Source organism: Pelophylax lessonae, assembly GCF_965119305.1.
Source record: "Pelophylax lessonae genome assembly, chromosome: 8".
Lineage (NCBI taxonomy): Eukaryota > Metazoa > Chordata > Amphibia > Anura > Ranidae > Pelophylax > Pelophylax lessonae.
Window position 1 is genome coordinate 122616394 of NC_138775.1, and position 1153433 is coordinate 123769826.

The 1153433-nt window shown below is 45.2% G+C and overlaps 2 protein-coding genes across 2 annotated transcripts; both read left to right on the forward strand.

The window, feature by feature from the left end:
• Positions 1 to 40058: 40058 nt before the first annotated feature.
• Positions 40059 to 921651, forward strand: SERHL2 (serine hydrolase like 2; the record flags this gene model as incomplete). Its single annotated transcript, XM_082266295.1, has 13 exons — positions 40059 to 40259; positions 43425 to 43490; positions 68376 to 68517; positions 135596 to 135709; positions 152920 to 152961; positions 153070 to 153089; positions 276719 to 276793; positions 382896 to 382996; positions 530720 to 530799; positions 657256 to 657290; positions 802007 to 802083; positions 876239 to 876332; positions 921532 to 921651. 13 exons carry the CDS (start codon positions 40059 to 40061, stop codon positions 921649 to 921651), a joined length of 1167 nt encoding a protein of 388 aa, XP_082122421.1.
• A 154034-nt stretch (positions 921652 to 1075685) lies between these two features.
• On the forward strand, positions 1075686 to 1080952 carry LOC309562174 (uncharacterized protein; the record flags this gene model as incomplete). Its single annotated transcript, XM_082266296.1, has 2 exons — positions 1075686 to 1075701; positions 1079568 to 1080952. The coding sequence occupies 2 exons, from the start codon at positions 1075686 to 1075688 to the stop codon at positions 1080950 to 1080952; spliced, it is 1401 nt and encodes a 466-aa protein (XP_082122422.1).
• Positions 1080953 to 1153433: the final 72481 nt, after the last annotated feature.

Consider the following 1153433-nt stretch of genomic DNA (forward strand, 5'->3'; position numbering starts at 1 on the left):
CACCCGCCCAATCCGAGTACTCCCCATTAATCGCCACCCTCTGAACTCCCCCCTGGAGCCAGTTCTCTATCCAGGTACTCACCCTATGGTCCATACCTACCTTCCTTAGTTTGTACAGTAAGCGTTTGTGGGGAACGGTGTCAAAGGCCTTTGCAGAGTCCAGATACACCACATCCACCTGCTTACCTTTATCTAGGTGGCAGCTCACTTCATCGTAGAAGGTTAATAGATTGGTTTGGCAAGAACGATTTTTCATGAATCCATGCTGATTACTACTAATACTACAGTTTTCATTACTAAAGTCTTGTATGTGGTCCCTTAACATCCCCTCCAAAATCTTGCAGACTACAGATGTTAGGCTGACCGGCCTATAGTTACCCGGGATACATCTCGGCCCCTTTTTAAATATTGGTACCACGTTGGCTTTTTTCCAATAAGCTGGCACCATACCCGTCTGTAAACTATCCTTAAAGATCAAGAATAATGGTCTGGCAATCACCTGGCTGAGCTCTTTAAGAACCCTCGGGTGCAAGCCATCCGGTCCCGGTGATTTATTTATGTTAAGTTTCTCTAGTTTCGTTTTAAGTCTATCTTCTGTTAGCCATGGCGGTATTTCCTGATTTGTGTTGTTTAGTTCGGCCTTACAAGCTAGGTTTGTGTAGCCCCCCGATTCTTTTGTGAAGACTGAAGAGAAGAAGTTATTTAACACTTCCGCCTTTTCTCTGTCCTCAGTGGCCATATTTCCTTTGTCATCTTTTATGGGGCCAATGTGTTCTGGCCTCGCTTTCTTACTGTTTATATACTGTACTTAAAAAACTTCTTGGGTTTCTTTTTACTCTCTTCCACTATATGTCTCTCGTGTTCTATTTTAGCCGCCCTGATTTCATCTTTACATTTCTTATTACACTCTTTGTAATGCTTAAATGCTGCCAATGACCCCTCAGACTTGTATTTTTTGAAGGCCTTTTCTTTAGCACTAATATACCTTTTTATGTTGGAGTTTAGCCACCCATGGTTTAGCTTTGCTCTTTTAAATTTGTTTCCCTTTGGAATGCACTGGCCAATCCCCTTGTTAAGTATGCTCTTGAAGCACTCCCATTTTTCCTCCGTGTTCTTTGTTCCCAAGGTTCTATCCCAATTGATATTTTCTAGCAGTGAGCGCAGTTTTGGGAAATTGGCTCTTTTGAAATTCAGCGTCTTAATATTACCCTTGTGCTTCCTATTACTGTAATTAATACTGAAACTTATTGACCTATGGTCACTGTTTCCTAAGTTCTCCTGTATTTCTATATCCGTGAGCAGGTCTGCATTGTTAGTAATCAGTAGGTCAAGTACCGCATTGTTTCTTGACGGTTCATTCACCATCTGACCCATGAAATTGTCCTGCAGAACATTTAGGAACTGCCGAGCCTTGGTGTAGTATGGTAAGCAACGGGTTAAGTTGCTGTCTGCAAAATGTTACAATTATGTATATGTCTGGGAGCTGGGTGTGGCTGAAGTTAGTTGCATGCTGATGTGCAGTGAATAAAGAAGCAACCTGTACAGCTTGTCTGTGTTAATACACTACATTTTGGCGACGAGGATGGCTAGCTTTCTGGATTTACCGGCTATCGGACCGTTTGATGTGTCTGGAGACCACACTAGTCTCTCACAGCGCTGGGACAAGTGGAAGAAGGGATTTCAGCTCTATGTTATAGCCACAGGAGTGACTGCACCTGCTCAGAAGAGAGCCATGCTGCTGCATCTAGCTGGACCTCAAGTTCAGGACATTTTTGAAACCCTGGGAGCAACAGGGGAAGATTCAGACTATGAGACAGCCATGAATAGACTGAGTGAGTACTTTGAGCCAAAGAAAAATATTCCCTATGAAAGATATAAGTTAAGACAGGCTGTGCAAGAACTGGGAGAAACCACAGACAGTTATGTGACTAGGCTGAAATATCTGGCAAAGTCTTGTGATTTTGGGACTGTAACTGAGGAGATAATCAGAGATCAGGTCATAGAGAAATGCACATCTGTGCACCTCAGGAGGAGATTATTGAGAGAACCTAGTCTCACACTTACTAATCTGCAGGAGATTGCAAGAGCCATTGAACTGTCTGAGCTCCAGGCTCTGCATATTGAAACCAAGAACACTGCATCTGTCAATACAGTCTCCAAACCTACCTATAATAATAGGAATATCTGGAGTAGGAAAGAGAGTTTTCCAAAGAGGACTTTACATATCACCTGCAATAAATGTGGCAGGGCGGGACACACAAGTCAGGACTGCACTGTGGTACAGAATAAAATGTGCTATGCTTGTGGAAAGACAGGTCATTTTGCAGCTGTGTGTAGAAGTACAACCAGAGATAACAAAACCAAAGGACAATCTGCACAAGTAAATGTTATAGCTGAGGATAAAGAGAGTGCTCCTGACTGTGAATTTATATTCTCCCTGTGTTCTCTGCAAGCCGGGACATTAACCATTAAGATTGGAAATACAGATGTGTCAGTGTTGATTGACTCTGGAGCTACATGCAATGTTATGGACTTGGCTTCTTGGCACAGTCTTAATGGCAGAGAAAATCACCTTAAATTGTGTAACACCACTAAACAGATTTATACTTATGGCTCCAGTACACCACTGCAACTTAAAGGCAAATTTTATACCTCTGTTCAAACACATGAGACTGGTCCTCCATTGCAGACCGAATTCTATGTTGTAGATGGCACAGGGTCGCCTCTGCTTGGTCGTCAAACCGCAATGGCACTAGGGGTGTTACAGATTGGCCGTGATGTAGGCAGCGCAAGAGTGAATATGGTGTCTCCTGCTATTTCTGCATTGAAAGAGGAATTTAAAGATTGCTTCTCTGGGTTTGGAAAATTAAAGGATTTTCAGTTGGAGCTTCACATTGATCCACATGTAAAGCCTATTGCACAGCCAGTACGCAGATTTCCTTATAGCTTGAGATCACCTGTTGAGCACACACTGGCAGAGCTGCTAGACCTTGACATTATTGAACCTGTGGAAGGGCCCACTCCGTGGGTATCGCCGTTAGTTGTTGTACCAAAGGGCACAGATATTCGGATTTGTGTGGACATGAGATGTGCTAACCAAGCTGTGCAGAGAGAGAGACATCCAATTCCCACTATTGAAGATGTTCTGCATGCAATGAATGGGGCAAGTGTCTTCAGTAAACTGGATTTGAAATGGGGTTATCATCAGATTGAATTGACCCCAGCATCTAGAGTCATCACTACATTTGCAAGCCATAAAGGTCTTTTTAGATACAAGAGGTTGATGTTTGGCGTATCATCCGCACCGGAGGCCTATCAACATGTGATTCAGCAAGTGCTACATGGTTGTGAAGGCACGCATAACATTTCTGATGATATAATTGTGTGGGGAACAAACACACAGGAGCACGACGAACATCTCCGTGCAGTGCTAAATCACTTGAAGGAGAAAGAGTTAACATTAAATGAGAAGAAATGCACATTTCAAATGAATAAAATGACTTTTATGGGCCATGTGCTGTCTGACAGGGGCATTGGTCCGGAGGACTGTAAAATTAAAGCTGTGTCTGATGCCAGAAATCCTGAAAACCCTGCAGAAGTACGCAGTTTTCTTGGGCTAGTGAATTACTGTGCCAAGTTTATTCCAGATATGGCGACTGTCAGTGAACCTTTGAGAGTGTTGACTCGCAAAGCAGTCCCGTGGAAGTGGGGCTTTTTGGAACAAGGTGCATTTGATGAACTTAAGAGACGGCTGACTTGCGCCACAACTTTGGCTTATTTCAATCCTACTGCACACACCCAAGTTATTGTCGATGCTAGCCCTGTGGGGTTAGGCGCCATCTTGGTTCAGAGACAATGCACAGGCGATTACAGGCCTATTCAGTATGCAAGCAGATCCCTCACTGATGTAGAGAGACGTTATTCTCAGACCGAGAAAGAAGCTTTGGCTGTTGTTTGGGGATGTGAAAGGTTTCACACCTATCTCTACGGCCTTGATTTTGAAATCATCACAGACCACAAGCCTCTGGAAGTGATATATTCGCCACGCTCAAAACCATCCGCCAGAATTGAGAGATGGGTTCTCAGATTGTTACCATATCGCTTTACAGTGCGGTACAGACCTGGACCGACTAATGCGGCAGATGCACTTTCCAGATTGCCTCAGTCTTCTGCACCTGTTCATAACCTGGCAGAAGAGTACATTCGTTTTGTGGCTACTAACGCCATGCCTCAGGCATTGACACCGCGGGAGGTTGAAGAATTGTCATCTGTGGATCCGGAAATTGCTCGGTTGAGAAAATGTGTAAGACAAGGGGTTTGGGTGGATTGTGACACAAGCTATCACAGAATCAAACAAGAGCTGAGTATTGCAGGACAACTAGTTCTACGTGGCAATCGTATTGTGATGCCTAAAGATTTACGGAAACGTACATTACATTTAGCCCATGAGGGCCATCAAGGCATTGTACGCACCAAACAAAGATTACGTGAGAAAGTCTGGTGGCCAGGAATTGACAAGGATGTGGAACGTTTGGTTTCTTCATGTCGAGCATGTCAGTTGGTGGGCAGCAAACCTAAACCAGAACCAGTAACTCACACTGTTCTACCTGAGGGACCATGGGAAGATTTAGCCATTGATCTGTGCGACATTCCATCTGGACACCATCTTTTAGTTGTTGTGGACTATTATTCAAGGTGGCAAGAGGTGGTAGTTCTCACTAAAGCTACATCATCAACTGTAATTGAGGGGTTGGAGAGCATTTTTGCATCTCATGGGTTGCCTAAACGGATTGTGAGTGATAATGGTGCCCAATTTACTTCTCAGGAATTTCAGGATTATCTGAAATCAAATGCTATTGAACATCATCGTACAACTCCATACTGGCCACAGGCTAACGGGGAAGTGGAACGCCAGAATCGAACCTTGCTGAAAGCTTTGCGGATTGCTCATTTAGAGAGAAGAGACTGGAAAAAGGAACTGTGGCGTTTTCTTTTGGCTTATCGCACAACTCCGCATACTGTCACTGGCGTTAGTCCTGCGGAACTTCTTTGTGGTCGCAAATTCAGGACAAAATTGCCAGACATTGGGGGTCCTCCTACAAGTCAGAAACCTTTTCGGCATATTGATGAGGAAAGGAAGATCCGGGCTGAACAGTATGCAAACCACCGCCGCCATTGTCAACCTAGTGGCCTTCAACAGGGTGATAAGGTGTTGCTTCAAAGTGATCGGTTTAACAAACTGGCTCCGTCCTTTGAACCTGAGCCTTATGTTGTAAAGGAGAAAAGAGGTACTCAAGTGGTTTTAGAGGATTTAGATGGACACACAAAAGTGCGTAATTCCTCATTTGTGAAGAAATTTATTGAGTCAGAAGGTCAAGTATCGGAAGATGGCGAACAGGCAAAGAGTAGTGATGATACTGCCAGTGATCCAGACTTCAATCCACAACCATCCACATCGGAATGGCCAAGAGAAAAACGAGCAACAAATCCACCGGCCTACCTTAAGGACTATGTGTATAGTCAGGAGTTTATAGGTTAAATTTTTAGTTGTTCATCCATGCATTTTGTTAATCTTATTAATACGTTGTGCATGTTATGTTTTATTCAAAGAGAGGAGGGAATGTAGTATGGTAAGCAACGGGTTAAGTTGCTGTCTGCAAAATGTTACAATTATGTATATGTCTGGGAGCTGGGTGTGGCTGAAGTTAGTTGCATGCTGATGTGCAGTGAATAAAGAAGCAACCTGTACAGCTTGTCTGTGTTAATACACTACACTTGGCTGAGTGCGTGGTTCCTTCTGCCCAGTCTATATCAGGATAATTAAAGTCCCCCATTATAATGACATTTCCCATCCTTGCTGCCAATCCTATCTGTAAAATGAGGTCCACCTCCCCCTCCTCCCTCTGGTGGGGGGGCCTATAGCATACGCCCAATATTACCTTCCCCACCGTGCCTTCCCTTTGAAGCTCTACCCATAGGGATTCTGCCTCGTCCTTAGCTCCATTATTAATATCATCCCTCATATTTACCTGTATACTGTTCTTAAAGCGGAGTTCCGGGCAGAGAATCGTTTTTTTTTTGAACATACCCCCGGGACAGTCAGGGCTAGCACATTCCACAATGGCTAGCCTCTGATCTGTCCCGGTTCGCACTTACCTTTTAGAAGAAATACTTACTTAGAAGTTTTCTTCCACAGCGTTTCCATCTCGGTTGTGGGCAGCTGAAGCCGGCGCGGTCCTCTTCTCCGTCTTCTTCCGCGTCTTCGTGTCCCAGAATGCGCTGCACCGGCCCCTCTCGTCACTTCCGGTGCGGCGCCGCATTCCTAAACAGCTTCTGGGCATGCCCAGAAGCTGTTTAGCAGGGGAATGCGGCGTCGCCCGGAAATGACGAGCGGGGCCGGTGCGGAGCATTGATTCCTGGGAGCTATGACGTTTAGCTCCCAGGAATCATCGCGAGGCAGGAAGTGACGGGGTGAGCCGCGGCGCTGGAGGAGGAAGCTGTCATAGGTGAGTATTTACGATCGTCAATAAAAAGGTGAGTAAACAAAAAAAAAAAAAATAACTATCCAATTCCTTTTCAGGTGCGGCATACCTAGCGGAGGGGCACAAAAAAAAAAAATCTTTTTTGTGCCCGGAACTCCGCTTTAATATACAGACATACCCCTCCCCCTTTTTTACCTTCTCTATCTCTGTGATAAAGGGAATACCCCTGAATGGTCGCAATCCAGTCATGAGAGCTGTCAAACAAAGTCTCAGTTATCCCCACAAAATCTAAGTCCTCCTCAAACATCAGCAGCTCCAGCTCTCCCATCTTGTTGGCCAGGCTTCTGGCATTGGTATGCAAAATTCGTAATTTTGACCGGTTACAAATATCCTCATTTGATGTTTTTAGGCTGCTCTTGTGATTTTTCCCCATACCCACCCTGGGTATAGGAGCTCCAAACACCCTACCGCTAATGCCCCCATTTCTGCCCTCTGAATCTTGCTTTCCACTGGCTAATTCTACATCTGTACCCTCCCCCCCATTCCCTAGTTTAAAAGCCCCTCTAACTTTGTGGCCATCCTTACACCCAGTACGGCTGCACCCACCCCATTTAGGTGCAATCCGTCCCTACCATAGAGCCGGTGGCCGACTGAGAAGTCGGCCCAGTTCTCCAGGAACCCGAAACCCTCCTTACTACACCAGCTCCTCAGCCACTCGTTAACTTCCCTAATCTCCCGCTGCCTCTCTGGTGTGGCTCGAGGTACAGGTAGTATTTCGGAAAATACTACCTTGGAGGCCCTTCTCCTCAACTTAGCGCCTAAGTCCCTGAAATCGTTTAGGACTCTCCATCTTCCTCTGCCTATGTCATTGGTACCCACGTGTACCATGACAGCTGGGTCTTCCCCAGCCCCACCCAATAATCTGTCCACCCGATCCGCAATGTGCCAAACCCGAGCGCCCGGCAAACAACAGACTGTTCGGCACACACGGTCTTTGTCACAGATTACACTATCTGTCCTTCTAATAATTGAGTCCCCTACCACCAGCACCTGTCTTTCCTTTCCCTTTCTCCCAGCCTCACTGGAGGAGTTCTTCCCCTGGCAGCTAGGGGCATCGCTCTGCTCCAGCAATGCTGGTCCCTGACTGGTTTCCCCAACATCACGCAACGGGGCGAATTTATTGGGGTGCTCCAGCCCAGGATCAGCCTCCTTGCCTTGTTCCCTTCTACCCCTCCAAACTGTCACCCCTCTAAACTGCTCTGATGCCTGCACCTCCAATACTCCGCCCACCTCTGTGCAGACCCCTGTCTGCACCTGACTGGTACGATCCCGGCTCTCCTCCGGTATGGACATTCGTCTCAGTGTTGCCAGCTGCTTCCCTAGATTCAGGACCTGAGCTTTCAGGGAAGCAACGTGCTTACATTTTGCGCATTTGTATTCGCCCTCGATCGCATGTCTGAGGAACGCATACATATCACAAGATGTACACCGAGTCGCATCTCCACACCCGCCTGGCATTGTACCTACTAATCTAATCTAATGGGGATTCAGTGATTTAAGTCTATCCTATGTGGCTATTTCCTGGCTCCCTAACTCTACCTGCTCACCCTCTGGTGCTCCGCTTCACTCACTTGACACTCAGTTGCACAACACTCACAATCTCACAGCCCGGTCAGTCGCACCACACTCACAGTCTCACAGCCCAATTCAGTCGCACCACCCTCAGTCGCACAACACTGTCAGTCGCACAACACTGTCAGTCACACAGCCCGGTCAGTTGCACAACACTGTCAGTCGCACAACACTGTCAGTCGCACAACACTGTCAGTCGCACAGCCCGGTCAGTCGCACAACACTGTCAGTCGCACAACACTGTCAGACACACAACACTGTCAGTCGCACAACACTGTCAGACGCACAACACTGTCAGTCGCACAGCCCGGTCAGTCGCACAACACTGTCAGTCGCACAACACTGTCAGACGCACAACACTGTCAGACGCACAGCACTGTCAGTCGCACAGCCCGGTCAGTCGCACAACACTGTCAGTCGCACAACACTGTCAGTCGCACAGCCCGGTCAGTCGCACAGCCCGGTCAGTCGCACAACACGGTCAGTCGCACAACACTGTCAGTCGCAAAACACTGTCAGTCGCACAACACTCGCCGACACACAGCCTTGTCAGTCGCACTCAGGTAGTAATAGGTACTCCCAGACACTCAGGTAGTAATAGGTACTCCCAGACACTCAGGTAGTAATAGGTACTCCCAGACACTCAGGTAGTAATAGGTACTCACAGACACTCAGGTAGTAATAGGTACTCACAGATACTCAGGTAGTAATAGGTACTCACAGATACTCAGGTACTACACTACACCCTCAGTCAGTGTACAATCTCAGTCACCAGTCTTACTTACCTAGTGTGTGTCCCTTTAAGCCTGTCACTAGCAGTTCCTGGCTTTTTTTTTTTTCCCTCAGACGGTCAGTCTCCGCTCTGCACCCGCCTCCCTCTGTCACTTCCCGGTCAGCCTTTGCTCCGCTAGTCTCCTCTGCTCCCTCTCTGTCTGGGGGGGGGGGGGGGGGTCCGCACCACTCGCCGCCCGCCGCAAAAGGGGGGGGGGGTTTACCGCCCCTAACAATTCTGCCGGTAATACAGATGTGGGGTGTGAGTGAGGGGGGTTTACCGACCCGCTCGCCGCCCGCTTCTGGGGGGGGGGGGGGTTCGAGCGCCGCTCCCCGCCGCTGCTCTCCTGGGGGGGAGGGATACTCACACACTCACACGCGGTCGGTCACGCACACACTCCTCACACACTCCTCTCTCTTGCACGCCCTGTCAGCCTCTGATCCCGCGCTCTGCTCCTCTGCTCCACAGCACCACCTGCCGGCCGGTGAAAGGAAATCCTTTCTATGCTGGAAGCGTGCTGAGTTCATCACCACGTCTATTCCTTCTTCAGTGGAAAAGAAGAAAGTCCTTCTCTCTTACCTAGACACCTTAGTGGCTCAAAGAGCCGTAATTCCAGTTCCAGATATGGAAAGAGGACAGGGAGTCTATTCACCCCTTTTCCTCGTGCAAAAGAAAAACGGCACCTGGAGGCCCGTGATAGATCTCACGTATCTCAACACATTCATCCGTCAGGGGAAGTTCAAAATGGAGTCATTAATCACAATTCAACAATCTGTCCTTCCCGGAGACTGGCTTGCATCCATAGACCTGAAAGATGCATACTTTCATGTTCCAGTGGCCAAAGAGTATCAGCAATACCTCCGATTTGTCATCGGCCATGCTCACATGCAATTCACCTGTCTCCCCTTCGGGCTTTCATCATCACCTCGCACGTTTTCCAAGACCTTGTTGGCAGTTGCGGCCCTTGTCAGAACCAGAGGTATCAGATTGCACCACTGTCTGGACGATCTGCTTCTTCTGTCTCAAGACAGATCTCAATTGCTTCTACATCTAGAGCAAGTGTCCTCAACTCTCCAAGATTTCGGCTGGATCCTGAACCTCGAGAAGAGCCATCTAGTTCCTACACAGTCGCTTGTGTTCCTAGGGTCACCGTTCGACACAGTAAAGTGCACCATCTCCCTGCCCGAGGAGAAGATTCCGGTGGTCCAAGGCAGGGTGGCTTTCGCCCTAGCTGCCTCCCGTCTCACTGCTCGCCAGTGTCTGAAAGTAGTGGGGACCCTCGTGGCCACAGCTCCCATGGTGAAGTGGGCCCTGTGGAAACTGAGGCCTTTCCAGAGGTGGTTTCTCCAACAGTGGACGTCAGAAAATATGACGCAGGTTATTCACATAACCCCGTTTATGAAGGGCTGCCTTCCGTGGTGGCTACGTCGGGTGAACCTCACGGATTGTCATTCATTTGCCCCGATCACATGGGTCACGGTAACTTCCGACGCCAGCAGTACTGGCTGGGGAGCCCATTGTCTCTCAGAAGTGGCGCAAGGCAGGTGGAATTTCCCTGCTCGCGGAGTTGTCTCCAACATCCTGGAGTTGCGAGCGGCCTTCAAAGCCCTTCAGGCCTTCCACCATCTGATCCAAGGAACATCAGTGTTACTCAGACTAGACAACACTACGGCAGTGGCGTATGTCAAGAAGCAAGGGGGAACCTGCAGCATGTCGTTACTTCAGGAAACAGAACCAATCATGTCTTGGGCCCAACAGCATCTGACCAACCTTTCGGCAGTTTTTGTGCCAGGAATACTGAATGTGGCTTTCTCTCAAGATTCAAACTCGACAACAGCGAGTGGTCTCTCCATCAGGAGGTATTCAATTGGATTCTGTCCCTGGGTCTGTCTCCAGAAGTGGATCTCTTTGCAGCCCCCCGCAACAGAAAGCTCCGCAGATACTATGCGAGGTTCCGGGACCCTCAGGCTTTCGGGATAGACGCCCTTACAGACAGCTGGAACTTTCAAACCGCTTATGCCTTCCCTCCGGTTCCAATAATCCTCCAGTTTCTACGGAGACTGAGAGTGGAGGCGGTGGAAATTCTGGCGGTGATTCCCTTTTGGCCCAACAGGCCCTGGTTTCCCCTTCTGTCTCTCCTCAGCTTCCGAGATCCAATCTCTCTGCCTCTCAGGCCGGACCTACTGTCACAAGGTCCTACTCTTCACCCGTGTCCTGCACGTCTGCACCTCAAGGTTTGGTTCTTGAGAGGGGGAGGTTGGAGGCCCTCGGGTGCCCAGAAGAGGTGATTCCTACTCTTATGAGTTCCAGAAGAGGCAGCACCAACAGAGTCTATGAGAGAATCTGGTCAAGATTTGTTGGTCAACAACTGCCGAGATCCAGTTCAGTGGTCACACCGACGGTTCAACAGATCCTCAGTTTCCTGCAGCCTGGCATGGATCTCTCTTTATCAGTGAGCTCACTCCGGGTGCAAGTTTCGGCCATTTCGGCTTTCACCGGAATTTCATGGGCAAAGCATCAGTTAGTCCAACAATTTTTCAAGGGTGCGGTCAGGCTTAGGCCCCAAAGAAAACCAAGGTTTCCTAAGTGGGATCTACCACTAGTTTTGGACTTCTTCTCTTCCATAGATATGGATTCTATGTCAGTTAAAGAGCTTACGCTGAAGACAGCATTTTTGGTGGCTATCACTTCTGCTAAAAGGGTCTCCGAAATCCATAATCTGGGGGCAAAAGAACCGTTCTTGACCTTCTTTCAGGACAGGGTGGTCCTAATTCCTATGCTGGGGTCAAATCCCAAGGTGATCTCCGTCTTCCATGAAAATGTGGATATGGTTCTTCCCACCTTCTGAGCCAATGAGGGATCTCCAGTCCATCCCCTAGATGTCGGCAACACCTTAAAAGTTTACTTGGAAGTTACATCCTCTTTCCGTCAGTCTATTGTCCTTCTCCAAGGGAAGAAAAGAGGAATGCGTGCATCTTCTAGAGCGATTGCTGCCTGGATTGTTCAGGCTATTCAGTGGGCCTACAGAGCAAAGGGCTTGGCTCCTCCGGAGGCGGTTACGGCTCATTCGACTAGAAGCATTTCTACGTCTTGGGCAGTATCTAAACATGTCGCTCCTGAGGTTATCTGCAGAGCTGCCTCCTGGTCATCTATCAACACTTTTCTTTCCCATTATTGTGTTGAACCTGCTGCATTATCCTCTGTTAATTTTGGCGTTCAAGTCCTGTCAGTTGACGGTGCCAATTAAAATGTATTTTTGTTCAGCATCTTCCCACCCGGGAGTGTATTGCGAGTTATTTCCCGAACGTATGCTGCCATGGAGTCTGTCAGGAAAACGGAAAATTGATATCAAATACTTACCGTAATTTTCCTTTCCTGATGGACTCCATGGCAGCAGGAGTCCCCTCCCGATTCCTGAGTAGGCTAGTTACAGAACACTGATGCTGAAAGGGAGCAAAGATTTATGGGAGTGGGGTCCTATAGGGTAGGAGAGGAGGCGGGCCTACCCGAACGTATGCTGCCATGGAGTCCATCAGGAAAGGAAAATTACGGTAAGTATTTGATATCAATTTTCCGTTTTTATAGCTGCCCCCTCTACTTTTATCCCTGTCCCCCATGTGCCCCCCTAATAATGAACGCTGGAAACGCCACTGGGGTTAACCCCTGAAAAGCTGGAGAAAGCAGATGTGACAGCACCAGTGTTACTGTGAGATTCCTCTGTTTCCTATGGTTGCAGAGAGTCTGGGAAGAGTGACAACACTTTTTATACCCTGCATGTATGTGTGATGCTAAATGGCTAATTGGCTGCCTTGTAGTGATGGGACTTCTCTGAATGCCATAATGCACCCCCTTATCCTCACATACATGTAACATGTATGGGTGTGTGTCATGTTACATACATGTGTGTGTGTAATGCTAAATTCTTATCTAGAAATAAAATGGCTGCATCGGGGGCCAGGGAAAGATGAATTATGTACTGTGGTGTTTTATAGACATAGATTACACGGAAGTAGAATTAGAGGAGCCGCAGTGCAGATTGCAGAAGGCTGGAGGGGCGGAGCTGGAGTGCAGAATGCCAGAGGGGCGGAGTTCAGATCGGCTGGAAAGGCGGAGCTAAGAGGAGCTGATTGCAGAGGGCTGGAGGGGCGGAGTTCCAATCCCAGCCGAGAGCCAACACCGGAAGTAGTGGTCGGGACACCGCGAATGAATTTACTTGATAAGCTGTTGATTTTATCGTAACACGTGAGTATTACAATATGTAATAAAGCATTTTCTACGGATTCAAAGTATTAGAGTGTTCCTTCTTTTGCATTGACTTGGGGCTTTTTTATCGTATGAGTGAAACCGATGGGAGTTCAAGGAGAGCTGAGTGGAAGGCTTTAAATTACACGCTTGTCAGGACTGCTATGTAATTGGGTAGTACGGCGGTAACCACATCCTTTTATTTGAGCAAAACACTTGGGATAGTTCTCAAAAAAGTGTTGTGGCTATGACTAGAACAATGATTGACATTATACTTTGGGTTTTTTTTTAATTTTTTTCTGGCACACAGGAGGAATTATTTTAAGAATCCAGTATTACTTTAAGAATACTTTTTTTGTGATCTGCGCAAGGACTTTGATGCACTTTATTTGTATTGATTTGTTGATTACGTGTTATTATTTACCTTATGTGTTTGGTACACTGGTTTATATTTAAATATTTGATTTGTTGTTTATCCTCATAAAAGTTTGACATCACATGTGTATTTTAATGCACATGTTTGCTTATGTTATTTTCAATTCACCCTATTTGAAGTATGAAATCTAGCACTGCCTCTAAATATATAGGCTGGGCTCAGACGTAGTGTGGATGCGGCTCACAGCGGCGGTCCGGTGTGTCCTTGTTCTCCGTTTCAGGGACGAATGGGGCCTGAATTTGGACCTGAAATGGAACCAAATACGCACAGTACACCTGTGCAATCTGTTCCGCAGCAGCCACAGAGATTTGTGAAGCGGCTCCATTGAGACCAGGGCACACTGTCCTGTCAATTGGATGCAAGGAAACAAAAAAATAAATAGAAGTGAAATTCAAATCAACATTTGGTGTGACCCCCCCCCCCCGCCCCCTTTTCCTTCAAACCAGCATCAATTCATCTAGGTACACTTGCACACAGTTTTTTGGCAGGTAGGTTGTTCCAGATATCCTGGAGTACTAACCAAAGATCTTCTGTGGACAGGGCCCCTTTGAGGGCAGCAGCACTCAGGGCCAGCGCTACAGCAAGGTTGGGGCCAGCCTAGAGCACCCAACCTGCCACTGTGAGGGGGCCCGCCTGTTCCGCCGCTGAGAGGGGGCCGGTGCCAGCATGCCGTCACTGTGTGACTGGAGGGGGGGTGGCCGCTGTTGTCTGCTTGCTGCAAAGGGGAGGCTGAGCAGTGCCGCTGCAGAGAGAGAAGCTGGATGCTTTAGGGAGGTGGAAACTAAAGCAGAAAGTCAGCTGACGACCAATACAGTGAAAGGGGGGGGGGGAAGCTCTGCTAGGAGACCATGTCAGAAGAAGCATCCCGAGGCAAGTGTGAAGAGGTGCTGAGGGGGAATCGACTGACAAAGTGAGTAAGGATGGCACCCCCCCCCATCACCACTGCCACTGATCTCCCCTCACCGCTGCCACTGATCCCACCCCCTCACTATCACTGATCCCACCCTCTCACCGCCACAGCTGCCACTGATCCCACCCCCTCACCACCCCAGCTGCCACTGATCCCACCCCCTCACCACCCCAGCTGCCACTGATCCCACCCCCTCACCACCACAGCTGCCACTGATCCCAACCCCGCTCACCACCATCGCTGCCACTGATCCCAACCCCGCTCACCACCATCGCTGCCACTGATCCCACCCCCCCTTACCACCACCGCCACTGATCCCACCTCCCCTCACCACCACCGCCTCACCACTGATCCCACCCCCCCCCCCTCACCACCGCCTCCGCCACTGATCCCACCCCCCCCTCACCACCACTGATCTCACCACCGCCGCTGCCACTGATCCCACCCCCCTCACCAACACCACCGCTGCCACTGCTTCCACCCCCCTCAATACCACTGCTTCCACCCCCCTCACCACCACTGCTGCCACTGATCCATCCCACCCCCCTCACCACCACTTTCACTAAACCTACCCCGTTCACCATCACCGCTGCCACTGATTCTACCCCCCTCACCACCACCATGGCGTTTCGCCTAGGGTGTAAAAAATCCTTCCACCAGCCCTGGCGGCACCCATACAGTATATGGCTGCAGACGGGCTGGGGCCGACATCTCAAATGCGCATGCACCCGGGCTCAGGAAAGCGAGTAGAAGCTTGCCCATTTTCAGGTAGGCGGGCGAATGTGCAGTGACGTAATGGCGCTGAGTGGCGCTATTTTTAATAGGAAGGCACTGATCTTGGACTGGGCGGTGGAGTGCGTCTCTCTACACCAGGGCCGGGTAAGACCGGACCCCTCCGCAGCCTCTGACATCTATGCATGTCTGCACAGCCTCTGACCATCTCCTGTGCCATGTCCGCACAGCCTCTGACCATCTCCTGTGCCATGTCCGCACAGCCTCCGACCATCCCCTGTGCCATGTACGCACAGCCTCTGACCATCTCTTGTCGTTTATCATGTCTGTAGTCTCAGAGGGGTGTCTGGAGAGGAGTCAGGAGTGGGAGTGCCGTCGGGATGGGGGTCATGGGAGAAGACAGACGTGTGTGGACTGCGGAGACTATATGATAAAACCAGAGCCATCAAGCTGGAGCCGACTGAGCCCTGCACGTGCACCTGAGAGGAGGTCAGTGACTGCTACGGCAGACCAGTCTGAGCGGGGGTCAGTGATGTAAGGGGGAAGTGAATACAATAATATAAGGGGGCACTGATATAAAGGTTACCACTTATATCTGTAACCCCCCCCCCCCTTACCTTAGTGTATTCTTTCTGCAGTAGGTGGTCTCTGGTCACATTTCCAGAGTTCCTGGGATTCCCCTTTACATCAGAGTGTGCAGGATTCCCCATTACATTGCAAAGGGGAACTCTGCGAACCCTGATGTAAAGGCAAACTTTGATTATTCTTTATTCTGGTAATATATCACCATCGCAAAATGTGAACTATTCTTGATAATTGCTCCACTTTTAACTGGAATTTGCTCTTATGTATAAATAAAGCCCTATGTGATTTCAGATCGGTCTTATCTACCTATAATTTTCCCTTTTATGAACAAGAAAATAATGACATTATGCAGTTGGGCTGGTATAATAATGCTGTGGGGCTGGTATGAAATTATTTCCAGGGCTGGTTTTTATTCCCAGTCCGGCCCGGACTGTGGATGCAGGCTGCCTCAAATCCTTCTGTCTCTTCATGTATTCCCAGACAGACTCGATGTTGAGATCAGGTCTCCTAGAGACCAAACCATATTTTCCAGGACTCCTTGTTCATCTTTACTACCAATGCGATTTGTCATGTGATTTGACAGTTCACAATTGCTTGACAAGTCGTGCCTCATTTCCAGCAAGGGAACCATTCATATTTGGGGTCGTCCTGCTGCGGAATACATTTGGGGCCAATTACACATCTCCCTGACTGTATGACATGATGGACAAGTATCAGCATTCTTGAAGTACAGCTAAACGCAAAACCTCTTCCTTTTTAGTTTTGGATAGAGCGATATAAGAACACCTGTCAGTTTTTATTGCTATCTGTGCCCCTGTTAACCACTTAAGCCCCAGCCCTATTTCGGACACTTTTTGTTTTTTTCCTAGAAAACTACTTAGAACCCCGAAACATTATATATATTTTTTTAGCAAAGACTCTGGAGAATAAAATGTCGGTCATTGCTAAATTTTTTGTCACGCAGTATTTGCGCAGCGGTCTTTAAAACGCCATTTTTTTGGAAAAAATTTGAAAAATCACATTTCACTGCATTTAAAAAATACTAAACAGTAAAGTTAGCCCATTTTTTTTGTATATTGTGAAAGATGATGTCACGCCGAGTAAATCGATACCCATGTTACGGTTTAAAATTGCGCCCCCCGTGGGATGGCAAAAAAAAACGGTCGATCTCAATCTGCAACGCTTTAAATTTATTTAACGGTTACCAGTTTAGAGTTAGAGTGTAGCTCTTTTTTTAAAATTATTGCCGACGCTCTGGCGATCGCGGCGATACCTCACGTGTGGTTTGAACAGCGATTTCATTCACGGCTCGACTTGCGTATACGTTTTTTTTTGTGCGCGAGCTAACGGTGACGGGGGCGGCTAAATTTTTTTTTTTTTTTTCCTATTTCTTTTTTCTTAACTTTATTACAGTTTTTTTTTTTTTTTTTTTTTAAATCTGATCACTTTTATTGCTGTCACAAGCAATGTAAACATCCCTTGTGACACCAACATGTAGTGACAGGTACACTTTATGGTGGGATCGAGGGTCTAAAAGACCCTAGACCCCTCCACTACACTTCCATGTATGCAAAACGCCGAAAACTGCGTTTTTGCATACAGCCGTTTTTTAAATTTGCCGCCTTTTGCAGCACAGTAACCCGAAAGTGACGTCATGGACGCCGCCTCCGGGTTACGTCATCGGAGATCCGATCGATGCCGTTTCCGGCATTCATCGGGACTCCAGCCGGCGGACGTGCCGGCTAGGTGCTCGGGGCACCCGGTGGGACGGGAGCCCCGAGCAAAGCCACAGAAGGCGGCGGGAGGGGGGGGACGTCCCCTCCCGCTCACGTGGGTAACGATCGAGCGGCTCCCGAGCCGCATCGGTCGTTACCGACAGAAAGCCGACCGTCGGCTTAAAACCACGGTCCTGGGATGATGCCTCTAGCTAGAGGCATCATCCCGGTATAACCCCACAAAGTTACCCGACGTACCGGTACGTCGATATGTGGTAGGTGGTTAAGGAAATTCACCATCTCTTTTTTTGTTCTGTTTACTGTTATCATTGAAAGTAAAAGAGAACCTCAAATTTTGGGTTGTCCCCAGAAAAGCATTACGTGGGTGAATCTTCCAAAGCAAACACTAGTTCTGGTGACCTGGGGGTCCCCAAGGAATTCCCTTAATTTGCAGGATTTTTCTCTCACTTCCTGTGTGGCTATGTAACAGGAAGTGAAGAAAAATCTCAGCAATGGGACACAGATGGTGAAGAAAAAATCTCACTTGCTCTATCCAAAATAAAAACATGCCCATAGTTCTATTTTAATTTACATCGTTTTTTTACACCTGCCTAAAACATTTGCACAGTAATGTATATATCCCATATCTTTACAACCTAACCTTAAAGGAAGTCATGCTCCACTGCCTTAGATGTATGCTTGCTAGCATCCCATAGACATAGCCTGCAGCAATGTTAACGACCATCTGCTGAAATTTTCTTTAGATTGGCAATTGCTTGTGTGGACTATTTTCATGGATTTCTATGTGAATATTTTCCCAGTGACTCCAGCCTCAAAATACTGCTCCCCAGAAGTCTTTGTGGATAGAATGCTCAGGAGTGGCAAGCAGAAGATTTCCATTTTGACCGTCAGCATTGTCACAGACCATTGGATGCTAGTGCAGTGCATAGTGCAGGAAATAGTGGCTCACTTGAAGATAAGCTAGTTATCTTGGCCCTCCTGTTCCCAGGGCACAAAGTGCATGTAGAAACGCCCTCTCATTAGAAAACGAAAGCACTATTTAATTCTGTTTCTTCTGGCTGTCAGCTTCAACCCACACTGAAAATATATCTAAAAGCCAAAGTTTTTTTTTTTTTTTTTTTATCTTTAACCTCCTTGCCAACCGCCCACCGTAGTATTACTGTGGCAGGGCGGCTCGGCTGTGCAAAATCACGTAGTACTACGTAATTTCGTTCACAAGGTTTCGGCAGGGCGCCTGTTTAGACACAGCAGGAAGTGGGCCGTGGGAGGAGCAGTGGCGATCGCCACCTTCCTCCCGCGATCGTCAGATAAACTGACAAAAGACCTGCCTGCTTATGTAAACAAAGCAGGCTGGTCTTCTGTCAGGCAGGGAGAGATTAGGAGTTTTAGCTAAGCTGAAACTTCGATCTCTCTGTGCGCGTCGCAGAACCCTTACCATACACAGTAATCACATTTAGGTACACATTAACGTCTTTGATCACCCCAGTGTTAACCCCTTCCCTGCCAGTGTCATTTATAGAGTAACGGTGCATAATATTTAGCACTGATTACTGTATTAATGTCACTGGTCCCCAAAAAGTGTTAAAAATGTCAGAGGTCGATCTGTCCGCCGCAATGTTGCAGTCCCGCTAAAAATCGCTGATCGCCGCCATTACTAATAAAAACAAAAAAATAAAAAAAAAATTTCCAAAAATCCATCTCGTAGTTTGTAAATGCTATAACTTTTGCGCAAACCAATTAATATACGCTTTTTGGGATTTTTTTTACCACAAAATATGTAGCAGAATACAAATTAGCCTAAACTGATTAAAAAATAATATTTCCCCCTGAGAAAGACACGTGACCCTGTGTCGCCACGCATAGGGGAGGGGCCCGGACGGTGCTTTGCTGTATCCAGGAAGTACAGGAGCAGCTTTTTACAGATCTTCTACTTCTTCCTTGTTGCCATCACACACATTTTATCAGAAAGGCTGTTTCTAGCTTGGTGCACTGTAGCACCTTTTTAAATTTGAGTACCTGTCTATATGTTTTAATATTTAATACATTTAAAGAGGTATAAGCACTATTGTAGTCCCCCCTTCTTTCCATGTTACAACTTACCGATTTCCATGAGGGGAGGTATCCTGAGAGTGACGCTAAACTGAGGGGTAGACGGAGATTCTGTGGCTCCAGAAAAGGTGGCTCTTAGGGGCAAATCGCGCTTTTAGACCTATGCTTAGCCGCTAGGTCGCAGGAGCGGAGGTGAGGACCCAGTCACATAGGGTGGAGTGGTGAAGGCACCTTTCACTACAAAGGATATCATTGGATCATACACAGTGGACTTGATAGAGTGCACCTCTGAAGAGTGCAATATTTTCTCACACCACTGGAAAACGCCATCAGCACTTTATTAAGCGATAATTGTTTATTATCTGCTTATTCACAGTCGCTATTTATATATATATTTTTTTTTCATTTGGTTCTATACAGTTGCATTTATTGTGTTCACTTCTGCACCTTTGGCACTTTATATTATTGTTTACAGAGTGGTCATTTTTTGTGTGCATGAATTTATTGTCATAACCGTTAAAATTATACGTGCACTCATTCTTATTTTGGAAATTATATATTTTTGTCCACATTCACTATACCAAGCACTATTGCACCTTGCAATTTATTGTACACATTTTTTTGAATTATTGATATTGTATATCACATACTTACTCCACTGGTTTTGTGTGCCACTTTTCTACTTTATTCCATTTTACACTTATCGGAGAGTGCTGTGCCCGCCGCATTACTTAGTTTTTTATTAGACCCATTTTTTGCTTGCAGGATTAACACTGCATTAAGGCGGTAAAACCTTCCGAAGCTGAAGTGGTTAAAGCAGATCACCCATGTTGTAATATAAATTGCTAGTGGATTACAGTTTGGCTATTGATGTGTTTAATTATATATGCAGAAAGTTTTTTTTTTTTTTTTTTGTGTACCCCGTGATTTCCGGTCACGGCCACCTAGTCGATTGTCATCAACCCAGCCTGTTGACTCCTGGGATATCTGTCATCCATCCCAGAAGTCTTCAGGCATCTAATGCTTGTACACAAAGCATGCCTCAGTGTCATTACTGCGCAGGCGCAAGATCTGGGGGTGCATGCTGGGTAGCCAGCTGCACAAAATCCAAGAATTTAAGCCAGGCCAGCTTTAGCTGCTCAAACCCTACATAGCTGCAGCCAGAACTGAAGGGGGACAATAAAAATAAAAAAAATAAAAAAAAGCAGTTTGTAAGTATTAAAAGCATTTAAAAGTCTTTACAGGTTACCACTTTGGACTTACAGAGGAGGTCTACTGCAAGAATTACTGCACTCGACCTGGCGTTCGCAGCGATACCTCACATGCATGGTGCAATTGCTGTTTACATATGACACTAGACCAATGCTTGTGTGCGCATTAGATCTCTCCTTTGACCTTAACGCATCTGACCACACCAAAATTGGTGTGATAAAATGCTTTCCCAATTTCCCAATGGCGCTGTTTATTTCTGGTGAAACAGAAGTCATGAAATGCTTGTAGCTTCCGGTATCTTAGGCCATAGAGATGATTGGAGCCATTCTCATCTCCAATCAGCTCTATGGTTAGATAACTGAACCACCGACTGCACTCTCAGGTTAACCGGTGGGACAGGAGAGCCCGAGAAAAAATGGGGAAGGTGGCAGGAGGGGGGTCCCCTCCCACTGCATCTAAAAGCAGTCTAGCGGCCAATTATCCACTAGGATTGCTTTTACATGTAAGCCGACCGCTGGCTGTAAAAAACGATACCAAGGTGATGCCTAAATCTGCAGGGATCATTCTGGTATAACCACTCAAAGTCCAGCAACGTACCAGTACATTGCTGGTCCTTGTTTGGCATATAGTGTAGGTGCTGTCTTGGCATTTCATGGCCTCCGAAACTGTGATAGGTAGTCAGGAGTGAAATCAACCATTTATGCCCTTGGAAAGCCTGAAAGTGGTGATTGATTTTCAGGGTCCTGTACTCGGCTAGACTGCAAAAATGTCTCACACATGGGGTATCCCTGTACTCAGGAGAAGCAGCAGAATGTATTTTGGGGTGTCATTTCACATATACCCATGGCATGTGTGAGAAATATATCATTTAGTGACAACTTTATGTAAAAAAACAAAAAAAATATATATATATATATATTTCCCGGAACTTGTGGCAAAATATATAATATTCCATGGACTCACTATGCCTCTCAGCAAATAGCTTGCGGTGTCTACGTTGCAAAATGGGGTCATTTGGGGGGATTTTGTGCTATCTTGACATTTTAGGGCCTCCGAAACTGTGACTGGTAGTGCGTAGGTGAAATGCACAATTTACGCCATTAGAAAACCTAAAAGTGGTGATTGGTTTTCAGGGTCCTGTGCAAAGCTAGGCTCCAAAAAGTTTCACAAATGTGGTATCCCTGTACTCAGGAGAAGCAGCAGCTGTATTTTGGGGTGTCATTCCACATATACCCATGGCACATGTGAGCAATTTATCTTTTAGTGACAACTTTGTGTTTAAAAAATAAAAATAAAAAAAAAAAACTTAAAAAAAAAAAAAAACTGTAATTTTCCCAAAACTTATGGCAAAATATAAAATATTCCATGAACTCACCATGCCTCTCAGAAAACAGCTTGGGGTGTCTACTTTCCAAAATGGGGTCATTTGGGGAGGGGGGGGGGTTTGTGGTATCTTGACATTTCAGGGCCTCCTAAACCGTTATAGGTAGTGGAAAAAATGCAATGAAAAATGTACGCCCTTTGAAATTCTGATGGTGGGGATTGGTTTTCAGGGTCCCGTACACAGCTAGGCTCCCAAAAAGTCTCACATATGTGGTATCCCTGTACTCAGGAGAAGCAGCAGAATATATTTTGGGGTGTAATTACACATATACATTTTAATATACAACATTTTTTTTTTTTTTTTTGTCATTTTTCAAACACCTGTGACAAAAAAAATGAAATTTTCAATGAGCTCAACATGCCTTTCAGGACATTCCTTAGGATGTCTACTTTCCAAAAAGTGGTAATTTGGGGGGGTTTTGTACTGCCCTGCCATTTTAGCACTTCATGAAATGAGATAGGCAGTCAGAAATTAAAGCTGCGTAAATTCCAGTATTTACACCATAGTTTGTAGACGCTATAACTTTTGCGCAAACCAATAAAAAATACGCTCACTGAGATTTTTTTTTGTCAAAGACATGTAGCTAAATACATTTTGGCCAAAATATATGACCTAAATTGAGTATATTGGATATTGTTTAAAAGACAAAGTTGAAAATGTCATTTTTTCTCAAAATGTTCGCTCTTTTTTTATTAATATCGCAAAAAATAAAAAGTGCAGAGGTGATCAAATACCACCAAAAGAAAGCTCTGTTTGTGGGAAAAAAAGGACGTAAATTTTGTTTGGGTACAGCACTGCATGACCGTACAATTGTCAGTTAAAGTCGCGCAGTGCCGAGTTGAAAAAAGTGGCCCGGACATTAAGCAGGAAAATCCTCCGGTGTTAAAGTGGTTAAACATACACTGCCTCATTCATAATAAACACAGAGAATGGTGGGGGTTGAAGTTTGCTATTTTCTCTCTGGGCACCAGATAAGCTGGCACTGGTTGACAGTACAGACAATGTGATTTATTAATAGCCTATGTTTGCAATGTTTTCAACTATGTGCTTTATTTTTTTTTCACTTTTTTTATTTTTTTTTTGTTGTATCACATACTATATAAAGAACACAAATAGGATGTCAGAGAGGAATGTTTGATTTGATGCTACAGCCCAGTTTTTGATAAGAAACATGTGCAGTGTGGTTAAAAATTAATTGGTTGCACATACTCTTTCTTTCAGGCTATATATAAGAAAGCCAAGTATGTCAGCTCTGCTCAAAGGTATGCTTCTGAATAATTTTTAAATGCTTGTGTGTGAGATAATGGGAAACTATGTGATCTTGTTTTTTTTCATGTAGTTATACTGACTATCCTTTTGAAGGATTTTACAGCTTTCTTTATTCGTAAACACTAATAGTAATTCCAAGTTTGAATAAATAAATAAATATATATATATATTAGTACAGACCAAAAGTTTGGACACACCTTCTCATTCAAAGATTTTTCTTTATTTTTCATGACTATGAAAATTGTAGAGTCACACTTCAAGAGGTAGTCACCTGAAATGGTCTTCCAACAGTCTTGAAGGAGTTCCCAGAGATGCTTAGCACTTGTTGGCCCTTTTGCCTTCACTCTGCGGTCCAGCTCACCCCAAGCCATCTCGATTGGGTTCAGGTCCTGTGACTGTGGAGGCCAGGTCATCTAGCGCAGCACCCCATCACTCTCCTTCTTGGTGAAATAGCCCTTACACAGCCTGGAGGTGTGTTTGGGGTCATTGTCCTGTTGAAAAATAAATGATGGTCCAACTAAATGCAAACCGGATGGAATAGCATGCCGCTGCAAGATGCTGTGGTAGCCATGCTGGTTCAGTATGCCTTCAATTTTGAATAAATCCCCAACAGTGTCACCAGCAAAGCACCTCCACTCCTCCTCCATGCTTCACGGTGGGAACCAGGCATGTAGAGTCCATCTGTTCACCTTTTCTGCGTCGCACAAAGACACGGTGGTTGGAACCAAAGATCTCAAATTTGCACTCATCAGACCAAAGCACAGATTTCCACTGGTCTAATGTCCATTCCTTGTGTTCTTTAGCCCAAACAAGTCTCTTCTGCTTGTTGCCTTTCTTTAGCAGTGGTTTCCTCGCAGATATTCTACCATGAAGGCCTGATTCACACAGTCTCCTCTTAACAGTTGTTCTAGAGATGTGTCTGCTGCTAGAACTCCGTGTGTCATTGACCTGGTCTCTAATCTGAGCTGCTGTTAACCTGCGATTTCTGAGGCTGGTGACTTGGATGAACTTATCCTCCGCAGCAGAGGTGACTCTTGGTCTTCCTTTCCTGGGGCGGTCCGTATGTGAGCCAGTTTCTTTGTAGCGCTTGATGGTTTTTGTGACTGCACTTGGGGACACTTTCAAAGTTTTCCCAATTTTTCGGACTGACTGACCTTCATTTCTTAAAGCGGAGTTCCACCCTGGAATTTTTTTTTTTTTTTTAAATACCCCCGGGACAATCAGGGCTAGTGCATTCCACAATGGCTAGCCTCTGATCTGTCCCGGGTTGCACTTACCTGTTAGGACAAATACTTACCTTGAAAAAGTCTTGTCCAGCGCTGCCATCTCAGATGTGGGCAGCTTGAAGCCAGCGTGATCCTCTTCGGAGTTCTCTTCCGCCTTCTTCGGTCCCACGATGCCCTGCGCCGGCTCCGCGCGTCATCCCTCCACAGCTTCATGGCATGCCCAGAAGCTGTTTAGAAGGGGATGACGCGCGCGCCCCGGAACTGACGTTGGGGCCGTTGCAGGCGCAATGATTCCTGGGAGCTATGACGTTCAGCTCCCAGGAATCATTGCAGAGCCAGGAAGTGACGACGGGCCGCGGCCGAGGAAGAAGGAAGTAAGGTAAGTATATTTTCTTCGCTACGAGGTAAGTAAAAAAAAAAAAAAATGCGATTAGCCATTTGTTTTTCAGGTGACCCGGAGCGAGAAGATGGAGGTAAGTATAAAATTAGGGTGGAACTCCACTTTAAAGTAATGATGGCCACTCGTTTTCCTGAACTTAGCTGCCTTTTTCTTGCCATAATACAAATTCTAACAGTCTATTTAGTAGGACTATCAGCTGTGTATCCACCTGACTTCTGCACAACACAACTGATGGTCCCAACCCCATTAAGGGCTCTTTCACACGGTCTGCCTCCGTAGGTGGATCCGTGCTGCTCAGCGGGGATCGACCCGCCCATCCCCGCTGAGCCGGCGGAGAGGGAGGTGTCACAGCTCCCGCTGCTCTCTATGTGGGATCGGATGAGAGCGGACCGCCTGTCCGCTCTCATCCGATCTGATCCGATCCCTGAACGGATGGAAAAATAGGGTTTCCATCCGTCCAGATTTCACGGACAGGATCGTATAAGGATGGCAGCGGGTGTCAGCGGAGGTGTCTCCGCTGACATCCGCTGCCCCATAGAGCTGCATGGAGGATCCGATCAGATCTGCCTAAAAAACAGACAGGCGGATCTGATCGGATCGCCCGTGTGAAAGAGCCCTTATAAGGTAAGAAATCACACTTATTAAACGTGACAGGGCACACCTGTGAAGTGAAAGCCATTTCAGGTGACTACCTCTTGAAGTGTGACTCTACAATTTTCATAGTCATGAAAATAAAGAAAACTCTTTGAATGAGAAGGTGTGTCCAAACTTTTGGTATGTGTGTATATATATATATATATATATATATATATATATATATTTAGGGCTGGGCGATAAAACGTTACCGATTAGGTATTGCGATAGTCCCGTGCTCGATAGCAATAGGAAAACCAGAGCAATAACTGCACAGCATGAAGCAGATATCCTACAGAATGACCTGGACAAAATTACAGAGTGGGCACGGACATGGCAAATGAGGTTTAACGCGGAGAAGTGTAAGGTTTTGCACTTGGGGACTAAAAACATAAAAGCACAATACACGTTAGGAGGGGAACCCTTGGGGGAATCAAAAATGGAGAAGGATCTGGGAGTCTTGGTTGATGATAGATTAGGCAACAGCATGCAATGTCAAGCGGCAGCTGCCAAAGCCAGCAGAATATTGGCATGCATAAAGAAAGGGATGTATTCCAGAGATAAGACTATAATCCTTCCACTTTATAAAACTCTGGTCCGACCGCATCTGGAGTATTCTGTCCAGTTCTGGTCGCCAGTCCTCAGGAGGGATGTGTTGGAGCTGGAGAAAGTCCAGAGAAGGGCAACTAAACTAATTAGGGGATTGGAGGACCTTGACTATGAAGAGCGTCTACAATCGCTCGATTTATTCTCCCTGGAGAAGAGACGTCTGAGGGGGGACATGATAGCAATTTATAAATATCTTAATGGGGATCCCAGCTTAGAAAAAAAGCTGTTCATTCGAAGGGATTGCATGAGGACTCGAGGGCATACAATGCGATTAGAGGAGAAGCGTTTTAACCTCAGGCAACGTGGGGGGTTCTTTACTGTTAGTGCTACAAGATTGTGGAATTCTCTACCACAAGAGGTGGTTTCTGCGGGTAGTATGGTGGCTTTCAAAAGACTCTTAGACTTACATCTCAAGGATCAGAACATTCAGGGGTATGTGAGATGATTACAGCCACACACACCTACACAGGTTGATCTGGATGGACTATTGTCTTTATTCAACCTCACCTACTATGTAACTATGTATGTAACGATAAATCGAAAAGTCCGCTCCGACGGGTTTAAACTTTTAAAAATGGCGCCGCCCGGCGCCAACACGTCATTGCGCACGCGCCGCTGCCGCTCGGGAGGGGCCGGGAATAGCCGAAATTACACGAGCGGTGGTGGCGCGTGCGCAATGACGTATCGGCGCCGGGCGGCGCCATTTTTAAAACGAAGGCGCCTCTGGAACAGGTAAGTGAAACAGCTTCACTACCTGCCGTTATGCAGGGCTGCGGGCACACTACAAGGGATGCAGTGCTGCGGGCATGTTCTACCTGTACCATGCCCACAGCACTGCATCTCCTGTAGTATGCCCACAACCCCGGATCCTCTTGTACCATGCCAGTCACCCTGCATTCTCCTGCACCATGCCAGTCACCCTGCATTCTCCTGCACCATGCCAGTCACCCTGCATTCTCCTGCACCATGCCAGTCACCCTGCATTCTCCTGCACCATGCCAGCCACCCTGCATTCTCCTGCACCATGCCAGCCACCCTGCATTCTCCTGCACCATGCCAGCCACCCTGCATTCTCCTGCACCATGCCAGCCACCCTGCATTCTCCTGCACCATGCCAGCCACCCTGCATTCTCCTGCACCATGCCAGCCACCCTGCATTCTCCTGCACCATGCCAGTCACCCTGCATTCTCCTGCACCATGACAGTCTCCCTGCATTCTCCTGCACCATGACAGTGCCCTGCATTCTCCTGCACCATGCCAGTACCCTGCATTCTCCTGCACCATGCCAGCCACCCTGCATTCTCACCCTAGGGTCCTTATTTTAAATGGGTAATAAAAAATATCAATATATATTGATATCGACCGATATGAAACACTGATATCGTGATACAGTTTTCAGCCATATCGCCCAGCCCTAATATATATATATATATAATATATACTTTATCCTCTTTATTACACATTTATTAAAACTTTTTTCTGGGGTATGAAAACCTGAAAAAGGTTCCACAAGCTATAATCAATATTGCAACCCCTAATGAAGGGCCCTCCCCTATATGCACTTATACATCATATGCAGAGTGCGTGTAGTATCACTTGTTTACAAAAATGAACTCCCGCTATGCTTCAAAAACTAAAAGAATATTGAAACTATATAAAGAACTGCAGAAATATTACATGTGTCTGAACTCTCAAGGTAGATATTGAGTAATGTAAATAATATTATTTTATCCACTAAGTTTGTACTTAAAGTGCCAGTGCTGCAACGAACTTTTCATCAAGATGTGCAAAATAACGGCAATAAAAGTAAAATTTTTATGTCTTTTCACAATCCAGCATTAAATAATAGCCCTACTGGTTATTGTAACCAAAAAAACAGTGCCTAAAATAATGCAAAATTTTGCAAAAATAGGTTAAACATTAATCAATACAGTGATAAAGTGAAAAAAACAATACAATTTGGTGACCTTGATTTTCATATAACCGTGTATATTACAGAACAAAATCAGTTTGTCCAGTGATATTCGTTGTGCAAATGTCATCAAATTCCTTAGTGATGTGTTCGCTCTCCCTTGCACCTCAATCCGCACTGTGTGCGCTAGCAGCTCACCTCATTCCCTAGACCAGAAGGTCCTATGGCGCCAATTTCCCCCTATTTAATCAGGGTGTGTAAACACTTGTTTGCAAAGATCATCTGGCTGAGCAGGGGCCGTTGATAGGGCAGAGGCAACTCTTTATTGATGTGGTTTGGATCTGTATGCACCCAAATGTACGGCTTTTTGTTTGTGACCTGCATAGGCTGGAAATGTAGCAGTGTGGGGAAATGCCTTATGTTGGAGGTCAACATGTGTTTTTTTTTTTTTTTATATCAGACATTTATGGATTTTTACTGCCTGGTTAATAAAGCAATTTGGCCTGTTGGAAGTTGTCTGGGGTGTTTGTAACAAGGAGTCATAAATGGGAATTCATCTCCTGAAGGATGTTCGCGCATAGACCTTTCGATATGGTGTAAGTGTGGTGTTAATGTGGAATAGACTCCCTCCAGAGGTGGTTCTGGCTAGCTGACTAGATTGCTTTAAAAAAGGCATGGATTCTTTCCTAGGTGTACATAATTTAAATGGGTACTAAATTTTTTTTTTAGGTAAAGTTGATCCAGGGAATATCCGATTGCTTCTCGGGTAGATCAGGAAGGAATTTTTTCCCCTGCTGTAGCAAATTAGATCATGCTTTGCTGGGGTTAATTTTCATCTTCCTCTGGATCAACAGTGGGTATAGGATTGTGTATATGGGATTGTATGGTAGGGTTTTCAATACTGTTTTTTTTTTTTTTTTTATATGGTTGAACCGGATGGACTTGTGTCTTTTTTCAACCTGACTTACTATGTAACCATGTAAGTGGGGGTGGTAGAGCTAAGACCTCCTTGGGAGGTGCAAATTAAAATGACTGATTTCCTGACTTAAAGCAACATCAAAAGCCAGCTGTTTTTGGGATGCTGACCTGGGTCAAACAGTTTGATTGTAATATAGGAGTGCCACCTGGTGGAGACAGCAACATACTGTACTTCCTGAAAGATGTTGGGGTGAATAACATACTTTCAGATGATTAGGGAGAATGACCCCTTATAGCTTCCCATTGGACAGCGGACTACACGGGTGGGCAAGAGGGTATTTGGTGTGGGTTGTGTCTGAAAAAGGCAATGGCCAGCGATGGAATGCCTCTTTTTTCTCTTTTTGACCTGGAGCCCAGCCAGCATACAGAACCAGAAGGGAAGAACTTGGGTATCGTATTACCCCTGCTCTTTTTGTTTTATATGCTCTGTAGTAATATTTTAGTGTTCTATGTTAGCTTGTCTACTTTATTTGTAAATTAGACTTTTGGTTATTGGAGCATTGTGGTTTTTTTTTATTTTTTTTTTATAGCCAATGTTGTTATAGCCTCACCATTAACCTTATTAGAGCTGTATTAGACTAACTATATAGGGAAAGGACCTATGCGCTACCACTAGGAAAAAAAGCGCGGGAATAAGGAGGAGGCTGATAGCAGAAAATGGAGCACCCGGACTCTGCAGCTAATTCCTTATTGTCACCACATACAAAATAAATCAAAGAAGAAAGGAAGAATCAGCGCAAGATGTCTCTACTGGATGAACCATAAATATAAGAGTAAAACTGATGAAAGGATAAATACTTCCTAAAATCTTCTATAGTCATAAAAAGATGTGCAGCCGTAAAAAATCAAGTGCTTTAAAAGTTGAAGATCAAAACACTTTTTAAAAGGATAAACAAGCGTGCTTCTACAGATAAATATTAAAATCTTAAAAGAAAAAACTTCTTAAGATAATAGATGGAGTGATGTAAAATAGTCAAGTGAGTGCCCTCTGAAGAGTGAACCCTTACAACCAAAAGTTGTACAATGGGTAAGTGAAAGGGAACAATCTTCTTAAAATAATAAATGAAGTGATAAATAAATAAAAACAGAAAAATCGGGTAAGTGCCCTCTGAAAAGTGAACCCCTACAACCAAGCAGGCTGTACAACGGGTATATGAAATAGAGTTGAGAAAGTGCCAGTGAAAATAGCAAATGAATAACAATAAATGTGCCAGTGAAATAGCAAATAGATAACAATCTGTTGATCTCCAAATGTCCAAGAAATAGATATTTCCAATAGGGAAAAAATCCCACAACGGGGACAAAAACAAAGGGGTAAAATAGTGCACACAACCTGTGCCAAAAAAAAGTGATAAAAATAAATTATTTGAAATTAAATGTTCAAGGTGTAGTGACAACAAATGCTTCCGGTGACAACCCAGTGCGAATTTTCGTGAGCTAGGAAATCCACAAAAGTGTGTAATGGCCGCTCACCTCCATTAACACTCAAAAGAGCATTTCAGGTATATAAGGTCAACCGGCAGACACTCCAAGTTTCCAATCAGTCACACTCCTCCACTATGGAGACTAAAGACTCAAGATTTTTCAAAGGTTTTATGGACTGATGAAATGAGAGTGAGTCTTAAAGGACCAGATGGATGGGCCCGTGGCTGGATTGGTAAAGGGCAGAGAGCTCCAGTCCGACTCAGACGCCAGCAAGGTGGAGGTGGAGTACTGGTTTGGGCTGGTATCATCAAAGATGAGCTTGTGGGGCCTTTTCGGGTTAAGGATGGAGTCAAGCTCAACTCCCAGTCCTACTGCCAGTTTCTGGAAGACACCTTCTTCAAGCAGTGGTACAGGAAGAAGTCTGCATCCTTCAAGAAAAACATGATTTTCATGCAGGACAATGCTCCATCACACGCGTCCAAGTACTCCACAGCGTGGCTGGCAAGAAAGGGTATAAAAGAATAAAAGCTAATGACATGGCCTCCTTGTTCACCTGATCTGAACCCCATTGAGAACCTGTGGTCCATCATCAAATGTGATATTTAAAAGGAGGGAAAACAGTACACCTCTCTGAACAGTGTCTGGGAGGCTGTGGTTGCTGCTGCATGCAATGTTGATGTTGAACAGATCAAAACACTGACAGAATCCATGGATGGCAGGCTTTTGAGTGTCCTTGCAAAGAAAGGTGGCTATATTGGTCACTGATTTGTTTTTGTTTTGTTTTTGAATGTCAGAAATGTATATTTGTGAATGTTGAGATGTTATATTGGTTTCACTGGTAAAAATAAATAATTGAAATGGGTATACTGAGCTGTATATTTGATTTTTGTTATGTTGCCTAATAATAATTATGCACAGTAATAGTCACCTGCACACACAGATATCCCCATAAAATAGCTAAAACTAAAAACAAACTAAAAACTACTTCCAAAAATAGTCAGCTTTGATATTAATGAGTTTTTTGGGTTCATTGAGAACATGGTTGTTGTTCAATAATAAAATGAATCCTCAAAAATACTCATTTGCCTAATAATTCTGCACTCCCTGTATTATCTTATTAAGAAGTTTTTTCTTTTAAGATTTTAATATTTATCTGTAGAAGCACGCTTGTTTATCCTTTTTAAAAAGTGTTTTGATCTTCAACTTTTAAGCACTTGATTTTTTACGGCTGCACATCTTTTTATGACTATAGAAGATTTTAGGAAGTATTTATCCTTTCATCAGATTTACGCTTATATTTATGGTTCATCCAGTAGAGACATCTTGCGCTGATTCTTCCTTTCTTCTTTGATTTATTAGACTAACTAACCATAGGAATAGATAAGCTAATACATATTTACAATTTTAAAAAGAGGAAATCCAAAACCACCCCATATTTATTTCACCTTATGTCCTTTTAGATTGTGTCATTTAAATTAGGTCATCTGGCTTTAGGGAGTTTATGACTGCACCCTAGTTACCACACATCTAAGGTGTGTATGCTATGGAGATCATACTCATCGTAATCGGAGGGAGTTGTTGCTATTTCTCTCTTCTGGGGGCCGCTTGGAAGGTTACGCTTGGGGCATCCGCTCCCGCCCTGTCTTCCATCTGGCACGTTTATGCCTTTAACTGCGTTGGGAGAAATCATGAATGCTCTTTTTGAGGAATATTGGTTTTTTAACATTCATTGTAGGGCTGGGCGATTTTACCTAAAAATAAATCTTCGATTTTTAAAGAAAAATTCGAGTTCCGATTCGATTTTCGATTTTTTTTTTTCCAATGCACTTAAAAAATGACTGCAGACATCAGATATAGTGTCAAAAGTGCAACTTTATTGCTATTTTAACTCCTCAAGAGTTAAAATGCGTAGAATCCCAAAACAAAAAGTAAACAAGGCTCTGTCATTCAACAATTTCAAGCTTTAACCCAGGTTTAAGCAAAACTAAAGTGCAACAACTTCACAGTAGCTTAAATTTTCTGTTCAAGAAATCAGATAATTACAAATTTTGTAACATATAACATTACACAATTAAAAAAATAAACTCTTCTCAGTGTGAACTGTGAATATAAAAAATGAAACATGCCTGTGGCAGACATATAGCCTGCTCAAAGAGTGAACAAAACAAATGTAAACTAAAGCCCCGTACACACGTACGGATCGTCGTCATACAAACGTCGGCGGACGAAAGATCTGCCGATTGTACGCGTGTTAGTATGGTGCCTCCGACAGCTGTCTGCGCACAATCCGCGGACAAGAGTCTTTCTTGCAAACATGAAAATTTTTGTCTGCGGACACCAGAACGGACGATTGTTCGCCTGTCAGTACAGAAATCAGCCGACAGACCGCAGATTTGCAAGACTGGGCATGCTCAGAAAATAAAAAACACAGGGAAAGTTAACCATTACGTGACATCACTTCTGCAGTCAGCTAAAGTCTGCGGACAAAATTCTTGTGCTGTCCTTGTGCTGTCTTTGCACTTTTCAACAGACACCGACATCCCGGGGAGAAAAGACGAACGTTTGTATGACGACGATCCGTACGTGTGTACGGGGCTTAAGTTTTATCTATAACAACAAAACACGTGCTTGTTAGATCTCTGAAACATTGTGCATGCTCAGAGTCATTCTAAACATTTTTTGCAAGAAAGATGAGCCTGTCCACAACCTCTGGCTTAAGGCAGGCCCGGTTGCAGGTAACTATTCCCCCACCCACACTAAATACCCTCTCTGAGGGGGCACTAGTGGCTGGAATAGAAAGATATTTTTTAGCCAGTAAGCTTAGCCTTGGAAAGTTGGGCTGATGCAGCTTCCACCATTCAAGAGGATCTGTGTCTGGCTCTATGTCTGGAATAAGTAAATACGTTGCAAGCTCAGTCTCAATTTTAGCTTTCTCAAATTGTGGGTGTGGCGTGGTGGATGGTGTACTGTTTTTAAAGAAGGCACCCAAATTTTTCTTTTTTGGTGGCAATGGTGGTGGGGTGTTCTTCTCTTGAACAGCTGAGGGACCAGCTTCCTCTGTGGTGGTGCAGAGAGCAGAGATCTCAGACACCGCTCTTTTTTTGACAGCTTCCAATTTGTTAGCATCAATGTAGGTTGTACGTTCTGGAACCTCTGGTCTAAAAGTGTGGCCATGTCCAAAAGTTCCTCTTTCTCCAAATCAGAGTATTTACTTTCGAGGTAATGCATGATGTCAGCTTTGATTGTTTTTGTTAGCTCCAAATCTCCCTCCTCTGGCAGGAGGAGACTTGTTTTAAACAAATGCAGCACTGGTTTGATGCATGACACACTGACATATGATTCCCCTGACAGTGCATCAGTGAAGTCCTGGAGAGGTTTCACTGCTTTGTTGGTGGCTTCTAATACTTCCAAATCTTGCCACGTGGGAACAAGATGACGTGTTTTCTTGTCCGCACCCAGGACACGAGTTATTGCCTTCTCTTGCTCAAGAAAGCGCTCAATCATCTTTTGACGAGACCCCCAACGTGTTGGGGATTCTGAGATCAAAAGATGCTGGGGAAGTCCAAGCTCAGCCTGCAACTCGTCATGTCTCGCCTTTTTTTTCCAGCTGTAGGAGAAGGCTTATACAGCTTTTTTGCAGACACCTATGGCCCGATCGATCCTTGGATCCTTTACACCATTCTCTGTAATAAATGTGAAAAGATATTTAGTATATTTTATGTAACAGTTCTGGCTATTAAATTATGAGCAAACAGTACTTTACAATGTGCAAGTATTGTGCACCTATTTATTCTTACACCAACTCTTACCTATAGCATTGTGGAGTCTGTGGCCAAAACACTGCAAGCTGGGCCAGTTGTTATCTTTAAGGGCTTTTATGATGTTGGTGCCACTATCAGTTGTCATGCAGACGAGTTGTTCCTCCGAAAGTCCCCAGGAGCTGAGAGCGTCTTTTAAGCCATGGGCAATTATGTCACCAGTGTGGTTGTCGGGGAAATACGCTGTCTGAAGTCAGATGCTGCGCAGAGTCCAACTAGTGTTGATGTAGAGAACCGTCAGACTCAGATATGGCTGCATCGTCCGGCTGGACCACAGGTCCGTTGTGGCTGAGAAAAACTGCATCTCCTCCATCTCACTGCGGATCTTTTCCCGAGTTGTATTGTACAGGTGAGGCAGCGCTACTTCGGCGAAATACTTGTGACTGGGGACAACGTACCTCACATCTAATACTTTCATCATGTTATTAAAGCCTCGCTTTTCGACAGAATAAATTGGCAGCATGTCTGTGGCAATATAAAACGTGATCGCCTCTGTAATCGCTTTCCATCGCGCTCCGTTCTTATCATAAGGCACACAGTTTGTAAAGCTGTCAGGAAGTGTAGTTTGCTTTTTAGCAGCAATAGTAGCCTTAGTAGGTGTGCTAGAGGAGCTGTTTTCGCTACGGAGCCGGCTGCACTTCTCCCATTCTTCGCAATGTTTATTCCTCAGGTCCTGGAAAAGATTTGTTGTACTGCTGCTTCCAGTAGCAACAGCCTTGAAACATATTTTGCAGCAAGGCTTCGTCTGTGTATTGTCTGCTGCATCAAAACCAAACCAGTTCCAAATTACAGAATTACCTGTGCCTTTCTTTGGAAGTAGTTCTTTGCTAGTGCTAGTAGTACTACACGCTGCCATGTTGTTAATTTTTTGACTGTGTTGTTCTTTTAATAGACTACTAGACAGACAGTAAAAGAAGACGCGGGGGCGTCGCGCTGAGCGGGAAGGGAGGAGAGCTCACTGTGTTGAGGGAGGAATGAGGAAGGAGAAGCGCTGTATATGGGTGTCTGACTCTGACGGACCACCTCCGCGCCTGGATGTTGTGACATCAGCTGCGGGCGGTGCGTCTGTACAGGGGCTGCGCTGTGATAGGTACAGTGACAGTCCAGAGAACGAGTCCGCAGTAACCGGCCACCTTTTTTAGTTTGACTTGTTTGAAAGTAACTATTTTTTTTTTTTTTAAAAATTTGAGTTTTTTTCAAAAATAGTTTTTTCTGCCTTGTGCAGCCAGCCCCTGCGTAACTACACACACCCTGGGCCTGCCCTGGGCTCCAGTCCAGCCAGCTCCTTGTCCACAGGAACAGAACTCCAGTCCCCAGTAACGTTTTAGTTTAGTTTGAAACGTTTTTTTTTTATAAACTCGAGTTTTTTGTACAATACTAGCCACCGAACTCCCCACCGCCGCGCCTGGATGTGACGTCGGCTGCGGGACGGGCGGTGCGTCTGTACAGGCCGGGGCTGCGGCGCGCTGTGATAGGTACAGTCTCCCCGGCCTGGATGTGACGTCTGCTGCGGGGCGGGCGGTGCGTCTGTACAGGCCGGGGCATGCGGCGCGCTGTGATAGGTACAGTCTCCCCGGCCTGGATGTGACGTCAGCTGCGGGGCGGGTGGTGCGGGCCTGTACAGACGCACCGCCCGCCCCGCAGCTGACGTCCCATCCAGGCGCGGCGGTGGGGAGTTCGGTGGCTAGTATTGTACAAAAAACTCGAGTTTATAAAAAAAAAAAAAACGATTCAAACCAAAAAATCGATCGATTAAATCGATTTATCGCCCAGCCCTAATTCATTGTAAGTTCTACAAGTCTCAATATGAATATTATTTACTGTATAGCATGTATTTGATTATGAACTATCGTTTATTCTTTTTCTCTTCCGTTCATTGATGAACACAGCTCCAGAATCTTCTTGACCATTGGGTTATGCTGCCCCCCTACAGAAGTAGGACACTAGGCAGGAAAAAGCTTTACCACTCCTATGGGGCAGACCCAGGGGGTAGGCTCCCCATTCCTACCATAGGCATTCAGTTTTTTTCTGCCTAGTCAGGAGTAAGGACCTAGTTCCTTGCTGGATCACTGGTCCTTGCATTTTTTTTTTTTTTTTTTTTAAACTGATTTTTCTCAGGTCGCCTTTCAGGACAGCACCTGGAGAGAGCGCAGCTCCACCCAATCCACAGGAAACACTGCAAATAAAAACTCCTCCTCTTCCGCCATGCCTCAGTCATTTGTGTTTCCTCCGCCATGTTGGAAGCATTGCAGGAGCTGTGTGGAAGGACTGCGCTCTCTCCAGGGGGAGAATGAGTTATTGCCCATTTTTTGCTTGTCAGTATTGGAGACCATCCCAGCTCCCCTCCCTGGAGTTGTCTAAGGGGGTACGCTCCGGAGCCTCTCACCTTGCTCGCTCAGGGGAGCTGAGTCCCATCGGAGGATCCGGTCCGGGTGTCAGAGTTCTGCGCTTCGGCCGGTCGGCAGGCGGGGAGCCCCTTTTGGCATTTGAATCTCCCGCACTTTCGAACTCTGATCCCGGGGACGCGCGGCGTCACTTCCGGTGGACAGGACTTCCGGTGGGGGCGTGGCGGCGATAGCTCCAACCGCACTGCACGCAGGGGTCAGAGGCAGGTTGCAAGGTCGGCGCTTCCGCTTCCGGTCCACAGAGGAGGACACGGGAAGCGGTATTTAAAATGGAGAGATCTGCCAGCAAGCTGCGCTTTCAAACGAGCATGGAGGAAAGGTCTGCAGCAACGGTGGAAGCAGGCACCGCCAGCGCCGGCCAAGCTCAGGTAGGAGAGGTGCAGTGGTGCCTCTTTCTTCTTTACCATGTGAGCTTTTATTTTGGGGTTTCTTCTTTCCCTCCTTTTGGAGCCTGCCCTGTAGACTGAGTAACTGTTCCCAGTCTAACAGGATAAATATGCATCTGGGAGTCTTTCTTCTGATCCTTTTTGGTGTGGGTCACTGTTTTCTCCCTTGCAAAAAATCACTAGGTGGTGGTTTTTATTAGTGGTTATTGGGGATTCATGGTGGCTTTTTCTTTACTAGGTTAAAGCCACAGTGAAGACAAGAGCCCCAGCATCAAGGAAATGCCCTTCATGCAAAAATCCACTCGGAGATTCCTGGGTGAAGCCACTTTGTAAATCCTGTATTGCTGATCTGGTGAAGGAAGAGTCTAGTCAGCAGAATAGTGACTTCATATCCTCATTCAAAGAACTCACAGACACACTGTCCTCAGTTCGTTCCCTGTTATCCAGGACGCCACCTGTTCTGGTTCCCAACAGACGGGTGGAACATCTTCCCAGCCATCTTCATCTAAGTCTGCAGTGTCAAGTGATTCAGAAGATGAAGGGGAAAGTGCTCTCTGTTCCCTCAGGGATTCAGAGAAGGAAGAGGTGGCTAGATCTTCAAATTATCCTTGGAAGAAGTTGATGATTTGCTGGGGGCGAATTTACACCACGTTAGAAATCGCAGAAGAAAAGGTGCAAGTTTCAGTACATGACAAGATGTACCAGGGCCTTGAACAGACAAAACGCAGGGTTTTTCCTGTTCATAAAGTCCTTACGGAATCTATTGAGAAAGAGTGGAAGGACCCAGAGAGGGCCCCTTTTTTCTCTAAATCCTTAAGAAGGAGATTTTCGTTTGAAGAGGATACGGCGCATCTGTGGAACAAGAAGCCCAGAGTGGATGCTGCTTTTTCTCAGGTGTCTCGCCGCACGGATTTGGCGTTCAAAGACATGGGTGTTCTGAAAGACGCCATGGATAAAAGGGCAGATTCTCTCCTTTAAAAAGGCTTGGGATTCCTCTACGTCCAGCCTTAAGCCGGCCATGGCCTCCACTGTGGTAGCCAGAAATCTTGAGTGCTGGCTCCAACAACTTAAAGGGCATGTGGAGGCTGGAATAGCAAGGAAAGATCTCCTGGATTATTTTCCGCTGCTCCTAAAGGCAGTAAAATATATGGCCGATGCTTCTGCTGAATCTATTAAAATGTCCGCCAGGTCAGCAGCCCTTGTCAACTCTGCCAGGAGGGCGGTCTGGTTGAAAACCTGGTCGGGTGATTCAGCTTCTAAGGTGAAACTCTGTGGTTTACCTTTTGCTGGTGACTTGCTTTTTGGGCCAGAATTGGAAGCAATCCTTGACAGAACGGCGGATAAGAAGAAGGCCTTTCTGTCAAAAAAGAAATCGCCTCCTAAAAAGAGATTTAGTTCTGTTCAACAAACCAACAGAGGTTGTGAACAAGATCAGAGATCAAGATGGGCCTCCCAAAAAGGCAAAGGGAAAGGTGGAGTCCTCTTCAGACCACCTGACCAGGCGAATAAAAGCAAGTGACAGCAGTCTTCCAGTGGGAGGAAGACTGTTATGGTTCCTCCCACATTGGGAAGAGGTATCCGCAAGCCCCTTTGTGAGGAATATAGTGGCTCAAGGATACAAACTGGAATTTTCGGAGACACCTTCAAGCAGATTCTATGTTACTCCCCTTCCAAGGGATCCGGAAGAGGCTTCCTCAATGATGTCTCTTTTACAAGAGCTGATTCAACAGGAAGCGATTATCCAGGTCCCCAAGGGGCAACAAGGCCGCGGGTTTTATTCTCCGATTTTTCTAGTGAGAAAGCCCTCAGGCAAGTACCGGATGATCCTAAATCTAAATCCTAAAAAAATCCTGAACAGATCAATTCGGTACAAGCACTTCAGGATGGACACCATCTATTCAGTGACCAAACTGTTGTCCCCAAACTGTTTCATGGCATCCTTGGATCTGAGGGACGCTTACCTGCACATCCCAATAAATCAGGAGTGCCAGAAATTCCTAAGGCTGGCGGTCAATCTGGGGGAATCGGTCTGGCATCTACAGTTCAGGGCCCTCCCCTTTGGCCTCTCATCTTCTCCAAGGGTGTTTACCAAGGTGATGGCGGATGCCCTAGAGCCATTAAGGCTGAGGGGTATTTCCATTGTCCTTTACCTGGACGATCTGCTAATCTTTGCAGAATCCAAGAGCCAGGCATTGGTACACCTCCAGGAGACGCAGGACCACCTAGAGAGTCTGGGGTGGCTCATGAATTTGGAGAAGTCCAGCTTGATTCCATCTCAGCAGATACAATTTCTGGGATACAGAATAGATTCGGTCCTCCAGAAGGTATTTCTACCTCAAGAAAAGATTGTGAAGACTCAGAACGCAGTTGCCCGGTTGCAAACCAATCATCAAGTTACTGTCAGGTCGGCCATGGCAGCTCTGGGCTTGCTCACAGATCCCTGCAGTACAGTGGGCAAGGCTGCATTCCCGTCTTCTCCAGAGGGACATCCTGCAGAGTTGGTCATATCCGGAACATCTGGAGAAATCCATCAGAATCACCACGAAAGCAAAAAGATCTCTGTGGTGGTGGAGAAATTCCAGAAATCTGGAAGAAGGTCTGCAATGGACTTTCCAGACGAACAAACGTCTGACCACGGATGCCAGTGCATGGGGCTGGGGAGCCCACTTGGAAGGTCGGACAATGCAAGGAACATGGTCTAAAGCAGAGTCCAGGAAATCATCCAACTGGCGGGAGTTGAAAGGAGTTGAAAGCCATCCTTCTGGGTCTTTGGTCCTTTCAACAGACAGTCAAGGGCCATCATGTGCAAGTTCTGTCGGACAACATGACTGCGGTGGCCTATGTGTCAAAGCAAGGAGGCACAAGAAGCAGACAGCTATCAGACCTGGCAATCCAGCTACTCTCCTGGGCGGAGAAAAATCTGGCCTCTCTGACAGCGGTACATCTGAAGGGATCACAAAACCTCCTAGCAGATTTGCTGAGCAGGAGAAAGGTGTTGGAATCAGAATGGAGTCTGAACCAAGAGGTATTTACGCAGATTGTGGAAGCTTGGGGTCTTCCCCAAATCTGTTCGCTTGTCAACAGAACACCAAAGTCCAAAGATTCTTTTCCCTACACAGGGAGGATCAGGACTGGGGCTTGGATGCTCTAGCTCATCCATGGGACTTCCCTTTGTCTTATGCGTTCCCTCCATTCCAGCTGATTCCGTTGGTTCTCAAAAAATTCAGGGAAGAAAAGACCAACTTGATTCTGATTACACCTTTTTGGCCAAAGAGACCTTGGTTCGCCCTCCTGCTGAATCTTGCCTCAGAACCTCCCTGGAGACTCCCGTCCAGGAGAGATCTTTTGACACAAGGGAACCTGGTGTATCCAGAACTGGACCGCCTACAACTGACAGCGTGGTTACTGAGGAAGACCTCTTAAGAGCCAGAGGCCTGTCGGAAAAAGTTATCTCTACCCTTCTCTCCAGCAGGAAGAAGGTGACTAGGGATATTTACATGAAAGTCTGGAGAAAATATAACTTCTGGTGTTCCAGTAAGAATTTGGAATTAAAGAATTTAGTTTCAGTGCTAGAGTTCCTCCATGAGGGAATGGAGAAAGGACTAGCAGCGAGCACTCTAAAAACGCAAGTAGCGTCACTTTCAGTTTTTTTCGAAAAGACTTTGTCCGAAGAGACTCTAATCATTAGATTTTTCAAGGCATTAGGCCAATAGCCCTTAAAGTATTTCCCGAATGGGATTTGACCATTGTGTTACAAGGTCTGACTAAGTTTCCTTTTGAACCTTTAAAAGAGGCTTCTCTGAAGAATTTAGTTTTGAAGACTATCTTTTTGATAGCAATAACCTCGGCTAGAAGGATCAGTGAGATCCAGGCCCTCTCAGTTTGACCCTTTTTTGACAATTTTTGCAGATCGAGTAGTCCTAAGAACGGACCCAGCCTTTCTAACAAAGATTTCTTCATCTTTTCATAGATCACAAGAAATTGTCTTACCAACCTTCTCCTCAACTCCTAGTAATACTCGGGAAGGATCCTTTCATACCTTGGACGTGAGGAGATGCTTACTTCAGTTCCTCCTGGTAACTAGGAATTTAGAAAGACAAACACATTATTTGTCATCTTCTCAGGGTCCCGTATAGGAGAAAAAGCATCAAAGAGCACTTTCGGCAAATGGCTCAGATGGGCAATTGGACAGGCTTATATAGCTCAAGGAGAAGAACCTCCAGAAGGCATCTTGACGCATTCTACAAGGTCTGTGGCAACCTCATGGGCTGAAAGAGCCGGTGCTTCGCCTGATCAGATCTGCAAGGCAGCTACCTGGTCCAGCTTTTCAACCTTTATTAGACACTACAGGTTGGACTTGTTGTCAGCTCAGGATCAAGCCTTCGGCAGAAAGGGTTCTGCAGGCAGTGGTCCCACCCTAAGTGTAAGTTACTCGCTTATCCTCTCCAGGTGCTGTCCTGAAAGGCGACCTGAGAAAACCTTAGTTACTTACCAGTGACGGTATTTCTAAGAGCCTTTCAGGACAGCAGCAGCTACCCCCCTTGGTTTTGTTTATAATATAATTTGTAAATGTTTAACCTGTGGTAGTTGTTTATGTTAGTTTTCCAGCATGTCGGAGGCTACTCTATGACTGAGGCATGGTGGAAGAGGAGGAGTTTTTATTTGCAGTGTTTCCTGTGGATTGGGTGGAGCTGCGCTCTCTCCAGGTGCTGTCCTGAAAGGCTCTTAGAAATACCGTCACCGGTAAGTAACTAAGGTTTTTTCCTATTTTGTTATTTTCTGTTCCTGTGAGAACTACAATCAACTGCTGGACTGGGCGACGGACTGGATATTCTAGATCCTTATGCTCCTCCTAGTCCAGCCAGCATGTGTGTGCAGACCTCCGCTCTGCACTAGGTCGGCCGTGACATAGCCCCACTGGACGGGGGCTTGCCTGTGAGTTAAATGTCTCGCAAGGGCACATACGACCTGGACTAGGCCTGAGACGCAGCGTGCCTCCTTGTCCGCAGCACCCCCATTCCGATGGAGAGGTGGTCTGCCTGGAGCGGTGCCTACCCAATTCCATGGTATGGTAAGTAGTGGCCTTTCGGAGTTTAGGTGGCCATGTTTTTGGAGCCTTGTGGGCAGTGACTGTGGTGGTGAACCTCTAGTACTGACTCCTGGACTTCCTCTTTCTCTCTGATCGCCACATGGTGTACAGCATCTGGCACTCTGCTCTGGGGAGTCCCTGTGGGTGCCTTGTGGCTCTCCCTCTCTCTCTGCTATAGCAGGAGTTAAGTTGTGCTCGGACCTGTGGTGCCGCTAGCGCAGCGGCGCGGGTGTCACCTCCCCCCCTCTGATGGCATCTCAGAGACGGCGGGTCCTTCTGGGTCCCAGTCCACCCTGTCTGCAATTGTGGCGGCTTTGAATTCCTTAGTCTCTAAGGTTGATATGGTCCCGCAAAAACAGACCAGCAAAAAGCGTCCACCACTTTCACCTGCCTCCTCTGTCTCCTCAGATTCTGAGTCTGATCTGGCCGCCTGCTTTGACAAAATTTTCGCGAGTCAGTGGGGCTGCCCTAAACGCAATGTGGCAGTTCCTAAAGCGTTTCTCTAGAAGGTACCCCTTTGAGGAGTCCCTGTTAAAGTGGACGGTCCCACCTGTGGTGGATTCCCAGATTTCCAGACTGAACAAATCCACTCTAATTCTGGTGGAGGAGTCTCCGGCTTTTAAGGACCCTTTTGATAGGGAAGTGGAGACCTTGGTCCCCCACATGTTTACTATGGCTGGTTCAGTCCTTAGGCCGGTGTTCACCATTGCCTTGGTGTACCAGACCTTGACGGAGTGGGCTAAGCTTTTGCGCCAGGATCTGGAGGGGGGGGGACATCTTCCCCCTGCTTTTGCGGGGCTAGCGGACCAGTTGATTCGGGGGTTCGTTTATTTGTAATGCGGCTCCCTTAGTTTCTCGGCTGTCCATGACAGTGCTCCTTTGACGCATGATATGTCTGAAATGCTGGTCTGCGGACCAAGCTTCCAATAAGGCCTTATCGAATCTCCCCTTTGTGGGGGATCGTTTGGGTCTTCCCTGGATGAAATCATTAAGAGAGTCACAGGAGGGAAGTACTCTTCTCCCACAGGCTTTCGGGGCAAGGAGTCTTGTCGCAGACGTGGTCCTTTTTCTCAGCTCATAAGCGGCTTTTTCGTCCCTCAGAGTCTCAAGACAAAGGATCCAAATCCGTTAGGACCGTCTCCGGAGGTTCCAAGAGGCCCCGGCCTGGTAAGCTACGAGCAGGTGCTTCCAGACCTGCAGACAAGCCCTCTTCTGCCTGAAGGGGTGCCCTCCCCAGAATCTGGAGTGGGGGAACGTCTTCATTTTTTTTCTGGACCGGTGATCTCTCTTATTCAAGACAGGTGGGTCCATGAGCTGATTTGGTCTGGTTACAAGATCGAATTTTGGTCTTATCTTCCAGAGGTTTTTTTTCCTTCCAACCAGCGTTTTTCCCCAGACCACCTCTTTGGGGCTGTACAAGATTTGCTACTACAATTGATGATTGTACCGGTTCCAAACTCTGGACATTTTTGGGGTTTTTATTCAAACCTGTTTACGATTCCCAGCAAGAAGGCAAAGTTCGGTCGAAGCCCTGAACCACTTTGTTCGGGTACAGAAGTTCCAGATGGAGTCTGTTTGTACGGTAGTGGCATCCCTTCATCAAGGGGATCTTCTGGCCTCTATCGATATCAAGGACGCTTACCTCCATATCCCAATATATGTCCTGCATCAGCGCTTCCTCTACTTTACCGTTGGCGAGGAACATTATCAATTATTGGCGTTACCTTTTGGTCTAAGCTCCTCGGGTATTCACAAAAGTGTTGGCCCTGGTGTTAGCTTTGTTGCAACAGCGGTACTGGGTTACCTGGACAATCTTCTGCGAGCAGAGTCTCAGACTGCTCTAAAGGACAACCTGGACATCACTGTGCGGATTCTGCAGGAGTTCGGTTGGACATTGAATTTCCAGGAAGTCTGCTCTGGTTTCATCCACCAATTTGGACTATCTGGGTTGTACTCTGGACTCGGACTCAACCAGGGTGTTTCTTCCACTGGATAAAAATATAACAAAAACTAGCAGCGCAAAAAAATGTATGATAAATAATATTGCATATAATAAATGTGCTATAATTCAATTAAAACAAATTAATCAAATAAAGAGACCGGCAGCATACACTTAATGTGCCTACACCTCACAATCAAAGTAAAATAAACCAAAAAATAGTGATGCGCCAGTCAAAGAAGTGCACATATGGTGATTCACAAACTCAAAAGTCAGTGTCCATAAATAATGCATACATCTCAAGTGTCAATATAGTAAATTAATCCAAAGGTAAATCTATTCCCATGTGTCCAAAAGAATAATCAGGTGCAAACGTAAATACGTGCTTCTGTGAACAGTGAAATCCCACCACCAGGTGAATCAGTCTCTCACCTCCACTACAGACCCAGAGATGGGTCAGTAACAGCGTTAGTAAAGCACTGAGATCTTCGGATCACATAGGCTTTAAACAGCATTTCACCTCCAGAGCGATTACCAGCGCATAATACATATAGGGAACAAAATGAACAGATCTAGTGCTCTCTGAAATGTTCAGCAAGCTACTTTATTCAATTCATAAGAGTATTACTCACAAGGGTGGCGCTTCCGCAGCGCATAGCAGTCAGCATATAGTGTAAACAGGAAGAGATGGCTTGCAGCACGCAGGCTCCGCCCCCTATACCCGTGACATTGGCGCCTCACCGTGGGTGTTGACTTCTTCAGTAGGGGTCAGTAGGGGTGGTCCACCCCTATTTTTTGGTTTATCTTCCACTGGATAAGCTCCAGAAGTTGCAGGATTCGACTTCTGTTGTCCAGCAGTCAGCCGTCTCTCAGGACTTGCATGCGGGTGCTGGGCCTGATGGGGTCTATCTTCAAGGCGGTTCTGTTTGAACAGTTCCACACGAGACCTCTGCAGAGAGAGAGATTCTTGCTAAGTGGGACAAGAATCCACAGTCTCTAGACAATCTGATTCTGCTAAGCCGGAGTACGAGAGGGTCCCTGATTTTGCTTTTCGACAGGGAAAATCCTTCCTTCCCCTGTACTGGACGGTGGTCACCACAGATGCCAGCCTTCTCGGGTGGGGAGGTGTCTTGGGCACAGAATGTGTCTTGGCCACGGGGTTTGGACTCTGGAGGAGTCCAGACTACCGATCAATGTACTGACTTTGTCTGGCGTTATGAGTAAGCGACCCATAGAGTCGGGAAACGCGTTAACCGTGTCCATGTCAGTTCGATGCACTGTTGTTTTCTACGGAATAAACACTTCAAGTTGATCTACCTTTTGAGTGCGGTCACTTTTTCTCTTTGGATATTTACTGACTTTGTCTGGCCCATTGGACGGTTTGTCTTCAGGGGTGTCCGGTACGGATTTAATCCGAAAAGGCCACGGCCATGGCATATGTCAATCACAAAGGGGGCACAAAAAGTGTCCTAGCTGTTTGGGAAGTAGCAGGCTTTCTAAGGTGGGCAGAACGTTTTGTTACAGATCTCTCTGCTGTGCATATTCCAGGGGTGGAAAATTGGTAGGCTGATTACCTCAGTCGACAGGCCTTGTGGACCAGGGAGAATGGTCCCTTCATCTGGAGGTGTTTCATCAGCTATGTCTCCGGTGGGGGAACTCCCGAGGAGGACCTGTTGGCCTCTCGTCTCAACAAGAAGGTGCAAAGATTTGTGGCAAGGTCTCTGGATCCTCTAGCAGATGCCACAGATGCACTGGATGCTCCTTGGGACCATTACCATGTGATATACGCTTTTCCCCCTCTAAAACTTCTGCCAAGACTTCTGCAGAGGATCAAGGCAGAAGGAACTCCAGTCAGACTAGTGGCCCCAGACTGGCTTGCCGGTCTTGGTACGCGGATCTAGTACGGCTGGTCACCGATGTCCCTTGGCGACTCCCTCTCAAAAAAGACCTATTTTGCCCAAGGGCCGATCTTTCATCCTGCTTAACGGTCACTGGCTTTAACGGCTTGGCTGTTGAAAGCAAGGTGCTGAAGGATAGAGGTTTGTCTGACTGGATGATTCCCACACTGTTAAAAGAAAAAAATAGAAAATCTACCAATAGGAAGATTTACCATTGTAAAAGTTGTACATTGCGTGGTATGAGTCTCTGGGTTAATTTTCGGTGGCTCGATTTTTGGCATTCCTCCAAAGAGGTGTGGAACAGCGCCTGACCTTGGCAATTTTTCTTTCAACGTCCTTTTGGCTACGCATTTCTTGATTTGCACCTTTGTTCAGGGGGTTCACCACTTGGCTCCACCTGTGCGGTCTCTGTTGCCTCCATGGGATCTCAATTTGGTACTGTCAGTTCTTCAGAAACTGCTGTGACGAGACCAATCTCGCCACTGGGCGTTGGAGAAGCCTGGTTGCTTGCCTCCTGCAATATGACTATGGACCTAGGGGCTTTTACCCCTTTAAGACTGTATTTGGGCATGAAAATGTGCCTGCGGTCGGTCAGAAAAGGACTTCCGTCTAACTTTTTAACCCCTGGAGGGATTTCTATGATTTTTGGTTATGTTTGCATTTGAAGTAGGGCTGGGCGATAAAACGATACCGATATGTATCGCGATAGTGACATTTTCGATAGCAATAAAAGACTGTGAATGATAAAACGAAAAGTCCGCTCCGACGGGTTTAAGCTTTAAAAATGGCGCCACCCGTCGCATACGTGTCACCGCGCACGCGCCGCCGCTCGGGAGAGGCCGGGAATAGCCGAAATTACACGAGCGGTGGCGGCGCGTGCGCAATGACGTGGCGGCGCCGGGAGGCGCCATTTTTAAAATGAAGGCGCCTCTGGAACAGGTAAGTGAAACAGCTTCACTACCTGCCATTATGCAGGGCTGCGGACACACTACAAGGGATGCAGTGCTGCGGGCATGGTCTACCTGTACCATGCCCACAGCACTGCATCTCCTGTAGTATGCCCACAACCCCGGATCCTCTTGTACCATGCCAGTACCCTGCATTCTCCTGGACCATGCCAGTACCCTTCATTCTCCTGCACCATGCCAGTACCCTGCATTCTCCTGCACCATGCCAGTACCCTGCATTCTCCTGCACCATGCCAGTGCCCTGCATTCTCCTGCACCATGCCAGTGCCCTGTATTCTCCTGCACCATGCCAGTGCCCTGCATTCTCCTGCACCATGCCAGTGCCCTGCATTCTCCTGCACCATGCCAGTCACCCTGCATTCTCCTGTACCATGCCCGCCGCCCTACATTCTCACCCTAGGGTCCTTATTTTAAATGGGTAATAAAAAATATCAATAATTATCAATATCGACCGATATGAAACACTGATATCGTGATACAGTTTTCAGCCATATCGCCCAGCCCTAATTTGAAGTATGCTGATTCTGAAAATGTAAGTTTTATTTGAATGTGATGCATATTTTAGAAGTTATGAAAATGTTGCTTTTGGTCTGAGGTGGCTTTGCATTCACCTATTGTCGGGTGTGCTAAGTATTCCTGTTCCATTCTTACATGCTAATGACTTTGCATTGTTCTGGCCAGGTGGCTAGATAATTAGTTTAGTGTTGTTTTGTGCCTGTTTACAAATCTATCTGCATATGCTAATGCAATGAGACTCACATTATCTGATAGTGTATATAATGTGTTTGTGTGGATTTAAGCCTTGTCTCGTTCTTGGGGGGATTCACTGTAGGCTGTTGGAGACTGATTGCTAGGAGTGTAAGCGGATGTATGCTTTTCCTGTTCGTCTGCTAGCAGCTATTCGTGAGGTTCCAGGTTGGAGTGCTATTTTGTATCCAGTTCGGGAGTTTGGTGTCCTGCAAGTAGCTGTGCCTGTCTCTCAGAAAGGGGCATATCGCCTAAACGGATTTTAACCCCTTGTCTGCTGAAACGGTCCGTTACAACCGCCTTTTGAAAAGATTTGCGAGATTCCTCTGCTTTCATTGTTCAAGAAGGTAGCCTTGTTGTTGGCAATTACGTCTGCATACAGGGTGTTGGAGCTTGCAGCTTTGTATTGTCTTTCACCTTATTTGGTGGTTCACAGCGATAAAGTGGTGCTTCACCCTTGTTAGTCGTTCCTTCCTAAGGTTGTCTCTAAGGTTTCCGTATGAATGAAGACATTGTGTTGCCTTCCCTGTGTCCTAAGCATTCTACGAGGGCACTTAGTGCCTCCTGGACCTTCCGCCATCAGGCGTCAGTGATGCAGGTTTGCAAGGTTGGCCACTTGGTCGTCTGTTCGCATTTTCACAAAAAATTACATGGATGTGTTGGCATCTGCGGATGCTGCTTTTGGCCGCAAGGTTTTGCAGGCTGCTGTTTGAGAGGACTAGTCCTCTTTTGAGGGTGTATGGTGTGTTTTTTATTTATTTAATTTTTTTTTCAGGTGAGCTCCAGTTGTTCCTGGTTGGGTAGGTTGTGTCCGTCACTAAACGAAAGAGAAAATTGTGTGTAGGACCCACTGAAAATGGGGTACTTTGATGCAGTGGTGGACTTAAGCACAATATGGCCATATGGTATGACTAAATTCCCATATTTACTTATTAGGAGCAGGTGTTTTTAAGTAGCCTTGCAAGATTTGAAAGCAACTTTTTTTTTTTTTTTTTTTTTTCTTTTGTATGTGTGCGCTATTCTCTATGATTCTGGAGCTGTGTCTGTCAATGAACTGCCGTAGGCATTCAGTTTTGTTGCAAGCAGTGTCAGAAGAAAAATAACCCAACTCAATAGAGGGGTGGGTGCTGTGTCCATCAATGAACATCAGAGAAAAGGATTTTACAGTAAGAAAAATCCATTTTTTTCCAGCAACCATACTCCAATGCACCCCTAGAGCCCCTGAGGAAGCTTATAGAGCAAAATGCGTTGAACGAGGCTCCTCTCCTTGCTTTGCCTGATTATGTGATACTACACTCACTCACGATGTAGGATGTAGTGATTGGGTCACCAGAGATCTTAATTATAATGTGATAAGCATGATAGCCAAGTAGGCTTGAGTTCCAGTCTGTCACGTTCTTGAGAAAGATGTGATTGTACCGATCAGAGTTTGCTCAATGAAGTTGAATGGAGGGAACTTGTATAAGAAGAGCCAAAGACTGGCCTGGGAGCCCCTAAGGTCAGACTATTCCAGGGAAGGGCCCACGTCCGGGGTTTTTTTGGTGGGGACAATTTACTCGCCATACCACGGCACCAGGTGGGCGCCATTCCGAAACCGATCACCCCCCACCCGGGATGGGTGTGCTGTAAGCCAAGGGGAAGCTGTGACTCAGGGCGTTCCAGGTGTTAAAAAAACAGTTGTTCCTGGTTGGCTAGGTTTAGCCTTTGGGATTTTTTTCTGCTGTTTTTTTTTCCCCCACCCCTCATGTTTTTACACTGCTTTGGGACATCCCAATGGTCAAGAAGATTCTGGAGCTGTGTCCGTCACTAAACGAAAGAGAAAATTTGGATTTTTGCCTGACTGTAAAATCCTTTTCTCTGATGTTCATTGACGGACACAGCACCCACCCCTCTATTGAATTGGGTTATTTTTCTTCTGACACTGCTTGCAACAAAACTTAATGCCTATGGCAGGAAGTGGGAGTATACCCCCTGGGACTGCCCCATGGGCGTGGTAAAGCTTTTCCTTGCCTAGTGTCCTACTCCTGTAGGGGGCAGCATTACCCAATGGTCAAGAAGATTCTGGAGCTGTAACAAACAACATATTGGGGGCCACACCCTAAACACACATTTTTAAGGTTGGTGCTGCTATAAAGACCAATATACAAATTGAACCATAGAGAATAGCGCACACATACACAAAAAAGTTGCTTTCAAATCTTGCAAGCCTACTTAAAGCACCTGCTCTTAATAAGTAAATATGGTTATTTAGTCACACCATATGGACATATTGTGCTTAAGCCCACTACTGCGTCAAAGTACCTAATTTTCAGTGGGTCCTACACTATTCATAGAAAAGATAAATTTCACTTCTCGAAACCATGGGGCATACTCACTCCTTACATGGGAGAGGTTTGCTAGCTGCAGATTCCTCTGCTAAAACTGCAATATAAAGGGACCCCTCCTATGATTACTCACAAGTTGACAATGATAATGAGGTACTGGTGTGGGAGAGTGGGGTGCTCCACCTGGAAGTCTGGTCAGGACTCAACATGTAACAAACAAGATATTGGGGGGCACACCCTAAACACACATTTCTAAGGTTGGTGCTGCTATAAAGACCAATATACAAATTGAACCATAGAGAATAGCGCACACATACACAAAAAAGTTGCTTTCAAATCTTGCAAGGCTACTTTAAAAAACCCTGCTCCTAACAAGTAAATATGGGGATTTAGTCACACCATATGGCCATATTGTGCTTAAGCCCACCACTGCGTCAAAGTACCTTATCTTTTCTATGAATAGCGTAGGACCCACTGAAAATGGGGTACTTTGACGCAGTGGTGGGCTTAAGCACAATATGGCCATATGGTTTGACTAAATTCCCATATTTACTTATTAGGAGCAGGTGTTTTAAGTAGGCTTGCAAGATTTGAAAGCAACTTTTTTTTTTTTTTTTCTTTTGTATGTGTGCGCTATTCTCTATGATTCTGGAGCTGTGTCTGTCAATGAACTACGATAGGCATTCAGTTTTGTTGCAAGCAGAGGGGTTGGATTCTGTGTCCATCAATGAACATCGGAGAAAAGGATTTTACGGTAAGAAAAATCCATTTTTTTTTTCCAGCAACCATACTCCAATGCACCTCCTAGAGCCCCTGAGGAAGCTTATAGAGCAAAATGCATTGAACGAGGCTCCTCTCCTTGCTTTGCCTGATTATGTGATACTACACTCACTCTGCTTTTTGTAAGAAATTACCATGCCCTGGAAAATATATAAACGATGTAGGATGACATTGGGTCACCAGAGATCTTAATTATAATGTGATAAGCATGATAGCCAAGTAGGCTTGAGTTCCAGTCTGTCACGTTCTTGAGAAAGATATGATTGTACCCATCAGAGTTTGCTCAATGAAGGTGAATGGAGGAAACTTGTATAAGAAGAGCCAAAGACTGGCCTGGGAGCCCCTAAGGTCAGACTATTCCAGGGAAGGGCCCACTTCTGGGTTTTTTTTGGGGGGGATAATTTACTCACCATACCACGGTACCAGGTGGGCGCCATTCCGAAACTGATCACCCCCCACCCGGGATGGGTGTGCTGTAAGCCAAGGGGAAGCTGGGACTCAGGGCGTTCCAGGTCTTGTGCGTCCCAGCGAGACGGTCCACTAACAAAAACCTATTAGATGGGCACCTTACAGACCACAACATAAAGGGGTATACAATGTACAGTTAACATCAAACACACACACACACACATCATAGGTTGAACTGGATGGACTGATGTCTTTTTTCGACCTCTCTATGTAACTATGATGAGCAAGAACTTACCCCTTAGGGAGGGGCCACTGCCTGAAGGACCTTACATCCACACGCCTGATCTTTGCTTGAAAGCAGATCCAGGCTTCACAAAAGGTAGAGTAGCTGGACCATGTAGTGGCTGTGCAAATTTTTCCTGCTGAAGTACCAGCTTTTTTTGCCCATGATGCCTTCTGCTTGAAAAGTTGTCACCTGTGGGTGAAGAACTGGCCCCTGCAAGATCAAATCCTCCCTCTCTGGGAGATGGACTGGAGGGACTACAGACAGGTACTGCAACAGCGAGAACCATGGCATCTTTGGTCAGAAGGGGGTCACTGGAATCTGTCTGGTTCTTTTCAAGAGGATTTTAAGGAGTACTGCTTGGAATTAGCCTAAGCAGGGGAAAAGCAAAAGAGACTGAACACCCACAGACTGGTGAAAGCATCTATTCCCACTGCCTGATTTCCTGGGAGAACTTTGTGACTTTGCAGTTCTCCTGGGATCTGAACAGATCTATCTCCGGTGTTCCCCACCTTTAAATGATGGCTGCAAAAACCTCTTGACTGAGAGACCATTCATCGTGACATAGTCGCTAACGACTGAGGAAATATGCTAGTGAGTTCTGTGACTGTTGGCATTAGATCACTCCCAGTAAAGTATAGACTTTCTGACCTGCCCAGTAGTACCACAAGTACCAGCGGGCCCAGAGATTACTCTGAACAAAGACACTCGTAGCGTTCAATTGCTCAAAGCCATCTGACTAAAGATTTATTTTTACACAGCTTATAAGGTAAACTTTTCAGAACATAAGAACAATGGAAATACAGATACGCCTCCTTGAAATGTTCCCACAAATATACATTGTATCATGCTGCAAAAAGAAGGAAGAGTAATTTAGCCTTGTTTCTCACCAGAAGCCAGCTGTGTACAAACTGTACAGCTATTGTTTCTCAGGAAAGACAAGATAAGGGGGCCACAAGAAGAATAAACAGTTCTAACTAATAATTCTATCTCGTTCTAAGCAAAATACATGAGACACACTTATTTCAATGTTCACAAAATGTTGGCTAAAACAAAATGGAAGGACTCTTGCTAAATTCTCTTTCAATCCCCTCTTGAAAATTATGAATTTATTTACAATGATTTTCTCTTATTATGCTTACGGTGTCATCAAGGGACAAACTGTCTCCTTGGTAATTAAAACAGAGGTGGGCGACATTAGTCCTTTGGGCTTCCTTGTTATACAAAAAGGACCCACCCTGCCCACCTAAATGATAAGATTCTTTCTTTTATCCTTAAATTGCTTTACATAACCTTTATAGTCTAAGGAAGAGGGTGAAGTGTGCGGTAAGAGGGTGGTTTTATCTAGTCCTGCAACATTACTGTGTATACATGGATATATTGTCTATACCTTTACTAAGCATTTTCTTAAAGCAGGGTACCATACAAAGCATGATGATACCGATTATAATAATAATTCCTAACTATACCAAAGCTTGCTTCCAACTGTTAAATCACCTAAAATACTGGTCCCAAGGGCTGTCCATGCCAAAATTCTTAATGGCCAGAGTGACCTTACCTCTGGGGCCATGTAATGTAAGGAATGTAAGTACAACATCTATCTACTTTATCAATATGTATACAGGTATCACCCTTTTTCTACAAGGATCATATCCAGAGCCATTCTATTCTGGAATGTCATCTGGGAGATAGCTTCTAGTTGCTCTTGAAACATGAACATGTTTCCCTATAAAGCGATATCTCTTTTAGGGATGCACCGAAATGAAATTCTTGGCCCGAAGCCGAAGCCGAATAATAATAAAATGCTTGGCCGAAGGCCGAATACCGAACGCGGTGTTTCGCATTTTCTAACATAAAATATGCCCATTAGCGTGCCCCTTAACATAAAATATGCCCATCAGAGTGCCCCTTAACATAAAATATGCTCATCAGAGTGCCCCTTAACATAAAATATGCTCATCAGCATGTCCCTTAGCATAAAATAAGGGGCACGCTGATGGGCTCATTTTATGTTAGGGGGCACTCTGATGGGCACATTTTATGTTAGGGGGCACTCTGATGGGCACATTTTATGTCAGGGGGCACGCTGATGGGCACATTTTATGTCAGGGGGCACGCTGATGGGCACATTTTATGTTAGGGGGCACTCTGATGGGCAAAACAAAACATTTAAATCAGCATTGCTCTTAACATAAAATATGCCCATTAGCGTGCCCCTTAACATAAAATATGCTCATCAGCATGTCCCTTAGCATAAAATAAGGGGCACGCTGATGGCCACATTTTATGTCAAGGGGCACTTTATAGGGCACTGTGGCAACAACATATGGCAGTCTGCACACTAATGCTTGTGCAGCTGCCAGCAACTGTATTCTTCTCTCCCAAATGTGCTCAGCTGCACATCACATACCTCTATAACTGCAGCCAGAGCCAAATGCCGCGAACAGGGGGGGCGGGGCGTGGACCAAGTGTGAAGGAGCCGCCAGTCAGGAGCAGGGGGCGGGACGCGCGCGTGACGTCACACCCCCCTACGCGGCCGGACAGGACACCAGCGGGAAGGGCGAAGCGAGCCGCGGTCAGGGTGGAAGCTACAGAGAATGCATACATATCAGAGGGTTACTGCAGAGGACATAATAGAGGACCACGAGCCGCAATGAGGTGAGAGACATTGTTCGGCTTAAATTATTCGGCCTTTTGATTTATTCGGCCGAACACCGAAAGTGCCATTTTCCCTATTTTCGGCCGAATAATGTTCGGCCGCTGATTATTCGGTGCATCCCTAATCTCTTTCATGGCGTCTAGCCTGTAAGTATTGTATATACATATGAGGAGTGGGTGTAACACATTTTGCTAAGCATACCATAGCGCACTTGACAAATGCATACAAAAATAAAATGAAAACTACCACTAAGACTATGCTGGTAGCGATCCCCTTTAACCATACTAAAATACCTGATCCCGAGAAAAACTCATCCCATGAATTGGTAAGGCCTGAATTCTTCTTAAGCTCAACCGAAAAACTCTCTAGCTTTCGGAAAGCTAATGTGACCTTTCCATTGGGACCAGTATTACTGGGGATGTATGTGCAGCATGTACCTATTTTCTTTATCATGTGACAGACACCTCCTTCCTCTGCAAGCATCATATCTAACCTGGGTAAATGGTGATAGATCCACTGGGCCTAGATTTTTTTAGTTATAATGGGATATTCCTTTTTTCCATGTTTCACAGTTAGACTGGTTACTAGAGGTATTGGTAAGAAAAGTTTCTACATTCTCAGGGATGTTAAGGGGCACCGTACCTAAGTGCGGCCTAGCTCCTCCACAGACATAACAATCTGACATGTTATGTGAGCTAGCACTATACCTCATCCATTCTAACCATAAGTTTACATCAGAGAACCTTGTCTCTATGGCCATAGTATCCTCAAAAGTGGGATCTGCTATAGCTACTATTTCTCCCAGTCTGCACACGGGGCCTTAAAGGATTCGTCTCTTGTACCTGTGATGGCCATTCAGAAGAGCCATACATATCTCTTAGCTGAAAAGGCTTTCTGAAGCTAGTGTACCCTGATCTTCACCAGATACCCAAAACGTAAGTTCCACTATCTTCTGGGCTAGGATTTTCTATGGTCAGTCTAAATTGCTTGGGAACATGTTTAACAATCGTCATTCTGCTTATGTGTTTTGCTAGTAGTAGGTTTGTACTCCTAATCGTCTCCTGTGTTCCAACCCACTGATCCCCAATAGTCACAATTGTCTCCCCAATATTTGTCCGTGACACATATAAATACAGTTCCTGGGCCTAATCTTCCATCATTATACCAAAATTGTGTCATGGGAGGGTGAACTGTGGGACAGGGCTCTTTTATTCCTTTTCTGAGGCATCTCTGATACTATGTCTGGGCTGGTGACTGTAGGGGTCCCACAAATTCCTCCAAGGGGCCCCAGATCCGCTGGGTGATATATACAGTTAGTTATGTGACTCAGGTTGGGATGAACACTAAAAATACTAGTGCCATCAACAAAATCCACAGCTTGCCAAAGTTCCTTTCTATGAATACAGTCATTTTGCTAATTTCAGAGACTATAACACATTATTATTAATATTAAAGCTGGACCTAATTCAAAGCAGGCATCCCCATCCAGGAATAATCTCCCGATTGAGGATGCGTGCCACCGCGTGGGCATCTCCCTTTTGTGCTCCTAAAAGCTTCTACTCATCTGCTGAACATGTCCACTATTAACTCTTGTTTCTACCCTGTGTTGGGCTTATGTGTGAAATCTATTTGTAGATGTTCATGTTTGGCCTTATGTGTTTGTTTGTGTTTTTCCTAATACAGGTGATGCACCTAGCAACATATGCTTTCACTAATTTAGGCCTGTAAATGCAAAACAACTTCAGTAATACTTCATATGTTCTTTACCACCCCCTGCCCCCTGTGTCCTATTCCATCATACTAGGCAATAGACAGTGGGGCGCTAGCTGCGGGGATACAAGATCTCCCCTCTTTAGAAAAAGGCTATTCTCAACTTTTTTCTAAATCATCACCTAATTCCTTAAACCTGTTCTGTAGCATGCGTTTGTAGCTCTAATAATGTGTGATCTTTTGGCCTGGAGCAGGAATCTACAAAAACATCCTCTGCTCCCTCTATGGCTTTCCAGATATATTATGTCTATACAATCATGTTGTGGTGTAACACACCCTTTAATCCCAGTAACCCATTTAACACTGTGGCCTACCAAGGGCAAATTATGTGGCCATCCCTATTACCATCTCACAAGATGCTATGTGCTATGTTTGGAGTCACTTCAGGCATGCCTTTAGACCTGGACTGCGACCATCTTTAGACAAAAACTATAGGGCAAAGTCTACCACCATACTCCTGGGCAAGTACACCTGTCATGGTCTTACAATTGTCCCTTGCATAAACACAAAACATTTTTCCATGATTTGGGAGGCCCAGTGCAGGCGCTACAACCATAGCATTTTTTCAGATACATAAAGGCATTCAACATTTCTGGACCTTTGTCTTGTCTCAAAATGTTGTCATAGAATAGGAGCAGTCGCATCCATTGCAATCAATGATCCTGGTTCAGTGGGCTGGCAAGACCCACTGTGGGCTGGCAAGACCCACTAGAGCCGCAGCTCTTTTGTGACTGATTCTCCTTTCCCCCTCTGTGAGAACAAAACCAAGGTAAACAACACTTTCCTGGCACCATTGTCATTATTCCTGTGACACTTTGTGTCCACATACATGTACATTTCTCAATAAACTCACTTGCTCTGACTGGCCTCCACAGAGGGACTACATATGTTATCCACATATTGTAGTGGGACTGACGCATGAGCAGGTGTCCATCCCCTCTTGCGTGGTCTGGAGAACTATAGAGCAGACTACTGAACTGTCTACTTAGCCCTGAGGCATTTCTACACCAGGTCAGTTATCTGGACCAAAAAACAAGAAACAAAGATGGCTGTGTCTCCTCGTCCACTAGGACGCTAAAAAAAAAAAACGCATTACTTCAACCAATCACTGTAAAGTGGGTAGCATCGGATGGTATTGCTATCAGTAGAGATGGCACATCAGATACCACTTGCATACTACAATTACATAAAACTAAAACAATCAGATAAAACTAAAAACTTTTTTGGCTCCATGCCAATCTTACTAAAAACTTTTGGCCTCGTGCCAATCTTACAAAAACCTGACCAGAGGTTCCCCTCCTTCAATAGAGGACACCCCTAAAATATCACTCAAAAACTGTAATCAGATAAAAAGTTAATCTGATTTGAAACTTTTGGCTCGGTGCCAATAGGGTTCAATGGTATCACTAATTGCGGTAACCCTTCCTGTCCAAAAATAAATTCCATAATTATAACAGGAGCAAAGATATTTACGTTTGAACCCTTTCTTGGCAAGTAGACAATTTTTTAAAATTTTGCGCCAGAGCTCCCTTTTACATAGGAACCCATTTGCAAAATGTAATTTTCCATTATCTATGATTTTATAAAAAATAACTTCAAATTATCCTGCCGACTATGGCAAACGATGTTTTGCCTGATAACTGTTTTTATTCATTATTATTACTCTTCCCAGAGGTTCCTATGCTTTATGCACAAATGTATAAATGGCAAAACTCCAAAAATTCCATAAAAAAATTATTGCATATGTGTGGGAATGCTGGGACCCATAGGCCCACAAGCTCCCCGCAAGAAGTGACCCCCCTCCCTAGGAATGTGGAAACCACCCCTCCCTAGGAGTGTACCAACTTCCAGGTCAACATCGCAGCTTCAAACAATTATGTATGTCTAGCTTGGAAAATGAATATTTAGAACAACAAAAAAACAGGGGCGCAGTGGGGTACAGGGGCTTTTAGTACAATTTAAATGTACCTTCGGCCGAGAATCTGTCGAATGTATGCCTGATTTCATCCTCTCTAACAAACTAAGCGGGCACCTAGGTATTATTCTGAAACCGTGACAAATGATTGAGTACTCTCCTGACTCATCTACAATTGGTAAAGGGGGGGTTCTAAATGTCTTGGTGGGGATCCCATTAATTGCCGTTGGAGGTTCGGCTTCCAATGTCTCTCCATTCCAGAATTCTTGTTATATGGAGCTGCAAATCGCTCCACAATCCACGAGAACCGGAAGATTTCATGCCATCTACACAAAGTGAAATCATAGGCAGTTGTTGATGATTGAGAGACAGTTGATGATTGAGAGACACAAGGGGAAATGCCGGGTCTCCACCTTCTGGGCACCATCATTGTTGCGGATGTTGGGGCTGCCAGTTAATGTTAAATTTAACTCTAGGCTTCTGTTGCTGTGGCTGGTCAGCTGCGGATGAATCACCGACACAATGGTCCTCATAAGGGCAGTCCCTTTTTGAAGTGATTTGGATCCCCACAGCCTATTCTGAGAATGCCCTGCTCTGCCCCTGAATCCCCCCCTGCCTCTTGCACTTTAATAGCGATCCCTAAAAGGGTGTCTGAAAATGTGTAACAACGGACTGTTTCTCTCTGGGGAGATCAAAACATCCCGCTGCATCCTTTTCTGTTATGGCTTCCTGGAAACCATCCATGTCTTTGTTTGTCCAGTCTGAAACTTGCTGTTTCACAATTCACATGTATTGGGACTTTAAATTATTGATAAATGTCTGAATCATGAGACTGTGCCATTCCTTGGTGACCCTTAAACCCAAAATTCCAGGACGGTTTCACTTGACTTCTGCTTACAGGCGATTGCTGTGGCAAGTGAAGGATATAGACTAGCAATGGGGGCACCAGGGGCAAACGGGGGTGGACATCCCGAATGACCCAGATGTGGTTTTTCTGTATTTGAGCAGAATCTCAGTTTCTCCACGGCGTGGAGACCTAGAGCTTGTTTGCCTTTCAGAACGGAAGGATTGGGAAGACAAGGATTTCGGGCACACTATATCAATAAAATCAATTTTTATTTAAGACTCAGATAAAATCAAAAATCATACAACAAGCATGTGTTGAATAAAAAAGAACCTATAATAGGTCCATAAGGTAATGTATACATGGTTCGCAATAGATGAGATCACAATTTTCATACAGAATAATGTAAAAGATGTTAACAATTTGAACAGTAAAAAATACTTCACATCAGGAGATTCCTGCTGACGGATACCCGAAAACACGAGGTGCCGCCCAACCGGGTCAACTGATGTCGTATTCAAATATTCACCATAATATGTTTAGTGTTTTGCTCAACATGTTTCGCTTTGTTTCAAAAAGCTTCGTCTGGAGCTATTACTAGAATTTTCTGTATATTGAGACACAAGTCTAAACATCCTTGGTAAATAACGAGGAGGATTGCTGTGGGCTTACAGGAGACTCATGTAATATTGAGTAGTCGTTTAGAAAATGATAGGGATAGTCTGATTCTAATCGATAGCCATGAGACTGAATACTTGCTATATTTCAGGTCCCAGCAGATAAGACCCAGCAAGGTAAATACCCACGTTGAGCTCCTGTTCACCTACACAGACTTCCTCCCCGGATGGGAAACCGCCACCATGAAATATAGCAAGTATTCAGTCTCATGGCTATCGATCAGAATCAGACTATCCCTATCGTTTTCTAAACGACTACTCAATATTACATGAGTCTCCTGTAAGCCCACAGCAATCCTCCTCGTTATTTACCAAGGATGTTTAGACTTGTGTCTCACTATACAATATACAGAAAATTCTAGTAATAGCTCCAGACGAAGCTTTTTGAAACAAAGCGAAACATGTTGAGCAAAACACTAAACATATTATGGTGAATATTCGAATACGACATCAGTTGACCCGGTTGGGCGGTACCTTGTGTCTTCGGGTATCCATCAGCAGGAATCTCCTGATGTGAAGTATTTTTGACTGTTCAAATTGTTAACATCTTTTACATTATTCTGTATGAAAATTGTGATCTCATCTATTGCGTACCGTGTATACATTACCTTATGGACCTAATTATAGGTTCTTTTTTATTCAACACATGCTTGTTTGTATGATTTTTGATTTTATCTGAGTCTTAAAATTAATTTTATTGATATAGTGTGCCCGAAATCCTTGTCTTCCCAATCCTTCCGTTCTGAATAATTAAGGAGGGGGCACCACCTAAAATACATTATATATGCCCAGAATGCTGCTGTCTGAAGGCATATTTCTTTAATAATTCTTTGCCTTTCAGGTTACCTTTCGGCCTTTTTGTCCTCTTGTCTGTTTTATTAATCTCTATCCAGATTGCTAAATTATCGACCCAAGGGTCTCTATATGTATATCCACCCGATACCCGGGCGACATATACTTTGCTGTCTCCCCTGGTTCGGGTGGGGGGATGTTCTTAGACTGACTTTTCCCCATTCCCAAGGATATCACAAATATCTCTCCTTGACAGAGAATACGGACAGATTACAAAGCTTTCTTTTCTGTGATATACCTGACTCTTAACCACTTAAGCCCCAGAAGATTTTACCCCCTTCCTGACCAGGCCCTATTTTGCGATTCGGCACTGCCTGACTTTAACGGACAATTGCGCGGTTGTGCGACGCTGTACCTAAACTAATTTGACGTCCTTTTTTTCCCACAAACAGAGCTTTCTTTTGGTGGTATTTATTAAACCTGTACGATTTTTTGATCATCCGCTATAAACAAAAAAAGAGCGTAAATTTTGAAAAAATAACAATATTTTCACATTTTTCTATATGAAATTCCCCCCCCCCCCCCCAAAAAAAAGTAAAAATTAAAATGTTTTTAACATTTTTGGCCAATTTGTATTCTGCTACATATGTTTGGTAAAAAAAATCGCAATAAGCGTATTTTGATTGGTTTGCGGGAAATATTTTTGACGTTTTTTTTTTTTTTTTAACGAGTAATGGCAGCGATCTGCGATTTTTTTTTTTTTTTTCTTTTTTTTTGCAGGACTGCGACATTGCGGCGGACAGATCGGACCCTTGACGGACATTTTTTACACTTTTGGGGGTACCAGTGACATTACTACAGTAATCAGTGTTATACATATGCACTGTTACTGTAAAAATGACACTGGCAGGGAAGGGGTTAACTTTATTGGAGAAGGAGGGGTTAAGTGTGTTCCTAGGGGCGTGTTTCTAACTGTGCAGGGATTTGGCTTTTCATGTAACAGCAGAGATCTACGATCCTACATAGCAGGACCGTATGATCTCTGCTGTTACACAAGGGAAAATGACAGGCGGCTTTGTTTACATTAGCCGCCTGCCTTTCTCCCTCTGTAACTGACGATCGCGAGTGACCGGCGGACATCGGGTCTGCCGGTCACTTGCTCGGAGGTGACCGTGAACAAGCAGGGGCGGGAGCGCGCCTCCGGCGGCGCGCGCTCACCCCCTATTGGCTCACAGGCGAGTGACGTACCCATACGTCACTTTTTCCTGCACGGGGCTGACCGCCGCAGTATATGTACTTGCGGCGGTCGGCAAGCGGTTAATATCTCCTAGGCTAAAACCTTCAATACATTTTACATAACAATGTACATTAATTCTTAATACTTTAACTTTAGGTAAACCGTCCTGAAATAATAACCTCTACCTTAATTTACTTCCAGGAATATTACTCACCAAATATTCCCGGCCATTTACATAACAAAGCAATAAACAAATACCAACATTCTCTCATTCAATTAAACATATCTCAAGGATTTACACATTCACATAATCACTTGTTACTTAGTAACCCTTTATGGTTTCAAAACCCTCCCTCAAGCCACTTATGTATTTTTAAATTGAGTCTTGACCAATACCTCCCAGGTACAGTGGCTATCAAGAAAGTTTTCCTACCATTACAGACAAACAATGCAAATTATCCTATACTTCTATGCGACAGAAAAGAATAAGCAATGGAGAGAAAAAGATCTGAGTCTCGTGGATTACAAATGGTCAGTCAATTTTCACAGTACCGTTTATAATATTTCAATATAGATCCCATCTATGTCTATTATAGGTTTCCACAACCTATCAGGTCACTCAGGACCTGGGACCCTCCCAGGGCCTCTTTAGTTTTCCCCAAACACTTATCAAGTCTATACAGCCAACAGGTATTACTCTAGACCAGTGGTCCCCAACTCCGGCTCCCAGGGCCCACCAATAGGCCAGACCCCAAGTATTACCTTGGGGAGATGCAGACTAGAGTACTACAATCACTGAGCAGCAAATTACATCACCTGGGATGTATTTCAGTTATCCTGCAAACCCGGCCTGCCAGTGGGCCCCCGAGGACCACTGCTCCAGACCATATGGTCGTTGACCCAGAGGTCACGGCAAGGTAAAGGGAAAATTTCAACACTTACCGGACATGGGCGTTGTTGACCATCTCGGTGGGACCTCCATTACTGTTGGCATTAGATCACTCCCAGTGAAGTATAGACTTTCTGACCTGCCCTGGTAGTACCACAAGTCCCAGTGGGCCCGGAGATTACTCTGAACAAAGACACTCGCAGCATTCAATTGCTCAAAGCCATCTGACTAAAGATTTATTTTCACACAGCTTATAAGGTAAACTTTTCAGAACATAAGAACAATGGAAATACAGATACGCCTCCTTGAAATGTTACCACAAATATACATTGTATCATGCTGCAAAAAGAAGGAAAAGTAATTTAGCCTTGTTTCTCACCAGAAGCCAGCTGTGTACAAACTGTACAGCTATTGTTTCTCGGGAAAGACAAGATAAGGGGGCCACAAGAAGAATAAACAGTTCTAACTAATAATTCTATCTCGTTCTAAGCAAAATACATGAGACATACACTTATTATTTCAATGTTCACAAAATGTCAGCTAAAACAAAATGGAAGGACTCTTGCTAAATTCTCTTTCAGTGACCTCTTCAGATATATGGCTGAGATTGAGGCTAGCATCTGCTCGGCCCAAGAAAAAATGGTGACTGCGATTGCCTGTAGAGGTGGACTCCTTGTTCCCCCCTGCTTGTTGATATATGCAACGGTGGTCACATTGTCCAAGCAAATCTGGAGATGAGAGCCCTTCAGATCCGGCTGGAAAGCATCAATTGCCCTCTGGGCTGCTAGCAGCTCCCTTTGAATTTAAGACATCCAAACTTCTGAATGTTGTGATCTTTGAAATGTACGTCCAAGAGTCTTTTAAAATAACCCATACTCCCCGCAGTTACCACCATTTGTGGAAGAGAGTTCCACAATCTTATTGCCCTTACTGTAAAAAAACTCTTGCGTAGCATGAGGTTAAATTGCTTCTCCTCTAATCGCATTGTGTGGCCACGTGTTCTCTTACATTCCTTGCAACTGAATCGTTTTTTTTCTATGCTGAGATCACCATTGAGGTATTTGTAAATTGCTATCATATCTCCTCTCAGGCGTCTCTTCTCTCCAATCTCCTAATCAGTTTTGTTGCCCTTCTCTGGACTCTCTCCAGTTCCAACACATCCTTTCTGAGGATTGGCAACCAGAACTAGACAGAGCACTCCGGATGTGGCTGGTCTATGGTTTTATAAAGTGATAGGATTATTGCTTTATCTCTGGAATAAATCCCCTTCCTTATGCATGCTAATATTCTGCCGGCTTTGGCAGCTGCAGCTTGACATTGAATACTATTGATTAGTCTATCTTCTACTGAGACTCCCAGATCTTTCTCCATTCTTGATTTCCCCAGAGGTTCCCCCCTAAAGCGTATTTTGCATTTATGTTTTTAGTCCCCAATCGCAGTACCTTACATTTCTCCACATTAAACCTAATTTGCCAAGTAGTTGCCCACTTTGTTATTTTGTTCAGGTCATTCTGTAAGATTTCTATATCTTGATGAGAAGTTATTGACAGAGGGGTGGCTGTGGACGTAGTATACTTGGATTTTGAAAAAGCGTTTGCAACAGTTCCCCACACACGGCTTATGTGCAGGGTAAAGTCTACAGGCTTGGAAAGATCAGTTTGTAACTGGATAGAAAATTAGCTAAAAGATAGAATTCAGAGATTAGTGGTTAATGATTCTCACTCTGAATGGTCTAAGGTTGTCAGTGGTGTACCCCAAGGTTCAGTGTTGGGTCCCTTACTTTTTTTTTTTTTTTGACTTTCAAAATGCAGTTTATTGGAAAAACAAACTTAAGTACATAGTCCAGCAGCAGAAAACAAAATAGTAACACACTGAGCAGAAGAGCATGTGAGATACAGGAAGAAACATCATATCAATACAGGAAAATGTAGGAGCAAACAACAGTAACGATATGGAACATCAACCCCAAGGGAGACAACCCATAAAAACAAAGAACATCACTTAAACCGAGATCCCAAACCCAGCCCCACAGGGGAAAACCACCCACTAACACGACCATGGGGTGAGGCAAGCGGGGGGGGGGGGTGGTTTCACAACTGACCAGTGCGGGAGTCCTCCACCCAGCAGCCCCACACCTTATCAAATTTTTTGTGTCAACCGGTCCGAGAGTTTAGGGGAGGACAATTTAGGGTTGTCCAAAATAGCATCCCAGTCAGAGTTGTCCAATTGAGGGACGTCAGAACTCTACTTGCGTTTGTAGATTCTCCACCACCCCCTCGACGGGCACGCGAACGCAGCTCCATATACATGGCCGAGATCATCTTAGAAGGGTCCTCACCCATAAGAATAGTAAGGGCCGGAGCCTCAACCAGGTCTGGAACCCCATCGGGAAACTGGGCTAATAACACATGCCTGAGCTGAAGATACCCGAAGTACATGTGGGGCAGGATCGCAAACCGCGCTGTCATTGACTGAAAGGAGCACACCCCGTAACCCTGCACCACCTGGTGCAGGAACACAACTCCCTTCGCCGCCCACAACTCAGCCCCAGGTAGGGAGCTCAGCTCGGGCAGACAGGAGTTGCGCCACAAAGGAGTAAAGGCGTGGAACCGCGCCAAAACCCAAACTCCTGCGCTACAGTTCCCAGATGCGTCTGTACATGACCACCGAGGGAGCGGACGCAACCGCCACCAACGATGAACCCGGCCCCGCAAAATGACCTGCATTGGGGAATGAGTAGCCTGATTCGGGTCGACACATAGCAAAGCGCGAAACCTCAAGGCCTCCTATCCGTGGTAGAAATGAAAATGTGAAAGCTGTGCCGCTAAGTAATACGCTCGTAAATCAGGGACCGCTATACCCCCCGCGCGTGGTTGGATTCTTAAGTGTCGAACAGGAATGCTTGTGTCGGCTCCGGCCCCAAACAAAAGAATTGAGAATAGCATCTATCACCTTGAATAATTTCAGGGGGATCAAGACAGAAGAGTGCCAAAAGACATATAAGAATTTAGGGAGCAAGATCATCTTGATCAAGTTCACCCTGCCCGTCACGCCCAAGGGAAGTCTAGCCCAGGTTTGTACATGTTGTTTCAACATCGGGATTAAAGGCTCCACATTGTCAGGAACATAATCCGATGTGGTCTTGGTAACCAGGACCCCAAGATAGCGGATCCTGGAGACTCTTGCGAGCGGTAAATCCGCAGACTCAGCCGTAGGGGCAGAGGGGTCTAGGGGCAGTATCTGAGATTTGTCTCAGTTAATCCGCAGGCCTGAATGTTGTCCAAAGTCAGTGATGGTTTTCCCCACAAATGCCAGCCTGTCCGGGTAGGGAAGTGGGAAGGGTCCAGACTGCCGATCAATATACTGGAACTCCGAGCAATCAGACTTTGTCTGGATCATTGGACAATTCATCATTAGGGGTGTCTGGTACTAATTCATTGGTCACTGCCACGGATGTGGTCTATGTCAATCACCATGGGGGAACAAGAATTGTCCTGGCGGATCGGGAAGTAGTTGGCATTCTAAGGTGGGCAGAACTATCGTTCCAGCCCTCTCTGCTGTAAACATTCCATGGAAGGTACAAGAGGTTTGTGGCATGGTCTCAGTCTTCCTAATGGCTCCAGACTGGCCTCGCCGGTCTTGGTATGCTGATCTGGTACAGCTGGCCCCTGATGTTCCTTGGAGACTTCCTCTCAGGGAAGATATGCTGTCCCAAGGGCTAATCTTCCATCCTGCTTTACAGTCGCTGGTTTTTATGGCTTGGCTGTTGAAAGGCAGGTGCTGAAGGATAAAGGTTTGTCTGAATCTGTGATTCCTACGCGGTTTAAGGTTAGAAAATCTACCTTTAGGAAGATCTACCATCGTACTTGGAAGACGTACGTTGCGTGGTGTGAGTCTTTTTGGGGTTCTCCTTCGCTCCTTTTCGGTGGCTTGGATCTTGGCTGTCCTCTAACGGTGGGGGGGGGCCTTGTTTTGGCCTTGGCGGTTTTTCTTTCAATGTCCATTGGCCACACATTCCCTGGTGCGTACCTTTTATCCAGGGAGCTAGATACTCGGTTCCTCAAGTGCGGTCTCCATTACCGCCATGGGTCCTCAAACTGGTGTGGTCAGTTATCAAGGAATCTCCCTTCAAAAATATCGGGAGTTTCCCCTGCTTACATTGTCCCAGAAGGTGGCCATTTTGGTGGCTAGTACTTCTATGTGCAGGGTGTGTGAGCTGGCGGCGTTGTCTTGTCATTCACCCTACCTGTTGGTTTACAGAGCTAAGGTGGTTCTTCGTCCCCGTCCGATGTTCCTTCCAAAGGTCGTCTCTGATTTCCATTTGAATTAAGATATTGTGTTGCCTTCCCTATGTCCCTAAACATCCTAAGGAAATTGTTCTGCATTCCCTGGATGTGGTTAGGGCAATTGGGGTTTACCTGGCAGCTACAGAGTCTTTTAGGAAGTCAGACTCCCTATTTGTACTCACGGTTGGACCTCAAAGGGTGGGCCGCTTCTGCTGCGACCATTTCCAGATGGATCAGACAGACAATGATTCAGGCCTATTCAATTAGGGGTCAGATTCCTCCTTTCCCTGTTAAGGCACAGTCTATTCGGGTGCTTAGTGCCTCCTGGGCCTTCCGTCATCAGGTATTAGTGATGCAGGTTTGCAAGGCGGCCATCTGGTCGTCTGTACACACTTTTACAAATTTTTATAAAATGGATGTTTTAGTATCTGTGGATGCTTCTTTTGGTGGCAAGGTTTCGCAGGCTGCTGTTTAGAGGATCTAGTCCTCTTTGAGGGTGTATTGTTTTTTTCAGGTGAGCTCCAGTTGTTATGGTTGAGCTCCATGTTACCTGGTTTGGCTATGGTTAGCCTTGGGAATTTTTTTCTGCTGTTTTCCCACCCCTCATGTTTAACACTGCTTTGGGACGTCGCAGTGGATAAGAAGAATCAGGAGCTGTGTCCGTCAATGAACGAAATAGAAAATGGGATTTTTGACTTACCGTAAAATCCATTTCTCTGATATTCACAGCACCCACCCCTTTTGTGGAGTTGGCTTTCTTCTGACACTGCTTGTAACAAAACTGAGTGCCTATAGCTGATTGGGGGTCTATACCTCCTGGGACTTCCAATAGGCGTAGTCAAGCTTTTTCCTGCCTAATGTCCTACTCCTGTAGGGGGCAGTATATCCCAATGGTTAAGAAGAATCAGGAGCTGTGTCCGTCAATGAAATGAGAGAAATGGATTTTATGGTAAGTCAAATATCCAATTTTTTCTATTGGCACCCCATATCGGAGACAAATGATTGTCCAATTTGCATTAAAAGCCAGAAAGCTTGGTATTGGTATTTACTTTCCATTTTAGGAGAATACTATATACTAAAGTTGTAGTTTCCTGGGCTCTTGAGGCTATCCCCAGGTGTGCGTGCTAAATTGGTAGGCCCTAGGTTTTTATTCTTTTGGGTGGATACTGCCATGTAAGGGAATTATTTGTTCTTTATATGCTTGTAGAATTGCTGTGCTTCAGACAAATAGCATGTACTGTATGGCATTTATGGTTTTAAAGATATACAGTATGCAATCCCTCCCATCCTTTGAGAAAGCAAAGTTGCAAAATGCGTAGACTCTGTTCCCCTCTCAGTACTGCAGCTGTAAGAATGCTAGATTTATGTAAAACTCCTTGAAGGGATAGAAAACAAGGGCAAGTGTAAGTATGTGTATCACTCTTAATAAGTGATGTAAATGATGTACTAAATGCAGTATGTTTAAATAGTACTGTATTCGTAAAGAGATTTATATTTGTATAAAAATTATCTGTATTTTACTGGCAACTTAAAGTCCCACATTTAACTTTTTCTAATTGTTGATTATTCACATGTGATGTGGTGCAATGACCCATGAATCAGCACAACCATCTCCTAACAAACTATTTTCTGCATTTCAGAACTGCGCTTTAAAGTTCCATGGGGACACTTGGCAGCCAAAGCATGGGGCCCATGTGAAGGCCGCCCTGTTCTTTGTTTACATGGCTGGTTGGATAACGCCAATACTTTTGATAGACTTATTCCTTTGCTCCCTCAAGGTGAGTTGAACCATTTTCACAACTGCTGTGAAACTCAAAACAAGTGTACCTTCTGATTCTCTGCATAGAAAATGCATTAGCAGAGCTTTAAAAAAAAAAAGTGTACAAATCTTGCTATTAGTGGATTTGATAAACCACTTCAAGTTCGAACACATTCACATTTTTCCAGTCTAGGCCAATTTTCATCTTTCAGCGCTGTCACATTTTGAATGCCATTTACTCAGGTAGACAACACTGTACCCAAATTAAATTTTTATTGTTTTCTTTTTAGATAGAGCTTTCTCTTGTTTTTTTTTTTTTCTATGTTCAATATATCTTTCTTGAAGTTTTCAAAGGGTACAGGTTTGAAGTAAAAATGTGAAAATAAAAAATGGTCATAATGATACCACAGTAACATACTTTTGTAATATAATATTACATTAACAATTTCCACAGTGTGCGGGGGGGGGGGGGGGGGGTTGTATTCTGCAACTTGCAGTATCTAGGAAAAAAGTAGCAACAGAGTGTATTAACATTGGAAACACTTGTGGATCAATGTACTCAAACCTGACATGGGGGGGGGGGGGGGGTTGGGGGGGAGAGAATTGGCAGAGGGCAAGAAAGTTGGGGGTGGATTGGGAGGAGGTGGAGAGGGAGCAAGAAAGGTGAAGGAGACAGGACCCAGGGAAAACAGGTCTATAATATCAGGAAAATACATTAATTGACATAACTTTAAAGTGCATTTGGAATGGGAGAGCCAGGAAGACCAAAGTGAGGTGAAGTGCTGCATTTGGAAGTTTTTACGAGCAATCATTCTCTCCATATTACATGTAAGTCATCAATCATGATGTGAAGGGAAGGTGAGGTTGTGGTACACCATAGTCTGGTAATGTTTAATTTAGCTACTGGTAATAGATGTATGATAATGGATCTGGAGCTGGGTGGGAAGGCTTCAATTCCTAGATGTAGCAATGCTAGAGCAGGATTAGGAAAACTTGGTAGCCTGAGATGTCAGAGATTACAATTTAGCGCCAATAGGATCTCAGAAACTTACAGTGTCTTAAAATGTGGATCAAAGGGCCTTTTGTCTCTGCAAAGTCTCCAGCATAATGGAGAGTGGTCTGGAATCGATCTTTGCAACTTTGAAGGGTGGTAGATACCAGTGATGTAAAGTTTTGAAGCAAAGCTCCCAATGGTTGGAACAATAAGAGGCCATGTTAGTAGTTAAAATTGCTTTTTGCCACTGTGATGCTGAGAAGGATTCCCCTATCTCTGGCTCCCATTTTTGCAATGGAGGGATTTTGGAGTACGGTCTGTCACCACTTATGGTGGCATAGAAGAGGGAGATACCTTTCCTAGGGTATTACCAGTCAGAGTAAAACTGGTATGCACATGTTGGAAGGTGTATTGCAGTCTGCAGTGACGTGGAGTGGAAGTGAAAGTGTAAAATACGAATATAAGTAAATGCCACTTTGGCAGGTAATTTATAGTTGGTACGGAGGGCGTTCAGTGGCTTAAGGTTTTGGTTGGTATACAGATCTTCGATGTGGGTAATGTTGTGCATTCGCTAGTTGTACAGATTGAGGTTGGTAGTGGATTGGTAAAGGCATTTAATGGATAGTAGGAGTTTGCTCAAAGGTTGAGAGAATGAGGAGTATGTAGAGAGCTCTTTCCAGGATTTAAAGGATGCTAGGGTATGATGAGGATGGTGAAGGAAGCCCAGCACTGATGGCCAAGAGGGTTCCATTGAGCTTGGCTGGGCAGTGATGGAAGTTTCCATAGTTGACCAAATGTTTTAGATAGCAGAGTGCCACCAATGGTAGAGTTGGTCTAATAGTGTCACTTAGTAATACGTTTGTATGCGTAGGAGTCCGGCGACTCCTCTCTTGTACGGTCTGATCATTATATAAGAAGCACGTCTAGGGTAGTCTGAGTCCCATACAAAGCGTGTAAGTTGACATTGTATAGAGGTGAAAAAATGGGATGGTAATGGAATCGCAAGGGTTCGAAAAAGGTATAACATTTTAGGGAGTATTAGCATTTTGATAGTGGCTATTCTACCTAGTCTAAAAAGTCAGAAAGAGCGCAGTGTACGCAAGTCTTGGGGAAGGTTTTGAAGGAATTGTTTCTAATTTACTTCAAAAATCTTTGAGGTGGTGGAGGGGAGCTGAATACCTAGGTATGGAATAGTGGACAGCCCAGGAAAAAGGGAAGGTAATTTTTATCCGCGTGATATTAGGGTGGGGCAGATGTAAGGCTAATAGTAAGGACTTGGTAGCATTGATTTTATAATACGAAATAGCTCTGAAGTCAGCTAGGGTTGCCTGAATAGAGGGGAGAGATCTCATTGGGTTTGTTACCATAAGGATTACATAATCTGCAAATAAACTCAGTTTGTGCTCAGTATTGTGGAAGGGAATACTGGATATTTGTGTGTTGGAGCGAATTTTGACTGCAAGAGTTCCCATTATTAGTGCAAACATTAGTGGGGACAATGGACACCCTTGTCTGGTGCCATTTTATTATGTTAAAGGGAACTGAGAGGATACCCGAAGAGGACCATTGCGCTGGGATTAGAATAGAGGGAAAGAATTGCTTAGTGAAACCATCAATGAAAACCAAATCTGTGCAAGACGGCTTTGGGAAACCCACAGTGAAGGCGGTCAAAGGCCTTCTCTGCATCTAAGGAGAGAAGCAGAGAAGGTGTTTTAAGAGTGTTTCAGTGATAAATGCGATTAATCAGGCGTTTTGCCGCGTCTGGAGCTTGTCGACCAGGAATAAATCCCACATGGTCAGGGTGTACTAAGGAGGGCCTAAAAGGCATAAGTCTTCGTGCAGTGTCCTTAGCAAAGAGCTTTATATTGGTATTGAGAATAGATATAGGTCTGTAGTTGGCTGTGTCCAGGGGGTCTTTACCTGGTTTGGGAATGGTGGTAATAACAGACTGTAACATTTCAGAAGAAAAGACTCCAGAGGAGGAAGCAAAATTTAAGAGGTTTGTTGAGAGCCGGTTCACACTACCACGACCAGAAAGTCGCCCGTGACTTGAAGAGACTTGTTTAGAGACTTGTTTAGAGACTTGTTTAGAGACTTGTTTAGAGACTTGTTTAGAGACTTGTTTAGAGACTTGTTTAGAGACTTGTTTAGAGACTTGGAAGAGACTTGTGCACTACTTTGAAGAGACAGGCGACTTTGTCTGTGGAGAATGCCTGGCTAATCTCTTTCTTCTTCCTGGAAAGTCTGATAACAAGTCGCTTCAATTAAGATAAGGAGGCGACTCCCATTGAAGTATATGGGACAGTCGGATCACAGGTCGCCTCAAAGTAGTACAGGACCCTTTTCTGAAGTCGGAGCGACTTCAGTAGTGCCAATTAAGACGGCACTGATTGATTAACATTGCTTTTGTTATGTCAAGCGACCTGGGGCTACACAAGTCACCTCACAAGTCGTGCTAGTGTGAATGGGCTCTAAGTGTGGTGTTAATATATCTGAAAATAAAAATCTAAAATAAACACGGCGATCTAATGCTCTCTATAGCAACTGGTTTATTGGGGTAAAAAATACAATAAAAAACTCACATGAACTGGCACTCAGCCAGTGCAGGCACGGACAGCACCTACCATTGCTGTCCTTGCCTGCACTGGCTGAGTGCCAGTTCATGTGAGTTTTTTATTGTATTTTTTACTCCAATAAACCAGTTGCTACAAAGAGCATTAGATCACTGTGTTTATTTTACATATGCACACATACGTGATGGTGGAGAGATGATTATGATGAGGTGACCATCCTATCCCCTTTATTGTGTTGTTTGGCACTGTGGGCCTAGCCGTTATACCCTACCCTGAAGTACCTTTTTCAAGAGGGAGGACAGGAGGAGGTAACCTATCCCTTACTATACAGCACCTGTGTGTGCAAAAAGTGGGTTTGGCTCATTATAATTTGTGAACCAAACCAGGAGGTGAGCGGCCATCATCATTATTATTAATGCACCAAGTCACTTTATGATATTTAGGCACCAGCACCTGGTCACTGGATATCAGCACAGCACGGAAGAAATTATTGATTTATTGTTTATGGACTTTGCACAATTTTTTGATTTTTTTCCCACTTGTGTATGCTAATGTTTTACCATTAGATATTATCAGCACGAGCACTTTATTTTGATAGCAATCATCCATTAAGTTATATTTCATTAATCACGGATATTCGTTTTATCACCTGGATCATTTTTATCACATTTGTGAGTACATGCACTTTGGATTGTGATATACAGTGCCTTGCGAAAGTATTCACCAACCTTGAACTTTGCGACCTTTTGCCACATTTCAGGCTTCAAACATAAAGATATAAAACTGTAATTTTTTGTGAAGAATCAACAACAAGTGGGACACAATCATGAAGTGGAACGAAATTTATTGGATATTTCAAACTTTTTTAACAAATAAAAAACTGAAAAATTGGGCATGCAAAATTATTCAGCCCCCTTAATACTTTGTAGCGCCACCTTTTGCTGCGATTACAGCTGTAAGTCGCTTGGGGTATGTCTCTATCAGTTTTGCACATTGAGAGACTGAAATTTTTGCCCATTCCTCCTTGCAAAACAGTTCGAGCTCAGTGAGGTTGGATGGAGAGCGTTTGTGAACAGCAGTTTTCAGTTCTTTCCACAAATTCTCGATTGGATTCAGGTCTGGACTTTGACTTGGCCATTCTAACACCTGGATATGTTTATTTGTGAACCATTCCATTGTAGATTTTGCTTTATGTTTTGGATCATTGTCTTGTTGGAAGACAAATCTCCGTCCTAGTCTCAGGTCTTTTGCAGACTCCATCAGGTTTTCTTCCAGAATGGTCCTGTATTTGGCTCCATCCATCTTCCCATCAATTTTAACCATCTTCCCTGTCCCTGCTGAAGAAAAGCAGGCCCAAACCATGATGCTGCCACCATCCTGTTTGACAGTGGGGATGGTGTGTTCAGGGTGATGAGCTGTATTGCTTTTACGCCAAACATAACGTTTTGCATTGTTGCCAAAAAGTGTTGATTTTGGTTTCATCTGACCAGAGCACCTTCTTCCACATGTTTGGTGTGTCTCCCAGGTGGCTTGTGGCAAACTTTAAACGACACTTTTTATGTATATCTTTAAGAAATTGCTGTCTTCTTGCCACTCTTCCATAAAGACCAGATTTATGCAGTATACGACTGATTGTTGTCCTATGGACAGTCTCCCACCTCAGCTGTAGATCTCTGCAGTTCATCCAGAGTGATCATGGGCCTCTTGGCTGCATCTCTGATCAGTCTTCTCCTTGTATGAGCTGAAAGTTTAGAGAGGCGGCCAGGCCTTTGTAGATTTGCAGTGGTCTGATACTCCTTCCATTTCAATATTATCGCTTGCACAGTGCTCCTTGGGGTGTTTAAAGCTTCTGAAATCTTTTTGTATCCAAATCCGGCTTTAAACTTTTCCACAACAGTATCTCGGACCTGCCTGTTGTGTTCCTTGTTCTTCATGATGCTCTCTGCGCTTTAAACGGACCTCTGAGACTTGATTACTCACAGGTGGATTCTATTTATCATCATTAGTCATTTAGGTCAACATTGGATCATTCAGATATCCTCACTGAACTTCTGGAGAGAGTTTGCTGCACTGAAAGTAAAGGGGCTGAATAATTTTGCACGCCCAGTATTTCAGTTTTTTATTTGTTAAAGTTTGAAATATCCAATAAATTTCGTTCCACTTCATGATTGTGTCCCACTTGTTGTTGATTCTTCACAAAAAGTACAATTTTATATCTTTATGTTTGAAGCCTGAAATGTGGCAAAAAATCGCTTCAAGGGGGCCGAATACTTTCGCAAGGCACTGTATATTCATCTACTTATTTTTATATTTATTCATTTTTTATTATAATTTATTTTTTGGCATTTGATATTCACTTTGTTTGAATTTATTCATCCTTTGGCTCTACATATCTTTACTTTAAGTAGTAAGTAAAGACTCTTTCTGAACCATTTTGGCAGCCCCAGATATCCTATAAGTCATGTTGGCGAAGTAGGTGATTTAGAGTCTCATGGTGAGAGCGTTTCAAAGAGGAGGATCCATTGACCAAGGTATATGTGGTGCCATTAATGCTGCAGGCAAGTATGAGGTGGTGACCCTGGGGGTCTGCTATCGTCTGGATGAGGGTGAATTGGAGAGTATTGAATACTATTTTATAAGCACTCCACATTTCTTTTCTTTTCTCTGCCGAGGCCAGAAAAAGATGGTCAAAAATCTTAAATTTAAATGAGGGAGTTTTAGACGTAGAGAAAGGCATTTCCTGCACCATGAGCAAGTCTCCTCATAGTTTAGTACTTTCCTTTTTATAAGGGCTGATCTTTCGTATGGGCTATTTAAGCCTCTGGCATTAAGAGAGACCATTCTGGAGGACGTTGCGGACATTGGCGGATGAAGACAAGAGGTGAGCTTGGAGGTATTAGATGGATAAGGGTAGAGTGTCCTCACTAGGTAGATGGTAGGACGTCAGACGTGGGCAGGAAAGTGGTGTCAGATGGGTAATAGAGAGAAAAAAAGGTAATGCTGAAGCTAATTTAAGGGAGTGGAGTTTTAGGTGTAAGCATTTGGCAAATAATAAATTGAGAGCGAGGATCAAGGCGAGTGTAAAACAAAAAGGTCTCGGGTGAAAAAAAGGGAGACAATGTGCAGTTGTACAGAAAAACTGCAAGATGCAAGGCTGTGTGGGGTATGACGGTCAGTCTAGACCAATAGGAAATCAGGCAAATCCCTAGTGGTGATTGGCAAAAGAAAACAAACTATAAAACATATACCGCAGTACCCCAGGTGAAAGTGGCAGAGTCAACCACCAGGAAAAAAAAAAAACAGTTCAAGTATCTTGAATTGACCAGTCGGATTCTATTTGGTGTGATGGTGGTGTTGAAGGCTCTCCTTGGGTCATAGGGAGGATGCGCCATTCTCGTAAGAGACGCAGGCTTCCCCCAGTGTACAGACAGTATAGGTTTTATCTCGCTGTTTTGCATAGTTATTTTAGAAAGGTCAGTATAGAGCTTGATGGCTGAAAATGGCTCCTGTAGTGTAGCAGAGTGTTTCGCTGCGAGGATAACCCTTTCCTTGACCTGGAAGAAGTGGATGCGGGTGAAAATATCCCTGGGTCTTGTGTCAGGCAAAAAGAAAAATCAAAAAGAAAAATCAACCTATCTATGGCCACTTCAAGGTCTGTTATCTCGGGAATTAACCACTTGCCGACCGCCGCACGACTATCTACGGCGGCGGTCAGCCCCTCACAGGCAAAGTGACGTAGGTCTACGTCGCTCGCCTGTGAGGGTTTAGGGAGCGAGCGCGCGCCGCCGGAGGCGCGCTCCCGCGTGGTCACGGACCCCCCCCGCGCGTGTGACCGGCGGACCCGATCGCCGCCGGCCACTCTGCGATCGGCGGGGGAGAGGGAGAAAGTCAGGCAGCTTGTGTAAACAAGCTGCCTGTCATTCTCCTCTCTGTATGAGAGCTGATCACATGGATCTACTATGTAGATCCATTGATCACTCTGCATACAGTTGAAGCCACAGCCAATCACAGTTAGAATCACGCCCCTAGGGACACACACAGCCCCTCCCTCTCTAAAGTTAACCCCTTCACTACCAGTGTATTTTTACAGTAACAGTGCATATATATAGCACTGATTACTGTAGAAATGTCACTGGTAACCCCAAAAGTGTCAAAAATGTCAGTCAAGGGTCCGATCTTTCCGCCGCAATGTCGCAGTACCGCAAAAAAAATCGCAGATCGCCGCCATTACGCGTTAAAAAAAAAAACAACAAAAATGACAAATCTTTCCCTTTGTTAGTAAACGCAATAACTTTTGCGCAAACCAATCAAAATACGCTTTTTGCGATTTTTTTTTTTTACCAAACATAGGTAGCATAAAACAAATTGGCCGAAAATATTAAAAAATTTTGATTTTTACATTTTTTTTGGGGGAATTTCATATAAAAAAAAGGGAAAAATATTGCTATTTTTGCAAAATTTACGCTCTTTTTTTGTTTATAGCGCGTGATCAAAAATCGCACAGGTGATCAAATACCGCCAAAAGAAAGCTCTGTTTGTGGGAAAAAAAGGACGCCAAATTCGTTTAGGTACAGCGTCGCACGACCGCGCAATTGTCCGTTAAAGTCACGCAGTGCCGAATCGCAAAATACCCTCTGGTCGTTTAGCAGCCAAATCCTCCGGGGCTTAAGTGGTTAAGGACCGCATCAATTGCTGGAGAAAGAGGGTCAGGTCTGCTGCACATTTTATGGGAATGTTTGGGAATTCAAAATTATTCTTGCGTGACCGATCTAAGTCAGCAAGTTTTAATCTTCGCTCTTGAATTTCATTGTAATGGTCTGGGTGTGATTCTATGAGGTTGTTGTAAGTAGAGAATCTCCTCCATCTTGGTTTCTAGATGGCTGACATGCTGTTCAAGTCCCTGAACGGCCTGAGATAGTGAGGAGACAGCAGCTGAAAGATCTGCATGGAGGGTCTGCCTGAGAGATCTGAGTATACTTTTCATAGTCTTCTCTGATATTGGTTGGTCAGATGCAGGGAATGTATTCTGTATCTGACTGTTGATTAGAAGGAGAGGGGAAATTACAGGATGCTGTGGTGATTTTGTTTGTGTAGTGTCCTCTCTTCTCAGTTTAGATTTGACAGGGCTGGCAGTTGTAGGTGAGTAGGGAGGTGAGGAATCTCCTTCTGTAGCTGCTGTGAAGGGAGACACAGGCCGCTAAGTGGGTCTTTTAGTGCTGGATAGAGGGTCCTGCCATGAGGAGCTTCTGTGAGTCCCACCGGCACCATCATGGTTGGAGCAGAGTCCCAATGCAGGGAAGAAATGAGTGAGTTTCTGCGGCATGCCAGCGTTCTTCCACCACTTTGACATGCTGATGGATCACCTAAGGATGATGAGGCTGAAATCCGGGTGTGGTGGTCGAGCTCTGTGTCTCCTTTAGGTCGCTTAATAGCAGGGGACTGAGCAGCGCTTCGCAATCAAGCGGGCATCCCCAATGCTAGCTATATAAATTAAAAAAATATCACACATTTTGGAAAAGGTAAATTTTCTTTGGTTTTGTTATAAAATTTTGCAAATATATAATCTTTCTTCATAACTTTAGGTATTAAGTATGTATTCTGATACCTTTTTTGGTAAAAAATAACCCAAATCGGTATATATTATTTAGTATTTGAGACAGTTAGTCTACAAACTATGTTATATACAGTGGCTTGCAAAAGTATTCACCCTCCTTGGCATTTTTCGTGTTTTGTTGCCTCACAACCTGGAATTAACATGGATTGTTTGAGGATTTGCATCATTTAATTTACAGAACATGCCCACAACTTTGAAGATTTTTTTTTTTTTTTTTTAATTGTGAGGCAAACAAAGATAACAGAAAAAGTCCATGTGCATAACTATTCACCCCCCCCCCCCCAAAGTCAATACTTTGTAGAGCGACCTTTTGTGGCAATCACAGCTCCAAGTCACTTTGGATAAGTCCCTATGAGCTTGCCACATCTTACCACTGAGATTATTCCCAATTCCTCCTTTCAAAACTGCTCCAGCTCCTTCAAGTTGGATGGTTTGTGCTTGTGAACAGCAACTTGGCTTTGACTAGGCCATTCCAACACATTTACGTGTTTCCCCTTAAACCACTCAAGTAGGGATAGACTGATATGGTTTTTTCAGGGCCATTACTGATACCAATATTTTGGTCACAAAGTATCGGTATGGGCCGATATTTTGTACATTTAAAGTTCAGAAAAATAAAGACAATTTTTGACACAAATCTGGTACTCAACATGTTAATGTTTGTTTATTAACATTAAAGGCTCGTTCTTAACACCTTAACTGCTTGAAAACTGATAGGAAAACTGCGCATCAGTTTCACATCATTTGATTGTGAATGATGCATAAACTACTGCAGTAGTGCAGTCACTCACTGCAATGATTTTAAATCACTACTGCAGTCAGTGCAAAACTGCTATAAAAAAAGCTACACAGTGGATTGGAGTGGACAATAGTACTACAGTACTACACTTTTTTCAATACTCTCAGTTAAGTAGAACAATATTATAGTGCAGAAAGCATAACATTTCAGCATGTTCACCTGTTAAACGGTTTCGGTTTTTTTCATATATTGCTGCCACATCATTAACACGCTCACTTGATACTGGAGAGGAAAGAGGAGCAGAGAGGTATCCTCTAGCATGAGAGGCAAGTCTTTTGTAGCGTGCCTCATTTTCTTTCCACCACTGAAGAGGATCGCCACTTCTTCTGTCAATTACTGGTTCCTTCAAATATAGATGAAGTTCACCATCCAGGCTCATTTTGCAGATTCATGAGAATCCTCTGCATTAGGCCCCAATAAAACACTGAGCATGCCATCAATTCGACTACGATTAAGAAGATTATCTTTTTGGACATTTTTAGGTTTTTGCAGTATCCTGCTCTTTCAGATTATAAAAATGCTGTTCTGGACTTGACTTTTCGGCAGGAACCTCCTGCACCTCCTGTTGAATATCTTCTGTCAGTCATTGTTTTGCCTTAGCCAATCAATCATCAGAAGAGAAAGCATGGTTCTTGTATCGAGGATCCAAAAAATTTGACAGCACAACATAGTTACATAGTTTGTGAGGTTGAAAAAAGACATCAGTCCATCCAGTTCAACCTATGATGTGCGTGTGTGTTTGCTGTTACCCGTACATTGTATACCCCTGTATGTTGTGGTCTTTAAGGTGCCCATCTAATAGTTTTTTGAAACTATCGATGCTCCCTGCTGATACGACTGCTTGTGGAAGAGAATTCCACATCCTTACTGCTCTTGCAGTGAAGAACCCCTTACGTAGTTTAAGGTTAAACCGCCTTTCCTCTAGTTTTAGTGAGTGGCCACGTGTCTGTTTCTATTCCCTTTCTCGGAATAGTTTGCTCCTTATGCTAGGGTTGCCAGTACAGTATTTGTACATTGATATCATATCCCCCCTCAATCGTCTCTTCTCCAGAGAGAATAGGTTCAGTGCTTGTAGTCTTTCCTCATAGCTGATGTCCTCCATTCCCCTAATTATTTTTGTTGCCCTTCTCTGGACTCTCTCCAGTTCCAGCACATCCTTCCTGAGGACCGGTGCCCACAACTGGACAGCATATTACAGATGTGGCCGGACCAGAGTCTTGCAGAGAGGGAGAATAATCTCTTTATTTTATGGAGTGAATCCCCTTTTTTATACATCCCAGTATTCTGTTGGCTTTGCTTGCAGCGGCTTGGCATTGCATGCCACTGCCAAGCCTGTTGTGTACCAGTACCCCCAGGTCCTTTTCCATCCTACACTCACCCAGAGGTTTCCCCCCTAGTGAGTAGCTTGCTTTCTGGTTTCTGGCACCCAAGTGCATTACTTTACATTTTTCAACATTAAACCTCATCTGCCATGTAGTTGCCCACTCCATTATTTTGTTCAGGTCCGCTTGTAATGTTTCCACATCCTGCACAGAAGATATTGGCATGCTTAGTTTAGTATCATCCGCAAATACTGAGATTGTACTTGATATCCCCTCCTCCTAGATCATTTATGAATAAATTAAACAGGATCGGTCCCAGGACAGAACCCTGGGAGACCCCACTTTCCACACCCGCCCAATCTGAGTACTCCCCATGAATCACCACCCTTTGCCACCTCCTCTGAAGCCAGTTCTCTATCCAGGTACTCACCTTATGGTCCATACCTACCTTCCTTAGTTTGAACAGAAAGCGTTTGTGGGGAACGGCGTCAAAGGCCTTTGCAAAGTCCAGATACACCACATCCACAGGCTTACCTTTATCTAGGTGGCAGCTCACTTCATCATAGAAGGTTAATAGATTGGTTTGGCAAGAACGATTTTTCATGAATCCATGCTGATTACTACTAATACTACCGTTTTCATTACTAAAGTCTTGTATGTGGTCCCTTAACATCCTCTCCAAAATCTTGCAGACTACGGATGTTAGGCTGACAGGCCTAAAGTTACCCGGGATATATCTCTGCCCTTTTTTAAATATTGGTACCACGTTGGCTTTTTTCCAATCAGCTGGCACCATACCCATCTGTAAACTATCCGTAAAGTTCAAGAATAATGGTCTGCAAATCACCTGGCTGAGCTCTTTAATAACCCTCGGGTGCAAGCTATCCGGTCCCGGTGATTTATTTATGTTAAGTTTCTCTAGTTTAGTTCTAAGTCTATCTTCTGTTAGCCATGGCAATACTTCCTGAGGTGTGTTTTTAGTTTAGTTTGGTCTTACGAGCTGGGTTAATGTAGCCCCCCAATTCTTTTGTGAAGACTGAAGAGAAGAATTTATTTAACACTACCGCCTTTTCCCTGCTTTGTCGTCTTTTATGGGGTCAATGTGTTCTGGCCTCGCTTTCGCGTTTATATACTTAAAGAATTTTTTGGGGTTCTTTTTACTCTCTTCCGCTATATGTCTCTCGTGTTCTATTTTAGCCGGCTTGATTTCATCTTTACATTTCTTATTACACTCTTTGTAATGCTTGAACGCTGCCAATGACCCCTCAGCCTTGTATTTTTTGAAGGCCTGTTCTTTAGCATTAATATGCGTTTTTATGTTGGAGTTTAGCCACCCAGGGTTTAGTTTTGCTCTTTCAAATGTATTTCCCTTTAGAATGCACTGGCCAACCCCTTTGTTAAGTATGCTGTCAGAGAAATGGCCATGCTGCAACTGGCAACTCCGCCAGTACTTCCAATGGCCGCAATTGACTCAGGCCATAGACTCATTGTTAGTCAAATGGCTGTGTTGCAACTGGCAACTTTGCCAGTACTTCCCATGGCCACAATGGACTCAGACCAAAGACTAATTCACTGGCCTATAAAAGGACTCTGCTCAGCCCATCAAATTGCTGGATTGCCTTCAGCTTCTCCTGTTTCCTGAGCGTTGCTACTTCCTGGATTCCAGTTTGACCCGGCTTGTTCCTGACCTGTCTGCTCTCTCTCTCCTGGCTTTGACCCTCGGCTTAGTCTGACCATCCCTGCTCCAGTTTGGCTCTCCGGTTATCTGACCTCGGCTTGGTTTACGGACTTGCTTCCTTTATTCCTGCCCTCCTCCAGTACCTGATCTCAGCTTTCCCAAGGACTTGTCCTTCTGGCCTTCCTGCTATACCTTTTGGCTTGCACCTGTTGCAGCTTCCTGCTGAGCCCTGTGTTTGAACCCCGGCCGGTCTTACACCTACTGCCTGGTTGTTCCTGGTTCCTCCTTGGACTGTCCTGTGTATTCCTGCCCAGCACTCTGCTAGAGACCGCCTGTCTACCATCAGGACCCTGCCGGCAACCAGTGCTTCTGTGGGCGCTACACCCTCTGTCTCAACCCCAGGGGTGTGCCGCACTCAGGTGCAAGGGGAGCCCTATCTGCATCTCGGCCTCGGATCAGGTACGTGACAGTACAATCCAGCCATGTCAGAGGCCGACAGAGGTGCTTCCCCAATTGAGGCTTTGTGCCAGCAAGTCACCGCCCTCACTCAGGCAGTGCAAAGTCTCCAGGAGGATTATTTCCAGTTGGAAGGTCGCCTGCAACACCTGGCCACTTCGCCTCAGACAGACTCCAATCAATCGCCTGCCAGCACTTCTTCATCCCCGTTACCACAAGGACACACTAGCTCCGCCCACTCCATTCTAGTTCCGCCTCCTGAACCACGAGTACCCACGCCTGAGCGATTTTCTGGAGATCGAAAGACATTCAGGGCCTTTAAGACCGCCTGCTTGTTATACTTGGCCTTGCAAACCCGGACCTTTTCTCTGGACTCTGTGAAAGTGGGGTTCATCATCTCCTTGCTGTCTGAAGAACCCCAAACCTGGGCTCATAACTTAATGGAACAGAAGAGCCCTGTTGTGGACTCTGTGGACACTTTCTTTGAGGCTTTGGCTCAGCTTTACGATGATCCCCAGCGCACGGCCACCTCAGAGGTCGCCCTACACACCCTGCTACAGGGCAAGTGCCCAGTGGAGGACTACACGGTTGAATTCCGTAAATGGTCTGCTGACACTGATTGGAACGAGGCTGCCCTCAAGTATCAATTTCGCCAAGGACTTTCTGAGATATTAAAAGATGAGCTGGCTCGAGTGGAGACCCCCGCTACCCTTGAGGGTCTCATACAACTCGCCCATTCAATTTGATAGACGTCTGCGGGAGCGACGCTCGGAACGTCTCCAAACATTCTGGCCTACCTGGATGCTTCCCAAAATCTCCTCTGCTCCACCTGCACCTCTGGTCTCTTTCCCCATGGCAGCATCTGAAGGGGAACCTATGCAGATGGGCCTGGTTCGCTCCTCCCTGACTCCTGATGAGAGACTACGACGTCCGCAGGCCAACCTATGCCTCCACTGCGGCGTGGCTGGACATTTTCTTTGGAACTGCCCCGTGAGACCCAGTAAGCCTTATTCTCAGCCCCCATTTAACTGCCGAGTTTCTGGACTTTTGCTCTCTCACCTTATTCTCCCAGTCTCCTTACAGGTGGTGGAAGGGGAGGTCCAACTTTGAGCCATCGGGGGCCTGCAGCTGTTTTCTGGACATTTCCTTGGCTAAGAGACTCCATATTCCTCTTATCCCTAAGACACAAAGGCTCGAGGTCCATCTCGCCGATGGGTCCCTACCCAGTTTCGGACCAGTTATCCTAGAAACCCGGACCCATCCTCACCACAGCAGACTCCGGTCATCAGGAGTTCATCTGTTTCGATGCCCTTTGTTCGCCATCGTCCTGGGACTTCCTTGGCTGCAAGCCCATAACCCCCAAATCAATTGGGCCAAGAAGGAACTCACCTTTTCTTCTGTCTACTGTCAGCAGCATTGCTTCTCTCAAAGACCTAGTGGGCCTGCTAGTTGCTTATCTGTTCAACCAACACCTGAGCCACTCCTGGATATCCCACCTGCTTACCAGGACTTAAGGGACGTCTTTGACAAGAAAAAAGCCGAGGTCCTTCCTTCCTCTGTCGGCCTTTTGATTGCCCTATAGAATTGCTTCCCGGAGCCGAGATCCCGTTTGGAAGGATATTCCCCCTTTCTGAAAAGGAACTGGAGGCCCGACGGGTCTATATCGATGAGAATTTAAAAAAGGGGTTTATTCGCCCGTCTTCTTCTCCTGCAGGTGCTGGTATATTCTTTGTGGAAAAGAAAGATGGCACCTTAAGACCCTGTGTAGACTATAGAGAGCTGAATAAGGTCACTATCAAGAACCGGTATCCGCTCCCCCTTGTCCCCGAACTCTTCCAGAGGCTCTGGACTGCCCGGCTCTTTACCAAGATAAACCTGGGGGGAGCCTATAACCTTGTCCGGATACGGGAGGGAGATGAGTGGAAGACCGCATTCAGAACTTTTTTCGGACATTATGAATACCTTGTCATGCCCTTCGGCCTGTGTAATGCCCCAGCCACATTCCAGCACCTGGTAAAAGATATCTTTCAGGAGTTTCTTGACCACTTCGTCATCGTATACCTTGACAATATCCTCATTTTTGCTGCCTCACTGGAACTCCATCGGGGTCACGTTAAAGTCCTTTCTACCTTGAGAAAACACGGACTCTATACCAAGGCGGAGAAGTGTGACTTTGAAAAGGGGTCCATTCAGTTTTTGGGACTCATCATTTCCACCGATGGGATCGCCATGGACCCACAAAAAGTGAAAGCAATCCCAGATTGGCCTGCTCCTTGTGACAAGAAAGGTGTTCAGAGATTCGTGGGCTTTGCTAATTTTTACAGGCGTTTTGTGAAAAATGTTTCTTCCATTATTTCCCCCATCACCCAGGTAACCCGTCATCAGTCCCGCTTTCTGTGGTCTCAGGAGGCCCAAATGGCATTTGACAAACTTAAACAGCTATTTATCTCTGCACCCGTCCTACAAAACCCTGATCCGGCTCTGCCCTATGTGTTGGAGGTCGATGCCTCGAAAGAGGCCACCGGGGCAATCCTGTCAAGGGCTCAAATCTCTCCTCCATCCTGTGGCCTTCTTTTCTAGGAAAATGTCACCTCCGGAGAAGAATTATGACGTTGGTGACCGAGAACTGTTGGCCATTAAATTTGCACTAGAGTGAAGAGTGGCGATATCTATTGGAAGGAGCCACCCATCCTATCATGATCCTCACGGACCACAAAAACTTGGAGTACCTCAGGACTGCCAAACGTTTGAGACCCCGACAAGCCCAATGGGCGCTATATTTCTCCAGGTTTAACTTCCATATTTTTTATCGACCTGGCTCCAAGAATGGGAAAGCAGATGCTCTCTCCTGGATGTTTCCAGATACCCCAGAAACAGCAGAACCCGATACCATCCTTTCCGCCCATAATTTTCACCTTATCCAGCCTGGCCTGATGACAGCAATCCGACAGGCCTCAGCCCTTTGCTTGGATCTGGAAGTCCCCTCCTTGAAAAAACAGGAAGGGTTGCTGTGGCATCAGGATAAAATCTTTGTCCCTCCCCAAGTAAGATCTCAAGTTCTTAAAATATTTAATGACAGTAAACTTGCTGGGCATTTTGGGGTGCGGAAGACTTCGGAGCTTATCCAACGCTCTTTTTGGTGGCCCAACCTTGGGCAGGATTGCAAGGATTACATTGGCTCTTGTACCATCTGCCAACGTAACAAGGGGTCAAGTACTAAGACTTGGGGTTTGCTAAGACCACTTCCCATTCCTGAGCCACCCTGGAAAAAGATATTTATGGACTTTATTGTTGAATTAACCGCTTCAGAAGGATTTTCCACCATCTTGTAGGTAGTGGATCGCCTTTCCAAAATGGATCATTTTCTACCCATGGTTGGCACACCTTCAGCCCTGGACACAGCCAACATATAAGATAGAGTATCGAACATTTGGGCATAGATTGGGATTTTAAAGGGTACCGTTCTATAACCAATACAACACAAAATGTGTATATGAAATTTATCTAAAAAGTTTTACTTTATTGTTCACATAGATTTCCCAACAACGGGACAGACAAAAATAGACAATAATGTTACAAGACAGTATGAAAACATAACCATGATAAACATATATTGATAAAATATCATAATAAGGTCAAATCCTTGAATATGTGGGCGGACTCATCAGAGGCCACAGCCGGCCTGGGTATACCAGAGCCAGTGTGTATCTCTCTAATGGATCCAAACTCCACTACCCGACATGTTTTGCGGTATGTACCGCTTCCTCAGGGGCACAAGGGATAGAGCTTAATGAGCAACTAAAAAGATGACAAGAAAAATACAGGGTTATTATACTTAAATATCAAGGTTATACTTTATCTTCATGCCATTTTATTATTTCGAATATCAGTGTGTGTCAAGTATGGAGCGTTTGGCCGCGGCCCCTCCAACTTATGACACATATACGTCATGTATTCGATCACATTTTAAAAAGATTACTTACTGTAATTAAGTAATCTTTTTAAAATGTGATCGAATACATGACGTATATGTATTCAGAGCAATGGGCAAACTAATCAAACTCTAGAACAATACTTACGATGTTTTTGCACCTGTTCCCAAGACGACTGGGTCTCGCTCCTCCCCTGTGCGGAATTTGCTTACAACAATTCTCTTCATGCATCCACCAACCAGTGCCCTTTCTGGCTAACACCCTTCCGGAAGCAACAGTTACTGCTGTCCAAGATCGGATCAGCTTCATTCAAACCAATTATCAAACCCTACAGGAAGCCATGCGTACGGCCCAGGAGGACTATAAAAGGTTTCATGACTGTAAAAGAAAGAAGGGTCCGAATCTCAAGATTGGAGACAAGGTCTGGCTGTCAGCCTTGAACCTTAAACTCTCATGCCCATCCAGGAAGCTTGGGCCAAGGTTCATCGGTCCATTTGAAGTCAAGAGGGTGATCAATCCTGTGGCTTTTTAGCTGGCACTTCCTGACTCCTTTAAGGTACACCCAGATTTCCACATCTCCTTGCTCAAACCAGTTGTCCCCAGTCCATTTCCCGGGAGAGACAAGATACCCCCACCTCCTGTCTTGATCGAAAGGGGAGACGGAATTTGAAGTTGAGTCCATACTGGATTGCCAAAAGAAAGGGAGGCAAACTCCGTATCTTATTAAATGGAAAGGTTACCCCCCTGAAGACAATTCCTGGGAACCCGCTAGTAACCTGCATGCCCCCAGGCTGGTACAGGAATTCCACAGGAGATTCCCGGGAAGCTTGGCCCGGTTGGGCATCCAGAGGCTGCCCCTTGGGGGGGGGGGGCACTGTCAGAGAAATGGCCATGCTGCAACTGGCAACTCCGCCAGTACTTCCCATGGTCACAATGGACTCAGGCCATAGACTAATTCACTGGCCTATAAAAGGACTCTGCTCAGCCAATCAAATTGCTGCATTGCCTTCAGCTCCTCCTGTTTCCTAAGTGTTGCTACTTCCTGGATTCCAGTTTGACCCGGCTTGTTCCTGACCTGTCTGCTCTCTCTCCAGGCTTAGACCATCGGCTTAGTCTAACCATCCCTGCTCCAGTTTGGCTCTCCAGTTATCTGACCTCGGCTTGGCTCACGGACTTGCTTCCTGTCTTCCTGCCCTCCAGTACCTGATCTTGGCTTTCCCACGGACTTGTCTGCTTCTGGCCTTCCTGCTATACCTTTGGCTTGCACCTATTGCAGCTTCCTGCTGAGCCCTGTGTTTGACCCCTGGCCGGTCTTCTACCTACTGCCTGGTTGTTCCTGGTTCCTCCTTGGACTGTCCGGTGTATTCCTGCCCAGCTCTCTGCTAGAGACCTCCTGTCTACCATCAGGACCCTGCCGGCAACCAGTGCTGCTGTGGGCGCTACACCCTCTGTCTCAACCCCAGGGGTGTGCCGCACTCAGCCGCAAAGGGGAGCCCTATCTGCATCTCGGCCTCGGATCAGGTACGTGACATATGCTCTTGAAGCACTCCCATTTTTCCTTTGTGTTCTTTGTTCCCAGGGTTCTATCCCATTTGATATTTTCTAGCAGAGAGCGCAGTTTTGGGAAATTGGCTCTTTTGAAATTCAGTGTTCTTATATTATCCTCATGTTTCCTATTACTCTGATTAATACTGAAACTAATTGACCTATGGTCACTGTTTCCTAAGTTTCCCCATATTTCTATATCCGTGAGCAGGTCTGTATTGTTGGTAATCAGAAGTCAAGTACCGCATTGTTTCTTGTCGGTGCATTCACCATCTGACCCATGAAATTGTCCTGCAAAACATTTAGGAACTGCCGAGCCTTGGCTGAATGTGATGTTCCTTCTGCCCAGTCTATATCTGGATAATTAAAGTCCCCCATTATAATGATATTTCCCATCCTTGCTTCCAATCCTATCTGTAAAAGAAGGTCCGCCTCCCCCTCCTCCCTCTGGTTGGGGGGCCTATAGCATACGCCCAATATTACCTTCCCCACAGTGCCTTCCCTTTGAAGTTCTACCCATAGGGATTCTACCTCCTCCATAGCTCCATTAATAATATCATCCCTCATATTTACCTGTACACTGTTCTTAATATACAGACATACAGCTCCAACATTTTTAATCTCTTCATGATTCTCAAAACCTATATCAATCAAAGCTCTCTAGCTTGACAGACCATCATTTACAAGTTGGAGGGTGTTGTGTGCCATGCAACTGAGGTCTGACACATCAGCAAGCCTCATTCCTTTCTGCATGTATGCTCCACAGTCTCGAAGGAGCACAAACATCACTCTGTCTTTGTTTATTCCCCAGTTTTCAAACATGCCTAGAAACATTTGTCTAATCTACTCAGTGTGGGATCCTTGCATCACTTTTGTATTCAACAATTGCCTTTTTGTCCATCCGCTCTCAATGAAGTGGCATGCAAGATTTATTAGTGACTCTGTTTGTCCTGACCAGCAGTCAGTCGTGAATGAGAGTGAGTTGCCAGCATTCTCTGGTTGCAGCATAGCCTTTACTTTTTTCAACGACCTTTTGGTGAATCTTTCCCAGCATTTCGGTTCGATAATACTTGCTACTCTTCAATGTGTACCTTTTTAACTATGGACATCAACTGCTTAAATCCAGAGTCGGACACCATTGTAAATGGCTGGTTATCAGTGACCATTATCTCTGTGATTACTTTGTCCAGCAGTTGGGATCTTCCATCTGAATTTATCCACATTTTTTTTCTGAAACATATCTCTTATGGTTGCCTGGGATAGTGTAGGAGGTATTTCACATTGTGATTCATTTTTGTTTTTTCTGTGCTGCATGATATTAGTCAACATGATGAACTCTTAGATGGGCCCAAAGATTTGACGTATTTTTGTTTTTTGCAGTTACTGATCCCATACTCACATTTTGGGATGGCCTTGCTCTTCGCCCGACGGGTGGTTCGCGGCGAACTTTGCTCGTTCGCAGTCCGGCGATATTGCGAACATATGGCGAAGTTCGCGGCGGCCATATTAGTTTACATTGGGGAGAACTTTGACCCATACACATCCATCAGGTGGAACAGGACAGCCAATTGAGACATTTCAGCACATGGACATACCCCCTACCTTATAAATAGACCTGACCTGGCGGCCATTTTACATTCTGCTTTTTGTCAGTGTAGGGAGAGGTTTGCTGTGTGCAGCAGGGACAGACTGTCAGTGACATAGATCGCTCTGTTATAGGTCCACAAAAGTCCTTTTAAGGACTAGTATTTGGTATAGGTGTACTCTATCTATGTTGTGTCTTTTGTCAGTGTAGGGAGAGGTTTGCTGTGGGGAGCAGGGAGAGATTGCTAGTGACACAAATCACTCTGTTATAGGACCACAAAAGTCCTTTCAAGGACTGGGTATTTGGTATATGTGTACTATTGTTTGGTCTGCAGTATATAGGGGTGTAATACACTTATAATATATTATTAAAGAAATTGAACTACCCAGCTTGTGCCATCATCCAAAATTAGAAAGAACAAACGAATTTGTGAGGATTCATGTGTTGGAAAACCGAACCACACTGAATCTTCACAAGGACAAATGACTGGACTTTCTAAGGCACATCATAGAATGAATCAAGATGACTCATATGTTAAAAAATATATAATTTTATTATTTAGATACAAAAAACTAAAAAATTGAGGGCAAAAGACACGTATATTGTCCTCATTGAAAAATACAAGACATGTAACAATCAACATGAATTCTCTAAAATCGAATAGCCTAAGACAATTTTTACCCAGATAATCCTAATAGGTAAAAAGTTATTATCTTTGATTATGTTTGTACTAACCAATGTTTTTTCTATCTCAAGATATATCTGATGTAAAAATGTGGTCCTGAAGAAGCACGCTGCGAAACGCGTAGACCTAAAGATCAGATATGACTATATACATGTGATGTACCTAAATATTGTGAACGCATTATGAATGCATTATAACCTACACAATTTTCCCATTTACCTATTAGGATTATCTGGGTAAAAATTGTCTTAGGCTATTCGATTTTAGAGAATTCATGTTGATTGTTACATTTCTTGTATTTTTCAATGAGGACAATATACGTGTCTTTTGCCCTCAATTTTTTAGTTTTTTGTATCTAAATAATAAAATTATATATTTTTTAACATATGAGTCCTCTTGATTCATTCTATGATGTGCCTTAGAAAGTCCAGTCATTTGTCCTTGTGAAGATTCAGTGTGGTTCGGTTTTCCAACACATGAATCCTCACAAATTCGTTTTTTCACACTTATAATATACTTTCTAATATATAAAGCATATTATAGTGGATTTGTATTGTGCACTGTGCAGCTGTCAGTTACCTTGGTGGAGGCCGAAGTGCTGAGAGGGCTTCCCTTGCAGCTCGGTGCGGATCACCCCTGGTGGTGAAACAGGAGATGAGACGTCCCAAGGAGCACTGGATGTGGATGGATCCCGGATGGATGGATGGTGATTCAGGACTGCTTCCAGGAGATCTATAGATGCTCAGAGAAAAGAGACAAAGGTTAATGCCAGGCCGAGGGTCATACACAGATAATCAGTCCAAGGAGATGACGGTACAGAGGGCCGTACAAGAGAGAGAGTCCATGGGATCCAAGCCAAGGTCGGTACACAGGAGATCCAGCAGAGGTGTCTTTTAGAGTAAGGGGTGGTCAGGCAAGCCGAGGTCAAACGAAGGACAGCTGCAGGTAAGTCAAAGGAGCTAGCCGGGTCAAACAGGAACAACAGGCAATCAAACAGGTCACGGGTACAGGAGCTGATGATAAACCAGCACTGAAGCACAGCCAGAGAGTGTCTTATATAGGGCCAGGGCTGGGGAGATGGGCGTGGTGACACACCTGCTCTGCATCCAGCGTTCTATTGTTGCTGAATGCTGATTCCTTTCCTGACAGTGCCCCCCCCCTGAGGAGCAGCCTCTGGATGCCCTCTGACCATGTTTTTCTGGAAATTTGCTATGAAATTCTCTCAGAAGCTTAGGAGCATAGATATTACCCAATGGTTCCCAGGAATTGTCCTCCGGGGGGTATCCTTTCCATTTAATTAAGTATTGAGTGCGATTGCCTCTCCGTCGGCAATCTAAGATAGTCTCAATCTCAAATTCAGGCTCCCCTTCCACTGCAACTGGAGGAGGTGGTACCTCTTCTCTCTCTGGGTATGGGCTCGGTATTGCGGGCTTCAGTAGCGAGGCATGAAACACTGGGTGAATTTTGAAAGAACCGGGCAAGACTAATTCAAAGGCCACAGGGTTCACCACTCTCTTGACCTCGAAAAGACCAATCAATCTTGGCCCCAACTTCTTGGATGGACAAGAAAGTTTTAAATTAGTTGACGAGAGCCAGACCTTATCTCCCACCTTGTGTGCAGGGTTCACCTTCCGTTTGAGGTCAAAGAATTTCTTATAATCCTGTTGGGCTTTCTGAATATTGTCCTGTAGTAACTGAAAATTAGCTTTAATGGCAGCCAGTCGATCCAGGACTGCGGGAACCGTGATTTCCTGGTCCAAGTTGGGCAAGAAAGAAGGATGGAAGCCATAATTAGCCCAAAACGGGGTTTGGTTGGTTGTGGAGTGTACAGAATTATTGTAAGCGAATTCTGCGCATGGGAGCAGGGAGACCCAGTTGTCCTGAGAGCTGGTGCAAAAGCATCGGAGGTACTGTTCTATTGTTTAGTTTGTTCTTTCAGTCTGCCCGTTGCTTTGTGGATGGTAGGCAGAGGACAGGGACACTCCAACCGCCAAGGCCTTGCAGAGCTCCTTCCAAAATCTAGAGGTAAATTGAACGCCTCGGTCTGATACTATATTATTTGGAAGTCCATGTAACCTGACCACCTCTTTGATGAATGCGTTGGCTGTTTCCAGGGCAGAAGGAAATGAGCCATTTTTGAAAGTCGATCTACGACTACTAGGATGGTGGTAAACCCTTCTGAGGGCGGTAGTTCAACTATAAAGTCCATAGATAAACCTTTCCAGGGCTGCTCTGGAATCGGTAATGGCCTCAACAGGCCCCATGACTTGACTTTTGCCCCTTTGCTCCGTTGGCACGTAATGCAGGAATTCACATACATTCTGCAGTCCTGGTGCAGTTGAGGCCACCAAAAGCGGCGTTGAATAAGTTCGTAGGTTTTTCTCACCCCAAAATGTCCGGCGAGTTTGTGGTCATGAAAGGTTTTGAGGACCATCAATCTCACTTGTGCGGGAACAAAAATTTTTTCCTGGTACCAGAGGAGTCCATCCCGTTTCTTTAGAGACTCGGCTTCAAGTCCTGTACATTGGGTAGAGGCTTGTTGAATTGAGGTTTGTAGGTCAGCATGGATCAGGAAAAAGTTTTCAGCTGACAAGATGGTATTGGGCTCCGTTGTGCTGGCAGAGTCTGGAAACATCCGGGACAGGGCATCCGCTTTTCCATTCTTCGACCCTGGCCTGTAGGTGATATGGAAATTGAAGCGTGAGAAAAATAAAGCCCACCGGGCTTGCCGAGGTCTTAGGCATCTAGCGGCCCTGAGATATTCTAGATTTTTGTGATCTGTGAATATCATAATACGGTGCATTGCACCTTCCAGCAGGTACCTCCATTCTTCTAAGGCAGATTTAATGGCCAGGAGTTCCCGGTCCCCCACATCGTAATTCCTCTCTGGGGGTGACATTTTCCGAGAGAAGAAGGCTACCGGATGTAGTAGGGCCTTTGGGCCTTGTCGCTGGGACAGGATAGCCCCTGTGGCTACTTCCGAGGCATCCACTTCGAGGATGTAGGGTAAAGCTGGGTCCGTATGTTGGAGAATAGGTGCGGTCACGAACAGGTTCTTTAACTCATCGAAGGCTGACTGAGCCTCCGGTGACCAGCGGAAGCGGATCTGCTGGCCCGTAAGTTGGGTGATGGGTGTAATAATTGTTGAAAACCCCTTCACAAACCTTCTGTAAAAGTTAGCGAAACCCACAAATCGATGAACTCCTTTTTTGTCCGTGGGGGCTGGCCACTCCAAAATTGCTTTCACCTTCTGCGGATCCATAGATACACCCCTTGTTGAGATAATGAGCCCTAGGAACTGGATGGACTCTCTCTCAAATTCACACTTCTCCAGTTTCACATAGAGCCCATGTTTCCTCAGGGTGGCTAGTACTTTCTTAACGTGGATCCGGTGGAGTTCCAGAGTGGAAGAAAAGACCAGGATGATGTCTAGGTACACAATTCGGAAGTTGTCCAGAAACTCTCGAAAAATGTCATTAACCAAATGTTGAAAAGTGGCCGGGGCGTTACACAGCCCGAAGGGCATGACCATATATTCGAAGTGGCCAAACCGGGTCCTGAATGCTGTTTTCCACTCATCCCCCTCTCGGATGCGGATAAGGTTGTATGCCCCTCGGAGGTCTAATTTAGTAAAGACCCGAGCAGTCCGGAAGCGCTGAAACAACTCTGGAATCAAAGGGAGAGGATAGCGGTTCTTGATGGTCACCTTGTTGAGTTCCCGGTAATCAACGCAGGGTCTTAATGTGCCATCCTTCTTCTCAACAAAGAAGATTCCAGCACCCGCTGGAGAGGACGAGGGCCTGATGAACCCCTTTTCGAAGTTTTCATTGACGTAGATCCGAAGAGTTTCCAATTCCTTCTCAGACAGGGGAAATATTCTTCCGAAAGGGATCTCTGCCCCTGGGAGAAGTTCAATAGGGCAGTCGTAGGGCCTGTGAGGGGGTAAAACATCAGCCTTTTTCTTGTCGAATACATCCCTAAAGTCCCGATAAGCTTCAGGAAGGTCTTCAAGGGGGTCTGGGACCGGCTGGACGGCTAGACAAGCGGCAGGGGCATTGGGTCCAGGAGGGAAGCAATGATCCAGGCAGTATTTGGATGAGAAGGAGATCTTCTTCTTTACCCAATCAATTTGGGGATTGTGGGCCTGGAGCCAAGGTAGGCCTAGGATTACAGGGAATAAGGGAGAGGACAAGACATCGAAGCGGATGAACTCTTGATGGCCCGGGCTTGTGATAGTAAGAACCGGATAGGTCTCTTTGGTCACGGGTCCGGAACTAGGCAAGGACCCGTCGGCCAGAAAGACTTGAAGCCGTTGCTCCTTAACTTGCAGGGGGACTCCTAGTTTCTTAGCTAGAGTGCAGTCCAGGAAACAACTACAAGCTCCGGAGTCAATAATTGCCGTGAGCTGGATCCTCTCTTCGGCTACCTGTAGGGAGACAGGAAGGATAAGGTGAGCAGGGGACGGCTCAGAGACCTGGCAGTTCAGAACAGACCGTGAATAGCACTTACTAGGCCTCACAGGACAGTTGCGGAGAAAATGGCCAGAAGCTCCACAGTATAGGCAGAGGTTCGCCTGGCGGCGACGTTGTCGCTCTTCGGGGGTTAGGGAGGAACGAATTAGCCCAATCTGCATGGGTTCACCATCTGCAGAGGCATTGACAGCTGGTCCAGGAAGAGGAGAGGCAGCAAATGGAACCTTAGGCATGACCCAAGTAGCTCGAGCCCCCTGGAGGCGTTCTGAGCGTCTTTCCCGGAGACGCCTGTCCATCTGGATGGCAAGGGAGATTAAATCTTCCAAGGATGCTGGTGTCTCTACTCGAGCAAGCTCGCGCTTTAGAGCTTCAGAGAGGCCATGTCGGTACTGATACTTTAATGCTGCCTCATTCCAGTCCGTGTCGGCTGCCCACCTACAGAAATCTACAGTGTAGTCCTCGGCCCGGCGTTTGTTCTGTTGTAGGGCATGTAAGGCAGACTCTGCTGTGACTGTGCGCTGGGGATCTTCATATAATTGGGCCATAGCCTCAAAGAAGGAGCTTACGGAATTTAGGATCGGGCTCTTCTGTTCCAGGAGGTTGTGTGCCCAAGTCTGAGGTTCGTCAGCCAATAGGGAAATTATAAACCCTACTTTAATGGATTCGGACTAGAAGGTCCTGGGCTGGAGAGCCAGATATAACAAACAGGCATTCTTGAAGGCCCTGAACTTCCTTCGCTCCCCACGGAAGCGTTCTGGCGTGGGCACCCGTGGCTCTGGTGGCGGAGCTGAAACTGAATGGGCGGAGCTAGCTTGATCTGGTTGGGACGGAGCCGGTAGCGAGCTAGTGGCAGGCTGAGTAGGGTCCGTCGGGGAGGAGGAGCCGGCTAGGTTAAGTACCCGACCTTCCAGCTGGAAGTAACCATCTTGTAGTCTTTGTACGGCCTGGGTCAGGGCTGAAACCTGTTGGCACAGAGCCTCGAGCGGGGAAGCACCTCTGTCGGCCTCTGACATGGCTGGTTTATGCTGTCAGTTACCTTGGTGGAGGCCGAAGTGCTGAGAGGGCTTCCCTTGCAGCTCAGTGCGGATCACCCCTGGTGGTGAAACAGGAGATGACACGTCCCAAGGAGCACTGGATGCGGATGGATCCCGGATGGATGGATGGTGATTCAGGACCGCTTCCAGGAGATCTATAGATGCTCAGAGAAAAGAGACAAAGGTTAATGCCAGGCCGAGGGTCATACACAGATAATCAGTCCGAGGAGATGAAGGTACAGAGGGCCGTACAAGAGAGAGAGTCCATGGGATCCAAGCCAAGGTCGGTACACAGGAGATCCAGCAGAGGTGTCTTTTAGAGTAAGGGGTGGTCAGGCAAGCCGAGGTCAAACGAAGGAGAGCTGCAGGTAAGTCAAAGGAGCTAGCCGGGTCAAACAGGAACAACAGGCAATCAAACAGGTCACGGGTACAGGAGCTGATGATAAACCAGCACTGAAGCACAGCCAGAGAGTGTCTTATATAGGGCCAGGGCTGGGGAGATGGGCGTGGTGACACACCTGCTCTGCATCCAGCGTTCTATTGTTGCTGAATGCTGATTCCTTTCCTGACAGCAGCATTGTGACTGGTGTGGTGAGTGTTTCTGCAGCGATACTACAACTACAAAGAGTGACAAAAGCACTTTTAAAAAAGTATTATAACTTGTGTGATAAACCAGTGGCCCCCCAATACCACAAACTGAAGTGGGGTGTTATCTCAGAGTATACTTTTATAAGTGAAGTGTATTTGTGTCCTGCAAAAATATTACCTCTTTTGCTACGTTAACTCTGCTACACACAGTTCCAAAGTTACTGGCCAATTTGTTGTATAACTGGTGTGATAAACCAGTGGCCCCCCAATACCACAGATTAAAATGGGGTGTTATCTAACAGTATACTTTTATAACATTGTATTTTAGTCCTGCCAAAATTTGGCCTCTTTGGCTGCGTTAACTTTGCTACACACAGTGACAACAGTTACTAGCCAATTTTTTGTAGAACTGGTGTGATAGACCAGTGGCCCCCCAATACCACAGATTGAAGCGGGGTGTTGTATACCTTCTTCCACATATACTGCGCTTCTCTAGAGACTTTTGTCACAGGGTAATTTAAAAAATGAGAGGCAGAGGAAGAGGCAGGCCCTTACGCAGGGGGGGTAGGGCTGGAGCAGTAGGCCAGAGCCAAAGTGTGAAGTTGCAGAAGGTGTGTTCGATTACGTCAAAGGACGCACCAGACTTGGTTGAGTGGCTCACTTAGCCTTCCTCTTCTGCACCATCCTCATCCTCTCTATCTGCACCCTCTTCACACTCTGCTGTGTGCACCCCCAAAGACACCAACACCACCACCACCATATACCCTCCGCTTGAGTCACTGCTATTATTTTCCGATCCATCACAAGACATTTGCGATGCACAGCCATTGTTGGCATCGGATCAGGAAGAGGAGGTAGCAACAGCCGCCACTCAGCAGTCTGACGACAGTACCCAGATCAGCCCAAGGAGGTTGGTCCCACAAGAGAGGAAGAGGAGGGGAGTTCAGAGGGAGAGATGATCCAGCAGATAGGGAGGAGAAGCATGCGGAACTTACATTGCCCAGTAGGGACAAAGCAGCAGACTGCTAATGTATCAGGAGCGAGCCATCAACCATATACAGTCACATCTGGTGCTCCCAGGACGCCAGCACATGGCTCCGCAGTGTGGGCTTTTTTTAATGTGTCCGCTGCTGACAATAGTGTTGCAATCTGCAGCCTTTGCAGTCAACGCATAAGTCGCGGTAAGCCCAACACTCACCTAATGACGACCGCCTTAAGAAGGTACCTGGACTCCCATCACCGAGCCCAGTGGGAGCAACGCCGTCAGAACCCACAAAGCCACACTCCAGGCTCTCACCGACCAGCCTCTTCTCCTCTCTCCTTACAATTGTCCTCCACTCCACCTTCCATCATGCCGTCCTCACGTTGTTCTGGAAAAAGGTAGGCTTCCGTGGCCCAAAAGTGTAAAAAAACGATGACTCCGGATAACCCTCTTGCCCAACGGTTGACTGCTGGCTTGTCGGAACTGATAGCCGCCAACTACTGCCATATCAACTGGTGGACTCGGAGGCCTTTTGGAAATTTGTGGCCATTGGAAAACCACAATGGAAGGTCCCAGGAAGGAAATGTTTCTCACAGAAGGGCATTACAGAGCTGTATGGCCATGTTTAACGGCAAGTGAATGTATCTCTGGCACACAGTGTCGGTGCCAAGATACATCTGATCTTTTACTGCCCACTAGGTGAACCTTCTGATGGCCGTCAAGCATGTAACCCGTGGCACCCGTGTAGATTTGGTTTTACCTCCACGGATTGCATGCAGGCCTGCCTCTTCTTCTCCTCCTCCCTCTCCTCCTCGCCTGACTCCTCCTTTTCCGCTGCTACCGTCTCTTCCGCTGCACCGCCCAAGATCCCCAGAACCTATTCCACATGCCAGGCGATACGTTGCCATGCTTTGCTGCGTCTGTTGTACCTGGAAGCCAATAGCCACACTGGTCCTGCACTCCTTTCAGCTTTGCGTTCACAGGCAGATCAGTGGCTGACACTGCTCAATTTGACAGTTGGTAAAGTAGTGTGCGACAACGGTGCCAATCTGATGAGCGCACTGAAACAGGGCAAAATTACACACGTGCCATGCATGGCACATGTCCTGAACTTGGTCGTGCAGTGATTCGTTGCCAAATACCCTGGGGTCCAGGATGTCTTGCGGCAGGCCAGGAAAATCTCGGGCCATTCCAGAAGAACTTGCACAGCCATGGCTCGCCTTGCTGACAATCAGCGGCGACACAATCTGCCCGTCAGGCGTCTTATTGTTGAATGCCCGACGCGATGGAACTCAACCTTGTGTATGCTCGATAGGCTGCTCCAGCAGAAACGTGCAGTTAACGACTACCTGTACGAACTCTGCGGCAGGACAGGTTCTGGGGAGCTTGGGTTTTTTCACCGCGCCAGTGGCTGCTCATGAGCGACGCATGCAGACTTCTGCAGCCATTTGATGAGATCGCCAAACTGGTCAGTCGCGGCCAGGGAGCCATCAGTGACATCGCACCTTACGCCTTCTTTCTGGAGCGCGCATTGCGTCGTGTCATTGATCAAGCCGTCGAGGAGCAGGAAGATGAGGAAGTCGCAATGTTGGATGAATTCCCCGGGGGTGCTACTCCATCTGAGACAAGTCAACAACAGGAGTCTGAAGAGGAGTCCGAGGAGGATGGTGCCGGGGCAGATGAGGAGCAAGAAGAGCATGCTTTAAACCTTTCTGGGATCCCTGGTGTTGTCCGTGGATGGGGGAAGGAGAATGAGGACGAGATTATCCTGGATGATGAGCTGGAGCCAGGCCACGACACTGCTTCCAGGTTAGTGCGAATGGGGGCCTTCATGCTCCAGTGTTTTTAAGGGGGGCCCCTGTATAAAAAGCATAAAGGGCAAGGACCAGTACTGGGTGGCAACGTACTTAGACCCCCGGTACAAACAAAAAATGGCAGAAATGTTACCACCATCACAGAGGGCGGTCAGAATGCAGCACTTCCAGGCCTTGCTTTAAGAAATGCTGCATTCTGCTTTTGCGTGCGCTGGCAGAGGAATTTCCACTTACAGAGAAACAGTTGCGGGTAGCAATCCAACAGCGCCTGCAAGAAAAGGGCGTTTTGAAGATGTGTTGGTCACTTCAGATATGAGATCATTCTTTCAGCCGACCCAGCGACAGCTGTACTCCGGATCCAGCATCACGACAGGTGTCCTACTACATCGGGTTAACGGCCGATGTGGACGCTCTGAGGAGTGATGAACTACTGGGTGGGCAGGCTTGACCTCTGGCCAGAGCTTGCACAATTTGCAATGGAACTGTTGGCTTGCCCCCCGTCCAGTGTCCTGTCCGAAAGGACGTTCAGCGCAGCAGGGGGGATCGTGACCGTTAAGCGCACTCGCCTAGCCCATGACAGTGTTGACTACATCACATTTATAAAAATGAATGAGGCATGGATCTCAGAGGAATCCAACACATGTGACCAGTAGACCATGTTTGATTAAAATTCCTCATGACAGGCCACAAATATCCACCAGACCGCCATCCACCAACAACAATTCATGGTCCTTGTCTTTGGTAAATACAGCGGCATTTGTCCATTGAATTCCTAATTTTTGTGGCCTTTCATGGCCGACAATTATTTTTCCTGTGAATGACTAATGTACCTTCAGCCACAGAATACAACGTTCTTAGCTGTCAGGTAAACGCATGTGGGCTAATTTTTGGGGCCTGGAATGGCCGACACTTACTTATTTATCCTATGAATGCCTAATGTACCTTCTGCCACAGAATACAACATTCTTAGCTGTCAGGAAATTACATGTGGGCTAATTTTTGGGGCCTTTAATGGGCGACACTTCTTTATCCTGTGAATGTCTAATGTACCTTCAGCCACAGAATACAACGTTCTTAGCTGTCAGGTAAACGCATGTGGGCTAATTTTTTGGGCCTGCAATGGGCGACACTTCTGTATCCTGTGAATGCCTAATGTACCTTCTGCCACAGAATACAACGTTCTTTGCTGTCAGGAAAACGCATGTGGGCTAATTTTTGGGGCCTGTAATGGGCGACACTTACTTCTGTATCCTGTGAATGCCTAATGTACCTTCAGCCACAGAATACAACTGTCTTAGCTGTCAAGTAAACGCATGTGGGCTAATTTTTGGGGCCTGGAATGGGGGACACTTCTTTATCCTGTGAATGCCTAATTTTTCAGAGTGGAATTGAAAATCAATGGGTCTGTAAACATTCCGCCAAATTGTGGAACGGATGCGGACCCATTTTACAGACGTGTGAATGGACCCTATATGTATTTGACATGTATATACCGGCTGCTGTCAGTTCTGGCTGATTTAGAAAAAAAAAAAATTTTTTTAGGGCAACTTTTCCAATAGCAATACTTCTGTAATGACAGTGTCCATGTTGTGGGACTATTTGTGCACAGCTAGTAAGTATTTTGTGGCTGCAAATATGACCTAAAGGTTTTTAAAGTTTGCCTGCCGTTAAAGTCAATCGGGCCCGCCACGAATTTGCGGTTTGTGAACGTTTGGGAAAGTTTGCAGATAACGTTCGCGAACCGCCCCGGCCGATGAGAAATAGTCCCAGACCACACTTTTACTTTTTCTGTCTGCATCCATCTGCATTGCAATTTGATAGAGACAATATAAGGTTAAAGAAATTGTTGGCTGGCACCCTGTAGTGGGTGGCTGGCTTGCTGGCACCCTGTAGTGGGTGGCTGGCTTGCTGGCACCCTGTAGTGGGTGGCTGGCTTGCTGGCACCCTGTTGTGGATGGCTGGCTTGCTGGCACCCTGTAGTGGGTGGCTGGCTTGCTGGCACCCTGTTGTGGATGGCTGGCTTGGTGGCACCCTGTTGTGGGTGGCTGGCTTGGTGTCACCCTGTTGTGGGGTAGGTGGGTGGCTGGCTTGCTGGAACCCTGTTGTGGGGTGAGTGGCTGGCTGTCATCCTGTCGTGGGTGGCTGGTTTTCTGACACCCTGTGGTGGGGGGGGGGTGGCTGGCTGCTGGCACCCTGTTGTGGGGTGGGAGGCTGGCTGGCACCCTGTTGTGGGTGGCTGGCTTGGTGTCACCCTGTTGTGGGTGGCTGGCTTGGTGTTACCCTGTTGTGGGTGGCTGGAACCCTGTTGTGGGGTGCGTGGGTGGCTGGCTGGCTGCTGGCAACCTGTTGTGGGGTGGGTGGGTGACTGGCTGCTGGCACCTTGTTGTGAGTGGCTGGCTGGCACCCTGTTGTGGCTGGCTGACACCCTGTTGTGGGTGGCTGGCTTGCTGGCACCCTGTTGTGGGTGGCTGGCTTGCTGGTACCCTGTTGCGGGGTGGGTGGCTGGCTGGCTGCATGCCCCTGTTGTGGTAGGCGGTTGGCTGTCACCCTGTTGTGGCTGCTGGCTGGCTGTCACCCCTTTGTGGGTGGCTGGCTTGCTGGCACCCTATTGTGGGGTGCTGGGTGGCTGGCTTGCTGGCACCCTGATGTGGGGTGGTGGGTGGCTGACTGCTGGCACCATGTTGTGGGGTGGCTTGCTCGAACCCTTTTGTGGGGTGGATGGGTGGCTGGAACCCTGTTGTGGGTGGCTTGCTTGCTGGCACCCTGTTGTGGGGTGGGTGGCTGGCTTGCTGGCACCCTGTTGTGGGGTGGGTGGCTGGCTTGCTGGCACCCTGTTGTGGGATGGGTGGCTGGCTTGCTGTCACCCTGTTGTGGGGTGTGTGGCTGGCTTGCTGGCACCCTGTCGTGGGTGGCTGGCTTGGTGGCACCCTGTCGTGGGTGACTGGCTTGCTGGCCCCCTGTTGTGGGTGGCTGGCTTGCTGGAACCCTGTTGTGGGGTGAGTGGCTGGCTGTCATCCTGTCGTGGGTGGCTGGTTTTCTGACACCCTGTTGTGGGTGGCTGGCTTGCTGTAACCCTGTGGTGGGGGTGGTGGCTGGCTGCTGGCACCCTGTTGTGGGGTGGGAGGCTGGCTGGCACCCTGTTGTGGGTGGCTGGCTTGGTGTCACCCTGTTGTGGGTGGCTGGCTTGGTGTTACCCTGTTGTGGGTGGCTGGAACCCTGTTGTGGGGTGGGTGGCTGGCTGGCTGCTGGCAACCTGTTGTGGGGTGGGTGGGTGACTGGCTGCTGGCACCTTGTTGTGAGTGGCTGGCTGGCACCCTGTTGTGGCTGGCTGACACCCTGTTGTGGGTGGCTGGCTTGCTGGCACCCTGTTGCGGGTGGCTGGCTTGCTGGTACCCTGTTGTGGGGTGGGTGGCTGGCTGGCTGGCTGCATGCCCCTGTTGTGGTAGGCGGTTGGCTGTCACCCTGTTGTGGCTGCTGGCTGGCTGTCACCCCTTTGTGGGTGGCTGGCTTGCTGGCACCCTATTGTGGGGTGCTGGGTGGCTGGCTTGCTGGCACCCTGATGTGGGGTGGTGGGTGGCTGGCTGCTGGCACCATGTTGTGGGGTGGCTTGCTCAAACCCTTTTGTGGGGTGGATGGGTGGCTGGAACCCTGTTGTGGGTGGCTGGCTTGCTGGCACCCTGTTGTGGGGTGGGTGGCTGGCTTGCTGGCACCCTGTTGTGGGGTGGGTGGCTGGCTTGCTGGCACCCTGTTGTGGGGTGGGTGGCTGGCTTGCTGGCACCCTGTTGTGAGTGACTGGCTGTCACCCTGTTTTGGGTGGCTAGCTTGCTGGCACCCTGTTGTGGGGTGGGTGGGTGGCTGGCTTGCTGGAACCCTGTTGTGGGTGGCTGGCTTGGTGTCACCCTGTTGTGGGGTGGGTGGATGGGTGGCTGCTGGCACCCTGTTGTGGGTGGTTGGCTATCACCCTGCTGTTGCTGGCTGGCTGTCACCCTGTTGTGGGTGGCTGGCTTGGTGTCACCCTGTTGTGGGTGGCTGGCTTGGTGTCACCCTGTTGTGGGTGGCTGGCTTGGTGTCGCCCTGTTGTGGCTGCTGGCTGGCTGGCACCCTGTTGTGGGTGGCTGACTTGCACCCTGTTGTGGGTGGCTGGCTTGCTGGCACCCTGTTGTGGGGTGGTGGGTGGCTGGCACCCTGTTGTGGGCGGCTGGCTTGCTGGAACCCTATTGTGGGTTGAGTGGGTGGCTGGCTGCTGGCTCCCTGTTGTGGGGTCGGTGGGTGGCTGGCTGCTGGCACCCTGTTGGGTGGGGGGCTGGCTGTCATCCTGTTGGGTGGGGGGCTGGCTGTCACCCTGTTGTGGGGTGGGGGGCTGGCTGTCACCCTGTTGTGGGGTGGGTGGCTGGCTGGAACCCTGTTGTGGGTGGGTGGCTGGCTGGCACCCTGTTGTGGGTGGGTGGCTGGCTGGCACCCTGTTGTGGGTGGGTGGCTGGCTGGCACCCTGTAGTGGTTGGCCGGCTTGCTGGCACTCTGTAGTGGGTGGCTGGCTTACTGGCACCCTGTAGTGGGTGGCTGGCTTGCTGGCACCCTGTTGTGGGGTGGGTAGCTGGCTGCTGGCACCCTGTTGTGGGGTGTGTGGGTGTCTAGCTGCTGGCACCCTGTTGTGGGGTGGGTGGCTGGCTGTCACCCTGTTATGGGTGGGTGGCTGGCTGGCACCCTGTTGTGGGTGGGTGGCTGGTGGGCACCCTGTTGTGGGGTGGGTGGGTTGCTGGCTGGCATCCTGTTGTAGGTAGCTGGCTTGCTGGCACCCTGTTGTGGGGTGGGTGACTGGCTGCTGGCACCCACCCTGTTGTGGGTCGGTGGCTGACGGCTGGCTTCCTGCCTTGGCTGGCTTGTTGGCGAGGCACTATTAGTAGTCCCTTCTTTTCATCTAATTTGAGACCCACAGGAAGTTCCCTATAAGACCCAGAGTTTGGAAATACCGTAAACGCTGTATGATCCCTTGTTGTCATAAGATAACCGGGATCCACAACTTCGGGTGAGTCTTTTTTTCTCCTATACCCTAAAGGTGGTTATAGGTCCCCACCATCACAATATCCTTCACCACCTGCATGATCCAGATGTTTCACGTGGTTTATTTCACTTAATGAGGCATAATTTGATGAACTATTACATTTTTGGACAGTTTTGCAGGTTGCACTGAAAGCACTTATTACATTTTGCACAATAATTTATAATTGTATGCGCTTAATTATATATGAATTATACATATTTGGCACAATAAGAATTTGTGAATATATAGCACAGTATTTATTACTTATGTCATTTAATAGCACATATGCACTTTAGTGATTGTATGTAATTCTGCGCTGCTTGAATTGTAGGCATATCTGCGACCTTGCCATAAAGCCCAACTCTATGGAGCATACTTCTTATTGTAGTCCCATGTACAGATACTCCAGTCTCTGCTGTGGAACTCTGCAGCTCCTCCAGGGTTACCTTAGGTCTCGGTGCTGCCTCTCTGATTGTCTTCCTTGCTCGGTCCATGAGTTTTGGTGGACGGCCGTCTCTTGTCAGGTTTGCTGTTGTGCCATGTTCTTTCCATTTGGTTATGATAGATTTGATGGTGCTCCTGGGGATCATCAAAGATTTGGATATTATTTTTTTATAACCCAACCCTGACTTGTGCTTCTCAACAACATTGTCCCTTACTTGTTTGAAGAGTTCCTTGGTCTTCATGGCAGTGTTTGGTTAGTTGTGCCTCTTGCTTAGGTGTTGCAGCCTCTGGGGCCTTTCAAAAAAGGTGTGTATATGTAATGACAGATCATGTAACACTTAGATTGCACACAGGTGGACACTACTAAAACATTGAACTAGGCTGTGATGTAACAAAATAGGTATAAAGTCAAGGGGGGGGGGGGGGGGTGAATACTTTTGCAAGGCACTGTATATGAAAATTCATCAGTCCTAATGTACTTGACATTCTGTCTCATTTCTTGAGGCCCTTTTTTTTCCACATTTCAGGTTATCATTTTAACAAATTATTTCTCACACACGGCATGGGCATACTTACAAATACACCCCAAAAAACATTTTGTTATATCTTCTGTGTATACCACATGTGTAAGACTTTTTTGCAACCTAGATTCAGAGGGGTTCATAATCCAAGAAGCGCCTTCAGGCTTTCCAGGGGCATAAATTACGCATCCAATTTCTTAACTATTACATTTTTGGAGGCTCTGGAGCTCCAGAACAATAGAAAAGCCCACAAAATGACCTCATTTTCAAAAGCAAACACTCCAAGACCTTTTCTGAAAGAGATACCGTAATTTTTTTTGCCACAAGCTTTTGGAAAATGCAGGAAAGAAAATGAAAATGTTTTTACAGAAGGTATTTCTAAAACGCAACATAAGCATACTTAGAAATACACCCCAAACCACATTCTACTACTTCTGTGTATGATGTTACCACGTGTAAGACTTTTTCAGTGTCTGAACTGATTATATATTGTATATATTGTGTTTGTGTGCAGTAAATACATAAAAAATTGCAACAACCAACATTTTTTCCCCTCAGGCCTTTGTTTTCAGGAAAAATATAATGTTTTAGGGTTTATCTAGTAAAAAAAAAAGAATGTATAGAAGAATTGTCAGGCTGGGGAGGCAAGTGTTTAACTGGTGTGTTGGTGATCAGGGACAATATAACTGGCGTGGCGGTGACCATGGACACTGTAACTGGTGTTGCGGTGACCACGGACTCTGACTGGTGACAGCAAGTTAAAAAGAAAAAATAAATAAAAATTAAAAAAATTATTTTTTAGATTTTTTGTTTTCTTTTTTTTCTCTTTCGTTTATTGACAGACACAGCGACATATCTTCATTCGTTGAATGAGTTATGCTGCGCTTCCATAACAGAACTTTAACTATGCCCATGGGCGTATACTCCCACTTCCTGCTCTAGGATTTAGTTTTTTCTCTTACGTCCTCCGACAGTCGCCGCTATAGGGTATTGACTTCCGCTCCGCAGGAGTAGCTAGGCATAAGTCAAAAGAACAAAAGCATTTAGCATAGACACACCCATGGGGGTCTGTCCCACTGGTCAATACCCCCTGCAGTGATCCCTCCCAACTCAGTTTGTTTCTGCCTAGCGTCAGGAGTAGTTAGGCTTCCCTGTGCTGGGGCTACAGTCTCATCCTTTCTAATCTTTTTCTTTGATTTTCTTTGAAAATGTCAGTTTTTTCTTTGCTTTACTAGCTGTTTATTTTGTCAGCTTTAGTTTTAGTCAGATCTTCGGATGAAGATGGATTCTTGCGGAGCTGGGAATCGGACTGACCGCCCTGGTTCTCCAGGGCAGAGGGTCAGAGGGACCCCCAGCCCGCCATTGAACGTTCAGCCATGTGTTCGTCCTGGCATTATGAATGACCCATCCCTGCTCGCAGCAGGGATGCAGCCTGTGAGGTGGCTACCTCACTGGACACCTCTGCGGTGCTGCAGTGTCCTATCCTTGGCTAATGGCATTTCCTGTCAGATGAGGACAGCGGCTTTGCGTTCATAGAGGCACCCCACGCCGTCCGGTACAGCTATGTACTTTCTGTGTGGGGCCTCTGTCTGGGGTGGCAGTCCTGTGTTGCTGTGTATTCCTCATGTCTGTGCCTGTCTAGGGCTCCCTGATGCGATCCCTGCGGGGGTCTCCTTTTACATGCGCTGCGGTGCTGTGTGGTTTTAGGAGCCCCTTCCCCTGTGTCACTGTGGTGTTTTGGGGGTGCAGACTGTGTGTGCGGCGGCCGCAGCTGGTAAAAGCCGAGCTGGCCGCCATTTTAAGTATGGGCAAGCATGTCTGGCTTCACTGTGGGCTTGACTGCATGCTGTTTTGGCGCCATTTGGCGCCATCTTGTGTGTGGTAGAACGATCGTTCCGAGCACATGTTCGGCGGCCATCTTGCCGAAGCCTCCCATTCAGTTCTATGGGCAGCCATTTTCCCTGGGTCTTGCAGCTTATAGTTCAGCCTCTGATGACCTCACTTCCTTTTCCTCTGAAGCAGCGATCGGTGTGGTAACACTGTGGGGGCTCTGCAGACTGTCTCTTCCATAACTCTGTTTTGTCCTTCCTGGCTCAGTTTTGTCTCCTTTTGGGGTTCTGTGTTCACTGTGCATATAGCGGTGGGCTACGCACTCTGCAGCGATCTTAGAGGGCCAGTACCTTTTATTGCACTTTTTTATGTAACTTGGGCAATGGAGTCTCAGGACAGCAAATTCCCTGCAGCCCTGGTGGGGGACCCCAGTCCTACTGTACCCCCTGTTATACCTGATTTGGCCGCCGTAGTGGCTTCTTTAGTGTCCAAAATGGAGGTGCTGATGGCTGAACGAGCTGCTAGGAAAAGGCCTAGATTATCTTTCTCCTCTGATTCAGATGGTGATGTGGCTGCTGTGGCGGGTGTGCCCTTTTCAGGGTCTCGCTCATCCCTGGACCCACTGGGGTCTGAGGGGGAGGCGGAGGTGGAGGGGGTTGATGATTCTCCCCCGGGGTCGCCTGAAGAATGCGCGACTATATGGATGAGTTGATTTCTTCTGTGAAAGAAACACTACATTTGGAGGATGAGCCCACTCCTCCGGGCATTGTGTCTTCATTTGGTACACACAGGACTGGCAAGTCGGCGCAGGTTTTTCCCTGCCCCGCTGAATTTCATTACACTGTGAATGAACTGTGGCATAATTTAAAACGTCCATTCACGGTACCTAGTCGGTTTAAACTGCTTTATCCCTTTGTGCCGGCTACGGACTCGCGCTGGTGTGTGCCTCCACAGGTGGATCACACTGTGGCCGTCTTAAACAAGGCTACCTTGATTCCCACTGAGGACACCCCGGTGTTCAGGGATCCCACAGACTGGAGGTTGGAGTCTCTTGCCCGCCATTCCTACATGGTAGCGGGTTCCTTGCTCAAACCTATTTTCGCGTCCGTTCTGGTGGCTCAGGCGGTGGCGGATTGGACTAAGGTGCTTAGACGCAACCTCGCGTCTGATTCTGCCCCACCTGCCACGCTGGCTATGGTGGATCAAATTCACCAAGGAGTCATGTATTTGTGCGATGCGGCCTTGAATGAGGCCCCTTTGGCTGCACGCCTGTCGAGTGTCGCGGTGCTTAACCGTTGACTGGTCTGGCTGAAGAGCTGGTCGGCTGACCAGACATCACGGAAAACTTGCTGATTTTCCCTATGCAGGTTCTCGCCTTTTTGGCGAGGCGTTGGATACCTTGGTAAAAGGCGTCACGGGGGGCAAGAGCACGATGCTGCCCCAGAACCCGAAGAACAAGTCCTTTCGTGGCAAGCAGGGTTCCGCCTCTCGACCCAATCAAGGGTCCTTTTGTGCCTTTAGGAATCAAACCAAGGGCAAGCCCTTCAAGGGCCAAGGTAGCCAGAAGAAGCCCTGGGCGGGCAAGCAGAAGTCTGGCAATGCCGGTGCGGGGGTCAATCCGCCTCTGCCTGAAGGGGCGCCCTCACCCATTTCAGGGGTGGGGGGACGTTTGTGCGGTTTCCTCCAACCTTGGCTGTTCCGAATTCCCAGACAGGTGGGTTCAGGAAACCATTCGATCAGGGTACAAGATCTAATTCCTTTCCCGGCCGGCGGACAGATTCTTTCCCTCAAATCTTCATTTGACCCAAGGGCACCTACATCAAACGGTGCAGGACCTCCTTGCCCAGGGGGTGATTGTCCCGGTGCCTCATCGGGACAGGTTTCAGGGGTTTTATTCCAATCTGTTCACTATGTCCAATGTCTAGGCTTCCCCTAGGAGGGCACACTTTCCCCCCTTGGGACCTGAATTTGGTTCTGTCCGTTTTGCAACGTCCTCCTTTTGAAAACATCCGGGAGATTCTTCTGCCAGTGCTGTCACGGAAAGTTGCCTTTCTGGTGGCGATCACATCTGCTCGCAGAGTGTCGGAGTTGGCGGCCCTGTCTTGCCGCTCCCTCTATCTGGTTGTTCATAGGGATAAAGTGGTCTTGCGACCTTATCAGTCCTTTATTCCAAAGATGGTTTCTGACTTCCATCTCAACGAGGACATTGTCTTACCTTCGCTGTGTGCGAAGCCTACGCATCCTAAGGAGTTTGCCTTGCATTCCTGGGATGTGGTCCGGGCGATCAGGGTTTACCTGTCGTCTACTGAATCCTTCAGAAAGTCGGATTGTCTTTTTGTCCTTCCTGAGGGACCTCGGAAGGGTATGGCTGCGTCTGCGGCAACCATTTCTAAAAGGATCATGCAGACGATTGTGCAGGCCTATTCAATTAGGGATCAGGTTCCGCCTTTCCCTGTCACAGCGCACTCTACCAGAGCGGTTAGTACGTCTTGGTTCCTTCCGCCATCAGGCGTCGGTGACGCAGGTGTGCAAAGCGGCGACCTGGTCATCCGTGCATACCTTTACGAAATTTTAAAAACTTGATGTCTAGGCATCAGCAGATGCCTCTTTTGGCCGCAAAGTTTTAAGTGCGGCAGTGCCTTAGCGGAGACAGGATAGTTTTTTGGCCAGTCTCCTGCTGTTGGGGTTTTTTTCCCTTTTTGCTTGTTTTCCTGCGCTTTCGCTCCTGTTGAGCTTTCCTGTTGCCCAGTGTTTACCTTTCTGGTTCAGAAAAGGTTCTTTTCCCTGACCTTGGTGCTGCGTTGCCTTTTTGACGGTTGCGTTTTCCCACCCCTCACATCTACACTGCTTTAGGACGTCCCAGATGTGCAGATTGTATGAGTGGGCGGCGACTGTCAGAGGACGTAAGAAAAAATTGAATTTTTGTAAGAACTTACCGTAAAATTATTTTCTCTGAGTCCTCTGACAGTCGCCGCCCCCCACCCCTCTTTTGGGGTTCATGTTTCTCTATACTGCTTGCTACCAAACTGAATTGGAAATGCAGCTAGCTGGGGGTATTGGACCAGAGGGACAGCCCCCTGTAGGTGTGTCTATACAAAGTTTTTGTGAATGTTCTAACAAAATCTTCTGCCTAGCTTACTCCTATGGAGAAGGCCAATACCCAGACGTTCAGATTGTATGAGTGGGCGGCGACTGTCAGTGGACTCAGAGAAAAGAATTGTACGGTAAGTTCTTACAAAAATTATATTTTCCTCGGCGCAGGAAGAAAAAGCGCTGATAGAGGCACTGGTTGTGTCAGTGCGGGCAATTTTAAAAATGGAGGATGCAGCGAATGATGCGTCGGACACACTGTTTGCTAAGAATAAAGAGTTTTGCCGCAAAAGGAGGGTCGGTCTTTTCGGCTCACAAGCGCCCTTTTTGTCCCACCGGGGTCGCAGGACAAAGGGTCAAAATCTTATCGACCTTTCTCGGGGGGGTTCCAAGAGACCCTGGGGCGGTAAATCCAAGGTGGGTCCCTCTGATCTCGCGGAGAAGCCCTCCTCTGCCTGAAGGGACGCCCTCACCCATTCTAGGGGTGGGGGAGACGTCTTTGTTTCTTTCTGGATCCGTGGGTCTCGTTCATCCCAGACAAATGAGTTCTCGAGTTGGTTCGGTTTCAAGATCGAGTTTCGGTTCTTCCCCTCCAATTTGCATCTGTCCAAGCATCGACTTCAAGGTCTTTTTGGAGCGGTTCAGGACTTGTCACAAAGGGTGATAGTTCCTGTTCCAGAGTCAGAAAGCTTTCAGGGGTTTTATTCCAACCTCTTTACGGACCCCAGGAAGGATGGGAAGATTTGTCTATCCTGGATCTAAAGGCCCTGAACCATTTTTGTGCGGATTCAAAAATTCAGAATGCTGTGCAAAAGATAAACAAAACCAGGCACACATCCAACCTAGTGTATTAAAGTTTTTATTAAAGGAAAATTAATCAATATGAAATGCACTCACATGGTACAGCAAGTACTGGGCATATGTAGGTTCCTCTCCGCTCTATGGCCTCTTCAGATCCCGCACTGTACCCACTCAGTGTCTCCTGGAAAGTGAATCTCCCCTCAGGAGGAGTGATCCGCTGCACCTCCGGCAGATCCCGCACTGGACCCACTCAATGACCCCTGGAAAGTGAAGCTCCCCTCAGGACGAGCGATCCGCTGCACCTCCGGCGTCTCTGCCTAGTGCGCCCGACTCCGCTGTCTCCGCTGTGGATCCCGCACATGCGCACAAGGATCCAGGCAGAAGCTGATAACTATGGGGACGGAACAACTCCGGCAGATGGTAGTGGAGGATGGAAACTATGGCCCAGCACTGGTTGCTATGACAACATGTTTCGGAGGCGTAGCCTCCCTCTTCAGGTCTTGAAGTGCATTTCATATTGATTAATTTTCCTTTAACAAAAACTTTCATAAACTAGGTTGGATGTGCGCCTGGTTTTGTTTATCTTTTGCACAGTGTTCTCTTCCTCCACCCAGTGGAGTTGACTGGAGCAGCAGCCGCCGAGTTTTAATAGACTATGTTTTGGAAAGAAGACACACAAGCTACGTTTGGACTGGTATGGTTAGCGCATGGATGGTGAATATCACCTTGTGTGTATATGTTGTGAAAAATTCAGAATGGAATAATTTCGATCAGTCGTGGCTTCTCTCCATCAGGGGGACTTTCTAGCTTCCATTGATATCAAGGATGCTTACCTTCATATTCCGTCCTACATCGGATATCAACCTTTACTTCGCTTTGCCATAGGCGAAAAGCACTATCAATTTGTGGCGTTACACTTTGGTCTGCTCCTCGAGTGTTCACAAAAGTGTTGGCCCCGGTGTTATTCTTACTCAGGCAACGGGGGATTTTGGTTTTGGGATACCTGGACGATCTTCTTCCGAGGGAGGAATCGTCATTTGTCCTGAAGGAGGACCAGGACATCATGGTGATAACTCTGCAGGAGTTCAGCTGGATTCTGAATTTTCAAAAGTCAGCCTTGACTCCATCCAACAAGTTGGACTTTCTTGGGCTGACTCTGGATTCAACGTCAGCCCGGGTGTTTCTCCTGGAACCAAATCTCTTGAAGTTGCAGTGGGCTTTTCGCCTCCTGTTATCCAAATGTCAGTCGTCTGAGGACCTGCTTGCAGGTGCTGGGTCTGATGGTCTCCACCTTCGAGGCCGTTCCCTTCGCTCAGTTCCATACCAGACTTCTGCAAAAAGAGATTTTAACCACATGGGACAAGCACCCACTGTCTCTGGACAATTTAATCCTGTTGAGTTGGGGGGCGAGAGGGTCTCTGCTTTGGTGGCTCTGCTCCCCAGCACTTCGTCAAGGAAAATCATTCCTCCCACTGTTCTGGACAGTGGTGACTACGGATGCCAGTCTGTCCAGATGGGAGGGGTCGGTCCTGGGCACGGATTCAGCCAGGTGGTCCATGTCCTCGGAGGATTCCAGTTTGTCAATCAACATCTTGGAAATTCAAGCCATCAGACTTGGCCTACTCCGGTGGCCAGATTGTCTGCGGGGGGTGTCCGGTGAGGATCCAATCGGACAACGCCATGGCTGTGGCATATATCAATCACCAAGTGGGCACCAGAAGTGCCCTAGCCACAACAAAAGTGGCCGGTATTCTACAATGGGCGGAACGTCTTGTTTCGGCACTATCGGCAGTGCACATTCCAGGGGTGGGAAATTGTCCGGCGGACTACCTCAGTCGTCAGGCTCTGTGTCCTGGAGAATGGTCTCTTCACCTGGAAGTTTTTCTTCAACTGTGTCTTCAGTGGGGGACACCAGATGTGGACCTGTTGGCCTCTTGTCTCAACTAGAATTTCCGAGGTTCGTTGCAAGGTCTGGGGATCCTCTGGCGGATGCTCTAGTGGCCCCTTGGCACCAGTATCGTCTGATTTATGCATTTCCTCCAATACAACTTCTGTCGAGACTTCTGCGCAGAATCGAGGCAGAAGCGATTCCAGTGACACCAGACTGGCCTCTTCGGTCCTGGTACACGGGCCTGATAAGGTTGGTAGCCGACGCCCCTTGGTGGCTTCCTCTCAGCGAAGATCTTCTGTCTCAAGGACTGATCTTCCATCCTGCTTTATGATCGCTGGCTTTAACAGCCTGGCTATTAAAAGCCAGGTAGTGAAGGATAGGGATTTGTCGGAATCTGTGATTCCTACCCTGTTAAGAATGAAAAAGTATACATCTCGAAAAATTTACAATTGAGTTTGGAAAGCATATATTTCTTAGTGAGAGTCTCGGGGGAATTTTCCCCCTTTCCTTTTGGGTATCATGTCTTCTGAAGTTTTTACAAAAAGGTGTTGGCCTTAGGCACCATTAAGGGTCAAGTTTTGGCTTTGGGGGTTTTCTTTCAAAGACCATTGGCAATGAATTCCTTGGTTCCCACATTTGTGCCGGGAGTTTGTCATTTGGCTTCCCTGCTGCGGTCCCTAGTTCCTCCATGGAACCTCAACTTAGTGTTGTCGGCTCTCCAAAGGCGGCCATTTGAGCATATTCGAGAAATTCCTTTACTTATCTTGTCACAAAAAGTGGCCTTTTTGGTGGCAATTACTTCTTCACGCAGGGTCTCGGAGTTGGCTGCATTGTCCTGTCAGTGGCATTATCTGGAGGTTCATCTGGTCAAGGTGGTGCTTCGCCCCTGTCAGTCCCTAAGGCCATGTCTGGTTTTCACTTGAATGAGGACTTTATGTCCTAAGCCTAAGCACCCCAAGGAGGTTGCTTTGCATTCCTTAGATGTGGTTGGGGCCATTAGAGTGTACTTGATGGTGACGGAGTGAATTCGAAAGTCGGACTCCTTGTTTATTCTTACGGAGGGTAAGTAAGGGACAGGCTACGTCTGCTGCAACCATTTCCAGATGGATCAGGCAGACAGTGGTGCAGGCCTATTCCATTGAGGGTCAGGTTCCTCCTTTCCCTTTTCCTGCATTCTACGAGGGCGCTCAGTGCCTCCTGGGCCTTTCATCATCAGGCGTCAGCGGCTCAAATTTGCAAAGCAGCCACTTGGTCGTCTGTGTACACATTCACTAAAGTTTATAAAGTGGATATTTTTGCATCTGCGGATGCTGCTATTGGCCACAAGGTCCTGCTGGCCGCGGTGGCAGAGACTTCTGCCTCTTGAGGGTGTTTTTTTCCTGGTATGTGAGCTCCATTTGTTCCTGGTTGAGCTCCTGGGTTACCTGGTTGACTATGTTTAGCCCCCTGTTGGGAATTGTTTCTGGCTGTATTTGGTTCCCACCCCTCATGCTGATACTGCTTTGTGACGTCGCATTAGACTAATGAAGATATGAAGCTGTGTCCATCAATGAACGAAAGAGAAAACTGGATTTTCTCTTATGTCCTCTGACAGGCGCAGTCACTCTTCCAAGTTTCATCACTATTGGGTAATGGTGCCCTCTGCAGGAGCAGGCTGGGTAGTGAAACTTCATTAAAAAGTTTTAACTAGACACACCTTAGGGGCTATCCCTCTCGACATTACCCTCAGACACTTAGAGCTTACTAATCAGTTTCTTGCTGCCTAGCTCAGGAGTAGGACCTAGGATACCCTGCTGGGACTCCGGTCTCAGTTTAGATTTTTTCTTTAAAAAATGTTTTATTTTATTTTCTCACTCACTAATGCTAGCTAGTCAGGGGGATCCTCCTGGAGAACTACAAGCGACAGCCGGGCTGGGCTTCGCACTGGATAATCTAGAGCCTTATGGTACCCCAGCCTGGCTTACGAGTGTGCGCAGGTTGTGGTTTGCCCAGGCCTCGTCATGACGGTGCCTCGACAGATGGAGATGAGCCTGAGGAGGAATTTCTTCGCCGGGACGCATCAACCCTGGAACACCCTGTGATGCAGCGTCCCCTCTTGGCTGACAGCACTCCCACTCAGGGTGGGAGGTGAGCTGTATCGGAGCCCGCGGTCCTTGGTATGGTCCCCCTGTGTCCCTGGGACAGTCCTCGGGGGTGGGGGGGGGGGTGATGTGGGCCCACTCCTGGGGATGTCAGAGCTGCGATCTTTGTGGTGTCCCCCCTGGCCGGTCTTGACAGATCCTGCCTCCCTGCTCCTTATGCCCACTGTGTGTGTGGGGGGGGGGGGGGTGTAAGGCTCTTAACTTGTCCTGAGGGGCTTCCTATAGTGGATTCCCGCGGTGGCCAGGGTTCCTGGGCTCCTGACTGTCGGCGCTGTTTTTGGCTGCCATTTTAGGTGAGGGCTTGCCTGGCTGCATCAGCGTAAGGGCAGCAGCCATTTTTGCTAACCCATGCCCTTGGCGCCGTTTTCGGCACCATCTTGGATGTGGGCAGCCACATTGTAAGGGCAGTGGCCATTTTCCCTGTGTTTCCCCCCATATACTTCTATTGGCATCCATGTTTGTGTGGCTCAGGGCACTGTTTGGCCTCTAGCGAATTAGGTCACTTCCTCCTGACATCTTTTCACTTGCTGCAGAGAAGCGTAGAGAGTGGATTATTTTCTGTATCTCTGGCACTATAAGGGGTTTTTTACTGCTTTTTGGGCAATATTCCTTAGACACATTGTTTTGCTCAGTTTTTAAGCCTTATAAAGGGGGACTCCAGCAGCAGCGCGGGATCACGGTGCAGACCGCAATCACCGATTTTAAAGGGCCAGTGTTCCTTTTTTTATTTTTCTGCTAATAAGGGGCCGATCTTCCACCCTGCTTTACGGTCTCTGGCTTTAACGGCTTGGCGGTCAATGCCAGGTGTTGAGAGACAGGGGTCTCTCTGATGTTGTTATTCCTACCTTGCTGAGAGTTCGGAAGGCTACCTCCAGGAAGATTTATCATCGTACCTGGAAGGCGTACATTGCCTGGTGTGAGTTGCAAGGGTTGCACCCTTGCTCCCTTTCGGTGGCGAGGGTCCTAGCCTTTTTGCAGAATGGTGTGAAACAGCGCTTGGCGTTGGGCACGCTTAAAGGTCAGGTGTCGGCCTTGGCCATTTTCTTTCAGCATCCCTTGGCAACTAATTCCCTGATTCGCACCTTTATTCAAGGGCTCCTTTGCCTCTGTGGGATTTGAATATTGTTTTGTCCATTTTGCAATGACCTCCCTTTGAAAACATCAGAGAAATACCTCTGCCTGTGTTTTCCCAGAAAGCTGCCTTCCTGGTAGCTATCACCTCTGCTCACAGAGTGTCTGAATTGGCAGCTCTGTCCTGCCGTTCGCCTTACCTGGTCATTCATAGGGATAAGGTTGTTCTGTGACCCAACCAATGTTTTCTCCCCAAGGTGGTGTCTGCCTTCCACCTCAGTGAAGATATTGTTTTGCCTTCGCTTTGTGCAAAGCCTACGCATCCCAAGGTATTTGCCTTGCACTTGTTGGATGTGGTTCGGGCGATCAGGGTTTCCCTGTCCGCCACAGAATCCTTTCAGAAGTCTGATTCCCTGTTTGTCCTTCCTGAGGGACCTCAGAAGGGTTCGGCTGCGTCCGCTACAACCATTTCAAAATGGACCAGACAGACTATTGTTCAGGCCTATTCACTCAAGGGTCAGGTGCCTCCTTTCCCTGTGAGGGCACATTCTACTAGAGCCGTGAGTGCCTCTTGGGCTTTTTGCCATCAGGCTTATGTGGCTCAGGTATGTAAAGCAGCGACCTGGTCGTCTGTGCACACTTTTACCAAATTCTACAAGATTGACGTGATGGCATCCTCGGATGCTTCCTTTTGGCCGCAAAGTTTTGAGCGCTGCAGTTTGTTAAAGAGACATGTTTTCTCTTCTTGGTGTGAATTTGTTGTTCTCGGGTTAGCTCCTGTTGGATGAGCTTTCGTTGCCCTGTCGGCCACGTTTTGTTCTGGCCTTGTTGGCACGTTATCGTTCTTTTGGTTGCGTCTTTTCCCACCCCTCACACCTGCACTGCTTTGGGACATCCCAATAGTGATGAAACTTGGAAGAGGCTGTGTCTGTCAGAGGACGTAAGAGAAAATAGAATTTTTGTAAGAACTTACCGTAAAATTCTTTGAGTCCTCTGACAGACGCAGCCCCTGCCCCTCTATTTTGGGGTTGTTTGTCTTGTATTGCTTGCTGCGAAACTGATTACTAAGCTCTAAGTGTCTGAGGGTAATGTCGAGAGGGACAGCCCCTAAGGTGTCTAGTTAAAGCTTTTTAATTAAGTTTCACTACCTAGCCTGCTCCTGCTGAGGGTGCCATTACCCAATAGTGATGAAACTTGGAAGAGGCTGCGTCTGTCAGAAAATAATTTTACGGTAAGTTCTTACAAAAATTCTATTTTTGTATTACCGTAAAATGCTTTTCTCTGATGTTCATTGACTGACACAGCACCCACCCCTCTGTGGAGTTGGGTTATGTATTCTTCTGACACTACTTGTTACTAAACTGAATCCTAGAGCAGGAAGTGGGAGTATACCACCTGGGACTGCCCCATGGACGTAGTTAAAGTTTTGTTAACTTTGTTAACCCGTTTTCGCCTAGTGTCCTATTCCTAGGAAGTGCAGGATGACCCATTAGACTAATGAAGATATGTTGCCGTGTCCGTCAATGAACATCAGAGAAAAGGATTTTATGGTAAGACAAAAATACATTTTTTTTTGCATACTGTCACCCTAGTACAGTGTACACTGTGATTGCTTTTACAGCCATGATGGGTGTAAAAGCAATAATTTCTCACTCTCTCTGGCTGCATTTCGCAGCCATTGAGAAATACTGTGAAAGCTGTGATTGGTCACAGCTGTCACATGGTACAAGGCTGCTTTGAATCTCTGTGGCCAATCAGAGATCACAGTAGTAAACGATGCCAGAAATTTACATCTAGTTTACTACTGTGCATGTGATCACTGACTGGCCAATCAGCGATCACATGGTACCAGAGCTGCCCACAGCAGCCCTGTACAGTGATTTATGTATAATTGTGTCCAGATTGTTATACTGTGTGCTCCCAGGGAGCACACAAAGGTTGGAGGACATTCGGGTAAGTCCACCTTCATTGGCGCTGCTCCCATCCAGCCACTTGTGTACATGGACCAGACAGGAAGCCGTTAATCTAAAATCTAGTAGGCAAGTCAGCTCGCTGACATCAATAATCAAGAATAAAAGTAATCAAAAAAACTTTTTTAAAGGGACAGTGTAAAAATAAAAAATAAAAGGTTAAATGAATAAGAAAAAAAAATTTAAAGCGCCCCGTCCATCCGAGCTCGCACGCAGAAGCAAACACAAACGCAAGTCGCGCCCACATCAGTAAACGGTGTTCAAACCACACGTGAGGTATCGCCAGAATTGTTAGAGCGAGAGCAATAATTCTAGACCTCCTTTGTAACTCTAAACTGGTAACATGTAGAAATTTTTTAAAGCGTTGCCTGTAGAGTTTTTAAGTACCAATGTTTATCGCCATTCCACGAGCGTACACAATTTTGAAGCTTGACATGTTGGGTATCAATTTACTTGGCGTAACATATTCTCTTTCACATTATAGAAAAAAAAAATTGGGCTTTACTGTTTTCTAATTTTTTAATTAACCACTTTACCACTGCTCACTGTGCTGCTACTGCGGCACAGTGGCTCGTTATCGTCTGGCGACGTAGACCTACGTCACCAGACATTCCCCTATCTTGGCGGCGCGCTCCTGCTGTTTTCAGTCACAGCGGGAGTCGGGCCAGGGGAGGAGCTCGTCGGGGATCGAGTGAGGAGATCTGCCCACTTGCCTAAACAAAGCGGGCAGATCTCCTAAGTGACAGGCAGGGTCAGATTGCAGGATTCAGCATAGCTGAACCTGCGATCTGTCCCTGTGTCACATAGTCCCCTCCCCCCACAGAGGTTAGTAAGCACCAGGCATACATTAACCCCTTGATCACCAAGAAAAGTTAACCCCTTCCCTGCCAGTGTCATTTTTACAGTAACAGTGCATATTTATAGCACTGATTACTGTAGTAATGTCACTGGTACCCCCAAAAGTGTCAAAAATGTCAGTCAAGGGTCTGATCTGTCTGCCGCAATGTCGCAGTCCCGCAAAAAAAATCGTAGATCGCTGCCAGATCACCGCCATTACTAGTTAACAATAAAAATGACATAAATTTCCCGTAGTTAGTAGCTGCGATAACTTTTGCGCAAACCAATCAAAATACGCTTATTGCAATTTTTTTTACCAAAAATATGTAGCAGAAAACAAATTGGCCTAAAATGTTAAAAAATTTTGATTTTTACATTTTTTGGGGGGAATTTCATATAAAAAAATTTGAAAAATATTTTTTCAAAATTGTCGCTCTTTTTTTGTTTATAGCGCAAAAAGTAAAAATCGCACATGTGATCAAATACCACCAAAAGAAAGGTCTATTTGTGGGGAAAAAAAGGACATCAGTTTAATTTGGGTACAGCGTCGCACGACCGCGCAATTGTCTGTTAAAGTAACGCAGTGCCGAATCGCAAAATATGGCCTGGTCAGGAATGGGGTAAAATCTTCCAGTCTTAAAGCAGTTAAAAATACGCTCATTGAGAATTTTTTTGTCAAAGACTTGTAGCTAAATACATTTTGGCCTAAATATATGACAAAAATTGAATATATTGGATATTTTTTAACTGTCATAGTAGAAAAATATTATTTTTTCAAAATTGTCGCTTTTTTTATTAATATCGCAAAAAATAAAAATCGCAGAGATGATCAAATACCACCAAAAGAAATCTGTTTGTGGGAAAAAAGGACGTAAATTTAATTTGGGTACGGCGTTGCATGACCGCGCAATTTTCAGTTAAAGTCGCACAGTGCCGAATCGCAAAAAGTGGCCCAGACTTAAGACAGCAAAATCCTCCGGTGATAAAGTGGTTAAAAAAAGTGTATTTTTTCCAAAACCATTGTGATTTTAAGACTGCTGCGCAAATAGAGTGTGACAAAGTATTGGAACAATCTCAATTTTATTCTATAGGGTCTGTGCTAAAAAAAGAAAAAAATATATTAGGTTTGGGGGTTCTAAGTAATTTTCTAGCAAAAAATACTGATTTCTTTATTGTACATCATGGGACACAGAGCTGGCAATAACAATTATTTGGGTTATACGCCGCCTATAGGTGAATGGACACTGGCAACCAATAGACAGGAAGTTCCTTCTACATAACCTCTCACATAAAGGAAGAACAGCAGTCTTTTCGCCAGTGTCTTGAAGGTGGTGGTCATGGCTGTTAAAGCTCTCCAAGTTTGTGTTGTCCCAGAAAAAGGGGGCGATCTAATCGGATCCATTCAAATGGCTAAGCGCTAAAAGGAAGGTACCCGAGCCTCGGCAGTCGAAGACCCGAGGTTCAGCCTGTAATGTGACCCTCAGGGTGCTGGACCCTGGGAAATGGAACCCTGGTTAAATTTCTTACCCAAGGTGATTCCAGCAGGGTGCTCTACAGGTCCAAGGGAGGGGACCCCATATAACAGGGGGACCCAGTCCTTGATGGTCATAGACAGAGCCCGCCGTGATGGGTGAAATTTGGGTCCTATTCAGGATCCTGCAGCGAGACTGGTAAGTGTTCCTTTCCGTTTACAAGACAAAGGAATAAGCACTAAAAATGTTCTTGGCCGCAGTACTGTTTTCCCTTATCGTCTTTCAGGACAGGCACTTCTGAGAGAACCTGGCTCCTCCCTTCTTAGGAAACACCGCCCCAATTTATTGGATTTAAGCCTCCCTCCAGCTGGCTGCCTCAGTTCTGGTGTTTCCTCCAGCGGGGAGACACCGTCCAAAGAGGAGCCTTAGCTGAAGCCAGGAGGTTGAAGTTAGAAGGGAGTCAGGTACTCTCAGAAGGCGGCCAAGAAAGACGGCACCGGGGGGGACCCGCTTACCTGTCGGCCGCAGAAAATTTGTTTGTCACCACAGCCTCGCTCAGCGGAGCTTCCAGGCTGGGGAGCCCTCTCACCACGCTCGGGGAGAGCGTCCGCCATAGTGCATCCCGCCCCCCGCTTGCGGTCGGTGTGGAGCAGCCGGGCCGGATGATGGGGGACGTCACTTCCGGTAGGTGGCGGGCACTTCTGGCGGCAACCGCGACTTCCGGTTCCGGGTCGCGGCGGTGAGCGCGCCAGATTTGAAAGGCTGGTGCGTCCAACAAGCTGGGGGACAGCTGCCAGGAAGAAGAGACAGAGCCACTCCAGGAGTCATGTCGGAGGCACAGGCCTCAGTTACTGCTCCGGGAGATAACAGCACCAGCCACCATAAGGTAAGGAGGCCAGGGGTGGTTCTCCCTTACTTCTCCCACTAGCTCCATTTTCTTTTCCCCTAGGGCTCTTTGAAGGGGATTAGGGAGGCTGAGGGTCACACTGTGGGATCTTTTTGGTGATGGTCATCCCTAGTAACACCCTCTGGTGGGGCAAGCTGTGCGGGCTGGGGAGTATTAGGAGGAGTGGTTTTTAAACTATGCTTTTATATTTAAAATTGCAGAAAGCCTCTGAGAAAAAGCCAGCCCATGTTTCCAAGAAGAGAATGCCCTTCCTGCAAGGAAAATATGGGGGAAACTTGGACTAAACCCTTATGCAAAGAATGTCTGGAGAGTTTAGTAAGGGAACACACGGAAAGTCAAAACGCAGATTTAGCCACCTCTGTCAAGGAGCTTGCTAGCACTTTCCAATCCTTTAAGGAATTGTTTGCTAACACCCAGCTTCCACAGAGTTCCCCCCACACCACTCTAGGAATCCAGGAAGAGAAGAAAACCTTATCCTTGCATGATCAGATGTACCTGGGTCTGGGCAAACCTAAGAAAAAGGTTTTCCCAGTACACAAGGTCCTAGTAGACACTATAAAAAGCGAGTGGCAGGACCCAGAAAGGAAACCCTTCTTTTCAGGGGCTCTGAAAAGAAGATTTCCTTTTTCTGAGGATGATTCGGCGGTCTGGAACAAATCACCTAAACTGGACGCAGCCTTTTCGCGAGTCTCCAGACATAAGGACTTGGCTTTCGAGGATATGGGGTCACTCCCTGATCCCATGGACAAGCGAGCAGACTCTCTCCTGAAGAAAGCCTGGGACTCAGCTCTAGGAAATCTTAAACCTGCTATGGCAATTACGGTATTAGCCAGAAACATGGAGTATTGGCTAACTCAGATAAAGGCACACATTGAGGCTGATAGTGGTAAGGAGACCATATTATCCTCATTTCCCATGTTACTACGGGGAGTAGCATACATAGCGGATGCCTCCGCAGAGTCGGTGCGCATGACGGCCAGGTCATCGGCATTAACCAATTCGGCTAGGAGAGCCCTCTGGTTAAAAACTTGGCAAGGAGATGGGGGTTCTAAAGCCAAATTGTGTGGGATCCCATTTACAGGGGACCGCTTATTTGGTCCAGGATTGGAAACAGTCCTAGATCACATGGCAGACCGAAAGAAATCCTTCCCAACTAAGCAGGGGAAAAAGACGGGATTCAATAGAAAGTCCTATTCCCCGAAAAAAATTTTGGCTCCAAGGAAATATGAAGGACAGAGAAAATCCTGGAGTCAAAAAGGGAAGGGCCGCGGGGGGGCTATATTTCGCCCTCCTGAACAGTCTCCATGACAACCTCACCACTGTGGGAGGAAGACTGGGGACCTTTCTCCCTCGGTGGGAAGAGAACACCTCCAGCCCCTTTATCCTGCAGATAATAAGACAGGGTTATCAGCTGGAGTTCTCAAGCCCCCCTCCTGCCAGAATGCTAATTACCCATCTGCCAAAATGCGAACAGAAGTCCAGGGCCATACTCTCCTCTCTCAAGGAACTAAAGATACAGAACGTCATTCGGAGAGTTTCAGCAAGGGAAGTGGGAGAAGGGTTTTACTCCCACATCTTTGTGGTGATAAAGCCCTCAGGCAGTTACAGGTTAATCTTAAACCTAAAACCCCTGAATCATTCAATCAGATACAGGAAGTTCAGGATGGACTCGATCTATTCGATAAGAACCATCCTTTCCCCACAGTGTTATATGGCCTCGATAGATCTCAAGGATGCATACCTGCACATTCCCATTGCAGAGAAAAGCCAAAAGTTCCTGAGGTTAGCCGTAAAAACAGGGGAGGACATTCAGCACTGGCAATTTCAAGCCCTCCCTTTTGGCCTCTCCTCATCCCCCCAAATATTCACGAAGGTAATGGCAGAGACCTTAGCATTTATGCGACTACAGGGTTTGTCGGTCATCACGTACCTAGACGACCTGTTGTTGTTCGCCCACTCCCAAGAACAATTGTCCAGGGATCTCCGGGATGCAACACGGATTCTGGAAGACCTGGGTTGGTTACTGAATCTAGAAAAATCCTCCCTAGTACCAACACAAAGGATATTGTTCTTGGGGTACGAGATAGACTCCAGGGTCCAAAAAATCTTCTTACCCCCGGACAAAAAGCAGAAGATAAACAAGGCGGTAGGACAGTTACAAGAAAACCAAGCGATCTCAGTCAGACAATCCATGTCTATACTGGGGTTACTAACAGCAGCCATCCCAGCAGTTCAGTGGGCAGGCCTGCATTTTCGTCCCTTGCAACTATTCATCCTGGAAGCTTGGGACCGCAGCCAGGATTCCCTGGATACTTTAATACAAATCCCAACCGCAGTGAAAAGATCTCTGGTGGTGGAGAAAAGCCGAAAATCTATCACAGGGCCTCTGTTGGGTGCAGATAGCCTCCACCATCATCACCACAGATGCAAGCGGCATAGGCTGGGGGGCCCATCTGGGATCCAAGCTAGCCCAGGGGACTTGGGGACTGGAGGAAGCAAAACAATCCTCCAATTGGAGGGAATTGAGGGCGGTAGAGCTAACCCTCAGAGCCTTCCAGGAAGACTTGCAGGGACACCGAATCCAGGTACGGTCAGACAATGCCACAGTGGTGGCATATCTAAACCGACAGGGGGGAACCAGAAGCAATCTCCTATGGCAGCCCTTAAATTTTTCACTCGCCTGCTCGCATTTTGCGAGTGAAAAATGATTGAATGAGAGCAAGGAGAGGAAGAAACAGAACACTGTCTGGACGTGCAGGGGTGGGCAGTGTCCATATCTGTGATAAGGGGGGGGGGGGGGTGCACTAGGAGCTTCTGCCTTCACATGCCTGACAGGAGTGAATGTCATTCTCCCTCCTGTTATTGCAGCAGCACAATGCATGATTTCTGGACTCCTCCGTTCCAGCCACTTATCTCTACTGCAGCCGTTAATCATTTCTCTCCTTCCAAGCTCCCCTCCCCTGTTGGTTTGTTCTACTCGGCCAGGTTACTTTCACTTTGTCCGTCTCGCACTTGTCTTTATCTTCTCTGCACAATCGTAAGTCAGCAGCGATTCTTGTACTCCTCTGTTCACATTAACCCTTCATCTACTTCTATCTTTCAGCTGTCCTCTCCATAAATCTGTACTGTATGTCCTGCAGCCTCTGGTCCCAGCTCTGAGCATTCCAAGCAGCCATCTAGCTGACCCTGTCCTGTCCCAAAATACAGCCTTCGCACTTTCTCTACATCCCTTCACTCTGCTCTTCATTAATATGTATTATTACAACCCAGACCCCCCAGCCCCCCCTATTCACTCTCTTATCCCTAATAACTGGTGAACTGTGGTTTGCCCAGTGTAATTGTATGTGCGTTTTACCTGGATTTTAGGTGCATTTCTATTGAATTTCTATTACAAAGTGCGTTTTCATGAAAGCGCTTTAAAGTCCTGCATGCTGCTTCTTTGATGCGACTTCAGAAAATGCACTGTGTAATAGAATTCAATAGAAATGCACCTAAAATCCAGGTAAAACACACATACAATCACACTGTTGTTATTAATATTTATTTGTGCAACTTCTGCAGTCATGCAAAAACATTTAACAGTGTAATTTTATAAAATAATTTTTTGAGGGCGCATTTAGGGGCGGGGCAGGGTAGGAGTTAGGTGGGGCAAGTAGTGGCGAGTAACCCTTAAGGCCTGGCTAGTAGCTCAGGACTTGAAATTTTGAGCCCTGTCCTATGGGGTCTGGCAAAGAAGATCTTGCAATGGGCCGAGGTCCAAGTTCTCTCTCTTTCGGCAGTTCATCTCAAGGGAGAGTTAAATCAACTAGCCGACTTTCTCAGCAGAAAGATGGTAAGAGAAGGCGACTGGACGCTAAATCAGGAGGTGTTCAATGGAATTACCCAGAGATGGGGAATGCCAAACATCGACCTGTTTGCCTCACGGCAGAACACGAAGACACCTCAATATTTTTCCCTGAGCAGATGGGACGGAGCTCAAGGGGTGGATGCTCTAGCTCAACCCTGGGTGTTCCCCAAATCCTATGCCTTCCCTCCACCGGTGCTAATACCAGCGGTCTTGAGGAAGTTTCAGGAGGAAAGTACGACGCTAATACTTATAGCACCACATTGGCCGAGGAGGCCGTGGTTCTCGACCCTAAATCACCTAGCGATAGAGCCCCCCTGGTTGTTACCAGTGAGAGAAGATCTCCTCTCCCAGGGCCCAGTACTCTGTCCTCAGACACAACATTGGAACCTTGCAGCTTGGCTACTGAAGAAGAACTGTTAAGGAGCAAGGGTTTCTCGGGCCAACTGGTGCAGACTCTGCTAGGAAGCAGGAAGAAAGAGACACAGAGCATCTACCTAAAAACTTGGAAGTTTTTTAGAAACTGGTGCAAAGCAAGCTCTTTAGACGCAGGAAGTACAGTGTCAGTACTCGAGTTCCTGCAAGAGGGGGCAAACAAGGGGTTAGCCATCAGCACCCTAAAAGGCCAAATTTCAGCCATTAGCGTATTCCTGGAAATGCCTGGAAAGAGCCATTTGAGCCATTGGAATCTTGTTCGGTGAGAAATTTAACCTTTTAGTGGCAATCACGACCGCCAGGCGGATTAGTAAGCTAGAGGCCCTTTCGGTTAAAGCACCTTTTTTACAAATTTTTACAGATCGGGTTATTTTTAAAACCGATCCAGCGTTTCTACCCAAGGTAGTCTCAAGGTTCCATAGAGACCAGGAGATAGTTCTACCGACGTTTTGTTCAGATCCTGTGAGGGAACAGGAAATTAGTTTTCACAGTTTAGATGTCCGAAGATGCATTCTGCAATACCTAAACATCACGAAGGAGTTCAGGAAGTCAGACTCCTTTTTTGTTTTATTTAATAGTTCAAAGAAGGGTACTAAAGCGTCCAGACACTCAATAGCCAGATGGCTTAGACTAATCATCAGTGATGCTTATAGGCTTTCCGGTAAGGAGTTCCCTATGGGTATTAAGGCGCACTCTACAAGAGCAATGGCGGCCTCTCAGGCGGAAAGAGCTGGTGCTACCCCGGAGCAGATCTGTCGGGCAGCAACTTGGTCCAGCTACACAACTTTTTCCAAACACTACTGACTGGACCTACTATCCGCTAAAGATCAGGCTTTTGGGCGAAAAGTCCTGCAAGCGGTAGTCCCACCCTAAAAGTAAGTACTCTCTTATCCTCTCAGAAGTGCCTGTCCTGAAAGACGATAAGGGAAAATTAAAGTTACTTACTGGTAACGTCTTTTCCAGTAGTCTTTCAGGACAGCACTAATACCCACCCGAAGAAGGTCTGAATATAAGATGATCAGAGGATGGAGGTTAGTATGATATATCTTTGTGTCTCCCCAGTGGCCGGAGGTACTCTTGAAGAACTGAGGCAGCCAGCTGGAGGGAGGCTTAAATCCAATAAATTGGGGCGGTGTTTCCTAAGAAGGGAGGAGCCAGGTTCTCTCAGAAGTGCCTGTCCTGAAAGACTACTGGAAAAGACGTTACCAGTAAGTAACTTTAATTTTTCCACCACATGATGGCGCTGTTCGGCAGGTTTCATTACAGATCTCGGTCAGCTTAAATCCATGTGCAGAGCGACACATGTGAATGACGTCACAGGCCAGCATGAGGAAAGTTTTATCTGTTAAGCAGGAAAGCCTCACGATCTCTGGCTGGATGGTCTACTGATCAGGGGAAGCAGTGCAGGTTTAATAATATCTGTTTGGGCATGTGTTTCAGTACATGGCAAAGGAAAAAGATGGTTGTTTTCTGTGATAGCTGTTAATGCTGGATCGCAGAAAGATCTACCTTAGTGCAAACTTTTAATTCTGGGTCTTCTTTATGTTTAAAGCAATGTCTTCCAGAAAAAGAAGTGGGAGCGCAGCAGGAAGAGGGTCAAGTACTCCTGCACCAGGATTAAATTCTCCTAGTCTGGTTTCCACTGCTTTTTCTTCCACAGAAAGACCTGAAGCTACTGGCCAATCCGAGCCTTTACATCTATCAGGTATTGTTGCTACCTCTGGTGCTTCTGTTTCTCCCTATGTTACTAAGGATGACTTGGCATATGCCCTGGCTAGCCTAGAGGGTAAAATAGCCAGGGTGATTTCTTCTGTTTCTCAAGATGGGAAGAAAAGGGTTAGATCCTCTTATCCTGCACCTGGGCCCAACAAAGAGGTTGGCCTATAGCCTTAGGTCCTACGGGGGCTTCTGGTCCAGAACCAGATTGGGCAGTTGAAGATGATGAGGAGGTAGCCATTGGTGACATGGAGTCACAGGCTGATCCATATTTCAAAGGATTTTGAGTCTGAGGAACCATTTAGAGCCTCTCACTCCCAGAGATTCCTGACTCAATCCCTCACTGAAATGGGGCGGGTTGGGTTTAAATTGCCTCCTTTTGAGGTATCTGAGGTCTCTTTATTCCTCGCTAGGTTCTTTACACCCTCAGCAAGGGGCTCAGGCCTTTCCTTTTCACCCCCTGCTGCAGGACTGGGCCAGAGTTTCAAGAAAAAGTGGGCTATGCCGTCTGTTGACGCGGCTATCTCTTCTGTGAATAAGAATTTAACCTGTCCAATTGATAATGCCCAAGTGTTTAAGGATCCAGCAGATAAACTGGAATCCTTATTTATGGCATTCTTTGCTGTTTCTGGCTCTGCTGTTCAACCAGGTATTTCAGCTATAGGGGTCTGTCAGTCCTTGAAGGACCGTTTTAGGAGGCTATCTAAGGATCTACCTATTCGTAGTGAATCTGAGGATGATTTAGCAGAGATTTCTCATGCTTTGCTGTTTTCAATTGATGCGCTTAAGGATTCTATCCAACAAGTATCCAGGGGGCTCTCCTCTCTGTTCATATGCGCAGAGTTCTGTGGCTGAAAACTTGATCGTCAGAAATGCCTTGTAAAAAATAGTTGACAGCTTTCCCCTTTCATGGGGAGCATCTTTTTGGGGAGGATCTGAATAAATATATCCAGAAAACCTCGGGGGGAAATAGTGCGTTATTGCCTGTTAAGAGAAGGAATAAAAACCCGTCTTTTAAGGCTCAGAGTGTCACTGTCCCTACCAATGCAGCATCATTGAAGCAGTTTCACCGGCCTCAGCCATCAGAAAGCCTCAAGGTCAAAAAAAGCCTTGTGTCCAAAAGCCTGATAAAGCAGGTTCTAAGTCTGCCTTATGAAGGGGCACTCACTCGGGTGGGGGGAAGACTTTTACAGTTTTCAAAAATATGGTAACAAGTGGTTCAAGACAAATGGGTCTTATCCACTGTGACTCGGGGCTACATAATAGAGTTTTGAGAGTTTCCTCCCTATCGGGTATCTGAGCTCAAATGTTCCTAGATGCCCAGAATAAAGGAGGTCCCTGTTCCAGGCCCTAGAGCACCTGTGGATCCAGAGTGTAATTGTGGAGGTTCCAGTCAGTGAAAGATTCACAGGGTTTTATTCAAATCTCTTTACAGTGCCAAAACCAAATGGCGAGGTGAGACCCACTCTGGTTCTCAAGGCTCTAAATCAATGTTTGACCGTTCGGTCATTTTGCATGGAATCGATTGGCTCGGTAGTAGCCTCTCTAGGAAGAGGAAACTTTTTGGCCTCCATAGATATCAGGGATGCATACCTTCATTTGCCAATCTTCAGGCCCCATCAAAAGTTTCTGAGATTCGCAGTGGGGCAGTGACATTTCCAGTTTGTGGCTCTACCCTTCGGCCTTGCTACAGCTCCTCGAGTGTTCACAAAGGTTTTGGCACCGGTATTGGCTTTCCTAAGGGCTCAAGGCATCTTAGTAATAGGATACCTGGACGACCTGCTGCTCAAGAACCATTCAAACCAAGGTCTGACACAAGATGTGTCTCTTACAATCCAGTTCTTAGAAAGAAAGTCTGGGTTGGATTATCAACAGAGAAAAGTCGTCCTTAAGGTCTATTCAGGTCCTGGAATATCTAGGTCTAGTTTTAGACATCTCTCAGGTTAAGATTTTCTTGCCATCAAAGATGGTTCTGGCTCTAAAGAAGCTAGTTCGGTTTGTAAGGGGGAAAAAGTTTCCCTCCATTCGGCTGTGCGTGAGGTTGCTAGGCAAAATGGTGTCCTCCTTCAAGGCGATTCCTTATGCACAGTTCCACTCCAGACTGTTTCAGAACAGTATTCTTTCGGCTTGGAACAAGAAAGTCTAAGCCTTGGATTGCCCAATGTTCCTTCCCCCCCAAGAGTAAGGTTGGTTCCTACCAACTAAATCAAGGGGAAATCTTTTCTGCCGGTAGCCTGGAATACGGTAACTACAGACACCAGCCTACTGGGCTGGGGTACTGTTCTGGAGGATCTGTTTGCCTAGGGAACGTGGTCTTGGACGGAAAAGATTTTACCCATCAACATTTTGGAAATCTGAGCTGCCCAGGGATGTCCTGTCAGGAATTCAGTCTGACAACTCGACCCTAGTGGCTTAAATCAGCCATCAGGGCGGCACCAGGAGCCAGTCGGTTCGGAAAGAGGTGAACCATAGTTACATAGTTACATAGTTAGTGAGGTTGAAAAAAGACATCAGTCCATCCAGTTCAACCTATGATGTGTGTGTGTGTTTGCTTTTAACCGTACATCGTATACCCCTGTATGTTGTGGTCTCTAAGGTGCCCATCTAATAGTTTTTTGAAACTATCAATGCTTCCTGCTGATACGACTGCTTGTGGAAGAGAATTCCACATCCTTACCGCTCTTACAGTGAAGAACCCCTTACGCACTTTAAGGTTAAACCGCCTTTCCTCTAGTTTTAGTGAGTGGCCACGTGTCTTATTGTATCTCCTTTCTCTGAATAGTTTGTTCCTTATTCTAGGGTCGCCAGTACAGTATTTGTACATTGATATCATATCCCCCCTCAATCGTCTCTTCTCCAGAGAGAATAGGTTCAGTGCTTGTAGCCTTTCCTCATAGCTGATGTCCTCCATTCCCCTAATCATTTTTGTTGCCCTTCTCTGGACTTTCTCCAGTTCCAGCACATCCTTCCTGAGGACCGGTGCCCAGAACTGGACAGCATACTCCAGATGTGGCCGGACCAGAGTCTTGTAGAGTGGAAGAATAATCTCTTTATTTCTAGAGTGAATCCCCTTTTTTATACATCCCAGTATTCTGTTGGCTTTGCTTGCGGCGGCTTGGCATTGCATGCCACTGCCAAGCCTGTTGTCTACCAGTACCCCCAAGTCCTTTTCCATCCTAGACTCACCCAGAGGTTCCCCCCTAGTGAGTAGTTTGCTTTCTGGTTTCTGGCCCCCAGGTGCATTACTTTACATTTTTCAACATTAAACCTCTTCTGCCATGTAGTTGCCCACCCCGTTATTTTGTTCAGGTCCGCTTGCAAGGTTTCCACATCCTGCATAGAAGATATTGGCAAGCCTAGTTTAGTATCATCTGCAAATACTGAGATTGTACTAGATATCCCCTCCTCTAGATCATTTATGAATAAATTAAACAGGATTGGTCCCAGGACAGAACCCTGGGGGACCCCACTTTCCACACCCGCCCAATCTGAGTACTCCCCATTAATCACCACCCTCTGGACTCTCCCCTGGAGCCAGTTCTCTATCCAGGTACTCGCCTTATGGTCCATACCTACCTTCCTTAGTTTGTACAGTAAGCGTTTGTGGGGAACGGTGTCAAAGGCCTTTGCAAAGTCCAGGTACACCACATCCACAGGCTTTCCCTTATCTAGGTGGCAGCTCACTTCATCGTAGAAGGTTAATAGATTGGTATGGCAAGAACGATTTTTCATGAATCCATGCTGATTACTACTTATAATACCGTTTTCATTACTAAAGTCTTGTATGTTGTCCCTTAACATCCCCTCCAAAATTTTGCATACTACTGATGTTAGGCTGACCGGCCTATAGTTACCTGGGATACATCTCTGCCCCTTTTTAAATATTGGTACCACGTTGGCTTTTTTCCAATCAGCTGGCACCATACCCGTCTGTAAACTATCCTTAAAGATCAAGAATAATGGTCTGGCAATCACCTGGCTGAGCTTATTAAGAACCCTCGGGTGCAAGCCACCCGGTCCCGGGGATTTATTTATGTTAAGTTTCTCTAGTTTAGCTCTAAGTCTATCTTCTGTTAGCCATGGCGGCACTTCCTGAGGTGTATTATTTAGTTCGGCCTTACATGTAGCCCCCCGATTCTTTTGTGAAGACTGAGGAGAAGAAATTATTTAACACTTCCGCCTTTCCTCTGGCCTCAGTGGCCATATTTCCTTTATCATCTTTTATGGGGCCAATGTGTTCTGGCCTCACTTTCTTACTGTTTATATACTTAAAGAATTTCTTGAGGTTCTTTTTACTCTCCTCCGCTATATGTCTCTCATGTTCTATTTTAGCCGCCCTGATTTCATCTTTACATTTCTTATTACACTCTTTGTAATGCTTAAATGCTGCCAATGACCCCTCAGTCTTGTATTTTTTGAAGGCCTTTTCTTTAGCACTAATATACATTTTTATGTTTGAGTTTAGCCACCCAGGGTTTAGTTTTGCTCTTTTAAATGTATTTCCCTTTGGAATGCACTGGCCAATCCCCTTGTTAAGTATGCTCTTGAAGCACTCCCATTTTTCCTCCGTGTTCTTTGTTCCCAGGGTTCTATCCCATTTGATATTTTCTAGCAGCGAGCGCAGTTTAGGGAAATTGGCTCTTTTTAAATTCAGTGTCCTTATATTACCCTTGTGTTTCCTATTACTGTAATTAATACTGAAACCAATTGACCTATGGTCACTGTTTCCTAAGTTGTCCCGTATTTCTATATCCGTGAGCAGGTCTGTATTGTTGATAATCAGTAGGTCAAGTACCGCATTGTTTCTTGTCGGTGCATTCACCATCTGACCCATGAAATTGTCCTGCAAAACATTTAGGAACTGCCTAGCCTTGGCTGAGTGCGCGGTTCCTTCTGCCCAGTCTATATCTGGATAATTAAAGTCCCCCATTATAATGACATTTCCCATCCTAGCTGCCAATCCTATCTGTAAAATGAGATCCGCCTCCCCCTCCTCCCTCTGGTTGGGGGGCCTATAGCATACGCCCAATATTACCTTCCCCACCGTGCCTTCCCTTTGAAGCTCTACCCATAGGGATTCTGCCTTGTCCTTAGCTCCATTATTAATATCATCCCTCATATTTACCTGTATACTGTTCTTAACATACAGACATACCCCATCCCCCTTTTTTACCTTCTCTATCCCTGCGATAAAGTGAATACCCCTGAATGGTCGCCATCCAGTCATGGGAGCTGTCAAACCAAGTCTCAGTTATCCCCACAAAATCTAAGTCCTCAAACATCAGCAGCTCCAGCTCTCCCATCTTGTTGGCCAGGCTTCTGGCATTGGTATACAAACCTCTTAATTTTGATCGGTTACATATATCCTCATTTGTTGTTATTAGGCTGCTCTCTTGATTTTTCCCCATACCCACCCTGGGTTTAGGAGCTCCGAACTCCCTATTGCTAATGCCCTCATTTCTGCCCTCTGAATCTTGCTTTCCACTGGCTAATTCTACATCTGTACCCTCCCCCCCGTCACCTAGTTTAAAAGCCCCTCTAACTTTGTGGCCATCCTCTCACCCAGTACGACTGCACCCTCCCCATTTAGGTGCAATCCGTCCCTACCAAAGAGCCGGTGGCCGACTGAGAAGTCGGCCCAGTTCTCCAGGAACCCAAAATCCTCCTTACTACACCAGCTCCTCAGCCACTTGTTAACTTCCCTAATCTCCCGCTGCCTCTCTTGTGTGGCTCGAGGTACAGGTAGTATTTCGGAAAATACTACCTTGGAGGTCCTACTCCTCAACTTAGCGCCTAAGTCCCCGAAATCGTTTAGGACTCTCCATCTTCCTCTACCCATGTCATTGGTACCCACGTGTACCATGACAGCTGGGTCTTCCCCAGCCCCACCCAATAATCTGTTCACCCGATCCGCAATGTGCCGAACCCGAGCGCCCGGCAAACAGACTGTTCGGCGCACACGGTCTTTGTCACAGATTACACTGTCTGTCCTTCTAATAATTGAGTCCCCTACCACCAGCACCTGTCTTTCCTTTCCCTTTCTCCCGGCCTCACTGGAGGAATTCTTCCCCTGGCAGCTAGGGGCGTCACTCTGCTCCAGCAATGCTGGTCCCTGACTGGTTTCCCCAACATCACACAACGGGGCGTATCTATTGGGGTGCTCCAGCCCAGGATCATCCTCCTTGCCTTGTCCCCTTCTACCCCTCCTAACTGTCACCCCTCTACTCTGCTCTGATGCCTGCACCTCCAATACTCCACCCACCTCTGTGCAGACCCCTGCCTGCACCTGACTGGTACGATCCTGGCTCTCCTCCGGTATGGACATTCGTCTCAGTGTTGCCAACTGCTTCCCTAGATTCAGGACCTGAGCTTCCAGGGAAGCAACGTGCTTACATTTTGCGCATTTGTATTCGCCCTCGATCACATGTCTGAGGAACGCATACATATCACAAGATGTACACCGAGTCGCATCTCCACACCCGCCGGGCATTGTACCTACTAATCTAATCTAATGGGGATTCAGCGATTTAAGTCTATCCTATGTGGCTATTTCCTGGCTTCCTAACTCTACCTTCTCACCCTCTGGTACTCCGCTACACTCGCTTGACACTCACAATCTCAAAGCCCGGTCAGACGCACAACACTCAGTCGCACAGCCCGGTCAGACGCACAACACTCAGTCGCACAGCCCGGTCAGACGCACAACACTCAGTCGCACAGCCCGGTCAGACGCCCTATCATGGGCAGAGAGGTATGTTCCATGTCTGTCAGCAGTTTTCATTCCAGGGGTGGACAACTGGCAGGGTAGTCGCCAGCAGCTGTGTCCAGGGGAATGGTCCCTACACCCCGAAGTGTTTCGGTGGATCTGTCAATTTTGGGGTACTCCCGATGTAGAGCTATTGCCATCAAGGTTCAACAAAAAACTGGACAACTTTCCAGATCCAAGAATCCAATCGCTATCTGAATAGATGCTCTGTTCACTCCTTGGTCACGGTTCAACCTGCTTTATGCATTTCCACAAGTTCAGCTTTTACCTCGGCTGCTGAACAGGATACAGGTGGAGGGAAAATCTGTAATCCTGGTGGCCCCAGCTTGGCCCAGGAGGTCTTGGTATGCAAAAATCGTAAGGTTAGCAGTAGGGAAGCCATGGTTGCTGCGATGCCGTCTGGATTTGCTATCTCAAGGTCCCATATTCCACCCTGCTTTACGGTCGTTGAATTTGACGGTCTGGCTATTGAAAGCAGAATATTTAAAAGACCGGGGGGTCTCGGCTTCAGTTCTGGCCACATCGATTAATGCCAGGAAACCAGTTTCTAGGAAAATCTATTAGTGTTTGGAAGGCCTATATTTCTTGGTGTGAATCCAAGAAATGGCATCCGCGAAAGTATGCTATTGGGAGAATTCTTGCCTTTCTTCAGTTGGGGGTGGACTTGAAATTGGCCTTAGGAACCATTAAAGGACAAGTCTCTGCCTTGTCATTTTTTTTCCAAAGACCGTTGGCTACGCACTCTTTTGTTCAAACTTTTTTGCAAGGTGTGATTCGCATGGTTCCACCAGTTAAACCACCCCTTTGTTCTTGGGACTTGAATCTGGTTCCCTCGGCCTTGCAGAAGAAGCCTTTTGAGCCTATCAGGCATATTCCCTTACTACTGTTGTTGAGGAAGCGTTTTTTTTGGGGTTGCTATAACCTCAGCTAGAAGGGTGTCAGAGTTAGCGGCTCTTTCGTGTAAAGAACCCTTTCTAATTCTGCATAAGGATAAGGTCGTTTTTCGTCCTCATCCTTCTTTTCTCCCTAAGGTAGTTTCTGGTTTTCACTTAAACCAGGACATTGTTCTTCCTTCCTTTTTTCCTAATCCTTAGTCTACTGAGGAAAGGTTGTTACATTCTCTTGTACGTGCGGGTAAAGTCTATTTAACCAGGTCAGCACAGATCCGTAATACTGATGCTTTCTTTATATTGCCAGATGGGCCTAAGAAAGGCCATACGGCAACTTCCTTCACTATTTCTAGGTGGATTCATCAGGTCATTTCTCAAGCCTATGGCTTGAAGGGTAAAGTTCCGCCTTTTATCTTAAAGGCTAACTCTACCAGAAGGGTAAGTGCTTCATGGGAGTGCACCATCAAGTATCTTTGGCCCAGATCTGCAAAGCTGCAACCTGGTCTTCAGTTCATACGTTCACAAAATTCTACCAAGTGTACCTTAGAGCCCATGAAGGGGCTCAGTCTGGTAGTAGCATGTTGCAAGCAGCTGTATAGTCCTAAGTTTTTTCTTTGCTCAGGGGCAAGTTTGGGACTCTGTGTCGTCTCCCGTCTCGTGTCCCGTGATGTATGATAAAGAAAATAGGATTTTTCCTACAGCTTACCTGTAAAATCCTTTTCTTGGAGTACATCACGGGACACAGAGCTCCCTCTCCAATTTTTCTTTGGGATCTTCATTGCTTGCTTCAAAAACGGATGTTCTTCCTGTGTGGGAGGGGTTATATTGGAGGAGCTTCCTGTCTATTGGTTGCCCGTGTCCATTCAACTATAGGTGGCCTATAACTCAAATAGGTATTATTACCAGCTCTGTGTCCCGGGATGTACTCAAAGAAAAGGATTTTACAGGTAAGCTGTAGAAAATATGCTATTTTTACCTTGTGTTAGAAAAAGTGTTAGAAAAAGACCTGGGCCTTAAGTGGTTAAAACACTGCAGAGTGAGTGATTTATTTTTTATTTATTTTTTAAACCTTTAAGACATATGGTAAGAATCGTAAGTGTAGGAATGAGAATTCCTTTTGTTAAAAACTCATTATTTTTATTTTTTTTTAGCAGTTTACAATGATAATTTAGAAAAGCATGGGTTATACAATGTACCCAAGTGCAAGCACCCCAACAACAAAGTATTTCTGGATTTGTAAACTAGATCCATTTAAATGTGCTGATTCAGTACCCCAGTTGCCCTTTAAATGTTGCTTACTATTTAAGACATATATTAATGTATTATTAATGTATTATTAAATGAATTCTTCTTGCAGAATATCACTATGTAGCTCTAGACTTCTCAGGACATGGACAGTCTTCCCACTTACCACAAGGAATGCGGTATCAACATTTGGATTATGTGACTGACATACACAGAGTTGTGACAGGTAAGCTAAAGTTAGATTTTAGAAAAAAAAATTAAGCTCCACAAAAAGACCTTCACTGTCACATGGCATCTGCAAAACCTGTGCATAAAGGGTTATTGAAAAGGCCCATGTGTGCATGATTTTAAACTTAACATCAGACTTGTTCCTGGATTTGTCAAGTAATACCCTCCTGTAATTTTTTGAAACAGCACTATAGCACAGAGAAAGAGGACCAGTACTAGAAGCCAGTTATGCTGTGCAAGAGTGCATATGTGTTGACAGAGGGTATGAGCAATGTGATGACTTCTCATTGTCCATTTCCAGTTCTTTGTATGGTCATAAGTTTGGTGGAAGTGGGTCTTGACTAAGCTGTGCTGTGGCTTTAGTAGAGGATCTGGCTGTGCGGTCTGTTAGGGGTGCTTGGATTACAAGATTCCTAAATTTATGTGTGTGTTTATATATGTATAGATAGCCGTGCCAACTGCAATATACAGTATATCAGTATACTGTGACAAATATATATCAACACCACTGTGTTCTTGCCGATACCGATATTTTGGCCAATGCATATCGGTATCGGCCGATATGTGCTGATATTGTGAACATTTAAAGTTTTGCAGAAAAAACACAAATTTCGACACAAATCTGTTACTGAACATGTTAATGTTTGTTTATTAACCACTTCCCGACCACCTGCCGCCTATTTACTGTGGCAAGGTGGCTCTCCTGCGCAAACCTAAGTAGACCTACGTCGGACGCGTGCGGGAAGCTAGGGGGCGAGCACACGCTGTCGACGGCGCGCTCCCACCCCCACTCGGCAGCAGTGAAGCCGATGCACGGGTCAGGCGGCTCCGATTGCTGTCTGACACCCGCGATCGCTCCCCACTGAGAGAGAAGAAGTTTTTCTCCCTGAAATGATCACAGAGCTCATGTGATCCTTCTATATAGGATCACATGTCTCTATGGTCATTTCACAAGCCACGCCCTCCCACAGTTAGAATCACTCCCCTAGGCTTACATTTAACCCATTGATCACTTATAGGGTTAACCCCTTCCCTGCCAGTGTCATTATTACAGTAACAGTGCATATTTTTTAGCACTGATTACTGTAGTAATGTCACTGGTACCCCCAAAAGTGTCAAAAATGTCAGGGGTCCGATCTGTCTGCCGCAATGTCGCAGTCCCACAAAAAATCGTAGATCGCCGCCATTACTAGTAAAAGAAAAACAATAAAAATTACATAAATCTTTCCCGTAGTTAGTAGACGCGATAACTTTTGCGCAAACCAATCAAAATTATTGCGATTTTTTTTTTTTTTTTTACCAAAAACATGTAGCACAAAACAAATTGGCCTAAAATGTTAAAAAATTTTTGATTTTTAATTTTTTTTTTTGAGAATGTCATATACAGTGCCTTGCGAAAGTATTCGGCCCCCTTGAACTTCGCAACCTTTTGCCACATTTTAGGCTTCAAACATAAAGATATAAAACTGTAATTTTTTGTGAAGAATCAACAACAAGTGGGACACAATCATGAAGTGGAACAAAATTTATTGGATATTTCAAACTTTTTTAACAAATAAAAAAACTGAAAAATTGGGCGTGCAAAATTATTCAGCCCCCTTAAGTTAATACTTTGTAGCGCCACCTTTTGCTGCGATTACAGCTGTAAGTTGCTTGGGGTATGTCTCTATCAGTTTTTCACATCGAGAGACTGAAATTAATGCCAATTCCTCCTTGCAAAACAGCTCAAGCTCTGTGAGGTTGGATGGAGAGCGTTTGTGAACAGCAGTTTTCAGTTCTTTCCCCAGATTCTCGATTGGATTCAGGTCTGGACTTTGACTTGGCCATTCTAACACCTGGATATGTTTATTTGTTAACCATTCCATTGTAGATTTTGTTTTATGTTTTGGATCATTGTCTTGTTGGAAGACAAATCTCCGTCCCAGTCTCAGGTCTTTTGCAGACTCCATCAGGTTTTCTTCCAGAATGGTCTTGTATTTGGCTCCTTCCATCTTCCCATTAATTTTAACCATCTTCCCTGTCCCTGCTGAGGAAAAGCAGGCCCAATCCATGATGCTGCCACCACCATGTTTGACGGTGGGGATGGTGTGTGTTCAGGGTGATGAGCTGTGTTGCTTTTACGCCAAACATAACGTTTTGCATTGTTGCCAAAAAGTTTGATTTTGGTTTCATCTGACCAGAGCACCTTCTTCCACATGTTTGGTGTGTCTCCCAGATGGCTTGTGGCAAACTTTAAACAACACTTTTTATGGATATCTTTAAGAAATGGCTTTCTACTTGCCACTCTTCCATAAAGGCCAGATTTGTGCAGTATACGACTAATTGTTGTCCTATGGACAGAGTCTCCCACCTCAGATGTAGATCTCTGCAGTTCATCCAGAGTGATCATGGGCCTCTTGGCTGCATCTCTGATCAGTCTTCTCCTTGTATGAGCTGAAAGTTTAGAGGGACAGCCGGGTCTTCGTAGATTTGCAGTGGTCTGATACTCCTTCCATTTCTATATTATTGCTTGCACAGTGCTCCTTGGGATGTTTAAAGCTTGGGAAATCTTTTTGTATCCAAATCCGGCTTTAAACTTCTCCACAACAGTATCTCGGACCTGCCTGGTGTGTTCCTTGTTCTTCATGATGCTCTCTGTGCTTTAAACGGACCTCTGAGACTACCACAGTGCAGGTGCATTTATACGGAGACTTGATTACACACAGGTGGATTCTATTTATCATCACTAGTCATTTAGGTCAACATTGGATCATTCAGAGATCCTCACTGAACTTCTGGAGAGAGTTTGCTGCACTGAAAGTAAAGGGGCTGAATAATTTTGCACGCCAAATTTTTCAGTTTTTTATTTGTTAACAAAGTTTAAAATATCCAATAAATTTCGTTCCACTTCATGATTGTGTCCCACTTGTTGATTCTTCACAAAAAATTACAGTTTTATATCTTTGTTTGAAGCCTGAAATGTGGCAAAAGGTCGCAAAGTTCAAGGGGGCCGAATACTTTCGCAAGGCACTGTAGCAGAATGTGAAAAATATTGTGTTTTTTTTTTTTCAAAATTGTCACTCAATTTTTTGTTTATAGCACAAAAAATAAAAATCGCACAGGTGATCAAATACCACCAAAAGAAAGCTCTATTTGTGGGAAAAAAGGACATCAATTTTATTTGGGTACAGCGTAGCAAGACCGTGCAATTGTCCGTTAAAATAACGCAGTGCCGAACCGCAAAATAGGGCATGGTCATTAAGGGGGCAAATCCTTCGCGTCTTAACCGGTTGCCGACCGCCGCACGACTATGTACTGCGGCGGTCAGCCCCGGCCAGGCAGAGTGACGTATCGATACGTCACTCGCCTGTCACTGACTTGCGAGCCTATTGCGGGCGGGCGGGCGGGCGCGCGCGCGCCGCGGCTCGTTCACAGACAAGTCAGTGCGTGTGTCCGGCGGACTCGATGTCCGCCGGTCACACTACGATCGCTCCTGTGAAGGGAGAAAGGCGGAGCGGCTTATGTAAACAAGCCGCCCTTCATTCTCCCTGGTGTAAAAATGAAGATCAGACAGTTCTACTATGTAGAACTGTTGATCTTTGTTTTTACACCAATAGCAATGTCCCTGCACAGTTAGAAACACGCCCCTAGGACACACTTAACCCCTCCCTGTCCAATAAAGTTAACCCCTTCCCTGCCAGTGTCATTTTTGCAGTAACAGTGCATATGTATAGCACTGATTACTGCAGTAATGTCACTGGTACCCCCAAAAGTGTCAAAAATGTCAGTCAAGGGTCCGATCTGTCCGCCGCAATGTCGCAGTACCGCAAAAAAAATCGCAGATCGCCGCCATTACTCGTTAAAAAAAAAACGCCATAAATGACAAAAATCTTTCCCTTTGTTAGTAAACGCGATAATTTTTGCGCAAACCAATCAAAATACGCTTTTTGCGATTTTTTTTTTTTTTTTCCAAACATATGTAGCGTAAAACAATTTGGCCGAAAATGTTAAAAAATTTTGATTTTTACATTTTTTTTGGGGGGAATTTCATATAAAAAAATGTGAAAAATATTGTTATTTTTGCAAAAATTACGCTCTTTTTTTTTTTTGTTTTATAGCGCATGATCAAAAAATCGCATGGGTGATCAAATACCACCAAAAGAAAGCTCTGTTTGTGGGAAAAAAAGGACATGAAATTCGTTTAGGTACAGCGTCGCACGACCGCGCAATTGTCCGTCAAAATCACGCAGTAAAAAATCGCAAAAAAACCCCTGGTCTTTTAGCAGCCAAATCCTCCGGGGCTTAAGTGGTTAAAGTGGTTAATATTTTTAACACTGCAATCATTGCAAATTAAACTGCTAGAAAAAAAAGCTAGACAACAATAAACAGCAAGACAGTGGATCAGAGGAGTCAGTGGACTACTGCTGCAGTAGTGCACTCCACTCACTGCTAATGATTTAAATCACTACTGCAGTCAGTGCAAATTAAAGCGGTTGTAAACCCTATAACAAAAAAAGTAAAAAAAAAAAACCTGCAAGACAAAGGCATAATGAGCTAGTATGCATCGCATACTAGCCCATTATGTGTAACTTACCTTAAAACGAAGCCCCGACACGGACCCCCGGACATCGCTGCGGGCGCTGCCATGATCCCTCGTCGTCTCTTCCGGGTTCGGCGGCTCCGGCGCGCTGATTGGCCGAAAGACGGCTCCGGCGCGATGATTGGCCGGAGCCGCGATGACGTCACTCCCGCGCATGCGCGCGGGAGTGATGTTTCCGGCAAGCTCCCGGCAACTTAATTGAAGGTCCCCCCGGACCTTCAGAGTGCATGCGCCGCTCGCGCGAGCGGCTGCATGCACTGTAAATATCTCCTAAACCGGCATCTCCTATTTGTACCTACAGGTAAGCCTTATTATAGGCTTACCTGTAGGTAAAAGTGTCAAAAAGCGGGATACTACCGCTTAAAACTGCTAGAAAAAAAAGCTAGACAACAACAACAAACAGCTAGACAGTAGATAGGAGGAGTCAGTGGACTACAGCTGCAGTAGTGCACTCACTGCAATGACTTTAATTCACTAACTGCTCCCCTGGAGCAAGTTCTCTATCCAGGTACTCACCCTATGGTCCATACCTACGTACCTTAATTTGTACAGTAAGCGTTTGTGGGGGACTATGTCAAATGCCTTTGCAAAGTCCAGATACACCACATCCACAGGCCTTCCTTTGTCTAGATGACAACTCACTTTATCGTAGAAGGTTAACAGATTGGTCTGGCAAGAACGATTTTTCATGAAACCATGCTGATTACTACTTATAATTCAGTTTTTATTACTAAAGTCTTGTATATAGTCCCTTAACATTCCCTCTAAAATCTTGCAGACTACCGATGTTAGGCTGACCGGCCTATAGTTACCCGGGATATATCTTGGCCCTTTTTTAAACATTGGTACCAAGTTGGCTTTTTTTCCAATCAGCTGGCACCATACCCGCCTTTAGACTATCCTTAAAGATCAAGAATAATGGTCTGGCTATCATCCTTAAGTACCCTCGGGTGCAAGCCATCCGGTCCCGGTGATTTATTTATGTTAAGTTTCTCTAGTTTAGTTCTAAGTCTATCTTCTGTTAGCCATGGGGGTACTTCCTAAGGTGTATTATTTAATTTATCATTACAAGCTGGGTTAGTGTAGCCCCTTGATTCTTTTGTGAAGACTGAAGAGAAGAAATTATTTAACACTTTCGCCTTCTCTCTGTCCTCCATGGCCAGCTTCCCTTTGTCATCTTTTATGGGACCAATGTGTTCTGGCCTCGCTTTCTTACTGTTTTTATAAACTTAAAGAATTTCTTGGGTTTTTTTTTTTACTCTCTTCCGCTATATGTCTCTCGTGTTCTATTTTAGCCGCCTTGATTTCGCCTTTACATTTCTTATTGCACTCTTTGTAATGCTTTAATGCTGCCAATGACCCCTCAGCCTTGTATTTTTTGGATGCCTTTTCTTTAGTATTAATATGCATTTTTATGTTGGAGTTTGGCCACCCAGGATTTACTTTTGCTCTTTTAAATGTATTCCCCTTTGGAATGCACTGGTCAATCCCTTTGTTTAGTATGTTCTTGAAGCACTCCCATTTTCCCTCTGTGTTCTTTGTTCCCAGGGTTCTATCCCATTTGATATTTTCTAGCAAAGAGCGCAGTTTTGGGTAATTGGCTCTTTGAAGTTCTACCCATAGGGATTCTACCTCACGCATAGCTCCATTATTAATATCATCCCTCATATTTACCTGTACACTGTTCTTAATATACAGACATACCCCTCCCCCTTTTTTACCTTCTCTATCGCTGCGATAAAGGGAATACCCCTGAATGGTCGCCAGCCAATCATGAGAGCTGTCAAACCAAGTCTCTGTAATCCCCACAAAATCTAAGTCCTCCTCATACATCAGCAGCCCCAGCTCTTCCATCTTGTTGGCCAGGCTTCTGGCATTGGTATACAAACCTCGTACTTTTGTCTGGTTGCATACTATATCCTCGTTTGATGTTGTTTTTAGGCTGCTCTTGCGATTTTTTTTTTTTTCCCCATACCTACCTTGGATTTAGGAAATCTGAACACCCTACCACTAATGTCCCCATTTGTGCCCACTGAACCTTGCTCCCCGCTGGCTAATTCTACATCTGTACCCTCCCCCCATCACCTAGTTTAAAAGCCCCTCTAACTTGTTGGCCATCTTCTCACCCAGTACGGTTGTACCCTCCCCATTTAGGTGCAATCCGTCCCTACCAAAGAGCCGGTAGCCGACTGAGAAGTCGGCCCAGTTCTCCAGGAACCCGAAACCCTCCTTATACACCAGTTTGTGGCGTTACCTTTCGGTCTCGCTTCGGCTCCGAGGGTCTTTATCAAAGTCTTGATTCTGGGCCTGTTGCGGGCACAGGGCAGTGTGGTCTTGGGATATCTAGACAATCTCCTGTTAAGATCGAGTGCCAGTCAGGACCTGCTGCGCGATCTGTCCACTACCGTCCAGACGCTTCAGGAGTTCGGTTGGACGATCAACGTTCAGAAGTCGACCTTGTCGCCTTCGGTTCGTCTCCAGTATCTGGGGATGGTTCTGGACTCTGCTCAAGCAAAGGTGTTCTTGCCGGAGGACAAGCTCCGGACTCTGCAGAACGAGGTCAGGTCCCTCAGGGACAACGACTCCTCGTCACTCAGGACCTGTATGCGGTCCCTGGGGTTGATGGTGTCAGCCTTCGAGGCGATACCATTTGCCCAGTTTCACACAAGATCTCTCCAGGCGGAGATCCTCGCCAGGTGGGACAGACTGCCTCAGTCCTTGGACCTGAGGGTGTCTGAGTCACCAGACCAGAATGGATCTCTTGTGGTGGTTTCAGTCCCCGGTGGTGTCGGACGGAAAATCCTTCCGGCCAATTCTGTGGACGGTAGTGACCACGGATGCCAGCCTGTCAGGCTGGGGTAGCGTCCTGGGCAACCTGTCTGCCCAGGGCACCTGGTTGAAGGAGGAATCCTCCCTTCCGATAAACATTTTGGAATTGAGAGTAATCAGGCTGTGCCTGCTCCATTGGTCGGAACGCCTCAAGGTCCGTCCTGTGCGGGTGCAGACGGACAATGCCACTGCGGTGGCTTACATCAACCACCAAGGGGGCACCAGGAGTGCCCGGGCGGCCCAGGTGGTAACCGGTATTCTGTCTTGGGCCGAGACTCATGTCCCGGCGTTGTCGGCAGTTCACATTCCGGGTGTGGAGAACTGGCAGGCCGACTATCTGAGCCGCCAGACCTTGGACCAGGGGGAATGGTCACTACACCCCGAGGTGTTTCACATGCTGTGTGCGAAGTGGGGATCCCCGCTTGTGGATCTGTTCGCGTCTCAGCTGAACCACAATGTGGAAAGGTTCGTGGCAAGATAGCGCGATCCTCTGGAAGACGCCTCGGATGCACTGGTGGTGCCCTAGCGTCAGTATCGTCAGATATATGCCTTTCCTCCGCTTCAGCTGTTGTCCAGGTTCCTTCGCAGGTTGGCCTCGGAACCATCACTGGTGATACCTGGTGGCATCGCCGGTCTTGGTACGCGGACATCGTTCACCTGGCCGTGGAGCCTCCGTGGCGGCTGCCAATGCGAGAAGATCTGCTGTCCCAGGGACCGATCTTCCATCCTGCTTTACAGTCGCTGGCTTTAACGGCCTGGCTGTTGAAAGCCAGGTCCTGAGAGACAGGGGTCTCTCCTCAGATGTTATTCCTACTTTGATCAAGGCTAGAAAAGCCTCTTCTGGTAAGATTTATTACCGTACTTGGAAAGCTTATTTTGCCTGGTGTGAGTCCAGGGGTTTCTCTCCTCGTTCTTACTCGTTGTCGAGAGTGTTAGCTTTCCTCCAGACTGGGGTGGACCAGCGCCTTGCGCTGGCCACGATTAAAGGTCAGGTCTCTGCCCTGGCTGTTCTTTTCCAGCGCCCTGTGGCGTCTCATTCCTTAATTCGCACCTTTATTCAAGGTGTGCGGCACTTGGCCCCTCCTAGGAAGGAGCCTTTGCCTCCATGGGACATGAATTTGGTTCTGTCCGTGTTACAGAGTTCCCCATTTGAAAACATCAGGAAAATCTCGTTGCCTATGCTATCAAAAAAGGTGGCTTTCTTGGTGGCGATCACCTCTGCTCGCAGGGTGTTGGAGTTGGCGGCCTTGTCTTGCCGCTCACCTTACCTGGTGGCTCATAGGGATAAGGTGGTCTTGCGACCTAATCAGTCCTTCTTGCCAAAGGTGGTTTCGGAATTTCACCTAAATGAGGACATTGTTTTGCCTTCGCTTTGCGCGAATCCCAAGCATCCTAAGGAGATTGCTGTACATGCCTTGGATGTTGTCCGGGCGATCAGGGTCTACCTGTCGTCGACTGAATCCTTTCGGAAATCGGATTCTTTGTTTGTCCTTCCTGAGGGACCTCGGAAGGGTTTGGCTGCGTCTGCAACAACCATTGCCAAATAGACCAGACAGACCATTATACAGGCCTATTCGTTGCGGGAACGGGTTCCTCCCTTCCCTGTCAAGGCGCACTGTACAAGGTCGATGAGTACGTCTTGGGCCTATCGGCGTCAGGCCTCGGTGGCCCAGGTGTGCAAGGACTTGGTCGTCGGCGCACACTTTCTCAAAATTCTACAAAATTGATGTTCTGGCATCAGCTGATGCATTTTTTGGCCGCAAAGTGCTCTGTGCGGCTGTTCTTTAGGGAACCCTGGTTTTATCCGGGTTCCTGGCTGTTGGGATTTTTTCCCCTTTGGTTATTTGTTTTCCTGGGTTGTTGCTCATGTTGAGCCTTTGTTTTTGTTACCCAGAATGTTACCTTCTTGTACATGTAAGGTTCCTTTCTCTGACGTGGGTACTATGTTGCCTTTCTGGCGGTTGCGTTGCCCACCCCTCATGTCTACACTGCTTTGGGACATCCCCACAAGTGAAGACTGTGTGAATGGGCGGCGACTGTCGGAGGAAGTAAGAGAAAATGGAATTTTTGTAAAATCTTACCGTAAAATTCCTTTCTCTGAGTCCTCCGACAGTCGCCGCCCCCGCCCCTCTTTTTGGGGTCTTTTTTATACACTTTCACTGCTTGCGACCAAACTGAATTGGGTTGGCTATTGCAGGGGGGTATTGGACTAGTAGGACAGCCCCCATGGGTGTGACTATGTAGATTTATTGTTCTTTTACAAGTCTTATGCCTAGAAACTCCTGTGGAGATGAAGTCAATACCCCATAAGTGAAGACTGTGTGAATGGGCGGCGACTGTCGGAGGACTCAGAGAAAGGAATTTTACGGTAAGATTTTACAAAAATTCCGTTATTTTATTCAGAATACAACATAGATGACATATCAAATGTTTAAACTGAGAAAAAAATATAATTTTAAGGGAAAAATTAGTTGATTTTTTAAATTTCATTGCATCAACACATCTCAAAAAGGTTGGGACAAGTCCATGTTACCACTGTGTGGTATCCCCTCTTCTTTTTTTAACAGTCTGCAAATGTCTGGGGACTGAGGAAACAAGTTGCTCAAGTTTAGGAATAGGAATGTTGTCCCATTCTTGTCTAATACAGGCTTCTAGTTGCTCAACTGTCTTAGGTCTTCTTTGTCGCATCTTCCTCTTTATGATGCGCCGAATGTTTTCTATGGGTCAAATATCTGGACTGCAGGCAGGCCATTTCAGTACCCAGATCCTTCTACGCAGCCATGATGTAATTGATGCAGTATGTGGTCTGGCATTGTTATGTTGGAAAATGCAAGATCTTCCCTGTGCAAGACGACATCTGGATGGGAGCATATGTTGTTCTGGAACTTGGATATACCTTTCAGCACTGATGGTGCCTTTCCAGATGTGTAAGCTGCCCATGCCACACACACACATGCAAACCCATACTATCAGAGATGCAGGCTTCTGAACTGAGCGCTGATAACAACTTGGGTTGTCCTTGTCCCCTTTAGCCCAGATGACATGGCGTCCCAGTTTTCCAAAAAGAACTTCAAATTTTGATTCGTCTGACCACAGAACAGTTTTCCACTTTGCCACAGTCCATTTTAAATGAGCCTTGGCCCAAAGAAAACGCCTGTGCTTCTGGATCATGTTTAGATATGGCTTCTTTTTTGGCCTACAGATTTTTAGCCGGCAACGGCGTATGGCACGGTGGATTGTGTTCACCGACAATGTTTTCTGGAAGTATTCCTGAGCCCATGTTGTGATTTCCATTACAGTAGCATTCCTATATGTGATGCAGTGCCGTCTAAGGGCCCCGAAGATCACGGGCATCCAGTATGGTTTTCCGGCCTCGATCCTTACGCACTGAGATTGTTCCAGATTCTCTGAATCTTTGGATGATATTATGCACTGTAGATGATGATGACTTCAAACTCTTTGCAATTTTTCTCTTAGAAATTCCTTTCTCATATTGCTCCACTATTTTTTGCCCTAGCATTGGGGGAATTGGTGATCCTCTGCCCATCTTGACTTCTGAGAGACACTGCCACGCTGAGAGGCTCTTTTCATACCCAATCATGTTGCCAATTGACCTAATAATTTGCAAATTGGTCCTCCAGCTGTTCCTTATATGTACATTTAACTTTTCTTGCCTCTTTTTGCTACCTGTCCCAACTTTTTTGGAATGTGTAGCTCTCATGAAATAGAGTTAGTTTTTGTTTAATGCTTAATGGCTGGCTTGATGGCACCCTGTGGTGGGTGGCTGGCACCCTGTGGTAGGTGGCTGGCTTGCTTTAACCTGTGGTGGATGGCTGGCACCCTGTGGTGGATGGCTGGCTTGCACCCTGTGGTGGATGGCTGGCTGGCTGGCACCCTGTGGTGGATGGCTGGCTGGCACCCTGTGGTAGGTGAGTGGCTGGCACAGGGGCTGAGGGTGGCTGTCTGGTACAGGGCCTTTGGGCGGCTGGCTCGTACAGTGCCTTTGGCTGGCTGGTACAGGGCCTGTGGGTGGGTGGCTGGCTGTCTGGCACCCTGTCTGTGGGTGGCTGGCTGACTGGCACTCTGTGGTGGGTGGCTGGCTGGCACAGGGGCTGTGGCTGGCTGGCTGGTAAAGGGCCTGTGGGTGGCTGGCTGGTACAGTCCTTGTGGCTGGCTGGTACAGGGCCCTTGGGTGGCTGGCTGGTAAAGGGCCTGTGGGTTGGTGGCTGGCTGGCTCGCTGGTACAGTGCCTGTGGCTGGCTGGTACAGGGTCTGTGGATGTGGGTGGGTGGCTGGCACCAGGCTGCTGTGGGTGTATGGCTGTGATACACTCCTGGGAGACTAGTCCCGACTCCAGACGAGGCTGTCCAATGCGAGGGAGGTGGCCTAAGAAGGCAGAATGACGCCGCAAAAATATCGGCAATATCGGCCAGTTCCGGGGCTGATACCGATATATCGGGGAAAGTGCATATCGGCCCACGATAATCGTTCTATCCCTAATAAATAAATAAAAAAAAAAAAATAAAAAATAAAAAAAAAATATATATATATATATATATATATATATATATATATATATATATATATATATATATATATATATATATATATATGAAGTGTTTTCCTCTATTGGTTGAACTAGATGGACTTGTGTCTTTTACAGCCAGACTAACTATGTGACTGGACTCCTGTCAGCGGAGTCCCCTGTTCTTCTCCCCTCTCAGAACTTTAGACCATATGTATACAGTATTGACATATTATTTTGTACTGTATATTAGGCTTCCAAAGTGTCCTTGACATCCTTTTTTTAAATTGATGTCCCACCAATGTGTAGATTCATTGATTTTGTCTTTGTAATTGACGTTGCCACGTTGCAGGTTGAGGGGGATATCTGCTCAGGGGTGGCAGGGCTGGAGCAGGTGCCCCCCCCTGGCTACCAGGGGAGGGGCGGCTCCAGGAAGAAGGGGGGCCATGACTCAGGAAAGGTTAGACAGGTTGTGGTAGTTGGGGACTCCATTATCAAGAGGACAGAGAGGGCAATCTGTAAAAAAGATCTCGGTAGCCGAACAGTATGTTGTTTACCGGGCGCCCGAGTTCGGCACATTGCGAATCTGGCAGACAGATTATTGTGCGAGGCTGGGGATGATCCAGCGGTCATGGTGGGCACTAATGACAAAGTAAAAGGAAGGTGGAGGATCCTAAAGAACGATTTCAGGGACTTAGGTAAGAGACTTAGGAATAGGACCTCCAAGGTGGTTTTCTCTGAAATACTGCCTGTACCTCGAGCCACACAGGAGAGGCAGAAGGAGATTAGGGAACTTAACAAGTGGCTGAGGAATTGGTGTAGGAAGGAGGGGTTTGGGTTCCTTGAGAACTGGGCTGACTTCTCAGTCGGCTACCGGCTCTCTAGCAAGGATGGGCTGCACCTTAATGTGGACGGTACAGCTCTTTTGGGGAGAAAGATGGCCACCAAGTTGGAGGGGCTTTTAAACTAGGAGACGGGGGGGAGGGCTCAGATGTAGAGTCAGTCAGGAGGGAGCAAAGGACTGAAGGCAGTTGTTGAGTCAGCAGCGACAGTAGGGACATAACGTCAATTGGGGGGTCTGTGCGGGAAAAGCTCAGACTAAACAGGAATAAACATAACCACCAATCACGTTTAACTTCCGTAAAACTAAGAGGGGTATATGCTAATGCCAGGAGCCTAGCTAATAAAATGGATGAGTTGGAAATGTTAGTACATGAGGATGACATAGACCTTGTGGGAATAACAGAGACTTGGTTCGACCGCTCACATGACTGGCTGGCCAATATCCAAGGGTATTTGGTGTACCGGAAGGACAGGGTGGGAAAAAGAGGGGGAGGGGTATGTCTCTATGTCAAGAACAATATAAAGGTGATAGAGAGGAGTGACATTACGGAAGGGATGAGTATGGAGTTAGAATCTGTGTGGGTAGAACTCCATAGGGAAGGAGAAAAGGGAAAAGTAATTGTGGGGGTTTGCTATAGGCCACCTAAACAAGGGGAGGAGGTAGAGCTGAAATTTTTAGCACTAATGGGTAAAGTGGCAAAACTGGGATCAGTCATCATATTGGGGACTTCAATTATCCCGACATTGACTGGGAAGAGGGGACTACACACTCACAGAAGGCCCGTCTATTCACGGAAACCTTACAGGATAATTACATGTCTCAGTTGGTGGATTCTCCGACTAGAGAAAACGCAATCCTGGATCTATTGATCACTAATGACCCAGACCTAATCTCGGAGGTAGGAGTCCAGGACAACCTGGGCACTAGCGATCACAGGATGATCACATTTAGTATAAATAACAATATAACACGGCAAGTGGGGAACATAAGAACCCTAAACTTCAGAAGGGCAGACTTTCCAAAATTGTACTCATTGATGGAAAGGGTAAACTGGGACCAAACCCTGGGATCCCTGACCACAGAGGAAAAATGGGAATGCTTTAGGACCACATTAAGCAAATGCATCTTGCAGTGCATTCCTATGGGAAATACATTTAAAAGAGACAAAAGCAAACCTGGCTGGCTAAACCGTAGCGTTAAAAAACTTATTAGGGGAAAAAAATTGGCCTTCAAGAAATATAAATCAGAGGGCACAGTATCGGCTTTCATACAATACAAGGAGGCAAATAAGAAAAGTAAACACGAAATCAAGTTGGCTAAAATCGACTTTGAGAGACAAATAGCGGAGGATAGTAAAAAAAAAAAACCCAAAGAAATTCTTTAAATATATCAACAGCAAAAAAACTATTGCACACATATTGCACACACAATTGCACACATAATTAACGATGGGAGGATGGTTACAGAGGACACTGAAAAAGCAACCGTGCTGAATGCTTTTTTCTCGTCAGTCTTTACACAGGAAAAGGAGGGGTACACTGACCATGACTGTATGGTTAGTAGTAATACACAGGACTTGCCACTATGGCTTACAGAGGGTGAAATCAGGGAAAGGCTGGATAAACTTAACACAAACAAATCACCAGGCCCGGATGGCGTACATCCGAGAGTACTCAAGGAACTCAGTAAGGTTATATCTAGACCACTGTTCCTGATCTTTGCTGACAGTATTAGGACAGGAGATGTACCAGGGGATTGGAGGAAAGCTAACGTGATTTCAATATTCAAAAAGGGGCAGAGGCATATCCCGGGAAATTATAGGCCTGTCAGTTTGACATCAATAGTATGTAAACTTCTGGAGGGGATGAAAAGGGACTATATCGTACAGTTTGCTAAAGACAACAACATCATCAGCAGTAATCAGCACGGGTTTACAAATGGGCGTTCTTGTCAAACCAATCTCTTAACATTCTACGAGGAGTTGAGCTGTGAGCTAGATAGGGGCAGACCAGTGGATGTGGTGTACCTGGATTTCGCAAAGGCATTTGATACAGTTCCCCACAAGCGCTCAATTTATAAAATAAGGTCTGCAGGTATCGACAGCAGGGATTGCTCTTGGATACGGAACGGGCTAAAAGGGCGTGTCCAAAGGGTGGTAATAAACAGCGCATACTCAGACTGGTCTGAGGTAGTAAGCGGGTCCCCCAAGGCTCAGTCCTGGGACCAACCTTGTTCAATTTACTCATAAACTGCATTGAGGTCGGGGTCAGTAGTTCGAGATCAGTTTTTGCAGATGACACAAAATTGGCCAGGGCAATAACTTCACAGCATGAAGCAGATATCCTACAGAATGACCTGGACAAAATAACGGAGTGGGCAACAACATGACAAATGAGGTTTAATGCGGAGAAGTGTAAGGTTTTGCACTTGGGGACTAAAAACATAAAATCACAATACACGTTAGGAGGGGAACCCATGGGGGAATCAAAGGTGGAGAAAGATCTGGGAGTCTTGGTTGATGATGGATTAGGCAATAGCATGCAATGTCAAGCGGCAGCTGCCAAAGCCAGCAGAATATTAGCATGCATAAAGAAGGGGATGTATTCCAGAGATAAGACTATAATCCTTCCACTTTATAAAACTCTGGTCCGACCGCATCTGGAGTATTCTGTCCAGTTCTGGTCGCCAGTCCTCAGGAGGGATGTGTTGGAGCTGGAGAGAGTCCAGAGAAGGGCAACTAAACTGATTAGGGGATTGGAGGACCTTAATTATGAAGAGCGTCTGCAATCGCTTGATTTATTCTCCCTGGAGAAGAGACGCCTGAGGGGGGACATGATGGCAATTTACAAATATCTCAATGGGGATCTCAGCTTAGACAAAAAGCTGTTTAGTTGAAGGGATTGCACGAGGACTCGAGGGCATACAATGCGATTTAGAGGAGAAGCGTTTTAACCTCAGGCAACATGGGCTACAAGATTGTGGAATTCTCTACCACAAGAGGAGGTTTCTGCGGGAAGTATGGTGGCTTTTAAAAGACTCTTAGACGTACATCTCAAGGATCAGAACATTCAGGGCTATGTGAGATGAATACAGCCACACATACCTACACAGGTTGAACTGGATGGACTATTGTCTTTATTCAACCTCATCTACTATGTAACTATGTAAGGAAGCATTTTCTCATTTTGCATTTCAACTTGTTTATTGTGTGTGTATACGTGGTTGTCAGGTCTATCTATAGCAGTGGTCTTGTTGTTATAATGGTTTAGAGAGAGGTTTACCAATGAAGGATCAAATATATGTGTTAATTTATTTAATTTTGTGCTTTCAAGTTTGTGGATGAACTCCATGAAGAATGGTAGAAGTCAGTCTTTGAGAGACTGGTAGACAGAAGAGGAATATGACAAAGCAACTTGCAGCAAAAAGATTAAATCCCAAAATGGAATGTACAGAAAGAAAATGCAAAACCGCAAGATACTGGTATCAGAGTGCTAGTCAACAATGAAAGGGTTAACTTGAGAGGTAGAGGGGGTTTTTGATCCTGCAGACAGTGGTGTGGGTGATGATCAGGAGAAGTCAGATAATAGACCAGGTCGAATAAATACTTTATGTATTGCCCGTCACAGAGGATCTTTCAATAAAATGTATACAGAAAGACCACTCGCTATGGCAGAAAGCAAAGCCAGATGTGGTAGTAGAAATAGATAGCTGGCAGGAAAAGATCAAAGCGCTGGAACAGCAATCTTCAGTGTACATGCTGTGCTGGATACAGAGAGGTTCCTCCAGGTAGCAAGGTGGCCTCTGTATGAGTGGTCAGGGAATATAGCTTGGTGTAGGTTCACCTATAAGTGCCGGTTCACACTATAGCGTGTGCGGCGATCGCATTTAATATCGGAGTGCACTGCTCCTTCATTACATGCGATCGGATGTGCAGTGCGAATTCAGCCATACACTTTGTATGGTTAATTCGCACTGCACCCACACATAAGTCGCACATGAGGCATTTTTTCAGCCGCATCAGGATCGGATCGCACAGTGGTTCACACTTGTGCGATCCGATCCTGTGCGAACTGTCAGATCGCACTGCGATATGCGATCAAACTGGGGGTGTCGTTAACATTTCATTGACACCCCCAGCGTATCGCATATGGCAGTGTGAACTGCCAGATGTGCGTTTGCGATGCGGGAACAGGCTGCAAATTCGCAGCCTTCCCGCATCGCACAAGTGTGACCCGGCACTGACAGTCCCTGTTCCTATAAGCCAAGCCTGGTGCATTGTGCCTCCCCCAAGAAATGCTAGAGGCTGAACAAAAGTGAACAAGAGAGTTCCCGTGGTTTTTGTGTATTGCTAAGTGTGATGTTTCAAGAAAATATAAAGAGAGATAAAAAAAGAAAAAAAAAAAGTTTGTATCTAATTTAATGTCTCTTCAGCTTTAGGGTGGAGACAGTTCTCAGTTGTGGGACACAGTATGGGTAAGAAAAAAGTTTTATTTACTTGACTTCCTGTTTATCTTGATTTCAGTGAAATGTAGAATGCATAGTACAACTTGTATGCTTTTTTTTTCTTTCTTTTACCTATAGGTGGTGTTGTTGGTGGACTGGTAAGAAAGAATAATTTTTTTTTCTATATATGTTAAGAGAGCACTATCTATATTTTGAAATTAACCACTTCTGGACCGGAAGGATTTGCCCCTTTAACCACCTCAATACAGGGCACTTAAACCCCTTCCTTCCCAGACCAATTTTCAGCTTTTAGCGCTGTTGCAATTTGAATGACAATTGCGCGGTCATGCAACGCTGTACCCAAACCAAATTTGTGTCATTTTTTCCCCACAAATAGAGCTTTCTTTTGGTGGTATTTGATCACCGTCAGGTTTTTTCTTTTTTGGTGCACAAATAAAAAAAGACTGAAAAGTTTGAAAAAAAAAAATAAAGTTTTTTTGTTTAGGTTATAAAATTTTGTAAATAGATATGTTTTTTCCTGCACTGATGAGCACTGATGATGCCGCACTGACAGGCACTGATAAGGAGACACTGATGGGGTGGCACTGATGGGGTGGCACTGATATGCAGCACTGATGGGCACTGATAGGTAGCACTGATATGCAGCAGTGATGGGCACTGATTGGCGGCACTGATGGGCACTGATAGGTGGCACTGTTGGGCGGCAATGATCGGCACTGATGGGTGGCACTGATCGGCACTGATGGGGGGCACTGATGGGCACTGATAGGCAGCACTGGTGGGCAATAATGGGCACTGGTGGGCGGCACTGATAGATGGCAATAACGGCACTGGTGGGCAGCACTGATAGATGGCATTGGTGGGCAACACTGATAGGGAGGGCACTGGGGGGCTCTCTGAGCCCTGCTTGCCATCCCTGGTGGCCATAGTGGGCATCCCTGGTGGTCATGGGTGGGCATCCCTGGTGGCTTAGTGGCACCCCTCCCCCCCCCCCCCCAGGGCTGCACTGGTAATCAATGTTCTGATTACCAGCACAGACCCCCCCTGTGATCAGTGAGTAATTAGAAATACTCACTGATCTCCCCCGCAGCAGCACCGATCATCCCTCTTCTCCTCACTGACAGGATCTGTCAGGAGGAGAAGAGATCGAAGCCGTTACATCGGCTCTATTTACATTACATGACGGCTGTGATTGGACACAGCCGTCATGTGATCAGGAGGGCCAATCACAGGGCCCTCCTGCCGAATGATGTTGCTCTGTGTCCGAGGGACACAGGCACATCGAGATCGCGCCGCTGCGCGTGCCCACGGCGGCGCGATCTCTCTCCTTCTGAAGGACGTTCCCGGAACGTCCATTCAGAAGGACGGGACTCCCGCCCGGCCGTATATCTACAATGGCCCGGGTGGGCCAGGCCATTTTTTGCGGTTCGGCACTGCGTTACTTTAACAGACAATTGCGCGGTCGTGCAACACTATACCCAAATGAAATTGATGTCCTTTTTTCCCAACAAATAGAGCTTTCTTTTGGTGCTCTTTGATCACCTGTGCGATTTTTATTTTTTGCATTATAAACAGAAAAAGAGCGACAATTCTGAAAAAAAAAAACATTTTTTTACATTCTGCTATATAACATTAAAAAAAAATAATTAAAAAACGTATTTTGATTTGATAGTTTGCGCAAAAGCTATGGGTTCTACAAACTAGGGGAACGATTTGTCATTTTTATTTATTTATTTTTACTAGTAATGGTAGCGATCTGCGATTTTTAGTGGGACTGTGACATTGCGGTGGACAGATCAGACCCCTAACTGACATTTTTGACACTTTTTGGGGGACCAGAGACATTACTACAGTAATCGGTGATAAAAATATGCACTGTTACTGTAATAATGACATTGGCAGGGAAGGGGTTAACCTAGTGGGTGATCAAGGGATTAAATGTAAGCCTAGGGGAGTGTTTCTAACTGTGGGGGGAATAGGCTCTTGAAATGATCATTGAGATCTGTGATCCTATATAGAAGGATCACAGGCGCTCTGTGATCATTCCAGAGAAAAGAATGGTCAGCTGTGTTTACAACAGATGCCCGTCCTTCTCTCTGAGCGGGGAGCGATCCCGGATGGCCGGCGGCAAACGTGGCTGCCGGCCCCATGCATCGGCATCCCCGCTGCCAAGTAGCATCAGGCGCGCGACCGACATAGTACTACATCGGTTCGCGCAGGAGGGGCTGTCTGCTGCAGTAAAACTGCAGTGGGCGGTCCTTAAGAGGGTAAAAAATACACAAATAATTTGAGTTGGAACAAATAACAAGAAAACAGGGGAGCAGGATCCCTATTAGCATGATAGTAATAATTTAGTAAAAGAAAAAAAATAGCACACTTACAGTTAAAATTCAGCAATCAGCATGGGTGGTAGGAGTCGCCAAAGTGGAGACAAAGCAAGGCTTTGTACAGGAAACTACAACTCCAAATCCCCTGGTGGACATCACAAGTGTGCTATTTTTAACAACTTGACCTCCACAAATAGTGCTTTCATGGCTCTGCGTCATGCTATCAAGACTACGGGTCAACCCAGCCCCCTTGACCCCTATAGGACGTCCCTGAATATAGCACAAAATGCAGGCAGTACCTGGTGTAGGTGTTTTTATTTTGCCCTCGCTCTGGATATTCCTGTTTTTTCCTGTGTTCCTGCCGGAGGTCCCATGGTGGAAAGTCCTCTTGTTGGGGGTAAACCCCCCCTGATTTTGGACGCTCCTGGGACCGGAGCATGGCATCCATATAACATGTTGCAGCCTTTTGTGTGTAGGAGCGGCTATCCTGGGCTCTCTATCTCCCTTCTTCCCTTGTTCCTGGATGGAGTCAATAGGGCATGCATTTCACGCTGGTTCAGGCCTCGGTTTCCCTCTTAGCTTGGCGAGCTCTCATTGGAGGAGGGATGGGCACTTCCTTTAAAAGCTTTTCTGCTTCTTCCTATGCTGCTGCTGCCCTGGCTGCCTGCCATCTATTCTCGGATAAGTGTGCCTGGTTTTCCCTTGAACAAAATATAGTCTCTGTCTCACCTCGTCTCCTCCTTCCTTCCAGCTTGCTAGGTGATCTTTTGCCTGCTTATCCTCTGGGAGTGTATCTCCATCCGCCTTGTGCTGTCTGGGAATTTTTTCTGCCTGTACTCTGATGAGTGCAGGACATTTTTTTATTTTTTCTCCTAGGCTTTCTTTCTATCTACTTTTCCAACATTTTAGGCAGTTTGCCGCGTTCCTTGAACCCCCTAGAACTGAGGGCAGCCAGGGAGGCTCTGAAGTTGTTTCTGCCTGTAATCCAGGACAAGAGAGTCAAACTTCTTATGGACAAGATGGCGAATGTCTCGTACATTGTGAAGCAGGGGCAACAAGTCTGCGGCTTCTCCAGAATACTGCGGAAATCTTCTCTTTTGGCGAAGCCCACCTGCTGGACCTATCTGCTTTGTATCTCCCGGGCCCTCAGAATACTCTGGCAGACCAACTGAGCAGGAAGTTCTCCAGCCACATGGAATGGATGCTGAATCTGAAATATCTAGCAAGAATTATTGCTCAGTGGGGGTTCCCGAAATAGATTTAATGGGGATACCGTTCAGTTGTCAGGTGCCCTCGTTTTTCTCCAGCTTCTTTTACCCGCAAGCTCTGGCTCAGGATGCTCTCTCTCAGAAATGGTGCTTCTATCTAGTCCACCTATTTCAGCCAATTGCTCTGATCCTCAAGTCATTACTAAAGATCATGGAGGAAGAAGTTTTTGTGATAGCGCCTTCTGGCCAGGGAGGCCATGGTTTCTCCTTCTTTGTCACCTGGCGGCATGTCCTACAATCAGGTTGCCTCAAGCCAGAGACCTTCTCATTTGCAACGGACTCACTCACCCCAACCCGGCCCGTTTGGCCTTGACTGTGTGGAATTTGAGAAGAGCAAGCTCCAAAGCCTAAAATATCTCTGACTCGGTAATGTCCACCATTCTATCAGCCAGGAAGCATTCTACCAAGGCCACTTATTACACGGTGTGGCAAAGGTTTGAAACGTTCTCGGTTCAATGGGGGTTTTCTTTCCGTTTCCCCTCGGTGGCTAATATATTGGACTTCTGCAGTCTGGCCTTGACACAGGACTAAGCTACAACACCCTTAAAGTTCAGGTGTCAGCACTTCCGGCCCTTACTGATACCCCATGGTCAAAGGAGCCTCTGGTAGTCCGATTCCTCCGAGCAGCAATCAAAATATTCCCTCTTTTTCATCCATTCTTTCCAAAATGAGATTTACTATTAGTTTTGAGCAGGTTGCTGAAGACCCCCTTTTTCCCGGATTCAGACAGTCCTTTATGGTATCTCACTTTGAAAAAGTTTTTTTTGACAGCCTTTGTCTCGGCTAGACTGGTCTCGGACATTGCAGCTTTCTCCTGCAAAGAGCCATTCTGCACCTTCTTTCCGGACAGCGTGGCCTTCCCCGAAGTTCCTTCCTAAAGTCTCGTCAGATTTCTATTTTAATTGGGAGTCCGTTCTCCCGGCCTTTTCACCTTCTCATTCAAACTTGGAAGAGCCATGATGGCATAATCTAGATATGAAGTCTCTCCTGCAAACATATTTGGCCAGAATGATCTCCTTCCGAAAGACAGATGCTCTTTTTGCATTTCCAAAGGGCCCAGCATGGGTATGCTGACCCCCCCCCCCCAAAGTCCTCTCTACATGGATAGTTAAGGCGATCCATGTATCCAAGCGATTCTACTCCCTGGAAGGCCCCGCTTTGGAGATCCGGGCACACTCCACAAGGGCAATCTCATCCTCATGGGCAGCTTCGTCCAAGGTATCGGCGGACATAGGAGATCTCCAACTTGTTGCCTTACAGAATAATACCTTCATTAAGCACTATAAGCTGGACGTGGTTTTGTCCCAGTACGCTCAGATGGGTGCTTCAGTATTGTCTTCTGCTCTGTCAAGATATAAAAAAAAAATTCTCTGCAGCAGCACTTTGGATTTGGCTAGCCAAGTCCCGTAGACTTGATGGCATGATGCAGAGCCAGGAAAACCGAAAATTTTTACCAATACTTACTGTAATTTTGATTTCCTGGCTCTATGTCATGCCAGCACAAGACCTCCTTGGTCCATCGCAAGCTTTTTATAGAACCCCTTCACCAGGTACTGCCTGCCTTTTTGCCTTTTATGCTGTATTCAAGGATGTCCTATAGGGGTCAAGGGGATGGGGTTGACCCGTAGTCTTGATGGCATGACACAGAGCTAGGAAAGGAAAATTATGGTAAGTATTGGTAACAATTTTCCGTTTTCTTTTGGTGGTATTTGATCATCTCCGTGTTTCTTATTTTTTGCGATATCAACAAAAAAAAAAACCCTGATAATTAAAAAAAATTAAAAATTTTTCTTTCTGCTATAAAACATATCCAATAACAAAATTATAAAACAATCTATTTTTTCATACATTTAAGCCAATATGTATTCTTCTACATATTTTTGTTAAAAATATCCCAATAAGCGTATAGTTATGGGTTTGCACAAAAGTTATAGCATCTACAACAGGGGTGCTCAACCTGTGACCCTCCAACTGTTGCGGAACTGCAAGGCCCGTGAGGCTGACCATTACAAGCATGACTCCCAAAACCAGAAGGATGATTGGACTTCCTCAACAGCTGGAGGGCCACAGGTTGAGCACCCATGGTCTACAAACTATGGGATATTGTTATTTATTTCATTTATTTATTTATTTTACTAGTAATCTTGGTGATCAACGACTTATAGCAGAACTATGATATTGCAGTGGACATTCTGACACTGACACTTTTTGGGAACTAGTGACACTAATACAGCGATCAGTGCTTAAAATATACACTGTCATTGTACTAAAGACACTGGCTGGGAAGGGGGTTAACAGGGGTGATCAAAGGGTTAACTATGTGCCTAACTAGTGTTTATGTGAGCTGTGTGAGGTGCTTTTACTAGAGGAAGAGGTGGAATTGATTTGCTGTTTTGCAGGGACACAAACTCCATCCCTCCCCCCCCCCCCCCCGTTAGAACAGCAGTCTGCCTTGTTTACATAGGCAGTATCAGAATAGAGGTACTCACTGAGGCCGAGATGCCGAGAGCAGTTCGCTGTTGCGACTAATCGCAATTCGCCCCTCCTGGAGGTGATTCAGAGGGTGGATGGCACAAAGAGGCAAAAGCTACCAGCAGGCAGGGTACAGCTTGCGTGGAGGTCCTGTAGAACTGGAGCAGACTGATCAGGATCCAGCAGAATAAGTAGGTAGAAAGTACGGAGCAAGCTGAGGGTCAAACACATGTAAGCAGACAATCCGGGTCACAGGCTGGGGGTCAAGGCATTGAAGACAGGAGGCAAGACTGGGTCACAAGCAGAAGGTCGAGGCACAGGGGACTGAAGGTGAATCCGGGTCGCAGGCAGAGGGTCAAACACAGGAGGCAGGAACAAAGTCTGTGAAACAAGCCAAGGTCGGGTCCAGGAGAAGATCAGAGTAGGTCAGGGTCGATCCGGGTCACACAGGTAAACGATCAAACAGGAAATCAGGTACAGGAAGCTGAAGACAAACCAGCAATTCTTCTAAACACTTGCTCAGCTTTTATAGGCAGCCAGAAAGTCATGTGGTGTGTGTGTCATGTGGCGGCCAGTCTGCAGCTGAAGGTTTCTCGGATAGGCAGATTGCAATTCTGTGTGTCTGCCTGACAATCGGCGGATGCTGGAGGACATTGAGTACCTGGCACCCGCAGATCGGCTTTATCTGTGTTAATCACAGTGAAAGCGAGCCACAGCGGCGGCTCGCATTCGTGTGCTCCCTACCCGATCCAGCGCACAGCTGCTGACCTGTAGCAGTAAAACTGCTATAGGGCAGACAGAAAGCTGTTAATTTTTTTTTTTTTTTTTTTTTTAATTTATATCTTTATTTGTTTTTTTTTTATACATATATTTCCATACACATACAGAAAGATCATCCAACACAACTGGCTTCTTCAATAATTTCAAAATCATACCCATATATCATAAACTCTACTGCATTTCATCAGTTCCCATCAGAACGCCAAACAAAACATAAAACAAAACCAAACAAAACAAAACAACAACAAAAAAAAAAAAAAAGAAAAAAAGAATCCCTTAATACATCCGAGAGGGGGTGAGAGAGATCAATCTCCACAATGGAATACACCTATACAATTCCTTATACTTCCTTAAACCCGTTTTGAGCTGTCTACCAACTTATAATATTATAATTACAACTCGACATATCCGTTTCTACTTCCTATCCATAGCCCCCTCTGCATAATTGGTCTCCAGATAATGAACCCAGGGCCTCCATCTGCTCCTAACCTGTTCCTCCGTATTTCCCAGCGTGGCTGAAAGCTATTCCATTTTAAAAATCTCATTGACTTTCGCAGTCCACACCTCAATTCTTGGCGTCACTTCCTGTTTCCAGAAAATGGGTATGCATGCTTTTGCCGCGTTGAGTAATCGCAGGACCAGGGATTTTCTATAGCTCCTCACAGAGCTCTTTGTCAAATGTAACAAGGCATGCGCAGGGTCATCTTGTATATCCACGCTAGTCATTTGCTTAATGACTGCTGCTACCTTTTTCCAGAAAGGACGTACAGCTTTGCACTCCCAGAATATGTGCAGCATATTTCCTTCTTCCACTCCGCATCGCCAACATTTATCCGATATGGTTTCGTCTATTTTATGCAATACTGATGGAACTCTATACCATCTAGTCAATATTTTGTATCCTGTTTCTTGAATTTTGCTGTCCATCGAGGATTTATGAACTAATCCTAGAATTTTGTTAACTTGTTCTCTAGTCCATGACTCATTTAATTCCTGTTCCCATTTTTGTATAAACCGTAAATGCTGTTCTTCTATTTCTTCTGTTAATTGTGCATAAAATACCGAAATCAGATGGCCAGTGGTATCACCTGTTCTGCACATATTCTCGAAGTACGTCAGCTCTCGCGGAACATACCCCCTTTGCTGCACCGCCTTAGGGAAATGGTATATTTGATAAACACTAAAATAATCTAATGAACCACTTGTTGCCTCACTGATCTCCTCATGAGAGGGTATAGGGCCACTTTTCCATGTCTCATAGATGCGCGATCTTCCCTCCTGTGCCAACTTCCTTACTCTGCCATTTATACACCCCGGGGGGAAATCTGGGTTGCCTACTAATGATATCATTGGTGACGGGTCTGGAGCTATCTTCCAGTGCATCTGGATTCTTCTTGTCTCTTTTAACGTTGCGCCCACTGTCGGTTGTTTGAAAATCTTGTTCTTTACTTCATACACTGACCAGGGGGCCAGGGGGGACATCTGTCCTGCTTCCTCTATCTACATTCACCCATCGTTTAGACCAGGGGTGGGGAACCTTTTTTCTGCCAAGGGCCATTTGGGTATTTATAAAACCATTCGGGGGCCGTACAAAATTATTACCTTAAAAATTAGCCTGTTATATTTGGTCAAACATTTAATTAACTCACCCCTAATGTGATGGCTGCAACTGCTTCTCTTTGGTGAGGTGTGTGATGTTAGCTGGTATTGATGATGTTGCTACTCACAACAGGTTTTCCAGGTTTGCGTCGGTCAGTCTGGAGCGCAGTTGACTTTTTTGCGGTGGTAAGTTTTGAAAAGAACTGCTGGTGGGTATAGCTGGCTGGTACTGCTGGTGGGTACAGCTGGCTGGTACTGCTGTGGGTACTGCTGGCTCAGGCTGGCACTGCTGGCTTGTACTGTGCTGTAAGTACTGCTGGATGGTACTGCTGGCTCAGGCTGATACTGCTGTGGGTACTGCTGGCTGGTACTGCTGTGGGTACTGCTGGCTCAGGCTGGTACTGATGGCTGGTACTGTGCTGTGGGTACTGCTGGCTGGTACTGCTGGCTCAGGCGGGTAATGCTGTGGGTATTGCTTGCTCAGGCTGGTACTGCTGGCAAGTACTGATGGCTGGTATTGCTGTGGGTACTGCTGGCTGGTACTGTTGTAGGTACTGCTGACTCTGGCTGGCACTGCTGACTCTGACTGGTACTGCTGGTTATGGCTGGTACTGCTGTGTGTACTGCTGGTACTGCTGTGAGTACTGCTGGTTCTGGCTGGTACTGCTGGCTCTGGCTGGTACTGCTGTGTGTGCTGCTGGCGGGAAATGCTGGCTAGGAGAAGTGTAGCAGCACCACGCTGGAGGAAGATGTGATGTTTCAGGTATTGGTCACAGGCGGAGTGCATAACGGAGACTGTCATAACGGAGCAGGAACTATACAGGAAGCATCGGCTCCATTCTGACAGATCAGCTGAGAGACACAGACTCAGCTGCATGGGGGGCCGGACCAGATGATTTCAGGGGCCGCATACGGCCCCCGAACAGTAGGTTCCCCACCCCTGGTTTAGACGATCTGCAGCACTGCCAATCTGTTACCCTTCCCAAATGTATAGCTCTATAGTATTTTAGAATATCTGGCAACCCGATGCCCCCTCTTGCTTCTGCATCTTAATTCGGGGTGACTTATTTCCCCAAATATATGAACGGAGAAGTCCCTTTATTGTTTGAAAAAATGCTAATGGGACCTTGATCGGGATTGCCTGCATAATATACAAGATTCGGGGTAACACATTCATCTTGAGTACGCTGCATCGACCGAACCAGGTCAATGCTAGTACCTGCCATGCTCTAAGATCTGTACTAATCTTTTCTATCAGGGGGAGATAGTTCTTTCTGTACAGTTCTAAGGGATCCAACTTTATCTGTATCCCTAGATACTTCAATGTACCTGTGGCCCACTGAAACGGAAATGATAATCATAAGATGTTCTCTTCTTGGGTAGATAACGAGATATTAAGTGCCTCTGATTTAGTTAAATTTATCTTATAATTTGAAAGATTGCTATATACTTGCAGAGCTTCTAAAATACTCGGAAGCGTTATGGATGGATTAGTTGCGAAAAATAACAAGTCATCCGCAAATGCGGCTACTTTGTGCTGTTCGCCGCCAATGTGTATTCCTGCTATGTCCAGGGAACTCCGCAAACAGCATAGCAATGGTTCCAAACACAGGATAAAAATAAGTGGAGACAGTGGGCACCCTTGCTGGGTACCATTATTTATTGTAAAATAATCTGACCTCCACTCATTTACTCGAACCGCTGCTGTGGGTGAGTTATACAGTGCCATGATATACTGTCGCATTTGAGGACCTAGCCCTATATATGACAGGGTGGCGCGTATAAAATCCCACGCCACCCTGTCAAAAGCTTTTTCTGCATCTGCAGCTAAGAGAACTAGTTTCCTCTGTGTTATTCGTGCCCGATGTATCAAATCAATTGCTCGGATTGTATTGTCCCCGGCCTCCCGGGACGGTACAAATCCCACTTGGTCATAGTGTACCAGTTTCTTTATGTATGGTAAGATACGATTTGCCAGAATTCTCGAGTACAGCTTAGTGTCCACATTTATCAAAGATATTGGGTGATAATTACAACATACAAGGGGATCTTTCCCCCCTTTATGAATTAGGACTATATGTGCCCTCAACGAATCCGGGGGGAACTTTTCCCCACTTCCAATTTCATTAAAATGTAATAGTAGGGGCTTCTGTAACCGCTCCCAGAATTTCTGGTAGTAAGTTAAAGTAAGGCCATCCGGGCCAGGAGCTTTATGTAATCTAGATTGTGCGAATGCGATCGATATCTCTTCTCCCGAGACCTTATCTTCTAATGTGAGTGCTTGTTCCTCTGATAGTGTATTCATACCTGATTCTCGTAGGTACTTATCTATCTGTTCCCTTTTTTTAACATTAGATCTCCCTCCCCCCACTTCCGGCAGGTTATACAGAGACTGAAAATAGGAACAGAACTCGTCTGCTATGTCTGCAGATGTATTTACCTCTCCTCCTTTTGTGTCCCTCATACGCGTTATTTGGGTTCTTCTATTCGGTCCCCTAATCGCTCTCACTAATAGTGCCCCTGGTTTGTTGGAATATTCGTAGAAATGCCTTTTTACCCACAGCATACTCCGCACAGTCTTTTGGAACAGCATACGATTTAATTCCTCCCTTGCCTGGGTAAGGGGCGTCAAATGTACCTCTGCGAGTGTTTTTTTATGTAACCTACTCAGCTGTTCTATCTTACTCAAATATTCCCTAATTTTAGCTTCTCTTTCTCTTTTCCGTTGTGTGCCCAACTGAATTAATACCCCCCTTATTACACACTTATGTGCTTCCCAGATAACGGAGGGTGAAATGGGCTCCGAAGTATTTTCCTTAAAGTAATGGTCTAATGCCTCATCTATCACTCCTACATCTTCTGCGGATTGTAACACTGCCTCATTTATTCGCCAAGACTTTGGTCTCGGTGTCTTGGGTCCCCATTCTATAGACACAAATGCTGGAAAATGGTCTGAGATTGAGAAATCCCCTATATCTGAAGCTGTCACCAATGGCAAATCTGCTTGTGTCACCATGATTCTGTCAATCCGACTATATGTGTCGTGTATTGACGAATAGTACGTGTAATTTCTCTCTGCTGGGTGCATTGTTCTCCAAGGGTCTATCAGCCCCAGAAGAGATATTTCTCGTTGCATCTTTCGTAGTTTTGCATATGAAATGCTTGAACTTTTCTTTGAGGTGTCTATCAACGGTTCTGCAGCATAGTTAAAATCACCTCCCATTACAAGATGTCCCTCTCGGAATTTAATCACAATTGGTAGTAGTTTCTGTAGAAATACTAAATGATCAGAATTAGGAAAATAAACGTTCAGAAGGGTTACCTCTACTCGTCCTATATTCCCTTTTACCAACAGGTATCTGCCTAGCGGGTCTGCTATTTCTTCTTTCATACTCCAAGTCAAAGAGCTGGATATTAATATACTCACCCCCTTTGACTTGGATATGGGTGATGTGGCGTGGTACGACCACGGATAGTCCCTATTGCCAAACTTCGGTAGTGCATCTTTTTTTTCTTAAAAAGTATGTAGAAATGTCCGAGCTTTTGGCCCCGGCTCGCTTTGTTTCAGAGCTGGGTGTAGTACTCATTTATGCGGCGGAATCCGATCTAGGTCGCCCGCTCACCCGGTCACTTCATCCACATGTTTCCTCCAACTCTGCTGCTTTCAATCGCCCGGCATTCCTGTGCGCCTCCGCTAACTATTTGTCCACCTCCCGAGCTCTCGTGCTCCTACAGCATCCGGGTATTGATGTTTCTTCGGAGCAGAGCACAGCCCGCAGGTTTGGCGTGGGGTATGGGGATGTTCGTCCAATACGAGGCTACTACCTCCACTCGGATCACGGAGCTCCGGCTACTCGCGTCCTCACGTCTCCATTGTTAGACCACGCCCCTCCTCGGGCCAGGGGAGGAGATGCGGTGATCACCACCGCTCTTCCCCCAGCAGTTAATAATTTAATTTACTATTACTATATTATTTATTATTTAATTTACTATACTATGGGCATCCTTTTATATATATTTCCTTTTGAGCTTTAACCCTTGAGAGATGAGTTAACCACTTCACAATACAGGGCACTTTTACCCCCTTCCTGCCCGACCAATTTTCAGCTTTCAGCGCTTTCATACCTTGAAAGACAATGTCATGCTACACTGTACCAAAACAAAAAATGTAATCATTTTTTTTTTCACACAAATAGAGCTTTCTTTTGGTGGTATTTAATCACCATTGTGTTTTTTATTTTTTTGTGATACAAGTGAAAAAAAGAGCAAAAATTTTGAAGAAAAATTTTATTATAAAATTTTTTTATAACATTTTGCAAATAAGTAATTTTTCATCATACTTTTTGGGCCAAAATTTATACCACCACATATCTTTGGTAAAAATAAACCAAATTAATGTATATTATTTAGTATGCGTAAAAGTTAGAGTCTACAAGCTATGGTACCAATCATTGAAAATTGATCACACCTGATGTACTGACTGTCTATCTCATTTCTTGAGGCCCTGAAATGTCAGGACAGTACAAATACCCCCCAAATTACCACTTTTTAGAAAGTAGACAGTCCAAGATATTTAGTAAGAGGCATGGTGAGTTTTTTTTAAGTTGTAATTTTTTCCACAATTAAGTTATTTCTCACACACAGCAATTACACCCCAAAACAGATTTTGCCACTCGTCCTGAGTATGGCGATACCACATGTGTGAGACATACAAAGGCTCAACATCCAAAAAGCACCTCCGGGCTTTCTAGGGACATAAATTACGCACATACAGTGCATCCAAAAAGTATTCACAGCGCTTAATTTTCTCTATCGCTCATTGACAGACGTAGTCTTCTTGATTCTCAAGAGCTGGGTTATGTTGTCTCCGCAGGAGTAGGACTAGGCAGAATGACAAAACGTTCTGGCTCCACCCTAGGGGGCAGTCCCTGAGGGTATATCCTCCCTCTCTCTGCTACAGGGAATCAGTTTTTTTCTGTCTAGTCAGGAGTAAGGACCTAAGTTCCTTGCTGGGATCTTTTGGTCCTGGCAAGACTTTTTTTCTTTAAGAAAAAGACATTTTTTAGGTAGTTTTCTCCAGTGTTTTTTTCCTGTGAGATCTTCAAGCAAAAATGCCGGACTGGGCGACACTTGTGGTCACCCCAGCCGGCCTACGAGCGCGTGCAGACCATGGCATTGCGCTTGGTCGGCCGCGACATATTCAAGTAAGTATGCGGGGCCGGGCGACGGGCTGGATGTTGAGATCCAGTGGTCACCCCGGTTTCTGCCTAAAAGCGCGTGCAGACCAGTGCGCTGAGTCGGCCGCGACGGAGTCCCAGTAAAGGGACTGACTTTGCGAGTTAAAAGCTCGCTTGGACGCCAGGACCAGAGAGTCGAGGCGTCCACAAACCCCCACCCCGGTGGAGAGGGTATTGTGAAGAGAGGGTGCCTGTCGGTTCGGTATGGTGAGTAAACGTTCCCTTTTTTTCCTCATTTATGAGGCAGTATATATTATGGGCCCCTCCATATATGGTCAGTATATATCTGATACTTACAAGTCCCCCTTGTAATACAGCATGTGTTTGTGGGAAGTGGACTTGGTTCAAGAGCTAACACTCTACCCAGGTGCAGGTGGATGTGCTGGGAAGACGATATCGGCGGTCCGCCGCCATTTTGCCGTAGACCGAATGCATATATGTCCTCAGGTCACGCCGGCCGCCATGTTTTTGGAGTCTTATGTCTCTTCTATGGGGGCGGCCATGTTTTGTGAGCCCAGCTTCCTCGTGGAGGGCTGGGAACGCCGGAAGGCGTACACAGGGGGCGGAGCCACGCCTTCTGCCCGGGAAAAAGCAAACAGCTCCTTCCAGTCTGTGTAAGACAGACGCTGGCTGCAGTTTGTTGGAAACTGCACTGCATCGGTTGGTGAGCCTTGGGGGTCCCTCTCTCTCTCTCTGGGATCGAGAAGCAGGTACTCTGAGGGGCGCTATTGCGCTAGGGGGAGACACACAAAAAAAAAAGAAAAAGTTTTTTTTGTTTTTGCTGGCAAAAGTGTCCTGTATTAACATGGACCCTGCCACTCATGTATCTCCTCCGGATCCCCTCGAGGGGTCTGCGGGATCCTCCAGCACCCCATTGACAATTGAATCTTTGTCAGCTATTATGGAAACTTTTGTGTCCCGGGTGGAAGTGGCTTGTCAGGGACAGGGCGCAAGAAAGCGACCCCCGCCTAACCCCTTATTATCTGAAACCTCGGATTCAGACTCTGAGCCTATTTCTGCAGTTGCAGGTACTTCATCTGGTATTGGTGTCTCGGGTCCTGTCTCTTCAGACAGTGAGGAGGATGTTTCGGCATCCGCCATAGCCCGAGAGGAAGCGTTGGTAAACGCACTCATTGTATCTGTTCAAGAGACTTTAAGGTTACAGGGTATTCCATCAGAAATAGCTGAAACTGAGATCCCTTTTGGGACTAAAAAGCGCATCAAAGTAGCAAAGGTTTTTCCATTGCCCAAATGTTTTGGCAATCCAATCGATGAAGAATGGCGTCTGCCAAAACGCACCTTTAATATTTCTAAACGCATTGACAGGCGTTATCCGTTTGAGGAAACCCTTATTAAAAAATGGACAGAACCACCTGTGGTGGATTCACCTATTGCTAGATTGAATAAAGCCACGGTTATTCCTTTAGAAGACGCTCCGTCTTTTAAAGATCCAGTGGATCGCAAGATAGAAGCTATGTCTCGCACCATGTTTTCCTTGATTGGATCAGCTTTCAGGCCAATAATTGCTATTGGTCTGGTTTCGCAGGCTGTAACTGAATGGACCAAGTGGTTACGCCGGGACTTAGAAGAAGTCCCTCAGGCGGTATCAGATTTGTTGGAACAAATGATACAGGGGTTACAGTTTGTATGTGATGCGGCGTTAGACGCCACTCCATTAATGGCGCGAGCATCAGTCTCAGCAGTGGTTCTCAGGCGTACACTGTGGCTAAAAGGTTGGTTAGCCGACCAAGGTTCCAAAAAAGCATTGGCTAATATCCCCTTTTCAGGAGAGCGTCTATTTGGAGCCAACTTAGATGAGATCATTAAGGATCTCACTGGTGGAAAAAGCACCTTTTTACCGCAAAATTTTAAAGGTAGAGGAACTCGTCAAAGACGAGGGCCTTCTTTTTCTGCTCACAAGAGGTTTTTTCTTCCAGCGGGTGAAAAAACTAAGTCCTCCAAAGCTCCTGCAGGAGGCGTCAGGGGTCGTTGGTCGGGCAAGCAAAAGCCCGCCCCCTCCAGACCTGAAGATAAACCATCCAAAGCCTGAAGGTGCGCCCCCACCCATAACTGGGGTGGGGGGACGTCTTCGCCGGTTCCCGGATCCATGGCTTTCCAGAATCCCGGACAAATGGGTTTGCGAAGTCATAAAGTCAGGGTACAAGATCGAGTTTCGATCTCTCCCACCGGCGCGATTCTTCCCTTCCAATATCCGACTATCTCCGGATCGTCTAGAAGATCTGCGGAGAGCAGTCACAGATCTACTACAACAAGGAGTGGTAGTCCACGTTCCATGGACAGAACGGTTTCAAGGGTTTTATTCAAACCTGTTTACAATACCCAGGAAAGAGGGCAAAGTGCGTCCAATTCTGGACTTAAGAGCGCTCAATTCTTTCGTCAACATAAGAAGATTCAGAATGGAGTCCATTCGCACGGTAGCAGCCTTCCTGCATCCAGAGGATGTCCTAGCGTCCATAGACATCAAGGACGCCTATCTTCACATTCCCATTTTCGCAGGACATCAGCGTTTTCTACGCTTTTCCGTAGAGGAGAACCACTATCAGTTTGTGGCGTTACCTTTCGGTCTCGCCACGGCTCCGCGGGTCTTCACAAAGGTGTTGGCCCCAATGTTGGCACTTCTGCGCCAAAGAGGTATATCGATTCTAGGTTACCTAGACGATCTTCTGCTTCATGCAGAGTCTCCTCAGACCTTGCTACAAAACATAGAAATTACTATGATTTCTTTACAGGAATTCGGGTGGCTGGTGAACCAGCAAAAGTCATTTCTGGTTCCCACCCAGAGGCTCGAATATCTGGGTCTAATTCTAGACACAGTCAGGACAAGAGTTTTCCTTCCGGTAGGGAAACTCCGAAAGATTCAATCAGCAGTCCAGTTGTTACTGTCCAACAGCTGGTCTTCCCTTCGGACTTGCATGAGGGTTCTGGGGTTGATGGTGGCTTCATTCGAAGCAGTCCCATTTGCCCAGTCCCATACCCGAATTCTTCAGCAAGAGATTCTTCTCAGATGGAATCGGAATCCGGAATCCCTGGACAATCAGATCCGATTGAGCAAACAGACCAGAGAGTCTCTGGTTTGGTGGCTTCGGTCTCCAATGCTCATCCAGGGAAAGTCATTTCTGCCAATATATTGGACGATAGTGACCACGGATGCCAGTCTATCCGGATGGGGAGGAATTCTCGGTCAGTTATCTGTCCAGGGACTTTGGTCCCCGGAAGAATCCAGATTACCGATAAATGTATTGGAACTGAGAGCGATCAGACTTTGTCTGATTCACTGGACCGAGCAGCTCCAGGGCAGCCCGGTTCGGATCCAGTCGGACAATGCCACGGCCGTGGCTTATGTCAATCATCAGGGGGGCACCAAGAGTGTCCGAGCGGCCAAAGAAGTGGCTTGCATTCTTCGCTGGGCGGAACGATTTGTTCCAGCAATCTCTGCGATGTTCATTCCGGGGGTGGAGAATTGGCAGGCAGATTATCTCAGCCGTCAGACCCTGGATCAGGGGGAATGGTCCCTCCATCCAGACGTTTTCCACCAGTTGTGCCTACGGTGGGGCACCCCGGATGTGGATCTGTTGGCATCACGATTCAACAGGAAAGTTCAGAGATTCGTGGCTCGCTCCCGCGATCCTCTAGCAGAAACCGCAGACGCACTGATCGCCCCGTGGGGGCAATACCAGCTAATATATGCCTTCCCTCCTCTCGCGTTACTGCCAAGACTTCTTCACAGGGTAGAGGAGGAAGGAATCCCAGTAATCCTGGTAGCTCCGGACTGGCCTCGTCGAGCTTGGTACGCCGACATGGTCAGACTGGTGGCGGACGTCCCATGGAGACTTCCTCTCAGGGAGGATCTACTGTCTCAGGGACCGATCTTCCATCCTGCTTTACGATCGCTGGCTTTAACGGCCTGGCTATTGAGACCCAGGTGCTGAAGGACAAAGGTTTGTCAGCTTCAGTTATTCCTACTCTAGTTGAAGCAAGGAAAGCGACTTCCAGAAAGATTTATCATCGCACATGGAAGTCCTACATTGCATGGTGTGAACCTTTGGGGTTCCGTCCTCGGTCTTATTCGATTAGTCGAATATTGGCTTTTCTGCAACAAGGGGTTGAGCAGAAACTGGCCTTGAGTACTATCAAGGGTCAGGTCTCAGCATTAGCTATCTTCTTTCAGAAGCCTTTGGCTACTCATTCCTTGGTGCGGAATTTCATCCAGGGGGTGCGACATCTGGCTCCGCCAGTGCACGCGCCGTTACCCCCCTGGGATCTTAATTTAGTGTTGTCGGTTCTTCAGAAACCTCCCTTTGAAGATATTAGGGAGATTCCTCTACCCACGTTGTCCCAGAAGGTGGCCTTCTTGGTGGCTATTACTTCTGCACGCAGGGTGTCAGAACTGGCCGCATTATCTTGTCGTTCACCATATCTGGTGGTTCATAGAGATAAGGTGGTTCTTCGTCCGAATCCATCCTTCCTACCAAAAGTGGTTTCAGAATTTCATCTGAATGAAGAGATTGTATTACCTTCCCTGTGTCCTAAGCCCAGTCATCCTCGGGAGTTTGCGTTACACTCCTTGGATGTGGTCCAGGCGATCAGGGTATACTTGAAAACGACAGACTCGTTTCGCAAGACGGATTCACTTTTTGTGATCCCAGATGGACCCAAAAAGGGGTTGCCTGCATCTGCCGCGACCATTTCCAGATGGATCAGACAGACGGTAGTACAGGCTTATTCTATTAAGGGTCGGGAGCCCCTGTTCCCTGTTAAGGCGCACTCCACTCGGGCACTTAGTGCGTCATGGGCCTTTCGCCATCAGGCGTCAGTGGTCCAGGTGTGCAAGGCGGCTACCTGGTCGTCGGTGCATACCTTCTCTAAACATTATAAAGTTGATGTAATGGCATCGTCTGATGCCTCTTTTGGCCGCAAGGTTTTGCAGGCCGCAATTTGAGGAGACCAGTGGTCTACCTCGAGGGTTTTTTTCCGTTGGAAAATTTTTTCTTTTAGTCTCATTCTTTGTTTATAATGAGCCTTTAAAACTTCTAGTTTGGCACCGGTTGGGCCTACTAGATTGGATTTGATTTTGTCAATCCCACCCCTCATTTGTGGCACTGCTTCTGGATGTCCCAGCTCTTGAGAATCAAGAAGACTACGTCTGTCAATGAGCGATAGAGAAAAATGGATTTTTGTAAGAACTTACCGTAAAATCCTTTTCTCTTAAGCTCATTGACAGACGTAGTACCCGCCCCTCTATCATTGAGTTGGGTTGGGTTAAATTCTCTGTACTGCTTTAAACAGAACTGATTCCCTGTAGCAGAGAGAGGGAGGATATACCCTCAGGGACTGCCCCCTAGGGTGGAGCCAGAACGTTTTGTCATTCTGCCTAGTCCTACTCCTGCGGAGACAACATAACCCAGCTCTTGAGAATCAAGAAGACTACGTCTGTCAATGAGCTTAAGAGAAAAGGATTTTACGGTAAGTTCTTACAAAAATCCATTTATTTCCACTCTTTATGTTACGGCTTCCAAATTTTCCTCAGAATTCTACAAACAATACCCCATATTGACAACGTGAAAGGATTCTGTTTAAAATGTTTGCAAATTTATTAAAAATAAAAACCTAAAAAAATCCCATGTAAATAAGTATTTGCAGCCTTTACCATGACACTCAAAATTAAGCTCAGGTGCATCCTGTTTCCACTGATCATCCCTGATGTTCCTACAACTTGATTGGAGTCCACCTGTGGTAGATTCAGTTGATTGGACATGATTTGGAAAGGCACACACCTGTTTATATAAGGTCCCACAGTTAACAGTGCATGTCCGAGCACAATCCAAGCCATTGAAGTCCAAGAAATTGTCTGTAGGCCTTCGAGAAAGGATTGTATGGTGGCACAGATCTGGGGAAGGGTACAGAAACATTTCTGCAGCATTGAATGTTCTAAAGAGCACAGTGTCCTCCATCATCCGTAAATGGAAGATGGGGGGAAGAAGGGGAGAAGGGCCTTACTCAGGAAGGTGATCAGGAACACGATGGACACTCACACGAGCTCCAGCATTTCTCTGTGGAAAGAGGAGAACCTTCCAGAAGAACAGAATGGTAGAATGGCCAGACGGAAGCCACTTCTCAGTAAAAGGCACATGACCGCCCACCTGGAGTTTGCCAAAAGGCACCTGAAGGACTCTGACCATGAGAAACAAAATTCTCTGGTCAGATGAAACAAAGGTTGAACTTTTTGGCCTGAATGACAAGCGTCCTGTCTGGAGAAAACCAGGCACCGCTCATAACCTGGCCAATTATTTTTAATACATTTGCAAATATTTCAAACTTCTTTCATGTTGTCATTATGGGGTATTGTTTGTAGAATTTTGAATAAAACAATTAATTTCATCCATTTAGGAATAAAGCAGTACCATGAGAAAATGTGGAAAAAGTGAAGCAATGTGAATACTTTCCTGATGCATTATAATTTCCTGACTACCTATCACACCTTTGAAGGCTCTAGAGCACCAAGAGAATGGAAACGCCCACAAAAATGACCTCATTGTGGAAAGCAAACACCCCAACGTATATTCTGAGGCAGTATGAATGTTTTGAAAATATTTTGGAAAGGAAATGAAAACATATTTCTTTCTTTTTTTTTTTTTTAACACAAAGTTCTCAATTTATAAGATAATTCTAACACATACAGTGCCTTGCGAAAGTATTCGGCCCCCTTGAACATTGTGACCTTTTGCCACATTTCAGGCTTCAAACATAAAGATATAAAACTGTAATTTTTTGTGAAGAATCAACAACAAGTGGGAGACAATCATGAAGTGGAACGAAATTTATTGGATATTTCAAACTTTTTTAAGTAAAAAACTGAAAAATTGGGCGCGTGCAAAATTAATCAGCCCCCTTAAGTTAATACTTTGTAGCGCCACCTTTTGCTGCGATTACAGCTGTAAGTCGCTTGGGGTATGTCTCTATCAGTTTTGCACATCGAGAGACTGAAATTTTTGCCCATTCCTCCTTGCAAAACAGCTCGAGCTCAGTGAGGTTGGATGGGGAGCGTTTGTGAACAGCGGTTTTCAGTTCTTTCCACAAATTCTCGATTGGATTCAGGTCTGGACTTCGACTTGGCCATTCTAACACCTGGATATGTTTATTTGTGAACCATTCCATTGTAGATTTTGCTTTATGTTTTGGATCATTGTCTTGTTGGAAGACAAATCTCCATCCCAGTCTCAGGTCTTTTTCAGACTCCATCAGGTTTTCTTCCAGAATGGTCCTGTATTTGGCTCCATCCTTCTTCCCATCAATTTTAACCATCTTCCCTGTCCCTGCTGAAGAAAAGCAGGCCCAAACCATGATGCTGCCACCACCATGTTTGACAGTGGGGATGGTGTGTTCAGGGTGATGAGCTGTGTTGCTTTTACGCCAAACATAACGTTTTGCATTGTTGCCAAAAAGTTCGATTTTGGTTTCATCTGACCAGAGCACCTTCTTCCACATGTTTGGTGTGTCTCCCAGGTGGCTTGTGGCAAACTTTAAATGACACTTTTTATGGATATCTTTAAGAAATGGCTTTCTTCTTGCCACTCTTCCATAAAGGCAAGATTTGTGTAGTATACGACTGATTGTTGTCCTATGGACAGAGTCCCCCACCTCAGCTGTAGATCTCTGCAGTTCATCCAGAGTGATCATGGGCCTCTTTGCTGCATCTCTGATCAGTCTTCTCCTTGTATGAGCTGAAAGTTTAGAGGGAAGGCCAGGTCTTTGTAGATTTGCAGTGGTCTGATACTCTTTCCATTTCAATATTATCGCTTGCACAGTGCTCCTTGGGATGTTTAAAGCTTAGGAAATCTTTTTGTATCCAAATCCAGCTTTAAACTTCTCCACAACAGTATCTTGGACCTGCCTGGTGTGTTCCTTGTTCTTCATGATGCTCTCTGCACTTTAAACGGACCTCTGAGACTATCACAGTGCAGGTGCATTTATACCGAGACTTGATTACACACAGGTGGATTCTATTTATCATCATTAGTCATTTAGGTCAACATTGGATCATTCAGAGATCCTCACTGAACTTCTGGAGAGAGTTTGCTGCACTGAAAGTAAAGGGGCTAAATAATTTTGCACGCCCAATTTTTCAGTTTTTTATTTGTTAACAAAGTTTGAAATATCCAATAAATTTTGTTACACTTCACGATTGTGTCCCACTTGTTGATTCTTCACAAAAAATTACAGTTTTATATCTTTATGTTTGAAGCCTAAAATGTGGCAAAAGGTCACAAAGGTCAAGGGGGCCGAATACTTTCGCAAGGCACTGTAGCTTGTACATAACAAAAATGACACCCCAAAATATATTCTGCTGCTCCTCCTGAGTGTGGTGATACCACACGTGTGAGACTTTTTCATATCCTAGCCACAGAGGCAGGCCCAACATCCAAGGAGCACCATCAGGTGTTCTAGGGACATAAATTACATACACAAATTCCCGACAACCTATCACATTGTTGAAGGCCCTTCATATTTTTAGCAAATCGCATGTACATACCAATTTACCTGTGGTTTTAGTAGTGTAGTGGTTCACAGAGGAGAGCATGGGTCCAGGCAGCAGGCAGGAACATTGACATTGAAAGGATCGTTCAGGCAGCAGGCAGAAATATGATGAAGCACTGGAGACAGGTACTCGGATACTCTGATGAGGCGCTGGAGACAGGTACTCGGGTACTCTGATGAGACGCTGGAGACAGGTACTCGGGTACTCTGAGTCGCTGGAGACAGGTACTCGGATGAGGCACTGGAGACAGGTACTCGGATGAGGCACTGGAGACAGGTACTCGGATGAGGCACTGGAGACAGGTACTTGGGTGAAGCACTGGAGACAGGTACTCGGGTACTCTGATGAAGCACTGGAGGCAGGTACTCAGGTAATCTGAGGAGCTGGAGGCAGGTACTCGAGTACTCTCATGAGGCGCTGGAGACAGGTACTCGGGTACTCTGATGAGGCGCTGGAGACAGGTAATCGGGTACTCTGATGAGGCGCTGGAGACAGGTAATCAGGTACTCTGATGAGGTGCTGGAGACAGGTACTCGGGTACTCTGCTGAAGCGCTGGAGACAGGTACTTGGGTACTCTGATGAGGTGCTGGAGACAGGTACTCAAGTACTTTAATGATGCGCTGGAGACAGGTACTCTGGTACTCTGATGAGGCGCTGAAGACAGGTACTCTAGTACTTTGATGAGACGCTGGAGACAGGTACTCGGATGAGGCGCTAGAGACAGGTACTCGGATGAGGCGCTAGAGACAGGTACTCGGATGAGGCGCTGGAGACAGGTACTCGGATGAGGCACTGGAGACAGGTACTCGGATGAGGCACTGGAGACAGGTACTCGGATGAGGCACTGGAGACAGGTACTCGGATGAGGCACTGGAGACAGGTACTTGGGTGAAGCACTGGAGACAGGTACTCGGGTACTCTGATGAAGCACTGGAGGCAGGTACTCAGGTAATCTGAGGAGCTGGAGGCAGGTACTCGAGTACTCTCATGAGGCGCTGGAGACAGGTACTCGGGTACTCTGATGAGGCGCTGGAGACAGGTAATCGGGTACTCTGATGAGGCGCTGGAGACAGGTAATCAGGTACTCTGATGAGGTGCTGGAGACAGGTACTCGGGTACTCTGCTGAAGCGCTGGAGACAGGTACTTGGGTACTCTGATGAGGTGCTGGAGACAGGTACTCAAGTACTTTAATGATGCGCTGGAGACAGGTACTCTGGTACTCTGATGAGGCGCTGAAGACAGGTACTCTAGTACTTTGATGAGACGCTGGAGACAGGTACTCGGATGAGGCGCTAGAGACAGGTACTCGGATGAGGCGCTGGAGACAGGTACTCGGATGAGGCGCTGGAGACAGGTACTCGGATGAGGCACTGGAGACAGGTACTCGGGTACTCTGATGAAGCGCTGGAGGCAGGTAGTCGGGTAATCTGATGAGGCGCTGGAGACAGATACTCGGGTACTCTGATGAGGGGCTGGAGACAGTTACTCGGGTACTCTGAGGCGCTGGAGACAGTTACTCGGGTACTCTGATGAGGTGCTGGAGACAGGTACTCAGGTACTCTGATGAAAAGCATACAAGTGGAAAAATCCCCCTAATTTGGGACTGTAACGGGTAACGACACAGATCTTGTAATGAAGAAATAGTTTATTAAATATGTATAAAGTATACAAAAATTGGCAAGAGGGCAGTTATTTACACAGTTGCACAATTATAAAAAATCATTAAAAGTTTGGGCGACTCTTTTTTGTTGGATCAAATGATCATTTTGGACATGGAGGAACCTGAAGTATGGTTTTGGGAGACCCTACGCGTTTCGATGTCGCTCTTCTTCAGGGGTCTTTTGACCGTGGTCCCAATTAAATTGTAATATTAAATTGTCACATTCTAAGACAGGATAAAGACAAAAATATTAGTTTTTACTTTCTGGAACAATTTGTGTTACCTTTTGTATCATTCAATATATCTCACCATACACATACCATGTCTTTTTTGGCATTCGATCTGAAAGAGTCGTCTTTTGTTAAAAATTCAATCGCTTTGGCATTACCCAGGGTGGCATGCTAGGAGGATCCTGGGGTCATACACTGAAGATACTGATCAATCCCACTCAGTCCGGTGAGGGAGAAGGTGGGTAGGTCAGTGCTGGAATTGGAGCCGAATAGTAAGGACAGAGCGGCAGGAGACGTCACTATGACACTACACGGGGTCCATATCCCAAAGCACACCAAGTTTTCCAATATGCAACTTCTAAAGAGAATAAATTAGAATATATGTAATCCTCTCTCTTTATTGTCCAAAAAATAAGGAATTTATATGTAATATATATAATCCAGCAAGGACGATGAATATTATTCGTCCACCGTCTTTGCGGGGGTATGAATGCTAAATAATCACATCAGATTGTAATGGCCATGGGCCTGATATTATGCACAGATGTGAATTTAAAATATAATATAAAGAGAAATTTTCTTTTTTCCTTTATTTCTAGGGGGACTAAATATATTCTAAGTGTTCAAACAAATATACCCACCTTTTTATGCTATATTTGCATGGAAGGAGAGTGGAAAAAGGAGGACGGGGGAATCACATATGCAGTCTGATTTCTTCAAAAGTCATAAGATGTCCCAAAAGACACGAGAACATCTATTATAAATAAGAAAATGTATATATGTAAATCAATTTGTATTAAATAAAAATGACTAAGCAAAAGAGGGAAAGAAATTGCTGGCCTATGTTTCAAAAAATGAAAAGCCACGTTTAAAAGTTAGCTGCATATGGATCTTGTTACATAGTTACATAGTTACATAGTAGGTGAGGTTGAATAAAGACAATAGTCCATCCAGTTCAACCTGTGTAGGTGTGTGTGGCTGTACTCATCTCACATACCCCTGGATGTTCTGATCCTTGAGATGTAAGTCTAAGAGTCTTTTGAAAGCCACCATACTACCCGCAGAAACCACCTCTTGTGGTAGAGAATTCCACAATCTTGTAGCCCTAACAGTAAAGAACCCCCCACGTTGCCTGTGGTTAAAACGCTTCTCCTCTAATCGCATTGTATGCCCTCGAGTCCTCATGCAATCCCTTTGAATGAACAGCTTTTTTTCTAAGCTGGGATCCCCATTAAGATATTTATAAATTGCTATCATGTCCCCTCTCAGACGTCTCTTCTCCAGGGAGAATAAATCGAGCGATTGTAGACGCTCTTCATAGTCAAGGTCCTCCAATCCCCTAATTAGTTTAGTTGCCCTTCTCTGGACTCTCTCCAGCTCCAACACATCCCTCCTGAGGACTGGCGACCAGAACTGGACAGAATACTCCAGATGCGGTCGGACCAGAGTTTTATAAAGTGGAAGGATTATAGTCTTATCTCTGGAATACATCCCTTTCTTTATGCATGCTAATATTCTGCTGGCTTTGGCAGCTGCCGCTTGACATTGCATGCTGTTGCCTAATCTATCATCAACCAAGACTCCCGGATCCTTCTCCATTTTTGATTCCCCCAAGGGTTCCCCTCCTAACGTTTATTGTGTTTTTATGTTTTTAGTCCCCAAGTGCAAAACCTTACACTTCTCCACGTTAAACCTCATTTGCCATGTCGTTGCCCACTCTGTAATTTTGTCCAGGTCATTCTGTAGGATATCTGCTTCATGCTGTGCAGTTATTGCCCTGGCCAATTTTGTGTCATCTGCAAAAACTAACGCACTACTGATCCCGTCCTCAATGCTGTTTATGAATAAATTGAACAAGGTTGGTCCCAGGACTGAGCCCTGGGGCACCCCGCTTACAACCTCAGACCAGTCTGAGTATGCGCTGTTTATTACCACCCTTTGGACACGCCCTTTTAGCCAATTCCGTATCCAAGAGCAAACTCGGCTGTCGATACCTGCAGACCTTATTTTATAAATTAAGCGCTTGTGGGGAACTGTATCAAACGCCTTAGCGAAATCCAAGTACACCACATCCACTGGTCTCCCCCTATCTAGCTCACAGCTTACCTCCTCGTAGAATGCTAAGAGATTGGTTTGACAAGAACGCCCATTTGTAAACCCGTGCTGATTACTGCTGATGATGTTGTTGTCTTTAGCAAACTCTACGATATAGTCCCTTATCATCCCCTCCAGAAGTTTACATACTATTGATGTCAAACTGACAGGCCTATAATTTCCCGGGATATGCCTCTGGCCCTTTTTGAATATCGGAATCACGTTAGCTTTCTTCCAATCCCCTGGTACATCTCCTGTCCTAATACTGTCAGCAAAGATCAGGAACAGTGGTCTGGATATAAGCTTACTGAGTTCCTTGAGTACTCTCGGATGTACGCCATCTTGGCCTGGTGATTTGTTTGTGTTAAGTTTATCCAGCCTTTCCCTGATTTCACCCTCTGTTAGCCATAGTGGCAAGTCCTGTGTATTACTACTAACCATACAGTCATGGTCAGTGTACCCCTCCGTTTCCTGTGTAAAGACTGACGAGAAAAAAGCATTCAGCACGGTTGCTTTTTCAGTGTCCTCTGTAACCATCCCCCCATCATCGCTAATTATGTGTGCAATATGCTCTGCCCTAGTTTTTTTGCTGTTGATATATTTAAAGAATTTCTTTGGGTTTTTTTTACTATCCTCCGCTATTTGTCTCTCAAAGTTGATTTTAGCCATTTTGATTTCGTGTTTACATTTCTTATTTGCCTCCTTGTATTGCTCGAAAGCCAATACAGTGCCCTCTGATTTATATTTCTTGAAGGCCAATTTTTTTCCCCTAATAAGTTTTTTAACGCTACGGTTTAGCCAGCCAGGTTTGCTTTTGTCTCTTTTAAATGTATTTCCCATAGGAATACACTGCAAGATGCATTTGCTTAATGTGGTCCTAAAGCATTCCCATTTTTCCTCTGTGGTCAGGGATCCCAGGGTTTGGTCCCAGTTTACCCTTTCCATCAATGAGTACAATTTTGGAAAGTCTGCCCTTCTGAAGTTTAGGGTTCTTATGTTCCCCACTTGCCGTGTTATATTGTTATTTATACTAAATGTGATCATCCTGTGATCGCTAGTGCCCAGGTTGTCCTGGACTCCTACCTCCGAGATTAGGTCTGGGTCATTAGTGATCAATAGATCCAGGATTGCGTTTTCTCTAGTCGGAGAATCCACCAACTGTGACATGTAATTATCCAGTAAGGTTTCTGTGACTAGGCGGGCCTTCTGTGAGTGTGCAGTCCCCTCATCCCAGTCAATGTTGGGATAATTGAAGTCCCCCAATATGATGACTGATCCCAATTTTGCCACTTTACTCATTAGTGCTAAGGATTCCAGCTCTACCTCCTCCCCTTGGTTAGGTGGCCTATAGCAAACCCCCACAATTACTTTCCCCTTTTCTCCTTCCCTATGGAGTTCAACCCACACAGATTCTAACTCCATACTCATCCCTTCCGTAATGTCACTCCTTTCTATCACCTTTATATTGTTCTTGACATAGAGACATACCCCTCCCCCTCTTTTTCCTACCCTGTCCTTCCGGTACACCGAATACCCTTGGATATTGGCCAGCCAGTCATGTGAGCGGTCGAACCAAGTCTCTGTTATTCCCACAAGGTCTATGTCCTCCTCATGTACTAATATTTCCAACTCATCCATTTTATTAGCTAGGCTCCTGGCATTAGCATATACCCCTCTTAGTTTTACGGAAGTTGAGCGCAATTGGTGGTTATGTTTATTCCTGTTTGGTCTGAGGTTTTCCCGCACAGACCTACCGATTGACGTTGTGGACCTACTGTCGCTGCTGACCCTACAACTGCCTTCAGTCTTCTGCTCCCTCCTGACTGATTCTACTTCTGAGCCCTCCCCCCCGTCTCCTAGTTTAAAACCCCCTCCAACTTGGTGGCCATCTTTCTCCCCAAAAGAGCTGTACCGTCCCCATTAAGGTGCAGCCCATCCTTACTAAAGAGCCGGTAGCCGACTGAGAAGTCAGCCCAGTTCTCCAGGAACCCAAACCCCTCCTTCCTACACCAATTCCTCAGCCACTTGTTAACTTCCCTAATCTCCTTCTGCCTCTCCTGTGTGGCTCGAGGTACAGGCAGTATTTCAGAGAAAACCACCTTGGAGGTCCTTTTCCTCAATCTATTACCTAAGTCCCTGAAATCGTTCTTAAGGATCCTCCACCTACCTTTAACTTTGTCATTAGTGCCCACATGCACCATGACCGCTGGGTCATCCCCAGCCCCCCACATCAATCTGTCTGCCAGATCTGCGATGTGCCGAACGCGGGCGCCCGGTAAACAACAAACTGTTCGGTTCACGAGATCTTTTTTACAGATTGCCCTCTCTGTCCTCTTGATAATTGAGTCCCCAACTACCACAACCTTTCTAACCTTTCCTGAGTTACGGCCCCCCTTCTTCCTGGAGCCGTCCCTCCCCTGGCAGCTGGGGGAGGGTGCATGCTCCAGCTCTGCCACCCCTGAGTTGATATCCCCCTCAACCTGCAACTCGGCAAATTTGTTAGGGTCTATCAACTCAGGACTGGCCTCCCTGGCACTCCTCCCTCTACCCTTCCTAACAGTCACCCAGCTGCGTACCTCTGCTGCTTGCGTCTCCTCCATTCCTCCCTCCTCTATGCTGGCCCCTGCCAGCGCCTGATAGGTAATGTCCAAGCTCCTTTCCAGGTTGTTGATGCCACGCAGTGTTGCCACTGTGTTCTGTAGGTCCAGAATCTGGTCTACCAGAGCAACAAGTCGCTCACATCTTGCACAGCAGTATTCGCCCTCGATTGGTTCATCAAGGAACGCATACATGCAGCAAGAAGTGCACTGAGTGGCATCCGCAATCCTGTCGGACATTATTACCCACTACTCTATGGGGATATATTAACGACCTGCTCTTCCTTACCTACACTACCGCTGTCTCCCCTGGTACTAAACCTGGGGTCCTCACCAGTCGCTAAGATACTCACCAGTCACTAAGATACTCACCAGTCGCAAAGATCCAACAGACGGTAAGATACTCACCAGTCGCAAAGATCCAACAGACACAAAGATACTCACCAGTCGCAAGATACTCACCAGTCGCAAGATACTCACCAGTCGCAAAGATACTCACCAGTCGCAAGGATACTCACCAGTCGCAAGGATACTCACCAGTCGCAAGGATACTCACCAGTCGCAAGGATACTCACCAGTCGCAAAGATACTCACCAGTCGCAAAGATACTCACCAGTCGCAAGATACTTACCAGTCACAAAGATACTCACCAGTCGCAAGATACTTACCAGTCTCAAAGATACTTACCAGTCGCAAAGATACTCACCAGTCGCAAGATACTTACCAGTCGCAAAGATACTCACCAGTCGCAAGATACTTACCAGTCGCAAGATACTTACCAGTCGCAAGATACTTACCAGTCGCAAGATACTTACCAGTCGCAAAGATACTTACCAGTCGCAAAGATGCTCACCAGTCGCAAAGATGCTCACCACCAGTCGCAAGATACTTACCAGTCACAAAGATCCACACCAGTCGCAAGATACTCACCAGTCGCAAGTCGCAGAGCACCTCTCAGTCTATAGTACCCTCTTAGTAACCTGTATTGCTTGTAGTGTTTGTACTTGTATGTAGTTTGTACTTGTAGTCCCCCCACCAGCCCGCCCCCCTACCAGGAGATCAGATCCGATTGTTTCCAACTTACGTCCCTCGGTCTCAGTCTGGTCCTTGTCTCCCGTGCACTGGTTCCCTGGTCCGAGGCTCCGAGCTCCTGCTTCCTAGTGCGGCTTCCCCTGCTCTCCTCCGCACGTGCGTCTCCTGCCCCCGGCTGTCCCCCGCACTGGTTCCCTGGTCCGAGGCTCCGAGCTCCTGCCCCCTGGCTTCCTAGTGCGGCTTCCCCCGCTCTCCTCCGCACGTGCGGCTCCTCCTCTACACACACACACACACAGCTCTCAGCTCTCCTCGCTGTGTGTCGTTTCCGGTTTCCGGTTTGCAGTTAGTTTCATTACCTTTTTTCCTTTGATTATCAGATTGACTGCAAAATGTGATCCTCTCCTCCTAAGGGAATCAGCCTAAATGAATGTCTGAGGGCTGTCTTTTTATGGGTGTCATATCTCTTTAATTTGGAGCCTTGGAACAGGTGTGTATGGGAGGGCCCCCTGAGCGGGCAGGTGCGGAGGGCGGCCCCACGGAATGTCGTCCAATTGGGGACGGATGCCATGACAGGTCTGCATGATTAGCAGACTATTGCCACGGCGACCCCGCTGTATACATCCGCGGGGTCCCGATCCGCATCGCTCCCCCACCGACGCACGAAAGAGGGAAGGGGCGGTCAGAACGATCGTCCCGACCCACATAGCCATCCATCTTTAATGGCATCAGATTGCCAGAGATCGGATGGCTTACGTGCGCCGGGCAGTGCCAGCAGAAGACGCCCACTCCGGAAATGTCCACCGTCGGCTCCCCCCAGCGGAAGTGATGTAATGAGTCAGTGTGGGAGATGGATCTCCGCGCATACAACTCCCAGAATGCCTCTGGGTTGCCTAGCGATTTATCATTATTCTAAAATACAAACAGAAAGGAAAATGAGAGAAAAAGAAGATACATATATCGCATATCGGCACAATGTATTGTAAAGCATATTTAACAGGGATATATCTAGATGTTGTATGATTTTAATACAGCTATCGATGGCAGAGCATAGCAATATCTTATCATGTATTTGCATGAATATATTTATGATTTTGCATTAAAACCTATTAATAACAAATATACAACACCCAATTTGAATATATCTGTTGCAATTTTGTTTTAGATTATACATTTTGGTGTATTTTTGAATACATTTCTGTATATTTTTTACCTGTTGGACTCCAGCAACAATGTTATTGGTATTTATTGCTTTTTTATTTACCGCTTTCTTGAAAAAATTACATATGTATGTATATGTATATATATATATATACATGGTCAACTAGAAAGGGGAAATGGAACGAGGAAAAGGGGATGGGGGGGGGGGGGGAATTTTTTGTCCACTGTATATTTCAATATAATGTATAGTTTTTTGTGAAAGAATGATTTAGACAGTTAAGAATACTGATGATCTCTAATAAAATAAAATATACAGTTATCATTTTTCAGAATTATAGCGGTAAAGCGTGTTTAGACCTCAACATTGCATCTCAGACCTACAGGTATTACAAACTTTGGTTATTCACCCATAGATGTTTATACAATAAAATACATACAAAGGAGAAACGAGAGGAACAGAAATGAAAAAGTTTTTGATAAATTTTACGTCATTTTCCATTCGGATTTTCCAGATACAAACCCTTCTAGGAAGGGCTTGTAGGAAATCATTTCATTTAGGCCTGGGGGGGTGGTGGCTCGAAGTCTAAAGATCCATCCTTGTTCTTTTTGAAGAAGGATTTTATTCCAATCCCCCCCTCGAATCCCTATGTGAACCCTGTCTAAGATGATAAAAGAAAGTTTGGGGAATCTACCATTATGCATTTGAATAACATGTCTGCCTAGGGTCAGATCTGGATTTTTTGTTTTCATGGAGAGAATATGTTTATAAGCTCTTTGCCAAAATTCAAGTTTGGTCTTCCCTATATAAAAAGAGGGGCATTCACATTGAAGCATGTAGATTACCCCTTGGGTCTTGCAGTTTGCAAAGTGATGTGGACGATACAGCTCTCCATTCGGAAGTCTAATTCCCTTCCTCACATTCATGAACTGACAATATTGGCACCCCCCACATTTGAAGGTACCATGATATTTACAGGGGTCCTTTGAGGGCCCAGTTTTAAATTCACTGGCAACCAGTTTGTCCTTCAATGAAGTTGCCCGTTTGAAAGTAAAACGTGGTTTGTCAGAGACAAACTGATTTATATTTGGGTCCATTTGGAGGAGATGCCAGTATTTGTCTATAATCCGTTAAATGTCCCTTTGCTGATTGGAGACACGTGTGATGATGCGAGGAGCGTCGTCTATTTCTTTTTTAGTCCGTGTTTTGAAAAGTAGTTCCTGCCTATTCTTTCCATTAGCTTTATGGAAGGCCTTTTTCAGGCATGACTTGGAATAGCCCCGATCTAGTAATCTTTTCCTCAGATTATCTGCTTCTTTTTGATAGTCTAGTTCATTTGAGCAATTTCTCTTGATTCTTAAATACTGACTAAAGGGTATAGAGTTTATAAGTGGTTTTAGATGGAAACTGCTAGCATGTAATATGCAGTTTCCTGCAGTTGGCTTTCTGTATAGGTTTGTATAGTTGGATATCCAAAAAGGTGATTACATTTGGATCCCAAGTAGCAGTGAATTTGAGATTAAACGTGTTATTGTTTAGTTTTTTGAGAAAATTATCAAGTTCAGGCAGACTATCATCCCAAATCATTAGGACATCATCAATAAATCTTAGCCATATAATGGCATGTTCCATACCTTCACTTCCAATATCTCCCATGTGAAGGGAGCGTTCCCACTCCCCCAGGTACAGGTTTGCGTACGATGGGGCACAGCCTGTCCCCATCGCAACGCCCTGCACCTGGAGGTAGTGGGAACCATTGAAAGTGAAGAAGTTATGATGTAAAATGAAACTTAGAGAGTCTAAAAGAAAATTGTTTAGGGGCCAGTCATATCGACAATTCTGTGATAATATATGTTGGATACAGGCCAGACCTTTGTCGTGGGGGATAGAGCTGTAAAGGGCTTCGACATCGATAGCCACCAAATATGCTTGCAGGGGAACTTGAATCCCCTCTACATTTTGTAACAAATGGATAGTGTCTTTTACATAACTTGGTAAACTTATAACATATGGACGCAAAAAACTATCTAGGAACTGGCTCAGGTTTTCGGTAAGTGAGCCGTTACCAGATATTATTGGGCGTCCTGTCGGTTGCGATAAACTTTTATGCAATTTCGGAAGGGCATAAAAGGTGGGAGTGCGTGGGATTTTGGTACGTACAGACTCCCAATCACTTTTGTTTAGAACGTTATTTGCTCGGGCAGTGTCGACTAGATGGTAGAATTGTGTGTAGAAGTTTTTTATTTTTGATGCTGTTATTGGTTTATACCATTCTGTGTTTAAAATTCTCATACACATATTAGTGTATACTTCTTTGTCCATTAAAACAATATTACCGCCCTTGTCGGACTGTTTTATGACCAGGTCGGTATTGTCTGACAAATCCCGTAGCGCTTTTGATTCTTCACGTGATAAATTGCCCGTTGATTTTTTGGTTTGATTTTTTTTATTTCATTAGTGGTAAAATTAATAAAGGCTTGAACATTAGGATTGGTGTTTAATGCTGGAAAAAAATCTGATTTCTTTTTGTTTTTGTTGGTGGCCATCGATGTCGAAGGACCCCTATTTGCAATACCCTTACCCACTAAAAGGTCTTCTAGATTAACTTGATCAATTAAATCTGGAGGATCATTTTCCTCCAGCAGGCTTACCAAGGTGTTTACTGCCTCCTCTTCCTTTTTATCCAACTGTGTATTCGAATCTGAGCTTTTTTTACTGTATATTTGTTTTAAGATCAATTTTATAGCAAAAAGCTGGAGGTCCTTTATGACCTCGAAATTGTCCAGGTCTTCGTTTGGGCAGAAACTAAGACCTCGCATCAAAACACGTCTCTCCATATCATTCAGGGAATGGCTGGATAAATTCACAATATTTAAAGTCGAAACTGTGTCTTTTATCTTTTTTATCATCAGCTTGTGTTAACTGGGTACTAGAGGGTCCATGACAGGACGAGAAAAACTAGAGGAAGAGATAGAAGTTGAATCGAGTGTGTTGCCTTCATAAGTAGAGGGCGTGTTCGGATTGTGAGTGATAGGTGTGTCGCTCCGAGAAGGAGCTGGTAAGGAAGGTAGAGAAGAAGCCAAACCACCTGTAGTATTACCTACCACCAGTGAAGTCTTTGAAGGTACGGGTGCGTGTGTCGCTTTTTCGGTGACTCGTTTTTATATGAGTTTTCATAAGTGCCCTCTTCCTGAGAGTTGCGTTTCTATTCTCCTCCGTGTTTTATACGTGTAGGAAGATCAAATCTGTTAGGAAAAGAAGAATTTGAAGAAGCGTCAAATAGAGAAGAATAGTCCTCCTGTTTTTGGGGGCCTCTATTTCTTTGAAACTGCCTTTTGGTTGGATTCTTTATTGTGTTCCATGTGTATGCTCTTTCTTCGTTAAAGGCCTTTATGTCTCTATGTAATTTTTTGTCTTTTTTAATGATGATATCTTTATTAAATTTGTCTAGATGTTCATCAAGTTCCTTTTCCAATCTTAGGAATGCGGGGTGGGTCTTAAACTTCGAGAGTTGTTCATATACACTTTCTAGTTCTTTTTCAATCTCTTTCAACTTTTTTTGATATTGCCCTGTCAATAATGCCATCATATCCTGAGAGCACTTTAACAGAATCGTTTCCCATTCTCTTTTAAACGAAGAGTCGGGGTTTTCTAGGGTGGGAAAAATTTGTACTCTTAAACCAAAAGGTGCTATATTATTGAGATTATATTGTTCAAAAGAATGCGTATGCCAATAATATGATGACTTTTTCTCTAATAACTTTCTGAGATTAAAAAATATTGTATTGATTTCAGAATCTTTTTTCTCTTTGTTTGAGAAATCCAGGTAAGCCTGGGAGACAAAGGTCTCCCAGCCCTTACCTCTATATCTCATCATTATTGTATAATAATTTTTTCACAAATAGCTATATCATTTTTTAAGAGTTTTTTTCTCTCTAGAGCCAACAACCACAATTTTGAAAGAAAGGGGGTTTGGGTGTCTTCCACCCGATTAATTAGATAAAAAGAGGGGGTGTGGGAGTTGGATGATTTTATTGGTGTGTACTGAGTCGTTTTAACCCCTCATCCCTTAAGCTAATGAAAAGCATACAAGTGGAAAAATCCCCCTAATTTGGGACTGTAACGGGTAACGACACAGATCTTGTAATGAAGAAATAGTTTAGTTTATTAAATATGTATAAAGTATACAAAAATTGGCAAGAGGGCAGTTATTTACACAGTTGCACAATTATAAAAAATCATTAAAAGTTTGGGCGACTCTTTTTTTGTTGGATCAAATGATCATTTTTGACATGGAGGAACCTGAAGTATGGTTTTGGGAGACCCTACGCGTTTCGATGTTGCTCTTCTTCAGGGGTCTTTTGACCGTGGTCCCAATTAAATTGTAATATTAAATTGTCACATTCTAAGACAGGATAAAGACAAAAATATTAGTTTTTTCTTTCTGGAACAATTTGTGTTACCTTTTGTATCATTCAATATATCTCACCATACACATACCATGTCTTTTTTGGCATTCGATCTGAAAGAGTCGTCTTTTGTTAAAAATTCAATCGCTTTGGCATTACCCAGGGTGGCATGCTAGGAGGATCCTGGGGTCATACACTGAAGATACTGATCAATCCCACTCAATCCGGTGAGGGAGAAGTTGGGTAGGTCAGTGCTGGAATTGGAGCCGAACAGTAAGGACAGAGCGGCAGGAGACGTCACTATGACACTACACGGGGTCCATATCCCAAAGCACACCAAGTTTTCCAATCTGCAACTTCTAAAGAGAATAAATTAGAATATATGTAATCCTCTCTCTTTATTGTCCAAAAAATAAGGAATTTATATGTAATATATATAATCCAGCAAGGACGATGAATATTATTCGTCTACCGTCTTTGCGGGGGTATGAATGCTAAATAATCACATCAGATTGTAATGGCCATGGGCCTGATATTATGCACAGATGTGAATTTAAAATATAATATAAAGAGAAATTTTCTTTTTTCCTTTATTTCTAGGGGGACTAAATATATTCTAAGTGTTCAAACAAATATACCCACCTTTTTATGCTATATTTGCATGGAAGGAGAGTGGAAAAAGGAGGACGGGGGAATCACATATGCAGTCTGATTTCTTCAAAAGTCATAAGATGTCCCAAAAGACACGAGAACATCTATTATAAATAAGAAAATGTATATATGTAAATCAATTTGTATTAAATAAAAATGACTAGGCAAAAAAGGGAAAGAAATTGCTGGCCTATGTTTCAAAAAATGAAAAGCCGCCTTTAAAATTTAGCTGCATATGGATCTTGTTTAGTTTCATTACCTTTTTTCCTTTGATTATCAGATTGACTGCAAAATGTGATCCTCTCCTCCTAAGGGAATCAGCCTAAATGAATGTCTGAGGGCTGTCTTTTTATGGGTGTCATATCTCTTTAATTTGGAGCCTTGGAACAGGTGTGCTTGTATGGGAGGGCCCCCTGAGCGGGCGGTGCGGAGGGCGGCCCCACGGAATGTCGTCCAATCGGGGACGGATGCCATGACAGGTCTGCATGATTAGCAGACTATTGCCATGGCGACCCCGCTGTATACATCCGCGGGGTCCCGATCCGCATCGCTCCCCCACCGACGCACGAAAGAGGGAAGGGGCGGTCAGAACGATCGTCCCGACCCGCATAGCCATCCATCTCTAACGGCATCAGATTGCCAGAGATCGGATGGCTTACGTGCGCCGGGCAGTGCCAGCAGAAGACGCCCACTGCGGAAATGTCCACCGTCGGCTCCCCCCAGCGGAAGTGATGTAATGAGTCAGTGTGGGAGATGGATCTCCCCGCATACAACTCCCAAAATGCCTCTGGGTTGCCTAGCGATTTATCATTATTCTAAAATACAAACAGAAAGGAAAATGAGAGAAAAAGATACATATATCGCATATCGGCACAATGTATTGTAAAGCATATTACTTTAACAGGGATATATCTAGATGTTGTATGATTTTAATACAGCTATCGATGGCAGAGCATAGCAATATCTTATGTATTTGCATGAATATATTTATGATTTTGCATTAAAACCTATTAATAACAAATATACAACACCCAATTTGAATATATCTGTTGCAATTTTGTTTTAGATTATACATTTTGGTGTATTTTTGAATACATTTCTGTATATTTTTTACCTGTTGGACTCCAGCAACAATGTTATTGGTATTTATTGCTTTTTTATTTACTGCTTTCTTGAAAAAATTACATATGTATATATATATACATGGTCAACTAGAAAGGGGAAATGGAACGAGGAAAAGGGGATGGGGGGATTTTTTTTTGTGATATGTGACAATTTAATATTACAATTTTTAATTGGGACCACGGTCAAAAGACCCCTGAAGAAGAGCGACATCGAAACGCGTAGGGTCTCCCAAAACCATACTTCAGGTTCCTCCATGTCCAAAATGATCATTTGATCCAACAAAAAAGTCGCCCAAACTTTTAATGATTTTTTATAATTGTGCAACTGTGTAAATAACTGCCCTCTTGCCAATTTTTGTATACTTTATACATATTTAATAAACTATTTCTTCATTACAAGATCTGTGTCGTTACCCATTACAGTCCCAAATTAGGGGGATTTTTCCACTTGTATGCTTTTCATTAGCTTAAGGGATGAGGGTTTAAAACGACTCAGTACACACCAATAAAATCATCCAACTCCCACACCCCCTCTTTTTATCAGGTACTCTGATGAGGTGCTGGAGACAGGTACTCGGGTACTCTGATGAGACACTGGAGACAGGTACTCGGGTACTCTGATGAGGCGCTGGAGACAGGTACTCGGATGAGGCACTGGAGACAGGTACTCGGATGAGGCACTGGAGACAGGTACTCGGATACTCTGATGAAGCGCTGGAGGCAGGTACTCGGGTACTCTGATAAGGCGCTGGAGACAGGCACTGGGGTACTCTGATGAGGCACTGGAGACAGGTACTCGGGTACTCTGATGAGGTGCTGGAGACAGGTACTCGGGTGAGGCACTGAAGACAGGTACTCGGGTACTCTGATGAAGCGCTGGAGGTAGGTACTCAGGTAATCTGAGGAGCTGGAGGCAGCTACTCGGGTATTCTGATGAGGCGCTGGAGACAGGTACTCAGGTACTCTGATGAGGTGCTGGAGACAGGTACTCGGGTACTCTGATGAGACACTGGAGACAGGTACTCGAGTACTTTGATGAGACGCTGGAGACAGGTACTCGGATGAGGCGCTAGAGACAGGTACTCGGATGAGGCGCTGGAGACAGGTACTCGGATGAGGCACTGGAGACAGGTACTCGGGTACTCTGATGAAGCGCTGGAGGCAGGTAGTCGGGTACTCTGATGAAGCGCTGGAGGCAGGTACTCAGGTAATCTGATTAACTGGTGGCAGGTACTCGGTACTCTGATGAGGCGCTGGAGGCAGGTACTCGGGGACTCTGAGGCCTTGGAGACAGGTAATCGGGTACTCTGATGAGGCGCTGGAGACAGGTACTTTGGTACTCTGATGAGGCGCTGGAGACAGATACTCGGGTACTCTGATGAGGGGCTGGAGACAGGTCCTCGGGTACTCTGATGAGGCGCTGGAGACAGGTACTCGGGTACTCTGAGGCGCTGAAGACAGTTACTCGGGTACTCTGAGGTGCTGGAGACAGGTACTCAGGTACTCTGATGAGGTGCTGGAGACAGGTACTTGGGTACTCTGATGAGACACTGGAGACAGGTACTCGGGTACTCTGATGAGGCGCTGGAGACAGGTACTCGGATGAGGCACTGGAGACAGGTACTTGGATGAAGCACCAGAGACAGGTACTCGGGTACTCTGATGAAGCGCTGGAGGCAGGTACTCTGGTACTCTGATAAGGCGCTGGAGACAGGCACTCGGGTACTCTGATGAGGCACTGGAGACAGGTACTCGGGTACTCTGATGAGGAGGTGCTGGAGACAAATACTCAAGTACTTTATGAGGCGCTGGAGACAGGTGCTCGGGTACTCGGGTGAGGCACTGAAGACAGGTACTCGGGTACTCTGATGAAGCGCTGGAGGCAGGTACTCAGGTAATCTGAGGAGCTGGAGGCAGCTACTCGGGTATTCTGATGAGGCGCTGGAGACAGGTACTCGGTTACTCTGATGAGGTGCTGGAGACAGGTACTCGGATGATGCGCTGGGGACAGGTACTCGGGTACTCTGATGAGGCGCTGGACCCAGGTATTTAGGTAATCTGAGGAGATGGAGGCAGGTACTCAGGTACTCTGATGAGGCACTGGAGGCAGTTGCTCGGGTACTCTGATGAGGCGCTGGAGTCAGGTACTCAGTTACTCTGATGAGGCGCTGGAGACAGGTACTCGGTTACTCTGATGAGGCACTGGAGACAGGTACTCGGGTACTCTGATGAAGCGCTGGAGGCAGGTACTCGGGTACTCTGATGAGGCGCTGGAGACAGGTACTCGGATGAGGCACTGGAGACAGGTACTCGGATGAGGCACTGGATCTCTGGTAATCTGAGGAGCTGGAGGCAGGTACTCGGGTATTCTGATGAGGCGCTGGAGGCAGGTACTCGGGTACTCTGATGAGGCGCTGGAGACAGGTACTCGGGCACTCTGATGAGGCGCTGGAGACAGGTACTCGGGTACTCTGAGGCGGCGCTGGAGACAGGTGCTCGGGGTACTCGGATGAGGCACTGGAGACAGGTGCTCGGGTACTCTGATGAGGCACTGGAGACAGGTACTCGGTTACTCTGATGAGGGACTGGAGACAGGTACTCGGTTACTGTGATGAGGCACTGGAGACAGGTACTCGGGTACTCTGATGAGGCACTGGAGACAGGTACTCGGGTACTTTGAATAGGCGCTGGAGACAGGTACTCTCGGGTACTCTGATGAGGCGCTGGAGACAGGTACTCGGGTACTCTGATGATGCGCTGGAGACAGGTACTCGGGCACTCTGATGAGGCGCTGGAGACAGGTACTCGGATGAGGCACTTAAGACAGGTACTCGGATGAGGCACTGGAGACAGGTCCTCGGGTACTCTGATGAAGCGCTGGAGGCAGGTACTCGGGTACTCTGATGAGGCGCTGGAGACAGGTACTCGAATACTTTGATGAGGCGCTGGAGACAGGTACTCGGGTACTCTGATGAGGCGCTGGAGACAGGTACTCGGATGAGGCGCTGGAGACAGGTACTCGGATGAGGCGCTGGAGACAGGTACTCGGATGAGGCACTGGAGACAGGTACTCGGATGAGGCACTGGAGACAGGTACTCAGTTGATGCACTGGATCTCTGGTAATCTGAGGAGCTGGAGGCAGTTACTCGGGTACTCTGATGAGGCGCTGGAGACAGGTACTCGGGTACTCTGATGAGGCGCTGGAGACAGGTACTCGGGTACTCTGATGAGGCGCTGGAGACAGGTACTCGGGTACTCTGATGAGGCGCTGGAGACAGGTACTCGGGTACTCTGATGAGGCGCTGGAGACAGGTACTCGGGTACTCTGATGAGGCGCTGGAGGCAGGTACTCGGGTACTCTGATGAGCTGGAGGCAGGTACTCGGGTACTCTGATGGGCTGGAGGCAGGTACTTGGGTACTCTGATGGGCTGGTGACAGGTACTCGGGTACTTGGTTACTCAGATGAGCTGGAGGCAGGTGCTCGGTTACTCTAATGGGCTGGTGATAGGTACTTGGGTACTCTGATGGGCTGGTGACGGGTACTCGAGTACTCTGATGGGCACACACAGGCCCTCTTTATTATGGGGGCAATCAGGGCACAGTAATGCACAATATAACTGGCAACTCACTGTTCCCGCTATCTCCTCCTCACACGGGATCTGTGTGTGAGGAGAAGAACGCGGTAACGGGCAGTTACCATGGTTTGTTTAGACAGAGATGGTCACGTGGTAAAGAACCATTTCCATTGGCCCTTTACCCTGATCTGGGATGGGCTGTGTCCGAGCAACACGACTCATCCCCGATTGCCAAGCCTCATCCCAAGGGGGTGCACTAGTGGCGAGAACAGGCGGACGTCATATGACACCCACCCGAAGGGATAAAAGGTTCTTGCCAGTTTCATTTTACAGTACGCTGGTAGGGAAGTGGTTAAGCAAGGTACTGATGCTTTCCATTGAAATCTGTGTTTTAAGCCTTTCTGACCTCTTATAATAATGGAGGTTCATCAATAAAGGTGAGGGCACACCTAAACCATTTGCATACAGTGGAATACATTCTGGGATCTTGGTGAACTTGTTAAGGTTTTAACTTGTCACCTTAGGTGAATGTTGAAAGAAAATGGGAAATTTTGGACTTTCACATAGAACATGATTTACACATCAATTTTCTTATTTATGTAAAATCAACTGCTAATCACTATAATTTGATGCATGGATCCTTATACAATTTATATGGAGTAGCAAGATTTGTATGATTTAAAGGAGAAGCACACTCCTATGACCTGTTTTTAGCAGACAGTGGGCTGAAGCCACTGAGTTAGTGGAGACAATGGAGTCGGGATCTGACCCCATGCCTGGACTGGCACCCAGCTCAGCGTCTCAGCAAGCATCCAACAGTAGGCTGCAGCTCTCTACTCAAGGAGCTGTATGAACTGAGCGATTAGCGGTGTTTGATTGCTCTAAAATGTGCTGGGTTGTGCAGTGGAGGTTAATGCCTGGAGGGACAGCCCCCTGGGTGTGTGTATTCAAATTTTCTTGCCTAGACTACTCCTGATGGGAGGAGCATAAGACGGACACCAGAGAAAAAGATATTACGGAAAGATCTTGCAAAAATCTTATTTTTTCTCGTTAGTGCACGGCGTGGCTCCGCTTACCCCCTTGTTGGCAATGGAGCCTCTGGAGTGTGTATCACCACCTGACCAACTCCTGGAAGCTGCGGGACCCTCTGGATCTCAGTCTGCCCTGGTGGCCATGACTGCAGCCCTGCAGTCACTTGTATCCAAAGTAGATATGGCCCTGCAAAGGAGTCCTAGCAAGAAGCACCCCCCCCCAACCTTCACCTATATCCTCTGCCTCCTCAGAGTTTGAGGTGGATTTGGCCGCCACCAACGAGAGTCAGCCCAATGGGTCTGCGTCCACGCACACTGAGTGCTCTAATAGTAAGGATGAGTCCTCCTCCTCTGCAACCACGCATGAAAAAGGGCTGGTGGAGGCCCTAATTGTGTCAGTACAGGAAGCTTTAAAGTTGGAAGAGGAGGCTGAGTCGGCGATGCCGGTGCAGTTTGGCACCCGCAAGTCTTCCAAGGTGACTAAGGTGTTCCCCTTTCCTGCCTATTTTGATATTGTCACTAGTCAGTGGGTTTCCCCGAAACGCATGGTTGGCATACCTAAGCGCTTTTATAGGAGACCTCCCTTTGAGGAGTCTCTTCTGAAGAAACTGACGGTTCCACCGTCGGTGGACTCTCAGGCTTAATAAGGCCACACTTTTGCCGGTGGAGGATTCTCCATTCTTTTTCTTTTTTTTCAATACATTTTTATTAAGATTTTAAGAAAAAGCACAAAGGTGTATGAAAGACATGTCACAATCTGTTATGTATCCAAACACATAGCAAAGGATTTGTCAAATGGTTACATTAACACAACAGAAGTCTCACTTAACTTGAACTATAAACAAGGTATTTAGAGTAATCAAGCGGCAACAGTATTTTCTCCACACCTAGACACCCCATCTGGGAACAAACTGTGTCATTGGGTGGGAGACTACACTGCCGCAGTAATTTTAACTTGCATTCAATTTTTATTGATTTTTAGTTGTAACTGTATATAACAAGTGAGCATAGGAAAATTATCAAACAGACATCATGGGACTCTAAAAAGTGTTAGTACACAGAGATGACTACAGCAAAAACATACTTTTTTATCCGGCCCGAAACATTCGGGTGTAATGTGTTAACAGGAAGTACATCTTCCTATAAAGTATATCACGCAGCCAAAGAGGTCCCAAAAAAGTCAACACAGAGAGAAATTTCAGAGGACAGAAAGGAAAGTGAAGAAGAGGTTACTTCTGCAATGGTGAGGGACGAGGTAAAGGGAAAAGATGAAAAAGAAGAACGAGATTAAGTCACCTCAGGTGTTCCCAGTATCGGGCATTAGGTGGCTTGGATAGAGAGGGGGTTTCGTGTATACTGCCCAGGGTTCCCAGGCTGCCTCAAAGATACGTTCCCTAACAAGCAGAATGCTAGCCAATTTCTCCATAATCCAGGAGATTTTCCATTTTGCTGCATTAAAGGAGACCGTTTCCAGTTTCCATGACCTAGCAAGTGTCATCTTGGCACCAAGTATAATGAAGAAGAGCAGTCTGGACATGTGCTTGGGAGCGTGTTGTATGGTAAAATTGAGGAGAGCTATTTTAGGGTCCTGTGGAATAGCCAGGCATAACATTTTCCACATCAGATGGAAAATCTTGTTCCAATTAGATGTAATGCGTGGCCAAGACCACCATGTGTGGTACATAGTGCCCGCCATACCACAGTTACGGAAGCAAAGGTGGGAAGTATTAGGAAACATCGTAGCCAATCTGATCGGGACCCTGTACCATCTGGTAATAACCTTAACATTAGCTTCAATCAGGGATAGGTTTAGGACACCTTTGAAGGAGCATCTAAAACATTGTGTCCAAGTGTCGAGCGAAAAAGATTCACCTAGGTCAGTTTCCAAAGAAAGAGCCTAAGAGGGTTTATCCCCAGCAGCCGCCAGGGAAGCATAGATGATGGATATGCCACCTCTCTGATCCAATATATTAGAGCACCACTTTTCATATGGAGTGAGTTTGGGGGGTTCATGCTTGTTAAGCCAGATAGAGTGGAGAAAATGAGAGATCTGGGAATATCGAAATGATTCTGAGGAAGGCATCTTAAGTATTTTCGTGCAGTGACCCTGTTTAAGGGGGCTCAATCTGTTGAAGTGTCCTATTCTAAACAAGCCTTTGTTGAGCCACCATTTAAATGCCCCAATATCCATGATAGGTGGAAAATCCGGGTTGTTAAATAAGTAGTTTAATGGTTTCAAGTCAGAAATGAGAGTAGGTCGCTTGTATAGTGTATCGCACAGTGAAATGGAGTGGGATAACGTCAGAGCGAGTACGGAGGGTTGGTGTTTGGGGCTACACCAGAGGAGGTAGTCAATGGTGTTGCGGGGAATTGCCTGCCATTCCATATGGACCCAGTCAGGTTTCTGGCCCCTGGAATATACCATTGATATTTGGGCAAGTTGTGATGCCTGGTAGTACCACCACAGGTTAGGGAGTCGCAAGCCACGGTCCTCTTTCCTTCTGAATAGTATGGATTGTAAAAAGCGAGGCCCTTTGTTGTCCCATATATAGTGCACAATTTTGGATTGTAAATTTGCCAGTTGCGTTTTTTTGAGGGGGATGAGGAGTGATCTAAAGAGATATAGGATGCGCGTCAAGAGGGTAATTTTGATTGTGTTGCTCCTCCCTATCCACGAGAGTTCGAGTTTAGACCAGGAAGATCTTCCTCCAATTTTTTTAAAGTTCCCGGGTAGTTTACCGAGTATAGTTTGTCAATGGAGTTCGGGAGGTTGACACCGAGATATGGGAGGAGGTGGGAGTTCCAAGTGAAGGGGAAGTAATTTTGGAGGTTGTCTAGTAGATGGTCGGGGACAGAGATATTTAATGCTGTAGGTTTAAACCCATTACCCCGTAGGCCCGAGATTTGGCCAAAGTCGTGTGGGAGTTTGGGAATATTAGGCGTGGAGGTGAGGGGAGAAGTAAAGAATAATAATAGGTCATCGGCAAATAAAGCGCACTTATGCTCTGAGGTCCCGCAGGTGACCCCTTTCATGTCTTGATGTTTCCGGATTGCGACAGCTAGAGTTTATTTCGCAATAGCAAAAACTATTGGGGACAGTGGGCAGCCTTTTCTAGTTCCTTTACGGATATGGAATGAAGGAGAGTATTGCCCTGCTATTCTTATTTGGGCTGAAGGTGTGGAGTTTACGGATTTGAGCATTCCCTGACAATTAGGACCGAAGCCCCATCTCTTCAGAATTTCAAAAATGTAGGGCCACAGAACCGAGTCAAATGCTTTACAGGGGTCAATCGAAAGGAGGTAACCTTCTTGTTTGTTATCACCGTCCCATTGAGACTTAAGGAGAGGAATAATATCTATCGCCCGTCGTATCTGGTCCTTAACCCTGACGACCCGGGATGAATCCCGCCTGGTCCATATGGACATAGCGGGCAATAAAGGAAGAAAGTCTGTTTGCTAAGACTTTGGTAAGAATTTTGAGATTAGCGATATGGGGCAGTAATTAGCGACATCACTTGGATCCTCGGCCCGGGGCCGAGTTGAGCTTCGGGGATTTTGAGAACATCCTGAATTTCCGTAACAGAGATGGGTTTCTCCATCAATTTGGAGTGTTCTGAGGACAGTTTGGGTAGGTCAATGTCATTAAGAAGAGTGTCCAAATTATTGGGAGGTTTAATAGGGGCGGAATAGAGGTTGGAGTAGAATTCCTGGAAGGCTGCCATCACCTTTTGAGGGTGTTGGGTCAGGTCTCCTTGTTTAATGCGGATTTTTGGGATAGAAGTGGCATGGAACTTGGGGTTCAATTTGGTCGCTAATTTTGTCTTTGTGAAGGTAGAAAAGGGTCCATCTGAGATGCTTTTCGGCATCCCTTGTGAGAGCTAGATTCAGTGCCAAGCGGGACAAGTCCAATTTGGCGTGGGAGTCTGCTGAGGGGTTAGCCTTGTGTTGTTTCTAGAGAGTTAGAAAAGTATCAGTAAGCTCGACAATATTCTGTTTGCGGTCACGTTTAAGCTGAGAGAATATTTGGATGAGTTTCCCCCCTGATCACCGGTTTGTGTGCTGCCCATAGGGATTCAGGGGAGATATTCTCAGTGTCATTGTTGTGGAAATATTCCTGGAGGGAGTCAGTGATAAGTGCTCACCTGGTAGGGTCGCTCAGCAGATTCGTTGAGGCGCCATCTAAACGTTTGGGCAAAGTACGGAGCCCTGGATATTACAAGTAGGACCATTGCATGGTCCGAAAGTGCGGTCTCCCTAATTTTGGATTTCAACGCGAAGGGGATAGAGGGCGTTTTAATGAAAATGTGGTCAATTCTCGAGTATGCGCGATGTGGGGCAGAGTAGTGCATGTAGACCTTTGTCCTCGGATTGAGTTCCCTCCAAATATCAATGAGATCCGATGAGTATATGGAGTGTGCAATTTTGGTGCTTTGTCTGGGTAGGTGTGTATTTTTAGAGGTGCCCGGTCTAGAGTTGTCGACAGGGCTATATTCGAGTCACCCCCTAATACTACGAAGCCCTCAAAGAGTGGTGTGAGTTTATGAAGCATGTCAGAGAAGAACTTCGCTTGATCTTTGTTTGGAGAGTAATATGAAATGAAGGTATAAGTGAAATTATCTATGGTGCCCGTAACCAGGATATAGCGACCTTCGAAGTCGACAGTTTTTATCAGGGAGCAGCGAATATGTCTGGCAATACAAATTGTGACCCCCTTTGTTTTGTTGTCAGCATTGGCCAGGAAGAACTTATCATACTTATGATGCAGGAGAAGGAGGGCCGGTAGATTTTGGGAAAGTGGGTTTCCTGTAAAAGAGCTACATCAATGTTCTGGGAGTGATATAGTTGAAAGATCTTCCGTCTCTTGAAGGTTTAATTGAGTCCCTGGTGTTATGTGATACTATAGTAAGGTGAGGGGATGTAGTAGGTGGAGCCATATTGGATCAGGGAGGTGTGCTGCCTCCTGATGTGCTAGAGCAGTGGTCCTCAACCCTGGCCTACAGGGCCCACTACCAGGCCAGATTTTCAAGATAACTGAAATACATCCCAGGTGATATCATTTGCTGCTCAGTGATTGCAGTACTCTAGTCTGCATCTCCCCAAGGTAATACCTAAAATCTGGCCTGTTAGTGGGCCCTGTAGGCCAGGGTTGAGGACCACTGTGCTAGAGAACTCACCCTTGACTGGTCCTGATCAGGCTGGTCAGTGATTAGGTGCAGCAGTTGTGAGGAGAGTCCTGGGTGTCGTATCAGCTGGGAACATCTGCGGCAACAGATAGGTGCAAAGAGGAGAAAAGAGAAGTAAGCATGAAAAGGAGAAAAGGAAAGTACATAGGTAAGAGAAGCAAAACAAAGTGCACTAAGGCATATGGTGCAGGGTGTAAACCTGAGATGTAAATTTGTTTCCGAAAACAAAAGCAAAGGAGGAGATCGAGTTCCCTACGCCCAGCCGGGCTAGGGAAGTCGCTCCAGGTCCTCGTCGGGGGTACCAACTAGGGCTCCCGAGAAGGAGAGTAGTGAACTGCCTATGGGGAGAAATCGGCTTCCACTCAAAGACAGAGCGAGGCACATGGCAACTGCCTCAGCCGCCTTTTGTAAACCAAAAAAGCTGCACAAAGCAGACAGATACCAAGAAAAGTAATCACGGTGAACAACGTGTTTTTTAATTGTAACCTGAGGAAGAATAGAAGTAAAACGTATATCAGTTGGGCACCGGGGTACCACCCCCCCATCCGAGGCCCATCTAGGGGCCAGCTGTAAAGAAAGAATGGGGAGGGGGAGGACGAGGAGCGATCCCTTGGAGGGAAAGGGGTAAGTGAGGGTAAAATAGGAAGAGGGTGGGGTAGGGAGGAAGGTAGAGGAATCCCAGGCGTGTGGGGGTAAATGAGTTCCTTAGCAGGGAACAGTCAAAACCAAAAAGTGTGGGAGGAGAGGGGCGCTTCGATGTTGTTGGGCCCCTGTGTTGGCTCGATGGAAGCTGTTCCTGAGAGATGAGGCCCAGCTGGAGTAGGATCTTTTCTCCATCTTGGAATGAAGAAAAGCCATAGGACTTGTTGCGGAAGTAAAAGTTCAGTCTGAATGGAAAGGACCAGCGGTATATGATGTTCTTTTGTGTGAGAATCAAAAGCAGCGGTTTCAAGGATCTCCTCTTTTGTATGGTATGGGGGATAGATCCGCGGAAACCTGGATTGGGAAGCCTTGTGTAGAAAGCTGTTCAGCATTGTGCGTGAGTCTCATGACCTCCTCCTTAACCGAGTAGTAATGAGGTTTGACAATATCTCGAGGGAGGCCATCAGCACGTGGCAATTGGTGGGCTCTATGGGCCCTATCCAGTTCTAGATGATTGTCAGAGATGTCCGGGATTAGTACCTTAAGAAATGTGCGGACAGCAAAGTGGACATCTTTAACGGATTTTGGGAGCCCCCTAATACGAAAGTTATACCGTCTAGATCTATTTTCAAGATCATCAATTTTGGATGTGGCAAAGTCTAGCTGGTCCTGTAATTCCTGGATGCGGGATGAGTTTTGGTTAATTCAGGCTATAGTCTGGTCAGTTTTCTGTTCAGCTGAGTCAATTCTGGATCCCAGTTGAATGATATCCTTGTGGATGGATGTTGTGAGCTCTGTTGCAGTATGTGCGAGTCCCCTCGCCAGCATCTTGGAGAAGGAGGCCTTTAAAGAGGCTAAATCAGTGGGGCAGGGGGGGGAGATCCTGTGCAGCAGCACCTGGAAGGTCAGGGCTAGTTGTAAAGTCCCCTAATGGCATCAGAGTAAAGTCTCCCAGGGATCTCTCTATGAGTAACTCGGTGGATGCTGGGGATGAATAGGGCAGTCCCCCGGTACTCACTGCGATAGTTATAGAGGTGAGCAGGAGTTGATCCGCCTGATCTCGGTCCGCTATGGAGTCAGCAGCCGCAGCGAAGGTTCTGGTCACCGCGAGCAGGGTGAAGAAGCTGGTCCGGCCAGTATCCGTGCTCTGTCTGGGCTGATGCGGCCGAGGCGGTGCGGAGCTCCGAGGTTAGCTGGCCATCTTGGAGCAGACACATATGCGCCGGATTCTCCATTCTTTAAGGATTCCGTGGACAAGAAAGCTGAGGCTCTGGTCCGGTACCTTTTTCCCGTGGATGGTTCAATTTTGAGACCGGTGTTTGCTATCACCTTGGTATCTCAGACTTCAACGGAGTGGGCTAAGATTTTATGCCAGGATCCGGAAGGGAGTCAACACCCTCCTGAGCTGGCGGAGCAGGCGAATCAGTTGATCCAGGGGTTACAGTACATTTGTGATGCATCTTTGGATGCAGCCCCCTTGGCCGGCAGGGTATCTGTGACGGCAATGATTTTTTGCCGCATGATATGATGGAAGTACTGGTCGGTCTACCAGACTTCTAAAAAAGGTGCTGACTGACCTACCCTTTGTAGGTGACCATTTGTTCGGAGCCTCTATGGAAGAGATCATTAGGGTCTTATGGGAGGTAAGAGTATATTACTTCTGCAGGTTGCTAAGGGCAAGAAACCATTGAAAACGTGGTCCTTTCTTCTCTAATCACAAGCAGCCCTTTCATCTGTATGGATCGCAGGAAAATTGTTTGAGATTCATCTGTAACTTTGCGGGAGGCTCCAAGAGATCCTGAAATGGTAAGTCCAAAGCGGGCACTTCTGGTTCCGCCGACAAGCCTTCGCCAGCCTGAAGGTTTGCCCTCACCCGCATCAGGGGTGGGGGGACGTCTTTGCCTCTTTCCGGATCCGTTGTAAGATTCTGTTACCTCTGGTACCCTTATTTTCCACTTTTCTTTCAAATATGCGTCCCACCTTTCTAATTAGGTGGTACGCATACACCTTTAAGACGGATGACGTCATTGCCGAGCGCTGCAGAGCGGCTATTTCAACCGCCGGCGTTCTCTCTCACATCGTTCGTTCAACCTGCCGTGTGTCCACATGCTTACAAGCATACCTTGCTACCGGAACTTCCAGCTATTCCCTTTTACTTGGAAACAGACCGGAACCTCGCTACCGATCCCTGTATCTCGCTACTGGATCACTCCCTTACTACTGGACCCTGCTACTACTAACTTTACTAGTGATAAGTACCCCACAGGGGAATCCTCCATAACCTTACTTACACTATCTACCTCTGCACATAAGGACTGTTACTATCTATGCATACTAATTCTATCATCTGCACTGTTACATAGATTGCTAGCTCTTGAGTCTACTACCATCTATCCTTGCACTGGGTTAGTCTATCCTGTAATTGTCATCTGCTGTCCTTACCACCTGTTACCATACTCGATTACTAACCTATCTGCATTCTACCTAATACCATCTAAATACTCTCCTGAACATTTCTATCAAGTGCTTGCCATCTCTGTCACTGTTCACACCTGTCCCTTCAGCACATCATCTTCATACTGCTATATACATCCTATCACTCCAGGAACATCTTATTGAGTGTGTATATCTGTATGCTGAAGCTGACAAGCCCACAGTGATGAGTCTGGAGAGTTGGATCTGGTTATTCAACACATCTCTACATGACTACTGAGTGGAGATTCTGCAGCTGCAAATCCAGCCTACTACAAAAACGCAGGAGCGTTACATCCGTGAACCTTGCTCGTTCAGGACAGATGGGTCCACGAGTTGATTCGGTTTGGTTACAAGATTGAGTTTCGGGCCTTGCCTCCGGAAAGGTTCTTTCCTTCGAATTTGCGTCTGTCTCCCGAGCGGCTACAGGGCCTCTACGGGGCAGTGCAGGACCTGTTAGCACATGGAGTTATTGTGCCAGTTCCAGAATCGGAAAGTTTTCAAGTATTTTATTCAAATTGGTTTACATTTCCCAGGAATGAAGGCAAGGGTTGTTCTGTCTTGGAACTCAAGGCTCTGAACCACTTTGTGTGTGTTCAGAAATTTTGGATGGAGTCCATTTGCACGGTAGTAGCTTTCCTTCATCACGGGGATATTCTGGCTTCTATCGATCTCAAGGAAACTTACCTTCATATTTCAATATATGTTGGGCATCAGCTTTTTCTTTGTTTTGCCGTGGACGAGGAGCACTATCAATTTGTGGCATTACCTTTTGGTCTCGCCTCAGCTCCTCGGGTGTTCACAAAGGTTTTGGCCCCAGTTCTGGCCTTGCTACGACTGAAGGATCGGGGTACTGGGTTACCTGGACGATCTGCGTGCAGAGTCTTCCTCAGGTCTAGAGGCCAACTTGGACATTACTATGCAAACTCTACAGGAGTTCGGATGGATACTGAATTTTAAGAAATCGGCACTTCACCAAACAGGACTACTTGGGTCTGACGCTGGACTCAGCGTCAGCCTGGTTATTCCTTCCTTAGGCAAAATTTCAGAAGCTACAAGATGCAGTTCGGCTGATGTTGTCCAACCCTTGGTCGTAGCTCAGGACTTGCATGCTAGTGCTGGGTCTGATGGTTTCCACCTTTGAGGCGGTTCCGTTTGCGCACTTCCATACCAGACCTCTGCAAAGGGAGAGTCTGACCTAATGGAACAAGGATCTGCGGTCTTTGGACAATTTGATCCTGCGGAGTAGGGGTTAGAGGGAGTCTCTGCTATGGTGGCTCCATTCCCCGGCCCTCCGTCTAGAGAAATACTTTCTTCCCCTGTATTGGACTGTGATCACCACGGATGCCAGTCTGTCCGGATGGGGAGGTGTCTTGGGAGTGACCTCGGCCCAAGGTGTTTGGACTCGAGTGGAGTCCAGGCTGCCGATCAACATCCCTGAAATTCGGGTGATCAGACTTTCTGTCTGAATGGACGGATCGTCTGCTGGGACGCCCTGTGCTGAATACAATCGGACAATGCTACGGCTGTGGCATATGTGAATCATCGAAGGGGCACAAAGTATGCCCTGGTGGCCCGGGAAGTGGTCGGTATCCTTGAGGTGGGCAGAACTATATGTTCCGGCCCTCTCTGCTGTGCACATTCCAGGGGTGGAGAATTGGCAGACGTTGGATCAGGGAGAATGGTCTCTTCACCCGGAGGTGTTTCATTAACTGTGCCTTCGGTGGTGGGATCCCTAATGTGGACCTGCTTGCTTCCCATCTCAACAGGAAGGTGCAGAGGTTTGTGTCAAAGTCTCGAGATCTTCTGACCGATGGCGCAGACATCCTGGTGGCCCCTTGGTGGTCAGTATCGTCTGATTCATGCCTTTCCTCCAATACAACTTCTGTCGAGACTGCTATGCAGAATCCAGGTAGAAGGGATTCCAGTCATTCTGATGGCACCAGACTGGCCTCGCTGGTCTTGGTAGCAGACGTCCCCTGGAAACTTCCTCTCAGGGAAGATCTTCTGTCTCAGGGACCAATCTTCCATCCTGCTTTACAGTTGCTGGCTTTAACGGCTTGGTTATCGAAAGCCAGGTGCTGAATGTCCGAGGGCTTCCTACGCTGTTGAAAGCTAGGAAATCTAACTCCAGGAAGGTTTATCATCAAATTTGGAAGGCATATATTACTTGGTGTGAGTTTTGGGGGGTTTCTTCCCTGTTCCTTTTCTGTTTCTCCCCTGTTGGAGTTTCTACAACTAGGTGTTGATCAACATTTGGCTCTGGGCACCATTAAGGGCCAGATTTCCGCTTTGACTATATTTTCTAAAGGCCGTTGGCGGCGAAGTCCTTGGTTCAATCTTTTTTTGCAGGGAGTTCGCTATCTAACTCCACCGGTGAGATCCCTGCCCTGGTGGCGTTCCTTCCTAAGGTTGTCTCGGGGTTTCATTTCAATGAAGATATTGTGTTACCGTCCTTATGTCCTAAGCCAATACATCCTAAGGAAATTGCTTTACATTTCTTGGATGTGGTCAGGGGGCGATTCGGGTGTACCTAGCGGTGACTGAACCGATTCGAAAACCTGATTCTTTGTTTGTTCTTATGGATGGACCTCGTAAGGGGCAGGCCGCATCTGCTGCGACCATTTCCAAGTGGATCAGGCAGACAGTGGTGCAGGCCTTTTCTGTTAAGGGTCAGGTTCCTCCTTTCCCTGTTAAAGTGAATTCTACGAGGGCGCTAAGTGCCTCCTGGGGATTCCATCATCAGGCATCAGTGGTTCAGGTGTGCAAGGCGGCTACATGGTTGTATGTACACACATTCACAGAATTTTATAAGGTAGATGTACTTGCATCTTCGGATGTGGCGTTTGGCCACAAAGTTTTGCAGGCTGTGGTTGCAGAGGCTCCCGCCTCTTAAAAGTGTAATTGTTTCCTGGTGGTGAGCTCCAGTTATTCCTGGTTGGCTGTGTTTAGCCTTGTTGGGAATTAAATCTCTTGCTGTGTTTTTCCCACCCCTCATCCTGACACTGCTTTGGGACATCCCAATGGTCTAGAAGACCTGGAGCTGTGTCCGTCAGTTAACGAAAGAGAAAACTGGATTCTTATCTTACCATAAAATCCTTTTCTCTGAGGTTCAGCGACAGATACAGCACCCGCCCCTCTGTTGGGTTGAGTTATGTGTTCTTCTGACACTGCTTGTTAGAAACTGAAGTCATATAGCAGTAAGTTGTGGTATACTCTCTGGGACTGCCTCGGGGGTATAACCAAAAAGGTTTCTGCCTAGTCCTACTCCTAGAGAGAGCAGCATATAGCCCAAAGGTCTAGAAGACATGGAGCTGTGTCTGTCATTGAGAAAAGAATTTTACGGAAAGAAAAGAATCCAGTTTTTTTATTTGAATGCGCAAAAACACAAGATATTGCTCAATTGTTTGGTAAAGTATAAAAGATGATCTTATGCCAAGTACATAGACACCAAACATGAAATGCTTTAAAATTGTGCACGCCCATGCAGCGGCGACAAACTACATATATTTTTAAAAGCCTTTACAGGTTACCACTTTAGATTTATGTTAGGAGGTCCACTGCTAGAATTACTGCCTTCGATCTGATGTTCATGGGGATACCTCACATACAGTCAGGTCCATAAATATTGGGACATCAACACAATTCTAATCTTTTTGGCTCTATACACCACCACAATAGATTTGAAATAAAACAAACAAGACATGCTTTAACTGCAGACTTTCAGCTTTAATTTACATCCAAATCAGGTGAAAGGTGTAGCAATTACAACAGTTTGTATATGTGCCTCCCACTTTTTAAGGGACCAAAAGTAATGGGACAATTGGCTGCTCAGCTGTTCCATGGCCAGGTGTGTGTTATTCCCTCATTGTCCCATTTACTAGGAGTAGATAAAAGATCCAGAGTTCATTTCAAGTGTGCTATTTGCATTTGGAATCTGTTGCTGTCAACTCTCAATATGAAATCCAAAGAGCTGTCACTATCAGTGAAGCAAGCCATCATTAGGCTGAAAAAAAAACAAACCCATCAGAGAGATAGCAAAAACATTAGGTGTGGCCAAATCAACTGTTTGGAACATCCTTAAAAAGAAAGAACGCACAGGTGAGCTCAGAAACACCAAAAGACCCGGAAAACCATGGAAAACAACTGTGGTGGATGACCGAAGAATTCTTTCCCTGGTGAAGAAAACACCCTTCACAACAGTTGGCCAGATCAAGAACACTCTCCAGGAGGTAGGTGTATGTGTTTTAAAGTCAACAATCAAGATAAGACTTCACCAGAGTGAATACAGAGGGTTCACCACAAGATGTAAACCATTGGTGAGCCTCAAAAACAGAAAGGCCAGATTAGAGTTTGCGAAACAACATCTAAAAAAGCCTTCACAGTTCTGGAACAACATCCTATGGATGGATGAGACCAAGATCAACTTGTACCAGAGTGATGGGAAGACAAGAGTATGGAGAAGGAAAGGAACTGCTCATGATCCAAAGCATACCACCTCATCAGTGAAGTATGGTGGTGGTAGTGTCATGGCGTGGGCATGCATGGCTGCCAATTGAACTGGTTCTCTTGTATTTATAGATGATGTGACTGCTGACAAAAGCAGCAGGATGAATTCTGAAGTGTTTCGGGCAATATTATCTGCTCATATTCAGCCAAATGCTTCAGAACTCATTGGACGGCGCTTCACAGTGCAGATGGACAATGACCCGAAGCATACTGCGTAAGCAACCAAAGAGTTTTTTAAGGGAAAGAAGTGGAATGTTTTGCAATGGCCAAGTCAATCACCTGACCTGAATCCGATTGAGCATGCATTTCACTTGCCGGAGACAAAACTGAAAGGTAAATGCCCCAAGAACAAGCAGGAACTGAAGAAAGTTGCAGTAGAGGCCTGGCAGAGCATCACCAGGGATGAAACCCAGCGTTTGGTGATGTCTATGCGTTCCAAACTTCAGGCTTTAATTGACTGCAATGGATTTGCAACCAAGTATTAAAAAGTGAAACTTTAATTTATGATTGTTAATCTGTCCCATTACTTTTGGTCCCTTAAAAAATGGGAGGCACATATACAAACTTGTAATTCCTACATGTTTCACCTGATTTGGATGTAAATACCCTCAAATTAAAACTTAAAGTCTGCACTAAAGCACATCTTGTTTGTTTCATTTCAAATCCATTGTGGTGGTGTATAGAGCCAAAAAGATTAGAATTGTGTCGATGTCCCAATATTTATGGACCTGACTGTGCATGGTGCAATTGCTGTTTACATATGACACGAGACTGAAGCTTGCGTTCGCCTTTGCGTGCAAACATGGATGGACAGGGGTGCTTTAATTTTTTTATTTTTTTTATTTATTTTGCTTTTTTATTTTATTTTTAAACCTTCCCCTCCTTTTATTTATTTTTTTTTTTTAATCACATTTTTATCACAGGGAATGTACAGTAAATATTCACTTTGATAGCAATAAGTAGTGACAGGTACTCCTTTTTTTTTTTTTTTTAATTGGTCTATTAGACTCTAGTACTCTTTTCTGCCCTAAAGCATCTGACCACACAAAGATTGGTGTGATAAGATGCTTTTTTCAATTTAAAAGTGGCGCTGTTTTTATCCGGCGAAACTGAAGTAACAAAATGCTCGTAGCTTGTAGCGGTATACGCCCCGAACTGTCATCAGCAGCGCTTCCTTCACAGGTTGCTTCAAAGAATTTCCACAGATATATATGGTAACTTGGTGTTTGGCGACTTTAATGCTATTGTCGACCCAGTGCTTGACACCTCAGTGCCCGCCCGGGGTCAACAGCTTTCTCTTGGTCTATTGTTGCACAAGGAGCAGCTGTACGATGTCTGGAGGTGTCAGCATGGCTCGGAAAGGGATTACTCCCATTACTCCTCCAGACATCGTTCATACTCTCGTATTGACTTAATTCTTACGGATCTTCCTTTGCTGGGTAAGGTCTCCTCTTCGGCCATTAGAAACATTACGTGGTCAGACCATGCTGCGGTGGAGATGGTGGTGGAGGAGACGGGGCCCAGGGAACGAACATCTATATGGCGTTGTGACGCCAGAGTACTCCAAGATCCCGTCACTGGTAAGGTGATTGCTGAACATATACGTGAGTTCTTTAAATTTAACGCGTCTTCGGTCTCTGACCCTTGGTCGCTTTGGGGAGCGCATAAAGCTTTTGTCAGGGGCATTTGTATACAACAGACTGCCAGACTGTGAAAGGCATATAATCAAAAGCTTGATGCTCTTCTCTCTGAGATCCGCACCCTGGAAGCCACACACAAAAGCTCCCCCACACCCTCTGTGACCGCAGCTCTGACTCAAAAAAGAGAATCCCTCCGATCTCACTTACTGGAGCGATATGATCGCCACCTGAAGGCACTTAACCTCCGCTACTACGCCCATGCCAATAAAGCGGGTAAATTCTTAGCGTCCAGGGTTAAACAAAAGAGAGCATGTGCCCGTATATCACATCTGACTCATCACAAGACAAGTGCCAAATTGACCCACCCTAAAGACATTGCGAATGAATTCGCAACTTTTTACGGCGCGCTGTACAATTTGGCACAGGACCCCTCCACAGTACAACCAGACCCTGAAGCCATTAAAACCTTCCTGGACAGGTTGTCCCTGCCCTCTCTCACGGAAGCCCAAGTACAGATCCTTTCCGCTCCATTTACAGAGGAGGAGATCTCTAAGGCGGTCCACTCCTTGACTATCGGCAAGTCTCCGGGTCCGGAGGGTCTATGCAATGAGTATTATAAGTTATATAATGACACCTTAAGCCCCTATCTTGTTGCAGTGTTCAATCAAGCGGCCCAGAAATCAGCATTCCCTAGTGAAATGATTAGCGCCTATATCACGACCATCCCCAAACCTGGCAAGGACCCCAGCTTCCCTGCCAACTACAGACCAATTTCCCTTCTCAATAGTGACATTAAAGTCTACGCCAAAGTACTTGCCTCACGACTGCAAACTGTCCTACCCCTTCTGATACATAGTGACCAGATGGGATTTATGCCGGGAAGGCAGACCTCTGACGCCACCAGGCGTATAGTGAATCTGGTACATGTGGCGGAGAGCACTCGAACGCCTTCTCTGCTCCTCACGTTGGATGCAGAGAAGGCGTTCGATAGGGTCAGTTGGATGTACATGCGTGCGGCCCTGGGGAGGTTTGGATTCACAGGAGGTATACTATCGGCCCTACTGGCACTCTACTCATGCCCCTCGGCCCAAGTCCTCACCTCTGGCACCACCTCAATGCCGTTCGCCATCACCAATGGCACCCGCCAGGGGTGTCCTTTATGTCCGTCCATCTTTAATCTGATGATCGAGCCTCTGGCGGAGGCCGTTCGGTCTGATGACTCGGTGGAGGGGTTCTGCCTGGGTGACACGGTCCACAAAGTCAACCTCTTTGCGGACGACATTATTGTAACACTCACAAACCCGACCCGCTCGCTCCCTGCGGTCCACCGCACTTTATTGCCATTTGGAGAGGTCTCCTATCATAAAGTAAACACTTCTAAATCCCTGGCGCTTAATATGGGAATTAGCCCGAAAGTAGTGTCCTTGTTAAAATCACTATGCCCCTACCCTTGGACAGAGGTTAGTATCCCTTACCTGGGCCTACATATAACCCCCCGAATCTCTAAAATTCTTCCCGCTAACTTAGATCCCCTTATTAAGAAGCTCAATAGCACCATGGCGGCTATGTCCAAAGTTGAATTGTCATGGGGGGAAGAATGGCAGCTTTAAAATGTCAATTTTGCCTCAGGTGCTTTATGTATTCAGGGCGCTTCCAGTCCCTTTTCCCAGGAAATACCTGGGGGCCTTCTCTAGAGGACTGAGAGACTTTATCTGGAGTGGCAAACGAGCAAGAGTTTCTACCTCCACTCTTCAGCTTCCCAAATCCATGGGAGGTGCCAAATTGCCGGATCTTCAAGCGTACTTTTGGTCCACTCGGCTGGACCAACTTAAACACTGGTTTGCCCCTCTCGGTTCCTCTTCTTGGTCCTCTATGGAACATCACCTGTCTCCCACCGGCGACTTGAGGCAGTTTCTCCTGGGAGACCTTTGGATCCCATGGTCCCTGTCTGGTTGGCCTCCGACTCTTCAGGTCTCTCTGATGGCCTGGAGGAGGTTGGAAGGCGCCCGGGAGACGCAACTGGAGTTTGCCCCGCTTCACTCTTCCTCTCTACCGTTAAGTTGCCTAAGAGCACATCTCCCAACCCTGCGGACATCTGATTTGGAGCGCTCGGGTGTTACCGAGATCTCTCACTTTTACGAAAGTGATGCTCTGATTAACCCACAAGCCCTGATACAAAGGCTAAAAGTCCCGTCTACTCTCTTCCTCCAAGTGCTCAGTGTACATAGCTTTCTTAAAAGGCATCCCCCAAGAGCTAGCCAGATTCCCCTTAAAGTTTGGACTCACTACAACTCCGTCAGGAAACCAGCCAAGGGTATCTCTATGTTTTACTACATACTCTACCAAAAATCCGACCTTCCCAAGACGTTGTCAGTGCAGAGGTGGGAAACTGAGCTGAACCTCCAGTTCACCCCGACTCAGTGATCCCACGCTCTCTCATATACTTACCAATACCCTCATTGCTCAGCACACTGGGAAATGATGCTGAAAATCTCCAATAGGTGGTACTACACACCTAGTAGACTGGCGAAAATTTTCCCAAGCATCCCGGATACCTGTTGGAGAAACTGCGGTCACAGAGGCACATTGGCCCATATCCTTTGGGACTGTCCGTCCCTGACTAGCTTTTGGCACACAGTGTTCAGATGTATAGCTGATTGTACGGGTATTATACGCCCTCCTAAGAAGGAACTCGCCCTTTTGAATTTGGGACTGGACGACTATCCGGTCACCTATAGACAGATGGTGTTACATATTCTATTGGCTTCCAGGGTGCTGATACTACGTCGCTGGAGATCTCTTGATATTCCAAATTTTTCTGAAGTGGTTAAGATTGTTAATGCCAATTTTGCCATGGAGAAGTCCTTAGCTTTCAACTCCTTGTCTTACAAGAAATTCAGATTAGCCTGGCAGTACTGGAACTACTCCTCCTGAATTGTTCCTACAGATGGGTGAGTGGGTGGGGACCCCCTTGTGGCAAGTATGTTCCCACTGGGGGTTACGGGGGTGTCCTCTTCCTTCTCCCCAACTCGCACGTGAGTGGACTGAGGTGGATTCCGATCTGCCCATCAAGTTCATGTTACTTGATAGATCCAGTTGTTGAATTTGTATGACAATGTTGGCAGTTGTTTGACCGGATTCGGCTCTCATCTTAGTCGGAACCTTCCTCTTCCCCCCCCCCCCTCCTTTTTGTTTTTCCTCCCTCCCCCCCCCTCCCCCCCACCTCCATCCTTTCACTTGGGATATTGTATTTGCAAATTGTTGGACTTGTTGACGTGTATCTGTAATGCGTTCATTTTTCCTGTAATGTCGATTTCTTTAATAAAAAATATTATTAAAAAAAAATGCTCGTAGCTTCTGGTATCTTAGGCCATAGAGATGATTGGATCCATTCTGGTCTCTGATCAGCTCTATGGTCGGCTGACAGAACCACCGGCTGCATTCTCAGATTTCCTGGTAGGACAGGAGAGCCTAAGAAAACCGTGGAAGGGGGTGGGGGGGGGGGAAGTAGAAGCAGTCTAATGGCTAATTAGCCACTAGGATTCTTTTACCTGAAAGCCAACCGCCGGCTTAAAAAACGATACCAAGATGATGCCTAAACCTGCAGTCATCATCCCGGTATGACCACTTAAAGTCCGGCGACGTACCAGTACATTGCTGGTCATTGTTGGGCATATGTTGTAATGTTTTTTTTTTTTTTTTTTCATGCAGCCTGTGGGCTGAACGAAAGCATAGTACAGATTTCTCCATTCACATTGATCAATGTGGATGAAGAAATCTCTGCCAGAAAGTGTGTGGTATGTCCACCATTAGATCTCCTAGCATCTACCCACTTCTAATGATGGACATACCTGCAATGTTGTGTTTTTTTTTTTTTTTTCAGCCCTTGGGTTTAACGAAAAAAAAAAAAAAAGAATATACCAGACTCCTTTTCACATCAATCAATGTGGATATAGAAATCACTGCCAAGAAAAGTATAAAAAAATATTTGGCGAAGCATAGGGGAGATCTGCCTTCTGTGTCCACCCCATCCCCTATACTTCTCCACATATGCTCTTTTTTTTTTTTTTTACTGTCTGTGGTGGTGAAATCACGTCATACAGCGCTGCATTTATTGATTTACTTATATGCTGAAAGCAAATGCTGTTGCTGTCAGGATAAACAGATCAGTTCTGCAGCTGATGGATGTACTGTACCTCCAAAGCAAAGAATGGTTAACATTAAAACACAGTAACAATAAAACATTATAATATAATAGTGTACAGTACAGTAAAGCAGTAGACTGACGGTATATGCAGAACAGTAAGACTCAAACATTACAGTATATTATAAAATACAGTAAAACAGTAAGAACAGAAAATTAACTCAATAGAACAACTATTTTTGGCTTTCTTATGGGTTTTGTTTTTACAATTTTTTTGTAACTTTAATAAACTTTGAACGTTCCAGGCTAGGATCTCTCAAAATGTGATCACCATCGAACATCTTTCGAGACCCTCTGTAAAAGTGTGCCCTAGACTGTGCCGTGCTGTACCCTATACTAATACTCCACTAGTAAAATGAAACAAAAAACTGCGCTTGGGTCTATTAAATAAAAAACAGCTGCTGCACATATGCTGGATAAAACATAAAAACAGTATAGAATTGAAAGCAGTGCTATATAAAAAGTCCAGGTATAGGTAGGGTCCAGCTGATTGGTCTCCTTGAAGTGCCACCACCACCAGAGAGAGAGCGCAACCCCAATCACACTGCCGCTTACTGTCCCACTAATAAAAGAAGGCTCAAAGGTTCCACCAAACTGCTCCTCCAGAAATCCTCAGCGATTCCAGAATCAAGCCAATTAGGTGCGACTCCATACAGATGGTACGAGGCAGACTGATCGATCACTCATATATACCAGAAAAAAGCAAAAAAAGAAAACCATAGTGCAACACCTAATGAACCACCATTTAATTTCCTTATGCCAAATAAATGCTTACAGGTAATAAGAGTAAAAGGAGCTTATCTGCCAGAAATGTTTGACCGCCAACGAGATGACCGCTGCTTCACTCCGTAGTGACATCCTGCGTCACAGATCCCGATCTACTCATACTGCACTTCTTGGGGGCTGGGTGGAGGGGCTAAACGCAGATGCTGGCAGGTGTCAGGGCTGATCATGCTAACCCTGCGTTTTGGGAACACTATACTATACTATTGGGGATGTTTGTATAGTGCTGAACTGATCAAAGATAGTCATCTGATCAGACACTATATTAGTAATGGAAGTGTTTAGTGTGTGCATGTGTCACTGGCACTCAAAGGTTAACATTTATTACTGACTATGTGGAGGGCAATCTGAGGCTATCTTGGATTGACACTAACGCTGACGCTAACTGATGTCACCCGTGAGACTAATACAGTGATCAGAAAAAAGATCTGTACACTGTAATAATGACACTGTAACAGGGCAGTGAAGGGGTTAACTGGGGGGATCAGGGGGTAAAACTTTATAAGGGAATATATGGTGGGTACCCTACACCTATCTGGGTCTGACGCTAACTAACTGCTGCTTACACTAACTGAAGTCACCAGTGACACTAATACAGTGATCAGTAAAATATCTGTACACTGTATATAGTAATACTGTGACTGGGAGTGTAAGGCCTCATGCACACAGGGCGTTTTTTCAGTTGCTTTTAGGAGAGCGTCAGACTTTTTTTTTTTTTTTGCAGGTTAAAAAACGCCCCTCCATGTTATTCTGTGGCCACATGCAGGCTTTTAGGAGCTGCAAATGGCATAGGCGCTTTTAAGCTGCAAATAAAAACCCAGGGCCAGCGCATTCTGAGGAACAGCGTTACAGCTGTAAAAACGCCTAACGCGCCTAAATGCTGTATATTAGCTTTTAGCCGCGTCAGGCGTTTTTAAGCAGGAAAAATTTGATTGGTCACTGTAATTAGAGGAAAACGAGGAAATTCATTCTTACATTACCCAACAGTCCTTTGCTCAGCCGTGTGGTTGTGAGAGGAGAGGAAGAGGACAGTGAAGATGGCTGCTGATGTCCCCCAAGCAGAACAAATATCTGCAGTGGAGGCGCATCCAGAACTGTGGGATTTATTGCATCCCTTCTACAATGACCGGATAAGGAAGGTGAAAAAATGGATGGACATAAGTTCTGCACTGACACCAGACTGGGACCGTATGAGTAATGCAGCAAAAAGAGAGAAGTATGTTTATTTTTATTAATTGCATGATATGTTTGCTGTGTCATTAATTAAGTAAGGAGATTAACCTTTCTTTTCAACTTTTCTGTAGTCAAACCTTTACAGCGACGCTGGAAGTCACTCCAGGAGGGGGAGGAGGGATTTGACGGAGGAGAAGAAGGCTCACAGAAGTGGAGCACCAGCTCCTCAAAAAAGCTGCATTTGTTCCACAATCATTTGGCTTTCCTCCGCCAAACCATGATCGGCAACAATAGAGAGTACGCTTTTTTTTCCCTCACATATATTCCCCTTTGCATTGTGCATTGCTCTAAGGGGTCCTTTAACATGGGCTTTCCGTTTTGCTCAGTGGGAATCGATCTGCTGATCCCCGCTGAGCAGGCGGATGACAGGTCCGTCTCTGCTTACTGTCAAGAGACAAGCAGGCATTTCTCGATCGTTTATGCTGCCACTACAGGTGTAGGACACTAGGCAGGAAAAAGCATTACAACGTCTATGGGGCAGTCCCTGCAGGCATACACCCACACACTCTGCTTTAGCCTGCAGTTTGTTTCTGCCTAGCTTAGGAGTAGGACCTAGTTCCCTGCTGGGACTTTGGTCTTAGCTGTTTTTTTTTTGGGAACCTTTTTATAAGACTTTATTTTTTTAGTTAATGTTCCTGAGAGAACTACAAGCAACAGCCGGCTGGGTTTCGGACTGGATATATTAGGTCCTTCAGGTCTCCCAGCCTGGCCAGCGAGCGTGAACAGGTTATAGGCCTTGCCGCGACAGAGCACCGATGACGGGGACTGGCCCGCGAGTAATACACCTTGCTGGGACGCACACAACCTTGGATGCCCTGAGTCGCAACGTACCCCCTGGCTATCAGCACCCCCACCTTGGGTGGAGAGGTAGTCTGTTCAGAGTGGCGCCCACCTGATGCCGTGGTATGGAGAGTAAGTGTCCCCCCAATTCCCTGGCGGTCCCGGGGTGGACGTTGGGCCCCCTCCCTGGGAGAGTCATACCCTTGGTTCCTCTTGCCTCTCTGTGATACCAGGCACCCCTTAGGCCTGTCCCCTCCCCCCGCAAGCAGGTTCCTACCTCTGGGGGGCAGATGTATTGCGGCTGCTGCGTCGGTTCTGCAGGTGGGGGGGTTTGTCCTGGCGGGGTCTCCTCCTGGGGATCTGCCCCCCCCCCCCCCGAGTGACACTGTCTGATGACGCCCTCTGGGGGTCCTGGAAACCACATGGCGTGCTGTGGTGGGCTGCCATTTTGCTGTCGTTTTCTGATCTTCATCAATGTAAAAAGGTTCTCCTTAGAATTCATGGGTGGCCATAGTTTTGGTAGTTCCCCATAGGAATGCATGGGGCGGCCATTTTCTTGAAATCCACGATCGATGGACGGCAAGGGAGAAGCTAGGGGCTCTAGGCATGACCCAGGTGTTTCCCTGTTCCTGTGTCAGATCGTTTCTCATTTCTGCACAGAGAACGTTCCTTTAGCCTCCAGACCGCTTTGGTGGTATGTTCCTGGGGTCCCTGTAGGTATTCCCCACTCCCCCTGCTGCAGGCTGTGTTAGGGCTGGGACTTGTGGCACCGCTGATGCAGCGGTGCGGATCACCTTTTTTGCGACTTTTCTTAAAGTGACACTGCTTTTTTTGCACTTAGTGATTATGGAGTACCAGGACCAAATCTCGCCTACAGACCCCCTCCGGGTCGCAGTCCCTGTCTGCTTTTACAGCAGTTTTGGAAAACCTGGTTTCAAAAGTGGATTTAGTTTTAAAAAAAGCCACTAGCCAAAAGCGCCCTATGCTTTCTCCTACCTCTATAGTATCCTCGAATCCTGAGGTAGATGTGGCTGCCGCGGATGCATACCATCCTGGTTGATCTGCGTCTTCAGATTCTGACGGCGAGGAGGGAAACGCGCTGGTGGAGGCACATATTGTGTCGGTGCGGGAAACCTTAAAAATGACGGATGAGTCTACAGCATCAAGGACGCAGGTGTCTTTTGGGACTCGCAAATCCCAGAATTTGGGAAAGGTGTTTCCCTGTCTGGAACTTTTTGACAACATTGTCAATGAACAGTGGGGGCGCATCAAACAAATGTTAGTGGTGCCTAAGTGCTTTAAAAGGCATTAACCCTTCGCGGACACGGTTTCCACTAGGTGGACTGTGCCACCAAAGGTGGATCATCCAGTTTCCAGACTAAACAAGGCTACTGTAGTTCCGGTGGAAGAGTCCCAGGTATTTACAGACCCCATGAATAGACAGATTAAGTCGCTGTCCCGCCATTTGCATGTGTTAGCGGGCTCAATACTAAAACTGGTCTTTGTGATCACTCTGGTGTCACAGGCCATCACAGAATGGGCGAAGTTGCTGAAAGGTGACTTAGAAACGGAGCAGCTCTCACCGGGCCTAATAGAGCTAACGGACCAGATGGTCCAAGCCCTTCTATATATATGTGATGCGTCGCTGGATGCGGCTCCACTGGTAGCCAGAGTGTCTGCGGTGGGGATTCCTATTAGACTCATGGTGTTGCTAAAAAGCTTGTCTGCGGACCAGGCTTCTAAAAAGGCTCTTTATGACCTCGACAGGTTGTTTGGATCCTCCCTGGATGAGATGATCAAAGGCCTTACGGGTGGGAAAAGTACTCTTCTACCCCAATCCACCAAGGGCAATGCACAGCGTAATAGACGGGTGCCTTCATTTACTGCTCATCGGCGGCCCTTTCTTACCTCCGGGTCGCAGGAGAAAGGAGCTCGTCTGCATGAAGGGATGCCCTCACCCGTTTTTTGGGGTGGAGGGACGTCTTCCCTTCTTTCCGGAACCATGGACTTTCTTGATTCAGGACAAATGGGTCCACGAACTGATCCGATCAGGTTACAAGATCGAATTCCGGTCTCGACCGTCCGACAGGTTCTTCCCATCCAATCTACACCTATCTCCAGACTGGTTAAGGGATGTACGAGAGATGGTACAAGATCTGCTGTCGCAAGGGGTGATTGTGCCACTTCCTTCTTGGGAACGCTTTTAGGGGTTCTATTCAAACCTGTTTACTGTGCCCAGGAAAGAAGGCAAAGTACGTCCAATCCTGGACCTCAAGGCTCTGAATCGCTTTTTTGGTGTCCATTCGCATGGTAGGGGCGTCTCTCACCAAGGAGACTTTTTGGCCTCCAAAGATATCAAGGATGCATATCTACACATCCCTATTTACACTGGACACCAGCGTTTTCTTCGCTTCGCTGTAGGAGAGGAGCATTATCAATTTGTAGCGTTACCCTTTGGTCTCGCCTTCGCCCCCAGGGTCTTCACCAAAGTGTTGTCTCCGGTGTGGGGATTACGGTACTGGGGTGCCTGGACCATCTCCTATTAAGAGCAGATTCAGCCCTGACAGACTCAGACAATTAATGTACGAACTCAGTAAGAGTTTGGTTGGAACATCAATTTAAAAAGGTCTGCCCTGGTACCATCCTTAAGACTGGATTATCTGGGCCTGACTCTGGACTCTTTTGCAAGGGTTTTTCTTCCCCCTGACAAGCTGCAAAAGTTGCAGGGGGAGATTTGTGTGCTGTTAACCAGCAATCTGTCCTCTCTGCGGACTTGCATGCGGGCCTTGGGTCTGATGGTGTCAACCTTCGAGGCGGTTCCGTTTGCTCAGTTCCACACGAGACCCTTACAAAGGGAGATTGTTGTCAAATGGAACAAAGATTCAAAGTCCTTGGACACTGATTCGGTTGAGTCACAACACAAGAACTGCCCTAATATGTCTTCACTTGTTGGCACTACGCCAGGGCAAGTCCTTCCTTCCTCTGTATTGGACTGTGGTAACCACAGACGCCAGCCTGTCCAGCTGGGGAGGAGTGCTGGGGAAGCTTTGTGTTCAGGGGTCCTGGACAGTAGAAGAGGCCAGACTTCTGATCAATATTCTGGAACTTCGAAAGATGAAGCTTTTCCTGAGTCACTGGACAAATCGTTTACAGGGTTGTCCAGTCTGGATTCAATCGGACAATGCCACGGCCGTGGCTTACATCAATCATCAAGGGGGCACCAAGGGTGTCTTGTCAGCCCAGGAGGTGGCAGAGATCCTGGAATGGGCGGAAAAGTTTGTTCCAGCCCTTTCTGCAGTGCACATACCAGGTGTGGAAAACTGGCAGGCGGATTACCTGAGTCATCAGGTGTTGGATTAAGGGCAGTGGTCCCTGCACCCGGAGGTGTTTCACCTCCTGTGTGTCCAGTGGGGGACACCTGATGTTGTCCTGTTTGCTTCTCGACTCAACAAGAAGGTTCAGAGGTTTGTAGCCAGGTCGAGGATCCTCTGGTCGACACCACAGACGCACTGCTGTCTCAAGAGACGATCTTCCATCCTGCTTTACAGTCGCTGGCTTTAACATCGTGGCTGTTGAGAGCCAGGTATTGAGGATAGAGGTCTTTCTGATTCTGTGATTCCTACTCTGTTGAAGGCCAGGAAGTCTACTTCCAGGAAGATCTTTCACCGTACTTGGAAAATTGTACATCTCATGGTGTGAATCGCTGAAGGTGCATCCTCGCCTTTTTTCTGGGGCTAGGATTTTTACCTTTCTTCAAAAAGGGGTTGAACAGCGGTTGACTTTCGGCACTATCAAAGGCCAAGTGTCGGCTTTGGCTGTATTTTTCCAACGTTCTTTAGCTATGCATGCCTTGATTCACACTTTTATACAAGGGGTTTGCCATATGGCTCCTCCGAGGCCATCTCCGCTACCTCCGTGGGATCTTAATTTGGTATTATCTGTTCTTCAAAAGCCTTATTTTGAGAACATTAGAGAGATTCCTCTGCTTACACTATCTCAGAAGGTTGCCTTTTTGTTGGCTATTACTTCTGCCTGCAGAGTATCTGAATTGGCGGCGCTGTCCTGCCATTCACCTCATCTGGTGGTCCAAAGAGATAAAGTGGTACTTCGACCTAATCAGTCGTTTCTTCCTAAGGTGGTTTCTGATTTCCATCTGAATGAAGACATTGTGCTGCCTTCACTTTGTCCTAAGCCGAAGCATCCCAAGCAAATTGCTTTGCTGTCTTTGGATGTGGTTCTGTCAATTAGAGTTTACCTGGCGGCTACTGAATTTTTCAGAAAATCAGACACTCTGTCCTCATCGAAGAACCTCGTAAGGAATTGGCTGCGTCTGCTGCTACTATATCCAGATGGATCAGGCAGACAGTGGTACAGGCTTATTCACTGAATGGTCAGCTTCCACCTTTCCCTGTGAAGGCACATTCTACTAGGGCACTGTGTGCCTCTTCGGCTTTTCGCCATCAGGCTTCAGTAATGCAAGTTTGCAAGGCGGAAACGCGGTCGTCGGTGCACACGTTCACAAATTTCTATAAGGTAGATGTGTTGGCATCCTCTGATTCCTCTTTTGGCCGCAAGGTTTTGCAGGCTTGTGTCTAAAAGAGAAAAGACTTGAGGGTGTATGTTGTTTCTAGGTGAGCTCCAGTTGTTTCCTGGTTGGGCTCCATGTTACCTGGTTGGCTAAGTTTAGCCTTTGGGGAACTACGTTCTTTCTTTGCGTTTTTTCAACCCCTCATGCAAATACTGCTTTGGGATGTCTCAATGGTCAAGAAGAATATGGAGCTGCGTCTGTCAATAAACGATAGAGAAAACTGGATTTTTGACTTGCCGTAAAATCTTTTTCTCTGAAGTTCATTGACAGACGCAGCACCCGCCCCTCTAATTATGAGTGGGATGGGGTTTTTTTTCTTTCTTCTGAACACTGCTTGCAACAAAAATGAAGGCTATAGCAGAGTGTGTGGGTGTATGCCTGCAAGGACTGCCCCATAGGCATAGTAAAGCTTTTTCCTGCATAGTGTCCTACTCCTGTAGGGGGCAGCATAGCCCAATGGTCAAAAAGAATATGGAGCTGCGTCTGTCAGTGAACTTCTGAGAAAAGGATTTTACGGTAAGTCAAAAATATATATTTTTTCTACGTTTTTAGGCAAGGATATTGTTTTATTCTCTTCAGGACAACATCCAACATCGTGGATCAAAGAGTGCATATGGAGGAGGCCATGGCAGTGCTGTTAGAAGATGTACCCAGCAGTGCCATGGACAGCACTGACCTTGCATTCCCCCATCAACCAAGTGTGGGAAGTGTGACGGATGATTCCACATTTCAGGTAATTGTCCACTCGTTAGGTCTCTGTCAGTCTATATGTGAATCTGAATATTTTCATTTTTTTTTCAGGAATCCGGGGACCTGGATGTAGCTATAAGCAGCCAAAGTCGTGGCGTGGTGCGTGGCCATGGCTATGTGCGTGGTCGTGGCCGCCTTCAGCGTTTGAGAGGTGGGGGTTTCAGTAGTGATACCAAGGTATAGCATGCTAGCGTTGCAGGAAGTGCGGCAGTGTGGACGCCTTCTTGGATCCTGGCAACCTACGCGCTTGCTTCTTGCGCACTTTAGCATATCCTAGAGGACATTGGGGGAGACCAGGAGAAGCATTGTATGGATCGCATGTATGGTATTGCAATGCAATACAGAAATGCTAAATTAAGTGCTGGGCCACCACCAAGCGATTCATATAATGCTTTTCAGGATCTCCCAATGGCCCCTGGGACCTCAGCAGCGCTAGCACCCCCCTCTCAATATCAGCCGCCTAGACACCAGCCACCACCTACCCAGTCTCAGACCTCCTTTTACCCCCCCCCCTCCTCTCCTCTGTTGAATTTCATCCTCCTTCTCAACAAGCTGCTCATTCCCATTTCTACCCAGATCCCACACCTCCCTCATTTCAAGGATCTCCCTACCGCTATGATTTTGGGCACGAACGCCTGCCCCAAACCACCCACTCACACCCTGAATCAACTTTACCCTGTCCCCAATCTCCACGTGCAAGCCAAGGTGACAATCTTCCTCCACCTATTAGCAGCTGTGATGCTTTACATTTTTTTTGTATTAATTACTAAAAAGAAGTATTAAAATTATATTTCGTAGTTCTGTTTTTTTTGGATATGATGCACGTCAGCACTAATTAAATAATGACATATTTTATGTGTTAAAGTACATCTGCACATCAGTAGGTATATTGTGCATTAAATCACACAGAAAAAAAAGGACCCTTTTTCCACTGCCTGGGGCAAATGTATTGTCGGAATGTTTTTACTACTCTGATAAACAGTGTCTATTTATGCAAACAAGCAAGAATCTATAATTAAGGAGATTCTCAACTTATTTCCATAAATTAACAAAAACTCGATCGTTTATTGGCGCTAACTTGAAGACAAGATGAATACAATTTTGTGCAAAAATCTATATATTAACTAAAAATCGGTGCAGAATAATGTAAAAATATAACTGGTAATAAACACAAAATGTGGAACAAAATTTCAATAATATAGATCACGCAGGTAATGTGACAAATACAGTCAAAGTATATTATTACAAAATATCAATGTAACCAAAACCCTTAACTCCTAGAATGTAATTAATAGCTTTTCATCAGTTTACAAAAATATGGAAACAAAATTTGACAGATTTGACATGTGACCTCTCTCAGCCAACATATGTTCACAACTCAAAACTAAAAATGCATGGACAAAAATTGTTATACCATGCACCAAACTTGCTAGAAGTCAAGAATGTATTTGTGATAAAGCTAAACTTCCCCTAAGTATATTTATTTTAAGTAAATATCACAACTGCACCATTTACTATGAACTGAACTCAGCCTCAAGGGGCATTATACATTTGTGTATAATTTCCCAAAATTGGAAAATAGACCGTTCATGCTGCAGTTAGAATGATTTACATTCAAATCTTGATGCTATAAAGGAAATCTAATGGTTCAGTCAGATGACAAGCAAATTGCCTATAGAAAAATAGAAATGTATACTTTACCAAAAACTTCAATGTCTTGTCAGAATGTTTATACTGCTCTGATAAAGTGTCTATATATGCAAATAAGCAAGGATCTATAATTAAGGAGATTCTCAACTTATTTCCATAATTTAACTAAAATTTTAGATAATTTATTGGCACTAGCTTGAAGACCAGATTAATACAATTTTGTTCAAAAATATATATGTTTATTAAATAAAAATCAGTGCAGAATAATGTCAAAATATAACTGGTGATAAACACAAAATGTGGAACAAAATTCCATAATATGTATCACACAGGTAATGTGAGAAATTCAATCAAAGGATATTATTACAGATTATCAATGTAACCAAAACCCATAACTTCTGGAATGTGATTAATAGCTTCTCATGAGCTCGTAAAAGTATGGAAACAAAATTTGACAGATTTGACACGTGAACCTCTGTCAGCCAACAGACGCTCACAACTCAATGTTTGAAAATCTATGAACAAAATAAATTGTTACACCATGCACCCAGACTTGCTAGAAGTCAATATTGTTTTTGGGATAAAGTTAATTTCCACAAAGTTAATTTATTTTAAGTATACATCACAACTGCACCATTTACTATAAACTGAAATCAGCCTCAAGGGGATTTATACATATGTGTATAATCTCCCAAGATTGGAAAATAGACCGGTCATACTGCAGTTAGAATGATCTAAATTCTGGTGAATTAAAGGAAAGAGGTTGTTTTCAAGCCTCACATTTCCTGAAAGGAAATAAGTGGCCGACACTGGAGATGTTGATGGATAAGGAAGATACTTTCGGGCTTCCATTTTGGAGTGCCCTACAGGTACATCATTATCTTAATACATTACCACAACCCCAGAAATATGGAAGACAGGTGACAATTTTTGAAAGATATTGCTCAGAAACAGGAGCATTAGCTCATACCTTATCTAAAATGTATAACTTATTGGTGGTCCCTAGGGAACAGATTAAACTGTCCTTAAGTAGATGGGAAGAAGAAATGAATTGTGCCTTCTCCTCTGAACAGCGACAAAAGATAATAGATCGGGCCTTTCAGTCCTCTATATGCACCAAAGTACAAGAAACAAACTATAAAATTTTAACACGTTGGTATTATACCCCTCAGAGATTAAATAGTATTTATTCTAATACATCAGATCGGTGCTGGCGCTGTCAAGAGGAACAGGGCACAATGTTACACATATTTTGGACTTGTCCCAAAATAAGACGATTTTGGGAGGAAACCAGAAGAATAATGCAGAAATTTACGGAGGTAGAGATCCCATTGGACCCTGCATTCTTTTTGTTACAACTATCAACAATATCAACTAAAAAATACAAAAATTCAATTATAAGTCACTTAACAAATGAAGCAAGAATATGTATCCCTTTAGGGTGGAAAAAGAATATTCCACTCTCTATAAGGGATTGGATAGAGAAAGTGGAGGAAATAAACAAGATGGAAGACTTGGCTTTAACAGCAAATTATAATAGAGAGAAATATAGGAAGATATGGGAAGGATGGAATGCATTTGTCCTCTCTGAGGAGGGGAAGGCTCTCAGGGAATAAAGTAGCAGTAAAGTTCGAGAATATCAGTGAAGTTTGAAAGGAAGGCCATTGGTTTTGAGAAGAGGGGGGGGGGGGTAGGTAGGAGGGTTGGGGGGTTGTTTGTTTTTTTTCTCTTCTCCCTTGGTAGAGGGGGGAAGTATATGGGGCGAGGGGAAGGGAAAGGAGGGGAAGTGAAAAGGGGAAAAAAAGAAGTGAGGAGGATGGAATGGGATGATTATAAAAAAAAATGACACTCCCTAAAGAAAGGGAGACATTATGTTGCCTCAGTTAGGAAGTAGAAGGGGAAAGGAAATATTTCTCCTCTTAATATGTATTTTTATTTGTGTAATAGTTTTCCTGACTGATATAATGTGAAATGTAAACCCATTTTGCCTCTAATAAAAATTAAATTTGAAAAAAAAAAAAAAAGAATGATCTAAATTCAAATCTTGATGCTGTAAAGAAAATCTGTGTATACAATGTGTAGCGCCCAACATAAAATTTGTGATACAAATCCTCAAAAATATAATAAGTGAGTACAAATAATTAATGTGCAAGAAATCACAAATCTCCAACCAGTGACTGTGAAGAAAATGACGGTGATAATAATGTCCATAAATCTCCAGAAAATGACAATAAATAATAAATAAAAATAAAGTTTGTGAAAATAAGGAGAATCCTCAAGCACCTTGAACAGCACAACACTTAATAAAAAGGAACCACAAGTCCCAGCAGAAGTGTTTTAATCAGGAGACCTCTTCCCTGCGTGAGTAGAAGTAAAGTCACCCGTGAGTTAAAGGGCACATAGATGGCTGCTTACCAGACAAAAGGGGCCTCCCAACCTAATGGGTTGGCCATACGCACTTTAGGAAACACAGCTGATGGGAGATCACCAGTAGTCAGTCCTCATGGTGTACCAGGTAACAACTCTGGACTCGGGGCCCCTGGACGTCGTCAACCTATGACGAAACGCGTCTGCAAGCTTCATGTCCCATCTTTACCTCATTCTTTAATGAATTTCTTAAGGATGTTGACAATTGACTGGTTATTGCGCTCTACTGCTCCGCTAGATGCTGAACGATATGCAAGGTGTAATTTCCATTTGACCCCCAAGATTTTCCATATCTTAGACATTACCTCACTTGTAAAGTGCCAGCCCTGATCCGACTCGATCCTTAACGATAGACCAAATCAGGAAAATACATGGTTAATAAGCAAAATTGCACACGTTTTGGCAGTGTTATTATGAGCCGGTAAACACTCGACCCACTTGGTAAAAGCAAAAGTGACTGTTAACATTTATTTGTTTCCCCTAGATGACTTTGTAACAGAACCTATGAAGTCAATCTGTATATCGGACCATGGCAAAAGTAAACCCTTTCTCTGAATTGGGGCATGATGTGTAGGACCTTGAGGTTGGAACTGAGCACAAGCCAGACAACCCTGACAGTAGGTTTGGACATCTTTCAACATATGAGGCCAGTAGGCATAATCACTTAGTAGGGTAGTTAGGTAATTTTCTAACCCCGGTGACCTTCTGTTGGTGCGTCATGAGCATGTTGTAACATTAGGCCTCTAAATATAGTGGGAACTACCCACTGTTGAAGATCATTCTTTGATGTCCTCATTATATTAAATATAAAACTGAGATCTGGTTTTCACTAGTAATCCGAGACCTTCTTTTTGGGCATAATCTTCCTCCGATATGGGGTTGTTACTAGGATCTTCAAAGTTCTTATAAAAGATCCCAAGTATAGGATCTTCCTTTTGGCTTTAAATTAGATCCTCACTTGTGGATTCTCGACTCCATTGTGCCACAGTATTTTCAGTCGGTGCTCTAGCTCAGTGGTCCTCAACTCCGGGCCTCAGGGCCCACTAACAGGCCAGATTTTAAGTATTACCTTGGGGAGATGCAGACTAGAATACTGCAATCACTGAGCAGCAAATGATGTCACCTGGTATGTATTTCAGTTATCTTGCAAATCTGGCCTGTTAGTGGGCCCTGTAGGCCAGGGTTGAGGACCACTGCTCTAGCTCATTGTCTAGTGACAGCTTCAATGTGTATCAGTCCTAGTAGATGATCTATGTCTACATTTGTACCATTAATGTCACCTTGTTTGGCAAGTTGATCGACTAGATCATTACCTTCCTTGTCCATGTTCTGGGTTTTAGAATGACCTTTAGTTTTCTTCCAATAAATGGTTAAACCATTACTTTTGACTAATGCATCAATGGTACAGAACAATTTGGCATGTTTTACAGGTTTGTTATTAAACCGTAACATGTTATTTATTTTCCAAGTAGGCAGTTATTCGACAAAACTGTTACGTATATAATTGGATTTGGTAACTATAACAAATTCAGTGATATTATGCTCTATAGCAATTTGAACAGTTTTGTATACAGCTGCTAATTCTGTCACTTGGCTGCTTTTAGCACCAATGCTGTATCCTACCAAAACGTTTGGGAATTCACTTGTCCAAGGGATTCCAATACCTGCTACTAGTTTTCTCTCATCCCCTATGGTGGTGTGATAAGCACAACCATCAATATTTACACATGGGAGTACAGGACAGTAATCCTCATCATATGCTTTGTAAGGGGAAGAGATTTGTTCCTCAAAAAAATCCTCTAACAGCTCCTCTTTATGAGAATGAGCTGCACAACCATGACGTTTGGCAAGTCCTTGAGCTACTGGACTCTTTCTATTTTGTTTATACCGGACTTCTAATGGCCAACCTTGTAAAGATAGCGTCCAAGCAGTTATTCTACTGTTAGACAAATTACCATCCCTAATTTTGACAAATTACCATCCCTAATTTTGTCACTTTGTAAATATTGTAGTGGTTGGTGTGCTGTTTCAATGTTAATTTTCTCACCCTGAATGTAACTTGTAAAGTTTTGAAGGGCCCAGACTGTGTCTAATAATGCTTTCTAATGGGCCATACACACTATAAGATCTTCTGAAGACTTTTTCCTTCAGACTTAAACACTTTCAATTTGTATGCAATCAGGCAGACCCTTGCACTACATAGAAAAGGTAAATCTGAAGGAAAAAGTATTCAGAAAATCTTAGTGTGTATCCAGCTTTACAATCAATAAATTTGACCTCTACAGGTGATGGGCTTACTGGCATATGCGATGATCTAGTTCAATTTGTCTTTTTGACACAGTACAGCACTAATACTGAGGTTTGTAAAACCAGTTTCCAGATAAAAGGGTTTACCCCCCTCGGGACATATGAGACGTGGGGCTTAAGTGAGTTTTTTCTTTTAAACTCAACCATAGATTGTTCCTGGTCCTCCCCCCACATCCATGGTGCATCCGTTAGTAATGTCAACAGTGGTTTACTGATTTCCGCAAAGTTGTCAATAAACTTACGTGAATAATTCATCATACCCAAAAATGATCTCAGTTCACTGACATTTGCAGGTGATTTAGACTTCATCACAGCCTCCACTTTCTTCTTCTGAGGATTTAGGCCTTCGGAAGTGACCTCATGTCCCAGAAAGTTGACTTTGGAACGACACCACTGGGCTTTCTGTAATAACATTTTAATACCCACCTCTCTCAACTGATTAGGCACATGCCTAATCTCTTGGGTATACTTTTCAAATGAGGTGCTTTTCAACAAAATATCATCCACATATGTTAAATTTCCCCTTTCGGTGGCATCAGGCATAGCCTTATGTAAGAACACATAAGGAAGAAGAAATTCATAACCTGCATTTATATAACCAAACTGCATTCTAGTCCAGGTAAACTGTTCCTTACCAAATGTGAATGCCAGTTTATATTGGTCTTCAGGACTTACCTGGATTGTTCAATATCCTTGGGCACAATCCAGTGTGGTAAAGATCCTGGCGCCTTGCATTTGTGCCAAGCATTGGTCGATATATGGCACGAGCCAGCCAGACATATATACATGTTTATTGAGCTGTCTGAGATCAGCACATAAACGCCATTGAATATTCGGTTTAACCACTTGCCAGCCGCTTAACGAGGATTTACTGCAGCAGTCTGCAACTGCTGGGCAAAGCGACGTAGACCTACGTCGCTCGCCCACGAGCCTGTAGTAGGGAGCGAGGGCGCGCCGGCGGCGGTGCGCTCCTGCCCCCGCTCGTTCACTGGGGACCTAGCGCGAGTGACCGGCATCTCCAATGTCCGCTGGCCACTCGTGATCTTCCACAGGAGAGGGAGAAAGACAAGACGGCTGATGTAAACGCAGCTGTCTGTCATTCTCCCTGAAGTAATGACAGAGGCTATGCGATCTTGCTATGTAGGATCGTATGTCTCTGTGAATACTTCACAAGCCACACCCCCTAACAGTTAGAATCACGCCCCAATAAAGTTAACCTCTTCCCTGCCAGTGTCATTTTTACAGTAACCTTGGATATTTATAGCACTGATTACTGTAGTAATGTCCCTGATACCCCCAAAAGTGTCAAAAATGTCAGTCAGGGGTCCGATCTGTATGCCACAATGTCGCAGTCCCGCAAAAAAAATTTCAGATCACCGCCATTACTACTTAAAAAAAAAATAAAAATTACATAAATCTTTCCCGTAGTTAGTAAACGCAATAAATTTTGCGCAAACCAATCAAAATACGCTTATTGCGCTTTTTTTTTTTTTACCAAAAATATGTAGCAGAGAACAAATTGGCCTAAAATGTTAAAACATTTGGATTTTTTTTGAGAATTTCATATAAAAAAAAAAAATGTGAAAAATATTGTTATTTTTTCAAAATTGTCGCTCTTTTTTTGTTTATAGCGCAAAACATAAAAATTGCACAGGTGATCAAATACCACCAAAAGAAAGCTCTGTGGGAAAAAAAGGACGTCAATTTCATTTGGTACTACGTCGCAATTGTCAGGTAAAGTCAAGCAGTGCCGAATCGCAAAATAGGGCCTGGTCTTTGAGCAGCCAAATCCTCTGGGGCTAAAGTGGTTACCAAGGATATGATTATTTTAAGAACTTTTCACCAATCTCATAATGCCTCTCTCCTTGAGATTCCTTATTATTTCCGCTAGCGAATCGTAACATGCTAGTGGAAGACGATATTGCTTGACACAGACAGGTGGTGCCTCTGGATCCTTCTGAATCTTAGCAATGTGTATGTCTGTTAGACCACAATCATAAGAATCTTTAGCAAATATATCCTGGCACTCCAGGAGAACTTCTTTTAATTTTTGGTGCTCTGAGTCATTAGAGCATCCATCAGCTAAGGAGATTTCCTGCTGGACCATTTCCAAATATCCTGGAAAAATTTCAGGTTGACCTATTTCATAGGCTTCTTCAAGCCTGCCAGTGAGGTCATAACTTGACTTGCTAGTCTTTCCGATAGACCCACTATATTCCTTGGCTTCCTGCTCCTCATTAAGTGGATGATCAAAGGTAAGGGAAGATTCCTCCACCTGGCAGGTACCTTCTTCAGGATCGAAAGGATAAATTGAGTTAATGGTAAACAATACTTCAGGAGAAGAATAAAATGTCTGTTCGACCATTTGTTCCTCGGTGAGATATTATTCAGGAATTAGGCCAATGGTTACATTTTGAAACCCAAAAGTATAATAATCTGAATCTAAGGCCAGACCATTTACAATGTCTTTAGACAAAGGGATTTCATTTGGAGTACCATTATTAACAATTATTTGGGTTTTGGATTGATGGATATTTACCATGGGGATAGGACTTACTGAAATCCCCAGTTGTTGCATCCTATTTCAGAGGCATATTAATGCAGCAAGGTTATTTAATTTTCGGCCTTTTGGTACTTGGATAGGTAATAGAAAATTATTGGAACCTGGAGGAATGACAACATTTTGTGACACTAATACACTTACTGCATATGGAAATATCTGGAATGATTTGAGGGCTTTATATTCACTCATGAAAGCACATGGATCGCCTTTTAATCTAGTCCACAATATGGAATTCACTAAATCCACTCGCAAACCGATGTAATATATCGGTGCCAATGTACATATGACACCGTGGCTCACTGAGCACCAGGAATAAATATAAATGAGTGGCTGTTTCACCCCCCCCCCCCCCCCCCCAATAGAAATAGATAACATGCATTTAGGAATGATATTATGACTATCAGAGTTATCATCCAATTCATGGACCCAGTTATCTTGAGGGTTTAGATACCTAATTACTTTAGGATTGGCCACTTGTTTTAGTAGATCCTTACTAATGTAACTGTGCTCCTGGCGTAAATCCAGTTTAGCCCATTTAGTTCTTCCCAGGGCATTAACCCGTAGGGGAAAGAACACATCATCATTCACCTTTTCAATTCCTGCTAGGAATTGGGTATGATCACTGAACCCAGTAGAGTCAGTATTTTCTATCTGGAGGTGAATGGTTAGAACATCACTTTCCAAGCAAACCTCTCTAACTCTTTCAGGGAACACACATACGGTGTTATCCCCCCTGTCCACCTACGGTTAAGGTTGCTGTTGCTTGTAAGAATGAGATATCTGGAACTTGGGAATTCCGAAAATGGATCTCAATAGAGTCCGGTCTTTCCTCAATCACATGGCAGTTACGCTGACTGTGATAGGATTGGGAATGCTTATAGTTAATGGGCATTTTCACTTGGGACCAGATAACCTTATTGATAAAATCCACAATGGGATTTAATCTCTTAAGGAGATCTATGGCAATAAAAACGATCACAGGGCAAATCAATTATAAGAGTGGGAAGGCAAATTATTTTATTTCCCAGGTTGAAGTTCAACCAAGCTTTTCCTCTGACCTTTAAGGCGATGCCTAAAACATTTGTAAGGTTAGCTGTAAAGCTTTTCAGCTTATTTTTCTCAGAAGATAAATCCTGGATTTGTTGAAGATATTTCTGAGATAAAATGATTAAGTGGCTACCCGTGTCCAATAAAGCCATTATTTGTGGTAAATCATTATGCAATTTAACCTAAATGAAATACCTGTGATCTATCTCCTGTTAGAAGCATAGATATCTTGGATACAAGTGAAACGGCTTTTAGGTTGTATTTCACCCATTGACCCCCCTCCCTTCCTTTTTCACACTGGAATTAGTGCTTGTCAGGCTTTTCATAGCTGAGGATTCTGTGGGCTGTAAGGTAAAATCACAAAGATGTCCCCCTCCCCCTTGCCATCTGGCATTGGAAGGGTTACATTTTTTTCAGGCATACAGACACTTGGGTTACATTCCTCACTTTTATGTATTGGTACATTACAGGCATTTGAATTAGACACCTTAGCCCACCCCCCACCATTTGTTATTGAGGAAAGCTTTCCCCAGGAGTAGCCTCTCCTAAAAAAGGATTCTTGAGTTTAGCAGTGAGGAACTTGGATAACTTTTCCATCTGTTCTGCCAACACCCCAAACTGACTCTGCATCTTGTCCATTCAATTATGTAAGTTACTTCTGTTTTTCTAATGAACCCTTGGGGTTGGATTTTGGGAATTAGAAGCCTGAGACTTGCCAGAACCTTCTGATTCAGACCCATTTTGAACCTTTTAGGGATCATATTGATAATTCCTATAATTACCTCTCAGGTATCTTCTAAACGGATGATTTAGCCTCCAACTGATGCTTTTTATCTGGGTTACCATCAACTACCGGAGCCTTTTTATCATCTGGATTGGGTTTTGCCATATATAGAATTATTTTGAATTACTGGAGTTCTTTTTTTTTTTTGTATTTATTACTTTATTTTGAGTTTTCAGAAAAATCATTAAAGAATATATGACACCATATTAGGTCAATAGGTTACAAAGACATTATCCACATCAATTTTCTCATCTCCGATCTAATAGAATCCTCTAGAGATTTCCAACTCATTAATATATAGTCATTTATCAAATATTCAGCTAAGGCAAGATATTGTTAAGACAGCAAGTCTCTTTCTCTATTCCTACTCATTCAATCCTTGCCTCTCTTTACTTCATTATACTTTAATTTAAATGACCCTTGGCCTCTAATCTTGTCTTTGTTTCCCCTTCTTCTTTCTATCTGTTCATTCCCTTCCTTTTCCCTCTACTTTTCTATATTACCCCCCCTCTCTCCCCTCATTCATACCCACTATCAAACACCACACACACCCAAAAAAAAAAAAAAATTCAAAATAATTCTCTTCCCCTCCCTTGCACCTCCCCCCCCCCCTCAAAAGGGGTAAGGGACGCCACCCCTCTCACGTAACTTCCGCATTCTGAGATGATGGTACCAACAATTGTTTGCCCACATCCGAGGATATAAATAAGTTCCATGTTCTCCATGTCTTTTTATATTGTTCCTGTTTATGTTGTGAGGAGAGCACAAGATCCTCCATTTTATTAATGTGTTCTAATTTTCTTACCCACCCGAACACCGATGGAGCTTGTCTTTTTCTCCAGTGTTGGGGTATGCATGCTCTTGCGGCATTCATCATGTGTGGCAGTACTGATCTTGCATATTTCCTCTCTGACTGCCCTGATATCTGTAAGAGGCAAAAGGCAGCATCTCCCTCGATTTTATAGTCTGTTACTTTTTGGACTATATCACCAATCTCTGACCAAAATTTCTTTATCTCTGGGCAGTTCCAAAAGATATGATATATTGTGCCTTCCCCTTCTCCACATCTCCAGCACCTATCCGATTCTTGAGTATACCACCTATGCAGTTTATCTGGTGTGTTATACCACCTAGTCAGGATTTTATAATTTATTTCCTGAATTTTAGTGCATTTAGTTGGTCTAAATATTGCCCTAAAACATCCTCTGTTTCTGTGTGTCCGTTATGTCTATATTTAGATCCAATTTCCATTTTTCCACCCATTTCAGATTCGGTTGGTCCAATGGAGTGTTCAGCATTTTATATAGAATAGATAATGGGCGATCTATACCTCCTGTTTTCTCACATAGTTTTTCAAAGTGTGTCAGTGGTTTCTTAAATTTTTCCGGCTCCGGCAGCGACTCTAAAAGGTGTCGCAATTGGAGTGCCTCCCATAAGAGTAGCCTATATGGTCCCTCCTCATCTGTTAATCTACAGATTTGAGGCCACATCTGCTGACTCGCGAAAGTTTTGATGCCATCTTGTCCTGTTTTCCACAGTTTTTTAAAATGCTGTCTCTCTAAGCCTGGGGTGAATTTGGGGTTTCCCAAGATCGGATATAGTGGGGATTCTATTGAAGTTAAGTTTTGTCTCAGGGTCTGCTGAAACCCTATTCTTATTGTATTTCCCAACAAAGGGTGTGTCTTCAGGGATTTGGGGAGTGTCTTATAGCACCAAATTGCTCTCTTTAATGAGACCGTCGTTTGTGCTTGTTCCATTTGGACCCATCTTTTCGTTTCCCGATGGTGCCACCAGTCCAGTATTCTATTTAAATGGATGGCGTGATAGTATCTACGCAGGTCAGGTACAGCTAATCCACCCATGTTTTTGGGAAGTGTTAGGGTATTACGCGCTAAACGTGTTTTTTTACCCGCCCAGATGTATCTACCAAACACACCCTGTATAGTTTTGAAGAAACTATTAGGAATTTTGACTGGGAGCGTTCTCATGATATATAAATATTTTGGCAGGATATTCATTTTAATTAAATTTCCTCTTCCAAACCATGACTGAAGGCTTCCCCTCCATTGTTCCAAAGTTTTCTTTGTGTCTCCAATCAGGGGGGGTGAAAGTTAGTTCATAGATCTGGGCTAGATTTGCGGTTATATAAGTCCCTAGATATTTCACTGCTTTCTCTACCCATGAAAATCTGAAATTGCTCTTTATTCTATCCTTATTTACTTTTGCTATTCCCACTCCCATTGCTTCAGATTTCCTATAGTTTATTTTGAAATTTGATAATTCTCCGTATTGTTTGATTTCCTCTAGGAGTACTGGTAGCGATATTTCTGGCTCTGTCAGTGTGAACAATAAATCATCTGCATATGCTGCAGTCTTATATTGTTCCTTACCCACCGTGACTCCTTTAATATCCGGATTCAGTCGGACTTTGTTCAAGAAGGGCTCTAATGTCAGCACGAATAGCAGGGGGGATAATGGACACCCCTGTCTTGTGCCATTTTTTATACTCAAAGGTTCCGACAACACCCCATTTGCCTTTACTCTTGCAGTCGGGTTGGAGTATACCCTAGTTATTATTTCGCCTACTCCTATATACTTGAGTACCGACTGCATAAAGGTCCACTCAACTCTGTCAAAGGCCTTTTCTGCGTCGTTACTCAGTATAATGCATGGTATTTCTGCTTTGGTGACTATATGAATTAAGTTAAGAACTCTTGTAGTGCTGTCCTTTGCTTCCCTCGCCGCCATAAAGCCAACTTGGTCTAAGTGTATTATTTTTGGGAGTACCTTTGCCATCCTTGCCGCTAAGATTTTTGTAAAAATTTTTAAGTCCGTATTCAAAAGCGAAATGGGCCTATAACTTCCGCAGTTCGAAGGGTCTTTACCCTCTTTCAGTATTAGCGTTAGATAAGCCGTTAATGTATCCCTAGATAGCGTCCCCTCTAAGCCTCTCTCATTAAACAGTCTCTCAGGAGTACTGGAGTTCTTAACCACTCAGCATAACTCCTTTTTGGGGCTTCAAAGTGTCCCTGATCTCTCTTATTGTGAATCTCAGCCTATTTCATCAATTGGCTTTTTAAACCTTATCCTGAGTCTTCTCACCATTCTGTAAAACAGCATAAAGGGTTGTACTTTCTGTCAGTAGCCAATCCAGAGTTTTGCTGGGATGGTAGTCTGGGGCAAGAATAATTTTTATTTTATTTGGCAAAGCATCATAAAACAGTTGGATGAATTCATAGCTCTCAAAATTGGGATCTTTCTCAGCCAGGCTGTAGGCATTTGAGAACTGACAAAAATTCCCTAGGGCTTTGATTTGGCCGACATTTCAAAATAAAAATTGCTCTTCTTGCAGCAGTAGCTGACCACGAGGGAACAAATTCAGTCTTTATTTCTGAGACGACTTCAGACCAGGTATTTATGCCCATTTCTCGTAGGGAATTAAAGAAAAACCTGTACTTTGGCTCAAACATCCATTAAATGAATTTGATTTTCTGTTCGTCATATTTTAAGTTCAGGGTCATCATCGCCGCCTCATAAGTTTCTATATGATTAATTACAGAAGGCGATCCTTTCTTAGACCCATAGTTTATTTTTAAAATGTTAACACCTTCTTGCTGTCATACACAGGCTGATGGGCTTTCCTCTCAATCATATGTAGAGATGGACGAACATCGGCCGGGGCGGTTTGTGAACGTCGGCCGCAAATTTTCTCAAAAGTCCGCAAACCGCAAGTTCGCGGAGGGCCCCATTGACTTTAATGGGAGCCAAACTTTAAAAACCTTTAGGTCATATTTGCAGCCACAAAAGACGTACTAGCTGTGAACAAATAGTTCCAGCACATGGACAATGTCATAACAGAAGTATTGCAATTGAAAAATTTGCCCTAAATTTTTTTTTTTTTTACAGCAAAAAATATATTTTTTTTTTTTCATAAATTTGCCAGAACTGACAGCAGCCGGTAAATACATGTCTAATACATATAGGGTCTATTCACACATCTGTAAAATGGGTCCGCATCAATTCCACAATTTGGCAGAACCTTTACAGACCCATTGTTTTTCATTTCCAGTCTGAAAAATTAGGCATTCACAGGATAAAGATGTAAGTGTCGGCCATTCCAGGCCCCAAAAATTAGCCCACATGCGTTTACCTGACAGCTAAGAACGTAGTATTCTGTGGCTGAAGGTACATTTAGCATTCACAGGATACAGAAGTAAGTGTCGGCCAGTATTACATAGTAACATAGTTAGTGAGGTTGAAAAAAGACATCAGTCCATCCAGTTCAACCCATGATGCGTGTGTGTGTTTGATTTTAACCGTACATTGTATACCCCTGTATGTTGTGGTCTCTAAGGTGCTCATCTAATAGTTTTTTGAAACTATCAATGCTCCCTGCTGATATGACTGCTTGTGGAAGAGAATTCCACATCCTTACCGCTCTTACAGTGAAGAACCCCTTACGCACTTTAAGGTTAAACCGCCTTTCCTCTCGTTTTAGTGAGTGGCCACGTGTCTTCTTGTATTCCCTTTCTCTGAATAGTTTGTTCCTTATGCTAGGGTCACCAGTACAGTATTTGTACATTGATATCATATCCCCCCTCAATCGTCTCTTCTCCAGAGAGAATAAATTCAGTGCTTGTAGTCTTTCCTCATAGCTGATGTCCTCCATTCCCCTAATTATTTTTGTTGCCCTTCTCTGGACTCTTTCCAGTTCCAGCACATCCTTCCTGAGGACCGGTGCCCCAAAAATTAGCCCACATGGGTTTACCTGACAGCTAAGAATGCTGTATTCTGTTGCTGAAGGTACATTAGGCATTCACATGATACAGAAGTAAGTGTCGGCCATTAAAGGCCCCAAATATTAGCCTACATGCGTTTACCTGAAAGCTAAGAACGTAGTATTCTGTGGCTGAAGGTACATTAGGCATTCACAGGATACAGAAGTAAGTGTCGGCCAGTATTGGCCCCAAAAATTAGCCCACATGGGTTTACCTGACAGCTAAGAATGCTGTATTCTGTGGCTGAAGGTACATTAGGCATTCACAGTATACAGAAGTAAGTGTCGGCCTGTATAGGCCCCAAAAATTAGCCCACATGGGTTTAACAGACAGCAAAGAACGTTGTGTATTTGATGGCTGAAGGTACATTAGGCATTCACAGGATACAGAAGTAAGTGTCGGCCTGTATAGGCTCCAAAAATTAGCTCACATGGGTTTAACTGACGGCAAAGAAGGTAGTGTATTTGATGGCTAGAGGTACATTAGGCATTCGCAGGATACAGAAGTAAGTGTCAGCCTGTATAGGCCCCAAAAATTGTCCCACATGGGTTTAACTGACAGCAAAGAACATAGTGTATTTGATGGCTAGAGGTACATTAGGCATTCACACAGTATACATAAGTGTTGGCCTGTATAGGCTCCAAAAATTGGCTCACATGGGTTTAACTAAAAGCAAAGAAGGTATTGTATTTACATATAGTAGGTGAGGTTGAATAAAGACAATAGTCCATCCAGTTCAACCTGTGTAGGTGTGTGTGGCTGTAATTATCTCACATAGCCCTTAATGTCCTGATCCTTGAGATGTAAGTCTAAGAGTCTTTTGAAAGCCACCATACTACCCGCAGAAACCACCTCTTGTGATAGAGAATTCCACAATCTTGTAGCCCTAACAGTAAAGAACCCCCCACTATGCCTGAGGTTAAAATGCTTCTCCTCTATTCGCATTGTATGCCCTCTTGTCCTCATGCAATCCCTTTGAATGAACAGCTTTTTTCTAAGCTGAGATCCCCATGGAGATATTTATAAATTGCTATCATGTCCCCCCTCAGGCGTCTCTTCTCCAGGGAGAATAAATCGAGCGATTGCAGCCGCTCTTCATAGTTAAGGTCCTCCAATCCCCTAATCAGTTTATTTGCCCTTCTCTGGACTCTCTCCAGCTCCTACACATCCCTCCTGAGGACTGGTGACCAGAACTGGACAGAATACTCCAGATGCGTTCGGACCAGAGTTTTATAAAGTGGAAGGATTATAGTCTTATCTCTGGAATACATCCCTTTCTTTATGCATGCTAATATTCTACTGACTTTGGCAGCTGCCGCTTGACATTGCATGCTGTTGCCTAATCTATCATCAACGAAGACTCCCAGATCTTTCTCCATTTTTGATTCCCCAAGGGTTCCCCTCCTAACGTGTATTGTGTTTTTATGTTTTTAGTCCCCAAGTGCAAAACCTTACACTTCTCCACGTTAAACCTCATTTGCCATGTCGTTGCCCACTCCGTTATTTTGTCCAGGTCATTCTGTAGGATATCTGCTTCATGCTGTGCAGTTATTGCCCTGGCCAATTTTGTGTCATCTGCAAAAACTGATATAGAACTACTGATCCCGTCCTCAATGCTGTTTATGAATAAATTGAACAAGGTTTCATTGATGGCCAGAGGTACATTAGGCATTCACAGGATACAGAAGTAAGTGTCGACCTGTATAGGCCCCAAAAATGAGCTCACATGGGTTTAACTGCCAGCAAAGAACGTAGTATTTAATTGCTAGAGGTACATTAGGCATTCACACAGTATACAGAAGTAAGTGTCGGCCTGTATAGGCTCCAAAAATTAGCTCACATGGGTTTAACTAAAAGCAAAGAAGGTAGTGTATTTGATGGCTAGAGGTACATTAGGCATTCACAGGATACAGAAGTGTCCCAAAAAATTAGCTCACATGGGTTTAACTGACCTCAAAGAACGTGGTATTTGATGGCTAGAGGTACATTAGGCATTCACACAGTATACAGAAGTAAGTGTTGGCCTGTATAGGCTCCAAAAATTACCTCACATGGGTTTAACTGACAGCAAAGAAGGTAGTGTATTTGATGGCTAGAGGTACATTAGGCATTCACAGGATACAGAAGTAGGTGTTGGCATATATAGGCCCCAAAAATTAGCCCACATGGATTTAATTGATAGCAAAGAACGTAGTGTATTTGATGGCTAGAGGTACATTAGGCATTCACAGGATACAGAAGTAAGTGTTGGCCTGTATAGGCCCCAAAAATTAGCCCACATGGGTTTACCTGACAGCTAAGAACGTAGTGTATTTGATGGCTAGAGGTACATTAGGCATTCACAGTATACAGAAGTACGTGTCGGCCTGTATAGGCCCCGAAAATTAGCCCACATGGGTTTAACAGACAGCAAAGAACGTTGTGCATTTGATGGCTGAAGGTACATTAGGCATGCACAGGATACAGAAGTAAATGTCGGCCATTATTGGTCCCAAAAATTCGCCCATATGGGTTTACCTGACAGCTAAGAATGCTGTATTCTGTGGCTGAAGGTACATTAGGCATTCACAGGATACAGAAGTAAGTGTCGGCCTGTATAGGCTCCAAAAATTAGCTCACATGGGTTTAACTGACAGCAAAGAAGGTAGTGTATTTGATGGCTAGAGGTACATTAGGCATTCACAGGATACAGAAGTAAGTGTCGACCTATATAGGCCCCAAAAATGAGCTCACTTGGGTTTAACTGACAGCAAAGAACGTAGTATTTAATTGCTAGAGGTACATTAGGCATTCACACAGTATACAGAAGTAAGTGTCGGCCTGTATAGGCTCCAAAAATTAGCTCACATGGGTTTAACTAAAAGCAAAGAAGGTAGTGTATTTGATAGCTAGAGGTACATTAGGCATTCACAGGATACAGAATTAAGTGTCCCAAAGAATTAGCTCACATGGGTTTAACTGACCGCAAAGAACGTGGTATTTGATGGCTAGAGGTACATTAGGCATTCACACAGTATACAGAAGTAAGTGTTGGCCTGTATAGGCTCCAAAAATTACCTCACATGGGTTTAACTGACAGCAAAGAAGGTAGTGTATTTGATGGCTAGAGGTACATTAGGCATTCACAGTATATAGAAGTAAGTGTCGGCCTGTATAGGCCCCAAAAATGAGCCCACATGGGTTTAACTGACAGCTAAGAATGTAGTGTATTTGATGGCTAGAGGTACATTAGGCATTCACACAGGATACAGAAGTAAATGTCGGCCTGTATAGGCCCCAAAAATTAGCCCACATGGGTTTACCTGACAGCTAAGAACGTAGTGTATTTGATGGCTAGAGGTACATTAGGCATTCACAGTATACAGAAGTAAGTGTCGGCCTGTATAGGCCCCAAAAATTAGCCCACATGGGTTTAACAGACAGCAAAGAACGTAGTGTATTTGATGGCTGAAGGTACATTAGGCATTTACAGGATACAGAAGTAAGTGTCGGCCTGTATAGGCCCCAAAAATTAGCTCACATGGGTTTAACTGACAGCAAAGAACGTAGTGTTTGATGGCTAGAGGTACATTAGGCATTCACACAGTATACAGAAGTAAGTGTCGGCCTGTATAGGCTCCAAAAATTAGCCCACATGGGTTTACCTAACAGCTAAGAATGCTGTATTCTGTGGCTGAAGGTACATTAGGCATTTACAGGATACAGAAGTAAGTGTCGGCCTGTATAGACCCCAAAAATTAGTTCACATGGGTTTAACTGACAGCAAAGAACATAGTGTATTTGATGGCTAGAGGTACATTAGGCATTCACAGGATACAGAAGTGTCGTCCTGTATAGGCCCCAAAAATTAGGCATTCAATGGACATGAAATGCCTTTTATGCCGCTGTATTTAGCGAAGACAAGGACCAGGAATTGTTGTGGGTGGATGGCGGTCTGACAGATTTTTGTGGCCTGTCATGAAGAATTTCAATGAAACATGGTCTACTGGTCACATGAGTTGAATTCCTCAGAGATCCATGCCTCATTCATTTTTATAAATGTGAGGTAGTCTACACTGTCATGAGCTAGGCGAGTGCGCCTATCGGTCACGATCCCCCCTGCTGCGCTGAACGTCCTTTCGGACAGGACACTGGACGGGGGGCAAGCCAACAGTTCCATTGCAAATTGTGCAAGGTCTGGCCAGAGGTCAAGCCTGCCCACCCAGTAGTCCAGGGGTTCATTTCTCCTTAGAGCGTCCACATCGGCCGTTAACCCGATGTAGTCGGACACCTTTTTTTACGCTCCAACATTTGAGTCACAGAAGCCTGCCTTTTTCCAGAACAACATGACGACGGCATCATGGAAGGTGGAGTGGAAGACAACTGTGAGGAGAAGGAGAAGAGGCTGGACGGCGAGAGCCTGGAGTGTGGCTTGGTGGGTTCTGACGGTGTTGCTACTACTTGGCTCGGTGATGGGATTTCAGATGCCTTCTTAGGCGGTTGTCCCTTGGTGAGTGAGTGTTGGGCTTACCGCGACTTATGCGTTGACTACAAAGGCTGCAGATTGCAACACTGTTGTCAGCAACGGACACATTAAAAAAAAACTCACACTGCGGAGCCATGTGACGGCGTCCTGGGAGCGCCAGATGTGACTGTACATGGTTGATGGCTCGCTCCTGATACATTTGCAGTCTGCTTTGTACCTCTTGTGCAATGCAAGTTCTGCCTACCTCTCCTCCCTATCTGCCGGTCCGTCAGTCCGCCAGTTCTACAAATAATTGGCCAGTAACTGTTGTCTCTGTGTGTAGCACAGTTAACACAGCAAAAGAGGCCAAATCTTTGCAGGACTAAAATACAATCTTAGAAAATTATACTGTTAAATAACACCCCACTTCAATATGTGGTATTGGGGGCCACAGGTTTATCACACCAGTTCTACAAATAATTGGCCAGTAACTGTTGTCTCTGTGTGTAGCACAGTTAACACAGCAAAAGAGCCCACATTTTTGCAGGACTACAATACAATCTTAGAAAATTATACTGTTAAATAACACCCCACTTCAATATGTGGTATTGGGGGGCCACTGGTCTATCACACCAGTTGTTCAAAAAATTGGCCAGTGAGTTTGGCACTGTGTGTATCAGACTTAACACAGCAAATGAGGCAATATTGTTGCAAGGCACAAACACACTTGTAAAAGTTTACTCACATAACACCCAACTTCAATATGTGGTATTGGGGGGTTATTGGTCTATCAAACCAGTTCAAAAAATTGGCCAGTGAGTTTGGCACTGTGTGTATCAGACTTAACACAGCAAATGAGGCAATATTGTTGCAGCACACAAATACACTTGTAAAAGTATACTCAGATAACACCCCACTTCAATCTGTGGTATTGGGCAGCCACAGGTTTATTACAACAGTTCTACAAATAATTGGCCAGTAACTGTTGTCACTGTGTGTAGCACCGTTTACACAGCAAGAGAGGCCAAATTTTTGCTGGACTAAAATACACTGTTAGAAAATTATACTGTTAAACACCCCACTTCAATATGTGGTATTGGGGGGCCACTGGTCTATCACAGCAGTTCAAAAACATTGGCCAGTGAGTTTGGCACTGTGTGTACCAGACTTAACACAGCAAAAGAGGCAATATTGTTGCAGGACACAAATACACTTGTAAAAGTATACTCAGATAACACCCCACTTCAATATGTGGTATTGGGGGGGCCATTGGCCTATCACACCAGTTATAATACATTGTAAGTGCTTTTTTCACTGTGTGTAGTATTGCTGCAGCAACGCTCAGTCACACCACACTTGTCACAATGCTGCAAAGTGCACAATAATACTACTAATCCACTATAATATGCTTTCTACAAAGTTTATTATACTGTGGAATACCCCCTACCCCCACCCCGTTTTAGTACACTGCACAGCAATACTAAAAAAATTGCAGCCCTTTAAATGACTTTTGTGGAAATTAACAGAGCGATTTGTGTGACTGCTGCCCATCTCTAACTGCCCCTAAAGCACAGACTGGATACCTGCCCCTAACCTGAAAAGAGATTGGACCTATACCAATAATTTCAGCCCTTTAAATGACTTTTGTGGACATTAACAGAGCGATTTGTGTGACTGCAGCAGATCTCTCTAACTACCCCTAAAGCACAGACTCTATACCTGTCCCTAACCTGAAAAGAGACTGGACCTATACCGAAATACCAGCCCTGAAAAGGACTTTTGTGGACATTAACAGAGCGATTTGTGTGACTGCTGCTGATCTCTACCTGCCCCTAAAGCACCGACTGGATACCTGTCCCTAACCTAAAAAGATACTAGTAGACCTGTACCGAAATACCAGCCCTGAAAAGGACTTTTGTGGATCTTCACAGAGCTATTTGTGTCTGGCAATCTCTCCCTCATGAACACTGCAGACCTCTCCCTACGCTGGCAAGAAGCAGAATGTGAAATGGTCGACAGCTCAGGTCTATTTATACGGGGGCATGTCCATGTGCTGAAATGTTTTAATTGGCTGTCCTGTTCCACCTTACGGCTGTGTCATGGGTCAAAGTTCTCCCCAATGTAAACGAATATGGCCGCCGCGAACAACGCCGTGTGTTCGCAAAATTGGCGGGTAGTAAACAGGCAAAATTCGCTGCGAAACGACCGCCGGGTGAACCGCAAGGCCATCTCTACTCATATGAGACATACTTTTGGAGTGCTCATGAAGTGATATTGGTTTTAGTTTAAGAAGAGAACGTTCTTTAGATAAAAATTCTTCTTCCTCTGATGGGACACTGAAATTACTTTCAACATCTGACACCTTCTCTTTAAGGCCCTTTTAACAATGTTAGGTTCAACAGACCAAACTTCTGGGTGTGCTCTGCTGATTGTCTCTGTGACATTTGCCCCCTCCCATACAGAAGGTTTAACCTTTACGCTGCTGGCGTGTTTTCACTGCATAGACTGCAGATATGCCAAGCTTTGGCCATCTCCTGCTGAGGTTTTTTATTGGTAAACTGCAATCTTTCACATTCTGTTTTTAAAGTACAATTTTTTCTGTCACATTCTAACAATTTATGAGATATTTGATTCAGATTCTTCTGAGAATCAATCATTTCACTATTCTATTTAGCTTTATCACAATAATCTAATATTTGAGCTGATGATTGTTTCAATTTATCAACAAAACTTTCAGATTGAATTTCAATCTTGCAAACTGCTTGTTGTGACTTTTTAGCATGATCAGCCTTTCGCTTGGTTTCATGTCTTGTTATTTCCAATTGCTTCGCTAATTCAATAATTGTATAAAGAAATTCTAGCCACGACTTAAGTATCAGTAAATCATTATCTTTCTTTGTTTTAACTTCAGCAATTTGACAATGATAACCAGAAACCCAAGACTCATCAGACCAAATATGATTTACATATTCTGCAATTCTACTTTGCATTCCATTTACCCAATGATTGATCTCATCTGTAACATCCAATCTGTCTTTAACAAAAGACATTACCTGAAATTTGATCACTTCTCTAACCTGTTTGTTACACATACCGGTCTCAGGTTCTGCACCCTTTTTATCAAATTCATTAAAAACACTTTTAGTCTCAGACATTTTCAATATTGCATCCAACAATAGCAATAATCAATCAATGAAAATGGCAACAATATATGTTTTGCACAATTATATCTTTTGTTTCAAACGTAGGCACAGATCTTGCTGGGGCCTCCAAAATATGTCATAATGTTTATACTGCTGTGATAAACAGTGTATATTTATGCAAACAAGCAAGAATCTATAATAAAGTAGATTCTTTACCTATTTCCATAAATTAACAAAAACTTGATCGCTTATTGGTGCTAACTTGAAGACAAGATGAATACAATTTTGTGCAGAAATATATATATTTATTAACTAAAAATCGGTGCAGAATAATGTAAAGATATAACTGGTAATAAACACAAAATGTGGAACAAAATTTAAATACATATCACACAAGTAATATGACACAGTCAAAGGATATTATTACAGAATATCAATGTAACCGAAACCCATAATGCCTACAATGTAATTAATAGTTTTTCATCAGCTCTTTTTCATAAAAATTGTAGAAATAAAATTTGACAGATTTGACACGTGACCTCTCTCAGCCAACAGTTGTTCACAACTCAAAACTTTAAAAATGCATTGACAAAAATTGTTACACCATGCACCAAACATGCTAGAAGTCAAGAATGTTTTTGTGATAAAAAAAAATTAACATAGTGGAGGTTTATCTTTAAGTATACATCACAACTGCACCATTTACTATGAACTGAAATCTGCCTCAAGGGGATTTATACATATGTGTATAATCTCCCAAGTTAGGAAAATAGACTGGTCATACTGCAATTAGAATGATCTAAATTCAAATCTTGATGCTATAAAGAAAATCTTTCCATCTTTTTTCCTCCCCACGGGTCCCCTTGAGGCATCCAGCTCCTTTAAACTGTGTCGGCGGCGCTACATACACTCACGGCCGACAATCTCTGCCTAGATGCGTGTGCAACACCCCGCGCATGCGCAGTAAGGCAAGAGATACGTGACGGCCGCAACAAAAAAGATCCCGGTGCGCAGTATATAACGCCAGGGAACGAAGCAGTACGCCAGTCCCTTCCAGGAGAAGGAGCCGTGCGGACCTGCAGATGCACTGCTGTAACCAACCAAGCTGTCTAAACTATTTAAATCTTTCTCCCTTTGATTGAACACCACAAGCAGAATTCCCGATATACTTTTAATGGAACGTTTTCAATAAAACATTTTTTTCTCTTTATAGTATATACTTTATGGTATTGATGGCAGTGTTTAAAAAAACTTCTGACCAAAAATACAAAAACTCACAGAAGCACTCTAAACTGCTTTTTTTTCAGTGAGTAAAAACCATATAAATACAAACAAAAATAGATACCAATTTGAACCACATCTTTTAACCACTATATATTACTCTTAGAAGCAGCCACTCTAGTTCCTGTCGCAGGAAACAGGATAGGAGGAAAAAGGTCTCCATGCATGGAAAGGCAAATAAGAAAATGTAAGTCTTTCTATGTAAACACCACCCCAACGGAAATATATCTTCCCTTGGAAGAGTAGGTGTATTAAAATAATTCTTATTTGTTACAACTACAGATCTGGTGATATCCTTGACAAAGGCTGCCAAGCCGAAACGTGTCGGATATTGCGGATGTTCTCTCTGTCCCAATAACCAAGTCCAGTGAACAGAGAAATACATTCATACAAGTCACTAATTTCACTGTAAAATTCAACTCTTGACCACCTCTTCACACTACAGGGCCTATACCCTGCACACATATGTGTACTGTTTTAAATGTACAATACATTGTTTTATTCAATATAAAACGACTTCAAATCTTTGCCTAAAAAATCCCCAACTCCTTCCTGGTTTGAGGCACCAGAAACGCTCTCTATTAACCTACCAGGGATGTTGGCAAAACATATAATCAAGGCAGTTAGAGAACCTTAAAAACTTATACAGGATGCTTACCCCCATGCCAGTTACTGTCAGAATATGTATATTGCTTGAATAAAGTCTGAAATCACAGCAACTAACATTCCTTCTCCAACTACCTTGAAAGTGACGTAACTTAAAGTGAAGTCCAAGATACCAATTAGTTCTTTATGCATTAAAAAAATGGTATACATATTTACCCAATTCTGTGTATTTAAAGGTTATACCTACTATATCAATAATAATACACATATAATTCAAGGAGTACCTATCCCCCAATATATAAGGAATATCGTTGAATATTAGAAAAGTAAATATATATGAAACATTCCTTAAACGTATTATATTAAGTAGGTATATATATTAGAGATCGACCGATGGACTTTCCCCGATATATCGGAATCGGCTATTTTTTTTACCGATATTGCCGATATTTTCGTGACGTCATTCCGTATGATGCACACACACGTTCTGCCTTCTAACACCGCTTCCCACGCCTGAGCGGCCCATACCTAACGCCATTTCACCACTGGTGACACCAAGCCAGCCACACTTCCAGGCGTCAGCCACCACCAACCCACAACAGGATGCCAGTGCCAGAATCAGCAGCAGCTTCAGCAATCCATTTATTTAATCTATTTTGTGTCTTTCAAGTTTAAATGGAGATGGATGAGGAGAGAGAGTAAAAGTGTGGTCTGGGACTATTTCTCGTCTCGACCATCTCCAGGAAAAGCAGCAGTGTGCAACACATGTACAAGCAACATAAGCATGGGATCAGTAACTGCCAAAAACAAAAATACCTCAAATCTTTGGGCCCATCTAAGAGTTCATCATATTGAATTGTATCATGCAGCACAGAAAGAACAAAATGAATATCAATGTGATTTTGAAATACCTCCTCCACTATCCCAATCCCAGGCAACAATAACAGATATGTTTGTGAAAAAAACAGATGACCCTGTCTAGATTCAGATGAATGATCCCAACTGCTGGACAGAGTAATCACAGAGATGATTGTCACTGATAACCAGCCATTTACAATAGTGTCTGACTCAGGATTTAAGCTGTTGATGTCAATGCTTGAGCCAAGCTACACACTGAAGAGTGAGAAGTATTTTTAAACCAAAATGCTGGCAAAGCTACACCAAAAGGTAGTGGACAAAGTAAAGGCTATGCTGCAACCAGAGAATGCTGGCAACTCGCTCTGATTCACCACGGACTGCTGGTCACAGAGTCCGAGTCACTACTCATTCTTACATGCCACTTCATTGACAGCGGATGGACAAAAAGGCAATTGGTGTTTGAATACAAAAGCGATTCAAGGATCCCACACAGAGTACAGTAGAGAAATGTTTCTAGGCATGCTTGAAGAATGGGGCATCGACAAAGACCGAGTGATGCTTGTGCAACTTAGAGACTGTGGAGCAAACATGCCTAAAGGAGTGAGGCTTGCTGATACGTCAGACCTCTGTGTCATCATGGCACACAACAGCCTCCAACTTTCAAATGATGGTCTGTCAAGCCAAAGAGCTTTGCTTGATATATGTTTTGAGAAGCATGAAGAGATTAAACATGTTGTGCTTGCAAGTCTTTTGAATCCTCGATACAAGAACCATGCTTTCTCTTCTGATGATGTATTGGCTAAGGCAAAACAATGGCTGACAGAAGATATGGAGGTGCAGGTGCAGGAGGTTCCTCCTGGCCAAAAGAAAAGTCCAGAACACTACTTTTATGAAGAGCAGCATGCTGAAAAAACAGACAAATGTCCAAAAATACGTCAACAAACAGAAGAGAATCTGCTTCATCATCGTCAAATTGATCAGGACATTTTCTGTGTTTTATTGGGGCCTCATGCGGAGGATTCAATTTCTTCTGAATCTGCAACGATGAGCCTGGATGTTGAACTTCATCTCTATTTGAAAGAACCCATAATTGACAGAAAAAGTCATCCTCTTCAGTGGTGGAGAGAAAATGAGGCACGCTACAAAAAACTTGCTTCCCATGCTAGAAGATACCTCTCTGCTCCTCTGTCCTCCATTCCTGAGCATGTTTACGAAGTTGCAGCATTGTTTGAACAAGACAGAAGACCTTTAACAGGACCATGGACATGTTGAAATGTTCCGCTTTCTCCATTATAATATTGTTCTACTTAACTGGGAGTATTGAAAAGAGTAGTGTCCACTCCACTCCAATCCATTGTCTTGCTGTTGCCTACCTTTTTTTCTAGCAGTATTGCACTGACTGCTGTAGTTGCAGTGAGTGCCCTACTGCAGAGGTAGACCGCTGAGTGACTCCAATCCACTGTCTAGCTGTTGCCTAGCTTTTTTTTCTAGCAGTCTTGTACTGACTGCTGTAGTTGCAGTGAGTGCCCTACTGCAGAGGTAGTCCGCTGAGTGACTCCAATCCACTGTGTAGCTGTTGCCTAGCTTTTTTCCCAGCAGTTTTGCACTGACTGCTGTAGTTGCAGTGAGCGCCCTACTGCAGAGGTACGCTGAGTGACTCCAATCCACTATCTAGCTGTTGCCTAGCTTTTTTTCTATCAGTTTTGCACTGACTGAACTGCATTAGTTGCAGTCAGTGCCTTACTGCAGAGGGTAGTCCTCCACTGACTCCAGTCCAATCCACTGTGACATTGTGTAGCTGTTACTTTGCTCTTTTTCTAGCAGTTTTGCACTGACTGCACTGCATTAGTTGCAGTCAGTGCCTTACTGCAGAGGTAGTCCTCTTCCACTGACTCCAGTCCATCCAATCCACTGTATATGTGTATTTTGTGTAGCTGTTGTTGTTGTTGCCTAGCTTTTTTCTAGCTGTTTCACTGTCTGCACTGCAGTAACATATTGCAGTGTGTGAGTCCACAACTGCAGCACTTTTATCATAAAAGTGCTGCAGTAGTGGACTCACACACTGCAATATGTTACTGCAGTGCAGTCAGTTTTATGCATTAATGCACAATCAGGATGTGAATGCAAAGCAAATGTCCCTGCAATTGAAGTTTTCCTATCAGTTTTTATGCAGTTAAGGTGTGAAGAACGAGCACTTAATGTTAAAAATGTTTATAAACAAAGATTAACATGTTTATTAAGAGATTACTGTCATATTTTTATTCTTTTGGATAATTTTTACATGTGTGAAAATATCGTCCGATACCGACATGCGATCGGCAACGAAAAAACGATATTGATCATATATCTTATATATATACAGCTGCAAGAAAAAGTATGTGAACCTTTTGGAATGACATGGATTTCTGCACAAATTGGTCATAAAATGTGATCTCATCATCATCATCTAAGTCACAACAATAGACAATCACAGTCTGCTTAAACTAATAACACACAAAGAATGACATTTTGCCATGTTTTTATTGAACACCATGTAAACATTCACAGTGCAGGTGGAAAAAGTATGTGAACCCCTAAACTAATGACATCTCCAAGAGCTAATTGGAGTGAGATGTCAGCCAACTGGAGTCCAATCAATGAGATGAGATTGGAGGTGTTGGTTACAGCTGCCCTGCCCTATAAAAACACACACACCAGTTCTGGGTTTGCTTTTCACAAGATGTATTGCCTGATGTGAATGATGCCTTGCACAAAAGAGCTCTCAGAAGACCCACGATTAAGAATTGTTGACTTACATAAAGCTGGAAAGGGTTATAAAAGTATCTCCAAAAGCCTTGCTGTTCATCAGTCCCAGTAGGACAAATTGTCTATAAATGGAGAAAGTTCAGCACTGCTGCTACTCTCCCTAGGAGTGGCCATCCTCTAAAGATGACTGCAAGAGCACAGTGCAGACTGCTCAATGAGTTGAAGAAGAATCCTAGAGTGTCAGCTAAAGACTTACAAAAGCCACTGGCAAATGCTAAAATCCCTGTTAGCGAATCTACAATACGTAAAACACTAAACAAGAATGGATTTCCTGGGAGGATACCACAGAGGAAGCCACTGCTGTCCAAACAAAACATTGCTGCACATTTACATTTTTCACAAGAGCACCTGGATGTTCCACAGCAGTACTGGCAAAATATTCTGTGGACAGATGAAACCAAAGTTGAGTTGTTTTGAAGAAACACACAACACGGGCAGCCGAATTCATAAAAACTGCAGCTTCAGACTCCTTTGGCTTGTTTAAGTCTCTCCGCCTTAAAATCAGTTAACTTGCGCACTGGCGATTTGGACAGCAACAATGAATTCCGCCGTCAGCGGTATTCAGTTACGATCGCGGCTTCGCAAATTCGCATGCTTATGTCTTTGTGCACAGAGTAGTTTCAATAGCAATGTGGTCTAGTGGGTTCCTGCACACATCCTCTGTGCACACATCATCTCCCTCTGCTGTAGGTTCGAGGCTTACCATCTCCACCTAACTTCTTTTTTATTTTTATTTTTTTAAATGTAACGGATTGGATCATATATATTGCTAAATAATGTTACACCCAGAAGCGCTTGCAAACTTACAACATCATTTTATGATCTCGTCTGTCTGTAGAATCGATCTTATGATTCCAAGTAACAAAGGCAAGTCACCAAACCTCTACACCACTTCAGGTCAAGATGAAACCTCACAATTTTCCCATGGTCTTCTGCCGAGATTCCATACAACGTTTAGTACTTTAGCTATATGTGCTTTTTAGCCTTAACACACTCCTTTATTTTCACCAAACAGCTCTATTCTGCACAATAGCTAAGTGCTTTGCAACTTCACTGCAGTTAACAACGTCATGGTTTCAAATCCCAACAATCACTACACTTGGGATCTCTTTTCACTCTCATTTATTTTATAGATTTTGTAAAGAATATCTAATTTTGGGGGTGGGTGGAGGGGGGGGGGGTGTGTTCTACCCAAATTTCCAGCACATTAATGGAACCAACACAATTTTTATTCTATGAGTGTGGTCCTAGTTTTCTGGAGCTGCAATTCTTTACACATTTACCATGGTTCTTACAATTTCTGGACCAATAAACATAGGTGTCTGATATTGGACTCTCTCCATATTTGAACAACACAGACCCTCATAGTCTAACACTACATTTGCCTCACACCTCAACACAACACTGTCACATCCCTACCCTACATTCCAACCCCTCACATTACCAGTACAAGCAGCATGCAAAGTGCAAAGCTACGGCCTTGGCAGCTTAATGGGCCATACACTATAAGATTTTCTCCAGACTTTTTCCTGTAGACTTACCAAAACCATATAATATGAGGTCAAACCTAAACATTTTCAATTTCTATGCAATCAGGCAGGCCCTTGCACTACATAGAAAAGGTCAATCTGAAGGATAAAGTCTTCTCAAAATCTTATAGTGTGTATGGCCCTTTAGTCTGTAGCCACCCACCCAAAAAAAAAATCACATGTTCCGTTCAAAATTATTTATTGTTCATGGAATTACAGCATAAGGAGGGATGCAGCAAGCTAATATTGACAGTCTCCAGTCCGTGTGCCTTTACAGCACCAGCCCATGATCTTTGCTACATTAGGCAAGGATACTGGATTCTGATATCTTCACTAACTTCATGCAGAGTCGAGAAGCAATTCGGAACCTCTACTAGCTCATTGAGGACAGGCATGGCCAGGTTGCTGTTCAGCTTCCAAGCCACTTCGGAAGTTCCAGGGTGTTCATGTTGGTCATCGATGCCAGTTCTGGCCATGTGCCTCACAAAATATATAAAAATATAAAATATACTGACCACAAATGAAGATGAGTGGAGTCCATGAAGGTGGGTTTCTACCAGCTACAACCACAAGCAGTACCACTCCTGGAAAAATAAAGCAAAGGATAAGACATTTCGTCATGAAAATCACATCTTAATGCCCGTTTGCTTCATTCTGAACTTCATTAAATTTCTACATCACGAGTGAAATTGCACATTTTCTCACAACTTACACAAACCAGAAATCATTAATGCAAACATTTGAATACACACCTGTGACGCCAGATAGCCCATCACCACAGGCTTCTCATAGTATGTGCCATGATTCCAATATAAGATGTCCAGATTCAGAAAAATGAGGACACCATAAGATACCAAACAGCCGTTCATGTTATCAATAACTACACAGATGGCATAGACACAACTGAACACCTGCCAGCTCTTCTCAGCCCTTTCCACTATTCACAATACCAACATGTTTATGGTTAGAGGTGCATGTACTTGCTCAAGTAACACAGTTTACAAATGTTGACTACACTTTATCTACAATGGCAAGTGTCATTGGCAGATGATAATTACCATCTGTCTCCCTGTGAGTGGCACCTCTGCTAACTAGCAAGTTAATACACATGCCCTATCTCGACCGGTTACAGTTTTTACATGTAAAGTGGCTAGCAACCAGGGTATTCCGGGTGGCCATACCTGCAGCGGTGCTCCGCTGCCTGGGGGCCGCCAGCTGACGGACCTCTGGCTCCCTCTCCTCCGTCAGCTCCCAGGATTCATCCCGGGCAACGCACATGTTGTGCAACACGCAGCACGCCAGGATGATCTTGGAAGCCTTTGCAGGAGAGTACAGGAGTTCACCCCCAGGCCGGGCCAAGCAGAGAAACCGGGATTTGAGAAGACCTATGGTCAACTCAATGATACTCCAGCTTTTCCGCAAGGCCCTGTTGTAGTTCTGTTCAGCTCGGCCCTGGGGGTACCTGATTGGAGCCATCAGCCACGTCAGCTGCGGGTAACCAGCATCCCCTGAAAACAAAAAAAAATATACATTAGTTCTTCATATCATGTGACTTTAGATGACTCCTCAAAATGTGAGACAATGATGCATTTTTCTAAACAACCTGCTCATCTGTGTGCTAAAACTCATATGAAACATCTCAACTCTAACTGCCTAAATCACTAATACAAATGGGAAAAAGGACACACAAAGTGGTGTGTTTCTCTTGCAAGTTCCAACTTGTCCCGTATTTTGTTCCTATTACATTAGCATAGGCATTACTTCTGGAAAATATCTTAAACTAGAGTGAGGAAACCAATATTGACTCACTTATGCAAAGTACTTTTGGGATATGGCAATACCATTCGAATCACTTTTATGTTTTGCTTGGGTGGCTACAGGACACCTTTGCTTGGGTGGCTGCAGGACACCATTTACACATTGGTTAACCACCTTCATTTGACTCAAAGACAACTTTGGAAATCTTTCTGTTGTGAACTGGTAGGCTGATGATCTGGTTGTGTGCAAACAGCCTGCCAACTCATAACACAAACATTTTATGTAGGCTTTGCTTAAATCAGGGTGTACACCGATGTAGCTTATTCCTATGTCTATGTAATCTTACAGTTTATGTTGTTAAGACAAAATACTTTACCAATAAGCCACCCTTTGGGCATTTGGCCACTTTCAAACTCCTGGTACAGAGTACTGTTTCGTAACATCCTGGAATCATGGCACGACCCTGGGTGACCAGTGTTGGCACTCATTATGCGTTGTTTGGCGTCACACACCAATTGGACGTTCAGGGAGTGTTACTGCTTGCGGTTCCGGTACTCCATTTCGTGGCTCCTTGGTGGCCTGATGGCTATGTGGGTGCCATCTATTGCCCCTAGGATTTGCTGCATGTGTGCCCGCAGGTAGAAGCCCAACTTCACTTCATTCCACTCATTTTCATTCTGTGGCCAGTGGATAAAATTGGGCACTATATCCACTATGGCATTAATGACCAACATGAACACCCTTGAAACTGTGGGCTGGCTAATGCCCATTATACTTCCAGAAGTGGCTTGGAAGCTGCCATGCCCTAAGATATACAAAGTGGCCAGCAATCTGGCCATGCCGGGCACCGCATGGCCGCGCTGTGTGTCCGCTTGAATTTTGTTCTCTATCAGCTGGTAGAGGTGTAGAATAGTTCCTCGCTCGAGCCGGAACTTCCTCCTGACATCAGAATCCCGCAGCTTGTCCAAATATATCCTTGGAGCAAAAATGCGTGGCTGGCGAGGTAAGGGCACACGGACTGGAGGTGCTGCTGCAGCTGCTTCCCCAGCACCTGCTTCCCCACCTTCTGCTGCCTCCTGTGCTAGGGCCTCCTCAAACAGGGCACCGATAAATGCTAACATCGCACCATCTAAAGCGCTTGGGTTTTCGTTCTCCATTTTGAGCGCGCAAATTCGCACGTGCGCAGATATATATACAAACGGCCGCTAATTGTCACACCTGTGAGCCAGCTATAAAATGAGCACATGGCCAATATGGCTGCTGGATGTTATAGATGGATGTTTGTTATCTACTAGCAAGACCCTGTGACCCACAACGTCCATTATCTTTAGGTAAGACAATTGTATCTCTCTCTCAAAAAAAAAAAAAAAAAAAAAAATATATATATATATATATATATATATATATATATATATATATATATATATATGTCTGTCTGTGTGTTCTTGCTCACCGTTATTGTTTCCTGAAGGAGATAATTTGTACTTATCTTGGGTGTGCTTTAGTTGTTTATGGTGAATCCCCTCATACCCACAATACCTTGGGAACCCCTCAAGTGTCTTTTAATCATTGTCAGTTGGCCCCATGTGCATGTGGTTTTGACATGTGTTTTCTCATGTTTGGTAAAGGTGTGCAGTCTAGATTTGGCGTCTAAACCTGCCCCCTTACCTTCCCAGCTTCCAAAGACCCCAGTTTTGCTTTCCTGCTAACTGTAATTTATTATGTGCACGTATGTAGGTCATGCGATTTCTCATGTATGTTTAATGTTTGCAGCCTCCTTTTGCCTCTAAAAGCTTCCACCACTACCACCACCAAATATACCTCATTTGTGCCATTAGGTAAGTGTTTGGAGGGCCTCGTGTGATGTTTGACCATATGCATTTTCTAATTATTTTTTTATTTCTTTGCAGCCTCCTAGGCTCTGATTTGCCACCACCACCAACAACACCACCAAATACAGTCTGTTTGTGCCGTTAGGTAAGTATTTGGAGGGCCTCGTGTGAGGTTTGACCATATGCGTTTTCTAATTATTTTTTTATTTCTTTGCAGCCTCCTAGGCTCTGATTTGCCACCACCACCACCAACAACACCAACAAATACAGTCTGTTTGTGCCATTAGGTAAGTGTTTGGAGGGCCTTGTGTGAGGTTTGACCATATGCGTTTTCTAATTATTTTTTTATTTCTTTGCAGCCTCCTAGGCTCTGATTTGCCACCACCACCACCAACAACACCACCAACAACACCAACAAATACAGTCTGTTTGTGCCGTTAGGTAAGTGTTTGGAGGGCCTCGTGTGAGGTTTGACCATATGCGTTTTCTAATTATTGTTTTTGTTTTTCTTTGCAGCCTCCTAGGCTCTGATTTGCCACCACCATCAACGCGGCTTTGAAACCAAGCAGTGGCTAGCTTTGGTAAGTGTGTTCTGTAATTGTTCACTAATTAAACTGTATATTAAGAGCAATCTGCAACTCATGTTTTTTTCTGTTTTCTCTTTCCTTTTTTCTCTTTTGTCATTTCAGATTTAGGCGTTTGGGGCTATTTGCTGCTGCTGGACAGCCAGATTCTCTGCCCACCTCGTGCTCCCATGGCCCCACCCACTGGAAGGCCTAGGAGAAGTAGTAGGGTGGCCAGGGGGGGCAGGGTGGGCAGATCGTCTGGCTCTGGTGTGAGGGAGGCTCCAGCTGTATCCAGGAGGGAGTCCACCGTCTCCGGCCCGGAGGAGGAAGCCGGGGGAGGTGTTAACACACCAAGTGGACAAGCTGCCTCTTCTCACAGTAGTCCTGGAGAGGGTCCTTCCACCAGAGTCAGCTTGTCCACATTACACCGGCTTCCCCGTTTCACCCCCAATCAGAACTGGGTCCTGGTCCAGGCCTATATGGCCAGATATGAGCCGATACATGGGACCAGGGCCCCTGGCTACCTCTGTAACTGAGAGGCGAAGATTGTGGGATGAAATCCGGGATGCTGTAAATGCACTGGGTGGTGAACGTCGCCACACTCACAGTGTGCGGAAGAGGGTCAATGACATACGTGTGTCCGTTCGGAATAAGCTAATTGCATGGGCTGCGGAGGGTCTTTATGACCGAGAAGGTCGGCTGGATCCAAATGTACTAGCTTCTCTCTGGAATTACGAAGTACCTTTTTTGAGAATTCTAGGCCCCGATACCATCTTTTCCAGAGAGGACGTAGATTTGTATGCTTTGCGCCAAGGTAGGATATTAACTTGGATGTCAATTGTGTGAGTTGTTGTGAAAAGATGAACTACTATCCTATGTGTAACATGAATAGACTTTTATACTTGGCCTTCCAATTGTCCTTTTTTCTTTTCCCCAACCTGCAATTTGTTCATCTGTAGCACGGATCTCAGCCCCTCCACAGCCCATGCAGCTTGGCGACCCAGACGGACTCACGGGTGCTGACATCAGTGATGACCCTCTTCCTGGTAGGTCCCATATCATACTGTGCCAAACAATGTAGATGTATATTTTATCCTTTCCAAGATAGCTCATATTGCTATGTAATCTTTACAGAAGATCAGCGGCAGGGAATCCCCCAGTGCAGCAAGGCCTGGAGGAAGGTGTTGGTATGTATAGCAAATGTATCTTTTTAGGAATCTTATTAACCCAGTTAACGCACATGTCTTTTCTTTAGAAAGAGTGTTGCCTTTTAGATGTTTACCCTGCAAAACACCGTTGTCAGCATTAATGGGTGTCGTCATTAGTATTCAGACCATGCCTTCTTAACCTTTGGGAGGGTTTTAGCAAGTGTCCTATGAGCCCAGGAAAGCACTTTTGAATGTTTGGCCTCAATGCTTAATTCCTGAAGCTAGGAGGGAAATCTGGCCCTAATCATTACTGCCTAAGGTCATGTACTAAACCCGTTTTGTACTTTTTTTTTTTTAAAGAACATCAGGCCCCTCTTGAAGTAGCAGCTGGAGTTGGATCAGGAGCTGGCGACGATTCTGCATCCAATGCTGGGGTGTATGATATAAGGGAACAAGGTGCACATGTAACATTTCAATGGTAGTAATGTTTTTGGGCTAGATGTGGCTTACATTGTGTGTGTTAAATTTGTGCTATGACATTCTGACGATGCACCAGCACAACAAGAGTTAGATCTTGAACGTCAGGGAATTATGTTATAATTTGGGGTGTCACAAATGTGCCAAAAACATCCAGGACCTTTAAAGTCCAGCCAGTCTTAGATTTTCCAGGTCCAAATTCATGTGTGTGTCGTTTTGTTGGGTTGTCCTGTAGCCGATTGATGGCGAGATTTTAGACAACATACGTAGATGTTGAAAGTCATTGGTGTAGTAACAGACTTACCAAAAGCAGAAACAACCTACCACACCAGGGTTAATTGGAAACAGCTTCATGTCGAAACGGTTTTGCCTTTGTCATATTAGTCATACCAACATAATATGTACCCATTATCAGAAGTGTTGCTAGCTTGGATAATATTACAATGAACAAGTACTTATTAGAAGCACATCCAACTTTTCTACGTTCTGCTTGGGGTGTTAAGTTGTCAAACTAATCTGAACTATTTAGTAATGATGTTTTCTAAAGATTTGGTCTACTTCTGATTTCAGCCAGCCTTGGATGCAGCGGGATTGTCACCTACCCCACCTCGTCCATCTCTGCTGGATGTGGCCCAGATGCTGCTTGTCGAGTATCGGCTCCAAAATGAGTTAAGGAGGCCTACTCAGCAATCTAGTGAGGTAGTACGGCTGCTAGGGCTCATACAGGAATCTGTAGCAACGATGGTACAGGTTCAACAGGATATGCATGACTGCTTGGTAAGTTTAGCAGACCAGCATCAACGGGATCAGCAAAGTGTTGACACTCAGGTGCTGGCCACACGCCAACGCCTGGTTGGAGCTGAAGATGCCCCATTGGCAGAGCCCTCCCAAACATCACAATCACCTGCCACTGCAGGTTGTGGTAGTGGGAGGGTGATGCCAGTGTTGGCCACTTGGCAGGCAGCTGGGGAGGGGGACAATTTCTCCTGTAGCCACTCCCAGCACTTCACTCTCCCTTCGGAATCCCACACCTCTCAATGAGCAATCCTGCACAACCTCATTGCACACTGGTTCCACAATATCCCTTCCAACTGACTACACTCCCTCCACACCTTTCTCGACTCACTCGCTATATCCTGTTCAAAGAACGCTGCACAGCGCTTACCTCGTGTCTAGTCTGCTGGCGTACACCCCGGCATCTGCAGGGGTATCGCCCGCACGCCACCTTATGAACATCCCCTCAACCCGGCGTGCGTACGGCAGCAGACTAGACACGAGGTAAGCGATGTGCAGCGTTCTTTGAACAGGATATAGCGACATACACTGAGACAAATCTTTCCCTATTCATATATAATCTGCTTTTTGCTATACAGATATCCAAGTGCCTCTCACCTTCCCGAAGGGAGTCTCCATTTGGTAAAATCCATCTATCTTTCTATTGTTGCTACGCATGCAAATATGGAGCCAAAAAAGAACCCCTTATGATATTCAGACATAGCTACACACGCAGATATCTAACTGAAGTGTGGTAAGCTCAAATTCCAACAGAGCCATTAACCCCTGTATACACAGAGCCTTCCAAGTTACGGTATTACATAATATTTTTATGTCCCACAGAGAGATATGCCACATTGTCTGGCTAAACAACACCGCGGGCATTCTATGAGCTATTAGATACCGTTATTACCACATACAGGTATTGTGACAAAGTCACGCACGAGTATTCTATTTTATTCACGCCACCTTATTGACCCCCTCCACATCCGTGGGTGAGGCGTTCACTGGGTGGCCATCCTTGCATGCTTCACGGTGGTGGGAGCCCTGGACTAGCATGTGGTTGTGCATGTGAATAACTCCTTTGTATAATATTGTTGATTATATTGTTCTCATAACATATCTCTATTATATAGGAACTCCAAGGCAAATTAACATACCATACAACTCTATACCCCTGAAGAAGCGGAGTGTTGAAACCCACGAAACATGTTGGGTTAATGCCCGGTACCTTGGTTTGGGGTTACCGGAGCTTGCAAAATATTAATACTGCCTGAAATGTTTAGAACTGTATGCAATTGAAACAATTATGATGGTAAATTGCTCTGTACAATTTTTATTCTATAGTTTTTCTTTTCTATTTTTTTTTCTTTTCTATTTTGTATGTAACCATTTTCAATGTAAAACAATAAAATTTATATATTTTTTATATATGGTGGTTCTCCATCGCTGATTATAGTACCGATAAAATCCCATCAGCCCTCAATCATTCTTTTTCTGCCTAGTCTCCTTTTCCCTATTTTTCTTTTTCCCACACATCTTTTTCCACATTCCTATTCTTTCCTCCTTCTCCTCTTTCCCCCACCCTTCTTCTCCTTCCCCCTTCCCTTTCTTTTCTTCTCTTTCTCTTCTTTTCCCATCCCTTCCTTCTTTTCCATCCTCCCCTGCCTTTCTTTTTTCCCCAGTTTTCCCTCTTGCAACCTGATATTCCTTCCTTTCTTCCCGCATTTCTTTTCCCTCTTTTCTTTTTGGTTTGTGGTTTCCCCACTCCTAGGCTTATTAATTTCTTTGTGTCTGTTTCTCTACTCCACCTCTTGGATCTTTTCAATTAAGACACGGTTTTTATGTTGAACCCCCACACCAGGGTTTCACATAATTCCCAGGTTGTTTGAATTATCACCAGGGATGCTGGTACAATATTATAACCATACAACAAACACCAAATTGTGTAAGTCTCATAGATAACATAAACCAAATACAACATGCTAACAATTACAGACCACACCACTCAGAAGCAACTAAACAAATACAACACACCAGAGATTAGATGTGTACACCAAACAAACTAATTTTGTCATAAAACATAAATATTTATTTAACTCCAAAATGTAGGAATATAAAATCTTTAAATAAAAAAATATATTATTTTAAGATCACAAATGCCATAAATGTGGGTTGCAACGTGCAACATAAAACAATAAACATGCCCAAAACATCACTCCAATGGGGTGCAATCTCTAATAAAGGGCTCTTCGGGGTCTGGATCTTCCCTGTGCCGCCGCTCCAACAGGGCTATCCGAGTGGCACACCACCTTAGATGCCTACTGGCCACCTCCACTGTGAGGTGGGTGTGCCCTGGGTAGAGAAAAAAAAGAAAATTAGTTTGATGCAAAATGACCCAAACAAGGATTGTAATTAATGTGCCTCAACAAATATGCTTTTTACTCTATTGGGTGGCTTTTCTCAACACAGAGGAGCAAATATGATAAATTGCTGTTGTAAACCTGGACCTTAAACTTCCACAGCAAATTGTTCAAAAGGTTACACAAGATGGCTTGGAATGTTAGTAGCAGTTCCACCAAAGCTAAGTAAAAGGCTTTACATGTCAACACAACCATCATTTTGAAGAATGTGTTCAATGGGTCAACACATATCATGTGCACACATCTATCTCTATCACCATTGGAATTTGTGGAGAGTTCTCTCTCCCTCTTACTGTCTATAGATTGAAAAAGACACATAGTAGAGACTCACCACTTGGAATTTTGACCACGACTGCTGGCAGGGGTTGATCCTTCTTCACCTCAGAGCCCCTTTGCTCCATCCCAGCTGTGTTAAGAGAGAATAAAATTTTACTCAAGGAATTGACTCACGCTAACTGTAGGTTAGGCAGTCATGAAAACACTCTAACACCCACTCCTTCCCCCTCCACACTTCCCTGAAAGTTTCATTTAGACATTGATACGGTGGTGATGCTGATTTGTACAGTGCAAGCTTAATTCTTCTGGGTGAAGCTTGTAGCGTTAAGGATACGTACTCCATGCTTTTGTGCTGATTGTGTTTCTCAGATGTTTTTTCTGCCTCAACCCTGCCTGTTCAAAGTGTTGGTAACATCTCCTTTTTGGATGGCTGGGCAAAACTAATCAGGTTGGACTTACCCGCTCTAGCTTTTTTGGGACAAGAGAAATCACGATCCTCCTCTTAAAATGGCCCCTGTACACCCCTCTAGGCACCTCCCTCCTGTTGATTGACCCCACAGCAGGCAGCTTGCTATGGAGGCACATGAGATGAAGCCAAGCACCCTGTGCCTGTTCAGGCACTAGGCTGTGAGCCAGCCTTGCCCCCCTCCCTTCCGATGGTCTCAATGATTAGGAGTGACAGCATCAGGAAGCAATATTGGCATGCTGTCACCTCAGCTAAGGAGGAGGGGGAGTCCGGACCACACAAGTATTTGGCCCAAATTTTGGCCAGTAATAAAATGGTCCCGGTAAGTCTAAGGGGGAATATGCACACCTATCACTTGGAATACTAATGCATAGAATGCATTCACATAAAGAACCTGCTGCCTTTAGAACAACTTGAAGCCTGATCGGGGACATACACATGTAGCATTTCTCCACTTACTAAGTAGACACATTACAGCAAAAGCACACATAACTTACCATCAACAATGTTTTGTGGGCCCACAGAGCCTGATGGCATTGGGTCATGAGAAGCTGCACAAAAATAACACAAATTGTGAACTGGAATGTGGGACATTACCAGGGAAGAGTATTTCTGAAAGGTTGTGAAACACACACAATGTTCAAGCCAAGCCACACGCATTTTCAGTGTTGACTAAATCAGGACATGAGTTAATTAACATGGCCCCAAATAATTTAGAAGTACAAAGCACACCATTTCCAATGTAGGGAAACTAACACAAATTTAGAAGAGGGTGGCTTGAGAAAGCTTAAAAATAATAACGTCCTGTAATGCTCCCCAATACCACCTTCCAAACATGAAGGTTAAGCAAGAGTGTTTCATGACCAACCTTCCTGTCACATGTAGCAAAACTGCACTTGCTTTGACTACAACTTAGATTATCACAGATATACATCATCCTAGCACACACAATACATGTGATAATCACATTTAATGTACTTACAGTCTAGTTCAGGGGAGCCACACACAACGGTGGAGTAATCCGCCTCCACCCCTGGAGTGGGGGAGGATGGGGGAGACCCTGCATGGGGTGATGGTGTTGGAGCTCCTAGAAACACAAAGACAAGAATACAATCCTTGAACAACAGCTATTTGATAAAGGCACCCAGAAAGTAGTCCCTAAACATTGAAGGTAGTAGTTACAGTGGACTGGGTAAGCAGCGGCCCCTCTTCCCCAGTCCTCCACAACAAACATCCTCAATGTCAGCTGCTACATAACCCCAATGGCAAAATATATATATTGCAGCCCTTATATTTCCCAGGACACATTGAACACACAAACACATGTAGAATACTTACTTCCCATTTGAGGAGAGCCGAGGTCCTCCTCGCTGAGGGACAAATTGGCCTGTTTCTGGCCACCGACTTCCTCCTGGTCCTGTGCCAAACGACTTGGCCCTGCCTGCTGAGGCTCCTCTCTTGCTGAAGCTACATCAACCACAAAAGAAAAGAAAACAAACAATCATTCCTCCAAGTTAGACCTAATACACAACACACCAGCACATCCACATTATTTACAGTGGGCCTAAGAAGGCTGAGCCTCCAGATCCTCGTCACTGGTTTCTAAAAAAAAAAAAAAAAAAAAAAAAATTTATATACTATTTATGGACACAAATAGGCAGTAACCTCTCATCATGCTAGCATTATACTCAATGCCCCTATAATTCAGAACATAGAAGTGCACTTACACCAATGAGATGCATTGACCATGTTTAGAAACAGGAGGCCACCATGCAAATTAGGCGGTCGCCTAAGGCCTCGCACCTACAGGGGCCTTGCGGCCAGTGGCGGAGCAACAACATTTAGAAGGGCGCAGTCAGGGAAATCTCCCAAGTAAAAGATTGCTTTAAATCCTCAGATATAAAAGTTACAGCAGTGTGCTGCAGTCCCTTCACTGCGGCTGCCAGGTGTCTGTTGTCCGCTGACACTTACCCCTCCTTCTCTGCCTGGGGATTGGCCGTCTGATCATGTAATCCTAAGATGTTGAGGAATCGGTGGGCATGTACCTGCACCAGTAGGAAGTGACTGCTCGGTCAACTCACTCTGCTATCATCGGTTGTTGCTCTGGGAGGAGAACTCTGCCCTGGACCAGGAACATACAGGTAACCAAGGCCAGACTTGTTATTTTGCAGGCTGGTCATAGATTTGAGGTGTCTACTATGCAAAGGGGGTGAGTAGCCCCAGGGAAGTTGGAAGAGTCTGAAAATGGTTGGTGGAGGAGGAGGAGGAGGAGGAGGAGAAGAAGGCCCTGGGTGGCTGGGGGAGAAGGAGAGGGCCCCTGGGTGTTTTCAAGAGGAGGAGAGGCCCCCAATGACGCCAGAGTCAGTTGCCAGGGAAGAGAGTGGAGCTGAGCAAGTCCTGCATATCTGACATCAAAGCCAAACATAGTGGAGCTGGAGCCCTTTGCCCTACACAATGACAGCACCCGAGGTAGAAGGTGAGGGGTAGCGGGTCTTTGACATTATATAGCATATGGACTCTGTCCATTATTGGTAGTTTTGTTTGGAGTTGTCCTTTAGATGTTTAACTCTGTTGTTTTTGCCCCGAGCTGTGAGGGACTGAGGAATGACAGCCCACTATGCTGGGACTTATAGTGCCCTAGAATGTGGTGGACTGAGGAAGGGAAGTGTAAGGGGGTCTCTGGAAGCTCTGATGCATGGGGGAGCTTTGGTGACCACAGAGTTCCCTTTTACACCAGAGTCCCCAGCTTCCCCCCTCAAATCAGGGTTCCCAGAACTCTCCTTACATCAGAGTCTTCAGACTTCCCTCTTACAGTGTAGTGAGTCTGGAGACTCTGATGTAAAGGGGGCTCTGTGAAATGTGATTAGAGATTTGACATTTCTACAATTAAAATGTTTCTACTTACCATCCACAATTCGGAGCTGCTGTAGTGGCTCACTCTCTGGGACAACATAGTGCAGTGTGGCCGTCCTCCTCCTCCCCTTTTCACCAAATACACAACAGGGTGTCACCCGTCCGCTTTGGCTAGAAGCAGAAGATAAAAAAGAAACACAAAAAAGACTAATGTACATAGTAGTAATAAAGGTTGTGAAGAGACACTTGATGGAGGTAGGAAAGGTAGGGGCGAGAGGGGGGGGGTGGTTGTGTTGTTGCATACCTAAACACATGTCCACCTACCCAAAAAATAGTAACCTATCTGGTCACATGTAATGTATATTTTTCCTTACCGGAGATTTGCTCCACAGCTTTTTGCAGGAGCCTGGGTGAGCGCCTTTTGGCGTCACTCCAGGCCCGCTGGAGATCCACCACAAGGGGCCGGAACTGGAATCTCCGCCGCAGCCTCATCCGGACACGACACATGATGTTGTGCTTTTGGTGAAGATGCATGTTTACCTTGTCATAACCCCAGAGGAGGAGGAGCTGCAGAAAGAGCAGTGTATGTTTGAGTCAAACTATGTCCAAAAAAGTACATTCTTCCAAAAACATGCTAGATCGTCTTTTAGATATTGTAGAACAAAGAATCCCATTTCTGGTGATACATATACATCGATGTCCAAATCTAGCTCCATGACATAGGTTGACCCACACTGGTGATTACCTCTACATGATATTTGCATTTTCTCAATTGTCCATTCAATACACACCTCAAAGTATCATAACAACATGTGGAGGCTTATACACATCACCATGGCTAGTGTTTGGGGAGGGGGGGGGGGTTGTAGCACATAGGCAGAAGCCACATTAGTAATCTGACAAGCAGATCCTGTCCCCACCCCCACAAACAAAAGTCTACTAAGTACTTTAGTTATGTCTTACTTAACACAATACATACTCATTGACCGGAGGGAGGGACATTTGAAATGTGGAGGGCCAAAGATAGGTGAATACAATTTTTTAAAACATAAATCCTACATCTCAAAGTCTCATAGACACAGAGATGAGTAAAGCCTTTAGGGGACTTCCCTGGAAGAATGTCCATGTCCAATCTATGGACACGCTTATTTAGGTTAGTAGTGACAGGGCGCCTAGAGATGTTAGATTACAGGGGAGCTCTGACATTCCCTGATCCCAACTGTTTGCCTATTTATTACTTCACAAAAGCAAAACAAGCAAGAAAGAGCACAATCTCTCTTGTTGCTTTGGAAGATGTTTTATTTGTAAGGTGTTTTATCATGTACATGCTAAAGTGCCTCTTGACACATCGTGGAATCTGTACCAATGTAATTTGTGGGATCACATGTTAGAGCTAACATCGAAGTCTCAACACAAATATACGTTCTTGATCAAGCTAATGATGTGTTGACACCCTTTTCACACTGGGATGACTTGTGTTATTACTTAGGCTGCCCATACACAATACAATTTGAATCTAATTGGCCTAACAAATTTGGATCAATTTAATGTGGCAGAATTATCCACACAATCACAGTCCAATCACACATAATCCTTTTTAAAGGTCCCCAGCAGAATTTGATGGCATAGTGGTTCACAGCAGTGCCATCGGATTCCAGTTAGATCTGTAAATTCCCAAAGCAATGGGATCTGGGGGTGTATTTAACTTGCAATGGACACCCCCATGGATTCACATATGGCAGTGTGAGATGCGTGTGCTGGGAATGTGATCCATTAAGACGCTGGCAAATCAGTGTTATCACATCAGTATCAAGTGAATATACACTATTGTGTTGCCTTTAGAGGTGATTTCTCCAATGCAATCCTTTGAAGACATGACCACTGACCAGTCCAGATTTTTGTGATCACTCATTCCATCTCAGGTGAACAAATTAGCTGCTGTCTGCACATCCATCTTATGATAGTGACTCTCAGACAAACCTTGCAGAGCTTGCAGTGTGTATGTATGTATTTAAGCCAAACATTATTTTCTCAATGTATTTAGGGAATATAATGTTTCTAATCTTGCATATATGAAAAGGGGTTATACATTTGTCTTTATCTAGACAGATTCCAAAGTGGTGTCATGGCAATCTGTAACAGATAATTGTGTATCATTTTGTCCAAAAGTAGAAACTAATAAAATCTATCTAGCTATCTATATCTAGCTATAGCTATCTATATAGATATCTATATAGATATAGATATATCTATCTATATATCTATATATATATAGTAGGGAACAGGTTCACATACAGGAAGTTTCTATAACAGGAAGCTTCTATCTCACGTCTAATAGGCAGGAAGTGCATGCGCATATCACTAGACAAAAAGGTACTTGCACACCCGCTAGATAAGCGACAAACCCCCCCCCCCCCCGCTGGCTAACTAACATCACGCACATTCGCGCGCACACACACACCCCCCCTTCCTCCTCACCTTGCACATGAATGCCACAATTTTGGCTGTAAAAAGAGCTGGTGCCATATTGCTCGGAATTGCTGGAGGACCTGTACAGTTTCCGGAAACGTGTGCACCCACAAATAGTGTCGTTTCTGGTTGCATTTACAAATGTGAGAACGCTGTTTATATTGTTAGCGAATTCGCAAAAAATAGTCACCTTACTCAACCATTCAGCATGTCTAACAAACATAGCAAAAAAAAACATAACATACATTTGTGGACACCAGAAAACTTTATTATTCATACACATGAAGACATTTTGAGAAGACATTTGAAACATGCCCGCCCAACACCATCAATGTTTATTACAAAGAGGATACACAGCTCAAACATTTCACATGACATATTTTTGGCACAGTCTCCACAGTATCTCACTGAAGCCACAGAATTTAAATTTTTTTACAAAAAAAACCTTTGTACAACATTTATACCATATACATCGACAAAGAGACAATAATCTTCAGATACATGTGCAGATTGACAGAACAATACACAATTATGTTAACACCAATAAATACTTACAGAGAGTCAAGTGGGCTATGTGTCTTTGTACATAACAGACAACACAGCCAAATCCCACCTCCATAAATAACAAAGGCCCCCAAATGTTAAACATAAAGCATGTCACACACAATATATTGGACCTCTTGCCAGGCCAAATCTTTGCTCCTGTCTGAGTGGTCTATATAAAATCAAGGAAAACACACACCCAGTAATGGTAACTCCCAGGCAAAAATTTAACTGTGTGTGTCCTGTGTGTTTTGGAGCATGCTCAGTTCCAAAAAAAAGGGAAATAGAAATGAGGAGAGAGAGAGAGACCTAAACAAACCAAATACATGTATGTATGTATGTGTGTATATATGTGAATTGAGAAATTTTTCTTTTCAAGTTTGCTATTCATTATTTATAATGTTTAGATACAGGAATATATACATATATATACAATTACATGAGAGAGCGAGAGAGAGAGAAATATATATTTAGGGAAACAATTGAAACACACCTTTTTTTATTTGGGAGTTGGGATTGTGAAGATTGAACCGATATCTAAGCCAACAATCTGACTCATCACTCATGAACATCCATAATCTTGGCGTGGCAATTATATCAGGCGTTCTTATGGGCGTTTTTGCTGGCGTTTTCACAGGCGTTTTGACATGCGTTTTTTGTGCAGGCATTTTTATATGGAATGACATGAAAAAGCCCCAAAAACAGACCACAACGCCTACATGTGAACGTAGCCCATTTTGGGGCGTTTGGGGGGATTTTTACAGCTCGAGGATCAACTCACAAAACAGCCAAAAAGTCAAATCCTATTCAGTTCAATGGCCCCTGTTCACATGTGAGCATTTTGACGGCATGAGGAAACGCCCAACGCTCACAAGAGGACACGACTTCGTTAATGCCAGTAAGGACTGAGAAATAGCACAATAATTAGGGAGTCTGCCTTCCTGCTGTAGGTTTGTAAGTTCGAATCCAGAATGAGCCCTCTGTATGGGCAACAATTGGAGGTCTCCAACCCTCCAAATGTTAGCATCAATACTTTTGCTCATGTTTGAAAAAGGCATGTGTATCACCAAACTTTTAATATAAAGACATTAACTAAATACAAAAGATGCCACATAAAGTCAATATCTAGCAATATTGAGAGCTAAAGCTATATTTGTTTGTTGGCCATACTTTGCTAATTAGCCAAGTATGGGGCTATATACCTACATATGTTAATAATCTTTATTTGAAATATGTTTTACATATATTTTTCTTCTATCTGAGTAAATGTTTCCCAATGTAATATTTTGTGGGATAACCTAGATAATGTGGAGGTTCTATATAAACACTGTAGATTTCACTGTTATTATTTCAGAGTTAGCAGGAAAGGTGTATGGAACGTGATGGTGTTTACTGAGGGATCCCTTGGTAGAAGTGTGCATGTTTTTCAAATCCGCCGCTTCTTTCCATTTTATATGGGCGCTACAGCGGATTTTTAGTTCGCATTCAAAAAATAGCGTGCCCAAATTCGCGAAAGCGGAAATTTTTGAGCCTAGTTGGCGTTGCGCATGCGCACATTGGCGCTCTTGCAGCTCGGGACTTGAGGAGCTGTTTTTACTTTTAATGTGGCAGACACTTTTGCAGATATCTCTCTTTCTAGGTCAGTTTTTGACATTTTTTAAAAGCTAGTCATATCCAAATTCATCTCCACACCTTCCACAGTGATTTGGGATTTTTGGGGGTACAGGGAAAAATTTGGCTAAACATTAGTCGAGCTTTTAGCTGACCTGTTTTTAAGTCGCGCTCTGACCTTGTAGCATCTTCATGAATCTAACACTAGGCGTTATTGGCCGCCCGCCGTACTTTGAATACCGATTTCAGACGTTCAGATTCGCCGGTTCGCAAAAATCCCGGCGTTTGCCAAATAGCGGTACTATGAATTAGGCCCTATGTGTGGCGAAAAAGAGGCACAGCACACCAACATCAAAACCTCATCCCAACTGTGAATTTTGGTGGTGGGGGCATCATGGTTTGGGGCTGCTTTGCTGCATCAAGGCCTGGACGGATTGCTATCATCGAAGGAAAAATGAATTCCCAAGTTTATCAAGACATTTTGCAGGAGAACTTAAGGCCATCTGTCTACCAGCTGAAGCTCAACAGAACATGGGTGTTGCAACAGGACAATGACCCAAAGCATAGAAGTAAATCAACAACAGAATGGCTCTAACAGAAGAAAATACGCCTTCTGAAGTGGCCCAGTCAGAGTCCTGACCTCAACCCGATTGAGATGCTGTGGCATGACCTCAAGAAAGCGATTCACACCAGACATCCCAAGAATATTGCTGAACTGAAACACTTCTGTAAAGAGGAATGGTCAAGAATTACTCCTGACCGTTGTGCACGTCTAATCTGCAACTACAGGAAACGTTTGGTTGAAGCTATTTCTGCCAAAGGAGGTTCAACGAGTTATTAAATCCAAGGGTTCACATACTTTTTCCACCTGCACTGTGAATGTTTACATGGTGTGTTCAATAAAAACATGGCAACGTTTCATTCTTTGTGTGTTATTAGTTTAAGCAGACTGTGATTGTCTGTCTATTGTTGTGACTTAGATGATGATGATCAGATCACATTTTATGACCAATTTGTGCAGAAATCCTTATAATTCCAAAGGGTTCACATACTTTTTCTTGCAGCTGTATATATGCCCCTTATAATATAACAATACCATAAAATTATTGCCAATACAATCACTACAATGAAAAATAATGTTTCATCAAGCTATTTTTAAATGAGCCCTTAAAAAAAAAAAAATATATATATATATATAATAATAATAAAACATCCTGATCTCTTGTCCATTGTTGAAATTGAGACAAGAATGACATCACTCTCATTATAACCCAGCCTGGCACCATGGCTAGTCCTTATCTTGGCGAGTTGGCCAGGCAATAATTAATTTGTGGGTCTGAGAAAGGATTTGCTGAGACTCTAAAATGTTCTGTATGAATCTTCACCCAAGGATAATGAACTTACATTCACCTCATGAGAAATATGGCTGCCAGGATGCCCATATAAGAATATGTGAAATAATATGTATGCACAGCTCAACAAGGGGTAGCATATGCTTGCCTCATGTCGAAGAAAAGGCCCCTTTTTCTTCAGCCTGGGGCAAACGTATGCACAGCCCAACATGGGGTAGCATACGCTTGCCTCATGCAGAAGAAAATTACCCTTTTTCCTCGGCCGGTGGCACTTGTATGCACATCCCAACAAGGGGTAGCATACTCTTGCCTCATGCGGAAGAAAAGGACCCTTTTTCCTCTGCCTGGGGCAAAAGTATGAACAGCCCAACAAGGGGTAGCATACATTTGCCTCTTGCAGAGGAAAAAGTACACTTGAACAATAGAGGAATGGGAGACATGAAAATAACTGATATAAATTTTAAAATGCTTTACTCCAAGAAAAAACATTTTTTACAAGGCAGAGCTGAAATGATCCACATTTATTTTATTTTTTTACACATATTGATTTTGCCATGACACTTCTCCACCTGGTGATATGAAATAAAAAATTTGCAAACTCATTACAGATTGTCATGACCTGTGGCGTTGACCGCAAGTCCATAAATTGCACTCGCTGACTTGGGTTTCGGGGGGTTCCGGTTCAACAGTGCTTTTCTCCTTCTGCAGGAAGTTGTGGAGAATGCAGCATGCCAATTGATGCCAATGCAAAACGCTGCTAAAGGCGTGTTTTTGACGCTGCTTTTTCCTGGCATCAGAATATAGCTATGTAGCTTGTTTTTTCAGATGCCCTGTGTGCATGAGGCCAAAGAGTTAACTAGGGGTTTGATCAGGGGGTGAAATGTGTACTGGTGTCAGTGCAGTGCTTATGTGCTCACAGTGGATGCACTCTCCTCGCTCGCTGAAACCGAAAAGGGCTCCAGGAGGGGAGATTGCATTATTTTCTGTGCCTGTGTTTACATTACACAGGCACAGGACATTCTGCGATTCACTTGGACCGTTCAGCAGGTCCAGGCTATAAATCATTAGCCTGGACAAGTGATTACTTCTGGAACTAATGCGATCACCGCCGGATCAGCAGGTACGAGCGACGTACAGGTACATGGATTTGCGAAGCCGAGCCAACCTTGCCGCAGTGAATCTGCGGTTGGTGGTCGGCAAGTGGTTAAACTAACATTTAGTTTTGACACTAAAGAGATCACTTTCTTAGATCTGAATGTCTTCATTATAGGAAACCATCTATCCACACAAAAGTTTAGAAAATAAACAGTGGCCCAGGGCGCATGCGTGAAGTCGGCGGAGACAGACCTGTCTCACAGAAGCTCCACGGCTCTTGAGGTATCACGGCCAGATAATACACCCGGCTACCAAATTACCTTAAAAAGCACTGCCTGCCCCTTCTGCCACACTGGGAAACCCGACATAGTATATGGCAGGGCCCACCCACGGACAAAACCAAAGATAGGTAAGAAGAATTTTCCTGTCAGGACAGTTTCAAAGATGTCCCCCGCCTCCATCTTCTCCCTCACTCATTTCTCGTGCTGCCAAGCATACACAGCCACCACAGTTAGACTGCGGTGAGTCTGATTCAGATTTCAGTGCTACTCCATTAATTTTACCGCCAGACTTTTTACATCCTAATATCATTAAGCAATTTGAGAAAATGCTGCAAAAGGCTTTAAAACAGACATCTGACCATATAACTGAAAGCCTGACCAGGGAGATTTTTGAGCTGGGCCAGCGCACTACTGACTTAGAAAACAAAATGGATGACTTAAAAATAAACACACAGTCTTGTTTGAACCTTAAAGAGGAACATATTATTTTACCAAATCGTCCTGAAGGACTTTGAAAACAGAGCGCGCCGCCCTAATCTCCGCATTCGGGAGACAATTATTGACCTCCATTCTACTATGATTGTGCTGTTTCAAGAGCTGCAACCATCAATCCCTGTTGAACCCCTGGAGGTTAACCGGGTTCACAGAGTACTAACAACACTTAAGCGTGAAGGACCACCTCGTGATATAATCGCAAAATTCCATTTATTTCGTACCAAAGAACAACTATTGGCTGCTGCACGGGATAGAGAATCTCTTACTTTTCAAGCACACCCTTACCAACGTTTTACTGACCTTTCCCCAATCACAGTCGCCAAAAGGTGTGCACTTAAACCTCTCCTTTAAATCCTCCAGCGTAACCAAGTACCCTATCAATGGGGCTTTCCGTTCTCAGTGCGATTTACTTATCAGAACACTAAATACACTTGCCGTTCTTCAGACAAATTGCAAAATACTTTACAAGATCTATATCTGATGGAGAGATTGGTGGCTCCTGATGCTCATTGCCGACATTCTGCATCCTATTCTCACAAGAATCTTCCATTAATAAGGGCAACAGTGGTCGAAAAAGTTCTTCTAAACAAATTAGCTTCCTCTCTCCTACTACTGATCCTGCGGATGCTATGGACTGATGGCCTTTTTCTTTTCCACAATGAATCCTCTCTCTCCTGTGTGTTCAGACCTCTTTTTTTTGAACACTTGGTAATTGGTAATATTACCACCCCCCTTTTCTTTTTCTTTAAATATATTTCATGGTTACTCATTTATATGCCACTAAATTGGTTAAGCGTTTAACATAAACATTAGTTTAACATAAATATACATTGATTTTTATTTATAACAATCAAGATGTTGCTGTTCCCGCATCAATGCAACTGGTCTGAATGCGCAGGGAAAGATGTTTTTGAGCACACAGTGAAATCTAACGAGGTAATTCTCCACATGAAGTAGGGCTGTTTGTTTTTTTTTTTTTGTCCCCAGCCCAGCCCCACCCCCATGCATCTCATGGTTATTCATCTATATTCCAATAAACTGATTATGAGTTGCATCAATTTCAATATAAACATATTGTTGATTGTTGTTTATATATCGGTCTAGGTGTTGCTGTACCAGTGCAATGGGGTGGTTTTTTGGGGTTTTTGTTTTTTGCCCCCCACCCCTTTAATTTACACCTTATGATTACCTAATGGTACATAGTCTATGGAGTCGTGTTGCACACGATTAGTTTGTCATGTATTGGAAAGGGGTCTACATATGTGTTTTATGTGTATGTACAGTGTGTGTATATGTATGTATATATATATATATATATATACAGTATATATATATGTGTGTGTGTGTTGATGTAATCAATAGCCCTATATATAGAGAAAGATGTAGTAGTTATAGGATGCATACAAGTGACTGATTAACAATACTCTCACTGATATGATGTAATCAATTGCCCTATAGATGAGATGTGCTGGTTATAGGATGTACGCAAGTGACCGATTATCAATAATCTTCCTGATATGATGTAATCAATAGCCCTATAGATAGGGAAAGATGTAATGGGTATACAGTATACGCAATGACCTGATATGATGTAATTGATAGTCCTATTTACTTGGGCAAAAAAGTATTTAGTCAGCCACCAATTGTGCAGGTTCTCCCACTTAAAAAGATGAGAGAGAGTTTTTATCATAGGTACACTTCTACTATGAGAGAGAGAATGGGGGGAAGAATCCAGGAAATCACATTGTAGGATTTCTAATGAATTAATTGGTAAATTCCTCTGTAAAATAAGTATTTGGTCACCTACAAACAAGCAAGATTTCTGGCGCCCTAGACCTATAACCTTTTCTTTAAGGGCTCTTTCACACAGTATGTCCGTCGGACGGACTTCGTTTATCGATCCCCCGCTGAGGAGGAGGATGACAGCTGTTCTCCGCACACACACAGCTGTCAGTTCCCCTTACATCTCTATGGGAGAATTGGATGGGAACGGACCGTGGGTCCATTCTCATCCGATCCGCTGGACGGATGGAAAATAGGGTTTCCATCTGTCCAGATTTCACGGATCCAATCGGATGTCAGCGGACATGTCTCCGCTGACATCCAATGCCCCATAGGGATGCATGGGGGGACCGTTCAGATCCGCCAAAAAAACTGACAGGCAGATCTGAACGGTCCCCCTGTGTGAAAGGGGCCTAAGAGGCTCCTCTGTCCTCCACTTGTTACCTGTATTAATGGCCCCTGTTTGAACTTATCAGTATAAAAGACACCTGTCCACAACCTCAAACAGTCACACTTCAAACTCCACTATGGCCAAGACAAAAGAGCTGTCTAAGGACACCAAGCAGCTTGGTGTGAAGAAATCAACTGTGGGAGCAATTAGAAAATGGAAGACATACAAGACCACTGATAATCTTCCTCGGTCTGGGGCTCCACGCAAGATCTCACCCCGTGGGGTCAAAATGATCACAAGAACGGTGAGCAAAAATCCCAGAACCACACGGGGGGACCTAGTGAATGAACCACAGAGAGCTGGGACCAAAGTAACAAAGGCTACCATTAGTAACACACTACGCCGCCAGGGACTCAAATCCTGCAGTGCCAGACATGCCCCCCCTGCTTAAGCCAGTACATGTCCGGGCCCATCTGAAGTTTGCTAGAGAGCATTTGGATGATCCAGAAGAGGATTGGGAGAATGTCATATGGTTAGATGAAACCAAAGTAGAAATTGTTGGTAAAAACTCAACTTGTGGTGCTTGGAGGAGAAAGAATGCTGAGTTGCATCCAAAGAACACCATACCTACTGTGAAGCATGGGGGTGGAAACATCATGCTTTGGGGCTGTTTTTCTGCAAAGGGACCAGGACGACTGCAAAGGAAAGAATGAATGGGGCCATGTATTGTGAGATTTTGAGTGAAAACCTCCTTCCATCAGCAAGGGCATTGAAGATGAAACGTGGCTGCGTCTTTCAGCATGACAATGATCCCAAACACACCGCCTGGGCAACGAAGGAGTGGCTTTGTAAGAAGCATTTCAAGGTCCTGGAGTGGCCTAGCCAGTCTCCAGATCTCAACCCCATAGAAAACCTTTGCAGGGAGTTGAAAGTCCGTGTTGCCCAGCCCCAAAACATCACTGCTCTAGAGGAGATCTGCATGGAGGAATGTGCCAAAATACCAGCAACAGTGTGTGAAAACCTTGTGAAGACTTACAGAAAACGTTTGACCTCTGTCATTGCCAACAAAGGGTATATAACAAAAGTATTGAGATGAACTTTTTGTTATTCACCAAATACTTATTTTCCACCATAATTTGCAAATAAATTCTTTGAAAATGAGACAATGTGATTTTCTGGATTTTTTTTTTCACATTTTGTCTCTCATAGTTGAAGTATACCTATGATGAAAAATACAGCCCTCTCTCATCTTTTTAGGTGGGAGAACTTGCACAATTGGTGGCTGACTAAATACTTTTTTGCCCAACTGTATATAGAGATCTATATATGGTACATGGTCTATGGTATGCACTACTGAATATACTTATCACTATCTGATCTCTGAACTTGTAAAAAGCACAAATCTCTCTACCTCCCTGCTACAAATGTTTCATTGGCACTGCACTGTCTGACAAACTGCAAAGAAACTATTCTCTCCCTGTTTCAAACATGTTCCTTTCCCTCCCTACACTGCTAGGAATGTCTCTCTGCACTGCCTGACAAATGCTAAAAAAAAAAAAAGCTATTCTCGCCCTGCCTCAAACGCGTTCCTTTCCCTGTCTCCTCGGCCGCACAATCACACTACATGCTGCGGCTGCGCGGGCAGCCTTTATGTAATGTGGGGCGTGTACTTGGACTCTGAGCCATGATTGGCTAAAGGCAGCCTGCCTTTAGTCCAATCATGGCAGAGATCATTTGATTGTCTAAAGAATGAGGTCAGGGTGCATGCTTTGGCCAATCACAGACGTGCTGCATGCGCAGTGCATTATGGGATCTTGAATTTCCAGCGAAGAAGCACATTTGTTCGTCATTCGATGAAAGATCAAACGACCGATGTTCGAGTCGGAGTTAGCTTCGTCTCGAACTCGAAGCTCATCCATAATTGTCACTATAAACAAATTTATTGTATGTGGTGATGCATACATTCAGGATTTTTTTTTCATTATGAACACTTAGAGAAGCGCACTGGTATTTTTATTTTTTGCACTCTTGTGCTTAGACTCACTGGGTTGCAGCTCTCTTTCACTCATTCATTATTTTTGTTGATTTAAATAATAATTTTTTTTTTTATTACTGTATGGAGACAAGTGGAGATTCTTCTTTTTAAGCTTTTTTTTAATTTACAGCATTTTTCACACCTGCCTAAAACGTTTGCACGGCACTGTATATATAGAAAATAAGTATTCAAGTTTTATAATAATTTTAATATTTATTTGTTAAAAATGAAAGTGTATGCTCCCAATTGTTCTTTCATGTTAAGGAATTTGAAAATTATGCCTCTTTCCTTGAATTTGCTTACACATACCTGTGTCTTTTTTATTCATAGTTTGCATCTGTATTTCCTGAACTAGTACGGCACCTGGTACTTCTGGATTCTTATGGATTCTTTCCACTTCACTCGGTAGGAAAAGATCTTTATTATTACCTTTTATGAATTGATTAATTTTAAATTTTTAAAGTGTTAATTCACCTTCAGCACTAAAAATGCAATTCCTTCAAACAGCATGCCTAGTATTGATGACAATCTTAATTTTTTTGTAAAAGCTCCTTACCCCTGTCTTCTAGGTATTTCATTATCTGAGTGATTTTAAAAAATGCACTAAAAACTTTTATTCCTTTTTCCTTCTGGCAATGTGATACATTTTAGCATTGCCAAAGCGATTGGGTGCTGTCTTGTAGGCCTCTCTGTGTTGGTAACAGTAAAAGGAGGTGATCTGCATACAGCCGAGAACTTTACTCCAGTGTCATGAGGGTAGGTCCAGGTGCTGAGGAGAAATCTAGAGCTACAGCCAGTTCATTGATGTCAAAATAAAGACCAGTGCTTACAAATCATACCCCCTCACAAGTTAGTTCATAAAGTGTCCTGTTGAAGAAATCTTCAAAACCTGTTGTGTTCTATAAAGTGACTCCAAGGATATACAGTATCTCACAGAAGTGAGTACACCCCTTACGTTTTTGTAAGTATTTTATTCTATCTTTTCATGTGACAACACTGAAGAAATGACACTTTGCTACAATGTAAAGCAGTGGGTGTACAGCTTTTATAACAGTGTAAATTTGCTGTCCCCTCAAAATACTTCAACACACAGCCATTCATGTCTAAACCACTGGCAACAAAAGTGAGTATACCCCTAATCGAAATTGTCTCAGGTGTGATTTGGGAGAAGGTGTGTTAAATTTGGTGTTATCGCTCTCACTCTCTCATACTGGTCACTGGAAGTTCAACATGGCACCTCATGGCAAAGAACTCTCTGAGAATCCAAAAAAAAAGAATTGTTGCTCTATATGAAGATGGCCTAGGCTATAAGAAGATTGCCAAAACACTGAAACTGAGCAGCAGCACGGTGGCCAAGACCATAGAGCGGTTTAACAGGACAGGTTCCACTCAGAACAGGCGTCGCCATGGGCGACCAAAGAGGTTGAGTGTACGTGTTCAGCATCATATCCAGAGGTAGTTTTTGGGTGGGGAGTCAGCCTGTCAGGGCTCAGACTTTACGCCACACACTGCATCAAATTAGTCTGCGTGGCTGTCATCCCAGAAGGAAGCCTCTTCTAAAGATGATGCACAAGAAAGCCTGCAAGCAGTTTGCTGAAGACAAACAGACTAAGGACATGGATTACTAAAACCATGTTCTGTGGTCTGGTTAGACCAAGATAAATTCATTTGGTTCAGATGGTGTCAAGCGTGTGTGGTGCCACCAATTGAGGAGTACAAAGACAAGTGTGTCTTGCCTACAGTCAAGCATGGTGGTGGGAGTGTCTATGGCTGCATGAGTGCTGCCGGAACTGGGGAGCTACAGTTCATTGAGGGAAACGTGAATGCCAACATTGTACTGTGACATACTGAAACCGAGCATTATCCTCTCCTTTCGGAGACTGGGCAGTATTCCAGCATGATACCGACCCCAAACACGCCTCCAAGGCAACCACTGGCTTGCTAAAGAAGTTGCATGTCTACAGACCTAAACCCTTTTGAGCATCTGTGGGGCATCCTCAAACAGAAGGTGGAGGACCGCAAGGTCTCGAACAGCCATCAGCTCCGTGATGTCATTATGGAGGAGTGGAAGAGCACTTCAGTGGCAACCTGTAAAGCTCTGGTGAACTCCATGCCCAAGAGGGTTAAGGCAGTGCTGGAAAATAATAATGGCCACACAAAATATTGACATTTTGGGCCTAATGTGGACACTTTCACTTATAGGGATGTAATATATAATTAAATATTTACTTAAAACATGAGGGGTGTACTCACTTTTGTGAGATACTGTACATGCAAAAATCCCCAGAAAATCATAAACGCAAATATAGTGTAATATCACTTTAGACCACTTTGGTGAATAGTGGGATTGAAAACACATTTTCATGGTGATCACAAGGAAACATATGGGTTTGCATGTCAGTGTGAGTGGATAAGGCACTATAGCGAACGTCATTTAACCACTTCTGGACCGGAAGGTTTTGCCCCCTTAATGACCAGGCCTTTTTTTGTGATTCGGCACTGTGTTACTTTAACTGACAATTGCACGGTATGCGACGCTGTACCCTAATAAAATTGATGTACTTTTTTTTACCACAAATAGGGCTTTCTTTTGATGGTATTTGATCACCTGTGCAATTTTCATTTATTGCGCTATAAACAAAAAAGTGCGACAATTTTAGAAAAAAAAAAATATATATATATATTTTTCACTTTCTGCTATATAACATTCCCAAAAAAAATTGAAAATCTATTTTTTCATCCTTTTAGGTCAATTTGTATTCTGCTACATATTTTTGGTAAAAAAAAAATCCCAATAAGTGTATTTCAATTGGTTTGCGCAAAAAAATTATCGCTAGGGGAAAGATTTATGTAATTTTTATTTATTTATTTTTTTACTAGTAATTTTTAGCGGGACTGCGACATTGTTGCGGACAGATTTGACCCCTAACTTTACACTTTTAGGGGGGACCAGTGACATTACTACAGTAATCAGTGCTAAAAATATGCACTGTTACTGTAATAATGACACTGGCAGGGAAGGGGTTAACCCAGGGGCGATCAAAGGGTTAAGTGTGAGCCTAGGGGAGTGTTTAACTGTATGGGGGAGGGGCTTGTGGAATCAACCCAGAGACCGGTGATCCTAAATAGGAGGATCACAAGCTCTCTGTGTTCATTTCAGAGAGAACAACGGTCTGCTGTGTTTACAACAGCAGACCGTCAGGTACAGCGGTTCGCGCAGCCGAGCCAGCCTGCTGCAGTATATCTGTGACGGGCAGTTGGCAAGTGGGTGAAAGCAGTATTAAACTATATTTGCATTTTTATTTTTTTTGAGGATTTTGCGTGGGGTGAGTGGTGGAGGACAGCACACGTGGTGGAATTCAGATTGGGTTTCAAGGGAAACCCATGTTGTAGGCTCATTTATTGTGAGTAGTAATATTCTTTTTTCCATAAAAAAAAATAAAACTTATCCCCCCTCTCATAACCATTGCTTTACCTCTGCCTTTCACCTTTCCCACTTTCAACTGCACCCTGTGCAATTACTTCTGATGATTCGGCTATACCCAGATGAATGCTCGACCAGTGAACTTATTTCTACCCCATGTAAACATATCACACACTCACTTAGATACCCAACTAAGCATATGATAAGGAAAAATTATTTCTGGGTTTCTCTAAACACTTGACAGAAGATTTTTCCTAGTGATAAGTAATGCACCATATGTTGATTTACAATATTTTAACCATTGAGGGACTAGGTCCCCCGGTTTGGAATTGATCCCCGGGTGGATCACAAGTTTTCATAACCATTACGTTCTTAAGTAATTATTTAAGACTTCTGTCTGTTCTGTACTTAAAAGTGCCTTGTGTTCTTATAAAATTTGTAGGATTCTGCTGTATTCTTAATAAATTTTTCAATAAAATCTTTATGGAAAAAAAAAATAGAAAAATATCCATTTTGGAGGTGAGGGAGGAGGACGATTTTTCCCCAAGAAGGGACAATTTATATAGGAATTGAAGAAAACGACTCAATAGTATTGTGTGAAAGGCTTATTTTATAAACTGGAGGGTAAAAGTATACAAAGAGGAGCACATGAGTGGAATATGGGGATGTGTTAATACACCAGTTTAATGTGAGCTAATTTTATGTTTGTTGTGCATTACCCATATGGAGTGGAACATACTAACTACACTATATAGTCTCCTTTTTTTTTTTCTTTAGAGTTTGGTATCCCGTCGATTTGGATTTTGATCAAAGACTCAAGAAATAAAATAAGCGACGGTTTTTGAACAGATGGACTTTATTGAATACAAAGGGTTTAAAAATTTCTTCCAGAAGGTCACTTTTTTTACTAATTTGTGAGGGGTATTCATTTTTAGGCGCTGGTCTTTATATTGATGCCTTTTGCTGGGGTGGCTGGGGAGGTTCTTCAGCTGCTGTAATTATTTGGGGGATTACAACTCTAGTGTGCTGATACTTAACATTAGTTTATTGATGTAAATGTTGGAAGAGAGTTGGACTTAAGCCATCTTGGAAGAAGCGGTGGGCTAATATGTTGAAATGGGGCCAGGTGTCAGATAGAAATCATGTGGACATCCCTGGGAGGAAGGTCAGGCTGTGTTGTACAAGTGTAAGGGGCCTGGGTTCAAGGAAAGCTGGAATTTCTTACATACCTCGCCAAAACAGGCTAAGATTGCGTTAATTAGAGGGTGATCTTTTATGGCCTGAGAAATTTGAGAAAAGAGAATCCAGGATGTGAGTCTTAGAGGGATTGGTGGGAAGGAATCCTCTAGCTTGACCCAATCTTTACTATTGTCATGAACCGACCAGTCTACAATTCTGTATAAGTGGCAGCCTCGGTAATAATTCCTGAGGTCTTTCGTTTTGGATTTTGTCAATTCAAAGCTTATCCTGGGGCATTTTCCTTTCCAAATGAATTTTCTACAGAGCTGTTTATATGTCTGGAAGAAAGTCGGAGGAATTTTATTCTTCTTAGTTTGTAGCATATATAAGATGCAGGGGGAGAATGTTCATCTTCAGAATAGCATCCCATTTAGGCAAGTCCTCCGAGATAGAGCGTAGTAAAGGGAAGTGATTATTTGCATATAAATCTGACCAATGTGTTGTTAGTGGGATTCCTAGATATTTGATTGCGTCAGTTTTCCAAATAAATGGGAAATTAGTCTTGCATTGGGCTATTATTTATTTTGGAAGGGTAACATTGAGGGCATGAGACTTGGTAAAGTTGATTTGGAGATTGGATAGGCGGCGGAAAGATTTGAAATCTTTTAGAAGATTCGGGATAGATGTGAGTGGATCTTTTAGGAAAAGTAGAACGTAGGTGGTGAAGGCCGCTGATTTATAGGTCCGATCTGCAATGGATATTACTTTTATGTTCTCATTGGTTCATAAGTGAAGTAGAAGGGGTTCTATGGTCAGCACGAATAGGATAGGTGTAAGTGGGCATCCTTGTCTCATTCCATGACGGATGGGGAAAGCGTTTGACAAGTGCCCATTGACTCGGACCCTGGCAGTCGGTGTAGTACTTAGAAACATGATAAAGTTGAACGTTCAGTTTTTGAGCCCGACCTGACAGAGAACGGCTCCCATATAGTCCCAGGCCAGCCTGTCAAACGCCTTCTCTGCATCCAGGGATAGACAGAAACCTTTGTGATTCTGGGTGGTAAGCCAGTGGTGGAGGTTATGCATTTTGATAGTGTTGTCCCTGGCCTCCCTGCCTGGTATGAACCCCACTAGATCTTTTCCTATTAGTGACGGTAGAAGTGGCATGGGGCGGTTGGCTAATATTTTTGCAAAAAGTTTGAATTTACATTTAGAAAAGAGATCGGTCTATAATTGGTGACAGAAGTAACGTCTTCTCTATCTTTGGGTATGGCCGTGATGTGTGCTTCTAGAAGTCTGTGGAAGGTAAAGTAGATAATGGGATGTGGTTAAATGCTTTTAGAAATGGAGTTGTGAGAATGTCAGCGAATGTTTTGAAATACGCTGCTATCAACCCGTCTGGGCTGGGGCTTTTGCCTATTTTAAGTTGTTTTATCGCTCTTTTCAATTTTTCTTCAGATAACGGTTCATCTAAGTTACGTGGGTCATCTATAGAGATATGCTTAGGGCTGTATTTCCTTAGAAAGTCCTTAATGAGTGTGTTTCTTGTATTAAGACCCATAGAGCCAGCTGAGAGTTGGGGTAAGTTGTACAGGTCAGTGTAATATCTTTCAAAGTGGGAGACTATGTCAGTGATGTATACACTAGATCGTCATTTTGGGTCTTTAATACTGTGAATGTTGGTGTTCGCTTTCTTAACTTGGATGGCTCTAGCGGATAGTCTCTAACATTTGTTCCCTTGTTCATAAAAAAGTTTTTGGGTCAGTATGTGTTTGCATCGGGTTCTACAGTTTAGTTCCTCAAGTAGAGCTTTTCTCGCCTGGGTGAGTTATTTTCAAATAGTTTTTTATGAAAACTTTATGAGGGTAAAATACAAGGAAAATTCTTGTGTTTCCATTGACTGCAGAAATGTTCTCAGCCACCTCACAGGACTGCTATAAATAGAGCCCTATAAACGTGAGGGTAAAAGCGTCTCCCCAGCCATAAATCACTGATCTTGTAATATTGCCGCCATGCTTCCATCTCCTGGAAACACAAGAATTTTAGGGTTTGGCTCTTTCCAGACAGAATACAAGCAAAACCCAGCCAGTACGGTTGTTGCCATTGTGGCCCACTCCCATCTCCTCCATACTTGCATTCAATCATCAAATGACAAGTCAATTGACAGTAATGATTTCTTTATCGCGCTAACCCGCCCCTGAAGAAGCTTTGTATAGCGAAACATGTCGGGCAAGGAGTCAAGTGGAGGCCTCACAGACTCACAGCCTCACACTAATATAAGGAGGATCTTACTTGTCAAAATAATTTTGAATTGTTATTACTCTTTTGGTTATGTATTGATTTTCTGTATGTCTGTGTAATGTCAATGTGTAAATTTCATTGTTTTTTTAGACAACATTAAATAAGTCTTTTTTATACAAATGTATGAGTAGTTATACAACTCCGAGTATGATACCAGTAAAGTCCCCCTAAGCCCACACTCTACCCATTCCCAACAGCAGGAATTGGTATTACTAGACTAGTATTTGGTATTTGATGGTATGTCCTGTGGTGGCCGTGATATCCCATAGACCCAGACACCCCATTGGGGAACAAACTGTGCCCATGGGCCTGGGACGATGCAACCAAACCCCAAGATCTTATCAAAGATATCAGAGCAAGAAACCAACTTGGGTAGATAAGGCATATTCCATTCTTAAGTCAGGTTACACCATATATCAAAAGATAAACAAACTTCCAATTAGTCAATTCCTGCACCATCATCCTAGAGATAATAGTCAAAAAATGCGTAGGCTGTAAAGAGGGCTATATCAGTGCTGAACCAGCCGCTATGAGAGACAGAGATCAGACAGAAAGGTATATAAAAAATATACTTTTATTGAGAATACATTTAGTAAAATCCTGTACAGCAGTAGTACAGTTTAAACAAAGACCAACATGCACATAAAGACAATAGACATATGTGGACCTCTTAGTAACACCCTACCCACACCCAGCCCCACACAGGTACATAAAGAAATGCCCTATAGTGGCGCAAGGTAAGGGTGTCCAATGCATTTCGCCTACTCTGCTTCTTCAGGGAAGGGTAGGTGTAGAGGATTCACAATATTGTTATAAAATCAAAGATGGTCCCATATATATAGAGAGAGGAACAAAAGGCTGCCTATAAGCGCTTCAGAAGCTGAGTCGTCCTTGCAAGGGATCGAATCACATTTATTTCAAAGCTCTTTATAAGGCCGGTTTGTACTGTTTGTCTTCAACAGAGGAATGAGTTAACCTAGAATCACTAGGGCCTTGGGAGAAACTTCTATCCACCGTGGTCCAAATAAAGGCATGGAGAGGGGCTAAGGCATATAATCGCACCACATATACAACTAGAGCCCTTAATCACTGGTCAATACCAAACCCTTCAATGATGTCCCTCTCCAGGGAATCTTAAAGAATCTGGAAAAGGCTGCTGTAAACTGAATTGGTCTTATGGGTAAACTATATTAGCAAACCTTAGAGTGTGCTGATGAGCCCCTAAGTATAGTCAAGAGAAGTATCTTCAGCCCATCCAGTCTGCTCTCGCAGCAAGGCCCAGATAAGTCCCTCGTGCTCCCGATAGACGGCGGGGCTGAGCAGCAGGCGGATCCATCATTGCCCCTGTGCTGGACAAACAAGATTAAGTACTTGGGAATCTACATCTCCCCCAAGGTGCAAGATTTTTGAAAACTTAACCTTTTTCCCCTACTTCAGTTATTCAAAACCAAGTTGAAGCCCTGGGCTAACCTTCCATTGACACTAATTGGCAGAATTAATCTAGTAAAAATGAAACTATTACCTCCCCTACTGTATGTCCTGCACCATTTCCCTACTTGGAGCCCAAAGAAGATATTCAAACAGCTCAACTCTCATGTCACCGGTTTCCTCTAGGGTTCCCAATCCCCCCCACCCCCGAGGTTTAGGCTCTCTTTGCTTCAGAGGCCTTGGACGAGGGGTGGTTTGGCTTGCCCTGACTTATTTTTGTACTGCATTGCTGCCCTTCTTACACATGCTCACAACTGGCTGGTGTTGGATACCTCCAACTCAGCGGTGGCCCTCGAGGCAGCCTTGGTGGGATCTTATGAAGCATTGAGAAATGCACTTTTTCGTGGGTTCAGTCCCCCTCACCCCATCACAACTTCCATGAAAACAGTAATTAGGGCATGGGCCTCCATAGCTCCATATTTAAAAGACGGTTCCAATCTACACCTCCCGAATACCCCCTATGGTTTAACCCAAATCAGAGTTTTTCTATACCTGACCCCTCGGTGTGGGGGTGTCCAGGGGCATTTGGTACCTATCTCAGATATGCCAGGGAAATATACTGCTGACCTTTGATCAAATCGAGTCCCATTTCTCATTGTCCAACTCATATTTTTTCCGGTTCTTGCAGCTCCATCATGCCTTTCAGGCACAGTTCGGGAGTTCCCCACCTAACGTTTATCAGGCAGACATAGAGACACTTCTTCGGGATAAAAATCTCCAAGAAACTGCTCTCGGTTATCTATGGAGCGCTGCAGCCGAGTGTACATGCGGGCCTGGAGGGACTCCGGGCCTTCTGGCTGGCGGAGGTGCCGGAATTGGACTCTGAGGACTGGGAGGATATTTGGGACTACTTTTACTCATCTGGTCTCCTCCAGAGACCGCTTAACCCAGTTTAAAATTCTACATAGATTCCATTTGACACCGACCAGATTACATAAGATATACTCGGCTGTACCAGAGACATGTTGGCAATGTCATTCAGTTGCACCCACTTACCTACACATGATATGGCACTGCCCCTCCCTTCAAGTGTATTGGTCGAGTATTGTAAGTTTTATCACCAAATTGACCACTATCCCTATACCACCTAAGATAGAGGTCTGCATCCTGGGGCTTGTAAATACGTTGGCTCATTCCACAGCGGTTCGTACCTCATTGGGTCTTCTCTTTTATGCGAGAAAACAAATTGTGCTTAAATGGAAAACTGATAGGGCCCTTACTCTTACTGTGTGGAAGTCGCTGGTATATTCTGTAATGCCATTATATAAAGAAACATATCTCAATAGGGGATGTCCTCAAAAATTAAAAAAGCCTGAAACGTTTGGTTGGAGTCAGGTGATACCATTACTGAGATGACCCTATAATTGCTCCTCCCTAGAATACCTGGTACATTATCCTATAACGGAGGGGGCAGCTAGCCACAAACCACCTTTATAGGACCTATATGGTATCCATGATATGTCGTGTATATTCTTTGTGGAGCACACAATCTTTCTCCTAAATGCAGCAAGTTTTGTTCTGTTTTGGGGTTCTGAGTTTTTTCCCTTGTTTTTATTATTATTTTTCCTTTTACTGTTGTTGTTTTTTTCTTTGAGCCAGGATATGTCCAATGCTCTGTTTCTGTATTGTTCTTGTTTTCCACTTATGAAAACAATAAAAAGAATTTATGAAAAAAAAGAAAAAACATCCACCTATATGTATCCTTAGTCACAGGAAATAGATCTCTCGAATGCTGTGATGTGGAAAGACAATAAGGACTCTCATGGTGAAGTACGTATAGGACATTGTTATATATATAACTATTAAACAATTTTCTATACCTACTTCACCATGAGAGTCCTTATTGTCTTTCCACATCGCGGCATTCGAGAGATCCATTTCCTGTGACTAAGGATACATATAGGTGGATGTTTGAAGGTGTATTGGAGCTGTATATTGGAAACTGAACATACTGGTCGTTACTGGCAAAGTAGTACCGTGTCTTTTACCACTTGTGATTCTCAACTCAAACTGACCCCCTGTAATAAGGGGGGTCTGTTTAATCCGGTAAGCATTTTTGTGCACACTGGGTGATCCTGTGTTTGATGGAGGTGCTGGATAATAAGAAGCGCTGCATTTGTTGCTATTAGAGACTCTACTAATCCACTATAATATTGGACTATATATATTGGATTGTCAGTATACATTGGACTGTCACCAATTTGTTCCTTGCTCACATGTTTGCATATTATATCCATTGCATTTTGCACTTTGGCTTTAATTTATAACTGATTTTGTATTTTGCATTTGCACTTTATTAATTTATATTTTGGTCGAGCGCGACTTTTTTTATAGCATTATATAAGTTTACTTACTTAACTCAAAACTTGGCCTTCTGGCTCTTTTGTGGTGGAGGGCCTCTGGTTGTCCGAACCTTGTAAAAAGACATCAAAAAATGGGAAATCAAATTTGTTGGATTCCAGAAGTTAAGTATTTAGAAACTTAAGAAGAACACACACAATGTTGAATTGAAGCCACCCCCATTTTGAATGTTGTGAACACCAGGACAAGATGAGGTTAACATGGCCAAAAACAACATAGTTACAAAAGACGCCATGTACACTTTAGGGAAACCAAACAAAAATTAGACAAGAGTGGCCTCAGGAAACCAACTAAAGACTAAAATGTCCAGTAATGCTCCCCACTACCAGATTCCAATAGGGAAAGTTAACCACTACCCTCTCCACACTGACTGTGTTGCCCAAAATAAACTCGCAATTAGTGGTTATTGTTAGAACATCTTAAAAAATCCTGGATGGACAACCTTACATTGACCCTGATGGGATATTCTCTATCCTTGACCTTGTCTAAGTGTGTTCCCGCTGTAGTCCTCAGAAGGAGTGCCACATCCCTGAATTGTAATCTAAACAATATAAATTCCCCTAGGGGTGGGACTTTTCAGGCACAATGTAACATTGATAACAAAAAATAGATATAAAATATTTGTTTATTACAAAATCATAAATACAATGATAAAGACAATAGTATATGGATAAAATAGTTTTAGCAAGCAAATTTCATATATGCAAATATTTGGACTCAACCATCCAATCCCGATATAGTATCCAACACGTTTCACATATAGTATCTAAGTGCCAATATTCATCTAGGAAAATCTTTATGAAATAAATGAGATGACATTGATTATAAAACATATGATACACTTACATGGTTGGTTTGCATATAGACAAACAAAGAGCTTGCTGCTTTAAAAACAGGGAAACGTTGAAAACCCACTTAGTGCTGTATATTAGAATATTGTAGAGTATATATGGATATATGTGTCCCAAATATAAAGAGAAGGAGAAGGGCTGATGGAAGATGCACCTCAAATACACTCAAGACAGCTGGAGTCCAGTAATGCTTAGCAAAACAGGGGAGAGCAAATCATGCAAAGCTGCAATGTAAAAAATATATAAAGTAAGCACACTAAAAAATATGTGCTGGATGTCCAAAAAGATTATAACCAGGTATATATAAAGATGTCATGGACTAGAAGAACAATACTATCTTAAAATGTTTTCCATACATATCCATGAAGTATAATCATGGGCATTTATGCGGATTAAAAGCCAATCCTGGGTAAAGAAGATATATATGGCATAATGACACCTGGTATCCATTATTGGGGTTTGAATCGGCTAAGTAAAAGATTAAATACTGAAATAATATATTAGATTAAAGGGAAAAAAATCCCATATGTTGAGCCCAAAGCAATTGTGCAAAAACTAGTCTTGAAAAAACAAAACAAAAGCCGAAAATGGTCCCCCAATGAACATACCTGGATAAAAGATGGACATCCAAAAAGCACTGCTGTAAAGCCTCCTTCTCCCAGCGGTGGATTTCACAAATGACCACCGCTAGGAGCTAGATATAATAGTGTCAGCACAGGTGGGGGTAATTGCATAATTGCTGGCCGCCTTTCGCCAGCTGAGGGCTCCCTGGGCGGTGCTTGCCGACCGAGCTTCCACACGTCCGGCACATCAGAACGTGTGTCATCGCGTATGGGGGCGTGACCGGCAATGCACGCCTCCTCCACCTCCTTGCCAATCTCCTCCTCGCCCATCGCTGAAGCTACATAAACCACAAAAGAGAAAATATACACCAAAAAATGCAGTCCTCCAAATTAGAAAAAAGACACAGAATACATTCACAGTCAAAGTACTTACAGTGGACCTGAGGGGGATTAGCCCCCTGCTGCTCATCATCACTCGTCTCTACAAAAAAGAACAGCACAAGTTAGACACAATTTTAGGACACAAATATCCAGCTACTTATCCACATGGTAGCAATATACTCGATGCCCCTACAATTTTTTAAACAAAGCTAGCAATGCATTAGGGAATGTCCACTGGACATTTACTTGGGGCAGGCAGTACATACAGGAGCAACGACATAAATGAGATTCATTGGGCTTGTTTAGAAACAGGAGGTCAATGTCCATTCATCCCCCCCCCCCCCCCATACCCACCCCTCACACTAAATAATCTAGTGGCTCACACTTTCAGTTCACTATGCAGTCACATTAGTCGTAGCTCCACAAAGCTGATCTGAAAGCAGGTTATTCAGAACAGTTTTTAAACATTTCCCAGTGAGCTGTGTTTTGTGCCCAGCTAGCAAATTCTGCCTGGCCAAATCACACCACATTTTACAATACAATACAATTCAGAGTAGTTCAAAACATTGCTGGTACACCTCCCCTCAAATAGTTGACTGTTACCATGTTGCTCCCAGACTGTTCAGACAGAAGTGCTTTGAACCAAAGGAGCCAAATTTAAAAAAATAACAAAAAAATAAAACATTATTTAGGCTCTACAATACCCCCAAAGTGATTTCAAATTAACATCTCTAAAATTAAAATGCTTCTGCTTAACATCAATATTTCGGAGCCGCTCCAATGGCTCACTCCCTGAGGCCACATATTGCAGGGTTGCCGTCCTACTCCCTTTCTTTACCAAGCAGACCACTGCTTGGCACCCACAGGCTTTGTCTTGAACAAGAAGACAGAGGATATAATTTAATAAATTCTAAAGGAAGTTCAAAAGGCTGTGAACACACATCCACATCTTTTGGCATATTAATTCCACATATGTACTTACCAGAGATTCCCAGCACGGCCTTCTTCAGCGCTCTTGGGTTTCGCTTTTTTACATAATTCCAAGAGCGCTGAAGATCAAACACAGATGTGCGAAGGCGGAATCTCTGTCCCAGCTTTGTCTTCAGGTGCCTCATAATGGTCTGCTTGGTAAAATTCTTGCATGGGCCATCGTAACGCCGGAGGAGGAGGGTCTGTGGAAACAGCAATTTATATGTTTTACTAACATTACCAAAATTTGTGTTATCAAAACTCCGAACATACAGTGGGTACGGAAAGTATTCAGACCCCCTTAAATTTTTCACTCTTTGTTATATTGCAGCCATTTGCTAAAATCATTTAAGTTCATTCTTCTTCCTCATGAATGTACACATAGCACCCCATACTGACAGAAAAACACAGAATTGTTCACATTGTTGCAGATTTATTAAAAAAGAAAAACTGAAATATCACATGGTCCTAAGTATTCAGACCCTTTGCTCAGTATTTAGTAGAAGCCCCCTTTTGATCTAATACAGCCAGGAGTCTTTTTGGGAAAGATGCAACAAGTCTTTCACACCTGGATTTGGGGATCCTCTGCCATTCCTCCTTGCAGATCCTCTCCAGTTCTGTCAGGTTGGATGGTAAACGTTGGTGGACAGCCATTTTTAGGTCTATCCAGAGATGCTCAATTGGGTTTAAGTCAGGGCTCTGGCTCGGCCATTCAAGAACAGTCACGGAGTTGTTGTGAAGCCACTCCTTCGTTATTTTAGCTGTGTGCTTAGGGTCATTGTCTTGTTGGAAGGTAAACCTTCGGCCCAGTCTGAGGTCCAGAGCACTCTGGAGAAGGTTTTTGTCCAGGATATCCCTGTACTTGGCCGCATTCATCTTTCCCTCGATTGCAACCAGTCGTCCTGTCCCTGCAGCTGAAAAACACCCCCACAGCATGATGCTGCCACCACCATGCTTCACTGTTGGGACTGTATTGGACAGGTGATGAGCAGTGCCTGGTTTTCTCCACACATACCGCTTAGAATTAAGGCCAAAAAGTTCTATTTTGGTCTCATCAGACCAGAGAATCTTATTTCTCACCATCTTGGAGTCCTTCAGGTGTTTTTTAGCAAACTCCATGTGGGCTTTCATGTGTCTTACACTGAGGAGAGGCTTCCGTCGGGCCACTCTGCCATAAAGCCCCGACTGGTGGAGGGCTGTAGTGATGGTTGACTTTCTACAACTTTCTCCCATCTCCTGACTGCATCTCTGGAGCTCAGCCACAGTGATCTTTGGGTTCTTCTTTACCTCTCTCACCAAGGCTCTTCTCCCCCGATAGCTCAGTTTGGCCAGACGGCCAGCTCTAGGAAGGGTTCTGGTCGTCCCAAACATCTTCCATTTGAGGATTATGGAGGCCACTGTGCTCTTAGGAACCTTAAGTGCAGTAGAAATCTTTTTGTAACCTTGGCCAGATCTGAGCCTTGCCACAATTCTGTCTCTGAGCTCTTCAGGCAGTTCCTTTGACCCCATGATTCTCATTTGCTCTGACATGCATTGTTATCTGGAAGGTCTTATATAGACAGGTGTGTGGCTTTCCTAATCAAGTCCAATCAGTATAATCAAACACAGCTGGACTCAAATGAAGGTGTAGAACCATCTCAAGGATGATCAGAAGAAATGGAAAGCACCTGAGTTAAATATATGAGTGTCACAGCAAAGGGTCTGAATACTTAGGACCATGTGATATTTCAGTTTTTCTTTTTTAATAAATCTGCAACAATGTCCACAATTCTGTGTTTTTCTGTCAGTATGGGGTTCTATGTTTACATTCATGAGGAAGAAGAATGAACTTAAATGATTTTAGCAAATGGCTGCAATATAACAAAGAGTGAAAAATTTAAGGGGGTCTGAATACTTTCCGTACCCACTGTACATAAGAAACATTTAGAGATTTGTGACAAATGTTTACCGTTTCTGGTGATAACCATACATCTATGCCTTATGTCATCATACAGTGGTGATGACCTCAACATGGGGATTGCATTGGGGGAAAGGGGGCCCTAAACACCCACCTCAAAGTATCTTATCCCTATGTTGAGGCTTTTCCACATAACCCTGAGCAGTGTTTGGGGGTGGGGGGGAGGCTGTGGGCAGGGGGCTTTTCTGGATCGATTAGTGGGGGTAGGGGGTTTGAGAAATGCATTTTGTTTTTTTTGTTTTTTTATTGTCATGATAAAGCCACTCTTTCCAATGTACGTAGTCTTTACCTATGCGTTTAACACAGTCTTAATCAATTGGCATAGGCTACTAATGTCACTTTAATGGGTTTGTTGTGGTTGGCACCGCATCCCTTTACAAACATACACATATTAATTACACAGGTTCTTTGGCTAATTAAAGTATTAATGAAACTCACTCGATGCAAGGTCTGCAATACATTTGCCTCTGAGCAGGTGGAATTGATATGTTTGGAAGGGGTGAGGTGACCACCTTAGGATTGGCTCTCCTGGGAGGCGGAGCTTATGGACATGTGTCCAGCATGATTGGTAGTGATCAGAAACTTGCAGTATATATCTATTTCTATTTATTTATTTATATAATATTTAATTTATATTCTTTTATTATTTATATATATATATTTAGCGATTTAGCTATTTTTATTTCTTATATATTTTTCTAATTCTATATTTTATTATATACAGTCAGGTCCATAAATATTGGGACATCGACACAATTCTAATCTTTTTGGCTCTATACACCACCACAATGGATTTGAAATGAAACAAACAAGATGTGCTTTAACTGCAAACTTTCAGCTTTAATTTGAGGGTATTTACTTCCAACGGTGTAGGAATTACAACAGTTTGTATATGTGCCTCCCACTTTTTAACCACTTGCCAACCGCCGCAGACTATTAACTGCGGCAGTCAGCCCCCTACAGGCAAACTGACGTAGGTCTACGTCACTCGTTCCCGCCGCTCTGGGGCACGCTCCCACGCGCCCCCGGCCCTGCTGATGTTCTGATTGGGTTCAGAACCAATCAGTCATCAGGTCCAGGCCAATGATTTTTGGCCTGGACCTGTTGATCGGTCCTGCCCAATCAGATACTGATCTGTGCCTGTGTAATGTAAACACAGGCACAGAAAAGACCCGCTCTATCATCCCCAAATCCTTTTTGGATTCATCGAGAGGAGACAGCAGTTCTGAACTGTGAGTACTGCACAAGCACACCCACGCATGTTAGATAGGCACATTTAACCCCCAATCCCCCCCCCCAGTTAACCCTACACCCCCTGTCACAACACACACTGTATAATGTATATAGCATTTTCCTATATACCTGTATAAGTGTGACTTGTGACCAGGTTTAGCGCTTGCGGCACTTCCTTTTATACTTAGGATACCCGCCACCCCCCAATAAAGATTTAACCCCCTGATCCCCCCCCTGATCACCCCCAGTTAACCCCTTCCCCCCTGTCACATTGCACACTAATATACAGGTAATATAGTGTTTTACTGTATTTTGTATTAGTGTGATTGAGACTTGAGGCAGCGCTAGCGAGTTCGTTTCTGTCCCAAGGAGGTTTAGGGTCTCCGCCACCCCCCAATAAAGATTTAACCCCCTGATCCCCCCCTGATCACCCCCAGTTAACCCCTTCATTGCCCTGTCACAGTGTCACTTTTATAGTGTACAGTTTTTTTTTATGATCACTATTATTAGTAACACAGGTGACATTAGTTAGTGTTAGTGTCAGATCCCCGGCGTATAGTTAGAAATAACCCCTTAATTACCACATACACACACACACACACACACACACACTTCCATTACTAGTATAGTGTTTGAACAGATCAATATCTGATCTCATCAGAACTATACTAGCGTCCCCATAGTTTAGGGTTCCCAAAACGCGGTGTTTGCACGATCAGCACTGATTCCTGCCAGCACCTGCATTTAACCCCTCCGCTCAGCCCATCCCACCCAGGCAAGTGTAGTAATCAATAGATTACTGTCACTTACAAAAAAACACAACACACAAAACCGCTGTGTTTTCAGAGTCAGGCCTGATCCATGCTAGCATTAGCAGTTTTTTTTGGTAGCGGTTGAAATAGTCCTTGACAACCAGATGCTTAGTCACACTACTGTACCGGTAAATTTAGTTAATAAAATGACCACACGGTGGTACAGTAGTGCAGAGGCTTACAGTATACTGACCATGTCAGATGATAGCGAAGAGAAGCCCCACTGGCAGAATCAGGGTCAGTATATGAACCTGAAGAGAGCAGCGGCTCCCTGACAGATGACAGATGGGTCCCTGTTAGAACCAGGCGTACCCAACCCCATTCTGGAGTTGCTGAGGTACAGAGATTGCAGCTTGCTTGTATGGAACAGAGTGTCGGTACTAGTGCCGCTCATCCTTCTGGTGGCCTGGCAAGCGCCAGCGGCCTAGTACACCCTGGACCTAGTACAACCAGCACTGCAGTAACACTTGGTGACGTGGCAAGTCCCATAACTGCAGTTGAAGCTGGTGCGGTGGCTAGCACAAGTAGTGGCCCGCAGCCACCGCGTATTCGAGGACAGGCCCGTAGAGACCATAGTGCCCTCTCTGATGCGCTGGCATATCCCAATTGGCAACCCACTGATACTACAGCGCCCGTACTTCCCCCATTCACTGCCCAACCTGGAATCCATGTGGAAATAGCCATATTTACGCCCCTGAATTTTTATGAGCTGTTCTTCATGGAAGATCTTTTCAGATCTATTGTGGATCAATCAAATTTATATGCACAACAATTCATCGCCGCCGACCCAAATTCGCCCCTTGCCAGACCATTCGGCTGGAAACCTATAACAGTTCCCGATTTTAAAATCTTTCTGGGCCTTTTCCTTAACATGGTCATAACCAAAAAGAGTAAATTGCGGCTATATTGGTCCACTAGCCCAATTCACCATGTGCGCATGTACTCTGCCTCCATGTCCAGGGCGAGATTCAAGCAAATTCTGCGATTTATGCATTTCAACGAAAATGAAATCTGTCATCCTTGGGGAGACCCTGAATATGATTGGCTCCACAAAATTTGGCCCCTCGTAGACCACTTCAATCAGCGGTTTGCAGCCTTGTTTAACCCCCGAACAAGTTGTCTGCGCTGGCGAGTCCCTGATTAAGTTTACTGGCCGCCTTGCTATTAAACCGTATCTCCCCAGCAAGCGTGCCAGATACGGGGTCAAACTGTACAAGCTGTGTGACTGGGCCACAGGCTATACAGTTCATTTCCGAGTCTACGAGGGAAAAGATTGCTCTGTGGAGCCCCCCAACTGCCCAGACTACATAGGGAGCAGCGGCAAGATAGTTTGGGACTTGGTGTCACCTTTATCCGGAAAGGGGTACCATTTTATTTAGTCACCTTCTCGAATTACAAATTGGCACATGTGGCACCGTGCGACCTAATCGCCGGGGCTTCCTCCAACGGCTTGTAGATTCCCGTCTTAGTCGGGGGGAGATAGCCTGCTTTGAAAACTGACAAAATGCTTGCAGTGAAGTGGAGGGAATGTTTTTGTTCTGTCCTCCCTTCACGCAGACACGACGATCCAAATTATTATGGCAACTGGTGTTATGGAGAAACCCCTCTGTGTCCACGAATACAACCTTAATATGGGAGGGGTGGACCTTAACGACCAGCTTTTGGCGCCGTATTTAGTTACCCGTAAAGCCAGACGCTGGTACAAAAAAGTGTCTGTTTATTTATTCCAATTTGCTATGCTAAACGCCTTTGTCCTATACAGGGCATCAGGACAAACTGGATCCTTCCGAGAATTCCAGGAAGAGAGATCATCAATGCCTACCTGTACCCAGGAGGTGTTCCTGCCCAACTTTCCCTTCCAGATACAGTGAGTCGGCTGCATGAGAGACATTTTTCACATGTCCTCCCGAGTACCCCTACCCAAAGATACCCCCAAAGAAGTTGTGTCTGTAGCAGGCACGGATTTAGGCGTGACACCCGTTATTATTGTCCCACCTGTCGTGACCAACCTGGTCTCTACATCGGGGAATGTTTCGAGTGCTACCACACACTAGTAGAGTTTTAGTGTAGGGTACAGCACGACATAGTATAGGGCACACAAACACAGGGTCTTGAAAGATGTTTGATGGCTATCGACATTTTGATAGACCCTAATCTGGAAAAAATACAAAAAAAAATATAAAATAAAAAAGCCAAAAACAGTTGTCGTCTCAGTTATTTTTATGTTCTTCTACTCTTCCTACTGTACTTTTACTGTACTTTGTTTTTCATTCTTTTGTTAACCTGTTTCTCTTGCAGGTACTCGTCGGCTGCCACAATGATTTTCTATATTCTGACACAAACAGCGTTTGCGCTCAGCATATATGGATACCTCTGATGGCAGCGCTGTTATAGGTTGATTTCACCACTGCAGTTAAAATACTTTTAGGTATACGTGGAATATTGTCATGTATACCCGCCATTAAATAAGTTGGTTTGGATGTTTGGGCGGTTAATGGTGTGTATACTACACAATTTTCCTGTGGTGATTTCTGTTAGGTTCTCTTTTTTTCGTTCAGCCCACGGGCTGCATGAAAAAAAAAAAAAACCTACACTATATGCCAAACAATGACCAGTAATGTACGATTTTGAGTGGTTATACCAGGATGATGCCTGCAGATGTAGGCATCATCTTGGTATTATTTTTTACAGCCAGGGGTCGGCTTACATGTAAAAGCAATCCTAGCAGATAATTGGCCGCTAGACTGCTTTTACAAGCAGTGGGAGGGGACTGTCCCCCCCTCCCGCCGCCTTTCGCGTTTTTTCTTGGGCTCTCCTGTCCCACCGGTTAACCCGAGAGTGCAGTCGGTGGTTCAATTATCTAACCATAGAGCTGATTGGAGACAAGAATGGCTCCAATCATCTCTATGGCCTAAGATACTTGAAGCTACAAGCATTTCATGACTTCTGTTTCGCCAGAAATAAACATCGCCATTGGGAAATTGGGAAAGCATTTTATCACACCAATTTTGGTGTGGTCAGATGCATTAAGGTCAGAGGAGAGATCTAGAGTCTAAAAGACCCCAATTTTTTTAAAAAAAGAGTACCTGTCACTACAGATTGCTATCATAGGGGATATTTAAATTCACTGTGATAACAATAAAAATGATAAAAAATAAAGGAAAGGTGTCAAAATAACATAAAAAAGCAGAATAAAAAAAAAGAACAATCCAGCCCCCCCCCCCGTGCTTGTGCGCAAAGGCGCACGCAAGCGTTGGTCTAATGTCATATGTAAATCGCAATTGCAGCATGCATGTGAGGTATCGCTGCGAACGCCAGATCGAGGGCAGTAATTCTTGCAGTAGACCTCTTCTGGAAGTCTAAAGTGGTAACCTGTAAAGACTTTTAAAGGCTTTTTAAAAAGTATGTAGTTGTTGCCGCTGCACAGGCGTGCGCAATTTTTAAAGCATGTCATGTTTGGTATCTATGTACTCGGCATAAGATCATCTTTTAAATTTTACCAAATAATTTGGAATTATTTAGTGTATTTGTGCATTAAATTAAAAAAAAAATGTATCTTTTTCGCAGAAATTGCGTTTGGAAAATACCGTGTGACAAAAAAAATTGCAACATCCACCATTTTGTTCTGTAGGGCCTCTGCTTTAAATAAATATATAATGTTTGTGGGTTCAAATGAATTTTCTAGGAAAAAAAAATATTTTTTCATGTAAACAAAAAGTCCCAGATAAGGCTTGGTTTTCAAGTGGTTAGAAGAGTGGGTGATGTGTGGCTAAGATTGAGCATAAAATGCCGGGACAGTTCAAACACCCCCCAAATGACCCCTTTTTGAAAAGTAGACACCCAAAGCTATTTGCTGAGAGGCATATTGAGTCCATGGAGTATTTTATATTTTGCCCTAAGTTTCGGGAAGGTGACAATTCGTTTTTTGTTTTTTTTGTTTTTTTTACACAAAGTTGTCACTAAATGATATATTGCTCACGCATGCCATCGGTATATGTGAAATGACACCCCAAAATACATTCTGCTGCTTCTCCTGAGTACAGGGATACCACTTGTGAGACTTTTTGGGAGTCTAGCTGTGTATGGGACCCCGAAAACCAATCAGGTTTTCTAATGGCCTAAATTGTGCATTTTACTTCCGCACTAAAACCCCCCCAAATGACCCCATTTTGCAAAGTAGACACTCCCAAGCTATTAGCTGAGAGACATGGTTAGTCCATGAAATAGTTTATATTTTGCCACAAAGTTCGGGAAATTATTATTTTTTTTGTTTTTTTACACAAAGTTGTCACTAAATAATATATTGCTCACACATGCCATGGGTATATGTGGGATGACACTCCAAAATACATTCTGCTGCTTCTCCTGAGTACAGGGATACCCCACGTGTGAGACTTTTTGGCAGTCTGGCCGCGTACAGGACCCTGAAAACCAATCCCCATCTTCAGGCTTTCTAATGGCGTAAATTGTTGATTTCACTCCTTACTACCTATCACAGTTTTAAAGGACATGAAATGCCAAGATAGCACAATCCCCCCCCCCAAATGACCCTATTTTGCAAAGTAGACACTCCAAGCTATTTGCTGAGAGGCATGGTGAGTATTTTGCAGCTCTCATTTATTTTGGAAAATTAAGAAAAAACAGGAAAATGCATTTTTTTTACTCTTTTTTCAATTTCAAAAGCTTTGTAACAAAAAGTGAGATCTGCAAAACACTCAACGTGCCTCTCTGCAAATAGCTTAGGGTGTCTACTTTCCGAAAAGGGGTCATTGGGGGGGGGGGGGGGGGGGTTCTGCTGTCTTGGCATTTCATGGCCTCCGAAACTGTGATAAGTAGTCAGGAGTGAAATCAACAATTTACGCCCTTGGAAAGCCTGAAAGTGGTGATTGGTTTTCGGGGTCCTGTACTCAGCTAGACTGCAAAAAAGTCTCACACATGGGGTATCCCCATACTCAAGAGAAGCAGCAGAATGTATTTTGGGGTGTCATTTCACATATACCCATGGCATGTGTGAGCAATATATCATTTGGTGACAACTTTGTGTAAAAAAAAAAAATAATAATTTTCCCGGAACTTGTGGCAAAATATTTCATGGACTCACCATGCCTCTCAGCAAATAGCTTGGAGTGTCTACTTTTCAAAATGGGGTTATTTGGGGGGGCGTCTGTGCTATCTTGAAACTTTAGGGCCTCCGAAACTCTGACAGGTAGTGCAGAGGTGAAATGCACAATTTACACCATTAGTGGTGATTGGTTTTCGGGGTCCCGTACACAGCTAGGCTCCCAAAAAGTCTCACACATGTGGTATCCCTGTACTCAGGAGAAGCAGCAGTGTGTATTTTGGGGTGTCATTCCACATATACCCATGGCATGTGTGAGTAATTTATCTTTTAGTGACAACTTTGTGTTAAAAAAAAAAATGTAATTTTCCAGAAACTTGTGGCAAAATATAAAATATTCCATGGACTCGCCATGCCTCTCAGCAAATAGCTTGGAGTGTCTACTTTTCAAAATGGGGACATTTGGGGGGGGGGGGGGGGTTGTGCTATCTTGAAATTTCAGGGCCTCCGAAACTGTGATGGATAGTGATGAGTAAAATCAAAAATGTATGCCCTTGGAAAGCCTGAGAGTGGTGATTGGTTTTCGGGGTCCTGTATTCGGCTAGACATCAAAAGAGTCTCACACATGGGGTATCCCCGTACTCAGGAGAAGCAGCAGAATGTATTTTGGGGTGTCATTTCACATATACCCATTGTGTGAAAAATGTATCTTAGTGACAACTTTGTGTTAAAAACATAATTTAAAAAAACAAATGTAATTTTTCCAAAACTTGTGGCAAAATATAAAATATTCCATAGACTCACCATGTGTCTCAGCAAACAGCTTGGGGTGTTTACTTTCCAAATTGAGGTAATTTGGGGGGGGGGGGTTTGTGGTATCTTGACATTTCAGGGCCTCCTAAACCGTGATAGGTAGTGAGAAAATGCAATGAAAAATGTACGCCCTTTGAATTTCTGAAGGTGGTGATTGGTGTTTGGGGTCCCGTACACAGCTAGCCTCCCAATGGCATGTGTGAGCAATATATTATTTCAATGACAACTTTGTGTAAAAAAAAAAATGTAATTTTCCAGAAACTTGTGGCAAAATATAAAATATTCCATGGACTCAATGAGCTCAACATGCCTCTCAGGACATTCCTTAGGATGTCTACTTTCCAAAAAGTGGTAATTTGGGGGGGGGGGGGGGGGGTTGTACTGCCCTGTCATTTTTGCACTTCGTGAAATGAGATAGGCAGTCAGAGAGTAAAAGCTGCATAAATTCCAGTATTTACACCATAGTTTTTAGACGCTATAACTTTTGTGCAAACCAATAAAAGTACGCTAATTGAGATTTTTTTTTGTCAAAGACATGTAGCTAAATTCATTTTGGCCAAAATATATGACATAAATTGAGTATATTGGATATTTTTTAAAAGACACAGTTGAAAATGTCATTTTTTCTCAAAACTTTCGCTCTTTTTTATTTAATATCGCAAAAAATAAAAAGCTCGGAGGTGATCAAATACCTCCAAAATAAAGCTCTGTTTGTGGGAAAAAAGGACGTAAATTTTGTTTGGGTACAGCATTGCATGACGGCGCAATTGTCAGTTAAAGTGAAAAAAGGGGCCTGGTCTTTGAGCAGCCAAATCCTTCGGGGCTTAAGTGGTTAAGGGACCAAAAGTAATGGGTCAGTTGGCTGCTCACCTGTTCCATGGCCAGGTGTGTGTTATCCGCTCATTATCCCATTTACAAGGAGCAGATAAAAGGTCCAGAGTTAATTTCAAGTGTGCTATTTGCATTTGGAATCTGTTGCTGTCAACTCTCAATATGAGATCCAAAGAGCTGTCACTATCACTGAAGCAAGCCATCATTAGGCTGAAAAAAAACAAAACAAACCCATCAGAGAGATAGCAAAAACAATAGGTGTGGCCAAATCAACTGTTTGGAACATCTTTAAAAAGAAAGAACGCATCGGTGAGCTCAGCAACACCAAAAGACCCGAAAGACCACGGAAAACAACTGTGGTGGATGACCGAAGAATTCTTTCCCTGGTGAAGAAAACACCCTTCACAACAGTTGGCCAGATCAAGAACACTCTCCAGGAGGTAGGTTTATGTAAGTCAAAGTCAACAATCAAGAGAAGACTTCACCAGAGTGAATACAGAGGGTTCACCACAAGATGTAAACCATTGGTGAGTCTCAAAAAAAGGAAAGCCAGATTAGAGTTTGCCAAAGAACATCTAAAAAAGCCTTCACAGTTCTGGAACAACATCCTATGGACAGATGAGACCAAGATCAACTTGTGATGGGAAGAAAAGAGTATGGAGAAGGAAAGGAACTGCTCATGATCCAAAGCATACCACCTAATCAGTGAAGCATGGTGATGGTAGTGTCATGGCGTGGGCATGCATTGCTGCCAATGGAACTGGTTTATTGATGATGTGACTGCTGAGAAAAGCAGCAGGAAGAATTCTGAATTGTTTCGGGCTATATTATCTGCTCATATTCAGCCAAATGCTTCAGAACTCATTGGACGGCGCTTCACAATGCAGATGGACAATGACCAGAAGCATACTGTGAAGGCAACCAAAGAGTTTTTTAAGGGAAAGAAGTGGAATGTTATGCAATGGCCAAGTCAATCACCTGACCTGAATCCGATTGAGCCTGCATTTCACTTGCTGAAGACAAAACTGAAGGGAAAATGCACCAAAACAAGCAGGAACTGAAGATAGTTGAAGTAGAGGCCTGGCAGAGCATCACCAGAGATGAAACCCAGCGTCTGGTGATGTCTATGCTTTCCAGACTTCAGGCTGTAATTGACTGCAAAGGATTTGCAATCAAGTATTAAAAAGTGAAAGTTTGATTTATGATGGTTAATCTGTCCTATTACTTTTGGTCCCTTAAAAAGTAGGAGGCACATATACAAACTGTTGTAATTCCTACACCGTTTACCTGATTTGGATGTAAATACCCTCAAATTATAGCTGAAAGTCTGCAGTTAAAGCACATCTTGTTTGCTTCAATTTAAATCCATTGTGGTGGTGTATAGAGCCAAAAAGATTAGAATTGTGTCGATGTCCCAATATTTATGGACCTGACTGTATCTATATATTTATAGATCTCTCTCTCTCTCTCTCTCTCTCTATATATATATATATATATATATATATATATATATATATATATATACAGTGGGTACGGAAAGTATTCAGACCCCCTTAAATTTTTCACTCTTTGTTATATTGCAGCCATTTGCTAAAATCATTTAAGTTCATTCTTCTTCCTCATGAATGTACACATAGCACCCCATACTGACAGAAAAACACAGAATTGTTGACATTGTTGCAGATTTATTAAAAAAGAAAAACTGAAATATCACATGGTCCCAAGTATTCAGACCCTTTGCTGTGACACTCATATATTTAACTCAGGTGCTTTCCATTTCTTCTGATCATCCTTGAGATGGTTCTACACCTTCATTTGAGTCCAGCTGTGTTTGATTATACTGATTGGACTTGATTAGGAAAGCCACACACCTGTCTATATAAGACCTTCCAGATCACAATGCATGTCAGAGCAAATGAGAATCATGAGGTCAAAGGAACTGCCTGAAGAGCTCAGAGACAGAATTGCGGCAAGGCACAGATCTGGCCAAGGTTACAAAAAGATTTCTGCTGCACTTAAGGTTCCTAAGAGCACAGTGGCCTCCATAATCCTCAAATGGAAGACGTTTGGGACGACCAGAACCCTTCCTAGAGCTGGCCGTCCGGCCAAACTGAGCTATCGGGGGAGAAGAGCCTTGGTGAGAGAGGTAAAGAAGAACCCAAAGATCACTGTGGCTGAGCTCCAGAGATGCAGTCAGGAGATGTGAGAAAGTTGTAGAAAGTCAACCATCACTGCAGCCCTCCACCAGTCGGGGCTTTATGGCAGAGTGGCCCGACGGAAGCCTCTCCTCAGTGTAAGACACATGAAAGCCCGCATGGAGTTTGCTAAAAAAAACACCTGAAGGACTCCAAGATGGTGAGAAATAAGATTCTCTGGTCTGATGAGACCAAAATAGAACTTTTTGGCCTTAATTCTAAGCGGTATGTGTGGAGAAAACCAGGCACTGCTCATCACCTGTCCAATACAGTCCCAACAGTGAAGCATGGTGGTGGCAGCATCATGCTGTGGGGGTGTTTTTCAGCTGCAGGGACAGGACGACTGGTTGCAATCGAGGGAAAGATGAATGCGGCCAAGTACAGGGATATCCTGGACAAAAACCTTCTCCAGAGTGCTCTGGACCTCAGACTGGGCCGAAGGTTTACCTTCCAACAAGACAATGACCCTAAGCACACAGCTAAAATAACGAAGGAGTGGCTTCACAACAACTCAGTGACTGTTCTTGAATGGCCCAGCCAGAGCCCTCACTTAAACCCATTTGAGCATCTCTGGAGAGACCAAAAAATGGCTGTCCACCAACGTTTACCATCCAACCTGACAGAACTGGAGAGGATCTGCAAGGAAAAATGGCAGAGGATCCCCAAATCCAGGTGTGAAAGACTTGTTGCATCTTTCCCAAAAAGACTCCTGGCTGTATTAGATCAAAAGGGGGTTTCTACTAAATACTGAGCAAAGGGTCTGAATACTTAGGACCATGTGATATTTCAGTTTTTCTTTTTTAATAAATCTGCAACAATGTCAACAATTCTGTGTTTTTCTGTCAGTATGGGGTGCTATGTGTACATTCATGAGGAAGAAGAATGAACCTAAATGATTTTAGCAAATGGCTGCAATATAACAAAGAGTGAAAAATTTAAGGGGGTCTGAATACTTTCCGTACCCACTGTGTATATATATATATATATATATATATATATATATATATATATATATATATATATAATGTAATGTGGCTAGAATTAGGAACTGATGTGTGTGCTAACCAGGAAGTGCATGTGTGGTGAGGTGCACTAAAATATATTCCACCTCACCCCACAGCTAACTGACATATTTCCCATTCCCAAGGGGCAACCACACCCCTCCCTGACTTAGCTTGCAAATCACAACCATCTCTTCTGAAGAGAATAGGGAAGGTGCCATTGTTCTCCATAACATGCGTGCAGCAATACAACTTCTGGGAACGTGTGTACAACCTAAAGAATAAATGGAGATCATTGCAATACTTTTTCACACTGTATTTGTGCAGCGGTCTAACAAACGCAATTTATTGGGAAAAAATACACTTTTTTAAATAAAAAATAAGAAAATAGTAAAGTTAGCAGAATATTTTTGTATAATGTGACAGATGATGTTACACAGCGTAAATTGATACCGAACATGTCATGCTTCAAAATTGCGCACGCCTATGGAATAGCGACAAACTACGGTACTTAAAAATCTCCATAAGTGACGCTTTAAAAATATTTACAGGTTACTTGTTTAGAGTTAAAAGGGGGCTCTTATGCTAGAATTATTGCACTCACTCTAACGATCGCAGCGATACCACACATGTGGGGTTTTAACGTTTACATATGTGGGCGCTACTTGCGTAGGCGTTCGCTTCTGCGTGCAAAGCTCGGAGGGACAGGGCGCTTTAATTTTTTTATTTTTCTTAATTTCCTTTTTATTTTTACACTGTCCCTTTTAAAAAAAAATAAAATTTTGGATCCCTTTTATTGCTATTACAAGGAATGTAAACATTCCTTGTAATACAAATAAGCATGACATGTCCTCTTTAATGAGACCTCAGATCTCTCATTTACACTTAAAGCGGAGTTCCACTCAGCAGTGGAACTTCTGCTTTAAGGCTTCCTGACCCCCTGACAGGCCACATTTGGCATGTGTTTTTTTTTTTTTCTTTGGGGGGGGGGGGGGTGGAGCGTGTACCTAGTTTTGACAGGTACCCACTCCCACTTCCACTCGTGCCACCTAGGCAGCTTCTCTGAGGTTCTCCTTTCCCCCTCCCTCCCTGCAATCTTCTGGGACACGTCACAGGTCCACTTTGTTGCCTGTCCACTCAGGACGCGTAGCGCGACTCGCATCCGGCTGTGATGTCTACAGTAGTGATGCTAAGTGCCCACAGTAGTGAGAACTGAGGCTTTGCTGGACCATGGGACAGGTGAGTATGTGTTTATTAAAAGTCAACAGCTACACTTTTTGTAGCTTCTGACTGTTAACCATTTGCCGACCGCCCGCCACAGTTTTACTGCGGCAGGCTGGCTTGGCTGCGAGAAACGACGTGGTACTACATCAGTCGCGTGCCTGGGGCAGGGGGGCGAGCGCGCGCCCCTGGCGGCGCACTCCTGCCCCCACTAGGCAGCGGGGATGCCGATGCATGGGGCTGGCAGCACTGATTGCCGCCGGCCACCCGCGATCGCTCCCCGATGAGAGGGAAGAACGGTCAGCTGTTGTAAACCCAGCCCACCTGTTTTTTCTCTTTGAAATGATTACAGAGCGCCTGTGATCCTTCTATATAGGATCACAGTTATCTATGGTCATTTCACAAGCCCCTCCCCCACAGTTAGTAAACACTCCCCTAGGCTTACATTTAACCCATTGATCATCCACTAGGTTAACCCCTTCCCTGCCAGTGTCATTATTACAGTAAGAGTGCATATTTTTAGCACTGATTACTGTAGTAATGTCACTGGTCCCCCCAAAAGTGTCAAAAAGGTCAGTTAGGGGTCCGATCTGTCTGCCGCAATGTCCCAGTCCCGCTAAAAATTGCAGATTGCTTGCATTACTAGTAATAAATAAATAAAAATTACATAAATCTTTCCCCTAGTTTGTAGACGCGATAACTTTTGCGTAAACAAATCAAAATATGCTTATTGCAATTTTTTATTTATTTATTTTTACCAAAAATATGTAGCAGATTAAAAATTGGCCTACATGGGTGAAGAAATTGGATTTTTTTTTTTTTTTGGGGGGGGGGGGGGGGAGAATGTTGTATAGCAGAATGTGAAAAATAATTGTCACTTTTTCTGTTTATAGTGCAAAAAAAAAAAAAAAATTGCAGAGGTGATCAAATACCACCAAAAGAAAGCTCTATTTGTGGGGAAAAAAGGACACCCATTTTATTTCAGTACAGCGTCGCACGGTCGCGCAATTTTCCGTTAAAGTAACGCAGTGCTGAATCACAAAATATGGCCTGGTCATTAAGGGGGCAAATCCTTCCAGTCCAGAACTGGTCAATAAACACAAAAACCAGGGGAAATCCGCTTTAACCCTTTCACTGCCTGGCCCTGTGCTCCACTTTTAAACTTAGCTGGCCAGGCCATTTTTGCAATTTTTCCATTACTTTTTTATTTTCTCTTACAGCTTTCATAGTTTGTAAAAGACCCCCAAACCATATATTTTCTGAAACCACGTGACCAGTAGAATGCAAAAAAGGTGCTACTGATTTTTAGGGCACAATGATATTTGCGCAAATGTTTATCAAACAATATTTTCTCTAAAAATGCACTAAAATCATTTATAGCAGATAAAACACAGCCCATTTTTCAAAATTCCTACTAAATATAAAAGCTAACCTGTATTAGGTTAATAAATACCCACTATTTGTAAATTTTAAATTGTGCCTTTTTGCAAAATGGTGAAAATCGAACATACAGCTTTCAGAGTTTAGGACCCCCCCCCCCCCCCCAACCATATATTTTCTGAAAGCATAGGACCAGTAGAATAAAAGGAAAGTGCTACTGATTTTTAAGGCCCCAATATATTTGAGCAAATGTTTACCAAAGCAATATTTTTGCTAAAAATACACTAAAATTATTATCAACAGGTACAAACACAACACGTTTTACAAAATGTCTGCTAGATTTCTACCAAATATAAAAGCTTAACCTGTATTGAGGGTAATAAAAAAAAATATGTAAAATTTTAAATTGCACCTTTTTGTGAAATGGTGAAAACTGAACGTACACAAAACTGTAAATGTTTAACAAAAGGCCTTGCGCTTATGGATCAATATGTATGTGTAAATTAGAGTGTGTTTCCTTATGAGCTACTGCTAACAAACAAAGGTGACTGTTCATTTAAATAATAAAATCAAACAGTGTCAGCGCTGCTGTAAAATATACCAATATAAAAATACTTTAAACTGCAATAAGGTGCTGCTGTGCAAATAACGTGCAGTAAAGTGACTCAATGCAATATTATCTGTAAACAATAATGCAATTCAAATATAATGGTACAAATTAACCACTTGCTGACCGCTCACGTTGCTGCTACTGCAGTAGAGCTGCTCGGCAAGGTCCAGCGACGTAGACCTATGTCAGGCGCATTCACGGGTCGCAGGGAGCGCTCCCTGTGGCTCAGAACCGATCAGTCATCAGATGCAGACCAATGATTTTTGGTCTGGATCTGGTGATCCGTTCTGGCCAATGGCATCATTTCCCCTGCCTGTGTAATGTAAACACAGGCAGGGGAAGCGATGTAGTTTTTCCTCCTGGAGCCCTTTTCGGTTCCAGGAGAAGAAAGAGAGACATCTAAACCGTGAGTTCCACCAACAGCACACTAACACCACCTCACATAGGCACACTTTGACCCCTTGATCACCCCCCAAACCCCTCACAGTGAACACTATATACAGTGGTATACAGATCTTTTACTGATCACTGTATTTAGTGTCACTTGTGACCCTAAATCACGCTTGCGCTAGGCCCAAATAGGTTTAGGGCACCTGCCATCTATCCCCTAATAAAGTTTTAACCTCTTGATCACCCCCAGTTAACCCCTTCACTCCCTATCACACTGTGCACTAAATACAGTATATAGGTAGCTACTGATCACTGTATTTAGTGTCACTTGTGACCCTAATTTGCGCTTGCGCTAGGCCCAAATAGGGTTAGGGAACCTGCCATCTATCCCCTAATAAACTTTTAATCCCTTGATCTCCCCCAGTTAACCCCTTCACTCCCTATCACACAGTGCACGAATATATACAATATATCAGCGAACTGCTGATCCCTTACATAGTTACATAGTTTGTGAGGTCGAAAAAAGACACCAGTCCATCCAGTTCAACGTTTTATGTGTGTGTGTGTGTGTGTGTGTGTGTTTGCTGTTAAACGTACATTGTATACCCCTGTATGCTGTGGTCTTTAAGGTGCCCATCTAATAGTCTTTTGAAACTATCGATGCTCCCTGCTGATACGACTGCTTGTGGAAGAGAATTCCACATCCTTACTGCTCTGACAGTGAAGAACCCTCTACGTATTTTAAGGTTAAACTGCCTTTCCTCCAGTTTTAGTGAGTGGCCACGTGTCTTATTGTATTCCCTTTCTCTGAATAGTTTGTTCCTTATGCTAGTGTCGCCAGTACAGTATTTGTACATTGATATTATATCCCCCCTCAATCGTCTCTTCTCCAGAGAGAATAAGTTCAGTGCTTGTAGTCTTTCCTCATAGCTGATGTCATCCATTCCCCTAATTATTTTTGTTGCCCTTCTCTGGACTCTCTCCAGTTCCAGCACATCCTTCCTGAGGACCGGTGCCCAGAACTGGACAGCATACTCCAGATGTGGCCGGACCAGAGTCTTGTAGAGAGGGAAAATAATCTCTTTATTTCTGGATTGAATCCCCTTTTTTATGCATCCCAGTATTCTGTTGGCTTTACTTGCAACGGCTTGGCATTGCATGTCACTGCCAAGCCTGTTGTCTACCAGTACCCCCAGGTCCTTTTCCATCCCAGACTCACCAAGAGGTTCCCCCCTAGTGAGTAGCTTGCTTTCTGGTTTCTGACACCCAAGTGCATTACTTTAAATTTTTCAACATTAAACCTCATCTGCCATGTAGTTGCCCACCCCATTATTTTGTTCAGGTCTGCTTGTAAGGTTTCCACATCCTGCATAAAAGATATTGGCATGCTTAGTTTAGTATCATCCGCAAATACTGAGATTGTCCTAGATATCCCTTCCTCTAGATCATTTATGAATAAATTAAACAGGATTGGCCCCAGAACAGAACCCTGGGGGGACCCCACTTTCCACACCCGCCCAATCCGAGTACTCCCCATGAATCAACACCCTTTGCACTCTCCCCTGGAGCCAGTTCTCTATCCAGGTACTCACCTTATGGTCCATACCTACCTTCCTTAGTTTGAACAGTAAGCGTTTGTGGGAAACGGTGTCAAAGGCTTTTGCAAAGTCCAGATACACCACATCCACAGGCTTACCTTTATCTAGGTGCGAGTTCACTTCATCATAGAAGGTTAATAGATTGGTTTGGCAAGAACGATTTTTCATGAATCCATGCTGATTACTACTAATACTACCGTTTTCATTACTAAAGTCTTGTATGTGGTCCCTTAACATCCTCTCCAAAATCTTGCAGACTACGGATGTTAGGCTGACAGGCCTAAAGTTACCCGGGATATATCTCTGCCCTTTTTTAAATATTGGTACCACGTTGGTTTTTTTCCAATCAGCTGGCACCATAACCGTCTGTAAACTATCCTTAAAGATCAAGAATAATGGTCTGGCAATCACCTGGCTGAGCTCTTTAAGAACCCTCGGGTGCAAGCCATCCGGTCCCGGTGATTTATTTATGTTAAGTTTCTCTAGTTTGGTTCTAAGTCTATCTTCTGTTAGCCATGGCGGTACTTCCTGAGGTATATTATTTAGTTTGGCCTTACAAGCTGGGTTAGTGTAGCCCCCCAATTCTTTTGTGAAGACTGAAGAGAAGAAATTATTTAACACTTCCGCCTTTTCTCTCCTCTGTGGCCATATTTCCTTTGTCATCTTTTATGGGGCCAATGTGTTCTAGCCTCGCTTTCTTACTGTTTATATACATAAATAATTTTTTGGGGTTCTTTTTACTATCTTCCGCTATATGTCTCTCGTGTTCTATTTTAGCCACCTTGATTTCATCTTCACATTTTTTATTACACTCTTTGTAATGCTTGAATGCTGCCAATGACCCCTCAGTCTTGTATTTTTTGAAGGCCTTTTCTTTAGCATTATTATGCATTTTTATGTTGGAGTTTAGCCACCCAGGGTTTAGTTTTGCTCTTTTAAATGTATTTCCCTTTGGAATGCACTGGCCAATCCCTTTAAGTATGCTCTTGAAGCACTCCCATTTTACCTCCATGCTCTTTGTTCCCAGGGTTCTATCCCATGTAATATTTTCTAGCAGCGAGAGCAGTTTTGGGAAATTGGCTCTTTTGAAATTCAGTGTTCTTATATTACCCTTATGTTTCCTATTACTATGATTAATACTGAAACGAATTGACCTATGGTCACTGTTTCCTAAGTTGCCCCGTATTTCTATATCCGTAAGCAGGTCTGTATTGTTGTTAATCAGTAGGTCAAGTACCGCATTGTTTCTTGTCGGTGCATTCACCATCTGACCCATGGAATTGTCCTGCAAAACATTTAGGAACTGCCGAGCCTTGGCTGAATGCGCGGTTCCTTCTGCCCAGTCTATCTCTGGATAATTAAAGTCCCCCATTATAATGACATTTCCCATCCTTGCTGCCAATCCTATCTGTAAAAGGAGGTCCGCCTCCCCCTCCTCCCTCTGGTTGGGGGGCCTATAGCATACGCCCAATATTACCTTCCCCACAGTGCCTTCCCTTTGAAGTTCTACCCATAGAGATTCTACCTCGTCCATAGCTCCATTATTAATATCATCCCTCATATTTACCTGTACACTGTTCTTAACCACTTTACCACCGGAGGATTTTGCTGTCTTACGTCTGGGCCACTTTTTGCGATTCGGCACTGTGTGACTTTAACTGACAATTGCGCGGTCGTGCGACGCCGTACCCAAATGAAATTGACATCCTTTTTTTCCCACAAACAGAGCTTTCTTTTGGTGGTATTTGATCACCTGTGCGATTTTTACTTTTTGTGCTATAAACAAAAAAAGAGCGTACATTTTGAAAAAGTAACAATATTTTTCACATTTTTTTATATGAAATTCCCCCCCCCCCCAAAAACAAATGTAAAAATCGAAATTTTTTAAAATTTTTGGCCAATTTGTTTTCTGCTACCTATGTTTGGTAAAAAAAATCAAAATAAGCGTATTTTGATTGGTTTGCGCAAAAGTTATTGCGTTTACTAACTAAGGGAAAGATTTCTGTCATTTTTGGTGTTTTTTTTTTTAACGAGTAATGGCGGCGATCTGCGATTTTTTTTTTTTTTTGCGGGACTGCGACATTGCGGCGGACAAATCGGGCTCCTGACTGACATTTTTGACACTTTTGGGGGTACCAGTGACATTACTGCAGTAATCAGTGCTATAAATATGCACTGTTACTGTAAAAATGACACTGGCAGTGAAGGGGTTAATTTTATTGGAGAGGGAGGGGTAAATGTATGCCTGGTGCTTACTGACGTGTGTGGGGGGAGGTGACTGTGTGACACAAGGACAGATCCAGGGTTCAGCTATGCTGAACCCTGCAATCTGACCCTGCCTGTCACTTCGGAGATCCGCCCGCTTGTGTTTACACAGGCGTGCGGATCTCCACACTTGATTCCCCGACGATCGGGGAAGAGCAGCGGCGCCCTGGCCCGACTCCTGCTGTGACTGAATACAGCGGGAGCGCGCCGCCTAGAAGGGGGAGGGTCTGCCGATGTCAGACCTACAAGAGCCACTTTGCCGCAACGTGAGCAGCGGTAAAGTGGTTAATATACAGACATACCCCTCTCACTTTTTTTACCTTTATCTCTATCTCTGCGATAAAGGGAGTACCCCTGAACGGTCGCCATCCAGTCATGGGAGCTGTCAAACCAAGTCTCTCTTATCCCCACAAAATCAAAGTCCCCCTCAAACATCAGTAGCTCCAGTTCTGGCATTGGTATATAAACCTCTTAATTTTGACCGGTTGCATATATCCTCATTTAATGTTTTTAGGCTGCTCTTGAGATTTTTCCCCATACCCACCCTGGGTTTAGGAGCTCCGAACACCCTACCACTAATGTCCCCATTTGTGCCCTCTGAATCTTGCTTTCCACTGGCTAATTCTACATCTGTACCCCCCCCCCCATCACCTAGTTTAAAAGCCCCTCTAACTTTATGGCCATCTTCTCACCCAGTACGGCTGCACCCTCCCCATTTAGGTGCAATCTGTGCCTACCAAAGAGCCGGTGGCCGACTGAGACTCCTTACTACACCAGCTCCTCTGCCACTTTTAACTTCCCTAATCTCCCGCTGCCTCTCTGGTGTGGCTCGAGGTACAGGTACTATTTCTGAAAATACTACCTTGGAGGTCCTACTTCTCAACTTAGCTCCTAAGTCCCTGAAATCGTTTAGGACTCGCCATCTTCCTCTGCCTATGTCATTGGTACCCACGTGTACCATGACAGCTGGGTCTTCCCTAGCCCCACCCAGTAATCTGTCCACCCGTGTACGATCCCGGCTCTCCTTCGGTATGGACATTCGGCTCAGTGTTGCCAGCTGCTTCCCTAGATTCAGGACCTGAGCTTCCAGGGAAGCAACGTGCTTACATTTTGCGCATTTGTACTCGCACTCGATCACATGATCGGGGAACGCATACATATCACAAGATGCACACAAATCGCATCTCCACATGCGCCGGGCATTGTACCTACTAATCTAATCGAATGGGGATTCAGTAATTTTAGTCTATCCTGTGTGGCTGTTTCCTAGCTTCCTAACTCCGCTTTCTCACCCTCTGGTACTCCGCTACACTCACTTGACACTCATAGTCGCAAAACTTCACAATCGCACAGCCTGGTCAGTCGCACAACACTCAGTCGCACAACACTCCCAGTTGCACAACACTCACATTCGCACAGCCCGGTCAGTCGCACAGCACTCCCAGTTGCACAACACTCCCAGTCGCACAGCCGGTCAGTCGCACCACACTCACAGTCGCATAACACTCACAGTCGCATAACACTCACAGACGCACAGCCCGGTCAGTCGCACAACACTCACAGACGCACAGCCCAGTCAGTCGCACAACACTCACAGGCACACAACACTCACAGTAGTAATAGGTACTCATATAGGTCAGTGTTTAGTCTCAGTCATCAGTCTTACTTACCTAGTGTGTGTCCCTTTAAGCCTGTCACTTGCAGTTGCTGACGGCGACTCCTCCCGCCTCGGTCAGTCTTCCTCTCTGCACCCGCCTCCCTCGGTCACTTCCCGGTCAGCCTTTGTTCTGCTAGTCTCCTCTTCTCCCTCTCTGTCGGGGGGGGGGGATACTGCACCACTCACCGCCCGCCGCAAAAGGGGGGGGGGTTTACTTCGCCGCCCGCCACAAGGGAGGGGGGGTTCTAGCACCGCTCGCCGCCGCTCTACTGGGGGGGGGGGGTTACTCACACTCACACGCGGTCGGTCACACACCCACTCCTCTCACTCGCACGCAGCCACTGATCCCGCGCTCTGCTCCACAGCACCACCTGCCGGTCACCCTGACACTGAAGCTGGTCACCTCAATATATAGGTAACCTCAATATATCGGTAATTTGCTGAGCTTAGTTTCAGCTATATCAAAGAATAAGCAGCCAACATATGATCTTGAATAAAAAAAACAATCAAAAATAAAAGCAAAAAGTGTAGTGCTACATACGAATATCAGAAGCACTAATTCCACATTCAAGGGAAGAAAACCACAGAAAAGGTGTCCACTCAGAGTCAATCACTCTCCTTATGGGTGATAATAGAGAAGAGCCGCCACCAAGTGTAAACACACTGACTCTTACCAGATGTTGGTGACCCTCATCACAGGGGTCATAGAGCGCAGAGATCTCACAATCTGGTAGCAGTAGCAGAAAAAAAATCCTCCCAGTGTTTAAATTTGTAATAGCCTGTCTCCCTTTCACGTGGACTCCTCAGCGCATATGGGGATAAGGCAAGATAACTCTCATAGCGTAGTATATTTAATATAGACTAATTTATTAAAAACAGCAAATAGCAACTCACATTTGAGCAGAGTATATACAGTGTGTCATACAGGGTTCATACGGTCCTGGAAATCCTGGAAAAGTTTTGGAATTTTTAGATGACACTTTCCAGGCCTGGAAAGGTCATGGAAAATTAGGAAACACACTAGTTTTGGAAAAGTCATGGAATTAAATTACTGTGGAGGAGCGGGGAGCGGATGCTTAATTATTTTAATTATTTTATGATAATTATATTGCCACATACTGTATTTACATTTTGCTGTATTAGCGTCCTTCCGGGTCCGCGGTATGCGCGTGCTGTCATTGGCCAGCAGCAGCCGAAGAGATGACCCAATCAGGCAGCAGGGAGGGCTGGCCGCGGTTTGCCTGGAGACACTGTGACTGGCTAGCAGAAGCAGTAACAGCCAGGAGATTATCAACCAATGAGGCAGCGGAAGCGTCACTGGAGGACGGGCCGGCCGCATGAACATGATGATGACGCGGAAGGGGGCGGTAACCGTTTCGGTTACTGCACCCCCGCGTCATCACGTTCATGTGGCCGGCCCGCCCTCCAGTGACGCTTCCGCTGCCTCATTGGTTGATAATCTCCCGGCTGTTACTGTTGCTGCTAGCCAGTCACAGTGTCTCCAGGCAAACCGCGGCCGGCCCTCCCCGCTGCCTGATTGGGTTATCTCCTCGGCTGCGGCTGGCCAGTGACTGACAGTAAGGGCAAACTGCGGACCCGGAAGGACACCTACCTGTACCAGTGCTATACGCTGAATGTAAAAATGCCCCCCCCTCAGTGCTCTTTAGCCCCCCCTCTGTGCTCTTTAGCCCCCCCAGTGTTCTTCAGCCCCCCCAGTGTTCTTTAGCCCCCCCAGTGTTCTTTAGCCCCCCTACTCTTAGCCCCCCCGTGCTCTTCAGCTCCCCACAGTGCTTTTCATCTCCCCCCCCCCCCATGCTTTCTGGCTCCCCCAGTGCTCTCCAGCTCCCTGGCTCCCCCCTCAGTGATTTCCAGTTCCCCCCAGACAGTGCTCTCTAGTCCCCCCCCCCCTCTCCCCCTGTGCTCTCCATCCCCCTGGTTTTCCATGCTCCCCCCCCCCCGCGCCTTCCAACCCCCCTGCAATGCTTTCCAAACCCCCCTTAATTTTCTCCAGCCCCCCCCTCCCCCCGTGCCCTTCAGCTCCTCCAGTGCTCTCTGCTTCCCCTGTGCTCTTCGAGGGGGTGGGGTTTTTTTTCCCTAGATAGTAGGAGTAGGTTTTGCCTCGTCCCTATTTGAACAAGAAAAATGGGGGGTTTTGGTGTCTCAGGCCAAAGTAGTGGGACTTTTAGGGCAAGTAATAATATTACTACAAGTAAAAGTAAAAAAAGTATCGGATTTATTCCGTTATACTTAAGGCATAATAATATATACATACATTCCAATAAGGTGGAGATATGTGATTTGGGTATAGGCCCAATGTGGTAAAGGTAGAAGGAGAAAAATGATTCGAGGGAATCTGTGACATATGTGATAGTTTGTGACAAAATTAAGGATAATAATCTCTGTGTTTCCTGTGTAGTCCAGGAAGTAGTAGTTCACAGAGTTTATCCCTGAATCTGACGCGTTTCGGCTTTCTTTAAGCCTTTCTCAAAGATTTTTGTCACCCAGCTGAAATATATAAAATCAATAACATATCTGTTATTGTAAATATTCATGTAGAAAAATACTGGAGTTTTAGTATAGAGTATTTGAAGTACATACACTATGGGACCTTGTTTCAATAGACCAATCTCTGTGTCCTCTGAGCCTGCTACAAGGAGTCGTGGGGTGCCTCTGTCTGGAAGGATATGTGAGTGTAAGTATTGTTTTTAGGTATTGATAGCCTAAAGGTATTCAATATTCACCATTTACTCACGCATTCAATATAGGTGTTCATATATGGTGGCTTGGTGGTAATCCAACAAGGTCCTGCGTTATCCTTTTCTACAAAGTCATAATGTATATATGTATATAAAAAAGCAAGGTTTTTTCACAATAGTAGTATTTATTTATTTATGCGGATTTTTTATATATCCGCCTAGACCAACTTACATTTGTTGGGTTGCAGGATGGAAGATTCCAATGCCGCAAGTAGGTTTGCAGCCTTGCTTCAATATGCCATTTCTAAAGGAATTATAAATAATATAATTCCTATTATATACATTGGTGGTCAGTGGTGAGTACTTTATTAAAGGTGACTTGAAAGCTTATGGATCCATGAGGTCCATTTAAAAACTTACATTTGAGCAGATGAGGTAAAGTATGGTAGGAATTTCTCCACTGCAACGGTCCGTGTCTCTCCTGTTCCCTCGCTAGGAGGGATGTGAAGGGAGACGCCGGCTCCCCGGCCTTTTAACGCTGCTCGCGCATGCGCAGAAGGCGCCGCACGTATGCAGCTCTTCCTTGTCCGTGACGTAATGGTCCCGTACTGCGCAGGCGCCTGGGTGTTGCGCACGCAGTACGAGCCTGTCGGGCAGGGAAAGCGGCCGCCGACACGGAGTGTAAAACATGGAGTTGTCTGGCCGTGGTCAGAGGCATGATGTTTAGCCCTTCCATGTCACAATTGCCCCTGTCCTTGATAGGGGCAGGGGCTTACCGTGCCGGGAGCAAGCTCATGAGGATCAGGATGTCTGTTTTGAAGCAAAGTATACATTACACAATATATATATGCAACAATGTATATAATATTTAATTATTAATTCATGTGTACATAATTTTTGCGTATATCATAGTTTTAACAGCAGAAAAAAATATAAATAAATAATGAAAGAGCATATCCAAAGGGGAATGATGTTCCCGTGGGGGATGTGTCGGACATATCCCAAAGTCTGACATACCAGAAAGGATGTTTATATCTGGGATTTGTTTTCAAGATAATAAATAAATGGGGGGAAGGATGGTTTAAAATTTTTAAAGCTATAAGTTGTTACTTAAAGGACAAACCTCGTTTCAGGTATCATATTTAATTTTAGTCCGTTTTCCCAGAGGCAAAGCCTTCAAGGAATGGTCTAAAACTTTCCGTTTCGTTTAATCCAGGGTATTTGGTGGCATTCAGACGTCTAATCCATCGCATCTCCATTTGGAGAAGCTTTTTGTTCCAATCGCCTCCGCGCTGTGGTATGTGTATTCTCTCTAAAGCGATGAATGTCACTTTTGGCATTTTATTGTGGTGGATATACTTGACGTGCCTACCAAGTGGTAAATGGAAATTACATATTTCCATACTTTGTATGTGCTTGTTGATTCTTTTGCCCATTTCCTGTTTGGTTTTGCCAACATAATATGACCCGCATTCGCACCTCATAAGGTACACGACCCCCTTGGTCTTGCAATTTACATAGTGGCGGGGTGTAAATTTCTCACCGTTTGGGAGGATGGTATCTGTACATTTTTTAATAACTTTGCACTGCGCACAAGTGCCGCAGGGGTATGTGCCCTTGTCTCTGCAAGGGTCCTTCCGTTTTTCTTTGAATTCGCTATGTGTTAAATTTTGTTTAAGTGAGCCGGCCTTTCTATAGGTGACCAACGGGTTGTCTGTCACAAAATGTTTTACCACAGGATCTTCGTTTAGGATTGTCCAGTGCTTTTGAAGAATTTGTTTGATTTTCTGATGTTCGTTTGTAAACCGCAAAATAATGCGTGTTTTTTCCCCTTGTTCCTGATTTATGTGTGCCTCTTTAGATTTAAAGAGTATTTCTTGCCTCTCCTGCTGTTTGACCTTATTGAAGGCTTTTCTAAGTGTAGTTTTGGAATATCCTCTTTCCAATAATCTTCCTGTTAGGAGGTTGGCTTCTCTCTGATAGTCGTCATCTTTGGTGCAATTCCTCTTTAGCCTTAAAAATTGGCTATACGGAATTGCTTTTTTTAAGGATATTGGGTGGAAACTTGACGCATGTAAGATTGAATTTCCTGCTGTTTCCTTACGATAAAGTGTCGTTTTAATGGTTCCATTGGGTTCTTTTAATATCCACGTGTCTAGAAACGCAATTTTGTTTCTATCATAATTAAGTGTAAAGAACATGTTATAGGTGTTATTGTTCATCGTTTTAAGACACTCCTTAATTAGCTTCTCTGGTCCTGACCAGATAATGAAGATGTCGTCCAGAAATCGCTGCCATAGTAATATATTGTTTACAAAGATGTTATTTTTTTCCTCTGCCAGGAATTCCGTTTCCCAGGCTCCTAGAAAAATGTTCGCATACGATGGAGCACAGCTAGTGCCCATCGCGACACCGCAAGTTTGTAGGTAATAGGTACCATCGAAGGTGAATACATTATGATTTAGAATGTATTCTAACATCATTATAATAAATTCATTGAACTTATTGTCCCGTTCACTCTGTTGCATAAGGGCTTGTCTAATTATCTCTATTCCTTTTTTATGAGGGATGTTATTATAAAGAGATTCGACGTCAATGGTAATAAGAAGGGCATCTTCTGGTACTGTTAGTCCATCTAGGATTTGAAGTAGGTGTACTGTATCTTTTAGATACGATGGAAGTTTAGTCACATGGGGTTTGAGGTATGTGTCGATGACTTTACTAGTTGTTTCTGTGAGGTTACCATTTCCCGATACAATTGGTCTCCCGGGGGGGTCGTCTCTGCTTTTATGTATTTTGGGTAACGCATAAAAGGTAGGGGTCCTGGGGTGTTCAGTCCTCATATATGACCATAATGTTTCTGTTATTGTGCCCTCGTTCAATGCCCTGTCTAATTTTTTATAGAAATCTTCTTTGAAAGTTTCCAAGATTATAGGTAATATTTTCTTATAACATTTATTGTTATTCAGGATTTTTTGGCACATCATTTTATATTGCTCATTATCCATTAATACAATGTTGCCTCCTTTGTCCGAGGGCTTTATTGTGATTTTCTCATTTTCTTGTAGTTCTTTTAATGCTTTTCTCTGTGATTCCGTGAGGTTTTGTGTTTTTCCTCGGTCTTTTAATTGGTTGATCTCCTTGCTGGTTTCTCTCACAAATAGTGCAATTGCTGGATTAGTGTTCAAAGGTGGAAAGAGGTGTGATTTTTTCTTGAATTTTTTTAGGGATGTTTCCTGTGAAGGATTAGTTTCCTGATCCTCCTCTTCGCTATCTAAATTGGTGTCATCATCCGTCCAGTCCTCTAGACCCCCTTCCTCCAACAGCAGGTTTAGATCACGGATGGCTCTAAATTCTGCTGCGGATAATTTTGTCTGTGGTTCTTCGGTTGTAGGCTTTTTACTATACATGACTTTTAAGAGTAATTTTCGTGCAAAAAGGTTTATGTCCTTTATGGTTTCAAATCTGTCCGTTGCCTTATTAGGGCAGAAGGATAGGCCTAATGTTAGAACCTCCGTCTGGTCATCTGTTAATTTATGTTTGGACAGATTGATGATAGTAAGTTCTCTAGTTGCAATTATGTGGCTTGGGTCTGCTTCTTCTGTTGTTTCCCTAAAAAAGCCTTTTGTGATTTTGGACCACCGTCTTTGTTTGTTCTTGGTCGTAAGAAGATTTTGTGATGTTTGACCGGGACTATGTCCTCTTGTCCATGTGAAATATTTTCTTCCCTCGTGTCTTCTCTTTCCCGTGAGGGATCTTCTCTGTCCTCCAGATCTGCCTGAATCTCTTGTTGGGTTTGTTCCATATCTCTCCTTCTTGGCTGTTCAACTCCTGACGCATATGATGATGAGTCGGATGAATAATAAAAAAAAAAAAAAAAAAAAAAAAAAAAAAATTTTAAACCATCCTTCCCCCCATTTATTTATTATCTTGAAAACAAATCCCAGATATAAACATCCTTTCTGGTATGTCAGACTTTGGGATATGTCCGACACATCCCCCACGGGAACATCATTCCCCTTTGGATATGCTCTTTCATTATTTATTTATATTTTTTTCTGCTGTTAAAACTATGATATACGCAAAAATTATGTACACATGAATTAATAATTAAATATTATATACATTGTTGCATATATATATTGTGTAATGTATACTTTGCTTCAAAACAGACATCCTGATCCTCATGAGCTTGCTCCCGGCACGGTAAGCCCCTGCCCCTATCAAGGACAGGGGCAATTGTGACATGGAAGGGCTAAACATCATGCCTCTGACCACGGCCAGACAACTCCATGTTTTACACTCCGTGTCGGCGGCCGCTTTCCCTGCCCGACAGGCTCGTACTGCGTGCGCAACACCCAGGCGCCTGCGCAGTACGGGACCATTACGTCACGGACAAGGAAGAGCTGCATACGTGTGGCGCCTTCTGCGCATGCGCGAGCAGCGTTAAAAGGCCGGGGAGCCGGCGTCTCCCTTCACATCCCTCCTAGCGAGGGAACAGGAGAGACACGGACCGCTGCAGTGGAGAAATTCCTACCATACTTTACCTCATCTGCTCAAATGTAAGTTTTTAAATGGACCTCATGGATCCATAAGCTTTCAAGTCACCTTTAATAAAGTACTCACCACTGACCACCAATGTATATAATAGGAATTATATTATTTATAATTCCTTTAGAAATGGCATATTGAAGCAAGGCTGCAAACCTACTTGCGGCATTGGAATCTTCCATCCTGCAACCCACCAAATGTAAGTTGGTCTAGGCGGATATATAAAAAATCCGCATAAATAAATAAATACTACTATTGTGAAAAAACCTTGCTTTTTTATATACATATATACATTATGACTTTGTAGAAAAGGATAACGCAGGACCTTGTTGGATTACCACCAAGCCACCATATATGAACACCTATATTGAATGCGTGAGTAAATGGTGAATATTGAATACCTTTAGGCTATCAATACCTAAAAACAATACTTACACTCACATATCCTTCCAGACAGAGGCACCCCACGACTCCTTGTAGCAGGCTCAGAGGACACAGAGATTGGTCTATTGAAGCAAGGTCCCATAGTGTATGTACTTCAAATACTCTATACTAAAACTCCAGTATTTTTCTACATGAATATTTACAATAACAGATATGTTATTGATTTTATATATTTCAGCTGGGTGACAAAAATCTTTGAGAAAGGCTTAAAGAAAGCCGAAACGCGTCAGATTCAGGGATAAACTCTGTGAACTACTACTTCCTGGACTACACAGGAAACACAGAGATTATTATCCTTAATTTTGTCACAAACTATCACATATGTCACAGATTCCCTCGAATCATTTTTCTCCTTCTACCTTTACCACATTGGGCCTATACCCAAATCACATATCTCCACCTTATTGGAATCCCCTGTGCTCTTCTATCTTCTATCATGTCTGCAGTCTCTGACCTTCTCTTGTATCATGTCCGCAGCCTCTGACCACCTCTTGTATCATGTCCGCAGCCTCTGACCACCTCCTGTATCATGTCTGCAGTCTCTGACCTTCTCTTGTATCATGTCCGCAGCCACCACCTCCTGTATCATGTCTGCAGCCTTTGACCACCTCCTGTATCATGTCCGCAGCCTTTGACCACCTCCTGTATCATGTCTGCAGTCTCTGACCACCTCCTGTATCATGTCTGCAGTCTCTGACCACCTCCTGTATCATGTCCGCAGCCTCTGACCTTGTCCTGTATTATGTCCGCTAAATGTACAGTGTGTGTCGTAAAACGTTTGACATTTCGAACATGGGAGAGGCAGCGCTGTCTAGCCACGCTAAAGGTGCAAAGCACCAGTCTGCAGCTGCGTGCTTGACAGCTTCCAATCTGATCGCTGGCTTTTTTACCCGTGAGCCTGAAGTGACACCGGCTCCCAGCTGCGGCAGCGGTGCTTCCATCTCATCCACTGTAAAACAAGGGACCATTTTGAGTCACGCTGTATCCAGAAACGAAACCCTAACTGCAGAGGTACTGTACACTACAAAGATTGTCATTTATTTTAGTAAAAATATGCTGGGTGTGACATGGATTTTGTCTTATTTAACATGTATACATAGACATTTCATGAAACATTAGGTCATGAATATTTACGTGAAGTCATGGAAAAGTCATGGAATTTTATTGGTGAAAATGTGTATGAACCCTGGTCATAAATCCTCTAGTAGAGTACACGTGTTGATTTCCAACCAACAAAGTGGCCGCCACGTCCCCCGTCCATGTTGACGTCACGGAGCGCTTGGTATTCCACTTTCTACTTCCGCAACGCAATGACGCACCCCGCCTGTCTTTTTCACTATATATAGATCGTCACCATTGTTTGGCCACACCCTAGACAACGTCAATTAGTGATAAAACACGTCGGTCTCCAGAACCCAATGCATTAAACATGTCCATCATAAATCGTCCCAAGGAAGGGAAGAGCTTTTTAAAATACTGGATGATAAACCAGTCAAGTCCTGTGGCTTTCCCCACCTTGGTACAGGCTATGGCTTCCATCAGTTCAGCTAGTGTAATGAGATTATCCAAGGTGTTTCTATCAACCTCAGATAAACAGTGCATGTGAGAGGAGAGTAAGTACTCTTCTATTTGAGTTAGTTGGAGGGTCGGAGATTAGAGGTTATACAATAAGACACAGTGCAAATTAAATTTGTAGGCAATGTGTCTGGGAAGTGTGGCTTTCTGGTCAGTATTAGAGACTATTTGTGATATATATGATGTGGCTAGAGTTTGTTCTCTAACTAACTAGATCTGGCTAGTAGTTTTCCGCATTTGTTTCCTGACTCATAAGAAACTGCGACAAATTTGCTGCCTTAGCTTTATAAAGTAGAAGCTCATTAATCCGTTTACGTTCTGTCATAAGGTCCAGCTCTGATGAGGGTGACGCAGCGGGTTTATGACGGGATTCTAGTGTGTGTAAGGACCGTAATAGGGTATCTAACTGCGTACTGTACATGTTTTTTTTAATCCTGGACCCATGTCTAATGAGAACTCCGCAGATTAATGCTTTATGGGCCTCCCAAATAATACAGAGTCTGCAAAAGTATTGGTTTGAAAGAAACAGTCCAGTTCTGTCGTGACATCTGTTAGGACAATCTCGTCTTGAAGTAGACTCTCATTCAGTCTCCACGTCCTCATCCCATCAGAACGGATGTCAGGCAGCGCTTAGGAGAGAATGATAGGGGCATAATCAGACCAGGTAATGGTACATATTCATGTGTCTCTGATCGCATGTAATTGACTGTAAGGAATTAAAAAAGAATATATGCGAGAGTATTGTAGGTGTGGAGGGGAGTAGAAAGAATAAACACGTTCACCACGCTGCATTAGGCGCCACACGTCTTATCAGCTGAGCGTTATAGACTTTGCAATGCGTTTCCAGGGTCCTCGGAGGGACAGAGGAAGAGCCCTGAGATGTATCTTCTGAGGGAATCAAGGGGACATTAAAGTCTCCCCCAACAATTAGGTGACCCTCCCTGAATTCTAAAAGTTTCTCCATGCCATCTTGTTGGCTATTGGGGACATAAAAAGTAGCCAGGGTGATCTTAATATCTCCAATAATTCCCTTCAGGAACAGAAAATGACCACTGTGGTCTTTTAGATAATGTGCACAAGTCCACGCTCCTTATTCGAAAAAATGATAGAAACCCCTTTGGATTTGGACTCCAGGTTGGAGAAGTGATAAGACAATATAAAAAAAAAAAAAGTTTTTTTAGTATAGGAAGCTTGTCATCTCAGAAGTGTGTCTCCTGAACAAAAGCAATGTCCATTTTAGAGCTTTTTTAATCGTTTAAAAGAATCTTTCTCTTTTCAGGGACATTAAGTCCTTTAGCATTAATCGAGATAATCTTTAAGATATCCATTTGTAGGAATCAAGGGAGGGGAAGGGGGGGGGGGCAGGAGAGAATAGAGAGAATAGAGGTAAGGAGTATGCCTGAGCAGGAAAATAAAAAAATAGATATTTTAGAAAGAAGAGAGTAGAAATAGGAAATTGGAAAGTAAAGAGAATAAAAATCAAAAAGAAAGAGGGAAGTCATCTCAGGGGGAAAGACCTTGAGACAAAAAAATAGCAAACTAAATATTGTTAGAGCGCTCACCAGTAAACACTGGATATATAAGTGTAGTCCTATGTGGGGTAGTGAATGGGCAGAGTTGAGGAATGAGGCCCTGGCTCGCTCTCCCCCCTCATCCCTACAGCATTCTTAACCACTTTCAGACCGGAGGATTTGGCTGCTCAAAGACCAGGCCCCTTTTTTCAATTTGGCACTGCGTGACTTTAACTGACAATTGCGCGGTCATGCAATGCTGTACCCAAACAACATTTTTCCCACAAATGGCTTTCTTTTGGTGGTATTAGATCACCTCTGCGCTTCTTATTTTTTGCGATATTAATAAAAAAAAAAGAGCGAAAATTTTGAGAAAAAATGACATTTTCAACTTTGTCTTTTAAAAAATATCCAATATACTCAATTTATGTCATATATTTTGGCCAAAATGTATTTAGCTACATCTCTTTGACAAAAAAAATCTCAATGAGCGTATTTTTATTGGTTTGCACAACCAATATAGCGTCTACAAACTATGGTGTGAATACTGGAATTTATGCAGCTTTTACTTTGACTGCCTATCTCATTTCATGAAGTGGTAAAACGGCAGGGCAGTACAAAACCCCCCAAATTACCACTTTTTGGAAAGTAGACATCCTGAGGAATGTCCTGAGAGGCATGTTGAGCTCATTGAAAATGTATTTATTTTTTTTTACACAAAGTTGTCATTGAAATAATATATTGCTCACGCATGCCATGGGTATATGTGTAATTACACCCCAAAATATATTCTGCTGCTTCTCCTGAGTACAGAGATACCACATGTGTGAGACTTTTTGGGAGCCTAGCTGTGTACGGGACCCCGAAAACCAATCACCACCTTCAGAATTCCAAAGGGCATAAATTTTTCATTGCATTTTCTCACTACCTATCACGGTTTAGGAGGCCCTGAAATGTCAAGAAACCACAAAACCCCCCCAAATGACCCCATTTTGGAAAGTAGACACCCCAAGCTGTTTTCTGAGAGGCATGGTGAGTCCATGGAATATTTTATTTTTTGCCACAAGTTTTGGTAAAATTATTATTTTTTCTTTGTTTTTTTTACACAAAGTTGTCACTAAATATTATATATTGCTCACACATGCTATAGGTATATGTGAAATGGCAACCCAAAATACATTCTGCTGCTTCTCCTGAGTATGGGGATACCCCATGTTTGAGACTTTTTGGCAGTCTAGCCGCGTACAGGACCCCGAAAACCAATTACCACCTTCAGCCTTTCCAAGGGCGTAAATTGTTAAATTTCACTCCTCACTACCTATCACAGTTTTGGAGGCCATGAAATGCCAAGACAGAACAAACCCCTCCGCAAATGACCCCTTTTCGGGAAAGTAGACACCCTAAGCAATTTGCAGAGAGGCATGTTGAGTGTTTTGCAGATCTCCTTTTTTGTCACAGAGTTTTGGAAATTGAAAAAAGAGGAAAAAAATGCATTTTCCTTTTTTTTTTCCAAAATAAATGAGAGCTGCAAAATACTCACCATGCATCTTAGCAAATATCCTGGGGTGTCTACTTTTCGAAAAGTGGTCATTTGGGGGGGGGGGGGGGGGTTGTGCTATCTTGGCATTTCATGGCCTTCAAAACTGTGATAGGTAGTGAAATCAACCATTTACACCCTTAGAAAGCCTGAAGGCGGTGATTGGTTTTCGGGGTCCTGTACGCGGCTAGACTGCCAAAAAGTCTCACACATGGGGTGTCCCTGTACTCTGGAGAAGCAGCAGAATGTATTTTGGGGGGTCATTTCACATATACCCATGGCATGTGTGAGCAATCTATCATTTAGTGACAACTTTGTGTAAAAAAAATAAAAAAATAAAAATAATAATTTTCCTGAAACTTGTGGCAAAATATAAAATATTCCATGCACTCAGCATGCCTCTCAGCAAATAGCTTGGAGTGTCTACTTTGCAAAATGCGGTAATTTGGGGGGGTCTTGAAATTTCAGGGCCTCTGAAACTGTGACAGGTAGTGCGGAAGTAAAATGCACAATTTACGCCATTAGAAAACCTGAAGGGCGTGATTCGTTTTCGGGGTCCCAAACACAGCTAGGCTCCCAAAAAGTCTCACACATGTGGTATCCCTGTACTCAGAAGGAGCAGCAGAATTTATTTTGGGGTGTCATTTTACATATACCCATGGCATGCGTGAGCAATATATCATTTAGTGACAACTTTGTGTAAAAAAACAAATTGTCACCTTCCCGAAACTTAGGGCAAAATATAAAATACTCCATGGACTCAATATGCCTCTCAGCAAATAGCTTTGGGTGTCTACTTTCCAAAAAGGGGTAATTTAGGGGTGTTTGAACTGTCCTGGCATTTTATGCTCAATCTTAGCCACACATCACCCACTCTTCTAACCACTTGAAAACCAAGCCTTTTCTGTGACTTTTTGTTTACATTAAATTTTTTTTTTTTTTTACTAGAAAATTACTTTGAACCCCCACACATTATATATTTTTTAAAATCAGAGGCCCTACAGAACAAAATGGTGGATGTTGAAATTTTTTTTGTCACACGGTATTTGCGCACAGATTTTCCAAACGCAATTTCTGCGAAAAATGTTTTTTTCAAATGTAATGCAAAAATACACTGTATAATTCCAAATTGTTTTGTAAAATTTAAAAGATGATCTTATGCCAAGTCCATAGATACCAAACATGACATGCTTCAAAAATTGCGCACACCTGTGCAGCGGCAACAAACTTCTAAAAGTCTTTACAGGTTACCACTTAAAACTTAGTCCCGGTTCACACTTGTGCGATGCGGGAAGGCTGCGAATTCGCAGCCTGTTCCCGCATCGCAAACACACATGTGGCAGTTCACACTGCCATATGCGATACGCAGGGGGTGTCAATTAAATGTTAACAACACCCCCAGTTTGATCGCATATCGCAGTGCGATCTGACAGTTCGCACAGGATCGGATCGCACAAGTGTGAACCACTGTATCTGTGAGTACCTATTACCACCTGAGTGTCTGGGAGTACCTATTACTACCTGAGTGTCTGGGAGTACCTATTACCACCTGAGTGTCTGGGAGTACCTATTACCACCTGAGTGTCTGGGAGTACCTATTACCACCTGAGTGTCTGGGAGTACCTATTACTACCTGAGTGTCTGGGAGTACCTATTACTACCTGAGTGTCTGGGAGTACCTATTACTACCTGAGTGTCTGGGAGTACCTATTACCACTTGAGTGTCTGTGAGTACCTATTACTACCTGAGTGTTTGGGAGTACCTATTGCTACCTAAGTGTCTGGGAGTACCTATTGCTACCTGAGTGTCTGGGAGTACCTATTGCTACCTGAGTGTCTGGGAGTACCTATTGCTACCTGAGTGTCTGGGAGTACCTATTGCTGCCTGAGTGTCTGGGAGTACCTATTGCTACCTGAGTGTCTGGGAGTACCTATTGCTACCTGAGTGTCTGGGAGTACCTATTGCTACCTGAGTGTCTGGGAGTACCTATTGCTACCTGAGTGTCTGGGAGTACCTATTGCTACCTGAGTGCGACTGACCGGGCTGTGTGTCGGTGAGTGTTGTGCAACTGACAGTGTTGTGCGACTGACAGTGTTGTGCGACTGACAGTGTTGGGCAACAGAGTGTTGTGCGACTGACCAGGCTGTGCAACTGAGTGTGGTTCGACTGAATTGGGCTGTGAGACTGGGAGTGTTGTGCGACTGACCGGGCTGTGAGATTGTGAGTGTTGTGCAACTGAGTGTCAAGTGAGTGAAGCGGAGTACCAGAGGGTGAGAAGGTAGAGTTAGGAAGCCAGGAAAAAGCCACATAGGATAGACTTAAATCACTGAATCCCCATTAGATTCGATTAGTAGGTACAATGCCCGGCGGGTGTGGAGATGCGACTCGGTGTACATCTTGTGATATGTATGCGTTCCTCGGTCATGCGATCGAGGGCGAATACAAATGCACAAAATGTAAGCAAGTTGCTTCCCTGGAAGCTCAGGTCCTGAATCTAGGGAAGCAGCTGGCAACACTGAGACGAATGTCCATACCGGAGGAGAGCCAGGATCGTACCAGTCAGGTGCAGGCAGGGGTCTGCACAGAGGTGGGTGGAGTGTCGGAGGTGCAGGCATCAGAGCAGAGTAGAGGGGTGACAGGAGGGGTAGAAGGGAACAAGGCAAGGAGGCTGTAAGGCATGGAGGTAAACCAGTCAGGGACCAGCATTGCTGGAGGAGAGCGACGCCCCTAGCTGCCAGGGGAAGAACTCCTCCAGTGAGGCCGGGAGAAAGGGAAAGGAAAGACAGGTGCTGGTGGTAGGGGACTCAATTATTAGGACAGATAGTGTAATCTGTGACAAAGACCGTGTGCGCCGAACAGTCTGTTGTATGTCGGGCGCTCGGGTCGGGCACATCGCGGATCGGGTGAACAGATTATTGGGTGGGGCTGGGGAAGACCCAGCTGTCATGGTACACGTGGGTACCAATGACATAGGCAGAGGAAGATGGAGAATCCTAAACGATTTCAGGGACTTAGGCGCTAAGTTGAGGAGAAGGACCTCCAAGGTAGTATTTTCCGAAATACTACCTGTACCTCGAGCCACACCAGAGAGGCAGCGGGAGATTAGGGAAGTTAACGAGTGGCTGAGGAGCTGGTGTAGTAAGGAGGGTTTCGGGTTCCTGGAGAACTGGCCAAGGCTCGGCAGTTCCTAAATGTTTTGCAGGACAATTTCATGGGTCAGATGGTGAATGCACCGACAAGAAACAATGCGGTACTTGACCTACTGATTACTAACAATACAGACCTGCTCACGGATATAGAAATACGGGCCAACTTAGGAAACAGTGACCATAGGTCAAAAAGTTTCAGTATTAATTACAGTAATAGGAAGCACAAGGGTAATATTAAGACGCTGAATTTCAAAAGAGCCAATTTCCCAAAACTGCGCTCGCTGCTAGAAAATATCAATTGGGATAGAACCCTGGGAACAAAGAACACGGAGGAAAAATGGGAGTGCTTCAAGAGCATACTTAACAAGGGGATTGGCCAGTGCATTCCAAAGGGAAATAAATTTAAAAGAGCAAAGCTAAACCCTGGGTGGCTAAACTCCAACATAAAAATGCATATTAGTGCTAAAGAAAAGGCCTTAAAAAAATACAAGACTGAGGGGTCATTGGCAGCATTTAAGCATTACAAAGAGTGTAATAAGAAATGTAAAGATGAAATCAGGGCGGCTAAAATAGAACACGAGAGACATATAGCAGGGGAGAGTAAAAAGAACCCCAAGAAGTTTTTTAAGTATATAAACAGTAAGAAAGCGAGGCCAGAACACATTGGCCCCATAAAAGATGACAAAGGAAATATGGCCACTGAGGACAGAGAAAAGGCGGAAGTGTTAAATAATTTCTTCTCTTCAGTCTTCACAAAAGAATCGGGGGGCTACACGAACCTAGCTTGTAAGGCCGAACTAAACAACACACCTCATTAAGTACCGCCATGGCTAACAGAAGATAGACTTAAAACTAAACTAGAGAAACTTAACATAAATAAATCACCGGGACCGGATGGCTTGCACCCGAGGGTTCTGAAAGAGCTCAGCCAGGTGATTGCCAGACCATTATTCTTGATCTTTAAGTATAGTTTACAGACGGGTATGGTGCCAGCTGATTGGAAAAAAGCCAACGTGGTACCAATATTTAAAAAGGGGCCGAGATGTATCCCGGGTAGGGTTGAGCGAACACGGAATGTATTATTCGTGTTCGTACCGAATAACTGGATTTTTGTTACCCGAACACGGACCCAAAATCTTTACTGTATATTTGGGTAAAAATCCGTGTTCGGTCGATTTATTTCCGGGTTTTGCATGCTTTGGCGCGCTTTTCATGGCGGGCTTTCAACAGCCAATCAACAAGCGTTTAACTGGTGTGCCTAAGCTATCCCTGCCATGCCTACAAATGTATCAGTAGCTGTGATTGGCCGTCTGAAGCATGTGACCAAGTCTTTATAAGTTCGAGGCAGCGCCGCTGCGGCGTCATTCTGCTGTTTAGTTCAGGGAGAGAGCACACATCAACGTGCTGGCTGCTGATTAGGGACAGACAGGAAAAAAAAAACATTTGTGTCCGGATAGAATTGAGGGACAGGTCAGAGTGTGTTAGGCAGGGCGAGTTGTAGGCATTTTAGGGAGAGAGTCTGCTGATTTTTAGGGTCAGTGTTTTCTACAAACTACAATCGATATTGCTGTGTGGGGTGGGGTTTGCAGTCACCCGATCTACGATCTTATCAATCCTTTTAGGGACAGAGTCTGCTGATTTTTAGGGTCAGACAGTGTGTTCTACAAACTACAACCGATATTGCTGTGTGGGGGGGGGTTTGCAGTCACCCGATCTACGATCTTATCAATCCTTTTAGGGACAGAGTCTGCTGATTTTTAGGGTCAGACAGTGTGTTCTACAAACTACAATCGATATTGCTGTGTGGGGGGGGGGGGGGGGTTTGCAGTCACCCGATCTACGATCTTATCAATCCTTTTAGGGACAGAGTCTGCTGATTTTTAGGGTCAGACAGTGTGTTCTACAAACTACAATCGATATTGCTGTGTGGGGGGGGGGGGGTTTGCAGTCACCCGATCTACGATCTTATCAATCCTTTTAGGGACAGAGTCTGCTGATTTTTTAGGGTCAGACAGTGTGTTCTACAAACTACAATCGATATTGCTGTGTGTGGGGGGGGGGGGGGGTTTGCAGTCACCCGATCTACGATCTTATCAATCCTTTTAGGGACAGAGTCTGCTGATTTTTAGGGTCAGACAGTGTGTTCTACAAACTACAATCGATATTGCTGTGTGGTGTGGGATAGGAGATAGGCAAGTGTCAGTGGTCCACATCCATTTTGCTGTGTGTGGGCTGCAGTGAACACAATCTTTTTGGGGTGCAGTGAACACAATCTTTTTGGGGTGCAGTGAACACAATCTTTTTTGCCCACTGAGGAGGAGGGAGAAAAGTATTTTCTCTTACGTCCTCCGACAGTCGCCGCCCTCTTCATATTCGTCACAATGGGGTTATGACCTTTGCTCCGTAGGAGTAGCTAGGCAACAGAATATGTTAGTATTAAGGTTTTTAACATATCCCACCCCCAGGGGGTGGTCCCCTCAGTCTATAACCCTCCACTTCCTGTATCCAACTCAGTTTCAATGTCTAGCTTGTCAGGAGTAGCTGGATGTCTCTGTGCTGGGGCATTTTGTCTCAGCCTTCTCTCCTTTTTTGGATTTTATTTGAGTTTTTCTCTCTTTCTTTATTTAGCTGTTATTTTTCCCAGCATTAGTTAGGTCTTCTGATGAAGAGGATAATGCGGGCTGCGTCTTGGGCTGGCCCCCCTGGTCGCAGGTTGTGGGTCAGTGGTTTCTCAGCCCGCCATCGAGCGTTCAGTCAGGTACCGCTCCTGAGTTTTCTGAACGACCCATCCCTGTTCCATGCAGGGATGCTATGGTGAGGTGGCTACCTCACTGGACGCTGTGCGGTTTCTCAACCCACCTTCTGCTGCGTCCTGGATGCGACTCTCCCTGTCTCATGTACAGCGGCTTGTTCGCCGGTGCGGGTCCCCCACGCCATGTAAGAGGTAAGTGTTTTTATGTGGGGACCTGTCTGTCTGGGGGGTGTCAGTCTGGGACTGTGTTACCTTGCCCTGTGTTCACACTATTGATGTTTCCCTATCTCTCACACTGCATGCTGTGGGCTGCAAGGAGGGGGGGCTGTGCTGCACTTCTGTGTCAGTCTGAGTGTGTGAACGGCTGTGTGCTGTGGAACTTGATGCTATCATGTTTGGGGCACTTTACAGCGCCGCTGCTGCGGTTCACCATGTTATTTATAACTTTGTGGTGTATTTTTATTCCACCTTCATGAGGTGGGGGAGCGGCGGTTTCGGCGCCAAACGGCGCCATTTTGGCTGTACTCGCTCCGGCCGCATGGTACACATGCATGGCGGCCATTTTCTTGTAGCCTCCCATAGGCTTTAATGGAGCGCCCTGCATACCAGCACTTCCTTTCTCCAGGAGCACCGATCTAGGCAGCAGCAGCAGTGGTCTCTCCAGGTTTTTTCCCTCTATTTCACTGTATCCTTGCCTGAGTATACCTTCTCCCTTTGGGGGTCCCTGGTGTGGGTGTGCTTGTGTGGCGGTGGGCTACGTTTGCAGCGCCTTATTTAAAGGGGCGGTCACCCATTTAATTTTACTCATTTCGGGGCATGGATTCTCAGGAAAGCAAATTTCCTGCCACATTGGTGGGAAGCCAGGGGACTGCGGTTTCCCCCCCCCGGGGGGGGATTTGGCTGCGATTGTGGCTAGCCTTGCGGCTCAGGTGCAGATGCTGGTGGCTGCTCAATCCTCAAAAAGGCCCAGAGTTTCAATTTCCTCTGATTCAGAGGGTGATGGTGATGGGGCTGCTGTGGCTGGGGTCTCCTTGTCGGGGTCCCGTTCCTCCCTGGACCTTGTAGGGTCAGAGGTGGAGGCTGAGGTTGAGGGGGTTAATAATTCTCCCCCTGGCTCGTCTGAGGAGCTTGCACTCATGGATGAATTGGTTGCTTCTATCAAGCAAACACTGCGTTTACAGGATGAACCATGTCCTCCTGCTGCCTTGGCGGCTTATGGGACGCAGAAAAGACACAAAACATCGCAGGTATTTCCCTGCACTGCTGATTTTCAATGCGCTGTTAAGGAGCAATGGCGTAATATACGCAAGCCTTTTGCTGTACCAAGTAGGTTTAAGCTGCGCTATCCTTTTACGCCCGCTACTGATGAGTGTTGGTGTGTCCCGCCTCCGGTGGACCACGCGATTGCAGTTTTGAATAAGTCCACTGCGATTCCTGCTGAAGATACCCCGGTGTTCCGGGATGCCATGGACAAAAGGATGGAGTCCCTTGCCCGTCATACCTATTCTATTATGGGTTCTATGCTGAAAGCTTTATTTGCTTCGCTTATGGCGGCTCAGGCTGTCACGAGCTGGACGCAGGTGCTTAGACGCGTCCTGGTGGCTGATTCTGCCCCCCAGGCGACATTGGCTATGGTGGATCAAATCCATCAGGGTGTCATGTATCTGTGTGCTGCGGACCTGGATATGGTTCCGTTGGCTGCACGTGTACATGGTGTGGCGGTGTTGTCTCGCCGCTTGGTTTGGTTGAAGTGTTGGTCGGTGGACCAATCTTCGCGTAAGACCTTGGCTAATCTGCCCTATGATGGTTCTCGCCTTTTTGGTGAGTCCCTAGATACGTTAATTAAGGGGATCACGGGTGGTAAGAGCACGCTCTTGCCCCAATCCCACAAGGCTAAGACGGCTCCCGGTAAGAAGCATGCTTCCTTTCGGCCCCCTCAGGGGTCCTTTCGTGCCTTTCGGTCACACTATAGGGGCAAGCCGTCCAAGGGTCAAGGCTCCCACAAGAAGCCGTGGGCAGGGCCGGCCTTTGGGGTGTGCGAGCTGTGCGGCCGCACAGGGCGCCATGGGCAACAAGGGCGCCGTGCGGCCATCACAGCTCGCAGAGGATCAGGTTGAGCTGTGTGAGAGATACACAGCTCACCTCACTGCAACAATAGGTGATCGAGGCACGGCTGCACAGCGGGAGGTGACTGCGGCCTGGACAGGGTTAACACAGGCCGCGGCCGCCGCTTACCTCCCGCTGTTCAGCCGCGCCTCGATCACCTATTGCTGCAGTGAGGCGAGCTGTGTATCTCTCACACAGCTCAGCCTGATCCTTCCATGGAATCCACGCTGACTTCCTGCCCACACATCCCCGGGAGTGTGGGCGGGCGAGAGGAGGAGAGGGGCGGGGCAAAGAGGAGCTGACGATCTCTCCTCTGGCGTCAGTGCAGGGAGGGAGGAGAGATCGTCAGCTCCTCCTCGCCCCGCCCCTTCTCCTCCTCCCGCCCGCCCACACTCCCGGGGATGTGTGGGCGGGAAGTTTAAATAAAAAAAAAAGCTGCAGACAAAGTAAAGTAAGTGACATCTCTCTCCTTCAAAAAATGTAAGGGGGGGTCTGTGATGTAAGGGGGGGCTCTATGTGGGGGGGGGGGGCTCTGTGTGAGGGGGGCTATGTGTGGGGGTCTGTGATGTAAGGGGGGCTCTCTGATGTGGGGGGGCTATGTGTGGGGGGGGGGCTCTGTGTGGGGGGGGCTTTTTGTGGGGGGTCTGTGATGTAAGGGGGGGCTCTCTGAAGTGGGGGGCTCCGTGGGGAGGGGGGGTCTGATGTAAGGGGGGCTTTTTGTGGGGGGTCTCTGATGTGAGGGGGGCTTTGTGTGTGTGTGTGTAGGGGGTCTCTGATGTTAGGGGGGCTTTGTGTAAGGGGGTCTCTGATGTGCGGGGCTCCGTGGGGAGGTGGGGTCTGATGTAAGGGGGGCTTTGTGTCGGGGGTCTCTGATGTGAGGGGGGCTCTGTGTGGGGGGTCTCTGATGTGAGGGGGGCTTTGTGTCAGGAGTCTCTGATGTGAGGGGGGCTCTGTGTGGAGGGTCTCTGATGTGAGGGGGGCTTTGGGTCGGGGGTCTCTGATGTGAGGGGGGCTTTGTGTCGGGGGTCTCTGATGTGAGGGGGGCTCTGTGTGGGGGGTCTCTGATGTGAGGGGGGCTTTGTGTCGGGGGTCTCTGATGTGAGGAGGGTTCTGTGTGGGGGGTCTCTGATGTGAGGGGGGCTCTGTGTGGGGGGTCTCTGATGTAAGGTGGGCTTTGGGTCGGGGGTCTCTGATGTAAGGGGGGCTCTGTGTGGGGGGTCTCTGATGTGAGGGGGGCTCTGTGGGGGGGGTCTCTGATGTAAGGGGGGCTTTGTGTCGGGGGTCTCTGATGTGAGAGGGGCTTTGTGTCGGGGGTCTCTGATGTGAGGGGGGCTCTGTGTGGGGGGTCTCTGATGTGAGGGGGGCTTTGGGTCGGGGGTCTCTGATGTGAGGGGGGCTTTGTGTGGGGGGTCTCTGATGTAAGGGGGGCTTTGTGTCGGGGGTCTATGATGTGAGGGGGGCTTTGTGTTGGGGGTCTCTGATGTGAGGGGGGCTTTGTGTTGGGGGTCTCTGATGTGAGGGGGGCTCTGTGTGTGGGGTCTCTGATGTAAGGGGGCTCTGTGTCGGGGGTCTCTGATTTAAGGGGGGCTTTGTGTGGGGGGTCTCTGATGTAAGGGGGGCTCTTATGTAAGGGGGGCTAAGTTTTTAGTGATCATAAAAAAGAAAAGTCAAATAAAGTGCAAAAAAGGCGCCAAGGCATTAGCTCGCACAGGGCGCCTGATCACCTAAGGCCGGCCCTGGCCGTGGGCTGGTAAGCAAAAGTCCGGCCAGTCCGGTTCCGCGGCCCACAACAGTGCGGCCTGAAGGGGCGCCCTCACCCGGCTCTGGGGTGGGGGGACGCTTGCTCGGTTTTCTCCAGCCATGGCTGTCCCGGGTGCGGGACAGGTGGGTTCAGGAAATCGTTCGATCTGGCTACAAGATCGAGTTTCTCTCTCGGCCGGAGAGCAGATTTTTTTCCCTCAAATCTTCTACTGTCCCCAGAGCGTTTGCGGGATCTGCATCTAGCGGTGCGGGACCTGAGGGCTCAGGGAGTGGTGGTCCTGGTGCCTCATCGGGACAGATTTCGGGGGTTCTATTCCAATCTGTTCACCGTGCCCAGGAAGGAGGGCAAGGTACGTCCTATTCTGGACTTAAAGGCGTTGAACCGCTTTGTGCGGGTGCGCAAGTTCCGCATGGAATCCCTGTGGTCGGTGGTGGCTGCCCTGGTTCTGGGGGAGTTCATGGCTTCCATCGACTTGAAGGATGCGTATCTTCACATCCCGATTTTCGAGGGTCACCAGAGGAACCTTCGATTCGCCATAGCGGAGGATCATTACCAATTTGTGGCGTTGCCCTTTGGTCTCGCCTCGGCTCCACGGGTGTTCACCAAGGTGCTGGCACCGGTTCTGGCTTTGTTGAGAGCCCAGGGCGTCTCTGTCCTAGGGTATCTGGACGATATTCTGGTTCGGTCTGCGACCAGCCAGGGTCTGGAGAAGGCTCTGTCCGTTACGATGCAGACTCTGCAGGAGTTTGGTTGGACGATCAATTTTCCAAAGTCAAAACTGTGCCCTTCGGTTCGTATCCCTTACCTGGGGATGATTCTGGACTCTGTCCAGGCGAAGGTCTTCCTACCGGACGACAAACTCAGGACTCTTCAGGTGGAAGTCGGGTCCCTCAGGGACGCTCCATCCTTGTCCATTCGGACGTGCATGCGGTGTCTGGGATTGATGGTCTCGGCTTTCGAGGCGATTCCCTTCGCCCAGTTTCACACGCGGGGTCTCCAAGCGGAGATTCTGTCCAGATGGGACGGGCGACCGCAATCTCTGGATCTTCGAATCTCGTTGAGTCATCGGACCAGAAGGGATCTTCTGTGGTGGCTCCAGTCCCCGTCGGTGTCGGGGGGCAAGTCTTTTCGTCCCTTCTCGTGGACGGTGATCACCACGGACGCCAGCCTGTCGGGCTGGGGTGGTGTTCTGGGCGTTCTGTCCGCCCAGGGTACTTGGTCGGAGGAAGAGTCCTACCTTCCGATCAACATTCTGGAACTGCGAGCGATACACCTCTGCCTTCGACGTTGGACGGACAGGCTACAGGGCTGTCCGGTTCGGGTGCAGACGGACAAGGCCACGGCGGTGGCTTACATCAATCACCAAAGGGGGCACCAGGAGTGCCCGAGCAGCTCGAGAAGTGACCAACATTCTGTCTTGGGCCGAGACGCACGTCCCGGCAATATCGGCAGTTCACATTCCGGGGGTGGAGAATTGGCAGGCGGATTATCTGAGCCGTCAGACCCTGGACCAGGGGGAATGGTCCCTTCACCCGGATGTCTTCCAGATGTTGTGCGCGAAGTGGGGTCTCCCGGAGGTGGACCTGTTCGCGTCTCGTCTAAACCACAAGATAAAGCGGTTCGTGGCAAGGACGCGCGATCCTCGGGCAGACGCGTCAGATGCGTTGGTTGCCCCGTGGCATCAGTACCGACTGATGTATGCGTTTCCACCGATTCAATTGCTGTACAGGTTCCTTCGCAGGTTGCACTCGGAACCAACCACGGTGATTCTTGTGGCACCGGACTGGCCTCGCCGGTCCTGGTACGCAGACCTCGTGAATCTGGCGATCGACGCCCCGTGGCGTCTGCCTCTTCGAGAAGATCTCCTGTCGCAAGGGCCGATCTTCCATCCTGCTTTACAGTCGCTGGCTTTGACGGCCTGGCTGTTGAAACCGAGGTCCTGAAGAACAGGGGTCTCTCCCCTGAGGTCATTCACACTTTGATCAATGCGAGGAAGTCTTCCTCAGGGAAGGTCTATTACCGTACTTGGAAGGCGTATTTTGCCTGGTGCGAGTCCAGGGGGTTCCCACCTCACACTTATTCGGTGTCTAGGGTGTTGTCCTTCCTTCAAACGGGTGTTGACCAGCGTTTGGCGCTGGCTACGATCAAGGGTCAGGTGTCTGCGTTGGCCGTTCTTTTTCAACGTCCTGTGGCATCGCACTCTTTGGTTTGCACTTTTGTGCAGGGGGTTCGGCATCTGATCCCTCTTAGGAGGGACCCTCTACCCCCTTGGGACTTGAATCTAGTTCTGTCCGTGTTGCAGCGTGCTCCTTTTGAAAAGATCAATGAGATCTCGCTGTCCTTGTTGTCCAAGAAGGTCGCCTTTTTGGTGGCAATTACCTCGGCTCGTAGAGTGTCGGAGCTGGCAGCCTTGTCCTGCAAGTCTCCATATCTGGTCGTGCACTTGGACAAGGTGGTCTTGCGACCTAACCCTTCTTTTCTTCCGAAGAGGGTTTCGGAATTTCACCTCAATGAGGACATTGTTTTGCCTTCGCTCTGCGCGAAGCCTAACCATCCGAAAGAGGTGCAGCTGCACTCCTTGGATGTTGTCCGGCGATTAGGGTTTACCTAAAATCGACTGAATCCTTTCGCAAGTCGGATTCCTTGTTTGTTCTTCCGGAGGGTCCTCGGAAGGGCATGGCGGCGTCGGCTTCTACCATCGCCAAATGGATCAGACGGACCATTGAACAGGCCTATGCTTTGAAGGGGAAAGTTCCCCCTGTGCCTGTGAAGGCGCACTCTACCAGATCTCTGAGTACGTCTTGGGCCTGTCGTCATGGGGCCTCTGTGGCCCAGGTGTGTAAGGCGGCGACTTGGTCAACCGTACACACTTTCACAAAATTCTACAGAGTAGATGTTCAGGCATCGGCGGATGCTTCCTTTGGCCGCAAGGTTCTTAGTGCGGCAGTTCCCTAGAGCCCTTGTTGCGGGCTCCTTGGCTGTTTGGGATTATTTGTTTTTCCCTGGGTTCTTGCTCCTGTTGAGCGAGTGTTTTTTCTCATTGCCCAACTGGTTTCCTTCCTTTGGTAAGGTTCCTTTTTCTGATGTGGAGACGGCGTTGCCTTAGGCGCGACTGCGTTTCCCACCCCTCATATTTGCACTGCTTTGGGACGTCCCCATTGTGACGAATATGAAGAGGGCGACGACTGTCGGAGGACGTAAGAGAAAACGGAATTTTTGTAAAATCTTACCTGTAAAATTCCTTTCTCTGAGTCCTCCGACAGTCGCCGCCCCCGCCCCTCTTTTGGGGTTGTTGGTTGTATACTCTACTGCTATTCCACTGAAACTGAGTTGGATACAGGAAGTGGAGGGTTATAGACTGAGGGGACCACCCCCTGGGGGTGGGATATGTTAAAAACCTTAATACTAACCTATTCTGTTGCCTAGCTACTCCTACAGAGCAAAGGTCATAACCCCATTGTGATGAATATGAAGAGGGCGACGACTGTCAGAGGACTCAGAGAAAGGAATTTTACAGGTAAGATTTTACAAAAATTCAGTTTTTCTATCAGGCACTGTGTGCAGCATTTTTCCTTCAGCTGTGATGTGCTGAGTGACTGATCATACACTGCTGTGTTCAGTTCACATGTGCTATTATTGAGTGGTTTCAAAAATCATACACTTTTTTTTCTATTCCACTATTCAATATACAGCCTTGGGTTAAAAAAAAAAAATTGTGGCCTGCAGCAGAGCTGAATGATATTTGGGGTTTTTGGGGTTCATCTCATACTTCTGAAGATTTGAGGGTGCTGCCTGTTCCAAACTCCTCCTACTCCTCATCCAGCCTTTTAGGGGTACAAACAATAGTAATTGGGGCCTAGTGTGGTTTTGTACGTGTTTGATACATACACTTTTTTTGAATATTTTCTATTCCGCTATTCAATAAAAACCTTTGGGGATCAGTTAAATTGCGGGATAGTCTGTGTTGGTACGTGTGAGATCCACCTTTCCAAGTTTTTGGGGTTCATCTCATACTTCTGAAGATTTGAGGGTGCTGCCTGTTCCATACTCCTCATCCTGCCTTTAGGGGTACAAACAATAGTAATTGGGGCCTAGTGTGGTTCTGTACGTGTGAGATACATACACTTTTTTTGATCATATTTTCTATTCCGCTATTCAATAAAAACCTTTGGGGATCAATTAAATTGCGGGATAGTCTGTGTTGGTACGTGTGACATCCACCTTTCCAAGTTTTTGGGGTTCATCTCATACTTCTGAAGATTTGAGGGTGCTGCCTGTTCCAAACTCCTCCTACTCCTCATCCAGCCTTTTAGGGGTACAAACAATAGTAATTGGGGCCTAGTGTGGTTTTGTACGTGTTTGATACATACACTTTTTTTGATCATATTTTCTATTCCGCTATTCAATAAAAACCTTTGGGGATCAGTTAAATTGCGGGATAGTCTGTGTTGGTACGTGTGAGATCCACCTTTCCAAGTTTTTGGGGTTCATCTCATACTTCTGAAGATTTGAGGGTGCTGCCTGTTCCAAACTCCTCCTACTCCTCATCCTGCCTTTAGGGGTACAAACAATAGTAATTGGGGCCTAGTGTGGTTCTGTACGTGTGAGATGCATACACTTTTTTTGATCATATTTCCTATTCCGCTATTCAATAAAAACCTTTGGGGATCAGTTAAATTGCAGGATAGTCTGTGTTGGTACGTGTGAGATCCACCTTTACAAGTTTTTGGGGTTCATCTCATACTTCTGAAGATTTGAGGGTGCTGTCTGTTCCAAACTCCTCCTACTCCTCATCCTGCCTTTAGGGGTACAAACAATAGTAATTGGGGCCTAGTGTGGTTTTGTACGTGTGAGATACATACACTTTTATTGATCATATTTTCTATTCCGCTATTCAATAAAAACCTTTGGGGATCAATTAAATTGCGGGATAGTCTGTGTTGGTACATGTGAGATCCACCTTTCCAAGTTTTTGGGGTTCATCTCATACTTCTGAAGATTTGAGGGTGCTGCCTGTTCCAAACTCCTCCTACTCCTCATCCTGCCTTTAGGGGTACAAACAATAGTAATTGGGGCCTAGTGTGGTTTTGTACGTGTGAGATACATACACTTTTTTTGATCATATTTTCTATTCCGCTATTCAATAAAAACCTTTGGGGATCAGTTAAATTGCGGGATAGTCTGTGTTGGTACGTGTGAGATCCACCTTTCCAAGTTTTTGGGGTTCATCTCATACTTCTGAAGATTTGAGGGTGCTGCCTGTTCCATACTCCTCCTACTCCTCATCCTGCCTTTAGGGGTACAAACAATAGTAATTGGGGCCTAGTGTGCTTCTGTACGTGTGAGATACATACACTTTTTTTGATCATATTTCCTATTCCGCTATTCAATAAAAACCTTTGGGGATCAATTAAATTTTGGGATAGTCTGTGTTGGTACGTGTGAGATCCACCTTTCCAAGTTTTTGGGGTTCATCTCATACTTCTGAAGATTTGAGGGTGCTGCCTGTTCCATACTCCTCCTACTCCTCATCCTGCCTTTAGGGGTACAAACAATAGTAATTGGGGCCTAGTGTGCTTCTGTACGTGTGAGATACATACACTTTTTTTGATCATATTTCCTATTCCGCTATTCAATAAAAACCTTTGGGAATCAATTAAATTTTGGGATAGTCTGTGTTGGTACGTGTGAGATCCACCTTTCCAAGTTTCTGGGGTTCATCTCATACTTCTGAAGATTTGAGGGTGCTGCCTGTTCCAAACTCCTCCTACTCCTCATCCTGCCTTTAGGGGTACAAACAATAGTGTGGTTGTGTACGTGTGATATACATACACTTTTTTTGATCATATTTTCTATTCCGCTATTTGATCAAAACCTTTGGGTATAAACAATTAAATTGCGTGATAGTCTGTGTCGGTACGTGTGAGATACACCTTTCCAATTTTTTGAGCGCATCTCATACTGCCGAGGATTTGAGGGTGCTTCAGTCTGCCTCCTGCCTGTTCCGAACTCCTCCTACTCCTCATCCTGCCTTTAGGGTAGAAAAAATTGTAATCGGGGCCTAGTTTGTGTTTGTACTTGTGAGATACACCGTTTTGTAAAATTTGTCCTATTCCGCTATTCAATATACACCCTCTTTGAGTGTAAAAAATTAAATTGCGGGATAGTCTGTATCGGTACATGTGAGATACACCTTTTTAAATTTGTTTGGCGCATCTCCTTCTACCGCCGAGGATTGCAGGGCGCTTCAGTTTGCCTCCTGTTCCCAACTCCTCCTACTCCTCTTCCTCATCCTGCCTTTAGGGTACAACAAATTGTAATCGGGGCCTAGTCTGTGTTTGTACGTGTGAGATACACCGTATTATAAAATTTTTCCTATTCCGCTATTCAATATACACCCTTTTGGAGTGTAAAAAATTAAATTACGGCATAGTCTGTGTCGGTACGTGTGAGATACACCTTTTAAATTAGTTTGGCGCATCTCCTTCCCCCGCCAAGGATTGCAGGGCGCTTCAGTTTGCCTCCTGTTCCCAACTCCTCCTACTCCTCTTCCTCATCCTCCCTTTAGGGTACAAAAAAATTTAATCGGGCCTAGTCTGTGTTTGTACATGTGAGATACACCGTTTTTTATCCTATTCCGCTATTCAATATACACCCTTTTGGGGTAAAAAACATTAAATTGCGGCATAGTTTGCATATTTGACTGTGAGATACACCCGTGCGATACTGTTGTTGTTTTGTTCCGCTATTCAATAAACACCTTTCTAGGGCACGATCTTAAATTACAGAAATATGAGGAGACCGTCAAATTGGGGCCGTGGCCTGGGTCGTGGTGCTGCTGGTAGAGCTCCTGTTGCAAGGAGAGGACGTGGTCGATCTGTGCCAGCTACACGCACAAGTGAAACACCTTCCTCAAGTGTTAGTAGGCGACAGAACCTGCATCAGTATTTGGTAGGGCATCATACGCCTCTAGAAGTGATGAGGCCAGAACACAGAGAGGCGATAGTAGATAGGTTTGCTGCTGACAGTGCCTCCAGTTCCTTCACATTGTCTCCCACCCAGTCTACTGCAGAAAGGTCAGAGTTGGCACCTGCAGCCGATGTCTAACCGTATTTCACCTCGCCCCCTTGCAAATCAGGCAAGCAATATGAGCCCCAAGCCATACAGCAGTCTCTTGTTCTTTTTGAGGACTCTGTCAGCAGGGTTTCCCAGGGCCATCCACCTAGCCCTGCCCCAGAAGTGGAAGAGATTGAGTGCAGCGATGCCCAACCACTCATTTCTCAAGATGAGTACATGCAAGGACCATCGCAGCATGTCTCCGATGATGACGAAACGCAGGTGCCAACTGCTGCGGCGTTCAGCATTGTGGAGACCGACAAGGAGGGCAGGGGTGAAGACTGGGTGGAAGATGATGTGGAGGACGATGAGGTCCTCGACCCCACATGGAATGAACGTCATGCAGGTGACCTGAGTAGTTTGGAGGAAGAGGCGGTGGTCGCACAGAGCCACCAGCACAGCAGGGTGCAGAAGCGGAGCGGCCGTGCCCTAGTCACTACGCCTGCTACTGCCCAATGCAGCAAGGGAACGAGCGCACCAAAGTCAGCTCAAAGGAGTTCTCTAGCGTGGAAGTTCTTTAGAAAATGTGCTGATGACAGGACACGAGTGGTTTGCACCCTGTGCAATCAGAGCCTGAAGCGAGGCATAAACCTTCTCAACCTGAGCACAACCTGCATGATCAGGCATCTAAGTGCAAAGCACGAGCTGCAGTGGAGTAGACACCTTCAAAACCAAGAAACGTCTCTGGCTCATCCTGCTTCCTCTTCTGCTGCAGTCTCGGCAGCTCCAGCCACATCTGTAGTGATACCGGCACCTGCCACCCCGCAAACAGAGGATCTGTCAGCAACACCACCACCTGGGTCACCAACCATCTCCACAATGTCCCGTGGAAGCGTTCAGCTTTCCATCTCCCAAACACTTGAGAGGAAGAGGAAGTACCCCCCTACCCACCCGCGATCCCTGGCCCTGAATGCCAGCATTTCAAAATTCTTGGCCTTTGAAATGCTGTCATTCCGTCTGGTGGAGACGCACAGTTTTAAAAACCTTATGTTGGTGGCTGTCCCACAGTACGTCGTGCCCAGCCGCCACTACTTTTCCAGGCAAGCCATCCCTTCCCTGCACAACCAAGTGGGGGAAAAAATCAGGTGTGCACTGCGCAATGCCATCTGTGCCAAGGTCCACCTAACTACCGATGCGTGGACCAGCAAGCACGGTCAGGGGCGTTATATCTCCCTAACAGCACACTGGGTAAATGCAGTGGCGGATGGGCCTGAGGCGGATAGCAATTTAGCGCATGTCCTTCCACCACCGAGGATTGCAGGGCGCTTCAGTTTTCCTCCTGTTCCTAACTCCTCCTACTCCGCTTCCTCATCCTCTACCGCCTCCTCATGCGGACAGCGTAACACCTTCACCACCAACTTCAGCACGGCCAGGGGTAAACGATAGCAGGCAGTTTTAAAACTTGCCTGTTTGGGGGACAAACCACACACCGCGCAGGAGTTGTGGAGGAGCATGGAACAGCAGACAAATGAGTGGTTGCTGCCAGCGAGCCTCAAGCCCGGCCTGGTGGTGTGCGATAACGGGCGAAATGTCATAGCAGCTCTGGGCCTAGCCGTTTTGACGCACATCCCTTGCCTGGCGCATGTGCTGAATTTGGTGGTGCAGAGGTTCCTTAAAAACTACCCCGATATGTCAGAGCTGCTGCAGAAAGTGCGGGCCGTCTGTGCGCACTTTCGGCGTTCTCACCCTGCTGCTGCTCGCCTGTCAGCGCTGCAGTGTAACTTCGGCCTTCCCGCTCACCGCCTCATATGTGACGTGCCCACAAGGTGGAACTCCACCTTGCACATGCTGCAAAGACTGTGCGAGCAGCAGCAGGCCATAGTGGAGTTTCAGCTGCAGCACGCACGTGTGAGTCGCTCTGCGGAACAGTGTAAGATTCTGGTACCCTCGGTACCCTTCCAGCCCATTTCTTCCGCATATAGCTACCTGTCCCTTTAAATCTCATGACGTCATCACTAGGCGCCGCTCTGAGCGGCTATTTCAATCGCCGGCTTTCACTCACAAGGTGTTCGTGCAAGCCACCTGTATGCAGCTATACCTGACGCTACTTGATCTTGTATCTCGCTACCTGATCCTGTATCTCACTTTCTGATCTTGTATCTCGCTACCTGATCCTACCGCTTGTTAAACAGCCTTGTCTGACGCTGCCGAAGCCTCCAGCTATTTCCTGTATCTCGCTACAGATCCTGTATCTCGCTACCTGATCCTTACCTCATTACCGGACCCCTCATCTCTCTAAACCAACTAGTGATAAGTACCCCACAGGGGATTCCTTCCTATCAACTTACACTATCTACTCTTGCATACTAAAGACTGTTGCTATCTATGCATTACTATTTCTATCATCTGCACTGTTACATAGATTGCTAGCTCTTGAGTCTACTACCATCTATATCCTTGCACTGAGTTAGCAATTCCTGTACACTTCATCTGCTGTCCCCTACCACCTGTTATTTATACATGATTGCTAACCTATCTGCATACTATCTATCACCATCTGCTAACACTCCTGAACATTACTATTGAGTGCCTATCATTGCTATCACTACTCACGCCTGTCCTTTCAGCACATCACCTCTATACTATCGTATACAGCCTATCACTCCAGGAACATCTTATCTGAGTGCCTGTATATTTGCATGCTGAGGCAGGCTGGGCCACAATGATGAGTCTGGAGAGTTGGATATGGTGATTCAACACATCTCTACACGACTACTGAGTGGAAATTCTGCAGCTGCAAATCCAGTTCACTAAACAAACGCCGGAGCGTTACAAACAGCACCACTTCACCACCAATAACTGGGCCTCCATGCGAGACCTGTGTGCCTTGTTGCGCTGTTTTGAGTACTCCACCAACATGGCCAGTGCCGATGACGCCGTTCTCAGCTTAACTATCCCACTTCTATGCCTCCTTGAAAAAACAATTCGGGCGATGATGGAAGAGGATGTGGCACAGGATGAGGAGGAGGAGGAGGAGGATGAAGAGGTAACATTTCCAAGGCTTTCAGGGCAGTCATTCGCAAGGGGCTCCGAGGGTGGGTTCCTGCACACACAAACGCCAGGGACACAATTGTCCAGCAGGGGCACAGTTCTGGAGGATGAGGAGGAGGAGCTGGAGGAGGAGATGGAAGCATGTTCACAGCAGGGTGTCACCCAGGCCAGCTCATGGCCATCACTGGTGCGTGGCTGGGGGGATACAGAGGACACGGATGATACACCTCCCACAGAGGACAGCCTTTCGTTGCCTCTGGGCAGCCTGGCACACATGAGCGATTACATGCTGCAGTGTCTCCACAACGACCGCCGAGTTGCCCACATTCTAACTTGTGCTGATTACTGGGTGGCCACGCTGCTGGATCCCCGTTACAAGGACAACGTACCGTCCTTAATTCACTCACTGGAGCGTGATCGCAAGATGCGCGAGTACAAGCGCACGCTGGTAGACGCGATGCTGCTGGCATTCCCACCTGACAGCAGGGCCACAGTGGAAGCACAAGGCAGAGGAGGAGGAAGAGGTCGCCAACGCAACCAGGGCACCGCCAGCACCTCAGAAGGCAGGGTTAGCATGGCCGAAATGTGGAAAAGCTTTTTTAGCACGCCACAACAAACAGCAGCACCAGCAGCTCATATGGAACGTCTTAGCAGGAGGCAGCATTTCACCAACATGGTGGAGCAGTATGTGTGCACACGCCTACATGTAGTGAATGACGGGTCTGCCCCCTTCAACTTCTGGGTCTCCAAATTGGGCACATGGCCTGAGCTTGCCCTTTACGCCTTGGAGGTGCTGGCGTGCCCTGCAGCCAGTGTATTATCTGAACGGGTATTTAGCACGGCTGGGGGCGTTATCACAGACAAGCGCAGCCTCCTGTCCAGAGACAATGTGGACAAGCTCACGTTCATTAAAATGAACCAGGCATGGAGAATAGCGATGGATACCGACCTTACCCACCCATTGTTCCATTTTTGCTCTTTCTCACTCTTTTGGGGTGTACCCTCATTTAAAATTTGTGAAAAGAAGCAGTGTTGGCTACCTCGTCCTCCTCAGGGCCAGATTAACGTAGGGGCTATTGGAGCTGCAGCTCCAGGCCCCTACCTTTATATAGGCCCCGGGTTGGCCATATTCACTGTTACCGCTCTTCTGTCACTTGTAAACACAGAAGTCTGGCTTCTATGCTAGCTTCCCCAGGTAGCTCCCTCAGAACCTCCCCACACAGCACGAAGGCCGGACAAGGAGGGACAGTTGCCGATGCATGGATGTGTTTATGGGCTTCAGAGACAGCATCCCATGTTGAATTAGGCATGCATGGCTGCACCCTTCCTCCTCTGGGTGCATGCCAAGGCACGGCCCTTAAGGCCCTTCAAAATCCTCAGCACCAAGCCCATGATGCTCTTAATCCGGCCCTGGTCCTCCTCCACTGCCGCTTCCACCTACACCGCCCATAGGTGTGCGCAGCCTATTGCATTAGGGTGTGCACCCCAAAGTTTAAATACACATGCATGTGTTTGCCTACATGTACATGGCCCCGATACATTACTCTCCCTGCTGGCAAAGTGAAATAGAGCAGAGCAGGTCAGAGGAGATCTTTCCCATCTCCTCACTGGCAAACAGAGCGATAATGCTAATGTGCCCTAGGTGATTAGGGTGTGCCCAGGTACACCCGGCACACCCTGTGCGCACGCCTATGACACCGCCACATCCACCACCACCTCAACCTCCCTCCTACTCCATATGGGCCTCGTCCTTCAGAGATGAAGAACATTGTTTTATTTTTCTGTTTTTTTTTTTTTGTTGTTTAAGTTATTTCCCTATCCACATTTGTTTGCAGAGCACTTGCCATGCTCTTAAATACATTTTGCTGCCATTTGCAGCACTCTAGCCCTTTCCTTTGGTGTTTTAGAGCCATTTTAGTGCCTGAAAGTTCGGGTCCCCGTTGACTTCAATGGGGTTCGGTGTCCGGGAAAAGTTCGGCAAAAGTCGGACCCGGACTTTTTTTTAAAGTTCGGCCGAACCCGCCGAACACTGACATCCAGGTGTCCGCTCAACTCTAATCCCGGGTAACTATAGGCCGGTCAGCCTAACATCTGTAGTCTGCAAGATTTTGGAGGGGATGTTAAGGGACCACATACAAGACTTTAGTAATGAAAACTGTATTATTAGTAGTATTTAGCATGGATTCATGAAAAATCGTTCTTGCCAAACCAATCTATTAACCTTCTACGATGAAGTGAGCTGCCACCTAGATAAAGGGAAGCCTGTGGATGTGGTTTATCTGGACTTTGCAAAGGCCTTTTACTGTACAAACTAAGGAAGGTAGGTATGGACCATAGGGTGAGTACCTGGATAGAAAACTGGCTCCAGGGGAGAGTCCAGAGGGTGGTGATTAATGGGGAGTACTCGGATTGGGCGGGTGTGGAAAGTGGGGTCCCCCAGGGTTCTGTCCTGGGACCAATCCTGTTTAATTTATTCATAAATGATCTAGAGGAAGGGATATCTAGTACAATCTCAGTATTTGCGGATAATACTAAACTAAGCATGCCAATATCTTCTATGCAGGATGTGGAAACCTTACAAGCGGACCTGAACAAAATAACGGGGTGGGCAACTACATGGCAGATGAGGTTTAATGTTGAAAAATGTAAAGTAATGCACTTGGGGGCCAGAAACCAGAAAGCAAGCTACTCACTAGGGGGGGGGGGACCTCTGGGTGAGTCTAGGATGGAAAAGGACTTGGGGGTACTGGTAGACAACAGGCTTGGCAGTGGCATGCAATGCCAAGCCGCTGCAAGCAAAGCCAACAGAATACTGGGATGTATAAAAAAGGGGATTCACTCCAGAAATAAAGAGATTATTCTCCCGCTCTACAAGACTCTGGTCCGGCCACATTTGGAGTATGCTGTCCAGTTCTGGGCACCGGTCCTCAGGAAGGATGTGCTGGAATTGGAAAGAGTCCAGAGAAGGGCAACAAAAATAATTAGGGGAATGGAGGACATTAGCTATGAGGAAAGACTACAAGCACTGAACTTATTCTCTCTGGAGAAGAGACGATTGAGGGGGGATATGATATCAATGTACAAATACTGTACTGGCGCCCCTAGCATAAGGAACAAACTATTGAGAGAGAGGAGATACAATAAGACACGTGGCCATTCACTAAAACTAGAGGAAAGGCGGTTTAACCTTAAAATGCGTAAGGGGTTCTTCACTGTAAGAGCGGTAAGGATGTTGAATTCTCTTCCACAAGCAGTCATATCAGCTGGGAGCATTGATAGTTTTAAAAAACTATTAGATGGGCACCTTGGAGACCACAACATACAGGGGTATACAATGTACGGTTAAAAGCAAACACACACACATCATAGGTTGAACTGGATGGACCGATGTCTTTTTTCAACCTCACTAACTATGTAACTGTGCGATCCGATCCTGATGCGGCTGAAAAAAAGGGTCCTGTGCGTCTTTTGTGCCGGTGCAATGCAAATTTCAGCCATACAAAGTGTATGGCTGAATTTGCATCCGCACATCCGATCGCATGTAATGAAGGAGCAGTGCGCTCCGAATTACATGCGATCTCCGCAGCAGCAATAATGTGAACCGGCTCTTACAGAGGAGGTCTACTGCAATAATTACTTCCCTCGACCTGGCATTCGCGGAAATACCTTACATGCATGCTACAATTGCGGTTTACATATGACACAAAACCAATGCTTGTGTACGCCTTTGCGCGCAAGCACAGGGGGACAGCGGGGGCTTTTTTTTTTTTTTTTTTTTTTGCTTTTTTTTGTTGTTTTGACACCTTTCCTTCAATTTTTTTTTTTTTTTAAATCATTTTTATTATCACAGTGAATTTATATATCCCCTATGATAGCAATCTTTAGTGACAGGTACTCTTTTTTTTTAAAAAAATGGGGTCTTTTAGACTCTAGATCTCTCCTCTGACCTTAACGCATCTGACCACACCAAGATTGGTGTGATAAGATGCTTTCCCAATTTCCCAAAGGCGCTGTTTATTTCTGGCAAAACAGAAGTCATGAAATGCTCGTAGCTTCCGGTATCTTGGGCCATAGAGAGAATTTGAGCCATTCTCGTCTCCAATCAGCTCTATGGTTAGATAATTGTACCACCGGCTGCACACTCGGGTTAACCGGTGGGACTAGAGAGCCCGAAAAAAATTGCAGTAAAAGCAGTCTAGCGGCCAATTATCCGCTAGGATTGCTTTTACATGTAAGCCGACCACTGGCTGTAAAAAACGATACCAAGATGATGCCTGAATCTGCAGGCATTATCCTGGTATAACCACTCAAAGTCCAGCAATGTACCAGTACATTGCTGGTCCTTGTTTGGCATATAGTGTAGTTTTTCTTTTTTTTCATGCAGCCTGTGGGCTGAACAAAAAAAAGAAAACCTAACAGAAATCTCCGCAAGAAAATTGTGTAGTATACCCACCATTAGCCGCCCAAAACATCTAAACCCACTTTCTAATGATGGGTATACATGACAAAATTTCATGTATACCTAATGGTTTTTTTAACTGCGGTGGTGAAATCACCTCCTACAGCGCTGCCATCAGAGATTTCCATATATGCTGAGCGCAAACGCTGTTTGTGTCAGAATATATAAAATCAGTGTGGCAGCCGATGAGTGTACCTGCAAGGCAAACTGGTTACCAATAGAATGAAAAACAATAACAAAGTACAGTAGGACGAGTAGAAGAACAGAAAAATAACGTTTGTTTGGTGGAGTGGCGGGGTCTTGGCTGCCATTTTTGTTGAGGCAAAGCTGGCTGGATGATGTGTCAGGAGGCTTAGGAGGGTTCTTTACTTCCTGCTGGTTCTTATTGATTGATTTCGGGTGACTGATCGGCTTCCGTCTCAGGGTGACCAGCAGGTGGTGCTGTGGAACAGAGGATCAGAGCGCAGGATCAGTGGCTGCGTGCGAGTGAGAGAAGCCGGTGTGTGACTGACCGCGTGTGAGTAACCCCCCCCCCACCTCCAGTAGAGCGGCGGTGAGCGGTGCTAGAACCCCCCCTAGAAGTATAAGCGGGCGGCGAGCGGGTCGGTAACCCACCCCCCTCCCTTAGCAGAGGAGACTAGTAGAACAAACGGGAAGTGACCGAGGGAGGCGGGTATAGAGAGGAAGACTGACCGACTGAGGGAGGAGGGAGGAATCGACGTCAGGAACTGCAAGTGACGGGTAAGACTGGTGACTGAGGTTGAACACTGACTGAGGGTGCAGTGTAGTACCTGAGTGTCTGTGAGTACCTATTACTACCTGAGTGTTGTGAGTACCTATTACTACTGTGAGTGTTGTGCGACTGACTGGGCTGTGTGACTGTGAGTGTTGTGTGACTGTGTGTGTTGTGGGACTGGGAGTGTTGTGCGACTGACCGGGCTGTGCAACTGTGAGTGTTGTGCGACTGACCGAGCGGTGCGACTGTGAGTGTGGTGCAAATGACCGGGCTGTGCGACTGTCAGTGATGTGCGACTGACCGGGCAGTGCGACTGTGAGTGTTGTGCGACTGACCAGGCTGTGTGATTGTGAGTGTTGTGCGACTGTGAGTGTCAAGTGAGTGTAGCGGAGTGCCAGAGGGTGAGAAGTCAGAGTTAGGAAGCTAGGAAACAGACACACAGGATAGACTAAAATGACTGAATCCCCATTAGATTAGATTAGTAGGTACAATACCCGGCGGGTGTGGAGATGCGACTCGGTGTACATCTTGTGATATGTATGCGTTCCTCGGTCATGCGATCAAGGGTGAATACAAATGCGCAAAATGTAAGCACGTTGCTTCCGGAAGTTCGGGTCCTAAATCTAAGGAAGCAGCTGGCAACACTGAGACAAATGTCCATACCGAGGGAGAGCCGGGATCGTACCAGTCAGGCGCAGGCAGGGGCCTGCACAAAGGTGGGCGGAGTATTGGAGGTGCAGGCATCAGAGCAGAGTAGAGGGGTGACAGTTAGGAGGGGTAGAAGGAAACAAGGCAGGGAGGCCAATCCTGGGCTGGAGCACCCCAATAAATACGCCCCGTTGCGTGATGTTGGGGAAACCAGTCAGGGACCAGCATTGCTGGAGCAGAGCGACGCCCCTAGCTGCCAGGGGAAGAACTCCTCCAGTGAGGCCGGGAGAAAGGGAAAGGAAAGACAGGTGCTGGTGGTAGGGGACTCAATCATTAGAAGGACAGACAGTGCAATCTGTCACAAAGACCGTGAGCGCCGAACAGTCTGTTGTTTACCGGGCGCTCGGGTTCGGCACATCACGGATCGGGTGGACAGATTACTGGGTGGGGCTGGGGAAGACCCAGCTGTCATCGTACAAATAGGTACCATTGACATAGGCAGAGGAAGATGGAGAGTCCTAAACGATTTCAGGGACTTAGGCGCTAAGTTGAGGAGTAGGACCTCCAAGGTAGTATTTTCAGAAATACTACCTGTACCTCGAGCCACACCAGAGAGGCAGCGGGAGATTAGGGAAGTTAACAAGTGGCTGAGGAGCTGGTGTAGTAAGGAGGGTTTTGGGTTCCTGGAGAACTGGGCCGACTTCTCAGTCGGCCACCGGCTCTTTGGTAGGGACGGATTGCACCTAAATGGGGAGGGTGCAGCCGTACTGGGTGAGAAGATGGCCATAAAGTTAGAGGGGCTTTTTCAACTAGGTGAGGGGGGGAGGGTACAGATGTAGAATTAGCCAGTGGAAAGCAAGATTCAGAGGGCACAAATGGGGACATTAGCAGTAGGGAGTTCAGAGCTCCTAAACCCAGGGTGGGTATGGGGAAAAATAACAAGAGCAGCCTAAAAACATCAAATGAGGATATATGCAACCGGTCAAAATTAAGAGGTTTATTTACCAATGCCAGAAGCCTGGCTAACAAGATGGGAGAGCTGGAGCTACTCATGTTTGAGGAGGACTTAGATTTTGTGGGGATAACAGAGACTTGGTTTGACAGCTCTCATGACTTGATGGCGACCATTCAGGGGTACTCCCTTTATCGCACAGATAGAGAAGGTAAAAAAGGGGGAGGGGTATGTCTGTATATTAAGAACAGTGTACAGGTAAATATGAGGGATGATATTAATAATGGAGCTATGAAGGAGGCAGAATCCCTATGGGTAGAACTTGAAAGGGAAGGCACTATAGGGAAGGTAATATTGGGCGTATGCTATAGGCCTCCCTAACCAGAGAGAGGAGCGGGAGGCGGACCTCCTTTTACAGATGGGATTGGCAGCAAGGATGGGAAATGTCATTATAATGGGGGACTTTAATTATCCAGATATAGACTGGGCAGAAGGAACCACGCATTCAGCCAAGGCTCGGCAGTTCCTAAATGTTTTGCAGGAAAATTTCATGGGTCAGATGGTGAATGCACCGACAAGAAACAATGCGGTACTTGACCTACTGATTACCAACAATACAGACCTGCTTACGGATATAGAAATACGGGGCAACTTAGGAAACAGTGACCATAGGTCAATTAGTTTCAGTATTAATCATAGTAATAGGAAACACAAGGGTAATATAAGAACACTGAATTTCAAAAGAGCCAATTTCCCAAAACTGCGCTCGCTGCTAGAAAATATCAAATGGGATAGAACCCTGGGAACAAAGCACACGGAGCAAAAATGGAAGTGCTTCAAGAGCATACTAAACAAAGGGATTGGCCAGTGCATTCCAAAGGGAAATACATTTAAAAGAGCAAAACTAAACCTTGGGTGGCTAAACTCCAACATAAAAATACATACAGTATTAATGTTAAAGGAAAGGCCTTCAAAAAAATACAAGGCTGAGGGGTCATTGGCAACATTCAAGCATTACAAGGAGTGTAATAAGAAATGTAAAGACCAAATCAAGGCGGCTAAAATAGAACACGAGAGACATATAAGAGAAGAGAGTAAAAAGAACCCCAAAAAATTCTTTAAGTATATAAACAGTAAAAAAGCGAGGCTAGATCACATTGGCCCCATAAAAAATGACAAAGGAAATCTGGCCACAGAGGACAGAGAAAAGGCAGAAGTGTTAAATAATTTCTTCTCTTCAGTCTTCACAAAAGAATTGGTGGGGCTACACTAACCCAGCTTGTAAGGCCTAACTAAATACACCACCTCAGAAAGTACCGCCATGGCTAACAGAAGATAGACTTAGAACTAAACTAGAGAAACTCAACATAAATAAATCACCAGGACCGGATGGCTTGCACCCGAGGGTTCTTAACCACTTGCTGACCGCCGCACGACTATCTACGTCGGCGGTCAGCCCCTCACAGGCAAACTAACGTAGGGCTACGTCGCTTGCTTGTGAGGGTCTAGGGAGCAAGCGCCCCCCGCGTGGTCACGGACCCACCCGCGCGTGTGACCAGCGGACCCGATATCCGCCGGCCACTCGGCGATCGGCGGGGGAGAGGGAGAATGTCAGGCAGCTTGTGTAAACAAGCCACCTGTCATTCTCCTCGCTGTAAAGACACTGATCACATGGATCTACTATGTAGATCCGTTGATCAGTGTCCTTACAGCTCAAGCCACAGCCAATCACAGTAGAAAGCACGCCCCTAGGGACACACACAGCCCCTCCCTCCCAAATAAAATTAACCCCTTCACTACCAGTGTATTTTTACAGTAACAGTGCATATATATAGCACTGATTACTGTAGAAATGTCACTGGTAACCCCAAAAGTGTCAAAAATGTCAGTCAAGGGTCCGATCTGTCCGCCGCAATGTCGCAGTACCGCAAAAAAATCGCAGATCGCCGCCATTACGCGTTAAAAAAAAAAAACAACAGAAATGACAAAAATCTTTCCCTTTTTTAATAAACGCGATAACTTTTGCGCAAACCAATCAAAATACGCTTTTTGGCGATTTTTTTTTACCAAACATAGGTAGCATAAAACAAATTGGCCGAAAATGTTAAAAAATTTTGATTTTTACATTTTTTTGGGGGGGGAATTTCATATAAAAAAATGTGAAAAATATTGTTATTTTTGCAAAATTGACGCTCTTTTTTTGTTTATAGCGCGTGATCAAAAAATCGCACTGGTGATTAAATACCACCAAAAGAAAGCTCTGTTTGTGGGAAAAAAAGGACGTTAAATTCGTTTAGGTACAGTGTCGCACGACCGCGCAATTGTCCGTTAAAGTCACGCAGTGCCGAATCGCAAAATACCCCCTGGTCGGAATGGGGGTAAAATCTTCCGGGGCTTAAGTGGTTAAAGAGCTCAGCCAGGTGATTGCCAGACCATTATTCTTGATCTTTAAGGATAGTTTACAGACGGGCATGGTGCCATCTGATTGGAAAAAAGCCAACGTGGTACCAATATTTAAAAAAGGGCCGAGATATATCCCGGGTAACTATAGGCCGGTCAGCCTAACATCAGTAGTCTGCAAGAGTTTTGAGGGGATGTTAAGGGACCACATACAAGACTTTAGTAATGAAAATGGTATTATTAGTAGTAATCAGCATGGATTCATGAAAAATCGTTCTTGCCAAACCAATCTATTAACCTTCTATGATGAAGTGAGCTGCCACCTAGATAAAGGTAAGCCTGTGGATGTGGTGTATCTGGACTATGCAAAGGCCTTTGACACCGTTCCCCACAAACGCTTACTGTTCAAACTAAGGAAGGTAGGTATGGACCATAAGGTGAGTACCTGGATAGAGAACTGGCTCCAGGGTAGAGTCCAGAGGGTGGTGATTAATGTGGAGTACTCGGATTGGGCGGATGTGGAAAGTGGGGTCCCCCAGGCTTCTGTCCTAGGACCAATCCTGTTTAATTTATTCATAAATGATCTAGAGGAGGGGATATCTAGTACAATCTCAGTATTTGCAGATGATACTAAACTAAGCATGCCAATATCTTCTATGCAGGATGTGGAAACCTTACAAGCGGACCTGAACAAAATAATGGGGTGGGCAACTACATGGCAGATGAGGTTTAATGTTGAAAAATGTAAAGTAATGCACTTGGGTGCCAGAAACCAGAAAGCAAGCTACTCACTTGGGGGGGGGGGGGACCTCTGGGTGAGTCTAGGATGGAAAAGGACCTTTGGGTACTGGTAGACAACAGGCTTGGCAGTGGCATGCAATGCCAAGCCGCTGCAAGAAAAGCCAACAGAATACTGGGAAGGGGATTCACTCCAGAAATAAAGAGATTATTCTCCCTTTCTACAAGACTCTGGTCCGGCCACATCTGGAGTATGCTGTCCAGTTCTGGGCACCAGTCCTCAGGAAGGATGTGCTGGAACTGGAGAGAGTCCAGAGAAGGGCAACAAAAAAAAAAAATAGGGGAATGGAGGGCATCAGCTATGAGGAAAGACTACAAGCACTGGACTTATTCTCTCTGGAGAAGAGACGATTGAGGGGAGATATGATATCAATGTACAAATACTGTACTGGCGACCCTAGCATAAGGAACAAACTATTCAGAGAAAGGGAATACAATAAGACACGTGGCCACTCACTAAAACTAGAGGAAAGGCGGTTTAACCTTAAAATACGTAGGGGGTTCTTCACTGTAAGAGCAGTAAGGATGTGGAATTCTCTTCCACAAGCAGTCGTATCAGCAGGGAGCATCGATAGTTTAAGAAAACTGTTAGATGGGCACCTTAAAGACCACAACATAGAGGGGTATACAATATACGGTTAACAGCGAACACACACACATCATAGATTGAACTGAATGGACAGATGTCTTTCCTGACAGACTCCATGGCAGCATACGTTCGGGTAGGCTCCGCCTCCTCTCCTATCTCATAGGACCCCACTCCCATAAATCTTTGCTCCCTTTCAGCATCAGTGTTCTTTTTTCGTCCTCTCCATACATATGTCTGATGTTCCTACTATCTGGTCCTGTATATCGGTGGCAGACTGAGTTTTGGAGTCTCCGATAAGCCCTGGCTCTTAGCGGGGTATGGAGGGGGCAATGGAAGAGACCCTCAGCTGGAGCTGTGTGGTTTGGCCGAGAGAGCCCTGCTGCTGCGGGTGGCCCTTTATTGCCTGAAGGTACAATCCGGCGTTGCGTCTCCTGGACTCGGTTATGCTATCGGAGGGTGGTAAGCCCTTATATGGGACCATTTCTTTTTCCTCATTTTTATGCTTATCTTTCGTTTATAGTGCCTTTTTTGTCTATGCTCGTGTCTAGGGTGTTTTCTGTCAGTTATTGCTCAGATTTCGCTAGTTCTGTGGCTTAGTACTTACTTATGGTGTTTCTTGGCCGCCGCCACGGTCTTTGCCGCTACTTCCGGGTTTTTCGGCGCTTCTGGGCATGCGCAGTACGCTCCTAGTTTCAGAGTCGTCGCGCATGCGCAGTGGTGCGGTCTGACGTCACGCGCGGTTGCGCAATACGGCGTGTCACGGCCCGGCGGTCTATTTAAACTTAGGATTAGACCGGAGCTGGCGGGAAGGTCTGTATATCGGTAGCCTCCCCGAGACTCCGGTCCTGTGGTTAAGGTAAGAGTATTCCTTCCCCTGGGGGTCTTGCTTTTTGGGTAAATGGGACTGATGGTAGTGTCCTCTTCCTATTAGGATTCCTATTCCTAACTAGTGCACCTTTGAGTTTACTCGAGCAATGGACTCATCGCCGCCCCCTAGTGGCCAGCCTGCTCTTTCTAGGTACGTGCTGGTTTTAACAGTTTTAATGCCCTGTTTCTCTTTCATCTTTCTTATGGCTTGTTGTATATGTCTGTCTCAGCTCTCTTAGGTCTGATCAACAGCCCCGCACACGCAGCGAAGACAGTCATGCAAATACGCAACACCAGCGCTCCTCATCTAAGTCTAAGCGCAGCTCCTCCCACAGCAGGGGACGTGAGCACCAATCCTCCTCGCACCATGGCAGCTCAGAACGCCCGCAGGGGAAAAAATGCTGGGGTTGCCGTACCCTGATACCAGACGGTTCCTCTTTGTGCAAACCCTGTTATACCCAAGCTACGGGTGAAAGGGAAAAAACGGACAAACATATTGAGGAGGTGGTACGCAGAGTTGTAAAGGACTCTCTTGCTGAATTGCATAAGCCAAGCACTTCTGCAGGTCCGTCACGCTCTCCTGACAGAGATTTGTCGGTTCAGGATCCGTTCGAGTCCTCCCAACCCAGCCATACATCCATCCTCCCGTCTGAGTCCGATTCCGATTCGGAAGACTCCGGTACTGGATTTGAATTTTCCCTCGTGTCTCCGTTAGTTAAAGCGGTGAGAGAGGCCCTTGACTGGGAGGATCCTGCTGTCTCTTCTCCTAAGCAGAAGAAGTATTTCAAGCAGTTATGCAAAGAGCGTTTAAATTTCCCATTTCTAGAGGAACTGGGAGACATAATGTCGGAAGAATGGAGCAAAGTGGAAAGGAAAAATTCCATGACCACTAAAGTAGCGAAGCTCTATCCTTTTAAACAGGAAAAGGTGAAATATTTGGAGTCATCTCCTAGTGTGGATGCAGCAGTGATGCGTCTGGCGAAACAAGTCACTCTCCCAATGGAGGATACAGCATCATTTAGAGATCCTTTGGATCGGAGGATTGACGCTGATCTTAAGTGAGCATACCTATCGGCCGGCATGGCCTGTAAGCCAGCAATGGCTTTGGCTACAATTTCCAAGGCCATGGAGGTTTGGGTTAATGCCCTCGAAGATACTCTTGGAGGAGTTTCGGAGGAAGTGCTCCAAAGTTCTCCTATACAGGAGCTGAAGATGGCCGCAGGCTTCTTGGCAGAGGCTTCCTTGGATACTATTCGCCTTTTGGCCCAGGTTATCCTGGCCTCTGTTACGGCCAAACGTGCCCTTTGGCTTAGGCCCTGGGTTGCCGATGTGTAACGCTCCTGCGTTTTACGTATGATGTGGATTTTCAGCTGCAGAAATATTCCACTTCAGTAGTCATGTAGAGAAACGCTGAGACACCATTCCCAACTCTCTATGACTCATCATGTGTGAATGATCTCAATTCAGCAAGTAAAAACACACACTCAATAAGATGTTTCCTAGAGGGACTTATGTATATAGTAACACAGTGATGATAGGCTGAAGAGACAGGTTGGGTAGAGATGGTAGATGACAGACACTTGAAAGGAAATGTTCTTGAAAGTAAGATAGTAGCAGATGGGATGCAGATAGGTTTAGCAATCATGTATGGTAGTAGATGACAGAGTAGCAGGTGGACATACAAGAGAGATCAACCCAGTGCAAGAACAGGTGGTAGTAGGCTCAAGAGCTAGCAATCTTAGATAATGCAGATGTAGTAATAGTCCTTAGTATGCAGAGCTAGATAGTGTAAGCTTTAGTATAAAGGTTATAGAGGTTTCCCCTGTGGGGTACTTATCACTAATAGCAATGTAGCAGAGGAGAGGTTCGGCAAGAGCGGATGATCCGGTAGCGGGATACAGGGATCAGCGCAGCGTGGTTCCGACAGCGAGGTATGCTTGCAAGCATGTGAGCTTCAAGACAGGTTAGCATCAAGGCACAAAGCAGTTTGAACGAACACATGTGAGTGAGAGCCGGCGATCTAAATAGCCATCCAGTCCGGCGCTCAGTGATGACAGCATCAGTCTTAAAGGTGTATGCGCACTTTACCAAAAGAGAATGGTGGGGCGCATACACTTATGAAAGAGTAATTAGGGTACCTAAAGGTACCAGAACATTACAGTACCCCCCCCCCCTTAAGGCCGGCTCCTGAAGGCCTCTGGAGCTGGTTTGTCTGGGTACTTCGCATGAAAATTGCGGATTAATCTAGAGGCATGTATGTCAGAGGTGTTTAGCCAGGTGTCGTCTTGGGGCCCATAGTTCTTCCATCGAACCAAGTACTGAAGTCTTCCTCTGTGGATACAAGAATCCAGAATCTCTTTTATCTCGTATTCTTCTCCACCTTCAACTTGTACAGGAGGAGGAGGTGGGATAGTAGGCCTTATTCCTTGGTCAGGAACATGGGGCTTCAGTAGCGACACATGGAAAATGGGATGTATTTTGAGGTCTATTGGCAATGTAAGCTGTACTGCAGCTTTTCCAATAAGTTTCTTGATTGGGAAAGGTCCCAAGAACAGAGGTCCAAGCTTTTTGCTAGGGATTTTCAGTCTTAAATTTTTTGTTGAGAGCCAAACGAGGTCCCCGATAGCGTACTGAGGAGAAGGTCTTCTGCGACGATCATGGTACTTCTTTTGTTGACTATGAGCGTGTGCAATGGTAGTATTAAGCAAACCCAGAGAGTCCTTTATTTGGGTAAGATAGTCTGAAGCTACTGGGTTATTTGAAGGAAGGATGCGTGGTGGAAGAATAGAGGGATGAAACCCATAGTTCAAGTAGAAAGGACTCTGCTTGGTCGTACTGTGGGTTGCGTTGTTGTAGGCAAATTCTGCCAGAGGGAGAAGATCCACCCAATCATCCTGTTGGTAAGAAGTGTAACAACGTAAATATTGCTCGATGCATTGGTTGACTCTTTCAGTCTGTCCGTTGGTCTGCGGATGGTAAGGAGAAGTGAGCTTCAGCTCGATCCGTAGTATGTGACATAGTTCTTGCCAGAACTTGGAAATAAATTGTGATCCACGGTCAGACAGAAGAGTTTTTGGGATACCATGTAACTTGAAGACATGTTTCATCAGGAGTTCTGCCGTTTGTTTGGACGAAGGTAGTCTGCGAATAGCAATGAAATGTGCCATTTTTGTCAGATGGTCCACTGACACTAAGATGGTATTAAATCCTTTGGAAGGAGGCAATTCCACTATAAAGTCCAAGGACACAACTTCCCATGGAGTTTGGGGTATTGGTAGACTGCATAGTAGACTGCATAGTAGACTGCATAGTAGAGTAGTGTCAATTTTGGACCTGGCACAGACATTGCATGAAGAGACGAATTTTTGTATAGATGTTTTCATGTCAGGCCACCAGAATTGCCTGGTAATCAGATTAAGAGTCTTTGTCATACCCATATGTCCTGCCATAGGCACATCATGCGATAATTCCAAGATCTTGGTGCGTATGGTAGGTGGTATGTAAAGTTTGTCGTTGTAGTAGAGGAAGCCTTCTGCATCAGTATTTAGTTGTGGTGGGGGTGTATCCAAACTTATACCATGCAAAACCTCTTCCTTCAAGGAACGGACAACTCCAATAATGCGTTTGTGAGGTATTATAGGAACGGAAGGGATTTCGAAGTAGTTTTCTTCAGTTAGTCGTGATAGTGCATCCGCCTTTTTGTTCTTATCTGCAGGTGTGTAGGTCACTAGGAAGTTAAACCTTAGAAAGAATAGTGACCATCGTACCTGTCGGTGCGAGAGAGTTTTGTTAGTCTGAAGATATTGGAGATTTTTATGGTCCGTGTATATAAGTATTGGTAATTGGGTGCCTTCGAGTAGATGTCGCCAATTCTCCAGAGCCAATTTTATAGCAAGCAGTTCCTTTTCACCCACGGGGTAATTTATCTCTGGACTGCTTAGGGATTTAGAAAAAAAGGCGACTGGATGAAGTGGTGAAGTGTGAGTTGGTCGTTGGGAGAGTATTGCTCCTACTGCCATGTTTGAAGCATCTACTTCCAGAATGTATTGGAGGGATGGGTCTGGATGGCGTAGTATGGGAGCAGAAGTAAACCTTCACTTTAACAGGTGAAAAGCTTTATTTGCTTCATCTGACCATTTGAATGGTTTTTTAATGCTAGTGAGCTGTGTGAGGGGTCTCACAATGGCAGAGAAGTTTCTAATGAACTTCCTGTAGAAATTCGAAAATCCAAGGAATCGCTGTAGCGCCTTGCGTGTGGTTGGTGTAGGCCAATCCTGAATGCAGGATATCTTACTCATGTCCATCTCGATTCCTGTTTTGGATATGATGTAGCCTAGAAACAGTACCTCTTCTTTATGAAACAAGCATTTTTTCAGTTTCACATAAAGGTTGTGTGCAAGCAATCTCGATAATACTAGTCTTACATGTCTTATGTTCAGACAGGGATCGTGAATATATAAGTATATCGTCCAGATATACCACAACACAGACATCTAGTAAGTCTCTGAAAATATCGTTTATAAATCGTTTAAAAACTGCAGGGGCATTGCATAGCCCGAATGGCATTACAAGATATTCGAACAATCCGTATCTGGTTCTGAATGCAGTCTTCCACTCGTGTCCATCACGGATTCGAATGAGATTGTATGCTCCTTTCAGGTCCAATTTTGAAAAATAGGTAGCTCCACGCACCTGCTCAATGAGCTCAGGGATAAGCGGTAGAGGATAGCGATCTTTTATTGTAATAGCATTCAATTGCCTATAGTCGATGATAGGCCTGAGACTTGAGTCCTTATTGCGGACAAAAAAGAGTCCTGCTGCTGTGGAAGAAGTGGAAGGTCTAATAAAACCTTTTTCCAAATTCTCATCCAAATAGTCTTTGAGATGGGAAAGTTCATCCTGTGAAAGAGGATAAACATGACCGAACGGCAATTTGCTATTTGGGAGTAGATCAATGCTACAATCATAGTCTCGATGGGGAGGTAGTGCTTGAGCATTTTTCTCAAGAAAAACCTCAGAGAGATCCTGATAACATAGTGGTGCAATCTCATCTGTCACCACAGACAGGATCTTCCCGAAAGACGGAGGTTACACGTACCCTCGCAATAGCAAGAGAGGAAGGTCAGGGTCCGTTCCTTCCAATCTATGGTTGGTTGATGTGTGTGCAACCAGGGAAGTCCCAAAACAATGGGAAAGTGGGGTGAAGGTATTAGATCGAAGGTAGTGGTTTCCATATGAGACCCGTTAGTAGTGACTAGGAGTGCCTGTGTCTGATCAGTGATTGGACCAGAGGATAAAGGAACACCGTTAATAAGACTCACTGAGACAGGTTTAAGTTTAGAAATAATAGGAACTTTATTTAAAGAAGCAAAACGTATGTCAATATAATTTCCACAAGATCCTGTGTCAATCACGGCCTTAGTAGTAATCCTGTTCTGGTCCCACTGTAATGTTAAGCAAACAGAAAGGTAAGGGTTAGTGATTGAAGTTGTCAATCCCCCTAGGAGGATATGTGAACACTCACCCTTCTTTTTGTAGACTAGGGGACAGACGTTTATCTTGTGATCCGGGGATGCACAGTACAAGCAGAGATTACCAGATCGTCTTCTGGCTCTTTCCATAGTTGATAGAGGTGGGCGTATGGTTCCTACCTCCATAGGAACGGGGTCAACGGCCGAGATCCGAGAAGAACTGGATAATGGCATTCCCATTTTCTCAGCCTTTCTTTCTCGTAGTCTTCTATCTATGGTGATACTGAGTTGTATCAATGCATCCAGGGTTTTTTGCAGATCCGCTCGGGCGAGCTCGTCTTTAACGGCCTCTGATAGGCCAAGCCTAAATTGGGATTTCAGAGATGCATCATTCCATTCTGAATCAAGGGTCCATCTCTTGAATTCTGCGACAAAGTCTTCTACAGGTCTCCCACCTTGTTTCAAGGATCTTAATTGAAGATCGGCAGTACTCTGCCTATTGGGATCATCATATAGGCTAGTGAGTTCTGCTAGGAACAAGGCATAGGAGTTGAGAAGCTGGTCGCTTTTCTCAAAAAGAGAGTCTGCCCAGGCCCGAGGATCGCCTGTTAGGTAAGAAATAATAGTACAAACCTTATTGTGATCAGTAAGGTAGGTACGGGGTTTTAGCAAGAAAAGTAACTCACATGCGTTTTTAAATTCGCAAAATTTTTTGCGATCGCCTGTAAATACCAAGGGAGGATTTATTTTGGGTTCAGGGGACGGGGCAGTGGTAAGTTGTGTCAGTCTAATTACCTGCTGCGACAGAGCCTGATTGTCTTCTTTTAATTCAGCAAGTGCGTGTATTAACGCAGTTACTTGCTGTTTTAATTGTGTCATCTGAGTGGTTATTTCTGCTGAATCCATTTGAGGTTCGTTCAATCTGTAACGCTCCTGCGTTTTACGTATGATGTGGATTTTCAGCTGCAGAAATATTCCACTTCAGTAGTCATGTAGAGAAACGCTGAGACACCATTCCCAACTCTCTATGACTCATCATGTGTGGATGATCTCAATTCAGCAAGTAAATACACACACTCAATAAGATGTTTCCTAGAGTGACTTATGTATATAGTAACACAGTGATGATAGGCTGAAGAGACAGGTTGGGTAGAGATGGTAGATGACAGACACTTGAAAGGAAATGTTCTTGAAAGTAAGATAGTAGCAGATAGGTTTAGCAATCATGTATGGTAGTAGATGACAGAGTAGCAGGTGGACATACAAGAGAGATCAACCCAGTGCAAGAACAGGTGGTAGTAGGCTCAAGAGCTAGCAATCTTAGATAATGCAGATGTAGTAATAGTCCTTAGTATGCAGAGCTAGATAGTGTAAGCTTTAGTATAAAGGTTATAGAGGTTTCCCCTGTGGGGTACTTATCACTAATAGCAATGTAGCAGATGAGAGGTTCGGCAAGAGCGGATGATCCGGTAGCGGGATACAGGGATCAGCGCAGCGTGGTTCCGACAGCGAGGTATGCTTGCAAGCATGTGAGCTTCAAGACAGGTTAGCATCAAGGCACAAAGCAGTTTGAACGAACACATGTGAGTGAGAGCCGGCGATCTAAATAGCCATCCAGTCCGGCGCTCAGTGATGACAGCATCAGTCTTAAAGGTGTATGCGCACCTTACCAAAAGAGAATGGTGGGGCGCATACACTTATGAAAGAGTAATTAGGGTACCCAAAGGTACCAGAACATTATACGATGCTGCCTCTAAACAGGCTTGGTGTAGGATTCCCTTTGAGGGCTCTTCCCTCTTTGGGAATAAACTAGATGCAGCCATAACCCGGGCCACGGGTGGAAAATCTGGGTTCCTTCCCCAGGACAAACGCCCAAGCAATCAGAAGCGCTCTTTCCCAAGGAGGCAAAACGCTAATCGTTCTAGGGAAGCGCGCAGCTACAAACCAGGAAAATCCTATGGGAGAAGCTGGAAGTCAAGACAGTCCTCCTTTCAGAAAGGCCCCAAGGGCTCTTCGTCCGGTGACCGGGAGGCCACCAAATCCTTTTGAGGTTTGTCCCGTCCAGTCTGTTCCGGTAGGGGCCAGGTTGCTCCAATTTCGGGACCTCTGGGCGGCCTCAATCCAGGATCCCTGGGTTCTGAATGTTGTGTCGCAAGGGCACTCTTGGACGTTCAACAACGTTCCCAAACCCAGGTTCATCGCAACTTCCCTTCCTCCTGCAGCAGAAAAGAAGAAGGTTCTTCTCAGTTATGTAGATACCCTTCTGGATCAACGAGCTGTCGTACTAGTTCCCGAGGAGGAAAGGGGTCAAGAAGTATATTCGCCTCTTTTTCTTGTCCAGAAAAAGAACGGCACTTGGCGCCCGGTAATAGATCTAACTTATCTCAACAGATCTATACGTCGAGAGAGGTTCAAGATGGAGTCCCTAATTACAATACAGCACTCGGTTCTCCCAGGAGATTGGTTGGCATCAATAGACCTAAAAGATGCGTACTTCCACGTTCCTGTGGCAAAAGAGTATCATCAGTTCCTCCGATTTGCTGTCAATCATGTCCACATGCAATTTACATGTCTTCCCTTTGGGCTCTCGACTTCGCCTCGCACCTTCTCCAAGACGCTATTGGCAATCGTGGCTCTCATCAGAACCAGAGGTATCAGATTACATCATTACCTGGACGATCTCCTTCTTCTGTCCCAGGACAGGTCCCAGCTACTGCTACATCTGGAGCAGGTGATTCGTACTCTTCAGGAGTTCGGGTGGATTCTCAATCTGGAGAAGAGCCATCTGGTGCCCACGCAGTCCCTGGTTTTTCTCGGAGCACTGTTCAATACGGTGAATTGCACCATATCTCTACCAGAAGAGAAAATTCCAGTGGTCCAGAGCAGGGTGGCTCTCGCCCTCGCTGCCTCCCAGCTCACTGCTCGTCAGTGTCTAAAGGTGGTAGGGACTCTAGTGGCTACCTCACCCATGGTGAAGTGGGCTCTGTGGAGGCTGAGACCCTTTCAGAAGGGGTTTCTCCACCAGTGGACGACAGAGAACCTGTCACAGATTATTTATCTAACACCATTCATGAAGGGGTGTCTTCCTTGGTGGCTACGCCGTGCAAATCTAACCAACTGCCACTCAATTGCTCCAATTTCGTGGGTGACGATAACCTCAGACGCCAGCAGTACAGGCTGGGGAGCTCACTGCCGGTCAGAAGTGGCACAGGGCAGGTGGAATTTTGCCAGTCACGGAGTGGTGTCCAACATCCTAGAGCTACGAGCCGCCTTCAAAGCCCTCCAGGCTTTTCACCATCTGACTCAAGGCGCCTCAGTGTTACTCAGGATGGACAACACCACGGCAGTGGCATACGTCAAGAGGCAAGGTGGAACCCGCAGCATGTCTCTACTCCAGGAGACAGATCCAATTATGTCTTGGGCCCAGCAACACCTGGCCAACCTTTCAGCGGTCTTTGTCCCGGGGGTATTGAATACGCAAGCAGACTTCCTGTCCAGATTCCAGTTGGACAACAACGAATGGTCCCTCCATCAGGAGGTGTTCAATTGGGTTCTGTCTCTAGGAGTCTCACCGGAGGTGGATCTTTTTGCGAGTCCACACAACAAAAAACTTCAGAAGTATTACACGAGGTTCAGGGATCCTCGAGCCTCCGGGTGGATGCCCTCACGGACAGATGGAACTTTCAAGTTGCCTATGCCTTTCCACCGGTGCCAATAGTACTCCAATTCCTTCGGAGACTGAAGATGGAGGAAGTAGAGGTCATAGCGATAGTTCCCTTCTGGCCCAACAGGCCTTGGTTTCCTCTGCTGTCCCTTCTCAGCTTCAGGGATCCGATCCCTCTGCCTCTCAGGCCAGACCTTCTATCGCATGGGCCTACTCTACATCCGTGCCCTGCGCGTCTACACCTCAAGGTCTGGTTCTTGAGAGGGAGAGGCTGGAGGCCCTCGGATGTCCAGAAGAGGTGATTCCCACTCTTATGAGCTCGAGGAGGGCTAGCACCAACAGAGTGTATGAAAGAATCTGGGCAAGGTTTCTGAGTCATCAAGCCCAGGGTCTGGGTCCAGCAGGGGCACCTACCATTCAGCAAGTATTGAGTTTCCTACAATCTGGTTTAGATCTGTCCCTCTCGGTTTCTTCTCTCCGGGTGCAAGTTTCTGCCATCTCAGCTTTCACCGGAATTCAGTGGGCAAGACATCAACTGATCCAACAGTTTTTTAAGGGCGCAGTCAGGCTCAGGCCTCAGAGAAAACCTAGATTCCCGAAATGGGATCTTCCGTTGGTCCTGGACTTCTTTGCTTCGAAAGAGGTGGCTTCCATGTCCATCAGGGAGCTTACGTTGAAGACGGTATTTCTGGTGGCTATCACCTCTGCCAAGAGGGTCTCAGAGATACACAATTTGGGCTGCAAAGAGCCTTTTCTGACCTTTTTTCAGGACAGGGTGGTCCTAATCCCTATGTTGGGGTCAAACCCTAAAGTTACATCTGTCTTCCACGAAAATTCTGAGATAGTTCTGCCCACCTTCAGAACAAATGAAGAATCCTTAGTCCATCCTTTAAGTATTGACTCAGAGTATCTCCCACATCTAGAGGCCACATCCTCCTTCCGGCAATCGGATTTCCTGTTTGTTCTTCTCCATGGGAATAAGAAAGGTACACGTGCATCTTCAAGAGCGGTGGCTGCATGGATTGTCCAGGCTATACAATGGGCATATAGAGCAAAAGGCTTGGCTCCTCGAGAGGCGATTACAGCTCATTCTACCAGAAGCATTGCTACATCCTGGGCAGTTTCTAAACACGTCGCGCCTGATGTGATCTGCAAAGCAGCCGCTTGGTCATCTGTGAATACCTTCCTTACACATTACTGTGTTGAACCTGCTGCCTTATCTTCAGTTAACTTTGGCGTTCAAGTTTTGTCAGTTGACAGTGCCAATTAAAGTTTTCTTTGTTCAGCATCTTCCCACCCGGGAGTGTATAGCGAGTTATTTCCCGAACGTATGCTGCCATGGAGTCTGTCAGGAAAACGGAAAATTGATATCAAATACTTACCGTAATTTTCCTTTCCTGATGGACTCCATGGCAGCAGGAGTCCCCTCCCAATTCCTGAGTAGGCTAGTTACAGAACACTGATGCTGAAAGGGAGCAAAGATTTATGAGAGTGGGGTCCTATGAGGTAGGAGAGGAGGCGGAGCCTACCCGAACGTATGCTGCCATGGAGTCCATCAGGAAAGGAAAATTACGGTAAGTATTTGATATCAATTTTCCGTTTTTTTCAACTTTACTAACTATATAACTCAAACGACAACTATTTTTGGCTTTTTTATTTTATATTTTTTTGTAATTTTGTTTTTTACACTTTTTTTTTTCAACTTGAACTTTCCAGGTTAGGGTACCTCAAAATGCAGATAGCCATCAAACATCTTTCGAGACCCTGTGCTATTGTGCCCTACACTGTGTCTTGCTGTACCCTACGCTAATACTCCACTAGTGTGTGGTAGTGACAGAAACAGTCCCCGATGCAGAGACCAGGTTGGTCAGGACAGTCGGGACAATAATAATGGGTGTCATGACTAAATCCGTGCCTGCTACAGACACAACATCTTCTTTGGGGGTTTCTTTTGGTAGGGGTACGCGGGAGGACTTGTGGAAAGTGCCTCTCGTGCAGCCAGCTCACTGAATCTGGTAGGGGAAGTTGGGCAGGAGCACCTCCTGGATTCAGATAGGCTCCGATGATCTCTTCCTGGAATTCTAGGAAGAATCCAGTTCGTCTTGACGCTTTGTATAGCACAAAGGCATTTAGCATAGCCAATTGGAATAAATAGACAGACACTTTTTTCTACCAGCGTCTGGCTTTATGGGCAGCCAAAAGCTGGTCGTTTAGGTCCACCCCTCCCATATTAAGGTTTATATTCGTGGACACAGAGGGGTTTCTCCAAAACGCGAGTTGCCGTAGGAATTTGGACCGTTGTGTCTGTGTGAAGGGAGGACAGAACGAAAACATTCTGGAATTGCTGAGGCGCAGGAATTGCTGGGTGTTCGTATGGAGCAGAGAGCCAGTACTAGTGCCGCTCACCCTTCTAGTGAACTGGGAAGCACCAGCGGCCTAGTACACCCTGGACCTAGAACAACCAGCACTGCAGTATCACTTGGTGACATGGCGAGTCCCATAAGTGCAGTTGAAGCTGGTGCAGTGGCTAGCACAAGTAGTGGCCTGCAGCCATCGCAAATTCGAAGACAGGCCCGTAGAGCCCATAGTGCCCTCCCTGATGCGCTGGCATAGCCTAATTGGCAGCCCACTGATACTATAGCGCCCGTACTTCCCCCATTCACTGCCCAACCTGGAATCCACTTGGAAACAGCCAATTTCTCTTACGTCCTCTGACAGTCGCAGCCCACTCACAGTCTTCACCAATGGGTATTGACCTCTTATCCACAGGAGCATGCTAGGCATAAGACTTATTAAAAACAAAGTAATTTACATAGACACACCTGTAGGGGGCTGTCCCACTGGTCCAATACCCCCCTGCTATCAGCATTCCCAACTCAGTTTGTCTTCTGCCTAGTTAAGGAGTAAGATAGGCTATTCCTGTGCTAGGGCTACGGTCTCAGCCTTTCTTCTGTTTTACTACTTTTATTTTCTGCAATGTGTTTTTCTTTGCACTACTAGCTTTTTATTTGTTATGCACTTAGTCGGTTCTTCGGAAGACTACAGTGTTTGCGGAGCTGGGAATCAGACTGGTCGTCCTGACATTCAGGACAGAGGATCTTAGGGAATCCCAGCCCACCATCGAGCAGGCTATGTGTGCTCCTTGGCCTAGCAAATGACCTGCCCCCGTCCTCAGGGGCAAAAGCCCGCGAGGTGGCTACCTCACCGGGATGCCTCAACATGCAGTTCTGACCGTGCGACACATCCTATTTTTGGCTGCCGGCCCCCCGCCGTCTGGGGTGGGGGGTTCCCGCGATCTAGAGGCACCCACGCCATGTAATGCGGTAAGTAACCTCTGTGTGGGGCCTTTGTGTGGGGATTACATTCTGCTGTGTCTGTCTCCCCTCATGTCTGTGTCCAGGGCTCGCATCCCTCCCGGTCCCTGCGGGGGCTTCTAGAGCATGTTATGCTGTGTGGGGGTCCCTAACCCTGTCCGCACTGTCAGTGTGCTTTTGGGGTACAGTCATGATGGGGCAGACCGCTGCAGTGTAAAAACCGCAGGGCCGCCATTTTAGGTGTGGGCAGCTGCTTTTGCCTCACTGTGGGCACTTCTGCAGCTCCTCTATGTAGTGTTTTGGCGCCTTCGGGCGCCATCTTGCGTGTGGCAAGGTGTTTTCTTTTGTACATGGTCGGCGGCCATTTTCCTGGAGCCTCCCATTCCTATGCATAGGCAACCATTTTTCCTTGGGCCAAACATTGTTGGTCCTCTAGCAGTGTGACATCACTTCCTTCCTGCATGAAGAGAGATCGTTTCAGCAGCGTGGTAACACTCCTGGGGGTCCTTTTTGTTGTTTTTGGGGATATTCCTCTGCTTTTGGTGTCTTTCCTCTCTCAGTAGGATACTTTAGATTGCAGTACATTACGGTGGCGCCGTGATCACGTCTTAAAGGGCCAGCGTCCTTGTACTTGTCATGGAGTCCCAGGACAGCAAATTTCCCCCAGCCTTGGTTAATGATTCATTTACTCCTAATTCCTCTTCTCTGGCTGCTGCACTTGTAACTTTAGCGTCCAAGGTGGACTTGTTGATGTCAGAACGGGCTTCTAGAAAGAGAATTAGGCCTTCACCGTCCTCTGATTCTGAATCTGATATGGTTGCCTTGGACAGTGTACCCCCTGAGGGGTCCTTTCCTTCTGATGGGGAGGTGGAGGAGGATGATGGGGATGATTTTTCCCCTGAAACGGCCAAAGAACGCGCTGCTGTGTCTGCGCTTATTGCTTCTTTTAAGGATACACTACATTTAGAGGATGAGCCCAACCCACCGGGTAAGCAGTCTTCCTTTGGGACTCGCAGGACCCAGAAGGCGGCACAGTTATTTCCCTGTCCCACTGAGTTTCACGAAACGGCGAACGAACAATGGCGTAATTTAAAGCGCCCTTTTGTGGTACCAAACCGGTTTCAATTCCGTTACCCTTTCGTGTCTCCTACGGATTCGCGCTGCACTGTGTCCCCTAAAGTGGATCACACTGTTTCCAGGTTGAACAAGGCCACTCTTATGCCCTCGGAAGATTCTCCAGTGTTTAGGGACCCTACAGACAGGCGGGTGTAATCTCTTACTCGCCACGCTTATACGGTGGCGGGTTCTTTGCTGAAGCCCATCTTCGCCTCTGTTATGGTTTCTCAGGCTGTGGCTGATTGGGCCCGGGTGCTCAAACGCACTCTAGAGGCGGATTCCGCCCCTCCGACTACTGTGGAGATGGTGGATCAGATGCGTCAGGCCGTTCTTTACCTGTGTGATGCAGCCTTGGATGAGGCTCCCCTAGTAGCGCGGCTATCTGGTGTCGCGTTGCTAATCCGTCGTCTGGTCTGGCTGAAGAGATGGTCGGCTGACCAGTCCTCCAGGAAGACAGTGTCTGACATTCCTTATGCGGGAAATCGTCTCTTTGGGGAATCCCTAGATAAATTGGTTAAAGGGGGCACTGGGGGCAAGAGCACTCTGCTGCCCCAGAACCCCAAGGGAAAAATTTTCTGCGGTAAGCGGGGCCCTTCTTTTAAACCAAATCAGGGGTCCTTTCGTGCCTTCAAGGTGCAGGACAAGGGGAAACCCTTTAAGGGCCACGGTGGTCAGAAGAAGCCCTGGGAGGGCAAGTCCAAACCAAGCCACGCTGGCTCGGCAGGTCCCGTTGCCTCAACCTGAAGGGATGCCCTCACCCATTTCAGGGGTGGGGGGACATCTGCGTGGTTTTCTAGAACCATGGCTGTTTCGGATCCCGGACAGGTGGGTTCAGGAAATCATTCGATTAGGAAAAAAGATCGAATTCCTTTCGCGTCCAGCAGACAGATTCTTTCCCTCAAATCTTCATTTGACCCCAGATGGGTTGCGCAATCTTCATCGGGCGGTTCAGGATCTCCTCGCCCAGGGGGTGGTCGTCCCGGTGCCTCATCGGGACAGGTTTCGGGGTTTTTACTCAAATCTGTTCACTGTGCCCAGAAAGGAGGGCAAGGTACGTCCGATTCTGGACTTGAAGGCCCTGAACTGCTTCGTGTGGGTTCAGAAGTTCCGCATTGAATCCCTCTGTTCGGTGGTGACCTCTTTAAGCCCAGGAGATTTCCTGGCTTCCATCGATCTCAAGGATGCGTATTTACACATCCCCATATTCAAGGGTCATCAGAGGTTCCTCCGGTTCGCAATCGCGGAGGAACACTATCAGTTTGTGGCGTTGCCTTTCGGTCTCGCTTCGGCTCCAAGGGTGTTTACCAAAGTGCTGGCCCTGTTGCGGGCGCAGGGGATTGCGATCTTGGGGTATCTGGACGATCTCCTGTTAAAGCGGAGTTACATAGTTACATAGTTAGTGAGGTTGAAAAAAGACATCAGTCCATCCAGTTCAACCTATGATGTGTGTGTGTGTTTGCTTTTAACCATACATTGTATACCCCTGTATGTTGTGGTCTTTAAGGTGTCCATCTAATAGTTTTTTTAAACTATCAATGCTCCCTGCTGATACGACTGCTTGTGGAAGAGAATTCCACATCCTTACCGCTCTTACAGTGAAGAACCCCTTACGCACTTTAAGGTTAAACCGCCTTTCCTCAAGTTTTAGTGAGTGGCCACGTGTCTTATTGTATCTCCTTTCTCTGAATAGTTTGTTCCTTATGCTAGGGTCGCCAGTACAGTATTTTGTACATTGATATCATATCCCCCCTCAATCGTCTCTTCTCCAGAGAGAATAGGTTCAGTGCTTGTAGTCTTTCCTCATAGCTGATGTCCTCCATTCCCCTAATTATTTTTGTTGCCCTTCTCTGGACTTTCTCCAGTTCCAGCACATCCTTCCTGAGGACCGGTGCCCAGAACTGGACAGCATACTCCAGATGTGGCCGGACCAGAGTCTTGTAGAGTGGAAGAATAATCTCTTTATTTCTGGAGTGAATCCCCTTTTTTTTTATACAACCCAGTATTCTGTTGGCTTTGCTTGCGGCGGCTTGGCATTGCATGCCACTGCCAAGCCTGTTGTCTACCAGTACCCCCAGGTCCCTTTCCATCCTAGACTCACCCAGAGGTTCCCCCCCTAGTGAGTAGCTTGCTTTCTGGTTTCTGGCCCCCAAGTGCATTACTTTACATTTTTCAACATTGAATCTCATCTGCCATGTAGTTGCCCACCCCGTTATTTTGTTCAGGTCTGCTTGCAAGGTTTCCACATCCTGCATAGAAGATATTGGCAAGCCTAATTTAGTATCATCTGCAAATACTGAGATTGTACTAGATATCCCCTCCTCTAGATCATTTATGAATAAATTAAACAGGATTGGTCCCAGGACAGAACCCTGGGGGACCCCACTTTCCACACCCGCCCAATCCGAGTACTCCCCATTAATCACCACCCTCTGTACTCTCCCCTGGAGCCAGTTCTCTATCCAGGTACTCACCTTATGGTCCATACCTACCTTCCTTAGTTTGTACAGTAAGCGTTTGTGGGGAACGGTGTCAAAGGCCTTTGCAAAGTCCAGATACACCACATCCACAGGCTTACCTTTATCTAGGTGGCAGCTCACTTCATCGTAGAAGGTTAATAGATTGGTTTGGCACGAACGATTTTTCATGAATCCATGCTGATTACTACTTATAATACCGTTTTCATTACTAAAGTCTTGTATGTGGTCCCTTATCATCCCCTCCAAAGTTTTGCAGACTCCTGATGTTAGGCTGACCGGCCTATAGTTACCCGGGATATATCTCGGCCCCTTTTTAAATATTGGTACCACGTTGGCTTTTTTCCAATCAGCTGGCACCATACCCGTCTGTAAACTATCCTTAAAGATCAAGAATAATGGTCTGGCAATCACCTGGCTGAGCTCATTAAGAACCCTTGGGTGCAAGCCATCCGGTCCCGGGGATTTATTTATGTTAAGTTTCTCTAGTTTAGCTCTAAGTCTATCCTCTGTTAGCCATGGCGGCACTTCCTGAGGTGTATTATTTAGTTCGGCCTTACAAGCTGGGTTCGTGTAGCCCCCCGATTCCTTTGTGAAGACTGAAGAAAATAAATTATTTAACACTTCCGCCTTTTCTCTGTCCTCTGTGGCCATTTTTCCTTTATCATCTTTTATGGGGCCAATGTTCCGGGCACGAAAATGTTTTTTTCAATAAACATACCCCCGGGACAGTCAGGGCTAGTATATTCCACAATGGCTAGCCTCTGATCTGTCCCGGTTCGCACTTACCTGCAAGAAGAAATACTCACTTATAAAATTTCTTCCACAGCGTTGCCATCTCTGTTGTGGGCAGCTGAAGCCTGTTTAGCAGGGAATGCGGCGTCGCCCCGGAAGTGATGAGCGGGGCCGGTGCCTTCGCATTGATTCCTGGGAGCGATGACGTTCAGCTCCCAGGAATCATCGCAAAGAGGAAGTGACGGCGGAGCCGCGGCACAGAGGGAGGAAGTGGAGAATAGGTGAGTATTTCTATCTACAATTACAAGGTGAGTAAAAAAAAAAAAATATACAGTGGGTACAGAAAGTATTCAGACCCCCTTAAATTTTTCACTCTTTGTTATATTGCAGCCATTTGCTAAAATCATTTAAGTTCATTCTTCTTCCTCATGAATGTACACATAGCACCCCATACTGACAGAAAAACATAGAATTGTTGACATTGTTGCAGATTTATTAAAAAAGAAAAACTGAAATATCACATGGTCCTAAGTATTCAGACCCTTTCCTGTGACACTCATATATTTAACTCAGGTGCTTTCCATTTCTTTTGATCATCCTTGAGATGGTTCTACACCTTCATTTGAGTCCAGCTGTGTTTGATTATACTGATTGGACTTGATTAGGAAAGCCACACACCTGTCTATATAAGACCTTCCAGAACACAATGCATGTCAGAGCAAATGAGAATCATGAGGTCAAAGGAACTGCCTGAAGAGCTCAGAGACAGAATTGTGGCAAGGCACAGATCTGGCCAAGGTTACAAAAAGATTTCTGCTGCACTTAAGGTTCCTAAGAGCACAGTGGCCTCCATAATCCTCAAATGGAAGACGTTTGGGAGGACCAGAACCCTTCGTAGAGCTGGCCGTCCGGCCAAACTGAGCTATCGGGGGAGAAGAGCCTTGGTGAGAGAGGTAAAGAAGAACCCAAAGATCACTGTGGCTGAGCTCCAGAGATGCAGTCAGGAGATGGGAGAAAGTTGTAGAAAGTCAACCATCACTGCAGCCCTCCACCAGTCGGGGCTTTATGGCAGAGTGGCCCGATGGAAGCCTCTCCTCAGTGTAAGACACATGAAAGCCCGCATGGAGTTTGCTAAAAAACACCTGAAGGACTCCAAGATGGTGAGAAATAAGATTCTCTGGTCTGATGAGACCAAAATAGAACTTTTTGGCCTTAATTCTAAGCGGTATGTGTGGAGAAAACCAGGCACTGCTCATCACCTGTCCAATACAGTCCCAACAGTGAAGCATGGTGGTGGCAGCATCATGCTGTGGGGGTGTTTTTCAGCTGCAGGGACAGCACGACTGGTTGCAATCGAGGGAAAGATGAATGCGGCCAAGTACAGGGATATCCTGGACAAAAACCTTCTCCAGAGTGCTCTGGACCTCAGACTGGGCCGAAGGTTTACCTTCCAACAAGACAATGACCCTAAGCACACAGCTAAAATAACGAAGGAGTGGCTTCACAACAACTCCGTGACTGTTCTTGAATGGCCCAGCCAGAGCCCTGACTTAAACCCAATTGAGCATCTCTGGAGAGACCTAAAAATGGCTGTCCACCAACGTTTGACATCCAACCTGACAGAACTGGAGAGGATCTGCAAGGAGGAATGGCAGAGGATCCCCAAATCCAGGTGTGAAAGACTTGTTGCATCTTTCCCAAAAAGACTCCTGGCTGTATTAGATCAAAAGGGGGCTTCTACTAAATACTGAGCAAAGGGTCTGAATACTTAGGACCATGTGATATTTCAGTTTTTCTTTTTTAATAAATCTGCAACAATGTCAACAATTCTGTGTTTTTCTGTCAGTATGGGGTGCTATGTGTACATTCATGAGGAAGAAGAATGAACCTAAATGATTTTAGCAAATGGCTGCAATATAACAAAGAGTGAAAAATTTAAGGGGGTCTGAATACTTTCCGTACCCACTGTATCTAACTATCCAATTCCTTTTCAGGTGAAGAAGATCCAGCGGATGGGCACAAAATCGATTAGGTCGATTTTGTGCCCGGAACTCCGCTTTAAGATCGAGTGCCAGCCCGAGCCTATTACGCGATCTGTCAACTACCGTTCAGACTCTCCTGGAGTTCGGGTGAACCATCAACGTGCAGAAGTCGACCTTGTCCCTTTCTGTGCGTCTCCCTTACCTGGGAATGGTTTTGGACTCTGCCCAAGCAAAAGTCTTTCTACTGGAGGACAAGCTCCGGACTCTGCAGACCGAGGTCAGGTCCCTCAGGGACAACGAATCCTCATCACTTAGGACCTGCATGCGGTCCCTGGGGTTGATGGTATCGGCCTTCGAGGCGATACCGTTTGCACAGTTCCACACGCGATCTCTTCAAGCGGAGATCCTGGCCAGGTGGGACAGACTTCCTCAATCCCTGGAAAGGAGGATATCTCTGAGTCGCCACGTCAGAGTAGATCTTCTCTGGTGGCTTCAGTCCCCGGCTCTGATGGAGGGAAAATCCTTCCGTCCTTTGTTGTTTGCAGTGATCACCACGGATGCCAGCCTGTCGGGCTGGGGTGGCGTGCTGGGCATTTTGTCTGCCCAGGGCACTTGGTCGGAGTAGGAGTCCTCCCTGCCGATAAACATCTTGGAACTGCGAGCAATCAGGCTGTGCTTGTTCCGTTGGTCGGATCAGCTTTGGGGTCGCCCTGTGCGGGTGCAGACGGACAACGCCACTGCGGTGGCTTACATCAATCACCATGGGGGCACCAGGAGTGTCCAGGCGGCCCAGGAGGTGACCAAGATTTTGGCTTGGGCCGAGACTCATGTCCCGGCGATTTTGGCGGTTCACATTCCGGGTGTGGAGAATTGGCAGGCCGCTAGACCCTGGACCAGGGGGAATGGTCCCTACACCCGGAGGTGTTCCGGATGCTGTGTGCCAGATGGGGAACCCCAGATGTGGATCTGTTCGCATCTCGGCTAAACAACAAGGTGGGCAGGTTCGTGGCAAGAACCCGCGACCCTCTGGCAGACGCCTCGGATGCGCTTGTGGTGCCTTGGCATCAGTATCGCCTGATTTATGCCTTCCCCCCCGATTCAGTTGTTGTCCAGTTTCCTTCGCAGGTTGGTTTCGGAAACAAAGTTGGTGATTCTGGTGGCCCCAGACTGGCCGCGCCGGTCTTGGTACGCGGACATCATACAACTGGTCGTCGAGCCTCCGTGGCGACTCCCCTTACGGGACGATCTGCTGTCTCAGGGGCCGATCTTCCATCCTGCTTTACGGTCGCTGGCTTTAACGGCGTGGCTGTTGAAAGCCAGGTCTTAAGAGATCGGGGTCTCTCGTCGGCGGTCATTCCTACTCTGCTCAAGGCTAGGAAGGCCTCGACCGCTAAGATCTATTACCGTAGCTGGAAGGCTTATTTTGCCTGGTGTGAATCCAGGGGCATCCATCCTCGCTCCTTTTCAGTGGCTAGGGTGTTGGCCTTCCTCCAATCTGGTGTGGACCAGCACCTTGCGCTGACTATGATTAAGGGCCAGTTATCTGCACTTTCAGCGCCCCTTGGTGTCTAATTAGTTGATACGCACCTGCGTACGACGTGCGTCATTTGGTTCCTCCTCGGAGGGCTCCTTTGCCTCCTTGGGACTTGAACTTGGTCCTGTCCGTTCTGCAACGGCCTCCCTTTGAAAACATCAGGGAAATTTCTCTGCCTCTGCTGACGAGAAAGGTTGCCTTTCTGGTGGCAATCACATCTGCTCCCAAAGTGTCGGAGTTGGCGGCTTTGTCTTGCCGCTCCCCTTACCTGTTGGTTCATAGGTGGTCTTGCGCCCTAACCAATCTTTCCTTCCTAAGGTGGTGTCTGATTTTCACCTTAACGAGGATATTTTCTTACCTTCGCTGTGTGCGAATCCTAAGCATCCTAAGGAGTTTGCCTTGCATTCCTTGGATGTAGTCCGGGCGATCAGGGTCTACCTGTCGTCCACTGAATCCTTCAGAAGGTCGGATTCTCTTTTTGTCCTTTCTGAGGGACCTCGAAAGGGTATGGCTGCGTCTGTGGCAACCATTTCTAGATGGATCAGGCAGACGTTTGTACAGGCCTATTCTATTAGGGAACGGTTACCGCCCTTCCCTGTCAAGGCACACTCTACCAGAGCGGTGAGTGTGTCCTGGGCTTTCCGGCATCAGGCTTCTGTGGCCCAGGTGTGCAAGGCTGCGACTTGGTCGTCTGTGCACACATTTTCCAAATTTTACAAACTTGATATTCTGGCATCAGCAGATGCTTCCTTTGGATGCAAAGTTCTGTGTGCGGCAGTGCTTTAAGGGGGCCCTAGTTTTTCTGGTCCCTGGCTGTTGGGGTTGTTTCCCCCTTTGTTTATTTGCTTTCCTGGGTTGTTTGCTCCAGTTGAGCTTTTCTGTTACCCAGAGGATTTACCTTTCTGTTCAGATAAGGTTCCTTTCTCTGACTTGGGTGCTGCGTTGCCTTTGTGACTGTTGCGCTTCCCACCCCTCATGTCTAAACTGCTTTGGGACATTCCATTGGTGAAGACTGTATGAGTGGGCGGCGACTGTCAGAGGACGTAAGAGAAAACTGAATTTTTGTAAAATCTTACCGTAAAATTCCTTTCTCTGAGTCCTCTGACAGTCGCCGCCCCGCCCCTCTTTTGGTTTTTTTTGGACTTTAACTGCTTGCTACCAAACTGAGTTGGGAATGCTGATAGCAGGGGGGTATTGGACCCGTGGGACAGCCCCCTACAGGTGTGTCTATGTAAATTACTTTGTTTTTAACAAGTCTTATGCCTAGCTTGCTCCTGTGGATAAGAGGTCAATACCCATTGGTGAAGACTGTATGAGTGGGCGGCGACTGTCAGAGGACTCAGAGAAAGGAATTTTACGGTAAGATTTTACAAAAATTCAGTTTTTACTCCCCTGAATTTTTATGAGCTGTTTTTCACGGAAGATCTTTTCAGATCTATAGTGGACCAAAGCAATTTATACGCTGGTCAATACATCGCCGCCAACCCAAATTCGTACCTTGCCAGACAATTCGGCTGGAAACCTATAACGGTTTCCGAGTTTAAAACCTTTCTGGGCCTTTCCCTTAACATGGGCATAACCAAAAGGAGTGAGTAGCGGTTACATTGGTCCACTAACCCAATCCACCATATGCGCGTGTACTCTGCTTCCATGTCCAGGGTGTGATAAGAGCAAATTCTGCGGTTTATGCACTTCAACAACAATGAAATCTGTCATCCTCGGGGAGACTCTGAATATGACCGGCTCCACAAAATTCGGCCCCTCGTAAACCACTTCAATCAGTGGTTTGCAGCCTAGTTTACCCCCCCCAACAAGTTGTCTGCGTCGATGAGTCCCTGATTAAGTTTACTGGCAGCCTTGCTATGAAGCAGTATCTCCCCAGCAAGCGTGCCAGATACGGGGTCAAGCTGTATAAGATGTGTGACAGGGCCACAGGCTATACAGTTAGTTTCTGGGTTTACTAGGGAAAAGATAGCACTGTGGAGCCCCCCACTACATAGGTAGCAGTGGCAAGATAGTTTGGGACTTGGTGTCACCCTTATTCGGAAAGGGGTACCATTTGTGCGTAGACTTTTTTTATACAAGCGCACCACTTTTTAGTCACTTGCTTGAATTACAAATTGGCGCATGTGGCACCGTGCGACCTAATCGCCGGGTCTTCCCCCAACGGCTTGTAAATTCCCGTCCTAGTGGGGGGTAGAGAGCCTGCTTGAAAACGGACAAATTGCTTGTAGTGAAGTGGAGGGATACACGGAATGTTTTCGTTCTGTCCTCCCTTCACGCAGACACAACGGTTAAATCTTTATGGGGGGGGGGGGGGTGGCGGTTATGCCAAGCCTAAAATAAAAGGTCGCAAGCGCTAAACCAAGTCGCAAGTCACACTAATACAGAAATATAGGCAAATGCTATATACTGTCTTTAGTGTGCAATGTGACAGAGGGTGTAGGGGTTAACTGGGGGTGATCAGGGGGTTAAATCTTTATGGGGGGGAGTGGCGGGGACCCTAAACCTACTTGGGACAGAAACTAACTCGCTAGCGCTAACTTGGGGGCCAGAAACCAGAAAGCAAGCTACTCACTAGGGGGGGAACCTCTGGGTGAGTCTAGGATGGAAAAGGACTTGGGGGTACTGGTAGACAACAGGCTTGGCAGTGGCATGCAATGCCAAGCCGCCGCAAGCAAAGCCAACAGAATACTGGGTTGTATAAAAAAGGGGATTCACTCCAGAAATAAAGAGATTATTCTCCCACTCTACAAGACTCTGGTCCGGCCACATCTGGAGTATGCTGTCCAGTTCTGGGCACCGGTCCTCAGGAAGGATGTGCTGGAACTGGAGAAAGTCCAGAGAAAGGCAACAAAAATAATTAGGGGAATGGAGGACAGCAGCTATGAGGAAAGACTACAAGCACTGAACCTATTCTCTCTGGAGAAGAGAAGATTGAGGGGGGATATGATATCAATGTACAAATACTGTACTGGCGACCCGAGCATAAGGAACAAACTATTCAGAGAGAGGAGATACAATAAGACACGTGGCCACTCACTAAAACTTGAGGAAACGCGGTTTAACCTTAAAGTGCGTAAGGGGTTCTTCACTGTAAGAGCGGTAAGGATGTGGAATTCTCTTCCACAAGCAGTCGTATCAGCAGGGAGCATTGATAGTTTCAAAAAACTATTAGATGCACACCTTAAAGACCACAACATACAGGGGTATACAATGTACGGTTAATAGCAAACACACACACACACATCATAGGTTGAACTGGATGGACTGATGTCTTTTTTCAACCTCACTAACTATGTAACTATGTAACTGAAGTCACAATCGCACTATCACAGAAATACAGAAAACCGCTATATTACCTGTATATAGTGTGCAATGTGACAAGGGGGAACTGGTTAACTGGGAGTGATCAAGGGGGGATCAGGGGGTTAAATCTTTATGGGGGGGTGGCGGGTATCCTACGCCTAAAATTAACGGTCACAATCGCTAAACCACAATTCACACTAATACAGAAATATAGGAAACAGCTATATACTGTATACAGTGTGCGACGTGACGGGGTGTAGGGGTTAACTGGGGGGGGGGGGTGATTGGGGTTTAGTGTGCCTAGCTAGGTGTGTGCTGTGTACAGTACTCACAGTTTTGATCCTCTCTCTTCTCTCGATGAATCCAAAAAGGATTTTGGGAGAAGAGAGCGGGTCATTTCTGTGCCTTTACATTACACAGGCACAGGTCAGTCTCTGATTGGGCAGGACCGATCAACCGGTCCAGGCCAAAAATCATTAGCCTGGACCTGATGACTGATTGGTTCTGAACCCAATAAGACCATCGGCGGGGCCAGGGGTGCGCGGAAGCGAGCGCCGTACATGTACAGTGCTTTGCCTGTACAAGCCAGCCTGCCGCAGTACATCTGCGGCGGCTGGTCGTAAAGTGGTTAATGAAACAATTTTTGTAACAAGCATGCAATTAAGCAAATGCTTATTTTGGCCACAAGATTTTGCTGGCTGCTGTTTAGAGGATATGATCCACTTTGAGGGAGTATTGTTTTTTTTCAGATGAGCTCCAGTGGTTTATGGTTGAGCTCCATGTTACCTGCTATTGTTAGCCTTGGGAATTTCTTTCTGCAGTTTCCCACCCCTCATGTTTGACAGGAAGAATCAGGAGCTGTGTCTGTCAATGAGCTTAAGAGAAAATGGGATTTTTGACTTACCATAAAATCCAGTTCTCTGATGTTCATTGACGGACACAGCACCCGCCCCTCTATGGAGTTGAGTTTTTTTCTTCTGTCACTGCTTGTAACAAAACTGAGTACCTATAGCAGGAAGTGGGAGTATACCCCCTAGGACTGCCCCATTTTTTCCTGCCTAGTGTCTTGCTATTGTAGGGAGCAGCATAACCAATGGTTAGGAAGAATCAGGAGCTGTGTCCATCAATGAACATCAGAGAAATGGATTTTACGGTAAGTCAAAACTCCCGTTTTTCCATGGAATCCACATGCCTCTCAGCAAATAGCTTGGGATGTCTACTTTCATTAAAGGGGTCATTTGGGGGGAGTTTTGTGCTATCTTGGCATTTCAAGGCCCCTGAAATTAATAGGTAGTGAGAAAATTAAATGAGCAATTTATGCCCTTTGAAGTCCTAAATACAATGATTGACTTTCAGGACATGTACGTGGCTAGTCTCCCAAAAGGTCTTAGGCTGGGTTTACATATGTGCAGCGACGGGTTCATGCCTTAGGTCCAGTTCACACCTGAACTGGACCCAAACATGTACAGGACCCTTTTACAATCTGCTCCGCGTCCTCCCTGGACCTGTGTGAATCGGCTCCACTGAGAGCCTTTCACACTCACATGTCATGCGAATTGGATGAAGTTAAAACACATATGTGAGCCAAGCCTCACGTGTGGTATCCCCATAGAATCAGCAGAATGTATTTTGGGGTGTAATTCATTTTTTTTTGTAATTTTTCAAAAACTTGGGGCAAAAAAAAAATAATAATAATATTTAACGGGCTTAACATGCCTCTCAGCATATTCCTTGGGGTGTCTAATTTCCAGAAAAGGGTAATTTGGGGGGGGGGGGGTTGTGCTGCCCTAGCACTTTAGCACCTCAAGAAATTAAAACAAAATAAATACATTTCAGTATAGATCCCATATAGTTTGTAGACGCTATAACTTTTGCTCAAACAAATCAATATACGCTTATTGCAATTTATTTTTACATGTAACTACATGTAGCTAAATACATTTTGGCCATTTTTAACATTGTCATATGTATATTTGTTGAATAAAGTTCCATTTATACTATTATGATTTGTTTCCTATGTTTGAAGTGCCTACACCACTAGGGGAAACCCCCCTTGTTTTGTTTGGCCAAAATATATGACACAATTTGAGTTTATTGGATATTTTTATAACAAAAAGTAGAATATTTTTTTTTTCAGAAGTTTCTGTGTTTTTTCGTTCATATGGCAAAAAAAATTAAAATCCCGGTAGTGATCAAATACCACCAAAAGTTAAGCTCTATTGTAGGAAACGTTTTAAATTTTGTTTGAGTACTGTGTTGCATGACTGCGCAATTACCAGTTAAATTGCAGTGCCAAATAGCAAAAAATGCTCTGCTCAGGAAGGGGGTAAAACCTTCCGGAGGTCAGGTGATTAATAAAAGATGCATATGCTCATCTAAAAAGGTCACTGGTGTGATGAACGCTACTTGTTGGTAGGGAACACCACAGGAGTTTGAGCATGCCATTCTACAGGTAACATGGCAAGCCGGCCAGCAGACATCCGCTATCTGGAGTTGAGGGACACTTTACGTTATTTGGTAACTTTATTCATAGAATATGTAATAAATTTAAATAATACGTTTGGAAAATGTATAAAGTAAATTGTTTAACATTAAAAACTGAACTGAATATTTCTGTTTTAATTCTGACCTAAGATTTTTTTGGTTGGTTTTATTAAGCTGCTTGGGCATGTGTGAAGTATCATGTGCAGAAACACACTATTGACACTTCAATTCAACTTCTTCTATAGGACTTACTGATGAGTCACCTGAAAAAGGCAATCATCCACTATTCTCGCTTGGAGGGTGCAAATGCAGCAAAGGTTTATACACCCGAAGGAGCATTGCAGAGGTTAGTGGAAATTAGTTAGTTGAAAATTGCAACAAATGTTAGAGGTTAGTGAAAATTAGTTAGTTGAAAATTGCAACAAATTTCAAGTGGAACTCTGGACAAAATAAAAGTTATACAGAATACGGTGCGGTCTGTTAATATTTACACAACAGTTTTTTGTTTTTTTTTCATATAGGATACGTATATATATACACACACACACACACACACACACACAGCTCATGTAAATTTCTTGTCCCCTCAAAATAACACAACACAGCTATTAATGTCTAAACCGCTGGCAACAAAAGTGAGTACACCCCTAACTGACAATGTCCAAATTGGGCCCAATCAGCCATTTTGCCTTCCCAGTGTCATGTGACTCGTTAGTGTTACAAGGTCTTGGTGTGAATGGGGAGCAGGTATGTTAAATTAGGTGTTATAGCTCTCACTCTTTCATACTGGTCACTGGAAGTTCAACATGGCACTTCATGGCAAAGAACTCTCTGAGGATCTGAAAAAAAGAATTGTTGCTCTACATAAAGATGTCCTAGGCTATAAGAAGATTGTCAAGACCCTGAAACTGAGCTGCAGCACAGTGGCCAAGACAATACAGCAGTTTAACAGGACAGGTTCCAGTCAGAACAGGCCTCGCCATGGTTGACCAAAGAAGTTGAGTGCACGTGCTTGTCCTATCGAGAGGTTGTCTTTGGGAAAAAGACGTATGAGTGCTGCCAGCATTGCTGCAGAGGTTGAAGGGGTGGGGGGGGGGGGGTCAGCCTGTCAGTGCTCAGACCATATGCCGCACACTGCATCAAATTGGTCTGCTTGGCTGTCGTCACAGAAGGAAGCCTCTTCTAAAGATGATGCACAAGAAAGTCTGCAAACCGTTTGCTGAAGACAAGCAGACTAAAGACATGGATTACTGGAACCATGTCCTGTGGTCTAATGAGACCAAGATAAACTTACTTGGTTTAGATGGTGTCAAACGTGTCTCGGCAACCAGGTGAGGAGTACAAAGACAAGTGTGTCTTGCCTACAGTCAAGCATGGTGGTGGGAGTGTCATGGTCTGGGGCTGCTACCGACACTGGAGAGCTACAGTTCTTTGAGGGAACCATGAATGCCAACTTGTACTGTGACATACTGAAGCAGACCATGATCCCCTCCCTTCGGAAACTGGGCCGCAGGGCAGTATTCCAAAATAAGGACCCCAAACACACCTCCAAGATGACCAATGCCTTGCGAAAGAAGCTGAGGGTAAAGCATGTCTCCAGAACTAAACCCTATTGAGCATCTGTGAGGCATCCTCATACGGAAGATGGAGCACAAGGTCTCTAACATCCACCAGCTCCGTGATGTCATCATAGAGGAGTGGAAGAGGACTCCAGTGGTAACCTGTTAAGCTCTGGTGAACTCTATGCCCAAGAGGGTTAAGGCAGTGCTGGGAAATAATAGCGACCATACAAAATTTGACATTATTGGGCCCAATTTGGATATTTTCACTTAGGGGTTTTCTCACTTTTGTTTCCAGTGGTTTAGACATCAATGGCTGTGTGTTGAGTTATTGTGTGTTGAGGGGACAGCAACTTTAAACTGTTATATAAGCTGTACACTCACTACTTTACTTTACAGCAAAGTGTAATTTCTTCAGTGTTGTCACATGAAAAGATATAATAAAATGTGAGGGGTGTACTCACTTTTGTGAAATACCATATATACAGTGGGTACGGAAAGTATTCAGACCCCCTTAAATTTTTCACTCTTTGTTATATTGCAGCCATTTGCTAAAATCATTTAGGTTGATTCTTCTTCCTCATGAATGTACACATAGCACCCCATACTGACAGAAAAACACAGAATTGTTGACATTGTTGCAGATTTATTAAAAAAGAAAAACTGAAATATCACATGGTCCTAAGTATTCAGACCCTTTGCTGTGACACTCATATATTTAACTCAGGTGCTTTCCATTTCTTCTGATCATCCTTGAGATGGTTCTACACCTTCATTTGAGTCCAGCTTTGTTTGATTATACTGATTGGACTTGATTAGGAAAGCCACACACCTGTCCATATAAGACCTTCCAGATCACAATGCATGTCAGAGCAAATGAGAATCATGAGGTCAAAGGAACTGCCTGAAGAGCTCAGAGACAGAATTGTGGCAAGGCACAGATCTGGCCAAGGTTACAAAAAGATTTCTGCTGCACTTAAGGTTCATAAGAGCACAGTGGCCTCCATAATCCTCAAATGGAAGACGTTTGGGATGACCAGAACCCTTCCTAGAGCTGGCCGTCCGGCCAAACTGAGCTATCGGGGGAGAAGAGCCTTGGTGAGAGAGGTAAAGAAGAACCCAAAGATCACTGTGGCTGAGCTCCAGAGATGCAGTCAGGAGATGGGAGAAAGTTGTAGAAAGTCAACCATCACTGCAGCCCTCCACCAGTCGGGGCTTTATGGCAGAGTGGCCCGACGGAAGCCTCTCCTCAATATAAGACACATGAAAGCCTGCATGGAGTTTGCTAAAAAACACCTGAAGGACTCCAAGATGGTGAGAAATAAGATTCTCTGGTCTGATGAGACCAAAATAGAACTTTTTGGCCTTAATTCTAAGCGTTATGTGTGGAGAAAACCAGGCACTGCTCATCACCTTTCCAATACAGTCCCAACAGTGAAGCATGGTGGTGGCAGCATCATGCTGTGGGGGTGTTTTTCAGCTGCAGGGACAGGACGACTGGTTGCAATCGAGGGAAAGATGAATGCGGCCAAGTACAGGGATATCCTGGACAAAAACCTTCTCCAGAGTGCTCTGGACCTCAGACTGGGCCGAAGGTTTACCTTCCAACAAGACAATGACCCTAAGCACACAGCTAAAATAACGAAGGAGTGGCTTCACAACAACTCCGTGACTGTTCTTGAATGGCCCAGCCAGAGCCCTGACTTAAACCCAATTGAGCATCTCTGGAGAGACCTAAAAATGGCTGTCCACCAACGTTTACCATCCAACCTGACAGAACTGGAGAGGATCTGCAAGGAGGAATGGCAGAGGATCCCCAAATCCAGGTGTGAAAGACTTGTTGCATCTTTCCCAAAAAGACTCCTGGCTGTATTAGATCAAAAGGGGGCTTCTACTAAATACTGTGCAAAGGGTCTGAATACTTAGGACCATGTGATATTTCAGTTTTTCTTTTTTAATAAATCTGCAACAATGTCAACAATTCTGTGTTTTTCTGTCAGTATGGGGTGCTATGTGTACATTCATGAGGAAGAAGAATGAACCTAAATGATTTTAGCAAATGGCTGCAATATAACAAAGAGTGAAAAATTTAAGGGGGTCTGAATACTTTCCGTACCCACTGTATATAATACTGTATATATATATATTATCTAGAGCAGGGATCTCCAAACTATGGCCCTCCAGCTGTGGCAGAACTACACGTCCCATGAGGCATTGCAAAACTCTGACATTCACAGACATGACTAGGCATGATGGGAATTGTAGTTCCCGAACAACTGGAGGGCCATCATTTGGAGACCCCTGATCTAGAGAGTCAGCCAGGATGATCACATTTAGTGTAAATAACAATAGAACAAGGCAAGTGGGGAACATAAGAACCCTTAACTTCAGAATGGCAGACTTTCCAAAATTGTACTCATTGATGGAAAGGGTAAACTGGGACCGAACCCTAGGATCCCTGACCACAGAGGAAAAATGGGAATGCTTTAGGAACATATTAAGCAAAGGCATCTTGCAGTGCATTCCTATGGGAAATAAATTTAGAAGAGACAAGGCCAAACCAGGCTGGCTAAACCGTAGCGTTAAAAATCTTATTAGGGGAAAAAAATTGGCCTTCAGGAAATATAAATCAGAAGGCACAGTATTGGCTTTCGACCAATACAAGGAGGCAAATAAGAAGTGTAAACACAAAATCAAGATGGCTAAAATAGACTTTGAGAGACAAATAGCGGAGGATAGTAAAAAAACCCAAAGGAATTCTTTAAGTATATCAACAGCAAAAAAACTAGGGCAGAGCATATTGCACACATAATTAGCGATGATGGGAGGTTGGTTACAGAGGACACTGAAAAAGCAACAGTGCTGAATGCTTTTTTCTCGTCAGTATTTACACAGGAAACGGAGGGGTACACTGACCATGACTGTTTGGTTAGTAGTAATACACAGGACTTGCCAATATGGCTAACAGAGGGTGAAATCAGGGAAAGGCTGGATAAACTTAACACAAACAAATCACCAGGCCCAGATGGCGTACATCCGAGAGTACTCAAGAAACTAAGTAAGGTTATATCCAGACTACTGTTCCTGATCTTTGCGGACAGTATTAGGACAGGAAATGTACCAGGAGATTGGAGGAAAGCTAACGTGATTCCGATATTCAAAAAGGGTCAGAGGCATGTCCCGGGAAATTATAGGCCTGTCAGTTTGACATCGATAGTATGTAAACTTCTGGAGGGGATGATAAGGGACTATATGGTAGAGTTTGCTAAAGACAACAGCATCATCAGTAATAACCAGCACGGGTTTACAAATGGGCGTTCTTGTCAAACCAATCTATTAGCATTCTACGAGGAGGTGAGCTGTGAGCTAGATAGGGGCAGACCAGTGGATGTGGTGTACCTAGATTTCGCTAAGGCGTTTGATACAGTTCCCCATAAGCGCTTAATTTTATATTTATTTATAAAATAAGGTCTGCAGGTATCGACAGCATGGTTTGCTTTTGGATAAAGGCTAAAAGGGCGTGTCCAAAGGGTGGTAATAAACGGCGCATACTCAGACTGGTCTGAGGTAGTAAGCGGGGTCCCCCAAGGCTCAGTCCTGGGACCAACCTTGTTCAATTTATTCATAAACAGCATTGATTTCAGCAGTTCAATATCAGTTTTTGCAGATGACACAAAATTGGGCAGGGCAATAACTGCACAGCATGAAGCAGATATCCTACAGGATGACCTAGACAAAATAACGGAGTGGGCAACGACTTGGCAAATGAGGTTTAACGTAGAGAAGTGTAAGGTTTTGCACTTGGGGACTAGAAACATAAAAGCACAATACATGTTACGAGGGGAACCCTTGGGGGAATCAAAAATGGAGAAGGATCTGGGAGTCTTGGTTGATGATAGACTAGGCAACAGCATGCAATGTCAAGCGGCAGCTGCCAAAGCCAGCAGAATATTAGCATGTGTAAAGAAAGGGATGTATTCCAGAGATGAGACTATAATCCTTCCACTTTATAAAACTCTGGTCCGACCGCATCTGGAGTATTCTGTCCAGTTCTGGTCGTCAGTCCTCAGAAGGGATGTGTTGGAGCTGGAGAAAGTCCAGAGAAGGGCAACTAAACTGATTAGGGGATTGGAGGACCTTGATTATGAAGAGCGTCTGCAATCGCTGGATTTATTCTCCCTGGAAAAGAGACGCCTGAGGGGGGACATGATAGCAATTTTTAAATATCTCAATGGGGATCTCAGCTTAGAAAAAAAGCTGTTCAGTCAAAGGGATTGCATGAGGACTCGGGGTCATACAATGCGATTAGAGGAGAAGCGTTTTAACCTCAGGCAACGTGGGGGGTTCTTTACTGTTAGGACTACAAGATTGTGGAATTCTCTACCACAAGAGGTGGTTTCTGCGGGTAGTATGGTGGCTTTCAAAAGACTATTGGACGTGCATCTCAAGGATCAGAACATTCAGGGGTATGTGAGATGATTACAGCCACACACACCTACACAGGTTGAACTGGATGGACTATTGTCTTTATTCAACCTCACCTACTATGTAACTATGTAAGCCTGGGACAGGCTGAAGAGAGGATTAATTATAGAGGGCAGGTACTTCCCTTTTAAACCTGCTTATTAGGCAGCTGGTCTGAAAGTGTCAGTGGAGCTGTTTGCTAGGAGTGGAAGAGACACCAGCACGTTGAGATGGAAGCTCTATTGCTGTCTGTGACCTGTACTGGGTGAGCCAAGCCTTATGGGAGACTGTAGCTCTGGTTAGAGCTGTCTAAGAATTGCCTTTAAAGAGGTTGTAAACTCATACACACTTTTTTTTTTTGTTCTTAATGAAAATAATATTGCTGCGCCAAGTCTTTCATTGGAGATAAATAAATATGTTTGGTGTACAAAATGTTATCACAATAACTCTAAATCAGTCCATCAACTGTGATACTAAAGTGATAAATCAATTTCTGAGCCGTGATTATAAAATCAATAATATTAATAGTCCCAATCCTCAGTGAAAATAGTGACTGAAAGAAAATCAAAAAATCTTCATCCACAAACGTGATCAAAAGTGCTGCATGCTTCACTCCAGGTGCTCCTAGTGATTAGCAGCTCATCTTAGGAACAGACTCCTGAGAGTCAATAAACACTCTGGAATAATCACTGCAGTCTGGTTTGCCTTCCCATCACCGCCTCCTGATAGTCCCTCCAGGTTTATATGGCATCGGTGTGGAAAAAATAAAAGCAAGATCTAGTGCTCTCTCCCACCCCGCTGACGAAGTCTATGACGCAACGCGTACGGGGAAGGAGCCTGCACGTCATCACGTCGATTCCCGGAGACCACAGGCAGCGCTTGATGCTATGATAAGTCCGCACTGCTGAAGTGCTTTGAAATGTAAGTGCGATTTCACCATTTATGATTTAATAAATAGCCTTAAAATCAGAGAGCACTAGATCTTGCTTTTATTTTTTCCACACCGATGCCATATAAACCTGGAGGGACTATCAGGAGGCGGTGATGGGAAGGCAAACCAGACTGCAGTGATTATTCCAGAGTGTTTATTGACTCTCAGGAGTCTGTTCCTAAGGTGAGCTGCTAATCTGTCACTAGTCACTAGGAGCACCTGGAGTGAAGCATGCAGCACTTTTGATCACGTTTGTGGATGAAGATTTTTTGATTTTCTTTCAGTCACTATTTTCACTGAGGATTGGGACTATTAATATTATTGATTTTATAATCACGGCTCAGAAATTGATTTATCACTTTAGTATCACAGTTGATGGACTGATTTAGAGTTATTGTGATAACATTTTGTACACCAAACATATTTATTTATCTCCAATGAAAGACTTGGCGCAGCAATATTATTTTCTTTAAGTTTTCACAGGTGTTTTTGTGTTTGGCACTGATTGTTTGCAGCCTTGTGCACAAGAATCTTGATTGATTCTTTTTTTCTGTTGAATGTGGGCTTGCGCTGATTATTTTTGATTTACATTTTTTTTTTTGTTCGACCTGAAAGAGAAACACTTAATGAGCTAATATGCATCGCATACTAGCTCATTATGCAATACTTACCTTAGAACGAGCCTCCGCCGTGCAGTCCACTTACCTCTATGACAGGCGACATGTCCAGTGGCACGTCTTCCGGGATCATGGCATCCGGCCATCTGATTGGCCGGAGCCGCGGTGACGTCACTCCCACGCACGCGCGTGGGAGCCAATGGTCACGGCACGGGACTCTGAAGGAACGACACCAGCGGCCGTTCCTTCAGAGCACATGCGCCAGTGACGTCACTGGCTGCATGAAAGGTAAATATCTCCTAAACCCGGGGTCCTCAATAGGCGGACTCCGGGCCGCCTCCGGATCCACACGGATTAAAATCTGGACCGCCGAAGTGGTCTGCTTCCTTCTGTCTCAGCGGGGGGCAGAATGGAGAGGATCGGAGTGGCTGTGTTTTACACTTACAGCGCTACTTGATTACAAAAAGCCGAGTACAAGTTCTTCTGCGGTGGAGAGGATGTCCTACAAAGTCCCGCCTCCTGTACCGGCTCTTACCTATGATAGACAGAACACTGGTGACGTCTATCATAGGAGTCGGTGTCCAGGAGGCGGGACTTTGTAGGACATCCTCTCCGTCGGGTAAGAACTTGTACTCGGCTTTTTGTAATCATGCAGCACTGTAAGTGTAAAACACAGCCACTCCGATCCTCCCGATCCTCTCAATTCTAACCCCCCCGCTGATGACAGAAGGAAGCAGACCGCTTTGGCGGTCCAGGTTAATGGGGGCACGCACACTGGTCAATCTGCAATATTGGGGGCACGCACACTGGTCACTGCATTATTGGGGGCACACACACTGGTCACTCTGCATTATTGGGGGCACACACACTGGTCACTTTGCATTATTGGGGGCATGCACACTGGTCACTCTGCATTATTGGGGGCATGCACACTGGTCAATCTGCATTAATGGGGGCACGCACATGGTCGCTCTGCATTAATGGGGGCACGCACATGGTCGCTCTGCATTTATGGGGGCACGCACACTGGTCACTCTGCATTATTGGGGGCACACACACTGGTCAATCTGCATTAATGGTGGCACGCACATGGTCGCTCTGCATTAATGGGGGCACGCACAATGGTCAATCTGCATTAATGGGGGCACGCACAATGGTCGCTCTGCATTAATGGGGCACGCACAATGGTCGCTCTGCATTAATGGGGGCACGCACACTGGTCAATCTGCATTAATGGGGGCACGCACATGGTCGCTCTGCATTAATGGGGACACGCTCTGCATTAATAGGGGCATGCACATGGTCGCTCTGCATTAATGGGGGCACGCACATGGTCACTCTGCATTAATGGGGGCACGCACATGGTCACTCTGCATTAATGGGGAAACGCTCTGCATTAATAGGGGCACACACATGGTCGCTCTGCATTAATGGGGGCACGCACATGGTCACTCTGCATTAATGGGGGCACGCACAATGGTCGCTCTGCATTGGATGGGGGCAAGTTTTGGGGAATGCCTTTTTTTGTTGTTGGCATTCTGTATTTGGAATTTGACGGTCACTTTTCCAGACCTCGGACTGAATGGAAAATTTGTAATTGGACCTTTCAAGTTTACATTTGAGTACCCCTGTCCTAAACGGTACATGTTTAGGAGATATTTACAGTACCTATAGGTAAGCCTTATCATAGGCTTACCTATAGGTAAAAGTGTCAGAGGAGGGTTTACTTCCTCTTTAAAGCGGAGTTCCGGCCTCAGGGGGTCAATTTGAGCTAAAAATACCCCCGGGACAGTCAGGGCTAGTACATTCCATAACGGATAGCCTCTGAACTGCCCCAGGTCACACTTACCTGTAAGAAGAAATACTTACCTTGAAAATTTCTATTCCAGCGCTGCCATCTCAGGTGTAGGCAGCTGAAGCCGCAGCATCCCTCTTCGTGTCCTCTTCGTGACGTCGGAGTCCCACAATGCACTGCCCTGGCCCCGCTCTTCACTTTCGGTGCAGGCGCCGCATCCCAGCACAGCTTCTGGGCATGCCCAGAAGCTGTTTAGCAGTGAATACCACGCCTGCACCGGAAGTGACGAGCGGGGCCGGTGCAGGCGCATTGATTCCTGGGAGCGATGACGTTCAGCTCCCTGGAATCATCGCAAACCGAAAGTGACGGGGCGGGCCGCGGCCGCAGAGGGAGGAAGTGGAAGGAAGGTGAGTATGTTTTCTTCTATAATAAGGTAAGTGACCAAAAAAAAAATCGCCATTATCCATTTCTTTTTCAGGTTCCCCTTAGCAAGCGGAAGGTCCAATATCGATTTTGAGGCCGGAACTCTGCTTTAAGCCTGCTTGCTGCAAAGACTATGCTTTACCCTTCTGTGAATTTGTGTGTGATTTGCTGAATAAAAGCATATTTAAATTTCACTGGACTGTCTCTTGAGCCGGCTGTTCACCCCTCTGATCCCGTACAATTGGTGGAGGAATGCCGGCCAATCCCATGTCCTGGATTAAAACTGTGCAGCCTGTGAAAATTTCTGAATTTCTTGTTTAAAAAATATGCATTTATTTAAAAGGTAGTGTACTTGCATGTATCATGAGAACGTCAGGCATAAAAACATTCTCTCCAGATAGCAATAGGGAAGCAAACGCCACAGCGTTCCTTTGCTGGGCCGGTGTGGTCGTAGCATCTGGTCCAGCTGGACGTACGTTTCGTCACAAGATTGACGTCAACAGGATCGTGGCTTCCAGACGCTGACCACGCTTATTTATATCCCAAAAATGATTAGAACACAGAGGGGTGGGCGGAAACAAAATGCCCATCCACATCATACCAAGGGCAGAAGTGCTGTATTGTGTAAAGAGGGCAGAAGTAATGTCACACCCAGCAATCACAGTCAGAACTAAAGCAAGACTGCCCAAAGTTACTGAAGCTTCTAGATAACATAGTGCAAAGGTGCTTGATTATATCAGTGTGAAATAAAAGACAAAAACTGTCACCTCATAAAGATTGCAAATATAATATCCCAGAAACAATTAGAACACAGAAGGGTTGGCGGAAATAATACCACCCATTCACATCATGCTAAGGGCAGAAGTGCTGCATCGTGTAAAGAGGGCGGAAGTGATGTCACACCCAGCAATTACAGTCAGATCTGAAGCAAGACCGCCTGAAGTTACTAAAACTTCTAAATAACATAGTGCAAAGGTGATTGATTACATCGGTGTGAAATAAAGGACAAAAACTATGTCACCTCTTAAAGATTGCAAATATAATGGTATAAAGATCAAAATATAAATAGAGCCTCCTATATCTCCTTATAACAAGAAGATCCAGAATAATAATAAACCAGAAATGGTGCCATCTAGTTGTGAAAAATGGGAACAAGCCAATCAGTATTATATCCTGCATCTAGTCTAAAGAAAACCATATAGATGGAAAAAATGAAATTAAATTATAGATGCCATCTGGCACTATACAGCAACTTCCCTCCATAGAAATAATAATTAAAATACAATCGAAGAGTGTCCACATATTAAAGATCTCCACATATAAGGTATCCAGTGCCCTCATAGCATTCATATAACAAAAAAAAAAAAAAAATTATAATAATATTAATGAAAATGTATAATATAGTAAAAAAAGTATAATCTAGTAAAAAAAAAAAAAAAAAAATGAAAGCAATGACAGATAAACCCAAACATGACCATAGCATAGGAAATATTAACTATTGTTTATAAAACAATTTATGTCCAACTCCACATTGATACTATAAGGCCTGTCCGTTTTTCAGGCGGATCTAAACGGATGTCAGCCCTATCCGCTGACATCCGATCCGTCCAATCTGGGCGGATGGAAACCCTATTTTCCATCCGTCCAGCGTATCGGATCGGATGAGAATGGACAGACGGTCCGTTCCCATCCGATTCCCCCATAGAGAACAGTGGGACCTGACAGCTGTGTCTCCGCACATAGCGCGGAGACACAGCTGCCATCTGCCTGCTCAGCGGGGGATCGGCGGATCGACCCCCCCCCCCCGCTGAGATAAACGGAGTCCGCCGACGGACCGGATTGTGTGAAAGGGGCCTAAGGGACATAGTGTGTCTCAAAGCAGGAAATCTCCCTTTTAATGTTGGAACCCCTCCAATGCGGAGTGAATTTGTCAATAGCAACAAAAAAGGTCCCATTAGGGTTCCTATGATGACAAAGTCATAGTGTTTGGAAACGCTATGACCCTGAAAACTATTTTGATGTTTCCTTCATGTTCTCCCAGTCTTACTTGTAATGCCCTTATGGTATGGCCTACATATTGCTTGCCACATTTGCACTGTAGCAAGTATACAACATTTTTGGTTGAACAAGTAATAAGAGTTGATGACAAATTCTCGAACGATCATAGTTATGTTGTTGAAAAAAAAGGTTTGGAATGCTGAGAGGGTTCTCGGGGAGAAAAATGTTGAATAAGGTCCCTCTCTCTATCCCATCCACGCTTGGGGGTACCATATGGGTGGCGAGCTATGATCCTATTATCTGAAGGGGATTCTCAATATTCATCCTCCATTGAAATCTTATCTTAAAAATTCTTGAATTCGCCATGACTCCTAACTTTTTTCGATTTAACAACACGTATTATTTACAAGATCGCGGCGTCGCAATGGAAGCTAAATTCGCTCCAAGCCTAGCGAATCTTTTTATGGCCAGGTGGGAGGAGGATGTCATCTTTGGGGACCGTCCGCCACAACTTGTTTTGTGGGGGAGGTACATAGATGACATCCTCCTCCTGTGGGATGGCGATCAGAGGTCCCCTGACTCCTTTATGCAGGGTCTAAACAATAATGAAAACAAAAGAAGGGCGCACCAGCCTAGCACATTCATTATCCTCAGTAGGCTTTTTATTTTTAAAAGATTAAAAGATGTCTACTCACAAACAGGTGATGTAAACCAGCATCTCAGATCCGACTAATAACGTCCATGATATTGGAGTCCACAGTCTTAGTCAAGGTTATCGGCTGACGCGTTTCGAGGCATATGCCTCTTCCTCAGAACCTATGGATCATGCCTGGACCCTTGGTATATATACCAAAAGTGATTCCAAATAACCCCAAAAGGGGGGGAGGAAGTTCCTCCCTTGTGGGTGTGACCACACAGATGTTATTAGCTATAGTTTAACACACACTTCATTGTCAGTATACAAATAACTATAAAATAATTCATTACATATATCAATATTGCACATATTACCTATGTAGCTGGTCACAAATTCATGACATACATAAGTCTTACACAGGATATCACTTACTATGTTGTAAAACTGATTTGGGTTGCATGCATTCACATATCTGAACATAAAACAGCCTGAACATAAAATGCATTTAAAAAAAGGGGGAAGAAGTTTTCTTAGAAACCAAAATGTTGTCTATGACCTACTATTCATGTTCCAATGGCTTATGTCATCCTATATCACAGTGGAATTATATGATTCATCACTTATCTTATTAGATTGTGGATCACAGGTAGGCATGGATGGAGGCACCATTGGTGGTATTGGATGAGGTGTACTCGTGTATTATCTCAGTTTATTGTCTTGTAATGACCGCAATATAATCGGGGCTTTGTACATCCAGCATACTGCATACACTGGGGAGGGGAGTGGAACGCACGCCATCCAATCCCCGAAACAGCCGTGCGTTCCAACTGTGTGACGTCAGTTCCGCCTGCGGCAGACAATCAGGAAGTGAGATGCATGCCGCGGTTCCCAGAAGGGCCGTGCTTTCCAAGGGAGTGACGTCAGTTCTACATGCGTCACTTCCGTCATTTTGTAATGCGACACACTATTCTCCTCAAAAGCATGTACTATTATCGGGGAGTCTCACATATTGAACCATGTTGTTGTGCTCAGATACACATGTGAGATATATATTTGATTCAGTTAGCCTTTTAAAACCTTTTAACAATGCTTACTGTACAATTGTGTTTTTATTATATATATATATATACATATATATTTTTAATTTTCTTTTTTGTTTTAACTGAAGGTTGCACGTACAAAAATGGTAAAACATTTAGGTTTTTTGATATGTATATACACATTTGTACGTATTAATAACAATTTTTTAATATATGTCCCTTTTTAGTAAAGCATATATGCTTACCCAAGTAACACAGAGAGTTAAATAGGGACTAGAACACTTATTGCCCTCCGAAAATAATGGTTGTATTTTTTTAAATTTTAAATATAGAGGAAAGGGGGTGATCGGGCATAGCATATGAGAACGAACAGTGTAGGTAGAGGAGGCTGACAAACTGTCCGGGGTTCGGACGGTTAGCTTAGGAGGAGGTGGAGACGTGAATGCTGTAGAGGCAGAAGTGAGACATGTAGTACTGACGTCACTCCCTTGGAACGCACGGCCCTTCCCGGGAACGACGGCGCGCGTCCCACTTCCTGATTGTCTGGGGTAGACGGAACTAACGTCACACAGTTGGAACGCAAGGCCCTTCCGGGATTGGATGGCGTGCGTTCCTCTCCCCTCCCCAGTGTATGTGGTTTGCTGGATGTACAAACCCCCGATTATATGGCGGTCATTACAAGACATTAAACTGAGATAATCCACAAGTACACCTCATCTAATACCACCAACTGTGCCTCCATCCATGCCTACCTGCAATCCACAATCTAATAAAGATAAGTAATGAATCATATATTTTACACTGTGATATAGGATGACATAAGCCATTGGAACATGAATGGTAGATCATAGACAACCTTTTTGTTTCTAAGAAAACTTCTTCCCCTTTTTTTGAAATGCATTTTATGTTCAGGCTGTTTTATGTTCAGATATGTGAATGCATGCAACCCAAATAAGTTTTATAACATAGTAAGTAATATCCTGTGTAAGACTTATGAATGTCATGAATTTGTGACCAGCTACATAGGTAATATGTGCAATATTGATATATGTAAATAATTATTTTATTGTTATTTGTATACTGACAATGAAGTGTGTGTTAAACTATAGCTAATAACATCTGTGTGGCCACACCCACAAGGGAGGAACTTCCTCCCCCCCTTTTGGCATTATTTGGAATCACTTTTGGTATATATACCAAGGGTCCAGGCATGGTCCCTAGGCTCTGAGGAAGAGGCATATGCCTCGAAATGCGTCAGCCGATAGCCTTGACTAAGACTGTGGACTCCAATATCATGGACGTTGTTAGTCGGATCTGAGATGTTGGTTTACATCACCTGTTTGTGAGTAGACATCTTTTAATCTTTTAAAAATAAAAAGCCTACTGAGGATAATGCTCTAGGCTGGTGCGCCCTTCTTTTGTTTTTGTGTTTACAGTGTTATCTCGACCACCCCAGTCATAGAGGACAGCAAGGTCTAGCCATTTGGGGATGCCAAGTGTGAGTCCCCGTGACCGAGGTAGTCTGAGAACCTTGGTTCTGAGCGCAGGAGCAAGGTGCCAAGCATCGCATTTTTCTTTTGGAGTCTAAACAATAATGAAAGGGGTATTATCTTGGAGCGTTGTTCTAACACCTCACAACTATCCTTCTGTGACCTAAATTTGATTGTGTGGGGAGATCGTATTACTACTACCACCCATTTAAAAAAAACAGACCGTAATGGATTTATACCAATAGGTAGCCATCATCATGATTCATGGTTAAGAGCGGTGCCAAAGGGACAATTTTTGCGTTATTGATGCAACTGTACAGATGTCAATGATTTCTTTGTACAAGCTTGGGAGTTAAAATCCAGATTTGTAGACAGGGGTTATAATAGTAGCCTCTTGGAAGATACCATTAGGGAGGTGGCCAATATCAATAGAACATCTTTACTTGTTTTTTCGAACAAGAAGCGAGACTTGGACAATGGATCTTATAAAAATTCTTTCATCGCATCGTTCTCAACGTTATTAGATTAAAAATATAATTTGTAAACATTGACCCATCATAAAAACGATCGGATATTGGGCCCCACAATCCCTGACCAACCCTGTGTTATTTTCAGAGGGGTCCCCTCCTTACGACACAGAGTGGCTCATAATGTTATCGATCGGCCTATTAGACCTACTTTCTTCTCAGATCTTAAAGGTTATTTCCCCTGCCGTAAATGTAATATTGGTACTTTCAACTCTTTTAAAGGCGGGAGGATTGAAAAATTTAAGTCTCAACAAACGGGCCTGAGAATTTATTATCAACTCTTTTATTACTTGTTCAACCAAAAATGTCATATACTTGCTACAGTGCAAATGTGGAAAGCAATATGTAGGCCGTACCATCAGGGCATTACAAGTAAGACTCGGAGAACATGTAGGAAACCTCAAAAAAGGTTTTCCGGGTCTTAGCGTTTCCAAATACTATGACCTTTGCCATCATAGGAACCCTAATGGGACCTTTTTTAGATCAAATATTTTTTATTGAATTTTCAAAGAATAATAAGAGAAAAAAACAGAGAACAATACTAGCAGATTGTCACAGTCAACTTGAACACAGCACTATGCAGTGAATAAAGGATACATGTCTCAACAATAAGTACAACTGTATAGCAAAACACACAATTGCAATTTTAATGAAAAGATTGACACAATCTCACGCAGTTCTCCAAGATTTGTAAAAATGCATCCATGTTTACCAAGCCCATTCATATTGTGAGCCTCTCCCATCTCTGTACGCCAGTCATTTCTCATATTCTGCCACTAGGCTAACATGTGTTATCACATCCCTAACCATGGGAATATCATTTGATTTCCACTTAGAAAAAATGATTGCTCTAGCCGCAAGCAGGATATGCATATAGACCAACCTAGCCTGTTTATCCACCGTCGAGAGCCCCATCCCCAATATTGCCTGTTCTAGATTAGGGGAAACAGGGTGCTGCGTCACCTTTGGTAAAAGGAGGTAGACCTCTTTCCAAAAAGTCCTCAGATGTAGACAGGACCACACCATATGGGAGATAGTACCCACTTGGCCACATCCTCTCCAACAGGTATTGTCATTGTCCGGAGAGAACTTGGCCAAGATATAGGGGGTATAATGCCACCTGGACCTCAACTTGTAAGCCAATTCCTAATAATTTGAGCAACGGGAGTAACTGTGGTTGGCAACTATCGCCTCCCTCCACTGGTGTTCCGTAAAGACCTTACCCAGTTCAGATTCCCATTTTTTTTTTTTTTTTTTTTTTTTACTTTCAATAATTTTTTTATTAGTTTTCAAAACAGTACAACAAGAATCCAGAGTGCTTACATAGTCGCAATCTTAATGTTTCAACAAAACACATTTAAAGGTTCAGAACCCAGTCATCACAAAGGAAGAAATTTTATCATCTCAAAAGTAAACGGTAACATACTGTAATCATTCAAGTTGAGTCTCTAGTGGTGGTTGTGTTCGTGTTCCATATGCCCCATCCCTTATCATGGGGTGGGGGTGAAATATTTGCTAGTGGTCCATATGTGCCAGGTAGAGTGGAATTTGGATCCACCTTGAATCGAGTAGGCGTATGCCCTCTCCATAGTGTATTGAAGATTAACCATCCTGATAACTTCTAGGTGGGATGGGGATGTGGCCTGCCTCCAGTGTTTGGCTATAAGTGTCCTGGCCGCTACCAGGATGTGGAAGCATACTGTTCTCATATCTAAGGGTATATTATGTATTCCCAAGTTTAGTAATGCCATGTCCATATTGGGTTTGGTAAGTATGCCCGTGGTGGTCGAAATCACCTCAAACACCCTATTCCAAAAGCTGGTTATGCTTTTACACTTCCAAAAAATATGGGATATGGTGCCTGTTTGGTCACAGTTGCGCCAACAAAGCGGGCTTTGGGAATTGAAGAATTTAGACAAGCGATACGGTGTGAGGTACCATCTGGTTATAAGTTTCTGCATTTGTTCCCAGTGGTTTACGCATCTGGAGGCCGTGAAGGAGGTGTGGATCGCCGTTTTCCACTGGAAATCGGAATAGGGTGTCTGAAGCTCACTCTCCCACTTGATCATGTGTGGAGTTTTGTGGAACACGTTTTTTCGCCCCAAGAGGTTGTAGATGAGGGAGATGCCTTTTATTGGGGCCTCTACGTTCGTGAGGAATTGCCATAGTGCTGTGGGCAACTGTATCTTGGGCAGGGGGTTTTTGCGTAAGAAACTAGCTATAGCATTATAGGTGAACATGGCTTTGTGGGGGAGTTTGAATTCCGTGTGGAGGACAGGGAAGGGCTTAAGTGAGTCCTGGTGGTAAAGTTGAGAAACCGACCGAATTCCAGCGGCCGTGAGCATAGTGGTTTTCGCGAACGGAAGCAGAACATTGAATACTGTCAGAGGCATAGGGATCAACGTATCAGTCTGATGCTCGGATATCCGTGCTATGAGGACACGCCAGGATCGCAGCGTCGCTTGAGACGTGATTGGTAATGACCGCACATCTAGGGGCTTCCAAGCATCGGCTAGTAGCAGTAAGCTCAGATCCGACGATCGTGTCATTGCCGCTTCTATCGGTAGCCAGGGAAGGTTTCGCGAGTCAGAGAACCAGTGCTGGAGGGGGGTCAGTCTCGTCGCGTGATAGTAATCCGTTATGTCTGGTAGCCCCATTCCCCCTGCTTTTTTGTGACGAATCATATGTGCATGAGAGCACCTGGCTCTCTTTCGTTGCCATACGAACGTGCGAAGTATTTTGGACATGGAGGTAAGGTACGCACCGGTGATATGTATTGGGAGAGTGCGGAACATGTACAGGATTTTTGGAAGACAGAGCATTTTGAATGCTGCTATTCGTCCCGCCCAGGAGATTTCGGTCGACTTGATACCAGTGGTATCGGCTGAAAGGGTGGATAGTAGGGCTTTCATGTTAGAGTGCAACAGTTTAGATGTGGGGAATGCCAGTTGGATCCCTAAATATTTTAGAGAATCAGACGTCCAGGCGTATGGGAGCTGTGTTTGGAGATGCTTGCGGGTTTTTTCGGGCACATTCATACCTAATATTTCAGATTTTCCAAAGTTTACTTTATAGAAGGACACCCTACTGAAATCCTGAAGAATATTATGAGCCGCTGGAAGGGACACCACGGGGTTCGTTAGACTCAAAATGACATCGTCAGCAAACAAAGTGATGACGTGCTTGGTGGATCCAAATTTAAAGCCGGATACCATGGGGGAGGAGCGTAGCAGTTCCGCCAGTGGCTCTATTAAAAGGTTAAAAATGAGGGGCGACAGAGGGCAGCCTTGTCGCGTACCATTGGTGATGTTAAAGGGTACAGAAAGCATGCCAGCGGACAATACTTTAGCAGATGGAGAGGAGTACAATGCCACTATGGCCGACAGAATCGGACCAGAGAATCCAAATTTGCGTAAAACCAACTCCATGTACTCCCAATGGATACGGTCGAACGCCTTCTCTGCGTCTATGGATAGAAGCAGAGAAGGCGTTCTGGAGATTTCGGCATGATTCATCAAATTTATCACCCTTCTAGTCGCATCCGGGGCTTGTCTTCCCCGGACGAATCCCAGTTGATCCCCTCCCAGCAGCTTCGGTAAAAGTTTTGCTAGGCGGTTGGCGAGAAGTTTAGCATATAGTTTGACATCATTATTTAGGAGGGATATGGGCCTAAAGTTCGCTGGGGCGGTAGGGGGTTTACCTGGTTTAGGAAGGGTTATGATGTTCGCCTGGAGCACCTCCCCTGGGAAGGTGCCCGTGGTAATGGCCGAGGAAAATGCGGACAGCATGTGGGGCGAGAGTATGTCGTGTAGTGATCTGTAATATTCATTCGTTAACCCGTCAGGGCCTGGTGATTTATTTAGAGGAGTACCTAGAATAGTCTGGGAAAGTTCTTTTGGCGTAAAGGGGGCATTCAGGGAGGACAGATCATCAGGCGTGAGAGAGGGAAGGTTCATACGACTCAGGAAGGCGAGGATTTCCGACGTCGACGGGCTGTGTGTGGTCGAGTCCGTGCGTAGGTTGTACAGGGAGCTATAATAGTCGGCGAAAGCGTCTGCAATTTGTTGAGGGTGCGTGTGCTTTTTGCCTGTATGAGGGTGGGTCACAAACGCTATTTTAGACTTGACTCTCCTGGCTTTAAGCCTGGAGGCCAGAAACTTGCCTGCCTTATTATGGTTCGAGTAATACTGGAGGCGGAGTTTCGCCAGCATCTTGTCATGGTTTACAAGCAAAAGCCTGCGGAGTTCTGCTCTGAGAGCTGTGAGCTTGGATGACACTATTTGAGAGGGGTGTTTTTTATTGGTCTCTTCCAGGGTTTTAATATTTTCTAGGGTGTCCCGAAGCGTTTTCTGATACTTCTTTTTCATTCTAGAGGCTAATTGAATGAGAATCCCTCTCGCGTAAGCCTTGTGGGCATTCCAGAGTGTAAAGGGGTCTATGTCAGGGGTGGCATTGTTTGTGAAGAATTCCCTAAGCTGAGTTTGGATGTGTTTGAGAGAGTCGGGGTCTGACAGGGTTGAATTATTACACCTCCATATGAACGTAGATGGCTGAGGAGCCGTTGTGGATATGGACATATGTATGGCGGCGTGGTCTGACCACGTGATGGGGGATATAGATGTGTTCAGTACCAAGGGCAGGATCGTCGAGTCTACCAGAAACATGTCGATCCTGGAGTAAGTGAGATGGCTCGCCGAGAAGAAGGTATAGTCCCTCTCCTCCGCGTGTAGGTATCTCCATATATCGTGTAGATTTTCCGCATGTAGGAGAGCCGCCAAGGAAGTAGACATGGTTTTACCACTGGAAGTCGAGTCCATGGCAGGGTCTGCTACAGAATTAAAATCTCCACATATGATCAGTTTGCCTACCGTGAGTCTACGAACCTTTGCAAATAGTTTCCTCAAGAATTTGAGCTGGTGGCGATTGGGAGCATACACATTTACGATAGTATAATCACAATCATCAATAGTACAGTTCAGGATAATGAATCTCCCGTCTGTGTCCTCCACCACCCGAGAGTAGGTGAAAGTCACAGAGTCACTCACTGCCAACAGGGTACCCCGCTTCTTTTCATGGGAGTTCGCCAAAAAAACATGGGGGTAGTTCGGGTGGGAACATCGAGGTATTGAGCCGAGCTTAAAGTGGGTTTCCTGAATAGCCAGGATGTCAGCCTTGTGTGCCTTCGCTTCCTTCCACATCGAAAATCTTTTTGCGGGGTGGTTTAACCCCTTAACATTCAATAAAAACAACTGCAAAGCCATGTTGGAGTTCGTGAATGTTCTGGAAGATCGTAGTGGGCTCGTGGTTGAGGGCATATAAGAAAAAGTAAGAAAAAACAGTCCGCATGGAACCTAGTGTAGGATAGTACAAAGGGGTACCTGGAGGGAGGGCACAGAAGCCATCTGGAGTCGGGTATCGAAGGCGAGGCACGTAGAGCACTTGCGGAGTTCGGTGAGTGGCACATAAGGAGACTGGATGGAGGTCCGGAACACAATAGCGATGAGGGAGACAACTGTCCATGGATGTTGCTACAACCGTAGCTGAGTCCTGTTCTGAGAAAAAATTGTAGAAAACAAGAAAAAACAATACAAGTAAAAAAGGACATGGTCCTGGCGGACCATAGGGCAGCTGTTGCTGCGCGGTCGGTGGGGTTGCTAGCACGATATCAGGTGCTACAGAGATCGGGAGGGCCAGTGCGCCCAGCCTTGGAAATAGACTTCAGCATCATTTTGAGCGGTGAGAGGACCTGGATCTAGAGGGTCTGGGTACTGTGTGCCATTCAGGCTGTATACGTGGAAGTGGAAGCGGAGGAGCAGGGGGTCCAGGACGCTGGCCTGTGTTGTCAGGGAGGATGTGCCACTGCTCGAGGAGACGGAGACCCTGTTCCATAGATGTGATCTGGGAAGTGGAGCCCATGTGGGTCACGCACAACTTAGCAGGGTATTTCCATTTATATATGATCTTATTGTTCCTCAGGGCCTTGGTTATGGAATTCAGATTCCTGCGTAATTGGAGAGTATACTGAGAATAGTCAGGCAGGACCTGGAGGGTCGAAGCGATATCAGGGAGGCGATCTTTCCTCCTGAATGATTCCAATATTTTCTCCTTAGCTTGGAAAAAGTGGATCCTCATGAGGACATCCCGAGGGATGTCTTGCGGCAGGAATGAAGGTTTGGGGATTCTGTGGATGCGGTCTATAGTGAGGTCTGCATTGGTGAGTTCAGGCACCACTTTCTGAAACAGGTCCCGTACATAGGTGGGCAATTGGTTGGGTTGAATTGTTTCAGGAATCCCCCGTATTTTGAGGTTGTTACGCCTCGATCTATCTTCAAGATCTGCTATCTTCGCTTGCATGCGATGTATGTCTTCCTGATGGGAAGTGTGAGCGTCTACTAGAGAGTTATAGGACTCGGTAAATTCCTCCATCCTCCCCTCCACGTGGTGCACCCTGTCTCCTAAGCCATGCAATTCTCTTTGGCAATAGGCGATGGAGGCTTGGATGTTGGCCTGCATGGATGATTGTAGCATGGAAAGCATGTCCTTTAGGGTAGTGTCTGACACCGGCTGCCCTGTAGTGGATAGGTTTGCAAAGGGGTCAGGTGGTGGAGAGTAGGCCCAAGGCGTGTAAGGGGCAGTGGATGCTGTGCTCACCTCCATGGATGTGGATGTCTGAGCCGTTAGGGAGTCCCTCCTCGGGCGAGACTTCGCCGGACTTTGTGCAGTTGGTGTGGAGGGAGAGGAGTCCGCAGATCTTGCCAGCCGCATCGGGATTGTGCTCTGTGATCGCGCCTCCGGCGGCATCGTCGTGACGTCACGCGCCCGCGACTCGGGCGGTAGAGGATGCGGCCGGCCTGCCGATGGAGTGTCTCCGCCGCCATGTTGGCGGAGACCCGGCTGGAACGGTCCGAAAAACTCGGACAGTTTGCGGACTGGGGGGATGCCTTTGTTTTTCCTGACCATGCTGGCGGTGAGTTCAGGATGTTCCCCTGCAAGGATATGTCAGTCCCAGGGCCGTAGGATAGCTGTGTCGGGCCGTAGATAGAGATAAGGCTGAGCGCTGGCTGGAGCTCCCGGATCAAGCGGCCATCTCAGTTGGCGGTCGCCACGCCCCCCATCCAGATTCCCATTTTAAGCAGGATGGGGTTTTAGAGAAAGTAGACTTTAAGGCAAACGCGTTATATATAAGGGAGATACCTCTAGCCCTGGGATTAGTGGAATGCCAGAATTTCCAAATACGTTCATCTACGTGTACAAAGGGGGCCGGCAAGGACTTGCAGAAAGACGCCACTTGGTGGTATGTAAGGAATTTGGTCTGTGCCAGGTTATACTTGCGTAGTGTAGTAATCCCTTTTGCCTCCCAGTATAAAAGAGATATGTTAGGTATAACCCATTGCAAGGATGTAATTGGGATTGGGATTTTAATTAAGGGAGCATTCACATTGCTTAACTGAGTCACCTGGGCCGATGCATGCAAGGTGGCCTTGATGGAGGGGTGTGAAATTGAATGAACTAAGGAAGGTAGGTTAGGGCACATGAGTAAAGATGATGGAGTTAGAGGGTGCATTCATTCCCGCTCCAGCCCAGTTCAGGGCTTAATGTTGTAAACAGTAAGCCAGTCCTTCACCTGTGTCAAAATGGCTGCTCTGTAGTAATCTTCCAGATTAGGGAGACCTGTGCCCCCCGCCAATTTGTGCTTTTGCTGAAGTCGTAGGGCACATCGGGATCTCCGTCCTTCCCATATAAAGAAAGACAATTGTTTCTGCATAGTAATAAAAAAGGAACGCGGGACCGGAACGGGAAGGGTACGAAAGAGATACAGTAACCTGGGCAGAAGGGACATTTTATACGTCGCTAAGCGTCCTGAGCATGATAAGAAATATTTTCGAAGTTTAGTGAGTGCTTTTTGAAACGTAGCTATCACTAATGGGACCTTTTTTGTTGCTATCGACTAATTCACTCCACATTGGAGGGGTTACAACATTAACCACTTTACCACTAAGCCTATTTTTGACACTTTTTGTTTACAAGTTTAAATCAGTATTTTTTGCTAGAAAACTACTTAAAACCCCCAAACATTATATATATTTTTTTAGCAAAGACTCTGGAGATCAAAATGGCAGTCATTGCAATATTTTTTGTCACGCGGTATTTGCGCAGCGGTCTTTCAAACGCCATTTTTTTTGAAGAATTACGAAAAATCACATTCCACTGCATTTAAAAAAAATAAACAGTAAAGTTAGCCCATTTTTTTTGTATATTGTAAACTGAGTAAATAGATACCCAACATGTTACGGTTTAAAATTGCGCGCACCCGCGGAATGGCGACAAACTACGGTCAATAAAAAACTCCATAGGCGACGCTTTAAAAAATTTTAACGGTTACCAGTTTAGAGTTGGAGTGTAGCTCTTTTTTTTAATTATTGCTCATGCTCTGGCGATCCCGGCGATGCCTCACGTGTGGTTTGAACAGCGATTTCATTTGCGGCGCGACTTCCATATATGTTTTCTTTCGTGCGCGAGCTAACGGCGACGGGGGCAGCTACATTTTTTCTTTTTTTTCCCTATTTATTTTATTTTATTTTTTTAGCACAGGTTTTTTTTTTAAAAAAAATCTGATCACTTTTATTGCTGTCACAAGCAATGTAAACATCCCTTGTGACAGCAATATGCAGTGAAAGGTACTCTTTATGGAGGGATTGAGGGTCTAAAAGACCCTAGACCCCTCCACTACACTTCCATGTATTCAAAACGCCGAAAACTGCATTTTTGACTACTGTCACTTAATGAATCTGCCGTCTTTAGCAGCAGAGTAACCCGGACGTGACGTCATGGACGCCGCCTCCGGGTTACGTCATCGGGCTTCCGGCTTTGATCGGGACTCCATCCAGCCGGCGGATGTGGCGGCTGGGTGCTCGGGTCTCCCGCAAAAGCCGCGTAAGGCAGAGGGGGGACCTCCCCTCCGGCTCGCCGGGTAACGATCAAACGGCTCCCAAGCCGCATCGGTCGTTAGCACCGGAAAGCCGACCACCGGTTCTAAAAAACGGTACCGGGATGGTGCCTCTAGCTAGAGGCATCACCCCGGTACAACCACGCAAAGTCAGCCGACGTAGGTCTACGTGGCTAGACGTTAAGTGGTTAAAAGGGAGATTTCCCGCATCGAGACACGCTGGATACATTGTTTAAAAACCTATGTCCCTTATGGTCTCAACGTGGATTGGGACATAAATTGTTTGATAAACAATAGTTAATATTTCCTCTGCTGTGGTCATGCTTTGGTTTTATCTGTTATTGCTTTCATTTATTTTTTTACTATATTATACTTTTTTTACTATATTATAATTTTTCATTAATATTATTATTTTTTTTTCTTGTTATATGAATGCTATGAGGGCACTGGATACCTTTTATATGTGGAGAATTTTGGATTGTATTTTAATTATTATTTCTATCTAGGGAAGTTGCTGGCATCTATAATTTAAATTAGTTTTTTTCCATCTCTATGGTTTTCTTTAGACTAGATCAGTGTTTTTCAACCTTTAAACCTTTAAATGCTGTATTATTGTTAATGGAAAATGCACTTCTTTTTTTATGTTGTATTCCGCTTGCACCTGCACTGCAGCCAAACAGAAGCAGTGGAATACAAGATGTGCAAGTGGAATACAAAAAAAAAAAAAAAAAAAATGCACTTTCCATTATCAATAATGCAATATTTAAAACTCATGTATATTTAAATTACTTAAAAAAAGAAAAAATTGGTGAAAGCAATAACAGGTAAAGTTATTGACAGTCCATCCATGTAATTCTCATGTAATTTCATAACTCGCGAAGCCAGAGTCACCGAAGAGCCTCCTGTTATTCCTCTTCTATGCTGGAATTGAAAAGCACGCCAGCCAGCAGCAGCTCCCGGGACAGCGGCTCTCGCCTACCAGCAAACACTTGCCAATCCTCCCTATCACGTACCTGGTGTGGAGGCCAATGGAGAGAGGGCATCCCTTACGGCTAAGTTCCAGACTCCCCTGAAAGTGAGAACAGGAGGAGTCAGGCTCAAAGTAGCACAGGTCGTCTGTGATGTTGATTGCAGAAGAACTCAGAAAGGTTTCTGATGTGCGAAGTAGTGGCTGCAGCCAGGTGGTGCCTGTGAGAGGTGGCAGGTCTGTGTTTGCACTAAGGCAATGGGAAGTCAGTTCAAGCCAGAGTTCAGAGCCGGGAGGATACCAGAGCAGGCAAGGTCAGATAGGGAAGCCGAGATCAGACACAGGTAACAGGAGAGAATATCCAAAGACAAGCCGAGTTCGGGTCAGGAGACAAGCAGAATAGTAAGTACACGCCGGGAGAACTTTCAGGAACAAGGAACGCGGTACAAGCTGAAGATCAATCAGCAACTTCAATCACTGGCACACTTCCTTATAAAGGCCCATGTGATGTGCCGGCTGACATACTGGGTCCTAGAGCCCTTCTCCTGCCATTGGTGTCCTGACTGATGCTGGGTCCTAGAGACCCTCTTCTACCACTGGAGTCCTAACAGTGTACCCCCCCCCCCCCCCGACGGGCAGCCTTCGGATGCCCATTTGGGCAATTTTTTCCAGGTGTTTGGCCCGAAACTCTCGGAGGAGTCTAGGGCATGTAAATTGGCTTCGGGTTCCCAGGAGCTTTCTTCGGGTGGATACCCCTTCCATCTAATTAGGTATTGGATCTGCCTACCTCATTTCCTGCAATCCAGAACTGACTCTACTCGAGAATGGCTGGCTTGAGAAGAGAAACATGAAAGACCGGGTGGATCCTGTAAGAGTCAGGCGGGGAAAGCTCAAATGCCACTGGGTTTATCTCACGTTTGATTTGAAAAGGACCGATATATCTTGGTCCCAACTTCCTTGACGGGCACGGTAGCTTCAGGTTCACAGTTGACAGCCATACCTTGTCTCCTACTGTAAGGGGAGGATTGCCTCTTCGTTTCCTGTCAAAAAACCTCTTGTAGTCTGTCTGAGCCTTTTGTATGCAGTCTTGAAGGGTTTGGTTTGGTAGTTGCTCTGTATAAAGGTAAGCCTGTCTTGCACTGCTGGTACTGCTGATTCGCACATAGTTGCTGGCAGAGCGGAAGGGTGAAATCCGTAATTGGCCCAGAATGGAGATTGGTTGGTTGCTGAATGTAAAGAGTTGTTGTAGGCAAATTCTGCCAGTGGGAGCAGGGATGCCCAGTCATCTTGAGAGAATGCAGAGAAACAACGCAAATATTGCTCCAGTGTCTGATTTGTGCGTTCCGTCTGTCCATTGCTTTGAGGATGGTAGGCGGATGAGAGGCAAAGTTCCACTTGTAGTGTATTACAGAGGGCTCTCCAAAACCTGGAGGTAAACTGTACCCCTCGATCCGAAACAATGTTACTGGATAAGACGTGGAGTCTGATAATCTACTTGATAAAGATGTGGGCAGTTTCTGTAGCAGAAGGAGTACCAACCATGGGCAGAAAATGAGCCATTTTGGACAGCCGATTTACCACTACCAAAATGGTAGTAAACCCTTCAGAGGGAGGTAGGTCAACGATAAAATCCATGGAGATCATCTCCCAGGGACGGTTAGGAATGGGCAGGGGCCTTAATAACCCCCAGGCTTTAGCTTTGATGCCCTTGCTGCGTAGACACACTGTACAGGAATTGACATAGGCCCTACAGTCCCGGCTAAGGTTAGGCCACCAGAAGGCCCGTTGGATGAGCTCGCAAGTTTTACGAGCCCCAAAGTGTCCGGCTAGTTGGTGGTCATGAAATGTCTTGAGAACCTGAGGCCTTGCCTCCAGAGGAATAAAGACCTTATCTTGGTGCCACAGCAAACCATCCTTCTTTTTTAGTGAAGCTTGTTCGGATTCAGGACATGATGCAGAAGCCTGCCTGATGGAGGATTCCAGACTAGGCTGAATTAGCAAAAAATTTTGGGCAGAAAGAATGGTGCTGGGGGGAGCAGGTTTAGAAGGTTCAGGGAACATCCGAGACAGGGCATCTGCCTTCCCATTCTTGGATCCTGGTCGGTATGTCAAACACACACACACACACATCGTAGGTTGAACTGGATGGACCTCACTAACTATGTAACTATGATTTTTACTGATCACAAGAACTTGCAGTACCTGAGATCCGCTAAACGCTTAAGACCTCGTCAGGCTAGATGGGCCTTGTTTTTCTCCAGGTTTAATTTTCATTTGCTCTTAACCGTACATTGTATACCCCTGTATGTTGTGGTCTTTTTATGACTGTGTTTTTATGTGGTCTTTTTTTGGGTGACTAGCCCCCTCCAGCAGGTACCTCCACTCCTCAAAGGCTACTTTAATTGCCAGGAGCTCCCTATCACCCACATCATAATTCCTTTCGGCTTGGTTTAGTCTCTTGGAACAAAAAGCTACCGGGTGAAGCAAAGCCTTTGGGCCCTGACGTTGAGAAAGCACTGCTCCTGTTGCTACTTCGGAGGCATCTACCTCTAGAACGAAAGGAAGTGCTGGGTCTGGGTGTTGTAGCACAGGGGGAGAGGTAAATAGGGCTTTCAACTGTTCAAAGGCTGCTTGGGATTCTTGATTCCAAAGAAAGCGTGTATGTGAGCGAGTAAGCTGAGTAATCGGGGCAATGATATTTGAGAAACCCTTGATAAATTTCCGATAGAAGTTTGCGAATCCTATGAATCTTTGGACTCCCTTCCTGTCTGAGGGCGCAGGCCATTCCATAATTGCTGAGACCTTCTGAGGATACATGGAAATTCCCTCGGTAGAGATTATGAGTCCCAAGAACTGAATAGACTGTCTCTCGAACTTGAATTTTTCTGCTTTGGCAAATAAGCCATGAGTTCTTAGGGTATTTAACACCTTTTTGACATGGTCCCGATGGAGCTCGAGTGAGGCAGAAAAGATTAGTATGTCATCCAGGTAGACAATGGGAAAAAGGTCAAGGTACCCTCTGAATATGTTGTTCACAAAGTGCTGGAAGGTTGCAGGAGCATTACAAAGCCCGAAGGGCATCACAAGATATTCAAAATGACCGAATCTCGTTCGAAAGGCGGTCTTCCATTCGTCCCCTTCCCTTATGCGGACTAAGTTGTAGGCCCCTCTCAAGTCCAACTTCGTGAACACCTTCCCTCCCCTCGCTGTTCGGAACCGCTGAAATAATTCTGGAACAAGAGGAAGTGGGTACCTATTCTTGATAGTGATCTTGTTAAGCTCCCTGTAGTCAACGCATGGTCTGAGGGAGTGATCCTTTTTCTCGACAAAGAAGATACCTGCTCCAGCCGGCGAGGAAGATGAACGGATGAATCCCTTGGCTAAGTTTTCATCAATGTACTGTCGGAGGACTTCCAGCTCAGTTTCAGACAGTGGAAAGATGCGTCCAAAGGGTATCTCTGCTCCAGGAAGTAATTTGATTGGACAATCATAGCATCGGTGTGGGGGTAGAGTATCGGCTTTTCTTTTGTCGAATACATCAAGGAAGTCGTGATAAACTGGTGGGACGGAAAGACTGGTATCAGTTGAGGGCTGGATGGACAAACATGCAGGAGGAGCGGCATGCATGGAGATGCCACAGTGTTGTTGACCGTAACTAGATGAGAAGGTAATTTCTCCCTTGGACCAGTCAATTTGTGGATTGTGGGCCTGTAACCAGGGTATTCCTAGGATGACTGGGAATATGGGAGACCTGATGACATCGAACCAGGGGAGTTCTTGATGACCTGTATCTGTGGTTGCTGAGATAGGAAGGGTCTCTTGGGTAACAGGTCCTGAGCTGGGAGTAGTGCTATCTGCTAGGTGTATATCAAGTCTTTGCTTTTTAGGTTTGAGAGGGATATGCAAGTCTTTCGCAAGATTAATGTCTATGAAGCAGCTGCAGGCCCCAGAGTCAATGATTGCTTGCAGGTTGATTCCCTTTCCAGCCACCTGCAATGAAATGGGAAGAATGATGTGCGAGGATTGAGTCCCGGACAACTGGAGATAAGAAGGGGATGGTTGACGGGGCTTACTTGGTCGGATGGGACAATTGCGCAGGAAATGGCCGGTGGATCCGCAATACAGACAGAGATTGTTCTGTCGTCTGCGCTCCTTTTCTTCAGGAGTCAGAGCGGGTCGGAGTAGACCAATCTGCATGGGTTCAGCATCAGATGAACTAGAAGGTTGAGGAACCAGGGCAGGAATGGTAGAACCTGGGACCCTTGGTAGCACCCAAGTGGGCCTGAAACTCTGGGTACGTTCGGAGCGTCGCTCCCGTAGCCGTCTGTCCAACTGGATAGAGAATTGAATGAGATTCTCAAGAGAGGTAGGAGCCTCGATCCGGGCCAATTCATCCTTAAGGGTCTCATCTAAGCCTTAACAGAACTGGTACTTAAAAGCAGTGGCATTCCATCCGGTATCAGCTGACCACTTACGGAACTCCACAATGTAGTCTTCCACAGGTCGCTGGCCTTGTACAAGGGTATGAAGGGCAGACTCAGCGGTGGCAGTTCTCTGTGGGTCATCGTAAAGGACAGCCATGGCCTCAAAAAATATGGAAACAGAGTTCAGTGCTGTATTCTTTTGCTCCAATAGGTTATGAGCCCAGGATTGTGGTTCGTCAGACAATAGAGAAATAATGAACCCTACTCCGACAGTCTCAAGTGCGAAAGTCCTTGGTTGCAGAGCAAAATAAAGTTCACATGCGTTTCTGAAGGCCCTGAACTTTCGTTTATCCCCTGAAAAGCTCAAGAGTGGGAACTCTGGGTTCTGGGGGAGGAGGCAAAATGGCAGCTGGAGCAGTGGCTGGAGGACTGGAAGGAGCCGCTAAAGGGTTGGGGCTCATAGCCGGGTTAGGTTCTGTGGAAGTCGCTGTAGTAGTAAGAGCGCACATACAATCTTCAAGCTGGAAGTATCCTCCTTGCAAATCCTTGATGGCTTGTGTAAGTGTGGTCATCTGCTGACAGAGAGCTTCCATCGCCGCAGCACCTCTCTCGGCCTCAGACATATGGCTGATTGATACTATCACGTACCTGGTGTGGAGGCCAATGGAGAGAGGGCTTCCCTTGCGGCTAAGTTCCAGACTCCCCTGAAAGTGAGAACAGGAGGAGTCAGGCTCAAAGTAGCGCAGGTCGCCTGTGATGTTGATTGCAGAACTCAGAAAGGTTTCTGATGTGCGAAGTAGTGGCTGCAGCCAGGTGGCGCCTGTGAGAGGTGGCAGGTCTGTGTTTTCACTAAGGCAATGGGAAGTCAGTTCAAGCCAGAGTTCAGAGCCGGGAGGATACCAGAGCAGGCAAGGTCAGATAGGGAAGCCGAGATCAGACACAGGTAACAGGAGAAATATCCAAAGTCAAGCCGAGTTCGGGTCAGGAGACAAGCAGAATAGTAAGGACACACCGGGTTGGTAACAGAGAATTTTCAGGAACAAGGAACACGGTACAAGCTGAAGATCAATCAGCAACTTCAATCACTGGCACACTTCCTTATAAAGGCCCATGTGATGTGCTGGTTGAGATACTGGGTCCTAGAGCCCTTCTCCTGCCATTGGTGTCCTGACTGATGCTGGGTCTTAGAGACCCTCTTCTATCACTGGAGCCATGACACTCCCATAGCAACCGATGACATCATTGGTTGGCACGACGGGGTCGGGAGGCACATGCAGCTTCCCGAGCGCATGTGGCAGCGGGAAGAGAATTTAGCCGTCCTTTCTGCCATAATCAAATGGAAAACGATTTTTCTTATACGATTTCTGCAAGGAAAATTTTTTAATAGGATTAATGCAAATTGGGGTCATTGTGCCGCGGCACACTGGTTGAGAAACCCTGGACTAGATGCAGGATATAATACTGATTGGCTTGTTCCCATTTTTCACCACTAGATGGCGCATTATTATTCTGGATCTTTTTGTTATAAGAAGATATAGGAGGCTCTATTTATATTTTGATCTTTATACCATTATATTTGCAATCTATATGAGGTGACATCGTTTTTGTCCTTTATTTCACACCGATGTAATCAATCACCTTTGCAAAATGTTATTCAGAAGTTTTAGTAACTTCGGGCGGTCTTGCCTCAGATCTGACTGTAATTGCTGGGTATGACATCACTTCGTCCTCTTTACACGATGCAGCACTTTCACCCTTAGCATGATGTGGATGGGCGGTATTGTTTCCGCCCACCCTTCTGTGTTCTAATTGTTTCTGGGATATTATATTTGCAATCTTTATGAGGTGATATCGTTTTTGTCTTTTATTTCACACTGATATAATCAAGCACCTTTGCACTATGTTATCTAGAAGCTTCAGTAACTTCGGGCAGTCTTGCTTTAGTTCTGACTGTGATTGCTGGGTGTGACGTCACTTCTGCCCTCTTTACACGATACAGCACTTCCGCCCTTAGTATGATGTGGATGGGCAGTATTGCTTCCGCCCACGCCTCTGTGTTCTAATCATTTTTGGGATATAAATAAGTGTGGTCAGCGTCTGGAAGCCACGCTCCTGACGACGTCAATCTTGTGACGAAAACGTACGTCGAGCTGGACCAGACGCTACGACCACGCCCCCAAGCCGGCTCAAGCAAAGAAACGCTGTGGCGCTTGCTTCCCTATTGCTATCTGGAGAGACTATTTTTATGCCTGACGTTCTCATGCTACATGCAAGTGCGCTACCTTTTAAATAAATGAATATTTTTTAAACAATATAACGCTATGTGCTGTTGTTACTCCCTCATGTATATGGACCCCATGTGCCCTATATGCCCTCCTGTGAGTTGACCTGAGCAGCCGAGTCAGATGATCTTTATCCGGAGGTCTACAACTGTTTACAAGCGCGTTTTGGCTTTTACATTCATTTGGATAGCCAATAGCCTCTGGTAAGTGGCCATTCCCCTTTTTGTGTTATCCCACTGGTGGCTTCCTCTCGTCTGTCGTGGAGGGACTGAGACTCTCATCTGCATGCTGGGACTTGTGGTTCTCCTTTATGCACAAGTTTTTATTCTACATTTTTTCATATATGAACTTTTTTTTGGGACTTGGTACTTATTTAGAATCTTGGTTTCACTGATGGAACAGATAGCAGGTCTACAAAGAGCAGTAACCCAGCAGGCTGAAATGGTGAAAGGTGACCCGCGGAAGGCAGTGCAGCGGACCCTGCAAAAGATGACGGTCACAGACTATGTTGAATCATACCTAGCAATGTTTGAGCAGATTGCAAGGGAAGGTCTGCCTGAGAAAGACTGGGCTGATCTGCTGGCTCCATTCCTGACTGCAGATCCTCAACAGGCATACTGTGACTTGGCCCCAGAATCAGCATGGGATTATAAGCTGCTGAAAGCAGAAATCCTAGCAAGGCTGGGAGTGACTGTTGCTTTAAGGTCAAGCCGAGTTCATGACTGGCGCTTTGACAGAGCAAAGCCTGCCCGTGCGTAGCTATACCACTCGGTGCACTTGTTCCAGAGACCTGAAGAGAAGACACCCTCTCAGATCGTCGAAAGAGTCGCACTGGACGGGTTACTGCATGTAGTGTCATCTTAAGAGCATTAAAAGGCCCCGGGCAATGCAGTGCACTGGGGCCCTGCCTACACAATCACCCACCAGAATAAAAATGCAAATTATCGATAAGGCTATATTAATTGGTACAGCAGTGCCACGCTAATGGCAGCTTCCAAGTTCGGCGGCTGGGTCTGGTGAACACACACACAGACGGGAGTCAGTTTTGGGCTCCCCCTCCACAGCCCAAATGGCCTGACAGCAGCGCAGGGCTGACATGCGCTTGTCACCTGCTAAGTTCAGTGGGGGGATGCACACAGGAATCGGGATAAAGCTTGTCTGGAGGACCCCTGGGTAACTGCACAGCATGCCCATTTGGTAAGATGGCCCTGCCTGCATGGGCTGCCTAGGGAGCTCCACCAATGGGTGGCACAGTCCGAGCCTCAGTCCCTGGATGAGATGGCTGCTTTTGTTGAGCACTTCAACTGTGCGGAAAGTTTCTATGGGAGTTTCTCTATCACCAGAGAGCTGAGCCAAACCAACGAAGTGCATTCTTGCACCAAGATGGCACCCATTGACCGCAGGGTGTCTGCTCAGGTGGATAACACAACTGACAGGATCGCCCCAGTACCAAACCTTCCAGAGAGCCTGCAGGGAGAACCCCGTGAGACTGGCTGTTGGTTCTGCCAGCAACTGGGTCATCTGGCAGCCCAGTGCCAAAGACGGAAAGAACCAATGGAGTGCGACATGGGTCGTTGTGGCTCCATGTATGCCTATGCAGTGTGTGCTGCAGCCAGCCTCAATGGACAGGAGGTAGTAGCGCTCCTTGACTCTGGGAGTGTTGTCACCCTGCTCCGTGTGGACAAGTTGCAGAGAACCCTGGTGTCAGGGGAACAGGTCAGGGTCATCTGTGTGCATGGTGATGTGGAGGACTATCCGGTGGCCTGTTTGACCCTGTGTACACCTGCAGATACTGCCACACTAAAAGTGGGGGTGGTCCCAGGATTGCCTCATGACTTACAAATCGGGCAAGACTGCCCCATATTTTGGGACTTGTATGAACACAAGCTCAAAGGTTCAGGGTTTCCCCCCAAAAGCAAGACCCCACAGAGGTTGTGGATAATACTGTGTTGCAGAATGCTAATACTGATGAAAAGTACTAGGTGGCTGAACCTGCAGAAAGTGAGCTCAGTCCCCTGGAGGCATTAGCGGGGTTGGAAGCGAAAGGTACCTCCTCTGAGCAGGAGTTGTCAGATCTGGGGGGCTCCCGGGAAGATTTCCTTAGTGCTTAGATGAGGGACCTTACTTTGATCCCCACCAGGGAACAGGCCACAGTATTGAACGGTGAGCCACAGCAACCTGGGGCAGATACGCAGTTCCCCCATTTTGCTGTGAATCGTGACTTGTTGTACAGGGTAACCAATGTGAGTGATGAAGTTGGAACAACTGGTGGTACCCAAAACTTTTAGCTCTAAAGTGCTACATTTAGCTCAGTCATGTACTTGGGGGTCACCTTGCCGTGGCTAAAACTCAGGAACCGGTTTTACAGTGTTTTTATTGGCCATATATAATTGCACATATTGTGAAATTAAGGACTACTCTGAGTCCTGCCCCACCTATCAAAGAACCACGCCAACACCCCATTTTCGTAGTCTGCTGGTACCGCTTCCAATTATCGAGGTAGAGGCCACCCAGAAGTGGCCCCGCCCCTTCACAAAAAAACAGGTGTGTTCCTTCCTTGGCATTGTGGGGTATTACAGGAGGTTTATTCCCAACTTTGCCAGTCTAGCAGCACCTTTAACAGATCTTACAAAAGAAAGGAACTCGACTGTTGTTCTTTGGAGTGCTAAAGCAGAAGCAGGATTCTGCCGTATGCGGCAAGCTTTGTGCCAGGAACCAGTGCTTGTAGCCCCAGACTTCCAAAAAAGATTTCCTGGTACAAACGGATGCCTCAAAGTTGGGTCTGGGTGCAGTTCTGTCCCAGATGGTTTGGGGAGATGAGCACCCCGTTGTGTACTTGAGCTGGAAGCTCTCGCCCGCCGAGAAGAATTATTCATTGTGGAAAGGTGTCTGCCGATAAAATGGGCTTTGGAGACAGTCCGCTACTACCTGTTGGGCCGACCCTTAAAGTTAGTGTCAAACCATGCACCCCTTATGTGAATGGCCCAAAACAAGAACTCCAGAATCACCCGGTGGTTCCTCACCCTACAGGACTTTAATTTTACGGTGGTACATAGACCAGGGATGGTGCACCAGAATGCCGGTGCCCTTTCACGGGTCTATTGCCATTTTGTGCGTGGTGTCCAGACCCCTGGCCTTGAACAGGGGGGGGGGGTATGTAGAGAGTCAGCCTGGGACAGGCTGAAGAGAGGGTTAATTATAGATGGCAGGTACTTCCCTTCAGACCTGCTTATTAGGCAGCTGGTTTAAAAGTGTCAGTGGAGCTGTTTGCTAGGAGTGGAAGAGACACTAGCACATTGAGGGTGAAGCTCGATTGCTGTCTGTAACCTTGTACTGGGTAAACCAAGCCTTATGGGAGACTGTAGCTCTGGTTAGAGCTGTCTAAGAGTTGCCTTTAAGCCTACTTGCTGCAAAGACTGTGCTTTACCCTTCTGTGGATTTGTGTTACAAGACAGAACTATTGTTTCTTCTGTTTGTTTTGCCTTTTGCTGAATAAAAGCAAATTTAAATTTCACTGGACTGTTTCTTAAGCCAGCTGTTCACCCCTCTAAACCCATACAATATATATATTTATATACACTCACCTGCCACTTTATTGGGTGCGCCTTGCTACTACTGGGTTGGACCTTCCTTTTCCTTCAGAACTGCCTTAAATCTTCGTGGTTTAGTTTCAACAAGGCAGTTCTGAAGGCAAAAGGGGTACTAGCAAGGTGTAACTAATAAAGTGTCCGGTGAGTGTGTTTTTGTATGTACAGGTATATATATATATATATATATATATATATATATATATATATATATACACACACACACACACAGTATCTCACAAAAGTGAGTACACCCCTCACATTTTTGTAAATACTGTATTTTATTATATCTTTTCATGTGACAACACTGAAGAAATGACACTTTGCTACAATGTAAAGTAGTGAGTGTACAGCTTGTATAACAGTGTAAATTTGCTGTCCCCTCAAAATAACTCAACACACAGCCATTAATGTCTAAACCGCTGGCAACAAAAGTGAGTATACTCCTAAGGGAAAATGCACTGCCTTAACACTATTGGGCATGGAATTCACCAGAGCTTTACAGGTTGCCACTGGAGCCCTCTTCCACTCCTCCATGAAGGCCTCACGGAGCTGGTGGATGTTAGAGACCTTGTGCTCCTCCACCTTCGGTTTGAGGATGCCCCACAGTACTAATTAGGGTTTAGGTCTGGAGACATGCTTGGTCCGTCCATCACCTTCACCCTCACCTTCTTTAGCAAGGCAGTGGTCATCTTGGAGGTGTGTTTAGGGTTGTTGTTCTGTTGGAATACTGCCCTGCGACCCAGTATCCAAAGGGAGGGGATCATACTCTGCTTCAGTATGTCACAGTACATGTTGGCATTCATGGTTCCCTCAATGAACTGTAACTCCTCAGTGTCAGCACCACTCATGCAGCCCCAGACCATGACACTCCCACCACCATGCTTGACTGTAGGCAAGACACACTTGTCTTTGTACTCCTCACCTGGTTTCCGCCACACACACTTGACACCATCTGAACCAAATATGTTTATCTTGGGTCTCATTAGACCACAGGACATGGTTCTAGTAATCCATGTCCTTAGACTGCTTGTCTTCAGCAAATTGTTTGCGGGCTTTCTTGTGCATCAACTTTTGAAGAGGCTTCCTTCTGAGATGACAGCCATGCAGACCAATTTGATGTAGTGTGCGGCGTATGGTCTTAGCGCTGACAGGCTTACCCACCACCCCTTCAACCTCTGCAGCAGTCAGTGCTGGCAGCACTCATATGTCTGTTTCCCAAAGACAACCTCTGAATATTCATACATAAATTTGCTGAAATTATATCAAAGTGCTGCTATGCAAAAAATGTTCAATAAAGTGATTGAATGCAATACTATAAATCATATAATGCCAATATGCTGCAACTATAAATTGATAGCATAAATTAATAATAACAAAAGCTCATAAAGTCCATATAAAGTGCTCTTAGTGCCAGGTGATTCAATCCTTAAGGTGCTTCCTTAATAATGAAAATATACTGCAACTGTAATAGCATAAATAAATAGCACAAATACATAAAGTCCATATAAAGTGCTCTTAGTGCTTGGTGATGCAATCCTTAAGGTGCTTCAAGCGTGCCCGGACTGTGCTCCCCTATGGTGTCCCCATTCACCAGAACAAACTTGGTACTGAGCCTGTGTAATAATTAGCTGCTCCTAGTCACGTCTGGGCTTTTTGGTAAAAACTATGTTACATCATGGTATGGGCTGTTTTAATGCATTACACCAACCGGAAATGACGTGTGTATTTATATATATATATATATATATATATAAAAGCAGACTCCTTTCCAGACTCCCCCTCAGAGACTGCAGACACGATAAAAGACAAGAGATAGTCAGAGTCTGCGGACATATTACAGGAGATGGTCTGAGGCTGCGGACAGGATACAGGAGAGAGTCAGAGGCTGCAGATATGTTACAGGAGCTGGTCAGAGGCTACAGACATATTACAGGAGCTGGTCAGAGGCTGCGGACACAGTACAGTCAATGTCAGAGACTGCGGACAGGATACAAGAGTTGGTCAGAGGTTGCAGACATGGTACAAGAAATGTCATGGACTGTGGACATGGTACAGGAAATGTCATGGGCTGTGGACATGGTACAGGAAATGTCATGGGCTGCGGACATGGTACAGGAGATGGTCAGAGGTTGCAGACATGTTACAGGAAATGTCATGTGCTGCGGACATGGTACAGTAAATGTCATGGGCTGCGGACATGGTACAAGAAATGCCATGGGCTGTGGACATGGTACAGGAAATGTCATGGGCTGCGGACATGGTACAGGAAATGTCATGGGCTGCGGACATGGTACAGGAGATGGTCAGAGGTTGCGGACATTGTACAGGAAATGTCATAGGTTGTGGAGAGAGAGGGAGAAGTATGCCTTGTTTCTCTTACTAGCTAGCAGGTGCCTACTTACTGCAGAGGGTGAAGCACAGTGTGTCTGTGTAAGCAGTGCTGGGACAAGGCCATCCAGCGCCCAGGGCCCCCCCCCCCCCTACCCTGTTTTTATGCATGACTAAACATCTTACTCACACCTGATCTTTATACCTACGTATAGCGTGCAGAGGTCAAGATTAGATCAATTACAAAGTGCAAGGGTCAGGAGCAAAAATTTTGTCAGAGTGCAGTAGTCAGGAGTGGATAAAGTAGGGTGGAGGGGTATGGTTTATGTAATATACAGTAAGCCTACAAAATATTGCACCCATGATCAGCAGATCGTGTGTGCAATGTTAGGCTCTTGCACATACTGCCTAAAGCTCTGTGCCCAAACCTCTGCACAGGCTGTCATTGCAGAGCTGTAGGCAGAATGAAAATTAAATATGGGTGAGCTGGAAGATCATCTAACCACTTCTTACCCGCCCGCCGTCAAATGACGGCGGAGCGGTGCATCCATTGTTCTGGGACGCCATCATATGATGGCGCACCAGAACTGCCTCTAGGATATGGCGCCACCCCGATCTTGGTAAAGAGTCAATGACATGACTCTTTACCCATGTGATTGGCAGTGTCCAATCACAGCCGGTCACATGTAAATGAGGAAGTGCAGTTTTTCGGCTCTCCTCGCCTCACACTGTCAGAGTGTGAGGCGGGGAGAGCCGATCAGCGGCTCCTCCTCACAGGGGAGACAAAGACAGGTAATCAGGGCACTGATCATCAGTGCCCTGATTACAGAAAATTAAAATAAAGTGCCAATCAGAGCCTACCATCAAATACCATCAAAAGAAAGCTCTATTTGTGTGAAAAAAATGATACAAATTTCATATGGGTACAGTGTAGCATGACAGCGCAATTGTCATTCAAAGTTTGACTGCGCTGAAAGCTGAAAATTGGCCTGGGCAGGAAGGGGGTGAAAGTGCACTGTATTGAAGTGGTTAAAATACAAGTCTGTCTGCTGCAATAGTGGACAGGACTTGTAGTTTCTATCCCCTATCCATGCGTCCAGCTCCCTAATCTACATGCAGGGTGCTGGAGGCATGGATTCCAATGGTTTAGATTCCACATGATTAGAGGCAGAGGCTCTAATAGGCTTCAAAAAAGGGTGGATCCGGGGCGCAGAGCACTGCGCCCTGAGCCCACCCAGTTTTTTGACAAATATTCATTCGCTATTGCCAAACTGATTCTCCTCCTGGCAAATCAGGAAACTGGACTTGAGACCTGTTTCCCGATTGGCCAAAAGCAGAATCCATGCTATTGGCCAAGGAGGAGGGAGGAGACGCAGGGGGAACACGCCGCCGCTGCCTGCCCAGGGTGAGTGAGCCGGGGAGGGAGTTTGGTAGTGCGGGCTGGAGCTGGTGTGGTCTGGGGGGGGGGGGCGTATGGTGTGGTCCGTCTACCGCCCCCCCAGCCCATGGAGCACCAGCCGCAACTGGGGTTGACTGCACTCCAAAGCATGTCACTCCGCCAGGCACCAATTCTAATGAGCTCATAGCCAAAAGCAGCCCCAGGGCAGCCATCCTGCCGGGAAATTTCTCCGTATCCAGTTAGGCCAGTCCGGCTCTGCACGCAAATGCATTGGAAACACTGCAAAGTCTATTCCAAATCAAAACATGAAGTAAAATGTTTCAAATTTGTTATTACTTTACAGAAAATTAAGAAAAAATATTATTTGGCTTTTTAAAAAAAAATAGCAGTGTCTGCATTTTTTTTTACAAACTCAAACATTTACTGTATAAACTGAAAAATGCTTGAAGATTGTTTTCCTGTGAATCACTGAATTAATATTTAGTTGCATAACCACTGTTTCTGAGAACTGCTTCACATCTGTGTGGCATGGAGTCAAACAACTTCTAGCACCTGTGAACAGGTATTCCAGCCGAGGATGATTACATCACTTTCCACAATTCCTCTGAATTTATTGGTTTTACCTCAAAAATAGCATTTTTGATGTCAACCCACAAGTTTTCTTTTGGATTAAGGCCGGGGGATTGGGCTGGCCACTCCATAACGTTAAATATTGTTGGTCTGAAATCAAGATGCTGCTTGCTTACTGGTGTGTTTGGGGTAGTTTTCTTGTTGAAACACCCATTTCAAGGGGGTTTCCTCTTCGGCATAAGGCAACATGACCTCTGCAAGTATTTTGATGTGTTCAAACTGATCCATGATCCCTGGTATGCGATTAATAGACCCAACACCATAATATGAGAAACATGTCTTCACAATGTACTGTGGCTTGAATTTTTGCAGTTCCAAAATCAAAAAAACAATCTTGCTTTAATCAGTCTACAAAACGTTGGGCCATTTCTCTTTATGCCAGTTATTATGTTCTTTATCAAATTGTAACCTCTTCAGCACATCGTTTTTTTCAACAATGAGACTTTGCAGGGGCTTCTTGCCTATAGTTCATATATGCATCTTCTAATTGTTACAGTACTCACAGGTAGCTTTAGATCTTATTTGATCACCCTGGAGCTGATGATTGGCTAGGTCTTTGCTATTTTGGCTATTCTTCAATCCATTTGAATTGTAGGTTTCCATTTTTCTTCCACTTCTTTCTGGTTTCGGATGCCATTTTAAAGCATGCGGGATAATTTTAGCTGAGAACCCTTTCAGTTTCTGCACTTTCAGTTTATATATTTTCCCCTCTCCAATAAACTTTTTAATCAATGTACGCTGTTCTTCTGAACAGTGTCTGGAACGACCCATTTTACTCATATTTTCAGAGAGAAATGCACTATACCCTGCATGTACAACTTTTTCTGCCTCCGTCCTTTAATAAAACTATTGTTTCACAGACTGAATGACCTCACTAATTGAACTCCACACTGCTATTATTTTGAACACGCCCCTTTCAATAAATGGTTCAATTACACAGAATCTGCAGCATGCATGTCATGACTGTTGGATCTGTTGCTTTGCTATTACTCTACTACACCCACTTGTAAATTATTTTACAAAAAACAGTGATCTGGTTAGTGATGTTGGACTCTTTTTTTAAACAAAACTCTGTGTGTGTGTATGTATGTATATATATATATATATATATATATAGTGCCTTGCGAAAGTATTCGGCCCCCTTGAACTTTGCGACCTTTTGCCACATTTCAGGCTTCAAACATAAAGATATAAAACTGTAATTTTTTGTGAAGAATCAACAAGTGGGACACAATCATGAAGTGGAACGAAATTTATTGGATATTTCAAACTTTGTTAACAAATAAAAAACTGAAAAATTGGCCGTGCAAAGTTATTCAGCCCCTTTACTTTCAGTGCAGCAAACTCTCTCCAGAAAAAATGACAGTTTTATATCTTTATGTTTGAAGACTGAAATGTGGCAAAAGGTCGCAAAGTTCAAGGGGGCCGAATACTTTCACAAGGCACTGTATATATATAGTGGGGATCGAAAGTTTGGGCACCCCAGGTAAAAATTTGTATTAATGTGCATAAAGAAGCCAAGGAAAGATGGAAAAATCTCCAAAAGGCATCAAATTACAGATTAGACATTCTTATAATATGTCAACAAAAGTTAGATTTTATTTCCATCATTTACCATTTCAAAATAACAGAAAACAAAAAAATGGCATCTGCAAGTATCACAGCTTTTGCAAGTATCACAGCTTGTAAACGCTTTTTGTAGCCAGCCAAGAGTCTTTCAATTCTTGTTTGAGGTATCTTTGCCCATTCTTCCTTAAAAAAAGTCTTCCAGTTCTTTGAGATTTCTGGGCTGTCTGTCACGCACTGCTCTTTTAAGGTCTATCCATAGATTTTCAATTATGTTGAGGTCAGGAGATTGTGAAGGCCATGGCAAAACCTTCAGTTTACGCCTCTTGATGTAATTCCCGTGGATTTCGAGGTGTGTTTAGGATCATTATCCATTTGTAGAAGCCATTCTCTCTTTAACTTCAGATTTTTCACAGATGGCATCAAGTTACCATCCAAAATTTGCTGAAATTTTATTGAATCAATTTTTCCTTCTACTCGTGAGATGTTCCCTGTGCCACTGGCTGAAATACAACCCCAAAGCATGATTGATCCACCCCCATGCTTAACAGTTGGACAGAGGTTCTTTTTATTAAATTCTGTGCCCCTTCTTCTCCAAATGTATCTTTGCTCATTCCGGCCAAAAAGTTCAATTTTAACCTCATCGGTCCACAAAACTTGTATCCAAAATGCATTAGGCTTGTCTATATGTTCATTTGTAAAGTTCAAATGATTTTTGTGGTGAGGACGTAGAAGAGTTTTTCTTCTGATGACTCTTCCATGAAGACCATATTTGTACAAGTATCTCTTTATAGTGGAATAGTGTACCACAACTCCAGTGTCTGCCATATTTTTCTGGAGGGATCGTGCAGTCAAACGTGGGGTTTGAATTGTTTTTCTCACAATCCTGCAAGCTGTTCTGTCTGATATTTTTCTTGGTCTTCCAGATCTTGCTTTAACTTCCACTGGTCCTGGTGACTGCTATTTCTTAATTACTTTCCGAACAGAGGATATTGACATCTGAAAACGCTTTGCTATCTTCTTATAGCCTTCTCCAGCTTTGTGAGCGTCAACTATTTTCAGTTTGAGTTTTCTAGACAACTGCTTAGAAGATCTCATGGTGCTGATTGTTGGGGCAAGGTCAGATGTGTCTGGGCATTTAAAACCTTTGTAATTGACATCACCTGGTCTTCCCAGATGATGATTGAGAACAATCCATGACACTGGCAGGTCTCAGCCTTGCAAAGGGGGCAGTGCATGCTATAAATTCTGCAGTGTTCCCAAACTTTTGCAGATGCCATTTTTTGTTTTCTGTAAATTTGAAAGTGTCAATGATTGAAGTAAAATCTAACTTTTGTTGACATATTATAAGAATGTCTAATCTGTAATTTGATGCCTTTTGGAGATTTTTCCATCTTTCCTTGGCTTCTTTATGCACATTAATACAAATTTTTACCTGGGTGCCCAAACTTTCGATCCCCACTATATATATATATATATATATATATATATATATATATTAAGTAGACATTATGAACATTTTCAGCACAGGGTCTTCAATAAGTAGAGCATTAATATTATATAGAGTAAGGCACATTTCAAAGTGATGAATGTAATCTCATCTCATAGCCAACAGTCTTTTATACTTATACTTTTTTGTTTGCACCATCTGGTTATCATTATTCTAGCTGCTAAGAGTAGATGGGTAACTATTGTATTATAAGTAACAGAAAATTAATCAATATCAAGATTTAATAGAGCTAGCCAAGGGGTTGGAGGAAAAAAAAAATTTCTCTGTCGCTCATTGACAGACGTAGTCCTCTTTGATTCTCATCAATAGGGTTATGCTGCCTCTGCAGGAGTAGGACTAGGCAGAAAGAAAAACGTTCTGGCTCCACCCTAGGGGCAGTCCCAGAGGGTATATCCTCCCTCTCTCTGCTACAGGATGTCAGTTTTTTTCTGTCTAGTCAGGAGTAAGGACCTAAGTTCCTTGCTGGGATCTCTGGTCCTGGCAAGATTTTTTAGAAAAAAAATTTCCTTTTAGGTAGTTTTTTGTCTCCAGTTTTCCTTGAGATCTTCAAGCAAATCACGCCGGATCTGGGCGACGGGCTGGATGTTGAGATCCAGTGGTCACCCCAGCCGGCCTACGAGCGAGCGCAGACCATAGCATCACGCTTGGTCGGCCGCGACACATTCAAGTAAGTATGCGGGACCGGGCGACGGGCTGGATGTTGAGATCCAGTGGTCACCCCGGTTCAGCCTACGATCGCGTGCAGACCAGAGCTCCGCGCTGGGTCGGCCGCGACAGAGTCCCATTGGAGGGACTGACCTTGCGAGTTAAAGGTCTCGCTTGGACGCCAGGAACCAGAGAGTCAAGGCGTCCGTATTGGTCGACAGCCCCCCACCCCGGTGGAGAGGGTACTGTGAAGAGAGGGTGCCGTCAGCCGGTATGGTGAGTAAATGTTCCCCCTTCCCCCCTGTGGGGTCTTTGGGATACGGGCCCCTCTGTGTATGGTCGGATCCTTTCTGACATTAAAGTTCCCCCTTGTAGCCTATGACATGTTCACATATCCCCTGTGATAGTGTGATCTGGTTTGGGAGCTGACACTCCAGCAGGCTTGGTTTGGGAGCTAACACTTTAAACAAACCTCGGTTTGGGAGCTGACACTCTAGCAACCTCGGTTTAGGAGCTGACACTCCAGCAGGCTTGGTTTGGGAGCTGATACTTCAGCAAGCCTTGGGTTCTCTAGCAAGGAAGCCGAGTTCGATTTGCTATAGTAAAACACATAGGAGGTATAGCCTACCTTAGATCGCCATACTCCCGCAGGCCGACAGGCCGCCATCAGCTGTTTTCAAAGCATGCAGGCCGCTGTACTGGAGGAGCCACGCTAGATCGGCAGTCCGCCGCCATTTTGTTGTAGACCGCATGTCTGCATGGTCTACACAAGCCGCCCGCAGGTCACGCAGGCCACCATTTTTTCGTAGCCTATCGTCTCCTGCATGGGGGTGGCCATGTTTGATGTGCCCAGCAAACCTCGAGTAGCAGCTGGGAACGCCGAAGGGCGTACACAGGGGGCGGAGCCACTTCCTTTCACCCGGGAATCCTAGTGCAGGACTTCCCAGTCTGCACAAGACAACGCTGACAGCAGTTTTAATAAGAAACTTCTTTGCATCTGAGTGAGCCCTTGGGGTCTCTCTCTCTCTGTGGGGGTCCTAAGCAGGTACGCTGAGGGGCGCTATTGCGCTGGTGAATTAAAAAAGGTATATTTTTTTTTTTTTTTAAAAAAAGGGTATTTTTTTATTAAAAAAAAAATAATTTTTCTTTTTTACTGGCAAAGTGTCCTGGATTAACATGGACCCTGCCACACATGTACCTCCACCTGATCCCCTCGAAGTGGCTGCAGGACCCTCCAGTTGCCCACTTAATAGTGAGTCATTGTCAGCAGTTTTTGGAAATTTTTTGTCTATCCCGGGTGGAATTGGCTTGTCAGGGACAGGGCGCAAGGAAGCGACCCCCGCCTATCCCCATTTTCATCTGAAACTTCAGATTCAGAGTCTGAGCCTATTCCTGCAGTTGCAGGTACCTCATCTGGGGTTTGTGACTCGGGTACTGTCTCTTCAGACAGTGAGGAAGATGTTTCGGCATCTACCATAGCCCGAGAGGAAGCGTTAGCAACGCATTAATTGTATATGTTCGGATACACCATCAGAAGTAGCTGATACTGAGATCCCATTTGATACTAATAAACGCACCAACATGGTAAAAGTATTTCCCTTACCCAAGTGTTTCGGTAATGTAACTAAGTAGGAATGGGGTCATCCAAGACGAGCCCCTACTATTTCCTAAACGCATTAAAAGGCGTTATTCGTTCGAGGAATTTTTCCTCAAGAGATGGATAGTACCATCTGTGGTGGATTTTTCAATCTCCAGATTGAACAAAGCTACGGTTATCCTATTGGAGGATGCTCCGTCCTTTAAAGATGATCGTAAAGTGGAAGCTGTGTCTCGCGCCATCTTTTCCCTAATTGGGTCAGCTTTCAGACCAGTAATTGCTATTGGTCTAGAATGGACCAAGTGGCTTAGAGGGGAGAGATATCCCCCAGGCGGTATCAGATCTGGTGGAACAGATGATACAAGAGTTACAGTTTGTCTGCGACATTGCACTAGACGCTACTCCACTATTGGGGCGAGCATCAGTTTTCAGCAGTGGTCCTCAGGCGTACACTGTGACTAAGATATTGGTTGGCAGACCAAGGCTCCAAGGAAGCTTTGGTTAAATCTCCCTTTTCAGGGTGTGCGCCTATCTTGGGGCCAATTTAGATGAGATTATTAAGGATCTCACTAGAGGAATAAGGGTAAAGGATCCCGTCAGAGACGGGGGCCTTCTTTTTCCGCTCATAAAAGTTTTTTCAGCCCACGAAAAAAAAAAAAAAAAAAGTCCTCCAAAACTCCTTCGGGAGGTTTTTTTATGGGGCGCTGGTCGGGCAAGCAAAGGCCCGGCTCTTCCAGACCTGAAGATAAGACTACTAAAGCCTGAAGGTGCGCCCCCGCCCATAGCTGGGGCAGGGGGGACGTCTTCGCCGGTTTCCGGATCCATGGCTTTCCAGAATCTCGGACAAATAGTTCGCGAGGTCAGACGGTCAGGTTACAAGATTGTATGTCAATCTCTCCCAGTGCGATTCTTCCTTCCAATATTCGACTATCCCCGGATCGCTTAAGAGCTTACGGGGGGCAGTCACGGATTTAATGCAACAAGGAGTGGTGGTCCACGTTCCTTGGACAGAGCATTTCAAGGGTTCTATTCAAACCTTTTCACAATACCCAGAAAAGAGGGCAAAGTGCGTCCAATTCTGGACTTAAGAGCACTTAATCTTTTTTGTCAGGGTACAAAAATTCAAGATGGAGTCCATTCGCACAGTAGCGGCCTCCCTGCATCAGGGGGATTTTCTGGCGTCCATAGACATCTAGGATGCCTATCTTCACTTTCTTATTTATGCATGACATCAGCATTTCCTGCGTTTTTCCGTAGAAAGAGTACCATTCGTTTCTGGAGTTACTCCTTGGTCTCGCCTCGACTCTCCGGGTCTTCACAAAGGTGTGGGCCCCAGTCTTGACGTTGTTACGACAACGAGACATATCGATTCTAGGTCACCTAGACGATCTTCTGCTCCGTGTGGAGTCTCTGCAGACTCTATTACTAAATTTAGAGATCACCATGACCTCTTTGCAAGAGTTCGGGTGGCTGGTGAACCTGCAGAAGTTATCGTTGGTTCCCACCAGAAGGCTGGAATATTTGGGTCTAATTTTAGACACATCCAGGCTTGCATGAGGGTCCTGGGTTTGATGGTGGCTTCCTTTGAAGCAGTACCAGTTGCCCAGTCCCATACCCAAATCCTTCAAGGAGAGATTCTTCTCAAGTGTAACCGAAATCCAGATTCCCTGGACAATCGGATCCGGCTGAGCGAGCGGACCAGGGAGTCCCTGGTCTGGTGGTTTCGGTCTCCGATGCTCAACCAGGGGAAGTCATTCCTACCAATATTTGGACGCTTATCACCACGGATGCCAGTCTATCCGGGTGAGGAGAAATTCTCGGCTCAGGGGCTTTGGTCCCTGGAAGAGTCCAGGTTACCGATAAATGTATTGAAACTGAGAGCAATCAGACTTTGTCTGATTCACTGGACCGAGCAGCTCCAGGGCAGCCCGGTTCAGATCCAGTCGGACAATGCCACAGCAGTGGCTTATGTCAATCACCAAAGGGGCACCAGGAGTGTCCTGGCGGCCATAGAAGTGGCCAGCATTCTTCGTTGGGCGGAACAAATGTTCCAGCTCTCTCTGCGGTATTCATTCCGGGGGTGAATTGGCAGGCAGATTATCTCAGCCGTCAGATTCTGGATCAAGGGGTATGATCTCTTCATCCAGGGATATTCCACCAACTGTGCCTCCGTTGGGGCACTCCGAATGGGAGCTGTTGGCTTCTCAGCTCAACAGGAAAAGTGTGGAGGTTTGTGGTTCGTTCCCACGATCTTCTAGCAGATACCGCAGACATGCTGATCGCCCCGTGGGGGCAGTATCAGCTACTTCCCTCCTCTCAAGTTACTGCTGAAGCTTCTTCGCAGGATAGAGGTGGAGGGAATTCCAATTATCCTGGTAGATCAGGACTGGCCTAGTCGGCCTGGTACGCCGACCTGGTCAGGCTGGTCACAGACGTTCCTTGGCGACTTCCTCTTACGGAGGATCTGCTGTCGCAGGGACCGATCTTTCATCCTGCTTTACGATCGCTGGCTTTAACGGCCTCGTTATTGAGACCCAGGTGCTGAAGGACAAGGGATTGTCAGCTTCAGTTATTCCTACTCTAGTTAAAGCAAGGAAAGCGACTTCCAGAAAGATTTATCATCGTACATGGAAGTCTTATATTGCGTGGTCTTTATTCGGTAGCCCGAATATTGGCTTTTTTGCAACAGGGAGTTGAGCAGAAGCTGGCCTTGAGTGTTATCAAGGGTCTGTTTTCAGCATTAGCTATCTTCTTTCAGAAGGTTTTGGCTACTCATTCCTTGGTGCGGAATTTCATCCAGGGGGTGCGACACCTGGCTCCGCCAGTGCGCGCGCCGTTATCATCCTGGGATCTTAATTTGGTGCTGTCGGTTCTTCAGACACCTCCCTTTGAAAATATCAGGGAGATTCCCTTGCTTACTTTATCCCAGAAGGTGGCCTTCTTGGTGGCTATCACTTCTGCACGCAGGGTGTCAGAACTGGCCGCATTATCTTGTCTTTCCCCATATCTGGTGGTTCATAGAGATAAGGTTGTTCTTCATCCGAATCCATCCTTCCTTCCTAAGGTGGTTTCAAAGTTTCATTTGAATAAGGACATTGTATTGTCTTTCCTATGTCCTAAGCCCTATCATCCTCGAGAATTGCGTTGCATTCCTTGGATGTAGTTCGGGCGATCAGGATATATTTAAATACTACGGATTCATTTTGTAAGACAGATTCACTGTTTGTGATCACGGATGGCCCTAAGAAGGGGTTGCCTGTTTCTGCCGCGACCATCTTTAGATGGATCAGACAGACGGTGGTATAGGCTTATTCTATCTAAGGGTCGGGATCCCCCGTTCCCTGTTAAGGCGCATTCTACTCGGGCGCTTAGAGTTTCCTGGACCTTCCGCCATCAGGCGTCAGTGGTTCAGGTTTTCAAGGCGACTACCTAGTCGTCGGTTCATACCTTTACAAGATTGTATAAGGTTTATGTGAGGGCATCGTCAGATGCCTCTTCTGGCCGCAAGGTTCCTGCAGGCCGCTGTTTGAGGAGACTGTTGGTCTACCTCGAGGGTTTGTTGGGTAGGTCTCATCTGTTTGCTCGATGAGTCCTTTGATACTTCTGGTTGGCTCCGGTTGGGCCTTCTAGATTGGATTTTGATTTCTGTCAATCCCACCCCTCATTTGTGGCACTGCTTTGGGACGTCCCTATTGATGAGAATCAAAGAGGACTACGTCTGTCAATGAGCGACAGAGAAAATTGGATTTTTGTAAGATCTTACCGTAAAATCCTTTTCTCTTAGCTCATTGACAGACGTAGTACCCGCCCCTCTATCATTGAGTTGGGTTGGGTTAAATTCTCTGACACTGCTTTGTGACATAACTGACATCCTGTAGCAGAGAGAGGGAGGATATACCCTCTGGGACTGCCCCTAGGGTGGAGCCAGAACATTTTTCTTTCTGCCTAGTCCTACTCCTGCGGAGGCAGCATAACCCTATTGATGAGAATCAAAGAGGACTACGTCTGTCAATGAGCTAAGAGAAAAGCATTTTACGGTAAGATCTTACAAAAATCCAATTATTCCGGTGACCTCTGATATTATTTGGAAAATTTTCTACCAGAAACTGTTTTTACAGTACCATAATACAATCCATCCGGAAAGTATTCACAGTGCTTCACTTTCTCCACAATTTTATATGTTACAGCCGTATTCCAAAATGGATTAAATTAATTATTTTCCTCAAAGTTCTACAAACAATACTCCATAATGACGTCAAACAATTTTGGGCAAAATCTTTGCAAATGTATTAAAAATAAACAAAAATAATCATATGTACAAACGTATTCACAGCATTTGCCATGACACTCAAAATTGAGCTTAGGTGCATCCTGGTTCCACTGATCATCACTGAGGTGTTTCTACAACTTGATTGAAGTCCACCTGTGGTAAATTCAGTTGATTGGACATGATTTGGAAAGGCACACCCCTGTCTGTCTGCAGTTAACAGTGCATGTCAAAGCATAAACCAAGCCATGAAGTCCAAGGAATTGTCTGTAGACCTCCAAGACAGGATTTTATCCAGGCACAGATCTGAGAAATGGGGAAAAAAAAACGTACTGCAGCATTGAAGGTCCCAATGAGCACAGTGACCTCCATTATCCATAAATGGAAGAAGTTTGAAACCAACAGGGCTCTTCCTAGGGCAGACCAAGCCAAACTGAGCGATCGGGGGAGAGGGGCCTTAGTCAGGGAGGTGACCAAGAACCTGCTAGTCACTTTGACAGATCTCCAGCGTTTCTCTGTGGAGAAAGGAGAACTTCCCAGAAGAACAACCATCTCTGCAGCACTCCACCAATCAGGTCTGTATTGTAGAGTCAAGCTTAAAATATTGATTCAGCGAAAATCCTGATTTGTGACCTAATATGTTGCATGCTGAACACTCCAAGGCCAAAACACAACACCTCAAAAATATATAATAACTCAAATAGCGCAGCACAAACAGAAAATGAATAATATAAGATAAAATATATTTATCCGTAAAAGCATAAATTGATAATTGAGTCCATGCCATTTTGAAAATCCACACATTGATGGCCACTATGAGGAAAGTGCTTCCAATTCAGGCATGCAGGTGTTAATGTGAATCAAGTTCCTTCCACCACAGACCTAAGCAGCTGCTCACCTCCTTGCTGTGACCAATAGGTCTCAATATGCCTTCCCTAATACGGGGACACAATTCATCCAGTGGGCACTCAGCAGCAGCGGTATAAATCAATCCGTGGCATATGCACAAAAATAAAACGAAGCAACATCTAGTGCTCTCTGATTAATAACACAATTTATTAAAACAAGTAAAAGAACTTACAAGTCTGGCACTTGTAACAAATGCATATGATGAGCGCTCACAGTACAAGCTGTACACCAAAAAGATTGCAGCGGGTGACATCACATGTAGCTCCTCCCCCGTATGCGTTACATCCTTGGCTGGACTTCATCAGCGGGAAAGTGCTGGTTACAAGTGTCGGACCTGTAATTTTTTTAACTCGTTTTAAAAATAGGAGATAACACAAGCGCCATACTAAGTGCAGCATTTATAAGGTTTTATTGGAAATCACAAGAATGTTACTCACAAGGGTTGAGACATCAAAGGAATGTAGTTTAGCACTGCAAATTCATCCCTTTCAGCAGAGCAATAGGTCAGGATAGACTCTTGCGGCTGTGGCTCATAGGGATGCTGCCGGTTGATGCCGGTACTTTCTGGGGCCGTGGAACGCACGGGCGACTCGTCCTGACCTCGCTTCCCGGATAGGATGGGATGAAGTGGGCAACGCGTTTGCGGAGCATGCGCTTACTTTTCAGGCCTGTGCAGCGCTATTTCAGGTGGGGACTTATATGGCAATGGAAGGTAGCCGCTGGGTCCTAAGTTCTGGCGGCTTCTTCAGGTTTTAGAAAATCCATAATCTGATATGGTCACTATAATCAAGGAATCCATGATTTTGAAAATATATAACATGGTAAAAAATAATAAATAAAGAATAAAATATATAGGTTGTATAAATAAGTAAAGTGCAGCATTATTGGAATTTAAGGATACCATTACACACACTGAGAATATGTATGATGGTTTAACAATATATCATAGACAACGATTGATAATAAAATAGGATTATTCGGAATCCAAATTTAAAAGTTATTCACAATTGTAAACATATTTTTGATCATAACAAAAAATTGGACGTTCATGATTAGACTAACTGATAAAAAGAAATAATGATAAATAAAAATGATTCACATTATTTTTTATCCTGTTATATATTTCCAAAATCATGGATTCCTTGATTATAGTGACCTTCTTGTCATATTATGAATTTTCCAATACCTGGTGGAGCGGCCAGAATGTAGGACCCAGCGGCTACCTTCCATCTCCATATAAGCCCTCACCTAAAATGGCGCTGCATAGGCCTGCAAAACGAGCGCATGCTCTGCAAACACTTCGCCCATGATATCCCATCGGATCCCATTGGAAGCACTTCCTCAGTGTCCATCAGTGTGTGGATTTTCAGAATTACATAGACTCATTAATTATCATTTTGTGCTTTTACTGATAAATATATTTTATCTTATAATATTAATTTTCTGGTTGCTCTGCACTATTTAAGTTACTGTATGGTAAAGTGGCCAGATAGAAGCCACTCCTCAGTAAAAGGCACATGATAGCCCGTCTGGAGTTTGCCAAAAGGCACCCGAGGGACTCTGTCTATGAGAGACAAAATTCTCTGGTCTGATGAAAGAAAGATTGGACTCTTTGGCCTGAATGGCAAGCATCATGTCTGGAGGAAACCAGGCATCTGTAGTCACCTGGCCAATACATCACTCCAGTGAAGAATGGTAGTGGCAGCATCATGCTGTGGGGATGTTTTTCAGCGGAAGGAAGACTAGTCAGGATCGAGGGAAAGATGAATGGTCTTATTACTAAGAGAAAAAAAATCTTTTCTTGTTCCTAGTTCACTCAGATACCTGTAATATATTTTTTGATGAAAATACACAAGGATCTTTTCAATCCGCCTGGTAGGCCAATTGTTAGCGGTATAGATTCCATAACCTCCAGGTTCAGCAAAGATGTAGACAGCTTCCTTCAGCCACTGGTTTCCCAGACTCCTTCTTATTTGAGGGACTCTTCCCAGGTCATTAGGGTGCTTGAGGAGATGGTCTGGAGTGATAGCTATATATTAGCTACCACCAATGTGACATCCCTCTATACCATCATCTCGCATCATGATGGCTGTGAGGCTGTGGAGTCATTTTTGAGGAGAGATGAGGGGCTTTCATCCAAACAGAGGGCTTTTTTAATGAAGTTGCTCCAGTTCGCCATGTCCCATAACTATTTTTTGTTTGTGGGGTTCTTACTTTCTGCAAAATAGAGGTGTGGCGATGGGAGCAAAATTTGCTCCAACCATGGCCAATCTTTTTATGGCCAAGTGGGAGGAGGGATATAGTGAACAGGATCTGGAAAAGGTCATAGTTGATGTAGGACAAACAAACAAGAAAGACATCTTAAGAGGATGGAAAAAAACACTTAGGGGGATGACCATAGGGTTGCTTTTGTGACTTCTTTTCCCAAACAATATTTGGATATTAAACGGATCCTCCGGAAACACTGGAGGGTTTTAAAAAAGGATCAGGTTTTGGGCCCTATCCTTCCAGACCTTCATCGTGTTACTTTCAGAGGGGTTGCTCCTCTGAGACTTCATGTTTTGCCCCAAATGTCTTAGATGCCCCTAAGATTTCGCCCTCCTATTTTCAACAACAAGAAAGGTTTTTTTCCCTTGTCATCGCTGTGGGGTATGTAGCCTTAATGCCAATAAGAATAGGAAAAGTACCACCTTTAAATCAATATTGAATTCCAAGGAGTTTGAGATATCTTCATTTATTACATGTTCTTCCCAAAATGTGGTATACTTGCAGACATGTCCTTGCTAATTTCAGTATGTAGGGAGAACAGTAAGGACACTTAGTGTTAGAGTGAATGAGCATATCACGAACATCAAAAAGGGCTTCCCCAAGTACAGTGTCTCCCAACATTATGATGAATGTCATGGGAGAGACCCTACAGGTATCACCTTTTTGGGGATAGATAAGTTATCTCCTCATTTGGGGGGGGGGTCGTATATTAGAAGAGAGGTATCACAAATGTAAATTCGTTGGATTTATGATATATTCATATAAATATTTTTGAGTCTGATTAGGAGCCCTCTGTTGACGTTTTCTTCCTGTGAAGGAGGAGCGAGTTTGACACAGCCTGTCTCTGCTATGTCTGGTGCTTGGACTACAGAGCTTTCTGTGTTTTTCAGTTGCCAAGGTAACGCCCTCCCGGCAGGAAGTGACGTTAAGACCATTCAGCATATGTAAGGCATGTGTGTGTGTCTCGTAGCCACACCTCAGACGACAGCTGATTGGCCGAAATACATCAGGTGGGCACACTGACACACACATGCTGAATGGCTCGGAACTTCTGAAATGTTTTGATGCTTGGGTTTTATCTTCTTTTGTAAGTATGTTTGAAAATACATTTTAAAAGTTATTGAACATACTGCGCTATGAGATCTCCTTTATCTCTCTTGGTTTACATCTGAGTTGCTGGCTGGAGAGTTATATCGGATTACATCATCCCTGTTGATTGGTTTAAAGCTGCAATTGGGGACTGACACATCATTGGGTTGATCCTCTGCCGACACTGGCTACATGCTTTTTTCATCTTCATTCTGGTAAGGGGATTGAGAGATCACATGTTGTTGTTGTGTGCTATCAGACGCACTGAAGGTGCTAGATTTTTCCTTCTATCAAGCGCTGCTTATGAACTTTTATACTTTATTTATGCTCTCGTCTTTGCATTTAGCTGGCTGCTTGAACCTCCCTTTTCTGTGAATTGTTATGGTTCTTAAAAAGGTTTTTTCAATTGTATAGCGCAGATATTTTTATATTTTTTAATTCCAGATTCCATGTGGTATCCACAATCATCGCTCTCTCTCCTTTTACACTTCTCCTCTAGGGCTACCACTCAACATGCATTACTTTGCATACACTCTTTGGCCATAACCAACATCTCTTTAATTTCCTGCAACTCTTTCTCAATCGCTTCATTCTTCTGCACCTCGCGGCAAAGGGCCTGCACAACTAACCACCCAGTAGTGGCAGCGGCTTTCCGCTCCTTCTTGGAAAATACGCTCAAATCTAAACGCAAAACCTGCATACCAAGTTCGGTACCAAGGTCTGGATAGTTTGGAGCAGCATATTTAATCAATTCCTTTGCCATGGGTTTCCAGTACCCAGAACAGACCCATGTTGGAATTGCTCCATACTTAGAAGATGATTCCTTCCCTCCCGCTCTCTTGCTTTTTTAAAACCGAGTATGCATCTCTACTCTCAGGGGGAACACAAATGCAAAAAGAGAAATCACAATCTCTATGTATTGTCCAGGCTTAAAGTGACTATGCCTAAGGGCTTATTCACTAAATTGCTGACTCAGTCTTGCAGCAGTTCAATAAATAATTCTCATACACCCTCTATAACACAATATTTCATCCAAATATTCTATTTTTAGTGACCATGCAGTATCCTGTTGACTACGCCAGTTGTATCAAATGTGGGAAAAACAACATTTATAATGAAGGTATACTGGGCAGCCTCTGAAACATCTAGTGCAGGGCTTCCCAAACTTTTTTGGGCCGAGACCCACTTCTGAATACATGTATTTTTCGGGACCCACTTGCTTGTAATTGAATATTATAAAGCGCTACAGAATTTGTTGGCGCTATATAAATGCAAATAATAATAATGCATATTTTAGAGTCCATTCACACTGCTGCGACATGTGAGGCGACTTGTGTGCCCTCAAGTCGCTTGACATAACAAATCCCATGTAAATCAATGAGAGCCATCTTAATTGGCACTACTGAAGTTGCTCCGACTTCAGAAAAGGGTCCTGTACTACTTTGAGGCGACTTGTATCCGACTTGTCCCAATAGACTTCAATGGGAGTCGCCTCCAAGTCGGATCCTTATCTTATTTGAAGCGACTTGTGATCCGACTTTGCAGGAAGAAGAAGGAAAATTAGCCAGGCATTCCCCACATTGCAGCCATGCCTACAGTTCCTATATACTATTATCTCTGCCTGGTCTGTGTGAGTGGCACTGGTGGACACTGATTCGTGGCACTGCTATGTGGCACTTATACGTGGCACCGGTGGACACTGATTCATGGTACTGCTATGTGGCACTGATACGTGGCACTTGTGGACACTGATTTGTGGCACTGATACGTGGCACTGGTGGACACTGATTCGTGGCACTGATACGTGGCACTTGCGGACACTGATTTGTGGCACTGGTGGACACTGATTTGTGGCACTGATACGTGGCACTGGTGGACACTGATACGTGGCACTGATACGTGGCACTGGTGGACACTGATTCGCGGCACTGCTACGTGGCACTGGTGGACACTGATTTGTGGCAGTGATACGTGACACTGGTGGACACTAATTTGTGGCACTGATACGTGGCACTGGTGGACACTGATTCGTGGCAATGCTACGTGGCACTGATACATGGCACTGGTGGACACTGATTCGTGGCACTGCTATGTGGCACTGATACGTGGCATTTGTGGACACTGATACGTGGCACTTGTGGATGCTGATTCGAGGCACTGATACGTGCCACTGGTGGACACTGATTTGTGGCACTGATACGTTGCACTGATACGTGGCACTGGTGGACACTGATTTGTGGCAATGCTATGTGGCACTGATACATGGCACTGGTGGACACTGATTCGTGGCACTGCTACGTGGCACTGCTACGTGGCACTTTTGGACACTGATTCATGGCACTGATATGTGGCACTGGTGGACACTGATTCGTGGCACTGGTGGACACTGATTCGTGGCACTGGTGGACACTGATTTGTGGCACTGATACGTGGCACTGGTGGACACTGATTCGTGGCACTTATATGTGGCACCGGTGGACACTGATTCATGGCACTGCTATGTGGCACTGATACGTGGCACTTGTGGACACTGATTCGTGGCACTGATACGTGGCACTGGTGGACACTGATTCGTGGCACTGCTACGTGGCACTTATATGTGGCACCGGTGGACACTGATTCATGGCACTGCTATGTGGCACTGATACGTGGCACTTGTGGACACTGATTTGTGGCACTGATACGTGGCACTGGTGGACACTGATTCGTGGCACTGATACGTGGCACAGGTGGACACCGATTCGTGGCACTGATACGTGGCACTTGCGGACACTGATTTGTGGCACTGGTGGACACTGATTCATGGCACTGATACATGGCACTGGTGGACACTGATACGTGGCACTGATACGTGGCACTGGTGGACACTGATTTGTGGCACTGATACGTGGCACTGATACATGGCACTGGTGGATACTGATTTGTGGCAATGCAACGTGGCACTGATACGTGGCACTTGTGGATACTAATTTGTGGCACTGATACGTGGCACTGGTGGACATTGATTCATGGCACTGATACGTGGCACTGGTGGACACTGATTCGTGGCACTTGCGGACACTGATTCGTGGCACTGGTGGACACTGATCCGTGGCACTGATATGTGGCACTGGTGGACACTGATTTGTGGCACTGCTACGTGGCACTTATACGTGGCACCGGTGGACACTGATTCATGGCACTGATACGTGGCACTGGTGGACACTGATTAGTGGCACTGATACGTGGCACTGGTGGACACTGATTTGTGGCACTGATACATGGCATTTGTGGACACTGATACGTGGCACTTGTGGATACTAATTCGTGACACTGATACGTGCCACTGGTGGACACTGATTTGTGGCACTGATACGTGGCACTGATATGTGGCACTGGTGGACACTGATTTGTGGCAATGCTACGTGGCACTGATACGTGGCACTGGTGGACACTGATTCGTGGCAATGCTACGTGGCACTGGAGGACACTGATTCGTGGCACTGATACGTGGCATTTGTGGACACTCTTGTGGCACTGATACGTGGCACTTGTGGATACTGATTAGTGGCACTGATACGTGGCACTGGTGGACACTGATTTGTGGCACTGATATGTGTACGTGGCACTGATATGTGGCACTGGTGGACACTGATTTGTGGCACTGATACGTTGCACTTTTGGACACTGATTTGTGGCACTGATACGTGGCACTGGTGGACACTGATACGTGGCACTGGTGGACACTAATTCGTGGCACTGATATGTGGCACTGGTGGACACTGATTCATGGCAATGCTACGTGGCACTGGTGGGCACTGATTTGTGGCACTGATACGTGGCATTTGTGGACACTGATACGTGGCACTGGTGGACACTTATTCGAGGCACTGATACGTGGCACTGGTGGACACTGATACGTGGCACTGATATGTGGCACTGGTGGACACTGATTCGTGGCACTGATACATGGCACTGGTGGATACTGATTCGTGGCAATGCAACGTGGCACTGATACGTGGCACTGGTGGACACTGATTTGTGGCAATGCTACGTGGCAGTGATACGTGACACTGGTGGACACTAATTTGTGCCACTGATACGTGGCACTGGTGGACACTGATTCGTGGCAATGCTACGTGGCACTGGTGGACACTGATTCGTGGCACTGATACGTGGCACTGATACGTGGCATTTGTGGGCACTGATACGTGGCACTTGTGGATACTAATTCGTGGCACTGATAGGTGGCACTGGTGGACACTGATACGTGGCACTGGTGGACACTAATTTGTGGCACTATGTGGCACTGGTGGACACTGATTCGTGGCAATGCTACGTGGCACTGGTGGACACTGATTCGTGGCACTGATACGTGGCATTTGTGGACACTGATACATGGCACTGATACGTGGCACTTGTGGATACTAATTTGTGGCACTGATACGTGCCTCTGGTGGACACTGATACGTGGCACTGATACATGGCACTGATGCGTGCCACTGGTGGACACTGATTCGTGGCAATGCTATGTGGCACTGATACGTGGCACTGGTGGACACTGCTACGTGGCACTTTTGGACACTGATTCGTGGCACTGATACGTGGCACTGGTGGACACTGATTCATGGCACTGATACATGGCACTGGTGGACACTGATTTGTGGCACTTGCGGACACTGATTTGTGGCAATGCTACATGGCAGTGATACGTGATACTGGTGGACACTAATTTGTGCCACTGATACGTGGCACTGGTGGACACTGATTCGTGGCAATGCTACGTGGCACTGGTGGACACTGATTCGTGGCACTGCTACGTGGCACTGATACGTGGCATTTGTGGACACTGATACATGGCACTGATATGTGGCACTTGTGGATACTGATTCGTGACACTGATTCGTGGTACTGGTGGACACTGATTCGTGGCCCTGCTATGTGGCACTGCTACATGGCACTTTTGGACACTGATTCGTGACACTGATTCGTGGCACTGGTGGACACTGATTCGTGGCACTGCTATGTGGCACTGCTACATGGCACTTTTGGACACTGATTCATGGCACTGATACGTGGCACTGGTGGACACTGATTCGTGGCACTGGTGGACACTGATTCGTGGCACTGATACATGGCACTGGTGGATACTGATTCGTGGCAATGCAACGTGGCACTGATACGTGGCACTGGTGGACACTGATTTGTGGCAATGCTACGTGGCAGTGATACGTGACACTGGTGGACACTAATTTGTGCCACTGATACGTGGCACTGGTGGACACTGATTCGTGGCAATGCTACGTGGCACTGATACGTGGCATTTGTGGACACTGATACGTGGCACTTGTGGATACTGATTCGGGGCACTGATACGTGCCACTGGTGGACACTGATTTGTGGCACTGATACGTGGCACTGGTGGACACTGATTTGTGGCACTGCTACGTGGCACTTTTGGACACTGATTCGTGGCACTGCTACATAGTAGGCGAGGTTGAATAAAGACAATAGTCCATCCAGTTCAACCTGTGTAGGTGTGTGTGACTGTAATCATCTAACATAGCCCTCAATCTCCTGATCCTTGAGATGTAAGTCTAAGAGTCTTTTGAAAGTCACCATACTACCCGCAGAAACCACCTCTTGTGGTAGACAATTCCACAATCTTGTAGCCCTAACAGTAAAGAACCCCCCACGTTGCCTGAGGTTAAAACGCTTCTCCTCTAATCGCATTGTATGTCCTCGAGTCCTCATGCAATTCCTTCGAATGAACAGCTTTTCTTCTAAGCTGAGATCCCCATTAAGATATTTATAAATTGCTATCATGTCCCCTCTCAGACGTCTTTTCTCCAGGGAAAATAAATCGAGCGATTGCAGCCGCTCTTCATAGGTAAGGTCCTCCAACCCCCTAATCAGTTTAGTTGCCCTTCTCTGGACTTTCTCCAGCTCCAACACATCCCTCCTGAGGACTGGCGACCAGAACTGGACAGAATACTCCAGATGCGGTCGGACCAGAGTTTTATAAAGTGGAAGGATTATAGTCTTATCTCTGGAATACATCCCTTTCTTTATGCATGCTAATATTCTGTTGGCTTTGGAAGCTGCCGCTTGGCATTGCATGCTGTTGCCTAATCTATCATCAACTAAGACTCCCAAATCTTTCTCCATTTTTGATTCCCCCAAGGGTTCCCCTCCTAACGTGTATTGTGTTTTTATGTTTTTGGTCCCCAAGTGCAAAACCTTACACTTCTCCACATTAAACCTCATTTGCCATGTCGTTGCCCACTCCGTAATTTTGTCCAGGTCATTCTGTAGGATATCTGCTTCATGCTGTGCAGTTATTGCCCTGGCCAATTTTGTGTCATCTGCAAAAACTGATAACGAACTACTGATCCCTTCCTCAATGCTGTTTATGAATAAATTGAACAAGGTTGGTCCCAGGACTGAGCCCTGGGGCACCCCGCTTACTACCTCAGACCAGTCTGAGTATGGGCTGTTTATTACTACCCTTTGGACACGGCCTTTTAGCCAATTCCGTATCCAAGAGCAAACCCTGCTGTCGATACCTGCAGACCTTATTTTATAAATTAAGCGCTTGTGGGGAACTGTATCAAACGCCTTAGCGAAATCCAAGTACACCACATCCACTGGTCTCCCCCTATCTAGCTCACAGCTCACTTCCTCGTAGAATGCTAAGAGATTGGTTTGACAAGAACGCCCATTTGTAAACCCGTGCTGGTTACTACTGATGATGTTGTTGTCTTTAGCATACTCTACGATATAGTCCCTTATCATCCCCTCCAAAAGTTTACATATTATTGATGTCAGACTGACAGGCCTATAATTTCCCGGGATATGTCTCTGGCCCTTTTTGAATATCGGAATCACGTTAGCCTTCCTCCAATCCCCTGGTACATCTCCTGTCCTAATACTGTCAGCAAAGATCAGGAACAGTGGTCTAGATATAACCATACTGAGTTCCTTGAGCACTCTCGGATGTACGCCATCCGGGCCTGGTGATTTGTTTGTGTTAAATTTATCCAGTCTTTCCCTGATTTCCCCCTCTGTTAGCCATAGTGGCAAGTCCTGTGTATTACTACTAACCATACAGTCATGGTCAGTGTACCCTTCCTTTTCCTGCGTAAAAACTGACGAGAAAAAAGAATTCAGCACGGTTGCTTTTTCAGTGTCCTCTGTAACCATCCTCCCATCATCGTTAATTATGTGTGCAATATGCACTGCCCTAGTTTTTTTGCTGTTGATATATTTAAAGAATTTCTTTGGGTTTTTTTTACTATCCTCCGCTATTTGTCTCTCAAAGTTGATTTTAGCCATCTTGATTTCGTGTTTACACTTCTTATTTTCCTCCTTGTATTGCTGGAAGGCCGATACTGTGCCCTCTGATTTATATTTCTTGAAGGCCAATTTTTTTCCCCTAATAAGTTTTTTAACGCTACGGTTTAGCCAGCCAGGTTTGGCTTTGTCTCTTCTAAATTTATTCCCCATAGGAATGCACTGCAAGATGCCTTTGCTTAATATTGTTCTAAAGCATTCCCATTTTTCCTCTGTGGTCAGTGATCCCAGGGTTTGGTCCCAGTTTACCCTTTCCATCAATGAGTACAATTTTGGAAAGTCTGCCCTTCTGAAGTTTAGGGTTCTTATGTTCCCCACTTGCCTTTTTATATTGTTATTTATACTAAATGTGATCATCCTGTGATCGCTAGAGCCCAGGTTGTCCTGGACTCCTACCTCCGAGATTATGTCTGGGTCATTAGTGATCAATAGATCCAGGATAGCATTCTCTCTAGTAGGGGAATCCACCAACTGCGACATGTAGTTATCCTGTAAGGTTTCCGTGAATAGCCGGGCCTTATGCGAGTGTGCAGTCCCCTCTTCCCAGTCAATGTCGGGATAATTGAAGTCCCCCAATATGATGACTGATCCTAGTTTTGCCGCTTTACCTATTAGTGCTAAAAATTCCAGCTCTACCTCCTCCCCTTGGTTAGGTGGCCTATAGCAAACCCCCACAACTACTTTTCCCTTATCTTCTTCCCTATCGAGTTCAACCCACACAGATTCTAAATCCATGCTCATCCCATCCGTAATGTCACTCCTTTCTAGCACCTTTATATTGTTCTTGACATAGAGACATACCCCTCCCCCTCTTTTACCAACCCTGTCCTTCCGGTACACCGAATACCCTTGGATATTGGCCAGCCAGTCATGTGAGGGGTCGAACCAAGTCTCCGCTATTCCCACAAGGTCTATGTCTTCCTCATGTACTAACATTTCCAACTCATCCATCTTATTAGCTAGGCTCCTGGCATTAGCATATACCCCTCTTAGTTTTACGGAAGTTAAACGTGATTGGCGGTTTTGTTTATTTCTGTTTGGTCTGCTGTTCTCCCGCACAGACCCGCCAATTGATGTTGTTGACCTACTGTCGCTGTTGACCCTACAACTGCCTTCAGTCCTCTGCTCCCTCCTGACTGATTCTACTTCTGAGCCCTCCCCCCCGTCTCCTAGTTTAAAAGCCCCTCCAACTCGGTGGCCATCTTTCTCCCCAAAAGAGCTGTACCGTCCCCATTAAGGTGCAGCCCATCCTTACTAAAGAGCCGGTAGCCGACTGAGAAGTCAGCCCAGTTCTCCAGGAACCCAAACCCCTCCTTCCTACACCAATTCCTCAGCCACTTGTTAACTTCCCTAAGCTCCTTCTGCCTCTCCTGTGTGGCTCGAGGTACAGGCAGTATTTCAGAGAAAACCACCTTGGAGGTCCTTTTCCTCAATCTATTACCTAAGTCCCTGAAATCGTTCTTAAGGATCCTCCACCTACCTTTAACTTTGTCATTAGTGCCCACATGCACCATGACCGCTGGGTCATCCCCAGCCCCGCCCAACAATCTGTCTGCCAGATCTGCGATGTGCCGAACTCGGGCGCCCGGTAAACAACAAACTGTTCGGTTCACGAGATCTTTTTTACAGATTTCCCTCTCTGTCCTCTTGATAATTGAGTCCCCAACTACCACAACCTGTCTAACCTTTCCTGCGTTACGGCCCCCCTTCTTCCTGGAGCCGTCCCTCCCCTGGCAGCTGGGGGAGGGCGCATGCTCCAGCTCTGCCACCCCTGAGTTGATATCCCCCTCAACCTGCAACTCAGCAAACATGTTAGGGTCTACCAACTCAGGACTGGCCTCCCTGACTCTCCTCCCCCTAACATTCCTAACAGTCACCCAGCTGCGTACCTCTGCTGCTTGCGTCTCCTCTATTCCTCCCTCCTCTATGCTGACCCCTGCCAGCGCCTGCTGGGTAATGTCCAAGCTCCTTTTCAGGTTGTAGATGCCACGCAGTCTTGTCACTGTGTTCTCTAGATCCACGATGTGGGCTTCCAGAGCAACAAGTCGCTCACATCTTGCACAGCAGTATTCGTCCTCGATTGTTTCATCAAGGAACGCATACATGCCGCAAGAAGTGCACTGAGTGGCATCCCCAATCCTGTCGGACATTATTACCCACTACTCTATGGGGATAATATTAACAACCTGCTCTTCCTTACCTACACTACCTCTAACTTCCCTGGTACAAAACCTGGGGTACCCACCAGTCGCTAATACCCTCACCAGTCACTAGATACTCACCAGTCGCAAGGATCCTCACCAGTCGCAAGATACTCACCAGTCGCAAGATACTCACCAGTCGCAAGATACTCACCAGTCGCAAGGATACTCACCAGTCGCAAAGATACTCACCAGTCGCAAAGATACTCACCAGTCGCAAAGATACTCACCAGTCGCAAGCTACTTCACCAGTCGCAAGGGTACTCACCAGTCGCAAGGATACTCACCAGTCGCAAGGATACTCACCAGTCGCAAGGATACTCACCCGTCGCAAGATACTCACCAGTCGCAAAGATACTCACCAGTCGCAAAGATACTCACCAGTCGCAAGGACACTCACCAGTCGCAAGGACACTCACCAGTCGCAAAGCTACTCACCAGTCGCAATGATACTCACCAGTCGCAAAGATACTCACCAGTCGCAGGGATACTCACCAGTCGCAAGGATAAGTCGCAAGGATACTCACCAGTCGCAAGGATACTCACCAGTCGCAAGGACACTCACCAGTCGCAAGGACACTCACCAGTCGCAAGATACTCACCAGTCGCAAGTTACTTCACCAGTCGCAAGGATACTCACCAGTGCAAGGATATTCACCAGTTGCAAGGATACTCACCAGTCGCAAGGATACTCACCAGTCGCAAGGATACTCACCAGTCGCAAGGATACTCACCAGTCGCAAGATACTCACCAGTCGCAAGATACTCACCAGTCGCAAAGATACTCACCAGTCGCAAGGATACTCACCTGTCGCAAGGATACTCACCAGTCGCAAGGACACTCACCAGTCGCAAAGATACTCACCAGTCGCAAGGACACTCACCAGTCGCAAGGACACTCACCAGTCGCAAAGATACTCACCAGTTGCAAGGACACTCACCAGTCGCAAGATACTCACCAGTCGCAAGGATACTCACCAGTCGCAAGGACACTCACCAGTCGCAAGGACACTCACCAGTCGCAAGGACACTCACCAGTCGCAAAGATACTCACCAGTCGCAAGGACACTCACCAGTCGCAAGGACACTCACCAGTCGCAAAGATACTCACCAGTTGCAAGGACACTCACCAGTCGCAAGATACTCACCAGTCGCAAGGATACTCACCAGTCGCAAGGATACTCACCAGTCGCAAGGACACTCACCAGTCGCAAGATACTCACCAGTCGCAAGGATACTCACCAGTCGCAAGGACACTCACCAGTCGCAAAGATACTCACCAGTTGCAAGGACACTCACCAGTCGCAAAGATACTCACCAGTCGCAAGATACTCACCAGTCGCAAGGATACTTACCAGTCGCAAGGATACTTACCAGTCGCAAGGATACTTACCAGGTACTCAGTTGCAGAGACAGTCACACAGCAGTCAGTCGCAGTACAGACAAACAGCTATTGATTTCTTACAGAGTACAGTCACACAGCTTTCCCCCTGTTTGCAGCTGCTGCTCTACTCACAGCTGCTGACACACACACACACACACTGGGACGGATGTCTCCTCCTCCTCACTGGGCACGGACGGTCCTCCTCCTCCTCTTCTTCCAGGCACTAAGGAAGGCGGGTTCTGACCTCCGCCGCCGCCGCTCTCTGCCTCGGCTCCCGTCCTCCACCTCCGCTCAGTTGCTGGTCCCTGCACGGTGCACCCGCACGTGTCCCCGCAGCTCCTCTTCCTTCCTCCTCTCTCCCTTGCCGCACGAACCGCACGAACCCTCACTTCCGGTTCCGGTTCAGTCATTGTCCTCTGGTGGACACTGATACGTGGCACCTTTGGACACTGATTTGTGGCACTGATACGTGACACTGGTGGACATTGATTTGTGGCACTGCTACGTGGCACTGATATGTGGCACTGATACGTGGCACTTGTGGACACTGATTCGTGGCACTGGTGGACACTGATTCGTGGCACTGCTATGTGGCACTGCTACATGGCACTTTTGGACACTGATTCATGGCACTGATACGTGGCACTGGTGGACACTGATTCTTGGCACTTGCGGACACTGATTCATGGCACTGGTGGACACTGATATGTGGCACTGATACGTGGCACTGGTGGACACTGATTCGTGGCACTGCTATGTGGCACTTATACGTGGCACCGGTGGACACTGATTCATGGCACTGCTATGTGGCACTGATACGTGGCACTTGTGGACACTGATTCATGGCACTGATACGTGGCACTGGTGGACATTGATTCGTGTCACTGATACATGGCACTGGTGGACACCGATTCGTGGCACTGATACGTGGCACTTGCGGACACTGTTTTGTGGCACTGGTGGACACTTATTCGAGGCACTGATACGTGGCACTGGTGGACACTGATACGTGGCACTGATACGTGGCACTGGTGGACACTGATTCGTGGCACTGGTGGACACTGATATGTGGCACTGATACGTGGCACTGGTGGACACTGATTCGTGGCACTGCTATGTGGCACTTATACGTGGCACCGGTGGACACTGATTCATGGCACTGCTATGTGGCACTGATACGTGGCAATTGTGGACACTGATTCATGGCACTGATACGTGGCACTGGTGGACACTGATTCGTGTCACTGATACATGGCGCTGGTGGACACCGATTCGTGGCACTGATACGTGGCACTTGCGGACACTGATTTGTGGCACTGGTGGACACTGATTCGAGGCACTGATACATGGCACTGGTGGACACTGATACGTGGCACTGATACATGGCACTGATACATGGCACTGGTGGATACTGATTTGTGGCACTGATACGTGGCACTGGTGGACACTGATTTGTGGCAATGCTACGTGGCAGTGATACGTGACACTGGTGGACACTAATTTGTGCCACTGATACGTGGCACTGGTGGACACTGATTTGTGGCAATGCTACGTGGCACTGGTGGACACTGATTCGAGGCACTGATACGTGGCACTGATACGTGGCACTGGTGGACACTGATACGTGATCCCTGAAGCTACGGGACTGGAGGACTTGGCGGCATCCGTGACGGCGATCCTTGGCGTTCTGTTGGGTGACTCTCTCCCCCCGAACCTGGAGTTCGATCGGATCCACCGGGCCTTGGGTCCTCGGTCACCGGATCCGGATCGCCCACGGGACGTTGTGTGCCGTTTCCACCGTTATTCGCACCGGGAATTGGTGATACGGAAGGCTTGGGAGGCACGCACGGTGGACTTTGACGGAGCACAGATCCGGATCCTCCCGGACCTCTCGAGGGCCACGTTGTACCGGAGGGCACTGCTTCGCCCTGTCCTGGACCTGACTCGCAGGGAGGGAGCCACCTACCGCTGGGGATACCCGCTAGCCTTGACTGTCCGGAAGACTAACTCCTCGTTTACCCTACGATCCCCCTCGGACTTACCAGCCCTCTTTGCCTTCCTGGGGGTGCAGGTCCCGGACTGGCTGGTGCTCCTCCCGCGCCCTTCGGATCGCCGGGGCAGGAGCCCCGCTGGCGGTGATGCACCTCTTGCTCCTCGACCACAGCGACAGCGGCAGCGTTCGAGTGCCTCGGAGGCTCCCAGGGAGGACTGAGCTTCTTCAACTGCGGAACTGTGAGTTATGTGAACACTTGCCCCCCCCCCGGTCCGGCCCCTGTCCCCTCCGTCCCTTCCACATGCTGCTGGTGCCCGACCTGCCTTGGCTTCCCACTGCCCCGCTAGTGCTGTCTGCCAGCCCCTCTTCAGTATGTCCACGAGGCGTTTCTTGCCCGGGCGCCCACACTGGCCCCACCGCCTCGTGGTGGCTTCCCTTGCCATGGACTGACGGAGCCCTACGAACTATGGTACGCTCCAAGGACCGGTTGTGGCGGGGACCTGGAGGTCTCCCATCCCCCTCATCTGGACTGTTCTATCGCTGTCTGCTCTGGCCCGCCTGCTGCCCCGGGACCCTAGGCTGAGGACCTCTGAGGGGGGGCTCCCGTGGGACCCCGGGTCCCCTCCACCTGCTGTGGCTACTGCCTTTGATGGACGGGGGGGGCGGCGGGTGGGGGAGCTGGGTGCTGGGATGGTGTCCGGGGTCCACACGGCGGCTGCAAGCTGCACCGTGTTACTCAGGGTTCATAGATGTGGGGGAATGTGGACGTGTGCTTTAGTCTGCTAGGCGGGGTGGGGTGGGGGGAGATGGTGGGCTTTGGTGGACGATGGGTCTCTATGTGTCTGTGGATTGTTGGGGGGGGAGCGGGGGGATGTTACTGTTAATGTTCCTGTTACTGTTGCTGTTACTCTCCAGGGAGTTCCGGGGTTCTCTGGTTGGGGGGCTTGTGCCTTGCTATTTTTGGGGGGGGATCCGGGTGACCATACATTGTGGGTCGGGTGTGGTGGCGGGCGGGGCGGAGATGGGAGGTGGCCCTGCTGGAGGGGACGACCGTCATCTGTGGCGGTACTGTATTGACCTACCCATTGAGTGTTGAGTGCTGGACGCTCGGATCCCCCCCCGGGGGTCACGCTGTATACTGCACTTAGAGTCTACGTTTAAGTTTTGGTTCTTTGCTGCTGATTTGGATGTCTGTTGACCTGGAGCGGCCCGCTGAGATACCTCGTCTCGGGGCTGTCTCCGGGTGTCTCTCCATGTGATGTCTATCAGATGCCTTCCCTACGGCCCCCTTGGCTGTCTTGCTGCCTCTGTCTCCCTCTCTACGCTGCCATCTCCTGGTGTTGGGCTGGGTGGGGGCCGGAGACAGCGGCTCGGACCGTGCCTGATCTACCCACTTCCCCACATAGGCCTGCACTTGTGTGCCCCTACGGGTCTCTAAGTGCCTGGTGGCTTAGCTGCCTTTAGCTAGAGGGGGGTGGTACTTACCCCGACCCCTCTCTCTTTTTGGTTTCTTTCTCTCTCTTTCCTGTCTCTCTCCCGTTGCCTTTCCTATTGTTGGACCCTTCTCCTCCCTGACCCCCCCCCCTGCTCCTTTGGTGTTGTTCCCTCCTTTCCTTTCCCCTTGCCATGGACAAGCTCACTGTGGTCTCCCTTAATGCCAAGGGGCTCAATGTCCCGGAGAAACGCAAGGTCCTTTTGAACGACCTACATCGCCGGCGGGCTGATATCGCGTTTCTCCAGGAGACGCACTTTCGAACGGACCGTCTTCAGAGACTGACTAATAGATTCTACCCCAATTCATATCACTCCACGCACGCGGCTGCCAAGTCAAGGGGGGTGTCCATTCTTGTGGCTGCCAGGGTACCCTGGACATGCCAGGATTCCCTGCTGGACCCCAATGGTCGCTACGTGTTTTTGCGAGGTACTATTGGGGAGACTGTGGTGACGCTCGCGAGCGTCTATGCACCGAATGACGGACAGGACGTGTTCATCGCCCGGGTCCTTAAACGACTGGCCTCCTTTCAGATGGGACAGTTGATCTTGGGCGGCGACTTCAACGTCCCGCTGTCCCCGGGGTTGGACACTTCCTCCGGCAGCTCTTCGGTGTCCCACGCTGCCCGGAAGCGGATTCTTCGGGCTCTTCACGATTCGCAACTTATCGACGTATGGAGGATGCAGCACAGTGGGGAGCGGGACTACTCCTTCTTCTCGCCACCCCACAGGCTGTACTCCAGAATCGACTACTTCCTGATCCCGCATGGTCAGCTTCACGCGGTGCTGAACTCCACGATCAATACAATGACCTTCTCCGACCACGCGCCAATCTCACTTGTGTATAGACTATCTGAAGGGACGCGGGGAAGGACGCGCTTCTGGCGTCTAAGCGATTCCCTCCTCAACAACGAGGAAGTCCGGGCGGACGTCCTGAAGGAACTTACTGAGTTCTTTCGCACCAACACAGCGGAAGACTGCGACAGGGGGATCATATGGGAGGCCCATAAAGCGGTCATTCGCGGAGTGTTTATGAAGCATGGGGCTCGGCTCAAGAAGCAGAGATCGCAACAGTTACAGTGCCTCTTGGAGGCGATCCACAAGTTGGAAACCTCCCATAAGCAACGTTTAGACAAGACGGAGGAACAGGAACTGTTTGCACTGCGTCGTCAGGTGCAGGACCTTATGTTTTCCAGGGCCAGGGCGGACCTCCAGAGGGCCCGCCATGCCTTTTATATGGAGGGGAACAAGTGCGGGAGGCTGCTGGCGGCCTCGGTCAAGGCGCAGAGGCTTGCGTCTTATGTACCCCGTATTCAGCCCCCGTCGGGGGGTGCGGCTACGTTGCCCGAACAGATCGCGGGCGAATTTCGGAATTTCTATGCCTCCCTGTACAACCTCCCGGACCGTGGGGGAACTTCGCCCATTGTGGAGGACTACCTGGCCTCGGTGGACCTCCCGTCCCTGGGGGCTGAGGCCAGAGAGGAGTTGGAGGCCCCTATTACCATGCTGGAGCTTCAGGCGGCGGTGGGAGCTTTGCAGGCAGGGAAGGCCCCGGGTCCTGACGGCTTCACCCTGCCTTACTACTCCACTTATATGGAGGTACTTGGGCCTCACTGGGTGGCTTGGCTCAATTCGCTGGGCAGAGGGGAGTCGTCCTTCCCCCCCCCCCCCCCGACACGCTTAGGGCTCATATTTCGGATCTGCCCAAGGACGGAAAGGATCCCTCCTGCTTTGGCAGCTACAGGCCCATATCCCTGCTGAATGTGGACCTAAAGGTGTTTACAAAAATTCTGGCCAATCGCCTCTGCCGACATATGCCGCATTTGGTCCATTTGGATCAGGTGGGCTTTATTCCCTCTCGGGAGGCGAGGGACAATACCTCTAAGGTCCTGAGCCTCATCCACGCAGCCCGGACGTCAGGCACACCCTGCGTACTACTTAATACAGACGCGGAGAAGGCATTTGACCGCGTCAACTGGCGGTTCATGCTTTCCACATTGAGGGCGATGGGCTTCGGGGACACGTTGATGTCCTGGATAGGACATATTTACTCCTGCCCATCGGCCCAAGTGAAGTGCAACGGGGTACTTTCTAGCCCTTTTCACATTTCTAATGGCACCCGGCAGGGATGCCCCCTGTCCCCGTTGTTGTTCGCGCTCTCTCTAGAGCCGCTCCTGGGCAGAGTGCGGGCCAATCCGGACATCTCGGGAATTTGGATTGGGGACTTGGAGTGTAAGGTGTCGGCCTACGCCGACAATATGCTCTTCTCCATTTCGAACCCGGCGATCTCGGCACCCAACCTAATGAAGGAATTGGAACAGTACGGCCGGTGCTCCAATATGAAGGTGAACTTTCATAAATCCGAGGCTTTGGGGGTGGGCGTCCCGGCCCCCCTCTTGGCACACTTGTCCTCTACGCTGCCCTTCAAGTGGACTCAGGGTGCCCTGACATACCTCGGGACCCAGATTTCATCGGATTTGTCCAAGATATACGAGTTGAATTTCCCTCCCCTCCTGGCCCGTATTCGCGGCCTGCTACAGACCTGGAATATCGGTCTTCATTCCTGGTTCGGACGATGCAATTTAATAAAAATGATGATCCTCCCTAAGATCTTGTACCTACTGCATGCTTTACCGGTGCGAATCCCGAGCTCTTTCTTTACTCAAACCCACAGTGTTTTTTTGAAATTCATCTGGGCTCACGGGAGGCCTAGGCTATCTCGTGCCCAGCTGACTTTACCGAAACATTCGGGGGGCCTGGCCCTCCCGGATGTAGCTAAATATCATCTAGCGGTCCACCTAGGCCGGCTGATTGACTGGAGGAGACATAGCGAAGGTAAATTGTGGGTGCAGTTGGAGCGGGGACAGTCGGTCGCTTCCCTGGAGGGTCTACCGTGGATCAGGGGGGGCCTGCGACGGGGCCTTCGAGAATACCCAACGATAGGCGTGACGCTCGCGACAGCTCGTCGCGCTTTATCCCACCCCTCCATTTCCACGCAGACGTCCCCGCTTTACCCGGTTCTGGGGAACCCGGAATTCTCCCCGGGACTGAAGGAAGCGGCATTTCGCGGACTGGTGTCCCGGGGCGTCTCCCAAGCCACTCACTTCCTCAGGGGGTCTCGGTGGCCGACGATAGAGGAACTGATGTCGCCTAGCGGCCCCTTTGTGCTGGGGTTCTGGCATGCAGCCCAGGTACACCACTATCTTCGCTCCCTGCCGGATCCATCGTCTTTCTCCAGAGATCTCACTCCGTTTGAGGAATACTGCGTGGGGAGCGGGAACCTGCCGGGCACGCTGTCTAAATCATACAGCCTGCTGATCTCTCCGGGGGAAGACTATGTCCTGCCGGGGCTGGTCAAGTGGGAGCGGGATCTACGGCTACACCTTACTCCGGCGCAACGCCTTAAGGTGTATACCCTGGCCTTGAAGACTCCGACCTGCGCGAAATTGCAGGAGTTAAATTATAAAATTCTCACCCGGTGGTATCGGGTCCCCTCTCTTTTGAGCAAGTTCTTCCCCGGCATGTCGAACCTCTGCTGGCGGTGCCAGGGTGAAGTAGGCACCATGCTCCATGTATTTTGGTCCTGTCCCCGAATACGCCCCTTCTGGCGGGCCGTCCGGGCCCTATTGGGGGAATTGTCGGATCGGGAGATCCCGGATACCCCGGAGTTCTTCCTGCTCCAGGTTTCCTCTATGCCTATCAAGTGCAAAAAATCAATTATCCCTCATGTTCTGAGCGCCGCGAAGGCTTGCATTCCGGTACTTTGGAAGACGACAAGAGTACCGACTATTGGGGACTGTATGCGCAGGATGGAGGACATAAACAGAATGGAGGACCTCACCCTCACGAGACAGCATCGCAGGGAACGATATGATCAGATTTGGGGTTTCTGGAATGTCTTTGTGCTTTCCGACAAGGGCAGGTCTCTGATGTGCGGTTGATTATTGCTCCGGGTGTGCCCGTGGGTTTTACCATGCAGGGAATTTCCCCATCTGGCCCTCTTACCCCCCTCCCCCCCCCTCTCGTCCCATTTCCTCCATTATCCCGTCTTGTTGTCTTTGTTTGTGGTCCCGTCTGGGACCCTGCTCTCTTTTTCCTTTTCCTTCTCTTAGAAAAAAGTGGGGAGCAACGGTTGGGAACGGTTCTTCCCTTCTAATATAATATGGTTTCTACGCATAGTTGTATGGGGCCTGGTCATTCATGGCTAAGGGTGGAGGTGCCCGCACCTTCCCCGAATCCAGGGTTGGTTATTGGAATATGCCGGGTCCTTCTGTGTATTTCGATGTGATGTTATGGTTTACCTTTCTGTGTTATGCAATTTCAGTTACAAATGTCTGTATGGAACGTGTTTCAGATTGTTTCTCAACTGTGGTTCCTTTTCTAAAATAAAATATTTGGAAAAAAAAAAGAATGTCAATCCATTTGCGGAAAATCGGGCCGAAGCCAAATGCCCGAAGCACCTCACCAAGGTAAGGCCAAGCAACGGAGTCAAAAGCCTTCTCAAGGTCTAAGGAGGCCAAGACTCTCTGACCCTGCTCCTCAGCAGGGACCTGTAAATGCGTGTACACCCGTCTGATATTAATATCGGTGTATTTGCCCGGCATGAAACCAGTTTGGTCAATATCAACCAAAAACGGGAGAACCTTCATCAACCTGGTGGCGAGGATTTTGGTAAGGATCTTTAAATCGTAATTAAGGAGAGAGATCGGCCGGTAGGCCGAGCAAAGAGTGGGATCCTTACCGGGTTTCAAAATCAGAACTATATGGGCTTGCAGCAAGGAGTCCGGCAGCTCCCCAGCCTCCAGGCAAGCCTGAAAGAGACTGCACAGCCTAGGGGCCAGCTCAGCAATGTACATCTTGTACCAGTCTCCCGGCAGGCCATCCGGACCCGGGGTTTTTTTGGGGGGGAGAGAGCGAATAGCCGTCTCCACCTCCAGGGAGAAATCCTAATCCAAGGCGGCAGCCTCCTCCTCCGACAATGCCGGAAGGGGGAACTCCCTCAAGTACCCAAGGTCCACCACAGCCCGCAGAGAGGAGGGCACCGAGTACAAGTTGCAATAGTACTTCTGAAATTCGGTCAAAATAACCTCCGGATCCGAGGAGGTACCACCCTCCTCCAGCTGAATAAGAGGGACAACAGTCTGCAGTCTAGAGTCCGCCACCAGGTTAGCCAGGAGTCTCCCGTTCTTGTCCCCACTCTCAAAGATCTTGGCTTTGAGCGTGCCCACATCAGCTAAAGCGGCAGAAGACACGTGCAAGTGCAGAGCCCTCTGGGCTTGGGCCAGGGAGGAGTGCGCCCCAGGAGATGGGTCCAAGGCAAACTCTGACTCGGCTATCGACACTCCCTACTCCAACTCCAGCATTTCGGCAGCGCCCTCCACCCTGGCCAATTTGATAGCGCTAATGTAGTCATCACGAATAGTAGCCTTAAAAGCATCCCAACATATCAAGGGGGCAGCTGTATCCGCATTGAGGTCCCAATAGCTAGAGATTTTGCCCTGCACCGCCACCTCCACACCAGGGTCCCTCAGCCATCGGGTGCCCAACTGCCAACACTCACCCCCCCCTCCGGCTCCCCAGCTCCAACTCCATCTCCAGTGGGGAGTGGTCCAAGAGGTCAGAGGGCAGGTACACAGCAGACACCACAAATGGGAGGGCCGAAGAAGGGCAGAACACCAGATCAATATGCGATCCAGAGTGATGAGGCGCAGACACATGCGAGAAATGGCGACTCTGAGGATTCTTCCACCGCCACACTTGAGTAAGCTGCAGAGCAGATGCCCAGTTGACTAAATCTGGGCAGACTTGCCTGTTCGGATTAGATGTGTCTAGCGCCCCATCTAGGATGCCATTGAAATCGCCAGCAAGGAAAATCCCCGGAGTGGAAAATTCAGCCAGGCGGTCATAAATTTGGTACAATATAGAGCTAGAAAAAGGAGGAGGTACATATACATTAACAAAAACATACAGTTTAGATTCAAAGCGTAATGCCAGGATAACATATTGTCCCTTCGGATCCGTGATAACCCTTTCAATATGACACGGGAAGGATTTGTTGACTAGGATAGAGACCCCTCTAGCGTAGGAGGAGTATGTGGCATGGAAGGAGTGCCCCACCCAGCGCCGACGCAGCGCTAGGACAGAGCTGCCTATCAAGTAGGTCTCCTGCAGGAATAAAATATGTGGTTTATGCGTCTGAAGAGATTTAAATTGCAATGCATGTTTATATTTATTGTTGAGGCCCCGCACGTTCCACGAGAGCAGCTTAATTCGACTCGCCATAATATCGGGCTTGAGTCAACCACAGGAGAAGAGGCTCGAGGCCTCGCAGCAGCTCGGGGCGTAGGCCCCTCCACACCACACACTCCCCACTACCCACAAAGACCACACTGGACCAGAAAAACAGAATTAATCTGTACATATACAGAGCATAGAGTAATATAACTGAACACAAAAAATGGTAAGGTGTGCTAGCAGCCAAACAAAAAAAAAGGAAAAAAGGAAAAGCAACAAAAAGGAAAAAAAAACATCATTCCCAAAAAAAATTACAGAACCCCTGCTGACCAGGGAAACAACAAGGCCCTGGTGCAGCTTCATCCCCTAACCAAAATAACAGCGTTCACTGAAGACAAGGGGGAACAGTCACCTTAGTCCGTGAACATGGGGCGCGGGGGGCACTCCACCCGAAAAACAGGGGGGAGGGGGAGCCCCACCACACAGTCAATGGCCGGAATGAAAGGGACAAAGGGGACAAGGCCAAACAGTTCCACAAGGAGCAATAGAAAAAATCAAGAAACAGTGTCAGTGCAGGAGAGCCCAGAGAGCTCCGTAGGTAAAGGCAGTCAGGAAATCAGCATGAGGGTAAGCCATTTGTGAAGGAAGAACAAACTTGTCAATTAAAAAAGCAGTGAAGGACAGAACATGAGGGGCAAAACTCAAAAAGTGCGCAGGGAAGGGAGGGAGGCCAAGGGGATCAGCGGCCAGGAGCCGGACAAAATGGTGCAAGAACCTCCACACAAGCAGGCATCCACAGGACCAGTACTCACACAGTTCAACGGATGGTCAGCATCCAGGCGTTAGCTTCATCCGGCGTGGTGAAAAATCCCACCGTGGGTAATCCTAAGGCGACTGGGGTACAGCATGCCATATTGCACCCCTTTCTCCCGGAGCCGTCGGCGGATGTCAGTGAAGGATTTCCTCTTCTTCTGAAGTTCCGCTGATAAATCTGCATAAAGCTGGGCCGAGGTGTTCTCGTACCGCAACTCCAGGTGCCTGCGGGCCTCACCCAGTATGCGGTCGCGATCCCTGTAATTTAGGAAGTGGACCAGGAAGGGCCTTGGGGGGGGGCGCCTGGTATCTTCTTACCGGCAGGCACCCGATGGGCCTGTTCCACTACATAAGTGGGCGATACGTCTCCGAGATTCAATAGTTGCTTGAAGAAACCTTCAGCGAATTCAGCAGAAGACTCACCCTCGGAATCCTCCGGCAGGCCGAGCACCCGAACGTTGTTCCACCGCATGCGGTTCTCCGCATCGTCGGCCTTCGCCATGAGGAAGTCCACTTTATGTTGGAGGGCTTCCAGCAGACCAGAATGATGGGCAGTGGAGTCTTCGGTGGTAGAGACTCTATCCTCCACCTCTGTAAGGCGACCACGGATTTTGTCCAGGTCGTTCCAAATAAGGTTGCATTCCTCCGCAAGGTGGTCAATGCGGACTAGAAGAGACGTCTTGCTGTGTTCAATTGCCTGCAGAATCACCGCAGTATCCGTTCCGATCCCCTTGTTCTGGGCCACCGGAGGGGGACCAGAGACCCGCGCCTCCTCCATATCCCTCAGCAAGGCCTGAATCCGCTCAGTCAAGATGGCGTCCGGACAGGCGGCGGGCAGTTCTTGTCACTTGGCAGGTGCGCGTGGGGGGCTACAGACTTCCTTCCCTTGGATGGCATATATCAGCAGGGCTCCGTGCCACCTCAGCTGGGATAAAAATCGGGCAGGTCAGAGCAATATTGCCTTCAGGATGGGTTAGATTAGTTCGGGATGGCGGGAGCTCTCGAGACAGACATCCACTCCGCTCTACATCCAAGCCACGCCCTCATAAAATTTTCTTTTTAACTGCCCACTATTCACTATGTGGAGTGTCTTAAAAAGTTTTTTAGATTTTTATTTTTATTGTTCATCATTATTTATTTATGACTGTTTTGTATTGAAATATGCAGATAGTCTGTCATTTTTAGTTCCACGAGCGAGACTCAGTATACTTAAATGTGAGAGGATATGGTGTTTTGGTATGCATTAATATCCGGGTTGAGCCTGGTTTCCTGTAAGTGGAACGCGGATGCTGACATTCACTTCCCTGTATGTCATGTCCAGTCTGTATACTTCTTATTTGCGTGCTCTCGTCCAAAGGCCACGCGTCTGATTATGTCCATCTATGATGATACGCGTAAGGCGGATCCATCAGCCGGACATTCGGACGACTAGCACGCTTCATATACCGTGGTGCCTACTCTGCATATATGCCTGTACCTATCTTGTTCCATGTGAATGCCATTTTTTTAATAAACAATATTTCTCTTACGTCCTCCGACAGTCGCCGCCTCTTCATATTCGTCACATATGGGGTATTAGACTTTGCTCCGAAGGAGTAGCTAGGCAACAGAATATGTTAACAATAAAGCTTTTAACATATCCCACCCTCAAGGGGTGGTCCCCTCAGTCAATACCCTCCTACTTCCTGCAACCATATCCCAGTTTTAATGTCTAGCTTGTCAGGAGTGGCTGGCTCTCTCTGTGCTGGGACTTTTCTGTCCCAGACTCTTTCTTCTTTTTAATATTTTGTTTGAGTTTTTCTCTCTACCTTTATTTAGCTGTTATTTTGTCAGCGTTAGTTAGTTCTTCGGATGAAGAGGATCATGCGGACTGGGTCTCGGGCTGATCCCCCTGGTCGCAGGTCGTGGGTCAGTGGCTTCCCAGTCTGCCATCGAGCGTTCAGCCAGGTAACGCTCCTGGCATAGTGAACGACCCATCCCTGTTCGGTGCAGGGATGATTGGTGAGGTGGCTACCTCACTGGACGCTGTGCGGTTTCTTAACCCCCATTTTGTGCGTCTTGAATTGCGACTCTCCCTGCCTCATGTGCAGCGGCTTGTTCGCCTGTGCGGGTCCCCCACGCCATGTGAGGTAAGTGTATTTATGTGGGGACCTGTCTGTCTGGGGGGTGTCAGTCTGGGACTGTGTAACCTGCCTCTATTCACACTGCTTGTCTCCCTATCTCTCGGCTGCATGCTGTGGGCTGCAAGGGGGGGGGAGCTGTATGACACTGTGTGTGTCAGACTGGTCAGTGTGAGAAGCTGTGTGCTGTGGGGCATGTTTTTTTGGCATGTTTGGGCATATACAGCGATCGCTGCGGCGATCTGACATGTATTCTGATATTGGAATGTAATGTGTGTTTTAATGCACTGTGGAGCGGCGGTTTCGGCGCCAAACGATGCCATTTTGCCAACACCCGCTCCGGCCGCATGGTTTACATGCATGGCGGCCATTTTCTTGTAGCCTCCATAGGCTTACATAGAGCGCCCTGGCAGCATCACTTCCTCTTTCCAGGAACACCGATCGAGGCAGCAGCAGCGGCGAGGGTCTCCTCAGGTTTTATCCTTCTGTTCTTGCTATCCATTGCCTGTGTTCAGTTTGCATATTCCCTGTGGGGGTCTCATTGTGCTTGAGTGTGGTGCGGTGGGCTGCGCTTGCCGCGCTTGCTTAAAAGGGGCAGTTAACCCTTGGTTGTCTGGCATTACAGGGGCAATGGATTCTCAGGAGGGCAAATTTCCTACAGTATTGGTGGAAAGCCAGGGGACCGCTGTTTCCCCCCCAGGGGGGGATTTAGCCACTATTGTGGCTGGCCTTGCTGCTCAGGTGCAAATGCTGGTGGCTGCTCAATCTACTAAAAGGCCCAGAGTTGCTCTTTCCTCTGATTCTGAGGGTGAAGGTGATGGGGCTGTTATGGCAGGGGCCTCCTTATCGGGGTCCCGCTCCTCTCTTGATCTAGTGGGGTCTGAGGTGGAGGCTGAAGTTGAGGGGGTTGATAATTCTCCCCCTGGCTCGCCTGAAGAGCTTGCAATCATGGATGAGTTGATTGCTTCCATTAAGCAAACGCTGGGTTTGCAGGACGAAGTGTGTCCCCCCGCTGCCTTGGCGGCTTATGGGACGCAGAGGAAACGCAGGACGCCGCAGGTTTTTCCTTGCAATGCTGATTTTCAGCGCGCTGTTAAGGATCAATGGCGCGATCTGCGCAAACCTTTTGCGGTACCAAGTAGATTCAAGCTGCGTTATCCTTTTCCGCCTTCCACTGATGAAAGGTGGTGTGTGCCTCCACCAGTGGATCATGCAATTGCGGACAAAGCCACTGCGATTCCTGCAGAGGATTCCCCTGTTTTCCGTGATGCCACGGATAGGAGACTGGAGTCTCTTGCCCGTCATACTTATTCTGTTACGGGTTCTATGCTTAAGGCTCTGTTTGCTTCTCTCATGGCGGCCCAGGCGATCGCAAGTTGGACGCAGATGCTTAGGCGCGTCCTAGTGGCCGACTCGGCCTCGCCGGCGACCCTGGATATGGTGGATCAAATCCACCAGGGTGTCATGTATCTGTGTGATGCGGACCTGGACCTGATTCCGTTGGCTGCACGTGTGCACAGCGTGGCGGTGTTGTCTCGCCGCCTGGTTTGGTTAAAATGTTGGTCGGTGGACCAATCTTCACGTAAGACCTTAGCCAATCTGCCTTATGATGGGTCTCGCCTTTTTGGGGAGTCCCTGGATGTGTTGATTAAGGGGATCACCGGGGGTAAGAGCACTCTCTTGCCCCATTTCCCCAAGGCTAAGGGGGCTTCTGGGAAGAAGCATGCTAATTTTCGGCCCCCTCAGGGGTCCTTTCGTGCCTTTCGGCCGCACTACAAGGGCAAACCGTTCAAAGGTCAAGGCTCTCAGAAGAAGCCCTGGTCTGGTAAACAGAAGTCCGGCCAATCCGGACCTGCAGCCCATAACAGTTCGGCCTGAAGGGGCGCCCTCACCCAGTTTTGGGGTGGGGGGACGCTTGCTCGGTTTTCTTCAGCCCTGGTTGGCCCGTGTGCGGGACAGATGGGTTCAGGAAATCGTTCGATCTGGTTACAAGATCGAGTTTCTCTCTCGGCCGGAGAGCAGATTTTTTCCCTCAAATCTTCAACTGTCTCCAGAGCGCTTGCGGGACCTGCACCTGGCGGTGCGGGACCTGAGGGCTCAGGGAGTGGTGGTTCCGGTGCCTCATCGGGACAGGTTTCGGGGGTTTTATTCCAATCTGTTCACCGTGCCCAGAAAGGAGGGCAAGGTTCGTCCGATTCTGGACTTGAAGGCTCTGAACCGCTCTGTGCGGGTTCGCAAGTTCCGCATGGAATCCCTGCGGTCGGTGGTGGCTGCCCTGGTTCCGGGGGAATTGATGGCCTCCATCGATTTGAAGGATGCGTACCTTCACATCCCCATATTCGAGGGTCATCAGAGGTACCTTCGATTTGCCATTGTGGAGGATCACTACCAGTTCGTGGCGTTGCCCTTTGGTCTCGCCTCGGCTCCGCGGGTCTTCACCAAGGTGCTTGCACCGGTTCTGGCATTATTGAGGGCCCAGGGCGTTTCTGTCCTGGGGTATCTGGACGACATTCTGGTTCGGTCTGCGACCAGCCAGGGTCTGGAGGAGGACCTGTCTGTCACGATGCAAACTCTGCAGGAGTTTGGTTGGACGATAAATTTTCCAAAGTCGACACTGAGTCCGTCGGTTCGTCTCCCCTATCTGGGAATGATACTGGACTCGGTGCAGGCGAAGGTCTTCCTGCCGGAAGACAAACTCAGGACTCTCCGGGAGGAAGTCAGGTCCCTCTGGGACGTTCCGAACTCGTCTCTGCGGACGTGTATGAGATGTCTGGGATTGATGGTCTCGGCCTTCGAGGCGATTCCTTTCGCCCAGTTTCACACGCGGGGTCTCCAAGCGGAGATCCTGTCCAGGTGGGACGGGCGACCTCAATCTCTGGATCTTCAAATCTCGTTGAGTCTTCGCACCAGGGAAAACCTTCTGTGGTGGCTCCAGTCCCCGTTGGTGTCCGGGGGCAAGTCGTTTCGTCCGATCTCGTGGACGGTAATCACCACGGATGCCAGCCTGTCGGGCTGGGGTGGAGTTCTGGGCGTTCTGTCCGCTCAGGGGACTTGGTCGGAGGGGGAGTCTTCCCTTCCGATCAACATTCTGGAATTGCGTGCGATAAGTCTCTGTCTTCATCGCTGGACGGACCGGCTGCAGGGTTGCCCGGTTCGGGTGCAGACGGACAATGCCACGGCGGTGGCCTACATCAACCACCAAGGGGGCACCAGGAGTGCCCGAGCGGCTCGAGAAGTGGCCGACATTCTGTCTTGGGCCGAGACTCATGTCCCGGCGATAACGGCGGTTCACATTCCGGGAGTGGAGAACTGGCAGGCGGACTATCTGAGTCGCCAGACCCTGGATCAGGGGGAATGGTCTCTCCACCCGGCTGTCTTCCAGATGTTGTGCGCGAAGTGGGGTCTTCCAGATGTGGACCTGTTCGCGTCTCGTCTCAACAACAAGGTGAAGAGGTTCGTGGCAAGGACGCGCGACCCTCGGGCAGACGCGTTAGTGGCCCCGTGGCATCAGTACAGGCTGATGTACGCGTTTCCACCGATTCAGTTGCTGTCCAGGTTCCTTCGCAGGTTACACTCGGAACGCAACACGGTGATTCTTGTGGCACCGGACTGGCCTCGCCGGTCCTGGTACGCAGACCTCGTGAATCTGGCGGTCGACGCTCCGTGGCGTCTGCCTCTTTGAGACGATCTACTGTCTCAAGGACCGATATACCATCCTGCTTTACAGTCGCTGGCTTTGACGGCCTGGCTGTTGAGACCGAGGTCCTGAAGGAGAGGGGTCTCTCTCCGGAGGTCGTTCATACTTTAATCAACGCGAGGAAGTCTTCCTCGGGGAAGGTTTATTACCGTACTTGGAAGGCCTATTTTGCCTGGTGTGAGTCCAGGGGGTTTTCACCCCGCACGTACTCGGTGTCCCGTGTGCTGTCTTTCCTTCAAACGGGTGTTGACCAGCGTTTGGCGCTGGCTACGATAAAGGGTCAGGTGTCTGCTCTGGCCGTTCTGTTTCAATGTCCCGTGGCTTCCAACCCATTGGTTGGCACCTTTGTTCAGGGTGTGCGGCATCTGGTTCCCCCGAGGCGGGATCCTCTGCCCCCTTGGGACTTGAATCTCGTTCTATCTGTGTTACAACGTGCTCCTTTTGAACAGATCAGGGAGATCTCGTTGTCTATGTTGTCCAAAAAGGTCGCCTTTTTGGTGGCGATCACTTCGGCTCGCAGAGTGTCGGAGCTGGCGGCATTGTCCTGCAAGTCTCCGTACCTGGTTATTCATTTGGATAAGGTGGTCTTGCGACCTAATCCTTCTTTTCTTCCGAAACGAGTTTCGGAATTCCATCTTAATGAGGATATTGTCTTGCCTTCGTTGTGCACGAAGCCTAAACATCCAAAGGAGGTGTGATTGCACTCTCTGGATGTTGTTCGGGCGATAAGGGTTTACCTTAAATCGACTGAGTCTTTTCGAAAGACGGACTCCTTGTTTGTTCTTCCAGAGGGTCCTCGGAAGGGCATGGCGGCTTCGGCCTCTACCATCGCCAAATGGATCAGGCAGACCATTGAACAGGCCTATGCTTTGCAGGGGAAGGTCCCCCCTGTGCCTGTGAAGGCGCACTCTACTAGATCTCTGAGTACGTCTTGGGCCTGTCGTCATGGGGCTTCTGTAGCCCAGGTGTGTAAGGCGGCGACTTGGTCGACCGTGCACACTTTCACAAAATTCTACAAAGTAGATGTTCAGGCATCGGCGGATGCTTCCTTTGGCCGCAAGGTTCTTAGTGCGGCTGTTCCCTAGGGTCCCTTGTTGGGGACTCCTGGCTGTTGGGATAAGTTTTGTATCCCCTGGTTTTTTGTCTTTTCCTGGGTTGTTGCTCCTGTTGAGCACTTGTTTTTTGCTGTTGCCCAGCTGGTTTCCTTCCTTTGGTAAGGTTCCTTCTTTGATGCGGAGACTGCGTTGCCTTTCGGCGCGGATGCGTTTCCCACCCCTCATGTTTGCACTGCTTTGGGACGTCCCCATATGTGACGAATATGAAGAGGCGGCGACTGTCGGAGGACGTAAGAGAAAACGGAATTTTTGTAAAATCTTACCTGTAAAATTCCTTTCTCTGAGTCCTCCGACAGTCGCCGCCCCCGCCCCTCTTTTGGGGTTTGATTGTATACTCTACTGCTATTCCACTAAAACTGAGATATGGTTGCAGGAAGTAGGAGGGTATTGACTGAGGGGACCACCCCTTGAGGGTGGGATATGTTAAAAGCTTTATTGTTAACATATTCTGTTGCCTAGCTACTCCTTCGGAGCAAAGTCTAATACCCCATATGTGACGAATATGAAGAGGCGGCGACTGTCGGAGGACTCAGAGAAAGGAATTTTACAGGTAAGATTTTACAAAAATTCCGTTTTTATCAGGCATACTTGCATTATTGGGAATCCCTTTTTTTCCTGAGGTGGCATTCTGGTTGCTCAAAGAGGAGGAGGGTTCTTGGTTGCCTGTATGCCTATTTCCTGCTATTTCTGACCTCTCCGCTCAGGGAGGTTCAGATGGTCTAGGGAAGTGTCTATGAAGGAGGAGGAAGGTTTGATCAGCTGTGTTGCAGTCATTCCTCTCAAGTGGTACCTTTGCTAAATCTGACCACTCTGTGAAGGTCAGAGCTTCTGGTAAGCAGTTTGTTTGAACTGTCACATGGTGGTTTATGATCATCTTCCACTTCTGTGCACCGGTGATTGGAGGACTTCAACTATTTCACCTCTTTCAGAGACTTTACCGTGGGACTGTGTTGATATAACCTTTGGCGCTGCTTTTTTACATTTGAATTGTCATTGGGTGTGTAATCTACCTATTTAGCTGGCTGCCCTTATAGTTTCATCACAGAATATTTTGTCTTGCTTAGATTCTGAGCGCAGATACTTTCATTTTTTATTTTGCTATAACTCTGGTATTCTTTATTTATTTTTTTTTTTTTCAGCCACCGATACCCTACACTGTAAAAAAGATCCTAGTGGCTAATTTGTCACAGGATCGCTTTTACTAGCGGCAGAAAGGGTCGTCCTCTCCCTCCTACCACTCTCCGGTGTGCTTTGTTGTTTTCTGAGCTCTACCGCCCCACCGGACAGCGGTTCCTGCTGGAAACAATAGAGGTGATTGGAAACCACAATGTGCACAATCATCTCTATGATCTAGGAGACTAGAAGCTACTTTGTCACTTCCTAATAGGGAAAGTGTAAACAGAGATATGTTTTCTGGAAAGCATAAGATCAATGTTTTTTTTTTTTCATGCTTTCAATGGTACAGGAGAGATGTGGGGTCTTATAGACCCCAAATGTCTCCATAAAGAGGATCTGTCATTATTGCTATCACAAGGGATGTTTACGTTTACCCTTGACAGAACAGGCGTCACTTCCATTGACTAGAGTTGCTACCTTTAAATATCTTGGGGTACACGTACCGAGATCCTTAGCTTACTATGTGCAGCTTAACATTGAACCATTATACGAATTAGTTAAAACCAAAAACGCAAACTTGGGCGAAATTACCCCTGGGGGTTTTGGGTAGAGTGGGATTAAATAAAATTATTTTACCCAAGATTCTTTACACGTTATGGCACTCCCCCACTTATATCCCCTACAGATATTTCAAGATTTTGGACAGATTGCTAAAAATCTTTATGCGGGGTGTGAGCAGGCATAAATTGGCCTGGAGGCATACACATAGTTACATAGTTTGTGAGTCTGAAAAAAGACATCAGTCCATCCAGTTCAACCTATGATGTGTGTGTGTGTGTGTTTGCTGTTAACCGTACATTGTATACCCCTGTATGTTGTGGTCTTTAAGGTGCCCATCTAATAGTTTTTTGAAACTATCGATGCTATAGCATGCAATGTCAAGCGGCAGCCGGCAGAATATTAGCATGCATAAAAAAAGGGATGTATTCCAGAGATAAGACTATAATCCTTCCACTTTATAAAACTCTGGTCCGACCGCATCTGGTCGCCAGTCCTCAGGAGGGATGTGTTGGAGCTGGAGAGAGTCCAGAGTAGGGCAACTAAACTAATTAGGGGATTGGAGGACCTTAATTATGAAGAGCGTCTGCAATCGCTTGATTTATTCTCCCTGGAGAAGAGACGCCTGAGAAGGGACATGATAGCAATTTATAAATATCTCAATGGTGATCTCAGCATAGAAAAAAAGCTATTCAGTCGAAAGGATTGCATGAGGACTCAGGGGCATACAATGCGACTGGAGGAGAAGCGTTTTAACCTCAGGCAACGTGGGGGGTTCTTTACTGTTAGGGCTACAAGATTGTGGAATTCTCTACCACAATAGGTGGTTTCTGCGGGAAGTATGGTGGTTTTCAAAAGACTCTTAGATGTACATCTCAAGGAGAAAAACATTCAGGGGTATAAGAGATGATTACGGCCACACACACCTACACAGGTTGAACTGGATGGACTTTATTCAACCTCACCTATTATGTAACTATGATGCTCCCTGCTGATAGGACTGCTTGTGGAAGCGAATTCCACATCCTTACTCCTAAACCGGTTTTCCTCTAGTTTTAGTGAGTGGCCATGTGTCTTATTGTATTCCCTTTCTCTAAAAAGTTTGTTCCTTATGCTAGGGTCGCCAGTACAGTATTTGTACATTGGTATCATATGCCCCCTCATGCGTCTCTTCTCCAGAGAGAATAAGTTCAGTGCTTTTAGTCTTTCCTCATAGCTGATGTCCTCCATTCCCCTAATTATTTTTGTTGCCCTTCTCTGGACTTTCTCCAGTTCCAGCACATCCTTCCTGAGGACCGGTGCCCAGAACTGGACAGCATACTCCAGATGTGGCCGGAGCAGAGTCTTGTAGAGTGGGAGAATAATCTCTTTATTTCTGGAGTGAATCCCCTTTTTTTCATACATGCCAGTATTCTGTTGGCTTTGCTTGCAGTGGCTTGGCATTGCATGCCACTGCCAAGCCTTTTGTCCACTAGTACCCCCAGGTCCATTTCCATCTTAGATTCACCCAGAGGTTTCCCCCTAGTAAGTAGCTTGCTTTCGTGTTTCTGTTGTCCAAGTGCATTACTTTACATTTTTCAACAATAAACCTCATCTGCCATGTAGTTGTCCACCCCATTATTTTGTTCAGGTCTGCTTGTAAGGTTTCCACATCCTGCATAGAAGATATTGTCATGCTTAGTTTAGTATCATCTGCAAATACCGAGATTGTGCTAGATATTCCCTCCTCTAGTTCATTTATGAATAAATTAAACAGGATTGGTCCCAGGACAGAACCTTTGGAGACCCCACTTTCCACACCCGCCCAATCCGAGTACTCCCCATTAATTACCACCCTCTGGACCAGTTTTCTATCCAGGTACTCACCCTATGGTCCATACCTACGTTCCTTAGTTTGTACAGTAAGTGTTTGTGGGGAACAGTGTCAAATGCCTTTGCAAAGTCCAGAAACACCACATCCACAGGCTTTCCTTTATCTAGGTGGCAGCTCACTTCATCGTAGAAGGTTAATAGATTGGTTTGGCAAGAGCGATTTTTCATGAATCCATGCTGATTACTACTAATAATACCGGTTTCATTACTAAAGTCTTGTATGTGGTCCCATAACATTACCTCCAAAATCTTGCAGACTACTGATGTTAGGCTGACCGGCCTATAGTTACTCGAGATCTACCTCGGCCTTCTTTTAAATATTGGTACCACGTGGGCTTTTTTCCAATCAGCTGGCACCATACCCACCTGTAAACTATCCTTAAAGATCAAGAATAATGGTCTGGCAATCACCTGGCTGAGCTCTTTAAGAACCCTCGGGTGCAAGCCATCCGGGCCCGGTGATTTATTTATGTTAAGTTTCTCTAGTTTAGTTCTAAGTCTATCTTCTGTTAGCCGTGGCGGTACTTCCGGTATTATTTAATTTAGCAGTACAAGCTGGGTTAGTGTAGCCCCCCAATTCTTTTGTGAAGACTGAAGAGAAGAAATTATTTAACACTTTCACCTTCTCTCTGTCCTCTGTGGCCAGATTTCCTTTGTCGTCTTTTATGGGGCCAATGTGTTCTGGCCTCGCTTTCTTACTGTTTATATAGTTAAAGAATTTATTGGGCTTTTTTTTACTCTCTTCCGCTATATGTCTCTCGTGTTCTATTTTAGCCGCCTTGATTTTGCCTTTACATTTCTTTTTACACTCTTTATAATGCTTGAATGCTGCCAATGACCCCTCAGCCTTGTATTTTTTGAAGGCCTTTTCTTTAGTATTAATATGCATTTTTATGTTGGAGTTTAGCCACCCAGGTTTTAGTTTTGCTCTTTTAAATTTATTTCCCTTTGGAATGCACTAGCCAATCCCTTTGTTTAATGTGCTCTTGAAGCACTCCCATTTTTCCTCTGTGTTCTTTGTTCCCAGGGTTCTATCCCATTTGATATTTTCTAGCAAAGAGCGCAGCTTCGGGAAATTGACTCTTTTGAAATTCAGTGTCCTTATATTACCCTTGTGTTTCCTATTACTATAATTAATACTGAAACTAATTGACCTATGGTCACTGTTTCCTAAGTTGCCCCGTATTTCTATATCTGTGAGCAGGTCTGTATTGTTGGTAATCAGTAGGTCAAGTACCGCATTGTTTCTTGTCAGTGCGTTCACCATCTGACCCATAAAATTGTCCTGCAAAACATTTAGGAACTGCCGAGCCTTGGCTGAATCCACGGTTCCTTCTGCCTAGTCTATATCTGGATAATTAAAGTCCCCCATTATAATGACATTTCCCATCCTTGCTGCCAGTCCTATCTGTGAAAGAAGGTCCGCCTCCCCCTCCTCCCTCTGGTTGGGGGGCCTATAGCATACGCCCAATATTTGGATATATAAGTTGCAGTGCCAAACAGTGAACAAATCTAAGAGAAAGCAGTAGCCTACAAATCTAGAGGAAACATATGTCTTAATGGGTGAAAAACAAATAAGACATTAACCATTAAACATCCATGGCCCAGATGGCTGCTGTCTGTGGACACATGACCTGTAAAATAAAACATCCATGAGAGCAATAAAAATTGAGACAGTCCATCCGAGGTTAAAAAGGAATGATAAACCAATAAAGGTGATGATAGTAACCATTCCCTTGGTAAACAGGTAGTAAACTGAAGAAAGAAGAGATCCCAGCTGCCAAGGATGAGACCTAGTTTCACCGCTATGCCATACAAGGGTGTGCTCTTACCGGAAGATGTGGACCCCCAAATGAATGAGTGGTCCACAGTGTTATCCAGGGCAAATGAGAATGATCCCCCACGTCCATGTAAGCACGCACACGCCGCGGCCATTTTGATTGTTTACATGCTGGTATTCAGTCATTGACATGTGAGTTGTTATGCTGTTGTTTCTTTCAATAAACGTCCTGTACATATTACACTATTTGGAGTCCTCTCTCCCTCTGAGGTTTGCTCGAGAATCTGCCTGACCATTTGGGGGTTCTCCTTGGTGGGGGATCATTCTCATTTGCCCTGGATAACACTGTGGAACGCGAGATTGCCTAACAAGGATTGCGGATGATGGTTATGCATTAACATACAACAGGCTCATCTGACCACTCATTCATTTGGGGGTCCACATCTTCCGGTAAGAGCACACCCTTGTATGGCATAGCGGTGAAACTAGGTCTCATCCTTGGCAGCTGGGATCTCTTCTTTCTTCAGTTTACCACCTGTTTACCAAGGGACTGGTTACTATCATTACCTTTATTGGTTTATCATTCCTTTTTAACCTCGGATGGACTGTCTCCATTTTTATGGCTCTCATGGATGTTTAATGGTTAATGTCTTATTTGTTTTTCACCCATTAAGACATATGTTTCCTCTAGATTTGTAGGCTTCCTGCTTTCTTCTAGATTTGTTCACTGTTTGGCGCCGCACCTTATATATCCATGTGTTTTTAGTGATTTATCATGTCATTTGTGCTGGCAGCCTTTTGTTTTATTTAGCTAAGGTTAATTATTCGTTGGCTTTTCAATTATTAGACTTATGTGACCATAGCGCGGCTTTTTTACCCCACCATACGCCCAATATTACCTTCCCCATAGTGCCTTCCCTTTGAAGTTCTACCCATAGGGATTCTGCCTTGTCCATAGCTCCATTATTAATATCATCCCTCATATTTACCTGTACACTGTTCTTAATATACAGACATACCCTCCCCCTTTTTTTACCTTCTCTATCTCTGCGATAAAGGGAATACCCCTGAATGGTCGCCATCCAATCATGAGAGTTGTCGAACCAAGTCTCTGTAATCCCCACAAAATTACAGAATACACAGAAGCCTACGAATCTAGGCAGCCTGGCCGTATCGGATTTTGGGGCCTATTAAATTGTGGTACAATTTTCACACTTTTACCATGTTGATAAGCACGATCGATTTAGATATCACTTGTTTGTCAACTGATGGATACACCGTTCCTGCACCCTTTCTGTGACATACGTGGAGTGGAGTGGGTGGCTCCCCTGCAACTTTGGATAACACTAGTCTCATAGCCCAACATAGGAGGATTTGGGATCTTGCCGTCTCTAAGACAAACAGTCCCAGGATGCACACCATGACACCCCTTTGGTACAATAGACGTCTGCTGGGACTCCCCCAAATCCCTGGCCTGGGGATATGGATAGCTAGCTAATGTGGTATATCTACTGTCCCTTGTGTTGTTAAATGGTACTATCAAAACGTTTGACCAACTTAAAGAGGAATTTAACCTCCCAAATCACGTTTTTCCATTTCCTTCAGGTTAGGCATGCATTGCACTCACAATTTGCCAATCACTACCCCACAGTGTCTACCATTGACGTTCTGGAGGTGGTTAGGGGGCATGAACCACACAAGCTCATATCCATCCTATATGACATGTTGAATAATCCAGCAATGTCCCAACTTGCATATAGTGTCAGGGTCTCATGGACGGAGGAAACTGGAGAGTTGGACGATGATGAGTGGAGTGATGCCTTGGAGACTTGTAAATTAGTATCGTACTATCAGATAGACTCACGCAAGTGTATATCACTCATAGAGCATACCTCACCCCTTAAGAATGGCAAGATTTGACCCCTCCCATGACGCTTCCTGTCCCAGATGTCTGCTATCCACTGGTACTTATGGACACCTTATCTGGCACTGTCCCCTCATTCACAGTTTCTGGGTGCAAATGGTCCAGTTTCTTTATGACCAGATGGGCTCTCCGGTGTCGGTGGATGCCAAGATATGCCTCTTAGGGATATTCCCAGATGTGGACAAACACACAGCCAGATTTTTACATGAAACTTTATTCAGTACCAGGAAGCTCATAGCTTGCACATTATTCAGTCATCCCCTCCCACCCTCGCAGCCTGGATCGCAGACAATAACTTTACCTTACAACAATAACAATACTTTACCTTACAAAAAAGATATATCTTAACAGGGGTTGTCTGAAAAGGTACAATAAAGTATGGGACAGATGGCTCCAATCCTCTGTGACATGCACATCCTAGATTTGGGTGTGGCTGCCGGGCTTGCTTGTCTCTGGCCCTCTGAACTTTCTTGCCCAAACTTCAGTTGCACATGCTGCTAATGTTCGCTCATAATCTGCTTATAACATGTTCCTCCTTTACTCATTGTATACTTGTACTTAGATCTTCGTTCTAATTTTTATTCTTCTGTATTACCAGTGTTTTTTATTGCACAATACTCAATAAAAGTTTGTTTCTAATTAAAAAAAAAAAATTACCCCAAGACAATAAATATTTCTTTCTAATATTTACACTGAGGATATAGTCTAGGGATAAAGGTAACCAATACACAGTAACATTTCTGACAAATATAAGACAATAATAATACAAACCTAAAACGAAGGAAGAGCATTTGATATAAAACAATTTAAGTCAAACTCAATGATCAATCCTGAGGGGGCATGAACCCTAGTCTCAAAGATCCTAAAGGATTCTCTTTGACTAAGGCGCCTTAAACAATTATCCCCTTTCCAGTGCTTATTGACTCTTTCAGCCCCTCAATATCTCAAAGTTCCAGGATCCCTATTGTGGTAATTTCTAAAATGTTTAGAAACACTGTGGTCTGACAATGCTGGCGTGAGGACACCTCTCTGAGAGCTCCCACGGACTCCTGGATCTCAACGCTTGTAATCGGTTCGCACTACAGAGATACCCGCCGCCTGATTCCGGGTAAACGCAAACCGTCCTCCCAGCCATCCGGGGCGGCTGGGAGTAGGACTGGTGCCATAGAAGGATTCTTTGCTGGAGGAACAGGAGACCGCATGGCCGGTTCTAAGATGGCCCCTGGACGCTTCACACAGCAGCTTGTGATCTCTCTCTGCCAGGAGCCACTGTTTGTTACAGATGCCTACATCCCCCAAATAAGCCCAGGTACAATGCTACAGCTTAGCCTCCTCTCAAGCTTCATTCACTCCAATGTCCTGGATCCCTACTGCAGGGGCCAGATAGGGATCGGGACATAAGGGAGTATAAAAAAGCACTCCCTACTAAAGAGGATATAAAAGCACTCCCTACCAAAGATGACATTTTAAAACTGATAAATGTGGTGGAAGCTAACTTTAAAGAGGCTATGGAACACTTCAAAATAGAGACTGTAACACTGGGTAACAGAGAACAGAGTAGAGACACTGGAAACAGAGCAGGAGGACATTACTGATTCCATTAAGGCTTTACAGGCCCACATGCATCAACAGGATACTAGGATTGAAATGCTTACTGTCAGGGATCCTCTGCTATACACAGGCACACTGGCGCCGCAAACCGGCGAACGCCTATACGCATGCGTGTACGAAGAGGAGCCTTGAATAGCTAGAGGCTACCTTAGTATAGCTAGAGGCTACCTCAGTATGGTTCCAGGCTACCTCAGTATAGCTAGAGGCTACCTCAGTGTGGTTTGAGGCTACCTCCGTATAGCTCTAGGCTACCAAATTGGCCTATTTAAACACAGCTGTCACTACAGGAAGTTGCTGTGTTATCTTCAGCTCTCCCTTGTGATCCGTGTTCCTGTGTACCTGTTGTTCCTGATTATTTGACCCGGCTTCCTCTTGTCTTTGCTACTTGCTGCCCGCCCTGACCTTTGGCTCGTCTGACTACTCTCTTGGTTAACCCTTGTCTGCTTCTCTGCTTCTGGACCAGAACCTGCGCTCTGCCTGGCTGGGTGATCCTGGGGACCGCGACCTGGTGCTAGCTTGCAGCGTAGTCCAACCCCACCATTAGGGGCCTTGGTGAAAACCAGCTAACACTTAGACTCCGCACCTCAGGTGAACCTGTGTCCTTATCAGAGTACTTACCTTGGTGTCCATACGGCATCCAGCTCTGCTACCACGGCCTTCTCATCAGGTGAGAGTTCTCTCTATTAGTCAGGCTCCACCTGCCATCCTGACAGTATAACACAGCCATGACCGAGCCTGCACGAGGGATCTCTCCGATGGATGAGATATGTCAGCATCTGGCGGCTCTTACTCAGGCCGTGAAATCCCTTCAAGAGGTGTATACCCAGTTGGAAGGACGTGTGCAGTTCCTGGTCTCTTCTGCTGACCCTACCGCAGATCCAGCTTCTTCATCCGCCACACCTCCCACGGGGACCACGCCAGGACCCACGGTGGTCATGTTGCCCCCGGAACCGAGAGTCCCTACACCAGAAAGATTCGGTGGAGACCGCAGCAAGTTCCGTGCATTCCGCAATGCATGCAAATTATATTTTTGCTTACAACCCCGGACCTTCTCGCTGGAAGCCACCAAAGTGGGTTTCATCATCTCCCTCCTTCAGGGAGAACCCCAGGCTTGGGCCCATCGTCTGTTAGAAGAACGCAGCATGCAGCTTGACTCCCTGTCGTCCTTTCTTAATGCGATGGCCCAGCTCTACGATGACCCACAGCGGACCTCCACCGCGGAAACCGCACTCCACATGCTCCAACAAGGCCGAAGAGCTGTGGAGAACTACGTAACCGACTTCAGGCGGTGGAGCGCAGATACCTACTGGAACGATGCGGTCTTACGTCACCAGTTCCGTCTTGGTCTTTCAGAGGGGCTGAAAGATGAGCTGGCCCGTGTGGGTGTACCAGAGACTTTGGAGGAATTGATCGCACTGGCGATCCAGATTGATCGTCGGCTCCGCGAACGCAGAGCGGAGCGATATACCCAGCAGTCTCGCCCAGTCTGGATGTTGCCCCGAGTACCCACTCCCAGACGTCCTTTTCCCACCAGTCTCGTCCCTACAGATCCGGCTCCTGCTACACCGGTACCGGACACCTCGGAACCCATGGAGCTTGGAGTCATGCGACCTTCCCTGACAGCAGAAGAATGTCTTCGCCGGAGACAGAACAATCTGTGTCTGTACTGTGGGGAGCCCGGTCACTATGTACGCTCCTGTCCTGCAAAGCTGCATAAGTGCTTTTCCATCTCGCCCTCAAGCTATCCGGCACCCTCTTCCAGCACTAATCACCTGGCTCTGTCTGTTCTTTTTCAGCTTCCGGAAGGTATGGTTCCAGTCACCGCAATAATTGACTCTGGAGCATGCAGCTGCTTTATTGACTTGTCATTTGCAGCACAACAGCACATTCCCCTTCGACCCAAGTCACAAGGACTCTCCGTATTTTTGGCAGATGGTTCATGCATCAAGTCTGGATTGGTGACCCAAGAAACCCCTCCTTTACCCGTAACTGCTGTTGGAAATCACAAGGAGCTCCTGAGCTTGGATGCCATTGCTTCCCCCCTATTTCCAGTCATTTTGGGGCTGCCTTGGCTTCAGGCACATAACCCATCAATCAACTGGGCCTCCGGAGACATCCAATTTCAGTCTTCCTACTGCCAGAACCACTGCTTGCCGATGCCCCTCAGTTCCCCCAGTATCTTGCTATGCACAGACTCTGATAAAGAGACACGGTCTCTCATACCTGAACCCTACCACGAGTACCTGGATGTTTTTAGCAAACAAGGGGCTGAAACTCTCCCCCCCCACCGTCCCTATGATTGCCCGATTGAGTTACTTCCAGGAGCTGAGATTCCCTTCGGTCGGATCTTCCCTCTATCAGAACGTGAGTTGGGAACCCTTAAAGAGTACGTAGAAGAAAACCTGAAGAGAGGGTTCATCCGCCCATCCACCTCCCCGGCAGGGGCAGGAATCTTCTTTGTAGAGAAGAAGGACCATTCTCTTCGGCCCTGTGTTGACTACCGGGAACTGAACAAGATAACAGTTAAAAATCGTTACCCCCTTCCACTGATCCCCGAACTTTTTCAAAGACTGAGGTCTGCTTCTCTGTTTACTAAGCTGGACCTGAGGGGAGCCTACAATTTGGTCCGCATTCGTGAAGGGGACGAGTGGAAAACGGCCTTCCGTACCAGGTTTGGCCATTACGAATATCTGGTGATGCCTTTCGGCCTTTGTAATGCCCCGGCGACATTTCAACATTTTGTCAACGACATTTTCAGAGATTATCTAGATGTCTTTGTAATTGTTTACCTGGACGACATCCTAGTCTTTTCTGCTTCCCTGGACCAACACCGGGAACACGTCAAGAAGGTCCTCCACCGTCTTCGGCAACATAGGCTATACGCCAAACCAATAAAATGTGAGTTCGAACAACGGAGTATTCAGTTTTTGGGACTCGTAATTTCTTCCACAGGCATCAAGATGGACCCACAAAAGGTCTCTGCCATCCTGGACTGGCCAGCACCCTCAGACAAAAAGGGGGTACAACGTTTTATTGGTTTTGCCAATTTCTATAGGAGGTTTATTAAAGGATTCTCCGCCATCATTGCTCCTATTACGCAGCTAACCAAGCAGAACAATCGTTTCTGTTGGACCTCTGAGGCACAGGCCGCCTTCAGTACTTTGAAGGGACTATTCACCACCGCACCAATCCTGAGCCACCCTGATCCCACTTTGCCCTATCTACTTGAAGTGGATGCCTCAGAAACGGCTGTAGGTGCGGTCATTTCCCAACGTCAGGGTCTTAAAGATTTAGTCCACCCTGTGGCTTTTTTCTCCCGCAAGCTTTCAACAGCAGAGAAAAATTATGATGTGGGTGATCGGGAGCTGTTGGCCATCAAGGCCGCCCTGGAGGAATGGAGGTATCTATTAGAAGGAGCAGCACACCCTATCCTGATCTATACAGATCATAAAAACCTTGAATATTTAAGGACAGCCAAGCGCCTGAAGCCACGCCAAGCTCGTTGGGCATTATTTTTCTCCCGATTTTGTTTCCACATTACGTATCGGCCTGGATCAAAGAACGTTAAGCCTGATGCGCTCTCCCGGATGTTTGACGACCCTAAGGAGACTTCAGCACCAGACACCATCCTATCCCCAAACCACTTTCTGCTGCTTCAACCTGACCTGCTGTCCCTTATGCAACAAGCCTCGAGGGATGTCCCCTGCCTCCCTGGAATTACATCTTCCCGAGATGGACTATTATGGCGGGGTAACAAGATTTTTGTCCCTGAAAGCACTCGAGTGATGATCCTGGGCCTGTGCCATGACCACCCTTTGGCGGGTCACTTTGGGGTTCACAAGACTCTGGACCTGATACAACGCACGTTCTGGTGGCCTGATTTAGAAAGGGACTGTAAACAGTATGTGGGAGCATGCCCCATCTGTAACCGGAGCAAGACGGTTAGAAGCAAGGCCTGGGGGTTACTCAGACCACTGCCAGTCCCAGATAGGCCATGGAAAATGATTTCCATGGATTTCATTGTTGAACTCCCTCCGTCTGAAGGTTGCTCTGTCATTTATGTAGTGGTTGACCGTCTATCAAAGATGGCTCACTTTCTGCCACTAAAGAACACCCCCTCCGCCTCAGAGACTGCTCAAATATTTATCAAGGAGATAATCAGGCTTCACGGGATCCCAGCAGACATCGTTTCCGATAGAGGGGTCCAATTCACCTCCCGGTTCTGGAGATCCCTGTGTGAAACCCTAAAGATCAAGCTATCCATGTCATCAGCATACCACCCTCAGACAAATGGACAAACAGAGAGGACAAATCAAACTCTCGAACAGTATATTCGGTGCTTTACCACGTTTGTCCAGGATAACTGGGTGTCATTATTACCTTTAGCGGAATTTGCCTATAACAACGCCAAACACTCAGCCACAGGCCAGTCACCATTCTTTGCCAACTACGGCTTCCATCCATCATTTTTCCCTTGTGTTGTCTCTGAGTCCACAGTCCCTGCAGCTCGGAGTGTCGCTGAATTCCTCAATCTCAACAGCAAACTGCTACAGGAAGCAATGGTCAAGGCGCAGGCAGCTAACAAGGTGATCTTCGACAAGAAGAGGAAAGGTGAACTGATCCTCCAACCAGGGGACAAGGTTTGGCTATCAACAAATAACCTCCGCTTGGCCTGCCCCTCGAAAAAATTGGCACCCAAATTTATTGGGCCATTTCCAGTAAAGAGGAAACTTAACGAGGTATCCTACGAACTGATCTTGCCAGAGTCACTTAAAATTCACCCTGTATTTCACGCTTCACTGTTGAAGCCTGCCTTACCTGACCCCTTTCCGGGTAGGGATTCTAGGCCTCCTGACCCTGTGGTGATTGACGGTGATGAGGAATTCGAGGTGGAAGCTATCTTGGACTGCAGAAGGAGGAGGAACCAAATACAATTCCTGGTTAAATGGAAGGGCTATGGCCCAGAGGAGAATTCCTGGGAGCCCGAACAGGATGTCCATGCCCAGGAATTAATTCGGGCTTTTTTCCACAGCCATCCTCAGAAAAGGAATCTTTTGGGCACCCGGAGGTTGCCCATAAGGAGGGGGCAATGTCAGGGATCCTCTGCTATACACAGGCACACTGGCGCCGCAAACCGGCGAACGCCTATACGCATGCGTGTACGAAGAGGAGCCTTGAATAGCTAGAGGCTACCTTAGTATAGCTAGAGGCTACCTCAGTATGGTTCCAGGCTACCTCAGTATAGCTAGAGGCTACCTCAGTGTGGTTTGAGGCTACCTCCGTATAGCTCTAGGCTACCAAATTGGCCTATTTAAACACAGCTGTCACTACAGGAAGTTGCTGTGTTATCGTCAGCTCTCCCTTGTGATCCGTGTTCCTGTGTACCTGTTGTTCCTGATTATTTGACCTGGCTTCCTCTTGTCTTTGCTACTTGCTGCCCGCCCTGACCTTTGGCTCGTCTGACTACTCTCTTGGTTAACCCTTGTCTGCTTCTCTGCTTCTGGACCAGAACCTGCGCTCTGCCTGGCTGGGTGATCCTGGGGACCGCGACCTGGTGCTAGCTTGCAGCGTAGTCCAACCCCACCATTAGGGGCCCTGGTGAAAACCAGCTAACACTTAGACTCTGCACCTCAGGTGAACCTGTGTCCTTATCAGAGTACTTACCTTGGTGTCCATACGGCATCCAGCTCTGCTACCACGGCCTTCTCATCAGGTGAGAGTTCTCTCTATTAGTCAGGCTCCACCTGCCATCCTGACACTTACGCTGCAACTGGATGATCATTGGGGAGAAAGATGGCCACCGAGTTGGAGGGGCTTTTAAACTAGGAGATGGGGGGGAGGGCTCAGAAGTAGAGTCAGTTAGGAGGGAACAAAGGACAGAAGGTATTATAGGGACCAGCAGCGACGGTAGATCCGTAACATCAATTGGGGGTCAGTGCGATCAAACCTCAGAACAAGCAGGAATAAAAATAAGCACCATTCACTATCAACTTCCATAAAACTAAGAGGTGTATATGCAAATGCCAGGAGCCTAGCCAATAAAATGGAGGAGTTGGAAATGTTAGTACATAAGGAGGACATAGACCTTGTGGGAATAACAGAAACTTGGTTTGACCCCTCACATGACTGGCTGGCCAATATCCAAGGGTATTCTGTGTATCGGAAGGACAGGTTAGGAAAAAGAGGGGGAGGGGTAAGTCTCTATGTCAAGTATAATGTAAGGGTAGTGGAGAGGACTGATTTAATGGAAGGGATGAGTACGGAGTTAGAATCTGTGTGGTGTGGGGATTTGCGCTTGTAGGTAGGATTTGCGGGTGCAGTATAGAGGCAAAACAGATGACTCTTCAAGTAAATCAGGAGTGTTTTATTTACACTTCAGGAACACAAAAGTAACAGTCTTTCTTGGTGTTAACTCACACCCAACAAAAAGGAAAACGACAGTCTTTTAAGGCAGGTTTAAACACAGCAACAAGTCCATTCACCTGTGTCTCTTTGGTGCTCTTCACGCACAGCAACGGATCAGTTCACCTGCTTGTAACTTTTCCAGCCTCAGCACTCACTTCCACAGCCTTCTGGTGCATGGAGATAATTCTCAATGACCTGTTAGGCTGTCTGCCTTATAAACCCCAGGCAAGACCTGGCCTGGAGCGTGGGGAGCAGCTCCCACCCATACCTTAACTGCTCCCAATAAGAGCCGACCCGAATTCGGCTTTGCAGCCACACTAAAATAGAAAAATGTCAAACAGCACTAGCTCTTATCTCACCGAGGCCAGGAACCTCGGTGACACGTATCTTCCGTCGACCACGGATCCATGTGCCCTGCCACAGTGGGTAGAACTCCATAGGGAAGGAGGAAAGGGGAAAGTAATTGTGGGGGTTTGTTATAGGCCACCCAACCAAAGGAAGGAGGTAGAGCTGGAATTTTTATCACTGTTGGGAAAAGTGTCAAAGCTGGGATCAGTCATCATATTAGGGGGACTTCAATTATCCAGACATTGACTGGGAAGAGGGGACTACTCACTCACAGAAGGCCCGTCTCTTCATGGAAACCTTACAGGACAACTACATGTCTCAGTTGGTGGATTCTCCTACTAGAGAAAATGCAGTGCTGGATCTATTAATTACTAATGACCCAGACCTAATATTAGATGTTAGGAGTCCGGGACACCCTGGGGTCTAGTGATCACAGGACGATCACATTTAACGTAAATCACAACATAGCAAGGCAAGAGGGGATCATAAGTACCCTAAACTTCAGAAGGGCAAACTTTCCCAAATTGTGCTCAGTGATGGAGAAGGTAAACTGGGACCAAACCCTAGGAACACTGGCCACGGAGGAAAAATGGGAATGCTTTAGGAACATATTAAACAAATGCATCTCGCAGTGCATTCCTATGGGAAATAAATTTAGAAGAGACAAAACCAAACCAGGCTGGCTAACCCGTAATGTAAAAAAATGTATTAACCTGAGAGGGGACATGATAGCAATTTACAAATACCTCAACAGTGATCTCAGCATAGAAAAAAAAACTATTCAGCCACAAGGATTGCATGAGGACGCGAGGTCATACAATGCGATTCGAGGAGAAGCGTTGTAACCTCCGGCAACGCTGGGGGTTCTTTACTGTTAGGGCTACAAGATTGTATAATTCTCTATCACAAGAGGTAGTTGCTGCGGGAAGTATGGCTACTTTCAAAAGACTCTTGGACATACATCTCAAGGATCAGAACATTAAGGGGTATGAGAAATGATTACGGCCACACAAACCTACACAGGTTGAACTGGATGGACTATAGTCTTTATTCAACCTCAACTACTATGAGAACAGGGAGAGGAGACAGAACATAAGGATTAGAGTGAAAGGAATCCACCACCAAAAGGAGTGTTCAAACACGCTTACCAGATAGTTATGTATATTGGGCCTTGAACTATCATAGAACTGCAACACACTCGGTGACGAATTGGACCGGACCTCTTCACAAAGATGAATCCCAGAATTGATACCTTGACAGTATACCTTAAGGGAGCCACTCAAAAGAAGGAAATAAAACCCCTCATAGTACAGTAATTTCCATAAACTTTATTGGATGTAAAGCAAAGATATACAGTGGGTACGGAAAGTATTCAGACCCCCTTAAATTTTTCACTCTTTGTTATATTGCAGCCATTTGCTAAAATCATTTAAGTTCATTCTTCTTCCTCATGAATGTACACATAGCACCCCATACTGACAGAAAAACACAGAATTGTTGACATTGTTGCAGATTTATTAAAAAAGAAAAACTGAAATATCACATGGTCTTAAGTATTCAGACCCTTTGCTCAGTATTTAGTAGAAGCCCCCTTTTGATCTAATACAGCCAGGAGTCTTTTTGGGAAAGATGCAACAAGTCTTTCACACCTGGATTTGGGGATCCTCTGCCATTCCTCCTTGCAGATCCTCTCCAGTTCTGTCAGGTTGGATGGTAAACGTTGGTGGACAGCCATTTTTAGGTCTCTCCAGAGATGCTCAATTGGGTTTAAGTCAGGGCTCTGGCTGGGCCATTCAAGAACAGTCACGGAGTTGTTGTGAAGCCACTCCTTCGTTATTTTAGCTGTGTGCTTAGGGTCATTGTCTTGTTGGAAGGTAAACCTTCGGCCCAGTCTGAGGTCCAGAGCACTCTGGAGAAGGTTTTTGTCCAGAATATCCCTGTACTTGGCCACATTCATCTTTCCCTCGATTGCAACCAGTCGTCCTGTCCCTGCAGCTGAAAAACACCCCCACAGCATGATGCTGCCACCACCATGCTTCACTGTTGGGACTGTATTGAACAGGTGATGAGCAGTGCCTGGTTTTCTCCACACACCGCTTAGAATTAAGGCCAAAAAGTTCTATTTTGGTCTCATCAGACCAGAGAATCTTATTTCTCACCATCTTGGAGTCCTTCAGGTGTTTTTTAGCAAACTCCATGCGGGCTTTAATGTTTCTTACACTGAGGAGAGGCTTCCGTCGGGCCACTCTGCCATAAAGCCCCTACTGGTGGAGGGCTGCAGTGATGGTTGACTTTCTACAACTTTCTCCCATCTCCTGACTGCATCTCTGGAGCTCAGCCACAGTGATCTTTGGGTTCTTCTTTACCTCTCTCACCAAGGCTCTTCTCCCCCGATAGCTCAGTTTGGCCGGACGGCCAGCTCTAGGAAGGGTTCTGGTCGTCCCAAACGTCTTCCATTTGAGGATTATGGAGGCCACTGTGCTCTTAGGAAACCTTAAGTGCAGCAGAAATCTTTTTGTAACCTTGGCCAGATCTGTGCCTTGCCACAATTCTGTCTCTGAGCTCTTCAGGCAGTTCCTTTGACCTCATGATTCTCATTTGCTCTGACATGCATTGTCATCTGGAAGGTCTTATATAGACAGGTGTGTGGCTTTCCTAATCAAGTCCAATCAGTATAATCAAACACAGCTGGACTCAAATGAAGGTGTAGAACCATCTCAAGGATGATCAGAAGAAATGGAAAGCACCTGAGTTAAATATATGAGTGTCACAGCAAAGGGTCTGAATACTTAGGACCATGTGATATTTCAGTTTTTCTTTTTTAATAAATCTGCAACAATGTCAACAATTCTGTGTTTTTCTGTCAGTATGGGGTGCTATGTGTACATTCATGAGGAAGAAGAATGAACTTAAATGATTTTAGCAAATGGCTGCAATATAACAAAGAGTGAAAAATTTAAGGGGGTCTGAATACTTTCCGTACCCACTGTATAGCACTCACATTTGAGAAGGGTATAGTGTGCGAATCACTATATTTGTCATCATCAGTTTCGGCATTTTTAAACTCTTGGTGACATATTTTTCTCTGGGAGGGCGGAACACATTGAATTGTGACTCCCTTCCTGTATACAGAGCTCTATTTACCTTCCGGGTCACGGGACGTATGACAGCGACTTCCGCTTCCTGTTTCCAGTTAGACTTCCGGGTCGCGGAACGTATGATGACGATTTCCGCTTCCGGGTTGTAGCTAGTCAGTTAGACTTCCGGGTCGCGGGACACATGATGGTGATTTCCGCTTCCGGGTTGTAGCCAGCCAATTGGATCACCTTTATGGACATAAATAGGTGTACTTCAGCAGTGGGGCCACGCCCCTGAAGACGTCAGTCATATGTGACGAAATGCCGCGTCGGGCCGCCCTTGCTGGAAGCCTACATGCAATAGAGGACATTGGCTGCTACCTTGCTAACCGATTTGGAACCACGCAGGTCGGCGTGTGATTCGCACACTATACCCTGCTCTTGCAGGATCTTCTTATTCTCAATGGTACCCCATTGGCAAAAGCCAGAGGGGTGGCCATAGCCATACATTAAAAGTGTCCTTTTGTATTTAAAGATCAGCAGGTAGACCCAGAGGGCAGGTTTATTTTTGTAAAAGGTACTATTGCAGGGAGATATGTGACGATTGCTAATTTATATGCTCCTAGCAGGCTCACTGTTGGCTTTCTTTCTAGGACCCTGAGGCATCTCTCTAGGTTTACTGAGGGACTCTTGATATTGGGGGGAGATTTTAATCTACCCCCAGATCCCCGGATAGATACCTCTTCCGGAAGGTCATCCTTCTCCTAAAGCCAGAAAACACCTGTTGAAAGTCATGGGTTCTATGCACCTGGTGGATTGTTGGCATACTAGACATGCCACAGAGAAAGATTATAGCTATTATTTAGGAATACATCATTCTTATTTCAGACTTGATCTTATATATGTTGATCAATATCACTTGCACCGCCTTGTTGAGGCCTCTATTGGACAGATAACTTTATCTGACCACGCTCCGGTCACCATCGTGTTGTCCCTATCAGGGCTGGGCGGTGGAGAGTGGATGTGGAGACTTAATGAGAACCTCCTGGACAACAAGGAGGTCTTTGAGGATTTGCAGTTGAATACTATGGAGGCCGTTTCGATGCAATCCTTGTGGGAGGGCCACAAGGAAGTGATCAGGGGGATGTTGATCAGCCATGGAGCAAGACTTAACTACCTCAATACTGGGCACTTCCTTCCCAGACCAATTTTCAGCTTTTAGCCCTGTTTCATTTTGAATGACAATTGTGCGGTCATGCAACACTGTACCTAAACCAAATCTGTGTCATTTTTCCCCACAAATAGAGCTTTCTTTTGGTGGTATTTGATCACCGCAAGGTTTTTTCTTTTTTGGTGCACAAAGAAAAAAAGACCGAAAAGTTTGAAAAAAAAAAGTTTTTTGTTTTAGGTTATACAATATTGTAGATACGTTTTTTCCTGCACTGAGGAGGCACTGATGAGGAGGCACTGATGGGGTGGCATTGATGGGGTGGCACTGATATGCAGCACTGATGGGCACTGATATGCAGCACTGATGGGCACTGATATGTGACACTGATAGGTAGCACTGATATGCAGAATTGGTGGGCACTGATAGGCAGCGCTGACGTGCACTGATAGGCAGCACTGATGGGCACTGATCGGCGGCACTGATGGGCACTGATAGGTGGCACTGATCAGCACTGATAGGCGGCACTGATCGGCACTGATAGGCGGCACTGATGGGTGGCTCTGATGGGCACTGACAGGCAGCACTGGTGGGCAATAATGGGCACTGGTGGGCGGCACTGATAGATGGTAATAATTGGCACTGGTGGGCAGCACTGATAGATGGCATTGGTGGGCAGCTCTGATAGGGAGGGCACCACTGGCAGGCTCTCTGAGCCCTGATTGCCATCCCTGGTGGCCATGGTGAGCATCCCTGGTGGTCATCCCTGGTGGCTCTAGTGGCACCCCCCCCCCCCCCAGGGCTGCACTGGTAATCAATGTTCTGATTACCAGCACAGACCCCCCCCTGTGATCAGTGAGTAATTAGTAAAACTCACTGATCCACTGGCTGCAGCACAGATTGTCTTCTTCTCCTCACTGACAGGATCTGTGTGAGGAGAAGAAGAGATCAAAGCCGTTACAACGGCTGTTTTTACATTACATGACGCTGTGATTGGATACAGCCGTCATGTGATCAGGAGGGCCAATCACAGGGCCCTCCTGCCAAAACTTGTTGCTCTGTGTCCGAGGGACACAGGCACATCGAGATCGCGCCCACATCGAGATCGCGCCGCTGCGTGTGCCCGCGGTGGCGCAATCTCGCTCCTTCTGCAGGACGTTCAGGAACGTCCGATCAGGACGAGACTCCCACCTGGCCGTATATGTACAGTGGCCGGCTGGGAGGTGGTTAAAAAGCTGAAACATAAGGAGATGGATCACCTGATGGAGAATATTAGAATTCTGGAACAAAAACATAAATCTACGTTGCAAACTATAGAGGTAAATCAGTTGGGGATTCTGAGGGCCAGGTAATGGAATGTCTAGATTATAAAGCTAGAAGCAAGCTGAAATTCTATGCTCACAGATTCTATGAATCTGAAAATAAGTGCGAGTGACTCCTGGCGCGGACAATCAGGTCCAGACAGGAGTCGGCGCACATATATAAGTTGGCTGCGGGTGACCACCTCACAGCGGACACCCGATGCATAGCAAAAGAGTTTCAGAATTATTGTTAGAAGTTGTACAACAATAACCCTCGCCTGTCAACCCCGCTACGTCAACGGAAGTGGGATGCGATAGGCGAGTATTTACGGTAGGTAGTATACCCTTCTTTATCAGAAGAAACTCTGCAGGATCTAGAGAGACCGATCACCACTGAGGAGCTTGCATCGGCGCTGGCTGCTCTCCCTAGTGGGAAAAGCCCTGGCCCCAATGGGTTTTCTAATACCTATTACAAAAAGTTTTCTACACTCTTGATGAACCCTTTGTGTGAATACAGGATTTGTCCCTGGTAGAGAAACCAGAGACAATACTATACGGGCTGCCACATGGCCCATCTCCGTCCTTAGCACTCCTATTTTCCACTGATGCGGAGAAGGCCTTTGACCGGGTGGACTGGGTCTTCTTGGAGGAAACCCTGTCGAGGCTGGGCCTGGGACAGAGGATGATGGTATGGATCATGTCACTATACCAGCAACCCGAAGCGAGAGTGCGGGTGAACAGGACATTCTCCCCTTCGTTTCCCATATACAATGGGACGAGACAGGGGTGTCCCCTTTCCCCTATATTATTTACATTGGTTGTGGAAGAACTGCTGCGTAAAGTCAGAAACAGTTCAGATATACATGGGGTCTGTGTAGGAGATACAGAACACAAATTGTCGGCTTATGCCAACGATATTCTTTTTTATATCACCCAACCCCATACTACCCTTCTGATGCTAATATCAGAGTTGCAGAGATTTGGTAAATTGTCTAACTTTAAGGTCAATTATAATAAATCTGAAATCCTCCCGGTGGGGGTCGACCCAGATCAGGTGTCCTTTCTACAGCAAAATTTCTTATTTAAATGGCAGTCTAGGTCTTTGCCCTACCTGGGCATCAAAATCACCTCTGACCTCCGATAATTGTATAACAAGAACTATGATCAGCTCTTAAGGTCTCTGGAGATAGATATCAAGGAATGGGGGACATTAGCAATTACTTGGCTAGGCTGAGTAAATGTCCTAAAGATGTACGTTCTGCCCCGCCTATTGTATCTAATGTACACAGTACCGATAGATCTGCCACAGATGTTTTTCTGCCAGGTGCAGTGGCTTTTTACAAGTTTTGTATGGAATGAAACACACCCAAGAATATCTTATTCTCTTTTAAGCAGACATAAGGAGAACGGAGGACTGGGTTTGCCTGATGTTAATTTGTATCATAAAGCTATGGCGAATTCTCAACTGGCATCATAATTTTGCAGATAAACTATGGGTGCCCTTGGAAAAGATCTTAGCTGGCTGTAATATGGCTGGAGCGCCATGGATACCTGCCTCAGGGAGGGACCTCTCTACTTGGGTTTCACCCTTGTCTCTTGCGACTTTGAAACTTTGGGATAGAAACAATAAAGATGGAGATTCACTTCTGGCCCCACTGGGGGGATTTCCATGGTTTCCCCCAGGGGAGGAACTGGCCTTTTTTGGCTGTTGGAACCCGGAAGGCGACTTGAGGTGTATGAGATTCGCTCCTACAGGACGTATTACCCACTTGACTGAACTAAGAGAGAATTATGGACCGTTTCCTATGGATTTCTGGCGCCATAGACAGATTGAAGACTTCCTGTCCAAATTACGACCTATATTATGCCCAAGTGACTCATTAACAGAGTTTGAAAATGTGTGTAGGGGGATTGAAAGGGGGGCACCTACTTTCCCGCACATACAGACTCCTCATAGACTCACATTCCCAAAACACCACTTATTTTGTCAGGGAATAGGAGAACGAACTCGGAAATACCTTTACACCGATAAAATCCAGCAGATATACAAACTAACACATACTTCATCTATTAATACGAGAACACCGGAATCTTGTTATAAATTCCTTGCCAGATGGTATCGTACTCCATCCTGTTTGGCCAGGATGTTTCCTGCAGCAGACTCCAGGTGCTGGAGAGGCTGCTCCCAGGAGGGCACTTACATACATTTATGGTGGACGTGCCCTAAGATTAAAAGGTTTTGGGAAGATATTTCCCCCTGGATACAGGGATTAACTTCCAGTCCTCTGGAGTCTACACCCCTTAGGTTTATTTTTCACGATACTACCTCGTCTGTGAAGTCATATAAAAGGAGTGTCATACCCCATTTATTGAATGCAGCTAAAGGTCTTATCCCTCGGTACTGGAGACAGGTTAAATGCCCCACTCTGGGGGAATGGAAGAGGGAGGTGGATAGGATTATGGAGGCAGAACGCTGGGTACATATAGGTCAGGATAGGGAAATGCAATTCATGGAAGCCTGGTCCGGGTGGATGTCCCACTCATTGGAAATGGATACATTTATTGACGCTGTAGCACAGTGACCCTGAGATAAGGGACAATGGAGACCAGGGAGCGATAATAAAATAGGCTGAATTAAATCTGCTTGTAGAGAACAGGAGGTGCAACAAGAAGAAATAAATAAATAAACATTGTAATGAAAGGAAATTTCTTTGAAATTTTTTTTTTTTTTTTGGTAAAGGAATAGTGGCAATTGATATTTTGGACTTGGGTATGAAACAGGACAAATAGGGTGGAGGAAGGATCCTGGAGGCTCCTTCCCTTAAACAATAATTCATTAATTATTAATTAACAGCAATAAATATAACTCACTTATATTTTATATATATTTTTTTCCTTTGTGTGTTCACAGAAATGGGAATACAGTGGGGATCGTTTGGGCACCCCACGTAAAATTAATGCATAATGCATAAAGAAGCCAAGGAAAGATGGAAAAATCTCCAAAAGGCATCAAATTACAGATTATACATTCTTATAATATGTCAACAAAAGTTAGATTTATTTCCATCATTGACACTTTCAAAATTACAGAAAAAAAAATGGTGTCTGCAAAAGTTTGGGCACCCTGTAGAATTTATAGCATGCACTGCCCCCTTTGCAAGGCTGAGACCTGCCAGTGTCATGGATTGTTCTCAATCATCGTCTGGGAAGACCAGGTGATGTCAATCTCCAAGGTTTTAAATGCTGTGGCAGGGCACATGGATCCGTGATCGACGGAAGATATGTGTCACCGTGGTTCCTGGCCTCAGTGAGATAAGAGCCGGTAATTCTGTGTCAGCAGCAGCTAGTGCTGCTTGACACTTTTCTATTTTTAGTGTGGCTGCAAAGCCGAATCCGGGCCGGTTTTTTTTGGGAGCAGTTAAGGTATGGGTGGGTGGCTGCTCCCCACGCTCCAGGCCGGGTCTTGCCTGAGGTTTATAAGGCAGACAGTCTAACAGGTGAGGGGGAATGATCTCCACACACCAGAAGGCTGGAGAAGTCGATGCTGAGGCCGGAAAGGCTGCAAACAGGTGAACCGATCTATTACTATGTGTGAGCAGCACCAAAGAGACACAGGTGAATGGACTTGTTGCAGTGTTTAAACATGCCTCAAAGACTGTCGTTTTCCTTTTTGTTGGGTGTGAATTAACACCAAAAAGGACTGTTACTTTTGTGTTCCTGAAATGTGAAGCAACTCCCCCACATTTGGTGGACGATGCGGGCAAGCGCGGTGAGGCTAGCGTAAGAAGCCGAGATATTTTTTCTGCTGAACGTGACTGTACATGTCTTATATTAAGCCTACTAAGCTGCAGCCACCGGAAGAGATGATAAGGCAGCTTACCCAGGCCAGTTTAGGACAACAGCAGGCCATGGAGCTACAGCGGGAGACTAACTTGCAACAGCAAGAAAGACATGAGGAGGCTATGTGTGCATAGCAGGAGACTAATCAACGGCTGCTGCAACATGTTGGCTTTGGAAAAGTCTGGGGTGTCTCAGGGAGTGCATGATGTCCGGAAAGCGGTCCGTGCAGCGATACCTAAGATGGCTCCCACAGATGACGTCGAGACGTACCTCGCCATATTTGAAAAAGTGGCGGTCCGGGAGAAGCTACCCCGTGACCAGTGGGCTGAGGTGGTCGCTCCGTTCCTGGCATCCGGACCCCAGCAGGTGTTTTTCGATTTGGCAGATGACCAAGTTGCCGACTACCCGGCCATAAAGGGTGAGATCCTGGCGAGACTGGGCGTAAATGTCTTAGTCCGTGCTCAGCGAGTGCACCTGTGGGGCTACAAAGCGGCCGAACCGGCCAGGCCACAATATTACGATTTACTGCACAGATTGCAAAAATGGCTGCAGCCTGATCTGTTAAATCCCACTGCTATGCTGGACCGCTTGTTGGCTGACATGTTTTGGAGGGCCTTGCCTTATCCCCTCCAGCACTGGATCGGCCAGGCTTCTCCTGACAATGCTCTGGATATGGTTGACCTGGTGGAGCGCTATGAGGCCACCGAGAACTTGCAGGGATGTACATGGGGGAGGGGGCCAGTCAAACCCCGGAAATCTCCGCCACAGACCCAACGCTTGGTGGCAATGAGGCACACTCGAGATGTACTCCCTGCACGCCCGGCCCCAATATTCTGCTGGCGGTGTCAGGAGCCAGGTCACGTGAGGGCTGAGTGTCCACAACAGGACGAGCCTATGGAGACTAACTATGGACACCGCCACTCGTTGTATGCACGAAAGCTATGCGCCACAGGCACTGGTGAGGTGATAGACAGTAACCATCTGTGTCAGGTGGAAGTGGGAGACACTTGGGCGGTGGCTCTGCTGGACTCAGGAAGTCTGGTGTCCCTGGTAAGAACGGCGTTAATACGGCCTGCTGAGTATACCGGCCGCAGAGTCTGGGTCATATGTATTCATGGAGACTTAAAGGACTATCCCACAGCGCTGGTAACTTTGTCCACAGCGGCCGGCAAGTGGACTCATGAGGTGGCTGTCGCTACCAATTTGTCACATGAACTAATACTCGGAAGGGACTTTCCAGGTTTTCCGGCGCTGTGGCCTACGGTAAAAGGGTCTGACAAGCCTGAGACAGGGACAACCCTAGCAGAATGGCCTGGTTCCAGTGCAAGGCCAGAGCCCTGGGAGCCTGAGTCCGAAGGGCCCTCGGTAGGGGTGACCACAGCTTCTGTGATAGAGGGGGACACCACCCCACTAAATGTAATGGTGGGAGATGTGGAGGACTTGCCATCCGGCCCTGAGTTGGCAGACCTCAATGTCTCTGGGGAAAATTTTGGGACCGCACAACACCGGGATACGTCCCTAAGCAGGGCCTGGGAGAATGTTGTAATAATTAATGATAAACCCAAAAAACCTGGGGCTGAATTGATGTTTCCACATTTTATTGTTCAACAGGAAATGTTATATCGAGTGAATCAAATCCGGGGTGAACTGGTTGAACAGTTGGTGGTGCCCACAGCGTACCACAAGCTTGTTATGGAGCTTGCCCACCAACATGTTCTTGGGGGACACTTGGGGTGGCAGAAAACACAAGACCGCATACTACAGAGGTTTTATTGGCCTAGTGTGTTCAGAGAAGTGGAAGAGTATTGTAAGTCCTGTCCGGTCTGTCAGATAACTAGCCCCCAGCCCCATTTCCGTAGTCCCCTGATACCTCTCCCAATAATTGAGGTCCCATTCGAACGAATTGCTATGGATCTAATCGGCCCTGTTCCAAAATCTGACAGGGGTCACCAACATATTCTAGTCATCCTTGACTATGCCACTCGCTACCCGGAGGCGATACCCCTGCGACATACGTCCACCAAGCTTATAGCTAAAGAGTTAATGGAAATGTTTTCCCGGGTGGGACTGCCTAAAGAGCTCCTGACTGACCAAGGGACACCGTTTATGTCCAAGGTTATGAGAGAACTCTGTAAGCTGCTCCACATAAAACAATTACGTACATCTGTCTACCATCCCCAGACAGATGGCCTGGTCGAGAGATTTAACCAAACATTAAAAAACATGTTAAAAAGAGTAGTTTCCAGGGATGGTAAGGACTGGGACCTGCTTCTACCCTATCTGATGTTTGCAGTGCGAGAAGTACCTCAGGCGTCCACGGGGTTCTCGCCCTTCGAACTGTTATATGGTAGGCATCCTCGCGGGTTATTGGATATAGCCAAAGAGGCCTGGGAACAACAACCCACCCCCTACAAAAGTGTTGTTGACTATGTCACCCAGATGCAGGAACTGATGGAAAATGTGATGCCATTGGTCCGGGAACACATGGAGGCAGCCCAACGAGCCCAGAGTAGGATCTACAATAGGCAGGCTCGGGTCCGGAACTTTAACCCGGGTGATCGGGTAGTGGTACTAGTGCCAACAGTAGATAGCAAGTTCCTATCTAGGTGGCAAGGTCCCTATGAGGTGCTCGAAAAGATAGGGGAAGTAAATTACAAAGTACACCAGCCAGGGCGACGGAAGCCGGAGCAGGTGTACCACGTGAATTTTACTAAAGCCGTGGAAAGATAGGGACTTGTCTGAGAACGACAGCCCCCAGCCAGGGTTTCTAGGTGAAAAGGGTCCAGCCACTCCTCTTGAAGCCTGTGAAGCAGTAACCACGGTAAAAGCTGCAGATAGCCTGTCCTCCAAACAGGTCCAGGAAGTCAGGGAGTTCATTAGTCGGAACACAGATGTGTTCTCAGACCTCCCTGGACGCACGTCTCTAATCCGACATAATATTGTCACTGAGCCCCGGGTCAAGGTCCGGGTAAAGCCATATCTGGTACCCGAGGCTCGGCGACATGCTATTGAGGAAGAAGTACAACTCATGTTAAAACTGGATGTTATTGAAGAGTCTAAAAGTGAATGGGCCAGTCCTATAGTCTAAGTACCCAAACCAGACGGGAGCGTTGCGGTTCTGCAACGATTTTCGTAAGCTAAACGAGGTCTCCAAGTTTGACGCATATCCTATGCCCGGAGTAGACGAGCTGATTGAGAAATTAGGCCAAGCCCGGTATTTTTCAGTGTTAGACCTCACAAAAGGGTACTGGCAAGTACCCTTAACGAGGTCTGCCAAGGAAAAAACGGCTTTTGTTACTCCTCAGGGCCTATATCACTATAAGGTGTTACCCTTTGGCCTGCATGGTGCCCCTGCCACCTTCCAAAGACTAATGGACATAGTGCTGCGACCTCATTGTCAGTACGCCTCGGCTTACCTGGACGATGTCGTCATCCACAGCAGGGATTGGGAAAGTCATCTGCCCAAAGTGCAGGCGGTAGTGGATGCCCTTAGGAAGGCCAGGCTGACCGCTAATCCGAAAAAGTGTTCAATAGGATTAGAAGAGACTAAATACCTGGGGTATGTTATTGGGCGAGGAGTCATCAAACCCCAAGTAAACAAAATAGAAGCCATACGTAGTTGGCCCCGACCAGTCACCACTAAGCAGGTCAGGTCATTCCTGGGAATGGTGGGATATTATGTGAGGTTCATTCCCCATTTTTCCACCTTAGCTGCTCCACTAACAGGGCTACTAAAGGGATGAAAGTCCGTCGTGGTTCACTAGGATGATAAGGCGGAAGAGGCCTTTTCCGCTTTGAAGTCGGCACTATGTGGGTCCCCAGTCTTGGTCACACCAGACTTCAAGAAGGGATTTATAGTACAGACAGATGCCTCAGAAGTAGGGCTAGGGGCTGTACTATAACAAGAGGTCAATGGGGAGGAGCATCCTGTTGTGTACCTCAGCTGGAAGCTCACCCCAGCAGAGACCCGATACAGTATAGTGGAGAGAGAGTGCCTGGCTATCAAATGGGCACTCGAGTCTCTCCGCTATTATCTGTTGGGGAGGAAATTTCGTCTGGTGACCGACCATTCCCCTCTCCAATGGATGAGCCAGGCCAAGGAGAGAAATGCTCGGGTTACCAGATGGTTCCTGTCCCTTCAGAACTTCAAGTTCTCAGTGGAACACAGGGCAGGCCGCCTACAGGGAAATGCGGATGCCCTGTCTCGCACACACTGCATGACATGTGTTCACCCCCTGAGGGTTGAACAAAGGGGGGAGGTATGTGGCAGGGCACATGGATCCGTGATCGACGGAAGATACGTGTCACCGTGGTTCCTGGCCTCTGTGAGATAAGAGCCGGTAATTCTGTGTCAGCAGCAGCTAGTGCTGCTTGACACTCTTCTATTTTTAGTGTGGCTGCAAAGCCGAATCCGGGCCGGCTCTTATTGGGAGCAGTTAAGGTATGGGTGGGTGGCTGCTCCCCACGCTCCAGGCCGGGTCTTGCCTGAGGTTTATAAGACAGACAGCCTAACAGGTGAGGGGGAATGATCTCCAACGCCAGAAGGCTGGAGAAGTCGGTGCTGAGCCGGAAAGGCTCAAAAACAGGTGAACCGATCTATTACTGTGTGTGAGCAGCACCAAAGAGACACAGGTGAATGGACTTGTTGCGGTGTTTAAACATGCCTCAAAGACTGTCGTTTTCCTTTTTGTTGGGTGTGAATTAACACCAAAAAGGACTGTTACTTTTGTGTTCCTGAAATGTGAATAAAACACTCCTGATTTACTCTAAGAACCGTCTGTGCTGCACCCGCAAATCCTGCTTACAAGAGCAACTCCCCCACAATGCCCAGACTCATCTGACCTTACCCCAACAATCAGCACCATGGGATCTTTTAAGCAGTTGTCTAGAAAACTCAAACTGAAAATAGTTGACACTACTGGAGAAGGCTATAAGAAGATAGCAAAGCTTTTTCAGATGTCAATATCCTCTGTTCGGAATGTAATTAAGAAATGGCAGTCATCAGGAACAGTGGAAGTTAAAGCAAGATCTGGAAGACCAAGAAAAATATCAGACAGGACAGCTAGCAGGATTGTGAGAAAAACAATTCAAAACCCACGTTTGACTGCACGATCCCTCCAGAAAGGTCTGGCAGACACTGGAGTTGTGGTACACTATTCCACTTTAAAGAGATACTTGTACAAATATGGTCTTCATGGAAGAGTCATCAGAAGAAAACCTCTTCTACATCCTCACCACAAAAATCAGCGTTTGAACTTTGCAAATGAACATATAGACAAGCCTGATGCATTTTGGAAACAAGTTCTGTGGACCGATGAGGTTAAAATTTAACTTTTTGGCCGGAATGAGCAAAGGTACGTTTGGAGAAGAAGGGGCACAGAATTTAATGAAAAGAACCTCTTTCCAACTGTTAAGCATGGGGTGGATCAATCGTGCTTTGGGGTTGTATTGCAGCCAGTGGCACAGGGAACATCTCACGAGTAGAAGGAAAAATGGATTCAATAATATTTCAGCAAATTTTGGATGGTAACTTGATGCCATCTGTGAAAAAGCTGAAGTTAAAAAGAGGATGTAACTAGGGGTGACTACAGCCATTAGGGCCCAAAGGGTGCACCGCTGGAGGTACCAACCTGACCGCCCACCGAGGTCTCAGATGCATGAACTGGTGTAGCTGGTCAAAAAATGGCTGCAGCCAGAAACGTTGTCTGGCCCACAAATGCTGGAACGTGTGGTGATGGACAGGTACCTGCGGTCCCTGCCGGATGACCTTCAATGCTGGGTAAGCCATGGAGACCCTGCAACAGTGACCAGTTGGTGGAGTTGGTTGAAAGGTATACTGTGGTGGAGGATCTGCTCGGACCTGCCAAGCGGCGAGAACCCACATCAAGGGCAGGACGACCAGCTGCAGTATCCAGGAGGGGAGCCCTACCAGACCCGGGAACATGCGTCCCTGCCTCAGTTTCGCCAGGTCCACGGAGATCGGCCCCTGGCAACCGAATGGGAGACATACAGTGTTGGCGTTGTCGATCCTGGGGCCATACCCGGGCGCAGTGCCCGCTTCAGGAGGAGCCCATGGAATGTGGGGTGGGCAGGAGAGTCTCCTTCTATGCCCAACTAGCATGTACCACCCATCTCGATCTAACAGCAGGACAGTTTGAATGCGAGATTTGAGTGAACCACCTTCCTGCCAAGACATTACTGGACTCCGGGAGTATGGTGACACTGGTCCACGCTAGAGTGATCGGGAGACTCGGCCCTGTGAGTAAGACTCTTTGGGTAGTATGTATCCATGGGGATACCAGGGAGTACCCCTTGGTACCTGTGACTGTTTCTTATGTTTGCACCTCAGTGACACAGGAAGTAGGGGTGGTAAACAGCTTAATCCACGATTTCATAGTGGGGTGGGATTGTCCACTCTTCCTTGAACTATGGAACCAGGTGCAGAGTGGACTACCTGGATGGCCCAGAGAACTAGAGACAGTGGGGCTTGAAGGGCTAAAGTCTCAGGGGTCCGGTCCAGAACTGCCCACAACACACCCCGTTAGCTTTGAAACACCTAGGGGTGGTAGTGGTATAATAGAAAATGTTGATATGACTGATGACGTTCATGTTTCAGGTCTCAAACCCGAGTTGACCCTGAGGGGGGGGGGGGGGAGACTCTCTGTTACAGGTCATGTTGGGGGAAGATGAGGAGGAACTCTCCCCACTGCAGATTCCCCTTGGGGAGGCCGAAGGGGAGGTTTCCCCCAGACCAGTGCACCCAGACCTGGACATATCCAAGGGGGCATTTAGCTCCGCCCAGTTACAGGATCCCTCTTTAGTCAATGCCAGAGAACAGATTTCAGTGGTGAATGAAGTCCCACAAATACCAGGGGCAGAACAAAAGTTTCCGCACTTTGCGTTCATTGGGGATTTGCTCTATCGAGTGACTGAAAGCTGAGGGGAAATTATTGAACAGTTGCTGGTTCCCCAGTCGTATCGGCGAAGGCTCCTCGATTTAGCTCACAATGACGCATTAGGCAGACACCTGGGGGCGGAGAAAACAGAGGCCAGAATAACTGACCGGTTTTACTGGCCAGGCGTGAAGGCGGAGGTAAAGAGGTACTGTGCTTCCTGCCCCACATGTCAGTTAACAGCACCAGTGTCACACTATAGGAACCCCTTAGTTCCCTTGCCTATAATTGAGGTACCGTTTGAGCGGATTGCTATAGACCTGGTGGGGCCTTTAGTAAAATCTGCGAGGGGACACAAATATATATTAGTAGTATTAGACTACGCAACCAGGTATCCGGAGGCAGTCCCATTACGGAAAACAACCTCTAAGGCTATTGCCCGAGACTTGTTTCATATGTTTTCACGCACTGGGCTGCCCAAAGAGATCCTGATGGATCAGGGCACCCCGTTTATGTCAAAAGTGATGGCGGACCTCTGCAAACTTTTCCAGATCAAACAGTTGCGAATGTCCGTCTATCACCCGCAGACAGATGGCCTTGTTGAGAGGTTTAATAAGACCTTAAAATCCATGCTAAAAAGAGTGGTCCAGAGGGATGGCAAAGATTGGGACATGTTGCTCCCGGCCTTGTTATTTGCCATCCGGGAGGTTCCGCAGACCTCCACGGGTTTTTCGCCCTTTGAACTAATGTATGGGCAAAGACCCCACGGATTGCTGGATATGGTGAAGGAAACGTGGGAAAGTGAGTCCTCACCACACAAAACTGTGGTGGAGCATATTTCCCAAATGAGAGAGAGGGTGGCAAAAGTAATGCCGTTGGTAAGGGAACACCTCCAAAAGGCACAGGATGCCCAGAGGAGGGTGTATAACTGGTCCGCAGGATAAGACAGTTCCAGGTAGGAGACCGGGTAGCGGTGTTAATACCCACAGTAGAAAGCAAATTCTTGGCCAGGTGGCAGGGTCCATTTGAGGTGGTGGAAAAAGTTGGTGATGTGAATTGCAGGGTACATCAACCTGGGAAGAGGAAACCCTACCAAATCTACCACATGAATTTGCTAAAGCCCTGGAGAGACCGAGATCAGGTATCCGCTGTGGTAGGGGTCACTGTAGAGCACCCTGCAGGAGTTGAGCTAGTGCATGTTGCTGCCACTCTGACTAAGTCCCAAAGCCAACAAGTGAGAGAATTCCTGCAGAGAAATAAAGAGAAGTTTTCAGGATTGCCAGGTTTAACCAACATAATTGAGCATGACATTGTTACAGAGCCCAATGTAAAAAATCCGCTTAAAGCCCTATCGCATCCCAGAAGCATAAAGGAAAGCGTGTCTGAAGAGGTAAAAAGAATGTTGGAACTTGACATCATTGAAGAATCGCAGAGTTAATGGTCAAGCCCTATCATTCTGGTACCAAAACCCAACGGCACTCTGCGATTTTGCAATGACTTCAGAAAACCTAATGAAGTCTCAAAATTTGACGCATATCCGATGCCCCGGATAGACAAATTGATTGAGAGGTTGGGTCCCGCCCGGTATATTACCACACTAGACCTCACAAAAGGGTATTGGTAGATTCCCCTCACCAAGGCTGCCAGGGAAAAAAACAGCTTTTTCCACTCCTGAAGGCCACTGGCAATATAAAAGAATGCCGTTTGGTTTACACTCCGCCCCAGCCACGTTTCAAAGGGCTATGGACAAAACATTACGGCCCCATGGACGATACGCTTCGGTATATCTGGATGACATCATCCTTTTCAGCACTGATTGGGAGTCCCATCTATCTCGGGTCCAGGCTGTCCTAGACTCTTTGAAAAGAGCAGGGTAGACTCTTTGAAAAGAGCAGGGTTTACTGTAAATCCAGAGAAGTCAGCTGTTGGGATGGAGGAAGCGAAGTACCTGGGGTACATTGTGGGTAGGGGACTAGTAAAGCCTCAGATGAATAAGGTAGAAGCCATCCAGAACTGGCCCGCACCCCTTAACAAACAGGTCAGGGCCTTTCTGGGCATAGTCGGTTACTATTGAATGTTCGTCCCCAACTTTGCTACTATTGCGGCCCCATTGACGGACTTAACAAAAGGGAGGAAGTCCGTGATGATAACGTGGAATGCAGAGGCTGAGGAAGCTTTTCAGAAGCTTAAAACAGCATTGTGTGAGCATCCAGTGCTAGTAGCGCTGGATTTTTCCAGGGAGTTTGTAGTACAGACGGATGCCTCGAATGCTGGACTGGGTGCTGCCTTGTCGCAAGTGGTCAATGGGGAAGAGCACCCCATAGTTTTTCTCAGTAGGAAACTGACAGCGGCAGAGAGAAACTATGCTGTGGTGGAGCGGGAGTGTCTCGCCATCAAGTGGGCACTAGACTCTCTGCGCAACTTCCTGCTGGGTAGGAAGTTTCGCCTGGTGTCCGACCATGCCCCGTTGACCTGGATGCGACAAAACAAGCAGACCAATGCCAGGGTGACGAGGTGGTTCCTGTCCCTCCAGGAATTTAACTTTATGGTAGAGCATCGGCCCAGGAGACAGCATCAGAATGCTGATGCGCTCTCCCGAGTCCATTGTATGGTGTCTAATGGTGCCTCCAACACCTCCGTGTTGAGGCAGAAGGGGGGGATATGTGGAGGTCTTAGAGGTTGGGTCCTGGCTGGGTGTTACATTTCACCAATATTTGGGCTGTGGTCCCTTTAAGGGAAGTATGGGATCACAGAAAGGCAAGGGTTAAGCCCTCTCCCAGAGAAACCAGCTCTTAAAAAGACAGGAAGTAGTGTCAGTGGGGGTGGAGAGTAGGAGCTGGAGATACACCTGGGAGACTGAGCTGCTAAAGACAAGTGTGTTTGTGTGCTGCATGGTGGCTGGAGACGACATACCTGGGGTAAAACCCCCTGCCAAAAGCCGGTATTGTTTTATAATTTCCATTTATGCTGAAGTTAAGCAGACTTTTAAGTTATAGCTGTTTTCTCGACTGTTTGCTGCTGGAAGCTTTATTTCTGTTTTGAAGAAAATAAACCACTTCTTGATTAATGTATACAGTTTAGGTGGGTGATGCGCTTCAGAAGTGAATATAAAGAAAAAATATAATAAATGTATAAACTGGCGTGGTAAAAAGTGTTCTAGTGATAAAAAGTGTTGGTGTTGGTTAATAAAAGGTGATCCAATACTTCATTTATATCTCATATATATATATCAATACAAGTAAACTATTCAGTTGTCTTCAATACAATAAAGTGCTGAGTGTTTATACTTTCCTAAAAAGTATCAAATAAATAAACCGTAGACAAGATAAAAATAAAAATACTTCAAAAAGAGATACAAAGTGCTGTGTGCTCATTTGCTTAGATCAAAAAATAAATAAATAAATAAATAAAGTGCTGTGTTTATAGTGTCCATATATATAGAGATCCAAAATCAGGTGTCATTCCCTTCGATATCATTAAATAAAACAAGGTGCTCTCATGCAAAGTATGGGTGTTGTGACTTTTTGCCTCCACCAGGTGTCACATCTAGGTGCTCTATCTTCTCACCTCAATAAGGTGTATATTGCGCCTGTATACAAGCTTAGCCTCCGAGTATCATATAGGCTTTACTTATTCCGGTATCTTCCTCCACTTCCAAGTGTTTCCTGTCCTGTCCTGTTTAGTATTTAGGGGTGCATACACTTTCCATCCATATCGTGGCCTCGGGCTCAGTAAAAACATAGGGCAATCATGGTGCAGTATGTCAAACAAGATATTTTATTAAAAACGTAGTTGCACTTACAATTTGTAGATCATTTGAATGCGGGTAAAATCTCAATATAGCGTGGGGAGCGTTATCGCTCCGATCTCTAACGTCACTTCCGGTAGTCTGGCGGCTCCTCCTACGCGTTACGTCACGTCACGTGACTTCCTCAGGGAGTGGCCTATACTGGATGTGACGTTTATTTATATATGCCGGACCGGAAGTACCGTCGCGGCCATTTTAAAAAACCTTGTAAGCGAAATTCCGGCGGATATGCTCGTTCCGCCATATTGCCTTTAGAAACAGGTGTATTGTTATTGTTTTTCTTCAATGTTTACACCGGAAGTGAGGTTGTGGATCGTTTTTTTATCTAAATGAATACATTTGTTGCATATACCCAAACTTATTCACAGTTATTGCATCTAAAAACATACAGAAAAGATAGTCCAAAACCGAATAAATCATTAGTTTATAAGAGCATATCTTTTAAAATTATATGTATACCGACGTACAGCTATCTTCATGATACTTTAAGTGTGCCTAAGGGGATGGGGAATATTTCTTATTTCTTATCATCAGATCAGGTAGTATTTACTTGTCTGAGGGGGGATTTTCAGAATATATTTAAAATATAAAAATTATTAAAAGAATATATTCTCTATTTAAAACTTTAAAAATCACTAATAAAGCAGTTTAAGTCGAAGTCAACGTTCAGGCCATTTGGTGTAAAAGAATCCATTTTAAAAATCCATTGTGATTCAAGTTTACTCAGGGTACGAACTTTATGGCTTCCTCTCCAATGTCTTATGTAGGGAGTAATCCCCCAAAAGAGCATTTTTGAGGGGTCTTTATGATGATATTTGGCAAAATGTCTTGATACGGTATGTTTGTCGCTTCCTTTAATGATGTTTTGTACATGTTCTTTAATGCGAATCCTCAATAAACGTTTCGTTCTCCCTATGTATTGTAGTCCACAACTACATTGTAAAGCATAGACTGCTCCCTCTGTATTGCAGCAGATAAATTCTTCGATTTTGAATTTAGTTCCATTGCTGGTAGATGAAAATTCAGTTATTTTCTGCTTTGGTTGTTTTGTTTTTGTACATGCAAAGCATCTTTTGCAGGGATAAAATCCCTTTCCAGTGAAAAAAGAAAATGGTTTTTTCGGGGGTTCTATGATGGTTTTTACAATTTTATTTTTTAATGTTGGTGCCCTTTTATATATAAAGTGTGGTTGTTCTGGAATATAATTCTTCAAATGTCTATCTATTTTTAACACATGCCAGTGTTTTTTGAATATTTTCTCCACTGCTTTATATTGTAAATTATAATTCAAAATTATTGGAATTTTGTCTGTATAGGAATTCTCATTTTTCTTTATCTTCAAGAGTTCTTTTCTCTGTGTATTCTTTACTTCAGTTATTTTATTTTCCATGAATTTCTCTTCGTAGCCTTTGTCCACAAATCTTTGGGCCAGCGCTTTGGCTTGTTCCTCAAAGTCTTTATCCTTTGTGCAATTGCGTTTGAGTCTTAGTAATTGTCCCTTCGGGATATTCCACAGCCAATTTTTATGGTGGCAACTGGTGATGGGGAGATAACTGTTACGGTCTGTGCCTTTGAAGTGTGTTTTTGTAGTTATTTTTCCATTATCTTGAGAGATATGTAGATCCAAATAGGTAATTTCTTCTTCACTAATATTCCAAGTGAGCTTTATATTTTTATCGTTGTTGTTCAGTTTCTTTAAAAAGTCTTCTAATGTATTCCTTGTTCCTTTCCAGAATATTAATCCATCATCTATGAATCTGTTATATAGAATCAGTTCATGTGGTGTGTTTTGATAGATGGTTTCCTCTTCCCATTGGGCCATAAATATATTTGCTATACTCGGTGCGAACTTCGCGCCCATTGCAACTCCGATACTTTGATGATAGTAAGTATTGTTGTACCAGAAGTAATTTTTCTTTAGACAAAAGTCTAAACATTTTATTAGAAATTTTCGTTGCTTGCAGATCAGTCCTGTATATTTCCTTAAGGCCCATTTTGCAGCTTCGCATGCTTCATGATGTTTAATGATCGTATATAGCGAGGCTACATCAATGGTTGCCATTTGAATTTTTTCTTCTTGTTGGGTTTCTTCCAAGATCTGTAGAATATGCTTTGTATCCTTAGTGAACGCTTTTGTTTGCGGAATAATTGGTTGCAGGAATGTATCGATGTATTGTCCTAGTCGCATGGTGAGTGAGTCTATACAGTTGACAATTGGCCTTGGTGGTGGGTTTTCTCCATCTTTATGTATTTTGGGTAGTGTATATATTAATGGTGTTCTACAAGCTTCTGGTACTAGGAATTTTGCTTCTTTTTTGTTTAATATATCTTTTTTAAGTCCTAAATGAATCAATTGTTCCAGTTCTTTTTTATGCTTATAGATGGGGTTGCTCAATAGTTTTGTATAAGTTTGTCCGTCATTGAGCATATTTAGCATCGTTTCTTGATATTTTTCTTTATCTTGGATCACTATTCCCCCTCCTTTGTCTGCTGGTCTCACTACTACGTCTTGTCTCTTCGCTAATTTCTTTATGCCTGTTTTAATTGCTTTAGACTCATCAAATTTCTTCACTTTTATTTTTTTCAAATCATCTAAAACCAATTCTTTAAAAACATTAATACATTTATTATCATTTACTTGAGGGTTAAAAATAGATTTATTTTTCAAATTACTATGTTGGATGTTGGTCGGCACTGTTACTTTATTCACGGTTTTGATCGGGTTGCTTAAAATATATTTTTTTATATTTAATTTTCTGACATATTTTTGTATGCCAACATATGTTTCAAATTTATCCAAAGATTTTTTTGGGGCATATTTTAATCCTTTGTCTAAAACCAGTATTTCTTCTTGTGTCAGAGTTTTTTTACTTAAATTAAAAATTCCTTCCCCTATCTTTCTCTTTTCCTTTTGTTTCCCCTCTCCTCCTCGGCATCCTCTCTTCTTTCGACGCTTCTCCTTTGTTGTTTTTCTTCTTTCTTTTTTGGGGAGTTGTTCCTTTTGCCTTTCTCTAAAAAAGATTTCTTGTGGTCGTTTTCCTTTTTTCCTTTATCCGATTGGTGATGTCTTTCATCTCTTCTTTCTTCCTCTCTCAGATCTCTCAAAGGTGCATAATAGTTATGTGTGGGTATTGGACTTCTTTCTCTTCTGTATGTTTCTCGTGGTTGGTCTCTCCTATCTCTTTGACCATTATAGTATGTTTCATGTGGTGGTTCCCTTCTCTCTCTTTGCCCATTATAGTAGTTGGGCCTATTATAGTTCCAGTTTTGTGGTCCTCTATTTGGATTTTGTGGGGTTCTGTGCTCATTCGGTGTTCTGTATTCAGGTCTTCTGCCCGGGTGATTATAATAGCTTGTATTTGGTGGAGTTCTGTGTCTGACTGGAGTTCTTTGTCGTTGTTGTTTTGGAGGGTAGTAGTAGTTGTTGTATTCTCTTTGGGATTCCCAAGTCCTTGGGGGATATTCTCTTTGAGGTTCCCAATTTATCGATGGGTGTATGTAGTTATTTTGGTGTCCTTGTCTATTGTAATCGTATTCCCGATTGTCTCTATTCCTCTCTTCATGTCTATAGTTTCTTGGAGTGTTATAATCCGTTCTCTCCTGACGTTGAGGATAGTGTGATTCCTCTTTCCGTAGATCTCTCCTCCCTTCTCTATTTTCGGATCTTGGTGTATTATAATAGGATTCTTCTTTATTTCTTCTTGCTGGTGTATTGGGAGTGAGAATATTTTCTTGTCCATTGGCTATAGATATTTCTAGTTCATTCAGGGCTTCTTCCATCCTGACTATTTTTTCTGGTGTTGAAAATGTTGAAATAGGATCGTTTACACCGATTTGGTTTTGCCATTTAAAAACTTGATCTGTTTTATAATCATTCATGTCCCTTACATATTTCTTAGTTTTTCTCTGTTGTGTTTCTTTGTCTTTAATTTGTAGGTCTTTATTGACTTGTGCTGTTAACTTCAGAAACTCTGGTGTTTCTTTAAAGGGTTCTAGAAGTTTTTTCTGTTCCGCTATTAGTGTTTCAATGTGTCTCAATTTTCTTTGTTTTCTTTTTAACAAAAAATTGATTAGCTCCAATCCTTTGTCATTAAAGAAGCCATACCATTCGTCTATAGCGTCTTTATCTACTAATCCATCGTTAATTGGGACTTCCCATCTTAGTCTTCTTGGGACAATTTTATCTTTGATATATTTATCAAAAGTGTTTATGTCCCACCATAGGCTGACTTTTTTCTCTAAGTTGTGTCTTAATTTCCTTATTAGACTTTCTAGATCATTTTCTTTGCGGTGGTTATCTATGTTAAAGATGTCTTCTATATCTATCTCTCTACCTTCCATAAAATCAAAGACCTCCATGATTGCTGCAGGAATCGGTATCTAGTTTATTTTCAGATAATCTTATATGTATGGGTGGTTCCTGCGCTATCTGAGGATATATATTTTTCCCTTCTTACTGCTGCACCACAGTACTGGTACCAGGAACCAGTTAATACAATGTATACAGTTTAGGTGGGTGATGCGCTTCAGAAGTGAATATAAAGAAAAAATATAATAAATGTATAAACTGGCGTGGTAAAAAGTGTTCTAGTGATAAAAAGTGTTGGTGTTGGTTAATAAAAGGTGATCCAATACTTCATTTATATCTCATATATATATATCAATACAAGTAAACTATTCAGTTGTCTTCAATACAATAAAGTGCTGAGTGTTTATACTTTCCTAAAAAGTATCAAATAAATAAACCGTAGACAAGATAAAAATAAAAATACTTCAAAAAGAGATACAAAGTGCTGTGTGCTCATTTGCTTAGATCAAAAAATAAATAAATAAATAAATAAAGTGCTGTGTTTATAGTGTCCATATATATAGAGATCCAAAATCAGGTGTCATTCCCTTCGATATCATTAAATAAAACAAGGTGCTCTCATGCAAAGTATGGGTGTTGTGACTTTTTGCCTCCACCAGGTGTCACATCTAGGTGCTCTATCTTCTCACCTCAATAAGGTGTATATTGCGCCTGTATACAAGCTTAGCCTCCGAGTATCATATAGGCTTTACTTATTCCGGTATCTTCCTCCACTTCCAAGTGTTTCCTGTCCTGTCCTGTTTAGTATTTAGGGGTGCATACACTTTCCATCCATATCGTGGCCTCGGGCTCAGTAAAAACATAGGGCAATCATGGTGCAGTATGTCAAACAAGATATTTTATTAAAAACGTAGTTGCACTTACAATTTGTAGATCATTTGAATGCGGGTAAAATCTCAATATAGCGTGGGGAGCGTTATCGCTCCGATCTCTAACGTCACTTCCGGTAGTCTGGCGGCTCCTCCTACGCGTTACGTCACGTCACGTGACTTCCTCAGGGAGTGGCCTATACTGGATGTGACGTTTATTTATATATGCCGGACCGGAAGTACCGTCGCGGCCATTTTAAAAAACCTTGTAAGCGAAATTCCGGCGGATATGCTCGTTCCGCCATATTGCCTTTAGAAACAGGTGTATTGTTATTGTTTTTCTTCAATGTTTACACCGGAAGTGAGGTTGTGGATCGTTTTTTTATCTAAATGAATACATTTGTTGCATATACCCAAACTTATTCACAGTTATTGCATCTAAAAACATACAGAAAAGATAGTCCAAAACCGAATAAATCATTAGTTTATAAGAGCATATCTTTTAAAATTATATGTATACCGACGTACAGCTATCTTCATGATACTTTAAGTGTGCCTAAGGGGATGGGGAATATTTCTTATTTCTTATCATCAGATCAGGTAGTATTTACTTGTCTGAGGGGGGATTTTCAGAATATATTTAAAATATAAAAATTATTAAAAGAATATATTCTCTATTTAAAACTTTAAAAATCACTAATAAAGCAGTTTAAGTCGAAGTCAACGTTCAGGCCATTTGGTGTAAAAGAATCCATTTTAAAAATCCATTGTGATTCAAGTTTACTCAGGGTACGAACTTTATGGCTTCCTCTCCAATGTCTTATGTAGGGAGTAATCCCCCAAAAGAGCATTTTTGAGGGGTCTTTATGATGATATTTGGCAAAATGTCTTGATACGGTATGTTTGTCGCTTCCTTTAATGATGTTTTGTACATGTTCTTTAATGCGAATCCTCAATAAACGTTTCGTTCTCCCTATGTATTGTAGTCCACAACTACATTGTAAAGCATAGACTGCTCCCTCTGTATTGCAGCAGATAAATTCTTCGATTTTGAATTTAGTTCCATTGCTGGTAGATGAAAATTCAGTTATTTTCTGCTTTGGTTGTTTTGTTTTTGTACATGCAAAGCATCTTTTGCAGGGATAAAATCCCTTTCCAGTGAAAAAAGAAAATGGTTTTTTCGGGGGTTCTATGATGGTTTTTACAATTTTATTTTTTAATGTTGGTGCCCTTTTATATATAAAGTGTGGTTGTTCTGGAATATAATTCTTCAAATGTCTATCTATTTTTAACACATGCCAGTGTTTTTTGAATATTTTCTCCACTGCTTTATATTGTAAATTATAATTCAAAATTATTGGAATTTTGTCTGTATAGGAATTCTCATTTTTCTTTATCTTCAAGAGTTCTTTTCTCTGTGTATTCTTTACTTCAGTTATTTTATTTTCCATGAATTTCTCTTCGTAGCCTTTGTCCACAAATCTTTGGGCCAGCGCTTTGGCTTGTTCCTCAAAGTCTTTATCCTTTGTGCAATTGCGTTTGAGTCTTAGTAATTGTCCCTTCGGGATATTCCACAGCCAATTTTTATGGTGGCAACTGGTGATGGGGAGATAACTGTTACGGTCTGTGCCTTTGAAGTGTGTTTTTGTAGTTATTTTTCCATTATCTTGAGAGATATGTAGATCCAAATAGGTAATTTCTTCTTCACTAATATTCCAAGTGAGCTTTATATTTTTATCGTTGTTGTTCAGTTTCTTTAAAAAGTCTTCTAATGTATTCCTTGTTCCTTTCCAGAATATTAATCCATCATCTATGAATCTGTTATATAGAATCAGTTCATGTGGTGTGTTTTGATAGATGGTTTCCTCTTCCCATTGGGCCATAAATATATTTGCTATACTCGGTGCGAGTATAATGGTCAAAGAGATAGGAGAGACCAACCACGAGAAACATACAGAAGAGAAAGAAGTCCAATACCCACACATAACTATTATGCACCTTTGAGAGATCTGAGAGAGGAAGAAAGAAGAGATGAAAGACATCACCAATCGGATAAAGGAAAAAAGGAAAACGACCACAAGAAATCTTTTTTAGAGAAAGGCAAAAGGAACAACTCCCCAAAAAAGAAAGAAGAAAAACAACAAAGGAGAAGCGTCGAAAGAAGAGAGGATGCCGAGGAGGAGAGGGGAAACAAAAGGAAAAGAGAAAGATAGGGGAAGGAATTTTTAATTTAAGTAAAAAAACTCTGACACAAGAAGAAATACTGGTTTTAGACAAAGGATTAAAATATGCCCCAAAAAAATCTTTGGATAAATTTGAAACATATGTTGGCATACAAAAATATGTCAGAAAATTAAATATAAAAAAATATATTTTAAGCAACCCGATCAAAACCGTGAATAAAGTAACAGTGCCGACCAACATCCAACATAGTAATTTGAAAAATAAATCTATTTTTAACCCTCAAGTAAATGATAATAAATGTATTAATGTTTTTAAAGAATTGGTTTTAGATGATTTGAAAAAAATAAAAGTGAAGAAATTTGATGAGTCTAAAGCAATTAAAACAGGCATAAAGAAATTAGCGAAGAGACAAGACGTAGTAGTGAGACCAGCAGACAAAGGAGGGGGAATAGTGATCCAAGATAAAGAAAAATATCAAGAAACGATGCTAAATATGCTCAATGACGGACAAACTTATACAAAACTATTGAGCAACCCCATCTATAAGCATAAAAAAGAACTGGAACAATTGATTCATTTAGGACTTAAAAAAGATATATTAAACAAAAAAGAAGCAAAATTCCTAGTACCAGAAGCTTGTAGAACACCATTAATATATACACTACCCAAAATACATAAAGATGGAGAAAACCCACCACCAAGGCCAATTGTCAACTGTATAGACTCACTCACCATGCGACTAGGACAATACATCGATACATTCCTGCAACCAATTATTCCGCAAACAAAAGCGTTCACTAAGGATACAAAGCATATTCTACAGATCTTGGAAGAAACCCAACAAGAAGAAAAAATTCAAATGGCAACCATTGATGTAGCCTCGCTATATACGATCATTAAACATCATGAAGCATGCGAAGCTGCAAAATGGGCCTTAAGGAAATATACAGGACTGATCTGCAAGCAACGAAAATTTCTAATAAAATGTTTAGACTTTTGTCTAAAGAAAAATTACTTCTGGTACAACAATACTTACTATCATCAAAGTATCGGAGTTGCAATGGGCGCGAAGTTCGCACCGAGTATAGCAAATATATTTATGGCCCAATGGGAAGAGGAAACCATCTATCAAAACACACCACATGAACTGATTCTATATAACAGATTCATAGATGATGGATTAATATTCTGGAAAGGAACAAGGAATACATTAGAAGACTTTTTAAAGAAACTGAACAACAACGATAAAAATATAAAGCTCACTTGGAATATTAGTGAAGAAGAAATTACCTATTTGGATCTACATATCTCTCAAGATAATGGAAAAATAACTACAAAAACACACTTCAAAGGCACAGACCGTAACAGTTATCTCCCCATCACCAGTTGCCACCATAAAAATTGGCTGTGGAATATCCCGAAGGGACAATTACTAAGACTCAAACGCAATTGCACAAAGGATAAAGACTTTGAGGAACAAGCCAAAGCGCTGGCCCAAAGATTTGTGGACAAAGGCTACGAAGAGAAATTCATGGAAAATAAAATAACTGAAGTAAAGAATACACAGAGAAAAGAACTCTTGAAGATAAAGAAAAATGAGAATTCCTATACAGACAAAATTCCAATAATTTTGAATTATAATTTACAATATAAAGCAGTGGAGAAAATATTCAAAAAACACTGGCATGTGTTAAAAATAGATAGACATTTGAAGAATTATATTCCAGAACAACCACACTTTATATATAAAAGGGCACCAACATTAAAAAATAAAATTGTAAAAACCATCATAGAACCCCCGAAAAAACCATTTTCTTTTTTCACTGGAAAGGGATTTTATCCCTGCAAAAGATGCTTTGCATGTACAAAAACAAAACAACCAAAGCAGAAAATAACTGAATTTTCATCTACCAGCAATGGAACTAAATTCAAAATCGAAGAATTTATCTGCTGCAATACAGAGGGAGCAGTCTATGCTTTACAATGTAGTTGTGGACTACAATACATAGGGAGAACGAAACGTTTATTGAGGATTCGCATTAAAGAACATGTACAAAACATCATTAAAGGAAGCGACAAACATACCGTATCAAGACATTTTGCCAAATATCATCATAAAGACCCCTCAAAAATGCTCTTTTGGGGGATTACTCCCTACATAAGACATTGGAGAGGAAGCCATAAAGTTCGTACCCTGAGTAAACTTGAATCACAATGGATTTTTAAAATGGATTCTTTTACACCAAATGGCCTGAACGTTGACTTCGACTTAAACTGCTTTATTAGTGATTTTTAAAGTTTTAAATAGAGAATATATTCTTTTAATAATTTTTATATTTTAAATATATTCTGAAAATCCCCCCTCAGACAAGTAAATACTACCTGATCTGATGATAAGAAATAAGAAATATTCCCCATCCCCTTAGGCACACTTAAAGTATCATGAAGATAGCTGTACGTCGGTATACATATAATTTTAAAAGATATGCTCTTATAAACTAATGATTTATTCGGTTTTGGACTATCTTTTCTGTATGTTTTTAGATGCAATAACTGTGAATAAGTTTGGGTATATGCAACAAATGTATTCATTTAGATAAAAAAACGATCCACAACCTCACTTCCGGTGTAAACATTGAAGAAAAACAATAACAATACACCTGTTTCTAAAGGCAATATGGCGGAACGAGCATATCCGCCGGAATTTCGCTTACAAGGTTTTTTAAAATGGCCGCGACGGTACTTCCGGTCCGGCATATATAAATAAACGTCACATCCAGTATAGGCCACTCCCTGAGGAAGTCACGTGACGTGACGTAACGCGTAGGAGGAGCCGCCAGACTACCGGAAGTGACGTTAGAGATCGGAGCGATAACGCTCCCCACGCTATATTGAGATTTTACCCGCATTCAAATGATCTACAAATTGTAAGTGCAACTACGTTTTTAATAAAATATCTTGTTTGACATACTGCACCATGATTGCCCTATGTTTTTACTGAGCCCGAGGCCACGATATGGATGGAAAGTGTATGCACCCCTAAATACTAAACAGGACAGGACAGGAAACACTTGGAAGTGGAGGAAGATACCGGAATAAGTAAAGCCTATATGATACTCGGAGGCTAAGCTTGTATACAGGCGCAATATACACCTTATTGAGGTGAGAAGATAGAGCACCTAGATGTGACACCTGGTGGAGGCAAAAAGTCACAACACCCATACTTTGCATGAGAGCACCTTGTTTTATTTAATGATATCGAAGGGAATGACACCTGATTTTGGATCTCTATATATATGGACACTATAAACACAGCACTTTATTTATTTATTTATTTATTTTTTGATCTAAGCAAATGAGCACACAGCACTTTGTATCTCTTTTTGAAGTATTTTTATTTTTATCTTGTCTACGGTTTATTTATTTGATACTTTTTAGGAAAGTATAAACACTCAGCACTTTATTGTATTGAAGACAACTGAATAGTTTACTTGTATTGATATATATATATGAGATATAAATGAAGTATTGGATCACCTTTTATTAACCAACACCAACACTTTTTATCACTAGAACACTTTTTACCACGCCAGTTTATACATTTATTATATTTTTTCTTTATATTCACTTCTGAAGCGCATCACCCACCTAAACTGTATACATTGTATTAACTGGTTCCTGGTACCAGTACTGTGGTGCAGCAGTAAGAAGGGAAAAATATATATCCTCAGATAGCGCAGGAACCACCCATACATATAACACTTCTTGATTAAGTTTACCCGGCTTGTGCACGTGATCCCTTGGAGCTTTCACCCCAAATATCACACCCCATTCATTCTAAACTAGCGCTATTTGCAGATGACTTACTGCTCTACATCACTTCTCCTCAAAAGTCGCTCCCTGCGATCTTGGCCGATTTCCGCGACTTTGGCCTTATGAGCAACTTTAAAGTTAATCACTCTAAATTGTAGATATTAAATATCTCCCTGCCTAAATCGACTCTTTAGCGTATCTCGGACACATATCCCTTTAAGACGGGATCCTCCTCCGTTCGCTACCTGGGCGTCAATCTGCCTTCTGACCCGACGCGCCTCTTCACTGACAATTTTGTTCGACTCTTCACTAAAACCCTGTCTGACCTGTCTACCTGCTCCATGAAACGCTTGTCCTGGTTTGGGAGGATCAATGTTCTGAAGATGGACGTTCTACCTCATTTTTTATACCTCTTTCAAGCGCTTCCTGTTCACATACCTGCCTCCTTCTTTGACAAGCTGCGTAGAGCGCTTTCGAGATTTGTGTGGCTCCATAGCCGACCCCGCCTAAAGTATGCGACTCTCACCCTTCCAAAGTCTAGAAGGGGTCTAGAACGGGATACCGGTACTTCGCTCTCTACCACTGAGCAGCGACCTTGATGCGCTTAGTGGATTGGTTTCACAATGCCCCCACTAAACTGTGGGTGCAACTTGAACGTCTTCTTGCCCCCTTTGATCTCAGGGCAATCCCCTGGACCCCGGTACATCTTTGTGGTCACACTTCCTCTTTCAACACTTTAACACGTCAGACCTTGCGGGTCTGGGATTGCCTGAAAAAAACAGGCCATCACTCAGGTCCTCAGGGCCCCATGACGCCCTTCTTTGGCACCCCAGCGCCCCCCTGGCAGCCTCGTGTTCTAGATTTGGACCCTGGACTGCGACGGATCATCGACGGGTGTCCCAAATTCTCCGAACTGACCCGTCCTTGTTGACGACTCCTGCTTCCACCACTTCCGACGGTGATCTTGTAAGCTGGCTGCAGTGTGGCCAGGCTCTCTCCTATATATGCACCCTGCCCTCGCTGACGGATGTTCGGGAGACTCTTCGAAGTTTGACTCTATCCTACTTCAGGATGTTCCCCCCACGCACACGGTATCGCTCTTATATTCCTTACTCCTACGTGCCCTCTGCCCTGACCTGCCGACATATACTGCTGTCTGGGACAGGGACCTGGGGCGAGCTCTTTCATCTAACGACTGGTACAAATGCTTTGCGCTGACCCACTCGCTGTCTCCTGATACACAAGTTCAAGAGAAGGGGTTCAAACTCTTGAGCAGATGGTACAGATGCCCTTCCTCGGTTACCTATATTGATCCACTTCAGTCGGACCAATGCTGGCGATGCACGTCATCTAGGGTTTTCACTAACAATTCTTTCCGCAATGACAGTTAAAGCAATATTCGCTGTTCATAGCGATTACCGGTAAAATTGACACTGGGAGACATTATGGCAATGTAATTAAAAATACATCCTAAGAAACGTCCACAATAAAATTTCCACAACAGGAGTCACCTGAACTATTTAGATCATAGTGTCAGTGACATGCTGCTGGAGGATGCACAGCAATATGAATGCTGAGACGTTGGTTCTCGGGTTGATGAAGGAAGTAACGTGAGACTAGAGAGAGGGGGTGACAATGACGAACAAGAAACTAGCAATCATATATCCACAGCTGTAGCATACTGCCAAGTTTGCTCCAGTGATGAGGAGGGAGGGGATGATGAGGTCACTGACTGTACTTGGGTGCCTGAGAGAATAGAGGAGGAAAGTGAGGGGGAGGAGGAGTTAGCACAACTCCAACGAGGCAGGGTGTGCTCCTGGGGCCGCAATAGGAGCAGCCAACCTATTGCATCACACCACAGAGCTCCACAGGTGCAGGGTGCTGCAAACTCCCCACGGACTTCCAAAAGTTCATTAGTGTGGGATTTTTTCAACACGTGCAGTAGACCGCAGCGTTGCTGTTTAACAATATCTGTCTAAAGCGGATCAAGCATGGCCAAAACACCAGCTGCTTCGGCATCACATGCCTGACAAGATAAATGATGACCTGCCAGGCAGGCTCAGAGATGGTTGACACCACAACAGCTTGAGCCAGGAATGGTATGCAACAATCTCACCAACCTCCTGTCCACTCTCCAACAGGGACACTTGACACCTGTTCCATGCTTGGCACATGTCCTGAATTTGGTGGTGCAGCGTTTCTTGAACAGATACACAGGCTTTCAAGATTTCCTGAGGCAGGCCAGAAAAGTCTGTGGCCATTTCTGGCATTCATACAATGCCAGTGCTCAGCTGACATTAAACAGGCATTCAGCCTGCCCACCAACCACCTCATTTGTGACATGCCCACCAGGTGGAACTCAAAATTGGCAATGCTGCAGCAGCTGCACATGCAGCAGAGGGCCATCAATGAGTACCTGTGTGAGTATGGCACAAGGACAGGCTCAGGGGAGCTTGGCTTTTATTTTTGCCACGCCAGTGGCGTTTGATAAAGGATGCATACACCGTCCTGTTAAAATTTGAGGAGACCCAAGGATGGTGAGCCGGAACAAAACATTCATCAGTGACCCTATCCCTTTAGTCTACCTGCTGGAGCACACGCTTCGTAGAATCATGGACAGGGCACTTGAGCCAGAACAGCGGGAGGAAGAGGAGGACTTCCTTTCCTCACAAGGCACCCTTTCATGCAGATATCATTTCTACAGGGACACAAAACACACAGGAGGAAGAGGAGGGGGAGGATTGCGGCAGCATGGATGTAGAGCAGGGGTGGGGAACCTTTTCTCTGCCAAGGGCCATTTGGATTTTTGTAACATAATTCGGGGGCCGTACAAAATGTATGCATAAATGTAATAGGCATTGCTTTGCGGCAAAAAAAGCTGTAAAAAATTGCGTGACTTTGAGGTCACAAAAGTGTGAAAGGGGCTTTCAGTAATCAAGGTATAGTGTGCCCCCTTTCAATGCAGACTGACCACAGCGTGCCCCCATTCAATGCAGACTGACCACAGCGTGCCCCCTTTCAATGCAGAGTGACCACAGTGTGCCCCCTTTCAATGCAGAGTGACCACAGCGTGCCCCCTTTCAATGCAGACTGACCACAGCATGCCCCCTTTCAATGCAGAAGGACCACAGCGCGCCCCCTTTCAATGCAGACTGACCACAGCGTGCCCACTTTCAATGCAGAGTGACCATAGCATGCCCCCTTTCAATGCAGAGTGCCCAGAGCTTGCCCCCTTTCAATGCAGAGTGCCCAGAGCTTGCCCCCTTTCAATGCAGAGTGCCCAGAGCTTGCCCCCTTTCAATGCAGAGTGCCCAGAGCTTGCCCCCTTTCAATGCAGAGTGCCCAGAGCGTGCCCCCTTTCAATGCAGAAGGACCACAGCGCGCCCCCTTTCAATGCAGACTGACCACAGCGTGCCCCCTTTTAATACAGACTGACCACAGCGTGCCCAATTTTAATGCAAACTGACCACAGTGTGCCCCCTTTCAATGCGGAGAGACCACAGTGTGACCCCTTTCAATGCAGGATGACCACAGCGTGCCCCCTTTCAATGCGCAGAGACCACATCGTGCCCACTTTCAATGCAGAGTGACCACAGCATGCCCCCTTTTCAATGCAGAATGACCACAGCGTGCCCCCTTTCAATGCAGACTGACCACAGCGTGCCACCTTTCAATGCAGACTGACCACAGCGCGCCCCCTTTCAATGCAGACTGACCACAGCGTGCCCCCTTTCAATGAAGACTGACCACAGCGTGCCCCCTTTCAATGAAGACTGACCACAGCGTGCCCCCTTTCAATGCAGACTGACCACAGCGTGCCCCCTTTCAATGCAGACTGACCACAGTGTGCCCCCTTTCAATGCAGACTGACCACAGTGTGCCCCCTTTCAATGCAGACTGACCACAGCGTGCCCCCTTTTAATTCAGACTGACCACAGCGTGCCCAATTTTAATGCAGACTGATTGACCACAGCGTGCCCAATTTTAATGCAGACTGATTGATCACAAAGTAGAGTGAACAGCGTGCCAAGCCCCAGTGCACTTGACTTACCTGTTGTAGCGGCGGCTTCCTCTCTTCGAGTCCTCCCGCGTCCCGCCTCGGCCAATGGCATTGACCAAGGAGGAGGAGGATCCATGAGACAGTAGCGAATTTTCATTCGCTATTGTCACACAAATGGGCGGGCTCGAGGCACACTGCTCTGTGCCTCGGGTCCACCCTTTTCGGAGATTCACAGTGTCAGAACGCAGCCATGGCTCCTTCTGACACAGCGGGGGGGGGGGGGAGGGGGTTCGGATCGCAACGATTGTGCGGGCCGGACAGAACGATCTGGTTCCCCACCCCGGATGTAGAGGATAGCATACTGCAGTCTTCAAGGGATGATTTTCATTCCCCAGAAACCCCAGGAGTTGTACATGGTTGGGGAGAGGTTTCTCCTGACAAAGTCATCCTTAGTGACCCAGAGGACTCAGAAGCTCATGCCTCCTCAAACTTAACGTAATTTTTCTGCACTGATATGACAGGTGCATACAATTTAAATGTTGTATGTCATTTTTAAAAGCAGGCTCCCTCTCCCTGTGCCCTGCGCCCAGCAAGAGTAACTGTGAGGGGTTACGGTGTTCAGGCACCACCAACACCAAAGGCCCAATTTTTCTGAACCTGTATGACAAGAACATGCGATTTCAAATTTGTATGGCATTTTTACCAGCAGGGCCCGTTCATGCACCCAGCAAGAGTAACTCCGAGGGGTTGCAGTGTTCAGGCACCACCAACAACCAAGGCCTAATTTTTCTGCACCTGTATGACAAGTTCATGCGATTTCAATTTTATATCGAATTTCTAATGGCAGGGCCTGTTCCTGTGCCCAGCAAGGGTAACTGTGAGGGGTTACGGTGTTCAGGCACCACTAACACCAAAGGCCCGATTTTTCTGCACCTGTATGACAAGTACATGCAATTTCAAATCTGTATGGAATTCTTACCAGCAGGTCCCGTTCCTGCACCCAGCAAGAGTAACTGTGAGGGGTTATGGTGTTCGGGTACCACCAACACCAAAGGCCCAATTTCAGTTTCAGTTCCTGGTGATACTAACTTTCCAGGTCCCCATCACTCCAGCCAGTTTGCATAGCCCCCACCCAACCTTGGCCAGGTCATATGACAGCACAGCGCCCCCACTAGATCACTGATAAGAACACATACAACACTTGATCTTTGCCAATTTCAAATTGGTATGGAATTTCTACCAGCAGGGCCAGTTCCTGTGCCCAGCAAGAGAAACTGCGAGGGGTTGCAGTGTTCAGGCTACACCAACACCCAAGGCCCAATTTTTCTGCACCTCTACGACAACTGACAAGTACATGCGGTTTCAAATTTGTATGGAATTCTTACCAGCAGGTCACCTTCCTGTGCCTAAAGAGTAAATGTGAGGGGTTATGGTGTTCAGGCACCACCAACAACCAAGGCCCAATATTTCTGCAGCTGTATGACAAGTACATGCGATTTTAAAATGTGTATGGAATTTTTAGCAGCAGGGCCCGTTCCGTCACCCAGCAAGAGTAACTGGGAGGGGTTGCAGTGTTCAGGCACCACCAACACCAAAGGCCCAATTTTTCTGAACCTGTATGACAAGAACATGCGATTTCAAATTTGTATGGCATTTTTACCAGCAGGGCCCGTTCATGCACCCAGCAAGAGTAACTCAGAGGGGTTGCAGTGTTCAGGCACCACCAACAACCAAGGCCTAATTTTTCTGCACCTGTATGACAAGTTCATGCGATTTCAATTTTATATCGAATTTCTAATGGCAGGGCCTGTTCCTGTGCCCAGCAAGGGTAACTGTGAGGGGTTACGGTGTTCAGGCACCACTAACACCAAAGGCCCGATTTTTCTGCACCTGTATGACAAGTACATGCAATTTCAAATTTGTATGGAATTCTTACCAGCAGGTCCCGTTCCTGCACCCAGCAAGAGTAACTGTGAGGGGTTATGGTGTTCGGGTACCACCAACACCAAAGGCCCAATTTCAGTTTCAGTTCCTGGTGATACTAACTTTCCAGGTCCCCATCACTCCAGCCAGTTTGCATAGCCCCCACCCAACCTTGGCCAGGTCATATGACAGCACAGCGCCCCCACTAGATCACTGATAAGAACACATACAACACTTGATCTTTGCCAATTTCAAATTGGTATGGAATTTCTACCAGCAGGGCCAGTTCCTGTGCCCAGCAAGAGAAACTGCGAGGGGTTGCAGTGTTCAGGCTACACCAACACCCAAGGCCCAATTTTTCTGCACCTCTACGACAACTGACAAGTACATGCGGTTTCAAATTTGTATGGAATTCTTACCAGCAGGTCACCTTCCTGTGCCTAAAGAGTAAATGTGAGGGGTTATGGTGTTCAGGCACCACCAACAACCAAGGCCCAATATTTCTGCAGCTGTATGACAAGTACATGCGATTTTAAAATGTGTATGGAATTTTTAGCAGCAGGGCCCGTTCCGTCACCCAGCAAGAGTAACTGGGAGGGGTTGCAGTGTTCAGGCACCACCAACAACCAAGGCCCAATTTTTCTGCACCTGTATGACAAGTTCATGCGATTTCAATTTTATATCGAATTTCTAATGGCAGGGCCTGTTCCTGTGCCCAGCAAGGGTAACTGTGAGGGGTTACGGTGTTCAGGCACAACCAACAACCAAGGCCCAATTTTTCTTCACCTGTACGAGAAGTACATTCGATTAGAAATTTTGTATGTATATTTGTATATGACATTTTTTTTCTTTACAAATGTTAGTATTGCTGCAGCAGGCTACATACATCGTACAGAGGCACTACTTTACAGGCACATTAAGGGGACCCCCAGGCACGATATTTAAAGGAATTTTTAATTTTTATAGTTTCACTTTAAGCACCATTAAAATCAGTAAATTACTGCTCCTTTAAAAAACTATAGTTTTTAAAAAAATGTTTTGCATTGCTACATGTTCTCCAGGTCAGTACCCGAACCCCCATACACTTTAGTTGTGCAATAACTTGCATTTAAGCCTTTAAAATGAGGACTTTTGATTTTTGACATTCCAGTCCCATAGACTTCAATGGAGTTCATTTGTTCGAACTGACTTTTCCCCTGTTCGCGGTGTTCTGGTGTAAACCGAACAGGGGGGTGTTCGGCTCATCACTAGTGTACAGCATCCAGAGCTCTGCTCTGTGCTGACCAGGGGTGGTGAGTTATTGTCGGTGCCCTATGGATCTCCCTCTCTCTGCTATAGCAGCAATTCAGCTGTGCTGGGACCTGTAGTGCCACTAGAGCGGCTGCGGCGGTCACTTAGCAGTGTTTTTTTCTAATTTTGTCTGTGTGGTTCCCTGGTTAACATGGAGTCCCTGGAGCAAATTTCACCCCCTGATCCCATCTCAGAGGCGGCGGGTCCTTCTGGGTCCTGTTCCACCCTGTCTGCATTGGCGTCGGCTCTGGAGCCCTTAATATCCAAGGTTGATTTGGTCCTGCAAAAAAGGCCCTGCAAAAAGACTCAAAAAAAAAGAATCCAAATCCGTTCAGAACGTCTCCGGAGGTTCCAAGAGGCCCTGGCCTGGTAAGCCGAGAGCAGATACTTCCAGACCTGGGGACAAGTCCTCTTCTGCCTGAAGTGGCACCCTCATCCGTATGTAGGGTGGGGGGACGTCTTCACTTTTTTTCCAAGACCCATGAACCTCTCTGATTTAAGACAGATTCGGTCCTGCAACATGATCGAATTTGGGCCTTATCCTCCAGAGAGGTTTTTTCCTTCGAACCTGCGTTTGTCCCCAGATTGCGTGATCTCTTCAGGGCGATACAAGATTTGCTTTTGTAAGGAGTTATTGTACCGGTTCCAAACTCTGAACTTTTTCAGGGTTTTTATTCAAACTGGTTTACAGTTCCCAGGAAGGAAGGCAAAGTTTGTCCAATCCTGGACCTCAAATCCCTGAACCGCTTTGTGCGGGTAAAGAAGTCCTGGATGGAGTCCATCCATTCGGTAGTGGCATCCCTTCATCAAGGGGATCTTCTAGCCTCTATAGATATCAAGGACACTTACCTCCATATCCCGATATATGTCAGGCATCAGCGCTTTCTCCACTTTGCTGTGAGCGAGGAGCATTATCAATTTGTGGCGTTAACCTTTGCTCTCGCCTCAGCTCCTCGGGTGTTCACAAAAGTGTTGGCCCCGGTGTTAGCATTGTTGGGACAGCGGGGGGTTGTGGTGCTGGGGTACCTTGACGATCTTCTGCGAAAAAAGTCGCCGACTGCTCAACAGGACAACCTGGACATCACTGTGCAAACTCAGCAGGAGATCGGTTGGACTTTGAAATTCCAGAAGTGTGCTCTGGTTCTGTCCACCAAGTTAGACTATCTGGGTCTGTCTCTGGACTCTGCCTCAGCCAGGGTGTTTCTTCAGCTGGACAAGCTGCAGAATGCCATTCGACTTCTGTTGTCCAGCAGTCGGTCGTCTCTCAGGACTTGCATGCGGGTGCTGGGCCTGATGGTCTCTACCTTCAAGGAGGTTCCATTTGCACAGTTCCACACGAGACCTCTGTAGAGAGATTCTTGCCAAGTGGGACAAGAATCTACAGTCTCTAAACAATCTGATCCTGCTGAGCTGGGGTACGGGAGGGTCCCTGAATTGGTGGTTTCGCTCTCTGGCTCTTCAACGGGGAAAATCCTTCCTTCCCCTGTAATTGGACAGTGGTCACCACGAATGCCAGCCTGTCTGGGTGGGGAGGTGTTTTGGGTTTGGACTGTGCTCAGGGGTTTGCACTCTGGAGGAGTCCAGACTACCAATCAACGTACTGGAAGTTCGAATGAAACCGCAGGTGCAATCAGGGAAAGTTGGTCAGATAAATAAATAATATCATGAATATGGGTTGGTGTGTCCATGTGTAAAATCATAACACAACAAGAATATTTTTAACTACTTCCGGCCCGCGCTATAGCCGAAAGACGGCTACAGCGTGGGCTCTAATTTCCGAGAGGCCGTCTTTAAACGGCCTCCCAGTAACAGGCTCCCCGCGCGCTCCTGCGAGCGCGCATCTGGGAAAATTTGTGTCGGCTGTGTCCCTTGGACACAGCCAATCACAGATCGTGGTGAATGGCCAATCACAGCGATCATTTACCACGTGATCGGACTGTGCAATGAGAGATGATCTCATATGTAAACATATGAGATCATCTCTCATCGCCAGCTCTCTTCCTCACACGGAGACTGCAGTGTGAGGAAGAGGAGAGCAGATCACCGGTAAGGGGACACAAAGGAATGTAATCACGGCACTGATCACCAGTGCCCTGATTACAGAAGAGGGGAAACAAATGCCACAACTGCCCACAGTGCCCGCCATCAGTGCCCCCCATCAGTGCCCACAGTCAGTTGCCATAGTGCTGCCAGTCAGTGCCCATCAGTGCCACCCATCAGTGTCCATCAGTGCCACCCATCAGTGCCCATCAGTGCCGCCTCTCAGTGCCCAGCAGTGCCACCTCAGTGCCCAGCAGTGCCACCTCTCAGTGCTCATCAGTGCCGCCTATCAGTGCTCATCAGTGCCGCCTATCAGTGCCACCTATCAGTGCTCATCAGTGCGGCATATTAGTACCTCCTTATCAGTGCCACCTGATCAGTGCCCATAAGTGTCACCTCATCAGTGTCTATCAGTGCCCATCAGTGCCGCCTCATCAGCGCACATGAGTGAAGGAGAAAAATTTATTTATTTTCAAAATTTACTCACAGAAAATAAGAAAAACTTTTTTTGTCTCCGCTCCTATCACACCTATATGTGTGTATGTGTATAAATACATATAAGTGTGTGTGTATATATACCCCTATACAGAAGTTCAGATGTTATGCCTGCCTCCAAAGAGGCCCAAAAAATGCCTGCGCCAAAAAAAAACACCCAGGTGTGTTGTTGCAGGCGTTTTGTTTTGGGCATTTTTTGGGGGTCTTTGGAGGCAGGCATAACATCTGAACTTCTGTATAGGGGTATATATACACACACACTTATATGTATTTATACACATATATAGGTGTTATAGCAGAGAAGCCATATGCCTGTTAATTATTTCATTAGCGCAAGCCTAGGTTTCTGCTACTTTCACACCTATTTATGTGTATGTGTATATATACATACATGTGTGTGTGTATATATACCCCTACACAGAAGTACAGATGTTATGCCTGCCTCCAAAGATGCCAAAAAAATGCCCAAAAAAACACCAGCTACAAAAACGCCCAGGTGTGTTTTTTTGCTGCAGGCGTTTTTTTTTGGGCATTTTTTGGGGGTCTTTGGAGGCAGGCAAAACATCTGAAATTCTGTATAGGGGTATATATACACACACGCTTATATGTATTTATACACATACACATATATAGGTGTGATAGGAGCGGAGACATATGCCTGTTAATTATTTCATTAGCGCAAGCATAGGTTTCTGCTACTTTCACACCTATATATGTGTGTATATATATACATACATATGTGTGTGTATATATATACCCCTACACAGAAGTTCTGATGTCATGCCTGACTCCAAACATGTCCTCAAAAAAGCCCAATAAAACGCCTGCAACAAAAAGCCGGGTGTAAAAGTAGCGAAGCTACTAACCTGTTCTATATTAATTCTAATACAAACAAACTTTTTTTTTTCTGGTTCTGGACATGCTACAGAGCTGAAACTTCACAGGTATACTTTTTAGACCCCCCAAACACTAAATCCAAAGAAATCTAATTTTTTTTTTCAATAATTTTTTCAATAATTGGCTCTCTATCAGAAATGACAATTTTTAAGAACTTTTTTTGTGTGATTAATAGTCCCTGGGGCATGTCCCAGAACCCTAGGCACTTTTTAGGGGCATGTATTGGGTTTTAGGGCTTCAAAATTGTGTTTTTTGATTACCAAAGTTCGGGTCCCATTGATTTCAATGGGGTTCTGAAATCCGGGCCGAACTTTCGGGAAGTTCGGGTGTTCTGGTCGAACAAAACTTTTGAAAAGTTCGATCATCCCTAGTGCTGAAGGATAGGGGGTTGTCTGACTCCGTTATTCCCACGCTGTTAAAAGCTAGAAAATCTACCTCTAGGAAGATTAGCATCGCGCCTGGAAGTTGTACATTGCGTGGTGTGAGTCTCTAGGGGTTTCTCCCGTTCCTTTTCGGTGGCTCGAATTTTGGCGTTCTTCCAAAGGGGTGTGCAACAGCGCCTGGCCTTGGGTACCATCAAGGGCCAGGTTTCGGCCATGGCGATTTTCTTTCAATGTTCTTTGGCTACGCAATCCTTGGTTCGCACCTTCAGGGGGTTCGCTACTTGGTCTCTGTTGCCCCCCGTGGGATCTCAGTTTGGTACTGTCGGTGCTTCAGAAACCGCCTTTCGAAAATATTTGTGAGATTCCTCTGCTTACATTCCCAGAAGGTATCCTTCTTGGTGGTGATTACTTCTCTGCACGCAGGGTGTTGGAGCTGGCAGTTTTGTCTTGTCGTTCACCTTATTTGGTGGTTCACAGAGATAAAGTGGTGCTTTGCCCTTGTCAGTCGTTCCTTCCTAAGGGTGTCTTTAATTTCCATCTGAATGAAGACATTGTGTTGCCTTCCCTGTGTCCTAAGCCTAAGCATTCTAAGGAGATTGCCTTGCGTTCTCTGGATGTGGTTCAAGTGATCAGGGTGTACCTGGCCGCTACCGAGTCATTTATGAAATCTGACTTACTATTTGTCCTTACGGATAGACCTCGTAAGGGGTTGGCTGCGCCTGCCACGACCATTTTCAGACGGATCAGACCGATAGTAGTGCAGGCATTTTCAATCAAGGGTCAGGTTCCTCCTTTTCCTGTTAAGGTGCATTCTACGTGGGTGCTTAGTGCCTCGTGGGCCTTCCGCCATCAGGTGTCAGTGATGCAAGTTTGCAAGGTGGTCACTTGGTCGTCTATGCACACTTTCACAAAATTTTACAAAATAGATGTGTTAGCATCTGCAGATGCTGCTTTTGGCCACAAGGTTTTGCAGGCGGCTGTTTGATCAATGGATGAACATACTTTCAAAAATATTCCTTAATCCATCTTTATTTGTACATGTAGGTGAGTATAAATACAAATGGACTCACGCGTTTCAGCTGAATAGCCTTAATCACAGCACAAATTTAGAGTAAAAGAGCAGGACATATATAGTGTGCAAATACACCCCACCTTCCAATGAATCACCTCATTAAGCATCACAGTTAAAATTAATCAGCTAGTTGCGTATAATAGTTGAAAAAAGGGGAGGCTTGTTAAGGCAGTGGACATATAGAACAAATATTTGGACAGTCATTCAGTAAGGCTCCTTTCACACGGCCGCTCCGTGTGTCCGCATATCATCCGCAAACGGATGGGATGATGTGCGGGCACACGGAGCGGATGACACAAGTGTCATCCGCTCCGTGGAAAAAAAAAAAAGTCCCGCAGCGGACCTTTCACACGGAGCGGCCGTGTGAAAGGAGCCTTAAAGAAAAAAAAATGTAAATAAAAGTATAATAGATACATGATCATAAACAATTATTTAAGAAACCAATCCACATCATATTAGGAATTTGCCGTTTGTATTTTTACGCATCTACATGAAGTGAGCTGTCACCTAGATAAAGGTAAGCCTGTGGATGTGGTGTATCTGGACTTTGCAAAGGCATTTGACACCGTTCCCCACAAACGCTTACTGTATAAACTAAGGAATGTAGGTATGGACCATAGGGTGAGTGCCTGGACAGAGAACTGACTCCAGGGAAGAGTCTAGAGGGTGGTGATAAATGGGGAGTACTCGGATTGGGCAGGTGTGGAAAGTGGGGTCCCCCAAGGTTCTGTCCTGGGACCAATCCTGTTTAATTTATTCATAAACGATCTAGAGGAGGGGATATCTAGTACAATCTCAGTATTTGCGGATGATACTAAACTAAGCATGCCAATATCTTTTATGCAGGATGTGGAAACCTTAAAAGCAGACCTGAACAAAATAATGAGGTGGGCAACTACATGGCAGATGAGGTTTAATGTTGAAAAATTTAAAGTAATGCACTTGGACATCAGAAACACGAAATCAAGCTACTCACTGGGGGGGGGGGGGGGGGGACCTCTGGGTGAGTCTAGGATGGAAAAGGACCGCTGCAAGCAAAGCCAACAGAATACTGGCATGTATAAAAAAGCGGATTCACTCCAGAAATAAAGAGATTATTCTCCCACTCTACAAGACTCTGGTCCGGCCACATCTGGAGTATGCTGTCCAGTTCTGGGCACCGGTCCTCAGAAAGGATGTGCTGGAACTGGAGTCCAGAGAAGGGCAACAAAAATAATTAGGGGAATGGAGGACATCGGCTATGAGGAAAGACTACAAGCACTGAACTTATTCTCTCTGGAGAAGAGACAATTGAGGGGGGGATATATCAATGTACAAATACTGTACTGGCGACCCTAGCATAAGGAACAAACTTTTTAGAGAAAGGGAATATAATAAGACACGTGGCCACTCACTAAAACTAGAGGAGAAACGGTTTAACCTTAGAATACGTAAGGGGTTCTTCACTGTCAGAGCAGTAAGGATGTGGAATTCTCTTCCACAAGCAGTCGTATCAGCAGGGAGCATCGATAGTTTCAAAAAACTATTAGATGGCCACCTTAAAGACCACAACATACAGGGGTATTCAATGTACGGTTAACAGCAAACACACACACACATCATAGGTTGAACTGGATGGACTGATGTCTTTTTTCAACCTCACAAACTATGTAACATGTACTAATAAAGATGGATTAAGGAACATCGGAGTTGCCGGCTTTATCTTTTGAAAGTGTGTTTATCCATTAAGTAAGAGGGGACATCTGAGCCAGAGCACCTGCCGTGGTTTTCGGTCATTAACCTGTGGTCTTACACTGCCTGAACGCTGCACTAATTGCTTTTACGGTTAACACAACAACACAGTAACAATATAATATTATTAAAAAAGAATAGCGCGCAAATGCAAAAGAAATTACTACCAAATCTGAAGAGAGTCCATAAATAAAAATGGGGGTTTGGTCCCACCATATGGCCATATCGTGCTCAAGCCCACTACTGCGTCAAAGTACCCCATTATCAGTGGGTCCTATACTATCCATGAAAAAGAGATGAATCCAGCCTTTCTAACCCTTGGAGATAACACTCCTTGCTGGGGAAGATGTGCAAATGCACTACAGGGGACTCCTCCTATATCCACTTGATGGTGGACACTGATTGAGTACAGGTGTGTGTGTTGGGTGGGGAGGGCTGCTCAACCTCGATAGTCTGGTCAGACCGAATACATAATAAACAGGCAAAAAATTTGGGGGAGCATACCCATGTATTTCCAAAGCTGCTGCAGCTATGAACCAAAAGACATGTATATTAAAAAAGAATAGCGCGCAAATGCAAAAGAAATTACTACCAAATCTGAAGAGAGTCCATAAATATGGACTCTCTTCAGATTTGGTAGTAATTTCTTTTGCATTTGCGCGCTATTCTTTTTTAATATACATGTCTTTTGGTTCATAGCTGCAGCAGCTTTGGAAATACATGGGTATGCTCCCCCAAATTTTTTGCCTGTTTAACAATATAATATTAAGTGGAAAAAAACAAACTTTTTTTAAACCTTTTTATTTTTTCTTCAGAACGATGATTTTATCTTTTGATATTAGGTTCTTTCAAAATATGATAGCCAGTTTCCTGACTACCTAACATCATTCAAGACCCTTCTTGTGCCTTGCTCTAGATTAATACTCTGCTAGTGTGTGGTAGCGGCGGAAGCAGTCCTTGATGCACATACCAGGTTGGTCAAAACAGGAGGGACAGAAAAAACAGGTGTCATGCTAAATTCTGTGTCTGCTACAGACCCGAAATCTTTTTTGGGGTGACTTTTGGATCGGGATACTAGGGAAGACATCGGGAATATGTCTGTCATGCAGCCGGCTAACTGCATCTGGATTTGGGATTTGGGGAAAATTTGATATTTACCAGTCTGTGTGTTGCTACAACTTGCCACCTCCTGAGTCATTTCAAACAAGGGTCAGTACAAAACCATTGTTATTTGTAATCATATATGTATTAATGATTTACCAATGGACCTATGAGTTGCTAACTGTTACTTTGTTATATTTCATATTACTTATAGAAATACCGGTCTGTTATGGTCTCTCAGGCCCTGAGGAAGCCTTGAGCGAAACGCGTCGGCTTGCTGGGGACCTACATTGACCGCATTCCAATCTGAGACCTACCTTCCATCCTACACAGGCTTTTGGTTCTTTTCCCTCACGGGATGTATTTCTATATTGCAAATGACTCCTATTGATTGATTTTATAGGAATTTCCTTTCATGTTAGTTTGTCCTTGTGAACATGTGCATGGTTGCCCATGTTTTTTACTTCTAACTTAATAAAATGGTTAATTGTTTTATAAATTGGTTTTGTGTCTGATCCTTCTACTCCCACTGGCCCGCAAAGCCCCATCCTCTATCTCATTTTTTTTCTGTTAAACTTTTTTTAAACCTTTTTATTTTTTCTTCAGAACGATGATTTTATCTTTTGATATTAGGTTCTTTCAAAATATGATAGCCAGTTTCCTGACTACCTAACATCATTCAAGACCCTTCTTGTGCAGAATTGTGTGGCCTAGACTGTGCCGTGCCTTGCTCTAGATTAATACTCTGCTAGTGTGTGGTAGCGGCGGAAGCAGTCCTTGATGCACATACCAGGTTGGTCAAAACAGGAGGGACAGAAAAAACAGGTGTCATGCTAAATTCTGTGTCTGCTACAGACCCAAAATCTTTTTTGGGGTGACTTTTGGATCGGGATACTAGGGAAGACATCGGGAATATGTCTGTCATGCAGCCGGCTAACTGCATCTGGATTTGGGATTTGGGCCACAGCACCTTTTGTATATAAAAGGGCTGTAACGATAATTTCCTAAATTTTTATTATGGATGCACTTCTTTTACTTGTTTTGTAATTTAAACAAGCATTATATACAGCAATTTGAAATAAATATATAGACACTTTTTTGTAGCAGTGTCTAGCTCTGCAGGAAGCAAAATACGGCTTTATCATTTGGTCGTTGAAGCCTACGCCTCCCATATTTACATTATTGTCGTGGACACAGAGCGGCTTTTCAACTATAACAGATGCTGTGCAAATTTGAACTGTTTTTGTCTGTGTGAATGGAACACAGGGCAAAAACATCCCATTTGTCCTTCCACTTTTCTGCGAGTAATTCATCATTCCGCAAACAGGCTTTGTCCCCCTTTCTAAGTCAGGTATTATTGAGCTGTTGGGGGAAGCACTGGAGATCAGGTTGCATGGTACCACAGCAGCCAATTTCAAAATTGAATAAGTGTCTAAAAAGTGGTATGTTCACATAAAAGTTGTCCACAAATAAATGGTACACTTTTTGGGAAAAAGGATGACACCAAATCCCATACTATCTTGCCACTGCTTCCTTTGTAGTCTGGACATTCAGGGGGCTCCACATGAGTGTCCTTTCCCTCATAAATTCTAAAACAATATGTTTAGCCTAAAATAATTTTAAATATAATTTGTAAACCCTCACCTATTGTACAACAATCCCACCTTTGCACCACACATTAAATGTTAACCACTATGAATATAAAACTATATATAATTCTATGAATTTAAAAATTCATAAATCATCTCAATTATTTTGACACTTTCAATCAGGCAAACAGAGGTGTTATCTTAAACACACTAAGTAAATGACAAGAAAATACAACACAAAAAACAAAATGGCACCCAGTGTTCAATGTGAAGTAAAAAAAATCAGTTCAAGATCCAAATTAAAGTCCACTTTAAATGATCAAAAGAGTTTTTCTGTGCAAGTCTCCTATTATATCATACAATCTTTTCACCACACCTCGTGCTACACCACCGTGTCACCAATTCCCCATAGGGTATACACTCAGCAGATTAATTTGCCTCACATTCTCATGTTCGGCAAAATGCATTTTTAACCCTGAGGTTAATAACTCCACCATCGGCAATCTCCAGGCCATGTTTTTCATAAGCCAAGCATTAAAAGAGTTTTTAACATATTATACTATTGGAGCTCTCCTTTTTTCTTCTATATGCGCTATAATGCTTGGGTTATGAAAAAGGTGGCCTAGAAATTGCGGATTGTGGAGTTATTGATCCTATTTCAATGATATTGAATGAGCTAAAAATGGACAAAAGTCGGACCAAAGTAGTGCAGGAACCTTTTACAAAGTTGATCTGACTTGTGTCTAACCAGTTAAGACAGCTACAAAAGGGAACCATTGATTTGTACACGTAATGCGTTGTGCTCCCAAAGTAGGAGCATATGTCCCAACAATGTGAACCAGGCCCTAAACTGTACTTTCATGTGGACTTTGTTCTGATTTTTTCACTTCACTTTTAACACTGGGTGCTTTTTTGTTTTTTGTGTTTTATTTTCTTGTCATTTTCTTAGTTTGTTTAAGATAGCACCACTTATTTGCCTGATTGAAAGTGGTGAAATCATTTAGAATATGTATAGCCTGTTGCCCTCTACCAGACTTTATACATTTTGACCCCATATCTGGCACACTTGCCAGCGAGATATTGCTTAATTGCAAGCCTGCCACTGAAATGTATGAGGGACTCATCTACACAGATGTTTTGTTGGGGCGTATACACATCTGCAATTTTTTAGGACAGGTTATTTACAAGTGGCTGCATTTTGTATTTGGACCCTGCTGCTTATAAGAATATTTGTGCATTTCTAGCACCTCAGCAACTTGGGTTTGGGTATGCCAGATCTTAACAAGGACCTCTTCTCCATCGTCTGAGCTACCTGTCAGGGTAGCTACAGGTTCATATTCTGCAGCAGATTGTGTCAGTGGGTCTTCCCCTTAGTTCTCATCTGACATGCTCAGAATCTTGTAGACCCCTTCACTAGAGTACCTTTTTTGGAACATGTTGTCCACCAAGTGTACAGGTACCTAGTGTGAGTATTTGAAAAAGAGATCCTGGCTGCCAGGGACTGCTTGAACCTTTAGAAATAAAATGTACCTGCTAGTGCTTACAGAGAGGAGGCCTGATCTTGCTAACACTGCAGTTTTGGTAACAGAGGTTGTAGTGATCAGAATTTATATTGACACTGCATTTGTTGGGGGGCGGTAGGCTAAACGCAACTGTTGGCAGCAAACAGGGTTGATCCTACTTAGACTGCATTTTTTGAGACACCATACTATTGGGGCACTAATACAGTTCTAATCCTGATCAAAAATACTCAGCTGTTCAAACACTATACTAGTAATGGCGGTTATAGTGTGTCTGTGATAGTGTTGCGGGCAATCAAAGAGTTAAATGTGAATGGCAATATGACGCTATCTGGGAGTGATGCTAACTGATGCTACCGCTATCTGATGTCGCTAGTGATGCTAATATAGGGATCAGTAAAATAATTCTGCACAGTTTATTAATGACACTGGTGACAGAGCAGTTAAAAGGTTAACAGGAGGGCGATAAAAGGGTTAAACGTGTCTGAATAAGTGTGCGCAAATGTGTAAATGTGCTGCTTTTGCACACACAGGTCTGGCTTTTTTCTCCCAAAAGGGCTCAGAGAGAGAAGAACTATCCAGAACCTGTGTTTACTAACATGGACACAGGCTGTGCTGTGATTTGCTACAGTCGATCAGCAGGTCCAGGCCAAAAATTATTGGGGCTGCCAAACTTCTTCTGTAGTGAATCACAGCACAGATAGGGCGGGGGGCGCATGCGCGGATGCCCTATACCTGGAAAAGCTGAATCTGATATATGTGTGTGATCCAGCCCAGCCACGTCTAGTGGTTAATTATTATATATTTAATTGTTATATTTAATTCATATAATCCAAATTCAACAATGATGTTCCCTTTTCTGATATTTTCCAGGTTATTGGAAGGCAATCCATCATTGAATTCTGACACAGCCAAAGTGCTGCTACAACGAGGGACTAGGCCTGTGTCTGAAGGTAAATTCTTCTATTCATTTTATATATATATATATATATATATATATATATATACACACACTGAACAAAATTATAAATGCAACACTTTTATTTTTGCCCCCATTTTTCATGAGCTGAACTCAAAGATCTAAGACTTTTTCCATGTACACAAAAGGCCTATTTCTCCCAAATATTGTTCACAAATCTGCCTAAATCATGTTTACTGATTTCCAGAAAGTTATTTGTTCTACACACAATCACATTATAAATGCTGCTAATCAAAAAAGATGTAGAACACCACATTTTTTTTTAAGTTAGAACTAAAGACAAACCTTTTTCCTGGCGCCTCTATAGCAGCATGCAGGTGATAGAGCTCCACCTCTACTCTTCCCTCAGGACAGGTAAATAGCCTAAAAGAGACGTCCACCTTCCCCCAACATTCCCATTGTTTTTCCTCATACCTTTTGACTGGTGAAGAAGTCAGCAGCATGTCCCTACCTCTGCCACAGAGCAGCTTCCGCTGGGTTCAGCCTCTCACGATCGCAGTCCTTGTAGTGCTTGGGCCGCTATTAGCGCTAATAAGTCTAGGAACCCCTTCTGCGGCACTTTTGGGGTATCCAGTGTTTCCTCATAGGAATGCAGACTGCCAAATTCTTCTACAAGAATAATGATGAATGTCCAGTGGAATGCAGCAGCAGGATCTGAGTATTTTTGATCAAGATTCTGCCTCTTTCAAAGATCCCCTGGAGAGACGCATATATTTAGATCGTAAAAAAAGCTACCTGGCCTCAGAAGCGGCTCTAGACGAGTTAAAAATGTTGGCAAATTTAGTTGGGAAAGCAGCGATTGACACCATTCGTTGCTCAGCAAGATCAATGTTGCATTCAATTATAGCCAAATGGCTTAAACCGTGGGTGGCTAATCTAGCGTCAAAACAAAACTGGTGCAAGATCCCATTTGACAGGAAAGTACTGTTTGGAGCAATCTCCAGGGTCACTGGGGTCAGTCGGGCTTCCTTTCTCAGGACAAGAAGGGTCATAAAATCTAGAACCTTCTCCTCTAAATTTCAACAGTCTAGATCCAGAGATTTTAGGCAATCTCTCCAAAACCCAGTCTTCTTTTCTGGGAGCCAGAAAAAATAGAGCCTTATCCGCTCCCCAGGATGCTATTAAGTCCTTTTGACACAAGGCTGGCCCAAACACTCCTGGGGGGAGCCAGGCTCAAACGTTTTGCGCAAGTTTTCAAAAACAGATGCCAGGACCCTTGGGTCCTATCCACAGTTCTAAATGGGCATTTCTGGACTTTCTCTCATCGCCTCCTCAAGGACACTTCAAAAGAACAGACATTCCAGCGTCCCCGCAGAAGGCACAAGCTTTAATGCATTTCATAACTTCACTCCAACTGCAGGGTGCAACCACTCCAGTTCCCCCTTCAGAGCAATTCACTGGTTTCTACTCCACTCTATTCCTGGTCCCAAAGAACACAGGCGGTTGTAGGCAAGTGATAGACCTGAAGAAGCTCAATCAATATATCTATCTGGAAAGTTTCGAAATGGAATCCTTGCAGACAATAATCCAAGCAGTACAGCCAGGAGCCTGGTTACTTTCAATAGATCTTCAGGATGCTTATCTGCATATTCCAATTCTCCTGTCCTTCCAGAAGTACCTGAGATTTGTAGTGGGTCACCTTCATCTTCAGTTTCTGTGCCTACCATTCGGTCTATGCACGTCTCCCCGGAAATTCACGAAAGTCCTAGTTTCTACCCTAGCCCCCCTATGGGAGAAGAGGCTAAAGGTATACCACTACCTGGACGATATTCTTCTTCTCCTTGCAAACAACCAGAACCAAATCCTCTCGCATATTTTTTTCACAGTATTTTTTTGCAATCCTTGACTCAGGTTGGGTGGCTCATAAATTACCAGAAGATCCAACTTATATCAACCCAACAGATGATTTACCTGGGAGCAATGTTCAATCCCTCACAGGGTACAGTATCATTACTTCCACTGAAGGTCAAAGCCATTATTCAAATATACCCCCCCCCCCCCACAACTGGACGACACACAGTTCTGGGAGTCAACTCGTTTATTGAACACTCTCACACAATACAGTATATACAGCACAGGGAAGCATCCCCCTCCTGATCAGATTACCACATACAGGTTAGGGTTTGCTTGATTGCATTATCATATGCAGATGAAATTGTATACAGAAATAGAATTAACCTGAACTAATTATCTAGCCATCAGGACAGAAACAATATGTGAAATCATTAACAATTAGCAATTAACAACGGACAGACAGGCTTAACCAAACACACATCACACCTCATTACACTGACAATAGGAAAAGACTGCCAGTGACAGACTGACCATCTCTGACACTAAAGGACATGGAACAGAGGCCAATGTGATTAGCTCTTTCAATGAACATGTTCAGAATCAAACAGGCCAGGAATAGTCCTCACATTTCTCGAGATACATGGCTGACAAATATTACTGTCCCACTTGAAGCAATCCAAACCATATTCTCTGTGTCCATTCCGCTACACTGCTCCCTCTTAACCGGTTGCCGACTGCTCACAGTATATTTACTGCGGCAGTCAGCCCCGGCCAGGCAGAGTGATGTAGGTCTACGTCGCTCGCCTGTCACTCCTTTTAGAGCCAATATCGGGCGTGCGCGCGCCCGCCGAGGCGCGCGCCTGCTGAGGCTCGTTCACAGAGGAGTGCGGGCGTGTGACCGGCGGACCCGATGTCTGCCGGTCACACTATGATCGCCGGTACAGCGGGAGAAAGACAGAGCGGCTTATGTAAACAAGCCGCCTGTCATTCTCCCCTGTGTAAAAATGAAGATCAGACGGTTCTACTATGTAGAACCGTTGATCTTTGTTTTTACACTAGGAGACCTGTCCCCCTACAGTTAGAATCACGCCCCTAGGACACACTTAACCCCTCCCTGTCCAATACAGTTAACCCCTTCCCTGCCAGTGTAATTTTTGCAGTAACAGTGCATATATATATAGCACTGATTACTGCAGTAATGTCACTGGTACCCCCAAAAGTGTCAAAAATGTCAGTCAAGGGTCCGATCTGTCCGCCGCAATGTCGCAGTACCGCAAAAAAAATTGCAGATCGCCGCCATTACTCGTTAAAAAAAAAAACACCAAAAATGACAAAAATCTTTCCCTTTGTTAGTAAACGCGATAACTTTTGCGCAAACCAATCAAAATACGCTTTTTGCGATTTTTTTTTTTTTTACCAAACATATGTAGCGTAAAACAATTTGGCCGAAAATGTTAAAACATTTTGATTTTTACATTTTTTTTGGGGGGAATTTCATATAAAAAAATATATTGTTATTTTTGCAAAAATTACGCTCTTTTTTTGTTTATAGCGCATGATCAAAAAATAGCACAGGTGATCAAATACCACCAAAAGAAAGCTCTGTTTGTGGGAAAAAAAGGACGGGAAATTCGTTTAGGTACAGCATCGCACGAGCGCAATTGTCCGTCAAAGTCACGCAGTAAAAAATCGCAAAAAACCCCCTGGTCAGGAAGGGGGTAAAATCTTCCGGGGCTTAAGTGGTTAAGCTGGCATACACAGTCTGATCCATAACAGATCGGCTTAGGGATGTCTGGGGAGTACTCACAAATCACTTTTCCATTTGTTTGTCGCAATAACCCATCGGCATTGCTATTCGGTTTCCCTGGGCGGTAGTGAATAGTAAAGTCCTACGGTTGTAACGCCAAACTCCAGCGCAACAACCAGGCATTGTCCCCTGCCACTCGGTTTAGCTATACCAACGAGTTGTGATCCGTGAGTAGGGTGAACTGCTGTCTGTACAAGTAGGGCTGAAGCTTCTTTAGGGACCACACCACAGCCATGTATTCTTTTTCTGTGGCCGGGTAGCTCACTTCCCTGGGGAGAAGCTTCCTGCTCAAGTAAGCCACAGGGTGTTTGTGACGGTTCGCACCGTCACTGACAGTGAAAAAACTATGTGACAGATAAATTGATGGTTTGGACTGCTTCAGTTGGTCAGACTTGTAACAGATGCATGCCATCAGCTCAAACACCTGTCTTCCACACATTGTAAATTATGCTGATTTGCTCACCTATTGTTTACGGGGGGTTCTCAGTATTTACACTATAATAATGTATATTATATCTTGTTTTACCTTTGGTGCCGGCTGTCTGGGCTTCCAGGCTGACTTAAGTACGCTGAGCTAATTAGCATGTGAATGATAACCTTGTCTAGATGGGATTAGCCATGAGTCAGCTGTACCTCGTTATCTCAACATTGTGTGATGTTTTATGTAAATATTCAGGTCATTGTTCATGTAGTGACTGTCATGCTTCTCAAGTGTATAAAAGTCTGCTGCTTGTTTTAATAAAGAAATATTTTACAGGTCATGTGTTCACAGATAGCAGCCATCTGGGCCATGACGTATCCATTTAGGGTGTGCCCCTATCCTCAATTGACTAATTTATTTGGAAGGATTGGGAAACAGGGATTTCGGGCACAAGAGTTTTTTTAAAAAAATTATTATTTTATTCAACAAAAATATTTTAAAATCATGGAAAAATACAGGCAAATAATTGTGTGTTGAGGACACCGTGAGACCAATAGATGGTCTATACTGTACAATATCTCAGTACATAAAACTTATAGCAGTGATTTACATACAATTCAAAGTACAAGATCATTAGTAGTCATATAATTCTTGAAACCGTTTACTCAGAATCAGAAGAGAACCGCCGGCGGACACCCAAGCAGTGAGGTGCCGGTCAGCGGGGTCAACTGAGAGTATAGATTAACATTCACCATGTAATATATGACCTTTGCTCAACCTGTTTCGCTTTCTTAGGCAAAAAGCTTCGTCTGGAGCATATCATTTCTTTTGTCTGTGTGAAAAATAACAGTGTTTAGATAAATTACATATATATGTTACATCGTTTCCAGTATATTGTAGTTACAATTACATATCATTTTTTTCTCCTTTTGTTGCATACAATCACATTACACATCTGAGTGAGTCCTTATACTTTTACTATATCAACACAATATAACATTGAGTCTTAGATTGCATTCAGAAACCAAAGGGGTTTAGGAGAAACAATGGAGGCTGCCAATAGCGAGTATATGTGGGGATTCATGCTGTAATTATAATGTCAGCATGTATATCATGTTTGTACATCTGGTATACGGAAGAAAAATATACATACCTGTACATATAGTAATCAGGCACATATCTCAATTTTCATGAGAAATTCTTTAACGAGGAGGACTGTGCGTTTTGGGAAGCTCAAACATAGGCACTTATATAGTGACATAGTAGTGAGGGTGATCACTCCATGTCTATTATCTGAATGGGTAAGAGCAAGAAAACAATGTTTCTCAGAATAGTTTGCATTTATATTCTATGATATCACTTTAAGAGGGAGCCCGTGAGAGTGCTGAACCCATAAACTCAAGTATTCCAAAGTGATAGAATAAGTGTGCCACATGCATGTTATGAGAGTATATAAGCACCCATAAAGCCCATAGATTATCTGCCTCAAAAGGGCTAAAGAATAGACACATAATTACTCAGGACAGTAAGGATAGGCAATTGTCATACGTTTCTAGCCGGATGTACACCGACATATAGAGTTCACCCATGCACCAATGGGTCACCCATAGAGTAGAATGCATATCATGTGTATTGATTTATTTTTATATACATATATAAATATATGTGTGCAGTCAATTTAGTACCCAGCCCACCTCCCTCCATAGTAGTAGGAGAGTGACCTGGGTTACGTATACGCAGACAATTGCCTCATAGAGTCCACATAGAGTTCATACATGACATGCTTGAAACAGGCATAGGAAATAGATATAGAGGTAGATAGATAAGGTACCACCAAACATAGTAGATCCCTATATAGTAAAAGAATCCCAAACATAAACAAACACCTTAAGACGGCTCACCAAACTTGGAAAGGGCGAGAGCTTAATGTAGGGAGCATGTCTCCTCTGCTTGTATATAGGCTGTTAAGCAGAGTAAGGTTGGAATAAAGTCACGGGTATTAAAGAGTATAATGCTAAAACATTGTTGCTAGCCATGTATAGCTTACCCCTTGCCACGCTGTTCCCAGCTTCCGCACAGTCCCCACCGGATGGGGAACCTCCGCCATACTAGGGCCTGTATCTGGCGCCCTTAAATGGCGTGGATCCCGGGCGGTTCGTCAAAAGACGTCACCGCCCCGGCCACTCCCACCGGACATCGCTCGAGAGCAAACGCGGGGACACCCCGACGAAGCTCTCGGCTCTGTCACAAGTGTGAGCAGATCACACAGAGGCAGGAATTGCCTCCGTAGTCCGCTCTGGTGCCACAGGAAGTTCCGCCCGGAGGGGGCGGAGCCGTACTGCGGCCTATCCGGCCGCACATATCTCGCTGATGAGGTTACCCACACTGCCCCCACAGGATCGGTCCGCAATTACATGAAGAATCTAATTGCCTGAAATAAAAACACAAAACAAGACAGAACAAAAATTATATAAATTTAAAATACATGTATAAAGACATATTTCACTGTGGTACAAAAATGTTCCTGATGAACCAGGAGATATATATCAGTAATGTATTTATTTTTCAAAAAATATATTGTAACCATGTTTGTTTTTTTACAACATAGACCACTAGTAAGGGCATTCAATAGTAATGGCCCTAATGGAAGAACGGGGGCTGGACTGCCCCCTACTAGAAACACTTCCACACTTCCAACTCCAAAAATTGCATTTTTCGACTGATCATAAATCCTCGAGATCACAATATTGATGAGAGAGGGATTATAACATAAAAGACTATTTATTGTACGTAAGGAGGAGAAGAGAGATACATGTGCCGAAAACTCTCATTAGTGTAGAGAGGTATCAGAATAGGTGGATATACAGGGGGAGGATGACCACGCCAAAACCAAGCAGACACCCGGACCCATATATCCCACAAAGGGCCATTATCGTAACCAGAACATGCCGCTCAAGATCTTTTAGATCTATTAGCACTAGGTAAATGAAAGGCCTTCATAGAAAGGGTTTGTACGATTGGGTTTCGTTCAAACCAGGTCTATATGTGGCACTGAGACGCTCTATCCAGAGAGTCTCTCTCTGGAGAATTTTTTTGTCCCAGTTGCCACCTCGGGGATCCTGAGGGATAACCTCAAGCACATAAAATCTTGCCTTTTTGGGGTTGAACCTGTGGTATAGGTCAAGGTGTCTGCTCACGGGCGTGATCATCCTTCCTCCTGCTGATACGTACACATGGTCATTTATCCTCTGGCGAAGCTCTCTTATAGTTTTACCTATATAGAACATGCCACAGGCGCAATGCATCATGTATACCACTCCACGGGTACTACAGTCAGCCCGAAATTTAGGAACAAATATTTCACCATTAGGTAGGGTATATTGAGTATTCTCCTCTATCCAAGGACAGAGGGCGCATTTGCAACATTTGTAAGTGCCCCTACATGTAGTTACTTTATTTCTAATGGGTTCATAGTGGCTTGTTGTTAGTTGATCTCTTAAAGATCTTGTTCTCCTAAATACAATTTGGGGGTGTTTGCCCACATATTTGTTTATAACCGGGTCATCACGAAGGAGATGCCAGTTTCGTTCAAGAATATCTCTCAGTACTTTTTCATGAGAGGAGTATTTGGTTATTAGTTTAACTGTCGGTTGTGTGCTTGAAGGTTTGGCTCTAAAGATGAGGCTGTTTCTATTTTGAGAAAACGCTTTGTTAAAAGCTGCTCTCAACAAGCGTTTGCTGTATCCACGAGCTATTAGGCGTTCTCGTAAGAGATTGGCCTGTGTTTTGAAATCGCTGTCAGATGTACAATTACGCCGTAGGCGTGTGTATTGGGCATATGGAATACTACGTATAAGCGCCCCTGGATGGGCGCTTGACGCGTGTAATATTACATTCCCTGACGTCTCCTTTCTGTATAGGTTAGTCGTCAGGTGTCCATCCACATGTTTGAGCACCGTTAAGTCAAGGAAATTAACACTTGAGTCGCTGATGGTAGATGTTAACTTCAAATTGAAGTCGTTTATATTTAATTGAGCAATGAACTCATCTAACACTGACTTTGGACCTGTCCAGACAACAAAAATGTCGTCTATATAGCGAAACCAAATTGCCACAAATGAAAAGAAATGAGATAGACTTTCGTCTGATGTGATTTGTCGCTCCCACCCCCCCAGGTATAGGTTGGCGTAGGCCGGGGCACAGCAAGTGCCCATGGCCACGCCCTGCACCTGGAGGTAGTGGGACCCGTTAAAAGTAAACCAGTTATGTTTCAAAATAAACAATAGAAGTTCTAATATGAAATCACAAAATGGCCAGGTGTGATGATCTTCCTCATATAAGAAGGTGCGTATCGTCCCGACGCCCTGCTCGTGAGGGATACTGGAGTATAATGCCTCCACATCCAAAGTCACAAGCAGGGCGTCGGGAGGAACCACCATATCTTCAATCATTCTCAAAAACTCGAGTGTGTCCTTGACGTATGACGGTAACCGCACCACATGTGGTAGTAAGTAATAGTCGACCAAACGACTAGCGTTTTTAGTTAGACTTCCAATGCCCGATACAATAGGCCTACCGGGTGGAGAGATTAAGTTTTTATGAGTTTTTGGGAGTGAATAGAATGTCGCCTGTCTCGGAAATTTGTTGTTGAGAAAATTGTAACAGTCCTTATCTATGAGAGCCATTTGATATGCACGTCCGATTATATCCAAATACTCTGCTTTGAATTCTGTAGTAGCCGATGGAGATATCTTTTTGTACCATGTACGATTTGAGAGGATGTTAAGGCACATTCTCTCATATCCCTCCCGAGTCATCAATACTAGGTTACCACCCTTATCTGAGGGTTTTATAACCAAGTCTGTATGGTTCCTTAATTTATTAAGCATCTGTAGTTGTTGTTTAGAAAGATTATTTTGTGTTGATTTTAACTCACAATTTTTGATCTCACCTACCACTGTGGTCAGAAAAGCCAATAGGTTAGAATTTGTAGTCAAGTCAGGGAAATTATTAGATTTTGGTTTGAAAGGGACCTGTCTTGAATTTACGGTCTTTGTTTGTATAGATTGACTGGGGGATTGGGAATCCGAAGGGTTGCCTTCCTCCAATAGTAAAATTAAATCCCGTAGGACACGGAATTCTTGCATTGTGTAATGTTTTATTTTTTCTGAGATTTCTTTGTCTTGTATATTACGTTGTCTTTCTGGATCATAAATATGTTTATATGTCAAATTCCTTATGAACATATAGACGTCCTTTATGGTCTCATATCTGTCCATGGGAACCGATGGGCAGAACGTGAGGCCAAGTTCAAGGACCTCTTGTTCTTGGGGGGAGAAGTGATAGGGGGTTAAATTGATGATCGATAATTTTAGGTGGGAAGGTTTAGTGATGTGCTCAGAGGAAAATTTGAGGCCTGGGCCTGTGAGGCTGCAAAGTGGCCATCAATAGTGGTTTGTCTAAGAGGAATAGTGCTGGATGTATTTAAAAGTGGTGTATTAGAAAAAGCAGGTGCCGCAGCACCTAGTGATTGTGTTTGAGAATTAGACGTGAGATCCTGTGTGGATAAATTAATTGAGTTAGTGTTAGTGGATAAGGGTTGCAACATTTGTATCGCTTGGAGAGCCAGGCCTCCCAAATAGGGGTCCTGCGCTTCCAAACTTTCTTGTGTAGGTGCCTCGACAGATCTAAAAGTCTGTCCAATTTGAGTTCCCCCAATTCCCAATGATTGAAATTTAGAAGTTTCATCAGGTCGCTTTTTGGAGCGTGGTGTGTAATTGGCTCCTTCCTGTTGTCCTCGTTTACGTGTCCCCATATCTGTTTTTGGTCTGGTATCTTGATTAGATCTAATCAATGTTTTGGATCTGTTAGATTGTGCGGAGATCGAAGACGAGTCTGATTCCCAATCGGTTTCCCTTAGACCTGTATTCGATACCTGTTCACGGGGGCCTCGCGAATAGCGGGGTCGCCTTGAACTATTGGGTCCCGGCCATCGATAAGCATAGCCGTCCGTGAAGGCCATCCTATCTTTTAGGAATTTAGTTTGTTTTTTACAAATAATATCCCTATTAAGTTTGATTCCATACTCCTTCACCTCCTTCCATCTTGCCTCGTAATGTACATGTTTTTTTAAATTCTCATTCTTGGTATATAAAGATGACAACTCAGCATCTAATGTAGCTAGGTCCAATTTATATTGGGACACCAAAAGCTGGCACAGATCAGTGCTGCATTTAGTTAAAATGCGTTCCCACAAAGTTCTAAATTCGCTCGAAGCATTATCGAAGGAGGGGAATAGATGAATCCTCAAACCCACAGGGCATACATTTGCTTGAATATACTTTAAGAAAAATTCTATATGCCAGTATAGGTTTGACTTTTTTTTAATAAGTCTCTTTACTGTGTTTATATATTGGTTTAAGCTTATATCATCCTTGGCCGGGATGTTACAGGTGGATTCAATTTCAGTCATAAGACCTGTCCATGCATTTCCAACGAAATCCATGGTTGTCCTATGAGTTTTGTCTGTTGTTATTAGAAGGGTTTATGGTCTCCTCTATACAGATTTTTATTTTTATTGAGTATATAGGATATGACTTGACTGAATAAGTAACTTTAGATCAAATATTTCAACGACTACGATATTATTTTCAAGAGCCAGGTGCAGACCCAAAATTGGCACTAGAAAAATATGAGCAACTTTTTACGGGGTTATTAGTATAGAAAATGTTTCAAAATCCTTCCATATGGTATTGATCAATTACAATATGTATTAGAGGTAATAACTGGTGCTTAAACCTGTATACCTCGCTGCTTGCCACTTCCCAAAATGGCTGGTGCTTCCACCTTCATATCAGAATTATTTTACAGGTCATGTGTTCACAGATAGCAGCCATCTGGGCCATGACGTATCCATTTAGGGTGTGCCCCTATCCTCAATTGACTAATTTATTTGGAAGGATTGTTTTAATAAAGGTGTTAGTTGTTTCCAGTATACAAGCTAAGTGTCAGGCTAGTTTTGTATGACAGCGACTGGGATTTGATATCTATGTTCATGACTGCGAGGAAGCCGTATACTGATGGAAGACCACAAGTACAGTGTGGGTCAGAGGTTCCATCAGTGTTCTCCGCTATCTTCTCCAACCTGACTCAATACCGCTCCCAATCCAAACATTGAAGCATCTGTGGGCACAAGAAATTGTTTAGATGGATTGGGAGCAGCTAGTACAGGACTATTAACAAGGGCCTGTTTGAGCTGTTGGAATGCATGTTCGCACTCTGGGGCCCACACTACTTGGTGGGGTAAGTTCTTTCTAATCAGGTCAGTGAGGGGTTTGGCCAGGGTGCTGTAGTTTGGGACGAATTTGCGGTAGTAGCCAGCCATCCCTAGGAATGCTAAAACCTGGGTTTTGGTATGAGGGGTTGGCCACTGGGCCACTGCCTCGACTTTGGTGGGTTCAGGCTTTTGTTTCCCACACCCCACCCGATGTCCCAAGTACTGCACTTCCGCCATCCTAATATGACATTTACTTGGTTTGAGGGTTAGACCGGCCTCTCTGATCCGGTCTATCACCGCTCCTATGTGTCTCAGATGCTCCTCCCAAGTCTCACTAAAAATTTGCAATATCATCAAGGTATGCACATGCATATTCTTGGAAGCCATTGAGCAGCCGGTCTACTATCCTTTGGAACGTGGCTGGAGCGTTTTTCGTCCCAAATGGCATGACCTTGAATTGATACAACCCAAAGGGGTGACAAAGGCCAACTTGGGAATGGCATCTGGGGCTAGGGGGATTTTACCAATATCCCTTACATAAATCGATGGTCGTGAGGTATCGACTTCTGGCCATTAGATCTAAGAGCTTGTCTACCCTGGGCATGGGGTAAGTGTCTGATACTATTTTGTCATTGAGTCTCCAGGAGTCCACACAGAAGCGGGTAGTTCCATCCCGCTTCGGTACCATGACCACCGGAGAAGCTCAAGGACTATCAGATGCTTCTATGACCCCTGAGACATAGCATCTCTCGTATCTCCCATCTCATGTGTTCCCTGAGAGCCTCAGGTATTCTGTAGGGAATCTGTCCGAGGGGTGGATGTTCCGAGGTGTCTACTCGGTGCATCGCCAGCAGAGTGTATCCAGGTACATTTGAGAACGTTGCTCCCTTCATGGTTATCAATTGCCGTGCCTGGATGTGCACTTGGGGGCTTAACCTTTCCCCCAGCTGAACCTGATTTAAAAAGCTTATAGTATCATCCTCCCCCAGAAGGTCTGGTAAGGGAAGATTCTCGAACTCGTTGAAGGCCGGTGCACATATTGCAGCCACATCCTCCGTTCACTCATAGTAGGGTTTGAGCATGTTCACGTGGAGCATGCGTTTCCCCCCACTCCCAGAGCAAGGACCAATCACGTAAGTGGTGTCACATCTCTTCTCCACTACTTGGTATGGGCCCTGCCAGGCAGCCTGTAGCTTGTCGTGGCGAACAGGTTTTAAAATCAAAACCTTTTGGCCAGTCTGAAAGCTATGTCCTCTGGCGCCTCTGTCATATCATTGGCGCTGGCGAGTCTGCACCGCCTGAAGGTTAGTACGCATGTCAGTTCCTCCAAACGGTCACGGAACTCCAACACCAAGGGTATAACAGGGGTACCATCCTCACCTACTGCTCCTTCCCAGTGTTACCGGTTTAAATCTAGGGGTCCCCATACTCTCTGTCCGAACAATAGTTCAAAGGGGGAGAATCCTGTAGATTCCTGCGGCACCTCCCTGTAAGCAAATAAGAGGTGTGGCAGGAATCTCTCCCAGTCCCAACTCGTACCTGGGAAAGTTCGGAGCATTTGTTTCAATGTGCCATTGAACCTTTCACATAGGCCATTTGTCTGGGGGTGGTAGGAAGGACTAATAATTGGCTTGATACCACACAGTCTCCAAAGCAGTTGGGTGACTTCCGCAGTGACTTGAGTCCCCCGATCCGAGACCATCTCCCTGGGAAAAACCATCCGGGAGAAGACCCGCATCAGTGCCTCAGACATTGTCTCCACCTGTATATTTGTCAGAGCCACAGCCTCTGGATACCGGGTTGCATACTCAATTATTGTCAGGATGTACTTTTTGCCGGACAGGCTGGGTTTGGCGAGGGGTCCTGCAATATCTACGGCTTCTCATCCGAATGGCTCCTCTATGATGGGTAGGGATTGTAATTTGGCCTTGTGGCGATCCCCCTGTTTCCCTACCCATTGACAGGTGTCACACGTTTGACAGTACTGTCTAACATCTTTGGAGATGCCAGGCCAAAATAAGGTGTGGGTAAGCCGGTATCTAGTGTGGCTGACCCCTAAGTGGCCCGATGAGAATATCATGGGCTATCTACATTAATTCTCTCCTATATTTCTGGGGGACCGCTAATTGTCCAGTGGGGACTGGTAGGGACCCGGCTGCGACCCTCTCTGAGTCAAGGTACAATAACCCCTGGTAGTAAGGGTGATGTACTCGCGCCTAGGAATTGCAATATGTTAAATGGGGAGCAGCAAGTAATAAGAATCACTGTCTATTGGAGGATAGTGATCTCAAAAATTGTAAGCAAAAGGTAAGATACTGCGCTACCCCTATATAAGTGATAAAAAACTTGTGTTGTGCAACTGGTCAGTGTATGTACACGTGTGAACATGAAACCAATACTGCTGTGCTAAGTTGCCATACTTGCTGATATTGATATAAATTAAATAATAAACAATAATATATAATGAATAGCGAAAAAATTATCTAAAGTGCACGTGCTAATATATAAATTAATATTGCTGATAAAGTGCTAATAAATAAATAAATATTTTACAATTACATAGTTACATAGTAGGTGAGGTTGAATAAAGACAATAGTCCATCCAGTTCAACCTGTGTAGGTGTGTGTGACTGTAATCATCTAACATAGCCCTTTATCTCCTGATCCTTGAGATGTAAGTCTAAGAGTCTTTTGAAAGTCACCATACTACCCGCAGAAACCACCTCTTGTGGTAGACAATTCCACAATCTTGTAGCCCTAACAGTAAAGAACCCCCCACGTTGCCTGAGGTTAAAACGCTTCTCCTCTAATCGCATTGTATGTCCTCGAGTCCTCATGCAATTCCTTCGAATGAACAGCTTTTTTTCTAAGCTGAGATCCCCATTAAGATATTTATAAATTGCTATCATGTCCCCTCTCAGACGTCTCTTCTCCAGGGAAAATAAATCGAGCGATTGCAGCCGCTCTTCATAGGTAAGGTCCTCCAATCCCCTAATTAGTTTAGTTGCCCTTCTCTGGACTCTCTCCAGCTCCAACACATCCCTCCTGAGGACTGGCGACCAGAACTGGACAGAATACTCCAGATGCGGTCGGACCAGAGTTTTATAAAGTGGAAGGATTATAGTCTTATCTCTGGAATACATCCCTTTCTTTATGCATGCTAATATTCTGTTGGCTTTGGAAGCTGCCGCTTGGCATTGCATGCTGTTGCCTAATCTATCATCAACCAAGACTCCCAGATCTTTCTCCATTTTTGAGTCCCCCAAGGGTTCCCCTCCTAACGTGTATTGTGTTTTTATGTTTTTGGTCCCCAAGTGCAAAACCTTACACTTCTCCACATTAAACCTCATTTGCCATGTCGTTGCCCACTCCGTAATTTTGTCCAGGTCATTCTGTAGGATATCTGCTTCATGCTGTGCAGTTATTGCCCTGGCCAATTTTGTGTCATCTGCAAAAATTGATAACGAACTACTGATCCCGTCCTCAATGCTGTTTATGAATAAATTGAACAAGGTTGGTCCCAGGACTGAGCCCTGGGGCACCCCGCTTACTACCTCAGCCCAGTCTGAGTATGCGCTGTTTATTACCACCCTTTGGACACGGCCTTTTAGCCAGTTCCGTATCCAAGAGCAAACCCTGCTGTCGATACCTGCAGACCTTATTTTATAAATTAAGCGCTTGTGGGAAACTGTATCAAACGCCTTAGCGAAATCCAAGTACACCACATCCACTGGTCTCCCCCTATCTAGCTCACAGCTCACTTCCTCGTAGAATGCTAAGAGATTGGTTTGACAAGAACGCCCATTTGTAAACCCGTGTTGGTTACTAATGATGATGTTGTTGTCTTTAGCATACTCTACGATATAGTCCCTTATCATCCCCTCCAGAAGTTTACATACTATTGATGTCAAACTGACAGGCCTATAATTTCCCGGGATATGTCTCTGGCCCTTTTTGAATATCGGAATCACGTTAGCCTTCCTCCAATCCCCTGGTACATCTCCTGTCCTAATACTGTCAGCAAAGATTAGGAACAGTGGTCTAGATATAACCATACTGAGTTCCTTGAGCACTCTCGGATGTACGCCATCCGGGCCTGGTGATTTGTTTGTGTTAAGTTTATCCAGTCTTTCCCTGATTTCCCCCTCTGTTAGCCATAGTGGCAAGTCCTGTGTATTACTACTAACCATACAGTCATGGTCAGTGTACCCCTCCTTTTCCTGCGTAAAGACTGACGAGAAAAAAGCATTCAGCACGGTTGCTTTTTCAGTGTCCTCTGTAACCATCCTCCCATCATCGTTAATTATGTGTGCAATATGCTCTGCCCTAGTTTTTTTGCTGTTGATATATTTAAAGAATTTCTTTGGGTTTTTTTTACTATCCTCCGCTATTTGTCTCTCAAAGTTGATTTTAGCCATCTTGATTTCGTGTTTACACTTCTTATTTTCCTCCTTGTATTGCTGGAAGGCCGATACTGTGCCCTACTGTGTTATATGTTCATACAATAACATATGAACATGCATTCCAATACAAAAGTCCATATAGTGAATAGTAGATGAAAATGGTGCAAAGCCGTGCTCAGAAGAAAGTCTCTTAGAGTGAAATTGGAATCGAGTGTGCCGGTGATCCTTGAATGCTAACACTCTGTGCCAGAAAGAGGTAAGGTAGCCCACTTACCAGACGATGTGGATTCTTATGGCGTTCGCCGATAAGAATCTAAAACGCTTATTCTGCTGCTCCTGTGATATGGATGGACGGATGGACGGTCTCGTTATGGATACGGATGTATACTCAGTATGGAAGAAAAAAGGGAAAAAGGCTCCTCATAGTGTAGAAGGTTTATAACCTTTATTCAAAAAATTATTTTAAAACCACATCAATCTTCGTAAAAAACATCCGTAAATGTCCATAAAACCCCCAAACGACACTGCAGCTAAAAACTTTTAAGAACTTGGACACTCCAAATAAAATCACTCCAAATGCAAAACATGCGTGACACATCAAACAGGGTTTGACCGATAAAAACCACTCAGGTCAAAAGATAAAAGCCATCGCTAGTGAGCTCCTGTGTTGCCTTGCGGCTATGAGAAAAAACAGGACGCTGGCTCTCTCCGCTCGTGTGCGCCGTTCCCGGAAGTGTGGGTTCCGGCGTGCGGTCCAGCTGCTGGCTCAAAGCGAGGCAACGTGCGTGCCAACTTGACGCGTTTCGTCAGAATGTGACGTCTTCGGAAGTGGTGCGCACGTTGCGTTTCAGCTTGGTTATATGCCAAAACATTTATTCATTTCCGCTATTTCATCATCACAAATGACCTATGGACCGGAAGCAATTCACTAGGTTCATGATCTGTATTTGTTATTCTTGTTTCCCAATTAGCCCGGACTTCAAATCATCAAGAAGGAATAATATATTATTTTATGCCGATACCTTGCCGGCTGTTTTTACCCCCCTATCGGCTGCCATTATTGTATTATTATAATGATAATCATGCTACAAAGTGCAAGTCCAGATATATGAATTAGTGATTGGCTTCAGTTTACATAATAAACTTTATCTAACACATTCTTATTTAAACATTAATATATTGGCAGATACAAATGGGAATAAAAAGGACCAAATACTGAAGAAAAATATATATATATAAATAAGTATTATATAAATAATGTATGTATAGAAATAGTAAAAAATTATAAAAAATGATACTAAAGTGAAAAATTAATAGAATTAAATATAATAATTAGATGTGAAAAAAATTATTAAAATATAAAAATATAAAGTGACATTTGAGAAATTATTTATCTGCCCTATATATATAATCTATTAACGCCTCATTTAAATATAGATGTAATAACGCCTCATTAAAAAATATTATATCTCATAGGTAATAGAGGCTGTTAATGCCTTGGAAAACATGATCTGCAGTTAATAATTGGATATAAAGCAGTTTATATCCAAATCTTTATTCATTCCCTTCGGTTGTATAGTGTCTAATTCACATATCCAGAATGTTTCATTCTTGGATATGGCTATTTTTCTATTACCTCCTCTCCAATGGGATTCAACTGTATCAATCCCACAAAACTGTGCTAATGTGGGGTCTCTGTTGTGGTAGATTCTAAAGTGCATTGAGAGACTATGCTTTTTAAATCCCTTCTTAATATTATTTAGATGTTCCCCTATTCGAATGCTCAATTTTCTTGTGGTGCGGCCCACATATTGTAGGCCGCATGGGCAAGTAACCAAGTATGTTACGTGGGTTGTGGCACATGTAATCAGTTTTTTTATTTGGTACTCTTTGGATGTCGTGTGAGATTTAAAAGAAGTTTGTTTCCTGTTTTTTATTTTTACTGTATTACATGCTTTACATTTTTTACATGCATAAAAACCTTTAAAATACAAGAAATTTGATCCCATCCTCTTGGGTGGGTCTGGGATATTATGAACTAGTTTGTCCCTCAGGTTAGGCACTCTGCGGTATATGAAGGAAGGTTTAGGGGGTAGGAACCCCTTTCAAGATGTTATCTCTCATCAATATGTGCCAATGCCTCTTTATCACTTTTTCAAATTGTCTATAGTTCCTATGGTATTGTGTTATAAAGGCTAAGTTAAAGTGACTAGTGCTTGGATCCTTATTTTTATCCTTATCTGCTAATAAGGTTTTCCTATCCACCTTACTAATATTGTCTCTCAATGAGACTAATTCTTTTGCCTTATACCCCTTGTCTGTAAATCTATCTATTATAGTATTGGTTTGCTGCACATAATCTATATCGTCCCTACAATTCCTCCGCATTCTTAGCATTTGTCCTTTTGGAATGCTTTTAATCCATCGCGGATGATGGCAACTGTGTGTTGGTATATATCCGTTCCGATCAATACTTTTAAAATAAGTTTTTGTATAAAATTTCCCCTGTTTAAAATTTATTGTCAGATCTAAAAAATTCACCTCAGTTTTGCTATAAGTTCCTGTAAAATTTATTTTATAATTGTTGATGTTCATTTCCTCCATGAAGATCTTTAGGGTGTCCTCCGTTCCTGCCCATATAATAATGATGTCATCAATATATCTTTTGTAGACTAGGAGATCTGTATTATTTTTTTGGAAAATTTCTTCTTCCTCCCATTTACTAAGGAATATATTGGCGACACTTGGGGCATATTTTGCCCCCATGGCTACGCCTCTGTGTTGCCTATAATATTGGCCATCATGCCAGAAGTAGTTGCTACCCATGGCGAGGTCCAACATTTCACCTATTAAAATTTGTTGGTCGTGTTTTAGGTCTGTCTTTTCTTTTAAAGCCCACATGACCGCTCGTAAGGCATCTGTTTGGTCTATGTTGGTATACAACGACTCAACATCTATTGTGGCCATGATAAGATTGGGAGTGCCTTGTACTTCATCTAAGATGTTAATTAGCTGTTTGCTGTCCCTCAAGTAAGCCGGATAGGTCTGTGCTAGGGGTTGTAAGTGGAAATCCAGGTACTCCCCCATTCTGGAGAAGATGGAATCTATTCCATTAATGATTGGTCTACCCGGTGGTGCTATAGTGCTTTTATGCATTTTGGGGACTTGGTATATAACGGGGAGCCTGGGGTGATCCGGGATAAGGTATCTATATTCTTTTTTATTCAATATACCTCTTTTATGTGCCTTTTTTAGTAATATTTTACATTTGCTTCTATATTTCTTAGTGGGGTTGTTTTTTAATTTCTCATATGTAGATAGGTCCTGTACCAATCTATTTTAAACAGGAATTAAATAAACACTTCCGGGAACGGCGCACACGAGCGGAGAGAGCCAGCGTCCTGTTTTTTCTCATAGCCGCAAGGCAACACAGGAGCTCACTAGCGATGGCTTTTATCTTTTGACCTGAGTGGTTTTTATCGGTCAAACCCTGTTTGATGTGTCACGCATGTTTTGCATTTGGAGTGATTTTATTTGGAGTGTCCAAGTTCTTAAAAGTTTTTAGCTGCAGTGTCGTTTGGGGGTTTTATGGACATTTACGGATGTTTTTTACGAAGATTGATGTGGTTTTAAAATAATTTTTTGAATAAAGGTTATAAACCTTCTACACTATGAGGAGCCTTTTTCCTTTTTTCTTCCATACTGAGTATACATCCGTATCCATAACGAGACCGTCCATCCGTCCATCCATATCACAGGAGCAGCAGAATAAGCGTTTTAGATTCTTATCAGCGTACGCCATAAGAATCCACATCGTCTGGTAAGTGGGCTACCTTACCTCTTTCTGGCACAGAGTGTTAGCATTCAAGGATCACCGGCACACTCGATTCCAATTTCACTATAAGAGACTTTCTTCTGAGCACGGCTTTGCACCATTTTCATCTACTATTCACTATATGGACTTTTGTATTGGAATGCATGTTCATATGTTATTGTAAAATATTTATTTATTTATTAGCACTTTATCAGCAATATTAATTTATATATTAGCACGTGCACTTTAGATAATTTTTTCGCTATTCATTATATATTATTGTTTATTATTTAATTTATATCAATATCAGCAAGTATGGCAACTTAGCACAGCAGTATTGGTTTCATGTTCACACGTGTACATACACTGACCAGTTGCACAACACAAGTTTTTTATCACTTATATAGGGGTAGCGCAGTATCTTACCTTTTGCTTACAATAACCCCTGGTGCCAGGAATATTTATCTCCCTCTAATCCTGCCTGTGACTGGATTACTTTATCTCTATAGACCTGTAACGTGGGGTCACTAAGGGTTTCTTGCCCAAATGTTGCGGGGGTATCCCAGGGAATGAGGTTAACGCTTTAGGGAAGTAGTCTTACCGGGACCTCAGAGGGCGCGCTGTTTTCCCTGGTGTGGGCCTGAAACTGGGTGGTAGCTGGGTATGTCTCGTTGGTGACCTGGGCTGGTACAAAAGCTGAAGTCAACTGGCAGAGATCGTTCCCCAGCAAGACATCAGCGGAAATTTCCTGGATTAACCCCACATTAATGAATCCAGATCCAGCACCCCAGTTCAGGTGTACTCACAGTTTACCAGCTAGAATGCGTACCCAGGCTGTCATGGGTACTTGGTACAGCCTGCATTACCATTCGAAATCTTGCAGGAAGCCATCAATCTCTTCGTCTGCTTCCACAAACTTTTTAAAGGCATCGTGCAGTACCTTTAATCTTGTCTCTGGTGCCTGTGTAGTAGTTGGCAGTCTCTCCAAGGCATGCTGCTCCCGCCAACCAGAGTTGGTTCTCACGGTCTTCTCTTGCCGTGATAAAGGCATCCACTTGGGCTAACATTGCCTGTACCAGCTTGATTGAGGGGTTTTCTCCATAAAACCCTAGCCTGCGTTTCACTTATTTGTCAAAGTCTGTATCCATGGCTTCAGTAGCCATACTGCGTGCCCGATCCTCCTCGGTCAGCTCTGCAATCAGCGTGGCTTTGGTTTTATTGCTGGCTATCTTCCCTCTCGCTTCCAGCAAATCCTTTAATCCAGCATAGTTTGTCTCCATTCACACTTCCATTCGTGTAACCAAATTTGTATGAGCTGCTGTTCTCCCATTGCTGTTCGTGTATCCAAATCCATACGAATGCTGCTTCCTCATGCTGCAAGGCTTGTATCCCACCACTTGCCACCACTTGTAGCGGAGCTCCAATACCCAGCAAAGGTATCTCTGTTATATAACCCTTGAAGCTGAGGAAGTACTAACATATCCAAGGCAAAATCCCCCCCCCCAAGCAACTGGACGACACACAGTTCTGGGAGTCAACTTGTTTATTGAACACACTTACACAATATATACAGCACAGGGAAGCATCCCCCTCCTGATCAGATTACCACACACAGGTTAGGGGTTGCCTGATTACATTATCATATGCAAATGAAATTGTATACAGAAATATAATTAACCTGAACTAATTATCTAGCCATCTGGACAGAAACAATATGTGAGTTCATTAACAATTAACAACGAGACAGACAGGCTTAACCAAATACACATCACACCTCATTACACAGACAATAGGAAAAGACTGCTAGTGACAGACTGTCTCTGACACTGAAGGACAGGAAACAGAGGCCAATGTGATTAGCTCTTTCAGTGAACATGTTCAGAATCAAACAGGCCAGAAATAGTGCTCACATTTCTCAAGATACATGACTGACAAATATTACTGTCCCACTTGAAGCAATCCAAACCATATTCTTGGTATCCATTCTGCTACAACCAGGATCCTTCCACACTGAGGGTCTGGTCTCAAACGTACTAGAGATGAGAGGGGCATTCTTAGCCCTAACCTCTCTGGCTCCCTACATCAAAAATCAGAGAGTCATTCTACGCCTTGACAACAGAGCAGCAGTTTCTTATATACAGAACCAAGGGGAGACCCACAGCAGAACTCTGCTATCGGCACTGGCGTCACTAGGGGAGTGCGGGGAGGGCGGTCCGCACCGGGTGACACCCGCCAAAGGGGTGACACCACCTAAGCCTAAGAGTCCCAACATTCCTGAAATGCCCGCAGCGTGTGCGGGCAGCGGGTTGTCTACACGCCGGGATGTCTCTCCAGCTGCCTGCAGTCTTCTCTGTCACTGTGTGTACGGAGTACGGACTCGGAGTTCACTCACTGAATCCGCCCCTCCTCTTCTTGCTGTGATCATGTTTACTTCCTGACTGAGTGTACAGAGGAGGAGGGGGAGGAGGCACACCACACCACGCTGCTTGAATGGCATTCAGACTCGTCAGGATAAGAGAAGCTGGGACGAGACAAATTGCAGGTACCCCTTCCACTGCTGGCACATTATCACTGGAAGGGATCATCCATGTTCTTTTTAACTTCAAAAAAATTTAACTTCAACAGTATTTTACGTTTTAGGAGAGTGCTGCTGTAATATGTCATCTACTATGCCTCCAGTCTCTTGTATACTACAGAAGCATGTCTGCAATCTCCAACACCCCCTGTATAATGTCCGCAATCTCCAACACCCCTGTATAATGTCCGCAATCTCCAACACCCCTGTATAATGTCCTCAATCTCCAACACCCCCTGTATAATGTCCACAATCTCCAACACCCCTGTATAATGTCCGCAATCTCCAACACCCCTGTATAATGTCCGCAATCTCCAACACCCCCTGTATAATGTCCGCAATCTCCAACACCCCCTGTATAATGTCCGCAATCTCCAACACCCCCTGTATAATGTCCGCAATCTCCAACACCCCCTGTATAATGTCCGCAATCTCCAACACCCCCTGTATAATGTCCGCAGTCTCTGACCGTCTCCTGTATAATGTCCGCAGTCTCTGACCGTCTCCTGTATAATGTCTCCGCAGTCTCTGACCGTCTCCTGTATAATGTCTCCGCAGTCTCTGACCGTCTCCTGAAAAATGTCTGCAGTCTCTGACTGTCTCCTGCATAATGTCCGCAGTCTCTGACTGTCTCCTGCATAATGTCCGCAGTCTCTGACTGTCTCCTGCATAATGTCCGCAGTCTCTGACTGTCTCCTGCATAATGTCCGCAGTCTCTGACCGTCTCCTGAAAAATGTTTGCTGGGTCTAGCAGGATGGCCTGTCAGCCATTATCTGTTACTGCTCCTAGGGACTGAGCCATTAGGAAGTGCCTAACATGCTATCCTGTATGCCTTATTGACCGTCGCAACCTGCTTCAAAAAACGCCAACGCTGAGCTGCTGCCCGGCCCGAATATAGGGGGGGGGGTGACACCATGTTTTACCGCACCAGGTGACACCAACCCTAGTGACGCCACTGGCTATCGGAAGTGGAACCAATCATGCAGTGGGCAGAGAAGAACCTTCTAGACCTCAGAGCAATGTATCTCCCAGGTAGGTTAAACAAGGAAGCAGGCAGCCTCTCCAGATCCTTTCTGGACAACAACGAATGGGCCCTGCACCCACACATATTCCATCAGATCTCCAATCACTGGGAATATCCTCAGGTGGATCATTTTGCCATGCCTCAGAATACCAAACTTCCCAGATTTTTCTCCTGTCCTTCACATCCCCAGGCGAAGGCAGTAGATGCCCTTACATGTCCCTGGAACTTCACCATTGCATATGCCTTCCCACTTCGCCCTCTCATTCTGAAATTTCTTCTAAGACTTCTGAGAGAACCAGTACAGATACTAACGATACTACCATATTGGCCCAAGAGACCTTGGCTTCTCCTGTTCCCTCCGCTTCTGCAACACAGCACGTTCTCCCATCCAAACCTGCACAGATTGGACCTTCAAATGTGGAAATTGAAAGGCGAAGGTTTGAGGCTCTAGGTTGCTCCCCAGAGAAAGAAAACCAACCACTAACACCATTTACGCAAGAATTTAGGACAAGTTCCTAGCCTTCGTGGCCAGAAGTTTCAATCCAGCTTCTCCTTCTGCCTCTAATATACTGGGGTTCCTTAAGACTGGGCTTGATCTGGGTTTAGGTCTTAGTTCCCTGGAGTTTCAGGTAGCAGCATTACCGGCGGCAACTAACTCTAAATGGGCCATCAACCCCCTAGTGGTAACCTTTCTCAGAGGCGTGTTAAAATCTTGTCCTCCTGTCAGACGTACCTTTCCCAAATGGGACCTAACTTTAATATTAGAGGCCTAAGCAAATCAACCATTTGCTCCTACAGAGCAGGCTTCCATCTGGAATTTGTCCCTGAAGACGGCTTTTCTCCTAGCCATTACATCCAGCAGAAGAATTTCGGAAATTCAAGCCCTGGGAATTGGGGATGATCACATCTCCTTTTTTCCAGACAGAGTGGAACTGTGCCCCCTTCAGGGTTTCACTCCCAAAGTTACTACCACAAGTCATCTCAGAGAACCCTGGGCTTTACCAGTTTTTTCCCAATCAGATTTGGACCACAACTTGGACATGTCTTGAAGCTACGGAAAACTTCAGAAGCTCCAACAAATTGTTTGTCATTCCCATGGGCAAAAAAAGGGAAGGAAGCTTCTAGCAGGACTCTTGCATCCTGGATCGTCAAGTTAATCCAAAATGTGTACAGGGCTAAAGGCAGGGTTCCTCCATCACAGGTGAAGGCTCGTTCCATGATATCAATATCGACTTCATGGGCAGCTAGAGCAAACGTCTCTTTGGAAACCATTTGCAGGGCTGCCACCTGGTCTTCGCAACATACGTTCCTTAGACATTACAGTGTTGAACAAGTTGATCCGGGAGCCCTCACCACTGAAGAATTCAGAAGAAGGGCAATGCAAGAGGCATTATCTTTGTCTAAATAAAAATTAAAATTATTTTTTAATGTTTAGCATCTACCTATCCTTGTGAGCTAGTTAATGATCAACCGTATGCTGCCATTAATGCGCCAGGAAAATGTAAATTTGTATCATACTTACTGTAATTTTCCTTTCCTGGTGCCGATCCATGGCAGCATACGCTCCCACCCTTGGTATTCTATATTACAGAAAATGTTGGGGAAAGGGGGACGTCTTTCTTTTATGCTATTCTCCGGTCCTGAGAGTGGAGTAGAGGCGGAGCTCTATCACCTGTATGCTGCCATGGATAGGCACCAGGAAAGGAAAATTACGGTATGATACAATTTTCCATTTTTTTCCATTAAATGTAAAGTAAGGGAGGTTTTTAAATCTTGAACATTTTTTGCCATCTGTGTTCTGTTGTGGAGATTTTCTTTTAAACAGCCCCAGGGCAGCGTCTTGGATGAGGTTTACTTGCTGCCTAGATTGTGGAGGTTTATGGGATAGGCTGGTGTTACTAGTAGAACTTGACAGTGCATGCGCATGAAACGATTTGTCACGTCACTATACACAATTGTGCGCCACGCTGGTTTTGCAACCCATCCATCTTGGTTCCCTGCTTCCGCCTGTCAGCCTAAGTGATGCCGCGCGGACGCGCCGGCTGGTCCTGGCTCGCCTTCCGAACGTTTTGGTCTGAGGGTATTGTTGTTGGCACCTCCCAATGCATCTCCTGTCTGCTGGACTGGATGATAGGAATCCACCAATGCCCATCATCTCCAGCGTGGTAATGTTTGCTGATATTTTTTTATCTCACCTTCCCGCATTGTGGATAATAAACTGAAGTGTTTTTACTTTTGACTTGGTTTTTGGCTACTTTCAGTTACCACACCATATGATTTTACTTCATAATCCAGGCTATCGAGCGCTGTCTATTAGTTGGTTTACATGGTTTAATGCTGCATCATTTATAATGTGGACTGACAGCTGCAAAGACTAGTTCTGGCCAATACAATTATCCCCCTCCCCTTCAGCATATACGTAGGTTTTTTATCCACAGCTCTCAGTGCTTGGAACATAGTGTTGTTTTTACTAGTAGGACTGTAGCAGTAAAAAAAGGGGTTAAACACCGGGTACACCTTCCCTACCTGGGCTGTAATTTTAAGTCTGCTCTGGGAGTCAGTGGGATGCACTAAAGGGATTGCGTGCAGGTTGCACTGGAACAGTCTGCAGCTCTAAGCAAACCTGTAATGTCTAATAAGCCAGGAGGCTGACTCTTGTTCAGGCACAGTAAGCTATCTTTCACAAAGGATGGCAGCCCAAGTAGATGTCTAGCTTAAAGAACAGTGTTCAGCTATATTGTGGTGTGTTATGAGGAGCCTCCCAAAAGGTGTACATTGAGCTGACCTCAGAGGATGCCATAGATTATGTAATGTTCATTGCATACCTTCTCCCAAATGTATTATCTGATCAACCTGTTTAAATGATAGCTACAGTCTGAGATGCTTACAGGGCCACAAAGGACCAGGTCCTAAATGCTACCACCAGAGCTGCAATGTTGGGTAAGCCAAGCCAAAATCAAGCTATTAATTGCCTAATTTTGCGATCCATCATGAATTGCTGTGCCCAAATGATAAAATTGGGGGTGAAACTGTGTAACAACCTATGGTTCCTAGGCTTCAGAGGAAGATACAAAAAAGCCCAGCTATGACGAAACCAGCGTGGATTGGCTGGTGAAACGCGTCATTCAGACAGCACCAATCTGGGTTCCCAGTAGGAGCATGCCCGTTAGCCAGCGGTAATTGCAAGTCGAGGTTCACGCTGGAGTGAAGGCTTGCGGCAAACCCGCCCCCTCCCCTATACGCTCGTGGAAGCGCGGGAGGTAACGAGGACGTACCAGGCTGGGCAGCCTACACCGCTACCTGCAAACAGGACAACCTGGACCCCCAAGTGAGCGGCACTGGATGAAATGGCGTACGTTCATCAAGAAGGTATTGTTTCTTTATCCTCCGCATACAGAGACACTGTGCTTTTTACAGCTACTGCCTAACGCAGCCTCCATTGTACCGGACTGCCTAAACCTCTCAGTTCCTTGAACCGCTCACTCTGGGATACCTGCGCTTGACAGCCCAAGGGCATACACCTATTCAACAGAGACTGAAACTCTATTTTTCAACTCTGGGCTGACCTATACATTTAGGATCCAGGTTTTTCCCAATTATAGGGATTTATTAAATGCAATATAGAAAGGAATACATGGTTTCTTTAGTGGAAGGCTCTTTTAAAGAGGAAGTAAACCCTCCTCCTATGATAAGGCTTACCTATAGGTACTGTAAATATCTCCTAAACATGTACCGTTTAGGAGATATTTACCTTACATGCATCCAGTGACGTCACTGGCGCATGCGCTCTGAAGGAACGGCCGCTAGTGCCGTTTCTTCAGAGTCCCGTGCCGTGACTGTCGGCTCCCGCGTGCCTGCGCGGGAGTGACGTCACCGCTGCTCCGGCCAATCAGATGGCCGGATGCCGCGAACCCGGAAGACGGGCAACTGGACATGTCACCCGTCATACAGGTAAGCGGACGGGACGGCGGGGGCTCGTTCTAAGGTATTGCATAATGAGCTAGTATGCGATGCATACTAGCTCATTATGTGTTTCTCTTACAGGTTACCAAAGAAAAAAAAAAACTTTGTACGGGTTTACAACCTCTTTAAGATATTTCTATTTTTTGCCTTATATATCCCCATGCACCTGTTTGCTGCAGCAACCCGTTAATTTTAATTATGAGTGTTTTTATCTAAGGTGTGGTCTTTACTGTAAGTCACGTTGGCTAGTTTTGTCATTTCAATAAAGTATATTTTTCTCAATTACTCTGTGTCCATAGTTGACCTCTTTGAGGAGAACTCTGTCTCTCCTCTACTGTTTGGTATATATTTCAGAGGAAGATAGTATGAGATTTGGCCCGTATGGATCCCCTGGAGACAGTTGAGGTATAAAAAGATCGAAGGTTATGTGATGGAACCGCTTTGCACCCAAATTAGGTGCTTCTTTCCGCAAAACAGTGTGTCCTGCCCTGCAAACCGTTCCGAACAGGCCGAGAGCGAATACCAGCCCTTTATACCCCAAACATGGTACACAGACAAGATGTGTGGATAGAACAAAAGGAATGACTGTTAATTGAAACTCAGACATACTTTAGACCCCACAGGAGGAAATTCCCCTCTTGAGGATATTGACATGACAATTCAAACTGTAAACAGGATTATAATTAACATAGCTAAACAGCAGCCAACATATACTATTAATATTAAGCTAATTAAACAACTAGTAGCACTGCCCCCTAGAGAACTGCTGAGAATTCCACTTTCTGGATTCCCTTAGCAACTGACAGGAGATGAAAGTTCTTGGCTCAGTCAATAATCAATCCAGGGGATGTTGTTTTTGTGGTTTTATTAAACTTGGATAGGAGAAGGAATGAGTGGGATACTCCAACTATTAACTACTCACAGTCTGAGGGACAACTTACTGTAGAATGCGGAAAGGCGCGCTGCTTCACTTTGTCACTATGTGAAGATACTTTAAATGCTCCTGTGTAATATTCTCTTCAGGGTTCTGAAACTGGCACCCCTTTTTCTCTCAATGCCTGTGTGCTGACACCCGTCCGTTGACCCTAGAGTCACCATTGCCTCCAAACTCCACTTGTCGGCATCCACTGGACCTCTGAGTTAAGCCACACTTTCCAGTTCACCAGGCCGACTGCCTGTGACCACCTTCCACAACTTCAGAGGAGGAGACAGCCATCACCCTCCCTCTCGGACTTGGCTTCCTGCCCAAAGGCCTCCTGCCACATGTGCCCTTGGCTTTTATATCCTATCCCAGGATGCACCACTGTCTGTGCCAACCCACTGGGACAGCTACAAAAGCCTGTGTGTCACTGGCTGGGTTTCTTCCACTGTCCAACAGGCCTCCCTATTCGACAAAGTGGGGACACTCCCTTTAGACCAGATGAATCACACAAGAACATATGCAACAGGAATAACTAATAATCAGGCTCCCCTGATAAGCAGACAGATGCAGTTCCTGATGCATATCAGTAGGGTTATACTGCCCCCTACAGGAGTAGGACACTAGACAGAAAAAAAAGTTCTGCCTACGCCTATGGGCAGTCCCAGAGGGTACACCCTCTCTCTTCCTGCATAGGATGTCAGTTTTAATCTGTCTAGTTAGGAGTAAGGACCTAGTTTCCCTGCTTGGATCTCTGGTCCTGGCAAAGGTTTTTCTAGTTAATTATTTTTTAGTTAGCTTAGGATTTTTTTCCTGTGAGATCTACAAGCAACTATGCCAGATCTGGGCGACGGGCTGGATGTATAGATCCAGTGGTCACCCCAGCCGGCCAGCGAGCAAACACAGACCTTAGCTCCGCGCTGGGTTGGCCGCGATATAGTCCCACTGGACGGGGACTGGCCTCACGAGTTAAACATCTCGCCAGGTCGCACACGACAGGGCCTAGGCCTGAGTTGCAGCGTTCCTATTTGGCCGACAGCCCCCCCACTTCGGCGGAGAGGGGTCCTGTCAGGAGATTGCGCCGCCTGTGTTCCTCGAACGGTGAGTAAATGTTCCCCCCTTTTTCCTTGGTGGATTTTGGGGTGGACGCGGGCCCCTCCCTGTAATGGTCGGACCCTCACAATCCTGGGTTCCCCTCTGTCCTGTTGTGCAACCCCCCCTTCTCCTCCTCTCTCCCCTCCTCCTCCCTCATGCGGGGGACTGTTTGGGCCTACCTGAGGCTGGGACCATGTTCTCAGGCCGCATTGGGTGTCTGGGGGTGCACCGTTGACGCCGCTTAGAAGATCGTGCGGGAGGGTGGCCTCGGGCGGTTCTTCCAGAGCCTACCTGCTGATTGATGGTGTTGGAGGGTCTGGGGGTCCCCCTGTGGGTCCTCGATTGCCGTGCTCACCATTTTTCCGTAGCCTTGTGTGCTGCAGTGACGGCGGCCATCTTTGTACACCCGTTTTCAGCCATTTTGCAGTGGATTCTTTGTTGAGAATCTAGGTGGGAGTGCCTGGGGGCATTTTTTGATGGGTGGAGCCCTTTCATTCACCCTGGGCAGTTCTTTTTAGAGAGCTTCTGCTGACATGTGCAGACTTTCTGGGACCGGCTGATGTATATTGGGACAGTGGGTTCTGGTAGTGTCTCTCTCTCTCTGTTGGGGGTCTTCAGGGCGTGCCTGACCTTCGTGGGGGCGCTGTAGCGCAGTGGGACCGTTTTTTTGCTAAAAATTTTGCTCGCGAGTTCTTCTGGTGCAGTATGGACCATGCAGAACATATGTCCCCCACCTGACCCCTGAGGCCGCAGGGCTTTTCCTGATCTCTACTGTCCACCAATGCAAATTTGGCGGTTCTGGAAGCATTTGTGTCCCGGGTGGGGGTGGCCTTGAGAGGGCGAGGTACGACCTCCACCTACCCCTGCCTCATCTAATGTCTCGGATTCTGAGTCTGCCCCAGACGTGTGTCTCCCTGCCGGGTCTTTTACCTCGCGCCCTGCCTCCTCGGATAATGAGGATGACATTTCTACCTCCCTTGCCGCTGGTGGGTGCACTGGTTGTTTCTGTGCGTGACACCCTGAAATTTGTAGGATGCAGCTGCGGCTGCTCCTGAAGCGCAGGTTGCGTTTGGCACTCACATGCCATCCGGAGCGGAAAATATATTTCCCTTCCCAGCTTATTTTGCTAGCATGCTCATAAAGAATGGGACTGTCCGAGACGTTCCCCTGGGGTGTCTAAGCGGCTTGCTAGACGTTACCCTTTTGAGGAGTCTCTGGTAAACAAGTGGACTGTACCACCTAAGGTGGATCCACTGGTCTCCAGACTGAATAAGGCTACCGTTGTTCCAGTGAAGAAGTCTCTGTCCTTTACGGACCTGGGGGATAGGAAGGTGGAGGCTGTGGCCCACGATCTGTACTCCTTGGCGGGGTCTGCACTGAGAACAGTGTTTACTATTGCTATTGTCACGCAGACACTGTCTGATGGGCGGAGTTCCCAGGCCATGGCTTGGTGAGGAAGCAAGTCCCTCCTGCCTTGGGGAAGCTGTTGGACCAGCTGGTGCAGGGGCTGCAATTTGTTTGTGATGCCACGCTAGACACGGCTCCTTTATTGGGTCATCTGTCGGTTTCGGCAGTGGTTATCCAGCGTATACTTTGGCTGAAGTATTGGTCTGCGGATCAAACTTCTAAGAAGGCCTTAAGGGGGGGCGTGGCCTGGCGGGGCATGCAGTAAGACGTGGGTAAGGTGAGCTCCGCCGGACCGATATCCTCACCCTATCATCCTGAAACCCCACAGCCGCAATACACCCCGATCTTTCTTCCCTATACTCCGGGCACCTGGGGCGCCATGTCACCGCCCAAGAAAGCTGCTGAAACGTGGCTAAATTAAATACCGCTGCCAGGAGAAGGAGGCTCCATCCCAAGATGGCGCTGCCCCGGGACAGGAGGCGGGGACGGCTGCAGGCCCCGATACAGCCAGGGTCCTGGATGCTATCTCTATTTGCCAGACAACACTCACTGCAAAAATAGAGGAGGTTAAGGTGGACATCTCGCTGATCCGGCAGGACATGCAAAAAATTAGAGAGCGTGTCACAGACACAGAACACCGGATCAGTGAGCTTGAAGACTCCCTCCCCCCCATTCAGAACTCTACAGACAGGCTACAACAACAGGTACAGCAAATCCTGCAGAAACAGGACGATATGGAGAACAGATTGAGACGCTGTAATCTGCGTTTTATAGGCCTGCCTGAGGGGACGGAGGATGATGATCCTACCACCTATTTATAAGAGCTGCTTGTTAAAACATATGGAAGGGACTCCTTCTCGCCCACCTTTGTGGTGGAGCAGGCTCATCGCCTGTCGGGACGTCCACCACCCCAGGGAGCTCCCCCACGTACATTTATCGCAAAGTTCCTCAACTATAAGGATAGAGATGCTGTCTTGCATCTGGCAAGGGAGAGAGGGAACATCCCATTTGGAAATGGCAGGATTGCAATCTTCCCAGACTTCTCTACGGAGGTCCAGAGGCGCCGCAAAAGTTTTATGGAGGCCAAGCGCAGACTACGGATTAAACGTGAAGTATGCTATGCTGTTCCCGGCTCGCCTCAGGGTGGAAGGAGAGGACAGGGTACATTTCTTTGACGACCCAGAGTCGGCCATAGCCTGGCTGGAACATCTTTAGGCCCGTGGATGATGTGGATTGTGACCTTCCTGCTTCTGCCCTCCAGGTTGTATTTCCTAGCTATTTTTTAATTTTTCCCCTCAACTGGACATCTCTCCATGGACTATCCTACCCCACCTCCCCCCTTTGTTCTTCTGGGACCCTCTATCTCCACACTGCCGTTTGTTTTCTGAGGCTTGAGTTTACCCTTTTGATGGAGCGCCCGGGCCCCAGGCTTCCTCACCGAGACTTGTTGTGAACCTGTATTACTCCTAACCTATGGCTGGTGGGACTTACTCCAGCTGCATGCTCCGGCGGAGTGCCAATACTCCATGTTTGCTCTTCCACTATGTTCTTTTTCATTTTTACCCTTTTTATTTTTTCACCTTTTGTTTTTACTACAGGAGGTTTCGAGCATTCCTACCTGCTACGCTGCCCAGCAAATTTTTTCTCGCCCCCTGCACCTGCTTCTTCAGGTGTATCTGCCCTGAATCATCGCTTAACCTTTTTTCAAGTGCTCCTCCTGTCTACGGGACCGGACCCGCACCCTCGCACCAGCCCTATTTTTGTGCTGAGCTTTATGTGCGACCTGGCCTCGTTTTTTTATCTCCTTTTTTCCTTTTTTCTTTGCAACTTTTTGAATGTCTCAGGGACGTTTTTTTTTGTTGTTGTTGGTTTTTTGGGGATCCAAGCCCGCACATGTTGGGGGTGGTGCAGGGCAGGGTGGGGGAATGTTGTTTTTTCTCCAGTACAATTGACTAAGGGCATGTATACTATTACTGTAAATGTTGTGGGGATTGCAGTACAGTCTCTATATAGTACAAGGTATTTTATATTTTTCCTTTTCAGCTGCCTTATATGCCACTATATGGGGGGCGCAGCTGAGATCTCAGGGGTCCCTGCCCTTTTCTGTTTGGTTTTGTGGTTATGGCCACCCTGAAGATTTTGACGTGGAACGTCAGGGGTATGAGAGACGAAATTAAGCAGACAGCTGTCTTTAATGTCCTTAAACAGCTGCATGTGGACATCTTGGTCCTGGTTGAGACCCATTTGGATGGTCGTATGCAGTTGTCCCTGAAACGCCCGTGGGTGTGGTGGGTATACCATTCAGCCTACACCTCCCACTCCAGGGGTGTGTCCGTTCTTGTTACCAAATCGGTTCATTTCCAGCTTCTGGGATCTCACGTCAACCCCCAGGGTAGATATGTGTTTTTACGGGTTTCTATATTTGGTAAACCTCTGCTTATATTGGCCTTTTATATACCGCCCCCCCTTTTCTAGCTCTGTTATTCTGGAGGGGTTTGCCTTTATGACTCAACACCCGGCCTTACCGACTGTTTGGATTGGGGACTTTAATAATGTTTTGGACCCCACTCTAGACAGACTTGGTGCTTCCCCTCAGGTGTCGACTCCAATCACAAGCACTAGATTTGCCCACTTGTTGGAGGGTTTTGGGCTGCAGGATACGTGGCGTGCTCTCTATCCCTCTCAGAAATCGTACTCCTGCTTTTCTGCATCCCATCACTCTATGTCACGAATAGACCTAATACTGGTATCCCGAGCCTTGCTCCCTAGACTGCTCAAGGTGGGCTTCTCCCCTAGGTCGTTATCTGATCACTGCCCATATTGGGTTATAGTGTCTTTGCCCCATAGTAGGCCGCCGCCGGCTTGGAGGCTCAATCCGGCATGGTTGACCCTGCTGGCGGAAGGGAATGCCCTGGATGACAATTGGACCCAGTTTTTCACTGAGAACGAACACACGGCCTCTCCAGGGGCTGTGTGGGAGGCATTTAAACTACATGCCCGGGCTACCCTGCAGTCCCGCGTTAAAGCAATCAAGGCGGCTGCTGCTGAGGCCTACTCTCGGGCAATGACCAACCAGGCCACGGAAGAATGTGCCTTTCTGGCTGACCCCACTCAAGCTACTGAATCCCAGTTTAAATTGACCTCCAAGGTTGGACCCAGTTGGATTACGAAATTGCTAAGACGAAGTTGTTTTTCCAAAAACAGAGACTGTTCGCACACGGGGAACGGGCAGGGAAGTTACTAGCCTATCTAGTTCACTGTGAGGACCGGCCACTGGTGGTGATTTCCTTGACGACTGACTCGGGTTCCTCTTTGACTGACCCCCAGCAGGTCGCGGGCAGATTCCGTTCCTTTTTTAGTGACCTCTATACCGCTAGGGCTCCGGCTACTGCCTAGACATGCATGACTTCTTACGCACTGTGGAATTCCCTGAACTGTCCTCCGAGCAGGTTGCACAGTTGGAGGCACCGCTCACCGAGGATGAAATTGCGGAGGCAGTGTCCAGATTCCCCAGATCAAAGTCCCCAAGTCTTGACGGACTCCCTGTGGAGTTCTATGCTCAATAGTTTCTGCTACCCAAATTGCTTACCCTTTTTAATCAGCTATTTGAGGCTCATACTCTCCCTCCCTCTATGAGAGAGGCATTGATAGTCTTAATCCCTAAACCCGGCAAGGACCCTCATCTTCCGGAGTCATACTGCCTCATCTATCTCCTTCAGGTGGACGTTAAAATTCTTGCTAAAATCTAAAATCTGTCTCAATAAAGTTATTTTATCGCTTATCCACCCTGATCAAGCGGGTTTCATGCCTGGCAGAAACACTTCTTTTAATTTACGTAGATTGTTCATGAACCTACAGGCTGAACATGATAACTCGGGTAGGAGAGTGGTGGTCACTCTGGACACAGCCAAAGCCTTTGACTCGGTTGAGTGGTCCTTCCTGTGGGCATGCCTCGAGAGATATGGCTTTGGACCCAACTTTATAAACGCCCCGGTGGCGCGAGTTTTGGCCAATGGCTGGACCTCTGCAGAGTTCCCACTTACTAGGGGCACCCGACGGGGGTGCCCGTTGTCCCCCCTACTCTATGCCCTGGCAGCGGAACCCTTGGCCATCGCCATTAGGGCACATCCCAATGTTCTTGGATTCCGCAGGGGTTCCCTTACGGAAAAGATCAGCATGTATGCTGACGACACCCTGCTCTACCTGGAAGACCCGGACGTTTCCCTATCAATGGCCCTATCGCTTATAGAACGCTTTGGCAGATTCTCTGGCCTCCAAATTAATTGGGATAAATCACAAATTCTTCCCTTAGATGCAGCCCCGTCAGTGGTCAACCCTTCGGACCCTGCCCTTCAATGTGTTTCTCGCTTTAAATACCTGGGGGTTCACGTAACGACCAGTCCGCAGGACTACGTATCAGACAATGTCCAACCTTTATTCCCGTTGGTAAAATCTAAAATTCAGGTGTGATCTAAATTGCCCTTGGGGGTGATGGGTAGGGTCAATCTAATAAAAATGGTCCTCCTTCCCAAAGTCATATAGGATAAAACAGTGTAGCGCTAAAAATTAATAAATTAATAAATGAACTCATATGAATCTCAAATAGAAAGTCCACTTAGGAAAAGTTCATGAAAAGATCAGGTAAAGGTCCATGCAAACAACCCTCAAGTATGTGATACTGTATGTAGTGGCAAGAATCCTGATGGGAGACACAAGTGGTGCCAGGCGCAGATAGTGACAAAAACTCTTCACACAGCCCACCACCTTCCAAATTGGCCTCTCACCTCAGCCCGATTATAACAGGGAACTGGATCTCCACTCTCCTCAGATGGGATGCACAAACCACTAGGACCAGAGACTCATGAGCCAAAAGCACTTCCAGGCTAAATCTCCTCCATAGGCATTACATGAGAAGCATGAGAAACAGAAAACAGCCGATAGTGGAAACCTGATAAATTTTTATTCAATAAACCAAACACAAAATGGCCTCTTACTCTTTAGTAGATGTTGTATCAGCGTAATAGATGAATGACCGCTCCGGCGGGAGCAGCGAGACCAGCTCGGTCCATGCCGGGATCCTCTGTGTCGACGGGTGACGTCAGACGCTTCCTCCTTCCCAAAGTGCTGTATATTGTATGGCACTCCCTGTTATACTTAGCCTTAAAACATTTCAAGCAACTGGAATCCCTCCTTAAGGCCTTTGTATGGGGATCAAGTAGACACGAGATCTCCTGGCGGAAACTCTAGAACCCTACGAACCTGTGTGGCCTAGCGCTTCCAGATTTTAATCTCTACTACCTGGCTTTGCAGCTCTCCCAACTGTTTCATATAGACAAAATTAAAAGAGAATGCTTCCTGACTCTTCTGTGCCCAAAGTGGGCTTGTCATTCACAAGATCCACTTACGGTTATACTCCGGGGTGTTTGGGGGACGTTAGAGAGACTGAACCCTACATCTCTACTCTATCACTACAGTCGTGTTTGGGAGGTAGTGATGCACAGACTGAGCGGCCCTCCTCTCCATGACCTTATCCCTCTCTGGCATAACAGGTCTCTTCGGGAGTTCTGTTCGCTTCCTGACTCCGCACTGTGGAGCAGACGGGGGTATTTCAGCTACAACATATACTGGCGGGGGGTACCCTCAAACCTTACATGGTGCTGAAAGAGCAATTCTCTCTCCCAAACCATATGTATTATAGATACCTTCAACTCGCCCATGCTTTTCATACTCAGTTCTCGGGGACCCCACCGACTCCTGAGTCCGTCTTAATTCTAGAACTCATCAAGTGTCCGGAACCCTCACACTTAATATCCCTGTTTTATGCTGAACTTCACATGCCCTCCTCCACAGAGATTTCATATGCGCTTAAGACCCGCTGGGTCCGGGATGTGGGACCTATCGAGGATGAGGAGTGGGGGGAGGCTCTGGAGACCTGTCGGCAGGTGTCCCCTAAATTGTCCGACAGACTCATCCAAACGTTTATAGTACATCAGGTTTACCTCACACCTCTCCGGGTGGCCAGGTATCGCACTGATTGTGATCCTGACTGTCCGATGTGCCATGAGACTGGCGGTACTTTCTTCCATTTGCTCTGGAGCTGCCCTCAGCTCCAGGGTTACTGGCAGCAGGTGGTGGCTTTTCTACATGACAAAATGGGATCCGCATTGCAATTGGACCCCAAGCAGTGTCTCCTTGGTATATACCCGGATGGAGATATGAATAAATTTATGACTACATTCTTGCAGGAGACGCTGTTTGCGGCCAGGAAATTAATAGCCAGAGCCTGGATGCGGAGTAGCCCCCCGACCTTTGCCATGTGGATGCGGGAGGTGAATAACACTATTCCTTTCCACAAGTTGCTTTACAAACACAGAGGGTGTCCTACCAAGTTCAATAAGATATGGGACATATGGGTGCAATGTCCGGACACGGGTGCATAGTGTTAACTCAGTTGTTCCTGCTCTCTACTCCGATACTGCATTGTTACATTTTGTGCTTACCAGCTGTATTTTATATACTTATATCGTATTGTTATCTTTTTCTCCCTGCGAATCTGCTGCCTGTAATGCTGCACTTGCACTGTTTGTTGTATTTATCGTTTACAAATTTCACTTGTACTGTACTGAGATTTTAATAAACTCACTGTTTGGAAAAAAAAGAAGCCTTGAAGGTGCATCCTCACCCGTATCTGGGGTGGTAGGAAGTCTTTGCCGGTTCTCTGGCCAGCGGCTGGCCCGGATCCCAGACAGCGGGGTTCAGGAGGTTATACGGTCCGGTTACAAGATCGAGTTTTTAAATCCGTTTCTCCGGTAAGGTTTTCCCTTCCATTGTACGGCTGTCCCCGGATCACTTGCTGGCACTCTATGGGGCAGTGCAGGATCTGGTTAAACAAGGCTGGGCCTAATTTCCCTGGATGGGTCCGTGCAAATCAAAAATTCAAGATGGTATCGGTTCACACAATAGTGGCTTCCCAACATCAGGGGGATTCCTGGCCTCCATGGACATCAAAGATGCTTAACTTCACATCCCGTTCTGTGCAGGACACCAACAGGTTCTCCGTTTTGCCATGGGAAAGGATCACTATCAGTTTGTGGCTTTGCCCTTTGGTCTCGCCTCTGCTCCTAGGGTCTTCACAAAGGTGTTGGCTCCAGTCCTGGCGCTGTTGCGACAGTGGGGGATATTGGTCCTGGGTTACCTGGACGATCTGCTTCTCCATGCAGAGTCCCCTATGGTGCTGACAACGAATTTGGAAATCCCCATGAGAACTCTGGAGGACTTTGGGTGGATTCTGAACATTCAGAAGTCGTCCCTGGTTCCTTCCACGAGACTGAACTATCTGGGCCTGACTTTGGACTCGTCCTCAGCCAGGGTGTTTCTCCCTCCGGAAAAACTCTTAAAACTTCAGACTGCGGTTCAGCTGTTGCTGTCCAGCACATAGCCATCCCTTCAAATCTGCATTCAAGTTCTGGGACTAATGGTGTCGTCTTTTGAGGCGGTTCCTTCCACTCAATCCCTCACGAGGATCCTCCAGAAGGGAATCCTTCTCAAATGGAACAAGAATCCAAACTCTCTGGACATTCGGATCCAGCTGAGCAGGTGACCAAGAATTCCCTAATGTGGTGGCTTCGGTCCCCGATGCCCAAGAAAGAAAATATTTCTTCCCCTTTTCCTGGACAATTGTCACCACGGATGCAAGTCTGCTGGGTGGGGAGGAGTCAGCGGCAGGTTCTCTGCTCAGGGAGTATGGTCCCTGGAGGAATCTAGGTTACCGATCAATGTCCTGGAGCTGGAAGAGATCCAACTTTGCCTAGTCCACTGGACCGGGCACCTGCAGGTTGTCCAGTGCGCTTTCAATCAGACTATGCCACGGTCGTGGCTTACAGTATCTCACAAAAGTGAGTACAGCCCTTAAATTTTTGTAAATATTTTATTATAACTTTTCATGTGACAACACTAAAGAAATTACACTTTGCTACAATGTAAAGTAGTGAGTGTACAGCTTGTATAACCGTGTAAATTTGCTTTCCCCTCAAAATAACTCAACTCACAGCCATTAATGTCTAAACCGCTGGCAACAAAAGTGAGTACATCTGAAAGTGACAATATTTTGTGTGGCCATCATTATTTTCCAGCACTGCCTTAACCCTCTTGTGCATGGAGTTCACCAGAGCTTCACAGGTTGCCACTGGAGTCCTCTTCCACTCCTTCATGGGGACATAACGGAGCTGGTGGATGTTAGAGACCTTTCGCTCCTCCCCCTTCGATTATAGGATGCCCCACAGATGATCAATAGGGTTTAGGTCTGGAGACATGGTTGGCCAGTCCATCATCTTTACCCTCAGCTTTTTAGCAAGGCAGTGGTCGTCTTGGAAGTGTATTTTATGTTGTTATGTTGGAATACTGCCCTGCGGCCCAGTCTCCGAAGGGAGGGAATCATGATCTGCTTCAGTATGTCACAGTACATGATGGCATCCATGGTTCCCTTAATGAACTGTAGCTCCCCAGTGCTGACAGCACTCATGCAGCCCTAGACCATGACACTCCCACCACTATGCTTGACTGTAGGCAAGACACACTTGTCTTTGTACTCCTCACCTGGTTCCCGCCACACATGCTTGACACCATCTGAACCAAATAAGTTTATCTTGGTCTCATCAGACACAGGACATGGTTCCACTAATACATGTCCTTAGTCTGCTTGTCTTCAGTAAACTGTTTGCAGGCTTTCTTGTGCATCATTTTTAGAAGAGGCTTCCTTCTGGGACATTAGCCATGGAAACCAATTTGATGCAGTGTGTGGTGTATGGTCTGAGCACTGACAGGCTGGCCCCCCACCCTTTTAACCTCTGCAGCAATGCTGGCAGCACTCATACGTCTAAGACAACCTCTGGATATGACAGTGAGCACGTGCACTCAACTTCTTTGGTCGACCATGGTAAGGCCTGTTTTGAGTGGAACCTGTCCTGATAAACTGCTGTATGGTCTTGGCCACCGTGCTGCAGCTCAGTTTCAGGGTTTTGGCAATCTTCTTATAGCCTAGGCCATCTTTATGTAGAGCAACAATTCTTCTTTTTTTCAGATCCTCAGAGTTCTTTGCCATGAGGTGCCATGTTGAACTTCCAGTGCCCAGTATGAGAGAGTGAGAGCGATACCACCAAATTAAACACACCTGCTTCCCATTCACACCTGAGGCCTTGTAACACTGATTGGGCCCAATTTGGACATTTTGATTTAGGGGTGTACTCACTTTTTTGGCCAGCGGTTTAGACATTAATGGCTGTGTGTTGAGTTATTTTGAGGGGACAGCAAATTTACACTGTCCCTTCGGGACTGCCCATAGGCATAGCCAGAACTTTTTTTTCTGTCTAGTTTGCTACTCCTGTAGGGGACAGTATAACCCTACTGACATGCATCAGGAACTGCGTCCGTCAATTAACTTAAGAGAAAAAGATTTTATGGTAAGTCAAAAATCCTGTTTTCACCTGCCTAGCACCTATCTAGGAGGGTGCTACATATAGATTAGGTAATGTCATTCCTGCTTCATCTCTAGGGCATTGGAGTGTGCCGTATTGGTAAGGACTGGGAGGACTGGTAAGTATCTTAGCGACTGGTGAGTATCTTAGCGACTGGTGAGTACCTCAGGTTTAGTACCAGGGGAGATAGAGAGAGTGTAGGTAAGGAATAGCAGGTCGTTACTAACTATCCCCATAGAGTAGAGGTTAATTATGTCTGACAGGATTCGGGATGCCACTCAGTGCACTTCTTGCTCCATGTATGCGTTCCTTGATGAACCAATCGAGGGTGGAATACTGCTGTGCAGGATGTGTGTGACTTGTTTATCTGGAAGCCCAGATCCTGGATCTAGAAAACATAGTGGCAACACTGCGTAGCATCAACAACCTGGAAAGGAGCTTGGACATTACCCATCAGGCGCTGGCAGGGGCCAGCATAGAGGTGGGAGGAGTAGAGGAGACGCAGGCAGCAGAGGTAGGCAGTTGGGTGACTTTTAGGAAGGGTAGAGGGAAGAGCGCTAGGGAGGCCAGTCCTGAGTTGATACACCCTAACAAATTTGCCATGTTGCAGGTTGAGGGGGATATCAGCTCTGGGGTGGCAGTGCTGGAGCAGGCGCCCTCCCCCAGCTGCCAGGGGAGTGGCGGCTCCAGGAAGAAGGGGGGCCGAGACTCAGGAAAGGTTAGACAGGTTGTGGTAGTGGGGGACTCATTCATCAAGCGGACAGAGAGGGCAATCTGTCAAAAAGATCGCGGTAGCCGGACAGTATGTTGTTTACCAGGCGCTCGAGTACGGCGGATCGGGTAGACCCATTATTGGGCGGGGCTGGGGATGACCCAGCGATCATGGTGCATGTGGGCACTAATGACCAAGTAAGAGGAAGGTGAAGGATCCTAAAGAACGATTTCAGGGACTTAGGGAATAGATTGAGGAATAGGACCTCCAAGGTGGTTTTCTCTGAAATACTGCCGGTACTTTGAGCCACACCAGAGAGGCAGAAGGAGATTAGGGAACTTAACCAGGGGCTGAGGAATTGGTGTAGGAAGGAGGGGTTCGGGTTCCTGGAGAACTGGGCTGACTTCTCAGTCGGCTACCGGCTCTTTAGTAAGGATGGGCTGCACCTTAATGGGGATGGTACAGCTCTTTTGGAGAGAAAGCTGGCCACAAAGTTGGGGGGGCTTTTAAATTAGGAGAGGGGGGGGCTCAGAAGTAGAGTCAGTCAGGAGGGAGCAAAGGACAGAAGGTAGTAGTCGAGTCAGCAGCAACAGTAGTTCCATAACGTCAATTGGGGGGTCTGTGCGGGAAAACCTCACACCAAACAGGAATAAAAACAATCACCATTCATTATCAACTTCCACAAAACTAAGAGGGGTATATGCAAATGCCAGGAGCCTAGCTAATAAAATGGATGAGTTGGAAATGTTAGTACACGAGGAGGACATAGACCTTGTGGGAATAACGGAAACTTGGTTCTACCCCTCGCATGACTGGCTGGCCAATATCCAAGGGTATTCGGTGTACCGGAAGGACAGGGTAGGAAAAAGAGGGGGAGGGGTATGTCTCTATGTCAAGAATAATGTAAGGGTGGTGGAGAGGAGTGATATTATGGAAGGGATGAGTATAGAGTTAGAATCAGTGTGGGTTGAACTCCATAGGGAAGAAATAAAGGGAAAAGAAATTGTGTGGGTTTGCTATATTCCACAAACAAAGTTCAAGCGCCAGTCCTACATGCAATTTCCATGTTGTATCATGACCCCCAAAAGATATATAAACTGGTGAAGACTATACTCCATCAATAATAAATCAATAAAAGTACTTTCAAACCGGGCCCTGGAGCCTCTGGATCTCCATAGGGAGCTGTGGGAATCCCTGGTGATAATCGTGGGACTCGCAATGACATCAGGTGACTCAGATGAAAAAAAGGTGCTCCCTGATAGAAGGCTGGAACTTCCGATGGTAGTGACTCACACGGTTCTGTGTGCGGCCGCTACACTGAACCGGGGCCAATGCGTAGTTGGAAGCCAAATCTTACGTGCGGACCGAAGGTGGCACGTGGATAACGTCACCGGAAGTAGCCGGAAATGATGCCGTTGGGATGCACAGAGGCCAGGCGGGGCGGATGAAGTATCGCAAGTGCTTCTAAAGAGCTTCTGGTTGCCACAACTACATGTTTCGCTATGTATAGCTTTATCAAGTCTGACTTGATAACTCACCAGTCACAATTATCACCAAGGATTCCCACAGCTCCCTATGGAGATCCAGAGGCTCCAGGGTCCGGTTTGAAAGTACTTTTATTGATTTATTATTTTTTATTGTATGTGTTCATTAAACTTTTGAGGCCCATTACAAAGACCATTCTCTGAGGTCAACATTTGAACTTTTCCCATCACAAGTGCACACCTGAGCGCCATCCTTCTCTTCTGTTTAACTGGGGGTTTGCTATAGGCCACCCAACCAAAGGGAGGAGGTAGAGCTGGAATTTATATCACTGTTGGGTAAAGTGGCAAAACTGGGTTCAGTCATCATATTGGGGGACTTCAATTATCCCGACATTGACTGGGAAGAGGGGACTACACACTCACAGAAGGCCCATCTATTCATGGAAACGTTACAGGACAACTACATGTCTCAGTTGGTGGATTCTCCTACTAGAGAAAATGCAGTCCTGGATCTATTGATCACTAATGACCCAGACCTAATCTCGGAGGTAGGAGTCCAGGACAACCTGGGCTCTAGCGATCACAGGATGATCACATTTAGCTTAAATAACAATATAACAAGGCAAAAGGGGAACATAAGAAACCTAAACTTCAGAAGGGCAAACTTTCCCAAATTATGCTCAATGATGGAAAGGGTAAACTGGGACCAAACCCTGGGAACACTGACCACAGGGAAAAAATGGGAATGCCTTAGGAACATATTAAACAAATGCATCTCGCAGTGCATTCCTATGGGAAATAAATTTAGAAGAGACAAAGCCAAACCTGGCTGGCTAAACTGTAATGTTAAAAAACGTATTAGGGAAAAAGAAATGGCACAGTATCGGCTTTTGAGAAATACAAAGAGTCAAATAAGAAAAGTAAATACAAAATCAAAATGGCTAAAATCAACTTTGAGAGACAAATAGCGGAGGATAGTAAAAAGAATCCAAAGAAATTCTTTAAATATATCAACAGAAAAAAACTAGGGCAGAGCATGTTGCACACATCATTAACGATGATGGGAGGATGGTTACAGAGGACACTGAAAAATCAACGGTGCTGAACACTTTTTTCTCGTCAGTCTTTACACATGAAAAGGAGGGGTACACTGACCATGACTGTATGCTTAGTAGTAATACACAGGACTTGCCGCTATGGCTACCAGAGGGTGAAATCAGGAAAAGGCTGGATAAAATTAACACAAATAAATCACCAGGCCCAGATGGCGTACATCCAAGAGTACTCAAAGAACTTAGTAAGGTTATATCTAGACCACTGTTTGTGATCTTTGCTGACAGTATTATGACAGGAAATGTACCAGGGGATTGGAGGAAAGCAAACGTGGTACCGATGTTCAAAAAGGACAGAGGCCTGTCCCGGGAAATGATAGGCCTGTCAGTCTGACATCGATAGTATGTAAACTTCTGGAGGGGATGATAAGGGACTATATTGTAGTGTTTACTAAAGACAACAACATCATCAGTAGTAATCAGCACGGGTTTACAAATGGGCGTTCTTGTCAAACCAATCTCTTAACATTCTATGAGGAGGTATGCTGTGAGCTAGATAGGGGGAGACCAGTGGATGTGGTGTACCTGGATTTTGCTAAGGCATTTGATACAGTTCCCCACAAGCGCTTAATTTATAAAATAAGGTCTGCAGGCATCGACCGCAGGGTTTGCTCTTGGATACCAACTGGCTAAAAGGGCGTGTCCAAAGGGTGGTAATAAATAGCACATACTCAGACTGGTCTGAGGTGGTAAGTGGGGTCCCCCAAGGCTTAGTCCTGGGACCAACCTTGTTAAATTTATTCATAAACAGCACTTGGGGACCAAAAACATAAAAGCACAATACACTTTAGGGGGGAGGGGAACCTTTGGGGGAATCAAAAATGGAGAAAGATCTGGGAGTCTTGGTAGAGGATAGACTAGGCAATAGCATGCAATGTCAAGCGGCAGCTGCCAAAGCCGGCAGAATATTAGCGTGCATAAAAAAAGGGATGTATTCCAGAGATAAGACTATAATCCCTCCACTTTATAAAACTCTGGTCCGACCACATCTGGAGTATTCTGTCCAGTTCTGGTCGCCAGTCCTCAGGAGGGATGTGTTGGAGCTGGAGAGAGTCCAGAAGAAAAGGGCAACTAAACTAATTAGGGGATTAGAGGACCTTAATTATGAAGAGCGTCTGCAATCGCTTGATTTATTCTCCCTGGAGAAGAGACGTCTGAAAGGGGACATGATAGCAATTTATAAATATGTTAATGGTGATCTCAGCGTAGAAAAAAAGCTATTCAGTCGAAAGGATTGCATGAGGACTCGGGGGCATACAATGCGACTGGAGGAGAAGCGTTTTAACCTCAGGCAATGTGGGGGGTTCTTTACTGTTAGGGCTACAACATTGTGGAATTCTCTACCACGAGAGGTGGTTTCTGCGGGAAGTATGGTGGCTTTCAAAAGACTCTTAGATGTACATCTCAAGGAGAAAAACATTCAGGGGTATAAGAGATGATTACGGCCACACACACCTACACAGGTTGAACTGGATGGACTATGGTCTTTATTCAACCTCACCTACTATGTAACTATGTATTTAAGTTTTCGCTTATTGTTTGCCCAGATAAATGAGCTAAAAATTGCGTCCAGGATTTTAAAAACTGCTTTGGGTACTATGACTGGCATGTGCGAAGTGCTATAGAGGAATTTAGGTAGGAGAATCATTTTAATTACATTTTTTCTACCTGCTACCGACAGTGGAAGTTTAGCCCATACTTGCAGTTTGGTCTTAATAGTCTTCAGTAGAGGTTCTAAATTCATCTTTAAGGCATCACAGGCCTTAAGTGTCATGAATATCCCCAAGTATTTGAATTTTAAGTACAGCCGTTCCATCCAAGGAGAAGTCCTGGTGATGATGGAAGGGCATTTCTGTCAGTTAATTTTAAGACCAGAGTAAGTACCATATTGGTCTATAATTTGCATAGGGCCTCTAGGGAATTTGGGGCATCCTGCAGGTAAAGGATAAGATCATCAACATAGAGGCCTATGGGGTCTGATCTATGCCACAATGATATGCCTGTGAGATGAGGGGACTGCTGGAGCCTCAAAGCCAACGCCTCTATTGCCACCGCAAACAAAAGCGGGGAGAGAGGGCAGCCCTGACGAGTTCCTCTACGAAGTGGAATAGATGTGGATAGCAACACCCATTGATTAAAAGTTGTGAGGTGGGGTTTTTGTATAATATGGAAACCCATTTCTGAAACTTTTCTCCGAAACCCAAATTAACAAAACGCCACTAACAAAAAAGGCCATTCTATGGAATCGAATGCCTTAGCAGCAGTATCTAAGAAAGCCAATACACTCGAGTTTGGGAAGAATTTTTGTAGCTGAATGATCAATTGTGTTCCCCGAATATTTATAGATGTGGACTTCCGGGCATAAATCCTGTCTGATCCGGATGAATAATACTTAAAATAGCAGCATTTAATCTTCTGGCCACAATTTTGGTGAGTATTTTATAGTCTATATTGAGTAAAGAAATGGGCCTGTAGAAGGCACAATCTAAAGGGTCTTTATCAGGTTTTGGGATCAATGCCACAATGGCAGCTCCCCCTCTCAAAAGGCTCCAGCATATATCCTTGTCAATATAGGTGCAATAATATCCAAGTATCTGCAGTTAACCTCCAATGGCAGGTCATCCAGGCCCAGAAGCCTTCCCCGCCTCCATGGAAGCAACTGCTTCTCTGACCTCGTCTTCAACAATGTCTTTGTCTAGCATTGACACCTGATCAGATGATGATTGGGGAAAGTGAACTTCCGAAAGATACATGGCTATCTCATCCTAAACTGTACTTCAGGGTGGTATCATACATATTGGTATAAAAGGCATGTAAACAGCTCAAGATGTCTTCAGATGTTTGTGCAATATTTTAGTGATCACAGAACTGTTAGTTTGCTGTTTGGCCATATGTGCCAACAGCTGTCTAGATTGGTTGCCATATTCAAATTATTTTTGTTGGGCATAAAAGGCTTTACGTTTGGCCTGCAATGACATACAGTATAAGATGAGTATTCATGGGACAGTTGTTCCCAGTGTACCCTGTTAGCAACTGAGGGTGATCTCAGGAAAGTTTCTTCTGCCTCTTAATATCTTTTATCTATTCCTCTTCCTCTTGCTGGGAGGATTTTTTGATGTAGGAGATGGTTGACCTAAATTCTCCCTTCAAAAAAGCTTTAAAGGTGTCCCAGAAGATCAAGTCCCTGCTAGTACCATGTGCCTCCAGGAAGACCCCCAATTGATCTGGAATCCTATCATTGGACCCTATCAAGTGTAGTGATATAATCGTATTCGTATTAGTGGTAGTATTAATTATTTCTATAATGCCAGTTATTCTTGCAACGACCCAGTTCTTCCAGAGAGATGAATTTATTGAGACTTCAGCAAAGAATAAAAATATTTGCAACAGATGACAAAATCCAACAGAGTAAAAAAGCAGCCTTCAGAGTCCCATTCCTAAGTCTGTGTCCTCATCCTCATGTATGAATGTGTGTGTATGTGTGTATAAAAAGAATGACTGACCGTCAGCTCCTGAAATACCAGTGTGACACTGGGGGGGGGGGTTCTGCTAGGTCAACCCAAAATACTCTTTGATCTCACTGTGAAAAGACTCCACTTATAATGTTTACCAGGTAAACAATCCACCATTTCCCCTCAAGTTACCATCAATAAATGCCTTTTGTCAGGCCAAAGGCCAATCTACATTTTACGGCCCCCTGCGAGTAACTCCTCAGGTCTTCTGATATGTAAAGTGCAACTTGCCTACCAGCTGTGTTAGGTCATAATCCACAAACCTATGTTCACATTAAAAAGACTATGTGTATGTATATCTGTATATAAATATTGCAACATATACCCCCACTTGGGTCGGTTCTAACTACTAGAACTGACCCATAAATCAAACAACATACATATTATTGTGATTTAAGGTACTGAATGCTTCACAATGGCTCATATAAAATATGGAATTGAAAACTGGTTACATCTCTCTTCACCAGCCTCTAAAATTTCCCCATGAACCAGTTTTTAGATAATATAACTTTAGGCCATGACTGAAAAAAGGTAAACATCAGTGGCCTGTATAGCTGTTAGGCCTTGTTGCATAGCTTGCAGTTTCTTCAGTGTATTACACCAAGTTCTTGAATATTGTGCAAAGACAAGCTGATGTCATAATTCAATAGTCCAATCTCCAATTTGATTATCACATCTCTCACCATATCATTCGAAGTGATGCTTAGTGCATTGCTCTGGGAGCTCCAATCCACATAATCCAGGATTCTTTCATCTCCAGATGAATTGTTCAGTTGTAGTAATCTTCATCACAAATCCAAAATGAAACTTCTGCCAGACACAATTTGCTTTTTATAATCTGCTGTAGGCCGACCCCACATTGCCTTCAATAGAGCAGTTACTTGGATCATTCAGTCCATAAATGGGACCACACGATGAGACCAAACGATGGTTTAAATAGTATCAGCTTGACATCAGTATTTATCAGATCATCTGTCCAGACAAAGCAGCAGTGGAAATTCTTGCCATTCACATATGTCATAGCCTTCAGCATTATATAAACAACTGATTCAAAAAAAAATTCAAATCATGACTAGAGTGATACACTTCACTCACCCCTCTTATAAAATTTTGGGAAAATCCCCCCATGTACTATATCCTAAACGTATATTGCTCTACCCAGTCTAAGTATGGCTTTGCGAATACTCAGACACCCAGTTATTTATGCCATTGTGCAGCATCTCACCTTAGACGTCAAATATATTGAAATCAATACGTATTTTGTAATATGTACAGATGTCATGAAAATTATTGTAGGTTTAAATGCTTCTCTCTGGTTTTTAAGATAAAGATTAAGAAATAAGACATGATGAAAATAAAATATTAAGGAAAAATAGATCAGGTAAAAGAAAAAATCAGGGCGTTGGGAAAAAAAAAGTTCATTGCTTGATGAAAATTTGAGAGTCCATTGTTTTTTTTTTAAAGTCCTTGTAATGGTGATATCAACCAAAATGAACATATTTGATTGGCTATCCAGAGTTTCTCCCCCACTGGCCAACAATGTCAGAAACTTCTGTGCTTCTGTAATTCGCTTGTAAATGAGCATCTCCAGCAGGATCTGTAAGACAAAAAACTCTCAGAAATTCATTAGTAAGGGAAACAAAGTACTATTTACATTTTTACAGTGTGAAGTTAATTTACCCCCACTGCCAGAGCACTCACAAACAGATCTAGAGAATTTACACCTATTGTCATATCTACATTTATAATACCCTGTAACCTCTTCAACTGTTTGTGAAGATGTACCAATGTACGGCACCAATGTAGTGATATAATCGTATTCGTATTAGTGGTAGTATTAATTAATTATTTCTATAATGCGAGTTATTCTTGCAACGACCCAGTTCTTCCAGAGAGATGCGTTTATTGAGACTTCAGCAAAGAATAAAAATATTTGCAACAGATGACAAAAACCAACAGAGTAAAAAAACAGCCTTCAGAGTCCCTGTAACGCTCCTGCGTTTTACGTATGATGTGGATTTTCAGCTGCAGAAATATTCCACTTCAGTAGTCATGTAGAGAAACGCTGAGACACCATTCCCAACTCTCAATGACTCATCATGTGTGGATGATCTCAATTCAGCAAGTAAATACACACACTCAATATGATGTTTCCTAGAGTGACTTATGTATATAGTAACACAGTGATGATAGGCTGAAGAGACAGGTTGGGTAGAGATGGTAGATGACAGACACTTGAAAGGAAATGTTCTTGAAAGTAAGATAGTAGCAGATGGGATGCAGATAGGTTTAGCAATCATGTATGGTAGTAGATGACAGAGTAGAAGGTGGACATACAAGAGAGATCAACCCAGTGCAAGAACAGGTGGTAGTAGGCTCAAGAGCTAGCAATCTTAGATAATGCAGATGTAGTAATAGTCCTTAGTATGCAGAGCTAGATAGTGTAAGCTTTAGTATAAAGGTTATAGAGGTTTCCCCTGTGGGGTACTTATCACGAATAGCAATGTAGCAGAGGAGAGGTTCGGCAAGAGCGGATGATCCGGTAGCGGGATACAGGGATCAGCGCAGCGTGGTTCCGACAGCGAGGTATGCTTGCAAGCATGTGAGCTTCAAGACAGGTTAGCATCAAGGCACAAAGCAGTTTGAACGAACACATGTGAGTGAGAGCCGGCGATCTAAATAGCCATCCAGTCTGGCGCTCAGTGATGACAGCATCAGTCTTAAAGGTGTATGCGCACCTTACCAAAAGAGAATGGTGGGGCGCATACACTTATGAAAGAGTAATTAGGGTACCCAAAGGTACCAGAACATTACAGTACCCCCCCCTTAAGGCCGGCTCCTGAAGGCCTCTGGAGCTGGTTTGTCTGGGTACTTCGCATGAAAATTGCGGATTAATCTAGAGGCATGTATGTCAGAGGTGTTTAGCCAGGTGTCGTCTTGGGGCCCATAGTTCTTCCATCGAACCAAGTACTGAAGTCTTCCTCTGTGGATACGAGAATCCAGAATCTCTTTTATCTCATATTCTTCTCCACCTTCAACTTGTACAGGAGGAGGAGGAGGGATAGTAGGCCTTATTTCTTGGTCAGGAACATGGGGCTTCAGTAGCGACACATGGAAAATGGGATGTATTTTGAGGTCTATTGGCAATGTAAGCTGTACTGCAGCTTTTCCAATAAGTTTCTTGATTGGGAAAGGTCCCAAGAACAGAGGTCCAAGCTTTTTGCTAGGGATTTTCAGTCTTAAATTTTTTGTTGAGAGCCAAACGAGGTCCCCGATAGCGTACTGAGGAGAAGGTCTTCTGCGAAGATCATAGTACTTCTTTTGTTGACTATGAGCGTGTGCAATGGTAGTATTAAGCAAACCCAGAGAGTCCTTTATTTGGGTAAGATAGTCTGAAGCTACTGGGTTATTTGAAGGAAGGATGCGTGGTGGAAGAATAGAGGGATGAAACCCATAGTTCAAGTAGAACGGAGTCTGCTTGGTCGTACTGTGGGTTGCGTTGTTGTAGGCAAATTCTGCCAAAGGGAGAAGATCCACCCAATCATCCTGTTGGTAAGAAGTGTAACAACGTAAATATTGCTCGATGCATTGGTTGACTCTTTCAGTCTGTCCGTTGGTCTGCGGATGGTAAGGAGAAGTGAGCTTCCGCTCGATCCGTAGTATGTGACATAGTTCTTGCCAGAACTTGGAAATAAATTGTGATCCACGGTCAGACAGAAGAGTTTTTGGGATACCATGTAACTTAAAGACATGTTTCATCAGGAGTTCTGCCGTTTGTTTAGACGAAGGTAGTCTGCGAATAGCAATGAAATGTGCCATTTTTGTCAGATGGTCCACTGACACTAAGATGGTATTAAATCCTTTGGAAGGAGGCAATTCCACTATAAAGTCCAAGGACACAACTTCCCATGGAGTTTGGGGTATTGGTAGACTGCATAGTAGACCGGATGGTCTCGTAGTGTCAATTTTGGACCTGGCACAGACATTGCATGAAGAGACGAATTTTTGTATAGATGTTTTCATGTCAGGCCACCAGAATTGCCTGGTAATCAGATTAAGAGTCTTTGTCATACCCATATGTCCTGCCATAGGCACATCATGCGATAATTCCAAGATCTTGGTGCGTATGGTAGGTGGTATGTAAAGTTTGTCGTTGTAGTAGAGGAAGCCTTCTGCATCAGTATTTAGTTGTGGTGGGGGTGAATCCAAACTTATACCATGCAAAACCTCTTCCTTCAAGGAACGGACAACTCCAATAATGCGTTTGTGAGGTATTATAGGAACGGAAGGGATTTCAAAGTAGTTTTCTTCAGTTAGTCGTGATAGTGCATCCGCCTTTTTGTTCTTATCTGCAGGTGTGTAGGTCACTAGGAAGTTAAACCTTAGAAAGAATAGTGACCATCGTACCTGTCGGTGCGAGAGAGTTTTGTTAGTCTGAAGATATTGGAGATTTTTATGGTCCGTGTATATAAGTATTGGTAATTGGGTGCCTGAGTAGATGTCGCCAATTCTCCAGAGCCAATTTTATAGCAAGCAGTTCCTTTTCACCCACGGGGTAATTTATCTCTGGACTGCTTAGGGATTTAGAAAAAAAGGCGACTGGATGAAGTGGTGAAGTGTGAGTTGGTCGTTGGGAGAGTATTGCTCCTACTGCCATGTTTGACGCATCTACTTCCAGAATGTATTGGAGGGATGGGTCTGGATGGCGTAGTATGGGAGCAGAAGTAAACCTGGTCTTTAACAGGTGAAAAGCTTTATTTGCTTCATCTGACCATTTGAATGTTTTTTTAATGCTAGTGAGCTGTGTGAGGGGTCTCACAATGGCAGAGAAGTTTCTAATGAACTTCCTGTAGAAATTCGAAAATCCAAGGAATCGCTGTAGCGCCTTGCGTGTGGTTGGTGTAGGCCAATCCTGAATGCAGGATATCTTACTCATGTCCATCTCGATTCCTGTTTTGGATATGATGTAGCCTAGAAACAGTACCTCTTCTTTATGAAACAAGCATTTTTTCAGTTTCACATAAAGGTTGTGTGCAAGCAATCTCGATAATACTAGTCTTACATGTCTTATGTGTTCAGACAGGGATCGTGAATATATAAGTATATCGTCCAGATATACCACAACACAGACATCTAGTAAGTCTCTGAAAATATCGTTTATAAATCGTTTAAAAACTGCAGGGGCGTTGCATAGCCCGAATGGCATTACAAGATATTCGAACAATCCGTATCTGGTTCTGAATGCAGTCTTCCACTCGTGTCCATCACAGATTCGAATGAGATTGTATGCTCCTTTCAGGTCCAATTTTGAAAAATAGGTAGCTCCACGCACCTGCTCAATGAGCTCAGGGATAAGCGGTAGAGGATAGCGATCTTTTATTGTAATAGCATTCAATTGCCTATAGTCGATGATAGGCCTGAGACTTGAGTCCTTATTGCGGACAAAAAAGAGTCCTGCTGCTGTGGAAGAATTGGAAGGTCTAATAAAACCTTTTTCCAAATTCTCATCCAAATAGTCTTTGAGATGGGAAAGTTCATCCTGTGAAAGAGGATAAACATGACCAAACGGTAATTTGCTATTTGGGAGTAGATCAATGCTACAATCATAGTCTCGATGGGGAGGTAGTGCTTGAGCATTTTTCTCAAGAAAAACCTCAGAGAGATCCTGATAACATAGTGGTGCAATCTCATCTGTCACCACAGACAGGATCTTCCCGAAAGACGGGAGGTTACACGTACCCTCGCAATAGCAAGAGAGGAAGGTCAGGGTCCGTTCCTTCAATCTATGGTTGGTTGATGTGTGTGCAACCAGGGAAGTCCCAAAACAATGGGAAAGTGGGGTGAAGGTATTAGATCGAAGGTAGTGGTCTCCATATGAGACCCGTTAGTAGTGACTAGGAGTGCCTGTGTCTGATCAGTGATCAGACCAGAGGATAAAGGAACACCGTTAATAAGACTCACTGAGACAGGTTTAAGTTTAGAAATAATAGGAACTTTATTTAAAGCAGCAAAACGTATGTCAATATAATTTCCACAAGATCCTGTGTCAATCATGGCCTTAGTAGTAATCCTGTTCTGGTCCCACTGTAATGTTAAGCAAACAGAAAGGTAAGGGTTAGTGATTGAAGTTGTCAATCCCCCTAGGAGGACATGTGAACACTCACCCTTCTTTTTGTAGACTAGGGGACAGACGTTTATCTTGTGATCCGGGGATGCACAGTACAAGCAGAGATTACCAGATCGTCTTCTGGCTCTTTCCATAGTTGATAGAGGTGGGCGTATGGTTCCTACCTCCATAGGAACGGGGTCAACGGCCGAAATCCGAGAAGAACTGGATAATAGCATTCCCATTTTCTCAGCCTTTCTTTCTCGTAGTCTTCTATCTATGGTGATACTGAGTTGTATCAATGCATCCAGGGTTTTTGGCAGATCCGCTCGTGCAAGCTCGTCTTTAACGGCCTCTGATAGGCCAAGCCTAAATTGGGATTTCAGAGATGCATCATTCCATTCTGAATCAAGGGTCCATCTCTTGAATTCTGCGAAAAAGTCTTCTACAGGTCTCCCACCTTGTTTCAAGGATCTTAATTGAAGATCGGCAGTACTCTACCTATTGGGATCATCATATAGGCTAGTGAGTTCTGCTAGGAACAAGGCATAGGAGTTGAGAAGCTGGTCGCTTTTCTCAAAAAGAGAGTCTGCCCAGGCCCGAGGATCGCCTGTTAGGTAAGAAATAATAGTACAAACCTTAATGTGATCAGTAAGGTAGGTACGGGGTTTTAGCAAGAAAAGTAACTCGCATGCGTTTTTAAATTCGCGAAATTTTTTGCGATCGCCTGTAAATACCAAAGGAGGATTTATTTTGGGTTCAGGGGACTGAGCAGTGGTAAGTTGTGTCAGTCTAATTACCTGCTGCGACAGAGCCTGATTGTCTTCTTTTAATTCAGCAAGTGCGTGTATTAACGCAGGTACTTGCTGTTTTAATTGTGTCATCTGAGTGGTTATTTCTGCTGAATCCATTTGTGGTTCGTTCAATCTGTAACGCTCCTGCGTTTTACGTATGATGTGGATTTTCAGCTGCAGAAATATTCCACTTCAGTAGTCATGTAGAGAAACGCTGAGACTCCATTCCCAACTCTCAATGACTCATCATGTGTGGATGATCTCAATTCAGCAAGTAAATACACACACTCAATAAGATGTTTCCTAGAGTGACTTATGTATATAGTAACACAGTGATGATAGGCTGAAGAGACAGGTTGGGTAGAGATGGTAGATGAGACACTTGAAAGGAAATGTTCTTGAAAGTAAGATAGTAGCAGATGGGATGCAGATAGGTTTAGCAATCATGTATGGTAGTAGATGACAGAGTAGCAGGTGGACATACAAGAGAGATCAACCCAGTGCAAGAACAGGTGGTAGTAGGCTCAAGAGCTAGCAATCTTAGATAATGCAGATGTAGTAATAGTCCTTAGTATGCAGAGCTAGATAGTGTAAGCTTTAGTATAAAGGTTATAGAGGTTTCCCCTGTGGGGTACTTATCACTAATAGCAATGTAGCAGAGGAGAGGTTCGGCAAGAGCGGATGATCCGGTAGCGGGATACAGGGATCAGCGCAGCGTGGTTCCGACAGCGAGGTATGCTTGCAAGCATGTGAGCTTCAAGACAGGTTAGCATCAAGGCACAAAGCAGTTTGAACGAACACATGTGAGTGAGAGCCGGCGATCTAAATAGCCATCCAGTCTGGCGCTCAGTGATGACAGCATCAGTCTTAAAGGTGTATGCGCACCTTACCAAAAGAGAATGGTGGGGCGCATACACTTATGAAAGAGTAATTAGGGTACCCAAAGGTACCAGAACATTACAGTCCCATTCCTAAGTCTGTGTCCTCATCCTCATGTATGAATGTGTGTGTATGTGTGTGTGTATGTGTGTATAAAAAGAATGACTGACCGTCAGCTCCTGAAATACCAGTGTGACACTGGGGGGGTTCTGCTAGGTCAACCCAAAATACTCTTTGATCTCACTGTGAAAAGACTCCACTTATAATGTTTACCAGGTAAACAATCCACCATTTCCCCTCAAGTTACCATCAATAAATGCCTTTTCTCTATCGCTCATTGACAGACGTAGTCCTCGGTGATACAGCACCTTCGGGTTATGTTGCCTCCACAGGAGCAGGACTAGACAGGAAATTAAAATGCTCTGGCCACACCCTAGGGGCAGTCCCAGAGGGTATATCCTCTCTCTCTCTGCCTCAGCAAATCAGTTATTTTCTGTCTAGTTAGGAGTAAGGACCTAGATACCTTGCTGGGATCTTCGGTCCTGGCAAGATTTTTTTCTTAAAAAGATTTTTTAGACAGCTTTTTTCTCCAGTGTTCCTGTGAGATCTTCAAGCAAGAAAGCTGAACTGGGCGACGGGCTGGATGTTGAGATCCGGTGGTCACCCCAGTTCAGCCTACGAGCGCGTGCAGGCCATAGCTCCGCGCTGGGTCGGCCGCGACAAAGTCCCATTAAGGGACTGACCCCGCGAGTTAAACGTCTCGCTGAAACGCCAAAGACCATGAGTCACGGCGTCCGTATTGGTCGACAGCCCTCCCGCCCCGGTGGAGAGGGGTACTGTCAGGAGTTGGTGCCCGCCTGGTTCCGGTATGGTGAGTAGTATGTTCCCCCTTTTCCCCCTGACGGGTCTTGTGGTGAACGCAGGCCCCTCTCTGTATGGTAAGATAGAGTCCCCCTCTATCCTATAACATGGCACAGATCCCCCTACTTTGAGTGTGATTTTATGTGCAAAAAGCCAGGAGGCTTGGTTTGGGAGCTAACAATCTAATTGTATACATGTTTAAAAGATTGTAATCAGTGGCAGTCTGGGAATCTTACTGTGATAAGAATAAGGTACCTACCAGTCAGAAGCCACAGACATGTAGACTGCCTTCTTAGTCAAATCTCCAGCTATAGCAGGCCTTCCGAACGGCCATGAGGTCCGCCAGGGCCAGTACCGCCAACCACGCCAAAAATACCCATGCAGAGATAGTGTTGTGTGCCCTGCAGCACACCGCTATTCGGTACAGGCCGCCGCCATTTTTTTTGCTGGATTGCACGAGCCGCCATTTTGGCGTAGCCTCGTGTCTCCAGCATGGGGGCGGCCATGTTTGAGGTGATCCAAACACCTCGTGGAGCTAGGGGAGGCGCCGGAAGGCGTGCAGAGGGGCGGAGCCGCCTCCTTTCTTCCTGGGCAGCCAGCCAAAAGACTTCCTGTTTGTCAAGACAGCGCTGTAACCTGTTGCAGTTAAACTCTGAGCATCAAGTGGTGAGCCTGGGGGTCTATCTCTCTCTCTCTCTCTCTCTCTCTCTCTCTCTCTCTCGATCGATCAATAGGGATCCCTAGCAGGTAACACTAAGGGGCTTTTGTGGCGCTGGGGGTCTGTGAAAAAAAAAAAAAAAGTTTTTTATTTTTGAATTATATTATCCGGGAAGTTACTGGAATAATCATGGACCCTGCCACACAAATTCCCCCACCTGTTTCCCTCGAGGGGGCCACGGGACCCGCCGGTGCACAGAGTGTAGAGGCATTTACAGCAATTTTGGAGTCTATGGTGGCTCGGGTGGAGGCGGCCTGTCAGGGACGAGGGTCAAGGAAGCGACCCCCGCCTACCCCTATATTATCTGACACCTCTGACTCAGATTCAGAGATGGTCACTGCAGTTGCAGGTCCCTCTGCAAGGGCTGTTACCTCAGGTAAAGCTCCCTCAGACAGTGAGGAGGACGTTTCTTCTCCTGCTATAATTCAGGAAGAAGCATTGGTGGACGCACTAGTTGTGGCAGTGCAGGAAACCTTAAAACTTGAGGTTTTACCGGCAGAAGCAACTGATACAGAGATTCCTTTTGGTACTAACAAGCCCATCAAAACGGTGAAGGTTTTTCCTGTACCCAAGTGTTTTGGTAATAATATTAAAGGAGAATGGGAGCATTCTAAACGTACCTTTACTATTTCCAAGCGTATTGCTAGACGCTATCCGTTTGAGGAATCCATCATTAAGAAATGGACGGTACCACCAGTGGTGGATCCACCTATTTCCAGGCTGAATAAAGCCACGGTTATCCCAGTGGAGGACACTTCGTCCTTTAAGGATCCGGTGGATCGAAATATGGAAGCAGAGTCCCGCACCATCTTCTCTCTGATAGGGTCAGCATTTAGACCAGTAATTGTTATTGGTCTAGTTTCCCAGACACTTACGGAATGGGCGAGATTGGTACGCCAAGACCTTAGGGGAAAAGATATTCCCCAGGAAACATCTGATTTGATGGAACAGATTATACAAGGGCTACAGTTTATCTGTGACGCAGGCTTGGACACTACTCCCCTATTAGGGCATGCATCTATGTCAGCGGTAATCCTCAGACGTGTGCTGTGGTTAAAATGCTGGTCAGCTGACCTAGGTTCCAAAAAGACCTTGACGAATCTCCCCTTTCAGGGGAATCGTCTATTTGGGGCCACCCTAGATGAAATCATTAAGGATGCCACTGGGGGCAAGAGCACTTTTTTGCCACAGGCTGCTAAAGCTAAGGGACCTCGCAACAAGCGAGGACCTTTCTTTACCGCCCATAAAGGGTTCGCACGCCCGGCTGGAACAAGCGGGAAAGGCAAGACTCCTCCAGGAGGGTTCAAGAAAGGCTGGTCGGACAAACAGAGGACCAACTCAGCCAAACCCGAAGCAAAGGAGTACACAGCCTGAAGGTGCGCCCCCACCCGGTTTGAGGGTGGGGGGACGTTTTCACCGGTATTCAGGACATTAGATCGAGCATCAACTACTACTACCGGTGCGATTCTTCCCTTCCAACATTTAAGTACTACAGGGAGCGGTAGTCACCGTTCCCTGAATAGATCTTTTCCTTTACCTTTTCCTAAGATTAGTCTCAATTCCCCACAGGAATCGGATCTGGTTGACCAGACAGGCCAAGTAGCCTCTAGCCGGGTGACTTCGGTCCCTGAGGTTCAACCAGAAAAGATCACCCTTCCTGATAGCAATCAGGTATCTGATAAATGTGTGGGAACAGAAAACGACCAGACTTTCTCGGATGGTCGGGGCCAGATAGCTCTAGGGACGCCTGGTTCAGATCCAGTCAGCACCAGTGGTCCTAGAAATTCTAGGCTGGCCTCGTCAAGCCGGCCTGGCCGACTTGGACAGGCTAGTCGCAGACGTTCCGTGGGAACTTCGTCTCAGGGAGTGTCTGTGGTCTCAAGGACCAATTTACCATCGTGCTTTACAGTCGCTGGTTTTAATGGCCTGGCCATTGAGACCCAAGTACTGAAGGACAGAGGTCTGTCAGCTTCAGTCATTCCTACCCTTATTAAAGCAAGGAAAGCGACTTCCAGCAAGGTCTATTATCACACATGGAAGACTTATATTGCGTGGTGCGAATTTTTAGGATTTCCTCCACGTACCTATTCGGTGACTCGAATATTGGCTTTTTTGCAACAAGGGGTTGAGCAGAAGCTAGCCTTGAGCACCATCAAGGGTCAAGTTTCAGCATTAGCAATCTTCTTTCAGAAACCTTTAGCTACCAAGTCCTTGGTGCGGAATTTCATCCAGGGGGTGCGGCACCTGGCTCCACCAGTCCGCGCGCCCTTACCGCCCTGGGATCTTAATTTAGTTTTGTCGGTTCTACAGGAACCTCCCTTTGAAAACATCAGGGAGATTCCCTTGTTTACTTTATCCCAGAAGGTGGCCTTCTTGGTGGCTATCACTTCTGCTCGCAGGGTGTCAGAACTGGCTGCATTATCATGCCAGTCCCCATACCTAGTGATTCATAGGGATAAGGTAGTACTTCATCCTAAGCCATCCTTTCTTCCTAAGGTGGTTTCAGATTTTCATCTGAATGAAGATATTGTACTACCTTCCTTGTGTCCTCAGCCCAAGCATCATCGGGAACATGCGTTGCATTCCTTGGATGTGGTTCGGGCAATCAGAGTATACCTGAAAGCTACGGAATCATTCCGTAAGACGGATTCACTTTTTGTGATCACGGATGGCCCCAGAAAGGGTTTGCCTGCATCTGCCGCGACCATTGCCAAATGGATTAGACAGACGGTGGTACAGGCTTATTCTATTAAGGGTCAGAGTCCTCCGTTCCCTGTTAGGGCGCACTCCACTCGAGCGCTCAGTACTTCCTGGGCCTTTCGCCATCAGGCGTCAGTGGTCCAGGTATGCAAGGCGGCCACCTGGTCGTCGGTACATACCTTTACAAAATTCTATAAAATTGATGTGACGGCATCGGCGGATGCCTCATTTGGCCGCAAGGTTTTGCAGGCCGCAATTTGAGGAGACCGGTGGTCTACCTCGAGAGTTTTTTTCTGTTTGAAAAATTTATTTTTTGTTGAGTCTCATCATTAAGGATGAGCATTGTAAACTTCTAGTTGGCACCGGTTGGGCCTTCTAGATTGGGATTTGATTTCCATTTTCCCACCCCTCATTTGTGATACTGCTCTGGGACGTCCGGAAGGTGCTGTATCACCGAGGACTACGTCTGTCAATGAGCGATAGAGAAAAATGGATTTTTGTAAAATCTTACCGTAAAATCCTTTTCTCTTAGCTCATTGACAGACGTAGTCCCCGCCCCTCTGTTTTGGAGTTGGGTTGGGTTAAAATCTCTAAAGACTGCTTTTTGACATAACTGATTTGCTGAGGCAGAGAGAGAGAGGATATACCCTCTGGGACTGCCCCTAGGGTGTGGCCAGAGCATTTTAATTTCCTGTCTAGTCCTGCTCCTGTGGAGGCAACATAACCCGAAGGTGCTGTATCACCGAGGACTACGTCTGTCAATGAGCTAAGAGAAAAGGATTTTACGGTAAGATTTTACAAAAATCCATTTTTGTCAGGCCAAAGGCCAATCTACATTTTACGGCCCCCTGCGAGTAACTCCTCAGGTCTTCTGATATGTAAAGTGCAACTTGCCTACCAGCTGTGTTAGGTCATAATCCACAAACCTATGTTCACATTAAAAAGACTATGTGTATGTATATCTGTATATAAATATTGCAACATCAAGGACAACCAAAAGGGCTGCACCCTGCACGTTCCACGCAACCCAGTGGATCCTGTACTTATGGTGACCAGTAGTGGTGAGTGATCCGAAACTTCTCTAGGGAGGTATCGAATATCATCCAGCTTAGTTAAGATTTTGTCATTACCCAGAGCCAAATCTATATGAGATAAGTTCCATCTGCTAGGAATTGACCATGAGAAAGCCCTTGTGTCAGGATTAGCGTGCCTCCAGAGATCCCTCCAGCCAAATTCTGCGATAAGCAACTGGAATGCTGTAGGTGTCTGCGGGCGGGACACCAATGGATCACCCTGTCGATCCTAAACTGGATCCAAAAGAAGATTGAAGTCTCCAAGACATAACACATATGCTTCCGGGGTACAATGCATCAGATACCATGGCCTCTTTAATCACTTGTAGATTACCCGGGGGGGGATTATCTATACCCAAAATGACAAAAGGCAGGGCATGGAATTGAGCTCTAAAAACACATATCTCCCCTGAGTATCAGTTTTAACCTGAATGCAATCCAATTGCACCAGTCTATGCACCATCAGTGTGACCCCTCTAGAATAGGAGTGACATGAATGGGCCGACCATTGTATTCATGGCTTATTGAGGTATTCTAGGTTTTTGGCCATTAAGTGTGTCTCCTGTAAGCACATAAGGTGAGCATTGGTTCGTAATATGCTAGTGAATACATAGGATCTCTTATGAGACGTACCTAGACCCAGCACGTTCTATGAAATTATGTTACTAACCTCAGCCATTATCTAGCGAAACTATATTGAGTAAAGGCTCCAAGGAGCCCCTCATTGGCGCAAGCATCCATGTGGTTGTTAAACATTTTACCCTGCATATGTACCTTGTAACCAAGTAAATGACGGTCCCATAAATCCAGGCCATCTCCAAACTATTTACAGTATTAGTTCCTTATGACATATAACCTTATGTGCAAATTAACATATTTCAACAGGGCATTGCCCACCTATTGCAGGTGCATATGCGTGGGCAATACGTGAGCAAACCACCTGCCAAGCTCCCTTGAGCAGGAAAGTAGAATAGGAAAAGATTAAGCATTATGATTGCATAGACATCATTACTCAGATTCAGTCCTGTGCTCCAGTAAGTGGATCATAAATAAATTGAGGTGGGGAGAGTAAGAGGGACCTGCAACAGTCTCCCTAACAGGACAAAATCAGCAATTAAGAAGGCATTAAAGCATGCGAAAACACATGAAACCAAAACCTGCAGCCAAGAAAGCGTAGTGTCACAAAAAGTTCAGTAGATGGCAGTGTCCGTCCACAGTATTCATGCAGTTGTGTTATATCTGCAGAGATAAAATAGATGAGGAAAACAGAAGGAGTAGAAGTCCATTAGTTCCAAATATCCCAAAATTGCAAATTATCAGAGGGGGAGAAATGAAAAAACTAAGTTAATCTTCTGCCAAGCAATGAGCAGAGACATTGACTTGAAATTTGTTGCAAACACTTACTGTCAGGTCCATAAATATTGGGACATCGACACAATTCTAATTTTTTTGGCTCTATAGATCACCACAATGGATTTGAAATGAAACAAACAAGATGTGCTTTAACTGCAAACTTTCAGCTTTAATTTGAGGGTATTTACATCCAAATCGGGTGAACGGTGTAGGAATTACAACAGTTTGTATATGTGCCTCCCACTTTTTAAGGGACCAAAAGTAATGGGACAGATTAACACAGATTAACAATCATAAATCAAACTTTAACTTTTTAACCACTTGCCGACTGCCTAACGCCGATCTACGTCGGCAGTCAGCCCCTCACAGGCAAAGTGACGTAGGGCTACGTCACTAGCTTGTGAGGGTCTAGGGAGCGAGCGCGCGCCCCCGGAGGCGCGCTCCCGCGTGGTCACGGACCCCCCCGCGCGTGTGACCAGCGGACCCGATGTCTGCCGGTCACTCAGCGATCGGCGGGGGAGAGGGAGAATGTCAGGCAGCTTGTGTAAACAAGCCACCTGTCATTCTCCTAGCTGTAAAGACACTGATCAAACGGATCTAGTATGTAGATCCGTTGATCAGTGTCCTTACAGCTCAAGCCACAGCCAATCACAGTAGAAAGCACGCCCCTAGGGATACACACAGCCCCTCCCTCCCAAATAAAGTTAACCCCTTCACAACCAGTGTATTTTTACAGTAACAGTGCATATGTATAGCACTGATTACTGTAGAAATGTCACTGGTAACCCCAAAAGTGTCACAAATGTCAGTCAAGGGTCCGATCTGTCCGCCCCAATGTCGCAGTACCGCAAAAAAAATCGCAGATCGCCGCCATTACGCGTTAAAAAAAAAACAACAAAAATGACAAAAATCTTTCCCTTTGTTAGTAAACGCGATAACTTTTGCGCAAACCAATCAAAATACGCTTTTTGCAATTTTTTTTACCAAACATATGTAGCATAAAACAAATTGGCCGAAAATTTTAAAAAATTTTGATTTTTACTTTTTTTTGGGGGGGGAATTTCATATAAAAAAATGTGAAAAATATTGTTATTTTTGCAAAATTGACGCTCTTTTTTTGTTTATAGCGCGTGATCAAAAAATCGCACAGGTGATCAAATACCACCAAAAGAAAGCTCTGTTTGTGGGAAAAAAAGTACGTCAAATTCGTTTAGGTACAGCGTCGCACGACCGCGCAATTGTCCGTTAAAGTCACGCAGTGCTGAATCGCAAAATACCCCCTGGTCAGGAAGGGGGTAAAATCTTCCGGGGCTTAAGTGGTTAATACTTGGTTGCAAATCCTTTGCAGTCAATTACAGCCTGAAGTCTGGAACGCATAGACATCACCAGACGCTGGGTTTCATCCCTGGTGATGCTCTGCCAGGCCTCTACTGCAACTGTCTTCAGTTCCTGCTTGTTCTTGGGGCATTTTCCCTTTAGTTTTGTCTTTAGCAAGTGAAATGCATGCTAAATCGGATTCAGGTCACGTGATTGACTTGGCTATTGCATAACATTCCACTTCTTTCCCTTAAAAACTCTTTGGTTGCTTTCGCAGTATGCTTCGGGTCAATGTCCATCTGTACTGTGAAGCGCCGTCCAATGAGTTCTGAAGCATTTGGCTGAATATGAGCAGATAATATTGCCCGAAACACTTCAGAATTCATTCTGCTGCTTTTGTCAGCAGTCACATCATCAATAAATACAAGAGAACCAGTTCCATTGGCAGCTATACATGCCCACGCCATGACACTACCACCACCCTGCTTCACTGATGAGGTGGTATGCTTTGGATCATGAGCAGTTCCTTTCCTTCTCCATACTCTTCTCTTCCCATCACTCTGGTACAATTTGATCTTGGTCTCATCTGTCCATAGGATGTTGTTCCAGAACTGTGAAGGCCTTTTTAGATGTTGTTTGGCAAACTCTAATCTGGCCTTCCTGTTTTTGAGCCTCACCAATGGTTTACATCTTGTTGTGAACCCTCTGTATTCACTCTGGTGAAGTCTTCTCTTGATTGTTGACTTTGACACACATACACCTACCTCCTGGAGAGTGTTTTTGACACACATACACCTACTTCCCGGTGAGTGTTTTTGACCTGGCCAACTGTTGTGAAGGGTGTTTTCTTCACCAGAGAAAGAATTCTTCGGTCATCCACCATTGTTTTCCGTGGTCTTCCGGGTCTTTTGGTGTTGCTAAGCTCACCGGTGCATCTTTCTCTTTTTAACCACTTGCCGACCGCCGCAAGTACATTTACTGCGGCGGTCAGCCCCTCACAGGCAAAGTGACGTATATATACATCACTAGCCTGTGAGGCTCTGGGGAGCAAGCGCGTGCCGCCGGCGGACACGGACCCCCCCCCCGCGCGTGTGACCGGCGGACCCGATGTCCGCCGGTCACTTGGCGATCGTCGGGGGAGAGGGAGAAAGGCAGGCGGCTAGTGTAAACAAGCCGCCTGTCAGTTCTCCCTGTGTAGAAACAATGATCATACGGTTCTACTATGTAGGACCCTTGATCATTGTTCCTAGGGACACACACAGCCCCTTCCTCTCAAATAAAGTTAACCCCTTCACTGCCAGTGTAATTTTACAGTAACAGTGCATATGTATAGCACTGATTACTGTAGAAATGTCACTGGTAACCCCAAAAGTGTCAAAAATGTCAGTCAAGGGTCCGATCTGTCCGCCGCAATGTCGCAGTACCGCAAAAAAAATCGCAGATCGCCGCCATTACGCGTAGAAAAAAACAACAAAAATGACAAAAATCTTTCCCTTTGTTGGTAAACGCGATAACTTTTGCGCAAACCAATCAAAATACGCTTTTTGCAATTTTTTTTACCAAACATATGTAGCATAAAACAAATTGGCCGAAAATGTTAAAAAATTTTGATTTTTACATTTTTTTGGGGGGAATTTCATATAAAAAAATGTGAAAAATATTGCTATTTTTGCAAAATTTACGCCCCTTTTTGTTTATAGCGCATGATCAAAAAATCGCACAGATGATTAAATACCACCACAAGAAAGCTCTGTTTGTGGGAAAAAAAGGACGTCAAATTTGTTTAGGTACAGCATTGCACGACCGCGCAATTGTCCGTTAAAGTCACGCAGTGCCGAATCACAAAATACCCCCTGGTCAGAAAGGAGGTAAAATCTTCCGGGGCTTAAGTGGTTAAGGATGTTCCAAACAGTTGATTTGGCCACACCTAATGTTTTTGCTATCTCTCTGATGGGTTTGTTTTGTTTTTTCAGCCTAATGATGGCTTGCTTCACTGATAGTGACAGCTCTTTGGATCTCATATTGAGAGTTGACAGCAACAGATTCCAAATGCAAACCGCACACTTGAAATTACCTCTGGACCTTTCATCTGCTCCTTGTAAATGGGATAATGAGGGAATAACACACACCTGGCCATGGAACAGCTGAGCAGCCAATTGTCCCATTACTTTTGGTCCCTTAAAAAGTGGGAGGCACATATACAAACTGTTGTAACTCCTATACCTTTCACCTGATTTGGATGTGAATACCTTCAAATGAAAGCTGAAAGTCTACAGTTAAATCACATCATGTTTGTTTCATTTCAAATCCATTGTGGGCGGTGTATAGAGCCAAAAATATTAGAATTGTATTGATGTCCCAATATTTATGGACCTGACTGTATGTAACTTGAAGAACTGTTCCCACAACTTATTTGTAATATAAATCAGGTAGGAAACATTAATGATAATTCCATATAGCACTTAGGTTATCTCTATGGAGGGCGTCCCTTTGAAGCAAGCCATTCTTGCCCTTCATCTGGAGTGGTAAAAAACTGTATTCTGCTGCCTTCTTATCACCCGCAGGTGAGCCGGGTATGCCATTGAATATACAAATCCAGCTTCCTTCATTTTCCTTTTTAATTCAGTAAAGGTAGCTCTGTGTTCTTGCAGTTCCACCGAGAAATCAGGGAAAATTGATATATTGACATTCTCATAACAGATTTGTCCCTTGTGTCTAGCCTCTCTCAGTACCAGGTCCCGGCAGGGCCGGCCTTAGGTGTTCAGGCGCCCTGTGCGAGATAATCCTATGGCGCCAACACCCCCGCGCGCATTTTCTTGCACCTTTTTTGCACTATATTTGACTTTTCTTTTTTATGATCACTAATAAATTAGCCCCCCTTACATCAGAGACCCCCCGCACAGAGCCCCCCTTACATCAGAGACCCCCCCAGACAAAGCCCCCCTTAATTTAGAGCCCCCCCTACATCAGAGAGCTCCCCCCACACAGCCCCCCTTACATCAGAGACCGCCCACACAGAGCCCCCCTCACATCAGAGACCCCCCCACACAGAGCCCCCCTCACATCAGAGACCCCCCACACAGAGCCCCGCTCACATCAGATACCCCAACACAAAGCCCCCCTCACATCAGAGACCTACCCACATGAGAGACCCCCTCACATCAGAGACCCCTCCACATCAGAGACCCCCTCACATCAGAGACCCCCCCACATGAGAGACCCCCCACACAAAGTCCCCCTCACATCAGAGATCCCCCTCACATCAGAGACCCCCACACAGAGCCCCCTCACATCAGAGACCCCCACACAAAGCCCCCCTCACATTAGAGACCCCAGCACACAGAGCCCCCCTCACATCAGAGACCCCCCACATCAGAGACCCCCCCCACACACAAAGCCACCCTTACATCAGAGACCCCACACACAAAGCCCCCCTTACATCAGAGACCCCCCACACAGAGCCCCCCCTTACATTCAGAGACCGCCCCCCCACACAAAGCTACCCTTACATCAGAGACCCCCCACACAGAGCCCCATCACATCAGAGACCCCCCACACAGAGCCCCCTAACATCAGAGACCCCCCCACACAAAGCCCCCCTCACATCAGAGACCCCCACACAGAGCCCCCCTCACATCAGAGACCCCCCACACAGAGCCCCGCTCACATCAGAGACGCCCCACACAAAGCCCCCCTCACATCAGAGACCTACTACACAAAGCCCCCCTTACATCAGAGACCCCCGACATAGAGCCTCCTTACATCACAGACCCCCCACACAGAGCCCCCCTAACATCAGAGACCCCCCACACAGAGCCCCCCCTTACATTCAGAGACCGCCCCCCCACACAAAGCTACCCTTACATCAGAGACCCCCCACACAGAGCCCCATCACATCAGAGACCCCCCACACAGAGCCCCCTAACATCAGAGACCCCCCACACAAAGCCCCCCTTACATCAGAGACGCCCCCACACAGAGCCCCCTCACATCAGAGACCCCCCACACAGAGCCCCCCTCACATCAGAGACCCCCACACAAAGCCCCCCTCACATCAGAGACCCCCACACAGAGCCCCTCTCACATCAGAGACCCCCCACACAAAGCCCCCCTCACATCAGAGACCCCACAAACAGAGCCCCATTACATCAGAGACCCCCACACAAAGCCCCCCCTTACATCAGAGACCCCCACACAAAGCCCCCCTTACATCACAAACCCCCCCCACACAAAGCCCCCTTACATCAGAGCCCCCCACACAGCGCCCCCCTTACATCAGAGAGCCCCCCACACAAAGCCCCCCCTTACATCAAAGACCCCCACACAAAGCCTCCCTTACATCAGAGACCCCCCACATCAGACAAACCCCTCCTCACAGAGCCCCCCTTACATCAGAGAGCCCCCCTTACATCACAGACCCCCCACACAAAGCCCCCTTACATCAGAGCCCCCCCACACACAGAGCCCCCCTTACATCAGAGAACCCCCCCACACAAAGCCCCCCCTTACATCAGAGCCCCCCCACACAGAGCCCCCCTTACATCAAAGACCCCCCACACAAAGCCCCCTTACATCAGAGCCCCCCCACATCAGAGAGCCCCTTTACATCACAGAACCCCCCACACAAAGCCCCCCTCACATCAGAGACCCCCCTTACATTTTTTAAAGGAGAGAGACCTCACTTACCTCACGCTGTCTGCAGCTTTTTTTTTATTTAAACTTCCCGCCCACACATCCCTGGGAGTGTGGGCGGGGCGGGAGGAGAAGAGGAGGGAGGAGCTGACGATCTCTCCTCTGGCGTCCCTGCAGGGAGGAGGGATCTGTCAGCGTGGATCGGAGGCTGAGCTGTGTGTGATACACAGCTCAGACTGCGGCAGTAGGAGACCGAGGCACACCCGCACAGTGGGAGGTAAGTGTTAACCCTGTTCAGGCCTCAGTCGCCGCTTACCTCCCGCTGTGCGGCCTGATCTTCTGCAAGCTGTGATGGCCGCACGGCGCCCCTGTTGCCCATGGCGCCCTTTGCGGCCGCACAGCTCACACACCCCAAAGGCCGGCCCTGGGTCCCGGTCCCTGCAGTTAAGCAATCTTGCCAGCAAAAGCCTTGGAAGGAGCACCAGGCAAAGGTGGTTGTGCTGGAACTCCATGTGCCCTTTCAACAGCAAATGCAGCAGAAAAATCAGCATCAGGGAATGTACGTTCAAGCCAGTTTTTAATTAAGTCCCCTGGGCTCTGTCCCTTAGCCTTCTCCAGCAGGCCAACTATCCTAAGATTATTTAGTATTAGGCGATTTTCCAGATCGTCAGCTTTCTGGTACCAGGATGAGATTTTCTTCTCTACTGCAGATACTCTGCTGGGGATTGGGGAGAAAGCATCCTCTAAAGATCAGATCCTGTGTTCAGTCTCAGTAACCCTCTCCCTCACTTTCTGCATGTCCTGCCTCAGCAGGCCTATATCCACCCTGATCTCCTCCATCTTGCCTGTGAGAGAGGTATTACAGGCCATGATGGCACTTAGCAATTGTGAATTCTTTGCTGCAGAGGGCTGTTTTGGAGTGTCCATCCCTGTCAATCCCATGCTCCTCGTGTGAGGAGGGCTGTGCGGATGCCATCTTGTCTTTCAGACCTGGCAAATTCTTTCAGCCGATCAACAGCTGCGGAGAAGCGATCCTTACTCATGGTAAGTGTCCAGGGTCTGCACAGTCCAGGAAGCTGTTTAGGGAGTCAGGAGCTGCTAGGAATAAGCAGGATGGCAACAGATTCTACAGGTGGCCGGTGGAGCTCTCTCAAAGTGCTTCCGTCCAGCTTGGCTGCTTGCCATATCCCGACTTTCAGCTTTGATTCAAGGGGTTGAACATAAATTTCAGTAAATATTTTAGGAACTGCAACCATTTTTACACACATTTTTAGTCGAGAACCCATGGACATTATCAAAGACTGGGTTTCCTAATTTCTGATGGTTTGCCAGGCTCTAACTACATCTGTCTTCCGTTGTTATTTGTGGGTCATTCTGCCTTTAGTTTTGCCTTCAGCAAGTGAAATGCATGCTCAATTGGGTTGAGATCAGGTGATTGACTCAGCCATTGCAGAATATTCCACTTATTTTCTTTCAAAAGCTCCTGGGTTGCTTTTGCAGTGTGTTTTGGATCACTGTTCATCTGTACTGTGAAGCGCTGTCCGAACAAATTTGCTGCATTTGACTGAATCTTGGCTGACAGTATATCTCCAAACACTGCAGATTTCATCCAGCTGCTTTTGTCACATCATCAATAAACACCAATCACCCAGTGCCACTGGAAGCCATGCATGCCCATGCCATAACACTGCATCCACCATGTTTTATAGATGACGTTGTGTGCTTTGGATCATGAACTGTTCCAAGCCTTCTCCACACTTTTTAATTCCGGTCATTCTGGTACAGATTAATCTTAGTTTCATACATTCAAAGAATGCTTTTCCAGAACTAATCTGGCATTTTTATATGTTTTTTTGGCAAAGTCTAATCTGGCTTTTCTATTCTTCTGGCTTACGAATGGTTTTCACCTTGTGGTGAACCCTCTGTATTTTCTCTTGTGAAGTCTTCTCTTGATTGTAGACTTTGACAATGATACATCCACCTCCTGGAGAGTATCCTTCACTTGTCTGGATGTTGTGAATAGATTTTTCTTTACCATATAGAGGATCCTGTGATAATCCACCGCTGTTGTCTTCTGTGGAGGTCCAGGCCTTTTTATGTTGCTGAGCTCACCAGTGCGTTCTTTCCTCAGAATGTACCAAACTGTTGATTTGGCCACTCCTAATGTTGCTGCTATCTCTCTGATGGATTTGTTTCATTTTTTGAAGCCTTATAATGACCTGTTTCACTTGCATTGACAGCTCCTTTGTACGCATAATGTAGGTTCACAGCAATAGATTCCAAATGCAAATAGCACACTTAGAACCAACTCCAGACCTTTTACCTGCTTAATTGATGAAGAAATAATGAAGTAGCCCACATCTGGCCATGAAACACCTTTTGATTAAATTATCCAATTAATTTTGGTCCCTTGGAAAGGGGGGGATGGCTATTCTTAAGAAATTTAATTCCTAAACCCTTCATCCGATTAGGCTTTACATACCCTCAAATTAAACCTGAGTGTGCACTTTCAGCCCATATCCATTATATAACTATAGCTTGAATATGTTTGGTAAATACCTGAAAAAACTAAAATTGTGCTTGTGTCCAAATATATATGGACCAGACTGTGTATATGTACAGTATCTCACAAAAGTGAGTACACCCCTTACATTTTTGTAAATATCTTATTATATCTTTTCATGTGACAACACTGAAGAAATTACACCTTGCTACAATGTAAAGTAGTGAGTGTACAGCTTGTATAACAGTGTAAATTTGCTGTCCCCTCAAAATAACTCAACAGACAGCCAATAATGTCTAAACTGCTGGCAACAAAAGTGAATACACCCCCAAGTGACAATGTCCAAATTGGGCCCAATTATCCATTTTTCCTCTCTGGTGTCATGTGACTCGTTAGTGTTACAAGGTCTCAGGTGTGAATGGGGAGCAGTTATATTAAATTTGGTGTTATCCCTCTCACTCTCTCACACTGGTCACTGAAAGTTCAACATGGCACCTCATGGCAAAGAATTGTATAGAAAAAAGTCTGTTGTGGGACTTTTAAGGTGCGAGAGAGTATATAAATAAATTTAAATGATAGAGAAGAAGTCATTTCTATAAAAATTTTACAAACTTTTATTTATCACAGAATATATTAAAAAGACATATAAAAAGAGAAAATTAATAACACTATAGTGCCTGCTCAACATGTTTCGCCATCTCTCGATAGCTTCTTCAGGAGACTGACGGGCATCTTTTATAGGTTATTTTTCTGTATATAATGAAAAGATATCATCAAAATTTTATACAAACATTTTACATTATTTGTTATATTCCACCTTTAATACATACTAACAATACTGATTACATCATAGAACATACCTCTGAGAGGATAGAATTTGTGCCTGATCTGGAATGTGCCAAGATGGAGGGGCCTCTAGATGGGACATTCAAGGATAAGAACCCCCATTTTGCATACGTTGCATCATAGAGGGGGGAGGAGCCGAGCCAATTGTTTTTAGTTTGACATATTTTTTAATCTGAGTAGACAATTTTAAATAATATAATATAAATATGATGTTTTTTGTATATATATATATATATATAAATATATGTCCTCTCAAAAAAATACCTAATAAATATAATTCTTATATAGTTACCTGTCATATGATGTATTAGAGGTCTTCAACCCAATAAGTAATGAACAAAGAGACTTGATTGTATGTGTATCTGTGTCCCTTTTATTTGCAGATAAATGGAATTAGATTTTTTATGTATATATATATATACCTATGTTAATTTTACTAAAAAATAAAGATAAAAATAAAAGGAATTAATATCCTCTCATCCCCTTCATTTTGTATCGTATAGATGAATTAAATCTAATTTTTCAAAGGAATATATATCTTATGTTTTTGATAATTATCTTATATAAATAAGAGTTCTCAAATATAAGAAAAGAATTTCACTTTAAAAGGATTACATCTAGCAAGATTATTATAGATTTTCATATTAATCTGCAAGAATTTAAATAAAGCATGTTTTTAAAGAGAAGATATAACTAATATATCAATCAGATCATTGTCTATTAATGTCATAAATGTTGGATATACCTATAGCAATCTTCCCTTCCATGGATCATTCAAAATCTGACTGACCATGTGTGTGCCAGCGTTTATGTACCCCCTCCACCCGAGAGGCGTCTGACGTCACATCTGGGGTGATAGCAAGTACTTCCGCCCTTCGAGACAAGCTCTTTTCTTATTCCAGCCACGCTATTGGACCGCGGTGTCATGTGACATCGTCGCCAACCCAAAGTACTTTACCTATACATCCGGAGGTGACTATTCAAGTTAACTCTGACATTTTTGTTTGGGGAAAAGATCGTTTTTGATCTCTAAGGATAAAAGGACCATATATATTACTTTTAATTCTATTTATCCCTATTGATATACCTTTTTAGTTAAATATTTATATGCCTAAATTAAATTATTGGCTTATTGGTATGTTAGACAATATCCCAACATTCCATCATTAGTTTATTTTATTTCTATAACAATCATTATTTAAAATTCAGTCAGAAAATTATTTTATATATATTTCCCCAAAACAATGATGCAACATAACTTTTATAGATCATGGTTTTAAGAGCATTTCAAAGGAGGAAAGAATATAGCGGTGCCCCCACCCCAATGATCATAGGGATTGACCATGAGAGTGGGATGAGCCGCCAGTGCTCATATAATGCGACAAACTGCTATAGGTGGACATCCGAATATCCCAATCCTAGAGGCAAGCAACATTCCAGATAAAACACAACACAAACTTTAAAGAAAAAACATAATTGTTTCCACATATGTTCATCTATATATATGCACTTTCTTTATTAAGGGAGTACATAGATTGAAGATTATTTTCTACTTAAATTGACTGAGCAATCATAGCTATAAGAAGGGTTTGAAGCTTATTGCTTCGTTTAAGCCTGGGTATTGTGTCGCCGACAAATTAAATATCCTCATGTGTACCACTCTACTAACGAGGAATCTAAGTCTAGGGGAGCATCTATTCTTATTACAAACAGATTACCCTGGATATACAAAGACTCTATTGTGGACCCTAGAGGTCGTTTTGTCTTCGTAAAAGGCATGGTAGGGGAAGCCTTGATTACAGTGGTATCCCTATATGCACCAAACTATCAGCAAGATTTATATTTATCTCAGATTCTGGACAAATTGGCAGATTTTGTTGAGGGACAATTGATAATGGGTGGAGATCTAAACATCTCGTTGGTCCCCTCAATGGATGTTTCTTCGGGATCATCCACGATGGCACCTAGGGTGCATAAGGAAGTGTCCCGCGCCCTTAATCGGGCGCAACTAATGGATGTGTGGCGGCTCTTTCACCCGTCAGAACGGGATTTCACTTTTTTTTCTCCACCACACCAGGTCTATTCTAGACTGGATTATTTCCTGATTCCACATGCACAACTCCACTCAGTAATTGATACCTCTATAGGCAATATCACATGGTCAGACCATGCCCCCGTGTTCCTTAGATATTCACTAGGGAGGATGTCCTCAAACTGCTCAAAGGTGTGGAAATTGAATGAAAGTATACTAGAAAGTCCTGGGGTGTTAGCGGAAGTAACAGAGGCACTTAGGGAATACTTTAGAATTAATGATACGGACGATTGCAATACCGGCCTACTATGGGAAGCCCACAAACCCGTTATACGCGGCATACTGATCAAACATGGGGCATGCATTAAAAGGGAGAGAGAGAGCACCCTGCAGTCGTTGCTGGCTAGGCTACAAAAAGCGGACGCATGCCATAAACATGCCCAAACACCAAATAATACGCAGGAGCTGGTTACTACCCGCCGACAGATTACGGACATACTCCATGATAGAGCAAAAAAGGCTATCCAAAGAGGAAGGAAAATAGGATACGAGGTAGGAGACAAATGTGGGAAGGCATTAGCAAATGCAGTATGTGACCTTAGGACTTCATCATATATTACGCAGGTGAAGAATAAGCAGGGTAAGAAACTAGTGATGCCAACTCAGATGACGCAGGTTTTTCGTGAGTTCTTTAAAGACCTTTATAATCTCCCAGTTGCTACCCCGGATCTGGCCCAGGTGAAGGAATATATTGCGAACTCAGGGATGCCTCGGCTATCCTTAGAGGTGACAGAAAAACTCGAGACACCCATAATACAATCAGAAATACTCCAAATTATTAAATCGATGAAACCGGGCAAGGCGCCTGGACCGGACGGGTTCACTCAGTTTTATTATACCTCTTTTTTTTCAGAACTAGGCCCTCATTTGGAAAAGCTTTTTAACTCCGCCAGAGAAGGACCAGCCTTTCTTAAAGAAACTCTTAAAGCACATATCACTTTAATCCATAAGGAGGATAAGGACCCAGCAGATTGTAGTAGCTACAGACCGATCTCCCTTTTTACAAAGTTACTGGCAGCACGATTGTCCCAACATGTACAAGCGCTGATACATTTAGACCAAGTTGGGTTTATACATAATAGAGAGGCTAGGGACAACACAATCAAGACCCTTAACCTAATTCATATTGCCTCCAATGCCCGCAAACCCGGAATTTTTTTAAGTACAGATGCCGAGAAGGCATTCGATTGGGTCAATTGGGATTTTATGATCGCAGTACTGAGGTATGTGGGCTTAGGAAATAATATGCGGAATTGGATTTCGGCATCCTATTCCATGCCATCTGCACAGGTTAAGGTAAATAGTTTTCTTTCAGATCCCTTCCCCATTAGCAATGGGACACGTCAAGGTTGCCCCTTGTCACCCCTTTTTTTTGCGTTGGTTTTAGAACCCTTTTTATGTAAAATACGTAGTCACCCGGATATTTGGGGTATTCCGGTGGGTGGGGTACAACACAAGATTTCGGCATACGCGGACGATCTGCTGTTTTCACTAGCTAACCCGATGATATCACTACCTAACTTATTGCAGGAATTTGACATATATGGGAAATTCTCAAATTTCAAAATTAATTTTACCAAGTCTGCGGTGATGGGAGTACATTTAACTATACCTATGCGCGAGTCGATTCAAAAGAACTTTACATTTAAATGGCCGGAGCAAGCTATTCGCTATCTAGGAACTAATATACCAACTAAATTAAGTCAACTATTTACTTTGAACTTTCCTCCACTTATGGCTATGACACGGATACTGTTCGAGAAATGGCAGAAGGGACTACACTCGTGGTTTGGGAGGTGTAATCTTCTCAAAATGTGTATCCTCCCAAAGTTCCTATATTTATTTCAAACTCTACCATCTTAGATCCCATTGAAGTTTTTTAATCAGGTAAATACCCTATTTTTAAAGTTCATCTGGCCACATGGGAAACCACGGATATCAAAAAACTGGTTGAGCCTTCCGAAGAGAATGGGAGGGATCGCTTTACCTGATATTAGGAAGTACTATCAAGCCGTCCACCTAGGTAGAGTGGTAGACTGGGGCTGCCACTTTAACGCCAAAATATCTGTTCAGATAGAGCAAGCACAGACCCCTGTGGCGTTGAGTAGGACCCCCTGGATGTGGAGGGAATGCCCTTCGGCGTTGAAGACACATCCTCTGATAGGCGCGACACTGAGATCGTGTGAGGCAATTCGACTTAAACAGAGGTTATTCTCAAGAGACTCCCCACTCTACCCAATCTTAGGTAACCCTAAATTTGAGCCAGGACTATCTTCTAGTCGCTTTATGAATCTGCGTAGAACCATTTTTTTCCAGGTAACACATTTCCTGATAGAGGATAGATGGCCTACACTATTAGAACTGACAGAAGCACAGGGTCCTTATATTCTAGCGGTATGGCAGGCTTTACAATTGCGTCACTTTCTAGGTTCGCTCTCACCACCAAGTACTTATATCAGACCTCTTACGGAGTTTGAGGATTACTGTTCTAGTCAAGGCCAGAAGAAGGGCAATATATGTATGGCCTATTGGTTACTCCTCAGACTCAACCGGTTTTACCCTGGATTCGTAAGTGGGAGATTGAGATGAGTAGAACATTCTCACCAGCCCAAATTAAGAAGATGCTTGCACTAACATTAAAGTCCTCCAGATGCACTAAATTGCAGGAAACAAGTTATAAGATTATGTCAAGGTGGTATTATACACCAGCTAAACTGCATAAATGCTACCCGGAAGTGTCAGAGGCATGTTGGCAATGTAACAGTGCAGAGGGAACTATGCTCCATATTTTTTGGGCTTGCCCCCGATTAACAAATTTCTGGTCGGAAGTCCGTAGGATTATTCAGAAATTTACTGTACACACGATCCCAAATGATCCTGCTTTCTTTTTATTGAATATGTCGGATCTTCTGATGTCAGTATTTCAAAAAGGCATTATTGGCCATCTCCTTAGCGCAGCTAGGGCTTGCATACCCTCAAAATGGAAGCAAAGCTCACCCCCTACGGTTCCGAGTTGGATACTTAAAGTGGAAGCAATCAGGAGGATGGAGGAGTTAGTATGGGCATCTAAATACAAGCATGAGAAATTCACCGTACTATGGGGAGGCTGGGACGGATTTGTGACATCTGAGGAAGGAGCCTTACTACTGGGTGGTTGGTAGAGTGTGGTGTTCGGTTGGTAGACTGGTCGCCTCCATGGTGATCACAGTGTTGGATTTTAGGGGTATGAGGGGGTTTTCCCTCACCCTTGGTTCCTTTTATTTTTATTTTTTATTTTTTTTTCACAGGTAAGGGGGGGGAGGGGGGTTTATAGCAGATATGGTATAACATGTTTTTTTTTTAGTTGAATACATCTAAGAATATGAAGATGTTGATAACTGTATCTGTGTTGACGGAATGTGCTTTTTTTCTCTTTTGGGTGATATTTTGTAACACAGTGTTTGTAACTTTCAGCAACGATAAAATAAAAAAAGATTTAAATTTAAAAAAAAAAAAAAATATATCCATTTTGTTTCTCTTTGCAATAGATTTTTATCAACACTCCCCCCTCTTTCATTCAGTGGGATGTGTTCCAAAGCGAAGAACTTCGTCATGCTATCATTGAAGCCATGATAGAGTCCCATATGTCTACTGATTGGGCCCTCAAATTTCTTACTTTTAACTGATTTTACATGGTCTCGAATTCGATGGAAGAAGGGTCTTTTTGTCTTTCCAATATAAAAGGCCTATAATTCACAACGCCAACTGTTTGACAGTTAGCACGAAAAGAGGGTCTATATGACCTACCATTTGGAAGGACTACTTCATTGGCATTTAACATATATTTACAGAAGTTGCAACTCCTACAGGACCAAGAGCCATTGATTCTTTCATGTGATTTTAGCTTTGTTATGCTATGATGGCTATGTACTAATTTGTCTTTTAAAGATTGTGACCTTCTAAAGGTAATTTCAGGATGATTTTTTTTTATATATTTTGCTACTGTATTGTCAGCCTGGAGAAGATATCAATATCTATTTAGAATTGCTTGTATTTGGTTATGTTGCCCGCAGTATCGTGTAATGATCCGTACACTATTTGTGTTTTTAGATCTTTTTCTTCTGTATATCAGTGAATTTCTATCTTGATTTTTTGCCCTGTGATAAGATCTTTTCAAACATGACCTGCTGTAGCCTCTCGAGAGCAACCGCTGTTGTAATTCTTTGGCTTCTTTTTCAGAATCCTCAATTTTGCTACAATTGCACCTTAGGCGCAGGTATTGGCTGTAGGGGATACTTGAGACAAGTGGCTTTGGATGTGAACTACTGGCACTAAGAATAGTATTTCCAGCAGTACTTTTTCGAAATAGGGTGGACCCTATAGTACCATCCTCATTCCTATAGATTTTAATGTCTAGGAAATTGAGACTGGTCTGGTTATATGAAGTTGTAAATTTTAAATTAAAGTTATTTTTATTCAAAACATCAAAAAACTTTTTTAGGGATGTTAAAGATTTTGTTCAAATTAGGAAGACATCATCTATAAATCTTCTCCAGATAAGAACGCCGGATAGAAGTTCCTTGATGTCATCTCTGGAGAAGGTCTCGCTCCCACCCCCCTAGGTACAGGTTGGCGCATGATGGGACACACTTAGTCCCCATCGCCACCCCCTGTACCTGGAGGTAGTGGGAGCCTTTGAATAGAAATATATTGTTAGTCAAAATAAACCTGAGAAGGGACACAACAAAATTGTTGTAACCACTTGCCGAATTTACCCTTTCAGATATGAAGCTTTCTACAATTCTAACTCCACAATGATGTGGGATCAAATTATACAAAGCCTCCACATCTATTCCTACTAGCCAGGCACCTTCAGGGACCACTATGCCATCTAAGGCTCTGATTAAGTCACTTGTGTCTTGGATATGTGAAGGAAGGGCCGTGACATGCGGTCTTAAATAGTCATCAATCAGTTGACTAGCAGGTTCAGTAAGACTTCCAATCCCTGATACTATTGGTCCACCTGGATTTTTATGGACCTTAGGTAACGCATATATAGTTGGCGTTTTGGGAATTTTTACATTTAGGAATTCAAATGTCTTCTTATCCATCATTCCTTTATAAAAAGCATCTGAAATTAACTGTCTAAACTTGATGATTGTTCTTTCCGAACAAGTCTCAGAGATCTTACGATACCAGTCTCGATTTCCCAGAATGTCCAAAACCATAGTCTCATATTTTACCGTATCCATAACTACCACATTCCCCCCTTTATCTGTTGATTTTATTATTATATCAGGATTATTTTGTAAAGATTCAACAGGTAGTCTCTGGGTTTTGTTTAAATTTGAAGTAGCGTATTCTTTCCATTTTATCTGTTTTATTTCTTTAATCACTTGTTGTGTAAAGGCCCATATATTGGGGTTGGCCTGCAATATGGGGAAGGATTGAGATTTTGGTTTGTAGAATTGTCTCATGGCAAAGGACTCTCTGAGGATCTGAAAAAAATAATTGTTGCTCTACATAAAGATGGCCTAGGCTATAAGAAGATTGCCAAGACCCTGAAACTGAGCTGCAGCACGGTGGCCAAGACCATACAGCGGTTTAACAGGACAGGTTCCACTCAGAACAGGCCTTGCCATGGTCGACCAAAGAAGTTGAGTGCATGTGCATAGTGTCATATCCAGAGGTTGTCTTTGGGAAATAGAAGTTTTGATTGCTGCAGAGGTTGAAGGGGTGGGGGTTCAGAATGTGAGTGCTCAGACCATACACCCCACACTGCATCAAATTGGTCTGCATGGCTGTCATCCCAGAAGGAAGCCTCTTCTAAAGATGATGCACTAAAAAGCCCGCAAACACTTTGCTGAAGACAAGCAGACTAAGGACCTGGATTACTGGAGCAATGTCCTGTGGTCTGATGAGACCAAGATAAACTTATTTGGTTCAGATGGTGTCAAGTGTGTGTGGCATCAGCCAGGTGAGGAGTACAAAGACAAGTGTGTCTTGCCTACAGTCAAGCATGGTGGTGGGAGTGTCATGGTCTGGGGCTACATGAGTGCTGCCGGCACTGGGGAGCTACAGTTCATAGAGGGAATCATGAATGCCAGCATGTACTGTGACATACTGAAGCAGAGCATGATCCCCTCCCTTCGGAGACTGGGCCGCAGGGCAGTATTCCAACATAACAACCCCAAACACACCTCCAAGACAACCACTGCCTTGCTAAAGAAGCCTAACCACTGCCTTGCTAAAGGGCACACAAGTGGATAGGCGGACGGACACATTGTTCATTACCAAATTTAAAGATTAGCACTGGGCTATAAAAAGGGCTATTCAAAAACATTGGCCAATTCTTAAACAAGACCCTGCTCTTCAAAGGGGGCTTCCTGATAAGCCTCAGGTGGTCTTTAGAAAGGCCAACAGTGTTAAGAGCATCAATGTCCCAAGTATCCAAAGCAAGCAACATAGGGCCAAGGATATGCCCACATTTCTTAACTTGACAAGATCCTACAGGTGTAAGTCCAGTAGATGTAAGGACTGTCAGTTCATGATACATGGCAAAAAGAGGTTTACCAATAAAGATGGTCGGGAGTTTGAGATCAAACAGTTTATAAGCTGCAATACCCAGTTTGTGGTCTATGGGTTAAGGTGCCCCTGGTGGCTCCTCTATGTGGGCAGAACTGTACGTACCATGCAGGAGAGATTTAGAGAACACAGTGTAACGCTCCTGTGTTTTACGTATGATGTGGATTTTCAGCTGCAGAAATATTCCACTTCAGTAGTCATGTAGAGAAACGCTGAGACACCAATCCCAACTCTCAATGACTCATCATGTGTGGATGATCTCAATTCAGCAAGTAAATACACACACTCAATAAGATGTTTCCTAGAGTGACTTATGTATATAGTAACACAGTGATGATAGGCTGAAGAGACAGGTTGGGTAGAGATGGTAGATGACAGACACTTGAAAGGAAATGTTCTTGAAAGTAAGATAGTAGCAGATGGGATGCAGATAGGTTTAGCAATCATGTATGGTAGTAGATGACAGAGTAGCAGGTGGACATACAAGAGAGATCAACCCAGTGCAAGAACAGGTGGTAGTAGGCTCAAGAGCTAGCAATCTTAGATAATGCAGATGTAGTAATAGTCCTTAGTATGCAGAGCTAGATAGTGTAAGCTTTAGTATAAAGGTTATAGAGGTTTCCCCTGTGGGGTACTTATCACTAATAGCAATGTAGCAGAGGAGAGGTTCGGCAAGAGCGGATGATCCGGTAGCGGGATACAGGGATCAGCGCAGCGTGGTTCCGACAGCGAGGTATGCTTGCAAGCATGAGAGCTTCAAGACAGGTTAGCATCAAGGCACAAAGCAGTTTGAACGAACACATGTGAGTGAGAGCCGGCGATCTAAATAGCCATCCAGTCCGGCGCTCAGTGATGACAGCATCAGTCTTAAAGGTGTATGCGCACCTTACCAAAAGAGAATGGTGGGGCGCATACACTTATGAAAGAGTAATTAGGGTACCCAAAGGTACCAGAACATTACAGTACCCCCCCCTTAAGGCCGGCTCCTGAAGGCCTCTGGAGCTGGTTTGTCTGGGTACTTCGCATGAAAATTGCGAATTAATCTAGAGGCATGTATGTCAGAGGTGTTTAGCCAGGTGTCGTCTTGGGGCCCATAGTTCTTCCATCGAACCAAGTACTGAAGTCTTCCTCTGTGGATACGAGAATCCAGAATCTCTTTTATCTCATATTCTTCTCCACCTTCAACTTGTACAGGAGGAGGAGGTGGGATAGTAGGCCTTATTCCTTGGTCAGGAACATGGGGCTTCAGTAGTGACACATGGAAAATAGGATGTATTTTGAGGTCTATTGGCAATGTAAGCTGTACTGCAGCTTTTCCAATAAGTTTCTTGATTGGGAAAGGTCCCAAGAACAGAGGTCCAAGCTTTTTGCTAGGGATTTTCAGTCTTAAATTTTTTGTTGAGAGCCAAACGAGGTCCCCGATAGCGTACTGAGGAGAAGGTCTTCTGCGAAGATCATAGTACTTCTTTTGTTGACTATGAGCGTGTGCAATGGTAGTATTAAGCAAACCCAGAGAGTCCTTTATTTGGGTAAGATAGTCTGAAGCTACTGGGTTATTTGAAGGAAGGATGCGTGGTGGAAGAATAGAGGGATGAAACCCATAGTTCAAGTAGAACGGAGTCTGCTTGGTCGTACTGTGGGTTGCGTTGTTGTAGGCAAATTCTGCCAGAGGGAGAAGATCCACCCAATCATCCTGTTGGTAAGAAGTGTAACAACGTAAATATTGCTCGATGCATTGGTTGACTCTTTCAGTCTGTCCGTTGGTGTGCGGATGGTAAGGAGAAGTGAGCTTCCGCTCGATCCGTAGTATGTGACATAGTTCTTGCCAGAACTTGGAAATAAATTGTGATCCACGGTCAGACAGAAGAGTTTTTGGGATACCATGTAACTTAAAGACATGTTTCATCAGGAGTTCTGCCGTTTGTTTAGACGAAGGTAGTCTGCGAATAGCAATGAAATGTGCCATTTTTGTCAGATGGTCCACTGACACTAAGATGGTATTAAATCCTTTGGAAGGAGGCAATTCCACTATAAAGTCCAAGGACACAACTTCCCATGGAGTTTGGGGTATTGGTAGACTGCATAGTAGATGGTCTCGTAGTGTCAATTTTGGACCTGGCACAGACATTGCATGAAGAGACGAATTTTTGTATAGATGTTTTCATGTCAGGCCACCAGAATTGCCTGGTAATCAGATTAAGAGTCTTTGTCATACCCATATGTCCTGCCATAGGCACATCATGCGATAATTCCAAGATCTTGGTGCGTATGGTAGGTGGTATGTAAAGTTTGTCGTTGTAGTAGAGGAAGCCTTCTGCATCAGTATTTAGTTGTGGTGGGGGTGAATCCAAACTTATACCATGCAAAACCTCTTCCTTCAAGGAACGGACAACTCCAATAATGCGTTTGTGAGGTATTATAGGAACGGAAGGGATTTCAAAGTAGTTTTCTTCAGTTAGTCGTGATAGTGCATCCGCCTTTTTGTTTTTATCTGCAGGTGTGTAGGTCACTAGGAAGTTAAACCTTAGAAAGAATAGTGACCATCGTACCTGTCGGTGTGAGAGAGTTTTGTTAGTCTGAAGATATTGGAGATTTTTATGGTCCGTGTATATAAGTATTGGTAATTGGGTGCCTTCGAGTAGATGTCGCCAATTCTCCAGAGCCAATTTTATAGCAAGCAGTTCCTTTTCACCCACGGGGTAATTTATCTCTGGACTGCTTAGGGATTTAGAAAAAAAGGCGACTGGATGAAGTGGTGAAGTGTGAGTTGGTCGTTGGGAGAGTATTGCTCCTACTGCCATGTTTGACGCATCTACTTCCAGAATGTATTGGAGGGATGGGTCTGGATGGCGTAGTATGGGAGCAGAAGTAAACCTTGTCTTTAACAGGTGAAAAGCTTTATTTGCTTCATCTGACCATTTGAATGGTTTTTTAATGCTAGTGAGCTGTGTGAGGGGTCTCACAATGGCAGAGAAGTTTCTAATGAACTTCCTGTAGAAATTCGAAAATCCAAGGAATCGCTGTAGCGCCTTGCGTGTGGTTGGTGTAGGCCAATCCTGAATGCAGGATATCTTACTCATGTCCATCTCGATTCCTGTTTTGGATATGATGTAGCCTAGAAACAGTACCTCTTCGTTATGAAACAAGCATTTTTTCAGTTTCACATAAAGGTTGTGTGCAAGCAATCTCGATAATACTAGTCTTACATGTCTTATGTGTTCAGACAGGGATCGTGAATATATAAGTATATCGTCCAGATATACCACAACACAGACATCTAGTAAGTCTCTGAAAATATCGTTTATAAATCGTTGAAAAACTGCAGGGGCGTTGCATAGCCCGAATGGCATTACAAGATATTCGAACAATCCATATCTGGTTCTGAATGCAGTCTTCCACTCGTGTCCATCACGGATTCGAATGTGATTCTGCATGGTACGTACAACCTCTTTAAACAGCACAAGAAATTGGTGCTGAAATCACTTAACCGGAAGTGGGACATAGCATCACTTCAGTCCCATATAGCACATCGCATTATTCCGAGGGGCTTGAGAGAAAGATTACTTCCAGCTCAGCACCTCCACACCCCCAGATTTCTGGAGGTGTGGAAAAAGGATTGTGTTGAAAGAGGGTTACATGTGATGCACCTAATTGTGGAAGAGGAGAAAACACAGCTGGGTGAATTACAGACAGAAATTGAAGCCACCACAGCAGCTCTAGAACCTTTTAAGGAAAAGGAGGAATTTCAGAGACTAAACGATAATCTGAAGAAAGAGGTTGAGAAAACCCAAAAGAACCTAAAACTGACCAAACAGAATAAGTTTAGACAAAACTTGGTAGATTGTGAAAGTGAAGATCTATTCAATCCCACAATCACTAGAAACCGTAGCAGATCTAGAAGTCGATATAATAAAAATAGGAAATCAAGCCGTCATAGGGGACAATCATCTGGTAGCGAATCTGATAATACTGAAAAGTCGGTGACTTTTTTAGTCCCGGGTTCAGACCAAACAGTAGGGGAAATACATACCCAACACACAGAACCACCGGGGGGATCGCAGAGAGGCAGGGGACACCCCAAAAGCAAGGACGGGGATATGCAAAACAACTTAGGCCCCCAAAGAGAAACCAGATCCAACACCTTGAGGAAACATCGCTAGATACCACATCTAGTGACCTCAGAGTGGTGAATCTCTCCACATTCAACTTACAGGAGAGACATATTAAATTACTCAGTAAGGGACTCTCTTTTGCACCTACCTCCTCCATGACTGAGTTCGAAGTCTATAAAGACATTTGCCTGTTCTTGAGAAAGGTACTCTTTAAGATGTGGCATAACAGGGAGGATGGCTGCTCTAACCAAAGTGCCCCTCCATCAGAAGAGGACGCTGAGATCTTGGAAATCTTGACTTCCCTTCTGTTGGAGGGTAATGAAATGGATGCAGATGACATATCAGATGAGCCTGTACGTAGGGATGCAAACCTTCGGATCAAGTCCAGAAAGATGCCCTCCCTTTCCAAGCACAAAAACATAAAGATATTCTTAGATTTGGTCCAACAGGACCTCACCAAAATAAAATGGACCAGGGAGGGACAAGATAACCTCTCTAAGGCGGAGAGGATAGCCCTTAAGGAATTGAAAGAAGCCACCGGTGTGGTGATTAAGGGCAGCGACAAGGGAGGCAACGTGGTCCTCATGGGTGAAGAAATGTACACCAGTGAGGTGTTCAGACAACTTAGCGATACCAACACATATTTAAAGCTCCAGGGGAATCCCTTTCCCTCCCTTGTCGCCGCCCTCAACCAAAAGATCCTCTTAGCCAAAGAGGCAGACTTGATCTCTAAGAGAGAGGCAGATCACCTGACTATAAAGAGTTACAACATTCCAACTTTTTATATCATCCCCAAACTGCACAAATCCCTGAATAACCCCCCAGGTAGACCCATCGTCTCTGCGATAGGGGGACCACTTGAAAAGATGGGCCAATTCATTGATGTACTGATCAAGGAGATGGTAACTAGCCTGCCCTCCTACGTACAGGACACCAGGGATGTCCTCCAAAAACTATCGCATACTCCTACCATGCATGACATTACCTTGGTCGGGATTGATGTAGAGAGCCTGTATACTTCTATCCCTCATAAGTGGGGTTTACAGGCAGTTACTCATTTCCTTGGTCAGCATCACTCACATTTGGGGGCGCACAATGAATTTGTCGTTGAGCTCCTGGAATTCTTACTCCAACACAATTATTTTCAATTTTTACAAAATTATTATCAACAAATCAGAGGGACATCCATGGGGGCACCGTGGGCCCCGGCCTACGCGTGTCTTCATTTGGGACTCTGGGAGGAGCAGGTGGTCTATCCATCCCCGATGTACCTCAGCCACTCACGTATGTGGCTGAGGTACATCGACGATGTCCTGCTCCTCTGGGGCGGTACCCAATATGAATTGGAGGAATTCATGCACGAGCTCAACGACAACGACCGCAATATTAAACTTACATTCAATGCCTCTCCTAGTCATCTCCCCTTCTTAGACTTGCTCATTTCTAATGAGAGTGGCAGGCTCAAAACAACTACATACCGCAAGGAGACTGCAGCCAATACACTCCTCGCGGCAAGTAGCCACCACCCCAGATCCCTGGTCCAGAGCATCCCAGTGGGTCAATTTCTCCGTCACAAAAGGAATTGCTCTGAACCAGAGGACTATCAGGTGGAAGCCAGACAGCTTCATAAGAGATTCCGTGAAAGGGGTTATACACACCAGACCATCAAACGAGCCCGCAAAAAAGTGGCTCTGAGACCAAGGACAACCCTCCTGGGCAATGGTGACGTTTCAATCTCTAAAAAAACTTCGACAGAGACAACTTGTCCCCGTATTATTACACCTTTCGGCACGCAATGGGAACAGGTCAGGACAAACACTGGCCAGTCCTCACGATTTCTCCTCCAATAGAACGTATTGTTGGACCACGCCCCCTTCTTACAGCCAAACGGGCACCGAGCCTTAGGGATAATCTTTGCCATTCAGAGTTCACACGCTCACGAAGAGAAGACAATTGGCTCACTTCACTGCCTAGATTAAAAGGCATGTTCCCATGCGGAAGATGCACAATCTGCAAATCGGTCTTGAAATGTAAAACTTTTTCAAGTTGTGATGGGCGGAGGGAATTTACCATAAACAGTTTCATTAACTGCCAAACAGAGCGCGTGATTTACGAACTTATCTGCCCCTGTAAGAAGTCTTACATCGGCAAGACAAAACGCCAGCTCAAAGTGCGGATTCTGGAACATATCTCCGACATCAGGAAAAAAGTGGATAACAGAACCGTGCCCCTCCATTTCTTGGAACATCACGGGGCTGACCCGGAGGGCTTGAAAGTTAGGGGGATATATGCACTTAAATTGCCAGCTAGAAGGGGTGACTTTGACAATGTCCTTCTTCAAAAAGAAAAGATGTGGATATACATGATGGGGTCTCGGGTACCCCATGGTTTAAATGTTGAATTCAATCTCCAGCCTTTTCTTAACGCATGAATAAAGCCCCCTGGTCACCCCCCAGATGTCCGAGATGGGAGGGGTACGGTTCTGTTTTCACCCGGCCAAATTCTCTATATTCCCTCTTTCTTACATGTAGATGCCTAACATTTATATCCACTACGTAATATACATCTTTGTGCACCCTTAATATAGTGTAAAACACAGACCTGTTTAATGATAAGCCAGTAGCTCTGTGATCTCTTCTCAGCTTGTCTAATCTAAGGCATCATTTATATTTCATGTGATATGGGTAAATTTCTTTTTTCCCCCCCTGTTTATACGAGTTCCCACGGTGATGGCAATTATATAAACTAACAACCTTTAATCATTGATTTTATATTTATCGCACAGTTCATCTGTATTATGCAGTATCTTTTATTGTTCATCATTATGAACGCCGACATTTCCTATGGTACCACTCCTTATGCTTGACTTAATCACCTTACTGAAAGACATGGGTATCTTCTATCCATTGGGGAGATAATATCCATAGATATCCCATATATGGGTTAAATGCCGTAACGGTGATGATATGGTTAATTTATTGCAGCCAATTAAGTCTAACATAAAGGCGGACACCTTGGATCACACCATCAGCTCTGAAGAAACCGACTGCTCGTCGGTGAAACGCGTCAGCGTTGGCGTTGTGGCATCTTACACTGTGTCCCCCTGTGCAGCATAGTCCATATTGCTCGCCATCTCTTTGGCTACTGTCAGCGGCTGTTCCCCTTACCAGGCACCCGGCGGATCGTACCTACCGGAAGTGACGTCTTTCACTCATACCAGGAAGCAACTGGATCCTCTATGCCGTGGTAGCCGATAACCGGGTTGAACGCCGCTCCGGAGAAGACAGCGGACCGATCTGCACAGTACAACAGGACCGGGACGGAGCTTTATACCTCCATGGATCCCATCTAGAGCACAGCCGGACCGCATACCCCCACAACATCTGCAGGTAAAGCTGCCTTTACTGTTATACCAGTGGAACATTTCCCCATGTTGGCTGTACCTCAGTTTTCTGTATGAGGACATCTTCACTTAATCGGTACATGCAGCAGCGGATCCGGAGCTCTACTGGACTCCAGCAGCCGAGTAGCACACTCCTCCATCAACTCCTTGTGACCTGCCCTCTGTCCCTTTTTTTGCAGTGAAGCTTATTCCTTCCCTTTGAGAGGACTGCAGGATTTCTTTGTGCCTCATGCATACACCTGCACGGACACGCTGTGAGGTTCATTAAGCACTAGTGAGCTATTGATTCTCATTAATTCACACAGGAGTACGTTCATTCACTGTGCTATCGGATGCATCCATAGAGGTCATTACATACCACCTGGCAAGTGTACCGACCACATGTTCGATACATGTCTGGTGGTATGTTAGGTCATACATGAGTTATTGGAACCATTATCTGATTGTTATTTTCCTATTCACCTAGGTGTATCCACAACTCCAGATTATCCATTGGTTTTTTTCTCATTTAACTATGTGACACGCTCCAGTCCCATTCTTTACATGTGTTTCATGCCACTTTTTATTGTATGTTTTTTTTTTTTTAACAGTGTCTAAGCCGTGTGTTCCTCCATTGCCTTGTATTGAGTCCTATTTTCGTATTTTCACAGGCATAAGTGCCTAAATAAAATTTAACTTTTTACATTATTTTTTGCTTGAGTATCCTTAGTTGGTTTTCTGTGGGAGTGCTCCATTTTGGGCCACCCCCACAATTTTTGTTTTTTCGAATCTGTATACTTACCCAACGGTTACTCCATGCTTCTTTCTCTAGCCTTCATATTGTGTTATCATACACAATCATGTAGCTAGATATAAATATCTGCTTCGGCATCTCTGAGGCCCATAACGGATTACCATATACCCTATTTATTTTTGTATGCTCCTTTCAGGTCCAATTTTGAAAAATAGGTAGCTCCACGCACCTGCTCAATGAGCTCAGGGATAAGCGGTAGAGGATAGCGATCTTTTATTGTAATAGCATTCAATTGCCTATAGTCGATGATAGGCCTGAGACTTGAGTCCTTATTGCGGACAAAAAAGAGTCCTGCTGCTGTGGAAGAAGTGGAAGGTCTAATAAAACCTTTTTCCAAATTCTCATCCAAATAGTCTTTGAGATGGGAAAGTTCATCCTGTGAAAGAGGATAAACATGACCGAACGGCAATTTGCTATTTGGGAGTAGATCAATGCTACAATCATAGTCTCGATGGGGAGGTAGTGCTTGAGCATTTTTCTCAAGAAAAACCTCAGAGAGATCCTGATAACATAGTGGTGCAATCTCATCTGTCACCACAGACAGGATCTTCCTGAAAGACTGGAGGTTACACGTACCCTCGCAATAGCAAGAGAGGAAGGTCAGGGTCTGTTCCTTCCAATCTATGGTTGGTTGATGTGTGTGCAACCAGGGAAGTCCCAAAACAATGGGAAAGTGGGGTGAAGGTATTAGATCGAAGGTAGTGGTCTCCATATGAGACCCGTTAGTAGTAACTAGGAGTGCCTGTGTCTGATCAGTGATCGGAACAGAGGATAAAGGAACACCGTTAATAAGACTCACTGAGACAGGTTTAAGTTTAGAAATAATAGGAACTTTATTTAAAGCAGCAAAACGTATGTCAATATAATTTCCACAAGATCCTGTGTCAATCATGGCCTTAGTAGTAATCCTGTTCTGGTCCCACTGTAATGTTAAGCAAACAGAAAGATAAGGGTTAGTGATTGAAGTTGTCAATCCCCCTAGGAGGACATGTGATCAGTAAGGTAGGTACGGGTTTTTAGCAAGAAAAGTAACTCACATGCGTTTTTAAATTTGCGAAATTTTTTGCGATCGCCTGTAAATACCAAAGGAGGATTTATTTTGGGTTCAGGGGACTGAGCAGTGGTAAGTTGTGTCAGTCTAATTACCTGCTGCGACAGAGCCTGATTGTCTTCTTTTAATTCAGCAAGTGCGTGTATTAACGCAGTTACTTGCTGTTTTAATTGTGTCATCTGAGTGGTTATTTCTGCTGAATCCATTTGTGGTTCGTTCAATCTGTAACGCTCCTGCGTTTTACGTATGATGTGGATTTTCAGCTGCAGAAATATTCCACTTCAGTAGTCATGTAGAGAAACGCTGAGACACCAATCCCAACTCTCAATGACTCATCATGTGTGGGTGATCTCAATTCAGCAAGTAAATACACACACTCAATAAGATGTTTCCTAGAGTGACTTATGTATATAGCAACACAGTGATGATAGGCTGAAGAGACAGGTTGGGTAGAGATGGTAGATGACAGACACTTGAAAGGAAATGTTCTTGAAAGTAAGATAGTAGCAGATGGGATGCAGATAGGTTTAGCAATCATGTATGGTAGTAGATGACAGAGTAGCAGGTGGACATACAAGAGAGATCAACCCAGTGCAAGAACAGGTGGTAGTAGGCTCAAGAGCTAGCAATCTTAGATAATGCAGATGTAGTAATAGTCCTTAGTATGCAGAGCTAGATAGTGTAAGCTTTAGTATAAAGGTTATAGAGGTTTCCCCTGTGGGGTACTTATCACTAATAGCAATGTAGCAGAGGAGAGGTTCGGCAAGAGCGGATGATCCGGTAGCGGGATACAGGGATCAGCGCAGCGTGGTTCCGACAGCGAGGTATGCTTGCAAGCATGAGAGCTTCAAGACAGGTTAGCATCAAGGCACAAAGCAGTTTGAACGAACACATGTGAGAGCCGGCGATCTAAATAGCCATCCAGTCCGGCGCTCAGTGATGACAGCATCAGTCTTAAAGGTGTATGAGCACCTTACCAAAAGAGAATGGTGGGGCGCATACACTTATGAAAGAGTAATTAGGGTACCCAAAGGTACCAGAACATTACACACAGACGGTTTGTCGAAAAATAGCACGATAAACACAGTGCACGATTTCTCACAGATACATGGAGGTAGCACACAGGGGCTGGAGCTTTTTGATGTAGAAGCTTTACCTAGAAATTATGCTTACAGGAAACCTTCTGGATTTTTACTCTAAACTCCATGTCACCCAGTGGGTTGAAGGAAGAGTTGGAAATTAACACACATTATATGAATACTGTTCTTCCGGGTTTCCTCTTACATTCTTGGGAAATATGTGTATATATATATATATATATATATATATATATATATATATATATACATATATATATATATATATATATATATATATATATATATATATATATATAGTGGGTACGGAAAGTATTCAGACCCCCTTAAATTTTTCACTCTTTGTTATATTGCAGCCATTTGCTAAAATCATTTAAGTTCATTCTTCTTCCTCATGAATGTACACATAGCACCCCATACTGACAGAAAAACACCGAATTGTTGACATTGTTGCAGATTTATTAAAAAAGAAAAACTGAAATATCACATGGTCCTAAGTATTAAGACCCTTTGCTGTGACACTCATATATTTAACTCAGGTGCTTTCCATTTCTTCTGATCATCCTTGAGATGGTTCTACACCTTCATTTGAGTCCAGCTGTGTTTGATTATACTGATTGGACTTGATTAGGAAAGCCACACACCTGTCTATATAAGACCTTCCAGATCACAATGCATGTCAGAGCAAATGAGAATCATGAGGTCAAAGGAACTGCCTGAAGAGCTCAGAGACAGAATTGTGGCAAGGCACAGATCTGGCCAAGGTTACAAAAAGATTTCTGCTGCACTTAAGGTTCCTAAGAGCACAGTGGCCTCCATAATCCTCAAATGGAAGACGTTTGGGACGACCAGAACCCTTCCTAGAGCTGGCCGTCCGGCCAAACTGAGCTATCGGGGGAGAAGAGCCTTGGTGAGAGAGGTAAGGAAGAACCCAAAGATCACTGTGGCTGAGCTCCAGAGAAGCAGTCAGGAGATGGGAGAAAGTTGTAGAAAGTCAACCATCACTGCAGCCCTCCACCAGTCGGGGCTTTATGGCAGAGTGGCCCGACGGAAGCCTCTCCTCAGTGTAAGACACATGAAAGCCTGCATGGAGTTTGCTAAAAAACACCTGAAGGACTCCAAGATGGTGAGAAATAAGATTCTCTGGTCTGATGAGACCAAAATAGAACTTTTTGGCCTTAATTCTAAGCGGTATGTGTGGAGAAAACCAGGCACTGCTCATCACCTGTCCAATACAGTCCCAACAGTGAAGCATGGTGGTGGCAGCATCATGCTGTGGGGGTGTTTTTCAGCTGCAGGGACAGGACGACTGGTTGCAATCGAGGGAAAGATGAATGCGACCAAGTACAGGGATATCCTGGACAAAAATCTTCTCCAGAGTGCTCTGGACCTTAGACTGGGCCGAAGGTTTACCTTCCAACAAGACAATGACCCTAAACACACAGCTAAAATAACGAAGGAGTGGCTTCACAACAGCTCCGTGACTGTTCTTGAATGGCCCAGCCAGAGCCCTGACTTAAACCCAATTGAGCATCTCTGGAGAGACCTAAAAATGGCTGTCCACCAATGTTTACCATTCAACCTGACAGAACTGGAGAGGATCTGCAAGGAGGAATGGCAGAGGATCCCCAAATCCAGGTGTGAAAGACTTGTTGTATCTTTCCCAAAAAGACTCCTGGCTGTATTAGATCAAAAGAGGGCTTCTACTAAATACTGAGCAAAGGGTCTGAATACTTAGGACCATGTGATATTTCATTTTTTCTTTTTTAATAAATCTGCAACAATGTCAACAATTCTGTGTTTTTCTGTCAGTATGGGGTGCTATGTGTACATTCATGAGGAAGAAGAATGAACTTAAATGATTTTAGCAAATGGCTGCAATATAACAAAGAGTGAAAAATGTAAGGGGGTCTGAATACTTTCCATACCCACTGTATATATATATACATATACATATGTATGCATGTGTGTGTGTGTATATGTGTATGTATACTAATCCTTTTTATATGTGGATATCTTTGTTCTCTGAATTCTTTTGTCATCAATTTTGCCTCCATCTGAGAAGGGAAGATGGTTATCAATTTAGCCTCCATCTGAGAAGGGAAGATGGTTATACACAGAGAGAGATAGAGGCATGCAAGTAGTTCATTATCACAAGAGGTTGTTCCTAATCATCAATTCTTGTCCCCTCCCTCCTCCTGTTATATTTAACTTTCATTTTCTACATATCTACATATGAAATACATATGTGCAATATATGGGAGAGGAAAGAGAATATGTATATATAATATTTTACCAAAATAAACTTTTTTTACTTTATATTTATATATAGCTCAGTTTGGTAAAATTGAGTATTAGTGAAAATGGGTGATTTACAGAGGTCAGTTTAGTGATCGAAGCATCATTTAATGGGAGTAGTATGCTCTTGATCCCTTAATTTAGTATAATTAAGCATATTCAAATTATTACCTTTTTTAACATATTAGTTTTTACTGGGAGCAGATACATCTTCATAAATTGTTTAATTGTTTTTATTACCACCTGTCAAGGAGTTTTTTTATGATGTTTGACTTATTTAGTTGGTATAGTCCCACCATTGTAACAAATGCCTATAAGTATTTTTGCCTCCCCTACCCCTGTGTCCCTTTAAGATCCGAGACAAGGGAGGCGTCTTCCCCTATAAATTGGCGAGTTACCATTAAGTGGGTGTGACCCAGGGAAGGAGGCCACGCCTCCAAAATGCGTTGTCATGGCAACTGTGCGATGTCCACACTCTTTTCCCACCTCTATCCTGCTCCTGTGGGTTTGTGTGTCTTCTGAATGCAGCGCTTGCTGTACCGGGCGCATGCTCATGGGATCTGCACGTTGAGCGTGGTGGTGGATAGCCTCGGATGTGCTGCCAGTATCCGGGCAGCTAGGTTAAATGTCCATGGCTCCCCCCTCCCCTGCAGGATCTTGAGGTGGTTTTAGGAGTGCGGCCACAGTGGGATCCTTGTTTATCTTCACACAATGTGAGTCTGCCCATTGTAGGGTTTTAACTTTGCCATATTAAAGCTTACACTAGGGTGGCTTTGCGCTCTCTTCATTTGTGTTTTCGTCTAGATGTGTTCCTGCCACCCAGAGGATCCAAAGAGAGCAGCAGCAGGCTTTGACTTGTCTAATTACCACCAAAAGCTAGAGGGCTATACTAAACTATTGATCAGCGCATCTGCTAGTTTTTTTCTTTTGTTTGTATTTTTTTAACTATCCCTGTCTGGTTTGTTCACATGACCAGGCATTCTCGGCTAGTAAATGAATGTGGCCAGGTGATATTGTCTCGCTACTATATATTATAGTTGAAGGAGAAAAATCTGCTACTAAATATGAAGTTTTGCTTCTGCTAATTGAGGTAAAATCTGGCAAGGCCCGAAGCAAAATTTTATCAAAACTTGTGTTTGGAGTGAACCAAGAGCTTTCATTTAAAGTAATTTTTATGTATCTTAGCTAAGAGGTGAAATATGGGCATGGTAGAGTATTTGGGGTCTAGCACTTCAGCTTCAGATTTTGACAATATGTATGTCACATCCCGGCTGTCCCCTTCCTCCCCACATCACATACATGCGGGGAGTCATGCAGCCACCACTTAGCCCCTTGCACACAATTTCTGCCACTCCACACCTTCTGTGGGCAAGGCATCATATGTCAGATCCCCTGCTGGTGTATTGATCTCCTTATACCAGCTAGAGACTTCCTTCCCCAAGGTGCCAGGGTCTGGCGGCAAAGCACACTCTTCTTCCTGCACTGTGCCCCACTGGAAAACAAAAAGGTCGCTCCTAGACACACCTGATGTGGCCATGCAGGAGGGGGTGGAGGCATTAACTTGCCTGGATCATGAGATTGGGCCCTGGCTCAGGTATATCTAGCTGAGCTGAGGGAAATGGTCCCACTTTTTTTTTTATGCTGCCAGCCCTGCATGCTATCTGTGCCTGCGAGGACCCTAGACTGAGGTCAGGCCTCTAGGAGTAACCCTCTGCCTCCCATTGCCCAGCTGCCTTTCTGCCTGTGCCTCATGCTCCTCTTTCTCCCTGGATCAAGCACAGGCACCCGAGACCCTGCCTCTACAGACCCCCCCAGAACAAAAAGTACCCGTCATCTAGACCACCTCACTAGTGGCTGCATGCTATCAGGCATCCAAACTTAAGTCCCTGAACTCTACTGCCCCTCTTTGCTGTGCCCTATTGTCATTTCCTGGACTGGTTACCCATGCTGTGCCACATTACTGCCCAGAGGATCATCACCCTTGCTGTGCCTTCTTGTCGCCCTGTGAACGGTTTCCCCTTTGCTGTGCCATATTACCACCCTGAGGATCATTCTCGTCTGCTGTGCTTTTGTGTTGCTCTGTGGACCATATCTCTCCTGCTGTGCCATCATACTACCCTAAGGATCATCTCCCCTTGCTGTGCTATATTGCCACTTTGTGAGCTATTTATCTGTGCTGTGATTCATTGTTGTCCAGTGGCCTCTTTCTCCATGCTGTGTCCTATTGTCGCCCCTCCTGTAAATGCAAGTTCATGCACCGGTTCCGTGTGATTTGCCTCCATGTGCTCTCTCCCTGTGCTCCTAGTCCATCACACACTGGTGGCAGTAGTGGGATGAGAATGCTTGAGATGTCACTTGAGAGTCTGCACATCAAGGACACAGATGTCCCAGAATAGGCAAGCTGCCTACAAGAAAAAAGCCGGAGTGTTGGGTCTCAACTACAGGGGACTTAATAAGGAACATCTGATCCAGATGCTGGAGGAGGCCGGCCAGCAGGAAGAGCCTGGCACCAATATGAGTCAAGCACTCCTTGAGAAAATAGCCCAGAGCTCCCAGTCCAGCCAGTAAGAACACTTGGGGCATATGGTATGAGGAAGGGACAACCATTCTGGAAGAGGATATCACAACGGAAAGGAAACTTGCAGCCATTGAAAAGGTGCAAAAGAGACAAAAAGAGTAGGAGGCTGCAAAGAAATGAGTGGCCACCCCTGTGCCAGTCCCTGTAGTGAGGGAGGCCCCAAGAGTCTCCAAGAAAGACATGAAGCCCTACCAAGAGCATACAGGAGATGTGTTAGGGTTCTTTCAGGAATTTGAACACCAGTGCGAACTGCTGTAAGTCCCGCCCACAGAATGGACCAGCTGCATGGAAGGGCTGCTAGATGGAGGGGCTGCTGAGGCTTATCGAATGATAGATTCCCTAAAAAAAGAGAGCCATAATGATATAAACAGGGCAGTGCTGGAATATTACGTGGTATCACTAGAGATAGTGCTCAGTTCCAAACTACACCCCACCAATGGCTAAAAGGGGAGAAACCATTTTACCCTGGGAAGATTATAAAAGCAATCCTAAAGGAGCAGTTCATATATACTAATTGGGGGTTCTAAGTAATTTTCTAGAAAAAAATACTGATTTCAACTTGTAAACAACAAATGTCAGAAATAGGTCTGGTCTTGAAGTGGAGTAGTTCCACTTTTACTGAGGAAAAAACAGTCCCTTTTGAGTGATTATTGTTAATTTCAGGGGATAAACTTTGTAGCAGATTTTTATCCATTTCTGTTCTTTTTTGAAAGTCCCCCCAATCTCTATCACTGGGTGTGTTAAGGAAACCTGCCACCCTAGAGGAAGCCACAACTTTAGCGGATAAGTTCTCCATGATTAATTCTCAATAGAAGACGACAGCCTCCGAGGTGCCCCGAGTTGCCAGAATGCCCAGCCCTCCATCTATGCCCTATATGCCTTTCCACCGCCGGATTAATTTCTAGGCAGCTCTGCCACCTTGGCTAATGCTCCCACACAATCTGCCCCCCCCCACAGCAGACGCTAAGGCCTACCTTAGAGCTGCTGTTTTGGCTGTAGGCAGATCAGTCAGTATCAGGCTCTCAGGCCCAGCCCTCCCAAGCTGATACATTAGGTTTGTCAGTACCAGGCTCCTGAGGACCTGTCTTAACCCCCCCTATGGACTGGAGCACCCCTGCTGCTGATAAAGAGAATCGAGGTAGAGGCCTTGGGTGTTTAGCCTACAACCTTTCATGGCCTCTATCTTAATCCTCCAAGGGAAGCATGTGCAGGAGGTTATGGTGGACGGGCAGAAAGCTGTCGTGTTTCAAGTTTTAGAGGCATTGGTGACTATTGTAGACCCACAAATTGTTTGCGCTAGCGCTCTCCAGCCCAGCCCTGGCATAGTGATGCAATTAGCTCAGGGTACCAAGCACTTCACCCCACTGGCTACCATCAAACTGGACTGTGGACTAGGGCCTAAACGCTGCAAAGTGGGAGTGATGGGAGGACTACCTGCAGACGTATTTCTTGAGAATGTGGACGACCTCCAGTGTCACTTTGTTGGAGCCATCACGTGAAGTCAAGCCAACCAGGGAGCCACCAAGAGGGACGAGGAACGCTAGCCTGTGGATAGATTTTTGCCGCCAGTGGTGAGTGACTCTTCCTTGTTTTTTGCTGCTATCAGGGTAACCTGGGATCAGGACCAGTTTAAGGAGGACTTAGCAACTGATCCTACTCTGGCAAGCTTCTTGACAAGAATGGGGCTGAGCAATCCATGAGCAGACAAAAAGATGCAGGAAAATTGGCTGCTGTACCGAATCGAAGGGACAGTTTTAGGAGGTGGACCCCAGACCTTTGCCAGACAGCTGATTTTAATGTTTCTGTCGCTGAACAATTCAGACGCTAGAAACGTTTTAATACTCAAACCTCTCAGGACTCACTTTATAGTGAGATACTCTGGTAAAGTGCATATATTTCCAGTACATGTTAATATCTTTCATAAATTATCTCTCAGGTTTATAAAACTAGCTAATTTAGTGATTATTATCATCCTTTGTAATATTCTGCAACACACTGACTGCATTCACCCACAGAGGATTAACAGCTGGATTGCATTGTGAGTGATTTTATCTTTCCTGTATTTTGCTATTGGCTATGACTGCAGTGGGGTGGATTTACTAAAACTGGAGAGTACAAAATCTGGTACAGCACTGTATAGAAACCAATCAGCTTCCAGTTTTATTTTTTTATGTCAAAGCTTAACCAAAAAAGTTGAAATTAGAATCTGATTGGCTACAAAACAAAGCTGCACCAGATTTTGCACTCTCCAGTTTTATTAAATCAACCCCAATACTTTTTTTTTATCTCTGGCTAAACTTGGTGTTATCCATGAATAGGGATATATATAGGTTTAGCGACAGCTAAAAGTCTTATATAAAAGCAGTATTTCTTCCTGCTGTCACTGTTTGCATTGGAAGGGCAGAAGCATTGGGTGTTTGCACCCACTGTGTCCCTAGGAACTGCTGACATCACCTAGAATCCCTAGCCATGTAAGGGAGGGACAGCAGTGATATCACAGCCCAATATCATTTGGCTATGAGTACTGTCGGGATCTGTCATATGTGCCTGATCTTTTTGTTAAACAAACAAACCTTTGGGTGTCTTTCTAAGTTACTTTTGTATGCTTGTGTGTCTCCCTCCTTTCCTGGCCAACCAGACTGCATGCTTAGATTAAGGGTTTGATATTCATTTTTAGCGGGACTGCATGCATTTTTTATTTTTATTTTTTTGCATTGACTCCATGGTTGCCAACTGTCCGTAAATGTATGGACAGTTTGTAAAAACTATCCAATTTTTACACTGTCCATAAAAGTCCATTATTGATGGCACTGGCTGTAAAAAATATGGATGTGGGCTGGCTTCAGAGTTGCGCATGTGCTGGCTCAGACTGGAGTCGGAGAGGGGACGGGAGGCCAGTGGTGACGTCATGGTGTTGCTAGGCTTGGTGCTATTGAGAATGAAGAGGAGCTTACTATTGGGAATGGGGGAATGCAGAGAGAGGAGTTGGGCTATTGGGAATGGGGGGATGCAGAGAGAGGAGTTGTGCTATTTGGAATGGGGGGATGCAGAGAGAGGAGCGGTGCTATTGGGAACAGGGGAATGCAGAGAGAGGAGTTGTGCTAATGGAAATGGGGAAATTCAGAGGAGCCGTGCTATATGGAATGGGGGAATGCAGAGAGAGGAGTTGTGCTATTGGGAATGGGGGGATGCAGAGAGAGGAGCGGTGCTATTGGGAACAGGGGAATGCAGGGAGAGGAGTTGTGCTATTGGGAATGGGGAAATTCAGAGGAGCCGTGCTATATGGTAAGGGGGAATCCAGAGAGAGGAGCTGTGCTATTGGGAATGGGGGAATGCAGAGAGAGGAGCGGTGCTATTGGTAATGGGGGAATGCAGAGAGAGGAGCGGTGCTATTGGTAATGGGGGAATGCAGAGAGAAGAGCAGTGCTATTGGGAATGGGGGAATGCAGAGAGAGGAGCGGTGCTGTTGGGAATGGGGGAATGCAAAAGGTGTGGTGCCATTTAGAATGGGGTAAATCAGAGAAAGGAGCAATGCAATTAGGAAAGGGGGAATGCAGAGATGAGCGATGCTATTGGGAATGCAGAGGAGCGGTGCTATAGAGATGCAGAGGAGTGGAGTTATTGGGAATGCAGTGGAGCGGTGCCGGTGCTTTAGAGATGCAGAGGAGCAGTGCTATTGTGAATGCAGTTGGGCTGTACCGGTGCTATAGAGATGCAGAGCAGCAGTGCTATTGGGAATGCAGTGGAACTGTGCTATTGGGAATGCAGTGGAGCCGCACTATTGAGAATGCAGTAGAGCGGTGTCGGTGCTATAGAGATGCAGTGGAGTGGTGCTATTGGGAATGCAGTGGAGCAAGTGCCAGTGCTAGAGAGGTGCAGAGGAGTGGTGCTTTTGGGGACACAGAGGAGCGATGGTATTGGATATACAGAGGAGCAGTGCTACTGGGGATACAGAGTGGGACAGTCCCACTCTGTATCCCCAGTAGCATACAGAGTGGGACTGTCCCAGTAACTTTTCATTTGAGAGATTTGGGGTTCAGCATTCAAACTTCTTTGAAGTTCGCCTAATTGCAATTTTGTGGGATTGTTTCTAGAAGGATTTAAAGTGCCAGCAATCACAAATAATGGGGGTAAGGATGGGGGTTTTAAAATGCTACTGACCACCAATGACTGTGGAATAATTTTGGAGGGATTTAACTGCTTCTGGATCGCTCGCTACACATTTACTGCAGCCGCCTGGCCCTCCTGCATGAACCAACGTAGCCCTACATCAGTTGCATGCTCGGTGCAGGGGCAGAAGGGATGCCGATGCACGGGGCCGTTGGCCGCGAATGCTGCTGGGCACCCGCCATCGCTCCCCGCTGAGAGAGAAGGACGGTCAGCTGTTGTAAACACAGCTGATCATTCTCTCTGAAATGATCACAGAGCGCCTGTGATCCTTCTATATAGGATCACAGGTTTCTATGGTCATTTCACAAGCCCCTCCCCCACCGTTAATAAACACTCCCCTAGGCTCACATTTAACCCTTTGATCACCCACTAGGTTAACGCCTTACCTGCCACTGTCATTATTACAGTAATAGTGCATATTTTTAGCACTGATTACTGTAGCAATGTCACTTGTCCCCCAAAAATGTCAGGGGTCCGATCTGTCCGCTCCAATGTCATAGTCCCGCTAAAAATCGCAGATCGCCGCCATTACTAGTTAAAAAATTTGTAAATAAAAATGACATAAATTTTTCTTTTACCAAAAATATGTAGCAGAATACAAATTGGCCTAAAATGATGAAAAATTTAGATTTTTATGGGGGTTTTTTGGAGGGGAATGATTTAGCAGAATGTGAAAAATATTGGTTTTTTTTTTCTGAATTGTCGCTTTTTTTGTTTTTAGCGCAAAAAATAAAAATCGCACAGGTGATCAAATACCATAAAAAGAAAACTCTATCTGTGGAAAAAAAGAACATCAATTTTATTTCAGTACAGTGTTGCACGACCGCACAGTTTTCCGTTAAAGTAATGCAATGCCGAGTCGCAAAAAATGGCCTGGTCATTAAGGGGGCAAATCCTTCCAGTCCAGAAGTGGTTAAATTAGAGTGGCAAGATCTCTAAAATAAAATCTTGGGACACCCTGCTAACCACACCCACTGGTAAAGGGTGTGGGGTAGGGTATTATCGTGGCATGCTGAATTGATTGATGAGGGTGGTCAAATTGTGCCTAATAGTGGGAGAGGCTTAGAAGAGAGAAAGCTAAGCCTACTCTGAGTAGAGACTGTGTAATGCACAGAGTTTAGAGGTAAGGGGTAAGTAACATACAGAATCCAGGGGTAGAGAATAACTAACTCCCAGAGTGCAGGGGTTAAGAGTAAGGAACTCACTGAATACAGGAGTCTATAGTAATGCACAGAGTGTAGTGGGCAGGAGTAGGAAACACACAGAGTGCAGGGATCAGGGTTAAGTAACACACAACAGTGCAGGGCGCAGGAGTTAGTTATGCATAGAGTACAGATATAAAGAGATAATGTAAAACATTTATCCCAAAAGGAAAGAAAAACACTGTAACTGATTACAAAGTGTGAGCTGGAGTTTAGCTTAAATTTGTTAGTGTATCTAAATCTGAAAATACATTTAACACTACCCTCCCCCCAGACTGACAATGCTGCTGTCTACTGTTCTCACTCATCCTGAGTTGTGTCACACTAATATGAGAGGTGTCTTACTGGCCAGTTCACCAGGTGAAAACAAAGGGGAAAAGAAAGCCAAAGAAAAGAAAACTGATGCGGCCACCACATCTAATGATTGATAATCTGCAATATAATGCATTTTTGGTTTTGGGTTTAATACCACTTTAACCCTATCTTAATGTAATCTGTTCACTATATCTGCATTTAGCATTCATTTTGCATGGCCAAAGAGACACATCAGACAGATATGCCCTTTGGATGTAGGACCGCCTTTAGACTGATTTGGAGGCTCTGCTGTCTGGCACTGCTATTGATTTTTAGTATCTATCATTCACCTGTGGGATTTGTAGCCCAGTCTCTCCTTTTTGGATATTTACAGGTACATCTTTATGAGAACGGTTTGTCATGTCTGTTGGTGCCTTGTTACTTCACTCTACCTGTAGGAAACTTTCTCTTCTCCCTGACCTCAGTGTTTGAATTTGATTTTTTTGCCCGCATAGAAACTGGCATACAACAAACACTCCATATTCTATGCACTTTAAATGTTGCACCAATCGGCCATTTGCTTAACCACTTGCCGCCCGCCCGCCGTCAATTGACGGCGGAGCGGTGCGACCATTATTCTGGGAAGACGTCATATGACGTGATCCCAGAAAACAGGGCAGGCGCGCGATCGTGTGCGCGCCGCCCTGCACTGCCGGTGTCGGGGTGTCCCCAGGACACCCCCCGTCACCGGCAGGGGGGAAACAGCCAATGGGCATGGCTGTTTCCCACGTGATCGGCTGTGTTCCAATGACACAGCCGATCACAATAGAGGAGCCGGAAGATGACCGCGCATGCGCAATCGGGAGCGCGCAGCGCGGTCATGTCGGTGGCACTGTGTTCCGTAGGAACACAGCTGTCACCGGCAGTAGTAAACAGTCACTGACAGTGACTGTTTACTAAGTGATCGGCTGTGAATCCATTCACAGCCGATCACAAAATGTAAACAAAGAGCAGTAACTCACTGTTACTAGCTCTTCTCCCCTCACACAGCTTCCAGTGTGAGGAGAGCAGAGCAAGAAATAGTGAGTTACTGCTCTGTGTACCTGTAAAAGTAAAATCACACCAATAAATGTCCCCACACAGTCCTCAGCCCCCCCCCCCCCAATTGCCCCTGTCACCCAACAGTCACCTCATCAGTGCCCAGAAATTGACACCCATAAGGCTACGTTCACATGTGAGCGTAGCGATCGCGGGCAGAATCATCGCGATTCTGCCCGCGATCCGGAAATCATTGCAAATTGTGGGACGCCTGTGCGTTGCCCGTGATTTGCCATAGCACCCCAAACGCTGTGCGATGCCACGATTTCCACCTGCACAAACAACGCATGACGCCCAAAAAAGGTACAAGAGCTTCTTTGGGGCGTCATGCGTTGTTTGCGTGATGTTTCCTCGATTCAGGCAGGCGGAAATCGCAGCAACATCGCACAGCGTTTGGGGTGCTATTGCAAATCACGGGCAATGCACAGGTGTCCCGCCATTTGCAATGATTTCTTGATCGTGGGCAGAATCGCAGTGATTCTGCCCATGATCGCTACGCTCACATGTGAACGTAGCCTAAAGTTCACCGGTCACCAGAGACTGCCATCAGTACCGCCGTGCACCATCGCCGGTCACCTGTCACCTATCAGTGACCATCGCCTGTCACCTGTCACCCCATCAATCACCGTCACCTGTCACCCCATCAGTCATCGTCATCTGTCACCCTATCAATCATCGTCACTTGTCACCCCATCAGTGATCGTCACTTGTCACCCCATCAATCATCGTCACTTGTCACCCCGTCAGTGATTGTCATCTGTCACCCCATCAATCATCGTCACTTGTCACCTCATCAATCATCGTCACCTGTCACCCCATCAGTCATTGTCACCTGTCACCCCATCAGTCATTGTCACCTGTCACCCCATCAGTCATTGTCACCTGTCACCCCATCAGTCATCGTCACCTGTTTGCCATAAGCATGCAATCACTGACCGCCTAACGACTATATGCGTCGGCCATTAAAAGCTAAATACTGGGGTTATGGCAGCAGATAGCTGCCATAACCCCGGTATTTTTTGAAACGGCGGGCGGTCGGCTTTCAGATAAGGGTGGTCCCAGTGGTGGATTCGCCGCGAAATTACCCTTACGGTGCAGGGGAAGAGGTGCCCCCCCCCCTCCTGCCGCGTCCCAAACATTTTCCCAGCTTACCGGACCCGCCGGCAGCGGGGAAAACTATCCGGTCCCGGATCCTCAGAGACAGGAAGTCGAGTGAGGGCAAGATGGACTCTATGGTCTTGGAGGACCGGAGCTACGTCAAAAGATGTTGCCTAGCAACCGGTTTAAAGGGCCACTTTTTTTTTTTTAGTGTAGTTGTGAGGTGTGAGGTCTTTTTGACCCCAGATCTCACAATAAAGAGGACCTGTCATGCCTATTTCTATTACAAGGGATGTTTACATTCCTTGTAATAGGAATAAAAATGATCAAAACATTTTTTTTTTAAACTGTGTAAAAATAAAAAAATAATAAATAAAATAAATAGGAAAAAAAAATTAAAGCGCCCTGTCCCCGTTAGCTTGCGCACAGAAGCAAACGCATACGCAAGTCGCGCCCACATATGTAAACGGTGTTCAAACCATACATGTGAGGTATCTCCGCGATCGTTAGAGTGAGAGCAATAATTTGAGCCCTAGATCTCCTCTGCAACTCTAAGCTGTTAACCTGCAGAAATTTTTAAAATGTTGCCTATGGGGATTTTTAAGTACCAATGTTTGGCGCCATTCTATGAGCATGCGCAATTTTGAAGCATGACATGTTGGGTATCTAATTACTCGGCGTAACATTATCTTTCACATTATGGAAAAAAATTGGGCTAAATTTACTGTTTTCTTATTTTTTTAGTTCAAAAAAGTGAATTTTTTTCAAAAAAATCTCATTTGGAAGACTGCTCCGCAAATATGGTGTGATAAAAAATATTGCAACGATCTCCATTTTATTCTCTAGGGTCTCTGCTAAAAAAAATATATAATGTTTGGGGGTTCTAAGTAGTTTTCTAGCAAAAAAAAATGATTTTAGCTTGTAAACACCAAGTGTCAAAAATAGGCCCAATCTTAAAGTAGATAAATGGACAACTTTGTGAAAAGTGCTACTTGGATGTTAGGCCTATGTATGTGGCCAGGCTGTGAAAAAAAGTGTTACACATGTGGTATCGCCATACTCAGGAGGAATAGCAGAATGTATTTTGAGGTGCAATTTTTGCTATGTACATGCTATGTGTTAGAAATATTGCATAAATGGACAGCTTTGTGTAAAAAAAAATGTGTTTTCATTTTCTTTCCACATTTTCCAAAAACTTGTGGAAAAAAATGACATATTCAAAAGACTCATTATGCCTCAAAAATTATATGTTGGGCTGTTTGCTTTCCAAAATGGGGTCATTTTATGGGGGTTTCCATTGTCCTGGTGCTCCAGGGCCTTCAAAAGTGCGATAGGTTGTCAGGAAATTATATGTGTAATTTGTGCTCCTAGAATGCCGGACAGTACTACTTGGATGTTAGGCCTCTGTATGTGGCCAGGCTGTGAAAAAGTCTCACACATGTGGTATCACCATACTCAGGAGGAGTAGTAGAATGTGTTTTGGGGTGTAGTTGCAAGTATACATATGCTGTGTGAGAGAAATAACCTGTTAATACGTCAATTTGTAAAAAAAATTGACGTATACCTCCGGATCTGTCTTGGCATTCTCTGTTTTTGTTTTTTTTTCCCCCCCTTGGGGTATCTCTTATGTATCTCCTATATATTTCCTGGGTAGTCTCCTAGGTTTTGAACGTATACAGTATTAGACCTCCTCGTTTCCTGTTCTTGCTATACTTAATGTCATAATGTATTGTGATTAACATACCTCATCGTACAATAGTCTCTTCTGCTCTTTTTTTTTCTCTTTTTTTTTTTTTTTTCCCTTTCTTTCCTTCTTTCTATTATTATTATCTTGCATCAACTTATTGTGTTTCTTATGTGATTGTTTTTTGTTGCGAAAACCAAATAAAAATTAATTGAAGTAAAAAAAAAAAAAAAATCTTCATTTTGCAAAGAGTTGTGGGAAAAAATGACAACTTCAAAAAACTCACAATGCCCCTTATTAAATACCTTGGAATGTCTACTTTCCAAAAAGTTGTCATTTGGGGGGTATTTGTACTTTCCTGACTTTTTAGTGTCTCAAGAAATGAGATAGGCCTTCAGTACATCAGGTGTGGTCAAGTGTGATCAATTTTCAATGATTAGCACCATAACTTGTGGACTCTATAACTTTCACAAAGACCAAATAATATACACTTATTTGGGTTATTTTTACCAAAGATAAGTAGCTGTATAAATTTTGGCCAAAATTTGTGAAGAAAAATTACTCATTTGCTAAATTTTATGACAGAAACAAAGAAAAATGTGTTTTTTCACAATATTTTCAGTCTTTTTTTATTTATAAAAAAATAAAAAACCCAGTAGTGATTAAATACCATCAAAAGAAAGCTCTATTTGTGTGAAAAAAAGGACACAAATTGTTTATGGGTACAGTGTTGCATGACTGAGTAATTGTCATTCAAAGTGTGAGAGCGCTGAAAGCTGAAAATCAGTCTGGGCAGGAAGGGGGTGAAAGTGCACTGTAGGCAAGTGGTTAAGGCTCTCAAGTCGTCATAATATATCTCTACTACCAAAATAAAAGGTCCTGAGGAAGCAGACTTTATGAAATGTGTCGACTTCTTGGATGTTATTATTAAGATATTTCAAATTTGAAATAATTCAAATTCAAACTGATTTTTTGTTACATATCTGAACTTCCAAATTACAATAGTAACAAATTTAAATGAATCCGAGACAACAAAGCTAAATTTTGTACAATATTCAAATAGTTTTAGAATCCGAAAACTATTAGAATTCGAAAACGATTAAAAAAACGAATGTATTTAAATTTGAATAGTTTTCAGATTTGAATAGTTTTCTAATTCAAATTTGAATAGGTTTCCAAATTCAAATTTGAATAGTTTCGAATTCTAATAGAGAATACCATAGAATAGAAAATAAAGGAATAGAATAAAAAAGAATAGAAAATAAAAGAATATAATAGAGTAAAACAGAACAGAATACAAAAAAAATAGAATAGGAAAAAAAGGGATAGACTAGAAAAGAATATAGTAAAACAGAACAAAATATAATTGAAAATAAAAGAATAAAATAGAATAGAAAATAAAGAAATATAATAAAAACTAGAATATAAAGAATAAAACCCTCTTCTGAAATTCGAATTTCAAATAAAATAAATTCAAAGTTGAATACAATAGAAAATAATTGAATAGAATAGAAAAACAGAATATAATAAAATAGAATAAAACTTTCCGAATTTCGAATAGATAAATTCAAATTCCAATAGAAAAGAATAGAATAGAATAAAATAAAAATAATAAGTTTGAATATAATAGAAAATAAAAGAATAGAAAAGAATAACATAGAAAAAAACAATAGAATAGAAAGAATATAACCATATTCCAAAATTCTAATTTCAAACAGAATCAATGCTAATTCAAATAGAAAAGAATAGAATAAACAATAGAAAAGAATATAACAATATAACTATGTAGAGTAAAATTAAAACAGCGCTAGCATTTCATATAAATTGTGAATGCAATAATATTAATTAATATATAAATATATAAAAACAAACATGTATTACAAAAATTGGTGAACAATCCTTATTAGTGATGTGTCCAATAAAGTGCAAGGTTATTAATTAATATAAATGTAAAACCAGCATATATTGCAACAAATTGATAAAACAGTCCTTAAATAATAACGTGTCCAATAAAGTGCTCAGGTGCAGAAACCGATCGTTCAAACGGTGCTCAAGTCAGTGGCCAGACCCTCTAGGTTCCCTACTTACCACAAATATGAGTCTCAAGCGCTTTGGGGAATAAATATCCAAAACATACTACACTATTGGTCCTTTTCTCTTTTATCTGGGAGTAACGGAGGCCTAATTCAGAGCGATCCCATAGAAGGCATCTATAATCTTGGAATTATCCCTACTAAGAGCCTGGTTGCCAAAGTCATCTATGATCATATCAAGCGCTTGAGACTCATATTTGTGGTGAGTAGGGAACCTAGAGGGTCTGGCCACTGACTTGAGCATCGTTTGAACGATCGGTTTCTGCATCTGAGCACTTTATTGGACACGTTATTATTTAAGGACTGTTTTATCAATTTGTTGCAATATATGCTGGTTTTACATTTATATTAATTAATAACCTTGCACTTTATTGGACACATCACTAATAAGGATTGTTCACCAATTTTTGTAATATATGTTTGTTTTTATATATTTATATATTAATTAATATTATTGCATTCACAATTTATATGAAATGCTAGCGCTGTTTTAATTTTACTCTACATATTTCTCTAAGATTAACTTAGATGCACAGCAGCTGCATTAATTAAATTTGTAACACAGATATTGAGTTATTTAGCACTAGTAGCGCGGGTTTTAAATGTAATTTATTTCATAGCAATATAACTGTTTTCCAAAATTCAAATTTCGAATAGAAAAAATTCTGATTTTGAATAGAATAAATTAAAATTCAAAGAGAATAGTAAATAATAGAATATAATAGATAGTATAGAACAGAAAAAAATAGAATATAAAAAAGACTAGAATGGTATGAAATTGAAAGAATATAACCATCTTCCAAAATTCAAATTTTGAATAAAATTCAATTCGAATTTGAACAGTTTTAAATTTTCCGAATTTGAGCAAATTTGGAAAATTTTAATCAATTCAAATTCGAATAAACTTAACGAATTCAAAATTAAATTAAGCAAATTTAACTAAACTAAATTATGTATATACTGAATAGTAACTAAACAAATTTTTCCATTATGCACATGTCTATTTGAGAAAGTGCTGTGCCTAGCATGAAATACATCTACCAGACCTAGCATTGTAAAATGATGCCGGCAGAGATGCTTCCTCCCTCCGGGCTGACTTCATATGACGTCTGCCTGTTCTCGCCGCTCCCCTGCACCCCTGGGGGCACGCAACGCGCCAATCGGAGGTGAGGCGTGTCTCTCGGGACACAGCCCATCCCCGATTAGTGTAAAGAGCCAATAAAAAATGTCTCTTTACCATGTGACCAGCTGTGTCCAATCACAGCCAGCTAGATTGCTTTAAAAAAGGCCTGGATTCTTTCTTAGGTGTACATAATATAAATGGGTACTAAATTTTTTTTTTAGGTAAAGTTGACCCAGGGAATATCCGATTGCCTCTCGGGGGATCACGAAGGAATTTTTTGTCCCCTGCTGCAGCAAATTGGATCATGCTTTGATGGGGTTTATTTTTTCCTTCCTCTGGATCAACAGCGGGTATAGGATTGTGTATATGGGATTGTATGGTTGGGTTTTCAATACTGTTTTTTTTTTTGAACCGGATGGACTTGTGTCTTTTTTCAACCTGACTAACTATGTAACATGCACTGTACTTGTGCAGAGCGGTGATCGGGGAAGGAAAGTGTCACTCTTACACAGTCCATCCCCATTGAGGGTAAAGAGCCAATGACATTACATGACTGGCTGTGTACCTGAGTACCTGCCACCAGCCCATCAGGTACTCTGATGACAGGTACTCGGGTACCCTGATGGGCTGGGGACAGGTTCTCGGGTACTCTGATGACAGGTACTCGGGTACTCCGATGACAGGTACTCTGAGTACATCTGATTGTCATTGGCGTGCCCGAGTACCTGTCATATTAACCGTGTACCTGTCATCGTATTAACTGTGTACCTGTCATCAGAGTACCCGAGTACCTGTCTCCAGCCCAGAGTACCCGAGTACCTGTCTTCAGCCTAGAGTGCCTGAGTACCTATCTGCAGCCCATCAGATTACCCGAGTATCTGTCTCTAGCCAGTCAGAGTACCTCTCTGCAGCTCATCAGTGTACCTGAGTACTAGTGATCGACCAATATTGTTTTTTCGTTGCCGATACCGATATTTTGGCGATCTCATATCGGTATCGGCTGATATTGGCCAATATTTTTGCACATTTAAAATTTTGCAAAATAAACACAAATTTCGACACAAATCTGTTACTGAACATGTTAATCTTTATTTATTAACATTTTTAATATTAAGGGCTCGTTCTTCACACCTTAAATGCATGAAAACTGATAGGAAAAGTGCAGTTGCAGGGACATCAGTTTCACATCATCTGATTGTGCATTAATGCATAATTAACTGCTGCAGTAGTGCACTCACTCACTGCAATAATTTTAGCGCAGTCAGTGCAAAACTGCTAGAAAAAAAGCTAGACAACAGCTAGACATTGGATTGGAGTCAGTTGACTACCTCTGCAGTAGGGCACTCACTGTAACTACTGCAGTCAGTGCAAAACTGCTAGAAAAAAAAGTTAGGCAACAGCTAGACAGTGGATTGGATTGGAGTCAGTGGACTACCTCTGCAGTAGGGCACTCACAGCAACTACTGCAGTCAGTGCAAAACTGCTAGGAAAAAAATCTAGGCAATAGCTACACAGTGGATTGGACTGGAGTCAGTGGACTACCTCTGCAGTATGGCAGTCACTGCAACTACTACAGTCACTGCAAAACTGCTTGAAAAAAACTAGGCAACAGCTAGACAGTGGATTGAATTGGAGTCAGTGGACTACCTCTGCAGTAGGGCACTCAACAGCAACTACTGCAGTCAGTGCAAAACTGCTAGAAAAAAAAGCTAGGCAATAGCTACACAAAGATAGGCAACACAACAGCTACAAAGCGGATTGGACTGGAGTAAGTGGAATACCTCTGCAGTCTGCAGTATGGCACTCAGTGCAACTACTGCAGTCAGTGCAAAACTGCTAGGAAAAAAAGCTAGGCAATAGCTACACAGTGGATTGGACTGGAGTCAGTGGACTACCTCTGCAGTATGGCAGTCACTGCAACTACTACAGTCAGTGCAAAACTGCTAGAAAAAAGCTAGACAGTGGATTGGAGTGGACACTACTACACTTATCAATACTCCCAGTTACAGTCAGGTCCATAAATATTGGGACATCGGCACAATTCTAATCCTTTTGGCTCTATACACCACCACAATGGATTTGGAATGAAACAAACAAGATGTCCTTTAACTGAAGACTTTCAGCTTTAATTTGAGGGTATTTACATCCAAATCAGGTGAACGGTGTAGGAATTACAACAGTTTGTATATGTGCCTCCCACTTTTCAAGGGACCAAAAGTAATAGGACAGATTAACAATCTTAAATCAAACTTTCACTTTTTAATACTTAATTACAGCCTGAAGTCTGGAACGCATAGACATCACCAGACGCTGGGTTTCATCCCTGGTGATGCTTTGCCAGGCCTCTACTGCAACTGTCTTCAGTTCCTGCTTGTTCTTGGGGCATTTTTCCTTCAGTTTTGTCTTCAGCAAGTGAAATGCATACTCAATCGGATTCAGGTCAGTTGACTGACTTGGCCATTGCATAACATACCACTTCTTTCCCTTAAAAAACCCTTTGGTTAATTTTGCAGTATGCTTCGGGTCATTGTCCATCTGCACTGTGAAACGCCGTCCAATGAGTTCTGAAGCATTTGGCTGAATATGAGCAGATAATATTGCCCGAAACACTTCAGAATTCATCCTGCGGCTTTTGTCAGCAGTCACATCATCAATAAATACAAGAGAACCAGTTCCATTGGCAGCCATACATGCCCATGCCATGACACTACCACCACCATGCTTCACTGATGAGGTGGTATGCTTTGGATCATGAGCAGTTCCTTTCCTTCTCCATACTCTTCTCTTCCCGTCACTCTGGTAAAAGTTGATCTTGGTCTCATCTGTCCATTGGATGTTGTTCCAGAACTGTGAAGGCTTTTTTAGATGTTGTTTTGCTACCTCTAATCTGGCCTTTCTGTTTTTGAGGCTCACCAATGGTTTACATCTTGTGTTGAACCCTCTGTATTCACTGGTGAAGTCTTCTCTTGATTGTTGACTTTGACACACATACACCTACCTCCTGATCAAGTGTTCTTGATCTGGCCAACTGTTGTGAAGGGTGTTTTCTTCACCAGGGAAATAATTATTCGGTCATCCACCACAGTTGTTTTCCATGGTCTTCTGGGTCTTTTGAGGTTGCTGAGCTCACCGGTGCGTTCTTTCTTTTTAAGGATGTTCCAAACAGTTGATTTGGCCACACCTAATGTTTTTGCTATCTCTCTAATGTGTTTGTTTTGTTTTTTTTCAGCCTAATGATGGCTTGCTTCACTGATAGTGACAGCTCTTTGGATCTCATATTGAGAGTTGACAGCAACAGATTCCAAATGCAAGCAGCAGACTTGAAATTAACTCTGATCCTTTTATCTGCTCCTTCTAAATGGTATAATGAGAAATAAAACACATCTGGCCATGGAACAGCTGAGCAGCCAATTGTCCCATTACTTTTGGTCCTTTAAAAAGTGGGAGGCACATATACAAACTGTTGTAATTCCTACACCTTTCACTTAAATTGAATGTAAATACCCTCAAATTAAAGCTGAAAGTCTGCAGTTAAAGCACATCTTCTTTGTTTCATTTCAAATCCATTGTGGTGGTGTATAGAGCCAAAAAGATTAGAATTGTGTTGATGTCCCAATATCTATGGACCTGACTGTAAGTAGAACAATATTATACTGCAGAAAGCAGAACATTTCAGCATGTCCATGGTCACCTGTTAAATGGCTTCTGTTTTGTTCATATAATGCTGCCACTTCATAAACATGCTCAGGAGGAGAGAGGAGCAGAGAGAGAGAGGTATCTTCTAGCATGGGAAGAAAGTCTTTTGTAGCATGCCTCATTTTCTTTCCACCACTGAAGAGGATGACTTCTTCTGTCAATTACGGGTTCCTTCAAATAGAGATGAAGTTCATCATCCAGGCTCATTATTGCAGATTCAGAAGAAATTGTATCCTCCACATGAGGCCCCAATAAAACACTGAAAATGCCCTGATCAATTCCACCACGATGAAGAAGATTCTCTTCTGTTCGTTGACGTATTTTTGGACATTTTTCTGTTTTTGCTGCATGCTGCTCTTTCAGATTATAAAAATAGTGTTCTGGACTTTTCGGTAGGAACCTCCTGCACCTCCTGTTTATTATCTTCTGTCAGCCATTGTTTTGCCTTAGCCAATACATCATCAGAAGAGAAAGCATGGTTCTTGTATCGGGATTCAAAAGTCTTGCAAGCACAACATTTTTAATTTCTTCATGCTTCTCAAAACATATATCAATTAAAGCTCTGACAGACCATCATTTGAAAGTTGGAGGGTGTTTTGTGCCATGACACTGAGGTCTGACATATCAGCAAGCCTCATTCCTTTCTGCAGGTTTGCTCCAGTGTCTCGAAGTAGCACACGCATCACTCAGTCTTTGTTGATTCCCCAGTCTTCAAGCATACCTAGAAACATTACTCTACTGTACTCAGTGTGGGATCCTTACATCACTTTTGTATTCAACACCAATTGCCTTTTTGTCCATCCGCTGTCAATGAAGTGGCATCATTAGTGACTCTGACTCTGTTTGTCCTGACCAGCAGTCACTCGTGAATGAGAGTGAGTTGCCAGCACTCTCTGGTTGCAGCATAGCCTTTACTTTGTCAATGACATTTTGGTGAATCTTTCCCAGCATTTCCGTTCAATAATACTTCTCACTCTTCAGTGTGTAGCTTGGCTCAAGTATGGACATCAACCGCTTAAATCCTGAGTCAGACACCATTGTAAATTGCTGGTTATCAGTGACATTCATCTCTGTGATTACTCTGTCCAGCAGTTGGGATCTTCCATCTGACAGTGACACCTGTTTTTTTTTTTTCAGAAACATATCTGTTATTGTTGCCTGGGATAGTGGAGGAGGTATTTCAAAATTAAATTGATATTCGTTTTGTTTTTTCTGTGCTGCATGATATAATTCAATATGATGAACTTTTAGATGGGCACAAAGATTTGAGGTATTTTTGTTTTTTGCAGTTACTGATCCCATGCTTATATTGTTTGTGCATGTGTTGCACACTGCTGCTTTTCCTGGAGAAGGTTGAGACGAAAAATAGTCCTAGACCACACTTTTACTTTTTCTCTGCTCATCCATCTCCATTGCAATTTGAAAGAGACAAAAAATAAAAAAAATGGCTTGCTGGCACCCTGTTGTGGGTCGGTCGGTGGCTGAAGCCTGGCAGTGTGGGTTGCTTGCTGGCACCCTGTTGCGGGTTGGTGGCTGACGCCTGGCAGTGTGGGTGGCTTTCTGGCACCCTGTTGCGGGTTGGTGGCTGACACCTGGCAGTGTGGGTGGCTTGCTGGCACCCTGTTGCGGGTTGGTGGCTGACACCTGGCAGTATGGGTGGCTTGCTGGCTGGCACCCTGTTGTGGGGTGGCTGGCTGCTGTCACCTTGTTGTGAGTCGGTGGCTGATTCCTGGCAGTGTGTTTGGCTTGGTGTCACCCTGTTGTGGGCGGGGGGGGCTTGCTGGAAAACTATGGTGGGGGGGCTTGCTTGGTGTCACCCTGTTGTGGTTGGCTGGCTTGCTGGAACACTGTGGTTGGTGGCTGGCTTGCTGGAACACTGTGGTGGGTGGCTGGCTTGGTGTCACCCTGTTGTGGGTGGCTGGCTTGCTGGAACACGGTGGTGGGTGGCTGGCTTGGTGTCACCCTGTTGTGGGTGGCTGGCTTGCTGGAACACCGTGGTGGGTGGCTGGCTTGGGGTTACCCTGTTGTGGGTGGCTGGTTTGCTGGAACACTGTGGTGGGTGGCTGGCTTGGTGTCTCCCTGTTGTGGGTGGCTGGCTTGCTGGAATACTGTGGTGGGTGGCTGGCTTGGTGTCACCCTGTTGTGGGTGGCTGGCTTGGTGTCACCCTGTTGTGGGTGGCTGGCTTGCTGGATCACTGTGGTTGGTGGCTGGCTTGCTGGAACACTGTGGTGGGTGGCTGCCTTGCTGTCACCCTGTTGTGTGTCGGTGACTGACGCCTGGCAGTGAGGGTAGCTTGCTGAGTTGCTGGCACCCTGTTGTGAGTCGGTGGCTGACGCCTGGCAGTGTGGGTGGCTTGCTTGCTGGCACCCTGTTGTGGGTCGGTGGCTGACGCCTGGCAGTGTGACTGGCTTGGTGTCACCTTGTTGGTGGGTGGCTGGCTTGCTGGAACACTGTGGTGGGTGGCTTGCTTGGTGTCACCCTGTTGTGGGTGGCTGGCTTGCTGGAACACTATGGTTGGTGGCTGACTTGCTGGAACACTGTGGTGGGTGGCTGGCTTGGTGTCACCCTGTTGTGGGTGGCTGGTTTGCTCAAAAACTGTGGTGGGTTGCTGGCTTAGGGGTCACCCTGTTGTGGGTGACTGGCTTGCTTGGAACACTGTGATTGGTGGCTGGCTTGCTGGAACACTGTGGTGGATGGCTGGCTTGGTGTCACCCTGTTGTGGGTGGCTGGCTTGCTGGAACACTGTGGTGGGTGGCTGGCTTGGTTTCACCCTGTTGTGGGTGGCTGGCTTGCTGGAACACTGTGGTGGGTGGCTGGCTTGGTGTCACCCTGTTGTGGGTGGCTGGCTTACTGAAACACTGTGGTGGGTGGCTGACTTGGGGTCACCCGGCTGTGGGTGGCTGACTTGCTGGAACACTGTAGTGGGTGGCTGACTCGCTGGAACACTGTGGTGAGTGGCTGGCTTGGTGTCACCCTGTTGTGGGTGGCTGGCTTGCTGGAACACTGTGGTGGGTGGGTGGGTGTCTGGCTTGCTGGAACACTCTGGTGGGTGGCTGGCGTGGTGTCACCCTGTTGTGGGTGGCTGGCTTGCTGGAAGACTGTGGTGGGTGGCTGGCTTGGTGTCACCCTGTTGTGGGTGGCTGGCTTGGTGTCACCCTGTTGTGGGTGGCTGGCTTGCTGAACACTGTGGTGGGTGGCTGGCTTGGGGGTCACCCTGTTGTGGGTGGCTGGCTTGCTGGAACACTGTGGTAGGTGGCTGGCTTGGTGTCACCCCGTTGTGGGTGGCTTGCTTGCTGGAACACTGTGGTGGGTGGGTGGCTGGCTTGCTGGAACACTGTGGTGGGTGGCTGGCTGGCTGGCTTGCTGGAGCACTGTGGTGGGTGGCTGGCTTGGGGTCACCTTGTTGTGGGTGGCTGGCTTGCTGGAACACAGTGGTAGGTGGCTGGCTTGGTGTCACCCCGTTGTGGGTGGCTTGCTTGCTGGAACACTGTGGTGGGTGGGTGGCTGGCTTGCTGGAACACTGTGGTGGGTGGCTGGCTTGCTGGAGCACTGTGGTGGGTGGCTGGCTTGGGGTCACCTTGTTGTGGGTGGCTGGCTTGCTGGAACACAGTGGTAGATGGCTGGCTTGGTGTCACCCCGTTGTGGGTGGCTTGCTTGCTGGAACACTGTGGTGGGTGGCTGGCTTGCTGGAACACTGTGGTGGGTGGATGGCTGGCTGGCTTGCTGGAACACTGGTGGGTGGCTGGCTTGGGGTCACCCTTTTGTGTGGGTGGCTGGCTTGGTGTCACTCACCCTGGCCTGTTGTGGGTGGCTGGCTTGCTGGAACACTGTGTGGTCACAGTGGTGGGTGGCTTGCTTGGTGTCATCTGGGTGGCTTGTTTGCTTGCTGGAACCCTGTTGTGGGGTGGGTGGCTGGCACCCTGTTGTGGGGTGGGTGGGTGGCTTGATGCTGGCCTGGCACCCTGTTCTGTTGGGTCGGATGGCATACGGCTGGCACCCTGTGATGGGTGGCTGAGGCCAGGGCCTGTGGGTGGATGGCTGCCACCGTGTGCACCATGACCAGACTGCAGCTGGCTGCACACAAGGCTGTCCGAAGCGTAAGAGGCGGTCTTAAGATCGAGAACGTGTGCAGTGCACGGTGAAATGATGTCACGTATGGGCCGCGCATGAGTGGGAGGTGGTCTTAGAAGACAGAACGTGTGCAGCGCAACATATGCAATGATGTCACGAAAATATCAGCAATATCGGTAACTTCAGAGGCAGATTCCGATATATTGGGGAAAGTGCATACCGACCCCTGATATATTGGTGTTGCCAATAATCGGTCGATCCCTACTGAGTACCTATCTGCAGCCCATGCCTCATAGATTATGTGTTGGAGTGTTTGCTTTCCAAAATGGGGTCATTTTGTGAGCGTTTCCATTGTCCTGGTGCTCCAGGGCCTTCAAAAGTGTGATAGGTTGTAATGCAATTGGATATGTAATTTATGCTCCTAGAATGCCTGAAAGTGCTTCTTGGATGTTGGGCCTCTGTATGTGGCCAGGACGAGTAGCAGAATGTAATTTTTGCTATGTATATGCTATGTGTTAGACATATCTTATAAATTGACAACTTTGTGAAAAAAAAAAAGATTTCATTTTCTTTCCACATTTTCCAAAAACTTGTGGGAAAAAAATGACATGTTCAAAAGACTCATTATGCCTCATAGAATATACGTTGGGGTGTTTGCTTTCCAAAATGGGGTCATTTTGTGGGTAATTCCATTGTCCTGGTGCTCCAGGGCCCTCAAATGTGTGATAGGTCGTTAGGAAACGATATGTGTAATTTTTGCTCATAGCAGACCTGACGGAGCTCCTTGCATGTTGGGCTTCTGTATGTGGCCAGGCTGTGTAAAAGTCTCACACGTGGTATTGCCACACGTGGTATTGCTCAGGAGGCGTAGCAGAATGTATTTTGGGGTGTAATTGCAAGTATGCATATATGGTGTGAGAGAAAAACTTGTTGTTATGACAGTTTTGTTTAGAAAAAAAATGTATTTTTTTTTTCAAATTTTTCGCTCTTTTTTTACTTATATCGCAAAAAATAACAAACCCAGTGGTGGCTAAAAGAAAGCTCTTTTTGTGTGAAAAAAATGTGATTAGGGTACAGCCTTACATGACTATCATTCAATGTGTGAGAGCGCTGAAAGCTAAAAATTGGTCTGGTCAGGAAGGGGGTGAAAACAGAAAATTTATATCAATACTTACCGTAATTTTCCTTTCCTGATGGACTCCATGGCAGCACACGTATGGGTAGGCTCCGCCTCCTCTCCTACCCTATAGGACCCCACTCCCATAAATCTTTGCTCCATACCAGGAGCCGTGTTCCATAAATAGACTACTCCAGCAGATGGGAGGGGACTCCTGCTGCCATGGAGTCCATATGGAAAGGAAAATTACGGTAAGTATTGATATAAATTTTCAGTTTTCCTGACAGACTCCATGGCAGCACACGTATGGGAAATAACTAGCCATACACACCCGGGCGGGTAACTGCTGGTTTAACAGAAAATAGGTTTAATTTGCACCGTCAACAGACAAAACTTTTAAACCAAAATTGACCAAAGACAAAGAAGCCGGTTCAACACAGTGATGCGACATGAAGGTATTGATTGATGACCAAGAAGCCGCTCTGCAAATCACGTCAGGAGCTACATGAAGAGAAGCTGCCCATGATGTAGAGATCCCTCTAGTGGAATGAGCCCTCACTACCTCTGGAGGAGCCAGTCCCTTGGCTCTATATGCCCACTAGATGGTCTGAACTATCCAACTCACTATAGATCTTAAAGGAAGTTTGTTTGCCTTTGTTTTTCTCGTGGATGAGGACAAAAAGATGGTCTGACTGGCGAAAAGGAGCCGTGGTCTCCAGATATAGCCGTAAAGTTTTCCCCACATCCACAGGATGAATAGAATTTTCATTCTGAGATTTGAACGTAGGCAGGGCAATCTCCTGGTTGACATGGAAGACCGACGTTACCTTTGGATTGGAGCCAAGCATCGGAACCAATACTACCCGGTCAGGAAAAAACGTAAGGAATGGTTCCTTGTAGCCCAAGGCACTGAGTTGGGAAACCCGTTTGGCTGATGTAATAGCCACTAGAAAGGCAGTCTTCATTGAGATATTTTTAAGGAAGAACAGATCCTCCTGATTCAACGTGACTGAGGAAAGAAAATCCAAAACCGTAGGAAGATCCCACTTAGGAAACCTGGGTTTTCTAGGAGGTCTTAGCCTGGTAGCACCTCTGAAGAACTGGCGAACCAGAGAGTGTTTCGCCCATGCAGTCCCAGTAAAAGCCGAAATGGCTGAGATTTGGACTCGAAAAGAACTTACTGCCAATGACAGAAAGGCTGGACAAACTTAACACAAACAAATCACCAGGCCCGGATGGCGTACATCCGAGAGTACTCAAGGAACTCAGTAAGGTTATATCCAGACCACTGTTCCTGATCTTTGCGGACAGTATTAGGACAGGAGATGTACCAGGGGAGTGGAGGAAAGCAAACGTGATTCCGATATTCAAAAAGGGTCAGAGGCATATACCGGGAAATTATAGGCCGGTCAGTCTGACATTAGTAGTATGTAAACTTCTGGAGGGGATGATAAGGGACTATATCGTAGAGTTTGCTAAGGACAACAGCATCATCAGTAGTAACCAGTACGGGTTCACAAATGGGCGTTCTTGTCAAACCAATCTCTTAACATTCTACGAGGAGGTGAGCTGCGAGCTAGATAGGGGCAAACCAGTGGATGTGGTGTACCTAGATTTCGCTAAGGCGTTTGATACAGTTCCCCACAAGCGCTTAATTTATAAAATAAGGTCTGCAGGTATCGACAGCAGGGTTTGCTCTTGGATATGGAACTGGCTAAAAGGGCGTGTCCAAAGGGTGGTAATAAACAGCGCATACTCAGACTGGTCTGAGATAGTAAGCGGGGTCCCCCAAGGCTCAGTCCTAGGACCAACCTTGTTCAATTTATTCATAAACAGCATTGAGGACGGGATCAGTAGTTCGATATCAGTTTTTGCTGATGACACAAAATTAGGCAGGGCAATAACTGCACAGCAAGAAGCAGATATCCTACAGAATGACCTGGACAAAATAACGGAGTGGGCAACGACTTGGAAAATTAGGTTTAACGTGGAGAAGTGTAAGGTTTTGCACTTGGGGACTAGAAACATAAAAGCACAATACACGTTAGGAGGGGAACCCTTGGGGGAATCAAAAATGGAGAAGGATCTGGGAGTCTTGGTTGATGATAGACTAGGCAACAGCATGCAATGTCAAGTGGCGGCTACCAAGGCTAGCAGAATATTAGCATGCATAAAGAAAGGGATGTTTTCCAGAGATAAGACTATAATCCTTCCACTTTATAAAACTCTGGTCCGACCTCATCTGGAGTATTCTGTCCAGTTCTGGTCGCCAGTCCTCAGAAGAGATGTGTTGGAGCTGGAGAGAGTACAGAGAAGGGCAACTAAACTAATTAGGGGATGGGAGGACCTTGATTATGAAGAGCGTCTCCAATCGCTTGATTTATTCTCCCTGGAGAAGAGACGCCTGAGGGGGGACATGATAGCAATTTTTAAAGATCTCAATGGGGATCTCAGCTTAGAAAAAAAGCTGTTCAGTCGAAGCGATTGCATGAGGACTCGGGGCACACAATGCGATTAGAGGAGAAGCGTTTTAACCTCAGGCAACATGGGGGGTTCTTTACTGTTAGGGCTACAAGACTGTGGAATTCTCTACCACAAGAAGTGGTTTCTGCGGGTAGTATGGTGGCTTTCAAAAGACTATTAGACGTACATCTCAAGGATCAGAACATTTAGGGGTATGTGAGATGATTACAGCCACACACACCTACACAGGTTGAACTGGATGGACTATTGTCTTTATTCAACCTCACCTACTATGTAACTATGTAGATCCAGCCCGGACTGGAGAAAGCCTAAAATATCCTAGATTCCTGGGTCGGTAACAGAACCAGGTCTGCTATCCACATAATCCTTAAATTTGGACCAGATTCTTTCATAAACTTTGTTGGTGCTGGGTCTTCTGGCACTCATCATTGTAGAGATCGCCTCGTTTGGACAACCTAAAGCTTTGTCTTTCCCTTTCAAAAGCCATACCATGAGATGAAGCTGTGCTGGGCAGGGATGAAGAATAGGCCCTTGGGACAGAAGGTCCGGTCTGGCTGGCAGAGGTACCGGGTCCCGACAGCTCAGCTGGAGCAACAGAGGGAACCACTGTCTCTTTGGCCAGAAGGGGAGAATCGCTACGATCTCCACTCTCTCCGTCCTGAGTCTCTGAAGAAACTTGAATATGACTGGCACTGGGGGAAACGCGTAAGCTCTGTGAAAGCTCCAATGATCCATCAGGGCATCTACCCCATAGGCCTGGGGATAACACCACCTCGTATAGAATTTCTCTAGTTTGGCATTGCTTGGAGATGCGAATAGATCTACCTCCGGACGGATCCTAGAGACATGACCCACCTGAAGGTCTCTGGATGAAGTGACCACTCATTGTTGTCCAGAACAGACCTCGAAAGGAAGTCTGCCTGGACGTTCTGGACACCTGGAAGGTAGGCGGCCGACAGGTTGGATAGATGTCTTTGAGCCCAATCCATAATTGGTTTCACTTCTTTCAGAAGAGAAGAACTGCGGGTGCCTCCTTGTCTCTTGATGTAGGCGACAGCTGTCGTATTGTCCAGTCTTAGGAGGACCGAGGCATCGGTCGCCAGATGCTGAAAGGCCTGGAGAGCACAGAACGCTGCCCGAAGCTCCAGTACATTCGAGACCACCCCGTGGGCAGGGAAATCCCAACTGCCCTGGGCCACCTCCGACAGGCAGTGCGCTCCCCACCCCGTCCTGCTGGCGTCCGAAGTCACGACCAACCAGGATGCTGGAATGATCGAATGGCAATTTAAGAGATTTTCCCGCTGTAGCCGCCAGGTTAAGCTTTCCCTCATGGACGCTGTTATCCAAATGAGGACTTCTGGACTCTCGAAACTCCACTGTTGGAGGAATCCCATCTGAAAGGGCCTCATCCTCCACTGTGCCCACTTCACCATGGGAGCCGTGGAGACCATGGTCCCAATTATCTTCATGCACTGGGACGCACGGAGATGAGAGGCTGATAATGCCGGACGAATCCTGCTGCGAATTATCGAAATCTTCCCCAATGGAAGGGAGATAGTGCCTCTGGAAGTGTCAAAGAGGGCCCCTAGGAAGACCAACGACTTAGTGGGTTCCAGATGGCTTTTTTCCAAGTTCAGGAGCCACCTGAACTCTTGAAGGGTGGAAATTACTTGAGCCTTGTGATGCAGAATTTGATCTTGGTGTCTTGACAGAAGAAGCAAATCGTCCAAGTAATGGTAAAGACGAATCCCTTTTGCTCTGATTAGGGCTACCACAGCCAGTAAGATCTTTGAAAAGAATCGAGGTGATGTGGTAAGCCCCAAAAGGGAGACAGGTAAACTGAAGATGCACCTGACCCACTGCGAATCAAAGAAATTTCTGCATTTCTGTTGCGACTGGAACGTGAAAGTAAGCATCTTTCAGATCTATGAATATCATCCAATCCTCTGGCTACACCACTTGACGAATTGTGAAAAGTGTCTCCATCCTGAACCTCTCTTTCTTGATGAAGGTGTTTAGGTGTGTTAGATCTATAACCGGCCTCCAAGAGCCGCTTTTCTTCAAGACCATGAAGAGCGGAGAGTAAATGCCTTAGAACCTTTCCTCGGTTGGGACAGGCACTGCTGCACCCTGGGCAACCAGGGATTCTACAAATGATAGAAGAGTCCACTTCTTTTCTTCTGAACGGGGTAAGGCCGTAGGAATGAAACAAAGAATAGGACTTTTGTCGAAGATCCACACATGCCCGTGTGATACGGCTCTGACAGTCCACTGATCTTCGACCAAGGCTGCCCAGACGTGCGCAAATTGAAGTAAGCGTGCGCCTACCCGCACTGTCTGGACAGGCTCGATATCAAAAGGATTTAGTTGCCTCTCGGCCTCCAGAAGATTTCCCTTTGGAGAATTTTTGCCCCGTAGACTGAGGGCGCTTCCAGTTCTTCCTAAACTCACGGCCAGGCCTGTAGAAACGAGCCTCTCTGGTACGATTGGGATTTTGCCTGTTTTGAGGTCTTCTCTGGTCTATCAACCAGCGATCCTGGGGAAGGAACCACGATTTACCACCAGTGGCACGGGTAATAGCACTGTCCAGTTTATTACCAAAGAGAGAAGAACCCTCAAAGGGGATTCTACACCAAGCCTGTTTAGAGGCAGGATCAGCCAACCAGGGACGCAACCACAAGGCGCACTTGGCCGTGACAGAGGACAGCATGACCCGCGCCACCAAGCGGATGATATCAATGGATGCCTCCCCCAAGAAAGCCATTGCCAGCCTCAACTCTTGAATGGCCGAGCTCCTTGCCACCTCTTTGGAGACACTCTGAAGTGTAGCCTGCACGTTGTCCACCCAGGCTTCCATCGCCTTGGATGTGGCTGCCAATGCCAGGGCCGGCTTACAAGCCATACCTTCGGAGAGATAAATCTTTTTTAAGATCTGTGTCGATCCACCTGTCAAGAGCATTTTTGAAGGAAACTGAGTCTTCTAATGGTAAGGTCACGTGCTTCACCAACCTCATCAAGGCCGCATCCACCGTGGGAGCAGAATCTAGATGTTTCACTTTATCATTCTTAAAGGGATACATCCTGGAGATCTTGGATGACAGAGAGCTTCTTTTTTCAACTCCCTGCCACTCATCTGTAATATTTTCTCCCAATTCCCCCAGAAGAGGAAAATGGGAACGCTCTTTCTTAAGATGCTTGAAATATTTATTTTGCTTAGCTGGGGACTCTGCTGGATCTTCCCACTTTAGTGCCTCCTTAACCGATTTAACTAGCGGTGGGACCATTGCAGGTTCAAAACCTACATTCTGGTCTTCCAAATCATCCTCGCTGTCTATAGAATCTTCTGAAAAGTGACTCGGTTGAGAAGTACCTGGCTCCAATTCATCTCTTGGAGGGGGCCCAGGAGCCTTTGAAGAGTGACCAGACAGCCTACCAGGATCCTAATCTCTGAGGGATTCCTGTACGATCGGCCTGACCATAGACTCCACTGGTTGTACAGTGTCTTGCTTCTCCTTTAGTACCTTGGAATAACAGGCATCACATAAGGATCTATCCTCAGGGACACGGGCTCTGCAGCCCCAGCATGACTTCCCTGAACCGCGGTCAGAATGGCGGTGCGACTGAACTGGTAGTGTCTGCATGACGCTTAGACCTATGACCAGATTTTGATGAAGAGTGTCGGTGGACTGAAGGAGATTGATCCTTTGATCCAGAAATGGGACGTTGGTCAGACCTAAAGGGGCTGAATAGAGGAAAAAAACAGGGAAAACACACTTAGGCTCCACACACAACCAGCCAACGCAAGCAGGTAAGGGTAAGGTAACTAGCTTACCTGTTGCACAGGGACTGGCCACCGGGGGGGAAGCATCCATTGCAGATAGAAGCACAGCCTGCAACAGGAAGAAAGTAAGCATACATGTACTAACTTTTGTCTTCACACCAACCCCCCAAACCCCAAATAGCCACTGGTTCAAAGCATGACTCACCACTAAGGAGCAGACAGACAGCATGGGGAAGCCACCGCAGCGCCACAGACATCCCACTGAAAACAGCTTTGACAGCTGCTTAAATCTCCCGGGAGCCGCGAAGCCACGCCCCCATCGACGCAATAGCGTCATAGGAGATCAGGAGCAGTGCGCGCGCATGCGTGAACGAAGCCAGAGCCAAGCCTCATCCTGGACGACCCATCGGAGGTCCGGAGAAGCAGGGGGAGGAGCCTAAGCGGCGATCTGGAACGCAGGAGTGCTCCAGCCGCAAACAAACAGGAGATACAATGACCAAAGAAAGTTTTATACTTTACCACCATGATGAAAGCCGAACAGTCTCAGGCCTGGATAAATACACGTGTGTGTGACAGGGCATCAGGGCCTATCCGCTAAATAGCAAGGATGTATTGGCCAACAATGCAGCCCACCTCTCATGCAGGATTTACGGCATCTTCAGCATCAAGACAATATTCCCTGGGTCCACCCGATAAATATCGAGATTGCTGGACATAAAACAGGAGGCATCCGACAACAGGAAGGTCCACAAGCCACCAGGTCGCCTGAAACCGATAGGTATCCTATAAGGTAAGACTTCCTTCTTGCAGGAGGAGGACAAAAAAGGAACACGGCTCCTGGTATGGAGCAAAGATTTATGGGAGTGGGGTCCTATAGGGTAGGAGAGGAGGCGGAGCCTACCCATATGTGTGCTGCCATGGAGTCTGTCAGGAAAGTGCCCTTTATGGAATTGGTTAATAAAGGTACATTACTAATTTTCATCTCGGTGCATGGTGTTCCTTTTGCTGGCACAATTGATATTTTCAGTGAGAAAAGTCCAGCCACCACCTGAGATGTACAGTAATTATGGAGCCTAATATCACCAGGAGGAGCATGTGGTATGTTTAACCACTTGCCGTCTGCTCACGTTGAGCCTACTGCGGCAAAGTGGTTCGTTATCGTCTGACGACGTAGACCCACGTCGTCAGAGACTCCCCTTTCTCGGCGGCGCGCGCGCGCCGCCGGAGGCTCGCCCCCGCTGTATTCAGTCACAGCAGGAGTCGGGCCAGGGGAGGAGCAGCGGCGATCGCCGCTGCTCTTCCCTGATCGTCAGGGAATCGAGTGTGGAGATCCGCCCACCTGTGTAAACACAAGCGGGCGGATCTCTGAAGTGACAGGCAGGGTCAGATTGCAGGGTTCAGCATAGTTGAACCCTCGATCTGTCCTTGTGTCACACAGTCACCTCCCCCCCACACGTTAGTAAGCACCAGGCATACATTAACCCCTCCCTCTCCAATAATATTAACTCCTTCCCTGCCAGTGTCATTTTTACAGTAACAGTGCATATATATAGCACTGATTACTGCAGTAATGTCACTGGTACCCCCAAAAGTGTCAAAAATGTTAGTCAAGGGTCCGATCTGTCCGCCGCAATGTCGCAGTCCCGCAAAAAAAATCGCCGATCGCTGCCATTACGCGTTAAAAAAAAAAACACAAAAAATGACAGAAATCTTTCCCTTTGTTAGTAAACGCAATAACTTTTGCGCAAACCAATCAAAATACGCTTATTGTGTTTTTTTTACCAAACATAGGTAGCATAAAACAAATTGGCCAAAAATTTAAAAAAAAATTGATTTTTTCATTTTTTTGGGGGGGAATTTCATATAAAAAATTTGAAAAATATTGTTATTTTTTCAAAATAAACGCTCTTTTTTTTGTTTATAGCGCAAAAAGTAAAAATCGCACAGGTGATCAAATACCACCAAAAGAAAGCTCTATTTGTGGGAAAAAAAGGACGTAAATTTTGTTTGGGTACAGCGTCACACGACAGCGCAATTGTCTGTTAAAGTCGCACAGTGCCGAATCGCAAAAAGTGGCCCAGACGTAAGACAGCAAAATCCTCTAGTGGTAAAGTGGTTAATACAAGGTGGACATGTTGAAATATTATCATCAGGGACAGGGATACTCTGGCGACCTGATTTTCATTTGCTTCAGTCCAGAATAGAGTGTTGTTTTGACAGTGTTTTTTGTTTTTTTTCTCATGGGTTGTGGAAGTGTTTAAATATGGTTTTAGTGCATTTATCAATAAAGTTTATTTTTCTTTTTTTCTTTTCTACTTTAGTCCCGTTAAACTTTTTCAAACCCCATGGATGTTTTGCCATTTGCAAACCGCTAAATACACAAAATACAGTACATATCTGTTCCCTTTTTTTACATCTCAAAATGATTTGTATTACTGTACAGCTAATCTTGTGTTTTACACTGCACAGCTGTCCGCTGTATATATACGTTTTGTGAAAAGTCTGCATTGACATACTATCTTTCCTAGCTACTCCCCCCACATCCTTTTAGGCATTTCCACCTTCACTGTGAGAGAAAGTGAAATCATCTTGGATTTTATATGGGTCTAATTATCATGTAAACTATACATTAGAAAAAAAGTTAAGTCCACCTAAAAGTGATATTATAGTTCTAATTGTTGCCCGATGATGGGTTATTTTCTTTCTTCCTATGCAACTTGAATTTTCTATCAGTGGAATCTCTATGCCCTAATTCCTACATTTGTTCTTTTCCACCTGGGAGTTGTGTATTCCTCTACACCCAGACCTGTTCTATTTTCATTCTCCATAATTTATAATACATTAAAACTCCAACATTGAAAGTAAAATCTATCATTGCCCACAGCAGAAGTGCAAACCCATGAACTCAAATACAGGGATCCCACAATAATCTCAGAAGCATAGATAATTTCACACAATGTAACTCTCAAAATCTGCAAAAACTGAAATGTTTTTAGGTTGTGTAGCACCCCCTGAACTCCAGGAGACATGGTGATACTGCCAGAGATAGGGCAGGCTGACATTTTACCTCATGGTGCAGATTTCTAAGAATATAATAAGAAATCTGAACAGATGGGCACCAGTCATTTTCAGATGAAAATAAAACAGTGTATTGCTCACACTCAAAACTCAAGGGAGAGAGAGAGATAGGGAGTTCAGAACACCCATTTTCTGGTCTGCAGACTCAATAACACAATAGACTCCAGTACAGGAAAAGGGCCCTAAGCTGAAATGCAGCACCTGTATTGATGATCCCATCTTGATGCTTTCCCAGACCTTCTTTGAATCCTTCACCCAGGACCTCAAGTGGCAGAGTGACCTCTGGTACTTCATCTCAGACATCATCTTCTCCTCTCCTGTCTCCTGAGAGGATCCCTGAGCACAGGGCCTCAAACAACCCCACACACTGGATATGCAGGCTCCTTCAGCTCCAAGCACATGCACAGGCCTATAAGGCTTAGCCTAATCACTCAATGGCTCTTCGCACACTCTTTCAGATTAGATCCTGGGAAGAATAGAGAGAACACCAAGCCCTCTCCATGTATTCTCTCTCACCAGCATGCACCAGTGGCAAGGAAATTCCCACTGGCTAGTTAGAGCAAGCATGAATATTCATAAGTCCGCTTTACTGTAGCTTCTTATATTAATACCAAGGGTACCAGTAACACCTACTGACAGAAGAGAGAAGCCACAGCTACACTGAATTTAGGGGAAAAAAATAATTAACAAGTAGACTATAAATCAGCAAGGTTGTTCTAGCAAGAATATATTTAGAAATTAGTCCCTGTTTAGGACAGGGTGGCTACAGTTGATTGCCTTTTTAATTGCTTACATACATACAATAGAATATGTTTACAGTTCTAATAAAGTAATTTTTGGAAAATAAATATAGTAATTTCTAGTCATTTCTGTTGCAGGTGTTGTGTTCAGCCGGGACATAAGAGTCACTGTGGTAAGTCAATTTTGTATAGTAATCTTGTAGAAGTAGGAATAATGTTAACATTAATGTCTTTCTCTGAAAAATGGGCAAAATAATTACACAATTTAGGGTTTGTGCAGTTTCTTCTGCTACATATGGTTAATTAATTGCTACTGTAAGGCAACCAAAAATGCAAATGTCTGATTTATGGAGCCCTCCTTGCAACTTTTGACATGTAGCTGCTTTATGAAAAATGGAATAACTTACAAGATATAAGTCTGTTACCCATAGCAAACAACCACGTTAGCTTCTACTATCTAGTAAACAATGAAATGATATCTGGAAACAGCTTGAGGTTGGCAACATTTATACTTCTCAGTATTTTACAGGTTGCCCATTTCCCATTTTTAAAGGGTAACTCCACCTTTTCAGTCCAAATTTTAGTTGTCTAATAATTATCTGATCTTTACTTGCATGCTGTAAGTTTTTTTCTTGACAGTGTTGACCTCCCTGGTGGTATTCCCAAGTGTGGCTCGAGGTTATTCTACAGTGCCAAAAGCAGTAACCCCGAGCCACACTCAGGATTACCCCACGATCAAACTTACCTTCCGCTACGAGCGCCCCCCGCCGTCCTCCTGCTGCCCTCCCGCCGTCCTCCAGCCATCCTCCTGCTGTGTGCTCTGGCCGATGGGGGCACTTGTTTTCCGGTTGCCTTCCCTGCAAGCACCGTGACGCAGGGGGGTGGAACCGGAAATTCAAAAAATAAATAAAACAAATTACATGATACAGTGTAATCTGTTAGGATTTCAACTTTGTATCAAGCCATTTGACCACAGCTTTTCACCTAGTGACTTTTCCAGTGCCCTGCCTGTACTTTTGCGGTTCTTTATGCCTGTAGAATTGAGAACATCCATGGTGTCCAAAAAGCGTTCTTTTAGCTCAAAAGCTCTTTTAGACGAACTGGGAAACAGAGACAGTGAATCGAAATTATTTGAAGAACTGAGTGATAGTGATTTGTGGGAAAATTCGTCATCGGGTACTAAAAGTGACGACAGCCATGATTCAGCGATGTGAGAACTTGGTGCTCTATTGACTGCAGGACGGATCGGGCAGTGCCACCAAGATCCCCATTTACTGGAGCACCTGGTATGAAAGTTGACGTTGACCATGAAAACACCTTTGCATACCTACAATTATTTCTGACCAATGAGGTTATTGAAAAAATAGTTACTGAGACAAACCAGTACAAAGAGCAACAATTGGCTACGCATCAGAAGTTTGCAAGATGCAGAAAGTGGGAACCAGTGACCAAAGATCACATTTGCTAGAAGGGGCACTCATCTAGGTAGAGCGAGGTGTTATAAGGCCAAGATAAAAGATCACATTTGGAAATTTCTGGGCCTAATAATTCTTCAGGAAGTGAGGGGGAAATCCCTGCAGAAGTAGTATTGGACAACCAATACATTACTTTACTTGTCAAATGGGAAGCTGTGCTACAAAAATTGATACACTGGAAAATAAATCAGCAATGATTCAAATGTTCATAAAATCATATGTATAGTCCAGGCAGATGACACAAATTAAGCCTATACATTCAGGTAGGATAGTCCAAGAATAGAAGATTCCAAAGTGCAGATGCAGAGTTGGTAAATCCGCCACCAAAGATCACCTCTATCAGCCGCAGTGAAGCATGCTAGGGGTATGCGCTTACCAGATGGGAAAGGGTTAACAGCATTCTATACTCTCTAGATAGCCAGCTGCAATGGAAAACTCCTCTCCTGACCGGGTCCTGTTGGATACAGGGATCCGCAACGTCCAGCAAGCACAGAACACCAGCCACCTCGTCCAAATCAATGGTTAAGCATACATATGCAAAGAAAGAAGGGGCCACAATAGTGCAGATGGTCTAGGCAATTTAATAAGTCAAAACAAAGAAATACACTCACAATTGTCCGATGGATATAAGCGCTTGTCATAAAATTCAAAGCCGCCGCCGCCCGACTTCCGGATACACAGTGGTGACATCAGCACGCCTTCCCTACGCACGTTTCGTCACAACTGACGTCTTCCTGGGGATGCGGGCGGCGCGCTGAGTCACCACTTAAGTATCGTAAGAGGCATCCGCCCCTTCCGGAAGCTACGGAGGCGATCGGCACCATATTGGACCCTGGAAGGCCCTGACATCAAGTAAAGGAAATGTACATATAGCGGCAGCGGCGTCTGAATCGAAAGAAGCCGCGGGCGCCATCATTAATCAGGGAAATAGCCAAACAACTGAGAACAATTTAATATACAATAAAAATAAACTAAAAATCCAGCCAGAGTTGCCTCCAAAGGGATCCGCTTATGTAAACCAAAAAAATACTCACTGAATATCAGCAACATCTGAAGGTTATATTATATGTCAACATGTGGTAGATATTATCCGCCCATGTTAATTAATCAATCATATGAATTAAAAAGGTTGGTAAATTAATTATTGAAAAAAGGATGTTATAATTCCTGCAATACGAAGTTGCAAATAGTCACAAAAAATAATAACATTAACATAGAAATAAAAATATTATGTAAAGGAACATAGCCACCAAAAATGGCTCTAAAATGGCAAATAAGACGCAGAGCCTAAATGGATGCAACTCACTCTGGATAGGAGTACAAAACACCTAATTGGTATAATTTTATTCCAAATATTATATAAAAAAGTGACATAACCACCAAAAATAGCAAATTAGTCGCAGAGCCTAGATGGATGCAACTCACTCCAAAAAAAAAGTGTAAAAACACTAGCTAGTATAGTATCAAATTCACGAATATGAATAAAAAATATGAATAAAAAATATATAAAATAGCACAAATTAAGAGTTATCTATGAAGGCATTTACATCCGTGTCTATATTCAGACCGAATGGGCTAAAACATTTATTCCTGTAGATCCAGGACATTTCCAACTTGGAGAGTCCCCTAACAAAGGGTTCTCCTCTCCAATGTGAAACAAACTTGTCGATCCCCATAAATATAGTATTATGGGGGTCCTTATTGTGTTTTAACCGATAATGGTTAGACACGGAATGTTTTCTGAACCCTTTTTTTATGTTAGCTATGTGCTTGTTACACCTAACATATAGGGGTCTCTTGGTCCTCCCTATATATTGCAAGCCACAAGGGCATTGCAAAAGGTAGACGACACCAGTCGTGGAGCAGGAAATAAAGGGTTTGATTTCAAATGTGATGCCTGTACTCATGGACAAAAATTCCTTAATATTCCTCTTTTTGCATTTATTAACTGAACAGGTCTGGCAGCGGTTGCATCTGTAATAACCTGTGAGTTGATTGAAAAAAGTGGGTTTGGGCCCAGGAGGGTTCAGGACATTGGGAGCTAATCGATCCCTTAAAGTAGAAGCTCCTCTAAATATTACTCGGGGTTGTTCAGGTAGCACATGAGATAAATGACGATCACTCTTGAGGATGTGCCAATGCCTGCGAATAAGATTTTTTATACTTTTATGTTGCGTTGAAAAAGTAGTAACAAAAGGGGCATTGTAAGGGGCGTTCGTGATTTTAGGACTAACTGCAGTGGACAGCATATTGGATCTGTCCTTCTTATCTACTTCCTCAAGTGTGCTCATAAGAAAAGAGCTATCATAGCCCTTATCAAGGAACCTACAAGTGAGGACTTTGGCTTGTTTTTTAAAATCCACTTCATTAGTACAGTTTGTCTTGATTCTCATATATTGTCCCTTAGGGACAGCGCGGAGCCACGGGGCATGATGGCAGCTGTCCGTAGGGATATATGAGTTCCGATCTGTCACTTTAAAATAAGTATTGGTGATAAACTTATTTTCGTCACGCATGATAGTCAGATCAAGAAAATTAATGGATTCTTGGCTGGCCTCAAAGCTCAATTGTATACCTCTATCATTATGGTTGAGTTCCTCCATAAAGAGCTCCAAGTCTGACCTAGACCCATTCCAAAGGAGGAGGACGTCATCAATGTACCTGGCCCAGAGCATAATCTGGGGCCTAGCACAGCCATAGATGACGTCCTCCTCCAACTGGACCATAAAAAGATTGGCCAAGGAGGGGGCATACTTAGCCCCCATTGCCACTCCTCTGTCCTGGCGAAAGTAATGTCCCTCAAACCAAAAGTAGTTTGATCTAGTCGCGAACCGCAAGAGTTCCATAATGAATTGGATTTGGCATCCAAGGATCATAGAATCACGAACCAGTGAATCCTCCACAGCTTTGAGGCCCAAATCATGGGGGATAACGGAATGCAAGGATGCCACGTCTGCAGTGACCATCCATAATCCCTCAACTGGAACGAGCGAAGCCAATGTATTTATAACATGCCGCGTATCTTTAATATACGAGGGAGTTAACTGCACCAAGGGCTGGAGGTATGAGTCAATATACTTCCCCACCCAGGACGTCACAGAGTCAATGCCACTGACAATGGGACGCCCCGGTGGGGGGAAGTAAGACTCTTGTGCACCTTTGGCAGGTAGTATATGATCGGCGTCCTAGGGCACTTAGGTATTAGAAAGGCCTTCTCTTTCTTGTTTATGATGTTTAAAGCGAAGCCATTAGAGACAATCCTGTCTAGCTCCTTTTTGTATTGGGACACCGGATCTCGAGGGAGAGGGGTATAGGTGTGCGTATCGCAGAGAATGCGATGCATCTCAGCGAGATAGTCAGACCTATCAAGCACCACTATACCCCCCCCCCCCCCCTTGTCAGCAGGCCGGATGACTAGATCCTTATTTTGACATAAGGAATCGAAACCCTTCACCAGGTCTTGGTTCATCCTATTTTTCCGCACCTGTATTTTATCCAAATCCCGAATGACAACATCTCTGAAGACCTTCAAAGGTGCAGCCAAAGCACCCGGAGGATTAAACAGAGATGCATTTGAGAGATTCGAGTGTTGAAAGCGTGTGGATACAATGCCATTATTGCTAATGGGGTTGCTCAACAAGTATTTCTGTATATTGATTTTTCTCACAAATTTGTGTATGTCCATGTATGTTTGAAATTTGTTGAGACATCTGGGAGGGGCAAACTTGAGGCCCTTGTCCAATATATTCTGTTCAGATTCGGAAAGGACCTTATGACTTAAATTCAAAATTCCTACTCCACCTAAGTTCTTTTTCTGTCTCTTAGATTGTAGCCGCCTCCCCCCTCTAGTTCCTCTGGGTTTTCTAACGGTCGTTTTAGCCCTTGTTTGGCCGACGGAAAACCCCAACCCAGGTTGCGAGGCCTCAGCTTGGGGTGGCACCTCTGTTATTGCTGAGCTTCTCGATTCCAAGGGACCCTGGGAAGGAAGGGGTCTTGGATTTTACTGAGTCCCTGGATAGTTATCCCTCAGGTGTTGATTGTCCCTCAATGGAAAAAACTGATTACTGGTGGGAATGTTGTATTGATAATCTGACCTTGATCCATCACGCATACCAGACCCATTACGTAGAAAGCTATTTTTTAGAACCTTGATTCCAATCGTTATTGTGTTGTGGACCAGATCTCCATTGTGGAGTTCGCCCACCTCTTTGGCCATTCCGTTGGTTGGCCATTCCGTTACTTTACTTACCACTCTATTCTTTGGCACGGTCATGTGAGAGTACAGATTTTCCCTCATAATGCAATATCTCCTCTTCGAAAACAATGAAGAATTTGATGAAACTACTCATCCTGCACCAAAACTAAAGAAAATTTGGAAAGTATATCAAATTTTTCCACAGAATTTCCAACGGCGCTATGTGCCAGAAAGAGACCTCAGCATAGATAAAAGTCTAATGGCCTACAAGGGAAAGCTCAGCTGGGTGCAATACATTGCATCAAAGAGGGCACGATTTGGTGTAAAATCCTACAAACTATGCGAATCGTCAACTGGCTACATTTGGAATTCAGTGATATACACTGGAAAAGGAACACAATTTGATCAAAAATACAGAAATTAGGGAATGGCAACATCTTCTGTTCTTTCACTAATTGTGCCATTGCTAAATCAGGGCTATTGTGTAACAATTGGCAACTTTTATACATCTCCTGAACTTTGAGGTTCTACTGCAAAACAAAAACGATGCCTATGGAACCGTAAGGGCTAACCGGTGCGACATGCCGCCAATGTTTGGCAAAAAGAAGCTCAAGACAGGAGAAATGGTTTCCTGGCAGAAAGGCAAAATGATGGCACTGCGATGGTGGGACAAGAAAGATGTGTGCGTAATGAGTACAGTGCATAATACCTCCACTGTTATGGTACGCATGAAAGGTGGGAAAGAAGTCACAAAGTCACAAGTAGTGATAGACTACAACAACACCATGGGAGGTGTCGACAGAGCCGACCAAGCAATAACATTCTACCCAGCAATGAGAAAACAGCAAAATAAGTCTTCAGTAATCATCTTGAGTAATGCTTGTGGAATGCCTGCATTCTGCTCAAAAAAAGAGTGACAAGACTGTGATTAATTTGGACTTAATTTGGAAAGTTGCCCAACATATCTTTCTGAATCACCAAACACCATGAATGGCTGTGAATAGATCTGGACGTTGCGCTGTTGGCGTTGTCAACCCAGAAAGCCTGACTGGTCGTCACTTCATGGACTACATCTCACCAACTGTGAAAAAGTCAGCACCTACAAGGATGTGCATGGTTTGTTGCTCGAAGAGAGATGACAGTGGAAGTAAAATAAGAAAGGAAACCAGATTCTATTGTCCCGAATGTGACGTCGAACTTTGTGCAGTCCCATGTTTCAAAATCTTTCATACCCGAGATGTTTACTAAACCATTATTACAGTGACTAGTAATATCACACCCCTTGTTTGTACACATTTCAGTGTTTTTGGTTTGATTAGATTATTGAATAAAATGTATTATTATTATTATATTATAATTTATGATTTAGTGTTTCAAACTTTATCATACCTGGGATGTCTACTAGACTCTTGTTTGGACAGATTTAAGTGAGTTTTTCCTAAGAATTACAGGCCTAAGATAAAAAAACAACAGATTTCCATGCAAAACAACGTACCGATTTGAGATAAAAAATTCTGACATAATCAAACTGCCAGGGAGGTTAATGTAGCCTGAGTCTGCTCACATCAAGGTCTTCTGCATAGGATCTGTATAATTGCCTAATAAGACCGTTCCAGATCACTTGCTATTAGAGCCTGCACTGTATGGTGACTGGTCTCAACTTGAAATGCTGTTATCTCAACTTGAAATGCTGTTTACACCTCCAAGTGTGAGGAAAACAGATTTGGTCATTGGATCGCTCCACATGTTTGACTTACAAGGCTCTTCCTACTCTCCCTGATGTCGTGGATTTACAATTCATAACTGGAGTCAGGGTAACCCTTTCCCCCAAAAGTTGTGGGAAGTTGTCATGACCAGTGCCAGCATGTCGGACTGGGTAGGAGGCCTGGATACACTCTTGGTGCAACAAAGGATGCCCATCTTTCTATTAACATCCTAGAAGTAAGTTCAGTTGTTTCTTCATTTCATTCCCCTCAGTTCTGAAGTAACCTGACCAAGATCTAGTTGGAGAATGTCACAGCCATGGCCTATATCAACTACTAAGAAGGCCCCAGAAGTCATGCTGCTGTAAAGAAGGGAAGACTCTTGGGCACAACTGCACATTCCCACCCTATTTGCCATGCACAAAAATTGGTAGGTGGACTTTATCTATTTAAATATTTGAAAGTCCCATAGGTGGCACTTAAGTGCTACATTGCGTAATCTAACACACTGAACCAACATCTACAAAGGGGATTTTTCAGGCACCACAACTAGAAATGTACACATAAATGTATATATAAAACATTTCTAAAGTTTATTCAACAACTTCTTCAACATAAAATGACAAAAAAATGAGGTTGTCACGGGGCTTACCTTTGTTGGAGTCTGTAACGCAGAGATGTACCCTTGCAGATATCCACAGTCCAAGGTGACCAGGTAAAAAAGCCACCTGGGCTGTGAATCTGTGCACAGGGGCTTGACAGGGAAGGTGCTCCAATAAGCAGGTCCAGCAGGAATACAATGGGAAGGGAAGTCCAGGAATAACTGTAGTCACTGGATGACACGAATCCGGATAAGGATCAGGAGATGGGAGGAAGATAAGGTCGCAGGAACAACACGGAGCGAGGGTAAGGATGAAAGCTGGAGTCAGTCTGGAACACACGCTCAGGAAACAGGAACAAAGTCTGTCAAACAGGAACAATCTGGAACTAAGATCAGCAATGAACTGACACTGCTCTAAGCGAGAGGCAGTGTTTTATAGCTTGCTTAATTGAGCAATTCGCTTCAGGTGGACAATGAGAGACAGGAGCATACTCAGGTGAAGTCCAGCCCCCTAGTGCTGCAGGCAAGATCAGATTAACAAGACTGGATCCATATGAGCTGAAGTGTGGCTCAGAGGCAGGATAACAGGACAGAACATCAAAGTACCCAGGTTCAAATCCCATGTTAGGTACTTAACGGCAGCCAGGCCTGGCTGTCTGTAAGGCATGATAAGAGCCGTGAAAGAGGTATAAGCCGTAACTTAGAAAAAAAAGGAATTTTGAATACCACTCTGTACTATCTCTGATAGCTGACAAACAACTTACATACATACATGAATAGGTTGAAGGTATAGATCTTCAAACTACCGCTTCTTCAGGAGACTAGTATGGAGGGATCTATAACAAATGTTCATTGATAAATATTCCAATACAATAAATAGTAAAATAGGTATCTAAATTACAGCAATAATATACATGATTATAACAAAAACAATAAAGGGAAGAAAACCCATAAACGTTTGCAATATGATTACTCTTACCACAGCTTTACTAAAAACTCAGATGTGGATTGTTGGGCCCAAAGAGGCAAAAGTGTGCATCCAAACCTCCAAATTTCCTCCATATGTGTTTCACTGGAGCAGATTATGGGGTGGTGACAATTCCAAACACACAGACAGATGATAAAGAGGGACTGTAGCATGTTAAGACTAGGAAGTGTAAGTATGGACCATATGTATTGTGACAGGAAGTCAGGTAAATCTGTGGATGTTGTCACAGACAGGAGATACACTTATGCTGGGTTTAGACAATTCACCAATTACTATAGGGTGTCGGCTGCAAAGGCAGCAGGAAGGTGTAAAGAAGTTGAAAGGCCTTCAGCTGTTCGGAATGAGGAAGTTAAGGCCTCTATAATTTGTCCAAAGGAAGTCCTATTGATTGCTGCCTCCTGACACCGTGTGGGGAGAGGAGGACAGTCAGATGTGTGCCTCCCGACGCTGTGTGGGCATGGGAGAAGGGATGCCCCCTGAAGCTGTGTGAGCATGGGGAAGACCTCCTGAAGCGATGTGCGCTGAGGAGGGTAACAAGTGTGAAGACTACTCAAGGTGAGGTCTTGGATCGTTTCTATGTGAAAAGAAACCAATGGACATTTCCTGTGTGAAGGGGAAATTAATTAAGACTGAAGACTACTCAAGGTGAGGTCTTGGACTATTTCTATGTCGAAAGAAATAAATGCACTGTTTGCTATGTGAAGAGACAAACAAAGGAATGTGTTCTATGTGAAGAGAAAAGCAAAGGCACATGTTCAATGTGAAGAGGAAAAGGGACATGATCAATGGACATTTGTTGTGTGAAGAAAAAACATGGACTATTGAGTGCCTGCTGTAGGATCAGAAAAGTTTGCCCAACAGTAGGTTGGAGACAGACTCCGTAGGTAGGTTCCTGTATGTGAGAAGGTAGCCGCCCACAGTGGCAAGGAGTTATTTTGTGTTTTATTTTTATTTTGATGTTTTTGAGGCTTGCACTTGTGTGAAGTAAATTGCAATAATAAACCAAACTGTTGTTTGCAACCACTTCTCGGCTATCTCCCTGTGTAAACGCACCCCCCCAAGGGGTCATCCATACCCGCCACCGAGCTAATCTCTCACATATGGTGGAGGTATGCATTGGGCAGAAGCAGAGATCCCTGCAAAGAAGTGTATATGTTCTATGAATTTTGGTGCATGAGATTGCACAATCTGTGTGTGCAGGAGAGAAGATCCTGAAAGAGGAAAAACTACTTGTTTTAAAGAGACAGTGGTCTCAAAATTGTTGATGAACTTTGTCTGGTGCATGAGACTGCACAAACTGTGTCTGCAGGAAAGGAGATCCTGCAAGAGAGAGAAAAGCTACTGGCTTTAAAGAGACAGTGGTCTCAAAATTTTTTGCTGGACTGTGAAAAATTTATTGTGGAGTTATTGAAGATGGGGCGATCAAAACGCCTGAAAGATGCAAAGATAGCTGAAATGAGAGACCGGATTCTATGGATGGAGGGGATGTTACCGCCTGAACGAGCCCCATCCAGGCCTGAACAGAATCTGCTAAAGAGAAAGGTTGTTGTCCCTAGCAACACTGAGGCAAATGCAGCTCAACAGCAGGCAAATGCGGATTTTCAGCGGAGCTTTGCAGCTCAACAACAGGCTCACCAAGAGAGCATGGCAGGCTGGAAGCAGAGACGCCAGCAGCAAATGGAGGTCATCGGTTTGGAGGAAACCGAGTATGTGTGCAGGGCTGAGTTGGATGCCTTGCAACGGAAAATGGAAGAAAAGGAACAAGCCCTGGAGTTGCTTAGGATGGAGCATAGAAACGTGCAGGCTCAGGTGTTCCAGTGGGAAGAATCCACTGCTCTTCTTTTTTCCAAGTTGCACAAACGTAGAGAGACTATAATGGAGAAAGATACCATCCTCATGGAAAAGGAAATTGAAATTCAGACTTTGCAGAAGCTAAGTATGGGTGATATGTTGGAGTTGCGTAATCAGCTGAAAAAAAGTCTTCAGTCTTTAGAAGCTACAAAAATAGACCTGCAGGATGCGCAGGAACAGAATGTCGCTCTGAAAACGACATTGTCTCTCAGCTACAAGGAGAAAAATGAGAGAGAGGCTAAATTACTGAGTACTGTGTATGAGCTCACCACTTTGAGCAATGTGGTAGATGAATTACGTACGGACTCTGAAAGTTGGAAAGAGGAAGCCCAACGTGTCCAGCAGCAGCTAAAGGAGAAAGAAGCCTGTGTGGCAGAATTACAGTCTCATTCCCAGAAACTAGCCAATGAGGTATAGGCTCTTATGCAGGGAAAAGGAGATTCTGAACACAAGAGGAAAAAAGTAGAGGCACAGCTGCAGGAATCGCAAGTCAAGGTGTCAGAAGGTGACCGATTGTGTGCTAAGCTGTTAGAGAAGGCAAACCGACTGTAGGTTGAGTTGGACAATGTCACAAATCCGCTTTCTCAAGCAGACAGCAAATCTAGAGAAATTGCCAAAGATTTCTCTATCTTGGAATCGCAGCTGCAAGACACTCAGGAGCTCTTACAGGAAGAGAGGTGTCAAAGGCTGAGTTTTAGCACAAAGCTCAAACAAATGGAAGATGAGAAAAATGGCTTCCTGGAACAATTAAAAGAGGAGGAGGAAGCAAAGAAAAACCTATCAGAGCAAGTCGCAACATTGCAAGCTCAGATAGGAGATATGAAAAAACGCATGGAAGAAAGCGTTGGTTCATTAGAAAATGTTGAAAATGTGAAAAAGAAGTTTGATCAGATGCTTGGTGAGGAGAAGACTGTGTCTGCAAAATATGCAGAAGAACGCGACCGTGCAGAAGCGGAGGCGCGTGATGAAGAGAGCAAAGCCCTGTTCTTGGCTCGCTCCTTGGAAGAAGCTCTAGAGCTTAAGGATGAACTAGAAAGAGTTAACAAACAGCTGTGTACAGAAATGGAAGATTTGGTCAGCTCCAAGGATGATGTTGGGAAAAGCGTTCAGGAGCTAGAAAAGTCTAAGCGAGCCTTAGAACAGCAAGTAGAAGAAATGAAGATTCAGTTGGTAGAACTTGAAGAGGATCTTTCCCAAAGAGGGGATAGTGTGCCTGATGCAGTTTATAAAAGGATCAGTGTTTTGGGGTCTGTCCTGAGTGAGCATCAGAAATTTGATGACATGTTGTTTGAATCACCCCTCTGGAATAAACAGTTCTTTCAAAAGCTTCAAGCACTGGAAAATGTATCATTAGAACTTCAGCAAACAAAGGAGCTGTGTAAGAAATGTGATGATTTCTCAGTTCAGGCTGAAAGTCTAGTGAAAAACGCAAGTGATATAAAGCTTGGAGAAACAAGCAAACACCACCTAGTGGAGAAAACTAAGGCAAGTGATATAAATCTTGGAAAAAAAAAAGCAAACACCACCTAGTGGAGAAAACTAAGGCTGTTGGTGAAAACGTGAAGCAAATGAATAAGTGTCTTTCCGGGAATATTTCCAAAATGAAACTGGTGAAAGACAGGTGGCAGAAGTGTGATCGTGATCTTGAGATACATTCCAAGTGGAATTCAGATAAAGAAAAGAAACTACAAGGGAAAAGTAGTACAATTGCAGAAAGTGCATTGAAGAAACCTGTAATAGACTGTGTTGTTGCCTTTGACCCATATGATGGTGGAAGGAAAGTTGATGAGATCGCTGGAAAAATGAACAGGGGTCACTTTGAAGAAATGTGTGACCGCCTGTTGTCGCAAATGGAAGGCCTTCTGCACAGCATCTTAGAGCAAGCCAAGCTCAAGAAGGCATTTCTTGGAATAAAGCCAAGTGAAGCAGAGGTTCTCAAAGTTTTGTGGAAATCATTTATTGATTGCAGAGAGAGGCGGCTCAAGAATGTTGAAGACTTTAAGACTAGCACAGTTGAGTTGCCTATGGATCACGGTCCTCCTTGGTGGATAGAACAGATGGTTATGCAGGACAAACCTGAGAAGGAGCAAAATGATGCCAAAAATGCAGTTGAGGAATGTGTATATGAGATGAGGGACAAGTTGTCTGACATTTATGAGAAATCTGTCAATGAAGATGACAGAAACAGTTTCATCCTGAAGCTTGAAGATACAGAGAATTGGCTATATGAAGATGGAGAGGATCAGCCAAAACAAGTGTGTATAGACAAGCTAACGGACTTAAAGAAAGAGCCACCCCTACAAGCATTTCAACAAAGGTTAGCAGTTGTTAATGAACTGGGGAGGGAAGATACTAGGAGGCTTATCAGTGAGAGTCAAGAGCAGTGCCTGACACATGCGTGCCTGGAAAACTGTGTCCCAACCCTAGGGTTGAAACAAGAGGGGAAGGGGGGTATGTGACAGGAAGTCAGGTAAATCTGTGGATGTTGTCACAGACAGGAGATACACTTATGCTGGGTTTAGACAATTCACCAATTACTATAGGGTGTCGGCTGCAAAGGCAGTAGGAAGGTGTAAAGAAGTTGAAAGGCCTTCAGCTGTTCGGAATGAGGAAGTTAAGGCCTCTATAATTTGTCCAAAGGAAGTCCTATTGATTGCTGCCTCCTGACACCGTGTGGGGAGAGGACAGTCAAATGTGTGCCTCCCGACGCTGTGTGGGCATGGGAGAAGGGATGCACCCTGAAGCTGTGTGAGCATGGGGAAGACCTCCTGAAGCGATGTGCGCTGAGGAAGGTAACAAGTGTGAAGACTACTCAAGGTGAGGTCTTGGATCGTTTAGTTACATAGTTACATAGTTGCATAGTTAGTGAGGCTGAAAAAAGACACAAGTCCATCCAGTTCAACCTATGATGTGTGTGTGTTTGCTTTTAACCGTACATTGTATACCCCTGTATGTTGTGGTCTTTAAGGTGTCCATCCAATAGTTTTTTGAAACTATCAATGCTCCCTGCTGATACGACTGCTTGCGGAAGAGAATTCCACATCCTTACCGCTCTTACAGTGAAGAACCCCTTACGCACTTTAAGGTTAAACCGCCTTTCCTCTAGTTTTAGTGAGTGGCCACGTGTCTTATTGTATTCCCTTACTCTAAATAGTTTGTTCCTTATGCTAGGGTCGCCAGTACAGTATTTGTACATTGATATCATATCCCCCCTCAAGCGTCTCTTCTCCAGAGAGAATAGGTTCAGTGCTTGTAGTCTTTCCTCATAGCCGATGTCCTCCATTCCCCTAATTATTTTTGTTGCCCTTCTCTGGACTTTCTCCAGTTCCAGCACATCCTTCCTGAGGACCGGTGCCCAGAACTGGACAGCATACTCCAGATGTGGCCGGACCAGAGTCTTGTAGAGTGGAAGAATAATCTCTTTATTTCTGGAGTGAATCCCCTTTTTTATACAACCCAGTATTCTGTTGGCTTTGCTTGCAGCGGCTTGGCATTGCATGCCACTTCCAAGCCTGTTGTCTACCAGTACCCCCAGGTCCCTTTCCATCCTAGACTCACCCAGAGGTTCCCCCCCTAGTGAGTAGCTTGCTTTCTGGTTTCTGGCCCCCAAGTGCATTACTTTACATTTTTCTACATTAAATCTCATCTGCCATGTAGTTGCCCACCCCGTTATTTTGTTCAGGTCTGCTTGCAAGATTTCCACATCCTGCATAGAAGATATTGGCATGCCTAATTTAGTATCATCTGCAAATACTGAGATTGTACTAGATATCCCCTCCTCTAGATCATTTATGAATAAATTAAACAGGATTGGTCCCAGGACAGAACCCTGGGGGACCCCACTTTCCACACCCGCCCAATCCGAGTACTCCCCATTAATCACCACCCTCTGTACTCTCCCCTGGAGCCAGTTCTCTATCCAGGTACTCACCTTATGGTCCATACCTACCTTCCTTAGTTTGTACAGTAAGCGTTTGTGGGGAACGGTGTCAAAGGCCTTTGCGAAGTCCAGATACACCACATCCACAGGCTTACCTTTATCTAAGTGGCAGCTCACTTCATCGTAGAAGGTTAATAGATTGGTTTGGCATGAACGATTTTTCATGAATCCATGCTGATTACTACTTATAATACCGTTTTCATTACTAAAGTCTTGTATGTGGTCCCTTATCCCCTCCAAAATTTTGCAGACTACTGATGTTAGGCTGACCGGCCTATAGTTACCCGGGATATATCTCGGCCCCTTTTTAAATATTGGTACCACGTTGGCTTTTTTCCAATCAGCTGGCACCATACCTGTCTGTAAACTATCCTTAAAGATCAAGAATAATGGTCTGGCAATCACCTGACTGAGCTAATTTAGAACCCTTGGGTGCAAAGAAACCAATGGATATTTCCTGTGTGAATGGGGAAATTAATTAAGACTGAAGACTACTCAAGGTGAGGTCTTGGACTATTTTTATGTGGAAAGAAATAAATGCACTGTTTGCTATGTGAAGAGACAAACAAAGGAATGTGTTCTATGTGAAGAGAAAAGCAAAGGGACATGTTCAATGTGAAGAGGAAAAGGGACATGATCAATGGACATTTGTTGTGTGAAGAAAAAACATGGACTATTGAGTGCCTGCTGTAAGATCAGAAAAGTTTGCCCAACAGTAGGTTGGAGACAGACTCCGTAGGTAGGTTCCTGTATGTGAGAAGGTAACCGCCCACAGTGGCAAGGAGTTATTTCGTGTTTTATTTTTATTTTGATGTTTTTGAGGCTTGCACTTGTGTGAAGTAAATTGCAATAATAAACCAAACTGTTGTTTGCAACCACTTCTCGGCTACGGCTATCTCCCTGTGTAAACGCACCCCCCCAAGGGGTCATCCATACCCGCCACCGAGCTAATCTCTCACAGTATGTGTATAGCAGTATTGAGTGGGGGGGGGAGGAGGCCAGTTCTTTTTTTTTTTTTTATGTTTTAAGGCTTCCAGCCCACTTTTTTTTTTTTTTTATTTAAAATTTTGCATCAAACAAAGAAAACGGAAATGCGTGATACAGAAAACCAAAAGACATTTTTCATTTAACATACAGTGGAGAAACTAGGGGGGGGGAGGGGGCACAGGGGGGGAGGGGAGGCCAGTTCTAATTATAATGAAAGACTGTATGGCTTAAAGGCATCAATTGAAATACATACTAAATATCAAAGTAGTACAATTAGTAGATGCCAAGAGAGTAACGAGATTAGACTAAATCTTCAAATATATAAATATTTAGCTATAAATAGTTACCCCAAATATAATATAGTAGAAAAAATATTCTAAATTGAATACATGTATCTTACCTCCATATCCCAATATATGTCGGGCATCAGCGTTTTCTTCCTTTTTCTGAGGGCGAGGAGCATTCTCAATTCATGGTATTACCCTTTGGTCTTGCGATTAGAGGAGAAACGTTTTAACCTCAGGGAACGTGGGGGGTTCTTTACTGTTAGGGCTACAAGATTGTGGAATTCTCTACCACAAGAGGTGGTTTCTGCGGGAAGTATGGTGGCTTTCAAAAGACTCTTAGACGTACATCTCAAGGATCAGAACATTCAGGGCTATGTGAGATGATTACAGCCACACACACCTACACAGGTTGAACTGGATGGACTATTGTCTTTATTCAACCTCACCTACTGTGTAACTATGTCTTGCCTCAGCTCCTCGGGTGTTCACAAAAGTGTTGGGCCCGGTGTTGGCCTTGCTCAGGCAGAGGGGAATCGCAGTACTGGGATACCTGGACAATCTCCTTCTGCTAGCAGAGTCTCCGTGTATCTTACAAGACGATTTGGACATCACTGTGCGAACTCTGCAAGAGTTCGGCTGGAAACTGAATTTTCAGAAATCAGCTCTGACTTCGTCCAACAGACTGGATTACCTGGACCTGACTCTGGATTCAACCTCAGCCTGAGTGTTTCTTCCGGAGACAAAAATCCAGAAGTTGCAGGATGTGATTCGGCTCCTGTTATCCAACCGTCGGTCATCGCTCAGGACTTGCATGCAAGTGCTGGGCTTCATGGTCTCCACCTTCGCGGCGGTTCCATTTGCTCAGTTCCCTACCAGGCCCTTGCAAATGGAGATTCTTGCCAAATGGGACAAGAATCCACAATCTTTGGACAATCTGATCTTGTTGAGCCAGGGTACCAGGGGATCCTTGATATGGTTGCTTCATTCCCCGGAGCTTCGACAGGGAAAGTCCTTTCTTCCCCTGTACTGGACGGTGGTTTCTACGGATGCCAGCCTGTCCGGGTGGGGAGGTGTCTTGGGCACAGATTCAGCTCAGGTGGTTTGGACTCGGGAGGAGTCCAGTCTGACAATCAATATCCTGGAGATTCGGGCGATCAGGATTTGCCTGTCCCAGTGGATGATTTATCTGCAAGAGGGCCCGGTAAGGATAGAAACATAAAATGTGTCGGCAGATAAGAACCATTTGGCCCATCTAGTCTGCCCAATATATCTGAATCCTATGAATAGTCCCTGGCCCTATCTTATATGAAGGATAGCCTTATGCCTATCCCATGCATGCTTAAACTCCTTCACTGTATTTGCAGCTACCACTTCTGCAGGAAGGTTATTCCATGCATCCACTACTCTCTCAGTAAAGTAATACTTCCTCATATTACTTTTAAACCTTTGCCCCTCTAATTTAAAACTGTGTCCTCTTGTGGTAGTTTTTCTTCTTTTAAATATGCTCTCCTCCTTTACCGAGTTGATTCCCTTTATGTATTTAAAAGTTTCTATCATATCCCCTCTGTCTCTTCTTTCTTCCAAGCTATACATGTTAAGGTCCTTTAACCTTTCCTGGTAAGTTTTTTCCTGCAATCCATGTACTAGTTTAGTAGCTCTTCTCTGAACTCTCTCTAGAGTATCTATATCCTTCTGGAGATACGGCCTCCAGTACTGCGCACAATACTCCAAGTGAGGTCTCACCAGTGTTCTGTACAGCGGCATAAGCACTTCTCTCTTTCTACTGCTTATACCTCTCCCTATACATCCAAGCATTCTGCTGGCATTTCGTGCTGCTCTATTACATTGTCTTCCCACCTTTAAGTCTTCTGAAATTATTACTCCTAAATCCCTTTCCTCAGATACTGAGGTCAGGACTGTGTCAAATATTCTATATTCTGCCCTTGGGTTTTTACGCCCCAGGTGCATTATCTTGCACTTATCCACATTAAATTTCAGTTGCCGGAGTTCTGACCATTCTTCTAGTTTTCCTAAATCCTTTTCCATTTGGCGTTTCCCTCCAGGAACATCAACCCTGTTACATATCTTTGTGTCATCAGCAAAAAGACAAACCTTACCATCGAGGCCTTTTGCAATATCACTTATGAAGATATTAAACAAAATTGGTCCCAGTACAGATCCCTGAGGTACCCCACTGGTAACATGACCTTGTTCTGAATGTTCTCCATTGACTACAACCCTCTGTTGTCTGTCACTCAGCCACTGCCTAATCCACTCAACAATATGGGAGTCCATGCTCAATGACTGCAGTTTATTGATAAGTCTTCTATGTGGGACAGTGTCAAAAGCCTTACTAAAATCTAGATATGCAATGTCTACTGCACCTCCACCGTCTATTATTTTAGTCACCCAGTCAAAAAAATCTATAAGATTTGTTTGACATGATCTCCCTGAAGTAAACCCATGTTGTCTTTCATCTTGCAATCCATGGGATTTAAGATGTTCCACAATCCTATCCTTTAATAGGGTTTCCATTAATTTTCCTACTATTGATGTCAGACTCACTGGTCTATAGTTGCTCGATTCCTCCCTACTACCTTTCTTGTGAATGGGCACGACATTTGCCAATTTCCAATCTCCCGGGACGACTCCTGTTACTAATGAATGGTTAAATAAATCTGTTAATGGTTTTGCCAGCTCACCACTAAGCTCTTTTAATAATTTTGGGTGTATCTCATCAGGACCCTGTGACTTATTTGTCTTCACTTTAGACAGCAATCTTAGAACATCTTCCTCTGTAAAGACACATGCATCAAACGATTCATTAGTCATCCTTTCACGTGGAGGTCCTTCTCCTTCTTTTTCTTCTGTAAAAACTGAACAGAAGTATTCATTAAGGCAGTCGGCTAGCCCTTTATTCTCTTCTACATACCTTCCGTCCTTTGTTTTTAATTTAGTTATTCCTTGTTTTAATTTCCTTTTTTCATTTATATATCTGAAGAATGTCTTATCCCCCTTTTTCACAGACTGAGCTAGTTTTTCTTCTGCCTGCGCTTTAGAAGTTCTTATAACTTGCTTGGCCTCTTTCTGCCTAATCTTGTAGATTTCCTTAGCTTCATTGCTCTGGGTTTTTTTATAATTACAAAATGCTAGCTTTTTATTTTTAATGATTTGGGCCACTTCTGCTGAGTACCACAGTGGTCCCTTCCTTTTTTTGCTTTTACTGACAAGTCTAATGCAATTTTCTGTTGCCTTCAATAATGCACCTTTTAAGTAGTCCCATTTCTCCTGGACTCCATGTAATCCGTTCCAGTCTGATAAGGACTCATTTATGACTAATTTCATTTTTGAAAATCTGTTTTTCTAAAATCTAAAACTTTTGTTTTTGTGTGGTGTGACTCTTTCACAGTTCTTATATTAAACCACACTGACTGGTGATCACTAGATCCCAAGGTTTCGCCTACAATGACATCATATACTGAATCCCCATTTGTGAATACCAAATCCAAAATGGCCTCCCTCCGGGTTGGCTCCTCAACCACTTGTTGCAGAGACAACCCCAGTAGGGAATTTAGAATATCTGTACTCCTGGTAGAACTTGCTATTTTGGTTTTCCAATTTATATCTGGAAGATTGAAATCTCCCATAATGATAACTTCTCCTTTCATTGTCATTTTAGCTATTTCTTCAACTAGTAGATTTAGTCAGACAACCCTAGCGGCCAGAGAAATGGCCAGCATTCTAAGGTGGGCAAAATGTTTTGTTCCAGCCCTCTCTGCTATGCACATTCCAGGGGTGGAAAATTGTCAGGCGTACTACCTCAGTCGACAGACTCTGGATCCGGGCGAATGGTCTCTTCACCCGGAAGTGTTTCAAAAAATGTGTCTCCGGTGGGGGGGGACTCCCAACGTGGACCTGTTGGCCTCTCATCTCAACCGGAAGGTTCAGAGGCTTGTTGAAAGGTCTCGGATCCTCTGGCCGATGCCTCTGACGCTCTGGTAGCCCCTTGGGGCCAGTATCGACTCATATACGCCTTTCCTCCATTACAACTTCTGCCGAGACTTCTGCGCAGAATCGAGGCAGAAGGGATTCCAGTCATTCTGGTGGCTCCAGACTGGCCTCACCAGTCTTGGTACGCAGGCCTAGTAAGGTTGGTAGCCGATGCCCCTTGGAGACTCCCTCTCAGAGAAGATCTTTTGTCTCAAGGACCAATCTTCCATCCTGCTTTACGGTCGATAGCTTTAACGGCATGGCTATTGAAAGCCAGGTACTGAAGGACAGAGGGTTGTGGGATTCGGTAATTCCTACAGTGTTAAAAGCTAGGAAATCTACTTCAAGGAAGGTTTATCATCGAGTTTGCAGGGCGTACATTACTTGGTGTGAGGCTTGGGGGGTTTCTCCCTGTTTCTTTTTGATGTCACTTTTGTTGAAGTTTCTACAATAAGGTGTAGATCAGCGTTTCGCCCTGGGCACCATCAAGGGTCAGATTTCCGCCTTGGCAATCTTTTTCCAATGGCCATTGGCCTCCAATTCCTTAGTTCACACTTTAGTTCAGGGGTTGCGCTACCTGACTTCCTCTGCCTACCCTGTCACAGAAGGTGGCCTTCTTGGTGGCTATCACTTCTGCATGCAGGGTGTCGGAGCTGGCAGCATTGTCCTGTCGTTCACCCTACCTGGTAGTTCACAAGGACAAAGTGGTGCTTTGCCCCTTTCAGTCATTCCTCCTTAAGGTCGTCTCGGGCTTCCATTTAAATGAATACATTGTGTTGCCTTCCTTGTGCCCTAATCCGAAACATCCTAAAAAAATTGCTTTACATACCCTGGATGTGGTTCAGGCAATCAGGGTTTACCTGGCGGTGACTGAGTCATTCCGAAAATCTGATTCCTTGTTTGTCCTTTTGCATAGATCTCGTAAGGGGCAGGCCGCATCTGCGGCGACTATTATCAGATAAATCAGGCAGACGGTGGTGCAGGCCTATTCCATTACAATCAGGTTCCTGCTTTCCCTGTTAAGGCACATTTTACGAGGGAGCTTAGTGCTTCTTTGGCCTTCTGTTATCAAGCGTCAGTGGTACAGGTTTGCAAGGCGGCCACCTGGTTGTCTGTACACACATTCACAAAATTTTACAAGGTGGATGTATTAGCATCTGTGGATGCTGCGTTTGGTCGGTTGGTCGGTTTGGTTGGTTGGGTTCAGGCTGCTGTTGCTAAGACTCCTGCCTATTGAGTGTGTATTTTTTCCTGGTAGGTGAGCTCCAGTTGTTCCTGGTTGAGCTCCTGGTTTACCGGGTTGGCTAAATTTAGCCCTTTTGGGAAATATGTTTATTGCTGTGTTTTTCCCACCCCTCATGTTGACACTGCTTTGGGACGTCCCAAGGGTCAAAGACGATATGGAGCTGTGTTCGACAATAAACGAAAGAGAAAACTGGATTTTTGTCTTACCGTAAAATCCTTTTCTCTGATCTTCATTGACGGACACAGGACTGACCCCTCTGTTGAGTTATGTTTTGTATTCTTCTGACACTGCTTGTTACAAAATTATAGCCTTTTATTAGGAAGTGCTTCCAAACTATAGTCCTATAGCAGGAAGTCCCCCTGGGACTGCCCTATAGGCATTGTCAATTATTTTCCACCTAGTGTCCTATTCCTAAGGAGAGCAGCATAACCCAAGGGTCAAAGAACATATGGAGCTGTAAATCAATGGGGTCCAGATGTTTGAGTGGAATGTAGAGGATAAGGGATCAAGGACATGGGAGGGAAAGGTGATCAAACACACCTGGGCGGCAGAGGATTTAATTGTGCCATATAAATGTACAAACAAAAAAGATAATTTAAACAAATCACAGTATTTTATTAATGCATAGACATTCAAATATTCACCTTAAAAACAAAGAAGATATTCAGACAATGGTACAAAGTATACACATGCATATAAACAATATGTAGTCAGGTTTACTGGTGGATCAACGCGTTTCTGCTTCCTCAGGACCCTTTAAAAACACAAATTTTTCTATTTGTTTTTCAAGGGTCACTTATCACCATCACTCTGCATCACTTTCTTTGATATTTATGGAATAGCACTTATATGTTTTTCCTCCCCTGGTTATTTGATATATAGTTTACAGTCAGGTCCATAAATATTGGGACATCGACACAATTCTAATCTTTTTAGCTCTATACACCCCACAATGGATTTGAAATGAAAAACAAACAAGATGTGCTTTAACTGCAGACTTTCATCTTTAATTTGAGGGTATTTAAATCCAAATCAGGTGAAAGGTGTAGGAATTACAACCGTTTGTATACGTGCCTCCCACTTTTTAAGGGACCAAAAGTAATGGAACAATTGGCTGCTCAGCTGTTCCATGGCCAGGTGTGTGTTATTCCCTCATTATTCCATTTACAAGAAGCAGATAAAAGGTCCAGAGTTCATTTCAAGTGTGCTATTTGCATTTGGAATCTGTTGCTGTCAACTCTCAATATGAGATCCAAAGAGTTGTCACTATCAGTGAAGCAAGCCATCGTTAGACTGAAAAAACAAAACAAACCCATCAGAGAGATAGCAAAAACATTAGGTGTGGCCAAATCAACTGTTTGGAACATCCTTAAAAAGAAAGAACGCACTTGAGCTCAGCAACACCAAAAGACCCGGAAGACCACGCAAAACAACTGTGGTGGATGACCGAAGAATTCTTTCCCTGGTAAAGAAAACACCCTTCACAACAGTTGGCCAGATCAAGAACACTCTCCAGGAGGTAGGAATATGTGTGTCAAAGTCAACAATCAAGAGAAGACTTCACCAGAGTGAATACATCACCACAAGATGTAAACCATTGGGTCTCAAAAACAGGAAGGCCAGATTAGAGTTTGCCAAAAAACATCTAAAACAGCCTTCACAGTTCTGGAACAACATCCTATGGACAGATGAGACCAAGATCAACTTGTACCTGAGTGATGGTAAGAGAGGAGTATGGAGAAGGAAAGGAACTGCTTATGATCCAAAGCATACTACCTCATCAGTGAAGCATGGTGGTGGTAGTGTCATGGCGTGGGCATGTATGGCTGCCAATGGAACTGGTTCTCTTGTATTTATTGATGATGTGACTGCTGACAAAAGCAGCAGGATGAATTTTGTAGTGTTTCGGGTAATATTATCTGCTCATATTCAGCCAAGCGCTTCAGAACTCATTGGACGGCGCTTCACAGTGCAGATTGACAATGACCCGAAGCATACTGCGAAAGCAACCAAAGAGTTTCTTAAGGGAAAGAAGTGGAATGTTATGCAATGGCCAAGTCAATCACCTGACCTGAATCCGATTGAGCATGCATTTCACTTGCTGAATAAAAAACTGAAGGGAAAATGCCCCAAGAACAAGCAGGAACTGAAGACAGTTGCTGCAAAGGCCTGGCAGAGCATCACCAGGGATGAAACCCAGCATCTGGTGATGTCTATGCGTTTCAGACTTCAGGCTGTAATTGACTGCAAAGGATTTGCAACCAAGTATTAAAAAGCTTGATTTATGATTGGTAATCTGTCCCATTACTTTTGGTCCCTTAAAAAGTGGGCGGCACATATACAAACTGTTGTAATTCCTATACCGTTCACCTGATTTGGATGTAAATACCCTCAAATTAAATTCTGCAGTTTAAGCACATCTTGTTTGTTTCATTTTCAAATTCATTGTGGTGGTATATAGAGCCAAAAAGATTGGAATTGTGTCGATGTCCCAATATTTATGGACCTGACTGTATATAGTAGGACAGCCTGGGCTTTCGACACTTGATGGATGGTTTATTGCCTTTATTTCCTCGAGTTTTGTTTTTAAATAACAGGTAAGGTGATTTATACCTGATATGTCCATATGGTTGCTTTTCCACCTTGCCTTCCCTCTCCCCCCTCCTTCGACTTCGGTTGAAGCTTCTCCCCCCGTTTAGTCTTTTGCATCTTTGACTCTCATCCTTCCCACCCTCGGTTTGTTTTTCTCCTTTTTTGTTTTTTCCTCGGTTCTATTAATGTCCTCATATCTTCACATGGTTTTTTGGCTATTTAGTAATTTTTTTATTTTATCTTAAACCTGCTAAGATATATTGTATAAAGTTTGGTATAGTGTTATTGAGTAAACTATGTTTTCTATATTTCTTTTTCAATAATATTTATGTGTTGTATACGAATTTATATACATTTTGATTTTTAGAGAATAGGATATTATACACAACTGCTTTAAGAAACTACTGTTGGGTCCTGAGGAAGCTGTTTCTGCAAAACATGTTGATCCACCAGTAAACCTGACTACATAATGTTTATATGCATGTGTATACTTTGTACCATTGTCTGAATATCTTCTTTGTTTTTAAGATGAATATTTGAATGTCTATGCATTAATAAAATACTGTGATTTTTTAAATGATCTTTTTTGTTTGCATGTATATATGGCACAATTAAATCCTCTGCCGCCCAGGTGTGCTTGATCACCTTTCCCTCCCATGTCCTTGATCCCTTATCCTCTACATTCCACTCGCACACCTGGACCCCCATATTGGGGACAGTGCCGTGTTATTCAATCAACCAACCTTTCTCCACATAAACTCTATAAGATATGGAGCTGTGTCCGTCAATGAACAATCTAGTTTCTCAGCACTGTCAACATTTTTACCATATTAATTCGTCCCATCCATGAGAGTGGTTTTGTTATTTTTTTTATCTCTTCTCTAATTTAATTTAGTGGTAGTGGTATATAATTTTATTCTATGGGTGTGATCCTTGCGCTATCATAGGAAAATTTAATTTAATTGTACCCCTGATGCTGCAGGTACAGTAACTGGTACCTCAAACAGTCTAATGAAACAATTAATATAGGGGGAGTACTGCGCTTCAAGGGTGATAGATGCAAATCGGTATATCATATAAATATAAGTTTCTAGTTTCAAGTCAACAAATTCTAATGTTTAGTTCATAAATAAATAAGTAAATAAATATTGTTCTTATTCAAGAGGGAGATAGTGCTATTGTGCAATATTCAGTTCATCAATCTTAGTGTTAAAACTTAAAGTATCTAAATCAATGATCAATAATAAGATAAAAATAATAATATTAATAATAATCAGAAAAATATACTATATGTGCAAAGTGAATTATTTGTGCAAATCAATTACTAACCAATAAATACAAAGTGCTTCTGATGTTTTGTGGATTTGTGCAACTATCCGATTCTTTATAAAGTGCAAGTACATATATTAGTGCAAATAAATCAATTGGTGTACTCTTTACGAATATATAGTTTTCCAAAGCATTCCATCAATTAAAATGTGTTCTAGTGTCCAATTTATGAGTTATAATTTCCCATTATTTCTTTGTATTCAATCGCTTTCACACAACTCCTCCACCTCAGGAAATCATGAGTAAGGGTGTTCTTCAGTGATGGCACTTCTAGGTGCACTAACCGCTCACCTCAATTTTGCAAATAATACGCATGTTTTAAAATTTATTTTCCAAAAAAACATAGCCCTCTTACATTTAAAATTACTCCAATCTGTACGCTCGTGGAGCCGCGGAACCTGGTTCCTGCGTCCCGTAACGTCACTGCCGGTATTTTGCCTCTGTGTATGCCCTACGCGTTGCGTCACGATACCAAAGGAGGTGACATTCCTTATATAATCAAGGAGCCGGAAATACTAAAGACACTATTTTGGAAAATCTTCTTATGGTTAGATAACCGGATCATCTCAAAACGCCATTTTAGAAAATCCGTCTATAACACTAAGCGTTAGGCCGGAGACACGGTGTCAAATAAAAGGGTTTTAAATAGTTAGTCACCTGTACAGTAATTAGAAAAAAAAATATATGAGTGTGAAATCCATGGGTCCCATTTATTAGTGTGAAATTTAATAGAGTTGTAAATAGTATGAAAATTTTTTTCCATAATATAGATCGAGTTTATTCTTGTTTTAAGTTGTGAAACCGGAAAAGAGTTTGATTTCCAATGTATAGCAATCAGCCATTGTATAGCAACTGAGATAGTGTGAATTAATCTAGTGTGAGGTATGGATAAATTAATAATTGGTGAAAAAAGTAAGCAATTAGATAGAGTGAGGGTGATGTTCGTATCAGCGATTTTTGAAGAAAAAATTTCCAACTGGCGCCAGATGAAAGAAATTTTATCACAATACCAAAATATGTGGGTAAGGGAACCAGGAGAGGAGCAGCCTCTGAAACAATTTGAGGGAGTGGAAGGGAAAATGGCATGTAGTTTAAGAGGTGTTAAATACCATCTCGTAAGCAATTTGATCGGTGTTTCTCTAATAGTGAGGGATCTTGTACATTTCCTGAGATTGTCAATATTCACATACCAATCTTCTATGGATAGAGTAAGCGAACATTCACTCTCCCATTTGAGCATATATGTGAGCTTGTTTGGGGGATTGGTATTAATTAAGTTATTATAAATTAAAGAAATAAGGCCTTTGCCTCTAGGGTCTTTGAGGCATATATTTTCATAAAAGGTAGGGGCATCTAGGTTGGAAAGTGGATAATATTTATGAAAAAAATGTCGAATTTGTAGAAAGTTGCAATGCTCCGAATTCGGAAGATTGTATTTTGAATGTAGGGAAGAGAAATCAACAAAACTCGAATCTGTGATGAATTTAGATAAGGTCATTAGGTTTTTACTAATCCAAGGAGAGAGGATACTCGTATTATAGAGACCTAATGGGAATTTTGGGTCACCAAGGAATGTGGCATTAATAGGAGTTGTAGAGGACAAATGGAATTTAGAAACATATGTTCATATGTTTAGAAACATATGTATCTCTTTCTGCTCTGTACCTATAGCCAGGAACTATATTCTCGATACCCTTGTTGTTATTTTGATATCAAATTCCCATTTTGAATAGAGTTAACTTGAAATGACTTAAGATTGTTATATCTCTGTTTACTCTATGTGATACCAATATTTGTCATATTATTGTACCAATTCTCTTTGTACCACCATCTTCTGTTTCCTTTCAATAAAAGTTTGTATACAAAAAAAGAAAATCCATCTAGCGTTTATTATTTCAAATGTGTTTCCCAATCTGGATTATTTACTTTTTTACACTGATCATATATTATAACTGCTCCTTCTCAAATTCTGAGTATATATTTTCTATTTTCTACCAGAAGTGAGGTATAGAACGGCCTCATAACAATACATAAATACTGCATATAATCGCATTGCACATGTATACTAATTAAATACATAAATATATACATCCTTAATATGCATCGTATCATATTATTTAGCAGTAATATATTTAAAAGAAATAAAAGATATTTTCTCTTACGTCCTCCGACAGTCGCCGCCTCTTCATATTCGTCACTAATGGGGTTATTGACCTTTGCTCCGTAGGAGTAGCTAGGCAACAGAATATATTAATATCAAAGCTTTTAGCATATCCCACCCCCAGGGGGTGGTCCCCTCAGTCAATACCTCCCTGCTTCCTGCATTTCCAACTCAGTTTCTAATGCCTAGCTCAGGAGTAGGTTGGGCTGTTCCTGTGCTGGGGCTTTTAGTCTCAGCTTCTTTTCTCTTTTTGATTTTATTTGAAGTTTTTTCTCTTTCTTTTACTTAGCTGTTTATTTTCAGCGTTAGTTAGCCTCTTCTGATGAAGATGTTCGTGCGGAGCTGGGTCTCAGTCTGGCCACCCTGGATCCCAGGGCTCAGGGCCAGGGGCTTCCCAGCCTGCCATCGAGCGTTCAGCTTAGGTTTTGCCCTGGCACATTGAACGACCCATCCCTGTTCGCTGCAGGGATGCTATCGGTGAGGTGGCTACCTCACTGGACGCCATTGCGGTTTCGCACCGCAGTTCCGCTGCGTCATGCTTGCGACACTCCCTGTCCTCAGTGCAGCGGTTTGGTCGCTGGAGCAGGCTCCCCACGCCATCCGGACTGGTAAGTGTAACTCTATGTGGGGACCTGTCTATTTGGGTGTCAGTCTGGGACTGTGTGACCCCGCATGTCTGTGTGGCTGCTGTGCTCCCTGTCAGTTCCTGTGTGGACTTGCTGCCTGTGTGTGGGCTGTGAAGGGGGGGGGCTCTCCCGCTCTGCTGGGTGTAAGCATGAAGCAGTCTGATTTTAGGCATGCTGTGCGGCGATCGATGCGGCGACCCGCCATTTTTTTGAGGCAAAATCATGGTGGCCGATCCTGTGTGGTAATGCACGGCGTTTTTGGTGCCAAACGCCGCCATTTTGGCGGCGATCGATCAGGCCACATGTCGGGGCCACGTTCTTTTTGCCCAAGGAATCCTCAGCCGAGCGGCCATGTTTGTGTAGCCTTGCATAGGCTTCATAGGGACGGTCAGTGTTGCATCACTTCCTTTTGCTCTGGGACAGCGATCGGTGCAGCAGCCTGTGTGATCTCTCCAGGTTTTTATCTTTCCTTTTTTCCTGTATTCCTTGCCCAGTTTCTTGTCCCTGTAGGGGTCGGTGTATTCAGTGGGTGCGGTGGGCTACGCTCGCCGCGATCTTAAAGGGGCAGTACCCCTTTCTTACTTATTTTGCTGGGGCATGGATTCTCAGGATTGCAAGTTTCCTCCCACCTTGGTGGGCGGCCAAGGGGCTGCTGCTTCCCCTGAGGGGGCTGATCTGGCCACTATTGTGGCAAACTTAGCTGCTCAAGTGCAGATGCTGGTGGCTGATCGATCCACAAAACGGCCCAGAGTGTCTATTTCCTCTGATTCAGAGGGCGATGGGGCTGCTATGGCTGGAGTGCCCTTCTCAGGGTATCACTTATCCCTAGACCTTGTGGGGTCTGACGGGGAGGCTGAGGTGGAAGGGGTTGATCATTCTCCCCCTGGCTCATCTGAAGAGCTTGCACTCATGGATGAGTTGGTTGCTTCTATCAAGCAAACGCTGCATTTGCAGGATGAACCATGTCCTCCTGTTTTGATGTCCTCTTATGGGATGCAAAGGAAACGCAAAACATCGCAGGTTTTTCCTTGCTCTACAGAATTTCAGCGCGCGGTTGATGAGCAATGGTGCAATTTAAAGAAGCCTTTTGCTGTGCCGAGTAGGTTCAAGCTGCGTTATCCCTTTACACCAGCTACTGAGGAGCGTTGGTGTGTGCCGCCTCAGGTGGATCACGCGGTGGCGATTTTGAATAAATCAACTGCGATCCCTGCTGAGGATACCCCGGTGTTCCGGGACCCGACGGACAGGAGATTGGAATCTCTGGCCCGTCATGCTTATACGGTTGCTGGCTCTATGCTGAAGCCTATTTTTGCTTCCATTATGGCAGCCCAGGCTATTGCGGATTGGACGCAGGTGCTCAGGCGCACTCTGGTGGCTGACTCTGCCCCGCCGACAACTTTGGCTAATATGGATCAAATTCATCAGGGTGTCATGTATTTGTGTGATGCGGACTTGGATTTAGTCCCTTTGGCTGCGCGTCTTTCTAGTGTGGCGGTCTTGAACCGTCGCCTGATATGGCTGAAATGTTGGTCTGTTGACCAATCTTCCCGCAAGACTTTGGCTAATTTGCCCTACGCGGGATCTCGCCTTTTTGGTGAATCTTTGGATACTCTGATAAAGGGTATCTCTGGGGGAAAGAGCACTCTCTTGCCCCAATCTCACAAGAATAAGTTTGTTCGTGGTAAGAAGAATACCTCGTTTAGGCCCTCTCAGGGGTCCTTTCGTGCCTTTCGGTCGCACTATAAGGGCAAGCCCTTCAAGGGCCAAGGCTCCCAGAAGAAGCCGTGGACGGGTAAGCAGAAGTCCGGCCAGTCTGGACCCGCTGCCCATAACAATGCGGCCTGAAGGGACGCCCTCACCCGGTTCTGGGGTGGGGGGACGTTTGCTCGGTTTTCTTCAACCCTGGCTGGACCGCATTCGGGACAGATGGGTTCAGGAAATCGTTCGATCTGGATACAAGATCGAGTTTCTTTCTCGGCCGGCGGGCAGATTTTTCCCCTCAAACCTTCAGCTGACTCGGGAGCGCTTGCAGGATCTGCACCTGGCGGTGCGGGACCTGCGGGCCCAGGGAGTGGTGGTTCCGGTACCTCATCGGGACAGATTTCGGGGGTTCTATTCCAATCTGTTCACTGTGCCCAGAAAGGAGGGCAAGGTACGTCCGATTCTGGACTTGAAAGCTCTGAACCGCTTTGTGCGGGTTCGCAAGTTCCGCATGGAATCCCTGCGATCAGTGGTGGCTGCCCTGGTTCCGGGGGAATTCATGGCCTCCATCGACTTGAAGGATGCGTACCTTCACATCCCCATTTTCGAGGGTCACCAGAGGTACCTTCGATTTGCCATTGCGGAGGATCATTATCAATTTGTGGCGTTGCCCTTTGGTCTCGCGGGTTTTCACCAAGGTGTTTGCGCCGGTTCTGGCCTTGTTGAGGGCGCATGGCATTTCTGTCCTGGGGTATCTGGACGATATCCTGATTCGGTCCGCGACCAGTCAGGGCCTGGTGAACGACCTGTCCATCACGATGCAGACTCTGCAGGAATTCGGTTGGACGATAAATTTTCCAAAGTCAACTTTGTGTCCTTCGGTTCGTCTTCCCTATCTGGGGATGATTCTGGACTCTGTTCAAGCGAAAGTCTTCCTGCCGGAAGACAAGCTTCGGATAATTCAGAGCGAAGTCAGGTCCCTCAGGGACAATCAGTGCTCGTCCCTCCGGACGTGTATGAGGTGTCTGGGATTGATGGTTTCGGCCTTCGAGGCGATTCCCTTCGCCCAGTTTCACACACGGGAGCTTCAGGCGGAGGTCCTGGCCAAGTGGGACGGGCGTCGGCAATCTCTGGATCTGCGGCTGTCGTTGAGCCGTCTCACCCGCAGGGGTCTTTTGTGGTGGCTCCAGTCCCCGGCGGTGTCGGGGGGAAAGTCCTTTCGTCCTTTGTCGTGGACGGTGATCACCACGGATGCCAGCCTGTCGGGCTGGGGTGGTGTTCTGGGCGTTCTGTCCGCCCAGGGAACTTGGTCGGAGGAGGAATCCTCCCTTCCGATCAACATTCTGGAATTGCGAGCGATAAATCTCTGTCTTCTGCGTTGGACGGACAGGCTTCAGGGCTGTCCAGTTCGGGTACAGACGGACAATGCCACAGCGGTGGCCTACATCAACCACCAAGGGGGCACCAGGAGTGCCCGAGCGGCTCGGGAAGTAGCCAACATTCTGTCTTGGGCCGAGACGCACATCCCGGCGATATCTGCAGTTTACATTCCGGGGGTGGAGAACTGGCAGGCGGATTATCTGAGCCGTCAGACCCTGGACCAGGGAGAATGGTCCCTTCACCCGGATGTCTTCCAGTTGTTGTACGCGAAGTGGGGGTCCCCAGATGTGGACCTGTTTGCGTCTCGTCTAAACAACTAGGTGGAAAGGTTCGTGGCAAGGACGCGCGATCCTCGGGCAGACACATTAGTGGCGCCCTGGCATCAGTATCGCCTGTTGTATGCCTTTCCACCGATTCAGCTGCTGTCCAGGCTCCTTCGCAGGTTGGCCTCGGAACCGCACATGGTGATTCTGGCGGCACCAGACTGGCCTCGCCGGTCTTGGTACTCAGACCTCGTGAATCTGGCGGTCGACGAGAAGATCTCCTATCTCAAGGACCGATATTCCATCCTGCTTTACAGTCGCTGGCTTTAACGGCCTGGCTGTTGAAAGCCAGGTCCTGAAGGATAGGGGTCTTTCCCCTGAGGTCATTCCCACCTTGATCAAGGCTAGGAAGGCTTCTTCTGGGAAGATTTACTACCGTACTTGGAAGGCTTACTTTGCCTGGTGTGAGTCCAGGGGGTATTCCCCTCGCTCGTACTCAGTGTCGAGAGTGTTGGATTTCCTTCAAACGGGCGTGGACCAGCGTTTGGCATTGGCCACAATTAAGGGTCAGATTTCTGCGCTGGCCGTTCTCTTTCAACGTCCTGTGGCGTCTAACTCTTTGGTTAGCACCTTTGTTCAAGGGGTGCGGCATTTGGTCCCTCCTAGGAGGGAGCCTTTGCCTCCATGGGATTTGAACCTCGTTCTGTCCGTGTTGCAACATGCTCCTTTTGAAAATATCAGGGAGATCTCGTTGTTTCTGTTGTCCAAGAAGGTTGCCTTCTTGGTGGCAATCACTTCGGCTCGCAGGGTGTCGGAGCTGGCGGCCTTGTCCTGCAAATCTCCGTATTTGGTGATTCACTTGGATAAGGTGGTCTTGCGACCTAACCCGTCTTTTCTTCCGAAGAGGATCTCGGAATTTCACCTCAATGAGGAAATTGTTTTGCCTTCGCTTTGCGCGAAGCCTAAGCATCCGAAGGAGGTGGCTTTGCATTCCTTGGATGTTGTTAGGGCGATCAGGGTTTACCTGTCATCGACAAAATCCTTTCGCAAGTCGGATTCTCCCTTTGTCCTTCCTGAGGGACCTCGGAAGGGCATGGCGGCGTCGGCTGCGACCATCACCAAATGGATCAGACAGACGATTGTGCAAGCCTATGCTTTGAAGGGGAAGGTTCCTCCTTTTCCTGTGAAGGCGCACTCTACCAGGTCTCTGAGTACGTCTTGGGCCTATCGTCATCAGGCTTCTGTGGCCCAGGTGTGTAAGGCGGCGACTTGGTCGTCCGTTCACACCTTCTCAAAATTTTACAAAGTGGATGTTCAGGCATCGGCAGATGCTTCCTTTGGCCGTAAAGTTCTTGCGGCGGTGCCTTAGGGTCCCTTGTTTGGGCCCTTGGCTGTTGGGGTGTTTTTACCCCTAGGTTACTTGTCTTTCCTGGGTTGTTGCTCCTGTTGAGCACGTTTTCCTGTTGCCCAGTTGGTTCTCTTACTTTGGTAAGGTTCCTTTCTCTGATGTGGGTACTGCGTTGCCTTAGGCGAGGCTGCTTTTTTCCCACCCCTCATGTCTACACTGCTATGGGACGTCCCCATTAGTGACGAATATGAAGAGGCGGCGACTGTCGGAGGACGTAAGAGAAAACTGAATTTTTGTAAAATCTTACCTGTAAAATTCCTTTCTCTGAGTCCTCCGACAGTCGCCGCCCCCGCCCCTCTTTTGGGGTTTGTTTATGTACTCTACTGCTATGCTACTGAAACTGAGTTGGAAATGCAGGAAGCAGGGAGGTATTGACTGAGGGGACCACCCCCTGGGGGTGGGATATGCTAAAAGCTTTGATATTAATATATTCTGTTGCCTAGCTACTCCTACGGAGCAAAGGTCAATAACCCCATTAGTGACGAATATGAAGAGGCGGCGACTGTCGGAGGACTCAGAGAAAGGAATTTTACAGGTAAGATTTTACAAAAATTCCGTTATTATAACCTCAACATGGTTCTAGGGGGATAATCAAGGGAGGATCTCTTAATTACAGATCTCTTTCCAAATAAATATATCATATATATACACTAATACACCTATATATAAGACTTTGGCTTGTTCAACAATACTTTTAATCTATATTGACGAGGTAGATTATATATTAATTTTATGAGAGGATTCATAATAAAATTAGCTGATCATGATATATTTTCCAAGAAAATTTAAATATCTTGAGTAAAAAAGGCCAATTAATTTAATAGCTTATTTAATTAAATCTTAATAAGGCAACCTCTTTTTAATCGGGTAAATATTTAAAATATTAGAGAGATATCTTTAATTCATCAAAATATATATTAAATCTTTTGAAAATAAAAAAATAATTCTGTAGGTAAAATCTTATGGATAAATATTAAATTGAAAATTTTAATTATTAAATTAAATATTCAGGGAAGACATATAGGGATTAAAACAAGAAGTATACAGAAATGTTAAAAATCACTAATAAAGCAGTTAAGATCAAATTCTACATTGAGGCCTTTTGGTGCGAAAGTATCCATTTAAAAAATCCATTGGGATTCTAGTTTACTTAAAGTGCGGACCTAATGGCTTCCTCTCCAGTATCTTTTAAAGGGCTCTATGCCCCAGAACTTCAATTGGGGGGGATCTCTCTGATGGTATTAATCAAAATGTCTTGAAACACTGTGTTTATCATAGCCATTTAAGATATTTTGTATATGTTCTTTTACTCTGATCCATAGCAGTCTTTTAGTCCTTCCAATGTATTGCAATCCACAACTGCATTCAAACGCATATACAGCTCCTTCTGTATTACAACTTATGAAATCTTTATTCTTGTAGGTGGATCTATTGCTTTTTGATGTGAATTCAAATATTTTTTCTTTGGGCGCCAAGTTATGGATGGCTTTGTAAGTTATGGTTAGTAACTTGAATTTAATTTGTTGGTTGAGTGGCAGCCAATGGAGGGATTGGAAAAGAGGGGTAGCAGACACAGAGCGGTTTGCAAGGTGGATGAGCCTGGCAGCAGCGTTCATGATGGACTCAAGGGGGGATAGTCTTTTTAAAGGTAAGTCAATGAGAAGGGAGTTGCAATAATCGAGACGAGAGATGACCAGGGAGTGGATTAGAAGCTTTGTGGTATCATTGATTAGGAAGGGACGTATCTTGGAGATGTTGTGGTGGTTGAGGCGGCAAGCTTTGGACAGTGACTGGATGTGTGGCTGAAAGGATAGTTCAGAGTCCAGGTTTATACCTAGGACCTTGGCATGGGTGGACGGGTTGATAGTTGTGCCGTTGATGTTGACAGAGAAATCAGGAGAGGAGGACCTTGGGGAGGAAATATCATGAGCTCGGTTTTGGATAGGTTGAGTTTGAGGAAGTGATGTGACATCCAGGCTGATATGTCTGTTAGTAAGCTGGTGATGCGTGAGGAGACTGATGTAGTGAGCTGAGGGGTGGAGAGATAGATTTGGGTGTCATGAGCATAGAGATGATATTGAAAGCCATGGGAGGCAATCACCTGATCCAGGGAGGAGGTGTAGATTGAGAAAAGGAGTGGTCCAAGGACAGAACATTGGGGGACCCCGACAGAGAAAGGAAGAGGAGAGGAGGTAGTAGAGTTGTAAGTAGCACTGAAGGTGCGTTGGGATAGGTAGGATGAGAACCAGTGAAGAGTATGGTCACGGAGGCCAAAGGAGTGAAGTTTTTTGAGGAGGAGGGGGTGGTCTATTGTGTCAAAGGCAGCGGAGAGGTCCAGGAGGAGTAGTACAGAATAATGTCCATTGGTGTTTGCTGTTAGTAGGTCGTTTGTGAGTTTAAGGAGAGCAGTTTCAGTGGAATGTTGAGGGCGAAATCCAGACTAAAGGGAATCAAGAAGATTGTTCTTAGTCAGATGGTCACTCAGTTCAAGGAGTTTGGAAGAGAAGGAGAGTAAGAAGATGGGGCGTAGATTGTGAAGGTTGGTGGGGTCCAGTGAGGGCTTTTTAAGGATGGGAGTGACTAGCACGTGTTTTAGAGAATTAGGGAAGATGCCTGTAACGGACCGTTTCAGCAGACAAGGGGTTAAAATCCGTTTAGGCGATATGCCCCTTTCTGAGAGACAGGCACAGCTACTTGCAGGACACCAAACTCCCGAACTGGATACAAAATAGCACTCCAACCTGGAACCTCACGAATAGCTGCTAGCAGACGAACAGGAAAAGCATACATCAGCTTACACTCCTAGCAATCAGTCTCCAACAGCATACAGTGAATCCCCCCCAAGAACGAGACAAGGCTCCGTGTTGTGGGTCAAGCAGTGGTCTGTCTATTGAGGGCTACCTGCCCCTGTATTTATGCAGGTCTCCCACCTGGTGGACACTCCCCTAGGGGACCAAATGGAAGACTGTGACACAGGCAGACATGTATCACATTACAGACTCACAGAAGCAAAACATCCCCAGATAGCTCAGGTCTGCACATTAACATGTTTATCAATAGTCTCAGACCCAACCAACACACTGTCCCACTCTAGACAAAAGCACTCAGTTAATCAGTAGACATTCCTCAGGAGGGGGCTGCTGGAAACAACCCCCCCCCTCTCTCTGCAGCTAAAGCTAGTTTTCACAGTGACCTCTATCCTGGAGACAATGGAAGATATAATTAGGTTTAGCTTCCAGGATAGAGGCAAGACTCCATTACACACATGGGGACCCAAATACAGTATTATGCTTTAAAATATATAAAGTTACTTTTTATACATTAAACATAGACATGTTACATATCCCCAGATAGCTCAGGTTTGAGTGCACATTATTAGGTGAATGGCACTCAGACCCCACGAATACAGTTTAATCGCCATGGAGCCAAAGTCTTTTAAAGTCTGGTCCATAGTCCAAAGGCAGCAGGCGGGCAACCAGGCTCCTCCAATGCAATGGGGCGAGATTGGTCTCGTCACATCTCTCCCCCTTTCCAAAAAGACTAACAGGGTATCTGACCTCCTGCCGGTCAGTGCCCTTGTTAGTCCAGCAGCCCACCCATAAAGCAGAAGAAACAGTACAGCCCACCCACAATAAATGGTTACTACACCTGGGTAGAGGAGAAGCTTGTCCATGTCCAGGTGCCTCACCACGGCTGTGTAGGGGACTGGTAGGCTGCCTTGGTGGGTTGCTGAGTGGGCAAAGACCAGCGGTACTCTGTCCTGGTGCCAGCACTACCACCGGAGTAGTCCGGTTGGAGCCTGGTGGCTGGAGACTGTCTCCCCCTTGGATACACAGCTCTGTCGTGGGGGGGTAGGACCGACCATCCCTACCCCCTGTGTGGTAAGTGCAGATACCACGGTCCCATCTGCACCGGTGGGGTGCTTACAGTCTCCCCCTGGTACATTAAGCTGCCGCTGGGGAGAGGGGGTAACAAGCTCCTCTCCCGATAGAACACTCTGCCCATTAATGATCCGCTGCTGGGGAGAGGTGGTAACAATCTCCTCTCCCATACATACTTCCAGTCTTTGCGGAGGGAGACCGACTGTCTCTCCTCCCAATACAGAGTTCTTCTGCTGGGGAAAGGAGACTGGGCTCCCAATTACCAACAAATAACACTGCCGCTGGAGAATGGAGACTGGGCTCCCAATTCCCGGCACATCACACTGCCGCTGGGGAATGGAGACTGGGCTCCCAATTCCCTGCTGTATCTCCCGCTGGGGAATGGAGACTGGGCTCCCAATTCCCAAAAAATCACACTGCCGCTGGGGAGGGAGGACACTGCTCTCCTCTCCCTGCACTTCACACTGCCTTCCTGGCATATCACTCTGCTGCTGGGGGGCAGGAACAACTACCTCTGCCCCCTGTAACTCAGCCAGCCGCTGGGGAGGGAGGACGCTGCTCTCCTCTCCCTGTACTTCACACTGCCTTCCTGGCATATCACTTTGCTGCTGGGGGGCAGGAACAACTACCTCTGCCCCCTGTAACTCAGCCTGCCGCTGGGGAGGGAGGACGCTGCTCTCCTCTCCCTGCACTTTACACTGCCGCTGGGGAATGGAGACTGGGCTCCCAATTCCCTGCAGGACCGGTGGAGAGACCTCGGTCCCATCTCTACCGGCCACCTGGGGTTCTTCCCAGTAAAACTTTACCATCTCGTCCCCTCTGAATGGGTCTGGCTCTGGGTCTGTCCTGCTGCTCTCCTGCTGAGCCTTCTCATAGTATTGGAACAGCTGCTGGTAGCCCTGTTCTAGCTCCATCTCCCGGGTCACCAGGTGGACCAGGTCTTGCTCAATTTCGTGAGTGTCGTCCCAGTCATACCTGCTCTCTCTCCACTCCAAGAGATCACTGAACCGGGCTTGTGTAGGGCTCCCAAATTCCAGCTCTGAAAAAGACCCCCATAACAAGCCAGGACCATCAAACTTCTCTCCCTCTGGCTTGTCATGCTCGACTGTCCAGGGCAGGTACTGTGCCCCATACCACCAGAGTGCCTGGTAGGCATCCTCCAGCCACATCTCCTGCCATACCCGGAGCTCCAATTCCTTTACCCATTCCTCCAGGGGCTGCTCTCCCAGGAAGGGCATCCGCATTCTGCAGTCGCTGGTCTTCCTTGGGGAGTCTCTCGCCCCGCTGGTATTCCACTATACCCAGTGCCTGGTACCAGATGCCTTTACGGACTGCATCTCGGTCATCCATGGCACCCTCATATAGTTACATAGTAGGTGAGGTTGAATAAAGACAATAGTCCATCCAGTTCAACCTGTGTAGGTGTGTGTGGCTGTACTCATCTCACATACCCCTGAATGTTCTGATCCTTGAGATGTAAGTCTAAGAGTCTTTTGAAAGCCACCATACTACCCGCAGAAACCACCTCTTGTGGTAGAGAATTCCACAATCTTGTAGCCCTAACAGTAAAGAACCCCCCACGTTGCCTGTGATTAAAACGCTTCTCCTCTAATCGCATTGTATGCCCTCTAGTCCTCATGGAATCCCTTCGACTGAACAGCTTTTTTTCTAAGCTGGGATCCCCATTAAGATATTTATAAATTGCTATCATGTCCCCCCTCAGACGTCAGGGAGAATAAATCAAGCGATTGTAGACGCTCTTCATAGTCAAGGTCCTCCAATCCCCTAATTAGTTTAGTTGCCCTTCTCTGGACTCTCTCCAGCTCCAACATATCCCTCCTGAGGACTGACGACCAGAACTGGACAGAATACTCCAGATGCGGTCGGACCAGAGTTTTATAAAGTGGAAGGATTATAGTCTTATCTCTGGAATACATCCCTTTCTTTATGCATGCTAATATTCTGCTGGCTTTGGCAGCTGCCGCTTGACATTGCATGCTGTTGCCTAATCTATCATCAACCAAGACTCCCAGATCCTTCTCCATTTTTGATTCCCCCACCCTCATCGAACTCCACTGCTGGTTCCATGCTTGTGCTGTCAGGTTCGCTGTACTGGGACATGCGTTGCCCTCAATTGTAAAATCCAGAGCAATGGTGTCTCCTGTAGCTGTCCTTCTGGCTGTAGGAACGATCCCGCCGCTTGCCACCAATTGTAACGGACCGTTTTAGCAGACAAGGGGTTAAAATCCGTTTAGGCGATATGCCCCTTTCTGAGAGACAGGCACAGCTACTTGCAGGACACCAAACTCCCGAACTGGATACAAAATAGCACTCCAACCTGGAACCTCACGAATAGCTGCTAGCAGACGAACAGGAAAAGCATACATAAGCTTACACTCCTAGCAATCAGTCTCCAACAGCATACAGTGAATCCCCCCCAAGAACGAGACAAGGCTCCGTGTTGTGGGTCAAGCAGTGGTCTGTCTATTGAGGGCTACCTGCCCCTGTATTTATGCAGGTCTCCCACCTGGTGGACACTCCCCTAGGGGACCAAATGGAAGACTGTGACACAGGCAGACATGTATCACATTACAGACTCACAGAAGCAAAACATCCCCAGATAGCTCAGGTCTGCTCATTAACATGTTTATCAATAGTCTCAGGTCCAACCAACACACTGTCCCACTCTAGACAAAAGCACTCAGTTAATCAGTAGACATTCCTCAGGAGGGGGCTGCTGGAAACAATCCCCCCCTCTCTCTGCAGCTAAAGCTAGTTTTCACAGCGACCTCTATCCTGGAGACAATGGAAGATATAATTAGGTTTAGCTTCCAGGATAGAGGCAAGACTCCATTACACACATGGGGACCCAAATACAGTATTATGCTTTAAAATATATAAAGTTACTTTTTATACATTAAACATAGACATGTTACATATCCCCAGATAGCTCAGGTCCGAGTGCACATTATTAGGTGAATGGCACTCAGACCCCACGAATACAGTTTAATCGCCATGGAGCCAAAGTCTTTTAAAGTCTGGTCCATAGTCCAAAGGCAGCAGGCGGGCAACCAGGCTCCTCCAATGCAATGGGGCGGGATTGGTCTCGTCACAATGCCAGAAGAGAGGGAGAGGTTGAAGATGTGAGTTAGAGAGTGTAGAATATAGTCAGAGGGTGAGCGTAGCATGTGCAAGGGAGCAGGATCCAGGGGGCAGGTGGTTAGATGGGTGTTAGATAAAAGTACAGCAACCTCGTTAATACTAGTAGGGTGGGACGAGGGAAGTAATGATTGTACCTGTGGATATGGGTTGTTAAGTGGGGGAGGTTTTTGCACATTGGAGATCACTGTTGCTGTGGATTGCAATACATAGGAAGGACTAAAAGACTGCTATGGATTAGAGTAAAAGAACATATACAAAATATCTTAAATGGCTATGATAAACATAGTGTTTCGAGACATTTTGATTAATACCATCAGAGAGATCCCTCCCAACTGAAGTTCTGGGGCATAGAGCCCTTTAAAAGACACTGGAGAGGAAGCCATGAGGTCCGCACTTAAAGTAAACTAGAATCCCAATGGATTTTAAACCACTTAAGCCCCGGAAGATTTTACCCCCTTCCTGACCAGGGGGTATTTTGCGATTCGGCACTGCGTGACTTTAACGGACAATTGCGCTGTCGTGCAATGCTGTATCTAAACGAATTTGGCGTCCTTTTTTTCCCACAAACAGAGCTTTCTTTTGGTGGTATTTGATCACCTGTGCGATTTTTTGATCACGCGCTATAAACAAAAAAAGAGCGTAAATTTTGCAAAAATAGCAATATTTTTCAAATTTTTTTATATGAAATTCCCCCCCAAAAAAATGTAAAAATCAACATTTTTTAACATTTTCGGCCAATTTGTTTTATGCTACCTATGTTTGGTAAAAAAAATCGCAAAAAGCGTATTTTGATTGGTTTGTGCAAAAGTTATCGCGTTTACTAACAAAGGGAAAGATATTTGTCATTTTTGTTGTTTTTTTTTAACGCGTAATGGCGGCGATTTGCGTTTTTTTTTTGCGGTACTGCGACATTGCGGCGGACAGATCGGACCCTTGACTGACATTTTTGCCACTTTTGGGGTTACCAGTGACATTTCTACAGTAATCAGTGCTATACATATGCACTGTTACTGTAAAAATACACTGGCCGTGAAGGAGTTAACTTTTTTTGAAAGGGAGGGGCTATGTGTGTCCCTAGGGGCGTGCTTTCTACTGTGATTGGCTGTGGCTTCAGATGTATGAAGAGTGATCAACGGTTCTACATAGTAGAACCGTATGATCATCCTTCATACACAGGGCAGAATGACAGGCAGCTTGTTTACACAAGCCGCCTGACTTTCTCCCTCTCCCCCGCCGATCGCAGAGTGACCGGCGGACATCGGGTCCGCCGGTCACGCGCGCGGGGGGGTCCGTGACCACGCGGGAGCGGGAGCGCGCCTCCGGCGGCGCTCGCTCCCTAGACCCTCACAAGCTAGTGACATAGCCCTACGTCACTTTGCCTGTGAGGGGCTGACCGCCGACGTAGATAGTCGTGCGGCGGTCGGCAAGTGGTTAAAATGGATTCTTTCGCACCAAAAGGCCTCAATGTAGAATTTGATCTTAACTACTTTATTAGTGATTTTTAACATTCCTGTATATTTCTTGTTCTAATCCCTATATGTCTTCCCTGAATATTTAATTTAACAATTAAAAAAATCAATTTAATATTTATCCCTAAGATTTTAACCTACAGAATATTTTTTTTATTTTTTAAAAGATTTAATATATATTTTAATAAATTAAAGATATCTCTCTAATATTTTAAATATTTACCCGATTAACCACTTGCCGACCGGCGCAAGTACATATACTGCGGCGGTCAGCCCCTCCTGGGCAAAGTGACGTATCAGTACGTCACTCTGCCGCGAGACAATAGGGGGCGAGTGCGCGCCGCCGGAGGTACGCTCCCGCCACAGCTCGTTCACTGCCATCACCGCGCGAGTGACCGGCGGCTCCGATGTCCGCCGGTCACTCACGATCTCCCGCTGGAGAGGGAGAAAGGCAGGCTGCTAATGTAAACAAAGCCGCCTGTCATTCTCCCTGGTGTAACTGCAGAGATCATACGATCCTGCTATGTAGGATCGTATGTCTCTGTGGTTACATCAAAAGCCACACCCCTTGACAGTTAGAAGCACGCCCCTAGGGACACACTTAACCCCTGGATCTCTAATAAAGTTAACCCCTTCCCTGCCAGTGTCATTTTTAAAGTAACAGTGCATATGTATAGTACTGATTACTGTAGTAATGTCACTGGTACCCCCAAAAGTGTCAAAAATGTCAGTCAAGGGTCTGATCTCTCCGCGGCCAAGTCGCAGTCTCGCAAAAAAAATTGCAGATTGCCGCCATTACTAGTTAAAAAACAATAAAAATTACATAAATCTTTCCCTTAGTCAGTAAACGCAATAACTTTTGTGTAAACAAATCAAAATATGCTTATTGCGATTTTTTCCACCAAAAATATGTAGCAGTAAACAAATTGGCCTAAAATGTTAAAAAATTTAGATTTTTACATTTTGGGGGGGGGGGGGGTTCATATAAAAAAATGTGAAATAGCGCAAAAAGTAAAAATCGCATAGGTGATCAAATACCCCCAAAAGAAAAAAAGGACGTCAATTTAATTCGGGTACAGCGTCGCATGACCGCGCAATTGTCCGTTAAAGTAACGCAGTGCCGAATCGCAAAATAGGCCCTGGTCTTTGAGCAGCCAAATCCTCCGGGGCTTAAATGGTTAATAAGAGGTTGCCTTATTAAGATTTCATTAAATAAGCTATTAAATGAATTGGCCTTTTTATTCAAGATATTTTAATTTTCTTGGAAAATATATCATGATCAGCTAATTTTAATATGAATCCTCTCATAAAATTAATATATAATCCAGGGCTCAAAATTTAAAGTCCTGATGTCAGGTACTCAGACGCCGCTGTGCAGCCTACGATCCATCTAGGCGAGTGCGTATGTGCGTGCGTCATGATGCACATTGTACCAACCCAGCCTCCTCTTAAGGATCACTCACCCTCTCATCCAGTGCTGGATTATCGTAAGCTTCCTGTTTCCTGTTGCCTGTTTCCTGTTGTGACCTCAGCTTGCTCCACGGACTTGTCTCTGCCTGATAACCTGTGTACCGACCCCGGCTTGCTCCACGGACCTGCTTCTGCCTGATAACCTGTGTACCAACCCAGGCTTGCTCCACGGATCTGCTTCTGCCTGATAACTTGTGTACTGACCCCGGCTTGCTGTTACTTGGACTGACCACATGTGTATGACCCCCGGCCTGGCATTTACCACTGCACTGCTTGCTTTCACTGGAGCTTCTCAGAAGGGACCCAGATATCCCTCTCAGCCATCCACCTGCACCACCACAAGCATCCAGTGCTACTTGGGTCACGTCACCTCCTGTCTCACTTACAGGGGTGATTCGCACCGAGCTGCAAGGGAAGCCCTCTCAGCACTTCGGCCTCCACCCAGTGATCTGACACCTGAGCTACTAGCCAGGCTTTAAGGGTTACTCGCCACCAGTTGCCCCACCCAACTCCTAACCTGCCCCACCCCTAGTTCCGCCCCTAAACACTCCCTCATAAATTATCTCATAAAATTACACTGTTAAATGTTTTTGCATTAATGCAGAAGTTACAAAAATAAATATTAATAACAACATCTTCAGTGCCCATCAGTGCAGCCTCATCAGTGCCCATCAAGGGTCTGGAAGGCGGGGGGGCTGAAGAGCACTAAGGGGCTAGAGGGGGAGGCTGATGAGCACTGGGGGGCTGGAGGGGGGCTTAAGAGCACTGGGGGGGCTGAAGAGCACTAAGGGGCTGGAGGGGGAGGCTGAAGAACACTGGGGGGCTAGAGAGGGGGAGCTGAAGAGCACTGGGGGGGGCTGAAGAGCACTGGGGGGGCTGGAGAGGGGGGGCTGTACATCACTGGGGGGGCCATCAAAAAAAAAAAAATAAGTTGGATAGGAGGGGGATGGGGCGGCTGCATAAAGAGGAATTGATCCTTCCATATACCTCCTGCAACCGCTGAATGCCTGCAGAGAGAAGAATCAGGCATCCAGCGGCTGCAGGAGGAATATGGAAAGATCAATGCCTCTATATGCAGCCGCCCCCCTGCTCCTCCTATCCAGTCACACAGGGAGGCTGCTCAATCCTTGAGCACTCACCTTCTTCCAGCCCCCACGAGCAGTGCAGCACAGACCGAGGGAGCAGATGATGACCGAGAGGAGATGATCGGTGCGAGTACCGGCTTGACACCGCCCGCACCCCCCATTGGTATGCCACTGCTGGCCGATAATGACAGAGCGCGGATCATCCCACTGTAACACCTTTAATTGTAATTGGCGGGTGCTCACCGACAAACACAGTCCCGCCTCCTAGCCCGGCTTCTTTGATAGACGTCACACATCCTGGTTGGCCAGGTGTTCTGTCTATCAAAGAAGCCGGGCTAGGAGGCGGGACTGTGTGTGTCGGCGAGCGCCCGGCAATTACAATTAAAGCTGTTACAGTGGGATGATCCACGCTCTGTCATTATCAGCCAGCTTTCCTCTTCTTCTCGCTCTCTTCCCCGGAGAAGCCCCGCGCTCGCCCTACATCATTTTCCACTCGCAAAATGCGAGCAGGCGAGTGGAAAATTTGAGGGCTGTATAATCTACCTCGTCAATATAGATTAAAAGTATTGTTGAACAAGCCAAAGTTTTTTATATAGGTGTAATAGTGTATATATGATATATTTATTTGGAAAGAGATCTGTAATTAAGAGATCCTCCCTTGATTATCCCCCTAGTACCGTGTTGAGGTTATAATAAATAATATCTTTTATTCCTTTTAAATATATTACTGCTAAATAATATGATACGAAGTTCAGATATGATGCATATTTTGGATGTATATTTTTATGTATCTAATTTATATACATGTGCAATGCGATTATATGCAGTATTTATGTAATGTTATGAGGCCGTTCTATACCTCACCTCCGGTAGAAAATAGAAAATATATACTCAGAATTTGAGAAGGAGCAGTTATATTATATGATCGGTGTAAAAAAGTAAATAATCCAGATTGGGAAACACATTTTAAATAGTAAACGCTAGACGGATTTTCTAAAATTGCGTTTTGAGATGATCCGGTTATCTAAACATAAGAAGATTTTCCAAAATAGTGTCTTTAGTATTTCCGGCTCCTTGATTATATAAGGAACGTCACCTCCTTTGCCGGTTATCCCCTGAGGAAGTCACGTGGTATCGTGACGTAACGCGTAGGGTGTACACCGAGGCAAAATACCGGAAGTGACTTTATGGGACGCAGGAACCAGGTCCCACGGCTCCACAATCGTACAGATTGGAGTAATTTTAAATGTAAGTGGCTACGTTTTTTTGGAAAATAAATTTTAAAACATACTACACTATGATGGCCCCATTATTTTACTGAGATGTAAAGATCACATATGAGGCAGAGAAATTAATACCCTGTTTGAGGAGAACCCACAGTCCCCCTGAGAATCTAGAGCAGTGCCACGCTGAGACAGGAGTGGAGGAGTTATACTTACCCTGGCAATAATACTACAGGCGTATTATTTGCAAAATTGAGGTGAGCGGTAAGTGCACCTAGAAGTGCCATCACTGAAGAACACCCTTACTCATGATTTCTTGAGGTGGAGGAGCTGTGTGAAAACGATTGAATACAAAGAAATACTGGGAAATTATCACTTATAAATTGGACACTATAACACATTTTAGTTTATGGAATGCTTTGGAATACTATATATTCGTAGAGTACACCAATTGATTTTTTTGCACTAATATATGTACCTGCACTTTATTAAGAATCGGATAGTTGCACAAATTTACAAATCAGGGTTACATTAGAAGCACTTTGTATTTATTGGTTATTAATGTATTTGCACAAATAATTCACTTTGCACATATAGTATATTTCTCTTACATCCTCTACAGTCGCAGCCAACTCATACAGTCCTCACTTATGGGTATTGGTCTTATCCACAGGAGTATGCTAGGCAGAAGATTTTGTTAGAAACATTCACAAAACTTTGCATAGACACACCTACAGAGGGCTGTCCCTCTGGTCCAATACCCCCGGCTAGCCTCATTCCCAATTCAGTTTGTCTTTTGCCTACAGTGCCTTGTGAAAGTATTCGGCCCCCTTGAACTTTGCGACCTTTTGCCACATTTCAGGCTTCAAACATAAAGATAAAAAACTGTAATTTCTCTTACGTCCTGCGACAGTCGCCGCCCACTCACAAGTCTTCACCAATGGGTATTGACCTTTGCTCCGTAGGAGTAGCTAGGCAACAAGAATTGTTAATACAAAGCTTTTAACATAGACACACCCCTAGGGGTTGTCCCTTCAGTCAATACCTCCCTGCACCAGCATTCCCAACTCAGTTTGATCTTGCCTAGCTTAGGAGTAGCTGGCTATCCTGTGCTGGGCCTCAGTCTCAGCCTTCTACCCTTTCTTTGATTTTATTTCAAGTATTTTTCTCTTTTCCTTGCTAGCTGTTATTTTGTCAGCCTTAGTTTAGGGATCTTCTGATGAAGAATCATCATGCGGAGCTGGGTCTCGGACTGGCCGCCCTGGTTCCCAGGGCTGAGAGCCAGATGGATCCCCAGCCTGCCATTGAGCGTTCAGCTTAGGTTTGCCCTGGCACATTGAACGACCCATCCCTGTTCGCTGCAGGGATGCTGCCTGTGAGGTGGCTGCGGTCCACAAGCGTCCTGGCTGCGGCACTCCCTGTCTGCCCTGATAGCGGTTTGTCGCTGGAGACGGCTCCCCACGCCATCTGGTACTGTAAGCACCTTCTGTGTGGGGACCTGCTGTATGGGTGTCAGTCTGTGGCTGTGTATTACCCTTCATGTCTGTGTAACTGCGGGCTCCCTGTCTGATCCCTGTGTGGCTGCACTGCCTGTGGGCTGCGAGGGGGGGGGCCATCCTGCTCTGCTGTTTATTATGCTCTGGGTGCAGTTTGTGTGCAGACGTGTGTGTGCGGCGATCGCTGCGGCGATCCACCGTTTTATTTGCCTGTATACTGTAACCGGCCCTGTCCCTATGCAGCGCCGTGTTTTGGCGCCATTCACCGCCATTTTGGCGTGCGATACTGCTCAATGCACATGGCGGCGCCATTTTATTGTAGCCTTTTTCTCTCTGCCGAGCGGCCATTTTGCTGGAGCCTTCAATAGGCTATATCAATCAGTCAGCATTGCATCACTTCCTCTTTCCCCGGGAACAGCGATCGGTGGCAGCAGTCTGGTGTGCTCTCTCCAGGTTTTTACCTGTCTGTCCTGTCATTCCTTGCTCAGTATTTGTCTATCCCTGAGGGGTCAGTGCATACAGCAGTGTGCGGTGGGCTGCGCTCGCCGTGGTTTTAAAGGGCCAGTACCTTTATTGCTTTTCTGTACTGGGGCATGGATTCTCAGGATAGCAAGTTTCCCCCCTCCCTGGTGGGGGACCAGGGGGCTGCTGCACCCTCCGAGGGGGCCGATCTGACCACTGTAGTGGCTTCCTTGGTGTCTCAGGTGCAGATGCTGCTGGCTGAACGATCCGCAAAAAGGGCCAGGTTATCCATTTCCTCTGATTCAGAGGGCGATGTGGCTGCTGTGGCTGGCGTACCCTTCTCAGGGTCCCGCTCATCTTTGGACCTTGTGGGGTCTGAGGGAGAGCCTGAGGTAGAGGGGGTTGATGTTTCTCCCCCTGGCTCGCCTGAAGAGCTTGCACTCATGAATGAGCTGATTGCTTCCATAAAGGACACCTTGCACCTGGATGAGCCTACTCCTCCTGCTAGGATGTCTGCTTTCGGAACACAGAGGGCTCGCAAATCGGCACAGGTTTTTCCCTGCCCTGCTGAATTTCACCATACGGTTAATGAACAGTGGCGCAATTTAAAGAAGCCTTTTACTGTGCCAAATAAGTTTAAATTGCTTTATCCGTTTGCGCCTTCCACCGACGAGCGTTGGTGTGTGGCGCCTCCGGTGGATCACGCGGTAGCCGTTTTGAACAAAGCTACTGCGGTGCCCTCCGAGGATACCCCGGTTTTCCGGGACCCTACAGACAGGAGAATAGAGTCTCTTGCCCATCATGCTTATATGGTGGCTGGTTCTATGCTGAAGCCTATTTTTGCTTCCATTATGGCGGCACAGGCTGTTGCTGATTGGACCAAGATGCTCAGACACACCTTGGCGGCTGATTCCGCTCCGCCTACCACGTTGGCTATGGTGGACCAGATCCATCAGGGTGTCATGTACTTGTGTGATGCGGACTTGAATTTAGCTCCCTTGGCTGCGCGCCTGTCCAGCGTGGCGGCACTGAACCGTCGTCTGATTTGGCTGAAGAATTGGTCGGTCTACCAATCTTCTCGCAAGACGCTGGCGGATTTTCCCTACGCGGGGTCTCGCCTTTTTGGCGAGGCTTTGGATACCCTGATAAAAGGGGTTACGGGGGGCAAGAGTACTCTCCTGCCCCAGTCTTTCAAGCATAAGTCTTTCCGTGGGAAGCGGAATTCCTCGTCTAGGCCCTCTCAGGGGTCCTTTCATGCCTTTCGGTCGCAGTCCAAGGGCAAGCCCTTCAAGGGCCAAGGCTCCCAGAAGAAGCCGTGGGCAGGGAAGCAGAAGTCCGGCCAGTCCGGTTCGACTTTCCATACCACTTCCGCCTGAAGGGGCGCCCTCACCCGCTTCTGGGGTGGGGGGACGTCTGCGCGGTTTCCTTCAACCTTGGCTGGCCCGCGTTGGCCGGCGGGCAGATTTGTTCCCTCAAACCTTCAGCTGTCTCCGGAGCGCTTGCAGGATCTGCACCTGGCGGTGCGGGACCTGCGGGCCCAGGGGGTGGTGGTCCCGGTGCCTCATCGGGAGAAATTTCGGGGGTTTTACTCCAATCTGTTCACTGTGCCCAGAAAGGAGGGCAAGGTGCGTCCGATTCTGGACTTGAAAGCTCTGAACTGCTTTGTGCGGGTTCGCAAGTTTCGCATGGAATCGCTGCGCTCAGTGGTGGCTGCCCTGAGTCCGGGGGAATTCATGGCCTCCATCGATTTGAAGGATGCGTACCTACACACCCCATCTTCGAGGGTCACCAGAGATACCTTTGATTCGCCATTGCGGAGGATCATTACCAATTCGTGGCGTTACCTTTCGGTCTCGCTTCGGCTCCGCTGGTTTTTACCAGTGCTGGCCCCGGTTCTGGCCCTGTTGCGAGCACAGGGCATTGCTGTCTTGGGATATCTGGACGATATCCTGATACGGTCAAACGCCAGTCAGAGCCTGGTGACTGACCTGTCCACCACGATGCGGACTCTGCAGGAGTTCGGTTGGACCATAAACATTCCGAAGTCGACTCTGTGTCCTTCGGTTCGCCTTCCCTACCTGGGAATGATTCTTGACTCTGTCCAAGCGAAGGTTTTCCTACCGGAAGACAAGCTTTGGACTCTTCAGGACGAGGTCAGGTCCCTCAGGGACAACCGGCACTCGTCTCTCTGGACATGCATGAGATGTCTAGGTCTAATGGTCTCGTCTTTCGAGGCGATCCCTTTTGCCCAGTTTCACACGCGGGGTCTCCAGGCGGAGATTCTGACCGAGTGGGACGGGCGGCCGCAATCCCTGGATCTGCGGATCTCGTTGAGCCACGACACCAGAAGGGATCTTCTGTGGTGGCTCCAGTCCCCGGCGGTGTCGGGGGGCAAGTCTTTTCGTCCGTTGTCGTGGACGGTGCTCACCACGGATGCCAGTCTGTCGGGCTGGGGTGGTGTTCTGGGCGTTCTGTCCGCCCAGGGAACTTGGTCGGAGGAGGAATCCTCCCTTCCGATCAACATTCTGGAATTGCGAGCGATAAATCTCTGTCTTCTGCGTTGGACGGACAGGCTTCAGGGCTGTCCAGTTCGGGTACAGACGGACAATGCCACAGCGGTGGCCTACATCAACCACCAAGGGGGCACCAGGAGTGCCCGAGCGGCTCGGGAAGTAGCCAACATTCTGTCTTGGGCCGAGACGCAAGTCCCGGCGATAACGGCAGTTCACATTCCGGGGGTGGAGAACTGGCAGGCGGATTATCTGAGTCGCCAGACCCTGGACGAGGGAGAGTGGTCCCTTCACCCGGATGTCTTCCAGATGTTGTGCGCAAAGTGGGGTTCCCCAGATGTGGACCTGTTCGCGTCTCGTCTGAACAACAAGGTGGAAAGGTTCGTGGCAAGGACGCGCGATCCTCGGGCAGACGCCTCAGACGCGTTGGTGGCGCCCTGGCATCAGTATCGTCTGATGTATGCCTTTCCACCGATTCAGCTGCTGTCCAGGCTTCTTCGCAGGTTAGCCTCGAAACCGCACACGGTGATTCTGGTGGCGCCGGACTGGCCTCGCCGGTCCTGGTACGCAGACCTCGTAAATCTGGCAGTCGACGCTCCGTGGTGTCTGCCACTTCGAGAAGATCTCCTGTCTCAAGGGCCGATATTCCATACTGCTTTACAGTCGCTGGCTTTAACGGCCTGGCTGTTGAAAGGTCCTGAAGGATAGGGGTCTCTCCCCTGAGGTCATTCCCACTTTGATCAAGGCTAGGAAAGCCTCTTCGGGGAAGATTTACTACCGTACTTGGAAAGCGTATTTTGCCTGGTGTGAGTCGAGGGGGTGTTCCCCTCGCTCGTACTCGGTGTCGAGAGTGTTGGCTTTTCTTCAAACGGGCGTGGACCAGCATTTGGCGTTGGCCACGATTAAGGGTCAGATTTCTGCGCTGGCCGTTCTCTTTCAACGCCCTGTGGCGTCTAATTCATTGGTTAGCACCTTTGTTCAGGGGGTGCGACATTTGGCCCCTCCTAGGAGGGACCCTTTACCTCCATGGGACTTGAACTTGGTTCTGTCCGTGTTGCAACAGGCTCCCTTTGAAAAGATCAGGGAGATCTCGTTGCCTCTGTTGTCCAAGAAGGTTGCCTTTTTGGTGGCGATCACTTCGGCTCGCAGGGTGTCGGAGCTGGCTGCTTTGTCCTGCAATTCTCCCTACCATGTGGTCCACAAGGATAAGGTGGTCCTGCGGCCTAACCCATCTTTTCTTCGGAAAAGGATATCGGAATTTCACCTGAATGAAGACATTGTCTTGCCTTCGCTCTGCGCGAAGCCTAAGCATCCGAAGGAGGTTGCCTTACATTCCTTGGATGTTGCCCGGGCGATCAGAGTTTACCTGTCGTCCACTAAATCTTTTCGCAAGTCGGATTCCCTCTTTGTCCTTCCTGAGGGACCTCGGAAGGGCATGGCGGCGTCGGCTGCGACCATCGCCAAATGGATCAGACAGATCATTGAACAAGCCTATGCCTTGAAGGGGAATGGTCCCTCCCTTCCCTGTGAAAGCGCACTCCACCAGGTCTTTGACTTCGTCTTGGGCTTTCCGGCATCAGGCTTCTGTGGCTCAGGTGTGTAAGGCGGCGACCTGGTTGTCCGTTCACACGCTCAAAATTCTATAAGGTGGATGTTCAGGCATCGGCTGATGCCTCCTTTGGCCGTAAAGTTCTCAGTGCGGCAGTCTCCTAGGGACCCTTGTTTTCATGGGCCCTTGATTGTTGGGGTGTTTTACCCCTGGGTTACTTGTTTTTCCTGGGTTGTTGCTCCTGTTGAGCACGTTTTTTCCTGTTGCCCAGTTGGTTCTCTTACTGTGGTAAGAGATGTGGGTACTGCGTTGCCTTTCTACGGTTGCGTCTCCCACCCCTCATGTCTACACTGCTTTGGGACATCCCATTGGTGAAGACTTGTGAGTGGCGGCGACTGTCGGAGGACGTAAGAGAAAACTGAATTTTTGTAAAATCTTACCGTAAAATTCCTTTCTCTGAGTCCTCCGACAGTCGCCGCCCCCCGCCCCTCTTTTGGGGTTTTTGTGTACTCTTACTGCTATGCTACCAAACTGAGTTGGGAATGCTGGTGCAGGGAGGTATTGACTGAGGGGACAACCCCTAGGGGTGTGTCTGTTAAAAGCTTTGTATTAACAATTCTTGTTGCCTAGCTACTCCTACGGAGCAAAGATCAATACCCATTGGTGAAGACTTGTGAGTGGGCGGCGACTGTCGGAGGACTCAGAGAAAGGAATTTTACGGTAAGATTTTACAAAAATTCAGTTTTTTTGTGAAGAATCAACAAGTGGGACACAATCATGAAGTGGAACGAAATGTATTGGATATTTCAAACTTTTTTAACAAATAAAAAACTGAAAAATTGGGCTTGCAAAATTATTCAACCCCTTTACTTTCAGTGCAGCAAACTCTCTCCAGAAGTTCAGATGAGGATCTCTGAATGATCCAATGTTGACCTAAATGACTAATGATGATAAATAGAATTAACCTGTGTATAAATGCACCTGCACTGTGATAGTCTCAGAGGTCCGTTTAAATCGCAGAGAGCATCATGAAGAACAAGGAACACACCAGGCAGGTCCGAGATACTGTTGTGGAGAAGTTTAATGCCGGGTTTGGATACAAAAAGATTTCCCAAGCTTTAAACATCCTAAGGAGCACTGTGCAAGCAATAATATTGAGATGGAAGGAGTATCAGACCACTGCAAATCTACGAAGACCTGGCCGTCCCTCTAAACTTTCAGCTCATACAAGGAGGAGACTGATCAGAGATGCAGCCAAGAGGCCCATGATCACTCTGGATGAACTGCAGAGATATACAGCTGAGGTGGGAGACTCTGTCCATAGGACAACAATCAGTCGTATACTGCACAAATCTGGCCTTTATGGAAGAGTGGCAAGAAGAAAGCCATTTCTTAAAGATATCCATAAAAAGTGTCGTATAAAGTTTGCCACAAGCCACCTGGGAGACACACCAAACATGTGGAAGAAGGTGCTCTGGTCAGATGAAACCAAAATCGAACTTTTTGGCAACAATGCAAAACGTTATGTTTGGCGTAAAAGCAACACAGCTCATCACCCTGAACACACCATCCCCACTGTTAAACATGGTGGTGGCAGCATCATGGTTTGGGCCTGCTTTTCTTCAGCAGGGACAGGGAAGATGGTTAAACTTGATGGGAAGATGCCAAATACAGGACCATTCTGGAAGAAAACCTGATGGAGTCTGCAAAAGACCTGTCCAGGTGTTAGAATGGCCAAGTCAAAGTCCAGACCTGAATCCAATCGAGAATCTGTGGAAAGAACTGAAAACTGCTGTTCACAAACGCTCTCCATCCAACCTCACTGAGCTCGAGCTGTTTTGCAAGGAGGAATGGGCAAAAATTTCAGTCTCTCGATGTGCAAAACTGATAGAGACATACTCCAAGCGACTTACAGCTGTAATCACAGCAAAAGGTGGCGCTACAAAGTATTAACTTTAGGAGGCTGAATAATTTTGCACGCCCAATTTTTCAGTTTTTTATTTGTTAAAAAAGTTTGAAATATCCAATAAATTTCGTTCCACTTCATGATTGTGTCCCACTGTTGTTGATTCTTCACAAAAAATTAGTTTTATATCTTTATGTTTCAAGCCTGAAATGTGGCAAAAGGTCGCAAAGTTCAAAGGGGCCGAATACTTTCGCAAGGCACTGTAGTTGAGGAGTAGGCAGGCTTCCCTTAGTTGGGGCTACAGTCTCAGCCTTTTCTTCTGTTTTATTAATTTTTATTTCTGCTAAGTGTGTTTTCTTTACTCTGATAGCTTTTTATTTGTTCCTGCACTTAGTTAGTCAGACTTCGGAAGACTACAGCGTTTGCGGAGCTGGGAATCGGACTGGTTATCCTAGAGCCTTACGGAATCCCAGCCCGCCATCGAGCGTTTAGCAGGCTATGCGTACGCCCTGGCCTCGCAAAAGACCATTCCCTGTCCTCAGGGACAAAGCCCGCAAAGTCGCTACTTCGCTAGGATGTCAACTGCGGTACGCCGCGTGTTACTATCGTCCTGTTTGGCTGAAGGCACCCCCACCCGGGGTGGGAGGCTTCCTGTCCCAGAGTGGCACCCATGCCTTCATTGGTTCGGTGAATACCATGCTACCCCCTCTGTCTATAGCATTGTATGTCAGGGGGTGTATGTGGGGCCTCTGTCATGGGGATGGCAGTCTGTTTGGAGTCTGTGATATCCCCCTCATGTCTGTCTGTATGGTTCCCGTGTGTCCCTCACAGTCCCTGCGGGGGGCGCTATTGCGGTCATGCCGTGCTGTGGGGGGTTTGCGGGGGTCCCTGAGTCCCTTGGTAGTGCTTGTGCAATTTTTGGGGGTACAGACATGGTTGTGGGGTCCGCAGCGGTGTAAAAATCGCGGGGCTGCCATTTTGGGTGTGGGCAGGCTGTTCGGCTTCATGTGAGGGCATCAGCAGCCATTTTCCCTGTAGTGTACTGGCGCCCTTTCGGGTGCCATCTTTAGTGTGGGCACTGTATTTTCCCATGTGCTTGGCGGCCATTTTCCCGGAGCCTCCCCCATAGATTTGCATTGGCAACCATTTTCTTTTGTTTCAGTCCTATTTTGGCCTCTAGCGGCAGACATCATTTCCTTTCTCCAGGCATTCAGATTGAGCTGAAAACGTGGTATTGTACAGATACACTTCTGGGGGGCTTTCTGCTATGTTTTTGGGATAATATCTTGCTGGCAGTTATATTCTTCAGTATTTAGTAGCACAGGCTAGCGGTGCATCGTGGTGGGATCTGCTGCTATCGCTGATTTAAAGGGCCAGCGCCATAAATTTTTTAAGTGTGTTTTATGGAGTCCCGGGACAGCAGGGGAGGGCTGGCAGCCTTAGGCCTGGAGGGCAAGTCTACTCAAGTGGCCCGTTGAACCACTGAATCAGCTCTCCATCCATGCCCACCTGGTTTTATATTGGGTATTGATGTTATGAAGCAAGACATATATGACATGGCATGACCCCGATCTGTTGAAGAGCCAATGCAGCAACTCATTATGTGTCCAATCACAGCCGATCACGTGTAAATGTGGAGAGCCAGATTAGCAGCATCCTCGCAGGGGAGACCTGTACAGGTAATCAGAGCACAGCATTACAGTGCAGCCTCAGCATTGCCCAGCAGGTGACGCCAGTCTGTGTCTATCAGTGACACCAATCAGTGCTGCCTTTCAGTGCCCATCAGTGCCTGCTCATCAGTGCTGCCCATCATTGCATCAGTGCAAAACAGTACTGCTTATCATGTGGAAGAAATGGACTGGATGGCGGCACTCCAATCATGCTATGACTAAGCACCAGCTTGGGTGTGAAATGCGTTAGCTGCCAGTGTCATCATCTCCGCTATGGTATGATCATCCTTCATGTATTTTTGTATCTTTTTTTTCTTCAATAAATGGTTCATTTTTTTGGAGTGCCACTATCCAGTCCATTTCTTCCATATGCTTCTGTTGAAACCAGGGCGTGCACCTGAATTTCCTTTCTGAGGCTGAACTTTGAACGGAGGCTTTTTGTCCTGGAGCAACACAATGTCTTGCTAGTACTGCTTATCAGTGCCGCCCATCAGTGCGGCATATTAATGCCTCCACATCAGTGCTACCTATCAGTGCCTATCAGTGCCCATCAGTGCGGCATATTAGTGCCTCCACATCAGTGCTACCTAGAAAAACATTTTATCCACTTCTGGACAGGAAGGTTTTGCCCCCTTAAGGACCAGGCCATTTTTTGCAATTCGGTACTGTGTTACTTTAACTGACGATTGCGCGGTCGTGCAATGCTGTACCCAAATACATTTTTTGTGCTATAAACAAAAAAAGAGCAACAATTCTGCAAAAAAAAATAAAAATGTATATTTTTCACTTTCTGCTATATAACATTCCCAATTAAAAAAAAAATTAAAATCAAAATTTTTCATAATTTTAGGCCAATTTCTATTCTGCTACATATTTTTGGTAAAAAAAAATCCCAATTAGCGTATTTTGATTGATTTATGCAAAAGTTATCATGTCTACAAACTAGGGGAAATATTTATGTCATTTTTATTTGTTTTAATTTTTTTACTATTCATGGCGGCAATCAGCAATTTTTAGCGGGACTGTGACATTGCGGCGGACAGATCGGACTCCTAACTGACATTTTTGACACTTTTGAGGGGACCAGTGACATTACTACAGTAATCAGTGCTACAAATATGCACTGTTACTGTAATAATGACACTGGCAGGGAAGGAGTTAACCCTGGGGCGATCAAAGGGTTTAGTGTGAGCCTAAGGGGTGTTTTCTAACTGTTAGAGGGGATGGTATTGTGAAATGAACACAGAGACCTGTGTTCCTAAAAAGGGGGATAATAGGAGCTCTGTATTGATTTCTGAGAGAACAACGGTCTGCCGTGTTACAACAGCAGACCGCCGTTCTCTCTCCAAGGGGAGTGATTGCGGGCGCCTGGTGGCAATTGTGGCTGCTGGCCCCCATGGATTGGCTACCCTGCTGGCGAGTGGGCACACGTCCCCAGGATCGCTCCTGTGGACCGCCGTACATGGTAACCTGCTGACCTGCCACCGTATAAATGTGGCGGCTGGTTGGCAAGTGGTTAAAAACATTTTTTTTTTTTTTTTTTTTTAAGCAAACATCACCAACAGAAAGCTTGAATTGTGTGTGGGGGAAAAAAAATGATAAAACTGTCATATAGGTACAGTGTAGCATGACCGCGCAATTTTCATTCCAAGAGGGACAGCGCTGAAAGCTGAAAATTGGCCTGAGCAAGAAGGGGGTGACAGTGTCCAGTAGGCAAGTGGTTAAACAAGGCTGGGGGAGAGGTATTCTGTAGAGATGGAGTGGGAAGAAAGAGTAAAGAGGGGAGAGTGTGGTCACAGCTCACTCACTTGTACAGTCCCAGCAGCAGCCTCACTGGCTCAGTCAGCAGATTCATGTTTAGGATGTGACTGTCGGATGCCTCATGTTTAGGATCTGAAGTTTCCAGCGTGCACAGGGAGAGAGGGGCGGGAGAAGACAGAGCAGATCTGTTCTCCCATTTGTGTAGAGGAGGGGGAAAGGGCTGTGCTCTGCAGGGATACAACACTCTCAGCCCTGTCACAGGACGATCGGCTCGTAGCTGCAGTGAGTGAGAGAGGCGTTCTGTCACTGCTCCTCCACTCTGTTAACCCCGCGCTGGAGCCGCCCGAGCAGTAGCACACCACCAGTACCGGACATGTGCAGCTCTGCGCTGCCAGCACAGCGGCCCATTTACAGTGAATCCAGGCGGCCCAGGGGGAAATTGCCACCTTTCCCCCCAGGCCAGTCCGCCCCTGCGGGACAGCAAATTCCCCCCAGCTCTGGTGGAGGGTTCAGGTATGCCTGAATCCTCTGCGATAGGCTCCCTTACTGCTGCACTTGCGACTTTAGCGTCTAAAGTGGTTCTGTTGATGTCTGAGCGGGCTTCTAGAAAAAAACCCAGGTTTTCTCAATCTTCTGATTCAGAGCTAGATATGGTTGCCATGGACAGTCTCAGTCCTCTCAGTTGGGGGGAAGTAGGGGGAGGACTCCCCCTCTGGGTCGGCCAGTGAAAGTGCTGCGATGTCTGCGCTCATTAGTTCTGTTAAAGATATGCTACATTTAGTGGATGAGCCCCACCCCCCGGGTAAGTGGTCTTTCTTTGGGACCCACAGAACCCAGAAGCGGCTCAGGTATTTCCCTGTCCTGCTGAAGTTTCACGAAACGGTGACCATGCAATGGCGCTATTTAAAGCGCAACCTTGTGGTACCTTAGCGGTTTCAGTGCCGTTATCCTTTTGCATCTCCAGTGGATTCGCACTGGACTGTGGCCCCTAAGGTGGACCAAATGGTATCCAGATTAAACAAGGCCACTCTTATTCCTACGGAGGATTCTCCGGTGTTTAGAGACCCGGCGGAGAGGCGGGTGGAATCTCTTACCCGCCACTCCTATCTGGTGGCAGGTTCCTTGATGAAGCCTGTGTTCGCCTCAGTAATGGTCTCTTAGGCTGTGGTGGAGTGGACTAAGGTGTTCAGACGCACCCTTGAGGCTATATCTGCCCCTCCTTCTACTTTGGAGATGGGGGACCAAATTATTCAGGCTGTTTATACCTGTGTGATGCGGCCTTGGATGAGGCCCCTTAGTCTCACGCTTATCTGCTGTTGCAGTGATAGTCCGTCGCATTGTGGTAGAGCTGGTCGGCCGACCAGACTTCAAGGAGGACGGTGTCTGACATCCCTTATGCAGGGAATTGCCTTTTTGGGGACTCCCTGGACGAGTTGGTTAAGGGGGTCACTGGGAGAAAAAGCATGCTGCTGCTCCATGTGTCCAAGGGTAAGTTTTTCCGCGGTAAGCGGGCCCCTTCCTTTAAACCTAACCAGGGCTCCTTTCGTGCCCTTAAGGCACAAGACAAGGGCAAATCCTTCAAGGCCTCTGGTGGCCAGAAGAAGCCTTGGGCGGGCAAGTCAAAAGCTGCCCACACTGGCACGGCGGCCCAGTCCGCCTCGACCTGAAGGGGCGCCCTCACCCGTTCAGGGGTGGGGGGATGTCTGCACTGTTTTCCCGAACCTTGGCTGACCCGGATTCAGGACAGGTGGGTTCAGGAACTCATTCGGTCGGAATACAAGATCGAATTTCCGATCGCGCCCAACAGACAGATTCTTTCCCTCAAATCTTCATTTGACCCCAGATCGTTTTTGCGATCTTCAACGAGGAGTTCAGGATCTCCTCGCCCAGGGGGTGATCGTCCCGTTGCCACATCGGGACAGATTTCGGGGGTTTTACTTGAATCTGTTTCGCGGTGCCCCGGAAGGAGGGCAAGGTGCGTCCGATTCTGGACTTGAAGTTTCTAAACCGCTTCGTGCCGGTTCGAAAATTCTGTATGGAATCCCTTCGATCGGTGGTGGCCTCCCTGAGCCCAGGAGATTTCCTGGCTTCCATCGACCTCAAGGATGCATATCTACACATCCCTATATTCGAGGGTCATCAGTTCTTGGCGTTACCTTTCGGTCTCGCTTCGGCTCCATGGGTGTTTACCAAAGTGTTGGCTCCTGTTCTGGCCCTGTTGCGGGCGCAGGGGATCGCAATCCTTGGATATCTGGACGATCTCCTGTTACAGTCGAGTTTCAGTCGATCTGTCAACCACGGTTCAGGCGCTCCGGGAGTTCGGGTGGACCATCAATTTCAGAAGTCGGCGTTGTCCCCTTCTGTTCGTCTCCCTTACCTGGGAATGGTTCTGGACTCCGCCCATGCAAAAGTTTTCCTGCTGGAGGACAAACTCCGGACTCTGCAGGACGAGGTCAGGTCCCTCAGGGACAACTAATCCTCATCGCTCACGACCTGCATGCGGTCCCTGGGATTGATGGTGTCAGGCTTCGAGGCGATACCGTTTGCACAGTTCCACACATGATCTCTGCAAGCGGAGATCCTGGCCAGGTGGGACAGGAATCCTCAGTCCTTGGAAAGGAGGATATTTTTAAGTCACCAAGTCAGAGCGAATCTTCTGTGGTGACTCCAGTCTCCGGCTCTGACGGAAGGCAAATCCTTCCGGCCGTTGTTATGGACGGTGATCACCACGGACGCCAGCCTGTCGAGCTGGGGTGGCATTTTGGGCAGGGCACTTGATCGGAGGAGGAATCCTCCCTTCCAATAAATGTCTTGGAACTGCGAGCGATCAGACTATGTTTTGCTCCATTGGTCGGATCATCTTCAGGGCCGCCCTGTGCGTGTGCAGACAGAAAACGCAACTACGGTAGCTTACGTCAATCACCAAGGGGGCACCAGGAGTGCCAGGGCGGCCCAGGAAGTGACCAAGATTCTGTCTTGGGCCGAGACGCAGGTCCCGGCGATTTCGACAGCTCACATTCCAGGTGTGGAGAACTGACAGGCCGATTATCTGAGCCGTCAGACCCTGGACCAGGGGGAATGGTCCTTACACCCGGAGGTGTTTCAGATGCTGTGTGCGCAATTGGGCTCCCCGGACGTGGATCTGTTCGCGTCTCGTCTAAACAATATCTGCTGTCTCAGGGGCTGATCTTCCATCCTGCTTTACAGTCGCTGGCCTTCACGGCGTGGCTGTTGAGAGCCGGGTCTTAAGAGGTCGGGTCTCTCGTAGGCGGTCATTCCTTCCCCTGCTCAAGGCTAGGAAGGCTTTGTCTGGTAAGATATATTACCTTACCTGGAAGGTTTAATTCGCCTGGTGTGAATCGCAGGGTTTCTATCCTCGCTCCTTTTCTGTGGCGAGGGTGTTAGTCTTCCTGCAATCTGGTGTGGTCCAGCGTCTTGCGCTGACCACTATTAAGGGTCAGTTGTCGGCGCTGGCAATTCTTTTCAAGCGCCCTTTGGCGTCTAATTCCTTAAACTGTACATTTATTCAAGGGGTGCATCATCTGGCTTCCCCTGGGAGGGCGCCTTTGCCTCCTTGGGACCTGAATTTGGTTTCTGTCCATTTTGCAACGTCCTCCATTTGAGGTTGTTCATAGGGTTGTGGTGGCCTTGCGACCTCACCAATCTTTCCTTCCAAAGGCGGTATCCGATTTTCATCTTAACGAGGACATTGTCTTGCCTTCGCTGTGTGCGAATCCTAAACATCCTACGGAGTTTGCCTTGCTTTCCTTGGATGTATTCCGGGCGATCAGGGTTTACCTGTCGTCTACTGAATCCTTCAAAAACAGTCAGATTCTCTTTTTGTCTTTCCTAAAGGGACCTCGGAAGGGTATGGCTGCTTCTGCGATAACCATTTCTGAATGGTTTAGACGGAAGGTTGTACAGGCTTATTCACTTAGCAAGCGGGTTCCACCCTTCCCTGTCGCGGTGCACTCTCCCGAGCGGTGGGTGCGTCTTGGGCCTTTTGCCCTCAGGCGTCGGTGTCCCGGGTGTGCAAAGCGGCGACCTGGTCGTCCATGCACACCTTTCCGAATTTTGCAAAAATTTGCAAACTTGATGTTTGGGCATCGGCAGATGCCACCTTTGGCGCAAAGTTCTGAGTGCGGCAGTACTTTGGGGGAGACATGGCGTTTTCAGCCTGTCCCCTCCTGTTGGGGTTTTTTTCCCCCTTGGTTATTTTGCCTTCCTGGGTTTGTTCTCTCCTGTTGAGCTTTCCTGTTACCCAGTGGGTTATCTTTCTGGTTCAGATATGGTTCTTTTATCTGACCTTGGGTGCTGCGTTGCCTTTGAGATGGTTGCGTTTCCCACCCCTCATGTCTACACTGCTTTGGGACATCCCATAAGTGAAAACTGTATGAGTGGGCGGCGACTGTCAGAAGACGTAAGAGAAAATAGAATTTTTGTAAGAACTTACCGTAAAATTATTTTCTCTGAGTCCTCTTTTGGGGTTCATGGACTATCTACTGCTTGCTACCAAACTGAATTGGGAATGAGGCTAGCCGGGGGTATTGGACCAGAGGGACAGCCCCCTGTAGGTGTGTCTATGCAAAGTTCTGTGAATGTTTCTAACAAAATCTTCTGCCTAGCTTACTCCTGTGGATAAGACCAATACCCATAAGCTAAGACTGTATGAGTGGGCAGCGACTGTCAGAGGACTCAGAGAAAATAATTTTACGGTAAGTTCTTACAAAAATTCTATTTTTTCTGATTATTATTAATATTATTATTTTTATCTTGAATTATTGATTTAGATATTTTAAGTTTTAACACTAAGATTGATGAACTGAATATTGCACAATAGCACTATCTCCCTCTTAAATAAGAACGATATTTATTTACTTATCTATTTACGGTATTCATGAACTAAACATTAGAATTTGTTGACTTGAAACTAGAAACTTATATTTATATGATATTCTCATCTATCACCCTTAAAGCGCAGTACTCCCCCCCCCCCCCCATATTAAGTGGTAAAAAATTTGCTTGATATACAGTATCTCCCAAAAGTGAGTACACCCCTCACATTTTTGTAAACATTTTATTCTATCTGTTCATGTGACAACACTGAAGAAATGAGACTTTGCTAAAATATAATGTATTGAGTTCTACAATATAATGTATTGAGTGTACAGCTTGTATAACAGTGTAAATTTGCTGTCCCTCAAAATAACTCAACACACAACCATTAATGTCTAAACCGCTGGCAACAAAAGTGAGTACACCCCTAAGTGAAAATGTCCAAATTGGGTCAAAAGTGTCAATATTTTGTATGGCCACCATTCTTTTCCAGCACTGCCTTAACCCTCTTGGGCATGGAGTTCACCAGAGCTTCACAGGTTGCCACTGGAGTCCTCTTCAACTCCCATGACGACATCACAGCGCTGGTGGTTGTTAGAGACCTTGTACTCCTCCACCTTCGGTTTGAGGATGCCCCTCAGAGGCTCAATAGGGTTTAGGTCTGGATACATGCTTGGCCAGTCCATCACCTTTGGGGTTTGAGGATTTGTTGGTTTGGGGCTCTACCACCTTGCACAAGCCAAGTTGTGCAGGAATTATGGATTATAATAATCTTAAAATAGTATTGAAAGTGCACTGTGCTCAAAAAGCAAAGAATGTGCAAGAAATAAACAGAAAGTGCTTTGTGCTGCTGAAAGTAATCTTTTTACTATTCAGATATATTGAACCAAAATTAAAGTGCACTTGTGCTATGTAAACCAATCTGTGTGCCAGTTTACCGGATGCAGATTGTAAAACAACCTGCTAGTGCTACTTGCTATAAGTGTCAAAGTGCTATAAATTAAGTGAATGAAAAGTTATTGCTATAAATACATTTATTGTGGTATCCCCAAATTGGGGGTGAAAACTTGTAATTGTGACCAAAGAAGAAATACGATTCCAATCTATGCGTGAGTGGTGCCTATTTGGCGCGTGCTGGAAGTGCAAGTGCTAGTACCCGTGGTAAAGCACTTACCAGACTATCTACCTCCCTTGTTCCAAAAGCGCTCGGTTGTTACTTCTCCCGCTGTATCACTTTGCCTGTTTTTTATCCTGCTGCACCTATGGAGCTCATGTATTAGGCTCGTCTGTTTGCAGTTGCTCAGTGATAATCGTTGTTAGGAAGTTCACAATCAGCTCATCGGGTGACCCCAGGTGTTCGGCCGTCCGGCGCTTCCGCGTTCCACGGACCGAAACCACCTAACCGGAAGTGACCATTGATGCTGTGTTGCCACTGTACACGTTTCGTCACTGCAGCGTCATCTGGGGCGGTCCATCAACTTTACCCTCAGCTTCTTTAGCAAGGCAGTGGTCATCTTGGAGGTGTGTTTTGGGTCGTTATCATGTTGGATTACTGTCCTGTGGCCCAGTTTCCAAATGGAGGGGGATCGTGCTCTGCTTAAGTATGTCACAGTACATGTTGGCATTCATGGTTTCCCTTAATGAACTGTAACTCCCCAGTGCCGGCAGCATTTATGCATCCCCAGACCATGACACTCCCATCACCATGTTTGACTGTAGGCAAGACACACTTGTCTTTGTACTCCTCACCTGGTTGCCACCACACACATTTGACACCATCTAGATCAAATAGGTTTATCTTGGTCTCATCAGACCACAGGACATGGTTCCAGTAACCCATGTCCTTAGTCTGCTTGTCTTCAGCAAACCGTTTGCGGGCTCTCTTGTGCATCATCTTTAGAAGAGGCTTCCTTCTAGGACGACAGTCATGCAGACCAATTTGATGCAGTGTGTGGCGTATGGACTGAGCACTAACAGACTGACCCCCCACCCCTTCAACCTCTACAGCAATGCTGGCAGCACTCTATTTCCTATACATCTATTTCCCAAAGACAACCTCTGGATATGACGCTGAGCACGTGCACTCAACTTCTTTGGTCGACCATGGCGAGGCCTGTTCTGAGTGGAATCTGTCCTGTTAAACCGCTGTATGGTTTTGGCCACCGTGCTGCAGCTCAGTTTCAGGGTCTTGGCAATCTTCTTATAGCATAGGTCATCTTTATTTAGAGCAACAATTCTTTTTTTCAGATCCTCAGAGAGTTCTTTGCTATGAGGTGCCATGTTGAACTTCCAGTGACCAGTATGAGAGAGTAACACACCTGCTCCCTATTCACACCTGAGACAATGTAACACGAATGAGTCACATGAAACCGGAGAGGAAAAATGTCTAATTGGGCCCAATATGGACATTGTCACTTAGCGGTGTACTTACTTTTGTTGCCAGCGGTTTAGACATTAATGGCTGTGTGTTGAATTATTTTGAGGGGACAGCAAATATACACTGTTATACAAGCATTACACTCATTACATTACATTGTAGCAAAGTGTCATTTCTTCAGTGTTGTCACATGAAAAGATAAAATACAATATTTACAAAAATGTGAGGGGTGTACTCACTTCTGTGAGATACTGTAGATTTTTTCTGAGGTTAAATTTATTCGAAGATATATCAACTGCCCCCCCAGTAAAATGGTAATTATTTTTGCAAAGCTAGTTCTTCTTTCTTATTCATATTTATGTTTAGAATTTCAGATTTTACAGGATTGATTTTAAAGTTTGATAATACTCCATATCTTTTCATTTCTTTTATTTATTAAGTTTACGAGTGTAATTCTTGGATTGGTTATGTTAAACAAAATATTATCGGCCGCAACTTTATGCTCTATGTCTCCAATCTTTACCCCTCCTATATCTGTGCTATTTTGTATTGTAGCCAAAAATGGCTCCATTCATAGCACAAACAAGAGGGGAGAGGGGGGGGGGGGGCGCATGCACGGAGGCGGCTGAGGCAGTAATGTCTGGCTGAAGCTCCACTCCTGACAGGTAGATAACCGCATAGATAACCTACTGATCGTAAAATTCAACTCAATTTGCCCTAAAAGGTAGCTAAAACAGTCAGGAATAAGGCAGTATGGTTTTAGTTGGGAACCGGCACAAAATGAAAACGAAATCCCTTAAAGTGACACTGTCCCGCTCTCCCTAAAATGGCGGCTATAGATAATACTCAGCTGCTGCAGGTGTGTCTGTACGCCCTGTGAGGCCTGCCCAGTGTTCCATTTCTCCTCAAATTTCTGGGTCACTCTCTCATCAGTTTAACCACAATTTATCCTCACAAGGAAATGTAAACATTGTGACAGAATCTCCAGCACTGTTACAACAGATGGAAAATATGTTTAAAAAACTATTATCCCAAATGTCCGACCACATCACAAATAGCCTCACTAAGGAAATTAGAGATTCAGGCTTTAGGATATCTGACCTTAAAACCAGAGTGGATGATATAGAAAACGATACCCAAACTTATACTGCAAAAATTGAATCTTTTAAGGTGGAAAATCCTTCCCTACAATATCTCCTGGAAGATTTTGAAAATAGGGCTCGGTGCTATAATCTGCGCATTAGGGGCATTCCTGAATCTGTCACTGACTTACAAGCCACTATGTTGGCACTTTTTCAAGAATTACAGCCCACTATTCCAGCGGACCACTTGGAAATGGAGTCCACCGTGCACTTACACCCAAAAAACCTGATGGTCCGTCTCGCGACATTATTGCTAAATTCCTCTTTCTCTATTGTTCATTGACGAACGCAGTTCTCTCTGATTCATATCAGTAGGGTAATACTGCCCCCTACAGGAGAAGGACACTAGGCAGAAAAAAGTTCTGGCTACGCCTGTGGGCAGTCCCGGAGGGTATACCCTCGCTCTTCCTGCATAGGATGGCAGTTTTAATCTTCCTAGTTAGGAGTAAGGACCTAGTTACTTGCTGGGATCTTTGGTCCTGGCACAGAAGTCGTTTTTTTAATGTAGATTTTTTTTAGCTAGTCTTTTTTTTTCCAGATCATTTTTCCTGTGGGATCTTCTAGCAATTATGCCGGGCTGGGCGACAGACTGGACCCTACTTCGGTGGCGTGGGGTCCTGTCATGAGATGGTGCCCGCCTGTGTTCCCAGTATGGGTTGTAACCTTCCCCCCCTTCCCTGGTGGAATTTGGGGTGGACGTGGGCCCTCTCTGGGATGGTTTGGGCCTACCTGAGTGGGGAGTGCGCCAGGGGAGTGCGCTGTCTGCTGTACTCGACCGATCCTGCAGGGGGGGGCCCTTGGTGGGGTTTTCTGCTGTTGATGGTGTGGATGGTCGTTTGGGGGATCCCCCTGTTGTAGCCTCTGTCTGCTTCTATGGGAGCGGCCATCTTGGTACACCCGTTTTCGCCCATTTTGTGGTAGATTTTTTGCTGCGGAGGCTGGTGGGAGTGCCTAGAGGACAGTGTGTTATGAGGGTAGTCTCTCCCTCTCTGTGGGGGTCTGTTAGCATGCGCCTGACCTCCGGGGGGCGCTGTAGCGCTGTGGGGCTGCTTTGTGATTTTTTTTTTAAAGTTGCGGGTTCCTCAGGTTCAGTATGGACCCTGCAGGCCATTTGTTCCCACCTGACCCCCTCACGGAGGCCGCAGGGCCTTCCGGATCTCCACTGTCCGTCAATGCTTTTTCAGCAGTTCGGGAAGCATTTGGGCACGGGTGAAGGTGGTAGGTGCGCTGAGACGTTTCTCCGCCTACCCCTGCCTCATCTTATGTCTCAGAGTCTGAGTCTGGCTCAGCCGCCACAGACGTGGGGCCTCCCTGCCGGGTCTGTTACCTCAAACCCTGTCTCCTTGGATGATGAAGATGACATTTCTACCTCCCCTGCCTCGACAAGGGCTGGTGGATGCACTGGCTGTTTCTGTGCGTGACACCCTGCGATTTGGGAGTCACATCGGCGGCTGTGCCTGGGGTGCAGGTGGCATACATCCCATCTGGAGCTGCTCTTTTTGCTGGCTGCTCATGTAGGAGGGGACCGTCCTGAGACGTTCCCCTGGGGTGTCTAAGCGGCCGTTAGACGTTGCCCTTTTGGGGAGTCCCTTTTACATAGGACTGTTTCGCCTTTGGTGGACGTACGGTCTCTAGCTGACTGGGACTACCGTTGCTCCAGTGGAGGAATCCCCGTCCTGTAAGGACTTGAGGGATAGGATGGCGCGGGCTGTGGCCTGCGATCTGTACTCCCTGGCGTAGTCTGCACTTGGAACAGTGTTTATGTTTTCCCTTGCCACGCAGACTCTGCCTGATGGGCGGAGCTCCACCGCTGTGACTTGGTGTGGGGCATGTCCCTCTTGCCCTAGGGGAGCTGTTGGACCAGCAGGTGCAGGGGCCGCAATTTGTTTGCGATGCTGTGCTGGTTGAGGCTCCCTTGTATGTGTCACCTTGTCGTTTTCGGCTGTGGTTATCCAGCGTCTACTTGACCGTAGTGTTGGTCTTCGGATCAAACTTCTACGACGGTCTTAATGGATCTCCCTGTTCAGAGGGATTGCCTGTTTGGCGCTGCCCTGGATGACATTATATAAGGGTCTCACGGGGGAAGACTGTTTTCTTCCACAGGCTAACAAGGGTAATTGCCTTCGTTGAAGTCAGGGTTCTTCCCTTTCAGCTTGCAAACAATTTCTTCATATCTCAGGGACGGTCGATGTGGCGAAGTCCTTCCAGATACACCTACAGGGGGATGTCCCTCTGGTCCAATACCCCCCTGCTAACAGCATTCCCAATTCAGTTTGTCTTTTGCCTAGTTAGGAGTAGGCAGGCTTCCCTTGGCTGGGGCTGCAGTCTCAGCCTTTTCATAGTTACATAGTTACATAGTAGGTGAGGTTGAATAAAGACATTAGTCCATCCAGTTTAACCTGTGTAGGTGTGTGTGGCTGTAATCATCTCACATAGCCCTTAATGTCCTGATCCTTGAGATGTAAGTCTAAGAGTCTTTTGAAAGCCACCATACTACCCGCAGAAACCACCTCTTGTGGTAGAGAATTTCACAATCTTGGAGCCCTAACAGTAAAGAACCCCCCACGTTGCCTGAGGTTAAAACGCTTCTCCTCTAATCGCATTGTATGCCCTCTTGTCCTCATGCAATCCCTTTGAATGCTTTTTTTCTAAGCTGACATCCCCATTGAGATATTTATAAATTTCTATCATGTCCCCCCCCCAGGCGTCTCTTCTCCAGGGAGAATAAATTGAGCGATTTGCAGCCGCTCTTCATAGTTAAGATCCTCCAATCCCCTAATCAGTTTAGTTGCCCTTCTCTGGACTCTCTCCAGCTCCAACACATCCCTCCTGAGGACTGGTGACCAGAACTGGACAGAATACTCCAGATGCGGTCGGACCACAGTTTTATAAAGTGGAAGGATTATAGTCTTATCTCTGGAATACATCCCTTTCTTTATGCATGCTAATATTCTGCTGGCTTTGGCAGCTGCCGCTTGACATTGCATGCTGTTGCCTAATCTATCATCAACCAAGACTCCCAGAACCTTCTCCATTTTTGACTCCCCCAAGGGTTCCCCTCCTAACGTGTTTTGTGTTTTTATGTTTTTAGTCCCCAAGTGCAAAACCTTACACTTCTCCACATTAAACCTCATTTGCCATGTCGTTGCCCACTCCGTTGTTTTGTCCAGGTCATTCTGTAGGATATCTGCTTCATGCTGTGCAGTTATTGCCCTGGCCAATTTTGTGTCATCTGCAAAAACTGATAACGAACTACTGATCCCGTCCTCAATGCTGTTTATGAATAAATTGAACAAGGTTGGTCCCAGGACTGAGCCCTGGGGCACCCCGCTTACTACCTCAGACCAGTCTGAGTATGCGCTGTTTATTACCACCCTTTGGACACGCCCTTTTAGCCAGTTCCGTATCCAAGAGCAAACCCTGCTGTCGATACCTGCAGACCTTATTTTATAAATTAAGCGCTTGTGGGGAACTGTATCAAACGCCTTAGCGAAATCCAAGTACACCACATCTACTGGTCTGCCCCTATCTAGCTCACAGCTCACCTCCTTGTAGAATGTTAAGAGATTGGTTTGACAAGAATGCCCATTTGTAAACCCATGCTGATTACTGCTGATGATGTTGTTGTCTTTAGCATACTCTACGATATAGTCCCTTATCAACCCCTCCAGAAGTTTACTACTTTTTTAAAACTCTTTGGAACTTTATAAGGACCAAATACCCACGAGCCCCGACGTTTTATTCACTACCTAAAGTCCACAAAAATGAGAAAAACCCACCAGGAAGACCTATCGTGTCGGGGAACGGCAGCATCTCAGAGGGAATCAGTGAAGTAATCGATGCCTATCTACGCCCTCAATCACCATGCATCTTTTACAAATCTTGGATAACTTGACAGTTCCCGAAAACTCGATACTCATCACAGTGGACGTAGAAGCCCTATATAATAACATCCCTCATGACAAAGGAATAGCGACTATCAGTAAAATCCTGAGAGAACAGAGCCTGGATGATGCAAATTTTAACAACTTCATTATCAATATGTTAGAGTACATCGTGAAAAGGAACTATTTTACATTTGATGGTTTATACTATCTGCAAGTATGTGGGGTGGCGATGGGCACAAGCTGTACACCAAGCTACGCGAATCTTTACCTAGGAACCTAGGAACCTGGGAACAGGAATTCCTGAGTAATGACCAGAATAGACCTTATACAGACCACATATTAATGTGGCAAAGATTCATAGATGACATATTGATCGTGTGGACAGGCCCAGAGGAATCTATTAAAGATCTGAGACGAACACTCAATGACAACAACTACAACATGTTTTTTACATTGAATTATAGCAAAGAAAAGATCCCATTCCTCGACACATGGATCTGTAAAGAGAAAGACGGAACACTCAAAACAACACTCTACCGGAAAGAAACTGCGGGGAACTCCATCCTGCATGCTACCAGTTTCCACCCGGCTCCTTTGAAACAAGCAATACCGTACAGCCAATTTTTAAGGATTAAACGCAATTGTACCAATCACAACGACTTTAAGAAAGAAGCAGACGCGCTAACCAACAGGTTGATGGAGAGAGGATACACCAAGACCTCCCTGAGGAAGGCATACAATAGAGTCACAACCAAAGACAGAAAAGAGATCCTATTCAAGAAAAAGGGAAAGGATCCCAAACCAACGGAACAAAAAACAAGACTTATTATGCGATACACCAATGAGAACAAGAGAATTAGAAACATCTTACAAAAGCACTGGCCAATCCTCAATGAGGACCCAACGGTCAAAAAGTTTGTTACTGACTGCCCGCCAATTACATATAGGAAGGCAGGAGCAATTAGAAACGATCTGATAAGAAGCGAATTTCGTGAAGGGAACCGTAAGGACCCATGCATAGCGAAGGGCACCTACCCCTGCGGAACATGCGATCAGTGCAGGGTGATAAAGAAGTGTTTAAGAACCACCCTACCCAACGGTGAGGACTTCAAGCCAAAGCACTATGCAAATTGTCGTACTAGGGGCATAGTTTACTTGATGAGATGCGACTGTAATGCCTTCTACGTGGGAAAAACCAAGCAGGAGTTTGGGAAAAGAATAAGCCAACACATGAATAGCATGGAATTATGTAACTTTTATCTGCCCTTAGGGCGTCATGTGGCGTACAAACATGCTTACAGAATGCCAAATGTATCTTTTATGGCACTAGAAAGGGTACACATCCCAAGTAGGGGAGGCGACTGGAATAAGACCCTATTGCAACTCGAAATGAGGTGGATTCAACGCCTCAAGGCTACTACACCCCCGGGGCTGAATGAATCTGAGAGCTACAGACCGTTCCTAGAAGGTTTTTCCTCTGGGAAGACGGACTGAGACAAGACAATATGAGTGATGCGACACACTCACTAACACTTTGGCCCACACACAATGGGTAAAAGAGTCTATACTTTATTATAGACTCTCCTTGTCCCCTTCCTCCCCTACCATGTTCAGTTTTTTAGTTTTTTATTCACTCTCAAAAACTCCCCCCCCCCCCCCCCATATATTACTTCAATATTCTTTTATTTTATTATTATTATTTTATTATTTATTAATATTTTTTTATTAATTTTTTTATTTTATTTTATTTATTTTTTTTATTTTATTATTTTGTACCTTTTATGTATTCTTTCACTTACACTTATTTTCATTTTTCATTTTTATATTTAATTTTATTTATCATTGTTATTATTATCTCTATTATTATTATTTTTATCTTTATTTTTCATGAAATTATTCCTTTATTAGACATTAATTCGCAATTGGGGCTTTACCCTTGCTTACAATCCATGTCTTTATCCACTATTACCACCTTTTCATTGCATATCGGATAATTAACGGTCTGAATTACCGTCCCCAGTGAAGGTCAAAGATACCAGTAAATAGGCAATCCCCGATTCCAATCCGATTAGAAATTCAGGCCACCAACCCCGAATTCATCTCTCTCCCCCCCATTTTTGCCACTCCATATGAACCCACGTTTTTAAGTATATTCTGCTGTTAATACTATCCAAATACTGTATACGTGTACAATTGACATTGATTATTTATTACTCATTATTTTGTGACAAACCCACAAGAGTGTTCTGTAAACCATGATTGGTATGTTCATAGTAACCCCTCAGAGCACCCGGCACGGTAAAGCCCCTGTTGTTTTTTATAATGACGGCAGGGGCACATAGATGCGAGGAGGCTACAGACATCACGCCCCCTCCCGAACTCACGGGAGCTCGCACGCTTCTCCGTGTCGGCGGCCGTGCTGCTATCCTGGATGATGGAGGGTAGGGTGCGCGCGCAATCCGCGCACGCGCCCTACATACCAGCGTCAGCTGAAGGGAATCAGCTGGAGAGACGTGCGGCGCGATCTGCCTGACCCTGAGGCATTGCTTTTTTATATAGACAATATCACATAAGATGATCATATATGTTTTTATATACCATACACTATACAATATATATTACATATTTTACATTTTTTTACCTTATGTGGATCACAATAGCCCTACTGGCAACCCGGATCATAATAGCCATTTTGGCAATTTGGATACCCCAGATCCTTGGGAGCATCCATACATACTTCACCCCTGTTACAATTAATCCCTGCAATTGTCATCCTCAGTGACCCAAGCAGCCTGATCTAGGAACGGACCCTAGGAAGGACGTACCACAAACGCTTGGAACAAGGTATAGGACAATACAAGTATTTCGCACATGTATCAGGATATAGCCATACATATGGACTAATCCTGTTTTATATATATCTCTACAGCAAGTGATCAACCGGGGCATAACACACAACCTTGAGGGTGCACCTGTGTACACGGACATATGTGTATGTAAGCATATATTTGAATACATACCCCACCTTTGCGGAATAAGGAACTCCACAAGGTATATACCTGGAAAGGGTTCAAACATACTTGATGTACCAATACGTTGATCTTTAGAATTTAACATATATATACCCACACCTCCAGGCTGGACACACAGAGTTCCAACCTGAGTGGAATACACCAGATACCAGAGCACCATTCGGATGGGACTATCTGACGTTCCATCTGGGAAAAGGGGCAGCAAAAACCTATAATACTTTCAGTAAGTTCAACCCCACTAATCACACACATCACCCTCCAGGATGAATACAATCTATTGAAACCAGTCAATACTTTGCAGGTTACAAGGCTCGTGCTCTCGCTGTTTTGAGGGATCAACATCACCGCTCATGGCAAAATAAGAATGTATGTATCAATTGTTTTTCGTAAATACCATAGTTTGATCTAACAATCAAATGGTATTTACTATCTGATAACTAAAACTATCTATATGATTATTGCAGAAAAAAGTTTTGAAAGCCCTTGAAAAAGGCTCCAGGTTCGAGCCGAAACGCGTTGGAACACGAACATAGGAAAACTCTCTAATCCCATAGAGAAGTTTCCCATCTAAAAAGTCACAACTTTCACAACTGTCACTTCTTCATTACTTTATCACTTCTCCTCACTTAGGGGTCTACAACCCCTCACCTATATCGTTTTGCACTGTATGTAAAATGATATTAATACAGTAAACAAACCTTATTATTTTTACTACCTGTATTTTGATTTACTTCTTGCCACATTGCCCATAAAGTCCCCCCCTCTTTTCTTAGGCCTGAGGTACCTACCCCATATACGAGAGTCAGGCAAACAAAAGGAAAATAAAAAAAAAAATAAAAAAGGGCAATACACAGAGACATCGTCAACTTGCAAAGATTACCCATAAGTAGTCATTGTAAGAAAGCAGTCATCCTTGCTAGAAGAGTTCACATGCGGTATACGGCGCCAGGAATAGGACCTCCATGCTCACACGCCCCTCCAGTTACTCAGTGGGACGACTATGGCCCCCCAGTAGCACAAGTGTCAGTCATAGCAACCCAGTCGCCCCAAATCTTATGAAACTTATGCGGGCAACCCCTGGCTTCATACGTTAATTTATACAACGGAAGCACTTGATTAACCATATTTTTCCAATTATTCAGAGATATACCAGTAGTGCCGGTCCACTGCATCACAATATTTTTCCTGGCATAGAACAGTAAAAACCTCAAAAATTGTTTCTGACCAGAACGCAGGCCTATATCTTCCAAGATACCGAGGAGGCACCATTTCGGGTTGCACACATTGGGGAGATCAAAGTGTGTGGATATAAAATGGGTAACCTGGGACCAGAAGGGTCTGATTGTATCACAACCCCACAGCATATGAAGCAGATCGCCCATCACTTTACTGCACTTGTGGCAGTCTGGAGTGGACCTGTGTAACATGAGGAACAACCTATGGGGAGTATAATATGTTCGATGAAATATTCGTAGCTGTATCAGTCTGTCTCTAGCGGAGATAACCGTTGTGAAATATGAATCAAGTAGTTCCTCCCAATCATCCTCTGACAAGTCCGGAACATCTTTCATCCACCAAGCCGTAATGGCATCTAGTCGTGAGGGCACATTACGGATCAGAATGCTATAATAGGAGCTGATCAGTTTAGTGTGAACATCATACAGCAATTCCTTTTCTAGTAAAGAATTAGCCAAAGACACCGGGGCTGCACCAAACTGGGCCGCAGCCGCGTGCCGTAACTGCAAGTATCGGTAGTGCCAAGAGCCAGGCGTCTGAAAGTCCAGCTGAAACTGCTGAAATGTTTTAAAGACTCCATCAGAGAACAGCTGGTGGGCATACTTAAGACCCCTGCCTGCCCATGCAGCAGCATCCTGTGAGTCACAAAAGTGTGGAAGACTGGGATTACACCATAGAGGCTGATTAGGGGAGAACCGCACCTCGGGTTCCTGGACCAAGGAGGTACATCTAATATAAATTTTTATGGAAGATTCCAGGAGGGCCGTACCCTCAAAGGGAGCCACGGAGCGACGGTAAATAAGATTCGTTAGCATCTCAAAAGAGGACACCACTGCCGCCTCGGCAGCCGTGGCCGCATTGTCCCTCTGAGGGAAGAGCCACCCATGGACATACACCAATTGTGCCGCATAATAATAAAGGCGCAGATTCGGCAAGGCCAGGCCTCCAAGAGTTACAGGCTGTTGAAGTGTGTTAATCGAAAGCCTGGGCGTCTTAGGGTACCATAGAAATGCAGAGATAAGAGAATCCACTTCCTTAAAAAACTGGTTTGGGATAAAAAGGGGGCAATTGGCCAGGATATATAAAAATTTGGGGAGCATAACCATTTTAAACAGATTCACCCTTCCGGTCAGAGACAGCGGCAGATGCTTCCAGTGCTCCACTTTAGATTTAAACAGGGTCAGGCAATGAGTAAGGTTATTAGAGACATACATTGAGAGAAAGAATTGCAAAAAAAGTTGGGACCGGCGCTGCCACTTATAAAACGTGCATGTGCAAAATAGAAAGTGCATATAGTGCTAAAGGTGCACGCAATGAATATAAATATATATATAAAGTGCTACGTGCTGTTTATAGGCTGTGCCTTGTGTACCATACTGTAAACATCATATGTTATGCATATACTTATACAAATAAAGTGCCGAGTGCTGATATTGCCAAAACCCGTGTAGTGATTAAGAAATCAAACAAAGTATGGTGTCGGTAGGTGATTCACCGAAAACACCGCTGCTTACCACATTCTTTTGGCCGATACCTCGACACTTCTTCGGTCACTAAAATAAAGGATAAGCCTCCATTGCGTAGCATATGTTATGTCCAGACAAACAAACGTAGCATCCACTCACAGTTAGGGAGTTCACTATCAGCTTGGAGAGGTGTTCGCCGGACCGCTTCCGCGTTCCACCGGCTCAAACCACCGTTCCCGGAAGTGACGTATTGACGTACGTGAACCACGCCCTACGCGTTTCGTCATACGACGTCATCTGGAGCGTGCCGTCCATCTCTACTCCCGGTCTTTTTATAGGCTGGGATGGCGCCATCTTGGTGTACCTACTTTGCGACCGAACACGGCGGCCATCTTGGTATACCTATCCCGTAGCCTAGATAATATTTACTCATCATGTGAACTCCCTTCATGCTGTGTTTGCCGTACTTGTCGTTTTAATAAAGATTATTGTTTTATAAGTACGGCAAACACAGCATGAAGGGAGTTCACATGATGAGTAAATATTATCTAGGCTACGGGATAGGTATACCAAGATGGCCGCCGTGTTCGGTCGCAAAGTAGGTACACCAAGATGGTGCCATCCCAGCCTATAAAAAGACCGGGAGTAGAGATGGACGGCACGCTCCAGATGACGTCGTATGACGAAACGCGTAGGGCGTGGTTCACGTACGTCAATACGTCACTTCCGGGAACGGTGGTTTGAGCCGGTGGAACGCGGAAGCGGTCCGGCGAACACCTCTCCAAGCTGATAGTGAACTCCCTAACTGTGAGTGGATGCTACGTTTGTTTGTCTGGACATAACATATGCTACGCAATGGAGGCTTATCCTTTATTTTAGTGCCCGAAGAAGTGTCGAGGTATCGGCCAAAAGAGTGTGGTAAGCAGCGGTGTTTTCGGTGAATCACCTACCGACACCATACTTTGTTTGATTTCTTAATCACTACACGGGGTTTTGGCAATATCAGCACTCGGCACTTTATTTGTATAAGTATATGCATAACATATGATGTTTACAGTATGGTACACAAGGCACAGCCCATAAACAGCACGTAGCACTTTATATATATATTTATATTCATTGCGTGCACCTTTAGCACTATATGCACTTTCTATTTTGCACATGCACGTTTTATAAGTGGCAGCGCCGGTCCCAACTTTTTTTGCAATTCTTTCTATTTTACTACCTCAGAGGTAGGTTGGAGGCAGCTTACACCACCTTTTTAAACCTTTTAAGCCTGATTCAGTATACGGAAAACTCCATAGCGCTGGTATACATTCCTTTTTTCTATACATTGAGAGAGGCTGCTGCACCACAACACCCAGATATCGAAAGGACATAGTAACCCGTAAGGGGCACGCGGCGGGCAAGGAAAGAGGCATATCCGGGTCCACTGGGAACAGACTGGACTTAGACCAGTTGACCTTAAACCCTGAGAAGGCCCCAAAGTCTTGAATAAGACCCAGGACCTTCATCAGCGTCTTACAAGGATTTTATAAATAGAGCAACATGTCATCAGCGTAAAGCGACACATGTTCCTCCAGACCGCCTATGCACATACCCTGGATGTCTGTGGAGTTACGCAGGAGCTGGGCCAGAAGTTCTATAGCGATCGCAAAAAGGAGGGGGGATAAAGGGCAGCCCTGTCGTGTACCTCTACGGATGTGCAGGGACTGCGACACCGAGCCATTCACCCCGAACACGGGCCAGCGGTTGACCGTAAAGAATCCTCACCCAGGTGAGGAACACCTCACCAAAACCAAACTTCTCCAGTGCATAGAACAGGTACAACCACTCAACTGAATCAAAGGCTTTCTGCGTATCAAGCGACAACACCACTCTAGGCAGAGGAGAAGAAGACGGGACCTGTAAATTGGTGAATAAACGACGAATATTGGAGTAGGTGGAGCGTCCCGGAATAAAGCCCGTTTGATCCACCCCCACTATGTTGCGGACCACCTTATTGAGGCGCAGAGCAAGAATTTTGGATAGAATTTTAAGTTCTAAGTTAATTAAAGATATCGGGCTATAAGAATCGCAATACTTCAGATCTTTATGTGGTTTGGGGATCAACACTATAAGGGCTTCGCGTAACGATTCAGGCAAGCGACCCGCGTCGTATATTGATTTATAAAGGGCCAAAAGGTGAGGTAGCAGCAATTCCCCATGGAGCAGATACCACTCGACTGGAAAACCATCGGGTCCCGGGGTTTTGTGTTTAGGAAAAGTTTTTATTGCAAGTGCGATCTCCTCCAACGTGATGGGTACATCTAAGCTGGAGCTCTGACTGCGCGTTAGGGTGCGGAAAGGGATCGAGTCCACATACTCGTATAGTTCAGGAGGTGTGTAGTGAGCCCTGGAGGTGTATAGGTCAGAGTAATATGAAAGGAATGCCTGGAGTATGTCCTCTGTAGAGGAGCATTGCCAATCATTGCCGTCATATATCAGGGGTATAGTAACGGGGTCCGGGACCTGTCTCGCCAAATACGCAAGCAGGCGGCCATTCTTGTCGCCCGATTCAAAAATGCGCTGGGATTGGTACAGAAGCCCCTTCTGGGTCCTATCCGTTAGGGCCAACTCATAGGTTCTTTGGGAAGAGCGCCACAATTGGTAATTGGCAGGAGTAGGGTTCAACACATATGTCTGCTCTGCTCTACTTAAAGCATCTGCCGCATCCTCAACATTGGCCGCAACGGCCCTTCTGAATCCTGCAACACCCTTCATACAGGCCCCCCTCGGGCGCCATCTTTAGTGTGGGCAATGTGTTTCCTCATGTGCTTGGCGGCCATTTTCTCTGAGCCTCCCCCATAGACTTACATTGGCAACCATTTTCTTGTGGCTCAGACCTATGGTCGGCCTCTAGTGGCGTGATATAATTTCCTCTTTCCAAGCACGCAGATCGAGCTGGCAGCGTGGGTACAGTACAGACACACTTCTGGGGGCTTTTCTGCTATTTTTTCTGGTTATATCTCTGCTGGCAGTTGTTATCTTTCAGTGCTTAGTAGCACAGGCTAGTCACTCATTGCGGTGGGAACCACCGCTATCGCCGATTTAAAGGGCCGGCGCCATTTAATCTCTAAGTGTTTCTGATGGAGTCCCAGGATAGCAAATTCCCCCCAGCTCTGGTGGAGGGTTCAGGTACTCCTGAATCCTCTGCAATAGTCTCTCTTGTGAAATATGTATGAAAGGAGGTTGTAACGGCGCTACCTTAAAGTGAATAAGTGCTTATTGTATGTGCCAACTTAAAACAAAGTGCCAATAAAAATTGTGTCATAAAAAACCATTTAGTTTAAAAATAAAGTGCACTAGTGATTTGTGGTGTGACCAAGTTAGCTGGTTAATAAACTGGGCCCATAAGGTGCAACTCAGTAAAGTGCAAGTGCTGTGCTGCATATACTAGACGAGTAAGAAATAATGGGTTCCCAATGTGCATTTATTTTATAATAACAGTTGACAGAAAATAAGTTAAATTCATAAGTGAAAAATCGCATAAAACAGTGAACATAAATTCATCCGTGCTGTGCGTGGAATTTGTAATACCACTTAAGTGAAAAAAGTGCTAAATTGAATAAGAGAAAGTGATAAATAAAATTGGGGTTGCAATTTTGTTGTACATCCACTAGATGTCGCCCCTAGATATACGACCTGTACTTAAGGAAAAAGATGGTCGGTTTCTTCCGGGGTTCTCCAGTGGGTCGAACCAGGGTTTTTAGTACCTCAGGTTAGAAGAAAGAAACCCCATGATGTAAAGTATATCTGTAGCGTGGAAGAGAGAGCATAAAGACTCACGTTTGAGGCTGTCTAGGATCAGCGGTGATGGCCGGGAAGCTTCCGCGTTCCACGGCCCAGGCTCCGAAACCGGAAGTGACGTAATGACGTTACGACTCCGCCCTACGCGTTTCGTCATGTGGCGTCTGCTGGAGCGGCGTCAACGTAACAAGCTTCCGGCCTTTAAATAGCGTGTCCGTCTCCTGGCAACCAATCGGCCTCCCCCGCCGCCATATTGGTGCGCGCAAACTGAAGCCGGACGGAGGACACATTGGGCCTCCCTGCAATGCCTCTTCAGATGCCGGAGCGGAGAGACAGCTATTTTGGAACATCATTTCCTGACAGCCTATGTCTGATACCGTAGTGAGGTTAAAACATGACATTTATTAAAAATCATTAAAAAAGAGGAAAAAACTGAAAAAATGTCTTAAAAATGAAAAGAAATTTAAAAAATTAATTAAAAATAAAAAATAAATTATAAAAATAAAAACCGTGCAACGATTCATAAAAAACATCATATAGCGGAGATTTCATTAAAAGAGCACCAAGGTCAAGAAGTGAGAAAATAAAAGGTGATAAAATACCATATGCCCAGAGGTTAAGTACATATTGTAGTGATCATGGACTAAAAAAGGTGGAATATACATAATTTATGGATGTAAATCGAGCGTTGTTTTAAAGGGTTATAGTATTGCAGAATAAAAGATAAAAAAGGTGGAAGAATTATGAAAAAAGTGGACCAGATGGTCGAGAAGAAGGAGATGGGGTTTTTTTAAAATTAAGTTGCCCATAAATAGAGAGGCTCTAAGGACAGTCATTCGTTCCTGTTGTGTTTAAGAGGGCTACTCGGGCCCCCCAAAATACATAACAATCCGGATCAGGGTGTGAAACAACTCTTTCCCCATTGTGATGTTGGATGAGAAGGCCCCATAATTAGCCCCTAATAAAAAAGAAGTTTTGTGGTGTTTAAGAGGTTGTGCTGTAAGCAAACCTCATACAAGTGTGGTGGGTAACCCCGAACCTTGAGAATCTAAAAGAAAAGTTTTTTTATATAAATGTGTTGAGCTTAACAGATGGTATGCTCAAAACGCCGTGTAAACTACACGGATATAGAGTGTGTAAACAATGTGAATGGTCTAGATTAAAAGCACAATATTCTTGGTGATGCTGGATGAGAAGGCCTCAAGGCAATGTTGAATAAAATGAATGGCGTTGGATGGTAAAATTGATCAGAATGTTTCTTTTGATGTAGGAGGTTATGGCCAGGTGTAAAAGTTTAAAACTATTATAAAATAGCAAACTGTACACCAAAAAACTACATAAAATCAACCAATCATAAATAAAATCATTTCAAAGGATTGTTTCAAGGCAAATTTTCTGTCCCAAAAGAATTACATAACAACATTAAAAAATTTTTTTAAATAAAATTAAAAAGTAAGAACATCAAAAAATGAGAAAATCACAGGAAAAAAGGGGTGTTAAAAGGCCATAAAAAAGAGCCATAGCAAAAACCAATAAAAACATCAAAAAGGCCTTTTTAAAAAATATTTTTAAAAAAACATTTTTTAAAAAACTTTTGAAAGAAAGGGACTAAGAACTTGAAGGTGAAAAAACAGGATAGAACGGAGGTGTTATTGTTTTCCTGGGAGGAGGTTTTCATGAGACACAAACAATTTATGTGTCTGTGATGAAACAGTTAAGATCAATGTCTACATTCAACCCATCAGGGCGAAGAGATTGCATCAAAAAAATCCATTTTGTTTCATTTCTAGAGATCATTCTTGTTTTATTTCCTCCTCTCCAATCCCCCTTTATTCTATCAATGCCATAAAAAATTAGTCCAGAAGGATTTTTGGAATGCACCTCTTTAAAATGTCTGGGAAGATTATGTTTATCAAAACCCTTTTTGATATTTTTTATATGTTCTCTGATTCTTACATATAGGGGTCTGGTTGTTCTACCGATGTATTGTAAATGACAAGGACACTCGATGACATAGGTGACATGTGTACTGTTACACGTGATGGTGTCCTTTATTTTGTATTCAATACCGGTAGTTCGAGATTTAAAATTGTTTTTTCTTCTTGGCTGGTTCCTATTGTTTCTGCAAGGTAGGCACTTCCCACATCTAAAAAAACCATTAATACTTGTAGGTAAAGAAATGGTTTTTGGTGGATTTATCACATTGTGTACCACCTTATCTTTTAATGTGGGGGCTCTTCTATACACAAAGGATGGTTTATTTGGTAGGATTTTCTTCAAAGTCCTGTCCGCTGTGAGTATAGGCCAATGTTTTTTGAATATTTTTTCTAGCTCTTTATGTTGCCTGTTATATCCCGTAATAAAAGCAAACTCATGTTTGTTCTGTTTTTTCTTCTTCCCATTTTCTTTTATAAGATCATTTCTATCGGTGTTCTTAATTGTTTCTTTTAGGTGCTCCAAGTTTTTTCTTTTGTAGCCTTTTTCGATAAATCTCTGTATCAGTATATCCGCCTGGATTTCAAAGTCCTGGATATTGCTGCAATTTCTTCTTATCCGTAGCAACTGTCCCTTTGGGATGTTCCCTAACCACTGTGGGTGGTGGCAGCTTCTGATAGGGATATACCCATTTTTATCTGTTTTCTTAAAATATGTTTTGCTTGCCAGTTTTCCTTCTTGTTTGAATAATTCTAGGTCCAAAAAGGCTATTTTTTGTTTATCCCAATTTCCTGTGAAGGTAATTCCATATGCGTTACCACTGATTTCGTCAAAAAAACATTGTAACGATTCTGTGTTTCCTTTCCATATGAGGATAATATCATCAATGTATCTCTGGTAGTAACGCAAATTTGGTCTTTCCACACTGTAAATCTGTTCCTCCTCCCATTTTTGCATGAATATGTTAGCCACACTCGGGGCATATTTTGCCCCCATGGCTACTCCCTTGGTTTGTGCGTAATATCGTCCTTTGTGCCAAAAATAATTCGAATTCATCGCCATCTTGAGGCCTTCTAAAATAAAGTGCATTTGTGCTTGCTTCAAATCTGTATGTTTAAAAAGTGCCCATTCAACACTATCCAACCTGTCCTTCTGCACTATGTTGGTGTATAGTGAGTTTACATCAATGGTTACTAATATATCATCCTCCGTCACTTCTAAGTCCTGTATGTCTGAAAGCAATTGCTTGCTGTCTCTAAGATATGATTTTCCCTTTAGAACCAAAGGCTGTAAGTATTTGTCTAAGTATTCTCCCAAACGGGAGTGGACGGAGTCTATACCACTCACTATTGGGCGGCCTGGTGGCTTTTCTTCATTTTTATGTATTTTGGGTAGATAATATATAATTGGGGTTCTTGCTGCTTCTATGTGTAGATATTTGGCTTCCTTGTTGTTCAGAATGCCGAGGTCCTTCCCTTTTTTTGATGTACGTCTTCAGGTCCTTAGTGAATTTCTCTTTCGGGTTTCTTGGGAGTTTTTTGTAGGTATCCTCTGCACTAAGGAGATGTTCCAATTCTTCATCGTAGTCCTTCTGATTTAGTATCACCAGGCCCCCCCCTTTATCTGCTGGTCTGATTACGATGTGCTTCTTTTTCTCTAATTTTTTGATGGTCTCCCATATATCCTTCTCTTTCTTCTTTTTAATTTTCAAATTTCTGATTTCCTCCTCCACCATCCTTTTGAAAACTTCTAAGTTTTCATTTTGTGGGTTCTTAGGGTTAAAGACCGATTTGTTCCTTAGTTCAGTATGTTTAAATTCTGCATTGGTTATGGGTGCTCGTTTGTCTTTTTTAATTTCAAAATGTTTCTTGATATTGATTTTCCGAATGTACTTTTGTAGGTCTATGTAGGCTTCGAATTTGTCGAGGTTCTTGTCAGGTGCGTATTTTAGGCCAAGATCCAGAAGTCTTAATTCGTCTTCCTCCAAAACCGCACTACTCAAATTAAAGATACCTTTGCCTAGTATCTTTATCTAGTATCTACTAGGCAAAGGTATCTTTAATTTGAGTAGTGCGGTTTTGGAGGAAGACGAATTAAGACTTCTGGATCTTGGCCTAAAATACGCACCTGACAAGAACCTCGACAAATTCGAAGCCTACATAGACCTACAAAAGTACATTCGGAAAATCAATATCAAGAAACATTTTGAAATTAAAAAAGACAAACGAGCACCCATAACCAATGCAGAATTTAAACATACTGAACTAAGGAACAAATCGGTCTTTAACCCTAAGAACGCACAAAATGAAAACTTAGAAGTTTTCAAAAGGATGGTGGAGGAGGAAATCAGAAATTTGAAAATTAAAAAGAAGAAAGAGAAGGATATATGGGAGACCATCAAAAAATTAGAGAAAAAGAAGCACATCGTAATCAGACCAGCAGATAAAGGGGGGGGCCTGGTGATACTAAATCAGAAGGACTACGATGAAGAATTGGAACATCTCCTTAGTGCAGAGGATACCTACAAAAAACTCCCAAGAAACCCGAAAGAGAAATTCACTAAGGACCTGAAGACGTACATCAAAAAAGGGAAGGACCTCGGCATTCTGAACAACAAGGAAGCCAAATATCTACACATAGAAGCAGCAAGAACCCCAATTATATATTATCTACCCAAAATACATAAAAATGAAGAAAAGCCACCAGGCCGCCCAATAGTGAGTGGTATAGACTCCGTCCACTCCCGTTTGGGAGAATACTTAGACAAATACTTACAGCCTTTGGTTCTAAAGGGAAAATCATATCTTAGAGACAGCAAGCAATTGCTTTCAGACATACAGGACTTAGAAGTGACGGAGGATGATATATTAGTAACCATTGATGTAAACTCACTATACACCAACATAGTGCAGAAGGACGGGTTGGATAGTGTTGAATGGGCACTTTTTAAACATACAGATTTGAAGCAAGCACAAATGCACTTTATTTTAGAAGGCCTCAAGATGGCGATGAATTCGAATTATTTTTGGCACAAAGGACGATATTACGCACAAACCAAGGGAGTAGCCATGGGGGCAAAATATGCCCCGAGTGTGGCTAACATATTCATGCAAAAATGGGATGAGGAACAGATTTACAGTGTGGAAAGACCAAATTTGCGTTACTACCAGAGATACATTGATGATATTATCCTCATATGGAGAGGAAACACAGAATCGTTACAATGTTTTTTTGACGAAATCAGTGGTAACGCATATGGAATTACCTTCACAGGAAATTGGGATAAACAAAAAATAGCCTTTTTGGACCTAGAATTATTCAAACAAGAAGGAAAACTGGCAAGCAAAACATATTTTAAGAAAACAGATAAAAATGGGTATATCCCTATCAGAAGCTGCCACCACCCACAGTGGTTAGGGAACATCCCAAAGGGACAGTTGCTACGGATAAGAAGAAATTGCAGCAATATCCAGGACTTTGAAATCCAGGCGGATATACTGATACAGAGATTTATCGAAAAAGGCTACAAAAGAAAAAACTTGGAGCACCTAAAAGAAACAATTAAGAACACGGATAGAAATGACCTTATAAAAGAAAATGGGAAGAAGAAAAAACAGAACAAACATGAGTTTGCTTTTATTACGGGATATAACAGGCAACATAAAGAGCTAGAAAAAATATTCAAAAAACATTGGCCTATACTCACAGCGGACAGGACTTTGAAGAAAATCCTACCAAATAAACCATCCTTTGTGTATAGAAGAGCCCCCACATTAAAAGATAAGGTGGTACACAATGTGATAAATCCACCAAAAACCATTTCTTTACCTACAAGTATTAATGGTTTTTTTAGATGTGGGAAGTGCCTACCTTGCAGAAACAATAGGAACCAGCCAAGAAGAAAAAACAATTTTAAATCTCGAACTACCGGTATTGAATACAAAATAAAGGACACCATCACGTGTAACAGTACACATGTCACCTATGTCATCGAGTGTCCTTGTCATTTACAATACATCGGTAGAACAACCAGACCCCTATATGTAAGAATCAGAGAACATATAAAAAATATCAAAAAGGGTTTTGATAAACATAATCTTCCCAGACATTTTAAAGAGGTGCATTCCAAAAATCCTTCTGGACTAATTTTTTATGGCATTGATAGAATAAAGGGGGATTGGAGAGGAGGAAATAAAACAAGAATGATCTCTAGAAATGAAACAAAATGGATTTTTTTGATGCAATCTCTTCGCCCTGATGGGTTGAATGTAGACATTGATCTTAACTGTTTCATCACAGACACATAAATTGTTTGTGTCTCATGAAAACCTCCTCCCAGGAAAACAATAACACCTCCCTTCTATCCTGTTTTTTCGCCTTCAAGTTCTTAGTCCCTTTCTTTCAAAAGTTTTTTAAAAAATGTTTTTTTAAAAATATTTTTTAAAAAGGCCTTTTTGATGTTTTTATTGGTTTTTGCTATGGCTCTTTTTTATGGCCTTTTAACACCCCTTTTTTCCTGTGATTTTCTCATTTTTTGATGTTCTTACTTTTTAATTTTATTTAAAAATTTTTTTTAATGTTGTTATGTAATTCTTTTGGGACAGAAAATTTGCCTTGAAACAATCCTTTGAAATAATTTTATTTATGATTGGTTGATTTTATGTAGTTTTTTGGTGTACAGTTTGCTATTTTATAATAGTTTTAAACTTTTACACCTGGCCATAACCTCCTACATCAAAAGAAACATTCTGATCAATTTTACCATCCAACGCCATTCATTTTATTCAACATTGCCTTGAGGCCTTCTCATCCAGCATCACCAAGAATATTGTGCTTTTAATCTAGACCATTCACATTGTTTACACACTCTATATCCGTGTAGTTTACACAGCGTTTTGAGCATACCATCTGTTAAGCTCAACACATTTATATAAAAAAACTTTTCTTTTAGATTCTCAAGGTTCGGGGTTACCCACCACACTTGTATGAGGTTTGCTTACAGCACAACCTCTTAAACACCACAAAACTTATTTTTTATTAGGGGCTAATTATGGGGCCTTCTCATCCAACATCACAATGGGGAAAGAGTTGTTTCACACCCTGATCCGGATTGTTATGTATTTTGGGGGGCCCGAGTAGCCCTCTTAAACACAACAGGAACGAATGACTGTCCTTAGAGACTCTCTATTTATGGGCAACTTAATTTTAAAAAAACCCCATCTCCTTCTTCTCGACCATCTGGTCCACTTTTTTCATAATTCTTCCACCTTTTTTATCTTTTATTCTGCAATACTATAACCCTTTAAAACAACGCTCGATTTACATCCATAAATTATGTATATTCCACCTTTTTTAGTCCATGATCACTACAATATGTACTTAACCTCTGGGCATATGGTATTTTATCACCTTTTATTTTCTCACTTCTTGACCTTGGTGCTCTTTTAATGAAATCTCCGCTATATGATGTTTTTTATGAATCGTTGCACGGTTTTTATTTTTATAATTTATTTTTTATTTTTAATTAATTTTTTAAATTTCTTTTCATTTTTAAGACATTTTTTCAGTTTTTTCCTCTTTTTTAATGATTTTTAATAAATGTCATGTTTTAACCTCACTACGGTATCAGACATAGGCTGTCAGGAAATGATGTTCCAAAATAGCTGTCTCTCCGCTCCGGCATCTGAAGAGGCATTGCAGGGAGGCCCAATGTGTCCTCCGTCCGGCTTCAGTTTGCGCGCACCAATATGGCGGCGGGGGAGGCCGATTGGTTGCCAGGAGACGGACACGCTATTTAAAGGCCGGAAGCTTGTTACGTTGACGCCGCTCCAGCAGACGTCACATGACGAAACGCGTAGGGCGGAGTCGTAACGTCATTACGTCACTTCCGGTTTCGGAGCCTGGGCCGTGGAACGCGGAAGCTTCCCGGCCATCACCGCTGATCCTAGACAGCCTCAAACGTGAGTCTTTATGCTCTCTCTTCCACGCTACAGATATACTTTACATCATGGGGTTTCTTTCTTCTAACCTGAGGTACTAAAAACCCTGGTTCGACCCACTGGAGAACCCCGGAAGAAACCGACCATCTTTTTCCTTAAGTACAGGTCGTATATCTAGGGGCGACATCTAGTGGATGTACAACAAAATTGCAACCCCAATTTTATTTATCACTTTCTCTTATTCAATTTAGCACTTTTTTCACTTAAGTGGTATTACAAATTCCACGCACAGCACGGATGAATTTATGTTCACTGTTTTATGCGATTTTTCACTTATGAATTTAACTTATTTTCTGTCAACTGTTATTATAAAATAAATGCACATTGGGAACCCATTATTTCTTACTCGTCTAGTATATGCAGCACAGCACTTGCACTTTACTGAGTTGCACCTTATGGGCCCAGTTTATTAACCAGCTAACTTGGTCACACCACAAATCACTAGTGCACTTTATTTTTAAACTAAATGGTTTTTTATGACACAATTTTTATTGGCACTTTGTTTTAAGTTGGCACATACAATAAGCACTTATTCACTTTAAGGTAGTGCCGTTACAACCTCCTTTCATACATATTTCACACTTTAACCCCCTGTGGGTTTGGTTGTTGGCAGCTTACACCTTCACTATTGTCTAAGGTCTACACTCCATAGCGCTGGTCACCCCTACCTTTCTAATAGTCTCTCTTACTGCTGCACTTACGACTTTAGCGTCCAAAGTGGATCTGTTGATGTCTGAGCGGGCTTCTAAGAAACGGCCCAGGCTATCTCAATCTTCTGATTCTGAGCTAGATATGGTTGCCACGGACAGTGTACCCCCTGAGGGATCTCAGTCCTCTCAATCAGATGGGGAGGAGGAGGAGGATTCGCCCTCCGGGTCGGCCAGAGAACGCGCTGCAATGTCTGCGCTCATTAGCTCTGTTAAAGACACGCTACATTTAGAAGATGAGCACCACCTGCCGGGTAAGCGGTCTTCCTTTGGGACCCGCAAAACCCAGAAGTCGGTTCAGGTGTTTCCCTGTCCCGCTGAGTTTCACGAAACAGTGAATGAACAATGGCGCAATTTAAAGCGAAATTTTGTGGTGCCTAAGCGGTTTCAGTACCGTTATCCCTTTGCGTCTCCGGTGGATTCGCGCTGGACTGTGGCCCCTAAGGTGGACCACACTGTATCCAGGTTAAATAAAGCCACTCTGATGCCCGCGGAGGATTCTCAGGTGTTTAAGGACCTGGCGGATAGGCGGGTGGAGTCTCTCACCCGCCACTCCTATCTGGTGGCAGGTTCCTTGATGAAACCCGTGTTCGCCTCATTAATGGTCTCTCAGGCTGTGGTGGCGTGAACTAAGGTGCTAAGACGCACCCTTGGGGCTGATTCAGCCCCTACTGCTACTCTGGAGATGGTGGACCAAATTATTCAGGCTGTTTTATACCTGTGTGACGCGGCCTTGGATAAGGCCCTTTTAGTCTCATGCTTATCTGCAGTCGCAGTGACGACCTGTTGCATCGTGTGGTTGAAAAGCTGGTCGGCCGACCAGTCTTCCAAGAAGACGGTATCTGACATCCCTTATGCAGGGAATCGCCTTTTTGGGGACTCCCTGGACGAATTGGTGAAGGGGGTCACTGGGGGTAAAAGCACGCTGCTACCCCAGGTGTCCAGGGGCAAGTCTTACCGCGGTAAGCGGGGCCCTTCCTTTAAACCTAACCAGGGGTCCTTTCGTGCCTTCAAGGCACAAGACAAGGGCAAATCCTTCAAGGCCTCTGGTGGCCAGAAGAAGCCTTGGGTGGGCAAGTCAAAAGCCGCCCACACTGGCACGGCAGCCCAGTCCGCCTCAAACTGAAGGGGCGTCCTCACCCGTTTCAGGGGTGGGGGGGACGTCTGCGCTGTTTTCCCGAACCTTGGCTGACCAAGATTCATTTGACCCCAGATCGTTTCCAAGATCTCCAACGGGCGGTTCAGGATCTCCTCGCCCAGGGGGTTTTGGGGTTTTTACTCAAATCTGTTCACGGTGCCCAGAAAGGAGGGCAAGGTGCGTCCAATTCTGGACCTAAAGTTTCTGAACCACTTTGTGCAGGTTCAAAAGTTCCGCATGGAATCCCTCAGATCGGTGGTGGCCTCCCTGGGTCCAGGAGATTTCCTGGCTTCCATCGACCTCAAGGATGCGTGTTTACACATCCCCATCTACGAAGGTCATCAGAGGTACCTCCGATTCGCAATCGCGGAGGAGCACTATCAGTTTGTGGCATTGCCTTTTGGTCTCGCTTCGGCTCCAAGGGTGTTTACCAAAGTGTTGGTTCCTGTCCTGGCCCTGTTGCGGGCACAGGGGATTGCAATCCTTGGTTATCTGGACGATCTCCTGTTACGGTCGAGTTCCAGTGCCACTCTGTTGCACGACCTGTCAACCACTGTTCAGATGCTCCAGGAGCTTGGATGGACCATCAATTTTCAGAAGTCGACATTGTCTCCTTCTGTTCGCCTCCCTTACCTGGGGATGGTTCGGGACACCGCCCAGGCGAAGGTCTTCCTGCTGGAGGACAAACTCCGGACTCTGCAGAACGAGGTCAGGTCCCTCAGGGACAACGAGTCCTCATCGCTCAGGACCTGCATGTGGTCCCTGGGATTGATGGTGTCAGCCTTCGAGGTTATACCATTTGCACAGTTCCACACACGATCTCTGCAAGCTGAGATTCTGGTCAGGTGGGACAGACATCCTCAACCCTTGGAAAGGAGGATTTCTTTGAGCCACCAAGTCATAGAGAATCCTCTGTGGTGGTTCCAGTCTCCGGCTGTGACGGAAGGGAAATCCTTCCGGCCGTTGTTGTGGACGGTGGTCACCACGGACGCCAGCCTGTCGGCTGAAATTTTCCAGTCTATGTTAGGATCATTCTTTGTTTACACCGGCCGGTAATTGTCATTATTTTTTGTTATATGTCAGTTTGTCTTGTCTTCTGTGTTACATGTCGCTATTTGTATAATCTTGCTATTGATGGTTATGTAATTTATATTCTATTTAATAAATAATATTGAGGTAATTGCTATCAAGATTCATTTCCATTGATATCCACCATAAACCTATCCTTTCTTCCACATCCTATGTGGAATACTTGTAGCCCATGCAATCTTTTGGTTAGGTGGATTATCCAATTTACTATACAGCAAGTGCATTTGCATACCCGGCAATGACTCTATTTAATTTTTAGCATCCTCAATTTCCCTCACCAAAACTACCTTTTTCGATAATATTCGATGAGCGTTACTACTTTCCCACATTGCTAGAAAGAGACACATCCCCACTTGTCTCCTATCTTTAGACATTAAAAAAGCTTTTGACTAGGTCTCCTGGTCTTACATCGATTTTGCCCTACGTAAATGGGGTTTTGGCCCTCATTTTTTAACATGGGTGGCCACCTTATACAATGAACCTAGAGCATGCATAAAATACGCTGGCTACAAATCTGAACTTTTTCCTGTGAAAGGGGTACACGACAAGGTTGTCCCCTGTCGCCCCTACTTTTTGCCTTATTAATGGAACCACTCGCCCAACTCATCAGACTAAACCATTTTATCAAAGGGATCGAATTGGGGGGCCATCACCACAAACTATGTTTGTTTGCAGATGATGTTCTTCTATTACTCTATTCCCCTCATAACTCTGCACCCAACCTGATTCATACTTTGCACAAATTTAGTAATATTTCAGGCCTACATGTGAACCTTCATAAGTCTACAGCATTGAATATTTCCTTATCCACAGAAGAACTCCACTTGACACAGTCTGCATTACCCTTTTCCTGGTCCTCACACCACCTTCCTTATCTTGGAATCAAAGTTACAGCTGACATATCTAGTTTGATCTCGGCCAACTACTACCCCTTGCTGTAAAAGATTAATGATTTCTTTAAATATTGGACATCTCTTCCCCTCTCCTGGTTTGGAAGGATTGCAGTTATTAAAATGTCAATACTTCCTGTATTTCTGTATCTATTCAGAGTCCTTATGATACCAATACCAGCTCATTTTCTACTTATTTTACAATGGAAAACTTTGAATTTCACTTGGTGTGGTACTAGACCGAGGATTGCTAGTAAGACTTTATTCCTTCCAAAAATTTGATGTGGTTTAAGGTTCCCTGACCTTAACCTTCCTAGCGGTATTCCCGAGTGTGACTCGGGGTAAGATTTTAGAGCCAAAAGCGGTAACCCCGAGTCACACTCGGGGTAGCGCTAGGAAGATCGCTGGATGCTGGAAGAGGTTTTACTTACCTTTTCTCCGGGATCCAGCGAAGACTGCGAGCATTATGCGGCGGCGGAGCTCTCTCCCGATCGTCTGCGAGCCCCGGCTTCCGTCTCCGGCGATGTGACATCCGCCGGGGGGTGGAACCGGCGGCAAATTCGAATGTAAAACACACCAAACACACTGATACCATTCAAAATAAAAAAAATTCACATTACATTGCCCCTCAGTGCCCTTTCCTGCAGTTTTACTGTACTTTTTATGTAAATATATGTATATATATATATATATATACATAATTCTTGTGAATGAGCAGCCCAAACCAACTGTATACATATTATATATATATATATATATACGTATATATATATATATATATATATATACATAATATATGTATACATACATATATATATGTATATATATATAATATATATATAATAAATGTATACAGTTGGTTTGGGCTGCTCAATCACAAGAATTACATGCAAAATAATGGTACCGCTTTCAGCACCTAAAATGCAAAAGAATCATACCGCCAGGGAGGTTAATACCCACTATATAGCTGCTCAGATTGCACCAGTGACCAAATACCACGCAACACAGGAAATATCATTGTGGGTTGCTATTTAATCTACTGAAATTGATCCTCGCTCGATCTCCAATCTTATATGGTTAAAACCCAAATTTCGTTCACCTATTGACAACCCTATTATCAAACACACACTTTCAATCTGGGACAGAATGAAAACACCATACGGCCTCCAATCAACACATAACCCTTTGCTTTCCTTTCTTAGAAATCCTTCCTTTTACCCAGCCTGGGTATCCCCGTCATCTTTCCGCAACTGGGTCACATTGGGACTAACTAGACTTTGCAATTTGGTCTCTGCATCCGATTTCATATCTTTTCCGGATTTAAGTGCTTCCACTTCTTTCCCTTCCTCTGAACTTTTTCGATTTTTACAAATTAAAAACTTTTTTCCCCCATTTACGTCTGGAACTGGCCCTCTGAATCAGCTTTCGTCATTTGAACGAGTTTGCTATAAAGAACCCCACGTTAAGGGCCTTATTTCGCAACTATACTTGCAACTTCTTGTTAAACCTGAAGAAGGACCCCCTGATTATGTAGCAAATGGGAATCTGATATGGGTCGCCCTTTGAATAACACAGAATGGTCTGATATATGGTCTAATACAAAATCCTCTTCCACCAACATTATTGCGTTAGAGGCTTCTTATAAAGCATTCATGCGTTGGTATTTGGTGCCCTCCAAAATGGCTAAATTTGCTCCTCAACTCTCAGCACTCTGTTTACCTGGCTGTTCGGAGGTTGGTACCCACTTTCACACCTGATGGCTATGCCTGATTGTTTCCTCTTTTTGAGGAGAAGTCTTTCGACTGGCCTCTAAACTGTTTTATATGCCACTACTGCCAGACCCAACGATTGTACTTTTAAATGCAAAACCAGACATTCTTACACACACTCAGTTTAAACTCTTTATGCAACTCTTAACAGCCGCTAAACAGACTATTGCCAAAGCATGCAAATCCTCATCCTTAAACTTTTGTGAAACTAAACAACGAGTGAACATTTCAATGATACATGCCAAGATGTCGGCCTTGGATAATGGCACTTTGAATAAATTCGAGATTCTTTGGAAACCTTGGATTTCCAAGATGCTTCCCCCAGACTTCAATGAAGCTGTTTTACTTTCTTGGTAACATTCCTACACGTCCCATTATATTGTTTCCTTCTGCCTTGCCTTATTCCCGATAATTGTTCCTACTTTTTTTCTCTATCTTCCACTCTTTTTCCTTTCTGGCATTTTTGCCTTCTGTTTTCTTCTCCTTCCCTCTATTTATTCTTATTCTTTTGTTATTATTTGGTTTCTAGCAATCTTTCGATACAACAATTTACTTTCTCTACTAGATTTGAGTCCTCGTTTATTTTGAACAATTGGATGACTATGTGCCATGCTATATTAGGCTGTTCTTCATATATTTTATGAGATACTTTTATTAGTCAAGATATGTAACTTTTTTGAAGATCCTTTATTTGTGGAAGGTTCCCATTACCTGTTCTCCTTCTGGGTCACAGCTTGAACCCAGTCGGGTAACAAGTCATAGTCGGGACAGTTTACACTGGCAGGTCAGAGCTTGTCTGAGGATTCTGCTTCTACCTCCTGTTATTGCCTGACTCATCTTCCATTGCTGACTTGGCTTGTGACCCGACTATCCTGTTGCCTGCCATCTATGCCTGATCTGCCCGAACGTTACCTACCCACCTTGCCTGACCCTGCATCCTTCTCAACTAGCCTGCTACAGCTCTTCACTCCAGAAAGTTCACATCTGGTTCGGTTCCTGCTTCCTGCTGCATTTTCACAGTCTGCCACCAGCCAAGCTCCATGCCAGCTTATCTGCCACCAGCCTGTTCTGCTGCCACATCCACCTGCTGACTGCTGATGCCACGCAGACTGCTGGAATGATCACAGTTTTACTTCATTCCACATCAGCCCTAAAGGATACTGCCTGGGTTCCTTACTGGACTAAGCCTGAGTGACCCTTACACAGTACTGTCTAGGGGTCCATTCCGTCCGGTAAGTGGAACATCCTAGGGGAGAGGATATTCACAATATCACATCACAGTGCCGGCATGATTTTGCACAGATTCCTCAGCACTTAAGCACTTTCTGTGGACTTTCTTTCACTGGCCACTTGCTGAAGCACTTTTTTGGGATTTTATATGAAACTTTATGAGGAACTTTTTACTTTATATATTTATTATTGTATTTATGTTATTATTTAATGATTGGAATTACTACACAGATTGCACTGTAAACTTGATGAATTTATGATCTTGGATGCACTTTACTCAGTCATTGATTTTATATCTATTATTATTATTATTATTTTTATGATTAGTCACAACCTTTTTGCACTGTTTTATTTGCACTGTCACTTTGAAAAATCCATTTGATTTTTTGCACAGTAGCATTTTGAGTTGTTTACCATCACCATAGCGCAGCATTAATTCTTTTGTTTTCAAGGAAATTTTAACACCTGCCTCTCTCAACTGGTTAAGCACATGTCTAATCTCTTGGATATGCTTTTCAAATGAGGTGCTTTTCAACAAAATATCATCCACATATGTCAAATTTCGGTAACATCAGGCATAGCCTTATGTAAGAACACAGCAAATTCATGACCTGCATTTATAAAACCAAACGGCATACGATTCCAGGTGAACTGTTCCTTGCCAAATGTAAATGCTAGTTTATATTGGTCACCAGGACTTACCTTGATGGTTCAATAGCCTTGGGCACAATCCAGTGCAGTGAAAATTTTGGCTCCTTGCATTTGTGCCAAGCATTGGTCAATATATGGCACAGGCCAGCCGGACATATTCACACGTTTATTGAGCTGTCTGAGATCAGCACACAAACGCCATTGACCATTGGAATCTTTAGCAAAGATATCCTGACACTCCATGAGAACCCCTTTTAATCTTTGGCACTCTGCGTCATTAGAGCATCCATCAGCTAAGGAGATTTCCTGCTGGACCATTTCTAAAAACCCTGGAAAAGCTTCAGGTTGACCTATTTCATAGGCTTCTTCAAGTTTGTCAGTGAAGTCATGACTTGGCTTATTAGTATCACCGATAGACACACTATATTCCTTTGCTTCCTGCTCATTAAGTGGATGATAAAAGGTAAGGGAAGATTCCTCCACCTGGCAGGTACCTTTTTCAGGATCAAAAGGATAAATTGAATTAATGGTGAACAATCCTTCAGGGGAGGAATTAAATGTTTGTTTGACCATTTTCTCCTCGGTGAGATATTGTTCAGGAATTAGGCCGATGACTACATTTTGAAATCCAAAAGTATAATAATCTGAATCTAAATCCAGACCAATTACAGTGTCTTTTGACAAAGGGATTTCATTGGGAGTACCATTATTAACAATTATTTGGGATTTGGATTGGTGGATATTTACCATGGGGACATGACTTACTGAAATTCCCAGTTGTTGCATCCTATTTGAGAGGCATATTAATGCATCAAGGTTATTTAATTTTTGGCCTTTTTGTACCTGAATAGGTAATAGGAAATTATTGGAACCTGGAGGAATGACAACATTTTGTGGTACTAATACCTTTACTGCATATGGCAGTATCTGGGATGATCTGAGGGCCTCATATTCATTCATGAAAGCACATGGTTCCTTTTTTTTATCTAGTCCACAATATGGAATTCACCACATCCACGTGTATGGCAAACCTACGTAATATATCGTTGCCAATGTACATTTGACACCGGGGCTCATTGAGTACCAGGAATAAATGAGTGGCTGTTTTACCCCCAATGGAAAAAGATAACATGCATTTTGTAATGACATTGTGACTATCAGAGTTATCATCCAATTCATGGACCCAATTATCTTGAGGGTTAGAATACCTAATTACTTTAGGATTGGCCACTTGTTTTAGCAGACCCCTACTAATGTAACTGTGCTCCTGGCGCAGATCCAGTTTAGCCCTTTAGTTCTTCCCTGGTCATTAACCTGTAGGGGAAAGAACATGTCATCCATCATTCACCTTTTCAATTCCTGCTAAGAATTGTGTATGATCACTGAACCCAGTAGGGTCAGGATTTCCAGGATGAAGGTGAATGGTCAGAACATCACTTTCCAAGCAAACATTTTTAACTCTTTCTGGGGACACACATATGGTGTTATCCTCCTGTCCACCTACTGTAGAGGTGGGTGTTGCTTGTAGGAATGAGATATCTGGAACTTGGGAATTCCTAAAATGGATCTCAATAGAGTCCGGTCTTTCCTCAATCACATGGCAGTTACGTTTACTGTGATAGGACTGGGAGTGCTCATAATTAATGGGCATTTTTGCTTCGGATCAAATGACCTTATTGATGAAATCCACAATGGGATTCAATCTCTTAAGGAGATCTATGCCGATAATCAAACGATCATAGGGCAAATCAACTATCAATGTGGGATGGTAAATTATTTTATTTCCCAAGTTGATGTTTAACCAAGCTTCTCCTCTGACCTTTAAAGCAGTGCCTGAAACATTTATAAGGTTAGCTTTAAAACTTTTCAGCTTATATTTCTCAGAAGATAAATCCTGGATTTGTTGAAAATATTTCTGAGATAAAATGGTTGCATGACTACCTGTGTCCAATAAAGCCATAATTTGTGGTAAATCATTATGCAATTTAACCTCCATGTAATACCTTTGATAAATTTCTTGCAATGAACATAAATATTTGGAATGTCCAATGAAACGACTTTCATGCTGTGTCTTACCCAGCGACCCCCCTTCCTTTTTCACACAGGAGTGCGTGCCTGTCAGCTCCTCAACAGCTGAATTCATGGTGGGCTGTAATATAAGATCACAAGCAAATCGCCCCTCCTCCTTGCCTTCTGGCATTGGAAGGGTTAAATTCTCTTCAGGCATACAAACAGGTTTAATGATTTCAATTTTAGGTATTGGTACATTACAGGTATTTACATGACTGGTAACCTCTGTTATTGTGGGTTGCTTTCGACAGGATTGGGTCCTAAAAAAGGATTGTTAGGTTTAGTACGGTGAAGCTGGGATATTTTTTCCATCTGTTCTGCTAAAACCCCCACCTGATTCTGCATCTGATCCATTCGATCATGGAAGTTATTTCTATTTTTCCAGTGACCCCCTGCTGGCTGGATTTTTGGGATTAGAAGTCTGAGACTTGCCAGAACCTTCTGATCCAGAACAATTATTTTGATCTTCTTCAGGGCTATATTGATAACTCCTATACTTACCTCTCGGGTATCTTTTAAATGGTGGGTTGCGTCTTTTTACCCACTGATGCTTTTTATCTGGTGCACTATCAACTACCGGACCCTTTTTATCATCTGGATGGGGTTTAGCCTTAATAAACTTGGGAGTATTGGGGTTTTTAACCACATCAGCATAACTCCTTTTTGGGGCTTCAAAGTGTCCCTCATCTCTTTTATTATGAACCTCAGCGATTTCATTATTTGGCTTTTTAAACATTTTATCCTGAGTATCTTCACTATTTTGTAGAACAGCAAAAAGGGTTGTACTTTCTGATAGTAACCAATCCAGACCCCATTCAGGATCATAATCCCGGGCCAGAATACTTCTTATTTTATTTGGTAACGCATCGTAGAACAGTTGGATAAATTCATTGCCCAAACTAGGGATTTTCCTCAGCCAGGCTATAGACATTTTTGAGAATGGACAAAAACTCCCTAGGGCTTTGATTTGGCCAACATTTCAAACAGTGGCGGAGCTAGACTTTTAAAACAGGGGTGGCAAAGGGGTGGCTAGGTATTATTTTGGGGGGTCAATATACAAAGTGTAATTTAGTGTCAGATTCGTCCACCGCAATGTCGCAGTCCCTCTAATGATCGCTGCCATTACTAGTAAAGACAGGATACAGGTGGTGGTGATCAGAGGATACAGACAGGATACAGGTGGCGATCAGAGGATACAGACAGGATACAGGTTTGCCCCCAATGATTATTGCAGAGTGCCACAGCAATGCCCCCAATGATTATTGCAGAGTGCCACAGCAATGCCCCCAATGATTATTGCAGAGTGCCACAGCCTTGCCCCCAATGATTATTGCAGAGTGCCACAGCCTTGCCCCCAATGATTATTGCAGAGTGAGACAGCAATGCCCCCAATGATTATTGCAGAGTGCCACAGCAATGCCCCCAATGATTATTGCAGAGTGCCACAGCAATGCCCCCAATGATTATTGCAGAGTGCCACAGAAATGCCCCCAATGATTATTGCAGAGTGCCACAGCCTTGCCCCCAATGATTATTGCAGAGTGAGACAGCAATGCCCCCAATGATTATTGCAGAGTGAGACAGCCTTGCCCCCAATGATTATTGCAGAGTGAGACAGCAATGCCCCCAATGATTATTGCAGAGTGAGACAGCCTTGCCCCCAATGATTATTGCAGAGTGAGACAGCAATGCCCCCAATGATTATTGCAGAGTGAGACAGCCTTGCCCCCAATGATTATTGCAGTGAGACAGCCTTGCCCCCAGTGATTATTGCAGTGAGACAGCAATGCCCCCAATGATTATTGCAGTGAGACAGCCTTGCCCCCAATGATTATTGCAGAGTGCCACAGCAATGCCCCCAATGATTATTGCAGAGTGCCACAGAAATGCCCCCAATGATTATTGCAGTGAGACAGCAATGCCCCCAATGATTATTGCAGTGAGACAGCCTTGCCCCCAATGATTATTGCAGAGTGAGACAGCAATGCCCCCAATGATTATTGCAGTGAGACAGCAATGCCCCCAATGATTATTGCAGTGAGACAGCCTTGCCCCCAATGATTATTGCAGAGTGAGACAGCAATGCCCCCAATGATTATTGCAGAGTGCCACAGAAATGCCCCCAATGATTATTGCAGAGTGAGACAGCAATGCCCCCAATGATTATTGCAGAGTGCCACAGCCTTGCCCCCAATGATTATTGCAGAGTGCCACAGCCTTGCCCCCAATGATTATTGCAGAGTGAGACAGCAATGCCCCCAATGATTATTGCAGAGTGCCACAGCAATGCCCCCAATGATTATTGCAGAGTGCCACAGCAATGCCCCCAATGATTATTGCAGAGTGCCACAGCAATGCCCCCAATGATTATTGCAGAGTGCCACAGAAATGCCCCCAATGATTATTGCAGAGTGCCACAGCCTTGCCCCCAATGATTATTGCAGAGTGAGACAGCAATGCCCCCAATGATTATTGCAGAGTGAGACAGCCTTGCCCCCAATGATTATTGCAGAGTGAGACAGCAATGCCCCCAATGATTATTGCAGAGTGAGACAGCCTTGCCCCCAATGATTATTGCAGAGTGAGACAGCAATGCCCCCAATGATTATTGCAGAGTGAGACAGCCTTGCCCCCAATGATTATTGCAGAGTGAGACAGCAATGCCCCCAATGATTATTGCAGAGTGAGACAGCCTTGCCCCCAATGATTATTGCAGAGTGAGACAGCCTTGCCCCCAATGATTATTGCAGTGAGACAGCCTTGCCCCCAATGATTATTGCAGTGAGACAGCAATGCCCCCAATGATTATTGCAGTGAGACAGCCTTGCCCCCAATGATTATTGCAGAGTGCCACAGCAATGCCCCAATGATTATTGCAGAGTGCCACAGAAATGCCCCCAATTATTATTGCAGTGAGACAGCCTTGCCCCCAATGATTATTGCAGAGTGAGACAGCAATGCCCCCAATGATTATTGCAGTGAGACAGCAATGCCCCCAATGATTATTGCAGTGAGACAGCCTTGCCCCCAATGATTATTGCAGAGTGAGACAGCAATGCCCCCAATGATTATTGCAGAGTGCCACAGAAATGCCCCCAATGATTATTGCAGAGTGAGACAGCAATGCCCCCAATGATTATTGCAGAGTGAGACAGCCTTGCCCCCAATGATTATTGCAGAGTGAGACAGCAATGCCCCCAATGATTATTGCAGAGTGAGACAGCAATGCCCCCAATGATTATTGCAGAGTGAGACAGCCTTGCCCCCAATGATTATTGCAGAGTGAGACAGCAATGCCCCCAATGATTATTGCAGAGTGAGACAGCCTTGCCCCCAATGATTATTGCAGTGAGACAGCCTTGCCCCCAATGATTATTGCAGTGAGACAGCCTTGCCCCCAATGATTATTGCAGTGAGACAGCCTTGCCCCCAATGATTATTGCAGTGAGACAGCAATGCCCCCAATGATTATTGCAGAGTGAGACAGCCTTGCCCCCAATGATTATTGCAGTGAGACAGCAATGCCCCCAATGATTATTGCAGTGAGACAGCCTTGCCCCCAATGATTATTGCAGAGTGCCACAGCAATGCCCCCAATGATTATTGCAGAGTGCCACAGAAATGCCCCCAATGATTATTGCAGTGAGACAGCAATGCCCCCAATGATTATTGCAGTGAGACAGCCTTGCCTCCAATGATTATTGCAGAGTGAGACAGCCTTGCCCCCAATGATTATTGCAGAGTGCCACAGAAATGCCCCCAATGATTATTGCAGTGAGACAGCAATGCCCCCAATGATTATTGCAGTGAGACAGTCTTGCCCCCAATGATTATTGCAGTGAGAAAGCAATGCCCCCAATGATTATTGCAGAGTGCCACAGAAATGCCCCCAATGATTATTGCAGTGAGACAGCCTTGCCCCCAATGATTATTGCAGAGTGCCACAGCAATGCCCCCAATGATTATTGCAGTGAGACAGCAATGCCCCCAATGATTATTGCAGAGTGAGACAGCCTTGCCCCCAATGATTATTGCAGTGAGACAGCAATGCCCCCAATGATTATTGCAGTGAGACAGCCTTGCCCCCAATGATTATTGCAGAGTGCCACAGCAATGCCCCCAATGATTATTGCAGAGTGCCACAGAAATGCCCCCAATGATTATTGCAGAGTGCCACAGAAATGCCCCCAATGATTATTGCAGAGTGAGACAGCAATGCCCCCAATGATTATTGCAGAGTGAGACAGCCTTGCCCCCAATGATTATTGCAGAGTGAGACAGCCTTGCCCCCAATGATTATTGCAGAGTGCCACAGCATTTGCCCGCAATCATTGCAGAGTGCCAGCGTTGTCGTCCCCCCCCCCCCATGAGACCGGCTTACTTACCTCACGGACGGACGGTCATCACAGCAGCTTATCATCGGTCCGCGGCTCCCTGCATCTTCTCAGTCCTCCCGCCGGCGCCTCCTCGACCAATGGCACGGCATTTGCCATTCGGCCAATCAGGAAGCGGGAGGACCCGCTCCCTGATTGGCCGGAGGAGGATCCATGTGACAATAGCGAATTTTCATTCGCTATTGTCACAGAATGGGCGGGCTCGGCTTCGGGACGCACTGTTCTGCTGCTCCCTGACCCTGGCCGCCAGCTTAGAGGGATCAGCCGGTTCTGCGAACCGGCTGATCCCATCCCACCACTGCCTGTGATTCCTCCGCTGCCAGCCTGGATCGGGGTGGCAACAGGGGTGGCAGGGACTTTTTCTGGGGTGTCAATTGACACCCCAGCTAACCCTCTGGCTCCGCCACTGATTTCAAAGTAAACATGGCCTTCCTTGCAGCAGTAGCTGTCTGATAGGGACCAAATTCAGTTTTTATTTCTGAAACAACTTCAGACCAGGTATTTTTGCCCATATCTCGTAGGGAATTAAAGAAAAACCTGTATTTTGACTCAAACACCCATGAAATGAATTTGATTTTCTGCCTAACATGGTGTAAATTTAGAGTCAACATGGCCTCCTCGTAGGCTTCTATATAATTAATTATAGAAGGAGAACCTTTCTTAGTAAACAGACCCACTGTTTCTTTTAAGAATTGTATCACCTTTGGGCTATCACACACAGGTTGAGAAGTCTTTCTTTCACTTCTTTGAGACTGTTTCTGAGATGAGATTGAACTCGCTTTGGGAAGAGAATGTGTTTTGGGTTTACATATCTCTTCCTCTAATGGGTTATTGGAATCACTTTCAGAATCTGACATTTGAGTTTTTAGTTTTTATGGGACGTTTTAAAAACATTATCTTCAGCAGATGTTCGGCTCAAAAATTCAGGGACATTTTCTCCCTTCCAAATAGAAGGTTTAACCTTTTCACTACTGGCATGTTTTCCCAGCACTGAGTTTAGATAAGCCGACTCCTCTAACTCCTGTTGAATTAATTGTTTAGCAAATTGCAATCTTTCACATTCCGTTTTTAAAGTAGCCCTCTCTCTGTCACATGTTACCAGCTCACAATGTGTTTGATTCAGTTCCCTTCTTAGAGAATCAATAATTTCTTTGGTCTGATTACTTTGCTCCTGATGAACTGATATGTGATCGGCCAATTTCTTATTTTCATCAACCAACTTTTTAGATTGAATTTTACACTCACGAACTGAGAACCTGAGATCTTATTTCATTTTGAAACTGGTACGATCGTGCGGCTAATACAACAAATGTGTAAAGAAATTCTGGCCATGATCTAAATATCAGTGCATCTTTATCTTTCTTAGTTTTAGCATCAGCAATTTGACAAAGAAATACGGCCACCCATGAGTCTTTACCTATCCTGCAATTCTTTGTTTCATCTCAACTAACCAACTATTGAGCTCATCTTTAATATCCAATCTATCTTTGACATAAGACATCACATTAAATTTGACCGTTTCTCTAATTTGTTCATTGCGCAGACCCATTTCTGGTTCTGCGTCAATGTGACCAAATTCATCCGACATACCTTTGGATTCAGCCATGTTCAATATTATAACCAACAATAGCAACAATCAATTAATGCATCAACTGCTCTGATAAACAGTGTCTATATATGCAAATAAGCAAAGATCTGTCAAGTGAGGAGATTCTCAACTTATTTCCATAAATCAATAAAAATGCAAGATCGTTTTAAGTGACGCTAAACGGAAGATAAGGATAATACAATTCTGTGCAAAAATATATATATTTATTTAATACTTCAGTGCAAAATACAATGTCAAAAATCTAATTGGTGATGAACACAAAGTTTAGAATAAAATGCAATAAAATTTATCACACAGGTAACATGAGAATTATACTCAAAGAATATTATCTCAGAATAGTAAGATAACCATAACCAATGACTTCTACAATATGATTAATAATCTACCAGGAGGACATAAAAGATGGCAACCAAAATGACAGATTTTTTTTTCAAATTTGACAATTTTTATTATTTTTTTACATATACATACAAACAAACCCCTAAGATACTGCACATAACACAAACAGAAACAAAAAAGGGAAAAAAAAGGGGGGGAGAGGAAGGAGGGGGGGAAAAGGGAAAACAACCCCAGTCTAGCCACCCAAAACTGTGAAGTGCAGAAAAAAAAAAAAAATTATTGTGCAAAAAATATCAATATATGTCTGACATAGACCAATAATCAACCTTAAGTGTACAAACGTGCCCTACATCTATTATTATCATCCCCCACAATGAGGTGAGAGAAAAAAAAACAAAACCCCCTCAGTCTCACTAGCATCCAGTGAGAGATGTGCATTCATCGGAATATGAAATAGCATATAAGAGATAAAGAACATGTCCTTATTGTACTCATTAGACTCGTTGCAATGTGTATGTGAGTTAAAAATACATTGTGATTCGAGTGTCTCCCTAACACCCCGAAAAAAGAAAGGAAAAAAAAAACAGAAAAAGAGAGGAGAAAGGGACAAGCGGGGAGGGGGGAGAGAAGAGGAGAGGCCCATGCGGTGAGGAATTTAATCCTCATGTAATATTTAAGAAAGTATCTGTACCAGTAAAATGTACCCATGGTAACCATCGGGCTCTAGTCTCCTCCTCTGTATTTTTTAACAGGGATGTGAGTTCCTCCATCTTATGAATCTCTTTTACTTTAGAGATCCATAATGCCAGGGTAGGTATCTGGGTTTGTCTCCACATAGCTTTTTGTAAGATGGAGTAGACATAAAGCAGGGACATCTTGGATCTCTACCGCAGTTAGCTGTTTAATAACTGAAGCAATTTTTGTCCAAAATACCCTTATGGAGGGACATGCCCAGAAAATATGGAGCATAGTCCCTTCCTCCGATCCACAACGCCAACATCTGTCCGAACAATTCTTGTTCATTTTATGCAACACCTCAGGGACTCTATACCACCTAGTAAGTATTTTGTACCCTGTTTCCTGGGTTTTACAATCCATAGAGGATTTATGGACTGTGGTCAAAATCTTATTCACCTGTCTAGAAGACAGAGATACTGCAAGCTCACGTTCCCATTTCCGTATAAACGGAAGCTGTTGATCATCTTGGTCTTCTGACAGCCATGCGTAAAATAAAGATATCAAATGTTTGGGCGAAGCCCACGAGATACACATCTTTTCAAAGGTGGTTAGGTTCTGTGGAACGTACCCCCTTTGTTGATATGTCTTTCAAAAATGTCTCAATTGAAAAATGCTAAAATAATCTAATTCAGTATCTGGCCATGCTGTTATTTCCTCCTTGGTAGGTATATGGCCTCTCTGCCACACATCATATATACGGGTTTTACCAACCCTACATCCCGGAGGAAATTCAGGATTAGGATTGCCTAAGATCGGTGTCAAGGGAGAAACATTTGGGGATATCTCAGGGAGTTGTTGAATATGTCGAGTTTCCCGTATTGTCGTCCCTATAGTAGGGTGTGAGAGAGCCTTATCCGTAGGGGTGTAAATAAACCACGGTGCGGGGGGGGGTCAGTTGACCCACCTCGTCCACTTCCAACCCAACCCATCGTTTGGTGGCCCTATTGCAATTCCAATCCACTACCCGTATCAGGTGAATAGCCCTGTAGTATCGAAATACATCCGGTTGCGCTACCCCCCCCCCCTAGCTTTTCTTAGGGACAGGATCTGTAATTGAATCCGCGGGGACCTATGAGCCCAGATAAAAGAGCAGAACAACACCCTGATCTGATGAAAAAAAGCAAGGGGGATTGCAATTGGAAGGGCCTGCATTACATACAAAATCCTGGGAAGGATATTCATTTTAAGTGCATAACACCTTCCAAACCAGGTTAGAATTAGCTGCTGCCATATCTTCAGGTCATCTTTAATCTTCCTTAATAAAGGTAGAAAATTTTTCCTATATAAATCCAATGGATCTGCTGTAATTTGAATCCCAAGGTATTTTAATGAGCCCTCGACCCAGCACAACGGAAAGGATGCACGCAATCGAAGTTCCTCCTGTAATGGCATAGAAATACTCAGCGCTGACGACTTGGTGAGATTGATCTTATAATTGGCTAAAGCTCCATATACTCTAAGTGCCTCCAATATATTTGGAAGTGACAGGATTGGATTAGTGACGAAGAACACAAGGTCGTCCGCAAAAGCGGCCACCCTGTGCTGTTTGCCAGCAGCCCACATCCCTGCGATGTCTGGTGATCTACGAATTGAACAAAGCAGAGGTTCAAGTGTTAAAATAAAAATAAGAGGAGATAATGGGCATCCCTGCCTAGTCCTGTTTGATATTGAAAAATAGTCCGATCGCCAATCATTGATGCAAACTGCTGCTGAGGGATTAGCATAAAGTGATAAAATATATGTCAACATCTGCGGACCCAATCCGACATGACAGGGTGGCCTCGATAAAGCTCCAAGCCACCCTGTCAAATGCTTTCTCCGCATCAGTTGAAAGCAGCACCATTTTATTATGGGATACACGTGCCGCATAGATAATATCTATTACCCGGGTGGTATTGTCCCTTGCCTCACGCGACGGTACAAAACCAACCTGATCATAATATATCAGGTGGGGAATGTAAGGCAAGAGACGGTTTGTGAGTATTTTTGCCAGAAGTTTTGTGTCACAATTTAAAAGTGAGATTGGGCGGTAACTGCCACATAAAAGAGGGTCTTTCCCCTCCTTAAGTATAAGGGTAATATAAGCCCTCAAAGAATCTGTGGGCACTACTGTACCGTTCTGGACTGAGTTCATATGCCTCAAAAGAGGTTGTGTTAAGTGGGTCTTGAAGTGTTGATAGTATGGTAATGTAAGCCCATCAGGGCCCGGGGCTTTATGTGCTTTGGCCTGGGATATTGCAGCATCCAGTTCCATTTCTGTAATCTCTCTCTCTTCCATAGCTAATGTTTGTTCCGCAGATAGCACGGGCATACCAGAGTTTCGAAGATAGGATTCTATCCATTCTAGTTTTTTAACATGGTCCATTTTTCCACCCCCTGGACTCTGTAAATTATATAAGGAATAGTAAAATGAACGGAACTCATCAGCAATTGCTGACGAAGTAAACGCCTCCCCACCTCCCACCATCTTTATGCGGGGGATGGATGTTTGTTACCTAGGACCCCTTAAAGCTCTTGCCAACATCACCCCTGGTTGGTTTGCAAATTCAAAAGAATGTCTTTTAAGCCATATCAATCTCCTGTTTATCTTTTGAAAGAGTAGACAGTTTAGCTCCTCTCTTGCTCGGGTGAGAGGGGTTAATTGTTCAATGGCCAAAGATCTTTTATAGAGTCTACTTAAATCCTCAATTTGGGAAAGCAGCTCATTCACCTTTTTCTCCTGAGTTTTTTTTGTTGGGATGCCAACCTTATTATAACCCCTCGAACCACACATTTGTGCGCCTCCCAAATTGTTGAGGAAGACATGGAATCATCTTTATTTTCCAAAAAGTAATTACTCAGCGCCTCCTCTATTTGCACCCTAAACTCTGGGGATTGCAAAAGTGACTCGTTCAGACGCCATGTAGCAGGTCTAGGTGGTCTAGAGTCCCATCCCATACACACATGTACCGGAGCATGGTCTGACATGGAAAAATTATCAATACTGGATGAGAGAACCAACGGTAGATCCGACTGAGGGACCAAAATGCGGTCTATTCGGGAGTAGGCGTTGTTGATCAGAGAATAATAAGTATAATCCCGTACACTCAGGTGCATTAACCGCCAAGGGTCGACTAAATTTAGAATGGAAAGTTCACGCTGCAGGCGCCGCAATCGGGCATACGAGAAACAAGAAGACTTCTTTGAAGTATCCATAAGGGGTTCTGAGACAAAGTTGAATCCCCCCCCCCCCATAACCAAATGGCCTTCCCTGAATCCCAAGATAACAGGTATTAACTGCTGTAAAAATGTTAGTTCTGTATGGCCAGTACTCCCCTTCACTAGCAAATATCTCCCCATAGGATCTGCTAGGCACTCTTTAAGTGTCCACGGAATCGCTTTAGAAACAAGGATACTAACCCCCTTAGATTTGGTAATAGGAGAAGGAGCATGATATGCCCAGGGAAAGTCTTTATTATAGAGTTTAGGTAGGAAATCCCTCCTAAAATATGTTTCCTGTAGAAATGCTATTTGCGTATGACTGTGTTTTAAGTCCTGCAATAAACGTGTACGCTTCTGTGGGGTAGGACAACCCTCTAACATTGAGGGTTGTAATTTTACAGCCAACATCTACTCGTCTATGAGGATTCAATGTTACAGATGATCCCCCCACCTCCTCCTCCCCTCCCCCCTCCGCAGGCCCCACTAAACCCATAGGCACGAACATGGATTAAGGAAAAAAAAAAGAAGAAAGGGAACAAAAGTACATATACCCTGTATATACACTCTAGCTAACAAAAAAAAATAACTTCGCGCAACCAGGCGCGTCCTATTGTGGTGTAAAATGTGATAGGCAGGGTCCGTGAGGTTCCCGCAGGTTTAATGAAAGAAAAAAAAATTCAAAAACTGGATGCTTGAAGCTGTCAGCAGAGCGGGCCCACCTCTTGTATATGGGGGAGGAGGGAGAGGAGAGGGAGAATAAATCCCCCCCGCCGACCCCCAAAAGAAAAAAAAAGTGGGGGAGGGGGAGGGAGGAAAAAAGGGGGAAAGGGACACAAGGGTACCACCCCTCCAACCCCTCAACCTCTCCACAACCCCCCCCCCCGCCACCCACATCACCCAGCTCCCCACTCCATACCAGCCACTCGCCATATGGCCAAATCATTTAACCCTCCGTCCCCCTTTACAGAAAAAAAAGAGGGGGAGGGAGGGGTCACAAATCCTTGTGCAACAACAACCCATTTATATTATCATTATCTCAGAAAAAAAAGAAGAACAAAAGAAAAAAGGAACCAGCATGAAAAAAATGCATCTATTCTCATCCAAAAATGAGAGAGTGGACATAGTCCAGAAAAATAGAGGGCCGCCAGATTCTGTCATAAATGATCTAAGCACACATCTTCAGTAGGCCAAAGATCTTTACACGTCCTTAGATATGGTGAGTACTTCCTCTGCGACTGTCTCTGAGTGATTCCTCTGGTGGTTTTGTGGATGGGTCAAAAGCCGAGTTGATGTGGGACCTCCGGGGCCCCTGACTACGTAAACCCCTAACCAGTCAGGTACAGAGACAGGAGAAGTTCCAAGAAAGGAAAACAACTCTGGGAGTTGATCATGCCACTTAAGTATGAACAACTTTTTGTCTCGCACCACCACCAACTGGAATGGATGGCCCCAGTGGTAAGTTGCCTTTATCCTATATATCTCCTCCAACAAAGGCTTCAGCACAGCCCTCATCCGTAGAGTATTATAAGAAAGGTCTGGCAGCAAGCGTAATTGGGCACCCTCAAAGTCCCATGGTCCCTGTTTCCAGGCACACCTCATGATCTCCTCCTTGAAAGCGAAAAAATGGATCCTAATCAGCATGTCACATGGATATTCAGTGCCTTTATTGCGTGAGGTTTTAATCCTATAAACCCTATCTATTTCAAAGGGTTCTGCCAATGGGCGCTTCATAACCCATTACTAATCTTCGTCACGCATTCCTTAAGATCGGGCCACAGGATAGACTCTGGTAGACCTCTAAGTCTAATATTGTTTCTGCGGTTACGATTTTCATTATCATCTTGCTTCAAATGCAGTATAGTAATTTGTTTCTGTAATAGCAGCTGTGATTGCTTTAACTCATTGATTATGGAATCAAATAGGGATTGCACCTCCTCCATCCGACCAACCCTGACATCTACCTGGTCCACTTTTTGTTTAATTGAATTGATTTCACCCTTTAGGTTACTCACGATTGTGGTCGCCATGTCTGTGATGTCTTGCTTGGTCGGGATGCGGGAGAAAAACTCCTTCCATTCGGTGACCGGTAAAAGCTGGGGTGCTAGAGTTTGTGGAGCCTGTGTAGTCCCGCGCTCCTCCCTAGCTGGATCCCAGAGAGGGGAACCTTGTGTGGGGGGAGGAGATTCTCCTATCCGATCCAAGTTCGCCTTAGATGCCTTTTTTTGCTGTTGCAAAGCCGAGCCAGCGGGTCCAGTAGCCGGAGATCGCGTCTGCGCCATTTTAGAAACAGCTGTTTAGCCATGTGGGACAGCAGACCGTCTCAGGAAGTATGCGGTAATCTCGGACCGTTTTGCGGTAATCTTCGGCTGTGTGAGAGGTTGGGTTGTCGGCATGTAGGCTGTAGGCGTGGGGGCCAGAACGCTGGCTGCAGAGGATCGAGCGCCGCTCAGCCCACGGAGCACCTGCTTACTGCGGCCTCACGGCGCCATTGCCTGGCCACACCCCCACCCCAAAATGACAGATTTGACACGTGACTTCTCTCATCCAACAGATATTAATAATTCCAATATTTTAAATAAAGTTACATGGATAAAATTCTATTTTGTCAATCTACTATAAAGAATATCATCATAACTGAACCATTTACTAAAGCTAAAATTTGCTTCAAATTCCAAGATAAGAAGAATTAAACCAATCCTATTGCAGTTAGAACGATTTAAATTCAAATCTTGATGCTAACAGTTTAGGTGTGAGAATGGATCAATTAGGAGTATATGTATAAGGCGATTTAGATTGTATACTTTACCAAAATCTAGAGTGTCTGTTGAATGGGATGTTACGCTGTCCTGGCTTTCAGGATCAAATGTCACCCATCAGTGTCCCAGAGCTTCCTTCAAAGCATCTTATTCCTCTCACAATCTCTTAAATTCTCCCCTCTCTCTAGCTGACTAAAACTTTTTGCCACCTGAAGTGTGGGCGGGGATCTCATTACCATATAATTCCTACGTCACTAAAAGGTATAACTCCTAATAATTAATACTTGGACTCAAAATTAAGAAATCACCAGAGGGCAGTGTTGTATTACTATTAGATTCGGGATATAGAATATAATTACATTATTTTCCCACAGATAACCCTTTGACCTTAGGCTGGGGAAAAGCTCTAAATTCCAAAACTCTGTCAAATGGTTCAGACTTTGTGGTGAGAGTATAGTATTTATGGTAACCATAAAAACTTAAGAACCTTACATAAACATACCTTAAAATGAAGTAATTAGTTCAAGACACATAAGCGAAATAAAAATAATAGTATGTGTATATCTATCCAACATGTATATCTAAAGTTCATTCCAACATATCGATAATATACAAAATAGTGTTATATACTATTTACTCATAATAATGTTGTGTCTCAAATATATTTTTAAATGAATCCTAAAATAAGGACATACTGAAGTTATTGTTCATTGTTACACACAGATAAGATTATAACTTACATTCAGTAGTATCTGGTACAGCGTCATGATGACTGACTCTTGTCTAAAAGAACGTCGGGAAACTACTTATGTACGACTAAAAGATAAACAGAATTTTCTGTTGAAACTATAAGACCCTCTGTAAAAGACATTTTGTTTAAAAGAAAATAGGATCTTTCATTCACCCCCACCACAAAATGGATGCCAAGCTGCTCAAAATTTCTATATAGAACTGAATATATATGGCCTTTATATAATTCCATTTTTCTATTATTTAATCTCCTAAATAATCCTGACAGATGGGTACCTTAAAGACCACAAAATAAAGGGGTATACAATGTACGGTTAACAGCAAACACACACACACACATCAAAGGTTGAACTGGATGGACTGATGTCTTTTTTCAACCTCACAAACTATATAACTATGTAATAGTGTTTTTGGGTACTGCAGAAAATTTTCCTCTTTCGCTGCGTAACTCTGCTACACACAGTAACAAAAGTTTTAAAACTGGTGTGATAGACCAGTGGCCCCCCAAAAGGACAGATTGAAGCGGGGTGTTATATACCTTCTTCCACATATACTGCGCTTCTCTAGAGACTTTTGTCACAGGGTAATCTAAAAAATGACAGGCAGAGGAAGAGGCAGGCCCTTCCGCAGGGGTGGTAGGGGTACGGCAGGAGCACCAGGCCGGAGCCAAAGTGGGAAGTTTCAGAAGGTGTTTTCGATTACGTCAAATGACGCACCAGACTTGGTTGAATGGCTCACTCAGCCTTCCTCATCTGCACCCTCCTCATCCTCTCTATCTGCACCCTCTTCACTCTCTGCTGTGTGCACCCGCAAAGACACCACCACCACCACCATATACTCTCCGCTTGAGACACAGGAATTATTTTCCGATCCATCACAAGACATTTGCGATGCGCATCAGATCAGGAAGAGGAGGTAGCAACATCCAGCACTCGGCAGTCTGTAGACAGTACCCAGATCAGTCCAAGGAGGTTGGTCCCCGCTGTTGCTGCCAACTCCAAAATCTCAAATGTTAGTGGTGGGGAAGGTGACGTCAATGATGACGTGTCTATGGACGTCACGTGGGTGCCCACAAGAGAGGAAGAGGAGGGGGGTTCAGAGGGAGAGATGGACCAGCAAATAGGGAAGAGAAGCAGGCGGAACTTACATTGCACAGGAGGGACAAAGCAGACCGTACGTGTACACAGCTAGTAAGTGTTTTGTGGCTGAAAATATGACCTGGAGGTTTTTAATGTTCGCCTGCCATTAAAGTGAATGGGGTCCACCGCAAACTTGCGATTTGCGAACATTTGAGAAAGTTCACCGATCGCGTTCGCAAACCGCCCCGTCCGATGTACGTCCATCACTACTCTTGAGGGAGTCTATTCCACATTTTCACAGCTCTTACTGTGAAGAAGCCTTTGGAGAGAAGTATTTGGAGATTAAATCTCTTTTCCTCCAGAGATCCAGTGCCCTCTTGTCCTCTGTAATGACCTTAAACCCTTCACTGCCAGGTCCGTATGGCGTACAGGCCTACAGCACTGCTTGCAGCTGGCCAGTTCTGTACACCGTACGGACCTAATTTCTCATTCTGCTAGAGGCTCATGGTCACTTCGATGACCATAAACTTATAACAGAGTTACAATCCGCTAATCAGAGTGTTAACCTCAAAAGTGACCGCCCCCAGCCTCTCCACCTCCCGCCGCTCCCTTTCACCTAAAACTGCTCCCCCACTCTCCTTTCCTATCCTCTCCCCCCCCCCCAGCACCAAATTCCTCCACCCCCACACCCGTTCCGACGCCCCTCCCCCCAAACGCAAAACCGATCCCTGCTGCTACTTCTGGAAGCCGACATCCCTCCTCTGCCACTCCCACTGGCTTCAGATGCTGCTGGGGCTTAGAGGGGATCCAGATATGTCTCCTCCATCACTCTGATTGCCCCCTCTCGTACCGACCCCACTACTCCGATTCATGCATGATCTGGCGGCATCCCTCCTTCCTCTCCCACCGCCTTCAGCTGCTGACCACTATTTAACTTGAGTGCGAGGGGGGAGGTGGGGGAGCAGTGCCGGTAAAGTGCGGGAACAGGTGAAACTGGGGCTTGGTAAACATGTGTTTACCAGCCCCCTCCCTGTAGTACAGTGGACATAGGCAGCGATCACTTCAGATCGCTCCTGTGTTCACTGACAGCTGAGCCTAGTAAACCGATTGTTTCCTATGTGTCAGTTTATGAATGGATAAGGAGTGTCTATTCAGACTCCTTCTTCATTCATGTAAAGTGCTCAAAAAAAGAGATATGGGGGTCTGTTTAGATCTCTGATATCTCACTAAAGACCCCCCCACCCCAAAAAAAATGAAAAAAATTACAAAATATTGTAAAAAAAAATAAAAAAGTAAAAAATAAATAAAAAAACCATAGTAAGACCCCTTTTACATGGAGGGGACTCTGTCAAGCAGATCCGCCTGCTCAGCAGGGATCTGTCCACTGATTCCTGCTGAACAGGAGGATGACATGTCCGCTCCACTGATGCAGAGTGGACATGAACACGACCCGCTGTTCTTTATGGAGCAGTCGGATGAAAACGGACTGCCTGTCTATTTCCATCTGATACCATCCAATCTGATCCGGTCTGCTAGATAGATGGGGAATGGGATCTCCATCCTTCTGTTTTTAGCGGTCCAGAACGGATCTGATGCAGACAGGTGTAAATGTCCATTTACATCAGCCTCTCCGTAGAGAACAATGAGTGGTCTGATCAGGCCCGCCTGAAAAAATGAACAGGCTAACCCAATCGGTCTGCTTATGTGAAAGGGGCCTAAAACCTTGTTCACACAGGGCATTCCTGTGTACCTTTACAGGAATGCACAGGTGTTCCGTGCATCTCTGTGCAGGCAGTCCCATTGATGTAATTTGGGATGAAGCAACTGCACGAACAGAGCCGTTGCTCCCAGTTTGACATCCATGTGGGTCCGCATGCATGTCCCTGAGCTCCCACTGTCTGCGTTTGGGGTCATGCACCCACACAGATTTCAGGTTGGGAACAGCAGCTATGTCTGTGCAGACATTGCATCCCAATTCACATAAATGGGACTGCCTGTACAGGGATGCACGGAACACCTGTGCATCCCTGTGTGGATAAACATGGCCCTCCATGGGTGTTCCCTTTAGTATGCCACATGTGAACGATGCTTTAGTAGTAATTTAGAAGGAATTTTGCAAGTTATGTTGTGTTTATTAACGATTTTAGTGTATTTTTAGTGAACTTGGTTATATGATGAACATTTGCACAATTATTGCAGGGCCCAAAAAATCAGTAGCTTTTTTTTTATTCTACAGGTCATGTGCTTTCAGAAAATGTCTGGTTTGAGGGGTCTTTTCATATTCTGAAAGCTGTAAGTGAAAAATGGTAACCTCCGGATTTTTTAGAGTAAATTGTTTTTATTTACAGTTTTGCGTACCTTCAGTTTTCACCATTTCACAAAAACATACAAATACTTGTTATTTATTAACTCAATACAGTTTTAACTTTTATATTTAGTAGAAACTTAGCCAAATTTTTTGTTTTGCCTTGTATGAATCCACTAATAATGATTTTAGTGTATTTTAGCAAAAATATTAATTCGATAAACAGTTTTGCAAATATGGCAGTGCCTTAACAATCAGTAGGGCATTTTTTTTATTCTACTGACCATATGCTTTCAGAAAATATATGGTTTGGGGTTTTTTTTATAAACTCAGAAAGCTGTGAGTGAAAAAGGAAAACCTCCAGATTTGTAGAGAAATTTTTGCGTACGTCTGATTTTCACTATTTCTCAAAAAGGCACAGTTTAAAATTTACAAATATTTGTTATTATTTAACTCAATATAGATTAAGCTTTTATATTTAGAAGGAACTTAGGAGAAAATGTGTAAAATTTGCTGTGTTTGTATATGTTAATAATGATTTAAGTGCATTTTTAGAGAAAATATTGATTTGGTAAACTTTTGCGTAAATATCACGGGGCCTTTAAAATCAGTAGCACCTTCCTTTTTTCTACTGGTCCTTTGCTTTCAAAAAATGTATAGTTTTGGGGGTCTTTTAAAAATTCTGAAAGCTGAAAGTAAAAAATAAAAACCTCCAGATTTTTTGAGAAATTTGGTTTTATGTATGTTCAGTTTTCACCATCTTGCAAAAAGCGCATTTTAAAAACTACAAATATTTGTTATTTATTAACTATGTGTGTGTTGTGTTTATATCTGCTAAAAATGATTTTAGAGACTTTTTAGCGAATATATTGTTTGATAAACATTAGCGCAAATATCGCAGGACGTTAAAATCAGTAGCACCCCTTTTTTTTTCTACAGGTCATGTGTTTTCAGAAAATATATGGTTTGGGGGGTCTTTAACAAACTCTAAAAGCTATAAGGGAAAAATGAAAACCTCTAGATTTTTAGAGAAATTTGGATATTCACATTTTTGCGTATGTTCTATTTTTCACCATTTCACATAATGTCTCAATCTAACATTTACAAATAGTGGTTATTTATTAACTCAATATAGGTTAACTTTTATATGTAGTAGGAATTTAGTAAAATGTGCTGTGATTTTATCTGCTAATATTAACCACTTGCCGACCGCTCACAGTAATATTACTGCAGCAGGTCGGCTCCCATTGGTCCAGCGACGTAGACCTTTTTAGACACAGCGGGAGTCGGGCCGGAGGAGAGGCAGCAATCGCCGCCTATCTTCCCCGATTGTCTGGGAAAGCGTGAGAAGATCCGCCCACTTGTGTAAACAAAGCAGGCGGATCTTCTCTGACAGACAGACGGAGAGATCACAGGATTCAGCATAGCTGTACCTGCGATCTCTGTCTGTGTCACAGAACCTCACCCCCCCCCCCCCCACACGTCAGTAAGCATGACGCATACATTTAACCCCTTGATCACCAACAGTGTTATCCCCTTCCCTGCCATTGTCATTATTACAGTAACAATGCATATTTATAGCACTGATTACTGTAGTAATGTCACTGGTCCCCCCAAAAGTGTCAAAAATGTCAGTTAGGGGTCCGATCTGTTCGCCGCAATGTCACAGTCCCGAAAAAAATCGCAGATCGCCGCCATTACTAGTAAGAAAAAAAAACAATAAAAATGACATAAATCTTTTCCGTAGTTAGTAAACGCGATAATTTTTGCGCAAACCAATCAAAATACGCTTATTGCGATTTTGTTTACCAAAAATATGTAGCAGAAAACAGAACAGCTCCTCCATGCCTCCTATCAGTTTGGTTGCCCATCTCTGCACTTTTTCCAGTTCCCTGATACCCTTTTTGTGAACTGGTTCCCAAAAATGAACTACATATTCCTGATGAGATCTTACTAATGATTTGTATAGGGGTAAAATGATGTATCTCTCTCTCTGCAGTCCATATCGCTTTTAATTCAAGAAAGGATTTTTCTCACTTTAGAAACTGCAGCTTGGCATTTCATGCTATGATTAAGCTTGTGATTTAATAGTATACCCAGATCCTTCTCCACCATTGAGTCCCCCAGTTGTACACCCCTTAATATATGATGCATGCATATTTTTAGCCTCCAAGTGCATAACTTTACATTTATCAACATTAAACCTCATTTGCCACACAGTTGCCCAAACAGTGTATTGTGTTCAGCTTATAAGTTAGAGACATCCTGAAAGGATGTTATTCCACTGCATAGCTTGGTGTCATCTGAAAAGACTGAAATGGTACCTTTAATCCCAGACCCTATATCATTTATGTAGCACACTCCTAGGTAGGTGTTAGTGAGAAAGTATAGTTAGTTTTTGAGCTCTGTCTGCTTACCAGAGGGGCTGCAGGTAAATCTATATTGTTTTCTGCCTGCTAGAGAGCAGAATCTCTTAATGAGGTCTGCTCATTGTGCTCAGAGTGCAACTCATTCTGTCTAGATAAAAGATAAAAAACTTCCGCGCTAAGGTCTATTTGGAGATGAGGATAGGTAAGTGAACTCTCAGTGTGTATAAATAAATTGTAAAAATAGTATAAATTATATGTGATATGTAGGCTGCAGCCTCCCTGAATGATAGTCCGGAGACTATACCATGGATGTAAAAAGAAGAAGGGATGGTGGCGCTGCCTATAAAAAAACTAGATATGGAGGGTGATCCTAGTATTGAATCATCAATGGCCAAAAGTATAAAGTGACGTAGTGCTTATAAGTGTGTATCCACAATAATAAATATCTAGAGATCACCAAATATAAATAAAATTACTAACATCAAATAGTGTAAAAAATCAAAGTGCAATATTTTTAAGGTGCTCTTATAAAGTGACTTAGTGCAAAAATTGGTGCTACATGTGATAAATGTCAAACCATAGTATACAACAAAGAGCATAAAACAATTATTTTAAATTACATGCAATTATAAAGTGCTTCAAAAAGTGCTATAGTGTTTGGAAAACCCCAATCTACCATATAATATGGTGTGGGGATGGTATAAAGTGCCAACAGCAAAAGTTGTTCAGAATGCACAGCAGAAAAGTCCAGTATGGATAAACAGTCTGTATGTCACATGCAAATGACCACAAGCAAGTGAATATTCCCAAATTGATATAGGTGACAACCCTCTGGTGGATATTTATGAGGAGTGACCCCGTGGTGGGTGGTAAGGTGCTGGGTGATACCTCTGGTGGAAAGGCAAACTTACCAGAGACACCCACCCCACACAGGGGTATATAGCGGGTGTATGAAGTAATCCAGCGATCCAACGATATCCTCTTATGCCTGGATAGGAACGTCCTACCGGAAACCTGGATGTCCTAATAGAAGATGTTCCCTGCAATGGTTCCCAATGTGTTCCTAGTGGCAGATGTATTCCAAGGTACCCCCCAGTTTCACTCCAGATTGTATGCCAGAAAGTAATAAACAGGGTAGTACCGTAAGGTAATTTATTTTACATATAGTATGAAGAGGTACTCACATTTGAACAGAGAAAAACCAGCATGTAGGTAGATCGGAGCGCTATGCGGTCCACGCCTCGATCTCGTATAGAAAAACCGGAAGTGACGTGAGCACGCTGTATGCGTTTCGTAGTCAATACGTCATCAGCAGCGTCAGTTCACCTCCGGTATTCTTCCTTATATGCGCATGCGGTAACCAGGCAACCGATCAACACTCTAATTATAACAATGCGTAGTCCGGATGTAGAAACACCAGGCGGTCTACGGAAAGATGGCGTTAGAGCATCTGAGTGCATAAAGTATAGGCCACCGTTCCACAATAACTGTAAACTTTATACTTAGAATGGGGCCAAATATTTGTGTTGAAAGATGTCGGTAGAAATAAAAATTATAATAAAAAATATATAAAAACCAACATGGTTCCTGGCGGCAATGCATGTTCATATTACAGGAAGTGAGCATACACCTAATAACTTACAATGTGAATATAATAATTACCAATTATTAGCTAAATGTATTTAAAAGAAAAAAGAAAAAAATATATATATAAAAACTGTGTATTACTGACATGTATTAACACATAATAGAGGAGGTTACGAGGACATCTAGTGGAATGTTTTGAAATTGCATAAATGATTCCAATATGGTGTAAATAAGTATGTGCTTATATTTAAATGCTATAGATGGTACTTGAGGACAAAGGGCAATAAAGAAGTACGGTGTTATAGTGGCGGGCCAATATGTTTAATATCATACATGTTTATTAATTTTATCATAAATATATGTGAAGAAAAAATATTATATAGATTATGTGTAATACTAACGTGTATCAACACATAGATAAAGGGAATAAGGAGGACATCTAGTGGAATAATTTGAGATTGCATGAGATGATTCTAATGTGATGTAAATATACGTGTCCATATTTATAAGATGCTGTAGATGTTTGGATCTTATTTTTGGGGACGAAGGGCTATAGAAAGAGCGGTTTATATAGTGATAAATTATGCGGATAAATATAGATAAATTGCCAATATGCATTGGTTAGATTGGAATGTAGATCCTTATGCCATATGTTATATATGGGTTATCTAAATGCAACTATACAGACGATGTTCGTACTGTGTGTGGTAATATGACCGTGCACTGTTGTGCAACACATGGTTAAATGATTAATTAAAATCTCAAGGATGGAACTCAGAATTATGTAGGTTAGATAAAATGTAAAAATCACAGATAGGTAAAATCACTAAAAATTGGAAATAAAACAGTTTAGATCAATATCTAAGTTGAGGCCTTTAGGCTGTAGTGTATTTAATCTATAAATCCAAGAAGTTTAGTTCTTGGAAATTTTTATTCTTTTATTTTCTCCTCGCCAGTGTGCGGATATGGAATCAATTCCACAAAAGGTGAGACCACTGGGATCCTTATTGTGTTTCTCCGCAAAATGCCTTGATAGGCTATGTTTGGGGAAACCTAAGCGTATATTCTTAATGTGTTCTCTTATCCTAATGTACAGTGGTCTAGTGGTCCTGCCCACATATTGCAGTCGGCAAGGACATTCAACAAGATATGTAACATGATCCGTCTGGCAGGTAATCAGCTTGTTTATATTAAATTCCTCTCCGGTGGCTCTGGACTTAAATTGTAATGTTTTTCTGGGTTGCCTTGTATTGGTCTTGCATGCCAAACATTTTTTGCACCTAATAAATCCTTTAAGGTCTTTAAACATTTTTACTGGTCTGGGTGGATCCACCACATTATGAACTAATTGGTTCCGGAGGGAAGGTGCTTTTCTATAAATAAAAGTAGGTTTATTAGGTAACAACTTTGAAAGAGTTCTATCCCATTTGAGTATAGGCCAGTATCTTCTAATGATGCGTTCGGTATCTCTAAAGTTCTTATGGAACCCTGTGATGAAGGCCGTATCCCCTCTTTTGTTGTCTGTACGGTTCTTTTTCTTTAATAGGTCATCCCTATTCATTCTAGATACCATTACTCTTGTTTTGTGTAAATTTTCTTTATTGTATCCTTTCTCCACGAATCTATTTAATAATGTTTCTGATTGCGTCAGAAAATCTTTGTGGTTATCACAGTTCCGCCTCATTCGAATGAACTGACCCTTGGGTATGTTCCCTTTCCAATTAGGATGATGGCAGCTCGTAATGGGTATGTATCCATTCCTATCTGTACTCTTAAAAAAAAGTTTTGCTTTTTAAATTTTGTTCATCCTTAAAAATTTGTAAGTCTAAATTGGAAAGGGAACATACCCAAGGGTCAGTTCATTCGAATGAGGCGGAACTGTGATAACCTTTATTTGCCCTTTGTCCTCAAGTACCATCTATAGCATTTAAATATAAGCACATACTTATTTACACCATATTGGAATCATTTATGCAATTTCAAAACATTCCACTAGATGTCCTCGTAACCTCCTCTCTTATCTATGTGTTAATACATGTCAGTAATCAGGGCCAGATTAACATAGGGGCTATTGGAGCTGCAGCTCCAGGCCCCTACCTTAATATAGGCCCGGGTTGGCCATATTCACTGTTACCGCTCTTCTGTCACTTGTAAACACAGAAGTCTGGCTTCTATGCTCGCTTCCCCAGGCAGCTCCCTCAGAACCTCCCCACACAGCACGAAAGCCGGACAAGGAGGGACAGTTGCCGATGCATGGATGTGTTTATGGGCTTCAGAGACAGCATCCCATGTTGAATTAGGCATGCATGGCTGCACCCCTCCTCCTCTGGGTGCATGCCAAGGCACGGCCCTTAAGGCCCTTCAAAATCCTCAGCACCAAGCCCATGATGCTCTTAATCCGGCCCTGTCAGTAATACACAGTTTTTATATATATATTTTTTTTTCTTTTAAATAAATTTAGCTAATAATTGTTAATTATTATATTCACATTGTAAGTTATTAGGTGTACGCTCACTTCCTGTAATATGAACATGCATTGCCGCCAGGAACCATGTTGGTTTTTATATATTTTTTATTATAATTTTTATTTCTACTGACATCTTTCAACACAAATATTTGGCCCCATTCTAAGTATAAAGTTTACAGTTATTGTGGAACGGTGGCCTATACTTTATGCACTCATCAACTTGATCGGTTTCCTGGTTACCGAATGCGCATATAAGGAAGAATACCGGAGGTGAACTGATGCTGCTGATGACGTATTGACTACGAAACGCGCACAGCGTGCTCACGTCACTTCCGGTTTTTCTATACGAGATCGAGGCGTGGACCGCATAGCGCTCCGATCTACCTACATGCTGGTTTTTCTCTGTTCAAATGTGAGTACCTCTTCATACTATATGTAAAATAAATTACCTTACGGTACTACACTATGTCCCCTGTTTATTACTTTCTGGCATACAATCTGGAGTGAAACCGGGGGGTACCTTTGAATACATCCGCCACTAGGAACACATTGGGAACCATTGCAGGGAACACCTTCTATTAGGACCATCCAGGTTTCCGGTAGGACGTTCCTATCCAGGCATAAGAGGATATCGTTGGATCGCTGGATTACTTCATACACCCGCTATATACCCCTGTGTGGGGTGGGTGTCTCTGGTAAGTGTGCCTTTCCACCAGAGGTATCACCCAGCACCTTACCACCCACCACGGGGTCACTCCTCATAAATATCCACCAGAGGGTTGTCACCTATATCATTTGGGAATATTCACTTGCTTGTGGTCATTTGCATGTGACATACAGACTGTTTATCCATACTGGACTTTTCTGCTGTGCATTCTGAACAACTTTTGCTGTTGGCACTTTATACCATCCCCACACCATATTATATGGTAGATTGGGGTTTTCCAAACACTATAGCACTTTTTGAAGCACTTTATAATTGCATGTAATTTAAAATAATTGTTTTATGCTCTTTGTTGTATACTATGGTTTGACATTTATCACATGTAGCACCAATTTATGCACTAAGTCACTTTATAAGAGCACCTTAAAAATATTGCACTTTGATTTTTTACACTATTTGATGTTAGTAATTGTATTTATATTTGGTGATCTCTAGATATTTATTATTGTGGATACACACTTATAAGCACTACGTCACTTTATACTTTTGGCCATTGATGATTCAATATTAGGATCACCCTCCATATCTAGTTTTTTTTATAGGCAGCGCCACCATCCCTTCTTCATTCTGTCTAGAGAGTGTGTCACGCTTTTCCAATAGGGAGGCATGTTGGCAGGGCTGGTGCCAGGATTTTTGACACTCTAGGCGAAACCTAATTTTGCTGCCCCCTGGTTCTGCCCCTTACTGCACCCCCTTTGCCATGCCCGTGTATTCGTGGAGGTGGTGGGGTGGATATTTTTGTGGTGGTGGGCACGATCCTGCAATGTCATGGTAATAGGTAAATAGTAAACACAATATGAGACATAATGGGAGCCCCGCACTCCTCTGTAATGTACAGGGGGGTAGTGCGGGGGTCTCGGGGATAACAGGTGGTGATGATGATGAAGTGACAGATTCCTCCCACCTGCCAGAGTCCTGAAATTCCCCAACCACACCTATCTACATTACACCCCGCTCGGCCCATTCACCTACCTGGGCTGTGATGGGGGGTAATTTCTGCTGTGACCTGTGTACAGCACCCACCAACCTCAGCTTCTCCTCCAGGTTGGTGGTCGGTAATAATGCAGCTTCACTGCTATCCATGTAAATTAGGTCATAGAGACAGCCAATCACAGATTACCATCAGTGAGGCGTGGTCAGAGGTCAGCATTTGGGTAGATGGAGACACTGTCCATCATACACAGCCCCCCCTATATCATACAATACAGCCCCGCCAATATCACACAATACAGTCGCTCCATATCACAACACACCCCCAATATCACACAATCCAGCCTCCCCCCATATCATACAATACAGCCCCCCAATATTATACAACTGTGACGGACTCCGGACACCCCGACTGGGTATCTCCACCAAGAAGCTGCTTCCTAAGCTCTGGAACAATAGATCCCTGAATCTGGCTATAGTTACCCCAAGAACTTGACAGTACCAGTTTTCGAGTCAACCAGAAAATAAACTGTTTATTCACACACAGGCACAAAGAGATATACACTCTGGGACAACCCCTCTCCCCCTTAGCAGCCAATCCACATACACATATACATCCCATAATAGGTTTATCTTAAGGCAGACAGAAACAATAGAAAAATGGGATACAGGCACTTAATAATAACAAACCCCACCCCACCTCACTATCTAGCAAGGGTCTATGAGACACTCTCTTACAATATTCTAGCAATCTGAAAAACCAAATTGTCTATCTCTACAACCCCCCCATATTATACAATATAGCCCCTCATACTATGCAATACAGCCCCCCCCCATATTATACAATACAGCCCCCCCATATCATACAATACAGCCCCCCCCATATTATGCAATACAGCCCCCCCCCTCATATTATACAATACAGCCTTCCATATTATGCAATACAGCCCCCCTATATTATACAATACAGTCCTCCATATTATGCAATACAGCCCCCCATATCATACAATACAGCCCCCCATATTGTACAACACAGCCCCCCCCCATATCATACAACACAGCCCCCCCCCCCCATATCATACAATGCAGCCCCTTATTATGCAATACAGCCCCCCATATTATACAATACAGCCCCCCATATTATACAACACAGCCCCCGATATCATAAAGCCCCCTCCATATTATAAAATACAGCCTCCCACTATATACAATACAGCCCCCCTATATCATACAATACCCACATGTATGAAGAGAAGACAGTGAGGAGGCCAGTGTCCAGGTGGGGGGTGTACTGTGTGAGGGGCGAGAGGAGGGGACACACGCGGTCATCGTCTCGCCTGGCTGGCTTTGTTGAATAGTTTCCTCAGCCCGGCCACCGACATGCTGTCTTCAGTGTGTGATGGGGGAGGGGAGCACGGTGTCCAGCAATCTGCTTCGGGTGTGGCTGGAGATCACTTCCTTTTGTCTAATTACAGCAAGCTCGGCTCCAGATCTACAAGCAGTGATTGGCTGGAGGGGCTCAGCCTGGCGAGTGCTGAGCTGGATCAAAAGAAGGAACTTAAGCCCCATAAGAGACGGGTGGCAATAGAGGCACAGAGGATGTGAGTTCCATGGAGGGCACCTCTAGCGCCCCCAACTGATGTGCGCTCTAGGCCGACGCCTACCTTGCCTATAGGTAGCGCTGGCCCTGCATGTTGGACAGTGGGAGGAAACCTGACGAATGGGTGCATGGGCTTTTGATAGAACCCTGATGATTGGCAGAGGGAAAGTTGCCTCGGTGCATTTTGGGATACTGTATAAAAGCCAGGAGTACATGTGCTCGAGGTCTTTCGTTGGGGGGCAGAGTCCCGAGGGAGGGGCGGCTGCCTCCTCCTCTGTAGAGGTGCCATGCAGCCTCGGGGTTGTCCTGAGGGCCGGAAGAGTAGCAGTGAGGAGCTGAACCCAGAGGTCCAGGGAAGCTGACGGAGAGGAGAGACACTGGAGGACCTGTCTCTGCAGTACAGTGAGTACAGAAACTTGTATCAAGGGGCCTGACCTGAGGGGGGCCATCCCTGCTCCTAGAATAGTCAGTGGATGGGTGTCAGCGCGAAGAGGATGCTAGTGAGAGTGTCCTGAAGATAGATTATTGTCCATCAAGTCATCTTGTTAGAGAGCAAATAGAACAAAAGATGTAACCCCATCCACCCTAAAGGGAGTGTGAATTAACTCCTATTTCCGTAGACGACTGTTTAGTGGAAACGCGTCACAGAGGAGCGCCGCATCATCATTGCAAGTTGCCGAGGACCGCACTGCAGGCGGCCACGGCCTCTCCAATATTGGTATCGGTTTCCTGTGTCCATTAGTTAACATCTAACTGTAAGTGCACTGGATACTTTTGTTTTAATAAATTGTCAAAGGTACTGCGCTATGGTCTGATTCTGTTTCTGTGAGATACACGTGGAAGCCCTCACCTGTGCGGAGAGTAACACCCAGAACAAGAGTGGACCGGGATTGGGTTGAGACACCGAAAGATCAGTGAGACAGTCGCCTTTTGGTTTGAGCGATCCGGTAAGAGGCCACACTTACTATCTGATTATTTCACGGTGACCTCCCTGAATTCCCAAGACACTACTGGGCTGATTATCCGTCCTTAACCTCTTTTCTCTATGGTAAGGGGCTAATCGCCACAAAGGTGGTGGAACCCATCTGCACCCCACGGATCTAGAGGAACCCACAGAGTGGATTTTACTTTAGCCTGTGAGGGGACGATTGGGACTTTATGCACTTTTATATGTATATGGACTATACACTGAGGTGGCAACCATTGAAATATTGGACACTTTTTCTTTGAATTACTTGTGCACTTTGTTGGTTTATGTTGGTATCACATTATCCATTTATCATCACCTATTCACCATAACACACCCAAGTATATGCACCAGGGTGCATAGTATTTACTGTACACCCGTTCAAGTGCACATCAATTTTGGAAACACATCACAGGTATATGGGGGACACTCATTATAGTGTCACACCTTTTCCTGATTTGTGACACTAGTGAATTTTAGCGCACCTGATTTCTTTTCTACACAGTGTGAATTAACAGCCTGGCTGTTCCATATTTTCAGGCAGGACTCTGGAGTATCCCACTATTCCCTTCTCCTATCCCAAATTATCAATAAACAACAAAACAAACAACACCCCTAGACTGTTCATTCATGTGACGAGCAATTGGGAACAAAGATGGATTCAGAGACTTGTTCAAGTAAATATGTGTTGGTAACCAGGGGAGCCCGCAAAGACAATATCCAGCAGTTCCTGCAGGGGCAGTGCTGCATTTATAAATATATTAAAATGTAAGGGTCCAAACACTGAACCTAGGGTAACACCACAGATAACCTTAAACCTTTCAGAGTATGAATCATTAACTTCTACTCTCTGAATATGGTCTTTTAGGCAGGTTTCTATCCATTTACAAACGTATTTTTCCAAGTCTGTAGACTTTACCTTACACATTAGCTGTGTGTGGGGAACTGTGTTTTGCAAAATCCAAGCACAGTATACTATATCCACAGCAACTACTTTTGTCTAAGGTTTTGCTTACTTTCACATAAAAAGAAAACAGATTTGTTTGACAACTTCTCTTTCATGAATCCATGCTGGCTATTGCTTTTTCTAGCAAAAACAAATCTGTGGTCTTTTATTAAACTCTCCAGTATTGCTTAAAATGTTTTTTCTAGCAAAAACTCATCTATGTGGTAGGTGGTCTGTGGTAGGGCTAGGTGGTATAATTAGAAACAATGGCTTTGAAATGACAGAGCTCAATTCCTTTAGGATGCATCGGTATATACCATTCGGTCCAGGTGCCTTATTCACCTTTATTCTGTCTAAATATTTTTTGACTATATCAATTTTGAGCCATAGTGATTCGCTTAGGGCTATGTCAATATCATTCACTATTATGGTCATGAGCTTCCCCATGCTCCTATGTATACACATTAGGGTTAGATCGATATGGCTTTTCTCAAGGCCGATGCCGATATTGTGATCACTAACAGCCGAATTCATAAAAACTGCAGCTTCAGACTCCCTTGGCTTGTTTAAGTCTCTCCGCCTTAAAATCAATTAACTCGGACACTGGCGATTTGGACAGCGGGACAGCAACAATGAATTCCGCCGTCAGCGGTATTCAGTTACGATCGCGGCTTCGCAAATTCGCATACTTATCTTTATGTCTTTGTGCACAGAGTAGTTTCACATAGCAATGTGGTCTAGTGGGTTCCTGCACACATCCTCTGTGCACACATCATCTCCCTCCCTGTAACGGATTGGATCAAATATATTGCTAAATAATGTTACACCCAGAAGCGCTTGCAAACTTACAACATCTTAAGTGATTTTATGATCTCCTCTGTGTGTAGAATCGATCTTATGATTCCAAGTAGCAAAGGCAAGTCACCAAACCACTACACCACTTCAGGTCAAGATGAAACCTCACAATTTTCCCATGGTCTTCTTCCGAGATTCCATACAATGTTTAGTACTTTAGCTATATGTGCTTTTAGCCTTAACACACTCCTTTATTTTCACCAAACAGCTCTATTCTGCACAATAGCTAAGTGCTTTGCAACTTCACTGCAGTTAACAACGTCATGGTTTCAAATCCCAACAATCACTACACTTGGGATCTCTTTTCACTCTTTTATTTTATAGATTTTGTAAAGAATATCTAATTTTGGTGGTGGGTGGAGGGGGGGGTGTGTTCTACCCAAATTTCCAGCACATTAATGGAACCAACACAATTTTTATGCTATGAGTGTGGTCCTAGTTTTCTGGAGCTGCAATTCTTTACACATTTACCATGGTTCTTTCTGGACCAATAAACATAGGTGTCTGATATTGGACTCTCTCCATATTTGAACAACACAGACCCTCATAGTCCAACACTACATTTGCCTCACACCTCAACACAACACTGTCACATCCCTACCCTACATTCCAACCACTCACATTACCAGTACAAGCAGCATGCAAAGTGCAAAGCTCCGGCCTTGGCAGCTTCATGGGCCATACACTATAAGATTTTCTCAAGACTTTTTTCCTGTAGACTTACCAAAACCATATAATATGAGGTCAAACCTAAACATTTTCAATTTCTATGCAATCAGGCAGGCCCTTGCACTACATAGAAAAGGTAAATCTGAAGAATAAAGTCTTCTCAAAATCTTATAGTGTGTATGGCCCTTTAGTCTGTAGCCACCCACCCAAAAAAAACACATGTTCCGTTCAAAAGTGTTTATTGTTCATGGAATTACAGCATAAGGAGGGATGCAGCAAGCTAATATTGAGTCTCCAGTCCATGTGCCTTTACAGCGCCAGCCCACGATCTTTGCTCCATGGCTACATTAGGCAAGAATACGGGATTCTGATATCTTCACCAACTTCATGCAGAGTCAAGAAGCAATTCGGCACCTCTACCAGCTCATAGAGGACAGGCATGGCCAGGTTGCTGTTCAGCTTCCAAGCCACTTTGGAAGTTCCAGGGTGTTCATGTTGGTCATCGATGCCAGTTCTGGCCATGTGCCTCACAAAATATACACTGACCACAAATGAAGATGAGTGGAGTCCATGAAGATGGGTTTCTACCAGCTACAACCGCAAGCAGTACCACTCCTGGAAAAATAAAGCAAAGGATAAGACATTTCATCATGAAAATCACATCTTAATGCCCATTTGCTTCATTCTGAACTTCATTAAATTTCGACATCACGAGTGAAATTACACATTTTCTCACAACTTACACAAACCAGAAATCATTAATGCAAACATTTGAATACACACCTGTGACGCCAGACAGCCCATCACCACAGGCTTCTTATGGTACGTGCCATGATTCCAATATAAGATGTCCAGATTCAGAAAAATTAGGACACCATAAGATACCAAGCAGCCGTTCATGTTATCAGTAACTACACAGGTGGCATAGACACAACTGAACACCTGCCAGCTCTTCTCAGCCCTTTCCACTATTCACAATACCAACATGTTTATGGTTAGAGGTGCATGTTCTTGCTCAAGTAACACAGTTTACAAAAATTTAACTGTGTGTCCTGTGTGTTTTGGAGCATGCTCAGTTCCAAAAAAAAGGGAAATTGAAATAAAGAGAGAGGAGATAGAGACCTAAACAAACCAAATACATGTATGTATGTATGTATGTATGTGTGTGTGTATATATGTGAATTGAGAAATATTTATTTTCAAGTTTGCTATTCATTATTTATAATGTTTAGATACAGGAATACATACATATATATACATTTACATGAGAGAGAGAGAGAGAAATATATATTTAGGGAAACAATTGAAACACACCTTTTTTTATTTGGGAGTTGGGATTGTGAAGATTGAACAGATATCTAAGCCAACAATCTGACTCATCACTCATGAACATCCATAATCTTGGCGTGGCAATTATATCAGGCGTTCTTATGGGCGTTTTTGTGCAGGCATTTTTATATGGAATGACATAAAAAAGCCCCAAAAACAGACCACAACGCCTACATGTGAACGTAGCCCGTTTGGGGGCGTTTGGGGGGATTTTTACAGCTCGAGGATCAACTCACAAAACAGCCAAAAAGTCAAATCCTATTCAGTTCAATGGCCCCTGTTCACATGTGAGCATTTTGACGGCATGAGGAAAACGCCCAACGCTCACAAGAGGACATGAGCTTCGTTAATGCCAGTAAGGACTGAGAAATAGCACAATAATTAGGGAGTCTGCCTTCCTGCTGTAGGTTTGTAAGTTCGAATCCAGAATGAGCCCTCTGTATGGGCAACAATTGGAGGTCTCCAACCCTCCAAATGTTAGCATCAATACTTTTGCTCATGTTTGAAAAAGGCATGTGTATCACCAAACTTTTTATATAAAGACATTCACTAAATACAAAAGATGCCACATAAAGTCAATATCTAGCAATATTGAGAGCTAAAGCTATATTTGTTTGTTGGCCATACTTTGCTAATTAGCCAAGTATGGGGCTATATACCTACATATGTTAATAATCTTTATTTGAAATATGTTTTACATCTATTTTTCTATTTTTCTTCTATCTGAGTACATGTTTCCCAATGTAATATTTTGTGGGATAACCTAGATACTGTGGAGGTTCTATATAAACACTGTCGATTTCACTGTTATTATTTCAGAGTTAGCAGGAAAGGTGTATGGAACGTGATGGTGTTTACTAAGGGATCCCTTGGTAGAAGTGTGCATGTTTTTCAAATCCGCCGGTTCTTTCCATTTTATATGGGCGCTACAGCAGATTTTTTGTTCGCATTCAAAAAATAGCGTGCCCAAATTCGCGAAAGCGGAACTTTTTGAGCCTAGTTGGCGTTGCGCATGCGCACATTCGCGCTCTTGCAGCTCGGGACTCGAGGAGCTGTTTTTACTTTCTACAGTTTTGCAGATATCTCTCTTTCTAGGTCAGTTTTTGACATTTTTTAAAAGCTAGTCATATCCAAATTCATCTCCACACATTCCACAGTGATTTGGGATTTTTGGGGGTACAGGGAAAAATTTGGCAAAACATTAGTCGAGCTTTTAGCTGACCTGTTTTTAAGTCGCGCTATGACCTTGTAGCATCTTCATGAATCTAACACTAGGCGTTATTGGCCGCCCGCTGTACTTCGAATACCGATTTCAGACGTAAAGATTCGCCGGTTCACAAAAATCCTGGCATTAGCCAAATAGCGGTACTATGAATTAGGCCCTAAGTATCGGTATCGGCCGATATTTTGTACATTTTATAGTTTTGAAAAATAAAGACAATTTTTGACACAAATCTGGTACTGAACATGTTAATGTTTGTTTATTAACATTTTTAACATTAAAGGCTTGTTCTTCACACCTTATCTGCATGAAAACTGATAGGAAAACCGCATAGCTTTCACTTACAGGCACATCAGTTTCACATCATGTGATTGTGATTAATGATGCATAAACTGCTTCAGTAGTGCACTCACTGGAATGATTTTAAATCACTAATGCAGTCAGTGCAAAACTGCTAGAAAAAAAGCTAGACAGTGGATTGGAGTGGACACTAGTACTACTACACTTTTCTTTTTTTTTCAAATTCTTTATTTATTTAAACATGAAAGAAAAGTATAAAAGTGCATCAAAGTACAAATATCAAGAGCCGTAAACGCAGTAAAATCAGTCCTCCAACATGCAATTCAGACAAGGAACAGTCAAGATATGAATACAAAATACCCGTACATTTCCGTAAACTGAAAACTCGTTCAAGTCAGTAAGGGTCGGGGAGGGTACCAGCAACTTGAATAATATCAAGTATGGTGAGCATCTCCACACACTCGTGGACAGTGCTCAGATACATGTGCACGAAGGATCTGTAACCACTCAAGATTTCTAAATTGAAAGACAGGGGAGAAAGACCGGGAGGGGAGGGTCAACCAACATGGGGGAATTGATAAGAGAAAAGTGCGGAAAGCAGAGTTCAGGACATGGAGAGGGGGGAGACAAACGGTAGGGGTGTGTCCGGCATCAAGCCGGGAGGTAAGATGCGGAAACGTAGGAAAAGCAGGGGGGGGCAAGGAAGCGAACACCCAGGATTTCTACCCGTGCGGGCGACCTCACTGCATATCACATTCCCTGTTCCGGGCGTAGGCCCTGAAGCGCAAGTCCCTTCTCAGAGAATATGAATGTATTCCAGCAGGACCACGCCTTTGAGTACTGTTCCCTCCTGCCCTGTGCGGTGAGCACCAGGTCCTCCAAGTCATTTATCCACTTTATCTTCTGCAACCATAGGGCGACCGTCGGAGGGGCTCTTCCAGCAGAGGCTGATACACGATTTTGCCGCGTCCGAAAGGTGTCTCAATACCGAGCTCTTATAGCGCTTAGGGGCTATGCCCCTGCTATGGACCAGAAGATGTGGTGCATAGTACCAACCTCCTGTTGACATCGCCAGCACCTGTCAGACATCTCCGGAAATAACCGGCGAAGCCTGACTGGTGTAAAGTACCATTGGGTCAGGACTTTATAGTTAGATTCCTGGATCTTCGTGCAGATGGATGACTTGAGGGAAAATCGAATTATATGGCGCCTCTGGGAGTCGGAGAATGTCCGGTGCAGTTCCCCTTCCCATTTAAGAATACCCGGCAAGACGAAGTCCGCGGGAGGGTCTGAGATCAGGGCGTACAGCTGGGAGAGGGCATGGTGCATGTGGCCTTGAGTACTCAAAAGGTGCTCGAGAGGAGTCAGGTCCCGAGTAAAAGCCGAGGGGTCACCCAAGTTCCTGAGAAAATGAAGGAGCTGTAGAGCCTGCCATCTAGGTAGGCAGTATTTCCCGCTAGGGGAAGTCAGCTGCGAGAGTGACGGCCAACCCGAACTCGACGCAAAGTGGGACACCTGGAAGACACCCTCTCTGAGTAATGCACCAAACCGGTTGTTCTCGCAACCCGGCCCAAAGGCTGGATTCTCCAGCAGCGGGTAGAGCGGGCTGCGCCCTTCCGAGAGTCCTCTATCCGAGGCGGCCAGAGAGCAAATCTTGATTGTCGGCCCAATGGTAGGGTGTCGTTTCACCTCCGCCGGCATCTCCCGAGGAATCAGAGGGGCCCCGCGGCAAGTAGATAGGGAACAGTGAGGCCTCCAGTGTGACCCAGAGCTTCAAGTCCGCATGACGCGACCAATCAATCCAACGTGAGAGCATAGCTGCCTGATAATAACGTTTAGGGTCCGGGAGTGCCACTCCACCATGTGATTTAGGCAAGACAAGTATGCGGCGCGCTAACCGCGGTCGCCTGCCCGCCCACACAAATTCAGTGAAGACCGACTCGATCCTTCCCAGGAACGCGCTCGGGATCGAAATCAGTAGCGTCTGGAAGAGGTACAGCAGTTTGGGGAGAATCGACATTTTCAGAATGTTGCAGCGGCCGAACCAGGAATGAAGCCCCTTCGTCCATTTTGCCAGCAGGGTCCGGATGCCCACCAAGAGAGGAGGAAAATTGAGGCGGAACAAGTCCGCTGGGTTGGGTGAGAGCACAGTGCCCAGATATCTAAGCCCTCCCTGGGCCCACCGGAACGGAAAGTCCACCGTCAGCAGATCCTGGAGGGGTCGCGGCAGGGCCACCCCCATGATTTCTGACTTGGAGAGGTTAATTTTTAGATTGGAGACGGTGCCAAAAGTCTCAAATTCTTTCAGAAGGTTCGGAAGTGAGATCAGGGGCTGGGATAAAGAAAAAAGGAGGTCGTCAGCGTACGCCGAGATTTTGTAGCTGGCGTTCCCGATGGGGATGCCTGAGATATTCACATCTGCCCGAACCCGGGCAAGAAAGGGCTCAAGGGATAGTGCAAAGAGGAGGGGAGACAAGGGGCACCCCTGACGTGTGCCATTGTGAATCCGAATTGGGTCAGAAAGGACCCCGTTCGCCTTTACTCGTGCACTAGGAATGGTGTAGACACTCTGAATCCACGCCATCATCCGGTCCCCCACCCCAAATTTCCAGTACTCAGGAACACTGCTGGATTGCCACTCTGACGAGCCTGGTGTATGAGATCGATAACCTTAATGGTGTTATCCCTGGCTTCGTGGGTGGGGACAAACCCCACCTGGTCCCGGTGCACCAGTGCCGGCAGCTGTGACTGAAGACGGAGGGCCAACAGTTTAGTGAAGAACTTAAGGTCGGCGTTCAACAGGGAGATCGGGCGATAGCTCCCACACGAGGAGGGGTCTTTCCCCTCCTTAGGGATCACAGAAATGTGTGCCCCCAAGGATTCCTCCCGGAAGACAGAGTCAACGCCCACCGCATTAAAGAATCTCAGTGAATGGGGGGCCAAGACCTCATGTAGCGTTTGGTAGTAGGAGACCGGGAAACCGTCGGGCCCAGGTGCCTTCCCCTTTTTCGCAGAGGAGATCACCGATGAGAGCTCTTCCAGAGTAAACAGTGTGTCCAGCTCCTCCCGATCCGAAGGCGATATGCCCGGAAGCTCCACTGAGTCCAGGTAAGCCAGTGAAGCCGGCTCATGCGAGGGCCGTCGTGGTAGGTCATACAAGTGGGAATAAAACTCCCCAAAACAGCCAGAGATCTCTTTTGGAAGGTGTACCCTAGCGCCAGCGGCATTCAAAAGAGAGGGCACATACGATGCCTGTTGCTGCTCCCGGAGCGTCCTCGCCAACATCCTCCCACACTTGTCCCCCGATTCATAAGTGAACCGTCTGCACCGCTGGAGCGCAGCTTTGGCTCGGAAACGCAGGAGATCCGCCACCTGAGTCCTCAGGTGGGTCAATTTCAATCCTGTTTCCCAGTCGGGGCCCCGCTTGTGTCGCTCCTCCATGGCCACCACCTCAGCCAGTAGGGTGGACAGTTTGGCCTCCCGTTCCCGCTTGAGGCGTGCTCCGTGATGAATGAGCACCCCCCGAATCACCACCTTGTGGGCCTCCCACAGCACTCCCGGGTCGCAGTCCGGCGTGGCGTTGAGATGGAAATAGGATCGGAGTTGTAGTGTAACATCAGCCAAGATATCGGGATCCTGGAGGAGCCCCTCGTTCAAGCGCCAATTCCAGTCCACAGCCCGAAGAGTGCCACTAAGGTTGACCGAAAGTGTGACAGGGGCGTGGTCCGACCACGTAATAGTGCCAATCTCCACATCTAACACATGTTGGAGTAGTCAGTGGGGTACTAGAAATAGATCAATCCTGGAGTAGGCCTAATGGGGAGTAGAGAAATAGGAATAATCCCGTTCGCCTGCGTGCAAAAGACGCCATGCGTCCACCAGTTGGAGATCATGGAGAACGGAATGGACCTGGCGGCGCGAACCCCGGGACACCGAGGAAGTCCCGGAGGTGGTATCCAAAGCCGGATCCAGTGGGAGGTTGAAATCTCCCCCTAGAATCAGACGTCCCTCCGCAAATTCCATAAGTGCCGTCAAAGTCTTCCGGAGGAACCCCTCCTGGTGTACATTAGGGGCATATACCGTAGCCAGAGTCACCCCCACATCCCCCAGACGGCCCTTGAGAAACAGGAACCTACCCCCCGGGTCCTCCTGGCGGTCCAGAAGGGTCCAGGGAAGGCGGTTGGAGATCAGGATAGAGACCCCCTTGGACTTGGAGTCAGGGTTGGAGGCGTGGTACACACACGGGTAGAATCTATTCTGCAAGAGAGGGAAGCCACCCGTCCAGAAGTGGGTTTCTTGGATAAGGGCCACATCCACGCGGAGGCGTCGCAGCTCACCGAGCAGCATGCGGCGCTTCTCCGGCACATTGAGTCCCCTTGCGTTAAGGGAGGTCACCCGCACAGGGTCCATGTTCAACCGGGTAAGGCGTAGGTCCTAGAAGGAGAAGGGGGAAAGGGGCTAGATGGGAGGGGGGGGAGGCCCACAGAAGTAGAGGGGGAAGTGGGGAACACAATGGGATAGCACTGACGTAGGTCAGGGGGGGTAGGAAGGAGAAGGGGAGGAGGGGGGAGGCAAGAGGGGGTCTGCCAACAACAGATAGCGGTGCTGAGCGAGGTCGGAAGAGAGCGGGGGGAAGACGGGCAGAAGAAGGGAGGGGGGGGACCAGGGAAAAGCAGACAAACAACAAAAATATACACAAAAGACACCCCTGGGACCTACCTCTTGCAGGGGAAAGAGTCCGGATATGGGGTGTAGGCCTAGTGGGGGCTGAAAGGCAAAGAAACGGAGACCGAGTGGGAGTGGTCGAGCTGCCCGAACCAATCCCACCCCGCCTCAACTGCAAGAATACATAGAAGTCATTCTCACATAACTGAACATTTACCAGAACTATAAAGGTGCCACGGATATAAAAAACATGTAATCACATTGGTAATACAAAATCAGGTCAATACTAGCGAAAATATAAACCAGGGGTGGGCCCCAAGGGTAGAGACCCCCCTCTCCCCCCAAACCAGAACCACAGGCGGGAGAGGCGAGGCCCCTGCGTTCCCATGAGACCCCCCACCACTAGTGGCAGCCCTCCCAGCGCACACACAGAAGAGAAACCCCACAGTTACAGTTGAAATGTAAGCCCCCAGAGCTATTCATATGAGAGGGAGGGCTCCCATCCATCATGGCCCAATAGAGTCCGCAGGCAATGCCAGCCACTGTTTCAAGTATCCAGCATCTAGTGTGCCCCGAGATCGGGGACTCCGACCACCCATCACCCCACCTGCGTCCCCCCTGTGCCCGCGTCCGCGGCCACAGCGCCCCACCCCCCCAGCCAGAACAAGAAGCCGTAGGGGGCGCGGCACAAATAGACGAAGACCCGCACGCCCCTCCCCGCTCCCACCAGCAGCGCCACCAAACGTCTAGTCAGCATCCCATTTCCCGCCCAACCCCCCCCCCCCCCCGCAAACATGGTCCTTCACATGTGGCAGACCGCACCAACATGACAGACTCCACTCATACTTCTTCCTAGTTCATATCCGGGAGCGATCAGGGGGCCTCGGTAGGACAAAGCGAAGGGCCGGGCATGAGCCGCCCGCCAGAATAAAGTCCCGCCGAGGGGGTCCAGGGACCTAGGGAGTTCCATGAGGGCCTCAGTATGCTACCCACAACAGGCCGCGGGGTGTCTATGGGAGAAGAGCGAGTGTTCCAAACGAAGGGGGGGCCCCCCAGAGCAGGTCGTGTTAAACAGCGGCCACAAGACCCATGCAGGCTATCCCACCCCGGTGTCGCAACCATCTGTTCGGAGCAGGGCAGGGGCACGGGGGAGGGCAGCGTTCGAGGCTCCCCCAGCAGAACCCAGAAGGAGTCCAGGCTGACCGTTCCAGCCCGGAGGGAAGTGGGAGACCCAGGCCGGCGATCCCGCAGTCCTGCATTCAGCGTCCGGGGAGATTATCCATACAGGGCTAGGCAAAACATGTCTCACCAGGGCAGAGCGGATCCCCCCCCCACTCCAGAAAGGCAAACCACCGCCGGCAATTGCAAGGGTGGCTCAGAGGAGAACGTGTTCACAGGGGACAAAGCATAACAGAAAGGGGGGTACTCATCTGCATTAGGAGGTCAGGCCGCCACCGGGAGGGTCCCTCAAGCTTCTCTCATCACCGCCGTCGGTTCACCTCTGGGTCGACGGCTCCTTCTAGGGGTGCGAGGGTGGGGTCCCCCGTCCATCCTGGGTGTAGGCACGGCTCTTCTGCCCGAGGAGGGGAGTCGCTGCAGCCAGTTCGGGACCTCAATCGACGGCACATCCAGGAAGGCGAATAGACCGGGCAGGTCATCCGGGTGTTGAAGGACGAAAGAGGACGTTCCCTTGCGTACCGTCAGCAAAATGGGGTATCCCCAGCGGTACGTACAACCCAGCTGGCGGATCCGCTCCAAGAGGGGGCGCATCAGTGCCCTCCGCTGCAGGGTGGCCCAGGACAGGTCTGGCAGAATCTTCACACTGGCACCGTCAAAGTCCACATCCCCGGCTTCCCAGGCCTGGCTGATTATCGTGTCCTTGTGGGCATAACGGTGCAGCCTGCAGATGACATCTCGTGGCCTCGCGGGGTCCGGGGAGCTGGGTCCCAGGGCCCGATGTACCCTATCGAACTCCAGGGACGCAGGCGGGATGTCCGGGGCCAGACGCTGACATATGGCCAACACCGTGGGTTGCAAGGACTCCTGGCCCGTCGCCTCCGGTATGCCCCGCAGCCGCAAGTTGTTACGGCGGCTGCGGTCCTCCATCTCCTCCAGGCGCAGCTGTAGTTCACCCACATAAAGTTCCTGAGCTACCTGGGCTGCCTCCAGGCGGGAAACCCTGGTCTCCAAGGAGGATACCGCCGTCTCTCCCGCCGACACCCGCTCCGATAGAGTGGTCACATCCGTACGTACGGCCTGGATATCCCTGGCGTGGGCCTCCTCCAGCCGCAATACAAGGGCCTCAAAGTCCCGCTTGGTGGGCAACGCCTGTATCAGTGCCTGCAGGTCTCCCGCGTCCCCCGCCGAAAGTGGCATGGCAAGAGAGCTCGACACAGAGGCCGAAGGAGAGGGAGGCTGGGTGTCCATGGCAAAAAGCAAGGGTGCGGTGGGAGAGACCGGAGCCGAGGCCATGTCCGCTGCAGGCTCTACACGTGGCGTGTGGCGGCCGGTGCGGGCCGAGGCTGAGCGGGTCCCAGGGAAATATCTACGGAGTTCCGATCCCGGAGGGGTGCGGAGCGGCTTACGGGGTCCCCTCCTGCGATTTGTGCTCATTCCGTGGCAGAGAATGACATGAAAGTCGGTTAGTGCAGGGTGAGATGGACAGAGCTCAGGCTATGTGCTTCCTCACGCCGCCATGTCCAGGACACGCCCCCTACTACACTTTTCAATACTCCAAGTTAAGTAGAACAATATTATAGTGCAGAAAGCATAACATTTCAGCATGTTTACCTGTTAAATGGTTTCTGTTTTTTTTTTTTTTTATATATATTGCTGCCACTTCATTAACACGCTCACTTGGTAAAGAAGAGGAAAGAGGAGCAGAGAGGTATCTTCTAGCATGAGAGGCAAGTCTTTTGTAGCCTCATTTTCTTTCCACCACTGAGGAGGATCACCACTTCTTCTGTCAATTACTGGTTCCTTCAAATAGAGATGAAGTTCATCATCCAGGCTCATTATTGCAGATTGAGAAGAATCCTCCACATGAGGCCCCAATAAAACACTGAACATGCCATTAATTCGACCACGATGAAGAAGATTCTCTTCTGTTCGTTGATGTATTTTTGGACATTTTTCTGTTTTTGCAGCATCCTGCTGCTCATCCAGATTATAAAAATGCTATTCTGGACTTGACTTTTCAGCAGGAACCTCTTGCACCTCCTGTTGAATATCTTCTGTCAGCCATTGTTTTGCCTTGGCCATTACATCATCAAAAGAGAAAGCATGGTTCTTGTATCAAGGATTAAAAAGACTTGCCAGCACAACATTTTTAATCTCTTCATGCTTCTTAAAACATATATTAATCAAAGCTCTTTGGCTTGACAGACCATAATTTAGAAGTTGGAGGGTGATGTGTGCCATGCAACTGACGTCTGACACATCAGCAAGCTTCATCCCTTTCCGCTTGTTTGCTCAGATGTCTGGAAGGAACACAAGCATCATTCTGTTTTTGTTGATTCCCCAGTCTTCAAGCATGCCTAGAAACATTTCTCTACTGTACTCAGTGTGGGATCCTTGCATCACTTTTGTATTCAACACCAATTGCCTTTTTGTCCATCTGCTCTCAATGAAGTGACATGTAAGATTCATTAGTGACTCTGTTTGTCCTGACCAGCAGTCCGTCGTGAATGAGAGTGAGTTGCCAGCATTCTCTGGTTGCAGCATAGCCTTTGCTTTCTTAATGACCTTTTGGTGAATCTTTCCCAGCATTTCAGTTCGATAATACCTCTCACTCTTTAGTGTGTACCTTGGCTCAACTATGGACATCAACCGCTTAAATCCAGAGTCAGACACTATTGTAAATGGCTGGGTATCAATAACCATCATCTTTGTGATTACTCTGTCCAGCAGTTGGGATCTTCCATCTGAATTTATCCACCTGTTTTTTTTCCTGAAACATATCTTATTTTTGCCTGGGATAGTGGAGGAGGTATTTCACATTGTGATTGTGATTCATTTTGTTTCTGTGCTGCATGATATAATTCAACATGAGGAACTCTTTGATGGGCCCAAAGATTTGACAATTTTTGTTTTTTGCAGTTACTGATCCCATGCTTACATTGTTTGTGCATCTGTTGCCCACTGCTGCTTTTCCTGGAGATGGTTGAGACGAGAAATAGTCCAAGATCACCGTTTTTACTTCTTCTGTCTGCATCCATCTCCATTGCAATTTGAAAGAGACAATATAAGGTTAAAAAAAATCTACTGGCTGGCTGGCTGCTGGCACCCTGCTGTGGGTGGCTGGCTGGCTTGCTTGCTTGCTGGCTGGCTATCACCCTGTTGTGGGTGACTGGCTTGCTGGCACCCTGTTGTGGGGTGGGTGGCTGACTGGCTGGCACATGGCTGTGGCTGCTGGCTGGCTGTCAGCCTGCCGTGACTGCTGGCTGGCTGTCACCCTGTTGTGGGTGGCTGGCTTGGTGTCACCCTGTTGGAGGTGGCTGGCTTGCTGGCACCCTGTTGTGGGGTGGCTGGCTGCTGGCACCCGGTTGTAGGGTAGGTGGCTGGCTGGCACCCTGCTGTAGCTGCTGGCTGGCTGGCTCCCTGTTGTGGGTGGCTGGCTTTGTGTCACCCTGTTGTGGGTGGCTGTCTTGCTGGCACCCTGTTGTGGGTGACTGGCTTGCTGGCACCATGTTGTGGGTGACTGGCTTGCTGGCACCCTGTTGTGGGTGGCTGGCTTGCTGGAACCCTGTTGTGGGGTGGGTGTTTGGCTTTGTGTCACCCTGTTGTGGGTGGCTGGCTTGGTGTCACCCTGTTGTGGGTGGCTGGCTTGGTGTCACCCTGTTGTGGGTGGCTGGCTTGCTGGAACCCTGTTGTGGCTGGATAGCTGCTGGCACCCTGTTGTGGGGTGGGTGGCTGACTGGCACCCTGCTGTGGCTGCAAGCTGGCTGGCACCCTGCTGTGGCTGCTGACTGGCTGGTACCCTGCTGTGGATGCTGGCACCCTGCTGTGGCTGGCTGGCTTGGTGTCAACCTGTTGTGGGTGTCTGGCTTGCTGGCACCCTGTTATGGGGTGGGTGGCTTGCTGGCACTCTGTTGTGGGGTGGATGGCTATCTGGAACTCTGTTGTGGGGTGGGTGGGTGGCTGGCTAGCACCCTGCTGTTGCTGCTGGCTGGCTGGCTGGCACCCTGCTGTGGCTGCTGGCTGGCTGGCACCCTGCTGTGGCTGCTGGCTGGCACCCTGTTGTGGGTGGCTGACCTGGTGTCACCCTTTTGTGGGTGGCTGGCTGGCAACCTGTTGTGGGTGGCTGGCTTGCTGGAACCCTGCTGTGGCTTTTGTGGGGTGGGTTGATGTGTGGCTGGCTTGCTGTCACCCTGTTGTGGGTGGCTGGCTTGCTGTCACCCTGTTGGTGGCTGGCTTGGTTTCACCCTGTTGTGGGTCAGTGGCTGGCAGCTGGCACCCTGCTGTGGCTGCTGGCTTGCTGGCACCCTGTTTTGGGGTGGCTGGCTGGCTGGCACCCTGTAGTGGGTGGCTGGCTAGCACAGGGGCTGTGGTTGGCTGAGGCCAGGGCCTGTGGGTGGGTGGCTGGCTGGCGGCTGCTGTGTGTGCCTGGGTGGGTGGCTGAATGGCTGCTTGGCTTGCTTGCTGCCAGTCTGTGGACGCTGTCCGAGGTGAGGGAGACAGCCTAGGAAGGCAGAACATCTGTAATAGGTCCAGCGCACAGAATCACGTCAAGCAACACACACAATGACGTCACTTGTGCGCCGCGCACAATATCGGTAATATCGGCAAGTTCCAGGGCCGATACCGATTTATCGGGAAAAGTGCATATCGGCCCTCTGATCGGCTTTGCCGATAATCGGTCGATCCGTAATACACAGAGCCGAAGAAGATATTGAATAAATCTGCCTTCTCTTTGTCCCCAGTCATCCACTTCAGATTATTTTGTAAGAGGACTACATGTTCAGATCTGACCTTTTTACTATTAATATATTTGAAAAAATATTTTTTAGGGTTTGTCCTACTCTTTTGCAATCTGTAGTTTGTTTTAAGTTTTGGGGCCTTGAATTCCTTTTTACATATTCTTTTATATTCCTTGTAACATTTAGAGCCGGTTCACACAGGGGCGACTTGTCAAGCGACCTGGTCGCCTGACAAATCGCCGTGGGTCGCCTGCCATAGATTAGCACAGGACCCGTTCTAATAGGAGCGACGCAAGTCGCTCCGACTTAGAAAAAGGGTCCTATACTACTTTGGGGCAACCTGCATTGACGTCAATGATATGAAGTCCGTGCATGTCTCTCCGAGGTCGCGGTGCGCGCTGTGCACCGCGACCTCACAGGTCGCCCCGGCAAGTCGAGTTGCCTGTATGTGAACCGGCTCTTAAATGATGATAGTGTTTGTTCATTTTTTATAATTAATAAAAAATTTTAATTTATATCTTTTTTAGCTTTGGCTGTGAGCCACATTATTTCTAGCCTTTTAAACTAATTGCTCATGGGAAAATAATTTGCAGTGTGTTCGCATACAGTCATGTTGAAAAATTTCCATTTCTGTTATATGTTCATCAATGCCAATTTTCACTCCCAAGTATTGCAGAGTACCCCTCAGCCTTGGAAACTGTGTTCTCTTAAAGCGGTAGTATACTTCGCTATTTGACTTTTACCTACAGGTAAGCCTATAATAAGGCTTAACTGTAGGTACAATTAATATCTCCTAAACCTGCACGGTTTAGGGGATATTCGCCCTGCATGCAGCAGCTGACAGCAGTGGCGCATGCGCTCTGAAGGTCCGGCGGACCTTCAGAGCTCCTTGCCGGAAAGTGAAACTCCTGCGCGCATGCGTGGGAGTGACGTCGTCACGGCTCCAGCCACTCATAGCGCCGGAGCCGCAGAACCAGGAAGAGACGCCGAGGCAACATGACAGCGCCCTTAGCGTTGTCCAGGCAACCGTGTCGGGGCTTCGTTTTAAGGTATTTCATAATGAGCTAGTATGCGATGCATACTAGCTCATTATGCCTTTTTCCTGCAGGTTTTTTTTTCCGAAATACTACCTGTACCTCGAGCCACACCAGAGAGGCAGCGGGAGACTAGGGAAGTTAACAAGTGGCTGAGGAGCTGGTGTAGTAAGGAGAGTTTCGGGTTCCTGGAGAACTGGGCCGACTTCTCAGTCGGCCACCGGCTCTTTGGTAGGGACGGATTGCACCTAAATGGGGAGGGTGCAGCCGTACTGGGTGAGAGGATGGCCGATAAGTTAGAGGGGCTTTTAAACTAGGTGACGGGGGGGAGGGTACAGATGTAGAATTAGCCAGTGGAAAGCAAGATTCAGAGAGCACAAATGGGGGCATTAGCGGTAGGGTGTTCAGAGCTCCTAAACCCAGGGTGGGTATGGGGAAAAATCAAGAGAGCAGCCTAAAAACATCAAATGAGGATATATGTAACCGGTCAAAATTAAGAAGTTTGTATACTAATGCCAGAAGCCTGGCCAACAAGATGGGAGAGCTGGAGCTACTGATGTTTGAGGAGGACTTAGATTTTGTGGGGATAACAGAGACTTGGTTTGACAGCTCTCATGACTGGATGGCGACCATTCAGGGGTATTCCCTTTATCGCAGAGATAGAGAAGGTAAAAAAGGGGGAGGGGTATGTCTGTATATTAAGAACAGTATACAGGTAAATATGAGGGATGATATTAATAATGGAGCTATGGACGAGGCAGAATCCCTATGGGTAGAACTTCAAAGGGAAGGCACGGTGGGGAAGGTAATATTGGGCGTATGCTATAGGCCCCCCAACCAGAGGGAGGAGGGGGAGGCAGACCTCATTTTACAGATAGGATTGGCAGCAAGGATGCGAAATGTCATTATAATGGGGGACTTTAATTATCCTGATATAGACTGGGCAGAAGGAACCGCACACTCAGCCAAGGCTAGGCAGTTCCTAAATGTTTTGCAGGACAATTTCATGGGTCAGATGGTGAATGAACCGACAAGAAACAATGCGGTACTTGACCTACTGATTACCAACAATACAGACCTGCTCACGGATATAGAAATACGGGGCAACTTAGGAAACAGTGACCATAGGTCAATAAGTTTCAGTATTAATTACAGTAATAGGAAGCACAAGGGTAATATAAGGAAACTGAATTTCAAAAGAGCCAATTTCCCAAAACTGCGCTCGCTGCTAGAAAATATCAAATGGGATAGAACCCTGGGAGCAAAGAACACGGAGGAAAAATGGGAGTGCTTCAATAACATACTTAACAAGGGGATTGGCCAGTGCATTCCAAATGGAAATAAATGTAAAAGAGCAAAACTAAACCCTGGGTGGCTAAACTCCAACATAAAAATGCATATTAGTGCTAAAGAAAAGGCCTTCAAAAAATACAAGACTGAGGGGTCATTGGCAGCATTTAAGCATTACAAAGAGTGTAATAAGAAATGTAAAGACGAAATCAGGGTGGCTAAAATAGAACATGAGAGACATATAGCGGAGGAGAGTAAAAAGAACCCCAAGACATTCTTTAAGTATATAAACAGTAAGAAAGCGAGGCCAGAACACATTGGCCCCATAAAAGATGACAAAGGAAATATGGCCACTGAGGACAGAGAAAAGGCGAAAGTGTTAAATAATTTCTTCTTTTCAGTCTTCAAAAAAGAATCGGGGGGCTACACGAACCTAGCTTGTAAGGCCGAACTAAACAACACACCTCAGGAAGTGCCGCCATGGCTAACAGAAGATAGACTTAAAACTAAGCTAGAGAAACTTAACATAAATAAATCACCGGGACCGGATGGCTTGCACCCGAGGGTTCTTAAAGAGCACAGCCAGGTGATTGCCAGACCATTATTCTTGATCTTTAAAGATAGTTTACAGACGGGTATGGTGCCAGCTGATTGGAAAAAAGCCAACGTGGTACCAATATTTAAAAAGGGGCCGAGATGTATCCCGGGTAACTATAGGCCGGTCAGCCTAACATCTGTAGTCTGCAAGATTTTGGAGGGGATGTTAAGGGACCACATACAAGACTTTAGTAATAAAAACTGTATTATTAGTAGTAATCAGCATGGATTCATGAAAAATTGTTCTTGCCAAACCAATCTATAACCTTCTACGATGAAGTGAGCTGCCACCTAGATAAAGGAAAGCCTGTGGATGTGGTGTATCTGGACTTTGCAAAGGCCTTTGACACCGTTCCCCACAAACGCTTACTGTACAAACTAAGGAAGGTAGGTATGGACCATAAGGTGAGTACCTGGATAGAGAACTGGCTCCAGGGGAGAGTCCAGAGGGTGATGATTAATGGGGAGTACTCGGATTGGGCGGGTGTGGAAAGTGGGGTCCCCCAGGGTTCTGTCCTGGGACCAATCCTGTTTAATTTATTCATAAATGATCTAGAGGAGGGGATATCTAGTACAGTCTCGGTATTTGCAGATGATACTAAACTAGGCTTGCCAATATCTTCTATGCAGGATGTGGAAACCTTACAAGCGGACCTGAACAAAATAACGGGGTGGGCAACTACATGGCAGATGAGGTTTAATGTTGAAAAATGTAAAGTAATGCACTTGGGGGCCAGAAACCAGAAAGCAAGCTACTCACTAGGGGGGGAACCTCTGGGTGAGTCTAGGATGGAAAAGGACTTGGGGGTACTGGTAGACAACAGGCTTGGCAGTGGCATGCAATGCCTAGCCGCTGCAAGCAAAGCCAACAGAATACTGGGATGTATAAAAAAGGGGAGTCACTCCAGAAATAAAGAGATTATTCTCCCGCTCTACAAGACTCTGGTCCGGCCACATCTGGAGTTTGCTGTCCAGTTCTGGGCACCGGTCCTCAGGAAGGATGTGCTGGAACTGGAAAGAGTCCAGAGAAGGGCAACAAAAATAATTAGGGGAATGGAGGACATCAGCTATGAGGAAAGACTACAAGCACTGAACCTATTCTCTCTGGAGAAGAGACGATTGAGGGGGGATATGATATCAATGTACAAATACTGTACTGGCGACCCTAGCATAAGGAACAAACTATTCAGAGAAAGCAGATACAATAAGACACGTGGCCACTCACTAAAACTAGAGGAAAGGCGGTTTAACCTTAAAGTGCGTAAGGGGTTCTTCACTGTAAGAGTGGTAAGAATGTGGAATTCTCTTCCACAAGCAGGCATATCAGCAGGGAGCATTGATAGTTTAAAAAAACTATTAGATGGGCACCTTAGAGACCACAACATACAGGGGTATAAAATGTACGGTTAAAAGCAAACACACACACATCATAGGTTGAACTGGATGGACTGATGTCTTTTTTCAACCGCACTAACTATGTAACTATGTTGCTGCTATTGTAATTTATCTCTGCTGAATGGAATGTATTGTGGTAAATATTATTTCTCTGTTAAGGCCCGATTCATACTGGTGCAACATGAAAGTCGCATGAATGTCGGTCTGACTTTGCCCTGCGACAACTGTCTGACATCGATCCAACTTCCATGCAACTTTAATGATCCGATTTTGATCTGACTTTGAGATGAGGGCGACTTGGGTCTTGAAGGGACTGATATGGATTTAAAGGGAAACCCCATGCCAACATTAAAAAAAAATTGGGGTCCCCCCCAAAATCCATATCAGTCCCTTCATGACCCAAGTCGCACTCATTCACATGGGGGGGGAGTGCGGGATCTGGGGTCCCCTTTCTTAAAGAGGGCTTCCAAATTTCAATAAGCCCCTGCCCACAGACCCCCGAAATCACAGCCTAGGGTTGTGGGGAAGAGACCCTTGTTCCCATCAACCTGAGGACAAGGAGCTTTGGGGTGGGGGGGCAGAGCCATGTTGAGATGTTGAGGACATGTAACCTGGTATGGTTCAGGAGGAGGGTGCGTGCTCGTTTCTCCCCCTATCCTGCATGCATGCTTGGATTAGGATTCTAGTGTGGATTTTGGAGGTGATCCCATGCTGGTTTTTTTTTTTATTATTTTTGGCATGGGGTTTCCCCTCTAAATCCATACCAGACCTAAGAGTCTGGTATGGATATGGGGGGGGGGGGCGTTTATTTTTTTCGAAGCATTGCTTACATTTCCTCTGAACACACGTCGCATGTCACAAGTTGGATCAGTTAAGATGCTGATCCGACTTGGATGCGACTTAATTAAATTTAATGGGCTGAAATCAGACCCAAGTCAGACCAAAGTAGTGCAGGAACCTTTCCAAAGACGGACATACAAAAGTAGGACCAGTTAAGACAGCTCTCATAGAGAAACATTGATTTTTTCATGTCATGCGACGTGCTCTCAAAGTCGGAGCACACGTCACACCAGTGTGAACCGGGCCCTTATATCACTTTTTTATGGTATATTGGTACAAGATGGAAGATGGGATTTAGGGGAAAAAAAGGTGAACTTAGCCTTCATGGTTACTGTATATGTATAACAATAATGCCAATTTTTTATGTAGCATGCCACAATTAGGAATGTTCTCTCTCTCCTCAGAACAATTCTGCCCCTCTGTCTCTTGAGCAGTGTTTGCAAGTCATGAAGTCCATCCAGGCCAAAGTCCATGTTGTCATGTGAGTGTTGGGAACCCTATAAAGGGGGGTGTACTGTTGCAATTATAACAAAATGAAAAGCGGAACCATTTACATATTTGCCAAAGCCAATTTTATAAAAAAAATTTGAGCGGAAATTATTATAGAGATCTGCTTACTCTTCAATTTAGGAAATGTATCCTTTAATAAAGTGTTTCTCAACCTTTTTTCAGTCAAGGCACCCCTTAAAATGATGTAAATTTCAAGGCATCTCATTGTAAAATGTGAAAAAAAAAACTAAACTAACAGTTTTAAATAATGCAGCAACATCCACACATGAAGCACATCTAACAGTATATATAGGTGGTTTAATCTTCCAAAGAAAACACCTTTGCACCCTGGTACTGATTAGTTTTGCAACGTTTTTCTTCCTCATTGTGACCCCAGTACTGACAGACAAGGGTAGGGGAGGGATAAGCAAGGATGCTGTGCAGGCACCTGATATTCTCTTTATCAACTGATGACATCATTGGTTGTGAGGACGCCGGTGGCTGGAAGGTTGTAATGGTACACAATGAAAACCTTAGGCTTTGTGCAACTAAAAGGCAGGCTTAATCCATCCGCTTGCTTGTATACAGCTTTTGCCAAGGCACCCCTGAAGAAACCTGAAGGCACCTGGTGTGCCTGGGCATCCTGGTTGTAAAATGCTGTTTTTATTTGTGTGCAGGAGAAAGCTATTTAGTTGACTTTATTGTTTCTGCTGCAATGTTCCTAACCGTTTCTTTATCTTTCAATCATTTTTTATTGAATTTCCATATAAACATGTCAAACGTAGTGCCAAGGTGATTTATTTATACACATTGAAGAGTTACAACACACAATGAAACAGAATACAAAAACATATTAGCAAGGACATTGTTAAAGACTCTTATTGTTATTACTGAGAATCGGTGTGAGTTTACTCAGGATTTGGGAGGTATTTGTGGATTAGGATCATATGATTATTTTCAGAAAGTGAGGTCTAGAATGTTCCCAGAAATAAGGATCAAACTGCACTTGAGTTATAATCGAGTGAGACATAGGTAAATATGAAGAGTGTCCTGCTAATAATCCTGAGGAATCAAGTTGTTTTTGGCATCTAAAAAGGTGAAGTATTACAATGCTTATAACAAGAGGTAACCGAGTTCCTGATTTGTCCAGAGTGTGGTCAAAGGCTATATTAGAGTCGCCGCCCATGATAATTCTACCCTCAAAGTGGGGGGAGAGGAGGTTCAACATTTTAGAGAAAACGTTAGCCTGCCCTTTGTTAGGAGCGTAATATGAAACAAATGTGTAAAGGGTTCCATCAATGTGTCCCTTGACTAGGATGTAACATCCTTGTGGATCCGCAACAGTTTGGGAGTGGGAAAACGCAAAATTTTTAGTGAAAAAAAATTGCAACCCCCCTATGTTGGGTGGGTGCATTGGCCAAGTAGAAAGTGGGAAATTTATGGTGAATGAACCGGGGTCTATAGGAGGCAGAGAAATGAGTCTCCTGCAACAGGAGGACTTCAACTCCCTGTGAGTGATAGTGTTGGAACACTTTGCGTCTTTAAAGTGGGGAGTTAAGGCCCTGTGTGTTATCGGTTGCCACCTGCAAAAAGGCATCGTTACTGTGTGAGCCATGGGGATGAGAGAAGAGAGTCTCTAGGGAGGATGTGTCCCAAACCTGGAGAGCCAACACAAAGTTCACCTGGGAGTCCTGGCGCAGAGTTATGGAGATCAGGATCTTGAAGAAGTAGCGGAACCTGCTCATAGAAATCTGGAAAAAAGAGGAAAAAGAGCATTAAACATAAGAAGGAGTAAGATGACAGAAGGAGAGACTCAAGACTAAGGATGTCCTGAGGGAGAGGTAGGTAGGAGCACCCCCCATCCGGTCCTTCCCTGTAGTAACATGTTGGTGTGCCCTGTATTATACAGGGCGTAATCCTGAGCGTGTCAGGGATTAAAAGTATCCCTGAGGCACGACAGGAGGAGGCGCACTTAGGCCGCTCCGATCCATAGACCCCGGCTTGGACATATGAAGGAAGGTAATGAGTCCCCTATTCCCTTCTGTCACATGACCAATGATAGTGACCATATAAACCTTTAAAAACAAAGATGGCAACAAGAAGACAGAAACGTTTAAAACTTCCAAAACATATTCAGGACATTAATGGGGAGATATATCAATTGTGATTTGCGTGGATATTGAGGTGACCAGAGTGTGAAGTATCCCTCTAGTCAAAGGGGAGTTGTAAGAGGAGGGATGGGCTGTGACCGGCCCTCAAGGTGGGTTAGTGTCCCTTTGTGGTTTTGATTGCTGTTTGTTCCAGGTGGTGGTTAGAGGGCTGATTGGGGGCAGGCGTTTGGATGAATTCAGCCTTGTTAAAGAGGAAGAAGAGGGTGGTTCTTGAGAGATGACGCCAAGGTGGAGTAGAATTCGTTCCCCTTCTAGGAAATTGGAAAAACCGTAGTTTTTTTTTCTTGTATAGGAAGTTCAGGTGAAAGGGAAATGACCACCAATATTTTAGGGATTTGTTGGACAATGCCAGCAGCAGTGGTTTGCTCTGCGGCATTGAATGGTTGTTGGAGATAAATCAGTAAAAATTTGCACTTTGTGACCCTGAATGGTTAGATTGTCGATTCCCCTTGATCTTTTCACAATTTCTTCTTTCACCGAATAGAAGTGGGGTTCAATGTTTCTTGGGAGACCATCCTGGCAGAGGGGTTGAAGGGCTCTGTGAGCCTGGTCAAACTCCAGTCTGTGCTCAGGTATGTCTGGTATGAGTTCTTTGATAAGAGATTTGACTATGCCGGATACATCTGAGATTGATTCCGGGAGCCCCCTTAAGCGGAAAGTTTGTAGCCTGCTACTATTTGCTAGGTCATCAATTTTGGAGAGTGCACTCTCAAGTTGGTCTTGGAGTGATTGTATGCAGGCCGTGTTTTGGTTTGCCCTTGCCACTGTTTTATCCACCGTCAATTCAATCGCTTCAATGCAGGCACCTAAATTCTGCAAATCAGCCTTAATGGTGTTAGTAATTTGTGATGCTGTTTGCGCTAGGCCGTTGGCTAGCATTTCTGAGAATTTGGCCGTAAGGAGTAATATGTCTGGAAACTGTCCAGGATTAGAGGGATAGGCCTGCTGATACAGTTTCGGCTCCATAGGACTGTTAATCATAGGGGTTGCCTGCAAGGGCTCCTTTGATTTGCTTATTAGAGATTCTGTGGAAGCTGGGGAGGAGTAGGGAGGAGGATGAGTACTCACTGGGGTAGATGGAGGAATGCAGATTGCCGGATCAAGGGTCTCGATGTCAGCTATGAGCTCCTAATCTGCCTCGTCCCCTGCCTCGTGGTAGTGAAGCGGCCGCCATCTTAGGGGAGAGCTGAGGGAGTCACTCGAATCCTAATCGGTGGGAGACCTCTCTCCTGGTGCCCGCAAACACGCAGGGCCGATTCCCTGGGTGGTCCGGATGCTGGGAGGAGGTTATGTGCCGGGGCTGCTGCCTGAAGCCGTTGCCGTGGCCTCTATATGATCGGAGCGGTGCGGCGCTCCCTGACTAAGCAGCCATCGCTGGGGCTGCCGCACATGCGCCCCTGCTAACCATTTATTTTATAACTGCAGGTTCTCCTCTGAGCTGACAACCTCTATGTTCACCTTAAAACCCTCCTTGGAGTCTTCCTGAGCACCTATGTGTCAGGGTGCCAGGAAACCAGACCACACAAAGATGCAAGAGTGAGGAGTGAAAACTGGAACAGCCGGGGTCAAGTCGAGAAGCGGGTAGTCATCCAAGCTAGGATCAAGTCTAGAAGCAAATAGTCATCCAAGCCAGGGTTGAGTCCAGCAGCGGGTAGTCTGCTGATGCCGGATCGTCTGCCAATGCGGGGTCATCTGGCGATGCAGGATCAAGACACAGGAAAGTTGTCAGCCAAGCCAAGTCATGCACGGAGGAACATGGAGAACAGAAGACTGCTAGCAGTGATGCACCTTGGAGCACAAGGGCAAGGACTGCAAGCTATCAGGTTTGATATATATATATATATATATATATATATATATATATATATATATATGTGTGTGTGTGTCAGGTGTGCAATATCATCACTTTCTGAGGAAAGCGAGTGTGGAAAGCATGGAGAAGGGCGGGAGCATGAACATCAGTGGAGGGAATGCAAGAACGCTCTTCAGGACCATAACCCTTTTAGTGCACCAGGTATTGAACCTGACCTAGGAACAGACAAGAATCCAAGATGCTTCTAACTCCATACTCCTCATGATTGCCGACAGGAATGGGAGGTGGGCGAGGAAGTGAAGTATAGTGATTGCAAACCAGTGGCTTCAAAAGAGTGACACGTGAAAGACATTGGAGATATGCATGCCAGGAGGGAGATCAAAGGCCTAGGCCACCGGGTTTACCTTACGAAGGATGCAAAAAGGCCCAACAAAACGGGGTGCCAGTTTAGGAGTGGGCACCCTGAGGTTGAAATTGCGGGTCAGACAAAAAAAACAACAACAATATTATGGAGTTCTGCTAGTGTGGACAGAACTGCAATATATACAGTATGCAATGTATAATTGGACAACTGTTGGGAATAAAGTGGGTAGTGGAGGAATTCAGCATAGTTTCCAAATCTCAACGATGGTACTAGTCCAAGTGAATAAGGCTGTACTCAGTGGCTGCTGGCTGGAGAAAAGAGAGGCTCTACATGGTAAGAAGAAACAAGAAAGCAGTGCCTACTGAGTGTAGCATACAAAGTTTAATAGGGGTTAAAAGAAATGATGCACTCACAAAGGTAAATGGTATGCCAGCATGGTGAATGTAATGGGTCATCTGCAGTCTCTGGTAATAGATGGATGCTGCTGAGATGAGTAGGCTGATGGCTGTCAGTGTCTATCAGTCGGCATAGCTGTTTTTTGGTGCCCGGGTCTGTGCAGAGGTGCCGGTGACATCACATCCGGCAGCTGAGAAGGCAGAAGAAGTGCGCATTCAGAGTATGCGTGCTCCTTCATCAGGCTCTGAAGGGACCATCGTGGAAGAAGTATAAATAGCCAGCTGGACGTATGGTGGGATAGGACAAATGTATAAGACAAATTGTAAAGAACAAGACAAGAGCCTACATAGAGGCCAGAGGTGGAATAAAATGACAGCAAAAATAAAAAACAAATGGAAAGTTAAAAAATATAAATGAGGATATCGATGACTAATAAAAATGAACATATGATAATGTAAGATGGTTAAAGGATAATGCTAAAGTGAGAAGTATCAGGATCAATGGATAAAAAACGTACTCAAAGTGAGTGGAGGATCAAGATGCAATGTATAGCACTACGTGCGAGTAAAAAGGAATGTATTAAAAATTATGAATAATATTGGAAATAAAAATAAAAAGATATATACATAAAATGTATTATTTTTATAATCTATAAATATAAACAAATAGAAAAATTGAATAAAAAATGTATATGTGTATAAAAGGCTCTATGCTATTTGAGGGATGGTGAATTGAAAGATTGGGGCACACTGATGACAACTCTAATTCTTAACCCCCGACTCAATTTATCACCCAATTCCATACACAATTCAAGGAAATGGAACGTATTTTCTCCAAACATTGGGTAATTTTGCAACAAGACCCTCATTTACACAGTTCCCTCACCGACCACCCTGTCTTCACCTACAGGCGTGCTAGCAACCTAAAATTCTGCATAGCACCTAGCAAAGTATGTTCTATCAAACCCACTACCAGTGCCTCCCTGACTTTTTTTAATATCAAAGGGATGTACCAGTGTCATAAAGCTTTTTGTCTCACCTGCAAGCACGTCAAACATGACCAAAAATAATTATTTTCTAAAGGCAAGGTATACACTATACCAGATTTCTATACATGCTCTTCGGAGTATGTAGTATATTGCCTTACCTGTGTGGCCTCCTCTATGTGGGTCGCACCATACAGACTAGTGGAAAAAGGTTCTGATAAACATCCCCAGACACTTCCTGGATAATCAATCTCAAAACTCTGGAGGCCTCCGTGTCTGGGTTATAGAAGACATCACCAGGCAACTCCCCATAGCCGAACGCTGCAAGCGACTGTGCACCAGGGAAAATTTGTGTATTTTCACTCTCGATACAATATCACCAGGAGGTTTAAATGAAGATCTAGAAATGAATACTCTTCTATAATATGGTCGCTTGCTGTTCCCCCCTAATAGTATCCCAGTATCCAAGTATCTGGGTCGGTCTCAATCTAGTTATCACCATTTAAAAATACCAAACAAAAACTAATTGTAATGGTCCCCTGCGCTCAGAAGAAAAAGCGGACCAACTATCTGGGATGGGATATACCCTGTTGAATTCCCAAATAAAGGCGGGTTGCTGCTACTTAAAGTAAAACCGATATTAATGCAGCACCAGCTAATCTTAATGAAAAAAACTGGCATCAGTAGCGCAATCACATTGTGGTCATATAAATAATTCTCATAACCATCTATATAAAATGGTAAATCAACAAATAAATGCACACAGGAGTATATCATATGGAGGAAAACAGTCTATCAAACAGTGCTATCACAAAGCATATCTAGAAAAGCATTTCTAGAGTCCATATCTAGATAAGCTCCATATTCGGGGTGAGGGAGAAAGGTCAAAAGGTCCCACTTGTGCAGTTATACGGAAAGGGACTACCTTCTAATCCTCCACCAAAGTGCTGGTCACCCCAAGGAAATTGGAAACTCACCAGAAGTTTATGCCCCCCACTCTCATGGATAAGGCTCATTCGCTTATTACAATACCTCTTTATTCCTGGTTAGACAAATCTATCCTTCCCAAATGGATAGACATCCTCCTTATCCTCAGTAACACACCATCATCCACATGGGTATATGTATACAGAATAACATCCCCACTAGTGTGATACTGTTTATAAAAAAAATATATTTTTATTCAGTGCCGGTTCACATTTATGCGATGCGGGAACGCTGCGAATATACAGCGTGTTCCCACATCGCATCCACAGCACAGGCAGTTCACACTGCCATATGCGATACACTGGGGGTGTCAATTCAAAGTTAACGACACCCCTGAGAGTTCGACATGAATCGGATCGCACTAGTGTTAACCACCATGCGATCCGATTCTGCTGCAGACCAAAAAAAGGGCCCTGTGCGTGTTCAGTGTGATCGCGGTGCGAATTCAGCAATACAAACTGTATGGCTGAATTTTCACTGCACAGACATCGCATGTAAATTTAGAAGCAGTGCGCTCCGAATTACATGCAATCTCTGTGATCACATAAATGTGAACCGGCACTCAAACTCTAAAAAGTGTGCACTTACAAAACAAATGCTTGGTTTAAAGCCCATCAATAAAGTAAGGCTGGGTGACTCCCGGGTACTCACGACCTCTCCGCGCTAAAGGAGTAACACACAAGGATGTCCGTTCGTAACCGCATGGTACTTCCGGTTGCCGTATGGTCACGCTCTGACGCGTTTTGTATTTTCCGACTTTCTCAAAGGGGAGTGACCATACGGCCCGGTAAACTGGTTTTTAAAGCCGCTGATGGCAGAAGCCGACCACAGCACAGCCACCGCTTAAGCTGCTATAATGATGGCGATCAACGATCGGATGCTGGCAAACAATAACTAATACTGTATCGCATTACTATGGTGGAAACTAACATTACAAAAAACAATTAATATCCACTGCAGCATATCTTAACAATTGCTGATACCAATTCGCTCCGTGGAAAAAAAAAAAAAAAAGGACCGCAGCGGAGCTCTCACACGGAGCGGCCGTGTGAAAGAGCCCTTACTCATAATATGTGCAAATTAAACATGAAAACTGTAAACATACTTAACCAAGCACTTGTCTACAGTTGTGAAAATGGAACTAAAACATTTCTGGTAAAATAATCAAAACCAGAGACTATGATGCATCAATTTCTTTCTAATATAATAGAATGTATGCAAGCAAGTCCTTCAATTAAAATGCAGCCATGAAGATAACATAAACAATAATATTGATTGAAGAGCAATAATGAATACCCTAAAAAGGGAACCCTATTGTAAATCGCTCTTCATACTAAAAATAATTCAAAATGTTAAAAAAGAGAATCAATAGTGTTGGTTAAGATACTATAATAAAAGATTAATAGATAAAGCCCTTTCACGTATGGAATAATGATCCCTATAAAGCACCAATAGTTACCCTGATCAGGGAACCACTTAATACATCACTCTTCGCACAAAATAGGTATAAAAAAAAGGACTATATTATTGGTTGAAAGACTATGATGAGAGAAAGCTAATAAATGAAGAGCTCTTAACCCAACCTTAATGGATACCCTAAAAAGGGAAACACTCGATAAATCACTCTTCATCAACGATAAACTGAAATAACCAGCGACACCTCTTTTAGTTTAAAAACTAAAATAGTAAAAATAGTTCAACTCCAACAAGGTACTAATCCCAATCAGCCGCCATTCAAAGGGCATCTATTGATCAGAGATGAAACATTTAACCACTTAAGCCCCGGAAGATTTTACCCCCATTCCGACCAGGGGGTATTTTGCGATTCGGCACTGCGTGAATTTAACGCACAATTGCGCGGTCGTGCGACGCTGTACCTAAACGAATTTGACGTCCTTTTTTTCCCACAAACAGAGCTTTCTTTTGGTGGTATTTGATCACCTGTGCGATTTTTTGATCACGCGCTATAAACAAAAAAAGAGCGTCAATTTTGCAAAAATAGCAATATTTTTCACATTTTTTTATATGAAATTCCCCCAAAAAAAAATGTAAAAATCAAAATTTTTAAAAATTTTCGGCCAATTTATTTTATGCTACCTATGTTTGGTAAAAAAAATCGCAAAAAGCGTATTTTGATTGGTTTGCGCAAAAGTTATCGCGTTTACTAACAAAGGGAAAGATTTTTGTCATTTTTGTTGTTTTTTTTTTTAACGCGTAATGGCGGCGATCTGCGATTTTTTTTGCGGTACTGCGACATTGCGGCGGACAGATCGGACCCTTGACTGACATTTTTGACACTTTTGGGGTTACCAGTGACATTTCTACAGTAATCAGTGCTATACATATGCACTGTTACTGTAAAAATACACTGGTAGTGAAGGGGTTAACTTTATTTGGAAGGGAGGGGCTGTGTGTGTCCCTAGGGGCGTGGTTTCTACTGTGATTGGCTGTGGCTCTAGCTGTAAGGACACTGATCAACGGATCTACATACCAGATCCGTTTTATCAGTGTCTTTGCAGCGAGGAGAATGACAGGCAGTTTGTTTACACAAGCTGCCTGACATTCTCCCTCTCCCCCGCCGATCGCCGAGTGACCGGCGGACATCGGGTCCGCTGGTCACACGCGCGGGGGGGTCCGTGACCACGCGGGAGCGGGAGCGCGCCCCGGGGGGCGCGCGCTCGCTCCCTAGACCCTCACAAGCAAGCAACGTAGCCCTACGTTAGTTTGCCTGTGAGGGGCTGACCGCCGACGTAGATAGTCGTGCGGCGGTCGGCAAGTGGTTAAGGTCCAACTCTATGTTATGACCTCTCGGACCTAAAGCATGAGTCAGAAATGTCCATTTTGTTTCACACTTCAATAATTCTCTGATTCAATTGGCCCCCCTCCAAGAGGGGGTAGCCCTTTCGACGCACAAAAAATGAAGCCCCCTAGGATCACGTTGGTGGAACCTCTTGAAATGATCCGAGACACTGTGGTCTCTGAATTCTTTCAGGATGTTGGAAATATGTTCACCAACTCTCTTTTTAATGGTCCGCTTTGTTCGACCAATATAGATTAGGTTACACGGACACATCAACATACACACATCGCATGTCATGTCAGTTGGGATAGGGAAACGATCAATTTGGATGTGTCTATCTTCAGACAGGAGTTTAGATTTGCCACAAAAGTGTATTTCAAACCAACTCACAGGAACAGTTACCTGTCCATAAGGAGTGGCCATCACCCTGTTTGGTTGCGGAACATACCACGAGGTCAGTTCATGCGAGTTAGACGCAATTGTTCCTAGGTTGCGATTATCATGCCCAATCTCAAATTATTAAGGATAGGTTCATGCAAAAGGATATCAAGAGGCTGTCCTTGATAAGGAAATACATGACATTCTAGAAATACCTGGATCTCAATGCCTTGTGGATAAGGTTAGGCCACAAAACGATGAATATAAATAAGTAGAGGAGATTTTTTAAAAAACATTGGTACATCCTTCAGATGGATAGAACTCTTGGGCCTGTTTTATCGAATGTGCCGCCTTTTATTTACTACAAAGTGCCACATTTTGGTGACAGGGTGGTAAAGAAGATTCTACACCCCCTGGATGTGTCTTTTTTTCCCTGGACGAAAGTGTTTTCACGCATGTGGGAGGTGTAGAGAGTGTTTTTTTTGCAAGAACAAATATTAATAAACAAAATTCATTTACTGTGCCTTTAATAGGGAAGACCTTCAAAATTAAAAATCTTATGATACACGACACCACTCATGTGGTGTATGCATTGATGTGTCCGTGTAACCTAATCTATATTAGTCAAACAAAGCGGACCATTAAAAAGAGAGTTGGTGAACATATTTCCAACATCCTGAAAGGATTGAGACACCACAGTGTCTCGGATCATTTCAGGAGGTTCCACCAACGTGATCCTAGGGGGCTACATTTTTGGGGCATCGAAAGGGTTACTCCCTCTTGGAGGGGGGCCAATTGGATCAGGGAATTATCAAAGTGTGAAACAAAATGGATTTTTCTGACTCTTGCTTTGGATCCGAGAGATCTAAACATAGAGTTGGACCTTATTTGTTTCATCTCTGATCAATAGATGCCCTTTGAATGGCGACTGATTGGGATTAGTACCTTGTTGGAGTCAAACTATTTTTACTATTTTAGTTTTTCAACTAAAAGAGGTGTCACTGGTTATTGCAGTTGATCTTTGATGAAGAGTGATTTATCGAGTTGTTCCCTTTTCAGGGTATCCATTAAGGCTGGGTTAAGAGCTCTTCATTTATTATCTTTCTCTCATCATAGTCTTCCAACCAATAATATAGTTGTGCTGTCCTACTATCCCTTAGCTGACAGCCAGTTAACAAAACAGACAGAAATAGTGTTGTGTTTTATTCCAAAACTGAATTTACTTCTATCAATAGTTCTGTAAACTGCAATACAATCAGAAAGACTTAGAATTACAATTATGTATTACATGTGACACTTTGCTAATAATCACAACATTAAACATTACTATGCAGAAAGCTTATATTAAAATTATATATCAAACACGCAACAGTGTAGTCCAAGTGTAAAATGAACTTTGGGAAATAATAAATAGACTTACAGGCATTTGTGCATCTAGGGGCAAATATGAAGATCTTCACTTGTCTGCATCAGAACTAAAATGGCTTCTGTATCTGAGGTAAAATCGTTATGTGGTAACCAAGGTCAAAACTTTTTGTTGTTCAAAAGAAACTTTATTAACAAAGGAAAGCCTTTCTGTTTATTCTTGTGAGGAACTGAACTGCAATTGGTTACCACCAGGTGTCCTCAAAATGAAAATATTTTATCTGGCTATAATAGACAGCACAATAGTCCTTTTTGTTTCATCCTTTTTTTGTGCTAAGAGCGATTTATTAAGTGGTTCCCTGATCAGGGTAACTATTGGTGCTTTATAGGGATCATTATTCAATACTTGAAAGGGCTTTATCTATTAATCCTTTATTATAGTATCTTAACCAACACTATCAATTCTCTTTTTGAACTTTTTTTAAAAATACATTTTTATTGAAATTTAAGACCTGTGCAGAGTTGTAAAACTGTAAAACGTTAACAAAGCCACAAGTAGAAAACATTCAGTTACAGAGGGTATCAGTGTAACAAATAGAGCAATGTAGTAAATACTGTATAACTCAGGGAGATCACAGTAAAGTGATTGCAATAAACGAGAGATAAACAAGCAAAGTAATGACAATCAGCAAAATAGTCATGTAAATCAGAAAGACCACCGTGCCCACTGGTCCAAAAATTTTTGATAACTTCCATTACGGACTGTGTGATATAGTTCCCACTTGTGTGCAACCTCTCCAGCAAAAGTTATCATCTAGGTTAGCAAATTTATGCAATTGGACAGGCGTGAGGTACCATCTATGGTGAATTTTCTGGGAGAATTCCCAGTATGTGATGCATTTAGAAGTCCTCCTATTAAGGGAAATGGCATGTAGCATTGAGTATCTGAAAATGTGAAGTTGATGTCTTTTTCCCATCTCACAAGGGCTGCGCTTTTAGTAAACAAGTCTTTAGTTTGAAGTGAGTTGTATATTAAAGCGATGCCTTTACATTTATAGGATGTGGATTGAAGGAAACGCCAAACATGGTCGTGTAATGTAAGAGTAGGAGTAGATTGATGAAGGAGATATGACTCTAGTTGGCGGTGGGTGAATGCTCCCGCAGGGGGCAAGTTATGTTTGGCCTGTAAGACAGAAAAAGGCAAGAGTTTAGAGTTGGACATAAAGGACTCAATTGGATGATGTGTAACGTGTGACCAATATTTAAAAGAGATGTTTGGAATCAAAAATTTCAATATCGCCAGGGGGAGGGGGATTTTCGTGTTCTGTTTTCCTGACGTATTTCTAAGAAGGTGAGACCAAGCATGGATTGTGGCCTCTATCAATGTTTGATGTTTCAATGCAGTAAATTATGATGGGGTCGAAGATGTTGAGTAGGCTAGAAGCAGGGCCCCTAATGCCTCGTACACACGCAACGATTATCGGCCGACCGATCGGCCGTCTTTTGTCCAGTGTTGTTGTATTGGTTGAAATGTGCTCTATACTTGCACTGGACTTTTGTTGACCGACAGAAAATGACGTCACTACGTTCGACGCACGTCCGCCGCTACAAAAGGGGAAGTGAGTTTTTGGTCGTGACCCTTCTGGGCATCTCGCGCTGATTTCGGTAGCATTTGTTTGGTTGACAACATTTTGCTATTTTCCGAGACATCGTTCGAGAATTTATTATGGAGACCGAGGATTCGACTCTTACTGTAGTTGGGCTTGGAGTTCTGGCTCTGAGGCAAGTTATGAGCAAGAGGAAGAAGAAGCGGACCTCCTGGACGAAAAATTGGTTGCTTAACCCTGATCAATTTTCCCACATATCCTTGCTGAGGGAGGTCCAGGAAAATAATCCTGATGACTTCAGGAATTATTTGAGGATGACAGATCCCATCTTTCACCGTCTTCTTGCCCTGGTGTCCCCCTATATTATCAAGCAGGATACATGTATGCGGGTTGCAATTACTCCTAAGCAAAGGATAATTGTGACTTTGAGATATCTTGCAACAGGGAGAAGCCTGCAGGATCTCAAGTTCACCACAGGCATCTCCCCCCAAGCTCTTGGAGTCATCATCCCTGAGACCTGCTCTGCTATTATCAAAGTCTTGCAGAAGGATTATATCAAGGTATGTTTTATTTTTTACATTACATTACATGTATTAGTCATCTCACCCGAATTATGCTGTTTTTGGATGTACATCAATTTACAGATGTCATTATTTTGTAACTACCCTCTGTCCGCATGCACATAGTAGTAAAGCTTTATATTATCTTAACCATTTGTAAAATTACCCAGTAACCACCCCAGCATTCTCTCCTATGTGTCCCTAAACGCATTGCCTGTTAACAGTATATTGAATCTGTGTCATTTTCTGACTTTCCCTGAACCAATTCTTCCTTTGCAAATGTTTTAGTACCTAGTTTATGATTTATCTTAAAGACATCAGTCCATCCATTCCAACCTAGGATTGTGTATGTTTATGTAATGATGTAAAAACGTTCAGTGGCCACAAGCCCTTATTGATGTATAAATGCATAGTTTTACTTACCCGTCCCCCCACCCACCCATGCTAAATGTAAAAGTCAGCATATACCAAAGCTCTAGCTGGTGAATTACAATATAATCACATTAGGAGGTGCAAAATAAATGTATGTAGATGTTATATCCCAAAATGCAAACGATTGTCTTCCTGTTGTTTTTATCTTAAAGTTGCATAAGCATTTAACAGACAACTATGTGTTTAATAATGTGATGTGCTCAAGCACTAATTGTATTTTCTTTTTTTCCCCAGTTTCCTTCAAATGCAGAGCAATGGCTGGAGATTGCTGCTCAATTTCAGGAAAAGTGGAATTTTCCCAATTGTGGGGGTGCTATAGATGGGAAGCACGTCCGCATTGTCCCCCTCCGAATTCCGGCTCATTTTTTTATAATTATAAAGTTTTTTTTAGTATTGTCATGCTAGCCATAGTTAATGCTAACTTTTTGGATATTGGCAAAAATGGCCGCAATTCGGATGGGGGAGTTATTGAGCAGACGGAGTTCGCTTGTTGCCTTCACAACGGCACTCTGAACTTGTCATCCAGGGAGCAAACCATTGAGGGGCTGAGCTTTGTATTTGTGGCAGATGATGCTTTTGCGCTTGGGGAGCATCTTATGAAGCCCTTCCCTCAGAGGAACCTCACCCCCGGGCAAAGGATCTTCAACTACCGGTTGTCCAGAGCTCACAGAGTGGTGGAGAATGCCTTCGGGATAATAGCCAACCGCTTCCGTATATTCCTGACTTCCATACACCTGGCACTCTACAAAATAGATCACGTGGTCCTCTGTTGCTGCATTTTACACAACTTTTTACGCAGGAATGCTGAGAACTATCTAATGCAGCAACTGGATACTGACCCTGCTATGCCAGGGCCAAGTGGAGAGGCACAACCACGTGAGCAAGTGTCCATGACCTCGATTGAAGTCGGACGTTCAGGATTGGCATCACAAAGAGCCCGCGAGATCCGACAGCAATATCTCAAATATTTTGTGGGGAGAGGAGCTGTTTCGTGGCAGGAATTACTGCCAGACATTCATCAGTGTGTTTATCTACTGTTGTCTCTCCCCAGCTGTTCCAATGCGATTATGGCCATGTGTTTTTTTTTTACCAGTGGTGTAAATACAAGGGCCTTCTGCACCCCTTTTAATTTCTACAAACCCTCTCACATTGAGAAGTAGGTCACACCCAAGGTTCCTCCAATGTCACCTTACATTGGTGGTCATTGGCCAAAAGGTGCCCATACTATATATTTATTCTAATACATTAGTGTACTAACAACCTACCTCCACCTGTTATGTTGTGTTCATTTATGACATCCTTCTCACTGCCCACCAATGTAAGGAGATGTCAGTGTTATGTGAAGCTTGCTCAGTGTTGAGATCGAAGTGTTATATATAGGTAATGTAAAGTGAAATGGACAAACGAACCAGCAATGCACTATATATTACACTGATCTCCCTACACTGATTGCTACTGCCCATTTCAATGCCATATAGAATCCTAGGAGTGCTAGTACTTTGAGTGCCGGGTCACACTTGTGCGATGCGGGAAGGCTGTGAATTCGCAGCCTGTTCCCGCATGGCAAACGCATATCTGGCAGTTCACACTGCCATATGCGATACGCAGGGGGTGTCAATGAAATGTTAACGACACCCCCAGTTTGATCGCATATTGCAGTGCGATCTGACAGTTCGCACAGGATGTGATCGCACAAGTGTGAACCACTGTGCGATCTGATGCTGCTGAAAAAAGGGTCATGTGCGACTTTTGTGCGGGTGCATTGCGAATTTAGCCATACAAAGTGTATGGCTGAATTCGCACTGCACATCTGATCGCATGTAATGAAGGAGCAGTGCGCTCCGATATTACATGCGATCGCCGCACACGCTATAGTGTGAACCGGCACTAAATAGAACCTGTATTTTTGTAGACTGATTGCCACTCAGTTCACAGATATCATTGTGCATTCAGTGTACTAGTGAATATCACTTGTTAGATGTCCACTGGTCCTGAAGGCACAAACATTTTGGCCGGCTGATAATTATACACACAATCAAAACTGCATAAAATTAACATGCAAATATGTGAATAGGACAGCCATCATACATTTTGTGCTACTTTACCCAGCTTTAGACCTGCCCCCCCCACCGAAAGTCAAAGAAAGAATCAAACACACATTGTTGGATGTGTAAAAACACATTCACAGGGTTAGGGTTAGGGTGTTGTAAAGTGCTTCATATGCATAGGAGCCCTGTCTAAAACTGTAACAAACTTGGGTACACCTTTTACAGATGACGATACTCATCAGGGACAGCATCGGAGGAGGACAGGAGGAAGAAGAAGAGCCTAGGGCAGAAGAGCAGACAGCAGAAGAGCGGAGAGGAGAAGATCCGAAGAGCAGAGTGGAGAAGACCGGATGAAGATTTTTAATAAAATTTCATAAACGTCTCCTGTCGTTATTCACATACACTTCCTTTTATGGGGTGAATGGGTAGGGGTACTGTGTACCCCTACCCATTCACATAGGGAGGGGGGTCCGGGATCTGGGGGGCACCCCTTGTTAAAGGGGGCTTCCAGATTCCTATGAGCCCTCTGCCCGCATGACCCCCACAACCACCGGCCAGGGTTGTGGGGATGAGGCCCTTGTCCTCATCAACATGGGGGCAAGGAGCTTTGGGGTCTGGGGTGCAGAGCCCCCCTGCCCCAAAGCACCAACACCCCCCCATGTTGAGGGCATGTGGCCTGGTGTGGTCCAGGGGGGGTGGGGCCGCTCGCTCGTCCCCTCCCCTTTCCTGGCCTGCCGGGCTGCATGCTTGGATAAGGGTCTGGTATGGATTATGGGGGGGGACCCCACGCCATTTTTTTGGTGTGGGGCTACCCTGAAATTCCATACCAGACACAAAGGGCCTGCTTTGGAACCTGGGGGGGACACCCACGCCGGTTTTTCCCATTTTGTCGTGGAGTTCCCCCTCAAGATTCTCACAGCGCAAGTGGCCCCGCAAGTCGGATCATCCTGATCCGACTTGCGGCGCGACTTCCATTCAAATCAATAGGATCCCATAGGGAACTATTGATTTGGAATGGAGGCTGAAAAAAACGCTGCTAAAAGCAACGTGGCAAAACATGCAATAACGCAAATGGAAAAAACTACTGAAAGCACGTTTTTACAGCTGCTTTTTCCGGCGTCAGAACTAGCTTTGACGCACGTTTTTTCTAATGCCCTGTGTGCATGGGGCCTAAAAACCTGCAAAAGTCGAAAACATATGTTTGGTTAAAAATGTGAATCAGGTGCACCAATAAATTAAATCATGTGTCAAATATATAATCATATAGTGACAAATCTACACAAATGGAGAAAACTTTAGAAGATTTGACACTATATGATTATATAATTGACACATAATTTATAAGTTTAGCGCACCTGATTCACATTATTTAACAAACAGGTAGTTCCTTTGAAGCATTACATCAAATACACCAAACGAGAAATACACTTGAAAACACATTAAAAAATACTTACTTGGGCACAAAACTGGCTCCCCAACACTTGTTTCCTGATCGGGATCATTTGCAGAAGAGCTTGCAAGTCTGGTCGGAATGCTGGCACGAGATCTTGCATCCGAAATTTCAACATCAGAACCAGCTGGAGGTGACACATCCCATACATCAAATGAGGGAACCTCTGCAATGTACATTTTTTATGAAATACAACAATATAAGGTTAAACAATCATCACAAATACACATATTTTTAGTATCCCACTACAAAAAAATCTGGGCCTACCAACCTTGCTGTTGCTGTGGTGGCTGCACACTTGTTGGCTCCACCATGCTGCACTCTGGACTACTGTCTTTATCTACATAATAATAAAAATGTGGCATGTAATACAATTCACAGGAGGTAAATTTGATAGGACATGGTGCACTGCTTGACAGCTATTTTCTTATAAAATATTCAGACATGTACATGGTTATCTCCTAAAAAGTTGGGATATTAATGTTTGACTCAGCATAGGAAACAATTACCTTTTTGGGAATGTGTGACAGCATCTGGGCCCATGTCCTCTGGTTCTTCATCCAATGTGGATGGAGCTGACACAGTCAATGCACCTCTCCTCCTCTTTTCCAATTCTTTTTGTTTTAATTTTCGTTTTTACCCTATTTAAAGGTTACAAAAAGAATATGGGAATAATATGATTTTTTGGATAGAAAATTTGTTGCAATAAAGAAAATTTATTGCAATCAAATGCATATATAGTTTACTGTGGATTCCTGTCTTTTAATGTAATATACAAATAAATCATCAATAGATCGATCAAATCAAGACATGAACAATAAAATAAATAATTAGAAAGTTTTCATATACATTATAATCTATACATTTAAATACAACATACACCAAATCGACCCAAAACATATTGCTTGATAAAATTAATAAACTTACTTTTTTTAAGAATATGATGTATGTGACCAAGCTGTTCTTGCTCCCGATGCTTCAAATCAGACCATCTTTTTTGGATTTGGTCTTTTGATCGCTCAACACCATATTTTTTATTTAAACATGCTACCACCCTGTCCAGAATCCGGTCTTTTCTTGAGTTGGGCCTTTCATAGTTATCCAACCTGCCATCATAGTCATGTTTCTCCAGTATGGCAACCATCTCCACCATTTCACCCTTGCTCATAGGTGTTGCTTTAGTTTTTTTTGTGCCCCAACCACTTCGGCCTTCACTTGTGGAACTCTGAGATTCTGCCATCTTCACAACTAATCTTCCGCCGACTCACGTGTGTGTGTGTCGCATGCAGCCTAATATTCGGCACATACACGCCCCTGCACCAGTGCGCCACTGGAGGCGGAGTTGACGCATGCGCTGTCTTTAAAGGACGCCAGATCTTTTGGTCGACGATTCGCTATCGGACAAATCATTTGGAGAAGCGATCGATCGGCGAACCACGATTCTTTACCACAAACAAAGGTATGACTTTTGAATCAAAAGCGGGTGTTTTTGGCCCTATACAGCTTATATTGGGAATCTCTTTATTATGTGACAAAATACATGCTCTTTTACTATGTTTTGTGTTGTGTTGTGTCTTGCAGGCATATACTGTACATCATCATGGTGGATAAATTCACCACGCCAGAATTCTTGCAAACTTACATAGATGAGTACAGGAAACTGCGCTGTGGAAGGTTAAAAGCAGAGAGTATTCAAATAGACAAAAAAAACAAGATGCCTATTTGAAATTAGTGGAGATGTGCAAAACATTTAATCCAAAGGCCGACATCTACTATGTGAAACAAAAAATAGGCAGCATACGCACTGCTTATAAAAGGGAGCTAAATAAAATAAAAACAACTGAGAGGTCTGGAGCTGCTACGGAGGAGATCTATGTACCCAGTCTATGGTACTTTGAGAGCCTGCGGTTCCTGACGGAACAGGAGGAATCAAGGCCATCCCTCTCCACGCTCCCTTCCACATCGGCAGAGGCCTCATGTGATGCCAGCCAGGAGGAAGATATCCTGGAGCCCAATTTGACACAGGTATGGCATTTCACAATATATTGTCTGCAATAAACATAATGATGGAACAAAATAATTTGCAAGACAATAATTGACCCTTTATGTAAAGTCTGCTATTTGGTTAAAAAAATACTACTAACATGACTTTTTATATACACTATAACATTCTAATAAATTGTTCATTTCATCAACAGGAAAGTGTCACTGAGGAGGAGGCAGGTGTCAGCCAGGAGGCTGTGGAGGCATCTGGATCCGCCAAACCTCCGGCAAAACGGCGCCAGAAGGTCAAAAATGTTGACCAAATCACAACCGAGTTCCTCAGCCAGGCCTCCATAGCCCTGAAGAGGAAGCCGGACGAGGAGGAATCCTTTGGCCTTCTGACGGCTAATAAGCTCAGAAAATTAAAGGTGCCGCAGCGCCAAAGGGCTGAGCTCCTCATTATGCAGGTTCTGCATAGAGCAGAATTGAAGGAACTAGAGGAGCACACCACCTCTCCAATTCCCACCCATCCACTCCACCTCCACCACAGCAACCCCAGCCACCACCTCCACCACAGCCACAACTGCCACATGGCAGTCAGTGGCAATATGGCCCTCATGATACCAACATCCCCTCATGGCACCATGATTATCGTTATACCCAATTATAATTGCCCCTAATTTTGACCCTGTTATTTGTGTTACCCCTTTTTATTTATTTATAATTTATATGAGGTGAAATGTCCTTTTTATATTAATAGTTTAAATACGGAGAGTATTTATATATTTATTTTGGATTTTCTTCTTTTCAAAAATAAATATGATAATAAAAAAACTACTTGCCTATCTTTATTTTTTAAAATGTAGAATATTGGGAGTAAGCAGCAATATATGTTTTATACATGAATTCCAAAATGAATAAAGGGACACATCAATATTAGATCTTTGCAGTCAAAATACAAAGAGAATGGTGAAGAGTTTAAAATATTTAATTTTAAAAACTGATGCACCATATAGAATAGCCAAATCATTATCATCATCATAACAGAACACATGCCTTTTTAATTGTAAAGTATAGAATTATGAGCAGCATCTTCCTTCTTCTCACATTTACCAAGATGAGCATGTGCTCCGCATTTCATATATTTTTTGGACTGCCGCGAGACGAAAGTTCTTTCTTGATAAAATGGCTAGTTTTCTTGAGAATATTCTTCCGGGTCGTTATTTGGTTCCGATCATGCGTGTTCCGATTAGTAGATTTTTTGTCTGCCGAAATCTGTACTGACTGACGGAAAATCGGCCGTTGTGTTGACGGCCAACAAAAATTTTATAGCATGCACAGCACATTTTGTTCGGCCGAAAAGTCGGTTGTCGGATGCATCATACTAACAAGCCAAAAATCGGCCGATCGGACGTTGGCCGAAAATTCACGGCCAACAATCGTTGCGTGTGTACGAGGCATAAGTCTCCTTCAGGGACAATTTTTTAACTTTTTGAATTATTTTTAGTATGAAGAGTGATCCGCAAAGGGGTTTCCTTTTTAGGGTATTCAATATTGCTCTTCAATCAATATTATTGTTTGTTATCTTCTTCATGGCTGCATTTTAATTGAAGGAATTGCATGCATACATTATTACATTAGAAAGAAATTGATGCATCATAGTCTCCATAGTTACCAGACATGTATTAGTTTCATTTTCTATTTTCACTGTTGTCATTGTAGACAAGTGCTTGGTTAAGTATGTTTACAGTTTTCATGTTTTATTTGCACATATTATGGGTAAGAGCCGGTTCACACTAACGCAACCAGAAAGTCGCCCCATTGAAGGAGCGACTTTGGGATATGCGACTTCCACGCGACTTCAACGCGACTTAATGCTACTTAACGTTATTTGCACACTACTTTGAAGAGACTTAAATGATAGGAGACTTTGTCTGTGGCCAATCAGAATATGATCTGCTGTGACATTCCTTTTTCCTGTTTTTTTCCCCACTTCCTGTTTCCCATTCATGTGTCCTGTGATTACAGTGTCCTGTGATCTTAGTATTGTGTGTTTGGTAAAAGTATTGAGTGGTTTGTTACCATAACCATGTTTGTCTGGCCATATCTAATGACAGCTGTTATAACAGCGGGTATGGCAGTACTGATTGAAGAGGAAGAGAGGAAGCGAGGATGAGAAGAAGAAGGTGATACTGGATCCATCCTATCATTTCTAATCAAAAAGGCAGAGGGCAGGTCTGGGACATGTATGCAAACTTGCGTGTTTTCGAGGACAAGCTTTTCAATTTTGCACGTATGTCCGTGGCAAGGAAACTACATATGTTTACGTAAACTTTTCTGGAAAATTAATTTTTCAAATGTGTATAAACAAATATAGATATGTGAGTCCAGCTAACATTGGCTAAAATTTCCAATTTTTAGTTTAGCAAGTGGCCTTAGTTATTTTTATTTTTTTCTAACATTTTTGATGAAATACTTGGTCTGGTTGGCATCCATTTGCAGCGGCAGCACACGTCTTTTCAGAGAAGTATCTCACCTACTGAACAGTTGATAATCACACTAAGGTAAACTATAGTGACATTGTGGATTGTTTTTATTGCTGCACCAGATTATACACTATGTATATTTTCAAATTTCAGGATAGCGTATATTGCACAATATAGCACCTAAACACTAAATAATTTAACAAACGCAAATGCACCACAATTTTACTGTCATTAAACTTTTATTAAAAAACAACATTTCTTTGGGAAAAAACATGAACAATACCTGACCTTTGGTCGGGCAACAGGAACATCAGGCATAGAACAATAAACATAACATTTTGAGGTTACATTAGTGAACCTACAGCTGTTGGTAGACATTTTCATGTGCTTGACCCACTGCTGCTTGAAGGCCTTGGGGACTAGCTTTCATCCAATGGGAATGTGCCCGGAAAACCAGGTGTCTGATACACCCTTGCCGTTACAGGGGTGCCAATTGTGGAGGGAATTGGAGTTGGATTTGGGATTGGGTTGTGTGATGCAATTATGACATTCCCATAGTCATCAGTGTATGGGTGGAACCGAGAGGGATAGTAAGGGAGGGTTCTAGGTGGTGCAGGGGTTGGATGGGGATAATAGGGACCAGATGGTGGTTGTGGGCCAGATGGTGGTGGTGGTCGGCCAAAGCTGGGCGATGAGGTGGTTGCTGTCTCATCCTGCATATAGGAATGGATTTGGTCCAATATTTTCTTGCACAAGTTGTGTTTCCTATCGGCCTTATATTTTTTAACAAGCCCACTACAAGAATTCCAAAACCATGGTCTGCAGACTCCTGAGTATCAATCTTTTCATGAAGTTTGTCCACAACTTGAACAAAGCGATCAAGGTTTTCCCCACCCCTCCCTCTTGCAGGTTTGCTTGTACGACGTCTGCAAACCCTGGAAACCCGGCTGGGCCCAGCTGGCTCCTCTATGTTAGCAGACTGCTCTGGCAGGTTGGTATCACTTGCTTGTGATTCCTCATGGACTGCATTATCCAGAGACTCTTGGCCAGATGTCTCATGTGATCCCTCCTGCTCTTCACCTTCACTACCTTCCAAACTGGCTTGTGTTCTGCAATAAAAATAGAATACTGTTTAGGCACACCATTCTTTAAATAACTCTAATCAACACTTTCCAAACATGACAGATGTTAGCTCACTCTCTCATATTCATGAAAGATTTTAAAAAATCCAGTTCTTCAGCATGCACATATGGGACCACCTTCTTGGCTGCCGATTCACTCCTCTCCTCCCTGAGACTTCTTAGATGTTGTTGGAAGCAGTCCCTTAAGCCCTTCCATCTAGTTTGGAATATTTGCACTGCAAAACATAAAAAGAAACATAACCAAAATGTATTTTGTCTTTCAGGTACCTGGCAACAGGACATTCCATTGTGAGTTTACATTATAAATTCATGGTGGGCAAGTCCACACCCAGCTACATTATCCGTGACACCTGTGAGATATTATGGAATGTGCTCAATGGCATTGTAATGAAGAAGCCAAATGAAGTCGACTGGCAGACGATAGCCCAATGTTTTTGGGAAAGGTGCAATTTACCGAATTGCCTTGGAGCTATAGACGGGAAGCACGTCTGTGTTGTTAGTGCAAGCCAGTTGGTAGTGGAAGTCGGTTCTTCAATTACAAAAAGTTTTTCTCCTTTATTTTGCTAGCAGTGGCCGATTCAAACTATTGCTTCATCTACATAGACATTGGATCATATGGAAGCAGCTCGGATTCCCGTATTTTTGCCAATTCATCTTTTGGCCAAAGGCTACGAGAGAATCGGCTACATCTTCTTCCTCGTAACTGTCCCTTACCTGGCACAGCTGAACCCCCGCTACCTTATGTCTTCGTTACAGATGAGGCGTTTGCATTGGGGGAACACCTAATGAGGCCTTACTCCAACCGTAATCTGAGTGCCCCAAAAAAAATATTCAATTATCGGCTCACCAGGGCAAGAAGGGTGGTGGAGTGCACTTTCGGCATTCTTGCCAATAAATGGCGCGTACTCAACACCCCTATTGCTTTATACCTGGAGAACGCAATAACTGCAGTGAAAGCAGCTTGCGTGCTACACAATTTTGTACGACAATGGGATGGGTACAATTTCGAGGATTCTCTTCAACATGACCTGGAAACTACACACTTGACCGCTGCTCAGGGATCCAGTGATGGTGCCACATTTAGAGATAAATTTACCTCTTTTTTCATGTCACCGGCTGGTGAAGTAGAATGGCAAATGGAGGTTATTGGATAGTTACATAGTTAGTGAGGTCGAAAAAAGACATCAATCCATCCAGTTCAACCTATGATGTGTGTGTGTGTTTGCGGTTAAACGTACATTGTATACCCCTGTATGTTGTGGTCTTTAAGGTGCCCATCTAATAGTTTTTGGAATTTATCGATGCTCCCTGCTGATACGACTGCTTGTGGAAGAGAATTCCACATCCTTACTGCTCTTACAGTGAAGAACCCCCTACGTATTTTAAGGTTAAACCGCCTTTCCTCTAGTTTTAGTGAGTGGCCACGTGTCTTATTGTATTCCCTTTCTCTGAATAGTTTGTTCCTTATGCTAGGGTCACCAGTACAGTATTTGTACATTGATATCATATCCCCCCTCAATCGTCTCTTCTCCAGAGACAATAAGTTTAGTGCTTGTAGTCTTTCCTCATAGCTGATGTCCTCCATTCCCCTAATTATTTTTGTTGCCCTTCTCTTGACTCTCTCCAGTTCCAGCACATCCTTCCTGAGGACCGGTGCCCAGAACTGGACAGCATACTCCAGATGTGGCCGGACCAGAGTCATGTACTCAGGTGAGTATCTTTGCGACTGGTGAGTATCTTTGCGACTGGTGAGTGTCCTTGCGACTGGTGAGTGTCCTTGCGACTGGTGAGTATCCTTGCGACAGGTGAGTATCCTTGCGACAGGTGAGTATCCCTGCGACTGGTGAGTATCTTTGCGACTGGTGAGTATCTTTGCGACTGGTGAGTATCATTGCGACTGGTGAGTATCATTGCGACTGGTGAGTATCTTTGCGACTGGTGAGTATCTTTGCGACTGGTGAGTGTCCTTGCGACTGGTGAGTATCTTTGCGACTGGTGAGTATCTTGCGACTGGTGAGTATCTTGCGACTGGTGAGTATCTTTGCGACTGGTGAGTATCTTTGCGACTGGTGAGTATCTTTGCGACTGGTGAGTATCCTTGCGACGGGTGAGTACCTTGTGACGGGTGAGTATCCTTGCAACTGGTGAGTATCCTTGCAACTGGTGAGTATCCTTGCAACTGGTGAATATCCTTGCACTGGTGAGTATCCTTGCGACTGGTGAAGTAGCTTGCGACTGGTGAGTATCTTGCGACTGGTGAGTATCCTTGCGACTGGAAGTATCTTTGCGACTGGTGAGTATCCTTGCACTGGTGAGTATCCTTGCGACTGGTGAAGTAGCTTGCGACTGGTGAGTATCTTTGCGACTGGTGAGTATCCTTGCGACTGGTGAGTATCTTGCGACTGGTGAGTATCTTGCGACTGGTGAGTATCTTGCGACTGGTGAGGATCCTTGCGACTGGTGAGGATCCTTGCGACTGGTGAGTATCTAGTGACTGGTGAGGGTATTAGCGACTGGTGGGTACCCCAGGTTTTGTACCAGGGAAGTTAGAGGTAGTGTAGGTAAGGAAGAGCAGGTCGTTAATATTATCCCCATAGAGTAGAGGGTAATAATGTCCGACAGGATTGGGGATGCCACTCAGTGCACTTCTTGCGGCATGTATGCGTTCCTTGATGAACCAATCGAGGACGAATACTGCTGTGCAAGATGTGAGCGACTTGTTGCTCTGGAAGCCCACATCGTGGATCTAGAGAACACAGTGACAAGACTGCGTGGCATCTACAACCTGGAAAGGAGCTTGGACTTTACCCATCAGGCGCTGGCAGGGGTCAGCATAGAGGAGGAAGGAATAGAGGAGACGCAAGCAGCAGAGGTACGCAGCTGGGTGACTGTTAGGAATGTTAGGGGGAGGAGAGTCAGGGAGGCCAGTCCTGAGTTGGTACACCCTAACATGTTTGCCGAGTTGCAGGTTGAGGGGGATATCAACTCAGGGGTGGCAGAGCTGGAGCATGCGCCCTCCCCCAGCTGCCAGGGGAGGGACGGCTCCAGGAAGAAGGGGGGCCGTAACTCAGGAAAGGTTAGAAAGGTTGTGGTAGTTGGGGACTCAATTATCAAGAGGACAGAGAGGGAAATCTGTAAAAAAGATTGCGTGAACCGAACAGTTTGTTGTTTACCGGGCGCCCGAGTTCGGGACATCGCAGATCTGGCAGACAGATTGTTGGGCGGGGCTGGGGATGACCCAGCGGTCATGGTGCATGTGGGCACTAATGACAAAGTTAAAGGTAGGTGGAGGATCCTTAAGAACGATTTCAGGGACTTAGGTAATAGATTGAGGAAAAGGACCTCCAAGGTGGTTTTCTCTGAAATACTGCCTGTACCTCGAGCCACACAGGAGAGGCAGAAGGAGCTTAGGGAAGTTAACAAGTGGCTGAGGAATTGGTGTAGGAAGGAGGGGTTTGGGTTCCTGGAGAACTGGGCTGACTTCTCAGTCGGCTACCGGCTCTTTAGTAAGGATGGGCTGCACCTTAATGGGGACGGTACAGCTCTTTTGGGGAGAAAGATGGCCACCGAGTTGGAGGGGCTTTTAAACTAGGAGACGGGGGGGAGGGCTCAGAAATAGAATCAGTCAAGAGGGAGCAGAGGACTGAAGGCAGTTGTAGGGTCAATAGCGACAGTAGGTCAACAACATCAATTGGCGGGTCTGTGCGGGAGAACAGCAGACCAAACAGAAATAAACAAAACCGCCAATCACGTTTAACTTCCGTAAAACTAAGAGGGGTATATGCTAATGCCAGGAGCCTAGCTAATAAGATGGATGAGTTGGACATGTTAGTACATGAGGAGGACATAGACCTTGTGGGAATAACGGAGACTTGGTTCGACCCCTCACATGACTGGCTGGCCAATATCCAAGGGTATTCGGTGTACCGGAAGGACAGGGTTGGTAAAAGAGGGGGAGGGGTATGTCTCTATGTCAAGAACAATATAAAGGTGCTAGAAAGGAGTGACATTACGGATGGGATGAGCATGGATTTAGAATCTGTGTGGGTTGAACTCGATAGGGAAGAAGATAAGGGAAAAGTAGTTGTGGGGGTTTGCTATAGGCCACCTAACCAAGGGGAGGAGGTAGAGCTGGAATTTTTAGCACTAATAGGTAAAGCGGCAAAACTAGGATCAGTCATCATATTGGGGGACTTCAATTATCCCGACATTGACTGGGAAGAGGGGACTGCACACTCGCATAAGGCCCGGCTATTCACGGAAACCTTACAGGATAACTACATGTCGCAGTTGGTGGATTCCCCTACTAGAGAGAATGCTATCCTGGATCTATTGATCACTAATGACCCAGACATAATCTCGGAGGTAGGAGTCCAGGACAACCTGGGCTCTAGCGATCACAGGATGATCACATTTAGTATAAATAACAATATAAAAAGGCAAGTGGGGAACATAAGAACCCTAAACTTCAGAAGGGCAGACTTTCCAAAATTGTACTCATTGATGGAAAGGGTAAACTGGGACCAAACCCTGGGATCACTGACCACAGAGGAAAAATGGGAATGCTTTAGAACAATATTAAGCAAAGGCATCTTGCAGTGCATTCCTATGGGGAATAAATTTAGAAGAGACAAAGCCAAACCTGGCTGGCTAAACCGTAGCGTTAAAAAACTTATTAGGGGAAAAAAATTGGCCTTCAAGAAATATAAATCAGAGGGCACCGTATCGGCCTTCCAGCAATACAAGGAGGAAAATAAGAAGTGTAAACACGAAATCAAGATGGCTAAAATCAACTTTGAGAGACAAATAGCGGAGGATAGTAAAAAAAACCCAAAGAAATTCTTTAAATATATCAACAGCAAAAAAACTAGGGCAGAGCATATTGCACACATAATTAGCGATGATGGGAGGATGGTTACAGAGGACACTGAAAAAGCAACCGTGCTGAATTCTTTTTTCTCGTCAGTCTTTACGCAGGAAAAGGAAGGGTACACTGACCATGACTGTATGGTTAGTAGTAATACACAGGACTTGCCACTATGGCTAACAGAGGGGGAAATCAGGGAAAGACTGGATAAACTTAACACAAACAAATCACCAGGCCCGGATGGCGTACATCCGAGAGTGCTCAAGGAACTCAGTATGGTTATATCTAGACCACTGTTCCTGATCTTTGCTGACAGTATTAGGACAGGAGATGTACCAGGGGATTGGAGGAAGGCTAACGTGATTCCGATATTCAAAAAGGGCCAGAGACATATCCCGGGAAATTATAGGCCTGTCAGTCTGACATCAATAATATGTAAACTTTTGGAGGGGATGATAAGGGACTATATCGTAGAGTATGCTAAAGACAAAAACATCATCAGTAGTAACCAGCACGGGTTTACAAATGGGCGATCTTGTCAAACCAATCTCTTAGCATTCTACGAGGAGGTAAGCTGTGAGCTAGATAGGGGGAGACCAGTGGATGTGGTGTACTTGGATTTCGCTAAGGCGTTTGATACAGTTCCCCACAAGCGCTTAATTTATAAAATAAGGTCTGCAGGTATCGACAGCAGGGTTTGCTCTTGGATACGGAATTGGCTAAAAGGCCGTGTCCAAAGGGTAGTAATAAACAGCGCATACTCAGACTGGTCTGAGGTAGTAAGCGGGGTGCCCCAGGGCTCAGTCCTGGGACCAACCTTGTTCAATTTATTCATAAACAGCATTGAGGACGGGATCAGTAGTTCGTTATCAGTTTTTGCAGATGACACAAAATTGGCCAGGGCAATAACTGCACAGCATGAAGCAGATATCCTACAGAATGACCTGGACAAAATTACCGAGTGGGCAACGACATGGCAAATGAGGTTTAATGTGGAGAAGTGTAAGGTTTTGCACTTGGGGACCAAAAACATAAAAACACAATACACGTTAGGAGGGGAACCCTTGGGGGAATCAAAAATGGAGAAGGATCTGGGAGTCTTAGTTGATGATAGATTAGGCAACAGCATGCAATGCCAAGCGGCAGCTTCCAAAGCCAACAGAATATTAGCATGCATAAAGAAAGGGATGTATTCCAGAGATAAGACTATAATCCTTCCACTTTATAAAACTCTGGTCCGACCGCATCTGGAGTATTCTGTCCAGTTCTGGTCGCCAGTCCTCAGGAGGGATGTGTTGGAGCTGGAGAAAGTCCAGAGAAGGGCAACTAAACTGATTAGGGGGTTGGAGGACCTTACCTATGAAGAGCGGCTGCAATCGCTCGATTTATTTTCCCTGGAGAAAAGACGTCTGAGAGGGGACATGATAGCAATTTATAAATATCTTAATGGGGATCTCAGCTTAGAAGAAAAGCTGTTCATTCGAAGGAATTGCATGAGGACTCGAGGACATACAATGCGATTAGAGGAGAAGCGTTTTAACCTCAGGCAACGTGGGGGGTTCTTTACTGTTAGGGCTACAAGATTGTGGAATTGTCTACCACAAGAGGTGGTTTCTGCGGGTAGTATGGTGACTTTCAAAAGACTCTTAGACTTACATCTCAAGGATCAGGAGATTGAGGGCTATGTTAGATGATTACAGTCACACACACCTACACAGGTTGAACTGGATGGACTATTGTCTTTATTCAACCTCACCTACTATGTAACTATGTAACTATGTAGAGAGGGAGAATAATCTCTTTATTTCTGGAGTGAATCCCCTTTTTTATGCATCCCAGTATTCTGTTGACTTTGCTTGCAGCGGCTTGGCATTGCATGCCACTGCCAAGCCTGTTGTCTACCAGTACCCCCAGGTCCTTTTCCATCCTAGACTCATCCAGAAGTTCCCCCCCTAGTGAGTAGCTTGCTTTCTGGTTTCTGGCACCCAAGTGCATTACTTTACATTTTTCAACATTAAACCTTACAGCAGCTGGATCTTAAAGAAAATATATTTTTTGCTGCTGGGACCTTTTGAGTTATGTTATATGGCCTGTACTGTGAGTTTATAACTTTTGAGGTTATGCTATGCTCTTTGTTTAATAAAAATTTGATTCTGATTGATGATTGAATCATTGTCTCCATATTTTAAGAAAGACATGTTTTGATCAACATAAAACTGACATGATTCCTATTCTGCTGTAGAACTAGACATCACTGATGAAATAAGTGATGAATCCATGAGACTGGCCTGATCACAAATCAGAGTAAGGGGCTGGTCCCGGCCCCTTACCACGTGATCAGCTGTGAGCCAATGACAGCTGATCACGTGATGTAAACGGAGCCGGTAATTGGCTTTTTTTCCTCATGGTCGCAGCATAAGGAGAAAATACACCCGATTGACGGCTGCTGTCAGAGGGTCATCGGTCACGAAGAGGAACAGCAGCTGGCACAGGATCTGTGCCCACCAGTGCCACCTGCCAGTGTCCCCCAGTGCCACCTGCCAGTGCCCACCACTGCCACCTATCAGTGTCCACCAGTGCCACCTATCAGTGACCATCAGTGCCGCCCATCAGTGCCTCCAGCTGCCCATCAGTACAGAACATCAGTGCCGCCTGCCGCCTATCGGTGCTGCCTTATTAGTGCCTATTAAAACACAAATGAAAAAAAATTTTAACTTACATTTTTCAGAACGTTGATTGGCTAACAGAATATCCAAGTCATCCACACAAATTCTGAAGATCTCCAGCCATGCATTATCTCGCTTGGTTTGGTCCTTGTAATTTGGATCTCTGCTGTCATACAGCACTGCACGCTGCTTTACCAGCATAATGAGTAGTTCATTATCAATCACTTCTCTTCTGACAACTTCTCTGTGGCCCGTCTCTAAAGGGCCGTACACACTTGACGAAAATCGGACGAAATATCCTCCGATTTTTCTGTCTTCTCAGCGTTCATTACCGTTTTTAGTCGACAGTGCATAAATGTTCACGAAATTTCTCGTCCAATTTTTCTTTTTTTTGGCACATTTGTTCCTAGACTTCCGGGTTGTCAGCAACTTCAGATCATGCATGGTCTTTCGTATCCGATTTTTCACGGACGTACTGCATACACATTAAATGAAAATCGGTCGTCTGGGGACGGACGAAAAAAAATTTTGGTGTTTTGTCCCTCCGTTTTTTTTTGTTGAAAATGTCAGCATCGGCTGCTGAAAGTTGTGTACACACTAGGCGAAAATCGGACGATTTCACATCGGGCGGGAATTTTCGGCAGATTTTCTACTAGTGTGTACCCTGCTTAAGACATTGTCAGCAGAAGATTTTCAGGATGTCCTGCAGAGGTAACGGCATATAGGAACTCTGTAGGCGTGGCTACACTGTGGGAAATGCCTGGGTAATCTTTTTCTTCTTCCTGGAATGTCTGATCACAGTCACTTGATAATAGATTAGGATCCGACTTAGAGGCGACTTCCATTGAAGTCTATGGGCACAAGTCAGAGGTCGCCTTGAAGTAGTACAGGAACCTTTTCTGAATGTCGGAGCGACTTCAGTAGTGCATATTAAGACGGCTCTCATTCATTAACATTGAATTTGTAATGTCAAGCGACTTGGGGCGACTTGAGGTCAGACAAGTCGCGTCCCAAGTCGTAGTAGTGTGAACCAGGACTTAGAGTGAGGTGGCTTATCAATTATCGGATGCATATTTCATGCCTATTTTATTTGTGTGTATGCCATTTACTGCATAATGTCGATAGAAGAGTGGCGCTATATTGTGCATGTGTGGTTATGTGCAGTTTTTTCCGTGCACATTAAATAGGTTGCCATTTTATATCAATTATGAGGGTCCACTGCCTATTTCAGCTCCGTGTCTGCATTAAAATATAGAGATTGAGCGAATTGGTATCAGCAATTATTAAGATATGCTGCAGTGGATATTAATTGTTTTTTGTAATGTTAGTTTCCACCATAGTAATGCTATACAGTATTAGTTATTGTTTGCCAGCATCCGATCGTTGATTGCCATCATTATAGCTGTTTAAGCAGCGGCTGTGCTGTGGTCGGCTTCTGCTAGAGGTCGTGAGTACCCGGGATAATTCAGCCTTACTTTATTGATGTACTTTATTGATGGGCCTTAAACCAAGCATTTGTTTTGTAAGTGCACACTTTTTATAGTTTGAATAAAGTTTGATTTTATTTATAAATGGTATCACACTAGTAGGGTTGTTATTCTCTTTACATATACCCATGTGGATGATGGTGTGCTACTGAGGATAAGGAGGATGTCTATCCATTTGGGAAAGATGGAATTTGAAAGCAGAGGATTAGTCTGACCAGGAATAAAGAGCTATTGTAATAAGCGAATGAGCCCTATCCATGAGAGTGGGGGGCATAAACTTCTGGTGAGTTTCCAATTCCCTTGGGGTGACCAGCACTTTGGTGGAGGATTAGAAGGTGCTCCCTTTCTGTAGAACTGCACAAGTGGGACCTTTTGACCTTTCTCCCTCACCTCGAATTTGGAGCTTATCCAGATATGGACTCTGCTTTGTGATAGCACTGTTTGATAGACTGTTTTCCTCCGTATGATATATTCCTGTGTGCATTTATTTGTTGATTTACCATTTTATATAGATGGTTATGAGAATTATTTATATGACTACAATGTGATTGCGCTACTGATGCCAGTGTTTTTCATTAAGATTAGTTGGTGTTGCATTAATATCTGTTTTACTTTAAGTAGCAGCAACCCACCTTTAATTGGGAATTCAACTGGGTATATCCCAGATAGGTGGTCCGCTTTTTCTTCTGAGTGCAGGGGACCATTGCAATTCGTTTTATGTTTGGTATTTTTAAATCTGCAATTAAGGACCTGGTGTGACATCTGTACAATTGAGATGTATCTCTCTGAAGGTATTGTCAGCAGAGGTCTGAGGTGGGATGTGGCTCCTCCAGATGGGTTGAATGATACGGAGTCCATGAAAGAGTGGTCTGAGTTTTTTCACCGCTCTTGCATGGACTTACAAGCGTTAATTCTAAAACCTAAGAAAATAAAAATGGAAATGATTAATGTAAAAATTAGGGATTTAAAAACTAAGTTAAGTGATCTTTCAAAATCCACAGAGTTGAAGGACTTTAATGAGAATACAAAAAAGAAACTAGATAAAATTGACAAAGACACACAAAAGAAAAAAGTTAAAAAATACAATAGTGACATGAGTGATTTAAAAAATCAGCACGTGTTTGCTTGGCAAACTAGTGCTGACACTCCATCCAATACCAGGTCAAATTAAGTTACTAATGTGAAATCTTTGCAAAAAGATCCTCTCCATACTCTTAAAAGACCCCTCCAACCTCAGATACCTAGGAGACCACCACCTAATCAGGTGGAACACATTAGTAGAACTCCAGATTGGAGACAAAATAATTATGATCAGGGAACACAGGTGTGACGGAAGTGTAGGTAAGACAGAACGCACATGGAGAGCAGGAGTGCCAACAAAGCCTTTTATTGAACGGTAGCGGGTATGTTCACAAAGAAAGGGGCCAAACAAAGGTGCCCAGGGTCAGACCCAACGTGGGTAGGACAGAGTTCCAGATAGCAGGGGTAGTCCATAACAGGGGGCTCCCTATAGAACGGGCAAAGTCCTGGCCAGCAAGGGATTTGGCCACACACGGATCAGGGCAAACAATGAAGTGACAAAGTCCAGGCAGAGTTCTGGTAGGCCCAGGGTTAATCCACTCACCAGCAGGAAGGTCCAGGGTTAATCCACACTCCAGATTGTAGAAAAGGACAAGGTAATTCCAAACTCCAGGTTGGCTGTAGGATTGAAGAGGCCCACAGGAACCAATAGGGGATTCTGTGTTCTCTGGCCGCAGCTCAGGGACACACACTCTTCCAAACAGCAAAGATGAACAACACACAGGAGAGACTCTCACTCAGCTAAATATGTTAGGACTTGTGTCCCAGCAGGTGGGCCAGGAAACTCCCAGCCTGGCGTCCAGTTGCCCCAGCAACCAGCCCCGCCCCCCTCTATTTGAGCCCACGCAAGGAATGTGTTCATTGTCCACAGTGAGCATGAAGGCGGAGAAGCAGACATTCAGGCACCTTGCTGGGGAGGGGAGAGGGACAGCACAGTGGGGGGGGCAGGCAAAGGAGTGAGCAGCCAGGGGGAGAGAAGAATCCCATGCTGGGGAAGATAGCAAAGTACTGGGGGTGCAGAAGAGAGGAAAAGAAGGGGGGGAGTAGGGCCCGTGACAACCACTCCCCCTTTTATTTTACAAGTGCCGACAGGGGGACCTCGGCAGGTCTCCTTGGAGGCACTTGTGGTAATAGGCTCACCTACTGAAGGTCCTGCTGCCGGGTATGGTGGGACAAGGGGATAAACACTGTAGACTCCCTGAGGAGGATTGGGCGCCATGGGGGTCAGCCAGTCACTGGGAGGCTGGGGTAGAGGTCCTTCCGCTGGGGCCAACTCTGGGTAGTTCACTGGGCAACTGTGGCTGGCGGATGTGGTGCGACGGTTCTGAGGGCAGCTGGCCTGAAGATGCCCAGGTTGGTTACACCTATAGCACCGGAATTTGCTCAATGTGGGGTCAGAGTCTAGTTCCTGTTTAAATTTCTCACGGTCCCAGGTCAGGGTGGTATTCTGGTCAGGGTTGGTAACACTCACCGGATCCAGGGCAGAAGGGGAGTGCCGTTGGGTTTTCTCGGGGGGCAGGCCGTGGATGGCTTGGCTCCTGGTCACAGCTCCGACGTATTGGCACTGTAGCTCTCCTAAATCATTTCCAAGCAGAATGTCCGCAGGTAGTCCAGCCATGATTCCAATTTGGCAGCGCTTTTCCCCAAACCCATAGTCAAGGCGAACTGACACCTTGGGGATGTGTTTCGTAGTACCACCTGCCATCTCAATAAAGAACCCGGGGACTGGCTTGATGGCTTCGGGTTTTACCACGCGGGGATCAGCAATGGTGAGGAAGGCCCCAGTGTCCCGAAATCCCGTAGTTCTCTCTCCATCAATCAGGACCTCCTGCAGGTGGTGCTGCCTCTGCTCTGGGTAGGATGGGACAAGGGGATGAACACCGTAGACTCCCCGAGGAGGATTGGCAACAGTGGGGGTCAGCCAGTCACTGGGAGTTGGGGGTAGTGGTTCTTTCTCTGGGGTCAACTTTAGGTAGTTGACTGGGCGACTGTGGCTGGCAGACATGGTACGACGGTCCTGAGGGCAGCTGGCCTGAAGATGCCCGGGCTGGTTGCACCCATAGCACCGGCGGTCCAGAAACGGCCCAGAAGTACAAGGTTGGTAGGAAGGGGCTGTGGATGGTGTTGGGGCGACAGGGCGCCGGAGGAGTGGCAAGGGGTTGCTGGGAAGTGGTCTGCCTGTGTTCTGGGCTTTGGGCGGCTCGACTACCAGTCTCTTCTAATGGGGTTTAATGGCAAGGGCCTCGTCTGCCAGTGCAGCAGCCCGCTCAAGGGTGCCAGGGTCCCTCTCCTTCACCCACTCCCGCACCTCTGCTGGGCATTTGGCAAAGAATTGTTCCTTCAGAAAGGCCTGGACAACTTGTTCAATAGTAAAGGCCTGCTCCCCCTCCAGCCAGCGTCTGCAGGCCCGCGAGATTTTGTGCGCATACATCTTGAAGGAAGGCTCAGAATGAAAGGAGAGGTCCCGGAATTGGATGCGGTGGGTTTCTGGAGTTACCGCGTAGTGTTCTAGTACAGTCTGTTTAATCCTACTGTAATTCTCGATTCCACTGTGCATCCATTGTCCGGTAAACAGCAGCCGCACCTCCTTCCAGCAGGCCCACTAGGTGGCGTACCCAGTCTCTACAGGGCACCTCCAGCAGCTGACATAAGTGTTCGAAATCCTGGAAGAACCCTTCCACATCCCCTGTAGCTTCACAAAATGGCTTGAAATCTTTGCGAGTCTCTCTTGGTAGATCAGGCCCATTTACTTGTGGGCTGGGAAGAGGGTCCCGTCCTCTGAGGCCTCCCATTGTTTCTCGCTCATGGGCCCTTTGGATAGCCTCCCTCTTGTCATCCAAGGTGGCTCCGGGCCCCAGGATAGCCAACTCCTCTTCGTACCATGTGATCCAAGGGCTCCTGGGACTTGATACAGCAGACGCAAGCTGTACGTTCTCTGGTGGCGGGGCATTCAAGCTTTCAGTTCTCTGAAGGCCGGCTTCCTCAATAGCGGTGACCAGCTCTTCTTTGGACAGTCCCTTGTAGGTAAGGCTTAACTCCTGAGCCTTTTCTTGCAAACTTGCCACAGTCCAATTCCTGTACTCCCCACCCCGGGTTAGGTCCAGTGTGAGGGGGCTGCTCTCCATCCTCTACAGCGTTCTGATCCCGCCGCTGCCAACCAGTGTGACAGAAGTGTAGGTAAGACAGAACGCACATGGAGAGCAGGAGTGCCAACAAAGCCTTTTATTGAACGGTAGCGGGTATGTTCACAAAGAAAGGGGCCAAACAAAGGTGCCCAGGGTCAGACCCAACGTGGGTAGGACAGAGTTCCAGATAGCAGGGGTAGTGTAACGCTCCTGCGTTTTTGTTATAGGCTGGATTTACAGCTGCAAAATCTCCACTCAGTAGTCATGTAGAGATGTGTTGAATACCAGATCCAACTCTCCAGGACTCATCACCGTGGGCCTGTCAGCTTCAACATACAGATATATACACACTCAATGAGATGTTCCTGGAGTGATAGGATGTATATGATAGTATGAAGGTGATGTGCTGAAGGGACAGGTGTGAACAGTGACAAGGATGGTAAGTACTTGATAGGTTTGTACAGGAGAGTTCAAGATGGTATTTAGGAATGCAGATAGGTTATTATCGAGTATGCTAACAGGTGGTGAGGACAGCAGATGACAAATACAGGATAGACTAACCCAGTGCAAGGATAGATAGTAGTAGACAGGAGAGCTAGCAATCTATGCAGCAGTGCAGATGATAGATGGTAGTAGACAGGAGAGCTAGCAATCTATGCAGCAGTGCAGATGATAGATGGTAGTAGTCTCAAGAGCTAGCAATCTATGTAACAGTGCAGATGATAGGATAGTATGGATAGGTAGTAACAGTCCTTAATGCAATAGTAGTAGTGTAAGTTATGGAGGTTTCCCCTGCGGGGTACTTATCACTATAGTATAGTAGTAGAAGGGTCCGGTGATGAGGAAGTGATCCAGTAGCGAGATACAAGGATCAGTAGCGAGGTTCGGGTCTGAGGAAGTGATCCTGGTAGCGAGATACAGGGATCTGTAGCGAGGTTCCACAGCGAGACACGCTTGTAAGCATAGATGCAAGGCAGGTTGAACGAACATGTGAGTGAGAACGCCGGCGGTTGAAATAGCCGCTCTGCGGCGCTCAGTGATGACAGCATCGGTCTTAAAGGTGTATGCGCACCTACCAGAAGAGAATGGTGGGACGCATACACGGAATGGAAAGTGGAATAAGGGTACCAGAGGTACCAGTACATTACAGTACCCCCCCTTAAGGCCGGCTCCGGAAGGCCTCTAGAACTGGTTTTTCCGGGTATTTCGAGTGAAAATTGCGAATCAGTCTAGGGGCATGTATATCAGAGGTATCCAGCCAGGTGTCGTCTTGGGGCCCATAGTTCTTCCATCGTACTAGATATTGGAGTCTTCTTCTGTGGATACGAGAATCCAGAATCTCCTTTATCTCATATTCTTCTCCGCCTTCAACTTGTACAGGAGGTGGAGGTGGGATGGTAGGCCTTATTCCTTGGTTAGGAACATGTGGCTTCAATAGCGACACATGGAAGATGGGATGGATCTTGAGATCTGCAGGTAAGGTGAGCTGTACTGCAGCTTTTCCAATTAGTTTCCTGATTGGGAAGGGTCCCAAGAATAAAGGCCCAAGCTTTTTGCTAGGGATCTTTAATCTTAAATTTTTTGTTGATAGCCAAACGAGGTCCCCAATAACATACTGAGGAGAAGGTCTTCTACGAAGGTCGTAGTACCTTTTTTGTTGACTATGAGCGTGTGATATGGTAGTATTGAGTAAACCCAAAGAGTCTTTTATTTGGGTAAGGTAATCCGAGGCTACTGGGTTACTCGATGGCAGGATGCGTGGTGGAAGAAGAGTGGGATGAAACCCATAGTTCAAGTAGAACGGACTTTGCTTCGTAGTACTGTGGGTTGCGTTGTAAGCAAATTCCGCTAGAGGAAGGAGATCCACCCAATCATCCTGCAGGTATGATGTGTAGCAGCGTAGATATTGCTCAATGCACTGGTTGACTCTTTCAGTCTGTCCGTTGGTCTGAGGATGGTAGGGAGAAGTGAGCTTTCGCTCAATGCGTAAAATTTGACAAAGTGCTTGCCAAAATTTAGAGATAAATTGTGAACCACGGTCGGACAAAAGAGTCTTTGGAATTCCATGCAACTTGAACACATGTTTCATCAGTAGTTCCGCTGTTTGTTTGGATGAAGGTAGTCTACAGATAGCGATGAAATGTGCCATCTTTGTCAAGTGGTCCACTGACACTAGGATGGTATTAAATCCTTTGGAAGGTGGTAATTCTACTATGAAATCTAAGGACACAACTTCCCATGGAACCTGGGGTATTGGTAGACTACAAAGTAGTCCAGATGGTTTTGTAGTGTCAATTTTGGACCTTGCACAGATGTCACATGAAGAAACAAATTTTTGTACAGACGTCTTCATATCAGGCCACCAAAACTGCCTGGTGAGCAAATTAAAGGTTTTCGTCATACCCATATGTCCTGCCATGGGTACATCATGCGATAACTCCAAGATCTTGGTGCGCATAGTAGGGGGTATGTAAAGTTTGTCATTGTAATAGAGGAAGCCTTCTGCATCAGTACTTAGTTGTGGTGGAGGTGAATCCATTCCTATACTGTGCAAAATCTCTTCCTTCAAGGATCGGACAACACCAATAATGCGTTCATAGGGTATTATGGGAATGAAAGGGATTTCGGTGCAGTTATCTTCGGTTAGTCGTGATAGCGCATCCGCTTTTTTATTTTTGTCTGCAGGCGTATAGGTCACTAAGAAATTAAATCTTAAAAAGAATAATGACCATCGTACCTGCCGGTGGGAAAGAGTCTTGTTAGTCTGGAGGTATTGAAGGTTTTTATGATCTGTATATATGAGTATTGGTAACTGGGTACCTTCGAGCAGATGTCGCCAATTCTCCAGTGCCAATTTTATGGCAAGCAACTCCTTTTCACCCACTGAGTAATTCACCTCTGGGCTGCTTAGTGATTTTGAAAAGAAAGCAACTGGGTGGAGTGATGAAGTGTTTGTTGGTCATTGGGAGAGAACTGCTCCTACTGCCATATTTGACGCATCTACCTCTAGAATATATTGGAGGGATGGGTCTGGATGGCGTAGTATGGGAGCAGAAGTGAAGCTTGATTTTAACAAGCAGAAAGCTTGATTTGCTTCTTCTGACCATTTGAATGTTTTTTTTATACTTGTCAGTTGTGTGAGAGGTCTCACAATGGCGGAAAAGTTCTTGATGAACTTCCTATAGAAGTTCGAGAATCCTAGGAATCGCTGTAGGGCCTTACGAGTTGTTGGTATAGGCCAGTCTAAAATACAGGATCTTACTCATATCCATCTTAATTCCAGTTTTGGATATGAAGTATCCTAGAAATAATATTTCTTCTTTATGAAATAGGCATTTTTCTTAATTTCACGTATAGACTGTGTGAGAGCAGTCTGGACAACACAAGTCTTACATGTTTTATGTGTTCAGGCATAGATCGAGAATAGATAAGTATATCGTCTAGGTATACTACAACACAGACATCAAGTAAGTCTCTAAAGATGTCGTTTATGAATCTTTGGAAAGCTGCGGGAGCATTACATAGCCCGAATGGCATCACAAGGTATTCGAATAGTCCGTATCTGGTTCTGAATGCTGTTTTCCACTCATCCCCGTCACGGATTCGGATTAGGTTGTATGCCCCTTTCAGGTCTAATTTGGTGAAATAAGTAGCCCCACTCACTTGTTCAATAAGTTCAGGGATAAGCGGCAAAGGATAGCGATCCTTTATCGTAATCGTGTTTAATTGCCTATAATCGATAATAGGCCTGAGACTGGAATCCTTATTGCGGACAAAGAAAAGTCCTGCAGCAGTCGAAGAAGTAGAGGGTCTAATGAACCCTTTTGTCAAATTCTCATCCAAGTATTCCTTGAGGTGAGAAAGTTCATCCTGTGAAAGGGGATAAACATGACCGAAAGGCAATTTGCTGTTAGGGAGTAGATCGATAGTGCAATTGTAATCCCTATGGGGAGGCAACACTTGAGCATTTTTCTCAAGGAACACTTCGGACAGATCCTGATAGCATAGTGGTGCAATTTCATCTGACACCACAGACAGAATCCTCCCATAAGATGGGAGGTTACACGTATTCTCACAATAGTGAGAAGGGAAAACCAAAGTCCGTTTTTTCCAATCTATGATTGGTTGGTGTGTGTGTAACCAGGGAAGTCCCAAAATAATAGGAAAATGGGGTGAGGATAGTATATCAAAAGTGATGGTCTCCACATGTGACTCGTTGGTAGTGGCAAGGAGTGCCTGTGTCTGGTTGGTGATTGGACCAGAAGACAGTGGAATACCATTAATGAAACTAACAGAAACAGGCTTAGATTTTGAAATAATAGGTATTTTATTTAAGGTAACAAAGCGTGTATCAATATAGTTTCCACAAGATCCAGTGTCGACCATAGCCTTGGTGGTGATCCTAGTTTGGTCCCACTGTAATATTAAATGAACAAAAAGATAGGGGTTAGAAAAGGAAGTCGTTAATCCTCCCAGCAAGACATGTGAACACTCACCCTCTTTTTTGCGAACAAGGGGACAGGTGCTAATCAAATGATCCGGGGATGCGCAATACATGCAGAGATTTCTGGATGTTCTTCTAGCTCGTTCAGTAGTCGTTAAAGGTGGGCGTATGGTTCCTACATCCATGGGAGTAGGGTCAACGGCCGAAATCTGAGAAGGACTAGACAATGGCATTCCCATCTTTTCAGCCCTTCTTTCTCGCAGTCGTCTGTCGATGTTGATACTAAGTTGTATCAAGGCCTCCAAGGTGCCAGGTAAATCCGCTCGGGCGAGCTCATCTTTAACAGCTTCCGATAACCCGAGTCTGAATTGAGTTCGCAAAGATGTGTCATTCCACCCTGAATCAAGGGTCCATCTTTTGAACTCAGATACAAAGTCTTCTACAGGTCTCCTTCCTTGTTTCAAGGCCCTCAACTGCATATCAGCAGTACTCTGCCTATTGGGGTCATCGTATAAGCTGGTGAGTTCCGCTAGGAATAAAGAATAGGTGTTGAGAATCTGATCATTATTCTCAAAGAGAGAGTCTGCCCAGGCCCGTGGATCACCCATCAAGTATGAAATAACAGTACAGACTTTTATTTGATCAGTGGGGTATGTACGAGGCTTTAACAAAAAAAGCAATTGACATGCGTTTTTGAATTCCCGAAATTTTTTCCAGTCGCCTGTAAACACTAGAGGGGGGTTTATTTTAGGTTCAGGAGGCTGAACAGCAGTAAGCCGTGAGAGCTGGGTTACCTGCTGTGTTAAAGTCTGATTCTTTTCTTGTACGTCAGTCAGAGCAAGTATTAACGCTTTTACTTGTTGTGTTAATTGTGTCACTTGAGTGGTTAATTCTGCTGAATCCATTTTTAAGGTTCGTTCAATCTGTAACGCTCCTGCGTTTTTGTTATAGGCTGGATTTACAACTGCAAAATCTCCACTCAGTAGTCATGTAGAGATGTGTTGAATACCAGATCCAACTCTCCAGGACTCATCACCGTGGGCCTGTCAGCTTCAACATACAGATATATACACACTCAATGAGATGTTCCTGGAGTGATAGGATGTATATGATAGTATGAAGGTGATGTGCTGAAGGGACAGGTGTGAACAGTGACAAGGATGGTAAGTACTTGATAGGTTTGTACAGGAGAGTTCAAGATGGTATTTAGGAATTCAGATAGGTTATTATCGAGTATGCTAACAGGTGGTGAGGACAGCAGATGACAAATACAGGATAGACTAACCCAGTGCAAGGATAGATAGTAGTAGACAGGAGAGCTAGCAATCTATGCAGCAGTGCAGATGATAGATGGTAGTAGACAGGAGAGCTAGCAATCTATGCAGCAGTGCAGATGATAGATGGTAGTAGTCTCAAGAGCTAGCAATCTATGTAACAGTGCAGATGATAGGATAGTATGGATAGGTAGTAACAGTCCTTAATGCAATAGTAGTAGTGTAAGTTATGGAGGTTTCCCCTGCGGGGTACTTATCACTATAGTATAGTAGTAGAAGGATCCGGTGATGAGGAAGTGATCCAGTAGCGAGATACAAGGATCAGTAGCGAGGTTCGGGTCTGAGGAAGTGATCCTGGTAGCGAGATACAGGGATCTGTAGCGAGGTTCCACAGCGAGACAAGCTTGTAAGCATAGATGCAAGGCAGGTTGAACAAACATGTGAGTGAGAACGCTGGCGGTTGAAATAGCCGCTCTGCGGCGCTCAGTGATGACAGCATCGGTCTTAAAGGTGTATGCGCACCTACCAGAAGAGAATGGTGGGACGCATACACGGAATGGAAAGTGGAATAAGGGTACCAGAACATTACAGGTAGTCCATAACAGGGGGCTCCCGGTAGAACGGGCAAAGTCCTGGCCAGCAAGGGATTGGGCCACACACGGATCAGGGCAAACAATGAAGTGACAAAGTCCAGAGTTCTGGTAGGCCCAGGGTTAATCCACTCACCAGCAGGAAGGTCCAGGGTTAATCCACACTCCAGATTGTAGAAAAGGACAAGGTAATTCCAAACTCCAGGTTGGCTGTAGGATTGAAGAGGCCCACAGGAACCAATAGGGGATTCTGTGTTCTCTGGCCGCAGCTCAGGGACACACACTCTTCCAAACAGCAAAGATGAACAACACACAGGAGAGACTCTCACTCAGCTAAATATGTTAGGACTTGTGTCCCAGCAGGTGGGCCAGGAAACTCCCAGCCTGGCGTCCAGTTGCCCCAGCAACCAGCCCCGCCCCCCTCTATTTGAGCCCATGCAAGGAATGTGTTCATTGTCCACAGTGAGCATGAAGGCGGAGAAGCAGACATTCAGGCACCTTGCTGGGGAGGGGAGAGGGACAGCACAGTGGGGGGGGGGGGGGCAGGCAAAGGAGTGAGCAGCCAGGGGGAGAGAAGAATCCCATGCTGGGGAAGATAGCAAAGTACTTGGGGTGCAGAAGAGAGGAAAAGAAGGGGGGGAAGTAGGGCCCGTGACAACAGGAATGGATGGGTCCCCCTCATAGAGGAGCTACAAGGGGTTCTAATGGTGGGAGAGCACGGGGCAATTTTAGGGGTAGAGGCCAGTCTTCTACCAATTGGAATCATTCCACTAACTTTGTCCACACCAATTATATGAGTTTGTCACTACTCTGTTGGCAGTGCATAGGTGTAGAGAGCGGTGGGTGGAGGAGGTCTGATTCACTTGCATAGGATCTATTATACACCAGCAAGATTGGCCCGTATATATCTGGAATCCTCTGCGGAGTGCTGGCGTAGCTCCTACTCTCCAGCGGATTTTGGACATATCTTTTGGTGTTGCCCGGTAATTCAGGATTTTTGGACTGCTGTGCTGGCCTGCATCACGGAGGTGGTTAAAATTCCGGTTCCTACTTCTATTGAGGTCTGTCTATTGGGGTTGGTTGACGGCTTGGCCCCTTCGCACGCTGGTCAGCCTGCTCCTCTTTTATGCCCGTAAGGCCCTGCTCCTTCACTGGAAGAGCCCGCTGGCCCCCACCCTCCTTTTTTGGAAAGGTCTGGTGAATAAGGTGACTCCGCTCTAAAAGGCTACGTATCCCAGCAATCCCAGCTACGTATCCTCGCAAGTTTGAGAAAGTGTGGAAGCCGTGGATAGATTCTCCGGCCTCGACCTCTGCTAAGCAGACTTCAGGGTCCTAATGTTAATGTGAGCTGGGGTGGACGGGGTGTGTTTTGTTGCATGCTTGTGTCGCCTGCGCTGACAATGTAATTTTCTCCTTGCCTTCTTTATCACTTGATTATCTTTTTTATGCATAAGGACTGATGCTGATATCTGTTGTTCGCTCGTGCTTCTGTTGTATCTCCGCACTATAGATCTGCTGCTACTGTGTTGAGACGGTATTGGGGATTTTTCCAGCCTCTTTGAGGGGCTTTTGTCAGGATGATGGACCTGCTGGGTGGAGCCTGGGGTGGGGGGGGCGTATGGGGGATCTGTTGTAATTGTTTTCTACGTATGTGTATGCCCTGCGTGGCACTGTGTTGTGTTAGTTTTGTTTCAAATATAAAACTTTTAAGAAACCGAAATTAAAAAAAAAAAAATACTTTGTCCACACCAATTACTGTCACTTTGGCTAACTATGAGGAGTCTGGCAGCCATAGTCAGGGTTTTCAAGGCTGTCCTTTCTTAGAGAGAGTAAGGGGTCGAGGACGTCATCGGCCTTATCAATTCAAACAGTAAGGTTGAGTTAGATAAAAAAAATGTTGTAATTCTGAATCAGGGCCTTGTCTGGATTATTGGGGATTAAAAAATAGAAAAAAAAATGGATTTAAAAGCCATGTATATTCAGTCTCATAGAGATTGTGAACAGCACAGCTTCCATCTTGTTTGGAGGTGAATGAAAGTTCATATATGTTCTTTTACAAAAAGTCTCTTACAAAAGAGAGTAGAATTTCAACAGAGGTCTTTGTATTTCTTGTAGTCCTAAAAAAGATGGTACATGGACATCTCATCAGATAAGGGTGATTTTAGCCAGACGTTAGTCTGTCTGTATTTAACAATGGACAATAGCCCAGTATACTCTATCAGACATTTAAAATATATATAAGTGTTAAAGATGCATTATATCGTATGTAAGAAAACATGAGTAATAATTATACGTATATGTATACATATATATTTAGGAATGTTATATCACATTTTGGTTTTATATTCTTACAATAGTAATCTTACTTAGACAAAGAGTGAATACTAATTACCTCACTTTATGTAAGTTTGTGCTTAAGTGTTTATGGTGATCATAAATACTATATTCTAGCCTAAATGTCTGACAGTAATGTCAGAATTCAAATAATTAATGGACTTTCACTGGCAGGACAGGTCAAAGGTTATCTTTAAATAGTGGTCTAATTGTATGTTCTAATTAGTCTAAATACTGAATCTAATGAACAGTACAATACTGCCTCCTTTGGACATACTAATAAAAGCAGTCTTGGGATAATTTAGTATTTTCCAATATAAATATATATATTGTATTAAAAATATCATTATTGAAATGGCAATAATTGCCAAGATGAGTGATGGAGATATAGATGGACATTTATGTATGTACTGAGAGTATGGACAAGTTTTTATGTTGTGTTTTATGGTTAATCTTGAATTTAAAGAAATCATCATTTAACTTTAATACCTCTTTTTTTACCCAATACTTCGGATATTAAAGAGGTGTGACTATGACCTCACCAGTTAATGGATAGAATGTCCCAACCAATGGGGATAATGTTTCATCCCTCTGGGTTTAACTTAAGGTAATTTTAAAAGTCCTTTGTTCATACCATATAAAAAGGAGAACCCAGATGTAATAGGACACAGTACATACTGACAACACACATTACACTTGCAACATACACACTACTACATCCATTTATATACTCATCTGAACATACTCCATCTTGCTCCATCATTTATCTGAAACTTTGAGGGAAGCCAAACGAAACTCCTCCCTCACTGACCACCATCTTGGGAAGGCATCCATCTTAGGACTCTGCTAATAACCATTTGAAGCTAGCAGCCATCTTAAGTGTGGTAAATATAACCTTGCTGTTTATTTGATTATTTAACAATTGTTTATTTCCTTCCTTATATGTTTTATATTGCATATTTAAGGGTAATAAGATTACAATCCCAGCCGTATAAACCATAGTAGATTTTTCTCTAAAAGCTGATTTTTCTTTTATACATTTTTATAAATATCAGATTTAGCGCATTATTTGCGATTTTAGTCTCTCGTTTTGCATAGCTTATTCTCGCTCCATCTGCAGTGGAATGACTTTCGGCTATGCAATTCGCAGACAATTGTGATCTGTTTATATAGAACACTTACCTATGGTTTATGCTATACCTGGAGAAAAGGTAATCTTGCTTTCATTTTGTTTTATTTTCGCTTTCATGATTGAGCTACATATCACATTGCATTTATCGTTTTAATTTTCATTTTATGTAGAGTTATCTTTTTGTGTCATTTCCAGTTACTGTAGATTGTACTCACTAAGATTGGTATATGCTTTTAAAAAGAAATTAATCAATTAAAAAGAATTCGCTACATATTGATTTGTGGAAATAAGTTGAGATTCTCCTACCTCACAGATCTTTGCTTATTGACATAAATAGACACTGTTATATTCAGAGCAGTATAAATATTCTGACATAATGGAGGCCCCAGCGAGATATTATTAATTTCTTACATATGCCAATCATAATTTTGATCATGGGGACATAATCAATAACTTTGAAAAAAATAATTTTTTTTTTTGAATTTTTTTTTTATTAATTGTGAGTGTTGATAGAAATGCCTTAAAAATGTCTACAGTAGCTAAAGTTCACGCTGCCAACTCTGGCAAGGTGTGAGTCCCTAGTGGTAATGCCACAACCCCAGTAGATTTGGCACAGATCAAAAATGTGTGGAAACACCTCTCTGAGTCTGAAATGGTGGAATATGTAAAAGCTGGTTAGAGTTATATATCAAAATCCTCAAACGTCAGGCCAAATATGGGCATCTGACATGGGTAGAGAAAAACCCGATGTATGAACTCTCCAATAAGCTTCTTTAACAACAAAGACGTCAGGAAGCATAATCACATACTTTTAGTGTCATGGCCAATCTCACTGTATCTTTATGAGGAACTGCACCAGAAGGCTCAGCAAAAAGGAATTTAGTAGAGTTCCAATCTCAGCTCCAAATAAATGGGAGTAAGATTAGGAACCTCCTTGAGCAGGTGATGGAAACCTCTATTGGGACACATCAGTTAAGAGAATGTAGCGTGAAACTGCAAAATGAAGTAGAACTGTGGCAGAAGTTTTATCAAGAAAGCTGTAATGAAAGCAACCATTTGAAAGAGAAATGTAAATGATTAATGCAAGAATTAGGAAGTTTTGAGCAAGGAAAAATGTTTTCTAGCAAAAGCTGCCGAGTAATCAGCAGTGAAAAATTAAAAAAAAAGTCAAGACAGGAACTCATCAGTTAATAAATAGGAGAGTTCCAAAAGGTCATGTGTCCATGCAAAAGGGCTAATGCTTAATTAGTCCTGCATTTTAAACAATGTAATTAATTCATAGACCCAGATATGACTCCCAGTCTGATGGTTATGACCCAGACAAAGGGGGGGAATCAGGCAGAGAGTCCATGTCCTTCCCCAGCCATATTCCTAAAAATAGAAGGGCAGAAATTGGGCAGCCATGCATAACTAGGTATGAGTCATATCAAGGTCACCGCAAAAAAGACAAGCACCCCTAAAAAAATACCATACACCTCCAGATTTATAAGTTTTTAAAAAAGAGTACTGTCCTGATTTTTGTTATGAAAAGGTCCTTAGACATTATTGATTATCTTAAGGGCCTATGAAAACACCCTTTCTGTGTGTGCCTGCAGGATGTAATTTAAAAGTCAGCCCATATAAAAACCTTACTGCTGCTAGAGCTGTTATCTACAATTTAAAATGTACACAGCACCAAAGCCCCACTGAATTTTTGTCTGTACTCAAAGTGCCTAACACCCTTCAGTGAAGGAGCCTGAGTACAACCACCCGGAATTTAAATCCCTGTGCTTTGAGGCATTGCCTAAGTAAAAAATAAAAAGTTTGGCAAAGGAGCAAGATTTACAATAAGGTAGTAAAAGAAGACATGCCACCTAGGCCCCAAAGGGGACACCGGATACCTCAAGGAGGACACCGGACATCCCACCAATTAACAGGGGGGGTTGACACCCACAAATAAATAGGGATTTGCCCCATCTTAGAGATCCCCAAAATCCTTAGGAAGATCGAAAGACATTAGGCCCAGACCTCACGCCAGAACCGAGCAAGTGGTTCTGATGGGGATCTGTCCAATCTGCCTGAACCAGAGAGACATAGGCAACGCAGGAGGTGGAGCCAATAATTCAATTCTGTAAAGGTTTTCAGCAGAGTAGATGCCAAGTTGGATCAGATGATCACTTGCTTCACTCAGGGCGCTGCAGCCCAGGATTAAAATATTTCCTCTTTAGGAACAAATCCTGTGGCCAGCCAAGGGCCACAAAATCCTTAAATGCCCAAGTGGTCAGGAATCAGAGGGATACACTGAATAGAGACATAGGAAACAGAGGTTCTAACACCATTTTATCCCCAGGTCACAGTATTGAGGATCCTGAAATCCCTGCCAGGGGATCTTGGTTGTTAGATACTAACTACCCTCCTATTTTTGAGTGGTCACTTCATCCCTCTGACTCAAACAGGTCGCTCAAATCGGACACATTTTGAAAAATCGCCAATGACGGTGATACCAAGGAGGATCAAACTGTAATGACATAATGAAGTCAAGAGGTTAAAGGTTGTATATGGTAACCAAGAAGGAATCCTCAATGTCAGGTAGTTTTGTTGCTACAAATAAATTGCATTGATGCCCCATAGGGGGAGATATTATATTTTTTTCCCCCCAAGTAGTAGGTAAATTGTAACAAAATATTGTATCATTATACAATTGTTCAATGTGTAGTATCCATGGCGATAAATACATCCCCATGTTAATAAGCCCCAGAAGTCAGTCACCCCTAGGAAAGGTCGCTTATATAGTCTCACCTTCCATGGTGATCATTTTAGTCTCTCGTTTTGCATAGCTTATTCTCGCTCCATCTGCAGTGGAATGACTTTCGGCTATGCAATTCGCAGACAATTGTGATCTGTTTATATAGAACACTTACCTATGGTTTATGCTATACCTGGAGAAAAGGTAATCTTGCTTTCATTTTGTTTTATTTTCGCTTTCATGATTGAGCTACATATCACATTGCATTTATCGGTTTAAGTTTCATTTTATGTAGAGTTATCTTTTTGTGTCATTTCCAGTTTGATCATATATTGTGAATACATGTCTTGTGAATAAATATTCTTATATATATTCCATACTGTAGACTGTACTCACTAAGATTGGTATATGATTTTAAAAAGAAATTAATCAATTAAAAAGAATTCGCTACATATTGATTTGTGGTAATAAGTTTAGATTCTCCTACCTCACAGATCTTTGCTTATTGACATAAATAGACACTGTTATATTCAGAGCAGTATAAATATTCTGACAGACTCAAATGCGCACCGAGACATGCCTTAAATAAATGTAACATTTATATTGATGCCCACAAATATATAAGGAAGCTCAACCTCAAAAAGTACTTCCTTAACAATCAAATTACTTCAATCAGTAACAGTGGTTCAGGGGGGATGATTAATAGTGGACTGAAAAATAAGTCAATTTTTAATTCCACGGTTAGAAATAATCATTATATTGAAGTATTCAAAAATCTTGTACTGGAGGATCTTGAGAAATTAGAACCTCAGAATACATTTTATGGTAACAATAGACACATTATTGAAGGTATAGAATCCCTTAAAAAGAGGAAGGAGATTATTATAAGACACGCTGATAGGGGAGGGGGGGTCATCTTAGAGAAATCGTTTTACCACCAACAATTATCGAATATGTTGGGTGACACAACTACATGTATTAAAGTGTCCGGTGACCCGACAAAAGGTTTTGAATCCGAACTGAAATCTTTGGTCGATTATGATTTCAAAACACTTTTTGACCAAAAAAGAGAAAAAATTCTTAACCCCCAGTGTTTGTAGAATCCCTTACGATCTACGTGCTCCCGAAAATTCACAAAAATGTGAATTGTCCACCTGCACGTCCAATTGTGAATGGTGTTAGGTTGGTGACAGCCCGGCTGGGCGAATACCTGGACCAATTCCTCCAGCCGAGTGTGACAAGCACCAAGGCATTCCTAAAGGACACAAAAGATCTTTTAGTTTCGTTGGATGATGTGTTATTGAGTGGGGACTAACTGGCCTTCCTAGTAACGGCCAACGTGTCCTCACTCTACACCATCATCCAGCATGAGGATGCGTTGCTGGCCCTAAATTGGGCTTTAAGCAAAAGAGATGAGTTTCTGTTTGCCCAGAAAAGGTTTATACAAAAGTCTTTAGACTTTTGTCTATCCCATAATAATTTTTGGTATCAAAACATCTTTTACAGCCAGAAGATGGGTGTGGCTATGGGCGCTAAATTTGGCCCGAGTCTAGCCAACATCTTCATGGCGGAATGGGAAGACAAATTTGTATTTAACCAAGATAGGCAAGAGTTAATCTATTATAGAAGATTTATAGATGACACCCTGTTTATCTGGGAGGGTAGTGAGGATGATCTTCTCTTGTTCATGTCCCACCTGAACTCCAATCGGAACAACATCAGATTGGAGTTCAGTTGGGATAGGGAAACTATTACATTTTTGGATGTGTCTATCTTCAGACAGGAGTTGAGATTTGCCACAAAAGTATATTTAAAACCAACTGACAGGAACAGTTACCTGTCCATAAGGAGTGGCCATCACCCTGTTTGGTTGCGGAACATACCACAAGGTCAGTTCATGCGAGTTAGACGCAATTGTTCCTATGATTGCGATTATCTTGCCCAATCTCAAATTATCAAGGATAGGTTCATGCAAAAAGGATATCAAGAGGCTGTCCTTGATAAGGAAATACATGACATTCTAGAAATACCTAGATCTCAATGCCTTGTGGATAAGGTTAGGCCACAAAACGATAAAATTGCATGGAGTTTTCTATCCGACTTCTCTGTTGACTATAAACGAGTAGAGGAGATTTTGAAAAAAGCATTGGTACATCCTTCAGATGGATAGAACTCTTGGCCCTGTTTTACCGAATGTGCCACCTTTTATTTACCGCAAAGAGCCAAATTTTGGTGACAGGGTGGTAAAGAAGATTCTAGACCCCCCAGATGTGTCTTTTTTCCCTGGATGAAAGGGTTTTCACGCATGTGGGAGGTGTAGTGCATGTTTTTTTGCAAGAAAGATTATTAAAAAACGAAATGAATTTACTGTGCCCTCAATAGGGAAGACCTTCAAAATTAAAAATCTTATGACATGTGACACCACTCATGTGGTGTACACATTGATGTGTCCATGTAACCTAATCTATATTGGTCGAACAAAGTGGACCATTAAAAAGAGAGTTGATGTTTCCAACATCCTAAAAGGATTCAGAGACCTACAGTGTCTCGCATCATTTCAGGAGGTTCCACCAATGTGATCCTAGGGGCTACATTTTTGGGGCGTCGAAAGGGTTATCCCCTCTTGGAGGGGGGCCAATTGGATCAGAGAATTATCGAAGTGGGAAACAAAATGGATTTTTCTGACTCATGCTTTGGGTCCGAGAGATCTAAACATAGAGTTGGACCTTATTTGTTTCATCTCTGATCAATAGATGCCCTTTGAATGGTGACTGATTGGGATTAGTACCTTGTTGGAGTTGAACTATTTTTACTATTTTAGTTTTTCAACTAAAAAAGGTGTCGCTGGTTATTTCAGTTTATCTTTGATGAAGAGCGATTTATCGAGTGGTTCCCTTTTCAGGGTATCCATTAAGGTTGGGTTAAGAGCTCTTTATTTATTAGCTTTCTCTCATCATTGTCTTTCAACCAATAATATAGTCCTTTTTTTAATACTTATTTTGTGTGAAGAGCGATTTATTAAGTGGTTCCCTGATCAGGGTACCTATTGGTGCTTTATAGGGATCATTATTCCGTACTTGAAAGGGCTTTATCTATTAGTCCTTTATTATAGTATCTTAACCAATATATTAATTCTCTGTTTTAACTTTTATAATTGTTTTTAGTATGAAGAGCGATCCACAAAGGGGTTCCCTTTTTAGGGTATTCATTATTGCTTTTCAATCATTATTATTGTTTATGTTATCTTCTCCATGGCTGCATTTTAATTGAAGGAGTTGCATGCATACATTCTATTATATTAGAAAGAAATTGATGCATCATAGTCTCTGGTATTTTCACTACTGTAGACAAGTGCTTGGTTAAGTATGTTTACAGTTTTCATGCTTTATTTGCACATATTATGAGTAAGAGTGAGGTGGCTTATCAATTATCGGATGCATATTTCATGTCTATTTGTGTATGCCACTTACTGCACATACTGTCGATAGAAGAGTGGTGGTATATTGTGCATGTGTGGGTATGTGCAGTTTTTTCTGTGCACATTTAATAGGTGGCCATGTTATATCAATTATGAGTGTCCACTGCCCATTCCCTGTTTCAGCTCAGTGTCTGCATTAAAATATAGAGATTGAGCGAATTGGTATCAGCAATTGTTAACCACTTCAATACCGGGCACTTTTCCCCCTTCCCGCCCAGGCCAATTTATAGCTTTTAGCGATGTTGCATTTTGAATGACAATTGCGCGGTCATGCAACACTGTACCTAAATCAAATTTATGTGATTTTTTTCCCACAAATAGAGCTTTCTTTTGGTGGTATTTGATGACCGTAAGGTTTTTTCTTTTTTGCTAAACAAATAAAAAAAGACCGAAAAGTTTCAAAAAAAACCAAAAAGTTTTTTTGTTTATGTTATAAAATTTTGTAAGTAGATACGTTTTTTTCCTGCACTGATGAGGCCGCACTGACAGGCACTGATGAGGAGGCACTGATGGTGCGGCACTGATAGGCAACACTGATATGCAGCATTGGTGGGCAATGATAGGCGGCACTGCTGGGCACTGATATGCGGCATTGATGAGCACTGATAAGCGGCACTGAAGGGCACTGATAGGCAGCACTGATGGGCGGCACTGATAGGCGGCACTGGTGGGCAATAATGGACACTGGTGGGCGCGGCACTGATAGATGGCAATGATGGACACTGGTGGGCAGCACTAATGGGGAGGGCACTGCGAGCAGCACTAATGGGGAGGGCACTGGCAGGCTCCCTGAGCCCTGATTGCCATCCCTGGTGGCCATGGTGGGCATCCCTGGGGTCATTGGTGGGCATCCCTTGTGGTCCTAGTGGCACCCCCCCTAAGGGTCTGCACTGGTAATCAATGCTCTGATTACCAGTGCAGACCCCCCCCTGTCAGGAGAGCCGCAGATCGGCTCTCCTCTACTCGTGCCTGTCAGGCACGAACTGAGAAAAGCCGATCAACGGCACTTCCTATTTACTATGTGACCAGCTGTGATTGGACACAGCTGGTCACATGGTAAAGAGCCTATGTCAGTAGGCTCTTTACCAAGATCGGAGATGCGGTGTGTCAGAGTGACACACCGCAGCATTGATCGCCGCTCTGCACACCCCCCAGGGGCGCGCAGAGCACATTATGCTGCCGCCTTCATATGACGTCCGGTGAGGCTAATGTAACCACCTTCCCGCCATCATTTGCCTATAGGGCGGGCGGGGAATGGTTAAGATATGCTGCAGTGGATATTTATTGTTTTTTGTAATGTTAGTTTCCACCATAGTAATGCAATACAGTATTAGTTATTGTTTGCCAGCATCCGATCATTGGTTGCCATCATTATAGCTGCTTAAAGCGGAGTTCCACCTTCAAAAATAACTTTTCCCCATCCGCTTGCTCTAAATTACCTAAAAAAGAATTGGATAATAAAAATTTTTTTGATTCGCTTACCTTGTTTTTAAAGGAAATATACTTACCTTCCTTCCTCTTCCTCCCTCTGCGGACACGGCCGTCGCCATCAATTCCTGCTTGCATTGACTCCTGGGAGTTGAGCGTGCAGAAGCTGTGCAGGGATGACGCTCCTGCACCAGAAGTGACGAGCAGGGCTGGTGCAGGGCATTCTGGGACTCCGACGTCACCGAAGAGGACACCAAAGAGGACGCTCCGGCTTCAGCTGCCCACACCTGAGATGACAGCGCTGGACAAGACATTTTCAAGGTAAGTATTTCTTCTAAAAGGTAAGTGAAACAGGGGACAGTTCAGAGGCTATTGTTGCTTAAATGCACTAGCCCTGACTGTCTCGGGGGTATTTTTATCTAAAAAAAAAATTTCAGGCCGGAACTCCACTTTAAGCGGTGGCTGAGCTGTGGTCGGCTTCTGCTATCAGCAGCTTTAAAAACCGGTTTTCTGGGCCGTATGGTCACTCCCCTTTGAGAAAGTCGAAAATGACAAAACGCGTCAGGGCGTGACCATACGGCAACCGGAAGTACCCTGCGATGGCGAACAGACATCCCTGTGTGTTACTCCTTCAGCGCGGAGAGGTCGCGAGTACCTGGGATAGTTGCGGGAGTCACCCAGCCTTACTTCATTGATGTACTTTATTGATGGGCTTTAAACCAAGCATTTGTTTTGTAAGTGCACACTTTTTAGAGTTTGAATAAAGTTTGATTTTATTTTTTAATGGTATCAGACTAGTGGGGTTGTTATTCTGTTTACATATACCCATGTGGATGATGGTGTGTTACTGAGGATAAGGAGGACCTCTACCCATTTGGAAAGGATGGAATTTGAATGCAGAGGATTTGTCTGACCAAGAATAAAGAGCTATTGTAATAATCAAATGAGCCCCATCCATGAGAGTGGGGGGGGCATAAACTTCTGGTGAGTTTCTAATTCCCTTGGGGTGACCAGCACTTTGGTGGAGGATTAGAAGGTGTTCCCTTTCCGTAAAACTGCACAAGTGGGACCTTTTGACCTTTCACTCTTACCTCGAATTTGGAGCTTATCCAGATATGGACTCTGCTTTGTGATAGCACTGTTTGATAGACTGTTTTCCTCCATATGATATACTCCTGTGTGCATTTATTTGTTGATTTACCATTTTATATAGATGGTTATGAGAATTATTTATATGACCACAATGTGATTGCGCTACTGATGCCAGTTTTTTCATTAACCAGTTGCCTACAGTGCACTTTCATCCCCATCCTGCCCAGGCCAATTTTCAGCTTTCAGCACTCTCACATTTTGAATGACAATTGCGCGATTATGCTACACAGTACCCATATGACATTTTTATCATTTTTTTCACATAAATAGAGCTTACTTGGAATTGAATCACCGCTGGGTTTTTTATTTCTTACAAAAAAAAAGAAAAAAGACAGAAAATCTTAAAAAAAATAAAAGTTTTTCTTATTTTCTATGAGTAAATTTTGAAAATAAAATGTTTTTCTCCTTCACTGATGTGCGCTGATGATGTGGCATTGATGGGCACTGATAGGCCACACTGATGGGCACTGATGAGGCTGCACTTATGGGCACTGATGAGGTGGCACTGATGAGGAGGTACTAATATACCGCACTGATTGGCACTGATAGGTGGCACTGATAGGTGGCACTGATGGGCACTGAGAGGTGGCACTGATAGGCACTGACGGGTGGCACTGATGGGCACTGATGGGTGGCACTGATGGGCACTGACGGGTGGCACTGATGAGCACTGATGGGTGGCACTGATGAGCAGCACCATTAGTGCACATAGTGCTGCCAGTCAGTGCTCAGTGCCTAGATGAGCAGGCACTGATGGGCACTGACTGGCAGCACTATGGGCACTGATTGTGGGCACTGCGGGCACTGATGGTGGGCACTGATTGGCAATTAATTTAGATTTTCTGTAATCAGGGCACTGATGATCATGTCCTGACAGTGTGAGGCGAGAAAAGCCGAATAACGGCACTTCCTTATTTACATGTGACCGGCTGTGATTGTACACAGCTGATCACATGGGTAAAAAGTAATTTCATTGACTCTTTACCGAGATCGGGATCGCGCCATGTCCTAGCAACACGGTGCGGCCACGATCGCTGCTCTGCGTGCCCCGGGGGTGCGCGAGAGAGGCTGTTCTGGTGCGCCATCATAGGACGGTGCCCCAGAACAAGGGATTCACCGCTTTACCATCATTTGATGGAGGGTTGGTAAGAAGAGGTTTAGATTAGTTGGTGTTGTATTAATAATTATCACCATTCCTCATCTGGATATTTCTAGCCCCCTTCCTTTCACAAATGTCCAAATAGAATCTAGGATATACATCCCCCCCGGGCCCAATGTCTCATTCCAAGTGTATCACGCTATAGCTTATCCTACCAGGCCTGATATCGATGTGGGACGTGTGTATGTATGTATATACTGTATATGTGCGTGTATTCATGTGTGTATATATATATATATCTATGTCAGCTGTTCCACTTTCTCTTTCAACCCCTTCATTTGGTGTGTGTGTGTGTATATATATATATATATATATACTTATGTCATGTATTATATAATGTATATTCGAGATATTATGTACGGCCCCTTTTATAAATATTTTCACCAATCTACTGTTCAAACGTATCTACCTGGCAATTATTGCACTACATACACCTATACATTTACATATACTTACATATATATCTTTCAATTCACCATACCTCATATACCATAGAGCCTTGTATACACATATATATTTTTTATTCAATTTTTTATATTCATTTATATTTATGGATTATGAAAAAATTATATTTTTTGAATATATCTTTGTATTTTTATTTCCAATATCATTCATAATTTTTAATATATTAGTTTTTACTCACATGTAGCTCTATACATTGCATCTTGATCCTCCATTCACTTTGAGTCCATTTTTTATCCATTGATCTTAATACTTCTCACTTTCGCATAATCCTTTGACCATCTTCCATTATCATATGTTCATTTTTATTAGTCATCTATATCATCATTTAAATGTTTTAACTCTCCATTTGTTTCTGATTTTTGCTGTCATTACATTTCACCTCTGGCCTCTGTGTAGGCTCTTGTCTTGTTCTTTACAATTTGTCCTATACATTTGTCCCATCCCACCCACCTTACGTCCAGCTGGCTATTTATACTTCTTCCAAGATGGCCCCTTCAGAGCCTGTTGGAGTACACATGCTCCGAATGCATGCTTTTCCTGCCTTCTCAGCTGCCGGATGTGACATCACCCGCGCCTCTGCACAGTACCTCGACACCGTAAAACAGCTATGCCGACTGATAGACGCTGACGGCCATCAGCCTACTTGTCTCAGCAGCATCCATCCATTACCAGAGACTCTGCAGATGACCCATTACATTCACCATGCTGGCATACCATTTACCTTTTGTGAGTGCATAATTTCTTTTAACCCCTATTAAACTTTGTATGCTACACTCAGTAGGCGCTGCTTCCTTGTTTCTTCTTGAGATTACGGATCGACAACCACACCTTCTCCCCGACCTGATACGAAGGAGCAGATAAACATCTCCAGTCAGCCTGGAGCTTCTGACGCTGTACAGAAACTTATAAAGACTCTTGTATCTGCACCCAAGAGGAATGGAGGCCACGCAGATGATCCTCCACAGCCGGGAAGTCCTGTGGCGAAAACAACTCAGGCAGCATAATGGGTTGGAACCCATAATTGGCCATGAATGGAGGCATTCCGGAAGACGAATTGATGGCAGAGTTCCTGGCAAACTCTGCCCAAGGTAGCAGATCAACCCAATTGTCCTGATGGTCAGAGATATAGCAGCGGAGAAATTGCTCCAGAGCTTGTTTGGAATTCCCAGTGGCACCATTGGACTGCAGATGGTAGGCCAAGGAGAAGGAGAGTTGAATGCCCAACTGGGAGCAAAAGGCGCGCCAGAACCTGGAGACAAACTGGCTCCCACGGTCTGAGACAATCTCCTTTTTGCAAGCAGGTCTGTCAGTGGTTGTCTCGCTCCCTTCATGGGCATTGCTTTAGGACATTTCTGTGAGTAAGGAGTAATATACTGTAGCTATTCTGTGCCCCATGATGTACGATAGAATTTTTGACTTACCTGTAAAATCCAATTCTTGGAGTACATCACAGGACACAGAGATCCCTCCTCTATATGTTGATTTATATGGCTTGCTACAAAACTGAAGTAGTTCCTGTATGGGAGGGGGTTATAGGAAAAAAAGAGAATAAATGGTTTTAACTGGTAAATTAAAAAATGTAATGTTTTTTCTCAAAATGCTATTAAATTCCAAAACTAATTCAGTCTAAAAAAAGATAAAATTCATTTGGGTACAATTCTGCATGACAAGGTAATTGTTGAAAAAACTAGCACAAAAAAATTCTTGAAAAATAGGAGGATGTAACATGCTGGTAATGACATGGTTAAGATCCACTCACCGTTTCCATTCTATACTCTATGCTGTTCCCTGTTGCACATGCGCCTACGGACGTGATTCGGGCGCGTTGGGGAAGGGAATTGGGTAGGGAATTGGGTAGGGACTTCTGATGAATGGTCACGCATCCTTTATCACATGCATAAGGGATCTTTGAATGTGCTGGCACAGGAAACTGGATATAAGCTCTATTCCAGGTGGTACAGGACCCCTGATTTGTTGCATAAAATTTCTGTAACGAATTCCCCTTTATGCTGGAGGTGTATGCAGCACAAGGGGACCCTGAAGCATATCTGGTGGGACTGTCCCATCATTCAGCCATTTTGGAGAGAGGTCCACGCATTGATCCCCCGTATTACCACATATACGCCAGACTACTCTCCGACACAATATCTCCTCCACCACACCTCCTTGTCGTATACCAGCTATAAAAAATCGCTAACCTTACACCTTATTAATGCGGCTCGGATGTGCGTACCATGCCACTGGCTGTCCACCTCCCCTCCCACAGTTTCCGAGTGGTTGCGGAGGGTTCAGCGGGTGGCTGAGATGGAGGACATTGTTGCTCAAGCCAGGGACTCCCACCACAAGTATTATACAACATGGGCACCCTGGATATACTTCCAATCCTTACCTGATTTCCAGAGATTGAGCACTTAATGCAGGTCAGCTATACCGACTGCACATGGTACTCTTATAGTGGTGAGCTAGCTGCTCTGGGAGGCTCCCTCGGATGTTCGGGCTTCTCCGCCTCTTACCAAACTACTTTTCTGTACTTGTATGTTGTCTCCTCCTCATGGTCTTCCCCTTTCCCTTGCCTCCCTTCCCCCCTTCCCCCTCTTGTGCTTCCTTTCCCACCCCTCTTCCCCAATCCCCTCTCCTTCCGGATCCCTGCCCCCCCTCCCCTCCACTCACTGCTTGGGGTTGATTGCCATTACTTGTTGGACACGTTTCCTCCGCCAACCAAGACTGAGGTGCCCATGTTTGAGGCACCTCTTTTTTTTCTTTTTATTTTACCGGATTTCACACTTCTATAGGGTGAGCCCCCCACCCCCTTACACAGCTAGTTCCCCCTGGGGGTGTCGGGGCTGGGGGGGTCCCTCTGATGTTTAGTGTTTAGGCTCCCGGTTCCGGCTCTCACCATTTGGGAGGTCACCCCCTTTTCCTGACCCCTCAACACAGCTCCCATCTACATGATGTCCCCTAGGTCTTTTCATAAGGGCTGCTACATTCAGTGTTATGGCTGCACCTGGGGGGTTTTTATGTATGTTCAGCTGATTCCTATGCTCTCAATGTTATTTACTTATGCACCATGCCTGTACTTTGTTTATTTCCAGACGTTCCTCTGTATGCCTGTCTTGTTTTTGCTTCATGTCTGGTGTGAAACCTCAATAAAATGTTTTGACAAAAAAAAGATCCACCCACCGTGAATCTCCAAAGTAAAGGATTGGGTTTGGAAAAAAACGGGGATCAAAGTGGCTTGTAGAGAGTATTTCTGTCAGCAAATCTGTTTTTGAATCCTTGTGAAAACCCCCACCCCAACACACACACACACACGTACACGTTCAGAGAAAAGTAATTTACTGAATTATGTTCAGATTGGAATCCCTCACAAAATTACATTTTTTTCTTCTTTTCACTTCTGGATTAGCCACAATACCACAATGATTATTGTAATACTTATAATTTACATTACTTTGCCATGTCCTAGGATGCTTTTGTAATCTGGTCACATACAGTAACTCCAAAAGTGAGTACACCCCTCACATTTTTGTAAATATTTTATTATATCATTTTATGTGACAACACTGAAGAAATTACACTTTGCTACAATGTAAAGTAGTGAATGTACAGCTTGTATAACAGTGTAAACAATTCAACACACAGCCATTAATGTCTAAACTGCTGGCAACAAAAGTGAGCACACCCCTAAGTGGAAATGTCCAACTTGGGGCCAAAGTGTCAATAGTCAATATTTTGTGTGGCCGCCATTATTTTCCAGCACTGCCTTAACCCTCTTGGGCATGGAGTTCACCAGAGCTTCACAGGTTGCAACTGGAGTCCTCTTCCACTTCTCCATGACGACATTACGGAGCTGGTGAATGTTGGAGAGCTTGAGCTCCTCCAGCATCCATTTGAGGAAGCCTCATAGACGCTCAATAGGGTTTAGGTCTGGAGACATGCTTGGCCAGTCAATCACCTTTACCCTCAGCTTCTTTAGCAAGGCAGTGGTTGTCTTGTAGGTGTTTAGGGTCATTGTCATGTTAGAATACTGCCCTGTGGCCCAGTCTCAGAAGGGAGGGGATCATGCTCTGCTTCAGTATGTCACAGTACGTGTTGGAATTCATGGTTCCCTCAATGAACTGTAGCTCCCCAAGGTCGGAAGCACTCATGCAGCCCCAGACCATGACACTTCCACCACCATGCTTGACTGTGGGCAAGACACACTTCTCTTTGTACTCCTAACCTGGCTGCCACGACACATGCTTGACACCATTTGAACTAAATAAGTTTATCTTAAATGGACACTATTCTGTACTACTCCTCCTGGACCTCTCTGCTGCCTTTGACACAGTAGGCCTACCCCTCCTCCTCAAAACCTCCACTCCCTTGGCCTCTGTGACTGTACTCTTCACTGGTTCTCATCCTACCTTTCCCAATGCACCTTCAGTGCTACTTACAACTCTATTACCTCCTCTCCTCTTCCTTTCTATGTCGGGGTCCCCCAAGGTTCTGTTCTTGGACCGCTCCTTTTCTCAATCTACACCTCCTCCCTGGGTCAGCTGATTATCTCCCATGGCTTTCAATATCATCTCTACGCTGATCCCAAATCTATCTCTCCTCCCCTCATCTCACTCCATCAGTCTCCTCTTGCATCACCAGCTTACTAACAGACATATTAGCCTGGATGTGGCATCACTTTCTCAAACTCAACCTATCCAAAACTGAGCTTATGATATTTCCTCCCCCACGTTCCTCTTCCCCTGATTTCTCTGTCAACATCAATAGCGCAACTATCAACCCGTCCACCCATGCCATGGCCACACAGCCAGTCACTGTCCAATAATAAATGTAAAGTGCCAGCGCTTAGGAAAATAATAAATATAATAAATAGATAATAAATAGATGGCTGCTGCTGATAAAAAGGGGGATAGCCTTTTAAATAGTGAGTAAAATTGAGTATCAGCGCTGCTCAATATGCTAAAATTAAATTAAAGTGATATTAATATGAAAAATTAATGTCTCAACATTAATAAATATAATACGCGCTGGTTTGTGTAAAAATCATAGTGATAAAACTGTGAGTAAATTACTTTCCCTATGATAATCCGATATTACTACAGTCAATAAATATCACACTCTATAAACTCATATTGTATACAAAATATTGTGCAACACAATAAAAATATTAAATTTAAAGTGTCCAGTGCTTGAGTGATTGAATAAATCAACATATAAAAGTGCTCAGTGCCAGTCTCTGTAATCATAAATAAATAACTCTTTAGAAAAAGGGCTCAGTGCTTGTCTTGTCAAAAAAAACATCCAAAGTGCCGATGCTTCTAAAGTGCAATCAGGTGCTCCCCTCTCGGTCCCCTACTCACCAAACAAATACTGTAAAAGAGCCTCATAAGATATTCCTCACTGGTTTGCATAGTTATTGACCAAAGCACTCTCCAACTTAGATCATCCTGGATCGCTTCCCCATGCGGGATTAACAAAAAGAGAGAATAGCCTTCATCGTGCAGTATGTTTAAACTTTTATTTACACGCTAAAACAGGTTACACTTACAATGTTGTAGCAGAACAAACAGCGTTTGTATTTCCTAGTGCGGGATGCCAACAATGGCCGTGCGTTTCACCCGCATGAACCGGGAATTACGTACGTAAGGTAGACGGCTTGACGCGTTTCGCTCTGCCAATCCATGCCAAAATGGAGAAACCGGAAGCCCTATGCCTCCTATTAACAACTTCCTTTTACTCCACCATCTTGGTGCACCTATATTACTACTTATAAAAGCGGAAGTGTTAATTTGTTACGGACTAATATATCAAAATAGAAATATGTTTATAAATACAGGGTCATTTAGGCCTTCCATCAATCAATTTGATAATAAATAAATTATATAAATGACGGCTATGGTGTCTCCACACAGACTGTCATAATGAGCATACACATGATAAATATACATAAAACATCCATAATTATATATGTCCTAGAGTCTTTTGAAAGTAGCCATACTTCCCGCAGAAACTACCTCTTGTGGTAGACAACTCCACAATCTTGTAGCCTTAACAGTAAAGAACCCCCTGCGTTGCCTGAGGTTAAAACGCTTCTCATCTAATCGCATTGTATGTCCTCACGTCCTCATACAATCCTGGCGACTAAATAGCTTTTTTTCTATGCTGAGATCACCATTGAGGTATTTGTAAATTGCTATCATGTCCCCTCTCAGGCGTCTCTTCTCCAGGGAGAATAAATTAGACTGTAGATGCTCTTCATAGTTAAGGTCCTCCAATCCCCTAATTAGTTTAGTTGCCCTTCTCTGGACTCACTCCAGCTCCAACACATCCCTCCTAAGGACTGGCGACCAGAACTGAACAGAGTTCTCCAGATGCGGTCGGACCAGAGTTTTATAAAGTGGAAGAATTATAGTTTTATCTCTGAAATATATCCCCTTCTTAATGCATGCTAATATTCTGCCGGCTTTGGCAGCTGCCGCTTGAGATTGCATGCTATTGCCTAGTCTATCCTCTACCAAGACTCCCAGATCTTCCTCCATTTTTGATTCCCCCAAAGGTCCCCCCCCCTAAAATGTATTGTGCTTTTATGTTTTTAGTCCCCAAGTGCAAAACCTTACTTTTCTCCACATTAAACCTCATTTGCCATGTCGTTGCCCACTCTATTTTGTTCAGGTCATTCTGTAAGATATCTGCCTCATGCTGTGCAGTTATTGCCTTGCCCAATTTTGTGTCATCTGCAAAAACTGATATAGAACTACAGATCCTGTCTTGATTACTGCTGTTGATGTTGTTGTCTTTAGCAAACTCTACGATATAGTCCCTTATCATCCCCTCCAGAAGTTTACATACTATTGTTGTCAGGCTGACCGGCTTATAATTTCCCAGGACATGCCTCTGCCCTTTTTTGAATATCGGTATCACGTTCACTTTCTTCCAATCCCCTGGTACATTTCCTGTCATAATACTGTCAGCAAAGACCAGGAACAGTGGTCTAGATATAGTTTTACTAAGTTCTTTGAGTACCCTCGCATGTACGCCATCCGGGCCTGGTGATTTATTTGTGTTAATTTTATCCAGCCTTTCCCTGATTTCACCCTCTGTTAGCCATAGTGGCAAGTCCTGTAAATTACTGCTGACCATACAGTCATGGTCAGTGTACCCCTCCTTTTCATGTGTAAAGACTGACGAGAAAAAAGTGTTCAGCACTGTTGATTTTTCAGTGTCCTCGGTAACCATCCTCCCATCATCGTTTATTATGTGTGCAACATGCTCTGCCCTAGTTTTTTTCTGTTGATATATTTAAAGAATTTCTTTGGATTCTTTTTACTATCCTCCGCTATTTGTCTCTCAAAGTTGATTTTAGCCATTTTGATTTTGTATTTCCTTTTCTTATTTGACTCTTTGTATTGCTCAAAAGCCGATACTGTGCCCTCTGATTTATATTTCTTGAAGGCCATTTTTTTCCCCTAATACGTTTTTTAACATTATGGTTTAGCCAGCCAGGTTTGGCTTTGTCTCTTCTAAATTTATTTCCCATAGGAATGCACTGCGAGATGCATTTGTTTGTCAGACTGACAGGCCTATAATTTCCCGGGACAGGCCTCTGTCCTTTTTGAACATCGGTACCACGTTTGCTTTCCTCCAATCCCCTGGTACATTTCCTGTCATAATACTGTCAGCAAAGATCACGAACAGTGGTCTAGATATAACCTTACTAAGTTCTTTGAGTACTCTTGGATGTACGCCATCCGGGCCTGGTGATTTATTTGTGTTAATTTTATCCAGCCTTTTCCTGATTTCACCCTCTGTTAGCCATAGCGGCAAGTCCTGTGTATTACTACTAAGCATACAGTCATGGTCAGTGTACCCCTCCTTTTCCTGTGTAAAGACAGGAGAATAAAGCATTAAGCATGGTTGCCTTTTCAGTGTCCGCTGTAACCATCCTCCCCTCATGGTTAATTATGTGTGCAACATGCTCTGCCCTAGTTTTTTTGCTGTTGATATATTTAAATAATTTTTTAGGGTTCTTTTTACTATCCTCTGCTATTTGTCTCTCAAAGTTGATTTTAGCCATTTTGATTTCGTATTTACATTTCTTATTTGCCTTCTTGTATTGCTGGAAAGCCGATAATGTGCCCTCTGATTTATATTTTTTGAAGGCCATTTTTTTCCCCTAATATGTTTTTTAACATTACGGTTTAGCCAGCCAGGTTTGGCTTTATCTCTTCTAAATTTATTTCCCATAGGAATGCACTACGAGATTCATTTGTTTAATATGTTTGTAAAGCATTCCCATTTTTCCTCAGTGGTCAGTGTTCCTAGGGTTTGGTCCCAGTTTACCCTTTCCATCACTGAGCACAATTGGGGAAAGTTTGCCCTTCTGAAGTTTATGGTTCTTATGTTCCCCTCTTGCCTCCGAGATTAGGTCTGAGTCATTAGTGATTAATAGATCCAGCACTGCATTTTCTCTAGTAGGAGAATCCACCAACTGAGACATGAAGTTGTCCTATAAGGTTTCCATGAAGAGACGGTCCTTCTGTGAGTGTGTAGTCCCCTCTTCCCAGTCAATGTCGGGATAATTGAAGTCCCCTAATATGATGACTGATCCTAACTTTGCCACTTTACCCAACAGTGATATAAATTCCAGCTCTACCTCCTCCCTTTGGTTGGGTGGCCTATAAAAAACCTCCACAATTACTTTTCCCTTTACTTCTTCCCTATGGAGTTCTACCCACACGGATTCTAACTCTGTACTCATCCCTTCCATAATATCACTCCTTTCTATCACCCTTACATTATTCTTGACATAGAGACATACCCCTCCCCCTCTTTTTCCTACCTTGTCCTTCCGGTACACAGAATACCCTTGGATATTGGCAAGCCAGTCATGTGAGGGGTCGAACGAAGTTTCTTTTATTCTCACAAGGTCTATGTTCTCCTCATGTACTAACATTTTATCCATTTTATTAGCTAGAACTAGAATTAAATTCAAGTTACTAAAATGAAAAAATCCGCGCTTAGGATAATTTTTAACCTAAAAAATGGTTGTTGATGCTGGCTGCAGACCACCTATACACTATATTCCTAGAAATATAGTAAGATTAGAAAATGCAATAAAAGGTTAATGGCGCTGCCAGAGTATACCTGCTATTCCGTGTATCTTTTAATGATGCTAAATAAATGTAAAATCGGTATGCGTCTCTTATGTGAATGTAAAATTAATAAAGTGTCATGTGCTTCAAAACCTGTGGAAAGTCTATGGTAAGTGCAAAAAATGATAAGTGATCCAGCTCTGTGAAAAGTGCACAATGGTGCTGGTACCAACTACAAATATAAATAGATGAATAAAATTACTAAGTGAGTAAAAACATGAAAATGAGTGAAGTCAAACCTATAAATAAATAAAAATTAATAAAACTCTAGTGGATCAGCATATAATAACACATATGTGAACTGTGAAATTCTTAAAAAGTGTAAACTATACAATAAGAAGCATCATATGTTGACATAAAACTATAAAAAACGCAGGTATATAAATCACTCTAAAATATAACATCAGAAAACCGGGTACTGGTTAGTCCGTGATGGCTATAGTCCTAAAAGGAAGGTGAGTCCCACTATGGTAAACCACTCCCTAAATTAGGGGTGCAAAAGTGACTGGTGCAGGTGCTCTAGCAGAAGTTATGGTGGTGCTCGGATGCCGGTGACCGTTCAGTGCTCCCCGCACCCCCTGGACCGCACTCACCAGAGTTGATCACCCCTGCAGGGGTATCAGGCCTTGGATATATAATCCTGGGGGTCCCCTTGTCTGGTTACTGTGTCACTAGTGTGGTCCAATATCCTGCCCGAGTCCTCCGTGTTAGGGTCCTTGAAATTAGGGTCCACGGGTATATATGCGGGGGAAGAAGGCTCACATAGAGTAGTACCGTTTTTAAAGGCTTTATTAAATCAAAAAAATGGGTACTTACAAACGTAAGGAATGAATCGGCAGGTAAAAACAATGATGGTTGCGCACTTCCGGAACGCCGTGCGTACCACGGTCCGGATGTGCGTTCCACTTGGGCGGATGTGGCATCATACCCATTTTTTTGATTTAATAAAGCCTTTAAAAACGGTACTACTCTATGTGAGCCTTCTTCCCCCGCATATATACCCGTGGACCCTAATTTCAAGGACCCTAACACGGAGGACTCGGGCAGGATATTGGACCACACTAGTGACACAGTAACCAGACAAGGGGACCCCCAGGATTATATATCCAAGGCCTGATACCCCTGCAGGGGTGATCAACTCTGGTGAGTGCGGTCCAGGGGGTGCGGGGAGCACTGAACGGTCACCGGCATCCGAGCACCACCATAACTTCTGCTAGAGCACCTGCACCAGTCACTTTTGCACCCCTAATTTAGGGAGTGGTTTACCATAGTGGGACTCGCCTTCCTTTTAGGACTATAGCCATCACGGACTAACCAGTACCCGGATTTCTGATGTTATATTTTAGAGTGATTTATATACCTGCGTTTTTTATAGTTTTATGTCAACATATGATGCTTCTTATTGTATAGTTTACACTTTTTAAGAATTTCACAGTTCACATATGTGTTATTATATGCTGATCCACTAGAGTTTTATTAATTTTTATTTATTTATAGGTTTGACTTCACTCATTTTCATGTTTTTACTCACTTAGTAATTTTATTCATCTATTTATATTTGTAGTTAGTACCAGCACCATTGTGCACTTTTCACAGAGCTGGATCACTTATCATTTTTTGCACTTACCATAGACTTTCCACAGGTTTTGAAGCACATGACACTTTATTAATTTTACATTCACATAAGAGACGCATACCGATTTTACATTTTTTTTTAAATCAAACAACAGTCTTTATTGAATAAAAAGGGCATTAAACATTAGACCAAGTAACATGAGTGCTTACAGAGAAAGAATAAAAAACAAATAATAGTACACATAATACAACATCGTACCAGCTTACTCCAGTGGTATATCAGCAGTGGCGGGGAATGAAAACCGTGTCTAAGACTCAAAACCAGTCCACTAAGTATTCAGAGCCATTCCAGGTTCAGGTGGAAAAAAATAAAAGGAAAAAAAAAAAAAAACACGAGAGTCCATAACCGCAGGGGGCTCCGGGGTGCGTCGAGTGGCTCCCAACCATGGATATACACAGCACAGGCAATGCACGGCACAAAAAAGATAAACAAATCAAACAAGCTAGATGCACGTCTCTGGAGCCTGGACCCACCTATCCCATATCTTATTATATTTATCAGGGCAACCCCGGTGCGTATAAATCAGTTTTTTGTAGGGTAGAGTAGAGTTGACTGATCTGAGCCAGTCCGCGAAGGACGGGGGGGTGTCCCTCATCCATTTTTGAGCTACACACTTCCTGGCGAGGAATAGGGTCTCGTGCAGAAAATGTACAGCGAACTTATCTAGATTCACATCAGGAAGTATACCAAGCAAGCAGGGCTTCGGGGCCAATGTCAGAGGGGAGCCCATAGTATCATGAAGGAAGTCAACCACTTGCTTCCAAAATCCCTGGAGCTCAGGGCAACTCCAGAGAAGGTGGAAAAATGTACCTCGCTCCCTCCCACACATAGGGCAGTCAGAGGAGGCACCCGGCTGAAACTTAGATTGTTGTAGGGGGGTCAGGTAGGCCTTATGCATGATGTACAGCTGAGTCAGACGGTCGGACAGCTTTGGAGACACCAATTTACAGTTATCCAGGGCATCCTCCCACTCCTCGTCCTCCAAGGGTCCCAAATCTCCCTCCCACTTAGTCTTAAGAGCATAGGCTGAAGTCGTGGACGCGGGGAGAAGAAGAGCATTGTAGAGGTGGGATATAAACCGATTTTACATTTATTTAGCATCATTAAAAGATACACGGAATAGCAGGTATACTCTGGCAGCGCCATTAACCTTTTCTTGCATTTTCTCAAGTTACTAACCATAACTTGCAAAGCCATCCATAACTTGGCGCCCAACTACATCACTAAACTGGTCTCAAAATACCAACCAACTCGTTCTCTTCGTTCCTCCCAGGACCTCCTGCTCTCTAGCTCCCTTGTAACCTCTTCCCATGCTCACCTCCAGGACTTCTCCCGAGCCTCTCCCATCATTTAGAATGCTCTACCCCAATCTGTTGCACTATCTCCTACTTTGTTCACTTTCAGACGATCCCTGAAAACACATCTCTTCAGAGAAACCTATCTGGCAACCACCTAACAACTGTACTTTTATTTTCTCCATCAGTCCATCCCACACAGTTATTACCTCTTGTATCTCTTGACCCTCCCTCTTAGAATGTAAGCACTAACGAGCAGGGCACTCTGTATTAAAGTGTATTGTACTTGTACTGTCTAGCCTCAAGTTGTAAAGCGCTGCGTAAACTGTCGGTGCTATACAGTGGTGTATTTTGGTTTTGTGCTGCCCAAGGCAAGACTTAAATTGGGCGCCCCCCCCCAATGTAAATTTGCCCCACTCCTTTTTTAACCACTTACCGCCCGCCCGCCGTCATATGACGGCGGGACGGTGCGGCTATTATCCTGGGCGGACGTCATATGACGTGACCCAGGAAATGCACGGCAGGCGCGCGATCGCGGGCGCGCCGCCGTGCACTGCCGGTGTCGGGGTGTCCCGGGACACCCCCCGTCACCGGCAGGGGGGAAACAGCCACTGGGCGTGGCTGTTTCCCACGTGATCGGCTGTGTTCCAATGACACAGCCGATCACAATGGAGGCGGCCGGGAGATGACCGCGCATGCGCGATCGGGAGCGCGCAGCGCGGTCATGTCGGTGGCACTGTGTTCCGTAGGAACACAGCTGTCACCGGCAGTAGTAAACAGTCACTGATAGTGACTGTTTACTATGTGATCGGCTGTGAATCCATTCACAGCCGATCAGAAAATGTAAATAAAGAGCAGTAACTCAGTGTTACTAGCTCTTCTCCCCTCACACAGTTTCCAGTATGAGGGGAGAAGAACTAGAAACAGTGAGTTACTTCTCTGTGTACCTGCAAAAGTAAAATCACACTAATAAAGGTCCCCCCACACAGTCCTCAGCCCCCCCCAATGTCACCTGTCACCCAACAGTCACCTCATCAGTGCCCAGAAATTGACACCCATAACGTTCACATGTGAGCGCAGCGATCGCGGGCAGAATCGCGGTTATCCGGAAATCATTGCAAATTGCGGGACGCCTGTGCGTTGCCCGTTTTTTGCAATAGCACCCCAAACGCTGTGCAATGTTGCCACCATTTCCGCCTGCCGAATCGCGGTAACATCGCGCAAACAACGCATGACGCCCAAAAAAGGTACAAGAGCTTCTTTGGGGCGTCATGCGTTGTTTGCGTGATGTTACCGCGATTCGGCAGGCGGAAATCGCAGCAACATCACACAGCGTTTGGAGTGCTATTGCAAATCACGGGCAACGCACAGGCGCCCCGCGATTTGCAATGATTTCTGGATCACAGGCAGAATCGCAGTGATTCTGCCCGCGATCGCTACGCTCACATGTGAACATAGCCTAAAGTTCACCGGTCACCGGAGACTGCCATCAGTACCGCCGTGCACCATCGCCCGTCACCTGTCACCCATCAGTGACCATCGCCCGTCACCTGTCACCCCATCAATCACCGTCACCTGTCACCCCATCAGTCATCGTCACCTGTCACCCCATCAGTCATCGTCATCTGTCACCCCATCAATCATCGTCACTTGACACCCCATCAGTGATCGTCACTTGTCACCCCATCAATCATCGTCACATGTCACCCCGTCAGTGATTGTCATCTGTCACCCCATCAATCATCGTCACTTGTCACCTCATCAATCATCGTCACCTGTCACCTCATCAGTCATCGTCACCTGTCACCCCATCAGTCATCGTCACCTGTCACCCCATCAGTCATCGTCACCTGTCACCCCATCAGTCATTGTCACCTGTCACCCCATCAGTCATTGTCACCTGTCACCCCATCAGTCATCGTCACCTGTCACCCCATCAGTCATCGTCACCTGTTTGCCATATACATGCAATCACTTACTGACTGCCTAACGACTATATGCGTCGGCCATTGAAAGCTAAATACTGGGGTTATGGCAGCAGATAGCCCCCATAATCCCGGTATTTTTTGAAACGGCGGGCGGTCGGCTTTCAGATAAGGGTGGTCCCAGTGGCGGATTCGCCGCAGAATTACCCTTACGGTGCAGGGGAAGAGGTTCTCCCCCCCCTCCTGCCGCGTCCCAGACGTTTTCCCAGCTTACCGGACCCGCCGGCAGCAGGGAAAACTATCCGGTCCCGGATCCTCAGAGACAGGAAGTCGAGTGAGGGCAAGATTGCCCTCACTCAACTCTATGGTCTTGGAGGACCGGAGCTACGTCAAAAGACGTTGCCTAGCAACCGGTTTAAAGGGACGCTTTTTTTTTTTTTCTTTTTTTTTTTCCTCTTTCAACAATTTTTTTTTTTTCTTTTCTTTTTTAGTGTAGTTGTGAGGTGTGAGGTCTTTTTGACCCCAGATCTCACAATAAAGAGGACCTGTCATGCCTATTTCTATTACAAGGGATGTTTACATTCCTTGCAATAGGAATAAAAATGATCAAAACATTTTTTTTTTTAAACTGTGTAAAAATAAAAAAATAATAAATAAAATAAATAGGGAAAAAAAAAAAAAATTAAAGCGCCCTGTCCCCGTTAGCTCGCGCGCAGAAGCAAACGCATACGCAAGTCCCGCCCACATATAAAAACGGTGTTCAAACCATACATGTGAGGTATTGCCGCGATCGTTAGAGTGAGAGCAATAATTTGAGCCCTAGACCTCCTCTGTAACTCTAAGCTAGTAACCTGCAGAAATTTTTAAAATGTTGCCTATGGGGATTTTTAAGTACCAATGTTTGGCGCCATTCTGTGAGCATGCGCAATTTTGAAGCATGACATGTTGGGTATCTAATTACACGGCGTAACATTATCTTTCACATTATGGAAAAAAATTGTGCTAAATTTACTGTTTTCTTATTTTTTAGTTCAAAAAAGTGAATTTTTTTCAAAAAAATCGCATCTGGAAGACTGCTGCGCAAATATGGTGTGATAAAAAATATTTCAACGATCTCCATTTTATTCTCTAGGGTCTCTGCTAAAAAAAAATATATAATGTTTGGGGGTTCCAAGTAATTTTCTAGCAAAAAAAATGATTTTAGCTTGTAAACACCAAGTGTCAAAAATAGGCCCAGTCTTAAAGTGGATAAATGGACAACTTTGTGTAAAGCGCTACTTGGATGTTAGGCCTATGTGTGTGGCCAGGCTGTGAAAAAGTGTTACACATGTGGTATCGCCATACTCAGGAGGAATAGCAGAATGTATTTTGGGGTGCAATTTTTGCTATGTACATGCTATGTGTTAGAAATATTGCATAAATGGACAGCTTTGTGTAAAAAAAAAATGTGTTTTCATTTTCTTTCCACATTTTCCAAAAACTTGTGGAAAAAAAATGACATATTCAAAAGACTCATTATGCCTCAAAAATTATACGTTGGGCTGTTTGCTTTCCAAAATGGGGTCATTTTATGGGGGTTTCCATTGTCCTGGTGCTCCAGGGCCTTCAAAAGTGCGATAGGTTGTCAGGAAATGATATGTGTAATTTGTGCTCCTAGAATGCCAGACGGGGCTACTTGAATGTTAGGCCTCTGTATATGGCCAGGCTGTGAAAAAGTCTCACACATGTGGTATCGCCATACTCAGGAGGAGTAGTAGAATGTGTTTTGGGGTGTAGTTGCAAGTATACATGTGCTGTGTGAGAGAAATAACCTGTTAATATGGCAATTTGTAAAAAAAAAAAAAAAAATCTTCATTTTGCAAAGAGTTGTGGGAAAAAATGACAACTTCAAAAAACTCACCATGCCCCTTATTAAATACCTTGGAATGTCTACTTTCCAAAAAGGGGTCATTTGGGGGGTATTTGTACTTTCCTGACTTTTTAGTGTCTCAAGAAATGAGATAGGCCTTCAGTACATCAGGTGTGAACAAGTGTGATCAATTTTCAATGATTCGCACCATAGCTTGTGGACTCTATAACTTTCACAAAGACCAAATAATATACACTTACTTAGGTTATTTTTACCAAAGATAAGTAGCAGTATAAATTTTGGCCAAAATTTGTGAAGAAAAATGACTAATTTGCAAAATTTTATGACAGAAACAAAGAAAAATGCGTTTTTTCACGATATTTTCAGTCTTTTTTTATTTATAGCACAAAAAATAAAAACCCAGTATTGATCAAATACCATCAAAAGAAAGCTCTATTTGTGTGAAAAAAAGGACACAATTTTTGTATGGGTACAGTGTTGCATGACTGAGTAATTCTCAGTCAAAGTGTGAGAGCGCTGAAAGCTGAAAATCGGTCTGGGCAGGAAGGGGGTGAAAGTGCACTGTAGGCAAGTGGTTAAACAAATGTGACTCCTCCAAAATTGAAGGATTACAAGTCCCAGCATGACCCCCTGAGATCTAACAAGAGGGGGGGTGAGAGGGGTGGGATAGAGAGAGCGGATGAGAGAGAGGGGGGGAAGATAGATAGGGGGGTGAGAGAGGGGGGGTCAAAGAGTTAGAGAGAGAGGGGGTGAGAGAGAGTGGGTTGAGAGAGGGGATGAGAGAGAGAGGGGGGTGAGAGAGGCGGCTCTAGCAACCAGTGGCCAATAGAGTCTCAGGTGGAGGGGGGGCAGCTTTTTTGCTGCCCCCCTGCAAAAGGGTGCCCTTGGCCTGGGCCTTGTTGGCCTAGGCCAAAATACAGCACTGGTGCTATATAAATCCTATATAATAATAATATTGGTTTCATCAGACCACAGGACATAGTTTCAGTAATCAATGTCCTTGTGGGCTTTCTTGTACATCATCTTTAGAAGAGGCTTCCTTCTGGGACGACAGCCTTGCAGACCAATTTGCTGCAGTGTGCAGCATATGGTCTGAGCACTGACAGGCGGACCCACACCCAATCAACCTCTGTAGCAATGCTGGCAGCACTCATACATCTTTTTCCCAAAGACAACCTTTGGATATGATGCTGAGCAGGTGCATTCAACTTCTTTGGTTGACCATGGCGAGGCCTGTTCTGAGTGGAACCTGTCCTGTTAAATCACTGTATGGTATTGCGCACCGTGCTGCAGCTCGGTTTTTAGGGTCTTGGCAATCTTCTTATAGCCTAGGCCACCTTTATGTAGAGCAACAATTCTTTTTTTCGGATCCTCATAGAGTTCTTTGCCATGAAGTGCCATGTTGAACTTCCAGTGGCCAGTATGAGAGAGTGAGAGCAAATTTAACACACCTGATCCCCATTCACACCTGAGACCTTGTAACACTAATGAGTCACATGACATTGGGGAGGGAAAATGGCTAATTGGGCTCAATTTGGACATTTTCACTTAGGGGTGTACTCACTTTTGTTGCCAGCGGTTTAGACATTAACGGCTGTGTGTTGAGTTATTTTGAGGGGACAGCAAATTTACACTATCATACAAGCTGTACACTTACTACTTTACATTATAGCCAAGTGTAATTTCTTCAGTGTTGTCACATGAAAAGATATAACATTTTTTTTACAAACATGTGAGGGTTATACTCACTTTTGTGAGATACTGTACATGCTAAGGTCAGTTTATTCATGTGTGAATTATGCGGTTAATATAATAGAGGGGGGAAAAAAACAGAACTTTTGAAATTGGGGTGAATGAATCAACCTTTTTGCTCACATTAAGTATTTTTTCATACTACAGGGCTGATGAAGGACTGTCTGCAGATCTATTGCGTGGTGTTTATACAGATGTGGGGCAGGCTATACTACATGGATACAAAGAGAGCTTAAAGGATGTAAGTTTGAGCACTATATTGTCTTCATTCATATTACTTATTCAAAAGGTGGTATATTGTTTTTGTGATTACAAAGAGAGTGATTGAAGACAAGCATGTTTTTTTCTTTTGATAGTTAGTATTAAATGCGTAGGAAGACTCGGTACATTTACAAGAAGGTCAAATAATACTTTCACGACTTAGAGTATACATATTATCTGCAATACTTGTCCTGCAGCTAATTGTATGCATACATAGGGGTATATATAAAAATAGGATTTTTATTATTACCATAAAATCTTTTTCCTTGAAGTCCACTCAGGGACATTGGAATTCTGAAGCAGTTGGGTTATATGCTTAAATATAAATATAGGTTTAAAGGCCAGCCCCCATGTTGTGAGCAACGGTACACAGCACCAGTAAACACAGAGGGACAGGGCCTATGTCTCTCAGAGGACTTAAAAAAAAAAAAAAGTTTACTGTCAGTGTAAAAATCTTTTTATTTTTATCTTCAATGGAGAGACAGAAATTCAGGTATTCTACCTTTAGAGCTCTCCCCATTCAGGTCCCGCACACTTTTTATAGATCCCTGCACGTATTTATGGAAAGATAGCAAACCAAGAACCTCACACAAAGTACTTACTAAACAAGTTATGGTTGGGGGAATGGGGGTTCCCGACTTGAAGGATTACCACATGGCAGCAATACTATCCCAATGAAAACAATGGTTTTCTACATCACCTGCGCCCTTATGGCAGGCTCTGGATCAATCTTCCATGCCCCATGTTTCACTTGCTGATTTAGTGGTAGCCCTCCACCTCTCCCATGGGCGCCTGATTGGTAAACATCCCACTATATCGGCCACATTGCTGGCTTGGAAGTACTTTCTGGCCAATATGACTGTAGGTGACGACCCCTCCCATCTGCCCATTAAATTGGCAACAATGAGCGCTCTTTCTCTGGATCTGCATATAGCCCATTGGAAAACGTATGGCTTGACTCGTATATCTGACTTATACCAACGCTCTAACTTACTTTCTTTCCCAGAATTGTGATTGAGATTCTCTGTCTTTTAAACTGAATACTTGAACTACAGAGAGTACTGCACATTCTCTCAACATTACCCACAACTAAACTCACCCTTCCAAGACAGATATACTAATTCTGTTTCACTGACACGTCGGGAAGCTGGGGTATTAGTCTGTTCTACAACTCACTGAATGATAGATCTCTATTTGTAAAGTCCTACCCCCAGTTGAAGTGGGAACGAGACTTACAACAAAATTTCACAGAGGCACAAGTGGCTAAAGGCTTTTCGGTTGAACTATGCACTTACCAAATGCTCCAATTTTAGGGAAGGGGCACAGAAAATCCATCTCCGTTGGTATAGGACCCCATATGTTATTGCCAAATTTCACACTGCCTACTCCAATCTCTGTTGAAGGGGAATGTGGTCAAGTAGGCACACTGGTACACATGCTATGGTCTTGTTTGTCCTTGAGAGGATTTTGGGCATCGATCCATTGACTAATAGCTGACATTACTGGCATTTTTAATAAATTAAGAGTGGAGCAGGCCCTTTTGGGTATTGGGCTGGATTGGTTCCCACTCTTTTGCAGAGTGATTGTCCAACATGTCTTATATGCCACTAGACTAACCATAGCTCGCAAGTGGAAGGATACACTATCACCAACCTGCCAAGAGGTGATCCAGATTGTAAAAGAATCCTATGAGTATGAGAAAATTTTATCCTGTTCTCCCCATAATTTTAGACAATTCAAGGAAAGATGGAAGTTATGGGAGGCATACATGGCCTCTGTGGCTTGAACTTCTACTCTCCCCTCTCTGGCGAGTTCGATATGGTTCGGTATTGCCGTCCCCATGGGGCAAAAAGTGCCCCCGTTTGGGTGCCCCAATGGGGACGTACGTGCTTGTACACTTATAATCAAACGACCTAATTAGTCGAAGGGTACACGTTGCAACCTTACTGCATATCGCATTGTTGATATGTCCATATACTAAATGTTATGTTTTCATGTTCCCACGGATGTGTTATCTCAAACATGTCGATATGGTTCAGTGCGGCCGTCCCCATGGGGCAAAAAGTGCCCCCGATTGGGTGCCCCAATAGGGACATACTTGCTTGTACACTTATAATTAAACTACCTAATTAGTCGAAGGGTACACTTTGCAACCTTACTACATATCGCATTGTTGTTATGTCCGTATACGAATTGTTATTTTTTCATGTTCCCACTGATTATGTGTTATCTCAAACATGTAATATTGTTAGTGTCATCTACATTCGTATTTGTACACTGTTTTGTGTACGAGTATTACCTGTTACATTTGATTGAAAAACCAATAAAATTATTTAAAAAAAAAAAGAAAAAGAAATTCAGGTATTCTAAAACAGTTGAGCAAACCAAAAAGCAGCTGAGTGGTGGGCAACGGCCTCAGATAGAACAAGGAGCCATCTGCAAAAACCAGAAAGCCCAAAGCCCAAATTTGAACCAGGAAGAGATGAGGTTTATATAGAACAGTGAAACGACTTAAAGTGATTGTAAAGTCTCATTTTTTTATTTAATTTTAAATAACAGTCGAGTGCCCCCACAGCAAGCAGCTTGCTATGGGGGCACTCGAGCTGAGCTGCAGCTTCATGTGTCCTTTCAGACATGGAGCTGCATATCGGCCCGCCCCCTCTCTCTTCTTATTGGCTGACTGACTTTGATTGACAGCCGCGGGAGCCGGTGACACCGCTGCTGTGTCTCAGCCAATCAGGAGGGAGAGTCCTGGATGGCCGATGGACTCGTGTACATCGCTGGATAGAGATGGGGTTCAGGAAAGTATGAGGCTGCTACACACAGAAGGCTTTTTATCTTAATGCATAGATTGCATTAAGATAAAAGACCTTCTACCTTTACAACTACTTTAAGGACCCAAGAGAGGTCACAGACCATGATGCTCAGACCAGAACAAGAATCACCGATTTAAAGGGCCAGTGCTCCATTTTTTTATATTCTGCTAATATGGAGTCCCAGGGTGACAATTTCACCCCTGAGCTTGTTAGTGCATCCGGGGCTTTCAGATCACCTTCCCTAGCTTCTTTATCTGCAGCAATTGAAACTTTGGCGTCCAAAGTTTATCTTATGATGTTACAAGGTAATGTTCAAAAACGGCCGATGCCCTCTCAGTCTTCTGATTCAGAGCCTTACATGGTTGCCATGGACATTGCCCTCCCTGAGGGATCCCTGTCCGCACACTCAAACGGTGAGGAGGAGGAGTCCTCCTCCACTGCAGCGCAGGAACGCGTTTTGGTTGAAGCACTTGTTCGCTCCGTTAGGGAGACTTTGAACATTGAGGATAAGCCCACCCTGTCAGGTAAGCGGGTTTCCTTCGGGTCCCGCAAAGCCCAGGTTTTCCCCTACCCCGAGGAGTTTCACGATATCGTGAACGAGCAGTGGCATCGCGTTAAGCACGTGCTGGCGGTGCCTAAGCGTTTTCAACGGCATTACCCCTTTGCGGACCCTGTTTCCAATTGCTGGACGGTATCACCTAAGGTGGACCACACTGTTTCCAGGATGAATAAAGAGAGAACTCCCCGGTGTTGAAAGACCCGATGGATAGGCGCGTGGAGTCCCTTTCCCACCACATGTACTTGGTGGCGGGCTCACTCCTCAAGCCGGTGTTCGCTTCAGTGCTGGTCACTCAGACGGTTACAGAATGGATTAAGGTGCTTAGGCGCAACTTCGGGGCTGAGTCGGTTCCACTGAATCTCATTGAGGCCATGGTGTATCTTTGTGACGCGGCCCTGGAAGAGGCTCCCCTGGTCGCAAGATTGTCTGTGGTGAGGATTGCAGTCCGCCGGATGGTATGGCTGAAAAGCTGGTCAGCAGATCATGCCTCCAAAAAGACTGTGTCTGATATCCCCTATTTGGGGGAATGCCTTTTTGGGGACTCCTTGGATGAGATAATCAAGGGTCTTAAAGGGGGTACCCTCCTGCTCCAATGCTCCAATCCGCAAATGGTAAATCGCATGCGGGGTCCTTCCTTCAAGGCTCATCGGGGCCCTTTCGTGCCTCAGAGGCGCAGGAAAAAGGGAAGTCCTTCAAGGCCTCAGGTGGTAACAAGAAGCCGTGGTCTGGTAAGCCCAAGGCCGGTCAGTCCGGGGCTGCGGCCCAGTCGTCTTCCGCATGAAGGGACGCCCTCACCCGTTTCAGGGGTGGGGGGACGTCTGCGTTACTTTCAGGAACCCTGGTTGTCCCTGATTCAGTACAAATGGGTTCACGAACGGATTCGTTCAGGGTACAAGATCGAATTTCGATCTCGCCCCGCAGACAGGTTCTTTCCATCAAATCTCCGTCTGTCTCCCGATCGCCTGACGGCTTTAAAGGGGGCAGTGCGAGACCTTGTTGCTCATGGCGTTATTGTCCCGGTTCCACAGCAGGAGAGATTTTGCAGTTTTTATTCAAACCTGTTCACAGTGCCCAGGAAGGAGGGCAAGGTTCATCTGATTCTGGACCTCAATTTACTGAACCGCTTTGTGCGGGTGCAGAAGTTCCGGATGGAATCCATCCGGTTGGATGTGGCGTCTTTAAGTCAAGGGGATTTTCTGGCCTCCATCGATTTAAAGGATGCGTATCTGCACATCCCTATCTACGAAGGTCATCAGTGGCATCTCTGCTTCGCAGTGGCAGAGGAGCTCTTTCAATTTGTGGCATTACCCTTTGGTCTAGCTTCGGCTCCCATGGTCTTCACCAAGGTTTTGGCCCAGGTGCTGGCTCTGCTGTGCAAGAAGGGGATTGCAGTCCTCGGTTATCTGGACGATCTCTTGTTGAGGGCGAGCTCATGTGCCACTCTGTCGGGCGATCTGACGGTCACGGTTCAGACGCTTCAGGAGTTCGGATGGACCATTAACTTCCAGAAGTCGGCACTGACTCCGTCAGTACGTCTGCAGTATCTGGGGATGGTCCTGGACTCCGCACAGGCGAAGGTTTTTCTCCCGGTGGAAAAACTCCAGATGTTGCAGACATGGCCCCTCAGGAACAATGATCTCTCCTCCCTGCGGACCTGCGTGAGGTCCCTGGGGCTGATGGTTTCAGCCTACGAGGCGATCCCGTTTGCCCAGTTTCACACAAGGCCTCTGCAAGCAGAGATTCTTGAAAATGTAACAGGAATCCCCTGTCCTTGGACAGAATGGTTTGTTTGAGCAGTGGGGGACTCCGGACCTGGATCTGTTTGCATCTTGTCTCAACAAGAAGATGGAAAGGTTCGTGGCCAGAGCTCGAGATCCTCTGGCAGACGCCACAGACGCATTGGTGGCACCAGTATCAGCTGATTTATGCCTTTCCCCCGATTCAGCTGTTGTCCAGGTTCCTCCGCAGGTTGGCATTGGAACAGGTGCAAGTGATTCTGGTGACCTCAGACTGGCCTCGTCGGTCTTGGTACGCAGACCTCGTCAAGATGGTCATCGAGCCTCCCTGGCAGCTACCTCTGAGGGAAGATCTGCTGTCTCAGGGGCCGATCTTCCATCCTGCTTTATGTTCTCTGGCTTTAACGGCTTGGCGGTTGAAGGCCAGGTGTTGAGAGACAGGGGTCTCTCTGTTGTTGTTATTCCTACCTTGCTGAGAGCTCGGACGGCTACCTCAAGGAAGATTTATCATCGTACCTGGAAGGCGTACATTGCCTGGTGTTAATCACAAGGGTTGCATCCTCGCTCCTTTTCGGGGCGAGGGTCCTAGCTTTCTTGCAGAAAGGTGTGGAACAGCGTTTGGCTTTGGGCACGATTAAAGGTCAGGTGTCGGCCTTGGCCATTTTCTTTCAGCATCCCTTGGCGACTAATTCCCTGATTCGCACCTTTATTCAAGGGGTGCATCATCCGGCTCCTTTACGGAAGGCTCCTTTGCCTCCGTGGGATTTTAATATGGTTTTGTCCGTTTTGCAACGACCTCCCTTTGAAAACATCAGAGAAATACCTCTGCCTGTGTTGTCCCAGAAAGTTGCCTTCCTGGTGGCTATCACTTCTGCTCGCAAAGTGTCTGAATTGGCGGCTCTGTCCTGCCGTTCGCCTTACCTGGTCGTTCATAGGGATAAGGTTGTTCTGCGACCCAACCACTCTTTTCTCCCTAAGGTGGTGTCTGCCTTCCACCTCAATGAAGATATTGTTTTGCCTTCGCTTTGTGTGAAGCCTAAGAATCCCAAGGAATTTGCCTTGCATTCGTTGGATGTGGTTCAGGTGATCAGGGTTTACCTGTCCACCACGGAATCCTTTTGGAAGTCTGATTCCCTGTTTATCCTTCCTGAAGGGCCTCGAAAGGGTTCGGCTGCGTCCGCTGCAACCATTTTTAAAATGGATCTGACAGACTTTTTCAGGCCTATTCATTCAAGGGTCAGGTGCCTCCTTTCCCTGTGAGGGCACATTCTACCAGAGCCGTGAGTGCCTCTTGGGCTTTTCTCCATCAGGCTTCTGTGGCTCAGGTGTGTTGAGCGGCGACCTGGTCGCCTGTGCACACTTTTACCAAATTCTACAAGATTGATGTGATGGCATCCTTGGATGCTTCCTTTTGGCCGCAACGTTTTGAGCGCTGCAGTTTGAAGAGACATGTTTTCTCTTCTTGGGGTAAATTTGTTGTTTTGGGGTTAGATTCTGTTGGTTGAGCTTTTGTCGCCCTGTTGGCCACGTTTTGTTCTGGCCTTGTTGACACGTTACCGTTCTGTTGGTTGAATCTTTTCCCATCCCTTACACCTGCACTGCTTTGGGACATCCCAACAGTGATGAAACTTGGAAGAGGCTGCATCTGTCAGAGGACGTAAGAGAAAATAGAATTTTTGTAAGAACTTACCTTAAAATTATTTTCTCTGAGTCCTCTGACAGATGCAGCCCCTGCCCCTCTATTTTGGAGTTGTTTGTCTTTCTGAACTGCTTGCTACGAAACTGTTTAGTAAGCTCTAAGTGTCTGAGGGTAATGTCGAGAGGGACAGCCCCTAAGGTGTGTCTAGTTAAAGCTTTTTAATGAAGTTTCACTACCTAGCCTGCTCCTGCAGAGGGCGCCATTACCCAATAGTGATGAAACTTGGAAGAGGCTGCGTCTGTCAGAGGACTCAGAGAAATGAATTTTACGGTAAGTTCTTACAAAAATTCTATTTTTTCACTACAAGGTAATCAGCCTAAAAACTGGAAAAAAAAATTAAATTTTGAATGTGAGATAAATTGCAAAGAGAATATAAAAGATGAGCTACCTTTTTAACAGTGTCCACAACATCTGAGCTGTGATTTAGTGTTGGCTCCTTTTATATCTCCCTCCGTCAAGCTGACGTGAAGCACGTCGGGACATGATGCAAACATCAGAGCGGGGAACTGCAGTGGCGTTGCCAGGAGACCAAGATGCGGCCCGTCCTCTCCCCAGGCTGGCCCCTCTGTGGGTCACTCAGTCCCTCCCACAAGCTGAAAATCCCTGCTGTGATTGAGAGTGGGAGGCAACGGAAGTAGGGAGGCAAGGCCCGGAGGACACGATCGCAAACCACGCCCCCAACAAGACCAGTGCAGCCCCCATTGGGGCGGCGCCCGGGTAGACCAAGACAAATTTTCATCCATGACAATTTGTCTTGGTCTAGATACCCTTTATGTGTCTGCATTTCGTTGAGCTCCAAGCTGCATTTTGATGTCTATAGAGACAATGTTTTTCTTTACATATGTATGTATGTATATACATATATAGATATGGATATGTCAATTTTCATATTGATTATTATTTCATTTGTTCATCAGTCAGATTGACATCTACGCTTTCCTTTAATTGAAACTGGTCAGCTAATTAAAGCGTAAACAGAACATCAGAGTGTAACAATCTCACATAGCACAAAAAATTTTTTTAATTAATTTGTTTTTACATTTTTGTTAATAAATAAATTATATATATTTAAATTAATAGGTATACATTGTGTACTTAAAACATAAAAAAGGAAGTTGGGACTTTGAGTGAGGAGCAATGCACAAATAGGCCAAAAAATGAGAAACATATAATAAAATCACAAAATTTATTTGCGGCTACCGCCGCATATAAAATACATGATATTAATGAAATGACATGATGGAAAAATATGACAACACCGAAAAGGTCATGGATCAATAACAATGAATACATTACAATGATGGTGGTTGGAGAGGTAGGTAAATCATGGGAGATGATTGTTGTACAAAATTCACTAAGTATATTCAGCGTAGTATTGGCATCATATATTGCTCAACGTGTTTCGTAGACCATGAGATACTTCTTCAAGAGCGGGTGCACAGAAGAATATCTAGAAAAAATTTACTTCATGAGTAATGAGTATTAAACCGAAAGTGTGAGTAACTCAATCTGTATATCATATGATGGATGAGGTCCTCTCCAATAATTTACCTCACAAACAGCATATAGTGATGTATGAGTGCTGATGACCAGGGACTGTCAAAAGCTTCTGGGACGTCCGTAATGGGAACTGAGGGAGTAAAACCTAGGGGCACAAACATGTACAGGAAACGCACCCGATAAAAATCGCCATGAGGATGAGTAAGAAAGTAGAATGGACAAGTCAATGAGGATTCTGGGGGTAAAAAAAGGTAGAAGAGTGTATACATGTAAAGATGTCCATATAGAAATGCCAAACGGCATATAAAGAATGACAAATAAATTGTGCCAGAGAAAGTGGGAAAAAGGAAAGATGACAGAAAAGATCCATGCTGGTGGTATACAAGTGCACCAAAGGAAGTAACCCAATGTATTCGTGAAAAGATAATGAGTAAGAATGAAGTACCCAATGAAGCAGCATGAATGGTGTGAAAGGAAATGCAAATAGTGAAAAATGGAGGATGGAAAAGGAGGTAACTCTTATGGGTGTAGGGCCAGCAAAAAATGAAAATAAATAATGCTGTAAAATATGTATCACCTGACCCTGTGTAAGGGGGCAGTAACCTAAATATAGCTCAAAGGCTAATAAAAGGAAGGCCTAAAATATCAAAGCTGCTCCATCCCTAAATCAGATACATAAGGGGAGGGTTTTGGGACTTTAAATGAGACACATGGAAGTGTCTCCATCCCTGGTTCAATAAAACATAAAAAAGGAAGTTGGGACTTTGAGTGAGGAGCAATGCACAAATAGGCCAAAAAATGAGAAAAATATAATAAAATCGCAAAATGTATTTGCGATTTTATTATGGGAGTCACCTCGGGCTCTTTATGAGGTGTATTTATACACCTCCTTTTCAGGACCACACTTTATTCAGATCATCCTTTACCCAGGAACTCTCCTTATTGATGGACACAATGGTTGGTAATACAGTGCCTTGCAAAAGTATTCGGCCCCCTTGAACATTGGGACCTTTTGCCACATTTCAGGCTTCAAACATAAAGATATAAAACTGTAATTTTTGTGAAGAATCAACAACAAGTGGGACACAATCATGAAGTGGAACAAAATGTATTGGATATTTCAAACTTTGTTAACAAATAAAAAACTGAAAAATTGGGCTTGCAAAATTATTCAGCCCCTTTACTTTCAGTGCAGCAAACTCTCTCCAGAAGTTCAGTGAGGATCTCTGAATGATCCAATGTTGATCTAAATGACTAATGATGATAAATAGAATCCACCTGTGTGTAATCAAGTCTCCATATAAATGCACCTGCACTGTGATAGTCTCAGAGGTCCGTTTAAAGCGCAGAGAGCATCATGAAGAACAAGTAACACACCAGGCAGGTCCGAGGTACTTATGTGGAGAAGTTTAAAGCCGAATTTGGATACAAAAAGATTTCCCAAGCGTTAAACATCCCAAGGAGCACTGTGCAAGCGATAATATTGAAATGGAAGGAGTATCAGACCACTGCAAATCTACGAAGACCTGGCAGTCCCTCTAAACTTTCAGCTCATACAAGGATAAGACTGATCAGAGATGCAGCCAAGAGGCCCATGATCACTCTGGATGAACTGCAGAGATCTACAGCTGAGGTGGGAGACTCTGTCCATAGAACAACAAATTTCTTAAAGATATCCATAAAAAGTGTCCTTTAAAGTTTGCCACAAGCCACCTGGGAGACACACCAAACATGTGGAAGAATGTGCTCTGGTCAGATGAAACCAAAATCAAACTTTGGCAACAATGCAAAACGTTATGTTTGGCGTAAAAGCAACACAGCTCATCACCCTGAACACACCATCCCCACTGTCAAACATGGTGGTGGCAGCATCATGGTTTGGGCCTGCTTTTCTTCAGCAGGGACAGGGAAGATGGTTAAAATTGATGGGAAGATGGATGGAGCCAAATACAAGACCATTCTGGAAGAAAACCTGATGGAGTCTGCAAAAGACCTGAGACTGGGACGGAGATTTGTCTTCCAACAAGACAATGATCCAAAACATAAAGCAAAATCTACAATGAAATAGTTCACAAATAAACATATCCAGGTGTTAGAATGGCCAAGTCAAAGTCCAGACCTGAATCCAATCGAGAATCTGTGGAAAGAACTGAAAACCGCTGTTCACAAACGCTCTCCATCCAACCTTACTGAGCTCAAACTGTTTTGCAAGGAGGAATGGGCAAAAATTTCAGTCTCTCGATGTGCAAAACTGATAGAGATATACCCCAAGAGATTTACAGCTGTAATCGCAGCAAAAGGTGGCGCTACAAAGTATTAAATTAAGGGGGCTGAATAATTTTGCACGCCCAATTTTTCAGTTTTTTATTTGTTAAAAAAGTTTGAAATATCCATTAAATTTCGTTCCACTTCATGATTGTGTCCCACTTGTTGTTGATTCTTCAAAAAAAATTACAGTTTTATATCTTTATGTTTGAAGCCTGAAATGTGGCAAAAGGTCGAAAAGTTCAAGGGGGCCGAATACTTTTGCAAGGCACTGTAGGTAATCCTGGTGGTCATACTAACTTTTCCACATCACTGTATTTCTGTTTATCTACTCCCACTTTTCTTGGTATTTCATTACTCTTCTAGTACTCTTCTATTCACCCTGGGTACATTTTTTCACTCTATGCTTTTTCTTTCACACCATTCATGCTGCTTCATTGGGTACTTCATTCTTACTCCTTATCTTTTCACAAATACATTGGGTTACTTCCTTTGGTGCACTTGTATACGACCAGCATGGATCTTTTCTCTCATCTTTCCTTTTTCCCACTTTCTCTGGCACACTTTATTTGTCATTCTTTATATGCCGTTTGGCATTTCTATATGGACATCTTTACATGTATACACTCTTCTACCTTTTTTACCCCCAGAATCCTCATTGCCCTGTCCATTCTACTTTCTTACTCATCCTCATGGCGATTTTTATTGTGTGCGATTCCTGTACATCTTTGTGCCCCTAGGTTTTACTCCCTCAGTTCCCATTACAGACGTCCCAGACGCTTTTGACAGTCCCTGGTCATCAGCACTTATACATCGCTATATGCTGTTTGTGAGGTAAATTATTGGAGAGGACCTCATCCATCATTTGATATACAGATTGAGTTACTCACACTTTCTGTTTAATACTCATTACTCATGAAGTACATTTTTTCTAGATATTCTTCTGTGCATCCGCTCTTGAAGAAGTGTCTCATGGTCGATGAAACGCATCGAGCAATATATGATGCCATTACTATGCTGAATATACTTAGTGCATTTTGTACAACACTCATCTCCCATGATTTACCTACCTCTCTAACCACCATCATTGTAATGTATTCATTGTTATTGATCCATGACCTTTTCGGTGTTGTCATGTTTTTCCATCATGACATTTCATTGATATCATGTATTTTATATGCTGCAGTAGCCGCAAATAAATTTTGCAATTTTATTATATGTTTCTAATTTTTTGGCCTATTTGTACATTGCTCCTTACTTAAAGTCCCAACTTCCTTTTTTTATGTTTTATTGAACCAGGGATGGAGACACTTCCATGTGTCTCATTCAAAGTCCCAAAACCCTCCCCTTATACATTGTGTACTTGGTACATTTATTTAAGCACCTTAAAAGTCCCACAATTCCCGTTTGTTTTTTACTCCATATACAGAGATGTTGTTGCTTTAGGAATTTGTAATTAGCACCATCCATAAAAAAACTTTTGGCATTAGGGAAGATTCCTCTAACCCAGAGGGTGCAGAGTGCTACAGTGAGGATCTAAGCTGGTCAGCCTTGCTTGATGATGAGCGATAGTTACCAATATTAGATGCCTGTAAGGTTCCAACCCATGGAAACTTGCTGGAATCGGGCCCTTCAAGAGAATTCAGGCTATTAAAGTCCAAAGAACTGACCCTGTTCAAGGAAGGTTCCACAATCTGGGGTCAGGCTCTAAGTTCAGTAGCTGAAAAAGTAGGCAAGTTTGGGGTTATAACAGGCAGGGCTGGGTACATATGTAACAGTGGCTTTATATGAGCAAGCGAAACTGTAGTCTGAATGGGGGTGGACATTTATGCCAAATGCTTTCCATAGGAATTAGCAAATCTCCAGCTTCTGGATCTAGACTAAGAAGATCTGCAAGTATGCACTCCTAAGGCAGATGAGATAAAGGTGAAAGAGAAATATCTAAAGTGGAATTCCAGGCAAGAATTAAAATCTCCCACAGATTTCTATTCTTTCTGACATCCACGTTTGTATTATCCACTTTTCAGGTTCCTGAATGGTTGATTAGAAACAGCTTTGTAATCATGCTATTCATGACCCCCTCCTCTCTTGTGCCGACAATGTTTGATTTGTGCAGCTGAATGTCCCTGCACACTGACACTTCCGTATACCCTCAGTCCTGGTTATCCAAGCCAGCCAGCTCTGCTCTGCCCCACTCAGTCCCAATTCCCATTTCCTATTCTTGTGACGTATCCATGTCACATGCTGTGGTGCAGTTGTTGGTCCCAGATCTGCCAGCCGGCTCTGCTCTGCCCCACTCAGCTCTACCCCACCCGACTCTCATCTTCCCTTCCTCTCACATGTCTTCTCATGAATGACGGGGCTAGAAGAAAATGTAAACGCCCCCTGGTTGCTCTGTGTTTGCCAGTGAATTGGGATTGCAGTCACGTGATGGGGAGCAACACTGCTTACAAAAAAAGTATAAAAAACATCAATTCCTAGCTTTTGGGGAAGTTTAATGAATGCTTAAGGTTGAGATTGTCTGTTCAAGGTATTAAGGATTTACAACCACTTTAACGCCGCATTACCTTAACATCCACACACATCTACAGTACAGTATATAATGAAAATCCACAATATAAAGAATATGTTGTATATAACCCTACACATTGACAGGTCTTTAAAAGCAGTTCAGTAATCCAAAAATTTCCTGCTGAGAGCAACCTTGCTCAAAAAGTACGGTATTTCTATGTGTCCACAGCAGATTTTGCAATCATAGTTACATAGTTACATACTTAGTGAGGTTGAAAAAAGACATCAGTCCATCCAGTTCAACCTATGATGTGTGTGTGTGTTTGCTTTTAACCGTACATTGTATACCCCTGTATGTTGTGGTCTTTAAGGTGTCCATCTAATAGTTTTTTGAAACTATCAATGCTCCCTGCTGATACGACTGCTTGTGGAAGAGAATTCCACATCCTTACCGCTCTTACAGTGAAGAACCCCTTACGCACTTTAAGGTTAAACCGCCTTTCCTCAAGTTTTAGTGAGTGGCCACGTGTCTTATTGTATCTCCTTTCTCTGAATAGTTTGTTCCTTATGCTCGGGTCGCCAGTACAGTATTTGTACATTGATATCATATCCCCCCTCAATCGTCTCTTCTCCAGAGAGAATAGGTTCAGTGCTTGTAGTCTTTCCTCATAGCTGATGTCCTCCATTCCCCTAATTATTTTTGTTGCCCTTCTCTGGACTTTCTCCAGTTCCAGAACATCCTTCCTGAGGACCGGTGCCCAGAACTGGACAGCATACTCCAGATGTGGCCGGACCAGAGTCTTGTAGAGCGGGAGAATAATCTCTTTATTTCTGGAGTGAATCCCCTTTTTTATACATCCCAGTATTCTGTTGGCTTTGCTTGCGGCGGCTTGGCATTGCATGCCACTGCCAAGCCTGTTGTCTACCAGTACCCCCAAGTCCTTTTCCATCCTAGACTCACCCAGAGGTTCCCCCCCTAGTGAGTAGCTTGCTTTCTGGTTTCTGGCCCCCAAGTGCATTACTTTACATTTTTCAATATTAAATCTCATCTGCCATGTAGTTGCCCACCCCGTTATTTTGTTCAGGTCCGCTTGCAAGGTTTCCACATCCTGCATAGAAGATATTGGCATGCCTAATTTAGTATCATATGCAAATACTGAGATTGTACTCGATATCCCCTCCTCCAGATCATTTATGAATAAATTAAACAGGATTGGTCCCAGGACAGAACCCTGGGGGACCCCACTTTCCACACCCGCCCAATCCGAGTACTCCCCATTAATCACCACCCTCTGTACTCTCCCCTGGAGCCAGTTCTCTATCCAGGTACTCACCTTATGGTCCATACCTACCTTCCTTAGTTTGTACAGTAAGCGTTTGTGGGTAACGGTGTCAAAGGCCTTTGCAAAGTCCAGATACACCACATCCACAGGCTTTCCTTTATCTAGGTGGCAGCTCACTTCATCGTAGAAGGTTAATAGATTGGTTTGGCACGAACGATTTTTCATGAATCCATGCTGATTACTACTTATAATACCGTTTTCATTACTAAAGTCTTGTATGTGGTCCCTTAACATCCCCTCCAAAATTTTGCAGACTACTGATGCTAGGCTGACCGGCCTATAGTTACCCGGGATATATCTCGGCCCCTTTTTAAATATTGGTACCACGTTGGCTTTTTTCCAATCAGCTGGCACCATACCCGTCTGTAAACTATCCTTAAAGATAAAGAATAATGGTCTGGCAATCACCTGGCTGAGCTCATTAAGAACCCTCGGGTGCAAGCCATCCGGTCCTGGGGATTTATTTATGTTAAGTTTCTCTAGTTTAGCTCTAAGTCTATCCTCTGTTAGCCATGGCGGCACTTCCTGGGGTGTATTATTTCGTTCGGCCTTACAAGCTGGGTTCGTGTAGCCCCCCGATTCCTTTGTGAAGACTGAAGAGAAGAAATTATTTAACACTTCTGCCTTTTCTCTGTCCTCAGTGGCCATTTTTCCTTTATCATCTTTTATGGGGCCAATGTGCTCTGGCCTCGCTTTCCTACTGTTTATATACTTAAAGAATCACTGAAAGAATATTCTCTGGGGGAAGCAGTACCTCTGCAAACACTGTTTACACACCCAGGGAAGATCAATGCACTTTACTCAGAGTACAGTCTCTCCTAACAGAAACAGTTCAGAGTCTGTCCACTACTTCCTTTCTCTAAGCCCTATGTCAGAACTGCATCTCCACAGCAACAATGGACACACCACACCCCTTTTTTCCTCTGCTCTCACATGGTGGACACCATTAACCACTTCAATACTGGGCACTTTCACCCCCTTCCTGCCCAGGCCAATTTTCAGCTTTTAGCGCTGTCCCACTTTGAATGACAATTGCGCAGTCATGCAGCACTGCACACAAATGAGGCGGCACTGATGAGAAGGCACTGATGGTCACTGGTGTGCATCATTGGTGGGCGCTGGCAGGCATTGCTGATGGGGCTGCACTGATAATCATTGCACTGATTATCAACGCAGACCCTCCCTGTCAGGAAAGCCACTTATAGGCTCTCCTCTACTCACATGCTGTCAGCGTGAGTAGAGGAATGCCGATACCTGGCACTTCCTGTTTACACTCGATCAGCTGTGATTGGACAAAGCTGATCACATTGTAAAGAGCTTACATTATAGGCTCTTTACTGTGATCGGAGATTCTGTGTGTCCGAGTGACACACTGCACCACCAATTGCAGTGCTGCGCGCAATGCTCTGAATGACATCCGATGATGTCCAGTCAGAACAATTAATGAATTAGGCCAAGCGAGATGTGGTTAACTCCTTCTTCGCCACATATTGTAAAAGTGCCATAATCCAAACACAAGCACTCTTCCTTGAATAATATCACAAATGTTCTTTACTGTATAAAAACATCATTGTATTTACAAGCAAATCTGTACTATAGGATTATTACATAGTTACATAGTAGTTAAGGTTGAATAACGACAACAGTGCATCCAGTTCAACTTGTGTAGGTGTGTGTGTCAGTGACGATATTCATTTCCCGTATCCCTGAATATTCTGTTCTTTGAGATGCATGTCCAATAGTCTTTTAAAAGTATCGATACTCCCCGCTGATACCACCAATTGTGGAAGAGAGTTCCACTTTCTTACCACCCTGACAGTGAAAAACCCCCTACGTAGATTAAGGTTGAACCGCTTCTCCTCTAATTGTGTGGCCACATGTCCTCTGGAGGGGCGTGTTCGGCAAGCTGAAGATGGCTGCGTGAGTAGGAAGCTCCGTCTACCTCCACTAACCTCTAGCAGTGCAGCAGCGGCATAGCAGCTATAGGGCTTTGGGCCTCGGCTTGCTTTGGGCAGCCCTCGGACTGCTTCGGCCTGGAGGGCGGTGACTGGCTGTGATTGGTTGCGACTGGTCGGTTGACCCAGCCGAGCCGAGCCTGCGAAAGCCGTGAAAGCCACATGTGAGAGGCATGTGAGAGATGCCAAGGTCAGCGGGAGAGTGGCTCAGAGAGGAGAAGCGCCGCCCATGCTCAAAGGATCAGGAGAGGGCCGTAGATACCGCAAGGCAAGGACCAGCACTTACCGACAGTGTATCGGAAATCCTAGCTTCAGATTACAGCATTCTGTCCCAGTGAGCAAATGAGTGGCGAGATAGAGGGCAGAGAATAAAAAGAGCAGGGAGGACGAGGGGACAAGAGGACAGGTAAGAAGGCAAGGAAGAGAATGCTCACATGGCTACAAGCCGCGATACACCCCACCTCTGTTGTTTCTAGTGCTTCCTGTGCCTCCAGTGCTACCAGTGTTCCTGCTCCCGCTCTTAACTCTGCCTCTGTCTCTGCCTCTGCCACAGCTTTTGTTTCTAGAAATTCTGGAAAAATATTGGGAGAGACGGCTGAGGACATAGAAATGCCTAAGCGCCGCAAAAATGGTAAGGCTCCCCAACGACTTACTGACTTTTTTCCTGCTGCTTCCACTACCTCTTCTAGGTCTGTGTCTGGGGTATCAGGAGGGGGTGAATCCAGGGATTCTTTTATTTTGTCTATGAAAACTGGCGACTCTGCCATTTGTGACCCCCACTTACCAACTGACAGTCATCCACAGACCCAATCATCTGAGCATCCAGCAGAGCAGATAGAAGGAAAAATTGGAGACTTAATAAAGAATACAGAAAGTACAGGAAAGACAGACACCATGGATAAGACATTAAAGCTACTTTTTCCCACTTCCATTCCTGAGAGCAAAGTATCAGCTACAATTGTAGACTCAGAACAACTATCTACATTGGTCAGTTCAACTAAGGAGTCAACTTTAGACACAGTACAACCCTCTTTATTCGCTACTTTAACTGGAGGGATGGCGGCCCCTTTGGATGCCCCTGCTGACTTTGGGGTGAATGCTGTGTCTACTGTGCCCCATGTTGTGGGCCAGACTGAGACCCCTATAACCTCTGCTGTGCTTAGTGCTGAACTTAATACATCTGACACATCTATCCAAAGTGACCGGTCTCTACCTTTATTGATACCCCCTAGGGAAGGATTAATAGAGGGCTTTCCGGCTGCCGATCAAATAACCTCGGAATCTACTATGAAAAGAATGTTACCCTCTCTTATTTTTGATATGATTACACCTTTGAGTAATACTGTACCAGTGCATGGGGATAAGATTTTTCATTTAGAAACAAAAATTTCTGATTTATACGTTGCGCATAATGAGCTTGTGGATTCATATGCAGATCATGATGCGGAGAGCCAGCGCTTCCAAAATAAACTGGCGGACTTGGAGGATCGAGCAAGGAGGAATAATATTAAGATCAGGGGGGTCTCTGAATCAATTCACCCTAATGATTTGGCCAGCTTTGTTCAACGATATATGAAATTGAACTTTGCATAGATAGAGCTCATTTTATTCCTAAGCCAAAGTTTTTGCCGGATACAGTACCGAGAGATATTCTAGAGTTCATTATTACCATGTAAAAGAAAGAGTAATGATAATGACCAGACAAAACCCAGCAGTTCCAGAACAATTTGCAGGGATATCTTTATATTCAGACATTTCACAACAAACAGCAATAAACAGGAAGAAATTGGCACCTCTTACCAAATTGTTAAGATCTCATAATATCATTTACACGTGGGGATTCCCTACAAAATTGTTAATCATTTGGAAGGGGAAAACGTACCCTCTTTATAGTATGGTTAAAGGGGTACATCTTCTAAAACATTGGCAGCTGATATCACCGGATGATTAATTATGTATTATTACTAGCCCAGAGAAATTATAAATTGATGAGAGGGATTTACTTTTTCTTCTGTTTTCTGTGCTCTTTCTCTTTACAGCACCTTTCCTATTTGCTTAATACAAGAGAAGGGGAGAGGGAAAAAAGTAGGTAAAAGGAAAATAAGAAAGAAATGTCTTATAAATATATTTAGTGTATCTACTCTCGCTGCTTTACTGGGAGGTATGGAGAGGCAGAGCTGTGGCCTGCTCAGGTTTTTTCCATCTTCTCCATTGAGAGTAGATTAGTGTTGTATAATACATTGTTAATTTTACACCCCACCTGTTAAGCAGTTTCGGCTGCCCATTTGCCTTGCAATGGTTCAGGATTTTTTTTTTTTTTTTTAGTGTGTGTGTGTAGGTCGTCTTTCCCCCCCTCCCCCCTTTTTTTTTTCTTCCCTTCCCAACCTTCTGTTCTCCTCTTCCGTTTCAGCAGTCAATCCTTTTTTGATCTCACTGGTTTGCTTTGGGCTTTTGGTTCCAAATGAAGTCAATATTCAAAAAAAAAAAAACTTATGTACTCACTGAGGAAAGAAAATTTCCGACACACTACGATATATAGTGGTTTAAGATCTAGAGGTTATAGAGGTCTGAAAGCTATTTGTTTATATCCACTATGCCTTTGACTATTATCTCTTTAAATGCTACAGGGCTCAAGCCCCTATAAGAGAGCAGCACTTTTGAAGGAAGCTAAGCTCCATAAAGATGATTTAATCTTTGCCCAGGAGACACACTTTGCTGCTTCAAAGTGCCCATCTTTGCATTTTGATCATTTTCCATACGTCGTTTTTGGCCAATGGTCCCAAGAAGACGTGTGGAGTTTTGATAGAGGTACGGGACTCAGTTAATTTTGAGCATACACACTATTCAAGATCCCTCTGGACAATATATAATCTTAATATTCAAACTTAATAATACAATTTTTACTTAACTTAATCTTTATGTTCCGAATACAGGACAACGTAGATTTTTGTCACCTTTATTGCGTAGGACTATGGCGGAGAGGAAGGGGGCCTTATTAATTGGAGGGGATTTCAATACAATCTTGGATGTGGACCTAGACACCCTCTGTTGGTGAAATATGAACTGTTTGATATTTAGCATTCTATGCATGGGACTGAGAGGGACTATACCTTCCTCTCTCCCATGCACTCAGTATATTCCCACATAGATTTTTTTCTTACAGATAAAAGGATGTTACAAAATGTTCAAAATGCTGAAATTGGTACAATTGGATGGTCTGATCATGCCCCAACTTTTCTGGGGATAGATGATAAATTATCCAATTCCCCGCCACCACAATGGAGATTAAATACATCTTTACTTCAGAATACCCAATTATATCAACAAATAGTCCAGGAGCACAGGGATTATTTTCAATATAACGACACTCCAGAGGTAAATACATTTACCCTATGGAATGCTTATAAGGCATATAGGAGAGGTATATTGATTAAAATGACTTCATATGCTAATTGTCAGAGGGAGAGGAAGATAGCAGATATGCTTGATTCGATAGCATCGGCAGAGAAGGTAAATAAGGAAAACCCTACTCCGTACCTTACACTGACCATATTGAAGCACAGGCAAGAACTAAGGTTATTATTATTACATAAACATGAACATCATTTAAAAATCCTTAAAGCTAAACATTATGGCCTGGGTAAAAAGGCAGGCGCGTGGTTGGCTAAAAAAGTTAAGACTAAACAACTTAGTCAAAAAATAGCTTCGTTGATACACCCTCAGTCACACAAGACATTGGTAAACCCCAAGGATATTGCCAATGCTTTTGCAGATTATTATCAGTCACTTTATGATTTTCGAACTGACGTAACTACTTTCAACCTACCTCAGAAATTATCTTTAAACTATTTAAAGAAGATTGCACTACCTAAACTTTCAGTGGATCAATTAAGTTCTATATCTCAACCATTTTCAATACAGGAAATAAGTTCAGTAATTAATAAACTATCTAACCATAAATCCACAGGAGATGATGGTTTTTCTAATGAATTTTATAAAAGCCTCTGTAAGGAAGTGGCTCCTCATTTAAAGTCAATTTTTGAATTAGCATCTTCTGGTGTTTTTTCACCAGAAATGCTTAAGGCGGTATAATCGTAACAATCCCTAAATAAAAAAAAGATCTTAAAAACCCAGCAAATTATAGACGTATTGCTCTTCTTAATGCAGACATTAAAATGTTCGCCAAGTTATTGGCGATTAGATTAGGGAAAGTTTTGCCCCAATTAGTGCACACCGACCAGGTGGGGTTTGTACCGGGATGTCAGGCCCCGGATGGCACGAGGCGACTTGGTCTTCTGTCGCGGATGGGATCCTGTCGGACACTTTCTCTTCTCCTATCCTTGGATGTGGAGAAGGCGTTCAACAGGGTGCATTGGGGATATTTAGGAAAGGTGCTCGACAAGTTTGAGATTGGTGGCTGGCTCCAGAAAGCTAAAATGGCCTTTATACTAATCCATCTGCCTGTGTACTTACATCGGGGATCTTGTCTAGATCTGTTAAGATAACTAACGGGACTAGGCAGGGGTGCCCCTTGTCCCCAGCTATCTTTACATTGCTCATGGAACCATTGGCTCAAAGTATCAGGAGCAACGTGAAGATTACTGGCTTGAAAATGGCAGAAGTCGAGCATAAGATTAGTCTGTTTGCTGATGATGTTATGCTCATTCTTACAAATCCGTTGGCCTCATGGATAGAGGTGGAAAAAACGTTAAATTACTTTAGTGCAGTATCCTATTATAAATTGAATACTACGAACTCGCAAATATTGAGCTTTAATATCCCCATGTCAGTACAAACACATTTAATCAATACATTTTCTTTTACATGGTCTTCGTTGCATATACCATTTTTGAGAATTCACCTTACTACGTGCGTTTCCCAACTTTATGACTATAACTAAAAACCATTCTTGGATACTTTGTCACAGCAGGTTGCTCGATTAAAGGTGCAAGATTTGACTATAGCTGGCAGAGTAGCGACCTTAAAAATGATTATACTTCTTAAGCTTCTAAGCAATTCCTCTACCGGTTCATTATTGTATCTCTGTTCAAAAATATTTTAGCCAGTTTATATGGGAAGGGAAACCCCCCAGATGCTCTTCCACTATTATGATGAAGCATAGGAGACATGGAGGGATGGAAGTTCCTAATGTCGCAGCCTATTACAAGGCATGTGTATTAGACCAATTGAAGTACTGGTGGTCTCCTGTGCAGCATAAGTCATGGGTGAAATTGGAATTGGACTGTTGCACTCAGGAGGACATTAAGACATCATTGATAGCTGTTAAAATTGGACCTGCCCCACCTTCGGTGCGGTCTGTCACAATGCAAGCTGCTTATTCTATTTGGGCCGAATTGCCTTGCACATCCCTTAAGGCTGAGACGACGTGTGAAATCCCTCTTTCGGTTCTCCCTTGCTTTATTTCTAGTATTGATATAAAACTTTGGCTAAAGAGAGGTATTAGGTGTTTGAAAGATCTGTATAATGAGACAGAGATTTGTCCCTTTGAGCATTTTGTTCATCATTATAAAATACCAGCTTCGGCTTTTTTAGGTTACCTCCAAATACGTTAATTTTTACAGGAAAAAATCCCTTTCCTTTACATCTGAAATTTCCTACTTCGATTTATAAACTTTATCAGGGAACTGTATTAGCCATGAAAGGTATTTCAATCTTTTATGATACAATGAATGACCATAATGTCTACTCTAAAGTATCTACTGTTGTTAAATGGGAAAAACTATTGGTTAAATCTTTCCCAGAAACTAGTTGGTTGAAAGCTTTTTCCGCTACTTATGTTTCGTCAAAATGTATTAACCATTGGGAATTCTATCAAAAAATTTTGAATTACTGGTTCTTAACTTAACACGTTCAGCTCTTTGCAGGAGAAATTTTGGCCAACAGGGCACATTGTTTCATATAATGTAAATCAATTAGGTCATTTTGGAATAAAATATCTCTATGATCTCAGAGATTGTGGGATATGGTATGGTTCCTAATCCTGAATTGGCTATCTTCCATTTGAATATTTACGAGATTCCATTTAAGTAGTGACATTACAGTTCTTGCTAGCGGCAAAGTGGCAACTTGTGAAGCTCTGGTGAACAACATGCCCAAGAGGGTTAAGGCAGTGCTGGAAAAAAATGGTGGCCACACAAAATATTGACACTTTGGGCCCAATTTGGACATTTTAACTTAGGGATGTACTCACTGTTGTTGCCAACGGTTTAGACATTAATGGCTGTGTGTTGAGTTATTTTGAGGGGACAGCAAATTTACACTGTTGTACAATCTGTACACTCCCTACTTTACATTGTAGCAAAGTGTCATTTCTTCAGTGTTGTTACATGAAAAGATGTAATAAAATATAGACAAAAATGTATGGGGTGTACTCACTTTTGTGAGATACTGTATGTATGAATTCTTTTGTACGTTATTGTTATTTTGGAAAATTATAATAAAGAAATATTTAATTAAAAGTATCGATACTCCCCGCTGATACCACCAATTGTGGAAGAGAGTTCCACATTCTTACCACCCTGACAGTGAAAAACTCCCTATGTAGCTTAAGATTAAACCGCTTCCCCTCTAATCTCATTGTGTGGCCACATGTCCTCTTACACTTTCTTTCACTAAATAGTTTATTTCCTATGCTGGGATCGCCATTGAGGTATTTGTAAATCGTTATCCTGTCCCCTCTCAGGCGTCTTTTCTCCAGGGAGAATAAGTTAAGCGCATCTAATCGCTCTTCGTAATTAAGGTCTTCCAATCCCCTAATTCGTTTATTTGCCCTTCTTTGGACTCTTTCCAGTTCCAGCACATCCTTTCTGAGGATTGGTGACCAGAACTGGACAGAATACTCCAGATGTGGCCGGACCAGAGTTTTATAAAATGGAAGGATTATAGTTTTATCTCTGGAATAAATCCCATTCTTTATGCATGCCAATATTCTGCTGGCTTTGGCAGCTGCAGCTTGACATTGCATGCTATTGCTTAGTGTATCTTCTACTAGGTCCCCCCTGAATTTTTCTCCATCCTTGATTCCTCCAGAGGTTCCCCCCCTAGTGAGTATTTTGCGTTTGTTTTTAGCCCCCAAGTGCATTACCTTACATTTCTCCACATTAAACCTCATTTGTCGTGTTGTTGCCCACTCTGTTATTTTGTTCAGGTCCTTCTGTAAGATTTCTGTGTCATGATGTGAAGTTATTGCCCTGCCTATTTTTGTGTCATCTGCAAAAATGGAAATTGAACTAATAATCCCGTCCTCTATATTATTTATGAATAAATTTAACAGAATTGGTCCCAGAACAGAGCCTTGGTGTACCCACTTACCACTCCTGACCAGTACACGTTATTTATCACCACCCTTTGGACACACTGTAACCAGTTTTCTATCCAAGAACAAACCTTGTGGTCGATACCTGCAGTCCTTAGCTTGTAGATTAAGCATTTATGGGGAACTGTATCGAATGCCTTCGCAAAATCCAGATACACCACATCAACAGGTCTCCCCCTGTCTATTTGCTCACCTCCTCATGGAATGTTAACATCCCTTTGTAAACCCATGCTGATGCAATGCATTCTTTCTTTCTTTACCTTTGTAAACCCATGCTGATGCAGTGCATTGTTTCTAGTAGGAGAATCCACCAATTGAGACATGAAGTTGTTCTGTAAGACATTTCATGAATTGACGGGCCTTTAATGAGTGAGCTGTCCCCACATCCCAGTCAATATTGGGATAATTGAATTCCCTTATTATGATGACATTTCCCTGCTTCGCTGCCATTCCTATCTGTGATAGAAGGTCCAACCCCACCTCCTCCCTCAGGTTGGGGGGCCTATAACATACCCCCACTATTACTTTCCCCCTTCTTCCCTGTGGAGTTCTACCCACACGGATTCAACCTCCTCACCCATCCCTTCCACAATGTCACTCTTCTCTACCACCCTTACATCATTTTTTATATGGAGACATACCCCTCCCCCTCTTTTACCCTCTCTGTCCCTCCTATACAAGGAATACCCTTGAATATTTGCCATCCAGTCGTGTGAGGTGTCTTACGAAGTTTCTACCACCCCCCCCCCAAGTCCAGGTCCTCCACATGTATTAACAGTTCCAGTTGTTCCATTTTTTTTGATAGGCTCCTGGCATTTGTGTATACTCACCTCAGTGTTGTATGAGTGGATATTGATATCTCATTACATTTTCTCATGCTTTGTGATTAGACCACTCATTCAACCCGGTAGTTGACGTTACCGTTATATTGCCGCTGCTGACTCCCATTATACCCTCTGTCCTATGCTCACTACTGACTGTTACTACCTTTGACCCCCAACACCTAGTTTAAAGCCCCTACAACTTTGTGGCAATCTTTCTTCCCAGTAGAGCTGTACCATCCCCATTAAGGTGCAGCCCGTCCTCACTAAAGAGCCGGTAACCAAATGAGAAGTCAGCCCAGTTCTCCATGAGCCTGAAACCCTCCTTCCTACACCAGTTCCTCAGCCACTCAACAATACCAATCACCCTTACAGTTTAGACTGCCATGTCTACAGGAATGGAAGACAGAACAAAAAGGTTCAGTTTGTCCTTCCACCTCACTGCAAGCAATTCATTACACCTGAAGCAGGCTCTCTCTCTTGGTTTAAGTGCAGCATTTACAAGCCGTTAGGGGAAGCCCCTGTGATTAGATTGCACAGTGCCACATGCCCCAATTTCAAATTCAAAGAGGTGTCTAAAAAGTGGCATGCTTGTGTAAAAATTGTTCATGTACAAGTGGTACCTCTTTCGGGAATAAGGGTTACACCAAGTCCCAAACAATCTTGCCGCTGCTTCCTATATAGTCAGGGCAGCCAGGGGGCTCCACGTGATCTTTTCCCTCGTAAATCCAAAAACTATATGTATAGCCTGTTGCCCTGTCAAAGCTTATACATTTTGACCGCATATCTGGCACACTTACTGGGAATAAACTGTTTGAAAACGAGGCGGCCAGATGACTTACTCAGGGACTCATCTACGCAGAAAGCTTGTTGGAGTGTATACAAGGTTGCAAATTTTTGGTTCAAGTGATTTACGAGGGGCGGAACTTTGTGGAGCCGATCATATCCAGGGTCACCCTGAGGACAAAGGGTTAAAATATGTGGCGGACAAATCTGACGCTAACGCTAACTGGCGTCACCCATGACAGTGATCAGAAAAAATCTCTTTACACTGTACTAATGACACTGTGACAGGGAGTGGAAGGGTTAATTGGGGGAGATCAGGGGGTTAAAATTTTAGTAGAAAATATGTGGTGGGACCCTGATGCTATATAGGACTGACGCTAACTTGTGTCACCCATGACACTAATACAGTGATCAGCAAAAAGATCTGTACACTACACTATTGACACTGTGACAGGGATTGAAAGGGTTAATTGGAGACGATCAGGGGGTTATGAATTTATTAGGGTATATATATAGCGGGTACCCTGACCCAATCTGGGGCTGACATTAACTGCTGCTAAAGCTATCTAACGTCACCAGTGACACCAATACAGTGATTAGTAAAATATCTGTACACTGTGACAGGGGGTGAAAGGGTTAAATGGGGGGATGATCAAGGAGTTAAATGTGCCTAACTATGTGAACTGGTGTCAGTGTAGTCCTTGTACTCGCTCTAGCTGTTATCTCCTCCCATGCTGGAACAAAAAGGGCTCCAGGAGAGGAGATTGCATAATTTTCTGTGCCTGTGTTTAGATTACACAGGCACAGGACCTCCTGTGATTCGTCCGATCAGCAGGTCCAGGCCATAAATCATTGGCTTGGACCTGTAGATTAATCGTTTCTGAAATGAATCTGATCATGGGGGCTGCAGGCTAATTGTGCTGTCTCAGCATCAGAAAAGACATGCATGTAATCAATCCAGTGTGTGTGTGTGTTCCAACATGTGCAAGTGATATAAAGCCAGAAGCCCCTACCAACATGTTTTATCATCAAAATGAATGTATTCAGGAGCGCTGAGACAGCATGTTCACGTGTAAGAGGCAAGGTCACACCAGTGACTGGGCCATGGCTTTTGAGCTGGAAAGTGCTAACACAGAACACAAAGATCTGAAAAATGCCACAATGCAGAACCCAGTGCGCAAATGCCACATTCCAAGCTATCCCCAAAATCTTCTAATCAGGTGGGGTCTGGATGCAGCCTCCACAGCTGATGCTGAGGATTTGCAGATTCAGATAGAGACCAGCTCAAGCATTGGTAATGAAGTCTCCAAAGAAAAAAATTATCATCGGTGTAACAAGGATCTTGATTGAGGTCATTAAAAATAAACGCTGGTAAAAACTATAGTTAGACTTTTTTTATTAGAGCCAAGGAAAAAGCCATACAACCTCCTAGGACACTAGCAATTAGCTGAGAAATGGTAGGTAGAGGAAGGGTGATATAGGGCGCTGGCCTTTAAGGTTTTTTCTCTGGTTGCCAGTGTCCAAACTACTTGTAGATGGCAGCATATAACCAGACTATTTCAGAATTCCCGAGTCCCTTCATGGATAATAAGTAAATAAATATCTCTCTTTAGTTCATCGACGTACATAGCGCTCCATTAATCCTGACTATAGGGTTATATCACCTTCTGCAGGAGAAGGACTAGGCAGAACAAAAAACTTGGCTACACCCATGGGCCATCCTCAGCTGGTATATAACCTTCTCTCTGTTATAGGTATTCAGTTTTTTTCTGTTTAGTCAGGAAACAAGTAGTGTTTGTTCTAAAGAAAAATAACAGGGTACCAACATCCCAATTATATGTAAACAATGTGAGTAGGGGAAGAAACCCTACGAAAAAAAATGGAAAATGGCTCCAGGTGTCAGAGCCAAAAAAACAGAAAGGGATAAAACGGAAAAGGAGAAAGAGAAAAAGAACAAAAAATATAGAAAAGGGAAAAAGGAAGAAAGGGTAAAGGGAAAAAGCAGAGCAAAAAGAAAAAGAAAACGGGGAGAAAGAAGGGAAGGGGGGGAAGGAAAAGAAAGGCCAAAGGAGAGAAGGAAGGAAAAGGAGGGGAAAAGAAAACGGGGTGGATGGGGAAGAGGAAGAGGAAGAAGGGCAGCAAAATGAAAGGGAAAGGGAAGGGGGGGGGGGGGAAAGGGGGAAGAAGAGGGAAAAAAACAGAAATAGAAAAAAGAAAAAGAGGAAAAACAAACAAAACAATAGACAAGAGAAAGAGGAGCTAGACAAGGAGCAATGGAGGGCTGGTGGGATTTTTAAAGGTACCGTAAATCATAAAGTAACAACAAAATATATAATATAAATATTTATTTATACATGTTAAAAACAAGTACTGGAAAAACACATAAATTGTTGAAACAAACAGTGATACAATGGAAAGGTACAAAAATGGCAATGTATATAGATATACCACTCATCCGATGTGGAACTTCATCGGAAATTAACCTGACATGTTTCGTGGACTCTGAAAAGCCGCTTCTTCAGGGGTCTATGTTATGGTATGCAATTTAAGCCTTTATTGACCTGCATGGTATAGATGGCAAAAGCAAAAAATGATTATACATAACTATAGGAGACGGTCAAGCATGCAAATGTGGCACCCCTATACATACACCACGTGTCTCACCCAAGTACATCACCCGGAAAACGGCCAAGGGGGACAGACATGCACCCCCACACACGCCTCACCCACAGATGTGGAAGGAGAATAGGGGAGGGACACCGGAGAGCAAAAAGCCCATGACCCAAGGGACATCATGCAAATGTGCCAACTGTCATGTTCAATAATGTCACCGGGTTGGCCAACAGCAAGCCGATCCCTTGGTGAGCCCGTAAGGGGTAAGCACAGTGTCCAAAAGGAAATACAATAATAAAGATGCATCTGGTTGAAAAATAAATAAGGATTAGAATGTATCAAAGAGGAAAGAACAAGGTATGGTTTCATGGAGGGATAATGCTGTAGGTGCTTACCAAATGGTATCCATAGTGAGGGTAAAGGCCATCTCTCAAAAGCGCCACTCTGAAGCCCGCCTAAATACTCCTTCAACCCGACGCCTAGTGCACGTCATTGACGTGCGCCCTAGGCGCGGGTCAGATCCTCAACTGCGTGCGCAACAGGGTGCGCGCGCAGTGCTACACTGAACCCAGCCGCACTGCGCAGTTGTGTGCAGCCACAGGAGCGAAGGTGGAGGGGGAGGAACCCTCTCCACCCACCGATCTGTCAGAGGATCACGCATCCGTGGGAGGATACGGGGGACATGGCTCCCCCCCGAAGGGGCAGAGCGGAGACAATATGGGAAGAGTCACATAGTAAGTGATGGACAGGGAATAGCGCCACAAGCATGCATGACCGTTCACATCATAACAATTTTACAGGAAATACAAAAAGTTTATTTATTTCCTGTAAAATTGTTACGATGTGAACGGTCATGCATGCTTGTGGCGCTATTCCCTGTCCATCACTTACTATGTGACACTTCCCATATTGTCTCCACTCTGCCCCTTTCGGGGGGAGCCATGTCCCCCGTATCCTCCCACGGATGTGTGATCCTCTGACAGATCGGTGGGTGGAGAGGGTTCCTCCCCCTCCACCTCCGCTCCTGTGGCTGCACGCAGCTGCGCAGTGCGGCTGGGTTCAGTGTAGCACTGCGCGCGCACCCTGTTGCGTGCGCAGTTGAGGATCTGACCTGCGCCTAGGGCGCACGTCAATGACGTGCACTAGGCGTCAGGTTGAAGAAGTATTTAGGCGGGCTTCAGAGTGGCGCTTTTGAGAGATGGCCTTTACCCTCACTATGGATACCATTTGGTAAGCACCTACGGCATTATCCCTCCATGAAACCATACCTTGTTCTTTCCTCTTTGATACATTCTAATCCTTATTTATTTTTCAACCAGATGCATTTTTATTATTGTATTTCCTTTTGGACACTGTGCTTACCCCTTACGGGCTCACCCGGGGATCGGCTTGCTGTTGCCAACCCGGTGACATTTTGTATTGCTATAAATACTCTAACAACTGGCCTCTCAGGATTGTCCAGTTCCTATCATACGAGGTAGCTTTTTCCCTTTTTTCCATTGGCCACATCCTATCTGCAGCTCCACAGCCATTACATATATTCTCTATTTGTGCTCTTTTTTATATACAGGAACTCCCCGTCCTATCTCGGATAGTCCTCTAACAGGGCTAATCCCCTTGCTGTTTTTATTACATCACACTCAATGAATAGCTTTTGCCTAGGTAATGACTGCAAGTGGAGCGTTTTTCTTCCTTTTTTTTCTTGGTGTTCAGGCCTTTCTCTCACTTATTGACCATGACAGTTGGCACATTTGCATGATGTCCCTTGGGTCATGGGCTTTTTGCTGTCTGGTGTCCCTCCCCTATTCTCCTTCCACATCCGTGGGTGAGGCGTGTGTGGGGGTGCATGTCTGTCCCCCTTGGCGGTTTTCCGGGTGATGTACTTGGGTGAGACACGTGGTGTATGTATAGGGGTGCCACATTTGCATGCTTGACCGTCTCCTATAGTTATGTATAATCATTTTTTGCTTTTGCCATCTATACCATGCAGGTCAATAAAGGCTTAAATTGCATACCATGACATAGACCCCTGAAGAAGCGGCTTTTCACAGTCCGCCAAACATGTCGGGTTAATTTCCGATGAAGTTCCACATTAGATGAGTGGTATATCTATATACATTGCCATTTTTGTACCTTTGCATTGTATCACTGTTTGCTTCAACGATTTATGTGTTTTTCCAGTACTTGTTTTTAACATGTATAAATAAATATTTATATTTTATATATTGTTGTTACTTTATGATTTACGGTACCTTTAAAAATCCCACCAGCCCTCCATTGCTCCTTGTCTAGCTCCTCTTTCTCTTGTCTATTGTTTTGTTTGTTTTTTTTTTCTTTTTTCTATTTCTGTTTTTTTCCCCCTTTCCCCCCCCCCTTCCCTTTCCCTTTCATTTTGCTGCCCTTCTTGCTCTTCCCCTTCCCCATCCACCCCGTTTTCTTTTCCCCTCCTTTTCCTTCCTTCTCTACTTTGGCCTTTCTTTTCCTTTTCCTCCCCCCCCCCTTCCCTTCTTTCTCCCCAGTTTCTTTTTCTTTTTGCTCTGCTTTTTCCCTTTACCCTTTCTTCCTTTTTCCCTTTTCTACATTTTTTGTTCTTTTTCTCTTTCTCCTTTTCAGTTTTATCCCTTTCTGTTTTTTTGGCTCTGACACCTGGAGCCATTTTCCATTTTTTTCGTAGGGTTTCTTCCCCTACTCACACTGTTTAGTCAGGAGTAAAGACCTAGGCTCCCTGCTGGTATATTTTGGTCCTAGCAGTTTTTTTGCCTTTTTCTCCTTCCATGCATCTTTTTGCTTTTTTCTCTGGGAGATCTACAATCAACTAGCGGGCTCTAGATCCAGTAGTCACCCCAGTCCAGCCACTGAGTGCATGCAGACCACAGCTACAAGCTAGGTTGGCCATGACATAGCCTCAACAGACTGAGGCTGTCACAGGGTCGCATACGTGACAGCCCCACTACTTCATGGAGAGAGGTTCTGTCTGGAGTGGTACCCGCATCCATGGAGAGGTAAGTACATTCCCCCTCTCCTCCTTTGTGTAGGGTGGGGTGGATGCGGGTACCCCCCAGGGATTGTAGGACCTGCCTGCAGGTTCCCTCCTCACATCCTAATCCCTCAGTTAAACTGGGCTTGTTTTCCCTATCTCCCCTTCATCCCCCATCTGTGAATATTCCCCGGGGGGCTCATGTGGTGGTGAATGCCCTGCCATGGCAAATATGGGGTGCAGTACCTGGGGTCTGGGGGGAGGTCCCAATGCAGAGGGTGCAGTGAAGACTCCTGTGTGGCTTTCCCAGACAGGCTGCTGGCATTTGGCAGTAACCCGGCAGCCATTATTCCTTGGTTTGGCCTTTGGCTGGCGGCCATGTTTGTGTGGTCCGTGACGTCACAGTGGCCATTTTCCCCATGGTCCAGCATGATGCTGGAGACAGCCGAAGGCGTTCAGCGGTGCCTGGGCTCCAGGCTCTCCTCTTCCTTCTCCCGGATCTAGGGACTGCTAGCACACATGGCGAGTTGCTGAATCCTAACATACGATGCTCCTCTGGCTGGTAGTGGTGAGTCCTTGGCAGGGCTGGCTCAAGACATTGTGCTGCCTGGGTCCAAGAATGAAATGCTGCCCCCCCCCCCAAAAAAAAAATATCACGCACACCAAAAGGCCCCCACATCCATTATATTCTTTCATGATAATTAAAATTAACTTTTACATTTATCAGGAAGTCAGATTTACTGGTGATGGCAGTCATAGGGCACTGTGATGGCACTGATGGGGCACTGTAATGGCAGTGATGAGACACTGTGATGCCACTGATGGGGCACTGTGATTGCACTGATGGGGCACTAATGGCACTGTAATTTAACTGATGGGGCACTGTGGTGGCACTATGATTGCACTGATGGCACTGTGATTGCACTGATGGGGCACTGTATTAAAACTGATGGGGCACTGTGATGGCGCACTGTGATATGACTGAAGGGGCACTGGGATTGCACTGATGGGGAACTGTGATTGCACTGATGGGGCACTATAGTTGCACTGGGTTGGCACTGGTGGGGCACTGTGATGGGATACTGTGATGCCACTGATGGGGCACTGTGATTGCTTTGATGGGACACTGATTGCACTGATGGGGCACTGATGACACTGTGATTGCACTGATGGGGCACTGTATTGACATTGGTGGAGCACTGTGATGGCTCACTCTGATTGCACTAATGGGGCACTGTGATTGTACTGTAATTGCACTGATGGGACACTATGACTGCACTGATGGGACACTGATGGCACATTGATTGCACTTATGGGGCACTGTGATTGTACTGATGGCATAGTGATTGCACAAGTGGGGAACTGTGATTGCACTGATGGGGCACTGATGGCAATGTGATTGCACTGATGGGACATGGATGGTAATGTGATGGCACTTTGATTGCACTGATGGGGCACTAATGGCACAGTGATTGTACTGATGGGCCACTGATGGCACTGTGATTGCACTGATGGGGTACGGATGGCACTGTGATTGCACTGATGGCACCGTGATTGCACTGATGGGGCATGGATGGCACTCTGATTGCACTGATGGGGCACTCTGATTGCACTGATGGGGCACTCTGATTGCACTAATGGGGCACTGTGATTGTACTGTAATTGCACTGATGGGACACTGTGATTGCACTGATGGGACACTGATGGCACATTGATTGCACTTATGGGGCACTATGATTGCACTGATGGCATAGTGATTGCACTAGTGGGGCACTGTGATTGCACTGATGGCAATGTGATTGCACTGATGGGACATGGATGGTAATGTGATGGCACTTTGATTGCACTGATGGCGCACTAATGGCACAGTGATTGTACTGATGGGCCACTGATGGCACTGTGATTGTACTGATGGGGTACGGATGGCCCTGTGATTGCACTGATGGGGCATGGATGGCACTGTGATTGCACTGATGATAAAAATGGAGGATGTGGTTAATGTAGACACGGATGTGGCTGTCCCTTTTGGTACACACAATATGCCCCGTATAGCTAAGGTATTTCCTTATCTTCTCTCTTTTGACAGATTTGTCTATAAGGAGTGGGGCCAACCAAAGCAACCCTTTATGGTCCCCAAACGTTTTGCAGCACGTTACCCTTTTGAGGAATCACTTTTAAAAAAGTGGACCAATCCACTGGTGGTGGACCCTCCTGTTTCCAGGTTGAATAAAGCAACCATAATCCCAGTAGAGAATTCCCGGTCCTATAAAGACCCGCCTGCAAGGAAAGTGGAGTCTGTGGCACGCAGTATGTTTACTCTGGCAGGTTCGGCATTGCGACCGGTCCTGGCCTCGGCCCTGGTGTCTCAAACCCTAACTGAATGGGCCAAACTTTTGCACCAGGGTCTTTCTCCTTTTCAGTTTTATCCCTTTCTGTTTTTTTGGCTCTGACACCTGGAGCCATTTTCCATTTTTTTCGTAGGGTTTCTTCCCCTACTCACACTGTTTAGTCAGGAGTAAAGACCTAGGCTCCCTGCTGGTATATTTTGGTCCTAGCAGTTTTTTTGCCTTTTTCTCCTTCCATGCATCTTTTTGCTTTTTTCTCTGGGAGATCTACAATCAACTAGCGGGCTCTAGATCCAGTAGTCACCCCAGTCCAGCCACTGAGTGCATGCAGACCACAGCTACAAGCTAGGTTGGCCATGACATAGCCTCAACAGACTGAGGCTGTCACAGGGTCGCATACGTGACAGCCCCACTACTTCATGGAGAGAGGTTCTGTCTGGAGTGGTACCCGCATCCATGGAGAGGTAAGTACATTCCCCCTCTCCTCCTTTGTGTAGGGTGGGGTGGATGCGGGTACCCCCCAGGGATTGTAGGACCTGCCTGCAGGTTCCCTCCTCACATCCTAATCCCTCAGTTAAACTGGGCTTGTTTTCCCTATCTCCCCTTCATCCCCCATCTGTGAATATTCCCCGGGGGGCTCATGTGGTGGTGAATGCCCTGCCATGGCAAATATGGGGTGCAGTACCTGGGGTCTGGGGGGAGGTCCCAATGCAGAGGGTGCAGTGAAGACTCCTGTGTGGCTTTCCCAGACAGGCTGCTGGCATTTGGCAGTAACCCGGCAGCCATTATTCCTTGGTTTGGCCTTTGGCTGGCGGCCATGTTTGTGTGGTCCGTGACGTCACAGTGGCCATTTTCCCCATGGTCCAGCATGATGCTGGAGACAGCCGAAGGCGTTCAGCGGTGCCTGGGCTCCAGGCTCTCCTCTTCCTTCTCCCGGATCTAGGGACTGCTAGCACACATGGCGAGTTGCTGAATCCTAACATACGATGCTCCTCTGGCTGGTAGTGGTGAGTCCTTGGCAGGGCTGGCTCAAGACATTGTGCTGCCTGGGTCCAAGAATGAAATGCTGCCCCCCCCCCCCAAAAAAAAATATCACGCACACCAAAAGGCCCCCACATCCATTATATTCTTTCATGATAATTAAAATTAACTTTTACATTTATCAGGAAGTCAGATTTACTGGTGATGGCAGTCATAGGGCACTGTGATGGCACTGATGGGGCACTGTAATGGCAGTGATGAGACACTGTGATGCCACTGATGGGGCACTATGATTGCACTGATGGGGCACTAATGGCACTGTAATTTAACTGATGGGGCACTGTGGTGGCACTATGATTGCACTGATGGCACTGTGATTGCACTGATGGGGCACTGTATTAAAACTGATGGGGCACTGTGATGGCGCACTGTGATATGACTGAAGGGGCACTGGGATTGCACTGATGGGGAACTGTGATTGCACTGATGGGGCACTATAGTTGCACTGGGTTGGCACTGGTGGGGCACTGTGATGGGATACTGTGATGCCACTGATGGGGCACTGTGATTGCTTTGATGGGACACTGATTGCACTGATGGGGCACTGATGACACTGTGATTGCACTGATGGGGCACTGTATTGACATTGGTGGAGCACTGTGATGGCTCACTCTGATTGCACTAATGGGGCACTGTGATTGTACTGTAATTGCACTGATGGGACACTATGACTGCACTGATGGGACACTGATGGCACATTGATTGCACTTATGGGGCACTGTGATTGTACTGATGGCATAGTGATTGCACTAGTGGGGAACTGTGATTGCACTGATGGGGCACTGATGGCAATGTGATTGCACTGATGGGACATGGATGGTAATGTGATGGCACTTTGATTGCACTGATGGGGCACTAATGGCACAGTGATTGTACTGATGGGCCACTGATGGCACTGTGATTGCACTGATGGGGTACGGATGGCACTGTGATTGCACTGATGGCACCGTGATTGCACTGATGGGGCATGGATGGCACTCTGATTGCACTGATGGGGCACTCTGATTGCACTGATGGGGCACTCTGATTGCACTAATGGGGCACTGTGATTGTACTGTAATTGCACTGATGGGACACTGTGATTGCACTGATGGGACACTGATGGCACATTGATTGCACTTATGGGGCACTATGATTGCACTGATGGCATAGTGATTGCACTAGTGGGGCACTGTGATTGCACTGATGGCAATGTGATTGCACTGATGGGACATGGATGGTAATGTGATGGCACTTTGATTGCACTGATGGCGCACTAATGGCACAGTGATTGTACTGATGGGCCACTGATGGCACTGTGATTGTACTGATGGGGTACGGATGGCCCTGTGATTGCACTGATGGGGCATGGATGGCACTGTGATTGCACTGATGATAAAAATGGAGGATGTGGTTAATGTAGACACGGATGTGGCTGTCCCTTTTGGTACACACAATATGCCCCGTATAGCTAAGGTATTTCCTTATCTTCTCTCTTTTGACAGATTTGTCTATAAGGAGTGGGGCCAACCAAAGCAACCCTTTATGGTCCCCAAACGTTTTGCAGCACGTTACCCTTTTGAGGAATCACTTTTAAAAAAGTGGACCAATCCACTGGTGGTGGACCCTCCTGTTTCCAGGTTGAATAAAGCAACCATAATCCCAGTAGAGAATTCCCGGTCCTATAAAGACCCGCCTGCAAGGAAAGTGGAGTCTGTGGCACGCAGTATGTTTACTCTGGCAGGTTCGGCATTGCGACCGGTCCTGGCCTCGGCCCTGGTGTCTCAAACCCTAACTGAATGGGCCAAACTTTTGCACCAGGGTCTAGAGAACGAGCAGGTTCCCTCTGCTTATGTTGATCTGGAGGACCAGTTGGTCCAGGGGCAGTTTATTTGTGATGCAGATCCCATGCTGTCCATGCTCTCTGTTTCAGTGGTAGTGATTAGGCGTGTGCTGTGGCTTAAGAAATGGTCTGCAGACCAAGCTTTCAAGAAAGCTCTCATTGATCTGCCCTTTCAAGTCAATTGCCTGTTTGGGGCTACTCTGGATGACATTATTAAGGGTCTCACGGGGGGGGGGGGGAGTACCTTCCTGCCACAGTCTAGAAAAGGAAAGGAGCCTCGTCGCAAACGTGGGCCCTCCGTCTCAGCCCTAAAAAAATATATTTCATGCTTCCTGAACTGCAGATAAGGTAATAGATCTTTCATAAAAATAGTGTAAAGCTATCAGCGCAATAATATATAAACAAAGTGAATAATAAAATATAAGTAGTGACACTATAAGAGCAAACTGACAATATCCAGCTGCAAACACTAATTGTGCTCCCACTACACAAAGCAATATACAAAAATCAAGAATGTGCTGCACTAGAACATACGTGCCAAGTGAATTAACAAATCAAAATCTGAGAGTAAGCAACTCAAATAATCCCATAAACATAAGAGTGCTAGGAAAAAAAAGTCCATGTGACAGAGTGATGTTGAATTCCCAAAATGCCAATCACCTCCGTGAGCTTGCTCCAATCCCCCACCACTAAATTAAAGCCTCTCACCTTAATCTCTGACCCAGGAGTCACCCAGGGTCAGATATAGCAGTCCCCCACAGGGCTATGATGGATAGTCAGCAAGGTCTCACAATAGGATGTCCGGGATCAAATGGCACATACACCCGCACAAAGAGGACCTAGTTCAAGTCCCAGACAAAGTCCCTTGTTCCAGACAATGTCCCCTCTGGGAATGGCAGTAGTCCATGTAGCAGGCTCTAATGGCACTGGAAGATAGGCAGCAGCCCCAAGCTGGACACACACAGCTTGGTCCAGCTGAACTCATCAGTGAATCTTACAGGAGACTTTCATTACAATAATCAGAAACTGCAACCAGCAGAGATCCTCCTTCTCTCCAGTAATATAAGTCACATGACAAGGGCTTGACTATCCATCATACCCCTGTGGGGGACTGCTATATCTGACCCTGGGTGACTCCTGGGTCAGAGATGAAGGTGAGAGGCTTTAATTTAGTGGTGGTGGATTGAAGCACGCCCATGGAGGCGATTGGCGTTTTGGGAATTCAACATCACTCTGTCACATGGACTTTTTTCCTAGCACTCTTATGTTTATGGGATTATTTGAGTTACTTACTCTCAGATTTCGATTTGTTAATTCACTTGGCACGTATGTTCAGGCACAGCACATTCTTGATTTTTGAATAGATCTTTCATGTCTTCCTCAGGAGATTTCAAGCAACCTTGGCCTGGTAAGCCTAGAGCTGGCTTTTCTGGACTCGCAGACAAGACCCCTTCAGCATGAAGGTCTGCCCCATAACTGGGGTGGGGAGACATCTTTGCTGATTTCCGGCTCTGTGGACCTTTTTCGTGAGTGTCAAGGCGATCCACTAAATTATCCTTTTGGGGATACCAAAGAAGGGGGGCAGAGTTTGTCAGTTTCAAGGGTTTTAGGCTCTGAGTCTCCTTGTGCGGATAGAAGTCCTGCAAAGGTTCGGGTGACTCCTGAACTACCCAAGGTCCCCCCTATCCCCATCCAGGAAATTGAATCACCTGGGTCTGACTTTGGATTTAATGTCGACCAGGGTGGTCCTTCTTCTGGTCAAACTTCGGGAACCACAGTCCGTGATTAGCCAGCTGCTGTCACGCAGACCGTCTTTTCTCTCGACCTGCATACAGGTTATAGGCATGGGGGTGTCCACCTTCAAGGTAGTTCCATTTGCACAGGCCTGTATACGGCTCATTTAGCAGGATCGGTCCACCAGAAAGATAGAGGTTCAAGCCAAGGTCACGGGTGCCTCTTGTAGATGCTGCAATAGTCTTAGTGCCACTGTGGGGCCAATACCTTCCTCTTCTCAAGCTTCTTCTGTGGTTCCTGCAGGGGATCGAGGGCGAAGGTCTTCAGGTAATTCGGGGGCCATAAACGTCCCTCTGGGGCTATCTCTCAGAGAGGACCAGTTGTTCCAAGGGCTGAGCTTTCATCCTGCTCTACAGTCGCTGGTTTTGAGGGCTTATCTGTTGAAAGCCAGGTACTGAGGGATAGAGGTTTGTCTGGATCAGTGATCCCGACTATGTTGAAGGCGAGAAAGTCGACTTCTAGAAAGTTGTACCATCGTACGTGGAAAGCGTACATTTCTTGGTGTGATTTGGTGGTCCATAGAGATAAGGTGGTTGTTCGTCCCTGTCCATCGTTCCTACCTAAGGTTGTCTCAGACTTCCATTTAAATGAGGACATTGTTTTGCCTTCCTTGTGTGCCAGGCCAGGTCATCCCAAGGAATTTGCTCTGCATGCTTTGGATGTGGTTCGAGCGATTCAGGTGTATCTGGCAGCCACAGAGTCCTTTCAGAGGTCAGACTCGCTTTTTGTGGTTACACAGGGATCAAGGAAAGGGCTGGCTGCTTCTTCAGCTACCATCTCTAGATGGATCAGACAGATGGTGACTCAGGCCTATTCTATTAAAGGTCAGGTTCCTCCTTTCCCTGTCACGGCGCATTCCACTCGGGCGCTTAGTACTTCCTGGGCCTTGTGTCATCAAGCGTCAATATCTCAGGTTTGCAAGGCGGCCACTTGGTCGTCGGTGCATACTTTCACCAAAATCTAGAAAGTATATATTTTGGCATCTGCGGATGCTTCTTTTGGCCGCAAGATCTTGCAGGCTGCTGTTTAAGAGGGGCTGTTCCCTCTTGAGGGGTGTTTTTCTTTACATTTTTATTTCCGATGGGGCTCCTGTGTCCTGGTTGAGCTCCTGTTAGGGCTCTTGTGTTTAGCCTTCTGTTATTTTCCACACCCCTCATTTTCCTTTTGGCACTGCTTTTGGATGTCCCTATAGTCAGGATTAATGGAGTGCTGTGTCTGTCGATGAACTAAAGAGAAAATAGGATTTTTGGACTTACTGTAAAATCTATTTTTCTGAGTTCATCAACGGATACAGCACCCACCCCTCTATGGAGTTTTGGTACTTCTTTTTTTTTTTTATTTATTTATTTTTTTTTTTAAAAAGAAAGGAACATACAAATACATTTCATACATTAAAAACTTCAATTTCCAGTGGTATAACTTCTCCCTTCCCTTATTTTCCCTCTATTGGTCCCCCCCTTATCCGTTACTAATTGTCTTTCTCTTTTTCTCCACTCCATTTAGCATATTCTCTCGTTGTCTTAAACTCTCTCCAATTTTCCCATACATCACCCCATTCCTCTGTATCGTCTTCTTCCCAATCTCTCATGTATTCCAATGTTCTTATTCTTTCAACTCTCTGTACCCAGTCTCCCATGGTCGGGGCCTCTTCCCTTTGCCAAAATAACAGGATTAATCCTTTTGCTGCATTTATCAGTTGGGGTATTAATGTTGTTTTATATTGCCTAATGGAATTTTTAATACCGTGAAATAGGCAGTACCAGGGATCTTCCGGGATCTCTATTTTCGTAATTATTTTGATTAGGTCCAAGATTTCCTTCCAGTACTTTTTGATTTTTGGACAATCCCACCATAAATGCGCCATTGTGCCTACTTCTAAACAACCCCTCCAGCAGTTTTTTGATTTTTCTTTTTGATAATTATGAGCTTTATCGGGGGGTAATGTACCATCTTGCAATGCATTTGTAATTCATTTCAGCTATATTTATATCAACTGTGGAACTATGTATTCATTTTAAACTTTTTCCTAAGTGAAAATCTCTATTTCGTGTACCCAGTTCCCTCTCCCATTTGTTGATGAATGGCGGGACCAGCGGTCCTGTCAAGTCCACTAGGATTTTATATATATTTGATATTTTATTATCATCTTTCTCGGAGGAGCAGATCCGCTCAAAAGGGAGCAAATCTTCTCCCCTTCTCAGCGGTTTTGGCAAGGAAGTCACAAAGTGTCTCAACTGGCAATATCGCCACTCGTCGAGTCTCCAATCTTTGCTTTTTTGTTTTAATTCTCCTCATATGTGTATATTTGGTCATTGTCCATAATGTCTCTCAAACGTGCATCCTCATCTCCTATCCACTTTCCTCCCATTTTTTCTTGCCCTGGTGGAAAATGATTAGTGTCTTTTAAAGGAATTAACGGTGAATTATATTGCCATTTGTTTCTTTTGTGAGTTAAGTCCCAAATTTTAAGTGCTTGAATTGTGATCGGGTGTGTATTAGGCTCCATGTACACGGGACGCTGGAAATGGCCGTTTAGGAGCAGTTGGGCGTTTTTTTCAGAAGCCCCTGAACCCATCTACATTTTATCTTATCTGTCCATGTACACAGGGTCGTTTACACTCATTTGCAGGCAGTTGCGTTCAGGGACTGTTGTTAGAATGCAATTATTTGCGTTCGAACGTGTGTTTCCCGGCGTTTCAAACGCGTCTGAACGCGATGACCCGCGTTTAGCGTTCGCGTTTTTCCATTTTAAAGGGGAATAATTTTTTTTGACCTCTAGGAACGCTTCTAAACGCAAACGCCGCTAAACGCGGGTACAAACGCGACCGAACGGACGTTTCAAACGTCCTAAAAATTCCAGCATTCAAAGGGACTTTTAACAACGTCCCGTGTACATGGAGCCTTAAAGTTTAAATTTCTGTGTTGTGCAGGTATCCATTTAATTTTTCCTAAGTGGGTGTGACTCATTGTGCATTCTGTTTTTACCCAGTTTTTTTTCACTTTTTGTTTTTCCCCATTCCATCACTCGTGAGAGAATAGTTGCATCGTAATATTTTTTGAAGTCTGGTACTGCTAGGCCCCCTTGATTTTTACCCTTGATTAATACTGCATATTGTATTCTAGGTTTACATCTTTTCCAGATAAATCTGATGATTAAAGATTTCAAAGTTCTAAAATAAGTCTGAGGGATCGAAATCCTCCAGTTCTTCCGGGAATCTTAATCTTAATGTCCTCCCTTCTCTTCTGACTCCTAAGCATGCATGGATATTGTGTTGTTTCAACACTTCAATCATTGGTTTAAGTTTGTTTCCTTGCCAATGTCTCCTGTGACAAGTCGGCATACACTTGTATCTCTGTTCCTTCATATTTTAATAGGGGGCGACATTTTATTTTTTCCCAGATCAGGAATTTTGTTTTGTATCTGTGAAATCTCACAATAGTATCTCTTGAGGATTCTTTTGGTGCGTTTTGTGGCTTCCTTATTCTGTGAGATCTTTAAATTTCCAATTTTGTTGTTGTTTCTCTTCCTTGTAAGGGATTAAAAATAATTTCCAACATTTCTTCTACATTTTCATCTTGCCCCTTTTCTGGGAGTCCACGGATTCTTAGGTTTTTTCTTCTGTCCCTATTTCTCCTAGTATCTCCTCTACTTCTTCTACTCTCCTTACCATGTGCCCTAGGTCCCCATGTAGGATTGCCATGTCTTTTTTGATAGACTGTTCCAGGTTAGAAAACATTTCTTTAATTTCCTCTCTTGTTGGTTTTTATCCCTTCGTTCCTCCTCTCCACAAAAATCAGGGTTTTTATCCATCGGTCCTTTATCCATCTGTACCTTATCTTTTATCTGATCAGGGCTGCTTCCTTCACCCATCTCTGCTGTTTTCTGGTTATGGGTTTTCATGTTGCTTTCATTACTGTGTTTTGGTTTTGTTGATGTTTGTTTTTCGCTATTTTCTACCGTGACTTCCGCAGTCATATATTTTTTGATAGATGCTGGGCTTGCACTTAATTTTGGCATTTTCCCACCCCCGTCTTTTGCTGATTTGTTTTTCATTTTCTATTTGCCTTATCTCTGGTCCGTCAGGGTTTAGATAAGGCAGTGTCTGGGGTTTCTGTTTCAATTTCTAGTTTATTATTATAAGTTCAGTTCTCTGCCTTCCCCGCTAATGGCACTATTTCTTATGCCTGCGGACCCTGTAAATTTTTGCTTCTTGCAGGCCTTCCTAGGGGGGTTAAGCGCTGTGTATTGTCCCCATCTATTTTCATTTACGCTTAAGAAATCGCCCAGTGTTTTCAATATCAGGATCAGGTGTCACAACTATATTTATTCAACAACACCAGCCAGGTACAGCTCCCTTGGTCTCTTCAGTTGCTCTTATTATAATCTTAAACAGAATAGCCCAGGCACTTCAACACCAACAGCAGCCCTCAGAAGTACGGACAGTAGTCCCAGCATTTGGCAGGTATATAATAGACAACCTCTCTTTGCTTGTGTCCAGTCAACCACAAGGGAGATTAGTGAGTAAGACAGTCTAAATTTGATATAGTAGATTTTATGCTTATAGGGGGGGGGGATATCCCCCCTCTCACCTTCCTGACCTCCAGAGCCTTCTCGGCCATCCTCTGCACTGGTCTGCTCCCGTACATCTGGGGACCACTGCTCCGTGCTTCTCGGAGGATGTCAGTCTACTCCGGCTTCCGTACACCGCCCGCCGGTTACACACTCTTTCCCGGCGTCTGCGGCTGCTCGCCTCACTCCGAGCTCTCCTGCACAACGGTGGCTGGCTCCTCCTATAGTCGAGCAGCGGATCGCACCACCACTCGTGCAACCCGATCGGCTTAGCGGCAGTTCAGGTCCCAGGTCAGGGTCGGCGGGGTCTAGCGGGTGGATGGGGTAGGAGAGATCTCCATGCTCGTCTGCATCCCAGGGGGGGTTGCTCAGAGGCTAAGCGTCTCTCCTCCTTGGCGCCATTAGCAGGCTCCTCCCTCTCCACCCCCAACTGAGTTTTGGTACTTCTAATACTGCTTGCTACTAAACTGAATACCTATAGCAGAGAGGGGGTTATATACCAGCTGAGGACGGCTTATGAGCGTAGCTAATTTTTTTGTTCTGCCTAGTCCTACTCCTACAGAAGGCGATATAACCCTATAGTCAGGATTATTGGAGCGCTGTGTCCATTAATGAGCTCAGAGAAATGGATTTTATGGTGAGTACAAAAATCCTATTATGCATCTCTTCTCCTATATAGTTGTTTATTCTTTCTAGTACAACCTCTTTGACCCATGCTTGTGAAGAATACTTCACAAGTAATGTTGGACTTCATAGTCATCTACTCAAATAAGGGGTTATAATTTACTCATGCAGTGGCTAGGCATTATCACAATTTGGTTATAAAAAAAGTGAAAAGGGCAAGGAAATGAACAACTGAGTAAAGAAACATTTCAAACAGTTGAACTATTTTATAAACCTAAACCTTTGTCAGGCATTTTGAGTTTTAATAGTGCAGTTTTAAATTATTTAGTTCACTTAAAATCTATATCAAACCCCAAAAAAACTTTCTTTCTGGTTTGGTATAATATGGGAAAGAATCAGAGTTCCTCTCAGGTTTTTACTGCTACCTGGGGCTCTTTTAGAGAGATTTTCCCTCACTTCCTGTTATGTTTTAACATTTCTTCCAGAGGTTGTGGGACTCCTACACTATGTTGTCAAAAGTATTGGGATACCTACCTTTACACACACATGAATTTTAATGGCATCTCAGTCTTAGTCCGTAGGATTCAGTATTGAGTTGGCCCAATGTTTGCAGCTATAACAGCTTTAACTCTCCTGGGAAGGCTGTCTACAAGATTTGAGTGTTTCTATGGGAATGTTTGACCATTCTCCCAGAAGCGCATTTGTGGGGTCAGGCTCATGTCTCCACTCTAATTCATCCCAAAGGTGTTTTATGGGGTTGAGGTCAGGACTCCGTGCAGGCCAGTCAAGTTCCTCCTCCCCAAACTCGCTCATCCATGTCCTTATGGACCTTGCTTTATGCACTGGTGCGCAGTCATATTGGAACAGGAAGGTCGCAGGCTGGTTGGTAAGTTGTGACTTGAAACTCTTTGACTTTTTTTTACATGCATTTGCCCTTCCAGTGCTCCTTGCTGTTAAGACCAGTTATATTTGGGGGAAGTAACCATTTTTTGTAATGTTGTTGTTATATTGGTCAGGCAATACACTGCTGCCATTGTGCAACGTGCTGGGTGTTCAGTGTCAACCTGCGCCTTTAAGGAGGGGTGGGCTCCCTAAAGGCACCTGTCCTCCATCTATCCATCAGAATACATGTGCTCTCACTGTGTAGACTCTTTAAAGGTAGAGTTATGGTTTGCAGAGGTCAGGGTGCCTTGCCCGGGTCTGCAGCTTACGCATGTATTTGCAAATGTGTGCAACTAAACCCCTGTTTTTAACACATTCTGTTAGACAGGTTAATTTGGTTGGTCGCGGGCTGGTTGGTAAGTTGTGACTGGATACCCTTTGGCTTTTTTGACAGGGGCCATCCCCAAACTGTTCCTAAAAAGTTGGGAGCATGAAATTGTCCAAAATGGCTTGGTATGCTGAAGCCTTAAGAGTTTGCTTCACTGGAACTAAGGGTTACTCCCAACCTTTGAAAAACAACTCCACACCATAATCTCCCCTCCACCAAATGATTTGGACCAGTGCACAAAGCAAGGTCCATAAAGGCATGGATGAGCGAGTTTGGGGTGAAGGAACTTGACTGATCTGCACAGAGTCCTGACCTCAACCCAATAGAACACCTTTGGGATGAATTAGAATGGAGACTGCGAGTCAGGCCTTCTCATCCGAAATCAGTGCCTGACCTGACTAATGCATTTCAGGAAAATCGGTCAAACATTCCCAAAGACCTACTCCTAAACCTTGTGGACAGCCTTCCCAGAAGAGTTGCAGCTGTTATAGCTGCAAAGAGTGGGCCCACTCAATACTGAACCCTTGTGACTAAGACTGGGATGCCATTAAAGTTAATTTGCGTGTAAAGGCAAGCACCCCAATACTTTTGACAATATAGTGTATTTTCGTATCTGAATTGACTATTTAATTCAGTCACATCCTCTGGAAAAATTCTAACACTGCCAGTCTTGCAGATTCTTAGTATTGTTGCTTTGACTGGCACACATGTAGTTTATTTTTTACTATAGATGGTGGAAATACCTGCATTGTTATGGTAAACTAATAATCACTTCTACCGGTTTTTATTTCCACAGCGTTTTAAGTCCACTGTTGTGGATGGAAATCACTTTGTGCATTTAAATGAACCAGAAAAGGTTGCGAAGATCATCACAGATGAATTACGTGAACAACTATATATTCATTCACAGCTTTAACCATAGTCTACCTTTAGGGCATGTACACATTTACATACTCTTAGAAAGCATTTACTGCCCAACTGAACCTTTTAATGTTATTTCTGGAATGCAGCCCTTCTGCACAGTGATAAATGTGGGTGTCCTGCTTTTTTTCTTTTATGCTGCAACAAATGTTAAGAGAGAGTGGACTTCTGCTTAACAGAGTTCAGGGATCCCAATATCTAGTAGTTAGACAAGCCCCACTGCACAGTGCTGCAGTCAACTGCACTGCCGAGTGAGTGTGAGCACTGTTTTTTGGAGTGGTGTGTAGAGGGGATACCATTGGTCACCCCGACTGCTATACTCTGTGTTGGGCAAAGGTCCAGCTCACAATCACTTGCTGCTGAAAAGGTTTTCAGCCTTTACAGCAGCCAGCAAAGTTAAAAAAAAAAAAAGACACCCACATTTATTAATGTCTGTAGCCTCATTCCATCACAGTAATAAAATTTGCAGTTTTAAGTGGGCTTTAAAGGCCTGCTTTTTTCCAAGATGTTTTATGGATTGCATGTTGTGGTTTGGCCATATTTGAAATTAACAATATTATTCAAAGAAATTTGACATTAAAGAATGTGGACCTAGTATCGTGTATATTTTCTCGGAGAAATCACAGTACCTGAAAATGCTTTCATCTGTTTTTGTTTACAGAAGGATGGAGCCATCTTTGTTCAGATTTTATGTAGGGTCAGCATCTAAGTTTTAGACGATGCAAGATGCTTGTTAAGATATGACACAATTATTTCAATCCCGGGTTAAAAAATGTCTGCCACAGATCAGCCTCTCATCGCTGACTTGATAAAAAGCTATGCCATTGAAGTCTGTTCACTGTGAAAGAGGGTAATTAAGTAAATGCTACCTTCTTCCTGCAGAAGACCAATTACATCATCTTAGCTTAGACAAAGTGAGTAGACTATACACCAAGGACTGCTTTTTATTTTTAAGTCAAAGTGTTTTTTAAAAAAAATAATACTACTATTGGCAGTATATTGCCATCTGTCAGGGGTTTATTCATTCAAGCTTTGAAAAGTTGCTGTAAGGTCCACTTTAATTTTTAACCTGCAGTTTAGATTTTTCTATAATAGTTTGTTGAATATATTATATGAACCTCAAGGCCCCTTTCACAGTTGGGTTAAATTCTCTAAACACTGCTTTGTGACATAACTGATTTGCTAGAGCAGGAAGTGAGAGGATATACCCTCTGGGACTGCCCCTAGGGTGTGGCCAGAATGTTTTCTTTCCTGTCTAGTCCTACTCCTGTAGAGGGCAGCATAACCCGAGTGTGTTGAATCAACGAGGACTACGTCTGTCAATGAGCTTAAGAGAAAAGGATTTTCTCTACCGCTCATTGACAAACGTAGTCCTCGGTGATTCAACACCCTCGGGTTATGCTGCCCTCTACAGGAGTAGGACTAGACAGGAAAGAAAACGTTCTGGCCACACCCTAGGGGCAGTCCCAGAGGGTATATCCTCTCACTTCCTGCTCTAGCAAATCAGTTTCTCTTACGTCCTCCGACAGTCGCTGCCTCTTCATATTCGTCACATATGGGGTATTAGACTTTGCTCCGAAGGAGTAGCTAGGCAACAGAATATGTTAACATTAAAGCTTTTAACATATCCCACCCTCAAGGGGTGGTCCCCTCAGTCAATACCCTCCTACTTCCTGCAACCATATCTCAGTTTTAATGTCTAGCTTGTCAGGAGTGGCTGGCTTTTCCTGTGCTGGGGCTTTCTGCCCCAGACTCTTTCTTCTTTTTGAAATTTTGTTTGAGTTTTCTCTCTACCTTTACTTAGCTGTTATTTTTGTCAGCGTTAGTTAGTTCTTCTGATGAAGAGGATCATGCGGGCTGGGTCTCGGGCTGATCTCCCTGGTCGAAGGTCGTGGGTCAGTGGCTCCCCAGCCTGCCATCGAGCGTTCAGCCAGGTAACGCTCCTGGCACAGTGAACGACCCATCCCTGTTCGGTGCAGGGATGATTGGTGAGGTGGCTACCTCACTGGATGCTGTGCGGTTTCTTAACCCCCATTTTGTGCGTCTTGAATTGCGACTCTCCCTGCCTCATGTGCAGCGGCTTGTTCGCCTGTGCGGGTCCCCCACGCCATTGAGAGGTAAGTGTATCTATGTGGGGACCTGTCTGTCTGGGGGGGTGTCAGTCTGGGACTGTGTAACCTGCCTCTATTCACACTGCTTGTCTCCCTATCTCTCGGCTGCATGCTGTGGGCTGCAAGGGGGGGGGGGGAGCTGTGTGACACTCTGTGTGTCAGCCTGGTCAGTGTGAAAAGCTGTGTGCTGTGGGGCATGTTTTTTTGGCATGTTTGGGCATATACAGCGATCGCTGCGGCGATCTGACATGTGTTCTTATGCATGGATGACATGTGTGCATTACTGCACTGTGGAGCGGCGGTTTCGGCGCCAAACGGCGCCATTTTGCCTACACTCGCTCCGGCCGCATGTTTTACATGCATGGCGGCCATTTCCTTGTAGCCTCCATAGGCTTTCATAGAGCGCCCTGGCAGCATCACTTCCTCTTTCCAGGAACACCGATCGAGGCAGCAGCAGCAGCGAGGGTCTCCTCAGGTTTTATCCTTCTGTTCTTGCTATCCATTGCCTGTGTTCAGTTTGCATATTCCCTGTGGGGGTCTCATTGTGCTTGAGTGTGGTGCGGTGGGCTGCGCTTGCCGCGCTTGCTTAAAGGGGCAGTTAACCTTTTATTGTCCGGCATTACAGGGGCAATGGATTCTCAGGAGGGCAAATTTCCTACCGCCTTGGTGGAAAGCCAGGGGACCGCTGTTTCCCCCCCCAGGGGGGGATTTAGCCACTATTGTGGCTGGCCTTGCTGCTCAGGTGCAGATGCTGGTGGCTGCTCAATCTACTAAAAGACCCAGGATTGCTCTTTCCTCTGATTCTGAGGGTGAAGGTGATGGGGTTGTTATGGCGGGGGCCTCCTTATCGGGGTCCCGCTCCTCCCTAGATCTAGTGGGGTCCGAGGTGGAGGCTGAAGTTGAGGGAGTTGATAATTCTCCCCCTGGCTCGCCTGAAGAGCTTGCAATCATGGATGAATCCATAAAGCAAACACTGCGTTTGCAGGATGAAGTGTGTCCCCCCGCTGCCTTGGCGGCCTATGGGACGCAGAGAAAACGCAGGACGCCGCAGGTTTTTCCCTGCAATGATGATTTTCAGCGCGCTGTTAAGGAACAATGGCGCAATCTGCGCAAACCTTTTGCTGTACCAAGTAGGTTCAAGCTGCGTTATCCTTTCTCGCCTTCCACTGATGAAAGGTGGTGTGTACCTCCCCCAGTGGATCACGCAATTGCGGTTTTAAACAAGGCCACTGCGATTCCTGCAGAGGATTCACCTGTGTTCCGTGATGCCACGGATAGGAGATTGGAGTCTCTTGCCCGTCATACTTATTCTGTTACGGGTTCTATGCTTAAAGCTCTGTTTGCTTCTCTCATGGCGGCCCAGGCGATCGCAAGTTGGACGCAGATGCTTAGGCGCGTCCTAGTGGCCGACTCGGCCTCGCCGGCGACCCTGGATATGGTGGATCAAATCCACCAGGGTGTCATGTATCTGTGTGATGCGGACCTGGACCTGGTTCCATTGGCTGCACGTGTGCACAGCGTGGCGGTGTTGTCTCGCCGCCTGGTTTGGTTAAAATGTTGGTCGGTGGACCAATCTTCACGTAAGACCTTAGCCAATCTGCCTTATGATGGGTCTCGCCTTTTTGGGGAGTCCTTGGATGTGTTGATTAAGGGGATCACCGGGGGTAAGAGCACTCTCTTGCCCCATTTCCCCAAGGCTAAGGGGGCTTCTGGGAAGAAGCATGCTAATTTTCGGCCTCCTCAGGGGTCCTTTCGTGCCTTTCGGCCGCACTACAGGGGCAAGCCGTTCAAAGGTCAAGGCTCTCAGAAGAAGCCCTGGTCTGGGAAACAGAAGTCCGGCCAATCCGGATCTGCAGCCCATAACAGTTCGGCCTGAAGGGGCGCCCTCACCCAGTTTTGGGGTGGGGGGACGCTTGCTCGGTTTTCTTCAACCCTGGTTGGCCCGTGTGCGGGACAGATGGGTTCAGGAGATCGTTCGATCTGGTTACAAGATCGAGTTTCTCTCTCGGCCGGAGAGCAGATTTTTTCCCTCAAATCTTCAACTGTCTCCAGAGCGTTTGCGGGACCTGCACCTGGCGGTGCGGGACCTGGGGGCTCAGGGAGTGGTGGTTCCGGTGCCTCATCGGGACAGATTTCGGGGGTTTTATTCCAATCTGTTCACCGTGCCCAGAAAGGAGGGCAAGGTTCGTCCAATTCTGGACTTGAAGGCTCTGAACCGCTCTGTGCGGGTTCGCAAGTTCCGCATGGAATCCCTGCGGTCGGTGGTGGCTGCCCTGGTTCCGGGGGAATTCATGGCCTCCATCGATTTGAAGGATGCGTATCTTCACATACCCATTTTCAAGGGTCACCAGAGGTTCCTTCGATTTGCCATTGCGGAGGATCACTACCAGTTCGTGGCGTTGCCTTTTGGTCTCGCCTCGGCTCCGCGGGTCTTCACCAAGGTGCTTGCACCGGTTCTGGCATTATTGAGGGCCCAGGGCATTTCTGTCCTGGGGTATCTGGACGACATTCTGGTTCGGTCTGCGACCAGCCAGGGTCTGGAGAAGGACCTGTCTGTCACGATGCAAACTCTGCAGGAGTTTGGTTGGACGATAAATTTTCCAAAGACGACACTGAGTCCGTCGGTTCGTCTTCCCTACCTGGGAATGATTCTGGACTCGGTGCAGGCGAAGGTCTTCCTGCCGGAAGACAAACTCAGAACTCTTCAGGAGGAAGTCAGGTCCCTCAGGGACGTTCCGCACTCGTCTCTGCGGACGTGCATGAGATGTCTGGGATTGATGGTCTCGGCCTTCGAGGCGATTCCCTTCGCCCAGTTTCACACGCGGGGTCTCCAAGCGGAGATCCTGTCCAGGTGGGACGGGCGACCTCAATCTCTGGATCTTCAAATCTCGTTGAGTCATCGCACCAGAAGAAACCTTCTGTGGTGGCTCCAGTCCCCGTTGGTGTCCGGGGGCAAGTCGTTTCGTCCTGTCTCGTGGACGGTGATCACCACGGATGCCAGCCTGTCGGGCTGGGGTGGTGTTCTGGGCGTTCTGTCCGCCCAGGGCACTTGGTCGGAGGGGGAGTCTTCCCTTCCGATCAACATTCTGGAATTGCGTGCGATAAGTCTCTGTCTTCATCGCTGGACGGACTGGCTGCAGGGCTGCCCGGTTCGGGTGCAGACGAACAATGCCACGGCGGTGGCCTACATCAACCACCAAGGGGGCACCAGGAGTGCCCGAGCGGCTCGAGAAGTGGCCGACATTCTGTCTTGGGCCGAGACTCATGTCCCGGCGATAACGGCGGTTCACATTCCGGGGGTGGAGAACTGGCAGGCGGACTATCTGAGTCGCCAGACCCTGGATCAGGGGGAATGGTCTCTCCACCCGGCTGTCTTCCAGATGTTGTGCGCGAAGTGGGGTCTTCCAGATGTGGACCTGTTCGCGTCTCGTCTCAACAACAAGGTGAAAAGGTTCGTGGCAAGGACGCGCGACCCTCGGGCAGACGCGTCGGACGCGTTAGTGGCCCCGTGGCATCAGTACAGGCTGATGTACGCGTTTCCACCGATTCAGTTGCTGTCCAGGTCCCTTCGCAGGTTACACTCGGAACGCAGCACGGTGATTCTTGTGGCACCGGACTGGCCTCGCAGGTCCTGGTACGCAGACCTCGTGAATCTGGCGGTCGACGCCCCGTGGCGTCTGCCTCTTCGAGACGATCTACTGTCTCAAGGACCGATATACCATCCTGCTTTACAGTCGCTGGCTTTGACGGCCTGGCTGTTGAGACCGAGGTCCTGAAGGAGAAGGGTCTCTCTCCAGAGGTTGTTCATACTTTGATCAACGCGAGGAAGTCTTCCTCGGGGAAGGTTTATTACCGTACTTGGAAGGCCTATTTTGCCTGGTGTGAGTCCAGGGGGTTTTCACCCCGCACGTACTCGGTTGCCCGTGTGCTGTCTTTCCTTCAAACGGGTGTTGATCAGCGTTTGGCGCTGGCTACGATAAAGGGTCAGGTGTCTGCACTGGCCGTTCTGTTTCAACGTCCCGTGGCTTCCAACTCCTTGGTTGGCACTTTTGTTCAGGGTGTGCGGCATCTGGTTCCTCCTAGGAGGGATCCTTTGCCCCCTTGGGACTTGAATCTCGTTCTGTCTGTGTTGCAACGTGCTCCTTTTGAACAGATCAGGGAGATCTCGTTGTCTATGTTGTCCAAAAAGGTCGCCTTTTTGGTGGCGATCACTTCGGCTCGCAGAGTGTCGGAGCTGGCAGCTTTGTCCTGCAAGTCTCCGTACCTGGTTGTTCATTTGGATAAGGTGGTCTTGCGACCTAATCCTTCTTTTCTTCCGAAACGAGTTTCGGAATTCCATCTTAATGAGGATATTGTCTTGCCTTCGCTGTGCGCGAAGCCTAAACATCCAAAGGAGGTGAGATTGCATTCTCTGGATGTTGTTCGGGCGATAAGGGTTTACCTTAAATCGACTGAGTCTTTTCGAAAGACGGACTCCTTGTTTGTTCTTCCAGAGGGTCCTCGGAAGGGCATAGCGGCTTCGGCCTCTACCATCGCCAAATGGATCAGGCAGACCATTGAACAGGCCTATGCTTTGCAGGGGAAGGTTCCCCCTGTGCCTGTGAAGGCGCACTCTACTAGGTCTTTGAGTACGTCTTGGGCCTGTCGTCATGGGGCTTCTGTAGCCCAGGTGTGTAAGGCGGCGACCTGGTCGACCGTACACACGTTCACAAGATTCTACAAAGTAGATGTTCAGGCATCGGCGGATGCTTCCTTTGGCCGCAAGGTTCTTAGTGCGGCAATTCCCTAGGGTCCCTCGTTGGGGACCTCTGGCTGTTGGGATAAGTTTTGTATCCCCTGGTTTTTTGTCTTTTCCTGGGTTGTTGCTCCTGTTGAGCACTTGTTTTTTTCTGTTGCCCAGCTGGTTTCCTTCCTTTGGTAAGGTTCCTTTCTTTGATGCGGAGACTGCGTTGCCTTTTGGCGCGGATGCGTTTCCCACCCCTCATGTTTGCACTGCTTTGGGACGTCCCCATATGTGACGAATATGAAGAGGCGGCGACTGTCAGAGGACGTAAGAGAAAACGGAATTTTTGTAAAATCTTACCTGTAAAATTCCTTTCTCTGAGTCCTCCGACAGTCGCCGCCCCCGCCCCTCTTTTGGGGTTTGGTTGTATACTCTACTGCTATTCCACTGAAACTGAGATATGGTTGCAGGAAGTAGGAGGGTATTGACTGAGGGGACCACCCCTTGAGGGTGGGATATGTTAAAAGCTTTAATGTTAACATATTCTGTTGCCTAGCTACTCCTTCGGAGCAAAGTCTAATACCCCATATGTGACGAATATGAAGAGGCGGCGACTGTCGGAGGACTCAGAGAAAGGAATTTTACAGGTAAGATTTTACAAAAATTCCGTTTTTTTTCTGTCTAGTTAGGAGTAAGGACCTAGATACCTTGCTGGGATCTTCGGTCCTGGCAGGATTTTTTTCTTAGAAAAGATTTTTAGACCGCTTTTTTTCTCCAGTGTTCCTGTGAGATCTTCAAGCAAGAAAGCTGAACTGGGCGACGGGCTGGATGTTGAGATCCAGTGGTCACCCCAGTTCAGCCTACGAGCGCGTGCAGGCCATAGCTCCGCGCTGGGTCGGCCGCGACATAGTCCCACTGGATGGGGACTGACCCTGCGAGTTAAACGTCTCGCTGAAACACCAAAGACCATGAGTCACTGCGTCCGTATTGGTCGACAGCCCTCCTACCTCGGTGGAGAGGGGTACTGTCAGGAGTTGGCGCCCGCCTGGTTCCGGTATGGTGAGTAGTATGTTCCCCCTTTCCCCCTGACGGGTCTTGTGGTGAACGCGGGCCCCTCTCTGTAATGGTAAGGATGGGTTCCCCTCTATCCTATAACATGTCACAGATCCCCCTAATTGAGTGTGATTTTTGTGTACAAGAAGCCAGGAGGCTTGGTTTGGGAGCTGACAATCTAATTGTAAAAATGTGAAAATGATTGTAGTCAGTGGCAGTACTAGAACTTTACTGTGATAGTATAAGGTATCCTACCTGTCAGTAGCCACAGGGCGATGTCTATACATGTATACTGCATTCCAGATCATTCCTCCAGCTAAGCAGATGCCTCATGACGGCCACGGACCACATACGGCCCGCCAGGGTCCGGTACCGCCGACCACGCTGACCACCATGAGGGTGAAGGGTTGTGAGGCCGAGATCCTTCTGCAGACATGCCGCTATTCTGTGCAGGCCGCCGCCATTATCTGGTAGATCGCACGAGGCCGCCATTTTGGTGTAGCCTCGTGTCTCCAGCATGGGGGCGGCCATGTTTGAGGTGACTCAAACACCTCATGGAGCCAGGGGGAGGCGCCGGCAGGCGTGTTAAGGGGCGGAGCCGCCTCCTTTACTCAGGAAATAGGGCCAAAGACTTCCTGTCTGTAACAAGACAAGCACTGAGCAAGCTGATGAAAACTTCTGTGCATCAGGGATGAGCCTTGGGGTCTCTCTCTCTCTCTCTCTGTGGGGTCCAAAAAGGCAGGTAACACTGAGGGGCGCTGTTGCGACTGGGGGACCCAAAAAAAAAAAAAGTTTTTTTACTTTGTCATTTTTTGTCGCTGGCAAGTGTCTTGTATAATCATTGACCCTGCCGCATAGGTATCCCCACCTGATCCCCTCAAGGTGGCCGCAGGACCCTCCAGTACCCCACTTGTTTTTAATGCATTATCGGCAGTTTTGGAGTCTTTGGTATCCCGGGTGGAGGTGGCCTGTCGGGTCGGGGGTCAAGAAGCGACCCCCGCCTACCCCTATTGTTTATCAGATACTTCAGATACGGATTCGGAGCTGGTCAATGCAGTTGCAGGTCCCTCTTAGGGGGCTGTTGTCTCAGGTAAGATCTCCTCAGCAGTGAGGAGCACGTTTCTGCCTCCGGCATAGCACAAGAGTGGTGGATGCACTAGTTGTGTCCGTCCGGGAAACCTTTAGTCTTGAGGTTACACCGGCAGAGGTAGCTGAGACTGAGATTCCTTTTTGGTACTTGTTAGCCTACCAAAAGGGCGAAGGATTTTCCTTTACCCAAATGGGGTCGTTTTGAAATGAACCCCTGTTATTTCCAAACGCATGGCTAGGTGCTATCCGTTTGAGGAATTCCTCTTTATAGGATAGACGGTACCACCTGCTGTCTTGCCACAGACTGTTAGGATAAAAGGACCTCGTAACTAACGAGGACCTTCCTTTTCTGCTCATAAAGAGTTGTTCGTTCCGCGAGGGCGGGCGATAAGGCGAAACCCTCCAAAGCCCCTTTAGAGGGGTTTCAAAGGGCGCTGGTCGGCTAAACAAAAAGTCCGGCTCAGCCAAGCCTGAAGATACAGCCTGATGCGCCCCTACCCATCTCTGGGGTGGGGGGGATGTCTTCACCGGCTTCTGGAGGACACAGGATCGAGTTTCGATCACTTCCATCGGTGCGATTCTTCCCTTCTAACATTGAACGGTTTCAGGGGTTCTATTCGAACCTATTCACAATGCCCAGGAATGCGTCCAAATCTGGACTTGGGAAGAAATAGAGTCCATCCGTACAGTGGTGACCTCCCTGCATCAGGGGGATTTCCTGGCGTCCATAGACATTTAGGAGGCCTATCTTTATATCCCCATCATCGCAGGACATCAGCGTTTTTTCGCTTTCCCAAAGATCATCCCTGGTTCCCACCAGGAGACTGAACTATCTGGGCCTAAGGTTGGATACATCCTGGGCAAGAGAGTTTCTCCTTGCGGAGAAACTCCTGAAGGTTCAGTCAACGATTCGGATGTTGCTGTCCGTCAATTGGCTGGGACTGATGGTGGCCTTCTTAGAGGCAGTACCGTATACCCAGTCTCATACCCGAATTCTCCTGAAGGAGATTCTTTTTTAATGGAATCAGAATTCCGATTCCCTGGACAATCGGATCCGGTTGAGCGAGCGGACCAGGAAGTCTCCGATGCTCAACCAGGGGAAGTCATTTCTTCCGATAGTATCCAGATTACCAATAAGGGTATCGGAACTGAGAGCGATCAGATTTTGTCTGATTTACTGGATCGAGCAGCTCTAGAGCAGCCCGATTCGGATCCAATCGCATATGGCCTCTTCATCCAGAGGTTTTTCACTAGCTGTCCCTTCATTGGGACATCCCGGATGTGGATCTGTTGGCACCTTGGCTTAACAGGAAGGTGCAGAGGTTTGTAGCTTGCGCCGCGATCCTCTAGCGGACGCAGCAGAAACGCTGATCGCCCCGTCGGGGCAGTATCAGCTACGGCATGCCTTCCATCCTCTCAAGTTGCTGCGGGAACTTCTTCGCAGGATAGAGGTGGAGGGAATTCCAGTTATTCTGGAAATTCCGGACTGACCTCGTCGAGCCTGGTACGCCGACTTGGTGAGGCTAGTCGCGGACGCTCCTTGGAGACTTCCTCTCAGGGAGGATTTGCGGTCTTAGGGACCGATCTTCCATCTTGCTTTACAGTCGCTGGCTTAATGGCCTGGCCATTGAGACCCAGGTACTGAAGGACAAGGGAGTGTCAGCTTCAGTTATTCCTACCTCCAGTTAAAGCAAGGAAAGCGACTTCCAGCACATGGAAGTCTTATATTGCATGGTGTGAATCTATTGGATTTCCCCCACATACCTATTCGGTGACCCGAATTTTGGTCTGTCTGCAACAAGGGGTTGAGCAGAAACTATCCTTGAGCACGATCAAGGGTCAGGTTTTCGGCGTTAGCAATCTTCTTTCAAGAAACCTTTGGCTAATCATTCCTTGGTGCGGAATTTCATCCAGGGGGTGCGACATCTGGCTCCGCCAGTGCGCGCACCCTTACCGCCTGGGATCTTAATTTAGTGTGGTCGGTTCTTCAGAAACTTCTCTTTGAAGATATTAGGGAGATTCCCTTGCTTACATTATCCCAGAAGGTGGCCTTCTTGGTGGCCATTACTTCTGTATGCAGGGTGTCAGAACTGGCCGCATTATCCTGTCGTTCCCCAGATCTGGTGGTTCATAGGGATAAGGTGGTTCTTCTTCCGAATCCATCCTTCCTTCCTAAAGTGGTTTTCGTAAGACGGACTCACTTTTTGTGATCACGGATCGCCCTTGAAGGGGGGTGCCTGTGTCTGCCGCGACCATATCTACATGGATCAGTCAGACGGTGGTACAGGCTTATTCTATTAAGGGTTGGAATCCTCCGTTCCCTGTTAGGGCGCACTTCACTCGAGCGCTCAGTACTTCCTGGGCCTATCGCCATCAGGCGTCAGTGGTCCAGGTATGTAAGGTGGCCACCTGGTCGTCGGCACATACCTTTACAAAATTTTATAAGATTGATGTGATGGCATCGGCGGATGCCTCATTTGGCCGCAAGGTTTTGCAGGCCGCAATTTGAGGAGACCGGTGGTCTACCTCGGGGGTTTTTTTCTGTTGAAAAATTTCTGTTGAGTCTCATCATTGAGGATGAGCATTGTAAACTTCTAGTTGGCACCGGTTGGGCCTTCTAGATTGGATTTAATTTCCATTTTCCCACACCTCATTTGTGGTACTGCTTTGGGACGTCCCGAGGGTGTTGAATCACCGAGGACTACGTCTGTCAATGAGCGATAGAGAAAAATGGATTTTTGTAAAATCTTACCGTAAAATCCTTTTCTCTTAGCTCATTGACAGACGTAGTACCCGCCCCTCTGTTTTTGAGTTGGGTTGGGTTAAATTCTCTAAACACTGCTTTGTGACATAACTGATTTGCTAGAGCAGGAAGTGAGAGGATATACCCTCTGGGACTGCCCCTAGGGTGTGGCCAGAACGTTTTCTTTCCGGTCTAGTCCTACTCCTGTAGAGGGCAGCATAACCCGAGGGTGTTGAATCACCGAGGACTACGTCTGTCAATGAGCTAAGAGAAAAGGATTTTACGGTAAGATTTTACAAAAATCCATTTTTACGGTAAGATCTTACAAAAATCAATTTTTCACATTAAAATACATGACACGCGTCAGTTTCACTTTTAATATTACAATTCCAGCTTGCCACAAATACATTTTGTGCCTGTTTATATCATTAAGTAATGCAGGAGCGAATGGCTTGCAAGAGCGCTTGCCATTGGATTCTGAGCCGCTACTGCCAAGCACAAAATATTCTTACCATTTGCAGTGCAGCCCCAACAATAACACCAAACATCTTGACCCAACTTCCATAATGATGAAAAGGAACAAGAATGACTCAGCAATAATTGTCTAAATAGCCCAAAATGGTTTGAACTCCCTCTCCACAAGACTTAGAAAAGACAAAAAGGATACAGTAGGTAAACTAGAATAATACGCTCATACACCCATGAAAGAGGGAATAAGCAATCTTGCCAATTCTTCCCTACTGTATTCTGAGCCACCAGACCTCCTGACACTAAAATGATCTTTCCTGCAGCAAACCCCAGAATTTGCAAGCACAGAGGACAAGGCCTTTATGGTTGCAGTAGGTCTTGACTACAGACCTAATTGCACAGCTATAACACATCCTGGCTACGGGAAGTCTGGTTTTAAGAGGTCCTAACCGAGTATAAGGTAGGAAATCTCTCTTATCAGACGTGACCTGCAAAAAATAAGAGCGCAATCCCTAACACTGGAGGGAAGAGTAGAGGACACCATTTCACCTTTAAAATACCTCTCTATTCACAAACTCATTGTGCATAATGGCAAACTGGAATATTTTTAAATTGATATTGACACCTAAATGGTATACCTGAGCATGCTGATGAATCCATCTCTACCGAATTAATGGAAACATGGCTGAATAAATCCTGTGGCAAAGATTGGCTCCGCCCACTGTGCACTGTAGAGTGGATGCATAGAGTGCCATGTTGCCTGCTGATTCTGGGAAACCTTAAGGCTATTGCTGAACTATACAAGAAAAGGGATGCTAATGCATTTGTCATTTGTGTCATCCTCCAAACATTCCCCAAACACACACAAAATGTTATACCCACCCAGGCTTCAAGTAGCAGCATATACATTTTCTGAAGACCATGGCAACTGGAATGTCAAACAAACTTTTCTGACTAAATTTGCCTAAAGCCCTTTCACACTTGTACGACGCCAAAGTTGCGTTGACTTTGGAGTGCAACTTTGATGCAACTTTGGATGGGTGCAACTTGGATACGACTTTGGCTTTGACCAGTTTTAATGGACAACTTTTGCACACAAGATGCATTGTATAACATTCAGTTATTTTTCATTTTAAGAAATGTATTACACTAGAAGGATTTGTCGTCATTCTTTTTTTGCTGCACTTGAGTTGTGGAATACCCCTTGTAATATCAAGTCCAAATGACTCCAGAATGGACATGCGTGAAAGGAATTAGACTGGTGTGAAGCTGATGACTGAGGATGAGCTGAGCGTTCAGTTCAAATCTAAGTTTGGACTGCACATTCTTTGTTTGAATGCTTGGCTGAATCCAGGTACAAATTGCACCTGCAAACATTCCATAATGAATTTAAAAAATCATCAGTGGTCAAAAACTTGCATCGGACCTCTGGTCAAAACCGTGGCAAATGAGAGTTTAGAGCCAAGTTGCAGCCCACACTATAAAAGGCTGCTCTCCTAGCAGCAATACCAAGGGAAGGGGAAAGGAGGAATGGAACACCAGGAAATCCACTCAATGCCCCTAAAAATCCAAGGGCATGAGGATGTGAAAAAAAAAAATGACTGAAATTTATCATATAATTACCCAACGGTGTATGACCGGTGAGCCAAGCAACTGAAACTATGTAGTAAACTCAAAAAAGGAAAGAAGTTGCATATATGGCTCAAACAAAGGTGTAATGTAGATAAAAATTAGTACTTTATTGAGGCATGAAAAACACGTAAAACTATTTTCCAAAACAGAAAATACAAAAGCTCATAGACATTCAGATAAAACCAGACAAGAGGGGTCCTATCTCTAAAGTCACGCTGGTGTCGCCTGCAGGGGGCTTCACCCAACCAACACACCAACAACCTATATGGCACAAAGCCCCTGCCCCTAGGCCTGAGGGTAATACCAGGGACTGTTGTGAGCTCAGGGTAGTCCAAAAAAATGTTGTGAGAAAACTCCAAAACAGTGATGTATGTCCAGGGGCTGGAGACAGGGCTATGGATTTGAGAAGAACCGGCTTCAGGCACGAGGAGCCTACTGGATGGAGCTCCTGAGACAAGTGTCACTCCTGTGGTGATCAAACTGAACGGCTTGGATACTCAGCCTTTATCAACTCTGGCATACAGGCATATTAATCAAGTAGACATCCTCAGCTAGCACATGATTCTGTAGGAGCAAACACAGCAAAGGCACAGCAGGTAGATCACAAGTCCAGCAGTGTAATAAGCGGCAAATGATGAAAGAGCAAAAAGCAAAAAAGCTGAGCGGTATGTGGACCTCTTCGAATCAAAATCCCTCCTGGGTCAGTGAGTCAAGAAATTGAATACCACCTCTAAGTATAGGCATAAATGTAAGTCCATAGAGAGTGGTATATGTTGCAGCAATAGCACACAATTTATGGGATATCAATGATCGCTCCAGACCCAGGCAGTAGGGCAGAGAAGAGGTACACCAAGCAGCTGAAAGCAATATAGGACAGGGTGCTGCGGCAAGTTCAGATTTTGCAAGCAGAGAAGCCAGTTAGTAGCAGTGAAGCACTTGTTGATCGGCACTCACATACCCATTTTTTGAGCCGTCCATGGAGCTCCGATATGTAGATAGCGAGGGTGCCGGGTAGATGTCTTGAAGGTCAAGAGGTGACAAGATGCCCGCCAGAGGTGTGGGGAATTGCCGCGATCACTTAAGGATTGGCGCCACGAAGCCGGTTGAAGGAGACAGCGGTTGCGGCGTGAAGGTCCGGGTGATGGGTGGAGCCGGAGGCATGACCGCGTGTGACGTCAACGCGTTTCAGCACGCTTCTTTAGGACGTAGATTGCGTCGTGCATGTCTATCTATAAATACCAGAAGCTCAGATGCTCATTGGTCAACCTATATCTGGCTTCAATCATACATGCAGTTCGGAGAAAGAGGACCCCTAGTGAACATCGGGAGGCTCTATATTAAAAAGCAGTATTTTAAACAGATTCATCATCTAGACAGATGGAGAAAAAATATACATACATCAAGGAAGTATATATAAAAAGGAAAAACTTAATGAATATAGCATGTGGATAGAGAAACATGGCATTCAAAAAATAGATATAGAGCAAACATGTAATCACAAACCCACAGCTAATTGGGGAGAATATAAATTCAAAATTGGGGGGGGGGGGGGGGGGGCAAGCTCATATAGCCAGTGTATATATACCACAGCAGTGGAGGGGAAAAATCTAGTCTAGCTCATAAAGAGAGGATTATTTTGAAGAAATGACTACCTCAATATCCAGAAGTTTAAGTCCAAAAAAGAGTAAATATATTAGAGACACTCTATTCTATATAGCATCTATAGCAGTACAGAGAGTGGACACTTATCAGTCAAGATACTGAGCCCTTAATTCCTAACGGGAGGGTATCAAAGGCCATAGACTAGGGGCCAGAGATATGGTGATGCAAAAAACGGAAAACTGTTAACTGCTCTATAATTGGGTAACCGCAAAAATATAGCGGGATAATGATGGTAACTAACACAATCAAATATATTAGGGCAAAAACTTCCAGATCAAAAGAGGATCATCCAGAGTCTACATATCAAGCTCACTATATCAAATTGACCTACAGATAAACAAAGGGCCTGTATCAGAAGCTAATGGTTATATATAATATGTTCTCTATAGTTACGGATAAAAATGAGAAGGACCAGATCAAAGGGTGAAGGCAGGCGAGCGGATTATTTTTGTTCCAAAAAGACCTTCAGGCTAAGCTCTGTATTGAGACCCCTAGGAACTAGGGTCCCAAGACGGAATATCCACGCCTTTTCCCACTGTAAGAGGACCTTATCAAAATCACCCCGTCTCGGGGGGAGGTCGACGGCAAAAAATGTCTCTCCTCGAAATGAAGTGCCAGGGGTGTATCTTCCTTTAATCTTATGCTCTTCAGGTGCTCATTTATTCTAACTCGGAGCTGCCTCTTAGTTTTACCCACATATAGCTTTTTACAGGGGCATTCGATGGAATAGAGGACTCTCGTTATCCCACAGTTGATAAAGCGTTGGATGAGAAAGGTCCTAGTTTTTTCTGAATTGGTGAAGATATTTGTTTTTTCAACAAACTTACAGATGCCACACGGGAACATCCCCATGAGAGGAGGGAGATTTGTAAGCCAGGAGTGTCTAGCCTTCTTTTTAAACTCGGAGTGAACAACATGGTCACCCAAGTTACTGGCCCTCTTTGCCACCATCAGAGGCCTTGGTCCCACAATTTTACCTATTTTGTCGGCCCTAAGCAGGATATGCCAATGATTCTCCAGTATGTTTTTAACCTCCTGCCATTGGCCACCAAATTTTGTAATCAATCTGGGGTGATAAGTTGGTTCAGGTTTTCGTGAAGGTGTTGGATTAAGTATTTCTTGTCGGGTACGCTTTCCTGCTAGCTTTTTGGCACGCCTGAGTACTCGATGGGGGTAGCCTCTTTCCCGAAATCTAGTGTATAATTTGGCTGCTTCCTGCTGGTATTCACCCGGGTAAGAGCAGTTACGCCTGACCCGAATGAACTGCCCAACAGGGATGCCTCTTTTAAGGGACTCAGGGTGGTGACTATCTGCCCGTAGGAGAGTATTAGCGGCAGTCTCCTTTCTATATGTAGAAGTTGATAATCGTCCCTGATCTATTCTAATCTTAAGATCAAGAAAAGAGATTTTGGGAGACGTCCGCCGTGTATGTTAGCCTGATATTTCTAGAGTTAGAGTTGAGTTCAGAAATAAACTCCTCCAAATCACCCATAGAGCCTGTCCATAATATCAATATGTCATCGATGTACCTCAGCCAAGTCTTAGCATGGCTGAGGTACATCAAGGAAGCATAGACGGTTTCTTCCTCCCAGAGACCGAGGTGGAGGCACGCATAAGAGGGGGCCCAGGAGGCACCCATTGCAGTCCCCCGTATCTGTTGAAAATTGCCTCCAAGGAATTGAAAGAAATTGTTGGTCAGTGCAAATTCTAGAATTTCAACAAGAAACTCATTTTGAGCTCCAAATTGAGGATATTTCTGTTCAAGAAAATAATGGACAGCCAATATCCCCCATTCGTTTGGTATCGATGTATAAAGGGATTCAACATCGGTCCCGACTAGGATAGCACCATCCGGGACCGCCAAGTCGCTGATCTTTTGCAAGACGTCACCGGTATCCCTGACATAAGAGGGCAAGTCGATCACCAAATCCTTGATGAATGAATCTAGATATCTACCGAGTTTCTCCAAAGGTCCTCCAACTGCCGATACAATCGGACGACCTGGGGGATTAAAAAAATCCTTGTGTAATTTAGGAAGAATGTAGAAAGTGGGTAGATTGAAATCAAATGTCTCAAGGTAGATGTTTTCCCGTTTGGTGATCAAGTTGGCCTCAAATGCCAGGGATAGTTTTATATGGATTTCGGCTGCAAGTTGTGGGAAGGGATTATTATCAAGTTTTTTGTAGGTACTACTGTCTGAGAGTAGCCAAAAATTTCTGCCTCATAGCTAGTCTCAGACAAGGGTACCACGTTACCACCCTTATCACTTTTTTTGATTACTATACCCTCTGCATTCTTTAAATCATCAAGGGCGGTCCTCTCAGCCGGGGATAAATTATCAAAGGCTGGGAGACTCCGATCCAATTTAGTAAGGTCCTCCTCCACCAGCATAAGGAAAGTGCTTACGGGGGCGCATGCGCGGCGCGATGCTGGACGGAAGCTAGGAACTTAGCTCCGCCGAAGGGGACAGAGAGAGGCCGCTTCCTCGGGGCATTAAACACCGAAATTTTTCCTAAAAATACCTCGCACCCCCGTAGGAAATAGTCGTGCATGCGTCAGCTAAGAAAGGACAGCGAGGCCGCCCTCCTAAGCACTCCTTGACCACTTACTTGCTCCGGGCCAAGGAGTCCTCCAGGATGTCCCAAGATGGCGCCGCACCATCCCCCGCACCAGAGCCGGATCCAGCATCACCACCAGTTACACCAGCCGCGCCTGCTGCACAAACTGCCAACCGTGAGTACCCCCAGTCGGTTACTAAAGCCGATCTGGACGCAGGCTTTGCCGCTGTATATGAGAAGTTAGCAGAGAAGTTCCAAACCGAGATTGACAAATCCACAAACACCTTAACGGCCGAGATTGCAGCTCTGGGGGGGCGCACTGATCTGCTTGAGGCCAAACATGATGAACTTGCCATAGCCCATAACGATCTGAGAAAAGATTTTGAACAACTCTCTGATAATTACTCAATTCCTCAATCCCAGGTCGAGGACCTAGATAAACGAAATCGCAGAAATAATCTGCGCCTTAGAGGTCTCCCTGAAACCATTGCGGATTTAACCCCTGCTGTACTCAAGCTGTTTGGTGATCTTCTGCCAGACAAACCAGCTTCAGCCTTTACATGCGATAGGATCCACAGAGCTTTACGTCCAAAACCCCCCCTGACAAGCCACCGAGGGATGTTGTCCTGTGCCTTAAGGACTTTCTGATAAAGGAAGATATCCTCCGTGCATGTAGGAATACTCCTAACATTATTTTTGAGGGCACTAGGATTCAGATATACCCGGACATTTCCCAAGCCACCTTGGACAAAAGACGCAGAATGAAGGAGGTCACATCTGTCCTGCAAGCTGCCAGGATCCGCTATAGATGGGGGTTTCCTTTTAAACTATCAGTTCCACACAATGGCACGACATACGTTGTTTTTAATCTTGCAGAGGGCAAAGAGCTTCTTATTAAATTGGGCCTCATTACGGCTGAGCCTGTGTCACATCAACATGTCACTCCCAGGCCCTCGCCTATTTGGTCTACCCCTGCCTCCAGAAGAGACAGCCGCTGGGGACGTAACCCATTTAGGGATCCGTCTATTTGATCACATTCTGGTGGAATCATCTGGATCTACGTTTTTTCTAGTTTGTGAACATTCGAAAACCTAGTTCTATCTCATTTTGAATCTTTTTTTTTTTCTCTCCTCTCTGATAATTTTGGGCTCCTGGTTGGGCGCCATCATGCCCACGTTTGTATTTTACGCCTTATATGGAGTTTACACCAGTGTGACTTTAGGCCAAGCTTGTCCTGCCTTCCCTTTAGAGGAGAACTCACCCTCCTTTTATGTGCCTGATCGGACTGGATTACGGGTTATGTTGGGCAAATGTCCCTGTGGTTATATGGTGTACTATAGGATATGCCTAAATTTTGCCTCTCTCTCTCCCCTTTCGCTGGTTTGTCCCCACAATTCTGCCTGTGTTGACCCTCACCCTGGCCTCATCTGTGCTCTCGGAGGTATCTGTGTGCCCAGACGGTCTGGCTGCGGTTCTCCATAGGCAGAGGTTGGACGTAACAGTCCATTGTCACCTAATTCTATGGATGGGTTATTTTTTCTTTACCCATCCCCCGATTTTGTTTCACGAATTTTTGTTTTTTTCTCATCATCTAATTTTTTACATTGTTATGCTGCTTAAGTTTATTAGCAATGAAAAAGGAAAGTCTAATGTTTTGGTCAATGTGTTCTCTCCTGCGATGTTGCTCCGCACAGTGTGGACCTCCTCGGTTGGGTGGTCGCCTGGGCGGGGTGGCAGCGTTTTAAACCTCTCACCTAAAGCAGGTGAATTGTTCTATTCAGATTTATATTGAGTTATTAATTAGTCTTCATTACTGGTCTTATTTGTTACTGCATACTGTAGTCTATCAAGCACTTAGCGATTTCCTAAGATGTCAATATGGGTCTTAAAGTTATATCGCACAACGTGCAGGGATTCAATTCCCCTAATAAGAGACATAAAGCCTTCAGACACTATAAGCGATTGGGAGCGGATGTCATTCTCCTGCAGGAGACACACTTCGCTGCGGCTAATAGTCCTAAATACTTTCATAAAGCCTATCAACAGTTCAGATGCTCTACATTTAGCAATAAAACTAGGGGGGTTGCCATCTTCATTCGCAACAATATAATGTTTGACATCACCTCCTCTTTTTGTGACCCAGAGAGTAGATTCCTCATCCTGAGAGGTAATTTAAATGGGAAAAAGGTTACCATGGCATCAATTTATGCCCCAAACAACTCTCCTTCTGCATTTTTTAAGTCATTTTTGGACACCCTGGCGAAATTTGAATCCCCACATATGATAGTTGGAGGGGATTTTAATTAAGTGGCCCACCCGGCACTGGACAGGAGTAAGGTTTTACCTTCATCTAAAACATTTCCCAAAATCCTGACCCGCTCGCTGAGTGACCTACAGTTAGTGGACGCATGGAGGGCGCATAATGTTGGTGTCAAATCATACACCTTCTATTCGCACCCTCATGACAGCTCCGCAAGGCTTGATTACATTTTTTTGCACCCCAGTTATCTTGGCAAGCTCTTCAGATGCTCAAATCCACCCATGCCCATGGTCTGACCACCAGATAGTTTCCTTTGAAACAAAATACATTGGTCTTATGGATTCCAGCTATAACCGGAGATTAAACGACTCATTGCTAAACGACCCCTCCTTCATAACTCAGGTATCCTCTTCCTTGGACGACTACTTTTCTCTTAATGAGAATGGTGACATTCCGATATCCACCATTTGGACGGCCCATAAGGCGGTTATTAGAGGGAAAATCATTGCCCTGGCTTCTGCCCGTAACAGAACTAGATTAGCAGACATCACACAATTGACAAAAAACTTAGATCGCATTTACTTGCAATTCAATCAATCCCCTTCCCAGGCTCTGAGGGATCAAATTGACACCAAAAAAAAAGCTCTAAACGAGATCCTTTCTAAGGACACGGAAAAATCTCTTAGATGGTCCAAGGCCAAATTCACCCTACATAGTAATTCTCCCTCTTCTATGTTTGCCAGAAAACTAGCCCAGAACATTAGGTCTACTCACGTATACAAACTAAGGAGACCAGATGGCAAAGTTGTTTCCCATCCCAAACAGGTACTAGATGTTTTCACAAAAATTTATAAGGATCTATTATCTAACCCCTCCTCACTCCCAGCAGATGAATTTGACCCTTGGATTAACAAACTACATCTCCCAGTCCTGTCTCAGACGGATAGGGAAAAGATAGACGCTCCATGTTCAGAGGAGGAGATTTCACAAATCATTAAATCCCTTAAAACCTCTACTGCCCCAGGCCCTGATGGCTTTTCAGCATCTTATTATAAATCCTTTGCTCAAATTCTCATCCCCAGGCTAACTAAACTATTCAATTGGGTCCTTCAGGGTGGTAGTTTTCCTAATGAGATGCTCCTAGCGAACATGTCCCTTATCCCCAAGCCAGAAAAGGATCACACACTGCCTCAGAATTTCCGACCCATATCGGTCATGAATAATGATCTCAAATGGTTTGGTAGACTTCTGGCCAATCGCCTTGCAGAACACATATCTAAATTGATCACACCTCACCAAACTGGTTTTATACCGGGAAGGCAACTAACGGATAATATAAGACTTACGGCCAATATCATCCAAGATACTAACCGTACAAAATCACCGACTTGCCTGGTCAGCTTGGATATACACAAAGCTTTTGATAATGTCAGCTGGGAATATTTGTAAAACCTCTTGCCAAGATATGGGTTGGGTGGGAACTTTGTACACGGTTTCAAGGCTTTGTATGATTCTCCCCAAACAAGGGTCCGCATTCCGGGATGCAATTCTGATTTTTATTTCTATAAACAGGGGCACCAGGCAGGGGTGCCCCCTTTCCCCCCTGCTTTTTGCGCTGGCCATTGAGCCACTGGCATGCGCAATTAGAAAAAATCAAAAGATTAAGGGCTATAATAAAGATAATGAAGTGTATAAACTTAGTCTATATGCGGATGATGTTCTTTTATATCTGTCAGACCCTCATACTTCCCTACGACATGTTCTAATTGAATTAGCTGAATTCCAAACGTTTTCAGGTTTGGGTGTCAACATCTCTAAATGCTCTCTAATGCCACTGCACATGCCTCCTTGGATGCAGATATCCATTAGAGAGAGTTTTTCTTTCTCTTGGTGCTCTGGATCCTTAAAATATCTGGGCGTTTTAATCACCCCCCACTTTGAATCCCTATATATTACCAACATTCCCCCTATTTTTAAGAAACTAGGAGCCCTGCTTCAGTTTTGGTCTTCGCACCATATCTCGCTGCTGGGCAGAGTGGCGGCGGTGAAGATGGTGATTCTCCCGAAAATCCTTTTTTTCTTTAGAGCACTCCCAGTTTTGGTACCTAAATCACACATTATGAGATTCCAGAGGGAGTTATCTAGATTTGTGTGGAATGGTAGAAAACCTAGGTTTGGTAAACAGGTTTCACACGCCCCAAAAGAGCTGGGGGGGTTGGGTCTACCTGACTTATGGTCCTACTACCTGGCAACAAAGTTTATACAGATTGCACATTGGCACTATGATGGGAATGATATTCCCTGGCTCTCATTTGAGAGGTCCTCAATTGCTCCATACTCTTTACCAGCGTGCCTTTGGACAAAACCTAACAAACTTAAAAGCCACCTTCAATCTAATAAACTCGTTCATAATCTTCTTCAACTATGGCATAAATATAAAGATTCATGCTCCATGCTCTCTCAAATTTCCCCAATGGCAACCTTTATGTCAGAAGTTGACTCACTTTCCTTCCCCATAGACAGGGATTGTCAGGATCCGGACTGGCGGCAGGTGAAGGCACTAGGGGTGGATCCTCTGTGTCAGTGAGGGATTGGCGTGGACCGTACTAGAGGACCGGTTCTAAGTTGCTACTGGATTTCACCAGAGCTCGCCGCAAGGCGGGATGGACTTGCTGCGGCAGTAGCAACCAGGTTGTGTCCCCCGGTAATGGCTCAACCTCAGTGACAGCTGAGAAAGTCGTGGTACAGTAGGACAAGGTAAAGGCAAGGTCAGACGTAGCAGAAGGTCAGGGCAGGCGGCAAAGGTTCGAAGTCAGAGGCAACGGCAGAAGGTCAGATACACAGGCTGGGCAAAACACAAATCGCTTTCTCAGGGCACTGAGGCAACAAGATCCGGCCAGGACAGGAAGGGGGAGTGGGTTTATATAAGAAACAGGAAACAGGTCACAGGAAACAGGAAGGGAGGTTTGGACCAGGCACCAATTACTGGTGCACAGGCCCCTTAAATTTCAAACAACCGGCACGCGCGCGCCCTATGGTGCAGGGGCGCACGCGCCGGGAACCACGTGAGCGGGGAGCGGAGGAGGGAGCCGGAGCGGGCACAGGTGAGTGGATCTGGAACGAGAGGAGAAGATTAGTATGTCGTCAAGATAGACCACTACGCAGGTATACAACAAGTCCCGGAAGATCTCATTGACAAAGTCTTGGAAGACTGCAGGGGCATTGCACAGACCCAACGGCATGACAAGGTACTCGAAGTGGCCATCTCTGGTATTAAAAGCGGTTTTCCACTCATCTCCTTCACGGATTCTGATGAGGTTATAAGCGCCCCTGAGGTCAAGCTTAGTGAAGACCTTTGCTCCGCGCAGACGGTCAAAGAGCTCCGAGATGAGAGGCAGAGGATAGCGATTCTTTACCGTGATTTTGTTGAGACCGCGGTAATCAATACAAGGGCGTAGTGACCCATCCTTCTTGGCAACAAAAAAGAATCCTGCTCCGGCAGGAGAAGAAGACTTCCTGATGAAACCTTTCTTGAGATTCTCCTGAACGTACTCCGACATGGCCTTGGTTTCAGGAGCGGAGAGAGGGTAAATCCTGCCACGGGGGGTGGTGTGGTACCAGGAAGCAAGTCAATGGGGCAGTCCAAGGGTCTATGTGGTGGTAAGACCTCTGCCTGTTTTTTGCAAAAGACGTCAGCAAAGTCTTGATAGGCCTTAGGAAGGCCGAGCAATGGAGAGGAGACTTGTCTAGTAGGTACCGACTTGAGGCAACGAGTGTGGCAGGTAGAGCCCCATGATTTAATGTCCCCAGAGGTCCAGTCGAGGGTAGGAGAGTGGCGCTGGAGCCAGGGCAAGCCAAGAAGGACGTCAGAAGTGCAGTTAGGCAGGAAAAATTCAATCGTCTCTTGGTGGAGAACCCCTATGGTCATGAGCACGGGTTCTGTGCGATAACGCACGGTGCAGTTCAGATTCTCTCTCTGTTAACTGTAGAAATAAAGAAGGGCTTGACGAGACGGATAACAGGGATACTAAACCGGTTGATGAAGGAGGCTTTAATGAAGTTTCCTGCGGAACCAGAGTCCAAGAAGGCCTCCGCAGGGAAGGAGACTTTAGCGGCTGGAGAAATCCGTACTGGAACAATCAGGCGTGGAGAGGAAGAATTTACACCCAGTGACGCCTCTCCCACGTTCACTAGGTGCGAGCGTTTCCCTGACGCTGAGGACGAAGAGGACAGTCCTTTAAGAAGTGTTCAGAGCTCGCACAGTATAAGCATAAGTTCTCGTTCCTCCGGCGAGACCTCTCTTGCTGGGTCAGGCGAGCCCGATCCACTTGCATTGCCTCCTCGGTGGAAGGCACAGTAAGAGGCTGCAAAGGATGCTGGAAGAGAGGAGCCAGGCGTGGGTATCGCCTGATGCGAACAAGATCTTTCTCCTGGCGGAGTTCCTGACGTCTTTCAATGTAGCGCATATCAATGCGAGTAGCCAACTGGATGAGTTCAGTCAGGGAGGCAGGTATCTCTCGTGCGGCCAGACAATCCTTGATATGGCTGGATAAACCTTTTTTAAGGGTCGCGCAGAGGGCCTTGTTGTTCCAGGTCAATTCGGAGGCCAGAGTGCGAAACTGTATAGCATATTCGCCTACTGTAGAGTCTCCTTGGACAAGGTTTAGCAAGGCTGTTTCCGCGGACGAGGCACGGGCAGGTTCCTCGAAGACACTGCGGACTTCAGAAACGAAGGACTGGATGGAGGCAGTGGCAGGATCGTTGAGGTCCCAGAGCGGCGTGGCCCAGGCCAAGGCCTTCCCAGTTAGTAAACTGACCACGTAGGCCACCTTAGACCATTCTGTGGGAAACTGGTCTGACAACATCTCCAGGTGCAGGGAACATTGGGACAAGAATCCCTGGCACATCTTAGAGTCCCCATCAAACTTGTCCGGGAGAGACAAGCGGACTCTAGCGGTGGCGGCGGCCACATGCTGCGGTGAAGAAGCAGATGCAGGCGGTGGAGGCGGCTGCTGCTGAGCTGGAAGAAGCTGCTGCAGCATGGCGGTCAACTGTGCCAGCTGTTGACCTTGCTGAGCAATCTGCTGGGACTGCTGGGCAACCATGGTAGTGAGGTCAGCGAGACTAGGCAGCGGAACATCAGCGGCATCCATGGCCGGATCTACTGTCAGGATCCGGACTGGCGGCAGGTGAAGGCACTAGGGGTGGATCCTCTGTGTCAGTGAGGGATTGGCGTGGACCGTACTAGAGGACCGGTTCTAAGTTGCTACCGGTTTTCACCAGAGCCCGCCGCAAGGCGGGATGGACTTGCTGCGGCGGTAGCAACCAGGTCGTGTCCCCCGGTAACGGCTCAACCTCAATGACAGCTGAGAAAGGCGTGGTACAGTAGGACAAGGCAAAGGCAAGGTCAGACATAGCAGAAGGTCAGGGCAGGCGGCAAAGGTTCGAAGTCAGAGGCAACGGCAGAAGGTCAGATACACAGGCTGGGCAAAACACAAATCGCTTTCTCAGGGCACTAAGGCAACAAGATCCAGCCAGGACAGGAAGGGGGAGTGGGTTTATATAAGAAACAGGTCACAGGAAACAGGAAGGGAGGTTTGGACCAGGCACCAATTACTGGTGCACAGGCCCCTTAAATTTCAAACAACCGGCGCGCACGCGCCCTTTGGTGCAGGGGCGCACGCGCCGGGAACCACGTGAGCGGGGAGCGGAGGAGGGAGCCGGAGCGGGCACAGGTGAGTGGATCTGGAACGAACGCCGCGGGCGCTCCGGTCCAGAAGCAGGGACCGGAGCGCTCAGCGTTACAGGGATCTTCTTAGACCATGGATTCTGAAAGGTCTGGTCTCTCTAAAGGCTCTTTCTACGGGTAACGTATTTTATTCCTTTGACCAAATCCTAGCGTTACACAAACTACCAGAATCCGAACGTGCCCACTATGAGGTCATTAGAGAATTCTTCAATTTAAACCACTCCTTAACTTTAATCCCCCCCTTCACCCCTTTTGAAAGTATTTGTTGCTCCTCCCCTAGGAGCAGGGGCTTAATCTCCTTGATATACAACCATATCAATTTATCCTCTTTGCCGGAGAAACACAAGTACATGCATAGATGGGAGGAGGAATTGAGTAACTCCTTTTCTATTCTGGACTGGAGATGCATGATCAAAAATATGAGAGCTGGTACCAGATCATCCACAAGCAGAGACTCGCCAATTAAATTGATCACTAGGTGGTACCTCACTCCCTCTTTGCTTCACACTTATTATGATTCGGTTTCTCCTATGTGTTTCAGAGGTTGTTCTGAGGAGGGTACGCTTTTACACATATTTTGGGGATGCAACCATCTTCAGCCTATCTGGAAAAATGTGAGTCGGTTGCGATCACTTATAACTGATTCTGATATTTCCCTCACGCCAAGCATGTGCATTCTGTATGCCAACATCATGGGGGCTCCCTCCCATAAAGCCAAATTATTCTACACCTTAATTTCTTCTGTTCAATGGATGGTGGCTTTCAACTGGAGGTCTGATCTGATTTCCTGGAAGCAGGTAGTCTCCAGAATGGAAAACATCAAATTGTCAGAAAAGGTGCTGCATTCTATTCAGGGAAGTATGTCAGTTTTCCATTCTAAATGGGATGTGAACAGTGATGATATATGCCTGACATGTCTTTATATATATGACTACTTAATGCCCTTTGTTTATTATATAATCTATGCAAATATTCTTGTGTATATTGTACTGTTACTACATTGATCTCTATAATGTTGTATTGATCTTTTTGTTATTTTAGTATGACTTTCCAAAAAAAATATTTGGTAAAAAAAAAAATAAGGAAAGTGCTTAGCCATTTATTGCTCATAAACTTTGGCATGGTTGTAGATCTAATGTGTAGGTTCCACTTCCTACGAAAATGACTAGGAGGTATTTCCTCATCCAACGGATCATCAATATTCTCATCAAGCAGTGATTCGAGGATATCTAGTACCTCCTTATCACAGGGGTCAAGTGGCTGTGGGTTAATAGCCCCCCCAGCCTGGTTATGGGAATACAGAGAGGAGAGGTAGATTTTTCTAAGGAACAAGCAAATATCCTTATACACTTCAAAATGGTCCATTTTAGAAGAGAGGGAGAAGGATAATCCCTACTGTAGGAGTGAGATATGGGAATCATTCAGGTGAAAATCAGACAAGTTAACAACCTTGCAGTCATTATGGGCCATATCCACCAAAGGTGGGGCCATATTTATATCGGGCACAGTTACCTTTAGGGTCTCTTGGAACGTGTCCTGATTTCCTGCTGAGGTCCCGCCTCTGCGCTTCCTCCTCCTCTTCAGTTTTTTTTTGGTTTTATAGTGTTCGTTTTGAGCATTCCTTTCAGCGGAGGTGGTGAATCGCCTTCCTCCGTGGAATCCTGTCCTAAAGAAACGGACAGATCTATCATCGTCGTCGTCACTGCCTGATTGGCCAGATGTGTATTGGACCCAGTCCTATTAACATTATTCCTGCGTCTAGAGCGACTCCTCCTATTTCGTCCACTAAGATCTCCCCTTTGGACCAATCAGTAAGGTCCCTTTGGAATTTAGACTGTTTGGTATTCCTAAGGGTTTTTTGGGATTTTTCTATTTCTTTCCTTAGTTGGTCATTAAATTTATTGAACTCATCTAGATCTTTTAGGGGTTCTAATTTCTCTTTGGTATCCCTGATTTCCTCTTCTAGAGTTTTTAATTGAAGTTTCTCTTCCTCCACAATTAATTTCATGATTTCTATACCATGGGAGATACACTGGGCCCTCCATTTTTCTAGAAACCTCTCAGTATGGAGATGTGCAGCTGGGATTACTCTCTCCCTGAGTCCCCTGGGAATAATTCCCTGACTGATATAGGACTCCAGTGAGAGAATATCCCACTTTCTATTCAGGGAGCGTATCGTGAAACGCTTATGCTCCCTAAACAGAGGTTTCAAAGCATCATCCGAATTTTCATCAGTACTTGTCTCCCTATTAAATGCTGCTCTAATTTCGTCATCTAGGGAATCTCCCAGTACAAATGCCATTATTAATATACACCACCAGGTGAAAAAATAAGTCTCTAATATAGAGAGTGATAATCGTAGATATGAAAAGATAATGAAAAAGAATATAATAATAATAAATTATAATAATAATAAACAAAAGAGCCTCCCGATAACACACCTCAAGGGTTAAATCTATATGTCACTGAGCAAGATAATAATGAGCAGAGAGATCACTTAAATAGATTACAGTAATGCAAGAGTCAATAGCCTCAATAAAGTACTATAATTCACCCTGGGATCCAAAAAGGAACTGATTCATAGATGAATCAGATATAGAGTATCAACGATACCAAGGGAAGGGGAAAGGAGGAATGGAACACCAGGAAATCCACTCAATGCCCCTAAAAATCCAAGGGCATGAGGATGTGAAAAAAAAAAAAAAATGACTGAAATGTATCATATAATTACCCAACGGTGTATGACCGGTGAGCCAAGCAACTGAAACTATGTAGTAAACTCAAAAAAGGAAAGAAGTTGCATATATGGCTCAAACAAAGGTGTAATGTAGATAAAAATTAGTACTTTATTGAGGCATGAAAAACACGTAAAACTATTTTCCAAAACAAAAATAAATACAAAAAAAAAAAATACAAAAGCTCATAGACATTCAGATAAAACCAGACAAGAGGGGTTCTATCTCTAAAGTCACGCTGGTGTCGCCTGCAGGGGGCTCCACCCTCCACCCAACCAACACACCAACAACCTATATGGCACAAAGCCCCTGCCCCTAGGCCTGAGGGTAATACCAGTGACTGGTGTGAGCTCAGGGTAGTCCAAAAAACGTCACCCTTTGATCTGGTCCTTCTCATTTTTATCCGTAACTATAGAGAACATATTATATATAACCATTAGCTTCTGATACAGGCCCTTTGTTTATCTGTAGGTCAATTTGATATAGTGAGCTTGATATGTAGACTCTGGATGATCCTCTTTTGGTCTGGAAGTTTTTTCCCTAATATATTTGATTATGTTAGTTACCATCATTATCCCGCTATATTTTTGCGGTTACCCAATTATAGAGCAGTTAACAGTTCCGTTTTTTGCATCACCATATCTCTTGCCCCTAGTCTATGGCCTTTGATACCCTCCCATTAGGAATTAAGGGCTCAGTATCTTGACTGATAAGTGTCCACTCTCTGTACTGCTATAGATGCGATATAGAATAGAGTGTCTCTAATATATTTACTCTTTTTTGGACTTAAAGACTTAAACTTCTGGATATTGAGGTAGTAATTTCTTCAAAATAATCCTCTCTTTATGGGCTAGACTAGATTTTTCTCCTCCACTGCTGTGGTATATATACCCTGGCTATATGAGCTTCCCCCCCCCCCCCCAATTTTGAATTTATATTCTCCCCAATTACCTGTGGGTTTGTGATTACATGTTTGCTCTATATCTATTTTTCGAATGCCATGTTTCTCTATCCACATGCTATATTTATTAAGTTTTTCCTTTTTTTATATACTTCCTTGATGTATATATATTTTTTCTCCATCTGTCTAGATGATGAATCTGTTTAAAATAATGCTTTTTAATATAGAGCCTCCCGATGTTCACTTGGGGTCCTCTTTCTCCGAACTGCACATATGATTGAAGCCAGATATATGTTGACCAATGAGCATCTGAGCTTCTGGTATTTATAGATAGACGTGCACAACGCAATCTATGTCCTGAAGAAGCGTGCTGCGTCACGTGAAACCCGTTGACGTCACACGTGGTCACGCCTCTGGCTCCACCCACTACCCGGACCTTCACGCCGCAACCGCTGTCTCCTTCAACCAGCTTCGTGGCGCAAATCCTTAAGTGATCGCGGCAATCTCCCACACCTCTGGCGGGCATCTTGTCACCTCTTGACCTTCAAGACTTCTACCCGGCACCCTCGCTATCTACATATCGGAGCTCCATGGACGGCTCAAAAAATGGGTATGTTAGTGCCGATCAAAAAGTGCTTCACTGCTACTAACTGGCTTCTCTGCTTGCAAATCTGAACTTGCCGCAGCACCCTGTTCTATATTGCTTTCAGCTGCTTGGTGTACCTCTTCTCTGCCCCACTGCCTGGGTCCGGAGCGATCATTGATATCCCATAAATTGTGTGCTATTGCTGCAACATATACCACTCTCTATGGACTTACATTTATGCCTATACTTAGAGGTGGTATTCAATTTCTTGACTCACTGACCCAGGAGGGATTTTGATTCAAAGAGGTCCACATACCGCTCAGCTTTTTTGCTTTTTGTTCTTTCATCATTTGCTGCTTATTACACTACTGGACTTGTGATCTACCTGCTGTGCCTTTGCTGTGTTTGCTCCTACAGAATCATGTGCTAGCTGAGGATGTCTACTTGATTAATATGCCAGTATGCCAGAGTTGATAAAGGCTGAGTATCCAAGCCGTTCAGTTTGATCACCACAGGAGTGACACTTGTCTCAGGAGCTCCATCCAGTAGGCTCCTCGTGCCTGAAGCCGCTTCTTCTCAAATCCATAGCCCTGTGTCCAGCCCCTGGACATACATCACTGTTTTGGAGTTTTCTCACAAGATTTTTTGGACTACCCTGAACTCACACCAGTCCCTGGTATTTCCCTCAGGCCTAGGGGCAGAGGCTTTGTGCCATATAGGTTGTTGGTGTGTTGGTTGGGTGGACGGTGGAGCCCCCTGCAGGCGACACCAGCGTGACTTTAGAGATAGGACCCCTCTTGTCTGGTTTTATCTGAATGTCTATGAGCTTTTGTATTTTCTGTTTTGGAAAATAGTTTTACGTGTTTTTCATGCCTCAATAAAGTACTAATTTTTATCTACATTACACCTTTGTTTGAGCCATATATGCAACTTCTTTCCTTTTTTGAGTTTGCTCTCCTAGCAGACCTTTTCAGTGTGCGGGCATTTAGTGAGAGTGAGGGACACCTGACATTCTTTTAAGGGAGAGATAGTGTGGGATATTATAGTGTTCCACCTGCATTCCCTGTGATTTTCTAGAACCCAACACTCCTTTTTTTTAGAACTACGTTTCTGTGTGTCAGTGGCAGGTTCCATTGCTGTGTTGCTGCTGTCCCTACCTTTTTATATCTGGGGGTGTATCTTTTTTTTTTTTTTTTAAATTGTAGTTTTTCTTTTTATTTCATTAAAAAATAAATAAAATAGAGTTTTATTTTGCTTTTTTTTTTTTTTTCTAGTGGGTTTTTTTTATGCTCTTTGCATTTGAGCTTTATGGGACAGTAGACAGACCCACTCTAAAACATTACTTTAGTTCAATAAAAATATCACAACACCATAAATTGTGGTTTGAAACTGGCCACAGCCCTTTGTTGATGTATTCAAATACAATATAATTATTTTCATTTTTATTTTATTAAACCAGTTTTTTAAACACAAAGACCAATAAACTTGCATGTTAACTCAGCTATAACTACTCGAGTTAAACATGTACTCTACAACTTCCATCCACATGGATACACTTTAGACATCCAAAAAAGGAGCCTGTCATGGTCTTACCTTCTTGCTGTTCTCCTTCGTTTGACATGTGCTGGCGGCCATCTTGGTTTCTGGGTTTCTTGTAGCCTCCCACCCTGCGGCTCCTCCTTCCCACTGGGAGGAGCTGGATGCCTAGCTCATATATATAGGAGGTCTGTGGCTTCAGTTTCCTGCTTGGTCCTCCTGTGTTCACATGCTACTAAGACTGCTGCTACTTCTGGTTCCTGTTCCTGGCTTCGTCTGACTACCCTGTTGGTTCCTGATCCTGGCTTCGTCTGACTACCCTGTTGGTTCCTGATCCTGGCTTCGTCTGACTACCCTGCTGGTTCCTGACCCCTGGCTTCGCAAAGACTCTGCATCGGTTTCGCCATCCGTTTGGACTTTTGCTTTATAGCTTGTTTTTCAATAAAGCTGTCTTATTTTCATTTATCTGTTGTTGTACGTCTGGTTCATGGTTCCGTGACATTAGGACCAAGCCATGAATTCTGACGGTACAGGGCCATCCTCGCTACCCACGCTGGTTGCCAGACTTGATCAGCAGGATCACCTGTTGGGTCGGTTCGCCGTGGCGTTGCAAACCCTGCTTGAACGCACGGTACCACAGGCCACGAATTCTGACGGTACAGGGCCATCCTCACTACCCACGCTGGTTGCCAGACTTGATCAGCAGGATCACCTGTTGGGTCAGTTCGCCGTGGCGTTGCAAACCCTGCTTGAACGCACGGTTCATTTCGCTCCCGTTGCCGATGGGTCCGCTCCTACTGCCGCTCCGGTTGTTGCGCCAGAGTCTACCCCGACACCTGTTGTTGCGCCCGCGGTGTTTCGGGGTATGTCCGGTTCTGCCCCCCTTCCACAGCGCTTTGGGGGAGAGCCAACTCAGTGCCGAGGTTTCCTTAACCAGGTGGGCATTTATTTCGAGTTGCTGCCACTTGCCTTTCCTACTGAGAGATCAAAGGTGGGCTTCTTAATCTCGCTGCTCTCGGACAAGGCCTTGGCCTGGGCCAGCCCTTTATGGGAGAACAACAATCCGGTGGTTGCCGAGTTTTCCGGTTTTGTTGCTTCTCTTCGGAAGGTATTCGATGTGCCGGCTCGTGCTGCCTCTGCTGCGAAGCTCCTTATGTCCATCAGACAGGGTTCACGATCCGTAGCTGAATACGCCATTGAGTTTCGTACCCTGGCAGCAGAGGTGGGCTGGAATAATGAGGCTCTGGTCGCTGCTTTCTCTCATGGTCTCTCGGATGCCTTGAAGGATGAGGTTGCAGCTAAGGACCTACCAGTGGAGCTCGAGTCTCTTATTTCTTTCCTGATTTTGATTGACACCAGACTCAGGGAGAGACCTTCCTTTAAGGAGAGTCTGCGGAGGCCTCCTAACAGATTGGCGCCTACCTTTGTTGTCCCACCCGTGCCTCCCTCTCCTCCCACGCCTCCTGGGGATGACTTGTCTGGGGGTGAACCCATGCAGCTGGGGTTTGCTCGCCTGTCCGAGGGGGAGAGGGTACTCCGGAGACGCGAGGGCCGATGCATGTACTGTGGTCTCGGTGGGCATTTTCGGTTGGCATGTCCGAACCGTCCAGGGAAACGCTCGCACCTGAAATCCTGTCGGGGGCAGATCTTGGGTGGAGTCTCCTCGTCCCCGGTTTCCCGTGTTGACAAACCACTGATCACTGTTGTCCTTTCCTGGGTCGGGGGCTCGGTGACGACCCAGGCGTTGGTGGACTCTGGTGCTGGTGGTTTGTTCATTGATAGTGTGTTCGCTGCCGCCAATTCCATTCCTCTGCAGGCTCGAGGTTCTCCTCTGGCTCTTGAGGCGATAGACGGCAGACCCCTTCTGCCGCCACACGTGACTCATGAGACCCTTCCAGTGGGGTTAGCCATTGGTGCCGTCCACAGAGAGTCGGTCTGCTTCCAGGTTATTTCGTCTCCACACTACTCGGTGGTCTTGGGGTACCCCTGGCTCCAGAAGCATAATCCGATTTTCGATTGGAGATCGGCCGAGATCCTCTCGTGGTCACCGCAGTGTGGGACTAGTTGCATCCATGGGCCTGTCAAGTTGCTGTGTACTTCCTCGGACTCTCTGTTGCCCCCTGAATACGAGGAGTACCGGGATGTATTCGATAAGGTGCGCGCGGTTGCCCTACCTCCGCACCGCCCATACGATTGTGCCATCGAGTTACAATCTGGTGCCGTTCCTCCTCGTGGCAAAGTCTATCCACTGTCGGTAGCGGAGAATGAGGCCATGGAGGAGTACGTGAGGGAGGCGCTTTCACGTGGACACATTCGCAAATCCTCGTCCCCGGCAGGGGCTGGATTTTTCTTTGTGAAAAAGAAGGGCGGTGAGTTGAGGCCTTGCATCGATTACAGGGGTCTCAATCGCATCACGATCAAGAACGCTTACCCGATACCCTTGATTTCCGAGCTGTTCGATCGCCTTAAAGGGGCCACGGTCTTTACCAAACTCGACCTGAGGGCGGCATATAACCTCGTAAGGATCAAGGCGGGCGATGAGTGGAAGACCGCGTTTAACACCAGGACCGGTCATTATGAATCCTTGGTTATGCCCTTTGGGCTGTGCAATGCGCCCGCAGTCTTTCAGGAATTCATCAACGATGTTTTCCGTGACCTGTTGCAGCAGTGTGTGGTGGTCTACCTGGATGACATCTTGGTATATTCTGAGTCCATGGAGACCCACATTCTGGATGTCAAACGAGTGTTGCAACGGTTACGAGAGAACAAGCTGTTCGGTAAGCTTGAGAAATGCGAATTTCACCGATCCCAGGTAACCTTCTTAGGTTACATCATTTCCGCTGAGGGGTTCTCCATGGATCCTGAGAAGGTTTCGGCTGTCTTACAGTGGCCCCAGCCCAGTGGTCTTCGCTCCCTGCAGCGCTTTTTGGGCTTCGCCAATTATTATCAGAAGTTCATCAGGGACTTTTCCATGCTAGCCAAGCCTCTCACGGATCTGACCAGGAAGGGCAGTAATTCCCAGGTCTGGCCGCCCGAGGCCATCCGAGCTTTTGAGGCTCTAAAGTCCGCCTTTGTGTCGGCTCCGATTCTGTCGCATCCCAACCCTGGGTTGCCCTTTGTCCTCGAGGTGGACGCGTCTGAGACGGGAGTAGGCGCCCTTCTGTCTCAGCGTAGAACACCAGAGGGTCCTCTGCTTCCTTGTGGGTTTTACTCCCGGAAACTGTCTTCCGCGGAGTGCAACTACCAGATTGGTGACAGGGAGTTATTGGCCATCGTGCAGGCTCTTAAAGAATGGAGGCACTTGCTCGAGGGTTCGGTGGTTCCGGTCCTCATCCTGACGGACCACAAGAATCTGACCTACCTCTCTGAGGCCAAGAGATTGACACCACGTCAGGCCAGATGGGCTCTGTTCTTGTCACGTTTTAATTACGTGGTCTCCTACCTACCCGGTTCCAAGAACATCAGGGCTGATGCCTTATCACGGCAGTACTCCGACCTGTCCAGGGAGGAGTCGATTCCGACTTCGGTCATACCTCCGAATCAGATCCTGGCTGCCATTCGCACCAGCCTGACCTCTCCCCTGGGTGAGCAGATTTTGGCGGCTCAATCTGGTGCTCCCTCTGGGAGACCCAACGGCAGATGTTTTGTGCCTGAGGAGTTGCGCACTCGGTTGTTGCGAACCTACCATAACTCCAAGACCGCGGGGCATCCTGGAAAGAATCAGCTGTCCTGGGCTGTTTCACGTCTGTTCTGGTGGCCTTCCCTACGTTCCGACATCGCCGCATATGTAGCGGCATGCTCCGTTTGTGCCCAGAGTAAGTCCCCTCGGCACCTTCCGTTGGGCCTTCTGCAACCCTTAGCCACCGGGGAGCGCCCATGGTCACACCTAGGGATGGATTTCATTGTGGACCTCCCTGCATCCCGAGGCCATACGGTCATTCTCATGATTGTGGATCGGTTTTCCAAAATGTGTCACTGTGTTCCTCTCAAGAAGTTACCCTCTGCACAGGAGTTGGCCACGATTTTTTCCAGGGAGGTCTTCCGGTTGCACGGTTTGCCCAAGGAGATTGTGTCGGATCGGGGGAGTCAGTTTGTGTCCAGGTTCTGGCGCGCCTTTTGCTCCCAGTTGGGGATTCATCTCTCCTTCTCCTCGGCCTACCACCCTCAGTCCAATGGGGCCGCAGAACGATCCAATCAGGCCTTGGAGCAATTCCTTCGTTGCTATGTCTCCGATCACCAAGACAATTGGGTTGACCTCCTGCCTTGGGCTGAATTTGCCAGGAACACGGCGGTGAACTCTTCCTCTGGGACGTCTCCCTTCATGGCCAACTATGGGTTCCAACCTGCCGTGTTACCGGAGGTATTCTCTCCCCAGGATATTCCGGCTGTGGAGGATCACCTTTCCGTCCTACGTGCTTCTTGGGTACAGATCCAGAAGTCCCTTGAGGTCTCTGCGCAGCGCCAGAGACTCCAGGCTGATCGCAGACGAGCGCCTGCTCCTTTCCTACCAGGCCGGAGACCGTGTATGGTTGTCCACCCGCAACCTCAACCTTCGAGTGCCCACTCCCAAGCTGGCGCCTCGCTTTGTTGGTCCCTTCCGAGTGCTTCGCAGGGTAAACCCGGTAGCCTATGCCCTTGCGCTTCCTCCTGGCATGCGGATCTCCAACGTGTTTCATGTCTCCCTGTTGAAGCCTCTGGTGTGTAATCGTTTCACTTCCTCGGTTCCTCGGCCTCGTCCGGTCCGAGTGGGCAATCGTGAGGAGTATGAGGTGAGCAATATCCTGGACTCACGCCTGGTCCGCGGTCGGGTGCAGTTTTTGGTTCATTGGCGTGGTTATGGTCCAGAGGAGCGTTCCTGGGTTCCCTCCGCAGATGTCCATGCTCCTGCCTTGCTCCGAGCCTTCCACGCACGCTTCCCTCAGAGACCGTTCTTTACTCCGCGGAGGAGGGGCCCTTGAGGGGGAGGTACTGTCATGGTCTTACCTTCTTGCTGTTCTCCTTCGTTTGACATGTGCTGGCGGCCATCTTGGTTTCTGGGTTTCTTGTAGCCTCCCACCCTGCGGCTCCTCCTTCCCACTGGGAGGAGCTGGATGCCTAGCTCATATATATAGGAGGTCTGTGGCTTCAGTTTCCTGCTTGGTCCTCCTGTGTTCACATGCTACTAAGACTGCTGCTACTTCTGGTTCCTGTTCCTGGCTTCGTCTGACTACCCTGTTGGTTCCTGATCCTGGCTTCGTCTGACTACCCTGTTGGTTCCTGATCCTGGCTTCGTCTGACTACCCTGCTGGTTCCTGACCCCTGGCTTCGCAAAGACTCTGCATCGGTTTCGCCATCCGTTTGGACTTTTGCTTTATAGCTTGTTTTTCAATAAAGCTGTCTTATTTTCATTTATCTGTTGTTGTACGTCTGGTTCATGGTTCCGTGACAGAGCCGTGACAAATGAGGGAGGGAGAGCGGGTCAATTCTTCTTCTCTGTCCCTGCCGACTGATAGCTGATGACGCAGCTATCTGCTTTTTATATGCTCTGCACATCAAAAACAACCGTTAAATTAACTGTAAATAAATTTGAACCAATTAGGTTATTTATGCAAATATCCCTATTTAATTATTAATTAGCTTAAAAACTGATTGGTCTGCAACTGTCCCATAGGTGTAGGTGGGTCAATAAATGCTCCCCCTAACTTTATATGGGACAGTAGACAGAGAACCACTCTAAAACATTACTTTAGTTCAATAAAAATATCACAACACCATAAATTGTGGTTTGAAACTGGCCACGGCCCTTTATTGATGTATTCAAATACAATATAATTATTTTCATTTTTATTTTATTAAACCAGTTTTTTAAACACAAAGACCAATAAACTTGCATGTTAACTCAGCTATAACCGCTCGAGTTAAACATGTACACTACAACTTCCATCCAACAGCCAGGCTCAAACACCAGGAGCCTGGCCCCCCACCAACCGAACCGAGGCCAGTTCAATACAATTTTCAAAACCCAAATTTCGAATGTCCAAGGCTATATCAGACAAATGAACATTATCCGAGCGATAAAAACCTGGAAGACCACCCTCCAGATCAAAATGGCGATAAGAAAAACCGTTAACCGACGCCATAAATTTTTCTAAAACTCTATTAATTCGTCTCTTAACAATTTTACAGAATTTTAATTCAGGTCGTAATGACCATTGCAATCTGGGAACAATTTCCGAAAATATCAAAATAGCATTTGGAAAAAAAGAGTGTAATTGAATAAATTCTAATCTAAGAGTGGAAATGATATCCAAAGTTTTTTGGGAACCAATATCGTTTCCACCCAAATGCAAAATAACAATAGAAGGGGAAGGCCAATGTAACAACAAGAAAGATAGATAAACAGACAAGTCAGTACATTTCATTCCCCGTTTCCCAAACCACCATATTTGTAAATAGTCCATATCAAAACCCAGAAAATGAAGGAATGCCCCAAAATCCATACGTGCTTTAGAAGACCTGAAAATCCAACAAGAAAATTAGGTCTAACATAAGAGCGATAACAGGAAGAATCCCATCTACCAATATTCTTAACAACCGGTACTGGCAAACCTAAATTAGCAGCTTCAGTAGCGGCCCCAATATGGAAGGAATGTGAGGTAATGCATAGGTGTTGTAGACCAAGATGTATCAAACATTTTCGCAAAACCGAGTTAAACTGATATATAGTCAAAGGGAGGCCAGACTCATGAAGAAGAAGGCAAAGACCAGCAGGACGAATATGGAGATATTCATAAATTAAACCGACAATACAGATCAATGGGTCATTGAAACGACAAAGAGTGATCCAACGTCCATGACCCATTTAATCCGTTTTATTTTTACTCAAATAAATTTGCACAAAATTCGCATTCAGCTTAACATCCGAATATAAAAGACCAGAAAAGGAAACTGAGTTTCTGGGCAACAATTCAGATATCCTGAATGCTCCGAAGAAACAAAGACAGAAAGCCACTTTAAATAATAATGCTTCAAAAGGAGAAAAACAAATACTATTGGTGGCAACACAAATACGCCTTAAAATATCAGCCGTAATTGGAAACCTGGAAAATTTCTGTCTGCGATAACCCTCCATAGCTTGTTTAACAGAAAACCAAGACATAAGCGAAAGGAGCACCAGTCAATTTATAGAAAAATGAAATGCCACAAATCATTTTTTGAATATGCGAGTAAGAATAACTCCGTGACATTAAGAATTCAAGAAAGGATAAAATCCTTTCTTCAAAAGAAATCTCAGGATCGGGCACCAAGGTAGAGAAGAAACCGCACCATGTCCACCACGCGGCTAAGTATTGTGCCCACGTGGAAGGCGCCACCGAATTCCGAACCGCCCGATGAACCGTGGTCATATCAGAGTCCATAAATGCTAAGGGCATAAAATCCCATGAGCGTCTGCATCCGGAACCAATGCTCGAAAACGGTCCAGCTGCAAACAAGACAAAGAGTCTGCAATTAAATTACAAACACAAGGAACATATTTAGCCTTTATTCAAATATTAATCTCCAGACATTTAAAAACCAAATGTTGCAAAACCGCAATAACAGGCAAGGATTTTGACGTCAAACAATTGACAGCGTACACTACACCCATATTGTCAGAATGAAGTAAAATGTTTCTATCACTAAAATGTGGGCCCCACAACTCTAGGGAAATCAACAGAGGAAATAGTTCAAGTAAAACTATATTTTTAGTATAACCATTTCCTTGCCAGGATTCCAACCACAAACCAGCCGACCAGTGGCCTTGCCAAAACGCACCGTATCCAAAGGCACCCGACGCATCGGTAAACAAATTTAAAGCTGACATAGGACAGAAAGGCTGTCTCCACAAAGTACTACCATTAAAATTATATAAATTTTTTTCCAAACAATAAGATCTTCTCTTAAACTTCTAGTAATACGGATAAAATGGTAAGGCGAAACAACACCTGCCATAGACTTATAAAGACGTCTAGAAAATATCCTACCCATCGGAAAACCCGAGATGCAAAGGCCAACAAACCCAACAAAGATTGTAAAGTTTTTAAAGTAACTTTTCTTTTAGATAAAACAAAATCTACTAAAGTAACCAAGCAAAATATTTTAGCGGGGGGCAAACAAAACTCCATGGAAACAGTGTCGATGGTGATACCCAAGAACTCCAAACAATGCGTAGGAGAAACAGACTTTTCGTCTGCCAAAGGGACACCAAACTGATTACACATGAGCTTAAATTCCTTAAAAATGTACAAGCAATCCAAAGAATCTGCTTTATCAACAAAAAGGAAATCGTCAAGGTAATGCAGAACATTTGTAGAACCAGCGGGCACCATAACAACCCACTCCAAAAATGAGGAAAAAAGCTCAAAATATCTACAAGATAAGGAACATCCCATTGGGAGACACTTATAAAAAAAACAGTAACCATCAAATTTAAAACCCAATGAGTTAAACGCACTTGGGTGAATCGGAAGTAAGCGAAAGGCCGATTTTAGATCCGCCTTAGCCAGCAGAGCCCTATGACCGACATTTTGTATGATATGCAAAGCGTCATTAAAAGATGCATAATCTCAGCATCCAGCTCATCATTCAACGAAGAACCTTTCGGAAATGACAAGTGATGAATTAGGCGAAATGCATTATGGTCCTTATTAGGAATAATTCCTAATGGAGAAACCCTAAATTCCGAAAAAGGCGGGGAAGCAAAAGGACCCGCAATCCGTCCCTCATGAAGTTCTTTGAAAACCTTATCAGCTACAACAGATGCGTATTTGGTCACAGAACTCAAGTTCTTATAAATTAAGCAACCTGAACCCGTGTAAGAAGGTAACAAAAAACCTTGTGAAAAACCAATATACAGTGTGACTGCCATCTGTCGCCTTGGCCACATTCAGAAGCCACGGCATAATTTCTATTATTTTCACCAGCGTGGCTGCTTTTAAGAAAAAATTCCTTTTTTGGATGTGAAGACAAAGAGGCCAATTTTTTTAAAACATCTGGAACCCGAATGGGCCCCAGAACAATGAGTACATTTGTGTTTGTATTTACACGAACCCGGCCATTTACATTGCCCTTTGTTAAAACCAAAACACAGGCCTTTTTTATTTGTGCCAACAGGAACAGTAGCAGGTTTTGGAAAAGAACGCTGGGGCAATAAAAAATTAAGCCAGAGGCCCACGTCCTTCATACCCCAACAAAGCGTCTTATGAATAGACAGTTTTTGGCAAAAAGATTTGTCGTAATAAAACCAAGCTAATCCATTAAAATTTGTATAAGCTTCCAAAATTATTTCGACATGCTGGAAGAGACCGCTACAACGTTCAGGATGTTTTTCACCCATAACGCTAGCGTAAATGCAGAAGGCCTGAAGCCAATTATTGAATGACCGCGCTGGCTTCTTTCTTTTATCATCTTCAGCTTTTTCAGAATCCCTTCTCTCAAACCTACTATCTTTGGAGGTTGGAGTCAGGGAGCGATGACATTTAAAATATCAATAAAATCCTCCTTTCACATTTTTTCTTTTATCGCCAATGGAAGGTGAAAACCTAAAGGTGAAAGCTTGCATGCCATAGCCTCTCTGTAACAACTCTCTGGAATAGTAGCCACCGAAACAGGTGGAGGAAGCGCTGAAGGGATATTACAAGGTACAGTAGTAGAAATAGAAACATTAGATACGGGCAAGACATGCAAATTAAGATCAACACGGTCATTCCAAACAGGAGCAACGGTATTATTAACAACATCAGGAACATTGACACATCTATTCAATAACACATTAAAGGAACGTGCTAAATTCAACAACATTTGTACATTGTCAGACTCACAGAAGTGGCTGACACAGCAGTAGGCAAAGGTTGTGCAGGCAGTACCCCTTCTGCACCAGTAGGTGGCACCAGAGGATGTCGTCCAGGATCAGTAACAGCAACCTGTGAAGAAGCAGAGCAGATGGGGGGGAAGGGGTTGATTCTCCAAAACAGGGAGAATAACCGGATCAAATAACCGGATCAATATTTATTAAAGAATTATTCTTTGTAATATTCAGCTCCCTGCTCTTTTTTGATGCAGTGGAGCGGCGTGGAGGGGACGGGGATTCGAACAGGCGAGGCTTCTTCTTGGTCCTGAGTTCTCTGTTGCTTCTAGGCACTGGGCATGCACCAGAAGGACCCGGCAATGCAGGCGGAAATTGCCGATCTTCAGGTCTAGTTGTAGGAGGAGACCGAGAGGGACGGAATGATGCAGTATCAGAAGGCGGAGACCGGGGGCGACGGTGACGTGCAGGGCGGATGTTGGCCGGCATGGATGACCCAGGAAGAGGAACTGCTGAGATGCTGTCAGAGAAGGTAGGAGAAGGGGGGGCGAGATGGTAGGAATTGGGCATCCTCACCCTCAGAGACCGGAAGTCAGGGATAGATAAGCAGCGGCGAATCCACTCTTCCCCATCAGCGGAACCGGCCCCTTCCAGGACAGATTGAAGCAGAGATTTCATGACGGCAACAGGAGTCACAGGCACAATTCTTCTTCTCAGCCCCCGCCGACTGATAGCTGATGATGCAGCTATCTGCTTTTTATATGCTCTGCACAAAACAACCGTTAAATTAACTGTAAAGAAATTTGAAACAATTAGGTTATTTATGCAAATATCCCAATTTAATTATTAATTCGCTTAAAAACTGATTGGTCTGCCACTGTCCCATAGGTGTAGGTGGATCAATAAATGCTCCCCCTAACCTTATATTTTATTTAGGATTTATTTTGTTAGGGTCTTTTATTCATTTATTTCTTATTTTACAGGTTCAACAGCAGCAACAGCAGCTTAAATATGTTGGTCACCACAACAGGTGCACAGGTGGAGCACTGCAACAGAAGCCGGCTGACATTTAGCCCATGTGTACAGCAGCCTGTCCAATCAAAGCTGGTCTAAATGGCTGTGAGCGCTGATCAGTGTGTTCTGGTGGGGGGGGCACAGTCTCCTTGCAGAACACAATAGGGGGGGGCACAGTCTCCCTTGCAGAACACAATAGCTTAGCTGTACTAACATCACTTGTATTTGTACAGCGATCTGTCAACCCAGAAGGCTGAAGGGAAAAAAAACTCACCGTGTATACTTAGCATATTAGTCTTCACAAGCACCACAATTTACAGGGCACCCAAGCATTCCCCCATACAGTTCTTGTAATAGCTGCAAATTAAAGTTGGGAGCACACCTCACATTATAATTATTATGTCCAGCAGCACTACAGGGCATGCCAGAAGTTGCTATGCAACTATAAGGGAGCAGCAGCAAGGTCCACATGACCACAGACATGTGGTCCAGGAAGTATGGACGGGTGTAATTTATATAATTTACAACTCGCTGGGTGACTCTGCTCGCAGCTGGGAAGGATGCATGCTAGGAAATGGTAGTATTCAACAATAGCATATGGATAAGTATCAGCGCGACTATGAGCTAGGATCCACACTCAATAAAATCATATATCACTAATCAATTGGATAAGTCGGTCACAGCCGCTATATCATAATGTTTTCATCACTGCACATCCAAAGCTAACAATTACTTCTTAAAGCGGAGTTCCGGGCACAGAAGTCATTTTTTAATAAACATACCCCCGGGACAGTCAGGGCTAGCACATTCCACAATGGCTAGCTTCTGATCTGTCCCGGTTCGCACTTACCTTTTAGAAGAAATACTTACTTATAAAATTTATTCCACAGCGTTTCCATCTCTCTTGTGGGCAGCTGAAGCCGGCGCGGTCCTCTTCTGTGTCTTCTTCGCGTCTTCTTGTCCCAGAATGCGCCTGCACCGGCCCCGCTCGTCACTTCCGGAAGTGACGAGCGGGGCCGGTGCCGTCGCATTGATTCCTGGGAGCGATGACGTTCAGCTCCCAGGAATCATAGCGAGACAGGAAGTGACGGGGTGAGCCGCGACGCCGAGGGAGGAAGTACTCTGAGGTGAGTATTTACGATCTTCAATTAAAAGGTGAGTAAACACAAAAAAAAAATAACTATCCAATTCCTTTTCAGGTAATGTCGAACTAGCGGAGGGGCACAAAAAAAAAATATAGTTTTTGTGCCCGGAACTCCGCTTTAAGATACAGCGCTACCGACGCCAGATTAAAAAATGTGCAAATGAATAATAAAGTGCTTAGTTAAACTGAAATAGCAAATAAAGTGCTTAAATAAACAAAAGTGCTATTTGACTAATAAAGTGCTTGAATGAAAGTGCTAACCAAGTGTCAATAACGTGAGTTAAATGCTGAGAATAAACCCACATGGAATAATATGTGGGTGTAAAGTGACACATGATGTGTAGTAAACCTCGCGCTTATGGTAAAGAATAGGTACTAAGTTACATGTGAAGCTGCTGCTGACAATAAAGTGCAAGTGCCTTTAAAGTGAGTGTGAAGATATGTCAGCGCTGCTAATTAAATATTACCACTGATAATCAATATATGCATAAATACAACAAAATTAATATCACAAATACATATAAAAGTGCCAAGTGCATAAAGTGAAGTATAAATCAATGTCCTTTAAACACAAATGACCGTCCTCCAATTACTGTTAGAAGTGACAGAAGTGCTTTGTGCTCCACTCTTGTATAAAGTGCTGGTGCTCCCCCTTCTGCTTCCCTACTCACCAGAAAACAAATGCTCATGGATCAATAGATACACTCAGATCACTCTGCGATGTGGAAGTCTCCTATATGGCAAAAAGCTGGGTCCCAATAGTGGTCCTGTGAGGGTCTGCAAGGAGCTGCTGGACTATGTTGCTGGTCTGGTTATCCCTCAGTGAAAGAAAAGGTCCTCTATAGTGAAGTATGTCAAATATATATGGACTTTATTACCGCATAAAAACACAAACAATGAATGTAAAATGGCAATGACCGGTCCGATGGTTGCTGCTTCTGCAGCGTGCGTTCCACCGGCCGGATATGACGTATCTCGCTCTGGCCTCGCTATATGTATGTTTCCCCCTCCCCTTGGGCGTCTTCTGTAGCTCAGAAGTAGTACAACCCATTGATCACTTGAGCACCTTTGGGATATTGAAGAGACTTTTATTATACGCTATGGACTGCAACTAATGATGTGACTTTATTTATTATCAACACTGGAAGTCATTGCACTTTATTAATATTTAGATCTACTCAATCACAGTGTCATTTTGCAGGATTTGCACGTGTCATTTAAACACAGTGATTTTTTTGCAATATTTTCACATGTTTTAACCCTTAACCACTTAAGCCCCGGAAGATTTTACCCCCTTGCTGACCAGGGCCTATTTTGCGATTCGGCACTGCGTGACTTTAACGGACAATTGCGCGGTCGTGCGACGCTGTACCCAAATGAAATTGACGTCCTTTTTTTTCCCACAAACAGAGCTTTCTTTTGGTGGTATTTGATCACCTGTGCAATTTTTTGATCATGCGCTATAAACAAAAAAAGAGAGACAATTTTGCAAAAATAACAATATTTTTCAAATTTTTTCACATGAAATTCCCAAAAAAAAAATGTAAAAATCACATTTTTTTAACATTTTAGGCCAATTTGTTTTCTGCTACATATGTTTGGTAAAAAAATCGCAATAAGCGTATTTTGATTGGTTTGCGCAAAAGTTATTGCGTTTACTAACTATGGGAAAGATTTTTCTTTTTTTTTTTTTTTAAGGAGTAATGGCGGCGATCTGCTATTTTTTTTTGCGGGACTGCGACATTGCGGTGGACAGATCGGACCCTTGACTGACATTTTTGACACTTTTGGGGGTACCAGTAACATTACTACAGTAATCAGTGCTATACATATGCACTGTTACTGTAAAAATGACACTGGCAGGGAAGGGGTTAACTTTATTGGAGAAGGAGGGGTTAAGTGTGTCCCTAGGGGCGTGCTTCTAACTGTAAAGGGGCATGGCTTTTCATGTAACAGCCGAGATCTACGGTCCAACATAGCAGGACCGTATGATCTCTGCTGTTACACAAGGGAGAATGGCAGGCGGCTTTGTTTACATTAGCCGCCTGCCTTTCTCCCTCTGTAACGGACGATCGCGAGTGACCAGCGGACATCGGGTCCACTGGTCAAATGCGCGGGGATCCCAGTGAGCAAGCGGGGGCGGGAGCGCGCCTCCAGCGGGGCGCACTCGCCCCCTATTGGCTCGCAGGCGAGTGACGTACCGGTACGTCTTTTTGCCTGCACGGGGCTGATGGCCGCAGTATGTGTACTTGCGGCGGTTGGCAAGTGGTTAAAGTTGTAGTGTGTGTCACTTTACACCCACATATTATCCATTGTGGGTTTATGCTCAGCACTTAACTCACATTATCGATACTTGGTTAGCACTTTCATTAAAGCACTTTATTAGTCAAATAACACTTTTGTTTATGTAGCACCCTCCTAGATAGGTGCTAGGTTAAAAGCATTGTTATGCGCCATCTGCTTATCAGCGGAGCCTGATCTGTTAGTTATGGCTGTTACATGTGTCCAGGTGTGAGTCACTCGGTCTGAGGGAGTGTCCCCACTGTATCCAATAGGGGAGCCTGTTGGACAGTGGGGGAAACCTGGCCAGTGGCAAACAGGCTTTTTTGGCAGTTCCAGTGGGAGGGCACCACTGCAGTGCATCCCAGGATTGACCATAAAAGCCAAGGGCACATGTGACAGGGCGTCTTTGGTGGGAAGCAGAGTCCCTGCTGTCTGAGGAAGGTGGTCACAGGCAGTCGGCCTGGGGATCCAGGTGTGGAGCTGAGCCTGAAGGATCCTGGAAAGCTGACAGTTGAGCTGCTGGCAGAGTCATCTGGGAAAAACAGTGTCCGTGAGAACCAGGGGGCTTGCCAAGGGGTCTGCCCAGGAAGGGGGACCACTCCAGAGAAGTCAGAGGATAGAAGGTCAGCTCACACAGTTAGCAAGAGTAAAGGGGTGCCGAGTATAACCCTGAAGAGTAAGGGTAAAGGGGGTACCAAGCGGGGCCCCGAAGAGTAATTCACTATACAGTTCGCTCATCAAGTACTGCACTATAGTGGGAAGGTGAAGCAGCGGCCTTGCCGCACTCAACACAGCTAGAAGTCCTCAAGTTGTGCATAGTTCATCCAGTTGGAGTATCCCACTCATCCCTTCTCCCATCCCAAGCCAAACACTTAAAGAGGAAGTAAACCCTGCACAAAAAATGAGAAAAAAAAAAATCCTGTAAGACAAAGGCATAATGAGGTAGTATGCATCGCATACCAGCTCATTATGAAATACTTACCTTAGAACGAAGCCCCTGTAGTGCTGCCCACACAGCGACAGGACGGCCGACATGTTCGGCCGTCCTGGTTTGGCCGGAAGCGCGATTACATCACTCCCGCACATGCGCGCGGGAGCCGCTGTTCACGGCACAGGGCTCTAAAGGAGCGGCACGGGTGGCCGTTCCTTCAGAGCGCATGCGCCGATGACGTAGTCGGCTGCATTAAAAGTAAATATCTCCTAAACGGTGCAAGTTTTATTAAAGGCTTACCTATAGGTACAACTTCCAAGAGAGGGTTTACAACCTCTTTAAAGCACTAAGAATTGATAAGTTGTTGCTATGGGTAACCCAGGGGAATCCGCTTCAAGCAGCTCCCAAGGGAGTAGTGCTACATTTATTTAAGCACTTTATTTGCTATTTCAGTATAATTAAGCACTTTATTACTCATTTGCACATTTGTTAATCTAGTGTCAGTAGCGCTGTATCTTACAAATTAATTGGTATGCAACAATGACACCATCCTGCTGTCCGCCCCTAAGCATGAAAATTGACACACGTTCCTTTCCTGGCATGCGTCCTCAATCTGGTGGTGCAGCGGTCCCTGGATAGCATTTCAAGCGGTTGTACCCAGCCAGTGTATGGCTCAGGAAATTTCTATGGGAATTCCATCTGCCTACAAATCGCCTGATCTGTGACATGCTCAAAAAGTGGAATTCGACTTTGTCCACGCTGCAATAGTTGCAGAAAAGTACAAGTGTGAGTATGGCATGAGAACAGACTCAGAGGAGCTTGGCTTTTTTCCCACACCAGTGGCTACTTATACAGGATGCATGCACTGTAAAGGAGGAATGTGATTACCCTGGGAACTTCAAGGCTGAAGAAGACACGGGGCAGGTTTCCAGAGATATGTTTTATGCCTCCCAAACCCCTGGGGTGGTACGTGGCTGGGGGGAAGTAGCTGAGGATCATGTCATCCTCTGCTTCCAGGAGGACTGTGGTTCTTTTGCCACCAGTAATTTGTGGTGCCAGGGGCTCTCTCATGCCAAAGGGATCCAGGATTTGTGGCATTAGGCAGAGGGACCACTACTGGTTGGCAATCCTCCTTGATCCATGTTATAAAGTCAGAGACCTCATTCTGCCCTTGCAGAGAGAGCAGAGGATGAAACATTTGGAGGCTTGTTTTGCTTGCATTTTTAACCCTTTCACTGCCAGGTCTGTTTGGCATACAGACCTACAGCACTGCTTCCAGCTGACAGATGGACCTGACATTCCTCCTTTTGCTATAAGCTCATGGTCACAGAGTTCAATGACCATGAAGTTATAGCAGAACTGTTCAGCTAACTCTACTGAGCAATCCGCTGATCAATCCGCTGATCAGAGCTATTCACCTAAAATTGGACCCCCCCCAAAAAAAATTCTGTTTCCCTGTGTGTAGAACCCTCCTAGGTAGGTGCTAGGAAAACCATAAAGGAGGCCTGTCTGCTTCTCAGGGGGGCCCAATTGTTCAGCTAGGCTGTCATGTGTTTCCAGGTGTGCCTGTTCAGCATGGGAAGTCTCCCCACTGTGTCCAATGAGGGCTCTCATTGGACAGTGGAGAAAACCTGGCCAATAGCACACCAGGGCTTGTATCTACCCCAGAGGGAAGAATCTGCCGCAGTGCATCCTGGGAGGGGATAAAAGTCTGAGGGGAGTACATGCCAGGGCGTCTTTGGCGGTAGGCAGAGTCCCAGGAGGAGGGTGACAGCTGTCTCTCCTCCTGTCAGCGTGAGGAAAGGTGTCCTTGGCAGTCAGCCTAGAGGACAGAAGGTTGAGCTGAGCTGCAGAGAGGGATCCAGTGCCCTGTAGACCGAGTGGAGCTGCTGGGGCAGAAGTTTCCAGGAAAGCAGTGTCGTGAGTACTGTAAACTGCCCAGGGGTCTGCCTAGGATAGGGGAACACTCCAGAAGGTCAGAGGTATCCAGGAGCCAGCTAACCAGAAGGAAGCTTAGAAAGGGGTGCCTGAGTCTAAGCCCTGAAGAGAAGTGTGTGTGTAAAGAGGGTGCCGGTGCGGGCCCAGAAGTGTTAAGAGTTGCAGCAGATGTACAAGTAGCTACCTCAAAGGAAAGTGTTAAGGGAGCTTCTACAAGAACTTTGTGCCACAGGAAAGTGACAGGAGTCAGTTCAGTGCTAACAGACCGCAAGTCAGCGTTCATTAGTTCCAACCAGTGTTGACCGGCATTCAGCCAGTGCCAGGTCAGCGTCCGCAGGCATTTTGTCAGTTGTCCCCCTAATATTGTGCATAGTTGAGCCAGAAGAGTATCCCACCCATCCCTTCTCCCATCCAAGTTCTCAATAAACCTAAAAACCCAAAGATACTGGACTGATTCTTGTCTCAGTGCTCACACTTGGAGAATATGCCTAATTGTGCTGCTGTTGCTAGCGGTAACCCTGGTAGACCAGTTTCCAGCAAAACGCCTGGGAATCCTGTTACATGACTCTCTTGCCTGTCCATCACCTGCCGCTGTCTTTTTTTTTACTCCCCCCCCCCCACACTCTTTTGGTTTCTTTCCTTGCCCATTAATTTCCCCCAGCACTGACTCTCCCCCCCTTTCCTGCACCGATCGCCCCCCCCCCCTCCAACCCCGATCGCTTATGGCTACCCTCCAGTTATCAGCTTCCCGCCTCTCCCATCTGTTTCAGGGCAGCCTCAGGGGCTTTAAAAATAGTTATATACACCCCCTTTTCACTCTAACTCCCCCGCGTTGCCTCCCCCCTCATTTATCTTCGGCATCTGTCCCCGCTGTGCTGTTGGCTGGCATTCCCTCCTCCCTCTCCCGCCAGCTGCAACTGCTGCTTAGTGACACAGACAAGATGGGGGGGGGGTTGATAGACATGTAAATGTCTCGACAAACCCCAGGTGTCAGGTCACCATGATGACAAGAAGTTTTGTCCTGGCCCCCAAATGCTCCCCACACCCCATGCGCCCCCCACTCTGTATCCGGGGCTCTGCTTGCCATCTGCCGGCCTGAAACCAGCATAGTGGGTGCTGCCAGGTAGAGGGGAGGGAGGAGAGCAGACACATGTCCACTCTCCTCCTCTTTTTGTTGTTGATGCGGAAGTGACGTGTCCCTGTTGACTGTTTCCTTGACCATGAAGGCCAGGAAAGAATGTAATGCAGTGGGATGTGCATTGCATTACATTCAGTGGAGCACAGGGGCGACATACAGAGTCTTTTAGACCCTGGATGTCTCATTAACCACTTTAACACCGGAGGATTTTCCTGCTTAACGTCCAGGCCACTTTTTGCAACTTGGCACTGCGTGAATTTAACTGACAATTGCGCGGTAATGCAGCCCTGTACCCAAACAAAATTTACGTCCTTTTTTCCCCACAAACAGAGATTTCTTTTGGTGGTATTTGATCACCTCTGCGCTTTTCATTTTTTGTGATATTAATAAAAAAAGAGCGAAAATTTTGCAAAAAAATTGACATTTTCTACTTTTACAGTTAAAAAATATCCAATATATTCAATTTTTGTCATATATTTAGGCCAAAATGTATTTAGCTACATGTCTTTGACAAAAAAAATTCCCAATAAGCAAATTTTTAACCGCTTTAATACCGGAAGATTTTACCCCATTCCTGATCAGGCTATATTTTGCGATTCGGCATTCGGTCGTGCGACGCTGTACCCAAACTAAATTTATGTTCTTTTTTTCCCCACAAATAGAGCTCTCTTTTGGTGGCATTTGATCACCTGGCCGATTTTTTATTTTTTGCGCTATAAACAAAAAAAGAGCGACAATTTTGAAAAAAAAAAACAATATTTTTCAAATTCTGCTATATGCCATTCTCAAAAAAAAAAAAATGTAAAAATCAAAATGTTATAACATTTCAGGCCAATTTGTTTTCTGCTACATATTTCTGGTAAAAAAAAATCGCAATAAGTGTATTTTGATTGGTTTGCGCAAAAGTTATTGCGTCTACTAACTATGGGAAAGATTTATGTCATTTTTATTGTTTTTCATTTTACTAGTAATGGCAGCAATCTGCGATTTTTTGCGGGACTGCGACATTGCGTCAGACCGAACCCCTGACTGACATTTTTGACACTTTTGGGGGGACCAATGACATTACTACAGTAATCAGTGCTAAAAATATGCACTGTTACTGTAATAATGATACTGGCAGGGAAGGGGTTAACATTATGGGTGATCAAGGGGTTAAATGTGAGCTTAGGGGAGTGATTCTAACTGTGGGGGGGGGGGGGCATGGCTTCTGAAATGACCATAGAGACATGTGATCCTATATAGAAGGATCACATGGGCTCTATGATCATTGCAGGGAGAAGAACGGTCACTTGTGTTTACAACAGCTGACCGTTCTTCTCTCTCAGCGGGGAAAGATCTCGGGTGTCAGGCGGCAATCGGAGCTGCCTGCCCGCTGCATCGGCTTCCCCGCTAACGAGCGGGAGCGCGCCACGCACTCGCCCCCTCTCCTCATGCTTGCGAGCGCCGTACAGTACATGTACAGCGATTTGCCTGGGAGCGGCTGCCTGCCGCAGTACATCTGCAGTGGGTGGTCACAAAGAGGTTAATATATTTTTTATAATGACATGTTTCCTAGGCTTTTGCGGTAATAACGTGTGACATGAAAAATTGGATCTACCACTATTTTATTTTCTAGGGTGAAAAACGGTGGTATACTCGCGCCTAGGTATTAATTTTTTGGTACTATGGGAAGCAGCAAGTATTCAAGAACGCTACCGAAATAGTGTTCTCATAAGTAAATGATGAATATATAAATAACCGCGCTACCCTATTATTTTCCTGTGACAATATATAAATGAAAAATACCTGTGCAATTTACCCAATGCTCATAAAATAACTTGGTGGGATAAATAATAATTATAAATAAATAAATAATAAATTAATGTGAAATACCGTGATTTCTCTTAAAGTGCAACGTGCTGAATAGTAAATACATATAATAAATTATCACTCAAATAAATAAATGTAAAAGTCCAATGCAATCAAGTCCAAAGGGTGAATACAAAAATTGTGCAAAAACGTGCTCAAAACACTGCCGGTGTGGGGATGAAAGTGCTGCGTGCCGGTGATCCTTGGGTTCTCACTCTGTGCCCAGGGGTAAGGTAGCACACTTACCGGAAGGTGTGGATTCCAATGGCATACGCCAAAAGGAATCGAAATCGCTTTGTCTGCTGCTCCTGTATATCGATAGGTGGGTGGACGGTCTCCTTATGGATATAGGTAAGCGTTCCGCATGGAAGAAAGAAGGTAGAAGCTCCTCATAGTGTAAAAAGGTTTTCCTTTAATTAGACTTCAACTTCATAAAACAAAGCAACATCAATCTTCTCATACAGCTTCCATAAAAACATCCATAAAAACCCCCGATCTGTGATGCAGACTTTAAAAGCACTCCAATTGTGGTAAAAAACACTCCAGATAAAAACGTAGGTGACACAGCAAAAATGTGACAAACTCGACCCAGAAATATATAGTGGGGTCAATATAGTAGTAAAAGCCGCTCTTAGAGCTCCTATGGTGCCTCGCGGCTGGGATACCTCATAGGATGCTGGCTGTAACCGCTGACTCGCGCCGAACCCGGAAGTCGGAGCCTCGGCGTGCGGTCCAGCTACTAACTCAGAGCGAGGCAACGTGCGTGCCAACTTGACGCGTTTCGTCAGAGTGTGACGTCTTCCGAAGACGTCACACTCTGACGAAACGCGTCAAGTTGGCACGCACGTTGCCTCGCTCTGAGTTAGTAGCTGGACCGCACGCCGAGGCTCCGACTTCCGGGTTCGGCGCGAGTCAGCGGTTACAGCCAGCATCCTATGAGGTATCCCAGCCGCGAGGCACCATAGGAGCTCTAAGAGCGGCTTTTACTACTATATTGACCCCACTATATATTTCTGGGTCGAGTTTGTCACATTTTTGCTGTGTCACCTACGTTTTTATCTGGAGTGTTTTTTACCACAATTGGAGTGCTTTTAAAGTCTGCATCACAGATCGGGGGTTTTTATGGATGTTTTTATGGAAGCTGTATGAGAAGATTGATGTTGCTTTGTTTTATGAAGTTGAAGTCTAATTAAAGGAAAACCTTTTTACACTATGAGGAGCTTCTACCTTCTTTCTTCCATGCGGAACGCTTACCTATATCCATAAGGAGACCGTCCACCCACCTATCGATATACAGGAGCAGCAGACAAAGCGATTTCGATTCCTTTTGGCGTATGCCATTGGAATCCACACCTTCCGGTAAGTGTGCTACCTTACCCCTGGGCACAGAGTGAGAACCCAAGGATCACCGGCACGCAGCACTTTCATCCCCACACCGGCAGTGTTTTGAGCACGTTTTTGCACAATTTTTGTATTCACCCTTTGGACTTGATTGCATTGGACTTTTACATTTATTTATTTGAGTGATAATTTATTATATGTATTTACTATTCAGCACGTTGCACTTTAAGAGAAATCACGGTATTTCACATTAATTTATTATTTATTTATTTATAATTATTATTTATCCCACCAAGTTATTTTATGAGCATTGGGTAAATTGCACAGGTATTTTTCATTTATATATTGTCACAGGAAAATAATAGGGTAGCGCGGTTATTTATATATTCATCATTTTCTTATTTTCTAGGGTATCTGCTTTCAGAAAATATATAATGTTTGGGGGTTTTACGTAATCTTCAGGCCTAAAATGATTTTTTAAACGTGCACAAAAGGGTTAAAAGGGCTGTGAAAGGGTTAAAGGATAAGTTCACCTTTGGGAACATGTTATATTTTTCACCCATCAGATTTGTTAGTTGAAAGAAAAAACTGTCTCCCAACTGTTTTAGCTGGCTGCTAGATTAAAATCAAATTTGTTAAGCCCTGGTCAACTACCCCCCTTCCTTTCCTAAAATGGGAACAGTGAGTGATCAGTACTGAAGTATTGTAAACAGTGTTTACTATACAGACTCCTATTCATTTATACAGTGTCGCTCAGGCTGCAGAGAAAGGGACCTCTGATATCTCACCAAAGCTCAAACCCCAACCCCCCCCCCCCCCCCCCCCCAAAAAAAAAAAGATACAAAACATAAAAAAAAAAAAAATTAAAGTACATTTAAAAAGAAACCATAGTAAAGCCTTGTTCACACATATGCAGGGCCAGGATGTGTTTACAGTGGACATAAATCTACACACCCCTGTTAAAATGCAATGTTTCTGTAATGTAAACAAATGAGACAAAGATAAATAATTTCAGAGCTTTTTTACACCTGTAGGCCCCTTTCACACGGAGCGGACCGTATTGCGATCCGCTCTGGCACTTTTCTTTTTCACGGACACGGATGACATTTGTGTCATCCGGTCCGTATGTCCGCATATCATCCCATCCGTTTGCGGATGATATACGGACATAATGCATGTCTATGGGATTACGGATGTCAGCGGGTAACACCGCTGACATCCGATTTTGCGTCCTTTCCGTTTTTAAAAACGGAAGAAAAAATAGGGTTCTGTTCCGTTCCAAAAAACGGAACAGAACTGAAAGGACGCAAATCGGATGTCAGCAGATGGTCATCCGCTGACATCTGCAATCCCATTGACATGAATTATGTCCGTATATCACCCACAAACAGATGGGGTGATATACGGACATACGGAACGCCCGTGTGAAAGGGGCCATAATGTGACTTATAAACTGTACAACTTAGTTGAACAACAAACTATTTTTTTTTAGGTGGAGGGAAATAAAAATAAAAAACTAAAATAATATGGTTGCATAAGTGTGCAAACCCTCAAAATGAATACTTTGTTGAAGCGCCTTTTGATTTTTATTACAGCACTCAGTCTTTTTGGGTATCAGCGTGGCACATCTTGCTTTGGGCTCTGGCTGGGCCATTCAAAAACTTTAATCTTCTTCTAATGAAGCCATTCCTATGTTGATTTGAATGTTTGCTTTGGGTTGCTGTCATGCTGAAAGATGAAGTTCCTCTTCTTGTTCAGCTTTCTAGCAGAAGCCTGAAGGTTTTGTGCCAATATTGACTGATATTTGGAACTGTTCATAATTCCATCTATCTTGACTAAGGCTAAGTTCCAGCTAAAGAAAAACAGTCCGAAAGCATGATGCTGCCACCACAATGCTTCACTGTGTTTTTGCTCCAAACATATCTTTTGGAATCATGGCCAAAAAGTTCAACCTTGGTTTCATCAGACCATAACACATTTTCCCACATGCTTTTGGGAGACTTCAGATGTATTTTTGCAATTTTAGCCAGGCTTTGATGTTTTTATTCATAGGAAAAGTCTTCCACTCTACCCCATAGCCCAGACATATGAAGAGTACGGGAGATTGTTGTCACAAGTACCACACAGCCAGTACTTGTCAGATATTCCTGCAGCTCCTATAATGTTGCTGTAGGCATCTTGGCAGCCTCCCTGACTAGTTTTCTTCTTGTCTTTTCATCAATTTTGGAGGGGCGTCCAGTTCTTGGTAATGTCACTGTTGTGTCATATTTTCTCCACTTGATGATGACTGCCTTCACTGTGTTCCATGGTTTATCTAATGCCTTGGAAATTCTTTTGTACCCTTCTCCTGACTGACACCTTTTAACAATGAGATCCCTCTGATGCTTTGGAAGCTCTTTCCAGACCATGGCTTTTGCTGTAGGATGTGGCTAAGAAATTGTCAGAAAATACCTACTAGAACAGATGAACTTTATTTGGGGTTCATCAAAGGCACTTTAAATGATGGCAGGCAGTGGCGGTTTTAGGCATGGGCGAACGGGGAAGCCGCCCGGGGCGGCATTTTTTCATGACATGTGGGGGGTGGCACACGAACTTGGAGGAAAAAAAAATCATCTGTGCCGCTAAGCGGTTTTCTATTATCTATGATACCTGCGCCGCCCCTGCTGCTTAAGAAGCCGCACAGAAGCTGAGCGAGTGGAGAGGGGAGGGAGGGGATGAGGGGCGGGGGGGGGGAGGAGCAGAGTACAGTTCACCTCTCCCAAATGAAGCGGACAAGGAGGGGGGCTAAACTATGTCAGTGACACACCTGACTTTCTTACAAATAACGCACATTTCATTCAAAATATTTTAAACACAGACCAATAATTTGCACATTTTTTTTATTTATTTAATTGTGTGAAATGGCTAATAAAAATAGTTACATATAGTTACATAGTTAGTGAGGTTGAAAGAATACATCAGTCCATCCAGTTCAACCTATGATGTGTGTGTGTGTTTGCTTTTAACCGTACATTGTATACCCCTGTATGTTGTGGTCTCTAAGGTGCCCATCTAATAGTTTTTTGAAACTATCAATGCTTCCTGCTGATACGACTGCTTGTGGAAGAGAATTCCACATCCTTACCGCTCTTACAGTGAAGAACCCCTTACGCATTTTAAGTTTAAACCGCCTTTCCTCTAGTTTTAGTGAGTGGCCACATGTCTTATTGTATCTCCTTTCTCTGAATAGTTTGTTCCTTATGCTAGGGTCACCAGTACAGTATTTGTACATTGATATCATATCCCCCCTCAATCGTCTCTTCTCCAGAGAGAATAGGTTCAGTGCTTGTAGTCTTTCCTCATAGCTGATGTCCTCCATTCCCCTAATTATTTTTGTTGCCCTTCTCTGGACTCTTTCCAATTCCAGCACATCCTTCCCGGTGATCCGGTCCCCGTGATTTATTTATGTTAAGTTTCTCTAGTTTAGTTTTAAGTCGATCTTCTGTTAGCCATGGCGGCACTTCCTGAGGTGTGTTGTTTAGTTCGGCCTTACAAGCTGGGTTAGTGTAGCCCCCCAATTCTTTTGTGAAGACTGAAGAGAAGAAATTATTTAACACTTCCGCCTTTTCTCTGTCCTCAGTGGCCATATTTCCTTTGTCATCTTTTATGGGGCCAATGTGTTCTGGCCTCGCTTTCTTACTGTTTATATACCGTATTTATCGGCGTATAACACGCACATGCGTATAACACGCACATGCGTATAACACGCACCTTCACTTTAAGAGGATAGTTTCAGGAAAAAAAACATTTTAAATATTTAAAAATAACAGTACACTGCCCCTTTCATTAAACAGCCCCCTATACATTTCACAGTCCCCCCCCCATGCACAGTTCATACCCCCTTTTATTACAAAGCCCCTTTTACATTGTACAGCCCCCTGCACTCCCAGGAGACCCCCAATCTCCTGGGACAGCCCTGCCAGCTTACTCTAAAGTAAAAACAAAATCACTGCTAGCCCCTTTCCATAGATGCTTCCTACAGTGTGTCACTGTTATTGTAAACCGATGCCTCTAATTACCTCAGTAGCTCCGTTCTTCCATGGCCGGTCATGTGACTGCTCTCCTCTGACGTTTAATGGGCAGTCATGTGATCGCTCTCCTCCACCAATCCAAAGCTACACTCAGAGGAGGAGGAGCGGGAGGAGGATAGCAGCCAGCAGCAAGAACAAAGCTTACAAGGTATTTAGAGGCACCGTTTTTTAATGACAGTGATATACTGTAATGTAGGAAGGATCTATAAAAAAGAGCTGGCAGTGATTTCTTTCTTAAATGCAGAGTACGCTGGCAGGGCTGTCCCAGGGCCAGGAGAGGCGGGGCGGCCGGCCTGACACCCCTCCAATGTGTGGCACTCGGGGCGGACCGCCCGATCTCCGCCCCTCCCTGTTAGAAAAAGAAATATCGGCGTATAACACGCACCCACTCTTTGCACTATATTTTCAGGGGAAAAAAGTGCGTGTTATACGCCGATAAATACGGTACTTAAAGAACTTCTTGGGGTTCTTTTTACTCTCCTCCGCTATATGTCTCTCGTGTTCTATTTTAGCCGCCCTGATTTCGTTTTTACATTTCTTATTACACTCTTTGTAGTGCTTAAATGCTGCCAATGACCCCTCAGTCTTGTATTTTTTGAAAGCTTTTTCTTTAGCACTAATATGCATTTTTATGTTGGAGTTTAGCCACCCAGGGTTTAATTTTGCTCTTTTAAATTTATTTCCCTTTGGAATGCACTGGTCAATAAAAAACGATTATGATGTGGAGGTGAATTGGTTTAGTCTTGACTTCTGGTCGTGAGTGACAGCGTTGGGGGATGGGAAATCTGTTGACTGCCGATTACTTAGTAAACACAGCGATGGAGAGAAAAAGGCCAAAGCTGTCAGGTGCCCAATTTAGGAAAAAAAGAAAAGAAGATGAGGAGAAACGGGCAAAAGATAAAGGTATGCAACAATATTCTCTCTGTATGATTAAGGTATTCATGTCATTGTGTTAATTAGTGGTCTAACGTTAACTCTTAGGTTTGTTGTTAGCATGCATCATAAGCAAGAAGGCTATGCTTACCTTAAAAAAAAAAAAAAACACAGTAAAAGCCTAATATACAAACCATCACAGAAATTCTAATGGTTTCTATTAAATACCAAAGACCCTGCTATAAAGGCTGAGGCCCAGTCTTTGTCTGAGGAGGTGGGGTCGTACCGCTTCAGCATCTGCACGGTTGTTTGGTATGACATGCTATCTGCAATACAGCATGTCAGCAAACTCATGCAGTCTCCAAATATGCATGTCGACCTAGCTGTGAATCTTTTGAAGAAGACTGAGCAAGGTCTCCCGAGCTACAGGGCAAGTGGCTTTGTGACTGCACAGATGGCGGCCAAAGACATTTGTGAAGAAATGTGGAAGTTGTTTTGAAACAAAAAAGGCTGAGGTCCACAAAGCGCCACTTCTCATATGAATCACTTGATGAGCCTTTCAGTGATGCCCTTAGGAAGTTGGAGATTGGATTCTTCAATGTTGTTCTTGATGCAGCCCTGTCAGCCATCGCAGAGAGATTTACCACATTGGAAAACATGGAAAACAAATTTGGGGTTTTGACAAATTTCCCTAATCTTGCAGATGAGGAGCTGGCAGAGCAGTGCAATGCACTAGGTACCACACTGCACTTCGAAGGGCATTCTGATTTGGACAGTAGAGAGCTTTTGCAGGAAATCAAGAACTTCCCTCACCTGCCATCAAAAACCATGAGCCTCCTTGAGCTTATCACTTATAAGGATCTATCTGAGATCTACCCCAACTTTTGGACTGCTCTCAGGATTGTACTTACCCTGCCAGTGACTGTGGCTCAAGCAGAGAGGAGCTTTTCCAAACTGAAGTTAATCAAGACATACCTGAGGTCAACCGTGTCTCAGGAACGGCTCACTGGCCTTGCTGTCATAAGCATTAATCATTCAGTAGGGGAGTATATCTCATATGATGCCATTATTGATGACTTTGCATCTAGAAAGGTCAGAAATGTCAGATTTTAGTTTCAGTTTGTGTTTTCTGTTCTGCAGTGAAATAATTAAATTTTCTTTAGTGTGATTTATTCTATATTTTATTTGTATATTATTCTTAATAATTTAAAATATTTTTTCTTAAATAATATTGGTTTGTACAGAGTATATTTAAGTTATGAGCAGTTTATTTATTTATTTATTTTTTTTTGCAAAAATTGGTCTGTTACGGAATGACATAGTATTACTACAATAAAACGTGTGGTGTGTAGAAAATGTGAAGTTTTGTCATGTTATTTTTTTTTGGGGGGGGGGCGCCGGGAGGGAGTCTCGCCCAGGGAGCAATTTAATGTAGACCTGCCACTGATGGCAGGTAAGTACTGACTCCTATATAACATGAGTTTAACCACTTACCGCATACTAACGTATATTTACGTCGGCAGACTTTGCGGTTGTATACCGGGATGATGCCTCTAGCTAGAGACACCATCCCGGTACCGTGGTTTAGAGCCGGCGGTCGGCTTTCCGTCCGTAACGACTGATGCGGCTCGGGAGCTGCTCGATCATTACCCGGGTGAGCGGGAGGAGACGTTCCCCCCCCTCCCGCCGCCTTCCATGACATTGCTCGGGGCTCCCGTCATCACCGTTAGCTCGCGCACAAAAGAAACGTATACGGAAGTCGAGCCGCGAATGAAATCGCTGTTCAAACCACACATGTGAGGTATCGCTGCGATCGCCGATAACCGTTAAATAAATTTAAAGCATCGCCTATTGAGATCTCTATTGACCGTAGTCTGTCACCATCCCACGGGGGGTGCAATTTTAAACCGTAACATGTTGGGTATCTATTTAATTGGCGTGACATCATATTTCACAATATACAAAAAAAATGGGCCAACTTTACTGTTTAGTATTTTTTAAATGCAGTGAAATGTGATTTTTCAAAATTTTTCCAAAAAAATGACGTTTTAAAGACCGCTGCGCAAATACCGGGTGACAAAAAATATTGCAATGACCGACATTTTATTCTCCAGAGTCTTTGCTAAAAAAATATATATATATATAATGTTTGGGGGTTCTAAGTAGTTTTCTAGGAAAAAATACTGGTTTTAACTTGTAAACAAAAAGTGTCCGAAATAGGGCTGGGGCTTAAGTGGTTAAATGTGATTGCTTACTTCTGAACACCGCTACATCCCCAGTTATAAGAGAGTGTGTACACTTATGCAACCCTACCACATTGTTTTAGTTTTTTATTTTTATTCCCCCCAAAAGATCTTTGTTTTTCAGTTGAGTTGTACAGTTTATAGGTCACAGTAAAAGGTGGAAAAAGTTTTGAAATGATTTATCTTTGTCTCATTTTTTTACATCACAGAAACCTGACATTTTACCAGGGGTGTGTAGTCTTTTTATATCCATTGTACCTGTACAGGAATGCACAGGTGTTCCTTGCATCCTTATGCAGGCAGTCCCTTTGATGTCATTTGGGATGTAGCAACTGCATGAACACAGCCGTTGCTTCTAATTTGGCATCTGTGTTGGTCCAGGTGCATGCCCCTGAGTTCACACTATCTGCATTCTGGGTCGTGTACCCACACCCATACGATTGTCAGATTGGGAGCAGCGTCTGTGCCCGTGCAGTGATTGCATCCCAATTGAGATGAATAGGACTGCCTGCATGGGGATGCATGGAACATCTGTGCATCCCTGTACAGGTAAACATGGCCTGGCCTTGCAGGGGCATACATTTTATTATGCCCTGTGTAAACAAGGACTTACTATGTTTTTTTTTAACCACTTGCCGACAGAGCCATCTTACTGCATGGGCATGCTGGGCATTTGCCCGGGGGGCCCCACCTGCCTGCCCAGCGACCCAGCCCCAGCCAAACATTAGTCCTGTTGCCAGCTAGGCGAACTAGGTGCAGCCACGGCCTCTCTTTCTCTATCTTGCCATGTGACCAGTTCTGTATCTTGGCCTAGGCCAACAAGGCCCAGGCCTAGGGCGGCACTTTGCAGGGGGGACAGCAGAAAAGCTGCAACCCGCAGGGAAAAAAAAACAGCCTTCTCCAGGCTCCCGCACGAAAAGGGCCCTCGTGGGCTTGCGCTACATTTTTAGTATAGTGCCAGTCTTATGGGTCGAATTAGACGGGAGGGCAGGGTCCAGGAGGCAAATAATTCTGGCACCCCTATAAAGCGGTCACACTGCTACCTGCCGGCATGATAATACCGGCCGGTCAGGACATTTGGACAGACCGCAGGCCGCCAACCACACTTAATACAACTGGCCCCACGGCCGCCAATGCTAATAAGTGTGGCACTGCAGCAAAATGCTCCACCCACCCTCCTCTGCCCCCAGGTATTGCAGGCATCATGTCAATAATATAATTTCATTTCTTTAAACATCCTTGTCCTTGAGCGAGCATATTGAATTGCATCATATACAATTAAGGCTTTTAATTGTATACGATTTCAATAATATTTTGGACCTGCTCACCTCATACATGCTATTGCAATATGTCACTGGGTTAGTAATCCAATGTTATAAGATATTTGGACTTGTGTTTGCTGCCACTGATTATTTCACTTATTTGTATAATGACTATGGACTTCTTAGTCATTATAAAAATAAGTAAAATAATCCTATGATTACAATCAGTGGCAGCAAACACAAGTCCAAATATCTTGAAAGAAAGAAGTAATCTTACTAATCCAGTGACATAAAGCTGCACTGATGGGCACTCATATGCTTCACTGATGAGCACTAATAGGCTGCACTGATGGGCAATAATATGCTGCTCTGGTGGCCACTGATGAGGCGGCAATGGTGGGTACTGATAAACTGCACTGATGGGCACTAATGAGGCTGCACTGATAGAGCAGCACTGATATGCTGCACTGATGGGCACTAATGAGGCTGAACTTTTGGGAACTGATGAGGCTGCCCTGGTGGGCACTGATAGACTCTGGTTGTGGTCTGTGGTTTACAGATGACAGGGCGGGTCATAAACAGGAAGGGGTGTGGCCTTTACATGAAGGGGTGCACAAGTTTAGTCAGGCCTAGGGCAGCACAAAACCTAAATACACCACTGCATGTGACAGTAGTAGTCCTTTCAGGGAGCAAGGTCCTGTGGAGGAGGGGGGAGGTGCTGGGAGATTGTCGGAACAGCTGTTGGATCAGTTGGTGGTTCCATGTGCTTCCTTCCCCGGCTCCTCCCCTTCTCCCACACTCTGCTGATCTCCTACCATGTGCAGAGTCCAAATAATAGCAACCGTAGCTAAGCTCTCCAGGAGGGACGGCCGTAGTGGAGGACCTACCAGAGAAGGAGTAACGATCATCAGGGAGACAGTCTGCCGGAGTCTCAAGGTTACTGTATGATGGTCCTGCTGCCCGACACTGACCTCCCTCACGCACACACAGCCCTGACAATATGTATGCCATCCAGCATATGATGCCACCTACTGTCCCCCTGTCATCATAATTATCCTCCTCATTATCATCCCCCTGTTTCTGGCATCCCACCACCCTACCTTCTGTCATCATTCTTTTTTTAACTTCTTCCTCCCTGTACCCCACTGTCAACTTCCTAGTATCCCACCCCTTTCATCTTCATCCCCCTGTACCCCTCTGTTAGCTTCCTAGTGTCCCACCCCTGTTATCTTCATCTCCCCTGTACCCCACTGTCAGCTTCTTACCACCCCACCCCCTGTCATCTTCATCACCCCCTGTACCCCACTGTCAGCTTCCTACCATCCCACCTCTGTCATCTTCATCTCCCCTGTACCCCACTGTCAGCTTCTTACCACCCTCCCCCTGTCATCGTCACCCCCACTGTCAGCTTCCTACCATCCCACCTCTGTCATCTTCATCCCCTCTGTACCCCACTGTCAGCTTTTTACCACCCTACCCCCCTGTCATCTTCACCCACCCTGTACCCCACTGTCAGCTTCCCATAACCCCACCCCCTGTCATCTTCATCCTCCCCCCGTAACCCACTGTCAGCTTCCTACAACCCCACCCCCTGTCATCTTCATCACCCCCTGTACCCAACTGTCAGCTTCCTACCACCCCACCCCCTGTCATCTACATCCCCCCTGTACCCCTCTGTCAGCTTCCCATAACCCCACTGTGATGGTGTTCACCGTCACTGGAATTTAAGGACAGATGGGTGATGGTTTGAATTGCTTCATATTTGTCAGCAAGGTCATTTGTTCCCATTTGCCATGAGGTCTCTGGCCAGGAAGTACAACTCCTAATATGGTCATTCCAGGAAGTTCAATGAGGAGACGGACTGTCTGGCAATGTTGCTTTTGTCTGAGGTGGCTTTCCATTCACCTATTGTCGGGTGTGCTAATGAACTCACCTGTTGTCTGCTAGGGGATGTATTGACACTCAGAGTAATGTGTATTGGGGGCTCGTTAGGGAATCATTGTTCTGGTCAAGCTATCCAAGCTGGACCAATGCCTGCTGACTCATTTTCAAGTCCTCATTTGCATTGCTGGAACTGCAGGTACTTTGCAATTGACCAATGGGAGGGCGGTTGTTGGGGGCAGGATGTTCCAAATTCTGTATAAAAGCGTGCTGTGTTCTTCCAATAAATTGTCTTCCTGTTTGAACTTACATACAGCCTGCTTGGTGTTTGTTCTAATGGATTCCGGACGGCACATAGCTGTAGTTCGGATCCCGGATCCATGGTTGACTGAACCATCAGACGTTGCGATCTGCAAGCTGACTCACTAGAAACAGAGGAGTGTCGGGAGAGCGGAAGCGAGCGAGCAAGGGTCTCGTCACACCCACCCCCTGTCATCCTTATCCTCCCTGTACCCCGCTGTCAGCTTCCTACCACCCCACCCACTGTCATCCTCACCCCCCCCCCCCATGTACCTCACTGTCAGCATTCTACCATCCCATGAACTGTCATCTTCATCCCCCTGTACTCCACTGTCAGCTTCCTACCACCCCATCCCCTGTCATCTCCATACCCCCTCTGCTTCCTACCATCCCACCCCCTGTCAGCTTCATCCCCTCCTGTACCGCATTGTCGGCTTCTTTCCATCCCACCCCCTGTCATCCTTATCCTTCCCCCGTCCCCACTGTCAGCTTTCTGCCACCCCATCCCCTGTCATCTTCATCCTCCCTTTACCCCACTGTCACCTCCCTACCACCCCCTGTCATCTTCATCCCCCTGTACCCCACTGTCAGCTTCCTACCACCCCACCCACTGTCATCTTCGCCCCCCCTGTACCCCACTGTCAGCTTCCTACCACCCCACCGCCTGTTATCTTCATCCCCCCTGTACCCCTATGTCAGCTTCCTAACACCCCACCCACTGTCAACTTCATCCTCCCTGTACCCCTATGTCAGCTTCCTACCACCCCGCCCCCAGTCTTCTTCATCCTCCCTGTACCCCACTGTCCGCTTCCTACCACCCCACCCTCTGTCATCTTCATCCCCCTGTACCCCACGGTAAGCTTCCTACCATCCAACCCCCTGTCATCTTCATCCCCCCTATACCCCACTGTCAGTTTCCTACCACTCCACCCCGTCATCTTCATCCCCACTGTCAGCTTCCTACCACTCCACCCCATCATCTTCATCCCCCCTATACCCAACTGTCCGCTTCCTACCACCCCACCCCCTGTCATCTTCATCCCCCCTCTATCTCACTGTCAGCTTCCTACCATTCCTCCCCCTGTCATCCTTATCCCCCCCGTCCCCATTGTCAGCTGCCTACCACCCCACCCCCTGTCATCTTCATCCTCCCTGTACCCCACTGTCAGCTTCCTACCATCCCACCCACTGTCATCCTCACCCCCCCCCCGTACCCCACTGTCAGCATTCTACCATCCCATGCCCTGTCCTCTTCATCTCCCTGTACCCCACTGTCAGATTCCTACCACCCCACCCCCTGTCATCTCCATCCCCCTCTGCTTCCTACCATCCCATGCCCTGTCATCTTCATCCCCCCTGTACCGCATTGCCAGCTTCTTTCCATCCCAAACCTTGTCGTCCTTATCCTTCCCCCACCCCACTGTCAGCTTCCTACCACCCCACCCCCTGTCATCTTCATCCTCCCTTTACCCCACTGTCAGCTTCCTACCACCCCACCCCCTGTCAGCTTCCTACCACCCCACCCCCTGTCAGCTTCCTACCACCCCACCCACTGTCAACTTCATCCTCCCTGTACCCCTATGTCAGCTTCCTACCCCCACACCCTGTCATCTTCATCCTCCCTGCACCCCACTGTCAGCTTCCTACCACCCCACCCACTGTCATCTTCATCCTCCCTGTATCCCACTGTCAGCTTCCCACTCCCTGTCATCCTTATCCCCACTATACCCCACTGTCAACTTCCTACCACCCCACCCCCTGTCATCTCCATACCCCCTCTGCTTCCCACCATCCCACCCCCTGTCATCTTCACCCCCCCTCCCTGTACCGCATTGTAAGCTTCTTTCCATCCCACCCCCTGTCATCCTTATCCTTCCCCCGTCCCCACTGTCAGCTTCCTACCACCCCATCCCCTGTCATCTTCATCCTCCCTTTACCCCACTGTCAGCTTTCTACCACCCCACCCACTGTCATCTTGGCCCCCCCCTGTACCCCACTGTCAGCTTCCTACCACCCCACCGCCTGTTATCTTCATCCCCCCTGTACCCCTATGTCAGCTTCCTACCACCCCACCCACTGTCAACTTCATCCTCCCTGTACCCCTATGTCAGCTTCCTACCACCCCACCCCCTGTCATCTTCACCCCCCTGTACCCCACTGTCAGCTTCCTACCATCCAACCCCCTGTCATCTTCATCCCCCCTATACCCCACTGTCAGTTTCCTACCACTCCACCCTGTCATCTTCATCCCCCCTGTACCCCACTGTCAGCTTCCTACCACTCCACCCCATCATCTTCATCTCCCCTGTACCCAAATGTCAGCTTCCTACCACCCCACCCCCTGTCATCTTCATCCCCCCTCTATCTCGCAGTCAGCTTCCTACCATTCCTCCCCCTTTCATCCTTATCCCCCTCCGTCCCCATTGTCAGCTGCCTACCACCCCACCCCCTGTCATCTTCATCCTCCCTGTACCCCACTGTCAGCTTCCTACCATCCCATTCACTGTCATCTTCACCCCCCCGTACCCCACTGTCATCACTCTACCATCCCATGCCCTGTCCTCTTCATCTCCCTGTACCCCACTGTCAGCTTCCTACCACCCCACCCCCTGTCATCTCCATCCCCCTCTGTTTCCTACCATCCCACCCCCTGTCATCTTCATCCCCCTGTACCGCATTGTCAGCTTCTTTCCATCCCAAACCCTGTCGTCCTTATCCTTCCCCCGTCCCCTCTGTCAGCTTCCTACCACCCCCTGTCATCTTCATCCTCCCTTTACCCCACTGTCAGCTTCCTACCACCCCACCCCCTGTCAGCTTCCTACCACCCCACCCCCTGTCAGCTTCCTACCACCCCACCCACTGTCAACTTCATCCTCCCTGTACCCCTATGTCAGCTTCCTACCCCCCACCCCCTGTCATCTTCATCCTCCCTGTACCCCACTGTCAGCTTCCTACCACCCCACCCACTGTCATCTTCATCCTCCCTGTATCCCACTGTCAGCTTCCCACTCCCTGTCATCCTTATCCCCACTATACCCCACTGTCAGCTTCCTACCACCCCACCCCCTGTCATCTCCCTCACCCTCTGCTTCCCACCATCCCACCCCCTGTCATCTTCACCTCCCCCCTGTACCGCATTGTCAGCTTCTTTCCATCCCACCCCTGTCATCCTTATCCTTCCCCCGTCCCCACTGTCAGCTTCCTACCACCCCATCCCCTGTCATCTTCATCCTCCCTTTACCCCACTGTCAGCTTCCTACCACCCCCCTGTCATCTTCACCCCCCTGTACCCCACTGTCAGCTTCCTACCACCCCACCCACTGTCATCTTCGCCCCCCCCCTGTACCCCACTGTCAGCTTCCTACCACCCCACCCCCTGTCATCTCCCTCCCCCTCTGCTTCCCACCATCCCGCCCCCTGTCATCTTCCCCTCCCCCCTGTACCGCATTGTCAGCTTCTTTCCATCCCACCCCCTGTCATCCTTATCCTTCCCCGTCCCCACTGTCAGCTTCCTACCACCCCATCCCCTGTCATCTTCATCCTCCCTTTACCCCACTGTCAGCTTCCTACCACCCCCCTGTCATCTTCATCCCCCTGTACCCCACTGTCAGCTTGCTACCACCCCACCCACTGTCATCTTCGCCCCCCCCTGTACCCCACTGTCAGCTTCCTACCACCCCACCGCCTGTTATCTTCATCCCCCCTGTACCCCTATGTCAGCTTCCTACCACCCCACCCACTGTCAACTTCATCCTCCCTGTGCCTCTATGTCAGCTTCCTACCACCCCACCCCTGTCATCTTCACCCCCCTGTACACCACTGTCAGCTTCCTACCATCCAACCCCCTGTCATCTTCACCCCCCCTATACCCCACTGTCAGTTTCCTACCACTCTTTAAGCTTTCTAGCTTCCGACTCGCTGTCCTCTTAATTACCCCTGTATCCCGCTGTCCGCTTCCTACCACCCCACCCCCTGTCATCTTCATCCCCCCAGTAGCCCACGTTCAGCTTCCTATCACCCCACCCCCAGTCATCTTCACCCCCACTGTACCCAACTGTCAGCTTCCTACCACCCCCTGTCATCTTTATCCCACCCTGTAAGCTTTCTAGCTTCCGACTCGCCGTCCTCTTAATACCCCGCTGTCAGCTTAAAACCACCCCACTCCCTGTCATCTTCATCGCGCCTGTCAGCTTCCTGCTATCCCACCTCTTGTCATCCTTATTCCAATACCCCCCGTCCCCACTGTCAGATTCCTACCACCCCACCCCCTGTCATCTTCATCCTCCCTGTACCCCACTGTCGGCTTCCTACCACCCCACCCTGTTATCTTCATCCTCCCTGTACCCTACTTTCAGCTTCCTTCCATCCCACCCACTGTCATCTTCATTCCCCTGTACCCCACTGTCAGCTTCCTACCATCCTAACCGCTATCATCTTCACCCCCCCCCTTTGTACGCCACTGTCAGCTTCCTACCATCCCTCTCAGTGTCATCTTCACCCCCCCCCCCTGTATCCCTCTGTCAGCTTCCACCACCCCACCCCCTGTCCTCTTCAACAACCCTGTACCCCACTGTCAGCTTTCTACCATCCCTCTCACTGTCATCTTCATCCCCCCTGTACCCCACTGTCAGCTTCCGACCATTCCACCCCGGTCATCTTCATCCCCCTGTCATCTTCCTACCATCCCATACCCTGTCATCTTCATCCCCCTTGTCAGCTTCCTACCATCCCACCCCGTCATCTTTATTCCCCTTGTATAAGATGACCAGATTTTTAAAATTAAATAATTATTTTTTTATTGGCAAATGGCACAGGACTGCATAATACACAGAGTGCTGGGTACAGCACTAAATAATACACAGAGCGCTGGGTACAAGACTGCATAATACGCAGCGCGCTGGCCACAGGACTAGATAATACACAGAGCACTGGCCACAGGATTACATAATATACAGGAGGGTGTTAGGCAAACAGTACAGGGTTCAAAGGTTTACTATGCACAGAGGACACTTCTGCCCCCTTATCCATAGCTCACCTCTGCTCCATTCTCTCACTGATTATCTCTGCAGCCACCTCTTAGCCCTTCCCCCACAACAGCCAAACTCTTCATCTCTCCATGCAGCTGCAAAAGCTCTGACCCCCTGCCCCTTCCTTTGTACAAACAGACTTTTTTCTTTCAGTAAAATCAGGCATGTAGGGACATTCTTTTTTCCAGTGACACCACAGATGCAGGTGCATTCCTACCTAAGACCCTGCTCACCCATAGTGCAGTGACCTGTGTTTTAAAAATTACTTTTTTTGGGGGGGGGGGGGGCTGTCATCTTCATCCCCCCCTGTACCCCACTGTCGGCTTCTTACCATCCCACCCACTGTCATCTTCATCCCCCCTGTACCCCACTATCATCTTCCTACCACCCCACCCCCTGTTTTCTTCATCCCCCCTGTACCCGACTGTCAGCTTCCTCCCCCTCCACCCCCTGTCATCTTCATCCCCCCTGTACCCCACTATCAGGTCCTACCACCTCACCCCTTGTAATCTTCATCCGCCCTTTACTCCACTGTCAGCTTCCTACCACCCCACCCCCTGTCATCTTCACCCAACTGTCAGCTTACTACCATCCCACTCACTGTCATCTTCACCCCCCCCGTCAGCTTTATATCATCCCACCCCCTGTCCTCTTCATCCACCCTGTACCCCACTGTCAGCTTCCTACCACCCCACCCCCTGTCATCTTCACCCCCCCTGTACCCCACTGTCAGTTTCCTACCATCCCTCCCCTGTCCTCTTCATCCACACTGTCAGCTTCCTACCATCCCACCCACTGTCAGTTTCCTACCACCCCACCCCCTGTCATCTTCATCCACCCTGTACCCCAATGTCAGCTTCCTACCACTCCACCCCCTGTCATTGTCCTCCTCCCTGTACCCCATTGTCAGCTTCCTACCACCCAACCCCCTGTCCTCTTCATCCACACTGTCAGCTTCCTACCATCCCACCTACTGTCAGTTTCCTACCACCCCCACCCCCTGTCATCTTCATCTGCCCAAATCCCCCCCCCTGCCATCTTCACCCCCCATGTCATCTCCATCTCCCCCTCTCATCATCCTACTATCCCACCTCCTGTCATCTTCATCCCCCCTTGTACCCCACTGTCAGCTTTCTACCACCCCACCCCCTGTCATCTTCATCCTCCCTGTACCCCACTGTCAGCTTCCTACCACCCCACCCCCTGTCCCCTTCATCCTCCCTCTACCCCACTGTCAGCTTCCTACCATTTACCCCCCCCCCCTTGTACCCCACTGTTAGCTTCCTACCATCCCATCCACTGTCAAACCTTTTCCCCCCCGTACCCCACTGTGAGCTTCCTACCACCCCATCCACTGTCATCTTCACCCCCCCCCCCGTACCCCACTGTCAGCTTCCTACCACCTCACCCCATGTGCTCTTCATCCTCCCTGTACCCCACTCTCAGCTTCCTACCACCCCCCCCTGTACCCCACCGTCAGCTTCCTACCATTCCCCCCCCTGTACCCCACTGTCAGCTTCCTACCATCCCACCTATTGTCATCTTCATCCCTCCCTGTACCCCACTGTCAGCTTCCTACCACCCCACCCCCTGTCCCCTTCATCCTCCCTCTACCCCACTGTCAGCTTCCTACCATTTACCCCCCCCCCCTTGTACCCCACTGTTAGCTTCCTACCATCCCATCCACTGTCATCTTATTCCCCCGCCCCTGTACCCCACTGTGAGCTTCCTACCACCCCATCCACTGTCATCTTCATCCCCCCCCCCCCGTACCCCACTGTCAGCTTCCTACCACCTCACCCCATGTGCTCTTCATCCTCCCTGTACCCCACTCTCAGCTTCCTACCACCCCCCCCCCTGTACCCCACCGTCAGCTTCCTACCATTCCCCCCCCCCCTGTACCCCACTGTCAGCTTCCTACCATCCCACCTATTGTCATCTTCATCCCTCCCTGTACCCCACTGTCAGCTTCCTACCATCACACCCTCTGTCATCTTCACTGCCCCGTCAGCTTCCTACCAACCCACCCCCTGTCTTCTCCCCCCCTTTTAGCTGCCTACCATCCTACCCCCTGTCATCTTCAACCCCCCCCGTACCCCACTGTCAGCTTACTACCACCCCACCCCCTGTCATCTTCCTACCAGCCCACCCTGTCACCCCCCCCCCCCGCATCCCACTGCCAGCTTTCAGGACTACATAATACACAGAGCGCTGGCCACAGGACTACATAATGTACAGGAGTGTGTTATGCATACAGTACAGGGTTCAAAGGTTTGCTATGCACAGAGGACACTTCTGCCCCCACATCCATAGCTCACCTCTGCTCCCTTCTCTCACTGATTATTAAATTAATTCGATTAATAGATTATCTCTGCAGCCACCTCTTAGCCGCAGGGGCGTACCTAGAGCATTTAGCACCCGGGGCGGATCCTATTTCTGGCACCCCCCCCAGGCGACGAACTGCCCATTGACGTGTCATGTGTAACATGTATGGAGACCTCCCTTTTACTTTACACAGCCCCTGTACCCCTGAACCCCTTTACATTACACAGCCCCCTTACCCCTGGACCCCTTTACATTACACAGCCCCCGTACCCATGGACCCCTTTACATTACACAGCCCCCCCCATTGGAACCCTTTACATTACACAGCCCCCATCCCCCCATGGAACCCTTTACATTACACAGCTCCCACCCCCCATGGAACCCTTTACATTACACAGCCCCCCAATAGAACCCTTTACATTACACAGCCCCCACCCCCCCATAGAACCCCTTTACATTACACAGCGCCCAATATAACCCCTTTACATTACACAGCCCCCCAATATAACCCCTTTACAATACAAAGCCCCCGCCAATAGAACCCCTCTACAATAAATTTCCCCCCATAGAACCCCTATACAATACAAAGCCCCCCCAAAGAACCCCTACACAATACAAAGCCCCCCCATAGAACCCCTATACAATACAAAGCCACCCCCCTCAAAAGAACCCCTTTACAATACAAAGCCCCCCCCCAAAGAACCCCTTTACAATACAAAGCCACCCCCCCAAAGAACCCCTTTACAATACAAAGCCACCCCCCTCAAAAGAACCCCCTTTACAATACAAAGCCACCCCCCAAAGAACCCCTTTACAATACAAAGCCACCCCCCCCCCAAAGAACCCCTTTACAATACAAAGCCACCCCCCGAAAATAACCCCTTTACAATACAACCCCCCCCCCCCTCCTACCTTTTTAGGAGGAGAGCAGAGGAGGAGGAACTGTTTAAAGCAGAGGATGGGAGAGAGACTGTCACTCACGAGCACTGAATACACAGCGGTCGGCGGGAACTGCAGAAGTGAACTGTGCTAGTTAATGAGCAGGTGATTGGTTGATAGGCGGTCCTAGCAACTGATATGGCGATTTTTTACCTACCACACTTATTCCTTTGATCCTTTCTGGGATTATAAATATAATAAGTGATCTACACCTTTTTTATATGTTAATATCAACCTTATTGTATCCCTTGCAGTAAAAGAATATTAATTATGAATAACCACTGTGCTTAAATAAGAGAAAACATTTATTACAGAAGACAAACTTGTCACTAATAACATTAAATAAAATGAACCGCAAAGTAAGTGAATAATACAATAACAAAAATGATGTTACAATGGAAATACAAATGCTATCAATATTATAGGACAAATTGCAAGATGGAAAGAGTTACAGGAGAGAGAAACAAATAAGAATAAAAGTGATACATTACATAGACCTCCCGATGGAGGTCTGTGCTCAGAGACTTCAGCCCATAGTAAGAGGAATTTTTTGAGCTCTGGCTGTATATTTATGTACCTCCTCAACCAACCCCCTTTCAATGTTAACATGTTGATCAGGTTTTGAAATCAAGTTTTTTTTGAGTCTTTCTCACAGCCCACACACACAGGTGATTCCCTCCCAGCATCGTTTATAGGTACCATAAGCAAGTTTTTCCAGATAGCCAGTTCTGGCTGAAAAGACCTTCTCAGATAATGCCTCTAGCTACAATACAAACAATAGTAAAAAAAACTAGCTTTCCCGGTCTGGATATAACACAGCTTGTTTTATGATGTCAGCTGTAAGCAAATTGTCAGGTACACAGTTGGGAGTCAAGCAAAGTTCAATATATGATGTTCATTTCATATAAAAATATTAGAATTCAATATTTCCATTACATATCCCCCTGAAGTTCATTCTTTGAACTTAAAAAAAAAAAATTGTACCCACCCACAACAGCCCAGAAGGTCCAACCCCCCCACCACCACTGCGGCCTCCACTTCTTTTCTTGAACACAACGAAACTCTTATCTGTTCTTATGAACACATCAACATAGACTTGAGACTGAGAAGCCATAGAAATCCTGGTGTCTCTGAGAACTCACATCCGGACCATGAGTGCATGTACAGCGATGTTTACTCACTCCTCTGCTTTGGAAGAGTGGAACTCCAACATCGATGGCGGGATCCTGGCATCTTTTAGCCCCATAAAAGGGGAATGCTGTGTGATGTTTGCAAAGATTGGATCGGACCGCGAGATGGCACTTTTCAACATGGTTAAGGAAAGTCCAGTCTTGCACCTTTCTCTCAAGCTACGGCATGGTGGTCGTTGTTGCTTCTTCAGGTGGTAGTAGGGAAGGCCCCCGGACAGTTGTGCATGAATGCAAAAAGAAAAGGGAGAATGTCTAAGTACAGTTATTGGGGGGGGGGGGGGTCAAGATTGTTGCAGTTGTGTGGCCGTTAAGGATTATTTCTTATAAGGGTTATAATGTTAACAGGTAAAGTTCAGGTTAAAGCAGTAGGCAGGTTGAGGGATGTAAAATATAATAACATAAGACCTGGATTTACAGGGATACCCTGGTTTCAATGGTTGTTAAATATTATTTTGTGGGTTCCCACCTGACTCTTGAAGCTGAGTCGGGAAGAATGTTATAATTCACAACAAATAATTATATGGCTGGTGCCTTAGTTACATTATCTAAGAAAATAGAAGATAGAAATCAAAAGAACTACTTTGAATATTAAACAAGGAAAGGGAATTAAGATAGGTAAGTAATGAAAATGAACAAGAAGGATAATACGAATGAAAAAAAATTAAAAAATATAAAAAATTAAAAAATATAAAAACTACAGATTTAATGCTGCTCCAACTAAGATTTTTATTTAACACCTTCAACTTTGGATAGTTACAGAGCATTAAATTGGTATAAAAAAGAAATTCACTAATACATAGTTGCCCTGAAGTCTATTGTTGACTGCACTGAAAAAGGAGAAAAAAAAAACAAAAAAAACAAAAAGCATTGCAGCAACCACTTTACAAAAAGGGCAACTCCTCTCCCGCGCTAGTGATCAGCGGTACAAATTTGCAGGTCAGGTACACAGTTATTAAGGAGAGAGTAAAAAAGTTGATAAAAATAAATAAATACTTTTTTAGAATTTAGATAAACCTGACTGAACTTTATTACTCCAATTTAGAGGCTTCTCCCAAAAACAGAAACAAAAAATACAGTATGTTGTTCTAGGGTCCTCTCTTAATTCTGTAAATTCTTTGTACTTGTCTGGATTGGATCAGGCTTTTTCAGAGATTAGTTTCTGAGTTAGTGGCCTCTTTGTTCCTCAAGAGGAGATACTTTGTTGAGGTAAACATTCTTATAGCTTTGGTGTTTGTTTTCCTGATAGTAATGCACATTATTAATTGTATCAGGAAAAGCAACAGGGATACACAAATCAGGACAATAACAGGGTGGAGTTCACTAAAGCTGTGGCCCTAGGACTGTATACAGTATGCCCATTAAAAAAAAAAAAAACTTAACCTGAGATATTTGGATTAATCTATTTTGATCTCAAGATATCACCCAAATCATCCACTCCGCTCCTTCTAAGGCATCCTGATCTCCAGCTCCCATGTTACCTCCTCCCGGGTTCACTATCAGGACTTCTCCAGAATCTATAGAAGTCCATACTCTAGTATGCTCAGCCAGCTCCTACCCCTGTCCACCACTAGGTGATCCCTGAAAACTCATTTATTCACGGAAGCCTACTCTACTTCCACCAAGAACTTTACCTTAGCCAACTCCATCAGATCATTTCCCCCTGCAGCTATTATCTTTTTGTAAAACCGCCTGCCCTTGGATTATTAACCCCTTAAGTAGGGCCCTTCTATTAACGCATGGCAGAAACTGCGGGCGCTATTCAAATCCTGTTGCCCAAAGTCTAACTACCAAACTTTTAACTCTGCCCCAAATCCCAAAGGAAGTTTCTGTAGGTTTTAAAGGGGTGTCATGTCTGATATGAAGTATTTTCTCTGGGGTAATAGGGGTATGTCCCGGTGTTCCTGCTATATCCATGCCAAGGACAAGAGAAGATGTGCAATAGATCCCTGAGGTAGTGTACCCTGCTGAGTACAATTTACCCTGATGCTGAACACAGTGCATCACTAGACATTTAATTGCAGCATCAGTGCCCTGGTCTCAAATAATTTTAACTTTGTTTAGGATAGGTTGGGACAATACCTCGGCATCTATGATACATGACCCCTTCCTGTGCCAGAATTGCTCACTCATGATTCTGTCTTATTTCCTTTGACATAACACAACACTTTCCTTTCTCCAGCACCCGTCAATATCAATCATTTGAGGTTTTCCAGACTCATAAACCATCAGAACATAATGGACTCTGGGGTGTAACACTGTAGAGTCGGATAGGATAGTACCCAAATTGACCAAGGTATACGCACGATGTTCAGTCCCTGCAATCAGGGACAAGAACAGTGCAAATCTGGTTTTGACAGCCATGGAATCCACCAATGCATATGACTCATAGTAAACATGGATACTACCCCCACCTGCATGTCTTTGAGAAGTGGAAATTGCCCCACTGAGAACAAAGCAATCACCTCTCCTGGGTCCTGGAACACCTCTCATTGTACCTGGGTGCTGGACAGAGTAAGTGGGATTTTCTAACCCCTTCACGAACATGTAGCTCCAGACTCCCCAAAGTGTTCCTGAGTACCTTCCGGTCGATAGTGTTTAAAGCACCCAGTGCCACGCCCCCAGCTCCTGCAGTCTCCATTAAGCCTCTTTAACCGAACGCTGGGAATAGTCTGAATACCCGGATTGAAATTAACCTTCCAACATGTACACCTGATTCTTTACAAAGGCTGCACACCTTGTGACCCGTTTGTCAATCCGGTAATCAGACAATGTTATCCTTCACCCATACAACATAAACTGCATACACTATTCCGATAGGACTCACATGGAATGCAGGAGCATAGTACAGCACTGGGGCACTGGTCTTACTGACATGCAGGACGCAGAATACTAGTTAAGGTACACAAGGAGTCTAGGACAGGAAGGACATCTATGGGCACCAACTGGGGAGAATACAACATGCTCACACATATAACAAAAGTGAGGGCCCTTTGAACGGTCAAGGCACAAAGTCCGAAGCTTGGAACACACCATTCAATTTTCCCATACAATGCTTCTTCAGAGTCATCAAAACCATACAATATGAGGCCAGACCTAAACACTCTCAAATTGGATGCAACCAGGCAGGCCCTTGTAACACATATCCAAAGGTAAATCTAAAGGAAACTGAACAACAAAAATTGCATAATGTGTATCCAGCTCAAGGAACTTCTGCTACTGGGCACAAACGACCAATATCGAAAAGCCACATAAAAACAAACAGGAAACTTTAAAAGCAGATAGTTGCATGGTGTCACTGGGCAGGAAGTAACCTTGAAATACACTTGGGGACACACAGAGAGACTGCTAGGAAGACAAAATTGCATTACCCCCGAGGCAATGAGCTAAGTTTGAAAAGAAAGGACCGGCTTGGTGTGTAACTGATTCAATTAACAGCAGGGTGTGAACCAGTCGTAAACACAAGTATAACAGCAGACCCTTACAAGTTAGATCCATGGAGCTACAAGTACCATCTGTTACTGATCTTTGGGCATAGAGGAAACATATCTGTAACAGATCTATTCAAACTCTGGACAATTCCAAAATACCCTTACCAATAAATGCAGTAACACTGACAGAGATTCATAACACCTCTTCAACCTAATATAGGTATTTAGAGTGACAATTATCCACTGCAGTCCTAATCAAATTCTCATCTATAGAACCTAAGTAATACTGAAGATGACCAATCATATTGTCAGAGGAAATATGGCATAGCAGACTTTAACTAGTTGGTTTACCAGGGCTCTACATATGTCGGATCCGAACATACACTACACAAGGTCTAGAACCAAGAACAGCCAAATGGACTGACATCAGAAGCCCCATCCAAATAAACCTAAAAAAGAAAAATTAATTTTATATAAAGTTGTCTCTGAAGGCTGTGATCTCCTTTGGTTCTGAAAGCCATGAAACCCAATTATCGAATCTGAAGGATAAAACACCAATAAATTTAGAACTACAAATAAATATTACATTTCTTCTTCCTCCTAAAAATAAACCGATGGTTAAGTACATGTAACAAAAAATTAGCATATGAAACACACAATTATACAATACATTACATTCCATAAAAAAGACTTAAAGACTTAAACATTTTTCCTAAGTTGTTTTGGAACAGTGCACTTTTTCAAATACCAAAAATTGTTGAGCTCATACTAATTACCACGTGGATTTTTTTTTTTTATGGTATACCATTAATTCCCCCAAAAAAAAAATTTCACCATGGTCAAAAATTAGCAGCTCGTAAAAAAAATACCATATATTCACAAATCATAATACCTCATCACAATGACACTCTTTAGAACTGTCTCTCTGGAAAACAAAACACATGTTAGTGAATACACATCTCAATTCACTATTACAGAGATCTCACCTTTCACTTTAATGAATTACCAGGCAATTTGCATGACAATACATTCACAGATCTGACTAGAAGGGAGGGGGGTCAGTGGGCTGTCAGCAACTGTGATAACAAACTTCAGAGCACACAACATATATAGTTCATTTATTTCACAGACCAAACTTACTCTCACAATTAGCTAGGTTAAAGACAAACTCTAGACACCACAAATACCGGCATGTTTTCTATAATAACCTGTACGTCTTCCTTTCAATTCCTTAAAATCTGTTTAGTAAGTTTGAAATTCTTTCAAAGACCCATCCCGAATATTTTCCTCACTCTCGTCCTGTATGGACGCGTTCTCTAATTTAGGATTTTGGAATGGGACCCATGATCTAGGCTGTTCATACTTATTACACCTAGGCCACGTTGCAAAGCGCGCGGAGTACACATCAAAATCACGTCTCGTTGTCCTGTATGGATTTTGTTTCACTACTTTTTCAATGGGACGTGATAGACAGAATCGAGCTATGTGGCCAAATAGTCCACATGCATAACATTTTATCTTCTCTAAAGTTGTACAGCGTCTCTTAACATCAGGCTTTGTTTTAGATGGCTGAGAATGTTCAATGGCTACGACTGGAATGGCTCCAACTGGATTAGAAGATTTTTCTGGTACTTTACAAGATATAGGGGCAATTTTGTGAGAACTCCTACCTTCCATGGATTTATCCCTATTGGTACATACATTAGGTGTGTGTGTCCCAATGAATTCGGACATAACCAAATCAGTTGCTTTGTTATCCACCCTTTTTGAAGACTGAGCAAGCTGCTCCTGGCGGCTGACAGATAATGATTTTACTTTGCTTTCTGCATCCTTCAGTCTTTTTACCAGCTGATGAACTTCTTCCTGTAATCTCTTGTTTTCTATTACTAGGTGACGGTAGCTAGCATCAGAATTTGACTTAAAAACTTCTAAAGTACTGATATCACTTTTGGCTGTTTCTAGCGCATCTTTTAGGGACGTGTTTTGCCGTTTCAAATGTTCATGCTGTACAATGCAGATCCTTTGGTGTTTCTGTGACTCCCAATCATCTATATTCCTTTCAATAGCAGTTGCAAGTGACAACAAGGAAGAGAGAGGCTTATCTCTCCAGTCTGGATTTGCAGTCATCAATTTTTCCCTGATTTTTCCTCTCAACCCAGTAATGAAGCTGTGTATTAATACGGGTGACAGGGCGCTGTTAGAAATGTCCCCACCAGCTGATTCCACAGCTTGTTTAAAGTGATTGTAGTAAGTCATACAATCTTCCTTTGGTCCTTGGGTCACTCCTGACACCTTGGTCCAAGACTGGGGAGGATAGACTGTTTTAATCAGTTGTGCCAATTGCTTAGTGAGTATACACCCTTGATGGCTGGAGTCAACATATAGGGTCTTTGGAATATTAGTTTTGCTAAGGATTTCATCAAAGTCCCCCCGTCTCCACAAATCCTCTTCATTATTTGAAGCATATCACCCCAATTTGCATTGTAGCTTGCCTGGATGTCTAGCAGTTCTTTCGCAAATTTAATGGGATCAGTCCTTGGATGGGGGATAACACTCAGAAATCCCTTCATCTCAGAGGGAGTCCAAGGTACGTGATGTGTCATCTTTCCAGTGGATCTCCCATTATAATCATAAACGACCTGCTCTCTTACAGGATAGACAGATATGTCATCTGAAAAAGATATTACCTGTTGTTTGGTCTTTTGGGGTTGTGCCACAGAATTCCAATAGGACTGGGAAAGATTGTTGCTGCCAGTTGGTGGCATTTTATCTAACTGAAAAGCGTCTTGAAGGGTGGCATTAACAGTTCCAGGGTATACAGGTGTGCCCACATTGGGGGTTACCATTTCCCTGTTAGATTGACACCACACAGGTCCTTGCTGTGGAGTATTAGTCACTCTAGGGCATAAAGGTACATAGGCAGTGTACTCAGTACCAGAACTGCCAGTGTTGCTTTCAGCAGCAGCATTGCTCTTTACCTGCTGTCTAGGGGAGAATGCTGGCTTGCAGTCAGTAAATGGAGGATTACTGTATTCAGAAGGTTCTTCCGTCAGAGGGGAAGAAAGTACCCCTTCTGACGGTAAATGATCTTTGGTACTGGGGAGACTGTTCTCCCTTAGTGTCAGCATTCCATTCCCCTGTCTTGCTGCGCTGTCTCTCTTCTTTTGTTTCAGTCCTTCACAGAAAGAGTCTTTCTGTGATTCATCTAGGGTTTTAACTGGGGTGTCAAATTTAGCAGCAAGTTGTGGCTTTCCCTTCTTATCTGCTGAAAGATGACAACAATTCATATAATTTTTTGAGTATTTTTCTAACAAGGACCGGGCGATTGCATAAGGCCCTAATTCTGACAAATCCTCATCTTCCCCCTCTTCATAACTGCCACAACTTTGGGGTTGTGACTTGTGTGACAGTTTCTGCTTGTCCCTACATTGAAGTGTTGCTTGGAAAGATTTCTCCTTAAATCCCAAAGCAAAAAAATTCCCTCCCTCTGCCCTGTTCAATGATTCTAGCATCCATATACTCCAAGCATCTCTTTCATTTGGGCGTGTCATCTTTTTGTAATGAGCATAACACAGCTCCTCCCATGCTTTAACCTTAAATGTACCTCTTTTATAATACTTCTTCCTAGTCCAGCGATCCCAATCTTGAATATATTTTACAACCCAAGGCCCATATTTATCAATCATCTCTTCCCTCGGGGTCAAGTGGTAGGGTTCATCACGGTTAGACGCCCTCTTTGAAGCGATTTTATTACCCATCCTTACGGATTATGGACCCTGAATTGATTTCCCAACCTTAAGCGGTTGCCCCCCAGAGGTAGCTAATCTCTGGCCAATGATTGGGTTGACAGGTACCGCCCCTGTCACCGTTGCTGCCTTTTTCACTACTTGTCAATATAGAATTTTTCCTATGCTGACTATAGTCCTTCAAAGTTAGCCTGGGGATTCCTGAACTTCCTGCGAGTTCAAATCCCCCCCCCCCCGTGGACTTTTCTGAAGTATTCCAAAAAAATGCTTAATGTACGACTATTATTTTGGTTATCTCAAGAAAGGTTAGCATAACCCTTTGAGTGCTTGGAGTACAGAAGGCAGTTAATAAGGGCACAATTATTTGCAAAAATTATTTGAGGCAGTTATAAACAGTGTTCACAGGTCTAATTACAAAACTTACAATCTCCAGTGAGTAGATTACAAAGAAAGATAGTTTCATACACATCAAGATTATTCAGTGTGACTTAGGCCCACAGTTGCGTTTCAATCACGAAGATTGGGAAGCGTCTTGATCTAATCTCATTTAAGGCTCAACTGAAACTGCTTTTTGGCAGAAAAAACACCGATTGTATAGCCACTGCCTCCAAGCGTCCAATCAAAGCCCTTATCATTCACACTTGCACCCTCCTGCAATGAGGCGCAACTGAGCAGTTAGGATGTTTTCTCATTCGCTCTCAGTACAATTTTATTTTAATTATACTGTTCATATCAGTCTCATCAAAGTATTAGCACAGACAACTGGTAAAATAAAAAGTATGAGTACTAAGAAGTTTGCTAGTCTGGGAAGACAGAGGTGAAGACAAACAAAGACATAAATAACGCTTACCGTTTTTGGAGTTGGAATTGTCTGTTTCAGCTCTGACTTACACATAGGAAGTTACACCCAAACGTTGAAAACTCCTCACACGGGGCACCATCTGATATGGCGATTTTTTACCTACCACACTTATTCCTTTGATCCTTTCTGCGATTATAAATATAATAAGTGATCTACACCTTTTTTATATGTTAATATCAACCTTATTGTATCCCTTGCAGTAAAAGAATATTAATTATGAATAACCACTGTGCTTAAATAAGAGAAAACATTTATTACAGAAGACAAACTTGTCACTAATAACATTAAATAAAATGAACCGCAAAGTAAGTGAATAATACAATAACAAAAATGATGTTACAATGGAAATACAAATGCTATCAATATTATAGGACAAATTGCAAGATGGAAAGAGTTACAGGAGAGAGAAACAAATAAGAATAAAAGTGATACATTACATAGACCTCCCGATGGAGGTCTGTGCTCAGAGACTTCAGCCCATAGTAAGAGGAATTTTTTGAGCTCTGGCTGTATATTTATGTACCTCCTCAACCAACCCTCTTTCAATGTTAACATGTTGATCAGGTTTTGAAATCAAGTTTTTTTTTAGTCTTTCTCACAGCCCACACACACAGGTGATTCCCTCCCAGCATCGTTTATAGGTACCATAAGCAAGTTTTTCCAGATAGCCAGTTCTGGCTGAAAAGACCTTCTCAGATAATGCCTCTAGCTACAATACAAACAATAGTAAAAAAACTAGCTTTCCCAGTCTGGATATAACACAGCTTGTTTTATGATGTCAGCTGTAAGCAAATTGTCAGGTACACAGTTGGGAGTCAAGCAAAGTTCAATATATGATGTTCATTTCATATAAAAATATTAGAATTCAATATTTCCATTACAGCAACCAATCACCTTCTCATTAACTATCACAGTTAACTCCGGCAGCGATCGCTGTGTATTCAGGGCTAGTGAGTGACGGTGAGTCTCTCTCCCATCATCTGCTTTAAACAGTTCCTCCTCCGTGGCGGAGGCAGTCCGGCGGCCGGCCCCGGTGTCACCCTGGTCTTTCCTGACACCCCCCTAATGTGTGGCACCCTGGGTGGACCGCCCCCCCCCCGCCCCCCCCCATTGGTACGCCACTGCTTAGCCCTTCCCCCACAACAGCCAAACTCTCCATTTCTCCATGCAGCTGCATAAGATGCTGCTGCATAAGCTCTGACCCCCTGCTCCCCCACTGCCCTCAGCTGTGTACAAACAGACCCCCCCCATCTGTTTATCTCCCGTTCTCAGCCCTCCGCACAGTCAATTTTTGGCTCTGCCTCTTCTCTACTGAACAGCAGCAGGATCGTCAGTGAGATTGTCCAGCAGGGGGAGTCTGCATCTGAGCCACCAGGCTGTTTCTCAGACAGCATGGGATGCCCTGTCTACATTAATCCGGCCCTGAATCAGGGGACAAAACCGGGGACCGACTTGGACCAGGGACGTCTGGTCACCCTACCCCTGTACCGCACTGTCAACTTTCTACCACCAAAGCCCCTTATATTTACTGGTGCACATCACATATGATGGACACAGGGACAATTTTTTTTCCTCCAGTGACAACAAGGACATCTGTCCTTCCAGTGAAACCACCAGGGCAGGCAGCCTGACACCAGGGATGCAGGGACATTCTTTTTCCCAGTGACACCACCGATGCATTTCTACCTAAGACCCTGCTCACCCATAGTGCAGTGACCTGTGTTTTAAAAATGTTGAAATGCTGTCAGGCCACTTGGGCCATGGAATGCAGGAATGCCTGTCCGTTTCCATGGAAACAGGCACACACAGGACAGTCGAGTCTGACCCCTGTCCGTGTGTGTGTGTTCACCAGGCCCAGCCATTGATCTTGGTAGCTGTCAGCCTTGACCTGCTGTCAGGCTAATCGGCCATGGAGAGGTGCCCACAGCAGCAGGAGCGCCTGCCTGCTTTTAAGGTCCGCTGGGAGACAGGTACACACCAGGACAGCCGCGGCGCAAGCCACAAGAGCGGTGGCACTGCTGTAGAAGCCTATAATAGAAGGGATAATTTGCATTTTTATTCCCGTGGGTGATTGTGTAGGCATGGGAGACAGGCACACACCAGGATACAGGCACACACCAGGACAGCCACGGCGCGAGCCGCAAGAGCGGTGGCACTGCTGTAGAAGCCTATAATAGAAGGGATAATTTGCATTTTTATTCCCGTGGGTGATTGTGTAGGCAGTGCACTGCATTGCCTGGGGGCCTATAATGCTCTTAAGATGGTAGGGGTGCTACTCAGAGTTGTCAGCAAGTTAACATGGTAAAATTACTTTTTTTATCATGAGGAGATGTTTCTGATTTGCAAGGTAAGTGTGGGAGATGTCTTGGTGTTCCCAGGGATTAGGGGGGATGTAGTGTTGGAATGTTCTGTTAATGATCTTTAGAACACACGTCACTTCCTGATTCTATGCACAGTAGACTTCCTGCATTTGTACATGTTCCTGTAAATACAGTGTGGAATGTGTGTACGCATTTTAGCAAGTGTTCCACAAACTGTTGGCTAAAATCAAATACTGTGTAGCCATAATGAACTCTACGCACTTAGCCAACAATTTTCACCACCCCATACATACATGTCTTGGGTTTGATTGCCTCATCCTGGTGATGTTCACATGTCACCCAATCAAAAGTTCATCATTCAGAGGGGGTGTGGCTCCGAGCTCTGTGATGGCTGCTTAATCAGAGAGCTCCGCCGGACCGCTGAGATATCCGCCGCATAGAGGGCTCCCACCTACCTACAAACAGGCAAAAAACGGTCAGGGAGCCTCCCTCATACCCCAGTAATGCCGAAGAGAAGGAAAGGAGGGCAAACTCAGCCTCACAAACTGCCGCCATTCTCGGGCTCAGGACCGCCCCACAGGCCTCAAAATGTCGGCGGCCCGTACAGACAGGGTCCTGAGGTAACTCAAATTTCTACTGCTAATTTAGGGGCTCACATACCTCCCACCCCACACAGTGAGGGGAGTTTTCATTCAGGGACCAATACTCTATCTACTAGGAGCCCTGCAAGGTCCCGCCAGAGAATAGACCCCACAGCAGGTGACACTTGGGACCCTGACATGGAAGTTAACAGTGTTTTACCTCAGCAACAACAAGCAACCGCCATCACTGACCCTATTGCTGGATTCCCTACAATGGGCCAGCCGGTCTCAGACATAGTACTGAAAGACATGTTAATGTCCCTTAGGGACTCAATTCATAATGACCTTACAGCTTCAGTCGCAAGATGTCGCAAAGGAGGTATATGAATTAGGTGACAGAGTTGATCAAATGGAACAGGCCAAGGGTGAAAATTTCCACTTCATACAATACACTGGTTGATGCCCATAGTGCCCAAACAGAAGACATACTATGGATTAGAGATGAATTGGCGGACCTGGAGGACTGTTCCCGTAGGAACAATTTAAAACTCAGGAGTCCCAGAAACAGTTCTACAGTCCCAACTTCCTCATTATGTCTAGGAAATGTTCCATGCGATTGTCCCTTCGCTTACTGAACAAGTTCTTATTGTGGATAGAATACACAGAATTCCCAAACCTTCTTTCCTGGCTGATGACATCCCTAGAGACATCCTCCTGCGGGTACACTATTATAAAACAAAAGAAGCCATTATGGAGCAATTTCGTAAGATAGATCAGAGACCCCCAGCCTACACATCTGTCCAGATTTTGCCAGACTTATCCCGCCACACTCTTCAACGTAGGAGACAATTGGCTAGTATAACCAAGGCATTGAGAAATCACCAAATTTCTCACAAGTGGAAATACCCCGCAACACTGCTTATATCACATAATGGTACTACTGTCCCTATTTCCACAATGGATGAAGGTCTCGCCTTCCTACGACAATGGGACATAATACCTGAAATGTCTCCCTCTCCAAACTTCACTCCCATCCAACCTAGAAGTACATCTCAATATGATTGGCATGTTGTAACCCGAAGACGCCCTCCACACAGGATGAGACATGAAGCGGGGCCCTCTCCCACTCCTCAACGCTCCACCTAATCTCAGCGGCTCTTAGTGGTTCTTCCACCATACCCCATGTTCCTAAGGATATCAGTTAGTATATCCCGGTTCTGTTCCTGGTTCCTATTTTTGATTTTGCTTTTTTCTTTGCTCTTTCTGTTTTTGTTCATTGTCTTAACACAGGATACCTTACCCAGTCTACATGGGATTCCTTACAGTCAACATCTATCCCAAGTGACCTAGGCCCTGACACTCAACTACACATCTACCGGACAACAGTGATGAGAAATCTCCCACTGCATGCCTTGGATCCAAGTAAGACCACGTTTTCTTCTGCACAAACTTTTAATCCATCTTTTCTGTGATGATTACATGCCTATCACTTAACGCTAAGGGATTAAACCATCCCGCCAAACGCCGTTCCATGTGGCAAGAAGCCCTCACACATAAAGTGGACATTTTATGTGTTCAAGAAACACATTTTGAAGCCTCTAAAAGTCCTATTGCTTGATTGCAGTGCGAGATATAGTCAGTTTCCACCTTCATAGCTACACCATTGATGAAAATGGAAGATTCATCATACTGACATGTGATATCAACTCCAAACCTTACATGATTGTATCCCTCTATGCCCCTAATGTCCACCAGATCCGTTTCCTCAATAAGCTTTTCAAAAAAATACAACGTCTTAAATACGATGGAATTATTGTTTGCGGAGATTTCAATGCTGTACCTGATTCAGTTCTGGATGCTTCCAAAGGCCCCTCTAAAGGCTGCCAGGAACTTGGTAGTCTGCTCCACAGAGAGGACCTATTTCACATCTGGAGATGCATTGAGAGAGACTACACCTTCTTTTCTCCCAGACACAACTCTTATTCCCGAATAGACCTGTTTCTAACGGACAAATGGCTGCTCCAAAAGATTGCAAGATCACATATTTTTGATATTACTTGGTCTGACCATGCACCCATTTTGATCGCCATTTCTGATGGTCCGGAGGGCGGTAATCCCAATCTAGTTTGGCGATGTAAAACTAAACTATTGCAAAACCCTGAATGTATTAAGAAATTATCTGCTAACCTTACTGAGTACTTCCGTTTTAAATGCCTCCTCCACCTCTGATGCTTTTACCTTATGGAAAGCCCATAAGGCATATATTAGGGGCATGTTGCTACAACAAGGGGCTAGATTATGGAGACGCTATAACTCTCGCCTTGATTCGATTTTAAATGATATTCATACCCTAGAACAACAGAACAAACTGAAATCATCAGAGGCGCGTTCACAAACTCTTCTGTGACTGAGGGAGGAACTCCGTCTCCATCTTGCACAGAAGTATGACACGCACCTTAGACAATTGAAACTCACAACATATGCTAATTCCATATAGAGCTGGTAAATACCTGGCTAATCGCTTGAAAGCCGCTAGAACTAAAAACAGGATTGTGTTTCTTATACATCCTTTATCTAAACAAAAAATTAATAATCCCCAAGATATAGCAGACCACTTTGCCGAATATTACGGTACCCTATACAACTTAAGAGACGATAATACTATGTCTCACCCTACTGAATCCCAAATTTCTGATTTTTTGAATACTCTTAACCTTCCTTCTTTGACCCCGCATCAAGTGCAACTACTGAGTGACCCCATTTCAGAGCAAGAAATTTGCAGAGTTAAAGCATCTCTCCCACAGGGAAAATCCCCTGGTCCTGATGGACTACCCAACGAGTACTATAAATCTTTTTTCCATGATCCTTGCTCCTCATATGTCATCGGTGTTCACCCGAGCGGCTGCCTCTTCCGCCTTTCCCAAGGAAATGCTGCAAGCCTACATGGTAACAATACCCAAACCAGGGAAAGAGCCAACTACGCCGACTAATTTTAGACCCATTTCACTCTTAAATTCAGAGAGTTAAAGTCTATGCAAAAATTCTTGCCCTTAGACTATCAGACTTTTCCACTTTTGATCAAGAATGACCAACAAGGGTTTGTAAAGGGGAGGCAGCCCTCGGACGCAACACGAATATTTTTAAATGTGATACATTATGCAGAGACCTCCCGAACGCCTTCTCTGTTGTTATCCCTTGACGCAGAGAAGGCGTTCGATAGGGTGGAATGGCATTACATGGACATGGTGTTATCCCGATTTGGGTTTTGTGGGGAAATTAAGTCTGCTATAATGGCCCTGCATTCTTGCTCATCAGCCAGAGTATACACATCTGGTCTCCTTTCTAAATCCTTCCTAATTTCTAATGGTACTCGCCAAGGGTGTCCGCTCTCGCCCATTATTTTCAATCTCATTATTGAGCCACTGGCTGAGTCCATTCGCCAGCACCCCTCAAATCTGGTTTCCAGATTGGAGAGGAGAATCATGTGGTCAGCCTTTTTGCTGACGACGTGATCCTCCTTTTGACCGAACCAGAAAAGTCCCTACCAGCATTTACTCAATGTTTTTTAGTTCCATATCCTATTATAAAATTAATTATTCTAAATCTCTTATTCTTGATTTGGAAACGGCAAAGTGAAACTCAAGCTACAGTCTTCCTACCCATTCACTTGGGCGCAGGACAGGATCCCCTATTTGGGGATCACATTAACTCCCAAAATACACCTAATGGCCCGCATGAACTACGAACCACGAACCCTTGATCACTAATATTCACTCGCAACTGAATAACTTGACACACTCTATAATATCATGGGTAGGTAGAATAGCGGCATATAAAATGTCTATCCTCCCACAGATCCTGTACTTCTTTAGAGTCCTTCCCATCCCCATTCCGAAAAAGTACATAACGACCCTCACAAAATTGTTAACCCAGTTCATTTGGCTACACAAAAAACCAAGGTGCGCAAGGAGGTATGGGGCTCCCGGATCTACACAACTACAGGTTAGATCTTAGAACAATTGGGCTACTGGTTCAAGTTATCCGATAGATCTCGATGGGTAGACATGGAGACGTCATTCTGCAACGCTCCGGATCTGGCATCAGTTCTATATATGGATCATTTAGTCCCTGGAAATACTTCCTCCCTTACTCCACCCATGGAAGTTTCTGTAATGGCATGGCGCCATGTTATGACCAGTGCCAATAGAGAACCCCCTATCGATATTCTACCTATACCATTACAAAATTTAGAATCCAGAATACCCTTTCTATATACCAAACCTCTACTCAGCCATGGGATCAAATATGTTCAAGATTTTTACACAGATGGCCATCCACGGAAGTGGTCAGATAAGCAGGGTCATTTTTCCCTCCCTCCCATTTCACAATATTTGTCAAAATACCCCTTATCTGTTTTATGTTTTTCTCTGTTTGGGCTTTCCTCACGGCTCCAACACACAGGAAAGGTGGAATCTCTCTTATTTATAATGCTCTCCAATACAAATCAGAATTCCAACTTTCAGTGGCTATTCAGAAATACTGTAGAATAAAGATCTGGACTCATCATATTCATTGTCAGACTGGCAGAGGGCGATTCGATCTAACTATTGCTTTTCTAAATGTGTGGGACATTGGAAAACAATGCTTAAATTGCTTCACAGATGGCATTACATGCCGTACAAACTCTCTAAATTTTCACCCCATCATTCTGACCAATGTTGGAGACAATGTGGATAGGTGGGAAATTTAACCCATATTATGTGGGAATGTCCATGTCTAACGGGATACTGGAAGCTTATCTTTCAAATGATTTCCTCCTTAACAGGGATAATACAAAAACCCTCCATGGGTCTGGCCCTACTCAATCTTGGGATCGATAAGTTTCCATTATCTATGAGACAAGTTGTATGTCATGTATTATTAGCGGCACGCCACAACATACTAGTCAATTGGGGCACTCAAAATTCACTTAATATCAGACATTAGATTAGTGGTTAATCGCAATCACCTGTTTGAACGCTTACTAGCAATTAATCAGGGCTCATGTGTAGCCTTCGATAACAAATGGAAGATGTGGACTGACTTTAGAGGGTAACAAAACTGACTGATTACTTCACTTTCTACTAGAGGTTGGTGCTTTGTTAAGATGGGGCCTGGTCGGGAAGCCGCTGTTCCCTCCCCTCTTGTACAGTTAGTACCCGTCGGGGGTGAAGGAGGGGAGGGGATGACGGAGAAACGACCGGTGCACTGTCTCCCGCTTCAACTAGATATTATCTTCTTTTGTGTCGAAGAGGCTCTTCTACCACGTTCCTCATATTAAAAATAGATTTTTAAAAATTGATATTTTTTCTGACTGTCTGGAGTTACTGTATTGCATTTGATGACCATATCCTGTGTATTTTTGTTTTATTTGTGCATGTTGCACAATATTGAAATGGTCATGTTTCTTGTGTTTGTTTATGCAAAACCAAATAAAAACGTATTGTTTAAAAAAAAAAAAAAAAAGTTCATCATTCACAGAAAAATGCCACTGGTGAATCATCTCTGGTCACATTTTTTTTTCAATAGATTTTTATTGAAATTTTTCAAAAGATACAGGAAACGATAACACATTGCAGAAGTATCAACAGGGGTATAGCAATGAGAAACAACAATAGCAATACCATAAATATGTATTACAGGAGCGAGAGAGGCCACAGTGGAATCTGGAGAATGGTTCATATGAGGCAAAGTAGGGTATAGTAACACTTTCAACCTCAGCAGGAGAAGCACTTCCCCAAGTACCGCTAATGGGAACCAGCTGTGCCCGGGGAGAACTCCTCCCAAGTCTGTAAACGTTCCGCTAAATTGTGGAAGGGATGCGGACCCATTTTACAGATGTGTGAATGGACCCTATATGTATTTGACATGTATTTACCGGCTGCTGTCAGTTCTGGCTCATTTAGAAAAAAATAAATACATTTTTTGGCTGAGAAAAAAAAAAATAATTTTTATGGCAACTTTTCCAATAGCAATACTTCTGGTATGTCAGTGTCCATGTTGTGGGACTATGTGTGCACAGCTAGTAAGTATTTTGTGGCTGTAAATATGACCTGGAGGTTTTTAATGTTCGCCTGCCATTAAAGAGTATGGGGTCCGCCGCGGACTCACGGTTCGCGAACATTTGAGAAAGTTTGCGTATCGCGTTTGCGAACCGCCCGTCCGATGTTTGTCCATCACTAACCGTAAAATCCTTTTTTCTGAGGTTCACTGACGGACACAGCTTCAAGTCTTCAGACCATTGACTTTATGCTGTCTCTCTTAAGGAGTAGGACTAGGTGGAAACCTTTTTGGTTACACCCCTGGGGCAGTTCCAGAAGGTATACCATCACTTCCTGCTATAGGACTTTAGTTTGTAAAAATCAGTGTCAGAAGAACATATAACTAAACCCCAAAGAGGGGTGGGTGCTGTGTCCGTTACTGAACCTCAGAGGAAAGGATTTTACGGCAAATCAAAAATCCAGTTTTCTCTTTCGTTCACTGACGGACACAACTTCAAGTCTTCAGAGGATGTTCCAAAGCAGTGTCAACATGAAGGGTGGGAAAAAAAACAGCAAAAACAAAATTCCCAACAAGGCTAAACATAGCCACTATGCAAGATTGTGTTCAATTTCTGTGGGTATAGGTGTTGCCTTAATCCCTAGAGAAGTTTTCCCACTAAATAGAGGGTTTCTTTCTTTACAAGGCTAAACATAGCCAACCAGGTAACAACAGGAGCTCAACTAAGAACAACTGGAGCTCACCACCAGGAAAAATGTACACCCTCAAGAAGCGGAAGCATCTGCAACCACAGCCTGCAAAGCTTTACGGCCGAACGCCGCATCCGAAGATGCAAGTACATCCACCTTATAAAATTTTGTGAATGTGTGTACACCTGACGACCACACCTGAACCACTGATGCCTGATGACGGAAGGCCCAGGAGGTACTAATCGCCAACGTAGAATGCGTTTTAACAGGGAAAGGAGGAACCTGACCCTTAATGGAGTAGGTCTGCAACACCGTCTGGCTGATCCACTTGGAAATGGTCGAAGCAGATGCGGCCTGCCCCTTATGAGGTCCATCTGTAAGAACAAAGAATCAGGTTTTCTAATCAGTTCAGTCACCGCCAGGTACACGTGTATCGCCCTGACCACATCTAAGGAATGTAAGGCAATTTCCTTAGGATATATTGGCTTAGGACATAGGGATGGTAACAATTGAAACCCCGAGACAACCTTAGGAAGAAACACCTGACAGGGTCTCAACGCCACTTTGTCTTGAATCGCCAAGTAAGGTGACCGACAGGACAACACAGCCAACTCCGACACGTGATGTGTGGAAGTAATAACTACTAAGAAAGCCACCTTTTGCAACAAGGTGAGCAGAGGAAGTTCTCAAATATTTTCAAAAGGAGGCTTTTGAAGCACAGATAGTACCAAATTGAGATCCCACGAAGGTACCAGGTATTGCACCGGAGGAGCCAGATGGCGAACTCCCTGCACAAAAGTGTGAACCAAGGACTTCGCCACCAACGGCCTTTGGAAAAAATAGCCAAGACGGAAATCTGGCCCTTGATGGTGCCCAGATCCAAATGTTGATCTACACCTGATTGTAGAAACTCCAACAGTCAAGACACAGAAAAGGAGAGGGGAGAAACCCACCGCGACTCACCAAGTAATGTACGCCTTCCAAACTCGATGATAAACCTTCCTGGAAGTAGATTTCCTAGCTTTCAACAGCGTAACAATCACCAACTCCGACAGTCCTCTGTCCTTCAGCACCTGGCTTTCAATAGCCAGGCCTATAAAGCCAGCGACCATAAAGCAGAATGGAAGATTGGTTCCTGAGACAGAAGATCTTCCCAGAGAGAAAGTTTCCAAAGGACCTCTGCTACCAGCCTTACTAGGCCTGCGTACCAGGACCGGTGAGGCCAGTCTGGTGCCACCAGAATGACTGGAATTCCTTCTACCTCGATTTTGCGTAGCAGTCTTGACAGAAGTTGTATTGGAGGACAGGCGTAAATCAGACGATATTGATCTCAAGGGGCCACCAGAGCATCTGCGGCATCTGCCAGAGGATCCCAAGACCTTAACACGAACCTCTACACCTTCCTTATTTCGGGAAGCCAGCAGGTCCACATCGGGGGTCCCCCACCGAAGACACAGTTGATGAAATACCTCCGGGTGAAGAGACCATTCTCCCAGATACAACGTCTGTTGACTGAGATAGTCCGCTTACCAATTCTTTATGCCCGGAATGTACACAGAAGAGAGGGAGCGGAACATATTGTTCTGCCCACCTCAAGACGCCGGCCACTTCCTGGGCCGCCAGGACACTCTTTGTGCCCCCTTATGATTGACATATGCCACAGCCGTAGCATTGTCTGATTATATCCGCACAAGGAGTCGCTGTAGATCATCCATCTATTGAGACAGACAAAGTCTGATCGCCCGAATTTCCAGGATGTTGATCGGTAACCTGTACTCCTCCCAAGTCCAGACACCTTGGGCCGGACACACTCCCAAGACACCTAACCATCTGGACAGACTGGCATCCATGGTGATTATAGTCCAATACAGAGGAAGAAAAGATTTACTCAGATGTAGGGCTGGGGAGCGGAGTCACCATAGGAAAGACTCCCTCGAACCTCGACTCAACAGCATCAGATTGTCTAATGACAGCGGATCCCTAGTCCATTTGATAAGAATCTCCTTTTGCAAGCGTCTGGTGTAAAACTGCACAAATGGAACCGCCTCGAAGGTGGAGACTATTTGACTCAGCACTTCCATGCAAGTCCTGAGTGATGATCGATAGTTGGACAACTGGAGCCGAACAGCATCCTATAGCTTCAGAAGTTTTGTCTGAGGAAGAAACAATCGGGCTCCCAAGTAGTCCAGCTTTGTGGACTTAGACCATGCCGATTTCTGAAAATTCAGTTGTCCACCTGAACTCCTGCAGAGTTCGCACCGTAACATCCAAGTCAGCGTCTAGAGCCGAGAAAGACTCTACACGCAGAAGCAGATCATCCAGGTAACCTAGTACCGCAATCCCCTTCTGCCGTAACAAGGCCAACACTGGGGCCAAAACCTTTGTGAACACCAGAGGAGACCTGTGGTGTAGAAGGGTGTTGACTGCCCTCCAGATCCTGGTGCAAAATCTTAGCCCATTCCTTTAAAGTCTGGGATAACAAGGTGATAGCAAACACTGGTCTCAAAATTGAACCAGCCACAGTGAGGAGGTACCAGACCAGAGCCCCAGCTTGTTTGTCCACTGGGTCCTTAAAGGACGGAGCATCCTCCACTGGCAAAAGTGTGGTCTTTTTTAGCCTGGAAACCTGAGAATCCACGACGGTTCTTCAGAAGAGGCTCTTCAAAGGGATATCTCCTAGCAAAACGTTTAGGTATTCCAACCTTGCATTTCGGGGAACCCCACTGACTAGTGACAATCTTGTCAAAATAGGCAGAAAAGGTAAACACCTTAGTCACCTTGGAAGATTTGTGGGTGCCAAACTGAACTGGTGTCGCCTACTCAGCTGCAGCTGAGTCTTCCAATTTTGAAAGTTTCCCGCACTGACATAAGCAGAATCTCCACCAGTGCTTTTTCTTGCGCGGCTGCAGAGGAGGACGAGGACTTAACCTCACTATTAGAACACTCAGCACGTGTGGACCCAGACCCATTGGGCGGACTCTCGTCCGTGGGGGCCAAATCCACCTCTGAGTGAAGTAGAAGATACCGGTGAAGGTGGGGGGCACTTCTTGCTAGGCCTCCTTTGCAGGGCCATATCTACTTTGGCTACCAGCGACTGCAGGGCTGCTGTTATGGCCGCCAGGGCAGACTGAGACCCAGAGGGTCCTGCAGTTTTCAGGAGTGGATCGGGTGGTGAAACGCACTCCATAGGCTCCATGACAATAAAGGGTTAAGCGGGACCACGCTGCTCAGAAAACTGATATTTTTTTGGGGGAAAAAACGTGAGGCCCCCTCCCCCCCATGCTCCACAAGAATCAGTGCACCCACGTCACTGTATATAGCAGAGGAAGGATAAAGTACCCCCAGAGACACACCACCCAAGCTGGAGAGCGTCAAAACTGACACACACTGCTAGAAGAGGAAGAGAAAAAGCTGACCTGACACTAGAGGCCCCCGCAGCCTCAGCACTGCATCAAACTACAGGAAAATGGCTGCTATTAAAACTCTTTGAGGAAACCAAAATCATGGCCACTGGACTACACAAACATAGCCGCCAAAGCCGGGAATACAGAATCCACGGCAAAACGGCGGCACCACACAGTGCTGCACAGGACCCTGGACCCCAGGGAAGAACAGAGACCCCAGGAGGGGACCCCCCCAGGGACCCCTGCAGCACTCCAGGGGGCCGGTAGCAGCATCACCCCCTACTTCTCAGGCCAAGCACCATACAAGCGCCCCCAACCAAAAACACCCATGCCCCCCCCGAGGGGGCCAGGAGGCAGATGAGGGCACCTACACAGGGAAACCCTGCTAAGGAGAAGAGGGAAAGTATGAGGGGGAGAAAGAACAAAGGAGGGGCCTGCCTCCCCAGGGCCCGCGACCACCCCAACAATTCCGTAGGAAAGTAGGGGGGACCATACCACGGTCACCAGGCAGGTGCTTCTCCCAGCAGTCCACCGCACCATCTTGTAATGGGGCTGCTGCGGCCTGAGCTATATGACTGCTGTCGTGACCAGGGCTAAGTGACCTCGCAAGGTGTTTAACTCGCTGGCCAACTCCCGTCCAGTCCAGCCAACCTAGCGCGGAGCGAATAGTTGGGTCACTCTCACAGGCCAGACTGGGAATGCCATTAGGATCTAAAATATCCAATGCGTCGCCCAGTCTGGCTGTTGATTGTATTTCACACAGGAACAGTTGATTGTAGTTCAAGCAGGAACAAAAATAATAAGTAAAAATAAAAAATTCCATTTAAATAAGAAAAAATGCTAGGACTGCATATCCCAGCAGAGAGCCAGGTCCTTACTCCTGACTAGGCAGAAAAAATTTAAGTCCTACAGCAGGAAGTGATGGTTTACTCTCTGGGACTGCCCCAGGGGCGTAACCAAAAAGGATTCTGCCTAGTCCTACTCCTAAAGAGAGACAGCATAAAGCCAATTGTCTGAAGACTTGAAGCTGTGTCCGTCAGTGAACGAAAGTGAAAAAAGATAATCAGCTGAGTGTGAAGCAATACACTGAGCATAACAGTAAAGGGCTGCTTTCTCACTGAAGAGCTGCGATTTACCTACACCGTGGGTGCAGTGCAGTGCACCTGCACCTCTCCTGCCCTTTGCTATAGACTAAGGGCAGGAGAGGTGCAGGTGCACTGATCTATTTTATCCTCCGGGATTAGTGAACTTTTTGAAATTGCACCAAAACTCCTAAAGGCACTAGGTCGGTGCGCCCTCTTTATTATTTGTGGCTAGGGAAATCACTCTGCTTCAGAAATGCCACTCCTTGACTGGTTTCCCCAACATCATGCAACAGGGCATACTTATTGGGATGTGCCAGCTCAGGACTGGTATCCCCAATGCATACTTGCCAACTGTCCCTTTTTTCCAGGGACAGTCCCTGGAAATAGGAGCCTGTCCCAGGTAATTTATATTGTCCCTGGAAGCGCCTGTTAATCGGGCTGCCCATAAATGTTATGCAGAAGTAGTGCAGCTGAATGGGAGAATTATTCCAACTCTGCTACTGTGGCCTTAAGTTTGAAATTCCCTTTTTAATTTCCTGTAATTCTCTCTATATTGAGTAGACTCTATAATCTGATAAATAGGCGAGATTAATTATGCAGTGGGCTGAGCTTCAGGGAAGTGGGTGTGGTAATTGATAGCTGTGCTGCAAAGTGTCCCTGGAAATTTTTTTTAAATGTTGGCAACTATGCCAATGCTTCTCCCTCTACCCCGCCTATCCGTTTCCCAACTTCTCTTCTCTTGTGCCTGCTAAATCAAAAGAAAAATGGATCGCACTCAGGAGTAAATGAAATTAGAAGTATCCTTTATTCCTCATGAAGGATCAATACCGACAGTGCATCACCAGGACATCTCTTCTCTTGTGCGTGCACCTCTGTATCTCCACCCGCCTCTGTGGTGGCCTCTGCCAGCACCTGACAGACATGGTCCAAACTTGCTTTCAGGTTGGTGATGCTTCGCAGTGTTGCCAGCGGCTTCCCTAGATTCAGGACCTGGGCTTCCAAGGAAGCAACCTGCTCACATTTTGTGCAGCAATATTCACCCTCGAAAGGAACACATACATGTCACATAATGTGCACCAAGCTGCATTACCATACCCGTTGGACATCGTACCCACTAATTTATTTATTTATTATTATTTATTTAAGGTTCTTATATACAGTGCCTTGCGAAAGTATTCGGCCCCCTTGAACTTTGCGACCTTTTGCCACATTTCAGGCTTCAAACATAAAGATATAAAACTGTCATTTTTTTGTGAAGAATCAACAACAAGTGGGACACAATCATGAAGTGGAACGAAATTTATTGGATATTTCAAACTTTTTTAACCACGTTACCACTAAGCCTATTTTTGACACTTTTTGTTTACAAGTTTAAATCAGTATTTTTTGCTAGAAAACTACTTAAAACCCCCAAACATTATATATATTTTTTTAGCAAAGACTCTGGAGAATAAAATGTCGGTCATTGCAAAATTTTTTGTCACGCGGTATTTGCGCAGCGGTCTTCAAAACGCCATTTTTGGGAAAAAATTTGAAAAATCACATTTCACTGCATTTAAAAAATACTAAACAGTAAAGTTAGCCCATTTTTTTGTATATTGTGAAAGATGATATCACGCCGAGTAAATAGATACCCAACATGTTACGGTTTAAAATTGCGCCCACCCGTGGGATGGCGACAAACTACGGTCAATAGAGATCTCAATTTGTGACGCTTTAAATTTATTTAACGGTTACCAGTTTTTAAATTATTGCCCACACTCTGGCGATCGCGGCGATACCTCATGTGTGGTTTGAACAGCGATTTCATTCGCGGCTCGACTTGCGTATACGTTTTTTTTTGTGCGCGAGCTAACGGTGACGGGGGCGGCTAAATTTTTTTTTTTCCTATTTACTTTTTCTTTTTTTTTAACTTTATTACAGGTTTTTTTTAAAAAAAAAAAATCTGATCACTTTTATTGCTGTCACAAGCAATGTAAACATCCCTTGTGACACCAATATGTAGTGACAGGTACACTTTATGGAGGGATCGAGGGTCTAAAAGACCCTAGACCCCTCCACTACACTTCCCTGTATGCAAAACGCCAAAAACTGCATTTTTGCATACAGCTGTTTTTCAAATCTGCTGCCTTTTGCAGCACAGTAACCCGGAAGTGACGTCATGGACGCCGCCTCCGGGTTACGTCATCGGAGACCCGATCGATGCCGTTTCTGGCATTCATCGGGACTCCATCCAGCCGGCGGACGTGCCGGCTGGGTGCTCGGGCTCCCGTCCCACGGTAGGCGGCGGGAGGGGGGGGACGTCCACTCCCGCCCCCCCCCGGGTAACGATCGAGCGGCTCCCGACGGAAAGCCGACCGTCGGCTTCAAACCATGGTACCGGGATGATGCCTCTAGCTAGAGTCATCATCCCGGTATAACCCCGCAAAGTCAGCCGACGTAGGTCTACGTGGCTAGACGTTAAGTGGTTAACAAATAAAAAACTGAAAAATTGGGCGTGCAATATTATTCAGCCCCTTTACTTTCAGTGCAGCAAACTCTCTCCAGAAGTTCAGTGAGGATCACTGAATGATCCAATGTTGACCTAAATGACTAATGATGATAAATAGAATCCACCTGTGTGTAATCAAGTCTCCGTATAAATGCACCTGCACTGTGATAGTCTCAGAGGTCCGTTTAAAGAGCAGAGAGCTTCATGAAGAACAAGAAACACACCAGGCAGGTCCGAGATACTGTTGTGGAAAAGTTTAAAGCCGGATTTGGATACAAAAAGATTTGCCAAGCTTTAAACATCCCAAGGAGCACTGTGCAAGCGATATTATTGAAATGGAAGGAGTATCAGACCACTGCAAATCTACGAAGATCTGGCCGTCCCTCTAAACTTTCAGCTCATACAAGGAGAAGACTGATCAGAGATGCAGGCAAGAGGCCCATGATCACTCTGGATGAACTGCAGAGATCTACAGCTGAGATGGGAGACTCTGTCCATTCAGTCATATACTGCACAAATCTGGCCTTTATGGAAGAGGTGCAAGAAGAAAGCCATTTCTTAAAGATACCCATAAAAAGTGTCGTTTAACCACTTGCCGACTGCCGCACTACTATCTACGTCGGCAGTCAGCCCCTCACAGGCAAAGTGACGTAGGTCTACTTCGCTAGCCTGTGAGGGTCTAGGGAGCGAGCACGCGCCGCCGGAGGCGCGCTCCAGCGTGGTCACGGACCCCCCCCCCCGCGCGTGTGACCGGTGGACCCGATGTCCGCCGGTCACTCTGCGATCGCCGCTGCAGAGGGAGAAAGTCAGGCAGCTTGTGTAAACAAGCCGCCTGTCATTCTCCCCTGTGTAGAAACTGTGATCACACGGTTCTACTATGTAGAACCGTTGATCATTGTTTCTACAGCTCAACAAACAGCCAATCACAGTTAGAATCATTCCCCTAGGGACACACACAGCCCCTCCCTCTCAAATAAAGTTAACCCCTTCAGTACCAGTGTAATTTTGCAGTAACAGTGCATATGTATAGCACTGATTACTGCAGTAATGTCACTGGAAACCCCAAAAGTGTCAAAAATGTCAGTCAAGGGTCCGATCTGTCCGCCGCAATGTCGCAGTACCGCAAAAAAAATCGCAGATCGCCGCCATTACGCGTTAAAAAAAAAACAACAAAAATTACAAAAATCTTTCCCTTTGTTAGTAAACGCGATAACTTTTGCGCAAACCAATCAAAATACGCTTTTTGCGATTTTTTTTTACCAAACATATGTAGCATAAAACAAAAGAAAATGTTAAAAAATTTTGATTTTTACATTTTTTTGGGGGGGAATTTCATATAAAAAAATGTGAAAAATATTGTTATTTTTTGCAAAATTGACGCTCTTTTTTTGTTTATAGCGCATGATCAAAAAATCTCACAGGTGATCAAATACCACCAAAAGAAAGCTCTGTTTGTGGGGAAAGAAAAGACATCAAATTCGTTTAGGTACAGCGTCGCACTACCGCGCATTTGTCCGTTAAAGTCACGCAGTGCTGAATCGCAAAATACCCCCTGGTCAGGAAGGGGCTTAAGTGGTTAAAGTTTGCCACAAGCCACCTGGGAGACACACCAAACGTGGAAGAAGGTGCTCTGGTCAGATGAAACCAAAATCAAACTTTGGCGTAAAAGCAACACAGCTCATCACCCTGAACACACCATTCCCACTGTCAAACATGGTGGCAGCAGCATCATGGTTTGATGGGAAGATGGATGGAGCCAAATACAGGACCATTCTGGAGGAAAACCTGATGGAGTCTGCAAAAGACCTGAGACTGGGACAGATATTTGTCTTCCAACAAGACAATGATCCAAAACAAAGCAAAATCTACAATGGAATGGTTCAAAAATAAACATATCCAGGTGTTAGAATGGCCAAGTCAAAGTCCAGACCTGAATCCAATCATTGAATCTGTGGAAAGAACTGAAAACTGCTGTTCACAAACGCTCTCCATCCAACCTCACTGAGCTCGAGCTGTTTTGCAAGGAGGAAAAAATTCAGTCTCTCGATGTGCAAAACTGATAGAGACATACCCCAAGCGACTTACAGCTGTAATCGCAGCAAAAGATGGCGCTACAAAATATTAACTTAAGGGGGGCTGAATAATTTTGCATGCCCAATTTTCAGTTTTTTATTTGTTAAAAAAGTTTGAAATATCCAATAAATTTTGTTCCACTTCATGATTGTGTCCCACTTGTTGTTGATTCTTCACAAAAAATTTCAGTTTTATATCTTTATGTTTGAATCCTGAAATGTGGCAAAAGGTTGCAAAGTTCAAGGGGGCCGAATACTTTCGCAAGGCACTGTAGCGCTGTCAATTTATGCAGCGCTTTACATATACATTGCACATTCACATCAGTCCCTGTCCTCAAGGAGCTTACAATCTAAGGTCCCTAACTCACATTCATACATACATAATTAAATGGGGATAATCCTACATAGTTGGTAAGGTTGAAAAAAGATCATATTAAAAAGTGGTGCAGCGCTCCCAAATGCTAAGGTATCCCTTTAAATCTGTTTGCATTGCAATTTTTAAAATCAGTATATCGTATAAAACCATATATAACAAACAAAACTAAATAAACAATGCATCAGTCCATAAAGAGTCCTTTAGTATGAATTTGCTTGCATATGATCAATCTTTCATAAAAAAACAGGAGTATGTTCACATATCCAAATGACTGTTTCCTTAATTAGTGTTCACCCCTACGTGCTCCAATCATCCACATACATTAGTGACAATCCCCTCATCTGATGCGTCATCCGGTGAGTACCCTAGGGTTAGTACCAGGGGAGATAGAGGTAGTGTAGGTAACGAATAGCAGGTCGTTAAACTAATTATCCCCATAGAGTGGAGGGTAATAACTTCCGACAGGATTGGGGATGCCACTCTGTGCACTGCTTGCTCCATATATGCGTTCCTTGATGAACCAATCGAGGGGGAATACTGCTGTGCAAGTTGTGAGCGAACTGTTTTTCTGGAAGCTCAGATCCGGGATCTAGAGAACAAGGTAGCAACACTGCTTAGCATCAACAACCTGCAAAGGAGCTTGGACATTACCCAGCAGGTGCTGGCAGGGGCGAGCATAGAGGAGGGAGGAGAAGTGGAGACGAGATGCAGGCACCAGAGGTAGGCAGTTGGGTGACAGAAGGAGGGGAAGAGGGAAGAGCGCTAGGGAGGCCAGTCCTGAGATGGTACACCCCAACAAATATGCCAAGTTGCATGATGATGCGGATATCCGCTCAGGGGTGGCAGTGCTGGAGCAGGCGCCCTCCCCCAGCTGCCAGGGGAGCGGCGGCTCCAGGAAGGAGGGGTGCCAAGACTTAGGAAAGGTTAGACGGATTGTGGTAGTGGGGGACTCAATTATCAAGAGGACAGAGAGGGCAATCGGTCAAAACGATCGGGGTAGCCGAACAGTATGATGTTTACCAGGTGCTCGAGTTCCGCACATCGCGGATCGGGTGGACAGATTATTGGGTGGGGCTGGGGAGGACCCAGTGGTCATGCTGCATGTTGGCACCAATGACCAAGTAAGAGGAAGGTGGAGGATCCTAAAGAATGATTTCAGAGACTTAGGGAATAGATTGAGGAATATGACCTCCAAGGTGGTTTTCTCTTTACCTCGAGCCACACCAGAGAGGAAGAAGGAGATCAGGTGGCTGAGGAACTGGTGTAGGAAGGAGGGATTCAGGTTCCTGGAGAACTGGGCTGACTTCTCAGTCGGCAACCCGATCTTTAGTAAGGATGGACCGCACCTTAATGGGGACGGTACAGCTCTATTGGGGAGAAAGATGGCCAAACGTTGGAGGGGCTTTTAAACTAGGAGTTTGGGGGGAGGGCTCAGAGGTAGTGTCAGTTAGGAGGGAGCAAAGGAAAGAAATTATTGGGGTCAGCAGTGACAGTAGGTCCGTAATGTCTACAATTGGGGGGTCTGTGCAGACAAACCTCAGACCAAACAGGAATAAAATTAAGCACTATTCACAAGAGGTGGGGGACTCGAGTTACATGACTTGACTCGAGTCACCTGTTTGGGGACTTGCAACTTGCTTGACAGACTTCAGTAAATGACTGGACTTGACTTTGACTTGCGACCTATGACTTGCGACTTGACTTTGACTTGCGACCTATGACTTGCAGTGACTTGACCCCCGCTGCCCCCCCCCCCCCCCTGCTGGCCGCTGCTTTGGTTTGTGCCTCCGCTCTGTCTTCTCTGCACCAGTGACGTTGGAGTGATCGGGACCCATGATTCACAGCGGAGGAGGATCCTTCTCTTCGGCTCCTCCTCCTCTCCTCCGCACCAAGAAGACCGGCTCCACCCACCTGCTCCATCATGTGTTGTGCGGCGGCGGCCGAGCTGTGACTGAAACACCGGCCCGTGGAAGGTAGGTAAACTAATGCTCCAAGTCCAACTAATGCTCATTTCAATTTTTTTGAAAGCCAACAAATACAGTTAAACAATACAGTGTCCAGTTAGTTATATCACAAGCAATGGTGAAATCTGCTGTAGCTCGCTCCTGACATTTACATGTGTATGATCAGCATTACCTCGGATAGCCGGCTATTATATAGCAGCAAAACTGTCTTATTTGAGTGTTAATCTGCGGCATGTGTGAGCCAAAGAGACCTGGTAATAAATAGTATAGTGCTGCCATACTGCTCCACATCCAACATGGCTCCATTTGGCAATTTGCTCACCTCCCATGGCCTATAGTGCTGCCTTACTGCTCCACACATCCAACATGGCTCCATTTCATTTGGCATTTTGCTCACCTCCCATGGCCTATAGTGCTGCTGCTGGCTGCCTTACTCCACATCCAACATGGCTCCATTTGGCATTTCTTTGCTCACCTCCCATGGGTACTGCTGGGCTGCTGGCTAATGTATGTATGACACTGAGGATCTCCCACCGCACGAGCTGTCATTTTGTGAACCCAAACTAAATGTGGTGGTTGCATTCATTTTCTGTGTGGGCATTTTTCGTTTGTTTTAACCATTTTTTTCCTGCCAGAAGTTTGTTAATTTTCAACTTCCTTTAACCCCTTCTGGACCGGAAGTTTTTCCCCCTTATTGACCAGGACATATTTTGCGATTCGCCACTGCGTTACTTTAACGGCCAATTGTGCGGTTGTGCGACGCTGTACCCAAAAAAATGTATGTCCTTTTTTCCCACAAATAGAGCTTTCTTTTGGTGGTATTTGATCACCTGTGCGATTTTTATTTTTTGCGCTATAAACAAAAAAAGAGGTACAATTCTGGAAAAAGAAAGAATAAAAAAACAATAGGCCAATTTGTTTTCTGCTACATATTTTTGGTAAAAAAAAATCGCAATAAGCGTATTTTGATTGGTTTGCGCAAAAGTCTACTAACTACGGGAAAGATTTATGTCATTTTTTTTAAAAACATTTTTTAGTAATGGCGGCGATCTGCAATTTTTAGCAGGACTGCGACATTGTGGCGGACAGATCAGACCCCTAACTGACATTTTTTATACTTTTGGGGGGACCGGTGACATTACTACAGTAATCAGTGCAAAAAATATGCACTCCTACTGTAATAATGACATTGGCAGTGAAGGGGTTAACATTGTGGGTGATCAAAGGGTAAATATGAGCCTAGGGGAGTGAGTCTAACTGTGGGGAGGGGGGGCTTGTGAAATGATCTTAGAGACCTGTGATCCTATATAGAAGGATCATAGGCGCTCTGTGATCATTCCAGGGAGAAGAACGGTCAGCTGTGTTTATAACAGCTGACCGTTCTCTCTCAGTGGGGAGAGATCGCAGGTGTCAGACGGGAATTGGAGCCGTCTGCCCCGTGCATCAGCTTTCCCGCTGCCGAGTGGGGACGGCAGCGCGCACCAACGTAGGTCTGCGTCGATTTGCGCAGGAGGGCCACCCTGCCGCAGTAAAAAGGCGGGGGGCAGTCCGGAAGAGTTTAACAGACCAAGTTGTCCAACAAAAGTGTCAGTTGGAGCGTTGAGACAAGCCACTTTCCATTGGCAGGGGTGCTTACATTGCTCAGCTTTTATTCATTTTTGTAAATAACCTCTATCCCCAGGGGCGGTCTGACCATTCGGGCTCTTGGGTACTGCCCGAGGGCCCAGGGTCAGTAGGCGGCCCCATGAGAGGCTCTACACCTCATACAGGGGCAGTATATTTAGGTCCATCTAAATAATGTGTCTGCCTGACACATTTTCTAGAAAGGAATGTGGCTCCGAGCGGGACCTGGCGGGAAGGTGAGGGGAGTCAGTGATATTATATGATATGAAAAGACACTGACACTGAAAAAGGCACTAAGCAAGTAAGCACTGTAGTTTTGTTAATGTTGGAAATAAAATAAAACATTTCCTGAAGTGAACACTGACTTTTAACTGATTTAAAGGTGGAAATGGGGTAGGTCAGTATTTTGACTTGATTTGTGAGTTGACCAAAATAAATGACTTGACTTGACTTGCTTGACTTCTAGCAGTGACTCGACTTGACTTGCTTGCTTTTCGCCACAGTGACTTGGGACTTGCTTGTGACTTGAAGGTTACGACTTGAGACTTGCTTGTGACTTGCACATGTGTGACTTACTCCCATGTCTGCTATTCACTATAAACTTCCACAAAACTAAGAGGGGTACATGCAAATGCCAGGAGCCTAGCTAATAAAATGGATGAGTTGGAACTAACTGTTAGTACATGAGGAGGACATTGACCTTGTGGGAAAAACAGAAATTTGGTTTGACCCCTCACACGACTGGCTGGCCAATATCCAAGGGTATTCTGTGTATAGGAAGGACAGGGAAGGAAAAAGAGGGGGAGGGCTATGTCTCTATGTCAAGAATAATGTAAGGGTGGTAGAGAGGAGTGATATTATGGAAGGGATAAATATGGAGTTAGAATCCGTGTGGGTAGAACTCCAAAGGGAAGAAGTAAAGGGGAAAGTAAATGTGGGGGTTTGTTATAGGCCACTCAACCAAAGGTGACTGAGATTGAACACTGACTGAGGGTGTAGAGTAGTACATGGATGCGATGATAGCAGTCACACTCTTCTGCTATCTCACAAACACCATGGCTCTCTCTCCTACACGTGTCTCCCTCGCAGCCACACCCAAAGGAGGGGGTATTAATAGGACTCCCTTGGTCACTCCTGATTGGCTGGATGTTCCCGCTATCTCCACCCTCTTGCCTTGTTGGGTGGTGGCTCCTCCTTCTAGGCAGGTCTGTGTGGATTACGCTTTCCTGTGCGGTACAATAACTCTTCCCCTGCCATGCTCTCTCACTCTAGCCCACAGGGAAGTTACTGTAAAGCAGACCACGTCACTTGCCAGACGTACATCCACTCTCTTACTTGCACCCGGGCAACAACTGCGCCTTTTTCTCCTGAAGCCAGATGTCCCTCCTTGCTAGGCAAATGTAATATCCCGCTGTCATAAGCACGGTCAATAGTCCTCTCCCCGACACCACATGTGCAAGTAAGGCCCCCCATACTGTCTCCGAAGATAGTCCCACTGCCTCTCCCGGCATGGCCGACTGCAATCTCCACAGTATCCATGCACTCACTATACAGAATAAATGTCCCGCTGTCAGCAGCACGGTCAACATCAATCCATATAGCTTGTACACACACCTGGCCCCTGGCACCTCGCTCCTTGTGCCCCCAGCCACCATCTTCTCCGTCTCCACCGGGACCTCTCCCTGTTAAGCAGTTGCAGCATTTGTCCACTTTCACTCCTTTTCCCCTCTGCTTTCCAATACCTGATAGCAGAGGACATGTCAAAGTCCATGTGGAAGGTTCCCATCATTTTACAGGATTTGCTGGGACAGTTGCGTTGCCATGGGCAACCTTCCATGTGCACTTCAATCTTCATCCCACTCTCCCTGCTTCCCGCAGATCCGGCCTCACACTTGGCTTGAATTCCAAAGAACAGTTCTGGGCACAAAAATGAAGATTTCCGACTTTTTCTTTGGCCGTTGCTAGGAGCAACCGACCCAGTAACCCATGGCAAAATCCCAGACGAGCCCCCAAATGTAGCAGTATTTCCAGGCATTGGGCCTGATGTGGGTCTGCCATGGTTACCGTTAACACCAACAGCGCATTTAAGCTTGTTGCCCAGGTGTGAGATCTGAGACAATGAACAGTCCGGCATCTTTGGTTTTTAATTTTATTGTAGGAACTTGGATGGGAGATGGGAATGAGTGGGATACTCCTCTGGCTCAACTAGGTACAAACTTGGGACACTTGAGAAAAATGCCACCTAGCGCTGTCTTGATGCCGGCTGAAGGCCGACCAACGCTTACTGGCGCTTGTGAATCTGACTTGCTGTCTGTGAACTGAAACTTGACTCTTGCTACTTCTTTACAGCTCAAAAGTCCTTTACACTGCTCCCTGTAGTCTTCACTGACTGAGGTAGCTACTTGCAACGCTGCTGCAACACTTAACACTTTACACTTCAGGGCCCAACCGCTGGCACCCACCCCCTTTACTATAATTCTGCACAGGCTAGCTAGCTCCTGGATCCCTCTGACCTTCTCCAGAGTGGACCGCTCTGCTAGGCAGACCCCTAGGGGCAGTTTGCAGTACTCACGACTCAGAATGCTTTCCTGGAACTCGACCCCAACGATCCGCTGGTCCTCAGCACACCTGGATCCTCACTGCAGCTCAGCTCAGTCCTGTGTCCACTCAGGCCAGCCGCCTGGGACACCCAATTCTTCCTGACAGGAGGAGAGACAGCCGTCACCTCCCTCCTGGTACTCTGCTTCCCGCCAAAGACAATCTGTCATGTGCTCCCCCCAGACTTATATCCCCTCCCAGAATGCTATGCAGCAGAATCTGCCCTTCCAGGATGGATACAAGCCCTGGTGTGCTATTGGTCAGGTTTCCTCCACTGCCCAATGAGAGCCCTCATTGGGACACAGTGGGGAGACTCCCCAACAGAACAGGCACACCTGAGAACACATGCCAGCCTAGCTGAACACATGGCCCTGCTGATAAGCAGACAAGGCCCACTATACTTTACCTAGCACCTACATTGGAGGGTGCTACATCTAGAATAGCAGTCCACCTAATGTATTTTAAAGAAAACCTGTGTTGAAAGAAATATTTTGATCTAAGCTTCTTCTGAAAATAAGAGTTGACTGGCCATCTCTGGATTCTTGGACTGACTTGCTGACCTAAAATAGGCAAAGCAGCCATTTTAGTCAGATCTTAGACTGCATACTTGTTCTTGACCAAAAATATTATTCATGACAAACTGATATTGCTATTCAGCACCTGCTAGAAGTATTGTGGTGTTTTTTTTTTTGTTTTTTTTTATCTGTTTTAATTGTTGTCTTAAAATGTAATTACCAAAGCGAATGTCTTTTACGTGGTACAATTTTGGTTTATCCTTTTCCAATAGAAGGTGAAATAATGTTACAGTAATCGCAAGAATTTTAGCCCCTTGAGTCAATCATAATCCTTATCTCTGCATTTGTTATTTTCTGTCTTCTTGAATTAATTTTTATTTGGTTTTTCACAAAAAGGGACAAAAATATAAAGCATAAAAAGGATAAATTACAGTGCAATGTGACATTATATAAAGCAAGAACAGGAAACAAAGGACCAAGAAAATACATACATTCGTGATGTGAGAGAATACCACAAAACTTTGAATAACACCATAATCTGGCGTCAATATCTCATTGAACACAATGAAAGTAAGGGCTCTGTTGCCAGAGAAGCCAAGCTGTATGAAATTTGCTACCTCAAAACACAGAGTATGCATATGCCTTTTCCAAGGAAAAATGTTGGTTAACTAGACTTATTACCTCTATATGGGAAGGGGCTATAGGTTGTTTCCAACATCTAGCGATGACCGTTTTGGCTGCTATCAATATATGTGTAAACACCGTTCTGATGTCAAAGGGTATGTTTTCAATGCCCAAAAAAAGAAGGGCTAGGGCAGGTTCAGGTTAAATCAGTATACCCGTAACATCAGAAAGTATTTCAAAGATTTTCCTCCAAAAACTAGTAAGTCCTTTACAGGACCAGAATATATGAAAAAGTGTGCCAATTTGGTCACACTTACGCCAACAAAGTGGATCATACTTAGGGTAGATTGAAGACAGGCGGTAAGGAGTCAGGTACCATCTAGTAACTATTTTTTGAAATTGTTCCCAGTGTGTAACACATTGTGTTGCCTTATAATACGTGCGTATCGCCCATCTCCATTGCTCATTGGAAAAGGACGAACCCAGGTCTCTTTCCCATTTTGTCACGTAGGACGTTTTAAAAAAAGTGAGTTTCTGCTGTAGTCGATTGTAAAACACCGATATCCCTTTAATCTTAGAATTTGGGTCTGTAAGGTATTTCCACAGTGATTGAGGAAGGTCAAGTTTAGGGAGTGGATGTTTGGATATAAAGCTCACTATGCTATTGTAAGCAAAAACAGCCTGAGGGGAAAGTGAGAATTCTCGTTGAAGGGCTGCAAAGGATTTAATAGTATTGTCTTGATACAATTGCGTGACTGTGTCAATGCCCGCCGACACCAATTTATTAATGTGAACACAAGGAAGCAGAATGCTCATAGTCGATAAAGGTATGGGAACTGATATGTTGTTTTGCTGTGGCTGAGGTTGGGCAATTAGATAACGCCAAGACTGTAGGGACGCTCTTATTGTTAGTGGGAGAGTATGTATTGTTATAGGTTTCCACATGTCCGCCAAGAGTAACGTATATAAGTCCTGTGAATTGGATAACACAGATTCTATCGGAAGCCACGGGAGAAGTATTTTATGAGTTCTATGGGTGAACCAATACTGCAAAGGGGCCAGGCGGGATGCATGATAATAGTCCTCAAGGCTTGGCAATCCCAACCCACCAACCGATTTATGTCGTATCATATGTAAGTATGCACATCTTGCTCGTTTCCTCTGCCAAATGAAGATACGTAGAAGTTTATTAAGCGAGTTGATATAATGTTTGGGGATATGAATCGGAAGAGCGCGAAATATAAATAATATCTTAGGGAGGCACGTCATTTTAAATGCAGCTATTCTACTAGCCCAGGATAATTCCGTCTTCTTTAATTTATTAGTGTCGTCGGAGATAGAGGCTATCATTGATCGCAGATTAGATGTCAGTAGCCCAGAGGTCGGAAACGTTAAGGATATACCCAAATATTGCAAAGCTTGAAGGGTCCATGTATAGGGTAGTTTTTGCTTAAGGTGACCAAGTGCGTGACCCTGTATGCCCAAATTTAGAATGACAGATTTATCGAAGTTGACCTTATAATAAGAATAGCGCTAAAGGTTTGCAGAATATCATGAACAGCGGGTAGGGACACGGTGGGGTTCGTCAAGCTCAAGATTATATCATCAGCAAAAAGCGTGATAACATGTTGTGAGTGCTGAAATTTAAAACCCGAAACCCTAGAGTTTTGTCTAAGCGTTTCTGCCAGAGGTTCGATCAATAAATTAAATATCAGAGGGGAGAGTGGGCAGCCCTGGCGCGTGCCATTTAATATTGGAAAAGTTTTTTTCTGTCTTAATAAGTTTTGAAGTGAGGCATACATCTGGGTCTTAAGAAGACCAACATTTTTTGTCAAGTTCAGTAAGTGTGGACATAAAAAAAAAAAAAAGACAGTCATGAAGATTTTAATTTTGAGGTATTTTTAACCTCTGGGAGATCAATTGGTGGCTGTGGTTCAAAAATGTACATGAAGTTGGGTACATTGGTACTGTCAGACTTCATACGAATAGTGGATTATGTATGGAGTTTTTTTGATATTAAAGCCATTTTCACTGACCTAGTTTAAACAATCCGCTATATGCTTTTAATACTATGAATTTCTTTGCAGAAGCAGACTACTGTTGGATGGACCTTGTGATAAAACGTTTTTTGAAAAGCTTAAAGCGGAGTTCCACCCATTTTTAATACGTTGGATTACATAGATGTATGTAATCCCCTTTAAAACGACTTTTACCAATGGAAACTTTTTTTTTTTTTTTTGCTAGTAAATACCTTAATTTCTGCTTTATTCCTAGTTACATAGTTAGTGAGGTTGAAAAAAAAAACATCAGTCGATCCAGTTCAACCTATGATGTGTGTGTTTGCTTTTAACTGTACTTTGTATACCCCTGTATGTTGTGGTCTCTAAGGTGCCCATCTAATAGTTTTTTGAAACTATCAATGCTCCCTGCTGATACGACTGCTTGTGGAAGAGAATTCCACATTCTTACCGCTCTTACAGTGAAGAACCCCTTACGCACTTTAAGGTTAAACCGCCTTTCCTCTAGTTTTAGTGAGTGGCCACGTATCTTATTGTATCTCCTTTCTCTGAATAGTTTGTTCCTTATGCTAGGGTCGCCAGTACAGTATTTGTACATTGATATCATATCCCCCCTCAATCGTCTCTTCTCCAGAGAGAATAGGTTCAGTGCTTGAAGTCTTTCCTCATAGCTGATGTCCTCCATTCCCCTAATTATTTTTGTTGCCCTTCTCTGGACTCTTTCCAGTTCCAGCACATCCTTCCTGAGGACCGGTGCCCAGAACTGGACAACATACTCCAGATGTGGCCGGACCAGAGTCTTGTAGAGCGGGAGAATAATCTCTTTATTTCTGGAGTGAATCCCCTTTTTTATACATCCCAGTATTCTGTTGGCTTTGCTTGCAGCGGCTTGCCACTGCCAAGCCTGTTGTCTACCAGTACCCCCAAGTCCTTTTCCATCCTAGACTCACCCAGAGGTCCCCCCCCCCCCCAGTGAGTAGCTTGCTTTTTGGTTTCTGGCCCCCAAGTGCATTACTTTACATTTTTCAACATTAAACCTCATCTGCCATGTAGTTGCCCACCCTGTTATTTTGTTCAGGTCCGCTTGTAAGGTTTCCACATCCTGCATAGAAGATATTGGCAAGCCTAGTTTAGTATCATCTGCAAATACTGAGATTGTACTAGATATCCCCTCCTCTAGATCATTTATGAATAAATTAAACAGGATTGGTCCCAGGACAGAACCCTGGGGGACCCCACTTTCCACACCCGCCCAATCCGAGTACTCATCACCCTCTGGACTCTCCCCTGGAGCCAGTTCTCTATCCAGGTACTCACCTTATGGTTCATACCTACCTTCCTTAGTTTGTACAGTAAGCGTTTGTGGGGAACGGTGTCAAAGGCCTTTGCAAAGTCCAGATACACCACATCCACAGGCTTTCCTTTATCTAGGTGGTAGCTCAATTCATCGTAGAAGGTTAATAGATTAATAGATTGGTAGGTTTAATAGGTTAATAGATTGGTTTGGCAAGAACGATTTTTCATGAATCCATGCTGATTACTACTAATAATACAGTTTTCATTACTAAAGTCTTGTATGTGGTCCCTTAACATCCCCTCCAAAATCTTGCAGACTACAGATGTTAGGCTGACCGGCCTATAGTTACCCGGGATACATCTCGGACCCTTTTTAAATATTGGTACCACGTTGGCTTTTTTCCAATCAGCTGGTACCATACCCGTCTGTAAACTATCCTTAAAGATCAAGAATAATGGTCTGGCAATCACCTGGCTGAGCTCTTTAAGAACCCTCGGGTGCAAGCCATCCGGTCCCGGTGATTTATTTATGTTAAGTTTCTCTAGTTTAGTTTTAAGTCTATCTTCTGTTAGCCATGGCGGCACTTCCTGAGGTGTGTTGTTTAGTGCGGCCTTACAAGCTAGGTTCGTGTAGCCCCCCGATTCTTTTGTGAAGACCGTAGAGAAGAAATTATTTAACACTTCCGCCTTTTCTCTGTCCTCATTGGCCATATTTCCTTTGTCATCTTTTATGGGGCCAATGTGTTCTGGCCTCACTTTCTTACTGTTTATATACTTAAAGAATTTCTTGGGGTTCTTTTTACTCTCCTCCTCTATATGTCTCTCGTGTTCTATTTTAGCCGCCCTGATTTCGTCTTTACATTTCTTATTGCACTCTTTGTAATGCTTAAATGCTGCCAATTACCCCTCAGTCTTGTATTTTTTGAAGGCCTTTTCTTTAGCACTAATATGCATTTTTATGTTGGAGTTTAGCCACCCAGGGTTTAGTTTTGCTCTTTTAAATTTATTTCCCTTTGGAATGCACTGGCCAATCACCTTGTTAAGTATGCTCTTGAAGCACTCCCATTTTTCCTCCGTGTTCTTTGTTCCCAGGGTTCTATCCCATTTGATATTTTCTAGCAGCGAGCGCAGTTTTGGGAAATTGGCTCTTTTGAAATTCAGTGTCCTTATATTACCCTTGTTTTTTTTTTTTTTTTTTTTTTTTTTTTTTTAAAGCCCGTGGTGTGTGAAACACACTCAAAAGACTTACACCCGGTGCATAAAAAAGTGCACACACGCAAACGTGAACACACAAAAAAGTGCACAAGGCGTACACACATGGCCCTCCTCCGAAGAGGAAGGGCCCTGACCCTGATCCCCCGGGGCGCGAAGCTCCTGACAGGGACTGAGGTACTCACTTAGGTCTACCCAGCCGAAGCCGGGCAGACCCCATTCTTCAGGGGGACTGCCGAAACAGCCCACCCCGAGTACTAGGTAGGGCTCCCCCGAAGGGAGACCCCATGGGAGAGGGCGAACTAAGCCAAAAGGCCATATCCACCCCCTCCCAAGACTTACAGGGCAGGCCCGAGGACCTACGCCATCCAAGTCGTGCAGTGACAAAACAACCAAAAAGGGACATACGTGGACACACAAACAAAAAAAAAAACAGAGTGGGGAAAAGGGAAGTGGAGAAGTGCTGGGTAGTGCCTAAGTGCTAGACCTCGGCAGGCCCCCCGGCCAGGAATAAAAAAATTCCTCTGGTGTTGGCCAAAAGGCCCACCCCAAGAGGCAGGTGCAGAAAAAGTGTGATGGTGCAGTGACCAAGGTGCCACAAAAACTCAGGTGAGCTGCCCCTCACCAGTGAAATTGAGGCACCCCTGGGCTGCCACCCCAGGGGCACGTACACCACGGGCTTTTTCGGTCTCAGCCCCCGGCCAGACCCAGTGTAGCCCTATCCCATCAGGAGGCATCAGAATTTTAGACAGCTTAGGGAGAACCTGCCTTCAACTGGGGACAAGCCTTTTGCAAGGCCAGATTCAAGCCAGGAGGAAAGGTTCCCCCACCACCATCCGCCATTCCTTACCAATCACATCCAGGAGCAGTACTAACCGGAAAACTGGCGAAACCGGCTTTCCCGCTCCCTTCAAACTGACAGGGGCGGACCCATTCAAATCAGAAGGCAACGGACCCATCCGGCTTTCTCTGACAGTGCCTACTTCCCGGTCCCCCAGTGACGTCTGGAGCGCCCCGGTTCATTTCAGCCCCTGCCGATACTAACCCTCAGGGTCCATACCAACTGATAAGAACAGATACTACACTTGATCTTAGCCAAAAGGCCTTGTGCGAGGACTGAAAGCATTATATCCTCACTGAGCTCACTGAGAGGAGGCGGGGCAGAGCACGTCCTGAATACAATGCATACAGTACAACTCACTGAGAGGAGGCGGGGCGGAGGCGGGGCAGGTCACGGCCTGAATACACACAGCACAGCTCAGCTCCTGGGTAATACTGCGAGATTTCTGGAGATTTCTGGAATGGAATACATCCCAGCACACACTGCGAATCGCCGAATTACGTCATCGCCGATCGGACCCGGAAGTGAGGAGTGAAGGAATAAAGCAGAAATTAAGGTATTTACTAGCAAAAAAAAAGTTTCCATTGGTAAAAGTCATTTTAAAGGGGATTACATAGATCTAAAGTTACGAAAATGGGTGGAACTCAAAAGATAGATATCCCTAAAAAAGGTGGAAATTAATCAAATGGGTTAAACATTGACCTGGACATCAATTGCTTCATTAGCAATTATTAATGTGATATGGCCAAAGTTTTCTGTATGAATGGCCTTTTATGAACTTATTTTTAATGGGTCTTTTAAGTCATCTGCTTAAATTGGAGTTTTAATCAGATTGCTTCCCTTTTTTAATTGGATGGTGTATAAAGGGGTTGTTTTAATGTATCGTGATTTTAGACGTACTTATCTTATATGGTATTTGATTAATTTCCACCTTTTTTAGGGATATCTATCTTTTTCCAATATGTTTTTATTTCATTTTTATCAGATTTTTTAATTAATTCTTGATATTAGAAATTTTTTTTATGTGATTACAGCATGTTAACCACTTGCCCACCGCTCACATTGAGCGTACTGCGGCAAAGTGGCACGATCCTGTCCAGCGACGTAGACCTACTCCTCCCCCTGTAGGCGGCGCTTGCTTGTTTTCATTCACAGCGGGAGTCGGGCCAGGGGAGGAGCAGCGGCGATCGCTGCTCTGCCCCGATCGTCGGGGGAATCGAGTGAGGAGATCCGCCCGCCTGTGTAAACAGAGCGGGCGGATGTCCATAGTGACAGGGAGTGACAGATCGGAGTGTTCAGCATAGCTGGACATCCGATCTGTCCCTGTCTCACAAAGTCACCTCCCCTCCCACACGTTAGTAAGCACCAGGCATACATTAACCCCTCCCTCTCCAATAAAATTAACCCCTTCACTGCCAGTGTCATTTTTACAGTAACAGTGCATATATATAGCACTGATTACTGCAGTAATGTCACTGGTACCCCCAAAAGTGTCAAAAATGTCAGTCAAGGGTCCGATCTGTCCGCCGCAATGTCTCAGTCCAAAAAATTTAAAAAAAAATTGATTTTTACATTTTTTTGGGGGGGAATTTCATATAAAAAAATGTTAAAAATATTGTTATTTTTTCAAAATAAACGCTCTTTTTTTGTTTATAGCGCAAAAAGTAAAAATTGCACAGGTGATCAAATACCACCAAAAGAAAGCTCTGTTTGTGGGAAAAAAAGGACGTAAATTTCATTTGGGTACGGCGTCGCACGACCGCGCAATTGTCAGTTAATGTCGCACAGCGCCAAATCGCAAAAAGTGGCCTGGACGGAAGACAGCAAAATCCTCCGGTGGTAAAGTGGTTAATAATGGATTAGGAGATGATTATATATGATCTTAATATGAAACATACACCGTATATATAGGAATGGCAATAATCTGTCCTCCTTTTATGGCATACAATAGTTATTATTTATGGCTGTTTGGAATGCTATTGAGTATACGGATGAGTTCTGTATGATCTGGACCGCACAATCCCGTAAGTATTGGTGCTTGCACTGGGTTAATAGCGGTGCCGGTGAGAGGAGGACGTACTATGTATGGTGATCAAGCCTACATTAGGTTGATAGGCTTGTTTTCCTTCCGGGTCCGGATGTTGTGGGCGTGTCTGGTCACTAGCGCGAGCCGGTGATTGGCCCGTGCGTCCTGCTCCTCCCGACCCCGGATGCGATATTTGGAGAGTGTGATGTTGCGTGCTCGCGCCCTCCGTAGAAGTCCATAGTGACGAAACATGTAAGGGTGTGAGCACGCAATCATCTGCTGTCACGTCGGATGTCCATGTCCGGGTACCCGCTGTCTTCCATTCGTAGCGGTGAGTCACCTACGGGCACTAGACGCCAACGAACTACATGCTATTTATGCTGTTATCAAGTCTATTACATGTGAGTGCAACTGTTTGGGGAATGGGATGTTTTAAATAAAAGTGTTTTTGTGGAATTACACTATTGGTCCCCTCTGTTTGCTTCACATGATTTGCACGCTACTGCTGCCTTGAATGAGTTGCTGAGGTCCAGGTTTGAGTTTGCTTGTTCCTTGGGTTCCGGTGGATGCTGATAAGAGCCACATTGATTATCTCCACTGCCGAACAGGAGCGACTGGGTTCCATTACAAGGCTACTTATAGTCTTGGGTCCGGTGAGTGTTCAATACTAGGGGGACACGTCTGTGGTGTGGTGATGGTGGTCCAGCCTGTTCCAAGCTAACACCGTGGTGAATGCCATTCGCATCCGGAATCGCATGAACTATTATGAACTTTAACCAACCTTGGTGCAATTTTTTAGTGGGATTTTATATCACATTTAAGGACAGTGTTCTTTTACACATGTATTTATTGTATGGTTTTATACATTACCATTTTATGAATTTTCAGTATTTATTTGAGCGCTGCTAGTGTGTATAGGCATTCCTGCCAAGAGTCTTTATTCACACCTTTTTGATATTGATTTTATTTATAGCAGCTGCTATCATATTTATTTATCCTTGTGTTAGCGCTGGGTGAGTGGGTACTTTTCATTACTTACTCCTGTTTTACTACTTTGAAGACTATCATTTGGTGGGCTAAAGCTATCTGATATGTCATATCTTTTTCTATGCGTTTGTATACTGTTGCCCTTATAGGGGTTTAGAAACTGTAAAACAAAAAAGTGGTAAATTGCCTTTAGTGGCTTTACCTGTACACATGCTCTATCTTAGTGGAGCAGGTAGGACATTTCTTCCAACGCTGCTGTATTTTAGATTAGCTTTTTTTTCTTCATCATGGCAGATTATTAGGCCAGTAGCCAAGCACAAGGTCTTCACAGATCAACTGAAATGCAGTACTTAAAGTGGAAAATGTTAAGGGGTATGAATACTTTTTCAAGGCACTGTATCAGGACCTCTTAGCAGTGGTGTGGCACTTCTATTCCACCCTCTCTTAAAAGAGGTTTCATTTTGGGTACATGTTACATGTTCCAGTCATTTTTAGGGTGGAGCATGTAACATGTGCCCACTCCTGCAGCCGTTCCCTGATCCACTGTCTCTAGTGACAACGAGCCAGAATTCTTCCCCCCGAGCTAGCTGACACAATTTTAAAAAAATGCGGTTGTGTGGGGATCCGGGGGCCCGGCCGCATTATTATTTCACAAAGGTCTGTGAATGGGAGAACTGCAACTACAGACAGCCTTTGCAACTGTCGGGTTGTAGTTCTCAATGAACTACCAAGGCACTGTGAAGTGCTATAGGTAGTTAATTGCCTCTTCCTATCATTGTGTAACTGCCTACTCCTATGAAGTATGAGCAGATCGCTTACACAGACAGTCTGCAGGAGTCCTGTATAGCACCGGCAATCGCAATCTAGGTGTCGAACCGTTGGAACGAAGGTAAGAAATTGTGCCTGTAGTTCCACTTTAAGTACTGCATTTCAGTTGATCTGTGAAGACCTTGTGCTTGGCTGCTGGCCTAATAATCTGCCATGAAGAAAAAAATTCTAATCTAAAATACAGCAACGTTGGAAGAAATGTCCTACCTGCTCCACTAAGATAGAGCATGTGTACAGGTAAAGCCGCTAAAGGCAATTTACCACTTTTTTGTTTTACAGTTTCTAAACCCCTATAAGGGCAACAGTATACAAACGCATAGAAAAAGATATGACATATCAGATAGCTTTAGCTCACCAAATGATAGTCTTCAAAGTGTTAATATAAATCTTTTCATATATGTGAACAGACTAAAACATTCTGTAGGGTAATTCTAGTTAAAATCTAATTTGAACTAACAAAACAATTCTTTATCACAATATGCTTTTTCTACAAAAAAATTTATGTTTTGTACTCGTCTATTGGGAACTAGGATACTTGTCTTGGTCATGTCATGTACTATTTACGTTGGATCCATATATTGATGGTGTTGTTCTATCCCAATGTAAAATGCGTGACTTTTTCTTTAAAAGTTTATCAAAATCAGATTAAATATAAAGTTACCTTAGTAACTGCATACTCTATACTGCCATTGTCTTCCACAGACAGATCCTTAAGCTTTTCAAAAAACGTTTCATCATAAGGTCCATCCAACAGTAGTGTGCTTCTGCAAAGAAATTCATAGTATTAAAAGCATATAGCGGATTGTTTAAACTAGGTCAGTGAAAATGGCTTTAATATCAAAAAAGCTCCATACATAATCCACTATTCGTATGAAGTCTGACAGTACCAATGTACCCAACTTCATGTACATTTTTGAACCACAACCACCAATTGATCTCCCAGGGGTTAAAAATACCTCAAAATTAAAATCTTCATGACTGTCTTTTTTTGTTTTTTTTTTATGTCCACACCTACTGAACTTGACAAAAAATGTTGGTCTTCTTAAGACCCAGATGTATGCCTTACTTCAAAACTTATTAAGACAGAAAATAACAAATGCAGAGATAAGGATTATGATTGACTCAAGGGGCTAAAATTATTGTGATTACTGTAACATTATTTCACCTTCTATTGGAAAAGGATAGACCAAAATTGTACCACGTAAAAGACATTCGCTTTGGTAATAACATTTTAAGACAACAGTTACAACAGATAAAAAAAAAAAAAAAACACCACAATACTGCTAGCAGGTGCTGAATAGCAATATCAGTTTGTCATGAATAATATTTTTGGTCAAGAACAAGTATGCAGTCTAAAGCAGGCCATACACGTTTCGAATTTCGTACGATTTATCGTGCGATAAACGCAAGCGGCACTCGTGTACATCATCGAGTGTACCATCAATGTGATCTGAAAATCGTACGACCAAACACTAGTTTCTTCTGCCAGTATAGGAAGTGATGCAATGTTGTCTTGACCTTTTAACCACACCTCCACTGGGCACTCCCCCTACAGTTAAAACTCGGATCGTGTCATTTGCGAACAGAGCAATCATTCGCCACAGCATACGACTATTCTGAGAAATAAAATGCCATTCAAGAGGTATAATAGGAATCAGAAAATGGCAGCAATGGTTATTGCATTGATTGCTTTGGAGGAGGAGAAGAAAAAGAAGAAAAATAGAAGGAAGAGCAGAGTGTGGGCCAAAGACTGGCTCATGCAACGAGAGCAATTTTCCCATGTCAACCTGCTAACAAACCTCAGAGAAAATAATCCTGAGGATTACCGTAATTATTTGCGGATGACCCAGCAGTCCTTTGACATGCTATTATCTCTTGTGCAGCCACATATCACCAAAAAGGACACCTGCATGAGAAAATCTATTAGTGCAGAGGAGAGGCTCATGGCAACCCTGCGTTTTTTGGCAACAGGCAGGTCTTATGAAGACCTGAAGTTCACCACTGGAATCTCTGCCCAATCATTGGGAAGAATCATACCTGAGACGTGTGAGGCCATAGTAAAGGTGCTCCAGCCACAGTATTTAAAGGTAATTATAAAAAGTACAACTTTAATTTTTAAGAATATTACTGCAAACATAAGTCTAATTTTGTGAGCACATCAATTTTATTAAAAAATATTTAACTTCCTGTACACGGTTGTCTGAAAAAGTTGGTAGTTTCTTAAAGCAATACATACCCATTTCCAAATCATCATTATGAAAAGATAACATTATTAAACAATAACCAATAAAAAAGGAACAAATACACAAAAGAAATGCAATAATATTGAGCAACATATATAGAAGTTTTTTACAGATTGGTGTATTGGGAGCCATGAAACCAAGAACCTTGATGTGGTTCAGGACGCACTGACCAGCTTGGGTTTCCCTGTGATTGAGACATATTAGTTGGGTGCCAATATTGGCCAGATGTTACATGTAGAGCAGATGGTACAGGTGTAGCAGATGGTACAGGTGGAGCAGATGGTACAGGTGTAGATGCACATCCCTGATACCCTATTATATCTGTGTTATGTGTAAGATTGCCCTTTAGTCCAATGGCAATCATTTTATGCATTAAAGCTTCAAAAATGTCTCGTTGGTCCATGGACATTCTACGTAATTTGTGTGCAACAAGATGACCCACAACATCACATTCATCATCTTTCTGCTTCATGATAGATGATGCATCCTTCAGCAAAGTGGCAGTATCGTAGTCGAGATTTCTCTTCTTTCCTCTTTGAGTTCTCTGTGTTGATGTTCCTGGCTGCTCTGATACTGGGCTTGGTGTATCCTATATAAAATGAAAATAATTAATATGAAAATATGATCAATAATTATCATTATAACATTTTTTAATGTTTTTCTATCTTGCCAACAGTTTCCTTCTAAATCTGAAGAATGGAAAGAACTTGCAAAAGAATTCCAGGACATGTGGAATTTCCCTAATTGTGGTGGCGCAATTGATGGGAAACACGTGAGAATTGCACCACCAGCACATTCAGGATCCTATTTTTATAACTATAAAGGGTTCTGTTACGAACCTCAGCGTAAAAAAGAATGAAACCGCCGTTTAGTGGATGTAGCACCTTTGCAGCATGTACGAATTACCCCTGTAGCACGCCAGCATACAAATAATCATCCAAAGAGAGCCCCAAACAATCAAACGGCTTTCTGTATAATAAATCCCCCTCCAAAAACTAGACAAAGCTCCGAGTTGAGGGTAAAAACAGGAACTGTTTATTACATTCCAAGACATACAGTTACATACAGCTAAGGGGCACTCCCCTTAGCCTTGCAGGGGGGGGGGATGAGATAAGGACCAACCAACAACCAATGAGAACTGAACATTTGTACATTTGAAACTGCAAGTCTTAATACACACCCCCTGCGGAGAGATGTCTCCAGCCCAGCTTAGGCTATTGTCTGTATCATGAATCCACACACTTAGACACAGGAACAGGAGGAGGGGGGGGGGGATGGGCTGTAACATTACATTACATTACATTTACTCAATGGCATGAGTCCTGCCATCTTCCTTTGTTCAGAGGATGAATAAAGAGGAAATAAAATGCAATAAAAGTGCAATGTCCCAAACTCATAGGAAAATTACACAAAGGGGTTTACAATCCAGGGACAAGGTGATCCGTCACACATAGTGACAGTTAGCACCGTCACATCTCTTCCCCCCAAAGGTAGACTAATCCAGGTACCAGACCTCCAACTGGTCTGTGCCTGAATTAGTCAGGTAACAAGTCCCAAAGAGTCAATCCAGGGAGTTCCAAGTAAATCTGCCATGGCCCTCCCCTCCCAAACCAAAACCTATCCCATATGACCGCACTCCATCCAAACATTCAAGCATCTGGACCTCAGAATGTAAGTAGGTCTCCGTGATGTGGGCCCAGGATCTGGACTGGCAGGAACGATGAGGTCAAGTGGCCTAGGTCGTTCCCCAGTAAGACATCGGTGGGGAGCTCCTGTATCAACCCCACATCAATCATACCTGACCCAGCACCCCAATTCAAGTGGACCCTCGCAGTGGGTATCTGGTGCACCCCTCCCCCTGCTACCCGTACCACTACTGAACCTCCAGTTCGGGCGGCATCTGGGACCAAATGTCGCTTGACCAAAGTGAGAGTGGCTCCCGTGTCTCGGAAACCTCGCACAGGCTTTCCGTTTAACTGGACAGATTGGCAATGGTGCTGGCGGTTCTCTGTAGCGGCTTTCACTGGGTCAGCTTCGTGAAGGGTACCCAATTGCATCTCGGTGGGTTTGAATATTGGTATGACTGGGGGAGCCTCTGCGTGATAGTAGGGGACCGTTGTCTTTACTGGAGGGGGTGACCCTGGTCGGATCCATGCAGCTTGGTCCCTGCTCTGGGTACAGTCTCGTTGGTAGTGCCCAACCTGCTTGCACCTGTAGCACTGTACCCCACTGCGGGATTGGTATCTGCGTGCCTGCGAGTTGGAGGAGTCCCCCCCCTCTCTGTGGTAAGGGTGGTCCAAGATTGGTAATCCGGGGCTTGAGCATTGGTCTGAGGCTAGGTTGTTGCTGCCTGTGGCCATGGTAATAGTGGACGGCTTGGACCGGGTCTGCTTCATGGAGGACACCCCGACATTCCTCCTGCTCAATGCAGTGAGCAGCAGGCTGGTAGTTGCGTAGATTTCCGCCGGCTGGCCGTCTCCATGACTGCGCCTGGTTGGCTGTGTTCAACGGGCACTCCGGCCTTTTGTGCCCAAGCTGTTTGCATCCAAAGCACCGGATGGGTTGCGAATAATCCCTGGAGTTAAAACGGGGTGGCTGGGCATAGCTATCGGTTTCAGGCAAAGCCGGGGTGCGGTGTGCTGGAGCCTGGTAAATAGTAGTATTGGTGGGTGCTGCTTGTCGGTATTCCACCCTGGCAGGAGCTTTGGGCACATTATCATACAGCTTACGAGCGTCTGTATATTCATCTGCCAATCGAGCGGCTTCCGGGAAAGTGGAGGGTTTACGGTCCCGGACCCATTCTCTGACCCCGGCAGGTAACTTGTTGAAGCAATGTTCCAACATAAACACTTGTAAGATCTCCTCCCCAGATACAGCTTGGCATCCTGCCATCCAGTGGGTTGCTGCACGGTGTACTCTGCATGCCCACTCCATATAGGAGTCACTGGCTTGCTTGGGGGTCTCTCTGAACCTCCGCCGGTATACTTCTGGCGTTACTGCATACCTGGCCAACAGGGCATCTTTAACGGCCTGGTAATCTATAATGTCCTCCTCTGGGATGGCCCGAAAAGCATCGCTGGCCCGGCCGGACAATTTCCCAGAGAGGATGGTGACCCATTCGTCCGTGGGCACCCTGTGTAAGGTACACTGCCTTTCAAAGTCTGCCAAAAATCCATCAATCTCCCCCTCAGATTCCACAAAAGTTTTAAACGCAGCAAAAGGTACCTTCTTTCTTCCCACATTATTATGGGGTGCCTCCGCTGCTGCAGCTCCTCTTCCTTGCAGTTGGGCTGTTACCGCTGCTTGCACTCGTTCCACAATATCAGCTGTAGGGTTGGGGCCAAAATGTGCCAGCCTTATTTGCACTGCCCGGTTAAATTGTATTTCCTCGGGTGTTAAATCCAAGATGCCGGTCACATTAGCTCTCTCCCTTTCTTGTGCTGCATCCATCTCCAACAATTGAGCAATAATCTCTCGTTTCTTTAAATTACCTGCTGGTCGTCCTCTACGTTGCAATAACTTTTTGAGGGTAATCCGTTTCAGCTCCTCATACTGCATCGGTAGCTGTTCTGGGCGGTGGGACTCATCCCGTCGCTTGCCACCAATTGTTACGAACCTCAGCGTAAAAAAGAATGAAACCGCCGTTTAGTGGATGTACCACCTTTGCAGCATGTACGAATTACCCCTGTAGCACGCCAGCATACAAATAATCATCCAAAGAGAGCCCCAAACAATCAAACGGCTTTCTGTATAATAAATCCCCCTCCAAAAACTAGACAAAGCTCCGAGTTGAGGGTAAAAACAGGAACTGTTTATTACATTCCAAGACATACAGTTACATACAGCTAAGGGGCACTCCCCTTAGCCTTGCAGGGGGGGGGGATGAGATAAGGACCAACCAACAACCAATGAGAACTGAACATTTGTACATTTGAAACTGCAAGTCTTAATACACACCCCCTGCGGAGAGATGTCTCCAGCCCAGCTCAGGCTATTGTCTGTATCATGAATCCACACACTTAGACACAGGAACAGGAGGAGGGGGGGGGGGGGGGATGGGCTGTAACATTACATTACATTACATTTACTCAATGGCATGAGTCCTGCCATCTTCCTTTGTTCAGAGGATGAATAAAGAGGAAATAAAATGCAATAAAAGTGCAATGTCCCAAACTCATAGGAAAATTACACAAAGGGGTTTACAATCCAGGGACAAGGTGATCCGTCACACATAGTGACGGTTAGCACCGTCACAGGTTCTTCAGCATAATTCTAATGGCAATTGTGAATGCCAAATATGAATTTATTTACTTGGATATAGGAATAAATGGAAGAAACTCCGATGGAGGTGTGATAGAGCGCAGTCCATTTATGCATAGATTAAAAGAAGGAATGTTGCATCTTCCATCTTCCAGTGAGACAGTTGAGGGCCTTAATTTTGTGTTCATTGGGGACGATGCATTTGGCTTACATGAACACCTTTTGAAACCATATCCCTTGCGCAATTTAACTGCTCCCCAGAAAATATTTAATTATAGATTGTCTAGGTCGAGAAGGGTGGTAGAAAATGCATTTGGGATCATGGCCAGCAGATTCAGAATTTTCCACACCGCCATTAATGTAAGAGTGGAAAAAGTTGACATAATAGTGGAGTGCTGCTGTATGTTACACAATTATTTAAGAAGCACAACTGTGTCATATATGCCATCAACTGCAGTTGATATTGAAGACCTTACCAGTGGGACAATTGTGCCAGGTGATTGGCGAAATGACAGCAGCGGCATGGTAAATTTAGCTCCTGCAAGGCCTAGGTTACCAACTGCAAATGCACGGCAAAATTACACTGATTATTTTATGGGTAGTGGTGCAGTTGCATGGCAGGATCGCATATAATCATATGTATTATATTTTTTAAGAAATTACTTGCTCTAAATAAAAACAGCTTAATAAATCATATACAATATATGAGTGTTCTTTATTCTAGTTTTTGTTACATTCTACTATGACTGTCCCATGAGGCAGAAGGACCTCTGACCCTATAGTTGTTTCATTGGGCCCTCCACCCCCCCCCCCCCCAAAAGAAAAAACATTGTGAATTAAACCAAAATTTTCATATACCTGTGTCTGAGTCAGTGTCTGAGTCTGTGTCTGTGACATTTCCTCTGCTTCTGGTTCAGATATTAAACTGGAGTCTGATGCAGCACTTGCTGGCAGAGTGCAATGGGACTCTCTTGGATCATCTGTGTAAGCGAGAAACATCAGGTCTTTGAAGTACCACAAACGTGGGACATAAAAAATCATCAGCCCCTGCTCCAGATTTTTTGGACGCTTGTATTTTTTTAAACTCCTTTTTAAAAACGGTGCGCAAGTTAGCAATCTTGTGCTTAACATATTGGTCAGTTGGATCTTTGCAAACCTCTTTACATAGCTCCTTTAGTTCTTTGATGGCCTCATCACGCTTATATCTATTCGAATAATCCTTGGATTTCACATCCCATAAGCAAGAAAATTCTCTGTATTTATCAATGAATTGGGAAGGAACTCAGTAGATGTGAATGTGAGAGGCATTTTCCTTTAAAAAAATAAAAAAAATATATATATTTTACTAAGTTACCTTACAAAGCCTTGTTATACATGTGTAAAATAGAACACATAATGATTTTGAACATTAATAATGACAAAATAAGAACAATAAATAATACTGAAGACACTAGAACTAACAAGATATGAAAGTTTCATGCAGCCTGTTCATATAATGGATGAGCCATGTGCCATGAATTGTGACTCAGAAAAGTTTGTACAGGAGTGAGGTCTAATTTTTATCCTTTTCTAACAGCTCCTATACTGCAAAAGGACCTTCTATCAGCCAGAAACTTGCATATATTAACATTAAAACACATTATTTCCTTCTAAAAAAGTAAAATATGCAATGGAGAGTCAGCAGTTTGAACTTACCTCAGGGATGTGTGTTCAGCGTTCTCTGCACGAATATACCTTTCCTACGTCCAGAAAAGTCGCTGCATATTCGTGCAATGCACACATGCGTTATATACCATGTACAGGCCCCGCCTCTTCTTTCTTTCGGGGCCTTGTTGGAGAACTCATGGCAGAGGAACAAGACATGGCAGCTTCTCATAGCGAAAGATCTGTGACAGATGAGGAGCAGCAAATCGTGGAGGTGGAAGAAGTTCACCAGACAACCATAGTGACATGCCCCAGGAAGAAGAAAGCCACCAACATGTCTTTGGAGGAGATGGTGGACATGGTGAACATTCTTCAAAAGAAGGATTATGATTGTCGCAAGCAAGTCTACCCTAAAAAAAATGTCAGAAAAGATGAAATTCTGGAGAAAGTTATACGTGTCCTACAGAAAAACCATGGTGTTGAACGCACTAAAGATCAAGTGAGAAAACGCTGGTCTGACTTAAAATCCAGAGAATCCCATCAGCTCAGGAAAATAAATAGAATTATTCAAAAAAGTAAGTATAAACTTTTTAACAAGAATGTATGATGTTCTTGTGTTTTTCTGTGTGAGTGTATGTTCTGTATATGCCATGTGACATGTGCATGCAGAGAGTGCATACTACACACAGCTTGCATCATTAGAAATTTCTAGGCATATCTATAGTGTATTTTTGTCTTCTATACAGAAATAATATGCATAGTGTGATTGCATTTAAATATATGTATAGTATTTGAATTTAAATACATGTATTTATTAATTTTCAAAGGACATTACAGAAAGGCACATGCAGAGGCGGGAAAAGAACAGCAGACAAGTACTCGTCTGAGATGACGACTGACACAACAGTGCTATGTCTCACACCAGTTGAAGGCAGTGATTGGAGCAGCAATGTCACCAGTTCAGGTACATAACCAAATGTCCCAGGAACGTATGCTCATTAGAACATGTTTCTACTGTAATGTTTATGATTTTTCCTGTTATCTTATAGGCTTTACAATGTCTACTGCTGGCAGTTCTTCATTCACATCTGCATCTGCAAACCGCATGATTGCTGATTTAATGCAAATTAATTTCGATATAGAGAAAGTTTGCACTAAAATGAAATTGTTTCAAGGCAGGATTTCTGATGTTATAGACCAATTAGCAAAGGTTTAAATAGTATTGAAAAAGAATTTTTCATTGTTATACCATGTTTCGTTATGGCACTTTTAAAATCAAAACTGGTTGTTATAAAGTAGGGGCCCATTCACACTGTCCGCATGCACCCACGTACTCCGTTCTGCTGAAAGGGGGGTTCATCCCCAAATCCCTTATAAGCAGGTGTCTGACAGCTCTTTCTCTGCTCTTTGTGCGCAGACAGAGCTGTCAGAACCCCACCATTCTCTTTTAGGGAATCTGATGATAATGGACCACCTGTCCATTTTCATCATATCCATCCGATCCGCCTGACAGATGGAAATTATCATTTCCATCCGTCAGGCTTTGATCGAGTCGGATAGCAGTGGATGTCAGTGGACATGTTTCCACTGACATTCGCTGCCCTATGGGGATGCATGGAACATTCCAATGAGGTCCGCCTGACAACATGACAGGCGAATCTCATTGGATTGTGTGAAAGGGCCCTTGCTCTGACTTGCACTTTATTAAAAATACAATTGCACTATGTGACTGTTTATGTACTTTTGTACTGTTAAATTTTGGCTGTATGTACATATTTACTAACTATATTGATGTACATCTGTACAAGCTGTTAAGATCCTAAATAGGGAAATGTTTGTGTGCTGGACATGCGCAACTACACTTTTTGGTTCTTGTTCATCAATAAATTGATGGTTATTTAAAAATTGGTTTCAAGTGTCTTTATTTCATGCATTATGTGATATCAACTGTATACACAGCTATTGATCTTTATGGTAGTATAGACAAGGACATTCTCCTAAAAATAATCTACTGTTAAAATGACAATTAGGAGAACCATATGTTATTAATGACAAACAATATTGGAACATATACATCCTGCATAAAGAAAACTTGCTCTACCATTTATTCTGCAGCTGTACAACAATGCAGTGGGTCCGTTTGTTGAAAAAAAGCTGTTAAAAGTCAGTTTGCAATACACATACTTTTGTGTTTACACTTTTCATGCACACATATTGGCCTCTTAGCAGAGTTTGCTTGAACCTATAATATTTGATGTATTACGGTTTTTCTGACGAACAGTCGTCCGTGTTGATATTCTTTTTATTTACCTTCCGGGTCGTTCTTTTCGGAATCATGCGCAGTTGTGTGTTGTTCTGTGGAATCGAACGACTCAACCACTAATGATACGAAATTTGGACAAATTTCGCAGAAAAACCCAACATGTTGGATAAATGAATTTTTGCAGTCGTACGAAAAACGCATGTTTTACATACCACACTAACGATACGAAAATCGTTTGATAACACTGGCATTTACGATTTTCGGACGATATTCGCATCGTCTATGGCCTGCTTTAGATCTGTCTTAAATGGCTGCTTTGCCTATTTTAGGTCAGCAAGTCAGTCCAAGAATCCAGAGATGGCCAGTCAACTCTTATTTTCAGAAGAAGCTTAGATCAAAATATTTCTTTCAACACAGGTTTTCTTTAAAATACATTAGGTGGACTGCTATTCTAGATGTAGCACCCTCCAATGTAGGTGCTAGGTAAAGTATAGTGGGCATTGTCTGCTTATCAGCAGGGCCATGTTTTCAGCTAGGCTGGCATGTGTTCTCAGGTGTGCCTGTTGTGTTGGGGAGTCTCCCCACTGTGTCCCATAAGGGCTCTCATTGGGCAGTGGAGGAAACCTGACCAATAGCACACCAGGGCTTGTATCCATCCTGGAAGGGCAGATTCTGCCGCACAGCATTCTGGGAGGGGATATAAGTCTGGGGGGAGCACATGACAGATTGTCTTTGGCGGGAAGCAGAGTACCAGGAGAGAGGTGACGGCTGTCTCTCCTCCTGTCAGGAAGAATTGGGTGTCCCAGGCGGCTGGCCTGAGTGGACACAGGGCTGAGCTGAGCTGCAGTGAGGATCCAGGTGTGCTGAGGACCAGCAGATCGTTAGGGTCGAGTTCCAGGAAAGCATTCTGAGTCGTGAGTACTGCAAACTGCCCCTGGGGGTCTGCATAGCAGAGCGGTCCACTCTGGAGAAGATCCAGGAGCTAGATAGCCTGTGCAGAATTATAGTAAAGGGGGTGGGTGCCAGCGGTTGGGCCCTGAAGTGTAAAGTGTTAAGTGTTGCAACAGCGTTGCAAGTAGCTACCTCAGTCAGTGAAGACTACAGGGAGCAGTGTAAAGGACTTTTGAGCTGTAAAGAAGTAGCAAGAGTCAAGTTTCAGTTCACAGACCGCAAGTCAGATTCACAAGCGCCAGTAAGCTTTGGTCGGCCTTCAGCCGGCGTCAAGACAGCGCTAGGTGGCATTTTTCTCAAGTGTCCCAAGTTTGTACCTAGTTGAGCCAGAGGAGTATCCCACTCATTCCCATCTCCCATCCAAGTTCCTACAATAAAATAAAAAACCAAAGATGCCGGACTGTTCATTGTCTCAGATCTCACACCTGGGCAACAAGCTTAACCACTTGCCGACTGCCTAACGCCGATCTACGTCGGCAGTCAGCCCCTCACAGGCAAAGTGACGTAGGGCTACGTCACTAGCTTGTGAGGGTCTAGGGAGCGAGCGCGCGCCCTCGGAGGCGCGCTCCCACGTGGTCACGGACCCCCCCGCGCGTGTGACCGGTGGACCCGATGTCCGCCGGCCACTCTGCGATCGGCGGGGGAGAGGTAGAAAGTCAGGCGGCTTGTGTAAACAAGCCACCTGTCATTCTCCTCGGTGTAAAAACACTGATCACACGGATCTACTATGTAGATCCGTTGATCAGTGTCCTTACAGCTCAAGCCACAGCCAATCACAGTAGAAAGCACGCCCCTAAGGACACACGTAGCCCCTCCCTCCCAAATAAAGTTAACCCCTTCACTACCAGTGTATTTTTACAGTAACAGTGCATATATATAGCACTGATTACTGTAGAAATGTCACTGGTAACCCCAAAAGTGTCAAAAATGTCAGTCAAGGGTCCGATCTGTCCGCCGCAATGTCGCAGTACCGCAAAAAAAATCGCAGATCGCCGCCATTATGCGTTAAAAAAAAAAACAACAAAAATGACAAAAATCTTTCCCTTTGTTAGTAAACGCGATAACTTTTGCGCAAACCAATCAAAATACGCTTTTTGTGATTTTTTTTACCAAACATAGGTAGCATAAAACAAATTGGCCGAAAATGTTAAAAAATGTTGATTTTTACATTTTTTTGGGGGGGAATTTCATATAAAAAAAATGTGAAAAATATTGCTATTTTTGCAAAATTGACGCTCTTTTTTTGTTTATAGCGCGTGATCAAAAAATCGCACAGGTGATCAAATACCACCAAAAGAAAGCTCTGTTTGTGGGAAAAAAAGGACGCCAAATTTGTTTAGGTACAGCGTCGCACGACCGCGCAATTGTCCGTTAAAGTCACGCAGTGCCGAATCGCAAAATACCCCCTGGTCAGGAAGGGGGTAAAATCTTCCGGGGCTTAAGTGGTTAAATGCGCTGTTGGTGTTAACGGTAACCATGGCAGACCCACATCAGGCCCAATGCCTGGAAATACTGCTACATTTGGGGGCTCGTCTGGGATTTTACCATGGGTTACTGGGTCGGTTGCTCCTAGCAACGGCCAAAGAAAAAGTCGTAAATCTCCATTTTTGTGCCCAGAATTGTTCTTGGGAAGTAGGGAGAGTGGGATGAAGATTGAAGTGCACATGGAAGGTTGACCATGGCAACGCAAGTGTCCCAGCAAATCCTGTAAAATGATGGGAACCTTCCACATGGACTATGACATGTCCTCTGCTATTAGGTATTGGAAAGCAGGGGGGAAAAGGAGTGGAAGTGGACAAATGCTGCAACTGCTTAACAGGGAGAGGTCCCGGTGGGGACGGAGAAGATGGTGGCTGGGGGCACAAGGAGCGAGGTGCCAGGGGCCAGGTGTGTGTACAAGCTATATGGATTGATGTTGACCGTGCTGCTGACAGCGGGACATTTATTCTGTATAGTGAGTGCATGGATACTGTGAAGATTGCAGTTGGCCATGCCGGGAGAGGCAGTGGGACTATCTTCGGAGACAGTATGGGGGGCCTTATTTGCACATGTGGTGTCGGGGAGAGGACTATTGACCGTGCTTATGACAGCGGGATATTACTTTTGCCTAGCAAGGAGGGACATCTGGCTTCAGGAGAAAAGGGTGCAGTTGTTGCCCGGGTGCAAGTAAGAAGAGTGGATGCACGTCTGGCAAGTGACGTGGTCTGCTTTACAGTAACTTCCCTGTGGGCTAGAGCGAGAGAGCATGACAGGGGAAGAGTTACTGTACCGCACAGAAAAGCGCGATCCACACAGACCTGCCTAGAAGGAGGAGCCACCACCCAACAAGGCAAGAGGGTGGAGATAGTGGGAACATCCAGCCAATCAGGAGTGACTAAGGGAGACCTATTAATACCCCCTTCCTTTGGGTGTGGCTGCGAGGGAGACATGTGTAGGAGAGAGAGCCATGGCGTTTGTGAGAGAGCAGAGGAGTGTGACTGCTATCACCGCATCCATGTACTACTCTACACCCTCAGTCAGTGTTTAATCTCAGTCACCTTTGGTTGGGTGGCCTATAACAAACCCCCACATTTACTTTCCCCTTTACTTCTTCCCTTTGGAGTTCTACCCACACGGATTCTAACTCCGTATTTATCCCTTCCATAATATCACTCCTCTCTACCACCCTTACATTATTCTTGACATAGAAACATAGCCCTCCCCCTCTTTTTCCTTCCCTGTCCTTCCTATACACAGAATACCCTTGGATATTGGCCAGCCAGTCGTGTGAGGGGTCAAACCAAATTTCTGTTTTTACCACAAGGTCAATATCCTCCTCATGTACTAACAGTTCCAACTCATCCATTTTATTAGCTAGGCTCCTGGCATTTACATGTACCCCTCTTAGTTTTGTGGAAGTTTATAGTGAATAGTGCTTAATTTTATTCCTGTTTGGTCTGAGGTTTGTCTGCACAGACCCCCCCAATTGTAGACATTACGGACCTACTGTCGCTGCTGACCCCAATAGTAACTTCTTTCCTTTGCTCCCTCCTAGCTGACACTACCTCTGAGCCCTCCCCCCAAACTCCTAGTTTAAAAGCCCCTCCAACGTTTGGCCATCTTTCTCCCAAATAGAGCTGTACCGTCCCCATTAAGGTGCAGCCATTCGTTACTAAAGATCCGGTTGCCGACTGAGAAGTCAGCCCAGTTCCCCAGGAACCCGAATCCCTCCTTTCTACACCAGTTCCTCAGGCACCTCTTCAGTTCCCTAATCTCCTTCTTCCTCTCTGGTGAGAAAACCACCTTGGAGGTCATATTCCTCAATCTATTCCCTAAGTCCCTGAAATCATTCTTTAGGATCCTCCACCTTCCTCTTACTTGGTCATTGGTGCCAACATGCAGCATGACTGCTGGGTCCTCCCCAGCCCCGCCCAATAATCTGTCCACCCGATCCGCGATGTGCTGAACTCAAGCACCCGGTAAACATCATACTGTGAGGGAGGGTGTGGTCTAGCAATGGAGCCGTGAGGACACGCAGTCAGTGTCTGAACCTCCTCCCTTCACCTGCCCACATGTCCGCAGCTGACAGCATTGAACAGGCTCTAGCAAGCAGTAGACGGCCGGACATAATGTCCTATTTTCTTTGGCGTCCACAGGGCTTTGCGGGATGGTTCCAACGGCTCCATTGGGCTCAGCAGCGCTGAAAAAAAACGCTAAAGGAGGTTTGAATCAGGCGGCGGACGATCCTGTAACAGAAAGGAGCCCTCCCCACCTGGACACCACAGAAAAGATGGCCCATGCAGGAGACTGCGAGGTGGCCATACAACACCACCAACTCCAACCCCCGCCGGTGGCAGCTTGGCAAGACTTCATAGCACAGATTCCAACTAAACAGAATATCAGCGAGATGGCTGCTTCAATCGTGAGTGACATTAAAACTGAAATTATATTGCTTAAACAGAAAATTGAACTAACAGATACTAGGGTCAGTGCTATAGAAGCAGCTCATTTTATACAGGTCTCTAAAATCTCTGAATTAGAGGACTTACAGTCATGCTTTCAAAAACAATTGGTGGTAATGCAAAGAATATGCAACAGTCACAAGATTATTTATACCCCTGCAAGACTTTAAAGGATAACTCCACTTTTGGGGGAAAAATAAAAGAAAGATGGCCACCAAGTTGGAGGGGCTTTTAAACTAGGAGATGGGGGGGAGGGCTCAGAAGTAGAGTCAGTCAGGAGGGAGCAAAGGACTGAAGGCAGTTGTAGGGTCAGCAGCGACAGTAGGTCCACAACGTCAATTGGCAGGTCTGTGTGGGAAAACCTCAGACCAAACAGGAATAAACATAACCGGCAATCACGTTTAACTTCTGTAAAACTAAGAGGGGTATATGCTAATGCCAGGAGCCTAGCTAATAAAATGGATGAATTGGAAATGTTAGTACATGAGGATGACATAGACCTTGTGAGAACAACAGAGACTTGGTTCGACCCCTCACATGACTGGCTGGCCAATATCCAAGGGTATTCGGTGTACCGGAAGGACAGGGTAGGAAAAAGAGGGTGAGGGGTATGTCTCTATGTCAAAAACAATATAAAGGTGATAGAGAGGAGTGACATTACGGATGGGATGAGCATGGATTTAGAATCGGTGTGGGTAGAACTCCATAGGGAAGGAGAAAAGGGAAAAGTAATTGTGGGGGTTTGCTATAGGCCACCTAACCAAGGGGAGGAGGTAGAGCTGGAATTTTTAGCACTAATGGGTAAAGTGGCAAAATTGGGATCAGTCATCATATTGGGGGACTTCAATTATCCCGACATTGACTGGGATGAGGGGACTGCACACTCACAGAAGGCCCATCTATTCACGGAAACCTTACTGGATGATTACATGTCACAGTTGGTGGATTCCCCTACCAGAAAAAACGCAGTCCTGGATCTATTGATCACTAATGACCCAGACATAATCTCGTGGGTAGGAGTCCAGGACTACCTGGGCTCTAGCGATCACAGGATGATCACATTTAGCGTAAATAACAGTATAACAAGGCAAGCGGGGAACATAAGAACCCTAAACTTCAGAAGGGCAAACTTTCCAAAATTATACTCCTTGATGGGAAGGGTAAACTGGGACCAAACCTTGGGATCACTGACCGCAGAGGAAAAATGGGAATGCTTTAGGAACATATTAAGCAAATGCATCTTGCAGTGCATTCCTATGGCAAATAAATTTAGAAGAGACAAAGCCATACCTGGCTGGTTAAACCGTAGCGTTAAAAAACTTATCAGAGGAAAAAAATTGGCCTTCAAGAAATATAAATCAGAGGGCACAGTATCGGCTTTCGAGCAATACAAGGAGGCAAATAAGAAAAGTAAACAAGAAATCAAGATGGCTAAAATCAACTTTGAGAGACAAATAGCGGAGGATAGTAAAAAAAAAACCCAAAGAAATTCTTTAAATATATCAACAGCAAAAAAACTAGGGCAGAGCATATTGCACACATAATTAACGATGATGGGAGGATGGTTACAGAGGACACTGAAAAAGCAACCGCGCTGAATGCTTTTTTCTCGTCAGTCTTTACACAGGAAAAGGAGGGGTACACTGACCATGACTGTATGGTTAGTAGTAATACACAGGACTTGCCACTATGGCTAACAGAGGGTGAAATCAGGGAAAGGCTGGATAAACTTAACACAAACAAATCACCAGGCCCGTATGGCGTACATCCGAGAGTACTTAAGGAACTCAGTAAGGTTATATCTAGACCACTGTTTCTGATCTTTGCTGACAGTATTAGGACAGGAGATGTACCAGGGGATTGGAGGAAGGCTAACCTGATTCCGATATTCAAAAAGGGCCAGAGGCATATCCCGGGAAATTATAGGCCTGTCAGTTTGACATCAATAGTATGTAAACTTCTGGAGGGGATGATAAGGGACTATATCGTAGAATATGCTAAAGACAACAACATCATCAGCAATAATCAGCACGGGTTTACAAATGGGCGTTCTTGTGAAACCAATCTCTTAACATTCTACGAGGAGGTGAGCTGTGAGCTAGATAGGGGCAGACCAGTGGATGTGGTGTACTTGGATTTCGCTAAGGCGTTTGATACAGTTCCCCACAAGCGCTTAATTTATAAAATAAGGTCTGCAGGTATCGACAGTAGGGTTTGCTCTTGGATACGGAACTGGCTAAAAGGGCATGTCCAAAGGGTGGTAATAAACAGCGCATACTCATACTGGTCTGAGGTAGTAAGCGGGGTGCCCCAGGGCTCAGTCCTGGGACCAACCTTGTTCAATTTATTCATAAACAGCATTGAAGATGGGATCAGTAGTTCGTTATCAGTTTTTGAAGATGACACAAAATTGGCCAGGGCAATAACTGCACAGCATTAAGCAGATATCCTACAGAATGACCTGGACAAAATAACGGAGTGGGCAACGACATGGCAAATGAGGTTTAATGTGGAGAAGTGTAAGGTTTTGCACTTGGGGACTAAAAACATAAAAACACAATACACGTTAGGAGGGGAACCCTTGGGGAATCAAAAATGGAGAAGGATCTGGGAGTCTTGGTTGATGATAGATTAGGCAACAGCATGCAATGTCAAGCGGCAGCTGCCAAAGCCAGCAGAATATTAGCATGCATAAAGAAAGGGATGTATTCCAGAGATAAGACTATAATCCTTCCACTTTATAAAACTCTGGTCCGACCGCATCTGGAGTATTCTGTCCAGTTCTGGTCGCCAGTCCTCAGGAGGGATGTGTTGGAGCTGGAGAGAGTCCAGAGAAGGGCAACTAAACTGATTAGGGGATTGGAGGACCTTAACTATGAAGAGCGGCTGCAATCGCTCGATTTATTCTCCCTGGAGAAGAGACGCCTGAGGGGGGACATGATAGCAATTTATACATTTCTCAATAGGGATCTCAGCTTAGAAAAAAAGCTGTTCATTCGAAGGGATTGCATGGGGACAAGAGGGCATACAATGCGATTAGAGGAGAAGCGTTTTAACCTCAGGCAATGAGGGGGGTTCTTTACTGTTAGGGCTACAAGATTGTGGAATTCTCTACCACAAGAGGTGGTTTCTGCGGGTAGTATGGTGGCTTTCAAAAGACTCTTAGACTTACATCTCAAGGATCAGGATATTAAGGGCTATATGAGATGATTACAGCCGCACACACCCACACAGGTTGAACTGGATGGACTATTGTCTTTATTCAACCTCACCTACTATGTAACTATGTAACTCCAATTAGATGATACGGCTACGCGGCCTACCAGAAACTATAGGGGGCCCGGAGTTAAAGTCTACTGTGATAAAGATCTTGAATGGGGTGCTGGAACGACCCCCCACTGAAAATATTGAAATTGATAGAGATCATAGAGTTAAACCCCCACGTAAGATGGGCTCAGACCTTTCATCTGATGTCTTGATTAAGATTCACTTAAGATTCACTTATACTTCCTTAAAGAGGATATTATGAGAAGAGCGTGGACAAGGGCCTGATTGAATTTGAAGGCATACCTATAAAACTGCTACCAGATCTATCTCGTAATACGCTTAGGATGAGGTCCACGTTGAAACCTCTCTTGGAGGTTATACGAAATACTGGGGGGACATATCATTGGGGTCACCCATTCCATCTGGTAGTACAGAGAAATAGAAGGTTGTTTAAGTTGAAATGGCCCGATCAACTCCCGGATCTTTTTATTTTTCTGGAGACTTCTCCTATCCCTGTAATGGATTGGCTTGAAATATTAGGTAATCAAGGTATATGGGATACGAGATTAAATCGGCTCTACCGACGTCTGAGAAAATGCAGCAAGTCAGTCACAGAAGAAACCAATTAGTCCAGTTAGGACGTAAAAAAAAAAAACATATGTTTGTATGATGGACATTCACATAGATATCCTAGAGACAAACTGCTAAAAATCCGTTGTTTCCCCTATTTGAGTAAGGCTGGCCATACATGATACAATTTTAATGCAATTTTCTGTCCAATTTTTTTTTTAAATTTGCCTTCAGGTGTGTAGTTCGAGGGCCTGCCTAATTGGATGTAGGTGAATGTGTTGTTTAGCTTTGGCCTCACGTCATGTGGTCTGTGGTAGATCTAGCAGAGGATTGTGCAACAGAGGTTGAACATGTATGGCCAGCCTAAGGTGATCCCATTTCTCTGGATATTAGGGAGATGGGAATGTATTTTAAAACGAGGGGATGGGGAAGACAGATGGAGGGGGAATGGGTTAAGGGCGGGGGAGGATGAAGGAGGGATAGAGGTATATATGCGATCAAATATGCCTGCCAGTTTTGTTTTGGCAGGATTTGACCGCAATAATTATGAGAGGCTGGTATATACCAATCATGTCTCCCAGAACTTTGTTTTTTCTTTTTTCTCTCTTTGTTGATAGACTCAATGTTGTTTTTCTCTTTTTTTATATATATGTAGTTGTATGCATAATTGGGGGTTTTATTTTTTCTATCTATCCTCCGGGGGTTATTGACACCGCATATCTCTACATTAGGTAGGCGCCTGGTTGTGCATGGTTAAGGTTTAACCAATTTATAGGGATTTCTGCCCCTTTTTGGGGGCCTTTTTTTTTTTTTTTTGCTGCCCTATGGGACGGGGGATGTCAAATATGGCATCCAAGGTTGCTATGATGCCGCGAGCGACTGCAAGTTGTAAGATTACTACATATAATGTTAGAGGGCTGTCTACCCCACAAAAACGTGTACGTTTATTAAGTGATCTAAAACGTTACTCCACACATGTAGCATTTGTACAAGAGACATATTTCCGCAAAGAGTGCCTACCCAAATTTTATAATAAGGATTTTCCGTGGTCTTACCTTGCTCCATCCCCTATTTCTAAATCCAAGGGGGTAAGTACCCTTATTTCTAAATCTATGCCTTGGATTTACAAAGAGGAATTAGTTGACCCTATGGGTAGATACCTAATGGTCAGGGAGTATGGGGAGTACAGACGTAACACTATTGAATGTATATTTCCCTAATTCAGACCATTTGTTGTTTCTACAGAAATTGATACCAGCTATATTGGGTTTCCGTGAGGGGCATCTTGTGATGGGGGGGGGGATTTTAACTATGTCCCCGAGCCATTACTGGAAGCCTCTAGGAGAACCTCAAGCATTTCATATGCCCGACTACGGAGGTTACAACGAGAAATTTCGTTATAGGAGCTAACTGATCCATGGCAATTGATGCATCCTAGAGAGAGAAATTATACATATTACTCATCAATCCATGGCGCCTATACTCAAATTGATCGCATCCTTATAACACAGTCTGATCTGCCTTTGGTTTCTTCGTCTGATATAGATGATTTTTCCATTTCAGATCATTCACCTGTACATATGACTTTAGAATGGGAGGCGAGACCCCCTAGACCTGCGTCCTGGTGTCTAAACTAATCTTTTCTACAAATCCCAGAGGCGGTAACAGAGGTGGACGAATCAATGGTTAATTATTTCCGGGAAAATAACGATGAATCTATATCACAATCAGTTACCTGGGAGACACATCAATGTGTAATACGAGGGGTATTTATTCGGATTGCCACACAACGTAAAAAAGAACAAGAATCGGTTGTAAGAGATCTTCTTTCCAAAATAGATTCTCTCAGTAAGCTTCATAAGAGAACCTTAGCAGAGGTGGATCTGGCTCCACTCACGTGTGCTAGAGAGGAGCTTAATCGCATCCTCTTCCAAAAGACGATACGAAGCATGATGTGGACCAGAAGGCATTATTATGAGTACTCAAACAAACCAGGGGTGATGTTGGCTCGGGTATTAAGAGGACCGAGACGTCGAACATATATATCACAAATCCAGAGAGAGGGAGGAGGAATAGTACATACCTCTATGGATATTGCAGATGAGTTTCGTTCCTTTTACCATTCTTTGTATAATTTACATAACTCTGGGCAAAAAATACCCCTCCATAAAAAAGCAGAACAAATAGAGACATACCTACGTGATTCTGGTATGCCTACTATATCTGAGAAACAAGCTTTAAAACTTGAGGGGGAAATTACGGAAGAGGAATTGATGCTAGCCCTTACACAAGCTAAATCACATAAAGTGCCTGGCCCTGATGGGTTTCCACTATCTTACTATCAGAAATTTAGTGTGCGTCTTAAACAGCCTCTATTCGCACATTTCAATGCAGTACGGAACGACTCAGCTCTACCAATTGACTCGTTAAGGGCACATATTACCTTAATACATAAAGAAAGGAAAGATCCCCTGGTATGTGGAAATTATCGACCCATATCCCTCATAAATTCTGTTACTAAACTATATTCGAAGATCCTTGCAAATCGCATCATGCCCCATATTCCCCACTTGATACATGTAGATCAGGTGGGCTTTGTGCAGTCCCGGGAGGCACGTGATAACACCACACGTGTAATAGATCTTATACACTCAGCCAGAACTACACAGAGCAAATTGATATTACTGTCGACTGATGCAGAGAAAGCCTTTGACAGGGTGGCCTGGTGTTTTATGCGGGCCATCCTGTCATATATTGGATTGGGCCCCCAAATGCGGCAATATATATTGGCTCTCTATTCTGCACCGTCGGCTGCTGTGCGGGTGAATGAGTGGAGATCAGACTATTTTTCAATTTCTAATGGAACACGCCAGGGTTGCCGTTGTCGCCTCTTATATTCATTTTAAGTCTTGAACCACTGCTGTGCTGGATACGTAAGTCTCATGATGTTATGGGGGTGTCGCATGGTGACAATCAGCATAAGGTGGCCGCTTTTGCGGACGACCTTATGTTTTTCGCCACCAATCCATCTATTACATTACCTAATATCTTAGACGCCCTGCAAGTATATGGTAATCTAACTTTAAGATTAATTTTAAAAAATCGACGGCTCTGAATATATCCCTATCTTCCCAGGAAGAACTCTGTTTGCGAAGGTCCTTCTCGTTCCAGTGGGCTAATGGCTCACTGGATTACCTGGGGGTACAAATTACACCAGACCCACTAGATTTATATAGAAGGAATCACCTTACATTAGTGGGGAAAATTTAGGCAGATCTACGCACGTGGCAACCCTTGGCCTTAACATGGTTTGGTCGGTGTAGTGTTATTAAAATGAATGTACTTCCTAGGATACTGTACATGCTACAGGCGCTACCAATTGCCGTCCCCTCTTCATTTTTTCATCAAATTAATGTTTTGTTTCGAACATTTATATGGTCAACCAAATCACCTAGGATCAGACTACAGACCTTATTTCTGCCCAAGGAAAGAGGAGGAGTCAGACTACCTGATATTCTTCGGTATTATAGGGCCATACACTTTGTAAGAGTATTCGATTGGCACTGTAGCGGAGTCACTAAACCTTGGGTTGGGATAGAGTTAGAAGAGGCCGGACAGCCAACCCCGCAGGCTCCATGGTCGGTCTTTGCATCTACGGATGCAATATGGGCACACCCAACAGTGGGGGTAACGCTGAGAGAATCCCAATGAATGCAAAGCCATCCTAAGATAGCACCCTATCCTTCGCCTTTAACGCCTATCTTGGGCAATCTGATTTTTCCCCCCGGCTGTACGAATGCCAGGATACGTAAGTTGGCGCAATTGGGAAGAACACGTGTGTGTGATATATGGCAACAAGGCCATATGCCTTCTCAAGAGGAGATCAAGGCATGGCCTGGAGTGTCATTAGATTATTTTAGTATCTACCAATTGCGACACTTTATCTGGTCATTCCAGCAAAAAGGCTATATACCACGAGATCCGACTCAATTTGAAACTTTATGTTTATCAGGAGAAGCGCCTAGACACCTAATATCTTGGTTTTATACTATGATCTTAGAGGACCCGGTAGAACAGTATTTGACATTTTTACGAAAGTGGGAGCGGGATCTTATGATTACATTGACACCGGTAAAAATAAATAAGATATTGAGCTTGGTACACAAATCCTCATTAGATAGTAAAATACAGGAAACAGGATATACAATTCTGACCAGATGGTATAGGGTTCCAGTAGTACTAAATAAAATGGATGCGAGCGGTTCAGATAAGTGTTGGCGCTGTGGATTGAAGGAGGGCACCATGTTACATATTTTTTGGGAGTGCTCCCTTCTGCGGCCTTTTTGGATAAAGGTTGCCTCAATCATTAAACAATTGACTAATGTGGAGGCACTGGATGACCCTGCATTATGTCTGCTCCATCTGACATCGAGTTCAGTTAAGACGTATAGAAAGTCGTTGACACTCCAACTCCTCAATGCCGCAAAAGCATGTATACCGGTATTTTGGAGGCGAAATATGCCACTACCAATTAAGCTTTGGTATTCAAAGGTTAATGAGATCCATAAAATGGAAGAATTGACTGCCATATTGAGGGGTACGGAGGAACAGACTAGAATACGATGGCTACCATGGATACATTATACAGGAACTGATGTATATCAACAGGAGACGGAGGGGCTGGCTCCCCGTGTCTCGCTATGATAGATATCACTCAGCACAACCCCCCTCCCATAAGAGAAAGGATGTAAGGGGAAACCCGATAGGGAAAGCAATTGTCTTTTTTTTTCCTCCCCCCGATGTTTCTCCAACTGCATAGGGAATAATTGTAGGATGCACTTGGGTTAAGACACACAATGTAATTTTGGTTGCAATTAGAGTTGAGCGGACACCGAACCCCATTGAAGTCAATGCGGACCCGAACTTTCAGGCACTAAAATGGCTCTAAAACACCAATGGAAAGGGCTAGAGTGCTGCAAATGGCAGCAAAACGTAGTTAAGAGCATGGCAAGTGCTCTGCAAACAAATGTGGATAGGGAAATAACTTAAAACAACAAAAAAAAAACAGAAAAATAAAACAATGTTCTTCATCTCTGAAGGACGAGGCCCATATGGAGTAGGAGGGAGGTTGAGGTGGTGGTGGATGTGGCGGTGTCATAGGCGTGCGCACAGGGTGGGCCGGATGTGCCTGGGCACACCCTAATAACCTAGGGCACATAGCATTATCGCTCTGTTTGCCAGTGAGGAGATGGGAAAGATCTCCCTCGGACCTGCTCTGCTCTATTTCACTTTGCCAGCAGGGAGAGTAATGTATCGGGGCCATGTACATGTAGGCAAACACATGCATGTGTATTTAAACTTTGGGGTGCACACTCTAATGCAATAGGCTGCGCACACCTATGGGCGGTGTAGGTGGAAGCGGCGGTGGAGGAGGACCAGGGCCGGATTAAGAGCATCATGGGCTTGGTGCTGAGGATTTTGAAGGGCCTTAAGGGCCGCGCCTTGGCATGCACCCAGAGGAGGAAGGGTGCAGCCATGCATGCCTAATTCCACATGGGATGCTGTCTCTGAAGCCCATAAACACATCCATGCATCGGCAACTGTCCCTCCTTGTCCGGCCTTCGTGCTGTGTGGGGAGGTTCTGAGGGAGCTGCCTGGGGAAGCGAGCATAGAAGCCAGACTTCTGTGTTTACAAGTGACAGAAGAGCGGTAACAGTGAATATGACCAACCTGGGGCCTATATAAAGGTAGGGGCCTGGAGCTGCAGCTCCAATAGCCCCTACGTTAATCTGGCCCTGAGGAGGACGAGGTAGCCAACACTGCTTCTTTTCACAAATTTTAAATGAGGGTACACCCCAAAAGAGTGAGAAAGAGCAAAAATGGAACAATGGCTGGGTAAGGTCGGTATCCATCGCTATTCTGCACAAGGTACGGAAAAGTCCCGTGGGATCCATGCCTGGTTCATTTTAATAAACGTGAGCTTGTCCACATTGTCTCTGGACAGGCGGCTGTGCTTGTCTGTGATAACGCCCCCAGCCGTGCTAAATACCCGTTCAGATAATACACTGGCTGCAGTGCACGCCAGCACCTCCAAGGCGTAAAGGGAAAGCTCAGGCCATGTGCCCAACTTGGAGACCCAGAAGTTGAAGGGGGCAGACCCCTCATTCAGTACGTCTAGGCGCGTGCACACATACTGCTCCACCATGTTGGTGAAATGCTGCCTCCTGCTAAGACGTTCCATATGAGCTGCTGGTGCTGCTGTTTGTTGTGGCGTGCTGACAAAGCTTTTCCACATTTCGGCCATGCTAACCCTGCCTTCTGAGGTGCTGGCGGTGCCCTGGTTGCGTTGGCGACCTCTTCCTCCTCCTCCTCCTCCTCTGCCTTGTGCTTCCACTGTGGCCCCGCTGTCAGGTGGGAATGCCAGCAGCATGGCGTCTACCAGCATGCGCTTGTACTCGCGCATCTTGCGATCGCGCTCCAGTGAGTGAATTAAGGACGGTACGTTGTCCTTGTAACGGGGATCCAGCAGCGTGGCCACCCAGTAATCAGCACAAGTTAGAATGTGGGCAACTCGGCGGTCGTTGTGGAGACACTGCAGCATGTAATCGCTCATGTGTGCCAGGCTGCCCAGAGGCAACGAAAGGCTGTCCTCTGTGGGAGGTGTATCGTCCGTGTCCTCTGTATCCCCCCAGCCACGCACCAGTGATGGCCATGAGCTGGCCTGGGTGCCACCCTGCTGTGAACATGCTTCCATCTCCTCCTCCAGCTCCTCCTCCTCATCCTCCAGAACTGTGCCCCTGCTGGACAATTGTGTCCCTGGCGTTTGTGTGTGCAGGAACCCACCCTCGGAGCCCCTTGCGAATGACTGCCCTGAAAGCCTTGGAAATGTTACCTCTTCATCCTCCTCCTCCTCCTCATCCTGTGCCACATCCTCTTCCATCATCGCCTGAATTGTTTTTTCAAGGAGGCATAGAAGTGGGATAGTTAAGCTGAGAACGGCGTCATCGGCACTGGCCATGTTGGTGGAGTACTCAAAACAGCGCAACAAGGCACACAGGTCTCGCATGGAGGCCCAGTTCTTGGTGGTGAAGTGGTGCTGTTCCGCAGAGCGACTCACGCGTGCGTGCTGCAGCTGAAACTCCACTATGGCCTGCTGCTGCTCGCACAGTCTTTGCAGCATGTGCAAGGTGGAGTTCCACCTTGTGGGCACGTCACATATGAGGCGGTGAGCGGGAAGGCCGAAGTTACGCTGCAGCGCTGACAGGCGAGCAGCAGCAGGGTGAGAACGCAGAAAGTGCGCACAGATGGCCCGCACTTTCTGCAGCAGCTCTGACATATTGGGGTAGTTTTTAAGGAACCTCTGCACCACCAAATTCAGCACATGCACCAGGCAAGGGATGTGCGTCAAACCGGCTAGGCCCAGAGCTGCTATGAGATTTCGCCCCCGTTATCGCACACCACCAGGACTCATTTGTCTGCTGTTCCATGCTCCTCCACAACTCCTGCGCGGTGTGTGGTTTGTCCCCCAAACAGGCAAGTTTTAAAACTGCCTGCTGTCGTTTACCCCTGGCCGTGCTGAAGTTGGTGGTGAAGGTGTTACGCTGTCCGGATTAGGAGGCGGTAGAGGATGAGGAAGCGGAGTAGGAGGAGTTAGGAACAGGAGGCAAACTGAAGCGCCCTGCAATCCTCGGTGGTGGAAGGACATGCCCCAAATTGCTATCCGCCTCAGGCCCATCCGCCACTGCATTTACCCAGTGTGCCGTTAGGGAGATATAACGCCCCTGACCATGCTTACTGGTCCACGTATCGGTAGTTAGGTGGACCTTGACAGAGATGGCGTTGCGCAGTGCACACCTGATTTTTTCCCCCACTTGGTTGTGCAGGGAAGGGATGGCTTGCCTGGAAAAGTAGTGGCGGCTGGGCACGACGTACTGTGGGACAGCCACCGACATAAGGTTTTTAAAACTGTGCGTCTTCACCAGACGGAATGACAGCATTTCAAAGGCCAAGAATTTTGAAATGCTGCCATTCAGGGCCAGGGATCGCGGGTGGGTAGGGGGGTACTTCCTCTTCCTCTCAAGTGTTTGGGAGATGGAAAGCTGAACGCTTCCACGGGACATTGTGGAGATAGTTGGTGACCCAGGTGGTGGTGTTGCTGACAGATCCTCTGTTTGCGGGGTGGCAGGTGCCGGTATCACTACAGATGTGGCTGGAGCGGCCGAGACTGCAGCAGAAGAGGAAGCAGGATGAGCCAGAGACGTTTCTTGGTTTTGAAGGTGTCTACTCCATTGCAGCTCGTGCTTTGCACTTAGATGCCTGATCATGCAGGTTGTGCTCAGGTTGAGAAGGTTTATGTCTCGCTTCAGGCTCTGATTGCACAGGGTGCAAGCCACTCGTGTCCTGTCATCAGCACATTTTCTAAAGAACTTCCACGCTAGAGAACTCCTTTGAGCTGACTTTGGTGCGCTCGTTCCCTTGCTGCGTTGGGCAGTAGCGGGCGTAGTGTCTAGGGCACGGCCGCTCTGCTTCTGCACCCTGCTCCCTCTTCTGCTGTGCTGGTGGCTCTGTGCGACCACCGCCTCTTCCTCCAAACTACTCAGGTCACCTGCATGACGTTCATTCCATGTGGGGTCGAGGACCTCATCGTCCTCCACATCATCTTCCACCCAGTCTTCACCCTTGCCCTCCTTGTCGGTCTCCACAATGCTGAACACCGCAGCAGTTGGCACCTGCGTTTTGTCATCATCGGAGACGTGCTGCGATGGTCCTTGCATGTACTCATCTTAAGAAATAAGTGGTTGGGCATCGCTGCACTCAATCTCTTCAACTTCTGGGGCAGGGCTAGGTGGATGGCCCTGAGAAACCCTGCTGACAGAATCCTCAAAAAGAACAAGAGACTGCTGTATGGATTGGGGCTCAGACTGCTTGCCTGATTTCCAAGGGGGTGAGGTGAAAGACGATTGGACATTGGCTGCAGGTGCCAACTCTGACCTTTCTGCAGTAGACTGGTTGGGAGACAATGTGAAGGAACTGGAGGCACTGTCAGCAACCCAATCTACTATCGCCTGTACTTCTTCAGGCCTCATCACGTCTAGAGGCGCATTATGCCCTACCAAATACTGCTGCAGGTTCTGTCGCCTACTCACACTTGTGGAAGGTGTTTCAAAAATTATTTTATTAAAAATAAAATACATGTCCTAGGGTGTAAATTCATAGTCAATTATCTCGTCCAGCAATGTAGATCAACATCAATCAATAAGAAAATTGATCCTGACAACCTGTCAAAAAAACAAGCCAACCCACTTACACATCTGCTGCCAACATCTGTTTGCCGCAAAATGCTGAAGGAGAACAGAAGTGATCGTACACGTACTTTTAGGGACAGAATTCTTCTAGTGTTGACCAAAACTGCCTGCAATGTTTTCATTTATTCGTTTTGAAGACTAGGCATGCCTGCCGTCCCACAATTAAATGCCCAGTGTCAGGGTGGCCTATCAGAAGGGCTTGAAATTCTAACAAAGGTGGCAAGTTCTATGCTTATACAAATAATGGCTTTGATGAAGTTACTATTTTGCATAGCTTTTTCATGTGCGGTTCTGTTGGAGATATTCTGCATCAACAAATATGTGCTGGCAGCGTAGGCTATTAACTACCCGCTGCTGCTGTTAGTCTCATAGTTTTCTATTCCCCACAGGTTCACTTTAAGTCTCTGCACCACTACATCAGGAGTGACACTCCAGTTTCCTTTATTTTGACTAAAAACCTAAGACAGAATATGTTTGCCAGCACCATCTGGTGAAATTATCCCTAAAGTATAGCAGTGGGGGCTCGTAATTGAAAGACAAAATGCAAAACAACTTTCATAAAGTCAGAGGTACACAAAGAACTTCGTTCCCTTTAACTCCACTAATATTCATTCCTGTGCAAAACTTCTCCTACCTTCTGTTTACAAAGAAGAAAAGCAGCAGGAATTGTACCTCTTTCACAAGGATTATAAGATCCTTCAAATCTTTGTGTAGCATGTGTATGTGCTGGGTGGAATCTGATGAGACTAGACAATTGACTTTTGCTGCCTGCTGATTTCAATGAGCAAAGGAGAGGGGATAGAACCAGCATAATTTCTCAATAATTTTTATTAAAGAATAACAAAAAACATGCAACATCAGAAATGATACAGCAATAAAGACGACTCCAAAACAAAGAAAGGTCGGAAAACATAGAATATTATGGTCCAGTGGAGTGGGCCTGCGGAGTACAAGGCAGCCCGCAATACAGGAGCCCATAAGGATGGAAAAAAAAAGCAGTCAGTGTTACAATTACAACTCAAAACATGGGCACTATCAAGTGGTATCGGGGGGTCGCCCCCGTAATAGTAGAGCACCACCCCCAAGACACCCCAGAAGGGAGCATACTGTGTCTCAGGGGAAGCGCTCCACATGTCAACTATGCAAATTGGTAGTGACCAAAACAGAGAATATAAAATCTACAATCCAAAGGCGTAAAACATAAAGGTTGCTTACAAATCGGCCCCAGGTGGGCCCAGAGATAAACCCAAACTATAAAAGGTTAGAATTCTCCGAACCATATCCAACTTGAGACAAAAAAAAAAAAAAAGAAACTCCAGACCGTGTCCTAGGAGCCCTTGCAGTTGAGTTCGTCAGCAGAATGTTATGGTGACATTATAACCAACATTAGAGTGAGGAAAAAGAAGATAGCGGAATGGAAGAAGAAGCAGACAGGCAGGAGAGAGAAAAGAGAGAAAGGGGATAGGAGAGACAAGGAAAGAAGTAGGTTCCTGCGGCCCAGCCACTGAAGACGTTGAGGGAGTCAAAAATTAACAAGGGGAAAATGGAGGAAAGGACCAGCACATAGAACCGTATCCACTCTCCTCAAATAGAAACATTTACAAAGGTCGCCCAGGGTTCCCAAATCATTTCAAACTTTTCTTTGGAGTCATCTAGAATACTAAACATCTTTTCCTGTGTCATCATCCAGGAGATTTTACGCTTAGCCTGACGAGCTGAAACTGTAGGCTGTTTCCACTGCTTGGCTATCGTCATCTTGGCACCGAGGAAGATGTAAAAGATAAGCGTCTGGGTGTGTTTAGGGACTTTGGGGATGCGTTGGCACAACAGAGCCTGAGCCGGGGACGGGTGAACGGTAATACCGGTGATCTGTCGGACTATTTTAAAAATACGTTGCCAGAACGTCCTAAGCTTGGGGCATTCCCAAAAAGTGTGAAGAAGAGTGCCAGTCAGATTGCATCCTCGGAAACAAGTCGGGGAGGTGGAGGGAAACATAGCGGCCAGTCTAGCGGGCACCAAGTACCATCTCATGAGAACCTTGAGATTAGCTTCCATGAGACCAATGTTGTGTACTCCCCGAAAAGAGCGTCCAACATTGGCGTGCCAGTCCGAGAGGTCCCAGTCCAGGTGGAGGTCTTGCTCCCATTTGAGCATGTAAGTAGGTTTGGTTTGGGCGTCATTCAGTAGTGCATAAATGAGAGAGATTCCTCCCCTAACATCAGAAAATTGGGCACACCATTGTTCATACGGGGTTACCCGCAGGGGCTCAGAGGATCCAGCCCTAAGCGAGTTGAGAAAATGCGTGATTTGGGTGAGACGGAATCTCTCCCCAGGTGGCATCTGTAGCTTAGTGGTATAATGAGAGAGTGTTAGAGGACCCGAGCAGTCCAAAAAGTGGCCTATCCTGTAAAGGCCTTTGTCAGTCCAGGAAGGTGTTTCACTTGTGCATGTAGCTGGCACAGATCGACCACGTCCTCTCCTTGCAACAGGAGCTCTACCAGCAGCACCACGGCCCCTATTTGACGGTCTCCTGATATTTCTGTAATTTATGATCTTGCCCTAGAAAGGTGTTTATTGAATAGCGGAACAAAACAACAACAGTATCGCACGGGTGTATCTGAAAGTCAAATATGCAAACTATGCCGCAATTTAATGTTTTTTACCCCAAAAGGGTGTATATTGAATAGCGGAATAGGAAAAAGGATAAAAAAACGGTGTATCTCACACGTACAAACACAGACTAAGCCCCGATTAAAATTTTTTGTACTCTAAAGGGAGGATGAGGAAGAGGAGTAGGAGGAGTTGGGAACAGGAGGCAAACTGAAGCGCCCTGCAATCCTTTGCGGTGGAAGGAGATGCGCCAAACAAATTTAAAAGGTGTATCTCACACGTACCGATACAGACTATGCCGTAATTTAATTTTCTTACACTCCAAAAGGGTGTATATTGAATAGCGGAATAGGAAAAATGTTATAATACGGTGTATCTCACACGTACAAACACAGACTAGGCCCCGATTACAATTTTTTGTACCCTAAAGGCAGGATGAGGAAGAGGAGTAGGAGGAGTTGGGAACAGGAGGCAAACTGAAGCGCCCTGCAATCCACGGCAGTAGAAGGAGATGCGCCAAACAAATTTAAAAAGGTGTATCTCACATGTACCGATACAGACTATCCCGCAATTTAATTTTTTACACTCAAACAGGGTGTATATTGAATAGCGGAATAGGACAAATTTTACAAAACGGTGTATCTCACACGTACAAACACCAACTAGGCCCCGATTACAATTTTTTGTACCCTAAAGGCAGGATGAGGAAGAGGAGTAGGAGGAGTTGGGAACAGGAGCCAAACTGAAGCACCCTGCAATCCTCGGCGGTAGAAGGAGATGCGCCAAACAAATTTAAAAAGGTGTATCTCACATGTACCAGTACAGACTATCCTGCAATTTAATTTTTTACACTCAAACAGGGTGTATATTGAATAGCGGAATAGGACAAATTTTACAAAACGGTGTATCTCACACGTACAAACACAATCTAGGCCCTGATTACAATTTTTGTGTACCCTAAAGGCAGGATGAGGAGTAGGAGGAGTTCGGAACAGGCAGGAGGCAGACTGAAGCACCCTCAAATCCTCGGCAGTATGAGATGCGCCCCAAAAATTGGAAAGGTGTATCTCACACGTACCAACACAGACTATCCCGCAATTTAATTGTTTATACCCAAAGGTTTTGATTAAATAGTGGAATAGAAAATATGATCAAAAAAAGTGTATGTATCTCACACGTACAGAAGCACACTAGGCCCCAATTACTATTGTTTGTACCCCTAAAGGCAGGATGAGGAGTAGGAGGAGTATGGAACAGGCAGCACCCTCAAATTTTCAGAAGTATGAGATGAACCCCAAAAACTTGGAAAGGTGGATCTCACACGTACCAACACAAACTATCCCACAATTTAATTGATCCCCAAAGGTTTTTATTGAATAGCGGAATAGGAAATATGATCAAAAAAAGTGTATGTATCTCTCACGTACAAAACCACACTAGGCCCCAATTACTATTGTTTGTACCCCTAAAAGGCTGAATGAGGAGTAGGAGGAGTATGGAACAGGCAGCACCCTCAAATCTTCAGAAGTATGAGATGAACCCCAAAAACTTGGAAAGGTGGATCTCACACGTACCAACACAGACTATCCCGCAATTTAATTGATCCCCAAAGGTTTTTATTGAATAGCGGAATAGGAAATATGATCAAAAAAAGTGTATGTATCTCACACGTACAAAACCACACTAGGCCCCAATTACTATTGTTTGTACCCCTAAAAGGCTGAATGAGGAGTAGGAGGAGTATGAAACAGGCAGCACCCTCAAATCTTCAGAAGTATGAGATGAACCCCAAAAACTTGGAAAGGTGGATCTCACACGTACCAACACAAACTATCCCGCAATTTAATTGATCCCCAAAGGTTTTTATTGAATAGCGGAATAGGAAATATGATCAAAAAAAGTGTATGTATCTCACACGTACAAAACCACACTAGGCCCCAATTACTATTGTTTGTACCCCTAAAAGGCTGAATGAGGAGTAGGAGGAGTATGGAACAGGCAGCACCCTCACATCTTCAGAAGTATGAGATGAACCCCAAAAACTTGGAAAGGTGGATCTCACACGTACCAACACAGACTATCCCGCAATTTAATTGATCCCCAAAGGTTTTTATTGAATAGCGGAATAGGAAATATGATCAAAAAAAGTGTATGTATCTCACACGTACAAAACCACACTAGGCCCCAATTACTATTGTTTGTACCCCTAAAAGGCTGAATGAGGAGTAGGAGGAGTATGGAACAGGCAGCACCCTCAAATCTTCAGAAGTATGAGATGAACCCCAAAAACTTGGAAAGGTGGATCTCACACGTACCAACACAAACTATCCCGCAATTTAATTGATCCCCAAAGGTTTTTATTGAATAGCGGAATAGGAAATATGATCAAAAAAAGTGTATGTATCTCACACGTACAAAACCACACTAGGCCCCAATTACTATTGTTTGTACCCCTAAAAGGCTGAATGAGGAGTAGGAGGAGTATGGAACAGGCAGCACCCTCAAATCTTCAGAAGTATGAGATGAACCCCAAAAACCCCAAATATCATTCAGCTCTGCTGCAGGCCACAATTTAATTTTTTTAACCCAAGGCTGTATATTGAATAGTGGAATAGAAAAAAAGTGTATGATTTCTGAAACCACTCAATATTAGCACATGTGAACTGAACACAGCAGTGTATGATCAGTCACTCAGCACAGCACAGCTGAAGGAAAAATGCTGCACACAGTGCCTGATAGAAAAATACTTTTCTCCCTCCTCCTCAGTGGGCAAAAAAGATTGTGTTCACTGCACCCCAAAAAGATTGTGTTCACTGCACCCCAAAAAGATTGTGTTCACTGCAGCCCACACACAGCAAAATGGATGTGGACCACTGACACCTGCCTATCTCCTATCCCACACCACACAGCAATATCGATTGTAGTTTGTAGAACACACTGTCTGACCCTAAAAATCAGCAGACTCTGTCCCTAAAAGGATTGATAAGATCGTAGATTGGTGACTGCAAACCCCCCCCCCCCCCCCTACACAGCAATATCGATTGTAGTTTGTAGAAAGCACTGTCTGACCCTAAAAATCAGCAGACTCTGTCCCTAAAAGGATTGATAAGATCGTAGATCGGTCACTGCAAACCCCACCCCACACAGCAATATCGATTGTAGTTTGTAGAACACACTGACCCTAAAAATCAGCAGACTCTCTCCCTAAAATGCCTACAACTCGCCCTGCCTAACACACTCCGACCTGTCCCTCAATTCTATCCGGACACAAATGTTTTTTTTTTCCTGTCTGTCCCTAATCAGCAGCCAGCACCCCAAAAAGATTGTGTTCACTGTACCCCAAAAAGATTGTGTTCACTGCACCCCAAAAAGATTGTGTTTACTGCAGCCCAAAAAGATTGTGTTCACTGCAGCCCACACACAGCAAAATGGATGTGGACCACTGACACCTGCCTATCTCCTATCCCACCCCACACAGCAATATCGATTGTAGTTTGTAGAACACACTGACCCTAAAAATCAGCAGACTCTGTCCCTAAAAGGATTGCTAAGATCGTAGATCGGTCACTGCAAACCCCACCCCACACAGCAATATTGATTGTAGTTTGTAGAACACACTGTCTGACCCTAAAAATCAGCAGACTCTGTCCCTAAAAGGATTGCTAAGATCGTAGATCGGTCACTGCAAACCCCACCCCACACAGCAATATCGATTGTAGTTTGTAGAACACACTGACCCTAAAAATCAGCAGACTCTCTCCCTAAAATGCCTACAACTCGCCCTGCCTAACACACTCCGACCTGTCCCTCAATTCTATCCGGACACAAATGTTTTTTTTTTCCTGTCTGTCCCTAATCAGCAGCCAGCACGTTGATGTGTGCTCTCTCCCTGGACTAAACAGCAGAATGACGCCGCAGCGGCGCTGCCTCGAACTTATAAAGACTTGGTCACATGCTTCAGACGGCCAATCACAGCTACTGATACATTTGTAGGCATGGCTGGGATGGCTTAGGCACACCAGTTAAACGCTTGTTGATTGGCTGTTGAAAGCCCGCCATGAAAAGCGCGCCAAAGCATGCAAAACCCGGAATAAAACGACCGAACACGGATTTTTACCCGAATATACAGTAAAGTTTTCGGGTCCGTGTTCGGGTAACAAAAATCCAATTATTCGGTACGAACACGAATAATACAGTCCGTGTTCGCTCAACCCTAGTTGCAATATATAATAGGATGGAAAGCTACATGTGTGAGGTGCTCATAGGGGTTATATATATATTTTTTTCTCTTCTCTTTTGTGCAACATCACTTAAAAGCTATTACTACACAATTGAAGTTTTAGAACACGTGTGGTATTTTTTTTCTTTATTTTTTTTTTTTCTCTTTATTTATCTCTTAACGAGTATTTTGCATAATTGATACATCTGATCACCCATGGGGTTTTTTTTTTTTTTTCCCTCACTTAATGAGTATATTGCATATTAGTTGCATCTGATCACTGGTGTTTTTTTTTTTTGTAACATCACTTAATCTATTACTACACAATTGAAGTTTTGGAACACGTGTGGATTTTTTTTTTTTTTTTTTTGCGTGTTTTAGGGGTAACACTATTTATGATAACATTGCACAATTGATGTATTGGAGCACGTGTGAAAATCCCTGATATTTTTTCATTTACCTATGTGTAATTTACTAGCTGGAGAAAAGGGGATGTGTATTGTATTTTTGTTTTGTTTGAATATATATTCTATGTATTATTGTATTGAAAAATGAAAAAAAAAAAAACATCATACTGTTCGACTACCACGATCGTTTTGACCAATTGCCCTCTTTGTCCTCTTGATAATTGATTCCCCCACTACCACAATCTGTCTAACCTTTCCTAAGTCTCGGCACCCCTCCTTCCTAGAGCCGCCGCTCCCCTGGCAGCTGGGGGAGGGCGCCTGCTCCAGCACTGCCACCGCTGAGCTGATATCCACATCATCATGCAACTTGGCATATTTGTTGTGGTGTACCATCTCAGGACTGGCCTCCCTAGCGCTCTTCCCTCTTCCCCTCCTTCTGTCACCCAACTGCCTACCTCTGGTGCCTGTATCTCGTCTCCACTTCTCCTCCCTCCTCTATGCTCCCCCCTGCCAGCACCTGCTGGGTAATGTCCAAGCTCCTTTGCAGGTTGTTGATGCTACGCAGTGTTGCTACCTTGTTCTCTAGATCCAGGATCTGAGCTTCCAGAAAAACAGGTCGCTCACATCTTGCACAGCAGTATTCGCCCTCGATTGGTTCATCAAGGGACGCATATATGGAGCAAGCAGTGCACTGAGTGGTATCCCCAATCCTGTCTGAGGTTATTACCCTCTATTCTATGGGGATAATTAGTTTAACGACCTGCTATTCGTTACCTACACTACCTCTATCTCACCTGGTACTAACCCTAGGGTACTCACCGGATGACACATCAGATGAGGGGATTGTCACTAATGTATGTGGATGATTGGAGCACGTAGTGGTGAACACTAATTAAGGAAACAGTCATTTGGATATGTGAACATAATCCTGTTTTTTTTATGAAAGATTTAGCATATGCAAGCAAATTCATACCAAAGGACTCTTTATGGACTGATGCATTGTTTATTTTGTTTTGTTTGTTATATATGGTTTTATACGATATACTGATTTTAAAAATTGCAATGCAAACAGATTTAAAGGGATACTAGCACCTTAGCATTTGGGAGCGCTGCACCACTTTTTAATATGATCTTTATTTAATATGATCTTTATTCAACCTTACCAACTATGTAGGATTATCCCCATTTAATTATGTATGTATGAATGTGAGTTAGGGACCTTAGATTGTAAGCTCCTTGAGGGCAGGGACTGATGTGAATGTGCAATGTATATGTAAAGCGCTGCGTAAATTGACAGCGCTATATAAGAACCTTAAATAAATAATAAATAAAATAGTGGGTACGATGTCCAACGGGTATGGTAATTGAAAGAGTGTATCAACGTGCCTTACAAGAATTATCTTTCATATTACATTTTGTTAGGGCTCATTCTACAATGAAATGTGGCCCCTGCAATTATAGATTTAACAAGCCAGACTAGCCAGCTATGTTTTGCATTTAGACGACATGTAAACACCTGTTCATTCATTCATTGGGACACTTGACAAAGTTAAGTCTGCGCATGGAAATTACGGACACCACCTAAACACTTGACAATTGCTTACATTAACACATAACAAGCTGAACACAGACGGACCGATACTATAACAAGACACCCCATATTGACACAGATGTATAGGACACAAAATCCTTTTCATGTAACTGTTTCTATGAGTGATGTTGTACTGTTCAATTGACTTACGATTGTTTCAAGCAGTTTCTGCTGCCGAAATATCCTTTAAATGGGAGCACGAAACTTGAAATAAACAGTTGTGACTGCACTAAGTTTGAGTGCTGTGTGTCGTCATAACTCCCAGCTGGTTGGAGGGTGAACTCATCATCTATTGGGGGAGGTTAGCAACTGAAGGGCTGTAATATCATCGTGATTGCCTCCTGACGAGAATTGAGCTAACAGTTTTGGTGTCAGAAAGTGAGATCTGCCAAAAACACAGTATGGGGTAAGTGATTATATTTTCTATTATTATTATTACTACCCTATACTGTCAGAGCAGATAAACGGTACCCAGTTAACCGCTAATTTTAGCAACTCCCAGGAATCTGAAATTCCCAAAGATGGGGTTTGATACTCCAGCGCTTGGAGCGCCAAAGATAAAATGGGGTCTGGAACCCGGTTACAAAGCAGTACTGTGTGTGATGGTGAATTCCCCCTCCAAAACCTTGTATATAGATGTGTATAGACACTTAAGTGTATTTAGTCGTTATATAAGATTGCATGCCATTGTATAGATGTATGTGGAGATTGTATGTGATATTAAGCTGAGCTTGAAGGTATAGTCTTGCCCACCAAGGATAGTTAATCAGCAGACCATGAGTTGGATATGTATAAATCTGATTATTTAGACGCAGGAAACCACATAAGTTGGGAAACTAGGTTTTTCCAATAAAGTATAAACACTGACGTCACTACCCATAGATATATAAACCTTCAAACTCAGCTGATCTCACTTTGTATTCTAAGCTTAAGATAATGGGAAATTTTCAAGGTAAGGAGAATTCCGAGAAAATGATGAAATGTACGTTTAGGAAGATTGTATGAAAATTGTATCGTGTATGGGCAACCTTAGATCCATGAATCGTTATGTTGTGTTCGTTTTAACACTGTCCCTATAGGTGCTGTATCAGCAAAGCATTTCATAACATTGAATGAATGTTGGTTGCATAATAATTTGTTTTGTGTTTATGTTTTAAAGTGATGTGATTTTGCCACGGTAAAGGTAACAAATCCGTACTACACTTGTCATGGCAGCTTTTAGAAGCAAGGAAATATATATTTGGTGTGTAAAGTGTGACCTTAAGGACTAAAATTGTATTTCTATCCTTAAAAATCGTAAGCAATTTTGAACTTTCATCATTAAGGTTTTGTGTCACCAACTTTTCTTTCTTTATCACTGGCTTTTTAAAAAAAAAAATATTTTCTAAGTGCCTTTTTAGCAAACAAACCCCCCTCCCCCCCCCCACCTCTTTCGGTCTGTGACACAGGTAACTGCAAAGGGATTGTAAAGAGTTGTATTGTCATACAAATTAACGATCAGTTTTGCCTTGTAGAGAAAACAAGTTTTAAGGAATGTTCCGAATTGCTAAAGAATGGGTGACGTATGGGTTCTTATATTCAAATGAGAAATTACTAATGTTTTGAGCTGCTCGTTTTTTTTTTTCAACCATGGTGAACAATAATAATTTTTTTCTTTAAGTTTATGGTATACCATAATAATAACAAAAAAATATAGAAATCCACGTGGTAATAATTAATTTGACGTCAACAATTTTTGGTATTAGAAAAGTGCACTGTTAGGAAGGAAAATGTTTGATATGCTTACTGTATGCTCAATTCCTCTAACCGTTGGTTTATTTTTAGGAGGAAAAGTAAAATGTTTTGTTACTAAACCTTTCTGATGCTTATTCCTCAGATAAGTGAAATTTGAGATTTTCAGAACGACCAAGCACAGCCTTCAACAACAACCCATGGGAGTATTGTTTCCAAATTGTTTTTTTTTCTGATTGATTAGACTGTTTTTATGGGTGTTAGAAAGTTTCTATTTATTGGGTGTCAGATATTTGATGTGTTCTAAATTTGACATATATGAGCTCTGGCATAAATGAGGTGCTATGCTTTAGATAATTAAGCATCTCTGGTCTTTTTTTAGAGTTTTCCTTTGGTATATTGGTACATACTTTTGTATTCTGGTGCTAAACACTAATTGTTGAATTTATGCACTTATGCTTTTACTACCTTTTCTCTTGACAAGATTATTGGTATGGGATAATGTGCTCAGGCAGATACTGTAGTACTACTCTTATATAATAATCTTGAATACAAATGAAATTTTACAGATTTGTGTACATATACCATATGTAACTCTGGAAACTAGTGAGCTGATTGTCATTTATATGTCACAGCACGTTATCAGATGTGCAGTATGTGAAATCTGTATTGTTAAATAGTAGAAGAGAAAGCTGTCATTCAAAAAAAAAAATAGGATGGAAGTGGTTGGCTTGTTGATAGTATGCTAAGAATTAAAATGAATTTATGCCAGCGTTACTACTTTGATAAAAAATTTTAAAGGTAACCTCCTGCGGTGAATTCAATTAGTTGATCTCTTTTCATCCTGAAAGTGACTCACTGCCCAGGTTTTGCATATGAATGGTCCTTGAAGTCAGATTTTGTGTCTCCAAGGCTATTTGGGTTTCAATTTCCTGTTCAGGTGTCACCAAGCAATTGTGCAATCTCTTATAAATTTATGTTTGCATGAGTACTGACTTCTAGCTGTTTTGTGTGTCTCTATGTGTCCATGTACACAAGACAGCTTGAATTTCACTCCCTGTTGTTCAGTGATCACAGCATCTTAGCCATGCAAGGGATACTCAGTTCTAGGTAGCTTCCTGCTTGGGTGAGTCAGAGGACTGCAATTTAACCCATCTCCACCTTTGGAGGAATACAAGGCAGTTCAACCCCTCCAAGGGTCCTCACCATTGTTGCATGCGAAGACATGCTGTGTTCTCCCAAAACAGTGCCATTAAGTATCCTTCCTGTTACCTGCCTTCCTGTAGGCCCTAAACCTCAGTGCTGCGAGTAGTTTCACTAGCATTTATTTTTGCTGCCTGTCTATAGGCCAGAAGCCCAGTGGCGCAAAATACTCCTGCCATTCTTGTAAAACTTGTATTTTTTGTCTCTGTACTTACCTGCTATTCTTGCTAAAGTCAGAATGACTTCAGACCCGTCTCAACCCCATGAGTCCATTTATTCTCATATCTAGAGATTTTGCAAGAGGAATATGTGGTAATTGAAAAATTAAACAGTGATTATGGTGATCTCTCGCTCTCGTTTCCTTTGCCAACAGGTGCACCAACCCACCCATTCAAGCCTGGTGACAGAATCCTGGTGAAGGCCCCTCCATAAGCTGACGTCGCTAGACTGACCCTACGGACCTCCTGCAACGGTTCAAGCAGTGACCAGAACAGCGGTACTGACAGACGACTCCCCGGCTTGGATCCACGCATCGCGACAGACGGAAGCCCCACCCCTGGACCCCACGACGACGGACCGGAGATTGTGACACACACCAGACGAATTCCAGTTGGATCCAGACAGACGCATTGGTACAATGCCAACGGACACCCCTACTCCTGTAAAACTTCCCATTTTTGCAGCAGTGGTACTGTTTACAGCAAGCTCAACACTAGTAGCCACTGTCTGGTTACTGGCAACATGTGCTCACCACCCGGAGAACCTCTCCTCATTTTGCCCTTCCTCACCTCAGGAAAGGAGAGAGACACGAGACATTCATGTCTCCACTTTACAGTTAAAATCAAGCTTATTGGACACAAAGGACAACATATGGATGTTTATTGCTGCCAACATACTGAACTCTTCTGACTTTTGCCTTTCTGATCACTACAATTCTAATGATTTGTTCTCTACCTGCCTGCTAGCTGTTCCTACCCCAGTTAATGTTTTAAAAGTCTATTATAGTGGGGTGTGGGCTGACTCAAGTATAGAAGACACTGATGTATACACTCATCCAAATCTATATGCTTATCGTAGTGACAGATCCTCATATTCACTCACAGAGACAATGGTAGAGGTAGATACAGGATATGTAACCTCCGCTGAGGTATGTTACAACATGACCTGCAATAGAAGCTATATCCCTATGTGCACACAACCAAGTCGCCAGCCTACATACACCCTAGAATATAACGTCACCTGTTTAGAATCTCGTCTGTGCAAGTCAGTTGCCAATAATATGACATGCATTCATACAATAATGCAACCCAGCTATGTTAAGAATGTCCAGCTCCCTAAGGGATGGCTACTATCATGTGGGACTCATAGTTGGACATATATCCCAGGAAATAAAACAGGGGGTCCATGCACTCTTTCACGGCTCTCAGTAATTCTACCCCCAAAACAATCAATTGCCCACTCACGGTCCCCTAGATCTTTGGGGTACACTCTCCCAAGCAACTGTGACTCAGCAGTACATTTGCTCTCTGAAGCGGAATATATTTCTTTGGCCATATCCCTAGTTGGAGTCCCAGGCCTTGCTACAGAAAATCACAGACAACTGAGTAAGGTCGCCTGTGCTCTTGCAAAAGGGCTCAACCACACATCTAGTGCTCTGGCTGAATTATTAATGGATCTCCAGGGCACTAGACAGGCAATATTACAAAATAGGCTGACCATTGATTATCTGTTGCTGAAGCATAACATGGGATGTGATTCTTTCGAGGGTATGTGTTGTTTCAATTTGAGTGACCATTCAAAATCCATACAAAGTCATATCAAAACATTAAGTGAATTAGCAAAGGAAATTAAGGAAGATATCAGTAGCAATTGGTGGGACTGGTTTTTTGGGTGGTTGCCTGGAACTGCATTTTTCCAACGGATACTAATGACCTTAGTGGGGGTGATTGTGGGTATCATTATGTTGTGCTGTTGTGCTCAATGCATCCCTAATATCATATCTATGTGTAGGACATGTACACTTACAGCAAGAACACAGCCAACATACCCGGGGGGGCACATAGTGCTATTCACAGACTCTAGGTGACCCCACCCTTATGTATAAGGTTGGGGGTCAAAGGTTGGGTTGAAAGAGTGTATCAACGTGCCTTACAAGAATTATCTTTCATATTACATTTTGTTAGGGCTCATTCTACGATGAAATGTGGCCCCTGCAATTATAGATTTAACAAGCCAGACTAGCCAGCTATGTTTTGCATTTAGACGACATGTAAACACCTGTTCATTCATTCATTGGGACACTTGACAAAGTTAAGTCTGCGCATGGAAATTACGGACACCACCTAAACAATTGACAATTGCTTACATTAACACATGACAAGCTGAACACAGACGGACCGATACTATAACAAGACACCCCATATTGACACAGATGTATAGGACACAAAATCCTTTTCATGTAACTGTTTCTATGAGTGATGTTGTACTGTTCAATTGACTTACGATTGTTTCAAGCAGTTTCTGCTGCCGAAATATCCTTTAAATGGGAGCACGAAACTTGAAATAAACAGTTGTGACTGCACTAAGTTTGAGTGCTGTGTGTCGTCATAACTCCCAGCTGGTTGGAGGGTGAACTCATCATCTATTGGGGGAGGTTAGCAACTGAAGGGCTGTAATATCATCGTGATTGCCTCCTGACGAGAATTGAGCTAACAGTAATGCAACTTGGTGCACATGTATGTGTTCCTTTCGAGGGTGAATATTGCTGCACAAAATGTGAGCAGGTTGCTTCCTTGGAAGCCCAGGTCCTGAATCTAGGGAAGCCGCTGGCAACACTGCGAAGCATCACCAACCTGAAAGCAAGTTTGGACCATGTCTGTCAGGTGCTGGCAGAGGCCACCACAGAGGCGGGTGGCGATACAGAGGTGCAGGCACAAGAGAAGAGATGTCCTGGTGATGCACTGTCTGTATTGATCCTTCATGAGGAATAAAGGATACTTCTAATTTCATTTACTCCTGAGTGCGATCCATTTTTCTTTTGGTTTAGCAGGCACAAGAGAAGAGAAGTTGGGAAACGGATAGGCGGGTAGAGGGAGAAGCATTGGGGATACCAGTCCTGAGCTGGCACATCCCAATAAGTATGCCCTGTTGCATGATGTTGGGGAAACCAGTCAAGGAGTGGCATTTCTGAAGCAGAGTGATTTCCCTAGCCACAAACAATAAAGAGGGCGCACCGACCTAGTGCCTTTAGGAGTTTTGGTGCGATTTCAAAAAGTTCACCAGAGGATAAAATAGATCAGTGCACCTGCACCTGCACCTCTCCTGCCCTTAGTCTATAGCTAAGGGCAGGAGAGGTGCAGGTGCACTGCACTGCACCCACGGTGTAGGTAAATCACAGCACATCAGTGTGAAAGCAGTCCTATACTGTTATGCTCAGTGTATTGCTTCACACTCACCTGAATATCTTTTTTCACTTTCGTTCACTGACGGACACAGCTTCAAGTCTTCAGACAATTGGCTTTATGCTGTCTCTCTTTAGGAGTAGGACTAGGCGGAATCCTTTTTGGTTACGCCCCTGGGGCAGTCCCAGAGAGTATACCATCACTTCCTGCTGTAGGACTTAAATTTTTTCTGCCTAGTCAGGAGTAAGGACCTAGCTCTCTGCTGGGATATGCAGTCCTGGCATTTTTTCTTATTTAAATGGAATTTTTTATTTTTACTTATTATTTTTGTTCCTGCTTGAACTACAATCAACTGTTCCTGTGTGAACTACAATCAACAGCCGGACTGGGCGACGCATTGGATATTTTAGATCCTAATGGTATTCCCAGTCTGGCCTGTGAGAGTGACCCAACTATTCGCTCCGCGCTAGGTTGGCTGTGACATAGCCCCACTGGACGGGAGTTGGCCAGCGAGTTAAACACCTCGCGAGGTCACTTAGCCCTGGTCACGACAGCAGTCATGTAGCTCAGGCCGCAGCAGCCCCATTACAAGATGGTGCGGTGGACTGCTGGGAGTAGCACCTGCCTGGTGATCATGGTATGGTGGGTAGTGTCCCCCCTACTTTCCTACGGAATTGTTGGGGTGGTCGCGGGCCCTGGGGAGGGCAGGCCTCTCCTGTGTTCTTCCTCCCCCTCATACTTTCCCTCTTCTCCTTAGCAGGGTTTCCCTGTGTAGGTGCCCTCATCTGCCTCCTGGCCCCCTCGGGGGGCATGGGTGTTTTTGGTTGGGGGGGCTTGTATGGTGCTTGGCCTGAGAAGTAGGGGGTGATGAGGCTACCAGCCCCCTGGTGGGGGTGTCTGTGCCTCGAGTGCTGCAGGGGTCCCTGGGGGGTCCCCTCCTGGGGTCTCTGTTCTTCCCTGGGGTCCAGGGACCTGTGCCGCCGTTTTTCCGTGGATTCTGTATTCCCGGCTTCGGCGGCTATGTTTGTGTAGTCCAGTGGCCATGATTTTGGTTTCCTCATAGAGTTTTAATAGCAGCCATTTTCCTGTAGTTTGATGCAGTGCTGAGGCTGCGGGGGCCTCTAGTGTCAGGTCAGCATTTCCTCTTCCTCTTCTAGCAGTGTGTGTCAGTTTTGACGCTCTCCAGCTCGGGTGGTGTGTCTCTGGGGGTACTCTATCCTTCCTCTGCTATATACAGCGCCGCGGGTGCACTGATATTCTTGTGGCGCACGGGGGGAAGGGCCTCACATTTTTCCCCCCAAAAAATACAAATTTTCTGAGCAGCGCAGTCCCGATTAACCCTTTATGGTCATGGAGCCTATGGAACGCGTTTCACCACCCGATCCACTCCTGAAAGCTGCAGGATCCTCTGGGTCTCAGTCTGCCCTGGTGGCCATGACGGCAGCCCTGCAGTCACTGGTAGCCAAAGTAGATATGGCCCTGCAAAGGAGGCCTAGCAAGAAGTGCCCCCCACCTTCACCTGTATCCTCTACTTCAGTGGTCCTCAACCCTGGCCTACAGGGCCCACTAACAGGCTAGATTTTAGGTATTACCTTGGGGAGATGCAGACTAGAGTACTGCAATCACTGAGCAGCAAATTATATCACCTGGGATGTATTTCAGTTATCTTGAAAATCTGGCCTGTTAGTGGGCCCTGTAGGCCAGGGTTGAGGACCACTGCTCTACTTCACTCATAGGTGGATTTGGCCTCCACGGACGAGAGTCCGCCCAATGGGTCTGCGTCCACGCGTGCTGAGTGAGGTTGAGTCCTCCTCCTCCTCTGCAGCCACGCAAGAAATAACACTGGTGGAGACTCTGCTTATGTCAGTGCGGGAAACTTTCAAAATTGGAAGACTCAGCTGCAGCTGAGTCGGCGACACCAGTTCAGTTTGGCACCCACAAATCTTCCAAGGTGACTAAGGTTTTTTCCTTTTCTGCCTATTTTGACAAGATTGTCCCTAGTCAGTGGGGTTCCCCAAAATGCATGGTTGGAATACCTAAGTGTTTTTCTAGGAGATATCCCTTTGAAGAGTCTCTTCTGAAGAACCGTCGGTGGATTCTCAGGTTTCCAGGCTAAAAAAGACCACACTTTTGCCAGTGGAGGATGCTCCGTCCTTTAAGGACCCCGTGGACAAACAAGCTTGGGCTCTGGTCCGGTACCTCTTCACCGTGGCTGGTTCAATTTTGAGACCGGTGTTTGCTATCACCTTGTTATCCCAGACTTTAACAGAATGGGCTAAGATTTTGCACCAGGATCTGGAGGGCAGTCAACACCCTTCTGAGCCTGTGGACCTGGCAGATTAGTTGATCCAGGGGTTAGTTGATCCAGAAGAGCACTTGCAATTTGGGGCATTACCATTTGGTCTCCTCTGGTGTTCACAAAGGTTTTAGCCCCAGTGTTGGCCTTGTTACGGCAGAAGGGGATTGTGGTACTTGGTTACCTGTATGATCTGCTTCTGCGTGCAGAGTCTTCCTCGCCGACTTGGATGTTACGGTGCCAACTCTGCAGAAGTTCAGGTGGACAATTGAGAAATTGGCATGGTCTAAGTCCACAAAGCTGGACTACTTGGGAGCCTGGGTGTTTCTTTTTTTGTTTTTTCCCAATTGGGTGTTTCTTCCTCAGACAAAACTTCTGAAGCTATAGGATGCTGTTCGGCTCCAGTTGTCCAACTATCGATCATCAACTGGAGATAAGAAGGGGATGGTTGACGGGGCTTACTTGGTTGGATGGGACAATTGCGCAGGAAATGGCCGGTGGATACGCAATACAGACAGAGATTGTTCTGTCGTCTGCGCTCCTTTTCTTCAGGAGTCAGAGTGGGTCGGAGTAGACCAATCTGCATGGGTTCAGCATCAGATGAACTAGAAGGTTGAGGAACTGGGGCAGGAATGGTAGAACCTGGGACCCTTGGTAGCATCCAAGTGGGCCAGAAGCTCTGGGTACGTTCGGAGCGTCGCTCCCGTAGCCGTCTGTCCAACTGGATGGAGACTTGAATGAGATTCTCAAGAGAGGTAGGAGCCTCGATCCGGGCCAATTCATCCTTAAGGGTCTCATCTTAGCCTAAATGGAACTGGTACTTTAAAGCAGTGGCATTCCATCCGGTATCAGCTGACCACTTACGGAACTCCACAATGTAGTCTTCCACAGGTCGCTGGCCCTGTACAAGGGTATGAAGGGCAGACTCAGCGGTGGCAGTTCTCTGTGGGTCATCGTAAAGGACAGCCATGGCCTCAAAAAATGTGGAAACAGAGTTCTGTGCTGTATTCTTTTGCTCCAATAGGTTATGAGCCCAGGATTGTGGTTCGTCAGACAATAGAGAAATAATGAACCCTACTCTGACAGTCTCAAGTGCGAAAGTCTTTGGTTGCAGAGCAAAATAAAGTTCACATGCGTTTCTGAAGGCCCTGAACTTTCGTCTATCCCCTGAAAAGCGCTCAGGAGTGGGAACTCTGGGTTCTGGGGGAGGAAGCAAAATGGCAGCTGGAGCGGTGACCGGAGGACTGGAAGGAGCCGCTAAAGGGTTGGGGCTCATAGCCGGGTTAGGTTCTGTGGAAGTCGCTGTAGTAGTAAGAGCGCACATGCGTTCTTCAAGCTGGAAGTTTCCTCCTTGTAAATCCTTGATGGCTTGTGTAAGTGTGGTCATCTACTGACAGAGAGATTCCATCGCCGCAGCACCTCTCTTGGCCTCAGACATATGGCTGATTGATACTATCCCGTACCTGGTGTGGAGGCGAATGGAGAGAGGGCTTCCCTTGCAGCTAATTTCCAGACTCCCCTGAAAGTGAGAACAGGAGGAGTCAGGTTCAAAGTAGCACAGGTCGCCTGTGATGTTGATTGCAGAAGAACTCAGAAAGGTTTCTGATGTGCAAAGTAGTGGCTGCAGCCAGGTGGCGTCTGTGAGAGGTGGCAGGTCTGTGTTTGCAATGGGAAGTCAGTTCAAGCCAGAGTTCAGAGCCGGGAGGATACCAGAGCAGGCAAGGTCAGATAGGGAAGCCGAGATCAGACACAGGTAACAGGAGATAATATCCAAAGACAAGCCGAGTTCGGGTCAGGAGACAAGCAGAATAGTAAGGACAGGCCGGGTTGGTAACAGAGAACTTTCAGGAACAAGGATCACAGGAACACGGTACAAGCTGAAGATCAATCAGCAACTTCAATCACTGGCACACTTCCTTATAAAGGCCCATGTGATGTGCTGGCTGATATGCTGGGTCCTAGAGCCCTTCTCCTGCCATTGGTGTCCTGACTGATGCTGGGTCCTAGAGACCCTCTTCTACCACTGGAGCCCTGACAGATGACAGGATACACAGCAAGACAGATGCCTCTCAGGAACTCCAGATGTACTTGGCAAAGTCTGTAATGTGAGTTAGGGTCATACACAGGAAGGCAGGCAGGTAAGTAATAGCGAAGTCCGTAAAGCAAGCCGGGGTCATACACAGGTGATCAATTAGGACCAAGTTTGGTAGAGCAAGCCAGAGGGTCAACATCAAACACCAGGAGAAGAGATCAAACAGGTCAGGAACAGGAAATCCAAAGAAAGTGTACAGAGGTTCAGGAACATGGGAAGGCTAACGAAAATCCAGCAATTTGGTAGAATCGGTAGCAGTCTTATATAGGCCAGCAAGTGGCCACATCTATCACATTGTAAGCACGTTTGCTGATTGGCGCCATTGTGTACACGCGTTCGCCAATTTGCCGTTCTTCTATGCACGTGCATTGGAGTGCGCCAGATGCTAGTATTGGCAGTTCTTCCACAACCATTTTCCTGACCGTGCCCCCCCAATGGGGCCGGAACCAGTCTTTCTAGGAATCTATTGTGAAACTCTTGCACCAGCCTAGGGGCATGCATGTTTCTCGAGGGCTCCCATAAATTATCCTCAGAGGGGTGACCCTTTTACTTGATGAGGTACTGTATTTGACTACCTCTCTTCCGGCAATCCATAACGGTCTCCACTTCAAACTTTGTCTTACCTTCCACAGAGACTGGGCATGGGGGCAACTCCTCTCTCCTGGTTTTAGCAGAGAAACATGGAACACCGGGTGGATCTTGTAGGAGTTGGGTAGTGCCAGTTCAAAGGCTTCCGAGTTTATCACCCTCTTGATCTCAAAATGACAGATAAACTTTTGCCCAAGCTTTCGGGAAGGACACGAGAGCTTAAGGTTCACTGACAAAAGCCATACCTTGTTCCCAATTTTAAAAACAGGATTTTTTTTTTTTCATGTCATGGTATTTCTTATAATCATCTTAAGCCTTTTGCATAGCGTCCTGGAGTGACTGATAATTGGCTTGAATAAAGCTTATTCTATCCTGGACTGCAGGAACTGACACTTCAGGTATGGTATTAGGTAAAAAGGAGGGATAGAACCCATAATTTGCCTAGAACAGGGTCTGACCGGTGGCAGCATGCAAGAGATTATTATAGGCAAATTCTGCACATGGGAGAAGAGACACCCAGTCATCTTGAGAGCAGGTACAAAAGCATTGAAGGTTAGAGATGGCCTTGCGGTTCGCCCGGCGGTCGGTTCACGGCGAATTTTGCTTGTTCGCTATGCGCCAAATTTTCGGACACATGTCGTCGTTCGCGGTGGCCATATTTGTTTACATTGGGGAGAACTTTGACCCATGACACAGCTGTCAGGTGGAGCGGGACAGCCAATTGAAACATTCCAGCACATGGACAGTCCCCCTACCTTATAAATAGACCCGATCTGGCGGCCATTTCACATTCCGCTTTCTGCCAGTGTAGGGAGAGGTCTGCTGTGCTCATTAGGGAGCGTTTGCTAGACACATATAGTGCTGTGAAGATCCACAAAAGTCCTTTTCAGGGCTGGTATTTCGGTATAGGCCTTTTACAGTCTCTTTTGAGGTTAGGGACAGGTATCCAGTGGTTGCTTTAGGGGCAGTTGGAGATTGGCTGCAGTCACAAATCGCTCTGTCAATGTCCACAAAAGTCCTTTTCAGGGCTGGTATTTCGGTATAGGTCTAGTATATTTTGAGCTTAGGGAGAGGTATCCTGTGGTTGCTGTAGGGGCAGTTAGAGATCGGCTGCAGTCACACAGAAATCGCTTTGTCAATGTCCACAAAAGTCATTTAAAATGCTCCAATGTCATTTTAGGGTCTATTACAGTCTCTTTACTATAGGGGCAGGTATCCTATGGTTGCTCTAGGGGCAGTTAGAGATCAGCTGCAGTCACCCAGGAATTGCTCTGTTAATGTCCACAAAAGTAATGTAAAGGGCTGCAAATTTTTTGCTATTGCTGTGCAGTGCACTAAAAAGGGGGGGGGGGGTAATCCACAGTATAATATACTTTGTAGAAAGCATATTATAGTGGATTAGTACTATTATTGTGCACTGTGCAGTATTGTGACAGGTGTGGTGGTGAGACTGAGCGTTTCTGCAGACACACTACACACAGTGACAAAAGCACTTATAATGTATTATAACTGGTGTGATAGACCATTTGTCCCCCCCCCCCCCCCAATGCCACATATTGAAGTGGGGTGTTATCTGAGTAAACTTTTTCAAGTGTATTTGTGTCATGCAACAATATTGCCTAGTTTGCTGAGTGAAGTCTGGTACACAGCTCCAAACTCACTGGCCAATTTTTTTAACTGGTGTGCTACACAAATGCCACATATTGAAGTGGGGTGTTATTTAACAGTATCATTTTCTATGAGTGTATTTTAGTCCTGCAAAAATTTGGCCTCTCGCTGTGTAAACAGTGCTACACACAGTGACAACAGTTACTGGCCAATTATTTGTAGAACTGGTGTAATAAACCCGTGGGCCCTACCAATGCCATATATTGAAGTGGGGTGTTATTTAACAGTATAATTTTCTAAGAGTGTATTTTAGTCCTGCAAAAAAGTGGCCTCCTGCTGTGTAAACAGTGGTACACACAGTGACAACAGTTACTGGCCAATTATTTGTAGAACTGGTGTAATAAACCTGTGCCCCCCCCCCCCCCCCCCCATTGCCACATATTGAATTGGGGTGTTATCTGAGTAAACTTTTTCAAGTGTATTTGTGTCATGCAACAATATTGCCTATTTTGCTGAGTGAAGTCTGGTACACACAGCGCCAAATTCACTGGCCAATTTTTTGAACTGGTGTGCTACACCAATGCTCCCCCCCCCCAATGCCACATATTGAAGTGGGGTGTTATCTGAGTAAACTTTTTCAAGTGTATTGTGTCATGCAACAATATTGCCTAGTTTGCTGAGTGAAGTCTAGTACACAGCGCCAAACTCACTGGCCAATTTTTTTAACTGGTGTGCTACACCAATGCCACATATTGAAGTGGGGTGTTATTTAACAGTATAATTTTCTAAGAGTGTATTTTAGTCCTGCAAAAATTTGGCCTCTCGCTGTGTAAACAGTGCTACACACAGCGACAACAGTTACTGGCCAATTATTTGTAGAACTGGTGTAATAAACCCGTGGGCCCTACCAATGCCATATATTGAAGTGGGGTGTTATTTAATAGTATAATTTTCTAAGAGTGTATTTTAGTCCTGCAAAAAAGTGGCCTCTTGCTGTGTAAACAGTGCTACACACAGTGACAACAGTTACTGGCCAATAATTTGTAGAACTGGTGTAATAAACCTGTGCCCCCCCCCCCATTGCCACATATTGAATTGGGGTGTTATCTGAGTAAACTTTTTCAAGTTTATTTGTGTCATGCAACAATATTGCCTATTTTGCTGAGTGAAGTCTGGTACACACAGCGCCAAATTCACTGGCCAATTTTTTGAACTGGTGTGCTACACCAATGCTCCCCCCCCCCCCCCCAATGCCACATATTGAAGTGGGGTGTTCTCTGAGTAAACTTTTTCACGTGTATTTGTGTCTTGTCACAATATTGCCTAGTTTGCTGAGTGAAGTCTGGTACACAGTGCCAAACTCACTGGCCATTTTTTTTAACTGGTGTGCTACACCAATGCCACATATTGAAGTGGTGTGTTATTTAACAGTATAATTTTCTAAGAGTGTATTTTAGTCCTGCAAAAAATTGGCCTCTCGCTATGTAAACAGTGCTAAACACAGTGACAACAGTTACTGACCAATTATTTGTAGAACTGGTGTAATAAACCTGTGGGCCCCCCCAGTGCCACATATTGAAGTGGGGTGTTATTTATCAGTATAATTTTCTAAGAGTGTATTTTAGTCCTGCAAAAATTTGGCCTCTCGCTATGTAAACAGTGCTACACACAGTGACAACAGTTACTGGCCAATTATTTGTAGAACTGGTGTAATAAACCTGTGTCCCCCCCCCCCCCCCCAATGCCACATATTGAAGTGGAGTGTTATCTGAGTAAAATTTTTCAAGTGTATTTGTGTCATGCAACAATATTGCCTATTCTGCTGAGTGAAATCTGGTACACACAGCGCCTAACTCACTGGCCAATTTTTTGAACTGGTGTGCTACACCAATGCTCCCCCCCAATGCCACATATTAAAGTGGGATGTTCTCTGAGTAAGCTTTTTTCAAGTGTATTTGTGTCATGCAACAATATTGCTGAGTTTGCTGAGTGAAGTCTGGTACACACAGCGCCTAATTCACTGGCCAATTTTTTGAACTGGTGTGCTACACCAATGCTCCCCCCCCCAATGCTACATATTGAAGTGGGGTGTTATTTAACTATAAATATAAATATACATTTCTAAGAGTGTTTTTTAGTCCTGCAAACATTTGGCCTCTTTTGCTGTGTTAACTCTGCTACACACAGTGACAACAGTTACTGGCCAATTATTTGTAGAACTGGCGGACTGATGGACCGGCAGATAGGGAGTAGAGGCAGGCAGAACTTGCATTGCAGAAGAGGTAGAAAGCAGGCTGCAAATGTATCAGGAGCGAGCCATCAACCATGTACAGTCACATCTGGTGCTCCCAGGACGCCGGCACATGGCTCCGCAGTGTGGGCTTTTATTAATGTGTCCGTTGCTGACACCAGTGTTGCCATCTGCAGCCTTTGCAGTCAACGCATAAGTCGTGGTAAGCCCAACACACCTAGGGACAACCGCTTTAAGAAGGCACCTGAAATCCCATCACCAAGCCAAGTGGAAGCAAAACTGTCAGAACCCACAAAGCCACACTCCATGCTCTCACCGTCCAGCCTCTTCTCCTTCTCCTGTCTCCTCACAGTTGTCCAACACTCCACCTTCCATGATGCCGTCATCACGTTTTTCTGGAAATGAACTCCTGGACTACTGGGTGGGCAGGCTTGACCTCTGGCCAGAGCTTGAACAATTTGCAATGGAACTGTTGGCTTGCCCCCTCCCAGTGTCCTGTCCGAAAGGACGTTCAGCGCAGCAGGGGGGATCGTGACCGATAAGCGCACTTGCCTAGCTCATGACAGTGTAGACTAGTATTACCTCACATTTATAAAAATGAATGGATCTCTGAGGAATTCAACACATGTGACCAGTAGACCAGGTTTCATCGAAATTCCTCATGCCAGGCCACAAATATCCGAAAGACCGCCATCCACCCACAACAATTCCTGGTCCTTGGCTTCGCTAAATACAGTGGCATAAAAGGCATTTCATGTCCATTGAATGGCTAATTTTTGCAGCCTATACAGGCCGATACTTACTGTTCTGTGTACTGTGAACGCCTACTGTACCTTTAGCCATCATATACTACGTTCTTTACTGTCAGTTCAACCCATGTGAGCTCATGTTTGCGGCCTAAACAGCCCGCCACCAACTTGTGTATACTGTGAACGCCTACTGTACCTCTAGCCATCATAAACTACGTTCTTTGCTGTCAGTTCAACCCATGTGAGCTCATTTTTGCAGCCTATAGAGGCCGCCACCTACTGGTGTATACTGTGAATGCCTACTGTACTTCTAGCAATCATATACTATGTTCTTTGCTGTCAGTTCAACCCATGTGAGCTCATTTTTGCGGCCTATAGAGGCCGCCACCTACTTGTGTATACTGTGAACGCCTACTGTACTTCTAGCAATCATATACTATGTTCTTCGCTGTCAGTTCAACCCATGTGAGCTCATTTTTGCGGTCTATAGAGGCCGCCACCTACTTGTGTATACTGTGAACGCCTACTGTACCTCTAGCCATCATATACTACGTTCTTTGCTGTCAGTTCAACCCATGTGAGCTCATGTTTGCTGCCTAAACAGCCCGCCACCAACTTGTGTATACTTTGAACGCCTACTGTACCTCTAGCAATCATATACTACGTTCTTTGCTGTCAGTTCAACCCATGTGAGCTCATTTTTGCGGGCTAAACAGCCCGCCACCAACTTGTGTATCAGTGTTAATTTTGTCGACTAAAACGGACTAAAACGTTTTCGTCGACTAAATTAACACAATTTTAGTCTACTAAAATACAACTGAAACTAAAACAATTGAGATGACTAAAATACGACTAAAACTAAAATGGCATTTTAGTCAAAAGACTATAACTAAAACTAAATCGAAATTTGCTGCCAAAATTAACACTGGTGCATGCTCCAAGCTTAATACCACCATAAATAATAACATATTCGATTTTTCACTCCAGGACCAGCAGTAGTATATAATGAGTTTGGAAATTGTAGAGAAATGCTTAAATAATGCATTACAAATTACAATTGAACTACACCCATTCGATTATAGATGACTAAAATGAGTTTTAGTCGACTAAAATGTAGGACGTTTTAGTCGACTTAAATGTACTGGAGTTTTAGTTGAATAAATACGACTAAAACTAAAACACTTGCAGAAGACTAAAATGGGACTAAAACGAAAATGCCATTTTAGTCCTAAGACTAAAACTAAATTTAAATTTGCTGCCAAAATTAACACTGTTGTGTATACTGTGAACGCCTACTGTACCTCTAGCAATCATATACTTCGTTCTTTGCTGTCAGTTCAACCCATGTGAGCTCATTTTTGCGGCCTAAACAGCCCGCCACCAACTTGTGTATACTGTGAACGCCTACTGTACCTCTAGCCATCATATAATACGTTCTTTGCTGTCAGTTCAACCCATGGGAGCTCATTTTTGCGGCCTATAGAGGCCGCCACCTACTTGTGTATACTGTGAACGCCTACTGTACTTCTAGCAATCATATACTACGTTCTTTGCTGTCAGTTCAACCCATGTGAGCTAATTTTTGCGGCCTATAGAGGCCGCCACCTACTTGTGTATACTGTGAACACCTACTGTACCTCTAGCCAACATATACTATGTCCTTTGCTGTCAGTTCAACCCATGTGAGCTCATTTCTCCGGCCTAAACAGCCCGCCACCAACTTGTGTATACTGTGAACGCCTACTGTACCTCTAGCCATCATATACTACGTTCTTTGCTGTCAGTTCAACCCATGTGAGCTCATTTTTGCGGCCTATAGAGGCCGCCACCTACTTGTGTATACTGTGAACGCCTACTGTACCTCTAGCCAACATATACTATGTTCTTTGCTGTCAGTTCAACCCATGTGAGCTCATGTTTCCGGCCTAAACAGCCCGTCACCAACTTGTGTATACTGTGAACACCTACTGTACCTGTAGCAATCATATACTACGTTCTTTGCTGTCAGTTCAACCCATGTGAGCTCATTGTTGTGGCCTATAGAGGCCGCCACCTACTTGTGTATACTGTGAACGCCTATTGTACTTCTAGCAATCATATACTACGTTCTTTGCTGTCAGTTCAACCCATGTGAGCTCATTTTTGCGGCCTATAGAGGCTGCCACCTACTTGTATACTTGAGTATACTTTCATAAATGTATTTGTGTCCTGCAACAATATTGCCTCCTCTGCTGAGTTAAGTCTGGTACACACAGTATCAAACTCACAGGCCAATTTTTTGAACAACTGGTGTGATAAACCAGTGGCCCCCCAATACAACATATTGATGTGGGGTGTAATCTGAGTATACTTTCATAAGTGTGTTTGTGTCCTGCAACAATATTGCCTCTTCTGCTGAGTTAAGTCTGGTACACACAGTGCCAAACTCACTGGCCAATTTTTTGAACAACTGGTGTGATAAACCAGTGGCCCCCCAATACCACATATTGAAGTGGGGTGTTATCTGAGTGAACTTTCATAAGTGTATTTGTGTCCTGCAACAATATTGCCTCCTCTGCTGAGTTATGTCTGGTACACACAGTGCCAAACCCACTGGCCAATTTTTTGAACAATTGGTGTGATAAACCAGTGGCCCCCCAATAGCACATATTGAAGCGGGGTGTTATTTAGCAGTATACTTTTCTAAGATTGTATTTTTGTCCTGCAAAAATTTGGCCTCTTTGCTGTGTTAACTGTGCTACACACATTGACAACAGATACTGGCCAATTATTTGTAGAACTGGTGTGATAAACCTGTGGACCCCCAGCACCACAGATTGAAGCGGGGTGTTATCTTCACAGACACATGGTCTAGCAAACACGGGCAGGGAAGGTATATCACTTTTACTGCCCACTGGGTGAACCTTCTGACGGCCGTTAAGCATGCAACCCGTGGCACCCGTGTAGATTTAAGGGCCATACACACTATAAGATTTTCTGAAGACTTTTTCCTTTAGACTTACCAAAACCATATAATATGAGGTCAAACCTAAACACTTTCAATTTGTATGCAATATGGCAGGCCCTTGCACTACATGGAAAAGGTAAATCTGAAGGAAATCTAACCACAAAAGTTGGATAGTGTGTATCCAGCTTTAGTTGTACCGCCACGGATTGCAAGCAGGCCTGCCTCATCTTCTCCTCCTCCTCCTCCATCCTCCCTCTCCTCCTTCGGCTGACTCCTCCTCTTCCGCTGCTACCGTCTCTTCTCCTGCACCGCCCAAGATCCCCAGAACCTATTCCACATGCCAGGTGAGACATTGCCATGCTGTGCTGTGTCTGTTGTGCCTGGAAGCCAAGAGCCACACTGGTCCTGCACTCCTTTCAGCTTTGCGTTCACAGGCAGATCAGTGGTTGGCACAGCTGAATTTGTCAGTTGGTAAAGTGGTGTGTGACAATGGTGCTAATCTGCTGAGCGGGCTGAAACAGGGCAAAATAACACACGTGCCATGCATGCACGCGTCCTGAACTTGGTGGTGCAGCAATTCGTTGGCAAATACCCTGGGGTCCAGGACGTCTTGCGGCAGGCCAGGAAAATCTCGGGCCATTTCCGAAGATCTTACACAGCCATGGCTCGCCTTGCTGAGATTCAGAGGCGACACAACCTGCCCCTCAGGCGTCTTATTTGTGACTGCCCGACGCAATGGAACTCAACGTTGCATATGCTCGATAGGCTGCTCCAGCAGAAACATGCAGTTAATGACTACTTGTTCAAACTCGGCGGCAGGACAGGTTCTGGGGAGCTTGGGTTTTTTTCACCTCGCCAGTGGCTGCTAATGCGGGACGCATGCAGACTTCTGCGGCCATTCGATGAGATCACCAAACTGGTTAGTCGCCGTAAGTGACATCATACCTTACGCCTTCTTTCTGGAGCGTGCATTGCGTCGTGTCATTGATCAAGCCGTCGAGGAGCAGGAGCAAGAAGATCAGGAAGTCGCAATGTTGAATGAATTCCCAGGGGGTGCTACTCCATCTGAGACAAATCAACAGCAGGAGTCTGAAGAGGAGTCAGAGGAGGAGGATGGTGCTGGGGGGGGATGAGGAGGAGCAAGAAGAGCATGCTTTAAACCTTTCTGGGATCCCTGGTGTTATCCGTGGATGGGGGGAGGAGAAAGAGGATGACATTATCCTGGATGATGAGCTGGAAGCAGGCCACTATACCGCTTCCAGTTTAGTGGGAATGGGGACCTACATGCTGCAGTGTTTTAAGGGGGACCCCCATATAAAATGCATAAAGGCCAAGGACCAGTACTGGGTGGCAACGTACAAACACAAAATAGAATGCAGCACTTCCAGGCCTTGCTGCGGGAAATGCTGCATTCTGCTTTTCCGTGCGCTGGCAGAGGAATTTCCAGTCAGTTGCGGGTAGCAATCCAACAGCGCCTGCAAGAAGAGGGCGGTTGGAAGATGTCTTGGTCACTTCAGATATGAGATCCTTCTTTCAGCCGAACCATCGACAGCTGTACTCCCGATCCAGCATGAGGGAATGCCTAGACCGACAGGTGTCCGACTATATCGGGTTAACGGCCGATGTGGACGCTCTGAGGAATGATGAACCCCTGGACTACTGGGTGGGCAGGCTTGACCTCTGGCCAGAGGTTGCACAATTTGCTCATGACAGTGTAGACTAACTCACATTTATAAAAATGAATTAGGCATGGATCTTTGAGGAATTCAACACATGTGACCAGTAGACCAGGTTTCATCGAAATTCCTCCACCCACAACAATTCCTGGTCCTTGGCTTCGCTACATACAGCGGCATAAAAGGCATTTCATGTCCATTGAATGGCAAATTTTTGGGGCCTTTTAGGGCCGACAATTATTTTTTCTGTGAATGCCTAATGTACCTCCAGCCACCAAATACTAAGTTCTTTGCTGTCAGTTTAAACCATGTGAGCTATTTTTTGCAGCCTATACAGGCCGATACTTACGGTTCTGTGTACTGTGAACACCTACCATACCTCTAGCCATCAAAAACTACGTTTTTTGCTGTCAGTTCAAACCATGTGAGCTAATTTTTGCAGCCTATACAGGCCGACACTTACTTCTGTATACTGTGTGAATGCCTAATGTAACGTCAGCCACAGAATACTACGTACTTAGCTGTCAGGTAAACCCATGTGGGCTAATGTTTGGGGCCTGGAATGGGCGACACTTCTGTATCCTGTGAATGACTAATGTACCTTCAGCCACAGAATACTACATTCTTAGCTGTCAGGTAAACCCATGTGGGCTATTTTTTGGTGCCTTTTATGGCCGACACTTACTTCTGTTACCTGTGAATGACTAATGTACCTTCAGCCACAGAATACTACATTCTTAGCTGTCAGGTAAACGCATGTGGATTACTTTTTGGGGCCTTTTATGGCCGACACTTCTTTATCCTGTGAATGCCTAATTTGTCAGACTGGAAATGAAAAACAATGGGTCTGTAAAGGTTCCGCCAAATTATGGAATGGATGCCGACCCATTTTACAGATGTGTGAATGGACCCTATATGTATTAGACAATGTATTTACCGACTGCTGTCAGTTCTGGCTGATTTATGAAAAAAAAAATATTTCTTGCTGTAAAAAAAAAACAAAAAACATTTAGGGCAACTTTTTCAATTGCAATACTTCTGTTATGACATTGTCCATGTGCTGGGACTATTTGTGCACAGCTAGTACGTCTTTTGTGGCTGCAAATATGACCTAAAGGTTTTTAAAGTTCGCCTCCCATTAAAGTCAATGCGGTTCGCTGACATTTGAGAAAATTTGCGGCTGGCGTTCGCGAACCGCCCCGGACGATGTTCGTCCATCACTATTGAAGATATTGTTCCAAGGTCTGATTTGTCCTTTCTGTTTGACTAGTTATATGCAGAGTGCAGGCGCTACCTACTGTTCTTTTCTGGTATTGCTTCAGTTCTGCAGTAATGACATATTGTAAACTTGTAGTGAATCAGCCACCATTTTGAGAAGCTACAGCAAGGCATGTTTCCTCAATCTCTCGCCATCACCCATGAGAGACCTTAAAAAGTGAGTTCTTGTTACCCCATCCTGTATTATAGAGCATTGTTTCTTGTATGCAATTTTGTACTGATTGATGTTTGTTTTATCAATTTGTAGTTTCATCTGGCTTGTTCTAATAAATAGGTATGTGTGTGTGTGTGTGTGTATATGTATACACACACAGTATATGCGCAGACACGCATGTGTATTTGAACTTTAGGGTGAACACCTTATTGCTATAGACTGTGCACATCTATGATTTAATCTATCAATATAAGCACACCTTCCAGAGTCTGGGTGACTTATTATCACAATATATCAGATGTTTAAACAAGCTACTGTATCAGATTGTGCTAAAGAAAGGAACTGAGCCTAGGGTGTTCTAGGCAACATAAACACAGTTTACTTGTGTTTATGTTGCTTAAAATAACATGTTGGGTTTTCTTAATTCACACCAGCTAGTTATTTGCAGAGTGCAGGTGCCACCTACTGTTCTTTTCTGGTATCGCTTCAGTTGTTCTGCAGTAATGACATATTGTGAACTTATAGAATGTGTTAATAAAGTTGTTAGGAACCAGTGCATTCTGTGAGAATTCTATAGGAAGTGAATCAGCCACCATTTTGAGAAGCTACAGCAAGGCATGCTTCCTCAATCTCTTGCCATCACCCCTGAGAGAGCTTAAAGAGTGAGTTCTTGTTACCCCATCCTGTATTATAGAGCATTGTTTCTTTCTTGTATGCAATTTTGTACTAATTGATGTTTACTCAATTTGTAGTTTCATCTGGCTTGTTCTAATAAATTTGAGATCAAAGAAATAAGGTATCTGAAGTTTATGGAGCAGGAAGGTTTAGCCCTCTGTCCTAGAGACGGGACATGTGGCCTTAGATCAAGTCAGGATAAAACTGATTCTGACCCAGTATTGGTACAGTTAAAGACTTCCAAAAGTGTCATTAACCTATCTTGAACTTAACGGTGAGGGAGGAAGAGACTCTGCTGGAAGAGAAGATTCAGAATCCAAGTTCTAAGCCCAAGCACACAATCAAGAAGGAGATAGCCTATTCATGCACTTCTCATGTGAGAGACTGCTCCTCAGAAAATAAAGGCAAATCAGAAACAGGACTGCCAGGAAAGTCAAAACCCCAGGCCTCATCTACCACAGCAGCTTCAGACGTATTGAGCCAGGTAGTGCAGGCCCAACCTGAAACGCAGAAGACAGTCATGCAAGTGGTAGAAACCCAGGTGAGTCTTCTGATATGAGACAGGCAATAGTAGCTTTTTCAGGGAGGAGAGTGCCCGATAAAGCCAAGCCAAATACAGAGCTAGTATCTTTCGGGAAGAAATGCTACAGCTATGGAGAGAACAGACATTTCAGAGCACAATGCCCAAAGGAGGAAGATTAATCTTATATTACCAGCGAATTTTGGAAGTCATTACAGAAATCACTGCTTGAAAAGCTGCCAGGAAACTTCCAGGGGCCCCAATGAAGGAGCAAACTGGGTATTCTCCTACAGAATAAGAAGAAAGTAAAGGTACTGAGCATGTCCTGCACAAATTTCCCAATCAGTTGATAGGCCCTTCACCCTTAGTCCCAATCCAAGTAAAGGGGATCTACACTAAGGCTCTGTTGGACACAAGCGCCCAAGTGGCACTACTGTATCAAGATTTTTACGACAAGCAATTAAAACATATACCCCCACAGGAGTTGGGGGATTCGGAGATTTGTGGTATTGGAGCAGAAGTTCCCATAGGCTGGGTACCTACCAGTCAGACTGACGCTTTCTGTGGTCGGAAGGACAGAGACTTTCAATACCTTTTTATGTTTAAAATAAGGCTGCTATTGGCTTACCATATCCATTATTTATACAAGCTCACTACCCAAATGCATAGGACTTTACTGGTACGATAGAAGACAGACACATGTATATAAGGATTACAAAGAATTTTAATTACAAAGTTAAAATCACAGTTTTAAAAAACAATCCAGGACTCAAATCCAATGAAAGCAATGATAACCACATGCACTATTCAAAGAGATCTGTGCCAAACATATTCAAAGAGGTTGAAGTGTTTTACATCAATTGCTTCTTCAGGACCTTGTTTTCTTGGAGGCAAAGAAGAATAGCCTAACTGAAAAAAAAAAAAACATACATAATAAATATATGCATATATTGTATATAATACCACATTCAAAATTGTAAGCTATAATTTATGCCACTTACACATCGCATTCTAGGTTACAAACAAGAGGAGAGGTGGACTAATGGTGAATGCCTACAATTGCACGTGTGGGTGGTTATATGCCACTTTTAGTAAGTTATTCAACCGTCTAGGATGCTGATGGTGTGGCATCTAAATGCACTGAAAAGAGGGACAGTTTTAGATCAGGACAGGGACTAGGATATATGGAAAAAGCCTGGTCACAAAATCGGTCAACTTAGTTGTGTTGCTATGGATATTTTACAACATAGACATGTGAAGTGTGAATTTTTACATTTTAAGATCATGTGCTGTTTTTTGGAAGCCAACACTCCCCTATTGATATGCACATGAACTAGCTGGACTAGTTCATGAGCTCAGCAGAGGAAGCCAGGGTACAGGATATGATGTAGAGGAAGTTAGGGGAGGGAAGGACTTTTAAACTAGCCATGTGGTTAGACAAAAGACAGAGTTGATTTGAGGACTTTGGAGAAGAGGGAAGCAAATCTGGAAGATCCTGGATCCTAGACAATGACATCATAAAGAAAGATCCAAGTTAAGTAGCTATTTAGTATACTTATTTCATTCATATTGTACATGCTTATTCGCTAGGAAGATAGTCAGGTTGTGCATGTTATAGGCATATTTTGTTATACTTTGCATGCTTTGAATTGTGTTTTCTGCATTGTATGTGCAGTTTTTCTGTTTAGTATTCTTACACTACAGAGGTCTAAGTTTCCTTGGCATTTACTGCAAGAACTTTTAATAAACAGCAAGCAAAACAATTGGGGGCTTGTGGCCAGAGATGTGCTAAAGCTCAACTGAAGCAGATCTGTTCTCTGTGGTATGTTCTATGGCTTGTGCTTGGAAAAACGCTATGTTTAGGAAGAGTAAGGCTGCAAAGATTTCTGGTGTTCACAAGGAGAAGTCTTGCACCCTGCCTAACTGGGCCAGACACTTTAGTGGATGTCTGTTGCAAAGGAACTTGCTGGGTATGTTTCTCATTTGAACAAAGCCCAAGGTGATGGAGTCTCTTATTTTTCCTCGGATTTTAGTTTTACACGTTTTGGGTTTGGTAATGGAGAGATGCGGGCAGTATCTGTGTTTGGTTTGCACTTCCTGTATGCTCTGTGTATTAAGTCTGAAAAGAAAAAGGCAGAGGTAAAAAGAGACTTGTTGAAAGAGTAGCTTGCAGTGGTGGCCACGTTTTTGGAAGACACTGCAAGCAAGGCAAAGTATTTAGAAAGTAGGGCACCCAAAGTGAAACCTGCCGTGGCTTCAAAGTGTGTTCAAACCACGTCAGGCAGAGCTGAAGGTTTGAATGAGCAGTGTACAGCCCTCATAAACAAGTCAAATGATGCCCTCACAAAGGACAAAAGCCCAAAGTCTGTAAATAGAAGTGGAACATGTGCCATTGTTACTTCCCATAAGCAGATAGCTGGGAATCTGATGAGCTTAACTAGAGATGGCCAAGTTGAGTTAGATAAAAAGGAAGGCAAGGCCTATGATCTCTAGGAGATGTATGTGGACTGATTTACATAAGGTGGGGATTCCTACAGAAAAAATTGATGGGATTCCTACACCAGCTTTGCTTAATAAGTGGAAACACATGGCTGAGAACAGTAGATTCAGTCACATTAGGTGTTTTTCTTGTCATAGACTGGGCCACATTGCTAGAGACTGCCATGCTGTGAAGACTCGACAACAGCAGGCCACTGTCTGACAGCATGGAGAGTTTATTCTTTCCGCTGGAAATCGATGCCTTTTTGTGAAAGTGATACAAGGCAACAGTGGGCACCCTACAATAGTTTTGCAGTTAGAAATGGGCAGATAGAGAAATTTGAGCAGTGAATTATTTTCTTGGCACATATAATCTGCTTTGTTTCCTACTCTTTTAAGGTAATGAACATTCGAGAGATGGAGCAGACAGAGCAGATGACTAGGCCAGATGGGATGAGGCAGACCAGACGTGGAGATGATTTCCTGAGAAAAATGTGGATTATTTCCTGATGATGGCTGAATTAGAGTAGACTTTAATCTGAGCATTTTTTTATGACCCTGGGGACAAGGGACTTTCATCCGGTAGTTTTCCTTCCATCTATGTTACAAAAACTGCCAAGGACATTGCTAACCCTGCTCAAAGGAATGTTGAACCTTATCCAGGGACAAAGGTCTGATTGCCCCAGAACATACGGGGGAATTTTTTACTTTATATTACGTAGGGGGGGGGGGGGGGGGTGTATTTCGCCCTTTCCTGGACATATGTTGTAAAGCTGCTGAGAATTGCTATGTTTACAGTTTTTCACATATCGTGCTATAAAAATCAAGAGGTGGAATGTGTTACTTGGCTATTTTTTGGTGATTTTTATAGTTTAGATATGTGAATAGTTTTTAAGACCATGTGCTGTTTTAAAAGCTAAGCCTCCCCTTTTGATATGCTAGCGAACCCGTTCAGTTTGTTTTGTGAAGATAGGCTACAGGACATGATGTAACAGGAAGCGGGGTAGGGGTTTAGGCTTTTTGAACAGGCCATGTGGTCAGACAAAGGACAGTTGCTCTAGAGACAAAGTAGAAGTAACAAATGTTTTGTGCTGGCCTCTGAGCCAGCAAGATATGAGAAGATTCCATCAAAAAGAAAGATCCAAGTTAAGTAGCTGATTAGTATACTTATGCCTATCCCATGCATTGTACATGCTTATTTGTTAGGAAGGGTAGTTTGTTCATTGTAGAGATATATATTGTTATACTTTGCATGCTTTGAATTGGGTATCCTGTAGTTATATGTGCATCTTTTCTGTTTAGTAAAAACATTAATACACCGAAGAGTTTTCTTTGTTTATACCACAAAGTAACCTTACTAGACGCAAACAAAACAGAGTAACAGGGTTAATTACATATAATTACACATTAACATACAATATATGATGTAGTAATATGTGGTAGCACTGTTTTTGCATCATCAATATGAGCTCTGTATGGTAGAACCCTGCTGCCTGATAAAATTGCTACTCCTTTAGTGTCTTAAAGGATAAATTCACCTTTGGGAACATGTTTCACATTCCACCCATTTTTAGGGTAGAACATGTAACATGTTCCCAATGCTTCAGCTGCTGGCTGATCCCCGCACTCCCCATGACAACAGTATGGGGAGAAGTTCCTCATGCTAGCTTTCACATAGCTGCGTCATTCACACAACTCTGTTTTGGTAGTTCACTGATTCTTCCTGTCAGTAAAACTGCTTGCATGTATGGGTACACAGATGCACAGAAAGATCTGCAGGAGACCTACATGGCACCATTGATCTGTGGATGGCCAGTGCAATGCTTTACAGGCTCAAAAATGTGCATTTATTTTTTTATTTATTAGTTCTAGTAAGCGGCAGCCGATGACGTCACCATCACATCCGCTCTGAAGGATGTTATCGCAGCTCTGCTATTCAAGCTGCAGCAGCCCGCAAAACCGGAAGGCAGACTGAGTGAAGATGGAAGCCTCTGCAGTGATGACAGCGTGCCGCTGGAGGGCTTTGTTTCAAGGTAAGTCTCTCATAATGTGTCAGTATGCGGTGCATATTAGCACATTATCATATTCCCTAGCAGGAAGAATTTTTTTTTTTTTTACATGAGTTTACTACTGCTTTAAACTTTGACAATAAAAGCTAGAAGCCGATTGGTTACTAAGCACAGCTGCATTCTGTGTGCACCAGTTTTGATAAATCTCCCTCTATTTTTCACAAATCCATTTTAACATTGTTCTGTATACGTGCTCTCTCATGCATATGGATAGCATTCTCAATGTGTGTCCAACATAATAAAGCCCACTTGGGGCTTCAGGCGGCGAAATAAGTAATGAATAGGACACCAAAGTTCTGACTCCAGGGGGGGCTTAACTACTTGACCTCTGGACAGCGGCATGCTCCAGACCATTTTTTTTGTGGGATGCTGCACTGGTGCAGGGAATGTATTTGGGGGAGCTAATGTGGCATGTAGTCCGCACACTTGCAGGCCTGGCCAAAAAAGGGTGTAGTCGATATAATGGGTGTTGCTTCACTGTGTATGGCTTGTTTAGACAAAACGGTCAAAATTTTGGAGTAAATTAAATTAGCTTATTCAATAAACAGTGCATACTATGAGGTGCAAAATACACTGCTTCTAAACTTTTTTTCAAGAAAAACTTGCAAACAGTCTTTTAAATGTTAGGTTAACCACTTGCTAACCGGGGCCATAGTTGAATGATGGCTACAGCGCAGTCAGCTGGTTCTGGAAGGGCGTACGATGATGTCTTCCCGAACTCACGCTTCCCAAGCACTCCCTGGGGCACCCCCGGAAGTGTCCTTGGTCACCGCGTCCTCTGGAACTGGCACATCACAGATTGGGGTAAAGGGACAATGACAGTGGCCCTTTACCTCGTGATCGCTCTGTCCAATGACAGAGCGATTACTTGTCAACAAACCGTCGCATCTCCAGTCACCTCCTCACACTGATCGGTACAGCATGTGAGGAGTGGAGGGAGCCAGGGCAGCAGCGCGAGTAGGCTGGATCTGAAGTGCCCACAGTGCTGATCTGTGCCTATTTATACCTCATCCATGCCCATCCTTGCCTTATCCATGCCTCGTCCGTGCCCATCAATGCCTCATCCATGCCACATCATTGCTCATCCCTACCACATCAGTGCTCATCCGTGCTCATCCATGCCACATCTGTGCCTCATCCATGCCAGAATCTGTGCCCATCCATGCCACATCTGTTCTCATCCATCCCTTATCTGTGTCTACGTGGCACACCTGTGCTCATCCATGCCACATCAGTGCTCATCTGTGCCCATCTATGCCTCATTCATGCCACACCAGTGCTCATTCATGCCACATCTGTGCCACATCAGTGCTCATCTGTGCCACATCAGTGTTCATCTGTGCCACATCAGTGTTCATATCTGCCACATCAGTGCTCATCTATGCCATATCCATGCCTCTTCCATGCCACATCTGTATCTCATCCGTGCCACATCAGTGCTCATCTGTGCCTTATCCATGCCACACCAGTGCTCATGTGTGCCACATCCATGCTACATCAGTGCCCATCCATGCCACATCCATGCCACATAAGTACTCACCCATGCCACATCAGTGATTATTCATGCCTCATCTGTGCTAGATCAGTGCTCATCTGTGCCACATAAGTGCTCATCTGTGCCACATCAGTGCTAATCCATGCCTCATCCATGACACATCAGTGCTCCTCCATGCCTCATCAGTGCTCACATCCATTCCACATTCATTCTCATCCATGCCATATTCGTGCTCATCCATGCCCAATCCATGCCTCATACATGCCACATCCATGCCACATCAGTGGACATCCATGGCACATCTGTACCTATCCATGCCACATCCGTGCCCATTCATTTCACTTCCATGCCTCATCTATACCTCATTCGTGCCACATCAGTGCTCATCCATGCCATGACCATGCCACATCAGTTCTCACCCGTGCCATATCAGTGTTCATCCGTGCCACATCAGTACTCATCCATGCAACATCAGTGATTATCCATGCCTCATCCATGTCACATCAGTGCTAATCCGTTCCACAGTCATGCCACATAATTGCTCATCCATGCCTTATCTATGCCACATCAGTGCTCACCTGTGCCACTTTAGTTCTCATCCATGCCACATCAGTGATTATCCATGCCTCATCCATGTTACATCAGTGCTCATCCATGCCACATCAGTGCTCAGCCATGCCTCATCCATGCCACATCAGTGATTATCCATGCTTCATCCATGTTACATCAGTGCTCATCCATGCCACATCAGTGCTCGGCCATGCCTCATCCAGGCCACATCAGTGCTCATCCATGCCACATCAGTACTAATCCGTGCCACATCAGTGATTATCCATGCCTCGTCCTTGCTACATCAGTGCTCATATGTGCCACATCCATGCCACATCAGTGCTCATCCGCGCCTCATCCATACCACATCCCTTCCCATCCAGGCCTCACCCGTGCCCAGGCATGCCACGTTCATGCCTCGCCCGTGCCTCATCCATACCTCATATATGCAACATCAGTGCTCATCCGTTTCACTTCAGTGCTCATCTGTGCCAATCGATGCCTCATCCATGCCACATCAGTGCTCATCCATGCCACGACCATGCCACATCATTGGTCATCTGTGCCACATCAGTGATTATCCATGCCACACCAGTGTTCATCTGTGCCACATCTATGCCACATCAGTGCTCATCCGTGCCTCATTCCTTACCCTCATCAGTTCTTAGCCATTCCCCATCAGTGCTCATTCATGCCTTATCAGTGTTTAGCCATGCCACATCCATACTCATCTGTGCCACATCAGTGATTATCTATACCACATCAGTGTTCATCCGTGCCACATCAGTGCTAATCCATGCCACATCAGTGCTCATCCCTGCCTCACTCATGTCTCATCAGTGCTCATCGGTGCCACATCAGTGCTCATCTGTGCCTCATCCATGCCACATGCATGCCCATCCATGCCTCACCTGTGCCAATGCATGCCACATTCATGCCACATCTGTGTCTCATTCATGCCACATCAGTGCTAATCCGTGCCTCATTCATGTCTCATCAGTGCTCATCTATGCCACATTCATGCCCACCCATGCCTCATCTGTGCCAATGCATGCCGCATCCATGCCACATCAGTGCTCATCCATGCCCATCATAGTTACATAGTTACATAGTAGGTGAGGTTGAATAAAGACAATAGTCCATCCAGTTCAACCTGTGTAGGTGTGTGTTGCTGTTATCATCTCACATACCCCTGAATGTTCTGATCCTTGAGATGTAAGTCTAAGAGTCTTTTGAAAGCCACCATACTACCCGCAGAAACCACCTCTTGTGGTAGAGAATTCCACAATCTTGTAGCCCTAACAGTAAAGAACCCCCCACGTTGCCTGAGGTTAAAACACTTCTCCTCTAATCGCATTGTATGCCCTCGAGTCCTCATGCAATCCCTTCGAATGAACAGCTTTTTTTCTAAGCTGGGATCCCCATTAAGATATTTATAAATTGCTATCATGTCCCCCCTCAGACGTCTCTTCTCCAGGGAGAATAAATCGAGCGATTGTAGACGCTCTTCATAGTCAAGGTCCTCCAATCCCCTAATTAGTTTAGTTGCCCTTCTCTGGACTCTCTCCAGCTCCAACACATCCCTCCTGAGGACTGGCGACCAGAACTGGACAGAATACTCCAGATGCGGTCGGACCAGAGTTTTATAAAGTGGAAGGATTATAGTCTTATCTCTGGAATACATCCCTTTCTTTATGCATGCTAATATTCTGCTGGCTTTGGCAGCTGCCGCTTAACATTGCATGCTGTTGCCTAATCTATCATCAACCAAGACTCCCAGATCCTTCTCCATTTTTGATTCCCCCAGGGGTTCCCCTCCTAAAGTGTATTGTGCTTTTATGTTTTTAGTCCCCAAGTGCAAAACCTTACACTTCTCCACGTTAAACCTCATTTGCCATGTCGTTGCCCACTCTGTAATTTTGTCCAGGTCATTCTGTAGGATATCTGCTTCATGCTGTGCAGTTATTGCCCTGGCCAATTTTGTGTCATCTGCAAAAACTGATAACGCACTACTGATCCCGTCCTCAATGCTGTTTATGAATAAATTGAACAAGGTTGGTCCCAGGACTGAGCCCTGGGGCACCCCGCTTACAACCTCAGACCAGTCTGAGTATGCGCTGTTTATTACCACCCTTTGGACACGCCCTTTAAGCCAATTCCGTATCCAAGAGCAAACTCTGCGGTCGATGCCTGCAGATCTTATTTTATAAATTAAGCGCTTGTGGGGAACTGTATCAAACGCCTTAGCGAAATCCAAGTACACCACATCCACTGGTCTCCCCCTATCTAGCTCACAGCTTACCTCCTCGTAGAATGCTAAGAGATTGGTTTGACAAGAACGCCCATTTGTAAACCCGTGCTGATTACTGCTGATGATGTTGTTGTCTTTAGCAAACTCTACGATATAGTCCCTTATCATCCCCTCCAGAAGTTTACATACTATTGATGTCAAACTGACAGGCCTATAATTTCCCGGGATATGCCTCTGGCCCTTTTTGAATATCGGAATCACATTAGCTTTCTTCCAATCCCCTGGTACATCTCCTGTCCTAATACTGTCAGCAAAGATCAGGAACAGTGGTCTGGATATAACCTTACTGAGTTCCTTGAGTACTCTCGGATGTACGCCATCCGGGCCTGGTGATTTGTTTGTGTTAAGTTTATCCAGCCTTTCCCTGATTTCACCCTCTGTTAGCCATAGTGGCAAGTCCTGTGTATTACTACTAACCATACAGTCATGGTCAGTGTACCCCTCAGTTTCCTGTGTAAAGACTGACGAGAAAAAAGCATTCAGCACGGTTGCTTTTTCAGTGTCCTCTGTAACCATCCCCCCATCATCGCTAATTATGTGTGCAATATGCTCTGCCTTAGTTTTTTTGCTGTTGATATATTTAAAGAATTTCTTTGGGGTTTTTTTACTATCCTCCGCTATTTGTCTCTCAAAGTTGATTTTAGCCATCTTGATTTCGTGTTTACTTTTCTTATTTGCCTCCTTGTATTGCTCGAAAGCTGATACTGTGCCCTCTGATTTATATTTCCTGAAGGCCAATTTTTTTCCCCTAATAAGTTTTTTAACACTACGGTTTAGCCAGCCAGGTTTGGCTTTGTCTCTTCTAAATTTATTTCCCATAGGAATGCACTGCAAGATGCCTTTGCCTAATATGTTCCTAAAGCATTCCCATTTTTCCTCTGTGGTCAGTGATCCCAGGGTTTGGTCCCAGTTTACCCTTTCCATCAAGGAGTATAATTTTGGAAAGTTTGCCCTTCTGAAGTTTAGGGTTCATCGATTCCTCATCCATGCCACATCAGTGCTCATCCATGCCACATCAGTGCTCATCCATGCCACGACCATGTCACATCAATGGTCATCTGTGCCACATCAGTACTCAACCTTGCCACATCAGTGATTATCCATGCCTCATCCGTGCCACAGCAGTGCTCACCTTTTTTCGCATCTGTGCTCATCCATGCCTCATCCGTGCCACATCAGTGCTCATTAATGCCACATCACTGCTCAGCTGTGCCTCATCCATGCCACATCCATACTCATCCGTGCCACATCAGTGATTATCCATGGCACATCAGTGCTCACCTGTGCCACATCCATCCATGCTCATCCATGCCTTATTCATGCCTATCCATGCAACATCCATGCCGCATCTCTGCTCACCCATGCCACATCAGTGCTCATCCGTGGCATGTCAGTGCTCTTCCATGGTACATCTGTGCCCATCCATGCCTCATGCATACCTCATCTGTGCCACATCAGTGCTCATCCATGCCAGGACCATGCCACATCAGTGCTCATCCATGCCACATCAGTACTCATCCGTGCCACATCAGTGATTATCCAGGCCTCCTCTATTCCACATCAGTGCTCATCCTTGCCACATCCATGCCACATCAGTGCTCATCTGTGCTACATCCATGCCACATTAGTGCTCATCCATGCCACATCAGTGCTCAGCCGTGCCTCATTCAGGCCACATCAGTGCTCATCCATGCCTCATCATTGCTCACCCGTGCCACATCAGTGCTCATCCATGCCTAATTCCTTTCTCATCCATGCCACATCTGTGCTCATCCATGCCTCATCCATGCTACATCAGTGATTATCCATGCCTCATCCATGTTACATCAGTGCTCATCCATGCCACATCAGTGCTCGGCCATGCCTCATCCAGGCCACATCAGTGCTCATCCATGCCACATCAGTACTAATCCGTGCCACATCAGTGATTATCCATGCCTCGTCCGTGCTACATCAGTGCTCATCTGTGCCACATCAGTGCTCATCCGCGCCTCATCCATACCACATCCCTTCCCATCCATGCCTCACCCGTGCCCAGGCATGCCACGTTCATGCCTCGCCCGTGCCTCATCCATACCTCATATATGCAACATCAGTGCTCATCCGTTTCACTTCAGTGCTCATCTGTGCCAATCGATGCCTCATCCATGCCACATCAGTGCTCATCCATGCCACGACCATGCCACATCATTGGTCATCTGTGCCACATCAGTGATTATCCATGCCACACCAGTGTTCATCTGTGCCACATCTATGCCACATCAGTGCTCATCCGTGCCACATCAGTGCTCATCCGTGCCTCATTCATGCCTCATCAGTGCTTAGCCATTCCCCATCAGTGCTCATTCATGCCTTATCAGTGTTTAGCCATGCCACATCCATACTCATCTGTGCCACATCAGTGATTATCTATACCGCATCAGTGTTCATCCGTGCCACATCAGTGCTAATCCATGCCACATCAGTGCTCATCCCTGCCTCACTCATTTCTCATCAGTGCTCATCGGTGCCACATCAGTGCTCATCTGTGCCTCATCCATGCCACATGCATGCCCATCCATGCCTCACCTGTGCCAATGCATGCCACATTCATGCCACATCTGTGCCTCATTCATGCCACAGCCGTGCTCATCCGTGCCCATTGATTCCTCATCCATGCCACATCAGTGCTAATCCGTGCCTCATTCATGTCTCATCAGTGCTCATCTATGCCACATTCATATAATATGGGGGAGAAAAAAGTTGGAAATGGCGCTACCCAAAGTGTGTATAGCGAATACACAAAATTAAGTGGGTGTGATTTTGAGGAAGATAAAGTGCTCAGTGCAAATTACATACAATAAACTTGGTGCCCATATAATATTGTGTGGATGTTGTACATGTACCAAATATAAATATAATGATTAAAAACAGTGGGCAAGATGTGAATAAATATTTAAAAATGTGGCAAGGTATGGTATGATGTCCCAATAAATAGATAAACATTGGATAAAATGTGATATATAGAATGAATAAATAAATGGGATAATAGTGATGGCTTTGTGTAAGAAAAAAAAACTCCAAAAATGACCACTAGAGGTCGAACTTACCCCAAATCAAGATACTTCTCATATACTTATATAGGGTGTAAAATTCTCAGACCTGTCCCCAGATATGCCACATTCATGCCCACCCATGCCTCATCTGTGCCAATGCATGCCGCATCCATGCCACATCAGTGCTCATCCGTGCCCATCGATTCCTCATCCATGCTACATCAGTGCTCATCCATGCCACATCAGTGCTCATCCATGCCACGACCATGTCACATCAATGGTCATCTGTGCCACATCAGTACTCAACCTTGCCACATCAGTGATTATCCATGCCTCATCCGTGCCACAGCAGTGCTCACCTTTGTCGCATCTGTGCTCATCCATGCCTCATCCGTGCCACATCAGTGCTCAGCTGTGCCTCATCCATGCCACGTCCATACTCATCCGTGCCACATCAGTGATTATCCATGGCACATCAGTGCTCACCTGTGCCACATCCACGCCACATCCATCCATGCTCATCCATGCCTTATTCACGCCTATCCATGCAACATCTCTGCTCACCCATGCCACATCAGTGCTCATCTGTGGCATGTCAGTGCTCTTCCATGGTACATCTGTGCCCATCCATGCCTCATGCATACCTCATCTGTGCCACATCAGTGCTCATCCATGCCACGACCATGCCACATCAGTGCTCATCCATGCCACATCAGTCCTCATCTGTGCCACATCAGTGATTATCCATGCCTCCTCTATTCCACATCAGTGCTCATCCTTGCCACATCCATGCCACATAAGTGATCATCCATGCCACATCAGTGCTCATCTGTGCTACATCCATGCCACATTAGTGCTCATCCATGCCACATCAGTGCTCAGCCGTGCCTCATTCAGGCCACATCAGTGCTCATCCATGCCACATCATTGCTCACCCATGCCACATCAGTGCTCATCCATGCCTAATTCATTTCTCATCCATGCCACATCTGTGCTCATCCATGCCAAATCAGTGCTCATCCGTGCTCCAACAATGCATCATCCTGTCAAGGTCTTACCTTGCCCTCTTGTTTGCAGGAATCTTAGACATGCGAGGACTGATGCCTCTAATAAACTCTGATTGCATGATTACTTGCCTGCTGCCTGGGTGTTGCACAGTGATGATAATGCACACCTGACTATATTTATCACCTGATGGATTGCAGTGCTTGCCCTTGCATTTGCGCTGCAAGGTGCATCTCTGCTAGCAGTCTTCTGTTCTCCATGTTCCTCCATGTATAACCTGGCTTGGCTGACCACTCTCCTGGCTCTCGACCCTGCATCGGCTGATGACCCCTGACAGACTACCTGCTTCTGAAATCGACCCCGGCTTGGATGAATACCTGCTTCTGGACTCGATCCCCGGCTCGAATGACTATCCGCTTCCGGACCTGACCCCTACTTGGATGACTACCCGCTTCTGGACTTGACCCCAGCTTGTTCCTGCTCTCACTTCCTCACTCTTGCTGTGCGTTTATTTTTGTTTGCTCCAATAAACTACTTGATTTTACCTGCATCCCCATGTGGTCTGGTTTCCTGGCACCCGGACAGTATGAAAGGGCCATGAATCCTGATGATGCAGGTGCTCCTACGTTCCCCATGCTGGTTACCAGGCTCAATCAACAAGGTCACCTTTTGGGTCAGTTCACTCAGGCGTTGTAAACGTTGCTTGCACGTACAGTGCACCTTGCTCCTGATGCTGTTAGGCTGGTGGTTCCTCCTGTTGCACCTGCTGCTGCTCCTGTTGCCACTCCTGATCTTGCAGTTGCAGCTGGAGTCGCTGTTACCAGCGATGACTGGTTCAGCCCCCCTCCTGCAGGGCTATGGGGGTAAACCAAGTCAGTGTCGTGGCTTCCTAAACCAAGTGGGCATTTACTATGAGTTGGTTCCTCAGGCGTTTCCTTCTGACAGGTCCAAGGTGGGATTCCTAATCTCGTTGCTCTCGGACAAGGCCTTGGCGAATCCCTTATGGGGGTACGATAATCCTGTAATACTTGATTACCCGAGTTCTGTTGTCTCTTTTTGTAGGGTATTCGATGTGCCTGCTCACTCTGCCTCTGCTGAAAAGCTGCTCCTGTCCATTCAACAGGGTATACGAACCATTGCCGAGTATGCCATTGAATTTCATACCCTGGCAGCAGAGGTAGGCTGGAATAACGAGGCTCTGGTGGCTGTCTTCTCTCATGGTCTCTCTGATGCACTGAAAGATGAGATTGGGGGCAAGGAGCTCCCTGACGAGTTCGAGGCTCTCATTTCCTTTCTGATTTTGATTGATTCCAGGTTTAGAAAGAGACCATCATTTAAGGAGAGCATGCGGAGGTTGGCTCCTAGGTTTTCTTTCCCACCCATTCCTCCCTCACCTCTCACTCCTCCTGGGGATGGTGCTTCTGGCTGTGAACCCATGCAGCTGGGGTTCACTCGCCTTTCTGAGGCTGAGCGGTCCTTTAGAAGGAGGGAGGGCCAGTGCCTGTATTGCGGTCTTGGTGGGCATTTCCTGAAATCTTGTCTGACCCATCCAGGAAACACTCGCACCTAAGGTCCTGTTGGGGGCAGATCATGGGTGGAATTTCCTCGTCCCCAGTTTACCGTAACGATAAACCACTAATAACTGTTGTCCTCTCCTGTGTGATGGCAGACCCCTGCAACCGGCACAGGTTACCCACGAGACTGTTCCGGTTGATATGACGATTGGGGCTGTTCACAGGGAGTTGACCTGTTTCGGTTATTTCGTCCCCACACTACTCTGTTGTTTTGGGGTACCCTTGGCTTCAGAAACATAATCTGACCTTTGATTGGCAGTAGGTCGAGATCCTCTCTTGGTCTCCACAGTGTGGCGCTGTTTGTATCCATGGGCCTGTTAAGGTACATTGTAACTCCTCAGATTCAGTGTTGCCCACTGAATATCGTGAGTATCAAGATGTATTTGACAAGGTGCGTGCCGGTACTTTTCCTCCTCATCGTACGTACGATAGTGCCATAGACTTGCAACCTGGTGCCATTCCTCCTCGTGGCAGGGTTCATCCTCTCTTGATTGTGGAGAATAAGGCCATAGAGTAGTATGTTGTGGATGCCCTTTTCCGGTAGCACATTCGCCGTTTTTTTCTTTGTAAAGAAAAAGGGGGTGAGTTGATCATTTGGAAGAATAGAGGGGGGGATCTATGCGCTGCCAATCTGGTATAAGAAGGGAGTCCGGTATAGGGATGTAACTAATATTGTAAAATGATGTAAAATCGCAAATGAGTAAAAATACTGAAACAATAAAAGAAGGATAAGAGTGGAATAAATAAGGATAAAATCCTAAATTATCAGCAGCCAATTCTAGTATTATCACCAATACTACTGCAATATAATATAAGAAGTGAACCGGCGCTGATAAACCACACTGCTCCTAATGGATGACAATAAATGATCCTGGGGACGTATAAATTCTCAAACCCCAATCTGAAAACGCATATAATCAATCCAAAGGGCAAGTCAAAAATCGCATCATGCGATAAATAATAAGATGGATAAATACAAATAATCATATGTGCCAGATCAACTCAAATAAATGCTGGGTGCAAATATCATATAAATATAGCAAAAATTCAAATATAAATATACATTCAAATGAAATTCATATAAAATTCATAAATAGGTCCCAGTGAAAAATATATGAAAAAACAATCACTGATGTGAATAAAAATGTCCAAAATAGTTCATAAATGAATAAAGTGCAGGAAAAACAAGGTGGATAGTCAGTGAGCATATAACTCTGCAATGAATGCTAGTGCAAAAAAATATTGCAAAAAATTCTGTAGCTAAAAGTGGTCATAAATAAACATAAAATATGTGCAAACAAAGATCGCTAGAGCCCAGGTTGTCCTGGACTCCTACCTCCGAGATTAGGTCTGGGTCATTAGTGATCAAAAGATCCAGCACTGCATTTTCTCTAGTAGGAGAATCCACCAACTGAGACATGTAGTTGTCCTGTAAGGTTTCCATGAAGAGACGGGCCTTCTGTGAGTGTGTAGTCCCCTCTTCCCAGTCAATGTCGGGATAATTGAAGTCCCCCAATATGATGACTGATCCCAGTTTTGCCACTTTACACAACAGTAATATAAATATAACAGGATACCTTATCCGTTTCTCATCTGTGCCACATCAGTGCTCATCCATGCCAAGACCATGCCACATCAGTGCTCATCCATCCCACATTTGTGCTCATCCGTGCCACATCAGTGATTATCCATGCCTTATACGTGCCTAATCAGTGCTCAGCCGTGCCACATCCATGCCACATAAGTGCTCATCAATGCCTTATCCATGCCACATCAGTGCTCATCCATGCCACATCAGTGCTCATTCATGCCACATCATTGCTCAGCCATGCCTCATCTGTGCCACATCAGTGTCCATTCATGCCACATCAGTACTCATTCATGCCTCATCAGTGATTATCCATGTTACATCAGTGCTCATCTGTGCCACATCAGTGCTCATCTATGCCTTATCCGTGCCTCATCCATGCCACATCTGTGCTTATCCATGCCTCATTCATGCCACATCCGTGATTATCCATGCTTCATCTGTGCCACATTCATGCCACATATGTGCTCATCCATGCCTTATCTATGCCTCTTTCATGCCACATCAGTGCTCATCCGTGCTTCATCTATGCCACATCAGTGCTCATCTGTGTCTCATTCATGCCTCATCAGTGCTCATCCGTGTCACATCAATGCCACATCAGTGCTCACCTGTTCCTCCTTCATGCCACATCAGTGCTCATCCATGCCTCATGTGATAGATGTGTAATATATGTCCCTAGAACACCTCCTGCATGCTGGGCCTCTGAACGTGGCCAGGCTGTGTAAAAGTCTCACATGTGGTATTGCCAAATTCAGAAAGAGTAACAGAATGTATTTTGGGGTGTAATTTTTTCTATGTACATGCTATGTGTTAGAAATATTGAATTAATTGACAACTTTGTGTGAAAAAAAAAATGTGTTTTCATTTTCTTTCCACATTTTCCAAAAACGTGTGGAAAAAATTAAATGTCCAAAAGACAAATTTTGCCCCTAGATTATATGTTGGGGTGTTTGCTTTCGAAAATGGTGTCATGCTTTGGGCGTTTCCAGTGTCCTGGTGCTCCAGGGTCTTCAAAAGCGTAAGAGGTAGCAAAAAATGAAATGTGTATTTTATGTCCCTAGAACACCTGACGGTGCACCCTGCATGTTGGGCCTCTGTATATGGCCAGGCTGTGAAAAAGTCTCACAGATGGTATTGCCATACTCAGGAGGAAGTAGCAGAATTTGTTTTGAGTAGTAGTTGCAAGTATGCATATGCCATGTGAGAGAAATAACCTGTTAATATGACAATTTTGTGAAGAAAAAAAAAATCTTAATTTTGCAAAAAATTGTGGGAAAAAAATTACAAGTTCAGAGAACTCACAATGCCTCTTACTAAATACCTTGGAGTGTCTAGTTTCCAAAAACGTGTAATTTTTTGGGTACTTGTACTTTCCTGGCTTGTTTTTGTCTCAAGAAATGAGATAGGCCATCAGTACATCAGGTGTGATCAATTTTCAGTGATTGGCACCATAGCTTGTAGACTCTATGGCCCCTTTCACACTTGCGGACCGTTCAGAAACGCCTGTCAATTTTTTAGGCAGATCTGAATGGATGCTCCATGCATCTCTATGGGGCATCGGATTTCAGCAGAGACATGTCCGCTGACATCCAATCCAATCCTGTCCGTCAAATCCGGACAGATGGAAACCCTATTTTCCATCGTCTGGCGTATCTGATCGGATGAGAATGGACAGGCGGTCCATTCTCATCCGATTTCCCCCATAGAGGAGAGCGGGGATCTGACACCTCCATCTCCGCACACAGAGCGGAGATGGAGCTGTCATCCGCCTGCTCAGGCCCCCACTGAGCAGCACGGCTCCGTCTACAAAATGGAGCCCTGTGAAAGGGGCCTATAACTTTCACAAAGAACAAATAATATACACGGATTTTAGTTATTTTTCCCAAAGATATGTAGCAGTATATTTTTTGGCCAAGATTTATGAAGAAAAATTACTAATTTGCAAAAATTTATAACAGAAATGAAGAAATATGCCTTTCTTACAAAATGTTCAATCTTTTTTAATTTATAGCACAAAAAATAAAACAGAGTGGTTAAATACCACCAAAAGAAAGCTCAATTTGTGTGAAAAAAAAGGATAAACATGTCATATGGGTACAGTGTTGCATGACTGAGTAATTGTCATTCAAAATGTGAGAGCACTGAAAGCTGAAGATTGGCCTGGTTAGGAAAGGGGTATAAATGCCCAGTGGGCAAGTGGTTAAATCAGCCCAGGAGTACCTGGTGTACATCATGGGGTTTGTGGGCGTTTTGGAGGCCTGGATATAATACAGGGGTGTTGCTAGAACTGTAAAAGACCCGGGGCATTTATGGGCACCCCAAGAGGAGTAGTAATGCGATGCATAGTGTGCCAGGGCTTTCTTTCCTTTATTTTCACCTGGTGATCCAGCCAGTAAGTGTGTTTTTCTCCAGCAGAATTAATCAGTTACAGGGATGAGACAAACCATTTGCCACTAACCTTTATTCCAAAAGGGTAAAAAAAACTGTTTGCTGTAACAGCTTATAAAGTATTAGCTGAAGTTTGGCTTCAATTTGTTAGTGTATCTAAATCTGCTAGTACATCTAAAACTCCCCTTCCCCCAGACTGACAATGTTGCTATCCAAAGTGCCCCCTGTGCTCCTTCTTTCACAGTGGGGGCACTCTAATACCAGAGGTGTGTTACTGGCCAGATCACCAGATGAAACCAGAAGGGAAAGCCTCAAAAAAAGAAAATGAATGCAGCCACCACATCTAATGATTGGTAAGTTACAATATATTACATTTTTCAAATTCACTGCCAGGCCCATACGGCATAAAGACATACAGCACTGCTTCCAGCTGGCCAGGTCCGTACGCCTTATGGACCTCATTTCTCTTTCTGCTATAAGCTCATGGTCACTTATAAACTTATAGCAAAATTGTTCAGCAGACTCTGCTGAACAATCCTATTTCGCTGAACAATCCTATTTCTCTGATCAGCGGATGACAATCCCCTTATCATAGCAATTCCCCCCAAAAGTGACACCTCCCCCACAAGCCGTTGCTGCCTCTGCCACTTTGCCGCTGCTCCACCCGCCTCCACATTAGGGGTATGCATCTTCACTGGTCTCACGAGTTGATTCAATTACGATTATTCTGTCAGCGATTCAATTCAATTTCGTGATACATCATGATTAATGCCCACGGTTTTTATCCAAAAATTCAAGCAGTCAGAAGAAATCCATTTTTTAATTTTCATTTTCTCTTGGCACAATATCCTATTTGGGAAGGGTAATTCTCATAGCCATCTTAAAAGAGGGCTACAAGTTATTCACTTTCAGGTCCATAACAGAGACTAAAGGGGCATTCTTTACATCACAAGTGTCAAACACAAGGCCAGTGGGCCGAATCCGTCCCTCCAGGCCATTTCATGTGGCCCTTGCTCCTCTCCTGCAACTGCTGCATCTCACTCATCTCTGCCCCCACTTTATCTCAGGAGACGGCAGCAGAGAAGACAGAACTCCTCTGCCAGATACTGTGCTTCCCCCTGCAGCTGCAGAGAGGACCACCCCCCCAACTCAGCAGTTAGTAGCAGAGAGGAGGACACAACTCCTCCTACAGATCCTGCACCTCTCTGTGCAGCCGCAGCACATCCTCCTCTCCACCTCCATTGGTCTCAGCATTCAGCAGACTCTGGCAGCTGACTCCAGCCCTCCTCCAGACCCTACAGTTGCTGCTTCCCCGCTCTGCCTCCAGCTTCTTCCCAGCAGCAGCACATAGTAAAGTGGATGCACAGTGATGTAAGGGAGGGTGGGGCCTCTTGACTTCTGATAGTGGTGGGCTACAGATAGAACTGGCCCTCTAAGGGAGACCATAATGGTCATGCTGCCCACGATGAAATTGAGTTTGAAACCCCTGCTTTACATCTAGAGGAAAAACAGAAAGGCTTCTTTTGCTGTAAGAGCTGTGAAAATGAGAAATAGACTGACTCTCTCACAAACTAGTTCTGGGCTGCTCAGTAGATTGTTTTAACAAAGACCTGAAATGCATTCCTGTCCTAAATGCACAAAATATAAGTGACAGTGACAAAGGTATGGTGGTGGAGGGGGTGGGTGGATGGGATCAGGCAGAGGGATGGTGGTGGAGGGGGGGGGGTGGTATCAGGCAAACGGAAGGTGGTGGGGGGGATTGGATCAGGAAGAGGGATGTTGGTGGGAGGGATGGGATCAGGCAGAGGGATGGTGATGGGATGGGATCAGGCAGACGGATGTTGGTGGGAGGGATGAGATCAGGCAGAGGGATGGTGGTGGGAAGGATGGGATCAAACCTGGATAGCAGTGGGAGGGATGGGATTAGGCAGAGGGATGGGATAAGGCAGAGGAATGGGGGTGGGGGTGATGAGATTATTCAGAGGAATGGGGTGGGAGAGATGGGGTCAGGCAGGAGGGATAGTGGTGGGGATGGGATTAGGCAGAGGGATGGTGTTGGGGGGGTGGGATCAGGCAGAGGGATGGTGGTGGGGGTGATTGGGATTATTCAGAGGGATGGTGGTGGGGGTGATGGGATCGGGCAGAGGGATGGTGGTGGAGGGGGGATGGGAATCAGGCAGAGGGATGGTGGTGGGGGGGATGGGGTCAGGCAGAAGGATGGTGGTGGGAGAGATGGGGTCAGGCAAAGGAATGGTGGTGGGAGGGGTGGGATCAGGCAGAGGGATGGTGGTGGGAAGGATGGGATCAAGCATTGATGTTGGTGGGAGGGATTAAGCAGAGGGGTGGGATAAGGCAGAGGAATGGGGGTGGGAGAGATGGGATCAGGCAGGAGGGATGGTGGTGGGAGGAATGGGATCAAGCAGCGTGATGGTGGTGGGGATGGGATGGTGTTAGGGGGGATGGGATCAGGCAGGAGGGATGGTGGTGGGGGGATGGGATTAGGCAGAGGGATGGTGGTGGTGGTGGGAGAGGTAGAATTAAGCACAGGGATGGTGGTAGAGTAATGGGAGCAGGCAGAGGTATGGTATCAGGCAGAAAAATGGTGCTTGGGGGGATGGGATCAGGCAGAGGGATGGTGGTGGGGGTGGGATTAGGCAGAGGGATGGTGGCGGGGGGAAGGGATCAGGCAGAGGGATGGTGGCGGGGTGATGGGATCAGGCAGAGGGATGGTGGTGGGAGGGATGGAATCAGGCAGAGGGATGGTGGGGGGGGGGGGGTAGAATCAAGCAGAGGGATGGTGGTGGAGGAATGGGATCATGCAGAGGGATGATATAAGGCAGAAAGATTATGGTGGGAGGGATGGAATCAGGCAGAGGGATGGGGGTGGAGGGATTTGATCAGGCAGAGGAATGAGGGTGGCAGGGTTGGGATCTGGTGGGAGGAATGGGATCTGACAGGGGGATGGTGGAGGGGGATGGGATTAGGCAGAGGGATGGAGGTGGGGGGGGGGGTGGGATCAGGCAGAGGGATGGTGGTAGGAGGGATGGGATCAGGCAGAGGGATGGTGGTGGGATGGGTGTGATCAGGCAGATGGATGGTGGTGGTGGGGGGGGTGGGATCAGGCAGAGGGATGGTGTGGGGGTGATGGGTTTGGCAGAGGGATTGCAGTGGGAGGGATGGGATCAGGCAGAGGGTTGGTGGTGGGAGGGATGGGATCAGGCAAAGGGATGGTGGTGGGGGTGATGGGATTAGGCAGAGGCATGGTGGTGGGAAGGATGGGATCAGCATGGATAGTGGTGGGAGGGATGGGATCATGCAGAGGGATTGTGGTGGAGGGATGGGATTAGGCAGAAGGGATGGTGGTGGGAGGAATGGGATCAGGCAGAGGGATGGTGGGGGTATCATGTTTCTTGTGGTTATTACTTTTTGACACTTCTTTTGGTGAATGGGTAGGGGTACGATGCATCAATGTAGCGATTATATTTAACACCCCTACTCCACATACCCTGAATTTGTTAAAATTACCCTTCCCACTGCCACTTCAATCCCCCTACCCTTCTTCACCAGTCCCCGAGGTATTGATATCTCCCCCCCCCCCCCCGATTGCCAGCATTGATTGATGGGAAGCCACAGCAATATTACACAAATAAATGCAGCACTCAGGGTCTGTTCTGACCCACCTCCAGTCACCTACAAGCTCGCCCAGGAACCCCCCCACACCATTCACCATGCTGCAGCTGGCTCTCCCTCCTCCCCCTCCAGCCGGCTGCAGCTTCTGCGGTCCAAACTGAAACTGCCCTGTCAGGATAGAGAGCAGTGGGTGGGGGTGGGGCTTGGCAAACTTGTTTACCACCCCTCCTCCTTTCCTTGGATGGACATAGTGAGCGATCATTCCTGATCGCTCCTACTGTATGTCCATTGGTCACTAGAGAATAATAAATAGGGATTACTATACTCAAGTTTTGTGAATGAATATGAATCCCTCTATTCCTTCAAGTACTGTGTAGCTCTCAGGATGCAGAGAAAGGGACTGTCTTCAGTCCCTTTCACTGTCTCAAAAAAGAGACATCAGGGGTCTTTTTAGACCTCTGGCATCTTACCAACGACCCCCCAAAAAAAACTACAAAATAGTGAAAAATAAAATTGTAAAAAATGTGTTAAAATTAAAAAAAAAACCCACTAGAGTAAGGCCTTGTTCACACGGGGCTTGTTACAGCATACGCCCCGTTTTCCTGCTCAGCGATGCACATATGTTCTGTGCATCCCTGTTCATGCCATCCCATTGATGTCATTTGGGATGTCGTTTCTGCACGAACACAGCCGTTTCTCCCAAATTGACATCCATAAGGGTATGAGTGCATGTCCTTATGCATGAGCTCATACTGTCTGCGTTTGAGGTTGTGCATCCACACGAATGTCAGACTGCACTCGCTGCATCCCAATTGACATGAATGGGACTGCAAGCATGGGATGCAAGGAACACCTGGGCACCCCTATGTGGGGAAACACAGCCCTTCATGGGCATACACTTTAGTACACCTCATGTAAATGAGGCATCGGAATTTTGTAAGTTATGTTGTGTTTGTGTGCGCCAATAATGATTTTAGTGTTTTTTGTGAAAATAGCAGTTTGCTAAACTCTTGCACAACTATTGCAAGGCCTAAACAATCAGTAGCACATGTTTTATATTCTACAGGTCATGTGCTTTCAGAAAAGATATGGTTTGGGGGGCTTTTACAAACTCTAAAAGCTGTATGTAAAAAATAATGACCTCAGATTTTTTTGAGTAAATTGTTTTTATTCACAGTTTTGCGCACCTTCCCTTTTCACCATTTCTTGTTAAATAGTTTTTATTAACCGCTTCCATACAGAGCAGTTAGACCCCCTTCCTGCCCAGACCAATTTTCAGCTTTCAGCACTCTCACACTTTGAATGACAATTGCTCAGTCATGCTACACTGTAACCAAACAAAATTTTTATCATTTTTTTCACACAAATAGAGCTTTCTTTTGGTGGTATTTGTCACAACTGGGGTTTTTTTTTTTTTTTTCGTGATATAAGCAAAAAAAGAGCAAAAATTTTGCAAAAAAAACACTTTTTTTTAGTTTCTATTATAAAATTTTGCAAAAAATTAATTTTTCTTCATACATTTGGGCCAAAATTTATACTGCTACATATCTCTGGTAAAATTAACCCAAATTAGTGTATATTATTTAGTCTGTGTGAAAGTTATTGAGTCTAGAAGCTATGGTACCAATTACTGAAAATTGATCACACCAGATGTACTGATGGCCTATCTCCTTTCTTGAGGCCCTGAAATGTCAGGACAGTACAAATACCCCCCAAATGACCCCTTTTTGTAAAGTAGACACTCCAATGTATTTAGTAAGAGGCATGGTGAGTTTTTTGAAGTTATAATTTTTTCCCACAATTCTTGGGAAAATGAAGAAAAAATGTTTTTTTCTTTTTTTTCCCAAAACGTTGTCAATTTAGAAGCTATTTCTAACACATAGCATGTACACAGCAAAAATGACACCCCAAAATTCATTCTGCTACTCCTTCTGAGTATGGTGATACCACATGTGTGAGACTTTTACACAGCCTGGCCACAAAAAGAGACTCCACGTCCAAGTAGCACCATAAGGAGTTTTAGGAGCATAAATACACATAAAACTTTCTTACTACCTATCACACTTTTTAAGGCCCTAGAGCACCAATACAATGGAAAAGTCCACAAAATGACCCCATTTTGGAAAGCAAACACTCCAAAGTATATTCTATGAGGCATTATGGGTCCTTTGAACATGTCATTTTTTTCCACAAGTTTTTGGACAATGTGGGAAAAAAATAAAAACTTTTTTTTTTTTTTACACAAAGTTGTCAATTTATAGGATATTCCTAACACATAGCATGTACATAGCAAAAATGACACCCCAAAATACATTCTGCCACTCCTCCTGAGTATGGCAATACCACATGTGTGAGACTTTTTCACAGCCTAGCCATATAGAGGGGCCCAACATCCAAGGAGCATCATCATGCATCCTAGTCACTTGCCTAGGCCTATTTTTGACATTTGGTGTTTACAAGCTAAAATCAGTTGTTTTTGCTAGAAAACTACTTAGAACCCCAAAACATTATATATTTTTTTTAGCAGAGACCCTAGAGAATAAAATGGAGATTATTGCAATATTTTTTATCACACCGTATTTGCGCAGCGGTCTTCCAAACGCAATTTTTTGGGAAAAAATTCACTTTTTTTAATTAAAAAATAAGAAACCAGTAAAGTTAGCCCAATTGTTTTCCATAATGTGAAAGATAATGTTACGCCGAGTAAATAGCTACCCAACATGTCATGCTTCAAAATTGCGCACGCTCACAGAATGGTGACAAACTTTGGTACTTAAAAATCCCCATAGGCGACATTTTAAACATTTCTACAGGTTGCTATCTTAGAGTTACAGAGGAGATCTAGGGCTCAAATTATTGCTCTTGCTCCAACGATCGCGACGATACCTCACATGTGTAGTTTGAACACTGTTTACATATGTGGGCGGGGTTTCCGTATGCGTTCGCTTCTGCGCGCGAGCTCACGGGGACAGGGCGCTTTAATTTTTTTTTTTTTTTACTATTTATTTTATTTATTATTTTTATTTTTACACTGTTTTTTTTAAATTGATCATTTTTATTTCTATTACAAGAAATGTAAACATTACTTGTAATAGAAAAAGGCACGACAGGACCTCTTTTTTGTGAGATCTGGGGTCAAAAAGTCCTCAGATCTCACAAGTACACTAAAAGATAGAAAAAATAAAAAAAAAAATAAAAAAAAAATTAAATAAAATGAAAAAAAAAAAAAAGGGACCTTTAAACTGGTTGCTAGGCAACGACGTTTGCCGTAGCTCCGGTCCTCCAAGACCATAGAGTCGAGTGAGGGCAAGCTTGCCCTCACTCGACATCCTGTCTGTGAGGATCTGGGACCGGATCGTTTTCCCCGCTGCCGGCGGGTCCGGTAAACGGGGAAAAAGGACCAGAATGCGGCGGGAGGGGGGGGGGCACCTCTTCCGCCACCCCGGGAAGGGTGATTCCGCGGCGAATCCGCCGCTGGGACCACCCTTATCGGAAAGCCAACCGTCCACCATTTAAAAAAATACAAGGGTTATGGCAGCTATCTGCTGCCATAACACCGGTATTTAGGTTTAAACGGAGGACGTATATAAACCTTTTTGGACTTAGACATGGTGGCTGTATGACAGGTGACAGGTACTCGGGTACTTTGCTGGGCAGGTGACAGGTACTCTGGTACTGATGAGCAAGTCAAATAAAAAGAAATATTCAGCGCTGGACTCTTGTACACACCACTAATAAATGGACCAGCAGCTAAGCACTCAAGGGCAATATCTCCAAAACACCTTCTGAATACATAATAGAAAAATAGTGCAGCGCAATCCTAGTGGTAAAATTATAAAATCATGCAGAGTCCCAGTGTTAATAGGTGTCCATATAAACAGATAAAAGTCTCCAGTGTAAAGTGGTCCTAGGGCAATTCCATAAGGTGCTTGTCTCCACGAGTGCTCATGCAATCCCACCACCTGTTCACACTGCCGCTCACCTTAACAAAGAGACCCTACAGGGTCAACCAGCATTTCATCTCAAAATCAAAGCATCCTCACACTTTCTTCCTTAAGCGTAGTAAATGATTACACCTCCGATGCACTGTCAGCTCCTCAAACAATGTTACCAATATGTGTAGGAGACAAGAAAAAACGATCTAATGCTCTCTGTATGCAATCAAGCACTCTTTAATCCATATAAGAAAACAACTCACATTTTTGAAGAAAATAACAGCGCATATCTGCAGAGTTTGCAAGCAGGCGTGCATCAGGTCCACCAACCCGGAAGAGTGAGAGGCGGCCGCGGGTCACGTGACATCCCTCGTACGCGTTACGTCCGTGAAAATAAGCGGGACTTCTTCAGCAAGGGTCACGTACCATACTGCGGACCCGTCTTTTATGACAATATGATCTGCCCACCTCCTGTCTTCAATTAACTAATCAGTATGATTCCAAATGGAAACAGGAAACAGGAAGTGATGTACACAGGAAGTGATGTACACAGGAAGTGATGTACACAGGAAGTGATGTACACAGGAAGTGATGTACACAGGAAGTGATGTACACAGGAAGTGATGTAAACTAAGGGCAGGAAGTAAACACTGCATGACCCTTAAGCCAGGACCAGCCTGTATTCTTATATGCAGTGTGTACGGGCAATTTAAAAACTTTCCACAAGAACCAGCTTGTGGAAATACATTAAATACAATTTAATAAATATACTATGCCCAAATTTAAAATAATACATCTTCCCATAATCCAAAGGATTCAATGGGTGGTAATCGTCATTGTGACTCCGGCTAAATCTCAACTCTCCACTAGATGGCGTATCTGAGCATTGCCTAATCATAAATGTGAACAATAAGTGACATATACACAATAATGCACATAAAATTATTAAAATTACAAAATATAAACCGCAATGTGAATACTATAAAAGACAAAGAACAAAGCAATAAATATATTCCCTATAAAATATAAAATATAAGAATATGGGAACATTAAAAAGGCAAAAAATATCTCATCGGTCAGAAATAAAACAGTTGGGATCAAACTCAACATTGAGTCCTAATGGCGTTAAAACTTTACATTCAAAAATCCAATAAGACTCCCGTTGACTCAACTGTCTAATAAAATTCCCACCTCTCCAGTGTGGGTGGACTCTCTCTATTCCCCAGAATTGCAACCCACTGGGATTTTTTTGATGGAATTTTTTAAAATGTCTTGAGACACTATGCGTTTCTAAACCTTTACGGATATTAGTGATATGCTCGCCCACCCTGACGTGTAAAGCACGAGAGGTACGTCCTATGTACTGAAGGCGGCATTCACACTGTAACATGTACACCACCCCTTGCGTTTTACAGGTGATCAGATTTTTGATGTTATATGATTTATTAGTAGCAGTAGCTACAAATTCTTTTCGTTTCTTTAGGTTCTTCTTGCAGCTCTTACAGGTAGCACATTTCCCACAAAAAGAATTTGTAGCTACTGCTACTAATAAATCATATAACATCAAAAATCTGATCACCTGTAAAACGCAAGGGGTGGTGTACATGTTACAGTGTGAATGCCGCCTTCAGTACATAGGACGTACCTCTCGTGCTTTACACGTCAGGGTGGGCGAGCATATCACTAATATCCGTAAAGGTTTAGAAACGCATAGTGTCTCAAGACATTTTAAAAAATTCCATCAAAAAAATCCCAGTGGGTTGCAATTCTGGGGAATAGAGAGAGTCCACCCACACTGGAGAGGTGGGAATTTTATTAGACAGTTGAGTCAACGGGAGTCTTATTGGATTTTTGAATGTAAAGTTTTAACGCCATTAGGACTCAATGTTGAGTTTGATCTCAACTGTTTTATTTCTGACCGATGAGATATTTTTTGCCTTTTTAATGTTCCCATATTCTTATATTTTATATTTTATAGGGAATATATTTATTGCTTTGTTCTTTGTCTTTTATAGTATTCACATTGCGGTTTATATTTTGTAATTTTAATAATTTTATGTGCATTATTGTGTATATGTCACTTATTGTTCACATTTATGATTAGGCAATGCTCAGATACGCCATCTAGTGGAGAGTTGAGATTTAGCCGGAGTCACAATGACGATTACCACCCATTGAATCCTTTGGATTATGGGAAGATGTATTATTTTAAATTTGGGCATAGTATATTTATTAAATTGTATTTAATGTATTTCCACAAGCTGGTTCTTGTGGAAAGTTTTTAAATTGCCCGTACACACTGCATATAAGAATACAGGCTGGTCCTGGCTTAAGGGTCATGCAGTGTTTACTTCCTGCCCTTAGTTTACATCACTTCCTGTGTACATCACTTCCTGTGTACATCACTTCCTGTGTACATCACTTCCTGTGTACATCACTTCCTGTGTACATCACTTCCTGTTTCCTGTTTCCATTTGGAATCATACTGATTAGTTAATTGAAGACAGGAGGTGGGCAGATCATATTGTCATAAAAGACGGGTCCGCAGTATGGTACGTGACCCTTGCTGAAGAAGTCCCGCTTATTTTCACGGACGTAATGCGTACGAGGGATGTCACGTGACCCGCGGCCGCCTCTCACTCTTCCGGGTTGGTGGACCTGATGCACGCCTGCTTGCAAACTCTGCAGATATGCGCTGTTATTTTCTTCAAAAATGTGAGTTGTTTTCTTATATGGATTAAAGAGTGCTTGATTGCATACAGAGAGCATTAGATCGTTTTTTCTTGTCTCCTACACATATTGGTAACATTGTTTGAGGAGCTGACAGTGCATCGGAGGTGTAATCATTTACTACGCTTAAGGAAGAAAGTGTGAGGATGCTTTGATTTTGAGATGAAATGCTGGTTGACCCTGTAGGGTCTCTTTGTTAAGGTGAGCGGCAGTGTGAACAGGTGGTGGGATTGCATGAGCACTCGTGGAGACAAGCACCTTATGGAATTGCCCTAGGACCACTTTACACTGGAGACTTTTATCTGTTTATATGGACACCTATTAACACTGGGACTCTGCATGATTTTATAATTTTACCACTAGGATTGCGCTGCACTATTTTTCTATTACTGATGAGCAAGTGGCAGGTACTCGAGTACTCCGATAGGCAGGTGACAGGTACTCGGGTACTCTTATGGGCAGGTGACAGGCAGGTGATAGGTACTGATGAGTAGTACTGATACTGATAGGTGATACTGATACTGTACTGATGGGTACGGATGATCAGTACTGATACTGATAGGTGATAGGTACTGATGGGTACTGAAGAGTACTGATGAGTAGTGATGGGTACTGGTGAGCAGGTGGCAAGTACTCGGGTACTTCAGGTGTCAGGTACTCTGATGAGCAGGTGGAAGGTACTCGGGTACTCTGATGGGTAGGTGACAGGTACTCGGGTACCCTGATGGGTAGGTGACAGGTACTCGGGTACTCCGATGTCGGGTACTCCGGTGACGGATACTCAAAGTACCCGAGTACCTGTCATCAGAGTACCCGAGTACCTGTCATCAGAGTACCCGAGTACCCGTCATCAGAGTACCCGAGTACCCGTCATCAGAGTACCCGAGTACCCGTCATCAGAGTACCCGAGTACCCGTCATCAGAGTACCCGAGTACCTGTCATCAGAGTACCCGAGTACCCGTCATCAGAGTACCCGAGTACCTGTCATCAGAGTACCCGAGTACCTGTCATCAGAGTACCCGAGTACCTGTCATCAGAGTACCCGAGTACCTGTCATCAGAGTACCCGAGTACCTGTCATCAGAGTACCCGAGTACCTGTCATCAGAGTACCCGAGTACCTGTCATCAGAGTACCCGAGTACCTGTCATCAGAGTACCCGAGTACCTGTCTTCAGAGTACCCGAGTACCTGTCATCAGAGTACCCGAGTACCTGTCATCAGAGTACCCGAGTACCTGTCATCAGAGTACCCGAGTACCTGTCATCAGAGTACCCGAGTACCTGTCATCAGAGTACCCGAGTACCTGTCATCAGAGTACCCGAGTACCTGTCACCAGCCCATCAGAGTACCTGTCATCAGCCCATCAGAGTACCCGAGTACCTGTCATCAGAGTACCTGATGGGCTGGTGACAGGTACTCGGGTACTTTGATGGGCTAGTGACAGGTGCTTTTTATTGGGGGGGGTAATCAGTGTGGTTGGGGTGAACTGTACTTGGTAACTAGCTGTTACCACAATCTCCTCCTCACACAGGATCAGTGTGTGAGGAGGAGAACACGGTGACAGCTAGTTACCGTGTTCTCTGATGACATTTGTGACCGGCTGTGATTGGACACAGCCGGTCACGTGGTAAAGAGCCAATTTCATTGGCTCTTTACCTAGATCGGGGATGGGCTCTGTCCGAGGGACGAGCATCGTCCCCGATCGCCGCGCTGCGCGCCCCTTAACCACTTGCCGACCGCCCAGGGCCGGATTAACAGCATCATGGGCTTGGTGCTGAGGATTTTGAAGGGCCTTAAGGGCCGTGCCTTGCCATGCACCCAGAGGAGGAAGGGTGCAGCCATGCATGCCTAATTCAACATGGGATGCTGTCTCTGAAGCCCATAAACACATCCATGCATCGCCAACTGTCCCTCCTTGTCCGGCCTTCACGCTGTGTGGGGAGGTTCTGAGGGTGCTGCCTGGGGAAGCGAGCATAGAAGCCAGACTTCTGTGTTTACAAGTGACAGAAGAGCGGTAACAGTGAATATGGCCAACCCGGGGCCTATATAAAAGGTAGGGGCCTGGAGCTGCAGCTCCAATAGCCCCTACATTAATCTGGCCCTGCGACCGCCGCACGACTATCTACGTCGGCGGTCAGCCCCTCACAGGCAAAGTGACGTAGGGCTACGTCACTAGCTTGTGAGGGTCTAGGGAGCGAGCGCGCGCCCCCGGAGGCGCGCTCCCGCTCCCGAGTGGTCACGGACCCCCCCCGCGCGTGTGACCGGCGGACCCGATGTCCGCCGGCCACTCTGCGATCGGCGGGGGAGAGGGAGAAAGTCAGGCAGCTTGTGTAAACAAGCTGCCTGTCATTCTCCTCGCTGTATGAGAGCTGATCATCTGGATCTACTATGTAGATCCGTTGATCACTCTGCATACAGCTGAAGCCCCAGCCAATCACAGTTAGAATCACGCCCCTAGGGACACACACAGCCCCTCCCTCTCAAATAAAGTTAACCCCTTCACTACCAGTGTATTTTTACAGTAACAGTGCATATATATAGCACTGATTACTGTAGAAATGTCACTGGTAACCCCAAAAGTGTCAAAAATGTCAGTCAAGGGTCCGATCTGTCCGCCGCAATGTACCGCAAAAAAAATCGCAGATCGCCGCCATTACGCGTTAAAAAAAAAACAACAAAAATGACAAAAATCTTTCCCTTAGTTAGTAAACGCAATAACTTTTGCGCAAACCAATCAAAATACGCTTTTTGCGATTTTTTTTTTTTACCAAACATAGGTAGCATAAAACAAATTGGCCGAAAATTTTAAAAAATTTTGATTTTTACATATTTTTTTGGGGGAATTTCATATAAAAAAAAGGGAAAAATATTGCTATTTTTGCAAAATGGACGCTCTTTTTTTGTTTATAGCGCGTGATCAAAAAATCGCACAGGTGATCAAATACCGCCAAAAGAAAGCTCTGTTTGTGGGAAAAAAAGGACGCCAAATTCGTTTAGGTACAGCGTCGCACGACCGCGCAATTCTCCGTTAAAGTCACGCAGTGCCGAATCGCAAAATACCCCCTGGTCGGAATGGGGGTAAAATCTTCCGGGGCTTAAGTGGTTAAGGAAGGAACGAGCGGCTCGCACTGGAGCCGCTCATGTGATTGGCTGTGATTGACACAGCCGATCACGTGGTAAACAGCCAATTTCATTGGCTGTTTACCTTGATCGGGGTTGGGCTCAGTCCGAGGGACGAGCCTCACCCCCGATCGCCGTCTTATCACGTCCGCCCGGATCGAGAAAGGATTTGTGCCGACGTCATTTGAGATGACGCGGTACGGAAGGGGTTAAGATTATTTCAAATAGTAACAAACAAGGAAAGGAAATCATAATAATAACAGAGGAAAGCAAACTCATAAAACATCGATATTATGGGCAGTAGTACATAGGTGCAGTTATGCAATCTAACTTCATGCCCATGAAGATAAGCCATTACAGCATTAAGTAATCCAAATATACGAATAGCATTAATACTTAGAAGATGGGGTCGCTGATGGCCGTTCTCTAATAGGGCCACCCCCAACCCCCCTGAACACCCCAAATGGGTACACACTGAGTCCAGTTGGGGGGGGGGGGTAGACCCTCTGACAGCTAAACATCCACCATATATTAGACTGACATGTACATAGTTCTACAAGATGTTATTTGTGACACTAACAGAGAATATATGAAAGGTAAAGTAAAGGGAATACTCTTTGGTGGTAAATCAAAGCAGGCTAATTGGGCTTGAGACCAGTAGCGGCATTAGGATGCTTTAACCAGTGAATCCATTGTTTGCTAAAGATAGGCATTCTATGATCTTTAACAGCTAGTAACGTCTCAAAATGATATTGTGTGTTTACCCGTGAAGTGAGTTCCTGAATTTTTGGTGACTCAGGTGATTTCCAATGGTGAGTGATGGTCAATCTAGCAGCTAACAAGATGTGGAGTACTATAGTCTGGTACTTTGGAGGGATCAGATCTATTCCCAAGTTCAAAAGTGCCAAAGCCGGCCAGATAGAGAAGGTCGTGCCCAGAAAAACTCCAAGCAAAACCTCAACTTCCTTCCAAAAGGGTTGGATAAAGGTGCAATCCCAAAGGATATGATACAGTGTTCCTACCTTATTGCACCGTCTCCAACACAACGCACTGGAGGAGAGATAGATTTTAGAGAGCCTATAAGGCGTTAAGTACCATCCATGGTATATTTTCAGAAATTGTTCCCAATGATCAATACATTTAGACAGTTTATAGTTAACCGTGATGGCCTTATGCCATTGAATCTGTAAAGGTCAATTGGAATTCAGATTCCCATTTAGTCCTTCTTGGGCCCAATGAAGGTGCTTGGGTGTTCATATACAAGTTGTAAAAAAAAAAGATATGCCCCGTGTGCCAGATATAGCATGGCTGTAGCAGGGATGGATAACTGGAAGGCGAGTTTGTTAGTTTTGTGAAAATGGCAATTTGTGCGGTTTTAAAGCAGTCTGTGGGAAGAGAGCTGAGCCAATAGTTGTGGCTTTTTCCAATCTAATGTTGAGAAGGATGGAATGATCCATTCGTAAGCCCCCAATGGAATATCTAAGTTACGCCTTTCAAGGGTCTGATGGCGAATGGACAGTAAGGATCGCCAGGCAGTTAGTGTGGCCGTAATAGTAGGATGTTGGATGCAGTGGGTCGAGAAGGACAAGGATGAGGCAGCTAACAGTGCCCCTAGATCCTGGTGCACTAGTAGGGATCTTTCCATGAAAACCCAAAATTTGTCCGGTGGTTCCTGTAGCCAATATTGCATTTGGTCAAGGAGTGAGGCGGTATGATAGAAGGGGATGTTTAGGACCCCCGCGCCTCCGCGGACTCCCTGGCTCACCAGCGTTTTAAGGGTTATTCTCGGTCTTTTGCCAGACCATATCAAGGTCCTAAGAAGGGTATTACATTTCGCAAAGAAACTAGATGGTAGTGATATTGGGAGGGTGCGGAAAAAAATATAAGAGTTTGGGAAGAAGCTGCATCTTAAATGCAGCCATTTTACCTAGCCAGGATAATTGTGCTTTATTTATCTGCTTCATATCATGTTCTATGTTACGGAGTAGAGGTGGGAAATTAGCCTCATATAGTTCAGAGGTGGATGGTGTCAGCTGGATGCCTAGGTAGGAAATGGTGCTATGTTTCCATTGAAAGGGGAATTGAGCTTTCAAATGGACCAAGTTATCTTGGGTTAAATAAAGTGGGAGTGCTTGGCATTTGGTTTTTTTAAGTTTGTAGTACGATACTTGGCCAAAGGTGTCTATTACTTGTTGAACTTGGGCTAGAGATGTTTGTGGATCGGAAAGCGACAGAATAACATCGTCTGCAAAAAGCCCTATTTTGTGCTTCTGGTTACCTATTGTTATCCCTCTAATAAGAGGGTCTGCTCTAATAGCTGCGGCTAACGGTTCAATGGCTAAAGTGAATATGATTGGGGACAACAGACAGCCCTGTCGGGTGCCGTTGGATAGGTCAAAAGATCTAGATAAAGAACGAGGAGGTAAATACCTTTGCAGAAGGGTTTTTGTATAAGGTCAGTAAAGCCGGCCTGAAATGCCGAATTTATATAAGACTCTATCCAGGTACTGCCAATGGATCCTATCAAAAGCCTATTCTGCGTCCAAACTAAGGAGCACGGAAGGCAATTGACGGGTCCCAGCCTGGTGAATTAAATGAATCATCCTCCTAGTGCCGTCTGGTGCTTGTCTGCCTTTAATAAAGCCAACCTGTTCAGGACTTATAAGAGTCGGGGTAACTTCCAAGAGCCTATTTGCGAGAACCTTTGCGTATATCTTCACATCAGAATTTAGTAAAGATATAGGCCGGTAGTGTTGAGGGAGAGTGGGGTCTTTCCCGGGTTTCGGAAGAGTAATAATAATAGCTTCCATCATTTGTTTGGGAAATTGCTCGGTGGAGACTGCCTCATTAAAAAGATTAGATAAGTGAGGAGTGAGAATGTCAGAGAATGCTTTATAATATTCTGAGGACAGGCCGTCTGCGCCAGGCGCTTTATGGGATGGAAGATCTTTAATCACCTTGATGATTTCTTGAGGGTCTATAGGTCCATTTACTAATTCTAGGGTCGATGCATCTATTGCGGGTAACCTCAATTTGTCCAAGAAAGTGTTAATTTCCTCTAGAGAGGGCTGATGTACACCAGGGTCCTCCCGCAAATTATACAGTGAGGAGTAGTAATCGCTAAAGTTCTGTGCTTTGTCATGTGGGCTAATAGCCAAGGTACCTTTAGCGTGATGAGCCAGTTGGGAGATCCAGGTTCTAGTGCGTTGTTGCTGCAACTGTCTGGCTAACCATTTCCCTGCTTTATTTCTCTGTGACTAGGAGGATGCTTTTAATTTCAGGATATACCTATCATGGTTATCTAACAGGGCCAATCTAAGATCAGATCTAACCTTAGTGAGTTCTGTCAGTACCGAGTCCTGTAAATTAATTTTATGCAAATTCTCCAGCCGAGCAATCTCCGCCAGAAGAGACGATATATATTGTGTTTTTTTTACATTTAACTCTGGCATTCATCTGTATTAGCAATCCCCGAACGAATGCCTTGTGAGCACACCATAGATTAAATATATCGACCGAGCCCCCTGCATTGAAGAAAAAGAACTCCTGAAGGCGGACCATCAATTTCTCAGTGCAAGCCGGATCAGCCAATAAAAAGGTATTATTCCTCCATAAAGAGGTATTGAACCTGGGGTGACCATCCGCGATCTCAAGAGAGATCAGTGCATGGTTAGACCAGGAAATGTTTTCAATTGTTACATCAGATACTTTCAACAATAGCTTACGATCAACCAGGAAATAGTCAATTCTGCTATAAGAGGAATGCGGATTAGAGAAAAAAGTGAAATCCCATCCAGTGGGATTCAAACACCTCCAGGGATCGTGGAAGTCCTCTTGAAAAACATAGGGAGCCAGACCCAATTTTCTCTTGCGAGTTCTAGCTGTGGAATCTATAGATGGGTCCATGGTGATGTTAAAGTCTCCACAAAGAAGAACATACCCCCTCTGGACTGATCTCACCCTCTTCATCATTTTCTGAACAAACTTTTGTTGATGGGTATTAGGAGCATAAAGTGTGACCAGGGTAAAGGTAATGTTATTGACGGATGCCACAACAATCAGGAACCGTAACTAGGTCCAGTAAGTGAGAGGACAGAGTGTCCCTGAATGCCATCAGTACACCCCTTTGTTTTTTAGAAAAGTTTGCCTGAAAAATATGTGGAAAAGATCTGTGAGAGCATTTAGGTGGGTTCAATGCTGTGAAGTGCATCTCTTGTACGCATAGAATATCTGCTCGTTTGTTGACAGCGTCTTTCCAAAGAGATCTCCTTTTGTGTGGGCTATTTAGCCCCTTTGTATTAAGAGATACTAGTTTCAGTACCATGGCAACACAATAGAATAAGTATACAAAGGGAGTGCCACAAAGTCACGTCAGGTGATAAAGACGTGCACGGTGCACCAACAAAAGGTTTGCTGATGAAATAAAAATAAAAAGAATAATAAGACAACAAAAAAGGGGGAAAATTTGAACATACAGGCAGCCACCCTGGCAACGGAGGGCCTCCAGCGGCCCATTGTACAGGCAAATCCTATACGCATCCCTAAGGGGTTAAGATCAATAGTCCAGCCAGACGGGATCTGTCAATTTAGGAGGGGAAAAGCAACTCAAGGGAGTATGGGCAGGTAGGGGCCCAGAGAGCTTGGTGTAATAATTCCAGGGCAGAGGAACAACAGCGTGGTGTGGTAGGAGGGTCAGCGACCCGAATTGCCCACTTGAGAGGGTTGGTGTCTTCATCATCCTCTTGGGGGGAGCAGTCCCCATTTTCTCATCAAGAGGAGGCCATCATCCAGGTCAGAAATCCAAAAGGTCCTGTTGTTCCTTTCAATTTCAAGTTTAGTAGGGAACTTCCACCTGTACTTGATGTTATTGTTGCACAGGATTTTTGTGATGGTATTAAGATTTTTCCTGGCAGCTACAGTGGCTTGGGAATGATCTGTGTAGAGTGAGATACCTGCATATGGTTCAGGCAGGGAGGCACATCAAGCAATCTTTCACATGAAAGAAATGTATTTTTGCAATGACGTCTCTAGGTACTCTCTCAGACAAAAAGGACGGCTTAGGGAGCCTATGAGCTCTGTCAATTGTCAAATCCTGACCTTGCACATCAGGGAGGAGTTCAGAAATCATCTTTTGTAGATAGGAGCGGAGTTCCGCCGCAGGAACCGACTCAGCAATGCCGCGAAACGTAATATTGTTGCGGCGGGATCGGTCCTCCAAGTCCGCCATTTTTATTTTCATGGTGCGCATTTCATCCAACAGAGCATCTACTACTTCGTTGTGAGCCTGAGCATAATCACTCATATTAAATTCCACTTGATCAACCCTATTACCTAGAGCTTCCATTTCAACTTTAGTTTGTCTCATAAAGCTTAACATGTCATGTTGCAAAGCTCCCCGCAGTGTGAAAAGCATACCCTTCATTGTGGAATCAATTATGGGCTGGCCAGCAGTGGGGAAAGCGTCCAGTTGTTCCCCAAAGAGATTTGTGTCAGGTGGAGTAATTATAGAGGAGGGAGAGATACTCACTTGAGTAGTTGTAATGTCCAGCTTCCTCTTCTGTTTCACTGGGCTCTGGAAAATCAAGGTGCCAGGGTGACCATTCCCCTCTTGTGTATATTCCTGCCTTAAGGAATCTGTCTCATGAGACACAGCAGCAGACGTTGCTGTGTATCTGTGTGACAGCGCTGTGGGGCCAGTGCCATTTTGACTCCTCTGAGGCCCTGCTGTACTGAAGAAATTTTTAAGTTTGTGGGGTCCTTCCTTCAACTTGCGTTTCCCCATGTGAAAAGTACAGTTGTGGGGTAATAGTTGAGGTGTCTAGGGATGAATTTGCCACCTTCCCCGTCGATGTGAGCCGCCTAAACAATCCCGCTCATCCAGAGCTCAGAACTAAGCGTTTATCACCTCAGGATGCCGGCCACACCCCTCCCCTTTTCCCCATTTCATAAAAATACGCAATTTATTTTTAAATCAAGAGAAAAGTTTATTGAAAAATCGCACACATAAACAAACAGTGCAACGGTAAAGAAGTAACAAGATAAGGCACATAATAGTTTACACATCTCAGCCGTCAATCAGATATGCAGTAGAAAGCAGAAAGCAAACCAAACCTAAAATTGCAATACTAGAGATTATGCATGCATCAAAGAGCAAAGCGGCTCCCCCAACCCAGACCACTGGAGGCCCACACCATCCCCAGCAATTAAAGCAGCAGACGGTCTAGAATCAGGTCCGTAGGAGCCATCCCAGGAGAACTCAGCCAAACCCCCCAGATTTTCTTGAACTTAGCCGGAGCACCCCTATGCAGGTATATATATTTTTCCATGCGAAGGGTGGAGCCCAATTGCTCCATCCACATCTTACATGTGGGGGGATCCCGATCAATCCAGTGTCTAAGAATAAGCAGCCGAGCCTGAAACAGAGCTTGCGCAGCCGCCTCACGCAAATATCTATCTTCTATAATGTGATCCAGTATACCCAAGAGGCAGTGCTTGGGATCCAATGGGATCTCCAAGCCCAGAACTCTGTTTATAGTGGAAATCACTGATGCCCAGTACCGATGCAGTTTCGGGCATCTCCATAACAAATGTATTAGATCCCCGCATCCCTCTCACATCTATTGCACATATTGTCCGGACGAAGACCCATAGCATGCAGTTTCACCGGGGTATGATGAACTCGAAGGAGGATATACAACTGGGACACCTGATGGGAAACATTGAGCGAGCATTTTCTAACTGACTCCAAAGCATTCTCCAACTGCTCCTCAGGGATCTCCCCCACATCCCGACTCCACTGATCACACGCCTTGCAAGGATATCTGTCCAGATATAAACCCAACAAGGCTGCGTAACAAGCAGATATAAAACCTTTAGTGGCGGTAAATTGCTCCATAAGGAAAAATACTGGTGTAGAGGACAAACTGGAATGTAACAAGGAGGGCTGAGCCCGCAGTGCATGCCGGAGCGGTATGTAGTAGTACAGCATAGTATTCGGAAGGGAGAATCGAAGTTGCAATTGCTCAAAGGACACTAACGTCCCGTTGAGCAAGATGTGTTTAATGTAGGATACCCCGAAGGGCAGCAACCTTCCAGCCTGGTCCAGCTTGCCCAGCTCAGGGTACGTGCGGTTATGCCAAATGGGGCTATAGGAAGTGTAGTCGGTGGCCTGCTGCAGCTGCTTGGCCTTATCCCAAACTTTCTGAAGAAGCCAATAGGTGGGGTAGAGCTTATTGGACTTAGCAAAGAGTTGAGCCTCCAACCACTCGGGTATTCCGTTCGCACCTGTGAAATGCCCCATGAGTGTCAGAGCAGGACCACCCCCCGTCCCAGCCATAGCACCAACCAAGTGCTGCAGCTGGGAGGCTAGGTAATATATCCACGGGTTGGGGAGAGAGAGGCCCCCCAAGTCCCTGGACTTCTGCAATTGCTCAATCCTGATCCGGGCCGCCCGCCCCTGCCATATGAGAGACCTAAACAACGCATTGACCACCTGGAATATTTTCAGCGTAATAACTATGGGGGAATTGTGTAAGAAATACAGGAGCTGCGGCATCAGATCCATCTTAATCAGGTTCACCCTGCCAGCGACCGATAGCCACAACTTGTTCCAAACCTTAATCGTGTCACGGAACCTGGCCAGGAGCGGATGTATATTTAGGTGACAATATTGGATCAGATCCGCTGAACCACTATCCCCAAGTATCTAAACCTAGTCACCACAGGGACTGGACACAGCGTACCCAAGAGAGGGTCCACAGTTTTATCCAGCGGCAACAGAGCAGACTTGGACCAATTTATGGTGAGACCGGAGAATCGGCCAAAGTCCGCTATGGTGGCCATGGTAGCCCGCAGAGACGCACCCATGTCCCCAAGCATCGGGAGCATATCATCCGCATAGAACAGAATCTTCTCCTGGAGGGGGCCATAATGAAATCCATCTATGGAAGCCTGAGTTCTAATGGTGGCCGCGAGCGGCTCAATAGCCAGTGCAAATAGATCCTCCCTAATGGAAGCCTGAGGGCGATAGTATAGCAATCATACCCATGATATGAAGATAGGGCCGAACCCAAACTTATCCAGCACTGCCCACAAGTAGTCCCACTCCACGCTATCAAACGCTTTATTAGTGTCTAGCGAGAGCAGCGCTCTATCACCCATATTGTCAGCCAGTGTCTGTATGGCCACAAACAAGCGGCGAAGATTAATCGTTGTGGACCTATTAGGCATAAAGCCCACCTGGTTCTCATGGACAACATGTGCAATGATGGTATTAAACCCCTCGCTAGAACTTTTGCCAGTATTTTCACATCAATCTGGAGTAAAGAGATAGGTCTATAGGAGCCAGGGTCCGATGCGGGTTTACCGGGCTTAAGTAACAGGACAATACTGGCCCTAGGCATGGAGTCTGGCAAAGTACCCATGTCTCTAGGAGCATTAAATACCTCTAGCAGCTTAGGGAGAAGTACCTCAGAGTATTGCTGATATATCTCGATTGGGAGACCATCATCACCAGGGGCTTTAGAACCAGGAAACAGAGCCGCTGCTTCCCACAGCTCATCCTCAGTGATCGGGGGCCTCCAGACTGGAGCACTGGCGCTCCGTCAACCTTGGCAGAGAGGTTGCGGCCAAATATTGCTGTAGGTCCTCCAGAGCATAAGACACCCTAGAGGAGTACAGATCAGAGTAGAAGCGCACCAGTTCCGACATAATTGCCTCAGGTGTATTGGCCAGCCGACCATTCAATAGCTTGGGGGGGGCGAAGGACGCACCCCCACAATGCGTGATAGCAGGCGGCCCATCCGCTCCCCCTCCTCATAAAATGTAGTTTTATCAAAAAAACGCTTCTTATCGGCTTTAGTCTGCAATTCCCCCACCCACACCCTCTGGGCAGACAACCATGCATCCCTCGTCACATCCGAAGGGTTGGTAATATACTTTGCCTCCAAATCATGGGTCCGTTGAGCCAATTGCGCCTCAAAACGTTTAGAGGTGTTTTGCACTCGTTTAATATTAGCAATCAAAATGCCCCTGAGGAAACATTTAAATGCATCCCACTGCACAAGTACATCAGAAAAGCGGTCATTATCCATAAAATAAAAGGTAATTTCAGTTGAAATATTAGCATCCGGTGGTAAAAGCTTCAGCCAGAAATAATTAAGGCGCCAGGGGGCCCTACGCAATCCAGCCCAGCTCCCCCAAAAAGCGTGAGAGAGGGGTACCCCTGGCAGAAGCCACTGGAGGGGCAGGTGGATGTTTATCTGTGGCAGGGCCCAAGATCCCATTAAAATCACCAATCACAAAGAGGGGTGTATCTGCCTTGTCTACTGTAAACACTAGAAGTTCACAAAGCACCCTGGAGGAAGATGGGGGAGGAAGATAGACCACCACCAAAACACAGGTAACCTGAAATATTTTACAGTGCAGGAATACAAATCGACCCTCCGAATCCACCCTCACCCCCAACTCCTGGAAGGCGAGGGCCTTATGCACCAGAAAACTCACCCTCCTTGAATAAGAAGAGCGAGTGGAATGGCAACTCCGGCCCACCCAGGAGTATCGTAAACACCCCACAGAGTCTTCCACTAGGTGAGTCTCCTGAAATCCTATGATTGCTGGATGATACTTGCGCAGATGTGCAGCTATCATAGCTCTCTGCTGAGGGCAGCCAAGTCCCCGCACATTTCATGACACTATAGGGAGTCCAGCCATGTAGGAAAAAACTGAAGGTAGAGGGCACCCGCCAGAGGAGCAGATGTCCAGAGCAGGGGTCTGGAAAGTAACAAAACCGAAGTGAGCACAGTCAATCGGGAAGTCTGTGGCCAAGACGCTGTTAAAGCCAATGGTGTGTGCGATTCCTCAAAGGCAAAGAAAAAAAGAACTCGTCCCATAGGGACAAGGCACAACGGTGCCTCAACAAAACACAAGTGGCGGGCAGTAGAACCAGTCTGCCCACCGGGGATGTCAGCCCCAAAAACCAGTGGTGGCCCGCCATCCCGGTGTGCGCAACCGCGCACTCTGCACTTTGTAATCCAAGTAAGATGTATTCGGTACATCACCAGTACTAGAAGGAACACTCAGTGGTTGGAGCACATCTGTTCCATCACAAAAATGGTATTGACCATGGCCGGGGGAAACATCCAGAGGGAGTAGGTCTGTAGATATGCGTAATCCTCAACATGGTGCCCCTCACTCACCAGGATCCTCTCGTCGGCGTTGGCGGAGGGCGGGTTCATGGACGTCAAGCCAGCTCGTCGCATCCGCGGCAGTATCAAAAAAGTGCGCCCTACCCTCCGCAGTGACCCGCAAGGGGGCTGGGTATAGCATAGCGTAGATCAATCCAATGCGTCGGAGTCATTGTTTAACATCGAGGAACTTGGCACATTGTTTTTGGACCTCCACAGAGAAGTCAGGGTAAAAGGATACCCTGGCACCATTAAACTTGACCTCCGCCTTTTCCCTGGCCAGCCACAGCACTTTCTCCCTATCCCTGTAGTGCAACAGCTTGGCCAGCATGGGCCTGGGAGCGTTGCCTGGCAGTGCTCTGGTGGGGACCCGGTCGGCCCTTTCCACTGCGAACAAGGGCGAGAAGAACTCCCTGCCAAACATATCACCATGTTTCAATAAACTCAGTGGGGTCTCTGTCCTCTACCTTCTCCGGGAGCCCCACAATGTGCACATTGTTGCGCCGCAGACGATTTTCAATATCATCAGTCTTATCTTTGTTAACCTGGGCCTGTCTTGCAGTTGTTCTGGACTGGAGTGAGCAATGCTGGTATCTGATCCTCCAAGTCGCTAATGCGACTTTCCGCGGCAGTAGTGCGCTCACTGATTTTTTGCAGGTCTTGGCGCAAGAGAGCCACTTCTTCAATGAGCCCCCCCAGCCTTTCCTTAACAGTATTTACAGAGGCAGTACACTTGTGCACAGCATGAAGTATTTGACTAAGTGTGGGCTGTTCCTCCTCCATCACACCCTCATCAGTGTCCAGGTCCCAGTCAGGCAGCGTGGGATGTCAGTCAGCCCCCAGGCCCTGTGTAGCTGCAGCAGAGGCCCCTCCATTGTCAGCATGTGCACAGTCCCCAGTGTCCTGATCCCGAAGCTCAGACAGCTTCTTGGTATATAAAAAAAAGTGTCTCCAGTAGCGTCTTTAACTGCGGGGCAAGCCGCTTTAGGCTTCCCCCCAGTCTCCTTCTGTCTCTCCGGGCCGCACAGGACACGCTGTGGGGTCGCCGCACTGGCGCCATCTTGGTAGACTGCAGGCAGTGTGCGGTCCTCCTTGTTCTTGTTGCCGCGGGTCATGGCGGCGCCGCTGCGTGGGACAAGAGGCACCGCTGGAATCACTGGGACCCCCTGAGGAAGAAGATGGTATCAGGGAAAGGATTCCGGATGGGGAAAGGATCAAAATGATGGATCAGGTGCGGGAGCTCTGTGAGGTGAGTCTATTCACATGCCCCGTTCGGCCACGCTCCCAAAAATACGCAATTTAAACAAATATTTGACATGTATTAACTCAATATGGCTTAAGCTTTTAGATTTAGTAGGGAATTGGCAGGAATGTTGTAAGTTTTGCTATGTTTGTATCTGCTAGTAATGTTTTTAATGTATTTTTAGCAAAACTATTGCTTTGATAAACTGTTGTGAAAATATCACAGGGGTCTTGCAATTAGTAGCACCTTTTTATTCTACTGGTCATGTGCTTTCAGAAAATATATGGTTTGGGGGAACTTTTACAATCTCTGAAAGTTGTAAAAGAAAAATGAATACCTCCCAGATTTTTAGATAAATTTTTCGGTACATTAAATTTTTACCTTTTTGCAAAAAGAAGTGTAGCGGACCCCCAGAACCCCCTAGGGCCTAGTGATGACCTTCAGAGGCAGAGAGGGGCTACATACCTCCTGTGGGTGTGGATTGTCAGGCATGGTGGGAAGTGATGCAGGTAAAATAAATGCTGGGCGCCAGTCACTTTTATGCTGAAGTAAAAGAATAGTTTATTTCTTCTCAACAGGACAAAAATAAACCGGGGGAGAGAGGGGTAGGGTCCAGGACACCCTTTAAGAACAGTCTATTAGGCAGACTCCCATTGCAAAAGACAGGTATTCAGACAGCAGTACAGGATAGCAGACCTTGAGAATCATTAGGTATCCATGAGCTTCAGATTGATCTGGGAGACATCTTCTCTCCACTAGACACAATCCCTTTCTGTGGTCTGTACTGTCTGGACAGCTGTCCTCCATAAGAAACAAGCAGGTTACTCAACACAGGTTACTGGATGTCTGTGGATGATCTTTCCCATGTGGGTCGCTGGCTCTCCTCAGCAGAATCCCAGGTATCTGACTAGGCCTCAGGCTTCAGGCCTAGTCAGCAGCAAACAGAGCACACACACCCTCCCCCAAGGGGGTCAGGACGGGAAGAGAGCGATTATTGGACCTCCCATCCTTTAAATAAGATCTCCCAGAATGCTGTAGTGACACTGTAATTGGCTGAGAGACACATGGACATTAACAGTTTGTTTAACTGTAATTCTCACACTAGAGTCAGAGGCAACAGTGCCACCTACTGACGGAAGGGAGAAACGCAGTCAAACCAGATTAAGAGAGGAAGTCCAATTAACCACAGTAAAATTACAGCCAAGCTAGTTAAAGCTCAGCAAACTAAATTTAACAGCAACCTTGCATTAAGACAAGGGTGCTACACACTCCCCCTGCCAAGGAGACTACGTCCTCGGAGTCTGCAGAGACAGAGACTCTCAAGCCTGAGAGTGGATGTCCTGGCAAAAATGGATGGGTAAGGGTGAAAAAGGGAAAAGGTTAAACTTTGGTGTACAAATACGTGTGGCATTCCACACGAAGCAAAAATATGAAACAATATGCACATTACAATACTTCCTAACTGACTAACTGACTTTCAGTACATCCTGCAGTGTTATAAGGCAAGTCTCACCTCAGCCGAGAGAGAACGCTGTGGGTATGAAAAATTAGCAACATACTTATAATATCAATTACTATATTATAGACATATATACATCTAAAATGTTGTTTAACCTCAGCCGAGGGAAACACGATTTTAATAAGCAAACACATTTTATCACATCCTAATACTCTACTCAATTTACCATGAATATATACAAAATATTTCATGTCAGAGAGAAGGTGCCAACCTCGAGGGGTTAGGAGAAGGAGGCCAACCCCCAGATGAGGGCACATCCCCTGAAACATGCCAACACATCAGAGAAAATAATCCACTTTAAACTATTTTAATAATAGTATAGAATTTTACTGCTCACTAGGATAGACACTCTCACGCCATCTAGTGGAGAAACAGAAAACACTTTGCATCACAAAAAAAAAACTTTTCAGTCCATGAGTTCCAAAAATGCAGGTGAGAGACTTGCCGGTTTCCTATAGCACAGCCTACCTGACTAACTAACTATTTTACAAGGTCTCTGTGACCCCAGAGTCCCAATAGTCTGTGCACCAACATTGCTATCAAAGATCATTTCTTGCTGGCTCTGTTACACCAAAGTCCAGCAGGCACTTTAACTTATTGCATAGGTTTCAAAAATAGGAAAACACACTCCTTTCTAGGAAAGTTTGAGTTCAGTAGTTTATACCAAAACTGACGGTAGTGTTGCAAACAGGCAACACCAATAACTGAAAGATAGCATCAGCTATTTTCTCCAGGAGGCTGAGGCTAGTTTTCTTCACACCTGGATGAGAAGCATGCTGGCAATTCAGAAACATAAGCCAGCAGTTACTTAACTTGAGCTTGTTTGCATGGCTACTTCCAGAAGCAACACAGCCACACAAAAATGCAGAGGACTGTAATCATAATGAACTTTGCGGATTCACTTTTCCAGAGCAAACAAAGTCCCACTGCACTTGTAATTACATCTCACCTTTTCATAAGCAAGACACGCTGACAATGAAAAGAGACCGGTCAGCATGTCACTTTTCAGGGCACCTCCTGTAGCTGCTGGCAATTCAGAGCACAGCCCAGCAGTAGCATAGCACAGACAGGAGTGTCCCCAAAGCAACTTTTCAGAACAGCTTCTGGTGAGGCAGATACAGCTTCAAACTTGACATCACATAGCTGTATTCCATAGAATTTTGACACAGAAATTCAGACCTTATACATCACCAGTAGTATCGTGGATCAGGCAGTTGAATAGGCTTCCCAGAAGATCCAATGGTGGTGATGTAATGCCTTGCATCAGCTTGATTGGGTCTCCTTATAATGACACAGTCCGGGTATATATGCCGACCATAGTCCCAGGTTTTCAGAACTTTAGTGTACTGTTCTGCTTGTCTGGGTGATAACTCAGAGATTTTTCGGTATACAGGAATTCTCAGGTAATCTCTGATTGCACTGTCAATCCATTGAGCCCGCTTGTCCTGAATTTCAGCCACAAGAGACTCTGGCACATAAGGATACAAATAGCCATATTCCTCAGCTATTTTCTTCATCACAATTCGCTGAAACTTAGACAATTTTGACAAGATTCTAGGGTCTCCATAGCCAAGCAACACAGGTGTATCTGGAGCAAACTTGACAGGATACCCTGCAACTGTATCTGGTCTTGGAGGGACACTTGCAGGACCAGATTCATGACTTGTAGGCAAAGGCAAGTTAGGCCTAATACTGGAGGTAATATTGGGTGAATGGACATCCTCCTTTGTAGGCTCAACTTGCGGTTCAGTCTCACTATCAGACCAATTTTCACAAAATGACACAGTGTCAGAGAACAGTTCTGAGATTCGGTCAGACATTATATCAGAGTCTGACTCTGCGGAGAACTCTTCAGCTGGGAGCAGGTTAGGCCGGGAAATTATAGCAACAGACTCTCCTGACTCTGCTCCCAAGGAAGACACTGGCCTCACAGTCCCAACAGGTACGCCACCCTCACCCACATCAGGCTTACCAGGTTCAGGCGATTTCTTTTCCGGTGGTCCCATCATTAAAGCAAGTAGGCGACCTCGACCGCGACCACGGCGGGAGGTCACTGGGATGTCCGGCATTGCAGCGGTCACTGTAGCTGAAGAAGTAGAATGAACAGGAGCTTCAGCAGGTAGAGCAACAGTAGTAGTGACCACTGGAGCCGGTCCGGAATCAGCAGTTGCAACACATTTTAGCCAGTCCACTTGCAGCACCCGGGGTGATAAGGCCGGTGAGACTACCTCCAACAGCGATTCCCCGCAACTTCCGCAGGTGATCCAGGGCCGAATACTAGTAGCCAGTCCAGAACACTTCACACATGTCAGCCCGATCGCTTCGTAGCCTCCAGCCGTGTACAGCACCAGGTTCCCTTTAGGTGTGTACCGCACCCCGGTGTCAGTGATGACTTCCTTCAGCCCAGCGGGGCTAGAACCGATGCCTGGCACAAACACTCTCAGGTCAGAAGAAGGAATTCCAAAGTGCGCCATCTTCACACTCTTCCAACACGTGCGGCCAGGTAACTGCGCACACAAGCGCGGTTTAATTTCCTCCGCGTGGGAACAGCGACCCCTCCCCCTGCCAAGGGATTGGTCCAGCCGCTCAGCAAAATCTTCAGTGCCCGCCTCTTTTCCTTTGCAGCGCCAAAAATCTTCTGGAGTCTGCCTTAACCCCTTCAGCCCTGGCGTAAAGTGACAAAAGACCAGGTTGACACTCTCCCCAGAGCAAAGAGACAGTTAGGTTCTTCCCACGTTGTTAAAAGGACAAAACACAGTCTTTGAGGTATAAAGATGTTACTTGCCACTCTCCCACGGAGCCAAACTGTGATTCCTGCGCGGTTGCTATAGGCGACCACCACAAAAATACCTCTTCGCCCCATGTTGGGCGCCAGATGTAGCGGACCCCCAGAACCCCCTAGGGCCTAGCGATGACCTTCAGAGGCAGAGAGGGGCTACATACCTCCTGTGGGTGTGGATTGTCAGGCATGGTGGGTAGTGATGCAGGTAAAATAAATGCTGGGCGCCAGTCACTTTTATGCTGAAGTAAAAGAATAGTTTATTTCTTCTCAACAGGACAAGAATAAACCGGGGGAGAGAGGGGTAGGGTCCAGGACACCCTTTAAGAACAGTCTATTAGGCAGACTCCCATTGCAAAAGACAGGTATTCAGACAGCAGTACAGGATAGCAGACCTTGAGAATCATTAGGTATCCATGAGCTTCAGATTGATCTGGGAGACATCTTCTCTCCACTAGACACAATCCCTTTCTGTGGTCTGTACTGTCTGGACAGCTGTCCTCCATAAGAAACAAGCAGGTTACTCACACAGGTTACTGGATGTCTGTGGATGATCTTTCCCATGTGGGTCACTGGCTCTCCTCAGCAGAATCCCAGGTATCTGACTAGGCCTCAGGCTTCAGGCTGAGAGACACATGGACATTAACAGTTTGTTTAACTGTAATTCTCACACTAGAGTCAGAGGCAACAGTGCCACCTACTGACGGAAGGGAGAAACGCAGTCAAACCAGATTAAGAGAGGAAGTCCAATTAACCACAGTAAAATTACAGCCAAGCTAGTTAAGGCTCAGCAAACTAAATTTAACAGCAACCTTGCATTAAGACAAGGGTGCTACAGAAGCAATTTAAAATTTACAAATATTTGTTATTTTTTAATGCTAAGGAAGGACGAACGATTCGGCCTGAGCATGAGTTCAGGCCAAACCCTTGCCTTTTTGGCTATTCACCGAACACCCGAATTTGTAGGGTGTTTGTCCAAGCGAACACCCTGCAATGCACTGAGCGCTGCACAGTGCATTCTGTACCCTGATTTGGCAAAGCTTTTCCCAATCAGGGTGCAATGTATGCTGCTTGTTAAGGATTGGGGCCGGGAAGCTGGCTGCAGTGTTTTTAACAACCGCTGAGTCGTCAGCTGTTAATAGGTTTCCCTGCTGAATTGAAAAAAAAAAGTACCAGTAAAAAAATAGAAAAAAACAGCGTGGGGTCCCCCACCCAGGTTTTACGTGGAATCCCACACCAAAATTTTAAACAAAAATGGTGTGGGGTCCCCCCCCAAAATCCATACCAGGCACTTATCCGAGAATGCAGCCCGGCAGGTAAGGAAATTGGAGGGGACGAACCATACCCATTCACCAAAAAAGTCTCAAAAAGTAATAACCACAAGAAACATGACATGATGTCAGAAGGGGGCAGAGCAGGCGGTGAGAGCGTTTTAATTTTTTTTTTCTATTTTTCGGTTTCCGGTGGGCATCTAAATTGATGATAGATTTACATTGAGTAACACTATTTTTTTAATTTTTATTTTTAAATAAAAGACTTGTCAAAAACGTTGACTGAATGGGTAGGGGTACCCAATACTTATTCACATGGCGTGGGCAGGATCTTGGGGCCCCCTTGTTAACCACCTCCCACCCGGCCGTATATGTATGTATCTCGTCCTTCTGATCGGCTGTTGCCGAACGTCCTGCAGAAGGAGAGAGAATGCGCCACAGCGGGCACGCGCAGCGGCGCAATCTCAATGTGCCTGTGTCACTGGGACACATAGCAACAAGCCTTGGCAGGAGGGCCCTGTGATTGGCCCTCCTGATCACATGACAGCTGTGTCCAATCACAGCAGCCATGTAATGTAAATACAGCCATTGTAACGGCTTTGATCTCTTCTTCTCCTCACACAGAGCCTGTCAGTGTGGAGAAGAAGAGACAATCTGTGCTGCAGCCAGAGGATCAGTGAGTTTGAAGCATTTTTTTTTTGCGAATTACACACTGATCACCCTGCTAGTGTCCCCAAAACAGTGTCACCAACACCGAAAAAAAATCTGTTAAACGTCTGTCCATGATCATCTGGCACACATCTGTCCATGATCATCAGGCGCACATCTGTCTGTGATCATCAGGCGCACATCTGTCTGTGATCATCAGGCGCACATCTGTCTGCACACATCTGGCGCACATCTGTCCGTGTACATCTGGTGCACATCTGTCCACGCTCATCTGGCACAAATCATCTGCCAGTGATCATCTGCCACACCTGTCCGTAATCATCAGGTGCACATCTGAATGTGATCTGACGCACATATGATTGTGAACATCTTGCGCACCTCTGTTCACACACATCTGGCACAAATCATCTGCCAGTGATAATCTGTCACACCTGTCCGTGATCTTCCACATCTGTCTGTGATCATCTGGTGCACATCTGTCCACGCACATCTGGCTCACATCATCACCTGTCTGTGAATTGCCACACCTGTCCATGATCTGCCACATCTTTCAGTGATCATCTGTGTTATACCTGAAGGGTCCTGAAGGGTTTCACATGTACTGTCACTTTAAGGCTGGCTCCACCCAGGAGTGATGACAAGGGTCAAGGGGCAGAGTGGCCATCTTTAGACACATGTAGAGATGTATTGATATGCAGAGCTGTCCTGTAATGCTGTACAGTGAGTCCTGAATAAACAACCGTTGTTCCAGACCAGAGTCCTGTGTCTCTCACAACACGGAGAATATAACAGTGGCGACGAGGATGGGATTTACAAGGTTACTATCCGTGTGAGAAAGGAAAGGAAGAAAAAAAACTCTGGATTGTCAGGAATACAAAACCCACAGAGCCCAGCAGGAAAATGTCATTGATCGGGACATTAAGTGAATTTGATGGCGAACAGACAACGTGGATTTCTTGGATTGAAAGATTAGAACAATATTTCTGTGCAAATGCCATCCCAGACGACAGGCAAGTAGCAGTGTTTCTGACAGTGGTTGGTGCTAGGACATATGACACTCTTAGGGATCTCCTTTTCCCTGAAAAACCAGCAACTAAGACTTTGGCAGAGCTCCTGACACTGTTAGGGAATTACTTCCAGCCTAAACCACTAGAGATTGCAGAAAGATTCCGGTTCTATCAGCGGCAGCAGCAGCCAGGTGAAGATATTAAGGCTTATGTGCTCGCCCTTCGCAGACTGGCCTCAACCTGTTCTTTTGGGGAGTATTTACCAACTGCACTGAGGGATAAGTTTGTCATGGGACTGAATAGTGAGTCTAGCCAAAAGAGACTGTTAACAGAGAAAGACCTTACCCTTACAAAGGCAATTGAGATAGCTTCAGTGATGGAAATGGCTGTGAGAGATACAGAAGCTTTGAACCCCCAGAGCAGAAGGGGAGAGGTTAAAGAGGAAGTTTTCAGAACAGCAGTCAAGCAAACTGCAGCTAACTGTAAATATAGGCCCTCACCAACCAGGACGTCAGCTTGCTACCGTTGTGGGAATACAGACCATGATCACAAAGTCTGCCGGTTTAAGGATCAGCTCTGTCATAATTGTGGAAAGGCAGGCCATCTGAAACGAGTCTGCCGTAGTAAGAAGGTGCGAAATAAACAACCTCTGAACACCAGGACAAAGGCATATATGGTGGGAAGATATACATCGTCATCTGAATCAGAGGATGAGGAAGTGCTCCACAGATTGGACATACATCATATGCATTCAGCACCCTCAGCAATGACTGTAGAGGTAACCGTGGAAGGAAAGAAACTCAAGATGGATGTAGACACAGGAGCAGCAGTTTCAGTTATCACCCAGAAACAATGGAGAAAACTTCTGATCCGAACAACTGTCCGTCCAACACCAATCAAACTGCAGACATATTCAAAGCAGATACTCCACCCACTGGGGTACGTGAAAGTACAGGTATCCTACAAGGGTCAGACAAAGAGAATGCCATTATATATCCTAGAACATGGGGGACCCCCTCTTTTTGGGAGAGACTGGATTGCTCACTTTGGCATGCCAGACATAGCCATTAACCCCTGCAACACCGTGACCATCCCATCAGGGGATGAAGAGGGATGGGTGGAATCCCTGAAACAGCGATTCCCGCAAGTCTTTGATAACCATTTGGGAAAAATAAAGCATGACTGTGTGAGACTCAGGCTGAAACCCAATGCCCAGCCTAGGTTCCTTAAAGCTCGGACGGTACCTTTCGCACTCCGAGCAGGTGTGGAAGCTGAACTAAGCCGGCTGGAGGAACAAGGTGTCATCTCAAAGGTAGAGCACAGCGAGTGGGCATCACCAGTTGTACCAGTAAAGAAAGCGAATGGGGACTTACGCATTTGTGGCGATTTCCGCATGGCACTAAATTCTCAACTGGAGATAGACCAGTATCCCCTACCCAGAGTAGATGACATTTTTGCCTCTCTTGCAGGTGGTCAAAAGTTCACCAAGCTTGATCTCAGGCAAGCTTATTTACAGTTTGAGGTCCACCCTTCGTCCCGCAAGTTTCTAACAATCAACACTCACAAGGGACTGTATGAATACAATCGGATGGTGTTTGGGGTAGCCTCCGCCCCAGCCATTTGGCAACGCAAAATGGATGAGATTTTGGCGGACATTCCTTTCACACAGTGCCTGTTAGATGACATGCTCATCACGGGCCTGACGGACCAGGAACACAAGTGTAACGTGGAGCTGGTGTTGGCCAGACTCCAAGAGCAGGGTCTAAAAGTGAACTTGGCGAAATGCCAATTCATGGTACCTAAATTGGAGTTTTGTGGCCACCTTGTGGATGCAGAGGGTATACACACCACGGAAGCCAAAGTTGATGCTTTAGTAAAAGCTCCAGCCCCGACCAACGTCCAGCAGCTGCGATCATACCTGGGCTTGCTGAACTATTACCACAAATTCCTGCCGGATCTAGCACACACTTTGTTTCCATTAAACAAGCTTTTGGAGAAACACTCCAGATGGAACTGGTCGGCTGCATGCCAACGTGCTTTTGAAGTTTCTAAGCGAAAGCTGTTGGCGTCACGCATGCTCGTGCACTATGACCTCCAAAGGCCTCTCACCTTGGCTTGTGATGCCTCACCCTATGGTCTAGGGGCTGTACTATCTCACGTTTTACCAGATGGGTCAGAGAAACCTGTGGCATTCGCCTCCAGGTCCTTGACAAAAGCAGAAAGCAATTACTCTCACATTGACAAAGAGGCTCTGGCGCTCATATGGGCAATTAAGAAGTTTCATCTTTACCTGTATGGTAGGGAATTCACCATACTGACTGATCATAAACCACTCCTTCAGATCTTTAGCCCTGACAAAGGCATCTCCCAGACGACTGCAGCCCGTCTTCAACGCTATGCCCTATTCTTGGGAGCATATAGCTACAAAATCCAGTATCGCAGCCATGATGCCAACGCTAATGCAGACGCCATGTCCCGTCTGACAAGGACATTAACAGACTCTTCTCCACCTGTCAAGAGTTGTCGTTACACCAGCCTGTCCTTTCTGTCTTCCGGGGAAGTAGCAGCCCATACAGCCAAGGATACCTTCCTTAAGACAATACTCTCCTGGGTACGGTACGGTTGGCCTGCAACTGTCACACAGGATTATGAGCCTTACTTCCGTAGGCGTCTGGAATTAACTGTGTCTGGCAACTGTGTTTTGTGGGGAGACCGAGTGATCGTTCCACAGACCCTCCGGAGACACATTCTGGAATTGCTACATACTGGTCATCCCGGGGGCACACGTATGAAACAAAAGGCCCGAGGCTATGTGTGGTGGCCGAACCTCGACTCCGATATCACGACATATGTGAATGCGTGTGCTGGATGTGCACAAACTGCGAGAGACCCTCCTCGAGGGTGCGTCCAGCCCTGGACTTGGCCCACGGTTCCCTGGTTTCGCCTACACTTGGACTTTGCAGGCCCGATCAGAGGACACACCTTTTTGATCATTATTGATGCCCATTCAAAGTGGCCTGAGGTCGTTCCTGTTACTCAGCCAACGACTAAGGCGACGATTTCCATACTGTTACATCTCGCTGCTACGTTTGGATTCCCCAGAGAAATTGTCACAGACAACGGTGCACAATTCACAAGCCAGGAGTTTCAGGGTTTCCTGACTGCCCACAACATCAAACACAAGTTGACCGCACCTTACCACCCGGCTACAAATGGTCAAGCAGAAAGGTTTGTACAGACCTTCAAACGCTATTTCAAAGCTACTGTGGCTACAAGTAAACAACAGTCCCTGTCACCCCAGCAGCTGGACTCCTTCCTTTCTGCTTACAGAACCACACCACATGCAACCACTGGGAAAACTCCAGCTGAACTTCTTTTGGGTCGGCAGCCATGGACTGTTTTGGATATGCTCCGCCCTCAAACGGTCCAGGAACATGTACGGCAGTCCCAAGACAAGAGGGTCGAACACGACGAGATTCCCCGGTTTACAGCCCAGCAAAAGGTATGGGCCCGATCTTATGGCGCTTCCAACACTCGTTGGCTTCCTGCTATCGTCGCAGAGACTTTGGGACCCAAAATGTATAGGGTCTGCCTGGAAGATGGTTCCATTTGCAGAAGGCATGCGGACCAATTGCGTCCTCGTTCTCAGCTGCCCGAATCCCTGACATCGGCTGCACCTCCAGTGTCTCAAGGATCTGCTCCTACCGGATCAGGAGGCATTGAGACTGATGCTTGGGGAGACTCTGAAC